The 1,153,433-nt window shown below is 42.4% G+C and overlaps 4 protein-coding genes, 3 long non-coding RNA genes and 1 other non-coding gene across 14 annotated transcripts; 4 read left to right on the top strand and 4 right to left on the bottom strand.

Moving 5' to 3' along the window:
• Positions 1-19,647: 19,647 nt before the first annotated feature.
• LOC122464600 lies at positions 19,648-22,158 on the bottom strand. Its single transcript, XR_006288790.1, has 2 exons — positions 21,554-22,158; positions 19,648-20,488 (listed from the first exon to the last, which is right to left on the bottom strand). It is a non-coding gene; the product is annotated as an uncharacterized LOC122464600 (long non-coding RNA).
• Positions 22,071-140,325, top strand: ELP2 (elongator acetyltransferase complex subunit 2). 5 transcript variants are annotated; one of them, XM_037893397.2, is made up of 22 exons: positions 22,071-22,567; positions 25,047-25,125; positions 32,016-32,086; positions 35,305-35,461; positions 37,693-37,770; positions 58,849-58,913; positions 70,091-70,157; positions 71,473-71,616; positions 78,982-79,077; positions 80,243-80,343; positions 84,486-84,617; positions 85,450-85,599; positions 97,552-97,740; positions 99,944-100,013; positions 113,945-114,040; positions 114,196-114,253; positions 122,412-122,484; positions 123,032-123,224; positions 132,207-132,328; positions 132,871-133,013; positions 133,313-133,426; positions 140,025-140,325. In XM_037893397.2, exons 1-22 carry the CDS (start codon positions 22,436-22,438, stop codon positions 140,179-140,181), a joined length of 2,487 nt encoding a protein of 828 aa, XP_037749325.1. In that variant the 5' UTR covers positions 22,071-22,435; the 3' UTR covers positions 140,182-140,325. The 5 variants fall into 5 exon arrangements, with proteins under 5 accessions (XP_037749325.1, XP_043396247.1, XP_043396245.1 ...); XM_043540310.1 differs by having other exon boundaries at positions 22,418-22,717; XM_043540311.1 differs by lacking the exon at positions 22,071-22,567 and adding an exon at positions 23,651-23,728.
• A 1,038-nt stretch (positions 140,326-141,363) lies between these two features.
• On the top strand, positions 141,364-148,008 carry LOC122464601. Its single transcript, XR_006288791.1, has 2 exons — positions 141,364-143,836; positions 147,843-148,008. It is a non-coding gene; the product is annotated as an uncharacterized LOC122464601 (long non-coding RNA).
• A 69,120-nt stretch (positions 148,009-217,128) lies between these two features.
• On the bottom strand, positions 217,129-1,049,794 carry GABBR2 (gamma-aminobutyric acid type B receptor subunit 2). 3 transcript variants are annotated; one of them, XM_037893394.2, is made up of 19 exons: positions 1,048,417-1,049,787; positions 863,317-863,454; positions 743,875-744,045; positions 684,020-684,121; positions 653,841-653,906; positions 638,125-638,316; positions 635,515-635,751; positions 562,671-562,731; positions 496,606-496,686; positions 491,767-491,917; positions 491,140-491,272; positions 475,225-475,332; positions 443,983-444,105; positions 286,586-286,696; positions 259,165-259,389; positions 253,443-253,625; positions 247,285-247,414; positions 229,630-229,747; positions 217,129-219,667 (listed from the first exon to the last, which is right to left on the bottom strand). In XM_037893394.2, the coding sequence occupies exons 1-19, from the start codon at positions 1,048,714-1,048,716 to the stop codon at positions 219,502-219,504; spliced, it is 2,796 nt and encodes a 931-aa protein (XP_037749322.1). In that variant the 5' UTR covers positions 1,048,717-1,049,787; the 3' UTR covers positions 217,129-219,501. The 3 variants fall into 3 exon arrangements, with proteins under 3 accessions (XP_037749322.1, XP_043396242.1, XP_037749323.1); XM_043540307.1 differs by lacking the exon at positions 1,048,417-1,049,787 and adding an exon at positions 1,030,060-1,030,498; XM_037893395.2 differs by lacking the exon at positions 253,443-253,625 and having other exon boundaries at positions 1,048,417-1,049,794.
• LOC122464599 lies at positions 244,744-263,022 on the top strand. The gene is made up of 3 exons (XR_006288789.1): positions 244,744-244,971; positions 260,567-261,166; positions 262,883-263,022. It is a non-coding gene; the product is annotated as an uncharacterized LOC122464599 (long non-coding RNA).
• TRNAG-UCC lies at positions 533,690-533,761 on the bottom strand. The gene has a single exon. It is a non-coding gene; the product is annotated as a tRNA-Gly (tRNA).
• On the top strand, positions 802,395-803,420 carry LOC122464598. The gene is made up of 2 exons (XM_043540309.1): positions 802,395-802,593; positions 802,730-803,420. Exons 1-2 carry the CDS (start codon positions 802,438-802,440, stop codon positions 803,402-803,404), a joined length of 831 nt encoding a protein of 276 aa, XP_043396244.1. The 5' UTR covers positions 802,395-802,437; the 3' UTR covers positions 803,405-803,420.
• A 13,358-nt stretch (positions 1,049,795-1,063,152) lies between the features above and the next one.
• Positions 1,063,153-1,152,996, bottom strand: GALNT12 (polypeptide N-acetylgalactosaminyltransferase 12). Its single transcript, XM_037893393.2, has 10 exons — positions 1,147,047-1,152,996; positions 1,127,856-1,128,025; positions 1,123,233-1,123,422; positions 1,117,901-1,118,086; positions 1,114,752-1,114,869; positions 1,097,821-1,097,997; positions 1,088,280-1,088,411; positions 1,077,965-1,078,078; positions 1,071,528-1,071,683; positions 1,063,153-1,064,894 (listed from the first exon to the last, which is right to left on the bottom strand). The coding sequence occupies exons 1-10, from the start codon at positions 1,147,433-1,147,435 to the stop codon at positions 1,064,757-1,064,759; spliced, it is 1,770 nt and encodes a 589-aa protein (XP_037749321.1). The 5' UTR covers positions 1,147,436-1,152,996; the 3' UTR covers positions 1,063,153-1,064,756.
• Between the last annotated feature and the right edge of the window lie 437 nt (positions 1,152,997-1,153,433).

Raw genomic sequence — 1,153,433 nt, 5'->3', positions numbered from 1 at the left:
CTTGGATCTACAGTATTTTTGTAATTTAGTTTTAAACCTCAGCCTGTTTCTCTCGCTTATTTTTAAAACCTCTGTTCTACTTCTCTAGTCTCCCCCCACTTTGTCTTTCTTTTGTGATTTTCAAAATGTAGACACTGTGTGAGACAAGGAGGAAGCTAGGGAAGGAGAAGTGTGGAGGGAAGGCTTAGGAGGCCTGGATCAAATAGCACAAGAAATTGTCAAAGTCCAGAATGCAGACTCTCCTATCACAAAAAGTGTCTCAAGTCTGACGGCATACCTCCTCCCTCGCTGCTGGCTCGGTGGCTCTAAGACTTTCATGCCCTCCAGAACCTAACTGCTGTCAGGGGGTTCTTATTGATATCAATGGTTATCCAAAAGTAGCAACTGAGAAATGGTCTAAGATCTTTAATGGAACCAACACAGAAATATTATAACATTTCTACTAATGGTTTTACAAAACGAGAGCATGGAACTCCCATGCCAAGCTGTCTGCCTTATTTTAAAACATGCCCTCAACTGATCTGATTCTCCTGAAATGAAATATGGTAGCTCTGTCAGCCTATTCTAGTGATAGGCTATTGTCAACTTTTCCCAAAACTGGGAAGCTTTTGTAATCAGTTCTGTCAGTGTCTTTTATTGACACAACACCTTGAATATTTAAAAATCATTATCCCGTAGCCTATTCATAGTAATCAGATCAGAGATACAATGCAGGATTTGCTTACTGTCTGTATATAATCTTACATTTTTAAATTAAGTGTGTCCATTGTTTAATGGACTTCATGACAGTGACAGGAAATGTTTGCCTGTTCCAGACTTGGGATATGGGGGAAGGAGAACTGAGGGCCAGGGGACGTACAATGGTAGGGGGTTTCTGTCTTGTACATCGTTTCAGTGTTTGCACTTGTTCATTCACTTTTTGGTTCTTGTTTTTGAAAGGTTCTCCAGTTACTACAGTAGAACCTCAGAGTTACAAACACCTCAGGAATGGAGGTTTTTCATCACTCTGAAATGTTTGTAACTCTGAGCAAAACATTATAGTTGTTTTTTCAAAAGTTTACAACTGAACATTGACTTAATACAGCTTTGAAACTTTACTATGCAGAAGAAAAATGCCTGCTTTCCCTTTATTTTTTTAGTGCTTTATGTTTAACACAGTACTGTACTTTTTTTGGTCTCTGCTGCTTCCTGATTGTGTACTACCAGTTCCAGATGAGGTGTGTAGTTGACTGTCAGTTGGTAAGGCTGCTTTTCATAACTGAGATTCTACTGTACTGTTTGGTGTGATAATGGCAGCTGGCCTGCCTGGCAATGGGTGAATGTTGTACTTTTATAATACACATTTATAAATAAAGCTTTTTATATCATCCAGAAAGTTTCTTGCTATCACTGCATCTCATCATACAGTCTGTATTAAAAATAATAAAGGTAAACACAGTATCAGGGACCATTAGAAATTAGTAAGCAAACATTATTCCTCTATACAGTTAAGTACTTCAATCCACACTTCAATCACTTCCTAATATGAATCCATACTTAGAATCATCCTCCACCTCCTCATTTCATAAGTGGTTATGTCATTTATAAGTCCAGCCTGTCCATGAATGTAGACCCCTGACTATCATGAACTTTCCGAGGGCAACCCACACTGACATTCATAAAACGCCCTCTGTGGTCTGTGAGGGCCTGCAATGGAGTAGTACCCTTCGTAGTTTATGTACTCAAGTGCTCTGTGAGAAGGGCAAACTACAGACATAATTCCCATCAGTGGCCCCAGTGCAGTTTGGAAACCCCATTCTCTTAAAGCCAGCAATTACCTCAGGAATATCTTTTATGGCCATCACCTTAGGGTAAACTACACACCTGATTGGCTCAGAAACCTCAGCCATCACTTTACCCACAGTAGAGTCCCCAACACCAAACTGGTTGGCAACAGACCTGTAGCAGTTTGGGGCAGACAGCTTCCAGGTGGCTATTGCAACCCACTTCTGGACATGCAAGGGTGTCCTTACGCATGTGTCTTTATGCTGGAGGGCCAGGACAAGCTGCTCACAAAGGTCCAGAAATGTGGCTTTCTTCATGCAAAAGTTCCATCTAACTGCTGGTCATCGAAGGGCTGCATGACGATGCGGTCCCCACCAGCCTGTGCTTGTGGCCTGCACCAGAAGCGCCAGTCTACAGCAGCAGCTATACCGTGTGTAATGAGCAACATCAGCCAGTTTGAGACTGCCATGCCTGGGTACTTCTCTTCTTCTGCCTCCTCCCAGGGGCGTCGGGAGCCAGGGGACCATGGCCCTCCCACTTTTCACTGGGGTGGACCCCACCTCCTTCCCCTCCTCTTTCCCCCTGAGGCCCCACCGCCCAGCCAGGCCACTGTGGAGCCCGGCCATGGAGGAAAGCCTGGACAATTGTGGGAGACCCTCCCCCTACCTGCGGTGCAGGGGGTGGGGGGCTGACAGCAGCCCCCAGCCCTTGTCCCTGCCCCCTAGGCTCCTCGCCCAGCCCAGGGCAAGTGGAGGTAAGAGCACAGTCAGCAGCTTAGGCTAGCTATCTGGGTATGGACCCAGGAGGTTGGGTGGATTTGTACCCATGCCATCACCCATGCTGCAACATCCACACTGCTATTTTTAGCATGTGTCTGTCTACCCAGGCATGTTCCCAGCTGCATTGTGGACATGCCCTGTATGAATATACTAGTTCAGCTCAGTAGGGGTCTGTCTGGAAGTTAGGTAGCAAGGAGAAGAATAGCTCAAAATAGCTACCTCTGAGCAAACATTTTAAGAATTGTTAAGAGACAGTGCCAGACCGGTTAGCTTTGATTACTCTCTCAAAGGGAATGTCTTGACTGCAGAGTTAACTCCAGTAAATCAGCAGCTGGGGCAGCCTTGCCCAGGGGTGTGCCTCCATACTGCACAGCCTTATCCGAGTTACTGTATCCTCACTGGTGCTGTATTCGCCCATCTGTATTGCTAGGACTTTTGGGGATATAGTCCATGGTTCTTTGTGCTACAGTAAGCAGTGTCACTCTGTGATTCTGTCTCGGTTAATTGTGGGAGAACTTCTCTACCCTTCTGGGTGCAAAGGAGTATTTGCACTTACAGCACTCAAGTGGTTTAGCCTATATCCTCTCTGCGAAATGGGTGGGCTACTAATTGAGTGAAAGCCTCACTGGAATTTTAGCCTACAGCCCCAGATGAGCCAGCTGCCCTGGGTGGAAAGCTCCACTAAACTTGGGTGAGAAGGAATTTGATGGGAGGAGGGTTAGGAGCAACACTGCATAAAACCCTGCATTAACTCTGCAGCTAAGACTTATCCTCTTTCTCTGGACATCCTCTGAAACTGGTTTAACCAGGAATGACTGAGGTCCTGCAAACACAGGCAGAGTTTAAAAGGAACATCCCTTTAGGACTGTAAATGGGAGAACCAGACTAAAACCAGATCCAGGAAATGGTTGGGGATGTCTGGAGAATTGAGGCTTGCCTAGGTCACCATGATGGGCTGGTAGGACTTTAGGTAAGATAGATATGTGTGTAGACTGTTTGTTGTTTTAAAAGCCTGTCTCTCCAAAGCTTTGTTCCTACTGCTAAGTAAACAATGTTTGTTTTAAGAAGGATGTGGGTCACTATGAAACTGGCAAACTAGGTGCCAACTCTTGCTAAGGCTTTAGGCCTTAGCCAAGCACTGACAAATTCATTGCTGGAAACCAATCTGTTCCCCCTGTGTGTTAGTATGGTTAAGATGTATATTGAACTTATAACAATGTGTTTGGTCTTTACAATGCTTGCAAGTTGCTGCATGCATTAATCCCACTTAAATATTATCTTATAGCATGTGATAAAGAAATTATAAATTCTTCTTCCAGTAGTGTCCCTATGAGTGCTCCACTGAAGGTGTGTTTGCATCCATGTGCTGCTGACTGGAGAATTTTGGTAGCAGTGTCCGTTCAGCCCGCACATGCACTGTCTCCTACTCCCCCACTGTCCCCCCACTCCCTGTGCTCTGCCATGAGGATAACCAGTGTTGTGCAGGAGAACCTTCTTCAGTTCCTTCTCAACAGCCCTTGGCTAGAGATGGAGCTATAGCTGTCCGTTAGCAGATTGTTAACCTTCAAAAGACTTACTAATCATTTCCTTTTCTTAACAACGTCTTAGACTTTCCTCTACATTTCCCTTCTTTTATCCTGTTGCTCAAAAATATCTTTAATTTAAACTTTGTTTTTTGTTCAACTCCTCCCCTCATCTGGGGACCCCAGGACAGGTTATGTACAGTTCACTGGCACGGGCGGTGGGTGGAGCCCCCCTTTGGTGAGGCTAGCCCCTGCTCTGCCCCTTCTGCCCATGCCCCTCCCCCCCCCAGCGGCCAGAACCCCGAGACCCCTTTCCCCCCACAGCCGGAGCCACAAGCCCCCCTGCCCAGAGAAGCTCTGAGTGCCCTCACTCCCCACCCCCCCGGCCTCGGCCAGAGGAATCCCGGGCTGGCCAAAGCCCCGAGCCCCTTCCCAACCTGCCTGGAGAAGCCCTGGACTAGCCGTGCCTCCCCTCCACTCCCATCCCCAGACCCAAGTCGCCCTGGGGAAAAGCATCTCTTCCTGACACATCTGATATGCCCCATGCAGGGTCCGGAGCGGCTGAGGAGGTGGCATGTACTACTCAGTTTCCTGGCTTCATCAGTAAGCTGAATAGCACATACCACTTCCCTAGCCATCCTGGAACCTGCATGGGGCATAATAAAGCAAAAACTTCCCCTCCAAATCCTACAACCAGGGGTCTGGCGGCCACGGCAGCACCTCCCCTGGCCTATTACACCTGCTCCCCAGGTTCACTGGGCTTCAGGAAGTGTCTCAGCTGTAAAAAGTCTATCCAGGTGACAGACAGACATGGCCAGTGTGTTTTATTGCCTTGGAGAAAACCACATTCCCCAGAAGTGTCATTTATGACAACAGTTGAAACCGGGGTCCAGAAAGGATAGAGAGCTGAAACTCCAACTTCTAATGGAAGCAGCTCTCCGATCACCTTTAGACCCATGCCAAGACTCAGGATGGCGGGAATCCTCACCACAACCCTCTACATCTAAGGGAGGTGAGCCTAAGAAGACAACCATGAGCCACTCACACAAGGCTTCTAAGAAGAGAGCCATGAGTCCCCACAGCGAGCTCCAACCAAGCCGAAAAAGATCATGGGCTCGTTCGGTATCATCAGTACTGCCAGCACTGAGGCTATTTAAACTTGATACCCAGAGCTCTCCTGGCACTGTCCCAACAGAGCATGTTGGGCTGCCTAAGGACCCAATGGGCGCAGGCTAGGAAACATCAGTACTGAGGGGACAAGAGAAAGATTGAGACTCCACCCTGGGGAAGGCTTCTTTTGTATGGACAGTAGTGTCGCTACCATCTTTGGTATGCCAGACGCTGGTGGACTGTTCAGCCAGGATCTCCAAGTCCATCGACACAGACATCCCAGCACTGTGAACAACTACCAGGAGCGAGGCACACGGCACCGCTGCCAGACTTCCGGTACTTGAGAGACTTTTCTGTGTCTGACGCACTGGACTTGCCTCTACTCGGTACTGGGGCTCCAGTACTAAGTCCACCTCGACCTCCAGATTCCCCTTTGGGATTGTGCCATGCACCCCCATTCTTTAGTGGGGAGTCAGAGTGAACAGGAGGACATAGTCTCCTGTTGCTCCTCTCATGCATCCTGTGGCACCCCTTACCAATACGGACCTCAACCGACCGTCTCCCTGACCCTCAACCTCCCTGGTATGAGCAGCCATGGTACCAACCACTGGGACCCTTCCCACCATACCAGTGGCCTTACTGGGATCCTTGGCAGGCATATAGGCATTGTGCCTCTCGGAGTTCTAGCATGGCTTATCAGGAGCCAACGAGATGCCCTTCTTCGGCTACTGCATCTAGAATGTCTGAGCCTCCTGAACAGATGAGGGAGGAACAAGAGGCCAATATTGAGAAAGAGGTTACCCCCCTGTAGCGTTCCTCTCTGGGGTTATCTGGACTGGTGATCTCCTAGGTCATTCCAATCCTTGACTCTGGGAGTCAGCCTTACCCTGCTCTGCTGTGAGAACCCCCACTCCTGGGCTGTTCACGCACAGCCTCTGGCATGTAAGCTGCTCCTTGGATTGTGCAACTGAATGACACTAGCCAATATCTCCGGTCCCAGACACAACCCTAGGAACCTCCATCTTGCAATGTCCAGTTATGCCCGCTGGACACTACAAGCTTATATGAGTTCGTCAGTTTAACAAAGAAATTGATATGCACCAGGCTTGTTATCCCAAGGGGAGCATCTGACACATTTTAAACCAAATGTGCTGTTTCAGGTAGAATAAACAAACAAACAAACTAACTACAAAGATAGATTTGAAGTGATTATAAGTCAAAGCATAACAAGTCAGATATGGTCAAATGAAATAAAAACAAAACGCATTCTAAGCTGCTCTTAACACTTTCAGTGTCCTTACAAACATTAACCCTGATACAGACTAGAATTCATAGGAGTCGATCTTGACTCTACTCAAGAGCACTCCTCCCACAACACAGATTCGTTAGATCTCTTGGGACTGGAAGCAACTTGAATCTTTCATGATCTTTGGTGTGTAACAACCAACTATCACAAAGTCCAGCTTGCCTCTGGATGACAAGATAGACTGGAGTGCCCAAGAGAACTGTCTCTGACTCCATGGTAAGATTGTTATAGTGCTCTAGGAGTTCACACTTGTTACTGGGTTGGTGAAATCTATTTCTAGAACACACATCCATTTTGGGGTGTCTGCCCTGAGGTTGGTACTCATTGTCAAGAACCAATCCTGACAGTGTGACAGGCACTGTGTATCAGAGACTGGGAGGCGGGCAGTCATGCCTAGTGGTTAGAGCAGGAGTTAGTCGGTAGGGATTGGAGCAGAGAGTCAGAACTGGAGTAAAGCCAGATGCCAGAGCCAAAGGTCAGAACCAATGTCAGAAGGCAGGAATCAGAACCAAGGATCAGAGCAGGTTACTTGGAGTGATGGGTGAGAGACAGGGGCTGACATAGCCATGGGCAAATGCTCTGAGAAGCCACCAAAGCGCTGCTACTGCTTAAAAGTCAGTCTGCTGACTCCTCCCACCAATCAGGCCGTGTAGCCAATCAGGCAGCCCGCTACAGGCCAGCTGCACTCCTTAGGTGGCCTGGAGACAGGCTCTGCTTCAGGCCTTGATTCCTGACGTTCTAGATCACAGACTCCTGAGGGGAAGACCCGCAGGCAATTAAACGCAGTTGGTGCTTTAAGGTAATACACAGTTGGCACAGAGGGTACTGTAGCCCTGGTCCCGGTCTAAGAGTGGGAGAATGGGAAATTCTACCTCAAGGCAGATGGAAGCATGAGGCCTAAAACCTGAGGAGGTGCACTCAGAGACCAGAAAGAGGACAGAGGGGCAGATAGCCCTGTTCTCCTCAACATGCTCAGAACAAGTGGTGTGCAGTGACATTTTTAATAAAATACGCAACAACTTTTTAGATGGCAGATAAAAAGATTTTTTTTCTAATGTACGCATAGCAATCAATAAACCAAATAGATTTGTTATAGAAAATACTAGTAATCACTATAATGAAAGATTAGAATATACAAATGTGTGATTACCTAACCTTATTGCACAGTCCCTTGCACTAAATGAAATAATGAACAAATTTGCACTAAACTTTCCATCCTGATGAAGAGTTTCCGTTGCTAGCTCTGTCCCATCATGTGAAGTTTTAGTAGATGCGTGGTATCAGAAGGCAAACTTCAAAAAGCTGTGTTAAAAATCTGTCATCCACTTAATCCAACCATCTGCCAGAAATGTACAAAGGCATGATGTCTCATTAATAATTAATAAAACTTTGAGTCATGTGAAGAGAGATATTTCCTTCCTTACTTACTTAATGGCAAGTCCCAATTAAAACGCTGTGTATTCAATACTACACCTGCATGCCTTTTTAGTGATGTTTCACAAAATGGCATCCTTCATGTGGCATGACCTTGCACATATGGTCTTGATAAGTTTATGGAGGGGGTGGTATGATGGGACTGCCTACGATGGCATGTGGCCCATTGGTAACTGCCAGTAGCAAAAATCCCCAACTGCTGGAGATGGGACACTAAACAGGGAAAGCTCTGAGTTACTACAGAGAATTCTTTCCCAGGTATCTATCTGGCTGGTGGATCTTGCCCACATGCTCAGGGTCTAACTGATTGCCATATTTGGGGTTGGGAAGGAATTTTCCCCCAGGTCAGATTACCCTGGGGTTTTTTTGCCTTCCTCTGCAGCATGGGTCACAGGGCACTTGCAGGTTTAAACTAGTATAAATGGTGAATTGTCTGTAACTTGAAGTCTTTAAACCATGGTTTGAGGACTTCAGTAACTCAGCCAGAGGTTAGGAGTTTATTTCAGGAGTGGGTGAGGTTTTATTCCGCAATGTGTAGGAGGTCAGACTAGATGATCACGCTGTTCCCTTCGGACCTTAAAGTCTATGAGCTTGAGTCTATGAAGTCGTGTTGTGTGGAGGGTGCCATTTTGTTCTACAAAAGGCATCCTCTGTGCACCTTTGTGGAGCAGATGGAATCATCTGGCCTGTGACCAACCAGTTGGACCACATTTTAACTCTGGGGCATACAATACATGCATTGCATACATAGACACTTGCTGCTCTGCATTAAGATAATGATTATAATCAAATCCCATGCTTCAAGGCATCAGCTAGTCACCTGCCGGGATCAGGAAGGAATTTTGCTCCAATTCATAATTGGCTTGATGTATTCTATGTTTTTTAATCTATCTTCCTCGGACCATCAGAGATTGGTTACAGCTGGAGACAGGATATGAGCCAGGGTAGACAAGTGCTGTGTGGTGGTACAGAGAATTCCCTTTCTAGACGCCTTCCTTGCGTGTCCTGCTCACATGCTCTGGTTCATACCGATCATCAGATTTGGGGGAGGAAAGGTAGGTTTGGTAATTTGAAGAAGGCATATTGAGCCAAAAACACATGATGTAATTTAGTCCCAAATAATGCAAATAACTATTGACTGAACACTACCCATGAGTTTTGAGCAGTGAAGATCTGAAAACCCCATCCACAGCTGGGACTGCACAAGGACAGCTAAGTCACAGGCAAGTAAAGAGTTCTGCAGACAATGAGAATCTCCCAATGGTACAATTTACCCCTGAATGTCTTTTAATAAGAGGGAGGTGTATGAATAAATTGGGAGGGAGCTAGTGAAAAGTGCGTTCATGTAATTGGGGTTTTTTCTCCTTCTGGAATCTGTTCAAATGTGACATGTAGGGTGTGACACTGTATGGAATACGGAAATACTTTATAATATTAATATCAATATTATAAAATTGCAAGTAATCTGACCAGATATATGCCAGGATATGTAGGGTATATCTGTATTTCAAAACTTGTGCTGTGTTTCTGGGTGACGCCCCCAGACAGATTGGCATCAGCATTGCCTAGCCTGTTCGACGGCTCATCAGCTGTACAATGAACTCATTGAAAAAGCCTGGGACTACACCTTATGAGTCAGCAAGGCATGGAGGGGCATACCTATGGACAGAACTCTCAGGCTTTCCCATGCCATGTGCTGTGAAGCTTATGAGTCAGCAAGGCAGGGAGGGGCATGCCTATGGACAGAACTCTCAGGCTTTCCCATGCCCTGTGTGGTCAAGCTTGTGTTTGGGACACAGGAAGTACAAGCCACATGGCAAAAGGAATATAAAAGGCAGCTGCATCGTCTCCATTTTGTCTTCTTTCCTGCTTCTTACCTCCTGAAGCTCTGAACAAAGGACTGAACGACCCATCCAAGTTGTGGATGTGTTCCAGAGAGACTTTCAAGCCAGTAAACTCACCGGTACTGCTAAGAACCTGATATATGAACTTTGAAGTCTCTGTATGTATCTGATTGCTTTCTAATTTAACAACTCTCTTCCTGTGCTTTCTTTTTTCCCTATAATAAACCTTTAGTTTTAGACATTAAAGGATTGGCTGGCAGCATGGTATTTTGGGTAAGATCCAAACTAGTATTGACCTGGTAACATGGCTGACCCTTTAGTCATTTTGTATATGTGAGCAGAGTTTTTAAATAACTTCTTACTGTACTAGTGCTACTGTACCTAGGTTTTGACTGGGAGCCAGATAACTGGAATGCAATAAAGGGGGCTGTGTGGTGATTTTTTTAGCTTCTCGATAACCAGTGTGGGGGATCAGAAGCACAGTTTGTGACTGGTGGGTGAGTTTAACTTCAGCGTTAGCCACCAGTTTTGGGAGAATTGGCTCTCCTTTTAGCAGCATGCCCTGACTGTGGCATTTTCAGTGAGGGCTTCCCCAGGCATCCCAGGTCACATGGGATATGTTTACACAGCAGTTAAACACCCACAACTGGCCCATGTCAGCTGACTCAGGCTCATGGGGCTCGGGAGTGTCCCAGAGCACAGGCTTCAGCCTGAGCCTGAATGTCTGCACTGCAATTTTATAGCCCCACAGCCTTGTGAACCATTAACTGGCATGGGCCAGTCACAGGTGCTTAATTGCTTTTAAGACATACCCTTACACATGGTCCACATACACAGTTGCACCAATTAAATGAAAGGTGTGATTTTTAAACTAATTTTTAGTTAAATTAGTGCAACTTTTCCTGAGGACACTCTTCCAGTGATTTAAAGCTGGCTTTTTATTAGCTTAAATGTACAGAGGCAAACTAAATCAATATAACTCTTGTAAAACCACTATAAGTGGGGCCATTTAGGCATTTGCATTAGTTTAACTAAACCAGTGCAAATTTGTGTGTGAACTCTTAGAGGAAATTATCTACGTATTTGGGTAGCTTGTGTGTATAAGTAAATTCCATTTATTCATGTCTGAATATTGGTGACATAACAGAATTTTTGGAAGCCTTCTCTATTTATCAGTAGTTTTGAGCACTCAGCAGCTGCCCTCCCACTGATCTGCTGCACACTATCTAATCATCTCCTTACTGGTCTTCTCCAGCTCTACAATGATGACCCACCACGTCGTCAGTTGTTCAGCGGCGTGTGTGTGTTCTCTGTATGCTGTCCCAGCTCTGTGCAGATACTTGACACAGCAGACCTCTATCAAACTGCCCAATAACCACAAACCTGTTCATAGTGAAGGCACTTGGTCACGTTTATTGCCAACGAAGTATGGTCTTAATGCCATGGCTCAATGGTTACAGGTACACCAACACATGGAACGGACTAGCTCAGTTGATGGTGGGACTTTCCATTAGCCCCCAGGCCGGCCAAAGACACTCCCTCTGAAACTTCATTTTATACCCCAATAAAAAACAAGTTACATATTGCCCCTCTGACATAGTTACCCACCCCGATGTGGGTTGTTACCACCCATTACCTTGTACACGTTGGTTTGATCATAACATCTCTATCACACTGTCATCCTGACCTCATCTTTAGGAGGGGTCTTTGTGTTCTCGTTATCTTCGGGGAGTGTGTGTGTATCAAACTTGGTATGGGGTAGTCTCGTACCACCCTTCTGGAACATGTTTGCGTGAGTGTCCTGTACCTAGCCTGTCTCAGGAATGTGTATGTTTTTGCAATATCAGCCCTGCTCTTGCCAGGTTCTGTGAGCCTGCATGCAGGCAGAATCTGACTTCTCTCTCTTGCTAACTTTGCTTTATATTAGCAAGGCTTGACCACTACTTTAGTTCAGGCCTCACACCAGGCCTCTGATACAAGGGATTATGTCTCAGGCTCTCTTCCTAATACACACCAATTCTTCCATTATAACTTTGTTGAGGTTATTTCCATTTTTATGCCTAATGTGACCAAAGTATATAAGTTTGCTCCTGTTGACTTCTCTACAATAAACATTTCTAACATGAACAGAAAAAAAAAAAAAACCTATGAGATACGCAAGAGTCTCTACCAACACCACATCTGAAAGGTTTCAATTTTCTCCTTGCCCATGATTCACATCCATAAGTTGCACTGGAAAAAGTATTATTTTTACCAGTTGAACCTTTCTACATTTCAAGATGCCACAGTTTTTCCAAACTTTTGTAAGGAGGCCATGGGTGAACAAACCAATCCTCACCTTCTGATTCCTTTGGTTCAGCCTCCTTGGTCGCATATGTATGATACTAGATAATTGAATGCATGTGATCTAGCCCATGGGCGGGAGGAGAGGGGAACGCATGGGAGTCAAGGGTGGGGGAGAGATCAGACTAGGAGTGAACCTCTGAGTCTACTGAAGTGAAGGATGAGACAGCAGGGAGGGAGCAGGTTTCAGAAGACTGGAGGTGGGGAAGATCAGGTGGAAGGGCGGGGCTGGGCAGTGTCATAGACAATGCTGAATGAGCTTAGATGGTAGCCGGAGCCAGAGAGATTAGAGGACAGTGTTTTAGTGAATATAAGGTCAAATGAATGGCTTTTTTGATGAGTGGGAGAGTTAATCCAAGGAGTAGTTGGCACTGATATGGAAATTGAACTCACCAAGGATAGGAGTTGCAGACTGAGAAGAGAGGACAGAGACAGGGCTGGGGCAGATGTCATTTGCTGGTAAGAGTAAGTAAGGGGGGGGGGGGAATAGAAGGAGAAAGGGAGAAGGGATGGAGATCAGGCAGCCAGCAGAAGATTACTTCAATAGTCATGATAGTTAGAAGTGAAAAAAATAAAATCCACAGTGACTCAACACAGTATTTGGAGAAAGGATAAATCACTTGAACAGGGAAACAATTAATGAAGGACAAAAATTAGAGCTATGAATTAACTGAATACACAGAAAATGAATTGAGCAAAGAACTAATCATTAAATCTATACAAAGGAAAGACATTTAATTAAGCAGAAAACAAATGGGGCTTGAAATAATACATTCTATGGAAAATGTAAGCGATCAGCTGACAAATCAATATACAGCAAATGAATTGCTCAAAGGGATGATAAAGTATTAAGTACACCTAAGCGGCCAGATAAATGGCAGGCAAGTTCAGTCAGACACAGCTGGAGAGGGCTCCTGAGGCAATTGCTAATTTGTTTTCACTAGTGGAGGACAGTGTGTTGACAATAAGGGAGATGAAGAACTTGCAGATTTATGCTCTCCAGGTCCCTGTGCCTGCCCTGTACTTTGCAGGGGCTGGAAAGGTGGCAGTAGCAGTTGGTCTGCCGTGGAAGTGATTAACCCCAATGGTGGGGTGAGGGAGGGTCAGGTACTATAATGCAGGGGAGGCAGGTTTGTAGAAATTTTGGTGGTACCCAGAACCCGCTTCCCCCCCAACCCTGCCTAAGGCTCTGGGAGGGGATTGGGGTGCAGGCTCTGGGCTGGGGGAGGGGATTGGGGTGCAGGGTACAGGCTCTGGGAGGGAGTTTGGGTAGGGGAGGGGGTCTGGGGTGCAGGCTCTGGGATGGAGTTTGGTTGCTGGGTGCAGGCTCTGGGTTGGGACAGCGGGTGGGGGTGCAGGAAGGGGTGAGGGGTAGAGGCTCTGGGATGGAGTTTGGGGATGGGAGGGGGTGCAGAGGGAGGGGACACAGGGGTGAGGGTTGTGGGATGGGGATGAGGGGTTTGGGGTGAGGGCTGTGGGGTGAGGCTGGGGATGAGGGGTTCATGATGCAGGGTGTGGGCTCTGGCTGGGGGTGTGGGCTCTGGGGTGGGGCAGGGCTGGGGATGAGTTTGGGGTGCAGGCAGACTTCTCCAGGGCTGGGGCCAAAGAGGAGGACTCCCCTCAGCCCTATCCCCACTGGCAACAGTGAGCTCTGGGGGAGGCCCCCCCCCCTGGCAGCACACTCACCCCACACCATTGTCACTGCACGTGCTCCCAGGGCCCCTCTCAGGCCCAGGAAGCCCCCTTGCCTCCCCTATGGTGGTTGCAGGGGTGGGGGGTGGCGCTGCCATCACATGTGCACCTCCTCCCCTGCTGCTGCCCCTCACTGGGGGTGGGGGATGGGGCTGCCCCTTGTCCAGCGTGGGGCAGGAGCGGTGACTGCGGGCAGGGGGGCACCCTGTGCTGGTGGAGGGTCCCACCGGAAAAAGGAAGGGTTCAAGGCAGAAGTGCAGGGTCAGGACAGGACAGGCTGAATGGGGGCACTCGGATCCTGCGGTGGCAGTTCATGCCGGGAGCCAGCAGAGCTGAGTCAGCGTGGAGCTGTAGGGGAGAGGCAGGGACCCGGGGGAGGTGCACAGGGGCACCAGGCAGGGCTGGGCAAGAGACCCAGCCCCAAACATTGGTGGAGCCAGGCCCCCGGGCCCTGAATATTGCTGGAGCATGGGCACCATGGGACCATACACCTCACTGCCCCTGCTATAATGTTCCCAACGTAAAGATTGTGTAGCTCTGTTGAGAACTGTGCATTTCCTTGTTTTTCTGACATTGCTAAGAATATAACTGTCAAGGTTCCTTCCCCACTCTGAACTCTAGGGTACAGATGTGGGGACCTGCATGAAAAACCCCCTAAGCTTATTTTTACCAGCTTAGGTTAAAACTTCCCCAAGGTACAAATTATTTTACCTTTTGTCCCTGGACCTTATTGCTGCCACCACTAAGCGTCTAACAAATATAACAGGGAAAGACCACTTGGAAACATCTTTCCCCCCAAAATCCCCCCCAAGCCCTACACCCCCCTTTCCTGGGGAAGGCTTGATAAAAATCCTCACCAATTTGCATAGGTGAGTACAGACCCAAACCCTTGGATCTTAAGAACAAAGAAAAAGCAATCAGGTTCTTAAAAGAAGAATTTTAATTAAAGTAAAAGAATCACCTCTGTAAAATCAGGATGGTAAATACCTTACAGGGTAATTAGATTCAAAACATAGAGAATCCCTCTAGGCAAAACCTTAAGTTACAAAAAGACACAAAAACAGGAATATACAACTTATTTTATCAGCCATTTAAACAATACCAAATCTAATGCATATCTAACTAGATTGCTTACTAACCCTTTACAGGAGTTCTGACCTGCATTCCTGCTCTGGTCCCAGCAAAAGACAGACAGAGAGAACCCTTTGTTCCCCCCATTTGAAAGTATCTTGTTTCCTCATTGGTCATTTTGGTCAGGTGCCAGCGAGGTTGTTTTAGCTTCTTAACCCTTTACAGGTGAAAGAGTTTTTCCTCTGGCCAGGAGGGATTTAAAGGTGTTTACCCTTCCTTTATATTTATGACAACAACTCTCACATTCTGGAAGGGCACAGGGCAGTAGTGAATGCTTGCAACCTTAACTCCATGTTAATGAAAGTTTGTGTGTTAATTTTAAGCATGTTTTATAATGCAATCTTAACTATGGAGCTGTGACCAGTGGCTCTCTAATATTACAGAAAGGACTCTATTCCTGTCTTCTCTCTCTACACCAAACCAACCCAAAAAGGCAAATGTTGAAGATTTTGGTTGAACAGATTTTTGAAAATGACATTTCACTTCAAAAACTCACAGGGAATTTTTGAAAACCCAGATTTGTTGAGTTAATGTTTTGTTCCTGTTTTGGTTTTGACACAACAAAATGAACTCAAACCCCAAGGGATAGAAAGTTTATATGAAACAAGATGACAAATTTAGCAACCCTGATCATGTAGCTCATGAAACTGGCCTACAGGTTTAAAAAAAAGGGATGGGGAAAGCAAAAGTTTTAGGGTTCTATTTTCCGTGCTTTGCAGTTTGGCTAGAGTACATTTCCCACTCGACTGCCTTTTTATATATTCAAAATAATGGAAAAAGATACCTTTCTAGCATAGTTCAGGTTACATTATGTTAATCATTAAACATTAATGTACAGCAAGTGCAAAAGTCAAGCATAGCGTAAAAGCTAAACATTTCCTTCCAAAGCATTCACGTTTTTGTCTGTGAGAAAGCATATATTTATCCCATTTTCTTTCCAATGTAGATGCTGATTTCTAGAGGTATCTGCCTTTTTTGCTTGGGTCTTTCAAACATTCTCATGTACACAATACCCTACAAGTATTGCTAGCACACTAGAGGGACTTTGCCCTCATTTTCTAGACATCTCGCTCTTGGCATATTTTTTTTAAAAAAATACTGCAGTGGTTATTTTTGTGATTGAAAGAAAAATGACACAAAAATAACATGCCTCAATGCACATTTAGCATGTGAGATTTATAAGTCATGTGCCTGAAAATACAAACTCGGGTTATTTTGTTTGATGTTCTGTGTCCGATTTAGTTTTAAATGGTTCAAATGAGTGCTTCCACCACTTCCATCGGACGCTGTTGATAATCTCTCATAGATCTCATTTTGAGGACATTGTTTTGATACTCCAGCTAATTTTTTGTTCTATATCATCCCACAAATCTTAACTAAATACTTATATCTGTCATCTCTGGATTAAGATAAACAACTTAATCCTTACACCTTTCACAGCCTTGTATTCACTCCTCAGATATCACTTAGCCAAACTATACAGATATAATTCTATTAAGGTTTCCTAATAAGTGTATGTGATAAAGTGCATAAACCCCACAGTGCAGGAACCGTGAAGGGGTTAATGGCCAGAATGGTGACTTCCCCAGCTGTGACCAAGTGGCTGACTAGTAACAGCTGGATAAAAGGCTGCATTCTCAGACAGTGGGGAGGCTGCTAAGGCTAGTGATGATCTCAAGGAGGTTCCATGAGTCCTGGCAAGAAGCTGCCCATGGAACAGACCCACAGGTCATACTCTACAAGGTGGGAAGGAGAAAGCTGGACATCTGGAGGCCCACATTTAGTCAGGTCTTGGAGTAGTCCTCAGAGACCCAGAAAGCTTGGAGACTGTGCTCTTAAAGGGCCATGGCATCACAATAGCCCCTTGGATATGTGGTGAAGAATTAAAAACTTTCACGTTCCAGCTCTTTTTTTTCTTGTTCTTCTCTAAATTTTATCCATTTTGTTAACATTTTTCTGGTATTGAGAGGCCCAGAATGAAACACACTACTCAGAGGGATCTGAGGATCTGGCCCCTACTTTGATACTACCGGATCAGTTTCTGTTGCACAAGATGATACAATGATGGGAAGAAACTTAAAACACAAACTATTTTAATTTAATCCTTAAATAAATCCTTAAATGCATCAACAACCAATGAAGCCGAATGAGTAAAGGGGACACTTGAGAATAGGAGGGCAGTGAAGTATTTATTTAGTTTCATAACTTTGAATGGAATGAAGATTGTAGTTAGAAGAAGAAAGGATTCCAGTCAAATGAGAATCACAGTAATTTAGGCATAATATATAGCTAGAGCTTTGACCAAGGTTCTATAGAAAAGGGGAAGATCAAGGAGTTGCATATTTCAGATGTACAATCAAGAAATTAGATCAACAATATAAACTAAAAGAAAGATAAATGGATTCCCAATTCCTTATCTATCTTGGGTTTTTGACAGAATCTGAGTGCCTTCAACTTAAAATAGATTAGCAATAGCTCACATGTTCACAGTCTAATTGGTTGCCATATATGGGATTGGGAAGGAATTTCTCCCCAGGTCAGATTGGCAGAGACCATTAGAAGTTTTTCACTTTCCTCTGAAGCACAGAGTTTGGGTCACTTGCCAGTGTTATAAGGGTATATCTTAATCAATTCCCCGCTATTGCAGGGGCCTCGGGTACTAGTGCATCTTGGTCCCTCCTACTCTCTGCCTGCAGCACCTAATAGTCTAGTCTCCTTTGGTCCAATTTTGGATCATTGGATTTGGTGTGTGAGTGGTGTTGAGGGCCTGTGGTGTGTAGGAGGTCAGACTAGATGATCAGATTAGTGGTCCCTTATGGTCTTCAACTCTGAGGTCTCCAGGAGACTATGTGGAGTCTTTAGGTCTTCTTCATTTTTTGAGGTAAAGAAACTCTGCTAGTGGTTGGGTTATTTTTGTTTGTTTTTTCTGTTATTGGTCTATTTTTTATGGTATTACTATGGGGCTGAGTTAAGATTGGGTGCCTTAACTATGCATTTCTTTAAGCTTCATAGAATTTAAGGTCAGAAAGGACCATTAGATCAAATAATCTGACCTCCTGGATATCACAAGCCATTGAATTTCATGCAAATACCCTACATTGAGCCTACAATGACTTCAGTTATACTAAAACATTATATTCCTCTGGATGCTAAAATGTTACAGAAAATAGAGACCAAGGCACCACCAATGCCAGAGGTTCCTGCAAAGTAAAATTAGAATAATATTAAAGGCTGAAAAATACAAGGAAGTAAAAAATACAAAAAGAAAAGTAATGCACAGAACACCCCCCCATAGCAAACGATTTGGTAGCACCCACTATCTTGTGCCTGCTCACTGACCTCACTAGGCAGAAGATCTGTTAAATCTTTTGGTGGGTGTTCCTAGGTCCCTAAGGTTTGTGCACATATTTCTTTTAGTAAGTATGTGCTGATATATTTTAAAATATTTTTGAAACATAAAGATATAGTTGCAATCTGTTATTGCTTTCAGAGTTGATTCAGTCACGCTATCTGCATAGTGTCTCAAGAATCCTAAATGTTCACTCACACAATAAAGTGAAATTTCAGAGGTCTCTGGCGGCTTATTCACTCTTCCATAAAACAATACGGATCACTACATCCAGTCCTAGTTGTTCAGGGATTATCATACAGTAATAAATATCTTTAGCCTTCACCTGATGTTTCTAATTGTGCTTGTTCTTCAGCATGCATTTGACTTTTCTTCCTGTTAATGCCACCTCACAAACAACCATTTTAGATCCCAGTGTTTCAGGACAGAGTTGATCACTTCCACACAACCTTCTCAATTGTTATGTTTGGAGGAAAAGTAGTTAATCTTCTAAAAAGGACAAATTATTGAATAGTACTGAGACCATGCATACAAATATTCACAATTTTCAGACCAGAAAGAATTTTTATAACTCAAATATAAACACTTGAAATGTGGGTTTTAATGGGAATTGAGATAGATTCTTAACAATACTTTTCAGGAAATAAGGTTGTTCATAATAAAAGAAATACATTTTATGAGAGTGGTCTGTACAGTTACTGCATACGTGTTTGCACTATAAATCCCAGGCACCTAAGCTGTTTGTGCCCTTGGCATAAGGAACTTGGATTTTCCATAGTAATGCATTTTGTGTTTGCTCTTAACTGAGACCTGAGAAAGCTCCAGATCGGATGGCTGGATGCTTGCTACTTTTGAATATCTTGTTTACTAAGTTAGTGTGTGTAAAAGTGACAGAAGGTACTGATAGCAAAACTATGATGCAGAAAAGAATGCTGCAAGCAAAGATATAATGCCAGTAAATATGGGCCTGATCCTAATGAGTCTTTCCACTGACTTCTGAGTTTTGGATCAGGACCTATATGAGCCCTATCTCTTTTAGATATGTTCATACTGTGTTATGTTTATCAGTAGATTTTACATTTCAAAGTGTAATTCATGTAAAAACTCTTGGCATCTGTACATATAGTTAAAATAATATATAAGCATAAAGGCTCTGCTACTGCTCTTCATACAAAGCAATATTATTTGAAAATAACCACAGATGGGTGTGAATGTCAGGCAAACAATACATAATGCCTTTTTTGTTTTAATAAGATACTAGTGTATTGCAATATTATCCACAATCCACACAATAACCTCTGCTAATATGGGGTTTGTAAACAGAATATCATATTAACTGTTTGAGATTGCACTTCTGAGTGTTGTCTTTTCGCAATGGAAAAATACCTCTTTCCACATTTTTATGTGCTCTGGAATGCATGACTGCTACCACATCTGTTTCTGCATTATGTTTTTGAAGCAGAAGCTCTAATCAGTTTGATTACGTGACAAGCTGTTTCATCCCCTTCTACTTTTTCAAGCAATTTTCTAGGTCATGATTGCATGAGACTTCCCTGTTTAACAAAAGGATTCGAGATTTTCTAGTGTGTCTTTTAGCAAGCAAATTACATTCATTGTTTGGACATTTAAATTTTGACACAGCAATTTCTGTTTGGTAAAATTATTCAGAAATACATTCTCTATTATGTGAGGCACATCTATGCATTTGGCAGTGAAAGCCATTTGTAAAATATTTAAAATTTAGTCCCTTCAATAAATATCGAACAGAGATGCAATTAATATTTATTAAATTAAATCCAGCACCTTTCACAAGCACTATTCAACTTTCAATTTAAAATGTTTAATCTAAATATTTTAGATGTAGTGTAAAAACTTGTGTTTGATGTCTGCTTTCTTATCTTACAAAATGATTTCATTGTGTTTGTGGAATATACTGTCGAGTCAAATTATTGTGGCAAGTTACATTTTTTAAAAATGTAGGGTAAGTAAATTTGGCTGGTAAAAGAAAACAGTGTTTTCCCATCAAAGATCATGTAGATACAGTCTATAAACATTCTCACAGGGAATAATTCCTCACCCTGGATCATCCCCTTCTGTGGTAAATCCTACAGGGGTGGGTTCAGAGGGTAGAAGTTTCTGCAAGAGATTATTATTGTGCTAGAGATGTGGAATTTCCCCAATCATGGAAATGACCACAGGGCCATATCCCAAACCTGGAAGAAAGGGAGAAGATGTTCTTGTGGTTAACGTGATTGTGACCCAAGAGAACTGAGTTCTATTCTTGGCTGTGTTACCCAGCTTTAGATAAGGAGTCTGTAAGTCACTCACACCAAAATGTTCATAATTATGTTCCTTATTTTCTGAGTGCCACACCTGGGACTCCTAGAGCGAAATTGTGACTCCACTAAAATCAATAGGAGTTTTGTCTTGTTTTGAGGATCCTATTGAAAGCAACAGGTTTCCTACTTCTAGAATCTAATTTTCAGAAGCGTTGAGCACTTACAATTGTATTTGATGTCAACAGGAGCTGTGGGTGCTCAGCAACTCTGAAAAATGGCATCCCAGATTTTTCAAGTTGGGTACCTAGGTAGTGAGGCACTCAAAATTAATGGACGTAGGTGAATTTTGGCCTTAATTGCTCTGTTCTTCAGTTCCCTATCTATAAAATGGGCATAGTAATACCACTCACCCTTCACATGGGTCTTGTGAAGACATTCATTTATTTTTGTGAGGCACTATGGTGATGGGTACCCTAGAAAAGAAAATGAATGATTCTGGGCTGGGTTTGGTTTGTGTACAGCACATTAGGCATAGGAGCCACACACTGAATGATGATAAATGAAAATACTGAATAGCTCCCTCATTCATCAAGTACCTTTTATCCTGTGCACTGAATGAGGCAGAGGTCCCAAGGATAAAAACGTGGCAATTTAATTAAAGATTGTATCACAATGCATATGCACAAAAGGGCAGAACTAAGACTGCAGCAGCAACAGATAGCTCAGTGGTTTGAGCATTGGCCTGCTAAACCCAGGGTTGTGAGTTTAATCCTTGAGGGGGCCATTTAGGGATCTGGGGCAAAAACTGGGGATTGGCCCTGCAGGGGGTTCGACTAGATGACCTCCTGAGGTACCGACCAACCCTGATAGTCTATGATTAATTCTGACATTTTCTAACTTCTGAGTACTTGACTATGCAACGTGACCAGCTTTTAACATTTTTGTGTGTGTGTGCGTAGTTACAAGTACACATTTACAAAGTGTACAAAACACACCTACAACACCGTGTGATCAACATCTTTGGGAACACGAAGCAGATCTGTCACTCCATTTTTAATCCATAAATATTTTTCTATTCCACCGACAGGTCTACAATGAGAAAACTGATTTAATGTTCCTGGGACTTGGTTCCTTTTGAAAATCTTAATACATATTTAAGAAAATTAGGGCGATACAGCCACTGCCACGGGTCCAGGACAGAACAGGGCGACCAAGTGAGGCGGGGGATTGAACACGAGTCGAACAGACACCTTCCCCACGCGCGGGGCGGGCTCCGAGCGGCGTCTCCCCCGCCCACCCGTCCCGCAGCCGCTACGCCCGCAAGCCGGGGGAGGCAAACGGCCCAGCGAGCACCAGCAGCGGGTCTCGGAGGCGGAGAAGCGGGAGCGCATGGAGCGACGCCGTGTCGTCACCGCCCGGAAGCGGCCGCCAACCCGGGGTACGATCTCCACACGGACGGGCCAGCGCCACGCTGAGCACGTGCTTGGCGCCAACGCACTCCGCGGCGGCGGCTGCTACGGCTGCCGGAGAGCCCAAGCTTCTGCCCGGGCTGCGCGGCTGCCAGGTCCCGGCTGCGCGGCTGCTCTCCTGGGGTCCGGGCGGAGTTGGGGGCGGGAAGAGGCGGGGCTGGAGCGGAGCGGGGGCTGGGGCCACGAGAAGAGGCGGAGCAGGGCACCACGTGGTGCCCTACGCAGCTGCGTACGGCTAGGGAGAGGCCTGTGACTCGTGGGTGAGAGTGAGGCTGAGGGACCTGGCTGCCGTTCACAGCCCCGCCCTCTCGCGGTGGCCCCGCCGGCGGTGCCTCCCGGACGCCGTACCCGCCTCGCGCGGCGTCGCACGACGGAAGCTGCGTGAGGTCAAAGGCGGCGGCGCGCGAGGGAAATGGCGGCGCCGCTGGGAATCGGTCACGTTGCCTGTTGCGCGAATCGGGCGGGCGGCGGGGCCGTGTCGTGGGGGCGGGGCGGGCTCCTGGCTTTTGGGACCTGCCGCTCTGTGGCGCTCTACGACCCCGAGGTGAGGGGGGCGGGCAGAGGTGAAGCTAGACCGGACTGGCTTCCCGAGGCCGGCGATTTAAAGGGCCTGGGGTTCCCGGTAGGGGCCGGAGCCCCGCTGCTGGAGCCCCGGGGTAGCGGCGGTGGTCGGGAGCCCCCCGTGGATCCGTGGGTAATTTAAAGGGCCGGGCACTTTAAATCGCCGCTCGAGTCCTGGGGCTCCCGGCTGCCTCCACAGCTGTAGTTCCCGCCGTGGTTTAAAGGGCCCTGGGCTCCCAGCCGCTGCAGCCCCAGGAAGGGCCAGGGGTTTAATGGCCCCACCTCTTCTGGTTGAGGCCCCGCCCCCCCGCTCAGGTCTCAGGCGCTCCTGGGGGCGGGACAGCTACCTCGTTTGTCCCCCAGGTAGCGCAGCTGCTGGGCCCGCTGGCCTCAGGAGTTCCACTGCCCGTGCCTCAGCTGCTGCCTCGCAGCCTGGCCGGGCTAGGCACCCGGCTGCTCAACCCCCACCGGTGGGCACGCGCCGTGCTGGGCCTCCCCATTGCAGCCCTGCCCCACAGCGACTTGGTTATCAGCTCCCGGCGGCCCTTCTGCTGCATGCGCTGGCCGCGAGCCTCCTCAGCGGTGTGCGTATCGGGGAACCGAGTCCATGGGCTCGCGCTGGGCTGGCAGCACTTACGCTGCATGGAAACCCATGTTATAACCAGGCCAGCTCTCTGTGCGTGCAGGTGGGCCTGGCCCCCAGGGGCAGGGTGTCCTGGGGCTGCCCTCAGCGACTGCCCCCTGAGAGCAGCGGGTGTGGTGTGAAAACTGCTCTCTGTCTTAAATTTGCTACCAGTAGCTGTTAGTGGTATTAAACTGCTATCTGACCTGCTCTGCTACTGTAACAGCATAAGTATTGTAATCAGTATCAGTTACTGATATGTAAAGTTGTTCTTATTTGCTAACTTGTCCTAATTTGCTAAAACTTCACAGTGGTGTGGGATGGAAGCATAAAGTCTTTGGCTTCCAAAGAACCCTGCCTGGGGTATGTGTGTATTAATTACTTCTTAATTGACTGAGGGCATTTAAACGCCATTTATTTTGCAGCTGCATTTACTGTGCAAACACAACATAGCAAATGCAATACTAGAAACACAGATGTCTTTGCTAAAACTATAACTATAACTACTTATACATATTTTCAGTGAGTATTTGTTATTAACATATAAATTAAATAGCACAGTGACACATCTGCACAATAACAAATGATGAAGTGCTCAGAGTAATTCAGGAAGTCCCAGCAGCAAATAAGACAAGTTTGTGAACTGCTAAGATACTTTAAAAAAGAAAAGGAGTACTTGTGGCACCTTAGAGACGAACAGATTTATTTGAGTATAAGCTTTCGTGGGTGAGCTGTAGCTCACGGAAGCTTATGCTCAAATAAATTTGTTTGTCTCAAAGGTGCCACAAGTCCTCCTTTTCTTTTTGCGGATACAGACTAACTCGGCTGCTACTCTGAAACCTAAGAAACTTCATGCACTTTTATAAACTCTTAAGGGATTCTTTGTTTGTGAAGGGGTATATGTAAAATATTTCACTGAATCAAATCTCCTGCAGCACCTCAGTAAGTCACATCAGACAGAGAGGAGCTGCGGTGACTAGGCATTGGGATGCCTGTGCCTTTAAGAACCCAGCGGGAAGCCCATGCTGAGATCTACTGTCTTGTGAGAGGGGAAATGAAAAAGCCCCTCTGACCAAATTAAAAAGCCCCTTTGCCCTCGCACCCTATTTTTGCAAACACTGGTGTCTCAGTCCACTAGGGTAACTGTTACCCTCTCTACCCCTGCCTGTGCTAGGGTTTTGCCCCCTGCTACCGTCTGGCAGCGCTTCACCCCTGGGCTTAACCACAGCTCCTATCCCCCATCCCTGGTTTTGTCCTTCAGCCCATATCCTAACCCTGCCTCCATCTGCTTGAACCTCCCTGGCCAGTCAGTTTCCGTCTCCTGCTCACCCCCCTCCCTCAGTTTGCCCCCTTTGCCTCTTTTTAACCCCCTGTAAAAAGCAGTCCGCAGAATCTGATGCCAAGTAAAGGCAGGGTGAAGGGCTGTGGCTTCAGCAGATGTTATTGAGTATGCTCAGGTCATGTAGTACACCATAAGCAGCAAATTAAGACAGAGAACAGTTTTTCCTTGCTCAGCCTCCCTCTGGCTGGGCATCTTTGTGCATCTCCCTTCAGCTTCCTGTTCTCCGCTTTGCTTCTGGTGCCCAGGCTGCTAGCCGCATGGCTGCCCCGAGTGGTTGAAGGACCCGCCTGCCATTAAAACGCTAACATCAAGAAGGTGTTTGATCTTTTTTTCTATAACTTGTTTCTTCTTGAGCAAGCTCTCCAGGACATCAGGAAGTTGTTAGATAAATGACCCTTCTTAAAGCTTTAGCAGTGTGGCTCACCTGTCCTTATTTTTATAAAACATAAATTTCCTCAAAAACAGTTGGGCAACTAAACATTTTCTTTCTTTTCTCAGAAAAGAAGAGTAGTTGCTACACTGAATGGTCACACTGGTAGAGTTAATTGTGTGCAGTGGATTCACAACCAAGATGGCTGTAAGTCAGGGGTGGGCAAACTTTTTGGCCTTAGGGCCACATCGGGTTTCCGAAATCATATGGAGGTCTGGTTAGGGGAGGCTGTGCCTCCCCAAACACCAAGGCATGGCCCGGGCCCGGCCCCGGCCCCTTATCCGACCTTTCCTGCTTTGCACCCCCTGACGGCCCCATCCATCCCTCCCTGTCCCCCGACTGCCCCCCGCCACCCCATCCAACCCCCCCGGACTCCTGTCTCCATTCAACCCCCCTGTTCCCTGCTCTGTGACTGCCCCGACCCCTATCCACACCCCTGACCACCATCCTGAACTCCCCTGCCCTCTATCCAATCCCCTCCGCTCCCTGCCCCCTTATCGTGCTGCCTGGAGCATTGGTGGCTGGCGGCGCTACAGCCGTGCTGCCCAGAGCACCAGGACAGGCAGTCGCGCTGCCCAGCTAGAGCCAACCATGCCACCGCGCAGCACAGAGCACCGGGTCAGGCCGCGGCTCTGCAGCTGTGCTGCCCGGCAAGAGCTCATCGCCCAGAGCGTTGCGCCAGTGACGCAGTGAGCTGAGGCTGCAGGGGAGGGAGAACAGCAGGGGAGGGGCCAGGGGCTAGCCTCCCGGACCAGGAGGTCAGGGGCCAGGCAGGACGGTCCCGCGGGCTGTAGTTTGCTCACCTCTGCTGTAAGAACTAAGCAAGCTGTGTTTACAAATACCCACTTTTGTTCTATGCTAGAACAGGATTCTTATTTTTCATGTGCTCATCTGAGAACTATTGAATCCTGGATGCTGTCAATTTGCAATCTCGTCAATTTAAAAATTTGAATTAAGTAGTTGTTTGGGTGCTTGGGGGATAGGCTAGCAGTGGCGCGTGGTCCGGGACCCTGCTGGTGATGGGGGGAGGGGTGTTCTCTGGAAGCGGCGACTTCCGTCAGCTCCTAGGTGGAGGCATGGCCACGCAGCTCTATGCGCTGCCTCCCACCCTGGGCGCTGGCTTCACAGCTCCCATTGGCTGGGAACTGCAGCCAATGGGAGCTATGGGGCAGTGCCTGAAGGTGAAGGCAGTGCGCCGAGCCCCCTGGCTACATCTCTCCCTAGGAGCTGAAGGATGTTGCGGTTTTTGGGGCGCTCCCACCGAGGTAAGCGCTACCCAGAGCCCTCACCCCCTGCTATGCTCCAACCCCTGAGCCCCTGACCCAAATGTCTGCTGCTGGGGGGAGTGGGGGGTGGGCGGTGGCCCAAGACTGCCCTAGCAGCGGCCGCTGTGGCTGGCCCAAGGGCTGCCCGAACTGCTCAGGTGGCCCGAGGGCCAGCTGCACCGACCGCTGCAGAAGTCACGGAGGTCACAGAAAGTTATGGAATCGGTTACTTCCGTGACCTCCATGACAAACTCGCAGCCGTAGTCATTAGAGGAGGTTTTGGAACAAATTGCTAAATTAAACAGGAGTAAGTTACCAAACCAGAGGATATTCACCTAAGAGATCTGAGGGAATTCAAATATGAAATTGTAGAGCTGCTAACTGTGTTACGTAACCTATCATTTAAATCAGTTTCTATACTAGCTGACTGGAGGATAGCTAATGTGACACCAATTTTTAAAAAAAGCTCTGGAGGCGATCCTAGCAATTACAGACTAGTAACCCTAACTTCGGTACCAGGCAGATGAGTTGAACCAGTAATAAAGAAAAGAATTATCAGACACATAGATGAAGATTTTTGGGGAAGAGTCAACATGCCTTTTTATAGGGAAATCATGCCTCTTCAATCTATTAGAATTCTTTTGAGGGAGAACAAACGTGGACAAGAGTGATCCAGGGGATATAGCACAGTGGTGACCAAACTTTTCCTGTCATGACCCCCCTTACCAGTATTGGAATTTGTCTGTGCCCCCCCTCCATTGCTGTACAGTTGGCTCAGTAGAGGATCTTAGGCTGAAAGTAGAACTGGAGATGGATGAGGGGCTGGTGCTAGAGGGCGGAGAGGGAATGAGGGCAGAGTGGAGCTGTGGCTGGGAGTGGAGCGGGGTTTGGTGGTGCTCCTTTCCCACCTCCCGTCTGGACCGTGCCGTACGCTCCCCTGAACGTTCCTCTGCACCTCCCTACGGGGGATTGCCCCACAGTTTGGGGGCCATTGATACATCATACTTGGACTTTTAGAAAGCATTTGACAGGCTTTTAAACAAAGTATGCAATCATGGAATAAAAGGGACAGTCCTCTCATGCGTCAGTAACTGGTTAAAAGTCTGGAAACAAAGGCTAGGAATAAATGGTCAGTTTTCTGAATGGAGACAGGTAAATAGTGGTATCCTCCAAGGATCTGTAGTGGGACCAGTGCCATTCAATGTACTCATGAATGATCTGTAAAAAGGTTTAAATAGCGAGGTGGCAAAATTTGCAGACAATACAAAACTATTCAGATAAAGTCCAAAGCAGACTGCAAAGAGTCACAAAAGGGATCTCACAAAACTGGATGACTGGGCAACAAAATGGCAGATGAAATTCAGTATTGATGCAACGTAATGCATAGTGGAAAACATAATCCCAACTATACATACAAAATGATGGCGTGTAAATTAGCTGTTACTACTCAAGAAAGAGATCTTGGACTCAAGAATAACTCTCTGAAAATATCTGCTCAATGTGCAGCAACCCTCAAAAAAGCTAACAATGTTAGGAATCATTAGGAAAGGGAAAGATAATAAGATAGAAAATATAATGCTACTCTATAAATCCTTGGTACTTCCACATCTTAAACACTGAACACAGTTCTGTTCGCCCCATGTCAAAACAGATAGAATTAGAAAAGATACAGAGAAAGACAACAAAAATGACTAGGGATATGGAACAGTTTCTGTATGAGGAGAGATTAAAAAGAATGTGACTTTTCAGCTTGGAAAAGAGAAAACTAAGGGGTATGTGTATCTGATACAGGTCTATAAAATTGTGAATGTTGTGGAGAAAGTGAATATAGAAGTGTTGTTTACTATTTCACATAACACAAAAACCAGGGGTCACCCAATGAAATTAATAGGCAGCAGATTTAAAACAAACAAAAGGAAGTACTTCACACAGTTCACGGTCAATCTGTGGAACTCATTGCCAGGGGATGTTGTGAAGGCTAAACTATTATGGTTTCTTTAAAAGGATTAGATAAGTTCATGGAGGATAGGTCCATAAATGGCTATTAGCCAAGATAGTTGGGGATGCAACCCCATGCTCAGGTGTCCTTAGCCTCTGATTGCCAGAAGCTGGGAGTGGATGACAGGATGGATCACTCAGTGACTGCCTGTTTTTTCATTCCATCTGAAGTACCTGGCATTGGCCACTGTTGGAGGACAGGATGCTGAACTAGTTGGACCGTTGTTCTGACCCTATATGGCCGTTCTTGATACATCCTAGGGTACTTAAGGAACTAACTGAAGCAATCCTCGGAGCCATTAACAGTTATCTTTGAAAACTCCTGAGGATTGGAGAGGTCCTGGAAGACTGGTGAAGGGCAAACATGGTATCTTTATTTAAAAAGGGTAACAAGACTGACCCAGGGAATTATAGATCTGTTAATCTGACTTCAATACCTGGAATAATACTGGAGCAAATTTTTTATCAATCTGTAAGCACCTGGAGGATAATCAGGTTATAAGAAATAATCAGCATGGTTTTGTAAAGAACAAATCATGCCAAACCAACTTAAATTTCTTTCTTTGATAGGATTACTGAACAAGTGGATAGGCGGGATCAGTAGACATGATATACCTTGATTTTCAGTACTGTTTTTGACACAGTTCCATGTGACATTGTCATAAGCAAACTGGGAAAATGTGGTCTAGGTGAATTTACTATAAGGTGGGTGCACAGCTGGTTGAAAGACCATACTCAAAGAGTAGTTATTAATGGTTTGCTGTAAAATTGGGAGAGCGTATCTAGGGGGGGTTGCACAGGGTCAGTCCTTGGTTCAATATTGCTAGTCAATATTTTCATTAATGACTTGGATAATGGAGTAGAGAGTATGCTTATAAAATTTGCAGGTGACATCAAGCTGCCTGGGTTACAAACATTTTGGAGGATAGGTTTAAAATTCAAAATGACCCTTGACAAATTGGAGAATTGGTCTGAATTCAACAAGACTGAAATTCAATAAATACAAGAGCAAAGTATTTCACTTAAGCAGGAAAAGTCAAATGCACAACTACAAAATGGGGAATAACTTTGTACGTAGTACTGCTGAAAAGGACCAGGGGGAAATAGTGGACCACAAATTGAATATGAGTCGTCAGTGTGATGCAGCTGCAAAACAGGCTGGTTGAATATGATTAACAGGAGTGTTGCATGTAAGACACAGGAGGTAATTGTCCTGCTCTGCTTGGCACTGGTGGGGTCCCCTCTTGAATACTGTGTCCAGTTCTAGGCACCACAATTTAGGAACAATGTGGTGAAATTGGGAAGAGTCCAATAGAGCAACAAAAAACCTGACGTATGAGGAAAGGTTGAAAAAACTGGGCATGTTTAGTTTTGAGAAAAGAAGACTGAGGGGCGACCTGAAAACTGTCTTCCAATATGTTAAGGGCTGTTATAAAGAGAACAGTGATCAGTTGCTCTCCATGTCCATTGAAGGCAAGACAAGAAGTAATGGGATTAATCTGCAGCAAGGGAGATTTAGGTTAGATAGTAAGAAAAACTTTCGAACTATAAGGATAGTTAAGTTATGGAATAGGCTTCCAGGGGTGATCATGGAGTCCCCATCATTGGAAGCTTTTAAAAACAAGTTGAACAAATACCGTTAGGGATGGCATAGGTTTACTTGGTCCTGCCACAATGCATGGGGCTGGACTTGATGACTTCTTGACGTTGCTTCCAGTCCTACAGTTCTTTGATTTGTATAAATCAGTGTACTAAAGAAAAAAAAAAAAAAAGACTCCAAACTAGGGCTGTCAAGCAATTTAAAAAAAAAAATCGTGCTTAATTGCACGATTAAAAAAAATTAATCGCGATTAATAGCACGATTAATCACACTGTTAAAAATAATAGAATGCTATTTAAATTTTTTTTGCACGTTTTGTACATTTTCAAACGTTGATTTCAATTATAACACAGAATACAAAGTGTACAGTGTTCACGTCATATTTATTTTTGATTACAAATATTTGTGCTATAAAAACCAAAAGAAATAATATTTGTCAATTTACGTCATACAAGTACTGTAATACAATGTCTTTTATCATGAAAGCTGAACTTATAAATGTCGAATTATGTACAAAAAATAACTGCATTCAAAAATAAAACAATGTAAAACTTTTGAGCCTAAAAGCTCACTCATTCCTATGTCTTGTTCAGTTAGTCACTCAAAAAGTTTGTTTACATTTTCAGGAGATAATGCTGCCCACTTCTTGTTTATAGTGTCACCTGAAAGTGAGAACAGGTGTTCACCTGGCACTGTTGTAGCCAGCTTTGCAAGATATTTACATGCTAGATGTGTTACAGATTCATATGTCCGTTCATGCTTCAGCCAGCATTCCAAAAGGACATGCGTCCAAGCTGATGATGGGTTCTGCTCAATAACAATCCAAAGCAGTGCAAACTGACTCATGTTCATTTTCATTATCTGAGTCAGATGCCACCAGGAGAAGGTTGATTTTCTTTTTTGATGATTCGGATTCTTGTAGTTTCCACATTGAAGTGTTGTTCTTTTAAGACTTCTGAAAGCATGCTCCACACCTCGTCCTTCTCAGATTTTGGAAGGCACTTCTGATTCTTAAACTTTGGGTCGAGGGCTGTAGCCATCTTTAAAAATCTCACCTTGGTACCTTCTTTGCATTTTATCAAATCTGCAGTGAAAGTGTTCTTAAAACAAACAACATGTGCTGTGTCATCATTGGAGACAGCTATAACATGAAATATATGGCAGAATGTGGGTAAAACAGAGCAGGAGACATACTATTCTCCTCCAGAAGTTCAGTCACAAATTTAATTAGAGCATTATTTTTTTAACGAGCGTCATTAGCATGGAAGCATGTCCTCTGGAATGGTCGCCGAAGCATGAAGGGGCATACGAATGTTTAGCATATCTAGCACGTAAATACCTTACAATGCTGGCTACAAAAGTGCCATACGAACGCCTGTTCTCACTTTCAGGTGACATTGTACAGTAAATAAGAAGCCGGCCGCTTTCTCTTCGTAAATGTAAACAAACTTGTTTGTCTTAGCGATTGGCTGAACAAGAAGTATGACTGAGCGGACTTGTAGGCTCTAAAGTTTTACTTTGTTTGGTTTTTGAGTGGTGGTATGTAACAAAAAAAAAATCTACTTTGTAAGTTTGCCTTACGGTATTGGATGAGCTGAACTGAAAAATACTATTTTCTTTTGTCATTTTTACAGTGCAAATATTTGTAATAAAATAATATAAACTGAGCACTGTACACTTTGTATTTTGTGTTGTAATTAAAATCAATATATTTGAAAATGTAGAAAAACATCCAAAATTATTTAATACATTTCAAATGGTATTAACAGTGTGATTAACACTGTAATTAATCACGATTAATTTTTTTGAGTTAATCGCGTGAGTTTACTGCGATTAATAGACAGCTCTATTCCAAACCAAAAAAACTTAATTAAGACACACTTAAGTTACTTGAGTGAATTTTAAAATTGGCATGCCCTTGACTGTATTCATATAAAACTTCACAAGCATTAACGTTTGTGGGATTTTTTTTCTTTACAAATATGTTCAATGGTCTGCCTAGTTTTGAACAGCGCTTAGCATTCATAGCTATCACAACTCTTATGTTGTTAGGGAAATTTTATTTTCTGTAATACACATCGAGTAGCTTTGTTTGTTCCGTGACTGAAATAATTCTTACTTTATAGTAGCCATTAAAAGTAGGTGTTCACATAATTAAAAAAATATTGTTTTAGCTGCTGAGACGGAATTAATTTCTGGAGGATCTGATAAACAGCTCATTATATGGGAAACACAGAATAACCAGGTAAGCAGAAATATTCGTATTGTCTTTTTGAACTATCACTTCATCAATTTTTATTTTCAAGCACAGTACCCATGAAATATTTAGTAAATTAAATTAGTTCTGTCTGCATTTCTGAACTCTTTATAATGCCTTTTCATCTCACCTAGATTACTGAAACTCTTATATGCCTCTTCCAAGTCTCTCTCTGAACTCTCGCATCAGCATAATATTGCTATCCTCTGTCACATGATTACATTTAATCCTATTCCTAAATATATCTGCTGCAATTTTTAGTGATTCATTAAAAAAAAATTCATAGACTTATCTAGATTGTTTCAAAGACTTTTATCTCTCCCTGCTTCACTCTCTAACATCATGTGGTATACTTCTTTCCCATAATCTCATCACTCTTAGTGTGAGACCTATTTTTCTATTCACCTCTACCCCGATATAACGCGATCCGATATAACACGAATTTGGATATAACACGGTAAAGCATTTCCCATCCCCTCCCCCTCCCTCCCAGGCTTGTGCAAGCAAGTAACCGGGGGGAGGGGGGAAGGGCACAGAGGAACCGCTCCCTGCCCCAGCTCACCTCCACTCCGCCTCCTCCCCCCAGTGCACCGCCACTCCGCTTCTCCCCCCTCCCTCCCAGGCTTGCTGTGTCAAACAGCTGATTTGCGGCAAGCCTGGGAGGGAGGGGGGAGAAGCGGAGTGGGGGCGCGCTCAGGGGAGGAGGCTGAGTGGAGCTGAGCTGGGGCGGGGGGCGCAGGGCAGGGAGATGCCGGTTGGTGCTCTGCACTCACCAGTTTTTCTCTGTGGGTGCTCCAGTCCCAGAGTCAGCGCCTGTGGCGACAACATGTCTGGCTCTGACATGCCGCTCTGAGCAGCGTGTTAAGGGGGCGGGGCATAGGGGTTGGATAAGGGTCAGAGGGTCTCGGGGGGCAGTCAGGGGACAGGGAGCGGGGGGGGGTTTGGATGGGTCAGGGGTTCTGAGGGGTCAGTCAGGGAGTGGGAAGTAGGTGGGGGTTGGCTCGGGGGCAGGACCAGGCTGTTTGGGGAGGCACAGCCTTCCCTACCCGCCCCTCAATAGCAAGTTCGATGCAACGCAGTTTCACCTTGAACGTGGTAGGATTTTTTTTGGCTCCCGAGGACCGCGTTGTATCGGGGTAGAGGTGTAGTTCTGTTTGTCTGGCACAGCATTCCTGTATCTCTCTTCACTCTTCTCTAGTTGGATCTAGTGAATCCACAACTGGAATACAGCATTTATTTAATGGGACTTTTATTACCAGAGGAATAGACAAATTGTGAGGAGTGTGGAAAAGATGGTTTGAAGGCTGCAAGAGTTTAAACCTTGTTGAATACGAAGTTATACCTAACACAGTCCTGAAGTGCATTATGGAAATTCAAAAATTCGATTTTAGTCAGAATCAGTCTTCCACTTGGTTGAAAAAAGAGGATTTGAAAAAAGAAATTTGCACCCAGTATGAGGAGGGCTATGATCAAAATGTAGCATGTATTTTGCACAAGAGTACAGAGAGGCACTAAATTTACAAAAGCAATCGAAGGAAGGTTTTGAAGGAGTTTGACAGATTGCAGACTTTTCCATTCTCGGTGGAAGTCTCAGTTCAGCTAATTAACCAAAACCTGAAATGAGAACCATAGAAGGATGAAGTAATAATAATAATCCAAAAAGACAGAGATGTTATAGAACCTTTCTCTTATTTAAATAACGTGACTGATCACAAATACAAATGTAAATGTTGAGCTCTGAACATGAAGGAGAGGCTGAAATGTGACTGATGGACCTTAAGCCAGAGTGTGTTCCTGATCTTCTAGCATTTAGAGATTTCTGTTCCAAAGCACGTGTGTCAAGGAGGTTGTCGGGGTTATTTGCATCACAGTGGTGGAAAGCAGTGGGACTAAGTTATAGAAGGTGTAATAATTGAATTCAGAACTTAGTCAATTTTTAAAAGACCTACACTATGTTTAGCCAGACCACTGTCAATCAAGTATTTTTAATATGTTTGAATTGGTTTTCATGAAACTGTGTAATAGGCTAGATTAAGATAAGGTGCCAGGTGTTTCTGTGGGTGAATAACAAATGCTAGGCCTAACTAGTTACAGGATTGCAAGCTTTTTTTTTCGGTCCGTGGATATCATGTGATTATGAAATGTATCAGTCACGGTATGTTTGTGTTTAATTTCATAAATTCTTTATGGCTTTTAAATTTTTTGGGGGGGGGGGGGGGGGGAACAGTTTTGAGTTGCAGAAAATTGCAGCAAGCCTGTATTAAGAAGTCGTTGGACACTAAATACGCACTCAGGGCAAGTCTACACTGCAGTGCTACATCAGTGCAGCTGCACTGATGCTGTGCATCTGGTGAAGATGCACTATGCCTACGGGAGAGCACTCTCCAGTCGGCATAATTACTCCACCTCAGCGAGAAGCGGAAGCTATGTTGGTGGGAGAGTGTCTCCCACCAACATAGCGCTAGTGTGGACAGTGCGAAACTTGCGTTGCTTGGGGGTGTGTGTGTGGGAGCTTTTTCAGAACCCTTGAGTGACGTAAGTTAGATGGACTTAAGCGGTAGTGTAGATATGCCCTCAGCTATACTCATTGTTCCAAGTCTCCTTCAGTAATGTACTCCACGTTCTTATAAGCCTTTTGGAAAAGAAACTTCCTTGATAAGTTCTGCAGTTATCATTAAATAGCTTTTTCTAATGATCTCATTATGACAAGGGCTCCGTGTCTGTCACAGAGGTCGCGGAAGTCACAGATTCCATGACTTTCAGTGACCACTGTGACTTCTCAGGGGCCAGTGTAGGTGACACCCCCCCCGATTTAGTCACAGGTATTTTTAGAAAAAGTCATGGACAGGTCATGGTCCATGAATTTTTGTTTATTGCCCGTGACCTGTCCATGGCTTTTACTAAAAATACCCATGACTAAATTGTTGCCTTAATTATGACATCTGTAAGCTGTAAAATTTCCTTTTAAGAAATACATGAACATATACTGTAATCAAGTTACCTCTGTCATTTTTTTCAAGGCTGAATGTACTTACCTCGGCAGGCTAGCCCACATAAGTTGTTAGTTTTCATATTTAACTGTTACGGTGCTCTTCTAAACATTTCCAAGAATTTAAATGTCTACATGCCTGAAAGTTTCATGTTTTCTGTTAAATGTTTTATCTTTATTCTTTGTTTAATCTTATGTAACTTTCTGTCACGTTCAGCTTGTGAAATGCATTCATCTTGAAGGCCACACAGAAGCTGTTTGTGCTGTGGATGCTGTCTACCAGACAGATGAGTCAAAAACAGAGTTAAATCTTCTAATAGCTTCTGCGGCTTCTGACTCTACTGTCAGAATCTGGGCCAAACGAGGTTCAGAAGGTAACTTTCCTTACTGTTAATACTGTAGACATGACGGGATGGCTTAAAGACCAACTCTAAAAATGGATGAATGTATACATGTTCAAGTACCTCTGTTACACTAAAGTCTCTGAAGAATCTCTGCTAAAGACTGGGTGTGAGCTGGATTCTGTTTGTTCAGAGCAGTCATTCAGTCAGACCTCTACAAATTCATTGAAAGCCAGGGGATTGCACTGTTGTAACTGAAGATCTTACTTGCTCTGCAGAACTATTGGCATTGATGTAAAATAGAACCCACCCTGGGTCTAGGCTGAATTTGCAAGGATGGCAGTTAGAAAAAACACCTTTCTCATATCCTGCAGTGTGAAGTGTTTGGCATCCACTTTTCCTTGTTGTATGAAGGCACACTAATAATTCTGGCAGCATGCAGGGGCTAGGACTGCACCTTTTTTGCGGTTCTCCAGTGTTCTTTGCCTTTGAGTCCATGCAGGGGGCAGACCAAGGATCTCTGCTTGTGGCAGGGCTTTGGGGATTCTTTTCAAGCCTCAAAAGAAAAATGAGGTAAAAGCAATTTTCCTGACTTGAAATGAAACAAAACAAGCAACCCCCCATTCACCCCTCAAACAAACAAACAGAGATTCCTGGGCTCCTTTTAACCAGGGATTCTAGGAGTCATCTCTTCATGAACTGCTTCTTACCAATGGGGGATATCTTGCACCTAGGCAATGCCTGAGGGGAGCAAGAAGCACTTTTCTGCTTCTCCATACTGCAGCTGGGGCCACATGGACCAGAAGGCCTCAGGTGCAGGATCTCCTTGGACACAGCAGAGAATGACCAGGAGGCACAGGGAAAGCTAGGTGTTTGTTCTATCCTCCCAAGCCTTCAGAAGGAGGAAGGTAGCATTCTGGGCCAGCTCGAAGACAAGGTCTGCATTGAGTTGCTTGATTGGTTGGCTGTCCTCTCCTCTGCATTGGGAATGATGGGTTGCTTACCTTAGGATGAGTAGCCTGATTTTACAGACAGCGTAGCAGACTAGTGTAGCTAAATGTCTGAGATTTTGGTTTTCCATATTTTAGAGATCTATCTTCTATTCCCAGCTTATGTAGCCTTTCAGTGACACCTTGCTTAATAATAATGATTGTGAAGGGTACAGAATTGTTAGCAGCAATCGGTAGAAGAGTGAGTCTAGAACTTGTAATTTCCTGATTCCCAGTTGTGGGGTTTTGTTTTGTTTTGTAATGTAGAGCCTAGAGGTCCCAATCGGAGATCAGGGCCCCATTGTAATAAGCACTGTGTGCACACAGAACAAAAAGTCAATCTCTGCCCTAAGAACTTAGTCTTAATAGACAAGCTAATCAAATAATAGATAACGTACAAGCAAAATGTTTAGGTACAAAACTTGATGGTTATTTGGTTGTAGTTTCTTGTTTTCTCAAACTAGTCACCTTCTCCGTGCCCCATGTACATCCGTCCCAGGCAACCTGCACCACTATTTCTCATCCAAAGAGATCTCCCTTTAACCTGACCACCTCAGAGAAATAACTTCTTCCCTAGACTAAATGAGCAGGGAACTGCCTAAGCAGAACTCCCCACCCCAGAAAACAACCCCCCCATCTTCCTGCGCAAACATTCTAAATTCTCTACATGTCTTTCCCCGCATTGCCACACTCTAGCAGCAGCAGGACTGAGCATCTGTTCCTAATCCTGCCCCTGATATATGGGGGAGCTCTTCCCTTAGTGTTGCCTTTAGTTTAGGGTGCTGAGTCATTCGGACCACTGCTGGGTCTGTAGGGTGGTGGTGGGGAACTGCGGCTCATCTCTCTTTTCCTCCTGCCGCTGCAGCTGCTCTGGTAGAAGACAGGCTAAATTTCTGCCCCAGTGCAGTGAATGCATGCTGCAGTGATGGGGCCCATCCAGAGAGGGATTTAGAACATGCATTGCTATTGTTGTGCTGCTAAAATTAAACTGTACAATATAAGATGCTGTGGGAAATAACTTTTAATAGCTTATAACTCAGATCTCAATGGATTTTACTGGGGCCAGCAAAAGGCACCTCCCTGATTCCATGGAGGTCCCCTGCCAAAGATCAAATGTTTCCTGCAACCAGTGGAGGTAACAACTTCAAAGTGGGGTGCATGATTTTTTTTTGTAATGGAAAATGTCAAGCAACCAAAACATAACTGTGCTGCCCTCTCCCCCTACAGCATTAATTTGGTAGAGTGAGTTCAGCATTCTTTACTCTCAATTTTCAGCTAACTGCCTTCAGACCCTGGAATTTGGAAATGGATTTGTTATGGATGTCAGCTTATCCTTCTTACCTGGCAGTGATGGTAAGTACAGCCACATATCCTGAACGCTTAGTTCTGGAGAAATGACAGATTTTTTAAAACAGTGGTTGATGTGCCTTGAAAAACAGTGTTTTCATTTAGCTAATTTCGGATACACATAATATATGAATAATCATATCTAAATTAACAAGAAACCACCCTGAGCTTCACATCTGAATAGATTTAATTTGGACGTTAGTAGTAAGAACAAAGTTGCTTAGTTGTAGTGCTTCCAAAACAGTCTTGATAGAGCATGTATTATATGTCAGTTTAGTTGCAATGTGAGGCAGAAGTCAGTTATAGATTCATAAAGTTAGGTCAAGATATAAGCACCCCAGCAATGGTAGGATGGAGTTAGGCTCCTTTGGAAGGGAGGAACAGTACCTGTAGCACCCTGAAGCAATTGTATAAATTTCATAAATTTTTTTTTAAAGACCAAAATGACCATTTAAATCATTTAACCTCCTGCCTAACACAGGCCATAGAACATCACCCAATACTTTGTGTCATGTTCTATTATTATTATTAACTATTATCTGATATTTGTGTTATAATATCTTCTAGGAGTCCCATTGTGCTAGGCACTGTATACAGAGTCTGAGACAATCTTGGCCTCAAAGTTTACAATCTAAGTAGACAAGACAGAAAAAGATTGTGTGGCAGAGATATAACACAAACAGTGAACATTGTGATTGTCTGCAAATATCATGTGAGTTCATGATTTTTTTGCGGGGGTGGGTTTTGTTGCGATTAGAATAGCTAAACAGACATAGGAAGGGATAAGGGATGTTGCAAGAAGTGGGGTAAGGCAATCAGAAAGGAAGATGAGGCGGGCAAGGGGATAGCGTAAGGGAGAAGTGGGACAAGAGCAGAGCTATATGAGTGTGGGGTGCAGTTAGATGAAGAGGGTGGGAGGGAGGGAATTGAATTAAACTGCCAAATTAATGCAAAAGAGAGAGTGTCCAGAGTAAAAATTGTGGGAAGCAGGTGTAGGAAGTAGCACTGACAACATCATCAGTGTCTGATGATCCCTGCTGCAGCTGCTTGACTCTGCCTCTGCTGGCCGAGTCTCTTGGTGGGTCCTTTCATGAGTTTGTCTATCCCAAGATCTTGTGAATGGGGGGAGGGAGGAGAGTGAATGGAGCCTAGTGTTTGTGGAGTAGGTTTTTCCCCGTGCATAGTTGTATGCCCAGTGATAGTGGGGGCAGAATATGTTATGAGCAGGACATGGCTGGTCTGGCCTAGCAAGTAGAACCAGGAATCAGGCTTAATGGTTGGAGACAGGAGTCAAGCCAAGGGTCAGAACTGAAGTCAGGAGACAAGACAGAGTCAGGAGTCAGACAAGCCAGGGATCAGAGCCAGAGTTGGGAGTCAGGAGTTGGAGCAAGCTGAGATGCATTTTCTATTGCTACGTCTGGCAGGGATCCGTTTTGTTGCACAGATGCTTCCTGGAACTCCTCCTGCGCTGAAATACAGTGCATGGTCTAGCCATGAGGGAAACTGTCATCCTGGCCTTCCGAGGTGGTACTTCCTGTGGTATTTATCTCCACAGGATTTGTGTGGTAATGCATGACACCGGACTATAGCTGCCAGGTAACAGCATGGAGGCATTAGCCGTCACGCAGACCTGGGTTCCAGTCCTATCCCTGCAGAACCTCACATCGCACCCCCTTCTGGGATGCACATATGGCATTGCTGGACCAGGGTGTTTTTATGAAAGGTGAGGTGCATGGAGGTCAGGTGGTTCCCAGGACCATTTTTGAGGGCCATAGTCTTTCCAGTCAATGAGATACCGTAGTTTGCTCCAATTTGTCTTGGAGTCAACCACTTCATGGACTACATACTCTTTGTAGTCCGGGACATGTACTGGTGAGGGAGGAGGTTAGGTTTAGTGGGAGAATGGATCTCCATGTAGGGTTTCAGGAGCGACAAGTGGAAGACAGGGTGTAACTCGAGGGATCTAGACAGGCAGAGTTTGAAGGTAACTGTGTTGATTTGTTAACTGATTTGGTATGGCCTGAGGAACTGGTGGTCGAGTTTGTAGGATGGCCTGTCTGCACAGAGTTGTTCTGTGGAAAGCTGCACCTCTTGGCATACTGAAAAAGTTGGCCACTGACAGTCCGATATCACTGTGGGCTTTCTTTGCTTCCTCAAGGTAGCCTGTTACCACTTCTTGGACCTGGTGAATCTGTTGAATCTAGTCAGTGACCGTTGGGTTTGGGGAAGCTGTAGGTAATGGTGGGTGGATCCGAGGGTGAAAACATGTTGTATATCCAGATTCCGCATAGAACAGGAGTGTGGACCTGTAGCTTTGGTGATAACTGACAAAGCATTGTGGGTAGTTTACTAATATTTGGTGTACCCTCTCTGATTGGCTATCTGTCTATGGGTGGTACACTAAAGAGATGTAAGTGTGGGCTCCAAGTAGCTGGAGGGCCTTGTGCTGGGAGTGTGGTATGAACTGTGGGACTCAATCTGAAATAACGTAGTCCAAGAGCCCCTGGAGGTAGACGATATATTTCACTAGGAGCTGAGCTGTTTCTTTGGAGAAAGGTAGGTGAATGTAGAGGACGAAATGTGTCATCTTGGTAAATTGGTCCACAACAGTTGTGATTACCGTGTGGCCACTGGACTCAGGGAGTTGCACAATAAAATCCAGGGTGATGACTACCCAGGGCCTGGGCAGGAGAATGCTCAAGAGTTTGTACCCTGGTATGTTGATACTTGCATACAAGTCACAGGACTTGACTTTAAGCCTGTATCACTGCTTGCGTTCGGCATTACCAGAAGGAACAGGAGGGTTAGTGATAAGTTATAAGGTAACTGAAATACCCTGCTAGGGGAGTGTTGGTGTCCCAAATGTATCACCTCTGTTGTGGGAAGCTCTAGAGGGACATGTGTGTCCAGTCACATATATTATCCCACCCCACATGTCATGATGTCCCTTGTCCTTAGCTCTTTGGGAAAGATCACTTTCCTTGAAGCCGAATGGGTTAGGCTTAGATCTTGGTGAATGGCAGCATTCAGTAAATTATGAGGCTTGAGAATGGAAGGCAGCTTCTGGCTAGGTATTTCTGGGGCTACATAATAATTCCCCCTTTTGGAATAGTTCATTGACCTTACCATTTATGGCCCCTGGGCGGTAGGTGATGGTGAAGTTAGAGTGGGAGAAGAATACAAGTCATCTGAGTTGCCTCTGGTTCAGTGCTCTGGTTTTGTGTAGATATTCAAGGTTTATGAGGTCCGTATAGACCTGTACTAGATGTTGCATTCCTTGGAGGTAGTGATGCCACTCCTCAAAAGTGGCTTAGATTGCCAGGAGTTCCTTGTCCAACATCTCATAATTTTGCTCACTGGTGGTGAGTTTCCAGGACAAGTAGGTGTACAGATGTAATGACTCTTTGAGATGATATGTGTGACAGAGAACTGCCCTGATTGTCACGTTGGATGCATCAGCTTCCATGATAAAGGCTTGTGTGGGGTCTGGGTGTACCAGGACAGGAGCAGTGGTGAAGATGAGTTTGTCATTTGAATGCTTGCTGGGGTTTTGGAGGACCAAATAAATCTGGTATTTTTATAAATGAGGGTGGTCACAGGTGCTAATTGCCCTGAAAAGTCTGTGATGAAACACCAATAGTGAAGCCTAAGAAGGAGGTTTACTGAGGCCTTGGCCAACTGCAGATGGTCTCCACCTTTTTTTGATCCTTCCTGATACCTTCTGGGGATAGAATAAACCCTAGGAACTCCATGGAGGGTTGATCGAAAACACATTTTTCCGATTTTGCATAAGACTGTGTTGACTTTTCTTTTAGGTCGGCTCTAACGTGGTGAGTGTGCTTCTTGGGATTTTCTGAGGAGATGAGTATCTGATTGAGATAACATATTGGTCCAAGATGTCCCAGAAATATCTGTCTTTAACAAAATACTGGGAAGTTGCAGGGCATTCTTCAGTTCAAACGACATCGCTAAATGCTCAAAGTCGCTGTAGTGGGTACGGAATGCAGTTTTCCATTCATCCCCTGCCCAAATACATACTAGTTTAGTAAATAGCCGAGCAGATCTAATGCAGTCTAACAGTTCAAGTATTAAAGGTAGGGAATATTGGTTCCTGATCTCCACTTGGTTCAATGACCAATAGTCCACGGGATCAGAGACCCAGTAGGAGATCGGCGCATAAGCCCTTGACCAGGTTCCCTTGGAGGTATGTGCACAGGATGGCAAATTCAGGCTTGAATATTGCATGGATTTGACTATATGGAGCCTTCACCCAGGCTGCAGATTTGTGGGGCAGCTGTAGTTCTGGCGTGGAGGCAGGGTGTCCATGTTCTCAAACGTCCGTGCTAGGTTGGTCTGCCCAGGTCTGAAGACTTGTTGCTAGCCATCTGCAGGCAGACACATTGGCAGAATTCAGAGGGGAAGGTGATTTTTTTTTATTGTTATTCCCATGATAGGGTGTGAGGTTTGTGGAGAGCCAACAACATTATATCAAGAATCAGTGGGGAAGTGATCTTGCCAAATGCAGCATCTCTCTGTGTCCTTCGATGATGGCTTCCAAAGATGTGGTCTCTTTCACCACTGGGCCTGAGGACAGGAGGAATACTTCTTTGTATTAATGAGGTGAAGGGTGCAGTTTGCCTGTATCGGTGTTCGTAGGGCTCGAGCTATAATGTCATCTTTAAAGTAATTGGCAGCACCTGAATTATAAGGGCCCACTGTGGGGATATCTGTCAGATCTTGCCCAGAATGCATAGTTGTAATCATACCTTGAAGGTGTGGCGAGGACCTGTGTGGCTGAGGGCATATCTCAATCAGGACTTGGGGGGTTGTCCTGGCATATAACGTCTTGGTCATGCATAGGCTGGCCCCTGACTGCCTCAGTTACTTTCAACTGCAGTAGCAGATGGACCAGGAAGCTCACTGGTTCCTCTAACCTGGATTTGTCAGCACATTGCATTCCCAAAGGTGATGCTGCCTTAGTTTTGATAGATTTCAATTAGTTCTTGTCAAGGTTCCTTCCCCACGCTGAACGCTAGGGTACAGATGTGGGGACCTGCATGAAAACCTCCTAAGCTTGTCTTTACCAGCTTAGGTCAAAACTTCCCCAAGGTACAAAATATTCCACCCTTTGTCCTTGGATTGGCCGCTACCACCACCAAACAAATACTGGTTACTGGGGAAGAGCTGTTTGGAAACGTCTTTCCCCCCAAATACTTCCCAAAACCTTGCACCCCACTTCCTGGACAAGGTTTGGTAAAAAGCCTCACCAATTTGCATAGGTGACCACAGACCCAAACCCTTGGATCTGAGAACAATGAAAAAGCATTCAGTTTTCTTACAAGAAGACTTTTAATAGAAATAGGAGTAAATAGAAGTAAAGAAATCCCCTCTGTAAAATCAGGATGGTAGATACCTTACAGGGTAATTAGATTCAAAACATAGAGAATCCCTCTAGGCAAAACCTTAAGTTACAAAAAAGATACACAGACAGAAATAGTTATTCTATTCAGCACAATTCTTTTCTCAGCCATTTAAAGAAATCATAATCTAACACATACCTAGCTAGATTACTTACTAAAAGTTCTAAGACTCCATTCCTGGTCTATCCCCAACAAAAGCAGCATATAGACAGACAGAAACCCTTTGTTTCTCTCCCTCCTCCCAGCTTTTGAAAGTATCTTGTCTCCTCATTGGTCATTTTGGTCAGGTGCCAGCGAGGTTACCTTTAGCTTCTTAACCCTTTACAGGTGAGAGGAGTTTTCCTCTGGCCAGGAGGGATTTTAAAGGGGTTTACCCTTCCCTTTATTTTTATGACAGTTCTTTTAACTAATGTTCTTGATTCGGTTCCTTTCTTCTTATATGTTGGAACCAAAGGCAAAGAAACTGCGGTTTAAGAGTTGTGCCTCTTACCCTGCTAATTTTCTTGCTTCTAGTGGAGATATGTATTGTTTTGGTTTGTTTGAGGAAGATCATTCATCTTGTTGCTTTATGTACAGCCCTGTTACTCTGAGGGCCAGAAAGGAGATCAGAATCTACAAATGCAGGGAGACTGGCCTTAGTTCCAACTCCTAAGGAGATTAAAAAGGCTAGCCAACTTCCAGCTCACTCATCCTCTTCCTTAATTAGAGCCAAACTGAAGGTGTTGTTCACTATGAATCCGACCACGCATAAACTTTTGGCCTCACAGGCATATGCCTCTACTGAAAGAGCAAATTTCAGGGATCCAGTACTTCTGATTTTGCACACTCAAGTGCAGAAGCATCCCTATTAAGAGTCTGCGCTTAAAAGTCAGAGCAACAGCAAAAGGAGTATTAAGGGCCAGTGTCATCCTTCCCTGAATTGGTTCCAGGCTTGAGAACTCATCAGAAGCCTGATAAGACACCTGATGCTTTCTTAGAGCCATTGGTTCCTATTGGATCCATGATTACAGTGGTGGCTTAGATTCCTGGTAAACACTTGGAACACTGTCATTTAGTTACCCTCATGCAACACCAGATAAGTTATCTTTGGTGATTTAGGGTAAAGGAAAGAAGTATAATGTGGTGGGTCTGGTTCCTCTTTCTTCTTCCACTCTTCCAGAAAAGAAAAAGAAAAATGTAAGTCTAAACCATTTTCTTACCTACGCAGTCCTCTCTGGAGATATGAGAACCTCCCCGTAGAACCCGCTACTCGTTCGCTTTGGAAATACGTCACACAGTTTTGAGCTTTTTGCTTAACCAGGTTCTCGTTGCCTTGGAAACTGCCTTAGATTGACACTGATCTGGAATCAGGCTACTACTGGCCTGATACCTTTCCTTGTCATTGCCCTCCCAGAAAATGGACCAGGGAACCTCTCATAACTGGCCATTCTCCTATAGTTTTTCACAAAGAAAGTGAGCTTTCATATACTCCCAAATTTTCTCCCCAAAATGATAATGGAATTCCATCTTAACCAGTCCATAAACTTGCCAGTATTTTTTCTGAGGCCACACTGTCGCTCAAGTGAAGTGAACTACACACATTGGATGCTAAGAGAGCATTAGCCTTTTGTTTGAATAGGACTAAGTAACACAGGAAATCATCTGGACTGTTTGTCCCTTATGGGGAAAAGAGGAAAGGTTAGGTACTCACATTCCCACACCTAAGTGGTTTAGACTGTGTATTGAAAAGTTTTATAACACACACCTCTGTTCCTCTTCCAGAAGGGCTTACTTGACTAGGGCCAAAATTGATTCTATGGTTTATCTTTGACATAATCCAATATTAGAAATTTGTAGAGTTGCTACTTGAAGCTCATCTCATACTTTCACAAAACATTATTCCTTAGATCCGGCATTTAGATTGGTGTATACAATTTCGTAATCTGTATTGCAATCAATTTAACTGCATCTCCTCATCCCACCTTCCAAAAAGAAGAGTGCTACTTGTTAGTATTCAAGAATTGGAATTTGCAAAGGCTACTTGAAGAAATAAAGGTTACTCAGCCATACAGGGTTTTCATTGAGATGATTCTGCGCTTTCACACTCCTCACCCACCTTTCCTTTTATCCTCAGAGTCCTAATTTCAGCTTCAGACTTGAGGAATTAAGGCAGCTGGCAAAACCTCACCCCCACCCCCCGCCCATAATCCCGCCCTTAGTATGGGGACACAAAAGTGCTCCAGTGGGCACTGCCGCTAGTATGTTCAGCTGATCCAAGCTGTACCCCTGGCATAACCTGAGAGAGAATAGACCGAGTTCATTTTGAAGAACTCAAATTACAGTGAATCACCTAATATATATATGTATTTTTTTTTAAAGGAAATTTCAGGCCCTCGAGATTGTGGAGGAGAGCATGAAAACTTGAGTATTGTACCCTAAAGACTTTAAAACAACAACCCAGAAACCACATAAAAAACCCTCAGTTTTATTTTTTAAAAATTCTTGTTTATTAAGCCAATCCCATAGTTTTTTAGGGCCTGACTCATGATTTTTGAAAACTTGAGGTTAGAGATATGAATGTTCTTCAACTGGCGGCCTCTATGTGTATTCCAGTCAAGGTGTGCATGTGTTCCATGCACCTGAGATTGGAAGATTTTTTCCTAGCCGTGTCCATGGATCCATGTCTGTGCCCTTCTTGTGCCCTGAACTGAGGGCAAATGGGGCAGATGCCCACTTCCCCAGTTCCTTTCTGCTGCCTGTAGTCCCTGGAGCTCAACTCACACTTTCACAAAACATTATTCCTTAGATCTGGCATTTAGATTGGTATGCAGAATTTGGTAATCTGTATTTCAGTCAATTTAACTGCATCTCCTCATCCCATCTTCCGAAAAGAAGAGTGCTTCCTCAGCGTTCACAGCTTTAGCTGGAGTTCCTGTTTATAAAGTTTGATATTAATAGTTTTCAGTTTAGATAGTGTAGTTCTGGTAGTACAGGGGCCTGGAGAAAAACCTGACCTACCCCAGCATCCTCTGTACAGGGTTGCCTAGTATACCCAAGACCTCAAACTTTAAGATCTGCATAGCCTGCCTTCCTGGCCATCGACTTCCACGACACATATCTCTATCTGCCTACTAAGTATAATATCTGATGGTTCTTTTCTTGGCAAACTTGTCAAGCCTGTGACTTCAGATTTAGAAGATTCTTGATTGACTTCATCTGAGTAGGGAAGGAAATAGACTTCTAGGATGGAGGCTGGCACAACTGATTAAGAGAGTTTTAAACTAGGAATTTGGGGGAGATGGTTGGGAGATGTCCAGGTAATCTCCACGCTGGATTTTAACATTGAGAGGGAAGAAAACAAAGTAAGAAAGGATACAGCCGTGGGTAGGAGAATGGACGTAAGGAGGAAGGGCAGTGTGGATACCAGTCTAATAGGTCATACTGGTGGTAGAATGTCCGTGCCTAATTGGGTAAAGAATGTGAGCGAGGCCAAGCAGCAAAAATTAAGATGTTTGTACACCAATGCGAGAAGCCTAGGGAACAAAATGGAGGAACTAGAGCTACTGGTGCAGGAAGTGAAACCAGATATTATAGGGATAACAGAAACATGGTGGAATAGTAGTCATGACTGGAGTATGGGTATTGAAGGGTATGTGCTGTTTAGGAAAGACAGAAATAAAGGTAAAGGTGGTGGAGTAGCATGACAGAGTCCGTCTGGGCAAAAATCACATTGGGGAAGAAAACTATCCCCTGTAATAGTGCTTGGGGTGTGCTATAGACCGCCAGGATCTAATTTGGATATGGATAGAGCCCTCTTTAATGTTTTTAATGAAGTAAATACTAATGGAAACTGCGTGATCATGGGAGACTTTAACTTCCCAGATATAGACTGGAGGATAAGTGCTAGTAATAATAATAGTGCTCAGATTTTCCTAGATGCGATAGCTGATGAATTCCTTCATCAAGTAGTTGCTGAACCAACAAGAGGGGATACCATTTTAGATTTGGTTTTGGTGAGTAGCGAGGACCTCATAGAAGAAATGGTTGTAGGGGACAACCTTGGTTCAAGTGATCATGAAGTAATTCAGTTCAAGCTGAATGGAAGGATAAACAAAAATAAATCTGTGACTAGGGTTTTTGATTTCAAAAGGGCTGACTTTCAAAAATTAAGGAAATTAGTTAGGGAAGTGGATTGGACTGAAGAATTTGTGGATCTAAAAGCAGAGCAGGCCTGGGATTACTTCAAGTCAAAGCGGCAGAAGCTATCGGAAGCCTGCATCCCAAGAAATGGGAAAAAATTCATAGACAGGAGTTGTATACCAGGCTGGATGAGCAAGCATTTCAGAGAGGTGATTAAGAAAAAGCAGACAGGGAGTGGAAGATGGGAGGGATCAGCAAGGAAGGCTACCTCATTGAGGTCAGAACATGTAGGGATAAAGTGAGAAAGGCTAAAAGTCAAGTAGAGTTGGACCTTGCAAAGGGAATTAAAACCAATAGTAAAAGGTTCTATAGCCTTATAAATAAAAAGAAAACAAAGAAAGAAGAAGTGGGACCGCTAAACAGTGAGGTTGGAGTGGAGGTTAAGGATAATCTAGGCATGGCCCAATATCTAAACAAATACTTTGCCTCAGTCTTTAATGAGGCTAATGAGGATCTTAGGGATAATGGTAGCAGGGCAAATGGGAATGAGGATATGGAGGTAGATATTACCAGTTCCGAGGTAGAAACGAAACTCGAACAGCTTAATGGGGACTGAATCAGGGGCCCCAGTTAATCTTCATCCAAGAATATTAAAGGAATTGGCACATGAAATTGCAAGCCCATTAGCAAGAATTTTTAATGAATCTGTAAACTCAGGGGTTGTACCATATGACTAGAGAATTGCTAACACAGTTCCTATTTTTAAGAAAGGGAAAAAAAGTGATCCGGGTAACTACAGGCCTGTTAGTTTGACATCTGTAGTATGCAAGGTCTTGGAAAAAATTTTGAAGGAGAAAGTAGTTAAGGACATTGAGGTCAATGGTAAATGGGACAGAATACAACATAGTTTTACAAAAGGTAGATCGTGCCAAACCAACCTGATCTCCTTCTTTGAGAAAGTAACAGATTTTTTAGACAAAGGAAACGCAGTGGATCTAATTTACCTAGATTTTACTAAGGTGTTTGATACCGTGCCACATGGGGAATTATTAGTTAAATTGGAAAAGATGGGGATCAATATGAAAATTGAAAGGTGGATAAGGAATTGGTTAAAGGGGAGACTACAGCGGGTCATACTGAAAGGTGAACTGTCAGGCTGGAGGGAGGTTACCAGTGGAGTTCGGTTTTGGGACCAATCTTATTTAATCTTTTTATATCTGACCGTGGCACGAAAAGTGGGAGTGTGCTAATAAAGTGTGCGGATGACATGAAGCTGGGAGGTATTGCCAATTCAGAGAAGGACTGGGATATCATACAGGAAGATCTGGATGACCTTGTAAACTGGAGTAATAGTAATAGGATGAAATTTAATAGTGAGAAGCGTAAGGTCATGCATTTAGAGATTAATAACAAGAATTTTAGTTATCAGCTGGGGACGCATCAATTGGAAGTAACAGAGGAGGAGAAGGACCTTGGAGTACTGGTTGACCACAGGATGACTATGGGCCACCAATGTGATATCGCTGTGAAAAAAGCTAATGCGGTCTTGGGATGCATCAGGTGAGGTATTTCCAGTAGAGATAAGGAGGTGTTAGTACCATTATACAAGGTACTAGTAAGACCTCATCTGGAACTCTGTGTGCAGTTCTCGTCTCTCATGTTTAAGAAGGATGAATTCAGACTGGAACAGGTACAGAGAAGGGCTACTAGGATGATCCGAGGAATGGAAAACTTGTCTTATGAAAGGAGACTCAAGGAGCTTGGCTTGTTTAGCCTAACCAAAAGAAAGCTGAGGGGAGATATGATTGCCCTCTATAAATATATCAGAGGGATAAATACCAGGGAGGGAGAAGAATTATTTAAGCTCAGCACCAATGTGGACACAAGAACAAATGGTTATAAACTGGCTATCAGGAAGTTTAGACTTGAAATTAGGCGAAAGTTTCTAACCATCAGAGGAGTGAAGTTCTGGAGCAGCCTTCCAAGAGAAGCAGTGAGGTCAAAAGACCTATCTGGCTTCAGGGTTAAGCTTGATAAGTTTATGAAGGAGATGGTATGATGGGATAACATGATTTTGGCAATTAATTGATCTTTAATATTCATGGTAAATAGGCCCAATGGCCTGTGATGGGATGTTAGATGGGATGGGATCTTAATTACTACAGAGAATTCTTTCCTGGGTATCTGGCTGGTGAATCTTGACCACATGCTCAGGGTTCAGCTGATTGCCATATTTGGAGTCGGGAAGGAATTTTCCTCCAGGGCAGTTTGGAAGAGGCTCTGGGGCTTTTTCACCTTCCTCTGTAGCATGGGGCACGGGTCACTTTCTGGAGAATTCTCTGCACCTTGAAGTCTTTAAACCATGATTTGAGGACTTCAATAGCTCAGACATAGGTGAAAGGTTTATCGCAGGAGTGGGTGGGTGAGATTCTGTGGCCTGCATTGTGCAGATGATCATAATGGTCCCTTCTGACCTTAATGTCTATGAGTCTATGAGACTGCAGTCCAATCCTCACCCATCAGACCTCCCTGTGCATTGCACAGATGCACCCGGTCTCAGGCTCAGGGACTGCTCAGCAGACTCTTCCAAACACAGCAGACATTAGGTGGCAGGAGCAAACGTTCACAAAAAATGTGAAAAATCTCCCTCCAAGTCTTCAAGTACAGGACTTCCTCTTTGACACCCTCAAAGTTGGCTGAGACTCCACTCCCTGGTCCACGTGGGTCAGGAGCTCACAAAAGGCATGGTTCTGGTTTCTTGACACTGAGAACCACAAACGTCACAAAGCCATCCACAGCCAAATGGATGGCACCATTCTTGATACTGGTGAGGGAAAGAAGACAGTGGACAGCCATTTGTTCTTTGCGCATCCTGCTACAGCATGGTTTCTCAAGGTACTTGTCAGAACCTTTTTTCTGGTACTGAAACCTACCCTGATATGGAATCTCAATCTAGTCCTGTCAGCATTAATGAAAGCTCCATTTGAACCTTTATTCTCATGTTCCTTTGTTCATCTGTCTATGAAGGTTGCCTTTCTGGTTGCAAGAACCTCAGCCAGAAAGGCAGCTAAGCTGGAGGCCTTTTATGGCACACCTGCCCTACAAGGTTTTTCATAAGGACAGGGTTTCCTTGAGAGGTTACATCCTAAATTAATCTCTCGAATGATGTTGGAATTCCATGTGAAGCAGGTCATCCGTTGACCTGTCTTCTTTTTTTTTTTTTTTTTTATATGAAGTGCCATGACACCAGAGAGGATGGGAAGCTACACACTTCTTGGATGTCCATCAAGCCGTGGCATTTACCTCCAGAGGACACAACCCTTCTGGAAATCCCCTAAACTATTTGTGTCCTTTGTTTCCCTTCAGCAATATCCTGTCAGAGACTTTCCTAATGGATTTTGCTCTGCATCCCGCTTTAGAAGGAGTTGATAGCAGCCCCCCTCTTGCAAGGTATAAGGGCCCACTTGACCAGAATCCAGACTGCTAGCTTTGCTTTGAGATGTCCCTCTCCTAGAAATCTATAAAGCAGCAATCTGGGGCTCTGTGTACACGTTTACTAGGCATTATGCCCTGATACAAGCTTCTATAGCAAATATATCTTTCAGTGGAACAGTCCTCCAATCTGTGGCACAGCATAGTTCCTTGTACCCTCCTTCTCGATGAATAATGCTTCTGAATCACCTTGAGTGGAATACTTATGGAGTGTGAAATATGGTTGTCTTGTGGAGTAACTGGAATTCTTTGAGCTGTGTGGTTCCTATCTGTATTCCACTACCTGCCCTGCTTCCCTTTTGTTGCAGGTCCTTCCAAAGGCTGTGATAGAGCAGGCCATGAATGCTCACATAATTGGTTTTGGGGTGCCGGAGGGGGTGAGGGCTCTGGATGGGGGTGCGGGCCCTCGGGTGGGGCTAGGGATGAGGAGTTTGGGGTGTGGGAGGGTGATCTTGGCTGGGACCAAGGGGTTTGGAGGGTGAGAGGGGGATCAGGGCTGGGGCTGGGGCATGGGTGTGGGAAGGGGTGCAGGTTCCGGCTGGGGGTGCGGGTTCTGGCGTGGGGCTGGGGATGAGAGGTTTGGGGTGTAGGAGTGTGCTCCGGGCTGGGATTGAGGGGTTTGGCAAGCAAGAGGGGGATCAGGACTGGAGCAGGGGTTTGGAGCATGGGGAGAGGCTCAGGGGTACAGGCTCTGAGCAGTGCTGACCTCAAGTGGCTCCCGGAAGCAGTGGAATGTCCCTTCTCCGGCTCCTACCTGGAGGCACGACCAGGCGGCTCTGCACGCTGCCCCATCGGCAGGCACCACCCCTGTAGCTCCCACTGGAGCGCTTAGGAGCCATAGGGCCGTGCTGCGGCTTCCGGGAGCCGTGTGGTGCAGCCCCCGACCCAGCGCCCCGGCTGGAGCACCAGAGCAGGGCTGAGTCGAGCTGCGTGGTGTGGCCCCCAACCCAATACCCCGGTCGGAGAGCCGAAGCGGGGCCGAGCTGCGTGGTGCGGCCCCCGACGCAGCGCCCTGGCCGGAGAGCCGGAGCGGGGCTGAGCTGCGTGGTGCAGCCCCCGACGCAGAGCCCCGGCCGGAGCGGGGCCGAGCCTCGTGGTGTGGCACCCAACGCAGCGCCCCGGCCGGAACGCTGGGGTGGGGCAAGCCCCAGACTCCACTTCCCAGCCATAACTTTTGGACTGGCTTAAAATGGCTCGTAGGCCGGATCCAGCCTGCGGGCCGTAGTTTGCCCGCCCCAGCATAGTCCAAGGGACACCGGTAGCAGAAATCTTCCTGTCTAAGGTTCAAGGAGCACATGTGCACCTTGAGTGGAATACACATAGGAACCATGCATCTTGAAGAGCTCCAGTTACTAGACAAGGTAAATGACCATATTACAGTAATGGGGACCATATAAAGTATCTGAGCACCTCCCAGTATTTAATAGAAGTAGTGAGTGTGTTGTTAGTGTGAATGCAGGTGTTTCTGAAATACTAGGAAAATAATCCAGAGAGAGAGGCTCTCCCAAAATTGCCCTGAATGTTCAGTGGGGAAGAGATTCTTTGATAAGATTATTAAAATGTCAGCCATTTTGCATTGTGAGAAGAAGCTGCCAGCAGATATTCTTTCCTCAGGTGAATAAGGTATAAACTACCTTCTGTCCATGCATGTAAGGGACTGCATCAGAGCATGGTTAGGCATACGCTGTATAACTGTTGCATGAAGACAGCAATCCAACAGTGCCTAGTATAGCACAGAACATGTATGAATAAGTCCGTACCAAATTCATGGTTCACTTTGGTTAATTTCACGGCCACAGGGTCTTAAAATTGGTCAATTTAATGATTTCAGATGTTTACATCTTAAATTTCACGGTGTTGTAACCATGGGAGTCGTGATCCAAAAGGGTATTGTGGGGCAGGGGTAGTCCTAAAGCTGTTGTACGGGGGTTGCAGGATTGTCATGCTCACTTCTGCAGCGTTTCCTTGAGCTGGAGGGGGCTCCCGGAGGTAGAATCATACACTATCAGGGTTGGAAGGGACCTCAGGAGGTCATCTAGTCCAACCCCCTGCTCAAAGCAGGACCAAGCCCCAGTTTTTGCCCCAGATCCCTAAATGGCCCCCTCAAGGATTGAACTCACAACCCTGGGTTTAGCAGGCCAATGCTCAAACCACTGAGTTATCCCTCCCTCCCCCCGCCCCCAAGGTACGTCCAATCTCCCCAGTGTTGCTTGGAGTGTCCCAACTGGGAGGCTCCTAGCTGCTAGTCAGGGCCAGTGGTGGATTAACACATGGGCTCATGGGACCTGTGTCCAGGGGCCCCGGACAGTTTGAAAAATGGGTGCCCTAGCCCTGGCAGGAGCCACAGGGTGGAAGCCCCGAGCACCAGCAGGAGCCAGAGGAGGGGGGAAGGGGGGCGGAAGCCCCGAACTTGGGCGGCCCAGAGTCCAGGCAGGAGCCCTTGGGGACCGCAGCCCTGAGCCTGTGCACACCGAGCCCTAGCTGGAGTTCTGGGGTAGGGAGGTGTGGGTGGCCTCCCCAAGCCCGGGCAGGAGCTGCGGGGGACGTTGACATCCCCGAGTCCTGGCTGAAGCCTGGGTGCTCCTAGCCCTGGCAGGAGCCATGGGGGATGTGGGGGGAGAGAAGGGAGCAGCAGCCCTAGAACTCAGGAGTCCCGAGCTCGGGCAGGAGCTGTGGGGGGGCGGGGAGGTGGCAGCCCTGACCCTGGGCAGGAGCCACTGAGGGTGGAAGCCCTGAGTCCTGGCTGGAGACTGGGTAGGGGTGGGGAGGTGTGGGTGGCAGGAACTACGGGGTGTGGGAGCAGCATTCCCGGAACTTGGGTGTCCTGAGCTCGGGCAAGCGCCGCGGGGGGCAGCCCTGAGCTGGGCAGGAGCTGTGGGCGGTGGCAGCCCCCAGCCCAGGTCCCTGAACCCAAGCAGGAGCTGCAGGGGGTGGAAGCCCTGAGTCCCAGCTGGCGCCTGGGCACGACTAGCCCAGGCAGGAGCCATGGAGGGAGGGAGAGCAGCAGCCCGGACAGGAGCTATGGGGGAGAGGGAGCGGAAGCCCCAGAGCTTGGAGGCCCTGAGCCCAGGCAGGAGGGGGGGGCCACAGTCTGGGGCCCAGTTCTGGAGCTTCTGCAGCACATAAATGAGGGTGTACCACCTTCTTTTGCGCTGTCTGTGGAGGTGGGTCTGACCTCTCCCCATAACAGCCATGCAAGGGAAGGACAAGTCCTGTCCCTCCCCAGCTTGGCTGATTTTGGGGAGATCAGATTTCACGGAGCAAGGCTTATTTCATGATCCGTGACACATTTTTTTACAGCTGTGAAATTGGTAGGGCCCTATGTATGACGCATTTAATGAGACAAGTATAGGCATATTCATAGCTGTCTAGTTATGTGTTATTTAACTCTGACAGTTTTTTTTTTACTGTAATGCCTTCAGAGCAGACAAGTCAATTTGTTTGGTTTATGAAGTTTTCAAATCTTCTAGAACTATATACAAAAATACATCGTGTAGTTTGAAAATGCTGTCATACCCTGAAGGCAGTGCAATATGAAATGCAATATTTCCATTTTCATTCTGAATAATATTAACTCAATAGACACTTTTTCCTTAGATGTGTGAGTAGATGGTTGTTGACATTAAGTTTACAAGGCTGGAAAATTACAATAAATTCGTGACCTGTAGTCTGAATTACTGTCAGAAATAATAAAGGGGCTGTGCTGCATATTAGTCAGGATAATGCTGTCTTAAAATTCATGCTGTGAAGCAATAGGTTAGTTCTTTGTTTATTATGGTGGTGTACATATTAGAAATTCTCTTTATAGTACCCTAAAGGAATATATCAGTATAGCACTGTGTTTATAAATGAGAAGTAATGATTCACACTTCAAGATTTAAAATAAAACTTGCAAACCTATAATAGTAGTTTAAAAATGAAACTCAGAATTTACTGTGCTCAGTCTTAATATCAGCCCTTTCTAAAGGTGATATTCCATGTAAGGCTTAACCTTGAAATGTAAATAACTGGATATTAAACATTTTGCTTTGTTATAAAGGTACCCTTTTGTTTCCATAGTTAAGGCTGAGTTTGTTTGTATTTAAAGCAGGGAAACATCGTTTTTATGTGGAAATGATATAGCATATCTTCCACAGCTTAAAGAACTTCCTCAAAAGGTAAAGAATGAATTTTCATATAAATCTGTTAATTGACGTATAAGCATTTTAAAATATCCCAAAAATTCTAAAAAGGGGACAAGTCTATTATTTTTAAAACCAATGGATAAAGAAATGCTTTGGTTTTTTTTTGTTTTTGTTTTTTTGTGGGTATAGGTGCGTGAAAACTGACTTGCCTCTAGACCAGTGGTTCTCCAAGCCGGTCTGCTGCTTGTTCAGGGAAAGCCCCTGGCGGGCCGGACCGGTTTGTTTACCTGCCGCGTCCGCAGGTTTGGCCGATCGCGGCTCCCACTGGCCGCGGTTCACCGCTCCAGGCCAATGGGGGCTGCGGGAAGGGCGGACAGCACTTCCCTTGGCCTGCGCTGCTTCCCGCAGCCCCCATTTGCCTGGAGCAGCGAACCGCGGCCAGTGGGAGCTGTGATCGGCCGAACCTGCGGACGCGGCAGGTAAACAAACCGGTCCGGCCCGCCAGGGGCTTTCCCTGAACAAGCGGCAGACCGGCTTTGAGAACCACTGCTCTAGACTGTATCAAAAGCTCAGGCATACGATGATGAAAAATTATTAATTTGTTAATTTTTGAATAGTAGTTATAAATGGGTAGGTCTGTGCTGCAGTGATTAATGTTCAAAATCTATCATTATGATCCAAAGTCATCTTAAAAAAAAATTCTCACTATGTTGGTGGTTGAGGAAACCTTGAAAACTTGAATAGAGTATAAACTGGTGCAGTTAGTTGTGTTGTCTGCTTGAATCTGAAACAATACCACAGAGGCTTGGATTGCCCCTTTTTATATGAAGGTTAACTCAGAAACCTACAGGTAACTTAAACGTCATCCTTAAGGCTCACTGCTGATCTTTTTGCCAGAACTAGTCAGTTAATGTGACAGACTGAGATGACTAAGAATTTAAAACTTTAGAGGACAAGATGTCTTTGATAAATCTATGGAGCCATTATGGTGCCTCCATGACAAAGCTGTGCTGACATCTGCATCTTGCCGAAATTTTATAGTACTTACTCTTTGCATGCAGAATGACGTTTCTGAAAAATTACAGGTAATCAGCTAGCTAACTTGAGTTAGAGGCATTTAAAAATTACTCTTGAATTCTTTTGTTGAGTATAATTTCTTTGAACTTTCCAGCAAAGAAATCATCTGGCGTGTGACAGTTAAAACTGATTTATATAGATTTTGGAATTTTGAATGTTTCTTGATGTTAATTTTTTATGAACTTTTTCATAACCATAATTAATCTTGCATCAATTGCTTTGTTGGAGAATTGATAATGGAACATTCTCTGCCGGGTAAGTCATCTATGAGAAGACAACAGAAAACTCTTAATTAAAAAAAACTGTTACAGAAGAGCAAATTATATGATTCAGTGCTTCACTGGTTGACCTATGAGCAAAGAGTTGCTCTGAGCTGGTCTCCTGGACCTTGAGAATTTGTGGGAGAGTTGTTATCCTGTGGATCCCTAAGACTGCAGAACAACTCCCCTCAAGTGCTTACAGATCTTGGCAAATCCTTTTGCCATGCAGCCTAATCACCCCTTACTAATATAAGAACTGCCATAATGGATCAAGCTGTTGGTTCACCAATCCTAGTAACTTGGGTTCTGACAAATAAATTAGAAGTGGCTCTTCATGATCTTGAATCTCAAGCTGAAAAAATGAACAAACTTTAAAAAGCTTTATAGGTTATATTTAACCTATTGTCATGATGAAAACTGACCACTTATTCCAGTGCCCATTTTCTGTTTTGTAGCCAGATTGTCATCCATTGTAGTAATCAGTTTCTTAACTCATAACTGTGTATTTTCCATTAAAACAAAATCTCTTGACTCTTTGCCAAGGAATTTATGAAAGTCCCAATTTTTTCCCACCTTTTTTTTCCATTATTCTGCTGTGTTCAAAGAATCCTAATGCATTAGAGAGGCATCTAGTGGTTTGTCCTTATATTATCATCTGTGTTATAATTCTGTTTTTAATTATTTCAGTCAGCTTACTTGGTGTGGTACAAAATTTAGTAACATGTTACTTGCACAGTGCTGGGAGCCAGAGCCCAGGGCTGCATGGCTGGAGCCAGGAATAAGCGCCCGCCACTGTGTGACTGGAACCAGCACTTGTTGCTGCGCAGCCAAGGTCAGGGGTTGGCACCCAGGGCCAGCTCCCACCACCGCGTGTCTGGAGCCTGGGAACAGAGCTGTGGGTCAGTGCTTGCTGCCATGCAGCTGGGGCAGAGGATCTGCGCCAGGGGCTGGGGCCGCATGGCTGGAGCTTGGGACTGGAGCAGGGGGCCAGCACCTGCTACCACACAGCTGGAACCAGGGGCCAGAGGCTGAAGCCCTGCAGCTGGAGGCCAAGGCCTCGTGGCCATAGTGGGGGGAGGAGGTCAGTACCCACTGCCCTGCAGTTGGCTGGGAGCGACAAGGAGGGAGTGAGGGGGGGCTTATTTCCCCCCATCACCTCCCAGGAGGCTGTAGTGGCTGCACGAAAACCTCCTGGTGGCCACATACTCAAATGTGGCCACTGTGGCTGCAATATTGGCCTAGACAGGCCAGCATCTGTGCTTTGCTTTCTCCTCAGAGGCTATAAACAGCATAATTACCCACAGTTATAAGTTACCACACAGCTCATTTCTAAATGAGCACATTTGGTGAAAGCATTACAGAGGAAATGTATTAAAAACAGTAAGAACTTACACACATGCTAAAATGACCAGTTGGTCACCCTACCTCCGACCTTGGGGTCTGGTGCTGGTGTTAGTCCTTCCAGGTCTTTCCTAAGGATTGAGGCCCCCTTTTGACAGAAGGGCCTGTCTGTTTTCTGGATCAGAAAGTAGTTCCTGAGTCAGCTCATGCAATTTCTTTGCTTGTCTTTTGGTCTCTGGAGAATCCAGTTTGAACCAATATGCCACTCTTCAGGTGGTTGTACCTCTCTGGAGGTGTTACAACTTGAGTGCATTTGCCGAATCACCCCTTACTGCTCTTAGTTCTTGGATGACTCTGGTCCCCTCACTTATGGAATTACATACAATCTCTAAAAAAAGAAAAGGAGTACTTGTGGCATCTTAGAGACTAACAAATTTATTTGAGCATAAGCTTTCATGAGCTACAGCTCACTTCATCGGCTGTAGCTCATGAAAGCTTATGCTCAAATAAATTTGTTAGTCTCTAAGGTGCCACAAGTACTCCTTTTCTTTTTGCTGATACAGGCTAACACGGCTGCTATTCTGAAACCAATACAATCTCTAGTCTATAATGATATGTAAACTTAATATGTTAAGTATGACTGGGTTCAAAAAAGAATTAGATAAGTTCATGGAGGATAGGTCCGACAATGGCTGTTAGCCAAGATTGTCAGGGACGCAGATCCATGCTTGGCACGTTTGTAAACATCTGACTGCTAGAAGCTGGAACTGGATGACAGGGTGGATCTCTCCATAAAAGTGTCCTGTTCACTCCTTCTGAAGCATCTGGTACTGGGCACTGTCAGAAGATAGCATACTGGACTAAATGGACCATTGGTCTGACCCACTATGGCCATTACTTATTGTGTGTAAGATCTCCCAAAGATATTGCAGGAAATTGCCATATCTGTCACAACTGGACTTAATAGAGGTACATTGGAGACCTAAATTAGAGATACTTGAGCCTCCCAATATTTGTAGCAGATACTATATATGTACAATAACTTCAATTTTAGATGCTTTTAAATCTTTTACTACTTTGAAGTTCTTACTCATCTTGCATAAAGATCACAAAGTGACATAATATCCATTATATTATTCAGTTATATTTATGGTTTCATCTTGTGCCCATTTTTTCTTTTACTAAAGATCACAGAATGCTAAAGTTACAAGATTTAATAACAAACACTTAATTTTTTTTCTCTTTTTGCAGTACCAATATTAGCTTGTGGTGGCGATGACTGCAGAATTAATTTGTATATTCAACAGAATGGGCAGGTAATTATTGCTTCATATCCTGTCTTGAAGTAAAATACTCATTCTTTTCTGCTTCATTTCTTTTGATGTGCACTGCTATTCTTTTTGGCTTCTTCTATAACTGCTATCTCTCCCTAGATAGCCATCACATAATAACAGCTTTATTTAAATTCTGTTTCAGATATTTAGTTTTCCTGCATAGCTAATAACGGATGACACCAAGAAGGCTGAGGTGTTTAATGCCTATTTTAGTTCTGTCTTAACTAAAACAGTTAGTTGTGATCAGATGCTTAGCACACTTAATACTAACAGCAAGTGGCAAGTAACACAGTCCAGAATAGGGGGGAAAAGTGTAAGGCTTGATGAAATTCACCCTAGGGTACTTAATGAACTAGTTGGAACAATTCTCAGAACTGTTAACAATTATCTTCAATAATGGGTGAGGTCCCAGAGGATGGGAGAAGGACAAACATAACACCTATCTTTAAAAAGGGGAACAGAGATAACCTGGAAATGTATAGATGTGAGCCTAATTTAGATGCTTGGAAAGACAGTGGAACAAATTATTAGACAGTTTGTAAGCACCTAGAGGATAACAGGGTGATAAGGAATAGACAACATGGATTTTTCGGGAACAAATCATGCCATACCAACCTAATTTCCTTTTTTGACAGGTTACTGCCCTAGTGGATAGGAGGGAAATGGTAGATGTGGTATTTTGATTTTAGTGAAGCTTTTAACACAGTCCCATATGACATTCTCATAAACAAACTAGGGAAATGTGGTCTAGGGGAACTTACTGTAAGGTGGGGGCACAACTGGTTGGAAAACCATGCTAAATAAAAAGTTTTATTAATGGTTCTCTGTGAAAGTGGGAGGACTTAGTGGGGTCCTGCAGGGGTCTGTCCTTGGTCTGATGCTAGTCAATATTTTCATTAATGACTTGAAAAATGGAGTGAGGGTATACTTAAAAAATTTGCAGATGGCACCAAGCGGGAGAGGTTGCATGCATTTTTGGAGAACAGGATTAGAATTTCGAAGGACTTTGGTAAATTTCAGAATGGTCTGAAATCAACAAGATGAAATTCAATAAAGACAATTGCAAAGTACTACACTTAAAAATCCAACATACAACTAAAAATGTAGAATAACTGGCTAGTTGGGTAATACTGCTGAAAAGCATCTGAGGATTATAGTGGATGAGAAACTGAACATGAGCCAAAAGTGTGGTGCAGTTGCAAAAAAAGCTGCTGTCATTCTGGGCTTTATTAGTCAAGAATCCTCAAACCTTCTTGTCAACTGTCTAAATGGGCCATCTTGATTATCACTACAAAAGTTTTTTTCTCCTGCTGATAATAGCTCATCTTAATTAATTAGCCTCTTACAGTTTGTATGGCAACTTCCACCTTCTCTGTATGTATATATATATATATCTCATCTTACTATATGTTCCATTCTATGCATCCAATGAAGTGGGCTGTAGCCCACAAAGGCTTACGCTCTAATAAATTTGTTAGTCTGTAAAGTGCCACAAGTACTTCTGTTCTGTTAACAGGAATGTCATATGTAAGACACAGAAGGTAATTGTTTCACTTTACTTAGCAGTGGTGAGGTCTCAGTTGGAGTATTGTGGCCAGTTCTGGGTGCCATACTTTAAGGAAAGATGTGGACAAAGTCGAGAGAGTCCAGAGGTGACTATCAAAAATGATAAAAGACTTAGAAAGCCTGACTTACGAGTAAAGGTTAACAAAAAATGGGCATGTTTAATCTTGAGAAGAGACTGAGGGAGGACCTGATAACACTCTTCAAATATGTTGAGGGCTGTTATAAAGAGCATGGAGATCAGTTGTCCTACCTTCAGTGGACTTGGAGAAGAAGTGTAATGGGCTTAATATATAGAGCAAAGGAGTTTTAGATTAGATATTAGGAAAAAGTTTCTTACTATAAGGATAATTAAGCACTGGAATGGGTTACCAAGGAAGGTTGTGGAAACCTTATAATTGGAGGTTTTTAAGGACAGGCTGGACAAACACCTCTCAAAGATAGTCTAAGGTCCTGCCTTTGCACAGGGAGGGATGGACTAAGATGATCTCTTGAGGTCCCTTCCAGCCCTACATTTCTATGATTTCTTGGGTAATCATGAAATACAGATATATCAGTTTCACACATGGAAATCTCAGGGTTTTTTTAAACATTTCTCTTTATGAAAAGAGAACCTACCTCAGACCAACCATTGAAATAAAGTAATTATGCATCTCTTTCCTTAAGGAGTATCCATGCATTTAGTATATCATTTGAAAAATAACTTTCTCAATTGAAAATGTAAATATCGTAGTCTGATTAGAATTGCATTATTACTCTTTTTGGAATTTGGCATTTCCCATTAAAATTGCCTTCTTTGCTGAGTGCTTCTGAAAGTTCAAAAGAACCTTTGAAGCACTTGATATCCAGCAAGTTGTGACCCGTGTTCAGTATGTGTGAAAAGTACTGTGTGTCATTTGGAACATGGAAACTTTTAATTTTTCATATAGTTAACTATCAGAAGTATTCAAATGAGGATATGGGATGGAGCTCTAATTATGTATCTGAATTTTTAGCTCCTATCAAAACTTAAAAATGTTTGTGTCCCTCTGGCTTTTGGGAACTTTTTTTTAATTTCTTCCATTGACAAGTCATTCTGGCAAGGTCCCCCAAATATGTGGTGATGATTTTTTTTATATATCTGTTGTGATAGGCATTAGAGACTAAATAAAAAAAGTTTCTCTGATATGCACAACTTACAGTCCAAGGCCTTGTTTACAATAAATTCAGACCTATAATTCACCCTTTGGGCAGCTCTACTGGGGTGAATTCTGGGTCTGAATTTGCTAGTGTGTATATACACACAGAATGAAAGATTTGGGAAAGCTGTGGCTAAAATGCTAATTTTTTGTTGGTGATGCTGCTGCATTGTGGCCAAGAATTTCAAAAGTGATTTTATTTTGTGCCTCAATTTTTGGGGGCCTAACTTAAGATATCTTAAAGGTACTTGATTTTCAGAAAGTGCTGATCAACTATTCTTTGAAAATCAAGCCTCTTCTAAGTCATTTACATCTTCAGAGTCTGGATTTGAAGATACTTTAAACTCAGTTCTTCTGGAGCTTGGGGGAGGATCCCTGGTTTCAGATCTCAAGTGATAAAATCCTGAAGCAATATCCGCTTGAAAATTTTGGGGTGTGTTGTATGCTGGTTGGGTTAGCTGCTCAGCATAAGGGCTAAAGAGGTCCATTGCAACTAAAGTTCAAAAACTTGGCTCATACCCTATCCAAATTGACACCCTTGGTAATAGCCATTCTACACTCTTTCCAGTCATGAAATGACATGGCTGAGGCAGTAAAGAAAAGGTTCAGAATATACTTGTGAATGTAGGATTACATTCTGGGCGATATCCACTGTTTCTGTTTTTGGGCCCTCATAGAGTGGCCATTATTACTAAAACACAGTTTCAAAGTTACTTGAAGCATAACCAATTTTCTTGCATTTGTTTAAGTGCAAAGTTGCAGGGTTTAGAATAAGTGTCGCCCTCCCCCTTCCCCCCGCCGCATGTCCCTCCTCCATCCAAAAAGCACGAGAATCTATGAACACCCAGTTGAACCTGTATGTTCCTTCTTAAAAGTATTTGTAACTTTAGGTAATTAATGAGATGCAATCAAATACAATTTTTTTCAGAGTAACATTTTGTCATTTTTTTTCTAAAACTCAATGTAAATTTAATATTTTTAAACGTTTTCTACCAATAGCTTGTCCTTTTTCTCACTCCTTCATTCCATTAAGACCCACTGTTACCTTCAGCTTCCTTTTTCATCCAGGTGTAGTCCAGTCCTCAATTCCTGCCCACCGGGCCCAGTGTTAAGCACTGTACATTAGAAGAAACCTAATTCAGTACATTAGGCGACATTTAAACTTGTATTTACTGCTCAGTTCCTCCTCTTTCCTTTCTTTGTTTTGTGTTTCAAGAGATTAACATTTTATACAAAGTGAGGGTGGTCCCCATTTTGATAGTGAACACAAATTAATTTTAAGAATGGTGGTCTGGACCTAAATTCACATACTTTATTTAAAAAAACAAACATCTTTTTGATCTGTATTTTAAAAGCATCTCTCGCTCTCTCCTCTCTATTTCTGTTCCTTGACCTACTGCCAGCTCTGCAGATAGTTTCCCCTTCACTCCTATGTTTTCTCTTTCATTTCATTTCGTATTTATTTGAATAAAATGTTACACCTCATCCTGTTTCCTTTCAAGTTAATTTGGTGTGGAAGATTGAGTTTACAGACACTGCCTCCTCCCCTAGGCAGTAAAGATCCTTCACCCTTCCCAGTCAACAGTGACTCTTTGGTGTTGAACCATCCCCCACAGATTATCATCATAAGAAAAAAAAGTATTGTGTGTGGGAGGGTGGAGGACAGGTTGATAAAGGAAAGTTCAGGTAAATCCTAAAAGGGGATTGTTGTCATACTCTTGAGCAAGGTGAAATCTCTTCAGCTTCAAGTAATAAAATTCATGCTGAGAGCAATCTGAATATACTTATTCCTAAAGTCAATTAGGTTTTTGAGTGTGAAGGGTCAGATGTGAAATCCTTGAAGACTCTTGTACCAAGAAATCTCTTGTAGGATGAAAGAGTATAGGGGAAACTACTGTTTCTTTTTTTGAGAGCCTTTGAAAGATAATGTTGATTCAGAATTGTTGCTCCCAGGGAAGAAAAGTTATATATCTCTTCCTGCATCAGCATTCTTACAAGGCCTCTCAAGAGAAACTTAAGGAAAACAAAAACAATGAGGAGTTCTTGTGGCACCTTAGAGACTAACAAATTTATTTGCGCAACAGTATCTAAAAAATTTCAAAATTTGCATAAAGTTCTTTTTAGTCAAAATGGAACCAGATTGTTGGCATGTAAAATAAATGAGTTTGGAGAAATGGCTCAACTAAAAGCTGGGGGGAAAGCCAGCAGGAGCTGAAATGCGCACAAGTTGGAAAGAGACATTTGTTAAAGATGTGGGTAGTACAATGGTATCTGTGTATTCAATAAAGGGTAGAGTGAAAATACCACTACATTAGAGCAGAGACAGGATAAGAACACAGAGGTACATTCCACAAAATTAGCTTGGTGTTGGATCAAGGAGTTAAATAAAAAACAGACATGTAGGCAAGAATAAAAGCGAGAAGTGGCTGTGTGCCAAGGCAAGAATTTTAAAAGCAAAATTAGGTATCACAGAAATGTGGCAGAGTGATCAAAAACAGCCATCTATTGTAACTATACAGAAAACAGAGAATAGGCCAGAGATGTTGAGGAGTAGTGCTATCTGTATATTTGTGATTCCATAGAATTTAATGAGATTAAAAATCCTGAATGGAGACTACTACACAAGTGAATCTATATTGATACAAATCCCAAACTGTAAAAATATAAATATATTAGTAGGTGTTACTTCCAGCTTCCATATCAAGCAAAAGAAACTGAGCACTCAGTGCTGAGAGAGATCAGTCAGGCAGTAAAATCCAACAAAACAATAAAGTGGAACTTTAACTACCCATATAGAAACTGGTCAAATGGCATAACAGGACAGAGTTTAGAGAAACCATTTCTTGACACTTCAAATGATTGCCTCTTTCCACAACTAGTTCTAGGGCATAAGCTATTAATTAGCACACAAGAACTAATACAAGAAGTGATGGTAGCTAAACTATGCTGAAATAGTGACAATAGTATGATTAGGTTTAACATTCAAACAGCAGGTAGAGTACTAAAAAGTGACACTAATCTTTAGAAAAAAATATTTAAATAAAATAAGGTTAGTCAAAAGGCTATTTGTGCAAATTTAAATCCTTCAAAATTTGGAATCTTCCCCTAGCTTAGCCAATGAACAGGAGTATAAATTACAGCAGTTATTAAAGAAGAGGAAAGTTAGAAGGGCCAAAATGAAATTCAAAAAGTAAATTGCTAAAGGTGTAAAAACAAACAGGAGATTCTTTAAGTATATTGGAAGCAGGAAGCCTGCAAATGAATTGGTGGGTCCACTAGATCCTCAAGGGTTAAACTGAGCAATTCAAGAACATAAAACCATTGTTGAGCAGCTAAATGATTTCTTTCCATCAGTCTTCATTAGTGAGAAAATTGGTGAAATTCCTACCCCAGACCTAATTTTCCTGGTAACAAAAATGAGGTACTCTCTGAGGTGACAGGAGAAGAGGAGTTGGAGCATGCTGATAATGTAAAATGCAGTAAATCATCAGGCCCAGGTGGTGTACATCCAAGAGATTTGAAGGAGCTTAAGTATGAAGTAACTGAGTTGGTAACACAAATTGGCAATTTTTCATTAAACAGTTACTCTTCCAGAGTATTGGAAAGTAGCAAATGTTTTATTCATGTTTAAAAGAGTCTCGATAGATGATCAGGAAAATGAGAAATCTGTAAGCCTTGCTGTCTGTCTGTACCAGGCAAATCAGTTGAATTGGTAGTTTAAAAACAATAACAAAACATCTGGAAGATCATGATCTTCCAGATATTTAATGAGCTTGGATTCAACAAAGAAAAATTGTTTCACTAGTCTCTTAGAATTATCTGAGTGTGTCAGTAAAGTAGTGAATAAAAGAGAACCAGTTGGCTTAATTTATTTAGTCCTCCAAAAGGCCTTTGATAAGGTCCATAGGAAGAGGCTACTTAAAAAATTAGTAGTAGTTATGGGTGAGAGGCAAAGTACTGTTTTTGTTTTTTATCAAAAACTGGACAGGAGACAAAGCAAAGAACAGGAGTAAGTCAACTTTAATCATGGCAAAAAATTTAACATCAGGGTGCCTCAAGGTTCCATATTATGTCCTGTGTTTAATATATTAAAACAGTTATCTGGAAAGGGTCGTTAATAGGTAGCAAAATTTGCATATGAGACACACTTATTTGTGTTATTCAGGACCAGAGAAGACCATGAGGATCTTCAGAGAGACGTAAACAATTTGGGTGAATGGGCAACATGATGACATAATATTCAGTGTCGTGAAATGCAAAGTAATGTACATTGGAGGGAAAATTATAACTACTCATGCACCTAACAGGATTCCAAATTAACTGTATCAACCCAAGAAAGGGACCAGGATCATCACTGTAGACAGTTCAATGAAAATCTCCGCTCAGTGTGCAACTGCAGTCAAAAAAACTAACAAGACATTAGGAATAGGATGAAGAATAATAATGAAAACACTAATTCCTTTATATAATTCAGTGGCGTAATCTCACTTAGAATACTGTGTGAAGTACTGGACACTCCATTTCAAAAAGAGTATTAAGGAACTGAAGGGGATTCAGTGAAGAATGATCAAAAGCTTGTTAAATTCCAATGTGAAGAGAAAAAATCCCAATCTGGAGACATATAAGAGGGAACACAATAAAAATATATAAAATTACAGAGAAGATAGATTGGAGCTTCTGTTCTCCCTGTCTTATAAAGCTGTAACAAGGCAAAATTCAGTGAAATCAGAAGTTGGCAAATTAAAAACAGAGTGAAAAATTTTCCTCCACAGTATGTAATTAAACTAGAACTCATTGCCACAGGAAGTCATTGAGACCAAGAACATAATGAGATTCAAAAAGTGAATGGATATTTATACAGATATTAAGAATATCCAGATTTGTCATAATCAGTGACAGTACAAATTTTGGAAATGCCATTAAACCTTGAGCTTTTGAGCTTAAGCCAATCTCTAACTATTAGAGATCAGAGTGAGACCTATATGAGGGACAGATTATTCCACATCTGCCTACTGCGGGGTTCTTAAGCAATCCTCTGAAGCATCTGGTTCTGGCCACTCTATGAGACAGGGTGCTAGTCCGGATGGACCATGGTTCTGCTCCAGTATGGCAGTTCCTATGTTCCTACGTTTTTATTTTATTTTTTGTATAACATGTTTTCTTGTAATATCACTGGATTCACTTCATAGTCTTTTATCTGATCCACAGTGGCCAGAAAGCACATCTTGTAGTCCTGGGATAAGGATGACCTCTCTAGAACACACCTGATCGTACCTCATTTGGTGGTCAGAAGTTAGATACAGCTTTCTAAAAAGCTTTGGATCTTAGCAAGTTCTCTGTATTTCAAGAGCATTTTTCCTACTGGTAAGATCTTCAAGGCTTTTGGAAACATCAGAAGTAATAATCATGAAAGTCTAACTACATGTGATGGCAGACAACATCCTGGATGCCTCACAATCAAGGTTCAGACCAGGGCACAGCACAGAGACAGCTCTAATGGTGCTAAAAGGCTATTTTCTTATAGCCATGAACACAGGCAAAATCTCCATACTTGTGCTGTTGGACCTCTTTGCAGCTTGTTACATAGTAGGCCACAAGATACTGTTAACCTGCCTACATGACGTAACAGGAGTAGATTGCTGTGATAATACCTTTCCAGCAGAGCTAAGAGAATGATGAGTTGTCCTCTCTAAAAACCCTCACTTCTTCTATATCTACATGAGACCACTGAAGAGATAGTGAGACACCATCAGGTTTTGCTGCCAACAACACAATAACTCACTTGTATATCTCATCCTGAACTGATGCAATTACCACCACTACAAAACTGTGATAATGCCTACAAGCAATCAGCGCTTGGATGAAAAGCAACTGGCTCAAGCTAAATCCAGGCAAGATGGTGATGGTTGGAAAGGGGAAATGCCGTAAAAAACTGATGTAGATGTTGCCTCCGCTTTCCACTGAAGGCATTCATTCGTCAACGTGATGTGAAGCCTCAAAGTCCAACACGAAGTATCAGTGTTTAAGAATGCTTTCTTTCACCTCCAATTTGCCAGGAAAATTTTCCTTTCCTTCTAGACAAGGATCTGGCCACAGTGATTCATGCATTTGACATCTCTGGTCTGGATAACTATAACTCACTGAACTTGATGTTGAATGTGAAAACCATGCTCAGGCTCAAGCTATTATGGTTTAACATTAAATGTATTAAGTCACTGAAAACTTTTGAAAATCTGATTAGGAAAATTTTTTCTTGTAAATTTGATTTCTCACAGGGACTCAGCAGGCATTCCTTCTGCCAGTTTGGAGTAATGGCTTTCTTGGGCCAAGTAATGGCTTTCTGAAAATATAAATACACTATATCCACTGGATCTCCTTTGTCTGCATGCTTGTTGACCCCCTCAAAAAATTCTAGTAGATTGGTGAGGCATGATTTCCCTTTACAAAAACCATGTTGACTATTTCCCAACAAATTATGTTCATCTATGTGCCTGTTCCTGTGTAGCCTCCCCAGGTCTCTGTTAACCCCATCTCTACCAGTGTGGGGCAGATGTCCAATCACAAGCACCATACTAGCCAATGGAGATGTCAAGAAAGAAGTGACATCAAAGATAGGAAGGGCATCCACAACATTCACTAAACTCAATAACATTTGGAAATCAGAGAGAGACCATACCAGACAAAACCTAAAAAATTTCAGCTCAAATGTAAATCTCAGTGCTAACATATGGCTGTGTCAGCTGAAGAGCTTCCAATACAACATATAGAAAATTAGATGTCTTTTTAAAATAAGTGCTATAAAAGTCTCTGGGCATTAGATGGAGAGACTTTATTACCAACACAGATATCGGAGAAAGTACCAACCTGCAGCTTGTCTCCACTAGCATTAGGAGTAAGTGTTGGACATATTTGGGGCATGTACTCTGGTTGCCAATATGCAGACTCCCACATGAAGCTGTCAAGTGGTAACCAATTGGGTGGTCTCATTTCCTCACTCCAAGGGAAACCTTAAGAAGAACCGTTAGCTGGGAGGACAGAACAGTCAAACTCAACACCATAGAGCAGATGGAAACAGCAGTTAATGATAAAGAGGGATGGAAGAAACTAGTTTCCGCTCTGTGTGCCAACATTGTCATGAGAAGGATATAATATATAATATCTGGGGTGCCTGAGGAAGCTAGGTCTGCCCAGGTTACCATCACAGGATGGTAGGGGCTTTAGGGAAGACAGAATGGCATGTTAGCTGTTTTAAAAATCCTTTTTCTTGAAATGCTTTGTTCCCACTGGTCAGTAAGCAATACATTAATTTTGAGAAGGCTGTCTGCTCACTATGTTCACCACTGATCACGGACTCTCAAAGGTAAGAACTGCAGGTGGTGAACCCAGTTGAACATGCTGGGAAATGCAGTTGATAATGCTGGGTACTGTAGTCCAGGAACATGGGCTAAGAGTGGGAGAATTGCAGAATTCCACCCCAGAAGAGGTAGTGGTGGCCTGAGACCTTAGGGGGCACAGAAAGGGGACAGAGATGCAACAAGCTCTGTAACACTGACAAGTATTTTATAGGTTCTCTTCTGTGTTGGAAGTTACCTCCTGGGCTTGTGCTATAGTTACTGCCCTGTTGTAGAGTAATCATTTAGGTGTTAAAAAAAAATCTAACCAAAAAGTTGCCTCTGTGAGTGCTGGTGGGTATAAATACCCCAACTGAGTAGTCAGATTGTTGGATTCCCTGTTATGAATAGACAAATTTATAGTTAAGAACAAAATTTTCCAATCTGGAGTGTTTTCAAAATTTTTTCAGTGACTTAATGCTTTTTATCTAGACATCTATGTAATGTTAAGGCTGTGAATTGTAAAAACAGAAAAGCAAAGAAATGTTGATTAGTGGGTGAAGACGATTACAGGAATGTCAAAGACTATGTAGATAGTCATCCCTTTTATTGGGTATGCATACATATCAACATAATAAATATAAACAATTATGGTTAATGGCCGTGCTGCTGTTTCACTCAGACAGATCTCCTGTTGAAGTCTCGTAAGTGTAGGACTGACAGAGATTACAGTATTTGCAATTTTTTTCCAAAATATTTAAAAAAGAAAAGAAAAAGTTTGTAGGGAGAAAACCCCACCTATTTTTCACCCACCTTTCTTGTTTAGATAGTGGGACAATAACTGAGATGAGCTGATCTGCTAGAGTTACTCCTTGGCTATGGCCTCATCAGAAGGGCCCATACAAGAACATGGTATTGAACAATTAGGCCTCGTTCTTCAGGTACTGATCATCCAGTTAATAGGAGTTGCAGGTGGTCAGCACATCTGAAGAGCAGGAGTTAATTGTCCAAAGGCATATGTATGGTATGTAAGACTAATGGACATTGAAGTTCTGACTTCTGTGGTGTAATGATGATTTCTTTTTAGTTTCAGAAAACACTAATACTCTGTGGCCATGAAGATTGGATAAGAGGCATTGAATGGGTAGTCTGTGGTCAGTATGAAAGTCCAATAAAATATTTAATGAGGCAGAGAGTTGAAGATTAGAAGAGAAAAACCAACCATCTGATCTCCATTTTTAATCCCATTCATTTGTTAGATCGCAGTTCCCGGTCCAATGGAAGGTTGATGTCATTGCATGGATTAGACGTTAGGTGGAGAAATATTTTAGCATAGCACTGCCATTTTACTCCAGTATTAGCTATTCTCTGATATATTTATATTCTCTGATACTTCTGTATATTTGCTGTAGATCTTTTTTTAGATGGCACCTCTGATTATGATCTATGTGGGTCACTTTACAGAACAACATTCCTCAGACTAAATAAAGTATAATGCAAAGTAATACAGAAATTGAATTGTCTCAGGTAGCCAGAATACAGGGATGCCTTGCAGGTCTTTATGCTAATACCACAATGGTGTGGTTATTTCCTGCACTCTGATTGCAGTGGGATTGGTTTGCATTTGTATATTTCTCAACCACCCAGTATACAAATCTCTTTATAACCATTGTTTTCCCTGCATCCATCCCCTTGTCTTGCCCTGCCTGGTTTTTAGTGTGTCAGTTTTAGTGGCATTTGAACTCAAACAAATATGCTTGACTCAGCAACTTGCTCCTTGTCAACCCTGTGGTCCTTGTTCCTGAGAATGATGAGTCAGCCCCACTTTATTTTTAAAAATTAAATTAATTTTAGGAACTTCCCTGCCTCCTCTTTCTCCCCTTGTAAGAATAGCGCAAATTGGTGGGAGACTCCACTACTCCTCATATTCAGCCTTTGAATAACTGATTACAAACGTTACTCACTTTGTAGAAAATGTAGGAGATAGGCAACGGGAGGAAGGGAGTTCTTAAAATGTATTAATTTAAAAAGATATTCAAGAGTGGGGACTTATCCTTCCTAAGCAACATGGAGGGTGAAAAGGTCAAGGGTGTAGGAGTGAGAAGCACATCTCAGAAGAGTAACTTGTGGGTTTTCTCCCTAAGTCAATAACCAATGTATCCTGGACTGTTGAACTGTGAGGCTGAAGTTTTAATACTGTAAATCCCAGGATATGGCTGTTACCATGTAAGTGAGGCAGGATCCATTAGTGTGTTCTAATTTGCTTGGTTGTGTTAAAATGTTAGAATGAGTTGACACTGGAATAAAAGGAACAATCGTGTTCATAATACTGTTTGCAGAGAGAAAAATAAAATATGTATGGTGTGATGAAGGGTGATAAGAATGAAATAAGTTAATCTTGATAAGTCAGAACGAAAAGGTATGTGACTTAACATTTTTATTTTTACTGTGTGTTATTTTTTTAAACAGGTGGGGATCTTTTCTTAGCAAGCTGTTCCCAAGATTGTCTGATAAGAATCTGGAAAGTGCAGGCAAAATCAACACCATCTGTGGAAGTCAAAGATGATGACTCTATAAGGCTGAAGGAGAACATTTTTACTATGAAAAATAAAAGTGAGTAACAACTGAAATGCTCTCTCTGTAGCTATTCCTTCTTCCAGCCAGTGTAGTAGTTATTGCTTTCAGTAGGGATAATAGGAATTCTGTCTGTTATAGTTTTATTCCTATGCTAGAGGGATTTAAGACGAATTCAGTTACAATAACGCTTGCTCCTCAGCAGCAAAAAATATAGTAAACGTGTTTGTGTTTTAGAAGCATTGACTGTGTACAGTGTCTGGTTTATTGCAGAAATAGTACATCAGCAAAAAAAATCTCAATAGAGGCCTTCTGTTAAACTATAAATATTCGAACCATAGCCTATGGTTTTAAGGCATGTATTTGTTCCACCTGTAGTAAACTGTTGGTTACACAGTTTCTCTCCAGTTATCAGACAAATGTGCGTCTTAAAGTTTTTTTAAAATTAATAAGATTAATAAGTCTTTCATATTAATAAGATTTAATTACACATATGCCTTTAAAGGTGAAAAGAGAGAATTGTATGTATTTATTACTTCAGTGTTTTTTGGATAATTTAACAGGCTGTTATATGTAAAGATAAATTATGTCACAGAGGTCATGCAAGGCAGCTCTCAGCCACAGCTCCCAGCCGCTGGCCCTGCAGCTCCGAGCTGCCTTGTGTGGAGGGAGTGTGTCCCCCCCCCCCCCCCCCCCCCATCGTTTTTTGTAAAAGTCACAGACAGGTAGCCTTCTGTGTTTTCAGTTTTTACTGATAAATTACCAGTTTTTTTTATTAAAGGAGGTCAGTTTTTACAGATTTACACGCATTTATCAATCCACTGAGTACTTTTTCGGGGACTTATTTTTGTTAAACGTTAAAGCTTTACGCGATTGTTGTGTCCTGCAGCTCTGAGATTGAAGCAGTTCCACAGTGTAAAACACAGAACGCACACACAGTGGAGGTCGGAAGATCAAACTGTTAATATTGCACTATGATTGGCTCACAAAGAGATGCTGCCTGCCTATTTCTTTGTGTCTGTTTAGTGTGGTGCTGAATTTAAACAATCAGTTCTCCATAAAGATATATGTCAACCCAGTTACCTCCTTTAGTGCCAAACGCCTTACAGGGTTGGATGGATCCCCACACAGCCAGTCCTGCCCTTTCTATAGGTGGCTCCAGATTACCCCCAAAATTTCTTCTCCCCCTCCAGGGCTCCCAGAGGAGAGTATGTCACTATTGACAGGCTAGCTCTTCTTCCCAGGCTGCTTCTTGTCAATCGTTTGACTCTTCCCCTTCCTCTGAGCAGGAATGTCTGCAATCCTTCCCCAAACCAACAAGGCCCCCTGTTGTTCTACATAATGTCTCTCCTCTCTCCCTCTGGGTTGCTTAGCAGATTGAGTCTGCCCTTGGCTCCCTCTTCCTACCAGGGGCAGTGTGTCTCTCTCTGAACTACCAGCATGCTGAGCCCCAGGAACCTAGGTAAGCTTGTTGGGGCTTACAGATAGATAAGGTAAAAAGGTAAACGTGGAGGGAAGATGCAGATCTATGCCTGAATACCAACAAGAAAATCAGTGCTTAAAAATTTTCAAGAAAACTAAAGGTGGGAGTGAAGAGGATGCATTGTGCTGCGAGTACTGCAGCATTGAGGTTAGTGCTCATGCTGACAGAACAAAGGAACATGTTGAAAGTAAGTGACACAAGAAGCTTAAAGAAGAAAGTGAATTTGAACTTTGGGATGAACAGTCAATATCAGGAGCTTTCACTGGGCTTTAATGAAAGAGAGGGCACAGCACAATTGTATCAATGAATTCGTGTGTGCTCTTTGTTTCTCTGGACTACAGCTATTAATTGCAAAGGGGCCTGTTGGTGACTTTGTGCAACAATACTGTCCAGCAGCCAAACCCTTCCTAATGCAGACAACCTCACTCATAAGTAACTGAAAGAAAATGACAGTGCTTTAATATCTAAACTGATGGAAATGTGGCACTTAGTCTGACTTTTGACAAGTCTCCTAATGCTTTGGACCATCTGATTCTTGGTCTTCTGTTTTTCTTTTTGATTTCAAAGCGTATAAACCTGCATTGTTTTGTGTTGATGTGACATTCATCCCCTCTGCTGACACCCAGTTTGTCTATGCAGCAATAACTGACATATTTGAGATGTACCAGCTAACTTGGGGAATGTAGCTATAACTAACACAGATTCTGCTTCCTACATGGCTGAGTTTGCCTGGGAAATTTAACTCAGTCAGAAACTGGAGCTGCTATGTTACCTGTTCTGCTCATCTGATCAGTGTTTCACTATCAGCATCTACTGCAACAGAAAAATGAAAGATGTGAAATCTTTCATCTTTGGGTTTAGGGCCGTTTTCAAGCATATGAACAACTTGATGGCTTTGTTTTACATGTTGCGAGACAACTGCAGTGTGAGCTGTCAGTTACCTACCCCTGTTGTGCCACATCAGTGGAAGAGCTTGTATTTTGCTGCCTGTCATGTAAATAATGTGTGGACTTTGCTAATGTGTCTCCAAGATCACCCTCAGTTTGTTGGTTATAAAGCAGAAACTCTGTATCCAGAATGACCACCAGATTCTGCACACCAAGGTAATGTTTATTGTTGAAAACTTGGAATCATTGCATGACACACAGAAAACACTGGAGTTTTCTCTGACTACAGTCAACATGTTTGCCAGTATTGACATTTACTGGATCCTGACAACCGAAATCTCAGCTGAACTGAGCACAAAAGCTGCAGGAGAAACATATGGTGAGAAAACCCAACTGTTTCTGGAAATCCTTCCTACTCTGGAACATGAGAGAGCCAAAAAACCTTCAACACAGTGCTAGGTGAGAAATGATCCATAATCTGAACCCCGAAGTGTTGGTGCCGAAGATTCTTTTTGGAATGTGATCCAGGTGTTGCACCCCTTCCTCAAGGTGAATTTTGCAGCAGACTATGACCATTATGCCAGAGCATTTCGACCATTTGCCACTAAAGAAGAAATTTCAAATCCGAAAGAGGAATTTACTTCTTGAACTTTCCTCACACTGATAATGCGAAACTGGATATTCCGCCTTTTTGGAACAGTTATCAAAACACACTTACCAACTTCAGCAAAGTGATATGGCGAGCTTTGAATGTACCCCTTGGATCTATTGATGCAGAGTACATATTTTCAAAGTTGGCCTACCTCCAAGACAGCAAGAGGCTCAACATGAGTGAGGATACTTTGAAGAAAATTATGTGTGCGTACGCAAACCAGGATTTCTGGAAAAACTTCTAGCTCTGAGAGAGACCAAATATATCTTTGGACATTAAAAAAGTTTCAATTATACTGTAGTGAAATGTGTATATTACAAAGGTTTTTTCTTTTTTTTCTTTTTTCCCCTCTGTTTTTCAAGTTTTTTATTTTTAACCTGATTTTCATTTTTTTAAACAAATAAAAACTGAAAATGCAGAACACTCCAGACAAGTCACGAGCTTCCGTGAATTTATGTTTATTGCCTGCAACCGGTCTGTGACTTTTACTAAAAATAACCCTGACAAAATCTTAACCTTAATCATATGAGATCAGAAGCTATTCTTCACACTTACAGTATCACAGAAAAGAACCACAGCTTCTACAGATATGTGGCTTTCCGTGAGCCCCTGTTCATCTGTATAATTCTGCTTTGTCTCTAGTTCTGCCTCCCAGAGGGACTTGCTGGGAGGTGATACCATTTATCCTCATGGTTAGCTGAGATCCACAGGAATAATGGAGACCTCCCCCTTGCAGGTTTTGGCCTGCTTGTGATCCCTAGGATCTCCCACACCAATGGTAGCATTGCTGTTGTTCCTCCTGTTCTGCACTTACAGTTATGTCTCAGACTTTTTATTCAACCATATATACAGCTGAGCTGTGTGGAGCTCAGCTCTTACAGAGCAGCCTCAGAGAGGATAAAGAAAGCTACCTCATGGAGAGGAAGCTGTAGTGTAGCTTGCTTTCCCTGGTGCAGTGTTTCCCAAAGTATGGATTGTTCCTCATGGCAAAGAGTAGCCAAGGGGATGTGGACAGAACTCTCAACTGTTTTCCAGAGTCTGTGCTTTCATTTAAAAAAAAAAAAAAAAAAGTCTAAGACTCTTAGATTTGACCAAATTTGGTCTTTTTTTACTAGTATTTCACTGGATAATATCAATGATTTTTAAGTATTTTTAAAATTTTTATTTATTTAAGTTTTCAGTCATGGGAAATTATGGGGTGGGAGGGTGTCAGACAATAGTCATTTAACAGTAGACATTAAAATTCAAAAAGTTAAAGCGTTATAACCATTGAAAAATAAATTGTACAATTAAATATCCTTTAGTTCTCAAGATAATTTTTCTTACTTTGCCTATTTCAATTTCAATTATTATTGATGTCAATATTTTGTCATTTTGTGTATGGTGAAATCAGCATTACCTGATTTAAAAAAAAAAGTTATCCTTCCAAGCCTACTTTTATGGTTATGAATATAATCTCCAAAACATAACGTGAATGTAACCACTGCAGTGATCTCATCTTGAGTGTCCAGAGATCCTGAATAGAGTTCTGATGTGTGTGCTGCCCTGTTATTTTCAGTAGGTGCTAACTCATATGCCAGTGATGATTCCTTAAATGTCAACGTTGTTAATTATTTTATGACTTAACAAAGCATGACAGAAAGGAAAAGTAATATATTATGAACATGCACTTTGACAAGTACTGAGCTATATGTGCATAGGGAGAGGGGGCGCACACAAGGTGTATAGGTCTTCACCTAGACATGGTGAGGTTACATAGGAGGGGAGTCATTTGGCTTTGCTTCCTGTAATGGGCCTCAGCTTTCAGAAGTTTGAGAAACAGGGCTCTAGCATGAGGCCTATGCACCTCACTTAGGCTACCCTCTGTACTGACAGCAGAGGGGAACACGTCCCCTTTTGACTTTAAGATGGTTTACACACCTGTCTCTGCTTTTTCTATGCTGATGCCTTTATCTAAAGGTGGAACAAAGATAAGCAATAAATGTGGCATTAAATGTCAGGAAACTGTATAAGTTCCCTTGTATGCTCCCATAAATGATCAACCATGTTGCTTAAATAGAAAGGTAATCAATCTACTGCTAACCGTAATGTGGAAAATGTAGCTGTTAAATATTTATTGAAAGAAAGTACGTAGAAGAGGTGGAAAGTAACTGGCTTTGCTTTTCAAGCCCTTCTTGTTAGTGTGTGTAACGAAAGTAGGAAATGTCCTAATTTTAGGGCCATCAAACTATTAAAAAAATTGTGATTAATTACTACATTAAAAATAATCACGATTAATTGCAGTTTTAATAGAACTGTTAAATAATAATGGAATACCATTTATTTAAATATGTTTGGTGTTGTGTGTGGGGGGGAACTATGTGTGTGGGGAGCACTCTCTCTTTAAGCAGAGCACTCAGGAGCTTGTACACTTTTCCAGGCAGCAGCAACTGCTGTCAGCAACATTCACTCCTGAGCCAGCAGTAGACAGGCTTCCCCTGTTCCCCAACCCCAGCTCAGTGGCGACAAGGTACATGGGAGCGGGGGAAGGGGACACCCCAACATCAGCTCCCCAGCTCTGCACAACAGACAGGAGGCAGGCTCCTGGTCCGGAGTAGCTTGACCAGGGATGGCTCCGTGGGTGGGAGGGGAGACGAGCAGCAGTGGAGCAGTGTGGCGGGAGAAGGGGCACCCTGGCCCTCGAGGTACGCAGAAGGGCCCCAATGAGCACGGCACCCTGGTGTGCAATTAACACTCCTTTAAAAAAAAAAAAAAAAAAGTGTTAATCTGTTTTGAGTTAATCACATGTGTTAACTGTGATTAATTGACAGCCATAATTATTAATTTTTATTACAAATATTTGCACTGTAAAAAAGATTAAAAAGGTAGTGCAATCTACAAGTTGAAGCATGAAAGGGCGTACAAATGTTTAGCATATCTGGACGTAAATACCTTCCAATGCCAGCTACAACAGTGCCATGCAAACACCTGTTTTCACTTATCTGCATTTATAAGTTGTGCTTTCACAGTAAAGAGATTTCACTACAGTACTTGTTTGAGTGAAAAATTTGATTATCTTTTACTTTGTAATAGGACTGTCGATTAATCGCAGTTAACTCACACGATTAACTCAACAAAATTAATTGCTGTTTAAAAAATTAATTGCAATTAATCACAGTTTTCATCACACGGTTAAACAATAGAATACTAATGGAAATTTATTAAATATTTTTGGATGTTTTTCTACATTTTCAAATATATTGATTTCAGTTACAACACAGAATACAAAGTGTACGCTACTCACTTTATATTATTATTTTTTATTACAAATATTTGCACTGTGAAAATGATAAAAGAAACAGTTTTCAGTTCACCTCACACAAGTGCTGAAGTGCAATTTCTTTATCCTGAAAGTGCAACTTACAAATGTAGATTTTTTTTTTTTTTGGTTACATAACTGCACTAAAAAAAAACAAAGCAAAACTTTAGAGACTACAAGTCTACTCAGTCCTACTTCCTTACTAGTCCTAACTGACTCATACAGAGCTCTTCATACAACGAGAGAGAGAGTGAATTATGGTATACACATGTTTGCACATCCTTAACATTTTGTAGGAGTTAGACTTATGAGCATTGGAAACATCATGTTTATGGAGATTATAGCCAAAATTCATTAGTCTTCTTACACAGAGGTTTATAAGGGGAGAAGTATAAAAACATTTAAAAAAATCCCAGAGCTCTGCCCCTGTGCTGGAGAGAGGTTCGTTATGATTTCCTTTACATAGGATGCTAAGTAATTTTCTATAGAAATTTCTAAAATATATATAGTAGTTCAGAGAATCTCAAGTCTCAGAGGCCAAATTATTCTTTTTAATTATTAACATATTATTTCAAAGTCTCTTCTTCTCTTTAAATATAGTACTTAAAGATCATATTAAAATATAATGTATTTATAACAGTTTGTGTAATATCTCACACGCGACCTTGTATAAGACTTGAGCTATGGTTTGAGGTCAGAAATATTTTTATAATTAAGTGCATTGCAGTGAGTTAGACTGACTATTCTATAGTTATGAGTATTTCAATTTATGCAGGGCAACCTTAATTTGCTAATTTCCAACATCCTGGAGAGTAGAGTAAGGCTACAAATGACCTTTAATTTTGGTACCATTTCCAGAGAGGGCAATAGGATTGGCCTGTGCATTGCAGTGCCCACATTGGGTCTGAGCCACCCAGCAGTGCAGGGTACCATACTGCAGTTCACTTTGCTTGTTTTTAAGGCTTCTCATTGAATTGTATCACTATAGCAGCTGTCTCTGTATTTGTGAAAATGTGAAAGATCTTTGTTCTTATCAAAATGCCATTGAAGAATAAGCAGTCTCATTCCCTCTGTTCTATGGTAGATACTGAGACAACATATGCAGTTATTCTGGAGTCCGTGTTAGCAGGTCATGAAAATTGGGTATTTGCAGTTCACTGGCAGCCTTCTTTTTTGAAAGGTAGGAAGAAAGTACATAAAGTACATAGCTTACCAGATAATGTATAAACATGGTGCTACTGTACGTTATATACCTTTTTGTGGGCAAGAGTTTCCACAGAGAGGCTATTGGAATATTCTCTGTAATTTTGCAATCAGAACATTTTTGCATGTATCATAAGGTCCTGCTGTATGGTGTTCCTGTTTTATTTGCTGTTGTACACCATCTGATGCTTTGTCTTTTATCGATGTTGCCTTGATAAAAGACTATATGAATATAGTATATGAATGTTTTACAGGTAGTACTGGCTTTGTTTGATTTGTGATTTATACAGCTTGTGGTATTTCACCTCTGTTTGTTCAACGCAAACTAAAAATAATCTCTCCAGAAGATCAATATTAACTCAAATGCCCTTCCTTGTTTTTCTTAATATAGACAAATGGTAGGGTAATAAAATATTGGCATTCTGAAATTTCTTTATTTCAACCTTACATGCATTAGTAGAAGTCTTCAGAGAAATCCCTTGAATTTGTCTGTTTTTCAGATATAAATTATTTAAAACTATACATTAATCTCTAATTAGTCAAAGTTAATTGAAAACATTCTTCTTCTTTACTGCCTCTGCAATTCTCTATCCCCAGCCCACCATAGAATCAGGGATTTAAAAAAATAAAGGAATAAACTATTTCTTCTAAATACGTGAAAGAACAGTTAATTCTTTAGTTTGTAGAACAATGAATAGCATAGAATTTTTTCCCCACTTTCGAGCAATAATAATCTGATGATATATGTCCAACAGAATAGACTATCTTTACAAATAAAGAGTTTGGAACTGTGATTCATAACCTTGGGGTCTTTAGTGTGTGCTAGCTTTTGTTTCCTCTAAATCAAAACTTTGAAAATCCTAATGTGAAAGAAACAGTATAAATTGCTTATTCTTATACTTTCCTTTAGCATAGCCCTGGTTCAAACAAATATTTGGAACAATATTTTAACATACCCTTATCAGAGATTGCATTCATCAAGGACCTGATCTTGTTAAGGCTGGTGTTTATTCATTGTTTACAGCACAAGTATTGCAATATAGCAGTTGAATTTTCAGCATATTTAGGTTTCAGTATTGCCATATTCTGTTAAAGAGCATTCTGATTTGTAGTAGCAGAATAATTTCTTTTTTGTACTGTAGATGGCATAATACAACAACCGATGAGACTACTGTCTGCATCAATGGACAAAACTATGATTCTGTGGGCTCCAGATGAAGAATCTGGGGTATGGTTAGAACAGGTAAGGGTCAGTTTTTCTAAGCATACCTGTGTAACCTAACATATATTGGGTTTGTCTTGAGTTTCTCTGTGACTTTGGTTTTTTGTGTTTTGTTTTTTTAATTTATTGTGACAAATTTCAAGTAGAATATATTGCTTTGAAAATGTTTCCTAAGTTATATGTATGTTCAGTGGAATAAGAACCATATGCAAAATATAGAAAAGATAATGCAGAAACAGTTGTGTAGTTTAAGGGCAACAGCTGAACAAAAGATGTAGTACCTGACAAAACTGAGTTATAGCTGAAATGCTAGTGTTATCCTTGGTTAAGGTTGTCATTTTAAACACAGTTACGGTGTTGTGAATAACATTCTAATTTTCCACTTTTGGGGCTGAAATTTGCAAGAACTGGTCTTGATTGCAAAATGAATTCTTTGGTGTTTTTACATAAACTGTTAAAACACTCTCTCCTTTGTTCACTCAACTGATATACTCTATGACAGAAATAAAACTACATTTCTCAGAAAGAACAAAGTATACTTTGTGATGTAATAGTTTTAATTTTTCTGCTGTATGTATTTCCTTACTTATTTGCAACGTGTGGCAAGCCACAATAAGTTTCTTTATTAGTAGTGCATACCACTACAGTTATTTGTAATGGTGTTTTAATATAGGTAGATATGGTTACAATACCTATATTTAGGGTTCCTTTACACTTTCTAAGTCCCTGTTTTCAGTTACTTATAACTTTGCCAGACTTTACGTGTTTGGGCTGAAATTTTCTATGCTTCGTCTTTGCTTAAGGTCAATTTTTGGATATAGGTATAGATATCAGCAAAAAGTTTCAACCATTTTTGAGAATGAGTTTTTAGAAAATAGGTTGTGTTCTTAATGTTAAATGTTGTTATTATTTCTTTGAAGAGTTATATAGTGCTTGGGAGTAGGAATTTGAAATTGGCTTGGTGATGCTAATCAGGTCAGAGAAATTCCTTTTGCTCTCACCATGAAAGTCCACACACATCTGGCCAAATAATGTCTCTGAAAATCATTAGTTGCATATACAGTAGAAACTCAGAATTCTGAACACCTCGGGAATGGAGGTTGTTCGTAACTCTGAAATGTTCGTAGCTCTGAACAAAATGGTATGGTTGGTCTTTCAAAAGTTTATACCTAGCCATTGACTTAATACAGCTTTGAAACTTTACTATGCAGACTAAAAGTGCTGCTTTCCCTTTGTTCTTTTTAATAGTTTACGTTTAACACAGTACTGTACTGTATTTGCTTTTTTTGTCTCTGCTACTGCCTGAATGCGTACTTGCGGTTCCAAATGTGGTGTGTGGTTGATTGGTCAGTTTGTAACTCTGGTGTTCGTAACTCTGAGGTTCTACTGTATTCAACAGAACTTGCTAGAGGTTTACTGCTAAATCTCCGAACATTCCGTTTGCATTGAATATGTTCTCTAAGCACACAGATCTTGAGCTCCATATGTTAGATATAAGCCACAGCAACTCTTTTGGCCTAGGAGAAAAAGTGCAGGGCTGGAAGCCCAAATGGAGGAGATCTAGTTTCTGCTCTTTCAGTTATTGGTGTTTAATAATTCTCTGCACTCATACACCAAAGATGCCAGGTAAGTATTATTTCCAGTCTTGCCCTTCCCCATTTTAATGTGGGTAATGGGGAGGCTGCACCAAATCACTTCAGGCAGAGTTGGGAATAGAATCCTTTCTCTAATATGGTAGAGGAAAGTCTAATCCACAACCACACTGCTTTTCAGCATGAGCGTATCCTAGCTGTGTATCTGGCTATGCTGTCTATATCCACTGGTCCACAATCCCTTTTAAAGCCAAACAGAGAACCTACGAATCCTATCTCCCAACATTCCATTGCTATCTAGCAAATAGTTATGTAAACCACTGGCAAAGTATGTGGCTAATTGGAAGAGGATAACAGGCTTCTATTGCCATCAGTTACTCCTTGAGTTCATGAGCGAGAGGTCTGTGCTGTGGATTTAAAGGTCTTAATAAGAGCTGGTGAAAATTTTGGACAAAAAGATTTTTCATTTAAAAAATAGCCTTTTATCAAAAATAAAAATTTTCATGAAAAATTTTTGACATTGAAAATTTTCACAAAAAATTAAAAATGGGTCCTTTTGAACACTTGGACATGAAAAAACTTAGAAAATTTGAAATTTTTAAATGAACATATGTTTTAATTTTTTCAAACCCTACAAATGACCCATGTAGGGTTTCATATGACGGAATTTGTTTTCTTTCCTTCTAACTAAACCTAGGAAATTAGACTCACAAACCTACATTAAATGGCCTAAAGTTGCAAAGACAAGAATTTAAAATCTAGAAAATACCAAAATTAAGTTTGACCGTGCAACCTTAATACAGTCCCCTTACGTGTATATAATACAATAGTCTTTGATCACACACGATTTGTTCTACAAGTCCCATTTCTCATTCAGTTCAAAGATGGATAGTGAATGAGGCAGAAGATTGCAAGAAGTTCTCTTGTGTTTAAAGAGCTGGACTGAGCAGGAGAGCTGGGTTCTATACCTGGCTCTACCACAGACTTACTGATTTGGAGAAAGATCCCTGATATATGTATGCAAGGAGGCCACATAAAAATTTCATGAGCAACCTTTATTTTGACACCTCTTAACTTTTGTGTCCTTGATTTTGCAACCATAATGTACTCCTGAGGGAATGCTGTGCCAAAAAACAAAATTCTGCATACGGTATATTAAAATTCTGCAAATTTTATTTGTTAATAAATAAATGTGGCAGTGGGGAGCACAGGTGACTGGCTCCACGGAGGTGGGAGATCACCCTGCAGCACCACCTGTGCCCCTCCCCCCCTCCCAAGCCGGACGTGGACTTGGTGGAGAGGCTGCACCTGACCCCGACACAGTGCAAGGGCTAAGCCTGCTCCGGAAACACTCCGGGTCCCTGCCACTCCCTGCTAGGTGCACCAAATGTGGGCAGGCAGGCTCAGTCCATCAGGATCAAAGTGTGGAGGGTTCAGTATTGGGAGATCCAGGTGTTGGGTGAGAGGGTTCTGTGTGGGGCAATCTGGGTGCAGTGGCTCTGGTGGGGATCTGGGTCCAGGTGGGATCCGGATACACAGGGGCTTGTTGGAGGGCATCTGGGTGCAGGGGCAATGGGACTCTGCAGTGGGGTCCAGGTGAAGGTAGTTAGGGCTCAGCAGGGGGGTGGCCTATGTGTGGAGGAATGGGGCTTGGCAGGGGAAGTCTGGGTGTCGGGGCTCAGCAGAGGAGTCTGGGTTCTGTGGGAGTGGGGCAGCGCAGGGTGGGGATCCATGTGTAGCTGGTTGGGGCTCAGTGGGGTGGGGGTCTGGGTGTGGGGAGCTCATTGGGGTGGTCCAAGTGCAAAGGGGGTGGGGCTTGTTGGGGTGGGGGTGGTTTGGGTGCAGGGGGTGGGGCTCGGTAAAGGGGGTCTGGATATGGGGGCATCAGGATGCATGGGAGTTGGGCAGATGGGAGTAGCTCCCCATATAATGACCCCTCCGCCCTAGCTGAGGAGCAGTGGGGGCAGGAATGGAGGGATGCAGTGCTGGGGAAGGTTTCTGGCAGTGGGTCTGACCCAGCCCCAGCCACTGTGTGTAGGGGAACGGTGCTCCTCCCCCACTCCCAACCCAACAGGCACTAGCAGCTGAGCCCGGCGCAGGGTAGGAGCGACCGGCTGGGGCTGGGGAGGGGTGGATGCGGGGGGCTTGATGGGAGTGTTCTGGGTCGGGGGGAGGGTGAGGCTAGATGGTAGGTGGTTTGGGTATGGGGGGACTTCAGATGCATGGGGGTTGGGCACCAGCCGGGGCATCCCCAGTGATTTACCTCTGCACTGACTGCTCTAGGTGCCTGAAACCACACGCCCACACTACTGGGGAAGGGCATGTGACCACTCTTGCGGCTTCCCTTTGCCTCACCATCAGAAAGTCATTTTTCTGCGGGGAAGCAAAGAAATCTGTGAATTCTGCACATGCAGTGTCACAGAATTCCCCCAGGAGGAATAATGCTCTTTTAATGTGTTCTTTGTATGCAAGATATAGATTGTGCTATGTGGCTGATCTTGGAGTAGGAGTACAACTAATGAAAGACTAGTTACTGAGCAATAAATATTTCGCTTTCAATTGTTCATTCAGGTCCGTGTAGGAGAAGTGGGTGGTAACACGCTTGGATTTTTTGACTGTCAGTTTAGCCCAGATGGTTCAATGATTCTTGCTCATGCTTTCCATGGAGCACTGCATCTTTGGAGACAGACTCCAACTAACAAGGTAAAACCATTTTATTGTTTTTACTGTTGGGTAGAAAAATCATGATAAATGTATGTGGACCGAGAGCCGTTTAACTTACTTTAAATGACAGAACCATTCTTTGTCTAAAGATATCATTCTGCAGGATTCTCAGTTCTGGACCTTGAGAAGAAGGCATGTTGGGCTCCTCAAACTTTTAGCCTTTTCGTTTCTAAGGGCTGGTCTACACTACTGCGATAAATTGATCTAACTTACGCAACTTCAGTTATGTGAATAACGTAAGTGAAGTCAACGTAGTTAGATCCATTTACCGCAGTGGCTACACTGCGCTGTGTCAACAGGAGGTGCACTTCCATTATGCTTCTCGGGGAGGTGGGGTACACAAATCGATGGGAGAGTACTCTCCCATCAATTTAGCATGTCTTCATTAGACCTGCTAAATTGACACTCGCTGCATCGATTGCAGCAGTGCTGATCTACCGGTAAGTGTAGACATGCCCTAAGGGCAATGATAGTGGCTTGGGGATTGAGCTAACTTCCATTTGGGTCTGGGCTGTGGTCCAGCTGCCTCCTCTGAATGTTCACGTTTGCTGATAGTCAAGAATCACTGAGCAGCTCCCACCAGGACTTGAGCCTCTTCAGCCCATGCTCTGGCACTTCACCTTGATCTAACCTTTTGCTTTTTCAGGTATTCTGTTTTTGTCTTCCTCACAGTCAGGTCTGGTAGAGGACTTCTGTATTCAGTTCTATGTATTTTTTATGTAAAAAGGTACACAGAAATATATTTATTGTTCCTTTTTATGCATGTTCTCTCATGCATGTGTGTAATTTATGGTTTCTGTTTTTTTAATAGAAAGAATGGACTCCAGAAGTTGTGATTTCAGGACATTTTAACAGTGTACAAGATGTAAAGTGGGATCCAGAAGGCGAATTTATTATCACTGTTGGTTCTGATCAAACTACTAGACTTTTTGCTCCATGGAAAAGAAAACACCAGACAGAGGTAAGTCTTTGGAAGTTTTTGCAAAGGGATGTTAGAACTCAGGATGGATAAAGCAGTCTGGCGCAAGATTAGAGCCAACCTGAACAATGCTTATTGCTTAAGCTATGCTAAACTGGGACCCATTGTGTTTACATTTTTAATTTTGTCCTTCAACATTTCCTGTTTTCAGTGTGTGTAAGGACAAGAAACTGAAATCCAAAAATATTGTAAGAGAAAGGAATTCTGGCAGTATTTGCTACAGGCTTTTATGGTGCCCTGATCCCTGATTTGGGGTCTGTAGGTGCTACTGTAATATCAATTATAAATAATAACATTTCCAACTCTTCAAAAACTAGGAGGTATTTGAAAACTAAAACCTAATAATCTTCTCACTGGATTTCCATCCAGGTTTTTTATTTATTTTGTTATTTGTGTAGCATCACTTGTAAATTACATCAGAATTCTTGGTTTTGGTGACTTGTTCTTAAATTACCAGTTTTGTTCCAGCACCTCTTTTGTTGACTCCTCAGTTTCTGATATGAGAGTACCTAATTAAGTATGTGAGGAGGGGAGGTCCGGGTAAGGTATCTTCCCAACATCCTATGGTGAAGGCTGATGCAGAGAAATCACTTTAGCTTTCTTGCAAGGTCCTTATCTTCCTCATTGTTTTCTTAAATTGCTGCTGATCCACTAGACCCATCAGTTCTTTTGTAGACTTTTTGCCTTGGATATAATGGAATAGGCATATCCAGGCGGATGAAGAATAATGAGGTCCCTAACCTTTTTTTTTTTTTAAAAAGATATAGTGGAGATAGTGTCATGTTCAATTAGGCATCTGCTTCCTTCTCAAGCCACACAAACACCTCTCTCCTTTGTGTGTTTTTTGTTTGTTTTTGGAGGTTTTGTACTGCTGCACTGACAAGCAGATATTCTAAAATGACAAACTTCTGGCTTTTCTGAGGCTGTCTTTACTAGAAACAATGCTGCAGCTGTCACTTTAGTGTGGACACTCACTACAGCGATGGAAGGGTTTCTCCCATTGCTATAGTTAATCCACTTTCCCCGAGTGGTGGGAGCTCGGTCGACAGAAGAATTCTTCCATCAACCTAGCACTGTCTGTGTGGGAGAGAGGGGGAGGGTTAGGTTCGCTTAATTACATCACTCAGGTGTGTGGCTTTTTCACACTCCTAAACAAGGTAGCTGGATTAACCTAATTTTTTAGGGTAGACCTGGCCTTAAAAATAGAAATACCAATGAGAGGATGTGTACTGTTCAATTGGGTAGTGTTAATACTGGACAATGACTTGGAAATGAAAAATGTTTGTGGTGTTACGCTGATTAAGGAATTGTTTTGTGGAGGAATTGAAATATACCTGTGTTTGACATTGAGAACACTCTTATTATCTCTCTCACAAAAAGGGAAAAAAGTAGAAAAGCAGGCTAATACAATTCTTGCAATTTTAACTCACATACCATGTAGTATCTTTGTCATTGTTTATACTACTATAGTCCCATCTTCAATAGCTTCAACCAATGTTTCCCAAACTCCCCCATCTCCTTCAGGAAAATTAAATCAATCATGCTTCCCTGTAACCTCACTTTGCACCCCTCTGTTTAGTCCTTCATGTCCCCGCCACTTTGGTCATTGTTGGAATAGTTCTTCATAATGATACTTTTCCTCTCTTTTCTCAGGCCTGTTCTACATACAGTTTTTGTACTGATATAACTATTTTGGTGAGGGGTATATGATTATTTTACCAAAATATCTATACTGGTTTAGCCCCTAGCGTGGATTGAGTTAGGCGTTTTCTACATGTGCAATTATTCAGTAATACCTATTAGGCTTAGGCCTGATCTACACTGCAAATGCTTTGCCGATATATCTATGCCGACAGAATCCCCTAGTGTAGACACAGTGTATGCCAACAGAAGCAGTCTTCTGTCAGCATAGCTGTGTTTACACTGGCGGGTTTGTTGACACTGCTACATTGGCTAGAGACTGTGTGGGGTTTTTTCCCACACCTCTGGCTGATAACTATGCCAAATAAACATTGTAGTGTTTAAATAAAAAGTAATACAAAGTACTACTTATGTGTTATGAGACTGAGTTAAGATTGTTGAGGGAGCTTCAGCTTTGAACTTCCTAATTTTTTGTATGTTAATTGTCAACGTGTTAATAGCATAAAATTAAGGAATAGCTGTTTCTTCTCAGGAAATGGTATAATGTGGACTAAATTTAGATACCAGGTATGGTATGTATAGTAGATGTACTGTAAGTTGACAATCTTCAAAAAACTATCTGTCGGGAACATATTAGGAGTACTTGTGGCTTTAATTTATTGAGGTATCATTTATTTACTATGCAAACTATAGTATAGCACTATGTATACTTTGTATAGTAAATAAATTATACCTCAAGAATTTAAAGCCACAAGTATATTTTACTGTATTTTTAATATAGAGGCTCTCAAGCTGCTTAAATATTTTCAGTTTACCATACATAACTTAGTATAGGATATGTAATATATAGGATAGTGACATCTGTTGGTGAATTAACAGTTGAGCAAAATACAAAAAATAAAACTGGTATTGTTCAGATGTCCACAGAAAAATTGGCATCCAAATGTTTTTTAATCACAGCTTTTAGTTGCTTTTACTATGAACCTCTGTTTTATTAACTCTTTAATCCTCCATTTCAGTAAGATCCTTGGTCACCTTTTCAATAATCTCTGTTTACCTTTATTTATCTTCTGACCTGTGAATGCAATACAAAATTAATCATCAGTTATAATTTGTTATCCAGACTTGCACTCTATTTTTGGAAGAAATTATTGAACAAATCATTGCAAAATTAGTACAGAATAGTGTAGAGGAAAACAAATGAAAAGATAAGTTAGTAAGGAGTGGGGAAGGACTTAAAAGTTCCTTCAACTTTTTATGTCATATCCTCTTTTTATAAGAGTTCAAAAAACTATCTATTTTCACTGAAAAGAGATCTTGGGATTTAGCAAGCTCTTTCAAACTTCCCATTTGTTTGTAATGGAAAACTCTTAGGATACATGAAACTTATGCAGATTTTTCCCACCTTGTAAGCTCTTCAGGATAGGTACCATGTCTTTGTATATGTTTGTATAGCGTCTAGATAGGAGCCTCATCCTGATTGTGACTTCTGGGCGTTACCATAATATTAATAGTAACAAATAATAAAAATAGGATCCTGGTAGTCATTAACCCAAAGAACGCTATATGTTCTGCAAAGTAAGGTGTCAGATATGTGCAGTGGCAAAGGATGAAAGCTTTGGAACAAATGACTTCTATGAAAGGGAATTTGGTTAAAAAACTTTTTTTCATTTTAAGAAAAAAATTCCTTTACTGTGTTAAACAAATTATTTAAATTGAAATACTTTTTCAAAATCTAGCGTACTTTTCAATATTTGTATTATCAGTGTACTTTTTTGCCTTTTATTTCATGTGACCAATAAAACTGGACTAGTCAGTTTCATTTAAGTCTAGTAAGTTTTCACTGTCACTTTCTATTTCTCTTGCACTTGCAGTATTTGCATTTGCACTCCAAGTATTACAGTATGGTGCAAGAGAATTTTTAATTAAAAAAATGTTTTTAATGAAAACATTTCTGTCAACCCCAGAGTTTTGAAATCCCCCCCCCCCCCCCCGCCAAAATATACATAGGGTCTAACTACCTAAAAAAAGAAATTTTGCTAAAATGGTAGATTATGCTATTGATGTTCTTTTATTGCCTCAGTTGACCTCCTCTTCATCTTTCTTTAATATTTCAAAATGTGCATGGTTTTCAAGTGAGCAATAATGAGCATCAGTCTGAACATACACCACATGCCACTTAATACAAAGTATTGTCAATTTAAGATAAAAATAAACCTACAATAAAAACATTGTGATATAGACAGAAGAGGGGAAAAAATAGGACTTGTAACACATTCTGTAAATAATGACACCTAGACTCCTTTTTAGAGGCTGAAACACAGAAAAAAATGGAAGGGAGGTTTGTTGGGTGTATACTACCTAGAGCGAGGCAACATTTTTCAGCTGAAACTTTTTCCAGTGAAAAATGTAGATTCAGCACCAATAAAATATTTTGAAAACTTAGGTTTGTTTTGCCAAAATGTTCATGTTGGGGCAGAACAACAGTTGTGGTGGTTTTTTGTTTTGTTTTTGTTTAACAAAGAATACATTTTGTTTTGCCATTTTCGAAAAAGAAATATTTTGATTTTTTATTTGAAATTACTTTGTTTTGAAATTTCCTTCAATTTTATTATAAAAAATTAAAACTTGAAATCAAATTGTTCTTCCAGTGATTGCACATGCACATTCCACTCTTGGTGTGCATGCGCCCTGTCAGGGTTCCCTTCCCACTCTGAACTCTAAGGTACAGACGTGGGGACCTGCATGAGAGACCCCCTAAGCTTATTTCTACCAGCTTAAGTTAAAAACTCCCCAAGGCACAAATTCATAGATACTAAGGTCAGAAGGGACCATTATGATCATCTAGTCTGACCTCCTGCACAACGCAGGCCACAGAACTTCACCCACCCACTCCTGCAAAAAACCTCTCACCTATGTCTGAGCTATTGAAGTCCTCAAATCGTGGTTTAAAGACTTCAAGGAGCAGAGAATCCTCCAGCAAGTGACCCCTGCCTCATGCTACAGAGGAAGGTGAAAAACCTCCAGGGCCTCTTGCAATCTGCCCTGGAGGAAAATTCCTTCCCGACCCTAAATATGGCCATCAGCTAAACCCTGAGCATGTGGGCAAGATTCACCAGCCAGATACTACAGAAAATTCTTTCCTGGGTAACTCAGATCCCACCCCATCTAATATCCCATCACAGGCCATTGGTCCTATTTACCATGAATATTTAATTACCAAAACCATGTTATCCCATCATACCATCTCCTCCGTAAACTTATCGAGTTTAATTTTAAAGCCAGATAGATCTTTTGCCCCCACTGCTTCCCTTGGAAGGCTATTCCAAAACTTCACTCCTCTGATGGTTAGAAACCTTCATCTAATTTCAAGTCTAAACTTCCTGGTGGCCAGTTTATATCCATTTGTTCTTGTGTCCACATTGGTACTGAGCTTAAATAATTCCTCTCCCTCTCCGGTATTTATCCCTCTGATATATTTATAGAGAGCAATCATATCTCCCCTCAACCTTCTTTTAGTTAGGCTAAACAAGCCAAGCTCCTTGAGTCTCCTTTCAGAAGACAGGTTTTCCATTCCTCGGATCATCCTAGTAGCCCTTCTCTGTACCTGTTCCAGTTTGAATTCATCCTTCTTAAACATGGGAGACCAGAACTGCACACAGTATTCCAGGTGAGGTCTCTCTCTTGTACCTTGGATTAGGTAACGCTGCCACCACCAAGTGATTTAGACAAACGCAGGGAAAGGACCACTTGGAGTTCCTACTCCCCCCTAATAGCCCCACAAGCCCCCACACCCCTTTTCCTGGGGAGGCTTGAGAATAAACAAGATGAACACAGACCAACCTTGGATTTTTTTAGGACACTAAAAAAAACCCCAATCAGATTCTAAAAGAAACAGAACTTTATTATAAAGAAAAAGGGTAAAAGAAGCACCTCTGTAAAATTAGAATGGAAGATAATCTTACAGGGCAATCAGATACCAAAACACAGAGGATTTCCCTCTGGGACAAACTTTAAAGTTACAAAAAGAAAACCAGGAATACACCTTCCTCTTAGCACAGAGAAAATCACAAGCCAAAACAGAAATAAGCTAACGCATTCCCTTGCTAGTACTTACTAATTCTAGTGGAGTTGGATTGCTTGCTTCCTTGGTCTGTGTCCAGCAAGCACACAGAACAGACAGACCAAAACCATCCCCCTCCCCCCTTCTCCCTCTCCACCCTCCCAGATTTGAAAGTATCTTGTCCTTTTATTGGTCCTTTTGGTCAGGTGCTGGTCAGGTTACCTGAGCTTCTTAACCCTTCACAGGTAAAAGGATTTTGTGCCTCTGGCCAGGAGGGATTTTATAGTACTGTATACAGGAAGGTTGTTACCCTTCCCTTTATATTTATGACACGTCCTGTGCACAGTTGCCGGAAATGTTTCCGTCAGTGGTACCTGTTGGAGACAGCTCTAGTGCCCGCTGCTGGAGCTGGTGTAAAAGGCCCAGCCGACCCCAAGCCCCCTCAGCTCCTCCTCACTGCCTGTGATGGTTGCTGGAACTGCCCTTCATGCTTTTGCAAATACTCCCAGTGGACTGTGTTTGCTTGTATTTTACTGTAAATAGTTTAATTTAATTAAGGTTATTAGAGTTTATTGTAGTTAGTTAGGTGTTTACTCCACCTGAAGATTTTGGTCGATTCCCGGTGCCAAGGGATGCCTCTCTCACCAGGCTTCAGGTCCTGTGTTTCCTGCAATAAAGCTATGCCCATGAGCAACTTGCACTCAAGTTGCGTAAAGTGCCTCGGGGAGGCTCATACTGGGGAGCCTTGCCAAATTTTCAGGCACTTTAAGCCTCTCACAAAGAAAGATCATGAAGCCAGGCTAAAGTTTTTACCTATGGAGGCTGCCTTGAGACCTCAATCTGAACCAGGTTAGTGGACTCGACATTGAGTGCATTGGCATCGGTAAGGATTGCACCTCACTCTGTGCCTGAGTCTCAGCACCATTCACCATCCTCAATGCCTAAAAGAGGCATAAGAAGCAGACAGCCAAAAGAGGAAGGTCCCAGGCACCCATGTCTGCTAGGCAAGGGCTTAAGAGGAGTGTGTGGTCAAAGTCTAAGCACTCCTCTGCAGAAGATGGAACCGTTGACTCAGGCATCTGGGAAGGTGCCATGGAGTCTGGAGCCAGAAGGAGCTTCTTCCACCTCTGCAGCAGCACACGATACTGACACTGTCCTAGTACCAACTGTGCCAGAACAATGGGCCACGCTCCTAGCCCATGGGGGCTGCCCAGGCCGCCTACCGTGGCCTTCCTAATGAGGAGGCCCGAGACGACCAGGAAGTGAAGACTGCTATCTTGGACACTCTGGATGTAACACCCGAAATCTTTTGGCGTAAATTTCGGGGGAAGACTTATCCACTGGGGGCATGACCCTGCGTCGTCACCTAGGAGCTTAAGGATGCCTGCTGGTGCTGACTCCAACCGGAGTGACACACGACCCTCGAACTGGCTGAATAGGTGGAACAATTTACCCACATCCTCCCGCCCTGAGGGAGGGCGTGGGTCCTGTGGCACCAGCCTCCCACCCTGAAGGCTGCAGTTGGGCTCATGGAGGACTTCTTAGTGGCCGAGACCCCGGTGAACCCTGGTCCACTGGGCCTGGGGCGGACTCCCCTTCCGAATGGGGGAAAGAACTCCGGGTCTCTGGCGATACCTTGCCTGCCCCAGGCCCCAAAAACAGCCGACGTGGTGGAGGCACCTTGGGTTTGGCTCCAAGGCCCCCCAGCCCTCTGATGAGCCATGACAGCGGGTGAAGGACTCCAGCAGATGATCCGGGCTCTCTATCGGAGAAGTTGGAGGACCGACTGGATCCCGCTGCGATTGGCCTCTGCTTCAGGTGTGGCCAGTTAGGGCACCTCCAGAGGCAGTGTCCCGTCATGGACTGTTCTTTTGGCGAGGTCGATGCCAGGGATGCCCGGGCCTGCCAATATTCCAGCCTCAAAGTGATCGTCCCAGCTAGCCTGGGGGGAAGGCAGGTGGAGGCCCTTCTGGATTCGGGGTGCAGCCTAACGATGGTGCGGGAAAGCCTCTTCCCAGCTGATCAGTCCACTGTGTACACGGGGTTGTGAAGGTGTACCCCAGTGCTCAACTCATCCTCACAATTGAGGGAGTAACCCGACAAATGACAGTCGAAGTTGCACCGAACCTCCCCTATCCCGTCATCCTCGGGAGAGAATGGCCGGAGTTCAGCCAGGTCCTGCAGACAGCGTCCCTCCAGACTGGGCCGGAGAAGCTGGGGTTGGAGGGAGACCTGCTCGAGGATGACGAGGAAGGGCAACCCCCTGGGGACCCTCTAGACCCACCAGAGGAAGGGCCGACCAACCCTTCAGATGAACCCTGAGTGGCACCTGAGGGCAAGGGACCCCTCTGGGGCATAGGGGGACTTCTGTCGAGACCAGAAAGAGGACCTCACCTTAAGCCGGACCTATGACTAGGTGGCATGTGTCGACGGTGTCACTACAGACCCTCAGCGTGCGACTCAGTGGCCCCGGTTTGAACTTAAGGGCGAGCGTCTCTACCGGGTTTACCAGGACCCTCATACTCGTGAACCCCGCTCCCAATTGGTGGTACCACACTGTCACCGCCAGACCGTGTTGAGGATGGCCTATGATATCCCCGCCGTAGGCCATCTGGGCCAAGAGAAAACCCTGGCTCAAATACTACTCAGATTTTACTGGCCTGGAGTACACCAGGATGCCAAGAACTTCATGCATCCTGCCCCGAGTGCCAGCAGGCTGCATCGTCCAGAGTCCCGAAAGCACCCCTGGTGCCCATGCTGGTGGAGGGGACCCCTTCTGAAAGGATTGCTGTGGATCTAATTGTTTAAGGAGCACTGCAGATTTCGGTACATCCTAGTCACCATAGACTATGCCACTCGCTTCCCCGAGGCCATCCCCATGAGGTCCATCACTGCCCGGATTATCGCAGCAGAACTTCTGAAAATCTTTGCTTGGGTAGGCTTACCAAAGTAAATACTAACTGATCAGGGAACGAACTTCACTTCTCGGCTGCTCCATGAAGTTTGTCTCCTTTTAGGGATCCGGAAGTTGCAAACCTCAGTTTACCATCCTCAAACCGATGGCCTCATGGAACGATTCAATTGGACACTAAAGGGGATGATGCGAAAATTTCCCCCGGAAGAGTTGTGTCAATGGGACCAACTCCTTCCACCATTGCTACTGGCAATTCGAGAGGTACCACAAGCTTCCACGCAATTCACCCCGTTCGAGTTACTGTACGGACACCAGCCGCAGGGGCTGCTGGACCTCATGAGGGAGACCTGGGAACAGAGCCCCTTGCCAACCCAGGGACTCCTGAAATACGTGATTCTATTGCACGAGAACCTGAGACAGGTCAGTAACGTAGCCAAGGAGAACCTGCAGGCTGCCCAGGGAGCCCAAGCCCAAGCCTACAACCGAGGAGCCTGAGACTGAACCTTCGAACCTGGGGATTGGGTCCTGGTATTACTCCCCGCAGAGGAGTCCAAGCTATTAGCCTGGTGGCAAGGCCCCTATGAAGTTCTTCGCCAAGTTGGGCCTGTCAACTATGAGATACACCAGCCGGGGCGGTGGAAGAAGTGCCAGATTTACCATGTCCAGAGGAGTTACCTGAATTGCCAGAGACCAGCAACGCTGACAAACTGCCGGGACTGCCATTGGCTGTTTACCTGGGGGAGACCGAGGATGACCCCGGAACCCAGGTATCCCAAACTGGGGAGGGTAGGAAGAAGCCCAGGGACGCCGAATAGGGTTCGGCTGTGGAGTTATTGTGAACTGGCCAGCATGTTGCGGGCAGATCCTCGCTGACCTAGTGGCGCAATACCCCGCCACTAATAGGGCGCTGGGCTGGGACACAGTGGAGTGGGAGGGCCTGTGTCCCCCTACCCCGGGCACCCCACCTGTGAAGGGGGGCCACCTCCCCACTAATAGGCCAGGAGGCCTGAATTGGTTGGGAGCTAATTCCCCACCCTGAACTGCTCGGCTGTATGGCACGGACTCAGCCTGAGGTATAAACTGTGAACTGCCCTGATTGAGGGGCTGGGGCGGAAAGAGTAATTAAGGCCTCGGCTGATTGTCAGCCAGGTCTGCTAAGTGCTCACTGCCCCCTGACTGAGGGATTTGGCAGAAGGACTAACTGCTAATTGGACTAATCACTAGGTGGACTCACTAGCTGTGAGCCGTGCCTGCTTGAGAAGCGGGGAGGGGGTGTGGCCTCTTCCTCTGTCAGAAGGGGAGAGACACCCAAACCTCCTTACACAGGATTATCAGCTTTCCATCCTTGTGTGGATAACTGTTCTGTTTTTTCTAATGACGTGACAAGTAGATTCCTTAAAGGTCTGGAAAGATCTTACCCTCCAATAAGGGACGAGTTCCCCCTTAGGACTTGAACTTGGTTTTGACTAAACTTATGAGACCACCATTTGAGCCTTTAGCAACATTCTCTTTAGCAACGGTTATACTTGTTAGACAAGCACTGGCATTCTACATAGGTGGGACCAAACCATTTTAGCTGTCCACCCAACTGTTCTTGGCTAGAGTGGATAGAATGAAAGGTCATCCAGTCTTTTCACAGAGAATTTTATTTTGGATAACTTCTTTTATCCATGCTTGTTATGACCTGGCAGACTACCTGACAAGCTGACTGCTCACTCCACAAGATTGCATGCGTCCTCAATGGAATTACTAGCGCAGATCCCTGTACCGGACATTTGTGAAGCAGCAACCTGGTCATGAGTGCACACTTTCTCCTCCTATTATGCCATCACCTGTTATTCTAGAGTTGATGCCAAATTTGGTCGAACTGTGCTACAGTCAGTGTGTATGTGAACTCTGATCCCTCCACCTGCTTTACTGCTTGGGAGTTGCCAGGAGTGGAATGCACATGTGCAATCACTTGAAGAACAAAAAAACACTAATCTTCCATAACTGTTGTTTCTCAAGATGTGGTGCACATGTCCATTCCACGAGCCGCCTTCCTACTCTTCTACATCAGAGTTTCCGGAAAGAAAGAACTGAGAGGGGCTCACAGTTGGCTGAGGGAAACATTTCCGGTCTCTGTGCATGCAAACCAAGAGTAGAATGCACATGTACAACGTGTGTCGAAAAACAGCAGTAATGAAAGGTTAGTAACTTGTTGTTGTTGTTCAAGCCAAACATGTTTTTTTTTTTGACTTCTCAATATGTTTGGTGTAGTGAGTTTGTCAGGTCTGAGGTAAGAGTTGTTTGCAAAGAACAGGGGATCCTTTGCCAAGGAGATGTGTCACAACCTGTTTGAAGTACTCTTTCACTTTTTTAAATTAAATAAGGGTAAATTTTTAAAAAGTGAGGTACAAAGATAAACAGCACAAATAAACGATATCCTGTTAAATATTACATAAAGTAGAACCTCAGAGTTATGAACACCAGTTACGAATTGACCGGTCAACCTCACACCTCATTTGGAACCAGAAGTACATAATCAGGCAGCAGCAGAGACCCAAGGGGGGAAAAAAAAGCAGATACAGTACAGTAGTGTGTTAAACATAAACTACTAAAAATATAAATGGAAAGTATAAAAAAAAGGTTTGGACAAGGTAAGGAAATTGTTTCTGTGCTTGTTTTATTTAAATTAAGATGGTTAAAAGCAGCATTTTTCTCCTGCATAATAAAGGTTCAAAGCTGTATTAAGTCAATGTTCAGTTGTAAACTTTTGAAAGAACAACCATAGTGTTTTGTTCAGATTTAGGAATGTTTCAGAGTTACGAATAATCTCCATTGCCGAAATGTTTATAACTCTGAGGTTCTACGGTATAGCTAATTCACCTTAATTTTATGTATGCTTACCTAAATTAAACTTTTTTCCCCATTGTCTTGAATCTTTTTTCAAAGCTTAATGCTTTGAGAGGGATAATGTAACACATGATCCTCCTCTCACCTCTCCTAACTAACCTAGGCCTGACCCTGCAACTTTACTACCGTGAATAGTCCTACTCACAATAGTGAAGTTAAGCTTGTGCATGAGTTTTTGCAGGATTGGGGCCCTAATGGTCTGGGTTTGGGGGAGTTGTGCAGCTGAAGAACGGTAATCTTAAGTATTTTAGCCCTTGCATGGTGAACTGATAGTGGGTTTTTTTTAAAGAGTATCAGCAGAAGATTAACTTAATCTTAAAGCAGTATTTGAAATAGCTTGATTTGAAGATGGTAATTTAAGTTATCTGTTGTTGAATTTAGACAACTGATAATTTGACAACTGTGGTTGCTTTTTACTTAGGTAACTTGGCATGAAATTGCAAGGCCTCAAGTACATGGATATGACATGCATTGTCTAGCAATGACTGGCCGATTTCAGTTTGTTTCTGGAGCAGATGAAAAGGTGCTTCGAGTCTTTACTGCCCCCAAGAATTTTGTGGAAAACTTCAGTAACATCAGTGGTATTTCAATGGAGAAACTGTGTTCCGGTGTAAGTATTGAAACAAACAAACAAGCGTTCGATAAAATGGCTCCTTTAGGAGACAAAGAGGGTCATCACTACGGCATAACTATTGAGATTAAAATTTATAAAATGTCAAAATTATTTAAAAAAATCCTGAAACCACAGCCCTTAGATATTTCTCTCTTTCCAGTCTATTCAGTCAGGTTTGTGTGTACTTAGATCACATGTACCTTCTCTATCGTTTTATCAAATTGGCTGGATAGAAGGAAGGTTGCTGAGGGTTCTGAAGTGTGTGGGTATGTACTAAAGGTCAGCACGTGTGAGCTACTCTTAAACAATTAAGAACAAATCCTGTGAATAGGTTCTCAAGAATGTAAGGGCATAATAGCATTATCTAGATGTAGTTACTGTTGTGTGGTATTATTTGTTCTTTAATGGTATGTTTTGAAACAATCCAAGGCTCCCAGAAGCTACTGCATTAGATACTGTATATAAATGTTGTATACATACTCATCAATGTCTCTTTTGTCTTACCTTGGCTTGTCTTGTCTTCAAACTGTCTTCTGAGGTCTTTATGTCCCAGTTTTCCAGGCTATAGCTTTGCTTCCTTATCCACAGAAAGAGACATGACCACAGCATTTCCATCCTAAAATAGCTTCACTGGCTTCCCTGTGATCCAAATCAAATCCATTCTCTTCTCTTTCTAACTTGTTTAATCTTAAAAGACCTTGTCTCTCAGGTTCAATCCTTCCTGCTCTCTACCTGCTCATCTCACACTGGCTGCCTTTCCGTGCCATAACACATTCTCTGCACTGCAGGCTCATGAGCTCTCTCTGCTGCAGCTACCACCAGCTGGAACAATCTTCTTGTGTCCAAACATTTTAGCGTTTTCATATATTAAATATCAGCTGAAAAAAAATGTTCTCCCATGGCTACTCATATTATTTCTCACTATTTATGTCTTTAATGCTAAATAGCATTTGTGATAATTTGTGTTAATGAAGCTATACAAAATAATATATTGTACTATATGATGCAGACACATGCTCTGTTTGATTTTCCATACCGTTCTCCCTTTGTACTCTGTTTGTGACCTATAGTAGTCCAGAACTCTTTACAGGCCTTGTCTGCACAGGAAAGTTTTACCAGTTAGATTGTAACTATGTACAATACATCTATGATATAGTTTTATCAGAATAACCCTCTGTTTGGACACATTTATTCTGGTATAAAACTGGCTTTTTTGATTTAGCTTAAACCCCATCCTTGTGACATAAGGCACTTTTATACCAAAATAAGTGTCCACCTGGGGTTATACCCGGAACAATTGTATTGCTTTAAATTCATACTTTTTACTGAAAAAACTTTAAACAAGGCCTGAGAGACTGTTTTTTGTATTCTGGGTTTCTGATGTGGTTTTATGATATAATTAAATATTGTTTATCAGGTAAGGTGTTTCCACCAAATCTGTTAACCCAATCCTGGAAAATACTTTTGTCTCAGTGAATTTGCACAGAGGTGCTGAGTATGAATATACGCACCAGCAGGTACTGATCTCTCATGTCCCTGTCCTCCCACCCCCCGAAAATTCCTCCAGCCTGACTTCCCACTCCTAGCTTTGGCTTTCTCCCAGGACTTCCCTTCCTTTGAAATATAGCTGATGCAAACTGCCACTCAGCTAACAGGACCTTTTCTCTCCCTATCCTGCCATGTGCCCAAAGCAAAGCTGCCCCTTAGGCACCCAAAGTCATCTTGAAAATCCCAGATATATACTCTCACCTCCTTTCCCCCCCGAAAAATCCTTCCTTGTACCCAGACCTCAAAACACCTAGTTCCCATGCCTTGTCTTCCTGGAAACTGTATTCTTTGAGTTAAGTATTCACTTTATAAAAGCGCTCTCTCTCTCTCTCTAATTGAATAAGTGAAGTTACCTCAGAATACCTGTACTAAAATGATTAAAGATGCATGCTTCACATCAAATCTAGAGAACTGAGCAAAGTTCACCATATGTAGTTTCAGAGGAGGGGCTGAAGCATGGCATGGCTTTCAAAGCCTGGCAGTGCAACTGCTCAAGCATACACTTCCCTGAGGAATTCTGGATGATTCAGAGGCTTCTTCTACAATGTGACACATCTTTACTTCCCTCTAGTGACATCTGGCCCTTGATTTTAAAGTACCCATAAAGTATACTAACTTCTGCATGAAAATATGTTTACTTTTTTTTACCCAGGATGCTGTTGACCTTCCAGAAGGTGCGACTGTACCTGCTTTGGGTTTGTCCAATAAAGCTGTCTTTCAGGGTAAGACTATTGTGGATAGTGGTGAAGGCACTCCAGAGTTGATTGTAAATTTACATCATTACTTGTCTTAAAAGTGTATATTTGATGATTTGGCTAAGTCTGCTACCATACAACTGATTAACGTTTAAGATCACCTGGAACTATTGTTAGGAGCTGAGCATTTACCTATCTATGTAGGCTTCTTTATTGGTGCCCACCCTATTTGAGTGCCCTCCCGAATGTAAAAATGACAACAATAATCTCTCCTTTCCCTGCCATCAAAGACAGGCTTAGGAATTTTTAATACTGATGTATGAGAATGAAGGTGCTGATATGGGAATGCTTGGGCAAAGAGATGGGGTTTGCATTTAGCTCTGAATATGATGGGATTAGTGGCCATTCTTATTTCATCTGGCAAGTGAGCTCTGTAGTCCTGATACAGCTTCTAGGAATGTTTATCTTCTGCAGTCACTAATCTCCCTCTATGACCAGCTAGTTCATTATTGCAGTAAATAATTGTTATAATGGTGGAAGGAGTCTCAAGTGACTAGGACCAATTCCATGAAGGGCTTTGAAAATCAGGACTGAGACCTATATCTGCAGTCTGTGCTTAATGGAGAGCCACTGCAAAGGGTAACATAACAGGGTGGTGTGTGTCTAGTGACTCGTGTTGCAGAGTTTGTGGGATTTTTTTTTTAACAAGCTTGATCTTTCTCATGGCATGGGGCTTCATTTGTAGATATAGAGAATTGCAGAAGCTTAGTCTGGGTGTTATGAAAATGTGGAACTTTGAGGCCAAATTTGAGTCTGGTAGGAGCGTGTTCAGTATTCTGGCAAGCAGGAGATGGAACTGGCCTTGTGGCTAAAGCACTGAATTGCGTCTTAAGAAAACTATTCTATTCCTGCGTGTGGTACAGACTTCCTGTGTGACCTTTTTGCAGGCCACTTAATATATTGGTGGCCCAGCTCCCCATGTGTAATAAACCAAGATAATCATACTTTCTTTCCTAAGGGGGAATTGTCAGGAATAGTGAGTGACATTTGTAAGGCACACTGATAATATGGTGATGAGCTCCTTAAACAGATCATTGTTAAAATAAAAATAAAGAGGAGGTACTTCATTCTGGACCCTGGCCTCTCATGCAGTCTGAGACCTTTTGTGCCTATCTTCCTGCAAACTCTTGAGGTAGCTCATGGACTTGGCCATCCTTCTTCTCCCCTCAAACCAAATGCTCTGCCTCTTTTTAGGTCTAGAAAGGCCTAGATGCCTCCTGATCCTTTCCTTACTATGGAGAATATAGAGTAGAGCTATAATCAAATCTTGAGGGACGATTCTATTGGCCATAGTTCTGAGGTGTGAGATCTTTTTCAGAATGGTCCTTGTCTCCTGAGTTTGGAAAAGGGATGAAGAGAGTAAAAGTTCCAGATAGGATCCATGCTGCACTCTCCTGTACTCACCTGCCTTAGGTTAATTGGAACCAAGTGTTTGAGAATGAGAGATCCTGCCATTTCTGCCTCCCCCATATTTGTTATTGGAGCAGGCCGAGTTGTAGTCATACCAGCTGTTTGGACTGCAAGTAGGGCTTTGACCCTTTCCTGATCTGTGCTGCTTTCTGATGTTCCAGGCTGGGCTTATCCCTGACTGAAAGGAGTCATCCCTCGAGTGGTACTTTTGTTGTGGGCAGGAACAACAGGAGCTTCTGGCCTCATAAGAGGACTTGCATTCACTTCACAATCCAGCAAAATCCTAGGACTGCTTTAGCTTACCTATGTTGTTAGCCACTATCTTAATCAAGTTTCTCTCTGAAAAGATTCCGCCTAAGAAATTTGAAATACACAGGATTTGATTCCAGTTATTATTAGGGCTGTAGATTAATTGCAGTTAACTCATGCAATTAAATAAAAACAAACTAACTGCTATTAAAAAAATTAATCGTGATTAATCGCACTGTTAAACAGTAACCAATTGAAATCTATTAAATATTTTTGGATGTTTTTCTACATTTTAAAATATATTAATTTCAATTACAACACAGAATATAAAGTGTACAGTGCTCACTTTACATTTTTATTTTTTATTACAAATATTCGCACTGTAAAAATGATAAAATAAATAGTATTTTTCAATTCACCTCATACAAGTACTATAGTGCAATCTCTTTATCTTGAAAGTGTAACTTACAAATGTAGATTTTTGTTATTTATACATAACTGCACTCAAAAACAAAACAATGTAAAATTTAATGCTTACAAGTCTACTCAGTCTTACTTCTTGTTCAGCCAATTGCTAAGACAAACAAGTTTGTTTACATTTACGGGAGATACTGCTGCTTATTTACAATGTCACCTGGAAGTGAGAACAGGCATTTGCATGGCACTTTTGTAGCTGGCGTTGCAAGTTATTTATGTGCCAGATGTACTAAACATTCATATGCCCCTTCATGCTTCAGCAACCATTCCAGAGGACGTGCTTCCATGCTGATGATGCTTGTTAAAAAAATAATGCGTTAATTAAATTTGTGACTGAACTCCTCGGGGGAGAATTGTATGTCTCCTCTTCTCTTTTACCTGCATTCTGCCATATATTTCATGCTATAGTAGTCTCGGATGATGACCCAGCACGTTTGTTTTAAAAACACTTTCACAGCAGATTTGACAAAACGCAAAGAAGGTACCAATGTGAGATTTCTAAGGATAGATACAGCACTCCACCCAAGTTTTAAGAATCTGAAGTGCCTTCCAAAATCTGAGAGGGACAAGGTGTTGAGAATCCTTTCAGATGTCTTAAAAGAGCAACACTCCGATCAATGCAGAAACTACAGAACCCAAACCACCAAAAACGAAAATCAACCTTCTGCTGGTGGCATCTGATTCAGATGATGAAAATGAACATGTGTCAGTTCTCTCTGCTTTGGATCGTTATCGAGCAGAACCCATCATCAGCATGGATGCGTGTATTCTGGAATGGTGGTTGAAGCATGAAGGAACATACGAATCTTTAGCACATTTGGCACATAAATATCTTGCGATGCCAGCTACAACAGTGCCAAGTGAACGCCTCTTCTTGCTTTCAGGTGACATTGTAAACAAGACGTGAGCAGCATTATCTCCTGCAAATTGTAACCAAACTTGTTTGTCTGAGTGATTGGCTGAAGTAGGACTGAGTGGACTTGGGAGATTCTGAAGTTTTACATTGTTTGATTTTTGAATGCAGTTATTTTTTGTACATAAGTCTACCTTTGTATGTTCAACTTTCATTATAAATAGATTGCACTACAGTACGTGTATTAGGCAAATTGAAATATACTATTTCTTTTGTTTTTTACAGTGCAAATATTTGTAATAAAAATAAAGTGAGCACTTTACGCTTTGTATTCTGTGTTGTAATTGAAATCAATATATTTGAAAATGTAGAAAAATCCAAAAATATTTAAATAAATGGTATTCTATTATTGGTTGACAGTGTGATTAATTGCATGATTAATTTTTTTAATTGCTTAACAGCCCTAGTTATTATCCATTGTCCAAAGCTTAAGCCAGAGTTGGTGCCTGGCCGCAAAATTTTCAGGTTGGAAAACATGAAATGCAGGACAGACATTTTAGTTCCCGCCAGAGCCACAATTTCTGTAAAAGACCTCTTAACGTTGGATCATTGCAGAAACTTATTTGCATTTTCCAATCACTCCAAGCAATTTTCAGTTTTCTATTTCACCTGTGGAGATTATTGATAATGCAAAACACCACAATTTGGTTAGCTGTCTGCGCTTTAGATGTTTATGAGGGTATTGATAATAACAGTCTGGCTGAGAAGTCTAAAGATGTTCGTAGATGACATAATCATAAGGGCATTGTCACCAGGGCCTCTTGGAAGAAGAGGCTCACCTATTCTCCATGAGGGTGATCTAACTAAAGGTGGCACTGAAAAACAAAACCAAAAAACTATATGTTGAAGCTATCAGTGTATAAAATACAGAATGATTCCTGAATCAAGAAATTTTCCAGCTGATATCCAAGTTAGGCCACCCCCAAGTGTATCAAATTCCCTTCAGTCAAAACACTAAGGTGAAGCCCTTCATCAGGGAAGCAGATCAGGGATCTGTAGATTCTCTACCTAACAAAGGTCTAGGCATCTCCCAAAGGAAGTGGGGCTAAAAAGACTTAGAAAGGAAGTGGTCATTCTTTTCGCTCCAAGTTGGTCAAGACTGCTATAGTACCGTGACTTAGTGGAGCTATCAGAGGCTTTTGTTATCTCTTTCCAGTGGGCTAGAGATCTCTCTCACAGAGGCTGCTCCTACATACCAATCCAGGTTAACTGAATCTTACAGCTAGGCTATTGAGCAGCACGGATTAAATCAGATAGGGTGGTACTTTACAGTAAAACTGTTAGCCTCACACTGGCCTTCTAATCTCTCAGCCTACACAAGAGTTCGGACAAAATTCGTCTAGGGATTTCAATGTAAAAATATCAGTCCAAAGAATCTAGGCATTCGAGCTCTTCTGGATTTCTCATTAAGGTTACCAACTGTCTAATCGCACAAACCCAAACACCCTTGCCCTGCCCCAAGGTCCCACCCCTGCTCCGCCCCTTCTCTGAGGCCCCGCCCCACTCACTCTCCCCCACCCTCACTCACTTTCACCGGGCTGGGGCAGGGGGTTGGGGTGAGGGAAGGGGTGTGGGCTCTGGGCTGGGGCGTGGGGTTGAGGGGTTTGGAGTCTGGGAGGGGGCTCCAGGCTAAGCCTGTGGCAGGGCGTTGGGGTGCAGGAGGGAATGTGAACTCTGGGAGGGAGTTTGGGTGCAGGAGGGGGCTTGGGTAGAGGGTTGGGGTGTGGGAGGAGGTTCAGTGTGTGGGCTCTGGGAGGGTGTTTGGGTGCAGAATGTGGGCTCTGGGAGGAAGTTTGGGTGTGGGAGGGGGCTGGGACAGGGGGTTGGGATGCAGGAAGGGGCTCGGGGTGCAGGCTCTGGCTAGGCGGTGCTTACCTCAGGCAGCTCCCGGAAGCAGCAACGTGTCTGGCAGTGGCCCCTATGCTCAGGGGCAACCAGGCCGCTCTGCGCTCTGCCCCTGCCTGCAGGCACCATTCCCGCAGCTCCCATTGGCCGTGGTTCCCCATTCCCAGTCAATGGGAACTGTGGAGTTGGGGCAGGGGCAGACCCCCTGGCTGCACCTCTGCCTAGGAGCTGCTGCCAGACATGTTGCTGCTTCCAGGAGTGGCATGGAGCCAGGGCAGGTAGGGAACCTGCCTTAGCCCCGCTGTGACACAGGACTTTTAAAGGCCTAAAATCTCCCGGATTGGCTTCAGTAGCCTCCAGGAGACTTCCAGCCAAACCAACCAACCCTGTTTCTCATAAAACAGCCTCAAATTGGTTCTAATACCTCCTGTCATCACATCTCACACCTGTGTTAAACATCATTTATCCACTACAGGCTTATCCAACTCTGATAGATCACAGTTAGGCCTGTTTTTCCTAGTTGGAATCTGCTCTTAAGACTTGTTTCCTGGTCACAATCACCTCATCAAGAGTTTTCTCTGAAATTTCTGATCTTGTAAGACATGAGGGCAAAGTAATTCTTCATGTGATTGCTTATGTCGATTCCAAGTAGGTGTGTGTGCGCTGCATGCCCAGTCATCGCAGGGGATTTCCTTAGTGGTACCCGTTGGGTTGGCTGTGGAGCTTCCTGGAGTGGTGCCTTCATGGCCGTGTCTATAGGTCCTGCCGACCCGCTGCCTCTTCAGTTCCTTCTTACTTCCAGTGACGGTCATTCGAGCATCTCCTCTCTTGCGTTAGCAAGCGATTCCCTCGTGGACTCTCCTTTTCTCCCTGTAAATAATTTGACAGTTATAGTTAGTGATAAGTGTAGTAGTTAGTTAACTTTTAGTTGGAGGTTCTTCCCACCCCCCCTGGTGACCGGGGCATGCCCAGTCTCAGGGCTTCAAGCCGTGCAGGTCCTGCCTGAAGCCCGTGCCAAAGGGAGACCCACACGATTCCTATCTAAAGTGTCTCAGAGAAGGACACCAGTCCTACAGGTGTAAAATCTGTAGGGGTTTTAAGCCCAGAACTAAGAAGGAGCAGGACTTTCACTTAAAGCTCTTTCTAATGGAGTCAGCTCTTCAACCCCAACCGCTCCCGGTAGCATCTGGCTGAGTGCTTCGGTGCACCACGGCACCACCATTCCCCAGCACTGAGGACCAGCTGTAGTACGAGGCACTGCTTGCAGTCGCTGGTGTGGCACAAGAAAAAGAGAGCTGACAGGGCACTCCCCTGCTTGTGCAGCAGAGCAGGCGGGCACCAGTGGGGTGTGTCCCACGTTGGGACACCCAGTCTTTGGGCCACCTAGACTGGTGCCGTCTACTCCGGCCTCTCAGGGAGGTCTGTTGAGTCTGGCCACAGTGGTCTCCCCGGTGCGGGAAGATTTGGAGGAGGACTTGGATGCTCCCTCCACACCAGACACATTTGAGGTAGCCAAAGAGTTGATTGCCATGATGGCGTAGTTCCCTGCTCCACCAGCAGATGCACCGGCGCTGGCTCAGGCTCCAGCACGAGCAACATCATCGGCACTGACACTAATCCAGCATAGGGGCAAGCCCATTATGATGTGGCACTGATCCCCGGCACCGTCTCGATCTGCACTGCCCTGGTCAGATTCGGACTTCTCGGAGACTGATTCCTATGCTTCTAGGTGGAGTCGGCACCGCTCTTCACACTGCCCTAGGTAAGACAAAGGGCAGCAGGTGCCTGGTCTCCTCTGTGGCTGGGACCAACGCAGTGGCCTTTCTGGACACCATGGGCCTACCACCAAGTCCAGAGTCTGGGTTCCAGGTCCCTGTCAGTGGTGGTGAAGGCATGAATCCCTCCATCGGCCATGTCTGTAGCCCAGGAGCCTCTCTGGGGTAGGGATGCACAAGCCCAGGCTGATGAGGACGTCAGCACCGGCACCGAAGCAGCCGTGGCACCGGGTGCTACTGCCATTTCCTGCACCTCTCAAGTGGCGTAGGGGACCTCCGCGAGCCGGAGGGGCAAGAGGACCCCATGCCTCCGAGGGCATCATCCTCGTCCTCCCTGGATGAGGCAGTAGCAGGCACCTTCACCACTCTGCCCGCTATGGACACCAGGGCCTATCAAGACCTGCTCAGAAGGGTGGCCCAGAACCTGAACTTGCAGGCAAAGGAGGTCTCTGAGAATACCGATCCCATGGTGGATATTCTGGCCCCTCAAGGGTGGCTCTGCCCCTCATCAAAACCATACAGAATGCCACCTAGGCACTGTGGCACATGCCCGCCTCTATCCTGCTGATAGCTAAGGGAGTAGAGTGCAAATACTTGGTGCCTTCTAAGGGGTACGAGCACCTCTTCACCCACCCCCAAATCCAAGGATGCTAAGAAGCTGGACCTCTTCAGTCAGAAAGTTTACTCCACTGGGGGAGCGCCAGCTTTGCATAGGGAATCAGCAAGTGGTCCTGAGCCGCTATGCTTATAATTCCTGGAGCTCTCTGGCCAAATTCCAGGAATTGCTCCCAGCTGACTCCTGCTCAGAGTTTGGAGTGGTTCTGGAGGAGGGAAAGGTGGTTGCCAGGACATCTAAGGTAGAAGGGAATATATAAAGATCTTTTCCTGAACTGATAAGTTCCACAAATGTATACAGTGTATATTTTAACTGTTTTTAAAGTCACATCAATCATGTGCTCCACTCGCTTTCATTTGCTGAGCCTTTGGGGTATGGGGGGAAAAAAAGAGTTAATCTTGGTCGGGAGTTATTTTGGTCTAAAAATTAAAAACAGTTACCTACCTTTCATAACTGTTGTTCTTTGAGATGTGTTGCTCATGTCCATTCCAAGTAGGTATGTGTGCGCCCTCTTTTCAGGCCGCCCTGGACTCGGCTGACTCAGCCACTTCACTATGTGCCCTGCCATAGCTATGAGACTCAGCTCTTGGCTGCAGGTCTCATGGCTCCCACATGAGGTCCAGAACACAATTCAGGACCTGCCCTTCGAGTGCTCCTGCCTCTTTGCTGAACAGACAGACTCAAGGCTGCATAGCCTTAAGGACTCACAGGCGACCCTCAATTCTTTGGGGCTGCACACACCAGCCCTGAAAAGAAATGCATTTAAGCCCCAGGCCACCCAACAATTCTGCCCTGCCCTTCCTAGACAGGAGTGCAGTAGGAAGCTGGGCAGAAGTAATAGGAAGCGCACATCTCAGTCCTCCTCCAGCCAAGGGCAGGGCTCAGCTAAGTAGCCCTCGGGCTGAAAGCCAAACTTTTGAAGGTGCGCCTGAGGATGGAGCACCAGTTTGATACCCAGATCCTTCCCCTCCCTTTGTGAACCGTCTATCCTATTTTTACCATGCCTGGGCTCAAATAACCTCAGGCTGTTGGTAGAGTTGGGTATTCTCTCCAATTCTGTTCCCTTCCCCCCATCGCCCCCCAATCCCTCTTAAGGGACCCTTCTCACAAGCAAATTCTAGTGTAGGAGATGCAAACATTCCTACAGCTGGGGGCGGTAGAGGAGGTTCCTCTGGAGTTCAGGGGCAGGGGATTCTACTTTCCTTACTTCTTAATCCCCAAGGCGGGTTCAGGCCCTTTTTAGACCTGCAAAACCTCAACAAATTCATGAAGAAATTGAAGTTCCGTATGGTCTCCCTGGCCTCCTCTATTTCCTTTCTAGATCTGGGGGACTGGTATGCTGCCCTCGACTTGAAGGATGCATACTTCCACATCTCTATAATCCCTTCCCACAGACGGTTTCTGTGGTTTGCGGTTCGCAGTACACATTATCAGTTCACGGTCCTCCCCTTCGGCCTATCGGCGGTGCCTCGGGCGTTCTCCACGTGTATGGCAGTCGTGGCGGCCTTCCTTTGAAAGTGTCAGGTGCAAGTCTTCCCATACCTAGATGACTGGCTCATCCAGAGCTGGTCCCGAGCCCAGGTGGAGGAACACGTGAACCTGGTACAGATGACGTTCCTCAGTCTCGGTCTCATCCTTAACGTGGTGAAGTCAACTCTGGCTCCCACTCCAAAAATAGAATTCATCGGGGCCCTCCTGGACACCCAGGCCAAGGTGTTCCTGCCCAAGTCTCATTTTCTAGCCATGAGCGCCATCATACGAGCTCTCCACTGGTTCCCCACCATGACAGCCAGAAACTGCCAAAAATTACTCTGGCATATGGCAGCATGCACTTATGTGGTGCAGTATGGAAGGCTGTGCCTCCATCTCCTCCAGGTGTGGCTGGCCCAAGCGAACAGACCAAATTGGGACCACTTGGACAGTCTGGTCATGCTTTCTCCTTGGGCTCTCAAGTCCCTCTGGTGGTGGCTCGATCCACAGACAGTCTGTGTGGGAGTACCTTTTTCCAAACCACAGCAGTCGCTGTCGCTAGTCACAGATGCATCAGTGCTAGGGTGGGGAGCGCACCTGGGGAACCTCAGAACTCAAGGCCTATGGTCCCAAGTGGAACCATAGCTACACATCAATGTCAGGGAGATACGGGTGTGGCATCTAGCTTGCCAGACATTTCAGGCCATCTTCAGGGGAAATGTGTATATGTGTGGACACACAACACCACAGCGATGTTCTATATGAACAAACAGGGGGTGCTCGCACCTCTCCTCTGTGCCAGGAAGCCCTTAGGTTGTGGGACTTGCATTGCCCACTCGGTACTGTTGGAGGCATTGTATCTGCCAGGTGTACAAAACAAACTGGCTGATCACCTCAGCAGATCTTTCCACGGCCACAAATGGTTTCTCCAACTGAATGTCGTCAGCAATATCTTCCTGAGGTGGGGATCTCTCCAGGGAGACTTGTGTGACAAGTTGGATCACAGAAAGCCCCTTGAGACTGCTAACTGATATGCTGAGACTACCTCTGAGCCTGTTTTTCCTGGTAGCTTGGGACTTCAGTGCCTTGCCTGGTTTGAGCCTGCTATAAACACAGACCCAGGTCTGAACAATGTCCCCCACACGCTGCAGACTTAACTGAAAACAGCTTAAGAAGTGCTCCTGTCTCCAACACTCAGGTATGCAGCTCCCAATGGAGTCCAAACCCCCAAGTAAATCCATTTTACACTGTATAAAGCTTATACAAGGTAAACTCATAAATTTTTCGCCCTCTGTAACGCTGATAGAGAGATATGCACAGCTGTTTGCCCCCCCTTCCGCTATTAATGCATACTGTGGGTTAATTAATAAGTAAAAAGTGATTTTATTAAACACAAAAAGTAGGATTTAAGTGGTTCCAAGTAATAACAGACAGCACAAAGTGAATTACCAAGCAAAATAAAACAAAACATACAAGTCTAAGCCTAATACAATAAGAAAACTGAATACAGATAAAATCTCACCCTCAGAAATGTTTCAATAAGCTTTTATCGCAGACTGGACGCCTTCCTAGTCTGGGCACAATCCTTTCCCCGGTACAGTCTTTGTTTCAGCTCAGGTGCTAGCTAGGGGATTCCTCATGACTGCTTCCCATTTGTTTTGTTCCACCCCGTTATATATCTTTTGCACAAGGTGGGAATCCTTTGTCCCTTTCTGGGTTACTACCCCTCCTTCTAAATGGAAAAGCACCAGGTTAAAGATGGATTCCAGTTCAGGTGACATAATCACATGTCACTGTAAGACTTCATTACTCACTTTCCAGCACACAGGTATACAGGAAGAGTTACAAGTAAACAGAGCCATCTACAGTCAATTGTTCTAGTTAATGGGAGCCATCAAGATTCCAAACGACCATTAATGGCCCACACTTCGCATAATTACAATAAGCCCACTGTATTTTCCACTGAATGCATCCGATGAAGTGAGCTATAGCTCACGAAAGCTTATGCTCAAATAAATTTGTTAGTCTCTAAGATGCCACAAGTACTCCTTTTCTTTTTGCCAATACAGACTAACACGGCTGCTACTCTGAAACCCCTCAAAGTTATATTTCATATTTCTAGTTTCAGATACAAGAGTGGTACATTTATACAAATAGGATGGCCACACTCAGTAGATTATAAGCTTTGTAATGATACCTTACAAGGGAATCTTTTGCATGAAGCATATTCCAGTTACATTATATTCACACTCATTAGCATATTTTCATAAAATCATATAGAATGCAACATCACAACGTGTTCGCAGCACAAGGCAACAGGAAGTGCTAGCAGTTCTGCTCCTTCCTGAATCACAGCCCTGGCTCAATGGTGGATGCTTTTCTCCTCTCGTGGGTGGGGCGCCTGTTGTATGCATTCCCGCCATTCCGTCTCATCCACAAGGTCCTCCTCAAGGTCCAGCAGGACAAGGCTTCACTGATTCTCATAGTGCCGGCATGGCCCGCCAACACTGGTTCTCCATGCTGTTGAGCCTCTGGGTGGACATGCCCATGACCTTGCCCATGATTCCAGATCTCATCACGCAGCACCGTGGTTTCCTTCAGCACCCCAACCTAGAGTCTTTCCACCTCACTACATGGAAAATCCATGGTTAAACCCGCGTTAGCGCTTCAGTGCTCCAATTCGGTTTGGAAGGTTCTTGGCTGTAGAAAACCTTCCACTCTTGCCACTTATCTAGCCAAGTGAAAAAGGTTCTCTGTTTGGTCTGCACAGAATGGCACCCCTCCGCTGCAGTCCTCAATCCCCTTTGTACTGGACTACTTAATCTACATAATGCAGCAAGGGCTGGCAGTCTCGTCAATCAAGGTGCACCTGGCAGCTATTTCCGCTTTCCACCTGGGTGCAGCCGGGCGGTCGGTATTTGCTAACCCCATGCTTGGATGCTTCCTTAAAGGGCTAGACAGACTGTACCCCCAGATGTGACAACTGGTCCCCCAATGGGACCTTAACCTGGTCCTCTCAAGGCTCATGGGGCCCGTTTCAAACCTCTTAGAACTTGTTCTCTGCTTTACCTCTCTTGGAAAGTGGCATTTCTCGTGGCAATAACGTGACTCAAAACTTTATTGTCTGAGCCCCCTTATACAGTGTCTTATTAGGGCAAGGTACAGTTGCAGCCACACCTGGCTTTTCTCCCTGAGGTTGTTTCACAATTTCACGCAAATCAGGACATCTTTTTACCAATGTTCTTCCCAAAGCCACATGCTAATGACAGAGAACGCAGGCTCCGTTCCCTAGAAGTCAGACAGGTGCTGGCTTTTTACATTGAGCGGACAAAGCCATTTAAGAAGTTGACGCAACTCTTCGTCGCCATTGTTCAGAGAATGAAAAGGTTTCTGGTCTCATCCCAATGAATTTCTTCTTGGATCACGGCCTGTATCAGGACGTGCAACGACCTGGCAAAGACACCAACCCCAGCATTGACGGCGCACTCCATGAGAGCGCAAGCTTCATCTGCAGCGCTCCTGGCGCAGGTCTCCATTGAGGACATATGCAGGGCGGCGACCTGGTTATCTATTCATACCTTTATGTTGCACTATGCCATCACACAGCAGGCTAGAGACAGTGCCGCATTTGGTAGAGCAGTGCTTCAGTCGGCAACTTGGTGAACTCCGACCCCTCCTCCAGGGGACTGCTTGGGAGTCACCTACTTGGAATCAACATGAGCAATCGCTCAAAGAAGAAAAAATGGTTACCTGCCTTTCATAACTGTTGTTCTTCAAGATGTGTTGCTTATGTCCATTCCAAGACCCACCTGCCTCGTCTCTGTCAGAGTATCCAGCAAGAAGGAACTGAAGAGGTGGCGGGTTGGCAGGGACCTATATACACGGCCATGAAGGCTCCACTCCAAGGGGCTCCACAGCCGATCCAATGGGTACCGCTAGGGAAAAACCTTCCGACGATTGTGCATGTGGCGCACACATACCAACTTGGAATGGACATGAGCAACACATCTCAAAGAACAACAGTTATGAAAGGTAGGTAGCTGTTTTTAATTTTTAGGCCAAAATAACTCCTAACCAAGATTAACTCTTTCCCCCCCCCCCATACCCCAAAGGCTCAGCAAATGAAAGTGAGTGGAGCACATGATTGATGTGACTTTAAAAACAGTTAAAATATACACTGTATATATTTGTGGAACTTATCAGTTCAGGAAAAGATCTTTATATATTCCCTTCTACCTTAGATGTCTGGGCCTGAGAGCAGCCAATTCCTATTTGCACTAGGTAGAACAAGTGTTCTGTCCACTGACATATTTTCTCTTCTGTTCTGCCTCATTTTTCCTCCCTGCTTATATTTTTTCTTAGTGCTTTCTGTATGCCAGATATCTTCTCTGGAGAAGTCATCATCCAGAATTGAAAATTTATTACTTGATAGCATCCTTTCTGAGACTGACCTCTCCCTGAGTCTGCCGCACCTGATAAGTTCTTTTGGTAACTTTTCAGTGGCCTCTTTAGGGTCAGATTAACAATTGAATTTTAATTTACTAATTTACTTTAACTTTAGGCACCTACTGTATTTAAGTGCTGAGCAGCCAGCAGCTCACATTTAAGTTCATGAGAAGTGCAGAGTTCACACCTTTGAAAATTGACCCCTTATTTAGGTGCATAAATATAGATTTACAAGGCTAACTTTAGGCACCTGTTTTTAAAATCTTGGCTGTAGTGTTTCCACACATTTTTGAAAATACTCCTCTGGTGCACGGGGAGAAGCACATGGCCAACTCCTGGAGGTTTGTGGATAAATCTGAACTCCCTTAGAGTCTCTGTAAGAGAGAGACCAAATGCCTCTAATCCAGGGAGAGGTCAGTCCCAGAAAGAAAATAATCAAGTAAGAAGTTTTCCATTTCATACTATATATTTGTCTGACAAAGGCTTTTTCCCCCTGCTTCCCTAGATGTACATTAGATACTTGGATTTATATTAAATAACTAATTCCTAATTTGCATAGTAGGATATTGCTGAAATAGACACATCTCATCTAGATAATTTCCGTGGTAAAACTAATAGGATCTCTTTCCTTATATGTAACCAAATTTTCATGTCAAGTATTTTCTCTGTGGCTGAATTAAATATTTATTTTGAACAGGAGATATGGCAGCTCAACCAGCTGATGAGGAAGAAAAGTTTAACAGTGTTTCGAATCAGTATAATCAGATTTACTTTCAACCCCTCATCCTTACAGGTATGCAACATAAAAAGGGTATTTTATATGAATTAGTAGTTGCTTTCATTACTAGAATGAGGTTTTTTGGGTGTTACCCTTTGGGACAGAGAGATAAACTGATAAAGAAAAACACTATACTAAATTTGAATAAAATGTATGCATATGTCTTGTAGAACCTCCCACAGAAGATCATTTGTTGCAGAATACATTATGGCCTGAAGTTCAAAAGCTGTAAGTTATTTTGTTTTATATAAATATAGAAATGTTACAAAATGTCGTAGAAGCTCTTGTTGTAACTGATTCATGTAGTCTTGTACACAGTATTATAATGCATGTTTATAAGGCATCCATTGCAGTAATGTGTTATGTTCTTAATATCCAGTGCTCTTATTCATTCTTTTGCTAGTTGTTTTAATGTTGTGCATGTTCAGTATGTAGGTTGTAAGAAACTTTTTAATCTGGGTCAGTATACAAGTTTGCACTGGATAGATAGGAACTGATATACTTTTAAATAAGCTATTTCCATGTCTCTCAAGGTGGTATGTCTGTAGCATAGCAGTCAAGTATAGCTCCTTGTCAGCTTCATGTAGGGCTTAACACTTTTGAACCCTCTTATTAAAAAGCCCCCTGTGACCTGCATCCTATTAAGACACATTAAGACTAAAGGGCTTATATCAGCAGCCTATAATGATAGCCAAAAGCAGTGTTCTGAAGCTGTACTATATTCCCAGCCATAAATGCACTTATGCAAACACAGATCTTTCTGATCCATTGAAGCTTTTTTCACCAGGATTATATGGAAACAGAGAACACAGCATTTGCAATAAACATAAATCCTGAGAAGTGTTTTCACATAATATAGTCATGCCAACTAATATAAACCATTTGGGTAAAAGTAATACACACAATAAATAAAAAAATAAATACAGCATATATTGGAATTTGTTGTTCCTAAATGCCAAAAATATGTGTTCTTGGTATTAATGGTGTGTTGAAATGTCATAAAATGACTGAAAAAGGTTTCACTGGCTTAAAAACCCAATCCTGGGAGAATGGGTGAATCCCGTGGGACCATAACACTCTATCTATTGGGCTTCATTCTGATAAGAGTAAACCTTGTCATAGAGCAAGTCTGAACAAGAACACAACCAAACTCAGTCCAGTTTGTAAGGAAGCTGGAATCAAGCAGTTATTTCAGATAAATACCCCTGCTGCATAGATCTGTATGCATCTGTGTGACAGTTAGCTGGGATTCCCAGAACTGTGAGCCACTTTACCCTCTTAGCCTCAGCAAGTAGGAGCTTTGCTGCTAAGCTGACACAGCAGCATGTCTGCCTTACCAGAAAACTCTTCAAGATGCTCTGCCAGTCCAAATCTTGTCTAGCAGGTAACAATCAGTGAACCCCAGTTCCTGAGTTCCCCAGAGATATCTTTCTCTACAGTGCTCAGCTCCTCTTACTGTAGCATCCACAAAATTTACCAAGCCTGCTGATCCTATAAAGAGACACATCCTCTACTTCAATCATAGCACTAAGTTGGTTTATGTTAAAAGTAAAACAAGTTTATTAACAAAAGGACATAAGTAAGTGAAACCAAATATAAGGAATAAGGATAGAAATGTTTACAAAGAAACAAAAATAAAAATATGCGTCTAAGACTAAAATTCAATAAACTAGTCTTTGGTTCAAAGGCATTTTTCTTTCCAGTCTTTCTTCCAGGATGGCTGACCAGTTTTTTAACTTGGACCCTTCAGAGAGTTCAAAGTGTTTAGTTTCTTTGTCATCTCAGGTGAAGGTTAAAACAGGGGTTCTCTTCCCTCCTTTTTGTAGTCCAGTAAACTTTTGAAATGTATTCTTTGAAAAGTAAGCCCAGACAAAGTCTCTCTTTCATGCTGCCTTCTCCTCCTGATCGTTAGCTGATAGCTTTGTTTATCTTGTATGCAAATGTACCTTCATTGTCTCTGCTTGAGAACCCAGCTGATCAGGCAAACAAATACACATACCTTTGTCTAGGGCAGACTGAGCTTACGCATTGCTAGCCAAACACATTTTAAGAGCGTAATTCCAGCACATAATTCTTTGTATATACCCTGTATGTGTTCACCGCAAAGTGATGTTCAGGAACATTGTGTTACCAGTTTGTATATGATACCTTACATTACACCTTATAGATACAGATTATGACAACAATGACTTGGGATATGCTGGGCTGGTCAGGTCAGCTGAAACTCACTGCTAGATACCAGGGAGCCTTTTATCTTCTGGCACTAGGATGCTCTGAGGGTCACAATCTGATACAAGGAAGGTCATTTTTCCTGGTGGTAGTGACTTCAGCTCATAGACTATGCTTCGAGCTTTAGTGACTAATTTACTATAGAACAGACCCACACAAGATTCTTTTTCAAAGTGATTGATAGTCTCCAACAGAGGGGGGAATCCCATCATCATGCCATGGTCTTCCCACGCTCTCTTGCCCATCCTACGAATGGCCCATAATTCACATCAAAATGTCCTTGGGATTCTGCTTGTATTGATCTACCGCCTTTCTGTGTCCAAGATGAAAGTATTCATATTTTTTCTTATTTTAAAAAGTTAAAGTTCAAGATTAACAATTTATTCTCCCCTGCCTCAGGGAGAACCAGTTAAAAGTGTGGGGGAGAAGTCTAGCTGCATTTCAGTATATCCACTATTTTGGATTCTTATGCAGTAATGCAACCTTGACATTTTTTGATTCACATTACTTAAAATCATAATTATATTACATTTTAGGGGTGGGATTGTGGGTGACTTATTTAATCTAATTGATTTCCATCTTTTTTAAGAGAATCTTTTTTGATAAATAGGCAGTGGGATGTAAAGTATTCTTGGGCTTCAATTTTATTGCACAGCATTAATCTTAAAAGCAACATGAAATCACATAATGTAGATTGCATGTGACCGTAGCAGCTAGAAAACCATGTTAGGAACTGGTTTGCTAAAAATAGCTTGCTTGGCATCTGCATTTCTGTGCTAAATATTCAAGTTTTAACTCCATCAGCAGAATTTGAAAAAAATAATGTTGAATTTTCATAAATATTTAATTGATTAGATAATGTTACTATAAAAAAATCAGCTGAAGTGTTTGCATAACCTAACTGCCATGTAAAGTATGTGACATTCTGAGAGATGATACAATTTAAAATTTACACTAATCTTTTTGGAAAATCGCAATATAGAATTAGTGTGCAGCAGGTTTGTGTAAATACTGTGTGTTTGAACCATTGCACCCTGGAGCACTTTCGCGATTGACACCAAAATGTTTTCAGAAATATGTATATGGATATCCTATATCATATATTTGAAAGTTCTTGATTGCTTACTTCAGCAGTACGTGAACTAATTTCATCAGAGTGATTACTGCAAACTTCAAAAGTCACACAATTTTACCTGTGCACTAAAGTTTTGCTTATTACGCATTGCCAGGGCAAAATGAGTTGTGTGCATATTCTGTTGAAAATGTAGCTCCTTATTCTTCCTTTAATTCAGTGAGCTGTGAATGTAGTCCGCTGTTTTTTTCCTCCTCATACAGTGAGGTTTGGGAGAGGTTTTTTCTTTACACCAAGCAGGAATCAAATTGTGGAAAAATAAGGTCTGGGTAATCTTTACACTTCCAAGCTCTTTCCACAAACTAAGGCCAACTATAAGAGGGTTGCCCACTCACCACTAGTGTGTCTTACATCTTGGTTGGGGAATATAAATCTCACTGCATTGGGTGCCTGCTCATTGCTTGCTCTGCGATAGTCTTTCTTCTGGTAACTTGGCCCTCTGGCCAGGTCACCAGTTAGCCCCTACCCCTTTCGCGGTTACAGAGTTCAACTAACAAGTCCAACAAATAATTCCTAGACCTTGTGTTGCGTCAGCCACAGATACTTGTTCCAGTCCTGTGCCTCCGAGATATGTATACCATTTAGTGCCTGGGATACTGACTGTAGACTTTCTCTCCCTGCGGTTGGTATATTGCTTATTTTATCTTTGCCTAGGTACATAGTTTTGCTTATATCAATAGCTTTCTGTAGTGCCTGCATATTATAAAAACTTTTATTCAATATAGTAGCATCATGATTTCCCCAACTACATTATAGATCTTCAGTGAATTCTTTTAATCTGGTGGCAAACTGCACTTCGATTTTCATCATTACTCACTCTTCAAAGTCTCTTCTAAAACTTCTGCTTTCTCATTATAAGAACTTCTAACTATGTTGTCAGTTCCAATAAAACCTGGGATGTAACTTCTCTTATTCTGAATTCCATTCATTCATTCTGATTTTCTGGTATATTTCTGATGCTTTGATATCTTTATTTAACCTTTCACAATACTTCCTCCAACTTTCTTTGATTTTGTTACGGTGCTTTGTGGCATTGCCTTACTTTTTTATACTTCATTAAATCTTCACTATTCGTTGTAAATTTTTGCTTTCTTGTAAGCTTTATTCTTTAACTGACATTTCATACTCCTCATTCCACCATGGAAGTGAGTTTTTAGTTTTGGGGTATTTTAACATCTTAGGTATGGCTACAGTAGCTGCTGCTATTATCCTCTTTATTATGTTGTCATTGAAATTCTCTGTGTCAACACTCACACAGTGATCATTCACAAATTGAGTATATTTTACTTGTGAATAGCTCCCACTTAGCTTTCTGAAAATTCTAGGTGGGTAATTTTCCATTATCTTCAGCCTTACTTTGTCCTTGAAAAGTAAAGGGAAATGATCATTCCCCATTTCTCCTTCCATATATATTTCCCAGTTGCATTTGCTTGCAATAACTGATGTTGTTATTCCCAGGTCTAAGCAAGAAAACCTACCATCTGGTGCATTAAATCTAGTCGGGGTGCCATCAGTTAAAACCTGTAGATAGTTTTTGTCTATTAAATCTTTCTAGGTCTGTGCCATTACGATCAGTTCTACTTCCCATAACTTATTATGACTATTTAGATCACCTCATATAATATATGGTCTTTTAGCATTCTTCACTGTTTCTTGTGATTCTGAGCTTTCTAATTTCCCCACGCAGGTTATAAATATTATAAATCCTTAAAGAAGTATTTCTCTTCTGCATTGGTATCTCAACAGCATTATATTCAAGACTTATTCCTATGTAGTTTAATCTTTCCCTAATGAAAGTACAAACACCTCCTCCTGTACCTAGTTTTGAGTTTTGCCTAAAGGCAATATACCCTGGAATTTTAAAAAGTTTTTCAATCAACCATTTTTCCTGGATATAGTATCTAGTTTAATTCTTATTTCTACAGGCTGGAGACCGACTGGCTAAGTGGTAGTTCTGCAGAAAAAGACCTGGGGATTACAGTGGACGAGAAGCTGGATATGAGTCAATAATGTGCTCTTGTTGCCAAGAAGGCTAATGGCATATTGGGCTGCATTAGTAGGAGCATTGCCAGTAGATCGAGGGACGTGATTATTCCCCTCTATTCAGCACTGGTGAGGCCACATCTGGAGTACTGCGTCCAGTTTTGGTCGTCCCCACCCACAGAAGGGATGTGGACAAATTGATCAGGGGGCTAGGGCACATGACTTACATGGAGAGACTGAGGGAACTTTGCTTATTTAGTCTGAAGAAGAGAAGAGTGAGGGGGGATTTGATAGCAGCCTTCAACTACCTGAAGGGGGGTTCCAAAGAGGATGGAGCTAGGCTGTTTTCAGTGGTGGCAGATCACAGAACAAGGAGCAATGGTCTCAATTTGCAGTGGGGGAAGTCTAGGTTGGATATTAAGAAAAACTATTTCACTAGGAGGATGGCGAAACACTGGAATGGGTTACCTAGGGAGGTGGTGGAATCTCCATCCTTAGTTTTTAAGGCCCAGCTTGACAAAGCTGGGATGATTTAGTTGGGGTTGGTCCTGTTTTGAGCAGGGGGTTGGACTAGATGACCTCCTGAGGTCTCTTCCAACCCTAATCTTCTATGATTCAGTGTTACACTCGGTTCAAATTTACAGGATTTTATTTGCAACCATGACACTTGCTTTAAAACAAAGCTTAGATTGTGGAGCACAAAATGGCATCTTGAAGAGAAGCAAGAATGCCATACTTGAGAACATTCACCCTCATCTCCCACCACTCTCAATTGAATCCTTCCAGCTAAGAGTCTGTAGAGCAGGGTTTCCCTAGCTTTTCAAAACCAAGAACTGCACCAACAACTTCCCAGAGAGTTAGTGGCTGCACCTGCTTGCCATATACATTTGCCAACTTAATCATGCCTTATGAGCATTTTAAAAAATCTTTAAAGTCAGGTAGCAACATTATTTTATAAGAAATGCCATTGAAAGAGCCCGGTGCTCAAAATTTGTACAGCTTTAGGAAGACAATCACTCATTTGCCAGGAAAAGTGCTAAAATATAATAATTGTTTTTCTTCAGAGGAGAAGAATGCAAAACACGTTATTAAACATCTGAGTGTCCAGAATAACAGGAGATTTAGGGATATCTCATATTGCATGGAACACAATCGTATTAATGTTAGAAAGACAAGGGTGACATTTTGGGGCTGTGCATGCTATACTTTATATGCCCTTTCTATAGAAGGACAAAGTTCCCAGCTTTTTTCTCTTTTTAATTTGTATTTTTATCAAACGAGGCTTCATCTTTAACAAACATTTTGTTGACCATCTGAATTTTGCTTTGAGGACAACAGCTGCTGCTAATTAGGCAGCTTATGCTTACATCCTCACTGAGGCCGCTTATCACTAGTATAATACAAATAATAAAAAATATCCTTTAGAAAGAAAGGATTAGAATAATATGTGCGCTAACAAGATTATCAGTAATAAAGAAATGTAGATGAGAGCAGAACCCTGTGAACAAAGAATGTAGCCCACCCATAACAGAATGCAGGAAGACACTATCTTGTGAAGCAGTGGCTCGTAAAAGAACATGGGAGTCATGATGTATAATCAGCTGAACATGAGCTCCCAGTGCAACCCTGTGGTCAAAAGTGCTAACGTAATGCTTGTATGTATAAACCAGGGAATATCGAGAAAGAGTGGAGAGGATATTTTACTTCTGTAGTTTGCACTGGTGTGACTGTCCACAATTCAAGAAGAATGCTGAAAAACTGAGCAGGGGAGTTACTTCGGTGGGAGGAGCATTTCAGTGTGTACACATCCATTGTTTTGTCGACAAAAGTGTGTAGTGTAGAAAGGCCTTATACTAAGTTCTTTCGAGTTCTATTTTGCCCTTAGATTGGGATCTCATCCTCTCTTTCTGGGGGAAGAACAGTGCTTTGCTCTTCAACCAGCTGAGAACAATTGCACAGACAACAAGGTCTTTGACAAAGCAACAGCTGCTGGGTTGAGAATCCTATTCTTTGTGAAATGATTCAGCCAGCTCAAGAGGATGGGGTTGGTAGTCTCTCTAGTCCAACATCATTCTTGTTGTTTTGTACAGGAAGGTTTTCAGCATAGCATTGATTACTTTCATGAAGAAAAAAACCTTCATAAAAGTGCTCTTTCATGAAAGTGAAGTTCCAAGACAATCAGACAGCTTAACAAAGATCCTGTTCTTCTCATTGCAGCTCCCTTCCAAAATCTTAAAAAACCAACCAACCCACCCCCCCACATCTGGGAAATTTAATACATAACGCCACTATGTGGTGTGTCACTTCAGGTTAGTCTGTACATAACACACCTAACACAAAAAAGACTAACTTAAGGCATCCAGTAGTGTGTACCCTCTAGTCTTCTACCCAGAATCTCACTCACCCTTTGCTACTAGCACAACAGTGATACACCTCAGACAATATACTACATTGTGGCTGTGCTTCAGAGTGGATGCTAACCTTCAAGCACCCTGTTCCCTAGACGTGAGTGAATGTGGTTTTCTAGAACTGTGCAAAAAAGGTATTGGGGAAAGACTGGCTGATTTGTGTTGATGTGCATATATTGTGTTGGGGGAGTTCATGTATTAATATATAATTGTGTACCTCCCCACCCCTGAAAAAAACCTCATGTGTCATTTGTCGTTTTTAGATTGTAAACTCTTTGGGTAAGGGACTTCGTCTTTACATGTTTGTATGGCACGTAGCGTGATGGGTCCCTGATTCTGATTGGGTCCTCCAGCTGCTATTTTAATATAGATATTTAACAATAGTAAACTAAATGGCAAACGCGTTTTTATTCTGTTCGTGAAGGGTTTGAATTCCCTTTTAAATACTGCTGCCTTTATTGATTTGATCTAGAGGTCTGAAACAAAATGCAGGAGATTACATACTCATGTTGTTGTTTTTGAGATTGCTTCATAATTTATACATCAGTGGTGTTTTAAAAAAAACCTATATAAATCTTGAAACGTATCACCAAGATTGTGTAATCTGTATAACAAATTTTATTTTCTGTTTCAGATATGGACATGGCTATGAAATATTTTGTGTTGCTTGTAACAATTCAAAAACTATAATTGCCTCAGCATGTAAGGTAAGAAAAGAGAGATTTTAGCACCATTTATTGAAAAGGGTTATATGCTATCAGATTGCCAGGGATTGTGGTCTAAAAGTTAGATCACAGGATTGGGAGACAGGATTCTAAATTGTGGTCTACGTTCTGCTACTTGACTCCCAGTGACTTGGGGCAAGCCACTTAACTTTTCTATACTGCAGTTTGTCCATCCATAAAATGGGTATATTTGGCCTTACGGACATGTGCAAATGAATGTACAAAAATTAGTAATAATAAATGATTTGTGGTATTTTTGGTGTTGAACAAATTAAGAAGAAAGTGAATTGTCAGAATTCATACATACACTGTTGTCATCTTCCAGGGTTTAGTAGAAAGTTTAAGCGGGAAACATCCTTACTATCATAGTAACATGGGAGTGAAAATAAAACTTGGAACTACCTAGAGGAAAATTCAGTCTAACTCAGTTGCAAGCATGTAAAAAATCATACTAATATTTTAGGGTGGTGTCATTTTGTTTTTTGTTTCCTTTCCTTCATTTTCAGTGGTTTTGTCCCTGTACTTGCAGGCCTCCAAAAAAGAACACGCAGCAATTATTTTGTGGAGCACCACTTCTTGGAAGCAGCTGCAAAGCTTGTCTTTTCACAATCTGACTGTTACTCAGATGGCATTTTCTCCTGATGACAAATTCTTATTAGCAGTTTCCAGAGATAGGAATTGGTCACTGTGGAAAAATCAAGATAAAAAACCATTGCAATCAGGTAAGCTACATGGCATTGGTGTGTCCATTCAAAAAGAGGTGTTGAAACTAGTAAACAAGTTTAGCTTTTAAAACAATTTTAACAATAAATTAATAAGATTCTGTTATATCTCACTGTGACATCTTATTATACTTTTATTTTTTCACTCTTTAGGAAACAGAGAATTGTTCACATGGCTCTTTTTAAATACTGTACATTTATTGTTGTATGGAGCAGTCACAAAGTAGATTAAAATGTAGAAAGCTAGCCATAAACATATTAGTAAAATAAATACACCGGACCCTCGCTAGAACGCGGGATTTGGGATCCATGCGCGTATCATGGAAAAATAACCATGCTTTGTGTTTGGATCAGAACAAGCCTGAGGCTCCTTCATTGATTACAAGTGCAGGGGGGTAACAGTTCTAGGTAGCTGCCCCCTGCTGCAAAGCACACACAGCTTTTTAAAGCTTAAAACCACAGACAAATTACACATACTTCCGTATTAATTACCTTATTTGGAATACATTGCAAAATTAACACTGGTCAAAAGCAAAAAGAAGCATCTCCCCCACTAGGCCCTTCCTGTTATTCGCTGTCTGTTCTTTTGCGGTCAGCGACCTTTCTAACACAATTGTTGCGGTTATATATTTCATGAGCTTGACTATTGCAAATCTGTTCTGTCTGGGGACTTTTCCATCCTGCCCCTTGGTGTCCCTTATGCACAGAAAACCATTGTTGTTTTGGGGACTTTCCACTGTGACTTCTCCTACCCCTTGACACACATAAGCAAGCAGGATCTCAGTTTACGGCCTGCAGGCAAGCTTGACCAAAGTCAGGGCCTTGACCTGAGTTTTATGTCCTGTTAATTTTCCCTCACAGTTCCCCCCTTTGAGGCCTCACTTTATTCTATCATAACTCCATGGACATTAATTTATTAATTTCCTCTCTCTCTCCCTCATGTACTACCTGCATTTCCTCATAAACATTCATTGCTGACTCTTGCCTCCTGTTATCCTAGAGTTTATTGACAATCATTAGTGCCACTTGTTCCTTTACATTGAGCTTAAAAGGTCTGCGACCAGACAGGCAATGATAAACACATCTACTACAACAGCAATAACATAACCCCATACCAAACGGTAATAAAAACAACAAAATTTCTATGGCGATAAAACGATGGGGTTGAGATTGCTGAATAGTCTTAATCACAAAACACAAAGCATCATACTTAGTACATAAGGTAGACTCCCTATAGGCTGTATGAAAGGCATTCTTTTCAATTTGATATATATTTTGGAGAATGTGAATCTGTCCCTGTAGGTCGGAAATTTTCTGAACCTCTGGCAGAATTGAAAGCAAATTTTGGAATCAGTCAGGCACTAGGGTAGTCCAGTTAAAGGGTATTTGGAATCTAAGGGCTAATTGTAGAATTTTATCCGCAGGCCAATGAATGATATGATTACCTGCAGCCATGGGGAGGTTAAAATGTACATCATTCAAGGTAGTGTTCTTAACATGCACACAGCTATTATTAGCTTGGAAAAGTAGATGTCCTGTCAGGATAGTCCCATGTTCCATACCCTCCCAACAAATGTTGTCATGAACAGTGACAGCCTCTCCTGGTTTTAGTTTATGTACACACTGAAGTTGAGGGGGTTCTAACGGCCAGAGTGTCCATTGGCTTCCAATCCCTACCCAAATTACGGGCGTTATTCCAGGAGCACTGACTACAGATCGGTTGGGCATACCAGGTAGTTCAAGTTCCCAAATGTCTCGGTGAATTATCCAATCCCACATGCATCCTCCCCACGGACCCAGCAGGATTCTGTAGGTGGGAGTCCATACCCCTCTGACAGGCTCGTATGCTTGGAAGGAGTGCTGCGAACGTCTGCATTTCCACCCAGAGAATCTGCAAGTATGTCTCCCTGGCCACAGGTCAGATGGTACTCCCGAGGTGGCTGTAAGGGCAGAGGGCCACGCCTGATGTTCAAGATCCCTCCAAATGGCCGTGAGCCAGTCATTCAGAAAATCCTGAACCTCTGAACAAGCCTGATCCCACTGCAATGCCTTTCCAGCCCCAGCAATACTAAGCACTGTATCTGTTACAAGCTTCTGGGTCATTACCCTAAGGGTGGAAATAATACCTAATTCACCTACTCCTGCTTGTGTCTGGGTCAGCTGTGCTCCAGTAATAAGGCCTGTGGCTTTTTCTAAGTGTCCCAGTTTTTTCCTCATGTTCTTGACTCTTATGGATACTCCAGACTGCCGCTACGCTATTTGCGCCATCCCATAGGTGTCCAGCAAAGTCCCTTTTCTTTCCAGGGGAAACCCAGGCCCTTTGCTGTGCTAACCTGATGGCAGGCCCTTTAGAGCAATTTGGATATGTAGAGGTAATTTAAAAACTGGATAAGGGCAATGTGAATTTAATGGTCCCTAATGTGGCATTAATTACAGTCCGTCGGTGTCCCAACACACTAACACATCTCTCCCTTGTGAAGTATTAGACCACATCTGTTGGCTCGACACCTTCACAAAAAGGCTGAGAGGCATCGGCGCCAATGACATAAGAAGGGGCATATTACAATACGGGACAGGTTAAATTATCCGTTACTGGGACAATTTCAGTACAGGCAAAATTTCCGGTGGCAGAACAAACTTTTTGGGTATACGTTTGATTATTTACTAGAGAGGCTACTGATTGGTCAAGATCTAGAAAAATATTACTTTCCCGTCCCCACCCTAAGTTTGTTAAGAAGGAGAGGCTGAGGAATATTAAAAGTTTTATCTGCAGGTAGTTTTGGCTAGCTTCCGCAGGCTATTCTTCAAGATTTCATAGTCTTAATTCATTTAGCTGTCCGGCAATGAGGCAGCAAGGGAGAGGTTACTAGCACAATCACCTTGCTTGGTGGGAGGCTTTATTATGTCCTCAGGTGGAGAGGTTGTGCCTTCAAAGGCACGGTGGGTCTGTCAGCAGACAAAGGAGAGGTTACCGGCTTTTCACCTTGTCCTTCACTCCTGCTGTCCAGAAGGAGCAACAACGCCAGAAGGAAAGATAGACTGATCATCAGTCGGAGAGCCATTACAGTGAGAAACATGGGCAGGTAGTTGAGTCTCGGCACTTCACAGCGGTGTTGATAATTAACAGGACTTGATAAGGGTCTTTCAGCATGGGGCTAGGACGGTTCCTCGCTGATGGATCTCTGTGAAGATCCAGTCTCCTGGTTTCAGTGGGTGGCAGGGCTGCTATATATAAAAAGACCTAACACATTTCGTTAGTGTCTGACAAGAATTAAGCATTGTGTTACTCATTAAATGACTGTCCGTCGGAGCCAGGGCCAGTGAGGCGCAGCCGGTAGTTGCATTGGGTGCCCTGTTAGAATTTCATGAGGGCTGAGTCCAGTCTTTCGATTGGGAGTGGCCCTCATATTCATTAATGTTAATGGGAGAGCATTTGGCCACTTTAAATTTGTTTTAGCACAGATCTTGGTCAGTTTTATTTTTAAAAATCCCATTTTGACGTTTTACTGTCCCGGCAGACTGCAGGTGATGGGGGCAGTGGAGTTTGTGTTGGATCTGTAAAGCTGCACATAACTTGTTATAATTTGTCCAATAACATTAGGTCCACTCTTATTGTTGCTACTCACAGGTATGGCAAATCGTGGTACAAAGTTCTTAAACAAAGTTTTACAACAGTTTTGGCATCTGCCTTTTTACAGGGGAATACATTACTAAAACTAACACATACTTCCAATTACAACATTTAAACATTTGAATCAATCTGAACATTTACAAAAGATGCCCAGGAAGCCTAACCTTGACAGCTTTACCAACACTATGTTGCTGGCAGATTACACACTGTTGGCAGTATTGCTTAAAATATTCCTTTCTTTAGAAATACCCTTGCTGTTTGCAGGCAAAACTGAGGAATTACTCCCATATTTTTCTGTATTTATTTTATAGGCAGGTCAGGTTTCAATGGCTTCTATCTTTATTATTTAGGTGATTTGCATTAACACAGACATTCTTGGCTTGCTTTTGGATTCAAAGGTATCAGCCCGTTAGAGACTTTGTCTCAAAAGGACACAATTAACTTCTAACTTTTAACTTCTGCTTTTAAACACACATTGATTTGAAAAGGAAAACACAACCCAGTTTGGCTTTCTTTTGGCAAAGTGACTGTTGATTATACAGAGCCATCTTAAGACTTAGTGGGGGCACTGACTACAGCTTTTATCTGCTATTTGTTACCAAAACAGATGTAAAATCTTTTCCATTTTTCTGGCTTTGACTGCCCTGCTGCAGCCACAACTTTGGTCTTTATTTAAAAACATTTGAAATCTTGTAAAGCATTAAGTCACCTTAAGGATTAAATGCTAAATAGCAAAATTAAACAACACTAGTTTCTTTTGTTTGGCAAAAGTATTTTTCTGTTTTACAATTTTAAAACAACACCAATTCATCTTAAACTTATAAAAGAAAGATTGTACACACCAGGAGTGTTTTTTAGCAAATTTGACTACCTTGTTCATAGTTAAATGATTTCACTTAAATAACCTTTTGCCTGGATTATTTACAGAGATTCCTCCAGAGAAATGTGCCCTTTCTCCAAAGGAATGGCTGCAAAGAAACCAAGAATTTTCTTTTCATAACACCTTCTTTTAACATTTGTACAAAATTTCACTGCTTAATTTCCTCCAGTAACTACAGAGCTAACCTCTCTCTTTCTTTCTTTTAACTTCCTCTACTGTGTTTGCCCGCTTGTCTGGGCCCGATTCTTTTGTTGTTGTTGCATTATTTCTTTCCATGGGCACAGGCATTGTTTCACTACCAGTTTAGCCAGGAGGGTGGGCTTTTTGACTAACCCCCCTTTTATTTATTTATACACACCTATTTACATACACACACATTTATTCCCCATATCTAGATGCATCTTATTTAACAATAACCTTAATCCTTTTATGTCCAGACTTAATACAACCTTTTCCTTATTTGAGGCGGTAACAACCCCTCAGCCCCGGTGCTTTGTAGGAAAGGATAGTAGCAGGGCTAGGAACAACGGGAAAGGTAGGGAGTACAGCAGTATTAACAGCACAGTAAAATGAGGGAGTTACATTCACTGACAGTAGGAATAATGACTCCTTGCTGAATGCAGGAGGCAAGTACATTCCTCATTGGAATCTTCTGGTCTGGAAAGAAAGTCCCAGTGTGCAGCTTTCTATACAGTCCAGTGTTCTGAAAGATGCGTGCATGATGCACCTTCCCTGACTGTGCTGCATTGATGTCAGTGAAACGGCCCTGGTGATTCACTAGCACCTGCAAGACCATGGAGAAGTAGCCCTTTCGGTTGATGTACTCTGTTGCAAGTTGGTTGGGGGGCCAAAATTTGGATGTGTTCCATCTAGCGCCCTGCTGCAGTTAGGGAATCCCATTGCCTCAAAGCCATCAGTTATTTCCTGCGCATTACCGAGAGTTACAGTCCTTCATAGCAGGAGGTGATTAATGACCCTGCACACTTGCATCACCGCCACCCCCAAGGTGGACTTTCTCATTCAAAACTGATTTGCGACTGACCAGTAGCAGTCTGGAGTTGCCATCTTCCACACAACGATTGCCACTTGCTTTCCCACAGTGAGGGCAGCTCTCATTCTGGTGTCCTTGTGCCGCGGTGCTGGCGTGAGCTCCACACACTGTTCCAGGAGGGTGGATTTGTGCATCCGAAAGTTCTGCAGCCACTGCTCGTCAGCCCAGACCTGCATCACGATGTCATCCCACCATTCAGAGCTTGTTTCCTGAGCCCAGTACCAATGCCCTACAGTGGCAGCAGCAATCTTGAATTATTTGTTTCCATGGCAGCCGATTCACTCTCTCTGTTTTGCAGCTCATGAAATAACGGATGGTGTTCATAACGCTCATCACCAGACTGGTCAATAGCACAAGATCCATACTGTCAGGCAGAGATGGCAGGTGCACAGTTTATAAGGACTGTTGAAAAATGGCATGAAATGAAGTAGGAAGCTCAAGGAATGATGGGATGGAAAGAACTGCATCATGAGACAGTGAGCACGTCCCTGTGATGCACCGCAATCCATTCCCAGAGCTCCAGCGGCAGAGGGTGACAAGTTGCACAGTGGGATGGGAAAGTTTCCGACAGCCAGGGGAGAAACAAGGAGGCTCTGCCAAGGAACCTTCAGCAGAGGATTGCCGAATACATGCAGGAAAGTTTCCTAGAGATCTCTGTGGAGGATTCCCAAGACATCCCTATGTACATTAACAAACTTTTCCACCATGGCCCCACTGCATATATGGACAGGCTCTATTGTTAATTTCTGCCCTTATCCCTTCTCTACCATATAACAAAGTACAAGACAGCTCAGTCTCCTCTCGCTGTGCAGTATCAAAGCAAAATGAGCACTTATCAGAACTCCCCTCTCCTACATCCTGCATGCCAGAGCCAGAGTGCAGGGACTGGCTAGACGCCTCCAGAGTGGAAAAGAGGTCCTGACTCACCGCACCACTGGACAACCCTGCTGGGCGCTCCACATCGTCCTCCAGCTCCACTTCCTCGTCCACCACTTCGTCATCGGGGTTGAGTCCGCTGGCTGGTGCCTCTAGTTCCCCTGAAGTATCCGCAGGCACTTGGAGGAGGAGGAGGTGGGATCGCTGTCGAGGATGGCGTGCAGCTCCTTCTAGAAGCAGCATGTTTTCGGCGCCATACTAGAGCAACGGTTGGCCTCCCTGGCCTTCTGGTACGCCTGCCTCAGCTCCTTGATCTTAGCACAGCACTGCTGCCTGTCCCTCTCGTGCCCCTTCTCCTGCATGTCACCAGCAATCAACCGTCAGTATCAGAGTTCCGATGGCTGGAGCAAAGCTGCGACTGCACAGCCTCCTCTCCCCATAGACTCCGTAGATCCAACAGCTCTGGTGTGCTCCACGCAGGAGCGTGTCTACTGCGAAAAGCTGGCATGATCAGCTGGGAAGATGCTGTATGAACTGTGCACGCTGAGCAAACCGGAAGAGAAATTTCAAATTTCCTGGGCCTTTAGATGTTGGAGGGGCACATAGCGATGTATCTTCAGAGCAGCAGAGTTCAAACTGCTGACCAGAGCGGTCATGATGGGCATTGGGAGACACCTCCTGGAGGCCAGTGAGGGCGACACAATCATGCACATTGTCTATACTGATGCTGCGTCACTCTAACTGGGTCGCAAAAAGCTCTAGCACTTGTTGAGGTGTTTTATGTTGGCGTAGCAGGGGAGTTGCAGCAGCAGGAGGAGCATTTTAGTGTGTGTATCTCCACTGTTTTGCAGACAAAAGTCGACTTTTGTCGACAAAACTATATAGTGTAGACAAGGCCTAAAGCAGCACTATTACGTTAAAAAGCACATTTAAAAACAAAGTTTCTTACCTGATAGTACATTAGATTATTAAAACTTAAATTTCCATTGGTTTTGTCAGATATGAAAATTGGCTGTGTTGATTCTTCTAAATAAGTTAAATATCCCCAGATTTTGATGTTTGATGTTATCTCCCATAAATAATCTGCTAAAAGGAAACTCCAGTGGTTGGTGGACTGGTTGTTTTTTTTGTTCATTTGTTGTTGTTGTTGTTTTTGGGGGGGTGAGGTTTTTTAAAACATTTCAGAGAGATTTGGGGGGATTACAAAAATGTAAATGCAAGTTGCAAATAAATTAAAGAAATAAGTAAAAAATTCAACATTTTGTGGCTGTGGAAGGCTCTGAGCTTATTCCACAGAGACTGCCATTTTCCTGTGAAACAGGCAGGAAGCTCTGTTAATTGAGATCGAGTCTTTTCCGCTGATTTCAGTCAGAAAAGCAGTCAACTTTGAATGTTGTTTTCAGTTAAGTTTCAGCATCTATTTTAAAGTTTTGTGTGAAAGGAAGGAAAAATGTTTTGGTGTTTTACTTTGTAGATGAGGTCTAAGATATGAATGAGAAGAAAATCTGCTGTACTTCTCACTTTCCCAAGATTTTTTGCTCATTTAACTTCTGAAAGGATGTGTTACTGATGTTTAAGTATGCCAGTCCAATCTATCGCTAATCTTGCTAGCTTGTTTACAGTACTCCTCTCACTGGAGAAACTTCTTTTGTTAGTTTGTGTTACTTTAATAAAGCAGTAGGAATAAGGTTGGCACATTTAGTTTAAACTCCAAAAAGCACACACTGTTCCAAGTTAAGGATCATGAGTACTCTGTGGGAGGTGGACGGAAGAGATTCTCTTTTCATGTACAAATCCAGAACCCATCTGTCTACAAAGTACACATCACCAAGACAGTTTAAAGTAAAATTACATTTACTGCCATCCCAAGAAATTTAAAAGCTTATTAAAATTTAATATTACTGCTTTTTCCATTGCAGTAAATGAGAGTGCTTTTCTGTTGTTAAAATAAAAAATTGTTACTCAAGACTGCATGATTCTGAAAATTTGCAATATCACTGGAGTCTTTTGTAGTAAAGAATGAAGAACTGTTATTGGGTCAGTGACTTCTGCACAGATCATGATAAAATGAAAGTTACATTGGTAATACTTTTCAAAGTCACTAAAATGTACTTATTAAGATACTATCAAAAATAAACAGAATATCATAGAATTAGGCCACATAGAATATGAAAAAGTATTCTTATAGACATGGATACGTTTTCAGAGTGAGAGAAATGCATGCAGAAGATAAAATTGTTTTTGCTATCATCTGGCATTACAGCTAACAGTATTATATTGTAATTAGGCTGACTAGTTATATTTATATTGGTCGCTGTTCATATATAATAAATATGACAGGCATATGGCTTGATCCGTCCTGCAAAGTGCTAACTACCCCAGTTCCCACTAAAGTCACTCAGAGCTGATGGTGGGATTGTACAGGATTATTTCTGTAGCCTTGGTCCCCTCCCTGTACTGCTTTCAAAGCAAAATAAGAGCAGGTATTTTTTTTTAAAAAGATAATTACAAGGATTTTTCTTCTGTTTACTTGCTTTATTCCAGATCCTGTTTTCAGCCTCTTTGCATACACAGACAAAAACACAGCTGTGCATAGCCGGATCATTTGGTCTTGTGATTGGACCCCAGACAGCAAATATTTCATTACCGGAAGTCGGGACAAAAAGGTAACTAATACAAAAGGAACTAACAAAAAGAACAGTATAAAGTAAGCATTGATTTGAAATAAATGGTTTTGGATTTAGCAACTGTATCATATGTACGAATAGTGACATGGAAGTCATTGGGGCTACTTGGGTGCGTAAAGCTAAGCACGTCCGTAAGCATGTGCAAGATTATAGCCAGTGATTTTGCTTCTTTTTTATTGTGTATAGCAACAAAAGGAGAACATGCTGCATGTCATTTTGTGTATGTGTTTTTTAATCAAGGATTCTGTAACTTGATTCATTCAGCTCTTACAAGTAGACTTCTATTTACCAGATATTGTTGCCAATATCTTTAATAATACCACTCAAAACTCTGTTTTTTAAGAAAGATTTGAATTCCTATAAATAGAAGCTGTTGTTTATTTCAGGGGAAAAAAGGAGTTTTGGTCTATCTACCTCCACGCCACAATACAAAATTACTGCTATTCCTGACATGTTCTTAGTTCCTAAGCACAGGTACATAAAAGATCAAAGGGAACAGTTGCTGCTCTTATTTCTAATAGGTCATTATCTGGGGTGACTGTGGCTCAGCTGGAGCCACTGAAAGCAATGGGCTAGGTGCAATCGAGCCTTGTTCTTCAATACTGGATGTTGGGGATTCTGTCACTGCAGTCAGTATCAGCCATGTGCTTGCTCCTGATGAAAGGTATTGTTACCTCGGCATTCTAGAATTCATTTTTGGTGGGTTTTTTCTTTTTACTTGAAAGTGATATTTGTTTTCCACTTTAGTCAGTGCAAGCCTTTTCTAGGTCTGTTGCTTGCTCTCTTCTTGGTTTTTTTAACATTACCTTTTTGTTTTCATTTGCATGTTCTTTTGATGATAAAATTTTGATTTGAAGAGAAGGTTTCAACAGAAAATGTGTGTGACTTGGGCATTGGTTGTCTTTTTTTGAAGATTGTTGATTCATCCTTTTTAGAAATAACATAGTTGTTCCTTCTCAACAGCTACATAGTCGCCGTAGGGTTAGAGTGCGGGAAGATGAACCTGTACACATGGAAGCAGAGTGAGCAGAGACCAGCGTTGACTGATTGGACCAAATGTGTCGAGACTGACAACAGGTATCTTTTTTGGGTCAAGGGGCTCATGAGCAGTTCTCCAGACCAATCCTGTCGTCCAGGTCATATGCAAGGAAAGAGCTTCCTTTTGAGATCTGGGCAGTATGGGAATTCTGAATTAAACTTATTCAGACACACCATAAAAACAGCAAAAAAAATAAAGGTGTATCAAAAGCTCTGAAAGTTTTTTCAGAAAAAGACAATATGCAACCGCTGTAACCCCAAGAAACCCTCCAGCAAAACCTGGGAAAAACCAGCATCAGCCTTCCTGATATTTCCAAAAGAGAAAGAAGCTTTTTAAAAACAAAAATATTATTTCAGGCTGCCATTAGATATCAGAGAAAGACAAAAAAGGGCATAAACCCAGTTTTTAAGAAATCCTTTGATGTGACCTTTAAGGGTAAAATAGGATTGAAGCTTTTAAAAATGTTTTTAAAAAATCACTGTTAAAATGTGGCGAGGAGTAGGAAGTGAGAGAAGGCATGGTGATTCTACTGATCTATGCCATCAACTATGGGATCCCAGCTCTGTATTCACTGGATGTTGGTGCAGGGCTATAGCCGTGCCAGAAGGCCCCATAGAATCATAGAATATCAGGGTTGGAAGGGACCTCCGGAGGTCATCTAGCCCAACCCCCTGCTCAAAGCAGGACCAATCCCCAACTAAATCATCCCAACCAGGGCTTTGTCAAGCCTGACCCTAAAAACGTCTAAGAAAGGAGATTCCACCACCTCCCCAGGTAACGCATTCCAGTGTTTCACCACCCTCCTAGTGAAAAAGTTTTTCCTAATATCCAACCTAAACCTCCCCCACTGCAACTTGAGACCATTACTCCTCGTTCTGTCATCAGCTACCACTGAGAACAGTCTAGATCCATCCTCTTTGGAACCCCCTTTTAGGTAGTTGAAAGCAGCTATCAAATCCCCCCTCATTCTTCTCTTCATCAGACTAAACAATCCCAGTTCCCTCAGCCTCTCCTCATAAGTCATGAGTTCCAGTCCCCTAATCATTTTTGTTGCTCTCCGCTGGACGTTTTCCAATTTTTCCACATCCTTCTTGTAGTGTGGGGCCCAAAACTGGACACAGTACTCCAGATGAGGCCTCACCAATGTCGAATAGAGGGAAACGATCACGTCCCTCGATCTGCTGGCAATGCCCCTACTTATACATCCCAAAATGCCATTGGCCTTCTTGGCAACAAGGGCACACTGCTTACTCATATCCAGCTTCTCGTCCACTGTCACCCCTAGGTCCTTTTCTGCAGAACTACTGCCTAACCATTCGGTCCCTAGTCTGTAGCGGTGCATGGGATTCTTCCATCCTAAGTGCAGGACTCTGCACTTGTCCTTGTTGAACCTCCATGAGATTTCTTTTGGCCCAATCCTCTAATTTGTCTAGGGCCCTCTGTATCGTATCCCAGCGTATCTACCTCTACTCCCAGTTTAGTGTCATCTGCAAACTTGCTGAGGGTGCAATCCACACCATCCTCCAGATCATTAAGGAAGATATTGAACAAAACCGGCCCGAGGACCGACCCTTGGGGCACTCCACTTGATACCGGCTGTCAACTAGACATGGAGCCATTGATCACTACCCGTTGAGCCCGACAATCTAGCCAATTTTCTACCCACCTTATAGTCCATTCATCCAGCCCATACTACTTTAACTTACTGGCAAGAATGCAGTGGGAGATTGTGTCAAAAGCTTTGCTAACGTCAAGGAACAACACGTCCACTGCTTTCCCCTCATCCACAGAGCCAGTTATCTCATCATAGAAGACAATTAGATTAGTCAGGCATGACTTGCCCTTGGTGAATCCATGCTGACTGTTCCTGATCACTTTCCTCTCCTCTAAGTGCTTCAGAATTGATTCCTTGAGGACCTGCTCCATGATTTTTCCGGGGACTGAGGTGAGGCTGACTGGCCTGTAGTTTCCAGGATCATCCTCCTTCCCTTTTTAAAAGATGGGCACTACATTAGCCTTTTTCCAGTCGTCAGGGACCTCCCCCAATCGCCATGAGTTTTCAAAGATAATGGCCAATGGCTCTGCAATCACATCTGCCAACTCCTTTAGCACTCTCGGATGCAGAGCATCCGGGCCCATGGACTTGTGCTCGTCCAGCTTTTCTAAATAGTCCCGAACCACTTCTTTCTCCACAGAGGGCTGGCCACCTCCTCCCCATGCTTTGCTGCCCAGTGCAGTAGTCTGGGAGCTGACCTTGTTCGTGAAGACAGAGGCAAAAAAAGCATTGAGTACATTAGCTTTTTCCACATCCTCTGTCACTAGGTTGCCTCCCTCATTCAGTAAGGGGCCTACGCTTTTCTTGACTTTCTTCTTGTTGCTCACATACCCGAAGAAACCCTTCTTGTTACTCTTAACATCTCTTGCTAGCTGCAACTCCAGGTGTGATTTGGCCTTCCTGATTTCACTTCTGCATGCCCAAGCAATATTTTTATATTCTTCCCTGGTCATTTGTCGAATCTTCCACTTCTTGTAAACTTCTTTTTTGTGTTTAAGATCAGCAAGGATTTCACTGTTAAGCCAAGCCAGTTGCCTGCCATATTTACTATTCTTTCTACACATTGGGATGGTTTGTCCCTGTAACCTCAGTAAGGATTCTTTAAAAATACAGCCAGCTCTCCTGGACTTCTTTCCCCCTCATGTTATTCTCCCAGGGCATCCTGCCATCGGTTCCTTGAGGTTGTCAAAGTCTGCTTTTCTGAAATCTAGGGTCCGTATTCTGCTGCTCTCCTTTCTTCCCTATGTCAGGATCCTGAACTCGACCATCCCATGGTCACTGCCTCCCAGGTTCCCATCCACCTTTGTTTCCCCTACTAATTCTTCCCGGTTTGTGAGCAGCAGGTCAAGAAGAGCTCTGCCCCTAGTTGGTTCCTCCAGCACTTGCACCAGGAAATTGTCCCCTACGCTTTCCAAAAACTTCCTGGATTGTCTGTGCACCGCTGTATTGCTCTCCCAGCAGATATCAGGGTGATTGAAATCTCCCATAAGAACCAGGGCCTGCGATCTAGTAACTTCCATTAGTTACTGAAAGAAAGCCTCATCCACCTCATCCCCCTGATCCGGTGGTCTATAGCAGACTCCCACCACGACATCACCCTTGTTGCTCACGCTTCTAAACTTAATCCAGAGACACTCAGGTTTTTCTGCAGTTTCATACCGGAGCTCTGAGCAATCATACTGCTCTCTTACATACAATGCAACTCCCCCACCTTTTCTGCCCTTCCTGTCCTTCCTGAACAGTTTATATCCATCCATGACAGTACTCCAGTCATGTGAGTATCCCACCAAGTCTCTGTTATTCCAGTCACGTCATAATTCCTTGACTGTGCCAGGACTTCCAGTTCTCCCTCCTTGTTTCCCAGGCTTCTTGCATTTGTGTATAGGCACTTGACATAACTTGCTGTTTGTCCTGCTTTCTTAGTATGAGGCAGGAGCCCTCCCCTTTCGTGCTCTCCTGCTCGTGTTTCCTCCCGGTATCCCACATCCCCACTTATCTCAGGGCTTTGGTCTCCTTCCCCCCGGTGAACCTAGTTTAAAGCCCTCCTCACTAGGTTAGCCAGCCTGCTTGCAAAGATGCTCTTCCCTCTCTTCGTTAGGTGGAGCCCATCTCTGCCTAGCACTCCTCCTTCTTGGAACACCATCCCATGGTCAAAGAATCCACAGCCTTCTCTCCGACACCACCTGTGTAACTATTCGTTGACTTCCACAATTCGACGGTCTCTACCCAGGCCTTTTCTTTCCACGGGGAGGATGGACGAGAACACCACTTGCGCCTCAGACTCCTTTATCCTTCTTCCCAGAGCCACGTAGTCCGCAGTGATCTGCTCAAGGTCATTCTTGGCAGTATCATTGGTGCCCACGTGGAGAAGCAGGAAGGGGTAGCGATCCAAGGGCCTGATGAGTCTCGGCAGTCTCTCCATCACATCGTGAATCCTAGCTCCTGGCAAGCAGCAGACTTCTTGATTTTCCCGGTCGGGGCGGCAGATAAATGACTCGGTCCTTCTGAGGAGAGAATCCCCGAGCACCACCGCCTGCCTCCTCCTCTTGGGAGCGGTGGTCGTGGAACCTCCATCCCTGGGACAGTGCATCTCATGCCTTCCAATCGACGGAGTCTCCTTCTGTTCCCTTCCCTCAGATGTATCATCTAGTCCACTCTCCGCATTAGTACCTGTGGAGAGAACATGAAAATGGTTGCTTACCTGTATCAGTGCTGCTGATACATGGATGCTCCCCTTTCTTCTTCTGGAGGTCACATGCTGCCAAATTTCTTCACCATCCTCCTGTCCCCACTGCGCAGCCTGCTCTGAATCTTCAGAACATTGTGCCCGCAGAAGCATATCCTGACGTCTGTCCAGGAAATCTTCAGTTCTCTTATGCAACGCAGGGTCAATACTTGTTTCTCCAGACCTTGAACCTTCTCTTCCAATATGGAGACCAGCTTGTACTTTGTACAAAGTCGTTTCTGTCCTGTGGAAAAAAGACAAACATGGCACATCCAGTGCAGGTCACAACAGCTGAATGTTCACCATCCATATTACCTTCCTTCTACGAGCTTCCTCAGGAGTTGTAGTAACTACTCAGAGAAGCCAGCAAGATGTAAGCCTCAGTGGGCTCTCCCCAGGCAAACTGCCTCTGTTGGTCTCTCTGCTGTTCACTGCTCAGCTGGTTCGCAGCTGACTGGCTTTTTATAACAGTCAGGCCCACTCAAGGCTCACGTGGAACAAAGCACTCCCAATTCACACTTTTCAAACAACCAATCAAGCACACGGTCAAACTGTCCCCACAACAGACACTCAGATACTCACCAACACAGCTTCCCTAATGCAGCCCTTAGCGTACCTCCTCTCAGACAGATCCCAGGCAAACTCCCTCTTTTAGCCTCCCTGCTGTTCGCTGCTCAGCTGGTTCACATATCCTCAGTCAGGATATGACTTTCTAATAGTTGTTCCCAAGTCATAGTCATACTTTAACACCAATTCTTCAGTTCGTTTCATTTGGCCTAAATAACTTTAGTGTAAATTCAACCTCCTAATCATCACTGTTGCTCAGAAAGCATTGTAGATAGAACAAGCAGTTTTATATAATACCTTCCATACAGAAAGCAAACCCAAAAGGATTAGAACATAAGCTATACATACTGGTACTGCAGTGACTTGGAGGGCACATACAAGAATCATTGTAACACTGGTCAGGAACATTTCATTGAACCAAAACATTTCACAGAGACATCCGTTTCCACAAAACGTTTGTTCAGAGAGATTCTGTAACTGGGTGGGTAGAGGATTGGCTTGGGATGTCGGAGACCCAGGTTAAAGCACCCTGTTCTGCCTGATTTGGAGTGACCTGGGATGTAAAACTGCTGTGAATCTGGCAGAGCAGGGACTTGAACCTAGATCTTCCACAGCCCAGACCAGGGGTAGGCAACCTATGGCAGGCATGCCAAAGGCGGCATGCGAGCTGATTTTCAGTGGCACTCGCACTGCCCGGGTCCTGGCCACCGGTCCGGGGGACGCTGCATTTTAATTTAATTTTAAATGAAGCTTCTTGAACATTTTAAAAACCTTGTTTACTTTACATACACCAATAGTTTAGTTATATATTATAGACATATAGAAAGATACCTTCTAAAAACGTTAAAATGTATTACTGGCACGCGAAACCTTAAATTAGAGTTAATAAATGAAAACTCGGCACACCACTTCTGAAAGGTTGCCGACCCCTGGCCCAGACTGATATCCTGACCACCTGGCTGGAGAGAAACACGTCAGTTTTGTGTGAAAATGTTTCAAAAGGTTTGGTTTCCATTCCAATATGGAATGGAAAATTTTGATACCACAAAAGTGGCAGTGAAAACATCCTCCTGCCAGCTCTAAGTCATTATGCTCCTAAGCACTAGCTTATGCATTGCATCTTGTTTTAAGAAGTAAGAAGAAAATTACTCAATATACTAGGATTATACCCTACTCTTTATCTTGGCTGCCTGGACGTGATCATCAGTCAGAAACCTTAGACTGATATCTTCGGTAAATGACAGCAGTATTTTAGAGTACATTACAGTAAGGGAAGCTACAGTGTTTCTCTGATTTTGTAACTAAAAATTATAGATGAACTCCAACCAGAGCAGTGCACTAGAATCACCCTCCACCACCACCATACATTGAGGAAATTGGGTTTCACATTTGGATCTGCAGCTGAACGTTGTGACTTTGGCTCATGTATACTTAGTCAGTTTGAAAGACGCATCAAACACTGTTTCTAGCATTTAGTCAGCAGTGTCATTTCTGAGCAAGTGAGATGCCTAACCTGAAACTAATGTGGTGAAACTTGAAATTGATAGCAGTTTTAATTATTGACAAGTGAGAGGATAAAATGTCATTAGTGTTGTTAATCACCCTAGAAATTCTGGAGTGTTTAATAAATTCAGGTCGTGACAAGTCAATATTTCTCAGCTGGTAGCACTGAAAGGGAGTGCACTAATTAAATAAAATGATGATGTTTAGCTGAGAAGTCCAGCTGAGTTTGACATTTTGAAGTTGGTGTATGCATTCTTTTTTTCAATGTCTTCTGTCTTTGTTGCAGCCAAAGTCACACTCTTGCTGTCAAACGGCTATGCTGGAGAAACCGGGTGGGCAGAGCTGGACATAACGACGAAGACAACAGTGAATGGTTGCAGCTTGCAAGTTGTGGAGCTGATCACTGTGTAAAGATACTAAATGTTAACAGGTGTGCTCTTTAGCTAAGGCAGCAGACCCAGCTGAGCCAAATGAATCTGTATTTCAGTTTGTTTAACCTTTTGTTTTTTAAACTCCATTTTCTGTTGTGACAACAGGAATGTCTGACAAGTGTATTGATCTAATTTATTAAAGTACCTTGAATAATAGCACATTGTAGTGTCTTGAAGTGTTAAATAATTATCTTATCCAGCAGTATTAGGAAGTTTCAAATACATTGGGTGTTCCAGCTAGTAAATATTTTGGAGAGTGTGTGAAATAGATCGGGGAGTTCCACTTTATATAGAAATGGTGGAAAAGAGACAATGTTTCTCCACTCTGCATGGAGCTGGATAAGCAGAGAAAATGGTACCTCTGTCCTCCAGTTGAGAGGGAAGGAACTGTTTGTGTTTGGGCTTCAAATGAAGTATCAAAACATTTCAAACTTATTACAGTAACTCCTCACTTATAGTTATGTTCCTGGAAAATGCTACTTTAAGCAAAACTATGTTAAGTGAATCCAATTTCCCCATTAGAATTAGTGTAAATAGTGGGGGTTAGGTTCCAGGAAAATAAATAAATATATATACATATACATACCCCCCCCACCATCCCCAGAGTATAAGTTTTAAAGAATTGAATACTGTACACAGCAATGATAATTGTGGAGCTTGGTTGAGGTGGTGGAGTCAGAGGGTGGAAGGGGGTGGGATATTTCCCAGGGAATGCCTTGCTTCTAAATGATTAACACACTCGGCTGAGCCCTCGGGGGTTAACATGTTAATGTAGCCTCACACTCTACAAGGCATAGGCTCCAACTTCCCCTTTCTCGTGGATGCTTGACCTGCCCTCTGTCCCCACCCCCACTCCACCCCTTCCATGAGGCCAAGCCCCCACCCCGCCCCCATTCCAACCCCTTCCCCAACTCCACCCCCTCCCTGCCAATATTAAAACTCCTTCCCCAAATCCCCGCCCCAGCCCCGCCTCTTCCCCACCTCCTCCCCTGAGTGTGCTGCGTTCCCGCTCCTCTCCCTCTCTCCCGGAGCATGCTAATGCTGCCAAACAGCCGTTTGGTGGTGGCCGGGCGGGAAATGCTAGGTGGAGGAGTGGTGACGTGGCGTGCTCAGGGGCGGGGGAAGCGGGGGAGATGGGGCAGGGGGGAAGGGGAGCTTGGCTGTCTGTGGGTGCAGAGCACCCACTAATTTTTCCCCCTGGGTGCTCCAGCCCTAGCACACAGGGAGTCAGCGCCTATGCTACAAGGCAGCACAAATGGAGGGAGGAAACACAATAAACGCATGGCAGTGGCTGCAAACATTCCCTGCGGAAACTGAACGTGATGATGAACCCATGCTATCCCACTGGCGCGCAGCATTCCCTCCACTTTCCAAAGTGCTGGGGGGTGCATATGTGTGTGTGAGAGAGAGAGATGCGCATTGCCCCTTTAAGTATGCTGACCCCACTCTAAGTACACTGCCTTTTTAAGTAGATCAAAAAGATGAGACAGCAGATGCTGCCAGCAGGATCCCTCCATCCTGAGCCCTGTTGTGTCCCCACCCCTGCTCTGTGGAGATGGGGTAGAGGAACAGGGGGGAGACACTCTGCAATCAGCACTCTTCTTCTCCCCTCCCCCCTCCACAGCAAGTAGGAGCCTCCCAGAAGCAGCACACGGCAGTGGGGGGAGGGACACCTGAACTGCCCGGCAATTGCTGGGCGGCTGGTGCACAGGGAACGCTGTGGGGAAGCTGATAGGGGGCTGCCGGCCCACCCTGGTTCCAAGCCCCCACCAGCTGGTTCCAACGGGCTGCTCTTCCTGCAAGCAGTGGACAAAGCAGGTGGCTGCCAAACAATGTTATGAGGGAGTGTGGTGGGGCGAGTGCCCCACCCCCCTGTGAGAGGGGTCAAAGACAGGCCAGAGAGTCTGCACAAAGTGGCGGCCAATCAGGGAGGGCCTGTTAGCCAATCAGGGTTGGGCAAGAGGTGGCCAGTCAGGGCTGGGCTCAGTCCTATATAAAGGCTGCCCATGAGAGGAGCGGTCAGTCTCCTGACCAAGGAGACCAGCACCTGGACGTGCGGTGCTGGGCAGACTCAGGGGAGCATAGGAGAGCTCCAGCCAGTTACCTGCAAGGCTGCGGGCTCTGACCAGAAGGGCCTAAAGGGTGCAAAGGGGTCAGAGGGGAAGTGACCCAGGGAGAGCGGACAGATGAGGGGAGAGAGGGAGGGTCACTAGAGGGTCGCTGGTTTGGAACCCAGAATAGTGGGTGGACCTGGGTCCCCCCAAGCCTTATCTTCCACCTGGCCGTGGGAAGTGGCCATAACGGACTGCACCAGACCCCTGAGGGAAGGGGTTAGACTTTGGGGTGTGGTTGGCCACTGCGGCAGGGGTAAACCAGGAGACTGTTGTTAAATCCCCCCGGAAGGGGGTGAGCATGGACTAAGGGTCTGGGGGGCAGTGTCCTGAAGAGGACGCCGCCGAGCGGGGAGCAACATGGGTCCAGAGACCAATGGAGGGCGAGAAATGGATGGGACACCACTGGCGGAAGGCGCTCCACATGGACTGAGCTAATTCCCGGAGTCACCAGTGGGAGGTGCCGTGGTGGTGAGTCCCAACCCCGTCACAGGGAGCATTGCACAAGTTTAAATGAGCATGTTCTCTAATAGATCAGCCACGAAACAACATTAACTGGGATGACCTTAAGTGAGGAGTTACTGTATCTGTATTAAATGCATAAACATCCATTTTGCTGTCAGCACTCAAGTTGCCTGGTTAAGAATTCTCTCTCTCAAAAAAAAGAGGACAAGGTTAAATATGCAGCCTTAACTTTGTGCATGTGTGTTACAACACTGGGTCAGATCCTCAGCTGGTGTAGATGGGCCAGTTTGCACCAGCTGAGGACCTCTCTCATTGTGTTCCATTTGTAAAGACAGTAAGGGTATGTTTACGATGCAACTGCTGCAGTTAGACTGTTGTAAGGTAGACATTTACTACAGCGATGGAAGAATTCTTCCGTCAACCTACCTGCGTCTGCAGTGGGAGTTAGGTTGATTTATGTTGCACAGGGTATAAAACGTTTGACACCCCTGAGTAATGTAGGTACGTCTACCTGAGTTTTAGGTGTAGCCTAGGCCTAAGAAACTTCCCTCACCAGCAGTCTTTCCTCTCCTGGGCCAGCATCAGGCCCTTGCTTCCTTGACCGTCGGAATTCTCATGAATGTCAAAACATGCATCAGTCTTTGCAGAAAAGTTAATATTTAATTAAATTCAAATGGTTTTTCTCTGTCATAAATGCTGTTTCCTGAGGCCAATGTGTAGGTACATTATATCTAATGGAGGATTCCTGTTCTGACAAAGCCCTGTTCCTTTGTCTTTCCTTCAACTCTTCTTTCCTGTTGGTGTGATGTCTGTCCTTCAAGTGGAAAAAATGACAGAAGGGCTTTCCTAAGTTTTAAGAGTATTGGTGCTTAATGTTCATCCCATCCCATGATGTGGCCTTTTAAGTTTTTGAAAGGTCTGATGTGTATATACAAGAACCTAGAGGCATTGGTAAAATGTGTTGTAGATCTCAGCAGTTTTTGAGGAGAAGATTCAGTTGTGTCGCATGCTTTCTTTCTCTCACCAGAAGGGGTTTTCTATTTCCCAACTAGTCTGACAGGGAACAGTGACACAGCTGCAACCATCTTGAGGTACCTGAGCTCTCTGTAGTTTGCCGCATGTATATCTTTAGGGGCAGACCTTAACTTAGGTCCTACCTACTCTGTATGGATACTGAAAAATCCTAGGGCACTCTCACGAATGTATGAATTTACCGCAGCTTGCTTGGTCAAATTTCCCCTTCCACCACTGATGTGTGGGCTGACTCCCCGTACCTCTCAGGTTGCTGTATTTCAGTAACCGCTGTAGTTTGCTGAGCCCACTGGCATCCGTCAGGATGAAAGCTAATGTACTCAATGCTTTTTTTACCTCTGTCTTCACAAACAAGGTCAGCTCCCAGACTACTGCACTGGGCAGCACAGCATGGGGAGGAGGTGGCCAGCCCTCTGTGAAGAAAGAAGTGGTTCGGGACTATTTAGAAAAGTTGGACGTGCATAAGTCCCTGGGGCCAGATGTGCTGCATCCGAGAGTGCTAAAGGAATTGGCGGATGTGATTGCAGAGCCATTGGCCATTATCTTTGAAAACTCATGGCGATCAGGGGAAGTCCCGGAAGACTGGAAAAAGGCTAATGTAGTGCCAATCTTTAAAAAAGGGAAGAAGGAGGATCCTGGGAACTACAGGCCAGTCAGCCTCACCTCAGTCCCCGGAAAAATCATGGAGTAGGTACTCAAGGAATCAATTCTGAAGCACTTAGAGGAGAGGAAAGTGATCAGGAACAGTCAGCATGGATTCACCAAGGGCAAGTCATGCCTGACTAATCTAATTGCCTTCTATGATAAGATAACTGGTTCTGTGGATGACGGGAAAGCAGTGGACGTGTTATTCCTTGACTTTAGCAAAGCTTTTGACACGGTCTCCCACAGTATTCTTGTCAGCAAGTTAAAGAAGTATGGGCTGGATGGATGCACTACAAGGTGGGTAGAAAGTTGGCTAGATTGTCGGGCTCAACGGGTAGTGATCAAGAGCTCCATGTCTAGTTGGCAGCCAGTATCCAGTGGAGTGCCCCAAGGGTTGGTCCTGGGGCCGGTTTTGTTCAATATTTTCATTAATGATCTGGAGGATGGTGTGGATTGCACCCTCAGCAAGTTTGCGGATTACACTAAACTGGGAGGAGTGGTAGATACGCTGGAGGGTAGGGATAGGATACAGAGGGACCTAGACAAATTGGAGGATTGGGCCAAAAGAAATCTGATGAGGTTCAACAAGGACAAGTGCAGAGTCCTGCACTTAGGACAGAAGAATCCCATGCACCGCTACAGACTAGGGACCGAATGGTTAGGCAGCAGTTCTGGAGAAAAGGACCTAGGGGTTACAGTGGACAAGAAGCTGGATATGTGTGAACAGTGTGCCCTTGTTCCCATGAAGGCTAACGGCATTTTGGGATGTATAAGTAGGAGCATTGCCAGCAGATCAAGGGACATGATCATTCCCCTCTATTCGACATTGGTGAGGCCTCATCTGGAGTACTGTGTCCAGTTTTGGGCCCCACACTACAAGAAGGATGTGGAAAAATTGGAAAGAGTCCAGCGAAGGGCAACAAAAATGATTAGGGGTCTGGAACACATGACTTATGAGGAGAGGCTGAGGGAACTGGGATTGTTTAGTTTACGGAAGAGAAGAATGAGGGGGTATTTGATAGCTGCTTTTAACTACCTGAAAGGTGGATCCAAAGAGGATGGATCTAGACTATTCTCAGTGATAGCGGATGACAGGACAAGGAATAATGGTCTCAAGTTGCAGTGGGGGAGATTTAGGTTGGATATTAGGAAAAACGTTTTCACTAGGAGGGTGGTGAAACACTGGAATGCGTTACCTAGGGAGGTGATGGAATCCCCTTCCTTAGAAGTTTTTAAGGTCAGGCTTGACAAAGCCCTGGCTGGGATGATTTAGTTGGGGATTGGTCCTGCTCTGGGCAGGGGGTTAGACTAGATGACCTCCAGAGGTCCCTTCCAACCCTGATATTCTATGATTCTATGATTCTAAGTTGCTGTATAAATGTAGGGTGTGAATTGTGTGTCTTTACAAGAAGTCTGCTGGCTTGAGATGACAAATGGGATAATCGTATAAAGCTAATGAAAAAGGTAGAATGAAATGCTACTTATTGATTTCTATGCTTCTAGACGACAAGCATTTGACCTTTTAGCTTTTCAACACACAGAAAGGGAAATATTTGACTTTTTTATTTTTAAACTACTATAAAAATATTTTCATAGCTTTAAAATAATAGTTATGCCTGGGAGTTCAACTCCTCTATCCGTTCAATAACTGCCAGGAGATACCTTTCCCGCTGGTCACTATTGTTGAAGTGTATTATACAGCATATAGTATTTCATATTTTAATTAGGTGAAATAAGGACAGGTTGCAGCTAATGAAACCAGTACAAGACACCATCCTTATTAAGCAATTTCCTCTCAAGAGACTGTTCCTAATCCAAATTTACAATTTTACTTTTCCTTTATTATAAGACTACCTCAGTTAATCATTTTTGTCAATGCCTTGTGCAGCTGTGTAAGGCCGTGATCCTGCAAATGCTTACAAATGTGCAGTGGTGTTGTAGCCATGTTGGTCCCAGGATATTAGAGAGACCAGGTGGGTGAGGTAGTGTCTCTTATTGAACCAACTTTTGTTGGAGAGAGAAGTTTCTGAGCTTATCCACAGCTCTTCTTCAGGCCTGGGAAACTCAGGCCAGGTCTACACTACAACTTACATCAGCGCAGCTGCACTGATACAATTGTGCCGCTGTAGCGCTCCTGGTGAAGATGCTCTAAGCCAGAGGTGGGCAAACTACGGCCCGTGGGCCACATCCAGCCCGCGGGACCCTCCTGCCCAGCCTCTGAGCCCCTGGCCCAGGAGGCTCACCTCCGGCCCCTCCCCTGCTGTTCCCCCTCCCCCGCAGCCTCAGCTCACTGCACTGCCGGCACAATGCTCTGGGCAGCAGGGCTGTGAGCTCCTGGGGCAGCGCAGCTGCAGAGCCTGGCCTGACCCTGTGCTCTGAGCTGCCCGGTGGCATGGCTGGCTCCAGCCGGGCGGCGCGGCTGTCGTGCTCCAGGCAGTGCGGTAAGGGGGGGGTGAGGTTGGATAGAGGGCAGGGGAGTTTGGGGGTGGTGGTCAGGGGGTAGGGGTGTGGATAGGGGTCGGGGCAGTCAGAGGGCGGGGAACGGGGGGGTTGAATGGGAGCAGGGGTCCCGGGGGGGGCAGTCAAGAAGGAGGGGGGTTGGAGGGGATGGTCAGGGGACAGGGAGAAGGGGTGGTTGGATGGGGCAGGCGTCCTGTGGTGGGGTCATCAGGGGGCAAGAAGCTGGGGGCCACAGCTAGTTTTCCCCCTCCTTCCCTCCCTATGACTGGAGGGGTGTTAACAGGCTGCTTCACTTTGAATGGTCCCTTGAAATATACGTTTGTTTAGCAAAGTTCTCTTCAACCTTCAAGTGTATTTAGCAGGGACGCTGAAAAATCTACTCCCCCGAGTGATGTCGTTATACCGACCTACCCTCCAGTGTAAACAGCACTATGTTGGCCGGAGAACTTCTTCCACTGACATAGAGACCACCTCCTCGGGAGGTGGATTAACTCTACCAGTTGGAGAGATCTCTCCCGTCGGCGTAGCGCATCTTCCTTCAAGCGCTACAGCTGCGCTGATGCAGTGTTTTAAGCGTAGACCCACCCTTTGTTTCCCAAATCAGAAGAAGAGCTCAAAAGCGTGTCTCTCACCACCAGAAGTTGGTCCAATAAAAGATATTAGCTCACCCACCTTGTCCCTCTAGCTTTACCTGGAGCAGTCACACTGAAGTCATGGGACTGCTCATGGTAGTAGAGTTAAACACATGCGCAAGGGTGTGCAAGATTGAGGCCTAAAACAGGTTTCTCTGGATTATAGACGAGAAACGGTGCAATGGTAAAAAGTCAGTCTTGCACATGAGTTAATATGTTAAATGAAGAATTCCATGTACTTTTATTTCACAGGGATGAAATTCTAAATGCATAATATTTCAGTGATCGTTGAACTGGAAAACTGCTCATTTTGCTTCTTTCTTTGCAGACCACCAGATGTCAGTATAAGAAAAAGGATAAGCAAAGGACCACAGAATCTCTGTGATTTATATAAATGAAAAAACAAAATAAAATTATCGTGTCATTCAAAGGAAAATATTTGTTATAGACTGAGGTTGTTTAAATAAATCCTTCTGATAAGCACCTTCCAGGAATAAAATGTTCATTCTCCGTTTGTTGGGGCGGGTTGAATCTGACTTCAGAAAATGGAGAACGATCTTCAAATCGGACTGCATCATGTTCTGCCTTCCATAACCCTCACCCCCAAACTACAAGTTGAAGATCACAATATAATTTTTAAATTCCATCTAAAGCAAGAAAAATCCAAATTATTTTACCAAAAAGCTTTGAAAGAGTGGGAGTTTTCTGCATTTTTATGAAATCCTGTTAGAGTTTGTGTTTTATCTTGTGGAGCCTGGTATAACCATGCAGGTGTCGTAAGAAGGGTTTACAACTGTGAGGTATTGTGCACGCTCTGGAAGCCTGTGGGATTTGCAGTTGCTCAGCACCACAGTATGCCTATAAAAAGATCAACAGTATTTATTACAATAGCTGATTCCTTTCGTTTATTTAAATTGGGATTTCGATTGCATAGTAAATAGAACTGCTTATTTAAGACATTTACAAATCACTCTTCCATTTTGAAACAAGTTAAATCTTCCTTTTTTTAACCAGCTAAACCACCTTAACTGAATTTAAAATAACCTACCAGGACTATATGCAACGAGACAGAGCAGTTTCCCATTGCCTCTGGACTGCTGTAATCTATTGTAATTTAAGAAACAACTATAATGATTTTGCTGTTATTAGTCTAGTCTGTAATGGATACTTATCAGCATCTCAATCACCACACAGTTTGGGATGATCAGCATTTTCTGCTAGTGAGGTTAGTAGTTTAATTGTAGGCTGAGGTGATGGCAGTGTGCTTGCTTCCCAGCTGATAACATGCCTTATTCTAGCCCAGGGGTGGGCAAACGTTTTGGCCTGAGGGCCACATCAGGTTTCCAAAATTGTGTGGAGGGCCAGTTAGGGGAGGCTGTCTCTCCCCAAACAGCCAGGCGTGGCCCGGCCCCCGCTTCTCACCCCCTGACGGCTTCCCCAGGACTCCTGCCCCATCCACCACCGCCTGCTCCCTGTCCCCGGGCCTCCCACCCCTGACTGCCCCCTGCTGCCCTATCCAACCCCCCCTCTCCTTCCAGACTGGCCCTCCCAGGACCCCTGCCCCTTCCCCACCCTCTGACCGCCCTGACCCCTATCCACACTCTGCCCCCGACCACCACCCCCAACTCCCCTGCCCTCTATCCAACATCCCCCCCCCCCGGCTCCCTGCCCCCTTACCATGCTGTCTGGAGCACCAGTGGCTGGCGGCCCTACAGCTGCGTCACCCAGAGCACCGGATCAGGCCGCAGCTCTGCAACTGCGCTGCCTGGCCACCCAGAGCATTGCGCCAGCGGCTCGGTGTGCTGAGGCTGCGGGGCAGGGGCTAGCCTCCCGGGCCAGGAGCTCAGGAGCCGGGCAGAAGGGTCCCGTGGGCCAGATGTGGCCCACAGGCCATAGTTTGCCCACCTCTGTTCTAGCCTGTGCTGGCAGTCTTCTTGCAAATTCAGGGATCGATCAAAGAACAGTGTGGAAAAGTACATTTATTGCCTCAGTGGAGGAAAGAGAGGCCAGAGGCCTTGGTCCACAAAGGGACTTAGGCATTGCAATATTCAGCATTATGGTGCCTAGAGAACACGATTCCTGTGACCCACAAAGCCAAGTTAGGCACCTAGGCTCCCTATGCAATGGATGGGGTGGGGCGGGAGAGGCGCCGTAGAACGCAATCCACAAAAGCCAGCCTGCTAGGTGGGAAGCTGCCTAAACTAGCCAATGGAAGATTCTGACAATGGGGTGTGTCCTAAGCTCTGTCCCTCTCCCAGAGTTAGGTTTCTAAGTCCAGGCTGTAGAGAGAAGCCTGTGTCTGTTCACAGTCCACGAATGGGAACCCACCACCTGGAATCAGGTGGCTTAGGTGCTGAAGTCCTTTCCTGCAGGAATGGGTGAGGCACCTGTCTCACTCCACACAAAGCAGCAGCAGGAGGTGCTAGGGGTGCCCCAGCCCCGGGGGTAGAGTACTTGCCTGAGGTGTGGGAGGCCCATATTCAATTCCCCTTTCTGCTAGAGGGGGAGAAAGGCTTTGCAAAGGGGTCTTCCACCTCTTCAGAGAGGCCTGTAATCCCTGGGCTATGGGGCAGCCTGATGTGGGGCTCCCTCTGTCTCTCCTGGTGAAGCTATTCCACTGTGGATAAATAGTGATGGGAACTGAACCCTGGGTCTCCCCTTCCCAGGTGCTTTCCCTGACTACCAGGCTACAGCATCATTCTCACTCATTTTCTCTGACCTAATGAATGACTATTGAAGTATTTCTCCACAGTGGAGCAAGCTGGCACCAAGGAAAGGAGTTTCCAGAATTTAAAAGAAAACAAAACCAGAATGGATTTAAGGCCAAAAGGACCCTCTGTGCTGTGTCTTCCTGCATAACATAGGCTGCAGAAGGAATTCTTTCCCTCTTATGCAATTGAACATTACTGAGCCAAATAACTCATGATTAGGGCCCTACCAAATTCATGGTCCATTTTGGTCAATTTCATGGTCATAGGATTTTTTAAATAGTCAATTTCATAGTTTCAGATGTTTACATCTGAAATTTCATAGTGTAATCGTGGGTGCCCTGACCCAAAAGGGGATCATAGGGGGTGGGGTCGCAAGGCTATTGTAGGGAGGTTGTGGGATTGCAACCCTTACTTCAGTGCCGCTGCTGCCAGGGGTGCTGCCTTCAGAGCTGGGCAGCTGGAGAGCAGCAGCTGCTAGCCAGGTGCCAAGCTCTAAAACCAGCACCACCGCCAGCAGCAGCACAGAAGTAAGAGTTGCAGGGCCTGGGGCGGGGGGTGTTACTATATGTCCAGGTTTTCCAGCCAGCCTCCCCCTGGTCGGGGGCTGACAGCTGGAGCCACAGCCTCTCTGTGTGGGAGACTGACACCTGAAGCCATAGGTGCCGACTCCATGGGTGCTCCGGGGCTGGAGCACCCATGGGGAAAAATAAGTGGGTGCTGTGCACCCACCGGCAGCCAAGCTCCCTCCTCCCCTGAGCGTGCCGTGTCCCCGCTCCTCCACCTACCTCCCAGTGCTTGCCACTGCAAAACAGCTGTTTCACAGCATAACAAGCTCTGGGAGGGAGGGAGGAGGAGCGGAAACATGGCGCACTCAGGGGAGGAGGCAAGGCCGGGGCAGGGATTTGGGGAAGGAACTGAATAGGGGCAGGGAGGGAGTGGAGTTGGGGCAGGGACTTTGGGGCAGGGGTGGAATTGGGGGTGGGGCAGAGGGGAATCGAGCACCCACTGGCGCCAGCAGAAGTTGGCGCCTATGGCTGAAGACTCAGCCTACCCCACCCAGTCAGGGGCTAACAGCTCAGGCTGCAGCCTCCTCATGCAGGTCAGGGGCTGTCCCATCCAGCAGCCAGAGAGCTTCCTGCAGTTGTGGGTGGTTGCCAGAGGTGGTTCTGGGCAGGACTAGCAGCTGGAGCCTGGACCATGGTAGGAGCCCCTGTCTTGGGTGCCCCCAGCCCTGATCCTCCCCTACGATAGCCAGATTTCACGTGGGAGATCAGATTTCACGGTTCATGATGTGTTTTTCACAGCCATGAATTTGCTAGGGCCCTACTCATAGTTGATCAGAGTTGGGGTTCTTCTTCGAGTGCTTGCTCATGTCCATTCAACTTAGAGGTGTGTGCTCACCACATGCACCAGTGCCAGAAGTTTTTCCCTCAGCAGTATCCGTCGGGGACTGGCTCTGGCACTCCTGGGAGTGACACGTACGTGCCACGGTACATAGGGCACTGCTGGTTCCCCACACCCTCAGTTCCTTCTTGCCGCCACTGACGGTGCTGGAACTGTTGCTGCTTCAGCTAGTGCTGTTGCAGCTCATTCGTGCAAACGAGTTATGGCTTGTGTTATAGTGTATATAATTTTCTGTTGGTGTTTATAAATCCCCTAGCTATAGTTAGAGACTTCATCGGTCCCCAACAGGACTTTGCCTCAGGATAGGGCTGTTAACCGCTACCTCTAAGAACAAGGACTCCAAGAGACTAGACTTGTTTGGGCGTAAGGTTTATTTGTCCTCTAGTCTCCAGTTGAGGATGGCCAACCATCAAACACTTCTGGGACGCTATGATTTTAACATGTGCCAAGCCATGGCCAAGTTTAAGGGCTCTCTTCCTGAGGCTTCCAGGAAGGAGTTCCAGGCTATTATGGAGGAGGGGACAACTGCGGCCAGGGCGATGCTTCAAGTGGAGTCGGATGCGGCAGACACTGCCACCCGAAGCAAGGCCTCAGCTGTTGCCATGTGCCAGGTATCCTGACTGCTCCTCTCTGGCTTGTCCACGGAGGCTCAGTAATCAATGCAAGACCTTCCCTTCAGTGGGCAAGCCCCGTTTCCGGAACAGATGGACAATAAGCTCCATGGCCTAAAGGACTCCTGCACGATCCTGAAAATGCTGGGTCTGTATGTTCCTGGCCCTGCCCGTGAGCAGTTTAAGATGCAGCAGCCTCAGGGCCAGGGGAGCCACCCTCGCCAGGAGCCTCCCCATAAGAAATCCAGAGGCTACAAGAGGTGTCCTAGCCAACAGCCCTTGCAGGCCTCTCAGTCGAGCTCAACCCACAGTAAGCAAGCATGCAAGCTCTCATTTTGAGGGTATGCCCCAGGTTGACCTACCCGACTGTTCGCAGGATCCTCCCTCCCCTATTCTTGCCAACCACTTTTGTCCTTTCCTCCCTTCGTGGGCACCTATTACATCGGACCAATGGGGCCTCAGTATGGTGGTGCGGGGCTACACCCATCAGTTACTTTCTACTCCTCCTTCCCACCCCCCTCCCTGTCCCTCTTCAGGGACCCTTCTCATGAGAGTCTGCTTGCGCAGGAGGTAGAGGGGTTACTGAAGCTAGGTGCGGTGGCGGTCTTTCCCTCAGAGTACAGGATGATTTAGTTGGGGATTAGGTCCTGCTTTGAGCAGGGGGTTGGACTAGATGACCTCCTGAGGTCCCTTCCAAACCTATGATAAGGATTCTATTCTCACTACTCTTTAATCCCAAAGGCCAACGGCGATCTGCGACCTATCCTGGACCTGCGAGACCTGAACTGCTTCTTAGCGAAGCTGAAGTTCCGCATGGTCACCCTGGCCTCCATCATCCCCTCCCTGGATCCGGGAGACTGGTACACTGCCCTCGACCTGAAAGGTGCGTACTTTCACATCATCATCTTCAAGGGACACAGATGCTTCCTCAGGTTTATGGTAGGTCCCAACCACTACCAATTTGTGGTCCTCCTGTTTGGCCTAGCGACTATTTACCAAATGCATGTTGGTGGTGGCTGCTTACCTCAGATGTTGGGGTGTCCAGATCTACCTGTACCGCAATGACTGGCTAGTCAAGGGCAGCTCCAGGTCCCAGGTCCAAAGGGATGTTGCGAGGCTGTTAGCTACCTGCTGTTGCCTCTGCCTGTTGATAAACGACAAAAAATCAACATTAGTTCCAATACAGAGGATAGAGTTCATTGAAGCGGCGCTTGACTCTACCTGTGCCAAGGTGTTCCTGCCGCTGGAGAGATTCAGGGCACTGACGCATACTAGGTCATATGGCGGCGTGTACGTATGTGGTGTGTCATGCCAGGCTCCAGATGCGACCCCTGCAGCAATGGCTGGTGACGGTCTACTCCCAGTCCAGGGACCACCTGGAAAAGGTCATTACCATCCCTGTGACTGTACTTACCTCGCTGCGATGTTGGACCGACCCCGAGAGAGTCCTGGATGGAGTACCCTTTGTCAGTACTCCTCACTCAGTCAAGTTGATTTTGGACACCTCAGACCTTGGCTGGCGGCGTGCACCTCAGCACCCTCCAGACACAAGGTATGTGGTCTCCACAGGAAACGACGCTACACATAAATGTCAAAGAGCTAAGGATGGTGTGCAGTCTTCCTACCTCACCTGTTGGGCAGAGTGGTCAGAGTCCTGATGGATGACACAGCCTCGATGTTCTACATTGACAGACAAGGGGGAGTGCGATCCTTGGCCCTCTGCCAAGAGGCACTCTGTTTCTGGGACTTCTGCTTTGGCCACGGAATCCATCTAGAAGCATATCACCTTCCGGGTGCCAGGAACACGCTAGGAGATCACCTCAGCAGGGACTTCTCCTCTCACCACGAGTGGGTGCTCCACCTGGAGATAGCCAGCATGATCTTCCAGAGGTGGGGAACTCCCCAAGTGGATTTGTTCTCCACCAGGCAGAACAGGAGGTGCCACAGGTTTTGATCCAGATGGGGTCTTGGCAAGGGTTCCTTCTCCGATGCCTTCCTCTTGCCGTGGGCGGGAAGCCTGATGTACGCATTCCCTCCGATTCCACTCATCAGCAAGGTCCTAGCGAAAATCAAGAGAGACAAGGCTCAAGTTCTCATGATCGCCCCAGCGTGGCCTCGCCAGCACTGATTCGGGATGCTGTCAAGCTTGTCAGTGATCCCTCCATGGCCCCTGCCAAACCGACCAGACCTGCTGCCACAGGATCACAGTCGACTCTTGCACCCCAACCTTGCATCCCTCCACCTCATGGCACAGATGTTGTGTGGCTGAACCCTGAGGAATGGGCGTGTTCGGAAGGGGTCCAGAAGGTCCTTCTCGAAATTAGAAAGCCCTCAACTAGACAGACCTATCTGGCAAAGTGGACGAGGTTCTCCCGCTGGATAGCTGAACGGGGCATCTCCCTTTCGCATTCTTCTGTGTAGTCGATCTTAGACCACCTGCTTCATTTGAGGAACTGGGCCCTGGCACACTCCTCTACCAGGGTGCAACTGGTGGCCATTTCTGCCTTTCATCTGCCCATCCAGGGGCAGATGGTGTTCTCCCATGACATGACAGTCAGGTTCCTCAGAGGCCTCGAGAGACTTTTTCCTCAAGTTCAGTCCCCAGCCCCTCAGTGGGATCTCAACTTGGTTCTGTCCAGGCTCACGGGCCCACCCTTTGAGCCTTTGGCCTCATGCTCCCTGTCTCAACTGTCATGGAAGGTAGCTTTCCTGGCGGCAGTGACGTTGGAGAGGCGAGTCTCCGAGCTGTGAGCCCTGACCTCAGTACATGGTCATCTATAAGGACAAGGTCCAGCTCTGGCCCCACCTGACCTTCCTTCCCAAAGTGGTGTCTATTTTCTACATAAGCCAAGACATCTTCCTTCCGGTCTTCTGCCCTAAGCCCCATAAGACTAGGGAAGGGAGGTGCCTTCACGCTTTGGACATAAGAAGGGTCCTGGCTTTCTACCTAGATCAGACAAAGCCTTTCCATAAGTCAACTCTACAGCTGATAGGATGAAGGGCCTTTTGGTGTCCACACAGAAGATTTCTAATTGGATCACCTCTTGCATTGAGACCTGCTATGAGTTGGCAGGAGTCCCTCAGCCGCTGATCATCAGAGCCCACTTGACCAGAGCACAAGCACCTTCGGCAGCCTTCCTGGCACCCTTTCCAATTCAGGACATCTGTTGAGCTGTGACGAGGTCCTCGGTGCACACATTCATGGCCCACTACGCCATCACTCAGCAGGCCAGGGACAACGCTGGGTTCGGCAGAGCTGTGTTGCAATCTACACATCCGTGAACTCCTACCCACCTCCAAGGGGTACTGCTTGGGAGTCACCTAAGTTGAATGGACATGAGCAAGAACTCGAAGAAGAAAAGACAGTTACCTTTTCTATAGCTGGTGTTGTTCAAGATGCATTGCTCATGTCTATTCCACAACCCCCGGTCCTTCCCACTGTCGGAATTTCCGGCAAGAAGGAACTGAGGTGGGGGTGGGGAACTGGCAGCGCCCTATATACTGCAGCATGTGCAGGCCACTCCAGGGGGTGCCAGAGCCAGTCCCCTACGAATACTGCTGAGGGAAAAACTTCCGGCACTGGTGCACGTGGCGAGCACACACACCTAAGTTGAATGGACATGAGGAACACATCTCGAAGAACACCAGTTATGGAAAAGGAAACTCTCTTTTCTCAAACTGGGGGTTGTGACCCCGCAAGGGATCACAAGGTGGTTACATGGAGGTTGTGAGCTGTCAGCTGAAAGGGGCTGATAGCCCCAAGCCCCCTTTAAATTAATTAACCACTTGTTTTTAATTTATAAGGGGGGGTCACACAAAGCGGCTTGCTGTGTGAAAGGGTCACCAATACAAAAAGTTTGAAAACCACTGATCTGGAGCATATTTTTTTAAGACAGATATTCAGTCTAAACTTGGCAGATTTCTGTGATTTCCACCCAGACCTGGCAGCTCTCACACTTCTGTTTTCTGTAAGAGGTGCAAGGTGCTCTTCACCTCCTGCCAGGCTTCAACCAACAGCTGGTTCCATGGAGTGAGGGGGAGGGCTTTCTGGGTCAAGCCCCTGCCTGCCATGACCTGTATGGAGGTGCCACTAGCCTGACAGCTTTGCTCATGGAGTAGGAGAAATGACATTTTGGTTGCTCCTGGTGTGTGTGCACAAGGAGCAGAGAAGGGCTTCAGGTGGCCTCTTCACTCCAGCCCTATCTGCCCCCGCCCTCTGCTGGGGCAGCCAGCATCTATCACACTGTGTTAGTCACACAGTCAAGGTCTTCACCAATATTTTACTAACGTTCTCCTTGTTGTGGCTTATTTCATGCATTCAAGACAGTCAGTGCTGCTTTTCACAGGAAAACATTTGCCTGAGTTATATTTATTCCAAAGATTTTAATTTTACATGAGCAGGAGTTAGGTTTAAAGTGTATAAAACATTGGACGTGCTCTTAATCCAATTTCTAAAAATGCATGCAACTATTCCAACACCAGCACTACTGTTTTCATAGACCTAATGCCAAAGTCTGCCTTCATTTACACCTGCCCAACCCTCAATGCTTCAGTGGGGTTGAATGGGTTTAACTGATTACAGATTTAGGCCCAACACCTTTCTGTGGCTGAGCTGTTTTGATTGTTATAAAATAAATCTGACCCAAAACATTTCTCATGTTTAAAAAGCAAATTTTATTTTTAAAAAAAGTGGCAGGAATTTTAGTGACCAGCAGTGCACCAGCCAGACTATTCAGTCTCCCATTAGAAAGACAGAAGTGCAGTTTTTCTTCATGGTAGTGACTCCAGCACATAAATTAACCAAGATCCTCCAAGGCTTATACTTTTTCATGCACTCTGCATCATGTTAGGAACATTAAAATATTAACGAACTTTCATCCCAGAGCAATTTAACTGCTCGGTCTGTCCTGTTTTCTGGCTAGAATACACTCAGTCTTTTGAATCAGTGGTCAAGTTTCGAAACAGTCTTGTTATTCTGGCTTTCAGTCTAACTTCCAGCATCTATCTCCTTCATAATTTATTTTAAAACCATTCTTAGCTCCTCTTTGGGGTTGTATTTTATAGATGTTCTGTGATTAGTCTCTAAGGTGCCACTATTACTCCTTTTCGTTCTATGATATAAAATTATTCGAAAGAAAGACATATCCCATGCTCTCTAATCAGTCTTTTCCTTTATAATTTGGGGTGCTGCAATCCCTATACAGCAAACGCAGTATCTTGTGCTTCTTGATTACCTTGAATCTATCAGTCTCCTTCCCATGTTTATTTTATAAGGATGTGACCTAAATTGTTTAGATGCATTATTGTGTAGACACTGGTACACAGAAATTGGAAATATTAAGATTGGGTTTGGGGAAAATAAGGGAGAAAAGCGGTGACGAGGAAGCATGCCTTCTTCCTTCCCTGTGTATTTCAGCAGCAACCCAGGGGTATTATGAAGGCCAGCCAGCAGAAATTCTCCTTCTTTTTCTCCCCTCCCCTTCCCCCCGGCCGTGACCTCTGCCTCAGGGGCCTGAGAGTCTTGGTGGTGGCGGCAACAGCAGACAGCCTGTGGGAGAAAGGCAAGTGACATTAAATCACTGTCAGCTCTGACTACCGTGCTAAGCTGCCAGTTCAGCATTCATTCGCTTCCCTTCACAGGCTCTGTGCTGCACTGCCCTGCAGCTGCCGAGGTTCTGGGTAAGCCAGGTGATAAGGAGTCCGCTGTGCTAGCCAGTCCAGTGCAGGAGCCAGAGTTAGCCAACTGTTGGTAATAGCGTAGCACTGACTGGGGCATGGGTGGGGAAGCGTAGGATTGGAAGGGACAAAGTGGGGGACAGTGCCCAGCATGCCCTCCTCTTTGCTTCAAGCTCTCAGTCTGAGTTAGTATCTGGCTGTATCTGCTCAAATTTGGTGCATTTCTCTCATGCACTTCATTTAGGTTAGGTCTTTTGAAAATATCCCTCTGGTTTGGGTCACATGAAGCCGCACGTCAGAAACACATTCCAGTCTGGCAAAATGATTTGCCTGTGCATTTCTAGCTCTAAATCTCCTGTACCGTTTCCCCTCTTTCTTTACTGTGTCCCTGTCATCCAGTTCTAATTGGTACGACTCTTTGATCTTTATACAGCAAATATTTTTCAGACGGGTCTGCCAGAGAAATGTGAAATATTTGTGCTGTGAGAGACATAAAAGGCTGAGGGGGAGTATGTGTGTGTGTATCTGTGGAAATGGAGGTATGATGAAATAGCTACTAGTCGCATCTACCCACAGCTATACCTGCAATGTTTGGTGACCTGCCGTGATTTGGCATCATAGTTGGCGTTTTACTTTTACTGACTGTCAGGTATTTTAATACTTGCACATCATTAAAGGATATTTCTTTTGTTCTGCTCCTCAGTCTGAAAGTTCAATTGGTAAGAAGCACTTTTCACTATTAATTAGCTGTGAATGGAATGTAAAATGAAAGCTTAATTAAAATTGGCATTTCTGAGCCTTTTGTGGGTGGCAATCAAGTTGGTGACAGGTGACATTAGTGGTGACACTGAGTGTGGAAACTCAGTGTGAAATGTATGATAATTAATAGGGAACTAGTTGATAACATGCATGACTGCAAGTCTGTGTAGCGCCAAACTGTGGGGCGCGCCCAATTCAGGGGTGGGGGCAGGGGGCACCACCCAGCCCCCACCCAGCCCCCACCCTGCCCCCAGCTCTGCTCTGGCCCTGCCACCAGCCATGGTCCCGATCCCCAGCCTTGGTGTGGCTCCACAACCAGCCAGGGGCTTGGCTGCTGTCCCCCACCATGTCCCAGCTGCGACTCTGCCCCCCACCCCCAGCCTTGGCCACTGGCCATGGCCCTGGCCCAGCTCACAGCCCCAGACCCTCCCCTCGCTGTGGCCCCAGCCTTGGCCCCCTTACCCCGTCTGCGGCCCCCTCCCTCCCCCTGAGCCGCAGCCCTGTTCCTGGCCCCAGCTCGGGGGGGGGCATGGACAGGGATTGGGGGGCACAACCCTCAAAAGTTTGGGGAGCACTGGTGTATAGGCTGAGATCTAATTCTAGCTCTGCCACTGGCTCCTCTCTGATTTTAGGCATGTCATTTCACCTCAGTGCCTCATTTTCCATGACGTTATACCCAGTAAAATAAGCATAAAACCTACCTCACAGGGTCATTGTGAAGACTGACTGGGCTACAATTTTCAAAGTGCTTTCCGCACTGATTTATTAAGTTCATACAAAAGTTTTAATTGATGGGTCCTCATCAGTACTGGTTTTGCAAAAGACTCACCTTTATTTACAAAGTGCACCCCTGCCCCACGGTAAACATTCATTAAAAGATCAAAGAGATTGCAGTGATTAGCTTAAAAAAGAAAATACCTTGGGGGGTGGGGGAATGTTTACAAATTAAGCAAATACTTTCCAAGCACAAATGTTAACAGAGGAAGCAGATGTAGCTTGCACCCTGCTCTGACCACTACCCACACTGCATGTGTCCAATTTACACCCTTTCTCAGGTTTGGTGTTGCTGGTAACACAAGTAACAGCAACAAAACATAGATTTTGGCCTAAGCTTCCTCCCCCTGCCTGGCTGTTCATAGTGGTTTCCCCACAGGCCTTTTGTTTCCCAGTCCCATTTCCCTCTACTTCCCTGAGAGACTCCAATCCCTCTGTGTTTTGGTTAGAGTTAATGAACTGCATCTGCTACTCCAGCTCAGCTGTAAATATCCTGCAGTTTCTTGCAGGGTTCTAGTACCTGAAGTCAAAGTGGCTCAGTGGAGTATTGCATTTATAGGAGGAATCTAGAAACTGTCACTGCTAGATAACATAAGACATCTAGGTAATGGTGTCGGAAGGCAGCAAAAAGCCATCTCTCTCTCTCTCTCTCTCTCTGTTAGGACTATGCAACAAGCACAGGATGAAATGCTGCTAGAATTTCTAAGAATAGCAGGGTTATGGAAGATTTAGAATATTTAAGCACTGAATGAAGATACTTGATGTCTGAAAACTATCATTCAAGCAATAATTATCATACAGCTCAGAAATTCGGTGGAAACTTCAAAACAGGATTTTGAACAGGAGTCTGGGCTCTGAATTCAGACAAATTTATGCAGCAAATTTTACAATGGCACATGAATTTTCAAAATTCATGTGTATTTACATTAAAGAAACAAGATGGATTGGACCAACTCCTGTTGGTGGGAGAGACAAGCTTTTGAGCCACGCAGAGGTCAGCATCAACATGGCTACGATTACACTGCATATTACAATTTAGTTTCTTTACTTGAGTTGGGATTAAGATTAATTTTTCAGATTCCTTCCTACTTTAGAAGAATATACACAATGAAGATAGAGGTAGCTATTGTGATGCTCAGGAAACAGTTTTCAAAACAACACATTGAATCTTTTATTTTTTAAAGCATCTTTCTTACAAAATGTTTGACAGAATTAAATAATACAGCTCCAAAGTTAAATAAGAAACAGCTGTGAGTGTATGTATAAGATATTGGTGAGGGAGGGGAAAAATAGGGTTTCAGATGAGATTTGAAAAGAGATGGAGTCACGAAACAGAAAGGAAGGTTACTATAGATGGTAGGAGCTGGAAATGAGAAGGCTATTACATCAAGAGAGGCCAGATACTGGGAAAGACTAAAGTGAGCAAGTGAAAAGAGAAAGCAACCAGAACCCGTGGTCACTTTGCTTCTACCAGCTCCTTTAAAACAAGTGTATTTTGGAGTCAAGCAGTACAGGCTGTTCCTTTCTTCACTTCGATGCAACCCAAATGCCTTTCCCTTGGCACTTTTAGTTTTCATATGGAAGAGTCTCGCTTATATAACAGGGAAAGTTTAGTCATATGGGAGGATCCACTATCATACTGGTCTTTCAATTAAAATTATGGTGTGCCTTGATTATAACTACTGTCAAGTATCTAAATAGTTCGCCTTCGAACACTTCTTCAGCAGGCCTTTAAGAGCAGCTGGAAATGTTGTTACTAACTGATGAGCAAGTCTAAATACTGAGAATGTGAAACAAGTAACATTCTTAAAGGTAAACATAGAAACTTTTCGTCTAGAGGCTGCTGTTGGCAGGTGCCGATCCAGTAGCTTTTGTCTGACACTATCTGCACTATTGGACCTGATATAAAACACTTCCAGTGAAGTCTAAAATAGTGGCAATAAAACCTCTGAACATGAAGCCGGTAGCATCACTTCAGCGCTAAACAAAACACTTCACTTTTAGCCCTGGTCTACACTATGAGTTTAGGTCGGATTTAGCGGCGTTAGATTGGTTTAGCCCTGCACCCGTCTACACTATGAAGCCATTTTTTACAACTTTAAGGGCTCTTAAAACCGGTTTCTGTACTCCTCCCCGACGGGGGGGATTAGTGCTGAAATCGACCTTGCTGGGTCCAATTTGGGGCAGTGTGGACGCAATTTGATGGTATTGGCCTCCGGGAGCTATCCCAGAGTGCTCCATTGTGACCGCTCTGAACAGCACTCTCAACTCAGATGCACTGGCCAGGTAGACAGGAAAAGCCCCATGAACTTTTGAATTTCATTTCCTCTTTGGTCAACGTGGTGAGCTGATCAGCACAGGTGACCATGCAGAGCTCACCAGCACAGGTGACCATGGAGTCCCAGAATTGCAAAAGAGCTCCAGCATGGACTAAACGGGAGGTACTGGATCTGATCACTGTATGGGGAGATTAATCCGTGCTATCAGAACTCTGTTCCAAAAGACGAAATGCAAAAATATTTGAAAAAATCTCCAAGGGCATGAAGGACAGAGGCTATAACAGGGACCCACAGCAGTGCCGTGTGAAACTTAAGGAGCTCAGGCAAGCCTACCAAAGAACCAGAGAGGCAAATGGCCACCCTGGTCAGAGCCCCAGACATGCCGCTTCTATGATGAGCTGCATGCAATTCTAGGGGGTGCCCCTACAACTACCCCAGCCCTTTGCGTGGACTCCGTCAATGGAGTCTCACGCAACAGGGATGCAGATTTTGGGGATGAGGAATATGATGAGAAGGAGGAGGTTGAAGCACAGCAAGCAAGCGGAGAAACTGTTTTCCCCGACAGCCAGGAACTGTTTTTCACCTTGGATTTAGTACTGTCCCAACCCACCAAAGGTGGGTTCCCGGACCTAGAAGGCGGAGAATGGACCTCTGGTGAGCGTACCTTTGTAAATATAATACACGGTTTAAAAGCAAGCATGTTTAATGATTAATTTGCCCTGAAGACTTGGGATGCATTCGTGGCCAGTACAGCTACTGGAAAAGTCTGTTAACATGTCTGGGGATGGAGCGGGAATCCTCCAGGGACATCTCAATGAAGCTGTCCTGGAGGTACTCCCAAAGCCTTTGCAAAAGGTTTCTGGGGAGGGCAGCCTTATTCCGTCCTCGATGGTAGGACACTTTACAATGGCAGGCCAGCAGCACGCAGTCTGGAATCATTGCATAAGATAGCATGGCAGCGTATGGTCCTAGTGTTTGCTGGCATTCAAGCAACATCCGTTCTTTATCTCTCTGTTGTTATCCTCAGGAGAGTGATATCATTCATGGTCACCGGGTTGAAATAGGGGAATTTTATTAAGGGGACATTCAGAGGTGACTGTTCCTGCTGGGCTGTTTGCCTGTGGCTGAACAGAAATCATCCCCGCTGTTAGCCACGCAGTGGGGGGAGGGGTGAAGCGATCATCCCAGAGAATTGGGTGTGTGTGTGGGGGAGGGATGGTTAGTTGGGTTTGTGCTGCACGTTACCCTGAAAACCACAGCCCCTCTTCTTAAATGGCCAAACCATTTTAAAGGGCCAACCCAACACGTGCTTGGTATGTGAAATGAAGGCGCTGCTGTTTGAAACCATTCCCACATGTTAGGAAGATTAAAGAAGCCCAAAGACTGTGGCTTACCTGCAAGCTGAATTCTGTTGCCCGCCGGCCCTGTGTGTGTGATCTCTCACACCATACGGGCAGGCCCTCGATATAAGAGGCAAAATGCGACCTTGTAAAGAAAGCACAAGTGCTATGTAATGTTAACAGCTTGGTTCACTGTGAAAGAGTTTGCCCATTGTTCTCTAAAATGTCTCTTTTTAAAGACTAATCTCCCTTTTTTCCCTCCAACAGCTGCAAATGTTTCATCGCTCCACGTATCATCTCCGTCCCAGAGGCTATCCAAGATTAGAAGCCAAAAAAACCACACTCGCGATGAAATGTTCTCTGAGCTCATGCAGGCCTCCCACGCTGAAAGAGCCCAGCACAATGTGTTGAAGGAGACAATGTCAGAGTCCAGGAAAGCACAAAATGAATGCGAGGAGAGGAGGGATGAGCGAGAGGAGAGGAGGGACAAGCGAGAGGAGAGGTGGTGTCAGCGTGATGAGAGGAGGCAGGATGCAATGCTGAGGCTACTGGAGGATCAAACTGATATGTTCTGGCGTATGGTTGAGGTACAGAAAAGGCAGCAGGAGCACAGACCGCCACTGCAGCCCCTGTGTAACCAACCACCCTCCTCCCCAAGTTCCATAGCCTCCTCACCCAGACACCCAAGAATGAGGTGGGGGGACCTCTGGGCACCCAACCACTCCACCCCAGAGGACTGCCCAAGCAGCAGAAGGCTGGCATTCAATAAGTTTTGAAGTGAAGTGTGGCCTTGTCCTTCCATCCTCCCCTCCTCCACCACCCCACCCCTCCCAGGCTACCTTGGCAGTTATCCCCCCATTTGTGTGACAAATTAATAAAGAATGCATTAATTTGAAACAACAATGACTTTATTGCCTCTGCAAGCGGTGATCGAAAGGGGGAGGGGAGGGCAGTTGGCTTACAGCGAAGTAGGGTGAACCAAGGGGGCCGATTTTCATCAAGGAGAAACAAACAGAACTGTCACACTGTAGCCTGGTCAGCCATGAAACTGGTTTTCAAAGCTTCTCTGATGCGCAGCACACCCTGCTGTGCTCTTCTAATCGCCCTGGTGTCTGGCTGTGCGTAATCAGTGGCCAGGCGATTTGTCTCAACCTCCCACCCCGCCATAAATGTCTCCTCCTTACTCTCACAGATATTGTGGAGCAACAGCAAGCAGTAATAACAATGGGAATATTGGTTTCGCTGAGGTCTAACCGAATCAGTAAACTGCGCCAGCGCACTTTTAAACATCCAAATGCACATTCTACCACCATTCTGCACTTGCTCAGCCTATAGTTGAACAGCTCCTGACTACTGTCCAGGGTGCCTGTGTATGGCTTCATGAGCCATGGCATTAAGGGGTAGGCTGGGTCCCCAAGGATAACTATAGGCATTTCAACATCCCCAATGGTTATTTTCCAGACCGGAAAATAAGTCCCTTGCTTCAGCCGTTCCCACAGACCAGAGTTCCTAAAGATGCAAGTGTCATGAACCTTTCCCGGCCATCCCACACTGATGTTGGTGAAACATTCCTTGTGCTCCACCAGAGCTTGCAGCACCATTGAAAAATACTCCTTTCGTTTTATGGACTGGCTGCCTTGGTGGTCCAGTCCCAAGATAGGGATACGCGTTCCATCTATCGCCCCACCATAGTTAGGGAATCCCATTGCAGCAAAGCCATCCACTATGACCTGCACATTTCCCAGAGTCACTACCCTTGATAGCAGCAGCTCAGTGATCGCGCTGGCTACTTGGATCACAGCAGCCCCCACAGTAGATTTGCCCACTCCAAATTGATTCCCGACTAACCGGTAGCTGTCTGTGTTGCAAGCTTCCAGAGGGCTATCGCCACTCGCTTGTGAACTGTGAGGGCTGCTCTCATCTTGGTATTCTTGCACTTCAGGGCAGGGGAAATCAAGTCACAAAGTTCCATGAAAGTGCCCTTACGCATGCGAAAGTTTCGCAGCCATTGGGAATTGTCCCAGACCCGCAACACTATGCAGTCCCACCAGTCTGTGCTTGTTTCCTGGGCCCAGAATCGGCGTTCCATGTCATGAGCCTGCCTCATTGCCACCAGGATGGCCAAATTGCTGGGGCCCGTGCTTTGAGAGAAGTCTGTGTCCATGTCCTCATCACTCTTCTCACTGCGTCACCTACTCGCCTGCTTTTGCAGGTTCTGGTTCTGGTTCTGCGTATACTGCTGGATAATGCGTATGGTGTTTAGAATGGTCACAATTGCCGCGGTGATCTGAGCAGGCTCCATGCTTGCTGTGGTATGGTGTCAGCAGGAGAGTAGAGTGGCAGCAGAAGCAGCTTGTGGATGATGATGCTGACAGCAATATGGCGGCTGCACGGAAAAAGGCGCAAAACAATTGTCTGCTGTTGCTTTTATGGAGGGAGGGGGAGAAAGGGGTAGGCTGGTAGCAGACAGTGCAGTACGACTGCTATCTGTCATTGTCTCCTGGGTGCTCATGGTGCTGCTGGTTGGGAGAGCAGCCTTAGGCAGAATGGCCCCCTCAAGGATTGAGCTCACAACCCTGGGTTTAGCAGGCCCATGCTCAAATCACTGAGCTATCCCTCTGCCAATATTCCAGGCAGGACTGAATCTCCATTAGACAAAACTTAAAGAAGAGAATGACCTGAGTCACTCCCATTTATGTCCAGGCGCCCCTGAGAGACCTCACCAAGATCTGCCAGGAGCACCCATGTCTGCCCAGGTGCCCAGACTGATCTCACCGAGGCCCGCCAAGAGCACTCAGGAGATGACGAGGATAGCTACCAGTCGTAATGCACCATCTGCTGCCACAAGGCAATGAGCTGCTGCTGTGTAGCAATGCAGTCCCACGTCTGTCAGCACCCAGGAGACATACAGTGACGGTGACCTGAGAGGGCTCCATGCTTGCCGTGGTATGGCATCTGCACGGGTAACCCAGGAAAAAGCGCAAAACAATTGTCTGCCATTGCTTTCATGGAGGGAGGGAGGGAGTGGGGGCCTGATGACATGTACCCAGAACCACCCGCGACAATGTTTTTTGCCCCATCAGCATTGGGATCTCAACCCAATGGGCGGCGGAGACTGCAGGAACTGTGGGATAGCTACCCACAGTGCAATGCTCCGGCTGTCGACACTAGCCTCAGTACTGTGGACGCACTCAACCGACTTAATGGACTGAATGGTCTTAAGTGGGGACACACACAATCGACTGTATAAAATCACTTTCTAAAAAATCTACTTCTATAAATTTGACCTAATTTCGTAGTGTAGACTCTGACCTAGTGGTCTTGACAAGATTATGTCCAAGTGTGGTAATTGCAGCTTATGTTGTTTCCTAAATAAAAGCGTTACTGAACACAGTTTTGCTCTGTGTGAATTTAAATAATTTCCTATGGAGTAGATGATGATGATTGCTGGATGACAGATTGATTTCCACTCTATGCTTAACCACAACTAAACCTTGGGGGACAAGGGTATTACTATTGTGCATTCCTACCTATAATATTCAGCAGCAAGTAATCAATCACAAACATGCACTCTGCGTCTATTTGCTTTGCTTCCAGAGGCTGGATGACTGGAACACCATGCTTTTTCAGGGCATAAAATTGCTTGTGCCATTACACATGACATTTGCTAGTTTCCTCTGGGTTCTCCTGAACTGCTTTCGATTTACTAGATGCTATTTAACATTTTAAAAATCTTGCTGCTCTGTTCTTTTTTCTGAAGCACTTAAATAACATTAAAAGCAATGTAAAATTGCACCAAGTTATGATCTAACCAGTGGTTTTACAGCCACCTAGGATAAAGCACACATTTTTTCTACATGATTTTAGAAATGTGTATTATAAGCTTTTCTAGACAAGCTCACACAAATAGCTAAGCCCCTGTACACCATACCAGCTGTGGCTGCTGTTAACAAAAATAGCTGAAGTACCCCAGGAAACTAGCCCCTGTAATTCATTGGCAGGGATCTGTGCTGGTGGCAGTTGTTACTTAGTAGTGAAGGAATGAGAAGATTAATAGTTAAATTTTGTTTGGGTCTCCAGTGAGATTTCATTTTCACAGCTAGTTTGGTTGACGGAAAATTTGATTCTTCAACTAGATCTAGCTAGACACATATTCCACGTAGGTGTGTGCTTATCTAGCGTGCCGCTGCTGGAGACATTTGCCTAGCTGTACCCGTAGAGGCATGGCGCTCATGGCTGTGGCCCCTCCCCTGGATATATGAGGTGATGCTGCCTCCCCTGCTCCCCTAGTTTCTTCTGCCCGCCCATGGCTGGAGTCGGAGTTCTGGGTGGTTGTAACCTCACAAACTCACAATCAGTCTTAGGGTATATAGTTAGTATTTAGTGTTAGGTTAGCTCTAGTAGTTTTATCCCTGGTGCTGCTCTCATCTGGGGGAGCGATCCCTAATAGTGTTCCTCACATGCGGTGCCTGCTATGTCTTGGCAAGATCAAAGAGCGTTGTTCTGTCGGCAGATTGTTCAAGAAAAGGACTCGGGTGGCCCAAGACCTTTGCCTCACCAGCACCTGGTCGAACAAGCCATGTGGTCTGATCTGGTACCGAGGCCTTCATCAGGCCGACGATCACCCTTGGGCTCTGAGAGTATGGCTGCTTTACGCTCAGGAGCAGGTGCTTCTCTGAAAAGGCAGAGGAGCCTTTCTGCATTGACTGTGCCAAAAAAAAATCACATAAGACCAATTGAGACCACTCCAGGTCTCGGGGTGACTCTCCAGGCAGCTGCAGACCACCTCTGCCTTTCGGTCCCAACCTCACTGTTGGTTCAGGACTTTGCCAGGCCACTCTGATGGAGCAAGATGCTGAACCCTTGTGTCTGTCTGCACTGCATCCCAGTGCTCCCCTTCCAGTAATTGTGGTGGGGCTGGTATCAGAATCAGTACGCGTGCTTCCCTGGCAGCTCTCACCACCCCACAGCACCAATACAATCGGCGTGCCACTATTCACATCGGGACTGACAGCGCCTTTGCATTATATTTTCGGTACCAATGGTACTGCCTCCATCTGAGGCACTGTTTTCTGCCTCGTTCTGGGGTGATGGATGAATTGGATCACCTATTTGCTCCCTCTGGTCTCACTCCATTCTTGTCAGCAGGGTCCCAAGACTCCTCTCCATCTGAATCAAGGTCATCATCTTCCCACTTTGCCACCCTGTTCATATCCCCATCTTCCCTCCCTGTCCCTTTTCAGGGACCCTTCTCATATGAGTCTGCTCACTGAGCAGCTTAGTTCCTTGCTGGCCCTGGGAGCAGTGAAGGAAGTTCCACTGGAACTCCATTGGGTTAAGCTTCTACTCCAGGCATTTCCTGATATCCAAATCCAAGGGTGGGATGAGACCCATCCTTGACCTTCACAACCTCAAACATATCAGATATATGAGGTTCTCTTTGACTAGCCTCCCTGTGTTATTTCAGAACAACTGGTGCACTGCTCTGGACCTCCAGGATGCCTTCTTTGATGTAGGTTTCAGAGTAACAGCCGTGTTAGTCTGTAACAGCCGTGTTAGTCTGTATTCGCAAAAAGAAAAGGAGTACTTGTGGCACCTTAGAGACTAACCAATTTTTTTGAGCATAAGCTTTCGTGAGCTACAGCTCACTTCATCGGATGCATCCGATGAAGTGAGCTGTAGCTCACGAAAGCTTATGCTCATATAAATTGGTTAGTCTCTAAGGTGCCACAAGTACTCCTTTTCTTTGATGTAGCGATTCTGCTGAGCCCCAGGAAGTTCCTTTGCTTCGTTGTAAGAGAACACCATTTTCTGTACATGGTATTGCCATTCGGCCTCTCTTCCTCTCCCCAAGTCTTCACCCTGTACATGGTTGTTATTACTGCATATGTCAGGAGACAGGGACTCAACATCTTCCTGTACCTCAATGACTGGTTACTGAGGGGCAGATCCAGCGAGGAGGTTCTCATCCCATCAGCACCACATTGCACTTGCTTGGCCTCATTTTGAACACCGTAAAGTCAACCTTGGCTCACACTCAAAATATCAAGTTTCAGAGTAACAGCCGTGTTAGTCTGTATTCGCAAAAAGAAAAGGAGTACTTGTGACACCTTAGAGACTAACCAATTTATTTGAGCATAAGCTTTCGTGAGCTTTATTCGAAAGCTTATGCTCAAATAAATTGGTTAGTCTCTAAGGTGCCACAAGCACTCCTTTTTTCAAAATATCAAGTTCATTGTGGCCCTGTTAGATTGCATGAGGTCAAAAGCGTTCCTATTGAACAGCCACTTTCAGGCAATTCAACATCTCTGTCCCAGTCTGCAATCCCAGTCCTCCATGACAGACCAGGTGTGTCTGAGCCTCGGGCCACATGTCTGCTTGCATGCAGGTGGTCAAATTTGTGAGGCTACACCTCTGCCCCCTTCAAATGTGGCTCAAGACGATCTATCACCCCACCCTTCATTCGGTTGTTGGAATGGGTCATCCTCCTCACTAGTCCTAGAATCCTTGCAGTGGTAGATTTACCCACAGATTGTTTGTCTGGAAGTTCCCTTCATCAACCAACCCTTCATCAGTTGTTACCAACACTGCAGTGCTGGGTGTGTGTGGGGTGTACTTGGGCTTGCTGAAGGTACAGGAACTCTGGTCAGAGCCAGAGACCTTGCTCCATATCAATATGCTGGAGCTTTGGGACATCCACAATGCTTGCCATACGGTCCCAGAAGATATCAGACGCTCCGTGGTCCACATACTCACTGACAATAACACTGTGAAGTACCGTGAGAACAATCAAAAGGGAGCACACTCTAGGTTGCTCTGCCTAGAGGTGATCAATCTGTGGCAATTTTGCACTGAGGAGGCAATTTTGCACTCCGTCCGGGGTGCTGGGTCAGGGCTGCACCACGTGGCTCAGCCCCGATCCGGCTGGGGTGCTGGGTTGGGGCTGCACCAGGCCCAGAGCACCCTGCCCATGAGCTCCCTTTGCTGGCAGGCTCTGAACAAGTCCTGTGCAGAGAACATGGATGCCATGCTGAAGAGCCTGCTGACAGCAACTCCCAGCACAAACTCCAGCACATCTTGGAGGTAAGCACAATGGGGAGGGGCAGCAGGAATTTTACCTTAACCCTGGGGAGGCCTGGAAATGAGAGACTGGATGATCCACGTTTCCATTGTGTCCTGCTACCTGAGAGCCCATTGGGCCAGCCTTGGTGAGGGCAGTCAGTGCAGTGCAGCGTTGGGGCCCTTCCTCTTTCAGGGACAGAGGGAAGGTGCTGGCGCTCGATGACAGGGCTCTGCCTGGTTCTGTTGAGCACTAACTCCAAGCCCCAGGCCAGCTTGGGGAGTGAGAGCATCAGACCCCTGTGAGGCCCAGGAGACGGTCCTCAGAGAAGAGCCCTGGTTCCTTCCTAGGGAGCTGCTGAGATTCACAAGGAGGGAATCAGCCCTTCTCTCCCATGGACACAGATGACTGTAAGGAGCAGGGGGTTGTCCTTTGTCCAACAGAGACCTGTCCTAGGTCTCACCCACAAACCTGGGAGAGAGCTGGGAACTGAACTTGGTCCCACCCCAGCACTTTCCCAGGTACACTCTCTTCTCCCCCCGCCCACTTGGCTATTTTGCTATGGGTCTATGAACAAGACACAAACAGGAACTTCTCCATCTTTGAGGTTCTGCTCAGGACGCCCAGAACCGTCAGCCACTGTTACCCTGCTGCCTCAGCAGGTGAGAGCTTTGCTGCTGCCAAGCTGTGTCAGCTGCCAGACACGCCAGCCTCTCTGCCTTGCCAGCAAACTCTTCAAGACTCTGCCAGACTGAAACTTGCCTTGCAGGTAACAATCAGTGAATCCCAGTTCCCCAGAGACATCACCCTGCAGTGTCCAGTCCCCTTACTGGACACTCAGAGAAATTATTAGCTTTGCTGCCTCCAAAGGGACAGGGCACACCTCAGCCTGTTAGGTAGGCTGGAGACTCACACTTCACTTGAACACAGCACTGAGGTGGTTTGGGAAGCGTAGTAACAACAAACAGATTTAAGTGATACTAAGCAAGAGAAAGAGACAAGTTTGGTTACAAACAAAACAAAACACGCTTTGTAGTGACTAAAACTGATAACAAGTCACAATCTTTGCCTCAGGAGTTTCCAGACTAACATCAAGTTACCAGCATCTCCAGCCATCTGGGCTAAGGGACCCAATGTTCCTGCAATCAAAGGGTGTTGTTCCCTCTGTTCCATACGTGATGGAGAACTCAAATGTCTTTTGCTCCCCTTCTGTTACCCAAAGTCCATTGTTGGTGCTTCCAGAGCCAGGAAAGCTTCCTGGGGTGCAGACTCCGTCCCATGGTGTGCTCCCTAAGCTGCCACTTCTTAGCTTGGTTGCTTTGTTTACCTTCAATGTCAATGTACTTTCATTGCCTATGGCTTATAAAGCTTGACCCAGACAGATGAATCCACGTTCCTGTCTCTAAGCCAAACTTGTTTATCAATTCTGACCCCAAAACACAGTTTAAAAACCTATTTCCAGCATACGTACACAACTCATTATACCCCACCCGGACCTACATCACACAAGGATATTCTTGACCAGTGTGTTCTCAGGTTTCCTAACAGACTTTATTTGATGTCCCCATATGGTACAATAATTCTCTATCGAATTAGTTGATTTAATTGCTTAGTCTTTTGGTTTCAGACCCTCTGTTCTCCCCCGGGGTACCTGTATCCTGATTGTCACATCTGTCTTCCAGGTTCTGTCTCAGCCTCTCACACAGACGTATCCTGCAGCCAGCCCAGCTCAGGGAGCAGTGGGGACAGGTGATCTTATTCTGTCAAACCAAGCAACATGGATCTCATTGAGGCTGAGATGGAAGATCCTGTGCATCTCCTGGAGGTAAGGACCATTCACTTTTCTGGGCACTTGGGGCTTTTGCAACAAAGAGGGGGCTCTTGCTCCTGCTCCATAGCCTGGTTGGGAGCTTTCCGCATCCCTGGATCCCAGCCCTGTATAGAGACCTATTTGTCATCATGACATCATTATTTTATTCTTAGAGGATGTATCTGGGATCCTGGAGATGGTTTCCTGCAGGAGGTTTGAGCGGGGAGAGATCACTCACTGTCATAACTCACAGGTTTTAACCTGGGTCTGCTGGGTTCATGGGAGCAGCCACACTCCAGCCCTCCACCTAGAAGTCTGCACACAACTGCTCACCTAGGACCCATGAAGTCCAGCCCCTCTTTGAGGCTCCACCCCTGAGGTCTATTGGCAGAATCTCAGAGCAGTTAATTGCCGCCGGACCCTCCTTAAGCCAGCAGCATGGACAGAAAGCTGTCTGAACACCTGAGTTCCTCCCTCTTCTGGACCGTGTGCTACCCTGTTCCTGCTCCTGCTCCCCCGGCTTGATTTCCTGGCATCTGGACTCGGTGAGACTCGTGGGATCTCATTTGTGATTCTGATCACAAGTTTGTCTTTTGCTTCTAATCTTCCAGTATCCTGATCCAGCTGACTCTCCACTCCTGTCTTGTAAGTGTGGACTCTGGCTCTGAACCCTAGGTATGGCTGCCCCTGACCTGGCCGTGACACTGACTTTTGTACAATTTCTCCAATGCCCTTTTCTGCTCTCCAGCTCTGCTCCCTCCAGCAGGCTGATAGATTGTCCTTGGTGGGCCATGTCCTGGTGTGTGATGGAGCTGTGTGCCAGAGAGGGCCAGGAGCAGATGCACCACACATGGCCAGGAATGGGCTAAACAGCCTGTAATGCTAGATGACTACAATCATGGCCACATACAGACACCCTGGACATACAGCACAACTCTCTCCAACTTGAGCTATGACAGTGGTGACCCCTGCCAGCCCCTCTGAGGTGGGTCAGTATTATCCCTGTTTGCTGGGGCACAGGGATGGAAATCAACTGGCTGCAAGGTCACCCACAACATCACTGACAGAGGCAGGACTGAAGCACGGTACTGATACCACTCCAACTCCAACCACAAGACCACACCCACTTCCAAAGTCAGAGAACCCAGGAGCCCTGACTGTGACAACCTGTCCTTAAATGACAAGAGCTAACTCCCTCCCTTTCAGGAAGCCATAGAAGGGACCGTGTGCTGAGCCCCCGTCTGCAATGCCACTGTCAGAGACCATTGCTAGTGGGTGCCAAGCAACTGAGCAGGGAACTCCTGGAGAAACTCTGGGGCAGCCCAGTCGTATTTCATTGTGACCCTCTGGGAGCCATGCAAAGAGTGCAGCATTGAAGAGACTCCCCTGCTCTAACAAAGGGTTTCTGTTCTCCTAGATTGTCAGCCAGGGAGGCCAGCTTGCAGAATGTGGAAGAGTCATTTGGTGATAGGGTGGAGGATTCACGATATAGGTGGCAGCAGCTGCAGTGTCTGGAGTCCCCATGGGCCAAACCTCCACAGCTGGGAAGAGAAGAGTGAGAACTCGAAGGTGGCTGGTGGCAGTAGGGAGGAAAAGCAGTCTGGGAGCCCGGACAATAGAAATAAATAGTTAATGATGAATACTGCGGGCTTTGTTTTGTGTGGTGAAGGGTTGAAAATGGGTCTCTTTACTATCACACTAAACTTTAAAATAGCTGTGTACGATGAAAGGGCAGGTCTATAAAGGTAAGAGGTCACTCTAGGGGCCTGAAGTCCCAGAGTTTGTCGCTATTGCATGCTTCTACCAGCTGATCTCAACCCAACAAATCCCTCAGGTGGCGGCAGTAGTGAGCTCTTGTCCTCTATTTCTGGACTAGCCACCAGAAAAAGGGCACAATACATGTGGCCAAGGAAATAGAGAGACATGGGGGTCACTTGCACAATTGTCTGTTAATGTGTTTCTTGTGAGGGAGGACAGCAGGGTACTGTGGACTAGGCAAGAGCCACGTCTCCAAACTTGCACATCCTAAGGATCCAGAGACTTCTCTCCAGATCCCAGAGCTTCCTCAGAGCTCCTAAGGAGATAGATGGTATCTGGCCTCTCCCCCCCCACCTCAGCAGTCCAGAAGAAGGTGTTTGCAGATGTGGCATGTCACACTCTCCTGTCACACTCACACTCAATGTGGGAGACTAATGCAGCCACAGTCTGGGTGTCATGCATTCCTTTGGGCTGTGAGAAGCAGGAGGACTTGAGCTGCAATGGATCCTCCTGTGCATGAGCTGAGTGGGCAATTTGTGAACTGCCCTATCTGTTTACCAGCCCACACGCAGCAGCCAAGGGCTAAGGAGGAGGTGATGGACTTACCTCTAAGGTGGGTGTGGGAAGAAGCAGAGTGAAGAGGTGATCAGAGAGCCATCCCATAGCATTCCTCCAAGAGTCACTCCAACAACCATCTAGCTCCTTCCTGCTGTAGGCCGCCGCCCCTAGGTTCCATTGGAATTTCTCAATCAACCATTTAGAAAGCTGTCTCTGGCTGTCTACAAACTCTCTACAAGCTCTCACACAGCCCTGTCATGAGAGGTAAGGAATAAGGTCCTGCCTCCCCCAACTGCTCGGGGGGATACTCTCGGAGCAATCAGCGTAGGGCTTTATGCCTCTCTAGAAACTGATAACTTTCCATGGTGTGTCAAGAAGCTGCACACCCCTTGGCAGCTCTGTTTAGAGCAACTTTAACTCCAACAGGGATTTCTGCTCTAAATGCTCTGGCCCTGAGGGAAGGATTCTGGGGAAAACAGGTGTTTCCCTTGCTCCAATCCAGGCTCTGCTGTTCTGATGCTGCAGAGCTGATACAGAAGGCCTGAGGGTTTCTGGAGAGCATGCTGCAACGCCAGCAATCCCATGCTGCCGTGGCCACTGGGACACATTATCTTTCTCTCATGGCACCTTCCAGTGGAGGGAAGAACATGACATGTGCGTTGGAGTCTCTCCCTTGCAAATAACCAGAGATGACCCATGCCTGCCAATAGTGGGGGGGTGGGGGGAAGGGGGAGGAAGGAGGGGGTCAGAGTGAGGGCTGCTGGCTTCAGCAGTGTTACTGAGCATGCTGAGTACAAGCCAAGCAGCAACTCTTGCGGGGGAGGGGGGACACATGAGCCCACATGCTCCCTTCCCCACGCATCACCTCTGCAGATAACCCTCCTGCGAAAACACAAGTGTGTACTCAGGGGAATGCTGTGCTACAGTGTATGTGCCCTGCAAGATATCACTTGTGAAGGGTAGCAACACTGGAGTCTGGGCAATAAGGAAGAGGAGTTGGAAATTCTCATTGAGGAGGGGAAAGTGGGTAGAGCTGGGAAACCTGGAGGGACGATGTGTCTGACTGGAATGTTAGTGTCACTGGTGACAACCCGTATAGGAAGGGGAGAGAAGATCAAAGTTGTGGGCTCAGTGGCACTTGACATTAGACACATCATTACCTGTTTAAAGTTCTTGGTTATTGAGAATCCCAGGCCCTCAAATGGACAGGGATCAATCTGCTAACTAACACACCCCAGCAGGGGAACCAGCGTGGGGCTGGTACAGTTCACTGAATCCAAACCAAAGAACAAGGTTCAGTTTCTCCTTTAGCACCTATCTGTGACTTGTGGGAAAACAATTGGATTCTCATGGTGGACCTCCTATTGGGAGACAGATGGGGGAGGTCTCACGTAGCCAGTAGTAAATCATCCCTGGAGATTTAAAAAAATTATAGATACTTTTCTAACACAAAGCTTTGGACCCAACTAGGGGTTACTCTCTTGTGGGTCTCAGTGTGGTGGAGAAGGATGAACAGATTACTGGACTGCATATTAGTTGTCCTGGGGCCAGTGATCATGACTTGACTATAATTAGTAAGGACCAATAGAGGACAGTCTCAACCACCCATATTTACATTTGGTGCATTGAAAGGGCTAAATTGCCAAAGCAGCTCTATCCCTCTTGGGGTGGCAGCTGCCTCCTCTCATGACTTGGCCCTCCAGCCAGGCCAATTCCAAGCTTCTCCCCTTCCGGGGTAGTCCAGAAACAAAAGCCAGGGAATCAACACCAAAAAACTGGTTAGTAGGCTTGAGGGGGAAATGCCTCCCTCTCTGGGTATAACAGAAGCAGGTTCCCCCTTCCGTCAGAGAGGGAACTTCAGGCAGTTGTTAAGGGAGAGATCCTGCCTTCCCTCAGGACCTGCAAGGTAGAGGTCCTTCCTCTTGCCTGGTCTGCACACAGGTCCTCGTCCAGTCTGTGCATCCCCTGCAGGTGTGGTGTAGCTGGGCTGGCTGAGGCCAGAGCAGCTCCTTCACCCCTTGTTCCCCAGTGTGGGGTTTGTATTCCCCATAACAAGTCCAAACAGAAGGGAAAAAACCTTGAAGATACAGATTTCCATACTGTTAATGGCTAACGGGTCTAGCAGGCCTGAGGGCCTATTTTTGCAAGGGGAGCTTATCGTTATCTTGGGTACGCCCATCTAATGCTACAGATGCATATTTTAGGTAGCAAATTCTTATCCCATCCAGCAGTGAAAATATGAATTTTGAATCCTTTTTTATCCTGGCTTCTCCTTAACTCCTTGGAAGGTGACTTTAGATGATGCTTTGTGCAGCGGGCATTCTTTTGCCCTGTGTGGTCCTGGCTTTTCTGTTACTGGATTTGGGAGGAGGGTTGGTGAGAATCCACTCTGCCGCCTGCAGAAGGCTGCATGCTAATCCAAAAGTTTGCTAATTTGGGTCCTGATTTCCTTCTGTTCCTGGAAGGTGATTGTTAAGGGCTTATTCCTTCACCCACTCACTTCCCTGGTCCTTCTCGCATGAACAGAGAGCAACAATACCTGAAGTCCAAAGGTCCAAACAATTCGATGTTTATTGGGGTGAACTTCCAGCAAGCATGATTCCAGTTTCCTTCCTTAGGGTCCCCCTTCCCAGCTCTGACACCACAGAGCCTTACCTGTGTCCCTGTTCCCATTTCCGCCCTTAGCAAAACATGATTGCAGTTCCCCACCCCCATTCCCTGTTCCCATTTCCCCCCTTACTTCCTGATTGACTGCAGACTATATAGTAAAACTTGAGTTCTGCTTAGCTATACCGTAACCAATCATTTTACTGAAATTTAACTAATCAATCCTAACATATTGTAACATCATTATTTAACCAATTATATCCCACCACCTTAATTAGTTTACACCCAGCAAAATTAATTATACAGCAGACAGAAACAATCACAGAATCAGACAGAGATTATACAGACAAACAATAGGGAAATGGGGACTACAGTGATAGAACAACAAACAAATGAGGATTTCACATCCCAGCTATTGATAAGTGAGTTCTTGCCAGACAGGATGCTATCAAACTAAGTTTCCTTTTACATTTTCTAGGCACTTCCCTTTCTCTGGAGGTGACAGGCATTATCAGGACAGGAGTGTATTCCTAACTGCCCAGTAGTACCTTCTTTCAATGTGACTAGTTTGGAATGTGAGGATGTGACCCGTCGCTTCCTAGCTTATGGCTGCCTCTGCTGCTTAGCCAAAGGCCTTAGCCTAAGAACAGGGCCTCAGACGGTCGCAGTAAGAGAAGGCCCTTACACCAGCAGACAGTGATTTTGATTCTTTCTTTTATACCTCTATAACTAGCTAAGTGATAAGAATACACCTAAATTCTTAGAGTATAGGCCTTTACAGACAGGCCTGCATATCTGTATCCTAACAGTGATATTTGGAAGTTTTCATGGAGCAAGAATTCTAGATGAGTTTTTCAGATTTCTGTGTAGAGAGAACTTTTGTAGACCACTCTCATCCTGTACCCGGTAGCTTACTAAACCATTGCACTCACTGATATGCTGTTCGCACACCATTTCCCTGAATAGCTCCTCTGCATACTTTGATGGGATCCCACCACTTGCCTGGAAAATTACTAGGTTTTCCAATATTTCTAAAATATTAAGTGCTTCCCCTGCCAGAAACAACATCAGAGCCGGTTTTGGTAAATATCCCCAAAACATGACTTCAGCCTACTCTGCATCAGCCAGATCCAGCTTCTTTGTTTTTTGTATTGATTTAAAGTAAAATCAACAAGTTGACACACAGTCAGTCTATGGAACTCTTTGCCAGAGGCTGTTGTGAAAGCCAAGACTATCACCGGGTTAAAAAGAACGTGATAAATTCATGAAGCATAGGTCCATCAATGGCTATTAGCCAGCATGGCAGGGATGGTGTCTCTAGCCTCTGTTTGCCAGAAGCTGGGAATGGGCCACAGAGGATGGATCACTTGATGATCTGTTCATTCTCTGGGGCACCTGGCATTGGCCACTGTCAGAAGACAGGATACTGGGCTGGATGGACCTTTGGTCTGACCCAGAATGGACATTCTTATGTAAAATCAATGTTACTCACACACCTGCATAGGGTGGGCTTGTGCATGTGTGAATCTTCCAAGGGCAGAAGTGAGATGGAATGTACATGAGAATTTATGAAAGAGATATAGAAGCATTCCACAATGTTGCAAATCATGGCCTTATGGATAGACAGAAAGCAAAGTGAGGGACTCTTTCTCCCCCCGCCTCCTCACCCCGGTAATAGAATGAATATAGCTTCTGTTTCAGTCCATTGGAAGACACTTCCACACCTGCTGCGCTAAGCCTGCTGCCCCGGACTGCGGGTGCTACAAGTGGCCAGCAGTGGGCTAGAAGGAGGAGGATCACGTAGGAGCTTTTCGAGATAGGGGCAAGGAGGAGCAAAAAGCACCTTGATTTCAAAATTGCCAGGGAGGGGACATGGTCCATGAGGAGAGAGTGCTCCAGGGGTTCCTGGATGAAGAGAGCGGGGGCAGGGAGCAGGACCGATTGCTTAAGGAGAGAATGCTGGATATATGGGCCACCTGGGTGGTTCATCCAGCTCATGTCACAGTGCCAGCACCAGCGCATGTGCCAGCTGCAATGTCTGCAGGTGCGCAGGTCCATGTAGACATGACAGTGGAATGGTGTTCCTGGTCCTGGCTCACAATGGTTGGAGGGTGGAGTTTGTGGCAGGGCCAGTGAGCAAAATTACAGACGGGGTTTCTGTTCCCAACTATTGACAGTTGTGTGTCTGAGAGAAAGATCCTCTAACCCCTGTCCAAGAGATGTGCCCTGACTCCAAAACCAGTAAGGAGGCAGAGCACATACTGGTTTATGCCATACACTGCACCTTTTCTGGTGGGCCCTGAACTCTCCAGTTCCCTGATGAATGTTCTTCTGACACTTAATAGTTTGTATATTTTCGCCGTAGCGATTATTCAGACGCTCAGCCAAATCGGCCAGATCCTGCTCCCATGTGGTGCCTCACTTTCCCCTCTCTGAAGTGGGGAGAATCCTGACCCACATTCAGAAAGTGTTTGATCCTCTGCTCCTGCTTTCCAAGTCCCTGCCCTCCTTGCCCAACCCCAGCCTCTGCCCTGTTCCCCAAACTTCCATGCCCTGTCTCACCCCACAACCTGCAAGGGCTCATACACAGTCTCTTGCCAGCAAACAGAAGCTGCCCCTGAATCTGGAGCTGAGTGCTGTCCTGCACCATGTTCACTATGTGCAGGTAGATCATCAACTTCCATCTCTGTCCCAGGTGCAAGATGGCCTCTGGTATCTGCTCTTTCAGGCAGCTGGAGCTGCTGAGATATGCTGGGGTTGGCAGAGCCTGGGAACAGCCCATGAGGTTAAGAAATGACAGGGAGAGCCTTTTCCCTCCAGGGGACATTATGTTGTCCCTCCGTGCACAGTCCTTACTTTCCTCATCCTGTGCTTTGGTTCCTGGACTCTACCAGGAAGCCCAGCTCCTATCCCTCGCAGCTTGGCTGTTCCATACCCTGCTGTGCACCTAAACTGTCCTGTCTTTCTCTCCTAGGGCCTTGTCCTATGTACTCAGCCTGGCCCCTTCCTGGCTTGTCCTTGACCTTTAAAGGACTATCCAAGCCCCTCCCAGGCCTGCTCCCCTTGGGGTCTCTCTTCTGGCTGAGCACAGGCTGCCCTTAAATCTCCCAACAGGCCTGGTTCCTAGTCACATGCTGCTCCTTGTCACGTGACCCCTGCACTTATTCCCTTCACCTGGGGAGTTGCAAAACCTGGGCTAGGTGCAGTTGAGCTCCAACCCCTTTCCTGGCCATCTCACCCTGGGACAGGCTGAAACTGGAAACCTGTGAGCTAACAGTAACTGTTTGCTATGAAAAGTGCTGAAGACGCAATGGAAGAGGAAATCCTTTGGACAGGATTTAAATTATTCCAACTGAAAGTGAATGAGAGAAAATATGTCCAGACTTATCTGCCTAGCAGCAGAAAAATGCACAGATTCATAGATTCTAAGGTGAGAAAAGACCATTCTGTCCATCTAGTCTGACCTGCTTTGTAACTCAAGCCCTAGAATGTCACCGAGTAGTTCCTTCAGTCAACCCATGACGTGTGACTGAACCAGAGCATGTCTTTTGGCAAGACATCCACATGCATTAGAGCCAGCTGGCTGACAGAAAATCCTTCTTCTGCAGTGACATGAAGTTAAAGGACATGGAGAAGAAGAAAACCTCTTCTCGGGCTGTGACTGAAATTGGAGCAGAGAGGCCAAGATAATCAGGGCTAGGGCCCAGGACTGGCTATCAGCAGACCTGCCATTTTCTAATCTTGGCTTTTTGACCATGAGTGAATCTCTTTGCTGCTGCGTGCCTCAGTTTCCCCAACTATAAAACAGAACTAATCAAGGTTTCCTTTATTATTCCCATTTTACAGGGTGGGAGACAGACACAGTTGGGGCCCATCTCCACTCTAGGTCTCTAGCCCTTTTGTAAGCTGCTGACTCCCACATGTTGTTCAGAGCCTACGAACAACACAACTCCTAAGCATGTGTTTGTTCAAAGCTTAGCCCCTATGGATCAGCTGGACTGGATGGCCTGTTCTTGCTGTGCTGCGGGGAGCAGGTACTGGGCACTAGGGATCTGAAGAGGCTCTCAAGGACTAATTCTTGAAAGCACAGTAGCTAGTTTAAGAATAATTATTATCAATGAACTGGAAGCCAATATAAAATCACTGCTGATCAGATTGGTGAGTGACAAAATACTGGCAGAGTGGTAAGTAATGATGAGCACAGGGCAGTGATACAGAGCAATCCAAATCCCTTGGTAAGCTGGACCCATTCAAACAAAACAAGTTTGAACCGAGCCAAATGCAGGGTCCCATACCTAGCAATAAAGCATGCCCGCCACACCTACAGAATTGAGAACTGTATCCACGAAAGCAGTGACTCTGAAAAGGATTTAGGGGCCATACTGGGCAAGCCATTCAACATGAGCTCCCAGTGTGATGCTGTGGTGAACAGGGCTAAAGCCATCATTAGACGTATGAGCGGAGCTGTGAGTAGGATAGGGAGGTGACACAGCACCAGTGAGACTGATATTGGAATAGTGCATCTAGTTTTGGTGTCCTCATTTGAAAGAGATGTTGGGAAATTCGAGCTGGGGCAGCAAAGAGCCACAAAATGTTCTGAGGGCTGGAGAAAAATGCCTTCCTGTGAGCTATTGAAAGAACTCAACCTGTTTAGCTTATCAAAAGAAGATTGAAAGGTGAATTCACTGAAGTGTTGAAGTGCCTTAATGGAGAGAAAATATTGGGTATTAAAGGGCTCTTTAATCTAGCAGGGGAAGGCATAACAAGACCCAATGCCTGGAAGGTGAAAAGAGACAAATTCATATTACAAATAAGGCACAAATATTCAACAGCGAGAATGATTCACCACAGGAACAAACTACCAAGAGAAGTGGTGGATTCTTCATTTCTTGATGTCTTTGAATGAAGACTAGATGCCTTTCTGAAATGTGTTTGGTCAAAAACTAGCTACTGTGCCGTACAGGAGGCCTGTGACATGCAGCGGGTCAGATTAGATGCTCTAATGGTCCCTTCTGGCCTGGAAGTCTACTAATTTATGAAAACCTGAATGTGGCATGAGGAGCAGCCTCGGATGTTTTACTCTGTAAATGGCTTGCTTCCTAGAATGAACACTCATTGAGTGGGGTGATCCACAGGGGTTAGATCGGGGTGGCCAACCTGTGGCTCCGAAGCCACATGTGGCTCTTCAGAAGTTAATATGCGGCTCCTTGTATAGGCACTGGCTCTGGGGCTGTAGCTACAGGTGCCAACTTTCCAATGTGCTGGAGAGTGCTCATTTTTGGAGGGGGAGGCGCTGATTGGCGGGGCTGCTGGTGAGTGGGAGATGCTGGGAGCAGATGGTGGGAGCTGCTGGGGGGCCCTGATGTATTACGGTGGCTCTTTGGCAATGTACACTGGTAAATTCTGGCTCCTTGTCAGTCTCAGGTTGGCCACCCCTTGGTTAGCTCAGACATCCAAAGGAGCTGGCCAGGGGCAGGACATTAGCCCTGCAGAGGAGGGGATGGGTGTGGCAGTGACATCACAAGGGCCTTTGGCAGGACCTCAGCCTATTGGTCGAAGGTGGTGGGGAGGTGGTGACCTCACAGAAAGATGCTGACATCAGCCAGGCAGGACAGGGGTGCAGGGCCAGGACAACCTCGGAGACCCCTGTGGCTTTACCTCCACAAGTCTCCTTCTCGATGTCTCTCCTAGAGGACTGAGAGAGTATTCTGGTTCACGTATGTAAGCGTGAGGAGGACGCTCTTTTGAGTTTTCTCCTTTCCTTTTACAAGAAAACAGACGTCCCTGTTGAGAAGGTAAGAGCCTCCGAGAGGTTTGGAACCTGTATGGTCTTATCCACCTGGTGCTGACTGAACTCTAGGCACGAAGAACACGAGATTAAGGTGGCAGAATTTTATTCCCCACCTAGGACTTTGTCCCTTAGAATCACTGGGGACATTGGGTTTATCCGTTTTGGTTTCCCTTTTCCTCTGTCCCTCCCTCCTTTTTCTTCTTTTCTTGCTGGGCTGCGGGAGTGCACTGCAGCTCTCATTCTGGGAGGCTCACCCAAAAATGTGGGGCTGGAATATTTACATCTACAGTTAACCCCTGTGGTGGGGACCTGGGCCATCCTTTGGGCTCCTTGGTGAGAACGCTCAGCCTCCCGCCCCTCAGTCTCTACCCTGATTTGCTGAGCAGGGGGCTATTGACAGGGAGGAGACTCAGCAATATTGTTAATCTATCCAACTATACTCTTAGCCCAGCAGAAGAATCTGTCCTATCTCGGGGCCTCTCCTTCTGCCCCTCAACCCCCACGAACATGATAAAGTTCTGTGGTGACCTAGAATCCTATTTTCAACGTCTCCGACTCAAGGAATATTTCCAACACAGCTGTGAACAACATACTAACCCACAGAGACCTTCCTACCAAGACTACAAAAAGAAGGATTCTGGTGGACTCCTCCTGAAGGTCGAAACAACAGACAGGACTTCTACATAGAGTGCTTCTGCCGACGTGCACGGGCTGAAATTGTGGAAAAGCAGCATCACTTGCCCCATAACCTCAGCCATGCAGAATACAATGCCATCCACAGCCTCAGAAACAACTCTGACATCATAATCAAAAAGGCTGACAAAGGAGGTGCTGTCATCATCATGAATAGGTCGGAATATGAACAAGAGGCTGCTTGGCAGCTCTCCAACACCACTTTCTACAAGCCATTACCCTATGATCCCACTGAGGGTTAGCAAAAGAAACTACAGCATTTGCTCAAGAAACTCCCTGAAAAAGCACAAAAACAAATCCACACAGACACACCACTGGAGCCCCGACCTGGGGTATTCTATTTGCTACCCAAGATCCATAAACCTGGAAATCCTGGACACCCCATCATCTCAGGCATTGGCACCCTGACAGCAGGATTGTCTGGCTATGTAGACTCCCTCCTCAGGCCCTACGCACCAGCACTCCCAGCTATCTTCGAGACACCACTGACTTCCTGAGGAAACTACAATCCATTGGTGATCTTCCCGAAAACACCATCCTGGCCACTATGGATGTAGAAGCCCTCTACGCCAACATTCCACACAAAGATGGACTACAAGCCATCAGGAACAGTATCCCCAATAATGTCACGGCAAACCTGGTGGCTGAACTTTGTGACTTTGTCCTCACCCATAACTATTTCACATTTGGGGACAATGTATACCTTCAAATCAGCGGCACTGCTATGGGTACCCGCATGGCCCCACAGTATGCCAACGTTTTTTATGGCTGACTTAGAACAACGCTTCCTCAGCTCTTGTCCCCTAATGCCCTTACTCTACTTGCGCTACATTGATGACATCTTCATCATCTGGACCCATGGAAAAGAAGCCCTTGAGGAATTCCACCATGATTTCAACAATTTCCATCCCACCATCAACCTCAGCCTGGACCAGTCCACACAAGAGATCCACTTCCTGGACACTATGGTGCTAACAAGTGATGGTCACATAAACACCACCCTATACTGGAAACCTAGTGACCGCTATTCCTACCTACATGCCTCCAGCTTTCATCCAGACCACACCACACGATCCATTGTCTACAGCCAAGCTCTACGATACAACCGCATTTGCTCCAACCCCTCAGACAGAGACAAACACCTACAAGATCTCTATCAAGCATTCTTACAACTACAATACCCACCTGCTGAAGTGAAGAAACAGATTGACAGCGCCAGAAGAGTACCCAGAAGTTACCTACTACAGGACAGGCCCAACAAAGAAAATAACAGAATGCCACTAGCCATCACCTTCAGCCCCCAACTAAAACCTCTCCAACGCATCATCAAGGATCTACAACCTATCCTGAAGGACGACCCATCACTCTCACAGATCTTGGGAGACAGGCCAGTCCTTGCTTACAGACAGCCCCCCAACCTGAAGCAAATACTCACCAGCAACCACACACCACACAACAGAACCACTAACCCAGGAACCTATCCTTGCAACAAAGCCCATTGCCAACTGTGTCCACATATCTATTCGGGGGCACCATCATAGGGCCTAATCACATCAGCCACATCACATCAGAAGCTCGTTCACCTGCACATCTACCAATGTGATATATGGCATCATGTGCCAGCAATGCCTCTCTGCCATGTACATTGGTCAAACTGGACAGTCTCTACGTAAAAGAATAAATGGACACAAATCAGACGTCAAGAATTACAACATTCAAAAACCAGTTGGAGAACACTTCAATCTCTTTTGTCACTCGATTACAGACCTAAAAGTTGCAATTCTTCAACAAAAAAACTTCAAAAACAGACTCCAACGAGAGACTGCTGAATTGGAATTAATTTGCAAACTGGATACAATTAACTTAGGCTTGAATAGAGACTGGGAGTGGATGGGTCATTACACAAAGTAAAATTATTTCCCCTTGTTTATTACACCCCGCCCCCCCCCCCCGTTCCTCAGACGTTCTTGTCAACTGCTAGAAATGGCCCACCTTGATTATCACTACAAAAGGTTTTTCCCCCACCCCCGGCCCCCGCTCTCCTGCTGGTAATAGCTCACCTTAAGTGATCGCTCTCATTACAGTGTGTATGGTAACACCCATTGTTTCATGTTCTCTTTGTATATAAATCTCCCCACTGTATTTTCCACTGAATACATCCGATGAAGTGAGCTGTAGCTCACAAAAGCTTATGCTCAAATAAATTTGTTAGTCTCTAAGGTGCCACAAGTACTCCTTTTCTTTCTGTTGTTGGTCTGGAGCTCATTTGAGAGCACTTTCTTCTGATCATTTAATGTATGAAATTCAAGATGTGATGGTTAGTTTGGATTCCTGGGTCCTATTCGCAACTCTGCCACTGACTGGCTGTGTGACCTAACACAAGTCACTTCTCCTTTCTCAGACTTAGTTTCTCCCTCCGTCAATCCTCTTCTACCTACCTCACGGTGGGTGGAGGATGGGGATCCATTGGAGAGCATCAGTAGGAGCAGTGCATAATATGGTGTCCTATCATATGGAGTCATATCAGATTATAACATACTATAATAGCTGTAAGGTTCTATTTTATTTGTATTTTATTATTTTGAAATTGTTAAAAGCAGCAGCTACTTAGCTCAGACTGAAGCAGCTCATCTAATTGTCTAGATCACAGTGTCTCCTATTTGTGTGCGACGAGACAATTGAACACACTGTGAGGAACAGGAGATGCTTTTGTTTTGCAAACAAATATATTTGCAAAGAATTTTCATCCAACTTGTTACGATTTCAAGTAACAAACTGGTTTAGTCTGAATGGGATTTTCTGACAGAAAACGGTTTCCATGAAAATTTTCCCACCATCTGGATTCCTGGGCTCTATCCCTGCCTCTGGGGGGTTTCTTGTCTGTTAGTTAGAGCAGGAGTCAGGACTTGTGGCTTCTCTTTCTGGCTCTGCCACTGCCTTGCTGTGTGGGACCTGGGGAAGGTCGCTTCCCTTCTCTGTACCTCAGCATCCCCATCTGTCCCATAGGAATAGGGACAATTCTCTAACTCCGGGCAGCAGTGAGCCTGGGTGAGATAAGGGGCGTTCAAGCCCTCTGCGAAGGAGAAAGGGATATTTCCAAGTGTTGAGTGCCAAGGAATTCTAAACTTTGCTAAAATGGCTGATCTGTGGAAAGAAGAAATGGTCGGGGCCAAATTTTAACCATTTTCTGTTTTAAAGCCCATTCAGGGATGTGAGTCCCACTATTTTAATCACCTGGAGCTCCTTGCCAGGAGGAGAGAAGAGGTTCCTGCCTCAATTTTTGTGGCCTTCACAAACCAGGTGCTGTGCACCAGTTGTCTTCTCAGATCCCGGAAAAAGGATATCTTCCCATCCATTAACAAGACAGTGTTACACCGCAAGACCCCCTCCCTCAGGGAGTCCCCTGGGAAGGCAGATTAGCATTCTATATTGCTAACGCTGTTGCTCGCATCTCAAAGCATTTTGGGGAGGTGTCATAAATATAAAGGGAAGGGTAACCACCTTTCTGTATACAGTGCTATAAAATCCCTCCGGTCAGAGGCAAAGTGCTTTTACCTGTAAGGGGTTAAGGAGCTCAGGTAACCTGGCTGGCACCTGACCCAAAATGACCAATGAGGGGCAAGATGCTTTCAAATCTGGAGGGGGGGAAAAGGCTTTTATCTGTCTGTGTGATACCTTTGCCGGGAACAGATCAAGGATGCAAGCCTTCCAACTCCTGTAAAGTTAGTAAGTAATCTAGCTAGAAAATGTGTTAGGTTTTCTTTGTTTTGGCTTGTGAAATTCACTATGCTGGAGGAAATGTGTATTCCTGTTTTTGTGTCTTTTTGTAACTTAAGGTTTTACCTGGAGGGATTCTCTATGTTTTAAATCTGACTGCCTGTAAGATTATCTTCCATTCTGATCTTACAGAGTTGTTCTCTTATCTTTTTTTGTTCTTCTAATAAAGTTCTGTTTTTTAAGAATCTGACTGGGTTTTTTGGGTCTTAAAAATCCAAGGCTGGTTTGTGCTCATCTTGTTTATTCTCAAGCCTCCCCAGGAAAGGGGGTGTAAGGGCTTGGGGGGGATATTTTGAGGAAATAAGAACTCCAAGTGGTCCTTTCCCTGATTGTTTGTTAAATCACTTGGTGGTGGCAGCGTTTACCTAATCCAAGGGCAAAGACTTTATGCCTTGGGGAAGTTTTACCCCTAAGCTGGTAGAAATAAGCTTAGGGGGTCTTTCATGCGGGTCCCCACATCCGTACCCTAGAGTTCAGAGTGAGGAAGGAACCCTGACAGGAGGGTCAGAGGTGTATGAGTGGGAAGTGGAAGTTTCCTTTGCAGGTACGAGAGGCTGAGAGGTGGGGAGAAACTATTGGAGAAACTGGGTACAGGCAGGTACCACTAGATGAATCCGCCAAGGAAAGATCAGCCTTTATCACACATGTCAGGCTGTAAGAATTTAATGTGCTCCCTTTCGGGCTGCAAAATGCACCCACCACCTTCCAAAAACTTGTAGATGGTCTCCTAGCAGGATTGGGAGTCGCCTACCTACGATGTGGCCATATTTTCATATTCCTGGGCAGAACACTTGGAACATCTACGAAAAGTCTTCAAGTGCATAAAAGAGGCAAGACTAACTGTTAAGGCTAAGAAGTGTCAAATAGGCCTAAACAGAGTGACTTACCTTGGACACTAGGTGGGTCAAGGAACTATCAACCCCGTACAGGCCAAAGGGGATGCTATCCAAAAGTGGCCTGTCCCAAAGTCAAAGAAACAGGTCCAATCCTTCTTAGGCGTGGCCGGATATTACAGGCGATTAGTAATGCAATCCCTGATGCTCTCAGGGGGGCAGGCACCTCCCAAGGAGTCCAGGACAGTGAGGGGCGGGGGGAGGGCTCTGTGCTAGGGGCTCCTGAAACTGTTGGGGGATGAAGGCATCGCTGAGCTGGGGGAGTGTGAGGCCTAATCTGCCCTGGGTCCCTGAGGTGGGAAGGGGGGACATTAACCCTTCGCTCCCCACCACTCCCCTGTCCTTCCCCCGAGTGGCAGCAGGAGTCACCCTGTCCCCTTCTCTCCCTGGTGTAGGGACTCCCAGGGACTCAGAGGATGAGGAGGAGGAGGAATGGGTGGACGTTGCCATAGCAGAGGCTGCTCTCAAGGACGTCTGAGAGCAGCTCCAGGGCAGAGAAAAGGTACAAACGTTCCCTATCTGGACTAGAACTGAGATTGTCCTGCCCCTTCCCAGCACCCAGACCCCTTGCTGAGGATCTTATGTGTGATCATCCACCACCTCTAATTAGAACCTTTCTCCTCTATGATCTGGGACCCCCAATATGTGGGTATTTGTCACACACCAGCCGGGGTCTCCTCCCCCCACAGGCACTGTCCCAGTTCCTGACCCTGCTTGTGTAGGAGTCCTGGGTGATTTGGACAATGGGTGCATCCCCACTATCCCCCACTGAGGCCTGAGGCCTGCAGCTGGTGGGGGTGGGACAGGGAGGTCCCTGGCTAACTGGCTCTCTCTCCCCTAACCCCACTTCTGGTGAGTGTAGGATGAGGCGCAGCAGCTCATTTCCTGCATGACATCCACCCCGCATGTCTCGCTGCACAGCAGAGAGGACAGGACACATTGGAGCTGCAGTGCTTCAAGGCAGCTGTGGTGGAGAGGATTGTGGTGAGCGAGACACGGCACCCAGCAGCTGGAATGAGGAGAGAGACATGGGACGGGCAGGGGTCCCACCGGGCCAATGGATGGGGGCTGGGTGGTGCTGGAGGGGGAGCTGAGGGCAGGGATTGCTGGGGCTGAAAATTGGGGAGAAGAGATGGGAGAAATTCTGAGATTGGTCACTAGTGGGCAGTGAGGGAATCATGGGGCTGGAGGGGCAGCTGAGGCTGGGGGACAAGGAATCAGACGGTCCCAGCTTGGTAGCTGGGATGGTGTTGGATGGGGGCAGTTTTGACAGGCAGGAGGGAAGAAGGGGAATGGGTCCGAGCTCAGCAGGAATCCTGGTGGGGGGCAAGTTTGATGGGCAGGAAGGAATGGGAGGAGTGGGAGGCACATGGGGGGATCCTGCTGGCCATGTGGGGCACTGGCTTTGTAATCACCTCACTGGGAAGTGTCAGTGGGGCCCAAATCTCACACACTCCTTTGTCTTCTTTGGATCTCACAGGAGCTCACTGAGGAGCTGCCTGATGACTCTCCACCCGGCGCTGTCTTGGCTAACTCTCTAATCGCTGTGGGCCCAACCTCAGGTATCGAGATCCGCCCCACCTGGTTCCCCTAACCCCAGTGCTGCTCAGGCCCAGGGATGGGAGTCACTGCCCCTCCCACTCCCAGGTCACCTCCCAAGGGTGGCTCCTCTGGCAGAGGTGGGGAGAAGGTTCCTTCTCTCCTGCTGCGCTGTTCTTTTCACTCCAGTAACGTTACGGGGACCTTGGGGAGAGGCTCACTCCTGGAGTCAGATACAGGAGGGGCAGCAGGCTCCAGGGAACAGGTGCTATTATTGCCCTGCCACTGTCTGTTTGTGAGGCCTTGGCCTTGTCATTCCCTGGCTTGGTGCCTCAGTTTCCATTCTCACCAGCCTCTGCTTATTTCCCTGCAGAGTCCCAGAGCAGCTAATTGCCCCCCTGGCCCTCCTTAATCCAGCAGCAGGAACACGAAGCTGTCTGAGCACCTGATGGGTGCTGATAGATTGTCCTTGGTGGGCCATGTCCTTGTGTGTGATGGAGCTGTGTGCCAGAGAGGGCCAGGAGCAGATGGACTACGCATGGCCAGGAATGGGTTAAACAGCCTGTAATGCTAGGTGAGTACAACCATGGCCACATACAGACACCCTGGGCATCTATGGGGACTGAATCTGGCTCTTCGCTACCAAGAGCACAACTCACTCTAACTTGAGCCATGACAGTGGTGACCCCTGCCAGCCCCTCTGAGGTGGGTCAATATTATCCCTGTTTGCCGGGGCACAGGGATGGAAAGCGACTGGCCACAAGGTCACCCACAACGTCACTGACAGAGGCAGGGCAGAAGCACGGTCCTGATACCACTCCAGCTCCAACCACTAGACCACACCCACTTCCAAAGCCAGAGAACCCAGGAGCCCTGACTCTGACAATGGGTCCTGAAATGTCAAGAGCAAACTCTCTCCCTTTCAGGAAGCCATAGAAGGGACCGTGTGCTGAGCCCCCGTCTGCAATGCCGCTGTCAGAGACCATGGCTAGTGGGTGCCAAGCGACTGAGCAGGGAGCTCCTGGAGAGACTTCTACGGGCAGCCCCGTTTTGTTTCATTGTGACCCTCTGGGAGCCATGCAAAGAGTGCAGCATTGAAGAGACTCTCCTGTGCTAACAAAGGGTTTCTGTTCTCCTAGATTGTCAGCCAGGGAGGCCAGCTTGCAGAATGTGGAAGAGCTGTTTGGCGATGGGTTGGAGGATTCACCATATAGGTGGCAGTAGCTGCATTGTCTGGAGTCCCCATGGGCCAAGCCTCCACTCCTGACAATCCAGGCTAATCTCCCACTGCTCTCAGTTCAGCTTTGTCTTTAGCTGCTGGGTCTGCGTGGCCAGACAGGGGACTCAGGTATTTCCATCAGGCTGCTCAATGGCAAATGCAGCCATCCGAAGAAGTGAAGAATGGAAGCGAAATCTGGACCATCCACTGAGCTGCTGCAATCAAGTGACCACAGCTGGGGAGAGAAGAGGGAGAACTCAAAGGTGGCTGGTGGCAGTAGGGCGGAAGAGCAGTTTGAGAGCCAGGAGAATAGAAATAAATAGTTAATGATGAATACTGTGGGCTTTGTCTTGTGTGGTGAAGGGTTTACAATGGGTCTCTTTACTATCACACTAAACTTTAAAATAGCTGTGTATGAAAGGTAAGAGGTCACTTTTGGAGCTTGAAGTCTCAGATTCTGTTGCTATTGCATCCTTCTTTGTTGGGTTGATCTCAACCCAACAAATCCCTCAGGTGATAGCAGTAGCGAGCTCTTGTCCTCTATTTTTGGTCTAGCTGCCAGAAAAAGGACACAGTACATGTGGCCAAGGAAATGGAGAGGCATGGGGGTCACTTGCAGAGTTGCCTGTTAATGCGGCTCTTGTGTGGGAGCACAACAGGGTACTCTCAAAAAGAAAAGGAGTACTTGTGGCACCTTAGAGACTAACCAATTTATTTGAGCATGAGCTTTCGTGAGCTACAGCTCACTTCATCGGATGAATACTGTGGAAAGTGTAGAAGATCTTTTTATACACACACAAAGCATGAAAAAATACCTCCTCCCACCCCACTCTCCTGCTGGTAATAGCTTATCTAAAGCGATCACTCTCCTTACAATGTGTATGATAATCAAGTTGGGCCATTTCCAGCACAAATCTACATACCACACAGACTATGCTGACAGCTTGTGCCACACGCTCTCAAAGAAACTGCGGAATCACCTGATCAACATCCTCTACAGCAAACAGGGAAAGATTAAGAATGAGCTCTCAAAAATGGATACTCTCATAAAAAAACCAACCTTCCACACAAACTTCCTCGTGGCTGGACTTTACTAAAACTAGACAGGCCATTTACAACACACACTTTGCTTCTCTACAAAAGAAAAAGGACACTAAACTTTCTAAACTACTACCTGCTACAAGGGGCCACAGCAATGGTTCCCTCAACCCACCCAGCAATATTGTCAATCTATCCAACTAGACTCTCAGCCCAGCAGAAGCAGCTGTCCTATCTCGGGGGCCTCTCCTTCTGCCCCTCCACCCCCACGAACATGATACAGTTCTGTGGTGACCTAGAATCCTATTTTCAACGTCTCCAACTCAAGGAATATTTCCAACATACCTCTGAACAACATACTAATCCACAGAGACCTCCCTACCAACACTACAAAAAGAAGGGTTCTAGGTGGACTCCTCCTGAAGGTCGAAACAGCAGACTGTACTTCTACATAGAGTGACGTGTACGGGCTGAAATTGTGGAAAAGCAGCATCACTTGCCCCATAACCTTAGCCGTGCGGAACACAATGCCATCCACAGCCTCAGAAACAACTCTGACATCATAATCAAAAAGGCTGACAAAGGAGGTGCTGTCATCATCATGAATAGGTCGGAATATGAACAAGAGGCTGCTCGGCAGCTCTCCAACACCACTTTCTACAAGCCATTACCCTATGATCCCACTGAGAGTTACCAAAAGAAACTACAGCATTTGCTCAAGAAACTCCCTGAAAAAGCACAAGATCAAATCCGCACAGACACACCCCTGGAACCCCGACCTGGGATATTCTATCTACTACCCAAGATCCATAAACCTGGAAATCCTGGACACCCCATCATCTCAGGCATTGGCACCCTGACAGCAGGATTGTCTGGCTATGTAGACTCCCTCCTCAGGCCCTACGCTACCAGCACTCCTAGCTACCTTCGAGACACCACTGACTTCCTGAGGAAACTACAATCCAACGGTGATCTTCCTGATAACACCATCCTGGCCACTATGGATGTAGAAGCCCTCTACACCAACATTCCACACAAAGATGGATTACAAGCCGTCAAGAACACTATCCCCAATAATGTCACGGCTAACCTGGTGGCTGAACTTTGTGACTTTGTCCTTACCCATAACTATTTTACATTTGGGGACAATGTATCCCATTCAGATCAGCGGCACTGCTATGGGTACCCGCATGGCCCCACAGTATGCCAACATTTTTATGGCTGACTTAGAACAACGCTTCCTCAGCTCTCGTCCCCTAATGCCCCTACTCTACTTGCGCTATATTGATGACATCTTCATCATCCGGACCCATGGAAAAGAAGCCCTTGAGGAATTCCACCATGATTTCAACAATTTCCATCCCACCATCAACCTCAGCCTGGTCCAGTCCACACGAGATCCACTTCCTGGACACTACAGTGCTAATAAACGATGGTCACATAAACACCACCCTATACCAGAAACCTACTGACCGCTATTCCTACCTACATGCCTCCAGCTTTCACCCTGACCACACCACACGATCCATCGTCTACAGCCAAGCTTTGCGATACAACCGCATTTGCTCCAACCCCTCAGACAGAGACAGATGCCTACAAGATCTCTATCAAGCATTCTTACAACTACAATACCCACCTGCAGAAGTGAAGAAACAGATTGATAGAGCCAGAAGAGTTCCCAGAAGTCACCTACTACAGGACAGGCCTAACAAAGAAAATAACAGAACGCCACTAGCCGTCACCTTCAGCCCCCAACTAAAACCCCTCCAACGCATTATTAAGGATCTACAACCTATCCTGAAGGATGACCCAACACTCTCACAAATCTTGGGAGACAGGCCAGTCCTTGCCTACAGACAGCCCCCCAACCTGAAGCAAATACTCACCAGCAACCACATACCACACAACAGAACCACTAACCCAGGAACCTATCCTTGCAACAAAGCCCGTTGCCAACTGTGCCCACATATCTATTCAGGGGACACCATCACAGGGCCTAATAACATCAGCCACACTAACAGAGGCTCGTTCACCTGCACATCCACCAATGTAATATATGCCATCATGTGCCAGCAATGCCCTTCTGCAATGTACATTGGTCAAACTGGACAGTCTCTACGTAAAAGAATAAATGGACACAAATCAGATGTCAAGAATTATAACATTCATAAACCAGTCGGAGAACACTTCAATCTCTCTGGTCACGCGATTACAGACATGAAAGTTGCTATATTACAACAAAAAAACTTCAAATCCAGACTCCAGCGAGAAACTGTTGAATTGGAATTCATTTGCAAATTGGATACAATTAACTTAGGCTTGAATAGAGACTGTGAGTGGCTAAGTCATTATGCAAGGTAACCTATTTCCCCTTGTTTTTTCCTATCCCCCCCCCCGACGTTCTTGTTAAACCCTGGATTTGTGCTGGAAATGGCCCACCTTGATTATCATACACATTGTAAGGAGAGTGGTCACTTTAGATAAGCTATTACCAGCAGGAGAGTGGGGTGGGAGGAGGTATTTTTTCATGCTTTGTGTGTGTATAAAAAGATTCTACACTTTCCACAGTATGCATCCGATGAAGTGAGCTGTAGCTCACGAAAGCTTATGCTCAAATAAATTGGTTAGTCTCTAAGGTGCCACAAGTACTCCTTTTCTTTTTGCGAATACAGACTAACACGGCTGTTACTCTGAAACAGGGTACTGTGGACTCAGGTTGCCATTTCAGATTTTGGTAGGGGGGTGGTGGCAATTTATTCATGATTCCAGGGGCTACTTAGTCACCTGAAAACTCTAGTTTTTGGCTGATAACTTAGCAATTAGCTGACAAGAGCACTGTATCTAATTCCTATATAAAAGAAAATTAAATATTAGATCCATTGAGCTCTAACACTAACGTGTTCTGACATCTTGTGACAAGTCACTTAAGGGACACTGGTTAAAATTTTAATATATATTCTTACTTTGTTACTAACTCTGCGGAGCGAGAGACTCCATCAGGACTCCTGGGTTCTAGCCCAGCTCTGGGAGGGGAGTGGGGTCTAGTGGGTTACAGAGGGGAACAGATACATCTGGGTTATATATAAGAACATCAGAATGACCATACTGGGTCAGACCAATGGTCCATCGAGCTCAGTATCCTGTCTTCCGACAGTGGCAGGGGGACTGGACATGAGGACCTGGTTGTAATTGCAGCAGTGGTTAGTGAAGGGGCCTGGAAAAAAGGACTGCTGGGTCCCATCCATGGCTCTCACACCTGGTGTGACCCTGAGCCGGTAGCTTCCCCTCCCCAGGTCCATTTCCCATCGGTAGGGTTGGGGTCCCGTCCCTCCAGCCCAGGGGGGTAGGAGGTTTCATGAAGGTGTGTAAAGTGCCGGGATGTCAGGAGCTGGGAGGCGCTGTCAGCCCTGCACTAGGGCAGTGTTCTGCACCCCCTGCTGCTGGCTGAGTTTCTCCGTCCCTTGGCAATAAGCCAGACTCTTGTTTTCACAGCCAGTCGATCGCCCAGTGTCATCACCCTGCCTGCTGGCTGGGCAGGGTATCTCCTCAGGTCACCACCCTCTCCAGCCTGCCTTGGGCTTGGGGAGTGAGGTGACACTCCTCTGTATATACTGATAGCTCATTCTCCAAAGAAGAAAACTAGCTAGATAAATGCACTTTCTACATATACTACTTCTTTCTTGACTAACAGACGTATTGGAGCATAAGCTTTCGTGGGTGAATACTCACTTGGTCAGATGCATGTAGTGGAAATTTTCATAGGAGGTATAAATATTCAAGCAAGAATTGCATACTTATACCTCCTCTGGAAATTTCCACTATATGCATCCGACAAAGTGGGTATTCACCCACAAAAGCTTATGCTCCAATACGTCTGTTAGTCTATAAGGTGCCACAGGACTCATTGCCGCTTTTACAGATCCAGATTAACATGGCTACCCCTCTGATACTTCTTTCTTGTTAGTTAGACCCTTTGACCTACTTCTCCATCAGATACCTGACCTTTTGTCTTCTACGAATTAGATCACTTTTTCTAGCTAACTTAATACTCTCCCTCCTCTTATATTAGCATGGTAGGTATCAGTCTCTTCTGCTAGGTGAAACTCTTGACTGAGTGAGAACTAGATTATTGGGAAATGCTTTGAAAATGAAGAGTGCTTTGCCAGTGCTAGGGTTCATCAATACCTGGTTCTGTCTTTCATTATGTGTCTCTTTCTCAATAGTTTTATCAGTGTGTCTCATCACTAACAAACTAGCTAGTTAATTTTGTGTTCCTCACTGACCAGTTGGCTTTAGAATATATAAATTGCTGTATACATGGTCACACAAGTCATTATTAAGTGAGACCAGGGCCTTGAAATATGTTGGGGGAAAGCATCTGGACTCAAATATGCCTCAATTAACATGACTGAAAATTTGGGAAGAACTATTTAAACAAACTATTCAGCTTCCATTACCCAGTCAGCCTGTTTTGTACAATCCAGAATAGCATGGAGGCCATCACATCTAATTCAATCTGGCATTCAGCCCAGAATATAGACCTCTTGTGTACTCCCGTTTTTCTCACCTCCAAGTATATGTGGAAACTGCAGCTGAAACAAGTAGTTTCATCTGGCCCCACGACACCCATATTATCCAAGAGGTTATTACGAAGAGGTGTTATAATTTATTTTTCTTTATACTATTCTATATCAGTACTATATATACATATATCCAACATCTGTTTTCTTCTCTTATTTGATGACCACGTAAGAATGTGCTGTTAAAAATGTTGGCTTTTGTAGAAAATGAATGTTTGAGACAGAAAGGCAGCTAAGACATTCTCACCCTTTATTTGCTGGACTCAAAAGATTTACTGCTGGGAACAGTGAAGCTAGTGATAACTACAGGAGACCTCTGGATGTTTATTCCACAATAAATTGTTTTTTAACGTGCCTCTAGTAAGAACACAAGCACCAAGTGAGATCCAAAACCAGCATGAGATTTTCTTCTTTTAAAACCAATTGATATTTACTGCAGTATTAGGAAGTGAGCTGATGCTCTGGAGATTGGTCAAGTTGCAGAGGGTTTGGTGTTCATTGGGGGAGCATCTTGTACCCTGGAGGAGGAAGGGTTTTTGGTTCTTCCAGGTGGGACAAGTCAGGATTCGTTGGAAGAGCTCGACATGCCCTACATCACTGCCCTCTTTTGGGAGCTCCCCTCCTTTGGCCTGTGCTCCTTATGTGCACCATCCTACTTGCTGCTGTTTTCTGGCCCCTTCTTGAGGTTAGAAACCAGTGTGTGCGTGTGTCACAATGGAGACGGAAGGGGAAGGAAGAACCCGAATACAGGTGGCAGCAGAGAATAGGTAGATGCAGAGCATGTGATGCTTTTCTCCTTCAGGTGGTAGGATATCTCCTTGAGCTGTGTGTGTTGTGGGGAAGGAGGCTAGAGGACGGCCGTGCAGTTGATAGGGGGCTCAGTTGGCTGAGGTGACTGAGGGAACAGGACTAGTTAGGAAAGCTGGGATCCTGTTGTTGGGGTAGAAAAGGAGGAATGAAATTAGAATTGAGATTATTTGGATCCCATCCCTCAGAAAAATGCCTGGGGACGAGTATTCACATTCTTAGGAACAAGATCGGGGCCTAAGCAATTTCCCTCCTAAACTTTAGAATCTGACAAGTCAATAACAAAATGCCACTTGCCTTCAGTGGTATAGAATCGACACTGATAAAACAATTTGAAAAGGGCCTGTTCCTTCGAGAGGCTGCACACCCACAGTTCCTACTGAAGTTAACAAGAGTTGGGGCTAATCAAAACTTCTTAGGATCATAGCTAGCAAAATTACATTGCAGTATCATATTTATAGAACTCAGGAATCTATGCACTATAAACTGGACTGCACAATTACACTACTATAAATCATAATGCATAAAGAAAATATTAAGAAATGACCTAATTCTCCTCTCACCCTGACTTTAAAGTGGTGTAATCCGCTTGACTTCAGTGGCGCTATTTCTGATTTGTATGGTTTGAAGTCAGATGAGAATCAGGCCCATAAACCTCAAATGGAATTTAACCATTAAAAATAATTAAAAATAGAAGAAGGAGAATACGCAAAGCAGCGTATAAAGACAAGACAATGAAAACTCTTGATGACGTTAACCACCGTTTTCAGCATGCTGCACAGCAACAACACAGCAGTGAATAAATGCTGACATTAATCACCCTACATCTATGCTTCACTAAAATAGCAAGAGTTTATAAAAAATGTATGAGCCCCAGAACAGCCTGTCAAAAATTCCTTATATGATCAATCAGTATAATCTTTATGTAATGTTTCTTATATTGGCTCATGAATATGGGCTTTATTTAACTGCAGATATAGGACTGTTTCCTATTTTACAGTCTCTAATACTGCATTGCTCCTTTGTTCAGTATTTGGAAGGGATGGATTTTTCTACAGTGTGAAAACCAACCTATGGACTTATGCTAGAATTAATTTAACATAATATCAGTAGAGCTGGTTGACAATTTTCTGACAAAAAGCTTTTATCGGAAAACAGGATTTGATTGAAAGCATTTGCATGTGAAAATGTCATTGTTTGATATTTTTCAAAAAGGCAAAGTTTGGGAAAACCTCTGAAATTTTAAAATGTTGGGTTTTTTTTCTTTCAGAAATGTTTCATTTTGAAATTGTGAGTTTTTGCCAAAACTCTCATTGTTTGCTAAATGGAGTTGGGAAAGAATAAGAAAGTATGAGATGAGAAATCCTGTTAAGTGTTGTTACTTACATTCAGACTAGATTAAAAAATAAACTCACTGGCTATGTCAGCTCCTCCTTGAGCAAGGTTAGTCAAAAATACTTTTGCTGGATACAGAGAATAACTGACGGGTCATTTGCAAATGGTTTTTAACCCAAATAACACATTTTCCTATAATATAAAAACCAGCTGAATGCTGCCAAAGGCTTCCTGGGCATTAGCAAATGCCTGTTACATGGCTTCATTACCACTTTAATGGCCCTTTAACAGTTTCAGTGATCTGCTACTAGGTCTCTGGAAGGCTTTTTCACTTGTGTAAAGTTACTCAGGGATCCCCTCCACTTGCCTCCAAACTCCCCCGACTGCTGCTGGCTTGCTGCTCGCATTCTCTCACACACACGCCCCATGTCCCAGGTGCGGGGTGGTGGTGGTGAGGAGGAGGGATGCGGCTGGCAGCTGCGAGGACCTCTGAAGGGGGAGGGGGATTGAGTGGAGGGGAAGAGAGGAGGAAGACTCACCAGGCAGCACGCAGCAGCAGGCCATGGGAGCCTCGGTGAAGGTCAGAGCAGGAAGGGGAAGAGGCGTCGGGTGGGTGGGTGGAGGGGGCACCATGGCCCAGGTGTTGGGCTGAACGGACGGCTGTACTAGGGGGGACACAGCCTCCCCATGCCTATTATACGCGCCGCCCACGGCCTCAGATCATTTTCAGGGGCCATCTTGCCCTGTTTTCCACAATTGGGGCAAGAGCACCATCAGAGGCTGGGTGCTGGATGTTGCTCACCAGGGGTACCTGATAGGGTTCCTCTCATTTCCTCCATGTCATCCGCCCTGTGGTGACCCTGGGGATCCTCCCCAATGCAATCTCCTCCAAGAGGAAGCGGACACCTTCTCCAGAAGGGTGCCATAGAATGTGTCCCACAGTGCTACCAGGGCCGTGGTTTCTACTCCCCTTATTTCCTTGTGCCGAAGAAGTGGGGTGGCTGCCACCCCATTCTGGATCTCTGGTTGCTGAACAAATTCATATGCAAGTTCTGCTTCTGGATGGTCACACTCCCCCTCATCATCCCGTCTCTCCCCTCAAGGAGTCTGGTTCGCAGCTCTCGATATGAAGGATGCATTTTTTCATATAGACATCCATCCTGCTCAGCGCAAGTTCCTCCAGTTCACGGTGGGACACTCCCACTACCAGTTCCAGGTGCTCCCCTTTGGGATCGTCACCACTCCCTGTGTCTTCACAGAGGTCTTTGCGGTCGTTGCAGCCTCCATGTGCAATCTAGGCCACTCCCTATTCCCCTGCCTAGATAACTGGCTCGTTGCACCATCTTGCGACTCTCTCCTCACCACTACCCAGATCTCTGTGACCTCCTCGCCCGCCTGTGGATCTGCATCAATGACAACAAGTTGGTTCTCATCCCTACCCACATGCTCACCTTCATAGAGGCATGCCTGGACTCTCATGATGCAAGCGCATAGCGATTTGCCACCCTCACCTTGCTCATCAGGCAACTACATCGCCATCTGCGTATGCATATTCGGCAGTGCCTCCCCTCCGTGGCCACGTGGCAGCCTGTGTCTTGGCCCCACGGTGTGCCTGGCTGCATACGCACTGCCTCCAGCTGTGGCTCCGGTCAGCCTACAGTCGGCAGTCGGCCCACGTGGGCAAGCGCCCCGCCTCTGTCATGACTTCCCTCACGTCCAAGGTCCTGGCTGGCACCCTGTTCACTCCCACCACTTTGACCACAGACACCTCGCTCATGGGGTGGGATGCCCATTTGTAGGCCCACACTGCTCAGGGCCTCTGGTCTCCCAGAAAAGCACGGATGCAGATCAACATCCTGGAACTGCAGGATGCCCACCTTGCTTGCCAGGCCTTCCTGCCCCTTATCAGAGTCCGATACATCCAACTGCTCTCTGACAATACGATGGCAGTTTGTGTATATATAAACAAACAAGGCAGCACCAGGTCCCCTCCCTCTGCGAAGAGGCCATTCACCTCTGGAACTAGTGCCCTGAGTAACCATCCATGCTGTGCACCTCCTAGGCACCAGCAACTCCCTAGTGAACACACTCAGCCACTCCTTCTATGCCAGTCACAAATGGGAGCTGCAGAACCCCATGTGCAGCTTGGTCTTTCACCAGTGGGGCACTCCACATTGGGACCTTTTCGCGACTGCCTCAAAAACTCCCCCTCTTCCGCTCCAGAGGAGCCCTTGGGCCAGATTCTCAGGGCGAAGCGCTTCTCCTACCCTGGACCACCGAACTCCGCTATGCTTTCCCATGCATCCTGCTACTCCCACAAGTCATTCACAAGGTGCAGCGGGACCGAGCAACTATTATCCTCCTAGCCCCTTTTTGGCCCAACCAATACTGGTTCACCGACTTCCTTCACTTTTCCACCTGCCCCCCCAATCCGCCTCCCCCACTCCTGGATCTCCTCACACAAGCGCATGGCCATCTCCAGCACCCCAACCCAAGCCCATTTCACCTCATGGCCTGGTATCTGGATGGGACTCGTGTGTAGACCGGGCATGCTCCACACCAGTGCATGACATCCTTACGAACAGCAGGCAACCGTCTACCAGGGCCTGCTACCAGGCAAAATGGCGACACTTCACCACTTGGGCAAATCTCCATTACTATCCCTTATCTCCATTCCTGCTCTCTTCAACTACTTTCTCCACCTTAGGTTCTCGAGCCTTGCCCACTCCTCTGTCTGCATCCATCTGGTGGCCCTTAGTGCCTTCCTCTCTCCTGTAGATGGTTTCTCTGCCCTTAGTCACCGAACCATCATCCACTTCCTTCACGGCCTCCTCAAAGCCTTCCCATCAGTACTGAAGCCTACCCTGTCTTGGACCTGAACCTCATTCTCCCTGCCCTCACAAAGCCGCCCTTTGAGCCCCTTGTGACCTACTTTCTTGCCCACCTTTCTGTGAAGGTATTCTTCTTGTAGCCATCACCTTGGTGAGGTGGGTAAGCGAGTGGGTGGCTATGATAGCTGACCTGCCTTTTACCGTCTTCCACAATGACAAAGTCTCCCTGTGATTCCACCCTAAATTTCTCCCCAAGGTGGCCTCTCTGTTTCACCTCAACCAATCTATCCACCTTCCAATTTTCTACTCCAGACTGCACACCTCTCCCAGGGCACACTGTTGTGTTGTCTGTAAAGACTGACACTTACTTGCCCACCACATGGGGTTGGGATGCCTGGCAAGCCAGGTGAACTGCCCTGAGCTCTCTGACATCGATGTGTAGCAAGAGCTCTTCTGGCGACTAGAGGCCTTGAGTTTTGAGGCATTTTTGGCTTTGGGGGTTGGACTTGCTGACCCTGTCACTCCTGCTTGTTGGCTGCTGACACTACCAACAAACTTGTTGGTGCATGGGTATACAGGAATTAGAATCCTTAAGTTGGAACAAAGTACTTCATCTTTTTTGCTATCGGTTGAATGGACACTGAGGTCTGCCATAAGGCCTTGATGGGGTCCATTATAGCCTAATTTAAGGGCAGAGCCACTCTTGAGAGGCCTGATGCAGGTAAAATGTCCACAGGGGCTTGGGAGGACTCCTTATCTCCTCTACCTGCATCCCCAGGTTTTGGGCCATTCTTTTGAGGAGCTCCTGATGTGCCCTGTAATCGTCCTGGGAGGGTGCTGTGTCTTCTCCTGGGAAGTCATCTGTAAGTAAAGCCTACAAACACAGGCAAAATGACTGTGGGACTTTGGGATTATTTCACCATTTAATCTGCAATACCAAATTTGAGAAGAATACTGTGAAATGTTATCTAATTTTTTTCACTGCTAATGATAGTACAGAAAAAAGATAAGAAGAAACATATCCTACTCAGTAGTGTAGGGGCCAAAACTTACAGTTTAATGAGCCACTTGTTAACCCTTGAATAGCCTGATGATAAAACTTTTGATGAGCTAGTAAATCTGTTTTTAAAAACCGAACAGCCAGTGAATTGGCAGAATGATTTAAATGTAACTCTTGGTCAAGGAAAGCAGGGGAGACAAGGGGAATTTGTGGCAGAACTGAGGAAGCTGACTCATGATTGTGATTATTGTGTGACCCTGACACAAGTGCTGACAGATTAGTTGTGACATTAATGATGACAAAATGCAAGGAGATTACTCTCTGAACCACAAGTAGCATTTGAAACAGCTCTGAAATTGGCTCAGGCATGGAATCTGCAAATAAAATTGTACAGGATTTATGAATGCAAGACATAGGACCTGGGGAGATGGAAATAGCATACAGAAAACACAAGGTACAGTGCACAAAATTGGAAGGCAACTTGGGAAACACATCCAATCAGCTAGCAGAGATTCTTATCTTTGTGGTGGCAAACACAACTCAATGGACTTTAGATTGAAAAAATGAGATACGTCATATTTGTGGGCTGACAGGGCACAAAACTGAACCAGGAAAGCTGACACACAAAGCCATGATAAAAAGCAGCCTCATATCCATGGTACTTTTCATGTATTTTAGGAGGAAAGTAGTGAAAAAGAAGATGAGGTGGTAGATATTATCTACAGTATAACTGAAACAAATATTCCTAAAGCGTAGGTCTCATAGACTCATAGATATTAAGGTCAGAAGGGACAATTATGATCATCTAGTCTGACCTCCTGCACAATGCAGGCCACAGAATCTCACCCACGCACTCCTGCAATAAACCTCTCACATATGTCTGAGCTATTGAAGTCCTCAAATCATGGTTTAAAGACTTCAAGGTGCAGAGAATCCTCCAGCAAGTGACCCGTGCCCCTTGCTACAGAGGAAGGCGAAAAACCCCCAGGGCCTCTTCCAATCTGCCCTGGAGGAAAATTCCTTCCTGACCCCAAATATGGTGATCAGCTGAACCCTGAGCATATGGACAAGTTTCACCAGTCAGATACCCAGGAAAGAATTCTCTGTAATAACTCAGATCCCACCCCATCTAATATCCCATCACAGGCCATTGGGCCTATTTACCATGAATAGTTAAAGATCAATTAATTGCCAAAATCATGTTATCCCATCATACCATCTCCTCCATAAACTTATCGAGTTTAATCTTGAAGACAGATAGGTCTTTTGCCCCCATTGCTTCCCTTGGAAGGCTATTCCAGAACTTCACTCCTCTGATGGTTAGAAACCTTCATCTAATTTCAAGTCTAAACTTCCTGATGGCCAGTTTATATCCATTTGTTCTTGTGTCCACATTGGTACTAGCTTAAATAATTCCTTTCCCTCTCCGGTATTTATCCCTCTGATATATTTATAGAGAGCAATCATATCTCCCCTCAACCTTCTTTTAGTTAGGCTAAACAAGCCAAGCTCCTTGAGTCTCCTTTCAGAAGACAGGTTTTCCATTCCTCGGATCATCCTAGTAGCCCTTCTCTGTACCTGTTCAAGTTTGAATTCATCCTTCTTAAACATGAGAGACCAGAACTGCACCCAGTATTCCAGATGAGGTCTCACCAGCACCTTGTATAACGGTACTAAAACCTCCTTATCTCTACTGGAAATACCTCGCCTGATGCATCCCAAGACCGCATTAGCTTTTTTCACAGCAATATCACATTGGTGGCTCATAGTCATCCTGTGGTCAACCAGTACTCCAAGGTCCTTCTCCTCCTCTGTTACTTCTAATTGATGCGTCCCCAGTTTATAACTAAAATTCTTGTTATTAATCTCTAAATGCATGACCTTACACTTCTCACTTTTAAATTTCATCCTATTACTATTACTCCAGTTTACAAGGTCATCCAGATCCTCCTGTATGATATCCCAGTCCTTCTCTGAATTGGCAATACCTCCCAGCTTTGTATCATCCGCAAAATGTATTAGCACACTCCCACTTTTTGTGCCGAGGTCAGTAATAAAAAGATTAAATAAGATTGGTCCCAAAACCGATCCCTGAGGAACTCCACTGGTAACCTCCCTCCAATCTGACAGTTCACCTTTCAGTATGACCCGCTGTAGTCTCCCTTTTAACCAATTCCTTTTCCACCTTTCAATTTTCATATTGATCCCCATCTTTTCCAATTTAACAATTCCCCATGTGGCACCATATCAAACGCCTTACTGAAATCTAGGTAAATTAGATCCACTGCGTTTCCTTTGTCTAAAAAATCTGTTACTTTCTCAAAGAAGGAGATCAGGTTGGTTTGGCACGATCTACCTTTTGTAAAACCATGTTGTATTTTGTCCCATTTACCATTGACCTCAATGTCCTTAACTACTTTCTCCTTCAAAATTTTTTCCAAGACCTTGCATACTACAGATGTCAAACTAACAGGCCTGTAGTTACCCAGATCACTTCTTTTCTCTTTCTTAAAAATAGGAACTATGTTAGCAATTCTCCAGTCATACGGTACAACCCCTGAGTTTACAGATTCATTAAAAATTCTTGCTAATGGGTCCCATTATATTGGGCTCCCTATCAATAAAAAAAATATACAATTTGAGCATGACACAGAATATAGAGTTACTATTATGAGCCAAGAAGTGTATGAGACCTTGTGGAAAGATAGTGAACCTCCTCCGTTGCACAAATGTAGGATTAAAATTAAAAACATACACTGAAGAAGCAGTAAAGACGGTGCTTCATTTGTAAAGAAAGAGGTGCCAAGGCTCGGCCCCAGCAAAGCCTGGCACAAATTAAGCACTGGCTGGGTGGCCGGAGTGTGGCAGCTGCTGGCCAGACACTCAGCGCTGAAGGCAGCACAGCCACCAGCAGCAGCGCAGAAGTATGGGTGGCATGGTCTGGTGTTACCACCCTTGTTTCTGCGCTGCAGCCGGTGACAGCGCTACCTTCAGAGCTGGATGACTGCAGAGTGGCAGCTGTTGACCGGAAGCCCAGAGGTGCCAGGGCTATGAATTGCCAAGGCTAGAGTTGCCGGGGCTGAGCTCTGGCAAGCTCCAGCACAAATTAAGCACTGAGTAAAGATACTGGGAGCCACCGATGTGAAGGCTTGCCACCAGAGCCAAGTAAGACAGCTATTGTTGCTCGGGTTTGTAGGCACTGGTCCTAACTTGCTTGGTAGATGGTGATCGGTTGACCTTTCACTGGACTGGATAGGAAAAGGACGTACCTTGAAATTGGAAGATAATCTAGAAATAATCTAGTTCTAGAAACTGTTTTAAATACACATAGGGGAGTATTTAAAGATGAGCACTTTAAAAGGCACTCCTGCTAACATCTATGTAAACCCAAATGTCATGTTTTGTTATTTCAAATTCAGATCTGCACTCTTTGCCATGGAACAAATTTGAGTTAAAAAGACTACAGGCAACTGGTATTATTGAACCTGTGAAGCTTCTGAATGGGCTGCACCAACAGTTCCAGTGTTGAAGCTGGATAACTTTGTATGCATATGTGGTTATTATAAGCTGACTGTAAACAGGATCACAATTAGAATAGTATTCAATTCCGAAAACTGAGGATCAGTTCGTAGTTTTAAAAGCAGGGCAATTGTTTGCAAATTTAGACATGAGCCATACCTACCAACAGATCATGCTGGAAGATGATTCCAAGCAATATGTCACTGTAAATACTCACAAAGGATTGCTTAAATATGATCAGTTACCTTTTGGTGTGTCCTCGGCCCCTGTTACTCTCCAAAGCGCCACAGAGAGAGTAATGCAAAGAATTGCACATGTGGCAGTACAGTAGAACCTCAGAGTTACAAACACTTCGGGAATGGGGGTTGTTCGTAACGCTGAAATATTCACAACGCTGAACAAAACGTTGTGGTTGGTCTTTCAAAAGTTTACAACTGAACGCTGACTGAATTCAGCTTTGAAACTTTACTATGCAGAAGAAAAATGCTACTTTCTCTTTATTTTTTTTAGTAGTTTACATTTAACACAGTACTGTACTGTATTAGCTTTTTATGGGGAGGAGGTTGGGGTGTTTCTGCTGCTGCCTGATGACATACTGTCGGTTCCAAATGAGGTGTGTGGTTGACTGGTCAGTTCATAACTCTGGTGTTCGTAACTCTGAGATTCTACTGTATATCTGGAATCACAGGTACCACTGATACAGAACATTTACAAAATTTAGCAGATGTGTTAAACAGGCTAAAGGAAGCAGGTTTGCGCCTAAAAAGGAATGTGTTCCTTCCTGGAGCATTAAGTGATACACTTGAGCTAAAAAGTGGATACTCAGTGAGGATGTGAGTGAGAGATAGAGTAAAAGCAATTGTGGATGCCCCAGCACTTAGGAATATTTCAGAGCCGAAGACTTACTTAGGCTTGCTTAATTACTACTGTAAAAGTTTTGCCAAACTTATCAATGTTTCTAATGACTCTGTATATGTTACTTTTAAAGGGGGTTAAATAGTACTGAAAAGCAGATCAGGAACAAATGCTGCAGGAGTCTAAACTATTGCTAAAACTGCTGACAAAGAACTAATATTGACTTGTGATGGATCGCCTTATGCATTTGGAGCCGCTTTAGCTCACCAAATGGAAGATGAGTCAGAGAAACCAACTGGATTTCTATCCAAGACTCTGTCTTGTGCTGAACATAATTATTCACAGCTAGATTGAGAAGGATTAGCTTTGGGGTTCAGAAGTTTACAAATATATATATATATATGTATAGGTTTACAATTTGTACTCATCATAAACCCCATATCTCATTGTTTAATGAGATGAAAGCCATGCCACAGATAACATCACCCAGGATCCAGAGATGGGCAGTGACATTAAGAGCCTGTGACTATTTCATTGTATACAAAGTTGGTAAGAGGTTGAGAAACAAGTGGGCTGCTTTTACCGGAGACACATGAAAAAGACAAAAGTGAACAGAGAGTATTATTAATGGACTATCTCAATACATCTCTAGTGACAGGGGTCCCGGTAAAATCATGGACTGTAAAGATTTAGTACTCACAAAAGTTAGAGAACTTGTGCTAAGGGCATGGCCAAAGCTGATCAGGAACTCAGACGATGCAGTGAATTTAGTGTGTAAGATGGACGTATACTATAGGAGCCTGACTCATCATTCCAAAACCAGGATGTGAAGTAATAATGGATGAACTCCATAAGACACACCCAGGTAACACTAAATGAAAGGGTTAGCCTGGAGTTGCATGTGGTGGCAAAGATGGATACTGATAATGAAAACAATCCTATTCTTCTTGTCAAGAAAGTCAAAAAGCTCCTACTGTGGCACCACTCCATCCTTGGTAGTGGCCAGATAAGCCTGGGAGGAGAGTACATATTGATTATGCTGGACCATTTCTGGGGAAAATGTTTTTTAATACTTGTGGATGCACATTCCAAATGGGTAGACATCTACCCTATGAATACATCCATTAGAGAAGCCACCATAGAAAAACTAAGAACCAATTTTAGAATCTGTGTTTTACCTGAAATGCTTGTATCAGATATTGGAAGTTCTTTTACCAGCACTGAGTTCCAAAGATTTATGACTCAAAACACCATTCAACCTGTTATTCAGCATCTTACCATCCATCATCAAATGGGTTATATTTACTTCCTGCTTAATATAATTACTGTGTTGCGTATATTGTATATGTTTGTTATTTCTTGGGTGTCTCCAACTACCTCCCAAGTAAATGGGGGATTACCTTGTGCTTAGAATGTTCCTTCCACACTGGCCTGGCAACCCTACCAGGAAGGAGGAAGGGGTGTGTGTGTGTGTGTGTGTGTAGGCACTCATTTAAAGAGGGTATTAAAAGAAAACATGGAGTTACTATAGAAACAAAAGTTACCTGTTTAATTGTCAGGTAACACTGCAGTCAACCACATGCCTGTCCCCAGCAGCGATGTTAATGGGAAGGAAATGACGGTGAAGGATAGACCTTATGCATACATACTTAATGGGAAAAATACAGCAGAAACAATGGAAGCAAAAGCAACAACATGACAAACATGCTAAAGAATAACAAGGAGTCCTTGTGGCACTTAGTAACAGTAGGGGAAAATTAGTATGGGGAAATTAGTTTAAATGTGACATCAGGAATTATAACATTCAAAAACCAGTAGGAGAACACTTCAATCTTCCTGGTCACTCAATAACAGACTTAAAAGTGGCAATTCTTCAACAAAAAAACTACAAAAACAGTCTCCAATGTGAAACTGCAGAACTGGAATTAATTTGCAAACTGGACACCATCAAATTAGGCCTGAATAAAGACTGGGAGTGGATAGGTCATTACAAAAACTAATTTCCCCATACTAATTTCCCCCTACTGTTACTCAGATCTTCTTGTCAACTGTTTGAAATGGGCCACCCTCATTATCACTACAAAAGTGATTTTTCCTCCCTTGGTATTCTACTGTTAATTGAATTGTCTCATTAGTCTGATCCCCAACTTGGTAAGGCAACTCCCATCTTTTCATGTACTATGTATATACACCTGCTACTGTATTTTCCACTCCATGCATCTGATGGAGTGGGTTCTAGCCCACGAAAGCTTATGCCCAAATAAAGTTGTTAGTCTCTAAGATGGCACAAGGACTCCTCATTGTTTTTGCTGATACAGACTAACACGGCTACCACTCTGAAACATGCTCAAGAATGTAGTTTTACTGTTGGCAAAGTTCAATACTAAAAACTCTGGTCCTGGTCTCAGCTGGATGCCAGCTGTCATCCAATATATTACAGGACCAGTCTCCTACATGGTAATTCTACGGATAGCAGAGTTGTGCACCAACATATGGATCAGCTTAGAAAAGGGATTGTGGTAAACTCTGGAGATGTTAGTACGGCAAGAATGGAATTGCCTCTAGAAAATGCCCAGTTAGGTACTAGTTTCTGGAAGTCTGAAGGGGCATCAGCCTGCAACAAGATCAGCTGCTACAGACAGCCCTCATGGACAGACTGTGCAAGTCCCTATCACAGAGTGGCAGATTTGAACCAAAAGCTGATCCTGAAAATGCAGCAATGATCGTGGAATTACCTTTTTCATGGCTTGAATTGAGGCATTCTATACATGAGAAATGTCCATCTACATACTGGAAATATTATACAGTGTAATAGTGATTGAGTGCCTATTTCTTTCTTATTATTTGCCATTTGAAATGCATTACTAATGATTATTATTGGTTTTATAAGTAGTATAGTAAATACTTAAAAGGGGTAGGGAGGGACACAATGTTATGAATGAGTCTTATGAACCAGCCCCTGTGGGGGTCCAGGGAGGGCAGATAATTGAACAAGGAAATGTGTGCCTGTCTAATGTTGGTTGGTTTGTTGTCTGCAATTGCTGGAAGTGGGAGGCCTGGAGAACCACTGCAGACATATATATGCATGTTGCCTGAATAAACCCTGTAAACATGTAAAGAAGCTACCACACACGATTTTATGCTACAACGGCTAGATTTCTTTCTTTTTGAACTTGATGGTTTCCCTAATGTCCCAGTAAATTCCTAGTGGTTGATCTGAGATTGTCATAAATTTAAGTGTTAGAAAATGCTGCTCTTGTTTGTATAACTAGATGATGCTGGGAACAATGAACAACATTTCCCACTGTGCTGCATTTCGGTCTGATCAAAAAGTGCCTGTCTCTCCAGTTCAATTGTATGTTTTGATTCTTAGACAAACAGCTTGTTGGATTTTACACCCACAGAGAATAATAAATCAGAAACATCAGCTTCTGAAAAATGATACCTAAAGCTAAGACTCTCGGGCATTGTTTACTACAATATTCTGCATATCTAGATTAGAGTGTCAGCCTTTCCATTAAAAACCACAAGTTATGAGGGTTTGTAGCTGAACTGCAAAATTCCTCTAAACTTAAAATACTAAAACTAAAAGGTGTCTGATGAGCAGGAAATGGTCTATATTATTTGCTATCTTGGAAAAACAAAACAAAAAAGGCCTCCCAGGGTATTTCAATTTAAAAAAAATATTTCTGTGCATATTCCTGTTTCAATAAACGTTTTCACAAGGAGTTGTGACTTGCTGCACATGGATTCATCCAACACTAACAAAAGTCTCATGGATGGCATTGGAGTCTTAAAGCACCAGACTAAATGTCAAACTCAGAAGCTGCTTGATTACAGGGACAGTGTTTCAAGTAGGGAAGCTTAAGTATGATGGATGCTGAGGCTTTTAATGAAGTGGCCAGATTAAAATTTTAACATTGTGAAATTGGCTTTTGGGGTTGCCCAAGTACTCTGATTTCAGTGGATGCTCTGTGTTAGGTGTGCTTCCACTTGATGCTGACAATGGAACATTTGTTTTACCGAAATTAATTTTGTCTGATGCCATGTGCATTGGGTCTCCAGCCAGCCATGTGACTGTAGTTCATTTTCCATTAGAGTCTTTTTCTTTGGTGAAATAGTAATTCCCAGTCTTCTCACTATGGGCATAGCCAACCATAAATTAAGGATATTGTACCTGTAGCCAGAAAGTCTTGGAGGGCAGGGCATACTTAACTTGATCCCTCTCACCCCACTCTTTTCTGTGTCCATATTAGGGCTAACTGCCTTCTGAGAGCTTTTGAACTAAAAGTTGTAATCATGAGCCATAGAAATTCTCTGACCATAGTGAAATATCTGGCCTTTTGTCCATGCTATCTGGAGCGTTTCTTTTCTCTTCCTTCAAAGTCAAACAATTTTTAATACAGTGGATCGCTGGATCGAGGCTGTTATCAAGTTTCTGGGTGAGTGCTTGTGAACTCTTTCTATGTGCAGAGATTTGTAAGGACAGTTTGTTTGTTTGTTCTTAAGCATAGTGTTTTTAAAACCCGGTGTGTGATTTTGCTCTTTTTCAGAGAGGTTATAAGTTCTGTTTTCTGGATCATCACATTTTTTTCATCGCTCCTTTTCTCTACAGATCAGGAATGTGATGGCTTTGACCGCAACTATACACTTAGCTTCCCCTGCATATAGGTCTGCCTCTCCTATTCAGGGTTTAAAAGACATGACCAACCCTTTAAGACAAAAGATGATGTTTTTAGGAGATGTGACTGTGTCTTTAAGATAAGACACTGATCTTGTCTACACTGCCACTTTACAGCGCTGAAACTTTCTCGCTCAGGGGTGTGAAAAAACAGCCCCCTGAGTGATGCAAGTTTCTGCTCTGTAAAGTGGCAATGTAGATAGTGCTACAGCGCTGGGAGCCATGCCCCCAGTGCTAGTAGCTACTCCCCTCGAGGGGGTGGTTTTTTTTACAGTGCTGGGAGAGCTCTCGTCCAGTGCTGGTGCTTACATGTGGCAGGGCTTTAGCGTTAGTAGTGAAGACATACCCACTGTCGTTTCGATCACTGTCAGCTCCCTTGCTGGTTTTTGCTTGAAGAGAAGTATTGTCTAATGCAGGAGCTGTTTGGTTTGAAGGAGTACTGCTTGCTCAGCCAGAGACACTAAGTGCGTTTCTGCAAAGTGAAGAGGCAGTTGCCAAGTTGTTTTTGCTGTTCCCTGCTTTCATCCATTTTCAGAGTTGCTGGAGAGACTGCTGGCAGCTCTGCCTGGCTGCTGCTCCTGCTGGATGACATATTATTTGATGAGCTACAGAATCTGTTTTGGGGGCAAACTAAAGGATTTCTCAGGCTGAAGGAGCAGTTTTCACCTCTTTGGCAGGAAGAGCTTTTCTCCTGTACAGTCATGTTATAAGTAACAGGAACAGTAGGTCTCACGAGACAGGTAATAGTTGGAAAGGCCCACTTTCCTTTTACAGAAGCTGTGCTGGGTTCCTCCTAGCAGTTCGTGTTCATGTAATCGTCTTAAACTAAAACCAGGTCTATGCTAGTGAGCTGACAGTGGCACAGCTGCGCTGCTGTAAGATAGCTCAGGTAGTCGTTCTATGCCGACGGGAGAGACCTCTCCCGTCCACATAGTCAAATCACCTCAATGAGTGGCAGTAGCTATGTCGGCAGGAGAAACTCTCACACCAACATAGCACTGTGCACACTACCACTTGTGCTAGCAAAATTTATGTCATCCGGGGGGGGGAGGGTGTTTTTTCACACCCCTGAGTGACATACATTTTGCTGGCATAAGTGGTAGTGTAAACATGGCCTAAGTAGTATGTCAACTAATTTACCTGGCAAGGAGGAAAGACTCACTCCCCATCTTAGAACAGATGGTTCCTGTCTCCAGGGTGTGCTGTGATGCCTTTGCTACAATTTAAGTAAATGAAGTTCAAATACCAACATTATACCAGAGGCTACTTATTATGAGGGACTAACGGTAATGTCAGAAGGGCTGTAAATACTGTGGAGTGTGGCTAGATGTGCTGCAGGGTGTGGTACCAACTGCTGTCACTGAGGGTTTCCTAGCCTCCAGCACATAGACTGTGGGCCTTCTGAGGGAGGAGGCACTGCCTGGGACATAACACGTTTCTGCAGCATTAACTCAGCTCAGCAGCCGACAGACACGTGCACAGTTCCTGCTCCTTGCACCCGCAGTCTTTCCCTTCTGTTTCTCTAGATCCAACAACAATTAGTAGAGATTTTTGTCCTGAGGGTTAAGGGAGGGTGCGGAGCTTGGCGGGGGTGGGGGTGAGGAAGGAGGAGGACATTTTCTGAGCCTGGGGATGGGCTTTCTGAGTGCTCTCGTTCGCTCTGTGGGGAGGGGAGGCTGATATTGGCTGATATCTGGAAAGGCATCTAGAGCTCCAGAGTGGCTCTGAGCTGTGTGCACAGGCTAAGTAGGAAGAGACAGGGTTCTCAGCCTGGGGCTCAGGGCTTGTGCGTGTGTGCGTGGGCGGGGGGCAGTTTATGAGCAAGTGGGATTGATGGTGCTCAGAGGCCTTGGGGAGGTTGAGGGAGAGGGGTTGGCTTTCGTACAGGAGAGAATGGTGTCAAATGGTGAATGAGGCTATAGGTGAACTGGTGATGTGTATGTTGGGGGGTGAGGAGGTTGGGCCTGGGGGGTGAACAGTGAAGGGCTAACAGGGATAATCAGTTTCCTCCTGGCCTGGCCTTCACTATATAGTGTCCCTGTCTTTCAATCAGAAAAGGGGTGGGAGAAGGCAGCTCTTGTTCCTCCTGCTTCCTCTCCAACATGTCTTATTCCCACCAATACAGTTCCAAGCGGCACCTTGCCTAGTTTCCCAGTTTGAAAATGTAATTTGCCAGAAGGTGCCGGGCTGCAGCAGCGTGCTACCTGCAGCCTCACTGCAGGGTGGATTTTGGGCACCAGCTACCACTGGCCACAAGGAGGCAGTGTCACATTCTGGCAGTCACGCCATGTGGGTCCTGGACCTGGAAGCTGTTTGGGTGTGCTGAATCATTGCATGCCTAGCTCCCTGTCTCATCTCACACCCCAGCCGGTGGTGCCCCCTTTGGGGACTCTATTGGCGGACTCTACTGGGGACTGCCACCTTGCAGTATGGACTGTAGACTCAGCTGTGCCCCTTGCCTTTGAGTAAATTTGACTCAGTATTAGTTTCCTTACAGAATCACAAACGGGGAACTGGTGCTGGTGCAACACACTGGAATTGCTCCTTCACCCCTGTAGTGTCTTCCAGGCCACTATCCTGGGTCGCTTGTCCTGCGCGTGCCCTTCTGCTGCTTCCTATCCCTGCCATTATTGCTCCTGGGCTCTGCAGCTGCATGCCCATCCATTTCAAGATGAACTGACGCAGCTGAATGGCATACTTCAAATTTTACATCATCAGTAACAACTTCATCCTGTGTGGACACTGAGCTGCCAAGCCTCTTTCTGTCTAATCCATTAATACTGTTTTTGGGGGGCAGCATTTCTCTGGGCTCTGCAAGTGGGACTGACTAGTTGTTAAGCTGTCAAAGCCGAGGCAATTGTGCTGCAACCCTTAGGCCCCTGGCTAAGAGGGATCTTTTTCTTTTATCAGTGTAGCCCTACCCTCTTCTGTTGCTCTCAACGCTCTTAGTTTTCAAAGGAAGTCTATTGGCGCCACAGCAGAATTCTGATATTCTTAGGAGGCCATGTGCACTCTATATGATGGTAACGAAATAATAAATATGAGTATTTAGAACCTCAACAGATGGAAAAGGCAGTCAGTAAATGGAAGAAGCTGAACTGAACTGAACTGCGTTCAAATCACAACATTTAAACTAAAGAATGAATTTGTCAGTTTTCTCAGGTAACGAGGGATTAAACAAGTCAGGGGTCGTCAGGTCTCAGTTACAGAACAAAAAAACTAAAGTCCCCATCCTGCAATTTGATCCATGTATGCAAGCCCCAACTCCTGCAGGAAATCCCACTGAAGCTGATAAAGATTTGTAGAGGTTAAGCATGTGTGTGTGCGGGGGGGTGGGGGGGTGTCTGCCTGCAGGACAAGAGCTAGCTTGGTATAAAAAGCCTAATAGTCAAACACTTGCGGGAGGTGATTGATTGTTAGGACAAAATATGTTTTACTGTGATGAACAAATGCTACATATAACGTTACATGGCACAAAATAATCACAGCTGATTCCCAAGCTGCTTTGATTATAAAATACTGGGAAATGGGGACACTATCTTTTAAATGTAAAAGTGAAGGGGTGTCTGTGTGGGGGGGGGGGGGGGGAAACCCCTTCCCAACTTTGAGCATATTTTTGAGCATTTTGCAAGAAATGCCATTTTTTTTATCGAATGTCTGTGAACTCAGTGCCAAATTTGGAATGGTGTCCACTTTACTGGAACTATTTTATGCAGCAGCTGTGAATACATGTTAACAAACCTCAGTAAACTACAGCTCTATAGGTTTTCCTGCATCTCCCCTCTGGTAGGGTTACCTTACATCTGGGTTTTCCCAGCCATAGCCTCTTTTTCGAGCTTCCTTTCTCTGTCTGGGCGGATTCTTTAAATAACAGGAAATGACTGGGTTTTTTGCAGAGCAGACAAGCTGGAGCTCAGAAAGAGTCCCGATTGCCCTCCCACCCCCGCATCTGCAGCTGATTGGTCCATTCCCCTGCAAGCCACAGCTCCTATCCAGGCCCCAGCTCCCAGCCCAGGGAGGCGTTGACTGACGGCTGTCACTGAGTCCTGGCCTTGGCCAGCTGCCCTCCTATCATGACACTGCCCCCACCACCTCCAGTGAGTATCCCCACCACAGGTACCCCCTCCAACACCCACAACTGTTCCTCCCCCCACTCCTTCACCCTTCGGCAGTGTCCTCTATTTGGGAACCAGAAATATGGTAACCTCCCGTCAGGTCAGTGTTTTTTTTCAGTAGTGAACGCAAAGACATAGGTTTCCCACATTCTGCTTCCTAATTAAATCTGGATTGTGCAGTAAATTTTTGTATGAGATTTGAAGTATTACCTGCCAGAGTTTCTCATAGTAGCAGTGCTTTGGCTGTATTCTACACGGAGTTCCCACTTAACCAGAATGCTTTACCCCTTTCTGTGCTCATTCTTTTTTTACCATTTGGTCTATAGGACCCAAGTTCAATCAGAATGGTATTTGCTGGGAAACCATTTTTTTTGCTGATCTCAGGCTCCTATCATCTTGGTTTATAAATCACTCAGTGCACTGGCTTGAAGAATCTCCCCATTTCCATATAAATATGCTCTCTTGGTTACTCCCCGCCCCCCCATCCCCTGACCTGGCTTACTATGCTCCCTGAAAACACATGGGGTAGTCCAGCCAACAGAAGAACCCAATTTCAAACATGAAGCCTATTGCCTGTGCAAGAGGGGGCAGAGAGGTTTAGCACATGCTTTCATGAAACCATGATAGATTCTGCTTAAAACCAGCTTGTTCACTGAAGCAGAAATCGCCACAGTTTTATTACATAGGTAGGTTTGCTTACCTTCTAGTTGTAGGAAAAGGTGAAGCAGGGCTGGGTCCTTGTGGGGAAGAGGTGAAGCCAGGGTGTGGGGAGGTTCCAGCGCTTCTACTGTAGTGTCTGGTTTTCAGAAATTAGGCAGTTGGCACCCCTAGTCACTTTGAAGAGGGAAAGGGCCAAGCTGAGGGATCCTGCTTCCAGGTTCCCAGAGGCCAATTCTCAGGGGGACCCTGCATGCCAGCCTGGGACTCACCAGCTCCCCACAGTCAGTCCTGCCCTTTCTGTGGCTGGCTCCAGACTGCTCCAAAATGGCTTCCCCCCCCCCCCCAGGGCTCCCAGGAGATGGCATCTCACTTAGTGTTAGTCAGGTTAGCTCTTCTTTCTAGGCTTTCCCTTGTCCTTTCCCTCTACCCCCTTCTTTCTCTCAGCCATGGCCCCTCTTCTGAGCAGGTGCCCTGCCAGCCTCCTTGGCTCTAACAGTGACTCTCCTCTCTCCTTCTTGGTTGCCTAGCAGACTCTGAGTCTGTCCTTGGTCCCCCTTCCTCCCAGGGACAGTGCTTCCCCTTGCGTTTCATGCATACCGAGCCCCAGGAACCCAGATAAACTCCTTGGGGATTACAGAGGTAAATGTTTAGAACGTCTAAATTGGTGCCTCACAGTCTCTAGTCTCTTTGGTGGCTATTCCAAAGAAAGGTTTGTGAGAGGGGTATAGACAAGGTTCTAAAATTCATGCATAGTCATAACCAGGGCTAAAGCAAGCAGGTCTACTGTATCTTTGTACATGTGCACTCAGTCAGACTATTAGTGTGCATTTTTACTTTTCTGTGTTATTACAAAGATGTATTGTGTTGTGATCCCTCCTTCTCCAGAGTTTGGTTTGCTGCTCCTTGCGAGATGGACTCATCGAGCTACACAAAGTTAGATTTTCTATATTTTATTCATAAAAACAGATTTGCAACAATTTTTTAAAAATTGATCTCATGCAGTATAAGGGTATACAAGAAATTTTTCATTTACATTTTCTTCTGGCAGTTCCAGTCTAGTTTAAAGCATTTGTGCACTAACGTCATTGGAAAATGCCATTGGGGCACAGCCTCTTCATAAATTTACAGTACTGTTTTGCTGCAGTATAAAAGAACAGAAACATTAAATAGCTATATTCACTTGGTGGGTCTTGTTATGCTGCAGGAAATTAAAAAAATGTCATGGGAGAAACTACAGTATCATTGAGACAAAGAATGTACTGCATGGTTTAAACCTAATAAACGGCACACAGTCAGTATTCACAAAGTTACAGACACACACACACTCACCTCCATCAGGCCAATACTTTTGAGTTTTTCCTGCTATGTTGGATTAATATTTCTACAGCAATGTTTGTGTATACATTATATACAATTTTGTCCTTTTCTCTTTTACAAATTAACAGATTCCTTTTAAAATAAACCAGGCCCTGATTAAATCAATAAAGCAAGAGAATACTGTCAACACACATTGAGTGACAACATCAATGCTTAAACAGAGTAATGAATTCTATTTTACCTGTGTTATACTTACATGTTTTTGTTCTAAAAGCTATAGGTACCTCCATAATCTCTCTTACTGTATGTGCCAAGTGAAATATTTTGTGATGCTCCCATTGGAAGATTTATATTTATGGTTATTTTTGGCTACGTGGTGAAGATTTTTGCTTGTTTGTCAAAGCTGCAATTAAGTCCCTCTGTTAATAAGCCTCCTCCACTGTGCAGCTACTGAAAGCAGCTCGTTAAAGTCATCGCTGATCTGGGAGTGTTTGTGGAATAGTCACTTCAGAATGTGTGAGGTGGGCAGGCATTGGTTAAAGACACTAAGTGCATTCTGGGGCACCACTGCTATTTTTAGCAAGACAATATTTTTATTTGGTTTAAGAAAATCACGGGTCTTAACAACTGACAAGGCCGTGATACATCACATTGCCAATATACTGGAGGATAGACTGGGATCAGGCCTCCCTTACAGTTCGTGAGAATGTCGCTAAGATTGGTTCAGCTAGAACCTCTTACAACAACCTTAGAATAACTTTGCTTAGGGGAGTAGAGCTAAGGTATGAGCTCAAATATGAAACGCGATCAGCCCCGATCAACAGAGAGATTAAAATTCATGCTTTTTCCACACCTTTATTTATCATAGTCAAACCAAATATTCTATGGTCAAACTTGGTTTATACCACCTATTACCAGTTACAACTGTCACACATACAGGTACCAAGCAAAGGTAGTGTATATTATTGTCTATGTACCCTGCAGAAATTGCCTGCAGCCGCAAGGTGCTGTGCCCTGTTCCCCCCACCCACCCCCTGTCTACTAAATTAGTATGATTGTAATTATGTGTGGCATAATTCAAACAAACTGTGAAAATCAATCCATCCTGTGACATTAAGACTTTACTATCCATCCATCCTCAGCTTATTGAGTTAGCAGCCCGAGGACTTTTTCTGCCGGCTTTGTATATTACGGTTGGTTGTGTTTATTTTGAAAGAGAGGCAGAAACTCTGTCAAAATAAGTCCCTTATGGTCAGCATGGGAACCTGGCAATCACCACATCTAATCCCTCGAGAACTGTAAAGAGCTCTGACTTGGAACAGCAGCTCTGTAGCTGGTAATGCCTCAGGGCTGTTGCTACAACCTCTGTTTCTGCCCTATGTAGAGTTTTTAGTTACAGGGGGACCCTGCTATTACCAACACAGAGTCTCAATCACACTTCAGGAATCATTTCTCAAAATCCCCCTTTCCCACTGAAAATCCTCTCTGAAATGAAAACAAGCAAGACTAACCAGTGCAGAATGCTTCCAACAATTTAACACAACTTTTGTAAAATGAAGTGTATCTATTTCAATAAATGTTATAGCTCTATCATTTTATTTTTCTTACATGGACAGCATATAGTTCCATGTTTTCAGCAGCCATGTAACAGTGACAGTGGAGTGGGTTTTTTTTTAATTGTCTCATTTTTTGCAAGATTCGTATTTCCCAGCCTCCTTGTTGCTAGTAGAAATTTGGGAAGAAATATTTTCAATGACTTCTTTGTGAAGAAATAAAAGATCCATGAATAAGGCTACAGATCAAACTCCAGGTATTTCTTGCTCTCGCCTTTCCACATGAGTTACACTGGTACTCCCATGATGATGGCCTTAGCACTAGTTCATCCATGTGGTAAGAGCAAATAGTATGTTTATAGCAGAGTTCTACGTCTGATGTTCCGTCCAGTCACTGAGTACTTAAAAGCAGTTCAGGAAGCTCTGATCTCCCATTTCTACAGGCCAGAAACCATCACGCGAAAAGATGGCGGCACATGCCTGTGCCGAGGACTGGCACTGGGGCTTACACACGGACTGGCACAGCTAGCGTCAACCCCGCCTATGGATGGCAAATAGGCATGGTGAAGAATGGGCAGTTGTAAAGACAATCGGCGTTGTATACTGTAGAGAGAGGGGAAAAGAGACGTTAGCAGAAGAGGAAAATTGAATATATCAAATGCTTGATGTCTCTGCAGGTTTCTGTGAGAATGTTTTCTCTGACTCGTGCTATTACAGAGAGGGTTAATGCCAAGACTATTACATTTGCTGCTGTTGAGATATATCACGGCTGTTACCAACTTCCCTTTTGGGAGTTTTTTTTGACAGACTAGACTAGACAAGACAAGAGAATCTAATGGCTTGTTTCAAGTACACCACAACTCTCTAAAATTCCCAGCTATTTTGAGATTAAATGTTAGACTGCTGATGTTTGGAAAAAACCTTTAGCTTGCAATGAGGATGAACTAGCTAACAGAGCACACTCACAGGCTGATTTACAACCATTCTGAGCGCTGGATAACTAGACAGAACAGAAACTGAATGAATGAGTTCCAATCTATGTGTATTTTTAGCTCAAAAACATTAGAATTAAAGAAGTCAGTTTTGCAAATCCACCTAAAGCAAATAAGTGCCTATGGAGGTGTGGAAGGAACCCATGGGTAACTTTGCATCTTTTTGTAGAGTTTGTCTACCTTTGCAGTTTGGGTCCAATCCAGGCTGAGCATCTCTCAAAGCCCAGTGAAGTCAATGGGAGCTGTGGCGGCTCAGCCCTCATGAAAAAAAATCACTTATGCCTAAATGTCTATTTGGAGCTTAACTTTAGGCACTCAGTTTTCCTAGTGGGCTGGTTTTCACATCACAAGATCCCACCATCATAAGTGGTAGTCTTAAGAGAGATGCTGAAGAGTGAGGACATGGAGTTTGAACTAATCTCTCCTCCTGGAAGGAGGAGGTCCTTCCAGAACAGAGTCGAGGCATACCAGCAGACTGCTTTGTGGAAACCTCTATTATCTCTGTGCATGGCTGGCGGATATAATAGGCAAGGGGAGGCGTTGCCTCCCCTAGCACAACCGTCTCTGCCACCTGACACCTGGGCGGTGGTGCCCCACTCCCATCTCTTTCCCAAGGCTCCCACTTGCTTGCTGCTGCTTCCTGGGGTGAATCTTCCTCCTCTCCTCTATCTCATCTCCTTCCACCCTCGGAGGGCCTGGCAGTTGCTGGCTGTCTCTCTCCTCACCCCCCCGCTCCCCGTGGGGCATGGGTGTGTGTGTGTGTGAATGCGGGCGGGGAGTCAGTGGCAGACAGGAGGCATGAGGAGGGGATCCCTGAGTAACTTTACACAAGTGAAAAAGCCTTCCAGAGACCTAGTAGCAGATCACTGAAACTGTTAAAGAGCCATTCAAGTGGTAATGAAGCCATGTAACAAGCATTTGCCAATGCCCAGGAAGCCTTTGGCCCCATTCCGCTGGCTTTTATATTGTAGGAAAATGTGTTATTGGGGTTAAAAACTGTTTCCGATTGAGGACCCTTCAGTTATTCTCTGTACCCAGAAGAAGTAACTGCTAACCTGGCTCAAGGAGGAGCTGACATAGCCAGTGAGTTTATTTTTTTGATCTAGTCGTTTTATTCAAACCCAATTTAAGTAAATGAGTCTGGCAGGGAATTCTGTGTAAGAAAGGTGATTAAACTACTGCCTTCATGCAGGCTGTCAATGACAAGCACTTTTTCAAAAGGAGAGATTGCGCTTCAGGTTGGTGCAGGTAGCCTGGCTTTTCATCTTTCTCTATACAGCATACACTGAATTCCCTACCACGTAGAGAAGAATATATCTGGTAACTGAGCTATACCTGTTGCTTGTTCAGTTCCCTTGGTGTTATTTGTGCTTTAAGGTGAAATGGGGAGAGAGTGTCACCGGGCGTGGGGGGGGGCAGCAGCAGGGTGAGGAGGTAAGCGGTGAACCAGCTGCAGAAGGGGGTCTAGTGGCAGGTGGGGAAAGGGTCTGGTCGGGGGTGGGGGGTGAGGAGGTGACGGGGGGGGCGGTCTCTGGGGGGTGAAGAGGTGAGTGGCGAGTCAGCTATGGGTGGGGGGGGGCCTGGGGCAGAGCAGAGGTGGAGTGTGGGCAGGGCTGTGGGCGGAAGAGGCAGGACAAGGAGCTCGCCTCCCCCAGGTGAAGTTTCAGCCACCTTTCATGTCTCTGCCTGTGCTCTTTCTGTACTGTGGATAAACTGAGGTCTTCAATTTCCAGGGCTCTCAATTTAGCACCTTTCACAAGAACCAGAATTTAATTAGGGCTTGTTTACATGGGAGATTTTCCCACTTATACTGGTATAATTATTCTGGTATTGCCTAGCTGTTATAGTTATACTGGTATAAGTCCCATGTGGACATTCTTGGTCCAAACTAAGAGTGCTTTTTTTTTGTTTTAGCTTAAACCGATTGCAAAGCGACATAAACTAAACTGGAAAAAAGCACCGTTATACCAGAATATGAGTGTCTACATGGGGGATTATAACAGTACAACTATAGCACTTCTCATTCGCGCCCTATAGCCTTCCCAAGTGGACAAGTCGTTAGACAAAAATGTATGCCTGAATGCTTGCTTGTTGATGATCTTTCTTATTCTAATAGATCTGCATTTATTGTTTGTACATTATGCTCTCAAATGGAGATAGATTACTAGTCACCCATTGCTCTGCTCATGAACCAAAAATTAGTTACTATGGAGAACTTAAAATTGTTGGCTTTATTCAGATTCTGCATTACTATGCTGCAATACATCAGACAAACATAGGGGGTGTAAGTGATTGCAAACTGCAACGTCATGGACAGACAGACTCAACTTTACATTTCAGGGCTCTGCAGATTTCCTTTAAATGTTTTAAATGTTTGGTGAAATACACACTAACACTGTTTATCATGCTACTGACGGCATTACATCTAGTGGATTAAATTAAATCCGCTTATTGTTACTCTGCTACTCTGTCACACTATTTTGGTGGTATCAATTGAATCATGCCCGTTTGCAGAGGTGGCGTGTTTGCTGCTTCCACGTGCTGAATCCTTATTAGTTTGATGTTGTACTTTTTAATTGTGTTTATGGTGCCAGGGTCAAACAGAGAATTGCCAAAGCTTATTTTCCCACCAGTGAAACTGCTTACTTTGACGATTACAAACTGTTCTTTAAAGAGCTATTTGAAGCTACTCCAAGAGAATTCAGTTGCATAATAGACTGAATGGGATTTTTCACCCATTTAAATGTCAGCCATGCCATAGACAAAGCATGCTGACTACATCAAGGTTGGTTGCAGTGGGTGGCTATTTTGCTTTAACTGTACTTAAAATTTACTTTAACTTGAAAACTTTGTTTCCAGAGGGGTAGCCTCTGGTAAGAGGATTGGAATAAACATAACAGTTTATGCAAAAACTCTGTCTTAAAAAAAATATCTAGCTCATAGTTTGCAAGGGCAGGGGGTAAAATGTCTAAAGAGAAGGTGAAAGTTTAACTTCTACAGTTAGTTAATCTGTATGGAATTGTATTCAACATGCATTGCTTTTCCCTACCTACATCTTGTGGCCATAGCCTGAAATGACGACTGCTCATGAGGTGTCTCAAGATGGCTACATAAAAATTGAGATTCCAAAATTAGTGGACATTCTGAAAATGTATGGCTAACCAGGTATTGGTGTAGGAGAGTTTAGTATTTTATTATCTATAGATTATATTGCAAATCCCTGTCATTGCTAAAGATAGCCAAGATGGACGATAATGTGAGCTGCTTCAGGAGTTCAATTCAAACTGAAGTCAACTGGAGTTTGGCAAACAGAGCAGCTACAGGTCAGAGCACTGTACCGGGCAGGAGTGATGGAAGCACCCTAAAAGTGTGTGTGGGGGGCCCACAGGTGGCCCTGCCCCCTGTGCCACACCATCCCCCGAGGCCCTGCCCCCGCACTCCCGCTCCCACACCACCTCTTCCCCCCCAAGACCCTGCCCCCCCAATTGCTCCTCTCTGCCCCCTCCCCCGTTGCTTGCCCTTACGGCCAGTAAAAAGTGGGAGGACATAGCTCTGGCCCCCACAGCCTCCCTGTTCAGGCGCCCCTGGTACAGGGAATGGAACATCGATGGTTTTTCACTTCTGTATGGAAATAGATTGTTTAAATTTATCAGGAACAAGTGAAATCTTAGCACTAGTGTAGGTCCAATACTAGATAAGGATGTAACACTATCAATCATGATGGGGGGAAGGAAAAGCATCTATATAAAAATATTCCAGGATTCGTATTCTGTGTGTCACGCTGAAGCCAAGAATGTCTGAGTCAGTGTGAACCAATGGAAACAGCTACAAGCATGGCTGAGATCTCTGTATGTTCATACTATCACCAGGTTGAATCACCAGTGGGTTTCACAGTCTGTTCCCATCCAATTTTTAAGTTCTCAGCTATTTTGACTTTAAGAATTATAGTACAGAGTAGAAAGAACAGGAGTACTTGTGGCACCTTAGAGACTAACAAATTTATTTGAGCATAAGCTTTCGTGAGCTACAGCTCACTTCATCGGATGCATGCAGTGGAAAATACAGTGGGGAGATTTTATAGACAGAGAACATGAAACAATGGGTGTTACCATACACACTGTAACAAGAGTGATCAAGTAAGGTGAGCTATTACCAGCAGGAGAGCGGGGCGGGGGGGCTTTTGTAATGATAATCAAGGTGGGCTATTTCCAGCAGTTGACAAGAATGTGTGAGGAACAGTGTGTGTGTTGGGGGGGAAATAAACATAGGGAAATAGTTTTACTTTGTGTAATGACCCATCCACTCCCAGTCTTTATTCAAGCCTAAGTTAATTGTATTCAGGTTGCAAATTAATTCCAATTCAGCAGTCTCTCGTTGGAGTCTGTTTTTGAGGTTTTTTTGTTGAAGAATTGCCACTTTTAGGTCTGTAATCGAGTGACCAAAGAGATTGAAGTGTTCTCTGACTGGTTTTTGAATATTATAATTCTTGACGTCTGATTTGTGTCCATTTATTCTTTTAAGTAGAGACTGACCGGTTTGGCCAATGTACAGGGCAGAGGGGCATTGCTGGCACATGATGGCATATATCACATTGGTAGATGTGCAGGTGAACGAGCCTCTGATACTGTGGCTGATGTGATTAGGCCCTATGATGGTGTCCCCTGAATAGCTACAGTACGACATCTAACTGTGACATGCCAAGAGTCCACCAAACCATTGTGATATCGGAGGTAACTCAGCCAATCATCTCCCTTGCTCTACAGGTAATTTGCATGCAGCAGTCTCATAAGTTGTGTAAAGGAGACTGCACAGATGGGGGATTACTTGGCTGAACTGCCCCACCTGTGTGACCAGTTGCCACTGTTCTTCAAAACCATGCACAAAACAGCACAACTCCCCCCCGCCCCACACCAGCCGCCATAACCCCAAACTCCCACAACCCCTTACGCAGCACACATCCCTCATTTGCCATCCACACCACACAACCCACACACACAATAACCCCAAATGCACATAGCATCTCACAGCATCACACAACCCTCATCAACTGCACAAATTAACACAAATCTCCCAGTACAAACCTTCCCTCACTCCAACACAAATCAACACAACCAGCACACACATACTAATAACTCCAAACATCACTCTGAAGACTAGAATATTTAAGTCAATGTGAAGCGGTGGACAGAGCTACAAGAATGGTTTGGAGCTTTTTTTGTTTAGAGTATCACCAGGTTCAAACATCACTAGGACTCATGGTTTGTTAGCAACAGATTAAGTTCTTAGTCATTTGTGGCTTCTCCCATCCCCCATGACTTTATGAATTAAATTGGTGTGACAGCACTGCTTTCAGTTACTACTTCAATAAATATTTCTGTTCTGTATTTGAAAGGATGAGGTATTCACATCTTACAATGATGAAATATTTTTCCATCAGTAACTAGAGTGAGTGGGTGTTAATCAACAACTGTTACCCAGTCCAGCAGATTTTAAAATGTTTAACTTGCACCCAAGATTATTAAAAGAACTGGATGAGGTGCTCTCTGAACCATTAATGTTGGTTCTTGGGACCCTGGGGAAGTTCCAGAGGACTGGGGAAAAATGCAAATGCTGTGCCAATATTTAAAAAGGGAATTAAAATGGGATGGACCCAGGTAACTACAGGCTGGTTAGCCTGATATCTCCTTTGGTAGGACTTATGGGGACAAACAACCTAAGTAGCTTTAAGATGGAACTTGATACATTTATGAACAGGATTATATGACATGGTTGCTTGTGACTGCAGGGGACTGGAGTCTGGCCTATGCCCTTCCAGTCCTATGTAAATGAACGACTAGCCAGATCAATGATCTAAAGCGGTGTTCATAGAGATCAGCTTTCCTCTAGAAACACTGACTTAACTCCTAGTAACTCATGAAAAATACAATTTGAACATTCTGATTGAAAGTGACCTAATCTAAACAGCACTCATGAGTTTGAAGTGGAAGAACTTTCTGCAGTTATCAGTTTCATACATGCCTACAACTTGTATTCGATTAATACCTTCAGTTAGTATTCAGCTTTATGATGAAGGGTCAGATTTTTAATTATTCAAATATATTGGTAATGCTGAGAGGCAATTTAAACTAAAACTCCTCTTTTTACATTGCGAAGCTTCAGAACTTGAAGAGCTGTAAGTGTTGTACGCTGATAATAAAAGGAAGTGAATTGATTTTTGGTTAGTACAGAAAGAATGAGTTGACATTTTCCAAAGTAAATGGTCATACTGTCTCTTATATTTGCGTGAAGAGGAAATATAGTTCTCTGGAGTTAATTATTCTAGGCACACGTTCCTGAGGTCTATTTGCTGAACTTTACTGGGTGCCGCTAAAGCTGTGAATTATTAAACTGCTTCACCAACAAGTGGTTCAGAGCAACCCTAACTATTTCAACCTTCAATTCCTTTTGACCAAATTACCGAGTGTTAACAACCTTAAAGACACATACTCCACAACTCACGCTGGACACATTAGAAGTGCAATTCTATTTGTGGAGAGCACAAAGGTTAGGTAAGAAATGGTTTCTTCTTAAAAGGTAAATAAAAAATTGTAGATTCCTAATCCCAGGGGCTAAAAAGTGTCCTGGTTCTCCCTATAGGTACACATTCAGTGGTATGAAACCTAGTTAGCAAAACTTGTTTTACAAGTACAAATAAATAATAGCATCTCCCTAAAATAGGTGCAATATAGTGATACAGAATCACTAACACAAACATTTATTTAAAAATGAAAATAAAAGACCCTTCAGACAGTACAGTGCGTGAGTTTGGAAAGGGAAAACAGAGAGAAATTTTAGACCAGTTCCTTGCCTCCATTCTAGCTGCTGTAGTGCCCCAAAGCTTCTGGAAACCAGTGAATCTGCACAGGGAAATTCCCATATGGCAAAGAGCTCAAGGCTCTGTGCATTCCCCAGCATGTGGAAAAGGGATGTGGCTGGTCAGTGTGTGTTACACGTAGCCCTCCGTGTATGATCTGCAGAGGATCTGTGTCTGCTACAGCTCAGCTTCAGAGCCTGCTCTTTAACTTAAGCTAGAGAGACTCCTTGTCACCTCTGGAGGTCTGTAGTATCAGCCATGGTGTTGGCTAACTCACAAGTGTAGCATGTGCCTTCACCACTTGACACACATGGTTTGTAGGGTGACAGCAGCTGCAAACAAAGGGTGGAGCTTGTTATATCTGTGCAAAGTACATGTAGAATGCTACCATTTTGATTTAGAAGCACTTAATAAAGTGCTTTGTATAGGTATAAATGACTGCATAAAATGCAAGGCAATGAAGATTCAAGACCATTACCTTCGTGGAACCTCATTTTCCCCTCACCTATCGTTAGCCTGAAGGAAGGTTGCTGTATCCAACAAAATGGTGATTTCTTTTGTGCTTAATATGCATTAGGAGTGCTGGAGTATTTGTGTTTGGATATCTTTTCATGCTATAACTCTATCTTTAATATAACAGTACTGCGTTAATCGGTTGTGTATTAATCTATGCACACTACAGCACGTCTTGTACATGGGGTTGAAATGGAAAAGGCACCTAATATCCATACATTAAGGGAGACTGCTCAATCTCACCAAACTGTGCATGCATCCTCTTTTAATGTGGGCCTTGCTTTTGTGAATTGACCAAATATTTTCTTGGTATATTTTTCCAACAACAAAATGCTTTGGCAATTCAGTCCCTGTGGATTTTCCTGCGTCAGGGCACTACAGGTATAGTAAAATCCATGTTTCTGTGGATTCAGTCATAGCTGGCATCATATAACATAAGTTACATAAAGTATTGCTAGATGCAGTCTGATCCACAAATCTCTCCAACAACTTTATACACCAATGCACGTGCACTTTTGACAACAGAAACTATATATGCTACGTCAAATCCTGTAGTGAGCCAGACAAATGCCTGGCATAACTGTGGGGCATAGTGGTGTCTTGCTGCTACCTTTCTGTCCCCCTTAGCTCCCAATCTTGGGGGCTACTGGAGGCTGAACTGGGCTGCTCTAACTTATGCTGGTGGATAGAGGCTCCCAAGGAACCATTCTGCTGGCCAGGTCCACACCCTATCACATGGAAACCTCATCTGCTTCCTTAAGTAAATTTTGCATCTCCATTGCAGCAGTGCAAAGGGGATTTACAAAAGGGCAAGGATCTGCCCACCTGTCAAAGACCTGTGATCTCTGCAGAAATCTAGACCTAAATTCTATGACAGAGTCCCCTGGTTTCTGAATGACTCCAGCATGACAGACTGGAAACTCTGCAGCAGCTTCAGGTAAAATTTTTTTTTTAAAAAGGAGGCCATTTAATTGCACGTTAAAACAAATATTATGATCAGCTCAAAATCTGTTGTCTTATTTATGTTGATACTAGATTCAATTTATTTTATATTAAACATATTTTACTCTGCCCTTACAATTTTCAATATGATCCAGTTTTTTGTATAAGCAACATACAGCCTTAAGGGAGCCAATGTGGTCCAGTGCGCAGGGTACAGCAATGAGACCTGGGTTCTATCCCTGACTCTGCCACGAGGCTGCTAGGTGACCTTGGGCAAGTCACTTAACCTCTCTCTGCCTCTACCAGGCAGGTGGAGCTTGTCAGCTGTAGTAGGCAGTGCACCTAGGAGAAGGAAAACTCTGATTCCAAACCAAGAACATTAGACCTGACCAGCCAGTTTGTATAAGGTATGCCAATGCTCTGTGGGTCTGCACTGCCAACCCTGGCTACTGGAACAAGGCAAAGAACCACACAACCTTTCTGTAAAAAGATGAAAGCTGGAGATTTGGGCAGCTAGGCAGAAGATTTTGGGGAATTCTGGCATGACACAAGGCATGGGCAATGGTTGAGGAATGCAGGATAGTCACATTAGGTGGATATTTCTGCTTAAGTCATCAGCAGTGAAATAGCTACCAATACTGAAATTTAAGCAGACATTATTAGGATTCAGTGTTAACAGTGGTTTGGGATGAATGCAGTAGTTCACATCTTTTTTAACTACTAGTTCGGCTGTCTGCATAATTGATGATAATGCTGGTAAAAATATTTTCTACAAAACTTTTTTCCATTGAAAAATGCCATTTTGTCGAAACGGAAATGTTTAGTGGAAAGGTAGTATTTGAGGGAAATTTAGTTGTGGGGAGCAGGGGTTGTGCAGGTTAGTTACTGCTTATAAAGTGCTTTGAACATATGGAGTGTTCTTAAAAATCAGGCCCCTTGGTGTCCTAAGTTGGGCACAATCACTGAGGCACCCCAAATTAGTGGAAAGTTCTGCAAATATTGACATTAAATGTGTAAGTGATTGACATTAAAGAGTATCAAAATCCATATGAACAATTGGCCTACATTAAGGTTGCACAGGCAAACTCAAAAACTGTCATTTTCTCATTTTTGTGTGCTCTAAATAATGTTTAACAATTTTTGTGTAATTTGTATATAGATCAACATGGTAAAACATGGCCAAAATTTAACTCTCCAGTTAAAAAAATGTTCTCAGTTCCTCTCTGCATTTACCACTAGCCTGTTCTCAGCAATATGCTACTTACTGTTCTGGAGAGTTGATGTCTTCTATAGGATCTTTGCTTGTTCTGGAGGGCTCTGCTGTGCTCCACTGTGCTTGTGGATTTTGATCAAGGTGATTTTTCAAAACAGCTTTCTCACCATCTGGATGGGGGAAAATAGAAACATAGAATATCAGGGTTGGAAGGGACCTCAGGAGGTCATCTAGTCCAATCCCCTGCTCAAAGCAGGACCAATCCCCAATTTTTGCCCCCGATCCCTAAATGGCCCCCTCAGGGATTGAACTCACAACCCTGGGTTTAGCAGGCCAATGCTCAAACCACTGAGCTATCCCTCCCCCCAATGTTTAAATTGTATTTACTATGATGAAATGAAAATGTATTTTTTAAAACAATTTACTTTTAAAATGTTCGATATGTTCTTAGAGGCACGAAGTGACCCTTCCATGCTCTCCAGTCCAACAACATCTCTAATTGCACTGCAACTCTCAGTTTTTTCTTCTTTCCCTCACCTCCATTGGTTGGTGCCCACCTCCAACTTCACCCTCTCTTCCACACTTGATTCCTTCAGTACTTTCTCCCTTTGTTATGTCTGACTCACCAATTCCAACGCTGGCTTAATCCTCACATCTTTCTCTTTCATCCCCTGCTCTCAATGGCTCTGAGCATCTTTGGAGAAAATTAAGGACTATATTGACTTCCCTCAGTCTCTCGTCTTTCAGATCGGCCACAGGCCTTGACAAATACCATGCTCACTTACTAATGTGCCAGTAACCCATAGAAACTCCATCTCCAGTTTCCATGCCCCTCCTCCAATACTTGCCAAATTCGGCAAAAAAAAGTTGACGCAATCTGGCAATACCTTTCATTCTCTCAATCCTTTCCCTCCTTTCTATGCTTTTCCCAAGCCACCCAATTAATCACCTTTTTATTTCCTTTCCCTTTTATTGTTTCTGTGCTTCTTTCCATGTAGCCCTTGATAGATGACACCTGGAAGAGACTGAGAGGGAACATATTCCTCTCAATTTTGTTTACTGTCTTGTTGTCCATCTACATGCAGTTGCAGGAGGAACGTATTCTCACTCCTGGTCCCAGACTTTATTTCTTTCAATGTGGTTTCACCACCATATTGCCCTACACTTAGACCTCTCTATTTTTACATGCAAAAAGCTGCCCTCTCCTCAGTTAAATCTTTCCTTAAAATATTCAGCGAAGCCTATCAGTGGTAATTCTCCAGTGGAATAAGTATGCAGCATTTCCAGGGCTGGATTAAGGCAATCTGGGGCAGTAGTCATAGCCTAATAAGTGGGACCCCAGTACTCCTACTCACCCTGACCCCCTGAGGTCACTTGCATAAGAAATTTTAAAAATATATAGGAGACTTATCTATTTGGTATAATTTGGAATTAACGGGCCTTTGAAAGTATTAATGTGTAGCTGTTATCACATAGCACTTAGACTGCATACTGCCCTTAGCAAAGATGGCCACTGACTCTTCATTTACTTCTTGCAGGCTGCCATCTTTGAGGGCAACGTGGCTTCACGCCCTTTGGAATCTTTGGGAGAGAGTGGCCATCTTTGCTAAGGGCAGCATGCATCTAAGTTCCACTGAGAATAAGGGGAGATGACAGTTATTTTGAGACAGTTGTCTTAACAGTGGGTTGTTTGTGACTTCAGTCCCACTGAGAACAATGCCGTTTTGAAGGAGGACAGTTCTTGATGAATTTCTTTGAAGGAGAAGATTTTATGTGCCAGCCACTGTTGAAGGAGAAATTTACAGTCATGAAGAGCAATGGCAAAAAATTACCCTTAATCCTAAAAATTTCTTTAAAAAAACCCTACTTGTGCCAGATCTACTCAACAAAGAAGGAGAAAGGGGAAACTGGAATGTGTACATACATGTGTACTCAGGGACCGTGGAAGGAAGGATATTTGGCATGTGTGTACATGAGAATGTGGAGGTCAGAAATTTGGGGTGTATGGACAGAGGAATGTGGAGGGCAGGCAGGATGGAGTCACTGGGGTGTAGACTCTAGCTGGTTTGTGTTGCTCTGACAATACAAAGGAGCTGTAAATGTAGTTTAACAAGTTTGCTTGGGCTATTTTGTGCTCCAGAGCAGTGTAAAGGAGCCACAGCATACCAGTGAACCTGACCCAAAAATTTAAAATAAAATGTAAGGTTGATATATGTTTCTTCAAATCTTTAGAAATATCACATGGTTACATTCTCTTTCAGTTCCTCGTTTACTGTTAATATATGAGAAGTTTAAAAATTGAAAAAGGAAATTCCCAGACAAAAAACTACACTAAGATGGAGTTCACGTTGAGAGTATACATCAGTAATTGAGGATAAAACATATTTTGGGGATCTCAGAAACAAACATTATAAACCCAAGAAATTCAGTCAAGAATAAACTTGAAAGAATCCAAAAATCTTAACAGGCAAGATATGCAAATAACTATACCTGTAGTAGAGCCATAAGGAAAAAAAATGTGACAAATTCTAATTTGTCTTTAATCTAATCTGGGAACACAAGCACTGATATATATCAATCATAATTGCCAGGTTATTGTGTTGGGGGTTACAGGGCAGAAGTAAGCGTGTTTGAGTGCCTTTATTGTGGATTTTTATAATGGAATTGGTTTATATAAGTGGCCCGTGGTCTAAATCTCACTCTTATGGATGTGTACCAGTTTTGTAAGGCCTTTTGGAATGGACAAAAGCATCCACACATTTGGTGACCTTTAAGACATAGTGACAAATGGCCTAGCTCCACTGACTATAGTACAGCTACTTTAGTTATACCAGCTGAGGATCTTTTGCATCAATTAGGTTTAAGATTAGCCTAAATAAAACAGATTTTTGCTGTGGCTTGCAGCTTCCTATGAAGTCTTTAAATTTATATTTTGAAGATGGTGGTAGAAATTTAATTCCTTGGAAATCTGGAAATAAGGGATTGATCATTGCTATATGTATGAGACACTATTTTACTTTTAAGACTCATATTCACTGGGAGCAAGAACTTGTAGATTGGAACAACATTTGTGAAGGGACATTTAAAAAAATCCAGAGTACTGAAATTTTAAATTGACTAATTATAAAATTCCCAGAAATTATCGGATCCAAACATTACTAACATGATTTTCCTTCAGGCACACCAACAGACACTGGAAATGCACTTTGCAGGTGGAGTATTTAAAACATCTACAATCAGACAGTGCAAATGTAAGGGAGCTTTGTGTCTATGCTTTCTGAACCTTATTGGATCTTCTTAGTCTCAAGATAACTTCAAGACCAGTGATTGCCCTATTAGTGTGGAAACTGAGAGATGATCAAAAACAAAAACAAAAACTGGGACGGAAAGGTTGTAATAGAATATGTATAAATCTATTAAAGGTATTTGTTTCTAATACCCTGGAAGCATAATCAGTGTTCTCTAGAGCAGAATAGTTGATGCACTTTGCAATCATGCTAGTTAAGGCAAAATGGCTGTATGCTGAATACCACACAGAAAGATTATAATGACATGTGATGGACTATGATGATGAGTCTAAAAATATTATCTCTCTTCCTGAAAAATGAGTGAAGGTTGGATTAGACTTCATGTCCAGTGTCATGTTTTAAAATGTACATGACAGAATGTCAGCCTGTTTCTCAATAGAGCTCTTAAAATTAACAGACAATGCCCATTCTTGCATTTTAGCTAACTGGCATACTTATGAAGAGAGACCTATGTGGCTAGATAGTCAAATGGACCAAATTCTGTTTAGTTATGCCAATGTAAATCCATTGTAATCCCAGAGTCAGTGAAGACACTCTTGGGATTAGACTGGTGTAGCAGAGCAGAATATGGCCCAATGTATCTGTTCTCTCTACATTTATAGAGCTTCTGCATTACTAATGTGTTCCAAATCCTTTGTGACCATTCCCTCTTGGAAAGGGATATTTTAGTAGAATTGTATTTTTATGAGGGAACTGAACAAGGAGAGGTCAGTGTCACAGTTACATATCTAGCTGCTTCTGTCCCCTTTCTGGTCTCTGAGGCACCCCCTCAGGTGCCAGGCTACAAGCTTTTACCGCTTCTGGTGTGGAATTCCAAAATTCTCCCACTATCAGATGGGCCTGGTGTTAGAGTACCCTGTGGTTCTTCCCTTTGGGAGTCTGTGATCAACGGTGTATACATTGTTCAGACAGCCTTCTTAAAAACAAAGTATTGTTTATTTTAAACAATAGAAACAAAGAATTTTAGACAAAAAGCATTAAAAACAAACAGTCTACCGCATGTCTGTCTTATCATCCCCTGAGGATAACTAGGCAGGCCCAACTCCTTTAGATGCCCCCACTGCAGTGTGTCTTAGTCTGGTTTCCCTGAACAGCTGGATAGGAAGCAAAATCTTCAAAGCTAATAGTCCTGACATTGTCCCTTTTTACAATCCTCGAGTGTTTGCAAGGAGGTGGCTTATTCCTTATTCCATTCTTTCCCTTCCTGAATGTTTTTTAGACACACAATCTCCTCTTGTGTTAAGCCAATACAGTCACACAGAGAACATCTCAACCAGATCAATAGACAGTATTAATAAATCATTACAGAGCAGTTCCAAATCCATCAAGGTAGTTGTTTGCTACATATGAAAAGTGTGACTGTTGCAAGCATAAAGGCAACACGGAAAAAGGCATGAAGGTGAAAATGGGAGAAGGACACAAAGGGTGAAGTTAGGGAGGAGGCTAGGACAGCGTGAAGGGAATGAGATGATGAGTAGCAATACACTAGAGAAAAGACAACACCAGAGAAAAGCAGCAACAGAGCTGCAAAAAGCTTTACAAAGGTTGACCCTTGGTTTTTATGTATTATTTCTACTGCAGTAGCACCTAGCATATGGAAACCTCAATCAGAGGCCCTTTTGTGTTAGGTTCTGTAATACCTGTAAAAATATCCCCAAAGAGCTTACAATCAAGATTAATAATGAGACAAAACAGATGGTGAAACAAGGCAGTGGGTTGGGTGTCAGGGAAGGAAAATGGGGTAACAGTATTATGAGTGTTTTTGTGCAAACTAGCTATTCTCCAGGTGTTATTCTGTAGTCATTACAGCACAAGCGAGTCTTAAGGAGTGATTTGAAGGAAAAATAGGATTAACATAGGAGAGGATGCAGAAGTGAGTAGTGTAGGGGAATGCTATGGTCCAAAGGGGTAGGAGCAAAGATTTTCAGTGCAGTATATTGGATGGACTGGTAGTGAACTCGGTGAGAAGGAAGGAGGAGGCTAGAGTAGAGGAGTTACTTTAGCTGAGGCAAGAAATGACCACACAACAGTTGCAGGAATGGAGAGGGAAGGACAAAATTTAGAGATGTTATAAAGAAAGAAATGATGGGATTTGATGGCCTGGATGTGAGGGGAGAAGAACAGAAAGGAGTCAAATCTGACACCAGTTTACATAAGAAGTTTAACATTTTGGACAGTGGCGAGGGTGGGGTAGGGAGCAAAGAGAGCTGTGCTGTGTTTGCTGCGGCAGCTACTGTCACATGGGTTCAGCTTTTATTTTCTGTACATCACATTTTCATGTATATTGTTCCTGGCATTTGCATAAAAGCCTTGTGTGTCTATAAGCAGAGGCATTAGACAGGAATGCTTTTGTCTTTCAGAGATTAAAACAAGGTTTGATGCAGAGCTGATTAAGGTGACAGTGTAACACACCGATTTTACAATACAGACCAATTAAATTAAGAAACAAAATTACATTTGGCAAATCTTAGAAATTAGGGATTGAACAGACCTGTGGTTTATTGAGTCCACTCCTTTTTTAGAGCATTATTGTTACCTATACTACATTTTCTAGCCGATTGTCCAGTCTGGTTTTAAATGTCCCAGATGAGGTCCCACCATTTCCTGTGGGAAACTCTTCCACAATTGAACAGAGCTCAGTGCCAGGAAGGTTTTTACTAGTGCTCATGGCTGGCTGGTACTCAAAATAAGTGTTAGAACTGGGGAGAGCAATTACATACCTGGTCTCCTTCCCCTCAACCTCCCCCCCGCCAACAACCATTTTTTGTCTCCCAAATTAGAAAAAAGAACAACTGAAATATCTGGGGGCTCTTCCCCTTCCACCAGTACATAAATCCGGTCCCCTCCCTCAATAGCTCCTCTGCTGTGCCTCCCGCTGCTGTTTCCCTACCCCAGCTCCATTCACCAGGTTACAGGCTTCCCATTTCACCCTTCTTACTGATTCACAGACACCTATGCTCCCCCTTTCTTCCTCAGTTGCAGGCTGCTCCTAGAAGCCATTGATTTTCCAAGCTTCTCTCTCCTTCTGCCCCAGTTTCCCCCATTAGGTCTCTGGGCTGCTCCTGATGTGGGGTGGAGCTCTGCACTCAGACTCTGGGACTACCTCGATTCTGCCTCAAAAACCAGTCAATGAAGTTATGGAGCGCTCAATTCTGTTCTATACTTTAATGGTGGGAGGAGCACTCTTAGGAGTTGGAGACTCACCAGTCCCTTCCTTCCTGAACTGCCTTCGCTGGTACTGCACTGAGAATGCTACAATCTGCCAGCCCCTACTCCCAGCCCACCTGCCCCTTGCTCTTTCCAGGTTGCTGTAGGAGAGAAGGTAGTGATCAATGGCTCCATGTCTAGCTGGCAGCCGGCATCAAGCGGAGTGCCCCAAGGGTCGGTCCTGGGGCCAGTTTTGTTCAGTATCTTCATTAATGATCTGGAGGATAGCGTGGATTGCAGCCTCAGCAAGTCTGCAGATGATACTAAACTGGGAGGAGTGGTAGATAAGGTAGAGATAGGATATAGAGGGACCTAGACAAATGAGAGGATTGGGCCAAAGGAAATCTGATGAGATTCAACAAGGACAAGTGCAGAGTCCTGCACTTAGGATGGAAGACTCCCATGCACTGCTACAGACTAGGGACCGAATGGCTAGGCAGCAGTTCTGCAGAAAAGGACCTAAGGGTTACAGTGGACGAGAAGCTGGATATGAGTCAACAGTCTGGGACACTGGTATTTAAAATTTGAATACCTTCAGCATGCTGTGGAAAAGATAATTGAGCACAAACAGAATATGAGATACATTGAAAATTATTCTAATAAACTGTTAGGAATAAGAGCGAGGTCAAATACTCTTTACCGAGGGAATCATATTTATTCAAGCCACATATTCAAGCATCCATTTGGCACAATTTAATGGCTCTTTTTTGCATGAACTATTGTTTGTGTTTTGCTATTTTTTTCTGGAGTGCCTGTCACTGGTGAAATATTCCATGTTCCTTTCGAACACATTATAAAAGTGCTTAATTCCACTCCCTGGGGTGAGTTTTTGTTGCTGATCTCAGCCCAGTAATTGCATGACTCCAGCAGCTATATATGCTTTTTTAGGACATTGGAAACTTTCTGGAGCCAGAAGTAGTAACTATGAGTACAGCCACAGTTGAAAATATGGATATTCTCTGACAGGAGGGGAAAAAGGCTGCTCCGATCCAAGACAAAACTTAATATGCTCAAAAGCAAACTATTTTGACCTATTGCAACAATAGTACAACATTTTAATGATTGAAAGACTGTAACAAATATTTTCATTGAAGTGGCTTCTGTCTAGCTTAACCTGAGTTTGTGCCGCCGCAGAAATACGGTACCTGTGCCCATCTGTTTGTTAACATTTAAGGAATACACGCTGTCTTATCGTGACAGACTCAAGGAACATGGATAGGGCAATTTTTGGACCCTCATCTCTAAATAAGTCTAGCAGTCTGCTTCAGTCTCTGTTCATGGAGGTAGCCTGGTGCAGGGGTGTTTCCCTTTTGCTATCCCAGACCTTTCTATCCCCCTTGGCTTCTCTGTACTCTCCCCTTTATAGCAGGCCTTGTTTCCCCTACTGGCTGCTGCAGCTGTGGGTGCCTCTCTCCATGCTCTGGCAGCTGTGTGGGAGTGTGGTCAAGCTGCTTGCTTGTAAACAGGAGAGGCTCTCCTCGCTTTTCTGTCTATGCTCAGTTTAGGGTTTGTAGACCCCATTACAGACCTACTAAATGTTCTCTTCTGAGCAGGCCTGTAGCTCCACAGATATCATAAAGCGGCCCTGGGATCTTTTAATGTGTGCAGAGATTCATCCATGTTGCCAGTGAACACCTTAATGCCATCAAAAGGGAGGTCTTTATCGTATTCTGGACCTAATTTGGGAATCCAGGGAGCTGAAGCCTCATAACTATTGTTGTGGAAATAGAATGAGCGGCAGTATTAGCAAAGCTGAGAGAAGCCTGCAGAGCTGCCCTGGAGAGGAGTTGGCCTTCTGCAACAACTGCCTGGAACTGTTCTCTGTTCTCTGCCAGCAGATGCTCAATAAACGACTTCAGCATAGTATAGTTAGTGTGGTTATACTTCACCATTAAGGCCTGGTAATTGGTGATTCTAAACTGTTAAGTAGCTGAAGAATAAGGTTTTCTACCAAGGCAGTTGAGACATTTCAGATTTTTATCATAGGGCATAGCTTTAGTGTGGTGCTGTCTTCCACATTCGTTAACCGCCTCGACCCCCAAGGAGTTAGGAAATGTGTGAGAAAATAAAAATTCTGACTCCTGAGAAGCAACACAATATTTTTTGTTTGCCCTCTTGTACATGGGAGGAATTGAGGCTGATGTATGGCAGATGACATTTGCAGGATCATTTACTGGCAGGGCAATGTGGGCAGAGGAGGCAGTAGGGAGGCTGTCAAACAGCTTATGATGCAGTTCTTCCATCTCCTTGACAGGGATCTGTAAAGAATCTGTGACGCTCCTGATGAGATCCTGAAACTGCTTAAAATGTTCAGCCAGGGATGGTGAGGTGGCATTGACAGCTTCATCTGGGGATAAAGAAGAAATGTTCACAGTTGGAAAAATCTGCTTGTCAACCCTGGCCTCCTGTTCCTCAAAAGTCTCTTCCTGAGGCTCTAGTCTCCTGGAAAGGGAGGATGAGGAGGGTTGTCTGTCTCTACGAAGGACAGAGCTTGAGCCCTAGAGAACTCATGGCAATAAGCCACCCAGGGGTTCCAGTATGGCCCATGGGTGGTGCATATGGCACGGGTGGTGGATTCCGCAGATGCTCACCCCAGTGGGATGGTAGCTGTGGACTCATGAGTGAGCTCAGGCTCCTCAGGGATCTCAGGAAAACAGCCTTCATGGGGGCGGAGTGAAGAGCTTTGCACAGATATTTGGGAGGCTGAGGAAGAGCGTTCATCAGAATCCCCTTTCTCTGAGTCACTTGGTAATGGTGTGGCAGCAGAAGGAACTTGAGGTACAACCATTAACATTGGACTGGTGTATGGGGATCTGGAGCTCTTGGTACTGAGGAACTGTGAGATACCACCATCGGTGCCTAGTAGGCATTTGGAGATCTGGAAGTTCTCGGTATCAGGAAAGATCAGAGCTGAGCAATAGTGAATCAGGAGTCTCCGACACTCTGAGGTCTTGGGGAAATTGGAATTCTGGCCGTACCAAGATTGTTGTTGTACTGTGTCCATGGCTTAAGCTGAAGTAATGGTAGCTGAAGGAGTAGAGGGTAGCATGAGTTTTGAAAACTCCCAGGGAAATCCAGATGGAGTCCAAGCACTCTTTTTCTGTACTGCGGTAGAGCTCTTCTTGCCACCGTAGTCTCTTGTCACTACCAATGGCCTCTCAGAGCCTGATACATTAGAGTGTCTAGGCTTGGTGGAGCTCTCAGTACCCGAAGAACCATCAGACTTGTGGATACCATGTTGGAGACCAATGGGATCTAGTGGAGCTAATGTCTTTGACTTCTTTGAGGTAGATTCTCTATCTAGAGAACTGGGGGCATGGTTTTTGGAATATTTACGAGAGCAATCTAGGGTCTTCCTCTCACATGTCCTTGAGGAGTGCATTGCTGAGATAGAAGAGGCAGCTGACTTACTCAGAAACCATCATATGAGGGGGCTCCTGACCTGGGTCAGAGGCTGGATGCAGCAAGATCTCCATTATAAGGAGTTGAAGTTTTATCTCCAGGTTGTTCTGGCTCTTGATTTTAACACCAGACAGAAGTTTCAATTTTGGGAAATATGAGAGATTCCCCAAAGCAATGGATGCAGCAGGAGTGTCCGTCGCTCCCCAGGATTCCCTCTTGACATGACAAGCAACACTTGAAGCCAGGAGAACATGCCTTGGAAAGGGTGAAAAACTCCCCGGGGGTGGAATGGGGGAACTATCTAAAAGCTATATATATTTTTTAGATATATTTTTATAAAAAATCTGACTATAACTAAACTATTACTAAGTACTAACTACTGTAATACACTAAGTACAAAAGCTAAAAGAACACAGTTGAGGCAAAAAACTCAACTTGGACAACTAGCTGAGGCTCCGTCTCAAGCTTGGGCAGTTGAGAAGGAACTGAGGAAGGTTAGCTCACGTAGTGCTATACAGCAACGGCATGGAGCATGAGGTGGAATAACACATGTGCACGGGCCAAATGGACATTGCTATGAAAAATCTCTGATCAAAGGCGCAGGGGGTGCCAGAGCACCTAGAGTGGAGCACCCAGAGGGACACTACTCAAAGAAGAACAAATAACAAAAAAGGGAAGAAGGAGGATCCTGGGAACTACAGGCCAGTCAGCCTCACCTCAGTCCCCAGAAAAATCATGGAGCAGGTCCTCAAGGAATCAATCCTGAAGCACTTACACGAGAGGAAAGTGATCAGGAACAGTCAGCATGGATTCACCAAGGGAAGGTCATGCCTGACTAATCTAATCGCCTTCTATGATGAGATTACTGGTTCTGTGGATGAAGGGAAAGCAGTGGATGTATTGTTTCTTGACTTTAGCAAAGCTTTTGACATGGTCTCCCACAGTATTCTTGCCAGCAAGTTAAAGAAGTATGGGCTGGATGAATGCACTTTAAGGTGGGTAGAAAGTTGGCTAGATTGTCGGGCTCAATGGGTAGTGATCAATGGCTCCATGTCTAGTTGGCAGCCGGTATCAAGTGGAGTGCCCCAAGGGTCGGTCCTGCAGCCGGTTTTGTTCAATATCTTCATAAATGATCTGGAGGATGGTGTGGATTGCACTCTCAGCAAATTTGTGGATGATACTAAACTAGGAGGAGTGGTAGATACGCTGGAGGGCAGGGATAGGATACAGAGGGACCTAGACAAATTGGAGGATTGGGCCAAAAGAAATCTGATGAGGTTCAACAAGGATAAGTGCAGGGTACTGCACTTAGGACAGAAGAACCCAATGCACTGCTACAGACTAGGGACCAAATGGCTAGGCAGCAGTTCTGCGGAAAAGGACCTAGGGGTGACAGTGGATGAGAAGCTGGATATGAGTCAACAGTGTGCCCTTGTTGCCAAGAAGGCCAATGGCATTTTGGGATGTATAAGTAGGGGCATAGCCAGCAGATCGAGGGACGTGATCGTTCCCCTCTATTCGACATTGGTGAAGCCTCATCTGGCGTACTGTGTCCAGTTTTGGGCCCCACACTACAAGAAGGATGTGGATAAATTGGAGAGAGTCCAGCGAAGGGCAACAAAAATGATTAGGGGTCTGGAACACATGACTTATGAGGAGAGGCTGAGGGAACTGGGATTGTTTAGTCTGCAGAAGAGAAGAATGAGGGGGGATTTGATAGCTGCTTTCAACTACCTGAGAGGTGGTTCCAAAGAGGATGGTTCTAGACTATTCTCACTGGAGAAGAGGACAGGACAAGGAGTAATGGTCTCAAGTTGCAGTGGGGGAGGTTTAGGTTGGATATTAGGAAAAACTTTTTCACTAGGAGGGTGGTGAAACACTGGAATGCGTTACCTAGGGAGGTGGTAGAATCTCCTTCCTTAGAAGTTTTTAAGGTCAGGCTTGACAAAGCCCTGGCTGGGATGATTTAATTGGGGACTGGTCCTGCTTTGAGTAGGGGGTTGGACTAGATGACCTCCTGAGGTCCCTTCCAACCCTGATATTCTATGATTCTATGAAATATTTAATAATGGTCTCTTCAATCTAGCAGAGAAAGGTATAACATGATCCAATGGCTGGAAATTGAAGCTAGACAAATTCATACCGGAAATAAGGCATACATTTTCAATGGTGAGAGTAGGGTTGTCAAGCAATTTAAAAAATTTGCCATTAATCGCGAGATTAAAAAAAATAATCATGATTAATCACAGTTTTAATCACGCTGTTAATAATAGAATACCATTTATTTAAATTTTTGGATGTTTTCTAGATTTTAAATATATTGATTACAATTACAACACAGAATACTCACTTTATATTATTTATATATAGTGCTCACTTTATATTATTTTTTATTACAAATATTTGCAATGGAAAAAAGATTTAAAAAAAAAAAGAAATTTACCTCACACAAGTACCATGCATCCGATGAAGTGAGCTGTCGCTCACGAAAGCTTATGCTCAAATAAATTTGTTAGTCTCTAAGGTGCCACAAGTCCTCCTTTTCTTTTTGCAAGTACCATGGTATAGTCTCTTTATCGTGAAAGTGCAATTTACAAATGTAGATTTTTTTTTTTTACATAACTGCACTCAAAAATAAAAAAATGTAAAACTTTAGAGTGGTGTATCTCAAACTTTTTGTGCTGGCGACCCCATTTAGACTTAAAAAAAATTGTGACCCCCCACTAGAAAAAATTATGATCCCCTACCTTTAGCCCCCCTTGGGGTGTGGGGTTCTGGCCTTCAGCCCCCGCGAATTAACACATTACTTGTGCTGTGAATTAATCCTTAATTGACAGCCCTAGTGCAAAGCGAAAGGCCATGAGGACTTATCAGTTGGAAGTGACAGAGAAGGAATAAGACCTGGGTGTATTGATTGATGACTATGAGCTGCCAACGTGATGCAGCTGTGAAAAAGGTGAATTCAATCCTAGGATGCATCAGGCAAGGTATTTTCTGCAGAGATAGGGAAGTGTTATTACCACTTGTACTATTATAAAGTACTGGTGAGACCTCATCTGGAATATTGGATGCAATTCTGATCTCCTGTGTTTAACAAAGGTGATTTCAAACTGCAACAGGTTCAGAGAAGGGCTACTAGGAGGATCAGAGGAACGGAGAAACTACCTTACAAGAGAAGACTTAAGGATCTTTGCTTGTTTTAGCCTAACAAAACAAAGGGTAAGGGGAGGTATGATCGCTCTCAATAAATACATCAGAGGGATAAGCATCAAGGAGAGAGAGGTGCTATTTAAGTTAAGGGCCAGGGGTAGTACAAGAACAAATGGATATAAACTGACCATCAACAAATTTAGGCTTGAAGTTAGATGAAAGTTTAAGTTCTGGCGCAGCCTTCCAAGGGGAGCAGTGTGGGAAAATAAACTAACTTGTTTCAAGACTGAGCTTGATAAGTAGGACTATCAAGAGATTAAAAAAATTAGTCGCGATTAATCATAGTTTTGATCGCACTGCATAAAAAGACAGTTACCTGTAGCTTTTGCAAGGCTAAGTTCCAATACCATCAAAGTACTTCAAGTCTGCAGTACCACCTACACGCTAAACATGCTTTCGCCTCCAGTTCTTGTGCTACAGATAACCCACCGACAGCAAATGAATCCCGCCAGCCGTGACAGAGTAACCTTACAGAGTTTCAGGATCACTACAAGCCGATGGATCAAAGAAAGTACAACAGCTTAACTAATGTTATTGCAAAGTGAATAGCTATGGACTGCAGACTACTCAACATTGTAAATGACAGAGAACCAAGAGAGGTTATTCAAATTGCATTTTCCAATCAGTCACACCACCCAAGGAACCATTGCGTCATGAATACATGACCTATATCACAATGAGAAGACTACAAAGTCGGAGCTCCTGAAAAATGCAGTGCTTGCTTTGACTGGTGATCCTTGGACATCTTTGAGCAATCACAACTATCTTGGAGTCACAGCACATCTGATTGATGCTGCATGGACACTGCAGTCATTTGCTTTAGCAGTAATGCCTACTGAAGAGAGATATTATGCTGAAAAATGTGTAGAGCATTTCTTAGATGTTGCGAAAGAATGGAATATTCAAGAAAAGGTAACAATAATTAGTACTAACGGTGCAATCAAAACTGCCATTAATCACAATTACTTTTTTTAAATCACAATTAATTTGTTTTGAGTTAATCACCGAGTTAACTGTGATTAATTGACAGCCATAGGTGAGAGCAATTAACCACTGGAACAACTTAAACTGTGGTGGATTCTGCATCACTGACAATTTATATATCAAGACTGGATGTTTTTTGGAAGATACGCTCTAAGAATTATTTTGGGGAAGTTCTGCAGTATGTGTTATATAGGAGATCAGACCAGATGATCATCATGGTCCCTTCTGACCTGGGACTCTATTGAGCAATTCTGTGATGTCTCACTGTGACATCCCAATGAACAGCAAGTAGTTTTTCCAATAATAATATATATTGTGACTCTGGCAGACTAGTTGCCAGCTTATGCCAAGGCATGTAGGCCTCAACTGAACACTAACAAATAAATAGCTGAAACCAGTCGGGCTCACCTGTGTGTAAATATTGTTAAAATAGATATTAGAGTTATAAGAATGTGTTTAGTTTTTAGACTTTATGAAATGCTTGTAGGATACTGCATGTATTAATCTCACTTACAACATCTGTACTCCATGATATAAAGTGGTATTAAATGTTTGCCTTGTAATCCTCTGCATTTGTGGAAGTCACCAAACAGGAAAGAAGCATTAATTAATGTAAAATGCTGGTTTCCTACAGAAGGTGTTAGTTCCTGCCCATCAAGACGGTCCATTGAAACCAAATGAGCCATTGTGAAACATCAAAGAACAAAGACTTAGTTAATTGCATTCCTCCCCTTCTTCCCCTCAGGAAGAGGAGACATTGCATGAACTCATCCCATCACCCTGAACTCTGAAAAATCCCTCACAAGAAGAAACTGTATCTCTTTGCTGCTTGGATTTTGGGACAGAAAGATTTCTAAGCATAAGCAAGGGATCCCCAGCTGCCTAGCCTGGGTTAGCCCTAAAGGAGATATAGAACCTGAATATTACAGCAGCTTCTATCACCTTTGGAACCTAAAACTGTAACTCATTCATGAGTGCTGTGATACAGGAGGGCCATGGAGCAGTGGTAGAGGGGAAATATATAAACCCTAGGCTAATTAAGGTGTGGTTCCCTGTAGACTAGGGAGGGTTGCTACAGGTTAATTGGAGCACCTGCAGTCAATTAAGGCCCTGTCAGGAACCTAATAAAAGCCCCTGCTTCAGGCAGACAGAAAAAAGGAGGAAGGAGAGAGGACTAGAGCTTGGAGGCATGCTGTGAGACTTGAAAGATCAGAGAACTGCCGTAAGGGAGACTCTACCCCAGTGTCTAAGGACTGACGGTACCCCACCCAAGGGGGAAGAGGGTAAGAACCTGCAGGAGTTGAGAGGGGCTGGGGGCTCAGAGTGAGGAGCAAATCCAGACTGCTCTCCTGCTTCCCTCCTTTACCACCTTCCCAGGCCACTGGCCAAGAAAAGTGCAGGACCCACCATACTAACATTGGCCATTTTGTCACAGTGTATATTTGTCTGCTTTAACCTTGTAAATAACTTATTTTTTTTCTTAGTTAAATCTTTAGATTGTTTGTTTATTATAGGATTGGCTACAAGATCTTTGGTATAAGAACTAGAATGCAATTGACCTGGGGTAAGTGATCTGCCCTTTGGGATTGGGAGTAACCTGAATATCACTGTGATTTTTGGTGTCCGGGACCATCTATCACAAAGGTAAGCTTGCTTAGGTGGCAGAATAGATTGGAATACCCACAGGCAACGTCTGACTCCTGTTTTAGTGCCTGAGGAGTTTATACTCGGTTAGTGAAATGTACGTATAGAACTCTCAGCCAGTTTGGGCTATATGCTGTTTCGTGACAGCCTGCTCTGAAATTGGTACTTATGCTTTTGAGCCACTGGAGGACAGCTTGACATATATAATACTTAACTCTTGCATAGAGATTTTCATTTCTAGATTTACAATGGATAATATGTATCATTATTGTCATACTCCCTAGTCAGGCTGCCCCTTTTGAGACCCTTTTACAGGCTTCTGAGTGCACCCCTCTTGAGTCGGAGGACTGTGCCTCTACTTCTCGTTGGGATGGGATCCTGTAACCCAACCACACACCTCCATGGGTGCCAGCTGTGTTGCCTACCAGCCCAACAGAGCTTGGGGCCCTCCTCCTGTGACCAGTAATAACATGCAATAACACAGAAGCAGATTCTCCAAAAGAAAGTGATTTATTTTGTCCAATTGGTACATAAGAGTATGAAGAGACCTATATTATTTTACTTATGCCTGGCATTCTCCTATCCCCTTTGTGGACTTGACTTGGTGTCCCTGTGCTCTCTGGGCACCAAGTTACAGTTCACTTGCTGCAGACTGTAACTCCCCAGTCACGCTGTGTGTCCGCCTTCCTACAGGCTGACTCTGTTACTGTCAGCTTCCAGCTGAGCAGACCACTCCCACTCGTACCCCATTTCTGCCAGGGGCATCTTTTTAACTCCTCAGGATATTTTGATCTCAGCCCTTGCCTTCGGAAGAGATAAACGCCTTAGTCTGGGTGGTTCTAGCAAAGTAGTTTCTTCCCCCAGCTGGTGGCCCAGCTCTTGTTCTTAACTTCTCTGAAGTGGGTACCTTAGAGGCTGTCTAGTATGTGTGTTTACCCTTCCTTGATTTTACTTTTACAGCCCCCTTTGATTTGATTATGCATTCAGGCAGGTAACAATACGAAACCGAACCAGGAAACAGGGTCACACATAAGATTAATAAGAATAATGAGCCATTTTCCTGATTTGTCACATCATTATCCCCATTTTAGTCACAAAGCAGATCAATGTCAGAGTCAGAAACAGAACTAAGGTGTCCTGACTATGACTCAAGCGGATCATGCTCCTTCTCAATAGTGGAACATCTTTAATGGAAGTAATTGTTTTGCCTGTATTTCTTTGGGGAGTGATGCAAAACACATGGTGAAAGCAGCTGCGGGGTAGCTATAGTAGTAATGAAAATTCCTTTTTAGCACAGCCTATTTCTAGGTAAAAGGTTTCAAACACAAATGTCTCCAATCTGACATTTGGAAGCTCAAATCAGCACTTAATATATAAGCAAATACATTTTTTTTTTGGCTTTTGGCCAAAAGCAAAATTTGGACACCCTAATAAGACCATCATGTTTGAAAACTGGGTTTCCCACATTTAATACTGACAACATGGATGAGGTAATGTCTTTTATTGGACCAGCTTCTGTTGGTGAGAGAGACAAGCTTTTGAGCTTACATGGAACTCTTCTTCAGGTCAGGTCATGTTTAATACTGACAGTTTGTCACAACATCCAAAATAAAACAAGTCTTTTTAATCATCCCTCTATGACTCTCTAATCCTGCTTGCAACATAGAAAATCCTTGATTCTGAACATCTTTTAAAATGTCTTTCTCTGATATTTTTCTGTATATGATATGCTCTTAGAGGGCACAATAGGAGAAGGCCATTTTATACAGTGAGGTAACTAAGCAGTGAACGCAGTATAGCTTAGTATTTGATTCTGCATATTTGCAAAATGAAACCTTATAATTTAACACTCAATCCTGTAAAATGCTGAGCCCTCTGGAGCCAGTCCACTGGGGCCAGACTGCTTAACACCTTGCAGGACCAAGCCCTTAGCAGGCATCACTGATTCTTACCTTTGCTGTCTGTAAAGTTCCGTATACTGAGGATGTCATTAAGATCCTGATAGTGGTTCTGCTTAATGTATGTTGTCTTCTCAGGTGTGTCCTGGAGCTGCATAGTAACCTCTTCTAAATCTTTGTCCAGCTGTAAAACAAAAACACAGTACAAGAAATCTAATGAGTGGGAACTAGGGCTGTCAAGTGATTAAAAAAATAAAACAATCACGATTAATCGCACAATTAAAAAAATTAATCATGATTGATTGTGCGATTAATCGCAGAGTTAAACAATAATAGAATACCATTTATTTAAATTTTTTTGATGTTTTCTACATTTTGAAATGTACTGATTTCAATTACAACAAAGAATAAGTGTACAGTGCTCACTTTATATATATTTTTGATTACCAATATTTGCACAGTAAAAACCAAAAAAGATAGCATTTTCATTTCACCTAATACAAGTACTGTAGTGCAATCTCTTTATCATGAAAGTTGAACTTACAAATGTAGAATTATGTACAAAAAAACTGCATTCAAAAATAAAACAATCTAAAACTTTAGAGCCTGCAAGTCTACTCAGTCCTATTTCTTGTTCAGCCAATCGCTCAGATAAACAAGCTTGTATACATTTGCTGGAGATAATGCTGTCCACTTCTTGTTTGCAATGTCACCTGAAAGTGATAACAGGAGTTCGCATAGCACTATTGTAGCTGGTTTTGCAAGATATTTACACGCCAGATGCGCTAAAGATTCATATGTCCCTTCATGCTTCAACCACCATTCCAAAGGTAGTTCAGGCTGATGACTGATTCTGCTCGATAACAATCCCAAGCAGTGTGGACTGACGCATGTTCATTTTCATCATCTGAGTCAGATTTCACCAGCAGAAGGCTGATTTTCTTTTTTGGTGATTTGGGTTCTGTAGTTTCCGCATTGGAGCGTTGCTCTTTGAAGGCTTTTGAAAGCATGCTCAACACCTCATCCCTCTCAGATTTTAGAAGGCACTTCAGATTCTTAAATCTTGGGCCGACTGCTGTAGCTATCTTTAGAAATCTCACATTGGTACCTTCTTTGCGTTTTGTCAAATCTGCAGTGAAAGTGTTCTTAAAATGAACATGTGCTGAGTCATCTGAGATTATTATAACATGAAATATATTATGTGAACGCCTGTTCTCACTTTCTGATGACACTGTAAATAAGAAGAGGGCACCATTATCTCCCTGTAAATGTAAACAAACTTGTTTGTCTTAGCGATTAGCTGAATGAGAAGTAGGACTTGTAGGCTCTAAAGTTTTTTGCATTGTTTTGTTTTTAAGTGCAATTATGTAACAAAAAAATCTACATTTGTAACTTACACTTTCATGATAAAGAGGTTGCATTACAGTACTTGTATGAGGTGAATTGAAAAATACTGTTTTGTTCAGTTTTACAATACAAATATTTGTAATCAAAAATAATAATGTAAAGTTAGCAGTGTATACTTTGTATTCTGTGTTGTAATTGAAATCAATATATTTGAAAATGTAGAAAAAACATCCAAAATATTTAATAAATTTCAATTGGTATTCTATTGTTTAAGAGTGCGATTGAAAATGCAATTAATTGCAAATAAGTTTTTTAATTGTGATTAATTTTTTTGAGTTCATCACATGAGTTAACTGTTAATCAACAGCCCTAGTGGGAGCCATTAAAAACTCAAGTCACTGCTTCCAGTATCTGCAGTAAATGCATAGCTTTCTATAATTAGAATAGCAGACAGCTTGGCATTGCAATTACTGCAGTGTGTCAAATAGTGAGTTTTAATAGCACGCCTATAGTACCTCCAAAAGTCATGCTAAAGGTACCAAAATGAGTTAAAGTGGAAAGCTGTTCAGATAGGACTCTAAATAGCCAATAATTATGGTTATTTGCTAGAGATAACATACACATGAAAAGAACAAGCTGCTGTGTCATTTAGTACTTTTCATTTTAGTTAAGCAAATTTTACTTCACATGACATTGTCGTCTTGCTGAGTAAGAGTGAGTCCCTTGGACACTGGCATGCCTTGTATGGAAACCTCTTAATTTCATTCACTGCACATGCATTACAGATGTACTATAGGTGGCTACTACATTGATTTCTACAGCAAGCTGAACGCAGCCCTTTGTAGGAATTCTCAGTTATTTTTACATTTGACCTTGTCTGAGTCAGTGCAGCAGCAATGGACAAATATTCAGTCATTTAGCAGATTCAGTAATCAAATAATATATGAAATGTCAAAATATGTAAAGAGAAAGCATTTAAACAAGAGAATATGATCATGTTGTACAGGAGTTAAGACTAGGAGATCATAATGGTGCGTCTGGCTTTCATATTTATGGGAGGGATTCTCTGTGCTGCTCCTGACCCTGTATGCCACTGAGCCAGCGTATGAGACCCTAAAGGCACCACAAGGAGCTCGGAGAGAATTCCCCAGTGTAGGGTCTATGCACAAGATGTGTGTTGGGGTGGAATGAGGCATGTTAGAAGAAGCTGAGTGATCTCCATAGTGTACATTGCTATACCGGTTATGGACACTGTGGGGTACACAGCCCAGGCAGGAAATGCCAGAGCTTAGGTCAGCCCTGGCCTATTTTAAGTTGTGCTGGAAGCAACACTTGCCCATAACCAGCCAGAATCCTGAGAGTGCAAATGTGACCCTTTTCTCCCTGAGCTGCTTTTGTGTCCTGTGCCTCCTGGAGTCATGTCTCTCACACTCACCCTATGAAAACATTTTCTTATAATAATAACAAAGTAGCACGGACATAAGTAACTCATTTGTTTAGTTTTGGCAATTAAAAAAGGAACTTATCCAAACTGTTGCATCATGGATGTGACCATAAAGTCAAGACTACAGGAAGCATTTCATTCTTTTAAATGAGACAAGATGGGTGAGATAATATCTCTTATTGGACCAACATCTGTTGGTGAAAGACAAGCTTTTGAGCTTACGCAGGATCTGAAGAAGAGCTCTGTGTATGCTCAAATGCTTGTCTCTTTCACAAAGAGAAGTTGGTTCAATAAAAGATATTACCTCACCCACCTTGCTTCTCTAATCCTGGGACAAACTACATTCTTTTAAATGCTATCTTCACTCCCTTTTAACCTTCTCAGAGAAACTCCTTTTATGAGGATGTTTTTCTGTAATTCAGCTCAGAGGTGGCATTTTTGGAAGGTTTGAAGAAAATCAAGCTCATCATTTCGGAATGACAGAGTTGAGAAAGTTCCATGCTTTCTGTGATTTGAAAATTATTTTCTAACTTTTTAGATCCTTCATAACTCACTGACCAACCTGCCAGTCAGCTGGCGGCCATTCAGTGGCTGTTTTTCGTTGGCATTGTCCTTGGTACCAGCCTCCAGGCAAGGGGAAAAACATCCTGAACTCTTTGAAAGCATCCTTCAGACTGTAGGAAGAGAGAAGCAAAGACCTCTCCCCAGCAACATGCCTGGAAGATCAAGAGGGAACACTGGCCTGCTGCACTTGCACCATAAAGGAATGTATAGAAACAAAGAATGACCTCCCCGAGGGCTAGAGTGTGCTAGTAGGTACAGTCCTGAGTAGGGAGTAGAGCAGGGTCTGGATTGTGATTACTCCTGATACTTACAAGGGACTCCTTGTACCACTCTCTTTATACAATTTTAGGGACAATCTGTCCCCAGAATTTGATCTGGTTCTAGAACTGAGACTGTAATAATGAATTAAGGTGTGCATTTAACTTTACATTGCTTCTTTATAAATCTCAGATCCGGAACATGATGAAGGTAAGATGTAGAGGTAGTCACAGGCTTTAATAGAATGAGCTCTCAGTTCTTCTGACACTGGAACTCTTGATTGCTCTTAGCAGGTTTTGGTATCTAGTTTAATCCATATAGACAAAGTCTGAACAGAAAGAACTTCTACTCTTGGACACCTCTGCAAATGCTATGAAGAACTAGTATGATTTCCAACATGATTTGTTCCTATTCTGGTAATAGCTAAGTTCTTTTTACATCCAATTTACATAGTCTGGCCTCACTAGATATACTCGAAGGCTCTGATTGGCAGACTAGGAGCTTGATGCTATAATTCAGATGGAATTCTGACACCATCTTGGGCAACAATTTGGGATGAAGATTTGTCTTTGTGGGAAAAAATGTAACAGGAGAATTTCTTTCCCTCTCTCATTGACCTAACTGCATTAGGAGGGTTATGAATTGGTAGGTACAAATGCAATAACCCTTTTAAGAAAATGTTTCACACGAGGGTGAGTAAAACAGATGTCAATGTCACATGAGAGTGGTAAGCAGAAACCACCACCAGGTGTAATTTAATCATGCAGTAGACAAGCCAATCTTCATTAAAAATGGCAAGAATTCTAAGATGAAAGGGATGGAGCAGGTGAGTGATGGGAGAAAGCAGAGTTGGGTGGCCGGGATTAGGAGGAACTGCCCTAGGCTGGGCAGGGAGTGGAGCACTGAGCTGGGGAGGTGTCAGTGAGTGACCAGGATGGTCCTGGGGGTGAGGGGAGAGTTGGGGAGGGGTGCAGGGTGAGATATTGGGGATAAGTGGGGGTGCTGGGGGGAAATGGGGTGAGTTGTGGGGGCTGTGGGGGAATAGGGGATGTTGGGAAGTGTGGTCAGTGGGGCTGAGGGGTTGGAGTTGTGGTGAGTGGGGTATATATCAGGGCTGCTGGGATGTGTGTAGGGCCTGTCACAACAAGCAAGGACTGGTGGAGGATTGTTGGGGCATACCTGGGTGGAAGGAGAATTCTGGTGTCTGTGTGTGGGTGGGGACACTTTAAGAAGGAGGGGCCCTCCAATTACCATAGTGCACAGTCCCAAAATTCTTTAATCTGACCCTGCTCCTGGCCTTAAACTTCTGTGAATAATTTGTAGTACTAGCTGTGGAATTAGCTTAACTAGCAAATGTAAAAGCCGTTTATTCTTCTAAATAAACATTGACACAGCGTTGAGAGATGGTGGTGAAAATGGTTCTGTAGGAAGGTGGGAAGAGAAGATGTGAGGGCAGCTGGCGCTGCACACCTTTTATAACAGGGAGCAGAATGCCTGGAACTATGACCACTGACTAATTGCTTTAAAGTGGGTCAGGGACTCAGGAGGCTCAGTGGTTAATTCCTACAATGTGGATTTGCTAAGGCAACCAGATAGAGGAGAACCTTGGCTTTCCCTAGTGAGTGCACACTGTGCCATCTGGGTTGAATCGGGCTCCAGGATCAGCTGCAGAAGGGTGACAATGGGAGCAAGGACTTTTATACCCTCTTGCTGAATCGGGAGGTGGGGCAGGCAACCCACTGCCCTAAAAACCTTACCAAGGACCTTAGGTGGCAGCAGGTCCCCTTGCCAGCTCTCTGAAGACAAAGCTGCTGTTTCCCTTAACATGTCTCCAAGTCAGAAGGGAGACCCACACCTGTTGAATTTTGATATTTGCATTCAGAGACTAGAACACCACACAAGTATTAGGCCATGCTAATAGGAATTTTATAGTATGGAAGTGGCAACCAAGATCAGAGTCACATTTTGCTAGGCACTGTACAGACACAGAGGCACAGAGAGGTGAAGTGACATGCCCAAGGTCATACAACATTTAAGCAGCAGAAATGGGAACAGAATCCAGATGTCCTGATCCACAGCACAGTATCCACTAGACCACCCTGCCTCTGCTACCTCAAAATTGGGGTATTGGACCAACTCAGTAAAAGTGGAACTATTATTGGGATGCTGCAAGGGACAATAAAAAATGTCAATATACCATACCTACTCTTTGAGTCCCATGGTGGTCATGATATAAGGTTTGCACTCTTACAACTACATCTGCACGACTAGAGGTGTTCAGTCTGTCTACAGGTAGCATAGGAGTTAATGTACCTGTTGTGAATTCTCAGAAATGAGGGAAGTTGCATGTAAAGCTGATACAGGTGTCATCTGTGATATAAAGTCTCATCTATCATAGTTTATAAGTATGACAATACTTATGATTTTAATTTTTTCCCCACTTGTTAACCATCTTTCTTTAAAAACACAGGATAAAATTATGAGGTTTTAGTTGAAAAAAAGAGTAAGGTTAAGCTTTGTATGGCTTTATGGCTATGCAAATAAAGTATTTCATCCACAGGACAGATTTATCTGGTTTAGTGTATACAATAAGTGATACCTCTGTGATTTTCATTCTCAAGCGGTGGTTTTCTGACTGCAGTCCTTCTAGCCGAGATGTACTGGCTTGATTGACACTGGTGACTGATGTTGATGTTTTTGAGTCTTCTTTCTTTTGATTTTGAGTGAATTGGAAACGTCTGTTCTGAGTGGCCGCATCAGGATTTGTCCTCAGTGTGATTAACTGAAAGGTTTAAAAGCTGTGAGAAATTCTGCAGAGGATTTTATTTTTATATCAGTTTCTTCTGGGCCCCCAAATAAAAATAATAGAAGGTACACTTTACTTTCCACATGGAGTACAATTTCTCTGACCATGCAGACTATTTGTTGAGCAATAACCTTGCAAGATGAACTGTTCCATTTTTTCCAATTATTGGGAAATGTTTCTTTAAGTTCCAGTTAAATATATTATTTTTAAGCTTTACTGCATCATCCCTTGTTAGTTCTTTCCTTTCATTAATATTTTCATCCTTCAAAGGGAAACATTCAACCTAAAAATCACACTTCTGTCTGAAAATTTCTTATACCCTATAGTTCCAAGGAATGTGGTGAGCAGAGAGAAGCCCCAGACAGAATGAGAGAGAGAGGTACCGACAGAGTGAGCACAAGGAATTTAGACAGGGTGGGAGTTCAGCAGCAGGGGAGGAGGAGTAGGCTGCTTAATTAGCCATTAGTAGACTAAAAAAATGAATAGCCATTCAAATAAATTAAATATACCACATTTTTTAAAAAAGGTTAATCTCAAACTTAAAGATAAACCCTAGCAGCCAGTGACAGAGAGAACCCCCCACTTTAAATACGAAGGTAGAAGGTCAGCAGCAGTTTAACAAGGGTGGGGGCTACCCAGTTTACTTCAGAGAGTGCAAACCTTTGACTATTTACCAAGTGACACATGTATAAACCCACTTCAAGCCTCTCGCGGCCCTCAAGCACAGTATAGCCTATTAAGGACAAAGCTGACGAACCGGTGGGGCCTACACAGATAGCGAATTAGTTGAAGAGACAGCATATAAGGACATGGTAGTGCTGTCCCACCTCAGAGCTGGCTCCCCTCATCCTGCAGTTAGGGAAGTCAGTTTCATGAGCCAAAGGACTGGAGGGAAAAACGCCCCTCTTTGGGACTCCACTTCCGATACAGGTGGAAGAGGCTGATTAGGCACTGAAGTGATCCATCCAGAAGATGGGGTTATAAATGAGAGATGTAGACAGGCTATGGTAATAGGCTACATTTGAAGACAGCAGGTTGTAATTAAGTTAAGCTATTAATGACTATTGTATCCAGTTTTTATAGTTCTACTCCCAGACACACAAACTGCATTAAGATGGAGTTAAAGTAGAGCCTGAGTAACTTTTTCATGAAGCAGAAAAAATATCACAGTTTGAAGTGAACTAAATTCAAATTGGAAATAATACAGAAAGAGTAATTATCAGAAGAGCTGACCAAGGAATGTGGTGAATTCTGCATCACTTGGGAGTCTTTAATTCAAGATTTGGATGTCTTGCTACAAAGATGTGTTCCACTTCATCCATATGTTAGATTAAATGCAAAAATCAGAAGGTAAAATCTATGGCCAGTGTTATACAAGATGCCAGACTAAAGTATCACAATGGTCCCTTCCAGCCATAAAATTTAACCAATCCTCTGTTGCTCTGTACAGTCATTTTCAGCCATCCAAAGTGGGTGTCAGATGCTACTGAATTAGAAAGATAGAGTTTTACATCAACTTTGTACTCACTTTGTACTGGTGTAAAATATTAGGATGCATAAGAAATTGGATTAAAAATACCATGGAAAATGTTTTATTACCATTATATCAATCAATGCTATGCTGTCATACAGAATGCTATGCTCATTTCTGGTCACCCTATCTCAGAAAGGATATAGCAGAAGAGGGGTTCAGAAATGCCTGACAAAAATAAACAGGCATGGGAAGATTTCTATATGAAGAGAGATTAAAACTATTAGGACTGCTTATTTTAGAAAGGAGATGAGTAAGTGGGGACATGTTAAAGGTATACATAGCAAGAAAAAAGGGACTTTAAAGGCAGCAGATTTAAAACTTGTAATAGGAACAACTTTTGACCCAATTAAACCTATGAAGCTCATTTCCATGAGATATTAATGGGGCTAACAATGTAATACTATTAAGAATGATTGGTCTTTTATATGGATAAGAAGATCTTCCAAAGTTAGGTAGGCAACAATATATTGGATATGAATCTGCGTACTTTGGGGTATAAGGCAACCTGTAGGTGAAGAAAAGTTAGGACTAAACTTCCCTCTGATCTAGTTATTCCATTATGAGCTTTCTTGCACTTTCTTCTGAAGCATCTAGTGCTGGCAACAAGTTACTTGACTAGATGGACCGCTGGGCTAGTATGGCAATTGCTATGTCCTATATCCCAAGCTAAGATAGTTGAACTGAAAGAAAGTAAAGAGAAAATGGTTTTTCTCTTTGTTCAGTCGTTTACTTTGTGTATTTGACAGTCATCTGTATAGTCACTGTTTCTCGTGGGCAGTCAGTTACTCCCTTCCAGAAATCACTCTTACAGATATCAACATAATAACTTTTTAAAATAAGAATTATTTTTTCAAAAATAAATAAATTAAAAAGCCACTTTCAGGGAGACCATCTTTACCTGGTATGCCATAAAGCTGGAATTTTAAAAAGTCATTTTAAAAAAAAGTCACGTGATCGATGTCCCTTTAATTAATGCTCAGTTAAGAAAGGTTGTGATACCCCCATCTACAGGTGCCACAACTTGCCCATGCAGTATCAATACAGCCTCTCTAGTCATACAATTAACTACCCTGTAATTATATTCTAGAACTGATTTGACAGATTTATTATTTATTATTATTATTTAATTTTAGGGTAGCACAAAAAGGCCACTACCAGGTTGGGCCCCATTTTGTTAGGCACAGTGCAAACACTGTAAACAATAGTCCTTGCCCCCAAAGAGCTTAGCATCTAAAAGACAAGACATAACAGGGGGCAGAGACAAACAAGTGGGCCAGGATGGAGGGAAGGGGAAGCAGGACAACAAACCTAAGATGGTATGCACAGTTTTTAGCCCTTCAGGAGCAGTGATCACAGCACTCTCCCTGACTAGCCACGATTGGGCTTCAGTATTCTGTATATATTATGGCAGAGAGTTCTGAGGAGGGATGTGAAAAAGGACAATTTGGTGGCTTTATGGATTTTCCCTGGGAGCTTGGCAATAAGATAATAGATTGATGGGGTGGGGTTGAGATTTTTTTTATGCTCTGAGACATCACTGCATGTTTGCATCATGAGTGGAAGGAACCTGAGGAGAATGAGAAGCTGAGGAGAAGGGGTGAGTCAGCCTAAGAGATGGGAAAGGATGGGAGGGCAGGGGCAGGTGGAGGGGTTAGAAGAAAGCAGGGAAGCTGTCTCAGTGTCTGTGATAGGGGAGAGGGAGGAGCGTGTGACGGAGTGGTGTGATAGGGATGGTTTCGTCAGATTTTGTCAAGTTGTTTTCCTTTGAAGAAATCAAGAAGATTCTATGGGGAGATATGCATTCATATTCAATTTGTCATTCACCAGCACTCCTAAATCTCTTGCTTCATGGCTGTGTTTATGAATAGACTCTCTTAATTTTATGGCTATGTTGTAAGTAATTCTTCTGTAGGATCCAGTATAAAAGTCAGATTATACAACCCTAGAGACTGAACTACTCTAACTGCAGAATGCATAAAGTACTACTGGTAAGCTAATGTGACATTCCACCCATGTGTCTCAACCCTCACCTACTGGGACCACTTTTAGAGGAGAATTAGTAGTTCAGTTCCTGCTCCCATTTGTACTTGGTTTATCTGCTGAAAATACCAATCACTGCCAGATTTGTTAGCAGTTTTGTGGTTTGGACACCTGTTCACTAAGAACTGGTTTTTCTTCTGGCTAGGAACAGATGCCACAAACTTACTTTACATAAGCCACTAAAGAATCATTGACATTTGGTCATTATTAACCTTAGTTGGATTGGACCTGGTGCCCTAGAAAGGCTCCCAATTTCTGAGGCATCCAGTCTCCAACTAACAATATGAAAGGCATCCAGGATACACATTTCATTTGTTTATTTTACTTCAAAATATCAAGTAGATTTCCAAAACTTGAGGTCTTTACTAAGTCAAACTCCCATAGGAATCAATTTCCCTTTGACTCAGATTCTGTTGGACTCACCTTGACTAGCACCTCACTTCACAAGTACCCCACAAGTGAATGGGACTATTTGTGGAGTGACATAAGACTCTGGCTCTTTGTGAATTCATTCTGATTCATTCCACCAGTGCATAATAAATATACCAGAAGATCTCAAAGATAATAAAAGGCACTTAAATCTTGTGTTTCAGGGCACATCTACATGGGTCAGGAAAGAATTCCTCTCTCCTTCCATCATCAAATTGCACAGTTGGTGAGATGCATTAGGCTTTTTTGGGAGGGTCCCCCTTGGACACATCAGATATTGGCCACTAACATAGGCAGCATCCCAGACTTGATGGACCAATAGTCTGTTTTTATATTACAAATCCTGTGTTCCTATGAGAGTCTATTATGTGGCAAAAAGAACAGGAGTACTTGTGGCACCTTAAAGACTAACAAATGTATTAGAGCATAAGCTTTCGGGGGCTACAGCCCACTTCATCAGATGCATAGAATGGAACATATAGTAAGAAGATATATATATACACACTTTGTATGGCAACTTCCAACTTATGTATATACATACAGATATCTTCTTACTATATGTTCCACTCTATGCATCTGATGAAGTGGGCTGTAGCCCCCGAAAGCTTATGCTCTACTTAATTTGTTCTTTTTGCAGATACAGACTAACACAGCTGCTCCTCTGAAACCTGTTATGTGGCAACCATTCCTGCTGTGTCTGAGTGCCTCACAGTCCTTAACATATTTATCCTCACAGTGCCCCTGAGATGTCGACCAACACTCTTTTATGGCTGTTTTACCGATAAGGAACTGAGGCATAGAGGGTATGTCTACACAGCTCGTGGCAGTGAGCCTCCCAGGCTGGGTCGACAGATTTGGGCTTGAAGGGCTCATGCTATTGCACTAAAAGTAGCTGTGTAGGTGGTGTGGCTCAGGCTCTGGGAGCCTAAGGAGAGCAGTGGACTCCACAGCCCAAGCTGCAGCCTGAGCTGGAACTTCAAAGCACTGTCTACACATCTGTTTAAAATGGCAGCACAAACCCCGCGAGGCTGAGTCTGTTGACCCAAGCTGCTGTGGGCTGTGTAGACATATCTAGAGAGACTGAGTAACTTGCCTTAGGTCACATAGCATGTCTGAGGCACAGCAGAAAATTGAACCCAGGTCTCCTAAGCCTCTGAATAGCACCCTTCCCCTCTTACATTCCTTAAAAGAAGGAACCAGAGACCTATTCAAATTACAGATGCGAATCATTATTTCCCACAGACTTAGTGAGATAGTGAAAGTGTATGCATTAGAAATGTATGTATTTAAGTTCTTGTACATTTTGCTTTATGCATTCATCTCTCTCCAAAATCTCATGGAAGTTCACTCCCTCTCCCACTAGGGCTCAGAGATAATTTAATGCATAACAGATTGGCTTGATTTAGAAATCTCACATATTCCTCTTGCTTGTAGGAGAAATGAAATTAATATAGAATTACCATACAAACATCAAGTAACAATGTAAGTACTAGCATAAATGAATTCACTTACCTTAGGTACAAAAACAAGGCAGAGTGTAATGGTACTGCAGAATATAATGACTAAAGCAACAATGCAGAATTGAACATTGGGTTGGTCCCGAGTGAGGAATGAAACTGCAGCTCCAATAATACACATGATCCCCACGTTGTATACGCTCATCCCGATGTATTTGCTGTCATTCAAAGCAGGAATGCTGACATTTCGAGTCTCCCATGCTAAAAAACAACCAAATAACTGAAATGGCAAAAAGAAAAGGAAAAAAGGTCACCGTTATAACACAATACCACTAGTTTACATGAATCAAAAAAGTAGTTTTTATTACAAACTGTTATATATTTGGGTATGGTATTTCTCTATGAGCAGTTTATGGATTGTTGACAGATCAATACAGCATTAGGAACCAGAGATACGAATCTGCACAGCACACGATATCTAATTCAAAATACACTAACTTCTATCAGTAACTACAAAAATTAGATTCATACTGCTAATCCAACTCTCAAGAGATAAATGTGAAAACTATATTAGCAATCAGAAGAGATGGGACTGAACTTCCCCAAAGTTCAGGGTAGTTTGAATCTAGGCCCATCTTTAGCCATCAGTAAAGAAATATCATTACTGCTTTCATTCAAGGATTTCATTAAAACCCAAATATGGGATGCAGAATTCATTTAGGCTTTTTTTCAGCAATGACTGAGAGTCCTAGTCAATCATTCACTGATTATCACCTCCATTAGTAAACAGCGGTGCTGAGAAACATCCTGTGACACCATTCAGACCTGTCCAGATAGAAACACCCACAGAAAGCAGCACATCAGCTGCTAGGACAACAAATGTGATTTATTTTATTGCAGGAGGCGCTGATTGTGACCATTATATTTAGGTGGCCTAACACCTAGTATAAAAGATTCTTGTGACTTTTTTTGACAAGCTCTAACACCGCCATTGTTTACAACAGGCCTTTGAAATTCAGTAGAGGGCATGCCTTTAGGCTTCAGCAGTGGTTCTCAACCTTTCCAGACTACTGGACCCTTTTCAGGGGTCTGATTTGTCCTGTCTACCCCGAGTTTCACCTCACTTAAAAACTACTTGCGTACAAATTCAGACATAAAAATACAAAAGTGTCACAGCAACCTATTACTGAAAAATTGCTTACTTTTCTCATTTTGTCCGTATGACGTTTTAGTCTGTACTGACTTCGCTAGTGCGTTTTATGTAGCCTGTTGTAAAACTAGGCAACTATCTAGATGAGCTGATGTACCCCCTGGAAGATCTCTCCATTCCACCAGGGGTACGTGTTCTCTGGTTGAGAACCACTTGGTTAGAGAAGCACCTTTTCTTTGAAATTCCATTAAGGTTTGGCTGAGATATAAACTTCTGAAAATCACCACTTCTCTCCTCTCATTTACAGTCCTCAGGAAAATTTTGGCAACCTGCCAGAACAATAACTGAACATTATTGCAGCAGCAGCAGGAGGAGGAGGAACTCTGGGGACCAGACAGCCTTTCTGGGACTGGGGAAACTGGATCAGACTCCCCATGGCACATGGCCCCCATGTTCCAGCCCACCCCAGACAGACCAAGTCTCCCAATACAGCAGGGAGACTCCTGTTTGCAACCAAAACCTCCTCATTCCCAATTTAATGTTATTTCCTGGATAAAAATAACATTGCCTGGAATCCGTGGCAGCCACACATGCACATCAGCCATTGTTTGGAGAAACTCTAGCCAGAGCTGTCCCTTGGGTAGTACGAATCGGGGTGACAGCTCCAGGCTTTGGGGGGCCATGCAGGCCGGTGCGATTAGCTGGCGCAGTCGGTCCCAGAAAAGACAAATCCGTCACTTCTGCACCAGGCCCTGCCGCTCTGGGCCCCATGACTTGGGGGTCCTCACGGGCTGGTGTGATTGCTCAGCACAGTCAGTCCCGGAAGAGACGAATCCATCTCTTCTGCCCCAGGCTCTGCACCCCGCTGGGGATGGCCCTGACATATGGCAGATGCACAACATGCTGGGTAATGTAGCTGACATTTGCTCTCCTTTTGGTTCAACCAATGGGAGTTCAGGAGGGGCAGAGTTGGATGGGCTTGGTGGCCAATGGCACAGTGGAGTGGAAGCTTTGAAGAACAGGGCTGCAGTGGTGGTGTGGAGCCCTGACAGTGTGAAGTGGAGTCGGGTATGGGGGCGGTGGCAGTATGTCAGGGAAGGGGGGGTCATGCCCAATTCTCCCCCAGGCCCTGACCACTGCAGGGAGTAGATAGATAGGGAGTTCAGGGAGGGGGACACAGCCCCACTCACTCTGGGACTCAACACAGCGGGAGGTGGTGGGGAGGGGTTCATGCTCCTTTCTCCTCAGGCCTTTGAGTGCAGCAAGAGGGCTACCAGGAAGGGAGTATAATATCCCCTCCTCTTCTGGGACTTGGTGCAGTCAGGAAGGGGTAGACCTGTACAGTTCTATTCTGCTGCAAGCACCAGACCAAGAGTAAATGTCTTGTCTTCACTTCATTGGGTGTAAATGCAGCCCTGCCTCCTAGAATGTAGCCTACAGCTGAGCTTGGAATAGCCCCCACTGGGGGTGGGGCTGCAACGCTGCTTGCTTTGTTGTGTGTCCTACAGGGTGCAGGCATCGGATGTGCTGGGAAAGGGACAAGGAGACTGAATCATAGGCACTGATTCCATGGGTGCTCTGGGGCTGGAGCACCCATGGGGAAAAAGCAGCTCCCCGCCCCACCTCACCCCCCCTCCGCCCCAGCTCGCCTCTGCTCTGCCTCCTCCCCTGAACATACTGTGTGCCCGATTTTTTCCCCCCTAGCTCCCAGCGCTTGTGCCATGAAACAGCTGTTTCGCGGTGGAAAGCGCTGGGAGGGAGGAGGGGGAATGCGGTGCACTGGGGGAAGAGGTGGGGCCACGGCGGGGATTTGGGGAAGGGGTCCAATAGGGGCAGGGAGGGGGGGAGTTGGGGCGGGGACTTTAGGGAAGGGGTTGGAATGGGGGCAGGGCAGGGGCAGGGCAGGAGCTGACCAATAAGGTCAAGGATGGAGCAGGGACAGGGGCGGGGGGGGGGAGGGGCGCGAGCTCCCACTGGTGCCTGGGAAAGCTGGCACCTATGGACTGGATGGGAGTATTAGTGAGTGGGCAAGGGGATGGCAGTGGTGGTGTGTTAGCAATGGAGGTGTTGTGGGGCTGGAGGCAGGGCAGTGAGGTTAGCAGTGGGGGTGTTGGGAGGGCAGCAGGGGTGTTGGAGGCTGGGGTCTAAAGGGGTGGGATGTTTCCTGAAACTAATTTGAAAATGTTGATCAGTATGCCTCCTTCCCTTTGGGGGCACCATATGGGGAAGGGAGGGAAGAGAGAGAGTACCAGTGGATCATTCCCCCCAGGACTGCAGCCTTCCCCTGTTGCTAGTTAACGCAGCTAATCTGGTAGCTCAAGTAGTAGCAGTCTGTGCTGCAATGTCCTTGATGATGATGGGTTGTGGAGGGTGGAGGCTTACAGTTACAGTTCTGACCATGTAATTAAAAAGTGTTTTATAATGCATATGCATAAGGGGGCTGAATGAAGGTTGCAGAGAAAACCTTAATATGAAGGTTGATTACCTGTATCCAGTTCTTCAAAATGGACTCTGAATATTCATACTCTTGAATATGTGCTGACTGGTGTCACTGAATGGTGCAATCTTCCACTAGCAGTGCCTAGTCAAACACTCGCACGCCCCTTTCTGCCCCTACCCTCAGCCACCGAGCATTATTCTGAGGACGAGGCTATCAAAGGGAGGGAGGCAGCGGTTACCACCTCAGTTCCTTCCACTACTAATGCTGAGCCAGTAGAAAACAGGACCTCACAAAACAGAGGAAGGAGGGCAGGGCATGTGAATATGCTGAATCCATCTCAAAGAATCTCAGCTAGTGCTAAGTAACATTAAGTTCTTCTTTGACTGTCCTCTGCATAGTCCCTCTCCTGGTATAGTTTAGTCCATAGTACGCATTTTAAATAAGATGGTGGGTATGGAGCCCTAACTAAACAAGGACTGAAGCACAGATCTGCCAACTGTGCATCTGACCATATATAACAAATAATGTTTAATGAATATGTGTTTTGACTCCACATGGCTGCTGTACAGATTTCTAGTAGTAGAACATGTCTCAAACACCCCACCAATGCTGCCATCACCCTAGTGGAGTGTGCTTACAGCTGAAGAGTGGGAGATCGTGATGCACTCTCATAACTTTCTATTATACCCTGTCTGACCCATCTTGATTATGTTTGTGCTGATGCAAGATTTCCTCTATAGTTACCAGCATACGAAACAAGCAATTTATGCAAAGACCTGAAGTCCTTGTTCCTATTGAAACAGAATGATAAAACTCTTTTTGCATCTAAACAATGCAGCTTTGATTTGCTTTTACTCAAATGAGGTCTGGGAACAAACACTGGTAGACTAACGGACTGACTGACATGGAACTCAAGTGATTTTTTTTTTGGTATGAATCTAGGATATGGATGAAGGTCATAAATAGAGTGCCAGCCATTAAGGCATGAAGTTTACTAATCTTCCAACCCGATATTATTTCTATAATAAAAGCAGCCTTAATTAATAGACAAAATAAGGAACATGAAGAAAAGGTCTCGAAGGATGGATATATAAGCTGTGATTGTATTAAGTCCAATGGTGCAATAGAACCTCTTACTGGGGGTACAAATTTAGTAATCCTTTAAAAAACTTCATCATGGGAAAATATTGCTTTGAATATGAGAAGTTGCTGTTGCAGCTACACATACTTTTAAATACTTTAAATATGCTTTAAATATAACAATTTCTCTAATACAGTTTGAATAGGGGCTGACACAGGATTTATATCCCTATCAGATAGCCACAGCAAAAATCTTTTCCATTTTAACTTGTCTCCTGAGAAACGTTGCTACTATGGACAGACTCTGGTAAAGAGATGGGATCCTGAGGAAAGGCCAAAAGGGGAGAACGCTGAACTGGAAATGGTCCTGCCCTATGGCAAAATGAAGGTACTTCCGGTTTGATGGTCTTATTGAAATCTGAAAAGAAGCTTCTTTGAGATGGAGAGCAGTAAACCAATCTAGATAAGACAGGGAAGGAATAATGGAAACTAGAGTCAACATTCTGAAATGCATTAATCAAAAATACTTGTTTAGTTTCCTTAGATCCAAGATGGGATGAAGTCCTCCATTTTTCTTTGGAAATGGGAAATAACAGGAATAGAACCCTTGATTCCTGAAATTTATTGGAACCTCCTCTATTGCTCCCTTTGTTTACAGAGAATTGATTTCCTATCTTAACACTGAGTCATGAGAAGGGTACCCGAGAAAGGAGGGTGTGGGAAGTTGGTTTGGGGTGAGTGTGTTGAACTGGATGGAGAAACTGTTCTTTATAATGTAAGAACCCATCTTTCTGTGATGATCTTTAGCCAGTTGCTCTAACATTGGCTTAAACAGTCTCCAATTGTAAGGGAAATAGAAGCCAAGATTGGTTTGCTGCCCTGAATACCACTCCAAACCTGCGTCAGCAGGCAAAGAAATGGTTGTGGACAAAGTCTTCTGCTTCATTCTGGCTTTAAATGGTAATCTCTTATATGACTGAGACGTAGCAGTTATTGCTGTTGTTGTTGGTAGTGATGTCTACCTTTGTTGAAATAAGAAGAAGGTAGGTAGTTAGCTATTCAGATGTTTAGAGAGGAAGAAGAGATTAGCTTTCTTCCTAGAGAATCTAGTCTTTTCCCTTCTCTATTGCTAGGAGTAGAATGTACCTCCTGATCTTGATCTTTGCATTGTTGCCACCACTACTAGAGAATTTGGTGAAGGATGTCCATGAAAAAAAAATTCTACATATGGAATCTGGTAAAGCTTATCTATCTTGTTTGCAACTGGCTGTCAAGACAATGGGTATTCCATATTAATTTTGCTGGTTGCCATACTCTCTCCAACAGTGGCAGAGAAACTTTATTTGTAGAAGTTTTTCCAGATATATCAAAAATGGGATGCAGTTTCTTTTAGTGAAAATGAAGGTTATTTCAATGTAGAAACCATTCTGCTGATTAATTCCTGGGAATGAATGGCATCCTCTGAAGGAGAAGGAGTTGAGGCTTCTCCCACATTTTTGTCTGGAGAGGATTCACCCACAGGTTCCTGGTCATGGGAAAGATGTCTGCAGAGAAACCTCTACCTTCTCCTCTTCATCATATAATTCATCATTAATTAGAGTAGGGGACTTGTATCCCATTACTGGATCCATTAGTGTAGGATCCAAATGTCTTGGATCTGAATGTGCTCGAGTGGATGTGCCCAATCCATATAACTTGGATCTGGATATCATAGATGCAGAAAGACCTCACCAGACTGATGGTGAACAGAAGGCCTGGCCCTGGATAGAAGTTGATATGGAAGGTCTGGAGCTGACCAGTAAGGTCAAGGAATTCATGGAGGCACTTGCCAGTCCTGCCAGTTTCGAAAGTTTGGTATCATGGCAGAACCAGGGGGATACCTGGGTTTGTAGTAGTCTGTGACCAATGGAGGTCTCTGAGATTGTGGTTCCAAATTATCCATTGGATCCAGTTGTTCGTCTGAATGTGGATCTGAGCCCAGATCTGACAACAAAATGATTTGGGTGGGGGGACTACTGAGAGCAGTATTCTTAACATGGACATTGGAGAAATCATCTGAGGAGAGTCCGAAGGTGTCTTGGGGGTGGAGGTAACATCATCTATGGGACATCTGATTTCTTTTTCTTGTGAGAGTGTGGGGATGGATTCCTGTCCAATCTTCTTTTCACTGTTGTTATTGTAGAATCCACTGGAACTGATTAGTGTGGTTCTGCAGACACTTGTATGTCTGCTGCATTTGATCTGATGAGTCTCCAGACAGGTGTTTAATCTTTGCTTTTTTCTTCCTTGGAACCGAGGGCTCTGGCTCCATGGAAGTTCTTGGCATCAATTGTTTACCTTCCATGTCTGATTTCCTTGATACTGGTACCTTCTTTGGTATGGGGGGGACGGGGTGTGTGGTCAGATGACTTTGTTACCAAGTGTTCAGTTTCTTTAGAACTGGAGTTTGTTGCTGAGAAGGATGGCTTACGTTCAAAATTCTTCCTGGAAACAGAAGGGCTCAGAGCTCACCCAGGCCTCATGTTTTTATCTTCCAGAGCCTTAGGAACTAAAGATCTGGAGGTTCTTGCTGACAAGACTTCTTGTTGAAGGAAGGCTTGGAGTCTCTTCTGCTTCTCCTTTCTGGCTTGCAGTGTGAAAGTGCTGCAGATTGAACAACAGGAAGGAGAATGTCCTTCTGCTAAGCACTTCAGGCAGCAAGCATGGGAGTCCACACCTAGGTAAACTGCCAGACACATCTCTTAAATCCATGCTTCCTGCTCTTCATGTCCACCACAAGAACAACGAAAACTAATACTAATACTAACAATAAACATATATTATCTATAAAACAACCACCAAGGCACTGTAACTATCTGTCTAAAGAATCTTGATTTGTAGAAGGCTCATGACTGTGTTAGCAGTGGAAGGAACTGAGGTGGTAACCATTGCTGTGCCCCCCTTTTATAGTCACACCCTCAGAATGTGCTCAGAGGTTGAGGGTGGGGGCAAAGAGGAGGATACAAGTGATTGACTAAGCACTACTAGTAGAAGGCTGCACTGTTCAATGGCACTGGTTGGTGCATATCCAAGAATGGGAATATTCAGAGGACACGCCAAGAAGAAACTGGCATTTCCTAACTTTTGAGTGCTTAACTTTGCATCCCTAATTATGTCCTTTTAACACTGTTCTTGTTTGTATTTAAAAATAGAATAATAAACACCTGCATGTTCATAATCAGAGAGAGTTGGTATTGTTACGACGACAATGTTCAATACCACTATTACTGTTACTACACGAATACAATTACAATACCGAGTTACTATATTAGTTCCAAGCCAGAATCCTGTAACTTTAATGAACAGAGTTAGTGGACAGTACATGCTTTGCAACCTGTGACACGTCAGGATTTCTAACATCTCCTGCTACAATCATCACTAATTACATATTTAGAATTTTTATTGAAATATGAAAAGATTCCTTTCTAAAAAGCATTAGTCTGGGAATACAGCCAACAAACAAAAATGATGCCAGCATTTACTACAAAGGCAGTTATAAAGAAATCAAAAACATCAATTATCTCTGAAAAATTGATTTGAATAGGGTTGTGGGAGTTGTGGTTTGACCCATCCTCACTTACAACTGAGCACAGCATGTAAAGCAGTTAAATATCCTCTAGCTCAATAAGAAAATACTTAATTTCTATGAAAACCGAAGAACAGGAAAAGGTTTGGGTGCAAATGTGTTTCTTTCATAATTGTATGTTATAATTTGGGGAGTTTATTCCTACTTCTCATTGGCATTTATGACAAAATACTTCTCTCTGGGAGAAATCCTTGTTTTTAAAAGAACCACAACTAATTATGGCCAGGGCAGTATTGAAACGGGCAAAGCAAAGAGAGTTGCCTTTGGCCTGCTGAGAGGACAGTAATGGTTGTTGCAACAGTTCTTGTTTGCCAATAAGAGTGACTGTACTGAGTCCAGCAAAGAATCTACCGGGTTCTACACTCAGGCTAACGAACTGGTGATCTGGTGAGAACACATTGCTCTTCTTTTTTCCCATTTGCCCTCCCCATGCTGCCTCCTTCCTTCCCAAGTGAAGAAGCCAAATTGGGGAAGGGTAGTAAAGACTGTGGGAAGCCTGCCACACTCTAAAATGCCATTTTTGAAGTTAAGATTGGGATCACGAGCTGCTAGTGAAAGATAAAGTCTGCAATTTACTGACAATTCCCATGAAAATTATGTGCCTAGCCACTTTTGAAAATCCCCTCTTAATGCTTATCTGCATAGTTAGGCACCTAAATACCTTTAAAAATCTGCCCCTTCCCCTCTTTGGTTCAATAGGTCCAGAGCTTGTTGATCTTCAGAACATGTTGCAACGTCTATTTTGGATCTTCTCTGATGATGTGGGTGGGGTGTAAAAGGCTGGTTTTCCCTTCTTGGTTTGTGGGTTGGAAAGTTCTGTAATTCCTCTTTTTGACATTATATTGATTTGGGCTATTATCTTTATCTGTGTTTTTAAATTATAATGTCAGTGTACTTAGCGAAACTGTGACTGTACAAATTGGAAAATAAAATAAAAAAAACCTCCTCTGAAGTAAATGGGGTTACACCACTATACCTGAAAGGAGAATCTGGGCCATTAACAGAAATTCACTGTAAACTGCTGGAAGATAACAGGACTGAGCAATATACGACATGGATTTATAAGGTTTAACTGACAAACTTGATTTTTTTTATAGAATTACAAAATTTGTGGATGACAGAGATGCAGTAGAGGCACTATAGCTTCAGTGTAGCAAAGCATTTAATGCTGCCTCTCAAACCTACACTTGCAAAATCATTTCCAATTACCTTATCACAAGTACTGTCACACAGAGTCCACAGTGTGTTGTGATAAATGTTAATGTGCTGAATTGTAAAGGGCATCTGCTGGGGTACTGCAAGAACTAGTGTTAGGTACAGACTTATTTAACATAACATCTTATTTAACAACAGTGATCTTGAAGAGGAAGTAGAGAACTTCTGTCGTATCTGTCAGTTTCTTTTCCTGAAGAACGGAATGCCTGCAGAGCTATTACGTAGCCATGTTAGTCTCAGGATATAAGAGAGACAAGGCAGGTGAGATAATACCTTTTATTGGCCCAAGTTGTGTTGGGGGAAGGGACAAGCTTTTGAGCTTTGCAGAGTTCTTCATCAGGTCTGGAGAAGGTAACCAGAGTGTCTGAGCTAAACATGAGGTGGGACAGATTGTTAAGCATTAAGAGGTCTCCTACAACATGTATGAACTCCTTAACTGAAGTGGGCAATTAAAGGTTGGCAGGCAGGGGTGTTCTTAACTGTTGTAACGAGCCATAAAATCAGTGTTGCTAATAAGTCCATGCAGATCTATTACCCTCTCACTGATTTGTTGGAGGGAGCTGAAACTGTTAATCACAGTGAGCCCTGGGCTGTGGGGCCTGCTGACCTACTTCCAGCTGCAAGAATTCTTCCATAGCCATTATATTTAATAATGTAATAACACTTATAATGAACATAGGTACTATGTGCACATAGGAATTTTTTTTCCTGAATGGATCCCTGAGTATGATCTGAACAATTCTTTGCTTAAATGCCCGTTTGATTGTCCCACATGTTTCCTTTGAGAGGCATGTCTGCTTATCCTCTGCACAAGGGATATGAGTAGGAGTGAGGAAAAAATATAACAAAGGAAGGTCACAATGAGGATATCAGATAGAAGCATAGAAAAACAACAGAAAAGCTGGCTACTATCCTGCAAAAAGTCAGGCCTCTCAATAATTGGAGGTCTGTGTTGTCACAGCTTTGGAAACTCTGCATATTAGACCAGGCTGCCGCTTTGCAGATTTCACTAGCTGTTTACAATTTGTATTGTAATAGACCCTGGGGGCCACTCTCAGGGATCAGGGCCCTATTGTGCTATTTAGAGACACAGAGCAAAAAGTTGGTCTCTACCTCAAAGACCCTATGGCTCTTTTCCTTGGGCTGGGATGCTTGGTTAGTTTTTTCTTTCCTAAAATCAAGACACTGGCAGTTTTTGACCTGCGGACATTTCACAGTCTTAAGTCACTGTAAAAATGGAACTGTAGTATTCCACATTTGTCTCTTGGTGACTCAAAATTAAAAATTACTTTACAAATAACACTAAAGAACTGGTTGAAATTTTTTCACTTTTTATTTTTTTCAACAAAAATAGTGTTTTGAGCAAAACAAAAAAAACTGAAATTTTTTAATTTTGTTTGAAATTTTCATTCTTTGAAATAAAATTTTTTGGAAAATCAAAAGGGTTTGTTTTCAGTTTTTCATTGAAAAAAAACATTTTCATTGGAGAATTAGGAAAAAACAAATAAATTTCCTGTGAAAAACAATGTGCAGTTTTCAACCAAATCTATAAAACTATGGTTTTTCTAAATACCACCACCTCAAATTCAGTCATGAAATTGAAAGACAAGCTGTGTTCTTTCAGGCTTCACGTCATCACCAATAATAGATTCTGTAGTCAGAACTTTGTTAACTCTTCTGTTGCTGATGTCTGAGCCAGAAATGTATCCAGCTCACTCTCCCAGATTTGTGTTTATGTTCAGTTCTAAACCAAAGTATTGCTTAGTTCTTGCAGGCATGTAGCCAAATATGAGTTGGAATACACAATGGAGGTGAAATTCACCCATTGGGGGGAGGCCCGCACATAAAGCCCAAAACTCCCACTATTGTCTTGCATAGGGGGTGCTGGTAGAGCAGCTGCATAGGCCTGTGGACAGGAGGCTACATTAACACTGAAAGTTCTTTAAATAAAACTTCCCACTTCATACCCTAGACTTCCAGCCCGCATAGATTGTAACAGCTTTTCCTTCCTTGTTTCTATGTAGACTGGGTCTTTCATCCCTAGATCCTAACTGCTCTTCCCTAACAGCTTTATAACAACTGAACTAAACCTGTGGCAAGCAAACACCCTTTAGACAACAGCTACCTCCTACAACTTCACATTATTTCTAGTATGGTTTCCAAAGGTTAGATTACAAGATTTTTAAAGTGATCTTTAAAGCACTTCTGCCACACACATACTATCAGTTTAAAATGTTAACAACAAATATATAGTTTATATATTTTTGCTAAATGAAATTAATGCCACAATGGAAAACAAATATGTGAGACCCTATTACAACCTTCTGCAGCTTCGCAAATTTGTTTTGACAGTTTTCCTGTGGTTCAGGTTGTAGGGGATTTATCCTACAAATCCATATACCCTAATGTATTTTTTCACATCCTAAAATACCACCATTTTTATACTGTTAAAGAAATATGTAGATCTAGTACCAGTTGATGTAAAAATCCCCCAATCCATAAAAAGCAAAATTTAAAAAAAAAAAAACAGTTGTAAGGTGGAACATCCAGGATGGTGCTATATTCACTACATGCACAAGTTTAAATAGTGTAAAGGATAAATAAGCCATTTTCCTCTTGTGGGTATTTTCTTTGACTACCAAAGCACTGGGGAAATAAGGAAAGCAAATCCATTCAAAATCACAGGTATTAAGAAAGGTTAACTAGGACTCAGGTTGTTTACCTTATTCTTTTACAGTACAAATTGATTCCTCAATGTACAGGTTAATCAAAAGTATCCAGATTACTCATTTATGAATTAAGTATTAAGAATAAAAATGAATGGGCCAGATTCTGAACAGTACTGCAGGGGTAGGAAAGCAGACCACATGTGCAAAAGAAGTGGTAGAGAGCTATGCAATGGGCATGTATATCAGACACATTCTCAGCCAGTGCAGTCTGCACAGGGAAATTTATGTGGGTATATCAGGGAGGCATGCCGGCTGTGAGAAAAATAGTGTGTATGGGGATACAGATCTTATATAAACTTTAAACCTTTTATTTCTAAAATGGGTTTCATCTGGATAGGTTTTAAAGTAACTTTTTTTCTATCAAGATATAGATTCCAGAAGACTAGCTGTTGATTTACAGCATAATTCCAAAATAGACAGGTTACTGTAATCTCCAAGAATAAGCAGCACGGGTCATGAATTTATTGTTAATGTTGTTGATGACTGAATGTTGAGTGACTAGTTTTGTTGCTAGTGTTTTTCCAATCAGCTATTTTTAGAGGATTTTTGTGTCAAACTTTGTGACCTTTTCATCCAGATAAGACCATGGCAACTTTTACAAAAGTGGTATCATGCTTTGGATTTTTGATACTTTGCGGGTCACAGATCTCTTTGGTATGCAAAAATCTGAATATTTCTAAATTTGCTGATTTAAATGCAGTCTTCCAAACAGGGCTGTCCTTAGGATTTATGGGGCCCTACGCAGTATTATTAAACTGGTGCCCCTATGCCCAAGGGCAGCCTGGGGGGGCAGGGAGGCAAAAGGCAGCAAAGGATACTGAGCTGCCCAGCCTGCCTCACTGCGGTGGAGAGTCACAGTTCCCCGCAGAGAGCCCTGTACCCCCTCCCTCACACAGAATGCGTGGTGGCTTTGGCTCTGTGAATATGGCCCCTGCCTAAGGAGACTGCAGCTAGCTGTGGGAGCCTGCAGGAAGGGTTAGAACAGGGATAGGAAGAGGGGGAAGGGTGGACATTAAGACCCAGGGGTGCCCCAAATTTTTGGGTGCCCTACGCAGCTGCATATGCTGCGTATGCCTAAGGACAGCCCTGCTTCCAAACTGATGCTAGATAAGCATGACCAAAGTACGAGTGGATTAAGTTTCATGGCTCCAACGTAGCCCTCACACTTGATTTGTCCAAAGGCCCTAGTGAAAGGTGCCACAAGGCAGTGTAAACAATATTTGCAAGCCATACCAATCAAGGCCAAGAAGCCTCACCTTTTGGGTCAACTGGCCAATTGAGGGAAGACTAACATTCCAAAGACTAATCACCTTGGGAAGAGGCAATCATGACAACCACAACCAGGCCACTCCAGTCTCTGAGCAATTTCTCTGTCCACCCAAAGGAGGCCTGCTAGCGAGAAGAGCTGTGCCAGCAGAACATCGCCATCTGGCTCTTTGACTGCAGTTCCTGCTCTTACCCTCTGACAGTCCAGAAGACTGTAAGAGCTGAAGAGTTTGCATCGCCCTGCCACCATTATCTAAAGGATGTTATTTTTTTTCTATTTTGTTTTTATTTGGTCAGAGGCATCCCAGCCCCTTTGTTATCAGGGTGTGGAAGTGAAAATGTGGCTGTATGCACACATTTGTGTGTGAGCATCCATAAAGTCCAGATAGGAAAGGTACCAGAAGGAAAAGTTTCCCTAGGTTGTCTAATGAAATTATTCATAAGAGTGTGTTCTCTGTTCTACGTCTAAAATTCCTATGAGTCTTGAAGTTATCTTGTGTAAATTTTGCTATAAGAATTTAATCTTTTTAATTAGGTATTAAAAGGTTTTATAATATCTGTTTGGGAGGAGGAAAAGGTTAGATATCAAACAGCAATTGAATTCTAAGGAGGAAGCTTTATATTTTTGCTCTGAGGTTGTAGTTCAAATATTAGATAATAATTTGGTTTCAGTATTAAGATATATAATAGGACTGTTGATTGATCACAGTTAACTCATGCGATTAACTCAAAAAAATTAATCATGACTAAAAAAATTAATCACAATTAATCACAGTTTTAATTGCACTGTTAATACCAATTGAAATTTATTAAATATTTTGGATGTTTTTCTACATTTTCATATATATTGGATTCTGTGTTGTAATTGAAATCAAAGTGTATATTTATTTTTGATTACAAATATTTGCACTGTAAAAATGACAAAAGAAATAGTATTTTTCAATTCCCCTCATACAAGTCCTGTAGTACAATCTTTTTGTTGTGAAAGTGCAATTTACAAATGTAGAGTTTTTTTGTTACATAACTGCACTCAAAAACAAAACAATGTAAAGCTTCAGAGTCTACAAGTCCACTCAGTCCTACTTCTTGTTCAGCTAATCGCGAAGACAAACAAGTTTGTTTATGTTTCCATGGCACTTCTGTAGCTGGCGTTGCAAGGTATTTACGTGCCAGATATGCTAAACATTCGTATGCCCTTTCATACTTCAGCCACCATTCCAAAGGACATGCTTCCATGCTGATGATGCTCGTTAAAAAATAATGCATAAATTAAATTTGTGACTGAACTCCTTGGGGGAGAATTGTATGTGCCCTGCTCTGTTTTACCCACATTCTGCCATATATTTCATGTTATAGCAGTGTCGAATGATGACCCAGCACATGTTGTTCATTTTAAGAACACTTTCGCTGCAGATTTCACAAAACGCAAAGAAGGTACCAATGTGAGATTTCTAAAGACAGCTATGGCACTCGACTCGAGGTTTAAGAATCTGAAGTGCCTTCCAAAATCTGAGAGGGATGAGGTGTGCAGCATGCTTTCAGACATCTTAAAAGAGCAACACTTCAGTGCAGAAGCTACAGAACCCAAACCACCAAAAGAGAAAAATCAACCTTGTGGCATCTGATTCAGATAATGAAAATGAACATGTGTCGGTCTAAACCGCTTTGGATTCTTATCAAGCAGAACCGGTAATCAGCATGGACACACATCCCCTGGAATGGTGGTTGAAGCATGAAGGGACATATGAATCTTTAGTGCATCTGGCATGTAAATGTCTTGCGATTCCGGCTACAACAGTGCCATGAAAATGCCTATTTGCACTGTCAAGTGACATTGCAATCAAGAATCGGGCAGTATTATCTCCTGCAAATGTAAACAAACTTGTTTTTCTGAGTGATGGGCTTAACAGGAAGTAGGACTGAGTGGACTTGCAGGCTCAAAATTTTATATTGTTTTATTTTTGAATGGAATTATTTTGTAGATAATTCTACATTTGTAAGTTCAACTTTCATGATAGAGATTGTATTACAGTACTTGTATTAGGTGAATTGAAAACTACTGTATTTTTTTTATAGTGCAAATACTTGTAATAAATTAATATTAAGTGAGCACTGTACACTTTGTATTCTGTGTTATAATTGAAATAAATATATTTGAACATGTAGAAAACATCCAAAAATATTTAAATAGTATTCTATTCTTTACCTGTGCAATTAATGGAGCAATTAATCATTATTTTATCACACAATTAATCACAATTTAATTTTTTAATCGCCCTTATATTTAACCAACTGTAAATTATAATTTTTATTGACTTCAATAAAATTCTTTACGTGGGAATTATAACCAACAGACAGGCACCCTCTAAGAATCTTTTCTTTGAATTTTTGAGGACTATTTTTTGTATTAATTTAATGATTTAACTAATTTTGATTTAATTCCACTCCAATATTGAGACTAACTTGTTGATTTTGCTTTGATTTTATACAGTTGAGAGCTGTATTGCTTTATTCTTACTCTAGTTTAATTTTATTAATAGTAGCTTAGCTTTGGGGATACATTTTCTTGATTTTTATGTTTAGTGTTTTAAGTAAATGCTAAAAACAGATACTGAGTCACATTTTAGTAAACAACATGGGTCCAGAACCTTTGAGAACAGGGATGGATATCAAGTGGGTGACGTAGAAGCCTGACTCTTAATAGGTGTTTGATTCTTACAACACATCCCCAAAATGAGATGTGATTTTCATAAAAACGTTTGAAGTATTTACATCAGCATTGCTTCAGCTATGCAAATGTTGCAAAAGGTTGCATCACTAGTGCATACAGACAGGATAAAGCTGCACTCTGTTAGACTTTGAAGTGAATGCCAGAAGCATAGGACTCCCACATAGACACAAACAGGATAATTCAGGGTTCATAGAACTAAAAATCATATTTGCCCCCCAACCAACAGATCATAAATATGAAACAGGCCAAGGTCAGAAGACTTTCACATGATTACCAAAGCAACCTGATGACTGTTTAGTAAGAGAGAATCTTCCTTTTTCAGCAGCAAAAATTTGTCTGTTGGAAAGACATCAAAATAATAAAAGGTGCATATTTGGTCAATCGCTCTGAGCACAATGTACCTGAAGTAAGTGTAATTAGTAATGAAGAGCAGCATTTGCAATCCTCAACAAATTCAGTCACATATCCTTTTGAAAACCATCTGGTTGTAAGCAGAGGAACATAACAGTTGATATGTGCATATCCAGGCTGAGTGTTTGCTGGGTCTTTGTGAGGTCTATGTTACTGGCTGTTAGGCCCTTTGATTTGTGTGTTTGAGCCCTCCCTGTTAATAAAGGTGGTGACCATCTAGGCTAGATCTACAAGCCAGCTGCAAATTGAACCTTTGACTTGGGAAACAGGATCATGCTAATGGGGAATTCTGGAGGCAGTTGGTAGGAGGGAGTTTGAACACTGTACTTTCTCTCTTGGAGCACTGCTATATTAGTAATGATGATGACCAGTGATGGAACAGTTATTATGGCCTGCAGGGGATGTGTCATGTTTCCAAACTACCTGAACACAGAAGGGACTTCCTGTTATGAAATGCAAGCTGGTGCCTGTAGTGGAAGAAAAGATTTGTGGACCTGAAGTAAGAGCTATCAAGCCTGCATAGCATCAGAGATGGTGAAGAGTTCTTGGCCAAACGGATTTGGGCAGCATCATTGCAGAACCCACAGAGAAAGGACCTAGCAATAAAGGAACTAGAAAGCACAGAAATTAAAGAAAAGATTGGCAGCTTGTCACTAGAGGAAAAAAAGGAGGAATTTTACATGGCTTGAAGCAGAAGAATATGGACAATCTATGAGCCTCCAGATGGAAGATAACCAGCAGGAATGCTACCCAGTCAATGTTGGTATTGAGCATGGCAGCTGAAGAGAATGCTTCGGAAGATTTTACAGGGGGAATGGTACAGAGAACTTCAGGGGTGGGCGGGCATACCTGAAGATGGTTCCTCAGCCCAACTCACAAGGATGTAAGGTATGCACAAGAGCTCTCCAACTGTCCAAAGATAGCAAACTGTCTTCACTAAGACTCCATGTTGAGAATATTCTGCAAGGGAAATAAGAACAGCAGGATGCCGTGCTGTCTTCCTGGAGCTAAGACAAGATGGGACTGCAAAACTGCATGGGATTCTGATGGTATCAGGCAAAACTGCACCTCTGATGACACAGATTGGCACCAGTCCAGCTGGTCTTTTCAGATATTTTCCTGTCTCATGAGCAAGGCAACACAATATTTTGGAAGCAAGCGACATGAAGAGAGTGATTGGCTTTGTGGAACATTAGGCCATCTTCTATGGTGAGAGGAAGCTGTGTGGCCTGGATGGCCCCTATCTCTGTATCTGTCTTCTGGGTGGCAGGTTAACTAGACTAAGCACATGGGTGTTAACCTAGCAACAAAAAGCGAGGTTGTTAAGCAGGTAAACACACTGCATAAGTACTCAGGCATTTAATTCACACAAGTGTTCATGAATATAATAAATCAAGGTGTCAAGAGATGTAAAGAGTAATTTTTTTAGTTGCCTGTACATTGAGTAATAAACACAAGAAACTGGAAATGATCATTCATGAGAAGAAGTTTGACCTAGTTGGTATTACTGACATCTGTGGGAGGATTCATGTCACTGGAATGTTAAAATCACTGGATGCACACTATTTAAGAAGGGCAGAGTGGACGGAATGGGAAGTTGGGGTGGCACTCTACATTGAAGATTCTGTTGTAGAGTTATTCACAGCTCAGAAGCACAGGATCTGCAATTCTTATGGATCAATTTACTAACTACTAACGCATAAAAAGGAGTCTTAGTGGAGGCGTGTTTGTGAACAATAATTGAAAGCTGCTTGAGAACACTTTATTAACTGCCCCAAATTGTACAATCACATAATATGGCTACATTGGTTAAAAAGTGGTCCTGGTTCAGAGGGAATTTTAAACAACTATAAATAAATGAAATAAAGACAATATATGACAAAATGGAAAAAAAGGGGGCAGTTAATAGCAATGATTATAAATGAGAAGTTATGAAATACAGAGTGTTGATAAGGGAAGCTAAGGATAACAGTAAAAATTCTATGGACAGCAGTGTTAAGGACAATACAAAAGAATCTTGAAAAATATATCAGGAACAAAAGGAATCCTAGCAATGGGACATTACCAAATGGAGATGGTGCATTTGGCAGTAATGATGTAACACAGGGGTGGGGAACCTACAGATCACAGACCAGATCTGGCCCACTGCTTCCATGGTGGCCCATGGTGCTGGAGCCGCAAGCGCTGACTTGACGGGTTGCCAGAAGTCTGGTTGGTTCCGCACAGCCCCCAGAAGTGACCAGCATACCCCTGCGGCCCCTAGGAGCAGGGGCGACCAGGGAAGCTCCGTGCTCTGCTCCCACCCCCAGTGCCGCTCTGCGGCTCCCTTTGGCTGGGAACCTGTGGGCACAAGCAACATGAACCTCACAGAGCCCCCTGGCCCCTCTGCCTGGGGGCAGGACATGGCGGCTGCTTCTTGGAGCAGTGCGGACCCTGGCAGGTGGAGAACCTGCCTTAGTCCCGCTCTGCCACCAACCAGGAGCCACCTGAGGTAAGCGTCGCACGGCTGGAGTCTGCACCCTAAACCCCCTGCCCCAGGTCAGAATGCCCTCCTGCACCCTAACTCCCTCCCAGACCCTGCCCCTCCACCCCAACTCCTGGCACCAGCCTGCATCCTGAACCCCTCATTTCTGGCCCCACTCTGGAGCCTAGGGGAAGCCCCGAACCTCCACACCCCCCGCGGGGTTGGAGCCACGAGCGCCAGCTCACCCTGCTGTGGGAGGAAGACCTCAGACTCTGTGCCTCTCTGCCCCTGTGGGGCCCACGACTGATTTTTTTCTTTGGGTTAGTGGCCCCTGATAGAAAAAAGGTTCCCCACCCCGATGTAACAGGTCAAAACATTAAACAAATATTTCTTTGGAAAGAAGCCAGGTGAAATATTCACATTTTACATTAAAAATGAAATATTTTCTACTCCAACAGTGATTAAGGAGCATGTTAAAAATATCTACTAAAATCAACAAGTCCAGATAACTTGTGCCCAAAAGAGTTGACTCATGAGTTCTCTGGATTGCTGATGTTAGCTGTTAATACATATTGAAATAGTGGGGAAGATCCAAATGCTTATATAGAAAAATGCTTATGTAGTTCTATTATTGAAAAAAGGTAAGTGGCATGTTCTGAGTAATTATAGCTCTGTTAGCCTGCTGCTTTTCATGGGCAAAAGAATGGAACGAGCGATACGGGAATCAGTCAATAACAAAAACAAAAAAACCAAACGGTGGGCATATAATTAATGCCAATCAGCATGGTTTTATGGGAAATAGGTTGTGTCATCCAAACACACGTTGCAAGTTTGATCAATAAAATGCAATTGCATTTATATAATACTTGGATTTCTGTAAGGCATTTAACTTAGTACTGCATGATGCTGAGATACAAAAATCAGTAGAGCACATTGTGACCGGATAGACAAACCTCATGCTAGACCTGAAGGGTTTAAAGAGCAATACTGGGCCTAGGTAGCCCTGCCCCTCTGGGCCTGCCAAGTATGCGCTGGCTGTAGGAGCAGTTTAAAAAGGAGCTCAGAAGCCCAGGTAAAATGTGGTGGACAGGCTGCAGGAGGGACAATTCTTCTCTGGGAATCCATGCAGAAGGCGGAGCCTGAGACAAACCAATGAGCGGGTAAAGCCCATAGGCAGTGCCTTCTCCAACCACCACCCCCTAGGAGAACAAGCAGGTCTGGTAGGACTCTGCTCATTTGGACTTTTTTTTTTTTTTTTTAAATTATGCTACTGACTGTTTGGACTGTAGTAGCCACTCCCCAAACTGAAGAAGCACATAGATAGAAAGTAGCACAGTGTGGCAGATTTAGACACCCTGCAAGAAGGAACCTGTTGTTATTTCTCATAGGGCCCTGTGCTAGGACCTGGTGAAGAGGGAGGGCCCAGGTCCCCCTCTCAAGCCCCATTTAAGGGTAAAGGCCCAGATGCAGGATGAGACCAAGACACTTCTAGCCTAGGGGAAGGAACCAGGCACCACACCCAACAGAGATAAATGGCTGGAGGACAGGTGTGTTAACCACTTGGACACCTGGCCCACCACACCCCTTATCACACACACATGAAATAAATTACAATCTCGTTGATCTCAAAAAATGTAATTGCTAATGGAGAACAATCAGGAAAAGTGGGGGGGGGGAGGGCACAAAGGGATCAGTTTTTGACCCAATGCTATTTAATATTTGTATCAATGATCTGAAAGAAAGAACAACATTATTGCTTGTAAAGTTAGCAGATGACACAAAGATTGATGGAGTTGTAATGAAGACGACAGGTAACTATTACAGAGTGATCTGGGTCACATAGGAATGTGGGTATGATTAAAAACAGTGCTTTAATATGGCCAAATCAAAAAGGTACATCTAGGAGAGAAGACAGTGTGCCGTGCTGTACTTTACAGGAGGATATTATATATCTATATACCTATACCAAACAAGATCCTATGGGTGGCAGTCAAAGAGAAACAAGTTCAAACTGGAAATAAGGGGCAAATTTTTAACAGTGAGGGTAATCAATTACTGGGACTTTAAGGGATGTGGTATATTCTCCATTACTTGAAATCTTTAAATCAAGGTTAGAGGTCTTCCTATAACCACAAGTTATTGGACTTCATGCAGGAATTATAGGGTCAAATTCTGTGGCCAGTTATGCAATGGGTCAGACTAGATGACCATAATAGAACACCAGACTGGGACTTACAAAACCTGAGATCTATTCCTGGCTCTGACGTTGTCCTTCTGGATGACCATGGCCAAAGTAATTTCACCAATGTTTTTCAGTTTCCCCGTATGTAACATGGGGATCATATGGGGCAGCTTTGCCTGAATTCTAGGTACCGAGATACAGATCCTCACCAGTATTTAGCCGGCTAAATCTCATGGGCCTAATTCTTCAAGCCTATGCTGGTATGATTTTTCAGAGATGGTTGTGCATGCAATATATTGTGCTTATAATATATCAGTTTTTGAAACATGGCTCCACATATATTTATGCCTGCTTTGCGTCCACTCATTATTCACTGCAATGTTTCTGTATTGCACTGTTTCTGTATTGCTAACATGGATTTTGTATTTGTTAAATGACCACTGTCCCAGATTAATTTTCTATATGACCACATTTGTTTGCCATGCTGCATATTTACATCACTGCTCTCTAAGACTGCTCTTGAGTATGGTATTCTGCCATCCCTTCGTAAATGTCTCAACCACAGAAGTTGAGTAGACTAATTCCTGATGTTGTGCCTTTCTGTGTTTGCCAGGTTATCTTCACTTCCACATCTAGCCTTGGATTCCTGGTGGTGATGATATGGTTCACTTTACATATAGCAAGGGATGGTAGATGCTGATAGATGTGTGTCCATTACATTTTCAGGTGTGACTTCTGATTTTGGGAACCTCAATTTTTGTATTCTCAGTTGAGACACCAGAGACACTTTAAATAATTTTTGCCCAAGTAAATGAATAAGCCACATCATATAGTGCCCCCTGCCCCAATATTTTATTGATGGGTACATAATCATGTCAGCTGCTTAAAGCTAGATCCACAATGGGGACTCAGACTCAGTGTTGCAATACCTAATGTTTAGGTGCCCTTTTGCCTAGTGGAATGAACAGACCAGGCTCCGTGTACAATGGTGGGCCGAGTCGGGTGCCTAAGAATGGGATTTGCAAAAGCCATCGAGATGAGTGGGGAGCCTTCTAAGCTAGCCAGTAGGAAATGCTGAGGAGAAGGGAGGGGCTTAGGCACCACCTCCTCCTCATACTGTGTTTTATATAGGACCTGGTGAGATAGGTGGGAGAACACCTAGCTTGCGAAACCAGCTGGGGCTTAGACATGAGTTAGGAGCAGGGTGTCAGGACTTGTGACTTTGTGCATGTCCACTAGTAGAAATAAAACCACTTAAGGGACTTTGAGAGCAGAAATGTAGGTAGTATGGACTTTAGACTACAGAGTTAGGTGGCCACTGAGTAGAAGTTTTGTGAATCTAAATTTTGGACTTGTGCACCAAAAGTGGCAGTTGGGTCCCTAAATTCCTTTTGTGTATCTATCCCTTAGCGAATTATGTGAAATAACTGAAATGAATGTTTGTCTTGTTATAGATTGTTGAGTTTTGTATCTCAAACCCTTCCAATATTTTTCATAATGATATAATTGGCTTCTATTTTCTGTAACTACTGGAAAAGTATCCATCTTGCATACAGAAATATTAAACTTCTGTATGTGAGATGAAAAATGTAATTGCCTAAGGTGCTCAAACATCTGGCTATGCAAAAAACAAAACCAAAACCCGTACAATAGGACAAAGGTGCAATGATGACAAAAGTAGCCTGATTAGTAAGAGCATCTTCTTTTTTCAATAGCAGATGTGTGATGGTAAGGCATCAAAATAGTTAAAAGGTGTGTATTTGGCTAATGGCTATGGAACACAGTATATCTGAAGTAACTAATTAGTAAAGCAGAACAGCCTACGCAAACTTAAAAAAGTTAGTCACATCCTTTTGAAAGCCATGTAATATGGCTGCCAGTAAATGAGGGACAACATGCACCTGACCCAGAGTGTCTAACTGACCATAATAATGAGTAGCTAATGATACATATGCTCTAGTTTGCTTTTACTACTACAAATTACGACAGTAAGCACAGAAGGTTACACAACGTTCATCAGGCTTGGTGCTATCTCAGAGTATGTCTCTACTGTAAGTGGAAGTGCAATGTCCAGGTTGGGTAGGTTTACATGCTTTAGTTCTGCTCAAGCTAGTGGGCTACAAATAGCAGTGCAGCTATCGCAGTCCAGGTGGCGGCTTTAGCGAGCCGCCCGGGTACTTAGCGGGGTCTCGGGCTAGGTTGTACATGCGTGGATTGCCTGCGCTGCCACCCACATTGTCACAGCCACGCTGCTGTTGTTAGCGCGCTAGCTCGATCAAAGCTAGCAGGGGTGCTTCCGTCCCAGAGGGAAATTACACCTCCCGTTGCAGCCGAGACAACCCTAAGGCCTTGCTCCTGGAACAATTAACACACATACTTCTCTTTACACATAGTGAGTAGTCCCTTTGACGTGCATGGGACTATTCACACTGTGTAAAGCTAACCATCTGTGTAAATCTTTGCTGGATTGGGGCCTAAATCTGTGGAGACCTAAATGGTATTTGCGTAATTTATCTGCAACAACCCAGAACATATATTTAAACCATATGCTACTGTTGAATTTGTATGTGTTTGTAATTAAGTATAAAAGCAGATTGGCAATTTAGTGTTAGTTGCTTTAATGGTCTCTCCCACAAGTTATTTGTGGATGAATGTATTAGTGGTGTTCAGTCGTCCACATGTAACACGTATGGAATTTTGCTCAGCATCCACGGTAGTGTTTGTGATAGGCAAGAAAAGATTTAGCAACATTCTCAGTAGCCAAATCATCAAGTTCGTACTAATCTGTAATTTTTAGTTTACGCTTCCGCTTCTTGTTGCCAAGAAGGCCAATGGCATTTTGGGCTGTATAAGTAGGGGCACTGCCAGCAGATGGAGGGACGTGATCGTTCCCCTCTATTTGACATTGGTGAGGCCTCATCGGGAGTACTGTGGCCAATTTTGGGCCCCACACTACAAGAAGGATGTGGAAAAATTGGAAAACGTCCAGTGGAGGGCAACAAAAATGATTAGGGGACTGGAACACATGACTTATGAGGAGAGGCTGAGGGAACTGGGATTGTTTAGTCTGTGGAAGAGAAGAATGAGGGGGGATTTGATAGCTGCTTTCAACTACCTGAAAGGGGGTTCCAAAGAGGATGGCTCTAGACTGTTCTCAGTGGTAGCAGATGACAGAACGAGGAGTAATGGTCTCAAGTTGCAGTGGGGGAGATTTAGGTTGGATATTAGCAGTGGTGAGCTGGAGCTGGTTCGCACTGGTTCGCTAGAACCGGTTGTTAAATTTAGAAGCCCTTTTAGAATCGGTTGTTCCACGAGGGACAACCAGTTCTAAAAGGGCTTCTAAATTTAACCGGTCAAAAGTGGCGCCTTAGGCGCCGACTCCATGGGTGCTCCAGCCCTGGAGCACCCAAGGGGAAAATTTGATGGGTGCAGAGCACCCACCAGCAGCTCCCCGCCCCATCCCCAGCCTTAGCTCACCTCTGCTCCGCCTCCTCCCCTGAAGGCGCCACCCCGCCCTGCTTCTCCGCCCCCCCAGGCTTCCCGCGAATCAGCTGTTCACGCAGAAAGCTGGGGCAGGCTTAGAAGCAGGCCGCAGCTTCCCGCTCAGGCTCAGGGAGGCGGAGTGGAGGTGAGCTGGGGCGGGGGGGCGCAAGGAGGGCTGACCAACGCTGCAGCAGGTAACCCCGGGGCGGGGGGGGGGGGAAGAGAACCGATCCTCGCCTCAGCTCACCTCCGCCACCCTGCTCCCTCCAGCTACGCTCTCCCGTCCCTAGGAGCCAGAGAGACCTGCCAGATGCTTCCTGGGAGCTGCCCCAGGTAAGCACCACTGGGACTCCCTACCTCGCCCCCCGGCAGGTCCTGCTGGCTCTTAGGGGTGGGGTGGGCACCCACTACGGTGGCCCACGAGACCCTTCTGCCCGGTTCTGGGGGCAGTCAGGGGACAGGGGAGGGGGGTGGATGGGGCATCAAGGAACGTGGGGGGGGTTGGATGAGGCAGGAGTCCAGGGGGGTGGGGGGGTGGGCAACGACCCCCTTGTGGGGTGAGGAGGGAACCTGTTAAGATTTTGGCAGCTCATCACTGGATATTAGGAAAAACGTTTTCCACTAGGAGGGTGGTGAAGCACTGGAATGCATTACCTGGAGAGGTGGTGGAATCTCCTTCCTTAGAGGTTTTTAAGGTCAGGCTTGACAAAGCCCTGGCTGGGATGATTTAGTTGGGGATTGGTCCTGCTTTGAGCAGGGGGTTGGGCTAGATCATCTCCTGAGGTCCCTTCCAACCCTGATATTCTATGATTTTTACATTATTTTTATTTAAATAGTAATGAATTTCTCACCGGGCTATGCAAAAACCTATATTAGGACAAAGGAGCAATGATCAAAGCAGCACCTACTATTTAGCTGAACTCAAATACGTAAGAGCATCTTCCTTACAAAGACACCATTAGAATCTAGAGCACAAAAAATAAATACTTTCATGTTGTCCTACATGTTACACTGATGGCCAAAATGTTTCAAAGAAAATGTTTAGTTGAAAAATGGTTTTATCCAAAATGAAATTTAACAAAACTTATTGACTTTTTTTTTAAAAGTACTGTGTGAAAATTTTCTTGGAATTTTTTAAAATAAAATAGAAAATTGTATTGGAAATATTCTTGAATAATTATTTCTGCAATTTTTTTTAAAAGAAAAATCAGTTAACTTTGAACACTTCAGAATTTTAATTTAATTTTTGACCAGCTCTATTATAGATGAAAGACAAACTTTTGACATATTAACTCTTATGAGCAGAATTACAGAGAAAAATGTAGCAAACACCAATGCCTATGAAAATGCAGAGTGAACATTTTACAATTTCATAAGCTGATTTTGGCACTTGAGGTTTGGCCAATGCTGTCCTTTCATACCAATTATGCTCCTTTTGACCTACCACACTATGAAACTGTATTACAAAACTAAACATGCAAAAAGTGTAAAATCTGGTTACAATTCAAGAATGAGAGTTTCCTGCTAGCAGTGACAAATTGGGAAGACACAGTAGATATAACTGAAAATGATTACAAAAAAAAAAAATCAAAGAAACCCATCATTCATTAAGACAAATGACGAACCAACCATCAAGGTGGGTGAGGTAATATCTTTTACTGGGCTAAGTTCTGTTTTTGAGACAGACAAGCTTTTCAAGCTTACACTTGTCTCTCTCACCAACAGAAGTTGATCCAATAAAATGTTACCTCACTCACCTAACTCTCAAATATCCTGGGACTAACATGACTACAACACTGTATGTATAAACCATCATGCAGCCTTTACATTGTACAGAATATATGTATTATGATAAAGTTAATGACTTGTCAGCAATTGAGTACTAAAGACATGAACTTAGTGCTCTTTCTAGTTACAGGTATGCACTGATTTTAAATGGCAATTGTCTGCATGTATCTGAAGGCAGAATGTGTCCCATATTTATTGACAGAAAAAAATACAGTGTGTGTCTCCTAAAATCCTTTCTAATTTTTCAGAAGTAATTTGCTTTCCCCCATTAGCTAGATCTTAGGTAGGTTTGGTTTAACAGAACATTTACTAGTCACATAGAATTAGTCATTAGCATTATGAAATTCAGAAAGAACCAAAACAGTATTGGTAGAATTTTCAAGAAGTGCCTCAGTGATCTAGGAGTGACTTTCAATTGGATTGAGGCCCCTAAGGATATGTCTACACTGCAGTTAGACACCCGTGGCTGGCCCATGCCAGCTGACAGGCTCACAGGGCTCAGGCTCTGGGACTGTTTAATTGTGGTGTAGAGGCTCCGGCTTTGGTTGCAGCAGAGCTCTGAGACCCTCCCATCTGACAGGGTACTAGAGCCCGAGCTCCACCCTGAGCCTGAATGTCTTCACTGCAATTAAACAGTTCCTTAGCCTGAGTTCCACAAGAGATTTAAAGGCTATTCAGATTCTCACTCATATTCCCATTCTTTGATTGCCAAATTCTTTTGTTTGCATTATATCTATTAGGGTAAGCTTTAGTGTTGTATATAATGCCCTTGTTACTTAACATACTATCATATCTGCTTTAAAAAGATTTATTCAAGGATTTTTTAAACTTACGTTTATCCATCAGGAAAGCAGTTTTTAACTAAAGAGGAGCAACTAGACAGCACTGCTATGTAAACCACGCAATACTTACCATGAGCAGCCCTTTGTAGGCATAGACAATGCCAAGCCAAATGGTCATGTGAGTGTTTTCACAGTGCTCTAAAATTGGACGAATGGAAATATCTCTGCCTGCAGGGTCCGGCTACAAAGGGAAGAAAAAGTAAAGAGTAAAATATTTGACATGTACTTATGCCTCAGAAGCCATTTCATTCTGTTCCCAGTAGGTTGGGGATACATGTATTTGTGTATAAAAGAAAAGCCAACTTTAGTAAGACTTTTGATGGTGTCGTTCCATAAGGCTGCAAAGGAGCTTAGTAAAGAATAGTAATTAGAGAATGGAAGGAGACAGGTGGATTCATGCTTACCCTGCTACAGCAAAATAGAAAGCAAGAAGGAATGTTTGTCATATGCTCAATAACTCCCTTTCTTTAATACTGTCAATCACATTAATCTGTTATAGTTTAAACAAATACATAACTACCATGAAAAAATATGCTGGAAGGCATTCTGTGTAACTGAAGGGAAAGGAAACAACTTGTATCTTTTTAATTTGGACAGCTAATTTGGTAAAAATAGTAAAAAAAAAGCTAATGGATATAGCTCAAACATGCAGCCATGAAAATATATATAGTTAAAATCACTCTTCACTTCACCCTACGTTTTGTGTCATTGATCAAGGGCAGAGTATGCAATGAGACACATTGTGGTATGTTCCAGACTATTTTTTGTTTTGTTTTATTGCCCGAGACAAACCAAGTGCTTGGATTATGCTATTGCGATTGCACTATAGAAACTGCAGCAAAAGCTCAGTATAGAATATAACTCATCCCAAAATTTCTGCAGCAAGCTCCCCTTGAGACCAAGTGAAACTCTCTGTACAAATCAATGCTGCTAGAAACCTCGTAGCTTCCACTCACCCTGAGAAAAGAGGCTAGTGCAGCAATGCCTGCCCTTTGTACCTGGACATAATACCTGTTCTTTTGCAAATTAGACTAGTGATTAACGGATTTGATGTGTTACTTTGATAGGAATGTTCTATTGTGCCACTCTATCCAAAGTTGTTGTGAACTCTTATCTTGTTTTCCTTTTGAGAAGAACCTGAAATAGGGGCACAAATGTTCAAAGCAACTCACTATTTCCAGTTTAAACTGATGGTCCAGATCTTCAGCTGATGTGAATCACCATGTGCTTCACTTTATGCACATATGCAGTACCAGTGGAAGTCACTACAGCCAGTTCCTTTTGTACCTGGCTATATATATAAAATCTTTGAGGCAGAAGAATATGGATTTATCAGAGCTAGGGAAAAAAATCAGATTTTCTTTGACTCAAATATAGAAGTGATTTTTTCATAGAAGGATTTCAGAGAAAAACTGACCATTATTCTAGGGTTCAGTCTTGCTCCCATTAGTGTCACTGGTAATTTTGCCAGAGATTTCAATAAGTGCAGAATCAAGCCCCTACTCCATTTCCCTCATCACCCCTTCCATACGTAAAGCATGATTGCCTGGCTACCACTGACCTCAGATAGCAACAAAGAATAAAAAATAAGAAAAGGAAAGAGGATTGTGGGGCAAGTTTCTCACAATCCATAGTTATTTCCTTGCACCCTTGCAACAGAATGACAGTTACGTTCACCCCTTCCCAGTAGTAACCCTGAATAGGATAATCTAAATCCTAAAAATCTCTCAAATCAGAGAGGACCCAGAGAAGGATTTTACCTTTTCATAAGTAGTGTATGGCCCCACTCTGATGGCCTCTGAGCACCTGCAACTCCCATTACCATCAAAATGAGCTACAGGGTGCTCATCACCTCTCAGGGTAAGGCTGCCAGGTGGCAGAAAAATATATTACAATGCTACTAATGTGTGTTTGGGATCCTTAAAAATGTCTCCTTCTCCCTGATCCGGTCTCATAATACCAAAGTCTTTATGTACTAATGTAATTTGACATTCTAAACTGAGGATAAAGCTTTCTGGATTTTCTATCATTTATGATTGAAATGGAAAAAAGTTCAGGTGAGAGTTGCTATCTTAAATTCAGTAGTGTCAACATTTTCACATGAACAGGACTGTCCTAAAGATACATTTTCTCTAAGTTTCTAAACTTTGTCTTAGCTCATTACAAGGCCAAAGAGTTTTTTTTGTTTTGTTTGTTTTTTTAATAAATACAGGACTGATCTCCCCTACATCTTTTAGTTCTGGCGTGCCATTAATTGCATCCTTTTTTGAGTTGTGAGATAATTATTTCAGTTCCATTCCAGATCTACCGTATTCCCAAAAATGTTTTACTTTTCAGCAGTGGGGAGCTACACCAGTTTACACCCACTCAGGATCTTTGCTTATGTCTTTTCAGCTACGTCCATCCTCTGCCCACACCCGTTCTCCTTTTTACCTCACATTCGTGGAGTGGGTTTGGGACGTACACTCAATGAACACCTGGTGCTTCACCATACTTGTGCCCGCACAGAAGCTCAGCCTTGTGCTGTTTGCTGAGCACATAATGATTTACAGGGTCAAGGTGCTATCCAATATTTTGACATGTACGCAGAAAGAGTCACTGAAGGCCTGCTGTACTATGCAGCCATAGGCAGTGAAAAACAGAGTGAGCATTTCACTAAGGTATTTCTCTCCTAAAAGAATGTAGTTATGTTCAAATTAGGGCTGTCTATTAATTGCAGTTAACTCACGTGATTAACTAAAAAAACTGCAATTAAAAATTGCAGTTTTTAATTATAATTTTTTTATATTTATATATAATTTATAATTATAATTTTGATTTTAATTAACTGCAGTTAAACAATACCAATTGAAATTAATTTTGGATGTTTTTCTACATTTTTATATATTGTATTCTGTAACTGAAATCTAAGTGTATATTTTTTATTACAAATATTTGCACTGTAAAAATGAACAAAAGAAACAGTATTTTTCAATTCACCTCATACAAGTTCTGTAGTGCAATCTTTGTCGTGAAAGTACAATTTACAAACGTAGATTGTACTCAAAAAAAAAAACAAAACAGTTATGTAACAAATAACTTCAGAGCCTACAACTCCATTCAGTCCTACTTCTTGTTCAGCCAATCGCTAAGACAAACAAGTTTGTTTACATTAATAGGAGATAATGCTGCCCTCTTCTTTTTTACAATGTCACCAGAAAGTGAGAACAGGCACATTTGTAGCCAGCGTTGCAAGATATGCTAAACAATCGTATGGCCCTTCATGCTTTGGCCATAATTCCGGAGGACATGCTTCCACGCTGATGACTCTCATTACAAAAATGTGTAAGTTAAATTTGTGACTGAACTCCTTGGGTGAGAATTGTATGTGCCCTGCTCTGTTTTACCCACATTCTGCCATATATTTCATGTTATAACAGTCTCGGATGATGACCCAGCACATGTTGTTCATTTTAAGAACACTTTCACTCCAGATCTGACAAAACGCAAAGAAGGTACCAATGTGAGATTTCTAAAGATAGCTACAGCACTCGACCCAAGGTTTAGGTACCTGAAGTGTTTTCCAAAATCTGAGAGGGATGCGGTGTGGAGCATGCTTTCAGAAGTCTTAAAAGATGTGGAAACTACAGCACCTGAACCATCAAAAAAGAAAAATCAACCTTCTGCTAGTGGCATCTGACTCAGATGAAGAAAATGAACATGTGTCAGTCCGCACTGCTTTGGATTGTTATTGAGCAGAACCTGTCATCAGCATGGATGCATGTCCCCTGGAATGGTGGTTGAAGTATGAAGGGACATGAATCTTTAGCACATCTGGCACGTAAATATCTTGCAACCCCAGCTACAGCAGTGCCATGTGAACACCTGTTCTCACTTTCAGATGACATTGTAAATAAGTAGCAGGCAGCATTATCTCCCACAAATGTAAACAAACTTGTTTGTCTTAGCGATTGGCTTAACAAGAAGTAGGACTGAGTGGACTTGCAAGCTCTAAAATTTTACATTGTTTTATTTCTGAATGCAGTGTTTTTGTAGATAATTCTACATTTGTGAGTTAAACTTTCATGATAAAGAGAATGCACTACAGTACTTGTATGAGGTGAATTGAAAAATACTATTTCTTTTGTTTTTTTACAGTGCAAATACTTTTAATCAAAAATAGTGAGCACCGTACACTTTTTATTCTGAGTTGTAATTGAAAATATATTTGAAAATGTAGAAAACATCCAAAAATATTTAAGATATTCTATTGTTTAACAGTATGATTAAGTGATTAATCAATTTTTTTAATCGTATGATTTATTGCATTTTTTTAATCGCTTGACAGACATAATTCAAATGTATTTGAAATGCAAGTTCTGTTCTGTTATGAGGGCTAGAGAGAATGCATGAGCTCAGTACTCAAAAGAGGAAAAAAAGGGCAAAAAATGATGGTATATAAAAAAGTACCAAAATATTTAAAAAATTCTACCAGAGTAGTAGATACTGTTCCCATTAAGGAAATGATGTACCAGAATTACATTAGGACGAGTCTGTAATGGACATTATGTACTCAGAAATAAATTTGGGCTTTTCTGGGATTCTGAGCTTGATCCTTCAAGAATAGGCAAAGCTCCCAATGAAAACAAGAAGGGCCCAATCCTGTGAGGTGTTTCAATGGGAGCAGAGGATACTCAGCACCTTGCATGATCGGTCCCGAAATCAGTACCAAAATTCGGAAAGCTTCTGTATTTGACAGCACTCTTTTAAACCAGGCTTCAGATCCATAAAGTCTTAATATTTTAATGACATTTTGTTGATTTCTCATAAATTATGAGTTGTGTGTGTTCCTAAATAGGTAGGAAGTATTTTGCTGTATGTGGATTTTTGTGTTTTATTTTTCAGTACTATGGAATGATATTCCTGCTTCACTGTTTCTATTTGTTTTTTGGTTAATGTATTCATTTTGCATGAATTTACTGATCCTGGCTAAGCGCTAGATAAATAAAATATGGTCTCTTCTGATGTCCAAACAAGGTTTTAAAAATCCATAATTATAACAGAATGCATCACTTCACTAATCCAACACCATTTGTGCACTTTGCTATTGCCAGAGAGCTTGGCTGTAGAGAAGATGACAGCTTAAAACCTACCAAGGATTGTATATGTACTGGAATTCTGCCCTTTCCTTTTATAGAAAGCAATTGAAATGGCCTTCAGATGTCATCAGCAAAAGCCTGAAGACCTCCTGTCTGTGATTAGGCTGAAGCTTTCCTACTTCCTTTGAAACCTAATAAGGTTTCTTATACCGCATCAGTTTTTGCAATGCTTTCAGCAGCTCAACATAAACAGTTTATTCTGTTAACTTCACATTAGAATTGCACATCGTCCCCTATAAAATGCTTACTCTACGCCAAAACTGCTGAGTATAGAGAAGGGCTTTCCGACACCAATAAACAATTTATCTGTAAAATCATCATAACCCTCTTGGATGTATGCATTACTATTAATAGGGGAGCAGCAACAACCCCTATCTTTAGGATGCCTAACACTGCTCATTATAAACATCCTCCAGACTTTAGACCTATTGCCCACAATGTTTGCAGCAGGATTTTGAAATTTGGTGGGGCCCCTCCCTGAGGCAGAACAGGCGCCAAACATGAGAGTCTGTAATGGACACTGTGCCAATCCAGGAGAGGCATATTGTGAACACTGTGGATTTTTCTTAGCTATGGCTAGAGAGGTTCACAACACTCAGAACCCAAAGTACATCCAAAATGACCAATGGGCAAAAAATTGGCAAAAGAGCTTAACACTAACTTTGCTACTTCTAACTACAGCAATAATAACTCCACATGGAAACTTACAAACATTTCCCAAAAGGTACTGATGGATGGCAGTGTTGGACACTCAGACTCTGGGGGTTTTTCACCTTCCTTTGCAGCATGGGGCTTGAAGGTGTTAACTAGTGTAAATGGTGGATTCTCTGTAACTTGAAGTCTTTAAATCATGATTTGAGGACTTCAGTAACTCAGCCAGAGGTTAGGCGTTTATTACAGGAGTGGGTGGTGAGGTTCTGTGGCCTCCAATGTGCAGGAGGTCAGACTAGAGGATCATGATGGTTCCTTCTGGCCTTGGAGTCCATGAAGCAGCATCACATAATGTCTGCAAAGTCAGTATTATCATACACTCCAATCTCCTCATGAGACTGAGATGGGGTGGTGCTTCCTTGCCCAATCTTAACTCCTCCCAGTCAATGAAGCCTGCAAGAGATGTCCCTGGAGTTGCAGCATGCCAGGGAGCCAATGCTCACTCCTGACATGATTGGACTTTAGAGCTACCACCTTATCCAGTGGGCTGGAAGGCAGCAGTCACTTTTCCATAGTTAATTTTCCTGGACGACTTTGTTTTTTCCTTCCGTTATACTGAAATTCAGCTTGCCAAGACATGAACTTTTGGCTTCCAAGTTATCTTGCTTCAATGGAGCCTTAAAAAACTAAGCTCTTTGGGAAACTGACAATTCAATGGAACTCCCATACACTTCACAATTTCCAAATCCTCATTGCTAGAAGTATCTTTATATTCTAGCACACATATATGACAGTAATGCTATAATGCTCAGCTAGCTGAGATCACCATGCAGTGATGTCTGTTAGAATGCCAGCATATATAGCTAAATTGATATTAATGCCACATTTTAGAACTATATAATTTTATTTTTATGTGAATTCTTGCAAGATATAGAAAAGTGTACTGTCTCATCACAACAACATTACTAAAGTAAAAAGGCACCTGCATCTTTCATGGATTTCAGGTAGCCTAATGTAGCTATTTAATATCATAGAACTTGCTACGAAGACAGATGGGATAAAACAAACTGGGGTTATGATTAAAGGGGGAAAAAAAAGAAAGAAAAAAATGCCACGTCATAGATAACCACTGAAATTTCTTCTACCACAATAAAAAGAGCACTGGTGATTCAGCCTCAGAGATGTTCGCACATTATTATCTTTGAAATAAATCTGCTTTCTTGCTCTCCATCTGTCTCTATACAAATAATTCCATAGAATAGTAATCATACATACTGTAGTTTACTGGGATTTAGAGATGAGAAAATACTCTTAGATCTATTCATAGGCTCATCTATTGTGAATGCTCTCATTTTTTACTTGCAAATGGCATGAATTCATAATTTATCATTTTATCCAGTGTGGGTTGATTTGTGTATTTTAAATAAACTGATTTTTGAGAGCCACATGTTTCCCAGAGAGGAGTGACTTGTTTATTCCACAGCCTAATCCAGATAGATCAATAGATAAAAATTAAAATGGAGCTAATTGTTTTTAGCTAGATGGCATTAACTTAAAAAAGAAGAAAAAAAAGAATTGCAACCAAATATGGAATTACAAGCACTGAGAGAAAGGAATATTCTGGTATATTAATGTCAAGAGTTCTCTGAAACACAATTAGTTTCCTTAATATATACATGCACTTAAAGATCCAGTCCTGATCCTGATGCAGTCAGTGGGAGTTTTGTTTTATATTATTTCCTTAAGGAACTCTAATACAGATAGGATTGCTGTCCAAGTATATTATCTTGGACTTCCCTTCTTGTCTTCCTTTGATCACAGAATCATAGAAGTGTAGGGGTGGAAGGGACCTTGAGGCATCATCAAATCCAGCCCCTTTGCTGGGGCAGGACCAAGTATTCCTAGACCATCCCGGACAGGTGTTTGTTTAACCTGCTCTTAAAAACCTCCGGTGATGGGGATTCCACAACCTCCCTTGGAAACCTATTCCAGAGCTTAAGTACTCTTACAGTTAGAAAGTTTTTCCAAATATCAAACTTAAATCTTCCTTGTTTTAGATTAAGCCCACTACTTCTTGTCCTACCTTCGGTGGACATGGAGAACAACAGATCACTGTCCTCTTTAGAAGAGCCCTGAACATATTTGATTACTTTTGTCAGGTCGCCTCTCAGTCTTTTCTGAAGATTAAACGTGCCCCATTTTTTAACCTTTCCTGATAGATCAGGTTTGATAAATCTTTTAACATTTTTGTTGCTCTCCTCTGGACTCTCCAATTTGTTCATAGCTTTCTTAGAGTGTGGTACTGTCGCGGGGTGATGACTCACCGCTGCGGCACCTCTTGCTGGTTATCCAGGGAATTAGCTTTTTTCAGCCAGAAGCACCCTCTGTCAGTCGGTATCTCACTTGCCACTGGTCCCATGCCCCTCCCAGACCCCGGTGCCCTTTTAGCTTAGGGTTCTGCCCCCTGGCAGTACCCCCTCAGTCTGGGTCTCCCCTCACCAGGGGAACCCCCAACCCACTATCCCTTCCTTGCCTCAGTGGCTACTGTCAGTCATCATCTAGCCCCCGCTCCCTGTACCACTCATCAGCGGCAAGGGGGTTGGACCAGCTGCCTCTGTCTAGGTCTGGGCTGCTCCTCTGCAGCCTTAGTACCCTTTTGTGGGCCTTTACCTCAGCCTGAAGCTCTGCTAGGCTGGCACTCCCCAACTGCCTCTACCCTTCCCTAGCACTGCTCTGCCCTAGGTACCCTCCTCAGCTTCCCAGGCAGCCAGCTCCTTCTCTCTCCATGTAGCTAGAGAGAGTGTCTCCCCCTTTCTAGCCCACTGCCCGTTTATAAGGGCCTGCTGGGCCCTAATTACACAGGCTACACCTGTGCCTGTTTTCCCAAACAGCCCAGCTTTTTCCCTCTCAACCCTCTCCCAGGGCTCTTTTAAGCCCTTCAATGCATTACAGGGGCAGGGGAGGCACCACGCCACAGGCATCCAGAATTGGATACAGTACTCCAGCTGAGCAATCACCAATGCCAAGTAGAGTGTGACAATTACCTCACATATCTTGCACACGATAATACACCCCAGAATGATATTAGTCTTTTTTGCAACTGCATCATACTGTTGACTCATAGTCAATTTGAGCTCCATTATAATCCCCAGATCCATTTCAAGCAGTGTTACCACCTAGCCAGATATTCCCCATTTTGTATTTGTGCATCTGATTTTGTCCTTCCTAAGTGTAGTTCTTTGCACTTGTCTTTATTGAATTTCATCTTGTGGATTTCTGACCAATTCTCCAATTTGTCAAGATCATTTTGAATTCTAGTCCTGTCCTGTCCTGATATATGTCTGAGGAATAGAGACTGAAACCTGCCTAAATATGTGCTTGCAGCCACTTGGACAAATACTACAAGATATAGTAGAGTGTCCTCAGCACTGGGACAGGAGTGATTACTTTGTGACGTGAGGCAAGAGGCCAGGATTTAAGGGCTATGGCTGTGCCATTGGTGAGACACAGTAATGTCAGGAGAGAATGGGGCCAGAAGCTTTGTTACTATGCAGCTCCTCTAGAACTCCATAAACTACTCATTTGGCTTCAGTAGCTGCTGTGGTGTTCTCCACAGACCTTCTATAAATCGGGTGAAGGATTCTTCCTCTCTCCCTATGAACCTGTCCTGAACCCAGCCTAGCTACTCAGGCTGGGTGCAAGGATTAGGATTTTCCCCTTACTGCTTAGCAGGGGTTCTGGAACAATTTTTATAGTGGGGCTGCTGAGAGCCATTGAACCAAGCTGTAAACCCTGTATATATATAAACCCCACCCTGTGGGGGAGGTTTAGATTGGATATTAGGAAAAACTTTTTCACTAAGAGGGTGGTGAAACACTGGAATGCGTTACCTAGGGAGGTGGTGGAATCTCCTTCCTTAGAGGTTTTTAAGGTCAGGCTTGACAAAGCCCTGGCTGGGATGATTTAACTGGGACTTGGTCCTGCTTCGAGCAGGGGGTTGGACTAGATGACCTTCTGAGGTCCCTTCCAACCCTGATATTCTATGATTCTATAATGGAAACCACTTCAAGCCAGGAGGTGCGACAGCACCCCTAGTTCCAGCACCTATGTACCTTGGTAAAATGGAACCAGTGATAAAATTCTCCTAGAATTGAGGGAGGCTCAGCATTGCTGCTAGCTGGGAGACCCAATTTTCAGTCAGATAGAGAGGGCTATGGCTAGAGTGTACTAGGTGCTATGAAGCCTGCCCCAGACTTGCAAGAGTCAGTCTAGCTTGGGATTTTAGGTTAGGCAGAGGCCTGCTTCATCTTTGGAAGATTTAGTTAGCCTGGGATTAACATTATGTTTGGAGTTTGGCTTTGATAGAGGCCTGTTCCAGCCTTGAAAGATTGAGTTTAGTGTGGCAGAGCCTAGAACTAGCCTGGAAAGATTTTGGTTCAACCTAGGCAAAGGCTAACTCTGTTTTTTGTTTGTTTGTTACATTAGTTGGGAGATATAGTGTTATGAAGTTGCTAGGAGAATGTTTTTGTAACTTATTTCAGTTCACGTCTCATTACATTGAGAAGACAAATAACCAGGGCTGCAATCTCAAGAAGAAAATATATAGAGACATTTTATTGTGTGCGTATATATACTCAAATATCAAAGTTATTTTAGATTTTACAGAATAGAAAGTTATTGAAAGAACAAGGGAAGGTTCATTTAATATAAAAACTTACAGAGCATAGAAGAAAGGACTCAATCCTTAGTCAGATGGGTAGTCTCATTGATTTCACTGAGATTGTTGACATGAGTAAGGACTGATGTTTTTTATGTTTATATAGTAAATTATATGCCTCCCCAGGAGATAAAAGTATGAAAGTTATGGAGATTTTTAGAGTCATAGAGTTTAAGGCCAAAAGGGACCACCAGGGCATCTAGTCTAGCCTCCTGTATATCATAGGATCTCCACACTACCCAGTGCTCAGACTCTAAACCCAACAACTGACACTAGACCAAAGTTTTATAGCTCACAGGAGACTAGACTGTTATAGGAGGGACCAAGGTGCACCAGTGCCCAAGGTCCCTACAGTGGCAGGGAAATGATTTCTTATTCTTTTTTCTTCAATAAATAGATACTCAAGCAGCGTTTCCACTTCTGTGACATTATTGAGAGCAAACCAGGTAGCCATGAGAAAGTGTTCTTGTCTGAATTCAGTAAAGCTTTTATGCAACATTTCCCTTAAATAATTTATCTTCTTTCAGCAGCTGTCAAACCAGATTCCATTTAACACAATTCTACCAAATACTTTTTCATGTTGCTGGTATAGAACAGAAAAGTGGTTAATTTGGTAACAGTTCAAAACAATAATCAGGTGCCCTTTTATATATTCCTTGGACCTGTTCTTTGTTATGTTACCATGCTCCATATGACTGAAATCCACATTTGCCTATGCAACAGTGTATGTTTAATGCATATATGGTACAAATGGGCAATTCTGAACCTACTGTTACCTCTGTGTTAGGTAACATAGTTCCTATATATTCTTAAATAGCTCTCTGTTCAAAATCTATTTATTTATACAATCATGCCTCAGTGACTTATAATAGTGAATGATCTGGGCAAGGCTATATGGCTTATTTTCAAATAAGAATTAATTTTGGAAACTAACATATCATACAGGGGATGATCCATATACCATTTTCTGTCACATTTTCATATATTTTATTTGGTGACTAAGTGTAGATCTGTATCTGTATGCTTTTCCTCTGCATTTTAGGCCCATCTGGACTTTCAATTATTTAGATAGCCATAGGCGTTTCTTGCCCACAGAAATCTCTGTGTGGTATAGGTATGCAGGGAGTCCATTTGAAGCAATGTAGTCTCCCTGGGTCCAGCTCTGGCAGCGGTGCTATAGGTTAGCCTTGACTGACCTTGGACACTTCAGGAAGGTGTGTGTTTGACATGTAGCGCCACTACCCTCTGCCCTATTTATTCTTTCTATTCTTTTAGACAGTTCTACATATTAGTGAGCTGAATTCTATTCCCAGCTCTCCTTGAAGTGACCTTGGGAAACCTCTGTTAGTTTATTTATAAAACTGCAGGAGTAGCAGGCCCAGGCAGCAGCAGAGACGAATATTTGACTTCTTCTAGAGTCAGGGTATGAGGCCTTGCTTAATAATGGTGGCTGTGAAGTGCATAGCAGTCAGAAAAGACAAGAGTTGAACTCATATTCCCTGGCTCTTCCTGCTGTACACGTTCCCCTAGGCTACAGGGTATTTAGAAGGACTTGCCCTCTCTTGCATGTCTGTGGATCTTTGCCTCAGCTACAGTATGGGTGGGACAGGGAGCCTGATCGAGGCAAAATGTGGAACATACTATAAAATCTACTACACTTGAGAGGTCTGGTTTTAACAGTGCTTTCCAGGGTCTCTCACTTCAGAAAAATTCCGTTGGAAGGGAACAATATTGAATAACATTACTTCAGCCTGTGGCTTTTCATATACAATTTAGAATATTCACACATTCCACCTTCAGAATAAAAAGTTTAAAAGGAACTCAAGGGCAGAGGAGTTGAAAAACAATGAAGACAAAGGAGTAACAAAATATAGATGCTAGAAGTAAATTACAGAGGTGGAGTGGACAGGAGGAGGATGTCAGCCAGCCTGAGGCAAACCTATGGGTGCGGTAGCAGCTGTATTTCATGCATCAAAAAAAGATACATTTAGTGCTTCCAAAATAATTAAATAAAACCTGGAGTAGAGAGTACAGCACCTGATTTACCACAGGGTACTTATACAATAGTTCTCCTTGAATCACAGATAGTATAATAAGCAACACTATTCGTCACTGAATTTTTTAATATTTGTTTTATCCATGTCAAAAATTAACATTTTGTGACAAGAAAAAGTCTAGGACTTGCCTTTAATGGATGAAAGGTAGATTCAGATAATGTATAGTTGGATATTAGGCTCAATACATTTATCACTCATTCTTTGCTTATGCCCTGAAGGATGTGTCCTCTCACATGCCTGCTACATTACAAAAGATCTAATTTATGTAGATAAATTGTAGGTATAAAAGAATAAGATACTGTTGTAAGCCTGGTTTGTGACATATTTATTTTTACAATACATACCAGTCATATAAGAAAGGTCAGGGAATATGATGCTTCCGAGGAAAAGGTTTTAAAATATATGCAATACCTTTTTAAGGGGACAGTGTCAACTTGAACATCACACTTCCCTGGGGAAATTTTCTGAAGGATACTTATTTATAATTGTCTAAAAAATAATAATATATTTGGCTCAAAAACTTCATGAGCTGTTCCATATAATCAAATGATTCCCCTCTGCCCAGTTTTCCCATTTCATTTCTTTTTTAGGGGGTAGGCATGCCTTCTCTGACGCTGTTACGACATGCTTAAGTAACTTCCAAATGGGTGGGGGTGGGTGAGATCAATGGCTGTGTGCACAATGGAGCTCCTCTACATTCCAGGGATTATCAACTGGCAGTGTTCTGTAGGCATCATAGCAGAAGTCTTAAGGAGGAACTTGAAAAAGGATAAGATAGTGAATTAACGGAGTAGTTTAGCAGTTTGTGCTGGCAAGAAATTTGGCATAGGTTACAGCAATCAAGACTTAAGGAAGAAGTGGACTGACAAGGGACAAAAGATGGAAATGTTGGCTGAGTAAAAATGGGGATCATTGGTGCAATAAGCCAATAGATAAGGCAGGGGTGAGTCTATCTATGCATTTTTGATGTGGTGGTGAAAAGGGATCCATCATCAGCAGGGCTTAAAAAAGTGAGAAGACATGATTAAAGTAACAAGCAAGGAAGATGATTTTGATAGAGAGTACTGAATGAAATTGAGGGGAGCAAGGCTGGAGTTGCCAAGTCCAGAGGAGAAAACGTTACAGTAGCTGAGACACAAGATAAAAGTCTGGATGAAAGATATGGCTCTGGTACAGGGAGGACACTCAGCAGATCAGAAGTGACTAGAGGGCTCTGGGAGTAAGGGTGAAGAAGTTGGGAGCGCAGGTGGTTCTCTTCAGTCCTTCCAGTCAAGGGCAGGGGGCCTCGGCAGAGACAGATGCATCCTGGAGGTGAATGCCTAGCTGCGAGGATGGTGTCACCAGGAGGGCTTCGGCTTCCTTGACCACAGGATGATGTTCCAGGAATAAGGACTGCTAAACAGAGATTGGTTCTACCTATTGAGGAAGGGGAAGAGCTTATTTGGCTACAGACTGGCTAACCTAGTGAGGAAAGCTTTAAACTAGGTTTGATGGGGGGCAGGTGACCAAAGCCCACATGTAAGTCAAAAACATGGAGACTTGGGAGAAGGTCAGAATCTGGGGGGAGCATGAGCTGTAAAAGCAGGGATAAAGGAGAGACAAGACAGAACTGGGGGGGCAGGGAGGGAAATCAAATCAGTATCTTAGATGTCTGCGAGTAGTATGGGGAATAAGCAGGAAGAACTTGAAATGCTAGTAAATAAACACAACTATGACATAGTTGGCATCACGGAGACTTGGTGGGATAATACGCATGACTGGAATATTGGTATAGAAGGGTACAGCTTTCTCATGAAGGACAGGCAGAGGAAAAAGAGGTGTTGCCTTATATATTAAAAATGTATACACTTGGACTGAGATTGAGATAGAAATAAGAGACAGACTTGTTGAAAGTCTCTGGGTAAGGATAAAAGGGGTAAAAAACAAGGGAGATGTCATGGTAGGGGTCTACTACAGACCATCAAACCAGGAAGAAGAGGTGGATGAGGCTTTTTTTAAACAACTAACAAAATCATCCAAAGCACAGGACTTGGTGGTGATGGGGGACTTCAACTACCCAGACATCTGTTGGGAAAATAACACAGTAGGGCACAGATTATCCAACAAGTTCTTGGAATGTATTGGAGACAATTTTTTATTTCCGATGGTGGAGAAAGCTACTGGGGGAGGCTCTTCTAGATTTGATTTTTGACAAATAGGGAGGAACTGGTTGAGAATTTGGAAGTGGAAGGCAACATGGGTGAAAGTGATCATGAAATAGTAGAGTTCATGATTCTAAAGAATGGTAGGAGGGAGAACAGCACAATAAAGACAATGGATTTCAAGAAGGCAGACTTTAGCAAACTCAGGGAGTTGGTAGGTAAAATCCCATGGGAAGCAAGTCTAAGGGGAAAAACAATTGAAGACAGTTGGCAGTTTTTCAAAGAGACATTATTAAGGGCACAAGAGCAAACTATTCCACTGCGTAGGAAAGATAGGAAATATGGCAAAAGACCACCCTGGCTTAGCCAGGAGATCTTCCATGATCTAAAACTCAAAAAAGAGTCCTACAAAAAGTGGAAACTTGCTCAAATTACAAAGGATGAATATAAACAAATAACACAAGTATGTAGGGACAAAATTAGAAAGGCCAAGGCACAAAACGAGATCAAACTAGCTAGGGACATAAAGGGTAAGAAGAAAACATTTCACAAATACATTAGAGCAAGACGACGACCAAGGACAGAGTAGGCCTGTTACTCAATGAGGGGGGAAAGACAATAACAAGAAATGTGGAAATGGCAGAGGTGCTTAATGACTTCTTTGTTTCAATTTTCACCGAGAAGGTTGATGGCGATTGGACGTCTAACATAGTGTATGCCCGTGAAAATGAGGTAGGATCAGAGTCTAAAATAGGGAAAGAACAAGTCAAAAATTACTTAGACAAGTTAGATGTCTTCACATCACCAGGGCCTGATGAAATGCATCCTAGAATACTCAAGGAGCTGACTGAGGAGATATCTGAGCCATTAGAAATTATATTCAAAAAGTCATGGAAGACGGGAGACATTCCAGAAGACTGGAAAAGGGCAAATGTAATTCTCATCTATCAAAAGGGAAATAAGGACAACCTGGGGAATTACAGACCAGTCAGCTTAACTTCTGTACCCAGAAAGATAATGGAGCAAATAATGAAGAAATCAATTTGCAAACATCTAGAAGATAATGAGGTGATAAGCAACAGTCAGCATGAATTTGTCAAGAACAAATCATGTCAAACCAACCTGATAGCTTTCTTTGACAGGGTAACAAGCCTTGTGGATAGACGGGAAGTGGTAGATGTGGTATATCTTGACTTTAGTAAGTCTTTTGATACTGTCTCGCATGACCTTCTCATAAACAAACTAGGGAAATACAACCTAGATGGAGCTACTATAAGATGGATTGGAAAATTGTTCCCAGAGAGTAGTTATCAGTGGTTCACAGTCATTCTTGAAGGGCATAACAAGTGGGGTCCTGCAGGGATCGGTTCTGGGGCCAGTTCTGTTCAATATCTTCATCAGTGATTTAGATAATGACATAGAGAGTACACATGTAAAGTTTGCAGACGATACCAAGCTGGGAGGGGCTGCAAGTGTTTTGGAGGATAGGATTAAAATTCAAAATGATCTGGACAAACTGGAGAAATGGTCTGAAGTAAATAGGATAAAATTCAATAAGGACAAATGCAAAGTACTCCACTTAGGAAGGAACAATCAGTTGCACACATACAAAATGGGAAATGACTGCCTAGGAAGGAGTACTGTGGAAAGGGATCTGGGGGTCATAATGGATCACAAGCTAAATATGAGTCAACAGTGTAACGCTGTTCCAAACAAAGCAAACATCATTCTGGGATATATTATGAGTATTGTAAGCAAGACACAAGAAGTAATTCTTCTGCTCTACTCCACGCTGATTAGGCCTCAACTAGAGTATTGTGTCTAGTTCTAGGTGCCACATTTCAGGAAAGATGTGGACAAATTGGAGAAAGTCCAGAGAAGAGCAACAAAAATGATTAAAGGTCTAGAAAACATGACCTATGAGGGAAGATTGAAAAAATTGGGTTTGTTTAGTCTGGAGAAGAGAAGACTGAGAAGGGACATGATAACAGTTTTCAAGTACATAAAACGTTGTTACAAGGAGGAGGGAGAAAAATTGTTCTTCTTAACCTCTGAGGACAGGACAAGAAGCAATGTGCTTAAATTGCAGCAAGGGCAGTTTAGGTTGGACATTAGGAAAAACTTCCTAGCTGTCAGAGTGGTTAAGCAATGGAATAAATTGCTTAGGGAGATTGTGGAATCTCCATCATTGGGGATTTTTAAGAGCAGTTTGGACAAACACCTGTCAGGGATGGTCTAGATCAGCGGTGTCCAATACGTTTGCCACTAGCGACATGTGTCTAATAGGCTATTGAATTGTGGCTAATGCATGTGGCTTTTTAATAATGTGGCTAATAAGAAAAATTCAAAACCACAAGTGTGGCTAGCATCGAATTTCTATTGGACACCGCTGGTCTAGATAATAATTAGTCCTGCTTTGAGTGCAGGGGACTGGACTAGATGACCTCTCGAGGTCCCTTCCAGTTCTATGATATGGCAGTCTGGACAAAGAAAAGGCCAAGTCTTCAAGATTCTAGGAGGGAAACATGGAAAGATTTGGAAACTGCCTGGATGTGAGGGTCTACAGACAAGAAAGTTGCCCAGATTCTCCAGATTGTTGTTTGAATTTTTCCTAATTGAATCTTATTCTATTATGTTCAGCTTATGATTCTTATCTTTCTAGGTATCTTGTATTGTTTCCCTGTCTTCGTTTGTGTTCACACTGTCTTTCAATTTAGTACTATTGGTAATTTTCATTACTTTGCAATTTAGTCCCTCTTCTAGAGTTTTAATAATGATATTTAGTAAGAACAGACCTAACACAGCTGGGTGGGCAACCCCACTGTACTCCTTTCCAACTCAATACTTTTCCTGTATAGAAACCATGACTGTGGTCTGATTTACAAATCTTTATGTTAGATTTTCAGGAACATTCATACGAGTGATTTCTGCTTGCAGAATGTTTGCAGAAAGCAAAAGTCTTGTTCAAATACATGTTTGCATGATGGTTTGTGCTGTAAGTGTTCTCAAAGCCACTTTGAAATTTTTTTGATTTCCTTTCTCCTGTTTATAAATGTTTCAGTCATTCAGACAGGAAGAGAAACAACACTTAAGTATGAAGCTTGTTTGCGCTGACAACGCACTTTCTTGGACACTGTCCAAGGCAATGGAATTCACTCCTGCAGGAATTAAGAACAGCTTCAAACCTAGGGTTGCCAACTTTCTACTTGCACAAAACCGAACACCCTTGCCCTGCCCCTGCCCTGCCCCTCCTCTGAGACCCTGCCCATGTCCTACCACTTCTCGGAGTCCCCACCCACTGCTCACTCCATCGCCCCTCCCTCTGTCACTTGCTCTCCCCACCCTGACTCACTCACTCAGTTTCACTGGGCTAGCTCAGGGGTCTGGGGTGCGGGAGAGGGTGAGGGCTCCAACTGAGGGTGTGGGCTCTGGGGTGGGGCCAGAAATGAGAAGTTCAGAGTGTGGGAGGGGGCTCCAGGCTGAGGCAGTGGGTTGGGATGCAAGAGGGGATGAGGGCTCCAGCTGGTGGTGTGAAGCCAGGGATGAGGAGTTTGAGGTGCAGGAAGGGGCTCTCAGCTGCAGGGTGGAGCTGAGGGATTCAGAGTATGGGAGAGGGCTCTGGGCTGAGGCAGGGTATTGGGGTATGGGAGGAGGTGTGGGCTGTGGATGCAGGTTCTGGGGTGGGTCCAGAAATGAGGGGTTCATGGTGTGGGAGGGAGCTGGGGTGCGGGGTTGTGGGAGGGCTCTGGCTGGGGGTGCAGAGTGTGGGGTGGAGCTGGGGCTCAGGAGCAGGAGTTTGGGGCCCAGGAGGGGGTCAGGGGTGCAGATTCTGGGTGGCGCTTACCTTAAGCAGCTCTCGGAAGCAGCAGCATGTCCCCCCTCCAGCTCCTATGTGGGGGTGTGGCTAGGTGGCTCTGTGTGCCGCTGCTGCCCTGTCCACAGGCACTGCCCCTGCAGCTCTCATTGGCCGCAGTTCCCAGCCAATTGGAACTCCGGGGGCGGTGCTTGGTGTGGGGGTAGTGGGGGGAGCTCCCTGGCTGCCCCTATGTGTAGGTGCTGGAGGGGGGGATATGCCGCCGCTTCCTGGGAGCTGCACAGCACAGAGGGTACAGGGAGCCTGCCAGCCCCACTGTGCGGCGCTGCCAACTGGACAGTCAATGGCCTGGTCAGCGTTGCTGACTGGAGCTGCCAGGATTCCTTTTCGACAGGGTGTTCGAGTCAAAAACTGGACGCCTGGTCACCCTATTCAAACCTCACTTCTATATGGTCCAAATGCAAAGTGCACTTCCTTTGACCTTGCCTTCACAAATAATAGTACATCAGGTGGTTTTTTTTTGGTCTTTTTAAAAATTATAAATCCCACACAATGTTCCTCACAGGGAGAAGAAACACATGTGACAATTAGTCACTTATTTATTTCTCTCTGAACAGTGCTCAGATACCACAGTGATGAAAAGATGGAAGAACCTGAATATGCTGTGAATTACATAACCTATTACTCTCCAAGAATAATGTATTACAGATAGTGAATAACTCAAGTGATTATTTTGTCTACAATCCAGAGACTAGAATTTTTTCACATCAGATGTTCTTCTAACAATTTTGAACACACACGCCCGCCAGAATCAATGCATGTTTATGCATAATTTGTGAACAGAAGAGAGGGTTAAAATCACTCTTATTACTGTTTTCCAAATAACTAAGTTATTTGCTTCTCTCCAGACTTCTGGTACTCTATAATTTTCAAACATTGCTCAAATGATTGTCAGTTGTAAACCATGTTCATGGTGCTATTACTAATCCCTTAAAGACGACTGTGATGCCCTTCTGCATGCTGAGTAGCACGTTACTCCACAAAGAGTCCCACTGAAGTCAGTGGAGCTATCTGTGGAAAAAAACAATAAAGGGTTACCTGACATGAATAAAGATATTAGAATCTGGCCCTTAGGAAGCATATAGTCCACATCAGCCAATTTGTATGGTCCTTTATTCACGTGTAATAGTACCTTACTCTGGCCATGTGAGTAAAGGTATCAATCACACTTTGGTCTTACATGCTTGTCTACACATACAGCGCTGCAGTGGCTCAGCTGTGCCACTCCAGCATGTCGGGTGAAGACACTCTATATCAACAGGAGAGAGCTCTCCTGTCAGCATAATAAAACCACCTCCGCAAGAGAAGCTCTCCCATCGACATAGGGCTGTCCACACTGGCGCTTATGTTGGTGTAATTTATATCACTCAGAGGAGTGCTTTATTCAGACATAGGCAGCTTTTGGCGACAAAACAGTGGAGGTGTACACACTGCAATGCCACTTTTGGCAATAAAACTTGCCAGTTTCAACGACAAAATAGAACCACCTTGACGAGAGGCATAAAGCTTTATGCGGCAAAGTTAAAGTGACAAAGTGTCAGTGTAGACTCTGCTGTGGACAACAAAGAGCAAATCATTGATGTGGAATGCTCCTGCTCTCTCCCACACTAGGAACACAGAGGCAGACAGGCAGAGGGTGTGTGTGTGAGACTGCTGTGCCAGGGAGGGAGGCAGGGGCTGATGTTGGGGGTTCCCCTCCCCCTGCCTCAGCACTGATTGCTTCCAGTGGCTGTCTGAATTTATGAGACAGCATGCGGACACACTCATGCCCCTCCCCGCCACACACACTCCCCATCACATTCTATCCCACCTCCAGACATGCCAAACCCATGAAAAAAAAATGCAGAAATTGGGCTTGTTTTTGGCTTAATTGGCTTGTGGGTTGCTTGTTGGCTAGTTTTTGGCTTGTAGCTTGTTGCTTGTTTGGTTTGTAGCTTGTTGTAGTTTATTGCTTCTTTTTTTTGATTGGCTCCCGGCAAGCAGGAGCAAGGGCGGGAGAGAGTCAGGGATGCACAGCGGGCCCACCACAGACCCAGACTGCACGCCATGGGGAATCTAGTCACAGAGTGTTGGGGTTCTTAGGGGATTGTCTTGTTTTGGCCTTGTTTTGAAATGGGATTAGCTTGATTTTTGACTTACTGTGAAAGCCAGGGTGCTAATTTACCGCATGAAAGTTGGCAACTGTGCCCACCTCCCTGCCCACGCACTTCAGTTGAAAAGCATTTATCTACTAGGATGCCCCTGGAACAATGGGATTGAGAAACCTGAATCATGTGATGCTGTACCTGTCCCATGACGCATTGCACACCCTTCCCAAAACACCCTGAGGTCACTTGCACAGTGGCATAGCTACTCCATCAACACAAGCAGCATAGTGTGGACATGCAACAGTGGTTTAATTAAAGCGCTTTAATTAAAGTGGCATAACTTTTGGTGACTTTAAACTCTGCAGTGTAGACAGAGCCATAGCCTAAATTTCCTGTAAAGCCATTTTGGCTTCTTATGGTTCTTTGGATTCTTTGTTTTCAGAAGAATTATAGCCTTTTGTGGCTTAATTAGGGTTTGCCTTAATTATATTTAATTAAAGGGATTTAATTTAATTTATAATTTGATTTGAATTTGTAATTTGATGTACATAAATAGACTGCTTTTAATGACTGTACCAAGTACAGTATTCATTATTCAGTTTTGATTGAATCAAGTCAGTGAAGCTAAACACTTTCTGTATGAATGGATTTATGTACAAATCAAATCAAATTTGGGAATCAGCATCTCTTGTCACTGGCAAGAGTAGATTTCTCCAATATGATCATATCCTTGCTGACTATCAGGGCTGGCCTTACCATGAGGCGAACTGAGGCAGCCGCTTCAGGTGCCCGACTGTGGGAGGGGGCAGAACTAGGACCCAGAGTTTCAAAGTTTTGGCCCAAGTGAGGGAGCATGGGGGTGTCATTTGAGCTCCCCGCCTCAGGTACCAAAATGTTGTGGGCTGGCCCTGCTGACAATGCAAAATGCATCTGATTTTTTTAAAATTGGAAAATGTATTCCCTAATACACATGATATAGTTGAATTCCTATCCACGATACACTCATGTACCATCCTGTGATTTCTGCGTCTGTATGTGTCAAGCCCTGTGCCCTTCCTGTTTATCAAAATAGTCTCAAAAGGATTCAGTCATATTTCAACTTTCCTGCTAAATGCATTTGATCATGCCACTAGATAGAGAGACATAACAATGTAGCTTAAATATTACAGACTGAAATCAAATCCACCAGATGCTGCTTGCTGCTTCTGGATTGCTTGCTGTGCACCTTACTTGGTGGAGGGGTAAAATGGATACAGACATCATCAGGGGGTTGGACTAGATGACCTCCTGAGGTCCCTTCCAACCCTGATATTCTATGATTCTATGATCATGATACTTTCACTTTGCCATATAGATATGACAATGTCTATAAATAAATGTTTACCATAGTATCCTAGCATCTGCATGATTCTATGGTGATTTTGACTCTTATTATTGTGATATCATTTAAACTAAAAATAAGAAAAGATAGCAACGATAAATATCTTGTTTGGGGACATGACTGAGTGCTTCCCCATCAGCATACCATCTGCCAGCTGATAAGGTCCCATCTAAAATAAAAAAAAAAACCACATTTAAACATGGTTGTGAAACATAACTGTGGTCAAACCCACGTTGTTATATGAATTACTCTTGCCCACCTAGACAGAAAAACATGTTATACCCATGTTAAAAACAGTGTTTTAATGTAGGTATCTACTCGGGTTAGCTGGACTTCTGTAACATGGCTATACATTTTTTTCTGTACATACAGGCAAGAATAATTCATAGTACAACATGGTTTGGCCACAGAGGTCTTGTCTACACTATGAAAAGTGTCACCCATTTTTCAGCACTGTCACAGTTGTTCATTGTGTCATCTAACCTTGAGAATAGGAAAACTGCCCATACCTGAAGTGAAATCCTGGCCCCACTGATGTCAATGGGATTTTGCCATTTACTTCAATAGAGCCAAGATTTCACCCATACTCTCTATTCAAGCTCACATCCTTGGTACAATAGGTACAGCTGTATCTATGTTGAATAACGAGACACACCTAACTCTGTTACACTGCCATGATTAAATCCAACTATTTTTCTAGCATCAACCATAGAAAAGAGCAGATATACACAGATGCAGTGTTGGTAATGAAACCTATTTTATGAACCTGGGTCAGTATGTTCCATCTGGTGGTGTCCTAGGACCAGGAGTATGTGAGAAGTGTCACATGGGGGAGAGTCCATGACATTCAAAGTTACAGTAATTATTCTTGTAAACGTATCTGATTTTTAAAGTGTTTACTCTATGTTTGATTCATCTCTGTGATGCAGAGAAATGGAACTTGCCCTCCAATTTTCACACTACCTCCCTGCCCCACATATTCCACCTGGGCAGACAGCTTAAAAATGCAGTTCTCCACGGGAATGAAATGGGTGGAGGTTGCCTGGGGAGTGAGCTGATTCATACAGTAAATCAAGACCTCAAGGTTCATCAGATACTTTGCATTACCATCACCATATCGGTATGTAATTTGTGTTGCCATTTCTTCTTTATGACTTTTCTTTAAAAGAGAAAATTTAGAATCTACAAATTATGTATAGAAGAATCACAATGTGCCCCTTTCTATTTACTTCATAAAATGCTGAACTGTCATTTAACAACATGATTCCAAATCAGAAGAGTAAGGCTGTGTCTACACTACAGAGACTATAGTGACATAGTTATGTTGGCGTAGCTATGCTGGCATAATCTCATAGTGTAGATGCAGCCTCCACTGATGGAAAGGGTTTTTCCATCAGTATAGGAATGTCATCTCCTCAAACTCTGCTCTGCTGATGGAAGCATTCTTCCATGGATAGAGCTGCATGTACACTGGGGATTAGGTTGACATAGCCATGTCAGTCAGGAGTGTGGTTTTTTTTCACACCCATGACCGAGGTAGCTATGCTGACTGAACTTTTAAATGGTGTAGGGTGAACCCTAGTCTCAGCAGCTTCCTAAAGCTGTCCTTTACATGTGCAAACATTCACAGGGCTTCTGTACAGTTCGGTCTCCAGACTAATTAAGTGCTCACTGTGGACAACGCCTGTCGCTCAGGCCAGTCATCTTTGTATTTTCTCGGACTTAGCCCTCTCTCTAGAACCAGGTCAAGTCTAAACCTTGCAGATGCTTCCAGCATAACATCTCTAAGACCCAACCTTTCCATTCACACAGCTAAAACTCTCATTAGATCTTCATCATCCATCATCAATTACTGCAGTCTCCACATATCTGGCCTTGACAAATCCCATCTTTCCACACTTATATCTATTCAGAATGCTGCTGCAAAGACCATGCTCATAGCTTCAACCACATCATCCCTCTGTTTGCATCTGTCCACTGACTCCCCCTTCTTCACTGCATCAAACACAAACTACTTGTCTTTGCTTTTAAGGCCCTTCACAGCTTATCCCCACCCTACTTATCTCTGACACAGTAGTGAGAGATCAAATCCTGCATCCACTCTGCCAGCCTTTTTCATCCACTTGTAACATTTTCAAATGAGTGTCTTTGCACTCTCCCCCTTATTTATGGGAGAAGCTCCCTGTAAACATCTGTAAAACCACCTCATTGTCCTCCTTCAAAGGCCACCTAAAAACTCTCCCTGTCATGATGCCTACAAAATCCTGATACTACTTTGGCAGCTGGTGGGCTGTGTCTGCTGCGTTCGCCCCATTGGTGATGTATTCACCTATTGTTCTATGTCTTGGATTGCCACTTACATATCTTTTGGTTAGGGACCATCTTTGGTACGTCTGTGTTGTATATAGCAAAACGGAGCCCTGAGTCGTGAGTAGGGACTCCACGTGCTACCATAATACAGATAGTTGATAAATAATAACAACAAAAATCTCAATGGCACTTCAGACTAGAATATCAGAGGCCACAATGTATCACTTTTTATTGCAATTAAAAGACTCCATCTTAGCCCATGTGATATTATCTCTTTACTTTTGGAGTAATGCATGTGCAAAGCACATATCTAACAAACCTTGATTCACAAAGAATTCTCTGTAACTGGACTTATAAACAAAATACCAATTCTTAAGTACAGATATGACTAAAAACAGTCCAGGTGGATGAGATAATGTCTTTTATTGGACCAACTTCTCTTGGTGAAAGCGACAAGCAATTGAGCTTCACAGACCCTTTTTTTTCAGGTCTGGGAAAGTCAAAAGCTCAAAAAAAAAAAATCCCAGTGTATTAATTACATGCAATGCCAAGCCTGACTGAATGACTTTTGTTCTAATGGCATACAATGATACTGTCTGTTTTGGTAAAGAATTCTGTATAATTTCTAGACAAAAAGGAAACTTATTAAGAGTATTTAGAATAATTGTTGTAAGTATTTGTTACAAAGGTGGAAAAAGAAAAAGTTTTAAATCCCTTTTACAGTATCTTCTGTTTAGTCCTCAGGTATATTTCACAGCTTTTCACTCACACTATTTCCCTAGGTGCTGGTATTAGTGGGTATGTTGAACATTTATGCAATGCTTTACGTGGCTACCTAATTTGCCATTCAATAGAGATGTTGCCATAGCAACTGCTAGATCTCATGATGCTTAACACTGTCTCCAGGATACCAAACACATTCTCAAAGCAATATACCAGACTGTGTTTAGCCACATTCATCCAACTTTCTACAATTCAGCGTTTTCCATGAAAATTAATACATTGTCCCCCTGAAGGATGATTTTTAACAAATTGACTGATTCCAATGTAATCCTTTCCCCTGTAACTTCTCCTTCCATCCTAAACTATGCTAAAATAATGTTTGTATAAGGATGGCATGGTGAGGAGATGAAATCTGAGGAAGGAATTAAAATGCAGTTCCAGGGACAGCTGTGGAATTAGTGAGATCATACAATGTATGTGGCATCTGTTAGTGACATTTTTGGGGATCACTATTACCTGTAAATATTTGTGGTCTAGTGTAGCGGGGTGGTCACCCCACTTCTGCCCGGAGGGGTTACAAGCAGCCCCGGGGGAGGGCTGTGGCTGGGGAAGGCTGAATGGAGAAGCAGCCTCAGCTGTGGCTACGCCCCAATCAGGGCCCAGCTGGCCCTTATAAGAGGGCAGTGGGCCATGAGCAGACAGTCTTGGTCTCTAGAGGGAGAAAGGCCTGGCTGCTGGGAAACTGAACAGAGTACCTGAGGGGAGCAGAGCTGGGGAGCTTTTGCCCAGAAAAGCCCCAGGCTGCAGCCTTGTCAAAGACCAGAAAGGTGCAACAGTGCAGCCCAGCGTAGGCAGAGGCAGCCGGTCCAAACGCCCCTTGCCTGTGATGATTGGCTTATACAGACTGCAGTTGGCCCCAGTGAAAGGGGACTAGATGGTGACTGGCAGTAGCCGGTGAGGTGAGGAGGGGATAGTGGGTGGGGGTTCCCCTGGGTAGGGAGACCCAGAGCATGGGTGTACTGCCAGGGGGCAATGCCCGAGGACAAGGGGCACTGGGTCCGGGAGGGACACAGGGGCCAGCAGCAGCGAGGCACCAGCCTGCAGAGGGCTCTCTGGGTCAAAAAGAGCTAATTTCCAGGATGACTGACAGGAGGCGCTGCAGGGGTGAGTCTTGCCCTGTTACACCTAGCCTCTGTGATCACTACAGCAGAGAAAGGTCCTGGATACTGAACAAGTAAATACCTCCCTCCCCTCCACCAAATCATTGCTATTTTATTTAATATTAGGTGGCTTTTGGTATGCAGAATTAATCTGATATCTACTGCAATAGATCTACAGACCCCACAGGGGACCTACTGAGACAAATTTATCATGCATGTCAGCAGTGATCTTCTAGAAGTAAAATGTACATGAAAGCAGAGTCTAAGTGGAACACAATTGTGAGAAGCCCTGTATGCAACCCAGTCTTGAAAAATACCATCAAGCTGGATAAAAGAGACTACATGATCAAATCTTAAAAAAACCAAACCCAAAACTTTTAAAAAGGGGCTTCAGAGTCTGAATATGAGGATACAGGGCACCAAGCCGTTGCAAGTCAATACTCTTCTCTTAAAATACTTGTTACTCTAGAGGCTTTGGCCGTGTTCTGCTGTTTAAACAAAGAAAGAAAGAGAAAACCAACTAGGGTTAAAAACTGAAGGCAAGAGTGGGGAAAAAACACACACAGACAAAAGGAAAATAGGAAAGGGTTATGAAAGAAAGAGCTCTCTGTTGTGCCCTTCCCCTCCTCTCTTGTCTCTATATTGTCCTATTAGGCCCATATTTAGGCACTGGAGCCTAAATTCTCCACTCCCTGGCATCTGGTATTGCAATTTCCAGCTGTGCAAAGTAAGTGCAAAACACTAATCTTGGTGTAAGAGATAGAAAATCCAGTTTTGATGACATTTTACACCCAATTTACCCTGACTTTGCACAGGTGTAAGCCACTTCACAAGTTTCAAGCCAGTGAAGAATCAGGCTTGATTTGATTGTGTTAGGCAAGAATCTGTCTTCTTACGTGTCTGACTTACCATGCAAACTTAATGGTGCTCTATAAATAACAATAATAAATAATAGCTGGCTTTTCTGTCTTTGCTACTTGTACATCCCTTTCAGTCACATCAGTTTCACTCTGGGAAGCATAATGGGCAGCAGCATCAGAGGTGCTGTCGTGATCCTAACAGCCTCCATTGTAGTCATCCAATCAATCAGTTCATTTACCTCTAATGCAATTATCATCTTTAAATGAAGAGTGATGTTAACTTGCTGCATTAAGTTATAAGATCAACCAGTTCTCCTAATATGTTTACACTGCTCTAAAAAAGACAGGCCAGGTTCTGTTCTCAGTTACTCTGATTTTTCACTGGTGTAACTTCAGTAGTTACTACACTTTTACACAAGTGTGACTGAGAGTAGCATTTGGCCTGACAACGCAGCAGCCAGCTGTGTACTCACTTCATTTACTGACATAAAACATGTTTCTAAGGCTATGATATCTAGCACACACACACACACACAAAAATCTTCAAAAAAATAACCCCCACCCTCATGATTAATCAGTAGTGGAATCCGTGAAGAGTATTTCAGTGGCACTGTACATATGTTTAGTCAATTGAATAGAGAGATTTCTATAATAAACAAAACAAAATTTGAAGCCAATCCCTCTCATTTTCCTGTGCATTTCTCTGATCTGTGCCTGTATTTTAGACTGCAAAGCCCTTGTAGCAGGGACTATTTTTCTTTGTACCCTGTGCAGCACCATGCTCTTTGCTGGCATTAACCAAATAAGAAATAAATAAAAATCTACTGTAATGATAAGTATTAATTCTATATTTCTAATGTACTGTATGTCATGACCAGGATGTGGGCAGTCCGAGCTAGTGGTCAGAGCAGGAATCATGCCAGGTCACATACCTGGACATCAGAGTCTGAGCTATACCAGAGGGCAGACCGAGTATCAGGAGGCAGGCAGGGTCAGGCAGTAGGAGCAAATAGAACAAGGGAAGCTGTTCTACCCAGTTGCATGGAGAGTTTCCTGTTCCTGTGCTTGGTTTAAATAGAAACAGGGCACGAATCAGAATCCCCTGAGTTCTGCCAATCAGATCCCAGCACTGGAGGCCTGTGTCAGAGTTGAGCTTCTAATTCTGGTAAGTCTTAGCAGGTCACTAGGTGGCAGGCTGGAATTTACTGGCTCCAAAGTGCCCTGCAGATGAGGGTTGGAGACCCATGGTCAACGGGGTGCCCTCTGGGTGACATTAGACTGGGCTTTTCAGGGTGGTTCCTATGGAATGCAGGTGCCTATACCTATTCTACTGGCTCCTAGATGTGCTCCTCAGGACCAAAGCCCTCCCAGTCAGTAAAATACCAGAGCCTGCCACATTTACATTTAGAGTCCAGGATCTTGTGAACCACATATTCCTTGTTGCCCAGAACTAGTGGAGGAGGTGGCAGGGGCCAGTGAGGGACAGAGTTTTCCGTTTAAGGGTTCAAAAGTGATGCATGAAACACTGGGTGAATCTTCAGAGAGCAGGGTAGTTGAAGTTCAAAAGTGACTGGATTAACATGGCGCAGGATCCTAAAGGGCCAAGGAACAAAAAAACAAGCTTGTGAGCAGGTCTGTCTGTGTGGAGATGCTCTATGGAGAGCCATATCTTTTGTCCCACTGAGTAGTTGGGGCCTTTCTGGTTCATATCCATTTATAGTCTGCTCTGGCTTTTTCCAGGTGCCCTTTCACTTCTTCCTGGGTCTGATAAATATGCTGAACTAGGTCTGAAGCAGCCATTTTGGGAAAGGATGCAGGTAATTGCAGGTGGAATCAGAGTGATACCCATAGTAGGTAAAAGAGGGGCTTTGACCTGTAGACGCATGGGCTGCATTGTTGTATGAATACACTGCATTAAGGGAGAAGTGAGGACCAATCACCCTAGTGATGTTTGATGTAACGTCACAGATACTGCTTGAGGATTTGGTTGGCACTTTCTATTTGGCCATTGGGCTTGGGATACTAAATGGAGGAAAGCCTTGTTCCAGAACCAGGCTGAGGACTCAGACTCTTGACTGGAGGTGATGTGCTCCAGAGGGTCATGGAGATAGACTACATGGCTAATCCATAGCTGGGCTGTCTCTTCACTGAGGGGGAGGCCTGTGCAGGGAATTTAGTGGGCCATTTTGGTAAAGTGATCCACTGCTGTCAAAACTCTTGTAGATTTGGTGGACTCCTGTAAGTCTATAAAAAATTCTGTCAGTAGTCACCCATGGTTGAGATGAGGTGTCCAAGGGCTGGAGGAAACCGTAGGGCTTGTGGCATAGTGTCTTGGTGTGAGCACAGACATCACAGAAGGCAATAAATTACTACTGTGAGAGCATCTGGGGCCACCAAAAAGAGTGGGAAATTAATTGTTGGGACTTAAAGTGCTCCAAGTGTCATGCTAAGGGAAAGTTGTGGCATAGTTGCAGGAGCACCATTCTTGTGGATCCTGGGGGAACACATGCATTGGTCCCTTATGTATGTAATCCCTTCCCAGGAGCTTGCAGTTGCTTGTTGATGATGGCTTGTTCATCAGGTGGAATTCCTGAGGCAGAGTTAAAGGCAGAGTGTATCTATGAGTATGTCCTGGTGAATATCTCTGATGAGAAAGTTACAGGATTTGAAAATGAGGTTGGTTCCTGGCTGAGGCTCGTGGGTTGGTACTGTATCTACAGGACATGGTGTCAGTCTTGCCTTTTTTGTTTTCAGAGTGATATGTGGGAACAGAATCAAATTATGAGAAAAATAGGGCCCACCAAAACTGCCATTGGTCTAATGCTTTCACTTTATGTATATGACACATTACCCAGGATATAATCTGGACTGATTAACAGTTGTGTCATCTCAGTTCTCCAAATTGGGGTGCCTTTTACACTGCTTTGCTGTGAGAGCAACCACTCCTCCATGGGCGGTGGGTGGAACCCTGCTTTGGGAAGGCTAGTCCCCGGCTCCACCCCTTCTGCCTGCACCCACCCTTGATGGCCTGAGCCCAGAGACCTCCTCCACGCAGAGGAGCCCCAAGTACCCACCCTTGGCCAGAGGAGCCCCAGTATGGCCAGAGCGTGCCCCCCCCGGCTGGAGGAGCCTTGAGCCAGACAGAGCCCCCCTCCACACCTGCCCGGAGGAGCTCTGGGCCAGCTGCAGACTCCAAGCCACCCCAAGGGAAAAGAGTCTCACTCTCATCTGGAAGAAGCTTTTGATATGCCCCATGCAGGTTCCAGGGTGACTGAGGATGGGGTATTTGCTACTCAGCTTCCTGGGTTAATCACTAATCTCTCTGGAGTCCAGGGAGATTACTGATGAACCTGGAAAGCTGAATAGCACATCCCGCCACCTCAGCCACCCCAGAACCTGCATGGGGCATAATAAAGCAAAAACTTCCTCTGCAAACCCTGCAACCACGGGTCCAGCAGCAGTGCCAGTGCCAGGGGAGGCTGAGCCTCCCCTGGCCTATTATATCTGCTGCTCATGCACTCCGCGTTTGCTCGCACCCAACCTCCAGCATGAAAGATACTCCCAGTTATGGTATATGAATGCTGCAGCCAGGCACTGCAGAGCAACACCAGCAAACTCCCAGTCCCAGACTTTTCCCAGAAATGTACTTCTTGTACTGCCCAACTCTCTGCTGGACAATGCAAGCTCATATAAAGTCCACAATTTTATTAGTAGAAAATGACATACACAAATCCTGTTATCTGTTCTTTCAGTCAGGAACCCTCCCCCCGTTCCTTTGTTCTTCAAGTGTTGTCAGTGCCATGGGTAGGGAGACAGGGAGAAATAATTTGGGGTGTCTACTCTCCCTTCTTATAGTTCCTTCTCTTCTTCGAGAATCATCTCTAGCTGAGGTTCAGGAGGCAGACAGTGTGTGTGGATGAGAACCCCAAGCTGTTTCTTTGTCAAGATGTAGATTTGTTTTCACCCACATCTTCTTTCCTGACAAAGAATGGCTACTTAACCAGGTGATGGTCCATTTGATTTTGTTGATACCTGGCTGAGGCATCGGCTAGCTTCTTGTCTCTGGGGAACTGGTTCTGACTGCTCCCCAAGCTTAGAACATGTCTTAGTAATATCATACAGTAGAATCTTATAACATTACATACAATGTTGCCATATATATTTTACCAGGACAATAATGTTTAGCAAATTATGAGTTTTCTAATGATGCCTCACAAGGCATACTTTGTACAAAATTTATCATAGTCCTGTAAAAGGGGTAAACATAGTGGTCACAGTAGGTACTCCAGATTTTTATGATCAGTGAAGATCTGAATTAGGTGGCGAGCTCCTTCCAGGTAGTGCTGCCATTCTACAAAGGCAGTTTTTATCGTCACAGGGTCCTTATCCAGTATTTCAGAGTGTAGGTCTCCAGAGCTTCCTTAAGTAGTAAACAAACTGGTGCAATACTTTCTCAGGACCAAGTCATTGAGAGAGGACAGCCATGATCACTGGAACTGTCAGCTTCCATAAAGAAGGCTTGCATGACATCTGGATGAGTCAATAAGGGTGCAGTAGTGAAGGCAAGTTTCAGCAGATTGAATGCATGCTGGACTTGGGAGACCAATGGAATTGGGCATTCTTCCAGAGGCGAGCGGTGAGGGGCTCGATTTGTTTTTGAAAAATTTGGGATGAATTGATGGTAAAAATCAGTGAATTCCAGGAAGCTTTGCCGATCATGTACCATGAGGGGAATCAGCCAGTCTTGAATGGCTTGGACCTTGCATGGCTCCATCTGGAGCTCTTCTAGGGTTAAGATGAAGCCCAAGAACTCTGTGGAGGCCTGATTGAAAGCACACTTCTCGACCTTGGTGTAAAGGCCATGCTGCCATAAGCATTCCAAGACTTCAGACACAAGTGGTATTTTGTTCAGGGTACTCAGAGAAGACCAATAAGTCATCAAGGTAAATACTAAGTTCTGGTTCAATATGTCTTGGAATACATTATTTATAAAATGTGGAAAGATGGCCAGGACTTTGGTCAGCCCGAAGGGCATTACAAGATATTCATAGTGGCTATATTGGGTTCAGAAAGTGGTCTTCCACTCATTCCCTCCCCTGATTCGTACAAGGTTGTACACCCCCCAGAGGTCCAACTTAGTGAATATATGGACAGCCCCTAAACGATCCAGCAACTCAGGAAACAGGGGTAATAGGTAACAATTCCTGAAAGTTATCTGACTCAATGCATAATCGACACAGAGTCAGAGACTGCCATCTTTCTTCTTGATGAAAAGAAGTGCACCAGCCAGCAAAACTGCCAACTACTCTTGGGCCAGGTTTTACAGGGGGTATGCTTGGAGTGCTGTCAGATCAGGTTCTGACATGGCATAAATTCATCCTAATGGTATTTTTATTCCCGGCTGCAGCTCCATTGGGCAGTCCCAGTCCCAGCATGAAAGCATGATTCCTCTTTTCAAAAACATTGGTGTAGTCTTGCTGTTGTAAGAGGAGTTCCAATGTAGCTTCAACAGAAGGTTCTGCCTGGATAGCCACCCCAACCTGAGCCTCTAGACATTGGGACAGGATCCCCCCGTCCCAAACAGTGCTGGCAACAAAACAGCAATGGAAAACAGACTTCCTATAATTGCCACCAAACAAGTGGATTGTGGAGGCTCAGTAAGGAGATCCCAAGGATCAGAAGAAAATGTGGAGAATGGATCACACCAATTTGTAACATATCTTGATTATCCTGAATCATAGCATCCAAGGGAGTTATTTCCTGTTACTGGACCAGAAGACAAAGGGGAACCATCTATAAGGTTGAGAGTGGCTTTGCATTGCCGGGGAGTCTGCAGGATCCGGACTGCCACTGCTTTTATGAAGCAGTCAGCTACACCGAGTCAATGAGAGCCAGTAGGATGAGAGTTCATAGGAGCTTCCCAGGTATGTGCTACTGGACCAGCACATGCAAATGGGGAGCCCTTGGGCAGAGTCCAGAGTGTGTTTCAGTTAAGACCAAGGCATAAGGGATCTCTTTCCCTGATTTTTTTTTGAGTTCATACAGGACAGACAGAAATGGAATGACCTGATTCATCGCAGTAGAAGCAGAGAAGGTGCTGGCAGCAGCATTCCTTTTCTACAGTGGCAAGCCATCGACAGCCCCCGTCGACAGCTCGGTGGGAAGCAGTAATGAAGAGTTATGTACATGGATAGGAGAGATGCAAGACCCTTTTTTTTCCTCCCTTCATTCCCACAACCAATTATCTGTATTGATGGTGAGATCCATGAGGGCATCCAGACTCATGGGTGTCTCCACCCACGTGAACTCATCTTTAATTTCTTCTCTCAGGCCCACCGGAACTAATACAGTTCACACCTTGTTCCAATCTGTACTGGCCATGAGATGGTGGAATTGCATGGTATAGGAGGCTACAGTGCCCTGCACCTCTCAGAGCTTTCTTAGGGCAACCTCCACCACTCAAGCATCAAATAGCACTGATCCAGCTTGGAGGAAGACCTCCCAGTTTGTCAGTACCAGGCTGTCACATTCCAAGAACGGGGAGGCCCAGTCTAATGCTTCCCCTGACAACAGGTTGATAACTGGGCTCACCTTTGCACCATCAGTAGTGTAGGGCTGTGCATGGATTGTGAAAAGCAGGTGGTACTGGTTTATGAAACCCTGGAATCACTGGTGACTACTATTAAACCATTCTGGCAGATGTGTTGGGGAACATGGTTCTATGAGCCCTATCTGGAGCGTGGTGTTTTCTGCATGCAATTGCCTGGTTCTGCAATAGCTGGTTCTCCAAGGTCAACTGCGTGACCCAGGCCTGCAGGGTTTGGTAGCCCATGCAAACTGTCATGACTGGGATATGGCATGGGCGGTCTGATCTAGACATCAGAGAGGAGTCAAGAACCAGGCTGGGTCAGTTACCAGGAGTTCAGAGTCTGAGGTATGCCAGAGGGCAAAACTAGAGTCAGGTGTCAGGGGGCAGGTAGGCCCGTCAGGTTGCCAGGAAATCAGGCAGTAGGAGCAGGTAGCACCAGGGAAGCAGTCTTAAGCAGGAGAAACCCACTTGCATGGACAACTTCCTCTGCTTGGTTTAAATAGAAGCAGGGAACCAATCAAGACCCCCAGAGTTCTGCCAAATAGAACCCAGGACTGGAGTCCTCTGTCAAAGTTGAGCTTCTAGTTCTGGCAACTGTTAGTAAGTCACTGGCTGACAAGTCAGAATTTACTGGCTCCTTGGAGACAGGGGTTTGAGACCTGCAATCCCTGACACTGTAACGGTTAGAAAACAATGATGAATGTATTTACAGTGAACACACTTTCTATCACTATCTCATCTCTCCTGTTTTTTCTCAACAAACACTCCTATCCCCTTCCCGCTATCCACACTTCTCTTCCCAAGACATTAGTTCCCAGCACTTCTTAGATAATAAGACAAGTCTCTCTCCAGAACTGTCTCCTGCTCTGTCATTCCCTCCCTGGTACCTGCCCCACCAGTTGTCATCCTGACACTTGTAGACACAGAGGGCTGGATCCAAAAAAGGATTTGGGTATTGTGACACTGAGCACTACAAGCCTAACTTTTAGGTGCTTAGAAAATCACAGGAACAACACTGAGATCCACAAAGCCTAAGTTAAGTACATAGGCTCCCTATACATGGGAGGAGATAGGCATCTTAGAATATGATCCACAAAAGACAGCACCTATGCTGGCCACTGGCAGAGGGCTGTGTGCTAAACCCCTCCCCTCTCATGGAGAGGTGCCTAAGTCTGGAGCGCAGAGAGGAGCCTGTCTCTGCTTGTGACCCTCACTTGGGAAGCCCTCTCCTCAAGTCAGGTGGCTGAGGAGCCTAAATTGTTTCTTGTGAGAATGTGTTAGGCACCTGCCTCACTCTACACAAAATAGCCCAGTGATTAAAGCACTCACCTGGGATATAGGAGACCCAGGTTTAATTTCTTCATCTACCTGGGGAGGGAAGGATTTGAAAAGACATCTCCCCACCTCTTCTGAGAGTACTATAACCCCTGAGCTATGGGACAGTGATGCAGAGCTGCTTCTTCTTCTTCTTCCCTGTTAAATCTGTTCCACTGTGGATAAATAATGAAAGTGTGATGGGAGTAGAGGACTGGACCCTGAGTCACCCACTCTGAGGTTAGTGCCCTAGCCACCAGGCTACAGAATCATTCTCTCTCTCTCTCTTTGGGCCAATGACACTTTGGATTAAATAATGAAAGTGGAACAGCTTCAACAGGAGAGATGGAGGGAGCCCCACAACAGAATAACCCATAGCCCAGTGGTTAGAGCACTCTCCTGAGGGGTGGGAGACCCCTCTTCAAATCCTTTCTGCCCTGTAGGTAGAATGTGGGGGAACTGAACTGAGATCTACCACATTGCAGAAGAGTGCTCTCACCACTGGGCTAAAAGTTATAAGGTGGGCTGCAGTACCACCATCACTCCTCCTCTGGCCAGATTTTGAATGGGACCTGTCCAGTAGGCAGCCTGGCCTCTGAGCATACCTACTGGATTGGGTGCTGCAGGCAAGAAAAGCACAGGAAGGCCTCTCTTTCCTGGTTTGTGGATCACTCTGGGGCTTAGATGTCCAGGTGTCTAGAGTAAGGCAGGAGCAGGCATGCCAAGAGGCAGAACTTTAGGCATCTGGGAAACCTTTACTTCAAAAATTTAGGAGCTAAGTGAGTTTAGGTGCCTATAGACTTAGATGGTAGCCAAATGGGAGTTTTGTGCATTGCAGTGGAATCTAAATTTGGGATTTAGGCACCTATATCTGGAGTTAGTTACCTAAGCGCTTTTGTGGATCTAAACAATAGTGCTGCCCATCCCAATCCTCCAAAATCAACACTCAGCACAGTGGTTGAGCTGAGAAGAGAATTGTCAGGTGGCTCAGAACACATAACAAGAATGGGACATGCTGAGAACCAGCAATGATGACCTGGACATGTTGAGACTTGCTCTAGACAAGGTAACATTTCAGTACTACGTGGGACTAGTTAAATCGGTATTCTTTAAGCATGAAAAGTTGAAAATCAAAATGAGATGCTTGTAGATGTAGATCAGCACGTAGACCAGAACTTAGTCCTAAAGTAACACACAGGAGTTGATTCAAGAAGTAACTATAGGTGATCCATAAAGCAATAGAGACTGAAAAATAATTAAGAATATCAAGAGAGAAGGGAATGTGACAGAACCAAGAAATGTGATACAGAACTTAAGCATTTAAAAATATAATATATGAAAAAGCTAGTCAAAATGACCAAAATCAAAATGGAAGAAATTAAAATCCTTACCCATGTCACTGAGACTATTTAAACGGCTATAACAGAGTAAAAGATGGCATGCTTATCCCTACACAATACAGAAGCAAGAAGGCAAGAAAAAAACCAGTATGGCCGGAAGGCAAGACTGGTGGGTTTGAATAACCCCTTGAGAGATCCTTCAGAAAAATAGAAATCCACCCCAAGTAAAGCCAAGAAAAAGGGAGCACAAACTATGACAGATCAAATATAAAATGTTAGAGGTGAAGATCTACTAGTTATTAAAAAAAAAGAGCAAACAATTCTTTAAATATATCAGATATAAGCAGCTTATGAGAGAACCAGTGTGTCCCCAGGACATAAAAGAGTGAAGAAAATAATTACATTGGGCAAGGAGCATCTTTTTTGTTCTGTGTTTGTACTGAGCTGAGCACAATGGGGTCCTGGTCCATGAGACTGGGACTTCTAGATGCTACAGTAATATAAATAATAACAATTAAGGAAGATAAGGGCATTACAGATATACTAAGGCTCTAATTTACTATGTTACTTCAGTTTTATACTACACAGGTGTAAACTAGTTTAATGGGCTGGAAAATCAGTGGGAAGCTGGAAATGACTCCTCTGAGTCCTTAGCACCATTTTTATATTAAAATAGTCAGTTAACTTGGGATTGCCTCAAATTATTACTGACCATCTACAAAACCCATTAACCATCTACAAAACCCGAAGGCTGATCCTGTATAATGGAGGATAGGTGTCAATTATGTTTTGAGAGGAGGTGTTTGCTGGACAGCCCAAAAATGCAAAGGTGAGCTCCTTGCTCTCATGAATAACAGAAAATTTGTCCCTTAGTATTCTGGAATAGTTGTAGGGAAAGGAGAAAGGAAGTAGGTTGATTGGCTGGGGTTGGGAAGTGGCCATCAGGAAGGAAGGAGGGAAATTTTGATTTAGTGTTCTGTAATACCAATAATCACTGGCTAGTAAGTGCCTCTAATCCTCTTCTAATTTTGTTCTAACATTTTATGATGTGTGTGGCACATCTGTCTTGCCAGCTGTTTTGCTTGCTTTAGGGAACTAAAACGAGCTGACAGCAGAACACAACTAGCTCAAAGTGTGTAAGAGAGAAAGTAGACATAAAATTAAACCTCTCATGTGCCACAGTATGTCTCCAATGACCAACAAAATAATAAAAATGCACTATGGTCATCATCGCTTTGAAATACAATCAAAGGGTGCATCTTCAAATAGTTTAATAAAATGGTCTCCAGGACTTGTTTTTGTCTAGTGAACAAATCACTCTTCCTAAACAGGAATGATTTTAGTATGGCTCCAATGCACCTGAAATGCTATATTCATACAAAAGCCACTTGGTTTGAATGATGTGACAATTTAAAGAAAAGAATATACCTATGCAAGTGTACTCTATATTGTAGCTTTTGAAGCCTTTTGATCAATCAACGGCCAGTCCCTTTAATGTGTTCCCACAGGATGAAGAAAGCTTCTATAACTAATCTTGACTTTAAATACTTAATATTCTAATCTCCCTCATACGTGGGCAACACTGTTGATTAGAAGTAGGCTACATATGGTAGAATATGAAACTGCTCAATTATCTGTGTCATTGCTTCATTCCCAATCTGTGGGAGGGGAAGGAAGGGAAGCCCCATGCGAAATGTTTTTTAAATAAGAATTTTATAAGGATGCCAAAAATTAATAAGAAGACATTTTGTTGTTAATCTTCCTTGGTACAATGTAAGGAAAACAATTTTACAGTATTTCTTCTTTAATCCTCTTGGAAAGTAAAGAAATGGTATTTTAAAAAATTGTTTCTTTATAAAAATGAATATCTTTATCTAGTTACTGAAATAGCCTCTCTGCCCAGTCATAGTATCTGATCACATCAAAATGCATCTGTGATGTAAGAAATGATCATTCCCACTTTGAAACAAGGGAACTTAGAAACAGAGAGATTAAGCGATTGTCCAAGGTCACACAGGAAGTCTGTGGCAGAGTATGGAATTAAACTCATATTTCTTGAGTCCCTTTCCAGTGCCTTAACTACAAGACCATCCTTCCTCTTCACTACCCCAATGAACAATACCTGTGATTATGTTTTATAATAATGAACACAAGGCTCCATATGAACCTTGAACACATATATTGGACCCACTAACCTCTTATTCACAGTACAATTGGCAACTGTTTACCCAATATGTCCTGAGACCAGAGCAGTGGGAATTGAACTTGGCACTTCTCTTCTTAATTTATAAAGTATTTCTTTAAAGAAAGAACAAGAATTGCATAGTAGAGGTGCAGCAACTATATGCAAGCTGCCTTGATTTCTGCTTTGGAAGCAGCAGTTCCTTATTTACATGTAGAGCCATTTGTATGATAGCCAGTGAAATGTATCTCCTTTGATTTAAGTGGACTTTAAATAGGACATTGCAGAAATACTCTAGCCTTTTTGAATGCCGCTTGCAGAAACAGAAAGGTGGAAATCTGTGTGAAGAAGTCACCTCTTTGTTTGTTTTGTGTAGCTGATGCGTCTGCATTGCATCACAGCAATCAAAGAATTGTCATCCTGGATCAGCCCAGCAGTCCATCTAGTCCAGTATCCTGTTTCCAAAAGTGACTAATATGTTTCACATTCAAAGGAATGTCGAAAATCCCTTTAATTGATTATAACATGTATGAAGGAAATTTCTTCCTACCCCAAGCAGTTAGTAGCTGGGTTGTTCCCTGAAGCATGATTAATTCCTATTATTTGTATACACTTATTTTTTTTTCATTATTTCCATATCACTGTTATTTTTACTGTGCCTTGTATGAGAAAGGGTAAATACACATCATGTCACTCACCTTTACTGTGCCATTAATTGTTTTATATACCTCTTCCATGTCTACTCTTGTCTCTTCTCTAAACTAAATTGAAGACTTTCTATGTCTCATCATTTTTGTTGTCCTTCTTGGGATCTTTTTGATTTCTTGCCTATGCTTTGCTGAAACAGGGTTTCCAAACCTGGACATAGTATTCAGGCGGGGACATAAAAATGATGTTTATAACAGCATTGTAAAATTGCCAGCATTATTTTATGTTTCTTTCTCAATAGAGTCAAACACATTTTTGAAAGCTGATGCAAATTGAGCAGATATTTTGACTGAACTGTCCAAAATAACACCAAGGCTTTTTCCTGAGTGGTTACAGTAAATTCAGAAGCCGTTACTGTGTATGAGTATTTAAATTACTGTTTCAAAGTCAGACTGTCACATTGTGTTTTCCAATGCTTATCTTTGTTAAGTCTCTTTGAAGTTCCTCACACTAAGGAGGAACTAACCTAAATAAGTTTAACTAACTTTAGCCTTAACTAACCTAAATAAGTTTGTCAGCAAATTTTGCTATCAGATTATCTGAAAGGAGATATGAACAATTAATAAATATATTAAACAACATTGGTCTTCATACAGATCTTTGGGGCACTTCACTGACACACTGTTCATGCAGGCGTGTGGAACTAGGAGTGCTGGGGGTCCTACAGCACCCCCTGGCTTGAAGTGGTTTCCATCATATTCAGGGTTTACAGCTTTCAGCACCCCCACTCTAAAATTTGTTCCAATGCCACTGATTCCATGATGAAAATTTACAATTTATTTTGAATTCACAGCAGTATGAAGTTATCATTTTCTGATCTGCAAGCTACAGTTAAACCATACTGATAAAACAGAAACATAAATCTTCCCAGGATCACTTGACCAGTATTCTTATTTACTTGCAATGTATTGTGATCTGTTTCAAGTGACGCTATCAGAAAAAAATTGTATCTCAGAGATATACGTGATCTTTATTCATGTTCTAAACTTCAACATAATCAATTATTCAAAATGGGTATAAGTTCATACTTTGCTGTGATATGCTTTTCTCCTTCTTGGGAAAGATATATTTTGCCAATTTAAAAAATATGTATACAGCTATGTCAGGAAAAGGTGAAGTACAGGCATATTTTTGTTATGATTCTGGGATATCCTGAAAGGAAAGGAGATTGTGTGACACATTTGATTGGTTCATGCACCAGATAAACACACAAATGACAGCAATTTATTTTCCCTGTTCCTTAAAATGCCTAGAAGAAACCAAGCACTCACAGTATCCAAGATATTTTTTATTCCTTTTTGACCACTAGATGTCATGACTCACATTTTTGTGAATGTCCCCCATATTTTTGAAAGAATTAAAGAAAGAATTAAAAGGTTCATGTACTTTTAGACTGCACTTAACAAAATGATGCCTGAAGAGGACATAAATCTTGGCAAAAACAGTGCACGCCCGTGTTCTATTTCAATTTGATTGTATTCTTTGGTTGAACCATAGCTGTTAAATTAATGAAATAGGAAACAAAAGACCAAATTCAACCTTGGTATAAGCAGAGATTGAAGTCACTTACAGTACTGAATTTGGCTCCAAAAATAGAAAAATAAAGACTTTATCAAGTCATCTGTTGAAATTAGTGTCACCATGAGGCATAAAAGAATACAGGAAAAGTATACATTCAAATTTTGTCTTCTCATTTAGAGGTAAATTACAGATGAGCTATACTTTAAATATAATGATTAGAGCCAGAGGAATAATTGATTTTTTTGTTCAGCGAGCAAACCAAAAATTAAAAAAAAGTGAAAATATTTGGTTTGGATTTAAAAATGTTTGGAATTTCTCATCAAATCAGAAAAGGCTGATTCCAACAGGAAAGAGAGGGTCTCTCTTGTAGCATTTAGCCCAGTGATTAGGGCATATAAGTGGTGGCCACAGCAAATCTCCATTTCATCCTTCTGTTTTAAAAAGAGTTTAGGATGACAGCTTGTCATAAATATAAAGGGAAGGGTAAACACCTTTAAATCCCTCCTGGCCAGAGGAAAAACCCTTACACCTGTAAAGGGTTAAGAAGCTAGGATAACCTCGCTGGCACCTGACCAAAATGACCAATGAGGAGACAAGATACTTTCAAAAGCTGGAGGGAAGGAGAAACAAAGAGTCTGTCTGTGTGATGCTTTTGCCGGGGACAGAACAGGAATAGAGTCTTAGAGCTTAGTAAGTAATCTAGCTAGATATGCATTAGATTATGATTTCTTTAAATGGCTGAGAAAATAAACTGTGCTGAATACAATGGATATTCCTGTCTTTGGGTCTTTTTTGTAACTTAAGGTTTTGCCTAGAGGGATTCTCTATGTTTTGAATCTAATTACCCTGTAAGGTATTTACCATCCTGATTTTACAGAGGTGATTCTTTTTTACTGTTTCTTCTATTAAAATTCTTCTTGTAAGGACACTGAATGCTTTTTTTCATTGTTCTTAAGATCCAAGGGTTTGGGTCTGTGGTCACCTACGCAAATTGGTGAGGATTTTTACCAAACCTTCCCCAGGAAGTGGGGTGCAAGGTTGGGAGGATTTTGGGGGGAAAGACATTTCCAAACAACGCTTTCTCAAAAATAAACCCGGTCAGACGTTTGGTGGTGGCAGTGGAAGTCCAAGGCAAAAGGTAAAATAGTTTGTACCTTGGGGAAGTTTTAACCTAAGCTGGTAAAAGTAAGCTTAGGTGGTTTTCATGCAGGACCCCACATCTGTACCCTAGAGTTCAGAGTGGGGAAGGAACCTTGACACAGCTGTAGATAGAATTTAAGGGGATAAAAAAGGAAGAAGACAAAGAAGCAGTTCCAAGTTTAACTGTCGGTCTTTCCTTGTCATTAGTACTGTGTAAATTATTGGAGAAACAACCCCCTCCTAACTTCCTTTAAGTAAAGAAAGCAAAATAAATAAACATCAGTTTGAAACAAATCCTATTAGGGCTGCATGGGGCTCTGCACTGGAGCCTTTGCATAGGTCTTTGTAGAAGGCAGTGATATAGATGGGGCAGAGAAGTGGCTATGGGAGCTACATGTAGTTGGATGCAAGGGGTCCAGCACCCCAAACAACTGAGGTGCTCTCATTGCTACTCCAACCTTCTGTAAGATTCACTGCATTTCTGGGTGGCTGGATTTCACCTTTCCAGGCTGCATACTGAACTTCTGTGGCAGCTGAGGAATGATCAGACTGTTTTTTGTTTGTTTGTTTGTTTTTTGTTTTTTCCCTGAAGATTTTCATTCTGAGCTCGTCTAATAACTTTTGCTCAACTTGGAGCTTAAAACACGAATAAAATTTTAATATCCAAACAAGGAATAAGAGAATCTTCCAGAAACATGATATGAACCTTAAACAGGCTTAGCAAGAGTATAAACAGGGATTTTAAAGAAAATGGTACAAGCAGAGATGATTTATTCCAGTATATATACTTGATATAACATTGAGAGTCCTCACAGCTTCTCAGCCCAGAACTTCTCTGCTAATACTCAGAGCTTTCCAGGGCTGGCTTTCAGTGCTTCCCAGAGCAAAATCCCATGACTAATTTGTATAGTCCCTCGCATGTGCATCCCATAGAAAGGAAACAAGCATCCTCCTTCTGTGTTAGCCTGTATATCTGGGATCGATTGCCTAACTTTTCCAATACAGCAAACCTCTCCTAAGGTAAGATTCTTGGAGAACTCCCAAATCTCATTTTAGAGTAGTAAACCTAATCCTCACTGTTCCAATACAACTTCTAATCTCTAGGCCCTCCTCAGATCAATGCTGAATGTTTCAGTGTAAAATTGTAATTTTCAGAATATTTTTCAGTGGCAGTATGTGCAGTAGATATTGCACTGGACTGTAATATCCCTTTATTTGTCTCTAGTCCACATATACCCTCACTACAAGACCATGAAACATTACTCCAAACAAAACTGCCTTTTGTTGAATCATTTATGACTTCTGTGTATTGAAATGATGGTAGGTCAATTGAAATGGGAGTCACAGACCTTCAGAGTATATGAATTAACAGAAAGAATTTTAGGGCTCGATTAAAAGTGGGTTCTTCCCTAGTTTTTCCTTTCAGGAGACTTCAGATCAAATCTGGCCTAGCTCACACATGAATATTAATTTTATCATCTCAGTTTAGTGGGAATCCTGCTCTTGACAGATGGATCTGTGTTGTTGCATAGCTTGTAAAATCAACTAATATATTTGCACATTCATGGCCAGTAGCTGATTTTACAAAACACTCAATGAAGCCCTGCCATGACAACTAAGTCAGCTGAAAAGTACAAAACATTCCTACAGAAGACAACAAATTGCAATGAAGGTTTACTTCAAATAAATTCGTGCCATATTTGCATTTCTGCTGAAGGAATATTTCACTTTTCTGCAGTCCCCACTTTATCTGAGGACAAGATTGAAATAAAATGTGTATCCAACATGCAGACTGAGCTACTTTAACTTAGCAACTGTAAGTTTTATCAATTTAACTCAATTTTTTGATGTGTTTGAAAATATTAAAATGGTTCAGAAAGGGGCCATAAGAGTGATTTGAGGTTTATTTAGCTTATCAAAGAGACGGTTAAGAGGTTACTAGATCATGGATTATAAATACCTATGCTGCAATAAGATTTCTGATAACAAAGGTCTCTTCACTCCAGAAGAAAAAAGCATAATGAGATCCAACAGCTAGAAGGTGAAACTAGAAGTCAGATTGGATGTAAGTTACAAATTTTGAGCAGTAAGAGTAATTAGTTATTGGGAAAAATGACCAAGAGATGTGGTGGCTTTTACATCACTTGAAGTTTTAAAATCAAGATTGGATGTCTTTCTAAAAGATACATTGTAGCCAAACCAGTAGTTATTGGGCCAGGAATTACTAGGTGAAATTCTATGGCATTGTGTTATGCAGGAGATCAGACCAGATGCTCATAACCGTCCTTTCTGGACGGACGGACACACACACACACTCTCTCTCTCTCTCTCTCTCTCTCTCTCTCTCCTAATTTATTTTAAAAAGAAAAGAAAAAATAGACAACTACCTGGCAATATAAAACAGTGAGGGGGGAAGATTAAACTGTGGAATGATTATTATCCTAAATGGCTGAGCTATGGAACAGTTTTTCTTAAAAAACAAAAAAACAAAAAAAAAACCCTCCCAAGTTCACCTCTGTCATATACAATTCATTTATTTCATAAGTTGGAAAGCTTTAAAAAACTGTAAAGAAAAACTGAGAATAATAAACATAGACTGGCCATTGCTTCCTGGAAAGAGAATGTTTCCTATATATTTTCACACATTGCAGGAAAGTAGAAATTGTGAGAGAAGACTGGTTATCTGCTTAGATTTGCAGAACCTCTTCTTTGAAATCGCACACACAATATCACTAAAGCAACTGATTAACTCTCTTGTTTTATATGTCAATGGGATTAGTAATACTTAATATAACTTCTATTCTTGTAATTATAGGCCTCTTTTCCTTTCTGGTTGTTAATGTGTGTGCAAAAATTAAATAAAACCGCATGCTTTGGAAAAAATCTCTGTAAACCACAAAATAATAAAAAGTATGAGAAATTTGAACATAATGAAGACTTTGCAAATAGAGATCTCGAGAAAAATACATCCTAGAATAACTGCAACAGCAGCCTTTTGAGCCCTGTGCACTAACATAAGCAAGCACGGCCCATAAGGGCCACCAGATGGCTCCCAACACTGGAATGTTGTAAACTTGTAAAATTCCCTTTTTTCTAAGAACAAATGGCTTGTGCATAACCAGAGCTACTTGGATTTTCTCTGGATCTAAACACCCCCCTCCCCTGCGCACACAGCTACTGAGCAGACACGCAGCCTAGAAACCAGTTTGAAAGCCTCATGCATATATCTTTTCCTGTTCAGTTTGAGGTGGTTCTTTACAAAAGGCTCTATGACTGTTTCCCATTCCGAAGAGGAGTGCCCTGGTGTTTATTTAGCGCTCTGTTCCTCATTGAAATGAAACATGCATGGGCAGCGGAAGGCTCTGTCTTCCCTGGCCGCACCTGGGTTGGGGTTGCTCCAGCCACAGGAGGGAGGAGTTGGGGGGAGATGTGGGGTTCAGGGCTCTGGCCGTGGGGGTGGGACCTCGGGGCTGGCCTCCCCAAAGGGGAGGTCAACCCGCCACCAATGGAAACGTATATCACAGGCTGCTGGGCAGTTCTCTGTAATAAAAGGGTTATGTGCCTGTGCACATGCAATGTTGCAAATAAATGAAAGTGCCAGCAAATCACTGAGCTGTGTTTTTGTTTGCTGGTCGAAACAGTTACATTTCCCTCAATAGTCTTTCAGTCTTTCCCCATGGCTGCCTACATTGTTCCCTTGATTGATCTGCAGCAAAGACCCTCTTCCTTTGGTATGGAACGTCAGAAGTACCTCCAACATATTGTGCTTTCTGGGTTTTCTCTTTTTCTTTTTATACCTGGATAGCATTAGAAGACAAAGTTATCTTTCTGAAATAACCTTTCTATACTGGATAAGAGTCTGAGGAGGACTCAGGGGAGGAAATTTCTCCATCCTCACTTGCAGCAGATCCTGCTTTTATTCAAGTCAATAGCAAAACTCCCACTGACTCCAGTGGGAACGATCAGGCTTCCTTGGCAAAAGAATCATTGGCACAGATGGGGCCCACCGAGCTCCACCCCTCCTTTGTTAAACACTCCAGACCTAGAACTATGCAGAGGAGACCCGCTCCTGTGGCACTAGGATCCATGCAGCATCTCCTTCACTCCCCCCCACCCCCCCTCGCAACCATATGGAATCAAGGGAAAACACCGGCAAGTAGAAACTCCTGCCTGTAGGAGAAGCTGCAGCAACAGCCAAAGCAGAGACCTACAGGCTTCTATGATGGCAGAGAATTTTCTACAGTTTTGACTGGACTTTTGTCAGCCCTGTGCTGATTGGCTGCTTACTCCAACCTTCTCCCTCCCTCACAGTCTCTTTGCCTCAGCCTCACTCCATACCTGCCCCCTTTTCCCCTTTCTCCCCTGCCCTGTGCCCCTCGCCTCTCTCCCCTTCAGTGTGCCCTCTCCATTCCCTTTGCTTTCTGTTTAGTTTGCTCCCCCCACTACACCCCATGAAACATAAAAAACAAGAGCACGAACACAACATGCCATCACACTGTTCACTCTGTTTGTTTGTTAGACCTTTCCCCCATCCTGCATCTGTCTTTTTCATTTAGATTGTGAAGCCTTCAAGGCAGGGACCATCTACTACTCTGAGTTTGTACAGTGCCTAGCACAGTGGGCCCAATCCCAGTTGATCCTTAGAAACTACCGTGATAAATAATAATATTATTATTCCTTTAGGACTCTTGGAAAGCAGGGGTGCTGGGACTAGGGGTGCTAGGAGTGTGGTAGCACGCCCTGGCTTGAAGTGGTTTCCATCCTATATAGGGTTTACAGTTTTGTTCAATGGCTTTCAGCACCCCCACTATAAAACCTGTTCCAACACCACTGCTTGGAAGGATTCTTGGTTTCTGATTAGTTTGGTCTTTTTTTAATTGCTACACCCAGCTGCATTTCTGCCTGACATGTATACTCATTAAAGACGATGGCAGTTAAGGCTGTACCAGATTCCTCAAAACTTGTGCAGAAGGCTGTAGACAGCTCCTTGTCAGTAAGCTTTGTGTTTGTGCTAACCTTTTTTCTCTAAAATTTCCCACCACCGCTACTTCTTGTATGGCTGCACTTGTGGGAGAAGTGAGGGAAACACATGTGTAGAGAGCGCTCTAGGCAGCCCCTAGTGTTTTGAGCACAGTGTCATCTAACACAACTGAGAACTACGTAACACAGTGTTTAAGGTGCAGGTTCATCCATCTACACTTGCAAAAACACAAAGCTCACTGACAAAGAGCTGTGGTAAAACATTTTAGGGAGGGAAATCCTAGTGTACACAAAGTCTGAAGTTCTCTGTGCTGACAAATGGAAAAAGTGTTTTGTTGCTTATTTAGGTAATAGGAGCAATCCCTTTCAGAACTATTGCCCTTTCAGAATGCACACCACTATAACTATGACTTCAGGTCCAGATTACTTTTCCCCGGAAATGTCCACTTTTGCTATACAACATCATTTGGAGCAGTGTGTACTGGAAAAAAAGGCACAGAGACTTTTGTAGACAGCACAAATGATATCATACTGAAGTAGGATCTTCTCTCATTTGCCCCTCGTCCAAATACAGAGTCAGATCCTCAGCTAAATGTCAATGTAAATGCTAAATGTAGCATAAATTGGCACAGCTCCACTGACTTCGGTGGTGCTAAATCGATTTACACCCGCTGAGCTGAGGACCAACCATTAGAAGCCTGGATGTCTGTTGAGTTAATGAAGATAAATGCTCATGTTTCAGCAACTTTGATTAGCCTCATCTTCTCCTTCCTCCAGGCTCATCTTACAAGAACAAACTCTTTCTTAAATCCCTAGTACTTCATTTTTGTGTACTTCCGAGTGCTACTTCATTTCTGTTTCTTCTACCTGTTTCACAATAAATTAACTAGTGAATTTCTATTTTATTTTGGTTGAATAGTTTATTAACAGAATCTGAATCTATCAGCTTTCTTCTTTTATCCTTAAGGGAAGACAAATGCCACAAATGCTGTGTTTAAAAGTAATCATCACTGACTTTAATTATTGTGCACTTGACCTAGGGGAACGTGAGCCTGCCTGTGAGGCGGCTGACCTGTGTGGGTTCAGCTAGGAGTGTGTTGCTTTGTAATGTAGTCCCTATGTGCTGCTGTGCTCATGTGTTTTAGCAAGGATTCTTTTTAAGAGGTGGTTGCTGAAAAGCTCAAGCCTTGTTTGAGAATAAGAGCAATAGAAATAAATTTTTGTTGGTTTTTGTCTTAATCTTGCTTTTTCCTTTGTATTGATTCTTCATAATGCTCGCACTCTGACAATGAAAGAGCACTTCACAGTGTGGCATAGTTTCTTTGTTAGGTTATCACTTTCTCCTCTTGTATCTATCTTTTCAGGTCAGCTGCTTGCAACATGAAATGTTATTGCCAAAGAGAGTGATGAAGAAGAAGAGGTTTAATTTACTGAGAAACAAGTTATTTTTATAGAAGAAGGGATATTTACTGATATCACAGGATCACTGTAAAATAAATGGAAGTGCCTGAGAGCCTCAAATGAAGAGAAGGTTCCTTAACTAAATCCCCAGGCACAGCGACCTTCTCTCACTTTGAACCCAAACTTTATAGCTGAGGACCATCTCTACTAAGAAGTAAACTATTCTCTATGTGCAAATTGTTTTTAATTATAATTTTATTAATAATAACCACAAATTCTAGTGTTTGAATAGGGAGTGTAACCTAGTTGTTAATTGGAGACCAGGAGCAGGGTCTGCTAGGTTCTACCCCTAAATCTCCCACCAGCTTGCTATGTTTTACTGGGCAAGTGATTGAGATTAGAATACCAGCCTTAGCTGTGTTGCACAAGAAAGAAGACACAGAAAACCTCCTAAATAAGCAACATGGCAGAGTTTTTCTTTACTATTCAAGGAAGTTAGAAGGGAGAACCTCACTGTGGCAACCATAAAGGAGTGTGGCCTGCTACCCAGGAGACAAAAGCAAATATTTTGTCAGGGTATAAGTACCTCCATAGGGAGAAAAATTCTGGGTACTAAGGGGCTCTTTAATGTAGTGGTAAAAGGCATAACAAGAATCAATGGCTGGAACCCAAAACCAGACAAATTCATACTGGAAATAAGGCACAAATTTTTAACAGTGAGGGTGATGAACCATTGAAACAAACTACCAAGGGAAATGGTGGATTCTCCATTTCTTGAAGTCTTCAGATCAAGACTGAATACTTTTCTGGAAGATACACTTTCATAGAATCATAGAATGGTAGGACTGGAAGGGACCTTGAGAGGTCTTCTAGTCCAGTCCTCTGCACTCAAGGCAGGACTAAGTATTATCTAGACCAGCCCTCACAAGTGTTTGTCTAACCTGCTCTTAAAAATCTCTAATGATGGAGATTCCACAACCCCCCTAGGCAATTTATTCCAGTGCTGACAGGAACTTTTTCCTAATATCCAACCTAAACTGCCCTTTGCTATAATTTAAGCCCATTGCTTCTTGTCCTATCCTCAGAGGTTAAAGAGAACAATTTTTCTCCCTCCTCCTTGTAACAACCTTTTATGTACTTGAAAACTGTTATCATGTCCCCTCTCAGTCTTCTCTTCTCCAGACTAAACAAACCCATTTTTTTCAATCTTCCCTCGTAGGTCATGTCTTCTAGACCTTTAATCATTTTTGTTGCTCTTCTCTGGACTTTCTCCAATTTGTCCACATCTTTGCTGAAATGTAGAGCCCAGAACTGGACACAATTCTCCAGGTGAGGCCTAATCAGCGTAGAGTGGAGGAATTACTTCTTGTGTCTTGCTTACAACACTCCTACTAATACATACCAGAATGGTGTTTTCTTTTTTTTCAACAGTGTTACACTATTGATTCATATTTAGCTTGTGATCCACTATGCCCCCCAGATCCGTTTCTGCAGCACTCCTTCCTAGGCAGTCATTTCCCATTTTGTATGTGTGCAACTGATTGTTCCTTCCTAAGTGGAGTACTTTGCATTTGTCCTTATTGAATTTCATCCTATTTACTTCAGACCATTTCTCCAGTTTGTCCAAATCATTTTGAATTTTATTCCTATCCCACAAAGTACTTGCAACCCCTCCCAGCTTGATATCATCCACAAACTTTATAAATGTACTCAGTACGCCATTATCTAAATCATTGAAGATATTGAACAGAACCGGACCCAATTCCTGCGGGACCTCACTCGTTATGCCCTTCCACCTTGACTGTGAACCACTGATAACGACTCTCTGGGAATGTTTTTCCAACCAGCTATGCACCCACCTTATAGTAGCTGTATCTAGGTTGTATTTCCCTAGTTTATTTATGAGATGGTCATGCAAGACAGTATCAAAAGCCTTACTAAAGTCAAGATTTACCAGGGCTACTGCTTCCCCCTAATCCACAAGGCTTGTTACCCTGTCAAAGAAAGCTATCAGGTTGGTTTGACATGATAGTCAAACAAAAGTTACTGGGCTCAATGAAGGGGTGACATTTAAGGGCCTGTGATAAACAGGAGTTCAGACTAGATGAGCTAATTGTTCCTTCTGACCTTCAAGTCTATGAATCTATGCAGCGCATATGTTCCAGATGGCAGCATACCCTAATTGGCAACACACTCTGTCAGCAGCAAGTGTGCTCCACCACACATACCCCAGCTCACTCCATGAAATCCTGGCTGGTAGGATTCATGGAACACAGAATTATCTCCCAGTGTTTTTGTTCCACCTTGCAGCACTGGCCAAGGCAAAATGTAGAATTTAACCTCTTTGTCCCTCAGGTTACACAACTATAAAATGGCTATAATACATACCTGACAGGTATTGAAGTTTAATGAATTAATGTTTTAAAATGCTTTTAAATCTTTGGATGAGAGGTGGTGTATAAGACCTAAGTACTATTATTGTTATGATTAACAAAGCAGTCTCCCCACTCTTTGTAAAATATGTAATGGGGAGTTACTGTGTGATCAACTGGGTAGCGCAGGAAGTTGAGGGAGGGAGGGAAATGGCAGACATCTTAACTGAGTGCTGCTGGACAACAAAAAATCATGAGAAACGCTTTTAAAAGATCTGAAGTTGTGAAATTCATGATCCAATTGTGAGAGCTGTAAGGTACTGACTAAAACCCACAACCTCAAAATCAGAAATCTTCCTATGTGAAATTTTTGATAGAGGCAGAGCTGTCTAGCCAGTGATTACAAGTTCTACATACTCTTCAAAGTCTCTCTTTTAAAGTAAGTTAATCATTTCCTTACTCCATGAAAAGAAAAAGGGATGTGGAGTATGGAAGGAAGGAACTGAAGTGAGGGATCAGGATGTGTGCCTTGATAGATTTGAAACACACACAGAGAAAAATATTTATATATATACACACATTACCAAAATAAAATATCATTGTAAAGTAAGGTTAAAAATTTAAATGCAAAAAAGTTAGGAAATGATTAAATGAGAGCATTAAAATCTCCTAGTAGTAACATTAGCTCTGGCACTTAGCACATATTTCAGGCTGCAGACTGATATATACCTACCTAAATATATACAATGTGCAGTGTAGTTAATTTTGATATACTACTTTTTTCCATTTTCTGGCTTTAGTGCATTTAAAATTGTGACCTTAATGTATTAATATTCACTTTTCTTGTATGTTTTCTTTTTAAAGAAAAACAAAACAAAAAACAAACCAACAAAATTACTGCTTGAGTAATAAATATAAGCAATTAAACAGCCCATGAAGGCTCAGAAGTTTGAAGTTCACAAATAACTTTAGATGGGGGTCATGTTCAGACCTTTGCTGTGGCTTTTTATTTTATTTATTTATTTATTTGCAAGGAGACCATTTTCTTCAGGGCTAGGTTAACAGGGTAGCAGCACACAGGTTCATACTGTGACAGCCAAATCATTTCAACAGAAAAGGACAGATTTTTTTAAAAATAAAAGCTTACAGTTTGCAGAAAATTATGCAGATCACTTAGAGATCCTAGAACAGCAGGAATGGCAGCTCTTGCATGCCTGTGATTTTCTTCTGTCCTTGAGGATGACAGGGATGTGGGGTTTTTTGTTTTTGGATTCTGTGTGTGTTTCAGTGAGACATTTGCAACATCCTTAATGCAAATTGTCCCAGCAGCAGCCTAACAGTAGATGTCCTCAGGTCAGGCACAAAGTATATGATGTCATGTAAAGGTCAGGGCTTTGTTAGACAACTAAATTCTTAGCAAATAACAACTAAGCAAAATTATAGGAAAAACTGAGTTACAGATGTGTATAAATTACTTTTTAAATCCCAAACAAGATATGTGGAATGGAGCTCTACTAGTAGACAAGCTGAGCCAGGAAGTCAAACATTTGAAAGGAAGCTATTTAACATCATTAATGGACCACTTTCCCCTCCCACAAGAATTTTCTTCAGGATGTGAGAATGCAAATATTTATCCTTAGCATTTACTTTGTAAAAGAGGCACTCTACTCATTGCCTTGCTCAGGAAGCAGAAAAGAAGTGGAAACTGGCTGCATCTCACCAGCTATGGATTCCTTTGGTGCAAGGGAGTCCCCTAGCCACAACAAAGGGAATGTGGTGGGGCGGGAGTGTGGCTAAAGTGTGCTGTGCTCAGGCTATCCCTAGCTTGCAAACTGTCTCCTTGACACAGTCCATTAACCATTAAGGCTGTGGCCAATGCGGAACCAGAAAGAGAATCAGGGAATTGAGCGGATCTCAGTCATGGCAGAGCATCTGGATTTATGTATTTTTCCACTCAGTAACAGGTGGAAAAATTTCCTCAAGCTTTCAAAAAGTAAAAATTCCTCTAATATAACTTTTGTGGTGAGAGGAAAAATGGAAAATTTTAGTCTGAATGGACACGTTTTCAGAAAATTATGAGCAAGGGAAAATAGTTTTATAATGGAGATTTGTATTTAATTTAATGTATAGACATAATACTGTACAATTTAACTACAAACATTGTATAATTTTAGTTTTAATATAGAGTAGACCTGGTTGGGAATTTTTTCATCTAAATGATTTTTTAACAGGAAAGCAGTTGTAACCCACACACCTCCTGTGTGTGATGCTCTGCCCCGGTAGTGGCTCTGAGACCAATTAGAGATTAATGAGTCTGCTACAGCCTTAGCTAAGAGCCATGTGGCTTTTAGCTCATGCAGTAGAGGTTCATGTACTTAGCTCCAGAGGTCCCAGGTTCAATCCTGCCCCCTGACAACCAGCATCTGTCAGTGTTACACAGTATCTTCAAAATTATATGTTCCATGGGAAAATTTAGATTTTCCCCAGACACTTCAATTTTGGGGGAAAAACTGAAATTAAATATTTTGCTTCAAGTCTATTCAACCGAAACAGAAACATTTCAGTTTGCGAAACGGAACCCGCAAATTTAGTTTTGAGACTGTTCAACATTAAACCTCATCTGCCTAGAGTGCTGTAATGCCTCATGGACGTTGTAGTTCACGCATCTAAAGCCCCTATTGTCCCCGATAAATCAGGATCCTTGGCCAGACTACATCTCCCACAATACACCATGGCCTCAATTCTGACAGCATTGAGCGGTGAATCATAGGGACCTCACATGCCTATGGATGCATCATGGGAGATGTAGTCTGGTCAGGCAACCTGATGCATTGGGGAAAATGAGATCAATCAGAATGTCCAATGAGACATTGTGGCACCATCGGCAGATGCAATTTAATATCAAACTGACTCAAAAGTTCAACACACTGAAAAAGTTTCAATTCAGGGATGTCAAAATGTTTCATTTCGATTGAAAGTGTGGAAACAAAACATTTCTGATATTTCCAAATTGAAAAATTTCAGAACCTTTCATAATGGGAAAAAATTTGATTTTTAACTTTTTTATTCTGATTTGGGATAAAAACAAACATTGAAATATCTGAATTTCCTGCATGATGGAAATTCCGCCTTTTGCTCATCCCTAACACAGGGGCATGGTAGTATATCTGCTAATAAGATTGTGTTCCAGTTGTCCACTTTATCTTCCCCTAAGACACAACACATAACCTGTGGGTAAGAATGAATTTTTGGGTGATTTTCAACTAATTCTTACATCATTTATAAGTTAAAAATAATTTAAATATAGGAACTTTAAGAAAATGTTCTCCAGTGTGACTCTTTTCCATAATCCTTTTGCTAATAATGAATAGCTGATCTGTTGTTAACATTTTCAATATTCTGAAAACTGACTGTCAGCTACCTTTGAACGTACATTTGAAAAAATTAGGTTGTAATTAAGCACAATTATTAGCAACTTTTTGTTTTTGTTTTTCCATTATATTCACAATTTTCACTTACTCAAAATGGCAGCTATTTCTCCTAATTTACAGTTGGACTGAAGCTGATCAGTGGGGTTGAAGTTGTTCATGCCCACTGTAAATCTTCTCACTCTGTGAATTAAACAAACTATTTAATTATTTTTTAAAGACGACACACAAAACAGGAATTCTATCATGTGCAATCATAAGAACCGCCTACAAGGATCTTCAGCAGCATTTGAACTCTGGACTTTAGGCGGTTGATCATGACAACATAACACATTTCCCCTATCTATGAAAGTGGTGCTTAAAAAGTGTTAATTGAAATGTTTTTAAATGTGTTCACAAACACACCACCTGTTTTTCTACTTTAGAATAGGCCTCTGTGGTAGAGCCATTAGAACAGGAAGCAAAACACACAAATTCCCAGGGAGTTACACAATGATTTGCTAAACAGCAGTAGAATATTGGAAATCAGGACTTCTGTATTCTACCACTAGCTCTGGGAAGGGAATGGCATCTGCCATGTAAGAGTCCTGGGTTCCTGCTCTACTAGAAATGACCAGTACTACCTGTTGTTGTTTTTGGCGTTGTTGTAGCCACATTGGTCTAAGGATATGAGGGGAACAAGGTAGATAACAATAAAAATAAGAAGATTTATTTTGTTATTTAAATTACAATAACTTTTTTTTAAAATAAACCTTTTTAAAAGTAAAATTTAATCTGAATTTAATACAAAATATGTTAAGGCCTAAACTTATTATAATCTCTGAAAACATTTAAATAAAAAAGAAATATGCTGAATCCATGAGCCTCCATCAAAAACTTTGTGTCAAGAGCTGCTTTGCTATATAAAGAAAGAAAAAGGGGGAAAATATCTAACTTTTCAGGTCATGCTTTTTAAAAATGGCACAATAGGTCATATACTGTATTAAGGTCTTGGTGTGGAGTGGGACTCAGGGGCTGTACTATTAGGTGCAAGAGAGTGGCAAAGTCATCACAGGCATTGGGACCGAGCTTCTGACTCCAGGATACACGGTCTCATCAGGATCATCCACGGAGACCATTTGAGTGGTCTCATACCCCTATTTTATAGCTTCTCCCTGCCTGAGCTGTGATTGGCTCAGCTCTCAAATTATAAATATTGATGACTCCACCCACCATGGAACTTACTCTCCAGATCATGAAAAAACACTGACCTGCCCAGTAACTACCAGCCCTTGATTTTGGATCATTCTGGGCACTTTCAGTAAATGGCTTTGCCCTGTCTCCACGTGTGATACACAGAGATACAAACAAACAAAAATCTATTCATTTCTCAGTTGCTTCCCTTTATTGCTAAACAAACAAGTACGGCTGTGCAAGGGCATGTGGGTTACAGGAGCAGAAGTCTTGGACGGTTGTTAGTTCTTTTGTTTTTCTGGGGGTGGGTGCGGAGGGTAGGGGAGGTCTGTAACAAGGGAGAAGGAGCAGTGTGTGCAAAAGAAAAGAGCAACACTGATGTTAAAGCAGGATATTGTGGAAAAAGGGACCACATTTTTCAGAGTGCAGCCTCTAGTGTTGATTTCAGTACATGGGAACTGCTGGAAAAAACCTGCCATGGCTGCAGATTGTAAAAAAGATCCTATTTGGGAATATTTTCAAGAAATTCTTATACCTGTGGGTAAAAAAGGAACACGTGCCAAATGTAAACGGTGCAACAAAAAGATGCAAGACCTGTTATCAGAATGAAACAACATTTAGAAAAATGCCCCTCAGAAGGCAATGACTTCAAAGATGATGACGTAGACATGTTTGAACAATCAGGAGCGACTGGTTAGTAAACTTACTTTTGCACCATTCTTAAGGAATGCCTACCATGTCTTACTTTGCTGGTAAAGGATAAATTAGATTATTGTCATAAATTTGTGTTTTGGTGGATTACTTACTTATGAATTTCAAAATGTTTGTGCTCGAAATACAACTGGTATGTTAATTTCAGAGTAGCAGTGTTAGTCTGTATTCGCAAAAAGAAAAGGAGTACTTGTGGCACCTCAGAGACTAAGCAATTTATTTGAGCATAAGCTTTCGTGAGCCTCATCGGATGCATTGCATTGCATCCGATGAAGTGAGCTGTAGCTCACGAAAGCTTATGCTCAGATAAATTGCTTAGTCTCTGAGGTGCCACAAGTACTTCTTTTCTTTTTGGTATGTTAATGTATCACGGGAGTACTTTTCAATTACATTGTTACTGTTACTACTGCGTTTCTGAAATGATTTTTTTTTTGCTCAGTATAATCAAACATCCTAGGTGAAGATTTCCTGTTTAAAAGTAAAGTTTTAATAGACATTTATGAATTTTAACATTTTAAAATGTTTTTATCAAGCTGTTTTGTATATTACTACAGAAAAGGGTTTGAGGTTTAAGGGCTTAAGGATATATTTAGATCATCCTTGTGATTTATTAATTAGTTTTCCAATAAAACTGGGTTTACAATAAATAATATCACATAACCTGTGCTACAAACAGCTGTAGCAGGAAGACTCTTACTTTTTCAATCTCATTTTTTTAAAGCTGAGTAATAGTGAGTGAGAGTGACCTTTTTTTTTTTTTTTTTTTTACCAGTTTGTTTCAGGGTCCAGCTTAGACATAAGGGGGATTATGAACGACCATCTTCTGCAATGTCTACAATTTCCGAGTCATCTGCTGATACCACCACCTGTGCTGCAACTAAACATACATCAGCTGGTAAATTAGCCGTATAAGCAAAGATTTTTTTCACCATCCAGTAAATCTGTGGAGGAGTTCATAACCAGAACCAGCGAATTCCAGCAAGACTCCATAGATGAAAAGATTGCTCAGTTCATTTATGCAACAAATTCTCCCTTTTGTCTTGTTCAGAACAAATATTGAATTGACATAGTTCAATCCTTACAACTAGGCTACTCTCCACCTGACAGAGCAGACAGTGCTGGGAGGTTGCTGGATACAGTATACAAGAAAGAAATTGAACAGTGTGCAAAAAACATTGATGGGAAATTCATTAATCCGAGTCTTAATGGCTGGAGCAACGTACACAGTGTACACAATGATCCAGCAATGTATGCCTGTGTGACAACAGGAGATGTCTATTTTACAGAAACAATTGTTACATCAGGAAATGCCCATACAGCAGAATACTTAAAAGATGTGGCAGTACTATTACAAACTGTGAACAAAAATTCAAATGTTAAGTAAGTAGCTTTGTCACAGACAATGATGCAAATGTAGCAAAGATGAGAAGAAATCTAGAAGAAGAAAACAAAGGGAACCTGAAATTTATATGGGTGCAGTACTCATTAGATGCATCTTTTAGTCAAAGACTTAAGTACAACTCCAGGAATAAAGGAAAATGTTGTTGAAATTGCAAAATAATTTCATAACAACCATTGTGCTTAAGCTTCACTGACAAGAGCAGGGGAATCCCAGCTAATTCGCCCCCAAGTTGTGCAATGGAATTCTGTGGGTTGACTGTTTTGAGCAATTTATTAAGAACTGACCTATTCTGATGAAAATTTGTGAAGAAAATCGTGACAAAATAGATGGAACTATCACAGCCAAAGTAGTAAACATCAGACTAAAGAGAAATGGAAAAGATCTGAATATACCGAAATCTATTTCCCTAGCACTGTACCAACTGCAGAAAGTTTGCTGCTGTATTGCTGATGCTGCTGAAATTTGCAAAGAACTCAATAGATATTGAAGAAAGTAATACTCAACAATAAAGTAAAATGCCAGGTAGTAAAGAAGCAGATGGAGCAAGCATGTATTCCACCTCACTTTCTTGCCAAATATTCTCAACCCAAAGTGTGAGAGTAGATGCCTAACTGCTGAAGAAGATGCTGCTATGGTATAGGCATCTGATAACCACCCATCCATCATGCCAACCACAATAAATTTCAGGGCTGGAAGTGAACCATTCTAGCAGTACATGTTTGCTGATGATGTTTAAAGTCATATCACTGAACTGGTGAAAATCACTAGCTAAGCACCTGGGACCAGAGTTTGTTGATGTGCTAAACCAGCTTTTGACAGCAATAGCTTCTGTTGCGGACATAGAGAAAGAATATTTTCTTCATTTGCACTAATTCATTCAAAATTGAGAAAATGATTGGGAGTTGAAAAAGCAGGAAAACTGGTTCTTCTCTTCCAGTCTATGAATAAAAATGAGGAGAGCAGGGATGAGATCTACTAGTTTTAAAAGTCTGAAGGTCTGCCTAAGTAACTTAGGAGACTTGTCTCATTTTCAAGGGACTTAGGTGAGTAGGAATTTAGGCTCCAGTCACTATAATTTAGGAATATTTGAAAATATTCCCAGGTTGACACAAAATAATCAGTTGATTACAGTTGATCCCTCTGTTCCTTTACTAAATCATATAGTTGTAAATATGAAACATGTTTTGATAAGAGAAGTTTATGTATCCAAAACATCCGATGAAGTGAGCTGTAGCTCACGAAAGCTCATGCTCAAATAAATTGGTTAGTCTCTAAGGTGCCACAAGTCCTCCTTTTCTTTTTGCGAATACAGACTAACACGGGTGTTACTCTGAAACCAAAACATTTAAGGATGTTTTGTTTGATAAAAATAATTGTATATGCTATTGTGTATTTAATTAAATTCCAGTTACCATCCTAATGGAGCGTGACACAAATCAGAAGCAAAAAGCTAATTATCTAGTAAATAAGCAATTTATAATTCCCCATGTTCTAACATATTAAAACTATACAACTAATAAGACTCAGAAAATATTCAGCTATATAATTGCTTAAATAAATGTATATAGTATAGTGTACCCTTCCAGGTAGCAAAATGATGTACCAAATCTAGTGTAAAAGCTCTATTCAGTTGTACATCAACATGTTTTAATTAGGGCTGTCAAGCGATTAAAAAAATAATCGCAACTAATCGTGCGAATAAAAAGATTAAGCAAGATTAATCGCTCGATTAATCGCACTGTTAAACAATAATAGAATACCATTTATTTAAATTTTTGTGGATGTTTTCTACATTTTCAAGTATATTGATTCCAATTACAACACAGAATAAAAAGTGTACAGTGCTCACTTTATATTTATTTTTGATTACAGGTATTTGCACGGTAAAAAAAACAAAAGAAATAGTATTTTTCAATTCACCTAATACAAGTACTGTAGTGCAATCTCTTTATCATGAAAGATGATCTTACAAATGTAGAATTATGTACAAAAAAACTGCATTCAAATATAAAACAATGTAAAATTTTAGAGCCTGCAAGTCCACTCAGTTCTACTTCTTGTTCAACGAATTGCTAAGACAAACAAGTTTGTTTACATTTGCAGGAGACAATGCTGCCCGCTTCTTGCTTACAATGTCACCTGAAAGTGAGAACAGGCATTTGCATGGCACTGTTGTAGCCGACGTCGCAAGATAATTACATGCGAGATGTGCTCAAGATTAATATGTCCTTTCATGCTTCAACCACCATTCCACGGGACGTGTCCATGCTGATGACGGGTTCTCTTTGATAACAACCCATAGCAGTGCGGACCAACACATGTTCATTTTCATTATCTGAGTCAGATGCCACCAGCAGAAAGTTGATTTTCTTTTTTGGTGTTCTGTATTGGAGCGTTGGTCTTTTAAGACTTCTGAAAACACGCTCCACACCTCATCCCTCTCAGATTTTGGAAGGTACTTCAGATTTTTAAACCTTGGATCAAGTGCTGTAGCTATCTTTAGAAATCTCACATTGGTACCTTCTTTGCGTTTTGTCAAATCTGCGGAGAAAGTGTTCTTAAAATGAACAACATGTGCTGGGTCATCCTCCAAGACTGCTATTACATGAAATATATGTCAGAATGCAAGTAAAACAGATCAGGGGACATACAATACTGCCCCAAGGAGTTCAGTCACAAATTTAATTAACACACTATTTTTTTAATGAGTCTCTTCAGCATGGAAACATGTCCTCTGGAATGGCGGCCGAAGCATGACGGAGCATACGAAAGTTTAGCATATCTGGCACATGCAATGCCAGCTACAGAAGTACCACGCAAATGCCTTTTCTCACTTTCTGGTGACATTGTAAGCAAGAAGAGGGCAGCAGTATCTCCTGGAAATGTAAAATTGTTTGTCTTAGTGATTGGCTGATCAAGAAGTAGGACTAAGTGGACTTGTAGGCTCTGAAGTTTTACATTGTTTTATTTTTGAGTGCAGTTATGTAACAAAAAATCTATATTTGTAAGTTGCACTTTCACAACAAAGAGAATGCACTACAGTACTTGTATGAGGTGAACTGAAAAATATTTCGTTTATCATTTTTACAAGTGCAAATATTTATAATGAAAAATAATATACACTTTGACTTCAATTACAACACGGAATACAATATATCTGAAAGAGTAGAAAAGCATCCAAAATATTTAATAAATCTGAACTGGTATTCTACTGTTTAACAGTGCGATTAAAACTATGATTAATTGCGACCGATTTTTTTAATTGCGATTAATTTTTTTTGAGTGAATCGAGTAAGTTAATTGCGATTAATCGACACCCTAGTTTTAATGATTATATCAGCCACTAAGACTGCACCTTTCTTTAGAAAATAACTGAAGTACAAATGAAAAAGTTGATTAAAATCAATTATTTAAATCAAGGCTCTCCATTTGATGATTTTAATCATGATTTAAATAGCTGATTTAAATCCTATTGATTTAAATCAATCCACCCCGGAGAGAGACAAGGTACATGAGGGTAATATTTTTTACTGAACCAACTTCCTATGATGGAAGGGACAACCTTTTGATCTTCCTGAGGAAGAGATTCATGAAGATCAAAAGCTTATCCCTTCCACCAATAGAAGTTGGTCTAATAAAAGATATTATCTCACCTATCTTGTCTCTTTTGTACTCATAGTCTTTCAGGGCAGAAGGGACCATCATGAACATCTAGACCAGTGGTTCCCAAACTTGTTCTGCCGCTTGTGCAGGGAAAGCCCCTGCCGGGCCGGGCCAGTCCCTTGGTCCGCGCTGCTTCCAGCAGCTCCTATTGGCCTGGAGCAGCGAACTGTGGCTACTGGGAGCTGCGATCGACCAAACCTGCGGATGCGGCAGGTAAACAAACTGGCCCGACCCGCCAGGTGATTTCCCTGCACAAGCGGCGGAACAAGTTTGGGAACCACTGATCTAGTCTGACCTCCTGCACACTGCAGGCCACAGAACCTTGCCCACCCACTCCTCTAATAGACTTCTAGCCTTTGTCTGAGTTTCTGAATTCCTCAAATCATGATTTAAAGACTTCAAGTTACAGAGAATCCAACATTTCCACTAGTTTAAACCTGCATGTGACCTGTGCCCCATGCTGCAGAGGAAGGCAACCTCCCCCCCCGCCTGCCAATCTGACCTGAGGGAAAATTCCTTCACAACCCCAAATATGGTGGTTAGCTGGACACTGAGCATTTCAGCCAGACCTAACAACCAGACACCAGGCAGCAGCATAGAAGAAATTTTTTGCGCACACGGCCTGTTAAAAATTAGAGGGAACATTGGTGGGAGGATGCCATACTTAACTAATATTATATTCTTTTACATTAAGTTGTTTGTGGGATTATATTAAATTTACACAAATATAGGCAAATATTTTCAAAAGTGTCAGCTACTTCTGGATGTCTCCATTTTTGTATGCCCAATTTAAGAAACCTACGTATTAAGATGTGCACCGAAAAATGGATGTGCTCAAAATAAATGGACACTTTTGAAATCTTGAGCCACAGTACTTCAATCTGAGGATTTAAAATGCTGTAATAATGAAAATGATTAATTTCGATAAACCTCACAACGTCCTTGAGAGGTAGGATTTATAGTCAGGTTACCAAGGTACAGCAAGGTTAAGTGTCTTGCACTATTATCAAGGTCACTGAATTCAATGAACCTTAAGCTTCATAGGAAACAGAATCCCTTTAGATGTTGGCAGTGCCACAATACAAACAACACATAATATTTAGTATCTGTATTTAGGTGGCTGGGTAATTCACAGAAAGTGCCTTGAACACAGTATAAGCAAAGGTTAATCTCCTTCAAGAAATCCTGAATTCTGCTTCAGGATTCTATTCTGAGCCAAATACTTTTTATCAGGAGCCAAATACTTCTGTGAGCACTGTGCAGAACAGCAGCTGCTAGTATTTTGATATATACATGCAAAATGGCTCTAGTCCAACATTATGTTAAAATATCAGCCAAAACTACTATACTTTGTATGATGATGAGCCGGTAGACTGTGACAGAGCGTAAATATCATTATTCCTCCTGTCTTAATCAAGGTACTCTCAATAACCAAGCTGAGAAGATGAACAGACATAGGTTTCCTAAAAGATCGGATCCTTTTTCATCACCCTGATAGTACTAATTAAGTGGAGGTTCCATCACCCAATCAGCTATATTAATTGAAAGAGGGCAAACAATTAAATCCTGTCCTATCTGACTTGTTTTAGAACCTTATAGGAGAGAAATGAAGTAAAAAAGATAGATCTAAACCTGTGTTTCTTAACCTTTTTGATACCAGGGACCAGCTTGCTGCCTTCCTAAACTGTCAGGGAGATCTCAGGGTCCAGCGCCAGTCCATGGACCAGTCATTGAGAAACACTGGTCTAAAAGATAAAGGTGCTCTGCAGAATTTTTCCTGTTAAAAAAAAAAGCAGAATAACTCAAACAGTGGAAACAACTGTAGATAAAATGCAATTACCCAATCTGGAATTTGACTTGGACTTTGGAGTTAACATTCATCCTTTTGCAAATGGCAATAGCTTCATTTGAATAGTATCTGGATTTTACATTTCTTCTGAAAGTTGGCACCTCCAATAACACAGTTCTTTCAGCAACTTGCTAATGCACTGGTTCAATACCAACACACCTTAAAGAGTGCCTCTTACAAAACTATCAGCACCTTATCTCTAGAGCCCTGTGCAGATACAAATCTATATCTGCAAATGTAGATATCTGCAGATATAAATCGTTATCGGTGGAACCACAGCGATTTCCCGGGAACCGCAGTGGTGAAAGGAGCAGAAGGTGGGGCTGCCGCGCCCAGGAGCCAGTGCCCCATGCTGGCAGCTCCTCCGGTGTAGCTGTACTGCCCCCAGCCCCGCCCACTGGGGCAGGCACCAGGCTCAACGCAGCTGTCCCATGTCACACTCTTGTGTTCAAGTGGCACGCACGCCCCTAGACAGGAGATGCAGACAGCTGCGTGGAAGGGCTGGGGGAAGGACTGGGGGTGGGACTGCAGGCTGTACAGCTGCACTGGAGGAGCTGCTGGCAAGGGGCCCCGGCTCCTGGGAGCGGTGGCCCCAGCTCCTGGGAGCAGTGGCCCCACGTTCTGCTCCTTTCACCTCTGTGGTTCCCAGGAGAGCCCTGCAGTTCTGCGGATACCAATTCATATCCACGGATATCCGCATCTGCAGATATCAATTTGTATCCGCGCAGGGCTCTACTTATCTCACAGCACTTGGATTTTCCTCAGAGATCTGTTAGACAAGTACTGACCAGGCCCAACTTCATTAGATTGTGAGATCTGACTGCTTCAAGTAGCACATTAAGCTGAGCTATTTTTAACTTGATTTCTGAAGAAAGCACGCTGCATTCTTAATTCAGATATTAAAATGAAAAATAAAAGTGTTCCAGCCAGCAGAGAAGCACTGCTAAAGCCTGGCAGCCAGGAATGGATTTCAAAGGTAAAACTGCTGCCTGCTGCCAGCCTCCAGGCTCCTGCTGATGCTGCTTCCAAATGATTAGCTTAAAATGTTGAATCAGGAAGTTAAAGGTGTCTGGCAGTCCGGGACACCACTTGGAAGCAATAAAAGGGATGGGAAAAAATCTAGGGGCTGGGAAAAATCTACAGGCTAACTGATGGGTAAGTCTATATTATGCTGTTTAAATTATAATTCAAAATAGAGGAATGGTCTTCGCATGTAGAAATAGTAGAAGAAATACTCTGAATTGAAAGAAAGTACACAGGGTAAATAAAAGTGGTGTAAGGATCTGTTTTTGGTTTGAAGCAATGAAATTCACATAACTATTAATTTCAAGTACTTATTGTAGTAAGCAATTTGTATTTTGTGATTTGTCAATATTTTTAAAAATAACCCAGAAGATTCCAACTGTAGTCAATGAGATTTTTCTATGAAAAAAGTCTCAATGACAACAATTTGCAACGCAATGGAGGTTTTAAAGAACAAACCGGATTACAAATCTTGTGCTCACTCTCAAGAACTTTCATATTTCTGCCCTTGCTTTCTAATTTGCTCATGTCACCCTCCCCACATCCCTTCTGCTATGACAATGATCTGAGCCTCAAACCCACCTGTCTGCTTCTGCTATGTGTAAGGAACAGCACTGAAGAATGTACAAAGGCAGTTTGAATCCCCTTCTGAACTAGTCCACAAGTCCCCTACTCTCTCCTCCTTTAAAATCCTCCTCAAGACCCTCTTCTCCTGTGATGCTTACACAGAATTAGATAAACAGTAGCTTAGTAGAGGGCCTGCTGCAGATAGCTAATCATTTGCATTATTATTACTATTAAAACAAAACCCAAAAACACTGATTGTACATTTTATCCTTCATTTGTGACTTGTCATCTCAGACTGGGAGTTCTCTGGGAAGGGAGTGCTTTACATAAAAGACTCAATAAATCCAATTTCTATTTGAAATGTACTCAATGTCTGACACAGCTAAAGAAAGGTATGTAAGAAATATAGGATTTCCAAAAGACAAATACTTATATTTAACTCACAGCACAGTACTTGCCAGTACTCAAATGCTGTTTCCAATGGGCTTTTCAAATACTTTTGAGAAAAGATATACTAGAAAATCAGTGCTTTAACCTTGAAATGGTATTCTTTGTAACTGAATTGTCCTTGGAATAATCTTTTCATTTTCATCTATGATTGTAAGAACTGCCTATAGATATGAGGACACAATGGTAAATTGTTGTTTTCAAGCTTGTTTTATTGCAAACTTTTAGATTGTTAAACACAAAATGAAAGTGTGTAAAATGCCCTGGTCTGCTTTGAAGATGTTCTACATGCTGTGAACCAAAACAGCAACAAATTAAAAAAAAACCCCAATCAAATAAAGGATGCTTATAACTGAACTGATACACTAACTAATGGACACAATAAAAATGCTTTTTGTAGAGGTGCAGGAAAGGCAAGATAAACACTATAAATGAATCTTGTTTGTAGGGTCCCTATATATACGGCCATAAAATGCATTCCTTGAATATACAGATCTTTTACTGACCTTCAGGAGTTTTGCATATGCATGCTTTGAAATGCAGAGCTTCATCCTAACAAGATGCTTATAACTCCCAGCTCACATTCATGCTAATGGGAGGTGGCAGAGGGTCACGAACTCTTTGCAACTCAGCATCTTCCGAAATCAGGCTCAATTGGAAAAATCTGTTAATGTTACTTCTGATTCGATAATTAATCATACTGGATAAAGATGGAAAAGTTTACCTCCTTTCCAATGCAAGACTGTTCCCTACTGTATCCCTAGTATGCTAACGACTCTTTAGTACAGTTGAGTTTTGTTTCAGCCCAGTCACAAAATGTCAGTATAAGAGAGTGAAGGTTGATGTGTACTTCTGTGGAGTCCAGTTAACACATAAAAACATGGTATGTTTTCTTTACAAAAATTCTACAGCTTAACAAAATAAAATCAAACATTTCAAAATTAAGAAAGTTAACAGTTAAGTTATGCATCCAGTTCCTTACTACCATATACAAAGAAAGAAGAGAAAGAAAACCGGGGTTACTGGGCTTCCCCTAGCTGCACTCTAGTGCACAAGACCAAAATTTAACTGATTAAAATCTAATTTTAAAAGTTATTATATCAGCTTTGGAATTTAGCTCATCAAAAGCAACACAAGAGGTCACCCAGTCCATCTTCTTAGTGGATGGTGTGAAGTCTGTAGGAAGTGAGCCCTGCTCCTGCAGATAGGAATTGCCATATCAGATTAGATCATTTGTCCATCTAGGATAATGGACGTACAGAAAGCATCTTCCTAATGTAACCAATTGATCACCATCCTCTTTATAACAGCCCTTAACATATTTTAACACAATTTTCAGGTCCTCCCTCAGTCTTCCTTTTTCAAGACTAAACATACCCAATTTTTTTAACCTTTCCTTGTAGGTCAGGATTTCTAATCCTTTTATCATTTTTGTTGCTGTTCTCTGGATTCTCTCCAATTTATCCACATATTTTGTAAAATGTGGTGCCCAGAACTGGACACACTACTCCAGCTGAGGCCGCCTCAGTGCTGCGTAGAATGAGATAATTACCTCCTGTGTCTTACACACAACACTCCTGTTAATACACCCCAAAAGAATAGTAGCCTTTTTTGCAACTTCATCACACTGTTGACTCATATTCAATCTGTGATCCACTAGAACCGCCAGATTCCTCTCCCTATCACCTAGCCAGTTATTCCCCATTTTGTAGTTATGCATTTGATTTTTTCCTTCCTAAGTACTTTGCACTTGTCTTTATTGAACTTTATCTTGTTGATTTCAGATCAATTCCCTAATTTGTAAAGTCATTTTTAATTCTAACCCTGTCTTCCAAAGTGCTTGCAACCCCTCACAGCTTGGTGTCATCTACAAATGTAATAATGTCCACTCCATTATCCAAGTCATTAATGAAAATATTGAACAGTACCAGGCCCAGAACTGACTCTTATGGGAACCCACTATATACACCCTCCCAGTCTGACAGAGAACTATTGTTAACTACTCTTTAAGTATGGTCTTTCAACCAGTTGTGCACCCACATTTTAGTAATTTAATCTAGACCACATTTCCCAAGGGTCCTTATGAGAATGTTATGCAGAACTGTGTCAAAAGCCTTACTTATATCAAGATACATCACATCTACTGCTTCCCCCAGTCACTAGGACATTTGATTTGTCAAAGAAGTAAAATAGTTTGGTTCAGCATGATTTATTCTTGATCATCCATGCTGCTATTCCTTATAACCCTATTATCCTCTAGATGCTTACAACATGATTGTTTAATAGTTTGTTCTGTGTCTTTCCAGGTATCAAAGTTCTATAATTACCTGGATATTCTTTGTTCCCCTTTTTAAAGATAGGGACTATGTTTGCTCTTCTTCAGCTCTCTGGGATATGACCCATCCTCTAGGAGTTCTCGGAGATAACTGCTAACAGTTCTCAGATTGCTTCAGCTAGTTCATTAAGTAACCTAGGACAAATTTCATAAGCCCCTGTCAACTTTAATACATCCTACTTATGTAAATATTCTTTATCCTTTTCCTATTTTGGCTTGGGTTCCTTTCCCCTTGTTAATATTAATTGTACTGAGTACCTGGTCACCATTATCTTTTTAGTGAAGACTGAAACAAAATAGTCATTAAATATCTCAGACTTCTTAATGTCATTAGTTATTAGCTCTCCTTCACTGCTAAATAGAAGACCTACACTTTCTCTTGCTCCTAATGTATTTAAAGAACCACTTCTTATTACCTTTTATGTCCCTTGCTAGATGTAACGTATTCTGATTTTACCCCCACATACTTGTGCTATTTTTTTGTACTCCTCCTTAGCAATTTGTCTATGTTTCCTCTATTTGTAGGATTCCTTTTTTATTTTCAGGGTCATTAAATAGCTCCTGATGGAGCCATATTGGTTTCTTACTATTCTTCCTGTTTTTCCTTTGCATTGAGGTTATTGGCAGTTGTGTATTCAATATTTTCTCATCCAGAAACTACCAGATCTCCTGAACTCCTTTATCTCTTCACATGGGAGCTCACCTACCAGTTGTTAAAGTCCATTGTCCTTGTTCTGCTGCTCTCACTCCTTTCTTTCCTTAGAATCATGAAATCTATCATTTCATGATCACTTTCACCCAAACTGCCTTCCACCTTCAATTAGCAACCAATTCCTCCCTGTTGGTCAGAATCTAGTCTAAAATGGCTGTCCCCTGGGTTACTTCCTCCATTTTCTGAAATAAAAAGTTGTCCCCAATACATACCGAGAACTTTTTGGACTTAGATCACTAAATGTTTACATTATTCATATAAACATGTAATCCTTTTTTAATCCTGCAAAAGTCTTGATCTCAAGAATATATTCCACAGGCTAACTGTGCCTTGCATGAAAAGTATTTCTTCCTATTATTCTTAAATTTGCTGCCTTTCATTGAATGCCCTTTAGTTCTGGTATTATAAGAAAGGGTGAGTAGTTGTTCCCAATCAATCTTCTCTATATGCTTGTACACTTCTTTGCCTGTATCATGTCCTCTAATTCAACTGCTTTCTAAAGTAAACAGCACTAATTTTTGCAAACTCCCTTCATATAGAATTTTTTCCAGGCTTCTAATTAGATAGTTGCCCATGTGGAACCTCCCTCTTTCTGCAAGATTTTTTTGAGATGGGATGCCCAGAGTGGAATTCAGTATTGCAGGTGAGGGTGTACTTGATTTATATGAGGCCATTATAATATTTTCAGTACTATTTTCCATCCTTCCAACATTTGTGAGACGAATAGGTACACTGCCTATGATGGCAAATTCTGCTGGTGACAGCAGGATAGGGAGCAGTGCCATATGCACAAGCTGTGGGTTGAAGGGAAGGAGGCAGTGATTTACAGGGAGGAGTCAGACTTCCTAATTTCATTTGAATGCATTAGCAGTTGGAAAGGGGAAAATCGGGAGCACTGTGGCAGCAATCCTTCCCCTCCATTTCCTTCAAGCAAATCAGGGACAGGGCAGGTGGTATTTTTTGTACCTGGCACAGCTCAAGCAAAGATGAACACTGACTCAGTTGGATGATCAGCAAAACTATTCTGATAAATGCAGAAAGTTTAGTTCCAAAAGCACTCTCAACTAAATTGCCTATAGTCTCTTAAGGTCACTGTGAGACATAGAATATCAGGGTTGGAAGGGACCTCAGGAGGCCATCTAGTCCAATCCCCGCTCAAAGCAGGACCAATCCCCAATTTTTTCACCAGATCCCTAAATAGCCGCCTTAAGGATTGAACTCACAACCCTGGGTTTAGCAGGCCAATGCTCAAACCACTGAGCTATCCCTCCCTTATCCAGCTTATTTTGCATTTATTTTAAACAAATAATTAAAGAAAGAAAAGACGGTGACAGGGAACCAAAAAAAAAAAAAAAAAAAAGTAAGATCCTTACTAAAATTCTCCCTTTGTCCAGGTGAAAATTTTGGCACAAATATTTACCATACAGGGTACAAATGTTACACCATGACTCTCATTAGAAAATCGTATTTTCAAATGCTCACAATAGGGAAAAACAGTGCATTTCAGCAGAATTTGATACTGTCAATTAAAAGGTTGTTAACTCACTTGCAGACCTCTGTGGAGTGAATTGATCTGTTCTTGACTAGCTCTGTTCCTATCTTTCTGAGATAACCCAAAGGTAGTGGTGGGCAATTGCTCCTCTGCCCTATGACAATTGCTTCTCTCTCCTCTGAGATAACCCTGGGGGCTACATAGTCATTTCTCCTGTTGTACATATATGTGAGGGTTATGGGCAGATGAATGAGGAGACCCAAGCTGAGATGCTTTCAGTTTGCTGCTGATACCCACCTCTACAACTTCATCAAGTTTGACTGAGTGGAAAAATTGAATGAACTATCCAATGTTTAGATGAGCTTGGTGCTTGGATGACAGGTAGCTGGCAAAGGCAGAGAAAGTATTGGTAGAATTTATATTAGTACATGATTGAAGGAGCATGACTGCCTTTTGTAATACATGTGCATAACCTGTGAGTGTTGTTAGATACAGGGCTGCTTCTGGTTGCCTAAGTCACTTCTGCACTCTATTGCTAGGAGCAATTTTTCACATCTGAGCTCAGTGAGAAGACTGTGATGCTTTCTCTCCAGTGCAGGTCATGCCACATTTAGACTGCTATAATGCACTCTCCAGGGGGTATATCTTGGGATCACATGGAGACTGAGTTGGTGCAAATGCCATGTTCCATTGAGATCTGCACTGGCTTCCAAAAAGCTTCTGGGTAGAATACAAGGTGTTAGTTTTAAACTTATAAAAACCTAAATGGTTTGGAGTCTTATTACCAGAAGGACTGCCTCTCTCGCTATGCCATACTGCCACACAATTGAGATCACTGAGAAGGTTCCAGCCTAAGTGCTTCCAAATTGAATGACAGGGAGTTGGTATTTGCCATGAAGGATCCTCAGCTTTAGATCTCGTTTTTCTCCTTTGTCCACCCAGCTGGCATTTGTTAACCTTCTGGGTATGCTGCAAAAACCAGTATTTTTCTCAGGTTTGTGGGAAGGAAGCAAGCCAAAAGCTGGAAGGGTTGGGGAATATTTATTTAGGTATGGGCCATCTTGTATATTGTATTATAAATTATAATTTATATGATAGGTGCCCAGAGCATAGGATGGGCACCTATAAATATTTTTACAAATCTAATTAAATAAATAAAGACAATGGGCCAAATCCATCTAGTCTATGGCATCCCATCTCACCAGAGATGAAATTGATATCAGTAACCTGAAATCCAAACCCCACAGGTAGCCAGTGAGACCAAACAAATATGAAAATGGATTTTTCATTTAAAATACCTAAATTACCTCAATAGCAGCAACATTTCCCCTGGCTTGTTTTGGTGCCTTTAAATCACAGACTAGTGATAGAACAACAGATTAGCTGTCATAAGATGGTTGAAGTCAGTTCATTTTGAACCTCAGTAGCTGAGACTAGAAGCAAAAGTAATTACAAAATGATAGAAGGCCCTCTTAGCACACATGCACACAAACTTGTCCGTAATTGAAACCCTACAGACCTGGCAAGTTGGGAAAGCTCACATTAAATTCATTGTTCATTGCTCAACACTCAGGGGGACAGAAATGCCTGGAGCTACAACAATTAAGTGTTCAAAAGGCTTTTTTTGTAACTGGAATGTAATGATTCAATTGCTGTTGTAATCATTATTGTTAGTAGATAGGAATCCCTGCAAAGCGGACTGTCATGCAAGTGGCTCATTTTCAATACTGTTTGCATTCCTGTCAGAATGAAAGTGGGCTAATTCTCTTTGTCAGTCTTCTGGTTTTGCCTTCTTCAGTCAGATGCATCCCCCCTCTACAGCTATTATGTTCCAAACCAGAAAAGGGACTATGCTGATCATATGTTACTGCTCATCATTTTTCACAGACAACACAATCAGTGTGATTATGAAAAATATGCTATGCCCATGGAGGACAATATCATCTAGTAATATCTCTAATGCACTTGAAAATGTGTTTACCATGTGCTAATGATATCACTGAACAGATGCACTACTTGTCATTCCAAAAGGAGCAGTAGACTTTCTTATATAGGGCATCAGTGAAGTTGTTTCTGTGTAGAAAAGGGGTGTCATCTGATTCTGGTTGGTCACCCCTATCATATATCTCTCTCAATCTCTGTCTCACTCTCAAAAAAAATAACAATTCTCAATCCTTCTGGGGCTTCCTAAATAAGTTATTATTAACTTACATATAGTGCTTATTGTTAGCATAAGGCAAAAATTTGCCAGGATGATTTGAGTCACTATGTTTAATTTTACCATTGTAAAATCACGCTGGGTAACACGTCTGTAGTGTTTTTCATCTGTAGGTCGCAAGCCAATTTAAAAAAAGTGAGTGAGCATTATTAACCCCATTTTAGAGACTGGAAAATCAGGGCACAGGAACATGTAGGCCAGGAGCAAAGAAGGAGGCTGCTGGCATGGAGAGGCTGCAGCCTCTTTCAAGAGATGACACCTATGATAGGATTATGATGGAGAGGGGAAATTTTGAAAATAAGTTATACGAGTGACCCAGATCCATTTTATTAGCAGGTGAAAATCATTCATTAGCATCTGAGGGCACGAACAGCAAAGGGTATCTTCTGGATGCATATCCAATGACAACTTGGAGCAGTACACACACAGCCATTGCCAGATGGGATGTCAGATGGGTGTTAGGTTTGCTTCAGAATAGTATTGCCCCTTGCTGAGGTGTATTCTCCTGCACCCCTTTTTCCACATTATACCACACCCTCTACTGCTTCTTTACACACCTAGCATCCCACTCTTGGATACGGGGCACTTTCTGTGGCTTAGTGCCCCTTCCCATCACTACCTTGCTCTGCTCCTGCTCTAGTTGCCTATCACCAAGGGTCTGTATGATACATACATTTGTGGTTTTGGTTTCTCCCACCATTTGCCATGAATGGCCCACTCCTACAAGAGGAATCGTACCTAAGCCGTGAGGGACCCTGGCTCTCCCCTGCCCTTCCCTCCTCCATCCTCAGAGAAGAGGGCATGCCAAAGAGAATTGAGTATTTCCCCCATCGAGCCTTTTTACCTCTAGCTATGGTGCCTGGGAGTGACAAGCGCTTTTCGTTGGTGGTGCTCAAGCAGGTTAGACCCAAAACACCATCATTTAAAAAAAAATAGCGCTGTTTGTTACCCTGGTTTCTATGTTACCTTTCAATGTTGTGTATTGTTACTAATCTAATGACTCCCTCCCTTGGTGGTCCCCTCTAAGTGCCACTCTGGGGCATGACCAGAATTGTGTTTCATTGGCAGGCGAGGCCACGGAGCCCTGAATAGAGCCTCATGGCTTTGTCTCTTCTCCCTTTGCTTTAAATAGAGACCCACGGGCTGTATAATTTCTTGGAAGGAGGGCCGAGTGATGGAGGTTGGGGGCAGCGAGGCCAGTGGCTGTTGATAGAAGAAGGGGATGTAAAGTTACTTTGGGAAAGTTTCTGAAGGGGCATGTTGTGTGTCCTCACTGAGGTACCTGTTCCGTGTTCCCTACTCCAGTACTGTGAATGAATGAATCTGCTCTTCTGGCTGAGGCAGGACCATGTAGACAGACACAGTAATGAAAGGGTTTTCTGGGGTGGTGAGGGTGGCCTGCATGTGGGTTTATCTTTTAGTTTGTATAGGCAGCAATGGGTTTTGGTTTTTTTTTTAAATATTATTTTCCATATTGAACCCTGTGAGACCATTATGGGTATGATTGGCATTCTCCCTGCATGGCTGCTTGGGGGAATAGGGTTCACAGTGAGTCAATGGCAGATTCAAAATATAACTCAAGTCTCCTGACTCCCCCTTAGATGCACTACAACATGCCACCTTCAATGTTGATAGTTAATCATCAGTGACTTTTTGAAGGGACTTGTCACTACTCTTGAGTTGTACTGTGTTGTAATAGTCATTACATTCATTTAGGTGATCCAGCAAAACTGCTAGCCTGGGATTGCAAATTTCTAATTGTCCATAGTGACTAATATTTTTGCAGGGTGAATAAGATGTGCCTTTTTATCATCATCATACATACTAAAACTTGGGCAAGTAGATTTTCTGCCTGGACTAGTAAGTTTGTTATAATTTTGCATAGCTGTGCTGGAATTTTAAACAGTCCTCTTTAGGCCACTGTAAACTCAATGTCCTCAGACAGCTTTCATGCAGCTGGTCATGCATTGCATACATTTGTTTGCAATATCACAGGAATTCTTAAATCCTAGTTATGTCCATTTTTTTGGTAAAATAGCGCTCTGACTACTAAGCTGCCCCATTGCGATAATATAGGTGGGTCTTTGTATGCACCATTTTAAATGAGTTTACAACTTCTCAATGAATTTCTAAAGGTGTAAAACACTTAATTGGGGCTTTCTATCTCTGAACTCCAGAAAAATCTACTCATATGCAATCCTGGGCAGCCAAAATATTTTACAGGTGTCTAGCGCAATGCTGAAAGACCTCAAATCCAGAATTATTATGTAGTAGATGGGTAATTTAGAACTGCATGCATCTGGATTGGAGCATGCTTATTTTTATTTCATTCTCTTGAAAGTCACCTGATGAGAAACCAAGGTTGTTATTTTAATAAGTTCTTAAATATAAAATCAATCCATCTCTGTGAAATAATGCATACTTTCAACCTGGTTTACCATAATGAAACCTGGGGTCCTAGTTTAATAGCGTAGTGCTCCAACATGTCCCTATATATAGAGACTTAACTACTAGCAAGTTATAATGTGATATGTAGGAATATGAATAAACAAATCACCAACTGGACTTGTACAATTAAATAGTAATGTTACTCTCAAAGGAAAGCAGCTATATATCCTAATCTGACCCTGTAAATATTAGACAGTTCCAAATTGCCTACAATACATGATTTACAATGTTCTATTGAACCACTGGATGGCATCAACCTATAATGTAACCAGTATCTGCTGCTTTTACTGTTTTAAAATCCTACTGTCAATGCTATTGCTTGCAAAAACTTTTATGCATATTACCAGATTTTTGGTTCTTTGGCTAAACTAAAATCTAGAAGGACACTGGCCATACAGTTGGAGAGCTTTAGCTCTGCTACACAACAATTTATAATATTTAGTACATTCTGCAATTGAGTAATATATTCAATGGATTTTTTTTTAATAAAAGGATGTGTGTGTTTCAATGGTTAAAGTATGCATTTCTTTTAAAAACATATCTCATTTTATGTCTAGAAATATCTGCTGGCATATTTAAATTAAAATGTAGTCAACCATCTTCTAAGTTTGCACTGAACAGACCATTTTCTTCTGAATTTAGGGTATTGTAGTATAGTTCTGGATAGTCATCCCAGCTAGTTTGTGAAAGGACTTCCCTTTTATCACACATCCTAATCCTGCACAGGGTTACAGCTGGTCATGCAGTTAATCTGTCAATGAGAATCATGTGCTCAGTTCTGCCTTCAAGTATATCTGTACCAATCTCATTTAAGCCAATGCAAACTGCGAATGCAAACCTGAAAGCAGAGTTGAGTGCTGGTTATACAGTTTGGTGTAACTGACTGGAGTAGCAGGACTGTTGTAAGTAAATACTGAAAGGCATTGGCATTGGCAGTGTGGTGAGGAAATACCGTCAAATCTGCACAGTGGATCTGTGAAAATTAGTACTCTTTATGCTATGTACATCCAAACAATCTCAGAAGAGATTAGATACTACAATGATAGGCTTTGCAGAAAATACTAAATTGACTGATGATATAACTGCACCTAGCAGGAGCCGATCCTTCGGTTCTTTACGCTTTTTCCTCCCATCTGCACTTGTCTGTGTCAGCTTCCCTACAATACCCTTTGAGGATGAACTCTGCAGTCCTGGTGCCTGTCAATGCTTAGTCCCTTGTGATGTTTCTGCCTCCCTTGAGGGCACAAATCAGCTTCTTTTATCTCTGGAGAATCCAGCAAAGAGCTTCCACTAACAGTCACCATAATCCATTTTCAGTTGTCTTAATTAAAATGAGATTTATTAGAAAGACAGAGAATCAAATTAAAACTTAAGCATACTACAAACATAGCTAGACTAATGCCACAATAAATGTAACTTTCTAGGCTAGACTCTTTAAGTCACCACCTATTAGATAAGAAAGAATGTAAAAGTATACATGTTTTTTAGAAAGTTAATATGCTTCTGCCCTGACAGCAATAAGATCAGTCTTTTAACCTCCATTTCCTATATTGTATCTCAGATCTGCAATTTCAGGGCAAAACGTAATACTCAGTAACATTGTGTTATGGACCCAAACTTCTTTCCAGAGTGTCATAGAAACTCAAATATGGCCAAACCATTCCTTCTATAGTTCCATTCAGGTCAATGGAGTTAGTCAAGGATGAATTTGGACCTTTACAAGGCTCTGAGAGACTCTGGAGAAAAGTTTGGGCTTATAAAGCAATGAACAGACAGAGCATGAGGAGTCTGGAGACCTTAATCTGCATGTTAGCAGCAGTGCTGTGAAGGTTGATAAGGGGGTCGGCAGAAGGAACTGGCTTTTCTGCCCCCTGAGGGCTCTGATTCATTAGAGAGCTGGGAGGAAATGTGAACATGGGTCATGGGTAAATGCCCCGTTCAGGGAGGCTCACCCCTGCCCCGCCCCCACCTGAGGCCCTGTTCCTATCCCACCTCCAGCCCCACCCCTGCCCTGCCCCCCCTCACCCGCTGGATCCAGAGTAGCCCTGAGACCCCACTGGGGCCTGAACCGCCAGCCAGCCCAAGCCACCCCTAGCAGCTGGCTGGCCTGAGCTGAGACCCTACTGTCTTCGGGGGAGAGGCTGAGCGAAGACTGAGGCGGGGCCTCAGTGCAGAGTGTGGGCAGGGCTACGGCCTGGGTTTGTGGAGGCTTAGACTCTCCTAGCTTATTATATCTACCACCCATGACTGCCAGCCTGTGTTACACTCCCAGATGGTTTTCACACTGGGGTTTTATTAAAGTTAATATCCGAACAAAACAAAACAAAAACACCCCACAGGCAGCTTGCACAAGCCCCACACTAGCTCAGTCCCACCACACAACACCAACCTCCTGGGACTACTTCATCCTTCCCCACTGTGTTCCCTTTGAACTCTTCAGCACAGCTCCAAACCCTTAAAAGGACAGAGCACAACCTTAAACAGACATGGTGCAGATAAATCTAACCATGACATTCCCTTATCAGTGCTACATCAACTTCCCCTTGGAGGGTGGAACTGCCACTGCAAAGGAAGAGCTCAGCCCTGCCCAAGTGGGGATGGGTAACTGGTAGGTGATGAGTAAACAATTAGCTGGTCCAGGTACCACTGAAAAGAGACAGCTGAAGCTGGAAGAAGATTGCACAGGGTGGACTGCAGGTAGGATCATGTGTTCTGATTGCATGGCCACAGCCAGGGTTCATGATTGAATATAGGTCCATGGAGCAGGTTCAGTGCATGTCCACATGGAGGCCCCGAGTGGGCTAAGGGATAGAGGCCAAAGGAGCAGTCTGAACTAGACCCAACTGACCGCCGGTATAGAGCAGGTCTAGCTGTCTAGGATTTAGCTTTCCTTGTCCTCCTTTCAGATCAGCTTCTGAAATTTCAAAAGAGCCTCTGAAGAAGAATTTAAGTATTTTATACAACTGACATAATTTTGACCACATCATACTTCATAGACAACCAGAACAGTATACTTTTCTGTTAGATATTTACAATAGTAGGAGAGCCTTTGTTTTTCATGCAGTAGCTGTTGTCTCTCATTTCTGCTAACGTTGCCATCTAGCTCTGGAAATATTTCTTAATTTCCTCAAAACTTAGTATTTCAAATGCACCTCTCATCCTGCCTACACCTTAGTCAGCATGAAGAGGTCAAGGAGCATGGAATCTGGATGACATCTCAATTATCCCTGGTTGAAGACAGATCATTATCTGCCTTGCCTCTGTGCCTTCAGAGAAGAGGCTCATAATTCTTAGATTTATCCTAACATTAATTCTGCTCTCTATTAAATATGAATTATTTATATATTTTATAGGTTTCAATCTGTCACATTGCCTAGCACTTTAATGTAAAATATTCCACTCTAATGCTTGCTGAACAAATCCAGCTAAATGCTAATACCATTCATTCATACCAACAAAAACTGAAAACAAATAAATAGCAACCCTTTCATCAAGAAATCCCATTTATGTGGTTTGTCATTTGTTATATGGTATTGTTTGTGCCCCCTGACTGGATAATTAAAACATTTCTAACAGGAGAACCAATGGTGAACAACAAATAACAGTTCCAAAAGAAATCTGCAGACAAATAACATGTACTAACCCTCAGAAGGCTTTTAGATTTGTGAACATTTCTGCTGGGTGTTACTAATGAACAAAAAATGATGCCACAAATCAAAGAAAAATGAACCCGTGCTTCTATTCAAGAAAATATTTGTGAAACAGTTCACTATCCAATCAATTCTGCCAGTAACTACTACATTGTTAAGAGCAGGGGTCTCAAACATGTGGTCCGCAGGGTTATTTCCTGCGGCCCGCCAAGCTCCCTGCGCCCCCGCTCCCCCTCCCCACAGTGTGCCACGTCCCCATTACTCTGCCTACCTCCAGGCGCTTAGCGCTTTCCAGGAGGGATGGGGGAGGAGCAGAGAGCCGTGTGGTCGGGGGAGGAGGCGGAGAAGAGGTGGGGCAGGGATTTGGGGAAGGGGTTGGAATAGGGGCAGGGAGGGGGTGGGAAGAGGCAGGATAGGGGTGAGGCCTCATGGAAGGAATGGAGTGGGGGCGGGGCTGGGGGGGGTGGAAGGTGTCAGTGATGGAGGCCCTTGGGCCAATGTACTAGTCCTCATGTGGCCCTCCTGGTGATTCGAGTTTGAGATTCCTGGTTAAGAGTATAACTGTTTTTAGAGCAGGGGTTCTCAAACATCACTGTACTGTGACACCCCCTTCTGACGACAAAAATTACTACATGACCCCAGAAGGGGGGAGCAAAGTCTGATCCCTCCCTGTGACCCACCTCCCTGGGCGAGGGGGCCAAAGCCAAAACCCAAGGGCTTCAAACTCGCCCAGGGCTGAAGCCGAAGCCCGAGCCCCGCCGCCCAGGGCTGAAGCCTGTGGGCTTTGGCCCCGGGTTGTGGGGCTCAGGCTTCAGCTCCAGGCCTCAGAAAGTCTAATGCAAGGCCTGTGTTAAAACGGGGTTGTGACCTATTTTGGGGTCCCGACCCACAGTTTGAGAACTGCTGCTGTACAGCAATGCTAAATGCTTAAAACTGGAAATGGACCCAAAATTACAAAGGTGAGATCCAAAACTGCACTTTCCCAGAGTTTGCAGGGTACAGAGGAATTTGGTGCCATGGTTGTTGTTTGATTGTCTCTCTGTTTAAAATCCCAAATGGGGGAGTTGGAATCGTTAGACTGGCAAATGGAGTTTGACATAAGAACTGGTTGCTTACTTCACAACTGTGGTTCTTCAAAATATTTGCATGGATCCCTCATGTGCACAGGTTCAGAACTTTTTGGCTAACTGAGTCTGGGGCTGCACATGCTCCCTGAATGTCCTGGCACTCAAACCCGAGGGCATCTAGGCCATGTAGTCACAACTGCTACTTAGTTCCTTCATAATCCTGAATCCTCAGAGCATAGGGGAACTCTGAATTAGAGAGGAAGGAGGTCAGGTCATACGGTCCACGTATACAAAGCAGCTTGAAGAAGCACAGTTTCTATAAAGTAAATAACCTGCTTTTCTTCGAGTATTGTCCATGTGGATGCCACTCATGGTGAGTAACAAGCAGTGTCCAGTCAGATTGTGGTGGGTCTGAGGAGTTCTCTCTAAACAAAAATTGCAGAATTGCTCTGCCAAACTTGGCATCAGTTCTAGGTGCCAGATCCAATGAATAAAATTTTGGGCCCTGGAATTATCCACATGTGCTACAAATGGATGGGGTGATATTCTTAAGTAATTTTTCTCTGTAAATAGTAACAAACATCTCTTATGACCTCTAAAATATGTAGCCTAGTTTCCCCTGGATTAGAATGGGGTTTGGGGAAAAAATGGAAGGTTAAAAGACCAGTTTAAATGAAAATGAGAAACCACTTGATAAAGGTATTTGTGTAAGAACTAAGTACTGGTTACTCCAGTGAAGTACTGGATAGAGTAGGGTTGCCCGTTTTGGTTGGACATATTCCTGGAGATTTAATCACATGACATAATATTTAATTAAAAATTAATCTTTAATTCCTGGCGACTCCTGGCCAATCCTGGAGGGTTGGCAACTCTAATACAGAGTGAGCCCACCATCAGAAGTTGAATTTTACAGGCTCTCCTAGCTGAGATGATGAAAATGAAACAGGCAGTCTTAACTGAGATTGGGAAGAGTGAACAGTTTACTCATATAGGTTTGAAGAGATGTCACATTGGGCTAGTTAAAACTACATTAACATATTAAGGGGGTTGTTGGATTAGTGGGTAAATAAAGTTTAGGCCCTTGAGGAATTTGATAATTGCTGAGTGAGAGAATACTGTGGAGTTCTGGATGGGGATGATGACTGGCAAAAACAGCAGCCAAGTGGACTCGCTCTGAACTGACAGAGAGTCCTCTCTTTGCTAGACTATAGTGTAGAATTTTAGGAATAGGAACATAGTAGTTGCCATACTCAAATGCAAGATTCTATCTAGTTCAGTATCCTGTTTCTGACAAGCCAGTATGAGATTCTTTAGAGGCAGTTGGAAGAACTCTGCAGAAGGAAGATGTGGGACAATCTGCCTCCACATTAAGTCTTATCCAATCTCTAATAGCTAGAGATTGGCTTCAATCCTGAAGCATGAAGTTTAATATCCCTTCCAAAATTGATATTTGTTATGATAGTTCTAGATATTTTTGCTACCCATCTAAATGTCCAATTCCATTTTAAATCTTTTCTTTGCCTCAGTGCCTTTCTGTGGCAACAAGTTCCAGTCTAATTATATGTTGTGTGAAAAGGTATTTCTTTTTCTCAGTTGTCAATTTGCCATCTTTTAATTTAATTGCATCTCCCCATGTTCTCGTGTTATAAGACAGAGAGAACAGAAATCCCAAATCTACCTTCTCTTTATCATTTGTTATTTGATATACTTATCATGCCCTCTCTTATTTATCTTCTTTTAGAGATAAAAAAATCCCATTCTTTTCAATCTCTCTTCCTGGGAGAGATTTCCCAAACCCGTGATCATTCTCGTCGCCCTTCTCTGAATCTCCTCTTATTCTGCAATATCCTTTTTGAGACACAGTGACCAGTCCTGTACACAATATTGCAGATGAGGTCAAACCATTGAGTTGTATAATTTACAATTTACATGTTATTTTCTATCCCATTTTTTATACAGCCTAATATCTTATTTAGTTTTGATTGCAGCTGCACATTGAGCAGAGGTCTGGGAGACAACCTAAAGTGCTACCCACCTCTGGAACAAAATTGGGCAAATAAGTCTTTTATTGCAGATGTCCCATCTGAAGACAGAGTCATTTAGAGCCCACATGTATTGTGGTGAGCATTCTCTGCTGCGGTACTCCACCAGGTGTTCACATCTGATAAGTGCAGTGTTATGGGTGTTATTTCATACTGAATATGCCAGATCCAAATTTGCGTCCTGCCTGTTGGTATGATACAAGTCAGTGGTGTCATCTGTCAGGATCTGGAGGGGAATCCCCTTTATTAGGCAAAGAAAGATATTGCAGGCAAGACAGATTATCCTGAGTTTCCATATATGAACATGAAGAGTAGACTCTTCAAAGTCCAAGTGCCTCCTGTGTTCAGGGAATAGAGGCAGTCACCCACCCATCAGAGTGGAAACATCCATTAAGGGATGGGAAGCGTGACACTCCTTAGCATACCGTCTTTGGGTTTGCCATTCAGCTGATGATAGCACCAGAGGAGGGAGAGTCCATATGGAGATTCTTTGTGGGTTAGATGTTTTTCTATGTGAAAGTCTGCACAGAAAGAGCTGAGAATCTAGACAGAGGGCGAAGGGGGCTAGTGTTACCATCCTGAATTTGAGGCATCTGACAAATCTGGCTATCTCAAGTCCAAGATTGGTCACATAACCTCTCTTCTCTTGAGAAAGAAATGGGAATAGAAATTAACCTTGAAAATTTTGGAGGTACTACTTCCATAGCTACCAGATGGAGGGAGAATATTTTCTCTCCTCAGGGCCTGAAATTGATTAGAATAACCTCTGACAACTATGCCTGGGATCCAGCAGTCCAAGGTGATTCCAGTCAAGGCCTGGAGAGAAGAGGGAATGGCACTGAAAAATGGTGGGAACAAGGGGCGGAGCTCTCTCATCAGGAACAGTCCAGAGCTCTTGCCAGTTCTGTGCACTTGCTGCTTTTTCTCAGGTGCAGATTGGACAGAGGAGGAGGATGAAGGTGAGCCTTTCTTGTGAGAGAATTTTGTCTTTTTTTTAGATTTTTTTTTGGGGGGGTAGGCTGTTGGAAAGACTTGAGCTGCTGTATCTGATAAGACTCTAGGGTAGGAAGAGCTTCCTTTTAGCAGATAGTGTGTATAGCCCCTATGACTAGAGTATTGCATTGGAGTCTTTCAGTGAATAAAAGGCTTCATTGGTTTTCACTTTGAAGAGGTCTGGACCTTCAAATGGTAGTCCTCAATCACTGACTGGCACTCTTTAGGGATGCCTGAAGATTGTAGCCATGAGGCATGGTGCATTGTCACTTCTCTGGCTATTCATCTAGTAGTTCTGCCAGAACATCCAGTGTTGCTTGAAGGGAGTAGTTTGCCATGAGCTGCCCCTCTGTTATGATTTCCTTTAGCTCTGCTCTGGAGCCTGGAGGAAGCATGTCAAGGAAATCTGACATTTTGTCCCAAGTGAGGAAATCATACTTGAAGAGTAGGGCCTGATAGTTAGCAATACTCATACGTAAAGTTGTAGAGGAATAGATTTTTCTTCCCAGTAAGTCCTAATGCAGACACGGCATTAGGAATAACAGCCTCATCAGCCGATGAAGAGAATAAATGGTGAGGGGCAGAAGGAGGTTTCTGGTGAGGAGAATCTTCATAGTTTCCTCAACCTCAGTTGTCTGGTTGTCTTCTTGTCTCACAGAAGCATCCAGAGGAAATGAAGATCTTGTCTTTGGGAATCAGGTTCTTGATTTTCCTCTGTCAAGGAAGGTAGACATTTCCCAGTAGGGTCAGGGTGCCATCCCATAGAGGTATGGGTGAGAAGGAGGTGCCCAACTGGAAAGAGTCCAGGGGCCACAGCCATGTTTGAGGGGGCAGGTTGGGGATTAGTTATGGGTACACTGGGTTGGTCTCTGGTTCCCACTCCAGATAAAGGACATGAAGAGATTTGCCCCGACACTCTGAAGGAATTATAAGTAGGAAGGGGATAGGGGCAGTTCTTGTGGCTCTAAAAACACCAAAGAATGAGGAGAGAAATGAATTGGGCAAGTCCCAAATGTGAGGCAAAATATTTGTCCAGCATCAAGGAGATATCATCCAGCACTGAACCCTGATCAAGGGATTTGAAATGTGACATTAGAACTTGCAGCACAGAGGTAATCTGGGTTGAGATCTTGGTACTTCAGGGATGTGGTTAGTATGTGTATCACTACGGGTGGAATCAGTGCTGAAGACCCTGGTGTCAAGGCAGCTGGTGCAGATACTGAGGTTGCTGGAATCTCAGTAGGACACTACTTTACTTTTCTGGTTCCAGAGTTTTGGTGCTGAGGGGAGGCACAGGATTTGACTCTTTTTCTTCTTTTTCTTCCTCCCTGGCTCAGAGAGGGAAGATCAGTGCCAGTCATACTTAAAGGAGCAGAGCTCCTTGCTATTCCTGGGACCTGAGGTGATGCCAGAAGGGGAAGCAGGGCTTAGTTGTAGCCACAGTGCTTGGTCCTGAAGACATGGAGCTGACTCCATCCCTGTACTGTAGATTTGGAATCAAAATTTTGCAATGACAAATCTGTATTTGTCATTGCACCTAAGAATTTAGGTGCTCTGGTGCCAATCTGGACATGCCTTGAGGAACTCTGAGTTGGAAACTACTTCCAAGGACAGTTCCAACCAGTGAAGCATAAGCTGGCTGTCCCTTTTGCATCAAGTCCTGTATGGAAAGTCTTGACAGACTCAACATTTACTGGAGAGATGCACCTCTAAAACAGAATAGGCAAGGAGCGTGACAATCTGGAAAACATGAGGCAACTGGAGATTTTGTTTGGCCGTGAGGTGGTAGAAAGAGTCCCAGTGCTGATCCAGTCAACTGACAAATCAAAGTTAGTTATAACCACCAACTGGGCAGAACCACTTTTAAAACTCTAAAATCTAATCCTACACTATTTAGGGAACAGAAATTGAAAAAGAGAGGTAGAATTGTTTAAACTAAATCCACTATGGGGTAGCAGGGTGGACAGCACTGAGTTCAAACTCTCTGTCCTGGAAACAGAGTGGCAGTTGGGTCATACAGCTTTGTGGGCCCTCGGGTAGGGGACACAAGGGCTTGTAGGGCACATGCGCAGAACCAACAGACACTGCTGGCCAAAAGGTTCTGAGCTTGTGCACACAAGGACAAGGCTTGGGACCCAAGTAGACAATACTTAAAGAGCAACTGGTATTTCAGAGATGTAGTGGGAAATCAGATGAATTGGATACAGTGGTTTGTGGCCACAAACTGCAGCTATGATAGCCTGAGACACAGGTAGAGAGACCTGATACATAAGAGAGCACTGCATGGTAGATATGACTATGAGGTGGAATCTTGCTGTGGCACAAAGCGCAGAGGGGAACAGAGCTTTTACTGTGTCAGAACTTTCTGTGGGTTGGGGATTTGCCATTCCATGTCCTTAGTCTATCCATCTGATTTGGACACCAATTAATGAGTTATTCAACAAGGAAAGCTCTACTTAACCATAGCAGAACTTCTGACAGGCCTGAAAACCACTACTTTATTGCAGCAACTATATTTCCACCCAATCTGGACACAGCCTTATGGAGAAGGGCGCGAGCCCCATATGTGACAATTGACTTGCTATTCCAAAGGCACTGTTAATGATAAATCAGAGTGCGGCTTTCACAGAAATTGAAGTCTAAGGAGGAAGTTGTAGGGCAATTAGAAACTCAATTACAGTAAGTCATCAGGACCAGATGGTACTTCATTCAAGGATTCAAAAGGAATAAACTGTTACAGAATGTAGAAACTGATGAGGACATTTTATTTATTCTGAAATTCATTAAAAATTAGGCTCCCCAAACATTCCCTCAGTAAAATTTACAGTACAACACTGTTCATTGACAGTTGTCCACTCAGTGACCCCTGACCCATACTACAGCTCAATCTATTCCCCAAAAATCATCCTCTTCAAACAAAAGCCTGAGAAAAGGAATGACCTTGAAGTTCAGACTTGGCTCTGGTAGGCAAAGCGAGCTTCAGAGCCACAGCTCTCCACTGAGAATGCTGTGCCCAAGAGATCAAATGCGTTGACTGTTAGCAGAATTTCTCCAGCCCCACCACAATCTCAGAAAGCAAAATGGTTTGAAATTCAATAAGAGATAATATTGCATTTGTACTTTCCTAAAATGGATATGCTAGCATGGCAGTGGTCCATCTGGTTCAAACTGGATCAATCGTATCAGTGAACTAGATATAGAACTCCTGCTAGGAAGAAATATTTTATTCTGTTTCCAAGAAAAGGCAGCAGAGGTTCACCTGGCTGTCCAGCACTTAGTACAGACCTGCTGGTGGGGACTTCATGTATGCTATGAGGGAGAAAACTTTGGCTGCCAGCACAAATGTTAATGCTTTAAAAAAAAAAAAAAAAAAAAAACAGACCCATGCTACTATTTGAGAAATGCCTACTGCCCCCTCCAAATGTCTTCCCATATATTTTGTGTGTCACAGCTCATCTGTATACCTGGGTGATCTGTGGGGATGAAGTTTAGGACGAGGACATTTTAGCAGCCACTCTAATGATGACTAAGGTCAAAAGAATCACTGTCCTACTGGGCCAGTAATGGAGTGGGTCACTGACTGCGCAGAATTATCTCTTAGGACAATTTTCAACACTGACAGTTCATTAACCTCTGTGGGGGAGGAGGAGGGACCCCAATTTTTCTACCTCATTACAGCACCTTGGAGAAAATAATGGTTTGACCGGATGAGGCGTTATCCTTACAATCCAATACAGAATTCAAATTTAAAACAAAGTCTAAACTATGCCCCCTCTTCCCCCCCGTATGTGACAGAATAGTATTTGCTGACTACAAAATTCAGGGAATTTTGATTAGAAAATATTGAAAGAATACCACTGGCTAAAAATGGTAGTCTACAGAGTATGTGAAATATTGATATTGGTATTCAAGCTTCAAAACTGGTCACCTAACTATTCTAGTGGGTAGAATTCATAGAATTTTTACTTTGAAGGCATATATGTATTCAGCCAGAATATACTGACAGTGTTGAAGCTTCATGAATTCACAAATACTGAAGGTTAAATGAAACCCAAGGCCGAGTGTTTAGAAAATACTCACAATTCCTTCCCCCTCCCCCACTTTTCAACTACTCTATTGCAGCACCGGAAACTACTTTGCCTAATCTAATGCAATATGTATTTAACATACTGTTCATGAAGATAGCCTTAAAAACTTCAAGTGTTCCTAAACATAGTAAAGCTGCTTATATAGGGCCTATTTAAGAAGATATTGGGAATTGCAGGAGTGAACCTCATTTTAGAACCAGAAAAACTCACTGAGAATCTAGTGAAGGGTAGGCTAGTAAATACTGAGACATATAATCTGAAGGGGTAAAATCAACATGAATTTGGTCTATTAAATAATATCAGCAAAACCACACCAGATGGTACAGATAATACACACTTACATTTTAAAAGCACTGTGCTAATATTACCTGAAACCACAGAACACCTGGGGGATAAGGAAGGAGAGGCATGTAAGTAATTATTCCCAACATACAGATGGGAAACTCAAGACAGACAAGTGATGTGGCTTGCTCAGGGCCGCACAGTGAATCAGAGTGAGAAATGGGATTTGGTCAGAGGAATCAGGGAGCTGTATCTGCTTATGCCAGTTCTGAATTTCATCCTCGCAGTCAGCCCTATGCTTAGTCTACAAAAAACATAACTCTAGATAGTGTACAGGTGTAAGGTTAAGCACACTGGCAAAAACAGCCTACTCTTCTCATACGCTAATGGCGTCTGAAATTGAGGAAGGAAACTGTGAGGAGGAAACTTTGGAGTATTTTTGGTTGTGCAACTGATTCCAAATACACGACATACCACAAGTCATACCTGTGTAACTAGTTTAAAAATGGCAACCCTTAACTGTAGAATAGGATGTCAAAAATAATAATACAGTATATGCCTGCTGTAGACAGATTTCAGAGGCATCTGGGATGGAAGTTCAGTTAGATAGAAAATGAGTATTTAAAAATGGAAGACAGACTATCTGTTGATGGACAAAACACATAAAGTGGGGCTGCTCCAAAGCCCACTGAAGTCAATGACAGTCTTTCCATTGACTTCAGTCAACTTTGGATCAGGCCCATTATGTGCTCTGCTCCATTTAACATCAGCCTCCTTGTTGCCCTTCATACAGGTTTGTCACTGAGGATGTGTAAATCGTCTCCTCTGCAGCTCATGTGGTCCAAAAAATTCCTCTTGTGTTTTTCTCCTTCGCTAACATAATTTTACCTCAATTCTGCTCTTTTGCTTCTGTTTATGAGCTTCTCTGTTAAAAGGGATGACCTGATATTTTGCTAGAAAATGAGGAGGGAGAACCTTTTCTTACACCAGAATACCCAAACTACAAACAACAGACTAGGAACACTAGCAAACTCTGATTCTAATCTGATTTTTCAGATCTGGATCCAGGATTCAGTAGATGTTCAAAATGCATCTGTGTATTTGAGGACTGAAAAATCATAGCCCTTAACTGCAGAAAAGGTGGCTCATATTTAAAAATAGAACATCCTGAATATGGCTGGTGCATTTTTGAAAGGCAGGATTAATATTTAATAATATTTGGATGGTGAAAATGCTGGAAGAATGTCTATGTACCTAAGGTGGAGAAGGGCAGTGTTACTGACTGACCAAATTTATACAACAGCAAGTTCTGGAAAATCTTGCTGTCAGTTGACTGAATATTACAAATGAAACTGTAATAGTGTAATTGCAGTGCCACAGATGTTGTCTTGGAGGTGCTGCCATTGGATGATTTCTGGGAACTTACAGAATGCTCCACTACTCTGTCTGCCACGGCTGAAAAATGAGGCCCATCTCTGGATGCAGTAACTGCTAGACACATCACCCTTTTTAAAAACAGACCTTGAATCTGTCCCTATTTTCATTCTCCTCCCTCTGGGTTTTCTTGTACTAGCTGCCAAGTTAGGATCCTTTGTGCATGATCATACAGGAGAGCAGGATACTTCCACCTCTGCATCCACACTCTGTGCTTCAGTCATGGGAGGCACTTAGATGTTTTGCTCTGTTCAGACTGAGAAGAACCACTTGAAAAATCTGGCACTGGCACCATTTTAGAATGTCAGGCTTCAGACTGTGGGGGTGCTCTGGATCCTGGTGATGGTTTGATAGAAGTCATATGTTCACACATCTCCTTGACTAGCTATTGTGATTAGTTTTTCTATTTTTGGGCTTTCCTGATATTAATATGGCTTTGAACATATATATAAAGCAAAGGCCAGAGTAGCTTTGTTTATTAAATCTTTACAGTCAATGTCATTTAACCTGAATTATTGTTATGGTCAGCTCACATCTGAGAGAGAGAGAGAGAGATTTTTCTTGTATGGTGTTGCTAGGATGGGCTAGATTCAACCTTATGGGTGCAGAGCGGTGCAGTTTGCATACCTTTGTGTCAATAGGGGCAATTATACTGCCAAAAAGAGGAGATGAATCCTAAAGGAGGGCAGGCAGTGGTACTGCTGCTTCCTCTCCCCAGGCTTCTGATATCTAGAGTATAGATAGGCGCTGAATTAGCACATCTCTTCACTGGCCTAGCCCTGCCCACTCCCGGCCCGGCCTGGCCTGGCCCTATCAACTTTTTGACTTGCCCAGACTGTTCTGAGAGGTGGTCAGTAGTGTTATGTTTTACCACTCACATAGACACAGAAATTCAAACCTTCCATAAACATATATTACAGACAAGAAGTGTTTAAACCCATTGAAGTCGTCTTTAAACCTATTAAAGTTAAACTGAACATTCAGCAACTCAAATGCTCTTTGCTTCTAGAAGTGTGCAGGTTTGGCAGAGGAGGATGTTACCTTTCCTAAACCATTTCACCCATGCCATGAGCTATAATACCTACAAACACCACATTAAATAGCAGGGCACATTCTGCACTCATTTACGTGGGTGCAGAAACATTGTGCTCAGTGGGGCTGCAATAGTGCAAGTGAGAGTAGAATTTGAGCTACTGATGACATCAAAACGGCTGCTATAAAATAGGCTGTAAGTAAGTTTCTCCCTGATTTTGATTGTTCATATATGTCACTGGCTTGAAAAGTAACAATATTTAACTTCTTTTCTTTCAGGGGCACTAGGAAACAAACACAGCAATTATAATTATTTCTGCTTTTTTCCATAAGTTAAAAGAGTTAATTAGTTCACAGATGGTAGAATGGTGAAAGGGATGGATGTAGTCCGCTTGCCTAGAAAGCTGGATTTCAGAACATATGCAGTGAAATGAGACCGAAAACAGGCTGGCAAAAATAAATCCTAGTTCCCTCATAGACTTAAATAGACAAAAAGGTCAGGAAAAAAAGCTGGGGCCTGCATATATCCAGATGTATACCAATTGCATCATTGGGAATAGTTGTCATAATGGCCAACAACCAATTTCAGACAGAGGATGAGAGTAAATCTTCTGGTGAGAAAAATAGCCCCACATGATTTGTCTCTTTCTCTCATCCTCTCTAATCAGAATAGATCAGTCTAAACATGCTGTAGGGCTTGCTGATATCATTCTGCTTTATTGCTGATAATGAAGCAGGACACCATTTTTATATTGCACATTCAAAGGATTTAAATCAAAATATTTTCATGGTTTCTCCATTTACTGTATATATGAATAAGTTATAAAAATTATTAATGTGCAGTATATTCCGTATGTGTTTTATTTGCATACATATCCTCATGATTTGACTCTATGTATTTTACACTTCTATAGTTCAGAAATCCATCTACAACAAAACACGATTTACAATTGGCATCATATTAATAAATAACCCTTATAATGAGAGCCGCTGTGGCCATGGCTTACACTGTGTTGGCTGAATTCTGGATTTCTTATTCATTTTTTATAGTTGGGCAAACTCCTATTGAAATCAAATGAGTAAACACCTCAGAATTTGCTGAATTAAATGATCTTAAAACATTAAGGTGTTTGCATCTGGCAAAGGTTCTAAACCCACAGAAGCAGGATGTCACGTAGGCAAACTTGGCAGTTGCATGCATGCAACTTCATTGAAACCAATGAGACTTTACATGTTTCAATGACAGCACAATTTGCCTTAGTCCTTAACCTAGTCTGTTACACTGAGTTATTGTAAGAGTACCATAACAACTGCATAATTTTATATATCATGGCCATCTTTCTGATTTCAGATACACCCATGCAGCTCCATGAAGTCAATGGGCCTGACACTCTTTTCATACTAGCCTAAGGGAGGAGTACTTTCAGTAAAGTCAGTTGCATTACATTAGCTAGTACAATACTTAACATTGATGTGAAAGGAGAATCAGGTCCCATGTATACTGTAATACCTCCTAACGGCAACTTGAATTCTGTCTAGGTTTTTTCCTGTGTTCACTGCCATGTTATACAAGTACCTTAGCTAAAGGCAAACTACTGGCCTAAGTTCTGAATTCACTTTATTTAAATTAGGTCCTTAGGGTATGCGTATAAAGGAATTTAGGCATCTAATTGCTACTTTACTCACCTTAATCCAAAATTTAGATTCTCAAAACCCCTGCTCAGTTGCTGCCTGTAAGTGCCAAAATTATCTGTGCACCTAGGGGTATATTTACATAGCACAAAAGCAAGCAAGCAAACAAACAAAACCCATGGCAGCAAATCTCAAAGCCTGAGTCTACAGACTCGGGCTTGTAGATCTCATGCTATGGCACTAAAAATAGCCATAGAGACATTCCCGCTTGGGCTCTGAAAGCCAGAGAGAGGGGCGGGTTTCAGAACCTAAGCTCCAGATGAAGCCAGAATGTCTACACAGCTATTTTTAGCACTGTAGCACAAACCTGAGTATGTTGACCCAGACTCTGAGACTCTCTGTTGCAGATTGTTTTCGTCATGTAGATATAACCTAGGTTTCCACTGTTGGGTATGCACAAAGCTGCCCCAGTCCTGGTACCCAGCACCTAGCTCATGCCTAAGCCTGTTGGAATCCTCAAGTCTCCCAAGCGAGTTCGCTAACTTCTGGGCTACAGAGTCAATGCTAGCCCAATGTCAATAAAGTAGCGGATAAAGGAGAACAGGTGGACATAATTCATTTAAACTTCCAAAAAGCCTTTCACAAGGTCCCATACAAAAGACTACTATAAAAGCTATGTAGTCATGGGGTGAGAGGCAAAGTATTGTCATAGTTCAAAAGCTAGCCAGGAGATAGAAGGCAAAGAGTAGGATTAAATAGTCAGTTTTCATCATGGTTAATAACAGGGTGCCTCAAGATTCCATAATAGATCACGCGTTGTTTAATACATTCATTCGTGATCTGGAAAGGGAGGGGAATAGTGAGGCAGTAAAATTTGCAGATGACAAAGAGTAATTTAGATTAGTCAGGACCAGAGAAGACTGAGAAAGTTCCAAGAGACCTAAAGAAGCTAGAGCAACAGGCAACATGATGGCAAATGAAATTCATTGTGCAAGCAAAGTAATGTACATCTGAGGGAAAATTTAAACTATTCATGCACCAAATTGGGTTCTAAATTAACAGTATCAACCGAGGAAAGGGATCTAGGCACCACTGTAGACAACTGGAGAAGACTTCTGCTCAATGAGCAGCTGTGATCAAAGAAGGTAACAAGAGATTTGGATGCATATGGAATGGGATGGAGAATATTATAATGCCTTTATACAACGCAATGATGTGGCCTCATCTGGAATACTGTGTGCAGTATTGGTCACCCTATCTCAAAATGCATATTGTAGAATTAGAGGAGGTTCAGAGAAAGGAGACAAATAGGAGGCATGATAAAAATATATAAAATACTGAACTGTATAAATAAGGTAGATTGGGCACTTTTGTTCTCTCTGTTTTATATCACAAGAACAAGAGAACATTAAATTAAATTAAAATGTGGCAAATTCACAATCGTTAAAAGGAAATGCTTTTTCAGACGTGATTAAACCGTTGAATTGATGGCATAGGAAGTTGTTGAGGCTAAGAACTTAACAAGATTTTAAAAAGGGAGTGGACATTTATACGGGTATTCAGTATCCAGAGTTATCATAACTAATGACAACAAAAATGTTGGAAAGGATACGGTCATAAATATAAAGGGAAGGGTAAACCCCTTTGAAATCCCTCCTGGCCAGAGGAAAGCTCCTCTCACCTGTAAAGGGTTAAGAAGCTAAAGGTAACCTCGCTGGCACCTGACCAAAATGACCAATGAGGAGACAAGATACTTTCAAAAGCTGGGAGGAGGGAGAGAAACAAAGGGTCTGTGTGTCTGTCTATATTCTGTCTTTGCCGGGGATAGACCAGGAATGGAGTCTTAGAACTTTTAGTAAGTAATCTAGCTAGGTACGTGTTAGATTATGATTTCTTTAAATGGCTGAGAAAAGAACTGTGCTGAATAGAATAACTATTTCTGTCTGTGTATCTTTTTTGTAACTTAAGGTTTTGCCTAGAGGGGTTCTCTATGTTTTGAATCTAATTACCCTGTAAGGTATCCACCATCCTGATTTTACAGGGGGGATTTCTTTATTTCTATTTACTTCTATTTTTATTAAAAGTCTTCTTATAAGAAAACTGAATGCTTTTTCATTGTTCTCAGATCCAAGGGTTTGGGTCTGTGGTCACCTATGCAAATTGGTGAGGCTTTTTATCCAACATTTCCCAGGAAAGGGGGGGTGCAAGTGTTGGGAGGATTGTTCATTGTTCTTAAGATCCAAGGGTCTGGGTCTGTAGTCACCTAGGCAAATTGGTGAGGCTTTTTACCAAACCTTGTCCAGGAAGTGGGGTGCAAGGTTTTGGGAAGTATTTTGGGGGGAAAGACGTGTCCAAACAGCTCTTCCCCAGTAACCAGTATTAGTTTGGTGGTGGTAGCGGCCAATCCAAGGACAAAGGGTGGAATATTTTGTACCTTGGGGAAGTTTTGACCTAAGCTGGTGAAGATAAGCTTAGGAGGTTTTTCATGCAGGTCCCCACATCTGTACCCTAGAGTTCAGAGTGGGGGAGGAACCTTGACAGATACTAAACCTCGTACTTTAGCATTTACAACAATCTATTAGAGATCATGATGAGACCCCACTTTGGGGGCAGATTATCCCACATCTACCTAATGTGGGGTTTTTACAGCGTCCTCTGAAGCACCTGCTAATGCCACTGTCAGACACAAGATAGTGGACTAGACGGACCTGGGGTCTATGCAGTATCGCAATTCCTATGCTCCTAGAATTAAAAAGAATCTCAGTCTACCAAAAAAATCCTGTTTTTTGAGAGCTTTAGAATTAAAAATTGTTTTAAATGCATTAGGGCTAATAATTAACATTGGACTAGCTTGTGGCAGTTTGCCATGTCCCTGCACTGAGGGCAGTGCAGAGCTGTACAACTGGAGCAGGTGGCCTTCTGCTTCAGAGCCACGCACAATGCCTCTTGGCAGGCCATAGCTACACTGAGGAGAGAGCAATCTGACACTCCTTTGAGGCGCGCAGCATAGCCTCTCTCCAGTCACTCCTCCCCTCCATACCTAGGGACCAACTGGGTAGCAGTCCTTGTGCTTCCACAAGCACAGGGACTACCATTCTGGCCATCCCTGAGGACTATAAAAGGTGGGGACAAAAGAGGGAAAGGGAAGGTTATTACACCCTATTCACTGAAGCTGAGTAAGAGCTGACCATAATCTTGCCCACAGCGGGACTAAATTCACCACATGCATATGGAGGCACAATGCCTGTGATGACAGTGCAGTTGTGCCTATTTTTACCAGCAAAAAATTTGGCCATTTGAGTTTGCTGTTTAGTAAAACACTGGAAATGTAGGGTTTCACTGGCGAAAAGTATCAAGAATAAAACTGTCTTAGGTAAACGTTGTTATCATGCTGTCACTCACATTCTGGTCTTCACATGTACCATGTTATGCTTTAATCAGGCCTGTTGGCAAAGAGAACTTGATTCTCAGGTAACACTGCAGTTCTCAAATGCGTAATTTTCTAATTGCAGTATGAAGAACAGGTGGTGTAACAAAGAATTAGGACCAATAAAAGATTAAACAAAATATCTATTCATGTGACAATGAAAGAATTACAGAAAGCATAAACAAATGCTTGGGGCTGAATCCTGCTCATCTTTCTCATACAAGTAATCCCACTGATTTACAAGGGGAAATTATGTACCTGGTAATTCTGTTTCTCATAGTTTCCTTTTCTCCTATCCTACCATATGGAAAGCAGGGACAGATAGTATTATGATGCCATCAACTGGAAGCAGGGAGGTAAAAAACTGTGAGACCTTGCCCATAGACATATAATCCTCCCCCAGCTGAATAAAAGATTGTGTCAAACTTAGGAGAGGACAATATATAGATATCACCAGCATATCACCAAGAGGAGACAAAGGTGATATATAAGATGCAAGAAGAGGAGGTTATGACAAAAAGAATGACCAGGTTTGTAATGTTCCATTGTCATATGTCTTCCCTCCTCTCCCATGTAACTAGGACCCTACCAAATTCATGGTCCATTTTGGTAAATTGCAGGATCAATAGAATGTTAAAAATCTTAACTTTCATGGTTTCAGATAATTTAAATCTGAAATTTCATGGTGCTGTAACCCTGGGGGTCCTGACTCAGAAGAGGGCTGGGGGGGGGGGCGGTCAGAAGGCTAGTGTAGCGGGGGACATGGTATCGCCACTATTACTTCTGTGCTGCTGCTGCTGGCGGTGGTGCCGCCTTCAGAGCTGGGCCGCCAGAGAGCAGCAGCTGCTGGCTGGGCACCCAGCTCTGAAGCACTGTTCCCTCTAAGCTGTGCGCGTGTGTGCGCGCACACAGATCCTAAACCCCTCGCACAGTGCGAAACATCGCGCGCACAAAAATTTGCAAAGAAGCACAACACTTTGCACAAAAGAAATTTTTTGCGCACATGGCCTGTCAAAAATTAGAGGGAACATTGCTCTGAAGGCAGAGCCACCACCAGAAGCAGCACAGCAGTAAGGGTGGCAATAGAATACCATGCCGCCCTCTCTTCTGCGCTGCTGCTGGTCACAACACTTCCTCTAGAGCTGGGCTCCCAGCCAGCAGCCCCAGAGCTTCCTGCAGCCAGGGGAGGTTCCTGGAGGTGGGTCTGATCCGGCCCCTGGAGTGGCTTGCGCAGGGGAAGAGGAAGTCCCATCCCTCTCCAGCCCAGCCGAGAATAGCAGCTAGGTAGGAGCCCCCAGCTGGGGTGGCCCCAGCCCTGCCCCTCCCTGGTTCCAGGCCCAGCACTTGGGGGCTAAAGGAGCCTTGGGCTGGCTCTGGGTGTGAGGGGAGGGTGACCATGGTGCTCCCCTGACCACAGCACCCTGGACAGTGGTCCACATCACCCACCTGTAAGACTGGCCCTCCCCCCCCCGACCAAAACAGTGATAACCCCCACACACACCATGCCACCCTCACTTCTGTACTGCTTCTGGCGGTGGCGCTGCCTTCAGAGCTGGGTGCCTGGCCAGCAGCCACCGCTCTCCAGCTGCCCAACTCTGAAGCCAGTGCAGAAGTCAGGGTGGCAATCTTGTGACCCCCCCCCCCCACCATAGCCATATTTCACCGGGGAGACCAGATTTCACGGTCCGTGACACATTTTTCATGGCCATGAATTTGGTAGAGCCCTATGTATAAGGTAAGAAATATCTTTTGTTGCAAGACTCCTTGACACCAGAGGAGGCAAAGCACTGAAGGAAGATAAAGGATCATTAAGGTAAGGTGAATCCCTTCCAAAAATGATCAGCAATCAGGATCTTGGTAAAGACACTGGGAGGCAGAAGACAGACCAAAGTGTGGGGTAATAAGCTGATACCAGTTGTTGCCAACGGTGAAACAGAAAGCACCAGTGCTCTGGTAGAACTGGGATACATAAACAGACATCTTTCAGGTCTGTACCAGAGAGAGAGAAGCCCTAGAGCAGGAAAAAAAGGTCGGACCTGGTGGTTTTGATCCTGCACCTTCTCTTGTGCAGACACCTTTTCAATGTACGAAGCTTGAGAATGGGCTTGAAGCCTTCCATCTTTTTGTGCATAAGACAGTACTGAAAAGAGAAACTCTGTCTGGGTTTTTCAGGAGGAACAGGAAGAATAGCCCTGTTGCAGAGCAGATTCTGGATCTCTGAGAGAAGAGCCAGGGACCTATCCTTTTCCAAAGACCAGGGAGTTAAACTGAACCAGGAGAGTCAGGGTCCTGAGTTGTACTCCATTGAGTATCCCTGAGAAATCACCTCCTTCACCCAGGTATCTGAGGAGGTGGTAGCCCACACTCTTGCAAACATCAGCAGGCTGCATCCCTCAGTGGAGGGGATAATATTCCTGGGCGGTAGCTTGATTTCAGTAGGGCTGCTTTGGGAAAACAGGGAAAGAGCAGGAAGAATCTAGTCCCATAGCTGCATTCCACCCCTTAAGCCAAATATATCTACGCCACTATGCCCACCCCTCATAATACAAACAATACAAACCTCATAAGCCCTATGCAGGGCCAAGCCCACCTGCTTATCTGTGGGAGAACTCATAGTCTCAGTGTGAAAGGTTGATTTAGAAGGTAGGACCTGAGCATCCACCCTCAGGAAAACAAAACTTTTGTCTGGTTCCTCAAGGGAAACAGGATGGTGTAAGAGTCCAAGGAGTGTCAGTTCATGTGACTCTATTCCTCAGAGATAACACATAGAATTATTAATAGCAAATGCACAAGTGGTACAATAAAGATGGAAAAAAGTTCAAAACACAATAAAGTAGAGAGATAAACCAGAGATGTAGAAGTAAAAAAAATTAAAATGTCAAATATGTCAGAAGGACTTAGGCCGGCATCATTCATTTTAGCCATTCAGCAAATAGCCTGGGGGTCAGCAGTGTGAAGTCTGGAAAGTTATTCTGATAGCCCAGCACCACATGAGCAGCCATTTAACAGATGTGCTGAATCTTCAACTGTACAGCAGCTACACACAGAGGGTTGATCCTGAGTCCCCAGGTGTGGTCCTTTGCCACACACCTGTGCATCTGAAATGGTGAGCTTGCACCAGAGATAGTGTGGCAGCTCAAAACCAGGCAGGCTCTCATCAGGCTGAGTGATGAGGAAGGAACTTCGTACAGAGGGAATGGCTAGAATGGTTGAGTGGAAGTGAAAAGCCACTTGGCCCCGCTCAGGACCCTTACTCGGGCAGGTAGCCTGTCCTGCCATCCATACCACTGTGGCGACACTGTTATTTTTAGCACTATAGGTTGATCAAATCTAGCACCCATACATCGACCTGAACCAGCAATTACACCTCCACTTGAAATGTAGATGTACACACAGATGCAGCTCCCGTAAGTTGTGCTCCAGCACCCAGGGAATGTGGAGTCACGCTGTGTGGCCTGCTCTCCTAGACAGTGGAATAACAGTAGGTCTGTCATGTTTGAGGCCTTCCAGTGTGCTCCTAAACCTCAATCCAGCAAAACACTTAAGCACATGTTTATTTTTAAGCATAAAGTAGCCCTACTGAGTTCAAGAGGACTAGTCACGTGCTGTAGATTAAGCATGTATTTAAGTGCTTTCCTGGATTCTGCTCATAGTGGAAAACAGGATTTGCCCTTCCTTTAGTGACTTGAAAGAGGGTAAGCTTTGCAGTGTGAAAATTTTTAGATGATATCAAGATAGTGGGGAACAGCAAATAATATCAAGACAGTAGAATAGATGATAGTGGGGGAAGATTACAAAATATTAAGATTTAGATGTTTAGGAATGACATCTAGGGGACTACTCAATGCTAGATAATGCAAAGTGATGACTGAACCTAACGACAGCATCTTCTGTGGTTTGAATGCCTCAGAGCTATTTATAATTTCATGCTTATCACTCTTTGCCTTTAGTCAATAAATAATTCTCTCTGAATTAAAGACTCATTATAGGACTATTTTTTGCTGACAAAAAGAAGAGAGGTAGTGGTACAGGGAGGAAACAGATTTAACAGTTAATTGCATACAAAACCCCCGACATTAAAAGAATGTTATTTAGGTTGCAAAGTCAAGTGCTCAAAAGTTAGGAAATGCCAGATTTAGAGTTGCAACATTAATTCTTATGCCTTGTATGTTCACCGTGAATGAGGCAGGCGTCCTGCGGAAAAATAGTACAAAATCATGTAATTAAAGATGTATCATAATGAACATGAGGAAAGGGACTGAATTAAAATTGTGCAGGCAACAGTAAATTTGGCATTTCCTAACTTTTGCATGCTTGACTTTGTAACCTAAATAATGTTCTTTTAACATATTTTTTTAAAATATAATTTCCTAGATTTTTAAAGAATAAAAATAAAAACAAATTATGTTATACTATTATATTATGAGAATTTAGGTTGTTCTGAAGCAGTCAAGCAACATGAAGGTGTGGTGTAAGCAAGTTTCCTTCCCAACCTTCTCAGAAACAGAGTCCACCCACTGCATTGTGAAGAGTACCCCTCTACCATGGGTTTGACTTTATTAATGTAATGAACATTTAACAATGATAAATTCTTTAATATCTGTAAAGGCTTGAAGACGGAAAACACTACAATCTAGGAACCCATGAGTTCTAATTCCAGGTCTTTCACCAAAAAGGGGGGTAGCAGTGAGCATGAAGATTTTAGATTCCTGGTAGCTCTGGGATGCAATACCGTGCCACACTGCCCCATTATCGTGGGCAATGCCCAGATGACACAATCTAGGCTTAAATAATTAGTTTTACGATCTAATGTTTGGGTTTTTAACATGTGATTGATTTAAATTAACCATGAAATGGGATATTAATTACTGTTGTCATTTCATTTTAGACAGCCAAATCAATTTCAAAATGAACATCAATGAATGTTACTTAAAATGCATTTCAAAATCAAACACATGACATAAGCAAAAGCCTTTCAACATAAGCAACATTCAAAGTCTGTCTTTGAAGAAGGTAGAAGAATAACTTTGGTTTGCAGCTTGGATCCTGTATGTCATGTCAGTATGTCAGGGGACTGTTGCCCCCTTACTAACATTCAGTGGGGATGTTTTAGTTGCTAGCTCCCAGTACTAAAAAGGGGGAAGGGTCGATGGGGAATCAGCACCCTGAGACTGACAGCCCCCAGGAACAATGGGGAGAGGCCAATGCTCCAGGTCAGCCTGAATGACAGGGCGGGCAGGCTAATCAGGGAGTCAGGAGGCCAAGCAGGTCCGGTCCCCCGTGTGAGCTGGATTTGCCTGGGTCAGACAGAGTGAGGCCCAGCTAAGGAGAAAGCAGGGGCCTGACCTAAGTTGGGGAGCAGAGCTGGGCCAGATCCAGAGAGAGCAGACCCTGTCCTGGGAGCAGAGCTGCAGCCCCAAAGCCAGAGGCACAGCCCAGAGAGAGCAGACTTGCCCTGGGAGGAGAGCTGCAGCAACCAGAGCCAGAGGGGCCAGAAAAGCAGCCCACGAAGCAGGTCAGTGCTGGGAGCAGAGTCACAGAAGGAGCCTGCAGAGCAGAGCTGTCCTGGGAGCAGAGCTGTAGCAACCAGAGGCAGAGGGGCCAAAGAAGCAGCCCAGGGAGCTGGAGGCAGAGCAGCAGAAACAGAGTGGTGCAGCTGGGGCTGGAGCAGTCTGGAGCTGGGTGCGGTGAGCAGCTGGGGAGAGCGAGGGGGACCCTGGGCAGGGCCCAGCACAGGGAGACGCCTCAGCAGGCCAGGCTTGGATCGTAACCCCGACAGGGTGGGGGCGACACTGGGAAGAAGGGTCCCACCACTTAGAGCCTGAGAGCGTGTGGCCGCCACCAGGGCAAGTGTCCAACCCACAGTGTCCCTGCAGCACAGCCAGGGCCTGAGAAGAAGGCCTGGGACTTACAAGGAACAGACTGTGAACTGCCCTGGCATTCCAGAGACACTGTTTGTGATGTTCCCTGCCACAGAGCGGGATGATGTGTTTCCTTTAACCTTCCCCATTTTTCCTTATTCTTTTTAAAATTAATTGTTGATTAAATAACTTGCATTTGCTTTAACTTGTATGTAATGGTCAGTTGGTCAGAGAAGTGCCCAGTGCAGAGAGAGTACTCCGGAGTGGGGACACCCTAGCCCCTGTCCTAGGTGACCACAGCAGGGTTGGGGGTCGAGCCCCCCAGGAATCCTGGGTCCAGCCTTGTTGGGGTTACGAGGACTCTGCCAGACAGGAGAGTGGAAGGGGAGTCCTCAAGGGCAGGGAGGCCACTGGGTAAAGGAAGTGGGAGTGAGGACTCAGATCCTTTCGCTAGCTCACTTCACCGGGGTAGTGCAGAAGCCAGGAAAGTTCCTCACAATAGCCGGACTATTCCCCCGCTTACAAGTATAAGGAAAAGCCTTGTGGCAGGGAGGTTAACATGCATACAGTTCTTTAATTTTCCACTTAACTAGTGTTCTTGCAGTAGATATAGGCTACATGGAGAGAAATGGCAAGAAAAAGAGGGGCAATTCTAGGCAGGAATAGATTCCCTCAAGATTTTTTGAATATGTTCTTGTACCAGCACATGCACTTTCTTATCTGCATTTTGCAGCAGGCTAGCAGACACTAATGAGAGATTTCATGTTCATACCAATTACTTGAAATATTTAACATCCCTCTTCAGGTGCATTTACACTTCAAAGAAATGACTCACTACATGCATTCCACTGTATTGCAAAGGAAAAAATGTGTCCTCACTTGGTATTATTATAGAAATGTCTTTGAGTTCTAAAATGGTTAAGGTCCTATTATCAATTTTATTTTAAATCCTTACTTTCAGAGGTTTATATTTTGGTGTAAAACATTATTTCCAGATTCTAACTTGATATATAAGCAGGGCCCGGCACACTCGGCAGTGCTCCTTTCCACTGTAGCCAGCTTTGATCTCTCTCAGGGGGCCAAGGCACTTCTCATCCACACCCATAAATCTGACAGGTGCCTCTCAGGAGCAGCCACTCCCAGCAGCAGCATACAGAACTTTGGAAACTGCTACGATTGAAGTGAGCAGCCTCTTTTCCCATCAGCCAGTGCCTCCCTTACTGGTTACGGCTGTTCCTTACGATTAGAGCTAGTAGGAATTTTTCCCACTGACAAAATTTCCCACCAGGAATGGAGTTTCACAGAAAATGTTTTGTTGTTGTTGTTGGAAAGTGTCATCTTTGGTTACACTTTTTTGTATTTTTGACAGGTAATTTCCAAATGAAGTGAAACAAAAATGGCTGTTTCTTTTAAATTCAAATGGAATTTTTTGTTTCAACACAACACAGGAAAAGAAAGATGATGGGGTTGGAGGCACTTCTCTCCAATTCACAAAGGCATCAATGACTAATAGACACCCCAGATACTACAGTGATGAAGGCATATCAGAACAGTGATAGATGTCCTTCATTTCAACAGACATCTCATTTTAGTCCCCAAATTATTTACATTCCACACAAATTTGGTATCCCTTCACTATTATTATTATTAAGAATATAAACATCAGAAATAACTGTGAAACTGAAGTAACAAAATGTAGACTCATTATTTTGTGTAAATAACTTGCTAAGTTTTAGGTTTCTTGCATGGATAATATTTTCCTCCCCATTTTGTATCTTTATCACACATGGTGTCCCATGTTTGGATCTTGTCAAGGTTGAGGGGTAAAAGGGAAAAAGACAAGAGGGAAAGGAGGAACAATTACTACATCATGTACGGCTTGTCTAGCCGAATTGTTAATACATGGCAGGCTGGAGTGTGAAGCTACATCACATTAAAGTGCTGCATACCTACTGGCAATGTGGACTCTGCTACCGCGCACTGAACGTTTCCTTCTGAGCTTTGACTACTCCACTTTGAAACAGGAGTAGATTAAAGTGCACTAGGACACTTTTAGTGTGTGGCAGCATGGCCCACACAGACATGCATCGCTTGCTAGTGTGCTGTAGATTTACACCTCAGTTTGCTGTGTATTAACTGTTCATCTAGGCAAGCCCACAGAAAAAATATACTGAGAAAAAATGGATTGAAAAAGACAAAGGAAAAGATAAGATAAATAGTAATGGAAAAGAAATAGCATAAAGGAAGTGAAAAGAACAAATGGAAAGGCAGACAAAGCAATTTTTAAAAAGTTTGTACTTAATAGAAAATGTCATTGTTAAAATGGTACAACAAATAAACAAGGATAGGACAAAATGTGTTGTGGGGTGAGGGACAGAAATGTGCTCAAGGGCAGCTCTGGCTTGCTAGAATTCTCCCTATTTCCCCACCACATTTTCCTGTGGTTACTTCTCTCTGTGGATATCTAAACTCCCATACACTCTTGTGGTTAGACTGAATACACTCTACTAGGTAGAGCACAACAAACATGGTATAAGATGTCTGCAGCTACAGCTGAAATGACAGTATTTAAGAGGTCTCCCACTGCCAGGATACTGGGCCAAACCATAAAGATATATAGGATTAAAATGTGATACTGGTCATAGACCAACGTGCACAGTGTGGTAATGTTAACTGTTTATTAACAAAATTATTTTTCTAGGAATATTATTATTATTATTATTACTGCGGACAGAGTTGCTAGCGGGGTTTGTTGCAGGGATAGGTTCCTGGGTTAGTGTTTTTGTTGTGTGGTTGCTGGTGAGTATTTCCTTCAGGTTGGGGGACTGTCTGTAAGCGAGGACTGGCCTGTCTCCCAAGGTCTGTGAGAATGAGGGATCGTCCTTCAGGACCTACATGCTCCAGCTTTCAGGCAGACCACATCACACGATCCATTGTCTACAGCCAAGCTCTACGATACAACCGCATTTGCTCCAATTCCTCAGACAGAGACAAACACCTACAGGATCTCTATCGAGTGTTCTTAAAACTACAGTACCCCGCTGGTGAAGTGAAGAAACAGATTGACAGAGCCAGAAGGGTACCCAGAAGTCACCTACTACAGGACAGGCCCAACAAAGAAAGTAACAGAACGCCACTAGCCGTCACCTTCAGCCCCCAACTAAAACATCTCTAGCACATCATCAAGGATCTACAACCTATCCTGAAGGGTGATCCCTCACTCTCACAGACGTTGGGAGACAGACCAGTCCTCGCTTACAGACAGAACCTATCCCTGCAACAAACCCTATTGCCAAATCTGTCCACATATCTATTCAAGGGACACCATCATAGGACCTAACCACATCAGCCACACCATCAGGGGCTCGTTCACCTGCACATCTACCAATGTGATATATGCCATCATGTGCCAGCAATGCCCCTCTTCCACGTACGTTGGCCAAACCAGACAGTCTCTATGCAAAAGAATAAATGGACACAAATCAGATGTCAAGAATTATAACATTCAAAAACCAGTCGGAGAACGCTTTGACACTCAATAACAGACTTAAAAGTGGCAATTCCTCAACAAAAAAACTTCAAAACCAGACTCAACGAGAAACTGCAGAACTGGAATTAATTTGCAAACTGGACACCATCAAATTAGGCCTGAATAAAGACTGGGAGTGGATGGGTCACTACAAAAACTAATTTCCCCCTACTGTTACTCACACCTTCTTGTCAACTGTTTGAAATGGGCCACCCTGATTACATTGGCCTCATTACCACTACAAAGTGATTTTTCCTCCCTTGGTATTCTACTGTTGAGAATAGCCCACTTCCACTTTAATTGAATTGTCTCGTTAGCACTGACCCCGCACTTGGTAAGACAACTCCCATCTTTTCATGTACTGTGTATTGTGACAGGGTCAGGCCAGATGGCTACAGGAGAGTGTTAGAAGAAAGATATATTAGCCCCACATTAAGTAGATCCCTTTTGCCTGGGAAAGGAAACAGGGGCAGTTCCAGAACAAGCAGGAACTTGCTGGAACCAATTAAGGCAGGCAGGCTAAGTAGGACACCTGGAACCAATTAAGAAGAAACTGCTAGAATCAATTAGGACAGGCTGGCTAATCAGCCTGAGTTTAAAAAGGAGCTCACTTCAGTTTGTGGTGTGCATGTGAGGAGCTGGGAGCAAGAGGCACTAGGAGTGGAGAGTGAAAAGGTATACTGCTGGAGGACTTAAGTGTACAAGCATTATCAGACACCAGGAGAAAGGTCCTGTGGTGAGGATAAAGAAGGTGTTGGGAGGAGGCCATGGGGAAGTACTCAGGGAGTTGTAGCGGTCACGCAGCTGTTCCAGGAGGCACTCTAGACAGCTACAGTCCACAGGGCCCTGGGCTGGAACCCGGAGTAGAGGGCGGGCCCAGGTTCCCCCCAAACCTCCCAGCTCCTGATCAGACACGGGAGGAGCTGACCTGGATTGTGGGTTCCACCAGAGGGGAAGATCTCTGGGCTGTTGCCCGACCCAGATGGTGGATCAGCATCAGGATTGTTCTCCTTCCTTTTCCCCATGCTGGTCAATGATGAGGTTATCTGAGTAAAACAGCAGATTTGAGCCACAAAAGTGGCCAAACTGAGGGCTGCCATGAATCTCTGAGGCGAGCATATCCGCCAATAAGTGCAGGATCCACCAAGGTAGAGGAGGAACTTTGTCACAGTATATATAGCTGCCTACTGTATTTTACACTCCTTGCATCTGATGAAGTGCGTTTTAGCCCATGAAAGCTTATGCCCAAATAAATGTGTTAGTCTCTAAGGTGCCACAAGTACTCCTCATTGTTTTTGCTGATACAGACTAACAAGGCTACCGCTCTGAAACCTTTATCCTATTTGTATACTTGTTGATATTTCTTTCTGAAAATCTGAGCATAGAGCTCAAACTTACTTATTAGAATAGCCACTATTGGCTGGATGTACATAATTCCTATTAAACCTGTCTAAGACTAGCAACTACTGTAGTATTTGTAGCCAGCAAGAGGTGATCTGATCCATATAGAAAGCAACGTATTAGTCAGGCATTAAATGAACCCAGCATTGAAATACCATGCAGAGCAGCACTCTCTCTCCATTGCACCAGTTGGCCACCTCCATCCTGCTGTTCTCAATCTATATAAATTGTTGTTATTGTCATGTGTTGTTTCTCCCAAAGACATCTTACCCTCAGTACATAAACATTATACAAATTTAGTTTCATGTCCTTTAAAGTCCTATTAGATCTATTTCTTCTAAGGAAGCTTCTTTATCTGTTAACTCAGATAGCATCTTGCTAGTAAACACATTTCAATGATCAAGTTCATTTGAGATTCTACTTCTTAGGCTTTTCTTATAAGTATGAAGTCTGGAATAGCTTTTCAATGTTAAAATATTTGGAATTTTATTTTTTCATTCCAATTCTCAAAATTTTAATGCAACTAACCAACACAATCACACATATGAAGTATACCTGTGTATGGAAGTTTTAGAAATGGTATCAGCTTTTAAGAACCAATGGCTATTGTTCCATATTGTTAATGAGAATATTAAATTTTCATCTATGAAAATTAAAACTAGAATGGATATTCTTTGGAGAATTATATAATGCCTGACTCCTAAAAACATTTCCAGACTGATTAATATGATTATTCCTCTTTATGATGAGAGATTTAATATTCAAAATAACCCAAGCATATGTTCTTTATTCTAAAGCAGCCGGTTTCATTTTTAGTGAAACACATAATAGCAAATCAGAAGAGAATAGCATCTGTTATAATTGCCTTCATGGGATTTGTAGATCATATCTGGAAAACTGTCCCTCAAGGACACTTTCTAGTTGTTCGTGCAAATCAGGGTAATGATTAAACTAATTCTTCCATCAGGTAATGCTGTTTAAGGTCAAAAAACACTTGAGCTTTTTGGCTAGTCATTTCTGGATTAAACTAGCCATTAGTTGATATTTCTGCCTTTTTTTTTGAGAGAGAGAGAGAGAGAGAGAGAGTTATTTTTAAATAATGAAATACAGCTTAGAGGATGTATGGGGTAATGTTTTAATTTGTATAAATACTGTGTGCTACTACTGTATTGTGAATATGTCCTTGGTATTTTTCTCCAGGGGAGTAATGTAAACAAGTTTTGAAGAATACATGCTAGTATCCTGGTTCAAAACCTAAGAACAACATTTTCAAAATATTATTGAAATCTGTGCATGACTGTGCATATGCAAAAGGGGTCATTATGCACACAGTTTAAATGAATGACACTAGCATGGCAAAATCTGTTGCATGAATAAATGGGAAGACAAAGATAACTGGGCAGTCCATCGCCATGGCCATGTATTTAAATTCATAAATTAATTTCCATGCTTAAAATGACAAAGAGATATGTATGATTAAGGATAGCACCTTACAAAATAGGCTAGGTTCATGGACTAAAAACTGACCAAACGACAATAGGCAGATGGTGATGCTAAAGTGTGATATATCAAATTAGGGAGAGGTATCTACTTGGATCAATGTTAGGATCAGTTTTATTTAAGAGGATTAAGGGTGAAATTCACCCTTTTGCACAGGGCCAGCACAAGGCTTCTGCACAACATAAATCCCATTTCAATTCTCAAAACAGTGCCTAAATGGACTGTGTGTGATGCACAGGCCTTGGGCTGGCCCTGCTCTTAAAGGGTGAGTTTCATGCTCTATAAATACTAAGAATATCAGTTCCATAAACCAAACACTTGTAGACTAGGATTTTCAAATTGCCTAAGGAAGTTAGGCATCTAGTTACCATTAACCTTCAATGGGATCTGGGTAATTACTTCCCTTAGGACCTTTTTAAAATTCCATCCATAAGGAATATAGGCCATTCTTCAGGCCATGAGCCAACCATAAACTGCTATGTGTTCGGAAGAAACTTCCCTTATAGGCATGTTACTGCCTAATTTTTTAAATTGGGTTTTACACCTTCCTCTGAACCATCTGGTACTGTCTGAGACAGGAAACTGGGATGGATGAAATACTCCTATGTTCCTAATATCTTTATTATTTATCTGGACGAAGAATTAAACCACACATTAATTAAATATGCAGATGACACATTGTGAGGTGTTTCTAATCTCAGAGAAGACGGAGAAATAATTCAAAGAAATTTAGGATAGAAATATGGGAAGGAAATGTGAGCTCACGTCAATATGACACTGGCAGACCAGGTGCCAACTCATGGCAAAGTCCGAGGCCAATTCACTTGTGTATTAGTAAAGATGAAAGTGATTATGAAACTGTATTTGGTGTTTAAACTTCATAGAAAAGTAATGGGATGTTACATGCATTCTTTTCACTTATCCTGTTGTAACGTAATGGCAAACATTTATTCTGTATATACCCCTGTAACTAAATAACCCATCAAAAGAAAAAGACGACTTATGCAATGCAAATGAAGATCTTTGAGAGGAAAGCACTAATTTCAAAGCAAGCGGTCATTGTGTTGATGATCAGAGATCAAAGACTCTAAATGTGGTCCTCTCCCTCTGCTAATCAAAGAAAGAGCCCACTTCGGTGGTGATCCCGTGAGCTTGTTTTCTATAAGAAAAAGCTGTAAGTATAGATTCAGGGAAAGATTTTGCATCTCTGGACTGTTTGGATTCTAACAGGGCAGAAAAACTGAATGAGAAGACAGTGCCCTGAGAGACTTGTGGGAAACTGGCAGATTAATGCATCTCTACTACCATTTTGAATTACAGACTGTGACTCACCTGTACATATATTTTACCTACTTTAACCTCTCAGTATTTCTCCTTTCTTTTTCTTAGCTAATAAACCTTTAGTTAGGTTACTATAGAATTGGCTACCAGCGTTGTCTTTGGTGTGAGATCTAGGATGCAACTTGACCTGGGTGAGTGACTGGTCTCTTGGGACTAGGAATAACCTGGAATATTTGTGGTGTAAGTGACCATTTATCACATAGTCCATAGCCTAGGTGGCAAGATAGACAGTGATGTCTAAGGGGACTTTCTGTGACTCCACTGTAAGACTAATATAATATTTGGAAGTCCACATTTAATACTGGGTTGGTGAAATCTAATTATAGAACATAGTATCAGTTTGGGGTGCCTGCCCTGCTTCTTAACAGTCTGCCTTGAAGTAGGCACTCATGATCATGAGCCACTCCAGACACCATGACAATCAGGACATCTGAAATATAGATATTAATAGGAAGGAGATACATAGGAAACCCAGAATACTGAAAAAGAACTTGTGGAGAAAGTGAACAAACAACATAAGCATCCACAATGAAATATGGCATAATCTCTACCATTCTGCAATTTAAAACAGCTTATTGAAAGGCATCCCTTCACAGGCCAGATATATAGTATAGCATCTCAACATAGTCCTCATGAGCTCACACTATATAGTTCTTGCACTTCAGTACCAGAAGGATATTGAAAAATTAGAAGGAATTCAGATAACAATAAGAACAGTGATCAAGAGGTTGACATGGCTTATAAATTTAAATTAGAAGGAAATAATAATAGCATTGTTACATGATGAATATATGTGGCTATGATACACACCTACTAATATTTGAAAGGAATAAAACCAAGAAAGGAAATGAGTTGCTTAGATGAGGATAAGCAGTGTAACTATAAAAGTTATGCAATGAATGTAAGTGAAGAAAAATTTAGGCAAATACAAAAAGTTTCCTGAGAAGTGAGATCTGTTAGTCTCTGGAACAGGCTCGTAAGAGAATTGATTACTTGCGGCATTTTAAATGAGATTGGACAGAGAATTTAAATAAAAAATAGAGTAAGAGACAATCTTGCTTTGCAAAGAGATTAAAATTTAAAACAAGCAAACAACAAATAAGTCCTAAACCAAAAGTACCAGAACTTGCAAGTTACAATCCCCCATTCCACCACCTGTCAATCTGCATTGTTATTATTCACCCAAAGTACCCTCCCTGAATGTACTTCCTCAGCCTCAGTCTGGGTGGAGAAAAATAAAACCAAAGTGTCTGAAGGCCTGCTCCTGGCTGCTTCTCTCCCTGCGGGGGTTGGGGGAAGGATTTATGATCACCCCTCATGGAAGGGGGAAAAGTAGCCCCTATGTTAGGTTACTTGTTGGTGGCAGGCTCCAGAGTGCTGTTTTCCCTCACAGCAGAAGCAATCTTTATAAGGGGATTCGGGTACTTTGTGTCAAGCTCTGCTCTAGGTGCTGGTGAAAGTGAAGATATTGGGAACAGTCAGATTTAGGTCATGGGAGCAAGCTTTGGGGCCTCTGTGGCACTCTTGTAGTAACAGCAGAATTTCAGAATGTTTAAGCAGGGAGAAGAAACATTTGCTAGTGAGAGAATTCTGGGTTCTTTGACTGATCTGCCATACATTGTCTCATTCCCTCCTATGGCAGAAGAAACTGAGGCCAAATGGTTCACCTATCATAGTAACAGATTCCCTTGAATTGTAGACATTACTATTAATTTATATTATAGTAGCATCCAATATGTACTAGGTGTTGTACAAACAAATGGGAAGACACAATCCATGTCTCAAATAGCTCAACACACACAGAAGAAAAGGACTCAATATACAAGTAAAGTGATGAGTGGTGTTTGATATACACCCTGTTTTAGGATGTGTACACACTACACTATGCATACATTACACACAAAACAAATGTTAAGAGAACATTATTAAGGTTGCAAAGTCAAGCACTCAAAAGTTAGGAAATGTCAGTATTAAGGTTGCATGAGTAACTTTAATACAGCCCCCTTGTGCATATGCATGATACAGGCTTTAATTACATGATCACATACCATTTTTTAATGGAGCCTCTTCCTCATTCAGTGCACTGGAAGGGTAATGTTCATTTAATGAGCAGCTATTCAATATTTTGTAATATCCTTATTGTTCAGTGTCAGACCATAGGCCTTATTTCCTGAACAATATTCAAACCCTGCTATGAAGACAGAAAAGTCTCTCAGGATATTAATAATACTATGAGACTTATTATTATGGTATCCAAGTGTTTCACAAACATTAATTTATCATCACAAAACCCCTGTGCAGTGAGGGTGGCATTATCCCCATTTTACAGATGGGGAGCTGAGGCACAGAGAGATTAAGGTCAAAAGTATCCACTAATTTTGGATGCCCAATTGAGACATCTAGGACCAGATTTTTCAAAGTCTTTAGCATTATATTGCACTTCACATAGTCAAGCACAGCTCCCACTGACTTCAGTTACAGCTGTGAACACTCAGCACTTCTGAAAATCAGGCCCCAGGGTCTCAAGTCAGGCACTCAGAAAATGAGGAACACACAATTATTGACTGGATTTGAACCGTTTGATTTAAAGGATTTGACCAGCATCACATAGGACCTCTGTGAACATAAGAATGGCCATACTGGGTCAGACCAAAGGTCCATCCAGCCCAGTATCCTGTCTTCCAACAGTGGCCAATGCCAGGTGCCCCAGAGGAAGTGAACCTAACAGCTAATGAGCAAGTGATCTCTCTCCTGCCATCCATCTCCACCCTCGGACAAACAGAGGCTAGGGACACCATTCCTTACCCATCCTGGCTAACAGCCATTTATGGACTTAACCTCCATGAATTTATCCAGTTCTCTTTTAAACCCTGTTAAAGTCCTAGCCTTCACAACCTCCTCAGGCAAGGAATTCCACAGGTTGACTGTGCGCTGTGTGAAGAACTACTTCCTTTTGTTTGTTTTAAACCTGCTGCCCATTAATTTCATTTGGTGACCCCTCGTTCTTATATTATGGGAACAAGTAAAGAGACTTTTCCTTATTCACTTTCTCCACACCACTCATGATTTTATATACCTCTATCATATCCCCCCTTAGTCTCCTCTTTTCCAAGCTGAATAAGTCCTAACCTCTTTAATCTCTCCTCATATGGGACCCAGGCCAAACCCCTAATCATTTTAGTTGCCCTTCTCTGAACCTTTTCTAATGCCAGTATATCTTTTTTGAGATGAGGGACCACATCCGTATGCAGTATTCAAGATGTGGGCGCTCCATGGATTTATATAAGGGCAATAAGATATTCTCCATCTTATTCTCTATCCCTTTTTTGATGATTCCTAACATCCTGTTCGCTTTTTTGACTGCCGCTGCACACTGTGTGGACGTCTTCAGAGAACTATCCACAACGACTCCAAGATCTTCCTCCTGATTAGTTGTAGCTAAATTAACCCCCATCATATTGTATGTATAGTTGGGGTTATATTTTTCCAATGTGCATTACTTTACAATTTATCCACATTAAATTTCATTTGACATATTGTTGCCCAATCACTTAGTTTTGTGAGATCTTTTTGAAGTTCTTCACAGTCAGCTTTGGTCTTAACTATCTTGAGCAGTTTAGTATCATCTGCAAACTTTGCCACCTCACTGTTTACCCCTTTCTCCAGATCGTTTATGAATAAGTTAAATAGGATTGGTCCCAGGACTGACCCTTGGGGAACACCACTAGTTACCCCTCTACATTCTGAAAATTTACCATTTATTCCTACCCTTTGTTCCCTGACTTTTAACCAGTTCTCAGTCCATGAAAGGATCTTCCCTCTTATCCCAGGACACCTTAATTTACGTAAGAGCTTTTGGTGAGGGAACTTGTCAAAGGCTTTCTGGAAATCTAAGTACACTATGTCCATTGGATCCCCCTTGTCCACATGTTTGTTAACCCCCTCAAAGAACTCTAATAGATTAGTAAGACATGATCTCCTTTTACAAAAACCATGTTGACTTTTGTGCAACAATTTATGTTCTTCTATGTGTCTGACAATTTTATTCTTTACTATTGTTTCAACTAATTTGCCCGGTACTGACGTTAGACTTACCGGTCTGTAATTGCCGGGATCACCTCTAGAGCCCTTTTTAAATATTGGTTTTACATTAACTATCTTCCAGTCATTAGGTACAGAAGCTGATTTAAAGGACAGGTTACAAATCATAGTTAATAGTTCCGCAATTTCACATTTGCATTCTTTCAGAACTCTTGGGTGAATGCCATCTGGTCCCGGTGACTTGTTGCTGTTAAGTTTATCAATTAATTCCAAAACCTCCTCTAATGACACTTCAGTCTGTGACAATTCCTCAAATTTGTCACCTACAAAGGATGGCTCAGGTTTGTGAATCTCCCTAACATCTTCAGCCATGGAGACTGAAGCAAAGAATTTCGCAATGACTTTGTCTTCTTTAAGTGCTCCTTTTGTATCTCGATCGTCCAGCGGCCCCACTGGTTGTTTAGCAGGCTTCCTGCTTCTGATGTACTTACAAAACATTTTGTTATTACCTTTTGCATTTTTGGCTAGCTGTTCTTCAAACTCCTTTTTGGCTTTTCTTATTACATTTTTACACTTAATTTGGCAGTGTTTATGCTCTTTTCTATTTACCTCACTAGGATTTGACTTCCTTTTTAAAAGATGCCTTTTTGTGCCTCTTTTACATGGTCATTAAGCCACGGTGGCTCTTTTTTAGTTCTTTTACTGTGTTTTTTAATTTGGGGTATACATTTAAGTTGGGCCTCTATTATGAGTCTTTGAAAAGTGTCCATGCAGCTTGCAGGGATTTCACTCTAGTCACTGTACCTTTTAATTTCTGTTTAACTAACCTCCTCATTTTTGTATAGTTCTCCTTTCTGATATTAAATGCCACAGTGTTGGGCTAACACTGTGGCAGACACAGGGATATTATCCAATTCTCCAGGGCAGCAGTTAATTGTTTTAACCATAAGACCCCCTTTCTCTTCCTGCAATCCCCTGCCTCATTCATTGTATGTTTTCCAGCACCCGCAAGGAACCTGGGAGGGACCCTACAGAATCTGTGGGTTCAAATCAAGTCTCTGGAGTACATCCACAGCTGGGATGGGTCATCAGTCCTTTGTTCAAACCTTCAGTGTAGCAAAGTTCCTCCAGAGGTAAGAAGCAGGATTGAAGACAAGATGGAGGAGCTGCAGCAGCTTTTTATAGTCTCTTGCCATGTGGTTTGTTTTTTTCTTTCTTTGTTCCAAAGACAAGCTGTCCACCACATGGCCTGGAAAAACCTCAGAGTTCTGTCCATAGGCATGTCGCTGCATACCTTGCTGAGTCACAAGGCGTGTCTGCCTTCTCTCAATGGGTCACTTATATAGCTGATGGTCCTTAATGGGCCATCAAGCAGGCTAGGCAGAGCTGACACCAACTTGTCTGGGGTGTTACCCAGAAGCATAGCATAAGTTTGGAATACAGACAGTGTAGAGCCAAGACTTATATCTTTAAATACAAAAATGATACATGCAAACAGATAGCATAATCCTAACCAGCAAACCATAATCTCCTCTTAGACACCTTATTTGACCCCCTTTATACAAGATTTGGTGCCACTACAGGACCTTGGTTGCAACAATGTTCTATACTGTCCCAGTTCAAGTCAATAACGTCACACCTGCCTCACCTAATCACTCCACAAGGTAATTAGCATCTCAAAAGGGCTTCTTCCCAACAACTGACCATGAAGGGGGAAGCTTGCAAAGCGGGGCTGGAAATCCCCGGCAGTGAGAATTGCCTTCAAGAAAGATGCTCCCTCACTTTCACATCTCCAAAGATGGTTCCTGTCTCCAGTTCTACCACCAATGGGATCTGACTGGCTGAAGGGAAGGGACTCAGCAGTCCATCAGACCATCCATCTTTGACAAGTCCACAAAGCTGTAGCAACTGACCACTAGCTGGACTGAGAGTTCTCTCTCTTTCAAGGTCAATTACAATTAGAGGTAGGAAAAAATTTTCAGACAAATAATTCATTCAACACAAAATATTTTGGTTGATTTGAGAACTTGACACAAATAGTTCTGGCCATTTACAGAACAGACTGAAAAAGAAAAGGAGGAAAAAGGTGGTGATGGTGGTGTGCTACCGTGACCCCTTCACCACTCCTCCCCACCATCCCCTTCATACCGTTAGCCCAGGAGCTAGGGAACTCACTTGGGATGCGGGGGATCCAGGCTTAAATCTCTGCTCTGGAGCAGACCCAATCCAGATTTTTTGAATTCCAAAAAAAAAAAAAAAAAAAATTCAGTTTGTTTGACCTAAACAAAATTTTGTTTTCGAGTTTTCAGAACTGGTATCACACCAAAAAAATAATTACACACCCTATTCTAATTACAGTGTGAAAGGAGTTATAAAGAATATGACCTGAGGGAATGAGACAGAGTTCACCAGGTCCTGGGATACAGATCCTAGAGGGTGGGATTAGGAAATGCTGCTTGGCAAATGAATGGGGACAGAATGGAAGAGAAAAGAAAGCTCCCTCTAGGAAAATATGAAGTCTCTTATATTCACGGTTACTAAGCCTAGTATAGGTAGTTAGCTCAACTTTTCAGAAGATAAGATGTTATGCAAAACCAACTTTTGTTTTAAAATGTTCTCTATTTTTAGGATTTTTCAATTAGACCATTTAATTAGACTGTAGTTTTGCAAAATTTCACACAGACCATCCCAAAGAGAGGAAACACACCTCAGAGCGGAGGTGTGGGATTTTCTCTCAGAAGGTGTGGTGCAGTCAAGGCTGGGAGCAGGCATATTCATGGGAAATGCCCAAGGGCCAGGGAGAAGAACTGAATTACGGGGAGAAGGTAACAATGTCACAATCTATCATGTCTTAAATGTGTCACTAGTCCAGAACTGGCACTAGTTCCACTAGGGGTGGGAAGGACTGAGGACAGCAAATGGCAAAAATTCCATATTTGTGGGACAGCAAATTTTTAAATGATCATCTTTGTAAAGCTGCTCAGGGGGGTTGGAATGTTAGAATGAATACAGATAGAGCAGATTAATGGGCAGAGTGCAGGTGAATGGTCAAAGTTTGGTTAATCTGCAGTTGATCACCTGGATATCAGCTCCAGAAATGTTGCATATTGTTCAGCACTGGCGGAACAGTCTTATCCTCACTGCTGAGGGAAGGGCTCTAACGAGAGGCAGAGCCTCAAGTGAATTATGATGCCCTCCAAGTCAGCAATGAGGGTGAAATCACTGCTCTATTGCTCAGTGTTAATAACAATCTTTAAAACAGTGATTCTGAAAAAAAACCTGACAAGAATATTTGTGAAAAAAATCTGATTTACAGCACATCGGGAATAGGCTCCGTCTGCAGAAGCCATCTGTCTGTGCACTTCATCGCTGTTTTCTATAGGAGACAGGCTGTCATCTGAAGGGTTTATTTCTGCTGTTTATTCTGTTCTTTCATTTATCTTGGGGTTCTCATTTGAAAATAAATGAAGTAGTTTGTATATTTCTTCATCACAAGAAGTCATTTTTGAAGGCTAAAACATGAATTAAAAAAATGTAGGAAAGGGATTAAGTTTCGGTGAAAATACAGGCGCCGATGGAGTCAGATGACTGTGAATGATATCAACAGGCTTTACGCAAAACGCTTTAGGGACACCAAATCCAACAGGCAAGTTTGAATGCGCTAATATAATGAGTACATGTATTTGAAAAAACAAGCAAGTTGTTTGCTGTATTGTCAATATGTCTAACTGACATTTGTATATGGCTCTTTTTACATTAAGGTTAGTGGTGTGTTGTTATGATCACATTCATAGAAACACATTTATATACTCTTGGATGTCTGTAAGTATGTGTATATATAATGGAGTTCTACCAATGACTAATATAAACCACTATATTAAGACAAAGATGGATTAAAGGCAGATCCTTCAAAAAAACAGACTTGGACCCAGTGCTAGGAGGGGATCCAGAGTCAGGTAACAATGAAATCTGCAGAGTCCAGAAGGGCCCACTTTCCAATATATTCTGCAGCTGCTTCGCACCTTACAAACTGCAGCAATAAGTGACTACTGACACATAGCTGACTGCAGCAGTGCACTGATGTTTCTACCAGGGGAGAGTAGCATACTGCACTTCACTGCTGCAGATTCAGCAGGGCACTCCCCAGGCGTACGCCCTTCCTACAAGGTGTGGCGTATGGTGCTTCCTGCCCTGCCTGCTTTCTCAGTGTGGGCATAAGAGAGAGAACCCTAATGGCCCAAACACGGAGTTCACTTCTGGAAGCCCCCACCCTGCAGGGCTCCTACCCCCTCTACAGAGGGGAGAAAGACAGGAATCCCATCCAAAAGGAGGAGAAAATGGAAGCTCCCTCCCCCTCATCTCTCTGCTGTAAAGGACAAAGAAGTGTGAGGGTGAATGAGGAAGGGGGAGAGAAAGATCAGAAAGGAGGAAAGAGAGCAATCTGGGAAGAGGGAGACTAGAAGAGTGAAGTAGAAGAAACAGGCCACAGAAATTATGGGAATGTAGAGGGGAATTAGAGAGAATACGGTGAGTGAAAGAGAAAATGGGGAGGAAGAAAGGAAGGTGAAAGAGGAGCCTGGAAGGAGAGTCTACAAAGGAGAGAGAATTTTGACATAGGTAAGAGAGAAGGTGCGATGAAGGGGGGATTGGGGTAGCTCCCTTTTATGGACACCCATCCAGTCAGTTAGCTATAAAATTCCTCTTAGCAGCTGTTCTCTACTTGCTTTACCTGTAAAGGGTTAACAAGCCCACAGGTAAAAGGAAAGGAGTGGGCACCTGACCAAAAGAACCAATGGGAAGGCTAGAACTTTTTAAAATGGGGGAAAAAAAACTTCCCTTTATCTGTGTGTTGTGGTTCTCTGGGAAAGAGGGGAACAGGGAGCAGTTATGCTGTGAGACGCTTTAAGCCAGATATGAAAAACCATTAGATCATACCTAAAGATTGCTTATCTAAAACTCCAGAAATGTAAGTAAATTAGGGAGTGTCTAGGAAGACATAATTAGGGTTATTTCTTTTATTGGTTTGTGGACTCGTCACTGCTAACCCCAGATGCTTTTGTTTTGCTTGTAACCTTTAAGTTGAACCTTAAGAGAGCTATCTTTATGCTTAATTTTTGTAATTGTTTCTTTTAAGATCTAGCAAAAAGCCTAAGTTCCAAATGTATTTCCTTTCTTTTTGGGTTTAATAAAATTTACCTCTTAAAAGAACAGAATTGGATTTTTGTGTCCCTAAGAGGTTTGTGCACATGTTGTTTAATTAGCTGGTAGCAACAGCTGATTTCCTTTGTTTTCTTTCTCAGCTCTTTCCCAGAGCGGGCATGAAAGGGCTTGAGGGTACCCCACAGGAAGGAATTCCGAAGTGAGCCTTCCTGGGTCCCAAGGGTGGCTTTTTTGCACTTGGGTGGTGGCAGCATCTACCCATCCAAGGTCAGAGAGAAACTGTGACTTTGGAAGTTTAATACCAGCGTGTGGCCAGTATTAATTTTTAGAATCCTTGCGGGCCCCCATCTTCTGCACTTCAAGTTCAAGAGTGGGAAATCAGCCTTGACAGAAGGAAATCAGAATAGCAAACAGGAAAGAAAAAAATGCTGACTGAGGGAGAAATAGTGAGCTTAAGAGAGAGAGAAAAAATTACAAAAGAAAAAAGTGTTTTGAAGAGGAAGGAGAAATGAAGAATATTCTTAAAATATTAAATAAATTAAACAGATGGAAATGATGCAGAAAATGTTGATATAAAGATACATGTACAGAAAAAGAGAAAAATGAAGAAACAAAGAGAAAAGGGGAAGAAGAAATACATTGGATACAGAGGGGCTGACTTGACTTGAATGGGAATTGTCTCAGGCCAATTGTATTTCCCTTTAAAAAACTGGCTGCTAAAATATTATACAAAGTGTTCCTAGTTGTTTAATTTTGTAAATCAGGAAACACCAGAGGATGTGGCTGTGCAGGAGGAATGGAGTTTGGAGGAGCTGGTTGTGGCTGCGAGATGTGCAGGGACACTGGGCTTCTGTGCCCCATAGGGAAAGACAGTGTTGGCAACTCATAATATATATATATTTTTGCTTTGCCAATGACATGATTGTGGTTGGGACTACAGCTCGTTTGGCAATGGGTTGAGAAGCTCCAGCCCTCTAGAAAATTTGAGCCCTCTGACTGGGTGCCAGCTCCACTTGCCACCTGCTCCTGAATAACCCATCAGAGCTGTTGCAGCACAGCTCTCTCCCCCACTTCCCCTTCCCCTCGCCAGGGCAATCTGAAGCTATTCTCACAAGAAGGGGTGGGGGAAGAGGGAGCCAACGAGCTCCGTAGGTCAGGGAAGCTCTGCTCCCTTCTCTTCTGAGCAAAGGGGACAGGGCAGTTCCTTCCTCTTCCCCTTCCCGCCTTGCAGCACCTGGCCTGGCAAGGGGCAGAGGGGGTGTGAAAAGCCCCTGGAGCTGCCCCCCACCCTGGAATGGGGAGAGGGGAGCCTGCTGCAGCTCTCCCAGGCCTGGAAGAGGGGGATGAGAAACCTCCAGAGACACAGGGAGGAGGAGGGCTGAACTGAAAGGCAATGAACTCATTATTGCCAATCCCAAGAGATTAAAAATCATCAGACTGGCCTCAAAATAATGTGATTTTTAAGACAGATTATACTGTGGTTTTGAAGTCTGTCATTGATTTTTGAACTCTACCTGCCCAACCCCAGTGCTGTGTGTGTGACAATTAATGTTCCTCACTCTCCCAAATGTACTGGGTAAGGTGATTTCCACCCCGCTGCAGGAGCTCTCACTTCCACATCTGCCCGTCCCCTACCCAGCAATTAATCCTGCTCCCTTCCCGTCATCAGTTCTGTCCTCACCCAGCCCTCCCATTGTTCCCCACCCAGCCGTCTCAGTCCCATTAGCCCCTTCCCAATAAGTTCAGTCCCCCCAACCCACTTGTCCCCATCCCCTTCAATTCAGGCCCCCACAGCCTCCATCAGTACAGCCGCCCAGCCGCCACTTCATTAAGTTCAGCCCCCCCACTCCCATCAGTTCAGCCACCCCAACTCCCACTCAGGTATCATCAGAAACAAAGCTCCTCACAGATCAGGACACACCAAGTAAAAGCAGTACCAAACCCTCCCACAACAATAGATGCAAAACCTGCAGTCATATCACCACTGCTGTGATGATCAATACCTCCCACAGCCTTTTAAGATCCATTGGTCCTACACGTCTATCTCATCCAGTGCATCAAGCGCTCCAACCGTAACTATGTGGGTGAAACTAGACAATCACTACGCTCTTGCATGAACTCACACAGAAAAGTGATAAAAGACAAAAACACCCTATCACTCATGGGCTAACACTTTTGACAAAACAATCACTCCATATATGACCTTTCAGTCCTTGTCCTCAAAGGAAGCCTGCACAACACCTTCAAAAGCAGAGCCTGGAGCTTAAATTCATAACTCTGCCAGAAAATCATGGTTTTAATAAAGACATTGGATTCACAGCTAATTACAACAATTTGTAACCCACTAACCCCCCTTTTTATCCTCAGACTACAGCAGTGTTAATGGGCCACTTCACCTTGAATGAGCCCATAGAATATGTACTAATTACTTATGCTAAATTATCTGTGCTATCTTGTATTTAGCTGGGACACTCTTGAGTACTTTTCCCAGACCTGAATAGCTCTGTGTAGCTCAAAAGCTTGTCTCTCTTTTATTGGTTCAATAAAAAATATTTCCTCAGCCCAGTTGTCATAGCAGTCCATCCCAAAGTAAATTCAAGAAATATTCTTCCTTCTGTTATTCATCAAAGTCCGGTACTTAGGACAGCTCACTTGGGGCAGAGAAGTCATGTCCTCTGTGCTGAGATCTGCTAGGCAGCCACATGGCCATCTATACATACAGTCACCAACATTCTATATATTGGCCATTCAGGCTTTAGGAAATGCCATCTTCTGGCAGAAGTCTTCTCCAGGCCTCAGTGTTCAGGGGAAGATGGAGAATGTGACATTATACTCCATATTCTTTATGAAAATATGCTTGTGGTAAGAATATGACATAACTAAGATATGCTTCATGCAAGACAACTCTTGTAAGGTATCATTGGAAAGGTTATAATTTACTGAATATGATTATCCTATTTGTCTGCATGTATAATTTCTGTATCTGAAATTAAGAATATTGACTATGTATCTGCATTTCAACTATGTTACTTTGGGTAACGCCCCCTGCTATCACTTCAGGGACAATAATGAAAAAGCCTGACAATGCTGATGGCCCATCAGCAAGAGACAATGGACGGTAAAAGAGCTTAGTCTTCCTATGAATGTGTAGGTCAGCCTGTGAAGAATGGCTACTGGGGCCCTACAGAGGCATGTGACCACGTCACCGGATACTGGAATCCATCTTGAATTCTGTACTTTTCCATGAGAAGCTGGGGGGAGGAAACAAAGGACTCTTTTCTTATGCAAATCCTATTTAAGGGTGGGGAGTGAGGTTTGCCAGGTTGTCAGTTCTCCCCTGCTTCCCCACCCAGGATGACTGCTGGAAACAACTAAGACTGAACTCGGGGGGAAGAACTGGACCCAGGCTGGAAGGGTGTCTGGCAGGGCTGGCCCACAACATTTTGGCACCTGAGGCGGGGAGTTCAAATGACGCCCCCATGCCCCCTCTCTTGGGCCAAAACTTTGAAAGGTCTCAATTCTGCCTTCTTCCTGTTCTACTCCTCTCATGATACTGCTCTGCTACCTACCCCAATAAAGGAGAACTAATCCCTTAAAATGCCTTTTTCAAAAATTTTAAGTAACACTTAACTTTCAAACGCCTGAACAGCAAATGTAACTTTTCTTGTCTGCATAGTAAACACTGGCATTTTTATCTGTTTGAATAATCAAAGTGGTGCTTTCCGTGCCTTCTTGTTTGCAAAGATTTGAACTGCCTCCTGAAGGTCCACAGTCTGGGTCAGCTCATGCTTTTTTGAGATGGTTGTAAGGCCAACCAGCCTCTCCTGTGTCATTGTGGGGAATGTAGATGTGTTTTCATTAACTTCAGCTTGGAGAAGCTGGGTTCTCCACTGGCAACTGTTACAGGAAGTGTTAGATGTATGCGCAGAACAACAAAAGCATTTGCAAAGAGGGTGGTCATCTTATTTGTGCACATATATTCCAGAACAGCCTTTGGAGTTGATCCTGCTGAAATGTATCTTGAAGGGGTTTTCAGTTCATCACCTAAATCACTCGCATCAATATCGCGCATGTCATTATTTGTCAGTACTGTCTCTAGTGCCCTGCATTGCTGGTGTAGGCCTTCTTCAGGTATAGTGAGGAGTTTTGGAATATCACCCAACATCCCAAATATACTGCTGTGTTCCCTGAGCTGCATGAAACGTTCTTCAACTGACTGTATTGCACAATCTAGCACCCAGTTAAAGAATTCAACTTTGAATTGTTGTGTGGGGTCTCTTATGGGATTATCCCGTGGCCTTGTAATCTTGTAATCTTCTTCTTCGGTGACTCTTGTATTCTTGAATTGGTAGGAAAATAGCTTCAGTGTGAAGTTCCTCTGCCAACTTCTGTGCACTCTTCAGAATGTTTTGAAATCCCTCATCTGACTGGTAAGACTGTAGGTATGACTTTGCTTTGTCCAGTTGTTCCATTGCTCCAGATATATCAAGGTCAACACCTTGGAGTCTCTTGCTTACAACATTTATTTCAAACAGGATGTCATCCCACAACACTAAGCCACACAGAAATGTGAAGTTATGTAAGTTTCCGGTGATTCCATTTCCCTCTGCCACTGTTCTCCCACAAACAGTTCCTGTCAGAGCATTATCCTCCATAATGGCAACTATGGCATCATCTATCTTCCCAATTTGGTGTTTGATGGGCTTTATCGCCTCCACTTGACTTTTCCATCATGTGGCACTCAGTGGTTTCAGTGTCAGGGAGGATGTTCCCAGATGTTGTTTCAAAATTTGCCATTGATGAGTTGATGCAGAGAAAAATACATAGATACTTTGAATTACATTAAAACATTCAGTAACCTCAGTAGAAGCTGATGCTGCATCACTGACCACCAAGTTCAAGAATTAGAACTGCATGGGACAAAAATACCTTGAGGGTTTAACTCTCGGATCCGTGTCTGCACTCCTCTGTTCTTTCCTCTCACGTTGGCACCATTATTGTAGCCCTAACCTCTCATGTCAGCTGTCGCAATTCCCATATCTTCCAGCTTTTTAAGAAGCACATTTGTCGTACCAGCTCCTGTAGCATCATCGGTGCCAATTAATTCTAGAAAATGCTCTCTGACAGTCACCATTGCAGAGACATTTTCATTAGGTTCTGTTGTTGTTACAAAACGTACCATTAAAGTCATTTGTTCCGTATGGCTGATGTCAGGTGTGCAGTCCAGAATAACAGAGTAATATCTTGCTGACTTGACATCTGCCACAATCTTCTGTTAGACTTTTGTTGACAGTAACTGTATGATTTCATTTTGAATTGTTTTTCCAAGGTAGTGGTATGTGTACATTTCTTGGGTGGTGACTCTTCTTAGATGCTCCTGGGGTACAGCATCAAACTCAGCCATCAGCTCCACAATTTTAAGGAAGTTTCCATTGTTTGGCACATACAGCTGATCTGAAGTGCCACACAGTGCTAGGTTTTGGGTAGCAAGCACTCTCACAATGGCAATGAGCCTTTTCAGAACATTTTGCCAGTAAAGAGACTCTGATGCAATCTTCTCTTGATGCTGATCATCTATGGTGGCCTTTAACCTTAGTCTCATCTCAAGCTCTTTCCACCTATGGAATGCTCTCTGGTGATTTGCTGCCTTCTCATGGCATGCCAGATTTCTAGCCAGATTTTTCCACTCCTCTGTTCCTGTAGAACCCAATGTGACTGGAACATTAGACTGGAAGAGTTTGCAACAAAACCACTATGCAGCATTCTGGGTTTTTGAGTACATAAGCCATGGCCTCTCCACTTTGTCACCATTGGGGATTTCACACTAGTAATGTGTTGGATGGAAACTTCTATTTTCGTTGTCTTTGGGGAACATGAAGTTTTTCACTTGCTGTGGCCCATGCAGTACAAGGAAATCCCTCAGGCTACTGCTCAAGTGGGTCCACAGTCCTGGATCATCTAGACTTAAGGAACTAAACTCAGCAGCAGCTGATTCTTTCGCCTCCACCACACTTTTCTTCAGGAATGTGCATGGTTACATCTATTTGAGATGGAGATATGAATGCTGCAGTAGCTGCCAGGTCACCTCCACTCTGACTAACTGGAAGATCAGGCATCTCCTCACCACTCACATCCTCACTGGGGCCAGAAGGCTCACCGTGAACATTTGTGTCTATGTATCTTAGGAGAGCGCCTTCCTTTGCTTGCTTGCTTTTTCTGAATGCTGCCCCAGAGGGGTGTTTTCTTCTTTCACTCATGACTGCTGTTCTGTGCCAGCTATAGTGGCTCTCAACACTCAGTTGAAGGGGACAAATAAGCAGGCCGATAGCAGGGCCTGAGTGAGGGAAGATATCAGTGTCTTAAGGGCCTAACTGGCTCCTACTACTTCAGTTGACTGCCTGTTCTCAAGTGGGTTCAGGGAAGCAGCAGGAAACAGGAAGCTCCCTGAAAAGCTGGTGTTAATCAGTCCAGGCTCCTGGGGTTGCTAGAGAGGTACATAAGAGGCTCCTCCTCCTCTCTTTCCCTGCAGCTCCTGCTGCTTTCTGTTATTCCCTCTCACCTTTTCTCCTGCCTGCCCATTATGTCTCTTGTGCCCTCCTTCCTCCAGCACAGCACTCCACCATCTCTGTGCATCTAGAGCAGAGAAAATACATATGCACCAGCAGCAGACAATTTTCTACACTCTGCGTCCTAGTGGCACGCCCCCACTGTCTGGCACATGAAGTGGCCACCTCAGTTCGCCTCATGGTAAGGCCAGCCCTGGTGTCTGGCCTGTGAAGAAGATTCTTAGAACCACATTTCGGGTGAGAACTTACATGTAACCAGTTTCTTTAGTATATTAAGCTTAGTTTGTGTGCTCTGTTTTATTTTCTTAGTAATCTGCATTATTCTGTCTGCTACATCCTTAACTACTTAAAATACACCTATTATAGTTAATAAATTTATTTCACATAATTTTGGGTTTGTACTCCAAGTGGGGGTGGACACATGGGTGCTGTGGCAAGCCCCTCAAGCTGAACCTTCCCGGAGTGGATTTCTGTCTCTCTGTGAAGCTGGGTGTGGCCCTTCCTATGTGCTTGGCTGGAAAAGGCTGGGGAGCCTAGCCTAGCAAGACCAGGTAAAAGGGGGCCCAGGCTGGCAGAATAGTCTGACTCAGTGGCGTCCCAGCACACCAGGTGACATCCCAGGGGCTCCAGCCCATCACAGAGAATATTGAAAATGCCTCATTTCCATGTCCATATTTAAAGGATAATCCTGCTTCCCAGCCTTGAAGAATACTGTTATGAAAATCCTATTGCAATGAATCTGTGGACCTTAGCACAATGAGAACTAGGAAAATTTACCTACATTTACCTCAAAATTTACTCAATTCATGAAATAAGCCCCACAGATCCAGTGCACCAGGAGATAAATGGATCATGCAGAATAGAGATGGAAATTAACATCCAAAGGTTTGTGTTTGTTTCTTTAGAGATAATTTTCCAGGCTCTGCTGTAGGATAATTTAGGAAAGTAGGACTAAATTATCCTGGTTATAGAAGTTGTCTGAACTGGAGGGAACATCAGGGGAAGGGGCATCCCCCTGCTGGCAGTGACTGAATGGCCTGGTCTACCCTAAGCTGCAAACAGGCTGAAGTAGTCATTGTAATGGATTTGTGGACTTTATTTCTTGCAGAAAGGAAATTTTCAGGTAAGCACAAATACATTTTCTGATTTCTCAACATTGCTGCTTGGCATTCCAAGCAACCAGCATCTTCCTCCTTCTGTATGCTCCAGGATGATTTCCTGGAAGGCTAATGGACTCCAGCTACCCCGGTCCCTGTTCACTAACTTCTGGCTCCCAACACAGTGTCCTAGCCCAGACTATGGGGCTTCCTGACTTGGCCTGCTTGCTGTTAACTCCAAACCCCAGATGAGTAATACACATAGTCGTAGGCTAAGTTCCTTCTAAGCTGTGCAGCCACATGGCCGTGCAGCAGCCTATTAAGTGCTGCGCAGAGGGTCACGGCTGTGGCGGGGAGAGGTGCCCTCCCCCAGCTCCCGACCCAACCCAGCCTGGCCCAGACCTGCCATGGCCAGAGGAAATGCGCCCCTCCCCCAGCCCCAACACGGACCTGCCATGGCCGGGGGAGATGCGCCCCTTCCCCAGCCCCAACCCAACCTGGTCTGGGCCTGCCATTGCCGTGGAAGAGGCAGGCGCCCCTCCCCTGGCCCTATCGCAACCCCAGCCTGGTCCTGCCGCGGCTGTGGGAGAGGCGCCTCTTCCCGCGTCCCCAACTCCAGAGCTGCCGCATTGGAGAGAGGCACCCCTCCCGCCCTCCCCCCAGCCCAGATGCTGCTGCAGGGAGAGAGAGCTGGGGGGAGTCTGATTTCCCTGTTGCAGTCCCGGGGCAGCCTGCACCTCAAACCCCTTATGCCCGGCCCCACCCCAGAACCCGCACCCCCAGCCAGAGCCCTCACTCTCCATACCCTAATCCTCTGCCCCAGCCCTGAGCCCCCTCCCACACTCTGAACCCCTTGCCCCCCCCCCACATGAATTTTGTTATGTGCACCACTATAGAGGTGATATGTCACACATTCCTCACATGGGTGGGAAAAATTAGAGGGAACACTGGTCATAGGACCCCTAAATATAGTACATAACACACACACACACACACACACCCTTCTCCTCCCTCCCACCATGCAGAATGAAATAGGCAAGTGAAAACCAGTAGAAAGAAACCTTTCTGTATGATAGCAGATCACCTGCACGAAATCAAACCCGTAAAAAGATTTGGCAGGAAAAATTTGTCCTCTATAGTGAAGTGAGGGGTAATCTGAAAATTAAGTGGCCTAGACATGGATGTTGTTATAATGATAGAAGAAAAAAAAAATCACATAATCCTTACAGTCAAAAACAAAGATGCTTTAAATGTTTTTAGTTTTACAATGTCTTAATTATTTTAAATGGCTTGATTGTTTTCTCTAGTGTCAGATGTGGGGAGCACAGCCTGATAACAGTCATCTATTATGTTACAGTGACAAGCAGGAAGAACAAAAGATGGGTTTGCCGACTGTTTAAACACTGCTTGTCTTGTCCTAGTTCTGTATTTGCAGCTTGCTCTTTAAGCAAATTATTGGGCCTGTTCCTGTGGTCTTTATTCAGTCAAAATCCTCTGGCCCATGGCTGCCTAAAAAACAGTGACCCCCTGCACATTCTGGATATGTATTCTGCAGTACCAAGGGGGAAGGAGAATAGTTAATGGCTATGCAGTTATTCAATTCCTTTGGCCAAAATACATGAATTAGTCATGTAGCAGGCAACAGCTATATTGTAGCCCCAAGGCTACAGTAGCATCTGTGTAGGGGCTGCACTAATATGACTGGTTTCAGAGTAACAGCCGTGTTAGTCTGTATTCGCAAAAAGAAAAGGAGTACTTGTGGCACCTTAGAGACTAACCAATTTATTTGAGCATAAGCTTTCGTGAGCTACAGCTCACTTCATCAAATGCATTCAGTGGAAGTATTTCTGCATCCTAAGTGCTCCACTCTCTCATGTGCATTGTCTCAAATGAATCCAGTGTGCAAATATCTATTCCTTTTGCTGGACAAGGGTCAACAAGAATGACAAAAACATAGGAAGCATCCTTTGGGCATGTAGAATTTTTTAACATAGCCTATTGCCAAAGAGGTTATTGCAAGAACTGATGTGTCCAGGAAAACAGAAATTCAGCCTTTGGGAACATATTATTATGGCCATTTCTGAGAGTTACTCCATGTGAGCAGACCCCTGTGCTTGTGCAGAATGGCTTGCTGGAACAAGGGCTAAACGAGCAATTACCAAAAAAAAAAAAAAAAAGCCTATAAAAGTGTGCTAGGAATTATTTGTTTTATTAAATGTAGGCTACAGAATATATATAACCAGTATGTATAACCAGTGTATAGCATTCAGAATGCCAAAATGTCTTGCCAGTACTGATTCCTCCCCACTTCCCCCCCAAACACAAACCAATACATGCAGTAAATTTTACAATAACTTTCTGATCCTGCTGAAAATCTATTTAGTTTTAATATTATTTTTCTTCCTGGTCTCCAGTAAGATTGCTTGTAAACTTAGGTTTTTAAAAAAAATATCCAAAGTAAAAATTGAATGTGAAATTTATCTCTGTGCAGAGGGCCACCACAAAACCAGGACTTAAGTAATGGATAGGCTTTGTATTGACTCTATGCATAGATGTGAATTTCACTTTGAAAGCATTAGATATGATGTTATATAAAGATACTTTGGAGAAAGACTACAAAATATTAAAAAGACAATGCTATGAAATATCAACCCAGATACAATTATGTGTTCTCTTTCTCTCTATTACATGCCTGTCATTCTTTTTCTCCCCTCAGTGAAGTCAGCAAAAATCCATGCTTGGTTTATTATCCATTTACCTTATTCAGCTCATCACTCCCTCAAGGAACTACTTGTAGGCTTCTTTACTTTATTTTGTTTCCTGCTTCTCTGCCAATTGTGCCATAGCAACCAAAGTAAAATTAGCATCAGAGAGGAAATTCTGAGCAGCACAGAGCTAGAATCTTGGGAAATTCACCTTTTTATTTACAGGCGAGGATGTTAAACTGAATGTGTGGCTTGATGAAATAATCACTTATGCATTATGATTTGTTATTTGGAGCAAAACTTTCTGATATGCTGGTAAGTAACAGTCCAATCATTCTCTAACTCTACAGTGCTTGGATGGCAACCAAAGCTCTCACAGTAGCAGACGCAACAGCTTTCGGCTAGTAATTGGTGAAAGCATTTTGATATAATCAGGGACCCTAGTATACTGAAAAAACAATTTAATCATTTAATAAAATCTGGGTAAGCAACATTAGAATAGCAAGCACATAAAACAGAGACCAGAATATTCAAAGGCTGATTTCACTTGTGAAAAAGGTTATTGTGGAAAATATACCTTAACTAGAAAGACTCTAACAACCATCAGATGACCATAATCATGTGTAACAAGAAAGATTATGAAACAAAACCAAAAACATTTAAACAGAGAGAGAAGTCCAAGGAAGAGGTAAAACAAAAACCCATCCCCCCCACACCACATAATAATACTAAAAACCCTCCCACCAAACTCTCAGATTTAATTGGGCAGGAAGCTAGCAACAATAGAGCTCCATCCCCCTCTTTCCCATTATTTGAATTCTTTTTTATACAAATAAATACAAGCATTATTTCTAGCGTTAAACTACTAGTTTTAAATTCAATTATCCGTTTAGGAAACCGAATACTATACAGTGTGTTAGGTTATTACATATTTCCGATTTACCAACAAGGCAAATGGTCCTACAGCTCTGCACAGAGGAGATTGTGCTCTGATTTTTGCATATTTCTTTGATAATTTAGGATTTATAAAGAACAAAACATATAAATAGTCTATCTAGGTCAGTATACTGCCTCTTTCAGTGGGCAGTCCTAAATGCTCTAAAGAATGGATAAGAACCACCATAAAGCACATGGCCATTCTGCATTAATATGCACTAGGGGAAATTTCTTTCCTTACTCCAACCAATTAGTTTATGGCCCGGTGAATGAAGAGTTGGGATTGTTTTTCCTGTAACTATACACCACTATAAACTTTTTAATCTGAGTTGCCTCAATACCAAGTGGTAGTGAGTTCCACAGTGGAATTATACACAGAGCGCACTTTTGAACATCTGGCAGTAAGTGTTGCAATGGGAGCTACTGGGTACTGATCCCTTTTGCAATTCCAGCTCCGAATGTGGGTGTTGAGCATTTGAAAATCTAGCCACTCATAATACATTTACTATGGCATACTATTCTCTCCTTAAAAACTATATAGTCCCAGGGCCAGATTTTGATCTCAGCTACAATGGTATAAATCAGGAGCATCTCTTTGAAGTCAGTTGAGTTGTTGAGCATTTACACTGGTGTAACTGAAATGACGGGGAAAGATTCTCCACTTTTACACCTGTGTTAGACAATATGCGTGATGCAATTGAACTTTCTGGAGTTATTCCAGATTGACACTCACATGAGAAATTTCAGAGTAACAGCCGTGTTAGTCTGTATTCGCAAAAAGAAAAGGAGTACTTGTGGCACCTTAGAGGCTAACAAATTTATTTGAGCATAAGCTTTCGTGAGCTACAGCTCACTTCTAGAATCTGGCACTTAGTCCTTAATTTCTGCTTTTATGAAATTCCCTCTGTCTTCCCCTCTCTTTCTACACATGATGCCTAAAATATTGCTTATTGCTCTTCTCTGGAGTTTACCTATTTTTGTTTTTTTTTTCAAATGAGATAACAAAGGCCACAATATTCGAGGTGAGGATGTACAATAAATTTCTATAATAGCAATAATCTTTTCTATATTAATACATCTTTTTCTTAATGCAACTCACACATTTTTCACTAGTCACTTTTTTAACCTCCACTGCACATGATGCCTAGGTCTTTCCCCTGGCAGGTTAAAACTAATTCATAATTCAGCACATATGAATAGTTTGGATTGTACCTTTCAATATGGATTATCTTGTATTTATGAATCACTAAAACAAATCTGCCCTAGGTCTGACCTAACATTACTAGTGGTAAAAGGAAGGTTCTTGTGCATACATACAGCTATTTCATAGCTCTTATAGTTAAGTCATATATTGAACACATGCCCAATCATTTCAGGTGAAATTCAGTCCACCCACACAGATGATGAGTATTTAGGCTCTATAAAGGTGGAGTGCAGGAAAGTGAAATACACTCCCCCATTCCAGGACCAGGATGTTGGGCTGCTGCAAAGCCACCCTGTGGCTTCCCATGGCCTGGAATCGCAGCTGCAGCCTCTCTATGTCAGTTGTACAGGGCAGTAGACGCATATACATGCATCACTGGACCACCCCACTCCTACCCCAAAAAAGACCTTTCACATCAGCCCTGCATAAAGTGGCATAGAGACCATTTCCACAGCACAGGGCATGCACAAGCGCCCAACTCCTGGACAAGGGTTAAGTGGTGTGGAAGGTCTTGAGTCAGCCCTGTGCACCAGAAGTGCAATTAACTCTCCCAACAGAAACAACGAGGAGTCCTTGTGGCACCTTAGAAACTAACAAATTTATTTGGGCACAAGCTTTCGTAGGCTAAAACCTACTTCATCAGATGCATGGAGTGAAAAATACAGTAAGCAGTATATATATTACAGCACATGAAAAGCATCATATATATATATACTGCTTATTGTATTTTTCACTCCATGCATCTGATGAAGTGGGTTTTACCCCACGAAAGCTTATGCCCAAAAAAATGTGTTAGTCTCTAAGGTGCCACAAGGACTCCTCGTTGTTTTTGCTGATCTAGACTAATATGGCTACCACTCTGAAGCCTGTCTCCCAACAGAATGTATCTTGTTGCATGCCTAGTCCAGATCCCACCACACTCCTTTTTAGGAAAAACTTCCATGGAAATCTTTTCCCTGAAAAGAACTACAGGATTAGGTTATTGCTGGGCATGTTCCCTGATTGGAAAAATAATTCAGCAGTAGTTGGCCCCACATCTTCTCTTGATCATCTCTCCCGAGCATCAGGCCAGAATGTTCGGTCTGGCCTTTTCAGGAGTTTCAGTCCACCTCATACATCTTCCAATGCCGATCCACAACAACATTTCTGAAACCCTTCAATCATTGCCATAACAAATTGCTGCATATAGCATCCTCCACAAAAATATCCTAGGACATGAATGGTACAATTAAAGGCAAAGAAATGGTCAGTTCTTTGGAATAGTTAAAAGTTACACTGTACATAGGTTGCTTCATCCTTGCCTTAAATATTGAGACCAAAGGAAAGTCACAGTTGTTGAATAAATATAGCTACAAAATATACTAGCTCCCATGGACACTAACTGGGACAAACCAAATGATCTGCCAATTCAGATCATAATGAATGAACAGAGAAGGAGAGAGGGAGAAAAGATGGACCAAACCCATTTGTAGCCTTGAATGCACAGAGAAAGTCTGAAATTTGTGTGAAACTTTACAGGAAGCTAGTACAAATATTTTAAAACAGAAGGAGTATGCTCATGACTGTAAGTGTGTGCACTGATGAATTCTGAATGAACTGCATGTTGTATTTGATGTGAAAAGGAGCTTAATGAAAATAAATAATTATAGTAATCCCACTTTTCGAAAAAAGCTTTCACCAGTAATCCCAAATCCTATTGCTGAACAATGGAGCTTGGTGATACGTTGTAGATATAAAATAAATTTTAGTAATAAAATGATACATCTATATTGAGAAACCAAAGATAGTATAATATCCAGCCTTTTTTACATACGAGGCTGAAGTTATTACCAAATGGACTGTCAGGGTAGAAGTATCACTCATATACTTAGAATGAATTATAATTTCCTTTTGTGTTGAGATTCAATTCCATAATGTTGTAGGATTTCTATTGCTGAGTCATTGTATTGGATGATCTAGGTCACAAGTGAAGTATAATATTTTGAGTCAAATCAAAAAAATCTAATAGGAATGGAAAAAGCTAGCTGAGGGTAGAGTAATGAAGTGAAGTGAAACCTGCATAAAAGACCATTTTATTAGGAACCTGTCTGAAGAGATAGTACTATTGGGTTACTATCTGGGCTAAGTACAATTTTGCTCCCTTAGAAAACTAACTGTTAAACATTGAGAAATTACTTAGAAGAGCTTTCACTGTAGTTGCGATCTTACTCAGGGTAACTCAGTACAAGCACAGTAGCCAGTTTGACAAAAGTACAATGAAGTCAAGTGACTTGGCAGAAGTGTTACGTGGGTGGAGGACTCAGCTGAGATTTGTAGCTAGGATGATGGCTGCTGAAATGTCCCTGTATCCATAAAACAACACTACTTGCTTAAAAGGAAAGTGTGGGTTTAGTGGTTAAAGAGGACTAAGAGTCAGAACTCTTGGGTGACAGGCTCAGCTCTGGCACTGACTAAGTGGGACCTTAAGCAAGTCATTTAACTTTTGTCTCAGTTTGCCTTCTTATAGGTTCTCTAGTAAAATGGGTATAAAACCACTTACCATGTTTTGAAGTCTTATTTAGCTGTTTCTAAAAGGATCTGAGCTCTTCAGATGAAAGGTGCTTTAGAAGTGCAAAATTTGTATTATTAATTATTTATTACATTTTCAGAATGTATGTAAAAAGAAGGGGGTTAAAGAGAATGTAGGCAAATACTGTCTTTTCTCAGGTAAAATCATCTAACAATCATTAGTCTTGGGTTATAGCAGATACTCTTACTAATTCAGCAGGATCACACACGTACAAGATAAGTTATATAAATGAAGAAAAATAATATGGCTACTATTATCAAAACAAGTCCCTGTTTTTATGTTAACAAATACTAATGACTAATTGTTGAGGATTTCCCAGATTTCAACCATTTGACAATATTGGCTTTTTGAAAACCATAACTATTTTAAACAGTGATCATCAAACTGCTTTATTTATGCTGCTATGCTCAAAGTATTGGGTCGTGAGGGTTTGGAACAATCTAAATAATTGATGATATCCTAATCAAAAAGAGATTCACATCAAAGAGAGAAGCTACAGTTTCTGTTCATTGAAAGCGTTAGTCAAACAGGCAAAACATAGGCCATTGCTGGTATAAACAGAGTTTAACAGCTCCAGTATATCTATTATGGACTCTCACTTACAAATCCCACAGATTGTCTATTGGGAATAATTCAGCTGAGCATATGTAGAAGAAATGAAACTCAGTCAAAATAAAATTATTTCCCCAAACTCTTCCTCGCCCTCCCCCCAGCACTAGCACATAATCCAACTGTTCAAACGTCTAACTTCTCTAGACTTAAGGCTGGGTAATATTTACAGCATTAGGCTCCAATCCTGCAAATTGTTCCCCGTGGAATGGGTGACCCACTGGTGCCAAACAACTTGCAAGGTTGGTGCTTCTAAGCTTGTCTAGAAGAGAAGCTCTATTGGTTTAATTTAAATAAATTAAAAAACCTGTTCAGTTAAACTGGAGTGATCCCATGTAGACACACTTACATAAATTTAAAACTAGTTATATCAGTTTAGTTTCACCTGTAAGATTACTCAGGCAAGCTAAATTGCTATAAGACAAGTTAAAACTAATCTAAGAGTGCCAGCACACAAAGTTGCACAGGTTTGAGTAAATCAGTTTAAAAACACATATTTAGTTAAATTGGTGCAGCTTTCTGGGTAGATCACGTTTGTCTCTCACCAACAGAAATTGGTCCAATAAAAGATATTACCTCACCCACTTTGTCTCTCTAATATCCTGGGACCAACATGGCTACAACAGCACTGCAAAAAGCACCTCAGGAGATTTTAAGCAGATGTTTACATGAATAATAGCTACTGATGCAGTTATACTAAGTAGGATAAAACTTACTTAGGTTATTCAGTAATAACAATGTTTCTCAGGATAAGATGGTCACCAGCTGCTTGATTTCAATGGGAGTTAGGTGCCTAAATACCTGGACCTGGGCCCTAGTCCAGACATTGCAAAGCATGATGGTGAGCCTGTGGCATCGAACCGCAACCCACCAAATTCATCTCATATAGATGGCTGGTTTCAAACTGGTGGCCTATAAGTGAAAGCTTGGTAGTGCATTAGCAACACCCTGAAGCATCCACTCCCCTAAAACACCTTAAAGAACAGGCTTGTTAACTAGAAAGGTAAGTTGATTTAGTCAAGTTTTAATCATTTTGGAGCTTACACAGAGAGGATTTTCCACCTTCTCGATGCAAAGACAGAATCTCCTACACACTGCTCTGAAACCAAACACACTCTTAAAAAAAGTGCCCTGTACTATTCTTAAAGGGTCGGCTCCTAAGTAACAAAAATCTGAACACTAAAGTAGAACAGTAATACAAATACCAAAATAAATCCAAATGTGCTTCTAAATGCAATGATTTATAAACATTCCAGTGATTACTCCAAGGTCCTTAAACTCACATACGTCCCATTTCCCCCACCCATGGATTATTAATAAGGTTTGAATATGCAACCTTCAGAGTCACCGCATACATTTCATTATTTCACCTATACATTACTCTCTATGGACCAGCCAATAAAGGAAGACACAACAGACACTTCACTAGAGGGTCACTCAGCTCTTTCTAAGACAGCACTTGAAAACTGGACATCAAGATTACTGGTTTCCATTACTGGGCCAGGAAACAGAGTGTTGTTAAGTGGCTACTGACAGAATAGCCAAGTGTTATATCACCCATCTGAATCATCGGCAGGTCTGAATCCAGAAGTACCTGATGTAAAAGCATGAGTCACTACCATTTGTGCTAAAACAGCTAGCCAGTAACAGACTCATAAATCCACGTATGTGGTCTAGCCACTGTGGAGAGACAAAGAGCCATACTGAGTTAGTGTGGGATACACAAGCAACATTTGGCTTTTTTTCCTTCTTCCAAAAGGTAAAGTGCATGAGAATTGGCGCTACTATGAGTTAGAGTTCAGTTCCAGCTCTCCTTGAAATGACCTTAGGCAATTTCTCAGTTATCTTATCTGTCAAATGGGTAAATGACCGATACTTCTTTTAAGGTAGCAGTCTGAGGGCTTGGTTAATTATAATAAGGGTTGTGAAAGACGCAGAAATATAAACAGTTATTGGAGGAGGGGGGGATTAGAACTCAGTCTCCGTCTTGTAATTTCCCTTTAAATTACAGGGCAATGTATGTAGGGGACTTTTTTCTCCCTCTATTGCCTCCAAAACTGTGTGAAAGCAGGAGCTAATTGTGTTTTAATGAGAACTCCTGAAGTAGGTTCAAGATCATTTTGCTTGCTATACATTCAAGAGAGCTGGAACTGCTGCCTATTGGAATCTGCAGCAATATAATCTATGGAATTCTCTGGATTTGTAAATAATTATAATGTACTAGTTGGGTCTAAGACACAAGAATGCTAGCAAGAAGCTAGAATTGATTTGCTGGCCCCAATCATATGATCCATATCTGGGTGACCTCACCCTTGGCAAATGGCAGGGGTTAGTTTCCACTGATTCTGGTGGGTATCATTAAACTGAAGACGCAACACTTTGGAGAATCATCATTTATTACTAGCAACTAAGCACTGTTATTTAAAGATGTTGTATGCATTTTCTGAAGCAGCCAGCATTGGCTGGTGTCAGGGATAGTATACTGTATTAGATGGAATGTGGGTCTATTCCAGCATGTCAGCTATGATGTTCTTAAATTAAATCTTTATGAAATTATTTAAGTCCTCAGTAAGAAATCCTCATGTCCTTAATTATCTATACTGTGTCTCTGTATAAAATCAATGTAAAACATCCAGGAAGCTAAAATTTTCTAATTGTATCTTGCGTACTTCATAATTAAACAGTAAAAATAAATCAGCTACTTCTTGACAAAATTCTTCCAAAAAGTGGTGAATATGGAATATTTTAGTTCCTCAAGAGGAAAGATAGGGAGGCAGGGCTGGAATGGCTTTAACAACACAGATCTCATGTATCAAAAACTAAAACAAATCTCAGCCAAATGTATTTTTGAAAGTATTTACACAACACTTTCATAATTTAAATAATCTACTTCTGCAATTCAGTATTTCTGGTTTCTCCTACTACATCTACAATGAGGTCTGATGGGCTGGCATATTATGAGGATGAAAACCTTTATGACAACATGAACTTTCCTACATTAAATATGGCTAACTATTTTAAGCAGACAAAAATGAAAGATATTTTGAGATTCCCACCTGTGAATTATTCTGTGCTGATATATGGAAAACTGACTTATCTAAGAGAGGCTTTACTTAACCATGCTTTTATTTCTCTGTATTTAGTACAGTCCTTTACTTGAATAGTCAGCAATAAGCCACCTGCTCTTTCATTTCTTCAAAGTAGGTCAGCAGTCAGTCATCAATCTTTCATCTTCATTACTGCTAAATCCTAAAGCTTGAGGCAAATGAACTGTTTTTAAAAAGATGCAGTGATAGCAGTGGCACTCTCTTTTCTGTGTTAGCCATTTGTGGCCGAAAGACACCACAGTTCAGATAATGCTAGCTAGGCATTTCAGTGGGAAATGACAGGCATTCTATCACTTTGCATGGGCTGCTGAAAAGAACGTAGGCACAGTCCGTAAAGCATCATTTATTCAAGGTTTATAAACAAAAATACTTTTTATATTTTTAATCTAGATTTTTAAAATAATAAATAAAAATGTTTCTTGGCCTCTCCTTAAAAACACTTTTGTCAGTGCACAGTGGGTCAGCTCCCCTGTTGTATAAAGAAGCTATGATGCCCACTGTATACACTGAATATTTTTGACTTTGGGCATCTAGTACTTTTTCAAGTATCTGTAGGAATCAGGAGCATAGGCTATGGCTCACTTATTTATTTTTAAATAGATATATTTTACCTTTGAAAGAGATGTATTTCAAATCCTGCCCTTTAGTGAGTTCTCTTTTCCCAGGAGTCACTATAGTACTAAATAAACATGAGCTAACACTGGACCCATCTACCTACTACTAGAGCAGTGGTTCTCAAACTTTTGTATTGGTGACCCCTTTCACACAGCAAGCTTCAGAGTGCAACCCCCCTTACAAATTAAAAAAACACTTTTTAAAATATTTAGCACTATTATAAATGCTGGAGGTGAAGCAGGGTTTGGGGTGCAGGCTGACAGTTCACGACCCCCCCCCATGTAATAACCTCGTGACCCCGAGTGGTCCTGACCTCCAGTTTCAGAACCACTGTACTAAAGAAACTTAAATGAACTTGCCTTATCACAGTATCCACAAGAAAACCACTCTTTGAAACAGGCTTGGTGGTGCCTATAGAAAATCAAGTAACACAAAGTACTTGGGGAAAAAATTGCAGGCCAAGTGGTGCCAAAAGTGACTACTGAAAAATGTCTCTTAGTTACTTGCTCTGCAGCATTCAGACCTGCCATCAGAGTATGAAAAAGCACCCCCTCGATCCTACAGAAAGATGAAAATGAGAAGAAATAGAAAGGAATGAAGTCAGTCTAAAAATGGCATTGAATATCCCCTTCTGTGTACGTGAAGAAGAAGAAGAAGAAAAGTAGGTAGAACGGATGCAGTATGCCAGGAAATGGAGAGAGCAGTGGATTTGCAGCATGGTCTATATAGGGCCATGGAAGGCCTTCTGTAGGACAGCATGCTGAAGCAGGGAGAAGGAAGAACCAAATCTTCACTAGCATAGGTAGTATACTGCTCATACACTAGGAGTAGAACTCTGGCAAATAGCGCTACACTTAATGCCAGCACATGCAGCTTTAGCTTCCCTGCTGCAGTACTAACTTCCATAGAAGAGGGTCATTATTTGCAGCTGTGGTGGTGAAGCCAAAGATAGCATGGCTCAAGGGTCAGTAACAATGCTGGGGGAAAGCATGCAAATATGTTGCAAAGAGGGGAATCCACTGAGTTTGAAGTTGTATGTCCTGTGGGACTATGAGCTAAGTAGTCTCATCCCGTTCCAATTCTATAAGGTCACAAACTCTGACCTATTGAAAGGGTGATGAGACAGGGTAACAATGAAAACTTATTTGTATATTTGGAATACAAAGTCTTTGGAAGTCAAGGAAAGTGTGGGCCCCTTACTGAATGAGGGAGGCAACCTAGTGACAGAGGATGTGGAAAAAGCTAAATGTACTCAATGCTTTTTTTGCCTCTGTCTTCACAAACAAGGTCAGCTCCCAGACTACTGCACTGGGCAGCACAGCATGGGGAGGAAGCGACCAGCCCTCTATGGAGAAAGAAGTGCTTCGGGACTATTTAGAAAAGCTGGACGAGCACAAGTCCATGGGCCCGGATGCGCTGCATCCAAGAGTGCTAAAGGAATTGGCGGATGTGATTGCAGAGCCATTGGCCATTATCTTTGAAAACTCATGGCGATCAGGGGAAGTCCCGGATGACTGGAAAAAGGCTAATGTAGTGCCCATCTTTAAAAAAGGGAAGGAGGAGGATCCTGGGAACTACGGGCCAGTCAGCCTCACCTCAGTCCCTGGAAAAATCATGGAGCAGGTCCTCAAGGAATCAATTCTGAAACACTTAGAGGAGAGGAAAGTGATCAGAAACAGTCAGCATGGATTCACCAAGGACAAGCCATGCCTGACTAATCTAATTGCCTTCTATGATGAGATAACTGGCTCTGTGGATGAAGGGAAAGCGGTGGACGTGTTGTTCCTTGACTTTAGCAAAGCTTTTGACACGGTCTCCCACAGTATTCTTGCCAGCAAGTTAAAGAAGTATGGGCTGGATGAATGGACTATAAGGTGGATAGAAAGTTGGCCAGATTGTCGGGCTCAACGGCTAGTGATCAATGGCTCCATGTCTAGTTGGCAGCCGGTATCAAGTGGAGTGTCCTAAGGGTTGGTCCTCAGGCCGGTTTTGTTCAATATCTTCATAAATGATGGTGTGGATTGCACCCTCAGCAAGTTTGCAGATGACACTAAACTGGGAGGAGAGGTAGATACGCTGGAGGGTAGGGATAGGATACAGAGGGCCCTAAACAAATTAGAGGATTGGGCCAAAAGAAATCTGATGAGGTTCAACAAGGACAAATGCAGAGTCCTGCACTTAGGATGGAAGAATCCCATGCACCGCTACAGACTAGGGACCGAATGGCTCGGCAGCAGTTCTGCAGAAAAGGACCTAGGGGTTACAGTGGACGAGAAGCTGGATATGAGTCAACAGTGTGTCCTTGTTGCCAAGAAGGCCAATGGCATTTTGGGATGTATATGTAGGGGCATTGCCAGCAGATCGAGGGACGTGATCGTTCCCCTCTATTCGACATTGGTGAGGCCTCATCTGGAGTACTGTGTCCAGTTTTGGGCCCCACACTACAAGAAGGATGTGGAAAAATTGGAAAGAGTCCAGCGGAGGGTAACAAAAATGATTAGGAGACTGGAACACATGACTTATGAGGAGAGGCTGAGGGAACTGGGATTGTTTAGTCTGCGGAAGAGAATAATGAGGGGGGATTTGATAGCTGCTTTCAACTACCTGAAAGGGGGTTCCAAAGAGGATGGATCTAGACTGTTCTCAGTGGTAGCTGATGACAGAACAAGGAGTAATGGTCTCAAGTTACAGTGGGGGAGGTTTAGGTTGGATATTAGGAAAAACTTTTTCACTAGGAGGGTGGTGAAACACTGGAATGGGTTACCTAGGGAGGTGGTGGAATCTCCTTCCTTAGATATTTTTAAGGTCAGGCTTGACAAAGCCCTGGCTGGGATGATTTAGTTGGGGATCAGTCCTGCTTTGAGCAGGGGGTTGGACTAGATGCCCACCCAGATCTTCCTTCTGCAAGGAAGTGATCTTCCTGTGGGTTTGTTCATTCTGCTGTCCTTTGTTGGTACTCATCCTGAAGGTGTCTCTGCAGTGCTCTTAATAGGCTCTCTGTTTTTCCATACTAGTACACTTGACAGGAACAAACAACACTTTGCACTCCCAAAGGACTTTACCAAATTTTAATGAATTGAGTTTTTTGACACACTTGAGAGATAAATAAGGGTCTGAAGGCAATGAAGAGACATACCTACAGCCAACAGAGCAAGAGCTGAAGAGAAAGCACCTCCAAGTAGGCTAAACATGTGAGATCACCAGTGCTTAATTTGTAATGAAAGAGGTGCCGGGGCTCAAGCAATTTTTTTAAACTTTCATAACTGACGTGGCAAGTCCAGATGTTCCGGGGCTCAGTTCTGGCAAGCATGGTAGCTAGAAATTCTCTCTTCCATCTACCTCATGAAGTTAGGTGATAATGCACTGGTCTTACAGAGGATAGAAAATTCAGCTAGTAAATCATTTCCTATTTATACACTAAGACTCTATGGGACAGGGTCTCTGCTTTACTTTTATTTGTACCACTCAGATGGCACAAAGGGGGCAAGGTGTAACAACATCTCCTTAGCTCAAGATTCTCCTGCCATGGGAGTGTGTTCAGCAGGTAGACAGCTCCTAGGCCACTCACTTCACATCCCCAGGCATGCTCCAGCTATACTCATCTGGTAGACAATCCCTGCTGTAATCTACACTGTAGCCAGTCAGAAAATCGGAAAGTCATTTCCAGTGCATTTTCTCTATTTCCTCCTGGAGAAGTGTACATAAAATAAAATTCAGAAAAAGTTCAATGAAAAGGAAATAAAAGGACTCCCTTAATTGTAATTACAGTTACCGAGCCCAGCAGCAAAGCATCAGAATTCTTTGGTATCAGAGACCAAAGGAACAGCAGAGTCTAACAAAATGATAATAATGGGGGTCTTCAACTATGTAAACTATGTATACAAACTGGTCATAGAGAAGCAATGAAAGTTTGGAGAAGCAATAGAAAAGCTAGTTCTAGCATGCAAGAGAAGAGGCTGTTCTCAATTTAGCCTTAAGTAATATGCATGAGTTGATTCAAGAAGCAGGAATGATACCAAAAACAGATACAATTCACACTAAAAAGTTAAAAAGGAAGATTTTAATAAAATGAGGATGCTAGTCAAATAGGCCCCAAAGACAAAAGTAAGAGATGTAAAATCTATAGCTGTGTCATGAACGCTACTTACAGAAGCAATGGCATTTTCTCAGAAGCCTGGGTACTGCTGAACCAAGAAGGAACTAGGAAAGAAAGAAGTAATCGCCTAAGGCTAAATGGCAAAGTTCAAGAGGTTATTTGAGCCAAACTGAAATCCCATAACCCTAACCATGGTGAAACTAATAAAAAAGGTTATTTAAATTACAGCAGGCAATGTATAAATGGGAAATTGGGAGGACTAAAAGAGCAAATAGCTGAAGATATGAAACACAACAAGAAATTCTTTAAGTATATCATAAAAGAATCAGTGGATCAAGTGGATTACCTAGGCTAAAAGGAGAAATTGCTGAGAAACCAAATGATCACTTTGAAATCTTTACCACAGAGGATGTTGGGGAGATATCTCCCCCAGATCTACTCTTTTCTGGTAACAAAAATGAGGTACTATACAGCGATTAAGGTGTGAATAAGTAGTCCTGGAATAAACTTCCAAATTAAAAAGCAATAAAATCACCAGGGCCACATGTATCATCCAGGAGTTCTGAAGAAGCTAAAGAAAGAAGTGGCTGAGCTACTTTCAAATATGTACAGTCTCTCATGAAAAACAGCTACTAAGCAGAGAATCGAAGGGTTGGAAACATGTGCTATATTTTAAAAAGGCTACAAGGGTGATCCATGTGCTATATTTTAAAAAGGCTACAAGGGTGATCCAGGACTTACAGCAGTATGACTTCTATTTTGGATTTCTGTCCTATATAGATTCTTATGCTGCATTCATCACCACAGTATCTGAGCACCTTCCAGTAGTGCATTAAGCAATGTGACTAACATCTGTCATGTCTTTATTCTCTCATCCTCTCCCGAGGGAAGGAAGTGTGTGCAATGGAGTGGGGTTTTTTTTTTTAGTTTTATATAATAAACAAACATTACCCCTGTGTTTATGTCAGGGAAAATAAAGTCAAAGAAATAAGCCTTGCAGTTGCAATACGTGGAAGGCGGCGAGGTTTATGATGGTCTTCAGTTCCTGGGGGAGTTAATTCTGATCTCGGACCAGCTCTGAGAAACTTCTGTCTCCTGCACAGATGAGCTTTACTGTTATTATAGAGAGAGTTCCATCATGACAGAAGAGTAAAGTTGTCAACGAGGGTCTTCATCCCAGAGCTTTAGGTGATCTTCCAGATACCATGAACCCAGGCCATTGAGCACCTTGAAGAGAAGGACAAAAACCTTGAACACGATTCAGTATTCTATGGAAAGCCAGAGTGTGGAGGGCAAGTATATGTTGCTGAGGATATGCACTGTTCTGCAGCATTCCGCAGTAGCTGGAGTTTCCTAAGTGCTGAAGTCTTCATGCCCAGGTATATTGCATTGCTGTAGTCCAGCTGAAACATTACTGATGCCAGGAAGGGACTCAAAGAGCACGCCTAAACTAAGGACTGACTTGACCACAGACAACACTTAACTGTTAATAGTATGTGTGCGCGCGGGGGGGGGAGGGGGGGAGGAGGGGTTTACAATGTAAAGGTGCTGGTGATATGCAGTGGGGTTCAGGGCAGGGCATATAAACCCTGGCAGAAATCAGGGAGGGGAGCGTGGGAGGCTTCTGACCCTATGTGCCTGCCCCCACGTGTTGCCTCTGGAACTGACAGAATGTGGATGTGCACCTTCAACCAAAGAGATGGCACCATGGCTACAAACTCTTCAGAATGGCTTCCTCTGACCACTAGCGTAATCTGTCTTGCTGGTTCAACTTCAACCAGCTGCTGTTCATCAAAGAGCAGATTTTGTCTAAGCAGAGGCTACCTTGGTGGTAGTGTTGTGGTCATATGAAGGGCTGAAGGTTAGGTAAAGCTGTGTGTTATCTGCATATTGTTTGTGTCTGAGTCCATGTCATCTAACCATTCACCTAGTGGCTGCATGTATATGTTGAATAGGACCAGAGAGAGAATTGTGGGACTTGATAAATGAGAGGTCTGGTAGGGGAGGTGAAGTTTCCCCATTACTACTCCTAGGGTGTGAACCTCCAGGAAGGACTCAAACTATTTAGTGTATTACTCTGGACCCATGCTACCTCTCTCTGGTGAGACTAGCAGTATCTTATGGTCAATGTGTTGAATGCTGCGGAAAGATCAGGGAGGATGACAACGGATGTCTGTCCTCTATCCATCGATGGCAGGAGATGATCCACCAGTGCTGCTAAAGCAGTTTTAGTTGCACGTCTTGGTTTGAATCTAGATTGTGCTGGGCCTCGGACTTTAGCTTCAATTAGGTAAGCTTGATATTGGCCCTTGGTTAGCTTCTCTATGAGCATGCTCAGGAATGGAAACTTTCCCAGACTTGAAGAAGAGCTCTGTGGAGCTTGAAAGCTTGTCTCTTTCACAAACAGAAGTTGGTCTAATAAAAGATATTACTTCACCCATCTTGTGTCTTTAAGTTTGATACTAGGCAGTAGTTGGCTAAAAGCATGTATTTAGAGTGGGTTTATTCAGAGTTGGTAAAACTACTGGGTGTTTGATAGTGGGAAGGGATGATTCCTTCTTAGAATGAGAAATTGGCTACTTTGGTCATCAGTGGCACCAGTTGCTCATGACTTTCTTTCACCTGTCAGGAAGGATTCACAAACCTTGGGTTGAGATGCCTTTATGGTATCCAGAACTTCTTAGTAAATGAACGCACTGAACTCTGGGAATTCAGGTGAAATATTGGTTGGTGGGAATAGGTACAGCTGATCCAGGCTGTTTGGAGCTTTCCTGAATATGCACAATCATGCTGGGGGAGTAGGAGGATGGTTCTTCACAGTGCTTATGTGCGCGGTTCTGATGCAAGATGCCGACACTCAGGATTAAGTGGTTTATCACTGTGGATAGCTTCTTGGGGCAGAATTTGGCAGCTTCAATAGAGGCTGATAGGAAGGTTCTCTTACCCTGCAATATAGCCTGCCAATATAGAATGCCATTATACAGATCAATGGTTTGCCCTCATCTAGGATACTGTGTCACCCCATCTCAAAAAGGATACTGAAAAATTTGAGAAGGTTCAGAGAAAGGCAACAAGAATGATTAGAAGCATGGGGGGGAAATCTCATGTGAAAAGATATTTAAAAGATTGGGATTGTTTACCTTAAAAAGGAGACAAAAAAGAAGGAGCCATGGCAAAAGTGTGCTAAATAATGAATAGTACAGAGAAGGTTTGCTTGGGACCTTCTGTTTTCCTTGTGTCATAACACAAGAACAAGGGAACACTCAATGAAACTAAAAGGTAGCAAATTCAAAACTGATAAAAAGAAATACCTTTTCACATAATGCCTTATTCACCTGTAGAATTCATTGCCACAGGATATCACAGAAGCCAAGCAGACAGCAAGATTCAAAGATGCACTGGATATGTACAAGGATAACAAGAATATTCAGAGTTATAAGAGTTAATGCTTTAAAAAAAGAGTTTTGAAGGGATATAAAACCTCGTTTCAGGATTTAAGCCAATCTCTAATTATTAGAGATGGAATTTTCACAGTGGGCAGATTATCTCATAGCTATCCATGGCAGAGTAACTTGCAACTTCCTTGGAAGACATCTGGTGCTGGCCACTATTGGAGACTATGGGTCTGATGCAGTATAGCAGTTCCTATGATTTAGAAAGTAGAGTCAAGCAGCTGAAGTGAACAATGGAGCCAGAACCAAAAAAGGAATGCTCCTCAAAGCAATAAACACCAGCAAAACCCTCATTTTAACTGAGTAACTGAGAAAGGAGCCGTTCCTACTGCCATCTTGGAACCGACCCTGCCCTGTTTTTTTTTTATATTTGCCAATTTCATATCAGTTCCCATGGAAACAGAAACAGAACTAGCCACCAGCTGAGTCAATTTCAGCTGCTGGCTTCCAGATCTCATGTCTTCTGTTTCCCTGGAAACTGATGTCAAATCAGCAAAAATAAGGTAAAAAAGTTTCTTTTTAAAAACATATTCTCTCATTTAATACTTACTTTTACTTTGGGCCTGGTCCAGTTCCCACTGAAGCTAATGAGAGGTTTGCAATTGACTTTAATGGAAGAAGGCTTGGGCTCTTTATTTTCACCCTCCTTGGAAGGGCTGCCAGTAGCCAGCAGGCAGTAGCAGCTGAGAGTAAGAGTTCTCAGTTTCACCTGCTGGCTGGCTGACTGCCTGCTGAGATCTACAATGGCTGGTTTTGAAAGCAAGCTACAGATTTTAGGAGACATTTGGCTCCCACGGTCTGTAATATTTCAAATTGGAAGGAAAGAAATTAAATTTATTTAAAAAATAGCAGGGGAAACAGATGGGTGTAATGATATTTAGAGAACAAATTGACTAACAAGCCCTGACCTGTTGTAGGCTGAACACCCCCAGAATCTACTTCAGCCAATTACATGCTTCATTTCATAATGTACCTTTGAACTAGTTCTCTCTAATCCAGCTGTTAGCTGATTGAATAGCCCAACAAGCATAATTTAAAGTATATATATATATATATATATATATATATATATATATATAGACACACACACACAGACAGAGAGATGAATGTGATCTGATTGTCTGAAGAACGTTTTGAATCTGCATAATCCTTTGCACCTGAACACACATATCAGAATTATAAAACTGCTTCACCAATTATTACCCTAAAATACTCTCAAATTTTTCAATTTATTTTTTTCGTCTGCATTAATCTGTGTCAGATTATTACTATTTCTTATGGCAGTGTGTGGTGGTGGTGCTGGTGAAACCCAGGTAGAAGGAATTTTTTTAATGAATTATTCACAGATTTGAAACAGAGTAGCTCTCCACACATGCCTTCTGCCTTTTAATGAAGTCAGACTAGATGATCATAATGGCCCCCTTTAACTATCCCCTGCTGCTCCCCAAAGCTTTCAGGGCTCTCCAAAACTTGACCCATGCAAGTTCTGAAAAGCTCAAACTACTGCCACTTCAAAGGTGGCGTTGTAAATGTACCTCCACACATAGGAAATAGTCATGGAAGTACAAGGTCTAATTTTCTGCTGAAACATATATCCCCATGCATGCCAACTGCCATCAGTGAAACAGCAGGTGAACTCTGTGTATAATTTGATCCAAGATTTCTGATGCTCAGCAAAATCTTGCTTTTTTGATCCAGCATGTGTTGCTACTTGCACACACTTAGGGCCAAATTCTGATCTCAGTTACTGACCAATATGATTTCAGTGGCACTGCAAACATTGTAAATCACTGCACAATTTGGCTCAAAGCGATTGCACAGATGTAACTAAAAGCTAGTCCTAAGACTGCAGCAATTACCATTAAAAAGTCAGTTTATTCACAGGTAATATATAATTGTTTCTGAGATACACGTTACTTATTCCAAGCAGAGAGAAGCATCTGTTGTATTTTAGCTACCACTGTATGATAAACCAGATAATAATACTACCTGGCAATAAATATTTAATGGCATCCATCCTATATGTAGCAGAGTAGACATGCACGGTGAGGTGGCAGTGACCTGGAAGAGGGATTTAACAGAACTACCTTTTTTGTTACAGTGAACAGTTGGGGAAAAAAGATTAGTTATAAATAGAGTTGTTTCCAAAACTTTACAGACAATGAATTAAAAGGTGAGGAACTGCTTACTGTAGTTGTAGCTTTATTGATCTGTAGTACAAGAAATTGTTCTTTTATTTACTTGAATTGTGTCAATTGTTAATGGATACCAACATCAAATAATATTTCCTCTTGGAATAAACCATTTTCTGTAATTGGGCATGTGAGATTAGTCATCCACAAAAAATTTATAGATACTGAAAAGTGTGAACAGAAAAGAAAAGAGAGAAATGAAAAAATGAACAATAGTTTAAAGCGACTGGTTGTATGTGGTTTTCAGTCATCCAGATTTGTTACTTAGCACTTTAAATTGAGAAAGACAGGATATTCATGGATCAAAAGTGAGCGGGGAGCTCATGCTCATAATCATAATATCACCTACTTTTCAAAAAGGCATATTGTAAGAAAAATAAACCAATAATTTCTGGTGTCTAAACAGATCCTGGAAACTATAATAAACCAAACAGGTATATAGGCCAAGCAGAGGTAGAAGAGCTACCATGCTAATTAGAAGTAGGATGAAAAGAGAAACCCTAGAAAGAAGTAAAGAAAAACTGTAGATGTGGAGATTGGGATGGTGCAAAAGTATTTAAGGAATATAATAGTGAAAGTGGCATTTTTCTCATGAATTAAAATGTCCAATTTGATGATGCAACATTGTGTCCTAAACATATATGTGAATGCCCAGTCTCAACTACACACTGTTTTATAAGGTGCATACATGTTTCCACAAAATGGTGAAGAAACAAAGAATGTTCACTGGAGGTGAAAATGGTCACATATGGAATGAATCCAGACTAAGTCATTGTTGAATCTGTGTTGAAAATGAAGGATGGCAAATGACCACCCTCATTTCAGGTCCACTAATAGACCATTATCTGTGCGTCATTAATAACCCTGTACTACTGTCTTGAGCCATTGCCTTCCAGAATTGCATTCTTAGTCAAGTTCATCCACTGTGGTGGAGAAAGGTATAGAAAGTCTCTCTCCAGTATTCATTTTGTGAGCCACTAACTCAGGGATAGCCTTACATGAAGATATAGAATCAGCTGTTTGTACAAATTCTGTGTGTCTGATTCACTGAGATAATAGGAATAACAAAGATGAAAGCAGAGTCTGAATGAGCTTTCCCCTGACATCTATTGGTGAGCTGTGGAAAAAGACTTCAGGAGCTGATCTCGTTTGCATGGACACATCCACCCTGCGTAGGTACTCAGCATGATGGGATTGCTTGCCCAAATGATCACTTGTGGCTCGCGTTGGATCCCTAGTCTCCTCATTATCGGGGCAGGACTAATAAAGTGTTGTTATCCTTGTTGCATGAACCGAGGGCAGCAGAAATGTACTTGGCATACCCCCAATGTAAAGACTCACCCTCAACTGAACAGCACTCGCTAGGCAGGGGACATGGGTTCCAAAGCCCAATGAGTTGGGGGGGAAAGAAAAGAGGTGAGGGACCTGGACCTGGACCTGGACCTGGACCTGGACCTGGACCTGGACCTGGACCTGGACCTGGACCTGGACCTGGACCTGGACCTGTGGGTGCTTTTTAAGGGTCCTAGACACTGTTCGGCTCTTCTTCTCTCCATAGTGTAATAAAAGAGCTAATTTAGGTTCAACTGAGAGTCTTGTTACCTGCTGCAGAGCTGAAATCACTGATACCTGGGTCTAAAGTATTAGACCTACTTTGGGACAGTGTCTCTATTGCAAGAAGAAAAGGAGTACTTGTGGCATAATCTTTCGTGAGCTACAGCTCACTTCATCGGATGCACCACTGAATGCATCCGATGAAGTGAGCTGTAGCTCACGAAAGATTATGCTCAAATAAATTTGTTAGTCTCTAAGGTGCCACAAGTACTCCTTTTCTTTTTGCGAATACAGACTAACACGGCTGCTACTCTGAAACCTGTCTATTGCAAGAGACTTCCCAGTGTGCACCAGCAGTGAAGTTCCCCCACTAACAGCTGAAATCACTGACAGCTGTGTTAAGTGGGGTGCCCTGAAGACATCATGGCAAGTGGCCAGCCAGGTGGCTGGTGGAGATGGCCAGAGCAGAGCCCCACAGATAGGTGCGGCAATTGGTCGTTGGGGTGATGAGTGAGTGCCCAAGTGGTATAGTGTGTAAGGTGCTTCCTTACACACACACCCCCACCAACAAGGTGGGAGGTGAACTCTGCGGATGAACCTCTGAACTCTGGAGTTGCACGAGCCCAGGACAGCAACCGTGAGTGGGGTACAGAGAAGGGACAGACACATTAAAAGGGCTTTTGGATTGCTGGACTTAAGAACTTGAGGGGAAAAGGACACTGCCTAACTTACTTGGGGGTGGGTCTTTTGCTCATGGTTTATGTTTACAAACCCTAGTTGCTGTGTTTTCTCAAATTAATGCTGAATTACTTCCCTCCTTTTATTAAAAGGTTTTGCTACATTCAGACTCTGTGCTTGCAAGAGGGGAAGTATTGCCTCTTAGAGGCACCCAGGGGGTGGTATGTAATTGTCCCAGGTCACTGGGTGGGGTCTCAAGCTGGTTTTGTGTTGTATTGTTGAAAAGGAACCCCTAGATAATGAACCCGGCCCTTGTTGCTGCTGGCGCCGCCTGGCAGCAAGGTTTCAAACACATTCTGTGGAAATGAGCAATATTAACACCTGGCTTACTGCCAGAAAACCTACTGAGGGCATACTGTAAGGGATTTTCTATGCACAGAATTGCACCACTTTACCTAAGGGTACTGTTTTCAGCAGATTTGGTTAGTCAGATGCAAAACCCAAGATAATTTTAGTTTAAACCAGGCTTATTTTGGTATAGTGTAAGTCAATTATGAATAGGTTTAAACTAATGTGAAATTAGTCACTGTCAAACCAAAATAAGGCTATGGATACAGTGCACACCTCTTGTGGCAGAGTGTAGGATACACGTAGCTACATGCAGAAGTAAAAAAACAGGCTGCATCCACCCTGTGGTGTGTAGCTACATGTGTTAGTGAAAGGATTTGGAAGTAGGGAGGTGACAGGAAAAGGTTCAGCAACTGGGAACTGATGGAGATTTTCTCTGCTACTGGAGCCTTTCCCTGGCCCAGTGACAGAGTGCCACTCCCCTGCCCCTTTTGATCCTTCCTAAATAGGTTATAATCATTGATTTTAACATTCACGTATTGCAAAACATCCCCCCAGGTTTCAATAATATACTAGGTCAAAAAATTCAGTTCCTCTTGTTTGTTACCCAGGCTCCTAGCACTGACATGTAGGGAACGGAAGAATTTCTTCTCTATGTCCTTTGGCTATTTGATTAATTTTATTCTCAACATTTCAATTTTGTGCTGAATGGTAATATCTTCCCTCTATTTACCCTCGCCTTTTGCTAGTAGTTTAATGCCTAAATACTCTAGCCAGCCTGTCCCTGAGGAAATTGATTCCTTTTCTCCTAAGGTGTAAGCCATGCAAACTATACAGGCCTATATCCCCATAAAAGATGGATTAGTGTTCCACAAAGCCAAAACCCTACACCCTATGTCATTTACCTAGCCAGCATAGTGCCACAAGAAATGGTGGAAATCTAAGCAACTGATTCAAGTCTAAGTTTTGCATAAGACAAGAGGACATGGAATCACCATTGCCTTTCATCATGTTCTTAATCTGGACATTGAGAATGGTAGATGAGTTGGAGGACATGATATTGGGTGATCTAGAGTTAAGCTCTTTAGTTTATGCAGATGACGTAGTACAACTGGGAGACACACTTGAATTAATGATGATACTCCTCGCTACCCTGAAAAATTGGTGCAGTTGATATAGACTTACAGCAAATGCCATGAAGACAAAGCAGTTGCATCTTGGAAAAGGGACAATAGATAAAGTGTTGAAAACAGCAGCAGTGATTCACAGAAGTAATATCTTGTGTGCTTAGGAAGCTTGATCTGTGCCTATGGTTCCATCAAGGATGAGGTTAAAAGAAACATGCTTTAGCTACAATGCTGCACAGAAATTGATGAAATTATGGACTGATAAAAATGTTTCACTTGATAACAAAGTGAAAATGTATCAAACCAGTGTACTAATGGCACTCCTCTATGGTCTGGAAGAAGCTGCATTAAATAAAACATCAGATGCTTGGAGGCAGTAGATATGACAGTTCTTCAGAAGACAGCAGATGTAAAGTAGGATTTTAAGAGAAATGAAGAAGTTAGCAGAGTAGGATGTGAAACCAGGGTATGGGATTGGCTGCAATCAAAAAGATTACGATGGGGATACTGTAGCAAACATACAGATGACAGCATGCCAAAGAAAATAACGCAAAGGCAACCAAGGCCAGTCAGACCTAGGGACCAACCAATGATCAGATGGCATGACATTATATACAAGGACATGACTAGGCTGGGCTTAATGGAGGAACAAACCCTGGGCAGGAATGAATGGTGACACTCTAATGCTTCTCCTGTCTGTAAAGATGCTTTGAAATGAGAAAAAAGTTTGAAGATGAAAGAATAGGTGCTGTGGGTTCTTGCCAAGACTGAACTCAGTTTTAATTGGAACTACTTAGACTGCCCTTCTCACCCTGCATATTCTGAAGTCTGGTCAGACATTATCTATATGACTCCAGGGCTTGGCCCTTTTACTCCAAATTGTAGTTCTAAAGCTGTCTTGAAACCCTAAATTCTTTTAAATATATATTGCACGTGTATGTGTGTGTGTGTATATATATATGTAATGACTTACTGAACTATATTAACTATATACTTGAATTCTGAAGAAGGTCATTCTGTTTTGCAGAGGATATAGTTATTTCAAATTTGGTTTTGTTTGGATTTGGAATGAAAAAAAAATTCTCTGTGAAAGGGGATGAATCCCTGGCTTCAGGGCACTCTGTCAGTGGGCTGCCCCAGACCTGTGGATCCTGGAAGCCCTGGTACCCCTGATTTTGAAATCTCTACCTGGAAAGCTGGGAAACCAGGGGTCTCCTGTAGCCCACCAAGTGGGTTGCTGAGGAGCTGGGAGAGTTAGCTGACAGGAAATTGTCTAAATGGAACATTTTGATTTTGACAACTTGGCAAATGCTGATGAAAAGCTACGGTGTCAGAATTTTTATGACCAGCTCTAATAAGGACCCAAAAGACTTGTATGAAGTCAGCCCTAGAGAGGAAATCATCAAGTTTTTCATTCTGGATCATTACATCTTGAAAGTCTTGCTGAGAGGTAAAGACAGTTAGTAGGGATGGATCAATAAGTAGGACAAAAGAAAAATATCTGTGTTTATTTAAAATTAACTAACATTTTCAGACCACTGCTTGGTGCACTTTCATGCTAACAGATACCCCTACATTTAAAATAAGATAAAGCGTTTTTGTGACAGTTTTACAAAGTAAAAATGAGATGTAATGGTAGAAAAACTTAAGCCTAAATCTAGGCGATCCCATAAAAAAAAAAAAGGCAAAAGAGCTGAAAACCTAGAATTTTTAGGCTGAATTTTGTGTCTTTGTTCATACTTGTGTTTACACCTTCTTGACCACTTTGGGGTAATGAGAATTATCATTGTTTCCTCCTTTATCTTCTGGATCACACTTTCTCAAAGTGAAATTGGGGCCTAAAGCACAAAGCATCCTTTTAGGCCACCAGTGAGCTAGTGTCAGTTTGCAATAGCCCTTGGCCTGCTTCTCTGGTGAAGAAGCACTTTTCCTTTGTATTTAGAGTGGATAAAACCAGGTTCATTTGGGGGTGGGTTAACCTCCTGATATCAGGAAAACATTGATTTAAATTGTCTATTTACTGATGGCTTAGTCAGTCTGCCTTTGTGTTCACTGTGAATTACATCGATGGAGATTAGGTGAATTTCCCCCTCCCCCATGATCACATTTGCATCATTTTAACACTGAGACTTGTATTTCTTGAGCCCCGTTGTCTATTTATATATACCACAATCACTGTTACATAACTGATTCTCCTTTTTCAAGTTATCCTAGAAATCAAAGACCACCAACATAACACCCCTTACCTTTAGGGGAGGCTAATGTTCAGGATTCTGTCTCTGAACCACAACATGTTCCATGGGCACTGTAGGCCCTGTGTGTGTTACCCATACAGAAAGGCTAGCATCTGTGGTCAAGATTTTGGGGTCCAGACTGTAAAGGGATGCATGTAGCATAAGATGGACTTCTTATTTCCACCAACAGAGAGTCTCAATAACTTTCGATGACATCCTCACTTTCCTTTGCCTCTGTGGGGATGGCTTACTTGTTCTAGGCCTGTAGGAGGTATCCTTTGGTCATTTTATATGCTGCCTTGCTCATGAAACCTGAAGACTCAGAAGCCATAGGCAACGGTGGATGAAAAACAGTTTGTTTTGATACTTCAGGGATCAGAGCCTGCACTTGGTCAAACTTCTCTTGCACAGTGAAAATTCTGGCCCTCTTTGTCTCTCTTGACTCCAGGATGAACATTCATTTGGGAAAGGAGCAAGGAACATTTCTTTAAGTTTACTATAAACCCATGTATCTGAAGCAAGGAAAGACTCCTTTGGGTTGCTTCCTGCAAGCTTCCTTGGGATGGTGCTCTGATAAGAATGTTACCCAGATGAGTTCCTAGACTCCTCAGCCTCACCTTTATCACTATCAGCACCTTTGTGAAGATGCTGCTGCTGAAGGATCATCTGAAAGGTAACATTATACGAAGTCGTAATTTTCCACAAGTAAGCCAGAGAAATTGTCAATGACAGAGTCTGATGGCTATGTGCATATAATATTCTGTCAAGCCCACACAGAAGGAGGTCTGGAGATATTGTAGTGACAGCAGAAGCTAAAATCTCCATGACCAGTTTATCTTCTTCATCAAACTCCTCAGACTTTTGAGGTAAAGGAGAACTTGACTCCTGATATTTTTCTTACTGTGGAGAAGCATTAGAGCACTGAGCACCTTTCTTCTGGGGAAAAAAATTAGCCCTAGTTCTGGTAGTTACAAGATCTCCTTCAGGAGAATTTGATATTTCTCATCATCCATCAAGGCCAGAGAGAGAATAAAGAGAGGATGTGGTGGTGCCTGAAGTTCTAGAAAGTATCATATCACACAATCTCTGTTACCTACTTGTCAGAGGTCAACTGGAACCATGTATCTGAGAACTGGGATATTTTGGCCCCAGGCCTATTTCTGGGTGGAGTCAGGCATGATTGCTGTCCAATCAGTGGCTTGGACTGGAAAAGAGTAATCTGAATTGTCAGCCGCCACTATCAAGCTTTTCCCCAAACAGGCTTTCACATGAGAATTTTGAGGAAAGAGGATTTGTTTCGAGTAACTATCCACAGTCCAGAGTTTAAGCCACAGAGCTTGCTGTCATGAGCCTCATGGCCAGTCTCATGAAATCCATGTCTCTCTACCATGAAAACAGTAGGCAGATATTTTCTTTAGCACCAGAGTAAAATTATGATTCAGAGGATCTAGTCTAAATCATTGCATTTGGATATGGTGTCCCGGGTGAAAACTGTTACTGCCAGAAAAGCTGTGAGCTCTGCTGACAAACTTTCAGTCCCCTCCTACGGGTGACCTCTGTTTTACTTCTGCAAGGTCTCTGGGAAAGTTGGCACGGGAATGGTAAATTCTCACAGCCTTGGAAGTGAGATATTTGCCCTTGGAATTCACTCACTCATCCTCTCTTTTCTGCAGGATTGCAAAGGTGACCACCACCTTGCTCCCAGTGGTGTCACATCTCTGAGAGAAAGCATTTCTCCTGCTTCTCTGGCTTGAGACTACCATGGTTCAAACTTAAGAGTTCCCCTTCCTCACAGAAGGAGCTAGAGCTAGTGGAATAGGATGAGCCTTTGGAGTGTTTCCTGGCTTTTTTCTTACATTATCTGCCCTTTGAGGATTTTTTGGTTCTCTTTTGTCCTGATCTGGAAACTGATCCATCGTTCTGGATGGTGCTCTTCTGTGGGACTCAGCTCACAAAGGAAGGCTTTGACCCCTGGACCACCAATTGTCATCCAATATGTAACTGGAGGTCAAATGCAGGGAAATATTCCTGAGGGAGCCCAAATTATTATTACTCTGTTTGCCTAATCACTGACTCTAGAATGAAAGTGGAAGGCCAGGGAGTCTGATGGACGAGACTAAGCTGTCTCTGGCATTTGCCAAATGAGAGGTGCAACCCACATGTCTCAGACTTGGAGAGGGCAGTGCTCTCTTTTCCATGAAAGCTGGCTATCTCTTCTGTGGTTACCAGCTGAAGAAGAGAATCCCGTTCACTGGAAAAGTCCAGAGGCTTGCCCTGGGTGTTTGGTCAGCTAACCATTATTTAAGCCACAGCAATCTTTTAGTTATAGTTAATTCAACCATCACCTGAGCTGAGGTCTGGATAACATCAGATACACAATTGGCCATGAAAGACACTACATATCCTAGGGAAAGTAATATAAAGGCCAGTTCCAAATACTCATCTTTGGCTCTTTCAATAGTACTGCTCTGCATACAAGGCTATTCATATGGCTGTTCTGATGATTTTAAGGCAAATTAAATGCACAGTGGAGATCCTCGTACTCTATGCTGCTCTGGATATGCCACATCTATCCAGGAATTTCTTTAAAACATGTCTTTCCCAGAGAAAGGGTAAAAGATTCTCAGTGTGTTAGAAATGGGATTACTATTAGGAAAATACCAGTCATGATCTTGCAAGTTGCTTTGATGACAGTGCTCTGACAACCCCCAGAGGCTTCATTTGAGCTACACAATATGAGGTCACCTTGAAGTGGGTTTGCTAGTTTTGCCTCCAAAAAGGGCAGGCGTTCTTTTTTTAAGCTTTGTTTAGAAGAGCCTCAATTTCTTGTAGGAGCTTGCACCACCTTTGTACATCCACAAGCTCTTTAGCTCTAGAATAAGGAACCTACAAACAGTTTACAGTATTATTTCTTATATTAATGCATATAATGAAATATATAGGATATGCAATGTGTGAGTTAATGTGGAAAAGAACGTTTAGACTTCCTGATCTCTAAGTGATTGATTTCACAGCCTTAAAATTACACTAACTCTAGCCACTTCTATTTAATATTAAAGCTCCATGGGGAACTAAAAATACTGAGCAGAATGACTGATAACAGATGCACTAAAAAAAAAATGAATTTCTGTATGACCGCCCAAAAGTCAGGTTCTCATTAATTATTTTCTATATAATGTACTTAAGTTATTACATTTTAGTATCTTAAAATATCGAACAAACATGGAGAGAACATACTAAAGAGCAACAGTAAGGTACCACAGTTAATCAATGTCAACGTTGGTCTGTAAACAATTAGGGATATGCCTCTGTGTATGAGTACACATCCATGACCCTAACACACATACACACCCCTATTTTTAAATACGCATTTTTCAAAAGGCTGGCCCACAAATGCTTTAGGAAATAGGAACAAATCATGGAAACAATAAGTGATCAAACAGAATTTGATTAATTGAAGGTGATACAACAGAAGAACAGGATACTGGGTCAGACCAATGGTCCATCTAGCCCAGTATCCAGTCTTCTGACAGTGCCCAATGCCAGGTGCCCCAGAGGGAATGAACAGAACAGGTAATCAAATGATCCGTCCCCTGCTGCCCATTCCCAGCTTTATGCTTGAAAAAAGTAATTATGGGTCAGTCACTTTTCTGATATTTTCCTGTACTCTGCTTCTTTCAGGCAAGCGAAAGAGTGAGAGAGGCTGCAGGTGTTCGTGCTCAAGAGCCACCACCTGCTTACGTTAACTGGGACTGAATTACACAGCCCGGGTTGCAGATGATTTACTAATCTTTCCCCTAGAGGGAGGAAAACTCTCTAACATCACTAATGTCTGTGAGTTATTAGTCTGCACACCTAATCCGTTACTGCCTGCTATGCTAGGACATGAACTCAGCAGAGGTCAAAAGGCACAAATACCCACTGAAAGGACATCAGTTATTCTCATTTCATAATAAAGTATGTATTTATGTGATACAAAGACTTTGTACACGTGGAACTGAATGATGTATGAAACCTTGGTAGTTATACCAGCACTTACAGGTGGACTGACTGGCCCACACCAATACCCTTTTCTTTGGCTAAAGTGACATTTACTTATTCTGAGCCTACTTTCTGGGGGAGAAAATCCTACTAAAACTATATTTTGTGAAATAAGCAAGACAGTGAAAAGCTTGAGTACATGTTAATTGTTTGTGAGCATTTTTCAGTAAAGTTATGCAATACCACAAGGTGAAACTATTGCTGAATGGAAATATGCATTTCCAGAAGTAGCCACTACAACATGGGCACTTTTCAAACACTTAATAAAGGGCGATCCCTATCCCCCAAAAGCTCACAATCTAAGGAAGACTCCACTGCAGAAAGCAATAAGTGTTATTTATATTTCCTTTAGCACAGCATTTTCCAAACATTTGAAAGCCGAGACCTCCTTCAGAAATTATTAAACCAATTAGGACCCATTTCAGTTCCAGCTTGTATTGTTAAAGGCCTACTCATGTTAGGATTTTTATTAAATGAAATGAAATTATATTTCAAAAAACATGTCCCTAAATTTATACTTTATGAACTGATTTTTTATTTTATACACACACACACACACACTTGGATGTTAAGTATTGCTCAAATACAAATTATTTAAAACTGACCTAAACATTACTTTTCATTTTTACAATATTACTCAACAGTGACACTGACCTATTGTTTCAGGCTCTCTTCAAATTCAGGCAGATATCGCCACATCAGTTAATTTCAATCACACTTTCAAGTTCTTCTCCACAACCATAACAGCTGGAGACTAACTTTGAAAAAACAAACCTCAAAACACTGAACAATTTTGCACCCTCTGGAGTGTCTCTTGGAAGGCACATTTCACTGTTTAGGAGACACTGCTATGACATATGTTTTGAAAATGTCTTTGCCTAAAAAAACCCAACTCAAATAAATCATTCCCAAAATAATCCCAAATCCTTTTCCAAAAATGCTGGTGCAATATAGAAATCATGGAATAAAAGGTTATAGTATAGAATAGAATGACAGACTTTTTGAAGATACTAAGCAGCACTGGTGATAAAATTGTTTTTCCTCACTGATGACCACAAAAATCAAGTCTGGATTAACTGACATCTCCAATCTCCATGTTGGAAGTACGTAGTATGCCATGTGAAGGTACAGGGCTGATGTGCATTTAGGTAGGGTATTTCATTAACTTTGTGATCATTCCTTTTACTTTCAAAATGTTCTAATTCTAGGAACAATATCACAAAGTGGTATTATGCGGTTATCTCCAGACAATCACAAATCTTCAACATGACCTTTCCAGGAATGGCATCAAAATAGGAACAATGAGCATGGGTGTGTGTGGGGGCGGTGGTCTTACAAGTGAGAAAAACAGAAATGGTAATATAATTCCTGAACATCTACAATAATAATGCAGTCGAAGCAATGACCTCGCTGCAGATGTCTTGAATGTGTTTACTGAAATTGACTAATGGATTCTGTAATCTATTATTTATTGCAAGAGTATCTGTTATAGATTCTTATTAGAGAACTCTCCTGTGTTTACAGCATTATTGCATCTAAAAATCTTTAAAAGTGACAGAGGCAGCACCTTATTTAGAACGCAGCTAGGATTTCCTCTGTAGTTTCATTTTTACTTTAGCAAAAACAAAAAACCTCTACTTGGCCTGCTTTAATATATCATCATGTATCCTTACCTAGGCTCAATGAAAGCTACAGAAGCAGACATGGTACTATAGATATTGATACTTAGTCTTCGTGACATACCTCCATGTTGTACTTTTCCACAGTCCTTCTCAAGGGGTCCACAACCTGCCAGCAAATCAAGATGCAAAGATCAATCAGCAGCATCCCTCCAACTATCACCATCAGCTTCTGGTCCTTAATAATCTGGAAGGACAAAGAGCAGAGGAGGGCATTCCCATGAGTCAGATTCCTGTGGAGCCTTCCTCACATGCAGTGAATAAACATGCACTGTTGCTAAACAGGCTTTTTAATAATATATAGAGAATTATTTCAGAAATAGCAGGTGAAAGAAAGGTTTCAGAGTAGCAGCTGTGTTAGTCTGTATCCGCAAAAAGAAAAGGACTTGTGGCACCTTATGCTCAAATAAATTTGTTAGTCTAGGGTGAAAGAAAGATACTGTAGTTTTGTCTCCTGTTTAATGTCAGTGTCTAACGATTATATAAAACATCCCAAAAGGAGATTAGTGAGGACTGGTAAATACTTATTAACAAATTCAGAATTCTGGAAAAATCTAGAAGATTCAATCTCAAAGATCAATTGCTATGTACATATAGAAGTCCATTAATTATTACAGATCTCACCATAGCAAAAGCTAGAGATACATTTTCAATTCAAGTTTGTTTGAAATCCTGTTTTCTAGTAAGGGGAACATATATTTCCTTTTTTTACAGAAAAAAAGAGGTTTTTTGCACATGTAACTCAGAACAGTTACCTTTAATATTTTGCATATGCCCAGATTTCAATAGGGAATAGTTGCTTTACTAGTTAAAATAAACCCTACACTTACAGCCTTACAGGGGTAAAGAAATGATATATAGATGCTGCTATTACACAGAAAAACCTTCACCTTTAATGTTCTTTTAATGTAAAGTCAAACACTTCAAAGTTAAGAAATGCCACAATTAAGGTTGACTCTTAATTCAGCCCCTTTGTGCATATGCATGCTGATAGTGTCCTTAATTACACAACCACAGAGCATTTTTTCTACAGGGCCCCCATTTCAGTGTTCAATGCAAAGGCCACCAGAATGGGCAAAACAATGCCTTTTCCCCTAGTCTCATTCATGGAAATGGGTGAATTGTTTTAGTGATTTTTTTCAAGCAAATTCAACCTGAGAGGGACACCTAGCATGGAAAATTTCAGCCCAAATGATTACATTTTGGCAAAGTCATAAGCAATTGAAACCACAGTCTTATAATGGGAAGGCAACCTACCAGCCCTGTCTCTATTTTATATTGAGTTTCTATAAAGTTGCAGGAAGGGGTACGTATTGTATCACTTCATTTTTTCCTTCCATTTGAAAATTAAAAGCTTTCCCCTACTTACCCTTATAGCATATATTTTTAATTTTATTTAAACTACATAAACTTTCAGATCGTGTCTGTAATCCCTTTCCATTGAAATTTTAGGCATAAAATGATCTCTAAATCAGTTACTCCACAAGTTACTAATTAAAAAATGTGACAATCATAACTAAAAATGTAAGTATGAAGGAAACACAGGAAAGTCCTTCCTGATTATTTAGTGTAAACTCTCCATTCTCAGAGAAGCTACTGCAATATTGTATGCCATTCTCTACTAAGCTGCTTCCCCATGTATTTAAACTATTTGGAGTAAAAATACTAAGTTCAGCAACCATTTTCTTCCTTACTAAAGTCGATATATCTAATATTGTCATAATTAAGGGCTAGAGTATGACCCTTGCTCCCCTGAGTAAGCAGGTGGTAAGATAGCGTGGCTGGCACTGCAGGGTGGGGGTAGGGGTGAAAGCAGCTGCTGTCGCCGTGTTGCTACTCTCTCTTCTGCACAGCTGGGCAAGGAGTGGGTGGAAGAGAAGGGAAGTTGAATCAGGAAAAGAGCTAGCACTGTGTACTTCCCCTGCAGACTAAAAAGGAAACAGGCACTCAACTGTGACTCTCAGTCCCAGTTTGGTTCCTGCTCTACTCTTGGCATAGCACAATTACACCCTGCCCTTTACTCATGACCAGCTGTAAGATTACACTCTAAACCTAAGGGATGTTGTGTCAGGGGGAAGTTTACCCTGTGTACAGGAACAGCCCAAAGCCTATGCATCACTTAAGTCCCACTTAAGGCCTCAAAGGAGGGCTTAGGTAAATAAGTAATGCTGTTCTTGTGCTGTCCCTGGGCACAAGGGTGAATTTCACATTGAGCTAATAGGGAGGGATAAAAATAGTCAGTAAGGGCTAGAGATACATAAAAGGACTTAAGTCCAACAGTTAGGCACCACTGCGATCCTCAAAACCCCTGGTCTGGTGTCACCTAATTCTGTAGGCACCTACACTTCCTCTATTAAAGTTCCCTAGGTGCCAAAGTTTCTGCCAGTGAGCATGTGCACACATACCTCAGTTCAGGCACCTATCACACCCCTAACCCCCAGTGGGATCCTCCAACTAGGTGTTCCCTCACCCATCTCGCCTGTGGGGCATGATCCAGTAGGTTTTCTCTGAGCAAACCTAAACAGATGCAAAATGGCTAGGAGGAGGAGATGATGGACCCCCCTCATAACTACCAGGTTCAATTAACCTGATATGGAGATCATATTTGAATTTGGGTACCCTACCTCTCAGTGGAGTACCCTAACCACATGCAGAATCACTGTAACACTCTTCCTGACCTAACACGAGAGACTGAGAGAACTCCTAGAATGCACCAAAGTCCAGGGGTTAGGGCACTCTCCTGCGAGGTGGAGACCCAAGTTTGAATCCTTCACATCAGGCGGAGCGGAAAATTGAACTTGGGTCTCTCACATGCCAGGTGGGTGCTCTAACCATTGGGATAAAAGTTAAGGGCAAAGCTATAGACAATTGAAACCAGGGTCTTATAATGGGAAGCGTTAAGCAACCTGCCAGCCCCACCTATAATGGTATTTTATATTGAGTTTCTATAAACTTGCAGGAAGAGGTGTATATTATTTCACTTCATTTTTTTCTTCCATTTGGAAATTAAAAGCTTTCCCCTACTTATCCTTATAGTATATATTTTTAATTGCATTCAAACTATGTAAACTTTCAGATATCAGGAATAAAATTATCAGTTGCTCCACAAGTTGTCACTTTTTAAAAATAGTAACTAGAAACTTCCTCCTCCTCAGTTATTGCTCAACAAAAAATGGCTTAGGCGCCTCACTCCAGGAGATGGTTCACAGCTGAGACTCCCAAGTGGCTATTGGGCCAGCAGGAGGCACTGGTCTTAGGTGCCTACATCCTGACTTGGGGTGAAGCTTAGGCCACACCCCTTCACCTTGGCATTTTCTCCAGGCTAAGTTTTTAAAACAATTTTTATAACAGACAGGGCAAAAACTGCTACAACAGTCTCTTGGAGAAGAAAAATACAGTAACAGCAGTTCTTTAAGATGCGTCTCCCTATGGGTGCTCCTGCACTTATGCCCCCTGCACCTTCAATAGGAGATTTTCATAGACATGTCTGTTCAGCCTTGTGCATGCATGTTACTTCACCTCATGCCCTATGTCATTGCTATATAGCACTGTGTGGGCTAACCGTCCTCAGTTCCTTCTCTATTGTGAAACCTCATGACCGGAAACTCCGAAGAAGAGGGAAAGGGCAGGTACTGGAGCACCCATAGAAGAACACGTCTCAAAGAACTGCAATTACTGCATAGGATGAGTAACCACATCTTCTTCGAGTAGTGTCCATATGGGTGCTTCACTCTAGGGGACTCCCAAGCAGTTCCCCTTTAAGGAGGCCGGGGCATTGGAGTCTATTGCAGTATGGAAGAAAGCATAGCTGAGCCAAACACACACTGTCAGAAGTAGAGTTATGAATTATTGCACAGTGCTCGGCAAATGTATGCAGAGAAGCCCAAGTTGTGGCTTTACATATTTCAAATGATAGGAACGTTCTTAAGAAAAGGCTGTGGAGGTGGAAATATATCTCAGAGAGTGAGCTCATGTGTCAGCAGGTGCTTTGAGATTACAAGATGGGCAGCAGTTGCTAATAGAGTCAGTTTTCCACCTAGAGAGCCTCCGTTTAGAGATTGGAGTTCCTTTTGTTCTTTCTGCAAATCGAGAAGAATCTGGAAATCTTCCTGAAAGGTTTAGTCTTATCAAGGTAGAAGGCCATGGCTCTGACATCAGCCATGCAGACCAAGGCCTCCCCCTTATCCTGGTGAGGATTATGAGCTGATTAATATGAAAATGAGAAGATACTTTTGGCAAAAATATGGGGGTGGTCGTAACATAACCTTGTCTCTGAAAAATATTGGGAACAGTTAGTATGCCATAGGAGACCATATTTCCCCCACTTATCAAGCCGATGAGATGGCAACCAGAAATGCCATCTTCATTGATAAAAGGAGGAGTGAGCAGGCAGCCACAGGTTCAAACTGTGGTCATGTAAGGGATTTGAGAACCAAGTTAAAGTCCAAAAGCAGAGTAAGGCGTTTAACTGGTGGAAAAAGGTTGCCCAGGCCTTTAAGGAATCTTGTTGTCACTGGGTGGGCAAATACAGAGTAACCCTCTATTGGGAAAATGGAAGGCCATGATGGCAGCCAGATGAAAAAGCGAGCTCAGTGATAACCCCAGGGTCTGTAGTATAGAATATAGGATAGTATGTCTGGCAGCAATAAGGTTGTTGCTATGTGTTTGAGATTGCACCAATGGGCAAATAGTGATAATTTTAGTAATTAAGTGCAGCATGTAGACTGTTTTCTGTTGTACAGTAACATCCTTTTTACTTGCTGTGAACAGGCCATTTCTATGCCCATGAGCCATCAATCAGGGGTACTCTGGGGTGAAGGATTCTGAGATGTGGTAAAGAATCTTCCCATTCTCCTGAGAGAGCAGATAAGGGGCAGCACGAGGAGTGATCAGGGAGAACACTGCCAGCTATATCAGGTAAGGAAACCATGTTTGTCTGGGCCATATCAGAACAATCACAATAATTCTGGCCTTGTCCTTTCTTATTTTGAGTAGGACTTTGGATATCAGACGTCAGGGGGAATGCATACAGAAGACCCGGTGTCTATTAGAGGTGAAAGGCATTCCTAAGGGACTGGTGACACAGACCAGCTCTGGAGCAAAACTGAGCACATTTCCTGATTATTGTTGTGGCAAAAAGGTCTGAGGAGTGCCCCATTGCTGGAATACATAGGGAAGTATGGTGGAATCTATCTCCCACTCATGGTCTTGACAGAAGTGCCTGCTGAGTCTGTCCATGGTCATTTCTGGAAGGTAAGCTGCTGCGATAACAATCTGATGGCATATACTCCAATTCCAAAGCTTTATAGCTTCAGCACAGAGGGAAGGGTGATCTTGCTCCCCCTTGCCAGTTTATATAAAACATGCATGACATGTCTGTTATGACCTTTATGTTTTTGCCTCTGATCAGTGGCAGACACTGGAGACAGATGTATCCGAATGCTCTGAGTGCTGGGAGGTTGACGTGCAGAGTGGTTTCTTGGGGAATCCTCCTGCCCAGAGCTGTACAATAGGGAAACATCTGTTATTATGACAGTCATTGGGAGAGGGCAGGTGAAGGGGAGTCCCTCACACACATTGTGAGTGTCTAACAACTGAGAGATTTCTTTACAAAAGTGAGTGTGGAAAGCAGTATGTTTAGACTGTCCGCTCCGTGAAGAAATTGTCCTGAGCCACCCTTGAAGTCTTTGCATGTGCAGTTGTGCATGATCTATAAACGCAAGTGCTGGCTGCCATATGTCCCAGTAGTTGGAGACAGTTCCTGACTGGGGTCCGAGGACTGATCTGAATCATACTGACTTAGTTGGATAGGGACTTCAATCTGTGCATTGGCAGGAAGGCTGCCACTACTGCTGAGTTGAGATGAGCCCCTATGAATGCCAGTTTTTGCACAGGGGTCAAGGTGGACTTCTGAATGTTCAGTTGCAGGGCCAGTATGACCTTGTACATTACCTGGAAGTGACTTCACAAGCAGTGTCCTTTCAGAATCTAGGTAAGGGAATACCAAAATAGCATTCCTGTGGAGATGTGCCACTACTACCAACATGAAACTTTGAAAAGACCCTCAGGATGGATGAGAGGCCAAAAAGTTACTACAATAAAGTGTAGGGATCGTTTGCGGAATGAGTGGATCGCAATGTGGAAATATGCGTTCAAGGTCAAGGGCCGAGAACCAATCCCCTTGATCCAGTGACAAGATTATAGCTACAGGTATCACCATTCTCAATTTTTGTGCCTTCATAAAGTAGTCTTAAATCCTGGATGGGTCCCCAACCACTTTTTGGGGAATCAGGAAATACCTGGAGTAAAACCCCTTCCTTCTGTACTGTGTGGGAACTGATTTGATAGCACTCAGGTGTAGGAGAGTCTATTTCCTGCCATAGCAGGTTCTTGTGGAAGAGGACCCGGAAGAGGGATGGAGAAGGGGAGTTCGTGGGTGGAACTGAACTGAAGTGGATGGAGTACCCTGTGGAAATGTTCTCCAAAACCCACTTGCCCATAGTGATGGATGCCCACGCCTGCCAGAAGCAGTAAAGGCAGTTGCCAAAGGGAGGAAAGTGGTGAAATGTTGTAGCTGGTATGTAAGGGGATGGGAACTCAGGGCCTTGATCTTCCGATCAAAATTGATGTTTCAAGGTGGAAAGTTGTGAAGTTGAAGGCTGGGAGGTGGGTGGTTTTCTCCTCTGGAACCTCTACCTTTTACAGTGAAGTTCATATGGCCTCTGTAAGCTTGGGAACAGGGTGGGATGAAACCTCTGTGCTGTCTGGGACCTACTAAATTTTCCTCTTCTGGTATGTAGATCCCCAAAGATCATAAAGTGGCCCTGGAATCTTAATATGTGCAGAGATTTGTCTGTGTGGTCAAACAACTTTATGCTGTCAAAAGGAAGGTCTTCTATAGTATTCTGGTCCTCCTTTGATATTCCAGAGAGCTGAAGCCAGGAGGCCATCCTCATAACTACGGTCATGGAAAAGTGAACAAGCAGCAGTATCAACAGAGTTGAGAGAATCCTGCAGAGGTGCCCTGGAGAGAAGTTGGCCTTCTGCAACAATTGCCAGGAACTGCTCTCTGTGCTCTGCCAGCAGACATTCAATAAAGGAGTTCAGCTTAGCATAGTTTGTGGTTATACTTTGCCATTAAGGCCTGGTAATTGGCGATTCTAAACTGTAAAGTAGCTGAAAATAAGATTTTCTACCACGGAGATGGAGGCACTTAAGATTTTTATCTTAGGGCATAGATTTAATGTGGCTCTGCCTTCCTCATTTATTAACTGCCTCAACCACCAAGGAGTTGAGAGATGGGTGAGAAAAATAAAAATTCTAACTCCTTAGAAGCAATGTAATATTTTTGGTTTGCCCTCTTGCACATGGGAGGAATTGAGTCTGATGTATGGCAGGATCCAGGAATGCCTCATTGACTGGCAGGGCAATGTGGACAGAGAAGGCAGTAGAGAGGATGTTGAGCAGTTTATGATGCAGCTCCTCAATCTGCTCGAGGGGGATCTGTAAAGAATCAACCACCTTTCTGATGAGATCATGAAACAGCTTAAAATTATGAGCCAGGGATGGTGGTAGCAGGAGGTTCCTGGAAAGGGAAGGTGAGGATTGTTGCAGGTCTCTATGAAGGGCAGAGCTTGAGGCCCTAGAGAATTTATAGTGATAAGCTGCCCAGGTATGGCCAAGGGGCTGGTGCATATGACATAGGTGGTGGAATCCATGGGTGTTCACCCCAGTAGTATGGTAGCTGTGGATGTTTATCACAGGTGACCTCAGGCAGCTCAGGGATCTCAGCAAAACAGCCTTCATGTAGCAGAGTGAAGAGCCTTGCACAGATATTTGGGAGACTGAGGCAGAGTGTTCATCAGAATCCTCCTCCTTTAAGTCACTCAGTAATGGTGGGACAGCAGAAGGAGCTTGAGGTACCACCATTGGCACTGGGGAGCTGAATGCTCTCGGTACCAAGGAAGTGTGAAGTACTGCCATCGGTACTGGATGTCCAGAGATCTAGATGTTTTCAGTACCAAGAAGAGATTGGAAACAATCAAGAGTGATTCAGGAGTCTGACACTTTAAGGGAATTTGGGGAAACTGGAATTCTTGTGGTACCAAGAATGTTGTTAGTACCATGTCCCTGGCTTGAGCTGAAGTAATGGTACCAAAGGAGTGGGTGATACTGTGAGTTCTGAACTCTCTGGGGGGAAATCTGGACGGAGCCAGAGCTTTTTTTCAGTACCATGGTAGAGCTCTTCTTGCCACCACAGCCTGCTGTTGGTGCTGGTGGCTTCCTGAAGCCCAATACCTTAGAGTCTCTAGGCTTGGCAGAGCTCTCAGTACCTGAGGAATCAGCAGCCTCATGGGTACCATGTCAGAGACTGATGGGATCCAAGGGAGTTAAAGATTTCAACTTCTTTGAGGTAGATTCTCCACATGGAGAACTTGGGGCATGGTCTTTGAAAGACTTATAAGTGGAATCTTAGGTCTTCTCAGATGCCCCCAAAGAATGCCACTCAGCTAGAAGAGGCAGATGACATACTCAGAGACCCTCATATGGAGAGCTCCTGACCTCAGACAGCAGCCGGATGCAGTGAACTCTCTATCATAAAGAGCAGACAGAGAAAACTTTGAATCTTTCTGGCTCTAGAGCTTAATGCCAGACAGCAGTTTCGCTTCTGGGAAATTTGAGATTCCCCAGAACAATGGATGCAACCGGAGTATGTGCTGCTCACCACTTGGACAACTCGCTAAGGCTTGGTCTCAAGCTGGGACGGTTGAGAAGGAACAGAGGACGGTCAGCCCACAGAGTGCTAAATAGCAATGGCATGGAGCACAAGGTGGAATAACATGCATGCATGGGCTGAATGGACACTGCTATGAAAAATCTCTGATTGAAGGCACAGGGGGTGCCAGTGCACCTAGAGAGGAGCATCCATAGGAACACTACTTGAAGATAATCAGGTTGCAATAGATATGTTGTCTTATCTAAATAGATGCATGTTTGCTCTGTGGTTTTGGTAATTTACATTTTAGTTTAGTTTTGGTTCCTATGATTTTCATTTTAGTTCTTGCTGCTCTGGCTAGCAGCTCTGTTGCTAAAGCAAGTTAAAGTGGTGACCACAGACCTTCTTTTAAGAAGAATTTCTTCAGAACAAGATTTCGATCAACCTTTGTCTGGGTAGGGGAGGAGAGGTGCATCACAAGAGCTGTCACTATGGGCAGATAATAGTGCCCCATGAGTCTTTCAAAGAGCAAATAGCTATAAAAGAGGCAAGGAGGAGGGAGGATCATGTAGCACTGAAGGAAGTAATCTGTGCCAGTCAGCAGAAGGAATGGAGCACAAACCCTCTGTGTAACACCAAGCAGCCCAGGAAAAATTATGCTTTCTGAGACAATCTTTCCCAGTACTCCCACCTGAGGATGTGGCTCCATTCTGCCTCTGACTTTGCACAGATAACACAATCTAGCTCTTAGCAAGGAAGCCATTTATCAGAATGCTAGCTCTTGAGATTAAGTAGAAAGCATTCACTTATTTTCTAAACATAAGGTCAAATCCACAGACACTCAACCCAATCAGATGACTTGCCAGCATCAAATTATAGCAAATTTCCTTTCTTCTTCATTGAGACAAAGACGATACAATTCAATTTTCTTCACAGATTTGGAGATTGCCTTACAGTAATAAATCTTGCATGATTGTATGTATCAATTGTATGATTACAGCCTGCATTCAATTTGCCAATATTTAGCATAATTTTTAATGTCTACTTTTAAAACAGAAATTGGTCAACAGGTTCAGTGGTCATCTGTGGTTTAGACCTCCTTTTATATCAATGGAAAGGATGCGGCAAGCTACCATATTAGCAGGCTATCCTATTCTGGAATTGCAGCAAAAATGATACCTAATAAAGGAATAATTTTTTGTCTACAAGTTTTAAAGAATTTGACTAGAGAGCCATATGGTCTTGGGCTTGTTCCAAGCTTTAAACTGTTAATAGCCTTTTTAAGTCTCCACTTGAGATATTGATTCTTCTAAACAGCGTCTTCTGTTAGAATGGCAGTTTCATTTTCTAAAAATGCTGTTTTATCTGCTCTGAAGGATTTTTATATTGTGATGTATAGAAATCCAGAAAGGCAGACTTAATAGATCTAGGATCACTTATTGTATCTTTTTCAGTTTTTATTAGACAAAATTGCTTTCTCATGATCTCTCCTTCTTTGGAGATAAGCCAGTTTGTTGTGGTTTTCATAAATGGTTCTTTTAGGGCTTGTTTACATGAACAGTTAAGTCCACAGCAAGCTGGCATGTGAATCTACCCTTCACTAGCCTGCTGCACATTAAGTGTTCATGTGGATTCTGCTGCTGCACAAAAGAAGTTCACTAGTGTGCTTTGACTTAGTCCCATTTCAAAGTGGAGTAGGTCAAAGCACTCTAGGGAACTTTTGGTGCATGGCAGTGGGGTTCATATGAACAGTGCACGGCAAGCTAGGGTCAGGGTAGAGTTATAACCCAGCTTGCTGCCGACTAACTGTTCATGAAGACAAGCCCACACTTTGTTTTATTTGCTACTGGTTTTTTTACCCAATAGCATATTAAGTTCACTGATGGAATGTATACATTCCCTATATTTCTTTTGGTTTCCTGTACTCTTAGGAAGACGTTCCCATCTGCATTTTTTATGGAAAGTAATTCTATGTATCCTTTTTTTCCTGTAAATTGTGAACCATACCAAGCCATCACCCTCAAATTACAAATCTGAATACTTCCTACAGAGGTAGCCTTACTCCAAAATCATCCAATTTTGTACATACAAGAATATTTGTAAAGTTTTGTGCCTATCTGTACATTCTATAATAAAGTATTGTTTAACATCCAATGCTTTCCTTTTCCTAACTTTTATTTGTACAATAGGCTACACAGACACATGGTTTGTGTGAAGTATACAGGCCCATATTTGATTTGGGCCGTTAAAAACTAATTTTTTCAATAGTAAATGAAAAGTAGTTTGATAGAAATGTAAAAGCAGTTTAAAGGTTAAAGAGCAGTAAGGTAAGCTATGAATTTATATCTAGGCTGCCCCCCCCGCAAAGAAACTTCCTTAATTTCTTATTTAGTAACAGTCATAAGTTAATGAGCGCGTGTAAGAGAGAATGGCTGACAAGTTAGAACTGGCCCACTGCCCAGACAAGGAAACCATGTACAATCCTTTATTGGAATGGCAGACTATTACTGGAGGTTTGTCCCTCACTTTAGTACTCGGACTGCCTACATCACTGATCAATGTAACAGGTAAGCCAGACAAGGTTGTCTGGTCCAAACAAGATCAACAGGCCTTCTTGAAACTGAAGGAAGCCCTGTGCACATACCCAGTTCTGGTAAGTCCTGACTTTGACAAACCTTTTATAGTGTTCACAGATGCCTCTCACACAAGACTTGGGGCCGTGCTGACGCAAACTGAGGAATTAGGGGAGACACGACCCATAGTATACCTGAGTAAGGAACTGCTTCCCCAAGAGGAAAAAAATATACAACTATAGGGAAAGACCATTGAGATGCAAGTCCTCAGCAATCTAGTTTGTGTTTTGAGTGACATTTCACAGTGTACACAGACCACTCACCTGAATATATCAAATGAAGGGCCTAATGCCAAGTTGCTAAAATGGAGTGTGGTGCTCCAAGCTTAGAATATGGAAGTGATACATGTTAAAGGGAATGCCCATTTAGTTGCTGATGCTCTAACCAGGAAATTAATTGGTTTCCCTCGGGGGCAGGTCAGCATTCTAGTTACTTCCACTTCTTGAAGGGGGAGATTTGACAGATATGACAATACCTTGCAATATCCTGGACAAACCTTATGGAATTAAGTGAAACTACTGTATTAAGTTTGAGTATCTGGGGAGTCCATTGTATTGAAAATGCAAAAATTTTATGTACTATTGTGGGATTGTATGGAACTTCTTTAGGAGGAAGGACATTATTAATATAATCTCTGGAAGATACTAGGAAGTTCAAATGACTTTTTGGGCAATATTTGTGAACTGGTTTTCCTAGGGAAATACAAATATTCCATCTCAAATTCATTCCTTTGAAACAGCACTTTGAGCGGAGACCCATTGTCTGGCTGATTACCTATTCCAGGTCTCTTCAAAGCACCAAAGCGGTTCAATGAGTGACTCATTATCACAGGTTGAGTCATGGGTTTCTCTCATTCTGAGCAAAGAGTGTGGTGAACTTGAAACCGTGGGAAATCCCCTGCGTGGGATTCTGAAGGACTGCTCCTGTTGGAGGGGGTGATCTCTGTTAAGCTTATTAGCAGGTGTGTAGGTTCTTTTGTTTTTAATATATTTTCTCTGTAGTGCTATTACCTTAAGAATAAAATATGCTTACTTAGCTTACCTGTGGGAAGTTACAATGTTAGGCTCCCAAGAGAAAGCAAGCAGGTCTGCTTAGGCACTCTACCTTTTTTTTCCTGGGAACAACACATAGAAGGCAGGGAACTGTTCAGCTGGGAGATATCCCTGTCAGAAGAAAGATGTGGGGCTGCACCCAAGAGAGGTGGTGGCTGGGGAGCTAGAAGCCTGAGAGGGAAATACAGGTGGAATTACCTTGAACTGAGACACAAGTTACTGATTATTTTTAATGAGTTGAAGTGTGTTCATTAGCCTAGAGGGAAGCCTCCTAATAGTCCTGCTTTTGAATTTTTGAAAGAGCATTTGTCTACAGTTACCACAGCAAATCTTGCAAGATAATGGTCATTCCTTATTGTGATTTGCCATAATGACCAAAGGCCTAAAGACAGTCCATTGCAAAAGGATTGGGCCACATTAACCGTATCAGGCATGCAGGGACCATCTAATTGGCCTTTGAAAAAACAAAGGTAGCCCACGAAGTGGAGTAATGGGGAAAATAACCTGCATAAAAGTTAAGACCAGGCTGAAGAGAACCGTTTTCTCTTGACATCACCATCATCTGAAGCTTGGCACCCCTTTCTTCCCTGGACTTGGCAGCCAGAGGGAGAAGAGGTAAAAGATTCAGGTCAATAGCTATGAAAGCCTGATCAATCAGAAACTAACTGAGAGATCCTGAATGTGTCACATTAAGCTACTTTATGAGCTCTGGCCACCTGTTCCATTGACTGGTTCCAGTTAACAGTCACATGAATCAAAGATCCCAACAAGGGAGAAGAAAGAATATGTCCTTGTTTTTATTTGGCATGAGGGGATGACTCAATGCTGCATCGGAGTGGGGGGTGGGGTGCGCGGGAGAAGAGAGAGAGTGCGTGCGCGCCCTCAATAGTTCCCCAGAAGTGAATATTAAATCCCTGATATGTTACCTAGTCAGAGATTCTCCTGGGTTAGAAAGGGGCATTGTTAAATCATACACACTGGCAGCTTCTTGAATAATCACCTCTGTGTTAAATCCTGTAGAAAGATTATGTGTTGTTATCTGAAGAGGGAGGAAATAGAGTAGGGAAACAATAAATAGCCTGTAACCTTAATGAGCATTAAGAAAGAAGAGTTAAGGGGAATTACAAAGACATAGTTCTAATAGCTGTACTTTCTTTAAATGAAGTACAGGATTATGTCCTGATCACTGGTTGTGGTCTTAGATCGAAGGCGAACTGGTTCCTTCTTGAATCTCCCATGCAGGGTTAATAGAGTAACTCTTCCTTATGTCAACCTCATAATTTGATTTGACTGCCTGTGTATTCATTTGAAAAATGGAACCATCGATCCATTGATTTCATTTGTGATCTTGATTTGATCATTGTATTGTTTTATTAGTTTATGGAAGTTAGCTTGTCAGCAACATGCTTGATTAGTTTTATGTTTGCTTTCTCATTCTTTTAATAAAAGTATACTGACCTGATTTCTCTCTCAAAACTGCAACATGGGTCAAGCTACCCTGAGGGCAAAAGTACTATAGTTAAGACATTGATGAACCACTTGGTTCTGCCCTAAATTAATATCTACATCCCTTGCATCTGACATAATCATATTGTTAATACCAACATTTTATGCATCTTCTTATGATTAGAATTGGTAGCAATGAATGTGATTAAGGTTGCCTTACACTTTCAATTTTTTTTCCTCCTACTGCATGCATCCGATGAAGTGAGCTGTAGCTCACGAAAGCTTATGCTCAAATAAATTTGTTAGTCTCCAAAGTGCCACAGGTACTCCTTTTCTTTTTACTTTCAATTATAAGCCCTCTGTTTTCAGTTCTGTATAATTTTGCCAAACTATCTATTGAGGCTGAGATTTCTCATGCTTGTTCTCTGCCTCATGCTGAATTGTTTTGCAAGATTTTTTTTAAATGGTTCAGCTGTGTCACAGACCAAAGTTGGGGAAAAAGCCACAGGTTTACTAAGGTTAACATTTCCCCCCTTTTTTGCAGAGTCTTAGAATCGCTATATTTTGGAGTAGGAACTTGACATTTGGCAGGACGATAATTCTGTAGTCAGTGATTTGCCTTATGTCCTCATGAAAATCCATTCAGAGTTGGCTGAATTTTTAGCGTCTGAAAAATGCCATTTGTACATGATCAACAGAGCTTGTTAGAGGCTTGCTGATATCTATTTTCCCCTTCCGCCGCCCCCCACAGCCATAAAGAACAGCCCACCTGCATTCTCAGATGTCAGCACATTCACTCCTCAAGAAGTACTGGATACTCTGAAAGAGGCTAACTGAAGACCCGTAAATCTGATTCATGCCCTTCCTGGCAACTGGTACCACTCATGACCAAAACAGCCAGTGCCTCATTCAGGAAAGGAATCATGCAATAGTCTGACTAACACTGAAGCAAACCACCTAGGAGACATCAGTTTTAGCCAACTATTGTCCTGAATCAATCCTTCAGTTCCCAAGAAAGCTCACAGAAAAGCTAGCCAAAAGACAGGGAGGGATTCTCTCCGGTGCTATTATGCCACAAGGTCACCTGGTAAGATGACATGGACTCAAATGTCAGCAATATGCAGGTGACAGAGGTCTATCGATCCTTCACAAAACACAGCCTAGTACTTGGACAAGATCAGCTCATAGGTGAAGAACCTAAACAAGATGGAGATTATCCTGGTGGATAGAGGAAAGCACTTTGAGGCGTCTGCAGCAATTGTGCAGTCTCTGTTGGTTGACTCTACATACCCACAATCAGTCAATGCAGTCCTTAGTGTAGGAGTGCTCCTGGATTCTTCCCTGACGCTAACCACTCGTATATCAGCATCTCTACATTTTCCCATTGACTAGGAGACTAACTCCCATCCTGACAGACCAATGACCTGCCCCATTATACACACTTTCATCATCTCCAGTATGGAAGGCAGTAATGCCACTTACCTGAGCATGGAGCCATGAGTCCTTAGGAAACTTCAACTAGCACAGAAAATGGCAGTGCATCTCCTCAGTAACATGGGCTACCGCGAGCACATCAAACCTGTCCTCTGCTGTCTACCCTGGCTTCCCATAGAAATCAAGTCAAGTTCAAGATTTTGGTCTATATCTTAAAGACACTCAATGGCCTCAGCTAAAAGATCACCAAAAAACTCTGGTATGAAGACTGGTCAATTACATTTTTCCTCAGGCACAATAGAACGTTGTACAACAAAGGTAAAGCTCACCGGTGTGGGATACAGAACTTTCTCAGAGGCCAGTCTGAGACTGAACTCCCCCAAAAATATAGGGCTATCACAACCTCACCATTCCACACAAAGGACAAGGCACATGACTTCTCTCTTGTATTCTCTCATATAAAAAAGTAGCAGTGTGTAAACAAATAAACAAACCCCACCACCAACAACAAAAAAAATCTTACCAAATAAACCACTACACTGTACTTCAATTCTCCCCCGGAGAGGATGAGAGAAAGAACAAACATCACGTGACAGATGTTAGTCATGCCATTGAATGCATTACTGGAAGGTGCTCAGATATTACGGTGATGCTATAAGAACCTAGATAGAATGGACTAGAATAGAAAGCCCACAGAGCTTTCTACATGCCAACTGCACTGACCATGCTCCCAGGCCTCCCAGAGCTTCCTGCTTGGAAGACTCAGAGTTAGTGTTCTATTCAGGAACCAGGCAAGTAGCCACCACTTCTTCACCGGTCTAAGGGACAGTGGGCAGGAGGACCCTGAGTTCTAGTCCCAGCTCACCCACTGACTACTGTTACTAATTCTCTACACTTCATGAACCTTATTATTGAGGAAGAATTCATATTCACTCCATTTTATGGATGAGTAATTAAGAGGTGTACAAAGTTACTTCAAACAGAACTGGAAACAGAACCTAGATTTCTAATATCGCAGAGTCAAGTCTTATCCACATTGTCTTTCAAAATGACCATGCCATATCTATGTGATTGGTTACAGACAGCACAACCTTTTGACCATACTTCCCCTACAGCCAGGAATAGAACCCAGGAAGACAGATTAACAACATTCCTTTATCTAGCAAGTAGTTAAAGCCACTGGCAATGTGGGTAATACTCTTGCCCTAGGGGCTGGTCCATATAAAGGATAAAATATGTTTCTAGCTCCTTTATTAAGTTTGCAACTCAAAATAAGAGGGGGTTACTTACCTGTACAATAACTGATGTTCTTTGAGAGAACTTATATATATGCCACAGCTGGTGATTGCATGTTCAATGCATATGTCAGAACTTCCTAGTCAGCAGGATCCGCAAGGGTGCTACATGCGCCCTTCACTCCCTTTTCTGTTTCAGAAAGGGTAGAAAGAGCAGCATTGCCCCACTACACCCAGCTCCTTTTCCATGGTTTGTGGGACTCCAAAGTAGTGGGGAAGAAGGGTGGAATATGTATATGGATTCACATCTCAAACATCAATTACCGCATAGGTAAGCAAAAACTGCAAATGACAAAGTTTGGAGGTATTCCCAGTACAGAGGAGGACAGGAATATCATACAAGATTTGGAGGACCTTGAAAACTAGAGTAATAAAATGGGATTAAATTTAATAGTGCAAAGTGCAAGGTCATGCACTTATGGACTAACAACAAAATTTTGCTATAAGTTGGGGATGTAGCATTTCAGAGGAGGAGAAATATATGGGTGTACTGGTGAATCACAGGATGACTGAGCTGCCAATGTGATACGACCGTGAAAAAAGCTAATGCATGAGGTGAGGTATTTCCAGTAGAGACAGGGAAAAGTTAGTACCATTACACAAAGCACTGATGAGACCTCATCTGGAATACTATGTGCAATTCTGGATGCCCATATTTAAGAAAGATGAATTCAAACTGGAGCAGATATAGAGAAGAGCTACTAGGATAATCAGAGGAATGGAGAACCTGCCATATGAGAGGAGACTTAAGGAGATTAGCTTGTTTAGCCTAACAAAATGAAGGCTGCAAGGAAATATGATTGCTCTCTATAAATAGAGCAGAGGGATAAACACCAGGGAGGGAGAGGAGTTATTTAAGGACCAAGGCTAGCACAAGTACAAATGGATATAAACTAGTCATGAACAAATTTAAGCTTGAAATTAGAAGAAGCTTTCTAACCATCAGAGCACAGAAGTTCTGGAACAGCCTTCCAAGGGGAATAGTGGGTGGGGGCGGGCAGGGAGAACCTAACTTCTTTCAAGACTGAGCTTGATCCATTTATGGAGGGGATGGTATGATGAGATTGCTGACAATAGCATGTGGCCCATCTGCTTTAGCAAATGCCTTCAATGGCCAGAGATGGGACACTAGATGGGGAAGACTCCGCGTTAGCATAGAGAATTGTTTTCAAGGAGTGAGACTGGTGATCTCTAACTAAGTGATTGCCATATTTGGGGTTGGGATGGAATTTTTCCCCCAGGTCAGACTGGCAGAGACCCTGGGTTTATTTTTGGGTTGCCAAAAGGGGAGAGATATCTAGGGCTGGGGGGAAAAAAAAGTGATATGCTGTCCTTGGGCATGGAGTTAAATCTGCTGCCCTGTTGCAGAGAGGGAAGGGTGGTGTGAGGAACTGGTGACTCCTCCTGAGGGCTTCCTCTTTGAAACCCTCTGCCCCTTCCTAGAAGGCACGGGTGCTCTGTATTGATAGAAAAGGAGCTGCCTGTGGTATGTCTAAGGCCTGAAATGCTGTCACTTGAAGGTTGGAGTGTAGACCCGCAAGGACCTGAGCATGGCCCTAAAGTGACCCCATGGCTGCTTAGATCTTGTTGTGGAACAAGGAGCATCCTTCAAAAGAAGGACCTACAATTGTGGTTTGTAGCTCCTTAAGAATTCTTGACAAGAACAGCCACGAAGAGCGGTGCATTGTTACTGCTGTTGCCATTGCTCTGGAGGCTGGGTCCATGGCATCCAATGCTTCCTGGAGGTATTGCTTAGCAACCAGCTGTTCTTCTGACATGACAGTCTAAAATTCACTCCTGAATTCCGGTGGGAACTTTCAGTTGAAGCACAGAATGACACACCACTTGACATGGTTATACTTCACCAGGATTGCTTGATATCCTCATTTGGAGGCTTGAGGTAGACAATGACTTCCTACCAAGCATGTCTATGCGCTCCTGCTCCTTATCTTTCGGTGTCAATTTCTAAAGGTGTTGGTGCATTCTTTCATTCACCACCATCACTACCAGTGACCCCTAGCATCAGGAGTGAGGAGAACTGCTTGTCACCCATGGCCAGTACCCAGTACCACCAATTGTTCCACTTTGAAGCCAGTGCTATGGAAGCAGACGTCTGCCACAGGCGATTCATTGGCCCCAGCAGCCCCTCATTTATAGGAATGACTACACAGACCAGAACCGATAAGTGTAATACACTGAGTACCTTGTGCAGCATATCCCCACACCTCTTCAGTCGGGATCTATGGGATTGCTGCTACCCATCTCATGAGATCCTAGAAGATTTTATGATTATACAGAGTGTCTGATGCCTTATCCAATGCCAGAGCCTTGTCTGGTGATGGGGAGGAGGTGTTTTCCAGTACTGGCTTTGGATGGTCCAGCTCTGGAGGCTGCTGCTGCAGCTTGCTGTCCTGAGTACAGGTGACCCCTCAACCCCAGGCACAGAGAAGCCAACCTGTGTTTGGAGTGTATGGGGGTGGTCAGATGTTCTGCAGTGTCCACAGGGCCCACATGGCCACCCAGGTTAGTACGAGCAGTCCTGCTAAGGGTTGGTACCAAGCTTGTGCCTCGGCTGAGACTAGGTTTCTCTTCCCCATGCAGGGGAAGATAAGATCACCAAGTATGGGATCCGGCTGGGGATAGGGGTAAGCTCCACTCCAAGTCTCTTCCAGGAGCAGGGATGCCCTCCCTGCTATCAGCAGGACAGATGTTATTGGCCCTCAGGGGTACCGTGGCAGTCCTGCAGGCAACATCAGGTCCAAGAACCTGGACAGCAGCATCAGCAGTATAAGACTTTCAGGTAAGTCTTTGGTCAAGAGATTCCATGTTTGAGCTCCTGGGGGGGGATACTGGTCCCAAGATCACTGTTGTGTGGAAGGGCTGAGCCATTAAAGCTGCCTGTACCACTGTTGATGCTGGCACTGCACAAGGAGGCAATGCTGGGGCTGGTACCAGTAGGTGTTCTGTCTCTCTTGGTACCGACAAAGTGAGTATGGCTCAGCAGGTGCTGGCAAAAGCCTCAAAACCTGTGGCTTATCCAGCTCCACACAGCTAATGCCAGCAGTGGTGCTCAGGGAACTTGTTCTAAGTTTTGATGCATCCTTGATGTCAGACAGCCTTGTAGTCTTATGCAGTGTAGAGTCTGAGCCTCGAGACAGTATTTTATGCCTTTCCTCACACAAGGACTTGCGCTCAGTGTCTGTCTGATCCTACTGCTACAGTGCACCTCAAAAGGTTTGAAAATACCACCAGCTTGGACTTTGATAACCTTTGGTCCCTCAAAGATCTGGAAGTCTGGAGCCATGGGTCTAAGTCCGGACAAATGGACTGCTCTAACAGGAAAGCCCTCAGGCGGGACTCCCTGGAGTGCTGGATCCACTTAGAGAATGACTTGCAGTGCTCACACCAGTGCAGAACACACCCCTTACAGAGGCAGAATAAGCAGCTTGTATGGCTCTTGTTGAGAGGCCTTATAGCCTCAGATGAAGGGCACTGCTTAAAACTTAGGAATTATGGTCCAGCATGTAAGCCCCTCTGGTACTGTGTCTGTAGGCAGAGAACTTCTGTCTCCAATGACCTCAGGTCTGGTATGCTAACACTAGTCTAAGAGTCAACTGCTGACTTCATTCAGCCATGAAGGTGGGCTGCTCCCAGCAGAGTTACTCAGGGAGGCTGGAGAGGAAAAGAAAGTTGGTGGCAGCTAGGAAAGGGAAATAGGTAGGGACTCACTCCATTGATTTTGTTGGACATGGTGCAATAAAACTTCACTTAGGGCACCTGTATATCCAGGGCTAGAGCTCAGTAACAGTTAAAAGTTCAGAGGGAAACTAAAAAGATGACTGCTTTATTAACAGTTATTAATCATGACCAGACAGAATGGAGAAGCGGTAGTTCAGCTATAAAATAACTACACTCACATAACTCTTGCAAGTATATTAGAGCTACATCATTAAAATAACCTACTCATTGGTTAATCAGTGACCATAGGCAGAACATTGTTGCTTAGCAACTTTTCCAAGCAGAATATTACAAATCAACCCTTTCACATGTGTCATGCATCATACAGTAGACAAGTAGTGTGACTATAGTGTGATATGCACACAGTTCCTTCTTTGGAAAGCTCACCGTCTCTCCAACACTGTAGGCCAAAATCATCCTTCAGATTAGCACACCTGCTTAGCCTAGGGCTAAACTGGGTCCTATGTGTGGTGGATTTTCTACAAGAAATGTGTAATTGTCATTGCCTGTGCTAAAAGGGATCCCAATCTTTGGAAAGAACACTTCAAAGGGCTTGAATGGGTTGGAAGAAATGTTCTGATTTTGTTTGAAATGACATTCAAATATCTAGTCTATATTTTCTTTAATGAACAATTCTGTAGCAAAGTATGATGCATCATTACTAAATAGCTGGGGACATCAATGCACTTGATTACATTTATGATCCTGTTCCAAGCTATTCAGAAATGAATTGTCTCATACTGTAGAGCAACGTGTTCTTTGTTCTGTCACCCATTATTCTCATAATGCATGGAGATTATGGCTGTGGCACCATTTGTGGGCAGTTAAGACTCCAAAAGAAATGTCATTGTTTTCCACAGCTATGGAGGTTTAGTCTTATCAAATCACATCAGACTGAAACTTGTTTATACAAATTATCAGTTCAACTAAAATTGGGTATTTTTTCCCCAAAATTGGAAACTTCTAGGGAGTGAGATATTCTACTTTAAATCAGGCTAGGCCCTCATAATGTTTGAAAAAGTGCCATATATGGAATATTTTTGCTCAAAATGCAATGTGGGTTATTAGCTTTGAAATAAAGGTCCCTTTCTAAGTTTGGTATTACCAAGCATGAAGTACAAGAGGGTCTATCTAACTATGACAATACTTACTACATTCCAAGTGTCACCAAAGGGATTACAGCAAGGGTTTCACTTATTGATATCTGTAACTTTTATGTCAAGATTTCCAAAAATAGGAGTCTAAATTCATATTTAGGCAATTAAATAAGTGAACTGGTTTTTCAGAAGTGCTGAGCCTCTAGCAGCTCCCAGTCACCATCATTTGAGCTCTTGGGTGCTCAGCATTTTGGAAAAAATTACACCACTTACTTAAGGTCCTAAATATGGATTTAGGAGCCTCACTTTAGGCTGCTCTTTTGGAGGCTTTGGACTGAATCTTTATGTATATCATGGGGAAAAAAAATCAATAAAGTACCTCTGTCTCTGCTCAGATCTTCTTGAAATATGCTCTATTCACATTTGAATAATCTCTAAAAACATGCCATGAAATTACACCAGAAAAATTCACCATGTATTGGATATACTATGGGCCATTTGGTCAAGATGCTAAACAGTCACAGTGAAAAAACAAATTTCAAACAGAAGGTTTGTCTTATTTCCTATTTTAAAGAATTTAGCAATAAGACTGAAAACATTAAAATTTTAAGTCTCCATATGTTGGTTCTTTAAAACAGATGGTCTCTAATATTGCATTTTAGTGGTGCGAATCTGATTAGCTAAAATAATAATCTGGGTCTTATGCTTTCTCCCCCAAGATTTATGAACTTTCAGATTTACTTAGTCAAACACAGAGACACCCCCTGGGAAATCCATTACAGTTTTTTACTGTAAGTACAAAAAGCTCTAGCTAAATCTGTATTACAAAAATGTTTTGAAAAGGTGTAAATATTTAAAAATTACCTACTGAACAAGTATCTTATTAGATATGGAGAGAACTAATTAGGTCATCTAGTCTAATATTATGCTAACGCAGAAAGGACCAGATTTACAAAGGTATGTAGGTACTTAAGATAGGTGCTTAGTGGAATTTACTGAACCGTCTGTTAATACATTATTAGTGCATTGTTCAGTCTAGTTTTAGATAACTGAAATAATGAGACAGCTGTTGCATCACTTTAAGACTTGTATGGGAAAAGTGTGGAAAATTATAACCTTTCTATGGGTTTTTTAAACCAACCACAGTATTTAACAGAAATTATATCCCAGCTATAAACTCTATGGGATGGTTAAAAAAAATTGATAGAAAGGATATATTTCTCTAATAAATTCTACCAAAGTATAGAGATGTATTTATAATTTTCTTAAGGGTCATACTGTTTGTGCTGGCACAGCAGAGCGGGGTTCAACAAGAATGGCTTCCTGGTTCTTTGCTTAGTCATAGGCACAGATAAGAGCAGTTTGTGGGCTGCTTTAACATGCATCAGCTGGCAATGCTCCCCAAAGGACAGTTTGCCATCTGAGGATAGCTTGAATGCTGTGTGTTCTGCCCGGGCCTCTTCCCTTCCCTGCTCTGTGCGAATATGCCCATTGAGCTGGTAACAGTGTGAGGGTGGCAGGGTCAAATTATGACACAGGTATGATAGGTTTGTGCCTAGGGCTTTGCCTACTGGAATCAAGTGTTTACATCATACTCTGAGCTTTCATTGAACAAAACAGTAAATTTCTGGATCTCATACTTGTGAAAAGAAGTTTGAAAATGTGACCAGAGAGTACCCAAAACAGCACATGCCTGCAAATACTCTGGAATAATAGTTATGAACGGTGCCAATTCTAAAAGCCATTATTCTGGGGCATCCACCAACATCACAGAGTCCTCTGCTGTGGGATATGGTTTAAGAAATGAAGGCAGTGGACCAGGCTCATCTATCCAAACAGATGCACACCCTAACTGATGGGGTAAGTACTGCAAGGACCTGTGCTGTCACTCTGCCTCTCTGGAGGGAGACAAGTCCCATATTTTTTCTGAGGGGAGGGAAGGAGAGTTCCTGCTCCATGGGAGGTGAAAGGGAAAGGTTTCCTGCCATTTTCTGCCCCTGCCTCTGAGAGAGGAGTGGGCCCTCCACCACTGCTATTCCAAATGTGATGCAGGACGAGGAGACGTGGCTCAGCTGTTACTGAGAATGAGGTCAAGGAAAAACAGGTATTTTTAATAGTGGGTGTTTTTTACCCCAACCAGCTATTTGAAGAGCTCTAGCATTTCCAGGTTTTGTAGCAGAAAGTTGAAATATGACAGAATCAGAGGTACAGCTCTGGTTAGGGGAAAGATGCTGCAGCCATAGAGTTGTTGCAAGAGAAGGTCCCCATACTATTTTAACCTGGGCAAAATAATGTATTGTTGCACAGCTTTGTTATTAGAAGCAGCTGAACTGTTTTGGCTGAAATTTTCCAGATACATTCAGCCTGAGGTAGAGACCTGGCCTGTAAAAATTCAAGCAGTGAAAGTTTAGCAAAGTTATAAGCAACTGAAAACAGACCTTATAATGAAAAGTGTTGGGTAACCTTAATAGGTAGCATTGCCTGCCCCACCTATAATGATTACTAGGTATTTGTTACAGAGGACCCCGCCTCATTCAGTACACAGGATGGAGAATGAATGAGGCAAAGGGTTCTAAGAGATAAAAGGATGTTATCATGTGTTTAAAGCACTGGGCTGGGACTCAGGAGAGCTGGTTTCTATCCTTGGCTCTGCCACAGATTTTCTACGGGATGCGGGCCAAAATGCTCAGTGGGGCCAAATTAAGACAAATTTGACTCTAGCATTTTCTAGCTTTTGAATGTTTGATTAACTTTACTTTCACATCTTTTTAATGTCCTTATATTCAACTTGAATAGAGTACTACTTTGCTATATTTCATAGTACTACACATAGCTATACCAGCTTGAACCTCTGTAAATAATTCTTCTCGCTCCTTGATGTTTACAGCTTTTATCTACTTAGAAGTGATTTTCATATCCCTTCTCCAATCATCATTTGGTTATACAATACAGGTTTAGTTTTTACTCTTTCCCCATATATGAGTGAGGACTTCAGGTTTGCAGTATGATTGCAAATACACAGGGACTCTGATGTAGTGGCATTACAGAGTGGAATAATGATAGCAAAACAGCATAAATGCCAGTCTTTGAAGATAATACTTTTTGTTTCCACTGCCTTCATTCACGTTGCCTTTACCATGTAACATTTTGACATCAAGATAAAACAAGGCCAGCAGAAGTCTAGGATGGTGATGGTGAGCAATTAGATATTCAACAATATCAATAAACGATGTACTATCATTTACACATAAAAAATCCCTTCCCAGATGTCAGGTGCAAGTACAGATACCAATGGACAAAGCTAGGAAGTTCTGAATGAAGTTGAGTCAAGGATATCATAGCACCAGCAATACTGTGCTTTGAGTGTGGATGGCAACAAACAGTATTCTGGTCCAGAGATGGCGATTGCCAATGCTTCATTTTATTTGTCTGCCAATGGACAAAATTTTACTGGAACAAGGCAAATACTGATTATGGAAACTCTAAGAAATTATTGTTTAAAATGTGTTAGCCTTCAGGCTCAATCCTCAGGGTGCCCGAGCTGTGTTTAATGCATCTCACGGGGGAGGGAGCAGAGGGGATATTCAGGACCCAGCGTATAATAGAGCAGCTTCACTACTGTTCTAATTTATGCCGGCAGGACTGGCTTCCTTTAGCAGTTCTGCCTGCTGAGGCTATGCCAGAACACACAATGACTTCCTGCCATTAGCAGGCCTCCTCCTCCTCCTCTTCACTACCAGCACATTCTCTGTCAGTGCAGGAAGTGGGCAACTTCCCCCTCCTCCCACTGGGCAGAATCCTCAGCTGCCTGGAGCAGAACAGAGGGGATTTACAAAGGCAGGATTGAGCCCCAATTAAAAGTGGTTTTCTGGTAAATATTAATTCTAGTCTACTTTCATTATCTCTAATGAGCTCTTTTAAAACTTTTCCCTACTGACTTTGTCCTTTTTCATTTGACAAAAACTGATTCTCCTGTACTTCTGTGTTTCTAATGTAGCTGAAATTAATGTGATTCTTTTAAATTACTTCTTTTTAGCACTAGATTGATCAAAGATGTTAGCAGTGCTCTGGGAATACCGTATCATTTGAATGTTAATGGCTTGGCAGCAGAAGAAGCTCATTCTGGCTTTTGTTGGTCATTTTAAAAACAAGAACAATTGCAGCAAAGAAGTAGAGGATTAAAGTAAAACAAAACAAAATTGAATGTGGAGCATTGTTTAAACCAATATTACAAATCATATTCTCAGCCAAGTTTATAGTGTCTTCAAATATTTGTTTTTATCTCCACTGGACTGGACTTGAGTTGTACATTTCAATTTTAAGTGAAAAAACTTCTGTTTGAACAGAATCTTCACTCCAGTTTTTTAAACTTCTTCACCCAACCAACAAAAACAAGTATTTCCCCCCCCACCCAAAATACTTCTCTTAATGAAAACTAAAACATATCAATTCTTTAATTGAGACAATTACTGGATTACTATGACTGGGTACAGAGGATAGCTGAATGTTGTTGGCAGGGACAAATTCCACTAGCCTCACCAGCTACAGAGAGTTCAGCCACAGTGTGGAAGCTATTGTATTGCTCTAGCACTACATGAAAGTGGTGGGGGAAAACCAGACAGTCCTTTGGCAAAGCACCCCACTCCATCTCTGTCCCCTCTTCTCAGTCATACATAGAGCCCTGTAGCTGGGCACGCACTCACCAGCAGCACCGCCTGCTAGTCATCTCAGGGAATTAGCATTCCAGCCTCTGGAGCGCCCTCTGTCAGCCGGTGTCTCGCCTTGCTGCTAGCTCCCATGTCCCTCCCAGGAGCCCAGTGCCCCTTTAACTGGGTGCTGCCCCCTGGCAGTACCCCCACAGTTCTGGGTCTCCCCCTCCCAGGGGAACCCCCCACCCACTATTCCTACCTCACCTCAGTCATGAGCTTCTGCCAGTCACCAGCTAGCCCCCAATCCCTGGGGCAGATTGCAGTATGAACCACTCATTACAGGCAAGGTTGGGTTTGGACCTGCTGCCTCTGCCTACCCGTGGCTGCCCCTGAAACCCCCGTACCTAATAGGCCTTCCCAGACCAGAGCTCCCCAGCTCCCTTGGCCTTTCCGCAACCCTGCTCCAAACTAGATCCTCTATTTAGGTCTCTGCAGCCAGGTCCCTCCCTCTCAGAGCAACAAAGAGAATGTTCTTCTGCACCTCACTTCCCTGGCTTTTAAAAGGCCCGCTGGGTCTGTTTGTGGCGTGGCCCCCAGCTGCAGCTGCTCTGCCAATCAGCCCAGCTTTTCCCCTGCCCCAGACCTCTCCCAGGGCTATTTTAAATCCCTCTGGGCCTGAGCAGGTGTCCGCTCTGCTACAAGCTCCCACAGGGCAAAAAACCATCAGGAAGTGAAACCACACCAATCCTGCTGCAAGAGGATTATCTGAACCCATGGAGTTAGGTTAGGAATTGGGTGGGTCCCAGACAGCAGCCACATCAAGGGATGGGAGATTCCAAGGGCCACACCATCTATCTCAGGGCTCTGAAGAAGGGGGCAGGGCCAGCATCTTTACCCTTCCCTGGCCTGATGTGGGCAGGAGGTGTCAGAAAGCAGGTATGGAGCTGCAGAGTAAGCAGGGAGCATCTGGTTCTCATCTGCTTCTCAGATCAAAGGAATGTCTTTAGCAAATCAGAAAGTGCCTTAGAATTTCATAAAAATGAAAGAATTTTAAAAATATAAGTTAAAATATGTTCTGCTGTTGAATGCCGCCCCTACGGTTTAGCTATTGGTTGTTAGATTCAATGGCCAGAAGGGACCATTGTGTGCAAGCTGGTTTTGTCATACAATACGTTATGGTGGTACCCCACATAACTTCCAAACCAGCAGGACAAAAAGTGTCATTACTATAAGAGGTATATTTGAGTATACGAGTTCATATTCTATACAGTTTTTTAGAAGGAGAAAGAAATCTGTCAATATATAAACAGATCAAAAAGTTATTTATAGACTGCACCATATATATTAAAGGTAGAAATAAAATTATTGTCCTCCTTACTAATGCAAAATGGTTCCTTTCATTATATTCTCTTTTCTGCTGTTTTATTCAGTCTTCCTTTAGATGAATCAAGTGATGAGTTCTAGAACTATGCAGAGCCTATTTCACAATCTAATAGATTTCACTGTTAATAATATTGTCCTGATATTCAGCCTAAATTATCCATGACGACTGACAAGGTAACGTACCTAAAAGCAACATTTTATTGAAGCTGAACATTTATGAATCGATAGACCCAGAACTATCCATGAAGTATTAAACAAAAGGGTATTTAAATCATTTAAAATTTTGTGCTCCTTGATTGATCTGTTCTAACATGGCATAACAACAACAAAAATGTTAAACCATTCTTCAGATATATCCGTTATTTGTCAAGTTAAAAATATTAGAGTTTCAATTTGTTTGGTTTGCTATAATGTGTATGACCTAGGCTTGGATAATTTTTTTTTTAAATCTACTGTCTGTAAACTAAACCTGATCGAAAATGACAATAGTGTATTTTCTGTCAGTTCAGTGGTTACTGCTACTGTTACTCTATTTTGGGGACAACTCCCACTCTCAAATCTGAAGTAGAATTACAATGCCGGTCATTGTACTGTCCCTGCTGGAAAACATGTGGTACAAGAAAAGAACTTCATGTTTCTGAGTCATCTCTCCTGTCTTAAATAGAGCTTATCGATCTTGGTAAACCAAACATGGAAACCACAGTACAATTAAACATTTTGTGTGGACAACTAATTAGCTAATTTGCATTTTCTTGTCAGTAAATAGTCCTCTTTTTAAGGATTATACTTCTCAAACACTGAAATGGAAAACCAAAATAAGAAAGGACAAGGGAAGGGAATTGAAGTGATTAATATAGTGAAACAGACGTCATTTCAATTCATAGGGCAGGTAAATTATGTTGCAATCCAATGTTTTGACTGAGATGCCCTTAATATTTCCAGCATCTCTCAAGATAAAGCAGTTTATTGGGCAGCATTTAGGTATTTGAAGACATTATCCAACACCCACTACTGTGCTTTTATAGAAAAAAAAACCTTAAATGTTTAATGCACAATTGTCAATAAATGACTGGATTAACCAAGTTATTCACTTCAAGTCAGATCCTGCCACCCTTACGCTCTCTGAGCAGGGCCGGCTCTACAGTTTTTGCTGCCCCAAGCAGTGAAAAAAACTGCTGCCGCGGACGGCAAAAGGGAGAAGCTGCCGCCGATTTGCCGCCATGGCCGGCGGGACAGAGGGGCTGCCGCCGAATTGCTGCTGCCGCAGAAACACTGCCGCCCCAAGCACCTGCTTGGAACGCTGGTGCCTGGAGCCGACCCTGTCCCTGAGTGGTGCCTTGCTGTGTAAATACTCCCACTGAAGCTGATGGGACTAGCTGAGGAAAAAGATACTAGTTAGTGGGTGGGTAAGGGCTGCAGAATGCAGCCTTTAATAACTAACAGACAAGAGTCACTGAATGTCAGAGGTAAGGAGCCATTTGACTGTCTAAAGGCAAATGGCATGTCAGAGTGCAAAGTGAATTCTTAATGAAAGCCCAGTAGACTGAATTATTCATTCCTGTTAGAGACCTTTTGAAATGACATATTTTGGTGCAAATGATAAAATCTACAATATAAACACAACAATAGAAATAAAAACGATAAACCAAATTCTGTTTCCAGTTATACCAGCAGAACCTGGAGCAGTGGAATTCAGTGGGCAGAACAGTTGTTCAGTTGTTGGAGAAACATTGTTTTGGGCAGCAAGAGTTTGATTCTGGGAAAGTGGATCCTTGGACTCAGCTAGAATAAACGTGCACATTATGGTGGCCCTCTGCATGGAAGTGTTAAGGAGGGAAGGGGCTCTCATCCCAGCCAGTGCACCTATAATTTGGCTCTTAATTGTTTTCGTCATTCAAAATATTCTGCACTGAATAAAAATACATATAGACAACTCTGGTTAAGAACCAAAATATAAGAAGTAACAAAGTGTTTTTGTGGTTAAGGCACCAGACTGGATTTCAGGAGTTCTGGATTCAATTCCTGGCCAAGTCAACAGACTTCCTGTGTACCTAAGAGAAGTCACTTCATCTTTTTGTGCCTTGGTTTCCTCATCTGTAAAATGAAGATAACTGTCCCTCTGCCTATCTAGATTGCAAGCTCTTTGGAGTACAGTCAGACTCTTACTAGCTATGTGTAGAATATGTAGCACAATTGGACCACCAGGTGCTCCTATACTACAAATAATAAGGTATTTTATTAACTCTTAAAATGCAGGTCTTTGAAAAGGGCATGCAGAAGAAAATCTTTAAGGTGAACCTGTGCATTTTCCAGCATAACTTTCCCCTTTCTCAGGTTTATGTGGCTCTGTTTTTTCCTTTGTTAGCAAAAATATTACAATTGCATTTATAGAATTGTGTATGGTTGCTGATTTTAGCTCTACAATCGCCAATGGTTTGTCAGCTTTGTTTTTTCATTCTGATTTCCATTCATACTTTCCCAACAAAATGAGTAACTTAATAGAGTCTCACAGACTGTAAGGCCAGAAGGGACCATCACGATCATCTAGTCTGACCTCCTGCACATTGCAGGGCACAGAACCTCACCACCCACTCCTGTAATCGACTCCTAACCTCTGGCTGAGTTACTGAAGTCCTCAAATTATGATTTAAAGACTTAAAGTTACAGAAAATCCACCATTTACACTAGTTTAAAACTGCAAGTGACCCATGCCCCATGCTACAGAGGAAGTAAAAATACATCCCAGGTCTCTGACAGTCTGACCTGGGAGAAAATTCCTTCCCAGCCCCAGATATGTCGGTCAGTTGGACTCTGAGCATGTGGACAACTCCCAGCAGCCAGACACATGGAAAAGAATTCTCTGTAGTACCTCAGAGCTAGCTGTCCCTAGTCTTCTGTTTTTAAAGAAAACCATCTAACATTTTATATGTGTAAAGAAACCGTATTAGAAAAAACAACAATATAGCAATCCAAACATGAGATACGACATACTAGATAAAGGTCTGAACTACTGTAATTCTAGCTTGGCTTTTCTATATCTACAAAATGTTTTGGTTCAAAAAGATGGTTACAGTATTACTTTTTTGCTCTAACCACTACTGTGGCTCAATTCTGATTGATCTTGGTCACTGCCTGCCTTTCCAATCAAGACTAGAAGAACAAAATCCTACAAGTACTCTATCTCGTCCCCTCCTAGCAAGCTATGAGAAACTTTTGTTTGCAACACATATTCCAGGTGATGCAAACTGACTTAATATGACCATAAGAATGGTCATACTGGGTCAGACCAAAGGTCCATCTAGCCCAATATCCCATCTTCCGATAGTGGCCAATGCCAGATGCTTCCAAGGGAATGAACAGAACAAGTAATCATCAAATGATCCATCCCGTCATCCAGTCCCAACATCTGGCAGTCAGAGACTTAGGGACACCAGTGGATGATCTGCTCCCTGGAGATTTATGGATGCTGGAGGAACTTCATAAACTATAGGATATAAACCAGTGAGGAGCAGGGTTTCCCCAGCCTTTGCATTTTGTGAACCAGTTTGTAGATATATGTCCCTCTCTTGGATTCATGGATCCTTTCAAAGCCCACAGCTTGACTGTCAAAACAGTTCATTCCATTGAACACCACGGAGGGCTCTGTAGATCACTATTTGAGAACCTCTGATATAGAGGCTATGAAGGGGATATATAAAAAAAAGGGACACAAATGTTGACTATTCAATGTATTTCAATATGATATTTTTCTGAAAGAGAGGACAGTGTTCCACAGCATCAGTGGAAGTATGGGTATTCAGGGGGTATAACAATAGCAGATAACAGCTTCATCATATCTGTGATAGGAACAGTTGTTTCCTCACCTTTTTCTTCATTTTTACGTTTTTGAAAATTGCATGAACTCTCCAGGTTTTTGCAAACATTGCTCCAAATGCAGTTGTATAGCCCACTGTAAGAATCCATGTCCGGACCTAAGATATAATCAAAGACACAGCCTTTTAGTTTTTCACAGGTAATTTTAATGTCTTAAATTTCTCAAAATAGTCTAAAATACCTATTGTATCTAGAGATGGTAAAACAGTTTAGCATTTTTTTTTTGAAAATTTTAAATTATGTTTCTCAGGGTAATGGCACAGTTGCCTTCAATTTTTTACAGAATATTTTATTGGATTTTTTTAATTTTCAAAATTTCTAATTTGTTCCCTCCTTTCTTTCCTATTTTTCTTTTTCCCATTGAATGCAATAAAATGAAGACTGAATTCTTTCTCCCCTCCACTTTTTCCTTTGCAATTTTCCCGCTTTTCTACTCTAACTTTTCATAATGTCTTCAACTTTGGAAAAACTACAGAATAGCAAAAGGAGAAATGAAAGTGTGACTCTGCTGGTCTGTAACTCTGCTTGAGGAAGAAACAAACAAGACGGCTATCAAGGCCTGCATCTTTGGGAGAGCTATAGAAGCAGCCAATAGCTCAACAAGTTAGTAAATTTGATAGATAGTGTGGAACTAAATGGTGAAGGACCTTTATGCCAAGGAAAGTGTGTTTGGTGGAGTGAAGGAGGGACACAAAGGAGGAGGAGATATGGTTGGAGCAACAACCAGAAAGATGATCCTAAAAGCAACCTTTTGAATGGACTTAAGGGACCAATGTGGATAGCATCAAAGTTAGATAGGAGGAGATTACAGTAGTCAAGATGTGAGATAATGAGGGACTGAACAAGAGCCTGGGTAGTCTGGAAAAACAGAAAAGATTTGATCTTAAAAAAATATCATATAGATAAAAGTTGGGAGACATGGACATGGCCTGAATGTATAAGTCTTAGAGAGAGAGGACCGAATCACAGATATCACCTAGATTGTGGCCTTGAGTGATTGAGAAGATAGTGGTCTTATAAATAGTAATGGGAAAATAGAGGAAAGAGGAAGCTTAGAATGAGAACCAGGATAGAACAATGCCTCAAAAGCAATGGAGGCAGGATTTTAAGTAGGAAGTCATCAATGACATCAAAGACCACTGAGAAGTCAAGGAGGATGTGGATGGAGTACAGCCCTCTGAAAGCAGCTAACAAACAAATGTACTTAATGTTATTGTGGATAATTCCATGGAGAAAGAATTACTGTACACATATAACAGGTTTCAGAGTAACAGCCGTGTTAGTCTGTATTCGTAAAAAGAAAAGGAGTACTTGTGGCACCTTAGAGACTAACCAATTTATTTGAGCATAAGTTTGCGTGAGCTACAGCTCACTTCATCGGATGCATACTGTGGAAAGTATAGAAGATCTTTTTATACACACAAAGCATGAAAAAATGGGTGTTTACCACTACAAAAGGTTTTCTCTCCCCCCACCCCACTCTCCTGCTGGTAATAGCTTATCTAAAGTGATCACTCTCCTTACAATGTGTATGATAATCAAGTTGGGCCATTTCCAGCACAAATCCAGGTTTTCTCCCCCCCACACAAACCCACTCTCCTGTTGGTAATAGCTTATCTAAAGTGATCACTCTCCTTACAATGTGTATGATAATCAAAGTGGGCCATTTCCAGCACAAATCCAGGGTTTAACAAGAACGTCTGAGGGGGGGCGGGGGGATAGGAAAAAACAAGGGGAAATAGGTTACCTTGCATAATAACTTAGCCACTCCCAGTCTCTATTCAAGCCTAAGTTAATTGTATCCAATTTGCAAATGAATTCCAATTCAACAGTCTCTCGCTGGAGTCTGGTTTTGAAGTTTTTTTGTTGTGATATCGCAACTTTCATGTCTGTAATCGCGTGACCAGAGAGATTGAAGTGTTCTCTGACTGGTTTATGAATGTTATAATTCTTGACATCTGATTTGTGTCCGTTTATTCTTTGACGTAGAGACTGTCCAGTTTGACCAATGTACATGGCAGAGGGGCATTGCTGGCACATGATGGCATATATCACATTGGTGGATGTGCAGGTGAACGAGCCTCTGATAGTGTGGCTGATGTTATTAGGCCCTGTGATGGTGTCCCCTGAATAGATATGTGGGTACAGTTGGCAACGGGCTTTGTTGCAAGGATAGGTTCCTGGGTTAGTGGTTCTGTTGTGTGGTATGTGGTTGCTGGTGAGTATTTGCTTCAGGTTGGGGGGCTGTCTGTAGGCAAGGACTGGCCTGTCTCCCAAGATTTGTGAGAGTGAAGGAGACTATGCTGACAGCTTGTGCCACACGCTCCCAAAGAAACTGCGGAACCACCTGATCAACATCCTCTACAGCAAACAGGGAAAGATAAAGAATGAGCTCTCAAAAATGGATACTCTCATAAAAAACCAACCTTCCACACAAACTTCCTCCTGGCTGGACTTTACTAAAACTAGACAAGCCATTTACAACACACACTTTGCTTCTCTACAAAAGAAAAAGGACACTAAACTTTCTAAACTACTACATGCCTCAAGGGGCCCGAGCAATGGTTCCCTCAACCCACCCAGCAATATTGTTAACCTATCCAACTATACTCTTAGCCCAGCAGAAGCAGCTGTCCTATCTTGGGGCCTCTCCTTCTGCCCCTCCACCCCCACGAACATGATACAGTTCTGTGGTGACCTAGAATCCTATTTTCAATGTCTCCAACTCAAGGAATATTTCCAACACACCTCTGAACAACATACTAATCCACAGAGACCTCCCTACCAACACTACAAAAAGAAGGATTCTAGGTGGACTCCTCCTGAAGGTTGAGACAGCAGACTGGACTTCTACATAGAGTGCTTCCGCTGATGTGCATGGGCTGAAATTGTGGATAAGCAGCATCACTTGCCCCACAACCTCAGCCGTGCAGAACACAATGCCATCCACAGCCTCAGAAACAACTCTGACATCATAATCAAAAAGGCTGACAAAGGAGGTGCTGTTGACATCATGAATAGGTTGGAATATGAACAAGAGGCTGCTCAGCAGCTCTCCAACACTTTCTACAAGCCATTACCCTATGATCCCACTGAGAGTTACCAAAAGAAACTACAGCATTTGCTCAAGAAACTCCCTGAAAAAGCACAAGATCAAATCTGCACAGACACACCCCTGGAACCCCGACCTGGGATATTCTATCTACTACCCAAGATCCATAAACCTGGAAACCCTGGGCGCCCCATCATCTCAGGCATTGGCACCCTGACAGCAGGATTGTCTGGCTATATAGACTCCCTCCTCAGGCCCTACGCTACCAGCACTCCCAGCTACCTTCGAGACACCACTGACTTCCTGAGGAAACTACAATCCATCGGTGATCTTCCTGATAACACCATCCTGGCCACTATGGATGTAGAAGCCCTCTACACCAACATTCCACACAAAGAACACTATCCCCGATAATGTCACGGCTAACCTGGTGGCTGAACTTTGTGACTTTGTCCTTACCCATAACTATTTTACATTTGGGGACAATGTATACCTTCAAATCAGCGGCACTGCTATGGGTACCCGCATGGCCCCACAGAATGCCAACATTTTTATGGCTGACTTAGGGGACGAGAGCTGAGGAAGCGTTGTTCTAACGCCCCTACTCTACTTGCACTATATTGATGACATCTTCATCATCTGGACCCATGGAAAAGAAGCCCTTGAGGAATTCCACCATGATTTCAACAATTTCCATCCCACCATCAACCTCAGCCTGGTCCAGTCCACACAAGAGATCCACTTCCTGGACACTACGGTGCTAATAAACGATGGTCACATAAACACCACCCTATACCGGAAACCTACTGACCGCTATTCCTACCTACATGCCTCCAGCTTTCACCCTGACCACACCACACGATCCACTGTCTACAGCCAAGCTCTGCGATACAACCGCATTTGCTCCAACCCCTCAGACAGAGACAAACACCTACAAGATCTCTATCAAGCATTCTTACAACTACAATACCCACCTGCGGAAGTGAAGAAACAGACTGATAGAACCAGAAGAGTTCCCAGAAGTCACCTACTACAGGACAGGCCTAACAAAGAAAATAACAGAACGCCACTAGCCGTCACCTTCAGCCCCCAACTAAAACCCCTCCAACACATTATTAAGGATCTACAACCTATCCTGAAGGATGACCCAACACTCTCACAAATCTTGGGAGACAGGCCAGTCCTTGCCTACAGACAGCCCCCCAACCTGAAGCAAATACTCACCAGCAACCACATACCACACAACAGAACCACTAACCCAGGAACCTATCCTTGCAACAAAGCCCGTTGCCAACTGTGCCCACATATCTATTCAGGGGACACCATCACAGGGCTTAATAACATCAGCCACACTATCAGAGGCTCGTTCACCTGCACATCCACCAATGTGATATATGCCATCATGTGCCAGCAATGCCCCTCTGCCATGTACATTGGTCAAACTGGACAGTCTCTACGTCAAAGAATAAATGGACACAAATCAGATGTCAAGAATTATAACATTCATAAACCAGTCAGAGAACACTTCAATCTCTCTGGTCACGCGATTACAGACATGAAAGTTGCGATATTACAACAAAAAAACTTCAAAACCAGACTCCAGCGAGAGACTGTTGAATTGGAATTCATTTGCAAATTGGATACAATTAACTTAGGCTTGAATAGAGACTGGGAGTGGCTAAGTTATTATGCAAGGTAACCTATTTCCCCTTGTTTTTTCCTATCCCCCCGACCCCCCTCAGACGTTCTTGTTAAACCCTGGATTTGTGCTGGAAATGGCCCACCTTGATTATCATACACATTGTAAGGAGAGTGATCACTTTAGATAAGCTATTACCAGCAGGAGAGTGGGGTGGGGGGAGAGAAAACCTTTTGTAGTGGTAAACACCCATTTTTTCATGCTTTGTGTGTATAAAAAGATCTTCTATACTTTCCACAGTATGCATCCGATGAAGTGAGCTGTAGCTCACGCAAACTTATGCTCAAATAAATTGGTTAGTCTCTAAGGTGCCACAAGTACTCCTTTTCTCTTTGTACACATATGACCAGGCAGAGACCAAAATGTATAAGGTGAATGAGACATTGAGAGTAGAAATCATTGGAGAAAGGTATCCAGGATGGCAAAAAAAAAAAAAATTAAAAAATCAAAGTTTACAAAGAATGTGAAATCTTTAGGTGTATCTTATAGATGGCAGTTTTGCTATTCACCTCAATATAGCAGAGTTAAGTCAACTCCAATTGGTTTCGAAAATCCACATTATACCACAGTTTTCAGGCTACTGGTTTGTGATTTCTCTTCTAGTCAGCATGCAATCGGTTCTTTTCCCAAAATGTGTGTGTAGCGAGGTGGTGTGGCTCTCCGCTGCCCTGGAGAGGGTCGAGCCCCTCCAGACACCACAGTGGGCGGAGCCAGGAAGCTCTGAGCCCACCCCTCAGAGGGACAGGCAGCGACCCAGAAGTAGAAAGGCGGGCCCTCAGAGCTCACTAGGGAACCAGCCGCTGGGGAGGCCAGATGTAGCCAGCCTAGTCCACAACTGGGAAAACCTCATGGCCCCAGGTCCACGCCAAAACTGGCCGGACCTGCCCTGCGCCAGCTACCCGGGGGAGTGGCTGGACCTGCCTTTTGCCAGCTACCCAGGGGAGTGGCTGGACCTGCCGCTGGTCCACTGCCCCGAGGAGCCCATGATGCTGGACCCCCTCCAGGGAACACCGCCGTGACCCAGGTACCGGAAGGAGGGGACTGAGGAAGTAGCCCGGGGGCAGACGACCCTCGTCTGGCTTTAACTCTGCCAGAACCCATGTCAGTGTGTTGCAGTCAGGATCCCCACTGACCCAGCAGCAGGTCGTTTGCTGCTGCTAGGGCCCCTGGTTGGGATGCAGTGGAGTGGGTGGGCCTGCGTCCCTCCAGTCTCCCCCTCTTCCAGGTCCTTGGAGGCCTGGGCTAATTCACACATGCTGTGTTGCTCAGCCCCTGCCTGAGCTACTGACTGTTTGGTGCCCCGCCCTGACTCAGGGCCCAGGCCTACGGTGCTCATTCCAGTTAGCGCAAGGGCTGCCGAGGGAGACTCCGGTGGCTGGACAAATTCCCCCAAAGTTAACTGTGTGTAGCGAGCCGGTGTGGCTCCCTGCCGCCCGGAGAAGGTTGAGCCCCGGCCTAGCCCCTTTACAGTGTGATAATTGTATGTGATGTTCAAATGTGTTAATAAATATTCAATACTTTTGAGTACACAATAGTGATATTTTGGCAGACAGATACTTGATATTTTAATATCTCTAGTAAAGCTCTTTTTTGTCCTTACTCAAGTAGCAATTATCCTTGGGGATACTAATAAATTCAATTATGTTCATAATTCAGAAAAATGTTATTTTTACTATGCTCAGTACAAAAAGGTTATGATTTGGATTAATTTATGTTATAATAATATAGCCTATTGGCTGTAGTGGAAACCCTACTAGTTAAAAATAATTTTCTCAGAATGAGATCTCTGCAGCCAAGCATGTGAGGATGATTTTAAAATGAAAATAGGTTTTAATTTAAAAGAAATAACCTTCCATTTTTCTGCCATCATTCATAAAACACAGAGTAAAACAAGGTATTTACTGTACATTGAGTACAGTAACATCATGATCAGTTTCTATCTTATCTGATTTTTAGAGAAATGATCATCGTTTGTGTTGGATCTAGATACAAAGCCAAAAGAACCTGACAAAACTAATAATGACTCATGATCCTGTTTCTCAATTAATTTTGCTTAATATAGTTAAGATATTGCTTTGATTTACAGTGGAGAGGGTAGAAAGGTACCATGACATGAACAGTGAAATTGGTTCACCAAAGACAACAGTGTGCCAGATTCTGCCCTCTGCTAGCATACAGGACTCCCATCAAAGCCAGTACTTTTGTTTCTCCAGACCTGGAGAAAAATCACAATATAGAATTCTTTGAAAATAAGGAGTTTCCCTCGCTGACAATAACGTTTCCATTTATTTGAGCTATTCTCAGGAAAAATACAGCAGTGTAAATGTTATTACTGTTGCAATCCCCCTCTAAAGCTGGATCCAGCAAAGCACTAACACAGGTATTTAAACAGGTGAGCAATCCCATTGATTTCAGTAGGGTTACTCATGTGCTTAAAGTTAAGCACCTGTATAAGTGCTTTGTGGGACTGGTATCATTACAAGAAACCTTAGAATGAATAGAAATGTACACATGTCGAGAAACATCTGTTCACCTTGGGTTTGATCCTGCTGCCACTGAAGTCAACAGCAAAACTTCAATAGATTCCAGTGGGAGGAGAAGAAAACGCAGGCCACAAACATTTGAGCATGTGCACTTACATTTCAACATACTTTTTTTAAAAAAATCAAGCTCTTTTATGACATACCTAAGTCTTTCAATGCATTCCTTAGAGTTTGTGGTATCTGCACAGTACTGTCAAAAAGTGTGCAGGAATAATGTTAGAAAATTCAAAACTGCTGTTTCCACACAAATCAACTATTGTGCTCTCACTCTCTCTCACATACTGTAGACTTCCCTCTTGACCTTTGTAATAAACTTTAGGCCATTTTCAATTGCCACAGTAATAATGTGAGATTATATACTAATTGTTCATGATTCTACAAGTGGCTTTAACATCTAGACATTCTGCTACTGAAGGAGAGGTAAAATGTACTAAATATTTCATTAATAAATTTGAATCGCAAATTACTGCCTCACATTCTCTGGTGACCCAATGTGTACTTGGTTCAGCATGTGGACCATCCATTTAGCTTTAAAACTTTTGTCCCTATAATTTGTTTGAAGGAAATTTGACTTATCAAGATAGAAGCTGAACCTACTCTCATTACAGTCAATTGGAGAACTCTCTCTGACTTTAACAGGAGCAAGATGAGGCTCTGAGCGAGCAGCACAGATTGTGGTGGTCATGGAAATGGTTACACAAAACACATAGATTAAAATTAAAATGTAGAAAAGAAAAACAAGAGAGCAAGCAAACACAGGAAGGCTGGCTGAAAACCCCAGCTGTCATTTTTAAAAAGGAGCCTAAGAAACTTAGATGCCCAAATGCCACTGAAATTCAGTGGGAATTTGGTACATGTTATAGGGCCTCCCCAACTGCAGTGGCCTGCCATGGCATGACAGGCACACCTGCCTTCGTTTCCTTTTTCAGAGTTCCCAGTAACTCCATCTAGCCCTCTTGACACAATACTACCCTCCTTATAAAATATTGTGCAAGTTGTCCACAACTGAGTCCCAAGCACATATAATGTGTCATGCCACTGGAAACAGTGTTAAGATCACTCAGCCCACAACACCCCACATATAACACACCAGCACCTTTGACCACACCCAGAGTCTCTGGCAGTCCTCCCTTGTGCTTGTAGCAGTACAACCACCCCAGTTCTTCCTATTGGAGTATAAGCCTAGTCTTGCCAGCAGGAACCCCACCAGACTCTCTGCTGGGAAATCTTTTTACCAAAGGAGCATGCCTTACTCCCCCTAGCCACCTAATGGTTCTTCTATTTCCAGTTCTTCAGCCCTGGCTCTTTGGCCTGGGGATACCAGCCAGAAAACTTCTCTTACTGCTCTCCTGCCTTCAGCCTTCTCCCAAGTTCCAAACATATAGTCTCTAGAAGCTCTCCCCTATCCATGACTCCTACTCAGGCAGCTCTGATTCACCAAGTCTCTTCCAACCCACTGAGTCTCTCCCAGCTCCTGATAGCCCCCAATTGGAGCCCCACTCTCTTAATTGGCCAAATGTGCACATCTGTCCTGGCACAGGGGTACTGGACCTACTTCATTCACAGGGGCCAGTCACTCTGACAGTGCCATACAGTCTTTGGCTCTACTGAAAATCCCCATCAAAATAACTAAACTTGAGGGAAAGAAAATGAAGCACATATAAAAGTTGAAAGAATAAAGAAATAACTGGAAAGCGTAAGAGGAAAGAGGATAAGAAATACAGTAACCAGACAGAGGTATGTGTGCTCTTACGTCCAATGGTTTTGAATGTGGGACGGATTGTTCAGCAGGTAATGTCAAGAGCCAATAAAATGTACAACTGATTCAGATGCTGCAGTACTTATATTTAATTTTTTTACCAGGCACATTTTCCAAATTTTAATAGCCTATATCTAGATTTCTTTGTGCCAGAGTACATGATGACACATTAGATTTTGTAAAGAAAAATGTAAATTATATCTTAGACATAGCTATCTTGTAAAGTATAGCACATTCGTTTCTCTCTGACTGGAGTATTTCACTCAAAAAAACTTCCTCATATGGAGGCTAGCTGACCTTTATTGTCCCCTGTAATAACTGAGCTGAATCCAAGGAATACAGGGCCTGATTTTCAGAAGTGTTCGATGTGTCACTGGCAGACCTGGTGCAAGCTGTTGCCAACGCTGTAGGCATTAGCCGAGTACTGACAAATTCATATCTGGAAACCAGACCCAGCTCCCCTGTAGGTTAGTATTGTTCAAGAGAGGTGTTAAAGTTGTAAGGATGTGTTTAGTGTTCAGACTCTATAAAAGCCTTATAAGTTGCTGCATGTATTAATCCTACTTGTAACATCTGGATCCCATGCTACAAAGGTAATATGTAAGTTTTGCTTATAATTGTAAAAAAGGCCTGCTCTAAACTTGTTCTCCCTGCCTATCAAGGAGGACTATCAAGACTAAGTGGGCCATTGTGAAGAATCATGATAAAGTCTTTGCTAATTGCTCCTACACAGGCTACATGCAGAAGGTCTTATCCCATCAGTTTGAAAAGAGAGCAGGCCTACTTTAGAGGAGCCCCAAAACTGCTGCAAACTATGCCAAGGCTCGTATAGAATGGCTAGATCAGACAGTCACAACTGGCTCCTTTATAGCCCCCTCCCCATTCATATGTTCCCAGATGATATTAATGGCGGTTGTGTATCTATCGCACAGGTTGAGGGACAAACAGCTGCTCATTTTGAGGGAAGCTGGGATCAGACCCACCCTTAGGGACACATTAGCCTTCTCAGCCCACAATGAGCCCAGTACCAAGCTCACAGGGCATTGCTAAGCTTAACTAATTGTTTGTAAGGCACTTTGAAATATCCTCCAATTGAAGGTGGTACAAAAGTCCATATATTATTAGATTTAGTATTCTATCTTAATTATTTCCAGTGTGCGCATTAGTTTAGTATCTAGGCACCACACACTTTCATGGCATTTCTGCTTTCCAAAACTCTCTTGACCATTTGATAGCTGTTTTCTCAATTATTTTTCCACTGGCTTGCATTTTTTCAGTTTGCATTACATTTGATTTCAGTCCATATTTCCAGCTTCTCTTGTGCTCAGATACCATGGTGACTGTAAGATTAAAAATAAAAGGTAGCCTCTTTGAAGTATTTTTCCTTATCCTCTGGAACACTTCCTAGTTGATTGTATCTGCAAATTTAACTGAAGTAGTGTTTTGCTATTTCCAGATTATCATTAATAAAGATGCTATAAATCTATGCAGTACTGCCCTGGACACCTCCTCACAATTCAGTACTCAGTGCTATTTATGATTTCCCTTTGCTTGGCCTTCAGCTAATTTTCAGTCCATGCATATTGGACATTTATTGCAGGACATTTGGCCTGTTCTATTCTAGATAGGACATTAAATCACACCGCAGCTGACATTATGGAATGCAGTTTGCCACCTATTGTAAATACACAGAAATTGAGTACAGTATATAGTGAATGTACTTAATTAACTTTGCATAGAAAAGAGGAAATAGCAAGATGGAAGCAGTAACTGAGTTTAGGAACACTGGCCCTAATTCATGAAAGCACTTGATCATATACTCACCGTAAACTCATGTATAATTGCATCCCTATTCAGCAAAGTAGTTGATCATACACTTTAAGTGCTTTGCTGAACTGGGGCTCTTGTTAATGTTCAGTTTTGAATTTCAGCATAGCAAATGCAATATACCATATCCTCCTGTGACAAGCACATTGCAGAATAAAAACGGTATTGTAATGAATCCAAAAATTGCCCGAAAACATTCAGTGCTAGCAAAAGTTTATTTGGTATGATGTCATACCACGGCACAACCACCCACCTCCAAAAACAATTACAGGATTCTACATTTGCCACATATCTGTAAACAGAATAAATGAAGATGTAGGTTATGGGCAGGTGGTAGAAGAATTCAGCAAATCCATCAAGCACAGCACCCTCTGAAAACAATAAAATCTGTACTACAGAGAAACACTGCACCTTAGGATTGCCCTAAACAGGAATAATTTGCACTAGGGAGCCAAATCACCTGAACTTTGTGAGCAGCTTTAGGAGCACACAAGGACCATCCCTACCTAACTGGCAAGGACTCCTCATCAATGCAAGAAGTTCAAAAGCTTCTGCTGTGTGCTTGTATATCCCAGCATACACCGCTTTCCCATCTGCCCCAAGAAAAGAACTAGTGGTTAGGCTCTGTACAAGTTAATTTTTAGCCACATCTCTGCATTATAATGCTTTGAAATTGATTTTTTTTTTTAGGAGAATGCTACAGAATTAGTTTCTATACTAGTTTTTATGTAGTTTTTCACAAATTTCAGCACCTTCCATTGCATTATCCCCACGTCACATCTTTTGGCTCCACAAAAGCTTGAAATGCTTTAAATGTCTGTTCTTTAGTTTCTTTTTTAAATAATCTATTCTTATATGGTGTTCCACTTTTCTTTGAAGGTATTGTGGCATTTCCATAGAGAGTGCAAATATTTACACATTGTGATAATGTTGTATTTTCTTTTCTTTACACAAACATAATATGAAGGAACCACATGGACACAGTGGGGTGCAAAAAATGTTTACTGATTGCATATAACATGTGAGTCCTAGCTACAGATAGACACTGCTGGTCTGGCAGGGTTCTGGTGACTTCTGCAACACACACAGTTGGATTTGCAAGGCTTAGCCTATGGTGTTAAAAATAGCCATGTGGATGTTCCTGCTTAGGCTGGAGCTCCAGGTCTGAAACCTGAGGAGGAGGGTGGGTCTCGGGGCATCCCACAGGAGCCTAACTTAATCCCTGTGGTTTTCTCCAGCCCGCCTTCACCTGCCCCAGCCCAGAGAGTGGGAACTTGCCTTGCTCTGCTTTCTTAGGTCTCCTCTCTCACTGAGTTCTCTTCCCAACCTGTGTGGGTCTCCTGGACCATTTCCCAGCTGGGATCACTAATTGTAACTGAGTCACCAAATCAGAATTACCTGGGGGTTGACTGCTAGGTCACAAGCCAGGCTGAGCCTGACTCCCCTTAAAGGGCCTGGCAGTCTGTGACAATGGACCACCTGGCTGATCCAGCAGGGCAATTCCAATGCTTCTGTGTGGTTTTGGAAACCCCTAGAAACAGTCATGTTTTGGGGGAAATGGTAAGCTGATCTTTATATATCGTGAATATGTAAGAAAACAATAAAGCCAAACCCCAAGAAGGGGATAAATGTGGACTATATCCAATGAGCATAACTTCAGTTGAGGCCTTTTGTTTATGGTCTGGCTCGAAGATTTTTTTCTTCTCCTTTTATGATTCAGTGAAATAAGATATTTAAACTACTTAAATATTTTCTTTGGTAGTCTCTACAGATCTTTTTTCCATACGTAATACATCAGTTTTGCTTGTCATTTTGTCTTATAAATGAAAACTGTCTTCAGTTAAGATCGTGTATAACAGACACAGTAATATCTTTGAAAATTAAAAAAATTAAAGCTGCTAATGAGTCACCAGTGCAGTAAATTGCAACTAATTTCTTTCTGTGTTTAAAATAATAGTGTAAAGTCTGGCCAGGAATTTGAAAAACAGGAAGTAGAGCAATTACACAAGGATATTAGGCAACTGAAATATTTTAGCATTGAGGCACTGGTGGCAGTTCCATTGTGCACCTGAGAGTTGTGACTCCATTGTTAAAACTCAGTTCTGTTTTACAAAGAACACAGGGATTGAACCTCTTTGTTTTCTGTGGGGAAAAATAGAGGATGTTCTCTCCAAATTTACAGCTCTTTGAGTACTGAATATGTTTTCTGAGATTTTACAAATAAATCCATTTATTAGCTTACAATTAAATTAATTAAAAATATGCTCTTTAACAAATGGAGTATTCATTAATTCATCTTCACTGATTTTAAGGCTAGATTATGATGATCTAGTCTGACCTCCTGCACAACACAAGGCACAGAATTTTTACTCAATGATTCCTGCATCAAGCCTATAAACTAAGCCCACGGTTTTAACTTTACAGGTCAGTGATACCACAAGAGGAAAAAATATGAAAAAAAAACTGAAAGTGTCTTGAAACAGTTTAATCTAATCTGGGACCGTGGATGTTAAAATGCCTTAATTATAATCAGATGATTATTGCATGGCGTCACTGTCACTACTGGCCACAATAAAGATTGTTTGTAGGACTGGACAAAGGATAGAAATTCCATTTCACAAAAGATTTTGAGATTTTGGCTTCATTTTGAATTGGAGAAAAAAAACCTGAATACTTTGAAGTTCTCTGCAATGGAAAATGCTGAAAAAAATTGTTTTGCGATCTACTGAAACATTGAGTTTCGACAACATTGAAATGTTTCACTATTGGTTTTTATTTTTTATTTTGCACTGGAATATACAATATAAAATTTTAAAAAAATCAAATTGAAAAGTTGTTTCAAAGCCAAAAAATCAAACTATTTTGTTCCAAAAAGGTCAAAATAGGATGTTTTCACATTACTGGAACTTTTTTTTTTCCCTTTTGAAACAAAATTTCAGTGAAATTAACTTGATTAGTGAAGTATTTCAATTTCAGTCTCTGTTTTTCCAACAAGCAATAGTTGTCTGAATGCCTTAAATGTGCATTTTTTAACTTAACATGTTCACATTTATTTTTAATGTAAACTTAACTCCGAATTTTCTGGGTTTATAATGCTTGGTCTGGAGATAATTGCACCATCACTGTCATATTTTTTTAACCTTTAATCTTAAATTAAGGTTACATACTCTTATCCATAACTCCATTTTAACATCGTTTTTTGCCTTGAAATTTTAAACTAAAGAGACTGATTCCACCTATTTTAACAGAGCTCCTGGTTTAAGGATATTAAGTTGTCAGCATTACACCATCAGAACAAACTCAGTAGATGATTAGTGCACTTTAGGGCAGGACTTGTTCAGAAATTTCTAAGAGGTGATAAGCCTTTCTGTGAATATTACATACACTAAACACCTTCCTAATACTCTGCAAATGTTCACTAACCAAAGAACAATGAAAAATAAAGTCACATAATACTTCATTTCTTCTATAGATTTATCTGGAAGCATCTCAATTCAAACATTAGATGTAATATTCTCAGGCACCGGTGGCTGAGTACAATCTTATGGTTTTGTTCAATGACAATGATTTTGTATAATTTAAGTATCATTTGTGTTATTTTTGGAAAGAATGTCCTTTATCCTTTCTTGTAAGTATGTTCCTCTTATCTCCTGCCCTATCTTCTTTGAAGCGTACAGCTTATTCCTGAAGAAAGGACATTTTCTGAATTTCGCTTGGGGTGCCTCCGTTTCTACAGGAAAACTGGAAAGATCATCTGCCCTCCCATGTTCTAAAGAGGATTAATATTGAATGTCATAAAGATATCTGACCAATATAAAATATCATCACAGCAGTATAGCAGCTGCAAAAGAAAGTACCTCAGTTTTGTTCCTTGTATTTTAAATAAAGGTTTATGGTCAGTTGTTAAAATAATATTTCTACCGTATAGGTCATGACAAGCTATAATCAAAATGTCGCACTGTAATCGTGGTTGCCATAAGTGTACATATGTTCTTACATTATGCAACTCATTCTACCTGGGGCTGACAAAGTAACTTACTTGGAAACTCCATAATTTTGCAGCATGCAGTAGACCTCTTTCTTGGCAATACTGACCAATAAGCTTCATTGGTTCCCTGTTTAATTGTAGACTCAAGCCTGGTCTATACATGGACTTCCATCAGTTTAATTAAATTAGATTAGTTAATTGTGGATGATTTTATTTTGGTTTTAGAGTGGCTAACTTTGGCTTAACTAAAACCTGTTCCTACCTGACTATAAGTAAACCAAAATGAGTGTCCACATGGCCTTTTGCACTGGTTTAACTAGATCAATTTAAAATCACACCTTAGTTAACTCGTGAAACTCTGCATAAACACAAGTCCTCAGTTTAAAATCCTAGTCCTACTCTAAAGTGGACTAGCTATCTTAGAGATCATCTTTCCACTGAAATCAATGGACTATCACTTGTGTAAAGTTAAACGTGTGTGACAGTATTTGCTGGATTGGTGCCTGCGATAGTTTACAACCCAGCTTGAAAATAGTTCTAGAATACTTGCGTAAAATGAACTCTTTTGGGTCTAGAGAGGACTGGAAGAAAGTTCTGTAGTAGGCTACAATCAGGAAATGTATAATAATGTTTAATTGATGACAAAGAAAACATGTATGCTCAGAAAATCATAATAGACCACAGTTCTGATTAGATGCTGCTCTACACAGGCAGCTTTCAATAACTAACAAATATATAATTTCAAAATTTAGAAGTGCAGTTACACTTAAGACTGGAACCATGGACCAAACCCTGAGAGGTTCTGAGCACCTGCAAGTTCCACTGCCTTCAACAGCAGATGCAGGTGCTCTGGACTGCTCAGAATTTGGACCCAGATTTGTGAAAATCCTGGCAAAAGAAGTAAAAGAATCAGTGTTAAAATGTACAGAATAATTCACAGAGAACATACATATAACGTGCTAAAAATTATCCCTTTTGCACAAAACATAAACCTGTTTGCAAGAGCTTCTTAAGCTAGAGAATTTGAAGTTACTTACTGTGCAAAGTGTCTCAAATGTCTTTTCAGAGACAAAGGATCCATCAAGGCCAAAAAGAAAAATAGAGGCATAGGAAAGCATCCCCCCAAGGATAATAAGGTTGTTCATGTAGGGACTGGACATCTTTATTAGCCTACAGACAGACGCAGACGGTGCATTAAATAGAAAAAGACAACAATTAGATGACTCAAAGCATAATGAACAGTTTCCTATAAAATTAATTAAACAGATGGCCGACCCCACTTGTGGAATTCCACTGGAAATCTAGAAACATGCAAATTAATTGTGCTTTCTAAAAAAGTCTGGATAAGCATATTGATTGTTAAGGGTTTTGATCTTCTCTGCTAAAGCTACTCCCTAATTTACACATTGGTTAATTAGCTAGGGTTTATGCTAATAACACAGTGGAAAAGATTAATTTTTCAAACAGAATAAAAGGATTTGATCGAATGGATAGTTAACATCTTTCAATACAAAGCTGTTGTATAGTAACTTCAATTAAAACAAATAACATTTTTAAAATATGGTCTTCCCGATGTGATGTTCTCTTCATATGATTTTAGTGTCCACAAATGCGATACTTAAATATGAAAAAAAAAAAGGAAAAAGATAATATACATTTCTTACTTCTGATTTCTGTTTTTGATGTTAAAGAACAAAAAAGCACTGGCCATGATCATTCCTAGGATAGTAAGTGCTGAAAGAATACTGTAGAGAGGCAAGGAGATCTTGCGCAGCTGTTCTTGTATAATCGTTTTGTCCTTTGGAGGCTCCAATCCTAAAATTTCAAGAATAAAAATTGGCTAAAGCCCACATAAAGACTGAATTCTTGTGAAAAAATATATCCCTTCTATTACCCCCAGAAGATCTAAAGACAGTGGGCCTTATTCATCCCTGAGGTAAAGCCATTTACTTCAACGGAGATATACCAGATAGTGAAGAAAAGTTTGGACTTCTGAAATGATATAATACCCTGTTGGAAGGAGAAAGTCCCAATTCAGGAAAGCTTTAAGCATGTGCTTAAGTCCATCCTTATTCAGGAAAACAAATAAGCACTGCAACATACATGCTTAAATGCTTTTCTGAATTGGAGATGACGCAAGTAGTCACAGGCTAAGAATATTCTTTCCTAGTCTACTTTTATTTACAGCTAGTCAAACCCTAAAATCCTTATTAGGGTTCCAGTAAGTCCTTATTCAACTGAAATCACTAGCAATTTGCCCAAGTTAAAACCAAGTGAGTACTTCAAAATTTGGCCCAATATTTTGTCATCAAGCAAGGATTGACCAAAGAGCAAAAACAGCAGCAAGCCGTTACAGCTCCTTTGTGCTACCATATGTTTGGGGAAGAATATGGCCTTATGTGTGTTAACTCTACCGCAAACAAATTCAAATCCATGTTTTAGAACATATGATTGGGTTGTCAGTCAAAGTCATTACACCCAACCCCAGCCAGCTTCCATGCCATTTGGGGGCTACCTGGCTTAATAAAAAGAGTAATTTTGAGACTGTAACAGTTCTCTATATTTCCACTTCAGCTGATATTCACCTGTGTGCAGAGGGATGGTGAAAGGCTCTCCACATTACTTAAGCCACACAGAAGGGGTTCCGTGCCTGATTATCTCTTCACAATGGAAAAGGTTTCCATGTCAATTCCATAGAGGGCAGTGTGAAAGGTTGACTTGACTTTGCCTCCTGACTCAGACCCTGAAACCTAATCTGGACTCTGACCCTTGGTATCAACCCTGGCCTGGACCTGACTATGAATTCCTCAGCTACTCTTAGCCTGAAGTTTGCCCCTGCTCTGTCCTTGTGGGGATTGTGATAGTAAGTTTCGTTCTTGGATATGTTCCTGATACCTGGAGGTGAATTAGTAACAAGGTGGCATGGTTCCAACATGCAGCTTTGATCACTAAAAAATTCTTCCTGCAAAAATGAAAATGGTTGATCCCCACCAAATATTGATGCCTGGCTCAGTGATGTGGCTGACCTTGCAGCTAATGGATGACTGGCATTCCACAGAAGGGGAATGCCCAAAAAATTCAAAGCAATTTGGGCTGACTTTTTAAAGCCCATTGATTAATGCAGCCCCTGAAGATAGATATGTTGCTTCACTTCCTTCCCTTTATCTTAACCTTTTCTTTCTTTCTTTGTGTATTATGATGAATCCTGTATATTTGTATTTGGAAAAAAACAATAAAAAAATGTGAAAAAGCCCATTGCATGTAAGTAAGGCTGTGTGTCTGTCACGAAAGTCACGGATTCCGTGACTTTCCGTGACCATTGCAGTGGCCAGTGCTGCTGGCTCAGGGGCTGTCCAAACACTCAAGCAGCCACATGGTCAGCAGCAGTTTGGGTGTGGGAGGGGCCTCAGGGCTGAGTCGGGGGTTGGGGTGCAGAGCGGTGCTTACCCAGGAAGTGGCCAGCGTGACCGTGCAACTCCTGACCTCCCATTGGCTGCGGTTCCCAGCTAACAGGAGCTGCGGAGCCGGAGCTCGAGGCGGAGGCAGCGCGCGGAGCCACCCTGGCCTTCCCTCCCCCTAGGAGCTGCAGGGACATGTGGAGCTGGGTAGGGAGCCTGAAAGCCCCGCCAACCCACCCCCCACCCCCGCACTAGCAGGGGTCCCAGGCCGCACACTGCCGCCTCCCCCCGCCCCCAGCACCAGCAGGGGTTCCGGGCCACCCTCCAGCACCCACGGCACCCCCAGACCACCCCCCCCAGAGCACCTGCAGCCCCCTGGCCCAAGATTTAGCCAGGAGTATAGTAAAAGTCATGGACAGGTCACAGACCCTGAATTTGTGTTTACTGCCTGTGACCTGTCCATGATTTTTACTAAAAATACCTATGACTAAAACATAGCCTTACATATAAAACACAATGTCAGGGACAATCCCTGCCCTACATACTTATGATCTAAATAGTCAAGACAGAGGAAGGATGGGCAAAATGAATTTTAATACCCTTATTTTACAGATGGGGAAATGAGATTCAGATACACTGAGCTCCTTGTCTAATATCTAGGCTGACCAGATAGCAAGTATGAAAAATCGGGACAGGGAGTGGGGGGTAATAGGAGCCTATATAAGAAAAAGCCCCAAATATTGGGACTGTCCCTATAAAATTGGGACATCTGGTCACCCTATCTAATATCACACCACAACTCCAAAGCACAACCAAGAGTTGAACCCAACTTTCCTGAGTCCCAGTCACAAGACTATTCTTCCTCCCATAGGCCTTCATCTTTTAAAACAGTCTCAGTAGTTGAAACCTGCCCACGCAGGGTGCAGCAAACTCTTAATCCTGTTTAGCCACAACTGAGTTTGTCAACTTTTGTGAAACGTGGTTGTTTTCATTTAGTAGATAGGGTTAGAGATGGATTAACACACTATTCTACCATAACCACACTTTTAACTGCTGACTTAAAAAAGAAGGGCATAAGGGGGGAGGGGGTTGAAACCACCCCCCCCAAAAGACACAGTTGGCACATCCCATCATTTCTTACAGGATAAACCATCATTACTCCCTAAACCGTTCCAAGACAGTTAAAAAAACAAGCATGAAGCATACAGATATATTTCTATGATTTCATAAGAAAATTAACTTGGAAAAATATTTTAAAACACTGAATACATTTCCCAATGGGCCACCAGTATTGAGCTGATCAAGTGGTGTAGATATTATATGACAGCTTTTATAGAAGCAGCTAGTTGGTCTTGTATCCTGTGATGCTATGCCTAACCCATCAGGGAGTGGATCCTGGGAGCACTCCCTTGGCAGAATCATCCTTGCACCAGTGCTGAGCCTGGCTCAGGAGCTGAAGGGGGGCAGCTCGTGTCTCCCCTTTCCCAGGGCTTCTAGGATCCCACCTCAACTCAGGTGAGAACAGCCCTGAAGGTTACCCTAACTTGTGTCCTACGTGAAATGGCCCCAGTAGGCTGCTGCACCATTGTAGAATACCTGGGGCACAGTAATGATCAGTTCATGCTCTATCTCTTGCCAACTCACCCCTTGAACACACCTGTGCGGGCAACTGCTGCAAAGGTCTATGCCTGCTCTGCACTACCTCTGAGACCCTATACTGGGGATATGCCCTGTAGGGGCCTTATGACTACTTTGCAGCCATTTTACACTAGCTGTGCTGGAGCAACACACCTGAGAATTCCCCCCTCAGACTGCAAATCTTTTGCAGAACTTTAATTCAGGAGTTATACATTTACCCGAAGGGCGATGTTCTTCACAAAACTAAGCAGGCAATAAGACAAAAATACAATAAAGAACATATCTGAATGAGAGAGGCTTACATTAAAGGACACCATCCTCAAAATCTACAGTAACTAAATGACTGCATAGAGCACATTGGGTATTTGTATCAGTATTAAACTGAAACAACCAATGGTCCTCTAAGATTTATTTTTCACATTTGCAGAATGGAAATGCAATTTAATAGCGGTTAACTTTATGATTGGTTATACTGTATGCATTCTATACAAAAGCTTTGGGCCAGATCCTGTACTCCTGATTTTCTGAAACAGGAAGTAGCACCAGCTTCCCAAAAGCCATAAAGGGCCATTCCAGTAGCCAGGGATTGCACGGATATAGGGACACCTTGGCCACACAGCTTCTGCTGGGGTGCTGGGAAAAGAAGGGTGTGGCAGTTCTGTATCACCCAAGCAATCCCTCATGCTGGGGGAATCTTTAATGAATCCTTTAAAACGAGTTTAATGCTACTTTGTGCTGCCAGACCAGCATAAAGAAATTTTAGCAGGGCCCGAGATCTGGCCCTTTATCTGTACCTATCAGGGGGTAGCCATGTTAGTCTGTATCCACAAAAACAACAAGGAGTCCAGTGGCACCTTAGTCTTTAAGGTGCCACCGGACTACTTGTTGTATCTGTACCTAGTTATACATGCACACAACTATTATCTGTGGGAAAAAAGAGACCTCTTATTCATTTCTGTAAGTTTACTGAAGATAATAAAATGACAACTGGCATCTTCATGAAGTTACAAAGACTTAAGAGAAATGTAACCTCCTCTTTCTATACTCACACATCATGTTAGTGAGACTGATTGTTGGAGGTGACATAGGAATGAAATTAAAGCATTTTGGATTTGTGAACATGAAAGAGAAAACATATTCTGAAACCCACTGAAATAATGAAGAATATCCATTTTCACAGATCATTTATGATTAGCACAAGATGTCGAAATGAGAAATACTAACACAATATAATCATTCAGAATGTTGCTACTTTCTTTTTAGAACTCTCCTTTTGTAGCTTTTAAGAGTTTGCGTGACATAATAAAATATCAAGCATGATAGACTGGCCCTAATCCCCTCAGCATATGATTTTATAACCATTTTTTTCAGTAACAGAATAATAAAACGTGTCTGTATAAAGCATGAAGTCTGAACTATATAGCAATCCATATAACTGTTGTGCATTTTTTCCATTTCCTGTCCTACCTTGGAACCTGATGGTGTTGTTGATTATTTCCAGTGTATCAGCTACAGCATTATACTCTCCCACCTTCACTTCCTTTCTATCTGCAGAGAAACAAACAAGTAGGGTTGTTTATGTCAGTTCACATCTTCTCAATAATGTAACTGTTTCCCTTTCTTGTTGTTGCTATATTTATATTCAAGATACCACAGAAAATGATTCAAAGAAAATAAATACACATAAGGAGTATGAATTATTAAAGCAGAGTGCCAGATTTGATCTATATTCATATAAAAAGAAACATTTTTGAACTTTTAGAGAAATACAAAGTTACATTGGACAATGTGTCTATTAAGTCATCATTCAATACTAATTTTCGTAAGTAGCAAACTATTCTACTTTAGAATGAACACCTTTTCTAATCCCAGATTGGTAAAATTAAATACTGGTTTGGAGTCAAATTACCACCTTTACTCATGCTGAATAGTACCCTTCTGCTCAAGTAGTCCATTTAAACAAATAGGATTGCTTGCTGAATGAGGTATTTCTCAGAGGGAGTAAGGATGGCAGATTCACACCCTTGATGAGCAGAGTAGTTAAAAGAGCAACTGGGAATTTGACATCTGAATCTTATTGTGAATTAACAACTCACATAACCCATGAATTTATTGCCAAATTCTATAGGAGCTAGAATATTTGGGTCCCACCTTTCGATAGGTAACCTGGGTTTACAATTACATACACAGACCTATTGTTTCTCACATAAATAATTTGATACAGTACCTTAATATCTCTGGCTATCTATTCTTCATATCATCCCTATTGCCACAGTATTTTGAACTTGTACCTTATATGGTGTATGTTTGTTTCAGTCTACTGTTAGTGTTTGACAGGAATTTTCTATTTGACATATGCTTTCTTGCTATTAATAAACTTGTGCACTTCTCCACTTAAACTTACCATTTTACTCTCTTCCTTTTACTTTTTGATCATAGGCATTCAAACCATCAGTATCTGAAATACAGAATTCTCAAATAGCCTTGAGGCAGAGTATCTGGTTTTAAAAATTCTTACTTTTCCCTACAACTTGTGGTAATCCATTTTCCTGTTTTTTTAATATTAGACCTTGTCATATAGTGGTCAGCATCACTCAGTTGAGATTCTAGGCTTGCCTTCTTTATTAACTCCTGCATCTGACTTAAGACTCAATCAAAAACTAACAAGATTCAAAGGTTTTCTCTTTATAGCAGGAAATGAATGACAAAATTAAGAGCATCAATGCAAGCAGCACATCATAGAATAGCAAGACTGATCTATTAACATCAAAGGTGCAAAAGGTGGCACAGAAACTAGGAGAATTTGAGTGGGTTGTTTCTACATTTTCCTACAGTCTGTAAGAACACAAGCAAAAATTATCCATGGTAAAAAACTTACCTTTGCACACTACTAAGAAAACAAATAAAACTATTAGAAACTAAAAGAAAACAATTAGCTGTACCACAAAAATTGTACCCTACACTGTTTTGAGCACTTGATCCCTGAGTTACTCAAACTAAATACTCATGTTGATCCTATACATGATTGACGAGGGTCACCCTTCTTCTCATGTCCTTGCACCAGAATCGTAGTTTTTACCCACGTTGGATACATGATATGTCCTGGTCTGTAGCCCTGGCAAGATTTTCCATGGTGCATAGCTTCTTCAGGAGCTGTTAGATCAACAGACGTTCCATAGTTTGTATTTCACTGCAGTCGAATGTACCTGAGTCATTGGAATAGTCGCACTTCTGCATATTGACTTTTAACCTGCCAACTCTTGTGTGGTGGCAATTTAAACATCTTCAGGTCGAACAATCCTCCTTTGTGCCTGCTGGAAGGTGTTCGGCAGTGTGAATGTGCAATTTGGTGTCCTCATCAAGTATTTCAAGCTATGTGCACCACATTTCCAGTCGTGTAGCCATCGGTGATTTTTTACATGGTTTCCTTGCATGGGAGCTTTTCTGAGATTTCAGGCGGCTAATTGCTGTGGCATGGCAATGTAACAGCTGTCTGGAATCTTCGACCTGTTGTAATCGTTCTATTTATGATACAATACTCCCTGAGCATGGTATTGCCTGGCGTTCCACACCAGGTGATTATTGTAAGAATATATTATCTCACTCAAGTCCATCAAGGCCACTGTAGCCTGGAGTGGGAAAGTGGCCTCTTTCCTCTGAAATTATTTAAGAGACACATTTTTCCCGGTAGCCAGTCCATTAGCCATATATTTACATTAAAAATAAATCATCCACTCCTCAACCTTCTCTGAAAGAAGTGGCACAGGTACAGATGTTGGAAAAGGATTCCTTCTTATATTGCAGCTGTGGATAGGAATGTTTGAAAGAGCTGTGATCATATAGAGCCATAGCTAGTTGTTTTTATTGTATTTATAGAGAGCAATCATATCCCTCTCAACCTTCGTTTTGGTAGGCTAAACAAGCCAAGCTCTTCCAGTCTCCTCTTATAAGATAGGTCCTCTATACCCCTGATCATCCTCGTAGCTCTTCTCTGCACCTGTTCCAACTTAAATTAATATCCTTCTTGAACATGAGTGACCAGAATTGTTCACAGTATTTCAAATGAGGTCTTACTATTGCCTTGTACAATGGCATTAATACTTCTCTATCTCTACTGGAAATGTCTTGCCTAAAACATCCTAGGATTGCATTTGCTTTTTTCACACCTGCATCACACTAGTGGTTCATAGTCATCCTGTGATCGACCCCCACACACAGGTCTCTCTCTTCCTCTGTCAATTCCTACTGACAAGCCCCCAGCTTGTAGCAGAAATTTTCATTATTAGACTGTAAGTGCATGACACTGTACTTTGTACTATTGAATTTCATCGCATTTCTGTTACTCCAGTCTTCATGATAAACCAGATCTTTCTGTATAATATCATGATCCTCCTCAGAATTGATAGAATCATAGAATCATAGAATATCAGGGTTGGAAGGGACCTCAGGAGATCATCTAGTCCAACCCCCTGCTCAAAGCAGGACTGATCCCCACCTAAATCATCCCAGCCAGGGCTTTGTCAAGCCTGACCTTAAAAACCTCTAAGGAAGGAGACTCCACCACCTCCCTAGGTAACGCATTCCAGTGCTTCACCACCCTACTAGTGAAAAAGTTTTTCCTAATATCCAACCTAAACCTCCCCCACTGCAACTTGAGACCATTACTCCTTGTCCTGTCATCCACTACCACTGAGAATAGTCTAGATCCATCCTCTTTGGAACCCCCTTTCAGGTAGTTGAAAGTAGCTAACAAATCCCCCCTCATTCTTCTCTTCTACAGACTAAACAATCCCAGTTCCCTCAGCCTCTCCTCATAAGTCATGTGGTCCAGTCCCCTAACTATTTTTGTTGCTCTCCACTTTTTCCACATTCTTCTTGTAGTGTGGGGCCCTGTACTCCAGATGCGGCCTCACCAATGTCGAATAGAGGGGAACAATCACGACCCTCGATCTGCTGGCAATGCCCCTACTTATACAGCCCAAAATGCCATTAGCCTTCTTGGCAACAAGGGCACACTGTCGACTCATATCCAGCTTCTCGTCCATAGTAACCCCTACGTCCTTTTCTGCAGAACTGCTGCCGAGCCATTCAGTCCCTAGTCTGTAGCAGTGCATGGGAGTCTTCCATCCTAAGTGCAGGACTCTGCACTTATCCTTGTTGAACCTCATCAGATTTCTTTTGGCCCAATCCTCCAATTTGTCTAAGTCCCTCTGTATCCTATCCCTACCCTCCAGCGTATCTACCACTCCTCCCAGTTTAGTATCATCTGCAAACTTGCTGAGGGTGCAGTCCACGCCATCCTGCAGATCATTAATGAAGATATTGAACAAAACCAGCCCCAGGACCTACCCTTGGGGCATTCCGCTTGATACCAGCTGCCAACTAGACATGGAGCCATTGATCACTACCCATTGAGCCCAATGATCTAGCCAGCTTTCTATCCACCTTATAGTCCATTCATCTAGCCCATACTTCTTTAACTTGCTGCAAGAATACTGTGGGAGACCGTATCAAAAGCTTGCTAAAGTCAAGGAATAACATGTCCACTGCTTTCCTCTCATCCACAGAGGCAGTTATCTCGTCATTGAAGGCAATTACATTAGTCAGGCATGACTTGCCCTTGGTGAATCCATGCTGACTGTTCCTGATCACTTTCCTCTCCTCTAAGTGCTTCAGAATTGATTCCCTGGGGACCTGCACCATGATTTTTCCAGGGATTGAGGTGAGACTGACTGGCCTGTAGTTCCCCAGATCCTCCTTCTGCCCTTTTTTAAAGATGGGCACTACATTAGCCTTTTTCCAGTCATCCGGGACCTCCCCCGATCGCCATGAATTTTCAAAGATAATGGCCAATGGCTCTGCAATCACATCCGCCAACTCCTTTAGCACTCTCGGATGCAGCGCATCTGGCCCCATGGACTAGTGCTCGTCCAGCTTTTCTAAATAGTCCCGAAGCACTTTTTTCTCCATAGAGGGCTGGTCGCCTCCTCCCCATGCTGTGCTGCCCAGTGCAGTAGTCTGGGAGCTGACCTTGTTCATGAGAACAGAGGCAAAAAAAGCATTGAGTACATTAGCTTTTTCCACATCCTCTGTCACTAGGTTGCCTCCCTTATTCAGTAAGGGGCTCACACTTTCCTTGACTTTCTTCTTGTTGCTAACATACCTGAAAAAACCCTTCTTGTTACTCTTAACATCTCTTGCTAGCTGCAACTCCAAGTGTGATTTGGCCTTCCTGATTTCACTCCTGCATGCCTGAGCAATATTTTTATACTCCTCCCTGGTCATCTGTCCAATCTTCCACTTCTTGTAAGCTTCTTTTTTGTGTTTAAGATCAGCAAGGATTTCACTGTTAAGCCAAGCTGGTCACCTGCCATATTTACCATTCTTTCTACACATCGGGATGGTTTGTCCCTGTAACCTCAATAAGGATTCTTTAAAATACAACCAGCTCTCCTGGACTGCTTTCCCCCTCATGTTATTATCCCAGTTTCTTATCCACTTCACAATTCTTGTACTAATCCCCATCTTTTCTAATGTAACTAATAATTTTCCATGTGTTATCACATCAAACGCTTTACTAAAGTTCAAATATATTAGATCTACTGCACCTCCCTTAAATAAATATCAGTTATTTTCTCAAAGAAGGAAAATAGGTTAGTCTGGCATGATCTACCTTTGGTAAACCCATATTGCACTACATAATGTTTTCTTCTATTAATTTAATTATTCTTTCCTTACCAATTTCTTCTAAAGCCTTGCATGTTATTGAGGGGAGAATAATAGGTCTGTAATTGCCCAGATCATTTTCCCCCCTTTTTAAATATAGGATGACGTTAGCTATTCTTCAGTCATATGGTATTACCCCAAAACAGATAGATTTATTAAAATCCTTGCTACCGGACCAGCAGTCTCATGTGCCAGCTCTTTCAGTATTCTGGGATGGAAATTATTGCATCATCCCCAATTTTACCACATTAAGCTCTTTAAGTTTTATTCATCAGGAAACTGTTCCTGACCATGAGTGTGTGGAAGCATTTTTTAGTGGAGTTACTGGAAAGTCAGCTGAAGCAGTATGACAGCAAAGTCCCTTTCCACACCATAGAAATTGCCCTATTTTCAAATAATTTTTAAAGGGACGTCAAGATGTCATCCAGTCCAGGCTGACATACTGAGGCAGGACCAAATAAACCTAGGCCATCCCTGACAAGTGTTCATCCACCTGGTCTTATAAACCTCCCTTGGAAGATTCCACAGCCTCCCTTGGAAGCCTAATCCAGATCTTAATTACCCTTAGAATTAGAAATGTTTTCCTTATATCTAACCTAAATTTCCCTTGCTGCAGATTAAGCTTATTACTTCTTATTCTACTTTCAGTGGACATGGAGGACTGATCACCATCCTCTTTATAACAGCCCTTAACCTATTTGAAAACTGTTAACAGGTTCCCCCCCTCCCGCTCTGTTATTGTCTCTCAAGACTAAACATGTCATATTTTTTTAATCCTTCCTCATAGATCAGGTTTTCTACTCCTTTTATACTTTTTGTTTCTCTCCTCTGGACTCCCTCCAATTTGGCCTTATCTTTCCTAAAGTGTGGTGCCCAGAATTGGACAAAATACTCCAGCTGAGGCCTCACCAGTGCTGAGCAGACAGGACAATTATCTCCCATGTCTTACATGCAACACTCCTGTTAACACACCCAGAATTTTTTGCAAATGCATCACATTGTTGACTCATGTTCAATGTGTGATTCACTACAATTATTTTACAATTATTCACTACAAACAATTTTCAGCAGTACAACCATCTAGCCAGTTATTCCCCATTTCATAGTTGTGTATTTGATTTTACCTTCCTAAGTGAAGTATTTTGTACTTGTCTTTATTGAATTTCATCTTGCTGATTTCAGACCCTTTTTGCAAATTGTCAAGGTCATTTTAAATTTATAATCCTGTCCTTCAAATTGCTTGTAACCCTTCCCAGCTTGGTGTCATCTGCAAATTTTATAAGCATACTCTCCACTCCATTATCCAAGTCATTAATGAAGATATTCAATAGTACTGGACCCAGGACTGACCCCTGTGGTATGCCACTAGTTAGTCCCTCCCCATTAGACAGCAAGCCCTTGATAACCAGTTTTTGAGCACAATCTTTCAACCAGTTGTGGACCCACCTTATAGAAATTTCATCTAGACTACATTTTCCTAGTTTGCTTATGAGAATGTCATGTGGGTCTGTGTCAAAAGACTTACTAAAATTGATACATTACACCTGATGTTCTCCCCTCCCCGCCATCTGCTAGGCCAGTAACCTATCACAGAAGAAAATTCACTGAACGTTTAAAAATTTAAAAATGTTATAAAATGGTTAAAAATAAAGAAAACAGAAACCTGACCAAAGCACAACATAGTAATTATCACTAGGACTGCTCATTTAAAATTAAGAAGGATTTAAATAATAAATAGGATTGTCTTTATTCATTATAATTCTAAAAACAAAAACCAGCTACTCATTATAACTTGTCATGAAAACCCCACTCTTGTCTTTCTTCACTATTCTTTATTTTACCATGATTTCAAGGGATTAATGGCATTTATAGTACAGAACACATCTCTGCAGGGGGATGGATGCAGGTAAAATGGCTGCAAAGATGGGACATCTGGGAATCCTGTGCACTGAAGGGAGGTTCTGTGCTGACTTTGAAGGGCCTTGTCCAGTAGGAACCACTAGGATGGACTGGAAAAAGGTTACTGAATCTTGACTTATCAGGATCCAGTGGTTTGGAATCTCCATGTAGAAGGTGCAGAGAAGCTAGGATAACAGTTACATAGAGGCTTCACTGTGGACTTCTAGGCTCCTTGAAGATAAGAGTGTGAACTCCATCCTCAACACCCCCTTTCTGCCTTTACCCTGGGAGAACAAAGAAAAGATTTAGTGCCAGATCTGAATTTTAAGTGCTTGAGAAGACTTGCTAATATGACTGGACAGACATGTACAATTGCAAATATTTTGAGATATGCAGCCACCTGCTCCACATATCTATGGTCTGCTACTTGTCATCTCTGAAGCAATGTCACAGGCATATAGGCTAATAAAATCACATTCAGATATTGGAATCCTAATATCCTGTGATTTTAAATATCAACCCATTTAGCTCCCTCCCTTCTCAGAGATTTCTCACCTTTTTCTCTTTTCCAGAGACCCTTCTCTTCCCAACATCCCCCAGGTTCTCCTTCCTATTTACTTGGTGGTGTCTTTGGGGAGCATCTAGCTGGCCCTCTTGCCTTTCCTTTGAGGAACAGCTGGCTGGTCTAACTCCTGCCATCAGGCTCTTCAGGTTGGGGTGACAGAAGAGCTCTCTTTCTTCTAAATTATCTGCTGCACTACTTGCACTTGGGGGTGCACTACTAGCTTGAGGCAACCCAGACTACATCAGACAGCTGACCAGGAACCTGGGTTATTTTTTAGTTTGTTTGCTGTCTTTGCTTAAAGCATTTTCCCAGTCTTGGGATGTCCTGAAGAGCCAGCACTCTCTTTGGGAACAGAGAACACATCATTTTAAATATTTATAAGCATGTTCTGGAGCAATTCCATAAAGTCTGAAGAGTTGTCCCATTCCTGGACACCTTTATGTCATCCACAAAGGTATCTGGGGACAGAGGCCCAAAAGGACTTAGATGTCTAGATGTCACTTTAGGTTCCTACATATAAATCCAACATATAAGCTCCACTGAGATCCTCAAAAACCCTTCTCAGCTGCTGCCTAACTCTTTAGGCACCTAAAGTCCCTACATGCTTAAATTTCCACCATTAAAGTTCCCTAGGCACCTAAGTTTGTGGTGTTGGGCATGGCACAGCTGCCTCAGCACGGGCACCTGGGCACCTATCTCAAACCTAAGCCCCCCTTTTCACCTTAGGACATTCTAGTCAAAACTGTAGAAAGTTCTCTGACTTTCTCTGCCCTGTGCTGATTTGGCTGTTGGCTCCAACCCTACTCTTCTCTTACAATTTCTTTGCCTTAGTGTCACTCCACACCTGTGCTTCTCAGCCTATTCCCCCCGATCCTGTCCCCTTTGCCCCTCCTTGCCTTTTCTTTCCATTTACCCATTTAGCTGATCTGCTACTAAGTAAACTCCCCCAGCCCAAAGTGGAACAAACATGCCATTTGCTACCATCACATTGCTCACTCGGCTTGTTTGTCTGGCCCTACCCTGTGTCTGTTGTGTCCATTTAGACTGTAAGTTCTTTGGGGCACAGACCATCCTTTACTTTATGTTTATACAGTACATAGCACAATTAGGCCCTATTCTTGGTTGACCCTTAAGCACTACTATAATAATCTTGGCTATTAATAATAAATAATCCTCCTCCTTCTTCTCAAACTAGGTGCAATACGGTAGGTGGTCTCAGAGCATAACTAAGCCTACCCAAAATGGCTGGAGTAAAAAGAAGCGGTGAGTCCCCTTCCCCATTATAACTTTTAGCCCAGTCATTAGGGCACTTCATGCAGGATGTGAGAGCCCTAGGTTCAATTCCTCTCTCTGCTTGATGTGGACAGATGCTCCTGGGGAATTCTGCACCAAAAAATCCAAAATTCTGCATATTTTATTTGTCAAAATAATTCAGTATAATCATACCAGTTTCACTTATTTTAGTAATTGATTTAAACTACCATACAGAAAAAAAAATCACAATAACTGTTCAGCATTTCCTAAACACATCGAAGTTAAGTTACAAATACTTGGTAACCAAGACCCTGCATTCCAGTTATAATCATGGATTTTCACTTAAATTACATTACTTTTATTTTGGTGTTCTGTAAAGTAGAATGTTGCTTTAAATTGCTCAGACTTTCACACATGAAAGTCAAACATTTTTAAAAGGGATAAGTAAAATAGATCCTGAGCTGTAATCTAACCCCAATGTGCTTCTCGGGCACAGGAAAAAAGCGAGACAGCAGACAGACCTTCCTAGCTGAGGAGTCCTGCCCTGTCATTTACAATAAGGCTCCTTTACACCATTCTGGCAAAGTAAAGGAGCCTTAATTGACTTAGAATGGGAACAGTTAACTAACAATGGGAACATTAGCAGCCGGCCTGCTTAGTTGTTACATTCCTGCTCTGCCTCAGGGACAGCACCTGCTTCACGCAGCCCTACGCCTCCCAGCGCGGGATGCAGCACCAGCGAGCCAGAGGGAGGGAAGGAGTCTCTCTCACTCCTTCACACGCAGACATGCGCCCAACCCCACCTCTTTAATGTCTCTCCACGGACTCCCGCCCAGCCTCCCTCCTTCCCCCAGCAGCGATCTGCTCTTTGCTGTCGGCCGCTCCCAGCAGACATGGGGAAGGGGCATGTGTTCCCCACAGATTTCTTGGCTCCCCCATTTTTCTGCGAGGGGAGCCAAGAAATCTGCAGAAGGTATGAATTCTGCACTCCTGTAGGGGTACAGAATTCCTCCAAGAGTAGAGAGAGAATTTCAACTTTCTTCTCCCACTTCCTAAGAGAGGGCCCTAACCACTGGGCTATGGGGTATTCTGAGGAGGGCTCTCTCAGTCTCTCCTGTTGAAGCTGTTCTATTGCCTATAAATAATTAAATATGCATTGGTCCAGAGAGAGACTGATGTTCTAGCCTAGTGGTTAAAGGCACTCCCCTCACAGGTGAGAGACCCAAGTTCCAGTATCCCTGCTCTAGTGATTATTTATAAAAAGTAGAATGGTTTCAACCGCAAGACAGGCTGAGGAAAAACCTGCCCCAGAATACCCTATAGCCCAGTGGCTGGGACACTCTCTATTGGATAGCTTAGGGGGCTCCCTAAAAAGCATGTTGACTTTGTGGATCTCATTCTTTGGCATGTAACACTTCCCATGGATTTTACAGGGAGCCAAGGCCCCTAACTCCCAGCTGTCAATTCCACTGAGTGGCTAAGTGCCTACAAGTTCAGTGTTACAATACTGAGAATTGCACTGCCTAAGTTCCAGAGTGAATCCAGCCCCAGGTGTTTCCATCAACTTGACACTGCTATTGTCTATATGGTACTTTGCTCAGCTCCATGCTGGCCTTGAGGCAATTCATTGGTGAAGCAAGGAGATTTCAGATAAATCATTTATTTGCATATAGAAAGGTTTGAGAAGCCATTTGACATGTCATACATCTGCATAAGAACATAAGAACAGCTACATTGGGTCAGAACAATGGTTCATCTAGCCCAGTATCCTGTCTTCTGACAGGTTTCAGAGTAGTAGCCGTGTTAGTCTGTATCCGCAAAAAGAAAAGGAGTACTTGTGGCACCTTAGAGACGAACAAATTTATTTAAGCATAAGCTTTCGTGAGCTACAGCTCATTTAGCTGTAGCTCACAAAAGCTTATGCTCAAATAAATTTGTTCGTCTCTAAGGTGTCACAAGTATTCCTTTTCTTTTTGTCTTCTGACAATGGCCAATACCAAGTGCTTCAGAGGGAATGAACAGAACAAGTAATCATCAAGTGATCCATCCCCTGTCGCCCATAACCAGCTTCTGGCAAACAAAGGCTAGGGACACTTCAGAGCATGGTTTTGTATCCTTGCCCAGCCAGGCTAATAGCCATTGATGGAACTATCCTCCATGAACTTATCTAGTTCTTTTCTGAACCCTGTTATAGTCTTGACCTTCACAACGTCCTCTGGCAAAGAGTTCCACAGGTTGACTATGTGTTGTGTGAAGAAATACTTCCTTTTGTTTGTTTTAAACCTGCTGCCTATTAATTTCATTTGGTGACCCCTAGTTCTTGTGTTATGACAAGGAGTAAATAACACTTCCTTATTTACTTTCTCCATACCCGGTCATGATTTTATAGACCTCTACCATATCCTTCTTTAGTCGTCTCTTTTCCAAGCTTTAAAGTCCCGGTCTTATGAATCTCTCCTCATATGGAAGCCGTTCCATACCCCCAATAATTTTTGTTGCCCTTTTCTGAACCTTTTCCAATTCCAATATATCTTTTTTGGGATGGGGTGACCAGATCTGCCTGCAGTATTCAAGATGTGGGTGTACCATGGATTTATATAGAGGCAATATTTTATTTTCGGTCTTACTATCTATACTTTTCCTCATGGGCGGAAGCTAATTCCCCCCTTTTGTGGAGGCTAGCCTGCCAGCCCTGCCCCTTCCACAATGACTTCAAGATCTCTTTCTTGAGTAGCAACAGCTAATTTAAACCCCATCGTTTTGTATGGATAGTTAGGATTGTGTTTTCCAATGTGCACTATTTTGCATTTATAAACACTGAATTTCATCTGCCATTTTGTTGCCCAGTCACCCAGTTTTGTGAGATCCCTTGGTAACTGTTTACCCCTTTTTCCAGATCATTTATTAATATGTTGAATAGGATTGGGCCCAGTATAGACCTTTGTTTCCTATCTTTTAACCCGTTACCGATCCATGGGAGGACCTTCCCACTTATCCCACGATAGCTTAATTTGCTTAAGAGCCTTTGGCGTGGGTCCTTGTGAAAGGCTTTCTGAAAGTCCAAGTACACTATATCCACTGGATCCCCTTTGTCCACATGCTTTTTGACCCCCCTCAAAGAATTCTAGTAGATTGGTGAAGCATAACATCGCTTTTCAAAAACCATGTTGACTTTTCCTCCAATAAATTGTGTTCATCTATGTGTCTGATAATTCTGTTCTTTACCATAGTTTCAATCAGTTTTCCCGGTACTGAAGTCAGGTGCATCAGCCTGTATTTGCCGGGACCACCAGTGGAGCCTTTTTTAAAAATTGGCATCACATTTGCTATCCTACAGTCATCTGGTACATAAGCTGATTTAAATGGTAGGTTACATACCACAGTTAGTAGTTTTGTAATTTCACATTTGAGTTCCTTCAGAACTCTTGGGTAAAGACCATCTGGTCATGGTGACTTATTACTGTTTAATTTATCAATTTGTTCCAAAACCTCCTCTAATGACACATCAATCTGGGGCAGTTCCTCAGATTTGTCACCAAAAAAGAATAGCTTAGGTTTGAAAAGCTTTTTTGATTGCTGTACATTGAAAAGCCTGGAGCAAGATGTGCCCCAGAACACAGATACTGCCATAAAATCATTTGTCTGCAGCCATTGCATGCTGCAGTGAATGGGTTTAAGAAGGCAGCATGCTTTATCTCAAAATTATGGATAAGCAATTAGCCAATGCACTAAGGAGAAGCTTCACTTGTAGAAGTCCCAAAGGAGTTTCAAGATGCTCATAGAGTTCTCTGCCATTAATGATGTTGCTATAACGATGCTAGGCTGCTATATTGCAATAAGTTTCTATTTTGCTATATCTAGTGTAACCTTTAGACATGTCTACTGCAATCAGACTGAGGTATATCTGGGATTATTGTGGGATATAGTGCATTTTTCTCAATGCTGAAATTCACTTCATGACAGGCTTTTGCAGCTAGTATGCCTCTTGGTGCTCCTTACCGTATAAACAGAATACATTGCCACATCCTTGAATAATGTAAATTGGGATTTTTGCCATTGCATATAGCTGAGGTATATTGCTATATAACTGGTATGCTTGTGATATAATTGGTATATTTTCCCTAACATGACATTGGCATGGAAATAGTTTATTAACTTAATGGTTAATTGAACTCCAACAGAATTCCAAAATTGATTTATCGAGTTAATTGACTGAATAAAAGGAGTATGTTATTCTCATCTCTACTTCTTGCAAATGAAGAATACCCATGAAAACAGATTTCTTTCTTTTATCAGACTGCTGTAGTTTACTCGACTCAGTTTACTCTGCTCAGACCACTCTAGCCTCACCACAGGCTCTCAAGCAAAGTAAGCTGTCATGGGATAATAGGAAGGTCCTCTCATGGATCGGTAACTGGTTAAAAGATGGGAAACTAAGGGTAGGAATAAATGATTAATTTTTCAGAATGGAGAGAAGTAAATAGTGGTGTGTCCCACGGGTCTGGAGTGGATCAATACTATTCAACATATTCATAAATGATCTGGAAAAAGAGGTAAACAGAGAGGTGGCAAAATTTGCAGATGATACAAAACTATTCAAGATAGTTAAGTCCAAAACAGACTGCGAAAAGCTACAAAGGGATCTCACAAAACTGGGTGACTGGGCAAAAAAATGGCAGATGAACTTCAATGTTGATAAACACAAAGTAATACATATCAGAAAACATAACCCCAACTACACATATAAAATGATGGGGTCTGAATTAGCTGTTACCACTCACAAAATAAATCTTGGAGTCATCATGAATAGTTCTCTGAAAACATCTGCTCAATGTGCAGTGGCAGTCAAAAAAGCTAAAGGAATGTTAGGAACCATTAGGGAAAGGTTAGATAATAAGACAGAAAATATCATATTGCCTCTATAAATCCGTGGTACACCCACATCTTGAATACTGCATGTGGATGTGGTTGCCTCATCTCAAAAAAGATGAGGAATTGGAAAAGGTTCAGAAAAGGGCAACAAAAATGATTAGGGGTATGGAATGGCTTCCATATGAGGACAGATAAATAAGATTGGGACTTTTCAGCTTGCAAAAGAGATGACTAAGGGTGGATATGATAGAGGGCTATAAAATCATGACAGAGTATGTAGAAAGTAAATAAGGAAGTGTTTTAAATAAGGAAAGAACTAGATAAATTCATGGAGGATAGGTCCATCAATGACTATTGGCCAGGGTGGGCAGCAATGTTGTCCCTAGCCTCTGTTTGCCAGAAGCTGGGAGTGGGTGACCAGGGATGGATCATCTTGATGATTACCTACTCTGTTTATTCCTTCTGAGGCACCCGATATTGGCCACTGTCAGAAGACAGGATACTGGGCTAGACAAACCTTTGGTCTGATCTAGTATGGCCATTCTTATGTCATGTTCTTCTGTCCTTATAGATGATTTTACAATTAAATCACAAATTTAAATTTCTGGGAGTGCATCCATTGCTAAATCTTTCATTGATGTTTTATCATTCTCCACTATTAGATGTCATCCCTTCATTATTAGTTATTGGATTCAAGTCCTTTTGGTCTTGAAGGAGTTGACCAGATGAATATACTTAAGGTGTATGCCTGGGGTTGACTGACCTAATGCGAAGTTTTTGCATGCTGTATAAGCAGTTTGTTTGATTATCTCCAGCTCAGATCTGTATTAACTTTTCTTCTTTAGAGTTTTCAGCTATGTTTCCTTTCTATGGGCAGATCAAAATCCAACCAATTTAATGTGGGTCTTATTAAACAGACTTGATGCATTTATTAAGTTAAAAGCCATCCACTGAGAATCTAGTTATCAAGGATTGTCATTGTGGTGGCTGTTAGGTGTAGGGCATCATGCTGGATCTCTGCACCGGTGTAAATTTCATCCTTTGATCTCTCATCGACTCTTTACTAAATGTGCAGGATAACACTGTATTCATATGTCTTTTGCTATTGTAGTTCCTCACATTGTGAAATATGAAAAAAAAAACCCTGCAAGAGTAAAAATAACGCAGGTGGAAGTCCAGCAGAAGACTGAGGGCTACCCAGATTGTTGCCCTGAATGCAGCATGTACTATTACCTGCTTTGTGAGCAACTGACATGTATGCATGCAGTGCGAGAAGTTCATGGCCTTCAGAGACACAGTGCAAGCTCTTGAGGCCAGAGTTACAGAACTGGAGGAGTTAAGGGAGACAGCGAGGTACATAGAGATGCCCCAAGTCCAGTCTGACAGTCTCTATGCTGTTAAGGTGGATGAAATTGTTCAGGAAGGAGAACATCAAGCTGGAGAAAAGGGAAACAATCTCCATAATTCGGAACCTCTTTCTGGATGACATCACGGTATCCTCTCACACTGAGGATGCCCTCCTGGGGAGGGAACCCCAGTTAACAGAAGGAGCCAGCTAATAGCAGGCGGATGATTCCATTATTAGAAAAATAGATAGCTGCATTTGTGATGACTGGGAAAACTGTATGGTAAATTACCTGTTGGCTGTAAAGGTTGTGGACCTCTTGAGACATCTAGACAGGCTTATGTGCAGTGCTGGAGAGGGGCCGATGGTCATGGTATATGTAGGTACCAGTCACATAGGAAAAGGTAGGAGAAATTCCTGGAGGCCAAATTTAGACTACTAAGTAAGAGATTAAGGTCCTGAACCTCCCTGGGTAGCATTCTCTGAAATGCTTCCAGTTCTATTCGCAGTGCCAGCCAAACTGGCAGACAGGCAGGGTCTCAATGAGTGGATAAAATGATGGTATAGGGAGGAGGGTTTGGGTTTTATTAGGAACTGGGGAAGTTTCTGGCAAAGCAGAAGCCTGTACAGGAAGGATGGGCTCCACCTAAACCAAAATGGAACCAGCTTCCTGGCATGTAAAATTAAAAAGGTTATAGAGGTTTGTTTTTTCTTAAAACTAAGGACTGGAGGAGAGCTGACAGGTATGAAGGAGCACATGGTTCAGGCAGAGACATCCCTTAGGGATGAATTTATTAAAGGGGGAAACTCTATATCCTAGTAAAATGGATAGGAAAGAAGTCGGTAAAGTACAGTTGATAAAGTACAGGTAGTCAAATATAAAAGAGTTCCATTTAAATGTAACACATGAAGGCAAGCAACTGAACATTGATAAAATGTACACGTGATTATATATAAATACTAGAAGTCAAAATACTTAGATGGGTGAATTAGAGTGTCTAGCATTGAATGAGTATATTTCTATAACAGACATCATGGAAAATTGGTGGAATGAGGATAATCAATGGGGCACAGTAATACCAGGATACAAAATGTATAGGAATGACAGAGTAGGTTGCTCTGGTGGAGAAGTGGCACTATATGTGAAAGCATAGAATCAAATAAAGTAAAAACCTTAAATGAATCAAACAGTACCATAGAATCTCTATAGATAGAAACTCCATGCTTGAACAATAAGAGTATAGCAGTAGGAATGTACTACTGATCACTTGACTGGCATGGTGTTGATGACTGTGAAGTGGCTGACTGGCATGACATGTGATGACATGGTGTCTGATGCTCAGAGGGATTAGAGAGCTATAAAAGCAGAAAACACAATAATAACAGGGAATTTCAACTATCCTCATATTCACTGGGTATTTGTCCCCTCAGGGGATGCAGAGATAAAATTTCTAGATACCAGGAATAACTGCTTCTTGGAGCAGCGTGTCCTGGTACCCACAAGGAGAGAGGCAATTCTTGATTTAGTCCTAAGTGGAACACAAGATCTGGGTTCAAGAGGTGAATATACCTGAACTTCTTGTTAATGGTGACCATAATGTAATTAAATTTAACACACCTGTGGGGGGAAAAATGGCAAAGAAACCCACAAGAGTAGCATTTAACTTCAAAAATGATGAAGCTAGTTAAATGGAAATTAAAAGGATCAGTCACAAGTGTTAAATCCCTGCAAACTGTATGGAGATTATTTTCAAACACCACAGTAGTGGCTCAAACTAAATGTATACACCAAATAAAAAAGAACAGTAAGAGGGCCAAAAAAATGCCACCAAGGCTAAACAGCAGAGTAAAAAAGGCAGCTAGAAGTAAAAAAGCACCCGTGAAAAATGAGAAGTCAGATCCTAGTGAGGACAATAGAAGGGAGTATAAACTCTGGCAAGTCAAATGTAAAAGTATAATTAGGCAGGCTAAAAAAGAATTTGAAGAGCAACTAGCAAAAGACACAAAGCTAACAGCAATTGTTTTTTAAGTACATCAGAAGCAGGAAGCCTGCCAGACAATCAGTGGGGTAACTGGATGGATCAAGGTGTTAAAGGAGCACTCAAGAAAGTCAAGGCCATTGCGGAGAAGCTAAAGGAATTCTTTATATCAATCTTCACTTCAGAGGATGTGAGGGAGATTCCCCCACCTGAGCCATTCTTTTTAGATAACAAATCTGAGGAACTGTCCCAGACGGAGGTGTCTATAAAAGAGGTTTTGGAACAAATTGATAAATTACACAATAATAAGTCACCCAAGATTTCTGAAGGAACTCAAATGTGAAATTGCAGAACTACTAACTGGTATGTAACCTATTGTTTGGATCAACCTCTGTACCAGATGACTAGAGGGTAACTAATGTAACGTTGCTTTTTTTTACAAGGGCCCCAAGGGCAATTCTGGCAATTACAGGCTAGTAAACCTAACTTCAGTATAAACTGTTTGAAACTACAGTAAAAAAAAACAGAATTATCAGACACATTGATGAACGTGATTTGTTGGGGAAGAAATATGTAAAGGGAGATCATGCCTCACCAATCTGTCAGAATTCTCTGAGGGAGTCAACAAGCATGTGGACAAGGCATATCCAATCTATATACTGTACTTGGACTTTCAGAAAGCCTTTGACAAGGCCCTCACCAAAGATTCTTAAGCAAAGTAAGCTGTCATGGGATAAGAAGGAAGATCCTCTCAGGGATCAGTAACTGGTAAAAGACAGGAAACAAAGGGTAGGAATAAATGGTCACTTTTCACAATGAAGAGAGGTAAATAGTGGGGTTCCCCACGGATCTGCACTGAGACCAGTGCTGTTCAACATTTTCATAAATGATCTAGAAAAAGGGGTAAACTGTGAGGTGGAAAAATTTGCAGATAATACAAAACTACTCAAGGTAGTTAAGTCCAAAGCAGACTGCGAAGAGTCACAAAGGGATCTCACAAAACTGGGTGACTGGGCAACAAAATGGCAGATGAAATTCAGTGTTTATAAATGCAAAGTAATGCACATTGGAAAACATAATCCCAACTATACATACAAAATGATGGGGTCTGAATTAGCTGTTGCTACACAGGAAAGAAATCTTGGAGTCATCATGGATAGTTCTCTGAAAACATCTGCTCCATGCTATCTTCATAAATGATCTGGAGGATGGTGTGGATTGCACTCTCAGCAAATTTGCGGATGATACTAAACTGGGAAGAGTGGTAGATACGCTGGAGGGGAGGGATAGGATACAGAAGGACCTAGACAAATTGGAGGTTTGGGCCAAAAGAAATCTGATGCGGTTCAATAAGGATAAGTGCAGGGTCCTGCACTTAGGATGGAAGAATCCAATGCACCGCTACAGACTAGGGACCGAATGGCTAGGCAGCAGTTCTGCGGAAAAGGACCTAGGGGTGACAGTGGACGAGAAGCTGGATATGAGTCAGCAGTGTGCCCTTGTTGCCAAGAAGGCCAATGGCATTTTGGGATGTATAAGTAGGGGCATAGCGAGCAGATCGAGGGAAGTGATCGTTCCCCTCTATTCGACACTGGTGAGGCCTCATCTGGAGTACTGTGTCCAGTTTTGGGCCCCACACTACAAGAAGGATGTGGATAAATTGGAGAGAGTCCAGCGAAGGGCAACAAAAATGATTAGGGGTCTAGAGCACATGACTTATGAGGAGAGGCTGAGGGAGCTGGGATTGTTTAGTCTGCAGAAGAGAAGAATGAGGGGGGATTTGATAGCTGCTTTCAACTACCTGAAAGGGGGTTCCAAAGAGGATGGCTCTAGACTGTTCTCAATGGTAGCAGATGACAGAACGAGGAGTAATGGTCTCAAGTTGCAATGGGGGAGGTTTAGATTGGATATTAGGAAAAACTTTTTCACTAAGAGGGTGGTGAAACACTGGAATGCGTTACCTAGGGAGGTGGTAGAATCTCCTTCCTTAGAGGTTTTTAAGGTCAGGCTTGACAAAGCCCTGGCTAGGATGATTTAACTGGGAATTGGTCCTGCTTCGAGCAGGGGGTTGGACTAGATGACCTTCTGGGGTCCCTTCCAACCCTGATATTCTATGATTCTATGATTCTATGTGGAGTGGCAGTCAAAAAAGGTAACAGAATGTTCAGAACTATTAGGAAAAGTTTAGATAATAATACAGAAGATATCATAATGCCACTGTATAAATGTCGGGTTTGCCCACAGCTTGAATAACACTAGCAGTTCTAACCAGATAGCCTCTACGTAAAAGAATAAATGGACACAGATCAGACATCAGGAATGGTAACATAAAAAAGCCAGTAGGAGAACACTTCAATCTCCCTGGACATTCTATAACAGACTTAAAGTAGCCATACTACAACAAAAAAACTTCAAAAACAGACTTCAAAGAGAAACTGCAGAACTAAAATTCATTTGCAAATTTCACACCATTAATTTGGGCTTGAATAGGGACTGGGATTGGCTGGCTCACTACAAAAGCAACTTTCCCTCTCTTGGTATTGACATCTTCTCATCAATTATTGGGAGTGGACCACATCCACCCTGATTGAATTGGTCTTGTGAGCACTGGTTCTCCACTTGTATGGTAACTCCCTTCTCTTCATGTGTCAGTATAATAATGCCTGCATCTGTAATTTTCACTCCCTGCATCTGCAGAAGTGGGTTTTTCCCCACAAAAGCTTATGCCCAAATAAATCTGTTCGTCTTTAAGGTGCCACTGGACTCCTCATTGTTTCTGTGAATATAGACTAACACAGCTCCCCCATGATACCTCTCTGATACTAGCAGTTCTGGTCACCCATCTCAAAAACATGTATTAGAACTGGAAAAGGTAAAGAGAAGGGCAACCAAAATAATTAGGGGTATAGAACAGCTTCCATATGAAGAGAGATTAAAAAAATTGGGACTGTTCATCCTACAAAAGAGATGAATAAGGGGAAATATGATAAAAGTGAATACAGTCATGAATGGAATGGAGAAACTGAATAGGGAAATGTTATTTCCCCATTCACATAACACAAGAACTAGGGGTCAGCCCATGAAATTAATAGGCAGCAAGTTAAAAACAAATATAAGGAAGTAGTTCTTCACACACACACAGTCAACCTTTTGAACTCATTGCCAGGGGATGTTGTGAAGGCCAAAAGTATAACAGGGTTCAAAAAAGAATTAGATAAGTTCATGGAGGATAGGTCTATCAATGGCTTTCAGCCAAGATGGTGAAGGGTGCAACCACATGCTCCAGGTGTCCCTAAATCTCCAGCTGCCTGAAGCTTGGATAGGATGACTGCAGAGGGATCACTTGAAACTACCCTCTTGTATTTATTCCCTATGAAGCATATGGCACTGGCCCAGTATGGCTGTTCTTATAACCTTATGCTTCTTTTTTATGGCCAAACTTGTAGCAGAATTTTCTTTGGCATTTAGTCCTGAAGATTATATGGCCAAATACTTGTAATAATTATTCTTCTAAATAATGACAGCAGAGACAAGTTAATAAAATAAGTAGTTTAGGATTTTATTTTCCTCAGTTTAATCTTTTTCTATCAGTCTTCCTTAATTTAACTTTCTGTTGAATATTTTACTTATGGAAGTGACAGTGCCAATTACATAGATGAAGATGCATTGAGATTTGCAAAGAAAGGAACATTGAAATCCCTGTTTCATAGTTTAATGGCTGCATTTATTTTCCAGATTTGACACAATTCTTTATAGGATAATTGAATTTTCCATGTAGTTTTATAGTAAAACGTTATTAACTTTTGCAGAGGAAACATTTAACAATGTTCCTTTAAAAATATATATCCTGTTTTCCTCCCCATTGGTTCCTCTAGCTCTCACAATCCCCACAAATTCCAGACTTCCCTCTCCCTCAAACATATGCATATTATGACATTATCTTGAACATAATGAAACTTCCGAGCATTTAAATTAAACACGAAGTTATTCCTCTGATTCAGAATAATTTAACTGAGTTTTTCCTAGATTATCTGGAGTAACTGTCAAATTCTGTCAACTAGCTCCTTTGCTCAGCACAAAGTCCCTGCTGAGGCCAGCTTGCCAGCACTGGGTATGGGAAGGCTCTGAGGGAGCACAGAGGAGGAATAGGTAGGAGGAAATGTGTGTAGGGTTGAGGGAGAAAAGGGATTTGAATAATGAAGGTAAGTGGAGGCTGGAGTGGGGGGAAAAGGTGCTAGTGTGGGGGGAACCCCTGTGTAAGTAACTCTTACACTGGTGAGCACTTACTTACAGGAGTAGTCCCCCTGACTTCAGTAGGAATATTTGTGTAAGCAAGTGCTCACCAATGCAATAATTGCTCAGTCTAGTGCTTTGCATGCATCTCTGCCCCAGTGCTTTTGCCTGGTATGCCAGGGTAGCCAGGGCATGGGGTCATCCTGAATACGTCTACTGCAGAACTTAAGGCAACAGTGCCATGGGCAAATCTGGAAATACCAGTGTTTCAGCTCTGCTGCCTCAATGATCTGCTGCACAAGGCACCAGTGCTGTGGAAAGACAAGGGTCAGAGGGACAGAGCCAATAACTTAGTGGGGAGAGGAGAGCTAGCGGATTAAGACACAGATTTGCCAGGGAGAAGGAAAACTGGGGATTTGTGGGTGGAGCAAGAAGTTCCACTGTATGGGTACGCTGCCCTCAGACTCCCACCATCCAGGATCCCACTTCCATGCTGTCCCCTTTGATGCCTCCATAAGCCATAAGGCCTTCACCCTTCCCAGCTGTAGTCCTGGTGTGATGGATTTGCACCCTTAACTCTAGGTTAACTAAGATTTGCGTGGGGAATGTTTTTATGCTTTCGAGTGGTATCATATCACATGGTATCTCTGTGTAGGAAAAATTGCCTCTTCTCAACTAATTGAATATACCTTGACAACAAATTACTGGCATTCAGTAAGGGACTGATTCTGATACCTTTAGTCACATTTAATAGCTCCTTATTCCATAACTGGATATAATTAAGAATCTTGTTGCTATTACAGGTGTGAGAATCTGGCATTAATGATTTTTACATTTGAATAAAGGTTCAGCAGTAGAATGCTGACAATAAACTTGGTTACAGTAAAACTCTGCTGATACTAAAGGGGGGCAGAAGTCACACATGGTTTCAGAATATTGTAATGTGCTGTTATACAATTCTAGTTACAGTGGAATTATACTGAGATTATTTTTTATATGCCATCTCCAAAATTTTATCTTTTTCAGTCTTGCACAGCTATATAGGTTTCCAATAGAACCTCAGAGTTATGAACACTAGAGTTACGAACTGACCAGTCAACCACACACCTCATTTGGAACTGGAAGTACGCATTGAGGCAGCAGCAGAGACCAAAAAAAGAAGAAAAGGCAAATACAATACAGTACTGTGTTAAACATAAACTACTAAAAAATAAAGCGAAAGCAGCATTTTTCGTCTGCATAGTAAAGTTTCAATGTTCAGTTGTAAACTTTTGAAAGACCAACCATAACATTTTGTCCAGAGTTACAAACATTTCAGTGTTATGAACAACCTCCATTCCCGAGGTGTTTGTAACTCTGAGGTTCTACTATACTCTATCTCATTTTTTATACCCAGCTGATTATAAAATCTCTACTGCACCTCACTTTCATTTAATGCATGATAGTGATATGCATGATGAAATGCACACTTCTGCTTTTCAAATTTGAATCAGGTTTTCAAAGATTCTCTGCCTTACATTATATATTTCCTTTCAGTGCTAAAAATATAGGCCTCAATGCTGCAAACTCTCTTACATGCATGCTTGACTTTATGCACGTGAGTTAGACAGTTACACTCTGTAATTGATTTACACTCATTATAAAATCCTTTATTATTTAGAGCAATTGTAATTTAATAGTTGTAGCTTTCTGTAAGATAATTTTACTTTAAATGCACCTCTGTTTTTCTAGTTGTTCTGTCTCATAAGAAGAAATAAAAAAATATATGCTATTCAAAATTAAAAGTATGTAGCTTACAGAGTCCCAGAAAAATGTTTGAAAAGTCTTTGGAAATAAAGGATAGGGAGTGTCATTTCAAAACATAATTATTCATAACATAAACCACAACATTCTCCTGTGCCATAGAACAACATATATTGTTCCTAATTAATATGGGAAAGAGATTACAGCTTGTTCTTTTTTCTCCTTGCAGTTATGTTTAAATTAATAATTCACTAAAGAGACTGCCAGAAGCAGGAGTTAAAGCAAGAGGAGATTCACTGGAAAATGGCTGGAAAATAGAGTTTTTTTCATGGTGACCTTGTTTTTCAGCAGGTTCTAGTTGGAATAGCTCTCATTCCTAACAAATACAAAGCAACTTAGATCTTTCTTTTATAAGCAAAGGGTTTCCTGATTGAAGTTGCCTTTGAAAATATGCTCCTAGTTCCTTACAGTAGCTTTAGAACCATTAGAATGCATATATTTTAGTTAGTAGTTGTGAGAAGTACTGTGGAACAAACAAAGCTGCCATCTCGTAAATATAAAGCTTTTCTTTAAAAGTCATATTGAATGTAGGAAACCAAACAGCAGTCATAACAGGAAAATCTTAAATCATTATATGTTAAATTCTGATTGTAGTGACTTTACTTTAACACTGATGAAAATGTTTGGGCACATTCTAACACTGATTCTCACTTGCTTACCCCCCAAAAGCATCTTAAGTAGAAATTATTGTGGGGTGAAATATTATACCTGGGACTGGGTTATATGCCAAAAAAATCCAAATGCTCATTGTCACAACCTTACTCAATCCCCTCTGTTTGAACACCAGTTTGTTGTCAGTGTACCTAACCAGTGGATCCCACATGCTTCTAAGCAGAGTAGAGTCGGATCACTATTCCTAGCTCTGAGTTTCTAAAACACACTTTCAGGTGCAGACCTCATGTCTGCTCCCCTTCCTTGGGACATGGGACTCCAGAGCCCCATTGCCTTAAGCTTTGAAATCGGTGCCTTCATCCCCCTGAGCTCCCAGTTTCTTATACATGCTTCCTCAGAGATCCGCCTAGCCTGGGTGCTCTAATCTTCTTGATTAACCCCTTCCAGGACAAAGTGGCAGGCATGCAAAGAACACAGAGTTAGCAAAAAGAAAAGGAGTACTTGTGGCACGTTAGAGACTAACAAATTTATTTGAGCATAAGCTTTTGTGAGCTCACTTCATCGGATGCATTCAGTGGAAAATACAGTGGGGAGATTTATATACATAGAGAACATGAAACAATGGGTGTTACCATACACACTGTAACCAGAGTGATCACTTAAGGTGAGCTATTACCAGCGGGGGGGGGGGGGGGGGGGAGAGGGGCTTTTGTAGTGATAATCAAGGTGGGCCATTTCCAGCAGTTGACAAGAACGTCTGAGGAACAGTGGTGGGGTGGGGGGGGGGGGGATAAACATGGGGAAATAGTTTTACTTTGTGTAATGACACATCCACTCCCAGTCTCTATTCAAGTCAAAGTTAATTGTATCCAGTTTGCCAATTAATTCCAATTCAGCAGTCTCTCATTGGAGTCTGTTTTTGAAGGTTTTTTTTGTTGAAGTATTGCCAATTTTAGGTCTGTAATCGAGTGACCAGAGAGATTGAAGTGTTCTCCAACTGGTTTTTGAATGTTATAATTCTTGATGTCTGATTTGTGTCCATTTATTCTATTCTGTCCAGTTTGACCAATGTACATGGCAGAGGGGCATTGCTGGCACATGATGGCATATATCACATTGGTAGATGTGCAGGTGAACGAGCCTCTGATGGCGTGGCTGATGTGATTAGGTCCTATGATGGTGTCCCCTGAATAGATATGTGGACACAGTTGGCAACAGGCTTTGTTGCAAGGATAGGTTCCTGGGTTAGTGGTTCTGTTGTGTGGTTTGTGGTTGCTGGTGAGTATTTGCTTCATGTTGGGGGGCTGTCTGTAAGCAAGGACTGGCCTGTCTCCCAAGATCTGTGAGAGTGATGGGTTGTCCTTCAGGATAGGTTGTAGATCCTTGATGATGCGTTGGAGAGGTTTTAGTTGGGGGCTGAAGGTGATGGCTAGTGGCTTTCTGTTATTTTCTTTGTTGGGCCTGTCCTGTAGTAGGTGACTTCTGGGTACTCTTCTGGCTCTGTCAATCTGTTTCTTCACTTCAGCAGGTGGGTATTGTAGTTGTAAGAATGCTTGATAGAGATCTTGTAGGTGTTTGTCTCTGTCTGAGGGGTTGGAGCAAATGCAGTTGTATCGTAGAGCTTGGCTATAGACAATGGATCGTGTGGTGTGGTCTGGATGAAAGCTGGAGGCATGTAGGTAGAAATAGCGGTCACTAGGTTTCTGGTATAGGGTGGTGTTTATGTGACCATCGCTTATTAGCACCATAGTGTGCAGGAAGTGGATCTCTTGTGTGGACTGGACCAGGCTGAGGTTGATGGTGGGATGGAAATTGTTGAAATCCTGGTGGAATTCCTCAAGGGCTTCTTTTCCATGGGTCCAGATGATGAAGATGTCATCAGTGTAATGCAAGTAGAGTAGAGGCATTAGGGGACAAGAGCTGAGGAAGCGTTGTTCTAAGTCAGCCATAAAAATGTTGGCATACTGTGGGGCCATGCGGGTACCCATAGCAGTGCCGCTGATTTGAAGGTATACATTCTCCCCAAATGTGAAATAGTTATGGGTGAGGACAAAGTCACAACGTTCAGCCGCCAGGTTTGCCGTGACATTATCGGGGATACTGTTCCTGATGGCTTGTAGTCCATCTTTGTGTGGAATGTTGGTATAGAGGGCTTCTACATCCATAGTGGCCAGGATGGTGTTTTCAGGAAGATCACCGATGGATTGTAGTTTCCTCAGGAAGTCAGTGGTGTCTCAAAGATAGCTGGGAGTGCTGGTAGCATAGGGCCTGAGGAGGGAGTCTACATAGCCAGACAATCCTGCTGTCAGGGTGCCAATGCCTGAGATGATGGGGCGTCCAGGATTTCCAGGTTTATGGATCTTGGGTAGCAGATAGAATACCCCAGGTCAGGATTCCAGGGGTGTGTCTGTGCGGATTTGTTCTTGTGCTTTTTCAGGGAGTTTCTTGAGCAAATGCTGTAGTTTCTTTTGGTAACCCTCAGTGGGATCAGAGGGTAATGGCTTGTAGAAAGTGGTGTTGGAGAGCTGCCGAGCAGCCTCTTGTTCATATTCCAACCTATTCATGATGACGACAGCATCTTCTTTGTCAGCCTTTTTGATTATGATGTAAGAGTTGTTTCTGAGGCTGTGGATGGCATTGTGTTCTACATGGCTGATGTTATGGGGCAAGTGATGCTGCTTTTCCACAATTTCAGCCCGTGCACGTCGGCAGAAGCACTCTATGTAGAAGGCCAGTCTGTTGTTTCAACCTTCAGGAGGAGTCCACTCAGAATCCTTCTTTTTGTAGTCTTGGTAGGAAGATCTCTGTGGGTTAGTATGTTGTTCAGAGGTGTGTTGGAAATATTCCTTGAGTTGGAGATGTCGAAAATAGGATTCTAGGTCACCACAGAACTGTATCATGTTCGTGGGGGTGGAGGGGCAGAAGGAGAGGCCCCGAGATATGACAGATTCTTCTGCTGGGCTAAGGGTATAGTTGGAGAGATTAACAATATTGCTGGGTGGGTTAAGGGACCCACTTTTGTGGCCCCTTGTGGCATGTGGTAGTTTAGATAGTTTAGTGTCCTTTTTCTTTTGTAGAGAAGCAAAGTGTGTCTTGTAAATGGCTTGTCTAGTTTTTGTAAAGTCCAGCCATGAGGAAGTTTGTGTGGAAGGCTGGTTTTTTCTGAGAGTATCCAGTTTTGAGAGCTCATTCTTAATCATTCCCTGTTTGCTGTAGACGATGTTGATCAGGTGGTTCCGCAGTTTCTTTGAGAGCGTGTGGCACAAGCTGTCAGCATAGTCTGTGTGGTATGTAGATTGTAATGGATTTTTTACCTTCAGTCCTTTTGGTATGATGTCCATCCGTTTGCATTTGGAAAGGAAGATGATGTCTGTCTGAATCTGTACGAGTTTTTTCATGAAGTTGATAGATTTCCAGAGTAGCAGCCATGTTAGTTTATATTTGCAAAAAGAAAAGGAGTACTTGTGGCATGTTAGAGACTAACAAATTTATTTGAGCATAAGCTTTTGTGAGCTACAGCTCACTTCATCGGATGCATTCAGTGGAAAATACAGTGGGTAGATTTATATACATAGAGAACATGAAACAATGGGTGTTACCATACACACTGTAACGAGAGTGATCACTTAAGGTGAGCTATTACCAGCAGGAGAGCGGGTGGGTGGCGGGGGAACCTTTTGTAGTGATAATCAAGTAATCAAGGTGGGCCATTTCCAGCAGTTGAAAAGAACGTCTGAGGAACAGTGGGGGGTGAGGGGGAATAAACATGGGGAAACAGTTTTACTTTGTGTAATGACCCATCCACTCCCAGTCTCTATTCATGCCTAAGTTAATTGTATCCAATTTGCAAATTAATTCCAATTCAGCAATCTCTTGCTGGAGTCTGTTTTTGAAGTTTTTTGTTGAAGTATTGCCACTTTTAGGTCTGTAATCGAGTGACCAGAGAGATCGAAGTGTTCTCCAACTGGTTTTTTGAATGTTATAATTCTTGACGTCTGATTTGTGTCCATTTATTCTGTCCAGTTTGGCCAATGTACATGGAAGAGGGACATTGCTGGCACATGATGGCTTATATCACATTGGTAGATGTGCAGGTGAACGAGCCTCTGATATTGTGGCTGATGTGATTAGGCCCTATGATGGTGTCCCCTGAATAGATATGTGGACACAGTTGGCAACGGGCTTTGTTGCAAGGATAGGTTCCTGGGTTAGTGGTTCTGTTGTGTGGTTGCTGGTGAGTATTTGCTTCAGATTGGGGGGCTATCTGTAAGCAAGGACTGGCCTGTCTCCCAAGATCTGTGAGAGTGATGGGTCGTTCTTCAGGATAGGTTGTAGACCTCCCACCCCCCACTGTTCCTCAGATGTTCTTGTCAACTGCTGGAAATGGCCCACCTTGATTATCACTGCAAAAGGTTCTGCCCTCCACCCCCCCGCTCGTAGTAGCTCACATTAAGTGATCACTCTGGTTACAGTGTGTACGGTAACACCCACTGTTTCATGTTCTCTATGTATATAAATCTCCCCACTGTATTTTCCACTGAATGCATCTGATGAAGTGAGCTGTAGCTCACGAAAGCTTATGCTCAAATAAATTTGTTAGTCTCTCAGGTGCCACAAGTCCTCCTTTTCTTTTTACTACTATTACTACTAGTAGTAGTATACAGTAAATGCTATAGGAATGGGAGAAACAAAACAATTTCAGTTAAGGTTTAAGAAGATGACATTTTTGAAGAGATGAGACACAGAATGTAACAGGGGACCTGAGGAAGTAAGCAAGCAAGACTTGAACAAAAGGACTCTCTGTATATGAAACTCTGAGGGAGCCAGGGGAAGAACAAAGGAGAAGAAACCACTCACCCAGGGTATCTACATGGCTGGCTCATGTCCAGCTGTTGCTAGATATGTAGGGAAATAGCAAATACATTCCCTTGCTTTCCTCCTATGCCTATTTTGACCCCTATGTGTGGAATTACCATCTAGGCCATGTCCCTGCACACCCCCTTTTGCCCTTTACATGTTCTGTTGTGAAGGGTCACCATAATTTTATCTGTAGCAAACATGGGGATGTGGAGTCTCTCTGGGTGTGGTCTTTACTTTTTAGGTGAAACCGAAAGGCAGAATTTTGACTATGTTTGGCCCTGAGCCCCCAACATAAGATACCTCAGGGTCAGCCCTATGGGTAAGACTTCCATAAGAATGTTCAGTCTAATCTGAAATGAGTGTAACAATGAGATATAACAAACAGACAATAGGGTGGAGCGGGACACAAGTGTAATAATAAAAATATGTGGCTACATAGGTCACCTTATATCTATGAAATATCAACTGTCTCTCAACTACTGGCTCATCCGAAAGAACAGGGAACTCTACACAGAAGCCTGGCTGGGGAAAGGGACTGGAGTTCCTCAGCCTTGACATATAGCCAAAGGGATCAGAGACTACATCTAAGGGGGAATGCTCTCTGGGAAGGGAGGTCAGACCTCCGCAACATACAAGAAGACCAGGATAAGGAGAAAGAAGGCAGGAAGGGTTGCCTAGCCTGAGGATGCTAACCAAATCAAGGGCTCATGAAAGGGTTGAGATCAGACTAAGGTGGCTGTTGGTTATTTTTCAAAGATATATAACTCTCTTGTGCTTTCAAGAGTAAAAGTGACTGTGGTTAAGAAATTCCTTTGCTAATAGCAGGTAAGTATTATTGCAGTTTTACAGAAGAAAAAACTTGACACACACAGCAGCAGCTTTGAAAAGTATTTTGTTTAGGCACGTAAATGTGCTTTAAGGAACATAACTTTCACCTATGTTTTGGCCTAAAATGACTTACTGAAGGTCACAAAACAGTCAGTAGCAGAGCTGGGAACAGAAACTTACTACAGTCATCTATCCTCAAGCCTTTGGCCTGGGACTCAGGCCATCAGTACTGCCCCTGTGGAAGTGATATTGAAAGGCATACAGGAACAATAGAGAGATGAGTTCTGTTTATTTGGGCTGCCAAGAAAACAATTCTTAAACTCTTGAGACCCATTTGTTATCCAGACTCACTAACGGTCAGGAAATATATAATTTTCCTTATAGTATTTATTTTATGCTATTTTTTTCTCTCTCACTCATGCGCTCTCTTTTGTCATGTGGGAATAAGCCAAGATGAAAATCTCAGATTTTCCGTTTCCCTCGGAAGTCAGGCATGCTCTACTCCTCTACTCTAAATACTAACCAATGCCCTCTTCACTCTATAAAGTGTTTAGGGATACAGTTTGTAAGAAAGCTGTCATACAAACTAGGTGCCAGCTTCTGTAAACAGTTATGTACGTGCAGTGTTGTATTGGAAAAGAAAGGGCCTCCAGGGAGGTGAGAGAACCAGCTTCCAAGAGAGGTCTTGGCTGTGGAAGTTCATGTTATGAATACCCATTACTGCTGCCACTGGGGCTCTGGGAGACGGTGATGGTATTTTGTTCCTTCAGATAAGAGGGTTGCAAACACCACTGCTATTGTTTCATGTTGATATTCTCTGTAGGCCTAGCTGCCTCATTGGTTGACATGATGCATATGCTGCTCTCCTGGAAATTTGTTGCCTCTTATGTTTGAATTTAGTACACTATTATGGCATTTCTTAGATCATGCCTCAGTGTATAATACCAGAGCACACAAAAATCAAACTCAAGAGGCAACAGAAGGCATCCAGGGGCTGCTCCTCTGCCACCAACATCCCCACCTCCTGAACATCCTGGCTTCAATTTTAACTAGCAGAGGGATTCCAACAGATGAATCTGTTGATCTAAGCTACTGGGCCGTAGGCTCTCTGCCAACCACGACTCACATCCTCAGAGCAATGGCATCTGTGTTCAAACCTGCTACTGCTTGCATGGGCTTCTAGAATCTCCAAACACTAGGGCCTCCTGGGATACTTCCCTGGAGATCAGTCCAAGCCTGTGTATGGGAGTAATTTGACCATTGGACTTCTTACTATATGTTCCATTCTATGCATCCAATGAAGTGGGCTGTAGCCCACGAAAGCTTATGCTCTAATAAATTTGTTAGTCTCTAAGGTGCCACAAGTCCTCCTGTTTTTTTTACAAACATGAATAAAGATATTTAAGCACATACAGCAAAAATTTGCAGGATGGGGGTCTAATGTTGTACTGTTGTTGAACAACATCTCGTGTTCTCATGAGCTGCAGCTGGAAAACGGACTGGATCTCTATTGTTTTACACACAGTGCTTAACATCTGCTTAATATATAGGTTCCGAAGTGCATTTTACAACTGAGAAACAGCATATTGATTTGGGACTTTACCAGGAGGATTTTGGTTCAATGCAGTAAATGAAGAAAAACATTTTGACAGTTAGGAGTTAAATCCAGATTGTTATGGTGTCTTTAGACCTATATCAATATTAAAAATGATAAATACATTTTACAATGTATAAACTCAGAAATAATGTCCATACTAAAACTATCTTGATTTTTGAATATTTCAAGATTTCAGAGTAAACAAAACTAGCAGAGTTTTCAATTAAAGAGTTTAGCAAATTATATGTGAGTGAATACAACAGAATGGAAATGGCTTAATCAAACTGAGATTGCAGCATAATGCCACATATTACACACACGTATATTTTATAATATAATTACACCATGACCAATCCTTCAATACAATTTCTAATCCCATTACTACCTTAATTGAGTTGAATGTAGTTCAAATTAATAGCTGATCTTTTAGTGGTTACACATTTTAATTGTGATTATCAATTAACATTCTGTGATATACTGTGTTCTTCAGAAAATCAGGGATAAAATTTATAATCCCATACCAAGCTTCATTTTAAGATACTAAGGACTTGATTAAATGAGCTAGGAAATTAGGAACAAGATTTAGAAGTATTCATGGAACATTCAAATCCTTCATTCATCTTTCATTAAAGTATGCAATAGGTGGATACTTTTGAGTGCTGAATGAAATGATATTTGTGTATGATTTATATATCAGTTTAATGCCTGATTCTGAGCTCTGTCCTTCAGAATGAAAGGCACTATATACATGTAAAATGATCATATTATTACTAGTCAGGAGTCTCAGGATTAAGTGTTTTAATTCTAATGGCTGATATTGTTTCTCCAAACTTGAGTCAGTGACAATGATACCTTGTCCTTGAGGCTCAGCTCTGCTCCCCACCCTTAGAATAATAGAATATCAGGGTTGGAAGAGACCTCAGGAGGTCATCTAGTCCAACCCCCTGCTCAAAGCAAGACCAACCCCAACTAAATCATGCCCGCAATCAATCTCTGGCTGCCTCCTGCCAATGGAGTGGCTGTGCTCCTCCATCGCTGCGCTGTGTGTGCAGCAAACTGAGAGGTGCTGCGACTCATCAGCACACATAGCACAGTGAGATAGCAATGGCTGGCAAGAGTGGGGCGCACAGCCACTACTGTGCCAACTGCATGCAGGAAGAGGTGATCAGACACTACCTGACACAACCTGAGCCCAAGAAAATTGGTTGTTTTCAGACCCAACCAGAACCCAGTGCTTGTAATCAGGTGTCATTGGGTTCTGGTTGGGTTGCAAGGCTCTAGTGCCTTATATTTGTATGAAACAGATTTCTGCACACACTCAGAGGAAGTATAATGGCTAAAATAGGAAACATCCAGAAATGAACACACTTACCATATTATGTGAATCTTTTGAATTTGTGAAACTGGACTGGAAATTTCGTTAGATCAGTTTTTCTTGTGACATGTCACATACTTACTTACCAGGGGGTAGCCGTGTTAGTCTGTATCCACAAAAACAACAAGGAGTCCGGTGGCACCTTAAAGACTAACAGATTTATTTCAGCATAAGCTTTTGTGGGTAAAAACCCCACTTCTTCAGATGCGAAGTGGGGTTTTTACCCACAAAAGCTTATGCTCAAATAAATCTGTTAGTCTTTAAGGTGCCACCGGACTCCTTGTTATACCTACTTACTACTTCCTGTCAGGCTAAATGCCATTAATAGTACAGCAGAATGAGCACAGAGTTCGAAGTCAAGGACTTCTGAATTCTCATCCTGACTCTGCCATAAATGCACATTCTTTGGCCTTCAGCACTTAACCTTTCTGCCTTTTTTTCCTCATCTTTAAAATGGAATAATAATGCATAGGGGAGGTGCTATGAGGATTAATTATCAGTAAATTTTATATACAGTGCTTTGATATCGTAAAGTGCTAAGTTTTATTATTATGACCCTTCTGCATTTCGTCTGAGCAAGAATCAAGAATTGCAGACGTATATGAAAATGAAAAATTGGTGGGGGGGTGAAAATGTATCCAGTCTCTCTTGCATGTCAAAAACGTTCAGTTTAACTCGTGGACGAAGGGTCAGGGATGCTCTTATACTAGCAAAAGTAGTTTGTCACCTCTAATTATAATGAATACAGAACACTACAGTAATTCAAATCCTTCCTTTTGCACTCTGGCTCTCTCTCACACAGGCACTTTTCTCCCTCTCCTTTTTCTCCTCCTGTCTCCTTGTCTTCTCTTCCTTCCTGACAGCTACTGTGAAGAATAATTGTTTACCCAACATGACATTTTACTCCTCATTTGAACTGCAATTCTTAATCTCAGCACTATTGTCTTTAAACAAAGAAACTGTTGGAACTGTTTAAAAGTGGATAGAAATACATAAAGAAAGGCTCACTGACTCGTTATTTATAAGCTTGCAGTCGTGACTTCTCTGAGCTAGAAATGTGGGACATAGACTTAATTGTTGATTTGTGGTGAGGACAACTGAAAAGCTTCCTGGTCTATCAGAACAATAATGCATCGTAAATGAGGATAATGTTGATGTGCTACAAGCTTCTGCGAGATACCACAACAAAAAAATGTCTCTGTGGTTATTTTGTACTAAATTAGTTTCTATAACTCTTAGATTACATTACTGAGTTAATGTAAGGTATTTAAAATGGCATTTTTAGCTTTTGCAGTTCAGTGTATTTATTTTAGTAAACAGATTAAAAAGTAAGCAGCACAAAAGATTCTATGATTCTAAGGATGTGGAGCAGAGCTGAGCCTCAAGGACAAGGTATCATTGTCACTGACACAAGTTTGGAGAAACATTATCAGCCATTAGAATTAAAACACTTACTCCTGAGACTCCTGACTAGTAATAATATGATCATTTTACATGTATATAGTGCCTTTCATTCTGAAGGACAGAGCTCAGAATCAGGCATTAAACTGATATATAAATCATACACAAATATCATTTCATCCAGCACAAAAGCAGGACTGGTTAAAGCAGAGCTGTACAAACAACAGTTTTCATAGAACCCATACAAATTTAGAGTGGGTTCTTGGATTCTCCTAATGTTTGTGACTATCAGCTCAGGCTCCGTACTGATACTGTTCAACCAGACTTCTCCCCAGTTACTTCTTCCCCAGCCCTCTTAGGCATGGGCCCACCACCAGTCACAGAGAGGACTTAGCCCTCCCTAAATCCCCTCACTGGCTGATGATTTGGTTCTAAAAGAACTAAATACATGTATCATGACCTAACAATGAATTAGGATGCACAAGAAAACAGTTAATAAGTAACTGAAGGGTGTAAATGCCAAGGAAGGAGAGGATTATTTAAAAATGAATTTAATCAGGAGCTGAGCTGGGTTAAGGCAATCCAAGGACCCAGGCATGTCCTGACATGCCCAAGTTGGGCCTCCCCCTTTCCCAGTGCCATGGCTATGCTTCTGCATAGCGGCGCTACCTCTCAGTGGGATGGAAATGGCTTGTGAATGATGAATTTTCAGCTACATTGGAAGTAGCTTTGAGTAAATGGATAATTTGGGTTAGTGGGATATCTGTGTCACTGACAGCCACATAACCTCTGGCTCATCCATAAAAGCTTAACTGTTAAATTAATAGCAAGGTGCTGCATTCACTGTAGGAATGAAAATCTTTCCAAACTTTGGATGTATTCAAGTATCATTCCTCTCTTATGTGGCTTCTCATGTATTTAGTTCTGTATCTGGTGTCTCTTACTGATCCTGCCCTTTGGCTCCCCCTCTGGCATTTCCCAAATCTCCTCTGAAATTGATGGTTAAATATTTTCATTGCTGCCAGCAGTGCTGATCTGGCTGAGATCCAGGGATGAAAAGCAATATATAAGTGCTAAAGATTGTTATTAGGAGCCAAGATTTTTAAAAATGGGTGCCTAACATAGGCAGCTAAATCCTAAGTAAGTGGCATGATTTTCAAAAGTGCTAAGCATTTAGCTACTTCTATTGGATTATTATTGTGAGAGAGGGGGACAGCTGGCAAAGAGTGAGGGAATGGACTGCTGAGAAGCTGGCAGGAAAAGGGCCTGCACAGGACACAGTGGTCTGTTCTTGGGGGAAGCACCATGAGGGGTTATATAAAGGTAAATAGGGGGTGGGAGAAGCAATGGACTTCTAAGGGAGGTTGTGCAATCCCCATCACTGGAGGTTTTTAAGACCAGGTTGAACTCAAACCAGTCAGGGATGGTCTAGGTTTACTTAGCCCTGCCCCAGTGCAAGGTCCGGGACTTGTTGACCTCTCAAGGTCCTTTGCAGCTTTACATTTCCATGATTCTATATATTGTGCCAGGCTTGAAGAGTATCTTGGGGGAGGAGGAGAGTCCAAGTGTCAGGCTACCTGATAAAGGTCCAGCTAGTGGGGATGGAATGAGGAGCGAAGGGGCCTCTTGAAATGCTGCCTAAGTAACCAGCTGATTTTACTCCAGGCCTGCATTTCCTCAATGATAATACACAGTAGCAAAGCAAAAAGAATAAATTATAATAAATATAGTATTTTTCTATTTATAAAATCATACATCACTGATGAGGCAAAGGACACAGTAGCTAACTACAGAGATCCCCCAGGGCCTTATGAAGCAGCTATGCAGATCTGTAATCTCTGTTCTTGATGAGATGAAATATTATTTTCAGGGCTTTTTCTATCACCAAATTCTTAATCCGCTCAAATCTGTAGAAGTTATCAGCATCTAAGCAACTGTTTAGAGTGCACCACCTTTCTGAAAGAGTTCAGAGACTTAGAGGCCCTACTTGATTGTGTCCAGTTCAAAGACAATAATTCACCAATTGCATAAAGAAGACATGCCAACACAATTTGTGGTTGCCTCATTAACTTGTCATGTTAACTGAAGAGAGTTTCTAAATTTTGCAAAGGAAAATTAACAGCCACAGACTTGCAAACAGAAATAAAGACAATATTAAATTATATTGAATTTATTCATAATATATAGAAGGCCACAGGGTTTATTCACATGTTTTCCTCCAAACTTGAGGTCTGATTCACCCACATGATAAATTCACCCCTAAATTACTGCTGACTTCAATGAGTCTTCACAAAAGAACCTTTGATAGCTTTTATGTACACTGGCTGTATTCAGCTGAACACCCATAAAAAATGTAGCATATGATCCAGCCTATATGTTCTATACTACTCTCAGTACCGAATGCTGCTTTTGTGAAACTTTATCCATCAATTCTGTGAAAGAAATGTAATAGCTCTGTTCTGAAGTGGCTCAATTTCCTGCCTCTCCTTTTTTAATAGAAGACTTTTCTTACACTCCCCACGCAGCTCTTTCTTTGAGTTAAAACACAAAAATTACCTGCTATCTGAAGCCCAATAACATGCTTCTTACGTCTTGAATTCTCACTTACTTCAAACTAATGTTAATAATTTATTCTATATCTTGACTTAGCACAAACGTAATTTAATAAGCCACAGAGAATTATGCAAGTAATTTAGTGAAAATCCCGTTTGAAGAATCTTGAATTTCTGTGCTTCTTGCAAGAAAAGATTTTTTAGAGGGATCCATGTTTTATTAATTCAGTTCTACAGCAGAAAGCGCAGAAATCCTGTGAAGATCATGTTACATAGTACTACCACAACTCATTGCTGCTGAGAGCACATCATGCTTACATTATATTATTACAGAATTTATAGCATTCACTGATAAAAACTATACTTAAAGTTGAGAGGGCCATATTGGTTTAAGCCCATTCAATCATAACTTTCTCAAAATGTTTGTTTTTGGACTGAAGCTTCAAACTTTTAATAGAATATCAGGGTTGAAAGGGACCTCAGAAGATCATCTAGTCCAACCCTCTACTGAAAGCAGGACCAATCCTGAATTTTTGCCCCCGATCCCTAAATGGCCCACTCAAGGATTGAATGCATAACCCTGGATTTAGTAGGCTAATGCTCAAACCACTGAGCTATCCCTCCCCCCAACAAAGGAGAAAATCCATTATTGCATTGACTGGAAATCAAACCCAGGTCAACTGCTTGGAAGGCAGCTATGCTCACCACTATACCACCAATGCATTTTCATGTCAGCCAAAGCTTAAGTGACATCAGTTTAGCCATTTTTGAGTTAAGGAATTGTGAATGAAATACACATTTCTCTGCTTATTAAAAAAATCTTGCAACTTTATCTGACTATCAAACAAAACACATAGTAGAATATAAAAGTTCCAAATGTTTGTATTCCACATTGAGGAATGAGATCCTTCCTAAATTGCGGGGGGCGGGGGGGGGGGAGGTGGTGTGAATCATTCTAAAAGTTAAAGCTTTACAATTATTTATTTGCACATGCACAGTATTAACTCAGTTCACGACTAAGTACTGATATAGTGTGTTTACTGTACATATGCTAAGACCACCATAGAGTGTCTGGCATACACAGCTGATTGGATTTTTCACTTTACCTCTTCAATACTGATACTTATGTAAGAGTGTGACAAAGCAAAATCTTCCTTGTCAACATGGAGAGCTCAGCATGCAGCATAAATATATCTTTCTTGTTTTCTTTTAAGATATTAGATTAAAACAAATGCTAAAATGACTTTATGATTGAGAAATTAAAAGCCAGGATATTCAAAAGTTTGGATTCTTAGAGTATCGTACAAAGGTGTCAGCCAAATTCTGCATTCAGTCGTTGTGGAGTACATCCAGAGAACTTCATCTGAAGTCAATGGAGATTGAACACAGAGTTCTAAGGATAAGTACTGGGAGGAGTTTGCATCACCTGTACTGTAGTAACTCCAAAATAAAATAAGTTCTCCATAAAATCCCTTTTGGGTGATACTTCCTGCAGTGTCTACTCTCCACAGTAGTCTCCAGCTATAGCACCGATGGCCTCCCGGTAACACTGTGGGAATGTCAGCCATCCCAGGATGTCTAACCAGGTATCAAGCTTTGAGAATGTCAACCGAGTCTTACCAGGTATCAAGGTTTGTCTTTTAGTTAAAAAGTGGATGTAAATTGTGGGAAGCGTTACTGAAAGGAATGCTTTAAGAGACCAATCCTCTAATCCTGGTTTACTCCAGACTCCTTGGGTCTCTAAGATCATCTCGACTGAACACCAGTTGGCATATCCCCACTACTAACAATTTTTCCTTTCTGTTTTTTTCTCAGTTAGGATGTTTATTTTGGAAAGTTCCAGAACCTTATTTATTTGGATTACAGATATCTCTCCTTCAGCAGCAGAATATATTTGTGATTGCTAAAGCAATAATGTAAAATATGGGTATGTGCTCTGAGTTGTTTAAACCTGAGTACAGTGACTTCTCAGAGAGACTTCAAACATACAGTACAAGAGGCCAAATTGTTTCATTTACATGCTGTACAATTTCATTAACTTCAGCGAGGTTCCATGGGTTGTAAAGCAAATCAGTATTTGGTCCAAAATCTTTCAAAAATTCCATGGCATATCTCTGGAAGAAGATAGCCTGTATCCAAATGGTGAAAACACTTTCCTCAGAGGACTTCGAAATGCTGAGGACCTTTTAGTTTTGCTTTTCGTTGTTGTTTGCTTTTGTACCTAAAATATACTGACTTTTTTAAAATGTGAGCTATAGTACATTCGACTGGATCTCAGGGGTGTGATAGTTTTCATCTCCTGAGGTGGGTGTAATTTGTTTTAGGAGAGAAAGATGAATGGTCAGAAACACAGGTATAATAAATTAGTCCCCTTTACTTACAAATTTACTATTCCTGCTAATATAGCTTTGAACAGTGTTATGAATTAATAAGAAAACCAACAACAGTATCCTCACTTGCACATGTTCTCAGAACAACAGGCCAGTTTCTGCTGTCAGTTATACTTGTACATCTCCAGCTGAGTACATGAGTAAAACTATGAGTAGAATTTAGCCCTGATTCTCTACCGTTATCAACTCAATGGTCTCCATTGTCTCTCTGTCAAATATCAGTGATTTAAACTAAGCTTGCTTCAGTGGAGTCTTCTTTATGTTTTAACTCTTGACTGAAAGACTCACCTATGGATGCAAAATGGAAGACAGTGTTCAAGCTGGACTTTAATTTTTTAAAATAATAACAAGAAAAGAAAAAAGAATACACTTCTAATATCTGAGCACGCCCTTTGAACATCTATCTATCTATCTATATTATAGGAAGGCTTGTTAGCTTTACAGTAAGTAATGGTGCAGGAATTTGTATTGCTATATCAGTATTTTAGGGTCCTGTGATGGGACAGCTGCCCCTCACCTGCAAAAAATAGGGGTTAAAAGCAGCCCTAGGGAGGCTGCACCAGAGGTAGCCAATCAGAGGAGGGCTAAGAGGAGCAGCCAATCAGGGCCAAGTAGGCCCATATAAAAACGGGAGCTGCAAGGCAGAGGAGGGCAGTTCTCTGCTGGGAGTCAAGGAAGGAAGGACGGACGGACGGACGGACGGACTGACTGACTGTGTTCCTGATGGATTGAGAGAACCGCCAGCACCCTGGACAGAGCAGTGCTGCAAACAGAGGACCTGATACAAGGGTGGGGGTTGCAGATGGAGGCCCTGATATAAGGGTAAGGAGGGTTGCCAGAGACACTTGGGAAGTGGCTAGACTGTAAATGGCAGTTTGCTACTGAGGGGAGGTGGCTGAACAGCAGACAGCAGGTCCCCCTGAAATGGTGTGGGTGTGGTGGGGAGGGGGCGGGGGGTGAAGGAGCCCAGAGTGGGGCATGGCTGGAGGGCTGTGTTGCTGAAGAAGACGCTGTGGCTCTTAGAGAGATGTGGGCCCAAGAGTGGGAGTCATGGCAGCAATATATCACCCAAATGGGGTGCACTCAACCACAGAGCTAATTCCCAGGACAGGCAGAGGGTGTCCCAGAGTGGTAAGTGAACCATGTTACAGGTCCTGATCCTCAATTGTAGCTGAAAAGTAAAACTGATTGGAAAAGCTTAAGCAAAACCATTTTCCATCACAGCATGCAGTTCAATCAAAATTGAAAAACTTCACATAATTATGTGAATTTGACTTAAATTTCATTTCAGGGAAAAAATGTGGTAAAGTTATGACAGTGTCAAAATGTGCCATTTCCATTTTTGGGGAACAAAACATTTCAATTTTTTCTTTCAAAATGACTTTGACTTTTTGTATTTATATTAATGTAATTTATTTAAAAAATTGAAACTGAATGGAAATACTTAAATTTTGTCCAAATGAAGCATTTCAATCAAATGGAAACTTTCAGAATTTTCTTTCACAGGGAAATTATATATTTTCAGGTTCATTCCTAATTGGAATGAAAACAAATCTTGAAACCTTCAGCAGAATGGAAATTCCATTCTCCATACAGCTTTGCTGAAGTGTGCATCCCAGGGATTCAAAGGTGGATTTAAGCCATCTTTTCCGCACCACTGATGCTGGCCCAGCTGTGTACTGGGCCAGACCCCAGAGTAAATTAGTACACACTCTGGGATTTTCTGACTTGTGATGACAGTCAGTGGCCTTGAGCAGATGATATAGCAGCTGGAGATTGCTGGGGCATTTGGAAGCCCCAACCACACCTCTTTTTCCTCAGCTTTGACCTTAAGCTGGCTGCATGAGGGAGGGAGATGGCCTATGAACTCTTATGCTGGCTCTGTGCTATCAAAGGCTCCACCTAAATGTGGAGATCCTCCAGTTGAATCTCTGACTTTTAAACAACAGTTCAACCAGTGATTTAACTAATCAAATAAAATCTCAGTGAAAGAGACCAAATAAGCTTGTTCTAGACAGTACAGTCCACCATTTTGCAAATTCAAGTCTAGTTCTGGCAATCCCACTGATTCTTGTTGTGTTTTTTTTGTTTCACCATAGTACCTAGAAGCCCCAGCCATGATCAGGCCTGTTGTGCTAGATGCTACACAAATACATATTGAGCAACAGTTGCTTCCCCAGAGTTTATACTCTATGTAGATGAGACAGAGAAGGGGTGGGAGGAGAAATAGAGGACAAAAACATAAAGTGACTTGCCTAATGTGACACTGAAGGTAAGTGGCAGAGTTGGGACTAGAAACCAGGCCTCGTGGGTGTTGGCCCAGCACCCTATTCACTGAAGCATGTTGCCTTTACTAACATTGAGATAAGTCTAGTGATGCTGTCCCAATGAGCTTTCAAATCCAGGGCAGTAGCTGGTTTTAATGACTACATATTTTCCTTAGCAGTTCAGGCACTTTATTCTTGAATATATACTTTTTCTGTTCTGTTGTGCATTTTGTAGCCATCTTTTTAAAATGAGACTTTGTGCTCTTTACATGTTCTACACAGTTATCATGAACCACCAACCAGTCTTAATTTTCTAACAGAAGTTCACTGATGCATCAAGCAAAGAATAAAGCTTAATTTAGACATGTTTTGTGTAGTCTGTGCAGTTACTCTGTTTAGCTCTACTTTCTGTTTTAAACACCAGTGTTTATGTGCAGCTCTCTCAGAAGCTAAATACTGCACCATCATTTATCACTGGAACTGTCACCTGTGATTGATCCTGCTCATGATGCAAAACTGACTGAGTTTCTTTGCAGTGGTTATGTCTTTACCTTTACATGTTTATGCATTATTCAAAGCAATAGGAGGTATAATGAAGGGGAGAGAGAATGAAATCTCAGTTAAAGATTTCTGGTAAACATAAAATATAAGCGGTTTTTGTTTTTGTTAGAGGGTCAAATTTCACCACTCTCAAGGTAGTAATTGGGATAACTGGCATGATTTGTGGCCAAATTGTGTGTAATCACAGCTATGCAATCTGTAATATCTAAAGTGCAAACACAGTTTCCAGGTCCTGGATTTGTTTTTATTTTATAACAGATCTTTGTTGTAAAACAATTATTATGAAAGGCTTCTCATTATTTTGTTACATTATGTAACTCCATTTTCCTCTGACATTCCCTCCACCACACTCCCCCTTGTTCCCATGAAGCTCTGCAACCCAGAGAATTGCAGCATGCATATTAGTTGAAGAATATTGAGGATTGAGTTACCTCTGATATGCAATGACACTCTTTAAGAATGACCTTGCATATTGCTCTGGCCTTGAGTACGATCATAACAATTAGATACGAGCAACTAACTGCTTAGTTAAAACCTAATTTTAAAAAAAGTTAGTGGTAGTGATGATACAGATTTTTGTGAATTTTCTAGTTCTCCAGTGAACTATGATACTTTTAGCGACAGGGGCTCCAAGAAGGTTATGGTCTCAACAAAAACTTCAAGGGCTAACTTTGAATGATTTGTAACTCAAACAAATTAATAGTTGTAAATCTTCATAATCATGCTTTACTCAGATTGTGCTGTAAATTTGGGGCAGATAGTTGTATTGTTTCATAAAGCTGAGTTTGCTTTACATGCAAATATTAACACAAACTTAACTGTGGAATTTGTTATGCTTCCATTACATACATAGAATATCATTTTGTTGTCCTGCTATACCTCTATCTACTGGTAGCAGATTTCCAGGGTTTTTTTAGGTCAGTTTCCATTTGGATCTGAAATTGGTGATACTGTGTCAGGTATTTTCTCAGCATAAATTGTTTATTTACAAAATGTAAGTAAGTCCTGTTCCTCTGGGCAAAGGTGGTAACAAATGGTACTCAGGCAACTCCTTCATGCAAACACATCTGGTAAGATACCATTGCCCTGTCCCCAGAAGCCACTGTCTTGCCTCTAATTCTATTCAGGCTCTCACCATTTAACACAACTTCTTTCTGCCCCAGGCCCTTGGTTTTACACCTGGGAAACACTCAGTCAAGGTGGCTGACTGAGACCTCCTGGGCTGACCTGGTGGGTCTGGGCACCTGCCCTCCTTTTGTGCAACTACTCTGCAAAACCGAGGAACCTCAGAGCTTCATCTTCCAGACACAGGAGAGTGGTCTAACCCACATCATACCTTTAACTCTCTAGGTGCAGTTACCACAGAGGGTCTTCACTGTTTTTATGGGGAGATTCAGTCTAAATTTATGAATCAATTACTTCTAATGGGCAAGCCATACCAGTGTGTTATGCTTCATACTACTTACTATGACCAAACTGAAAAATGCAGGAATTTGAAATGTCTGTGAAACATTTGTTTATCATAGGTTCATTGTTTCACAGGCCAGTACTTTCATAGATTCATAGGCCAGAAAGGACCATTGTGATTCTTAAGTTTGACCCTTACATAATACAGGCCAAGGAAATCACCCAGTAATTTTTACATCAGCACATATTAATCTTTTGTTTGAAGTGGAGTGTTTTATTGGCATTCTGACACTACAGATTATGCTGCCACAGGATGTTTTCTTTTTTTAAAAAAAGACAGAAAATCATAAAGCACAAATGTCACTTCTACTAGTAATATTTAGCACTTATATAGCAGTTTTCACTTTCTCAGTATTTTACAAGCACACTAACTATTTGCACTTCTACAGCCTTTTCCATTTGAGGCTCTCAAAACATATATCTAATTTTCACAACTTCTTAGTGAGGAAGGTACAACAATTGAAATATTTCCTATGATGCACACTGCAAAAATCAGATTGAATAAGATTTTTTTATTTGACCTTAAGACATAAAAATCTTTGCAAGCACAGTCATATGATGATTAAAAATGAATCAGACAGCCTAATTTTTAAAACTGCACATGCTAAATTGTACAAGCATTTTGTATATATTAAATTGCACATGCTTTTGCATGTGCCTTGTTGTGAGCACACAAATTTCAACATGCATTCACAAACATGATTTGTAAATACGTATGTACAGTATTTGTGCATATAAATCAGAATTTGTCCTTTGTATACCTGAAAGCGGTGCTTGTTCAAAAGTGCCTTTTCTAGTATAACAAACATTTTCTTAAAAAATGCTTCATAAAATCTTTGACTGGAGTATGTATGCAATATAAGTGTGATCCAGAGCCTCCCAAAATTAATGGAAAGACACCCTTTAATTTCACAAAAAGAAAAGGAGGACTTGTGGCACCTTAGATACTACTAAATTTATTTGAACATAAGCTTTCGTGAGCTACAGCCACAAGTCCTCCTTTTCTTTTTGCGGATACAGACTAACACGGCTGCTACTCTGAAACCTTTAATTTCAGTGGGCTTTGGATCTGTACCAAAAGAACAAGAGAAATTAATACCTTTGGTGTGGTGACATTTAAAATATGTACAAAAGCAGGTCTTTCATATTATCAGTCAGGTTACAGGATTGATCCTACATGTCCTGAATGTCTTCAGCTCCCACTCAAATCAGTCTTTTGGGATCTGCTCAGCACTTCTCTGGATTAGGCTCATAGAGTAGAATGGTAAAACTCACTATTAAATAGCCTAATGACAATTTTCATGTACGCTTCTGTAATTCATCATACCACAAGCTGTCACCGATTAAAACCAGCTTACTGGTTTTAAAACCTTGTGTACTCATTAAAATGAATGTCAGAGCTGTATTCTCAGATGGTTGACCCGCTTCTGACTCAATTTGACCCAATTTACTGTGATTCTTTCTTTTAGTACCATTGATAGTATATCCGCTGATATGTTTTTATCCATCTAACAGATCAGCTATTGATTTTTTCAATGGAAGATTACTTTTCATACAATCATTTGCATTGAAAGAGATCTACTTCTTTGGTGCCTGGGGATGAAAGAAATACCCACTGTCTTGATAGGTGGGTAGCTAGCTAGCCAATTCTTAAATATCTCCAGTGACAGGGACTGTACAATCTTCTTTGGCAGCTTGTTCTATTGCCTGACTATACTATATAGTTGTATAATTTATGCTGATACTTAGCATAAATATTTTACTTCTTGCTGTCCTTATATAACTGTAGACTGAGGCAAAAAATCCTATCCTTGAGAGTAGGAGTTAAGCTGTGGTACAGGAAGAGAAACCTACCACAAGTATGGTCCAAGAGCCACCCCCCTTCAATTTCAGAACTGTGTGGGATACCCTCCTCATTTCTGGAGTGTCTCTGCTTTCCTATCAGTCTCCAGTAACAGTAGTTCAGAAATCTCAGATGAGAACGATCCCCACTACACAGTCATATCATCTAAAGCAGTTGCTCTCAACCTTTCCAGGCTACTGGACCCCTTTCAGGAGTCTGATTTGTCTTGCATACCACAAGTTTCACCTCACTTAAACTACTTGCTTACAAAAATCAGACATCAAAAATACAAAATGTTAAAGCACACTATTACTGAAGAATTGCTTGCTTCCTCATTTTTACCATTTATAATAAAATAAATCAATTGGAATATAAATATTGTACTTACATTTCAGTGTCTATTATGTAGAACAGTACAAACAAGTCATTGTCTGTATGAAATTTTAGTTTGTACTGACTTTGCTAGTGCTTTTTATGTAGCCTGTTGTAAAACTAGGCAAATATCTAGATGAGTTGATGTATCCCCTGGAAGACCTTTGCGTGCCCCCAGGGGTACACATACCCTGGCTGAGAACCACTGATCTAAAACAAAGGGGTTACCTGAAGAAATGCTTTAACAAAAGCACAGCTGTATTTGCCAGTTTTGCAGGGAGTGTGATTGTTTTTGGCTTTTATGGATGTGGGAGAGGAGTCTTTGTGCCCTCCCCTGCCCAACATTGGGATAATTTAGCACCAAACTGGGTGTTTATGTTGGATTTACACTGAAGGGTGGATTTATTAAGTTAATTAAATGTTCCATGAACATCAACTAAAGAACTGTACAGATATTTTCTGCCTGGCATCATTGCTAAAGAAAGTCAATGTCAATGGACATTGACTTTATTCAGCAATAATATTAATGGACCTGAAGAGTTAATTGAATTCTCTATTTCTGTCCACTCCTATGAGAGCTGCTCCTTAGATATATCCCAAAAGATACAGGAAGAAGGAATTGGAATTACAGAGATAAAACTCATCTACTTAATTTCTGCTTATTTCCTCCCCTCCTTTTTTCCACATTAGTCTGTCTGTTTCTATCTTAGTCCCAAAAATTATTGTAAACGGTTTGACTAACGGAGGGTAATGCTAATTAAACTATGAAACCTAGCAAATTTTTGTTTCTCTCTTTCTGCACAGACTCGGGGTGAAATCTTGGCCCCATTGGACTCAGTGGTAAAATGAGGCCAAGATTTTACTCTCCAGGTTTTATCATAACAAGCAGCTGACTAAAAGCCACTATGTGACCAAATTTTTTTTATTTAGTTGAAACTAAAACACAAGACAACAGTGTTAGAGGACACCTAACTAGCTAAGTTAATTAAAGATGCATTTGCTGATTTCAGATGTTCATAACTTCAAAACTACTGATCTAGATTTCTTCAAACCTCACTTGTTCTGAAGACCGTAGTAGGATTTAAAAAAACACAAATCTGAGAACTGTATGTGCTGTAGCTCTCTGCATGCAAGAATGGGTATGAAATTCCAATTTATGCATTCTATATCATATAATTTGACAAAGAATATATAATGCTATAAAAGGGGCCATGATGTAAGCACAGGAGGGCAGAATTAATGTGGAGTTCTTAACTTTAGCCCTATTTTAATGACTTTTGAGTGCTTGAAGGTTGCATTAACACCAGCGTTTGGCATGAATATAAAATATAATGGAACTGTGAGCAAAAAGGAAGATGGGTTTACAAAGAACACCTGACGAACGATTGTGATTGCTTTTTTAGTGACAATTACAAAACCAAGGGATGAAAGGAAGGCAGTAGATGGAATATAGCTGGATTTTAGTAAAGCAGTTGACACAATGTCTCACTATCTTACTCTGCAAATTCATTCAAATTGGCTTGGCTTGGGGGGGAGGGATAGCTCAGTAGTTTGAGCAGGGTTGTGAACTCAATCCTTGAGGGGGGCCATTTAGGGATTTGGGACAAATTGGGGATTGGTCCTGCTTTGAGCAGGGGATTGGACTAGTTGTCCTCCTGAGGTCCCTTCCAACCCTGATATTCTATGATAAACAATGCCACATGGATTGAAAGCTGTCTGAATAACTAAATCAAAGATAATGATGCAATGAGCAATATCAAGTTGTAGGGTGCCACAAAGAATCAGTTTTAAATCTGTTTTTTTTTAACAAACTTCATTACTATCCTGGCAGAGGGGATAAAATAACAGATGCCACTGAAGGCTAGATTGTGTTTGTAATGTGTAGTGTGGATATGCCTTTCCTCAGGAGGAGCATTGAGAAGATTGTGATTCAGGCAGGCACAATCTCTCCAAGTGCAGCTCTGTGCCCAGCAAGGGTGCACACTTGGGACAAGCCATTAGGATGGAAGAGACTCCTTCAGCTGGTGCGCTGGCTCCACTCGTGGCTGGTGGTAGAATGTTCATGAGTCAACATAGATAAACTCAAGACAATACAGTATATCTAGAAAAAAAATTAAAATCCAATAGGCCAAAAAGAGTAGCCTGCCTTTTTCCAGTGTGCTGGGAAAACTGTCTCCTCTTCTTGTGATGTCTAAAGGCAGCTGAGATATTCTGAAAGCAAGAGCTGCAGATGCAGACAGTCTGTCTCTGAGAGTGCTGGATGAGGGAAATGTGCTGTATAGAGCACCCATGCCTACTTTGAAAGGGAGGTGGATGCACTTCTGCCAGTATCTGACAGACACTAGCAAGTGCACATGGGGGCCCCCATTCTTTCCAAGTTATTCTTCCAATATAACGGTCTATGCCCTCATGGATGTGAAGTGCTGCCAGGCACACTAGTGGAACTGTGCTGGATGGGTGCTTTGTGGGTGGCAGGAAGAAGTTTTCTCAGCCCTCTTCCTACATCCAAGCAAGGCCACCAAAATTTTGCTTGCTGTAAGGGCCCCAGGCCAGTTCTCATAGATAAATTCAATCTTGCAGACCATTTCAGATATAGAGTCCAGTTGGACACTTATACTCCCAGACAAAATTCTGTGAGATAGCGTTGGGGAACTTCTAGCCTCACAGGGCTGTCCCCCAGACTAAATCTTTCCCGTAAGTGATTATATAGCTTGAAAAATCATACTATAATCTTGGTAACAAGATCCCCCTAGCAGATCATAATGTCCAAGGGAAGGAGAAAATTGGAAAACAGTAATGCCTGGAGACATGTGTTTGCACATTGCAGCCACAAGACCCAGGTGGGCTGCCCAATTCTGGCTAGTTCAGCCCTACAGATGAGCCAGGAGTTTGGGTTTGCTCCATTCTAAGCCATCTGATTTTGGGAGGTGGGGAGGTAGAATTTTCAAAAGCATTTAACTGACTTAAGGGAAGAAGCCTCATTGACTCACATAGGCTCTTGTGCAAATTCTACACTATTGTTTTCTATAGGACTTTTCCCATACACATTGTAGACAGATGACAGGTAATTCAAAGAAGTAAAACCCAGGTAACATAGACAGACACAATAGATATAGAAAAAATTCTGAAGGTGTTTGAAGAATTATTATTAATACAGCAGTTATATTCAGTGGCCCCCAGTCGGGGTTGGGGCCCTATTTTGGTAGGTGCTGCACAAACACATGTAGTCATGGTTGTGCCTTCAAAAGTTTATGACCTAATGTAACACAAGGTGTAATGAGTGTGTGTGACAGCAGTAAGAGGGTGAGAAGAAAGGAGACAGTGGTAAGACCACATGATTACATAGGATATCTGTGCAAATTATATAATATATATTAAATCATAATTTAAAAATTTCTGTAAAAACCTTAATTGCTCATACTCCTTTGACATTTTCCTCCAAGTTAAAATAAGTGATTCTGGGGTTGCTACTCTTTATTTTTATTTTGTATTCGTTTCTTTTTCCCCCTTCCATGTATATGCTATCACCAACCAACCCTCTACCTAGCACTATTAATTCTTTACAAAAAATCAATATCTATCTTTAAATCACCTTAACAATTCACACGAATTGGCGCTCCTCTCTGTCTGTCTTTTTGCAGAGTGCCCGCTCCATTGGCGGGGAGGGCACACACCAGGGTTCTCGCTGCTGCTGTCCAAGAGCTGGGAGAGGGGGCCATGTGGTGTCAAGTGCAAGAGAACAAGGATGAGCTGAGACCTGATGTACTATATTTCAACATGCATGAATTTCAATAGTTGAAGACTTGATTTTCTTGTGGAACTAGACATTATACACTGCACAATTATACATCTTTAACAACTATAGCAGTTGTTACTATGATGATGCTCCAGCATATAATATCTATAATTTACAAACTGTGGGTGGAGTGAAAGTCACTCCATAATTAAGGCTGCAAATGAATTTGCGTTGGCAGGTAATTTTGGCCCCCCTTTATAATATTGACCTCAAAATTGCCAGATTACTTCTGGGGGCTAGGTAAAATATTTTTTACAAAATATTTCTACAAAACTGGAGGTGATTTGGACAATGTGTTCCAGAATTATAACACTCTAAAAATAGGTGTTTAACAGTTCCAAAGGTCTACTTCCTCGCTACAAAGTAGTAAAACAAATAATTAGAAGAACAGAGTGATAAAAGCTACTTTACTAACTATCTGAAATTTTGTGCCCAAAATAGAAATGTAGTTGATTAAACTTTGATTTCAGGAGCTATTAAATATGATTAAGAAAGGTATGGTTGCCAGGGAATGTGAGCTATCACATGGCCAGCAGAATATTATACTCACAAACGGAGACTGGATGTTATGCACAAATGCTGAATTTTGCAGGACACTAATAGAGCGCTATGTATACATGGGCTCACAGCCTTCCAAATAAGGCCTAATCCAAAACCCACTGAATTCAATGGGAATCTTTCCAAAGACTTCAATGGACTTTGGATCAGGCCCATAGTTTGGGGAGCACAGGCCAGTCATTACCATCACAAAACCCTCCCAACAGGCTTAAAGAAACTTGAGCCTTGATCGGCTTCCTGAGAGTTAAATGTTCTTATTTTGCAGCACCACAGGCCCATTACAACTATGCACCAATACAATCTTTGTTCTGCAAGTTATAATCCTCACTTGGGTTGGCACTCAAATGCATTATGAGCTAAGACTAACACATTGGTTTCCACAAGCTTCACATAGTGGTCAGCTGCATTCATTGAACCTGCACAACAAACCAATAGTGGTTCAACTGTTTATGGTAATCCACAGTTAGGTCATCAGGGATTTGATGTATCTGCAACCTTAATGGACCTCAACATTTTTTTGTATGTGGGTATCCTGCCAGTTTCAAAGCTACTAGTGTATTCTTGATCCCTCCTAGAAACTCAGAAAAATTATGTGCAGTTAATGCAATTTGATACACTTATAGCAGTTTGTAATTCATACTTTGTGGGCTTTTTATTTCCTTTGACATTTGCATGGCAAAGCATGAAATGATAAATCAGTGAACAACTTCCTCCTTATAGTCAGACCCCATGCCATTTGCCAATAAATCGCAATGTTTGCCTGCTGTCATATCACACTGTTAAAACCATGCTCCAAATGTCACATTAGCAAAGTCAGGTTAAAATCACTTTGTATTATAACATTTTTTACACTGACCTTTTGAAGGACCAGAATGACAGGAAAGGCTTAGTGTCTAGTGCTCTGTGCAGGGAGCCTCTATTTATTCTTATGAAGAAAAGAAGCACAGGCCTCATGTTCAGGAGCCTATTAGAATGATCAATATTTGTAAATATGAGACATTGTCCCAACAGAGCTAGTTCACTTAGGGCCTGATCATGCAAGCAAAGGTTGCAGAAGCAGCCCCTGAAGCTAATGGAGTTACTCATCTGAATAAGGACTCCTGAATTTGGTCTTTCATGTGGCTAACGCTTCCAGTTCTTTTAAAAATATGCCGATAAAATAGGCTGCATTGTATGTGCTCCGTAATCTCCTCCCTTTGGCTATCTCAGGTTTCCACTTTAACAAGCTACATGGCAGACTGCATGATTGTTTCACCAGGCTTACTGACCTTTTTAAATAGCAAGGACTTTTGCTAATAAATAGGCAGCTATTATACTCTGATTTACAATTGCTGCTTCATGCAAAACACTCAGGTGCCTTGGTGATAGGTGGCAAAATATAGTTCTAAGGGATAGATTACCCAGTCTTCCCTGTGTAAGAGGTGGTGTGCGGCTATGCTGTCTAAAGAGCACCCTAGGGAAGGGTACAATTCCCTTTCTGCTCCCAGGGATGGTAGTCAACTACTAATCCATAGCAGTAGCAGATTTCTACCGTCATGTCCCATGCTGGCTGGTGTACTGGGGGAGCAATTAAGGCCCCACCTATTTCCCCCTATTTTCACTGGAGATGTAGGGAGGCTGTTCAAGTGTCTGGTGTTGTAGGAAGGATTTAAAACCCAGCACAGTTGTGCATATCCAGCCCCACTCTGCCCCAATATAAAGACATTAACATTATAAATCACATATGCTCCTAAATCCAGGCTTATCCAGACAAAACTATACAACACCCTTTGAGTCAACTAAGACCTGGAGGACTCATGTGTCATGGATTTGCAGAAAGTTTACCTATCCAGGAGAAGGCTAACTCACTGCGCAAAGAGGTAATAGCTTGCCCACCCTCCAAAAAAAAACTGAACCCCAAAACAACAAACCTTTGTGCCAGGAGTTTTGTCTCTGTGTACTTCCTGTGACCTGCTATTCCTATGTCTGACCCTATCTCTGACAGCTGTAATACACTAAATAAATGCAATATTTATTGGTGCATTTTTCTTTTTGGCAATAATTTTAACAGTAAATGTGCTATTAAGTCATCTTTGGTCAAATCAGTTCTCTGGAGATAGAGGTACTAACTTGTATCACTTAAAAAAAATTCCCTTGTATTAAGACTGACAATATTGTAAACAAACATCTTTCCTAATCAGCTCTAAAAACAGCCCACGTACTGTGTGAAGTCCAAACTCCTCTCCTGCAATTTGGCTTTATTAATCAATAGTCAACAAATCAGTTAAAGAGTTTAAGTTTTCTCCTCAGATTTCCTTCAGACACTTAGAGCCCTTCTGCCTTAGAGAGTCAATCCTAACTCCTCCCACCAACCCCAGTCCAAGTGGGGTAAGGAATCCTCTGTTACTGAGTCAGCAAACCCATTTAATTGTTCCCCCTTTAAGATTAACACTTGTGACCAGGATGGGGTGTTTCAGGTAACACTGCCAGCCTGTTACAATTATCTTAAGCTGTGTAATGTAAGTCATACATTGACATCTAGGAGAATTACTTAGGGCTAAAAAATCAGCAACTTAATTTGAGAAACAAAACTTTTTTTTTCTTGCTTCTAACATGGTTAGTTATTACATATGCTCATTTTCCACCAAACATGTTTACAGACTCAATCTTCTGTAACTTCTGTACAAGACTTTAGTGGTGATGTACTCAAACAGATTGTTTTTATGGGAACTAAAATGTCATCTTAGCGAATGAGGTGCCAATACGCTACTGACTGTGTGGTTAGCTCTGGTTTGAAGTGAGATTTGCATTTTACAATGACAGAACAAATGCAAACTGTGACATGGTGGCAAAAATAAGGAGCGGTAAAACTGGAGAGCAATTGAGTCTGCTCATGCACTTTATAAGTAATCCATCCCTACAATAACAGTATCTTTGCTCCTACAGTGGAAACTGGAAACAGTGCACTGAAGCAGTGCAGTCGATGAAGTGGGTTTTAGCCCACGAAAGCTTATGCCCAAATAAATTTGTTAGTTTTTAAGGTGCCACAAGTACTCCTTGTTGTTTTTACTGATACACAGCTACCACGCTGAAACCTGTCACCATAAATGAAAAGTGTTTCCAGAATTCCAGGATTAGTACCCGCATGGATCCTTACAGGACAAAACAGCATTTTAGTGAACCGTCTTAGATTTCTTGAGCAGTGAACAATACATCTTTACCACATTTGTCTTCAGTTTTACCATCAGTCCTTTTGCCTGTAATAGGCCTCCCTCTTACAACACAGAGGTACTGAAACACCACCCTCATTGTGTGTTCCTGTATGCTTGTAGCGTCAGCTATTATCCCACAACTGACTAGGATGATAAAGGAAAGAAATGTTATCGATCACCTCCTTGTAAGACTCCATTCCGTTAGGTCTTCAGAGTGGTTCTCTAACAGTATGTCTATACTGCAGCTGGGAGCACAGGCAGGCACAGGCTGGCTGCCTGAGTACAAACCATCAATACCCCCCTAACTACATACTTGGATGATAGCCCCAACCACCGCCCATGCCAACACTGGCGTCACTATTTTTCTGCATGGTAGCCGAGCCAAATTAGTGCGTATCTATCTTCCCAGGCTGAGAAGCATGTTCCCATCCTAACCCCTCCTTAGCATCTCCGCTCCCAACTATACAAAGAGGTTTACATGCTAGCATTTTTTATTGAGCTGTCCTCTACATTTATTGGGTCAAAGTGCTGTATCTCCAAAAAATAAATCCACAGCCCTCCAGTGAACTAGAAAGTTTCTCTCTCTCTATAAAACTACTTCTCCCCTTCTTTTCTTAAAAGAGTTTCAGTTATTTTTAGTTTATTTTAACTAAAAATTAAGCCTAGCATCATTACAATAGATTATCTTAATATTTAACTACATCAAACAAGTATATATATCTTTCCATGACCATATAACTGGAGAAATAATATACTTGTCATGAGCATTTTTTTTACCTCATAATTTTACTAGTGACAGTTTCTTCCGTACCACATTACTAAATATAGGCCAAATGCTCCCGTCCTAAATTCTAAAGGCATGGAATTGCCATGGCACTGTTCATGGAAGGAGCAGGTTACGGAGAGACAGAGTAGAGAGATTCTGTAGCCCTTGTGCTTTCCTTTACACTGCCTCTCTCCTAACAACAACAACGAAAAGAAACCAAACAAATAGGGACTGAGTTGTATCTGGCTGTGTGTGAAAATATGGCAGCATTAGGCACCATGTAAGAGGAAGCATCCCTTAAAAATAACTAATTCTGAAATAGGGAAAATTTTGAGTGAAAGTATAGAAAATGTGCATCCACTATTTCTCAAAAACAGGCAGTTTCCAAGTCACACAGACAAAGTTCTTTTCAGATGTTTCTTGTACATTTGATTAGTGGGGAAAATAAATTGTTAATTATTTGGAACTGAATACTTACCAATCTTGTTGGACAGTAGCTTTTGTGGAATTCCTATTAATCATTTTCCATTTTTCCTTTATTATTGCCTTTAACTTTTTACTTGATTTCTTTGCCTTTGTATTTAAAAAAATCCTTTAGTAAAGTATATAATTTCAGTGCAAAAGGGTGAAATTGGTTTCTATAAAGCTTAGTACCTTAGAATTTACGGTGAACAAAAGTGAGTCTTGAAAAGGTAGCTAGGAATGTTTTTTAGAGTCTGCCTTAGATACTGTAAATCAGCAATTTCTTTCATGTCTGTGCTTGCTACATCAGGGATTTTTGCACAACCCAAACAATCCTAAATTCACATAGGTTTTCTTCCTCTATAAAAATTCTCACATGCACATAAACAGGTCTCCCCTACTTTGCACACAGGTAGCTCCCCTCCTGCTCCCTACACACCATTCTTTCCTTTCCCTACACACCCCTCTCATCCCATGCCTCCTAGTTATTGTATATTGCTTAGTACCACTGAGTAATTCCTCTCTGTCATCGGGGTTTATATCCTTAAAATGCCTCATGTTAAAATTTGGTCATAACTTTGGCAAATGATCCATTTTTAATCCTACTAATCTTTCTATATAAAGAAATTCTGATGGATTCCTAAGCATTTTTGGCGCTCATCTCTGCATTTCCTTCAATTTGTCAGGTTTTTTAACTGCTTAGTGCTCATCTGAATACAATAGTCCATGTGTGCATAAAGAATTATCAATAAATACACCAATACATAATTCCAGTGGAGCAGATTACAACAGGAACAACAGACTGAGGGAAGAATATTGTTGGTAGCAGATACAGCATATAGTAAACTTACGTTTAAATGATGTACATTTCTTAAAAGAAAATCTTGGTGGATTTGAAAACAAAGCCACCAAGTTGATAGCTTCCAGAAGGTAGTGAAGGGGGCATATATAATATATCCAATTTCTTTGTGCTATTAACTGTGATGTGGACAAAAGCAAATCAGTTTACTCCTAAACCATATGTAAACAGTTTACCTCAAGGAATTGTAGGTGTACCCCCATGTCAAGCAAATTTCAAAGGCTGTCTAGAGGTGACAAAAGCATTGGAATTAAAAATGGTCACATATTAAAGAAATTTGCCAAAATTGGTATTATTGAAACATGATAGAATGAGTCACATAACTTGAATATTAAAATCAGAGGATACACCCTATTTAGGAAGAAAAGCATGGTCTGCATAGAGTAATTGACATTTCAGAAAAGCAGGCCCTAGAATGTTCTAAATTAGTTTTCAACCTTTTTTTCGTTTGCGGACCTCTAAAAATTTTAGAATGGAGGTGCCTTTGGAAATTTTAAAAATAGTCTGCTGACCCCCAGAGATCTGTAGACCATAGCTTGAAAATCACTGTTCTAAATGATAAACAGAAAGATGGGGTGTTACTGAAGGTTTTGTACACCCACCAAACCAGAATGGAGATTAGAATGAACAGCTCCCTAAACATTTGTCTATAATATGGAGAAAGGAAAAATTGTTATCAAAAGGGATTTCAATCTGGGGGATATATTCTGGAGGTCACATGCTACCACTAATAACACTTACTTCGAATTTCTAAAAGGTATAGATTTCCTAACACAAAGTATTACACTTGGGCTAATTCTATATAGGACCTTATTCTTACAAATACAGATGAATTATTTGCCTAGGTGCCAGTGATCACAAACTAATTACATGTTTAACCAGAATGGAGTTCTGATAAATTGCATATGTCACACACAAACTACATTAAAATAACTTTATCAAGGCTGCAATGTCAAGTACTGAAAGCTGGGAAATGACAGAAATAAGGTGGCCTCTACAACTTTATTTCAGCCCTCTTGCGCGTATGCACATAATCTTTTTTTCCCACAGGAATCCTACCTCATTCAGTGCACAGTATGGATGATCCTTAATTAATGAACAGCTATTCAATATTTTATTTTAACCTCATTGTTAAATGCCTTATTTACTTCACACTATTCAAACTATGTTTTAAAGACCATTTTTAATTTCCTCATAGGCTTTTGTATGGTGTTCATAACTATGGTATCTGAGAGCTTCACAAATATTAATTAATATCTTCACACGACTACTACAAATATATAACTAGGCAAGATGTTGTCTTAAGACCAGACAATTAAGCCCATTAAGGGTGATGTCTTACAGGTTTCACTATATTCAAATGGCTATGGACCTGTTCTTAGTGACCGTACAGCCTGTATCATATGATTCTGAAGTCTGAAATAGAATTGTTGAATGATAACAGCAGGTGCACCATAGATTCAACTATGCTGGTAAAGTTACAGTGGAGATCGACTTGGCTAAGTGGCAGCTCAGAGGATCAAAAATATTTTACGTTCCTGATTTTAGAAGCGCTAATAGCTTAGTGACTGTGGTAGCTATGCCTGTCACTGATCAAAGTGGAGCCTAAGGGCAAGAACAAAGCAATAGGAACCTGCCTGCACTGAGAAAATGAAGTATGTTTAGGAAATGTGTTAGCTAAACAAATGTTAATTAACATGTTTTTAAATACAACTTACCACCTATGTGTAGACATAGACAATGAAGAGTGAACATATTTTTAAACATCCCCGGTTTTGTCTTCCACAGGTGCTTGTGCTGTTTTAAAACACATTAATTACTATGTGTTGGTTAACACATTTACTAAACACACCTCCTTTCCTCAGGGTAGGTAAGGCTTATGAAAAAACTGCACAGCAAGAGGACTGTAAAGAGACACCATTTGTTTGATATACACTCTATATGTTCATGAGAAGGAAAAATTAATTATACATTAAATACTGGATACCTAGAAAAACATTTCTCACTTATTTAAAGTTAGCTAGCATCATTTATTGTGACCCTTGTACAAATATGAAGGTCAGGCATAATTAGAGCCCAATATGTGGCTAATTTAAAATAAAGCTCTCCTAAAAATGTTTTTTTGTATGGTCCCTGAACAGATATCCCAAGCTCTCCCATCTGCTGGTGACTTGTGAGAACAGCCCAGGCCTCCCTCATGGAAACAACAGGGGACAGGGAACAGGAATCAACCAGGCTATAACCAGCCAGAAAGTCAGGGGAGAAGCACCAGAAGTTCTTTGAGCAATTCTGCTATGGTAGAGGTGGGATAAAGTACCCCAAACCCTCAGAACCCAGGAGTGATGGCGGAAGGACAGAAATCCATAACTCTCATCCCCCTGTAGATACCAGCGGCTGGGATGGGTGGAGGGAACAGGCACCTCCTCTTCCTCAGAGAAAACCAGTTGGTCTGGGGGATAATCACATCCCACCCAGAAGAGTCAAGGCAATGAGATCAGAGCATCTGATTTCATTGTCAGTGTACACTACCTGCATATGGTCTAATCCCCATATGGATTTCTGTATGTGGTACAAGAACAGCCCCATCACCTAGTACTCATAGGCTTTGTCTACATTGGAACTTTATCGGCAAAACTTTTGTTGTTCAGGGGTGTTAAAAAACCACACACACACATGAACAACAAAAGTTTTACTGATGAAAAGCGCTGGCATGAACAGTTGCTTTGTCAGGAGGAGCGCTCTCCTGCCAACAAAGCTGCTGCTGCTCATTGGGGATGGAAATTTTTTGTCACCAGGAGAGCTCTCTCCTGCCAACAAACAGCAGCTACTCTGCGCCTTTTAGCAGCATGGTTGTAGAGGCACAGCTGTGTCGCTAAAAGGTGCATAGTGTAGACAAAGCCATAGGGGAAAGGAATTAGGGCCTTGCACCGGAGGTGGAATCTTGTTTCCTCCGTCCCTGAAACCACCTTGCTCATACTTAGCCCTTCTCTTTCCTCAGGGTGACGTGATTAGCTTTGCACCCAGTGGTCAAACAGTTTTGTAGGCTGATTTATTGAAAAAACATTAAATTGACCCTAAGGAGATCTGGAGACTCTTTTCTAATTACCAGATGTTAAGGCAGTTTGTAAAATAAGCGTTCCTTTCTCCAGAAAAATGTCTCCTCTCCCCAGTTGGCTTCACTTCTTAGGCCTGGAAAGGCAGTTCTCTCTGACATTGGAAAACTCTTTACCTTAGATGGACAGTCCTCCTTCTCATTGTCTACCTTCTTCCCTTCATATTCTGCTATCTTCCTCCTTACTATAGGTGGAGGGCATATTCTGGCAAATATTAATGGGGAACACAGAATTTCAGTCTCTGACTCTAGTGCAGACCAATAATCACTTCCTCCCTTGGTCCAGTGTGGGGTTTATATACTCCATCACAGAACTATCTGGATAAATAGCCCTTAGGTTTAAACACAAGGGAGTTGAGAGAAGAGCAATGTTGGTCAAGGACCCTCATTTCTGGAATTTGATCCCATAGGAAATCCATTTGAGCCCCAAAGATGAGGGTAAGATGTATCTCTTTGAGGCTTTGCAATAACAGCACACTTGCTTCTGCCGCTATTTTATATCTTCTAGATGCTATTCATGATCTTATGTCTCCTCAGAATGAAGAGCTGGTTGCTGGAAAAGGGTTGTGTGATACGTGCTCCCCATTCTTGTGGTGATGTGTACTTTTTATCTAATCTAGAATATACCTAGATACCACTGTGACAAGTGCCATATAAATATTTTATAAGTTATAATAGTAATTTTAACTTCTATGCTTTCATAGATTTTAACACCAGAAGGAACCATTAGGATCATCTAGCCTGATAACACAGGCCATAGAATTTCACACAGTAATTCTTGCATCAAGTCCACAACTTCTGGCTGAGCCATTTACAAAGGTAGTACAGCCTCTCTATTCTTTCTTATTTCTCTTTATATACATCAGGGATCACATTTATCCCTCTTAGCCACTGCATTGCACTAGGAACTTATGTTCAGCCTATCTACCAGGCCCCCTAAGACCCTTTAAGAGTTACTGCATCTTGGAAGCATAGCCTACATTCTTGGTTCCTAGATGTATTACCTTGTATTTGCTATTCTAAAACATATGTTGTCTGAATGTCTTCCTATGAAACAATGACTCCCATCACCTGCTAAAAGCAGAAAAAAATTCCAGTCATGCTCTGCCCCTTAGGGTGATAACTAATTACCTCCTAGAGGAGTAGGGGTGGAGCTAGCTAAGGACTCATTAGGCACTTGGACCTTATGAGAAGATGAGGAAACTCTCCCAAGAGGAGAAGATTGGAGTAGGAGAGTTCCATCTCCCTAGGAAGAGTCTAGAGAAGACAGGACTCTCCTACAGAGAGAAATATAGGGAGATGGTGGAAGCCCAAAGATAGGGTAGGAGGACACACAAGGAGCACCACAGGGCTTCCCCACAGGAGCCTGAACTAGAGCTGACAAGAAGCAGAGAGATCCCTGAGGAAGCTGTCAAGAGTTCCTAGGGCAAGGAGGCAGTGAGGGAAAACCTGCAAAGACCAGAAGCAATAGAGGAAGAACTCTGCAGCAGCAGGTTAGGCTCCTGGGGGGAGACTTTGAGGTAGGGTTATTAAAAGCATTTCAGTGGAGTCCAAGAGGGGTGGAAGATGAATTAGTCCACTAGAAAAAAGAGAAGCCAGAGGCTGAGAAACAAATGGAGGCTGTACTAAGCAAAGGCTGTGGAAAAGCAGTATAAGGGGGCACAGAAGTAGGGAGCAGCCTTGAGAAACAGCAGCATGTCTGAAGCTTCACATCTAGCTGCTTAATACAGGGCTGTGGGTTGTTTTGTGAATTTTCAGTTGGACTTTCGGGATACCCCTGAAGGGATTTAAGCATGTATGTGACTTGGTAGATGGCCCACAATAGGCATGGGAGCTGTGAATAATGGCAATATCATGAACTGATGCAAGAGAGTGCTATAACAGTAAGTGTGCCCCCAACAGTCCCATACATCAAGTGACCCAGATCACTGGGTATAAGCGACCTGCCCTTACTGCTCCACAAGTCTTTGTGTCTTCTACAAACTACACCTGCAAACACTGTGTATTTTCTCCCAGGTCACTAATAAAAAGCAGAGCCCAAGAAACAATCCATGTGGCATCACATGAAAGTGTACCAATTAACTGATGATTCCATTCTATGTTTTGTGATCTATAAGTTAGCTAGCTACTAATCCATTAATATGTGCTATATTGAGTTTGTATGGTGCTAATTTTAATATGAATGTTCTGTGGTACCGACTCCAATGCCCTACAGAAGTTCAAGTATATAACATCAAAATTGAATTTATCAACCAAATTTGTAATCCCCCTTTAAAAAAATATTCAGTTAGATCAATTTTCCACACAGTCATGGTGATTGGCATTAATTACATTCACAAAATTTAATTCTCTAATGATTGAGTCTCAGTGGATCAATTTTATTTTGCCCAGGATCTATGTCAAGTTAACAGGTGTATAATTACCCAGGATAACCCATTTACCATTTTTAAACACTGGCACTAAAATTAACCTCCTTTCAGTCCTCTGGAACTTCCCTAGTATTCCAAGATCTGTTTAAAAATTAGTATCAATGTTTCAGAGAGCTTCTTTACCAGCTTTTTAATATCTTTAGTAGAAGATATCTAATCCTGTAGATTTGTATTGATATTACACTGTAATTAGTGTATAATAAAGAGAAACAAATATGTTTGCTGCTGATTTTGGGGTCATTTATAGCAAGCTAGCCAGCCTCTTCTCAGTTAAAATAACACATTTTTTCTTTATTTAAATTCTCTACACTGCCTCCTGCACTCCATTTGCAAAGTTACTAAAGAAGGGACACAAGCAATTGAGAATTGAATATAAATGTGCTAAATAAATAGCATTTGCGTTTAATTTAATCTAGCCTTTTTTCCCTAAAGCAGTAAACAAACTGCATATCTACATGGGCTTATGTTACAGTGAAATGAGGTGTGCTACAAAATTGGTTAATGACCACCCAAGGACGTAGATTTGAATGATCTCTGAGACAGAAATCTAGTGCTTGCCAAGAATTGTAAAATGGTCACCTTTGACTCCTGGGTCCTGACTGGCTACAGAGAATTTGAATACAGAGCATCTGAGTATACTACAGAACCGTTGCATATTAAATATATTGATGGTGAAAAGGAAGGAAGTTGCTTAAGTTTACCTTTAAAAATCCACAAAAAGAACAGGAGTACTTATGGCACCTTAGAGACTAACACATTTATTAGAGCATAAGCTTTCATGGGCTACAGCCCACTTCATTGGATGCATAGAATGGAACATATATAAAATGTTCCATTCTATGCATCCGATAAAGTGGGCTGTAGCCCATGAAAGCTTATGCTCTAATAAACGTTAGTCTCTAAGGTGCCACAAGTACTCCTGTTATTTTTGCAGATACCAACTAACACGGCTGCTACTCTGAAACCTTTAAAAATCCAGGAATTCTTAAGATAAAACAGTTTTATTAAAATAAATATATATCTCCAGAACTTCACCAGCTTGTCTAAACCAGTTCTGAAGAAATACCCGTTTCCTTCTCCCTGGACTTCATACTCTTAAGGTTCCCATACGGAGAGGATCCTTCACGTATCCTTCTTTCCTGCATGCAGTTGGGGCTCAGCTGCCTCCAAGCATAATTCATACAGAACCCTCCAAGCTTCTGATGATTAACCAACTCTAATCAAAACCCATTGGCGTTTCTTTCATATTCATTTTTCTCTTGACTGTCAACCCAGAAATGAAGAGGGAAAAAAATCAGCATTTCTTTATCATTAATGCTGAGGAAAAAACTTTGTCATGTCACTGGGGGGTGATCCTTGTTGGCAGGTTTTAACATGGTGGAAATGTTTGTGAGGAGGTAAGTTTAGCTAACAGTGTCAGTCCAAAGTGTGATGGCATGACCAATCTGAAAAAATGGTTGCCCTGATGCAAAGGTGCTAATGGTTATTATGGGTAACAGACCCGTTCAAAGGTAGAAATGAGAGTTAATACCTATATTGCATAGACCTACTGCTTGAAGGACAAGCTGTCATAAATATAAAGGAAAGGGTAACCACCTTTAAATCCCTCCTGGCCAGAGGCATAACCCTTTCACCTGTAAAGAGTTAAGAAGCTAGCACCTTAAGAAGCTAGCACTCACTAGCACCTGACCAAAATGACCAATGAGGAGACAAAGCTGGAAGAGGGGGGGACAAAGGGTCTGTCTGTCTGTCTGTGTGATGGTTTTGCTGGGAACAGATCAGAACTCCTGTAAAAAGTTAGTAAGTAATCTAGCTAGAAATGCGTTGGATTTCCTTTTGTTAAATGGCTGGTAAAATAGGCTGTGCTGAATGGAATGTATATTTTTGTAACTTAAGGTTTTGCCTAGAGGGATTCTCTGTTTTGAATCTGATTACCCTGTAAGGTATTTACCATCCTGATTTTACAGAGGTGATTCTTTTACTTTTTCTTTAATTAAAATTCTTCTTTTAAGAACCTGATTGCTTTTTCATTGTTCTTAAGATCCAAGGGTTTGGGTCTGTGTTCACTTGTACAAACTGGTGAGGATTTTTATCAAGCCTTCCCCAGGAAAGGGGGTGTCTTGCGGGGAAGACGTTTCCAAGTGGGCTCTTTCCCTGATCTTTGTTTAACACGCTTTGGTGGTGGTGGCAGCATACGGTTCAAGGAGAAGGCAAAGTTTGTACCTTGAAGTTTTTAACCTAAGCTGGGTAAGAATAAGCTTAGGGGGTCTTTCATGCAGGTCCCAACATCTGTACCCTAGAGTTCAGAGTGGGGAAGGAACCTTGACACAAGCCTTTGCCACTTTGACCAGCAGAATGATATTTGGAATAGTCTGCTAAGTGTGGTGAGACTGTCACTCTCTTTCCTAAGCATTACTTGAAAGGGATTTGCCAGATATCATCTCACCACGAACCTCAGAAAACCATCTTATGCAGTCATGGCCAACCTGAGCCTCAATCTCACTATAAACTAGGTGTATCAGAATATTCATTGCACTATATACCATAGATCAAAAGTATGACATGTTATTTATACATAGACAGTGTTGCAGCTAGCTCTACTATGATGATATAGTGCCATATCATAGCTAGTCCCCTTACACAGCTTTGCACTCATGGGGTGGGGAGGAGGGAGTGAGGGTGGGGCTAGTTGTGCAGCCCCTATGCTACTGAGATGCTTCTCCCCATGAGGCCCTCAGCTTGAAAGGAGACAGCAGAATTGGCCAGTCACATTGGGGAATATGCTGCACTCCATGAAGGGTATCATGTCAGAAAATGAGATGTGGAGGATCAGATCTGGTGGTTGGAGCAGTCCCAGTTGGGTCTAGTGGTCAGTGTGGTAGCAGCCCGGCCAAGAGCTAGAACCAAAGATCAGCAGTGGAATCAACAGCAGGTTCTCAAAGCAAGAGTAGGGCTGGAAGCTAGAGCAGGAGCAGGGCTGGAAACAAGACTAGAGTGGCAGCAAGGCAGGAGCAGGCTAAGGCAAGGCAGGGCAGGGTTGGAAACAAGACTAAGGAGTGGGTCGCCCCTATCAGGCAGGGGAGGGGTCCAAGCCATGAAGTGACGTTAGACTCAGTTGCTGTTTCACCTGTGAGACATATATACCTGTTCGGAGAGTCATCAGACCAGCTCCTGGCTTGGGGATTGGCTGGAGCCCAGCACAGCAATGACTCATTGCCTCACATATAGCAGCATGTATGCCTGTACACTGAGGGTTAGATTCACAAAGGAACTTGGGTATGATGATGAGCAGCGTTGTCATGCATAACTTTTAGGTGCCTAGAAAATCACTCGAGTTCAGTGCCTAGGCTCCCTGAACAATGAATGTGAAGAACAGCAATCACAAAAGTCAGGCTGCTAAACAATGCTTTGGCTAAAATAGACAATGGGAGATGCCAAGCTGACAGGTGTGTACTAACTAAGTCCCACTCCTCTCAGAGACAGGCACCTAACTCTGCTTGGATTCTCAGCTTCAAATCCCTTCTTGCAGTTAAGTGTAACACCGACAGACCCTGGTCGGTGGCAGGCGGGATTAAACCGGGGACCTCTGGAGGTTAAAGCATGAGCCTCTACCACATGAGCTAAAAGCCACCTCACTGTTAGCTAAGGCTGTACAGCAGATTCATTTTACCTTTTTTTCTCTAAGTGGTCTCGGTGCCACTAGATGGGACAGAACACCACACCCAGAAGGTGTGTGGGTTACATAAGCACCTGTGCTGTTTTAGCAAGAAGCAGCTGGGGGGTGGATAAGGAGCCGGAGAATGACTAGGTTCCCTCATAACTTTTAGCTCATCATTCAGGGATGTGGGAGACACCCTGGTCAAATCCCTCTGCCACCTGAGGAAAATAAGGAATTTGAGCTGAGAATCTAACACCTCTCAGGTGAGTGTCCTAACCACAGAGTTAGGGATATTTTGATATGTGGCTCCCTCAGTCTCTCCTGGTGAAGCTGTTTCACTGTGGATAAATAACGAAGGAATCACTGGGCCAGAGAGAAACAGAGCAAGGATGAGAATTACACTGTAGCCTGGTGATTGTGCCATAGGATGTGGGAGAGCCAGGATCCCTGCTCCAATGACTTTGTTTTATTTATTATCCACAATGAAACAGCTTCAACAGGAGAGAGCAAGGAAGCAACATACAAGGCTATCTCATAGCCCAGTGCATAGGGCACTCACCTAAGAAGTTGCAGGTCCCACTTCAAACCCCCTTTTCCCCCTCAGGTGCGGGCGGGGGGGCTCCCATATCCCAGGTGAGTATCCTAACCCCTGGGCTAGAAATTAGAAGGACCTCCTCAGGCTGTGTTTTTGTGAATTCAATTATAGGGGCCTGCTCTGGTAAATGAGGTGTAAACACACTTACTGGATTGGGTTCTGCAGGTAAGTTTGGCAGAGGAATGCCTGTGTTTCCCTGGTTTGTGCACTGCTCTTAGGCTTTGGTGTCCAGAGCCCTGGCGTGGGGCTGCAGTTTGCATGCTCAGAGGCAGGAATGTAGGTGTCTAGGGAACTTTTGGAATCCATTGGAACAATTTACCTAGGGTCGTGGTGGATTCTCTATCACTGACAAATTTTAAATCAAGTTTGGATTTTTTTAAAAAAGACATGCTTTAGGAATTATTTTGGGGAAGTTCTATGTCCCGTGTTATACAGGAACTCAAACTAGATGATCATAATGGTCCCTTCTGGCCTTGGAATCTATAACAAAAAGCTTTTAGGCAAAAATTCAGGGGTTGAAGCTGAGCAATTGTAGGTGCCTACAGGGGCAGCTAAGTGGGATTTTTGTGAATCCTAGTGGGACCTGATTCTAGGATTTAGGTGCCTAAAGTGGCAGCTAGGTGCCCAAGTTCTTTTGTGAATCTGTCCCTGAGAATCTCCAACAAGTGTTCTGCCTCCCTGGGGGAGATTGTCTCCTGAAGTGGCCTCCCAGTGCAGGGCTGTAGCTAAATCTCACTGGTTAGCCTGTAGAGAATGCCAGCACTGAGTTAAGAGCCGAGATACAAGGTGAGTGAGATAATATCTTTTACTTGGCCAACTTCTATTGGTGAGAGAGACAAATGATGAAAGTTGGTCCAATACAAATTATTACCTCATTCAGCTTGTCTCTCTAATATCCTAGAACCAACACAGCTACAACAAACTGCACTAAAAAAACTGGTGAGAACAACTGTTCCATCTTTCTAAGTTCTAAACCTGTCTTATTTTTCAGACAGGACTGCATTTAACACTCAATATTTCTGCTCTTTAGCATAGCTTTTCAATAGCTCTTGGCTTGTTTTAAATCTCTGGTTGATGAATATTAGATGCTTAGTGCAAGCAGAGTATAACAATACAATTTTTCTCAAAAAGAGAGAAGTCCATTATTTTGGGGCACCTTGTTACTTCATATTTCTTGTAGTTTGTTTTCAAATGGTTGTATGTCTTCAGGCTACTCTGAGGCAAATACAACTCTGAGTCACACAAGTTTGCAGTATCAGACATGATCATAATGTAAATTAAAGGCAATAAACATCCATAGCCTACCTTGAAACTGTGTAAATTTGATGGTTCCCATTCTCTCTCCATTTCTGAACACAACTTGACCCTAAATAAAGTAAATAAAATACCTTAAGTTTTTATAAATTTATAATTGATTTGAACTCAAACTACAATTCATTCCAGTTCAGTTAAAACATCTAATATGGACTTTTATTACTCAAAGATCAAACAGCTGGTATTCAAATAAATCAATAACTAGCCCTTATATAGAACTTTTCATCCATAGATCTCAAAGTGCTTTACAAAGGAGGTCAGTATCATTACCCCCATTTTACAGCTTGGGAAACTGAGACACAGGGAAGTATGATCATCTAGCAAAGCAGTGGCAGAGCTGGGAATTTTAAACTCTGGTCTCTTCATTCCCAGACTAGTGCTCTTAAGGATAATTTTAGGGGCTTGAGGACCATGTGTTCAGAGTATTAACGGTGCAATTCTGCTACCCTTACTTATCTTGGGCAATGACTTAATACATGATCAGTTCTGCTGAGATCAGTGGAACTACTTCTATATTAAGATATTACTTTAATGTGAGTCACTGTTGTAGAATTGGACCCTAACTGACAAAGGACCTGCACTAGGTAACTCTGGCTGCCAGAGATACCTCCATAGAAGTTTACTTATTGTATTGATTTGGACTAGAGACTACCTAGCCCTCATGACAGTGCATAGTGGATGTGGGGGAAGGGAGTAAGGACCTTCCCCTGCTCCGCCCACCTTGCCTTGCACAGCATGTATAGAGAAGTAATCTAACCCTTGTGATTGCCATTATACACTGTGGGAGCCTAATTATCTTCTCATATCAGTGCAAATCAGCACTTACTCCTTTTGAAGTCTGGGGACTCCCACCAATGTAATACCAGTGTAAAAGAGAGGAGAATCAGTCTGTGTGTCTTTGAATGTAAAAGAGACACACATACGCTGTTGGTCCATCAAATCCAGTAATCTGATTCTGGAAGTGGCCTATGACAGATGCTTCAAAGAAAAATGAATATCCCCACAGTACACCAGGACATTTGTGGAACTCTGTTTGTGAGGAATTCATTCCCAACATCCTGTAGTTGACTTGGTCATAAGAAAACGCGTGGAAAATTGAGGTTTTATATCCATTGTATCATTGTTTTTTATCTAGGATTACAGTAAGTGTTATAAAATCTTATGCCAGTATCCGGTATTTTAAAATATTCTATTAAATTTATCTCATGAACTTTGAGGCAACAAATTTCACATGCTGACTATATGCTTCATAAACAAGTATCTCTTTTTATTAGTTTTAAATTTAATACTTCTGCATCCCTTTGCTCTATTCCATAAAACAAGAGCAAGAAGGAGCATCTAACAGAGGCCTTATGACCTTCATTAGTTAGAGTTTATAAATTAAGACACTCCTTTCTCTTCTGTCCATGCTAAATTATTCCAGTCTTCATAGCCTCTTTACACTTGTAAGTCCCGCCACGTTTCACTTCAGCTATTTTCACTTTCAGGTACAGATAGCCTCCTGAATGAGCTGTTGGCCACCATTCCAGTGTGTGATCAGGAAAGAGGCTCTGCAACAACTGCACGTCCAGCATTGTCTTTCCTTCTCTCCAGGGGCTAAGCACAGGCTCATTCAAGATCTGCTGTATCCAGGTGTCACCATGCTGCCCTAAACACCTGGACTAAAATTTCTAAAGAGTTTTTCAGCCACATCAAATATACAGTTCCCACCAATGTGGGTCTTAAAATAAAGATAGTTGAGATGGAGATGCAGAATGAAGTTAACAATTAACATATGCCTAGGGCTAGGAGGTACAGTGATTTAAATCATTTGCCCGGCCTCCACCACTGTAGATCTAGGTGTAAAACCTGACTTAAGTCACAAATAGAATGAGTTTGGTAGTTCAAGATCTAGAGGCGCTGGCAGGGTGGTTGTTGTTTATTTATCCTGCCCCCAAAAGTGTGCCAGATGTCTCAGATCACAGAGAAGACGTGTTCGCTGCCTGGAAGAGCTTAAAATAAAAAGTACCCTTACTCAAGTCCAGTAATACCTTACTGTGTGAATAGTCCAATTGACCTCAATCGGACTATTTGCAGACTAATCAACTTAAGTAAGGGTGTTAGAATTGGGCCCTAAATAGCCAAGCCAGATAAAGGATGTGGGAAGGCATACCAACAAAGGCATCATCAGAGCCATGAGCCTTATCTCCCTTTGTAAGGCTAGACAGAACTGCAGACCCTGCACTCATGGAAGGGAAGCACAGTGATTGCTTCCTAACTACTCCTCTGGGCATGAAAGATGCTCTAAAAGGACTGGGGAGATGTGCAGGGCCAGCCTTAGGGGTGGGTGAGCAGTGCAGTTGCCTTGGGGTGCTGTCTTCTGGGGGTGTCACACCATTCAGTCACTGGCTTTGGGTCTCTTTATTGTTTTTGCTTAGCTGGCTGGTGAGAGCAGAATGGAAATCAAAAATATTCTCTGCCCTGGGTCGCCAAAACAGTGAAACACCTACGGTTGGCCCTGGAGATGTGTTTGCTGCACACCTTAAAAGAGAGTAGGGGCATGTGTGCTCCTGCTGCAGATCAGAGAACTCTGCAAAGTATTCTATCTCTCTGTGAGAATACTGTAGCTTTGGATTGCCCTCAGAAGCACAGTGGAGCACTGAGGCACAATCAAGACCAAACTGTTTGAGGTTATGTGAGGTGTGTATCTTGCTAGTTCCAATGTATGCAGTGTTGTTGTAGCCATGTCGGTCCCAGGATATTAGAGACACAAGGTGAGTGAGGTAATATCTTTTATTGGATCCACTTCTGTTGGTGAGAGACAAGCTTATGAGCTTATACAGAGCTCTGCTTCATGTCTGGGAAACCTACTCAGAGTGTCACAGCTAAATACAAGATGGAACAGATTGTTTAGCATAATTAGTTAACGCATTTCAAGGGACCATTCAAGGTGTAGTGGCCTTTAACACCCCACAAGTCATAGAAGAGAAAGGAAGTGAGGTGGAGAAAAGAAAGCTGGGGGTGGGGGCATTGTTAGTGGGTTATAGATTGTTTGTAATGAGCCATAAATCCAGTGTCTCTAGCAATCATGAACTGGATAGTGTCTAGTAAAATTGTGAACTTAAGCTCCCAGGCTCATCTTCTGAAAGCGTTGTGCAGGTTTCCTTTGTGGATGAGCACTGATAGGTCAGGTATAGAGCCACAGGTGCCGACTCTGTGGGTGCTCTGGGGCTGGATCACCCATGGGGAAAAATGGTGGATGCTGAGCACCTGCCAGCAGCCCCCTATTAGCTCCCCCCACCCCCTCAGTGCCGGCAGGCCCTATGGATCAGTGCATCCCCCTCCCTCACAGCTGTTTCGCAGTGTGCAGGAGTTTGGGAGGGAGGAACGAGGATGCGGCACACTGAAGAGGGGGCGGAACTGGGTGGGAAGAGGCAGGGCAGAGGTGGAGTGGGGGCAGGAAGAGGTGGGGTGGAGCCTGGAGGGAAGGGGTGGAGGGGGGGCAGAGCCTGGGGCAGAGCTGAGGGTCGAGCACCCCATGGCACTTTGGAAAGTTGGGACCTGTGTATAGAGCGATCACTTTGTGATATGGTGTTTTTGTCTTTTATCATTTTCTTGTGTGAGTTCATTTGAGAGCGTAGTGATTGTCCGGTTTCACCCACATAGTTGCTATTGGGGCATTTAGTGCCCTGGATGAAGTACATCCTGTGTTTTGATAGGCATGTGTAGGACTCATGGATTCTGAAAGGTGTGTGGTGGGGGGGGTACTGATCATTGTAGCAGTGGAGATAGGTCTGCAGATTTTGCATCTGTTGTTCCAGCAGAGTCTGATGCCACTTTGAGTTGGTGTGTCCTGGTCTGTGGGGAGCTTGTTTCTGATGCTGAGCTTGCTCTGGCCCTGGAGCACCCATGGGAAAAAAACGGTGAGTGCTTAGCACCCACCAGCAGCCCCCATCAGCACCTCCCACTCCCCATACTTGTCACAAAATGCAGAAACCCCTCACATAACTTTTGTAAACAATTTCTATCGTTACTTCAACAGTTTAAAAAAAAAAGACTGTACTAAAAAAATCATCTCAGAATCCTGTTATTTCAACTGAATTTTCAGACTTTACTTATGCTAAGAAGAATTTTTAATCTTTAGAAATTTCAGCATGCTGTCATGAGCAGCATGGATGGAATTTCCCTTTGAGTGGCATCATATGTAGGAAGGGTATCATACAAGTCTCTCTCAACTAACTGTTTTCAATAGAACTAAAATCTTCTGTGGATTAATCCAAACCCACATTAATTCTTAAATTCCAATGTTCGTGTTGGGGGACACACAGAAGAGATGTACTTATCCAAAATCTTCCTGGTGACTGCATTTTTGAGGAGGCTGCTGAGCATCAGGTAATCTTCCTGAATCTGTCTGAATTAGCCTTTGCTTCAGTAAGTATCTGGATAAGAACATCTGAATGGTGGCTATTTAAGCATAAATACTCTTTTTCTAAACAATCCATTCCCCCTTTTGATGACCCCCTTCTTGCCAATATGGCTGTGGAAACATAGTTGGAGCTGGCAGAAATCCATATTCTATTCATGGAAGAATGCAGAAATAAACCTCCACATTTATGGCTTATAAATTGTTTCAAACTGATATAGACAAATGATGCTATCCTTCTGGTGTAATGCTAATGAAAATTCTAAAACAACCACAGGATCATAGGAATTGCCATACTGTATTGCCCAAGGTTGATTCATCTGTGGACTCTGTCAGTGGCCAGCAGCACATGTTTTACAGGAAGGCCCCTTAGTAGGCAGTGTGGGATAACCTGCCCCCATGCATCTGGCCCCATCATCTGTCTCTAACAGTCAGAGATTGGCTTAAACCCTGAAGCGCGAGGTTTAATATGACTTCCAACATCTTTGTTGCCATTAATGATAACAACTCTGGATATTTGGGAAGGTAGTGTGGTCTAGTGGATAGAGCATTGATATCCTATTCAGGAGATCTCTTCTTCTCTCTGCCACTGGCCTTCTGGGTACCCTTGGGCAAGTCTCTTCACCTCTATACTTCCATTTCCCCATCTGTAGAATGGGAATAAATTATACTGACCTCTTTTTTTATAAAATGCTTCAAGATGGAAAGCACAATATGGTATTCTTACCATATTATCCATATAGATATGCAATCCTTTTGAGTCTTGTTAAATTATTGCCCTCGATGATTTCATGTGGCAGTGAGTTCCACAGTCTAATTATGCATTGTGAGTAAAAAGTAGTTCCTTTTGTCAGTTTTACATTTGCCACCTCTTAATTTAATTGAATGTCCCCTTGTTCTTCTCACATGAGAGATGGAGAACAAAATTCTAAGTTATTATATGAGCTCATATTATTCACAGATAATTGATTTCTTGTGGTAGTTTGTCTTTAAATATTGTCAGAAGCTCTGAGTTAATGCAGTTTTCCAAATTCTACAAAAAATAACTTGCGTATCTTTACTCATTAATTTATTTTGGGGGGAGTAGGGAGCTCATTGTCTCCCCCAGACTGCAAGCCTCAGGAACACACGTCCCTGTTGGCTTGACTGGAGCTGCCCCACAAATATAGAAGTCAAACTGCGCCTATGCCTTTACTATTCTTTGTAATATCAGCAATATTTTGACAAATCCATAAGATGAGAGCATTTACACTACTCATCTGCTGATTAAAGGAAAAGCCATCCTCACTTATATACTATGAAATTATCCACTGGTATGGATCGGCTCTGATTCATCTGACTATACATAAACTTGCAGATAAATTATGTATTAGGAATAACATCTGTACATTTTTAAAGCTTTTATTTTGAATTCTCCATTAAGAATTGCTGAATTGTTATAATTTAAGCAATATACAAAGAAATTGCCAAATTTATTCAATCTATGTTTTCTCCAGCATTTTATCAGGGTAGCATGATTTTTATTATGTGTATATTCAAAATACAGTATTTTACCTGCAATAAGGCATGCTGGATAATGCAAAAATAGTAATAATGAAATCAAATGTTATCAAATGGAAAACTTTTGCTGAATATTTTATCAGCTCTAATATTTGATTAAATTATTGTTCCAAACTCATGAGTTTAGTTTGAGAAACTTATTATACATAGATACATAAAGCAAAAAACTCCATCAGAGAAATGTAACCTTCCTACCCACCCTATAAGTAAACCCATCCACACAAATGTTAGGAAACAGGAAAATCAACAGTGGAAATGCTATAACCAACAACAGAAATGCTACTACTGTTCCAGGATTACACACTGACTACCCTGGTCTCAGGCAGGTTTATCGTCTTTCTTTCTGTCTTTCTCTCTTTCAAGAGGACATTCATTCATGCATGCATGCATGCATGCATACCTACATACTGAGTCATTAATATTTAATTTTTACATATATTGTAACTTAAAGCAGTAACAGGAAACTATAGTAAGGTAGCTAGTGGGGGAAAAAAATCTACTAACTCAAACTTTGGCTATTTTATCTAAACATGAGAGAGAATCCCACTTTTTGGTTTAACAAAAAGGTAATAATCTAAAAAATGTATTAGTACCTTTATTTCATAAACTGAGAAATGGAATTTATAAATAAGCTTATCAATGTTTAATGCCTATGATTTATGTGAATAAAGTATTGATTTTTGCTGTTATTGTACAAGAGATGATATTTGTAGATGACAGATTACTTATAATGATTTAACATGTATGTTCTTTGGCCCCAATCAACTCATTCCTTTTTTGAGGTCAAGGTAGTAAATCTCAAGATTTATCAAGAGGATTGTCTTCCATATATTCCAGACTCATAAATTACTAACAATATTTTTCTTTGTCTAAGTGAATGGAATGTTTAAATAATGGATATGTCTAATGCATGCATTAGGCCCTGAGCTTTCAATAGCATATGCCAGTGCAGACCCAGACAAATGCAAAGAGACCCATAAAAGTCAACAGGGCAACACTTGGGTTTAAGGCCCCTTTGTAAGATCTAGAACTTGTTCAATATATGTACCACCTATGACTAGTTATATCAACAAATGGTACTCTGTAGAATCTCAAGACAAATAACTAAATAAATCTAATATTTAGATACATTAGTAGCAGTCTTTGGTGGTTTGATATGTCATCAGTTGTACAGACAGATTTTTAAATAAAGTATTGCCATGCTGAGAACCAAGACTCATGCAGTTACCCATGTTTTGAGTCCAATAACTTGGTTTTGACTAAAGCTAGGGTGTGAATTTAAAGCACAATACCTATTCCATCATTCCCTGTGAATACTTTCATTCCCACTAAAATATAACTTTTTGCAGTTTAGCTTACTCAAGCTACCAAAGTAGATTAAGCTAAACAGCACAATAGCAAATCATTCCAGGCTTTTTCCTCATGTAGACAAGCCCTTAGACTTTGTAACACATTTGATGTGGTATATTCTGACTAAAGAATTAATACTTTATCAAATCAAAGCAGCACATATTAAATGTTTTTAAAACTGGTCAACTGATAAGAAAAAGTCATTGTGAATGGGGAATCATTCTCCAGTTGGGGTGAGTCTTTGTGGGCCTCACTAGGATCTGATCTTGGCCCAATACAATGCAGTATCTTTTATCAATGATCTGGATGTAAATTTTCTGTATCTGCTGATTCTTTTTTCAATGTCCAGCTTTAGTTAAAACAAAAGCTTTCAACATTTCCAAATTGAAATTTTTTCAGAATTTCCATTCCACAAAATGATTCAGAATTTCATCCTATTGTCCCAATTTGGGACAAAAATAAATGTTGAAATTTTGGAAATTTCAGTAGGATGGAAATACTACATTTCACTCAGAAACAGTGGCTAACATCAGTGGGTCACACGCACAGCAGGCAAACTACAGTATATAGAAATGTCATTTGCACAGGGTCTGCCTGGCAGCTTGTGACACTGCTGATGGGAAAGGGGTGCCTGAACAAATGTGGGGAGGCCCTGTTCTGGTGTCCACTGACAGAACACAGGGTGAGGAAGGCTGAGAAGGTGATGGGAGTGCTACATGTTGTCTCACAAGTGGTGGTGGGGTTACGATTGTTGGGTAGCAGTCGTTACCGAAGTTGCTGTATAATCAGCTACGACCTGCTGTCATCTCACTATGAAGGATCAGTGTCCGCTTTTGCATCCTGTTCCTTCTAGTTTGGCCTAAATGTGACACATCCAGTTGCTAGCCAGTACATAGGTTAGGTGTAGTATACAGCATGATAACACGTATTATACTCATGGTCGTAATTGGTATATTAACTATATGTTCGGTTATTATGCTAAATTGAATTATGCTTACTCTTGTTCTTCTACGCTAAGTATCCCACAATACCTTGTAAGAGTACAACTCAGCATTTGGCGCCCGCAGATAGAGAAACTGTCAAAAACGAGATGCAGAAGTATTCTACTTGGGTACAGGGAGTATGTTCTTTGCTCAACTAGTTTGGAATTCTGGGTTCAAAAACAATAGGTAACATGGAACCAGGAAAACAAATTGAAACTGGTGGGTGGAATCTTAAATGATGTATAGAGGGTTTGGATGGTTTAAAAAAAACATTATAAATAAAAGTAGTTTTGGGGAGGGTGATGGGTCGTGGGGAGAGAGAACACCTCTATGCAGGTGCAGTGAACACACTGTGAGACCTGCTTCCCAGAAGGACAGGCAATGTATTGACTCTTTTCCGTACTGCACTCCAATTGGCTGTACAATTAAGCAATACGGTTTTCTTTCAGTAATGTCAACATATCCATGAAACCATTTTGCAGAATCTTCCTGGAAGACTTCCTCAGTGTTCTTAAATCCAAGTAATGCTCCCTTCATTTTCCCTGTGACTCTGTAAACTCCTCAAGATAAGTCTCTTCCTCACCAGTTACTCTAGTATTGCTCAGTGTGAGAGGGTGTCATGGTAGTCTAACTGTCTGACCTTGAAAAGAACCCTTGTGCTGAAAAAATCAGCATCAGTCACAATGGTGACAGATTTGCCAGTGGATGTATCTTTCAAATGCAGGATTTAAGACAAGTCTGAAGAGATGAACACTCATCCCTTCTGAACTAACTGAGCAGCAGCTTTACACTTTGGTGGGCTAAGCAGATTGACATTACTATCTAAGCAACAAGCATGTATAGACTAGTGCACGCAAATTCTGGACAACTGTTCCGGGAGGGCTAATTAACTGAAACTCTGGAGGAAATAAGCCTTCCACATTGTGTGGCAGGCAACACTAGTTACAGCTAGTGGCAAACTCAGCCTTCCTTACTCTGCATGCCAATGCTAGTGTCGGATAACTGTAGTATGTGGGAAAAGATAATACTGGTTAGCACTAGCATCAGACATGGTAAGGATGTCAAGATCTCCTATCCCTCTGTTACTGACCACAGCGACATGCTGGAGGATTGCCAAATTCTGAGGAGTTAATTCTGGTGCAGCTGCCCTTTAGCTTTCAGTCCCCTGTTTTGCCAGACACTCACAACATTTCTATTTGCCTAGATTGTCATGTTATCCCATTCTTTCTCCATATATTATGCTCTTTGCTTGAATCTCCAACAACAATTGTGTAAAATGTCAGTCCACATAGAGACATAGCCAGACTGGAACAAATAATTTGTCCACTGAGTCAGTTATACTGTCACCAACAGTGGACAACACCAGATAGCTCAAATAAGGTGTGAGAAAATTGGTAGCTGGAGGATAACTTGTTTCCAGAGAAACTTTCCTCTCAACCTTCAAGAGCTAGAGGTTGGCTTATACCCTGAAGCACGAGGTTTTCTATCCTGTCCAAATCTTTAGTTTTCACTATTGAGTCTTCCAACACTGGATGTTCTAGTTCTCTTATGTACTTTTTGGAATCCTGCTTAGCTCTTGGACTCATTGGTATATCATGACAATGGGTTCCACTGGCTAAATGTGCACTGTGTGAAAAATTTATTTCCTTTAATTGGTTTTAAATTTTCTACCTTTCAATTTTTTAAAATGTCCCCTTGTTCTTGCATTATGGGACAGGGAGAATAGAAGTTGTCCATTTATCTTCTCTACACCCTTTATTTTGTTTACTTTTATCATGCTCCCGCTTACTCATCTCCTTTCTAAGCTAGAGTCCCAGTCATACAATCATAGATATGTAGGGCTAGATGGGACTTCGAGAGTTCTTCTAGTATACCCCCCATGCTGAAGTAGGAGCAAGTATATCTAAACTATCCCTGACAGGTGTTTGGAGGTTTTAAAGAATGGATTTGATAATGACGGGGATTCCATAGCCTCCATAAGTAACCTGTTCCAGTGCTTAACTATCCATATTTAAAAAGTCCTCCCTTACATCTAACCTGAATTTCCCTTGCTGCAACCTAAAGGTATGTCTATTCTTGTGGCAATATGTACAGTACAGACATTGCACACGCAGCTAGCATGGGTATAAATAGCAGTGCAGGCACAGCTGAGGTGAGTAGAGTACTCTACATGCTTGAACCATAGGGTATTTACGCTACACGGCTCGCTACGCACCCACACAGTGTCTTCCATGTCTACATTGCTATTTTTAGCAGTATAGTGTCCCAGAGCCTTTCCTCATTGTAGTGAAAGACTGGCAGCAGGGAAAGGTTCTGGCAGCAGGGAGGTACCAGGGAAAGGCTCCAGGAGCTCCCCTCTGCTCGGAGCATTTCCCTGCTGCCTCCCCCCACGACAAAGCCTTTCACTACTGCGTATACCAACACACTGTCTTTTCAGTCTCTTCATATGAGAGTTTTTCCAGACAATCATCTCCAATAATTCTGGTCACCCATTTCTGAACCCCCTCTAATTCTCCTGAATTCTTTTTCAGATATAGTAACCATAAATGAACATGGTAGTCCTAGTGAGGGTGCTGCATTGATTTATATAATGACACTATAATATTTTCAACATATTCTGCATCTCATTCCATGTCGTTGCTAACATTTTGCTGTATTTGGGATTTTTTAACTCCAGTATATGTTAAGCAGAAGACCTTATTCATCTGTTACAGCAGAACAATTGTTCATAAGGTCTTTCCCCAGAAAAATATTGTATGCTGGTACAATTTTATCTACCTCAGCATCTGAGAAGTTACCTTCCCCTCATCTTTTTTTCTTTTTTTTTTTTTTTGAGGGATGGGTGTGGAGGAGTTATTTCCCCTTTGTCTCAGCTCTGCCCTTTGTCATTAATTTGCCCTTGCATAAAACCAGCACTGTTGCCAGGACCAGATAAACCCAAACTGAGCCACTCTCTAAGGACTGCTGGAATAACTATTCAATGATCCACATACATTTGTAAACAGCTCTGCAGCAAGGAGCAGTGCTATCGTTTTATTCTAGAGCATGGCAAGCAAAAATACTATTAGCAAACTCCTGAGTACTGCTACACACAGCAGCAAGTCTGAGACTGAATTATTCTTACAAGAGATAATTATTGCAGCCATGAACAAAGAGCTGAGAGTCTCAGCTGGTGGAAGTGGGGAAGGGAGGGGGGAGTTAAATTTAAGAAACCAAAAATAATGGCATTACATTTGTCAGTCATTAGTGGTGAAGAATGAAAGGAAACCTAACACCACTCCCCCTCCTCACTTCTTACTGTAATGTGATTCTTGTGCATCCCAGCATGCATTCAGCTGATCTTACTATAAGAAAAATTCAGAGTCTCCAATAACTGCCATTCCTTAGATTTATCCAGTAAAAGAACCCTACTGCTGTGTGAGCCATCTGTTCTGGTGCTTATGTGAATATGTGACGTCTTTAGTGCTTTCCTTTTTCTGTTATCGTGGACAGTCACTGATATTGTTAATAGTTTTACTCATTTATGAGTAAGTAAATAAAAAAGATGCATCTTTGACTAGAACTTTTTAAAAATAAATTAAAAGCAACTTGACAGGCACTGTAATAATCACCCCTAAAATGTGGTGCAATTGCTGAGTGCTGGGCACTGATACTGAGGGACAGCACAGTCACACTCCTCCTGAGCTCTCTTTTGGATCATTTGAAGAGTTCAAATCCTTGCTAATTCTTCTTTTAATCTTGGCTCCATCTCTTCTAGACACACAAATATTGATATAACCAGCCTAATAAGATGTCTTTTTGGAGTGGTGATAGAGGAAGCCTGCCTCTGTCTTTGCTGAATCTGAAATTCTGTATGCTCCTCCATAGCAGCATTGTTTGGAATAGAATCAAGACATTTTCAGCAGATGTCAGAGTAAATCTGCACTGCTGGGGTGGAGTTCAGAATTGTCCTGTTGGGGATCAGTTCCCCACTTGTTTCAGTTTTGATCTGTGTGCCTGTATAGAGTTTGGATATTTCAGCATTTCCTTACCTCATCACTCCTCCTTTTCCTTTCTACATGCTCGTTAATGACTCAGGAGAGCAACTTACCATGTTGCCTTCGCAAGTTTTGTGCCTGAGGGTGCTGTATGTTTAAGGACACAGGTTCAACATTAAAGATCTGAAGTTATTTCTTACATGTTTTACTTATTCTGTATCAATATTTGCAGAAAAAATGCCACTGTAGGCTATGTGCATTGCATTCCACATTTACATTTCTCCTGCAGATGATCTGAGAAATTATAATGTATGATTGGGCAGCCATTGCACACTCCACTTGTCCAGCAGAAGTTCCTAACACAGTTGATGAGTCTGACAGACTACTCCATTTCATCAGTTGTTTCTCCTGTTCATCCTGCATAAGTTCTTGGTGAGCAGTGTGTGTCCAAAGCAGCATATTCATTGGGCATAGCATTTTTTGGATAGTGTATACAAGTCTGTCTAGGCAGCAGAATGCCTGGAGGAAATATGAACTATTCTTTCACTTCATGGGTACCTATGGCTGCACTTCATACTACCATATTTGTAGTCAGTGAAGGTGGCTGAATTAAAACCGCATCAGTATGGAGGGTGTAGTGGGTGAGAGGGGGGGACAACTGGCAGAGCATTGTTCATTAGGGCCCTCAGCCTTTGGAATTCACTTCAGAATTCACTGGGAATTCTCCAGATCCATAACAAGGCAAGTTTTTATCACTTGGGGCATGTTGCACGGCCCACATTTTCTCCCTTCTTCACCAGTAGAAGGTGAGTGGATCAGGCTGGTCGTGGTGATGTCGGACTCTAACAATTGGGCATGAGGTCAATTAATTTATGTTACTGAATTATTTGATCTGGGGAAACTGATGGGTCTGATTATCTTAGTGCATTTTAAAAGATTGTCAAGTACACACAGAGCATTACATGGGCACTGGTATTATTGTCTGTAAAAATCCAAATGAAGAAATGAATACCAGTTTGAGAGAGATTCTCTATTCTTAAAATACAGAATACCACTGGAATTGGCAATAACTATAAAAATAGAAGAAATTTTCTAAGTTACCACTATATAAGCTCAAAGATTTATTATTAACCAGATTTTTTAGATTGGGTACTTAAGGCAGAGGGGGTCAGTAACTTGGGTGGGAGGTAGCCTAATGTATTAGACAGAGCCCACAGACTTGGAGTGTTATCATTTTTTTTACTAATATTTAGTGTAAACACAGTCTGAACGGTGCATGGCAAACTTAGCTATGTCGTGAACATTCATATCTTGTCAATTGCCCTTTGAGTGATCTGGGGCACTAATAATTCAGCCAAACAATTCATTCCTTCAATGTAATAATCAAGTGATCTTTCCATCCCCTACGTTTAACATTCAAGCCCTATGTTTTTATTTAGTGACACAAAAGGAAAAATGAAATATGTAAAAACAAACACATAGCAAAACTCAAAAAAACTGTTTCAAAGGGGTCTTAAAAATTCCTTGGTGACAACAACATACTTACCTAAAACAGCATTCACCAGATCTAAGAATTTTAAAAGGGAAACAAGCAGCTAAGACTATTATAAATCTTATGCTGACCACATAAACACATTCCTATGAAGTATAAAGAAAATATATAGATTGTCATAAGACAACACTTATCTCTAACCCAAAATAAATATGGTTCTTTTCACCCATTTTTTACATTTGATAAAAATAATGTTTGTTTATATGCGCAGTTTAAAATTAAGGATGTAATGGCTTTTAAATTCTTAGGTTTATAACTGTTAGGTATGCACACTCTTGTTATTTAGCCAGCTTGACAAGTTTTTAAACCAAGCTTCTTGCTTCTGGAATAAAGGAATCAAATTTCTAAGTATTAAGTAAGATAAATTCATGATTCTATTACAAAATTTGAAACTAAAAAGTGTAATCCCTGGGAAACATTTATTCATGTTTCTGTGGTTCCTCAGTTTTTTCCAGGTATTATATCTATCTATAATCTGTCTAGGCAGCTTCTTTTCAAAACTCCCACAGTGGCGCAATGAATTTTCAAACCTCACTGCCTGTCCAGCTTCCTCGCCGAGCTAAAATTTATAATTTCATTTACAAATTGCCAAAATCTTGATGTATAGTGATTTGAAACAAGAAAGAGATATAGTGATTACAAAGCCAGAAAGTCTAATTTTTTGAATTCATGCCAATATTCAACACTAAAATTTATTGTGGCTGCCTGACATTTTCCATTATGTATGTGAACTATGGCAAACAAAACTGCTGCATTTTATTTAATAACACAGATATTTATGGTCAAATAATAGGCATACATGTTCATGAACTTGATCCTACAAACCTTACTCATGCAAGTCCTCCCACTGAAATCAATGGGACTACTCTCCTGAGTAATATTTGAAGGATTATATCCTGTGTGTGTTATGCAGACCAAACTTATTTTGTTTAGCAAGATGATCTACACAGAAAAAAGAAAACTGAGATGATCTTTTTAGCTACTGTATTTTTGTTTTTTCCTAGAAAACACTCAAACACTTCAGGTTCTATAAAAACATCTTGAGTTTAACTTCAGGTGGACTGTATCAAGCTTGCACTGTTCTAATTATAGTGTTCATGTATCAGATTCTTAGTTTCTTACAGAAGGACCACATCGAGGTTGACAGCAATAATAATGAAACACTTTTTGAAGAAAGGCGAGTAACAGATTCCATTATTTTCCTCAGGGTATCTTTGGTGTCCTATCCTTTCCTTATCTTAATCAACACCATTCATATTGAATAAAATGAAATTCAATTTGTAGATACGTTTGTAAGTTATTTGATAAGCTGCAGTATTCTGTACATCAGCAACCTCTTTATTCACTAATGCCCTTAAATCAAATGCTTTTATTTGTATAGCAGTCATCAAAGCCAATCAGCAATTAGATTTTTCAGTATAACTAATAAGATGCCTTTTATTTGCTTTATCGGTCTCAAGTGAAAGTGCTGTTAGAAACAAAAGTATTTTCTTCTCCGTCACCAATATTCCATGAATATTTATGGTCTTCATTATGCAGCAGTGATCTGACAATGTTAAATTCCAGATAGAATGAGGATACCAGACTTTCAAAGGGATTCTGTTTTTTCCTTCAGCCACTCACAAAAGGAATTCATAATTGCAAAACATCTAATACAAATAACTGCATCTCATTTAGAACACATTATATCTCCATTTTCTAAACTGGCCAAAGGAATCACTTGTTCCCCGCTAAAGAATGTCTTCAAAAACACTAATAAAGTGAATTTGTCTGTTTAACATTTTTGAAAAGTTATTTTGTGTGCAATATTAAAGCTGACTAATCAAAATGTATTGAATTAAGTGGACAAAAAGAAATAATGCAATAATGAAAACCTTATTAGCATATACATGATCTTATTTTCACAGGTGGAGAATAATCATTTAGGGAAGATATCTTTAGATCAGAGATCGTTCTTCAAAAGCCAATACACTAAGTGAACTACCCCGGGAGCCCCAGCACTAGGGTTCCTAGCAACAGAAACAACAATTATCTGGTGAACTGTAGATACTGCTCCTTACCCCGTGGACTGCTGCACAACCTTTACAAACTGTCTCTAGGATGGGAGATCTTGGAAAATGATTGAAGAGTGCATGGGATGGGAGGCATTTCAGTTAAGTTCTGGGTATGGCTAGCAATGTTGTTATAAGTAGGAATTTTCGCAGTTTTAACCCTTTCCATTTTTAACCCTTTGTTGATGTGTACTGATATGCATGGAGGGAAGGGCTCTGTCTTTGAGTCTTTCTTCTTCCTCGATAGATTTCCTCCCCATGCCATGTAGGTCACCAGCCTGGCATCAGGGTCAAGAGTGGCTAAATGTGAACAGCATAGGTAAGACATTTATTGATGTGGATGTGACTTTTTGTGACTCTTGGTACAAGTAGTTGTGGAGAGAGGAGTATCCCCTGTACACACTTACAGTAGCTCCTGAGGGTTGATCTGAGAACTGAAACTATCTCAAGTGTTCTTTGACTCATGTTGAGGGTGGACATACTCTGAACTCAACATGAGATGTGGTCCTCAAACTCTTGCCATGGTCAGATCATTAGCTCCTTCATGCTGAAGTCAAGGATGATTTTTGCTGATATTCACTGGTTTGCCCACAGAGAGTGATGGACTCAAGAGACTTCCAGAATTCTCTGGGTAAAACAGATGGACCAGTACAAAACACCAAGATTACATTTTGTCCATGAAGAAGTGATAAAATTGTTCCTGGATGTAACTCTCCCTATGTGTCATCCCCACAGATCATCATGGTACTTTGATAGAGGAAATGATTGCGGGAAGATACTGGAGTGAACCTGGTCCGTATTTGATCAATTGCAGTACAGTGAATATCTGAGACCCTTTGCTGTGGCTGTGGTAGCATAAATAAGACACGTTTCTGTTCTGCCACAGCATTCCTGAAATCTTGTACAGTAAAATCATTCTAAATGGTGGATATTGTACAGAGTACATCTATTACTTGTTACTTGGGGTCACAATTTGGAGGTTATGTTAGATTCTTAGAATTCTTGGATTCTAAAAGCCAGACTGTGAAACCCTTACTCATCTCGGATCTCTTGCTCATGTGAGCAGTCCCAGTGAAGACAATAGGCGAAATAATCTAGGTCTCAGTGAGTAGCTGGGAACAAGAATGCTTTTTATCTATGCTTAGTGAGACAAACGAAACCTCAGATTTGGGTGCGAAGCTCACTACAATTATCTTTAACTTGAAGGTGACAAAGACATAATGAAGGCTACATGGGGCTACACCTTAAGATCATTTAGTAACTTAAGTTAGGGCAGAATCCAACTGCCAGCTTATTATAGAGCGCTTCACTCCTCTCACACATTATGCAAGTACTCTGTACTGTCTACCTGAGGACCTGAGAAATTGATTCTTTCCTTGTTGTGATGCCACTGTAGTTGCAATCAGAACCAGTACCTAAGACTGAGTTTAAATGGGAAAGGGCAGGTGTCAAGCATTTGTATATAAGGCATCCTCAACTCATGATCCTCACTTCTGACTTTGGTCCATCAGAACCCAGATCTGTTGAACTTCTAAGCACAAAATAGGCTCATTTTTATTCTTGGCCTAACCCTCAACTAAAACCTGAGAGTTTGTGTTGGAAGGATGATGGAAGGTTTTCACTGGTTGGGTGATTTATATATTTAGAGTTTGGATTGGTGAGCACATTCCCATTTTGAATTTCATCCATGCTCTGGAAAACTTAAATACTTTCAGGAGTGTCCAGAAATGTTTGAAATAAAAATAAACAAACAAATAAACAAATACTTGGAAGCTACAAGTGCTGCTCAATGTTCATTTGGTAGTTAAGGCATATAGCACAACTTATACCTGTGGCTTGTGTATTGTAATGGCCTCTTATTTGCTTTTGGGTGCAATCCATTGTGTTGATTTTAATCTACTCAACCTTATGTAGTTTGGATCCTGGCTGCCTAAATGGCAGACTCTCTCCCAGTGTATCAACTTCTGCAGCCTGATAGAAACTGACGTTGAGAGCAGTCACATCTGGAGTACGATCATCCTTACGGTCTAACAGCGCCCAAGTGTAGAGACTCTTAAAGCTTGGAGAAAACCGCATTTGTTTACTCTATTTTTATTTTGTTTACTCAGGCCTTTTGCCCAAGGTTAGTTGGTAAGAAATAAGGGCATGCATACATTGGGGCACTCAGGAAAATTAATCCAAATGATTTTTTAAAGTAGATTAGTTAAACCTCATTAAACCTATGTGAACACTCTTACTCAAAATTAATTCTTTTGGGAAGAGCATACATACAGGGATTTAAAGCGTTTTAACTAATTCACTTTAAATGTACACATTTAGTTCAGTCAGATTAACTTTCTTGTGTGTCCCTGTGAAATAACTCATAAATCACTCTCTTTTTTTAAATGTGTATATACTATTAGATTCTAGGAGAAATTTGTAAATGCCTTGTATTTTAGTCTGCTACTATGCCCAAAGGTTTTGCAATGTGATTTCAATGAGAAAGAGATACTTAGGAAGTGGTAATATGAAAACAAAGCTTAAGGTGAATAGGAATAAAAAAAAAAACAGATGAGATATATGGCAGCGGAAATACTCAAGGGGCAAAATTCTGCCCTTAGTTACATGTAAATGTGGAGTAACTCCATCAAAGTTAAATTCTGCTCTGTTACACCAGTGTAGTTTTATTGGTTCAATATGATATGAAATTGTGTAAACAGAAGCATTGTGTCATAGATATAGAGGTGGTGGCCCATCCCTGTATAGTACTGGTGGGACTGCACCTCGAGTACAACACACACACTTCTGTTTATCTTGAGACCAAACATATGTTAAATTAGGAGAGAATTCAAAGAGGGCTGGAAGGATTCCTTTATAAAGAGGAAGAAAAAAAATCCCTAAACAGATACAGCCTGGCTAACTGGCAACCTACACTGTAGATCCATCTTCAGACTCCTGAAGGGTGTAAATACAATGCAGAAGGCTGAATTATTAGTATGACTAGAAGTAAGGACCACTTCACCTTAGTACTTTTTAATTGTGAGATCTGCTAGATCAGTGGCTCTTAACCAGAGGTACGCAGACGTCTTCCAGGGGGTACTCAACTCATCTAGATTAGTCTTCTTAACCTGAGGATTGCAGCCCCCAGGGGGTTCACGGGACAGGTTTAGGAGGATCACAAGGGTAGGGCCCATTTTAGGGGGTGGCAAGCATATTCCTTTTAGTCAGATTACACAGTACTGTATATCTCTGTAAGTGTTAGGAAAAACTGGGATCCACTGACCATCATGAATGGTCAATAATTAAAATGTGATGTTTCTTGAATTGCAGTTGATCACCATTGTTGAACATCTTTAGGACACTTTTTGTAATGTTACTGTAAATTTGCATGAGGCTTTTATGAATCCTTAGTGTATTGTCTCTTCACTGTTACTTCATTAACATAATTATGCATAACAAACTTCATAATACAAATTGAAAAATATGAATTATTTAGCAAACTGTAATAGCTCCTGTAAAACAACACTGTAGGATTACCCTGAATGTAATGCTAACACTTTGGGCCTGTTTCTCCACTCCACGACACCTGTTTTAGTTGCCTGTCTATCCACTGCAGCCCTCTCATATGTACTGAATTTTTCAGGATATTTGACATTTTGTCAAATTAGGGTGCAGTAGAACAGAATGGGCAAAGGTGCAGTGTTTTGTGCACAGGGAGACTCCATCGACATCCATCTGGTATTCTAGGGGAAGTGCATTCAGCTAGGACACCATGCATGCAAATCTCACCTCTGTTGACTGCTGATTATGTTTCATGCACTACATAGTGCTTGGACATAAGCTTTCATGGGCTAAAACCCACTTCATCAGATGCATGCAGTGGAAAATACAGTAGGAAGATATACACACACACACACACACAACATGAAAAAATGGGGGTTGCCATACCAACTCTAATGAGACTAATGAATTAAGGTGGGCTATTATTAGCAGGAGAAAAAAAAACTTTTGTAGTGATAATCAGGATGGCCCATTTCAAACAGTTGACAAGAAGGTGTGAGTAACAGTAGGGGGAAAATTAGCATGGGGAAATAGTTTTTAGTTTGTGTAATGACTCATCCACTCTCAGTCTTTATTAAAGTCTAATTTAATGGGGTCCAGTTTGCAAATTAATTCCAGTTCTGCAGTTTCTCATTGGAGTCTGTTTTTGAAGTTTTTTTGTTGCATTGCAACTTTTAGGTCTGTAATTGAGTGTCCAGGGAGGTTGAAGTGTTCTCCGACTAGTTTTTGAATGTTATAGTTCTTGACATCTGATTTGTGTCCATTTATTCTTTTGCGTAGAGATCATCTGGTTTGGCCAATGTACATGGCAGAGGGGCACATGATGGCATATATCACATTGGTAGATGTGCCCGTGAACGAACCTCTGATAGTGTGGTTGATGTGATTAGGCCCTATGATGGTGTCCCTTGAATAGATATGTGGACACAGTTGGCAATGGGCTTTGTTGCAAGGATAGGTTCCTGGATTAGTGTTTTTGTTGTGTGGTGAGTATTTGCTTCAGGTTGGGGGGCTGTCTGTAAGCAAGGACTGGCCTGTCTCCCAAGATCTGTGAGAGTGATGGGTCGTCCTTCAGGATAGGTTGTAGATCCTTGATTATGCGCTGGAGAGGTTTTAGTTGGGGGCTGAAGGTGACTGCTAGTGGCATTCTGTTACTTTCTTTGTTGGGGCTGTCCTGTAGTAGGTGACTTCTGGATACTCTTCTGGCTCTGTCAATCTGTTTCTTCACTTCAGCAGGTGGGTATTGTAGTTTTAAGAACGCTTGATAGAGATCTTGTAGATGTTTGCCTCTGTCTGAGAGATTGGAGCAAATGCGGTTGTATCTTAGAGCTTAGCTGTAGACAATGGACCGTGTGATGTGGTTTGGATGAAAACTGGAGGCATGTAGGTAAGTATAGCAGTCAGTAGGTTTCTGGTATAGGGTGGTGTTTATGTGACCATTGCTTATTAGCACTGTAGTGTCCAGGAAGTGGATCTCTTGTGTGGGCTGGTCCAGGCTGAGGTTGATGGTGGGATGGAAATGGTTGAAATCCTGGTGGAATTCCTCAAGGGCTTCTTTTCCATGGGTCCAGATGATGAAGATGTCATCAATGTAGCACAAGTAGAGTAGGGGCGTTAGGGGACGAGAGCTGAGGAAGCATTTTTCCAAGTCAGCCATAAAAATGTTGGCATACTGTGGGGCCATGTGGATACCCATAGCAGTGCCGCTGACTTGAAGGTATATATTGTCCCCAAATGTGAAACAGTTGTGGGTGAAGACAAAGTCACAAAGTTCAGCCACCAGGTTTGCCGTGACATTATCAGGGGTAATGTTCCTGACGGCTTGTAGTCCATCTTTGTGTGGAATGTTTCATGTTCTCTGTGTGTGTGTATATATATATCTACTGTATTTTCCGCTGCATGCATCTGATGAAGTGGGTTTTAGCCCATGAAAGCTTATGCCCAAATAAATTTGTTAGTCTCTAAGGTGCCACAAGTACTCCTCGTTCTTTTTGCTGATACAGACTAACATGGCTACCATTCTGAAACCTGTTCATAGCGCTTATTACTGACCAGGACTTATTACTGACAAGGACCTCAAAAGCCAGTAAATTATTAACTTATTTGTAAAATGACAAGGTGCTAACAGAGCTGTTGTACAAGGTTACTTCAAGCGGAGTTAAGAATAGAACCCCGATCTCTGAGTAGATGCAATTTCCCATTCAGCTACTGTATATTGCCTTGTAGAAAAAGTGTGCCAAATATGCGTGTTCTGGTTCTCCTATTTCTAACTTTATCACATTCCCTGCCCAGAGACAAGGACAAGAATCTACAGTTCCTTATACCTAACATTCTACTGCTGTCTAGAAAATAGTTATGTTACCCCTCTGCACCATGTGTGCTAAGTTCCCCATTAACAGCTGAACCACAAAGGATCAAAAATACTCAAGTACAAGTGTGGCTGGAGATTTCAAAGTCTGGGGCTCAAACCCTTTTAATGATCCTTGTAGCAGTACTTTATGGGTGGATGTGATGGAATCTGCTTTTCCTTTTTTTTTTTTTTTTTTTTAAAACTGTCTTATTTAATTCATGCGAGAAAGCCTCTTTTAAAGGGGTAGGATAGCAGTTATATTCAGCTTCCCCGTTTATAATTTGGTGCAAATTCCTGGATATCTTCCAGCTGCGTAAGGTGACTGCTTGTATCACAAAAGGAGCAGGGAAGCAAGGGAGAAGAGGGAAGGAGCTGGCCTAAATAAGTAAGTTATGGACACTTACATTTCATTTTAGAGAAGAAAGAGGCAGTCTACCATTTAGGGCCCAGTCCTTCACCATTAATCAGTGGGAATTTTGCTGTCTTTCAATTAAGTCAACATTACTGACAGTCTTCCAAATATGATTGTCTACCTATTTTACTCTTCTCAGTATTATGAGTTTTCTTGCTTCTATGAGTTATCAAATAATAGTGGCAGTTTAGTACATGTGTAATTGCCCTTCATAATGACTAGTTGCTGTGGAATGATGGCTATGATGGATTATGAAAAAATATTTTGAGTTAAAATTTACCATGCTTGATCTGAGTTAAAAAAAAAAAAACTGCGTGGCGGGAGGAGAGGTGGAAGTGGAATCCGTTCAAGTTTTCTGAGATAGGAATTTGTTTTTTAAAAACGCTTTTGCCAACAGCTATCACTGACTGGTATCTGATATACCAGTTTTCCCCTGTACCTTTAACAGGAAATATCTGCCATATTTCATATTTTACTCCAGGGTAACTCTTGGCAATGTTGACTTTTTATCAGTCACTACTGCATACTTTTTCCAAAGGGAAAAAAAAAATCTTAAGCAGCATAAAAATGTCAGTCTTTTCATTGATGCATCTGAAGAAGTGGGTTTTTTCCCCACGGAAGCTTATGCCCAAATAAATCTGTTAGACTTTAAGGTGCCACTGGACTCCTCATTGTTTTTGTAGTCTTTTCATTGTTTTCTTCCCAGACTATGAACCTTTCCAAAGGTAGGAAAAAAAGCTGAGTATTTTTAAATGGTTGCATACTGTAACTTTGCAGACACTAAGTACAGATATGCAATATTTTACTGCACATTTATAAAGTCCAGTATAAAACACATGACACATCCAGTGTCAAAATTCAGATTACTCACTGGGTATGCACTGCCTATAGTAGCAGATCAGATTTTTTTTTTGGTCAACATAAGACAGCTATTGAATGAAAAAATATTGTCCATCATGGGGTGGACTGGTCTAAAATTTGTAATGTCCCAATTAGGATAGCCGGATCAACTATATAGAATTTCCTAACAAAGTAGTTTTACAAATTATATATCACAGTACATTTTCTTAAGTCTTTTTCAGCTACTTTACAGGGACTAGATCAAGATTTTTCTTGTAGCCCTGAGTTTGGGACTCTATGTATATGCGCCACCCCAGGCTGAGATCCAAAACCAAATTGTGACTCAAAATCATCCCTGTGAGTCACAACTCCCCCGAGCTGCTGTACTGCACAAGGTGTGTGCGCAGTGGTCCAGAGTATGCTGCATCATGCCCATTTCTGGACATAGCATATTCCCTTCCTCTGGTTCAGCCAGTTCTCACTGCGGGCACACAGCGGAGCACAGTCATGGCTCTATCAACTCTCTATTCCTCCTCTCCTTTCTGCACCTATTTGCTCATACAAGGAGTAGTGCCCTGCGGATCATTCTTGCATGCTCCCCTAACCAGACTGTAGACCTTCACAAGCCCTAAATGACAGTGCTGGGGAGTCTGGATATGTGGGTGGGAACCTCACCCCTCAAAGCACCTGTGCAGGGGGAATGAGACCTAAAGTACATTCTGGCTTCATCTATGTTGGGATTGGTCCTGCTTTGGGCAGGGGGTTGGACTAGATGACCTCCTGAGGTCCCTTCCAACCCTGATCTTCTATGATTCTATGTAATGGGAGGATGGCACTAGCAAAACAGTAATGCTCCAAGCAGAGTAATTGTAAACAGTAAACCATACAGGTGTTTACAATGAAATAAGGTAGGCCAAAAAAGCCAGTGCATACTCAAGAGGCATTGAAGAAAAGAGGAGGAGGATTATGCCTGTCTATACACCTTTGGAACTACTGCAGCTAGTACAGTGTGATCGCTTCTGGGCATCATAATTCCAGAAAGATATAAATGAAAGAATTCAGAAAACAGCAACCAAAGTGACAGATTTTGTCACCCTCACTCGTGTAGTACTTTGCTCCGTGCATAGCCCTACTTAAGTCACATAGCAACAGAGGATGACAAATCTATGTTTTAAAATGTGAAATGGTCTTCTCTCTTCCCATCAAATAAATTCACAACTGTCTGTGTCACAGACTCCTCCTATGCCTGTTCCCCTTAATGTGCCTGATCCAATGCCTAATGAAGTCTTACCACTGACTTCAATGAGCTTTAATATCGCTGTCTCTTTGCTACTATTTTAAATGTGTAACTGGCATTTAACCCTATGTAAAACAGCGTATGAAAGATGCTAAATAAAATGAAGTATATTGCATTGTATTGGGATTGTGCTACACCTCAGAAAGGGCAAACAAACACCGTGATTCCAGCCTGTGATGTGTGTAGTTTGAAACACTTCGGGTCTCAGCAGGATAGTCAATATAAATCCAAACTTGTTATAATTTTTCCCCCATTTTACAATTTTATTTGTGACTGTTAAAATTATAAAATAAATATAGCCCACAGAAGTATAACATACTATATCTATATAGTACAATTAAGATTGCAGCATTTAATCACATGTCTCTCAGTGAAGTGAAAAGCATATCACAAGCTGGATTTTCAGCTGTGGCAAGCCCCCTAGGCTGTGGCATGTTTCAGTTGAAAAACCCGAGTGTGACATGCCTTTCATTTCACTGAGATGCTTATTAACAATTTTACAATCCTCTCTCATTTTGTACAGGCAGTTTTTCCTCTTGTGTTCTCTCATATTGTACATGGCATTGTGAAACTGCTGTATAAAAAGAGACTGTTCAAAGCTAACTGTACATCCAGAGGAATTTTCTTAATTGGGACACCACACTGGATGGTATATCTTACCAGTGAGCAGCTTTCCTGACCAAGACTGATTCAGCAAAGCACTTTCCTCCTCTATTGACTTCAGCTGGACCACTCATTTGATTAATGTTAAGCATGTACTTAAAGGCTTTGCTGAATTGGTGCCTAAGAGAAGAGACTATTATAAACAGTCTGAAAAGTCCAGGAGAAATAAATAACACTGGACTGAATGAAAATACACATTTCCACTTTATTTTTTCTTTTTTAACTTAAGAGGCAAAGAATTGGAATTTCACGCTTATTTAACATTTGATCAAATGCTTATTACTTTAACACCAGAGAAGTGTGTGTTTTAACTTTTGCAAATGGGTAATGGATGGAGACTTTGATTTTATTTGGATTTATAAGTGGAATTTTTGCAAAACATATACATTTTGCAAAACATATATATTTTTGCAAAACATTTACATTTTGGAAAACCATAAAGATTTCAGAGTAGTTATATTTTTATACCCCTGGAGTTAACACTGTTACCTCATGAAATTTAGAGATGGAAATATTCTGATGGCGTATGTAGTGGATATCTATTGTCCAAAGCAATGGTCAGATTGACTGTTTAGTGATGTCACAGCAATGCACCTAAAGCCAGATTTTTAAAGGTATTTAGGCACCAATACATGCCTAATGGCATTTTCAAAAGCACCTAATCTTCATCGTTAGGTACCTAAATACTTTTAAAAGTCTGGCCCTTACTCCCACTGGTGCACCACTAAAACTTAGGAATCCCTATTCTTATTACAGAAAGTGGATTCAAAAATGGGGGAGGAAAGAAGGGTGTTTACAATTTTTTCCCCTTGCTTCCTTTTTGTAACTCCTATTTTAGAGTAATGGCCATAGAAATGATCTTGTAAAATATTTTCTAGATGAGCAGTGTCCAACTAGTGGGTTGGATGCCACTTATGGCCCTCAATGTTCTAAATTTGTTGCCATCAGGGCAACTGTTTTTAAGTAGAAAAAGTGTATTTGATTATGAATGCCAATGTATCACAAGCTGTTCACTGCAAATCTTAAACTGGAGCATGTCAGTCAGGCCATTGCAACTGCTTCCCACAACTTTCCTGGCAGCCCCCTGAGCAGCTCTGAAGTCAACTACAAGTACTTTAAGCAGCTGCTGCCCTTCCCTCACTGACCACAGGTTGCATCACAGGTGCAAGAGACCAGAATAGCACTGGTTTGTTCTATTCCTTGCTCACCTGTCAGACTGTGGGAACCTGAGGGAGAGCAGGACAGGCACTTGATTGACTCTCCCTGAGCATAAATAGGGATTCCTCAACCTCCCTTGGAAGCCTTTTCCAGAACGTAACTACCCTTATAGTTAGAAAGTTTTTCTTCATATCTACCCTAAATCTCCCTTGCTGCAGATTAATGGATATGGAGAACAATTGATCACCATTTTCTTTATAACAGCCCTTAATGTATTTGAAGACTATTATCAGGTCTCCCCTCAGTCTTCTTTTCTCAAGACTAAATATATCTAATTTTTTAAGCTTTCCCCATAGGTCAGGTTAACCAAATTCCGGCAGTATTAATTTGGCTTGGTCAGTTTCTAATACGGAACTCTTTATGTAGAGAGCTGTATGCGTAATTTTTTTTTTTTGTGGTTTGATGGCTGAACAAGAAAAAAGTTTGTGGCAGATCAACCCAAACCAGAATTTTTTTTCATATTTTCTTGCTGAAATGAAAAACCTTTATTTTGGGCTGAACAAAATATTTAATTTGACCTCAAAAATTTTTCCCCATTTTTTAAAATTTATTTCTGGGTCTTTACCTTTACCTTTTAAAAAACACACGTAGCTAAACTTTGAAACAAAATGTCTTCAAAATGGAAAGCTGAGATGTTTAATTTTGAAAATGTTGAAACAAAACATTTTGACTCTTTAAAAAAAGTTTACCTGAATTTGCAGATAATTTTGGTCACCCTAAAATTGCATGTTTTGGCAAATAAACTACTCATCCAAATTTGAACCTCCGTTGAAGGTAGTTAGTCACCCTAACTAGAGCTAGGGTAAAAAAAAATCTGCAAAATTTTCTAAAAAAAAAATTGGAGATTCAAGCCAACTGTAACACTCTGAGAATAGATGTCAATTTGGAAAGTTGTTTTGGTAAAAAAAAAGAAAAAAAATCAGCAATATGAAAATGAACCATTTCAACATTTCTGACTTGAGCCCAGGTGTTTCCTGGCCCAGGTGCATGGCTAATCACCAGGTCCTGGAATCACTCATTCTCTGCTCTGGCCAAATATAGATTTAATTAGGTATAGAAAGTGGAATAGCATTAGTAGGAGAGATTGATAGAGACCCATCACAGAATAACAAAATAGTCTGGTGGACTACACTCACCCAGGAGGAGGGACACTCTGGTTCCAGTCCCTAGGTCTCCTACACTTCAAATGAGAGCCCTAGCTACTGGTTATAAGGGGGGGCACCAGCTCCACCTTCTCCTCTATTTTGTGAATAGCACTTAAATCTCCTTGTGAATCTAGCCTTTTGTTCCCAAATTTCCTGTGTTTTAATAAAAAAGGTTAAAGAGGTTTGAACATGTTTAACATGGCTTTAACCTGTTGAACAAAAATAATTTGTTCAATCCAAAACAAAATTATGACTTTTCAATTGGTTGGAAACTCAAAGAGATTTCAGTTTTGGGTAGGCCTGAAACCATTTTTTCTTCTTCTTTTTTTGTGGGGGAGGGGAGGAGTGAACTGTCAGCTAATCAAAAAATCAATTACTTACACAGCTCTAATCCCAACAAGTATCCTGTGAGCTTTAATGAAGACCTAATCCAAACCATTTTTACTACCTTGTAGTGTAGGTGAGACTGCAGGCAGCAATATTAAGAAGGTGGGAGAAAGAACAGAAACCAAGAGAAATAAAAAATTGACAGATTCAAAATAAATTCAAATGCATTAGAAAATTATTTTAAAATATATTTTGTAAATTCTAGAAAAAATACTACATTATACATGCTATTATGGCACTTTAATTTTCTTGCATTTCACTAAAATGCTTCCAGGATCCCAGAACTCTATTTGCAACTAGAGCACCTCTCCGAGGAAGAAAACTAGTTCATCACAGAAATCATGTCTGCCAAAAGAGAGGAGCAGTGATGTATGAAAATATAATCCACTGAACATCAGACCTGACAACCTCAGAGCATCTCCAGGCTAAGCCAGCTAACAGCAGCGTTTTTAATATTACAGGTAGATTTACACTCAGTGAAACATTACATTTTAACATATAGAATATTGTTGTCTAGAACTCTCTCAGAGATTAACAACAGTGGAGAGTACATTACTAACTGAAGCCAAAATATCTGAAGATTTTCTGCATGAGCAGAGAACTAAGATACACAATTAGATGAGATTTTAGCTAGCAAAAAAAAAAAAAAAAAAAAAAAAGACAGTACCACAGGGATTTACATATATTGTCCATGGGATCAGTTTTGCCCTCAGACACATGCATGAAAATCTCCTACACTGTAAATTGATAAATACTTTGCATTCATGACACCAAATACATTTTATGATTGATTTTATTTTGCTTATTTGTATTTATAGAGCACCCAATTCAATCCTGTTAGTGATGTAAAAAACAAACCAACCGTAATTCAGTAAAATAGGTCAGAACTTGTCATGCCAATAAAGTTATTGAAATTGAAAACTGTTTACTCAAACAGTAATGATTTGAACATAGTCAAAAGTCAGTTATCTGCATTGACTGTTCTCTAAACTCTGTATACTACCTGCCACAAAACTAAATAGATGTTGAGCTGTTATTTAGAGAAGTACAGTGGCAGCTCTTCACAATAAAAATAAGTAGCTATTCTTTAAGGATTTACAATAACAGGTCTCTAAAAAGTGATTTATGAATAGTCCATTTATCCTTTTCACCATTTACAACACTATCTTGTGTCCCCTTGAAGCCTCCTTCTGTATTTTTCTTTTGTATCATTCTTCTGAATACAAATTTCATGTACAGTATTTCAGAATATTGTGGTGCCCAGTTAAGAAGTCCACCACTGTGCTCCTTCAAAAGAGTATGTAAACTGTGGACAATTTCAAAAATAGATTGCTCTGTATTTTTTGTGATTTACAGAATCTACATTGGAAGTTGCAACCTTTTATAGGCATGAGTAGTACTTTAACCACTTTAACTCAACCACATTGCAGTCTCTCAAATGTATTTGACATCTGAGGCATTTCATTCTGTACAGTACAGTATAGTATCTACAGGCATTCTCCAAACGTGCTTGATCAAGCCTTTGTGTCTAATCATTCATCACTAACTACAGCACTAAATCTGATAAGCACTCTTACTGATATTCTGAAAATCATTTCACAAATAATATTTTTTATTTCTATGTGAGGATTTTAGGAGTAACATTTTATCTTACATTCACAACTTATTTATTAAAGCATTTTACTATCATAAGGTCTACTTCTAGTTCAGTGAAGTCACTGGGAGATTTTCCATTGAATATAATGGGGGCAGGATAAGATTTGTAATATCTTACTATTACATATTAACTGTAGGGCCAAAAAAGTGATAATATAATACCTAATAAAATAAATTAATCACAATAACAATAAAATATTTTACATCAATATAGCACTTTTCATCCCAGAAAAATCTTAATGAAAAGCAAATGAATAAGTACCTTATCCAACTGAAATCACAAAGAGAATTTTAGGTATACCGAATATAATTACCAGAATTGGAATAAACCTAAGGCAGAAGGGCTAACATCTATTCTAGTGAAAAGTTAAATAGAACCGTAATATCCTTAAGACCTCAGCACACCAGTTGTATATCTCTTCTGAGTATGGCATCTCTAAAATAATAGTGGCTGCATGGACCAGATCATATGCCATAAAGGGAAACTTCCACATGCAGATTTGAAACCAGCTGCATGGACGGAGCCTAACGTGCTTTTGCAGTACTCTCTTCTACAACCCACTTCTCTGCAGGGTCTGGGGTCCAGATCAGAGCTGGATCTCTGTGGGAAAAGAGGGCAGGACAGGAGTGGGGTCAGGTCAGCCACTAGTGTTCCTGCAACCACCTGTGGAACTTATCTGGAAAATATAAAACAGGCTGGGGTTGTATTACCTTTCCTTTGGGTCACCCCCAAACCTAGAAGGCATCCCTGGAAAAATGTCTTCATTACAAATGCAAATGGTACAACAGAGGGTGGAAATACAACGATCCTAAAATTGCCACATAGTTTTCCCATCGAATTATACCAAGAGCAATAGTAACTTTACTAACGAAAAGTTACTAAAGGACCATACTTTACCATTTACTTTGTGCCACTTTCATACTGATCAGCAGTAAATCCACTATGAATCATTGGTAGCACATAATTATAACTCTTCCACGTAAGGTCTTTAAAGCCAGGAATGTCTCTTACACTATGCACAATAGGGCCCGATATTGATTGTGGCCCCTGGACGGCTACCCTAATACAAATAATAATTTAGCTCTTTCAACAGAATGATTTTTGACACACCTGACATGGTCTGGAACACCCTGGATATAGTAACTATGATTATGGCCATCTTCCCCTAAACACTGCACCTGCTTCTGAACCCATGTATTTTCCTGGTGATCTGTTTGCCCAGGACAACAACAAACAACAACAACAAATAGTTCTAAGAAAGCCATGGTCAGGGAGAAAATCTTCAGGTACCTAACACTCTCTTGGCTGTATCCTGCCTACCTAGTCTACTCTCAGGTAGAGCTATGTGAACAGATGATTTCAGTTCACTGGCTCTTCTGAAAAATTTAAAAATAAATTCAGGTCCAACCCCAAATCAAAATTTTCGGCAAATCAAAAAGTCAGATGATTTTTTTTTTGTCAACAAAGTTTCATTTTGATTTTGAACATTTTGACTGAAAGCACACCCTACACACTATTGTAATAATCTTTGTGCAAAATATGCTTTGTGAGGTATAATTTAAAAACAATAACACACTAATCAATAATATTATTGTGCAATGTATGTACAAATGTGTATTAAGAGTTATGAACATTAAGCTGAAATTATGACTAAAACCTGTTTATCAGGCAAGTCTGGGAAGGAGATAAACTGGTTTCTCAAAGACAAAAGACAAGCTGATGCCCCTAACCAGGTGTCCTCAAGCGGATTGACAAATCACCGGTTAAGAGGCCATTCTTTGACAATGAAGAGGGGCAGGAACAGATTGGTCTGCATTTTAGCAAACAAAAACATGGAATCACTGTCACCATTAAACCCTCTGTCTCCATCCTCACAGCTGGAATGAACTTTATCTAGGGGTAACCCTCAGGAAAATGCATTTCAAAGGGTGACTGGAGTATAAAAGTGAGGGGCAAAATCACTCCAGGTTACCTCTCTTTACCTAAGACAACAAGGGAACCAGCCCTTTGACTTTGAGGGAGATCCTGACCTGCAAATTTGGATATCCCTGTTGTTGGGAACATGTGGTAAGGATTTTACTTTGAACTAAGTCTAGCTTGTTAAGTTTTAGCTACTAGAAAGTATTTTATATTTATTTTTCTTGTAATTGTTTCTGACTTTAATACCTGATACTTGTACTCACTTAAAATCTTTCTCTTTGTAGTTAAATAAACTTGTTTAAATTTTTAATCTAAACCAATTCAGTGTTGTGTTTAAACTGAACAGTTTAGTAACTCCAGTTAAAGTAGCAAATTTTTGAAAAATTGTTGAATATTGACCCTTTACAGGGGCAACAGACCTTTAATATCTGAACTGCCCAGGAGTGGGCTGGACAGTTCAGAAATACTTGCGGGGGGGGAGGGGTAAATTCAGGAGTGGGAGTGTAATGGGGCCACCCTGTAAGTAGTAACCAAGGCTGGAAGCCAAACTGTGATTCGAGTGCTGCTGACAGGCTGCTGGGATCTGAGCTGCTGGGCCAGGGCTGTAGCTATAGACAGACACTTGGTATGACCTGCATGCTGTAGGCTGGTTGTGAGCAGCCCAGCTTGGGAGCTACAACAGCAAGGCATTGTAAGGCACCCAGGGCTATGAGGCCAGCGGTGACACAACTTCTCACTGGTCTGGATTTAACTTTTGTTTTTTTAATAAATGCAAAGGAAACAAAGGGTTAGATTCACAGGGGGACTCAGGTGCCATTCACAAAACTGATGGGGTTGCCCCCTTTATATCCAGCAGCACAGAGGCTAGGGCACTCAGCTGGCATGTGAGAGACCCAGAGACTGGAATCTGGGTATCCCTGGTCATGGGTGAGTTCCCTAACCTCATGGGACTGTAGAATCAACCACTATCAAGGTTTTGTAGGCTGAGAAGGGAATATGGTGCTAACTGCAACATTCATTCAAGTTCATCAATGTGAAACATACCACCAATGCAGGAGATTTATAAGAAGACACTTCTTAGAAGTGTAACAGTTTCCTTCAACCATGTCTCCTCCATGTGGACTGTATTTCATACAGATGCAGTTGCAATTCAGGGTATTTCTGTGAATTAAGGTGATGATGCTTCCAGGTTCTTGTTGTATACATCTCAAACTAACAGAAATTTACTGTAGAGGCAAACACTGCACCTAGGACCATGGAACCAAGACCTGATATGAAACCATAATCTCTGAGGTGGAGTGAAGATCCAGTTAAGGAATGACTGTGTGAGAGTACACTATTCCACTGGCTCTGCTGTTCAGAGGTCAGAGCTTTTTGTGACTATGGCCACAGTTGGTCTCAGAGAGAGTTGGGTTCCACCATAATTTTTTCATGCTCATATGCTTTCTCAACTTCTAGGAGTCTCAGCCGAACCAGTTCTGCTGCAGCAGTAGGATCCTTGGATGCTTGGTCATGGCTTATGAGCAAAGCTCTCAGTTCCTGATCTGGGATTTTCTTCTTAAAGGATAACCCCTCTTCCAGGCATAAATGCTCAAGGTGTTTTCTGTGAAGACCCGCATATGACGGTGATTCACCCATTGTGATTAATCTTTAACTCTTAAAACTCTCAATATCAAATTTAAGCTTTTAATACTGTTGAGATATGATTTTTAAACCCAACTGATCTGTGGCATGTGAATCCTACCAACTACACCAATTGTCATGCTGTCTGGAGTGGTTTAGGACAATGAGTGCCTACCTCAGGGCAGACTGTCAGAAAACAATGGCAGACAACCCAAACTGGTGGTATATTCCTTAATTAGATTTCACCGAGCCAGTAATGAATGTGAACTCCTGGATCACTATACCAGTCTTACTATGGAGTCACAGACAGTCCTCTTAGCCTTTTCAGTCTATCTTGTCACCCAGACAAACTGAACTTTGTGATAAAAAGTTACTTAAATCTAAAATCATACCACATCAAGTTTATACTAATCCCAAGAGATCAGTCCCTTGCACAAAATCAATTGGTACTCCAGATCTTACACCAAAGACAATGCTGGCAGCCAATTCTGTAGTAAACTAACTAAAGGTTTATTAGCTAAGAACAAAGAATGGAAGTTATTGGGAGGTTAGAGCAGGTGAAATATAACAACTGATAAATCACAGTTTGTAACTCCAAATTGTGGCTATGATGTAACAAACTGCCAGTTTCTCAAAAGTCTTTCAGGGCTACCCAGAATGACTCTGAGGATTCCCGTCTTCTTGTTTAGTCATTCTACCATGTTAGAGTCCACACAGTCCAGAGATACAGGATCTCTCTTTTAATCCCTATTTATATCTTCTCACAGAAGACAAGCTGACAGTCTCTCTAACCACATGGACTTTTCTTTTGATGACAGAGAGTGAGGAATGTACTTAGACTTTTGACCTCCTACAATATACATAATAGCCTCTTGCTTTGAAATTAGCATTTTCTGTTAAAGTCTTTCATTAGCATTTCACAAGATTTCTTTGATGAGTGATTGATTTAACTGCAAGGGTATATACCATGTAAATGTTTGCTATAACATTATGACAGGAATAGATAAGCAAAAACAATACAAGTAAGTTTCCATTAGTTTTATGAAGTTCGAACACCCAAAATAATTATCCATTTACAATCTCTTTAATCTAATACACAAGTGAACAGACCTGAATACACTCTAACATGACTTGGTCAGCCAGCATCAAGGCCTCCTTGAGGGAAAAGAGGCTGCCTGCTTCACTTAAAACATGCATGTTCTGTACTCAAGAAATCATTTGATGCTGACAATCCTTGACAACTTCACCCTGTATCAAATCTTCCATTTTGGGGTACAATTATGGAAAAGTTTGCGGTGAGACAACTCTCATGGTATCTAGTGCTCTCAGATACAACTTGGGTATTGAAGAGATATGTTTGTGCCAGATTATAATTTAGAGAGGCTCCCTCATAAGGGACAGTATTATGTATATAGGAATTTTGAAATATGCCCTGGAAGCAGGGATGCAGAACACAGTGTAGCTGTGTACAACAGTTCACCACAGAAAGATTTATTCCTTTCTCATTCACTGGTTTGTTGTTTAATGAACCCCAAGATTATTACGTGGTGTCAGAATTGCTGAATGAGAAGGAGACTGCAGTCATTGTGATGTTAAATCCTGTATTTGAAACTGAAAGCAGAGGAAAGGGGAGCATGTGGAGTAGCAATCAGAGAAGAACAAAGGCTTTTGTGTGTATTTAATGAGCACAATAATAGCTAGACTAGCTTAAGAAGGAAAGAAAGCCAAACATGGATCTGTTGCAACCACCACCCAGTTGGCAATTGACACGCAATGTTGCAGAGAACTGGAAACAATTCTGACAGAGATTTGAATTGTATTTAGCAGCCATATGGGCAGAGGAGAAAAATTGTAAGGTGAAATTGTCAATCTTTTTGCATATTTTTTGGGGGGAAGCATTGGATATCTATAACAATTTTAAATTTGAAGAAGAGGAAAGCATGAAGTTAAGTAAAATACTGACTAAATTAGAGGAACATTGCATGCCAAAAAGGAATAAGACCTTTGAGAAAGACACATTTTTACATGCATGCAAAAAACTGATGACACCAGAGAGCAATATGTCACAGAATTAAGGAGACGCCATAAATCCTGTGACTTTGGTGAGTTGAAAGAGGCTCTGGTCAGAGACAGAATAATTTGTGGTATTAAAGACAATGTGTAAAGAGAGAGACTGCTCCATGAAGGAGATTTAGCTTTAGAAATAGCTCTCCAGATATGCAAGGCAGCAGAAACTGTGAAAGCACAAGTCACACAGCTGAAGTCACCAGAAGGGGTTATTCACATACTAAATACAAAAGAATATAGCCAAAAAAGGTCTAGTCTAAAAGTGGAACCACTTGCTACGAAAAGCACTTCCAGGGGGAGACTGAGTTCAGACAGTCATGTGGAAGCTATGGATCACAACATGGCCCCAACCAGTGTTTTGCCTTTGGGAAATTCTGTCATAAATGTGGGAAAAATAATCAGTTTGCAAAATGCTGCAGATCCCACATGCAGAAAAGTCAAGTGCATTCAGTTCAAGACAACCTGGTTGAGGAGTTTTATACAGACATGTTGGGATCAAGCAAGCCTGATAAGAGGGACTGGATAATGCCTGAGAAAGTGGATGAAACAATTATTCCCCTCAAACGGGACACAGGAGATCAGGTTACTATTTTGTCTGAACAAGATTATGACAGCCCGAAAATAAAACCAAAACTGAGACCAACAAAAGTAAAAGTAACTGAGTATTCTGGAACAAATGTAAACAGTGAAGGGGAGGTGCATTGCTAGCATCAACTATAAAAACACCACAACAGACTCCTGTTTGTTGGAATGCCAAAGAAGGTGAGACACATGTAGGCCTGGCCACCTGTGAGAAAAACTCAATTAGGTAAGACAGGTGATCTCACTACAAGATCATACTGAACTTGGCTATGAGGTACTCATTTGGGAATATCATGATCTGTTTCAAGGGCTGAGTTGCTTGCAGAATGAATGTACAATCCAGATAAACAAACAGGTCCCTCCATTGTCCACCCACGTAAAAATATGCCATTTGCACTCCGTGATAAACTCAAGACTGAGCTTGCAAGGATGGAAGTAATACAAAAAATTTAGGAGCCAACAGACTAGCTGAGCTCCTTAGTCATTTGGAAAAAATAACAGACAACTACAAATATGCTTAGATCAGAGAAACCTCAACAAGGCTATAGAAAGAGAACATTTCAAACTGCCAACCAGAGAAGACATGATGGCTCAATGTGCAAATGCTCAATATTTCAGTAAATTGGATACATCCTCAGAATTTTGGCAGCTAAAATTATCTGAAGAAAGCTCAAAACTATGCTTATTTAATACTCCATTTGGAAGATACAGATTCTTACACCTACACTTCGGCATAGCTCCATCACCAGAAGTGTACCACAAACCATACCTATGATCTATTAATATATTAATGGTGTTGACACCTCATCTGAGGCTCAACTAAAAAGGAGCATGATTGGAGACTTCAGGAAGACCTGGATATGACTAGAGTTGCAAACTTGAAACTAAATAGGGAAGGCATATTTACACTACAAGCTTAAATAGACCTATGTTAGGTCAACTTACGGCCACCACTGTAATTACTGTGGTGGTTCATGTCCACACTGCCCTCCTTCTGTCAGTGGTGTGCATCCTGACCAGGAGCGCTTCCATAGACTTAAGATGGGCAGCGTGGGAGGCTGAGAGCCTGGGCTCTCAGCTCCTTGCAGCTCCCCACCAGGAGCCCAGCTACCCCGGGCTCCTAGCTCTGCACTCCCCACTCGGCTCCCCAGTGGGAGCAAGGCAGCTGCTCAGGCTCTCACCTCCCTGTTCCCTGCTGGGAGATTGGTTCCCTACTCACCGCTGGGAGTGGAGCAGCTGTCTGGGTTCCAGCAGGGAGCATGGAGCCAGGTGAGTACAGCCCAGTTCCAAGCAGGGAGCTGGGACCCCAGGAGCAGCCCGACTCTGAGCGGAGAGCCTGGGCAGGAGCGCAGGTGGGAGCGGAGAGCCAGGGGAAGCCTGGCTCTGAGCAGGGTGCCCAGGCAGTGGGCAGCAGCTCGGCTGGGAGGACCCAGTGCCATGAAACTGACAAAAATGACAGCCAACAGCCAATATAAGTAATGTAGTGTCTACATGGACATCACATCACCCTAACTGCACAGACACCTGGTGGAAGTGCAGATATTATGTCGGTGTAGTAAGGCACTTACATTGGTGGTAGCAAGGCTATAGTATGTACATAGTTAGGTCGACATAAGCTGCATTATGTTGACCTAATTGGGTAGTGTAGATCAGGGTGGAGAAATGTGTTTTAGGGGTTACAGAACTGACTTTTGTTGCAGCTGGTATTTCCAGTGAAGGTGTAAAACCTGACAAGAGGAAGGTTTCAGTCACTGAAATGACACCACATCCCCAGTCAAAGAAAGATGTCTAACGGTTCCTGGGAATGGCTAATTATCTTGGAAAATCCATACCTAATCTATCTACAAAAGTAATGGCTTTGAGGAAACTCCTAGGAAATAAAAATGAGTGGTGTTGGGGTGCAGAACAGGAGGAGTCATGGGAAGGTTTGAACCAACTGATACAACAGCTAGTATTGAAGTTCTAGGCACCAGACAGGCCTATTAAAATTTCAGCAAATATCATGGGGTTAGGTGCGGTGATTTCACAAAAACATGAGGATTGTTGGCAAGCAGCAGCATACGCATCAGATTCAATGACTGATGCAGAAACCAGATATGCAAAGATTGAGAAGGAGCTATTAGGAATACGGGTTGCCTATGAGAGATTCAATCCATATATTTATGGCCTGACAGTGCATGTTGAAACGGACCACAAGCCTGATAGCAAAGTGCTAAATGATTGTACCTTAAGGATTTAAAGCATGATGATAAAGCTTCAAAAGTATGATTTGGTTGTAACCTACACACCCAGTAAATTCATATTTACTAGAGATGCACTTTACAGAATGGTGACTCCCACTATGAAACCAGAGAAGACCTTAGAGATAGAGATGCAAGCCTATGTAGATCTGATTGGAAAGTCAATTCCTATAGCTAGCAAGAAACTGCAACAAATAAGAGGGGGAATGGAAAAAGATGAATCATTGGGGATCCTTAAAGAAGTGGTAATTAAAGGTTGGCCTGAAGAAATAAGCAGTTACTGTCCAAGTATAAGACACTATTGGAACTGCAGACATGAACTTACTGTGATAGATGGGGTGATTTTCAGGGGCAGCAATGTTGCAATACTAATGAGCCTAAGAAAAGAAATGCTACAGGAGATCCATGAGGGTCATTTAGGAATTGAGAAGAGCAAACAGCAAGTACAAGAGGTGATGTATCAGCTGCAGATTAATCATGACATTACTAAGACAGTAGGAAACTGCTTTTCATGCTTGAAATACAAGCTTTGCCAACAGGCAGATCTGCTGAGACCTCACCCAGTTCCACAAAGGCTATTTGAGAAGGTCAGCACTGGTTTACTTACCTGGAAATCAAATGATTATTTAATAGTCACAGATTATTTTTCTCTGTATCCAGAAATCTGCACACTGCACAGTACTAATAGTAAGTCAGTGATAGATAGCATGAAGGGAATCTTTTCCAAACATAGAATTTCAGATGAAAGTCAATCACAATAATGAGAGGCAATTTTCCAGTGCAGATTTCAGGCAATTTGCCAAAAAATGGTATTTCATCACAAACATCAAACATCTCCTTCTCAATTGAGCCAGCAGGAGCTGTCAATTGTATTACTCAGTGTGTAGGGGAGACTGGGGCATGGATAATGGCTAATTGACTAAAACTCAATCCAGATAAGCCAAAGGTGTTCGCTTGGCTGGGAGGAGCAATTGTTAGTGTTAGCATGGGTAATTTCTGCTCCATTGATCTAGGTGTGTGCACATCCATCTTTTGTTGACTTCATTTGCAATTTAATCCCTGGTCTATGCTACGGGGTTAGGTTGAATTTAGCCACGTTAGGTCGACTTAAAAATGACTGCGTCCACACAACCAACCCCTTTCTGTCGACCTAAAGGGATCTTAAAATCAACTTCTGTACTCCTCCCCGATGAGGGGAGTAGCGCTAAAATCGACCTTGCTGGGTCAAATTTGGAGTAGTGTCGACGCAAATCAACGGTATTGGCCTCCGGAAGCTATCCCACAGTACTCCATTGTCACCGCTCAGGACAGCACTTTGAACTCCGATGCAATAGCAGGTACACAGGAAAAGCCCTGGGAACTTTTGAATTTCATTTCCTGTTTGATCAGCGTGTCGAACTCAGCAGCACTCAGCAGCACAGGTGACCATGCAGTCCCCCCAGAATCGCAAACGAGCTCCAGCATGGACCAAAAGGGAGACATTGGATCTGACTACTGTATGGGGAGAAGCATCTGTGCAGACCAAACTCTGATCAAAAAAGAAGAAATGCTAATATATATGCCAAAAACGCACAGGGCATGGTGGACAGAGGCTACAACAGGGACACACAGCAGGGCCGCGTGAAAGTTAAGGAGCTCAGGCAAGCCTACTAAAAGACAAAGGAAGCAAACGGTCGCTCTGGGTCAGAGCCCCATACATGCCACTTCTATGATCAGCAGCATGGCATTCAAGGGGGGGACCCTACCACTATCCCACCACTGTCTGTGGACACCTGCAAGGAGGGAGTCTCACCCAACAGGGAGGAGGATTTTGTGGATGAGGAAGAAGAGGAGGAGGAGAACGTGCAGCAGGCAAGCAGTGAATCCGTTCTCCCCGGCAGCCAGGATCTTTTCATCATCCTGGAGCCAATACCCTCCCTAGGCAGGATCCCCGACCCTGAAGCCAGAGAAGGCACCTCTGATGAATGCACATTTGTAACTACAGTACAGGGTTTAAAATAAATAGTGTTTAATGTTTGATTTGCCCGGAAAAATTGGGATGCATTCGCGGCCAGTACAGCTACTGGAAAAGTCTGTTCACATGTCTAGGGATGGAGCGGGAATTCTCCAGGGACATCTCCATGAAGCTCTCCTGGAGGTACCCTGAAAGCCTTTGCAGAGGGTTTCTGGGGAGGGCTGCCTTATTTCGTTCTCCACGGTAGGACACTTTACCACGCCAAGCCAGCAGCAAGTATTCTGGAATCATTGCAGCACAAAGCATGGCAGCGAATGGTCCTGGGTTTTGGTCGCATTCAAGCAACATTCAGTCTATATCTTTCTGCGTTAGCCTCAGTAGAGTGATATCATTCATGGTCATCTGGTTGAAATACAGGAATTTTTGTAAGGGAACAGTAAAAGGACCCTGTTCATCCTGGGCTGTTTGTACTTGGCTAAAAGGGATCATCCCGGAGAATAGCCACGTGGTGGGGGGTGGGGTGTGTGTGAAGGGATCATCCCGGAGAATAGCCACATGGCAGGGGGAGGGGAGAAGGGACCATCCCAGAGAATAGCCATGTGGAGGGGGGGAAGGTGGGGGGGGCGGTGTGTGCTGCACATCCATCTGAAAACTGCAGCCCCTCCTTTTAAATGTGAAACCCAACCCATTGCTTGCTATGGGAAAGGATGGCATTGCAGTTTGAAAACTTTCCCACATGTTATGAAGGCGTAAGAAGCCAACCCCACGTACCAAAAGGCTTACCATGGCTGCCTGGAAACCAAATTCTGTTGCCCAGCCGTGTGTGTGTGATGTATCACCATACCTGCAGGCGCTCAATATAAAAGGCAAAATGCGACCTTGTACCTAAAGCATATGTGCTGTCTGCTGTGAATTGATTGATTCACTGTGAAAGAGTCTTCCTTTTGTTCTCAGAAATGTATCATCTTAAATTTTACTCTCCCTTTTTATCTCCCCCCAGGTGCAAATGTTTCTATGCTCCCCCTATCATCTCCATCCCTGAGGTTATTGCAGATTAGAAGGCGGAAAAAAAGCACTCGTGATGACATGTTTGCCAAGCTCATGCAGTCCTCCTGCACTGATAGGGCACAGCTTAATGCATGGAGGCATTCAGTGGCAGAGGCCAGGAAAGAATTAAGTGAGCGCAAAGAGCGAAGGCAGGACGCGATGCTGAGGCTAATGGGGGAGCAAACGGACATGATGAAGCACCTGTTGGAGCTGCAGGAAAGCCAACAAGAGCACAGACCCCCACTGCATCCACTGCATAACCACATGCCATCCTCCCCAAGTTCCATATCCGCCTCACCCAGACGTCCAAGAACGCCGGGGGGAGGCTCCGGGCACCCAGCCACTCCACTCCAGAGGATGGCCCAAGCAACAGAAGGCTGTCATTCAAACAGTTTGATTGGTAGTGTGACTACAATAAACAATGTGGTCTTGTCCTTCCCTCCTCCCCCACCCCACCCGGGCTACCTTGTCCGTTATCTCTCTTTTTTTTTAAATTAATAAAGAAAGAACGTATGGTTTCAAAACAATAGTTACTTTATTTCGAAGGGGGGAGGGTGGTTGGCTTACAGGAAATTAAAATCAACAAAGGGGGCAGGCTTGCATCAAGGAGAAATACATACAACTGTCACACTGTAGCCTGGCCAGTCATGAAACTGGTTTTCAAAGCCTCTCTGATGCACAGCGTGCCTAGCTGTTCTCTTCTAATCGCCCTGGTGTCTGGCTGCTCAAAATCGGACACCAGGCGATTTGCCTCAACTTCCCACCCTGCCATAAACATCTCCCCCTTACTCTCACAGATATTATGGAGCACACAGCAAGCAGCAATAACAATGGGAATGTTGGTTGCGCTGAGGTCTGACCTAGTCAGAAAACAGCACCAGCGAGCTTTTAAACTTCCAAAGGCACATTCTACCACCATTCTGCACTTGCTCAGCCTATAGTTGAACTGCTCCTTACTACTGTCCAGGCTGCCCGTGTCCGGCTTCATGAACCATGGGAGACAGGGGTAGGCTGGGTCCCCAAGGATAACTACTGGCATTTCAACATCCCCAACGGTAATTTTCTGGTCTGGGCAATAAGTCCCTTCTTGCAGCTGCTCGAACAGCCCAGAGTTCCTAAATATGCAAGCGTCATGCACCTTTCCCGGCCATCCCACGTTGATGTCGGTGAAACGTCCCTTGTGATCCACCAGTGCTTGCAGCACCATTAAGAAGTACCCCTTGTGATTTATGTACTGGTTGGCAACGTGGTCCAGTGCCAAGTTGGGGATATGCGTTCCATCTATCACCCCACCACAGTTAGGGAACCCCATTGCAGCAAAGCCATCCACTATGACCTGCACATTTCCCAGACTCACTACCCTTGACAACAGAAAGTCAATGATTGCATTGGCTACTTGGATCACAGCAACCCCCACAGTAGACTTACCCACTCCAAATTGATTCCCAACTGACTGGTAGCAGTCAGGCATTGCAAGCTTCCACAGGGCTATCACCACTCGCTTCTCAACTATCAGGGCAGCTCTCATCTTGGTATTCCTGCGCTTCAGGATGGGGGAAAGCAACTCACAGAGTTCCAGGAAAGTGGCCTTACGCATGCGAAAGTTTTGCAGCCACTGTGAATCATCCCATACCTGCAACACTATGCAGTCCCACCAGTCTGTGCTTGTTTGCCTGGCTCAGAATTGGTGTTCCACTGTATCAACCAGCTCCACTGCCACCATGATGTCCCAATTGCCACCGCCCATGCTTTCAGGAACATCTGTGTCCATGTCCTCATCAAAGTCCTCCTTGTGCTGGCATCTCTTAGCCCAGTTCTGCATATACTCCAGGGTAATGCGCGAGGTGTTTACAATGCTCACAACAGCAGCGGTGATGGTGAGCTGAGCGCGCTCCATGCTTGCGGTGGTATGGCGTCTGCACGGGTAACCCAGGAAAACAGGTGCAAAATAATTGTCTGCCGTTGCTTTCATGGAGGGAGGGGCGACTGACGACATGTACCCAAAACCACCTGCGACAATGTTTTTGCTCCATCAGGCATTGGGTGCTTAACCCAGAATTTCAATGGCAGCAGAGACTGCGGGAACTGTGGGATAGCTATCCACAGTGCACCGCTCTGTAAGTCGATGCTAGCCATGGTAGTGAGGCGCACTCCGCTGACTTAATGCACTTTGTGGGGACATATACAATCGACTGTATAAAACTGTTTTCTAAAAATCGACTTCTATAAAATGGACCTAATTTTGTAGTGTAGACATACCCTAAAATCTGGTTGGACTCCCAGCTGCTACTAGAAGATCAGGTAGCAGCCACCGACAAATCTGCTTTTTCCATCTACTAATGACTAAGGGGTGCATCTGTTTCTTTCAGATGTGGACCTTGCAACTACCATCTGTGCCTTTGTCGCCCTGAATTTAACTACTGCAATATGGTATACATGGAGCTAGAGCTTAAATTCAGAATTCAGTGGTCTGTTTCTTTTTGTGAGCATAATCAAACCTATGCTCTACAAGCTGTACTGGCTCCTACTGGTATCTGGATTGATTTTAAGACAGTCTTTTATTTATTTTATTACAAACATTTCCAGCCTATGTGGCTGGGAAGAAAAGCTCCAGAATATGAGCTGAGTGTGAAGCAATGTAATGGCCTTGCCAGTGGGTGTGCTTACACTTGTAAATTTGTTACCATTTTTAGGGAAGGGTGGAGCTGCACCAGTAATAGCAATAGTGTAAGCTCTAGCATAGCAAATTACTGTCCCACCCCATCACTCCCAGTGGGGCACCTGTGCTAGCTGGTGCATTGTGGGAGGCAAAGCAAAGGTTCCACTCACCTGCTTGGAGAGGGAAGATAAGTAGCAGACCCACAGCACATTTTTTCTGCCTCGCACCGAGGTTTAGGAAGGCCACACAGGGACTGTGCAGGGATGTAAGGAGTCTTTCACACAGTCTAGCCCAAGATATTTTTCTTCGTGATCGCATTATGTGAGAGATACTATTATAATAGTGAGAACCAGTTTAAAAAAGTCAAAGCTATTAAAAGTCATATTGACTCCACTGTGGTTTAGACAGATACTGAATGAATTTATAGTGCTACAAAATTGTAAAGAAAGTAACCACCACCAATTATTGGTCACTGGCATTAGAGGAACATCAATTTAATGAATCCAGATTAACCAAAAGTTTATCTAGAAAACAAATAACTTGAGTAGTAGAAAGAAGAGTTTTAAAATACCCATGAGGATAGGGCATTTCAACAGCAGGTAACTGTAAAAGGGTTAGTGAGATTGAGTCAAATTCTATGTCCTTCACTTTGCATTTAATGTCCTGGGCCCAGCATCTCTAGATGATTACCTAAAGCTGCAGAATGAAGACAGTGGTTGACAACTCTGCTCTTCAGGCACAAGGAACTTTTTACTACATGGGTAAGCTTGACTGTGCAGAAGACAGAGCTTTATCAGGGGCTGATCCGAGACTGTGAAACAAACTCGCACAGGAAGCAAAGACCATAATAAACCACACCACCTTCAGCTTCAAGTGCAAGGAGCACTTCTTTGACTGGTATTCTCTAATAAATACCTAGTAGCATGTACATGAAAAAAATAAAAATACCCTGTCAAACCAAAACACTCCCATTCACAGACAATTCTCCCCCTGGGGAGAGGGTGAGTGAAAGAGAGAACAAGTCACAAGTGATAGATGTTAGTCATGTCACTAAATACACTACCAAAAGGCATTCAGAGACTGTGATGATGAGGAGCAGTATAATAATTTATAAAGAAAAGAATGATATTACAAATGAGTGATATTTTCCTCTGGAAAATTGTTTTCTTGTGTTCTTGGGCAGCACTATGAACTGAAGAATAGCAGCTTTCTGAAAGGAGAATCTCTTCAAGGACATTAACTGATATTTCTTTAAGAAAATTGTCCTGGCAGTTTAATTGTATTAAAGCCATTGTTATCTATCTTCCTATGAAATTCCATACAGAAATATGTTGAGAGAAAATTAAGGTCATAGTGGTAAGCATTCACAAATTAAAAAAAAAAAAACAAAAACACATGCCACCTGAACTCTGCTCCCTTGTGTGTTTGCACTGTGATACACTATTCAATTAAACTTTTACATACTACTTTAGAAATAAAACAATAGCAAAAGAAATTCTATAACTTTATATATAGTTGTAGGGTTTATTCATTCTTTTTACATTGCATTTCACTGTTGTTTTAGTCCAATATATCTTTAGTGATATTGACTCAGTTCCTGAGGTCCTGCAGGACCCAAGGAGAGGGAAGATATGGCTTAAACCCACCTTTTCACTTTCCCTATCCTGGGGCAGATTCAGGGCTGCACAGACAAACATCAGCTGCAACACAACCCTATAGGCCATTCACCAGCCCAGGACAGCTAAAGTGAATGAGAAGAGAAGAGAAGAGAAGAGAAGAGAAGAGAAGAGTGAGAGGGGATTTGATAGCAGCCTTCAACTACCTGAAGGGGGGTCCCAAAGAGGATGGAGCCTGGCTGTTCTCAGTGGTGGCAGATCACAGAACAAGGAGCAATGGTCTCAATTTGCAGTGGGGGAGGTCTAGGTTGGATATTAGGAAACACTATTTCACTAGGAGGGTGATGAAGCACTGGAATGGATTACCTAGGGTGCTGGTGGGAGCTCCATCCTTAAAGGTTTTTAAGGCCCGCTTTGACAAAGCCTTGGCTGGGATGATTTAGTTGGGGTTGGTCCTGCTTTGAGCAGGTGGTTGGACTAGATGACCTCCTGAGGTCTCTTCCAACCCTAATCTTCTATGATTCTATGAATGATGCTATAGCTGCCCCTGCCCCCTCCGCCCCAAGTGTTCTCACTAAGGGAAAGGGAATCGTCAGTTATCCTGTTAGCAGCAGCAGGGGCCAAGGATCCGGCCTACAATCTTTATATTCCAGTTATCTTTTCTCTAAGGTCTGATTTGTAATAACTTAGCCTGTAGCTATGTACAACCAAAAATATTCTGCTAGCAGCAGAGCCTTACTTAAATACAATTTAGGGGCTGAGATATTTCACTACAAAGCTAACTTAACTGTGAACTTAAATGGTGTCTATATGCCAGCACATAGTCACTGCTTCTCTACATCCTCTACTTAACTTGTAACATTCCGTACAAATACAGTTTACTGCTTTTAATTTAAGTGACTTTCATGTATTGTGTGTGCCATACCCATCGTAGTACAGCACTGCAAATTGTACATGTGTCTCTAAGGTTGTAGAAAAACTGTTCATTATACAAACATCTGTATTATGGAAATGCCATTTGTTGTTCCATAGGTAACACTGAGCTGCATTTTGTACTTAAAGCAGGGTTTCATTCACATGGTCACATATGAAAATACAGTGCATCTTTCCCCTAATGGCACCTACTATTTGAATATAGAATGGGGTTTCTCAGAATTTACCAGTACATTTGTTAATTAGTTTAAGTTAAAATTAACTTAAAAAATGGGATCTTTAAGATTTTTAACTGTTGGTATCAGACCATTTCTTTGTCCTCTATTATCTCCATAACAGAAAAACACAGATGTTTCAAACTTCCCAGATAATTAAAACTCAAGAAAATCTTGCTTATTTACTACATTTGAAGATATTGGGTTTTTAAAAATATTTAATAATATCTTGTTATGAAGAACATCAAAAATTTCTCCTTCAGCAGGGGCTGACAAATAACATTCAACTATATAGAATTCCATGTTCAACTGCCCTCTTTCAAGAGGGCTGCATCACCCATTGTTCCTAATGGGACTGAAGTCATACCTTACCCACAGTCGGGTGGGCATTTTGAGAAAACATGTATTCCCCCATTGTTGTCAAGAGCATGCATGACAGTTGCAATCTGTTTTTAACAAAGAGTTGCTGGCTTCATCCTCACTGGAAAGAGTGGAAGATGGTGGCACAGTGAATGGGGATTAAATGAAACTAGCACTGAAATTAGGGCCCTACCAAATTCATGGTCTATTTTTTTCAATTTCACGGTCATAGGATTTACAAAATAATAAATGTCATGATTTCAGCTATTTAAATCTAAAATTTCATGGTGTTGTAACTGTAGAGGTCCTGACCCAAAACGGAGGTGTGGGGTCGGGAGGAGTCACAAGGTTATTGTAGGGAGCGTTGTGGTACTGCTACCCTTACTTCTGGGCTGCTGTTGGCGGTGGCACTGCCTTTAGAGCTGGAGAGTGGCATCTCTTGGGTTTGTGCTCAGCTCTGAAGGAAGGATGGCATGGTATGGTATTGCCACCCTTCTGCGCTGCTGCATGCAGAGCTGGGCTCCCAGTCAGCAGCCACCACTCTCCAGGCACCTAGCTCTGCAGGCAGCAGCGCAGAAGTAAGGGTGGCATGGTATGGTATTGCCACCCTTACTTCTGCACTGCTGCTGGCAGGGCACTACCTTCAGAGCTGGATGCCTGGCCAACAGTTGCTGCTCTCTGGCCACCCAGCTCTGAAGGCAGCGCAGAAGTGAGGGTGGCAAGACTACAACCCCCCTAAAATAACCTTGTGACTCCCTGTAACTCCCTTTTGGGTCAGGACCCCCAATTTGAGAAAAGGTGGTCGGTCTCCCCTGTGAAATCTGTATATTATAGGGTAAAAGCACACAAAACAACAGATTTCACAGTCTGTGATGCGTTTTTCATGGCCGTGAATTTGGTAGGGCCCTAATTATAACCATATGGTTATTTCATAGCATCACTATAGGGCACAGTCATGATTGTGTGCGTGTCCTAATTATACATTTCCAAACCTTAAGATGTTTAGACTTCTTTTTAGTTTAATCTTTACTTTTATTTTCCAGGGTCAGTAATGTTTGGTTGGGGGGTAATTGTAACATCCCTAAATTAACATTAACACCTAGTTTTCGCCTGAGAATATTACATGAGAAATTAAGAACAGCATCCCTCCCTCATCACTTATGTTACTTATGTTACAAGGTCCCCAGAGACAAGGTCCCCAGAGACTCCTTGCCCTCCTTCAATAACTTTGCCTTCTCCTCAGTTCATCTGGATCTTTAGTACAACTGTACGGCTACGTTAGTGATACACGGATGTACAGGGAAGCTGTCCACAGCAGTGCACTTTGCAAATTTACCAAAAAAAAACCCCTCAAAATCACTAAAACCTGCATAACAAGCACCATATATTCAAATGCCAATTTTCATATGCCCCAAATTAAAAATCTAATTAAATTAAATGACCAAATCAAAATCAAATTCACCAGAACACTCAAAAGTACTTCTCACTAAGGGCTAGTTTTATACAACTAGCCATTTTCACTGTTGCCAAAAAAATGCCAAACGATTTTTTTAACAACTTATTTTAACAATTGTTGTAGCATGTAAAAAACTGAACCCCTTTTGTAAAAAACTTTCCAATAAATCAAACAACATTTAGTCAGAGAACACACCTCAAAAATTTCAGGCCAAAAGGGAAAATCTGGGAAAGAACTGAGTGACTGAAAACAGGGGCTGAGAATAGAATTGCTCATACAACCTTACCTGTAGTGTTTGCTGTCACTCATAAAATAATACTTACTAGCCAGCATCATCAGCTTAAGTTCTTCACATCACCTCAGACCTAATTACTTCCATCTGCTGCTGTGCTAGGGTCTTATGTATTCTGTAATTCTACAGATGAATAATACTGTATATTTCAAGATGCTGTGGAATTCAGCATTTGTCTCACACCATTTGTGGTTTTGCTGCATCAGGCAGAAGAAATTTTGGTTTTGGATAACATCATGGGATCTGGAGCCTGGGAAATAAACAGGGTTGCCAGGAGAGCCTAGTCAAAACCTATCTTCAGAAATAATCAGTGTTGAAGTAATCAGTGAATTTTATGTCAACAAGTATTTTCAGTTACAAACCCCAGTTGTGTGAGTTTGTGAGCAGGCTGGAGAGAGGGGGGAGTAAAGGCTATTTCATGGCAATGGTTTAAATTAATGATGGTGCAGAATTTAGGAGCTAATATGGTGGAATTAGGTACCATTGTGCTGCAGAATAGTCAGTGCCTTGCTCTCTGCCTGACATAAAAAAAGAAACGCCAGATCTCTCATTTTCTCGCCTCTCAACTATAATTCTTTGTCAACTTGCATTACAGTAAATAAAATAAAGACGTACCCACCAGAAATAAACACTCACATCTTTGCAGCATGAGTAGGATTATAATCAAGATAATTACAATATTCAGGATTGCACAGTGCCCTCCCTGCTACTGTCCATAAGTGTTCCAGACATGGATTAAGGACAGAACATGGCCAGAGTGAGAACATTTACAGTATCACATAAACCAGATAAATAAACAAAATAGTAAGAAACATTAGAAACATTTTTTAAAATGAACAAGTCAGAACTGTCATACGAAAAGATACTTATCCCCTACAGAGACGGCATTAATTCCACCATTTGGATAGTCTGGCTTCTTCATGGAACCAAGACAGACACTCTCCAAGCTGCCAAAATTAATTCTCAGCCTGGTAGGTTAAGTCACTATGTATTTCAAGTCTACATTCATTCTTCTTCTAAACATGTTAATGGACTACAATACACAGACTCAAAATTAGACTAAAATTAGCCACATTCCACATTTAGTAAACTTATAACTGTGCACTCCACATTTAAATGGCTGAATAGACAGTAGATAGCTATCATATTGGGTGTTTCAGAAATGACCTTTCCACTGATACAATGTGTCATAACAAATTGTAGAGGGAGTTCAAATTCTCTTCCTTCAATACATATTAGGAACACAATTGACCCATGTAACCCTACTGACTGTAGTAGGGTTGCATGGATATATATAAGAACACACATTGCCCTAATCTCTCTGTTTTCAGGTATAATTCCTTAATGGAGGTTTATCTTGATTATTTAAAATACCTTGCATATAGAGAGATCCAAATCAGTTTGCTCAAAAAACAACCTTTGAGAATTCTATTTCATACCTCCCATCCAATGCAGTGAAACTGGATGTGCACCTCAGCTCCGAGTTGACAGAAGCCTGACAGAAAACAACCAAAATCTTAAATTCACTGGTTATATTTTGGGTTCTTCATTTTGATTCTTTAAGTAGCTTAGTAACATCTCTTTTTTGATGCTCTCCTCCAATTCTTCAAGCCAAATTCATGGTCTAGAATAAATTCTTGCGATTCAGCATATGAATTGTCACTTAAACTGATTTTGCTGCTACTCCTTCTTCCCCCACCATTACACATGATACTGCCACAATTTATTTAGTCTGGCTTACCTTACTGTCCCTGTGCTGTTCTTTTGATGGTATTTGGCTGGAAAGGACACAAGTGAAAGAGGCAGAGGTGACATAGGACTGGCTCATTGACTCCTTGAGCTTTGTCTATGATAGTGCATCTCTGCACTTTCCCAGTGTAAGGCTGTGCCTTAAATGCATGATTGAACCCTAAATTGTTAATATTAAATAGATCTCAATTTAGAGTTTTTAGACAAGAAAGGGATAGCTGAAAGTGGCTAGAGGGTGGCCAACTGCTTCCTGAAGTGGATGAGCTCCTGGGAATAGGAGCATTGCAAAACTGCGACTTTTCCCTTCCAGCCTGATCACCTTGGAGCTGCAAACTCCCACTGGGCCTGAAACAGAAGTTGTGTCCTTTCCTTCTCACACTACATCACCAGTAATAAAGATTTTTCAGGATTATATTACTCTCTTAGTTACATCTGTGTCTCTCAATTAGGCCTCAGTAATAATTTAAGTGCATAATTCGAAGACACTGGAGATTCAATGGTCATCTGGGCTGGATGGGAAAGTGGGCATTATACCCTTTGGCTGTTTTCTCAGCTAGATAAATTCAAACTGAATATAAGGCACAAATTGTAACAGTAAATCTAATTAAGCAATAGAAGAGCTTATCGAGTGATAGATTCTTCATCATTTAAATCAAGACGATATATTTCTAAAAAGTATACACCAGTTAATTCAGAAGCTGTAGGTCTTGATTCAGGAATTACTATGTAAAATTCTATGGCCTGTGTAATACAAGAGGTCAGACTAGATGATCATAATGGTCCCTTTAGGCCTGGAAAAAAAATCTATGAATTTACTAGAAAAAAGGTTATTTGCAGCATTGTTGTATCCATGTCTGTCTCAGGATATGAGAGAGTCAGGGTAGGTGAAGCAATATCTTTTAATGGACCGACTTATGTTGGTGAGAGATACAAGCTTTCAAGCTGCACAGAACTCTTCTCTAGGTCTCCAGAGACCTAGAGAAGAGTTCTGTGTGAGCTCAAAAGCTTGTATCTCTCACCAACAGAAGTTGGTCCATTAAAAAATATTATTTCACCCATGCTGTCTCTCAGAAAAAAGTTAATTATTCAGCCATGGATTATTTTATTTTCAGAGAATGGTAGCGGTATTACTGCAGTCTTTTAATCTTTATAAATTAACTGAAAACCATTTAGAATATTTTAAACACACTATTCTGCTGTTTTTCTTCCTTTTACTTGGTGTTTGAACTGTTAATACTACCTGTTTTGGGGGGGGTGAGAAAGGCAGATCTTATTAGTTAATTGGCAGGATGCATTCAATCTCTGATTATACTTCTTGCTACATTTTGCTTGACATTAATAGTTCTATATTTTCAGGTTTTTTTCTTTTAATGAGTATATGAATGGTGCACTATGCATTTTGGTTTGTTTAATTCTGAACATACTTGTACCCATGAAATTCTACCTTCCATTGTTTTATGAAGTGTAAATTGGATTGTCAGCCTCAATTATAGAATCATAGAAGATTAGGGTTGGAAGAGACCTTAGGAGGTTATCTAGTCCAACACCCTGTTCAAAGCAGTACCAACACCAACTAAATCATCCCAGCCAGGGCTTTGTCAAGCCGGGCCTTAAAAACCTCTAAGGATGGAGATTCCACCAGCACCCTAGGTAATCCATTCCAGTGCTTCACCATCCTCCTAGTGAAACAGTGTTTTCTAATATCCAACCTAGACCTCCCCCACTGCAAATTGAGACCATTGCTCCTTGTTCTGTCATCTGCCATCACTGAAAACAGCTGAGCTCCATCCTCTTTGGGACCTCCCTTCAGGAAATTGAAGGGTGCTATCAAATCCCCCCTCACTCTTCTCTTCTGCAGACTAAACAAGCCCACTTCCCTCAGCCTCTACTCATAAGTCATGTGCCCGAGCCCCCTGATCATTTTTGTTTCCCTTTGCTGGACTCTCTCCAATTTGTCCACATCCTTTCTGTAGTCGGGGGCTCAGAACTGGACACAATACTCCAGATGTGGCCTCACCAGTGTGGAATGGAGGGGAATGATCACTTTCCTCGATCTCTTGGCAATGCTCCTACTAATGCAGCTCAGTAACAACAAGGGCACACTGCTGACTCATATCCATTTTATCATCCACTGTAATCCCAGGTCCATTTCTGCAGAACTGCTGCCTAGCCCTTCGGTCCCTAGTCTGTAGCAGTGCATGGGATTCTTCCTTCCTAAGTGCAGGACTCTGCACTTGTCCTTGTTGAACCTCATCAGATTTCTTTCGGCCCAATCCTCCAATTTGTCTAGGTCACTCTGGACCTTATTCCTACCCTCCAGCATGTCTACCTCTCCCCACATCTTAGTGTCATCTGTGAACTTGATGAAGGTGCAATCTATCCCATCATCCAGATCATTAATAAAGATGTTGAACGAAACGGGCCCCACGACTGACTCCTGGGGCACTCTGCTTGATACCGGCTGCCAACTAGACATCAAGCTGTTGATCACTACCCATTGAGCCTGACAATCTAGCCAGCTTTCTATCCACCTTTTTGTCCATTCATCCAATCCATTCTTTTTTAACTTGCTGGCAAGAATACTGTGGGAGACTGTATCAAAAGCTTTGCTAAAGTCAAGTTATATCATGTCCACTGCTTTCCCGATATCCACAGAGTCAGTTATCTCATCATATAAGGCAATCAGGTTGGTCAGGCATGACTTGCTCTTGGTGAATCTATGTTGACTGTTCCTGATCACCTTCCTCTCCTCCGAGTGCTTCAAAATGGTTTCCTTGAGGACCTGCTTCATGATTTTTCTAGGGACTGAAGTGAAGCTGACAGGTCTGTAGTTCCCTGGGTTCTCCTTCTTTCCTTTTTAAAAGATGGGCACTATATTTGCCTTTTTCCAATCGTCTGGGACCTCCCCCGATCACCATGAGTTTTCAAAGATAATGGCCAATGGCTCTACAATCACATCAGCCAATTCCCTCAGCACCCTCGGATGCATTAGATCTGGACCCATGGCGTTGTGCATGTCCAGCTTTTCTAAATAGTCCTTAACCTGTTCTTTCACCACTGAGGGCTACTTGCCTCCTCCCCATACTGTGTTGCCCAAGACAGCAGTGTGGGAGCTGACCTTGTCTGTGAAGACCGAGGCAAAAAAAGCATTGAGTACTTCAGCTTTTTCCACATCATCTGTCACTAGGTTGCCTCCCCCATTCGGTAACGGTCCCACACTTTCCCTGACCTTTTTCTTGTTGCTAACATACCTGTAGAAACCCTTCTTGTTAGCCTTCATATCCCTTGCTAGCTGCAACTCCAGTTTTGTTTTGGCCTTCCTGATTACATCCTTGCATGCTTGAGCAATAATTTTATACTCCTCCCTAGATATCTGACCAAGTTTCCACTTCTTGTAAGTTTCCTTTTTGTGTTTAAGCTCACCGAAGATTTCATTGTTAAAGCAAGCTGGTCACCTGCCATATTTGCTATTCTTTCTGCACATCGGGATGGTTTGTTCCTGCACCCTCAATAAGTCTTCTTTAAAATACAGCCTGGATTCCTTTCACCTTCATATTAGCCTCCCAGGGAATCCTGCCCATCAGTTCCCTAAGGGAGTCAAAGACTGTTTTTCTGAAATCCAGGGTTCGTATTTTGCTACTCTCCTTTCTTCCTTTTGTGAGGATCCTGAACTCAACCATCTCATGGTCACTGCTGCCCAGGTTGCCACCCACTTCTACTTCCCCTTCCAATTCTTCCCTGTTTGTAAGCAGCAGGTCAAGAGGAGAACGGCCCTTGGTTGGTTCCTCCAGTAGCTGCACCAGGAAGTTGTCCCAACATGCTCCAAAAACTTCCTGGATTGCCTGTGCACTGCTCTCCCAGCAGGTGTCAGGGTGATTGAAGTCCCGCATTAGAACCAGGGCCTGTGTTCTGGAAATGTCAGTTAATTGTCCGAAGAAAGCCTCATCTATCTCATCCTCCTGGTCTGGTGGTCTATAACACATGCCCACCATGACATCACCCTTGTTGCTCTCGCTACTAAACAGGTTTTTCTCCAGTTTCATACTGGAGCTCTGAGCAATCATACTGCTCTCTTACATACAGTGCAACTCACCCACCTTTCCTCCCTCGCTTGTCCTTGCTGAACAGTTTATACCCATCCATGACAGTGCTCCAGTCAAGTGAGCTACCCCACCAAATCTCTTTTACTCCAGTCACATCATTTGCTCAGTTTTCTTTTCTACCACCACTGATCCATTGTGTGCATGCTCAGTGCCCATCTTTTCATAAAGGAAAACAGTTATTTGGTTGTATTAATAAATCTTGTGTCTTCTCGTATACACATGACATTTCAATTTTTCCATTGAAGTTGGTTTACAAATAAATATCTTTTTACAGGTATCTCAAATAATTGTGTAATTGTACAGATTCCTTTAGAGAATCCATCATGTTTCTCAGTAGTGAGCCTCTTGCCAAGAAAGCAGAAAACTGAAATTCAGATGCTTCAGTTTCCAAAGGACAGTTTCCTTAGAGATCATTTGGCCTTGCCAAATGGTCTCTGCATCAACAGTGTCACACTCCTAGAATCACATTATTAAATAGCTGGGGATGAATGCCCACCCATATAACGTACATTCACATTGTGCATTCCCATATGGACTTCAACCTCTATGTCTTTTCAAATATGGGTTTTCTATTCATCTTGCGATATGATATTTTCCATCATCTACATATACAGCTGAATTCACTTCTGAGGAAGACCAACACAAATAAAATGGCATTGGAAATAGCAAGCAGAAACTGGGAATGCGAAGTCTTTTCAGCCTGTGCTGAGCAAAAAGAATTTTATCTGTACTGCATATACACATGGTTTGGAAGTGCACAGAACTGTCCAATGCCCTGAATTGTGTTATACATAAAATTAATACACCGAAGGGATGTGTAAAATTCGCATTGTGAGTTTGTATATCAGTGACTTCAGATTAGATTTGCTCAGTTTACAAACTCTTCTCAAATGGGCCAATCCCTGCAACCTCAGCCTGAGTTCTGAAAGTCAGGCTGGGTCCTTTGTTCTTAAGTATCAGCATAAGTAACACAGATTCTGCAGGGCCACATTAAGCACTCATTTAAATCTGTGAAATGCTTGCGTCTTCAAAGTATGCACTTACATTATCACTGAGTACTGAAGGACACAGGTGTAATTGAGGGCATCACTTTCCCCAGAAAATCTTTTTTTACTGGTGATGTTGGGTGAGAAGGAAAGGGCCCAGCTTACGTTTCAGATCAAGGAGGAGTTTGCAGAGATGGCAATTAGAAAAAGCATTATTTTACTTGTACATTTAGCATATTTATTATGGAAATTATTGAACCATAAACATTGGGCCCCATCATGACAACTGTATCGTCACTTTCAGAGTAGAATTGCACTTATGGCCTCCAGAGGCAAATAAGGATGATAGCTATTTCATTCAGCAGCTCAGTCTAACAATACAACCAGGACAAAGCTATTTGAAACTACTCAAGCACAAGATGAAGTCTTCTACAGCAGGGTATTGAATGACACTGACACAAAGTATACAAGCATTACACCTTCAGAATAGTCAATGGCAGATCATTGATCCTGAGGGCAGGACTTTGTTACCAAACAGTTTCTCAAAGCTAGGTGATCCTCTAGGGTTTCCACCCATCCTGGTTTTACCTGGACACTCCATTTTTTTGCTTCTGTGTCCAAGTGCCATAGGGTTGCCATGTGCCCAGTTTTCAACGGAAAAGTCCGGTTGAAAGTCCTGGAAACCCTAAGTGGCACCCGAACAAAATGTTCAGTTACTGTGTGGTGGGGAGAGGTGCTGGAGCATTAATCCACTCCAGGCCCAGCTCAGCCAGGGTTGCCTCCTACATGCAGGCAGGCTCCTTGAGACTTGAGAGGAGTGAGAGATGGGGTCAGGCCTTTGGGGAAGAGGCAGGGCAGGGGCAGGGCCTTGGGGTCTAGTTACCAGCAATTAGAAAGGTGGTAACCCAACGCTCTGGTTATCACCTACACCACAAGTAGTACCATTTCAGTGGCATCTAGAGAATGTTTCAAACATGTATGACCTTTAATAGCAGATCAAGAGGGAAGCAGAAGAGACTGCCCCATTTCCTGCTCACCACCAATAAATGAAGTCATGGAAACTGCATTTGGAATTGCAGGAAAGCAAGAAAGATCACACTGCGGCCTCCACATCCTCAAATACCTCCCAGTTTATTGGAAAAGATGCCAGAGCCCCAAAAACTCTGCTATAGCCCTGAAGTAGGGTCCTGCTCCAACACTGCTCCTTCATTTGCCAACTGCATCTATAGGCTGCAATGTGTAGCACTAACAGGTCCCTGATTGAGTATTGCTTAGTAAATATAATATACTGCTTGGCGCTGCTGTTGAACACTGTCAAAAACTGAGTACAGCTGATCAGGAACTGGAATTTTTGTTCCATGGAAATCCTGACATTAAAAAAAAATTAAATCAGAACAAAAAAGTTAAAAATTTCCCACAAAAGAAAAATTTAGAAAAATTCCAATTCAGGATCATCAAAAACATTTTGTTTCAGCAGTATCAAAATGTTTCCTTTAGACATTTGTAGCAAAATATTAATACAATTTATATTAATATACATTATATTTGTCTAAAATGTTAATTTTTATTATACAAATTTAAATGCATTCATATGATAGTCAAAATAGAACATTACAAGTTTTTTCCCTCAAAAACTTTTGTCAATATCAATATATTCCCATACAACTTTTTAATTTTGACTAAACTGAATTTTTGGGTGGAATACTGTTCTGTTGGGGAAAAAAAAATTGACCATTTCTAACATTGGATATCTTTCTCAGTAAAATAAATATTCACGTGCTACCCTGTGAAGCCATTTGTGTATTGTTTAGGCTGAAATATAACCTTCCAGTCTTCTAGAAGCATAATTGTATTTTTTTAAAAAACATGTATGTAACCACCATGATACAGAAAGGCTAGAGAGCAGTAGTAGAGTGCTAGAGGGGAAATATATAAGCCCAAGGCTAATTAAGGTGTCGTTCCCTGTAGACTAGGGAGGGTGGCTACAGGTTAATTCGAGCACCTGCAGTCAATTAAGGCCCTGTCAGGAACCTAATAAAACCCCCTGCTTCAGTCAGTCAGGGGGAAGGAGAGAGAGGACTGAAGTTTGGAGATGTGCTGTGAGACTTGAAAGATCAGAGAATCAAAGTAAGGGAGACTCTCTTCTCCAGCATCTAAGGACCAAAGGTACCCCACCCAAGGGGGAAGAGGGTAAGATTGAGAGGGGCTGGTGCTCAGAGTAAGGAGCAAACCCAGACCCCTCCCCTACTTCCCTCCCCTACCACCTTCCTGGGCCACTAGTGGGGACCTCAGTAGCCCAAGAGCAGGGGCAAGGAGTGGCATCTAAGCCTCCCTGCCAAGAAAAGCACAGGACCCACCATACTAATGTTGGCCATCTTGTCACACCTCTCATTCACTAGAAGGCTGTTCATTTAATGCACATAAAATGTGACTCAGCCCACTGAGAATTACAGCTGCTTTATAGAAGGCATTCATAATTATCAGGTTTCCAGTGTTATATTTTGGAACAATTATATGCTATTTTCAGCATGTGTGAGAGTACAGTTAGCAATTTTATTTAAATTCCCTTGGATATAAATAATTTTTGCTCCAGTACAATTCATCCAGTGCAACTTCCATGGATATGCAAAAGAAATGCTGTTGGGGTGGCATGTTCTTAACCATCATGCAGTTTCCATTGCCTTGTATTTTGTTCTCCATTGCATTATCATTAGGGCCCCAAAAATTGCTCCTAATAATAAGGATCTATATATATTTCCAAACAGATCCCCTAACTGCTATTAACTCAGTTTCATGATATTTCCTGTACTCTTTGCAGTAGGAAACCTTATTCAGTTGAGAACTGATCTTTTTTTCTCTGCAAAGGATTGAAAAGCTACCTCACCCCAAAATCTGTCCAGTGGTTTATTGCATATCTGCTGCTATATTGGTGAAGACAGAGTCTTAAATTCTCTCTGCAATATCTTTAGAGGACTATGTGTACAAAATAAAATTGTCCCAATCTCCACATAGTAGTCTCAATAAATTGTCATCAGCAAGATCTAATGATTCCTGGTATTTCATATATAACATATTAAATAACCACAGAATGTTATAGTATAAGTAGTATGATCAATGCCCAAACATACAGCTAATCTATATATATATGCCTGACTTTGGCCAAGAAATGCCACCAGGGGCTTATGACTGATAAGAGGTAAATTTTAGACTGTATAAGAACACATGGAAATTTTGTAGCCCAAAAGTCAACAGTTAGGGTCCCTTTTTGAATAGGTCTTCAGGATTAAGTGATAGATAAGGTTGGGATAAACTATTGAATTTTTCAAGGAGTTAGGCAAGTGTGCTTCTCTAAAGAAGATATTTGCCAGTTTCATTTAGTAGTAGGAATAGATGTTCTTCTTTGGCATTAACCTGCTAGTACATCTGTTTCACAGGCTGAGACTTCAATATTGTTCAGGGCTTCTTGAGCTGTGGTAAGTGTGACTGGGCAAATTAACTCAGGGGTGGTAGAGTGGATTATATGATTTGGTCAGGAATGAAGTTTTTTCTTTCTTTTTTGTTCCATAGGTATTTGGCTAAACTTATCAGCAAAGTACTGACAGCTCTTCCCAGCAACTGATGTCTGGGTCCATTGTCTGGGCTATGCAGGCTCACTTAATATGCCGGTTCACTAAGCAGAATGGTTCTGCTGGCCATGATTCTGCTGTCTTGATTTAAGAGAATTAGAAGGCTCTTATTGTGTCTATTATTGTACATGGACTCCTGTACATGAAGCTCAAGTTGGTGGCTGTGCTGGAGGAAGAGATTCTTGGATAGGAGGGGTAAATTGAGACCCTACTAAGAATTAGAGAAGCTAAGGAGTTCCCAGACAACCAGGTTTGGGAAACACCAGTATCCCAGGTTCAAGGAAGAATGGCGCCAACAATAAAAGAATCATGAGAGAGGAAATTAGAAAGGAAGCTTGGCAGTTCATAACCACCAGATGCAAGAGGTCACAGTGGCATTCTACATAGCTGGAGACAGATGAGAATAGGCAGACTGTGGCCACCAGAGAAAAGAGAAGCAGGAAGAATTCACACAGCTAGAAGTTTCAAATAGATACCAGGTCCTCAACATGGAAACTATGGAAGATCTCCCTCAAGATCCAGCAGGTCCAAGGGAATTGAGAGATTACGGGACCCGTCTAGATGGCAGCTCGGCCCAACCTGTAAGAAAATCAGGCTTACCTGCAAAGAGTTCTCCAACCATCCCAGGAAGACAGTCCCTGTTGGAGATTCAGTACTCAGAAGAACATCCTACAAGGAACAGGCAGACAGCAGAATGGTGTGCTGCCTTTCCAGAGCCAAGACATGAGATGTCACTCTAAGATTGGACAGGCTTCTGAAGTAGACAGGCGAGGATCCATTGGTGATGGTTCATACCAACACAAATGACAGAATATTGCAGGATATCTCACAGATAGTAGCTGACTTCAGGGAACTCTGAAGTGTGCTGAAGAAAAAGAATGTCTAAGCCATCTTCTCTGAGATTCTTCCTGTCCCTCAAGCAAAAGAAGACAGAAGATTCTGGAGTGAATTGCTGGCTAGGTAAGTGATGTAGAGTGGAGGGCTTGGTATTGTGGAACATTGTTCCACCTTCTATGTGGAGTGTGGGCTGTTATAGTTTGGATGGCTTCCATTCAGTAGAAGAGGGACCAATCGCCTCAGGGACAGGCTGCTAGAGTAGTCAGGAGGGGGTTAAACTAATAGCAAAAAGGGAGTGTGAAGAGAGGGAAAATGAGTATTCAATTAGCACAACATTGAGATTTGAGAAAAAAATTAGTCAAGGATCCAGAGGAAGAAATTCTTGGATTGCCTAGACACCAATCCTAGGAACCTGGGTAATAAACAAGAGGAACTGAAATTGCTCATTTAAGAATGTAAATTGAATTTAGTTGGTATTACTGAAACCTGGTGGTATGATTTGCATGACTGGAATGTTAAAATCAATGGTAACCTATTTAGGAAGGATTGGTGGGCAAAAGGGGAGGGTAGTGGCACTTTATGTCAAAAGTGGCATTACCTGTTTCTGAGTCATTGATTACTCAGAAGGCAATGATTCTAAATGCTTATGGATCCTAACACATACAGCTCAAAATGGGGTATTAATTGGTGTCTGCCACAGACCACTACACACCACTAGGGAACAGGATGAGTGCTTCCTTACACTTCTACAATGTGTAGGAAAAAAGCTGGTGATCATGGGTGACGCATCCTGGAAGTCTCATGCTGCCACTCCTAAAACATTCTTGGAATTTCTAAACATCATAGAGGACAATTTCCTAACTCAAAAATAGTTTCAACCAACGAGGGAGAATTTTATATTAGACCTTGTCCCAACAGATAAAGAGGAACTGATCACAGAACTAAAAATAGATGGTAGCTTAGGTACAAGTGATCATTACTTGAGCACATTTATAATGTGCAAGCAGAATAAAATCAAGACCAGTAATATATAGACGTGGTACTGTAATAGGGCCAATTGCACAAAGCTGAAAACAATTATGAGCTAAATCAGCTGGAAGGAAGAATTTAATTAGAAAAGTGTGGATGATAATTTGGAATCAATTAAGAACACCTTAGCAGAAGCCCCAAAAGCCACAGTCCCACAATTGAGGAAGAAGGCTGTAGTGGTTAAAAAAAACTGACTTGGTTCAGAGGGAAGTGAAGGCAGCTGTAAAAAATAAAATATATAACTAATGGAAGAAAGAGAAAATTGATAGTAATGAATTATAGGAAATTGATCTGGGAAGCCAAGAGACACCAGGAGAATTCTATGGCCAGAGGAGTTAAGGACAATAAAGCATTTTAAAAAATATATATTTAGCAAAAAAGAATCCCGACACTGGTATTAGTCCATTACAAGATGGAAATGGTAGAATTATCAATAATAATGTATAAAAGGCAGATGTGTTCAATAAATATTTCCATTCTGTATTTAGGAAAAAACCAGATGATACAGCCTCATCATATGGTTACAATACTCTTTCCATGCTAGTACTATCTCTGGAAAATGTTAAGCTGAACCCACGAAAGGTGGACATTTTTAAGTCAGCAGGTCCAGTTTGCTTGCATCCAAGCATTTTAAAAGGCCTGGCTGAGGAGATCACTGGACTGTTCATGCTGATTTTCAATAAATCTTAGAGCACTGAGGAAACTCCAGAAGAAAACTAATATTGTGCCATTTTTTTAAAAGAGTAGACAGAATGACCGAGGTAATTATAGGCCTGTCAGCCTGACGTCTACCTCAAGCAAGATAATTGAGTGGCTGATACAGGACTTGATTGATCAAGAACTAAAGGAGGGTAATGTTATGCAAATAAACATGGCTTTGTGGAAAATAGATCCTGTCAACTAACTTGATATCTGTTTTAAAAATATTTTTTTAAAAATGAGATTACAGTGTTGACGTAATGTACTTGTAACTTCTGTAGGGCATCTGACACGATATTATACGACATTTTGCTTAAACTCGGACGATATGAAATTAACATGGCACACATTAAACAGATTAAAAACTGATTAACTGGTTAACTGATGGGTCTCAAATTGTAACTGTAAACAGGGAATCCTAATTGTTTCCAAGTGGGGCCCTGCAGAGGGTCTTGGCCCTATGCTATTTAACATTTTTATTAATGACCTGGAAGAAAACAATTATCACTTATAACATTTTCAGATGACCCAAAAATTGGGGAGTGGTAAATAATGAAGAAGACTGGTCACTGATTCAGAGAGAGCTGGGTTGCTTGGTAAACTGGGGTAAAGCAAACAATAGGAGTTTTAATAAGGCTAAATGTATACTTCTAGGAAGAAAGAAGGTAGGCCGTACTTAGAGGATGAGGGGCTCTATCCTGAGAAACAATGACTCTGAAAAAGATTTGAGCATCATAGTGGATAATCAGCTGACATGAGCTCCCAGGATGATGATGTGGCAAAAAGAGCTAATACGATCCTGGGATGCATAAACAGGGAAATTTTGAGTAGGAGAGGTTATTTTACCTCTGTTTGGCATTGGTATGACCTCTGCTGAAATAATCTGTCCAGTTCTGTGGCCCACAGTTCAAGAAGGATGTTGATACATTGGGGAGGATTCATAGAAGAAACATGAGAACAATCAAAGGATTAGAAAACTTGCCTTATAGTAAATAACTCAAGGAGTTCAGTCTATTTATCCTGACAAAGAGAAGGTTAAGGGGTGACTTGATTACAGTCTGTAGGTACCTACATGGGGAACAAATAAGTAACAATGGGCTCTTCAATCTATCATTGAAAGGTATAACACAATCCAATGGCTAGAAGTTTAAGCTATATAAATTCTGGCTGGAGATAAGCGTACATTTTTAATGGAGAGAGTAGTCTATAATTGGAATAATTTACCAAGCATTGTGGTGGATTCTCCATCACTGCCAATTTTTAAATAAAGAATGGATGTTTTTCTAAAAGAATGGTCTAGGAATTATTTGGGGCAAGTTCTGTGGCCTGTGTTATACAGGCTGTCAGATTAGATGATCATAATGATCCCTTCTGGCATTAAAATCTAGGGATCTATTAATCCAGATGTCATAGGGCAATCCCACCTGCTGCCCTCAGATGGCAGGCCCCAGCATAACAATCACTGCTGCCTCAGTTTTCCCTTTCGGAATCCCCATAACTCCATGCGAGTTTATCCTCTAGTCCATCAACAGGATGCATTACCAGAACATAGTTCAAAATAGTCCATAACAAAAATCTCACACATGTAGTCCATTGTTTTCCGCAGTGCAAGCTGTCATTAAAATTCAAGACATATTGTCCCTTAATGCTCCATATATCTCACACACACCAGTGCTTTCAACTGCATCGGGACTCTGTCAGTCCTCTCCTCTCCTTGTATGAGGACTGCTACCCCAACCCTTCCAGCTCAAGTGTAATGCCACTCATCCCAGCAAGAAACTTCACAGCCTCTCTGCTGGGAGCATCCCTGCCAAGGGAGCATCCCTCACTTCCCCAGCCCACTCATGTTTTCTCTGGATCCAGGTGTCTGGCCCTGAAGATATCAGCTGGTAAGCTCCACCACTGCTCCCCTGCCTCCAGACCTCTCCAGCCCTTTGCTCTGGCTCTCTGGTTTACAGAGGGCTGAACTGTCTCACTGTCCTGTTGACACCAGCCAGCAAACCTCTCTCTTGCTGCTCTCCTGCCTTCTCCCAGGAACCACTGGTTCTGCTTCTTTCTGGGACTCCTCCAGTCCCCTGGTCTCTATCACCTCTAATTTACCCTCCCTTCCTGACTGAACCAATCTGCTCTGACTCACTCAGACTCCCTGTCACTCTAGCCTCCACTGATCTACTTACTTGCTCTATCTGTATCTCACTAAAGTGTCTCCCCAGAGATTCTTCCGAGTCCTTCATAGCTCCCAATAACTTGGTCCGTCTCTCTCTCTTACTGAGACTCTACATAGATTCTCCCCGGTCCTTTATAGCTCACAGGTGCTGTCCTGCCCTCTTAACTGGCCACATGGGAGCACCTGTTCTGGCACAGGGGACCTGGACTGGCTTCATTTATAGGGGCCAGCTATCCTGACACAACAGGACAGTTACAATGTCAAAGAAGTTGGAAGAGAAATATCTACTTGGGAAATACAGGAAAACAGTGCTAAAGCTCTTTCAAGAGAATAAAGTATATCTTTAATTTACATAGAAACATAATAGCTCCCTGTTATAAACATACAGCTAAGGGTAGCCTAGAATTCCTCCTTACCTGTAAGGGGTTAAGAAGCTCAGATAACCGGGTTAGCACCTGACCAACAGGACCAATGGGGAAAGAAGATACTTTCAAATCTTGCGGGGTGTGTGTGTGTGTGTGTTTTTGTGCTCTTTGTTTGTGTGTATGTTCTCTCTTGGGACTGAGAGGGGCCAGACAAAAATCCATCTTCTCCAACCCATCCTAATCCACGTCTGCAATATTGCAACCAGAATAAGTAAGCCAGGCAAGGCAGATTAGTTTCTTTTGTTTTGCTTGTGAATTTTCCCTGTGCTAAAAGGGAGGTTTATTCCTGTTTTCTGTAACTTTAAGGTTTTGCCCAGAGGGAAATCCTCTGTGTTTTGAATCTAAATACCCTGTAAAGTATTACCATCCTGATTTTACAGAGGTGATTCTTTTACCTTTTCTTTAGATAAAATCCTTCTTTTAAGAACCTGACTGATTTTTCCATTGTTCCAAAACCCAGGCGTTTGGGTCTTTGATCATTTTGTAACCAATTGGTTAGGATATTATTCTCAAGCCTCCCCAGGAAAGGGGTGTAAGGGTTTGGGAGGGATTGCTGGGGGAAGAGGAACTCCAAGTGGTCCTTTTCCCTGGTTCTTTGTTAAATTACTTGGTGGTGGCAGCATTACTTAAACCCAAGGTACAAGGGAAAATTTGTGCCTGGGGAGTTTTTAACCTAAGCTGGTAGAAATAAGCTTAGGGGGTCTTTCATGCAGGTCCCCATGTCTGTACCCTAGAGTTCAGAGTGGGGAGGGAACCCTGACATTGTGGCAGAGTGGTGGGGTCATTTTTGAACCAAAAGCACAGCAGGATTTTAAAAGGACAAATTTTTCTTTCCTTTTGGCTGCTTGGAAACAGGTTTTTGCTGAGAGCAGTTAGAGGGTTTTTTTTTTCTCCGCCTGAAGGCAGAGGGGTCAAGTTACAGTTGCAAAGGAATTCACAAGCTGGGTTGTTTTTTTAATTTCTAACTCTCAGGTAGAGCTAGGTTAAACACTAAAAGGCTAGGATGACAAAGTGGCGTCCAAAAAAACCTGGATTTAGCCAAACTGAGAGCACAAGAGAAAGAAAAGGAACATAAGAAACTGATCAAATTAAAACAACTCGAAAAAAAAGCTGCTAAAAGAAAACGCCAAAAATCTGCCCACAAGAGAGCTGTGAAGGCAAAGAAAGCTGCCCACTAAAAAGCAGCTATGGAGGACCAAAAGCATGAACTGGCTGTTATGAAGTTAAAAAGACAAAATCTTTCAGCTGCTGGCTCCACTTCCCCAAAAATCCACAAATGGGAGCGACTATGTCCACAGTATGATAAATCCAGTGATATTGCTGAATATTTCCTCACCTTTAAAAGATTGTGCACACTCCATGCAATTCCTAATGATCACAAAATGACCACATTGGTAGCAAAATTGACTGGCAGAGCTCTGGACATATTCAATAAGATGCCCATTAGAATAATGTGTCAGATTCGAGGTCTTGTTCCTTATCTACAAGACACTCAATGGTCTTCCTCCAGGACACCTGAAGGTGAAAGATGAGAACTGCATCTGACAGCTCTGCCCTTCTGGCAAAATGGAACTGTCCACTGCAAAGGTAAGGCTTGTCTGTGGAGGTGACAAAGTTTTTGCAGGGGCCAGGAAAAGATTTTGGTATGAAAATGAAAAACCACCATAGACCCCACCACCTTCTGTTCCAAGTGTAGTGTGCACTTCTTGAATCATTTTTATTTTTTGCTATGTAAACACACATCATTGTTCATACCATATATTGTATTAAAATAATTCCCTACATAATTTTCCCCTGGGGAGAGGAAAAAAGAACAAGCAGATGTTAGTCATGTTGCTTAATGCACTACTGGAGGACATTCAGATACTATAGAAATCAACACTACAAAAGAGCCTGAATAGAACAGAGTAGTCTCCTTACATAGAAAAGATGTAAACTCTCAGGTATCAATTTTCCACTCAGCTCAGACAGAGTGGGAAAGTTGGACTGTAGAGAGCCAGTAGCAGCTCCCTACTCCAAAACTGCCAAGCCCCAGTGCAAGTTAGCGATGCAAAGGTTTATCATTACAAAATTTACTAGTAGACATTCATACTGTTATGTCCTCATATTACTACTTTACATTTGCAGAAGGAACACAGGCTTTTCAAATACCAAATGCAATCCTTTGTTCCATGTAGCATGGCATTCTTGTCATACCTGATGCTTCATCAGAAGATTAACTTCACTGCCTTTGTATGGGACACATGTGTAGTGTATATGAATTGGGTAGCATCCCTTTAAATACTTTGTGAGCCTCTGATGGTGCTCACTGTCCTGTGTTTCAAAAATCCCCAGTACCCTGCCAGAGCAGCAATGTATATACCTAACTCAGTCTCACATTTTGTATATTAGTTAGAAAACACAGATTTTTTGACCCTACTATGCCCATGTAGTTCTTTCATATTATGATTGTTGTGTAAAGAACAAAAGACACAACTACAGAGAAGTCCTCAGCAGGCACAGAACTACCATTGCTAGGTCCTTCACCCCCCCCCCCACTCCCTCGCCAGCCTCCTCCAAAGTGCAGGCCAACTCTGGATCAGAGCTGGCTGGAAAACAACAATTCTGTTTAGTGAAAAAGTTTGAGATTTCAGAATTTGTTTTCATTCTGTATCAGAACAAAATTGAGACCTTTCAAAAAATGTTCACAAAACCCTTAAGAGAAGAATAGCCCAGTGGTAAGGGCATGAAGTTGGGAAATGGAAGACACAGGTTTACATCTGTTCTCCGAATCAGACAGAGTAGGAATCTGAAGCTGGGTGTCCCATCTCCAAGGTGAGACTAGTGCCCTCACCACCAGGCTAAAGAGTCAGTCTCTTTGTCTCTCAGAATATTTATTTATACAAAGTGAAATAGCTGCAAGAGGTGGGATTCCCTCAATCTCTCCTGAGGGAGCTGTTCTGCTATGTATAAATAAACAAATATTCATTGGGCTAGACAGAGAGAGAAAGAGAGATTCTATAGCTTGGTGGTTAGGGCACTCAGTTGGGTCACCCACATCCCAGGTGAGTGCCCTAACCCCTGGGTATTGGCTATTCTGGGGTCAGCAGGGATCTCTCTCTCACACATACCCACACCACACAAGAAACCTTCCTGAAGAAACAGCAATTTTTCAAGGGGGGCCCCCAGGAGCTATCAAAAGTTTTTCAACCAGCTTTAGAAATGATAGAGAGGAGGAGTGGCCAAAGTATGCTATGCTGTGGCTTTGCTCAGCAGGTGAATGGTGCTTTGGGCGCCATGAACAGCTGACTCAGCTTAGAGAAGCCCCTAGACATACTCTAACCTATGCTCGGGCTGAGCCAGGCAGAGATGAAGAGAGTTGTAACTATTTCCCTGATGGTTTCCCACTTTGCATCACCTAGTATAAATTCAATGAAGCAAAGAATCTGCCCCAAAGATCCACAAACTGCTAACAGGGTCTTCTTCTTCCAATGTATTGAGAACCAGATCACCTGTGGGAAGGACATGTTAAACTCAGAGTTTATATTTCAGAGAGGAAACAAGCATCATAGTTCTTGGTTTTGCTCTTTTTGCAAGACCCCTTCTACCATGTCCCTCTTTCGCTGTCACTCATGACCTAAGGCTATGTCTACACTGCGGACCTTACAGTGGCCCAGCGGTACCAATGCAGCTGCATTGCTGTAAGGTCTCCTGTGTAGCTGCTCTGTGTAAACCACCCCCAATGAGCAGCAGTAGCTATGGTGGCAGGAGAATGTTTTCAACTGACATAGCGCTGTCCACATCACCGCTTTTGTAGGTGAAACTTTATGTCACTCAGGGGTGTCTTTTTCACATCACTGACCGACAAAAGCTTAACATTGGTCAGTTAGTATAATGGGATATCGTTAGCACTCTATTTAATGGATAGATCAAGTTATTTTCTTCCATTTCAAGATCTAGAATCCCATGATTATTGCTATATTGGAATCTTTTTCTATGGCAGTTTGATATACTACTGATAAAAACCTGGATTAAACAAAAATGTACATTTTATATGTAACAAAAGATAACATTAAGGTTATGCATCCGATGAAGTGAGCTGTAGCTCACGAAAGCTCATGCTCAAATAAACTGGTTAGTCTCTAAGGTGCCACAAGTACTCCTTTTCTTTTTACGAATACAGACTAACACGGCTGTTACTCTGAAACCTAACATTAAGGTTGTATATCAAAATATCAGACTAAAAAGTACCTTGGCCTCTAACTGATAGTTTTAGTTGGTATTGTCTTAGGGAATAGGTGCTGTTTTGATAAAAATAATAACTTAATTATACTATACAAATTGCCCTGACCAAGGTACTCATCACATTGAACAATAATTTAACATACTACAAAAACATTATAAAACAACAATATTAATCATAGGGGGATAAGACATAATTAATACAAAAATCACATAAATACTCAACCTGGCTGATGATGAAACATTGTTCCTTTCCCCTCTCAAAGAAACCTAGTTCATAGATGAGTTTTCACTTTCTCATGTCTCCTCTGAGAATAGTTTAAAAATTAAAATGTCATGCTTCTTCATCTCAGATTAAATACTTTCCCTTCACAGCCAAGACTGTGGTAATAAAATCTATCATTTTTACCATGATGGGCTGTCAAGATTAAACGAAAGGTGGACATAGAAAAGAGGGAAAGGAAAAACAAAGGACCTGATATTCGCTTTGTGATCTAACTAGTAAGGAGCACTGCCCTAGGAGCATCCCAGGAGGGAAAATGCAACTCAGGGAACCACAGTCTCACTCCCGGTCACCTTGCTGCTCTGGAGAGGTGCAGGGTGACCAGGTGAAACAGGGCTACATTGCAGGACCCCTGACACGACAGTGTAGCTATGCCACCAGGTGTTTTGGGGGGAGATAGAGCTCCAGCCACTCAAAGGGGAGGGCTATCGAGCATCAGTTATGCAGAGTTGAAGTCTACTCCCTTGTGCTGGTGACAGGATGGGTCCTGATCTGCTCCTGAGGTATTGAGAAAATGCTCAGTTAAGAGAACTTTTATATTTGTGTCATAGGTTCATAGAACTGAGACATCTCTGTGCATCCCACATGTTGATCTGTCTCTCTGACATATCCTCCCAGATGTCTTTATCATCACCATCATGATTGCACCCCAACACCTGGCTGTTGCCTTTGACTCTCACTTCACTTCTGGACTCAGTATTGCCAACCCCAAGCATTCAAAAATTATGCCTGGCCTCTCAAATATCATGAGATTGACTTAAAATCATGAGATTTTAACATATAATAAACGTTGGGTTCTTTGCATTCATTTTCTGGCTTTTGAGCTTTTTAGTGATGATGTTTACAAGTTTTTCTCTATGAGTGCTAGAAACGTACCTACATTTTAAACAAAAATTGAGATAATTTAAAATTATAACTGGGTTCAAAAAAAGATTTGATAAGTTCATGGAGGATAGTTCCATCAATGGCTATTGGCCAAGCTGGTCAGAGAAGCAACCCCATATTCTGGGTGTCCCTGAGCCTCTGACAGCCAGATGCTGGGTCTGGACGATAAAATCACAAGAGTCAACAACAATGTGTGCCACACATCTAAGCCATGTCCACATCTTGCTGCTTTTTTCCATTGTAACAACTCTGAGATCTGGCCTTTTCTATCAACTAAATTCCCATCTAGGCTCTCGTGATTTCTTGTCTAGGCTCCTGCAATATTCTCTTCTAAGGCCGTCCTGACCCACATTGTCTACTAAAAATACAGCTGCTATGATCACCTTCCTGGACCAATTAAATCAACTTCCTCTTTGGATGCCTTGAATTCACCACATTAAATTCAAGCTTCTTGTCCTCATCTTTAAGGATGGTCCCTAGTCTGCCCCTCTCTATTTATCTCCCCCATAAGTGCTCTTGTGCCATCTTCCTTGCTGACTCTTATGCTTGCAACACTTCCCCAAACTAATCCATGAAGCCATTACCCTCTTCTGCTTTAAATCCGTCATGCAACCGAACAGAGCCAGAGCTCCCACAACACTTTTGCAGGGGAGGGACAGGAAGTGAGACAACATGACCCCACAACCACCTCCCAATGGCAACACATGGCTCCAGGAGCCTTTCATCTTTCAGGGAGTGAAACAGCAGCTTCCCCAACTCCGGACTAAGTGGGGGAAGAGAGATCTAGGCTCTCCTCCAGATACCCCCTGGAAACAGTACTTGTACCTTGTGGTCAATCGCTTTGCTGGATTAGCAGCTTTCTCCTACTATCACTTACCATTCCTAGTTCTACAGCTTAAGTGTTACAATACAAGAGGTGCAGCATTCAAAACCTGCTAGTGATAGTTACAGTTGAATATCAAAGAATTTTTTTTTAAATTAAGGAATTATGTACAAAAACCTTTGTTAAAAAGCACTATTTACATTTCAAAATCAAATACTGGAAAGTTAAGAAATCCAGTTTACAGTTTTCTGTACAACATTAACTCAGCCCTTTTCTGCACATGTATTATGATACAATCTTTAATTAAATTATCACAAATTTTTTTCCATCAGACCCCTGCCTCACTCAGTGAACAAGAATGCGTAAGCGTCAGAATTAAATTTGCATGGGCAATTGTAAATTGTATCATATCCTAACATGAGTATTTTTCTTTTGTACTGCAGCCTAAATAATATTCCTTTAACAGTTTTATTGTAATATAAGTATTTCCAAAATGGTAATGCTACAATACTTAATGATGATATTAAATAAAACCAGTCCTGCCACTGATTGCTGGTGTGGGCAACTAGACACTTCCCCCAACACCATTTTTTGCCATATGTAATTACCCTTGGTTTACTTTACTTCAACATGTTTTGAATTCAAGTGACAGGTTAATATCTAAGGTGATCAAAATGAACTTGTGCCCAGGCTGTGACAGGTTGTTACGCAGTTTTCCAGGTAACCAGGGACCAGCCAAGGAGCCTTCCCAGCTTCTATGTGCTCTACTCAAAGCCACGTGAAACTTGAAGTCCCTGTGTTCAGATAAGAGCAGGGACTGCTACCTCCATGCCACACCAGCAACCCATATTGTCCTAAAAGTCCCCATTCCATATCTACTCACTTAGCATTCCAGGTGCTAAGCAGCAAGCATGCTGCTTGCCCAGCCGAGTGTAGTGGCAGGCTCTCTCCCCATGCATGTTGCGGAGCTCTGGAAGGCATTCATCCTGAATCAGAGTATCTCCCAGAGATCCCCCTGGACAGTACAGCTCTGTATCAACTCTAAATGGAGCTGTACTTTTAATGTACATCCGACAGTTTGCAAGACACGCTATCAAATGACTTCTCAAAATGTAAAGTCCATATTCTGATCTGATTTACACTCCTAAAAGCCTGAAGCCACTTCAATGAAATCAAAAGAGTTACTACAGATTTAAAGGGGAATAACTGAGAACAGAATTTGGCTGTAGATATATTGGGCTAGATCCTTGGTCCCACCAAAGATGCTTTTGTGCTGCTCCAATAATGTAAAGCAGCCTTAAAGCTGGTTGAAATGGCTAGCTGGGGAAACTCCTGGGTGGTGAAGGATTGGTGTAGCTAGCACCACACCACTGTCTCCTGCCCCTTACCCCCACCTCTGAGCTATCCAGTGTAAAGCATGTAGTGGGGAAAAGAAAGTGTTACAAGAACACCCCAGAATTTCATCAATCTCTAGCTGCTAAAATGGCCACCTAGGGTCTATTACAGTGTGTACAATTTACACACCCTTGGGGACACTCTGAGTTGTTCCTCAAGACTATAGCGGTGTCTAGCAGCCCAAGGATCAAGGAGCCATAAGGTGGAATCATCTAACATCAAATGGCTAGTATTGAGCATTTTGCTCGTTACACTCACTAATTCTGTAATTCTAAAATAAATATATAATATTTGTGTGGGACTGATTTTACAGATTAATGCTTTTGTTATCCCCTAGAAATTTAGGAATCTTTCTCTTAATAGTTGTTTCATTATTTTATCAGACAAGACATGAAAGTTAGCTTTTGGTGGTAACACTGCGCACAGACGCAGAGATGCAACTCGAGTACTTCTCTTGCTGCTTTCCCATTTCCCCCACCAAGATCGACACTACATGTTCTTTTCTCTAATCTTCCACAAGCTCCCTGGTTTTCATTAGGTTTCCAATATGGTCAATAGATCAATTAAGTCCATAAGCTACAAACTACTCAGTGCCAGGGTACCACTATTCACAAATGAAGCAGCTTGCTGGACTTGGGCCTAAATTCTTTGCTACTTCCCTTAATACCTCATGATGCATATCCTAACATACTGATGTGTATACGTTTGAATTTTCCAAAACATTGATATATCTGCTCTTTATCAACACCTATTTCACCTTTGACTAGGAAGGGAAACAGAGGTATCATATATGAATCACACTCTGTACCACTCTAAGACACAACACCATATTTTCTATCAGAAGAAATTGGCACAAAACCAGAAGCACTTAAATGCTTATCTAGTTACATATCAAACATAGATAATGCATCATGGATCAGATTCTCAGTGCCAGATGCTTCATCTTTCTTTGGAGCAGTCCTCCTGGGGCCAGAGTGCTAACTCTACAGCCTGTATCTGACAGCAATGCAGCACAAAGCTGCCACAGTGCACCAGGAGCCCAATTCAGCTAAGCACATTGCTTCCATGCTCTGCTGAAGTTGTACAAAGAAGATCTGGCCCATGTATCATTCAGTAAGTAAGGAGGACAGAAACCTCCCAAAACACAAGAATTGCATATACACACCTCCCTTTATTTTTCAAACTATTTAAAAAATATAATCTGAATACTTTAGATACTGACTTAAAAATATAGTGAATAAGAGCAGGTTGGGCCTTACCGTTACACCAAAGAAGTTGGTTTCGTTCATAGCATCCAGAAATATTTTGCCAAGTTTGTGGTTTGTGTAGTTAAAATCCTCGATTTTTTGGTGTTTGTTTGTAGTGTTGAGATATTTCATTGCCCGCTGCAGTGTTTTGGCAATCACCCATATTCCATCGTAGGCATAACCATGAAATTTACTGGACTGTCCATCTCCCCGTTTGTCATTATACTCCTTTTCATACTGCTGTGGAGTCTGTGGAGAAGGAAATAAAACTTCATGACATAGCTCAGGACTTCACAGATTTGGGGTCCTGAATCTTCATTACAAGTGTCCCACTGATATAGAAAAGATTTTTAAAGCAAGGGCTAGGAAAGAGTTAAAATCCCATGAGATCATGCATTCTTATTAATTTCAAGCGTGATGGTGGGAGATGGAGGAAAAGAGCCTGGAAAGAGATGAATATGTATTGCACAGACTGTGTATGTAAGAAGCGCCCATTTTAAGTAATTTTACTTTCATCCATCAGTCTTCCATTCCAAGGCATCCAGCATCTTGGGTTGCAAACTGGTGAGCCATAGAATTACCAAAGGGGAAGATTTTTCCAGATCTCTGTCACAGAGGTTTGGGTTTGCCCTGAAGTGAGGTTGTAAAACTTTATAATTTTTTCCTATGTAAGTGATTTTTTTAAAAAAATCACAAACTTGTCTAGGTTTTTGTTGTTGTTATTGTTTTGTTTCAGAATCTTGCTAAGCTCTTGACCTCAATAATGCCTTGTTGCAATGAGTTCCAGAATGGTAGCATTTTGCACTCAATCTGCACAGGTGTGAATGACTATATGAGGGCAAAGCAGTGGAGAATCAGGCCCATTTTTTCATGGGCTGGGACTTTATGCATTATATTTTATACAGAAACAAATACACACAACACATTCAAAGTGTTAAAAAGAACATCTCAAAAAGACAAAGAACCTTCAGAAATCATACACGTGGTTATGTGATAAGCTGGCATGCTGCATATTTATCTATCTAAAATCTGGAGCACATCCAATCCTATGAGTCACAGAGAGCTAGTGAGGTTAACAATTTGCAGGATCAGGCTTTACCGAGTATAAATAATGTATGCAGCTAAGGAAGTAGATAGCAAAAAAAGGTTTCTAATGATCTGTCTGCCCCGCATAGTATCTAGTACTGTGGATTGTAATTTGGGGATTTTGTATAAGGCTTGTGCATTACTGCCTTAAGGGCATGTATGTGTAACTGACTGCAGGGAAAATCCAAGAACAAAGACAACAGGGAAAGGGATTTTATCTGTATATCACCCTGCAGAAGAGAAGAAATGATATCTTATGTGTTTTAAAATAGCGTACTGGAGGGGGAGGATAATCATATTAGCTGCTATACAAGTACAAATAAGTAAATAATAAGGATGATCATTAAAAAGAAATGAACTGACATTGTTTGATCAGAATGTTAATGTACTTAACATTTTTCCAGTAAGCATTGATGTCAAAAAGTGACTCATGGAAAAACATGAGCACCTCTGATTAAAAAATTGTTTGGAAATCCCTTGTCAATTGCAACGGCAGCCTTAGTTCTAGGTCTAATAATAGGTTCTTCCTAGGGCACCCCATTGTAAGGGGCACCAAAAACATAGGATCTGGTTGCTCTCTGCGCCTTGCAGTTGCCTGTAGTAATAATGCTGTGCTCTACGCTCAGCATCGCCTTCTGAGGAAGGCTACTCAATAGCAGCACTTCTCTTCTGAGGCAGGCTACCTGCCTCTTAGCTGTGCTAGCTGGCAGCAGCAGCGATTTCCTCCTCATTTGGGGCCCTATAAAATCTTTGGCCAGAAGATGGGGAGTGGGGAGGTGGAAACGAAATGAGTCATGGAAGAGGTAGAGAGAGACCTGGGAAAGGGGCAGGAAAGTGAGAGGATAACGTAGGAGGAAGTGGACCAGACAGGGAAATCTAAATGTGGGAGGAGGGAGGCAGAGAGATGGACATAAATTGGTGACAAAGGAGACTGGGAATAGTAGGTGAAACTTGGGGAAACCTAGGGAAGGATGTGGAGCACCCAGAGATTGGTTCTAAGAGCCCTGAGGATCCCTGTGCTTCCTCGACATTCATCCCCAACATTGTGGGGCTGGAGGGGTGGGCCTGCTCCAAAGTTCCCAGCACTGTTTAGAGTCTTTTCCAAGGGAAATGAAGCAGCAGGCCCTTAGGAAAGGTCTGCAAGATGATGAGGAAAGGGCTGGGGGCTTGAGGGAAAAGAGACAGTGTTTAGGGATCCACTCATAGACAGAGGGAGATAAAATGAGGGCAGGAGGAGAAAAGAGAATGAGGGTTACATAAAAACATGGCAGAAATAGAGGATTGTTGTGGAGACTCTAGGGTGAGAGATGAGGGACTGCTTAATGCTTGCTGTACTATGACTATTTCTGCTGGTAGTTATTAGTCCCTCTCTTTCCTGATCACTAAATTCACCCAGAGACACAAAATATTTCAAAAGCTACCCTACAATGTCTCTTTCCGTAGTTATCAAATTTTTAAAAATTGACAGGCGAAGTAATATGTACATTAGGGGAATATTTTTGAATGTTAAAAACTAGTTGAAAGAAAGATACTAACCCGTCCTGATATGGTCTTTATCACTTTTGAACTGAGAGGTTCAAAATCCACTCCAATGTAACCTTCCATGGCAGTAAGAAGGTTTTTGCTGAGACAGTGTGAAGAATTAATCCAAGATTCCCACCACGAACTTTCATACCACCCAGGAATGATCCACTGATATTTACTGCCATACATCTCCTCATCATAAGCCTACAAAAATAATAATAAAAAAATCAGTAGACAATGAGTAGTTTACTGGTCAAAACACTTACAACAAACATCAGAAATAAAAGCTCTCCTGTTTAAGTTTTTACATAATGAATTTACTGCATAATTAAAGAATGCAAAAATATTTTAAATAACTTATTTTCTAACAGTGCAGATTTCTTTTTTGTTTCCAAATTTATGTACATGAAGACAGCATTTTACAAAATAATAAGTCAAAAGCTGTTCAAAACCAGTTTAATTAGAAGTAGAAGAACAAAAAAGTACTTGGTATCTAAAGGGGGGGGTAAACACAATTGAGGGAAGTAGAGCAATTCCATAAGAAATCCTCTATAAGGTGGCTTTCAACCTCAGTCTGAGAAGAGTGGAAATAGATGAGTATGTGTGCATATGCACAAACATGCATTGTTAGTATGAAACAGCCACATTAAACACCATCATTATATTATTTTTCTTTAGGTAAAGCACACTTGATTTCAATTAATGACATAGTATCAGAGCAGAATGTAATCTTCTGCTGCAACATTGACATTAAAGTCTTATCAACTGATAAAGAATCATCCAAAATTGAAACAAAAATTAGGGAAAGAATATAATCAGAAAATCATCAGCCTGTAACCCAAAAGACAAAAATTCGCAATGTTTCAAATGTTCATGTTGTGATCTGATAAAATAAGTAGAAGAGAAACATTAACTAGATATTTGTTTTTTGAGAAGCATGAAGCAATGGTAAAGTTTGTGGCATAGCAAACAAATTTTGCAGAATTTCTCTTTTAAATAATAAACTATTTAATATTGAAATCTACTTTTCAAAACATTGAGCACAGCCCATTAAACCCACAGAGACAGGAAGTCTTACTTTAACTACACAAAACACACAGAACAGATGTATCCACAATACTTTATTTTTCAGACATATATGGTAACATGCATGAAAATGTGTTCTCCATGCAGAAGAGGAATTTATTAGGGATGATAAAGGAATCCTGAACTTTTGTATTGTGAAGGAAAGTCTCTTTTATCTAGCATAAAATCTGCAAATCTTTCCTGAAGGTCCTCTCTCCTTGTCGCTGCTGGATGTCTTCCTGTAGACATTTCAGTTTCTTTCAAATAATAATTTTCATGTTTCTTTGCTTCTTCACAAATATGTGGGATATTAGAGATGCAAGGCATGTAATGAAGCTAAAACAGATGCCCAAGTCTTTTAGAAGTATATGATAGAACCCTAAAACCCTTAAATGTAACAGACTTTCATAAAATCTGAAAAAGGAAGAGATTCTTACAAATATTCATTTTTTCATCTGCATCAGCCTTATAGAGAACAGACTAGGAGCAGAAGAGAGAATTAGCCAGGATATGAACATGAGACATACTGCTTACTCAGAATACAATCCTTGTGAAAAATACTCCTAAGAGGATCTGAAGAAGACCCTGGGGATTCTTGAAGATGAGATGGAAATGTTAAAGCAAGAAATAGAAACATGGACAACTCCCAAATGAGGTTAATGACCAGGTGTAGGAGGAATGTTAGAGTTGGGTTTTATGCCTGCCTGGACTATTACACTGCAGCCAACTCTCACAAATTTACAGCGAGCAAGGCAATTTTGTTTGCCCCAGCTGCAGGAACTCAGTTGAGATCAAGTTACACAAATTATGTATATAATGTGCTGCTTGATGGAGTGGAGGGCCTTCAGCTTCTCCCAGAACGCCAAAATACCGATTAATTACCTGAGTGTGCCCCACAGCTATATCTTAATTAAATTGTGCACCCCCACAGTCCCACATCAATTCCATGCTTCCCCAGCCCCACTGCAATTAATTTTGTGCCCCCAGCCCAACAGAAATTCTGCCCCTCCACCACACATATGCACCTTGCTCCACTGCACACCTCTGCTCCTCCCACAGCTGAAGAGGTTCATCGTCCTCTCCCCAAACCTGTGACAGAGGCAGCTCCAAGAGCTCTTGACCGCAGCCCTCCAAGACTTGGAGAAGGGCAGATCTAGGGGTTTTTCTTCCATCAGTACACTAGAGTAGCACTTAACAGAGTGCACTGCTCAGATAAAGTAGGTTTACTGCTGCTTTGCATCACCAGAGCAATACAAAGCAGCCAGTGTGTAATCATGAATCTTCCTATCTGGCCAGCTCTCTGGGCTGACCAAGTTCCCAGTTGGCCAGCTCCCAGGCTACTCACCTAGTGGGGAAGTTGGTGGGCTCCAGGGCAACTGGCTAGGAGCCAGAGACACAGCATGAAAATTTTGAAAAATTCTGTTTCAGTTCTTCCAAATCAGAATTTTTCAAAAATGTTGATTCTGTGAAAAATTTCACTTGTGGAATGATTTTTTTTTTTGAAATATAAAATTTTCCATGGGATGGAAATGCTGGTTTCCACACAGCTCTACTCTTGACACATATTCCAGTCAGGCTCCTTCACACTGCAGACTCATTTTAACCAACAGAATCATTGCATACAAATTGGCTATAGAAGAAGGGGAATGACTGGTTGAGTTCACTCTGATATTGTAATGGCCATTGAAATGGCTCTGTCTAGAGTCTATATAACAATTTTGCCTCATAACAATTAGATACAATAGTTTTTAATGTCTTGGCATAATTACTAATTTCTTCCAATATAGCAGTGGTTCCCAAACTTATTCCGCCGCTTGTGCAGGGAAAGCCCCTGCCGGGCCGGGCCGGTTTGTTTACCTGCCGCTTCTGCAGGTTCGGCCGATCGTGGCTCCCAGTGGCCACGGTTCGCTGCTCCAGGCCAATGGGAGCTGCTGGAAGCGGCAGCCAGTACGTCCCTCTGCCTGCGCCGCTTCCAGCAGCTTCCATTGGCCTGGAGCAGCGAACCCCGGCCACAGGGAGCCGCGATCGGCTGAACCTGCGGATGTGGCAGGTAAACAAACTGGCCTGGCCCACCAGGGGCTTTCCCTGCACAAGCGGTGGAACAAGTTTGGGAACCACTGCAATATAGGGTATGCATAACTTTTGGATTAATTTTAACTATAGGGAAAGTTTAAAGAGTTGGTTATTCCATTATTAGGATCATTGGGACACAGGAATGACAGACATAGATATTAAATTTCTTAAAAGGACCAGCTTTTAATTAATTTTAACTCAAACCTATTAGGAGATTTACTTGTAAATTCTCAGAAAATGTATTAGATAGTCATAGAGCAAGTGTGGCATGTTTGGGGAGAAAATGTTATATTTTTCTTACATTACAAAGAGCTTGAATCTATGCTCTAAATGCAAAATGGAACCTCAACCTTAACTACGGAAATATAATGTGTGTTTTGAAGTTTACCTTGTTTTCTCTTGTTTGTGTAATGTGTTTAATAATTAGTCAAAACAATGAAAATATAAATCCATAAAACCCATAAAGTTAAGGTCACATTTGCACTGATAATCCTGTATCCATCTTCATCCATCCAATGAAAGTGTGTTCCAGATATAACAAAAAAAAATCTTATTTTGCATGAGGGGGAGCATTGTTAAATTGCTGCCAGGGGTTCTGGAACTTGGGGTTCTGGGGTTTACACTTTTCTTCAATGGCTTTCAGTATCCCCACTATACAAAATGTTCGAATGCCACTAGTTGCTGCATGATAAAACTGTCATCTGATTACCTTTGTTCTCTTGGGTTTGTTGCCTCAGATAATGGGGCTGTAATGGGGTCTACAAATCTCATAGTGAACATAGACAGAAGGGGAAGGAGATCCTCTCCTGTTTATAGGCTAGCAGTTTGACCACACCCCCATACAGCTGCCAGAGCTGCCAGTCATGGAGGCAGGTACCCACAGCTGCAGGCAAGAGAGGAAACAAGGCCTGCTATAAAGAAGAGAACAGAAAAAGACAGGGAAGCACAAGGGTCTAGGAGAGTAAACAGGCAACACCCCTGCACCATGCTGCCTCTATGAACACAGCCAAGAGGCTGAAACAGACTGCTAGACTTAATTAGAGATGAGGGTCCAAGAATTGCCCTGACTGTGGGCAAATTAAGGAGGGCCAGTCAGACCACTCAAAAGACCATACCAGAAGCTAGTGACAGGGACAACTATATCAAATACCACTAGGACTTTGTCTGAAAGCCTCATTTTGCATACTGCCTTATTTCAGTTGTCCTTGATGGTTTAACCAAGGCAGAATGAGAATATACTGCACAGTCCACAAACAACATTCACTTTAATGGCTCCTTTACAACAACCATACAGCACACTATGAAAACAGCAGAAGAAACTCAGACACCATGGAAAAATGAAAGGGAAATGCAAGCCAACAAGAGACTGCCTGTTACCAGTCACGGAGTGTACTGCTTTCAGAAAAACAGATTTGAGCACTGGGGAGTGTAAAAGCAATAATGAACTGAATCACCTCATCCGGACTAAGCAAACTTAAAACAACCTCAAAAGGTAATTAAAATACATATAGGGACCAATAAGTGACTTTGGAGCCTAAGTCCCATTGACTTCCCATAAAATGTAGGTTTTTAAGTGCTTACATAACTTTTGAAAGTGGACTTAGGTATATAGGCCTTGCTGAGCCCAGGGCATAACTAAGACTATGATCCAGAGTTGGCCTTTGCACAATAGTAACACACTAGGTATCAGCTAACCATGGAAGCACATTCCTGACTGGAGAGGATGGTACAAAAATACAAATCTCTCAAGATGACTACATAAACACATTAATACGAGATGGTACAAGAACACACTGACCCCTCCTAAAGATAAGGATGGGATGACAGGATAATGGATGAGGAGGTTTTGTTCAAACTAGCAGGTGCAAGGTGCAAGGGTGGTAACTAATAACATCTGGAGCGTAATATGTAACTTGTTTGTATCAACGTATAAATGGAGAAGTCATAGGAAGGGCATCTTTGTATTGGCATAGGGCAGTGGTTCTCAACCAGGGGTACATGTACCCCTGGTGATACGCAGAGGTCTTCCAGCGTGTACATCAACTCGTCTAGATATTTGCCTAGTTTTACAACAGGCTACATAAAAAGCACTAGAAAATTCAGTACAAACTAAAATTTCATACAATGACTTGTTTATACTGCTCTATATACTATACATTGAAATGTAAGTACAATATTTATATTCCAATTGATTTATTTTATAATTAGATGGTAAATATGAGAAAAGTAAACAATTTTTCAGTAATAGTGTGCTGTGACACTTTTGTATTTTTATGTCTGATTTTGTAAACAAATAGTTTTTAAGTGAGGTGAAACTTAAGGACATGCAAGAGAAATCAGATTCCTGAAAGGGGTACAGTAGTCTGGAAACATTGAGAGCCACGGGCCTAGGGGACACCATCTTGTTATGTTGACTGAGCCTCTACCTTGTCACAGGCATACATGGGTTAGCGTCCCTATGACCTGTTGGACAGAGCGCTAGTACCTTGCTTTGCTGACAACAAAATTGGCCAAGTGCCTTCACCACTAAACTGAGCCTATGGTCTTTCTTTATGAATAACATTGAGGTCTGCTGAATCAACACACTCTCTGCTAGTGCAGAGTGCAACAGTGCACTCTCTGCTAGTGCAGCCAACGTCTGAGCTCCAAGAACAACAGTTCTAGCAGAAGTAACAACTTTGCAGCACTAGCAACGCTCTACAGCACTAGCAAGAAGGTGTTTTGGAAATGTTTACACATACTGCATTGCGGAGGCATTTTAGTATGTATGCTACACTAGTAAAAACATTTTCCATTAAAAGTCAATGCTGTTGTATAGCCCCAAAAGGAAAAGTGAAAGAGAAAATGGGAAAATAAAAGAAGAGATTAAGGACTGGATTCTACTGCCAATGGAGTCAATACAAAACTCACATTGATTTAAAAAGGAGCAAATCAAGTCCTGGGAATTTGTGGTATGGTATCAAGAGTGCCGCATAAATCTTGCTCTGATTATTTAATAGAAGTTTATATAAAGGGCCACTTAAAGACTGTGAACTGAAATTGGTGCAACGTATACCTTCTTATGTTCTCCTCAGCAGACAGGGCCTGATGCAAAGCTCAATGAAGTCACTGTGGAAACTCTGACTGGCTTCACTGGGAGTTGAATCAGCCCTTTAATTTGTTTAAATGTTTTCCAGGATGTTAGCCAATGTTCAGGTGACTTCTGTTCCAATCTTGGGGTGGTGTAGAGTAGGACTAATGTGCTTTGTACCCGTACACAGACAATTATGCAGATCATGAGGTTGCCTTTTGGTATATTTCTGGCTTATCCACCAAGCATTCAAGTTATAACTTCCAGTATGAAAATCTGTCCTTATACAATAGCATCTTACTTTTATAATCCCAAATTACATCTCTGGAAGAGATCAGTACTACCCTCTAGTGCACCTACCTGAAGGTACACCTAGGAAATCAAATATCTGGCAGCATACCTTTATTTTGCTAATTGCATAATTGCACTCCCAGTCAAAATACCTCAGCATAAATTGTTGGAGAACTTGAATCAAGAATATATTTCATGATTAACAATGAGCCTACATGACATATTGACACTCATTTTTATATAAATGATCCACTCAGAACTGCCCCCTTCTGTCACCCTAAATATGTCACAGCCGAGTCATGGGCAGCCAGACCTAGTAGTCAGAGCCAGAGTCCGCAGTCATGAGACAGGAGCCTTCTAGACCAGCATCTTCTAGATCCAGAATTTCCAGTTTTTGGGAAATTTAAATAAATAACTGGGTTCATTCCAATTCAGAACAAAATCAATTTTCAAAATGGCAAAATTTCCAGCAAACCATAAATCCCACATTCTGGCAAGCTCTAGTAATCAACTGGTTTTTGCTCAACAGTCCATCCCCATTGCTGAGTGCCTATGTGCTTTAAGTCCTATACACCCCTTCAGTCCATTGTCTTTCCCTCTAGCTATGCCTTCCTGACCTAAAGTCAGTAGAAGAATTTAAACAAAACAAAAGCAAAACTCATGGTACTAACATGATTTTTGTAGCCATTGCATTGTTCACTCTGCCTATTTGTTCTATCCATTTCCCCCCACCCTGTCTCTGTCCTGTCTATTTAGATTCTAAGCTCCTCAGAGCAGGGACTGTCTCTTATTCTGTTTGTACAGTAACTAGTGCTATGTGGCCCTGTTCTTGGCTAGCCCTTAGGCACTACTGTAATAACCATGATACATAAATAAACGAGTATTAACCCAAAAACCTTTATCTGTTATCAATAACTATTTACTAGTTATTAAACATCAGCCATGATACTGAACTTATTTACTGATAAGTCAGTATGTGATGAACATCTAATGAGCTAGGGACTTGACACTCTGTACCCCAACTCGTAGAGCTACTATGTTCTATGCCACAGTATGCTCACTGCAGCAGTGAGCAGAGAAAACATCCTTACGTTTAGGAAAGAAGGTAATTCATGTGTAGAATTGATTGCTTGTGTTTCTGTATCCTTGGATGCGACTATTTGTCCATTATTGAAAGCTGTTAGGAAACTAGTCTGTGTTTTGAGAACAGAACAATCACAGATACAACACATACATCCTTCCACAGGTCTCATAATTCTTTTTTAAATGTGGCTATATATTTTCTCTCTCCTGGTGTAAATCCCTCTGTTGCAGCTGCAAATGCCCCTCCCTTTACCTCACCTACAGGGATGGGGGTAAGAGGGATTTTATAGAGGTACAGGCAGGGAACATGGCTGAGCTCCTCTCCACTGAGCCTCCATTAGCCTAGGAACCCTAAGGACAGTTACATAAGTTAGAGCAGTCCCTAGGCTACTCCAACTTATGTCAGTGCTGAGGTCAGGAAACCATTACCAGCTCCCAAATGCCCTCCCTTGAGCCAAGCAGACACAAAACAGGGGAGATTCTAAACATCTCTCTGTGATTTAAATGCTAGAACAAAGTGCCTTGCATGTAAAGACAGTTTGAAGTTACTGTGGATTATGTTGAAGAGCATGTAGGGAGTAGTAGAGTAGGCCACAGAGGACAGTCCCATAACACACAAATGAAAGGGAAAGAATAGTATTTGTGATGGGTTTTTTTTTCATTCCTAGTTTAAGAAAAGCACACATTTTTCTCTGATGTGGAATATGGGCAACACAGAGCACTGCAGGGAGTGTCTCAGAGATAATGCTACCACCTGTACAATCAGAGATGAGAAGAGAGAAAGATGAAACCTCTTTCATTGACATTAGGAAGCAAACAGACTTTTCTTCTGCTTCCCTAAAAAGTACCATGATACATCCCTGTCTTACCACTATTGCAACAGTGACAGCTGCTGAGTAAGAGTCAAAATATTTCCAAGTGACATATAGCAATCTAATTTTGAATTTTAGGTTTTTATTCCTTTTGCTGTGATGTATACATTTCTGTTTCTCTATGCAAACACAGCAAGACTGCCTTGGGAGGAAAAAACAATTTTTGCTTTTTTATAAAAAGAGTCTAAAGTCAGATTTTGCCATTTTTGTTTTGCCTGCATTTTTTATTTGCAGCATTCACATAGGACCAACTCTGATTCACTTAGATTTCTTTAGATTAATTCAACATGAATACAAATTTTGGGCCCTTAAAATTTAGTTTATTCATTTCAATCAGATACTAATAAAGGTCCAAATCCTGTTCCTTGTAATTTCAACAGGATCATGTGTGTATGCTCTGAATATGGATATAAAGTGTAAATTTGGGGTAAATGATTTAATTACATGATGATTTTGTACCAGTCTTTAATTTATACATACTTCTCTTAATTTCAGAAATCTTTGATTTTACATATTAATACTTGGTTTTGTTATGAATGTGTCATACAACTACAATATTTAGAAGAAGAGATTGTTTTGACTCTTCAGTTTTAATTATATGAATAGCATCATTTTGAGAAGTAAATGTAATGAGGATAGCTTCTGTAGTTAGTAATACTGTAATTCTCTCTTATTTTTGGCCACAGATTTCTTATTCTTTGGAAAAGGGGGGAAAAAAAAACCCCAACAGCAAAAAACATACTCTGGCACCACAGAAGAATTCCTGGATCACAGCCAGATACAGCAAGCCCTTACTCTTTTTAGTAAAAATACCCATTTCAATGGTACTATTCACATGAATAAGGGCTACTTGCTTAGGCCTCAATTCAGGAAAGCACTTGAGTATATCCTTAACTATAAATATGGCCCTACCAAATTCACGGCCGTGAAAAATGCATCACAAACTGTGAAATCTGGTCTCCCTCGTGAAAACTTTTGTGTACTTTTATCCTATACTATACAGATTTCACAGGGGAGACCAGTGTTTCTCAAACTGGGGTTCCCAACCCAAAAGGGGGTTGTGGAGACATCACAAAGTTATTGAAGTGGGGGGTCACGGTATTGCCAGCTTTACTTCTGCACTGCCTTCAGAGCTTGGTGGCAGGAGAGCAGCAGCTGCTCTGAAGGCAATGCCCAGCTTTGAAGGCAATGCCCCGCCAGCAGCAGCACAGAAGTAGGGGTGGCACCTTAAAGACTAACAGATTTATGTGGGCATAAGCTTTCATGGATAAAACACCACTTCTTCAGATGCATGGAGTGAAAATTACAGATGCAGGCATTATATAATGACACATGAAGGGAAGGGAGTTACCTCACAAGTGGAGAACCAGTGTTGACAGGGCCAATTCGATCAGGGTGGATGTAGTCCACTCCCAGTAACAGGTGAGGAAGTGTCAATTCCAGGAGAGGCAAAGCTGCTTTTGTAATGAGCCAGCCACTCCCAGTCCCTATTTTAAAGAATCTTTATTGAGGTTACCGGAACAAACCATCCCGATGTGTAGAAAGAATAGTAAATATGGCAGGCGACCAGCATGGCTTAACAGTGAAATCCTTGCTGATCTTAAACATAAAAAAGAAGCCTACAAGAAGTGGAAGATTGGACGGATGACCAGGGAGAAGTATAAAAATATTGCTCAGGCATGCAGGAGTGAAATCAGGAAGGCCAAATCACACTTGGAGTTGCAGCTAGCAAGAGATGTTAAGAGTAACAAGAAGGGTTTCTTCAGGTATGTTAGCAACAAGAAGAAAGTCAAGGAAAGTGTGGACCCCTTACTGAATGAGGGAGGCAACCTAGTGACAGAGGATGTGGAAAAAGCTAATGTGCTCAATGATTTTTTTTGCCTCTGTCTTCATGAACAAGGTCAGCTCCCAGACTGCTGCACTGGGCAGCACAGCATGGGGAGGAGGCGACCAGCCCTCTGTGGAGAAAGAGGTGCTTCGGGACTATTTAGAAAAGCTGGACAAGCACTAGTCCATGGGGCCGGATGCGCTGCATCCGAGAGTGCTAAAGGAGTTGGCGGATGTGATTGCAGAGCCATTGGCCATTACCTTTGAAAACTCATGGTGACCGGGGGAGGTCCCGCATGACTGGAAAAAGGCTAATGTAGTGCCCATCTTTTAAAAAGGGCAGAAGGAGGATCTGGGGAACTACACACCAGTCAGCATCACCTCACTCCCTGGAAAAATCATGGAGCAGGTCCTCAAGGAATCAATTCTGAAGCACTTAGAGGAGAAGAAAGTGAGCGGTAACAGTCAACATGGATTCACCAAGGGTAAGTCATGCCTGACTAATCTAATTGCCTTCTATGATGAGATAACTGGCTCTGTGGATGAGGGGAAAGCAGTGGACATGTTATTCCTTGACTTTAGCAAAGCTTTCGATACGGTCTCCCACAGTATGCTTGCCAGCAAGTTAAAAAAGAATGGATTGGATGAATGGACAATAAGGAGGACAGAAAGCTGGCTAAATTGTTGGGCTCAATGGGTAGTGATCAACGGCTTGATGTCTAGTTGGCAGCCAGTATCAAGCAGAGTGACCCAGGTGTCAGTCGTGGGGCCGGTTTTGTTCAACATCTTTATTAATGATCTGGATGATGGGATAGATTGCACCTTCAGCAAGTTCACGGATGACACTAAGATGTGGGGAGAGGTAGACATGCTGGAGGGTAGAAATAAGGTCCAGCATGAGGATTGGGGCCAAAAGAAATCTGATGAGGTTCAACAAGGACAAGTGCAGAGTCCTGGACTGAGTTCTGCAGAAAAGGACCGAGGGGTTACAGTGGATGAGAAGCTGGATAGGAGTCAACAGTGTGCCTTTGTTGCCAAGAAGGCTAATGGCATTTTGGGCTGTATAAGTAGGGTCATTGCCAGCAGATCGAGGGACGTGATCATTCCCCTCTATTCGACATTGGTGAGGCCTCATCCGGAGTACTGTGTCCGGTTTTGGGCCCCACACTACAGGAGTGATGTGGAAAATTGGAAAGCATCCAGAAGAGGACAACAAAGATGATTAGGGGACTGGAACACATGATTTATGAGGAGAGGTTGAGGGAACTGGGATTATTTAGTCTGCAGAAGAGAAGAATGAAGGGGGATTTAATAGCTGCTTTCAGCTACCTGAAAGGGGGTTCCAAAGAGGATGGATCTAGACTGTTCTCTGTGGTAGCAGATGACAGAACAAGGAGTAATGGCCTCAAATTGCAGTGGGGGAGATTTAGGTTGGATATTAGGAAAAACTTTTTCACAAGGAGGCTGGTGAAGCACTGGAATGCATTACCTAGGGAGGTGGTGGAATCTCCTTCCTTTGAGGTTTTTAAGGTCAGGCTTGACAAAGCCTTGGCTGGGATGATTTAGTTGGGGATTGGTCCTGCTTTGAGCAGGGGGTTGGACAAGATGATCTCCTGAGGTCCCTTACAACCCTGATATTCTATGGTTCTATGATTCTATTCAAGCCCAAATTAATGGTGTTAAATTTACAAATGAATTTTAGTTCTGCTGTTTCTCTTTGAAGTCTGTTTCTGAAGTTTTTTTGTTCAAGTATAGCTACTTTTAAATCTGTTATATAATGTCCAGGAAGATTGATGTGTTCTCCTACTGGCTTTTGTATGTTACCATTCCTGATGTCCAATTTGTGTCCATTTATTCTTTTACGTAGGGACTGTCCGGTTTGGCCAATGTACATGGCAGAGGGGCATTGCTGGCACATGATGGTATATATAACATTAGTAGACATGCAGGTGAATGAGCCTCTGATGGTGTGGCTGATGTGGTTGGGTCCTCTGATGGTGTCGCTAGAGTAGATATGGGGACAGAGTAGGAAATGAGGTTTGCTACAGGGATTAGTTCCTGGGTTAGTGTTTCTGTGGTGTGGTGTGTAGTTGCTGGTGAGTATTTGCTTCAGGTTGGGGGGCCGTCTGTAAGCGAGGACTGGCCTGCCTCCCAAGGTCTGTGAGAGTGAGGGATTGTTTTCCAGGATAGGTTGATAATGTGCTGGAGAGGTTTTAGCTGGGGCTGTACATGATGGCCAGTGATGTTCTGTTATTTTCCTTGTTGGGCCTGTCCTGTAGTAGGTGATTTCTGGGTACCCATATCCCTCTGTCAATCTGTTTCCTCACTTCCCCAGGTGGGTATTGTAGTTTTAAGAATGCTTGATAGAGATCTTGTAGGTGTTTGTCTCTGTTTGAGGGATTGGATCAACACCATACTATGCCACCCTTATTTCTGTGCTGCTGCCTTCAGAGCTGGGCGGCCGGAGAGTGGTGGCTGCTGGCTGAGGGCCCAGCTCTGAAGGCAACAGCACAGAAGTAAGGGTGGAAATACCATATCATGCCATCCTTATTTCTGCATTGCTGCTGGCGGCAGCTCTGCCTTCAGACCTGGGCTTCTGGCCAGGAGCCGCCACTCTCCGGCCACCCAGCTCTGAAGGCAGTGCTGCCACCAGCAGCAGTGCAGAATACTGCAACCCCCTTACAATAACTTTGTGACCCTCCCACAACCCCGTTTTGGGTCAGGACCCCTACACCATGAAATTTCAGATTTAAAATATCTGAATTGTGAATAGGTGAATTTTTATTGGACTTCTGTGCTAGTCATGGATTGTCCATAATGAATACCATGTTCAAACACAAGGTTACTTGTAAATGTACTTGGTACCAGAACACCTTGGGCTGAAGATCGATGATCAGCTTTACAGTCGTCTTGTCAGACCTAAAGCCATATGTTCTGAACACTCCGGTGAAGAGAGGGGCAGAGCTGGCAACTGATCACCACTTGGTGGTGAGTTGGATCTGATGCATGAGATGCTGACCGGATAGACGCAGGAGGCCCATATGATCAGTGCACATTAGCTAGGAATGCCTCATGGAGGACCCTGTGCAGAAAGACTTCAATTCCCTCCTCCGGAAGAACTTCTCCTGCATTCTGGGTGAGGTCTTGGACATTGAGTCTGAGTGGACTATTGAGGCAGCCACGAAAAGCTGTGACCTGAAGGCAGTTAGTATCTGTCATGGTGGCACCCTATGACCCACTGGTGGACTCCAGTGGTGAGGGAAGCTGTCAAGTCAAAGAAGGAAGCCTTCCGAGAAATGCTCATGAAATGGACTCCTGATACAGTTGAGAGGTACTGGCTGCAGCTGTGGCAGTTGTTGAAGCCCAGGCTTGGGAGGAATTTGGAGAGACCATGAAGAATGACTTCCAGATGGCCTCAAAGGTGTTCTGGCAAACCATTCATTACCTTAGGAGGGGTCAGCAAGATGTTGCCCAGGCTGTACTCGGCAAGGGTGGTGAAACACTGACCTTGACTAAGAAGATCATAGAGAGGTGGAAGGAGCACTTTGAGGAACAAATCAACCCAATATACATGCCCCCCTTCCAGGAGGCAGCACCGGAAACCTCCAGTGAGATCGGATCTATTTCTGATGCTGAGGTCGATACGGCGGTAAAGTGCCTTCGTAGTGATAATGCAGCAGGGGTGGGCGAGATTTGCCCTGGAGATGTTGAAAGCACTGGACAATGCTGGGGGGTCATGGTTAATGTGCCCCTTCAGTGTTGCATGGAAGACAGGTGCAGTACCTCTGGCCTGGTAAATCGAGATGGTGGTCCCAGTCTTTAAGAAAGGAGACCAGAGAATGTGTTCCAACTATGGGGGGTGGGGGGTGGGATCATACTCCTCAGCCTCCCCGGCAAAACCTATGCCAGGGTGCTGGAAAGGAGGTTGCGCCCATAAGTTGAACCTCAGATTCAAGAGGAACAATGAGGATTCCTTCCTGACAGTGGAACAATGAACCAGCTCTTTGTTCTCTCACAGATACTCAAGGGCTCATGGGAGTTTGCTAATCTGGTCTACCTTTGGTTTGTAGACCTAGAGAAGGCATATGACCATGTTCCCCGAGATGTCTTGAGGGAAGTGCTGTGGGACTATGAGGTGCCTGTACCACTTTTTCATGCTATTTGGTCCCTCTATTTTTGGAGTGAGAGTTGCATTCACATTCTTGGCATTAAGTTGAGTTCGTTCAAGATGGACGTAGGACTCTGCCAAGGGTGCGTCTTGTCCACACTCCTGTTCATGGTTTTCATGCACATCAGTGCATCTGGTACAGGGACTCGGAGGTGACATCTATGCTGTTTGCAGATTATGTTGCCCTTGCTTCTTCAGACTGTGATCTCTGGTGCACACTCGAACATTTCGCTGCGGAGTGTGAAGTGGCTGGGATGAGAATTGGCACCTCCAGTTTGGAGGTCATGGTCCTCTCCAAGAAGAAAGTGGACTGCTCTCTGCAGGTGAGGGGGGAGCAGCTGCCCTAAGTGGATGAGTTCAAGTATCTAGGGATCTTGTTCATGAGTGATGGCAAGTGAGAGTGTGAGATCAATCAGTGGATTTGGTGTGGTGGTGGCAGTGATGCGAGCGCTGTACTGATCCATGATGGTGAAGTGGGAGCTGAGTTCTTGGACGAAGCTCTTGGTTTACAGGTCACACTATGTCCCCATCCTCACTTACGGTCATGAACTTTGGGTAATGACCAAAAGGATGAGATTGCGGGTACAAGTGGCGGAAATGAGGTTTCTCCACAGGGTGGCTGGGCTTGCTCTTTGAGACAGGGTGAGGAGCTTGACTATTTGGGAGAGCACTGGAGTACAGCTGCTACTCCTCCAGATCGAGAGGTGCCAGCTGAGGTGGGTTGGGCATCTGATAAGGATGCCCCCTAAGAGGCCTCCACTGGAACTATACTGGGCACATCCCACTGGGAGGAGGCCCTCAGGCTGACCCAGGACATGCTGGAGGGATTATATCTCCCGACTGGCCTGGGAACAATGGGGAATCCCCCAGGAGGAACTGGAACCTGTTGCGGAGGACAAGGAGGTCTGGTCCTCCCTACTCTCCATGCTGCCATGACCCTCACTAGGAAAAGCAGCATAAAGGAAAAGGAAATAGGAAATATCTGAAATCGTTAAATTTATTATTTTTAAAATCCTATGGCCGTGAAATTGACCAAAATGCACCATGAATTTGGTAGGGCCCTAACTATAAACCCATACTTAAGTCCCACTGAAATCAAGTGCTTACATGTTTTTCTGAATAGGGATGGATTTAAACATGTGCTGAAGAGCTTCCTGGAAGTGAGGCCTTATAGGTTTGCGGGGTGGCCCACAGGATAGCAATTCGAGTTTTCAGATGTACGTTTATTGAAAGGTAATTCATTCTTTCCCCAAATATGCAATTAAACATCTTTACTTACACAACAGAACACTTTTGCTGCCATTTGCTCATCAAACTGGCCAAGGATTATCCGAACATCATTACCCTGTGGACAAAATAACGTATCTAAGTTTAATGCAGTCACAGGCCTGGAATAAACTATATTCAAAATTACTTCTTCTAAGCGCCCAAGTTTGCCACACTTACTCAGACTAAAGAATATTGTATTTTTGAGTAGGCCCTTTGAAATCACTGTGACAACTTGCAGAGTAAGGTAGAACATAACAGGTAAGATCCTCAGCTGCTGGTAAAAGCCATTTTGGAGCTATGCTAATTTACACCAGCTGAAGATCTCGCTCATTATGAATAAAGGTGGCAGAACTGCATTTCAAACAAATAATTGAGAAATAACAATATTGAGAAGAGAATAGTAACTTATTTTGTATAGCTACATATTACTATTCAATAATACTGAGAAACAGCACAGATCAAAAGGATGATTTGCTTTGTCTTAATTTTGCACTTAAAAAGCAATTGCAAATATCTATGGATATATATTTTACAGTACACAGTCAATGATTTCACCTTATCAGTCAACATAGACAATGGACACTCGTAAATGAGAACACACATTCACCAACTTTGATAGCTCCTAGAGGTTTTATTCATATTGCTACTCTTTCCATAGACGGTAGAACACATCAGTGCCTGGGGGGGGGGGGGGGGGGGGGGATTTCTTTGGGAATCCACAATTGAAGTAAATAGTCAATGAAGGCCATTTTGCCTTCATGCCCAGAATATGTTAATGAAATTTTCAGATGACTTCAGAAACTGGAGCTAACTTTCTGTTCATGTGTGAAAAAATAGTACAGATAAACATTAAACACAGAGCAGTCCATTACAACTCTCTGTAACTTAATACTGCAATTATTTTCACACAACAGATGGATGATCAGACAGGGTTTGAACAACTTGCTTTTTTTTTTATGGGTAGTACAAAATGGTTTGTTAGCTTGCTAGTGCCACTTTTTTGTGAAACAAAATATCAATTTGAGTTTAAATGGTGGAAATTATTTAGCTTTTTATAGATTTTATAGATAATATATCTCATCAAGAGGTATGGTCTGTAAAGAACTATTTTACTCTTAAAATTATCTGAAACTAAATAGTTTTTAACATTTGCAAGTTTTACAGTAGATGATTTTCTTTGGATGTTCTTAACCTGTGCAGTTTCACTAAGCTTATTTATTTTGTTTACTTAGTCACACAGTAATAAAATACCGTATCTGAAACAGATACATTTAAAATCTAAATCCAATTAGCTCACATAAAATCAAGAAAAGTAAGTTATTTTTATTAAAAGGAGTCTTATTCATATGAGCCCAAAAATGTTTGTTAAAGACAAAAGGGAAAAAATATATATGACAATGAAACAAACACACACCTCAACCAAGTTCTGTACTTTAAAAAATTATAAAACTATCCTGATTGTTTTGAGACCCTTAACTGAATTGTCACACTTCTGTGCACATAAAATCTCAGCTTAAACATTATAGTATCTAAAAACTAAACTGAACTCAAATAAAATCAATAAAAAAATTTGCTGAAAACAAAAAATGAAACAAACAAAACCTGTTAAAGTTGAAATTTTAGACCCATAAAAATACAGTAATTACATTATAGTTCCCACAGCAACAAGAACACATTTTTAAAATGTGTTTTCTTGTTGTTTCATAAAACAGAAAGTATTTGAGTCACTATCTTTATATATATATATATATATATATATATATATATATATATCACCTTTGGACTGAGAACAATCATAGGAAATTTCAGCCCAAAATATTAAGTTGTTAGTCACTGAGAAGACAAGTTTGAGAATCTTATTCTTTACTATAGTGACTCTATAATTATTTTATTGCAAAATCTTATGCAAATTGCAATGCACATTATGTCCTCTTCAGTAATACCCTTGTCCTTTTTAAATATCCTCGTTGCCTACAGGGGTTCTCATTATACTGATATCACTGTGTAATTAGTTTGGCAAACAACATATAGCCTGAAATCTTTCTACTTTGAACATGAGTGTGTGTTCTATGTTTGCTGTTTTTGCATGGAAAGAAACAAACATTCAAGAAATTCCTTTATTAAATGTTTATGAAATGAGGCCAGATTGTTAAAATAGCTCAGCATCCAACAGCTGTTATTTAGGCACCTAAAAAAAGTGACATGATTTTTCAAAAGAGCACAGCTCCCATTTAGGAATCCAGTGTGGTGTCTAGAGGTGAGCCCAGCTGTCTCTTCTCCTGCCTCCCTCCAGAGTTAGGGAAGCTCCTGTTTCATGTCGTGCTCTCAGAGAGGGTTGGGGAATAAGCTACTGGGGCTATGTGTTATCTCTGTGGGATGGTTGTGGGGTTATGTTCTCTCACTTCCTACCCCTCCCTTGAACAACTGTTGTGGGAGCTTTGGTTCCATATGGTTGCCTAAGGGATTTAAAGCAGAAGAGGCTTTATGAGGAAGGTGTTGCTAGCATAAGAGACAGCAAAGAAGAAGGCACTAAAGCACTTGCAGGAGAAGTGGAGAAATGGATGGTACCACCAGCAAACCAGAATCAGGGAGAGAAGCTACTGAACATACAAGAGTACATAAATAGAGAGGGGCAGGGCTAGGGAGGATGTCTAAGGACAAGAAGCATGAATTTAATTTAAGTTCTGAGCACTCACAGCTGCCAAGTCAATTAGAGCTGTGCTTTGAAAATACTGAAGTGCTTTAAAATGCTAAGTACTCTGAAAAATCAGGCCAAAAGGGGGCACCTAACATTAGTAGACAATTCTGGTATTAATCTCTCTGTGCCTCAGTTCCCCAGTTGTAAAAGGAGGATAATAATACCATCTGTTCTCACAGGGGTGTTGTGCATTAGTGTTTCTCTCTCATTAGTGTTTGGGAAGCACTCAGATGCCATGGTGACAGCATCACAGAAATGTCCAGGAGGAAATTAATAATTTTGTATACAGTGCAAGTTCGGATGGTAGTTAATAAGATCTAGGGACACACATTGAATGAGGAAAATAAAAAGAAATATTAAATAATTGCCTATTCATAAATGAGTCAGGAATCCTGTGAGGGAAAAATAGGCTGTTATCATGTCATTAAAGACTGTATCATGAGGAGGCTGAATTAAAGTTGCATGGGTAACCTTAATTCCAGCATTTCCTAACTTTGAAGGGCTTGACTTTGCGACCTGAACATTCTTTTAATGTAGGATTTTTGGATGTAATCTACATAGAGGAAAAAAGAGGAGAGAAAGAGAGACAGACAGATCTTTCGGTGCTGTACAGCCAATTCACACTGCACAGCCTCCATAATCTTGCTGTAAAATAAGAACACAAGAACTTAAGAACGGCCATACTGGGTCAGACCAAAGGTCCATCCAGCCCAGTATCCTGTCTTCTGACAGTGGCCAACGCCAGGTGCCCCAGAGGGAATGAACAGAACAGGTAATCATCAAGTGATCCATCCCTTGTCGCCCATTCTCAGTTTCTGGCAAACAGAGGCTAGGCACACCATTCCTGCTCATCCTGGCTAATAGCCATTGATGGACCTATCCTCCATGAACTTATCTAGTTCTTCTAGTTCTTTGACAATCTGAAGAAGGATCACCCCAGAGTAAGGATGATCATCCCGTGGGATAGAGCCAATGCAGGGCTCTTATGTCACACACTCTGCCTGTTGCTGGTGTGGCAGGGAAAAAGGGGCATAGCTGTAGAAAAGGGGATGTGGCATTTTTGTTCCCCCGTGGCCATTACAGCCTGCAGCAGAAACACTGGAGTGCAAATGTGAGCTGTAAACCTCTGCCTTGCACTCTGCCATTTTGACATAGCCAAAGATCTGGCCCAAGATTAATTACCTCCCAGTGCTCAAAGGCAATTACTGCATGTAAAAAATACTGATGCAATAAAAATAATATAATGCCCACATAATGTTTATATGACTGATTTCCCAGAACGGCAATCTTAATTTCTGCCTTGGGTTCTAGCCTTAAGGATAATCCCCTTAATCTTCCCTTTACCCCGCACCGCTCTCACAGCCCCTCCTTTTGGACTCAAAGATTAAGACAGAACTAACTTCAGAGCCAGAAAATTCTGCTTTAAATCAACCAGAGGAATCATCAGTGTGTGACACAAGGCATTTGATCCCTGCAAAGGATGAACATAACATACTAATTTAACAGTAGTCCCCATTCCTGAAGAAATGGATGACTGGTCCCACAAATTAGAACAATGCATATCTCTATTATTCAGGAACTAGACTCACCCAGAATACCGTATTTTTTAATGTTTTCAACCTTAATTATGTATAAATCTCCAGAGAAAATGCGACTTTCATGAGTAAACTGGCGGTTGCCCAGCTTTGCAAACTTGCTTTATACTACTGTTACCCCAGCAACATAGCTTGTGAATCATTTATTAACCATTGTGAGAAACACATTTTCAAATCAAGCCAAGGCAATCACTCTCCTTTTCATTTACTGAGGCAGTTCACTGAAATATCAAATCAGGAGATGGGAAAATCCCCATGTCACAGTGCTATAGAAAACAGAGGGCCAAATCCAGTGGTGATGTCAAAAGCAGTGTGAGATACATGAGAGTAAAGTCAAGTTCATCAATTTGGTGTTCCCTGGGAACTGCCATTCTTTCTATCTCTATCCCTTTCCTACCTACATGGGATAAGTAGGTGCCCCATCCACATTCTTCATTCATGCTCTTCCACTTTAATCCACTCATTGTGACCTGCTGCTGGCTGACCTTGCTTGAGCAAGTCACTTCACCTCTCTGTGCTTCTGTTTCCCCATCTGAAATACGGGGAAAATGAAACTGACCTCTTTCGTAAAGCATTTTGAGATGTCTAGATGAAAAGTGCTGTATAAGACGTAGGTTGTTATTTTTGTTATAGGCAGGACTAGTAGTAATGCCTGTTATTAAGATTGCCTCACATTTTAGGCTCTGTTTTCAGTTGCTTACAACTTTGCCAGACTTTAATCATTTGGACCAGGTGTCTATGGCAGGTATTATTAATATTGTTGTTGTTGTTTTGGAAGGCGAGGAAAGGAGGAAGGAATTTCAGCCCAAACTATTGAGATGTTTCTGAGGAAGAGGATAGGGAAAACCTGCAGTCAGGCTTGGCCGTTGAGGGGCCCTCAACAACTGCAGCTTTGATCCCTGCCATCTTGGAGGTGGTAGACAGTCTGTTTCCTACAGCTGAGTATTTTTAAACTCAGCTAAAACAAAGGCTCAGGGATAGTAACATCTGCTAGTAGGAAAAAGCATTAGGCTAGAACCCATGGATTCTAAGGATAAAGACACCAATCACCTGGGATAATCCATGTGCAAGGTTTATTCCTTGGCTACACTCAAAGTAAAAACTGCCAGCTATCAACCACTGTTGGCAATATGATTTCCTTGCATAGACCTCCCTATTGCCCTGGCACTAGTGGTCTTTCAGGGGGTTGATACAAAATTTATAGCACTCCCCATGGGATCTAGAACAACTCTTGCTGATTTCCAACAGGCAGGAATATTCCATCTCCCTGTGAGAACAGCTCACTGTTACACTGAGCTAAAAAGCAGCCTACTTGACAGGATGGCCTTCACATATTTTCATATACTGATCTGTGGTCTAATTGAATACATCCTTGGTTTGTGTAGGGAGAGACATCTATCAAATAACATTATATTCTGCACTCTCTCCTTTTTATAGCACCAAAGATTTTCACCAAATGGTTGGCTGTGATAACTATTTTTCTCAGAGGTCAGATCATCTATGTCTGTATTTAAACTCTGGCCGTCAGTAAAGTGTGCATATTGTTGTTATCCTAGGAACTTTGTGTAAACAAGGAATGGTTTATTTTCATCCCCACACAAGGGAAGTCACTGGAGTCCTCAAAACTGCAAGACTTTCCTGCCAAAGGACTCATTCAGCTGGATGATACCTGTTATCAGGCTACATGTGAAACTTCTGTGGGATTGCTTTTAGATATACCACCATCATCTGAACACTAGGAACACCTAAGACATTGTGGTAATAATAATGGTATGGCCCAGATTTTCCTGGATGTGATAGATGACAGATTTCTTCACAAAATAGTCACTGAACTAACAAGAGGTAATGTCATTTTAGATTTAGTACTGGTAAGTATTGAGGAAGAAATGGTTGTAGAGGATAACCTTGATTTGAGTTAATTCAGTTTAAACTAAATGGAAGGATAAACAAAACAAGTCCTGCAACTAGGGGTCTTGATTTCAAAAGGGCAAACTTAAAAAAAAATAAGGAAATTAGTTAGGGAAGTTGACTGGTTTAAAGAACTTCAGGATCTGAATGTGGAGGAGGCTTGCAATTACTTTAAATCAAAATTGCAGAACTATCTGAAATCTGCATCCTAAGCAAGTGGAAAAAATTCTTAGGGAAGGGTTGCAGACCAAAATGAATGAACAAGCATCTCAAAGAGGTTATTAAGGGAAGCAGAAAGCATATGCAGAATTGAAGATGTGATGGATCAGCAAGGAAATCTACCTTTTTAGAGGTCAGAAAGTATAGGGGAAAAGTGAGAACCAAGCAGAGTTGAACCTTACAAAGGAGTTTAAAAACAATTGTAATTGGTTCTATAGCCATATAAATAAAAAGAAAACAGGAAAGAAGAAGTGGGACCGCTAAACACTGAGGACAGGGTAGAGATTAAAGGTAATCTAGATATGGCCCAACACTTCAATTTTTAATAAGAGTGAAGAGGAGCTTGTGGGCAGCGGCAGGGTGGCTAATGGGAACGAGGATATGGAAATAGAAATGACCACATCTGAGGTAGAAGCCATACTCAAACAGCTTACTGGGACCAAATCATGGGGCCAGGATAATCTCCATCCAAGAATGTTAAAGGAACTGGCACATGACATCGTAAACCTAATAGCAAGGATTTTTAAAGAATATGTAAACTTGGGGGTCATGCCCTACGATCGGAGAAATGCAAATATATGTTTAAGAAAGGGGGAAAAAAGGTGATCCGTGGCCGCTGAGCAACTCCGGGGTCCCTCTGTTGCCGCTGCTGGCGACTGGGAGCTGAAGTTGGGCACTGGCTGCTTCTGGCCGCTGAGCCACTAGAGGGGGGACCCCTACCGGCGGCGGCAGCTGGGCAGCTCAGGGGTCACCACCAATGGTGGCAGCTGGTCAGTCAGTGGAGGCTGGGCTGCTGCAGGGCCCCCGCTGCTGGCCACAGCTGGTCAGCTGCTGGGGCACCCAACGTCATGGAGGTCACTGGAAGTCATGGATTCCATGACTTCCACAACACAATCTTAGCCTTATTTATAATATCTGTGTTACATATTGCAATGTAATATTTGAACATTTCTCTTGCTTGCTTTAACCTTGAAAATAACACTAATTTCCTTTTCCTGTTTAATAAATCTTCATATAGTTGACTACAGTATTGGCTACATGTGTTGTGTTTGGTGTGAGACCAAAGCATACTTGACTTGGGGTAAGTGATTGGTACTTCGGGTTTAGCAGTAACCTGAATATTGCCATGATTCTTGGTGTAAGGGGCCATCTATCACAAAGATATGCTCAGCTGGGCAGCAAGACAAACCAGAGTACCCCATGGGGACTGTCTGTGACTCTGTGTTAAGACTGTCAAAGTGCCTGTGTAGTTTGAACTTGGTGCAGTTGGTTGGTGAAAACTAAGTTGACAACTCACAACCAATTTGGGATTTGTGCCTTGGTTTTTTACAGTCCACCCTGAGATTGGTACTCGTGCTCTTGTGTCACCATTGGAAGCTTCACAGGAGTAAACAAGAGGGTCTTCCTTTGCTTTAAACTTGGACTATTTATTATACTTGGAACAGGTAAAACTGTCTTTGTGTTCTGTCAGGGTGCGTTTGGTTGCAAATTTTCGTCCTCTGATGCACAGGATGACAGTCTTTGCTTACCTTGCAGTTGCAAAGTTTTTAAAATAATTGCTCTAGGGCTGCTTGGGTAGTTGCTGTGCTGTGTTAGCAATGGAAAAAAAAGAGACTGGATTCTCCATTGCAATGCATGGAGTGTGCTATGGTTACTATAACAGGGCAGGTTCTGCGGACACAGGGAATATTCCGTTGGTGAGTAAATCTCCTCTGCCCTGGGATTATAATCTTGTCTCCATGAAAGTGACTGTGCCTCTGGACAAAAACTGATTAGATTGCTTTCTGCTCCTTATCTCTGTGAAGATGATATTCACAACAGTCAGAACTTCAGCCCTGGTAGTAAGTGAGATACGGGCCTATGGCTAATCCTCCCAACACCATATTCAATACAATAAAATGTGGTCATAAGAACATAAGAATGGCATACAGGATCAGACCAATGGTGCATTAAGCCCAGTATCTTGTCTTCCAACAGGGCAGAGCCAGATACTTCAGAAGGAATGAACAGAACAGGGCAATTATTGAGTGATCCATCCCCTGTCATCCAATCTCAACATCTGGCAGTCAGAGGCTTAGGGACACCCAGAGCATGGGGTGGCATCACTGACCACCTTGGCTAATAGCCATTGATGGACCTATTTTCCCTGAAGTTATCAAATTCTTTTTTGAACCCAATTATACTTTTGACCTTCACAACATCCCCAGCAACGAGTTCCACAGGTTGACTGTGCGTTGTGTGAAGAAGTAATTCCTTCTGTTTGTTTTAAACCGCCTCCCTATTAATTTCATTGGGTGACCCCTGGTTTTTTTGTGGTGTGAAGGGATAGATAACACTTCCTTATTCGCTTTCTCCACACCAGTCATGATTTTATACACCTCTATCGTACCCCCTCTTTTTGTCACCTCTTTTGTCACCTCTTTTCTAAACTGAACAGTCCTGGCCTTTTTAGTCTCTCCTCATATGGAAGCTGTTCCATACCCCTGATAATTTTTTTCCCTTCTCTGTCCCTTTTCTAGTTTTGCTATATCTTTTTTGAGATGGGGCAACCACAACTACACACAGTATTCAAGGTGTGGGTGTACCATGGCTTTATATAGTGGCATTATATTTTCTGTCGTATTATTTATCCCTTTCCTAATAGTTTCTGACATTCTGTTCGCCTTTTTGACTGCCTCAACACATTGAGCAGGTGCTTTCAGAGAGTATCCACAATGACTCCAAGATCTCTTTCATGAGTGGTAACAGCTAATTTAGACCCCATCATTTTATCTGTATAGTTGGGATTATGTTTTCCAATGTGCATTACTTTGCATTTATCAACATTGAATTTCATCTGCCATGCTGTTGCCCAGTCACCCAGTTTTGAGAGATCCTTTTGTAGCTCTTCCCAATCTGCCTGGGACTTAACTATCTTGAGTAGTTTTGTATCATCTGCAAATTTTGCCACCTCACTGTTTTCCCCTTTTCCCAGATCATTTATGAATATGTTAAATAGGAGTGGGCCCAGTACAGACCCCTGGGGGGCACCACTATTTACCCAGAGGTGAAAGTAAGCTGGTTCGGCAGGGCCGCTGATGCGGGGTGGGGGGCAGCTGCCCCAGGGCCTGGCAATTTAAAAGGGCCCGGGACTCCCAGCAGTGGCCGCAGCTATCCTGGGGCTGGGGGAGTCTCGCCTCAGCCCCGCCCCTTCTGCCTGAGGCCCTGCCCCTTCCGGGGATCCAGAGCCACCCCCCTGACCTTGCCCAGGACCCTGGCCGCCCTGCGTAAAAGTAAGTTATTTAAGTTACTTTCACGCCTGTATTTACCTCTCTCTATTCTGAAAACTGACCATTTATTCCTACCCTTTGTTTCCTATCTTTTAACCAGTTACTGATGCATGAGAAGACCTTCCCTCTTATTCCATGACCGCTTACTTTGCTTAAGAGCCTTTGGCAAGGGACCTCATCAAAGGCTTTCTGAAAGTCCCAAATATATTATATGCACTGGATCATCGTTGTTCAAGTGTTTGTTGCAGGGGCACCATTTAACGAGGGTAAGGAGGGGCTCTTACCCTCTCCTCGAGTTTTATACCAGAGGTCTGCTCACAGCACATGCCATAGCCCCAGACAGAGCTCTTAATTACATCATAGCTTGAGTGTGATATGTGATGAGTTCTGTGCTGCTCCCAGCTTCCGAGCTTGGGGCAGGGAGTTTGTTTATAGAGGAAAGCAGGGTGATTAAGATAGCAAAAGGCTTGTCATTAAATTAAATTAAGGATTGTTAGATGGTCCTGAAAGCATTGCCAGGCACTCTAGTGAACAGATACAAAACAAAGGATAGGAATAAATGGTCAGTTTTCAGAATGGAGAGGGGTAAATAGTGGTGTCCCCCAGGGGTCTGTATTCGGACTAGTGCTATTCAGCATATTCATAAATGATCTGGAAAGAGGGATAAAGAATGAGGTGGCAAAATTTGCAGACAATACAAGACTACTCAAGGTAATTAAGTCCAAAGCTGACTGCAAAGAGTTACAAAAGGGATCTCACAGAACTGGGTGACTGGGCAACAAAATGGCAGATGAAATTCAATGTTGATAAATGCAGAGTAATGCACATGGCAAAATATAATCCCAACTATACATACAAAACGATGGGATCTAAATTAGCTGCTACCTGTCAAGAAAGAGATTTTGGAGTCATTGTGGATAGTTCTTTGAAAATAAAGGCAATATATATATATATTGCCTTTATATTAATCCATGGTACACAAACATATTGAATATTGTGTGCAGATCTGGTTACCCCATCTCAGAAAAGATATATTGGATTTGGAAAAGGTACAGAGAACAGCAACAGAAATGATTATGGATATGGAACAGCTTCTGTATGAGGAGAGATTAAAAAGACTAGGACTTTTCAGCTTGGAAAAGAGATGACTAAGTGGGGGAACATGATAGAGGTCTAAAAAATAATGAACGGTGTAGAAAAATTGAATAGGGAAATGTTGTTTACTCCTCCACATAACACAAGAACTAGGGGTCACCCAATGAAATTAATAGGCAGCAAGCAGATTTAAAACAAACAAAAGGTCTTTTTTCCCACAGTCAACCTGTGGAACTCTTTGCCAGGGGATATTGTGAAGGCCAAAACTATAACATGGTTAAAAAAAAAAAAACTTGATAAGTTCATGGAGGATAGGTGCATCAATGGCTATTAGCCAAGATGGGGACGGATGGAACACCATGTTCTGTGAATCCCTAGTCCACTGTCTGCCAGAAACTGGGAGTGGGTCATGGAGGATGGATCACCTGATGATTGTCTGTTCCGTTAATTTCCTCTAAAGCATCTGGTATTGGCCACTGTTGCAAGACAGGATAGTGGGCTAGATGGACCATTGGTCTTACCCAGTATGGCCATTCTGATGTTCTTATATATAACCCAGATGTATCTGTCCCCCACTGTAAAGCACTAGACCCCCTGCACCTCCCAGAGCTGAGATAGAACCCAGGAGTCCTCATAGGGTTTCTTCTCTCTCTGCAGAGTTAATAACAAAGTAAGAATATACATTAAAATTTGAAACCTAACCAGTGTCCCTTAAGTGACTTGCCACAAGATGTCAGAACATGTTATTATTAGAGCTGAGTGGGTCTAATATTTATTTAATTTTCTTTCTTTTATATAGGAATTGGATACAATGCTCCTGTCAGCTAATTACTAAGTTATGTGCCAAAAAACTAGAGTTTTCGAGTGCCTAAATAGCTCCTGGAATCACAGCTAAGGTTGACCTCCCTACCAAAATCTGAAATAGTGCCCCTGGTTTGTTGACCCCCTCAAAGAATTCTAATAGATTGGTGAGGCATCATTTCCCTTTACAAAAGCCATGATGACTCTTTCCCAGCAAATCACGTTCATCTATGTGTTTGATAATTCCATCCTTTACTGTAGTTTCAACCGATTTGCCTGGTACTGAAGTTAGGCTTTACCAGCCAGTAATTGCCATCATTGCCTCTGGAGCCTTTTTTTAAAAAACTGGCATTACTTTAGCTATCCTCCAGTCATCTAGTACAGAGGCTGATTTAAGTGATAGGTTACATAACACAGTTAGTAGTTCTGCAGTTTCATGTTTGAGTTCCTTCAGAAATCTTGGGTGAATACCAGCTGGTTTTGGTGACTTATTATTGTGTAATTTATCAATTTGTTCCAAAACCTCCTTTATCGACACCTTAGTCTGGGACAGTTCCTCAGATTTGTCATCTAAAAAGAATGGCTCAGGTGGGGGAATCTCCCTCACATCCTCTGGAGTGAAGATTGATATAAAGAATTAATTTAGCTTCTCCGCAATGGTCTTGTGTTCCTTGCTGTTAGTTTTGTGTCTTTTGCTAGTTGCTCTTCAAATTCTGTTTTAGCCTGCCTAATTATACTTTTACATTTCACTTGCCAGAGTTTATTATCCTTTCTATTTTCCTTTTCAGAATTTGACTTCCAATTTTTAAAGGATGCCTTTTTGCCTCGAACAATCTCTTACTTTGTTGTTTAGCCATCAGAGCTGGTGATAGGCATAAGCAGACTAAGCAATTGCTTAGGACCCTGAGCAGCTCAAGGGGCCCCCTTATTAATTATTAGTATGTGTTGTGTGCAGGGGTGGGGGAAAATACTTCTGCTTAGTGCCTCCAATGGGCTAGCAATGGCACTGTTAGCCATGGTGGCATTTTTTGGTCCTCTCACTATTTTTTTGTATTTGGGGTATACATTTAATTTGAGCCTCTAGGGTGTTTTTAAAAAGGTGTTTTTAAAAAGTTTCCATGGAGCTTGCTGGCATTTCACTCTTGTAACTGTTCCTTTTAATTTCTGTTTAACTAGCTTCCTCATTTTTGTATAGTTCCCCTTTCTGAAGTGAAATGCTTCTCTGGTGGGCTTCTTTGGTATTTTCCCCTGCACGAGGATGTTCAATTTAATTACATTATGGTCGCTATTACTGAGCAGTTCAGCTATATTCTCCTCTTGGACCAGATCCTGTGTGCCAGTTAGGTCTAAATCAAGAATTGCCTCTCCCCTTGTGGGTTCCAGGACTAGCTGCTCCAAGCCATTAATGGTGTCTAGAAATTTTATCTCTGTATTCCATCCTGAGAGGACGTGTTGCCAGTCAATAAGGGGATAATTGAAATCTCCCATTATTGTTGAGTTTTCTATTTTTATAGCCTCTCTAATCTCCCAGAGCATTTCATAATCACCATCACTATCCTGGTCAGGTGGTCAGTAGCATACTCCTACCACTATACTCTTATTATTCAAGAATGGAATTTCTATCCATAGAGATTATATAGTACAGTTTGATTCATTTAAGATTTTTACTATATTTAACTCTATGCTTTCGTTCACATATAGTGCCATTCCCCCACCAGCCTGACCTACCTCTGTCATTCCTATATATTTTATACCCTGGTATTACCATGTCCCATTGATTATCCTTATTCCACCAAGTTTCTTTCATGCCTATTATATCAATATCCTTATTTAATACCAGGCACTCAAGTTCATCCATCTTAGTATTTAGACTTACTGCATTTGTATACAAGCAATTATAAAATTTGTCAGCACGTAGTTGTCTACCTTCCTGTGTTGTAATTGAATGGGACTTTCCTTTGACTGTGTCTTTTCAGCTCCTACCTGTACTTTATCAATGTCTATCCTTTCCTCTTTACTAGGATATCGAGAATTCCTGTTAGTAGATCCTCCACAAAGGGATAGCACTGTTCAAACCATGTGCTTCTCTGCACCTGTTGACTTTCCCCCAGCTCTTAGTTTAAAAAATCATCTATGACATTTTCAATGTTACATACCAGTTCCATTCCATTCTGTTTTGGTTTAGGTGGAGCCCATCCTTCCTGTATAGGCTGCTCCTTTTCCAAAAGGTTCCCCAGTTCCTAATAAATCTAAAACCCTCCTCCCTACACCATCGTCTCACCCACACATTGAGACCTTGCAGTTCTGCCTATCTACCTGACCCTGCATGTGGAACTGGAAGCATTTCAGAGAATAATATGATGGAGGTCCTGGACTTTAATCTCTTAGCTAGTAGCCTAAGTTTGGCCTCCCATCTGAATCTTCATCCTACACCCTGTTTAAAGAGGTGTCAGATTTCCATCTCTTTCAGAGCACTTGCTCGTCTGTATTTCCACAAGCCTCATTCACATCTACTGAAGTAGGCACCATGTTTTAGATGACCACAATGTCTCTGCATGAGACAAACCTATCCACAAGTTTTCCAGACCTTTGAAACCTATGAGGCTAAAATTAGGAGTCAGTCCATCACAGCTGTACAGTTGTCAGAATGAATCAGACTGTTGCATGATTGTTGTGAATTTGCAGGTGTTCAGCCACCTGGAGATGTCAAAGTGCTCTCAATTAAGCCTGATATAGTTTCCATGGCAAGCTTTCACACTGTCTTCTTCTTAGAATGCTGAATGGTTCTATTTAATCTCTAGATGTGACTTCAGTAACACTTTTGCTCAGTGACTCAGGAGAGCAAGAGGTGCAGTCACTTCTAATACACTCTGGACAAAGCATATAGAATTAATGCTCATTTTGGCAGTTCTTCTGACCTTATTCACCTAGAACTCCTCAGCCTAGCTTCCTGAGGGCTGTACCAGGGGTGCTGGAACAATTTTTATAGTGGGGGGTGTTGATGATGGAAACCATTTGTTTGGTGTTTGTTATTACTACTTCAAGAAAGAACTACTTCAGCCCCCCTAGTTACAGCACCACTGGGTTGTACTGCTCACTAAACAGGTGGAAATATGCAAAGGAGAACTGATGACGAAGAAGAAAGTTACTTACCAATAACTGAGTTATTTGAGATGAGCATCTGCATATTCACACACCTTGCCCATCTTCCACACTTTTTTGGAGTCTTAAGACTTCCCAAATTAGTGAAGTGAAATGAAAGGTGGTTGGGGCCATCCTCACTTTTATACCCTTGGAGGTCTCAGGCAGAGAGGGGAGGTAGGATGGACAAGCAGTTCCAGCAGATGCTGCTGAACAGAAGATTTCAGTGGCTCCCAGCACAGGCACCCTGATTACACAAGCAGGAATATGCAGGGGCTCACCTTAAAGAACTCCAGTTACCAGTACACAATCTGCATTTTTCTTGTCTCCAGTTGCTGAAGGCTGCTGGTTCCACTCAGGATCTGTGGTTCAGTCCAGGGATTGCTGTAGAGCTGCCTTGATAGACATAGTCTTCTTTGATTTCATGTATAAATCCTTCAGTCAGCTCCTGAGGTTTACCTTAGAGTAGCAGACCCTGAAATCCAGCTCGTTGATCTAATCCCAGCCATTTATTTTTGAAGCCTGCTCAAAATGGCTGATCCAATCAGCCACTAGGCTTCAAGGCCTTTAACAACATTGTAGTAATGGTGCCCCATGCATAAATTGTAGTCTTTATAAAGCCTTTTACATGATTGATTGTCAGTTTTGGAAATCAATCACAGATAGAGGGCAAGAGCCTGGAAGGAGTGGATTTCAGTAGGAATTGAGGATGATCAGTGCCTTGTGGGATCATAGCAAAACAGTGGCATAGCTGGAATGTATAACTCAGGATCTCCTGACTTGCAGGTCTTTGTGAAGACCACTAGACTGCTGCCATGTACTAGGCAAACAGGAACAAAACACTGTCCAGCTCTACTTTAAGCTGCCGCTTTTTTCAGCAATAAGGCCAAACTAGGTTTCTGATCTTGGCAGATGAGATAAATCTTATGTCTTCCTCAGACACTATGATACAGAAGATATTTCTTTTAGGTTCTCTTCCATTTGCTGGAAGCTGTCCATTAATTAATAAAATGGAAACTGCGGATATAAGCTGGTGAAGACAAGCTGTTCTACTTTGTAAGATAGCTCTCTACTAACTTGATCAAATTGCCTCAGGGTATTCCCATGACTTTCTGCTAGTCTCTGTTCCATCTGTAACATCAATCCCAGGATTTCATACTCAGATTGCATAGCAAGCAATGCCTCCTTCTCCTTAAGTGGTGTAACCAGATCCCTAACATGTAAAAAATAGAGTACCAACAAATTTTGATCTAGAATAACCTTTTGTTTAGTGTGTTTCAGAAGTTCAGTTGCTCTTATTGACTGACTAAATCTGTATGCCTTTTTACAATGATGTTGATTGGTCCAAAAGGACCTAGAAATCAGCCAGCTCTCTACAACTAGGGATTCCTCTACTATGGCAGAGCCACAAATTGGCTCGTATGCCTTCCACCCCATCAGCGTTTGGCAATGGGAATGTGGTAGAGGCAAGACTGTGCATGGCTGAAGAACTATTGCATTCTAGTAATCCTGGGCTTGTCAGAAACTGGTATGCTTTACAGGGCTGTGCAGGCTTGTCTAAAATATGCTAGAATCAGGGCCTCCATTGAACCTACTGCACAATTAGGGGAGCCACAGGCAGATCTCTTGCTGTTTCCCTTTTTAGCTGTATGAAGGGGAAACTAGGAGCAGCTGAGAATGTAAGCCATGTATGTGTACATACTATAGCTATCATTCATTATGACACATATAATGTGAGCTACAAAGTGCGTAAAAGTCATCTTGCAGATTTTTGACATACATCCACTTATTTGGCATGTTATTTACGTTGGCCAGAATGGTTTTGGTTCTTTGTTCACCCTCTTCTAATGCAATGTATTTTTGCTGTTGCTGTCTGCAGTAATCTGGAGAAGACATAATTTATTCACAACTAAATGAAAGTCAGTGAGCTGCTAGTGACAGATATGTATTCCATGCACTAGTAGTAGTCTAGATATCAGTAGAAAAGTAGACTATTCCCACTTCAGCAGCCTATACTTGTCATGAAAATATAGTCTTCACATTCTAAAAAATGCTAGGAATTACTATTCAACTACAAGTTGTTCCACAAGGGATACCATATTTTAGTTATATATAATTCACAATTCTGTGAAATCCTATTTACTGAAATGCACAGAAAAGTGTACCTAAAAATTCAGAACACTGGCAATTCAATCAAATGAATGACTGGGCTGAAAAGCCCTTTTAGGCTCTGATACTGCAAATGATTATGTACATGCTTTTTTGAGTTAAGTGGGTTTATTCCTGTGTGTAAATTTAAGCATGTGTATAAGTGTTTGCAAGATTGAGGGGTCTTAGTGTCCCAAGACTCGACTAGAAATATAAAAATGGTAATTATAACTAAAAATGCATTTGAATTTGACACTGTCATTCAAGTCCTCTGGACACTTTACAAAAAATAAGTAAAGCCAAAATCATATCATTAAGACAACTATCAAAGCTATCAAAAATGCAATACCCGAGCTAGTAAATAATCTCTTCTACATCCTATTCATTAACATATAAAACTTGAAACAATGAAACTAAAATAGAAATAAAACATTACTGAGCTTTGCCTAAATGCCAGAAGTATGTTGTGCTGTGGTATACTCTATTTTTAGGGGGAGACCATTCCAGATGTAAGCATTTGACAGAAAAGGAACCACTTCTCTGTCCCAGAGTGAGCTGGTCCTTTAAGAAATCTGGGGCTCAACTGAAGCTGTACCAGACTAAGCCCACCTCTATAGGTGGAGGAAATGAGATAAGTCATGTGATGGTGAGCATGTGTTTAAACAACATCTAATGGGGTGAGGGGATAAGAGCAACCTGCAGGGACTGTGACAGACCCAGATCAGTGGGGTACAGGAGTCTGGTCCTATTGGGATCCAGGAAGCGGGCGGGCAAAGCTCGCCCACTGCTAAAGGATCCCCCCCCAGCCTAAGGGGGAGATCCACAGGACCTGGAAGCCAAGTAATTACGGGGGACAACTAATGAAGAACAGGGACGGGAGTGCGGTCAAAGGGTCAAAAGAAGGGAACCGGACGGGGACACCGAGCAGAGGACCCCGGACAGCACCCACCGCTCCTCAAAGGCGTCAAGGGAGTCAGTGGATGCCGCCCAGAGGAACTCTGCCCGGAGGCGTGAACGGACGGAGGATCGGAAATAGGCCCCGCAGTCGCAGGAGACTCCATCGGCCAACCTCCTCACCCTGGTTTTATAGATGGCCACTTTAGCCAGGGCCAGGAGGAGGTTGACCAGGAGGTCCCGCGACTTAGTGGGGCCACGGACAGGGAGTGTGTAAATAAGAAGGTGAGGAGAAAAGTGCAGCCAAAACCTCAACAAAATATTGGTGAGGAGCCGGAATAGGGGCTGCAACCTGGCGCACTCCAGGTAGACGTGCGCCAGGGTTTCCCTCAAGCCGCAAAAGGGGCAGGTGTCCAGGATCAGGAGTCTGGTGGAAGGCAAATATACTGGCCACCGGATGAATAGTTTTCTGTTCCCTGAGTGACCAGAGCAGGGTCTGCGCTAGAGCAATCAGGAATCTGCTAGAACCAATTAAGACAGGCAAGCTAATTAAGACACCTGGAGCCAATTAAGAACTTACTAGAATCAATTATGGCAGGCAAGCTATTCAGGACAGCTGGTTTAAAAAGGATCTCCCATCAGTTAGTGGGAGGGGTGTGCAAGAAGTGAGAAGGCATGCTGCTGGATGACTGAAGAGTACAAGCGTGATCAGGCTTCAGGAGGAAGATCCTGCAGTGATGATAAAGAAGGTGCTGGGGGGAGGCCATGGGGAAGTACCCCAGGGAGTTGTAGCTGTCATACAGCTGATACAGGGGACATTGTAGACAGCTGCTATCCACAGGGTCCTGGGCTGGAACCCGGTGTAGAGGGTGGGCCTGGGTTCTCCTCATCCCCCCAACTCCTTATTGGACACAGGAGGAGTTGACCTGGTCTGTGAGAAACACAAGAAGGGAAGGTCTAATTTGGAAAGGGATCTGGCCTGTCCCTGACCTACGAGGTGGGACAGAGAGACTGTGGGGTTTGGTCTCCGTTTCCCCCATGCTGGCCAGTGATGAGGTTAGCTGAGTGAACGGCAGGTTTGAGCCTCTAGCAGAAGTGGCCAAACTGAGGGCTGCCGTGAACCTCTGAGGCAAGCAAATCCGCCAAAAAGCGCAGGACCCACCAAGGGAGAGGAGGAACTTTGTCACAGGACCTAAATAGAGAAGGACTCTAGGGTACAATTGGAACGAAAGAGGACTCCACTCCTGGGAATCAGTGCTCTGTGAAGAGCTAGAGGTCTGGCTGTGTAAGAGACCCTGGAAAGGAGGCACAGGACAGCTGTGGTTTTGGGGGTAGGAATCTCACAGACTCCTCTCTCTCAAACTCAACTGCTGTCTCCTAAACAACAGCTCGCAAATGAGCTATTTTAAGATGCCAACTCACAGGCAATTCATATAACATAACAAAACTTGCTGGTGTTTCAAGGAATCCATAGATCACATTGTATTTCTGTAAACCTTAATAAATATTTTATCTTCCTCTGCATATCCCATAATTGTAAATTTAAATGATGTTCTTTCAGAGCATACATTAACGTGTCTGTTACAAAGAAAGAGGTTTTTACTTTCTATTCTGATTGCCGTTACAGACATTTTGATAGTAACTGGGTGCCAATTTACCTATACTACAATTACACCTCATTGAAGAAAAGATTTCTATTTTCAGAAGTCAATGCTTAAGTGGCACACACAAAATATATGCATGCACCAGAAGTGCATGAAAACCTTATATTCCCCACATGCAGAATAGATGATTGCCTTGACAAGCAACCATTTATTCAAGTAGATGTAAACATGGGTTTTGTGTAATTAATTAGCATGTAAAGTCCTGACCCTCTAAAATTCTTCCGGTTCTCCCAGAAGGGAGATCTCAATGTTATTCAGTGGAATTCACCATGGAAGGCAGGATATCTTCTGCAACACAGGAGGAATTTTGAAGGGCTAGTACTGGAGGCCCCTATTTTTGAACTTTTTACTTTTTCATCATTTTTTTGCAATGTGAACAAGAGAAGCAGAAATAGGAGGAGGAAGGACAGAAGGTGAAATAAGGACAGATGTGGATTCTGTTGTTAACATGTATTAAAGAACTGCTTAATCATTTTGATCTGCCAGTTAATAAATGACATACGTATAGTATCCACAGCAAACACATTGACTAATATACTTCTCATCCCAACTTTACAATTCATATTAGTGGAGAACCTGTCTCATAGTTGAAATTGCTATGGGAATCACTTCCTTGGAATACATGTGTCCATTCTAACAGTAGATTAGTTAGTGAGAGCGCAAAACAAAGCATAGGTTGATAAAGTGAGGAAGGCCTCATTTGGTCATAAGCAGCTGGAGATAATCAGGTGTTAGGACCCTATGGAGATGCAGAGTTCTTCTGCTGATTTTCTAAGGGTATATCTACACTGCAGTTAAAAACCCATGGCTGGCCCACGTGTAAGAGGGTGGGGACCTCCTCCCAGGTCCCACTGTCCATTGTGAGGCAACCACCCACAGATAAAGCTCCAGCTCCTCCTCTTCCCTTCCCCTTGCAAGGAAGGAAGATCTGGCTGGAACAAGACAACCACTGGATATTCAGCTTTATGGGCTTAGTCTCTCAAAGTCTATTGGCCTTTCAGTGGGTTTAACTTCTAACCCAATTCCTTTGGTGTATTGCTTTGCTGTCAGTCAGGGTGACTTCAGGAGTGGTACATCTCTTGGCTGTCTCCTCCTTGGCTGGCCTACCTCTGTTACCAGCAGTCTCTGGGTGGAGCAGCCTTCTTCCCTTTCACCTCCCTTCCTGTGGTAAGTTTCCTCTTTTAAGCTGCTGCTCCAGGGTGAACAAGCCTTGCAAGTGTTCCTCATTGGAATGCAGAAGAGTTCATTAGTCTCTTCCATACCAGTATGAGGGCATGTCCCTTCACATACCCCACCCCTTAAGATGGGAAGGCCATTCAGATTGGTTTGTCTCCATTCCTGATCTCTCATGAAAAGAAATTGGCATGGTCCTTTCCCGCCCCAGGTTGTACTCGGTAACTACTTGTAGTGCAAGATACCATCTTATCTAGGGGTTCGTATCCCCCATGGTCTGGATCCAGTGTAAGGGTGTGTGATCGGTGATCGGCGAGAAGGGGCTACATAACAGGTAATACCTGAGGGTGTCTATTTGATAGTTAATGCCTCCTTTTCAATAACTGAGTATGAGTTTTCCCTAGGGAACACCTACCTACTTAGTTATACGACCAAGTGTTGTTCTCCTCTGAATTTTTGTGAGAGGACAGCGCTGAGACTGACATCCAAGGCATCTATGTGTAGTGTGAATTCCCAAGAAATCAGAGCAGAATGGCACAGGTGCCAGGCATAGTTGTGTTTTCAGTTTCTGAATGCTTCCTCATGCTTTCCATCCCAATAGATCTTCTTAGGGTTGTTGACTTCTATGACATTTGTAAGGGGGGGCCTTGACTGAAGTGAAGCTGTGGATAAACCTCCGGTAATATCCTGACAGTTCAAGAAAAAGTCTCACTTGCTTCTTCATTGGGGGGATGGGGCACACGGGAGGGCCTGCATCTTGTCGACCACCAGCTTCATAAAGCTATCTCCTACAGAGTACCCCAAATAAGTTACTTCACCCACAGCCAACTTACATTTCTCCAGGTTGGCCTTAAGTCCTGCCACCTGTAGGGCTTTTAACACCACCCTTAAATGCTGCAGGTGGTCCTCCCAGGTGGGACTGTAGATGATGATGTCATCAGTGTAGGCTGGTGTGTATTGATGATGGGGGTTGAGGAGCGTATTCATAAGCCATTGGAAGGTAGTGGCAGCCCCCTGGAGGCCAAAAGGCATGGTCTTAAATTGGAAGTGCCCAAAAGGGGTGGAGAAAGCAGTTTTCTCTTGCGAGGAAGAGGATAAGGGGATCTTCCAATAACCTTTTTCAGATCGACTGTGCTTAAATGCTTCATCAGTCCCAGCTGTTCTAGTAACTCATCCACCCTTGTCATTGGGTAGATGTCAATTTTGTGATGACATTGACTTTTCTGAAGTCAATGGAGAACCGAACCATACCGTCTTGTTTGGGAATAAGAACTATGGGCTCCTCCATTCACTTTTGGATTCCATAATCACCCCCATCTCCAGTATTGCTCGTACTTCCTCTCGGACCATATCCCACATCCTTTGTGGCAATGGTCTAGGGTTCTCTCAGACTACCTGATTTAGGGTAGTCTCCCGATAATGTTGAACCTCTCCCTGAGCAGTTGGAAAACACCACTGCAAAGTCCCCAATTAGTTGGAGGAGTTGATTCCTTTGTGCAGAGGAGAGTCCTTCCCCGCCTCAGTATGGTTGCTGGAGCTCTGCTGCTTGGGAACTGGGACCCCAATTCTGGTTCTGCTGGAAAAGGAGTTATCAGCAGGGCCTCCCGCACCATCCAAGGTTTGAGAAAGTTCACATGTTAGACTTCAGTTTCCTTTCTCTTCCTGGGTAGCCTTATCTCATAGTCCACAGGCCCTACCTGCCTGACACCACTTTGAAGAGATCCTGCCATCGGGTGAAGGCAGTAGTAGAAGAACACGGTCACTTGGCTGAACAGTCTGTAGTCATGTCTCTTTATCATAATTTTGTTCCTGGGTGTGTTGGGCCTTCCTCAAATTCTCCCTAATGAACACTCCTATGTTTTTGAGTTGCTCCCTTAAACTGTAAGATATATTGAGTCATGCTTAAGAACCTGACATCTTGTTCTTTCCACCCTTCTCGTAGCAAGTCCAGGATGCCCTGCGGTTGGTGACCAAAGAGAAACTCAAATGAAGAGAACCCTGTAGAGGCTTGTGGGACCTCCCTTATAGCAAATAGGAGTAGTGGAAATAGCCAGTCCCACTGCTTGGGGTTGTCACTGACAAAGCGTTTCAACATCCCCTTCAGGGTCTTATTAAATCTCTCTGATAGACTGTCGGTCTGTGGGTGCTACACTGAGGTCTTTAGGGACTTGACCTTCAAAAGGAAGCATAATTCCCATGTCAGTTGGGAAGCGAAGTTATTACCTTGGTCTGTTAATATTTTGCAGGGAAACCCTACGCACGAGAAGAGCTTCAAGAGCTCTGGAGCTATAGCTGTCACTTTCAGGGAGCAAAGAGGAACAGCCTATGGATACCTGGTTGCATAGTCAATAATCACTCGCATGTACTGATGCCCCACTGCAGTCTTTTCTAGGTGTCCCACCATGTCCACCCCATCCTTTCAAATGGAGTGTCACAGGGCGTGGCTTCTCTCCCCCTTATCCCTGAAGAAGCTGCATGGACTCCTGTGGTTGTGCCTTTACCTTGTCCTTTTATTTTAAGTTCCCTCCACCATTTCTACAACAAACCCCATTCAGCAGTCTATTTACAGCACCAACAGTGCCTTTTGGCCCTCTCCCCAGGACCTGAGGGGAACAGAGATCTCCACCCCTTGAGGCCTCCATGTAACTGGGCTCAACTAGCATGGTCCCCTCTCCCTCCTCCTTGGGACTTCCTTCCTGCCTTTTTATCAGCCTTGGGCTGATGGGCTAATTGGCTTCTTATTCCATCCAACCAGCCAGCCTGATTGTCTGATTACTTCCATCAGCTTTCTCAAGGGGAACTAATTAAAATCTGAGTGATCAGAGTGCAGGCTCACCTGTTCACACCCTGCACTTTGTCATAGGGGGTCTCAATCAAGGGCAGAGGGACCAAGGGCACTGGCTAGTTGACATTCTGGGCAGGAGGAACTGTTCTCTCACTTCATGGTGTACGCCTGACCAACAGAATCGGGCTAATAACTGAGCCAATGTCTTTTCTCTCCCCATGTGTCCCACACCTGGGTATCATGCACCAGCTGCAATACAGCCCAGCAGTATTGGCATGGTATCAGCAGCTGGGCCATCACCACTGCAGCTTGCTGATTCTTCTCAATTTGGTATAAGCACTCATCCCTGAGTTCAAAGTGCAGGTACCATTTGCCTCCCTGAGACTCTGTTACTTCTCCATCTATGGGGGCCAGTTGCTCAGATGCATAGCTTAACAAAGGGTCATTCTTCTCTCCTAGCATGAAATTCCCTCCCCATAGGAGGGCTTCCAGGTCCTGACAGTCTGCGTCTTCTTCCTCTGTATGGATCTACAGTGGGTTAAATGGGATGTCCTTCCCTGGAGTGGTTGGCTTTCTCAAGGCTTACCAAGCTCTCGGGAGTTGGTGTCACCACTTGGCCCCTGTTCTCACTTGCGGCCTGAGCCTGAATATTAATGACTCACCAAAAAAAAGGCCAGTCCCAGCCTATGATCACAAGGTAGGCCAACTTTTCTGTATGGGCTCCCACCATCAGTTGTAACCTCTGGCTGGGATAGGTCTTGACATCACTATGGATAAACTGAAGGTAGAATGTGGTCTTGGGAGTGGTGTCATTTCCTACCATGGAGGGCTGGACCACCATCTGGCTGCAGCCGGAGTCCAAGAGTCCTTGAACCAGGTTCCCGTGGACCATCACCAGTGCCATCAACTTGGGGGGGGGGAGGTCGTACCCAGGTTTCTGACATCCAGCCCTGGGTGTGCTCATATTCCATCAGTGGGCCTCCCTCTTTATGTGCCCTGTCTCCCCACAAGAATAGCATGTTAATGGGCTGGGGCTGATGGCCTCTGTCTTCGGTTGGGGGAAACCTGTCTGTGGGCTGCTGGCCAGACCTTGGACTGTGAGCCCCACTTCAGTTGTCTGGGGTGCCTGGTGGTCCCAGTGGTGGTGTTGCATTGATGCTCAGCATCCTTGTCCCCCTAGGGCTGCCTTGGGTCTGAGGAATGGCTGACCCCCTCGAAGAGACTGCTATTGATTTGGCTCATTCCCCAACCCCGGTGTCCCTTGCCCTGCTGATGACCGGGGTGATTCTGCCTTTAATGACCCTTCAGCTTCTACATAATCCTCCATTAACTTGACTGCTTCTCATAGCATCCCAGGGCAATGCCATAGTACCCACTCCCTGCCTCGGCCACTTGAGTTCTGTCAGTCATTATGGTTGTGACGTGTCATTCCATATTCTTTATGAAAATATGCTTATGATATGAATATGGCATAACTGAGATGTACTTTATGCAAGATGACTCATGTGAGATATCATTGGAAAGGTTATGATTTACTGAATTTGATTATCCAATTTGTATGCCTGTATCATTTCTGTATCTGAAGTTAGGAATATTGACTATGTGTCTGGATTTCAGCTATGATACTTTGGGTGATGCCCACTACTAATACTTCAGGTACAAGAATAGAAAAGCCAGACAGGGTGGATGGCCCATCAGCGAGGACAATGGATTGTGAAAAGATTGGCCTTCCTGCGGATGCTCCATACTACCACTGACTCATGGACACTGTGATCCTACAGAGTCAGGTAGTCTTGTCACCTGATACTAAAACATTACCTGGGACTTCTTGTAAGTTTCCACTGTAAGTGAATGGGGGGGGGGGTGTCACGTTTGGAAAACAAAGGATTCCCACCTTATGTAAATCCTATTTAAGGGTGGGGAGGAAGGCAAACAGGACTCCTCCTCTCCATGGCCTGTCTGCCCAAGAAGAAAGACTGCAAAAGGAAAGTCAAGGGGGGAGTCCAGACTAAGATGGGGTCCAGTTTGAAAAGGAATATAACTGGAACTCTAAACCACAGAAACTTTGAAAACTGCCTGCAACAGTATCTAGGGTGAGAAATACTATTTGTAACCAATTTCTTTAGTGAAACTAGCTTAGTTTGCATGTTTGATTTAATTTGCTTAGTAATCTGCCTTCTTCTGTTTATTACCCCTTTTACCACTTAAAATCTGCCTTTCATAGTTTTGTTTATCATTGAACATAGTTTCTGGAATTTCTAACTGGGGGGGCACGAAGTGTGCACACCTCTCTCCACATTGAGGGAGGGGGCGAATTTCATAATATATCTTTGGGCCTGCACTCCAAGGGAGGTGGACATCTGAGTGCTAGAGCAAGTCCCCGAAGCTGAGTCTTCCCAGAGCTGATCTGCAGCTGGGTGTGGCCCTGCCTGTGTGTGTGTGTGTTAGAGGAGGTTTTAAGAGCCTGGCTCAGCAAGACAGGTTAAAGGGGGGCCATGCTGGCAGAACAGGTAGACTCAGTGGTATCTCAGCACATCAGGTGGTTTCCCAAGGGGTCCAACCCATCAAAGTGGTAACATTGAGGGTCATCCCCCAATGGGGTATCTCTTGGCTCTAAATCATTGGTGGTGGGTCTCTTCCAAAGTATCCAAATAGGTCAAGATAGTGGACTTTTCACTTGCTTGTAATCCCTTGCCTGCTCTGTGTCCAGATTATGGTAGGCAGCCTGTGCCTGACCCATCAGGTATGGGGTTAGGATAAGAGCCCATTGTTCTGGGAGTGACTGGGGTGTCAGTGCTACCCTCTCAAATGTGACTAAAAAGGCTTTAGGGTTATCTTCCGATCCCATCTTGGTGAGCTTCACTGGTACAGGCAGACGGACCCCTTAAGTGGAATCATGACCCCACTCCATTCCTCCCTGCAGGCATAGGGCCAGTACTATCTGCTGTAGTATTTCCTTTTGGAACTCCTGCAGCTGGATCGTCATAATCAGGATACTTCTACGCAAAGTGAGGCAGCCCATAGCAGCAAGTCTCAGTACCCAGGTTAACAGCATAAAGCACATGGGACTTGCACTCCTGCACTAAAAGTAGCTGCACAGATGTTGTGGCTGGGGCTGGAACTCAGGCTCTGAAGCCAGGCTTGAAGGCTTGTTGTGTAGACAGACCCACAGTGTCAGGTACTAGAACCCTGTCTAGAAATGCAGACCTATTTTGACAACGGTCCCTAGCCAGTCATCTTAGCTCCAAAAAAGGAATTTAAAAGGGGCTGGATTCTATCCGAGGGAGATGAAATTCAAGACAAAGACATAGAAAGCTATCTTGGAGATCCATAGGAACAGCTAAATTCAGGAGGAAGCTTAGCACTTCGTGATTTATGTTTTGTTGCTAAGAATAAAGGAAAACCCCTGAAAAAAGATAAGGTTTGGATGCTGACCCTGCATGTGCATGTGCTGTGTGTTCAAACTTGGCCTGTTCACGTGCACTAGAGAGCACATTATTTTATGTGTTTAAATCTACAATCATGGTGGATTTCATTAACAGCAATGTGCACAACACCTGCAGTGCTTTACGTAAGTTTTTTTTTTTAAATCACAAACTTAATTCTGATCTCACGGTTTGTCTACATGGAGACATCTAGGGAAATTAATCCGAATTAACTAAAAGTGAGAATTTGAAGTGGATTAGTTTAACCACATTAAAATGAATTAAACTAACCCTAATTAAGACCACTTAAATTCCACGAGCATCCACGAGGGAGTTTATGTAGTTTAACTAATCCAAGCATCAAAGCACTAGTAAAATAGTTGTTAGGACCTTTTGGATCCACCTGGAAGCAGACAGAACCAGAAATCTTCTGACAGTCTAATTCTATGAGATTTTAAATACAGATAAACCATTTTCATCAGTAAATATATGTATAATTAAATATTGTTTGTTAATGGGATAAAAACAAGATGTCAAGAGAACACTGACATTGTATAGTTATGCACTCAAAAGTCAAGAAATGACAAAGTTAGGGTTGCAAAAAAAACCCAGAAAACCTCTACCCCCTCATGCCTATCTTACAGTAAAGCCTTCAATTATATGATCTTTGGCTATTTGCTGTTTAAGGGCTTCTCCTGCACCAATGAAATCAATGGGGGTTCTTCGACAGACTTAAATGGGAGTGGAACTGAGTCTTACCTCTTGGTCCTCCCTAGCCCCTTTTCTATTGGCTTCAGCAGGCCTCATTCCTGCAAAGACTTGCATATATACTTAACTTTAAGCACATGAATAGTCTTGTTGAGTTTGTTGGGACTACTTATATGCTAAAAAGGATGTGTTTAAGTGTTTGCAAGACTGGACCCTAGGCCTGGGTTTCCATTTCCTGAAGCATATGTGTTTGGCATGAATTACAGCTTAATCCTTGCTATTTAACAGTAGCAGATAAGTGTAAGCGGCGGGAGAGGAGGGAATAGCTCCTTGCAGTCCTTGTTCTTGGGTATTTGTGTTTTCTATGACTATGGTATTGTTAGGTTTCAGAGTAGCAGCCGTGTTAGTCTGTATTCACAAAAAGAAAAGGAGTACTTGTGGCACCTTACAGACGAACCAATTTATTTGAGCATAAGCTTTCATGAGCTACAGCTCACTTCATCGGATGCATAAAAGTGGAAAATGCAGTGAGGATGTTTTTATACACACAGACCATGAAAAAATGGGTGTTTATCACTTCAAAAGGTTTTCTCCCCACACCCCACTCTCCTGCTGTGGGGTTATCTAAAGTGATTACTCTCCTTACAATGTGTATGATAATCAAGGAGGGCCATTTCCAGCACAAATCCAGGGTTTAACAAGAACGTCTGAGGAACAGGGGGGGAAAGGGGGTAGGAAAAAACAAGGGGAAATAGGTTACCTTGCATAATGACTTAGCCACTCCCAGTCTCTATTCAAGCCTAAGTTAATTGTATCCAATTTGCAAATGAATTCCAATTCAGCAGTCTCTTGCTGGAGTCTGGTTTTGAAGTTTTTCTGTTGTAATATCGCAACTTTCATGTCTGTAATCGCATGACCAGAGAGATTGAAGTGTTCTCCGACTGGTTTATGAATGTTATAATTCTTGACATCTGATTTGTGTCCATTTATTCTTTTACGTAGAGACTGTCCAGTTTGACCAATGTACATGGCAGAGGGGCATTGCTTGCACATGATGGCATATATCACATTGGTAGATGTGTAGGTGAACGAGCCTCTGATAGTGTGGCTGATGTTATTAGGCCCTGTGATCATAGAATCATAGAATATCAGGGTTGGAAGGGACCTCAGGAGGTCATCTAGTCCAACCCCCTGCTCAAAGCAGGACCAATCCCCAATCAAATCATCCCAGCCAGGGCTTTGTCAAGCCTGACTTTAAAAACATCCAAGGAAGGAGATTCTACCACCTCCCTAAGTAACGCACTCCAGTGTTTCACCACCCTCCTAGTGAAAAAGTTTTTCCTAATATCCAACCTAAACCTCCCCCACTGCAACTTGAGACCATTACTCCTTGTCCTGTCCTCTTCTACCACTGAGAATAGTCTAGAACCATCCTCTCTGGAACCACCTCTCAGGTAGTTGAAAGCAGCTATCAAATCCCCCCTCATTCTTCTCTTCCGTAGACTAAACATCCCCAGTTCCCTCAGCCTCTCCTCATAAGTCATGTGTTCCAGACCCCTAATCATTTTTGTCGCCCTTCGCTGGACTCTCTCCAATTTATCCACATCCTTCTTGTAGTGTGGGACCCAAAACTGGACACAGTACTCCAGATGAGGCCTCACCAATGTCGAATAGAGGGGAATGATCACCAATGTCGAATAGAGGGGAACGATCACATCCCTCGATCTGCTAACTATGCCCCTACTTATACATCCCAAAATGCCATTGGCCTTCTTGGCAACAAGGGCACACTGCTGACTCATATCCAGCTTCTCGTCCACTGTAACCCCTAGGTCCTTTTCCGCAGAACAGCTGCCTAGCCATTCGGTCCCTAGTCTGTAGCGGTGTCCCCTGAATAGATATGTGGGCACAGTGAAAAAATGGGTGTTTATCATTGTTGGCTCTGCATTTATGTGATCGTCTTTTAATTTTGTAACAAAATGTAAAGGGAAGTAAAAACAAGCAAACCAGTTTCTATTACATATTCATGGTAATACTCTGCTGGCTTTTAATTATTTATTGACACTCAGTTACCCTGTATCTAAGAAATCATTGTAATAAAATAAATCAGAATGATAACTAATTTCAATATCAAATTTATCCTTGAATAATTTGCCTTCTAGGAAACAGAAAAGATAATTACTAACAAAGAACTCAATCCAAAACCAAGACTGAAATCAATAGAAACATTTAGACTATATTCACTGAATGATTTGGACATAGAGTCCTTTTAAAATAAACCACTATTGGATACAGGTATATATACCTCATCTAGATTTAGGTTCCCAGTGTAAATATTTAGTATTAAAGGATATATTTGCATGGTTTAATAGGCAGCAACTTCTATAAGCCTACTTACTTATTTCTGTGTTTAAATTAGGCACAACATGAACATTAAGTATGTAACAGACTTCACTGACTGGGAGCATGACTGGGCCTCAAAATGCCACTTGTTAGTACTCTTAGGTCTTTTGGCAAATATAACTTTTAAATGAATCCTGCTTTATCAGTTTTCTTGAAGGAAAAAAATTTAAATAAACCAATCAAATGTGATGACAGATGCATTGCTGATACCTTTTCATTCTTCTTCCTGATTACTCGGTCTATATTACAGCGATTGCACATACCTTGAGCTTTTTGACATTGGTGCAGGGATCATTGGAGAAACTCTCAGTATCTGAAATCTCGATGTCTTCACCATACAGAACACCGGTTAGATCATTCCTCACCTGTCACAGAATGAGAAAAAGGTAAAAGGAATAAAGGAACCCCCGGAGGAGGAAGCAGATGGACTCTCTTGAATCACCATAAGAAGATTCAAACACATAAAGGATGATATATGTACCAATTTTCTTTTTCCCTCTAGAATGAGACTGACATAGTTCAGGGCAACTGTACCTGTTATTTCCCTCATCATAGTCCAGCAAGGGCACCCACTCTCAGGCCTCTAGATTCCCTGCCATCACCTGTATTGGCAGACACCTGTGCCTCTTTCCCTCCTGAATGGGGCTTGTCCATACTGCACAGATGCCAGCCTACACTGTGAATTCCCCAGCAAGACAGACTTTCTAAACAGGACTGCTTTATCTTCTCCTCAGAGACTATAAACCATGTCATTGCCACAATGAAGGTAGCACACAACTCTTTCTAAGCAAGCACATTTATTCTTAAGGTGAAAGCATTGCACAGAAAACATATCAGAAATAATACAAGAACCTATACTTACACTAAAAACTTACCAGAGATCACCTCAACCCCAGGAAGGGCTCTGGCAGGAGAGCAGTCCTTCAAACCCCACCAAGAGGTTTTTCTGTGATCACAAGTTCAAAAGAGCTTTCATTCAGAACAAGCACCCCCATGAATTTGTGAGCCACTCCATTCTCTAGTTTGGGCCTTGGATTTTGTCCTCTTATAACAGGTGATCAGCAGACAATGGGTTTCTCCTCAGAATGTAGCTACAAAGGTTGGTTCGGAAGGTGAGAAGTTCCCATCCCCTCCTCTCAAGTATTTCCTGGGAAACCCAGTCAACTAAAAGTTCGTTCTTATCTGGACATTGTTTAAAAGAGTCTTTTGAAGCTCAGAAAACTTCCCAGCATTTACATTAGCCTTGTCTCCTCCCTAGTGACATTTCATACAACCCCACAATAATCCATAAAAATTTGCATTTTAATACAGTGAACTCCTAAAATGCTGAAACATAATTCAATAAGGTTTAATTTAATTCAGTGAGGTTTGTCCAGGCTATTACAGGAAATTGCCATATCTGTCACAGTGACCAAAGGACTGTTCCTTCACCATGACTATCTGTCTGTCTCTCTGTCTATGCACTGCAGATCCATAGCTTTATTTTGAGCAATAAAATGATCATGGTCAACTTCCTACTTTGCATAACGATAGCTGACTGATTATTAACAGCAGTGAAATTCGACAAGAATTCATAGGGCTACATCGTCTCCTGCAGCCAAAGATTCACTTGATGCCAGAGAGTGGTGAGTGGCAGTAACATCAGCGAACCAGTTATGGCTCCTTGACTCTAAGAGTTGGTCTACACTAGCCTCAGCCCCAGCATGAGTTAAAGCACCCTAATTTATGCTAGTGGAGGATAGGCGTAGCATACTGGAGTTCTGCAGGGCACGAAAGGGACCGGGTGTCCTGCAGTATACCTCCTATGCTGGGAAAGAAGATGAAGTGGTTAGCACAGAAGCTGGGTCTACCAGCTTTACATCTACCAGTTGAGAGTTCTCTGATCAGGAGAACTCTCTGCTGTCCAGTTATGGACAGATTCTGGCCCCTTTGTGCTGCCTAAGCAGTGCAAAGGGTCTGGATCACAACTGAGAATCTGGCCCATAACATTTAGGATTCTTTTCTACCAAAATAACTACTCTGAGAGTGCTTGTTTTTGTTTTTTCACCTCTTGCCAGCCCATTGCAAAGAATGGTGCTTCAAGTTACAATTTATGGAACACACTGAAGAATCTAGCTGGACATAATATGGTTGCAGTCTGAAGTAAATTGTGACTCACCCATGATTTTACTTTAATAAAACTGTGATAAAATCATTGCCCTGATGATTGTCTGTCTTCATTCACTTGCAACAATGTGTCAGAAATAGTAGGAACAATTCATTGTTATAAGTGACAAATCTTATACGCATGGTCACCTGTCAGAAGTCTCTCACACTCAAGCTGTGACAGATCAGAAATAAATGTATATTGTACCTCACTTAACAGTGTTACAAATCTGTATCTTATATTAGCATTTTCTGCATACTTATTACAGTTAATTAAAATGTTTAATTTCCTTTTTAATTAACTTCACTTCTTGAAAAGAAAAGCAGACAACAAACTGTGAACAAACAAAAAACTGGGTCTAAAAAGAGCTGGCAACACATTCTGGTTAGTGGGAATTAGTAACAACCCTTTGGCAGTAGACTTCTTCTCCCTGGGCATTAAATCCACCATAAAGCCTATTTTATTAGAAGATGTTTTAGCAGCCCAGAAGGAAGATCCACCTCTTATTAACCTTTTTACATTATAAGTTCTTGGGGCTGAAGCCTAATAAAAGAGCAAAACCAGGAGGATGTGGTAAGAAATCAGCCCTCATGGTTGAACGGCATTGCTTCCATTTAGGTAAAGGTGGAATACTTTATTGAAAAGTCAAGAAAAAAACAAAACTACTGGCAACACCTGAAAAATGCAAGAATATCAAGAATAGATGGAACATCTAGGAGCAGAACAAATACTGAATTTTGTGAGAGATCATTTATATTGACCATAAATGAAAAGGGATATTAAACACCATGTCACCAAAGACTGAATGAATGTAAAGCAAAACAAATCTCACTAACCTAACTAATGTAGTCAAACAGAACCAGCTGAACTAGTATTAGTTGAGTTCTTGCATCTGGAAACAAGCAAAAAGAGAGCAGTAATACTGTCATAGTGGTTCACTTTGCTACGTTTGTCTACGTCTATCCTACCACTACCAAATCAAGCAAGACTGTGGCAGACAAGATCTTTGTTGACTTTGTTTAAGCATTTATAACATCTTTGATGGTCTCTTCAGTGTATTTAGTTATATATCTTTTCATATCAAGTGACATTCTGGTCAAAGCATTTACCTGCACGTTAGAGTTTTCCAGACAATATGTAACTCTGAAGTTCAAGTTAGCTAATTTTGCAACACATTGGTCTGCTGTAGTATTGAATTTTGAAGAGGTAAAAACATTGGTTTACAGGTTATTACTATAAACCTTCAGTAGTCACAAAATATGTTGGTTTCCGACTGTTTCATAACTAGAAGCTCCAGGTTCTGTGAGTGAAGGTGATCATTCTTCTTGGCTGTAATGTTCTTGACACATATCCAATGACTCATAGTTTATTTTCTTGATATTGGTATAGGACTGCACCTATGTCCTTATTGGAAGCATCCACAGGAGTCAAAGGGTAAGGTAAAATCAGGGTATGCTATTATTGATTGCTGTACCAGGCAGCCAATCAGCTGGTTTAAAATATTTAATGTTGCTCAGTCCATTTAATCAGATAGTTGGAGGGTATTTGTCCAGACACCTTTCCTTTTCCTTTTTGTCTTCTTCTTCTGCTTATGTGTACACTTTTCAGGGTGCTTTTTGTCAGATCCCAATGGAACAGACAAAAAGTCATACACTGGGTTTGTTCTAGAAATGTCTTGAATATACCTCTGATAGTAGGTACAAAACCACAGATGCTTAGGAAGTTCCCCTATGTTACGGCATGTACAACTACTTTGTCCATTGAATCCATCTTATAACTTTCAGTGTACACCACCATTCCCATATAATGTACCTTACTCTTAAAGAGGTTAGATTTAGAAGCCTTCAGCTTCATTCCATGGTTTTGTAACCATTGTGCTCTGTACATTTTTCCTGTTTTTCAAATGTGCCACTGCAGACAAGGATATTCTTCAGATACGAAATACGCGCCTCACCCCTTGTAATAAATATAAAGGGAAGGGTAAACACCTTTAAAATCCCCCCTGGCCAGAGGAAAAATCCTCTCACCTGTAAAGGGTTAAGAAGCTAGGATAACCTCGCTGGCACCTGACCAAAATGACCAATGAGGAGACAAGATACTTTCAAAAGCTGGGAGGAGGGAGAAAAACAAAGGGTCTGTGTCTGTCTGTGTGATGCTTTTGCCAGGGACAGAACAGGAATGGAGTCTTAGAACTTGGTAAGTAATCTAACTAGATATGCGTTAGATTATGATTTCTTTAAATGGTTGAGAAAATAAGCTGTGCTGAATAGAATGGATATTCCTGTCTGTGTGTCTTTTTGTAACTTAAGGTTTTGCCTAGAGGGATTCTCTATGTTTTGAATCTAATTACCCTGTAAGGTATTTACCATCCTGATTTTACAGAGGTGATTCTTTTTAGTGTTACTTCTATTAAAATTCTTCTTTTCAAGAACTGAATGCTTTTTTCATTGTTCTTAAGATCCAAGGGTTTGGGTCTGTGGTCATCTATGCAAATTGGTGAGGATTTTTACCAAACCTTCCCCAGGAAGTGGGGTGCAAGGGTTGGGAGGACTTTGCGGGGGAAGACGTTTCCAAACGGGCTCTTTCCTACTAAAATAAACCCGGATAAAACGTTTAGTGGTGGCAATGGAAGTCCAAGGGCAAAGGGTAAAATAGTTTGTACCTTAGGGAAGTTTTAACCTAAGCTGGTAAAAGTAAACTTAGGAGGTTTTCATGCAGGTCCCCACATCTGTACCCTAGAGTTCAGAGTGGGGAAGGAACCTTGACAGTCCTAATCTTGGTAAGGTTCTCTTTCCTACACCTCTGGAAGTCAGCAGATAGTTTTGTTAAGCCAACCGGAATGCTACCAGTTCATACAGACTTTAAGGTCTAATGAAGGCTGTGAGGTAATAACTTTGTTTAGCCATGTGATGGGGTGTTTGCCCCACACCAGAAAGGAAGGGGTTAAAATCAGACCTGGGGAGGCAGTGCAGGGAGCAGCCAGTCAGAGAGAGAGTGCAAAGAGCAGCCAATCAGGGCCCAATGGTCTCACATAAAAGGGAGCTGCAGGGCAGAGCAGGGTCAGTTCCTGCAGGAAGCCCAAGGAGAGAGGACTGTGTTCCTAGCAGGCTGAAGGTATCACCTTGGACAGAGTGGTTGCTGGCAGGGATGAGGGGAGTAAGAGGGAGCTCCTGGCTGGCTGCTGGGATGTGCTGGCTGGAGGCCCTGTCAGGAGGATGAAGAATATGCTGAGGGCACAGGGAAGTGGCCCAGGGAATTGAAGCAGCTCTGGTGGAGACGTTAAGAATAGGCAGGAGGAGGCTGCTATTGACAGGGTCCCTGGGTTGCAACCCAGAGTAGTGGGCAGGCCCAGGTTCCCCCAGTCACTACTGGGGAAGTGGTTGGACTACAGAACTGGCAGATACTCCCTCCCCAGAAGGGGCAAACACAGATGGTGACAAGGCCAGAGGGCAGAGTCATGAAGAGGACACTGTGGTTCCTGGACTGAAGTAAGTCTGCAGGAGGAGAAGGCAATGGGAGAGGCACCATCAGGAGAGTGTGTGCGGGCTGAAAGAGCTAATCCCCAAGACAGCCAGCAGGAGGTGCTGCTTGCTTTTGTGAGTGAACTCCATCACAAGCTGTGACATATTATTGATATGTGTCCCCTTGATCTAAGAGAGAAACAGGATTTACCTCCAAGCTCCTTTAGAATATTTTGGATTAGGGTGGGGTTGTGTGCATCATATGTTTTTCTGCTCAACTCTGTAATCTATGCAAAGTCTTAAACTACCTTCTCTTTTCTGTATACATACCAATGGTGGGGAATAGGATGAATTTAATTTTTTTTAGGAGATTTTGCAGGTATTCCTTTATCTTGTTACGTAGTGGATGTGGCACCCAGATAAAAGCCTTCTGAATGGTTTGCTAGCTGCATAACTGGATATGTATCTCTAGATCAGGGATCTGTTCCTTGTTTCCATCGCCTCTGGAAAAAACTTTGGATTTTTTCAGCATTTGTTGAGCAACTTGCCTCTGTGCCTCCGATAAATGATTCAGATTAACTGCTAGTTCAAACGAATCTTGATCATCACCTCTGCTTAGAGGCTGTTCTTTCTTTGTTGGCTTAGCCCATGAACTTTGGTACTACCATCTCTTTCTTGTAACACTGCTTCCACCTACAAAGGTCTTATCTGCTGAACGTCCAATACAATTTCAGATTTGGTCTGCTGTACGATTTCCAGCACAGTTCATCCCTTCAAAATAATATGTTTTGATGGATGACTGACAGGGATATTTATACAGCAAGATAATCCTCTGGGTATTTTGAATAATGTCTCTGTGATATCCAAGTTCTTAAGCCCTGAGGAGCAGCATCCTGGCTCAAGCACTGCTGTTAAACTTTCAGTATCAAGACCTGCATAGGCCCAACATATTACATTAGTGGTTTTCCCTTTGGGGATAACTGCATCCCATTTTCATACTTCAAGCATGCACAAATCATCTGATTAGTTATTTCTGATGAAGTTCAAAAGAACCTTCACTTTTGTCATTCCAACATGAGGAAATGTACACTCCACGTTGTTATGAGGACTAGGTACTGGTTCCCCACTGGATTAATTGTGTCAGTGGTGTTTGACTGTCTCCTCAGCAACACTGTAGCCTATTATCTAAATTTCTAATTCATGTGGACTGACCAGTATAGGAAGAATGAAGATATTATCTCTTCAGTTAACTGAAACGGGACTTCAGTTCATCTTTTGTAATGAATTTGAGTCCTGTTAGCAACTTTAAATTCAAGACAAACTTCTATTTTCAATAACCAAAGCTTTTAATAAGCTTTTTAAAATGTGTCTCAGAGAGATGATCCGCCAATCATTGACCTGAGACCATCACTCCTGCGGTCATATGTCCCATAAAGCTTGAGTTTTTATTTTATTCTTTCCAACAAAGATAGCTATTCTGGCATGCTGCTTGGGTGGCAGATGACAAATACATGTTGGTCCTATTGAATGAAACACAGTGCTCTCATTTTTGTCTTTGCATTTTTGTGACATTCCTGCATGATATGGAGGTTCTGTATAATCCCAATCCACATATGCAACAATTGCATGACTTGTTCCTGGAGGGGAATGCTGTCTTTGCAACCTGTGAAGTTCCACTGGTCATACCTGGTCCCCGTCCCATTTCCCTGTTGGTTGGTTTTTGGAAGGCTTATCAGTTTTCCCCGTGAAGTATCTCATGAGGATCAGTCCTGGGCCTCTTCCACTGATTACTGCTTTCATGACCTCTGCCTCACTGCATCCTTTTCTAATTCTACTTTCAATTTGATGAGCCAAACAGCTAAAGTTTAACCTGTCCTTTTTGTAAGGACTTTCAATCTCACCTGTTATTTTAAAGTCTTTATTCAAAACTAGTTCTCTTTTATGGGGTCTAGTTGACATGTTTTTTCACTGGGCTTTGACTTTTAATTTCCTTCATCCTTTTTTGAAGTGGTAATTGAAGTAACGTTAGTTTTTTAGCATACTTTTTCTGAATTCTGTTTAGAGATAATTTAGTCTCTTTACTTGTTTCAATTGGCTTCTTTTTTGATGTACTGGTGAGATGTACAATATGATCTTTTAGCTCTAGCAACACAGATGTTGCCTGGTCTTCTGACTCTTCCTGTTCATCACTAATTAAGTGATTCTTTGTATACTTGATTAAAGAAAATTTGCTTTGGGCTACAGTTTTTCTGGGGTGCACCATGGTGATGCCCAGACAATCATAGAGCTCTCTTGATCATCCTTTAACTGATATAAAATTCCTTCCACCTTCATGAGAAGATTCTTTAACTTTCTTCTACTAGCCATAGTGCTTGCAAAGAATAAAATTTTCCCTTGCTAATACTACTCAGCTTTCTGAAGTTATGTACTGGTGGCATTCAGCATGCCCTGTGGTCATTCACTTCTATCCCATATTGCCCTTCCTCTCTCATTTAACACAACTTCTGTAATGGGTTAATCTTTTGAGTGGTAAAATCATCACAGCTCAGTTTCTCCTTGCTGGCTCACCAAATGTTACACCAGGGCAATGTTAAAATGTGCATTTTTATTACAACTTGTGTAATAATCCAAAAACATGGTTTATGTAGCCCAAGACTGCAGTGTTTGTAGGAAGCCCAAACCACTGCCGTGAACACAGCCTGCTTATCAGAACTTCATGCTACTGACCTCACAGCAGAGTATAAACCTTAAAGAGTCTGAGAAGGGAATAAAAGAACTCCAGCATTCCAACCAGATATATGTAAAACACACACTTAATACTACAACAATAGCCCACACTTATATGAGCATGTACATCAGTAGTCTTCAACCTTTTTACTCACAAGATCACTTTTTGAATTTAAATGCAACCCAGGATCTACCCCGGCCCTTCCCCCAAACCCCACCCGCTCACTTCATCCCCCTCCCTCCATCGGTCGCTCTCCCCCACCCTCACTCACTTTCACCAGGCTGGGGCAGGGGGTTGGGGTTTGGGAGGGGATGTGGGCTGTGGGATGGGGCTAAGCTTGGGACAGAGGAAATTTGGGTGCAGGAGGGGGCTCCGTGCAGAGTGTTGGGGTGCAGGAGGGGATATGGGGTTCTGGCTCCAGGAGGGGTATCAGGGATGGGGAAGGGGTTTGGGGTGCTGACCCTGGGAGGGGGCTCAGGGCTGGGGGTTCAGGTGCAGGCAGGGGGCACTTATCTCGGGTGGCTCCCAGGCGCTGGTGCAGCGGGGCTAAGGCAGGCTCCTTATGTTTTGTTCTGGGTTAAACAAAATGTTTCATTGACCTGAAACTACATTTTTTTTTCACTTTTTCATTTTGCCAAAAAAAAAATTGCAAAATTTTCACTTTGGATTCACCAAAATGATTATTTTTTTTTCAAATTTTTAGTTCTGCTAAACCAGAAAATTAGTTATTCTCCCAGTTCTAGAGAGGAACACCACAGCCAGCCTCCCCTCCAAACTCAGCAGCAATAGCCTCCTTAGCCACCACCACCTTGTACAGAGAGTTAAAACCTGGGCAAACTCTTTCCTTTAATTTTTGTTTCTGTACCATTTAGGCAGCTTATTTTGTTTTCTCTCTCCCTGCTTATGTGGTGATGGCCCCCTTGCTCTTTGTTTCAATGGAGTCTGGGCCTCCTTGCTGTAGTTGCTCTGTTTTTAGCCTGCAGCCGTTTCTCTGCAGATTACACTTTTGTTTACATTTTATTTTCTAGCCCTGCCTGCTTTACACTCTCTCTCTCTTTCACTCTGAGACTTTCCCTGCCCTCACAGCCCTTCTTGGAGCTTTGGCTGCTCTGTCTCCCCCTGGAATGCCTGATCTGGGAGTTACTGCAGTTCCTGAGGGTGAGGAAGTCAAGCCCTCAATTCTCACTGCACAGGAATCTAACTTCATCCTGCTGTTTCCCTAGCTTTAAAGCAGATTGTTTTTCTCTTGGTGCTCCTATGAAGATGTCCTCCTCTTTTTCTATTTTAAGGGAATCTGTGTCTCCTTACTAAAACTGCTCTTCTTTTGGCTTGCAGGCCAGTTCTCTACAAAGCTACCCACTTAATTATGGGGCAGTGATAGATGGACCATAGTTAAGCTGAATTTTGCATCTTCTCAAAATCCTACAAGTAGTCAGATAAACTTGAGAATTGGTATGCTAGTTCAGAGACTGGGGTGCACATTTGAGTTTATTTGGTCAAGAGGTTCATGAGATACAGTCCCACTCCTTCAAATGATCTGTTTTTAAGATGTCCATATTCTTATGCTTGTGCAGAAATAATGACTGTCTGAATGTTTTTGCTGAGATGTAGAGCCCAGCAACAAAAACAAGCTCTGAAACCTAATTAGTATAAAATGTTCAGCTGTATTTGTTGTTCTTGTATTTACCAGTACTGCAGAGAAGCTTCCCTACTGGAGAGGAGGGAGGGGCAGATGTGGGGTAAATATCTTTTGCAGCAGAAGGTGCAGTGAGTAGTAACCTGAAGGAACATGAGTTCAAGTCTCCTCTTCCACTGACTGCTGTTAGTATCTCTGTATACCTCACAACCACCATAATTAAGTCCCCATATTTTTATCTTAGGGGGAAGCAATTGTCATTCTCCCATTTTGCAGATAAGATACTTGAAAGGTTGCACAAGGTCACTACTGGCGGAGCTAATATAAAAACCCAAAGCACAGAACTGTCTTTTTGTTCTGTTTGTGCAGTGCCTAGCACAATGGGGCTCTGGCATGACTCAGGCTCCTAGGTGTTACAATAATGTAAAAAACCTGCCTTTTGAAATCTATATCAAATTTGTGTGCTTGGGTAACCTCCTCAGGAAAGCAGTCACTACAGCCATACATTCTGTGAACACCCACGGAGGTGCAGATAGGCTGAATGGGAGTACCATGAATTGGTAGCGTGAGTCATTCACTGCGAATATGAGGAATCTTCTGTGTCCTTGGTATATTGATACATGATATATTGATACATGAAAAATAACTTAAATTGAGAGCGGAGTACCAGTCTCTGGGATCCAGAGAAGGAACAATGGATGCCAAGGTGACCAGGCGGAACTTTATCTTTTTAAGGTAATTGTTGAGTTAACGCAGGTCTAAAATAGGTCTGAGACCTCCCTTGGCTTTTGAGATTAGAAAATAACAGGAGTAGAACCCCTTCCCTCTTAAATTCTGCAGAACGTCTTCCACGGCTTTCACTCAAAGGAGAGATTGAACATCCTGGATCAGAAGTTCTTCGTGAGAGGGGTCCCTGAAGAGCAATGGAGAGGAAGGGTGGAAAGGAGGGGTAGAAATAAACTGGCGGGTGTATCACACTTTAACAGTGCTCAGCACCCCACGGTCAAAGCTCTGAGGAAGTGGGAAAGGCAGTTCACAAATAAAGGAGAAACAAAGTCTCGGATCACAGGACCTGATATGGCGTCCTTGAGTGTCCCATCAATATGCCTGCTTAGAACCCCCTGGATGTTTAGGTGGGGCAGGTGTTGAAGTCAAGGTAGAAGGGGGTGGTGGCCTGCACCTGTAACCCCTATTTCTCTTCCTTTGCTGGTCCTGACGGACATTTGGGGCAGATTACTAAAGGGGCTGTTAAGGCTTGTAGTACTTCCTTGAGGGAGCTGAGGTGTACAACCCAAGGGTCTTGAGGGTCGCTCTCGAGTCTTTTAGTCCATGAAGCTTTGTGTCTGTCTGCTCCAAAAAGAGCAAAGCTCCTTCAAAAGGCAGGTCCTGAACAGTCTGTTGGACCTCCTGAGGGAGCCCAGAGGACTGTAGCCATGAACTCCTGTGCATTGTCACTGCTGAAACCCTGGACCTGACACCCAAGCCACCACATCCAGAGCAGCTTGTAAAGAGGCCCTCACCACTGATTTTCCCTCGTCCACCAGTGAGAAGAACTCTTGCCTGGCCTCTTGTGGGAGCAAGCCTTTGAATTTTTGCATGGAGTCCCAAATGTTAAAATCATACCTGCCCGGCAGCACCTGCTGGTTTGCAATTCTGAGTTGTAGCCCCCTGGTAGAGTAAATTTTCCTACCAAAAGGGATCTCAGGGGAGAATGGGTGTAAAGGAACCCATAATCTTGAGTGAGAACATAATATTTCCGTTCAGCCCATTTTGAAGTGGAAGGAAGGGATGCAAGGGTCTGCCACAGAATTTTAACTGGGTTCATAATGGTCTCACTGAGAGACAGGGTCACTTTTGAAGGACCCACAGTGGCTAAAATGTCAACCAGACTATGGGAGGACTCTTTCACTACCTCCATCTGTACATCCACATTTAAGGCCACTCTTTTTAACAACTCTTGTATGCCTTGTAGACATCCAGAGGAGGCGACATTCTCCCTCCTGAGACTGCCTCATTAGGGGAGGAGGAAGAGGAGGCCAGCACAGGCTGTGGCTACTCTTCCTCCCTTTCTGCATCAGCAGGACCCCACTGTGCCGGCTCTTGGAATTTGGTACTGGGGTTGGTACTGGAATCCAGACTGGGTGCCGCCTGGTGGGAAGGTACCACATGTCTTTCCGAGGCCATCGAACAGGAGCACCTGGAAACTGGAGGAAACCCCCCAGATTCCAAAAGGGCCACAGGACTAGTGTAGGTCCCCAAGGACCTCTTGGCCAACCATTTAATGGTATTCCTGTCTCTGGACCCATGGAAAGATGGAAGTGCCTGGAGGAACAGCGAGAGTAGTTTCTAGGATGGAAAGAGTAAGACCCAATGTCTGATTCCGAAGAGGACAAGTCTCTCTGCGGTGATCATGGGGGTGCTGTTCCTAACGGTTCTGGAGATTGATAACATGGTGGAGAGGTCCGCACCGTAGCATGTATTGCATGTTTCCCTTTTGACAGTACCGAAGGGCACGGTATTGAACACTGAAAGGACTCTGGTATGGTCGGAGGAGCACTCCTTACCGACGTCGAGGCACTCGGTATGAGTCTGATGGCCTGGCTCAGATGGAGGTGTCAGTGCTGCCAGCATGAGCAGGAACATCAGCCTGGCCTCCTGATCCTTCTTCATGTCAGGCTTACGGTCCTTGCAGATCTGACAACAGTCCCCAATATGAGCTTTCCCCAGGCACTTCAAGCAGCTTGAGTGTGGGTTCCTCAGGGGCACAGCCTTGTTGCAGGAGGCGCAGGGCTTGAAGCCTGAAGCCTGGTGACTGAGGCATCCCTACGCACCGGGGTTGGGACAAAACCCTAATAAGTACGATAACTAACTTACTAAATTTGACTAAAAATAACTATGTACAATAAACAGAGAAAGTCCACTGAGAACTTGTGAATGCAAGGAGGGCAGTTCCAACAGCCATCCCAGGCAGTAAGAAGGAACTGAGGGGTTTGGGCTCAGCTGGGTGCTTTATACTGGTGCAAACAGCATGCGATAGCAGAGGGTGCTCGAGCTGCCCTGATGGGTACCACTGAGGGAAAAATTGCCAGTCACTGTATGCAGGACATGCTCACACCTTGAGTGATTTCACGTGTATATTCCACTCTAAGACACACTCTGGAACCCCAACATTCAGCTGCTTTCTAGAAATGGATTTCAAAGTGCATTAGTTCTGGAAGAACAGAGCTTTGGTAGGGCTCTGATGCCCTAATGGTCAAACCCTGCTGCTGACACATGGGATGCAGGAAAAGGATTTTGATTCCATGTGATGAAAAGGTAGCTATACATTTGTTTAAAACCAAATTTTGCATCCTCTCTAAGTACTACTACTACAAAAAAAGCCAGATCAACACGAACATTGGTTGACTGGAAAAAAGTTCCACAAAGTGAATACTGGAAGAGCCAAAATAAAGCATAAAATCTTGTCCCACACACATAGCAGAACCAAGTCTTATTAATTGCCTTTCAGAACAATTAGACTAAATTGGTGCATTAGAGTATGCTGTCTGTATGGGGCTTTTCCTGCATGCTCAACTCTAAAGCAGTGGGTGACATACAAATTAATTTGCCTAGCAAATACTTACACATTATGAAGTTTCTGTGTCATGAATGAGGAAGGGAGCTGAAAGAAGGAAAGTATGGTCCTGGGGTTAAGATAATAGACAAAGACCCAGAAGAACTTGGTTTTTATCCCTGGCTCTGCCAGACATCTTTTGTCACTTCCCACAAGTAATTTAAACCATTATTTTTGGAGGTGGCCTTAATCTCTGGGTCTTGATTCCCCCTCTATAAAATGGGGATAATACTGCTTCCCCACTTCACAGAGGTGTTGAGTGTAAATTCCATATTATTTGGGAAGCAAAAACCAAAACCTGGAGCTGTGAAGGGAGAAACGGTAAGATATTGTGGGGGCAGAATGTTCAGTGATGGAAGAGCTAGAGCTGTGTTGGGGGGTCAGGTAATAGTGGGAGCATAGAAACAGGGCCTTTGGGTAGGGATAAGTATAGGGCCGCTGCATCTCTGCTCTGTAGGGTTGGGCAAGCAGGGGCCAGAGTGACCAAGGGGCTGTGGAAAAAGCAAGCTGGGGTAAGGGCCAGGTCTGCCCTTCTCCAGTCTAGTGATCTCTAGGTGGAAGGGTGTCCTTGTGGTTATGGTACTGGACAAAAACACAGCAGATCAGGCCACAGTTGTCGGTCTGCCACAGACTTCCTCTCTGATCTCTGTGCCTCAGGTCCTTATTTGTAAAGTGTGGATATCGTATTTCCCTATCTCACTGGGTTACTGGGAGGACAAATCGATTGATTTTTTTTTGAGGTGCACAGATTCTACTGATGTATTCATGTGTGTAGCCACTCACCAATGTGAGTAAGGGAGTCACCATCTGACCCAGGGTACAGTGATACCTCTCCTTTATCAGCCTGATTTGATCCCTTTTTCTTTAGGAAAAAGAATCTCTCTTCTTTTCCGATGAAAACACTTAATATAAGGAGTGTAAATCCTGGGTTCACCTGCCAATGTATTTTTACTAATAGTTCAGCATTCCTGTAACAAGTAAAAGTGTACAGTTTGCTCAACATCCAATCCTAAATTTCCTAGCTATAAACTAAAAACACAACTTCTAGATTAATAATACCACTTAGCTTTTAACAAATATTTCCATTTGTGTGTGTGTGTACTAAAGTTCTATGTACATACTGGAGGATAAATCCTTTGTTGTTCAGGGAAATTTCTAATCCCACCAGATGTTGATCATAAGAGACTCCTAATGAATGAGAACTGGTCAGAGCAGATGGTTTATACAACCAAATATTTTACAGAGATTTCCTGCTGCAGAGATTTGTATTGTATTTTTTTTAACTTTTGTTCTATTAGATTTCCAGGGTAAACATAAAGACAAGGAAATAAACATAAAAAATTATCAACCTTGAATAAAAGAAATAAATTGTAAAAGAACTGCTTTGGTACATGAGAAAATATGCATCATGGGGTATTGTGAGGGAGGGATTACAGCTTCTGGGATTATTAAAGATAGAGGAACCTCAGCACACAGGTTGCTTTAAAGTTAAAACTGTAGCAATCAAATGCAATTATCCGTATTGCCATTCCAGTAAACCGGATACATTACTCACTCATATTTATAGGCTCAAGTGAATTAAATGCAACTGATTTTTAAAAACTACTGGAAAAAAGATTTTGTTTAGTACTGCATGTATTAGCCGTTTTCTTCACTTTGATTCCCACTGCTTCTCCTCCCCCAGAGACTCCCAGCTTCTCCTAGGGGCCTCCCCATTTCTTACAGACGTTATCTCAGGGCCTCCCACAGGATCCTAACTATCTCCCTGTAGGTTCTCTCCAGCAGGAGACACTTGCCCCAAGCTTAGTTCTCTCTCCCTGTGTAGTCCTTTCTGACCCTTTCACAGCTGGGATCACTAGTTGTAATTAGGTCACCAGATCAGGATCAACTGGGGATAACTGCTAAATCACAGGTGAGACTCAGCCTGATTCCCCTTCAAGGGCCAACCAGCGTGTGATATGAAGATTTTAATGTGTGTGTGGGTTTTGGAGGAGTGGGGGGTTATTTTACAGGAAATACATATGTGTGTTTGAAGACCAGGAAATTGAAATCTAGTTAGTTTCAAACAAGAGTTAAAAATAATTCCAGGGAACGTGCTTGTCACCATTGGCAATTGTTGTGGTTTTATAATCACAGTTTCCAGTTTTTAACATGCTTTTTCTTCCCTCCTTGCTATGTGGAAGAACCACAAAAACAGCGGGGTGAATACAATTACACAAAAGGCCCCAATCCTTCAAAGACTTACACATACTTAACTTTACGCACATGAGTTGTTCCACTGAATATAATTCATGCATGTAAGTCTTTAAGTATCTTGACAGAATTTTATCCCTGCTCCTACAAAGTAAACATACTGAAAAAAATGGAGAATTTTTTTCTCTAATCTGTTTTGGTGAAAATAATCCAAGGTGTTACTTGTTAGAGAACCAGGAGGTACTGTACATAGCTAGAAGCAGAAGATGGTCATTCTGTGACCACCAGAAAAAAAAACAAGAAAAATTCTTCTGATCTACTCGTACCCAATTGCTATCAAGTACCTAGCATGGCAGCTGCCGGGAATGTCAGGGTTGAATGAAAATGCAATTGGAGGAAAGGAACACGCTGAGGACGGATGTTCAACCTAATCCACAAGGATGTCAAATATGCCCAACAGAAGGTCTCTTACTGTCCAAAGAAAACAGTCTATCCTCTTTGGGGAGTGGATGCTAAGAAGAGTTGACAGACTTTCCTGTAAGGAACAAAAAAAGACAGCAGAATGGTGTGCTTGTCTTCCTGGTGTGGAGATATGTCACTGCAAGATTGGATGGGATCCTGAAGAGGGCAGGCAAGGATTCACTCCATATAATATATATCAACATGAACGTCAGTGCTTTGGCTGATACCTCACAGATCATTGAAGATTTCAAGAACTTTAAAGAAAAGCTGAAAAGGAGGAAAATATAAGTAGTGATCTCTAGTATTCTTGTCTCATGAGCAAGAGAAGACAGAAGATACTAGAGGTGAACTATTGCCTAGGTAAGTGGTATAAAGTGGAAGGTTTTGGTTTCATGGAAGATTGGGCCATCTTTTAACGGGAGAGGAGACTGTATGGTCTGGACAACCTCCATCTCATTAGAAGGGGAACCAATATTCTGGATGATAGACTTGTGAGTTTAGTCAGGAGAGCATTAAACTAGCAACAAAAGAGGAAGGGAAAGAGAGTAAACACAATCACAATAAACAGACATATAACTCAGACATCTGTTATCATAAATGTAAAAGAACAAGGTGTTAGTGGATATATATGTGCAATGTGCTAGCTAAGAAAGCAAATGTGATCCTTGGATGTATCAACTGGCGAATATCAAACAGAAGTAGGGAGGCATTATTGTCTCCCTGTATACAATGAGACCATTGCATCATTGAAACGATTAGTGGACTACTGTGTCTGGTTCTGGTGTCCATACTTCAAAAAGGATGTTGACAAATTGGAAAAGGTTCAGAAAAGAGCTACAAGAATATTCCAAGTTTGGAAAAGCTGCCTTACAGGGGGATACTGAGGAAGATCAATCTATTTAGTTTATCCAAGAGAAGGATAAGAGGTGACTTGATCATGGTCTGTAAGTTCCTACAAAGGTTCAAAAGTCATTGAAAGTCATTAGGACTTGTGTTCTTAAGTCACTTTCATGTTTTTGAAAATCCTACCCATTATCTCCTCTTTGCCTACTTTTATGTCCGATATCATTACTATCTACTTTGAAAATTAAACACGAAAAGAAGTAAGTGACAAGGGAAGAATTTCTGGGTTTGTAAATATGAGAACGATTGAGAAGAAGACTGTTATTCCCTGGTGCATTCAGGGTGATATCTCAAAATGGAATAGCTGGTGGTAGAGCAATAGTAACACTCATTGAAGCCTTTTGGATAATGCAGGCCTTCTACCTCGACAAGATCTTCCTTAGAAAAGGGAAGAGAAGTAGGTTACTTGCTCCACCCTTCCCCACCCTACACAAACACTGAAGGAGAGAGTGTAGTCTTTTGGCCTCTGAAGGAGGTTACAGCAAAACGCAGCTTAGGTTTGTCAAACTGGGCAAACCTTTTAGTAAACCTGGGCCAAGCATTAGGTTCCAGAATTGTTTCACCTGATATTCAGTTTCATTACTTAGTTATAATTATACTAAAGATTTGATATATATATATAGGTTTTAAATTATTCAGAGAAGGGATTCTATATTGTTCCATGAATAACAATAGAAACATAATGACAATTACTCAGAAAAATAATTTATCCATGAGATACAAAGGAACACATTGCAAAGAGGGTGAGGACTTTTGCAATATTCAGAGATATTGGTCATTAATGAAGAAAAATATGATTACAAATATATGAGCGGGAAACCTGTTATGCATTGCTGAACTACTCATTTAGGGGTTGATCTACAGTGCACATGGTGTATCCAAAGCTTTTGTGTTTGAGCAGCTTCCGAGGGACCCAACTAATGTTAGATTGACTAGGGGGAAGGGAGGCTACTTTCCCACAAGCTCTGGGAATTTCTATATTTGGGAGGTCTTGTGCTGAAAACTCCTCAGGGGTCAGGTCTCCTCCTGTGTGCATGGTTATTAGGAAACTCTGTGAAGAAAACTGGGCTGTCTGTCCCCCTCCAGCAGAAGGGTCATGCAGGCAATAAAGATTTCAACTCTACTCGACTACTTTGCATAAGTGCAATGTGGAACTTTATCAATGTCACTGGTTTACATTGGTGTAAATATAAGGAATTTGTTTTAAAAATCTGTATTTTGTCTTATTTAATTCTGGTAAAATTTCATAAAACATATGTGTCCCTATCTTTATTCCATGATGTGTCTCAGAATAAAATCACATACTCTAGTGGGAAAACACACTTGGATGGGATCCAAAATATCAGCTCAACTGTTTTTATATATATGTATATATAGGGATGATCCCCTTCCATGAACTTTGCAGCGGCATCAGTGAGGAAATATTCATTTACAGAGATTTGTGGTGACTGAACACCACATCCACACCAGCTATAAAATTCCTGAAAAGACTGTCTGGGCCTCAGTTGTTATTTTCTCAGTAAACCTCTGTTACTCATATCAGTCCTTCCACAGGAAAAGCAACATGTCACACTATGTACATCAAAAGAAGACAATCTCCTCAAAATTTTATTTAATCAGGAGAAAAGAAAGAAAGAAATTCCTGTTTGAAAAGTTTACCTATTTTCTGGGGAGTAACGGCATGTGAAATGAAATACAAAATAAGTAGCAACAGTGACTGATTCCTCTGTATTTAAAGATTCAAAACATAAAACATAACTGTCCCTACGTACGTATTAATTATCTATTTAAAGATACAAGGATAGTAGGAAATAAGCAATATGATCTACAAGTGTATCAACTGATTTAGACAGCAGAAAAACCTTGTTGTGGGACTGTAGCAAGAACATCAATTGACATCTGGAACACCAGAGACAAAGTCCAGCCTCAGCATATGAGACCAGGCTGAATTAAGGCAATCTGTGGTTTTTGGAGCACCCCCCACCTTTTTATGGTGGAGGAGAGGATCATTAGTACCCATAAAACCCCTGAAAAACTAATAACAAAGTTAAATGTAACAACAATTCTAATGAAGTCAATACATGTCTGTAATTCCACCACCCAGTCACTTCAGACAGGAGCACAAAACAATCACTCTCTCTCTTTCTCTGTGACACTCTGCATGGTGATATTTTAATCAGTGGGAAATAATAAAATCACTCCATGCTCATGTCACAGTAAATCATGTGAGGCAATACCCTCCAGCACTAGTGCCCACTTCTGCCACGGGATCTCCCCATCTCAAATGAGCTTAAGGAGTGCTGTCAGAGTACCAGCCAGTGCAAATTCAGGAACATCAGGGTGTTCCTACTAGGACTGCCACCTTTCTAATTCCTGGTCACCAGACCCCCGAGGCCCTACCCCCTTCCCCACATCTTCCCCTAGGCCCCACCCACTTATCTGCCTCTTCCCCCAAGGCCCTGCCCCCATTTCTAGCTCCTTTGCCCCCAAATGCCCCATCACTCACTGGATTGCCTCAAGGACCCAGTCTGCAGGTAGAAGGTAGCCCCAACTGAGCAGGGGCTTGTGCAGGTTAATGACCCGCACTTCCCCCTGCCTTGCAGTAACCAGACTTTTGATTCGGGTGCCATTTAGGGTTGCCAGATCCCCGAAAACCAGGCACCTGGCAACACTAAATAGCACTCGGACACAGAAGCCAAAAAACAGACTGTCCGGGTAAAAAATGGACAGGTGGCAACCCTAATTCCCACAAACCTAGTCGACTGGGGTTCCCCGTGTAAAGTCAGCCAGAAGACAGCCCCCTCACATGTTATGAATCATCCGTAACAAAGAAAGGGGTGGCCCTGAAAAAGATCCCTCTTAAAGGCACCATTAACTGCTAGCCAAAAAGCCCCCAGACTCATCCTTGCCCTACCATGTTTGAGAATTAACAGAGTTTGGCCCAAGTTAATTAAATAAAAGGCCCAATCAAAATACTTCAGCAGGAGCAGGATCGTGCTTAGATGAGGAATTACAATTACCATTCTTAACATATTCATTATTGTTAAATAATTTCTCACAACTAAAATCTTCAGATAAGTGGTCATTGTGGTTGCATGCAGTAACAGATTTATTATCTGGTTATTTAAGATTGATTTACAGAAATTGCTGAAGTTGATTTCTAAGAGCACCTGGTAGAAAGAATTAATGTTAAAGAGGCTGTTAAATTATTCATAGTTTTGTCATAAGTTAATTTGCTATATTTATGAAAGAATACACATAAAAGAAGTGTCTAATTCAGGTCTTCATTGAAGTGAGGGAGAGGGGAAAATGTATTTCAAGTTGTTAGGTATTGTCTTATTCTGTTTGTATTGTGCAATGTTTAAATACCTGTTTGTAACTTTGTTTAATGTATTACTAGTAATAGAGTTTGTATTAAGTTTGAAAACCTTTAATAGACATGTGTGTTAATTATAATGGAATGTTCTGTTCTACTCCTTGCAAAAAGCAGTAAAAGACTCTTCAGCCAGTGTCTGTACTGTCTGAATATTAAGGGCCCGATCCTGCATAAAGCTGAATCCTTCTGGGAGTGAAGGGAATCAGTACCTCCCAGGATTACTTTACAGGATTCTGCCCTAAGTGCTTAAAACTAAAATGAATCTTAAATGTATATATAGCAAACCCACTTCCCACTCCCCAAACACTGTTTTTTCTACCTCCCTAATGTCTGGTTTCACACTGTCAAACTGTTTATTAAGGCATGTTGCTGTACTGTAACATAGGAAAGTGAAGCTGGCTATTAACACTTTTGATAGAAGCCTAATGGTTTAATTGCAACAGACTCAGGGGACTGCACTAATATTTATGAAAACCTCTGTGTATCCAGGAGACAGTGATTAGAAGCTGAAAACTATGAATACAAATCTCTGTGGGAAATTGGAGAAATTAAGTGTTTATTTTATAGAAAAATTAAGTGATATTTTGATGAAGGGGCAGATTACAGAACACACACCTGAGAGCATTCAAAAGTAATCTAAAATTCTTAATATATCAGCCCTCCTCCCAGATCACAGTCCAAACTTCTTAGATTTCCCAACTGCAGATGGTTCATCATTACTAAACTTTACAAATTTAGCAATATTGTCCAGTGACTGTACATCCTGATTTATGTATACTGCTTGCTCTTTTTAATTTAAACTTTGAAGACAGCTCAATAACACTGAAACTGTCATTGATTTACTTTCCACGTGGCTATATATGCTGTTCCAAGTGGTTTTGTTTTGACCAGCTGTATAGAAATGAGTGTTTCAAAAACTGCATCAATAAATATTGAAGTCTGTTTTCTTCTTGCGGTGGAATGGAAGAAGAGAAAGGACCTGCCTGTGTCCCTGAGATGCACTTTTCTATAACATGCTGTGATAAATGAAGGGGGGGGGGGAATGACTCCCTTTTATGAACACCCAGCCAGCCAGCAGCTATAAAATCCCTCTTAGTAGCTGTTCTCTAATTGCTCTACCTGTAAAGGGTTAAAAAGTTTCCCTGGTATGCACAGGTAAAAGGAAGTGAATGGGCACCTGGCTAAAAGAGCCAATGGGAAGGCTAGAACTTTTTAAAATTGAAAAAAAGATTTCCCTTTTGTCTGTCTGTTGTTGTTCTCTCGGGGAGAGGCAGACAGGGCAGAGCTATGCTGTAAGAAGCTTGGGCCAGGTATGAAAAATCATCAGTATCATACCTAGAAACTACTCATTTAAAACCCCAGATATGTAAGTAGATCAGGAAACATCTAGAAAGACACAATTAGGTTTATCCCTCTTATTTCGTTATGGCTTGTGGATTCCTCTGTGCTAATCCCGGGTGGTTTTGTTTTGCTTGTAACCTTTAAGCCTGACCTCAAGAAAGCTATTCTTGGTGCTTAATTCTTGTAGTTGCTCTTTTAAAATCTAGCAATAGCCTGAGTTCCCAGATGTATTTTCTTTCTCTTTTTTATTAAATTTACCTTTTTTAAAGAACAGAATTGGATTTTTATTAAACGATTAAATGAAAAACTCACCCCCCAGAAGTGGCTCCTTTCCCACCGGACTGGGCCCAGCTCCCCACTCTGGGCATTGTGACATAGTGCACAGAGTCACAGCTCTGCTCAGGTTTGGCCCGGCCACCCCTCCATCATGACAGGGGGAGGAGGAAGACGGGGGGCAGTTTGGCCAAATTTGAGTGGGAGGCATCATGACTGTTACATAGGGTCACAGTGCTGCTTGACTCAGACATTCCTCCATCATGTCAGGGAGACAACCTGGGATGCTGGGTGCCAGCGCCACACACTTAAATTTGGCCCAGCTGCCCCTCCATCATCATTAGGGGGCAGCTGAGCCAAACCTGATGAGTGCTGCAACCTGTGAGTCAAGTCACAACTCTCAGAGCAAGGAATCGGACTCAGCCCTGTAGGACAGGAGCCACCCATGTGGAGTGAGTGCAGGACAAGTTCACTCTGCAACCTCCACTCACTGGTGGCAGGACCCATCTCACACACACATCCCCACACCGGGAGTGGACCCGATGTGCCTGCCTGACTCTAACTTTGTACCCTGGCAGTGTAAGGGGAACCAGAAATCAATTAGGGACAAGGATTCATGAGATTATAACTCACTTCTGCAGAGGCTGGGACGGCTGACATCCCACATTGCCCCCAGCAGGGCATGCAGAGCTATAGCCAGGTGTAAGGGGACTGTTGCCCCCTTACTAACATTCAGTGGGGGTGTTTTAGTTGCTAGCTCCCAGTACTAAAAAGGGGGAAGGGTCGATGGGGAATCAGGACCCTGAGACTGACAGCCCCCAGGAACAATGTGGAGAGGCCAATGCTCCAGGTCAGCCTGAATGACAGGCAGGCAGGCTAATCAGGGAGTCAGGAGGCCAGGGAGGTCCCGTCCCCCCTGTGAGCTGGATTTGCCTGGGTCAGACAGAGTGAGGCCCAGCTAAGGAGAAAGCAGGGGCCCGAGCTAAGTTGGGGAGCAGAGCTGGGCCAGATCCAGAGAGAGCAGACCCTGTCCTGGGAGCAGAGCTGCAGCCCCAAAGCCAGAGGCAGCCCAGAGAGAGCAGACTTGCCTTGGGAAGAAAGCTGCGGCAACCAGAGCCAGAGGGGCCAGAAAAGCAGGTCAAAGCTGGGAGCAGAGTCAAAGAAAGAGCCTGCAGAGCAGAGCTGTCCTGGGAGCAGAGCTGTAGCAACCAGAGGCAGAGGGGCCAAAGAAGCAGCCCAGGGAGCTGGAGGCAGAGCAGCAGAGACAGAGTGGTGGAGCTGGGGCTGGAGCAGCCCGGAGCTGGGTGCGGTGAGCAGCTGGGGAGAGCGAGGGTGACCCTGGGCAGCAGGCCCAGCACAGGGAGACGCCTCAGCCAAGAGGCTCTGCAGGCCAGGCTTGGATCGTAAACCTGACAGGACGGGGGCGACACTGGGAAGAAGGGTCCTACCACTTAGAGCCTGAGAGCGTGTGGCTACCACCAGAGCAAGTGTCCAACCCACAGCATCCCTGCAGCACAGCCAGGGCCTGAGAAGGCGGCCTGGGACTTACAAGGAACAGACTGTGAACTGCCCGCACATTCCAGAGACACTCAAATCATGATTTAAAGACTTCAAGTTACAGAGAATGTACCATTTATGTAGTTTTAACCTGCAAGTGCCCTGTGCCTCAGGTTGCATAGGAAGGCAAAAAAATCCCAGGGTCCCTGCCAATTTGACGTGCAGGAAAATTCCTTCATGCCCCAAAGACGGTGGTCAGTTGGACCCTGAGCATTTGGGCAAGACCTACTAGCCAGACACCTGGGAAAAAACTTTTTATAGTAACTTAAACTCCTCCCATTATTTTGCTGGCCTGAGCTGAAGGGTGGAGCTTAGTCCTGGAGCATCCCACAACACCTCTGTATTCCATAGGTGGGGCCATTAACCCGTTATCAATGAATTTAGAGAGAAGCTGCTACCAGGAAGATTGAGAAATGTCTTAATTGATAATTTTCTCCCTTCTTTTCTTGGGCTACACACAATGTCCTGGCATCACTGTATCATTTGTACAATCCCCAAATGCTCATCATGGGCAAGAGGTGAGGTGCATAGCCTGCAGTGTCCAATAATACTATAACTATCAATGAAATCTTTGTCCCACAATCTTTTCTGGATGGAGAAGGCCTGTGGGGAGATTCTGAGATCAAATGCCAATGAAGACTATTAAAGATGGAAAGCTTTGGTATAGCGTAAGCTCAAGTAACCATTATTTTATTGATAATATGATCAACTGTCAACCTGTGTGGAAGCTTCTCTCTATGACCAAGAGTTTTTGATGAGACAATTCTCACAGTACCTAAACACCAAATACTTCCATGACTCTTTTCAATTTGGGTACCCACCAAGGGATGATACAGAGACTGCTCCTGCTGCACTGGAAATCTTCTTCCCAGAGCGGAGGTATTGTTGTACTACAGTAGACCTCAGTGGGAGTTCCCTGACATTTTTAGTGGTTTTGTTCCTATCTCAGTGTGTTGATGACATGCAGATATAGTTTTCTTCTTTTCCCATCCAGATAGTATAGTTGAGCACCTTTCTGGAGGAGACTGGCTCACTGAGGTTCAAGCCAGATAAAAAGAAAGGTGATGTTGGTGCACTAGGGAAAGCAATCAGAAGATATAGAAAAAATATCTCTCTCTCTGTCTGTCACTTTTTCTGTGTGTAAAATGTGTTCAGGGCCTAAAACAGCTTATTTCATTTGCATTTGTGTAGTATTAGTCTAGATCTCTTCTTTCGGAGGCAGACCTTGCTATCACAATCATTTCTTTGTTACCTCAAGCCTAAGTTTTTGTACTGTACTATACTAGGGGCTGCACCTTAACTCTGTTTGGAAATAAAACTAGTATAGAATGTGACATCCCTCTTATTATGAGTACCCCACTGAAAGCATGTTACACCATTGCTTCATAATCTGCACTGACTTCATGTGGGTTTCCAGGAAGAGTTTAAGGTGTTGGCATTGAACTGTAAAGCTTTAAATGGCCTTGAACCTGCCTATGTGAGATAATGCATCTCTTGTGGTGCCATACTGGTAGAGCATGGTAGAAATCAGTGAAGTCCCTTGAGCTGGAGCCCCTCTTGGTATAAAAGAGAAGGGGCGGCTGGCAGGATGTTCCTTGTGAAGGTCTCTTTTGTCTGAAATCTGATGAATCTCAATGAGCTCTACAAGGCTAATTTTTAAGGGAGCTTTTGGTGAAGAGATATTGACTGAGGTGTGATGTTTAGGGTGGGCTAGGAATTTTATCTGTACTGCAAGATTTATTTATTTACTTGTTATGTTTTGTGGAGCTGCTGATGATTTTTTGTTTAAATTGATTGTATTTTAAAATAACTTCAAGGAGCGTTCAGAGTATGAGATGGGCATCATTTTGCTCTCTCTTTATCTCAATGAATAAATAAAGTATAGGATTTAAGTGGTTGCAAGTTAGGGCTCTGAGGGAAAAAAAGAAGCATGAAGTGGGAATCATGAGCTGAATGTATGCAGAGAGAAGGCAATTGTGAATTTACTGAAACAGAAGCACAGATGGTGTTATAGTAAACGTCAAGTGCATCTCTCTCCCCGCACTTAAGAGACCTAAAAGAGCAAACTTGGTCTGAGGTGAGGTATATATCATCCCAGACAGTGCCTCTTCATATCAGTGACATGGACCACAGCATGCATCACCTTGAAGAGGCCATCTGAACCAGGAATATTAACAAATACCAGATGCTTGTTCACTACTTCCCCGTAGTGGGCATGTGAGAAATATGGCCAGATTTGCAGTGAAGGAACAGTCCACCGCTCAGACAGTACATAGGGGGATGCTTTGGTGAGAAAGGTGGTCTGTTACATATGTTAGTTTGGAGAATGTCCTTAAATACCCCCTTCACGCTTATTTCTAGTCACTTTTTTGATCTTTTCCTAAAAGGCCTAAAAACTAATTAACATACTGTCAGGTACTTCTGGGTTTGGGCGCCTTCTGATCTTTGAACCACAGTAGATGAAAAGCAACAATGTTTACTAAAAGTTATTGAGAATAAGATACCTTAGGAGTTTCCCTCTAAAATGTTATAACAGTTTCTGCAGTTACCCATTGTAAGAATGAACACGATTGTATGTGAGCATGTGACTAGTAAGCTTCACGCTGATAGAGAAATAATTCAGCAATAACTTTGTTGTAACTGTCAACTGGTAGCCTGGTGTTAAAATTAGAATAACCCATTAGTGGAGACACTTCTTTAGTGGAGGGAGGGAGGGATGGCAAAACATTTGGGTGTACCCAAATTTTCCTGTACATAACCATAGCTGAGACTCAAAATGCTTCTCTTGTGATCTGCAGACAGCAGGTTTACCAGGGAGATTCTTATAGCCAAACTAGTAGCTGTTTCACCTGGTATAGCCTGGGCAATAGCAGTGCAAATGCCTGTAAGGGACTGGGTCATAGGTGGTCTGGGCTAGCAGTCACAGCAGAGCTGAGATCTGCCTACCAGGGACAGTAGTTGCTGAGCAGGAGTTAAAGGAATCGAAGGAGCCAGGTCCTGTAATAAGCAACAATCCGGGTCAGATTCATGCTTGAGTTAGACAGGACAACAAGCAAAGCCTGGCATTGCAGCATGCCAAAGTCTGTGTGGTTGCCAAGAAAACTTCTTGGGGCAATTCAGGCTAAACAGGGTGCTTGGCCAATCAGAGGGACACAGAGTAACATCACTCTGGGTCTCTCTCGGGTGGTACTTCCTGCTGCACCTATTCCCCATAATACTCCCTGGTTGTGCCTCTGAATGGCCTCCTGGTGGTAATGTGGGAATATTGGCTGTTGCAGGTTCTGCAGAGCCAGGTTCTAGTCCCCAGATCCTTACAATAGCCTACTACCCCACCACTGTGCTTCAAGTTTGAACTGGAAAGCTATTCTCTGCTGAATTAGAGGGTAGTTTAGCCTGCATCCTGCCCAGTCTCAGTCCTTTTTGATAAGTCAGTCAACAAAAGTACCAATTGTGCCAGATCGTAGTGCGGGTCATTGTGATACTGTTGTACTGGAAAATGACTGGGATCACCAACTCATGTCACATAGATAACTGGACACCCAAGAGATGGTAAAACCTTTTGGTCACTATCAACCTGGCTTAGATTTGAACTGGCAGCACAGAAATGAAAGGTTTCCTGTAACATGTTACCAGTTAATGACTACCCTAGCACATACAGGGACAGTGACATCTAACGTTGATTTCTGAGTTGAGCATTGCATAATGAACAATGTTGGGAAAATGGAAGGAAGTGGATCTAGACAATAAGTTAAACTGTTAGAATTGGTGAGAATATTTTTGTAAATTTCCTCATTGCACACAAGGCCATAAGTCTTCTGGCCTAGACAGAGACTACATTTCTAATGTAAAAACAATACGATTTTTTTTCCAAAATAAAAACCTTTTGGGTAGAGCTGGGTGGAGAAAGGTAATTGAGGATTTTGATATTTTGAAATTTGGTTTTGTTTCTATTTGGAATAAAAATAAAAAATTTCTTAAGTTCTCCATGAAAGGAAATGGTGCCCCAGTTCCAAGGCAGTCTGCCTGGTGGGCTGTCGCAGAGCTGCAAATCCTAGAATCCCTGGGGTTGCCAGCTCTGAGACGGTCTGCCTGGTGAGCTGCCTCAGAGCCACAGAACATGAAAGCACTGTCGACAACTCCAAATTAGTCCATCTGTCAGGCAGGTGAGCTTGCAGAAAACTAGGCAGAACTTGGTCATAATCAAATAGTCTCCATAACTAATAATAACGAGGAGTCCTTGTGGCACTTTAGAGACTAACAAATTTATTTGGGCATAAGCTTTTGTGGGCTAAAACCCACTTCCGTGAAATGTTTTAATTTCAGTTAATTGGCAAATTGCCACACAAAAAAGGTTACTCGGAATTTTTCTGACCACCTCTACCTTCTGGCTGTCTTTATATGTAATAAAGAAACAAAAAAGTGCATAAGCCCAATTTGTTTCTTTGCAGATCACCATCAATAGTAAGAATAAAATTGGTTACATTCAGAGAGCACTAGTTTGTGTTCTAGAAACTTCAGCTGATATGGTACTTGTAATGATTTTTGTATCTACTTTATACATAAACTTTGCACCGAGGGCAATTTTTTTTCTACAGACTACATTGTTCTTGTTGCAGTAACACTATCATGTCTAATATGTATACGTACAGTCTGCCTTACCCAACATTTGTGAGGATGCTATAGATGTAATATTTGCAGTTCCATTAAATTGAAGACTGTGTTATATCTAGAATGCAGGATCACATATTCTTATGACCATACTCGGATCACAGTGCAGTAATTTGATTGTTCATTTTTTACATTTTATTTGTGTTAAGTTTCATACTGATTTAAAAATTCTTTTAATTACTTTTTAGGTCCTTATGGGAGCAGCTGTAGGATACTGACAGGCCTTCTTTTTTCCTATATTCCCAGCTATTCATTACTGTGATTTCCAAGACTACTAAGCACCCATATTTACTACAGTATACCACCCAGCTACTGTTTGTCTGTTCATCCACATGTTGCTTCTTGTTATAATCTACATTATGGGCTCCATGAGCCACAGACAGTCTTTGTTTTACTCAATTGTACAGTGGCTAGCATAGTGGGGCCCCAAAATCCCTGACTGGGTCTTCTAGGTGCTATTGCAGTACAAAAAATAAATATTAATAGTAGTATATTCCAAGTTACCAGGATATTTAGTTTGAGTATTACCTTGAGAAAGTGGGAGTAATGGCTTTTTCCTCTCTATGACCATCTGTAGAATACGTTTCCTGATACTATCTATATGCCCAGCTGGTATTAGTAATGAAAAGTAGGAAAAAAACCCAAACATTTGCTGCTTCATTTAGTTGTTAAGAACTGAGGTTTTATATTGTCACTTTGTTCAGTGCTCTGAGATGTTTCCGATAAAGGCACTTTATAAGTTCAGTTTTGTTGTCACTGATGTTGTAAAAATGCTCAAATGGCCATTCAGGCATATTCAAGCTACCCAGGATATTATTCAGTGCAATAACTACTAAGAAACAGTCATTTCAGAATACAATCTTCATGAATATTCACACACCTTCCTGTGGTATGCATTTGGATAAAACTGGTTTTCTGTGTCTTATTGAAAGGCTCCTGTCCTGCAGGTCTGATGTCATTAAGAACCATTAAAAGTAAAAACATTTTGTGATGTGGTTGAGCCAGCTTCTAAATTATAAGAAAGAATTCCTCCTGTGAAAATATTTATAACCTGTTAGTATCCCTACTCTTAAAGACAGTATTCGCTTAGAGAATCTGGCCAATTTGACTATCAGATTATACGGTATTTGTGATGGGGGAGCATTGGCTTTCTGAGATTTAAGGGGAAACATACCTCAATGTAAAGCCCCTGCTCCAAGATGGTTCCTGGAAATAAAACCCACTATTCCTGTAATTACTGCAGAAACATATAAAGGACCAACGGAGGTTAAGAACTTGAGTTTGCTTATGCAGTTGCCCTTCTTACCTTGACAATTAACCTACCAGGAGGTATATAATCTCTTTGCTCTAAAGTTTGCACTCCTAGAGAGGTAATAATCCAAGGGAGAGGGGAAGATGGCAACCAGTGCAAACGTGGAGAAAAAATACACCCTAAGAACTATAATTCCTAATGAGTAAACTTTCCTCCACCTTCATGAACTGCACTTGTGGGAGTTTAACAAGCAGTACAACACCCAGATAAGTGAGCTGAGGAGTTCTCACTGAACATAGATTACAAGATTGCCCTCTGAAAGCAAGTATTAGGGCATGTCTATGCTGTCCCACAGTTTGGACTAAGGGGGTGTGAATAGCGTACCAAAGTAACTCCCTCATGTGGATGCTGTGGGTGTGAACTTAAAGATCCCAAGTTTGCACTACACAAACTCAGGCTGTTTAAGTTCATGCCTGCAGTGCCCACATGGAGGAGTTACAGCACAGCACTTTGGTGCACACTGCTATTCACATCTCCTACAAACTCCAGGGCAGTGTCGACATGCTCTTAGATCTAGATGTCAAATTGAGAGAGTGGTTCTATGTAAATTTATGTGCCTAAAAATTCATTGACCTAGGCAGCCACATATGAGACCTACACATACCACTGGCCCTGGGACCATAAACTTCCTTATGTTATTATTCAACTTTCAGAGGGTAAAGATTAAGAGGATCACTGAAAAAGGTTGGGTAATGGCATGGAGTGGAATTGGATAATGCGTCCAACCTGAATAATATCTAAAATACAATTATCAAGGATAGTTCCACCCATTGCCTCGAGGAAATGGATCAAAAAGGAAACTTTTTGAAAATTAAAAACTGGATCAGAATTTCTAGACAACATGTCAAATCCATGAGTCATTGTATAATCACCAACAAAACCACTGTTATGTTAATTATAAATCTTTTTTTATGTAGTCATATGTTCTTCCATGAGGTGTCATGAGGTAAAATGGAGACTGTGGCTTTCAGGAAAGCTTAAGCAATTATCTTCCACTTCTCCACATCTAGTGTTGGGTCTGAGAATGAGGCCGCTGAGAGGATTCTAAGTGAGAAAGAGAAATGCTATTAGTGGGGTGGGGGTGGGTTCGGACCTACTTTTGAACTTGGTGTGTGTTAGAATGGGTGAGCTGCAATCATTGCTGCCTATGTTATGGAGTGTGTGGAGAAGTAAATTGTGGGTTAAACTAAAGGGGATTTTCTGTTGTAACCTATATTTTGAATATAAAATCTTTTATAATAGAATCATGTGCAGTCCTGCCAGCTCTTTGTCATGAGTAACACAATTTTGGTATCTGCAGCAAGTCTCATGGGGCAGCTGCTATTGGTGTGTAAAAAAGGGTGGTGCAGAAACTAGGGCTGTCAATTAATCACAGTTAACTCATGCTATTAACTCAAAAATTAATCGCTATTAAAAAAATGAATCACGATTAATCACAGTTTTAATCACACTGTTAAACAACAGAATACCAATTGGAATTTATTAAATATTTCTGGATGTTTTTCTACATTTTCAAATATATTGATTTCTATTGCAACACAGAATACCAAGTGTACAGTGCTCACTTTATATTATTTTTTATTACAAATATTGGCACTGTAAAAATGATAAACGAAAGAAATAGTATTTTTCAATTCACCTCATACAAGTACTGTAGCGCAGTCTCTTTATCGTGAAAGTGCACCTTACAAATGTAGATTTTTTTTTGATATAACTGTAATCAAAAACAAAACATGTAAAACTTTAGAGCCTACATGTCAACTTAGTCCTACTTCTTGTTCAACGAATCGCTAAGAGAAACAAGTTTGTTTACATTTACAGGAGATAATGCTGCCGGCTTATTTACAATGTCACCTGAAAGTGAGAACAGGCGTTCGCATGGCATTTTTGTAGCTGGCATTGCAAGGTATTTACATGCCAGATATGCTAAACATTCATATGCCCCTTCGGCCACCATTCCAGAGGAGATGCTTCCATGCTGATGACTCTAGTTTAAAAAATAATGCGTTAGTTAAATTTTGGCTGAACTCCTTTGGGGAGAATAGTATGTCTCCTGCTCTGTTTTACCCACATTCTGCCATTTATTTCATGTTATAGCAGTCTCGGATGATGACCCAGCACATGTTGTTCATTTTAAGAACACTTTCACTGTAGATTTCACAAAACGCAAAGAAGGTACCAATGTGAAATTTCTAAAGACAGCTACAGCACTTGACTTGAGGTTAAAGAATCTGAAGTGCCTTTCAAAATCTGAGAGGGATGAGGTGTGGAGCATGAAAAGAGCAACACTCCGATGTGGAAACTACCGCACCTGAACCATCAAAAAAGAAAATCAACCTTCTGCTGGTGGCATCTGACTCAGATGGTGAAAGTGAACAAGCGTCAGGCTGCACTGCTTTTGATCGTTATCGAGCAGAACCCATCATCAGTATGGATGCATGTCCTCTGGAATGGTGGTTGAAGATGAAGGGACTTATGAATCTTTAGCGCATCTGGCACATAAATATCTTGCAATGCCAGCTACAACAGTGACATGCGAACATCTGTTCTCACTTTCAGGTGACATTGTAAACAAGAAGCGGGCAGCATTATCTCCTGCAAATGTAAAAAAAACTTGTTTGTCTGAGCGATTGGCTGAACAAGAAGTAGGACTGAGTTGACTTGTAGGCTCTAAAGTTTTACATTGTTTTATTTTTGAATGCAGTAATTTTTTGTACATAATTCTACATTTGTAAGTTCAACTGTCATGATAAAGAGGTTGCATTACAGTACTTATATTAGGTGAATTGAAAATACTATTTCTTTCATTTATCATTTTTACAGTACAAATATTGGTTATCAAAAATAAATATAAAGTGATCACTGTAAACTGTATTTTGTATTGTAATTGAAATTAATCTATTTGCAAATGTAGAAAACATCAAAAAATATTTAAATAAATGGTATTCAAATATTGTTTAACAGTGCGATTAATCGCATATTAATCACGATTAATTTTTTTAACAGTGCGATTAATTGTGATTAATTTTTTTAATCGCTTGACAGACTTAGCAGAAACCAAAGTTATCCGCCATTCTGGAAGGTGGGATTCTGGAATGCAGGGACCTATATCAAGATAGATCAGTTAGCCAGTTTTTAATCCATTTAATATATGCTGTACTGGTTTGTATGATGATTTTTTTTTTACCCATAATGTCTTGTAGTACTAAGTCAAACAACTTTCAGTATTTTAAGTACATTATATCAACACAGTTATGTTTATTGCCAAACTTGTGATCCAGTCAAAACACAGTATACGTTTAATTTGACAAAATTATTTTTTCATAAAACCCATGTTGATTAGTATTAACTAATTAAGGACAGAGCCCCAGGAACGAGGAAGACTTATTTGCTATCTGCAATACAGTGTATATTTTTGGAATGGGAAATACAGGCTCCATGAGAGCATTTAACCAAGTGTTGTACTGTTCTATTCTAAATTAGATGTGTAGACACCAGGCCATTATTTCTCAGCTATCCCTAGGCTTAAAAAAATAGGCAACACATTAGCAACGTTCAGTATTCAGAAACAGAGTTTTTAAAGCTACATCTCAATGGCATGTCTGCTATTTCATACTTTATTTACTTTAGAACACTCAGATGAATACAATACAGTGCTGACTATCTACTGTACTTGAGTTTCTCAGTTTGGTTCATAAACTTCCTCCATGGAGACTTCAATTTCTGTTAAAGCCATACTCTGATTTCCTGTAAAAAGTCCTTTTCGAAGAGGAATTTCCCCATGGTCCTCTACAGTAAAAATGACAGGTTTCAGAGTAACAGCCATGTTAGTCTGTATTCGCAAAAAGAAAAGGAGGACTTGTGGCACCTTAGAGACTAACCAATTTATTTGGGCATAAGCTTTCGTGAGCTACAGCTCACTTCATCGGATGCATACTGTGGAAAGTGTAGAAGATCTTTTTATACACACATTTTTCATGCTTTGTGTGCATAAAAAGATCTTCTACACTTTCCACAGTATGCATCTGATGAAGTGAGCTGTAGCTCACGAAAGCTTATGCCCAAATAAATTGGTTAGTCTCTAAGGTGCCACAAGTACTCCTTTTCTTTTTACAGTAAAAATGATGCAAACATGTTGTTGAACTTCTCTAATATTTCCCCATCTCCCTTAATTCCCATTCTCTTCACCATTAATGGTTGAGAGGGCCTACAATCACATTCAGCCACATGTATTTGTTTTTTTGTTTGCATCCTAGACCTGTTCTTCATACCATCTTTTTTCTTTTTAAATTGAAATAATGCCTTATGTCAGGTTCTTTATAAATTAATATCATTCAAAAATGGCAGAATGATTATGTTGAAAGTGAGCATATTGTCTTAGATTTCACAGAGTGGTAGCCGTGTTAGTCTGTATCAGCAAAAAGAACGAGGAATACGTGTGGCACCTTAAGAGACTAACACATTTATTTGGACATAAGCTTTCATGGGCTAAAACCCGCAAGCTTATGCCCAAATAAATTTGTTAGTCTCTAAGGTGCCACAAGTACTCCTCGTTCTTTATATTGTCTTAGATGGCATTTGTAGCCTGCTCAGGAGGTACCTATTCTGGTATCCTGTTGTGGACCTACACTGAGCATCTCAGAAGGAGAGGTTTGAACCAGGCTAAGGTCCAGTAATCATAGTGGGTCTTTCAGTCTCTGTGCTGTGGACAACAAGGCAATAAAAAGACACTGATTGTTATATTTTTGCTTTATTGGTTCCATTATATTTCTCCACACATGAATCCTGTTCTTCAGTTCATGTTCATTAGTAAAAGGTGCTTGGTTTAAATTAATAAATTTAATTCTAAGATGTATTTAAAGGATGAGGCTGCTGAGAGAATTCAGAGTGAGAAAGAGTTGGGACCTCTGTGTGTTACCCTAATACAAATTATAATTATCAGACTGCATAGCTGTACTGGTTGCATCTGGGAACAAACTTAAGTGTCATCTACTCCAAAACTACTTGAGTTTGTCCTTGAATACATGGCCTAGAATAGGGTTAGATGGGACCAATATTGGGGTGCAGATTACCCCTCAGCACCACAGCCTCCTTGATTGGGTGTAGAGTGCCTCTCTGCCATGATTCTGGCATGATTCATAGGGTGATCAGGTGTCCGGTTTTTGACCAAAACACCTGGTTGAAAAGAAATTTTGATGTCTCCCATCAGCACTGCTGACCGGGCCATTGACTGTCCGGTTGGCAACACCACGCAGCAGGGCTGGCAGGCTCCTTGCTAGTCTCCACGCAGCATGGCTCCTGGGAAGCACCTGGCATGTCCCCACTCCGGCTCCTATGCATAGGGGCAGCCAGGGGCTCTTCACACTGCTCCTGCCCCACTGCTGCCTTCGCAGCTCCCATTGCCCAGGAACCGTGGCCAATAGGAGCTGCGGAGGTGGTGCCTGCAGATACGAGCTGGAGGGGGGACACGCCGCTGCTTCCGAGAGCTGCTTGAGGTAAGCACCGCCTGTAGCCTGCACCCCTGACTCCCTCCTGGGCCGCAACCCCCTGCACCACGCCTGATCCCCTCCCATCCTCCGAACCCCTTGATCCCTGCCTGGAGCACCCTCCTGCACCCCAAACTCCTCATCCCCAGCCCCACCCCAGAGCCCGCATTCTCTGCTGGAGCCCTAACTCCTCCTGCCCCAGCCCTGATCCCCTCCCGCCTTCTGAACCCCTCAGTACCAGCCCAGAGTACTCTCCTGCATCCCCAAAATATCCCTAGCCCGATCCCAGAGCCTGCACCCCAACCCGGAGCCCTCACCCCCCAACTGCACCTCAGTCCCCTGCCACAGCCCTGATCCCTCTGCTGCCCTCTGAACTCCGCAGTCCCAGCCAGGGGCACCGTCCTAAACCCCAAACCCCTCATCCCCAGCCCCACCCCAGAGTCTGCACCCATTCCCAGCCCCCCAAGCCAGCCTGGTGAAAATGAATGAATGAGTGAGGGTGGGGAGAGCAAGCAACAGAGGGAGAGGGGCTGGAGTGAGTGGGGGCTGGGCCTCGGAAGAGGGGCAGGGCAAGAGGCAGGGCAAGGGTATTCAGTTTTTTGCACATAGAAAGTTGGCAACCCCAAAATTTCACCAAGATTAATTGTGCTCAGGGAGTTTGACAACTAGGCAGATGACTTTTCTGGATTAGTTGAAAATTCCATGGTCACCATGAGAACTACGCCAGGTGAAGATTACACTTTTGTTATGGACTGACAATTAACTCCTTCAGTTTAAGGTCAGAGTGCACTTTTCCCCTGAGCCCAGTGGACCAGTTTTAACTGTCTATTCTGGGAAATCCACAGAAACAATGTGCTTCCAGAAGAGAAATTTGTTTCTTGATGATTTTACTCCCCCAAATATCTAGGCCCACCATTAAGGCATGGTGGTCTAGTGCATAGGGCACTGGAATATAATGCAGGAGACTTCTGTTCTTTTTCTGGTTCTGACAATGACTCACTGTGTAATCTTGGGCAAGTACATCTGTCTCTTTGTTCTCCTTTCCATGCTTTGTCTTCTCTAGAATGTAAGCTCTTCAGGACACGGACTGTCTCTCACTACATGTCTCTACACTGTCAAACACAATGTGGTCCTAACCATGATTGGGGCCTCTAGCCACTACTCTAAAATAATTCTAGTCTAGTCTGCTGTGCAATATCAGAAAGAGGTCAAGATCTGTTGGTTGTGAGTAAGAAGTTTGATTTCCATTGCTGAGAAAACCACCAGCTGGAATACTGCCATGGGTGGAGCACATTCTAGAACTTTAACACTATTAAAGGTGACCGACAAATTGGAAAAAAATGGAATTGTGCCCTTTTTAGAAAACAAAAAAGTAGAAAGAGATTTTTTTTAAAGTGAGGTTAGTGAGATTTGCTTGTTTTTTTCTACAGAAATTCAGGTCCTGTCTGGGTTAGAAAATCCTTGGATATCTGGAGAACAGTAAAATGGGGACTTCATAAAAGTTAAAAGAATTAAATCTTAGCAATCAGAGAGTAACAGATTTTTAGTCAGACTGTTTAAATTTGAAATCCAACTAAACTATATCAGTTCAAACATACATTTATATTTATATGAACTGAGAGGGATAGAATGGTAAGCCTGGTTACCTGCGGAAGAAAAACCAACCAGTAATGGTTGTTTTTCATATTCAGGCTTGCCCTTCAATAACATGTTATTTACAGCAATAAAACTCTGAGAAGGGCTCCCATAACCACGCACAAAAAGAAGTCTGATTGCATTAGGAATAATGAGATACCACAGTGTGCTGCTTCCCTAAGCCAAAAGTGGAATTTGCCAGTACTTCTACATCTCATTTGCAGTACATTGAGAACGGTTGTATAGATGGCCACATAGATACCTTTAAGCAGGGGCTGGCTGCAGGCGGGGGTGCAGGGCTGGCTGGAGACAGGGCAGGGGGTGCGTGCGGCAGGGGCTGGCTGCGGGCGTGGGGGTGGCTGGAGACAGGGGCTGGCTGCAGGCAGGGGGTGCGGCAGGGGCTGGCTGCAGGCAGGGGGTGCGGGGGTGGCTGGAGGCAGGGCAGGGGGTGGCTGGAGACGGGGGCTGGCTGCAGGCAGGGAGTGCGGGGGTGGCTGGAGGCAGGGCAGGGGGTGCGGCAGGGGCTGGCTGTGGGCAGGGGGTGTGGGGGTGGCTGGAGGCAGGGGCTGGCTGCGGGCAGGTTGGTGGGTACTCACGGGGAGAGCAGCAGGACGCAGCCCGGGCCCAGCAGAGCAGCCGGGGACCCACCAGGCAGCACCGGGAGCCCCAGGGCCAGGGGAGCAGCAGCAGCAACAGGGCTCGTGCCCAGAGCCAGGCGGCAGCCCACATGGCTCCCGCAGCGCAGCGCCCCCAGCGGCCGGAGGAGGAATTACATCACTTCCCAGCCGAAGCCCATCAAACCTCAGCACCCCCTGCAGGGAAGCGGGTTAACGACCGGTTCTAAAACTGCTTCAAAATTTAACAACCGGTTCGCGCGAACCAGTGCAAACCGGCTCCAGCTCACCCACGGGGTGTGGGTGTACTAAGTTAGAGCAAAGACACCACTGACAATGTTACCAAATAATCCCTGCGTACCATAGGGACTCAGAATGTGGCTTGTTAAGAACCTCCATCACAAAGTAGAGTTTCCATAATACTACCCTGTGGGGTTTTTTTGTTTTAAGTTTTAATTACTGAGCCTGGGAATTACTCAAATGAGATTTGTTCACCTCTATTATATATGAAATTGCTAAAGCATCTTTGCAGAGAATGTTTGCTTTTTAAATAAGTGATCATCTATTTTGTAAATAATTGAGAACCTGAAATTTTGGCTCATGTGGGCATGATTACCTTAGACTGGCACCTAAATCAAATTTATTCCAAATCCTGGAATACTCTAAAACATTCTGTCTAATTCACTTTCTAGGAATAGCATTTCCAATCTAGTTTATCTGAGCATAAGCTTTCGTGAGCTACAGCTCACTTCATTGGATGCAGCCGATGAAGTGAGCTGTAGCACACGAAAGCTTATGCTCAAATAAATTTGTTAGTCTCTAAGGTGCCACAAGTACTCCTTTTCTTTTTGCGGATACAGACTAACACGGCTGCTACTCTGAAACATTTCCAATCTAATTCAGGGAGGCCTAATTTTCCTGGTTTGGGATATATGTTGAAATAGTACATCCTTCCATGGCGGAAAATGAATAGGTAGATATGATGATTGTTCCAGCAGGTCTAAAATCTAGGACCAGTATATAATCACTAGTATCACTGATGTATTCTCTTGTCTCATGTGTCTTGGGGTTCTAGATACTAGCAGAAAAGTAATAAAGTCATACAGATGTCCAGTTGTCCAGGGTTAAAACAGTACATCTTTCCCCCTTGATTACTGTGTTTGGAGAAGAAAGAGTGTCTTGCTATTCTGTTTGGTTGTAAAGAGCTCCCCCATCAGCATTCCAATTTTCCATGTCAGTTAATGGATTATAGACTAAAGGAAACCCAATTCTCCATGGTTCCCCAATTGGCTGCTCAACAAGTCTTACTCTGTATTGAGCTTGTCTTTGATATTATTATGATTTTTATTTGTATTACCATAACCTAGGAGCCCTATTCATGGACCAGGACCTCATTGTGCTAGACACACACAAACAAAAGACAGTACCGGCTCCAAAGAGCTTACCGTCTAAATATTATAACAGACAGATTGAATACAGACAGAAAGATGAGGGAGTACGAGGAAACAATAAGTACTATATTGGTAACCATGGCAGGCAGTCCTATCAGCACACCAGTAGTTTAACCTCTGTCAAATTTACTATAGGCAAAGGAGAGTTTTAAGGAGGGATTTGAAGGAGGATAATGAGGTAGGTGTTTACAGGTAGCTTCTCACAAGTGAGAGGGGCAGCATGGGAGACAGTAGGAAGGCGCTTGTTTGAAAATTTAACAAGTGGACAATGGAGGCTGACATGATCTGCAGGGGGCCTGCCTGCGGATGGTGAAGTCAGCAAAATGTCTCACGGCCCGCAATCAGATTACCCTGTTGGGCCGCCTGCGGCCCACAGGCTGCAGGTTGCCCATCACTGACATAGAGGATAACAGCCAACTCCTGCTACCACATGATCCTTTAGCTCAAGCTGTAGAGGTCTATAGCGTGGAACTAAATGTTTTCCATTCCAACCCTGCTGGTACCCCATAGAAATTTAAATATGTTTCTACATGACAGAATTTCTGGAGGGGGAAGAAGGAAATCCCCAGATTTCTTTAAGAAACCTAGCAAATTATATATAAAATCAATTTTAAATGTTACAGTTAGAAAGTCAAACATTGGAAGATTATGAACTACAAGAATTCAGGTTGCTAGCAAATCCAAAATTTGTCTCCATTATGTGTATGCATGATAGTACAATCTAATTATATGACCATATACCACTTGTTCCAGAGCAGCCCTGGCTCATTCAGTGCACCAAATGGACAGTAAATGAGGCAGAGGCTTGTAAGATGAAAAATATTCTCTTGTCTTTAAAGCACTTCTGGTTAAGGTCCAGGAGTGCTGACTCATCCTGGCTCAGCCATAGTTGTCTTCTGATACTGGATAAGTCCAACAATGCATACATCCAAAGCGAACAAAGGCCATATTTCTGGCACTTCCTAACTTTTCAATACCTGACTTTGTAAACTTAAACATACAGAAAACCCTGTTAAAAATGTTATCATGTCCTCCTCCATTGCCTTAGAGCTTCATAACAGTATCTTTGTTTGAATTTCACATTGCCATTGTGTGTAAAAGTATGATTTCTCTGTGCTTTCCACCATGGTACCAGCTATTTTCTTAGATATCTTGATTCAGATTGCCTGCAGACTTGGTATCATTCACCCTTACCCCAGAACTTCCTTTCATTCTCTTCACACATTTCTTGTGTCTGCCATCACAACCTCAACAACATTACCAATACACACCACTGCCTCCATTCTCTGAATGCTGAAACATTCATCCATGCCTTCATCACCTCTTGTTTTGACTATTGCAGTTCTCTTCCCTATGGCCTCTCCAAATCCCAACTCTCACAGCTTCAACATTTGCAGAAGGTTGCTGGCTACTGTCTCACAAATACAAAGCATCTCACCAGCGTGGCTGCAAGAGCCTTCTCCTCTGCATCTCTTGCGATCTTGATCCCTACCTCATCAATTCATCAGTTTTGGCTCGTGAGCAGCCAACTGCTAAGAGGTATAAAACAAGATGGAGGTTCTTCCTTTGACCCACATAAGTAGCCAGTATTAGACCCCCTACTGGGCGATATTAAGAGAATTCTGCTGTCTCAGTGTGACCAGTGTTGCTTGTTAATTCCACTCTGCCTCTCAGCTCAGGGACCTGGGATCTATGATGGAGAGAAACTTTAGGAACAGTCAACCTTGGGCAGAAAGCTCCCTTTAAAAAAAATGTGTTCAGAATAAAACCAAACCAAAGAAAGGGGTTACACAGAACTAAATACTGTGTATGTAGATTCTTTTCAGATCAGTAGGGGAGAGCGATTAGTATCCTAGGTGTTTCTGCCCATATAAAATCGGCTACTGATAGTGGCCTTCATATTTAAGTTGCCTAACATTTTTCATTTCCATTGTAACTGTAGTGAGGTGGAGTGGCCTCCCTCAGACATAGAGAGGGAGGAACCACTCCACACCACTACAATAACTTTTTCTTTGAGAAGCTCTAACACCTCTATTGTTTGCAGCAGACTGTTGATATCCAGTGGGGATGGGAATTCCCGCAACCTAGGGAAGCACCTTTGCTTTGTCCCATTACATTCTGTTGAGCTTTTGCTGAGATATAACTGTTTAAAAACTACTATTTCCTTTCTCTTGCTTATAATCCACAAGAAAATTTTGGCAGCAAGCAAAAATAACTGAAACACAAATATTCTAAGGTCATGCCAAAACAGCAGCAATCACTCTACTGGCAATACTTGGGAGATGCCAGAGCTCTGGGGACACCTCATGGGCTATAACTCCCAACTCCCTGAGGTTAGAAGAAGAGAGTGTACCAGAGCAAGCCCGGTGAGGGCTTCCCTCTGACTAAATCCCTAGCCCTAGCTGCCCTTTCTTCTTCTGGGAGACAAGACTTCCCCTATTGCTAGCTAATTCAGTCCTATAGCTCAAGTGGTAGCTGTCTGTATCACAGTGCTAAAGATTCAGGGTTCAAACACTGCTGTTAGCACATGATGGGGGTTGTTGCATGTAAGAGAATTTATTTTTACCCTTCTCTTAAAAAAAATCTACAAAACACATTTTTTTTTAAAACCATCATTAAGGCTTCAAAGTCAAGTACTCAAAAGTTAGGAAATCTCAGATATATAGTTGTCCTTGCAACTTTAATTCAGCCCCCTTGTGCGCATATATTACAATACAGTCTTTAATTACATCATCACATACTTCCTTCTTTTCCCCCTCCCCCATTCCTCGCAGGACTCTTACCTCATTCAATGACCAGGATGAACATCCAGGGACACAATGAAGGGTGAATGGCAAGCCATAAATCCAACCATTTCCTAATTTTCCAGTGCTTGACTTTGCAACCTAAATAATTATTTGTTAATGTGGATTTTGTATCTACATTAATTTGAGTATCCAAACTTTTGCACCCAGAGATTTGTGGATAATCTTTGGAGAAGTTTGTTTTCATAAATCCAATGACATACCAAAATTTACAAAGTGTAAACTGAATGACCTGGGTAACTGTAAGCTGGTTAGCCTGATATTGATCCCAGGAAAAAAAATTTAACTGCTGATACAGGACTTTATCATTAAAGCTATAGGAGTGTAATACAATTAATAGCAATACACATGGTTTCATGGAAGATAAGTCTTCTCAAATATACTTAATGTTATTCATTGGCAGGATGAAAATTTTAGTTGATAAAAGTTAAGTGAAGTTTTCATCTAATATACTTAGTATACTGTGTAAGACATTTGACTAGGTACCAAAGAGTTGTTGTGGCCGTGGTGGGTATTTGGTCTGGGTTTTTTGGTAGATCAATCACTGTACAAAATCTGTACAGCACATGTTAACTGTCTTAAAATCTGGCTATTGGATAGATCTCAAAACATAGTTAGTGGGCAAATATCAACTAAAAGGAACTTTTCTGTTGGGGGCCCTGCAGAGATTTGGTTCTCAGCCCAATGCTATTCGATATTTTTAATGAATGATGTGGAAGAAAATATAAAAGCATTTCTGATAAAGTTTGCATATGACACACAGATTGGTGGGGCAGTAGATAACAATGAGGACAGGAGCAATCTGGACCACTTGGAAAATTGGGTACAAACAAACAAACAAACAATCTCAGTTTTAATGCAGCCATACGCACAATCATCTAAAAATAAAGAATGTAAATCTTACTTACAGGATAAGGGACTGTATTTTGGAAAACAGTGATTCAGAAAGGGGTTCAAAAGTATTGTGGATAATCAACTGAACATGAGGACTCAGTGCAAATGTCTCAAAAAAGGGCTAATAATTCTTGGATTTATTAACAGGGGAACATTGAGCAGGAGTAAGGAGATTATAACCAAAATATATAGCATTGGAAGAACACTACTGGTATACTGTGCTGGATTCTCTGGTTTACTACATGACTAAAGCAGCTGGAGGCTTTTCCGTGGAGAACTCCTATGAATCAAGCCCACTGGGTCTAATTCTGGTTTCCATGCTAAAAAGGATACTGAAAAAATTGTAGGATATAGAGAAATTGTAGTCTGGAAAATACACCTTACATCTAAAAGTAGCTTGAAGAAGAGTTATGGGGGGATTTAATCATGGTTTATAAATACCTACACAGGGAGATGACTTGTTAGATCATGGTTCTTTAATCTAACAGACAAAGATATAACCAGATATGATTAAAGGGGATTCAGTGGATATAGTGTACTTAGATTTTCAGAAAGCCTTTGACAAGATCCCTCACCAAAGGCTCTTACGCAAAATAAGTGCCATGGGATAAGAGGGAAGGTGCTCTCATGGATTGGTAACTGATTAAAAGATAGAAAACAAAGGGTAGGTATAAATGGTCAGTTTTCAGAATGGAGAAAGGTAAATAGTGGTGTCCCCCAGGGGTCTGTTCTGGGACCAGTCCTATTCAACATATTCATAAATGATCTGGGAAAAGGGGTAAACAGTGAGGCGGCAAAATTTGCAGATGATACAAAATTACTAAAGATAGTTAAGACCCAGGCAGACTGCAAAGGGCTACAAAAGGATCTCTCAAAACTAGGTGACTGGGTAACAAAATGGCAGATGAAATTTAATGTTGATAAATGCAAAGTAATGCACATTGGAAAACATAATCCCAACTATACATATAAAATGATGGGGTCTAAATTAGCTGTTACCACTCAAGAAAGAGATCTTGGAGTCACTGTGGATAGTTCTCTGAAAACATCCACTCAATGTGCAGCGGCAGTCAAAAAAGCGAACAGAATGCTGGGAATCATTAAGAAAGGGATAGATAATAGGACAGAAAATATCATGTTGCCTCTATATAAATCCATGGTACACCCACATCTTGAATACTGTGTGCAGATGTGGTCACCCCATCTCAAAAAAGATATACTGGAATTGGAAAAGGTTCACAAAAGGGCAACAAAAATGATTAGGGGTATGGAATGGCTTCCATATGAGGAGAGATTAATAAGACTGGGACTTTTCAGCTTGGAAAAGAAACAGCTAAGGGGAGATATGATTGATGTCTATAAATTCATGACTGGTGTAGAGAAAGTAGATAAGGAAGTGTTGTTTACTACTTCTCATAACACAAGAACTAGGGGTCACCAAATGAACTTAATAGGCAGCAGGTTTAAAACAAATAAAAGGAAGCATTTCTTCACACAACGCACAGTCAACCTGTGGAACTCATTGCCAGAGGATGTTGTGAAGGCCAAGACAAAAACAGGGTTCAAAAAAGAACTAGATACATTCATGGAAGATAGGTCCACTAAGGGCTATTAGCCAGGATGGGCAGGAATGGTGTCCCTAGCCTCTGGTTGCCAGAAGCTGGGAATGAGTGACCGGGGATGGATCACTTGATGATTACCTGTTCTGTTCATTCCTTCTGGGGCACCTGGCACTGGCCACTGTCGGAAGACAGGATACTGGGCTAGATGGACTTTTGGTCTGACCCAGTAGGACCATCCTTATGTTCTTATGGAAGCTGAAGCCAAAGTTTGAACTGGAAATAAGAAATTTTTTAGCCATTAGAACAAATAACCAAGGGATGTGGTAAATTCCCCATCACTTGGAGACATCAAGTCAAAATTAGATGTCTTTTTAAAACACATACTGTAGTTGAACTAGAAGCTATTGATCTAGATGCAGATATTAATGGATGAAATTTTCTGGCCTCTGCCCTGTGCTATTCAGGAGGTCAGACTAGATGATCATAATGGTCCTTTCTGACCTAAAGTCTAAATATATTCAGAAAAAATCCAGTGACATCTATGTCCCAGCTCCCATAACTTTTTCCTTAAAATACCCTGGAATAGACCTATCTTATGATCTTGGAATTATGGTGCATTTTCCATAGTTAAGGCTGCAGCTGAGCTTCCCTTATTCCAATTCCCCTCCTTGTGCTTCCTTATTCCAATTGCCTCCTTGTGCTTCAGTTCCCGTGTGAATAAAATGGGGTACAGTGATATTTTCTGTTGACTCCTGAACTGACTGTGACCATGCATCATACCTCATTAGTGATTTTATGCTTGCTAAAGGCAGAATGACATTATAGACCATAAGATTGACAGGGTGTATTGGTTATTATTTGGAACATGCATGGGGGGGTGCAAATAGGTAAACATAAATAAATTGCTTATTATGCTTGCTATGATTAAAGGTCTGTGGTATTAGTATGAGGCTTTGTGGGAGTAGTTATGCCGAACACTGGGAGTTAGCTAAGTAGTGTAGACCTAAGGAGATAACCCCAGGACAGATATTTTGCACACTCATTCTGAGACACTATCTAGCAAATAAACATAAAAGGAACTGCTTGATCACAGCACTTGTGGCTAAGGCCCCAGTGCTTAATTTGTAACAAAAGAGGTGCCAAGGCTCATGCAACTGGGTGCCAGGGCTCAAATAATTTTGCACATTCATAACTGATGCAGCAAGCCCAAGAGGTGCCAGGGTTATGAACTGCCAAACCTAGAGGTGCTGGGGCTCACCCTGCTAAGTTCTGGCCTAAAATAAGCACTGTAAGACCCTGACCCAGCCCTGAGGTTCTGGGCTATAACTGAGGACCACTTCTCCTGTCCCAGCCTCACCCAGCTCTGCCCCAGAGAACCAGCAGGCAAGCGATCTTAACTGGCTGGCTGGTTCCTGATTGAATATTGTCTCCTCCTGGCCCTTCTAGGCCTCTAGAGGACCAGGTCTTTTTGGTAGCCCAGCCTGAACAGCGTTTTTTTAAGCCGTTGCCTCCAGCAGGGGGCAGAAAATGCCTGATACACTCTGTCTGCAGTGTTGTTGAACCCAGATTGGTCCCAGAATATTAGGGAGAATGTGGGCAAGGTAATCATTTATTAGACCAACTTCTGAAGTTGGGCTAATAAAAGATAGTACCTCATCCACTTTGTCTCTCTGATAGACCCTATTGTTTTGTTTGTTTTTACAGAGATATTGGTCAACAGTAGGCAGGAGGGCTGCCAAGGAAAGGTTTCAGCCAGAGCTAAATTTAAAATACTTCCCATTAAAGTATTATGCGGAGAAACCACACACAAGCCTCAGAGAACTGAAAGGGCATAAAAATGAACCCTGGGTAAAGTTCCTTGCTGATTGGCCATCCACTTTTAGAAAAACACAGGAATTTACACCCCATTTAAGACCCAATTTTGCACAACTATTTAGTCATTACCAGGTGCCTCCATAATTGAGTCATTTAGTGTTGGTAAAGAATGGGTTTCTCTGAACTAACAAAACAAAAGTATGAACAGATATCCCCGCGTTCTGTTTTCAATTTAAGATTCAACTCCAAAAAAACAAAACCAGCACTGTCTCTCTCTCTGTGTGTGTGTGTGTGTGTGTGTGTGTGTGTGTGTGTGTGTGTTACAAAGTGGTGGAAAGAGGTAATCCCAAAAGGTGTTACTGTATTAGAGAACAGGGAGATAGGAAGTCACTAGTTTTCAAGTGAGAGGGCAAACATTCTCAAACCCAATCCCTCTCCTTTCAGAAAATCAGTCCCACCTTAGCCTCCTCACTATTTACCTGGGGCTGAGATGACTGCATTTGTCTGTTTATTCCCTTGTGACAGGCATTTGTCCTGAAGTGTTGGTAGAACAAAACCAAACAAAATAAAAAATCAAGGGTGATGGAATTCACTGGAGGAAACTAGCTAACAAAGACTTCTATTTTTCCATTATACTATGCAGGACAAAAAAGGCCAAAATGGTTTGGAGGCTAGCTTCTGGACTGATCAAGGAAGAGTGACAAGGATAACACAGATCACTCTTCTGATCTACCAGTACCAGAGCAAACACTTTTTTGGAACTCATTAGACCTGACAGAGGTGGAAAGATGAGACTTCGCTAAGCTGCAGGCAAATTAGTGTTCGTTTGATACCACATCAGGGCATCATACAAACTAAAATTAACCAAACAAAACGAGAGTGAAGGAAACGATGGGAAAACAACAGAATGGTTGTAAGCTATACAGTGTAATAAATATCAAAAACACATCTTAATTGAAAGTAGTTTGTGTCCACTCTTTCTTAAATGAAGTTGCTGTTGAGATTCTGAGTGCTTAACACTTTATTGTAAAGTTGTAGATTTATACACTTTTTTGTTCTAGACTTTTTATTAAAGTCCTTCATTTATTCCTAGAACAGATACTGCACCAAATTCTCAATCAGAGTTTTCCTTTTGCATCTTTGGGGCAGTGCAAACTGCTCAGAATCTATCTGTGAAGGGCATGATGGATTGATTTAAATCAAAGTGATTTAAATCACAGATTTTAATTATGATTTAAATCAGCAAGCAGGAAACCTTGATTTAAATAATTTGAATCTTCTTTTGCATTTATAATTCTAAGTTATCTTTCTAAAGAAAGGTTCATTCTCATTGGTTCATATAACCAATAAAACATGTTGATTTGCAACTAAATATAGCCTTTATACTAAATTTGGTACTTCTTTTTGCTACTCAGAAGGATATGTTATATCTATACACCATTTATTAAGCAATTATATATGTGACGGGTTGGATCACAGAAATCCCCTTGCGATTGCCACCTGATGTGCCAAGACTACTTCTGCTCCTGCTTTCCTGCCCTGTCAGCTTAGGACTTCAGTGCCTTGCCTGGTTTGAGCCAGACCCGCTAGCCTGCTGCAAACCCAGACCCAGGTCTGAACCACATCCTCTAAAAGCTGTAGGCTTAACTGAAAGCAGCTTACAGGAGTGTTCCTGTCTTTAACACTCAGATGCCCAACTCCCAATGGGGTCCAAACCCTAAATAAATCAATTTTACCCTTTATAAAGTTTATACAGGGTAAACTCATAAATTGTTCGCCCTCTATAACACTGATAGAGAGGTATGCACAGGTGTCCCCCCGCCCTGGTATTAATGCATACTCTGGGTTAATTAATAAGTAAAACGTGATTTTATTAAATACAGAAAGTAGGATTTAAGTGGTTCCAAGTAGTAACAGACAGAACAAAGTGAATTACCAAGGAAAATAAAATAAAACGTGCAAGTCTAAGTCTAGTACAGTAATAAAAACTGAATACAGATAAAATCTCACCCTTCAAGATGTTTCAATAAGTTTCTTTCACAGACCAGACACCCTTCTTGTCTGGGCACAATCCTTTCCCCTGGTACAGCCCTTGTTCCAGCTCAGGTGGTAGCTAGGAGATTTCTCATGATGGCTGCCTCACTTTGTTCTGTTCCACCCACTTATATATCTTTTGCATAAGGCAGGAATCCTTTGCCCCTCTCTGCATTCCCACCCCCTCCTTCTCAATGGAAAGCACCAGGTTAAAGATGGATTCCAGTTCAGGTGACATGATTCATTACCCACTTGCCATCACACACGTATACAGGAAGACTTACAAGTGAAACAGAGCCATCTACAGCAATTGACCTGGTTAAAAAGAACCATCAAGATTCCAAACCACCATTAATGGCCCACACTTTGCATAATTACAATAGGCCCTCAGAGTTATATTTTATATTTCTAGTTTCAGATACAAGAGTGATACATTTATACAAATAGGATGACCACAGTCAGTAGATTATAAGCTTTGTAATGATACCTTACAAGACACCTTCTGTATGAAGCATATTCCAGTTACATTATATTCACACTCATTAACATATTTTTATAAAATCATATAGAGTGCGTCACAATATAGCTCAAAAAAATTCAGATTCTTAATTTTTACATTTTTGTTTTGTTAGAAATAATGCATTTCTTATTTATTAGATGACCGTGTTTTACTCATGATTTATCTTGAACTGCATTTAAAACAGTAATTCAATTACAAATAATAAAAAAACTGGTTTTGTGTATTAGCAAAATAAAACTACCTCAAATGTGCTTGATACATAAGAAAAATGTATCAAAACATGTTTTGCATTCAAAACTGATTTATTTCACAAAGCAGTATTAGTTTTTGTAGTTAGTAAATTGATGGATAATTTTTGGTCACCATGGGCCAGATTTTCAGAGCATTTAAGCATCTAAAGATGCAGGTAAGTGCCTTGTGGGATTTTCAAAGGGCCTAAACAGGTTAGGTGCCTAAGTCCTATTGAAATTAGTAGGAGCTGAGATCGATGGGAGTTAGTTCCATCCTGCACACTCAGCTCATCTTTCATTTGAAAATATAGTTCTGCTACCACCAGCACTTGGCTTTTGTCTCCTGGACACCCTGCTAATATCACTCTCTTGACTGTGTGTAGTTCAATGTCCTTTTCTGTAGCCTCTGATTTCCATCAGCTTTGCTGTTGAAATTGGATGACAGTGCAGCATATTAATGGATTCAGTTTCCTGATCCCCTTCCCTCAACTCACTGATGCTGGAGATATATGCCCTGCTCAGGGTGTCAGCTAACACCAATAATCGTCCTGGACAATGTCTAATCTCTATCTAGTAGTGCTAGAGGCACATCAACATGTGCCGCTCTCTGGAGCACTAAGAAGGGTCTACGATGACTGTCTGATTGCACTATCACTGGGTGGCCGCAGGTGTGCTGATGGAATCGCTCTATGCCACAGCCAGAAGCTGTGTTTCTATTTGGGCAGAGCTCTGCTAGCATAAATGATTGGCTGCTCCTGCAAAAGAGATACACCCAGTCCCTTCTGTGACGCCATGTCTGTGGCTGTCTGGTAGTACTTCGAGACTGGGGCACCCATTATAATTTATTTCAGCAGATCAAATGCTTCCTGTCTGGGACCTGTCCAGTCCCACTCAACATCTGGCCTTGTGACATGACATAGGGGTTCTGCTACTGAAGCAAGGTGTAGGTAGAACTTGGACATAAAATGTATCATTCCTATGAAGCATCCACTGGATCTGGCATGTCTGTGACTGCTTTGATCTTGGTGGGATCTGCTTTCAATCTCTCTGCTGTGAGCAGATGGTCAATGTAAGTCACCTCAATCTGTTTGAGTCAAAAAAATTTGGACTGAGTTCTTGTCCCTGCATTGCTGTAGAAAAGCTTGTCATTTTCTGTTCACCTTTCTCTCATTGCTGCCTTCACCTATAATGAGAATGCTATCTGCAATTATTCCCTTCTCTCTTCCCCCACCCCCCAGGCAGTCCTTCCAGTGCTTTACGTGAGGCTTCTCTGGAACGACTCGGGTGCTTGGCTTATGCCCAACAGCATGTGCAGCCATCTATAATGACTCAAGTTGCAAAGGTTATCAGCCTGCTGGACTCTTAATCTAGGTTTATGCACCAAAACTCGCTCCTCACACCAGACTGCAAGGATTCTGGCTTTGGAAAGTTCTGGCAATATGCCATCAATGGTGGGCTGTAGACAGTGGCATCTTTACATTGTCCAGATCAGTGGCTTTGGATCTATGCAGAAGTGTAATTTGTCTGATGGCTTCTCTACCACCACCATGCTGCTTACCCAGACTATACAGGCCTCTGCATGTGCTACAACTACACTTGGCAGAATTCAATATTTTTTAAAATTTCAGTGGAAAACTCAATTTTGGTTTTTAATTATTTTTTTTCCTAAATTTGTATCTGTTTTTATTTACGTTTCTGCAGAGTGTCAGCAGCCTGGACAAGCTCCCAATAGTGGGGGCAGGCCACCTTGCTGCTTAATGGCTCCTGCTGGGGAGCTCCTCCTCCTCCTTCTTGCAGTCCTGGCTGAGGGTTTCTGCCCCACCAGCCCTCCCTCCTGCACCTTGCATCTGCAGGGATCAGGTGTCAGCTGCCCTGTGGCTGTGCAGGGAGCCCTCTGCAGCTCTCCACTGTCACAGGAATGAGTGAGAAAGTCCTCGTGGGGCAGAGACCTCTGGCACTCCCAGCTGGTGAGTGAGAGAGCAGGTCCATGACAATGACACCCAGCCCCAGCAGGTGCAAGGTTGTGGAAGGGGAGAGGCTGCACTTACGCCAATTATTGATTTTTTCCCCCATCAATTTCAGCATGTCAGGTGAAATCACTTTTCCCAACCTTCATCAATTAAAGTCAGATCCTCCAAAGCCAAGCCTAGCTAGGATACTCCTGCTCTGCAGATGTTCCAGTTCCTTGCATACTAGATTTACACAATGCCACTGCAATTTTCCTTCATGATAAGCACACAGGTCCCACTGTGGAATCTACTACCAGTTGCTGCTTGCCTTTGAGGCACCTGCTGCCTTTGAAAACAACCCCATATGTTTTTAAAATTCTCTCCATTGTCCCCTTCTTCTTCTTCAACTACAGCTATAAAGTTTTGATGCTGCATCATGATCAGATCTATGGCTTTTATGACTGTATTCCCCAAGAAGGGTCTGCAGTCCTTACTATCCACCATCACAAACTTCAGTTGGAACCATCTGTTATTTTTTGGGTTAATTACTATGAGGTTACATTTTCCTATGGGCTGCATTATGCTCCCATAGTACATTATTAGATGGTGCCTGCTCTTTGCAATGGGCATGTTTGAATCCAAATCACCCTGAAAAAAATCTCACAGCAGAAGACCTTACTAGCCAGCTGAAATCATACATCATACATTAATATTGTGGCATGCACGGAGGTTGTAATTGTCCCTTGTTGCTTTCCTGACAGCATGAACCTATGCTTTCAGACTCAAAGAGAGAGTCATGATATCCTTGCTGCTGTCTGATGTGCCATCCCCTCTTGTACAACTCTGACTAAATCTTTGAGATTTTCCTGTGCTCTCACACACACTACTAAAATGGTTCCATTTGCCACGTTCCTTGCACTGCTGTCCTAGTTATGAGCATTTCTCCTTTACCTGCTGTCACAAATCTGTTCAAGTCACATCGCCCCCTATAGGCTATGTGGGAAGTGTGTGCAGATGAGTCCAATTATTCCCTCAACTCAGCAGATATTGCTGTGTGTTGTTCTAGTGGGCTGGCTCTCAACCCTCCTGCCAAGGCCTCTCGACTGTCTGGTCCCCTCTCAGGATCCCAGGTCAAACCACAAAACCGCTCGCAGTCAGCAAACAGGGTTAAACAAAAAAAGGTAAGGAAAAATCTGTAAGCAGCTCCCTCTAAAATATGGGCCTTTCTTACTTCAGAAGGTTATAATAAGGGATAATCCATGCCTGCTTCAGAATCCACTGGGACTCGCGTAAGTCTCAATCCTTTTTCCTATTCAACTCGGGGGTTCTGCACCCTCCTTCTGTGAGGGCAGGGGCTCTTGAGACCAGATGTCCTCTCTTCGGGGCTGGAGAAACTCAGTCTGTTCCCTTCCCAAGGTTGCCCCCCAGCTGAGTGGAGTTCCCTCTTTTTAACTCCTCCTCCAGTCCTGGCATGATTGGCAGGTGTGGCAGGACAGGGCCATTTCAGCCTAAAGCAGCTTCTTAACCCTCTTCATCCTAGTGTGGGGTTTATATACCCCATCACACCTGGTCATGCTGTCTCCCACGGTAAAGGAATCTTACTCTGAGTATGGAACCTGGCCACCTGCTCTGCTTTGCTGTTGTCTACATGTACACTACATGTACTTCTGAGGGTGTTGTGCCCCCAAGGGCTTTCATCCTTTCTCTTGAATCTTTTGCCACATTCTGCATGTCTTAGCATCTGTCTAACGAGAGATTGCCTACTAGGGTTGCCAACCCTCCACTAATTCTATTGTTGTCACTAGAATAACAGTCCCTCCAGGAATCATGGGCCCACTGACTCCAGCTCCACTGATTATGAAACCTGCAGTGCCTAAGTGCCTTTGTGAATCTAGCCCTATGGGCCAATGTGCATCTTTAGGTGCCAAAATACCTTTAAAAATTCTGGCACTTTGGTGATTTTGAACATTTTATCCTCTGTGCCAAAGCCAAGTCCATACACAGACTGCCAAATATTGAGATCAGAGGCCTCTAGAATGGTCTCACCACAATCTTCTTTCTTTTGGATGTGAATACTCTTATTATATTCCATGTCTCGGTCTCTTCACGACTAGACTACTGCAATGCACTCTACACCTCAAATCCAGTTAGAAACTGAAGCTGGCGGGAGAATGCAGCTTTTCACTTGCAAAGAAGGGTATCTCATCATGAGCACATAAAACTAGTGCCCTACAATCTTTGCAGGTAAAATGAGGAGAAATGCCAGATACATCACTCTAAAAGCACTGGCAGGAGAGAGTGAAGGAAAAACAGACTGGTTTCTCCACTCCCTGCTTAAGCTACAAGGGTTTGTAGGGGCTATATGGAGAAACTGTGGCTTTTGGGAGGCATATGCAGGGCATGGAATTCTTATTGGGAACTGGTACTATGGAGGGGCTGAGGTCTTGCAATGACTGTCATGGATAGGGACTACCACCTGGGGGATGTCTGTGGAGGGGACTATGGATTACAGGAAGTTTCTTTGTGGAACAGACGATTTGGTGAGAGGACTGAGGCTGAAGGGGGAATATCTTGGGAAGGCTGAGGTTCTTCGGAGGGGAGACTGAAGATTGAGAAAGTCTTCTGGCAGAGACTAGAGTTATCTGGAGGCCTAAAGCCTTCTGCATGTAAGAAACTGTCTCTTGTGGCATGTATGGTGGGACTGTAGTTCTTGGAAGGGATCCAGAGGACACAAAGTTTAGTGAGAGTGTGTTGGGCAGTCATAGGAAAGGACAGAGGACAAAAGGGGAGTGCAGAGACTAGAGAACTGCAGGAACAAAATGGAACCAGAGGCATATGTGGTGAGTAAAGCTGGGAGAATAACAGATTTTTCGGTTCATGGTAGTTTTAAAAAGGTGAAAAATATTTGTTTGGGGTCAAATGAAACATTTTGTTCCAACACAATTGAAATGAAATGTTTAGATTTTGACCATTTTAAAACATTTTTATTTAAAAATAAAATTAAAGAAAATCTAAAAGAAACTAAAAGTAATTTCAAACCAAAAAAATCAAAATATTTAATTTACAGAATGTAAAAACAAAACATTTAAAATTTTTCAGAATTTTTTTTTCAAAATTAACATTTTGATTAAACTGAAATTCTTGAAATGATTGGGTGACATTGGCACAAAACATTTTGGGGTTGCCGAGTCTGCTTTTTCACCAAAAAAGATTCGGATGAAACATGCAATTCATTGTTAGGGATGAGTTGAGGGGACAGAGAAGCAAAAATGTGAAAGGTGGGGGGAAAGGTGGGAAAGGGATGAACGAGTGATATGCTTTTTTTAGGGAAAAGGGATGGGAGAGAGGCTTTCAGAGAGGAGGCAGAGTGATGCTTTTTGTGGCAGAGGAAAAAGCAAAGGATGGGATACTTTTGGAGAAAGGGAAGAGTAAGGATTTGTGTGGAAGAGGAAGAGAATGAGGTGACAGCATGGAGAGAGGAAAGGAAAGTGAGACAAAATTTAAACTGGACAGTTTCTGATAAGGGGAGAGTCATGAGAGAGTAAAGTTTTGGGGGAGATGGGGTTCAGGAAGGGGAAGAGAGAGAGAGTAGAAGGCTTTCTGAGGTGAGGACTTTAAGATGACCCCACAAAGCAAAAAAAAGTGTTTGTATAAGAAGGCCTGAAGAATGAGTTTTCGTTACTTGCCCCGCCAATTTTGTGGTGTGTTGTTTTAACCTTTTAATAGCCATGGTTATAGTTTGCAATATTCTACATTTTAAGGCTACAGTTTTTGCCCTAGCCTTATAGATTGCATTCCATGTTCCTTTCCCACTATATTTTTAAAATTCATATGGACCTTTTTTGCTAGCAACCCAGCAAGTCCATACTGTATTACACTCTGTGGGGATTTGCAGAGAGGGGCTAAGGGGATTCCTTAGCTCGTGGTTTTCTGTCATGTTAGATTGCGATTCCTACATAGGACAGCTCGCTTAGTTACCAGATCAGTAGTCGGGGGTCACCAGTGTTGTTAGATGTTCGGCTGTGTGTGTGTGTGTTCTCCCTGGGTGCTGCCCCAGCTCTGCGCAGACAGCTGGCACAGCAGACCTCGAGCAACCCACCCAACAACCATAAGATCCATTAAGGTACAAAGGCACCAGGCCAGGTTTATCATCGACAAAGCATGGTAATAGCACCTGCCAGACTCTACAAGGATACTAAGACATGTATGCCCATGACAATGGATGCAGCTCAGTGAATGGCGGAATTTGTCATTCCCCCCTCGGCTGGCCAAAGATACTTCCTTTTGAAATACCTCTTTATACCCTGATACAAACAAGTTACATACTGCCCTTCTGACATAGTTAGTTACTGCCCCCTGACATGGCTAGTTATCACCCATCACCTTGTACATGTTGGTTTGATCAAAACATCTCTATTACGTACTGTCATCCTGACCTTATCTTTTAGGAGGGGTCAGTGTGTTTCTGTTATTTTGGGGAAATGTTATGTTATGTTATGTTATCCTTGATATGGGGATGTTCTGGTACCACTCTTCTGAAATGTGTTTGCTTGAGTGCTCTGTGCCTAGCCCTTTTTAGGAATGTGTGTTTCTGCAATATCAGACCTGCTCTTGAGCCAGGTTCTGTGAACTTGCAAGCAGGCAGAGCCTAATGTTTGCTCACAGCCTGACTCTTGCTAACTTTGCTTTATATTAGCAAGGCTGGCCCACTACTTTAGCTCAGGCCTCATACCAGGCCTCTACTACAAGGGCTTATATTTCAGGCTCTCTTCCTACTACAACATACACATAAAAAAGAAAAAAGAAAAGGAGTGCTTGTGGCACCTTAGAGACTAACCAATTTATTTGAGCATAAGCTTTCGTGAGCTACAGCTCACTTCATCGGATGCATCCGATGAAGTGAGCTGTAGCTCACGAAAGCTTATGCTCAAATAAATTGGTTAGTCTCTAAGGTGCCACAAGTACTCCTTTTCTTTTTGCGAATACAGACTAACACGGCTGTTACTCTGAAACCCATAAAAAAGAAACAAAAGGCAGCACAGGGCCTTCTCCCCGCCCCTTTTCAATGCTACCTTTGGAAGTGTGTCTTCGGGAGAGGCGATGCAATAGGTGGGGGAAAGCAAGCATGGGTCTTGTTTGGGGAGACAGTGGAAAACTGAATTAAAGGTCTGGCAATTTTTTGGTGAAAATTTTCCCAATAAAATGAACAGTTTTTGTTTCAAGAAAAAAGGCAAAAAGTAAAAAAAGTAAGAGAGAGTTTTACTTTCATTTTTAACTTTTAAAAAATCCTCTTTTTTTGGATACTTTTCTGGTGTGAATTTTTTTTTCTGACTTTCTCTTACTTTTATTTGGGGAGGGGAATAAAAACTAAGAGAAAGAGAAGCTTTTTTCCAAAACTTTTATTTTGAATTTTTTTATTGAAACGAATAAACAAAAATGATTATTATTAATATTTTTTGCAAAAAAGTTCAACCAGCCTTACAAAGTGCTTTTCTGGAGAATTGGAAATATTAACACACATAGAAAAAGGGGATTTGAAAGGTTTTGGAGGAAGAATGAATGGAAAAGAGAAGGGAACGGAAAATGGGAGTGAGAAATACAAGCGAGAAAAACAGACAGGAGATATATGGAACTGAGGAGTTAAAAAAATGTAAAAGATGTTATGATAATGGTTGATGATCGATAGTCACCTTCGGTGTTTCTTAATTATTTTCTTTCTTTCTCCCTCCACCCCTTTCTACACTGTTCTCTGCCTCTCCTCCACTACATTCTGCCTATCTTTCTACTCATACTTCTGCCCGCCTGCTGGAGAAGGGGTGGGGACTCCTATCAGGATGCAGTCCCTGGATGCTGTTTGGGGCCTCTATCAAGTATATGAGCTTTGTGTCAATTGGTGTCTGATAAATTTGAAGCTCTCTAGACCCCTCTAACTGCTGGAAAGGAGAAGTAGCATTTTCTCTCTGTACTTCCCCTCTTATCCCAGAGTCTCTTGGCCTCTGTGCCCTGGTTGGATTAAAGAATTTTGGGGCCCTGTCTACTATGAAAATTAGGGGGGCCCCCACCTTCCTTAAAGTAGACAGAGGTGAGAAGAAGCCCAGCAGCCTAGGGCCCCGAACCTGCCTCAGTTCTAAGTGCTCATCTTAGAGTACGCTTAGTACTCAGCTTTCAGTTCTAAGTATTCTGAAGCCACAAAGGTGTATATATGGGTAAATTGGAGGGAATGCAGGAAGATCCGGCAAAAACAATTAGAGTCGTGGAGGGATTGATGTGTGATATATATACTGGTATCTAGTAGCCTACTTCAAAACCATATTCAGATGCACTCCTAATCTTATTTCTTCACCACTTCTCCAATACTCGTGGCTGCCCACACTGAGATAATATAGCTGTCATTTCCTGTCATCTGGCATTTTCATGGACATTCCTTAGAAGAAACAGATTTACAACCTGTGTATATCAGAGTTTTACACAGAGATTGTTAGTTTAAGATATACTTTGACTTAAATATTCTTTTCATTTTAAAAAAAATCCAGCGGTTTATTTAAATAAACTGGAATTACACAAGAAGCATCAGAATTACTTGGTGTGCCTCCAGAGGACAGATGTTCCAAATGGACATAATAGACATTTCTGGGTTTTTCTATATGCTATAATTTTATTATTTGCATGAAATTGGAACAAAAGGGGGAAGCTCTATGTTAAACTGTAAGAGAAAAGGGTTAAGTTTTAATGGTCCCAAGGAATCATGGCTCAGTGTGTTATACATAAGCCACTTGGATGCAAGTGAGGTGTTGACAGGATCTTTCGCTACCTCAAGTTTCATATAGTGTTCGGCAATTAAATTGGCCATCTGCACACAGAAGGGTGACACTTAACTCTCAAGAAGAATGAACATTTATTTAATTCAGTTATGTATAACATTCCTTTTGCATATGATCTCAGCAGAGGAAGAGGGAGAAACAGCATGTGTACACTAGGAAAAAAGGGTGGTTTTGTCATGTGCTACCTAATACATGTTAAAATCCTAGCATAGAAAAGGCAGATGTGGAGGGTGACAGTTTATCTGAACCAGACAATGTGTTAAAACCAACATTTTCTTTGCCTACACTAGGATTTTAACATGTGTTAGCTAGCACTTTTTTTCATAATGATGACAAGAGCAGAGAGAAAGAAAGACAGGGCAGAGGGTTAACTCACTCCAGGATCATAAGAAGTGAAGTATAAATAAGGGGAGTGAAAATAAGAGGGTGCAACTAGTTCTACCTCCTCATTCCCCTAGACCACAGCTTCTCAAGCATACACTTAGCACAAAAGCAGGTTTGGACACTAGATTTGCAAGTGCGCAAACTGATGCTAGAGGCTTAAATGTAGGAACAGGCTGAGCCTAGATTTGGCCTGTGTACTAGCTAAACCAATAACCAAACAAATGTAAGGGGACTGTTGCCTCCTTACTAACATTCAGTGGGGGTGTTTTAGTTGCTAGCTCCCAGTACTAAAAAGGGGGAAGGGTCGACGGGGAATCAGGACCCTGAGACTGACAGCCGCCAGGAATAATGGGGAGAGACCAATGCTCCAGGTCAGCCTGAATGACAGGGTGGGCAGGCTAATCAGGGAGTCAGGAGGCCAGGGAGGTCCTGTCCCCCGTGTGAGCTGGATTTGCCTGGGTCAGACAGAGTGGGGCCCAGCTAAGGAGAAAGCAGGGGCCCAAGCTAAGTTGGGGAGCAGAGCTGGGCCAGATCCAGAGAGAGCAGACCCTGTCCTGGGAGCAGAGCTGCAGCAGCAACCAGAGCCAGAGGGGCCAGAAAAGCAGCCCAGGAAGCAGGTCAGTGCTGGGAGCAGAGTCACAGAAGCAGCCTGCAGAGCAGAGCTGTCCTGGGAGCAGAGCTGTAGCAACCAGAGGCAGAGGGGCCAAAGAAGCCGCCCAGGGAGCTGGAGGCAGAGCAGCAGCAGCAGCAGCAGTGCTGAGACAGAGTGGTGGAGCTGGGGCTGGAGCAGTCCGGAGCTGGGTGCGGTGAGCAGCTGGGGAGAGCGAGGGGGACCCTGGGCAGCAGGCCCAGCACAGGGAGACGCCTCAGCCAAGAGGCTCTGCAGGCCAGGCTTGGATCATAACCCCGACAGGGTGGGGGCGACACTGGGAAGGAGGGTCCTACCACTTAGAGCCTGAGAGCGTGTGGCCACCACCAGAGCAAGTGTCCAACCCACAGCATCCCTGCAGCACAGCCAGGGCCTGAGAAGAAGGCCTGGGACTTACAAGGAACAGACTGTGAACTGCCCTGGCATTCCAGAGACGCTGTTTGTGATGTTCCCTGCCACAGAGCGGGGTGGATGTGTTTCCTTTAATCTTTCCCATTTTTCCTTATTCTTTTTAAAATTAATTGTTGGTTAAATAAATTGCATTTGCTTTAACTTGTATGTAATGGTCAGTGGGTCAGAGAAGTGCCCAGTGCAGAGAGAGTACCCCGGAGTGGGGACACCCTAGCCCCTGTCCTAGGTGACCACAGCACGGTTGGGGGTCGAGCCCCCCAGAAATCCTGGGCCCAGCCTTGTTGGAGTTACGAGGACTCTGCCAGACAGGAGAGTGGAAGGGAAGTCCTCAAGGGCAGGGAGGCCACTGGGTAAAGGAAGTGGGAGCGAGGACTCAGATCCTTTTGCTAGCCCACTTCATCGGGGTAGTGCAGAAGCCAGGAAAGTTCCCCACAATAGCGGGACTATTCCCCCGCTTACATAATGATAAAATTCCTTCAAAAGTATATGTATTTTACAAATCAAAAGATGCAAAGGAGGATGTAATTAGAACTCTAAGGCATTTTTTATTGCAAAAAGGTGTAGTTTGTAGTACAAGAGAGCTATATTGATGTAAAATTCTAGGTAGTCTTTACCTCATGTAGCTAGTTAAGAGGTAAACCCCAGGTGATTTTACCTTGAAGTACAAAATACACCTTTCTTGCAGTGAAGAAATAGCCTAAAATCTTGAAAGGTAGATTAGACACTAGACGTTGGGTAGAGCCCCGTGCAGGACTATTCTTTAATCCCACTATTATGGCAGCGGGTTCTGCAGGAGCTGTGGGATCCACATTGAAAAGATTAGTTAAGGTTTCCAAACACTGATAGCTTGTCTACATAAAGTTTTTTTTTTTTTTTTTGCAAGAGTGTTGTTACAACAGAGTACAAATCCCCAGCAGAGATATGCTGCACCTGTGCAAAGTAGAATAACTTGAACCGGTCTGAGCCTCACTTTACAACAGTGCATCACATCTACACTGTATCAGCATAGTTATACAAATACCAAAATCCCTAACAGAAGCAGGCTTTAAGTGCAGTAAATGCCATCTGGCAATAAAAACCAATGAGATTTAAACAATGGATGCATTTTTTCCCATTAATGATGGAAGTAAGTCCCTTAGCATTAAACATTAGAAACCACCTTCGTATACTAATAGTTAAGCAGCTCTTACCTCAGAGAATCTTTGTACATCCTGGGTTAGAGTTCCCACCCTCTTCCATTGATAATATTTGAGTAACTTCAAAATCGCAGGATTCACTGCATTATCAGATGGCACTGTCCGGAAGAAATAAGGATATTTTTTCTTATCAGCCAACTCTGGGGTTGTTGCTGCAAATGAAAGCTGAAAAACAAAGAAATGGAAATCTCAATGAGTGAAATCAAATTGCTGGCCCCATAAGAAGCTTACCCTACTCAATGCAAGGTAAAGTACATGAGGTGATGAATTATGGACATTTGGAGAGTTTTTGACTATCTTACGTTAAAGAAATAACAAACCTATTTGAAATCTTGCTACAGTCTTTTACTTTTCAGAAATAAACCTTTTCAACCTTATCTACCTTTTAAACAACAACACCATATATCCTATTAAACCTCACAACATTATAGCCTATCTGCTACAAATTTAAGTACACGATTCATTAAAGTTTTGAGAGGGTAGCACTACAAAATTCCCTGGGTCAGATTAACCCCACCCATATTAAAAACCAGGGGCAAGAAGCTTTTGGGGAGAAAATCTGTGAAGAATCCCCTGTGGAAATCCCTCCAACTTCCCTCCACAAGAAAGGGTCCAGAGCCCACTGCCAATCCTGGACACCACTTTGTGGCTTCAGTGGAAGATGTGGGTGTGCAGAACATTTAAAAATAAAGCCATTTACTTGTCTCTATGTGAATTCAGGTGTCTAAAGCCATGGAGGAAATCAGAAGGCAGCCAAGATAAGCACTCAGAAGTCCCTGGCTCCGATTCTCCAAGTGTGTTAGTTAGACAGTGGCTCTCTCTGGACTGTTTTATTAGGACAGAGACAGATTGTCCCTGACTCTTGCACAACTTTTAAAATTAGGCCTCTTGGGTGCCTAAATGTGGAGTTAGATGACTAACACCCGGTACACATGTCTGGAAACGTTGACTACCTCTCTGACTAAGTTTCTCCTCTGTAAATTGGAGCTGATACAGACTCACATTTCAGTGGGGTTTTTGAGCAGTAATGAGTAAATGTTTTTTAAAGTGCTTTGAAAACTAAGGCACTGGCTCAGAGCAATTCTAACTGACAGTGCTGAAAATGGCAGTTGGAGTCTACGTTTCCAACGTTGTCAACACCAATCATAGTACTGTAGGACTGGAAGGGACCTCGAGAGTCTTCTAGTCCAGTCCCCTGAACTCATGGCAGGACTAAATATTATCTAGACCATCCCTGACAGGTGTTTGTCTAACCTGTTCTTAAAAATCTGCAATGATGGAGACTCCACAACCTTCCTAGGCAATTTATTCCAGTGTTTAACCACCCTGACAGTTAGGAAATTTTTCCTAATGTTCAACCTAAACCACCCTTGCTGCAATTTAAGCCTATTGCTTCTTGTTCTACCCCTCAGAGATTAAAGAGAACAATTTTTCTCCCTCCTCCTTGTAACAATCTTTTATGTACTTGAAAACTGTTGTCATGTCCCCTCTCAGTCTTCTCTTCTCCAGACTAAACAAGCCCAATTTTTTCAGTCTTCCCTAATAGGTCATGTTTTCTAGACCTTTAATCATTTTTGTTGCTGTTCTCTGGACTCTCTCCAATTTGTTCACATCTTTCCTGAAATGTGTTACCCAGAACTGGACACAACACTCCAGTTGAGGCCTAATCGGAGTGGAGTATAGCGGAAGAATTACTTCTCATGTCTTGCTTACAGCACTTCTGCTAATACATCCCAGAATCATGTTTGCTTTTTTTGGAACAGTGTTACACTGTTGACTCATATTTAGCTTGAGGTCCGCTATGGCCCCCAGATCCTTTTCCGCAGTACTCCTTCCTAGGCAGTCATTTCCCATTTTGTACATGTGCTACTGATTGTTCCTTCCTAAGTGGAGTACTTTGCATTTGTCTTTATTGAATTTCATCCTATTTTCTTCAGATCATTTCTGCAGCTTGGCCAGATCATTTTGAATTTTAATCCTATCCTCCAAAGCACTTGCAACCCCTCCCAGGTTGGTATCATCTGCAAACTTTAGAAGTGTACTCTAAATGCAGTTAAACTTCTGTTCGAAACAGTGGGAAATTTAAAATAAAAATGTCCATATATCAGCAGGTCAGAAGTGAGAGGAGACAAGTTCAAACAAGCCTTCCAATTACTTCAGACCTGTACAGGCCAGCTCCTTACCATCTGAGCGCTGAAGCAGCCCATTGATCCACCAACTCTCATCAGGGATGACAGGGGCAAAAAAAAAGAGGAGGAGGAGAAGAAGAAGGAAAGAAATGAAAGGCGACCTTCCTGACTGTATATTACTTCAAGAGTGACACATTATATACCCATCTTAAGAACTGAAGAGGCATCCTGGATTAAGAAGGCCTCTCAGCTTCCTCTTGCACCTATAAAAGGTTCGGGTTATTCCTCATATAGAGACTTCATTTACCCTCTGCAGGGTTGTCCAAATGCCCCTTGCCTCCCAACCATTCATATTTGTGCGCTACATTTGTGGATATCCAATTGGGTGCCTTATGCATCAATACCTATGATGTCCTCATTTCTTTTTCTCAGTCCTCCTCTACCTTTCCCTGTACCTCCCCAATCCTCCTCTTGCATCACCATTTCCCTGGATTCTAATTACTCTCCTCCTTCCCTGGGACTCCTTAGTGCCCCTAACGTCCTTTTTATCTCTCCCACAGGTTACATTCTATCTGCTTTTCTTCTGCTCAACTTTCAACCTAATATTCCAACTTTCTCTTTCTTCTTTTCCTTCCTCACTTAACGGGTTTTTCCTCTGTCCCCTTGATGTCTCTATCTACCCTCAAACCAATCCCGAGCCACTTACTGCACATTGGCACTGTTGTGGGGGCAGCGCACTCAGGTACACATTTAAGGATGCCAGTTTCTACCTCCATGCATCTGGAAACAGCAGAACTGAGAAAATCAAAAGAACCCTGCTGAATTGTCGGATGTACAAAACTACTGGTGCTGAAAGGCAGCAGTTTCGTGAATGACTTTCAGACAATCCATATGCAGCTGCTTAGGAGGTAGCATATGTGGTACCTGTGTTTGCCCCGGGCCTTCCCACCTACTTCCTGAAAATGCCCCCATTTCTGACATCCATGGGATACTTGTGGTTATTTTCTGCGACAAGTTTAATACTCCAAATCTTCTGCCAAGAACATGCCTCTCAGGCTGCTGCCACCCATGCATGGCTTTTGAATCTCTTTATTGTAACAATTTGATAAAAAATTGGTGCTCTCCATATCATATAACAGAAGGGAACATATGGCTCACAGTGATTTATTTGCAGAAGAATCCATACAAAATTCACTGTTCTTATGCCAGAAGGATTTTTGGTTGATGCTGAAAAAAGCAACAGAAGTTGTCTAATGAGAGCATAATAAAACTGATCTTTCAGGCTCAGTAGAAGAGTGATAGAGCACAGGTGCAGTATATAAATGTATCCAAGTGCACTATTAAGTATATTTGCTTTTTTTTTGACCATGCATTCTTTAAATTCATTCAAGAAACATTATATTGATATTCAAAAAAGAGATGGGTCTAAACCAAAACATCAGATCTAAATACTCCTGCATGTTGACAAAGGTTGGATGTAGCTTGGAAGAGATAGGAGCCTGATCCTAAACTCAGGAAAATAATGGTGCATTGGGTTGAATTTGGTCATATTTGGGAGATTTTTTTCACAAACAGAAGGGCTACAAACTATTTAAAAAAAAAACCCCAAGGTTAATGTTTGCAGAAATGGTTGGTTTACCCTCCATGGCTCACCAAGGAAAGTTTCCTGCTGCTCACTGGCCAGCAGCTGATTGGATTTTTCAAGCCCTACATTACTATCCATTTAACACTGCACTGCACAATATTCTAATTAAAGCAAAGCTTCACTTATCAGAATTTATGAGCAAAGTACATTTTATGATCACGTAGCCTTGATTTTCTTTCATGGCATTGATTGGCTTACTTGTTAATTCATAAAATTTTATATTCTGCCATGTGTCTGCAAGTAATTAATTCAGACAGCAAAAAAGGAAAGCCTGTGAAAAGAAGTGTCCAGCTTCTCTGGTTTGCCGAGTAAAGTTGAACTCTCTTTAAGGTACTGTACAAAAGAGTGCTATAGCTGTAAATGAAGACCTCTACATCAAGTTGAGAGAGAAAAGCTCTTCAAGTAAACAGTCCAGCATGAAAAGGCAGCTGACAGCTATGCTGTACAAAGCCTGGTGACTGGAAAAGACTTAATTTGGAAATTAATGCAATATAAAAAACTAACTTTGGATCAAAGAAAATAATATGGTGGTTGTTTCAGAAATAAAAGTTGTTGAGATTTTACAGCAACACAAATGAGGAGAGGAGCTGAGGCAGGTTTCATACCCAGTGAGATGTGCTTTCCTAGAAGGAGTAGGGTACAAAGAAGCTTGGACCGGTCATGTTTCTTGCATCAGTAGGATTTTGTCCCCCGGCTGATAGTGGTGCTGTGTTGCAGCCTCAGAGGCAGTGTGGTGCGGCGCTGATGGGTCTCCTCTCCCTGCCCATTGAGAACAGGAGCAGAGGAGGCACTCAACCTGTTACTGCTGCTGGCTGGTAGGGGTGATGCTGCCTCTGAGGGGCTGCATGCACACTGCCTGTAGGAAAGTGGGGATGCCGATGAGTCAGATCTGGTTCTGGGCGTGCCTTGTGGTGGCATGCCAAGGAGCTGGCTCTGGGGGTGCCATAGGGGAGGGGGCGGTGGTGGCCTGGGGAAAGGCACTGCCTCTGCCAGGCCTGTTCTACTGTGCAGCCTGTGTCCCACAGGAGCCTGATCTCTGCAACCGGAGTTGATACTATTCAGTAAAATTTTGGGAAACATTTGGTATGGTTTTTAGACCTCACCCCTCCTGGTTGAGAACCCAAGTGGTTGCTGCTCACCTGGGCTGTGGGAGACTGTGTTCAAGTCCACGCCCCAACCTCAGCAGAGCAGGAAGGTGAGAACATGTCTCCCACCTCCCAGGTGACTGCCTAACCATTTGGCTATTGGCTATCATGGGGAGTGCGGGTCCCTCTCTCATTTATCACAAGAAAGGACTGGCCTGGCTTAAGGGCCTAACACCAGGAGAGGGCTTATGGCTAAGAATCCTGTGTGAAGATCGGTGCCTTTCTCTGGTCTGTCAGTCAAGTGCCTATGGCCCAATCAGGTTAGATACCTAAGTCCCTTTGTGGCACTGGGCCCTGAGTCTCACTCTTCTCCTCAGCATTTCACTCTTCTTAGTTTAGGCAGCTCCCCACTTAGCTTGCTGGCTCCTGAGAATCCATTTTTGCCTACCTCTCTCCATAGGATGCCTGGGAAGCTTGAGTGCCTAATTTGGGTCTGTCAGTTTCACTTGGCAGCAGAGCACCTAGGAGTTAGACATTGCAACAGCTTTTCACTAATGCAACTTCCTTTGTTTGGAAGCTATGCGAGGACCTGGTTCCAATGAGCAGCTGAACAGTTGTGCCTCATTGCTAATAATAAGGGGGTAAAACTGAGGCAAGTTTTAAGAGTTTCATCTTGCCCCAGGAACTGGAAGTGAGTAACAAACAGAAGTTCCAGACTGAATTCAAAGAGGAAGAAGAACAGACAGGATCCAACAAGTCAAGAAACATCATGTGAAGTAAAAAATTAAATAAAAAAAGAAAGGGTGAAGCAGAATGGATTCTGAAGGATCTGGAGCACTCCAGTGTGGAAGAAATACAAAGTTACAATTTGTGAACCTCGTGTGAATAAATAGTGTTAATCCAATGTTATTTCACTGAAGGCAGTGGTGTCACTAGGGACTTACATTGTGTAAGCAACAGCAGAATTTGACCCACTGAGAGAAACCAGGGAAGTAAAATCAATCGTAACAAAGTGAGAGAGTATGAGAACAAGACAGATTGAGACTACAGTTGGGATGGATATACATGTGGATGCAGTTAGAATTGGTGGATTTTTTGGCCTCAGAGTTTGATCAAAAGATTGAAGTGTTCAGCAGAAAGCATACATTTCTATCAAAAAATTGTTTAAAACCCAATTTTCTGTCAAAAAACAGTTTTGATGGAAAAATTTCAACCCTAGATACAATAAGATGAAAGAATGTAGCAACAAGGAAGAGTAGAAAAGAAAAATGTGCACTGGCATGGGGATGGGATGGGAGCAAAAACTAGCAGTATGACACTAACCTTTAGAAAAAAGAATTAAAAAAAAACCTAAGGAACTTAATCCTAAAGATCCTGAAGTCAAAACTAAGGAACTTAAAATGCTTACATTAAAATGCAGCATTAACTTGAACACACCATAAGAGTCATATCCTTCAACAAAACAGGAAGCACATAGGCAACGGGGCAAAGTATGGTTAAACAGGAAGCTCCAGAGTTTATTTGAACCAAAGAGATATCTTTCGTCAAACCCTCAAAAGTTAGGAAATGACAGAACTGAGGTTTCCTGTGCATTATGATAGTCTTTAATTACATGGTCCCATATTATTTTGTCCACAGGAACCCTGCCCCATTCAATGCACAGGATAAACCTGGATCCTGAATCAGGGTTGTGGAGGGAAGAAGTCTTGTCTGCAGAACCTATGTCTCATTTGTTGCAGAAGTTGGAAGATGTGTTGTAAAGGAGGCAGGGGACTGCAGGAAGAGAAAGGAGGGTCTCGTGGTTAAAGCAGTTAAATGATGCCCTGGAGAACCAGATTCTATCCTTGTCGGTACCACAGAGATCCTGTATGATGCTAGTCAAGTCACTTAAACCAAACATTTCACAGGTGGTCACTAACTGTGTTTCTCATTTTCTGGCAGCCTGACTTGAGACTCTGGGGTCTGATTTGCAGAAGTCTTGAACACTCACAGCTGCACCTGAAGTCAATGGCAGCACCTAATGTCAATGGTGCTGCCTCTCCGGGACTGCCTGCACACTGCCTGTAGGAACCTGTAAAGCGTTATATAATGCTAAGTAAGTACTCTGATAAAAGAAGTCCCAGCCGTCCCCAGCTGGGCATCAAAATTTAACAAATCCTCCTGATTGTAACCTTTCGATGCCTGCAAAATGAAGAACCACCCCCTCACCTCATTAGGGTTTTTTGAAAATAAATTAATTTTTGAGACACTCAGATACTCTATTGATGAGCAGTATAGAAAAGCCGTTGGGAAAATTAATAATTCTGTCTTTAGAGCAGGGTTTGTATAGTGTGCAATAAATAACGCCTCGGGCCACACGTTGAACAATTAGGATAAAACAACTGGTCCTTTGATCTAAGTGTCTGTTCTACTTACGTACAGCAGCAGTGTTTTTAAAAAGCAAACAAAATGTTATGGTTGTGTGGAAGGCACTGAAGAGTTAATATTGTGGGTCACACTAGATCTGAATACAGTGCTGACTGCTCTCTGTGGTGTTTAGTAATCACTCAAGCCAAGAAGTCTGACAGAGGTCTGCTTCACTTAGAGCTCCAACACTGGATGTTCAGGATTGCATAACACGAGACTCTGCATAAGACAATAATCAATCCCCACACTTTACTGTATCACTTCCAAGTTACCAGTAATAAAACACTTCTCTCTCTTGCAACTGCTCCTGCCGGCCCACAAGAAACTATGGTGTCCCAGCTGTATGGATCTTGCCTCCAGCAGGAGGAGAAAACAAAGGAAAAGTGTAAAAACATCCAGAATAAGTGAAACTCCTCTAGAGTGGGTGGGGGTTTCTTTTCCTTCACCCTCAACACTGGAGTGGCTTCCCAAAATATGCCTGCTCCACATATTTGGAGACCAAGCTGTCCCTCACCAAGTGGAGCAGCTCTGAGTGACTGCACTTCTCCAGGAGGCAAAGGAATGGGCAACATCATCCAATCAGATGGGATTGCTCTATAGACTGGGGTTTTTCCTGCAGACCATTTGAAAACCCCTTGTCTGAAGAAAATCTGTAGAGTTGACAGGTATTTTTTTTAACCCCCATTTACTTCCCTTTCAGCCTGGGGCTTTACCTCTGACATCAGTGCTTGTTAACAAGAGTGAGAAGTACTAAGTAAATTCCCTCACAGTAATTACCCTTTCCCCTGGCCAGAAAAAGGAATATGGATAGGTAGAAAAAAAGGTTTGAGGTACATTTTGTTGAGGAACATAATGTTTTTTATGAACATGCAAAATGTAATAAATGCTTCCAAGAACGAGGTGAAATTTCAGAAAGCTTCCGAACAGATGTTCATAGACTGGCAAAGCATTGTACAAGCAGAACACTCTCAGAAGAAACAGTAAGGGAGAGAACTGTGGAAGACAATCACTTCTGGAAATGTCTACTTTTAGAACCTGACCTTGCTAAAATGATTACATGAGTATGTCAGCATGAAATATAAGAAAGCAGCAACATCTATCCCAGGAAAATGTCAAAGGGGAACCCGAAGAAGCAAATTTAGATGTTAAAAGGTTCTACATAAAAGCCCAAAAAGAAATGCACAGCAGATCACTGGTGCCGCTGTGACAAAAGACTTATAGGACTCGATAAATATAATAAAATAAAATAAATGTGTTTCCAGGATTAATAAAACTGCTGTTCTTTCTGCCAGCTGTAAGTGCTCTTGTTATACTGAAACAAGTCAAATTAATTATGGAAACTCAACCATATTTCAAGAAAATATATTCAGAGGCTTTCATGGGACTAGGTAAAATCCAGGGATGGAACAAAATAAAGCTGAAGGTCTCAGCATGTAAAAATGACCTGTCACCTATGAAGTGAGTTCAGGTACCTTAACTGTGAAAGCAAAAGAAGAGCAACTTTCAAATTTGCTGTTGTTCCACATTGGAATGAAAATAAAACCTTTCTTATGTTTTTGTGAAAACTGAATTGTGTCAGGGGAGAGAGGTTTTGTATATCTGTGTCTGACACACCCCATAGCTTCATGGTTAGGTTATTGGGCTGAGACGTAGGAGACCCAGGGCATGGCTATCTGGGGAATTCAGTGAGAAATAGCTAGGTGCAACTTTAAAGTGCAACAATTATTCCATTTTGGAAGTGGATTAAGCTAAAGTGAAAATTAACCTAAACTACAAGAAGGCTGTCTAGAGCAAAATATCAGTGTTCACATGAGGAGCTATTCTGGGCTCCCCCTCCCCCGCATGTGGGTAAGCCAATTTAAGTCCCTGCTCTACCTGATTCAGACCAGAATTTTTCTACCCTCATTAGGTAGGGTAAGGACTTGAATGTGAGTCCCCCCGTCATAGGCCAGTACCCATGCCACCCAGCCTATCTCACTGACTGATCCAAAGCCTTCCTGCTGAAAGTTGCATGGAAACAGCTACATATCAGCAAAATGTTTCAATTTCAATGAAACAGCATAATGTTGCTGCAATGAAATTTCAACAGAAATGTTCTGACCAACTCCACTTACTACAGATTGTTCCTGGCTTACTGTCAAAAGCTGTCAGCATTCCATTAGCACGGCTCGTTCAGCACCGCTCATCCAGCTAACACATGTTAAAACTACAGCTTGCTGTGCCTTGCTGTGTTAGCTCGCACATTTAAAAGAAAAAAAGCACACAGCATTTTTCTTAGTGTGGACAAGCCCCTTCTGACTGATGAGGGCTAGAAAAATGTCCCCCAATGGGCAGGTTGTTTCATAATTGTGCACTACAGGATTTCTTGCACTTCCTTTGTTACTGGCCATTGTCAGAGGCAGGATGCTAAACGAGATAAATGTGACCCACGGACCCTTTGAGGTCAATCGGCAGATGGGCTCATGGGATTGTATAGGGATCCCCTGGGTCTGTTATATGCATAATAGTTCACTGAAGAGTGGCATGTCAGGATTCTATGGAGTGCCAGTAGCCTACTGGTCATTCTAATCATTGTGAAATGTGTGTACAGATGATAATTAAGGAATTATGTATTTATACTGAAAATTATGTTCTTAAGGTCTTTGCATTAAGGCAGCTCAACGGGAGATGATGTACCTCGGAAATGTTCCTTTTAGGCAGGAGGTAGCAGACACCTATCTCCCCATCTGGCCATTTGGGTGTTATGTATTGCATGCCTCACAATGCATGTCAATTTGCATACTGAGCCAGGTGCCACTCCAAAGACTACAAAATCTACAGAAAGGAGCAAACAGCAGGAAGGTGTCCTGATTATGAATAAAGACAAAAGGTTTTTCTGGTATATCTTGGAGTAAGAAGGGACCCGCTAAATCTTTCATGAAGCAGGCAAATAGACACCCTACTTGTGTCATGAAAGAAGGGTCACAGCCATCATGGCTGTACAGCGCTGCAAGGATTTTGGATAAACAATACTCTACTGGACATGGGACTATCTTGTTAATTAGTCTAGGCTTTAGAATGCATATTATGATTTACTGTAAATGTAACCATTGGTTTCCAGAACTTCTACTTCTTACTACTTGAATTTCATAGAATCGTAGAATAACAGAGTTGGAAGGGACCTCTGGAGGCCATCTAGTCCAACCCCCTGCCCAGAGCAGGACCAATCCCAACTAAATCATCCCAGCCAGGGCTTTGTCAAGCCTGACCTTAAAAACTTCTAAGGAAGGGGATTCCATCACCTCCCTAGGTAACGCATTTCAGTGTTTCACCACCCTCCTAGTGAAAAAGTTTTTCCTAATATCCAACCTAAACCTCCCCCACTGCAACTTGAGACCATTACTCCTTGTCCTGTCATCTGCTATCACTGAGAATAGTCTAGATCCATCCTCTTTGGATCCACCTTTCAGATAGTTAAAAGCAGCTATCAAATCCCCCCTCATTCTTCTCTTCCGTAGACTAAACAATCCCAGTTCCCTCATTCTCTCCTCATAACTCATGTGTTCCAGTCCCCTAATCATTTTTGTTGCCCTTCGCTGGACTCTCTCCAATTTTTCCACATCCTTCTTGTAGTGTGGGGCCCAAAACTGGACACAATACTCCAGATGAGGCCTCACCAATGTCGAATAGAGGGGAACGATCACGTCCCTCGATCTGCTGGCAATGCCCCTACTTATACACCCCAAAATGCCATTGGCCTTCTTGGCAACAAGGGCACACTGTTGACTCATATCCAGCTTCTCGTCCACTGTCATCCCTAGGTCCTTCTCTGCAGAACTGCTGCCTAGCCATTCGGTCCCTAGTCTGTAGCGGTGCATTGGATTCTTCCGTCCTAAGTGCAGGACTCTGCACTTGTCCTTGTTGAACCTCATCAGATTTCTTTTGGTCCAATCCTCCAATTTGTCTAGGTCCCTCTGTATCCTATCCCTACCCTCCAGCATATCTACCGCTCCTCCCAGTTTAGTGTCATCCGCAAACTTGCTGAGGGTGCAATCCACACCATCCTCCAGATCATTAATGAAGATATTGAACAAAACCGGCCCCAGGACCGACCCTTGGGGCACTCCGCTAGATACCGGCTGCCAACTAGACATGGAGCCATTGATCACTACCCGTTGAGCCCGACAATCTAGCCAACTTTCTACCCACCTTGTAGTGCATCCATCCAGCCCATACTTCTTTAACTTGCTGACAAGAATACTGTGGGAGACCGTGTCAAAAGCTTTGCTAAAGTCGAGGAATAACACGTCCATTGCTTTCCCTTCATCCACAGAACCAGTTATCTCATCATAGAAGGCAATTAGATTAGTTAGGCATGACTTTCCCTTGGTGAATCCATGCTGACTGTTCCTGATCACTTTCCTCTCGTCTAAGTGCTTCAGAATTGATTCCTTGAGGAATGATTTTTCCGGGGACTGAGGTGAGGCTGACCGGCCTGTAGTTCCCAGGATCATCCTTCTTCCCTTTTTTAAAGATGGGCACTACATTAGCCTTTTTCCAATCTTCCGGGACTTCCACTGATCGCCATGAGTTTTCAAAGATAATGGCCAATGGCTCTGCAATCACATCCGCCAGTTCCTTTAGCGCTCTCAGATGCAACGCATCCGGCCCCATGGACTTGTGCACGTCCAGTTTTTCTAAATAGTCCCAAACCACTTCTTCCTTCACAGAGGGCTGGCCCTTCCTCCCCATGCTATGCTGCCCAGTGCAGTAGTCTGGGAGCTGACCTTGTTTGTGAAGACAGAGGCAAAAAAAGCATTGAGTACGTTAGCTTTTTCCACATCCTCTGTCACTAGGTTGCCTCCCTCATTTAGTAAGGGGTCCACACTTTCCTTGGCTTTCTTCCTATTGCCAACATACCTGAAGAAACCCTTCTTGTTACTCTTAACATCCCTCGCTAGCTGCAACTCCAGGTGTGATTTAGCCTTCCTGATTCCATTCCTACATGCCCAAGCAATATTTATATACTCATCCCTGGTCATTTGTCCAATCTTCCACTTCTTGTAGGTTTCTTTTTTATGTTTAAGATCAGCAAGGATTTCACTGTTAAGCCAAGCTGGTTGCCTGCCATATTTACTATTCTTTCTACACATCGGGATGGTTTGTCCCTGTAACCTCAATAAGGATTCTTTAAAATACAGCCAGCTCTCCTGGACTCCTTTCCCCCTCATGTTATTCTCCCAGGACATCCTGCCCATCAGTTCCCTGAGGGAATCAAAGTCTGCTTTTCTGAAGTCCAGGGTCCGTATTCTGCTGCTTTCCTTTCTTCCTTGTGTCAGGATCCTGAACTCGACCATCTCATGGTCCCTGCCTCCCAGGTCCCCATCCACTTTTGCTTCCCCTACTAATTCTTCCCCGTTTGTGAGCAGCAGGTCAAGAAGAGCTCCACCCCTAGTTGGTTCCTCCAGCACTTGCACCAGGAAATTGTCCCCTATGGTTTGTTAAATGAACTTACACATGATATCACTATAAACATATGTAAGTGCTGTGTGTCAAGCAGATCTGAGGTGGAACTGGTAAACTGGGTGTAATCTGTGAATATGGCGAGTGTCCAGTGGACCAAGGGCTGGGAACTCCAGGGAGATGTTTGGAGGGCTTGAGGGTTGAGGTGCACCAATGGCTAACCTGCAGAGTGACTGCAGGGCCTAAATAGGCCGAGAGGGGAGTGTATGCATTTGCATGTGGCTGTTGGGGGTGGGGAGCTGATGCACACCAGACACAGACAAGGCTTCCTCATGCTAAAGGCAGGTGGTTGCAAGGTGTCTTACAACCCTGTGTACCCTGGGAAGCATCACAATAAACCACTAGTCCAATCCAGTATGAGACTCCCTATGCTCTCGTGTTCTTGTGGAGCATATGTCCTAATTAGAACCCCCCCTGGACTCATGCCCTCTGCCCTCTAGCAGTCTTCAGAGCCCCCTCCCACCCCAGCCTCCTGCCCCGTGCCTCTGAGAGGTCCCTGGAGTCCCCCTGCCCTCGTGCCCCCTGTTCCTGAGCAGCACCCGGAATCCACCCTGGCTTTCTGGCCTCCCCACCCAATGTCCTTCAGAGTCAGTCCCCGGAGCCCTCTTCAGTCCTTAGGAGTGGACTTCACCCAGCTCTTCCAGGCTCATCATTCACTGCAGTTACACCTAGGGAATCTGGGGCCAGATTGGAGTAAAAACCCTCAAATCTCTGCACTGGGACAAAATTACACTTTGCCATAGTTGGTACTGACGCTAGCAAGCTCCAAAGAACCTCTGCAACCTCTAGAAGTGCATTGATGATATTGAGAGCTACTCTCCCAGGAGCAGGTGGCTGCAGGATAGCCACTGACTTATGGGTGTTCTCCCGCATGGACTCTGCCTGAATGCCCAGGGAAGCAGCCATGCACTGTAAAAGGTCCTAATAGGCCTTGAAATCCTCTGGTATTGGAGGAGAGGAAGAGCCAAGCACTGCTAAATCATCCAGGGAAGAAGAAGAGACAGTTAACTACGCCAAGGCTGGCTTTTTTTTTCCAGGACTGGTGAAGGTGGAAGGAGCAGCTCCATGGGCTCCGCACAGTGAAGGCTCACTAGATCCACAGTTCCCACCACCAATCTGTCCCGTGACATTGCCTTAGAGTGAGCTGAGGAATGCAACCTCTGTGACCAGGGAGCGTCCCACAGATTCCATGGAGGCCACTGATAAGGATAGGGCATCTGTGGCCAGTAGGTGTTGGGCCATGAGTCCCCGTCCCAACTGTGGGATGAATGCCAATCCTGGTGCCCGGAGTGCTCCATAAACAGTCCTTGATGTGGGTCAGGCAATAGAGAGTGGGAGGAGGAAGATTCCAACCTCGATGTCGAGGAACTTGGGGATTCCAGCAATAAAGGTGGAGTCAGCGCTGAGGGAGTGAGTAACTGGTGTGACTCAGACATCCCCCAGAATGAGGCAGAGACAGGCGCTGATGATGAAAGTGGTACCGCTGGCACTGAGTACATTGGTTCTGGAAGCAGTGTCGACCCTGAAGTCAGTGGCAGTACCAAAGCAGCTGATGGTGCCAAAGTGGAGGGCAGTGAGAGCCTCCATAGTAACATCATTGGTGCTGAATGGAATGGTGCCAAGAAGTTTCCCAGTGCCAAGGAGGTCCCTTGCACTGAGCCCAATACCAGCCCTGCTTCCACAGACTATGGAAAGGGAACATTGGGGTGCAGTGCCAACAGCCCCAAGGCTTCAGCTGCCCATCCTGCCAATGGGACTATAAACAACACAGCGCTGGCAAAGTCATGGTTCAAGGGAGACACTGAGATAGAAAGACAGAGGAGGTCTGTAGCTGCGACATGGAAATAGTCGGTGCCAGCATTGCCCTCATCACCATCGGACTCAATGGATACCCCAGGGCCACAATTGGAGTCAACTGTACAGGGTCCCTATTCTGTACCAGGAAGCAGTTAGAGGCACTTGCACTATCCTGTGGCCCAGCACTAACGCTGTGCCAGTCCATGCTCTTTCTGGGCTAGTCCTCACAAGACCTGGAGTGGTCTCAATTAGTCTTATGCAATCTTTTCCTTGGCGCACTCAACAAGCTAAGGCTCCTCTATCTCTTCAGAGAGGCGTCTGCTCCAGAGTGTGAAGCAACAACACTCTTGGAACCCGAGGGCGACCTCTGATCCAATGAGCGCCTTGGTGCCAAAGCAGGCCACATGGCCTGTTCAAACAAGTGCTGCTTTAGGTAAAGGTACCTAGCCACCTGTGTCTGTTTCATGAATGATCTACACACTGAATACCACTCCTTGATATGGGCCTCACCCAAGCACAGCAAGCAGTGCTTGTGGAGAACCCTCCCCCACACGATGGATGATGGTTAAACTCCAGTGAGGGCATCACAGGGGAATACTTAACTAACAACAACTAACACTAATCTAACTGGTTTCAGAGTAGCAGCCGTGTTAGTCTGTATTCACAAAAAGAAAAGTACTAGTGGCACCTTAGAGACTAACCAATTTATTTGAGCATAAGCTTTCGTGAGCTACAGCTCACTTCATCGGATGCATTCAGTGGAAAATACAGTGAGGAGATTTATATACACACAGAACATGAAAAAATGGGTGTTATCATACACACTGTAAGGAGAGTGATCACTTAAGATGAGCTATTTCCAGCAGCAGAGCGGGGGGGTTGGGGGGAAGAAAACCTTTTGTAGTGATAATCAAGGTGGGCCATTTCCAGCAGTTAACAGGAACGTCTGAGGAACAGTGGAGAGGGGGGACATAAACATGGGGAAATAGTTTTACTTTGTGTAATGACACATCCACTCCCAGTCTCTATTCAAGCCTAAGTTAATTGTATCCAGTTTGCAAATTAATTCAATTCAGCAGTCTCTCATTGGAGTCTGTTTTTAAGTCTTTTTGTTGTAATATTGCGACCTTTAGGTCTGTAATTGAGTGACCAGAGAGATTGAAGTGTTCTCCGACTGGTTTATGAATGTTATAATTCTTGACATCTGATTTGTGTCCATTTATTCTTTTACGTAGAGACTGTCCAGTTTGACCAATGTACATGGAAGAGGGGCATTGCTGGCACATGATGGCATATATCACATTGGTAGATGTGCAGGTGAACGAGCCTCTGATAGTGTGGCTGATGTGATTAGGCCCTATGATGGTGTCCCCTGAATAGATATGTGGGCACAGTTGGCAACGGGCTTTGTTGCAAGGATAGGTTCCTGGGTTAGTGATTCTGTTGTGTGGTGTGTGCTTGCTGGTGAGTATTTGCTTCAGGTTGTGGGGGCTGTCTGTAGGCAAGGACTGACCTGTCTCCCAAGATCTGTGAGAGTGATGGGTCGTCCTTCAGGATAGGTTGTAGATCCTTGATGACGCGTTGGAGAGGTTTTAGTTGGGGGCTGAAGGTGATGGCTAGTGGCGTTCTGTTATTATCTTTGTAAGGACACTAAACTATCTAAACTACTACATGCCACAAGAGGCCACAGCAATGGTTCCCTTAACCCACCCAGCAATATTGTCAATCTATCCAACTATACTCTTAGCCCAGCAGAAGAATCTGTTCTATCTTGGGGCCTCTCCTTCTGCCCCTCCACCCCTACGAACATGATACAGTTCTGTGGTGACCTAGAATCCTATTTTCGATGTCTCCAACTCAAGGAATATTTCCAACACACCTCTGGACAACATACTAATCCACAGAGACCTTCCTACCAACACTGCAAAAAGAAGGATTTAAGTGGACTCCTCCTGAAGGTCGAAACAACAGACTGGACTTCTACATAGAGTGCTTCCGCCAACGTGCACGGGCTGAAATTGTGGAAAAGCAGCATCACTTGCCCCATAACCTCAGCCGTGTAGAACACAATGCCATCCACAGCCTCAGAAACAACTCTGACATCATAATCAAAAAGGCTGACAAAGGAGGTGCTGTCGTCATCATGAATAGGTCGGAATATGAACAAGAGGCTGGTAGGCAGCTCTCCAATACCACTTTCTACAAGCCATTACCCTCTGATCCCATGGAGGGTTACCAAAAGAAACTACAGCATTTGCTCAAGAAACTCCCTGAAAAAGCATAAGAACAAATCCGCACAGACACACCCCTGGAACCCCGACCAGGGGTATTCTATCTGCTACCCAAGATCCATAAACCTGGAAATCCTGGACGCCCCATCATCTCAGGCATTGGCACCCTGACAGCAGGATTATCTCCCTATGTAGACTCCCTCCTCAGGCCCTACGCTACCAGCACTCCCAGCTATCTTCGAGATACCACTGACTTCCTGAGGAAGCTACAGTCCATCGGTGATCTTCCTGAAAACACCATCCTGGCCACTATGGCTGTAGAAGCCCTCTACACCAACATTCCACACAAAGATGGACTACAAGCCGTCAGGAACAGTATCCCCGATAATGTCACAGCAAACCTAGTGGCTGAACTTTGTGACTTTGTCCTCACCCATAAGTATTTCACATTTGGGGACAATGTATACCTTCAAATCAGCGGCACTGCTATGGGTACCCGCATGGCCCCACAGTATGCCAACATTTTTATGGCTGACTTAGAACAACGCTTCCTCAGCTCTCGTCCCCTAATGCACCTACTCTACTTGTGCTACACTGATGACATCTTCATCATCTGGACCCATGGAAAAGAAGCCCTTGAGGAATTCCACCATGATTTCAACAATTTCCATCCCACCATCAACCTTAGCCTGGACCAGTCCACACAAGAGATCCACTTCCTGGACACTACGGTGCTAATAAGCGATGGTCTATCGTCTACAGCCAAGCTCTACAATACAACCGCATTTGCTCCAACCCCTCAGACAGAGACAAACACCTACAAGATCTCTATCAAGCATTCTTACAACTACAATACCCACCTGCTGAACTTAAGAAACAAATTGACAGAGCCAGAAGAGTACCTAGAAGTCACCTGCTACATGACAGGCCCAACAGAGATAATAACAGAACGCCACTACCCATCACCTTCAGCCCCGAACTAAAACCTCTCCAACGCATAATCAAGGATCTACAACCTATCCTGAAGGACGACCCACCACTCTCACAAATCTTGGGAGACAGGTCAGTCCTTGCCTACAGACAGCCCCCCAACCTGAAGCAAATACTCACCAGCAAGCACACACCACACAACAGAACCACTAACCCAGGAATCAATCCTTGCAACAAAGCTCGTTGCCAACTGTGTCCACATATCTATTCAGGGGACACCATCATAGGGCCTAATCACCTCAGCCACACTATCAGAGGCTCGTTCACCTGCACATCTACCAATGTGATGTATGCAGCAATGCCCCTCTTCCATGTACATTGGTCAAACCGGACAGTCTCTACGAAAAAGAATAAATGGACACAAATCAGATGTCAAGAATTATAACATTTATAAACCAGTCGGAGAACACTTCAATCTCTCTGGTCACTCGATAACAGACCTAAAGGTCGCAATATTACAACAAAAAGACTTAAAAACAGACTCCAATGAGAGACTGCTGAATTGGAATTAATTTGCAAACTGGATACAACTTAGGTTTGAATAGAGACTGGGAGTGGATGTGTCATTACACAAAGTAAAACTATTTCCCCATGTTCATTCCCCCCCCTCCCCCCCGCTGTTCCTCAGATGTTCCTGTTAACTGCTGGAAATGGCCCACCTTGATTATCACTACAAAAGGTTTTCTTCCCCCCAAACCCCTCCCCCCCCCCCCCGCTCTGCTGCTGGTAATAGCTCATCTTACATGATCACTCTCCTTACAGTGTGTATGATAACACCCATTTTTTCATGTTCTGTGTGTATATAAATCTCCGCACTGTATTTTCCACTGAATGCATCCGATGAAGTGAGCTGTAGCTCACGAAAGCATATGCTCAAATAAATTGGTTAGTCTCTAAGGTGCCACTAGTACTCCTTTTCTTTTTACTAATCTAACTATCACTAAGGATACTATTAACTATATACAACTAGAAAAAAGACACTAAACTAGTGAGAGGTTCTGAGGTTAAGACTACACAGAGTTCCGACTCCAGCTACAGGCAGTAAAGAAGGAACTAAGGCTGGTTGGGATGGTGCTGCCATATATAGCCAGGGGAGGGGCTATGGATAAGAGGCATGAGTGCCGCCCCTCTACGGGTACTGCTAGGTAAAATTATCTGACTCCAGTGTGCTGGGCGCTCGAATAGCCACGTGGAATACATGGCTGCATCTACTAAAAAATATATATATATCCTTTTCTGAATGATTATTGAGAATGTATGGTCAGAAGTGATTTTATGTGTGCTGAGCTGGCCTGATATAAAGCAACAGTCTACTTGTGGGCAATTAAATACAATATTTACTCAGGAATTAAAAAATAAAGGTATACGAATTTGGGGAAGGAAAAGTACTATACCAATGCCTAAAAGCAAGGTTTGTCTAGGTTAAATTGCCACTAAAAACCTTCAGCAGATATGCCAGTGACTATCATCATTACAAACATTTCTGCTATGAAATTGTGATGCAGCAGAAATACCCAGAACTAGCACAACTTGATTTTGCTTTCATCTGTGTTGGAGACTGTAGCGTTAACAAAATACACAAGCAAGAAAACTACACTTATTTTATACTCCTATTAAAATAACTAGTAATAGTTATGGATCAGACAGGTACGTTCAGAAGATCCAAAACAAAGTTATTTATCAAGTGTCAAAATATTGTAAGTAAACTATATGGTTTATAATTCACAGATTTGAAGTGGTATAGAAAATCTCATCCAGCAAAAAAAAAATTATAAAATGGGAAATAACCGTACATCTTAAAAATACAAACTCTCTAATGTGATTGACAAGGCAGAATACAGCTTATGCTGTTTCTCACTGTGTCATTTTCCCCCAGGACAGTAGCTAATTGTTGCCTGAGTAACTCTCAGTGTGTTTTGCTCAATATGCATGCCTGGAAGGTCATTTCAGAGGTTACTATTAAACGAATAAGTGTTCCTTTATGTCTGTATTTTATTTTAAGTACAATATTTGCCCCTGGTCTTTGAATGCATGTTGGGTAGAAAGCATTAACTTGCATTGATATTCTTTACACCATTTAAGATTATGTACACTTCAATTAGATCTCTCAACCATTGTTTCCAGTTGTTGCCATCATCCTGCTTCCTAAGGGCTGATATATGCTGACTCCAGACCCTGTTACCTTTTTAATTTGTCACTAAATTCACAATACTGTTCACCCTGATCATGTCTGTACTCTAAACATTCCCTGTCCATCTGCTGATCTGGCCAATAGTTTTGAGCAGGTATGCATCATATTTTCTAAAATTTGAAACTGAATTTAGGTTAAACATTGAATTGGAACACTGTTTTCATATGTAATAACATAACTGTAGTTTGTTCTGTTATGTACAGTGTGTGTATTAGTCCTTACTCCTTGGTGCTGATAAAGGAAAGTGCTTCAGCATATGCTTAACTTTAAGCACATGAGAGTTACGTTGACTTGAAAGGAATTACTCACATGCTTAAAATTAAGACCACGTATAAGAGGTTAGTATGGCCAATTACTTTTGCAAGGTTATTTTCAAACACAATCTTTTCCAGTTCAATCCCATGTGTAACTTTTCTCTAAAGTGGTTACCAGCTGAAATCACTTGCCCTTTCTCCATCTTCTTCCTTGTCTGACCCAAAAGCTTTTATGAACTGTCCTTTATTTTTATACTATAATTCTTACTGAAATATTCTCTCCAAGTTTTTAACTTACATCTTCCAAACCTAGAGTATGGACAATAGAGATTTCATTACAATACTGTTTCATCTTTTGTACTGACAGTTTATGCACTTCAGCCATTATCTTGGTTTCTACCACTCAGAGCAGTTGGTCCATCTGCTCTCTGATCAGAGGTATGACCAAAAAAAAAGGCACTGGTGTCCCAACTGCCTGTCAACATTTTACTCATGCCTGAGCATATTATGTATGCCCAATATTGTGGAAATTGGAGTGAAGTGTGGATATGTCTGTTATGCCCCAAAGACTGCTCACATTTTTGCTTCCATTTCTGTTGGCACAAATCCCATAAATCAATGGAGGGATACCCCCTTAAATGGTTGTAAAAACAATGAGGAGTCCTTGTGGCACCTTAAAGACTAACACATTTATTTGGGCATTAGCTTTTGTGGGTTAAAACCCACTTCGTCAGATGCCTGGAGTGAAAAATACAGTAAGCAGTATATATATTACAGCACATGAAAAGATGGGAGTTGCCTTACCAAGCTGGGGGTCAGTACTAATGAGGCCAATTCAATCAAGCTGGATGTCGCCCATTCCCAACAGTTGACAAGAAGGTCTGAGTATCAACAGAGGGAAAATTACTTTTTGTAGTGACCCAGCTACTCCCAGTCTTTATTCAGGCCTAATTTGAAGGTGTCCAGTTTGCAAATTAATTCCAGTTCTGCAGTTTCTCATTGAAGTCTGTTTTTGAAGTTTTTTTGTTGAAGAATTGGCACTTTTAAGTATGTTATTGAGTGTCCAGGGAGACTAAAGTGCTCTCCTACTGGTTTTTGAATGTTACAATTCTTGATGTCTGATTTGTGTCCATTTATTCTTTTGTGTAGAAACTCTCCGATTTGGCCAATGTACATGGCAGAGGGACACTGCTCGCACATGATGGCATATATCACATTGGCAGATGTGCAGGTGAACGAGCCTCTGATGGTGTAGCTGATGTGGTTAGATCCTATGATGGTGTCCCTTGAATAGATATGCAGACAGAGTTGGCAACAGAGTTTGTTGCAGGGATTGTTTCCTGGGTTAGTGTTTTTGTTGTGTGGTCTGTAGTTACTGGTGAGTATTTGCTTCAGGTTGGGGGGATGTCTGTAAGCAAGGCCTGGCCTGTCTCCCAAGATCTGTGAGAGTGAGGGATTGTCCTTCAGCATAGGTTGTAGATCCTTGATGATGCAGTGGAGAGGTTTTAGTTTGGGGCTGGAGGTGATGGCTAGTGGCGTTCTGTTACTTTCTTTGTTGGGCCTGTCCTGTAGTAGGTGACTTCTAGGTACTCTTCTGGCTCTGTCAATCTGTTTCTTCACTTCACCAGGTGGGTATTGTAGTTTTAAGAACACTCGATAGAAATCTTGTAGGTGTTTGTCTCTGTTTGAGGGATTGGAGCAAATGCGGTTGTATCTTAGAGCTTGGCTGTAGACAATGGATCATGTGATGTGGTTTGGATGAAAACTGGAGGCATGTAGGTAAGTATAGCGGTCAATAGGTTTCCGATATTGGGTGGTGTTTATGTGACCATCGCTTATTTGCACTGTAATGTCCAGGAAGTGGGTCTCTTGTGTGGACTGGCCCAGACTGAGGTTGATGGTGGGGTGGACATTGTTGAAATCCTGGTGGAATTCCTCAAGGGCTTCCTTCCCATGGGTCTAGATGATGAAGATGTCATCAAATGGTTGTGTGTGTCAAATTACAATGTATGATTACAGTGGTGTCACCATCAAACCCCTAGTTGTTATGCTCATTGGATCTGTATGACAAATATTATGGATCTGTGTGACAAATATAATGTGATTAATGAGAGTCATTGTCTGTTTGATAATCAGAAGTTTATTCAATGAGATCCTTTGAAATTACATTATTTAGTGTACTGACTAAAAGAGAAAATAGAATGGGCTATTTTATTTATACAAAGTGCTGCTAGTAAAAGGAGCATACATCTTAAAATTTGTGACTCCTGATTTATCTGGCCACTTGGTGAGAGAAGAGGAGGTAAACCATGAATGACATGTTGGACTGGCTCTGTAACTCAATATTGTAAAGAAATGAGTCTGGAACTCTTAATTTGGTGAGATTTCTTTGCTTAAAATACCTTTTTGGCAAGTTTTATTTTGCTTAAGCTCATGTTGAAGCTCTGGCAGGATTCACAAACTCGGCATTTTCCCACCTATCTTGCCTTTGGGGCTCAGTCTGGTCAGTGTGTGTGTTCAGAGCACACCTAACCCACACAAAGGGCAGGGAAAGGGCAGAGGTGATGGTCCCCTGCCCCACAAACATGCACACTTTATACTCAGTAGCCAAGAGGATTGACCAAAAACGTGGGAGACCCTGGATTCAAATCTCCCCCTTCTCTCTTTTCATACCTTTCCCATCAATATTTGTTATTAATGTTATTGTGACATCTTTGGAATTTTCACATACTTTCTACAGTTGAGCTCACAATTAGAGTAAATTTACCAGACCACACTTACCAGTACAGTTTGGTTGCTATGTGCAATGCCATAATCCAGCTAACCACTCAGCTATGCCAGCTTTATGGTTGCTTTGCTTCATGAGTTTGGTGCAAAGCAGCCGGATTGTACCAGCAAATCTGGCCCATGGTGTTTAAGATATTTAGAGTCCATAGCCAAAACAACAGAGTTTGTGGCTGTACCAGCACCAATATTTGAAGATATCAATCAACCACAGTAGGTATAAGACTAATACCCATCAGAGACATCTACCAGACAGAAAGTACACATTATGGAGTTGACACTAATGTTACACAGGGGCATAGTTAAGGTCATCTGAGTTACCTTAATTGTGAATATTTATTTCATACTTTTCAAGATTTTTATTTAAATTTTAGTATAGTAGCGCTCCAACTGTTATTTTACATAATTTTAAAGTTTCCTATTATATGATGTTTTTTCCCTTCAATTCTGTAGCCAGCAGTCCAGGGTAGCCTCAGAGAGCACTCAGGGTATGACCATATACTTTGACGCTTTTTGTTGTGCAGTTCAATTTCCAGGTTGTGTTAACACACCTCCATGTAGCCTTAAGGAGAGAAGACTTGATACAACATAGAAGCTCACCAAAGATGGGCACGGGTAATAGAATGAAAAGGAGGTATGCTGCAAGTAAGTGCTCAAAATTCACAGAATTTGGCATCCCAGATGATTCGCTTTGCCCAGTCCTAAGGTATCTAAAATAAAGGCAAGGGGCTACATCTCCAACCCCCTTCTGGCTGTTTTAGGCTTCTTTGCCAGTACAAAGCAGCCAGAAATCCTACAGATGTGGCATACTGAGCATCCTTTGGTTGGCCTAGAGGTGGTGCAGGTGCCATAGTTGAGGAATAGGGGCTATTGACAGTATACTGTGACACTCAGTTAACCCCAACTTCCATAATGGTCCCTTTGGTTTTTGGCAGCTGGACATAATTTAGAACAGCCCAGAGGCAGCTAGGTAAAGAGGCAGAGGAGTATAGAGGCAGCTAAAAAGCTACGTAGCCATTTTCACTGGAAGATAACTCAAGGTATATGGGGGAGGAGTACTGGAGGTGCCAGGATCTACAAAACAAATAATTCTTTCCTCTGCCCCTCACTACCCTGCTTGGGTCCACGAAAAGGAGTACTAGGTGATATTGCACCCTCCATATCCATTTTGGCCAGAAGAGGGTGGAAGTGGTGGGTCATTTAAACTCTACACATACCTGTACTTTTATTTTTGCTGTAACTCTAATGTCTTGATCTTTTTAATGTACATTTTCAGGACACAATTAGTTAGTCCAAAATATTGAACAGCCAATTTGGTCTTAATAAAATTATAATTGCCTAATTACTCATGAACAGTATTTTTCCACGTTCGCAAAGAGTACATATCAATTTGGATATTGTGACAGCTTTCTGTAATTACTTATTGTATTTACCATCTGAGTACGTATAAGCTGTAAATATATATGGGCTACATTTTCAATGCCTAGGTCTTGCACCTAGTGCCCCAACAAATTCCCACATTTGCATATGCTTTTAGCTTAATTGTGTCCATAAATAACCATCTGCACATGCAATTTTACCTGATTTGTATGTATAGATACAGCCTGTGGTGAGCGCATGATTTGTGCACGTTTCTGAAGTTACATCTTCTGGGAATCATATACTGTCTTTATATCTTTTCAGATGATAGTTTGAAAAAAAATCTCTGAACCAACTCTTATTCTCTGATACTAAGTCAGGAGTGGGCAAACTTTTTGGCCCAAGGGCCACATGTGGGTGGGGAAATTGCTTGCAGGGCCATGAATGTAGGGCTAGGGTAGGGGGTTGGGGTGCGGGAGGGAGTGCAGGCTACGTGGGGGGGGTGCGGTGTGCAGGAAGGGGCTAGGGCAAGGGGTGGGGGACAGGAGCGGTGCAGGGTGTACCAGGGGGCTCAGGGAAGGGGGTTAGGGTGCAGGAGGGGGTTCAGGGCAGTGGTGCAGGGAGGTGTGCGGAGTGCAGGAGGGGCTCAGGGCAGGGGGTTGGGTTGCAGAAGGGGTGTGGGTGAGGCAGGGGGCTCAGGGCAGGGGGTTGGGCTGCAGGTGCGGGGGTGGCAAATCCAGGGGCCGGATCCAAAGCCCTGAAGGGCTGGATCCAGCTTGCGGGCCGAAGTTTGCCCACCCCTGTACTAAGTAATACATACTTATACAATACACTGTGACATCTCCAAAGAAGAAAGCAGTCTATCAATTAATTGCTTATCTTTTTAATGCCCTGAATATGTATTAAAATTATATGTTTACCATTTTCTAGAAGGGATTAAGAGAAAGTTACACCTAAAAAAACCCCAGTAAAGGTCACTTGTAAATATATTAAAATAATCAGACTTAAGGCTAAAAATACAGAGTAATACATATCCTGAATTCATTCTGTTCTGCTTCTTGACTGAATGAATAGGGCACAGAGCAATTCATTATCACATCAAACTCTGGCCCCATAAAAACAAGTTTCTGGATGAGTATCAGAGTAGCAGCCGTGTTAGTCTGTATCCGCAAAAAGAAAAGGAGTACTTGTGGCACCTTAGAGACTAACCAATTTATTTGAGCATAAGCTTTCATGAGCTACAGCTCACTTCATCGGATGCATGCAGTGGAAAATACAGTAGGATGATTTTATATACACAGAAAACATGAAACAATGGGTGTTACCATACACACTGTAACGAGAGTGATCAGGTAAGGTGAGCTATTACTAGCAGGAGAGAAAAAAGAAAAACCTTTTGTATTGATAATCAAGGTGGGCCATTTCCAGTAGTTGACAAGAACATGTGAGGAACACTAGAGGGGGAAAATAAACATGAGGAAATAGTTTTACTTTGTATAATGACACATCCACTCCCAGTCTTTATTCAAGCCTAAGTTAATTGTATCCAGTTTGCAAATTAATTCAATTCAGCAGTCTCTCATTGGAGTCTGTTTTTGAAGTTTTTTTGTTGAAGAATTGCAACTTTTAGGTCTGTAAGTGAGTGACCAGAGAGATTGAAGTGTTCTCCGACTGGTTTTTGAATGTTATAATTCCTGACGTCTGATTTGTGTCCATTTATTCTTTTACGTAGAGACTGCCCAGTTTGGCCAATGTACATGGCAGAGGGGCATTGCTGGCACATATCACATTGGTAGATGTGCAGGTGAACGAGCCTCTGATGGTGTGGCTGATGTGATTAGGCCCTATGATGGTGTCCCCTGAATAGATATGTGGACACAGTTGGCAACGGGCTTTGTTGCAAGGATAGGTTCCTGGGTTAGTGGTTCTGTTGTGTGGTGTGTGCTTGCTGGTGAGTATTTGCTTGAGGTTGGGGGGCTGTCTGTAAGCAAGGACTGGCCTGTCTCCCAAGATCTGTGAGAGTGATGGGTCGTCCTTCAGGATAGGTTGTAGATCCTTGATGATGCGCTGGAGAGGTTTTAGTTGGGGGCTAGTGGCGTTTTGTTATTTTCTTTGTTGGGCCTGTCCTGTAGTAGGTAACTTCTGGGTACTCTTCTGGCTCTGTCAATCTGTTTCTTCACTTCAGCAGGCGGGTATGTAATTGTAAGAATGCTTGACAGAGATCTTAATCTCCAAAGAGAGTGGGCAGGTTTACCTTCCAAAACTTAATTAGCTTTTGCAATTACTTTATTGTATTTGCATGCTCAAACAGCCAATTAGATGTTGTTATTTAGATAGCTATTCATTTTGGGTTTTCTTTAATGGAAAAGTACCTGATTCACACACAATTTTAGTACATGTCCACACAAATACAGTCACTTTTTTTTTTTTTTTTGAAAATTGGGAGCCCGATGTGTTAGGAGGAACTAACATCCAAGTAGATAAGCACAATAACTTTCGATTTCAAAGCTGAAATGATCAATGATGGAATTGGTCGTCATTTGAGTTATCTTGGTTAGGCTTCAGGGTTGACACTCTAGTGAGATGAGTGGGAGAAATTCACGCTGCTTTCAAAACTATTGTTTCAGGTTGTCCAGAGACAGTGCTGCCAAAGGGGTGAAGGTTTGTGTCTTGTTTAAATGAGGAACAAAAGTCAAGGGATGAAGTTCTGTACTGGATATTTCCTGGGACACTAAATGTTAGCCTGATTTCATGCTGAGCGTGGTACAAACGCCTAGACCAGTGGAGCCCAAACTTTTCCTGTTGCGCCCCCATTACCAGTAATGGAATCTGTCCATGTCCCCCCTCCATTACTGCACAGCCAAGGCTTCCTCAGCAGAGGAGCTTGGGCTGAAGGTGGAGCTGGGGGCAGAACTGGGGATGGGAGAGGAGCGGGGGCTACAGGTGGAACAGGCCTGGTGGGGGAGAGGGAATGAGGGCAAAGCTGAGATGGGGGCAGAGCTGAGCAGGGGGTAGAGCAAAGCTGCAGCTAGGGGCAGAGCTGGGCTGGGGGCAAAGCAGGGGGCAGAGTGGAGCCGCAGCTGGGGGTAGAGTGGAACTGTGTGGCATCCCTCCCACTGTTCATGCCCCTGAACATTCGTCCAGGCCCTCTGGGGGTGGGGGGTGCCCCACAGTTTGTGGACCACTGGCCTAAACAGAAGACAGGAGAGTGGTTTATCTGACCCATATATGTTCTTATTTGGTTTTTATGAGGAGGATGGATGGGTACTGATCTGAGTGTTTCTTGTATGTGGTTGCTCATCATCCTCTAGGACAGTGTATACTGTTTTGGGAGTTCTGTAGCTATTACTGGTAAGAAAGATGTGGGAGGATGGGTGTTGTTTTGAGGCTGGGGTCTGTAACAGTATATGGATTAATCAGTTGTTGTTTAGTGCAATCCAGAGTTAGTACTAAAAATTTCTGCATTTTTGCATGGTTTCAAGCTTAACTCTTTAATAACAACACCTGATATTAAATATTTTGGGTCACATTCTCTGGCCTGTGCTATCCCCTTTACACTGCCACAAATAGGCCACATCTCCCTGAGGATACAGAGTTGACAGCCAACTCCTCCATTCCGCCCTGCAGTTCCCAGCATAGGGGCATGCTAGGGGTGGGAAAAGGCCATAGCTGGAACATGCTGCACTCTTGTCGGTTCATCCCATACTCCTCAGGCGACCTTAATCTATGCTGAGGTGCAGGCCAATACAGAACTGGTGCCAGAATCAGAATATTGTAAGTAACTCCCTTACAGGCTTATATTCCACAGCATCAAGTGGAAACTAGAGGCAAATGTGAGTCCAGACCTTTCTTTCTTTACTTTAAAGTACAGGAGAAATTGTAAGTTACAAAAATTGTGTTAAGCCTTTTGTTACAGGATGGAAAATATTAGCTGTGTTACAACCAAAAATTCCTCAGGTTAAGCATTTATCTCAGTAAATTGGATTTCTCCAAAAACCAGCCACAGACATTCTCACACAAAAGAGAAGATGTCATGAATCATGTATTTCAGGGTTTACAGCTGTTACATACATTGCTAGAAAGCCATTAATGCTTGCAGACAAGTCCTTTGGTTCAGGGCTCAGGGCTGTTACAGCTCTGTCAGTCAGCAGACCATGCTCCTAACTGACATTAATCACAGACTTTGGGGTTCACAGATGTTATAAACTGTGATAGCAAGTTGATGGAGCTGGTAACAATTTATTCCACTTAGAAACAAATGCTGGCATATGTGCATTGCTTATCATTACCAAGGATCCTTTTGCCAATGGTTCTGTTGTTTACAGTCATCTGGAAGTCAAGGAGGGATTCATGACACTTAGTAACCCGAAGCTATCTGTGGTGCCTAACAACAGAGAGTACCTTTGACTATGATAACAGTGCGTGCAAACATTGCTGATATGCTGGTAAGATTCATAATAATAGTCAGGTGCCTGATAATTCCTGCAGCTGTTAAAACATTAGTCAATGCTTAGAAACACTGCCTCTATATCAATTATGTTTATAAAGTCTGATAAGTGACACTTCTAATGTCTGAAGACATTAGAGAACATTAAAGAATTGTTGCATCCGATGAAGTGAGCTTAGCGCACGAAAGCTTATGCTCAGATAAATTGGTTAGTCTCTAAGGTGCCACAAGTACTCCTTTTCTTTTTGCGAATACAGACTAACACGGCTGCTACTCTGAGACCTGTCATTAAAGAATTGGTCTCTGATTGACTTTGTAATCATTTAGTGTAAACCCAAATAAACTATTTATATGCACAAACTCTCTTTAAGATTCTGCTAATAAGATGACTGTATTTTGAAAATTATTGATTAAGTTGTTTGAATTATGAGTTAACAAATATTTTTGAACCTTTAAAAAAAGTGAAACACTGTGTGAAGTTGCAGAGTAGCAGCCGTGTTAGTCTGTATCCGCAAAAAGAAAAGGAGTACTGGTGGCACCTTAGAGACTAACCAATTTATTTGAGCATAAGCTTTCATGAGCTACAGCTCACTTCATCGGATGCATGTAATATAATATCTCATTGAAAGGTGACACAGGCCCAGAAAGAGTTTATTAACTCACAGACTGACATGACCCATGGCCGAACTTTAAAGACTTGTTAGGAAGATAAGTAAATGAATAGAGCTTCGAAATGCAACCCTGCATTGTTAGAGACAGAAAGGTTGATGTTTGCTCAGGTCTTGTGATGGAAGCAAACAAGTCTTGTCTATTATTATGGCTTTGATTCAAAGATCAAAAAAGGAGTATTAACATTTAGAAAGACACTTGAGTGAAATGGTATTATTGCCTATACGTCTCTTTTGAAGGTTGTGGTAGCCTATATCTGAACTGTTTAATGGATAAATTACCCTATGCTAATTGCCATGATGTTTGGGAGATGGAAAGTTAAGCCTATTCTTTTCTCAGGCCAAGAGGCTGCTTGAAATGTATAAAAACCCTGGGACAGGATCCTTGTTCATCTCAGATCTGCTTTGGGTTTCAAGAAGGGGAAACCCGAATCCATAAGAATTGAGATCCCTAGTCACTGACTGAAGTCACCCTGAAGATGGACATTGGACTATAACCTGTGGACTATTTCTAAAAGGATTTCTAAAAGGACTTTTGACAACTACAAACTCATCTCTGCTATGTATCTGAACCCCACGTCTGTATGTATATTGATCTTTTAACCAACTCTCTATCTCTTTTCTTTCTTAATAAATTTTAGTTTAGTTAACAAGAATTGACTATAAGTGTGGATTGGGGGTAAGATCTAAGTTATAATAGGACCTGGGTATGTGGCTGATCCTTTGGGATTGGAGGCCTGAGGCTTGGCACTTTAAGGGAACTGCATTATTTGGACTTCTGAGTAACCAGTGAGGTAATATAGAAGCTGTTTTGTGCTGGCTTGGTAAATCTAAATATTAGAATATCCACCAGTTTTTGGGGTTTGTCTGCCCTGTTTTGTCTGCAGTTCACCCTGATTGAGTACCCTCAGCTGGCTCCCACGGGCAGCATCGTTACACACCGCTAATTTTCTAATACCTAAAATTAATAAAACAATGTCAGATTTGTTCCAAACTTTCAAAAACAAAATTCTGCCTTGAGAGTACTCATGGGAAATAAGTCTTAAACCTTTTTATTGTTAAAGTAAAGAGGATAGGGTGGGGTGAAGCTCAAAATCAGACTTATAATGAAAACAGAGTAACTACCGTAATTATAAAAAAAAACGAGGAGTACTTGTGGCACCTTAGAGACTAACAAATTTATCTGGGCATACATCCGATGAAGTGGGTTTTAGCCCATGAAAGCTTATGCCCAAATAAATGTGTTAGTCTCTAAGGTGCCACAAGTACTCCTCGGTTTTTTTGCTGATACAGACTAACATGGCTACCACTCTGAATCCTAAATATGGAGCCCCTAATGTGGATCTGTAACTTGCCATCTTTGTACTCAAAGAGTAAGTACTGTAATATTGGGATAGGATACACTGTATTTTTCATACATAACAAAAAGGGTGACTCCCTGCTTTAAATGCAAAACTCAGCCTTAACTATGGCTGGTCGAAAATTAAATAGTTTTCTCTCAAAAAAGCGGTTTAGTCATGATTAAAATGTTTCAGGTGCAGATCTTGCTACCATGATCCATGCCTTTGCAGCAATCCAGTAATGAGGTGACAATGTGCTGCACACAAGATCAACCCAAAAACTTAAGCTGGAGTTCTGTACTGATCTGTACTGGCTGCCTATGGGTTTATATATTGAATTTAAAGTGTTGGTTTTGGTCTTTAAGCCCTCAGTGAACTGGGACCTTCCTACCAGAAAATCCTCCTCTTCGCCCAATTCATGCTGCCATTATTGTGATCAACAACCGATTGCTGGATCCTCATTGATTTGAAACGGGGTGGGATTAGGGGGCTGGCAGTAGTGTTTGTAGTGAGAGGCCTTCAGCTCCAGAACAAGCTCCTCTCCAGGTCCAAAACAGTACAAGTCTATTGACCTTCAGGGCAGGAAGTAAGATTTGTTGGGTGAAGGGTAGTTTTGTGTTCTGTGAGCTGTTTGTTTTTGTAACTTATGCCAGGGGCACCCAGAGCCATGGATAGGTGTCCCCTTCTTATTTTTATGTAAATCTAAATAAATAATAAATACTATATCCTAGTTTTGTCAATACTTGCTTTACAATTATGCTAAGAAAGCTACTTTGACTAGGTCTGACAAAACAAAACAAAAGCCAACCCCGCCCCCCAAGTGGTTATACTTTCCCCAAGTCATCCAAATATGCAGGTTTAATTGCAATACTCAAATTTAAGTCTGACTCTTAATGGCTTCCTTGTATATTTCAATAGTGGTCAGTGAAGATAGCAGAAATTATGAGCAAAAAATTAAGGACTTTAATGCTAATAAATTACAATACCAAATTAGAGGACCTAGTTATTTGATTATTTTTTTTGTTGGACCAAATCAAATGGTCTATGTGTAAAATACAAGAGTTACTCTCATGAAGGAAAGAACAGCACAAGGCCTTAGGCTACAATCTGTTAGCATTCTGTATACATCCCACTGAAGCGAAAGGCAAGATATGCCCCAAGTTTTTCAAATTGCCTTTTAAGTGCAACTAAGAAGCAATCAGTAGCTTAATAACAGCAGATTCAGCTGCTATTGTAGTTGTAAAATAAAAGGCTGAGAAGGAAGGAAGATGGCTAATGATCCTATTTTTAAATACCAGAGGGGTACTTAGATAATACAGTGATAGGGAACACAAAGGCAATGCAAAATAGGAATAGGAATAATACTAATCAGAGAAGCGAGTGGTGCTATATTTAAAGATAATAGTACCCACACCTGATACATGTATTACAGGAAAATAATGTTAGAATAACTTAAGCTGTTCTGAGGTTATCTGAAATATCTTGCAGTCAGTAACTTTATCACAATCTAGTTTTATAGGTAATATAAATCTTAAAACTACATTTTAAATTAGCTTTTACAGCAGAGGTTTGGTGTTCTCTGAACCAAAGGGCCATGTGTGAATTACTGAGATTCCTGCCATTGGAGGAAATATAACCAAGCCTGCTACTAAGACTCTTCTAAAAAAGGAACATGTGATTACTCTTATTTTAGATGCTATTTGGGGGATCTGGACAAAAACTGACTGCAGTTTCAGAAGCAGATTAGCCTCACCCATAACTATTTCACATTTGGGGACAATGTATACCTTCAAATCAGTGGCACTGCTATGGGTACCCGCATGCCCCCACAGTATGCCAACATTTTTATGGCTGACTTAGAACAACGCTTCCTCAGCTCTCGTCCCCTAACACCCCTACTCTACTTGCGCTACATTGATGACAACTTCATCATCTGGACCCATGGAAAAGAAGCCCTTGAGGAATTTCACCAGGATTTCAACAATTTCCATCCCACCATCAACCTCAACCTGGACCAGTCCACACAAGAGATCCACTTCCTGGACACTACAGTGCTAATAAGCGATGGTCACATAAACACCACCTTATACTGGAAACCCACTGACCGCTATACTTACCTACATGCCTTCAGCTTTCATCTAGACCACACCACACGATCCATTTGTCTACAGGCAAGCTCTAAGATACAACTGCATTTCCTCCAACCCCTCAGACAGAGACAAACACCTACAAGATCTCTATCAAGCGTTCTTACAAGTACAATACCCATCTGCTGAAGTGAAGAAACAGATTGACAGAGCCAGAAGAGTACCCAGAAGTCACCTACTACAGGACAGGCCGAACAAAGAAAGTAACAGAAAGCCACTAGCCGTCACCTTCAGCCCCCAACTAAAACCTCTCCAGCGCATCATCAAGGATCTACAACCTATCCTGAAGGGCGACCCATCACTCTCACAGATCTTGGGAGACAGGCAAGTCCTTGCTTACAGACAGCCCCCCACCTGAAGCAAATACTCACCAGCAACCACACACCACAGAACAAAAACACTAATCCAGGAACTTATCCTTGCAACAAAGCCCATTGCCAACTGTGTCCACATATCTATTCAAGGGACGCCATCATAGGACCTAATCACCTCAGCCACACTATCAGAGGCTCGTTCACCTGCACATCTACCAATGTCATATAAGCCATCATGTGCCAACAATGTCCCTCTTCCATACACATTGGCCAAACGGGACAGAATAAATGGACACAAATCAGACGTCAAGAATTATAACATTCAGAAACCACTCAGAGAACACTTCAGTCTCCCTGGTCACTCAATTACAGACCTAAAAGTTGCAATATTACAACAAAAAGATTTCAAAAACAGACTCCAATGAGAGACTGCTGAATTGGAATTAATTTTCAAACTGGACACCATTAAATTAGGCTTGAATAGAGACTGGGAGTGGATGTGTCATTACACAAAGTAAAACTATTTTCCCATGTTTATTTTTCCCCCTACTGTTCCTCACACTTTCTTGGCAACTGCTGGAAATGGCCCACCTTGATTATCACTACAAAAGTTTTTTTTTTCCTCTCCTGCTGGTAATAGCTCACCTTATCTGATCATTCTCATTCTAGTATGTATGAAAACACCCATTGTTTCATGTTCTCTGTGTATACATATATATCTTCCTACTGTATTTTCCACTGCATGCATCCGATGAAGTGGGTTTTAGCCCATGAAAGCTTATGCTCAAATAAATTTGTTAGTCTCTAAGGTGACACAAGTACTCCTGTTCTTTTTGCGGATACAGACTAATATGGCTGCTACTCTGAAACCTATCATGTCAATGTGCTCCTTCTCATTGGGTTAATGGGATGTGACACTGGAACTGAGGAAATACCACTGAATCATCTCAGATTACAGCTCAAAAGGACACTCAGTAAGAGAACTATGTTTTGAAGGCAGATCAAAATCTCAGCATGGCTTCTGCAAAATGCTTCCTTTGAACCAAAACACCTGGAGTGAAGACTGATTGGTATTGAAAGACTGGACATTTAGCAGGACCCAGAGAGAGCAACATCAGAAATCTTGCCTATAGTAAGCATAATTAGCTTTCAGTCCAGCAAAGGAGTCTGGTGGTGATACTTGCAAAAAAAACCCAACAACCTCACCACTGTTTACAGTATTGCCAACTTTAAGCATTCCGAAATCATGACTACACTTCCCTCCAAAATATGAAGATTTATAAAAACATATTTGGGGTTCCTTTTGCTTGCCTTCCATTTTTTAGCATTTAGCGTTCATATTTGTAAGTTGTTCTCTTCAACCGTAAGAGCTAGAAACTTAATTTTTATAATGAAAGACGAGAGTCTTGTATAATTGTATGACTCCTGTAGCTGGGTCATTAAACATAAAATTTGTGCATCTCTTCTTTGACTCTGTCACCACACCCTATATCATCATCACTCAGCAGATGAGTGCTTGCCACTATAAATAGGGCAGTTTCCACCTTTGAGAGCTATTTCAAGCTATCTGTATAGCCCACACACATTTGATGTAGTGCTCTGTCCCCCTCTAGCGGTAAATGCACCACATATAGAGGTTAAAGAGGTTGTTACTAGATTATCCTTTCAGCTCAGGCACAGAGGCTTACGCTCTAAGATTCTGAGGGCCCAGGTTTAATTCCTCACAATGTACTCAGGGGCTGATATAACAAAGGGTGGTTGTAGCAAGGAAGCGTGGCCTCCCTCATACGTGGACGCAGAGGGAACGCCGCAAGCTGTCTGGTGGGCGGAGCCAGGAGGACCATGCCCTGCATGCCAGAAGCAAAAGGGCAGGACAGGAAGGGGAAGTATAAAAGGCCAGTCCAGCAGCTCAGTTGGGAGGGAGCTACTGAGAGAGATGCATCTTCCCTGCTGCTGGAGCAGGATGCCAAGGAGAACAGCGACTGCCCTGAAGGGCCTGAACAAGCCTCCAGAAAGCCCTGCAACTACTGACGCTGAGGAGCTGCTACCACTACCCTTGGCCATGTATCCTGGGGAGATTGAAAATGACCTCTGATCGCAGATACCCTAAGGGCGAGAGTAGGAAGAAGCCCAGGGAAACTAGATAACAGTCTGGTTAAGAGCTAGCCTGGTGTGGTCAGTGTCACATGTAGCTAAATAAAATGGTGGAGACAGTAGTTAGCTCTGCTTGGTAGAGGTTTGTGACAAAGCTTTGACTCTGCAGTGTTGTTGTAGCTGTGTTGGTCCCAAGGAACTGGAGAGACAAGGTGTGTGATAATAATATCTTTATTGGACAAACTTCTGTTGGAGAGAGATACAAGATCTTGAGCTACGGAGAGCTCTTCTTCAGGTCTGGGAAATGTATTTAGAGTGTCACAGCTAAAAAAAAGGTGGAACACAATGTTTAGCATAAGTAGTTAACACATTTCAAGGGACCATTTAAAGTGAAGTGGCCTGTTAACACCTCTCCACTCATAAGGGGGAAGGGAAGAGAGGGGGAAAGGCAGCTAGGTGGGTTGTTAGTGGGGTACAGATTGTTGTAATAAGCCATAAATCCAGTGTCTCCATTCAGTTAGTGTCCAGCAAAGTTATGAATTTAAGTTCCCAGGCTCATCTTTTGAAAGTGTTGTGCAGGTTTCCTTTGAGGATGAGGACTGATAGGTCAGGTATAGAGTGATCATTTTGTGAAAAGTGTTCACCCACAGATGATAGGGCGTTTTTGTCTTTATCATTTGTGAGTTCGTTCGAGAGCATAGTGATTGTCTGGTTTCACCCACATAGTGCACTGGATGAGGTACAACACATGTTGTGATAGGCATGTGTAGGATCCATGGATCCTGAAAGTTGTGTTGTGGGGGGTGTTGATCATTATAGAAGTGGAGGTATGTCTGCAGATTTTGCTTCTGTTGTTCTGGCAGGGTTTGGTGTTGCTTTGAGTTGGTGTGTCCTAGTCTGTGGGTAGCTTGCTTCTGATGCTGAGCTTGCAGAGGTGTGGGGAGGGAGGATTTGTTTGAAGGCCGGAACAGGGGATTCAGGAAAGATTTCTTTCAGGATGGGGTCCCATCGAGTATGGGTTGTGGTACGGGTTCCCGTGTGGGGTGGTGGGTGACAACTAGAGGTGTGCGGTTGGAGGGGATTTTATTTCTGTACTGAAGCAGGTTCTCTCGGGGTATTTGGGTGGCCTGTTGCATGATGCGAGCTACGATTGTAATAGGACGAGATTATGTTTTCCATCCTCATGGGTGAGGGAAGGGAAGACGTGCGTGTGTACCTTAAGACTGCAGTTGCATCATTTCTATACAAAATCGTCTAAGTTCTGTCAGGTGCAGGGCATAGAGTATGTATTACAAAGGATATTGTCGGCAATGAAGTGGCATATGAGAGGATTGTTATGGTTAAGTGACAGTATAGGTTAAGATGATATCCTGTGAATAAGTATAAGGGAATTGTAAAAGATTGTGAAGTGGGTTATTAAATTGTATATGGTATTCTTTCAGGGGAGTTGGTTAAGGTTATGCCTCCATTTATGGTGGCATGTAGAGTATATACACTACACACATGCCTGGCATAGGTATAAATAGCAGTGTAGATAGTGAGACACTGCTTAGGTGACTGGAGTAGAGACAAACCATAACCTCAGGGTACATACCCTACCTGGGCTCTCTAAACACCCATGCAGTCCCTCCCACATCTGCACTGCTATTTTTAGTCCAAAGGTTTGGACTAGAAACCTCATCAGGCGGGTACTCAGTGGCCGTGGTGTTGGCACATTCGCTCAGACAACCCAGGCAAGCATAAAGTGATTGCTCAGAAGCCCTCTCATTTTTTTTTCTTTACTGCTGCATATGCGCTGTAGTCCTTTCAGACTACACAGCTACACAAGCAAAGAAGTGAACGTATTTTTACCCCCCAAAGTTTATCAGGGTGCCACACACTAGCTTTGATAAAGCTCAACAAATTGAGACTATTTTGGCATTGCATCACATCGATAGTTTGAGCTCTAGCTCTGGTTTGTTTGTTTGTTTGAACAACCAACCAACTTTTTGAAAAATTGCTATTTTTTCCAGGGCTTATATCTCCACAACCACTAGCTCAAATGACCCCAAGTTTGTGTCACTAACCAAACCCTGCACCCTCCTGACTAATTTCAAAAGAAATCTGATTAAGCACATCAATTTTAGAGAATTTTAAAAGGTCAACCTTTAAATAGAAGTTGAGACATAATCTTAACTATAGTGGCACTGCTGAACCACTATACAACTAATACAATCTTAAATTTTAAGATGTATGGCATACAGATGAACTGAAACCCCCTCATTAACAAGACTGGTCATCATATGATTTTGATTTGCTTAATCTCCTCTGTATCTTCCACACAGATTTTACAATTTTTATATGGTCTTGCTCAGGTTCAGTGAACTGGTTGATCTTGTAGAGAAAGTTTGGCTGTTATACAAGTGTTTTATCTCAAACTAAACATCAAACTACTCTTAGGTCTGAAAGCTTGGTAAAGTTTTTTAAAGATTGTTGTAACAGTCAGCCACAAATATAAGCGCTGAAACATTGAAAGAAATTCTATTTTCCATGACTAATGGATCCAGTGGCCAGCCCTAACATTGCTATTCCAACCTATGAACTGTGTTCCAGCGCCCACTCCAACCCCTACTTAATGCTAGACATTAACTCTAGTTACCTGTCTTTGTGTATGTGAGGAGAAAACTTCTTACTGTCTTTATTAATGTGTAATGGTTAAATTAAAATAAACTATGTAAAGACAAATGTAACTGCCGGATAAAACTGGACAATACACTAAGTGAATACTTAAGTTTTGTCAAATGACTGCATTCTGTAATTGATGCTATATGAAAGTTTAAGAATATTTTCCATTGTCCTCCTTGCTCTTTTTACAATTCCTTTTCCACTTTATACATTTCTTGTACTTAAATATTTGAATTTTTCCTTTTTCAAAATAAGAAATTATACGCAAATAACTTGCCAAATGTTAAGTTTTGAGATTTAAATGACACCAATGTCAGGAAACAGAGTTTATAGTTGCCACTATGACCTTAGTTCTTTCATTTCTGTGTGAAGGAAGAATTATAGAATCTTTTGGCTTCTATGAATTTTTTTCTTCAAATCTGGAGTTCTACACTGGGTACATACAGGGGCTAGAATATTTATGTGGTAGCTTTAATTTGTCTATATACATTTATTGCCTTTCCCAGGCATTCAACAACTGAACTCTTCAGTATCTATTTTTTCTTCCTGTGTAATTGAATATTTCAAGCTACTTGTAAAAGAATAGCCTTTTTAGCCATTGATAAAACATATACAAAGAAGCATGCTGTGTGCACGCTGAACATAAGAGGCTTAGACACTAAGCCACATCATCGTAAAAACACTGGCTGAAAAACTGTTGTGATACACAATGTCACAAAGTTATTCCGATGACAGACTGATATTATATGATTAATTAGAAGGCACTTTTGTATTTTAGCAAGGCAAGGGCATCTCTCTTAGGCTATGTCTGTACTATGATCTTACAGCAGCACTGCTGTATCACTACCGCTGTGCTGCTTTAAGGTCTCCCGTGCAGCTGCTCTTTGCCAACAGGAGAGAGCTCTCCCATTGGTATAATTAAACCAACCCTCAACAAGCGGTGTTAGCTGTCCACACCAGCACTTTTTCTGATAAAACTTATGCCTGTCAGCGGGTTTTTTTCACACCCCTGAGCAACAAAAATGTTACCGGCAAAAGTGGTAACGTAGAAAAGCCTTAGTTTGGTCAGCAGCAGATCAGCAAAGTAATGTGTCTGTAGATTTAAAAATAAATTGAAAAAAGACAGTCTGTATACCCCATTTGGAACAGCATACGAGGACAGTGCTGTGAGCAGATGCTAACTCTTCAGTTCAAGGGTCCCTAATGACTAATAAATGATTTTTCCTTTTTAAGTGAACATAAATAATGGAGATATTGAAAAAGGAATTGTTATGTCAAAGTTCTGCGGAGGCTTTTTTGTTGGTGTTTTTTTGGTTAGCTTCAGTTTTCCTGCCCTAGTTTCTTTTTAATCAAAGAAACAAGAAATATTCATATCAATATTTTAGTAATGCTTTTATGTAGTCACAGCAAGCCTGCTCAGATTTTTTCATCAAAACAACCAAGTTTCTGCTTATTTACAGAAGAAATTACCTTACATAACTGGGCATACACAATAAGTTTCTGAAAATACTACAAAGTGTTTTTTCTTTAAATTTTATTTTAGTGTAAGGGAAATTTCAAATGATTTAGAATTAACATGCATAGTTTACTCTATGTGCCTGCAGCTAGAGGTTGGCATTTGCTACATTACAGTATCTGTAATATCCCACTGAGTTGCCATAAGGGCTGCACAGGATTTAATGTCAACCGAGGCCAAGAGTAAATGGAACAAAGATTTCAATGAAAAACTGCAAAAATAAAAAACAAAATGATTCAAGAATGAACTGTTGTGTTACAGTTTTATAATTGCCAGCAGTAGGGCTGCCTTTCTACAAAGTTACTTTTTTTTTTTTTTACAAATTCATTCACACTAAAATTAGCAAACAAAATCTGTTTAGTGGCAGTGAAGCTGAGGCAGGACACACTCAGTTCCACCCAAAACCTTATTTCCATTCTTTTCAGAGAAAAGACTTTTGCATTCCTTTGTCCCTTCATACTGCCTATAGAGCCATCAATTAGAGCAAGCTGAAATGTTTCAGATTAAACTTTTTTTCCCAAATATAAATAAATAAATAAAAATGCAGATTCATGTCAAACTTAGCTGCAATTGACACATTCATGAAAAGTATTTTGGTAAAAAAATTGGGAAGTGTCAAAATGAACTGTTTCATCATCATATGTTTTCATTTTGAGGGTGCTAGGTTCATAAGGGGACTCAGACACCATTCACAAAATGGAGGAGGTGGTGGTGTCAGTGCCCCTTATATCAAATAGCTCACTGGTTAGGCACTCACCTGAGATATGGGAGACCCAGGCTTAACCCTTTAGAGCAGATATTTGAACTCAGCTCTCCTATAGCCTGGATGAGGGCCCTAACTACCTAGCTACTGGGTATTCTAGGACGAGACTGTTTCCATCTCTCCTACAGAAGCTGTTCTACTCTGTATCCAGTTATTAAAAATTCAAAGGGAGAAAAAGAACCTAAAGGAACACGGATTTTATAGCCTAATGGTTAGGGCTGTCACTTAGAATAAAGGAGATGCTGATTCAAGACCCTCTGACTAAATGGTCATTTAAATCTGGTTCTTGCAGGTGGTTGTCCTAATTGCAGGGCAAAATGGGTAGTACCACTATCCTCTTTGTGGTTTGGTGAATCTAGCCCTTCATTTCATTTTTTTAAAATAAAAAAAAAAAAGGTAAAGATGCCCAAAATCAAAACAAAGCATTTCATTTCAGGTGGAACAAAACCTTTTGTTTGAGCCAAAATCTATTTCTGACTTTTTGATTCACCAAAAATTCTGAAAAACTTCAGCATTGGTTTGACCCAAAACAATTTTTCTTTGATTTTTTTTTTTGGAACTGCAGAGAACTTAAAAATAAGTTAAAGATAATAATTCTTTAAAATAAATATTAAAATGATCAAAATTATATAAAAAACTAATTCTGTAAAGTCTAGATATACCTTAATTTAAATTATATCAACAAATCCGCTTATCTGATTGTCACACATTTAATGCATTTGGGAAGTTATTCTGCCTTAACACTCCGAGATCAGTTAAGATTTTGTGTAGGAGTGCAAGTTGGATGCAGTTGATGTATATATTGCTCTTTGGTATTTATTAGTGATGGAAGTCCAAGCCTTAAGAGTGTGCTATCAATAGCTACTGCAGCAGCATAATAAATGCCTGAAAAAAATATTTGTATATAGTTGGCACATTTAGGGACCAATAATGAAAATACTTGGAAATTTGCTTGACCATTTTATGTGTTCAAAAGGACGACATGTGTGCTTATGGGCTTTCCTGGATCATGTCAGAATGCTCAGCCCTTTGCAAGACTGTACTCTAAATGGATAAGGGGTTTCTCCTGCTGGGGTGAGAGGGCAGCAGGGAAGGAAATCATTAAGATAAGAATCCCTTGATGAAGAAAGGTTTCAGAGTAGCAGCCGTGTTAGTCTGTATTCGCAAAAAGAAAAGGAGTACTTGTGGCACCTTAGAGACTAACAAATTTAGATGATGTCTGTCTGTATCTGTAGGAAGTTTTTTCATGAAGTTGTTAGTCTCTAAGGTGCCACAAGTACTCCTTTTCTTTTTGATGAAGAAAGTATCTATGGGCTAATCAGGCAGGCTGATTGTAGGTAAGTGTGGGCAATTTGTGGCATTGAATACAGCCTTTTCTCTCTGTTTTATTAAGGGCAGTGCCTTGATTTATGGAATGTGGGAGATGGGGGGACTGAAATGGTTTGATCATAGGTGTGAAAGGCCCTTGGGGAAAGAAGAAGACGATCTTTAATTCCTCTGCTACTTCCAGCGCTATGGACTGATAAGATCAGAATGTTATCTGAGACTATGGGAGTTTGCTGGCTGATATCCCTCTTCCTCTTGTCACAGTGGCAGTGTGTCTACAGCGGGAGGAAATACAGTGTTTATCGTGGAGTGTTAGGGGATGCTTTTGTGAGGAATAACACCTTAAATGCTGAAGAAACTACACTAAACTACCACCACAAACTAACTGGTATCTTTTGGGTTTTGGTAGGGGATTCAAGAGCAATAGATCTGTCCCTTGCCACAGGAGCTTGATTCCTTTATCCTGTGGTAGTTGGCTGGGAAAAACAAGGCTACAACAAGCAATTTGTACGGAGACATGTAAACCAAGAAAAAGATGCTTTACTCAGTTCCATTTGTTTCTCCACTTATGTTTGAGGAGGCCGTGTTAAGGATCCTGGCCTTCAGTTCTTGAAGATGATTAATAGTATCAGTGGTGACTAAATCAATTATCCATGATTTAATAAAAGATAAGACTCCTGGACTTTGTGTATTATCAAAGTCTGGTTGGAGAATATTACCAGGCCAGTTCTGGCACAGTTATCACAAATTAGCTATTAGTGTATCATGAACCAAGGGTAAGATCATTGTGAAGGCATATCAAGCCCAAAGCATAGAACATCTCCCTTCCTAAAGTTGGGTCTAATGGTGTTCCTCTAGTATGCAAGCCCCTGGAGAGGATTAAGATAGACATCGTTTTTAAATTAGAGCAGAACAAAATTTGAAATTTCCATCCCAGAGGACATTCCAACATTTGTTTTGTCACAAATGTCTCATTGTGGACAAAACTGATCAGTTTAGGGGTGAACTGTCTGCTTTTGTGGTGGCAGAGCAAAGTCTTGAGGGAATAGGAGGCTTATTTTCTCTGCCACAGTTCCAGCCCACTGAGGATGATGGACGAACTTCATTACACAACCTGTGTTTCTGTTCTATGTCCTTCCTGGCTGAAGACGAGTGGGAAAGTACTGGATCCTCTCAGAGTGGAAATTCAGTGCTTCTTAGAGTGTGCGCCGCCTACTGCTCTGAAGAAAACATCAGTGAGGCCTTTGCTCAGAAGCCATTATTTTGATATTGCCAACAAAAATCACTTTTTGAAAATAGAACCTAGATGGATCTGAAAATATTACTGGGAATGAACTGATGAGATGGTCTAATCTCCTCCCATAAAGGAAGAAGATCAGGTATCCATACTGTTAATATTAGGTCTCTGCATTTTATTCAATTGATCATAAGGTGTTGACTCACTTACAGGCAAGAACATTCCTGCTCTTTAGTTGCTTCATTCTTTAATCTCATCTCCACAGGTATTTGAGAAATTTTTTCTCTTCCCAAAGAACTCAAGTGTGGAACTAGACGATTGAAATGTACTCTACACAGGGTTACTTCATTAGAAAAATTTGGAGACTGAAGCTGATCCAGAATGCAACAGCTTGCTTATTGATACTAGTGCTCTCGGATCTACACTGTCTCCAGTTGAAATTTAAGTTGTTGGCTACAACCTGTAAATCAAATGCCTATGTGAGACCACCTCTTCCTGTGACATATGTAGCCAGCACTTGAGCTGAATCTCTTGCTTATTAAGGAGGGGGAAGTTGGCAAGGTGCTTTCTATGAAGGACTATGGAATTTGCTTCTCCCCCTTTGTCCAAAATAGTCCAAATCTGGTAAGTCTCCAGGCACAAATGTCAAAGCCACTATTCAGTAGAGTTTTTAGAGAAGGGTGAGACTACAGCCCCAGAATGTGAGGTGTAAGGGATTTTTTCTCATGGATGGATGGATGGCTTAGCAGAGTGGAGTTATTTCTGTTTGAATTTGAGGGGAGGGGTGTTAAATGCTGCTGGGGGTATTTTGTAGTTGTAAGATTCTAAAGCTCTTGTAGAGGCATCTTTTTACTAGTATCTAAACAACAAAAAATAGATAATGACATATTAAGTCATAGGAAGGGTGTCTAGTGCATTGTTGCATGGATATGTCTATGTTAAGTCTGATTAAACATCTTCAGTAATGTTTGGAAGAAGGAAGAAAGTAAACCTTAATAAAACGTGAAGATGACCTTAGGGTGCTACGCAGCTGCCCCCTTGGACCACTTCCTACCCCAGTCTCCTTTAGCTTCACAAAGTAAATTAAAATATCTTCAAAAATATCTTCAATCAAGTCTCTGACCTGCACACTCTTTTGCAGGTTTGAGCAGGTCTGCATCATCAGGTCTCAGGCAATGAGCTCCTGGGCAGCACTTCCCACTCAAAGCAGCCACCTGCTCCCTTCCACTGCCTGTCTGCCTCTAAGCTGCTCTGCTTCCTTTTTTAAGCCCTGCCTTTAGCTCGTGCAGGCTTTGGAGGTATGTCTGGGTGGGATCACGTGGGACCAGAGCTGTTCCTTAACCCTTTGTACACCGCATCACAGAGGACTTTCAGCTTTCTATTGGATGGTTCAGTGTTTACATTTAAATTAAATGCACTAATTTCACAGCATATTCACCTTTTGGTACTTCCTTAAATAGGATATGGAAGCTGAACCCTCATGGAAAATGTATTAAACCAAAATAATGGGTAATATTTTAAATTGCTTACCCTTTCCACACTCCCCCCGCCAAAAAAATCATCATTTGGGACAGCTCTATAATATGTGAGGTACATGATGGTTAATTCACACGACCAGCAGTTTCCATTGAAGTTTGGCTGAAGAGACACTTTTTAAAAAAAAAAAAAAAAAAAAAGGTCAAATGTTCTGAAGTGGAAATAATTGGCCAAATTCATTGCTAGTGTAAGTGGATGAAATGTCACTGAAGTCAGTGGAGCTGCACCTTCTTATACTAGTGGTAAATTTGATCCAATATTTTCATAGTGCTTTGAACATGAATGATGATGGCATTGAAGTGCCAGTTATTAATACGTAATAGCAAGAGCAACATGCCACAGCCATGAGATGGAACAAATATTGTTCTGATACTCCATAGCAAATCACTACAAAAATCTGATGTGCACTGTTTTATTTTGGTAATCCTCTTGGAGCCTAATCTCTGCATATATCAAGGAATATTTTTAGAAAGATAAGCAGAGCATATAGGAGTCAACTGAGGTTCACATTAATTATTTTCTTCTATTACTCTGATGCCACCCAAGTACTTCATAACATTTCATGCAATCATGTTTCAGTTAGTCTTTGTTATTCCCTTGACACCCTAAAATGAATATTTTCTAGATTTCTAGACCCATTAGAATGAGTATTTATCAATAAGAACAGAAATCTTTTTTTATAAATATAAATACCGGTAATTGCCCTTTTCCTATGACTTGTTTATTTTTGCCATACTGGAAGCTATAGCAGAGTGCCATTGCAAGCTAGTGAAAAATATTACTGTGACAGTCTGTACCCCATATTCATCTTTTTTATAAGACTATAATACATTTTGTACAAAGTAGGCCTTGTGAGGTATCCTTTGAAAACTCATAATCTGCTGAACATTATGATCTTGGTATAATATATGCATCAACCTTGTACATAAAATTATAATTTTCTATTGTATAACATTGCTGTAATGTGTTCCAGAGTTAGAAAGGCAGGTCCAAACCAGTTTTTCAGAGACAAATACCCACAGATGCCCCAGACACCGTACCAAAGTCAAGTGGGCTATCAGTTAAGTGACCATTTTCTGATGGGGAAGGTGTGAACAAGAAATTTATATTTCATCAAAAGGACAGGTCAAACCTCATGTGCAGAAGAAGCTGTTTGTCACCGTGACTCAGCAAGAATGTTTCTAGCACAAGGAATTTAGTTATAAAGAGGGGAGAAAAACACTTGATCTCACTCTCCTCCTTCATCTCAGCTCATGAGATCAACAACTCTTAAAGAACTGAACTTGGGAGGCAGGAGGAAGGTTCCTGGCCAGTACAGACTGCTGTAAGCTTATGGTGAGAAAAAACTTAAGCTTGTTAAGTTAGGCATTTAGCTTGTATTTTATCTTTTTATTTCTTTTATAACCAATCCTGATTTTTATGCCTCATTACTTGTCATCGCTTAAAATCTCTTTTCTTTCTGTAGTTAATAAACTTGTTTTACTGTTTAATCTAACCAGTGTGTTTGAATTAAAATGTGCGGGAAATGTAATTTGGGATAACAAAGCTGGTGCATATCATTTTCCATTGATGAAATGATGGACTTTGTATGAGCTTGCGCTATTTAGTAAGGTGCTGGGCAATACAAGATGCACATTCCTGGGGGAAAGTCTGGGACTAGGGAATCTGCTGGTATTCTTCTGCCATGTAATTCATGGGTGGCTAGCTAGCAGCACTTAATACTGTGCAGGTGGGAGCAAGTTACATGCTGAAGGCTGCGTGTTAACCGGCCAGGGAGAGCTATTCACCAGTAAAGCCATGTAAAAGGCAACCCAGATTGGAGAATTGAGGAGATACAGCTATTCAGCAGTGCAGATAGTAATTGTGACATTACCCAGGGTACAATTAATTTTTAATTAACATTTTAACTTTGTTAGGCTGGAAAATTTTTTTGTCTGGATGAAGAGTTACCTTGCTTCTCATGGAGGGTTGGGGAGAATCTTTTCTTGAACATGTGTCTGTTGGATTTTGGTCATACTTAGAATGGAGTGGGGGGCAGGGGAAGAGTAGCCTATAGATGAACACTTGGATGGTATGATGAGAATAGGCCAAGCCCTAATTCAAACCCAGTTTATTTTTGGGATTAGCTCTGTGGAGCACTTGTCTAATAATGTGAAAAGAAAAGGAGTACTTGTGGCACCTTAGAGACTAACAAATTTATTAGAGCATAAGCTTTCGCGAGCTACAGCTCACTTCATCGGATGAAGTGAGCTGTAGCTCACGAAAGCTTATGCTCCAATAAATTTGTTAGTCTCTAAGGTGCCACAAGTACTCCTTTTCTTTTTACAGATACAGACTAACACGGCTGGTACTCTGAAACCTAATAATGTGAGTTTATGTGCTACCTCAACATAAGTTAGGTTATGTTGAGGTAGCACATAAAAGGAACAATCAGGTTAGCCCCCAGTTGTAACTCAGTCCCTGCTGCAAGGAGCTTACAGTTTAAAAATACAAGACATAACAAATGGTGGAAACAAAGAAGTGGGCTGGGGCTTGTGTGTGGGTGCAGGGCAGAATAACAAATCTAATGCAATGTGAACAATACTTAGCCATTCAATAGCAGAGATAACATCTCTCTACCTGTCTAGCCTTTATCAGGCTGTATACATTATGGCTGAGATGAGTTTTGAGGAGTGACTTGACAGAGGAAAATGTGGTAGCTTTACTGATTTTGACTGGGAGCTTCTCTCATTTGTGAAGGGCAGCAGGGGAGAAAGCTCAAAGGTGCATGTTGAGAAGTGGAGACTCAAGCAATCAAGGATGGCATCATCGGTGGAGTGAAGGCAAGAGCTGACTTTAGGATAAGATTATAGGTCTGAGTGGGGTCTATCCTGATGGGGGCAAAGGGTCATGTAAGCTCAACATTTCTAGAAATACAGGCCCAGATGTTTGGCCAAGAGGAGGAGGTTATTGAAGACTTTGCTGAGAGCTGTTTCACTGGAGTGGAGAGCTGGGGGGCCAGAAGCCAGATTGAGGGGGTATGGAATGATATTAGAGGTGAGGAATTTAAGACAGCGCTTATAGATATTTCATTTGCAAAGAGTGAAGATGCACAAGTGGAACTTTAAACCCTGCAGACTGCTCTGTCCATGTGGATGAGTTGCTTCCAGCCTAACTCCCCATGTTCCCTGTTCCACTGGTGTTCTGTCAATAACATGGGCCTTCTGACTCCAGTTCCACTGCTCACAATACAATAGACAGCAAGTGCAATGAAGTGAATGAGAGAATGGAGATGGGGCAATGATTTGAAGAAGCAGAGGTGGGTTAAAAGCTGGGGATTTTAATGGTGGTAGAGACCAGTGCATATCTGCATTGTGAGCAGAAGGAACCAGAGAAGAGTGAGGGCAGAGGTGAGGGAGGTCAAGAGACCAGTTGGATGGGGTTGTTAGGGCAGGGAGAGGTGTTTGAGAAGAAAAGTGGAGAAATTGTTTGTGACAGGGGAGAAGGAACAGAGAATGATACAATGGTGTAGGGAGGGGTGGGGGATAATGAGAGAATGGAGGGAGTTGACGGGGGAAGTCAGTGTTGAATTTTGTTGATTGGGTTTTCTCTTTGAAGGTGGCAAAATCCTACAAAGAAAGGGAGGATGAGATAGGAGGGAAGGTGGTCTCAGACTAAAAAAAAAAAAAAAAAAGTGACCAGATGGCTGGGATTGTGATCTACGTGAGTCAGAGTGGGAAAGTACTGCTGCTTGACCAGAAAGATGATAGAGATGAAGCAGAAAGTGAATTTATGATGGAGGAAGTCAATATGGTCATAGGACTTCCATAGGGATGGGCATCCCAGTGCTTAGAGCATGCTGTTGGAATATGGATGACCCAGGTTCAAGTTCCTTCTATGCCTGAATCAGCACTGGGACTTGAACCTGGGTCTCCAACGTCCTCACTAAGTGCCTTAATCAACTGGCTATTCAGGAGTGGGTCTGCCTCACTCCTGTTTTGAATCAGAAATTCCATTCTGGACCTGAAGGTCTTGTCAACACGCATACATTCCTGTAAAAAGTCTGTTTCAAGAAATCAACATTTTCTGTTGAAAAAACAGTTTTGTGAGAAAATCTTGGACCAGCTCTAGTTCCAGGTTTCTGAGAGCCAGGAACTGGAGGGAACAAGACTGAATAGACTGTGGATGGCTGATCTTTTTAAAGATGGAGTGGGTGCTCCAGAGACAGTAAGAGAAGGGGAGTGCGTATGAGGTTAGGAAGAGTGGCATGAGCATGGTCGGGTGACAGAGACTGTGGTGGGAGAAAGAGTCAGGGTTAGAATAGCTTTCACTGGAGGCAAGGAGAAGATGTGTGCATGAGGGAAGAGAGAGATCAAGCTGGAAATGGGAAGAGGAGTAGATAAAGTTAATAGGAAGTGTGGAGAGGAGAGAGGAAAGGGAATGTAGGGTAAAAGGAGAACGGTTGATATTATTGACTTTGCACGAGACTGAGGCTCAGGTAGTATAGAATGTTGCTGTCATACAGAAGAAGGACCCTTCACATAAGTGTGAATACAAAGCACAAGCAGCATATTACAGAATGGTCCAGATACAAATAATAAAAGGTACAGACAAAGCAGCTATGACTGAACTCTCCCGGCGCATTGTTTCTATGATGACATTTTAAAAAATGGACTGGTAATCTTGATTCAGTCTCCAATGCTTCATTTAGCTAATCTCATCTACAAATTTTTCTTTAACCATTTCTGCTCAAGGGAAGCTAATGTCTGAGCGTCCACAAACCTACCTTTTCTTTGGACATAGTCTGTGCTGCAATTATCCATGCCTGTGTCAACTCAAGATTAGCTACCCTTTCAGATCATTTGGAAATTAAAGGACTTGTCTTCACTACAGAGCTAAATCACTACATTGATTTAGCAGGTCTAGTGAAGACAGGCTCAATCAATGGGACAGCGGTCTCCCATCGATTTCTGTACTCCACCTCAATGAGAAGCGGAAGCAATGTCGGCGGGAGAGCATCTCCTGTCGACATAGCATAGTGTGGATCCCGCAGTAAGTAGATCTAAGCTACGTCGATTTGAGTTATGCTACTAACATAACTCAAATTGCATAGCTTATATCGACCAGTGGTGGTAGTGTAGACCTGGCCTGAGATTGGTTCAGAATGGAGTTGCTCACTTACTAAGAGCAGCATTTCATGCAGAGAGCACATTACACCATTGTTATGAGAGGAACTCAGGTCTTGGTTGTTGCTCTATAAATCCCTAAATGGTATGGGTCCTTGCCACCTGAAAAGCTCTGAGTGACATATTGGCAGTTACAATCAACAGAGAGGCTGAATTAACACTAAAATGGAGTGGACTGCTGAAAAGGTAATTTCTGTGAGGAATTTTATATGCTGGACTTCCCATTTTGTTTATCCAAAGTCCAGGTTAGGTAACTTTTTGTGCATGCTTCAGATTCATCTTTTTTCCAAAAGATCTTCTGGGAGAGTTGAGTTGAGAAGCTTGAAGTGGCTGGTTGTGGAGTATTTATGCTAGGGTCTTAGTTGGTGAATATAGTAGCCTCCTCGTTGTTACATAATCTAGACTGTAAAGCAGTCTTGGCGGTAATGGTTGGTTGGTAAGGATACTTATTCTTTAGGTTGCATTAATATTTGCACAGGTGCCTAGACCATGGATAGTTCCTTTTAGTAGATAAACTCTAAAACCTTTTAATACAAAGCAGCTTGATATACAAGCTACAGAGAAGCTTGATAACAAACTATCCATTTTTTGAAAAACTGTTCTTGAAATATTTACCCACCCATATCCAATCCATATAAAGAGGAACCCAGGCAGGCCATAGAAGGCAAGTTAGTCTATTATTTTACTTTTAGGCCCTGATCCTGTAGTCTTTGCACAACCTAAGACTTCCACTGACTGAATTAGCTTCTCAGCTCACAGATATCTTCACCCATAATCAAGTGGGAGAATAAACTGAAGTGCATTATCATTTAAGTCTTCAAACACTTAATATAACATTGTTTTGAGCTGCATGAAACCTTGTGGGTTGATTTAAAACCCCACTGATATTGGTAGGTGTTAACTTACGCTTCAATTAACATACCGTAAGCACCTAAGACAAAAGGCATCCATAAATCCACCCAGAAGCTTTTGACTGAGTACTGTTTTGGGTATTGGTCTGTGTATGTGGAAAGAGTCATCTCACAGGAACTGAGGTCAGATGAAATTAGATGGGATGAGAGAGACAGCCTTCAGGAGCAGCTAAAGCATCATCATGTGGCTGACCCTGGAAGAAACTTGAGGAGAGATTTTTGGGCCAAGGCTGCAGTCTCAAATGAGTGTTCTTGCTGCTAGAAGCAAAAGCAAATGAGTGTTCTTGATGCTAAAATCATATATCACTGTTATATGAGTCCTTCTGCGTTTATACACAGGACTTTGTATGTTCTTTGATGCAATTTTGTTTATTTACAAAGAAATGCCTGACTACCACCAATTTCTACTCCCAGCTGGAACACCCACCGGCCCCCAAACTTTGACTAGCTGCTTGGATCAAGGAGGACTGATGTCAGGAGTGGGATCCAGTTTCCAAGGAGAGAGATTGTGAGTTAATATTCCTGTTGAATCAAGATGCAACGAATAATGAAAATACTTGCAGAAATAAAAATGGCCAGTGGGATTTAAAACAAGATATGAAACAGACTTCACAAAAGGGTTTAAAACAAAACAAGGTCTAAGACAAGACCTGGAGGTTTCCCAGAAAGGAGTCAGATAGGACTTTCAGGCTAAAATGAGACCCCTCTTGGAACAGCAACTACAACATACCTGGACAGATTGGGAAACTCAGCTGTAGCACATAAGCACATACAGGCTGAAATGGTAAAATGGATTGATGAGGTGGCCAGCAATCTGACTGCAACAGACCAGATGTTTTTCCACACACTGGCTAAAGCTTGCTTTGTCTACGCTAACCTGGAACTTGCCAACTGAGTGGACAAGTAGCAAGGATTTATATAGAGATAAATGCTCATCAACAGAAGGAAATCAAAAAGTCCCTGGCCACAGTGGAATGCAATCAATCAACTGAAATAGGAATTGAGCCAGCCTGAGCACCTGAGTCAGACTGGACATTTAGAACACTTTTCTGCTCTGTTTGTAACTCAGAGGCTCAGAGAGAAGAGGTTGGGTTGACCCAGCTCAAATGATGCAAAAGCCCACAGTCTGAGGGAAAATCTCCCTGGGAGGTTTATTTGGCTCAATTCCACATTATAGCTCACATGGATGGCTGAGACGAGGGACAAAAAGGAGAGCTACTAGCAGCCAACTTGGATAGCCCAGCACTGATGGTGCTGCAAAATTTACCCACAGAAAAGAGATTGAGTTACCCAGACCTGATACAAGCTCTTGACATGTGGTTTGGAGCTGGCCAGGGCACAGCTAAGAAGAAACCCCACCTGAACTGGCAGAGGACATGTGGAGACTTATGTTCTTGCATACCCATATACCACCAAGGCATTCTAGCATAGACTGGCAATGGACCACTTTACAGATGATCAGCTGAACTTGGACTTGCAGATCCAGATCAGCAAAAGGAGGCCAAAGACACTATGAAGAGCTGTGCAATTTGCCGTGGAACTTGAATCGTGCAGCAGTATACTAGAAAGCAACAGCAGCCACTAGTGGGAAAATGGAAACTGATCTCCCTGACCCCTGTAAGTACAGCTGTGTCTAATATGTATGATGCAAGAAGGGATTCTATTCTGGTGCATGACCTTATCGAACACTGAGAAAAACTAATCAATTTTATTTGTAAAACAAGGGGAATCGGCAATAATGCAAAAAATTAAAGGAAACAGTTCAGTTAAATGCTGGAACTGTGACAAAAATGCCTCCCCCCACCAAAAATACCCTTATAAATTTAAGGCAAGCAAAGACAGACTGTTGCAGGTGACTACTGAAAGCTTCTCTCACAGTTCAAGAAATGGGGGACACACCAAGCTAAAGGGACAAAGAACAGCCCTACAGTTTTTGTTTAGATCTGGGCAGTTAAACAACAATGGGAGTATGGCTAATAACTGTATAATCAATGCTATGAAAGAACTATTACGTGGATAGTTTGGCTAATAACTGCGTAATCAGTGCTATGAAAGGACTATTACGTGGATAAATTCAGTTTGAGGAAATCCCCTTTGAGAGATATGGTTTGTAGGCAATGAGTTTGCAGTGAATGAATAGTCAGTTCTGTCTTTGAGGGCAGAAACCATTACAAAAGCTATATGCTGTGGAAGCTTTTCTGCAAGGGGAAGATGGGAAGCCTGTTTTGAGACCCAGGGTCCATGGGCAGCAAACTGAGAGTAGCCACTCAGGTCAAAAAGGGGCAACAGTATTTTTACATTTTGATATTTAAACAAGTAATGTGGTACTTCTAGAAACTGTAATATAAACTGCTTATCCACTCTCAGTCCATTAGCTTTAAATAAAAGCTATCCTTAAAATTACTCTATCATGGGGTCCACTCATGGCTAAGGGTACCTCCTCCTGGCCACTCTGAGGATTAGTGCCTTCCAGGCGCTGCACCCTCCTCTGACAGTTTCTCTCTCTACCCATCATCCTCTCTCACTTTGCAGCCCATCTCAGTCCAAGAGCTGCAGCTTCCTCTTTGTGACTTGGCCCTCCAGCCAGGTCACTATGATTCTCTCTTTCTAGGGTATCAAAGTCTTCCAGGACAAACTGTCCCAGGCAGTCCACTCTCCACTGCCTGATCTGTGCCACTTCCTCAGTGGTTGGTAGGGGAACTCAGACCCATGCGCTACATCAGGTTCCAGCTCAGGGACCCTCTGATCAGCAGCCAAGGTCTGCACTATCATACACCTTGCTGCGTTTCCCCTGAGTGTTTCCTATGTTTCTGGCTCCCTTTTCTCTGGGTTTGCAAGCCCAAACTCCCTCCTCCCAGGGAAGTAACTGTAGATGACATTCCTTAATCCCAAACACACCTCCCTTCACCCACAGAGTGGCTGCAGACTACTTCCCTGCAGCTCCTTTCTGCTTTCAGCTCCTGGTCTTAATATAGGCCCCGCCTGTGCCTATCCAGCTGAGCCTCACCTTTAATTAATCCTTGATCCCTGGCTCCTCCTCCAGGTGCAGCCAGGGCAGTTAACTGGTGCACCTAGCCATCTTAACCCCTTCAGACCTTGTGTGGGGTAGACACCCCCCATCACATACTCAAACTAAAAAAAGGTTGCTAGATTGCATTGTGAACATTTCCACTAGAGTAGGTGCACTGCCTAATCTTGTCAATATTACCTGATTGGTAGAGCTATTTGATGTAACAAGTTTTTTCCTTTATAACACTGAGTTTAAATATAAACTGACAAATTTGTTTCAAACCTTAAATATTACTACATATTCAAAAGCTACCCTCCCCCAAATCTTTCAGTAACCAGGCTTAATGTGAATTAGATTAGACAGCATAATAGTTCTATCAGAGAACAAGATTTCTTTTTTTGAAAGGCTAACTTTTCAATGTGTATTGCCATTATATTCATGAGAGGTCTGAACCCACTAACAATTAAATTAAAATAAAGGCAAAGGATCCAAAATAAGGAATTAGGAAAAATACCTTTCAAATCTATCTCTTCTATGATTCATTGATTGACTGACTGATTGATTCGTTTTGCTACTATTCAGACAGATGCTCATTTACAGATCTTATAAGGGCTGGTTCAAAAGGTTGCATTAGTTTAGCATTTTACTCTATTAAATTTATCCAATACTTCCAACACTTTATTCCTTTGCAATAGTTCTTGTAGTAATTATAGCATTCACTTTAAAGTGAGTCTAATATATCTATTTCCATAATGTTGAACAGTTTAAGAAAAATGAATTTGCACCCGAAGTTCCTTGTTGATTTACTATATTCATTTGCATATTCCTGCTTTTGTCTGATTCATCTATTTTTCCTCTAATATTTTTGATCAAGATCCAACATTCTTAGATACAGTTATAGACAGGCAGTTCCAGAAATCACTGATGACCTCTAACCATGGTAACTAATACTAACTAAACGTAAGATTTTTCCTTACCAGGGACCACACTCTTGGAATAGTTTTTGAACAAAATACTATAGAGAATTCATTTTAGTACTAGGGAGAAAGAAAAACATATGAACTGCCTTGCCAGGGCAGACCAGTAGTCTGTCTAACCTGGCATGCCTTTCTCAAAAAGTGGCCAGCATCAGATGCTTCAGAGGAAGGCGTACAAAATAGAGCTGGGCAAAAAAATTTGGATGAACAGTTTATTTGCTGAAAACATGCAGTTTCAGGTTGACCAAAACTAATCACAAATTTGACACGAAGTCAACAAATTTTTGGCCAGGTTCCAAAGGGAACTTAGGCACCATTCACAAACTAAACAGGGGAGGTGGTCGTGGGAATGGTTAGGACACTCCTGGGATGCAGAAGATTCAAGTCCCAGTCCCTGCTCAAATACAGATTTAGTTATACAAAGTGGAACAACTTCAGACAGGAGAGTGAGAGAGATCCACCCCAGAATATTCAACAGTGTGGTGGTTAGGGCACTTATCTGGGGGAAGGGGGCGGCTCTAAGTTCCTCATTCAGAGCAGAGACGCGTGAAGTTAGATCTCCCCCATGCCAGGTGAATGCTGTAACCATTTGAAAACAGTGTGGTACTCCCACCACCTCTTCAGACCTAGCCCTTCATTTTCTTTGCTTTCATTAAAAAAGAATAAAAATGCCTGCAAATGAAAAAAGTCTTTCAATCAACCCCAAATGAATTTCCCCCTCTACTTTTACGGTTTGCTGAAAATTTCAAAAAAACGGAGGTTTCAGTTTGGCCTGAACTGATTTTTTTTGGGGGGGAGGGGGAAGGGGAGGGAGGTGGTGGAGGGGCTGCACGGGAATTGCCAGTAAACCAAATAAGCAGTTATTTGCCCAGCCCTAGTAGGCAAATCCCCTAATGGACAATTATTAAATTACTAGTCTCTAGGGAATTTTCTTCCAAATCCCCATCAGTTAGTGATGACCCTATGCCCTGAAGCATAAGGGTTTATATCCCTTCTGCGTTTATTATTTCTCTAAAGCAAGTGTGAATGTCCTTATATTCTATATAAATATCTAATCCTCTTCTGAACCCTGCTAAGCAGCTCATGTCAGTGATATTTTGTGGCAATAAGTTCCACACTCTGAATACACATTGTGTGTAAAAATAAATATATATATATTATCAGTTTTATAACTGTTATCTTTCACCTTTTTTTGATGTCCTTTTGTTCTTGCATTATCAAAAATGGAAAAAAAGAGAGTCAAGTCTACTTTTTCCATGCATCATTCTCTTTTATGGTGACACCCAACCAACCCAAATGTTTAGTTTGCATTGTCCATTAAAAGTCTTAGTGATACATTACTAGCATAAGGTGTCCAAACTTCAAAGAGGATGTTGAAAATTTGTATAGGGTTCAGAAAAGAGCTACAAGAATGCATTGAGGTCTGGAAACCTTATCTTACAGTGGGACTTAAGAAGCTTATCAAAGACATGGCTAAAGAGGTGAATTGATCATGGTTTATAAGTAGCTAGATGGGGAGGTGTTTATGATACCAGAGGGCTCATTTATCTCGCAGACAAAGGCAAAATAAGATCCAGTGGATGGAGCACAAAGCTAGATTAGTTTAGACTAGAAATAAGGCACAAATTTTTAACAGTGAGGGTAATTGGCCATTACAACAATTTAACAGGATGTTGTGCATTGCCTGTCATTGGAAGTTTTAAGTCCAGATTAATGTCTCTCGAAATATATGTACCAAATATATATTCCAGAATTTATGGGTTTAATGCTGGAATTATTGGATGCAATTATATATCTTATATTACACAGGAAGTCAGACTAGATGATCATAATGGTCTCTTCTAGCCATAAAAATCTATGAATTTCTATCAATAATAAAGTTAAAGTTAAGCTAATTAAACCCTGCTTTAAACAATCTTCTCCTGTTTCAACAAGGCTGACATACTCAAAATTTCCAGTTGGTTCTCATACTATACTTAACTACAGTTTGAGAAATCTAAGCAATTTTAAATCCCTTTTTTGAAATAGCCCTTGTGATTCAATGGCACACTTGGCCCTACACTATTTAACATTTTTATCAATAACCTGGAAGAAAACAAAATCCATCATTGATAAATGTCACAGATGACACAAAGGTTGGGGGAGTGATAAATAATGAAGAAGACAGGTCACTGATACAGAGCAATCTAGATTGCTTGGTAGCTGAGCACAAGCAAACAATATGCATTTTAATATGGCTAAATGTAAATGCATACATCTAGGAACAAAAAATGTCAACCATACTTACAGGAGGGGGGATTCTTCCCTAGGAAGCACTGATGCTGAAAAATAATCGAGAGTGGTGGACAATCAGCTGAACATGAGCTACCATAGCAATGCTCTGGGATTTTTTTGGCCAATGTTATCCTTGGCTGCATAAATAGGCAGATCTTGAGGAAGAGCAGAGGTTATTTTACCTCTGTATTTGCACTGGTGAAACTGCTGCTGGAATACTGTGTCCACAATTCAAGAAGTATGTTGATAAATTAGAGAGGGTTCAGAGAAGAGACACGAGAATGATGAAAGAATTAGAAAACATACCTTACTTTGATTGAGTGCCTTGAGTCTATGTATTTAGTTTAACTAAGAGAAAATTAAGGCAGTAACTTGAATAAAGTCTATAAGTACCTACACGAGGAACAAATATTAGATAATGGGCTCTTCACTCTAGCAGTCTATAGAAAGCTATAACACAATCCAATGGCTGGAAGTTGAAGCTAGCAAACTCAGATTGGAAATAACGTGTAAAATTTTAAAAGTGAGGGCAATTAACCTTGGAACAATTTACCAAGGATCATGGTGCATTCTCCATCACTGGGACTTTTAAAATCAGGATTGGATATATTTTAAAGGAAGATATTCTCTAGTTCAAAAGTAATTTTTTAGGGCAAGATGTGTTATACAGGAAGTCAGACAAGATGACCACAATGGTCCCTTCTGGCCTTGGAATCTATGACTCTGACTCACCAGTGGAGCCTGATCCTATAGGCATGTTCTGACCAAGAGACACAGCATGTGTCCCTAGACTAGTCAATAGCCCACTGGTCAGGTCATTTAGCTGGGACATAGGAAACCAAGGTTTGAATGTGCACTCTGCCTGATTAGGGACTGGAACCTGCCTCTCCCTACACTGCAGGTGAATGGTATAGCCAATAGCCCAGTGGTTTTGAGGGGGAAGGGGTATCTCTCTGTCTACGTGGTAAAGGGAAAACCTGGCTTAGCTGCCTAACACTACGAGAGGGTTCCTGGCTGCAATTCCCATGGGTAGATATGTGTCTAAGGCCCAGATCAATGAGAGTCAGGTGCTTAAATGCCTTTTTGAATCTAGGTCCTAAGCTCTGCCCCTTTCCTTTGAATTTCACTTCTGGCTACCTTACAAGTGGTATAAGGGCCCTACTGTCAATCAAACCCTAATCCCTCCCCTTGACCCCTTAAGCCCCATCCCTTGATCCCTGTCCCCTTGCACCGGAAGTCCCGCCCCATGGGGGTATTACTTCCGGGGTCAAGGCTGCCACATGACCGGAAGCAAGGTGTGTCATGTGACCCCTCTAACAACTCCACCCACCACTCTCTACCAATCAGGATGGGTTTCGCCCCTGTAGGACCGCCCAGAGAGGAGATTTGACCAATCAGGGCGAGTTCCGGGGCAGGGTGACCTATCCGGAAATGATGCGTGTGACCCCTCTAACAACTCCTCCCACCAACTTCTACCAATCAGGCTGCCCCGAGAGCAGATTTGACCAAAATAGGGCAGGTTCTGAGATAGGGTGAACCGCCCAGAAGAGGGGCGTGTGACCCCTCTGCCAATCAGAGCGCAGCACCATCACCCCATATGTCCCAGTGTCGGGCAGAAGAGGCCATCTTTTACCGAGAGTGCGTGTTTTAGAAATCGTGGAAACTCCTTCACCACCCGCGTGAGAACTTTGGACTTTGTTTTAGCCCCAAGGGTCTTCGACAAACCGCGGAGAAAGCGCTACATCATCTGAGGAGGAGGAGGGAGCGACTGGGGAGCCCTTTGGCCCAGCCATTGATGGATACGCCGGAACCCGAACCCGAAACCCAGCTGCTTGTGAGGCACTGCGATGAGCGTGATGGCCTCTTGTTGTCCATCCCCCTGGAGGAGGAAGGCGATCGCAGCTCGGGGCAGTCACTCGTGGACAAGATGAACGGAAAAGACAACGCTCAGGTAAATGAATGTTTAAGAAGTGACGGTCGAGGGTTGGGGGTGTAATGGGGCTAGGAACCAGGGATTGTGTAAATCAAAAACCAAGCAGTGGGGTGATTACACTGTTTCTTTTCTGAAAAAAAAAATCTCTCGACAGCTCGACAATGCCTTTCTAGAGGACCCGGAGATCCTGGACAGCGTTGCATCAAGCAGCGAAGATGAACCGGGCCCACCTTGTTTTTGCTCAACACTGATACAAAATGTTGAAGAGGACTCCGAGGATGACGGCTATGAGGAGTTTAGGAGGAGACTTGGCATGGAACTAACTGAGCCAGTGCCACGTCGTGAGCGTAAAAAAGTCATGCGGACTATTGTACGTGTTGCTGTTTATGCTGTTCTTAATCACTGTCTTAGGGAAAAGCTTTTTGAAGATTGTGAGGGCTGTGTCATAGATGCACCAGGCCAGTGGCACCATGACTGCGTGACTTGGACTTCAGTGGATATAAACTACAAGCTCCAGGGCCTGTGTGCTGAGCTGTGTTTGGAAAGCTTATTAAACACTGTTATTGCCATAGGTTATGCTATGCAATGTTTGTGCCTAACCCAAGAACATTTAGCGCAAGGGGTGACCTTGATAAATGCTGTGCAATTCAGTGGAGACCCTGACCATGTTTTAAAGAAAATGACCAAACTGGAAGAGGCCTGCTTAGAGCGTTATATTGACCGTCTGGTCCGCACAAAAAGTTACAGAACCCTGCTTAAGAAAAAGCCTATTTGTAAGAAATCTAAAAGGATTAAGTTAGAAAATGGTGAGGGGCCAAACGTGATATGAAACTTGGTAGCTGTAAATTTAAAAAAAAAATCTATTGAAAAGGGCTATGTGACTATCTGTATTTCTGTTAAAAGGTCTCTGGCCCTTAAGGGAGCTTAAAGTTTTTTTTTCTCTTTTTTTAATGGAGCATCTTGGTTTGTTTTCAAGGAGCTGTATGTCTTTTAAATAAAAAAAATTTGTTTGTGAGAACCTAGCTCTTGTGTCTTTTGTGAAAGAGAGACCCATTTACAGCAAAAAAGCTGAAATGTATGTTGTGGGAGGGGGAAAAAATATCCTAAAAATGTGTTTACAATAAAACAAACAGGGATGGTTCAGACATGTGGTTGAGTACAATAGAGCTGACTTATTCTGTTGAACTGAATGGGTTTAACCACCCCGTCACTGAATAGCCAGGGTGACTGTGATTACTCACCCTTGTCGCCATAGGGTTAAATTTGATGGGGGTGCACCCATAGTAAGGGAGGTGGGGGGTGAGGATGGTGAGTTCTGATTAATATGAAATGAAATAAAACCTCAGGAGTTCGCAGATGCTATTGGACAGTTTAAATATAACCCCTGGAGTTGGCAGAACTCTATTGGACAGTTGAAATATGACGCCAGGAGTTGGTGGAATGCTATAGGCCAGTTTAAATATGACCCGGGAGTTGGTTGAAGGCTATGGGGCACTTTTTCTAGAACGCACCCCCACCCCACCAAACTTTAAGCATGAAAGAAACGTGTTTTAAAAAAAAAAAAACAAGCCCCAAGACATTCATTAATATCTGCAAAGGGTCCCTCACTTGAAATGGTTACTGTAAGAAGGCCCTACAGGGGGAAAAAATGTATTTGAACTTAAAAAAGAAAAAAAGAAAAGAAAAGCAGCCCAACTGTGCAGAAAACTTATTCCTCCCTCCCCCCCCCGCCACGGTTCACAAAAGGGAATGCTAGGGAGGGGTGATCCAATCAACCTGCTAACTATTTTTGAAACAAAAGAGTTAGGATGGTAGAAAAACCTCAGGTAGCTTGGAGACTGTCTCTTTCAACAGAAACTCTCTTGAATTGCTGCTGGACTGCCAGAGGAGGTATGCTCCCTGTTTTTAACTCTGAAAATATATATATATTATATAATGCCATTCTTTGGCCATGCTGTCTTAGTAAATAATGGTGCCTATCTTTATTGCAGTGTGATCTGTTTAGCATGGAGCCAGTAACTTTAAGTTGCAGTTCATCACCAGGCCAAGGTAAAAATCATTTTTAACTGTAGTTGTGCTTAATAACTTCAGGTATTACACAGTTTGAATAGGGATTTGTGGGCTAATACTAACTTACATTTTGGCTTGTTTTTTAACCCAAAGGCCCCAAGCACACATGGCTGGGGCGGGGGACAGAACAACCAGGGGGTCTTTTTAAAAGCATGTGGGGTTATTGAAAAAGTATTTTGTTGCAGACAGTGTTTTAAACTGCTGGTGTGTGTGTGTGTGTGTGTAAAACATAGGTGGTTTTTAAAAAGTATATGTCTGCAAACTCATGGTAATGGTGTGTTTCCAATTAACAGGGTTTTTACTTTGCAAAATGAGATGTATTTTTTAAAAAATATTTGTGGGGGTTGTTTTTAAAGTGGTAGAAATAAACTCAAAACCTGTGTTTGTTGTACAGCCTGAAATGGATTATTTTGTTTTAAAGCTATAACTTTTTAAATAGAAAAAACACCCTAATGAATATTTTTTTCATTTTAAAGTTTACTAGACAGTTTCATGTGTTTTATTAGAATGTTGTTTGCTTTACAGTACCGTCAAAACATGAGGGGGTAAAAATGCTCAAAAGAAAAATGAAAGAGACAACTGAAAAGAAAAATTCACCAGTATCAGTGACGGATGGATGGATGAAGCCGGGTAAATATATTTTGCTTATTAGTCTGATTAATTTATGAGGTTTTGTATTTTAAGTAAATACATAGGTGTGGGTGAGACAGCTGGCAAAGTTACGTTTTTGTAAAATGTTTTTTTTTTTCCCCTGCCCCAATCAGGCATGTGCAGCCCTTCTGACAAGGCTGTAGTGGGAGCTACAAGGACACCTCCCCAACAACCACCAAAGAACCGGGAATCTGCTTTGAGACCTTTAACAACGCAAAACAGCACAAGAGTGCAGATGAAGCATCAGGGCAGTCCAAACCCCATATATGTCAAACCCAAGGACAAAACAAAAGACTCTGGTAAAAAACATTCATGCAAACACAACTCCAGTTCCTCAGCGGCCACCGCCACACCAAGCCCTGAGAAAACTGTGAGCGAAAACACACACATTCACAAACCCGGAGCAGGCGCTCTAGGGGTTGTGAATAAAAAACCAAGGATTGAAAACTTCTGCGATGCCAAGATATTGCAACCGTGCAAACACAACTCTAGTTCCTCAGCGGCCACCGCCACACCAAGCCCTGAGAAAACTGTGAGCAAAAACACCCACATTCACAAACCCAGAGCACACACTCTAGGGGCTCTGAATGTGCGCAAAAACACACACATTCACAAACCCGGAGCAGGCGCTCTAGGGGTTATGAATAAAAAACCAAGGACTGACAAGCCATTCTCCCAAAACCATAAGCTTGTCACAGATCCCCCATATTCTAGTATTTGGGAAGAGTTTGATGCTTCATTCAGAAAAAAAGATTTGGAAAAAAATGACGCTTTGTTCAGAAAACTGATGGACGCTGAATCCTCAGGGGGCCTAAAAGAAAGGAAGGCTGGAAAGGGTGGCTCTGATCAGATGTGACTAGGTGTGGAAAGGGGCACCCTCAAGGGTGCACATCAGCTGATGTGTAAACAAAAGGGCGGACAGCGCTTGGGGGATAAACAGATGGCTGCCAAAAAGTTCCAGGCCAGGGTCGCTGTAAAAACTTTAAAAAGGGCTAAAGAGGTAATGAGGAAAAAAACCAAAAAGAGATGCCCCTTACTGGAGGCTCTCAAACTGGCATGTCTGAAAATGGGGAAGTGAAATCAGACTCTGGTTTAGAAAATTCCCCAGAGGGCTCTCTAGATGGGGTCCCATCTACTCCCAATGACCTTCACGGAGGCGCCTCAGAGTCTGACTCTCAATTAGTATCTGATGTAGAAGATGCCACTGATGGTTCCACAGAGGAACCCCCAAGTAACCCTGAAAATGCAGAGGTGTATATGGAGAGAGTGAGAAGTTGGCAACGTGATTTACCTAGATTTGGGGGGTCGGTGTATTGTGAGGAGTTTCGTTTTGTCAATCTTGAGCAAATAAATTCAGCTCAACAGGTTGTTGAAGCCATACACAGAGGGATACAGCTAGTTCTCGATGACGTTAATGGTAGGGTAGGCCCTGATGATTATGTATAGTTACGTTTAGAGAGCCGTCATTTAACTAACCCTTTGTTTTCGGTCAGAAGAACTAGGGATGAGCTGTCTGCTGAGGATTTCTTAAACCAGACCTCAAAGCTGCTACAGAGCAATAGAGAATTGCATGTCGATGGGACATTGCGCCTCGTTATGCTCAGTGACGTAGCAAAGTTTGAACAGCATTTAGGAGTTAACATTCAGGTGGTGCTGTATGCGGTGAAAGGTGGCTGGGTTTTTTTTAAAATGGGGGGCCCAGTGTACCTTAAGACTTATTTCATCCTGTTGCTCGATGAGCATTACTATGGGTTCTGGATGTGAAAAAGTTGTTCGGAGCAAAAAATTATTGTGAGTTTTGCCACACAGTGTACAGTCACGACCACTCTTGCAGGTATCATTGCCGCCTCTGCTTGAGCGCAACATGCTCAGACAGCATGGGCATGCAGCTGAGGTGTCCTAGCTGTAGACTCTATTGTCGGTCCAAAGAGTGTTTAGACAGACATGTCAACTGTGCATCAAAAAACCAAGTTGAATGCCTGTCTAAAACTTTGTGTGATAAGTGTCAGTCGTACGTGGACAAGCGGTACAGGTGTAAAGGGAAGCGGTGTAAGCAGTGTCAGGGCTTGATCGTTGGTGATATAGACAGTCACCTCTGTTTTATGGACAGCCTTAGAAAGCCCGAATCCTCAGAAAAGTATATTTTTTATGATTTTGAATGCACTCAGGAGACTGGGTTGCACACTCTCAATTATATTTTTGCGATGTCCCTAAAGCCAGAAAAATCCTGGGAATTTAAGGGTGACGAGTGTCTTTCTATGTTTGTTAAGACCTTTATTGGCAAAGAGTTCCGGGACTATACGTTCCTAGCGCACAATTCCAAAGGTTATGATGTGTACTTCAGCGTTAGTTACTGAAGGAAAAGATGTGCATAGAACTGATCACTCAGGGTAGTAAATTAATGTGTGTGGATGTTAAGGCCCTGGGCATTCGTTTTATAGACTCTTTAAACTTCTTGCCCATGAAGGTTTATGTTTTTGGAGCCTAACACGGTAGCTCTTCTGCCTCCAGACAACTATCACAGGCAGAAAAAGAGATATTCAACCCCATCTATTCAGTGGCTGTTGTATACCTCTCAAAAAGAAAATATACAAATATGGCTTTACAGGGTGGGGAACTACACGTAGGCTCCTACTTTTTAGATGGTTATGCCAATGTTCATGGGGTACACGCAGCCTTTGAGTTTAATGGGTGTTTTTTTCACGGTTGTGTCACCTGTCATTGTGAAAAAGCACAAAACCCTGTCATGGATCTTGATAGGTACAACTTTTGGATTTCTTTATTACAAGACGCAGCTCAAGACCGACTATCTAAAATGACTTGGTTTTGTAGTGAGGACTCTTTGGGAGCACGAGTGGGAGGTGATGAAAGAAACAGACAGGGAGCTTGCAAGCTTTTTAAACGAGCCCAGTTACCCCAGCCTCTCATGCCTAGGGATGCTCTTTTTGGGGGGAGGACAAACGCTATCCGTCTATATTATAAACCTAACCCCAGCGAAGAAATCCACTGTTATGATTTTACCAGCCTGTACCCTTTTCTAAACAAAACCAAAGACTATCCTATAGGACACCCCGATATAGTTTATGACAAATTTGGACCCCTTGCAAATTATTTTGGAATTGCAAAAGTTAAAGTGTACCCCCCACCGAGGCCTCTTTTTCCCATTGTTACCTGTCAGAGTGGGTGGCAAGCTACTGTTCCCACTATGCCAAACCTGTGCGGAAACCGAGCAGCGGGAGACGTGCACCCATACTGACGAGGAAAGGGCCATCCTGGGGACTTCGTGCACAGTGGAATTGAATGCGGCCATAGCGAAGGGGTACGTGGTGGCTAAAATCTATGAAATCTGGCATTTTAATGAAAAATCTGATGAACTCTTTTCAGAGTACATAAAATTACACCTCTGCCAGAAACAAGAGACTTCAGGGTATCCCAGCTGGTGCACGGACGAAGAAAAATAAAATAAGTACGTTAACGGTTTCTACCAGAAAGAAGGCGTGTGTTTACGCCAACATGAGATCAGGCTAAACCCCGCTAAATGCCAAATTGCTAAACTGTTTTTAAATTCTCTGTGGGGTAAATTCGGCCAAAGAACCAACCTACCCAATACCAGCATCATGAGAGACCCTGACGATGAAACAGCGTGCGTATCTTGGAAGCATGCAAAAGACCGTTATTCTGTCTCTGGCAATACCAATGTTTTCATAGCCTGTTTCACCACCGCTTATGCCCGCTTAGAACTATACAGCCTCCTAGACGGGTTGCAAGAGCGGTGCCTGTACCACGACACTGACTCGGTGATATTTTGTGAAAAGGGAGGGGGCCTGGAATCCCCCTCTGGGGGATAATTTAGGGGACCTCAGGAGCGAGATCCCGCCAGATCAACACATCACTGAGTTTGTGTCGGCAGGCCCAAAAACATACAGGTATAAGCTTTCGGGAGGAAAAGCCTGTATGAAGGTCAAAGGTATTACCCTGAACGTAGCAAACTGTGAAAAGATCAACTTTGACAGTTTGAAAGATCTAGTCCTGGACCATTGCACGGGCCCCTCAAAAAAGATAGAGGTGCAGCAGCCCTCTATTGTAAGAAACAAAAATCAGTGGCAAATAGAGACAAAAACCCTTAAAAAAACACAGAAAGTCGTTTACAACAAGAGGGTCCTAGGAGAAGGGTTTAAAACCCTGCCCTACGGCTTTTGAAAAATGTATACGAAGTGGAAACACCCCTTTTCTGCAATTCTCGTGAAGCCTAGCAACTGCGGGAAAAGTTACTTTATAAAAAATATATTGGATAATGCCAAACAAACATTGTCTGTTACAGTTGTTGGCAACCTCTGTATAAAGAACTGCTCTGTAAATATCCCTTTATCAATTTTGTGGAGGGGCTGCCTGATGCTTTTGACGATGACAGTTTGTTTCCTACCAATAAAGTAAACATGATTATCGTAGATGATCTGATGAACTCTGCTTGTGACAGCGATGAAACTGAGAAAGCCTTTACCAAGTACGTGCATCACAGGAACCTGAGCATTACGTGTATAGTTCAGAACGTATTTTGCCAGGGAAAAAAGAGTCGCACTATTAACCTAAACACAAAGTACATGGTTCTGTTCAAAAACCCGAGGGATAGATTATAAATTGCTACACTCGCTTGGCAAATGTACCCCGGCAAAGCTCAATTCTTTCTAGAAGCTTTTGAGGATGCTACCAAAAGGTCTTATGGCTACCTGGTGGTGGATTTAAATGCTTCCATACCAGAAGCTTATAGACTAAGAACTGGTCTTTTCCCTCCAGACTGGCCGGCAGTTTATACTTTAAAAAGAACAACAGCCGGGTATAAAAAGAGATGGATTATTGGCAGGCCCCTTTTTAACAGCCGGGGCTGCTGACTGAAAACGTGTCTAGCTGTGTGAAGAGAAACCTGGGTCTTTTAAAATTACTCAGCAAATCGTCCCCGCAGCAAAGGAGGGCTATACTGTGCTCAGCCTCTGACGATCTAGTAGCGGCCATCTCAGAAATAATGCTCAATACCTTAAAAGGAAACGTACCTTTAACACAGAATCAAGTGCGTGTGCTGAAAAAGAAATGCACGCTTTTAAAAACTTTGTGTAATAAAAGGGTTTTACCTAAAAGAAAGAAGCATCTGGTGAAGCAGTCTGGGGGGTTTATCGGACCACTGTTAAGTTTTGCTATCCCTCTGATAACGGGGCTTTTAACGAATCAATAATGGAGTATGCAGAAAAAATGTATCTGGTGCCCAGCCGCCAGTTGGAGCAATTAAGGGCTCCCCCTCCAGCAGAGGAAAATATCAGAATGACCGCAACTCGCTTACTGGATGCTGAAATGAAGTCTGTTCTTCAAAGAACTGACTTAGCTGAATATGAAAAGGCTAAACTTTACAGCACCATGCTTCAAAGGTACCTAACGTACGTGAAGCAGAGCAATGTGGATAAAGGAAAAATAAGTCAGTTTCTACCAGAACAGGAACAGAGTGTCACTGCCAAACCCTCAGAAACACCAAAGACCTCAGACTCTGTTGCTCAGGAGGTGTTGGATAACGTGAATAAGCGTTATAAGAAAAATGCATTAGTATTGCTAAATAAGCTGGGCCAGAATAAAAATATCTCTTCATTGAACGATAAAGGGTCTTTTGTGTACAAAGGCTCTGTGGTTAATGGTTCTAACGTGATCGACTTAGTCAGGGCTGTCACCCAGACACGCTCTGTTCCTAGCAGACATGTACTTAAAGGATGGGATGTGTTTATGAATGCCATGGCGGAACTGAACATACCATCATCCGTCATGGTCAACACGGCCAACAGAGATCTTTTGGAATGCCTCAAGGCGTTGACTGCCGACACCGGGGTGGATCAAGAAACCATGACCCCTTTTTTGCCATCTAAAAAAGGAAAATTGGCTAAAAGAGCCGAATGGCTCAGTGTGTGATCTTTTTCATGTTCTAATTTTTTTTTTAAACTGGTAATGTTTTGCTTTAAATAAAACATTTCTGAATTGGTCATTGTGTTTTGTTTGTTTTTTAAAAACCCCGCCAAACATCAATTGTCTTTAAACCCCTCACCTGGGGTGCTTTATTGGGTAACATGATTATGAAAATCATTGCAAGATACACATATCTGGGCTTGTTGAAACATGTTTTGAGCAAGGCTAGGCACTTCCAAGAATTTAAATTTATTTTTTACAAAATTCATCACCATCCAGTCGTTTTGCACTAAGTCATTAGAATACAATTTTAAAATCCGGTCAAAAGATAAACTCTTGCTACGATGGTGTAAGAAAAACACACAGTGATAGCCGCAGGCGACGGAGCTGGGATCTTTTAATTGTCTGTTGTGAAACACAATGTCTGTGGCATTTTTGGTTAAAAATTTCATAATGCTTTTAGGAAACAACACACTGTTTGGGGGGTGCCCATATGAGTCAAAAAACTCTCCAAGGTTAGGCTCCACCAGATACAAAGCAAGCCAGTGTTCACCCGGTTGGTTGTGTGGATGTGTGTTGACCACCAAACCTAGGGGTCTCTGAGACAGCTTGCCGCCAGGGAGCCAATCGCAGGGAAACACATCTAAGAAATTCTTTTTCGTGTAAGGGTCTGTTGATAAGACATGTGAGAGCTGCACGGTGTCCATGTTCACATGTAGTCAAACAGAACATTTCTCCTCTGATTTATCTCTATGATGTGTCAAAAACCCCATACATGATTATATTGATGGTAACGGTTAAAGCCTTCCCAAAACATATTTCTGCTCTCAGGTTCCTGGTTTTAATCAGGGAATAGTGATTGGCGCATTCCTGGTCGGGGGACAGGTCAAAGGCAAACAAGGTGTAACCCAGTGCAAACTCCTCACGGTTGATTAACAGAGAACGATCTTTCATGTGTTTACCAGCCGTCTGTACCAGATTCATGTATTCTCTCATGTAGCGTCCTGCCTCGAAGTCTGGTTGCAGAGGCTTGGTCGGTATCTGTTCACCATCCACATACAAGGCCACAAAATTAATATCGTAATGCTTAAAATGAAAGGGATTTTTAGTGTAACTTCTGCTAAAGGCATCATTATCCACAAACCCTAGGACAAGCATTTTGGGTAACTGTCCAAAAACAGGTTCTCCTGGTTACTGACCCTGCTGCCCGCAGGGATGCTAAACACTTTCATTCCCACACGGTCCACAGGGTATTTAGCATTAGCGGTAAACAGGGCCTCAGCGTGCCCCAGATGAATGCTCGGGGCCACCCATACTTTCTTCACAAAAAGGGATGCTGATAGAATGCACAGTTTAAAGCCTTCGGTTCCACTGCCCATTAAACAGAAAGCATCTTTACTGTGCGTCAGTTTAATTTTCACATCCACTTTGTTCAACAATAGTTTTTCTTGAAAAAACAGGTCACTGTGTAGATGACCCAGAAGCTCTACTGTTCTGCTTTGGGCAGTCAGCTTTGCACGCCTCACAAACCCTAGATTCTTGCCATCCAACTCCGTTTCTTCCTCTTGTCCTGCAATGTCTTTGTAAAAGAGGCCAGTGGAAAATTGTGTGGCGAGAGTGTCGTCACTGCAATTGAGCACCGATTCTATAAAGGCCCTGTAAGGGTAACAGTTGTTACTTTGGCTTACAAGGCGGTCTCCCAGCGTGACATCCAGCTGACTAAAAATAGAGGCCACTGGGTAATTCACCAGGCCCACCTCGGCATCCGCGGCGAGTTCAGTTCCGTCTCCTTTTACAATCTTGCAACACAGGTACAACAGTGTGCTGTTTAAATCCATATAATCTACGCCATTCCCTGCTATAAAAAAGTCAATGGGGGCAGACTCCGTAACGGCCGACAGAGGTGGCACCTCAATGTAGATGCTTTTCTCAATGCTGATCTGCGTAGGGGCTATTTGGAACAAGTCTAGTTCGGATTTGGTGCACTCTTCAGACCCGCAGTGAACAAAAGCCATGTTGATTAAAATATATCTCTTTTATCAGGCGGAGAGCGTCTCCTCTTTTGCCCCGGCTTCCTCTTGGACTTTCGCTTATGGCCGACCCTGCAGGTCAAAGCCCTTCTTTTAAAGGGTTTCGGGGGACCTGTGCATCGCGGGTATGATGCATTTCTCTTTCTCTTCTTCCTCCTTTTAATGTACATCAGCCCCAATCCTTCCTGTGAAGCTGTATTCCCCACCTTCTCCAGAACAGCACAGGAGACATGACCTACCACGTCTTTAGCTATGTTTTGAGCTGCAGTTTTTACGTGGGGTTTAATAATCTCTTACCCCTCTCCTCAAAAGTGGTACGGCTTTTTGAAAGAGGCTACGGAATATTTCCCCCCCGCCCGCCCCATACATCACGGGGGCCCCATGATATCCAGGAAGGGCATATCCCGCCTGGGCTTTGTAATAGTTCCTGTAGATGTTGGGGTCGCCGTAATTTTTTAGGATCGCCATAATAGTGTTTTGCTTTTTAGAAAACTCGCTCTCTCCGGGGACGCAGGTGTAGCTTGATGATCACCTTGCGAAAGCGAAATGAGACGCTTCTGTTCTGATCTGTCTTTATTTCAATGGTAATGGTGTCGATGTGGTGTTTACTGATAGGGACGTAATGAGGTTTAGCTTAGGTGATGGTGACAAACTCGTTGTTCCTTCCTTGGACGGGGACACAACGTAACAGGGGAACAGAAAAGTCCCCCACAAACTGGTGTTCTACGATATCCGTGTACAGATACAAGGAATTAAAACCCCCTGTAATGTCTGCCGAGAAAGGGAATTTTTGGACGCTGCATTTAGGGCCCAAGCCCAGAATGTTAGCTAGCTCCCCACTGGTAGAAAACATATAAGTAAAAGCAGTGGATTTAAGTCTAATTTTTCTACCCACAGGGTCGTAGTTCATGACCATCTCAGGCGGTCCGGGGTGACGAGCCACGGTACTGTTTATATGATCCAGTAATTTGGGTGTGAACGAGTAATAAACTCGTCGTAGGATGAAACTTCACACCATATCTCCAAAGGTGATTTCAAAAGGGGTGTCTTCGTTGATAGTATTCCAGCTGTGCGGGTATTGTATTTCCACTAACCCCACCTCTCAGGCACCCGGGAGATCCAAGGGCTTAATTAGCCATATTGTAAAGTTTGAGCTGGTGTTTTTGGGGAAAACTGCAGAGCTGGCGTTGCTGGGCAAATGTAAAACCCGCCATCGCTCATTTTCTCTGTCTTTGTAGGAGGAATAACTTTTGTTTGTCTTTGTTGTTTGTTTGTTGTTTGTGTCTAAATGTCACAGAGTTGAGAAGCTTTCACCCAGCTGTTAAACTTATCAGGCCACTCCAACCATTTCACCAGTAGTTGCTTTTTTCTCCCTTTTCCTTTCTCCGCTAGAACTTTTTCAATCCTGTAAATCCTGTCTCATTTGGGGTTTACTTTTTGTAATTCTTCAGGGTAAAAAGATCCAGTAACTGTCTCACCCTCGTAATCTTTTAATTGGTATACAGGTCTCTGACCCCTGGTTAAGGCTTCATCCACTATGAATATCTCATCGGTAAATGTCTGTTCATAACCTTTTTCAAAAGCTCCTTTGGTTTTAGATAGTCTCACATGGTCACCTTTTCTAAAAGGGGCAACAACCGGTTTTATTTTAAAACCATCTCCATAAACTGTTTTCCCTACCTTCAGAGAATTTGAAGGGTGAACATCAGCGGGTCTGATACGTATAGTTCTGTGAAAGCTCTGGTTGTAACTCTTTATAAAGTCAGGTAACACATCGATGTAGCGAAAGGTGTTATGGGCTGTAAAATATCTCCACATCCTAGTTTTTAAAGTTCTGTTAAATCGCTCCACAACCCCTGCTTTGACTTCATTATTAGTAACAAAATGGTGAATGCCATGCCGCTTTAACAATCTGCTAAAGGGTTTGTTTAAAAATTCTTTCTCCCGATTGGTTTGTAATTTTTGAGGCACACGCCCTTCGCTAAAAATAGCTTTAAAGGCCTTGGATACCTCACCACTCGTCTTGTCTCTTAGGCCTAAGGCCCAGGCATATTTGGATAGAATGTCTACCACTGTTAAGATGTACTTAAAATTGCTGTTGTGTTTGGAGAACCAGTGCATATCCACCAAATCTGCCTGCCATTGCGCATCCACATCTGAAACAATGGTCTTGTTTCTTTTAAAACGTATTCGAGCCAGTTTGTGTAAAGTGTAAGCATCCTGGTCTGAAAGCCAAGCTGTTACCTGTATTCTATTTAAAGTTTTACTATGCTTTTTGGCCACTTGAAAAAGAGGGTTCACCTCGCCAAAGCTCCCAACTTCCCTGGGGGTGTAATATATTTTCTTTAACAGAGCCGTCTCTGGAGACATGACTGTTACTGGCACCATCTTTTACTAACACAAGTATGGGTGGGGGACGACATTCGTATTAACACATTTAAATAAGTTTTATTAATCACCTGGTTTAACACAACCTTTTACAACCGCCTGTAAAAATGGACGCCATGACTCCTAACATGAGGGAGTCTGTGCTGGTTCATTCTTCCATTTTGTCCTTTTCCTCTTGAGATCTGTGTCTCAGACATGAGCAAAAACAGCTGATGCATGATACATTTATTCCCACAGGGCTACCGATGTGTAAGTTCTCAAAGGCCTCTAGAAAGGCATCATCAAGCTGTCGAGCGATTTTTTCAGAAAAGAAACAGTGTAAGCACCCCACTGCTTGGTTTTTGATTTACACAATCCCTGGTTCCTAACCCCATTACACACACCCCACCCCGACTGTCACTTCTTAAACATTTATTTACCTGAGCCACGTCTTTTCCGTTCACCTTGTCCGCCAGTAACTCCCCCAAGCCATGATCACCTTCCACCTCTAGGGGGGTGGACAACAAGAGGCCATCACGCTCATCGCGGTGCCTCACAAGCAGCTGGGTTTCGGGGTCGGTTTCCACCATATCCACCAACGGTTGGGCCAAAGGGTCCTCCTCGGAACTCTCACTGATATAGCGCTTTCTCCACACAAGTCCAAAGGTGCTTGGGGCTAAAACAAAGTCCGAAGTTCTCACAGGGGTGGTGAAGGAGTCCATGTTTCCATGATTTCTAAAACAGGCACTCTTGATAAAAGATGGCCTCTTCTGCCCGACGCTGGGACGTATGGGGTGATGGTGCTGCGCTCTGATTGGCGGAAGGGTCACATGCCCCTCTTCTGGGCGGTTCACCCCATCCCAGAACCTGCCCTATTTTGGTCAAATCTGCTATCGGGGTGGCCTGATTGGTAGAGGTTGGTGGGAGGAGTTGTTAGAGGGGTCACACGCATCATTTCCGGATGGGTCACCCTGCCCCAGAACTCTTGGGGCCAGTCCTATCGGGACAAAACCCATCCTCATTGGTAGAGGGTGGGGGGAGGAGTTGTTAGAGGGGTCAAACGACCCACTTCCGGAGAGGACAGACCGCGCCAGAACTCGCCCTGATTGGTCAAATCTCCTCTCTGGGCGGTCCTACAGGGGTGAACCCCATCCTGATTGGTAGAGGGTGGGGGGAGGAGTTGTTAGAGGGGTCACACAATCCACTTCCGGAGAGGACACCCCGCCCCGGAACTTGCCCTGATTGGTCAAATCTCCTCTCGGGGCAGTCCTAGAGGGGTGAAACCCCTCCTAATTGGTAGAGGGAAGTGGGAGGAGTTGTTCGAGGGGTCACATGACACACCTTGCTTCCGGTCATGTGGCAGCCTTGACCCCAGAAGTAATACCCCCATCGGGCGGGACTTCCAGTGAAGGGGGGGCGGGGTCAAGGGATGGGGCTTAAGGGGTCAAGGGGCGGGGTTAGGTTTTGATTGACAGTAGGGCCCTTATACTACTCTTACATGGCTTCCCACTCATCTTACTGGCTTCTCAGAAACGCCTCCTTGTGTGCTTAACTCTCTCCATACAATGCAACTAACTGGACAACTAACTTGGGGCTGGGAATTCCACCAAATAGCAGGGCACCTAGGAGTTAGGTATTGCAACATCTAAGTATTTTTGTGAATCTAGCCAGGTGCCCTTTGTGGCCACTTGCATTCCTTTTACAAAACTGTTATACAGGCCTAAATAACTCCTTTTGAGCCACCCAAACTGGTAAGTTTTGTTATACAGGATCTTGAGAAATCTGTCCTTGATATTCTTAAATTAGGCTGTTTTTGCAACAGCTATTTCAATTATATTGATTTAAGTTTGCTCTTTAATTGCTTAGTATTACACTGACACTTATATCTCCTTATAATTGACTGTGGGAAAATAGGAAGTCTGCGCCTCACAGCTGTGCAATGATTACTTAAGAAAATGCACTAATTACACTTGAAACACCTTTTGCTTTCTCAGTTGTTATTAACATTCATATTTAATGTTACACATGGCTTTCAGATGCTGTCTTCAGAGGTGAAACTGCAAATGTGAAAACAGCTGTGACAGTAGCTGCCTTTTATATTACAATGTTTCAGAAATGGGTTGTCATGTGAGTGGTTTTTTGTTTTTGTTTTTTAACATTACTCTGATTTTTTGCTACCTATCCCAATGACAAATTAGAGTTAGAAAATACATGCGAGCCGCTGGTTGATTTAACTTTATATTTCATATAACACAGTATATGCTGCATATAAAATAGTTGTATATTGATTAAGCAGACTTTGACTCCCTTAGGGAACTGATGGGCAGGATCCCCTGGGAGGCTAATATGAGGGGGAAAGGAATCCAGGAGAGCTGGCTGTATTTTAAAGAAGCCTTATTGAGGGAGCAGGAACAAACCATCCCAATGTGCAGAAAGAATAGCAAATATGGCAGATGACCAGTGTGGCTTAACAGAGCAATCTTCGGTGATCTTAAACACAAAAAGGAAGCTTACCAGAAGTGGAAACTTGGACAGATGACTAGGGAGGAATATAAAAATATTGCTCGAGCATGCAGGGGTGTAATCAGGAAGGCCAAAGCACAATTGGGGTTGCAGCTAGGGTGACCAGATGTCCTGATTTTATAGGGACAGTCCCAATTTTTGGGTGTTTTTCTTATATAGGGCTCCTATTACACCCCACCCCCGTCCCAGTTTTTCACATTTGCTGTCTGGGCACCCTAGTTGCAGCTAGCAAGGAATGTGAAAGGTAACATAAAGGGTTTCTACAGGTATATTAGCAACAAGAAGGTCAAGGAAAGTGTGGGACATTTACTGAATGGGGGAGGCAACCTAGTGATAGATGATGTGGAAAAAGCTGAAGTACTGAATGCCTTTTTTGCCTCAGTCTTCACAGACAAGGTCAGCTACCACACTGCTGTCTTGGGCAACACAGTATGGGGAGGAGGTGAGCAGCCCTCAGTAGTAAAAGAACAGGTTAAGGACTATTTACAAAAGCTGGATATGCACAAGTCCATGGTGTCGGATCTAATGCACCCGAGGGTGCTGAGGGAGTTGGCTGATGTGATGGCAGAGGCATTGGCCATTATCTTTGAAAACTTATGGAAATCGGGGGAGGTCCTGGACAATTGGAAAAAGGCAAATATAGTGCCCATCTTTAAAAAAGGGAAGAAGGAGAATCCGGGAAACTACAGACTGGTCAGCCTCACCACAGTTCCTGGAAAAATCATGGAGCAGGTCCGCAAGGAATCCATTTTGAAGCACTTGGAGGAGAGGAAGGTGATCAGGAACAGTCCGCATGGATTCACCAAGGGCAAGTCATGCCTGACCAACCTGATTGCCTTCTGTGATGAGATAACTGGCTCTGTAAATATGTGGAAAGCGGTGGATGTGATATACCTTGACTTTAGCAAAGCTTTTGATATGGTCTCCCACAGTATTCTTGCCAACAAGTTAAAGAGGTATGGATTGGATGAATGGACTATACGGTGATAGAAAGCTGGCTGGATTATCGGGCTCAACAGGTAGTGATCAATGGCTCGATATCTAGTTCGCAGCCGGTATCAAGCGGAGTGCGCCAGGGATCAGTCATGGGGCCAGTTTTGTTCAACATCTTCATTAATGTTCTGGATGATGGGATGGATTGCACTCTCAGCAAGTTTGCAGATGACACTAAGCTGGAGGGAGGTAGACATGCTGGAGGGTAGGGATAGGGTCCAGAGTGACCTAGACAAATTGGAGGATTGGGCCAAAAGAAATCTGATGAGGTTCACCAAGGACAAGTGCAGAGTCCTGCACTTAGGACAAAAGAATCCCATGCACTGCTACAGGCTGGGGACCGACTGGCTAAGCGGCAGTTCTGCAGAAAAGGAGCTGGGGATTACAGTGGACGAGAAGCTGGATATAAGTCAATAGCGTGCCCTTGTTGCCAACAAGACTAAAGGCATATTGGGCTCCATTATTAGGAGCATTTCCAGCAGATCGAGAGAAGTGGTTATTGGCCTCTATTCAGCACTGGTGAGGCCACATCGGGAGTACTGCATCCAGTTTTGGGGGCCCCACTACAGAAAGGATGTGAACAAATTGGAGAGAGTCCAGCGGAGGGCAACAAAAATGATTAGGGGGCTGGGGCGCATGACTTACAAGGAGAGGCTGAGAGAGCTGGGCTTTTCAGTCTGCAGAAGAGAAGAGTGAGGGGGGATTTGATAGCAGCCTTCAACTACCTAAAGGGGGGTTCCAAAGAGGAAGGAGCTTGGCTGTTCTCGGTGGTGGTAGATGACAGAACAAGGAGCAGTGGTCTCAAGTTACACTAGGGGAGGTCTAGCTTGGCTATTAGGAAAAACTATTTCACTAGGAGGGTGGTGAAGCACTGGAATGGGTTACCTAGGGAGGTGGTGGAACCTCCATCCTTAGAGGATTTAAGGCCCAGCTTGACAAAGCCCTGGCTGGGATGATTTAGTTGGGGTTGGTCCTGCTTTGAGCAGGGGTTGGACTAGATGACCAACCAACCTGAGCATTCTTCCAACCCTAATATTCTTCTAAGTTATAAACTTCAAAGTCTTCATCTATCTTTACAGTTTGTGTAGAATATGATGATTTGGAGAAAATTATCACTGTTGATTTCTATTGTCCTTGCTTAGGTAGATGATAAAGTATGTTGTCTTGTATAACTCTCTCAGAGTTGGCAACTAAGCTCATGAGAGACAATAGTACTCAGATACAATTTAGTCTGAATAAGTAAATTGTGCACCTGAGTTGAGGAGGTGACAAATAGTTGATTGTGCACAAACTTTCCTTTCATTGCCACTCAGACTTTAAGGTCAGAAGGGACCATCATAATCATTTACTCTGACCTCCTGCATACTGCAGGCTGAAGAACCTCACCCACTCCTGCAAAGTGGCTGTGTCAACCATATTTCTAGGATCCCCATTGGTAGTTTCAAACCACAAACACACAGCTGATCTGTCAAACAGAGCGTCTTTCCAGATTCATCATCTCTGGCCCCATCTGAGTACAATACTAGAATGCCAGAGTGGAAAAGAAATCCCTCTGTGCTCCTCCCCAGCTCCAATTTGAAAACTTGCACTTGAGCCCCAGCTCATGATTTTCATACAATGTAGAGAATTACAAACAAGTCTGTGGGGGTTGCAGTATTTTAAATATAAGCTTCCCTTGAAAACAGCCCATATACCTTGCAGTTGTTGTTGAACATGATGGCCAGAACACATTATTTTATACTGAAGTTTAAGTTGTCAGCGAACCATTGTAGAGTGTGGGGAAATGTCATATTTTTCCTTCAGGCTTGCTGTTGTGTGCAATATTGCTTCAGGGTTTGTTAGCCTACTTTCATGTTTTACTTTCAGTTAAGGATCACGTATAGAAACTTCCAATTTAGCATCTTAAATTATTGCAAGACTTGAAAATGTCCACTCACCTGCTAAGTAAAGAAGTTGGGGAGGGAGAGAAGTCTAATGGATAGGGAAATGAGGGGGAAGTGAACAACCATTAAGTGCTAAGTCTCGTAGCATTCTTTCAAATATCATTAAGACTAGAGCCCTGCAACCCAACCTGAAGGGACTCCGTCATGACAAGCACATGTGCAGTCAGAAGTAGTGGGCAAAGCAGGAGTCAGTATGAGTCATGCTGCAGAATGAGTGTACCAAGGAGTCACAGCATCTCTCAAAACACAGCACAGCAGAGGGGAAGCAGACAGCAGGAGTAAGGCATGCAGCTAACATCCTACCAACCCCATGGGCAGAAGGGAGTGGCGCTGACTCAGGTGCAGGGGTGTAAGGGTCAGGTTGGAAAAACAACTCAGTCCTTTTGGGTTCCGGTCAGGTGGGCTGGAGTCTGGTTCAGGCCTAGAAATTAGGCCTAAGAAGCCCTCTAATTAAGACTCTCCTTCCCTTTATTTCTCACTTCCACAATAAGTGGCTTGGTACCTATTATGTACCTATATATAGCACTTACATTGCACTTTACGATGTTCAAAGTACTAAACATTTACAATGTTATTGACAGCTGTGTGAAGTATAACAGGCATATCAACCCCATTTTACAGATATAGAAATGACGGCAGGGAGGTGGAATGACATGCTCAAAGGTTGGACAGTGAGGCAATGGCGGACAGTGGCACTGGAACACTTTTTGTTGTAGTGGGGGTGCTGAAAGCCAGCTAAGGAAACTGTAAAGCAGTAGTCCCCAAACTTTTTACCGGCAGCCGGGACCTTGGGCACTTCCTGCATCACTATGATGGCAGAGTCAGGATCAGAACTTCTGAGCTACTCATATCTAACTCTGTGGCTCATTGGCCAGTCTACTTCTTAATTATGTTATGAGAAAATTTTGTGAGCAGTGTGGTAATGTCATATCTATGTTCCACGCAGGACTTGAGTGTAACGTCACAAAAAGGCCCAGACTATCTTAAAGTGGCTTTTTACAATGTCTGCTGGCTAAATAAGAGATTTTATTTCATCCACTTAAGGAAAGCCCATATTGCAACGTAAATCAATTCTTATGTAGACAACTTTTTAATAAATTTTGATTTTTTTTGCTCAACTCTAATCGACCGTAGTTACAGTTAATAGATATTAAACAGAACTTCAGGAAACTCAGTGAACCCGATTAAAGCACAGAATAATATTGAAGCTCATCAGTTATCTGTGCAGAGGTATTAAAGCCCAATTTATCAAAAGTGTCTCAATCAATTAGGAGTAAAAAAAAAAGTCGATAGTTCTCTAAATGCACATATGCAAAGATCAATTCTTCTGCTGTGTATTTATACAGCTGATCATTTCAAATGTGCAGAATTCATTAAATGTAAACATTTTTACAGTGCTTGTGGGAGCCTTCCTGTCTGCCATTCCCCGGGAATAAAAACAAGTTAGATTACAGGCTTCATTAGCAAACATCCACTGTACATACTTAGCAAACATTACAAGCCAAATGAATGGAATACAATAATTTGTCATACACGACAGACATCAATATACCTGGCATAATATGAAAAATGTAAAATACAGCCTCTTAATGCAGAACAAACAATGCTGAAGGAGGGAAGTTTCCAGAATGTAGCGATGCACTTAGCTTACAACCACAACACAACCACAAGGTTACCAAATTTAATTTTAAGAGCACTTTGTAACATGGAACTACTTTCCATTTATTGTCCCATTGAAGTCAATTGGAGTCTTTCCATGTACTTAAATGGACTTTGTATCAGGCCTATAGACAATAAATAGATAGATTTATGACTTTATGCCCTTTCCAGAAGATTTAAGTTACGCCATTAATGCTTTACAGAATTTCAAATGAGGGGAAAATATTGAAAAATGTTACTGTCAAATGACAAAAAGAGTAAGCAATTTACAAATAGTTTAAGTGTTAGCATTTCCTCTACTGTGAAAGATGCTCTCAACGTTCAATATTCAAGTTAATGTTTTCTGTTTTTATTTTTGTAATGTCAATGTTTAATAGCCTCAAAATATCTCTCTCTTACCTCTGCAGACAAATTAGTATGAAGCAGCTCCTCAGTAGGGAAGGATGTAACCCAATTCCCAGTCTAAACCCTATATTTCATACCCTCCAACTAAAAAATCCACTAAAATGGTCTTTCAAGCTGAGCATTGGCAAGGTACCTTTTGGCGAGAGATACATTTTTTTTTCTACCAAGCTTCATGCATAGCAAATAGTGTTCTGGAGTTATAGTCCCCTCAAAATCCAATGGAAGATCAATCTGAAAATTCTTAATTCTTTTACTTACTCATACCTCAAACATAAAAGGAACTGAGATAAAACAAACATCGAGATATTCCTCAGTGCCAGCCTTAGCCCATTTCATCCTTTTTAGAAACAAGAACAGGAGAAGACATTTTGGGATTAGTTTCTGGAACACCATCCTGGAATATCAGTTCCCACAGGCCATTTTCAAATCAGTACACTAAGAAAACTACTGGCACTCATTGCTTCTTAGCTGAGTGTAGCATGATAAGTGGAACTGAAGAAAGTGGGTTCAGGGATACAAGCTAAATACATTTTGCTAGGTCTCCAAACTCTAGAGTACCAGCATATAACACTGGCCACTCAGCATACTTAATAAAGATCTTTCCTACAACTTTACCTACCAGCCACTTCATTTATTGCTAATACAGTATTGCCAGGTGTTCAAGAATCATAGGTCAGGCCCCCAAAAGCATTGTTGGTCACAAATAATGAGATTCATTTTTTTTTAAATGGGTTCTTTCTATTGACCTTCTGATTTTTTAGCCTTTATGGTTTCACTTGCTTCATGTTTCCAAATTCTCATGAAGGCTCTGCCTGATTTGGAGCAGGGACCAGAACTCAGTTCTCCTACAGCCAAGCTGAGTGCCCTAATCACCAACCTATTTTAGGGGAGATCTCTCTCTTGCCCCGCCCTGACCCTCGCCCCTCCAAATTCCATTCTGTCCCTGAGACACCTTTACCAGTGAAAGTTTTGTTAAACTCATTAGTCTCACAAAAAGTTTCAGTTCCATCAAACCAGCATTTTCTAATGAAAAGATGTTTCACTTAAAAATTAGTGACTAACATTATTGATAAATCCTCCAGGCCCCCTGTTATGTGAGATGAAACGGAAGGGAAATACTTATATCTAAAGTGAACATGGCAAAATTAATCACTCTTCCCTTCATGTTTTGGCCTAGGTAAGAAAGCACTGGACTGGGTACCACAATTTTTTCTCCCTGTGCTGCTCCTGAAGTGGTGTAACTACTTGCTGTCCCTTATACAAGGCACATTTTAACTGCACAATCTAGCTCTTGGAGAGAATTTACCATAGAATTGTTAAAATGAAACAGACTTGAAATAAAGCTTAACTGATCCATTTCTTGGCAGGTTGACTTACCAATATTGGCATTGTCACCTATTGGCTCAAATTTTAAACTAAATCATATATACCTGACAAAAGAAAAGGATAGTTTATGCTGTTTTTCACACAAATATTGCCATGATAAATAGGCTGCTCACTAGAAGAATATGACAAAATAATTTTCACAAGAACTAACTACAGCCACTTCCTTTCAAACTAAATTTTTGATACTGTTCTCATTCCTCAGTGATTTTCTTTGTGGTTTTGATCAGTTACCATGTCGTTTTTAAATTTTGTCTGATAACTTCAAGGCAGTATCTAGTGGCTTAGGGAATTTTGCATGGGTGGTGTTATTCTGATATAGATTTACTAATACCACTACCTTGTACAGATGCCTTCCATTGGTGAGACTTACCTTGTTTTCAGAAACCTCTAATGTAGACAAGCCGTCAGTCCCAAAAAAGCAAAGGCTTTGTTTTCCTATTTGACCTGGAAACTTTCAGGACCCAAGAGAACTATTTGATTTGAATCTGTCAGAATGGCTTGTTTGATAGATTTCAGAGTAACAGCCGTGTTAGTCTGTATTCGCAAAAAGAAAAGGAGTACTTGTGGCACCTTAGAGACTAACCAATTTATTTGAGCATGAGCTTTCGTGAGCTACAGCTCACTTCATCGGATGCATACTGTGGAAAGTATGCATCCGATGAAGTGAGCTGTAGCTCACGAAAGCTCATGCTCAAATAAATTGGTTAGTCTCTAAGGTGCCACAAGTACTCCTTTTCTTTTTGTTTGATAGAATGGCTTGTATTTCCTTTCAAAATTTGGCCAGACTGAGGTCTGGAAGGATCACTACTTCCTCTTTATTAGCTTCAAAGTCTCCTTCTCCAACCCCTCGCTAGCTGGAATCAGAATCATCTCCTTGTAATCTGCATTCATTACAACCTCTATCATAGTGGTTTCAGTTGTTTCTTCCCTCTTTGCTAGGTAAACAGCAACATCTTTAATCATAAATAGGATTATTTTGACTGCCAAATCTAATTCAATTGAATTTTTTTGCACTGTTTCTTTAGTTCAGTCAATCTGTGTATCTTAACTACACAGTAATCCTTTTCTTTATCTCCATTTTTATGATTCAATACAACTCTTAAACCACCTGTATTTGTACTAAATTCCACTAATTTTCTATTTAGTGTTGTTGTGCTTATGGTCACTAAAGGCTAATTACTTTGATAAAATATTCTTTTATTCCTTATTAGTGCTTATTGCTAATTGATATTCTGAACTTTCCTTGTATTAATTTTAGGCCACTTTTTGTACCAAAACTGGGCATGGAAAAACTCTTATTTTTTTATTCTTTACAGGTTCTTACAGATAGGTATCAGATGATATTATTCCTAAATCAGTTTTTTCACTATGTTGCACAATAGTAGTCTTTTATAAACAGTTCATAGTTTTTTTTAAGTGACTATAATTTTTATTTCAGATCCTCTCTAATTCAGATTTATTTTACAGTACAGAGACCAAAATATTATCGTTCCTGCCAAATGGTCAATAAAATATTTAATCCTTCATATAAAATCATAGTGGATTAAAGAAAAGTTATTTTGAAAACAAAACAAAAAACAAGGAGTAAACACTTGCAAAATAAAATAATTAGTTCAAAACCCAACCAGTGTAAAAATAAGATAGGACTGTATAATTTAGGTATTAAAAAGAGCTCTTGATTTGCATCAACTACAAGTCTAGCAACTCACTGACATCAAAAGCTCCATTTCTATTTTTACACACATCAAGTCACTTGACAGAGTAAAGAGACTAAAACTAGTGTAGTGTCCATGAATGATTTAATAAGATGAGAAGATGCCTATTGCATCAGGCTTCCGCCATCAATATTTATACTCCATTGCAGACAGATGTGACAAAGAGTTCCTCATAAATGAACTCTTAAAAACAGAAGAGATAAAAGACAGTGCTGTCAACAGTTTGCAAATATTTTAGGAACTGTATAGTCTACAGCTATTGCATTGTGAGGAAATAGTACATTTATGGTATGTTGGTTTTTAAGTATGTGTTTTCAATATAGGATAAGATACATTAATAAACTGGACAAAACACAAAAGAATATCTGTAGCGAAGGGAACAATCGTAGACTGGCCAGCGGGATGTTTTAAATAACAAAACAGCTGTTCCTCCCCAATTCCCAATCTCTATTAAATTAATTCCCTGAATGGTTAAGAATAAGAAACAGACTGGGGTATGTACTTAAAAAACAAATTGGAATAACATTTTTTTTTTCAAGAAACCCTATAAATTACAGAAGAGAGAAGGCCTGTTTCTCATACAAGCCAGGACGCTGAATAGTGAAGAATAGAACTGGGCAACATTTTTTCAATTTACATTCTGTTTTGCTGAAGAATGCAGATTAATGTTGACCAAAACATTTTGCAGATTTGTGTCAAATTTGCCAAATTGCTTCAGTTGGGAAAAATAATCTGAAAAAAAACAAATGTTTTGATTTTTTTTAATCTAAATGACTTTTTGTTTTGAAATTTACTTGTTTCATTTTTTAAAAAATTTAAAGGATAAAAAAAGTCAAAAATTAAATTAAACATTTTGTTATGAGTTGAATTAAATGCTTCGTTTGACCGGAAATTAATTTTTTTTGTTTGACTAGTGAGTCAACAATCACCTATTCACACAACGTTAGTCAGGTATCCAATGCCCAGCCTTCAGGAGGGCTACAGAGACTCATGTGAACTGTGCTCTTAGGTTTTTCAACATTCAGTGCTCACGCGCCTATTAATTCCATTTAAAAAAAAGAGAGAGAGAAAATTGAGGACACATTGGTACAGTTTGCTGTTTCCTCTTACTAGGTAAGTCAGACATTTATCTTAGCTATGCTGTAAACTTTATATCAACTTCTCTTCTAGCTCATTTTGTTAATTTTTGCTCTTATATATTGGGTAATGGAAAATGCCCTTTGTTTTCTGTTTGTATGTGAAATACCGGTATTTTGCTGCTTTGCAAACCATATGAAGGTAATGGGCATAAAATTTTCATGCAGTGAATCTGTGCATGTCACACATCTGAGAGCTGAATTTAGGTCAACATTTTCAAAATGTGGTTGCCTAAAGCTAGGTACCTAAATCCACTTTAGGATAGGAAATTTAAAATATTGGCTTTTAGTCTTAATGTGTCAGCTTCTGACCAGAGAACAGGAGCAGTTACAAATATTTTGAATTATTGCTTCAGTGTTTTGAAATTACTTTTTAAATGTAAACTTTAAGAAATTCTGTGATGAATTATATCATTGAAAATACATGCACCACAAAATCCCATTAGTACTAAGAAATAAGAGACAAACTGAACTTGACCAGATGGTGAAATTAGATGTTATGGAGTGCATACACACAACAACTAACTGGATTAACAATTTGGTCATTTGGATCTATACAAACCCTTAACTTATTTGATTTAACAAAAGGATTTGAATAAAACCATCACAGCTGAGAACTATCCCTTGAGAATGGATGAGGCCTCCATTTGGCTGTCTCCTTGTGATGCGGTATACAAACCCCACACTGGGCAGCAAGGGGTTAAGGAGCTGCTAAGGGCTCAGCCAGCCCCATCCCACCACACCTACAAGAGATGCATAGACAGGAGGAGGAGTTAAAAGTGAGCAGAACAGCTCACTTGTAGGCAGACGAGGAAGAGAACAAACCTTTAACTTTCTGCTCCTCAGGAAAGGGCTGAGGGAACACAGGATCTCTCCCTCAGCAACTACCTGAAGGCCCCTCCTTGACGCAAGGGAGGACCTGCTTCTGTTATACCCAGAGAGAGAGGCATTTCCCCCTCATGCCTACGAACCCAGTTTATTTGTGTTGATTCCCTGTGTTTTTTTATGGACTACCCCCAAAGGGGAGAGACTTGGAACTGACTTGGCTGGAGGGACAATAGTGGGGTGGTAGGAAGTGACTCAGGGAGTGTAACCTTGAGATGCCCCTAGGTGTCAGACCCTTTGGTAGCCCTCCCAGGGCTCTGGGCCAGAGCCTCGTGGAGTGGGAGGACCTGGGCTCCCCTACCAAAACCCCAATATGCCTGTTGAAGGGCCTAAACCCTGACCACTAGGTAATGATCCCCATGAGCACAGTCCATCACACTCCTTTAATTAGACTGTAAACTCTTCAGGGCAGGGACTGTCTCTTACAATGTGTTTGTACAGTGCCTAACACAATGGAGCCCTGATTTCAGGTGGGACCTCTAGATGCCATTGTAATGTAAATAATAATTGTATATGCTTAAGTGTTTGCTAGCTCAGGGCCAGAGTGCTCAGCACCTTGCAGGCTTTCAGCCTAAAATGAACAAAACATATTCAGAGATGATGCAGTGTTTGGCAATTTATCAAAGCAAAGAACCTTAAATTTTCCAGAAACAAATTTCTTATTAGGTTAAATGAGAGTAGCAAGCTATGCAGGATGCCGCCTCAGCGAGAATGAATTTTGAAAGGACACCAAAAAAGCAGAAGCAATTCTACAAATGGAAAGACCCCAGCAGAAAAGGATTCTTACAGAGATTCACAGACATGTTAACACAGATAAGCAAATTCATCCTTAATTTGTCACAATTCAGTGCTCCACAAAGAATGCTCCTTGTGGACAGTGCAGAATGGCACGGGGATGATTGGCAAAAGAAACACTTTTGGGAATTAAATACATTGTCCCGGGTTTCTGTGTATTGAATTATTCTGAGATTAGCAAAGAACCTAATATCTTGCCTTTTTTCAAGATGATTATCCAATGACATACTTTGCAAAGCTGTGACTAGAACTCAACCATAGTATTCTCAGACCAAAAAAGAAATATTGGCAACTTTAGGGGGGATTTGATAACTGCTTTCAACTACCTGAAAGGGGGTTCCAAAGAGGATGGAACTAGACTGTTCTCAGTGGTACCAGATGACAGAACAAGTTGGTCTCAAGTTGCATTGGGGGAGGTTTAGGTTGGATATTAGGAAAAACATTTTCACTAGGAGGGTGGGGAAGTACTGGAATGGGTTACCTAGGGAGGTGGTGGAATCTCCTTCCTTAGAGGTTTTTAAGGTCAGGCTTGACAAAACCCTGGCTGGGATGATTTAGTTGGGGATTAGGTCCTGCTTTGAGCAGGGGGTTGGACTAAATGACCTCCTGAGGTGTCTTCCAACCCTGATATTCTATGATTCTATGGTCATAAATTGGTTGAAATAGAAAAATCATTAGTCATCAGAAGACATTGGGCAAAGCACTGCCTAGACTTCAGAAAATAGCATGAAATTGCAAAAAATACTAATTAAATGTGACATACAGGCTCGGTAAAGAGCTTCTTATAGTGAACATACTTTCCAGGACACCTATCAATCGTGAAAGTAAGGAGCTGTGTGAAGCAAAGTCTGAAGTAACTGACCCAAAATGACCCAACAGTTTACAACAGTGAGTAATTCTAAACAGCTGTCCAGCAGAAAAAACCCAGTCATGTCCAAGTACAAAACCCTCTTGGAACTACAGAGATGAAATTGCTATATATAAATGGGATTCTGTACAAGGGATGTCATGTCATAATACAATACAGCATGAAGTCAGAAATGCTAAAGATAATCTTCAGTGCCCAACTGGGTTTAGAAAAGTGTAAGAACAGAGCCCAAAATAAATGCTCCCATCACAGATAGCATATTGAAGTTTAAAATCTACAATCAATATAGGAAAGAAAATGCAAAGGAACCATGGACACCATATATAGCATTGATAAAATATCACAATGCATTTCACAATTCTTTGTTAGGATAACCAGTTCAGAGACTAATTGGAGGAAGATTAAAAACAGTGGTGCCAAAATCTAACTAGTTTCTTGAACCAAACAAGTTCACCCTGAAGTAATTGCTTAGGAGCTGTATACCAGAAAAATAGAACAGAAAAAGTACCATAAGAATACCACATACTGCTGTGAAGCTCTGGGGTTTCACCCAGACCAGTAAGGGGTTGTGTCACAACCTGCCCTATAACCCTGGGTGCTTCTGTGCTGTGCTGCTTTGGCTCAGAGCCCTGACACCAGCAGCCTATTCAGCCTCACCCTGACTTCCACCAGCCTGGTTACTCCTTGTAGGGTGACACCAATAGCCCTTCCAGTCCTGAGCCTTCCCAAAACCATGTCCCCTGCAGTCTCCAGTCCCTCTCACTGGACCTTCACAGAAGACATCAAGTTCATTGCCTCCAAGAGACAGCACATTCAGCAGCTTGTTAGTTTGGCTGAAGAGTCACACTTGAGTTTAATACGCAGCACTGAGATGGCTTTGTAATGAAATAAGAATAAGTTTATTAACAAAAAACATAGGTTTAAGTGCTTTAAAATAAGGGTGAAAGAGATAGGCAAGGTTACAAATAAAACAAACAAAACACACTTTCTAGTGACTAAAATTTGATTATAGAAAGGTACAATCTTTGCCTAAGCAGCTTCCTTACTTACATCAAGTTAGCAGCAGCTCTACCCTCCAGACTAGGGGATCCAACTTTCATAGGCTCGAAGGGTGCTATATCTTAATATCTGCTCAGTGATGGATCCCAAAATGGCTTTTTGCCTCTGCTTATATCTTCCCAACATTCATTGACCCTGTTTCAAAAGGCAAGAAGGCTTCCTGGGGGTACAGCTTCCATCCGCCATCAAGAATAAGTGATCATCTTCCCCCACTTGCTCACCCAATGCTTTGTTTACCTTGCATGTAAATATGCTTTTCATTGTCTTAGGTTGCACCATGCTTAAGTTATGTTGGAGACACAGTCAAGCCTGCAAAACAACTTTCCTTTGTCTAGGACACTGCCCGCCAAACGCATTTGAGGAACGTATTTCCAGCCTACACATATAATTCTTTATACATTGCCCATATGTACATCACACAATAATATTAATGACCAGCATGTTACCGGTTTGCATATAATACCTTACATGACACCTTTTAGATACAGATTACAACAGAGAGTTAGGACAATGAGTGTGCCATGCCTGATCAGAGCTACGGTATGGTGTTCCCTCTGACAATTGACATTGAGAGGCTCTCCTCGGTCAGAACCTCCCATTGCAAGTGGGAGAGAATACATGTCAAACAAAATGGTTGGCAACCTGCCAAAGGAGCAAACTGCACTAATATAGTATGTCATACCTAGCCCTGAGGTTCAGCTCTATAGGAGGAACAAAGTACATCTAAACAAAACCAAGTTAATACACTGACTGTGTTTCTTGAGGACTTCCAGAATGCTACAACAGTACTCTTATGCTGACAGGGGTAACACATGCCCTCCTGTTCAATGAGGGGAAAAAACCTCAAATGCACACCAGCAACAGATACAAGGTCTAGGTGGAGCATTCACTTCAGCAGTTTAACAGGCCACTGTAGAAGGAAATCTGAGAACAAGAAGTGGCCACGTGATAAGAAAGTCATTAAGGTTCAGAGACTAATTGACAGATTAGATTGTGGTTATTTGAGGCTGATAGTGAGGCTTATTTTCATTTGATTTAAAAACAAAAACAGTTAAAGGGAAGATGTAACAGCCACAGGAGGCTGTGGATACTGAACCCTGTTCTGGGACAGCAGAATTGACCTTCATTACCCAGACTAAGATTATGTAACATGGGCCAGGAAATAAAAACTAACTTCCTTACCAGCACTCCTTTAATATAACTTTTTATTAAAATTCTCAAATAAAATGTATCTTTTAAGACCATAATATGGCACACTAAGCTATCCTCCACCATTCTGATATAACCTCCTTCAGAAACATAGGACTCTGGTTCGTCAAACTTTAATAATCGAAGAAAAGGAACCTAATCAAGATAACATTCTGATGGCCACATTTCAGCCCCTTCTTCCAATTCTGGGCTCAACGTCACTTTGATTTGAGCAGTCACATTGGCTAAATAAGGAAAGACATTAAGCTTCACTTAATCATTTTTTTTATTTTTGTCTGTTTGTCATTTCACCGTGGTGTTGGTAGTCAGTTGGTTGCTAGGTTTTCCACTAAGACTATGGAAGTCATGTTATCAGCCTGTAATCTGTTAAATGCCTACAAAACCACCTTCCTTTGCTTATGTAAATTCAGTGCCTTTCTGTACCAGTTCTTATTGTATAATATGTGTGTTATGATTTGATCAATGTCTTCCTTTTAATCAGTGAAAAATTCAACATATGGTAGTTGGATTCTAATGTAGAAAGACTCTCACAGGGAGTTCCCTTGGGTGTTACTCAAAAACTGGGCATGAATCCTTAATCCGTCATGAGGCTGATCACAGCTATGGAAGAATTTTTGAACTTTCACAGTATAGGGGTGATGGTTGTTACTATTCTTCGGCAAGACTTAAATAGTATGTAAACTTACTGAGATCGGAAGCTTAGGATGATTAAGCCTGTGAAACTCCTAATATCTTTCATATAAAACTCTCATTCCTTGAGCAAAAATCAAAGGTCCTTGTCATGCAAAAATGCAGATAGTATGGCAGCTTCATCAATATGGACACAATGGGCCTGTGATGCAGTGGAACCCCATCCTGGGATAGAAAGGATTAAGAGCCAGTTACTTACATCTATTGTACCTGTGCTAAGTAACTAAGTAATGAGTTACTTCTTAGTGAGAGGGATAGGACTAAGGCATCAGGTGATAACTTAATGGACACCTAGGCATCATAAAAAGGGAGAGAGCTCAGTATGAGGGAGGAATCAAAGGGAACAGAGGGACTCATGTGAAGGGCCTTGAGCCCATAGGAGAACAGACAGCTCAGGAAAACTCAGCCTCATGGACCAGAGCTCAATGCAGGAGCTGAGGGGAAGACGTTGGAGTTGCTGATAAAGGAGATTTAAGACAGAGCCCAGAGGAAGGGCTGATCTGTTGTGAGAGTTTGGAAATTAGTTTGAGCTTTTGTTGCCCCAGAAGGGATCTGACTTAGAGGCTTCTCAGCTGGAAAGCTGAATTGTGCACAGAGACAGACGGCTTACAGTGGCTGCATGCTGGAGATGAAGACCCCTGTGACATCACACCCACACGCTGGCAGAACTGTGGAGTTGAGCACAAGGGTGGCTATAAAGGTGTTCCCACCTGTAACTGCCACCAAGGAGTTTTTCTGACAGTCTGGTGTTACAGGAGTACAGTGATGCTTTGGCCAAGATCTTTTCCCTTTTGCATGCCATGAATGTGCTCTCTGTACTGGTTCTCCATTATTTGAAGATTCCCCTTAGATTAGGGGAATCCTCCAGTAATTCCAGTTTTCCAGGTACACTGTTCTAGTGATGCAAAGTAAGGGCAAACACAGATGTGATGTTCTTTATAAGTCAGAAAACATCCTGTCTAAGAAGTTCTGGGTGTATTGATACAACGTGGGCAAATTAAGGCTGGCTACTTTGGTGGAGACAATGGGTCTAGGCAGTATGGAATGTTCAACTGATTTTTGAGGGGCAGCGATTATTTTCTCCCACACCCTCTGTCTCCTCATAACCAAAGCCATAGGAGAGGGGATTCATCTCTTCCAGCAGAAGTGTCAAACACCAAGCCTGCTTGATGTAACCGTATGTAATAAAGTCTATAGGACAGCCTAGGGATAAACTCAAGATGCTAATCTGAATTAAAATAACAGTGAAGAAATGGCAGTTTAACTTCTAACCCCTGTTAGCTAATGTCGGTTAGTTAACCCAAGTTCAGAATACAGTTTTTATTTGCAGTGAAGACCTGCCCAAAAAGACTGAAAAACAAAGTAAGCTAAAAGTATAGTTGGTAAATACAGGCCCTATTATTCCCTTCATTTTAAATTCACTGGCAATTGAAGGGACTAGACAATACTACATCTATATACTGACCCATGGACCAGAATTAAAGTTAGAATTTGGACCTCTCCACAGAATGATAGAAGGGCAGAAAAGGCATGATAAAGATTTATCTTTCAGTCTGAAAGACTTCTCCAGAGGGGCCTAGGCAATCAAAACCAAATACTGATAATCCCATCCAAAAGCAACTGAATAAAGCTTACCCTATCAGTTGCCATGCTGAAAGCAATGAGAAGACATGCACTATAGATTAGAAAACAGTAATTAATACTTATATTGTGAAAACAGTACTTAGATTTAAATAACTCCTTGGGGCTGAGACTACCTTTTTCTTCATTGTACAATGGGGTCCTGATTGTTATGGTAATATAAATAAATGCTAATTATGCTGTTGTCAATATAAAAATGAATTTAGAAATCACAACATAATCCAATATATAGCTAATTCCACAGACAACTGTTCAGTGCATAATAAAAAGGGACCAAGCTAAGTAATAAATCAACCAGCTATCTATAGTTAAGTATTTCAGAATGATTAAGTAGCAATCATTCTTCAATTATGCTGTGTTTTATGAGGTTCATATTGGGTTTGCCATGTTTTAAATCCCTATATCCTCACTCACTGAGTGATGGGCACTATATAAGAACAGAAAAGTGACAAGGATGATCCAGAAATGAAAATTAAAAAGTATTTCTGAAAGCAAATGCTAACTGTGATGGGGTGGACTGGCCCCGCACTGGAGCGGAAGGGGTTAAGGTAGCGCTCTTAGCAGCAGAAGCCATGCCCCCACAACCCTGCTGGGCATGCTCCAACTGTTGCTGTAGTGAAAAAAGGAGCAGCATAGCTCAGTCTGGGCTGACTGCCAAGGAAGAGGGATGCTTAGTAGGGGCTCCAGGCCAGGAGCTGTTACAGCCCTTACCTATGGGAGCTGAAAAGCCTGAGACCCAGATAAGAGTCCTGCCACCATCAGAACTCCAGGGAGCATCCTGTGTTGAGGAGCCTGGAGGTCCTGATACCCTATAGACTGCTGTTGCAAGAAAACCAGTAGGAAGTGACCCGGTGAGGGAGTGGTACCTTCCACCCTCATGAGGTCAGCATGTTTCACTGGGATTCCCTGCTAACCCAGTGGCGGACTGCTCTGCTGCTGTTAGGGCCCTGGGTCGGGGCCCAGTGGAGTTGGGTGGGCCTGGGTCCCCCACGCCACCCCCATGGTGATGGCCCCCAAAGTACAGGCCAATTGGCCACGCTACCCTGCATTTGAGGGTGGTTATATTGACTCTGGTCATTGGGCCGTGCTCCCCTGCAGAGACAGGGAGCCCTATTGATTCTGGTCATTGGGTTACGCAACCCTGAGTCTCGGCATAACCCTCTTGGCTTCACCGCGGGGCTATCACGCCCTTGCCCCACCCCCAGGGTGATGGGGTGTACTGGCCCCATGACACTAACCATATATTTACAAGAAGTGAGGATAAATCGAACATTCCTTGCCTGAGTTTCAGTTAAAAATATTCCTGACTTGAAAGTTTTGCAGCTTATCAGAATGAACAACAGCAAAGGCAGAGGCTCATCCTGTGCATAAGAAAAGTGTCGACTGTCCAAGGGATATCAGCTTTTGATATACAAAATGGAAACTTTACATCTGAAATATGAAACAATAGCACTCACAGCAAATCAGTCTTTAGAATAGGCTACATGTCCTATCAGGAACAGCCTATCTGACAAAAATGATAAAATATGCATTACTGAGGGGAAAATTGGGTTTCTATCAGCAAAGGGGGAAAATAATGAAATAGATTATAGAAATGAGATTTTTAAATAAAAAAGGAACAGCATTTAATTTTGTTAACATCTCAGTAGAAAATATAGAGGTTTCTCTAGCAATACAGTGTATCTTTGCTTTATATTTTTTAGAAAACTAATAGGTTTAAATTCCAGCCTTTGGCTTAGGCAAAGGCTATCAGCATCACTTTATCTCCATGATAATAACCCTTTTGTACTTTTGTTTTTATATTAGCACAATTTTATTTAAAGGAGCTCAGTTATTTAAATCCAAGTCTTCTTAATAGGTAACCTTTATACTCACTTTATCTTTAAAAAAAATGCACTAAACCTACTAGGCACATAGAGTGAGCTCTTTCAGAACAGGCTGAGCACTTTTAAAGTAAAAGGTAATCACAAGCATAATATTTTACTTTCCTGAATTCACTGTAAAGGAAACACTATATGATTTAAACTGCCAAATATAATTTCCTTTTTTGATTAGGATCGTCTCATAAATAGGTTCTTATGTATTTAGGACTCAGTCCTACCTGCTTTAAGTCAATGAGAGTTTTGCCATTCAGTTCCATGGGAGCTGAATAAGACCCTTATGAGGCAACACTGAAGGGAGGAAAATGAATTCAAATAGTAAATATTTCAAGCTACTCTCCGAGAAAGATGTTTAAGAAGTATGAGCAACAGAGCTATATCTCTATACAGTACCTCCAGAAAGGCAGAGTAGATTAATAATCCATAAGAAACTCATCGCAGTCAATTGTTGCAATAAAGAAACAATGAAAGGTTTTTAAAATATCCTACAGATGTATGTGGAATTTCCTGAAAAGCTTTTTTTAGTGAATCTTTTGATGAAATGGTAATTTACAGTAAAATGTCACTCAAATACACTCTACCTAATCATCAAAATGGCTTTTTGGTTACATATTTTATTCCTCAAGACCCATTCTAAAAATCAACAAAGCAAATAAGCAATATACATGTTTAAATATATGTTGCTTTGTTCTCCTCAAAAAAAGCAAATACACAGAACCTCCCAGAATGAAGGGTAAAACAGGTGAGGAAGATAATGAATATCTTTGGGAAATCCATGCTACAGGACATTAAACCTGCAGTGTTAGATATATAAAAACAAAACTCTTAAGTTTCAAGTTTTGGGGGGAGAATTTTCTTGGGGGGAGGCTTAAAGAAGAAAGTGAGTATCTATTAGCAGGACACTTGAATCTGATTTTGTTTAATTAAATAATTAAAAACTAAATTCAAAACAAAGACATGCACAAACATTAAACAATAATTTCATCAGTTATAAACTTTATATGGGTTTGTTTAAATTTATTTGCTTACAGCTGGTACAGCAATTAGCTTGCAGAAGATGATCAAGAACAATAAAACAGCTTAATTATGTAAACCAATGTCAAATTCCAGAATTTTGCACTTACGGCTACAAGAATAACTCACTGAGCAGAGCCTTTAATTTTGATCTTTTCTAGTACATTTCCGAGGAAACTGCATTTACCTCCTTTTACTCAGTTTTATTTTTGTTAACAGACAGATACTGATGAAAGGGATGCTGTTTTTCTGTGAATCTCCAGTCAGAAATTTTTTTTTTTACTGTTCAGTGATACTACTATACAGGGCCGGCTCTAGGCACCAGCAAAACAAGCAGGTGCTTGGGGCGGCACATTTCTAGGGGTGGCATTCCAGCATGTACCAGCCCTAGAAATGTGCCCCAGCTCGCCCCCGCTCCGCCTCTGCCTGCTCCCCTGAGCTTGCCGCCACGGCTCCGCTTCTCCGCCCCTCCCTCCCAGGCTTCGCGCGGCAAGCTTGGGAGGGAGGAGAAGCTGAGCAGTGGCGCGGGCCGGGGAGGTGGCGGTGGTGGAGTGGAGGTGAGCTGGGGCGGAGAGCGGTTCCTCTACACCCCCCCCATTACTTCCTGCGCTCCCCCCAACCCTCGCTTACCTCCGCTCTGCCTGCTCCCCTGAACACGCTGCCTCTCCCTCGCCTGAGAGGGAGGGGGGAGAAGCGGAGCGGCGGCGTGTTCAGGGGAGCAGGCAGAGCGGGGGTGAGCTAGGGCAGGAGGTTGCAGGGGGGGGGAGCCGCAGGAAGCAATGGGGGGGGGGGAAATGCGGCACGCTTGGGGGAGGAGGCGGGGCCGGGGATTTGGGGCGGAACTGCGGGCAGTGGGGGGCATGAAAAAAAAGCAGGGGCGGCCAAAAATTTTTTTGCTTGGGGTGGCAAAAATCCTAGGGGCGGCCCTGCTACTATAGTAATTACTCCCTGTCTGTACTGAACAGTTTGTGTGGGACATTGACACAAAGAAAGAAACATTTGGAAAATAAATAATTCACTACTGTGAAGCACCCGACTATCAACAATTTGACAACCTGACCTAGATGGTTAATTTTCTTCTTCATGTAAATAATATAGCTGTGTGTGAGAGAGGTATAGTGGATAATCATTTAGATTTTTTTAAAAAAAACTTCATTAACTGAAAGCACAAGGAATAATGCGGTCTCCCACCCTGCAAGAGTTGCTGCACTTACAGGGAGAAAAAGAACCTGTTTTATGCTGAAGTGCCATGTTTACCCATGAGTTCACTCTAGCAGATAAATGTTAAAGCACATATTACTAAATATTCATAGAGTTGGAGACCAGAAGAAACCATTATAATCATTTACTCTATCATCTATGCATCTGTCCTCCTGCAGACTATAGAAGTTCACTCACTAATTCCTGTGTCAAGCCCAATAACTTGTGGTTGTACTAGACCAGTCTCAGTTCCTAGATGTATAAACTTTAATTTGGCCATATAAAAAAGGGAAAAAAACCCAATACATTATTTGCGTCCAGTTTACTAAGCAATCTAGATGGTTCCGACTAAGGCCTTGTCTACACGAGCACTTATGTCAGCAAAACTTTTGTCACTTACGGGTGTGAAAAAAAACCAGACCCCTGAGTTACATAAGTTTTACCAGCATAAGCGCTTGTGTGCATAGCGCTATGTTGGCGGGAGACACTCTCCCACCGACATAGCTACTGCAACTTACTGAGCTGGTTTTATTATGTTGATGGGAGAGCTCTCTCCTGTCAGCATAGAGTGGCTGCATGAGCACTTTTACAGCAGTGCAGCTGTGCTGCTCTAAGCTTGTAAATTTAGACATGACCTAAGTGAGCCATCTACACCCGTAGTCCAAGACCAAGGCATAGTTACAATACATTTCTGTAGTGTGTCACTGTGGTTGGCTGCTTTAGGCCTCAATTCAACAAAGCACAGAAGCACGTGCATGTACTGTATATGCTTAAGTGCTGTGCAGAACCAGGGCTTTAATAGATTTTTTTTTTTCATTATATTGAAAGCTAAAAACCTAAGATAACAGCAGCCACCATAGCAGCCAGCTGCTAAGCCTTGACTTACAAAAAGCCATGTGGTATCCGTCTGTAAGCAGTGATGAGTGCACAAACTCCTGTTCTGAGCTGTTTTCAGTCTGGTTTCTTGCCTAAATCTCCGTTACTCTCTCCCACTCTAGCCATGATCTCAATGTAAGGGGACTGTTGCCCCCTTACTAACATTTAGTGGGGGTGTTCTAGTTGCTAGCTCCCAGTACTAAGAAGAGGGAAGGGTCGATGGGGAATCAGCACCCTGAGACTGACACCCCCAGAAACAATGGGGAGAGGCCAATGCTCCAGGTCAGTCTGAATGACAGGCAGGCAGGCTAATCAGGGAGTCAGGAGGCCAGGGAGGTCCCGTCCCCCCTGTGAGCTGGAATTGTCTGGGTCAGACAGAGTGGGGCGGAGCTAAGGAGAAAGCAGGGGCCCAAGCTGAGCTGGGGCGCAGAGCTGTGCCAGATCGAGAGAGAGCAGACCCTGTCCTGGGAGCAGAGCTGCAGCCCCAAAGCCAGAGGCACAGCCCAGAGAGAGCAGACTTGTCCTGGGAGGAGAGCTGAAGCAGCAACCAGAGCCAGAGGGGCCAGAAAAGCAGCCCACGAAGCAGGTCAGTGCTGGGAGCAGAGTCACAGAAGCAGCCTGCAGAGCAGACCTGTCCTGGGAGCAGAGCTGTAGCAACCAGAGGCAGAGGGGCCAAAGAAGCAGCCCAGGGAGCTGGAGGCAGAGCAACAGCAGCAGTGCAGAGACAGAGTGGTGGAGGTGGGGCTGGAGCAGTCCGGAGCTGGGTGCAGTGAGCAGCTGGGGAGAGCGAGGGGGACCCTGGGCAACAGGCCCAGCACAGGGAGATGCCTCAGCCAAGAGGCTCTGCAGGCCAGGCTTGGATCGTAACCCCGACAGGGTGGGGGCGACACTGGGAAGAAGGGTCCTACCACTTAGAGCCTGAGAGCGTGTGGCCACCACCAGAGCAAGTGTCCAACCCACAGCATCCCTGCAGCACAGCCAGGGCCTGAGAAGAAGGCCTGGGACTTACAAGGAACAGACTGTGAACTGCCCTGGCATTCCAGAGACGCTGTTTGTGATGTTCCCTGCCACAGAGCGGGGTGATGTGTTTCCTTTAACCTTCCCCATTTTTCCTTATTCTTTTTAAAATTAATTGTTGATTAAATAACTTGCATTTGCTTTAACTTGTATGTAATGGTCAGTGGGTCAGAGAAGTGCCCAGTGCAGAGAGAGTACCCCAGAGTGGGGACACCCTAGCCCCTGTCCTAGGTGACCATAGCAGGGTTGGGGGTCGAGCCCCCCAGGAATCCTGGGCCCACCCATGTTGGGGTTACAAGGACTCTGCCAGAGAGGAGAGTGGAAGGGGAGTCCTCAAGGGCAGGGAGGCCACTGGGTAAAGGAAGTGGGAGCGAGGACTCAGATCCTTTTGCTAGCCCACTTCACCAGGGTAGTGCAGAAGCCAGGAAAGTTCCCCACAATAGCGGGACTATGCCCCTGCTTACATAATGGCAAACAGCTACATAGAGGGACAGAGTACCTCTCTTTCTTTGTCCCGTTCATCCTTCACGAACTGTGAAGGAGTTCATTTCAAAGCAGTACTTTGTTTTTATTTTGGTAATTTTTTTAAAAGGAGTTTGACATTGGAGATTTCACAATTGGCATACATTGGGCTAAGATTTTCTTTTCCCCCTGAGAGCACCAGATTCACAGTCTATTAGTACCTACTTGAAAAGAAGATTTCTGATGGAAGGGGTCCCTTTTATCCAGTATACAAGGGCATAACAATATCCAATGGCTGGAAATTGAAGCTTAGTAAATTCAGACTGGAAATGGAGTGCAAATTTAATGGTAAAGGTAATCAATCATTGCAATAACTGACCTAGGGATATGGTGGATTCACTATGAATTGAAATCTTTCAATCAAAATTGGACACATTTTTAAAAGATATGCTCCTTCACAACCAGAAGTTATTGGGCTTGGTGCAGGAATTCCTGAGGGAAATAGTTTGGTCTGTGTTAGGCAACACATCAGACCAGACGATCATAATGGTCGCTTCTGGTATTAAAATCTAAGCCCTAGTCTACATTACAAATTTATGTCAGTATAACTGTGTCGCTCAGGGGTGTGGAAAATCCATGATATGGGTATGTGTAACCCATATTAGGCACATGGGTTACACATACGCTTAGAAGACTCAGTCCTCTCCTGGGGCAGCCACCCTTCCTCATGCTTCCAGGTGTAGTCAGGGCCAATCAGAGGGGGGCTCAGGAAGGCCATTTGGCCTGGGCCTCAAGCTCAAAGAGGGCCTCAAATTTAGACACTTGTTAATTTTTTGGCATTTGATAAGTTTTGCCATTTGTTTTTATGCGCTTCCCTATTGTACCAAAATGTGACACACACTCTCAGTTTAGAGCTGCAAGTTTAAGCAAGTAAGAGATGTGATTTGGTAAAAGACACAATTTTTTGGTTAACTGATCTAGATTGTCACATTAAAGAGTTTAAAATGTTCATAAATATTAATAAAAATATATCGGTTCTGAGGGCACAAGATTAGACCATGTGTCATCATTTTTTATTTTTATTATGGCTAGGGGCCTCAAAAGCTGGAAGTGGTCCGGGCCTCTCTGGACCTCTGAGAGGGCCTGGGTGTAGATGGCATGGAGCAGCAAATAAAAGAATTATTCTTAATAGGTGTTACAGATGACATTCACTTGATCCCTGCTGCCTCTGCTCCCGCTTTTCCAGACCAAACAACAAACAGGACTACATAAATATCTATTTGGTGGGAGTTCTGGACTGTAATTTGTTTGCTCACTAAAAAAATATAAAGGAGGTTCTGATCATAGTAGTGGGGGATGGGGAAGTGGAGAGGACCATCAAGAGGGGGAAGAGTTCTGAACATGGATATTAGTAATCTGAGACTGGAGATGGATGGAGAGAAATTATAACGGCAGCTCTCCATTGGCAAGATTTAGGAGATGGTAAATAGAATCCACCTTTGCATAGCCACCAGAGGCCCACTTTCGTCTGTATTTACGGTTGAATTCTGATCCTGAAGTGAGCACACACAAGTTTAGGCAGGCAGCTTCCTTCCAAAAGCTTAGAAATCAGATGATTAAAAATAAAGTGTAGGCTTGTTAGATATTTTTAATCTCATGATTTTTTGTAGGCTGAATTATGATTGTTGAATGTGTGAGATTGGTAATACTGAACTAGTGGTAAAGTGCACATCATAGTGTTTTGAGCAGAGTTTCACAGCTGCTCCTTTTTCTCTCATCTTCATTTCCCGCCCCCCCCCAGAATAAAATATCCCTTGAAATCTGTTTGTACTGATGATACTAAACTGCTCAAGATAGTTAAGACCAAAGCAGACTGTGAAGAACTTCAAAAAGATCTCACAAAACTAAGTGTTTGGGCAACAAAATGGCAAATGAAATTTAATGTGGATAAATGTAAAGTAATTCACATTGGAAAAAATAACCCCAACTATACATACAATATGATGGGAGCTAATTTAGCTACAACTAATCAGGAGGAAGATCTTGGAGTCATTGTGGATAGCTCCCTGAAGACGTCCACGCAGTGTGCAGCGGCAGTCAAAAAAGCAAACGGGATGTTAGGAATCATTAAATAAGGGATAGAGAATAAGAGGGAGAATATCTTATTGCCCTTATATAAATCTATGGTACGCCCACATCTTGAATACTGCGTACAGATGTGGTCCCCTCATCTCAAAAAAGATATACTGGCATTGGAAAAGGTTCAGAGAAGGGCAACTAAAATGATTAGGGGTTTGGAATGGGTTCCATATGAGGAGAGATTAAAGAGGCTAGGACTTTTCAGCTTGGAAAAGAGGACACTAAGGGGGGATATGATAGAGGTATATAAAATCATGAGTGGTGTAGAGAAAGTGAATAAGGAAAAGTTCTTTACTTGTTCCCATAATATAAGAACTAGGGGCCACCAAATGAAATTAATGGGCAGCAGGTTTAAAACAAATAAAAGGAAGTTCTTCTTCACTCAGTACACAGTCAACCTGTGGAATTCCTTGCCTGAGGAGGTTGTGAAGGCTAGGACTATAACAGGGTTTAAAAGAGATCTGGATAAATTCATGGAGGTTAAGTCCATTAATGGCTATTAACCAGGATGGGTAAGGAATGGTGTCCCTAGCCTCTGTTTGTTCCAGGGTGGAGATGGATGGCAGGAGAGAGATCACTTGATCTTTACCTGTTAGGTTCACTCCCTCTGGGGCACCTGGCATTGGCCACTGTCGGTAGACAGGATACTGGGCTGGATGGACCTTTGATCTGTCCCAGTGTGGCCATTCTTACGTTCTTATGAACTCACTAAACTCCTCATGTATAAGGGCTACCAAACATCCATTATATTGGAATCTCTACTGAGCTAACTTGTGGCCTGTGGCGAGAAGGCTCTACAGCTCATTAGCAATGAGCTGAGGTATCGAGTCCTCTAAAAGCTCTACAATACATGTTTGAGAATGAGGCTTGTTCTCTGGAAAGGTAAATTTATTAAATCAAATTCTGACTTTTTTGAAGCTTACAAAGTTAAGGCTTTTCCACTCTCTGAATATGCAGGCAAGAACTCCAACACACTACTTTCAGTTAAAACACATTCTACAATAAAGTGACCCATCCAGTTCTTAAAGGGGTTTGTTAACACAAACACTAGAAGTGCAACAAAAAAACATAACACAACATCCAAATTCACGTCTAAATATTATTTTTGGTTCCATAAAATAATTCCAGCAACTACTCCAGGGTCTTTTTATTTTACAAATATTATATTTCTTTCCCCTAGTTCAGCTGCAGAGCTGGAACCCACAATCTTGAGAGCCATAGCACAGACAGGAGTTATTGTGGGGGAGGGGGATCAGAATGATGAGTGGCAAGCATGTTGTCTTCTACATGGGCCAGCTCATGGATGAAGACACATCACGCACATTGCTAGGAGATTACACAACTATTTGTGAGACAGCAGTGTAATAATAGATATCAGAGTTCCTCATATCTATTCCTGGCACAGGGAGCAGAGTGTTGGCTAGGGATTACAGATAACCTAGCCAAGTGTAATATCACCCCTGCAGGGATTATCTGAAGTGGCTGAACACAGAACCTCTGGATGTAAGAGCATGACTCCTTAACTAGAGAATCAGGTCTGTTATCATGGTGATAGTAGTAAAGTCATAAAACTCTTTATATGCTCTCACCACTAGAAAGTGACAGAGCCACATCAAATTTGTGTGGTCACACAAACATCTGTCATGTTCCTTCTGAAATGCACTGTGGCTCAGTGGAGAAGAGTTGAGCTCTATTATGAGCTCTGCTTGATGTGACCTTCCACAAGATCTCCGTTGTCCTTTCTGTAAAATGATTGAATAATGGCTACTTCCCCAAAAGTAGCAGTTAAATGTCTTGGTTCATAATAAGGTGTGTGAAGACCACAAAAATGGTAACTGCAGTCCCTGGAAGAACTGAAGCTAGAATTCATGGTCTCCTGGTTGCACTTTAATACATTTTCTCCAAGAGTATAGGGATTTCTCTCTTCTTGTCCCCTATCCTCAATCCAAAATAATATGAAGTCAGGAGATTATCTTACTTTCACATGAGCTCCTACAGCACAAACCAAAATTGCATTGCTTATGACAAATTCATGGGAGTTTGCAACACAGCCAACTTTAAGGATTTGTCATCCACATGAATGATGAAGTCACTGAGCACTATTAGGATTGGCACCTCCAAAACTACTGAATTTTAATGATTGAGAAACAGGATAGTTGAGAAAAGGGACAGGGAACTTGCCAATTAAAATGGCATCTTTTTTAATGCACGTTCATAGATGAACTTCCTCTGCAGAGGTATTGCTGTAAGTTAATTTCCAGGCTCATTTCCACGAAGAATGCAAAGGATGTTTCTGTCACTTTGCAGCTAAGCTATCTGTGTCTCTGATCCACACCTTTCTTTATGTTTCACAGCAAAGGATTACAAAGTGAAAAATATCAATAAGCAGGTATATTTTACTTTGTGGCATGAACAGAGTACAATGATACAGTTAAGGCAAAGGAGAAAACCTGGAGGGCAACAAACTGCAGGAGAAAGCTTTCAACCAGAGCCAAATGCATTATGCAGTACGGTGTACAGGAGTGTCAGCTAGAATTCTGATTTAACTGAGTAGCAACTAATGCCACAAAATAATACTTATATTGAAATTATTTGAAATGTTGAAATATCATACCTAGTGAATGACCCAAATGGTTTACAAGTCTTGAACACTGGAAACAAGCACTACCCTTGGATCTCCCACCTTTCACTTTCTTCTAATCCAATTAATATAACATAATAATGTAATAACTAGACATTAATACTCCCCCTTCTTTATTACTGGGTCAATCATTCTCCTTTTCTCAATAGAGTCAGGGTCTTCAGATCAGAATCTGTCCATCTAAACAAGTCTACAGGTTGGTGGTTTAAATAAAATTAAACAAGAGACTAGTTGCGGTTGGTCCTGCTTTGAGTGGGGGTTGGACTAGATGACCTCCTAAGGTCCCTTCCAACCCTGATCTTCTATGATTCTGTTAAAAGAGGAGAACAAACTGCTCAATGGTTTCTTTTGTTTAAAAAATAAAATAAACTCTTGACAGAGCCATTGAAATATCTAGAGATTGGCTCAAACCAGAACACTGGATCCAAATGGTAGAGATGAGGTACGTGGGTCAAAATCTGTATCTAGATTTCTATTTGGACTTTGCAGACTGGCTCAATCTCTGCTTTTCATATGCACTCTTGATTTCTAAATGGTTACAGCAAAGATATTCTTCATGTTCTATTTCTAAAGTACAAGGTTTGTTGGATACTTTTTAATGCACTTCCCTCTTCAAAGTGTGTGTTTGGAGACTTCTTCCACTTACACACACACACACACACACACACATCAGATCCAGGTTTGGATATTGTGGTATTTGGGTAAATATTTCTTGTTCTCTAAAATAAATAGTTATATCACAGCTAGTGAGTCTTTCAAGAACGATTTGTCAGTTCCACTTTCAATTTTAGGAAGCAAATCCACATAATTTAATTCATCTCCTTGATATATAGTGTACTCTTACATTAATGTGAATATAAACAGTTAGCACCACACTTGTACAATACTTCCTAACATCAGTGCTGTGCAGTAATATATATGAAGTCTATAATAGTTATACTATTTATTCCATTAAGCCTATTAAATAGTGCACATGATATGCTGCATATTGGATAACATACAGTTTAATTGGCTTTACAGAATAGCTTAGGGAGGACATCGACTCAATTCATGACAATGAATACTTTCACTTCCTATGACGTTGAGACTTGAAAATGAAACATTGGAATGTGTGATGGCTTAGTATAGTATTGAAACTTCAAGCTACTGTAGACTCATAAAAAAGGAATGATACCAAAACTTAGAAAATCAATTCTCTCTGATTTGAGTCATGGCTGGAAATTAAGATAGCACACAGATAACTAAATTTGGTTAAGAATACAAGCTTGGAAATAATGTGGTAGAAAAATAGTCAAATTATGATTCAAGTTAAGGGCTGCACAAACATGAGGCTATCCTGTCTTGAGGAAGGCCATATGCTGCTTTGGGCTGGGAAAGAAGACTCCTGTGCTGGGTCTGTGCTCAAGACAGAGTAGCTTGAGCCACATGGAATTAATGTAAAATAAGTGCTTGCCCCCAAAGTAACCCAAGGAGCATCCCAGCCCTTTCTTACCCCTCCGTATGGCACTGTGGATTATTTCTGTGCACAATGATGTGTAAGATCAGTTCTATCATTGCCTACAAATTCAGACTGAACATATTCCAAAGCGTGACGTTTGCTTTGTAATGGGGAACTAAAGACAAGGTTTGGGATGACAGCAATGGAGTGGAGAAAGCACTTAGCAGTATGGCCTCAGTTCCCAAAATCAGATTAGTGAAGGACGGGTAGAACTGTGACTGAATCAGTGGTCATAATTGTTGGAACACTATTCTCATACAAAAATATCCATAAAGTATATTGGAATTCCCCACGTGGAGTCACCAGGAACTAGACTGACCATGTATGTATTGGAAGGAAATTTAAATCAACTCTTTAGGGTATGAGAGCATAGAGAGGAACTGACATTAGGCATGACCATAACTTATGTGTGGCGAAAATCAAACTGAAGAAAAACAAAATTGCAAAAACCACCAAGAAAACTGACAACAAACGGCTAATAAGCAAGATCTTACAGCAGCAATATCAAATTGAACTGAAGAACAGATTTCAGGCACAATAAGACTTAGATCCACCAAAAAAGTCAATATTGACATGCCATGCTCCTTTCTGCATGACAGTATCATAGATGTCACAATAATTGTAGTTGGTTTCCTGACAAGCAAATCTATAGTCTGGATAAATGAGGATAAGTGGATCTGTGTCAAAGAAAGGAAACAACCCAAAGCAACATTACACCTCCGGAAAAAAGAAACAGAAAAAATCTGTATGAAACAAGGATAAAGCAGTAAAAAGCAGTTTGAGAACAGAGAAGGGAAATGCATAAGGACATAAGAATGGCCAAAATGGGTCAGACGAAAGGTCCATCTAGCCCAGTATCCTGTCTTCCGACAGTGGCCAATGCCACGTGCCCCAAGAGGGAATGAACAGAACAGGTAATCATCAAGTGATCCATCCCCTGTCACCCATTCCCAACTTCCGGCAAACAGAGGCTAGGGCATGGATAAGATTGCCAAAGAAGTTGAAGCATCTCCTGAAAGAGATGATAGTAAAATACTTTATCATCTCAGTAAGTTCCTAACTGAGAAATTTACACCAGCCAGAGGGCCTGTCAAGGAAAGTCTTTGACAACAAAACAAGAATAAAGAGCGCAATGGGCAGAGAACTCTCAAGAGGTGGTACACAGACCAACACCAGAAGAAACTGACTTTGATGAAGAAATTAAATGACTAGAGCTGAGCAAGTGTTTTTGGATTAAACTTTTTTTTTGGGGGGGGGGGATGAAAAATGCAGATTTGGGTCAACCAAAAACACTTTGTGAATTTGTGTAGAATTTGCTGAATTGTTCTAGTTGAAAAAAAATCAAGATGATTTTTTGTTTTAAATTTTACTTTAATTTTATTTTTAAAAGGGTTTAAAACCTCCCCAAATGAAATACAACATTTTGTTCAACCCAAAACAATTTTTCCAACTTTTTCACTTTTCTGAAAAATTAGAATGTTTTTCTAATGTGGTCAATCCAAAATGATATATTTCTTATTTAGTTTGGCTAGGAAACCAAAAAATTAGTGATTCTCACCGTTCTAAACTAGATATTGTAACATCTGACATCACAAACTAAGATATGAAAGGCATGATAACAGAGTTAAAATCTGGGATAGCTACAGTTGAAGACCAAGTCACAGGGGAAATGTTAAAAGCTTGTGATGATGGGACCACCGATAAAGTCACTGAACTTTCAATAAAGTATGGGACAAGAAAATACTTCCATAACAATGGGAAAATGACATACTCAAAATACCAAATAACAGTGACCTAAGCAGCTGCAATAACTGGCAAGATATTATACTCCTTTTAGTGATAGGCAAAGTCTTCCACAGTATTTTAAACAAAATAAAGGAAGCAGATAAGGCCAAGATAAGGGAAGAGCAGGCTGCATTTCAACTTGGAAGATCATATGTCAACAAGATTTTTCACCCTAAGAATAATCATTGAAGAGCATCAAATGGCAAAGAGCACTTATCATAAACTTCACATATTTCATTTAAGTATTTGTCAGCCTTCATTGTGGTTCATCTGGAACATCTTGAAATATTATAGATGCCAATAACAATAATTAACATCAGCCAAGCTTTAAATCAAGGTGCAATCTCTCACTTCTCCTTTTTGGCATGGCCATTGACTTAATCACGAGAAAAAGTGTAGACTGATACAACACAGGAATCTCACAGCTTAGCCACAGTACACTCGAATAGCTAGGTTTTGCTGAGAACATAGCTCTCCTGTGTGACGGCTCAACCAACATGCAAGCAGAGACTGTCCAGCATTGCAAAAGATGGGTTTAATAATTTGTTAATTAAAAAGCGAGTCTAATGAGAATACCAGCAGCTCCCAACTCAAGCATTACATTAATATAGGTAAAGGAATACAAGAGGTGAGTCAATATACATATCTTGGCAGTAATGGGTAAGATCTTAGGAATATCCAGAAGGAAATTATGTAACAAACTGGCATTTAACATCTTAAACAAGATTTGGTGATCAAAACCAATCTACATTTAAGACCAAATTATGAATTTTCAACTCAAATGTTATTTCCACCTTAATATAAGGGGTGCTGATGATGGCAATCCTCTAAATGCCTTCAAAAGAAAATGCCTCAGGAAAATACTAGAAATTAATTTGTAATTTGTAACAGAATTAATTTGTAATTAATACTGAGATTCATCACAGAGTTCAACAACTCCTTATCTCCAAAGTTATCGAGAAAAGAAGATGGAAATATCTGGTAGATGTGCTAAGAATGAAGCCAGAGCATCTGCGATAGTAGACACGCCTTGGGCAGCAGGAGGAACGTGAAAAGGGGCCACCCAAAATAATCCCAAACAAAACAGAGGGGAAACATATGTGATTTAACAACACAAAAGACTTGGTAAGAGCATCCCAAAATAGACAGGGATGGTGAACCCTTTATCGTGCCCCAAGTGATGTTTGACAGCAGGAGAAGGATTCAGAACCTCAGACAAATCAATATGATTGCACAGTGTTTAAGTCAGGGCAGTATTTGGTCCTCAGTAATTTAATCATACCTTTAAATTGGCCCATAATCTCAAATGTAGTCCAAGTAACTGGCCAGACCTGTGGAGATGTTTGCGGCCAAGGGTCTGTCACAGCTCAGGGCAAATGCACCTGTATTTCCCCACAGTGATCCAACAAGGGCACCCACTCTCAGGCTTCCAGCTACTCAGGTTCCCTCCTGACCAGAGTAGCTCCAGGCTGCACTGCCTTCACTGTGTTATTCCTAGCAGAGACAAGATGCCCAAGCACCCCTGACTGCTTTCTCTTCAGAGACAATTAACAGTGTGACTTCCCACAGTTATAGAGATCATAGATCTTTCTATGCAAGCCTATTTTATTCTTAAGGCAAAAGCACTGCAGGGAAAACATTAAAAGCAACAGAAGAACCTACACACGTGCTAATAAGCTTACCAGAGACACCCCAACTCTAACATGTACTCTGGCAGGTGAATCCTTCAAAACCACACAAAGGGGTCTCTTCTGTGGTTATAAGTTCGTAACAACCTCAGATCAGAACTAACACAAGTCTTATGGGGCCTCAGTAGGCTCAGTACTTCCAACCCATCTCTAAGGATTGGGGCCCTCCATGGACTGGGGTCCTGTGTGTTTGCTGGATAAGGAAGAGGGCCCTGAGGCAGCTTAAAACCAGGCTATTTACCTAAAATACCCTGTTGGTTCCCAGAGAATTCAGTTTGAACTAGTATACGCGAACCTCTCCTTTGAAAAGGCTGATCACAGAGGAGTTACATTAGTATCTCCCCATTAGAGAAAGTACATACAGTGCCACAATAACACATACCCAATTGCATTTGTAATACGATAGATCCCAAAGATATTAAACCTAGTTCAATAAAGTTTAACTTAATTCAGTAACTTTATATTACTTCCATCAGGTTTGTCCAGTTTATTGCAAGATATTGTCAGTCTCTCACAGAAGCTACTTCCACCATATTGTGGAGGGCAATGTTTCCCAAAGTGTAAGGTATGCCCATAAGGGGAGGCACAGAGGACTCAATTGTTCTCCAGAGTCTCAGCTTTCTTCACCTGAGCAGGCATGGGAGAAAAGTCATTTTGTACCTTCTTCACAAACCACACTGTGAAAGGGCAGGTACAATAGCCTTTTCTCTTTAGCTTTGGGACTTTACACAACTTCCCAGCATCTTTCTCCTTAGCTAAATAGAAATTTATGCTGGATTTTGGTTTCTAAACTAAATTCAGACCTATTCAACACCCTAGTAATAATATCTTCTTTTCTAGATAACGTCTCTCTGTGAATAGTGGGAAGAGTAGATCTGGAATTTGTGGAGATAATGTATCAAGCTGAATATGATGGGTGTTCAAATTTGCACAGGATGCTTGGCAGGATGGATTAATTAACACATTTGTTATCAGCCAAATATCGTCAGTGCACAGCAGAAGGTAAAACAGCTGTTCTTTCAACAGTAGATGCACTGCCTGCGGAGTTCTCTAGGCCGTTTAAGTTGATGTCTTACAAATCTTAGAAGTTCCGGAGGACTGGGAAAAGGCTAATGTTGTACCAGTATTTAAAAAGAGTAAATGAGATGACCAGGATAACCTGTCAGCCTGATATCAATCCTGGGCAAAATCACAGGAAGGCCAATATGGGATGTAATCACGTAAATGATGACAGTATAATTAATAGCAATCATTGTGGTTTTATAGAAGATCTTGTCAAACAAACTTGGTATTGGTTTTTGATGAAAGCACAAGTTTGGCTGACAAGAATGTAGGTCACACTTACAGAATGGGGAACTATATTTTGGAAAGCAGAGACTCTGGAAGGGATTTAGGGGTGATGGTAGATAGCCAGCTGAACATGAGCTCCCAGTGTGATGTTGAGTCTTACAGGGCAAACACAATCCTTGGATGCTTAATCGGGAGAATATAGAGTAGAAGAAAGGAAAGGCTATTGCCTCTCTATACATTAGTGAGACCATTATGTCAATACCATGTCAAGTCTGGTTTCCACACAGTCATGAACAGTGTCTCATAGTGCCCCCTGGTGGCAAAACTCAATGTTGTGGTGCTCAACCTCTGTTTTCTCCTCCTCAGGCTCTTAAATAATGGCTTCACAAACTCCCTTTTACAACACCATTGTTTGTGCTCACATCTTAAAAACAAACAAATCTTCATAGTCCACACCTGATAATGCCCAATAGACTAGAAATCATAAACAGAATCTTTGGCTACCACCAAAGCTCCTCTTCCCTGCTGACCTTCAGCAATGGTCTCACCATGTCATAGAATATCAGGGTCGGAAGGGACCTCAGGACTTCATCTAGTCCAACACCCTGCTCAAAGCAGCACCAATCCCCAACTAAATCATGTCCTTACAAAACATAAGAAAACATACATTTGGCACCCTCCCTGGGCACCCCTTCTGCATATAATTTGCGTCTGCTCCTCTGCTCTGCAGAGCTCTTTCTTGCTTGTTTACCTGAACACCACCTCCCAGGGCTTTCTTCCTGGAGGCCCTTTTTCCCCAGCAGGTTCCCACAGTCTCCATACCCAGGACCTCTCTGCTGCTCCTGCTTCCCCCTCCTTAATGAAAGGCTGGGTCTTTATAGGGCATACTTGTCCCCTCCTCATCTACATCTGACTAATGGCCTCTGGCCGTTAAAGGGGCAGACCATGCTGCTACACACACTTAAAAAAGGAAATTGAAAAAATGGAAATAGCTGAGAAAAGTGCAAGAAGAATGATGTAAGGTCTGGAAATCTGTCTTATAGAGAGTCTAAACAAGCTTAATCTAATGTTTGTTGCAGAGTTTTTGTAGCCGTATTGATCCCAGGATGTGAGAGAAACAAGGTGGATGAGGTGATATCTTTTATTGGACCAATTTCTGTTGGAGGAAGAAACAAGCTTTCAAGCTTCACAGAGCTCTTCTTCAGGTCTGGAAAAGGTAACCAGAGTGTCACTGCTAAACAGAAGGTGGGACAGATTTTTAAGCATAAGAGGTTAAGATGTTGCAAGAAACCACTTAAAATGAAGTGGGCAGTTATCACCTCTGGAGTCATAGTACAAAGGAGAGTTAGTAAATTACAGATTGTAGTAATAAGCCATGTCTCTGTTCAGTCCATGATTTTTAGTGTCCAGCAGAGTTATGAATTTAAGTTCCAGTTCTTCTTTTGAAGTTGTTGTGCAGGTTTCCTTTGAGGATTAGGACTGAGAGGACAGATTTGAAGTGATTGTTTTGTGGAAAGTGTTCACCAACAGGTGATGTGGTGTTTTTGTCTTTTATCACTTTTCTGTGTGCATTCATTCAAGAGTGCAGTGATTGGTTTCACCCAGATAATTATTGCTGGAGCATTTGATGCACTGGATGAGGTATGACATGTTGTGATAGGCATGTGTAAAACCCATGGATCTTGAAAGGTGTATTATGGGAGTATTGATCCTCTGCAGATGTTGCAAGAAACCACTTAAAATGAAGTGGGCAGTTATCACCTCTGGAGTCATAGTACAAAGGAGAGTTAGTAAATTACAGATTGTAGTAATAAGCCATGTCTCTGTTCAGTCCATGATTTTTAGTGGAGGTATTTCTGCAGGTTTTGTATCTGTTGTTCTGGCAGGGTCTGGTGCCATTTTGAATTGGTGCGTCCGAGTTTGTGGGGAGGTTGTTTCTGATAATGACATTGTAAAGTTGGAGGGGTTGTTTGAAGGCCAGAAAAGAGGGGTTGGGAAAAATTTCTTTAAGGATTTGGTACCCATCAAGTATGGGTTCTAATTGTTTGATGATATCCCATATGGGTTCTGGTGTGGGGTAGTAGATAATAACCTGGGGTGTGCGGTCAGTGGAGGTTTTTTTTTCTGTATTGAAGGTTCCCTCAGGGTGATCTGTTTCATAATACAATCTATTTCTGTGATGGAGTGTCCTTGTTTGGTGAAGGCAGTTTTAAGTATGTTAACATGTGTCCAGGACTTTCTCTTCAGAGCATGTTTTGTGGTATTCGGAGTATATTCTATCACTTTTCACAAAGCAATCACTCTCTATCTGACTCATCTGTCCTTGTCCTCAAAGAAAACTTGCACAACACCTTCAAAAGACATGCATGGGAATTTAAATTCACAAGTCTGCTAAACACCAAAAATCATGGTCTAAACAGAGACACTGGTTTTACAACTCATTAAAACAATTGGTAACTTATTAACCTTCATTTATCCCATTACTGCAGAGATATTAATTTTCCATTTAATTTTAAGTGGTTTCTTGCAACATCTTAACCTCTTATGCTTAACAATCTGTCCCATGTTCATATTTGCACAGGATGCTTGGCAGGATGGATTAATTAACACATTTGTTATCAATTCATTAAGACATTTGTCCCACCTTGTATTTAGCTGTGACACTCTGGTTACCTTTTCCAGACTTGAAGAAGAGCTCTGGGGAGCTCCAAAGTTTGTCTCTTCTACCAACAGAAATTGTTTCAATGAAAGATATCACATCGTCCATCTTGTCAAGTTTAATCTATTTAGTTTATCCAAGGGAAGTTTAACATGTGACTTGGTCAGAGGTAGTCTGTGTACAGCAAAACTGGCTCCTCCCTTGCAGCCCACAGTAGCAGTGTGAAGGCAACCATGCCAAGACTGCTCTGTGTGTGTGGGGAAACTGCACTCTGCCCACAAGCACCCCAGTGAAAAACTCAGCAAGGGGGATGGAGCAGGGAACATAGACCTTTCCCTTTGCCTTTGGCTTTCTTAGCCTCGTTCTCTCTCTCTGAGGGACACCAGCCACTGCAAATGCCTCTGGAGGAGACAACAGAACTGAGGGGGAAAACCCACAAAAGGCAAATAAAGTCCTGAGACCTGACTGGGAATTAAACAAATTATTGAGCCAAACTCTTAGAAATTTGAACTAAGATGTTGGAATCTTTATAATCAAGTTTTGAAATTAGGTTCAAAGAGCATATAAAAATGGAAAGGTGATATTGTGTTCGGCATTCTGGAAATCTTCATATTGTGTATTTTTAGAAAATATACAAGTACCGAGGTATTTCACTAATGCTTTGCCATACACCAAGTTGAAGATGCACACCACATGATAGAGTCCACTTAAGTCAGCGAAAAATGTGTTAATTATTTTGGTCACGTTCCTGATACTGTTTTAATCGGGACCAGGATAAATGAAAAACTGCGTCCATTAATATGTTGGCATGTAATTTGCTAGACTGAGTAATGTGAAAAATAACCCCAGTAATGTGTGACTGTAGCCCAAAGTTTAAATCTTACATTCTCAGCTTCTCAGAGGATCTGAATGGAAACAAAAGGATTTATTTGGTAATACGCTTATAAGTAGCCTTTGAACTGAACTGAAGCTTTTTTTATTCTTCTGTCATTAAGTTGCAGAAGATCATTTGTCTGGTATCTGGACCTCCATTCAGTCCCCATATTGATCAAAGACTAAATAGAAAGGAATGAATGTTTTGGACAAATGAGTTAATTAAGGATTCTTCTATAGGGTATGTTCTCTGTTTTTGATTATACAGATCACAGATTCAGCATTAGTGTTTGATAGTTTTGACCCAATTTATGACGGTATCGTGCTTTATTTTAAGAAGTGATTGAAATAAGCCTCTTTACTCCATTTATAATGAATTGGACTTGCTGACATTAGATCAAAGACAAAAGCTGTATTGGTGATGCTAGCTTATTGTTTGTTTCAAGAACATAGATACAAGTTGGTTGAGATGAAATGGAATAGATAATCATACGTAAATAAAATGAAAACTGGATAGAAGCCAGTCTTCAACTGATAGGAAGTCAGATTAAGCCAGCTCATCTTGTTAAACTAAATTAGTTTTCTACATATGAGCAGAAGATGGAAGGAAAGTAAAGCTCCCTTCGGCTAAATGTTTCACTTCATACTCTGGGTAGGATGTATAATGTTTACTGTACTTCATCCTGGAGTCTTGGGATAACATTATTCTATCTAATTTAAGCACAGTGGTCCGAGAATAAATATTATTCTAGCTAATTTAAACATAATGGTCTGATTCTCCCTGATATTAATGCTTGTGTATTTGTAGTTTATACTGGGGTAAACCAGGAGTAATGCAGTGGTGAATCAGGATCTGTGCTTTTATTGTTGAAAAAAGACCTTTCAACTTTTTTCACCAATGCATATATTCCAAGGCCAGAAAAGACAACGTAATCGTCTAGACTGAAGGCCTCTATAACACAGACTGTAGAACTTCCCCAAAATAATTCCTTTTGGAAAAAAATCCAGTCTTGAGTTAAAAATTATTAGTGATGGAGAATCCATCACAACCCTTGGTAAATTGGTTAATTACTCTCACTTTAAGCTTCAATTTCCAGCCATTGGATTGTGTTATACCTTTGTCTGCTAGATAACGTTGTCTTATACCCTAATTTTACTGTTCTTTGGAATGCTCTTCACTTTACTGTATTGTATGTATTGATTTTATTGTGTATGATCATCTCTCTAAACTTAAGAATTTTAAGGGTGGGTATCCAATTAATAACTTTTCAGGTCTAAGAGTTTGATCATGCTAGTTGCTACCCTAAATTAATGGGAGTTGCCTATGTAACTGTAGAAATACGTTAGTCTTTTTCAAGTTCCAGACACAATAATGATATTGTAATTAGAACAACTGGAGTATAGTCAGGAATAGAAATTGCCCTACACATGTAAGGGTCAGTTGGTCTTATACCATACCCTGATGTACTGAGCTTGATTTTCCTCTCAATTACACTGGCTTTACAGTGGTATAACTCCAGTGACTGCAAGCGAGTTATTCATGATGTAAGTAAATAATGTTGGACAGAGCTCATGAAGGGAACAAGTTGAGACATTGGGGTAACAGAGAGAAACAAAGTCACGTTTTAGCTCCTCCAATGCTCAGAACACTGGGGACCAAAACAGCTCTGACACAGTTTGGAGAAGACAAGGGATTGGCTAGAATATTCAGCACTCTGACTCTCCTTCATCACACCCACTCCTCTTCCTCCTACACCCCTATACAGCAGGGGCAGATTTCATAGGGCCCTATAAGAGGAGAACCCTCAGCTGTTTGTACTGGGAAAGTTGTCAGTTGTTTTGTGCAGCCTCTGATGTACAAAGCAGCTGGAACCAGAGTTATCTTTCCAAATAACCTGATGCCACATTTATTTGTTTAAACCATGGTTGACAAATTGTTTTGCAAAATAATAATTTTGAACAAAAGTTATTCTGACAAACTTATTTTTACCAAAAAGCTGAGTTCTTTGCAAAATTAAATTCAAACATAACAGTAAAATCAGTATTATGTTCAGTGTCTAATAATTACTATTTTGCAGGCAAGCTTTCACATAGATCAATATATATTGACTACAGTGGCTTGAATTATGGGGATTCTGCATATCACAGTCCTAAATTTAGGGTCCAAAAAATAAGAGTGAAATGGTCCATTTCAAGGTGGTTCCTAAAGTCATTGAGAAGACATAAATCATGGTGGCAAAGTCTACAGTGGAAAGAAAAGGTTGCAATCATATATAAATGAAAAAGCTGTCCAGTGTAGAGAAGAATTGCCCAACATTACCCTCTTAAACCTCTCAGAGAGATAAGAATGAAGGCACTTAGGTATATCTTTAACACTTCATGACTAATGTATCAAAGGCAACTAATAGATCTCATACTACTAATAGGAATATTTTCTCTTCATTCATCATTAGAAGATCAGAGCCACAAGAGCAGTTTCTGTGCCATATCCAAGTCATTACCTAGATTGACAAAGACTAAGAAAATCTCAGGCATCCAAACGCTGTAAGTTGGATGACTGCAAACCTTTTCAAACATCATGAGCCCAAAGGAAAATAAAGACTCATGACCTTTACCAGTCAGGAAGAACATGTGTCCAGAGCACAGATTGCATGATGAAGTTCACCCAACCACTTAGAGAGCATCACTGGCTGAAACTCAAATAGAGATAATGTAGCATTTGTCTCCTCTAGACAACACAGTGTTTCCACAGATGCAGAAAGCTTAGTCTGAATCTGGGTGATTTTCTCCACAAGATAACCAGCAATATGCTTGTAACAGGAGGTATTCAAATCAGACCATTCACCAACCAATACAGGACCAGAAATAAATCTACTGATCAAGATTTGGCAGATGCTATGGTAGAGGCAAAAAACCTCTTTCGTCTGCACAGCTACAGCATATGAGTGATTAAATAGCTTTAAGACATATTCAGTCAATCATCCTGACACTTTATCTACCAAGGCTCTAGCAGTCTTCCCTCCCATTTCAGTTGTTGCAGGCCATCTTTAAACCCACATGAGTTGTGAGGCAGAAGCGCAGGAAGTTGTCATCTTTTTAAGTGGTCAGGAATGAGCACACTTGAATTTTCAGTCTTGCAAAAATTCAAGTCCTTTTAAATAATGGATAAAATGCAACTGATAAAATGCAACATAATATTTTCCAATGTATTTTTATTGTTGTTTACCTCTCAATTTATCTATGAAATATATGCCTTTTGCAGTATGTTCTACCAAGATTTGGCTGCATTTTGGTGGTGGGTGAAATTATTATTATATAGTTTGTAATTCTGCAGCCTATTTTGAGATTTGTAAAAGGTACTATCTAAAATGGATATGTCACTGGATGCTTCTGGGGATAATTTTTAAAAAGATAGTAAGAGAGAGAAAGAAAGATCATGGGTACGGGAAAGAGAAGAGCCAGCAAGTAAGGGGAAAAGAAGAACAGTAAGAAAGAAAAGGACATAAAGGGGCAGAGGGAGGGAGAATCATAGAATCGTAGGACTGGAAGGGACCTCAAGCATCTTCTAGTCCAGGCCCCTGAACTCAAGGCAGGACCATGCATTATCTGGACCAGGGGTGGGCAAACTTTTTGGCCTGAGGGCCACTTAGGGGTTCCAAAACTGTATGGAGGGCTGGGTAGGGAAGGCGGTGCCTCCCCAAACAGCCTGGCCCCTGCCCCCTATCCGCCCCCTCCCACTTCCCGCCCCGTGACTGCCCCCCTCGCAACTCCCGACCCATCCAATCTCCCCCCCCCCCGGCTCCTTGTCCCTTGACCGCCCCCTCCCGGAACCCTCGCCCCTAACTGCCCCTCCTGGACCCCACCTCCTATCCAACCTCCCTCTCCCCCCCGCTCCTTGTCTCCTCACTGCCCCGACCCCTATTCATACCACCACCCTGACAGGCCCCCTGGGACTCCCACGCCTATCCAACCCCCCATTCCCCGTCCCCTGACCGTCCCCCTCAGAACCTCTTTCCCATCCAACTGCCCCCTGCTCCCTGTCCCCTGACATCCCCCACTCCCGACCCCCTTACCATGCTGCTCAGAGCAGCAGGACTAGCAGCCGTGCCGCATGGCTGGAGCCAGACACGCCACCATGCTGCCTGGCAGGAGCTCGCAGCCCCGCTGCCCAGAGCGCTGTGAGGGAGGAGGGACAGCAGGAGAGTGGCCGGGGGCTAGCCTCCCCAGCCTGGAGCTCAAGGGCCAGGCAGGACGGTCCCGTGGGCCGGATGTGGCCCGCGAGCCGTAGTTTGCCCACCTCTGATCTAGACCGTCCCTGATAGGTATTTGTCTCATTTGCTTTTAAAAATCTCTGGAGACAGAGATTTCACAACCTCCCTAGGCAATTTATTCCAGTGCTTAACCACCCTGACAGTTAGGAAGTTTTTCCTAATGTCCAGCCTAAACCATCCTTGCTGCAATTGAAGCCCATTGCTTTTGGTCCTATCCTCAAAGGTGAAAGAGAGCAATTTGACCTAGTTTCCACTTTTTGTAGGACTCTTATTTCAGTTCCAGATCATTGGAGATCTCCTGGTTAAGCCAGAGTGGTCTCTTGCCATACTTCCTATCTTTCCTAAGCAGTGGGATTGTTTGCTCTTGTGCCTTTAACGTTTCTTTGAAAAACTGCCAACTCTCTTGAACTGTTTTTCCCCTTAGAATTGCTTCCCAAGGGATCTTACCTACCATCTCTCTGACTTTGCTAATATCTGCCTTCTTGAGAAGAAAAAATGCAATAACAGTTTCAAAACGGTGTGAAAAATATGACCTAAAATAAGAAAGCAAGAGTGGAGTGAAGAAGTCAGGATGTGGAAAGAATTAATAATAAATTCACGGAAGGCAGGGTACAATCCATTTTCTTAAAATTCATTATTTAGAAAGTTCATTAATAATGCTGCAACTCAATAAATAATAAACATTGTGTGACTATTTTATTCCCTTATATTTCATGGGTGTGGGTGATTTGGGGGATGTTTTGGCGGGAGGGGAAGAGAGGGACAGCTTTGGAAGCATGGTGGCAGAAGTATTTTTCACTTGGTCTAGAAAGCTTTGGGGAAAATATCAAGCTGAGAGTAGGAAAGCTATCCCTATCTTTGATAACAAATGGAAGGATGTTTAAGCAACTACTCTACTCCTCTGATCTCTATTTTCTTCTTCTTTACTCCACCCACTGCTTCAGGAGTGTCCTGCACTAAAGCATCTCTTTTATGGAGAAAAGCCATCACTTCAGCCAGCCAGAGGGGGTCAGTGTAAATCAAATCAGTACGTACTGTGGCCTAAATATGCTGCCTCTGTGGCTTTCACAGGAAAAGACTGATGGGGGTTAGGGAGCCAAATTCAGATTCTTTTCCTTGCAGTGTAATGCCAGGTCTGCCTACTGCCAGTAGTTATATGTATAGAAATTGTTTTCCCTCCTCTTCCTCTTCTTGGCTTCATCTAAATTACTACTACTACATCATCCACATTACTTTCTATGATTCTCTATTAGTGTCCATTGTCACACCTTTAAGTGAAACCGCTGACATTTTTTTGGGATGGTAGTTTTGAGTCTTCAGTGATGCTGTATGCTATTCATATAATAAAATATCAGGGTTGGAAGGGACCTCAGGAGGTCATCTAGTCCAACCCCCTGCTCAAAGCAGGACCAATCCCCAATTTTTGCCCCAGATCCCTAAATGGCCCCCTCAAGGATTGAGCTCACAACCCTGGGTTTAGCGGCCAGTGCTCAAACCACTGAGCTATCCCTCCCCCACAAGATCTGTATAATTGTTGCTGCTAAAGTTAAGTTTTAAATCAAGGATACTAGTTAAACAAATTGCAACCTTTTGAACAGAAGGATTTGCGTTTATCTACCCATCAGACTTATTCACCAATAATACCCACTGTATGGCAGTACAGTCTAGCAAACATTATTACTTTTTTGCAAGCCATATCTAAATTTGTATTCATTACTTCCGCACCGCCCATTATACTTCATGAAATCCCCACCCAACCCTGCTCTCATTTATGTTCTTTCATCATTTAGTCATTGGGAATGTCACATTTTCCACTGCTATGCCCTCTTCCCCCAGGATACCCTGCTATTTTCATCATCATACAAGCTACCTAAGCTTAGAAGAACACAACTCCAGCCAAGGTATAGTGGAGGAATAAAAATAAAATCTTTCCTTGACAACCATACCTTCTGGGGGGTTCTGTGAAAGATCCTTCGTAAAAAGTATCAGAAAATCCTTTGCAAAGAGTCACTCTTAAAATACAGAGAAAATGAAACTGGTTAGGGGACATTTAAAGAGAAACTGAACGACTTGTGGGGAGGGATAAAATTCTAGACTAATACTGGTAGGACAACTCAAGTGAAAAAACAACTTTCAACTCTGAAGAGTTACAGGGAAGGAACAGAGTGCATTTAGTTGGTGTAAAGTTTGCCCTTGAATCTTCATAGTGCTGCCTCACGCTGAGTAATATGAAGCTAAGTCTCCCTTCTCTGCACCTTCACCCCCACTATGTCCCCTTCACTACCTTAATTCTGCCCCTTGTGTCTCCATCCTGTGCACTGAATTAGGTAAGTTTCCTGTGTAAAGAAAATTACTTACAGAACTTAAGTAATTGTTATACATTTATAACATGCAATTTTTATACACTTGCCCTGGGATAGCATGAAAGGCATATTTTATCGATCACTATTCAGTCATTTATCCACTTCCAAACCAAACTTAAAAATAACCTCTTTGAGCTTCTCCCATCACTGATAGCTTATTGGTTACACACTGGTCATATACGCGATATGTAGAACTCAGAAGCCTTCCTACAACCAGTTCCAAATCATTCACATTTGAGGGATAAGCCAGGGAGGATCCCAAATGACATCCCCAGGTTGGTTGGCTAGTTTGCATGGTCCACTGTAAATATGGAGATTCTGAGCCAGAAGACAAGGATTTCCTCATTAGGCCGTGGGGCCATGAGGCATCTCATGCTGCTCTTTACTGGTCTTATCTGGATGACTGTTTTAAAGATCAGTATTAATAAATCCTATGATTCCTCAGGGGAGGGAAAATTCCCACAAAGTGGGACCTTTGAGAATGACAGAGAAGGGAACAGCTGGGCATAGACGTGATGTATGGGCCAAATACTGAGGTCCTTATTTAGTTTTTACTAAAAAGGTATTAATTTCAATTTCTTTTGAAGTCAGTGTGAGTTTGCTTGAATAATGACTATGAAAAAAACTGAGTGAAGACATCAGGATATGTTGATTCAAAGCCTGCTGAAGTCAAAGGGAGTCTTTCTATTCACTTTATTGGGCTTTCTAGATCAGGCACTGGATTAGCACACCAGGTTGCTTGAATGATCTCTGTATTCCATTAATCTCACAATTTCAGGCATATATCCCATAAAATGTAAATAACTATCTGCCAAGGCAAACCAAGTAAACAAAATACTTTTAATTTCTAATCACAAATGTTCTGAACAGCTTTAATATATTTTTGAAGCCTCAACATACCAATCCCTGAAAGTGTTAAATTAAAGTTTTAAATTAGTATTTAAATGATTGTCCTTTTTATATATAACCTCATTGATCTTCAAAGTTATTGTATAGTTATTCACATTTAACATTTTGCAAAGCATTAATCAAAACTTTTAACAGGTATTAATTTTCCAAAAATTTCTTTAAAGAATTTGAAGATAGTCAGTAGTCAAATATATTATATGTCATGACTTACCTGAACTAAATTCCACCCTTTTAGGGATTCAGCAATGATAGAAGTGACTGTTGCACATACTCCACCAAAAACCATCAGATGATTAGGTCCATATTTTATTGCATCATAGAAGGCTTTGAGTCCTTTTGCATTGTCACACTGGAAAAAAAGAATTATTTCTTGAATAGAAATCGCTGACAATATGGACCATCACAGATAACAATACTGACTTAGCAACAAACTATTGAACAGACAAAATATTCAGACATTGAATTGATTGGGTTTGATTTCTTAGTACCCAAACTTGCAAAGTGCCGTGCACCCTGAGCTTTGGACTTCCTGAACATAAGGATTCTCAATGTACCCAGCCTCTGTACTGGAGGCAAAAGCTTATAGGAAGAAGCTTCATGCATCATTTAACTCCCTTGTGCCCACTCTGCCAGAGTTTCGACAGCTAAAATATTAGCCATTAACATCTGTGATGGAGAACGAAGCAGCAGTGACAAAGAACAAGTACTGATGTTTAAAAATGTTAATAGAATCATTTTGCTACTCATAGCTAGATTTTCTCTAGTATGTTAATACTTGACATGACAGATTTGCCAAAGAATATATTTTATGCACTGGCATCTGTTGTGAAAGTTACATCCATGTCAAAGCATGCAAATAACATTGTTTTGTATTAAAAAAAATATAAAACCTCTATATTTTATGCATATATACATATAATATATAATAAAACAATACTTTTAAGTAACAGGGACACAAATTGGTCAAAACATCAAGAAAGTGTAATTTTAAAATCCTATGACTATAAACAATTGGATTACTTTCTTCTTTTAAATTATAAAGAGCTCTACTGTAGTTTGAAAGTAAGCTCAAAAAATGAAGTCTGAAGAACAATTCTAGTCGAAGTTGCAAGGGATGTGACTATCAGACTTATGCTGGAACAGCCTCAACTTCTCTATAATATTTCATATAGTAGCAGCTTGATATTTCATGTTGTAGAAGAATGTTAGTAGAACGTATGCCTGAAATCAAGAATTCTGCTTCCAGACATTAATAGGAGCAGATACAGATTAGATTTCTGTCAGGCTATATGGTGGCTAATGGGGCCAACAGATTCTTTTTTCTAGTTCTCCCCTTTTTTTCCTAGGAAGTCCTCTTTAAATATAATCCTTACAAAACCATGGTACAACAGCCTCCAATATTTAATTATAACAATTCATTTGTTCACATGTATTCATATATTGTTGATATAACATTTACTATCATCCTATTTTAAATAGAGTATTGTGTTGCTCTTTGTTAAAAGAAAACAGATTTCTACTAAGACGTTTGCAAGCATATATTAATCTTCTTACAGATTTCATATTTTAAAAGAAAAATATGGTTCTATTTCCATTTGGGGCAGAATTATTCTTCTTACACTTATCAAAGGATACAATTTTGCACTTAATGCAATTTTATTGCATGATACAGTACAAATGGACTCTTCTCTCTCCCCATTATGTCAGATGTTTTCCATAAAACTTGTTCAGCTTGGCACAGACTTATCAATTTGATGGACTGCTGATAAACTCAAACAATGTAGGAGTTAACTATGTGATTACTGGATTGAGGAATGTCTCCAAATTGAAGTAGCAGTTTATCCTGAGCAGAGCTTCAATGACACTCTACAACTAGGTCAAGTTCTAAAATATTTCAAGGTACTCTACTCTTGGCATGAAAGATTTATACCTCACCAGTCCAGGTTGTAGGTCCAATTATCCATTTCCCATGATACCAACTTCAAGTTATTTGATGCAACTGCTGATTTTTGTGGATATTTAGTGGTATTTGGTATTTCACAGAATAACGGTGTTTATGGAAAGTGCGAACCAGAATGTGGAAGAAGGAGAAAAGTCAATTTTAAATAAATACTTGGGAGGTGTGGCCAATAAAATATAGTAAATATAAAAGGAACAGAGGAACAAAAAAACCTTACTCCACAAATGTAAGATCTACAGGCATGTTTAAAAATAAAATCTTCAAAGTACCATGACTCATGCTGACGTTCACCACTCAGTTACCTCACATTTTCTTGCATCTTATTTCTCATCCTTTCCTTAAATATTGACTATCTACAGCCTGATCCTGCTAATGAATCTGCCCGCATAGAGCCTCAGTAAAATGGATGGGACTCCACTCAGACTTGAGAGTCCAAGTGGGGAGATCCTTTAGAAGGTTCAGGAGTTTATATTGTAAGTTCTTCATGGCAGGAACCGTGTTTTATTTATTTTATACTTTTATATTTAAAAAAACAAAAATAAACCTACCCAAAAGATCTAGGCATCCTGACAATTCAATTATCAATATAATATTCCCAGCAGCATTAAAAAACAAACATTCACAGAGGACCAACTTTACTTGAGCACTTAGCCAAAAAACTACAAAAGGCTCCTTCTCACCCAGTCCTCTCCCAGAACCCTATCAAATGGATGGCTCTTTCAGAATTTCTAGAGGTTCCCCAAATATGGGATATTTTGGATCAAGATGGTGGTGGCACTGGTGAGTCCTGGAACTCCCATGTGAACTCCCAGCAGCTCCATCTCTGAAAGGAGATTTAATCTGAGCATCTCCAGTGTCCACACCTGGGGCAATATGTCACAGGGAGAAAAGTGTACTCTCCCAGTAGTCACTTCCCAGGTTATTTAATGCTTTCCAAGTCATAACCAACAACTTAAACTCCATTTGGAGACCGATATGCACCCAGTGCAGATCCCAGAGTACTAATGGTACATACACCCAGCGAGATGCCCAGTCAATAAGTGAATTGGTGCTTTCTGCACCATTTCAGTTGCCCTGATTATAATAAGTGGTCCAATGTAGAGCACATTACAATAATCTATTCATGAGCTGCCAACAGTTTGGATACTAGTAGCAAGATCCACATATCACAAAGGAGGCTGCAAACTCCAGGCTAGATACAGACAGCAGAAAACTGACTAGTTTACTTCTGTGTTATGATCATCCAACAACAGCTGGAGGGACAGAATCACATCTAAATTACAAAGCCCAGTGACAGACGCACTTCCTCAATTAAAGGAACTGATGTTATTTCTTCTATCTCCTCTAGTTACCTCACCCAACCACTCATCACCATATCAGTATTGCTGGTTTGAGCTTGAGCCAGCTCCATACTGCAGCTAGACATTGACTGAGGCATTGAATGAGACTATGTGAGTTATATGACAGACACAAAGCTGGGTGTCATCAGCATACTAAAAACACTAGACTCCATGTCCCCCCCCTCGTAACAGCCCCATATACACATCACACAGGAGAGGTGACAGAATGATGCCCCTGGCACTTGAGAGCTCTATGGAAAGAAGAACAGCTACCAGTGAGATCTCTTCAAGAGAAAAGAACAAAGCCAAGAAAAAGCAGGTCTGTCCACTCCTGCCAGGTCCTGTAGACAAGTCAACATCACTTTATGATCAAAGGCAGGGGACAGACTAATAATACTTGCAAGAACACATAATTCTCATCTATTGCCTGATCATCAACCAACACAACCAATGTAGTTTCAATGCCAAAGCCAGGTCTACATCAAGTAAGACAAGAGTTAAGGAAATCAGAGGCATTTAGATATTGTGACAGTAGTCTCACCACAGTCTTACTCCGGAAGGGAAGGTGTGATACTAAGCAACAACAGGCCCAATTTTTACTGCTTATAAAGTATCTAAGATGCCCTTATTAATAATAAATTATGGAACATTATCAGGTTAAAATTCACACTGATGAATTTCAGAGGTACTGATCATCTGAAGCTCCCTTTCTAATCAGTCTTAAATGACAGTGCTTGGCACCTTTGAAATCAAGCCTCATACATTTTACAAAATAAATAAATAGAATAAAATAATCTTGCATTGTTAATAACTGTGGATTATACAAATGGAAAGAAGTTCTAAAACTTAAATGTTTTTCCACCATTTTTACTTTTTGTTATCTTTTTTTCCCTCTCACGCTGTACAGGTGATGAAAACAGAAGTCAATATCACATTTGTTTACAGTTTGTTTCTAATCAGTTTCACTTTCTGGTTATAACACATTAGCATCCAGAACTAGAGTCCACTCAGCATGTTACATAAAGTTTCCACTTTCTTCTCACAGAAGGACAGAATAACTTGTGTCCTGGAAAATTTTTTGTTTAACATTTCTTATTTCAGTTTCCCTAACGGGGTGCTCAGCCATAACCACACCTCAGTCTGATTAATTTCCCACTGCTACTAGATTAAACAAAGAGTAAAAGTGACCCCACCCCGCCCCCATCTGCATCTGACTGGGATCCTTCCTCCTGGATCTGAAGATTGCTATCATGATTCATCACTTTTGTCACGTCTTGTCTGAAGTCCAGATTTTTAGAGGTATTTAGAGTTATTTGACTTAGCATTGCTAAACCCATTGACTCTCAGTGATATTTAAGCTCCTAAACACTCAAGTCACTTTTGAAAATGGAACCAAGGCATCTCAGTCTCTTAGAGGATGATATTTACAGGTGTTTATCCACCTAAAGATGTAGCTAGGCACCTAGTGGGGTGCCTAGCTCCCATAGAAATCAAATAACTATGAAGAGCCTCTTGCCCCCTCCCCCAATAAAAGAAAATAATTTTAAAAAATTGTTTCAGGTTGAACCAAAAAACATTTTCTGGATTTGTTGGCAAATAAAAAAAAATTGAACAATTTGTTTCGGGTCATATCTAGACTCCTCCTTTCCAAGTGAGTGACCTAATCACCAGGCTATTGTCTGGTCTAGGGTGGGTCTCTCTCAATCAATCCTCTTGAATTTATGCTCCAATTAATATGTAATTACTTACACAAAATGGAACAGCTTTGACAGAAGAAACTGAGAGAGACCTACCACAGAGTACCCTTTTGCCTAGTGGTTACATCACTCACCTAAAAGCAGTAAGTCACATGTTCTAGTCCCTGGGTTTCCTGTGCCACAAGTGAGAGCCCTTACCACTGGGCTACTGGGTGTTGGGCACCACCACCTCAGTTTTCTAACTGGTCCCTATATCCCCTTGTTAATCTAGTCCAAACAAATCAAAATGTTGCCTTTTGATAATGTCAATCATTTGTACAGGAATTTCTGAAATTATTTCTTTTTGCTTTGATCAAGAAGAAATTCACCAAAATTGACATGAATTTGTGAAATGTTGACATAAGGCCATAAAATAAGAATGGACGTAGTGGGTCTGACCAACTGTCCATCTAAGCCAGCGTCCTGTCTTCCGACAATTGCTTCAGAGGGAATGAACTTAATGGCAATTTACTGAATGATCCATCTCCTGTCTTCCAGTCCCAGCTTCTGTCAGTCAGAGGTTTTGAAACACCCAGAGCATGAGGTTACATCCCTGACCATCACTGATGGATCTATCCTCCATTAACTTATCTTATTATTTTCTGAACCCACTCATACTTTTGATCTTAACAACAACCCCTGTCAATGAGTTCTACAGGTTGACTGTGCATTATGTGAACAAGTATTTCCTTATGTTTGTTTTAAACCTGCTGCCTATTAATTTCACTGGGTGACCCCGGGTTCTTGTGTTATGTGAAGGGATAAATAATTCTTCCTTATTCACTTTCTCCACACCATTTATGGTTTTATCGACCTCTATCATACCCCCTCTTAGCCATCACTTTTCTATGTGAACAGTCCCCGTCTTTTTAATCTCTCCTCATATGGAAGCTGTTCCATACCCTTAATCATTTTTGTTGCTCTTCTCTATATTTTTTTCCAATTCTAATATATCGTTTTGAGATGGAGCAACCAGAATTGCATGCAGTATTCAAGGTGTGGACATACCATGGATATATATAATGACATTATGATATTTTCTGTCTTATTATCTATCCCTTTCCTAATGATATCTTAGATTCTGTGAGGTTTTTTTTACTGCTGCTGCACACTGAGCAGATGTTTTCAGAGAACTATACATGATGACTCCACAATGATCTCTTTCTTGAGTGGTAACAGCTAACTTAGATCTTATTCTTTTGTATGTATAGTTGGGATTATGTTTTGCAATATGCATTACTTCGCATTTATCAACACTGAATTTCATCTGCCATTTTCTTGCCTAGTCACCCAGTTTTATGTGTTCCCTTTGTAATTCGTCATAGTCTGCTTTGGACTTAACTATCTTAAATAATTTTGTATTGTCTACAAACTTTGCCACCTCATTGTTTGCCCCTTTTTCCAGATCACTTTTCAATATCTTGAACAGCACTGGTTCCACTAGAGACCTTAGGGGACCCCAGTATTTACCTCTCTCCATAATGAAAAGTGATCATTAATTCCTACCCTTTGTTTCCTATCTTTTAATCAGTTACTGATCCATCAAAGGACTTTCCCTCTTATCCCATAACTCCTTACTTTGTTTAAGAGCCTTTAGTGAGGGACATTGTCAAAGGCTTTCTGAAAGTCCAAGTATATTACCTCCACTGGATCACCCCTCTCCATGTTTGCTGACACCCTCAAAGAATTCTACTATACTGGTGAGGCATGATTTCCCAAAAGCTGTGCTGACTCTTCCCCAACCTATTGTGTTCATCTATGTGTCTGATCATTCTATTCTTTACTATAGTTTTAACCTATGTGCCTGATACTAAACTTAGGCTAACTGCCTGCAATTGCCACTGGCGCCTTTTTTGAAAATCGGCATTGCATTAGCTCTCTGCCAGTCATCTGGTACTGAAGCTGATTTAAGCGATAGGTTACTTACCAAAATTAGTAGTTCTGCAATTTCATATCTGTGTTCTGTCAAAACTCTTGGGTGAATATCAGTTGGTCCTGGAGATTTATTAATGTCAAATTTATCAATTTGTTCAAAAACAAATCTAATGACACCTCAATATGAGACAGTTCCTCAGATTTGTCATCTAAAAAGAATGGCTCAGGTGTGGGAATCTCCCTCACATCCTCTGCAGTGATGATTGATGCAAAAGAATTCATTTAGCTTCTCAGCAATGGCCTTGTGTTCCTTGAGTGCTCCTTTAGCACTATAATCGTTCAGTGGCCCCACTGACTGTTTGACAGGTTTCCTGCTTCTGATGTACTTTAAAACTTTTTTGCTATTAGTTTTTGTCTTTTGCTAGTTGCGCTGCCTAATTCCATTTGTATACTTAATTTGTCAGAGTTTATATTATTTTCTATTTTGCTCAGTAGAATTTGACTTCCATTTTTTTACAGTATGGCTTTTTAGCTCTAACTACCTCTTTTACTTTGTTTTTTACACATGGTAGCATTTTTTTGGTCCTCGTATTGTTTCGTTTTCGTTTTTAATTTGGGTGGACATATAGTTTGAGCCTCTATTATGTTGTTTTTAAAGTTTCCATGCAGTTTGCAGGCATTTCACTCTTGCTCTCATTTCACTCCTTTTAACTTCCATTTAACTAGCCTCTGCATTTTTGTGTAGTTCTCCTTTTTGAAGTAAATGCTAGCATGGTGGGTTTCTTTGGTATTTCCCCCTGCATGAGGGTGTTCAATTTAGTTACTTTATGGTTGCTATTACCAAGCAGTTAAGCTATATTAATCTCTTGGACCAGATCCTGTGTGCCACTTAGGACTAAATCAAGAATCGCCATTCCCCTTGTGGATTCCAGGATTAGATGCTCCAAGAAGCAGTCATTAATGATGTCTAGAAATTTTACTTCTGCATTCCATCCTGAGGTGACATGTTGCTAGTTAATATGAGGATAACTGAAATCCCCCATTATTATTGGGTTTTCTGTTTTTGTGACCTCTCAAATCTCCCAGAGCATTTCACAGTCATCATCACTGTCCTGGTCAGGTGGTCAGTATTATATCCCTACTGATTTACTCTTATTATTCAAGCATGGAATTTCCATCCGTAGATAGTCTATGGTGCTGCTTGATTCATTAAGATTTTTACTGTATTTGATTCTATGTTTTCTTTCAAATATACTGCCCCCTCCACTACCACCAGTGCAACCTAACTCTGTCATTCCTATATATTTTGTACTCTGGCATTACCGTGTCCCATTGGTTGTCATTGTTCCACCAAGGTCCTGCAATACCTATTATATCAATAGCCTTATTTAATACTAGGCATTCAAGTTCTTCCGAGTATTTACACTTCTTGAATTTGAATACAAGAACTTATTAAATTTGTCAATATTTAGTTGTCTGTCTGCATGGGATGTAATTGAATGGGACTTGTTTTCATTTGACTGTTTCTCTTCAGTTCCCACCTGTACTTTATTAGCTTTTATCCTTGTCTCTTTACTAGGGTATAGAGTATCCCCTTTATTACCTCCTCCCCTAAGGGATATGTCTGTCCAAACCGTGTGCTCCTCTGCACCTGTTGGCTTTTCCCCAGTCCTTAGTTCAAAAACTCCTCTATGACTTTTTAAATTTTACATGCCAGCAACCTGGTTTCATTTTGATGTAGGTGGAGCCCATCCTTCCTGTATAGGCTCCTGCTTTCCCAAAAGGTTCTCCAGTTCCTAATAAACCTAAATCCCTCCTCTGAGCACCATCGTCTCATCCAGGCATTGAGACCCTATAGTTTTGCCTGTCTAACTGGCCTTTCACATGGAACTGAGAACATTTTAGAGAATGCTACCATGGAGGTCCTGGACTCTAATCTCTTACCTAGCATCCTAAATTTGGCCTCCAGGACACTTCTCCTACTTTCCCCATGTCATTGGTACCTACATGATACAACCACTTGCTCCTTCCCAGCCCTGCATATAAGCCTGTCTAGATGTCTCAAGATGTCTTCAGCCTTCACACCCAGCTGGCAGTTCTCCATACTGTTCTCCCAGTAATCACAAACTCAACTATCTATATGTCTAATAATTGCACCCCTCATTACTATTACCTGTCTCTTCCTAATAACTGGGTTCCCTCCTCCAGAGCAGTATCCTCAGTGCAGGACTATACCATGACATCATCCGAAAGGAGGGTCCTAACGATGGGATCATTTCCCTCTGCTCCAGGTTGATGTTCTCCTTTCTGAAGACTTTTGTCCTCCTGAATAGCACAGAGGCTGTCAGACTGGGGGTGGGATTGCTCTATCATATCCTGGAAAGTCTCATATATGTACCTCTCTATCACCCTTAGCTCCTCCAGTTTAGCCACTCTAGTCTCAAGAGCCCATACTCAGTCTCTGATGGCCATGAGCTGCTTGCACTGAATACACACATATGCCCACAAGGCAGGTAATCCTACATGCTGCATTTAGTGCAATAAATTGGATATCCCCCCACCCTGCTGCTAGACATCTGCCTGCATTATTGTTACTCTTGTAGGGTTTGTTTGTTTGTTTTGGTGGTGGTGGTAGTGGTGGTGGTTTTTGTTCAGGGTTTTTTAAATTGGCCTAAGTCTAGGAAATGTTTGTTATGTGTATCTGGCTCGCATGCTCCCTCTCTAAGCTCCCTCCCAAAACTGACATTGTGGCTGACATTGTTTTGATCTTTTCCCCAGATAGTTTAGCTGCCCATGCTATTTGGAGGCATTACTCCAGAGTTAGCTTGATTTCTCTCAGTAATCACGCCTTTAGATTTAAATCATATGTCCCACAAAAAATCCTATCTCTGATTAAGGAATATTTTATATTTTTAAAATTACATGTGGATGCCGGAGTTCTCAGCTCGGTAACACTAGTATCTATTCTCTCTTCTGCTTCTTGATTTTAGGTAAAAAAAAAAATCTCACTACTGTCTTACTCTTCTTGGGGTCGCACTACTCAGACACTTTTTATCAGATGTTCAAGTATTTCAGGTATTATCCATGGCAAAGTGTCTCACTCTCTTCTCGTCTCTTTTCCCCAAATTAAATAGAAAACCACTTTAAATTAATTTTCTCATCTTTATCCCCCGGTCAGCTCTATATACAGCCTAATTTCTTTCTTCTACTGATTCCATGACTGTGCAAGGTTTTTTGGTTTTGTTTTATTGGTCTGGTATTCCAACTTTACTCATGGCCTGAGTACCTCCATACGATGTGTTTCATCTGTTTATAGGTGCTGCTTTTTCTTCATGCTAGTCACACCCTCTTCTTTTTTACACATCTCAGACTGACCACTGCCACCATGAGAGGACTCCATTCTTATTAAACTAAAAAAGGCTTTTTATTAAAAGAACTATTTATGGAGCTGTTCTAATTGCAGATTAACGTTCCTAGCCATCTGCACAAAGATGGACTTCCTGGTATCGCCTCCAAATTCTTCCAGGTTGCTACACTGTTCACTAGACCTTATGAAGAATAGGTTTATTTATGTGACAAGGTTGAATTTTTAAAAGAGGAAAATATTTCAGAACCAAAAACCCTCGCAGAGCTATTTAAAAAACAAAAAAAACATTTCATTTTTTCAAAGCCCTATTACTGAAAATAGAGTGCCTGAATTTCTTTAAACTTAAAATGTCTTGCTTGATTACAGTCCAAAGGTGCCCCATATCCCCATTTACAAAGATTAAAAGAGAAACAAAAATAGGGCTTTCAGCAGAATAGTTTATTGTCTGGAAGTTTCAAGCTACATCAAGTACAAGCAGCCACAGCCAAAGAAACAGTCACTCACCAGCCACACTCAGCTTTTTTAAAAGTCCATAGGTATGTCTACCCTGCAATTAGACACCTGTGGCTGACCTGTGCGAGCTGACTTGGGCTCATGGAGCTTGGGTTAAGGAGCCGTTTAACTGCAGTGTAAATGTTCACAAACACTGGGACTCTCCCACCTCGGAGCATCCAGGCTCCAGCCAGAGCCTGAAGCTTGACACTACAATTAAACAGCCCCTTAGCCTGAGCTCTGGGAGCATGAGTCAGCTGGCATGGAACAGCTGTGGGTTTTTAATTGCAGTGTAGACATACCCCATGTTACCTTTTTAAAAGGATTAAAATAGGCAATTTCACATTTCCTCAGTATGTTGAGCAAGTAAAGGGTTCAACTGTTCCCCAAAATGACAAACAACCAGTGTATTTTCATTAGAATGAAAGCAAAACCATTCCCTTAAATCACAATACAAACTCTTACTAAACCCAGGTTCTCCCTACATAGCTGCTCTCGTTGATTGCTTCCAGCTGTTTCCTGCTTCGGTGGGATTATTCTTAGAAGAAGGCCCTTGCCTTCCAACCTGACAGCTCACAGCGTCCAGCTGAGTACAAGGTACATATTAACCATTATGCTTATGCTAAAATAAATAGAGCATTTCTACCATGAAATTGTTAGAAATAATTAGTCATTATTATTCAAAAAGATAATGATAATATCTGTGGTATTCTTTACTAGTAATAAAGGCTTTTGAGATTCCTCCCGCACATCAATTGTGCTTTGGCATTTAATCAGCATCAAAAGGCATTGTTTCACACACTTGAACACCGTGATCACCTTCATTTAAATAAAATGATGCAGGTGAGGTACTGTTTTGTTGCTTCTTTCATTCTCAGAGAAAGTGATAGAATGTAGTAGACTTGCAGGGTATTGGATTATTATGACTCAAGTACAAATTGAGGTGCGAAGGAAAATAATTTTGGCAGGTTCAACTCAATCACTAGTGTCAGCTTGGTACGTGGCTCTTCTAGTGCTTTCATATTTCTTTTCATGCTCTTCAGTCTCATTGTTTATGTTTAATTTCCATAAATAACACTTCCTTTCAAATAGCATAACCGATCTTGTCATGTTGCATGAACCCCTACAGACTACATGAAATCTATCTTTCTTCATTCCTGTATTGATACCATTTTAGAATATTAGCCAAAAAGCCACAAAAAGAAGTTTCAAATTCAGCTGAGAGGTTTTCATATTTTAGCTCATTTAATATGCTGCTTTTTCTTTTCTTCATCTAGAGTGAGATTGCTATATAGGAGGTGACAAAGTGGGTACGGTAACGTATTTTATTGGACCAACTTCTGTTGGTGAGAGAGAAGCTACAATTACACTGCATAAATAGGAGGTGATACATTTAAACTTTAATCTTTAAATTTTCAAAAATAATATATGCATAATCAAAATTATTTTTCCCTAATGCAGGATTACTTTAAAGTATTTAATTTTTTTATTCTTGAACTTTATGAGTGAATTACTTTGTGGAACTGTATTTTTAAAGGTTTATTAAAACAATTATTCTTACATTTTTATTTTATTTTCATTTTCGTTTTTATTCTGTTATTGATTAGTAAATGTTTGTTTCTCTCTGCACAAGATGGTGATCCATTGTTGAGAACTGGGACCAGTACCTGAGGGTCACTAAATCCAATAAGGATGTATATTAGTATGTTAAATGCATGCCCTTAATGATGCTTTGGAATGATGCATATTTTATACACCTAAGCTATATTGTTGTACTATCTGATTCATTAATGTTCTCCACATTCAGTTTTAATAAAAGAAGTAATATCTTCCAGATAATTTTGTAGTTGAGGCAGGCCAGAAATGTCATTGCTGAATTCTATTGACCACTATTTCAATCTTACTTGTTTTACTACATTTAAAATTGAGATGCACAGACTGACACCCATCTGAGTACATGCTCAAGACAGCTGTTCAGTAAATAAAAGGAAGGAGTGAATTAAGATGAATGTAAAAAACAGAAAATCTACATTAATAAATAACAACAATCAGGCAACAGTTGTAGACTGAAAAAGGTAAAAGTGTACTGTCTTGTAACATTCCTGGGATGATTGACTACAGTATATGTCACAGGGTGGCTGGTCTCCCATATGTGACTAATCAGCTGCCTCCCAACTGAGACTGTGAGGTCAGGGATCAGGTGACAGCTTGAAGATCACGTGGTCCTCATAAAAACTAGCAAGAGCTCTGAGGTTTGGCACAGCTGCAGGGAGCAAAAAAGCTCCTATGGAAGTCAGTGGAAAGAGCCCATGCTAGATTCACAAAGGGATTTAGGTGCCCAAATCCAAAATTTAGAAACCCTCTTCAAAACCGTTGCCTAACCCTATAGATGCTTAAATTCGCTAGGTGCCTATGTTTTCACTAGTGAAGTCCCCTCAGCATCAAAATTTTGGCTGGCGGGTATGGACACAGCTAACAATTTCTGATGCTGCTGAGCTGCTTGGCACTTAACTCACATCTAAGCCCAATGGGATCCTCAAATGAGTTGGTCCCTTGCCTATCTTACCTGCAGGGCCTGATCAGAGTGTGCGTTTGATGGTGCTGGCAGCAGCAGCTTTTCCCCTTATAAGTTTTTACCCCAGTAGTTAGAGCATTTACCCAGTTTGTTGGAGAACTGGGTTCAATCCCCACTTTGATTTGGAGCAGGGACTTGAATACAAGTCTTCTGTATTCCAGGAGAGCGGCCTAGCCACTAGGCAATGGGGTGTTACAAGGCAGGTCTTTCCCAATCTCTCCAGTTGCAGCTATTCCACTGTATAAATAATTATTCACTGGAGTAGGGGTGTGTGATGCTGGTAGACCTGGTGCCAGCTCTTGCCAAAGGCTGTAGAAGTAAGCTGAGCACTGACTATTTCAAAGCAGAAAACAGACCAGCTCACCTGTACGTTAATATTGTTCAAGGTAAGTGTTAGACTTGTAAAGAAGTGCTTAGTGTTTAGATTCTATATAAGATGCTTATAAGTTGCTGCATGTGTAACACCAACAGACCCCAATGGGCAGGATCAAACTGGGGACTTCTGAAGCTTAGTGCATTAGTCTCTACCGCATGAGTTAAAAGCCAACAGGCTGTTAGTTAAGGCTGTAGAGCAGACTCATTTAATGCTCTCTCTCTAAGTGGTTTCTGTGCCATTAGATGGGACAGAACACCACACCCAGAAGGTGTGTGGGTTACAAAACATTAATCTTACTTGTAATGTCTGTATCCCATGCTATAAAGTAATATGTAAGTTTTGCTTTAGAAAACTGTAAAAATGCCTGCTCTGAACTTGTGAGCCCAGGCAGGAAAAGTGATTCCCCTGCCCATCAAGAAGGACTGTCAAGTCTAAGTGGGCCATAGTGAGACATCACAATAGAAAGACTGGGCTAATGGCTCTCTCACACCCATGCAGATGCTACCTGCAAGGAAGTTCATCCTATCAAAGTGAATTCTAGAAGAAGGAAATAAAGCTAACTGACATGAAAATTCTTCATCTCTTTGCTGAGTGAACTCCCACAGTACTCGAGCTAGGAAAGAAAAGCAGAAATCCTCAGGATCAACCTGGGTTAGCCCTAAAATATGTTCAATGCTGTTAGATTACTACATCTCTGTCACCTTTGGAGCCATAGACTGTAACTCATTTGTGTGCATACGTTGCCTGCTTTTAACCTGTGAATAACTCTCTTGTTTTTTTTCCCTAGTTAATAATCTTTAGTTAGTTTGCTATAGGATTGGCTACCAGCTTTGTCTTTGGTGTGAGATCTAAGGTCTAAATTGACCTGGGGTAAGTGAATGGTCTCTTGGGACTGGGAGCAACCTGAATTTTTCATGATCTTTAGTGTAAGTGTCACTAAGTCCAGCTTGTGTGGGTGGCAAGATAGACTGGAGTGCCCAAGCGGACTGTCTGTGACTCTATGGTAGGACTATTTTAGTGCTTCACGAATTCACGTTTGTTACTGGCTTGGTGAAATCTAATTATAGAACATACCACCAGTGTGGGGTGTCTCCCTGCTTCTTAACAGTCTGCTCTGAGACTGCGTCAGAGTCCTGTGGCACCTTATAGACGAACAGACGTATTGGAACATACGCTTTCGTGGGTGAATACCCACTTCATTGGCAATACGTCTGTTCGTCTATAAGGTGCCACAGGACTCTTTGCTGCTTTTACAGATACAGACTAACACAGCTACCCCTCTGATGCTCTGAGACTGGCACTCATGGTCTTGAACCACTCCAGAGAGTTTGATGGGGACTTGAGCTTGTTACTCTCATGTTAGGGAAGGCCCCTAGCTACTGGGATACAGTCTCCCCTCAACCCCTACTGACTATTTAAGTATTTTATAAAAAGCAGAACATCTTCATCAGGAGACACTGGGAAAACCATGCCCCAAAATATCCCACAGCTCAGTGGTTAGGGCACTCATGCAGGATGAAGGAGACCTGTGCTCAAGTCTCTGCTCCACCTCCAGCAGGCTGGGGCTTGAACCCAGGTCTCCCAGGTGACAGCTTTAACCACTGGGCTAAAAGTTTTATGGGGGCACCACCATCACCTCCTTTGGCTGTTTTTCACAAGAAAGGGTTGAGCTGACTTAGGTGCCTAACTCCAGGAAAGAGTTCAGGGCTGTGAATCCCAGGTGAAGAAAGGTGCCTCTCTCTGGCATGGAGTTAGGAGCCTAACTCGCTTTCAGCAATGGGGCTTAAGCTATACTCCTCTATTCACCATTTCTTATTGGCTAGCTTAGGCAACTCCCTGCTCAGTGTGTTGGCTTTTGTGGATTCCTTTCTTAGGCACCTAACTCTCCCCATGCATTGTAGAAAGAGCCTGGGTGCCAAACCTGGGGCTGTGTATGGCAATGGGAGATGCTTTCCCTTGGGGAGGCTAACCCCTGCACAGCCTCTTCTAGTTGAGGCTTCGCCTCTTCCAGATGAGGCTCTGCTCCCACTCGCTGCTCTCAGCCCTCTTCCCCCCCCACCCCATGGCCCCAGGGCGGGGGAGGGGGAGGCTGAGACCTTGGCCCCTTCCCCCCATGGTCCTGGCCGGGGCGGGGATGGTGGGGTGGCTGACAGCTCGATTGGGGCCATACAGGTGGGGGGCTGAGAGCTTGGCCCCATCCAGGGTCAAACTTTCTGCCCTTGCTGGAGCTCTTAACCCGGGCCCCTTTCCCTGTGGCCCTGTCCTGTTCCTCCCATGGCCCCTGCCCCATGCTGCCCCTTCTCCCCCCGCCCTGCCCCAATTCCACCTGTTCCCTCGGAGGGCCCGCCCCCTGCTCTCTCCTTTGGCCCCCATCCTCGCTGCTGCCCTGAGACCAGAAAAGTTTTGTGCAGGGAGCGAGAGCTCTTCCAGCCCCAGGGCCACGGCAGGGGGAGATTTTTCCAAAGGGCCCCATGCAGTAATCCATCACTCCCACCTCCCGCTCCCCATCAGCGTGAGATTTGGGGAGGCTTAGCCTCCCCTAGCCTCCATTATGCACTGCCCTAAACTAACATCCTAAAGCATTATTAAAGGGTCTTCTAAGTACAGATGAAATGATATTGGAGCAGGGGGAAATCTTAATGCAGTCAAAAAACCAACCAAAAACTGTAATTTACAATGCAACCCAAGAAGTCAAGAAATTTTGTCATGGACTTCTCCCACCTTCTCCATCACACATTAAATTTTTAAATTAAAATCCCTCTAGGATGTAAAACAGTTGAGCTCTAACCATAATGAATTAAACTTTACTAAGGTAATATATTTAAAGAATAATATGTGATGATTTGATGATGCTGCCACTTAGGTTAGCCTCTAAGAGGCAAATTTAAGTTCTGTATGTATTTTTTAATTTAGTTTAAGTTAATTCATACTACCAGACAGTACAAGACACCTAGGACTGGAAAATCTTATAGTACATGACAGCATACATAAATGTTAGATACTTCCATCACCAGCTAGTCACATACAGCAATACAGGAAACAGAACTTGTCACTCTTGTTTACAAGATTGTAGGTCCACCTGGAACAGTAAAGGAGCAGTTCATTTATCTTACCCTGTAAACTCGTGATTACTGATTCTTTGGCTGGGCGCACCACCTGGTAATGAAACCTGGGCACCTCTCCACATCCTCCTGTATCCTCTTATGTTGTACACAGCACAGATGCCTCCTTCCTCTTTTTGTCCTTGTCTTTCACCTCTTATTCCCTCTCTTCCCCTCCTTTTTTGTGAATTTTTTGCTCTAGGACCCTACTTCAGAACCAATTGTGGTGATGTGTACTATTCCCTTAAATCTGTATCAGGGAGTCAGGCAGGGTGGGTTAGGGAAAGTTTCTAGGCAGAAGCTCTGCAGTTAAATAGAACAGAAGACCAAGTGGTTTTGGGGCTAGCACTATTGTACTTATGCTACTGAAGTCATTTATTCAGTGTCACATTATTTTTGTGGTAGTGAATCCGCTGCTCTTTTGTCTTCTTCACTGAAGGTGATAGGCCAGCAGGAAGGACAGTTGATTGATGAGGTGGGTAGAATGCCTTGGGGCCAAAAGAAGAGTTGAGCATTTGGAGGTCATTGTCAAAGAGCACTCTTATTAGGACATATTTACTGGGTGTGGCAAAGTGACTCACCATCTGGTGTGCCACCTGGTGGATAGGAGTGGTTTTGCATGCTTTCATCACCTGTAATCCTGCCAACCTGGTCCACTGGTGGTCCCTGTTTGCCTTGTGACTTGGCCTTCCAGCCAAGTCACCTTTGGTCTTGCCCCTTTTGGGGTAAACCAGATTGCCTTAACCAAGCCCTAAGTGGAATGGATCCATAAATGCCTGAATTATACAAAACTTAATGGGCCTGACCAGAGCTTTATTTGTGCCAGGGCTTGCCAGTGTTGAGCCCCAGGACCTCTAGGCTTGGCAGTTCGTAGCCCCGGCACCTCTGGGCTTGTCATGGCAGTTATGAAAGTAAAAAAATTTGCTTGAGCCCCAGCACCTAATTGCTTGAGCCCTGCTCCTCTTTCATTACAAAGTAAGCACTGGGCCTGACTCTCTACTGCCCTGGACCTTATGTAGTCATTTACACAAAATGGGTATAAAGTGCTCCCACTAGTGTGAATGAGTAGAGTATTCTGATATAACAGTATTTTATATCCATTTTGTACAAATTTAAATTAACTACACAAACTGCATGACAGCTATTTGAACAAAAAAAAAGACAAGCAGAGGTATGTATTAATTAATCACAGAACACACAGCTCAGTGTTCTTCAGAGGGCATGAGTGTGTGCCTTGGATGCTCTATTATACTTCAGCCCAAACGTCAATGCATGAATTGGAAAAAAAGTGATATGTTGCCCACAAAAAAACATGCTCTTTTCCTTTTTAAAAACTCAATTTACAAATCATTTTTCAACAGGAATCAGAAGTGAGTTATAACAAACACCTACACATCCAAATGTGAGCACTGCCCATGGCAAATTTAAAACACAAGTACAGCAACAAAGACCCCTACCTAGCTAATCAGAAAATGGTATTAAAAATCTGTGTCCACAACCATTAAATTATTTTATACATGTTATTTTAACTGCCTGTGTGTATTTACTGAAACTACTTAACAAAGTGTGTTCAAATCTATAAAACACACTAAGAACGGATTAAAAGATAAAGTTAACTAAGTAAGCATGTCATAACAGAAAACTGATGAATCTAGGAAGGTTGTACAACAGAAATAATTTATTCAGAGAGTAATAATTTCTAAAGCCTGTATTTTAGGGTTGTGTGGGTTTTTACTTATTAATGTTTAACTGTCAATGGTCCATATTAAATTTTAAAGTTCTGTTCATTTATATTATACCCCAAAGTAGGGAAAATAGGGGTTAACTTTCAGCTATCAAAGTGTTAATGCTCATCTCCGCTTCAAAATCTAACCCTTTAAAGGAGACTGGATTCATTTTTGATTCTTTCTTGGTTCATGCTCCCACCAAATATAAAACATGCAACTATATCCAAACCACCCCTTTGTTCCTCCAGCACTATTGCCCCAATTACTTCCATCTGCAACTCTTTCTCATGCTTTATATGCAGCCCAGCCTCAAATAGTCTGTATCAAGAAGCATTCTCATCAGATTTTAAGGGGCTGGCATGCCACAGTGACTAAGTTAAGCCTTCATATACAGTTTATGAAAGTTCAGTACCCTGAGCTTGTTTAAAAGCAACAGAATTGATGACAACTGATTTAAAGAACTCTGGACATTATGGGCATGATTTTAATTTTTTTAAATCTGACCTCTGTAGGTGGTTGGGATGGGGTAGACAAACCCCACGCTAGCCAGGAAAAAGTTAATCAACTGTTGTGGGCTCAATCAGCCCCACCCCACTGCCCCTACAATGGATGTAAGACTCGGAGGGAGGAGTTAAAAGAGGTTATTTGGGAGGTAGAGCACACCCCCAACCCTCACTCTATGAGAGAAGCCTGGCTGGGGCTAGGACAGGGGTGGGCAAACTTTAGAATGGTTCCTATTAAAATTAATTTATTTTATGAACACTTGAAAGTCTTCATTCTTGAAACTTTAAGGAAAACATTTATGGTTGAGAAGCATTTTCAAAAGATATTAATTACTTCTAATGTATGTTTCCACTTAAACATAAAAATCTATATTTATTCCTTAAATTTTGGGCTGGATCCACAAAGGCCACGATTTAGGCACGTAAGGCCACCATTTAGGAGACACTGACATTCTTAAAATGAGCGCTCAGTTGCTGCCTGACCCTGTAGACACCTAAAGTCCGTAGATACCTAAGTTTCTGCCAGTCAGCATTCGGGTTGCCAACTTTATCATTGCAGAAAACTAAGCACATTTGCCCGGCCCCTGTCCTGCCCATTCCCTGAGGCCCCGCCTCTGCTCTGCCCTTTCTCTGAGGTCCCACCCCACTCACTTCATACCCCCTCCGTCCCTCGCTCGCTCTCCCCCAATCTCGCTCACTCGCTCATTTTCACCAGGCTGGGGCAGAAGGTTGGGGTACCAGAGGGGGTTAGGACTCTGGCTGGGGGTGTGGGCTCTGGGGTGGGGCCAGGGATGAGGGGATTAGGGTGCAGGAGGGGGCTCCGGGCTGGGGCCAAGGGATTTAGATGTGAGGCAGGAGGTTAAGGTGCTGAAAGGGGTGAGGGCTTCAGATGGGGGTGCGGGCTTCGGGCTGGGGCTGAGGGGTTTGGAGTGTGGGAGGGGGCTCAGGGCTCAGGCAAGGGGTTGGGGTGCAGGAGGAGGTGTGGGGTGTGGGCTCCAGGTGGCACTTATTTCAAGCAGCTCTCAGAAGCAGCAGCATGCCCCCTCTCCAGCTCCTAGGCAGAGTTGCAGCCAGGCAGCTCCACGCACTGCCACATCCAAAGGCGCCGCCCCCTCAGTTCCCATTGGCCACGATTCCCAACCAGTAGGAGCTGGGGAGCCAGCCCTTGGGGTGGGGCAATGCATGGAACTTCCTGGCTTCCCCTGAGCCTAGGAGCCAGAGGGGGGACATGCCACAGCTTCTGGGAGCTGCGCAAAGCCAGGGATGGGCACGGAGATTGAAAGATTCCTTCTCCTCCACTGAATACCCAATAGCTTGGTGAGCAGGCCACTTACATGCAAGAGCTGGGTTCAAGCCCATACTCCAAATTAGTCAGACCACTTACTGGAAGATGGATTCATACATTCCATGTGAGTGCTCTAACAACTGAAATATTGGCTATAATGGAGTGGGTCTGGTTGTAGGATTTTATTTTGTTTTCTTTTTTGCAAGAAAGTACTGACTTGGCTTAAGTGCCTAACTCCAGGAAAGGATGTATGGCTAAGAATCATGAGCAGCAATACATGCCTCCCTTCAGCCCATTCATTAGGGGCCCTAGTGCCTGAGCTCAATGGGAGTTAGGCACCTAAATCACTTTGTGGAGCTAACTCTGTATCTAAATACAAAGATCTAATGTTATAACTTCCTGATACATACTGGTATGTGAACAGTGAAATATTTTATATACCACTATGGAATCATTAGATGCTATAACTGGTTACTAACGTAAGAAGCCATTTGAGCATAAAAATATTAACTGGGGAAATTAGTTAGTTATTTGGCTATGCTTAAGCAACTCCTTACTGAACTCAAAGACAAGAGTCACCTCTCCAAGATTAGTAAGATAATAGGACAATAACATCTTTGATTACTTAGGTTTAAGACGGTTAAATTAATCTTAAAGTCTAAACAGACTATTTTGTGAGGTGAACAAATTTTATATAGCAAATAAGAATATGTGGACTCATTTGAAACAGAATTTCAACTCCTGTTAAACTCTAATGGAAATAAAGAGATTTCTCAGAAAGTGGACTGAATACAAGAGTTATAACTCTAACTTTAGAGATATTCTAAAAGTTTACACCAAAAGGAGAAAGGCAATTATAATCATTCTGCATTAGCAGAAAACATCTTCAGTTCATGAATATGCAGCCAAGACAATCCCATGAAGGTTCTGAATCAGTGAAAGGACGACAGTGGCTAGTGTCTGAATCTAGAAAACCCCTGAAAGAGGTGTGCCTTCCTCCTTCCATGAGATTATGGAAAGAGGAGGGAATCAATCTCTCTAAATTTAAAGAGGTAATGGCAACACACTCATTACAACCCATGCCCGTGCTTGCCTGTTCAAGCTGACACGTCAAGAAGCAAACAGAAGCTGCAACACACAGCCAAGAAGAAGAAAGAAGACACACTACAGAATTAAGCAGCAACGTATAGCCCTGCACTGAGTCTCCAATCTGACGACACCACCAAGACTTAGTAACATTCACAGATACTATGGCCAGAAGGGAACATTATGATCATCTAGTCTGACCTCTGGTATAACACAGGCCGCAGAACCCCCCAAAATAATTCCTAGAGCATAGCTTTGAGAAAAACATTCCATATTGATTTGAAAATGGTCAGTGATAGAGAATCCATCATGATCCCATAGTAAATTGTTCCAATGGTTAATTCCTCTCACCATTAAAAATTTGTTTCAAATTCCTGTCTGAATTTGTCTAGCTTCAACTTCCATCCACTGAATCACGTTATACCTTTGTCTGATAGACTGAAAAGTCCATTATTAAATATTTGCTCCCCACGTAGATACTCATAGACTGTAACCAAGTCACTCCTTAACATTCTGTTTGTTAAATTACATAGACTGAGCTCCTTAAGTCTATCACTATAAGGCATGTTTTCTAATCCTCTCATCATTCTTGTGGCTCTTTTCTGAACCTTCTCCAATTTACCAACATCCTCCTTGAATTGTGGACACCAGAACTGGACACAGCATTCCAGCAGAGGTCATACCAGTGCCAAACACAGAGGTAAAATAACCTCTCTACTCCTACTCGAGATTGCCCTGTTTATGGATTTCAAGATTACATTAACTCTTTTGGCCACAGAATAATACTGGGAGCTGATGTTCAGCTGATTATACATCATGACCCCAAATCTTTTTTAAGAGTCACTGCTTCCCAGGATAGAGTCCCCCACCCTCGAAGTATGGTGTACATTCTTTGTTCCTAGATGTGTAGATTTACATTTAGCCATATTAAAACACATTTTGTTTTCTTGCACCCAGTTCACCAAGTGGTCCAGATCGCTTCGAATCTGTGACCTGTTCTCTTCATTATTTACCACTCCCCCATTTTTGTGTCATCTGCAAACTTTATCAGTGATGATTTTATGTTTTCTTTCAAATCATTGATAAAAATGTTAAATAGCATAGGGTCAAAAATTGATTACTGTGGGACCCCATTGGAAACACACCTGCTCGATGACAATTCCCCATTTACAGTTACATTTTGAGACCTGTCAGTTAGCCAGTTTTTAATCCCTTTAATGTGTCCCATGTTATTTTTACATAATTCTAGTTTTTTAATCAAAATGTTGTGCAGTACCAAGTGAAATGCCTTACAGAAGTATAAGTATATTACATCAACACTATGACCTTTATTGACCAAACTTGTAATCCTATAACAAAAAAGATAAAGTTAGTTTGACAGGATCTATTTTCCATAAATCCTTGTTGATCTGCATTAATTACATTTCCCTCCTTTAGTTCTTTATTCATCAAGTCCTATATTAGCTGCTCCATTATCTTGTCTGGGATCGATGTCAGGCTGATAGGTCTATAATTACTCAGGTCATCCCATTTATCCTTTTTAAAACTTGGCACAATATTAGCTTTCTTCCAGCCTTCTGTAACTTCCCAAGTGCTCCAAGATTTGTTGCACATTAATGGTACAGTAAGCTCATCAGCCAGCTCTTTTATAGTTCTTTGTTGCATGTTAACTGGACCTGCTGATTTTAAAATGTCTAACTTTAAAAGCTTCTTTTTAAAATCCTCCAGAGATACTAGGGGAATGGAAAGACTATTATCACTATATGATGAGACTGTATCATTTGTTTTTCTCCAAATACAGAAGAAATATTTATTGGCCACCTCTAACTTTTCTGCATTGTTATTGATAATTCTACCATTTCCATCTAGTAATGAACCAATATCATTGTCAGGATTCTTTTTTTCCTAATGCATGAAAAAACTCCTTCTTATTGTCCTTAACTCTGCTGACTGTAGATTTCTTCTTGTGTCTCTTGGCTTCCCCTATCAATTTTCTACAATTCCAAACTTCTATATACTCATTATCAACTTCCCCTTCCTTCCATTTGTTATAACCTAAGCTGCCATTCATTTTTATTTCTGAGATCAGTACCTCTTTTTCTAATATAGAATTTGCCCGTGTTGACTGCAACACTTTTTGAGTTAAGAACTGTAATCTATTATGTTCAGAAAGTCCAAGGATGTTTTAGTTCTGGCAGCTGGAGACCTCCAGCATACATCACTAAAATTGAAGTCCCCCATGATCATGCAGCTTTTTTCCTACATCACTGGTGAGATGGAGTTTGCAAAAGAACTGCCAATGGATTAGATTTATTTTTTTTCTCTTAATGATTAAATGGGATCTTAAAATGCTTAGTAATTTAAGGTATTAACTTCTCCTGACAAGTACAAGATTATTTAGACAACAGCTAACCTTGGTAAACAAAGATAAATAGTGGGATTGTATTTGGATTTAGGATTTTTTAATATTCATAAATTGCTTGCTTCAAGACCATTCCTTACATGGCTTCTTTTAAGTAATTTAATTAAGCTTTCTTCAGTTTCACAGGACTTAGTTGAGATTACTCACCTTTTCCCATTTATATACTGTCTAGGTTGTCCAAGGTCAATCAAAGAGGATTCTCCTACCCTTAAATGAAATTCCTTTGCCCATTTATAAACTGTGTTAGTTATCTGTGATGCTAGTGATGATATTACTACTGATTCTGGAAATAATATACTTCGGTCTTAACTTACCTAGAGAATAGCATCCCAACCAGGGAAGACCCACTCTTAAAGTATAATCTGTTGAAAGCTCTCCACAGAGAGACATATGGAAGAGATTGTAACTGAAATTTATTGTTTATTTTTTGTTTGGTTCCCCCACTCTTTTTTTTATTAAAAGGTCATAGTTAATAATGGTGACTACTTTGTTTGTAATGGTTGTGTGTCCTGTGGCATGGAAAGGACCCGAATGCAACTTAAAAAGTGGGAGTCACATCCCTGAATTGACAGTAAGAAGGGCAATTATTAAACCTTGGTCTACCATTTCTTGTTTTGCTGCACTACAAATTTTTAGTAACTTGGGGGATACCATTACTTGGGGCTCCAACTTAAAACACCCCTTCCTACCCCACACATCCATTTCTATGTCTGCAAATAAATAGGGATGCAACTGTTGGTTGGTATAAATGAAGGCATGTAGATGTCTAAGCACCTCATCTGCATGTACAATAAGTTAATTAGATGTCTACATTTTCTCATTTGTGACTGTAAATAACTGCACCTGAAAACCTGTACATGCACTTATTTGCCAGTACAAACTGTGAGCACAAACTCTTTATTTAAAAAAGAAAAGGGTCCTATTTTCTTTATGTAGTATATCAACACTATAGTAACTGTCAAATTTCAGCTTTAAATGAAAATAGTTGTTGGGTTCTTTTACAGTACTTGCTGTTCTGAACCAAAGTTGTTGATTTTTTTAACTCAAAGAGAACCTCCACGTGTGATATAAATTATGCTCAGAACAGCTGATCAATCAAACTATTGCATCAGCAGTAAGATTAAGGAATATCTGAATTTGCACTTATGGAAAGACTATTGTCTTTTACAATGTGTATGTACAACAACTGGCACTCAACAGGGATCCCAATCCTGATGGGGACTTTTGGGCACTACTTGTATATAAATAAAAATAATCTTAACACTTTTTCTTTGGGAATCTAATATGCAATCACCATTTATTTATTGATGATGACGTTAGTTCCTAGATGCTATGTTATCTAGTGTACTTTACAAATGGCCATTTTCAGCTCCACCAGCTAAACAAATTGTTGGAGTCTGAATGACATGAAATCACTGCAGTACACTGTAAAGCAATTAAGGAACATGTACACTTTAAATATCTGCATTTCATTATACTTCTTAAATAATAAGTACAAGCAGATAAAAAAAGGCAAACACTACCCATGTTAGGTCCTTTTAATTTGTCTAGTCCATCCCTTTTTCAAAAGAAGTGGATGAGAAAATGGTCAGCAAGTCCCTAGGTAGGTCATAACACCTGGATTGATATACTCTCCTGAATGTAATGGAGATCCATTGATCTAGCTAATACAGTGTGGAATCCCTTGCTATATTTATTTTGACATTGAACTAAGCACTGTGACCCTGACCTTGGCTGTTTGCGCCAATCTGCTAGTGCAAAGTGGACCTACAGCCAATGGAGACTGCCACAAAATAAGGGACTCAATGCAGGAGGATCCTCAAGTGGCATACAGCAGCCATAAAGGCTTTTATGCCATATCTCTTCCCTGTGGGTAGCATACAGTGTGTGGCCTGGGAAAAAGAGGGCTCAATACACAATGGGGCCTTAGATTCAGTGTTGCAGCACCTAATTTGTAAGTGGCCCGCAGTCCAGTGGAAACCACAGCCCTGAGTTAGGTACCCAGGTTCACTATAAAATGCATGGGGAGAATAAGTCCCTAAGATTGGGATTCACAAAAATCAGCATGCTAAGCAGAGTGCTGCCTAAGCTAGCCAGTAGGAAATACTGAGAAGAAGGGCGTGGCCTAAGCACCATCCTGCCAACAGAATGAGGTGCCTCAGTCTGCTTGGGATCTACAGGTGTAACTCCTCTCCTCAATTAAGCCAAGTCTGTTCTTTCTTGCAAAGAGAAGGACTGGCACTCATTTTTACCCAATAACCCACTGGTAAGAGAACTCACCCAGGATTTTGAACAGCCTGAAGCAGAGGAGGGATTTGAACTCAGGTCCCCTACTGCCAAGGAGAGTGTTTACAACCAATGAGCTGGGGGGAGGTTCTCTGAATTACAGCTTCTGAGGCTGTTCCATTTTTTATAAAATAATTAAATAATCATTAGAACAGGGATTTGAACCCAGGTCTCCTCCCTGCCATGTGAATGCCATAACCATCATCTCATAACTCTTTTTGGCCCAATGACTACTTAATTATTTTATTAAAAGGTGGACCCTCTTCAACAGCAGAGTTTCAAAAAGCCTCACTGCAGAGACCTGGGTTCAGATCCCTGTACCACATCAAACAGAGGAGGGATTTAAACTTGAGTCTCTCACATCCAGGACACTACACTGCTAAAATAGCAGTGTAGAGGAGGGAAAGTACAATTCCGTCATGTAGAGAGCTATGTAGGGTATACACCCTCAGGTTCTGGCATGTCTTTACTCTGCTCACCTAAGCAGTGCCTCACTATTTACATTGCTATTTATACCCATTCTGGGAGGGCATGCAGTGTCTGTATTCTACATGCTGCCATAAGCGTTGACAAAGCCAAAGAGATCACTACTTCTTATCTCAGGTTTAGAGTAGCAGCCGTGTTAGTCTGTATCCGCAAAAAGAACAGGAGTACTTGTGGCACCTTAGAGACTAACAAATTGATTAGAGCATAAGCTTTCGTGGGCTACAGCCCACTTCATCGGATGCATAGAATGGAGCATATAGTAAGAAGATATATATATATACATACAGAGAAGGTGGAAGTTGCCATACAAACTGTAAGAGGCTAATTAATTAAGATGAGCTATTATCAGCAGGAGAAAAAAACTTTTGTAGTGATAATCAAGATGGCCCGTTTAGATAGTTGACAAGAAGGTTTGAGGATACTTAACATGTGGAAATAGATTCAATATGTGTAACGACCCAGCCACTCCCAGTCTCAATTCAAACCCAAGTTAATGGTATCTAGTTTGCATATTAATTCATATTAATTATCTCAGTTCTCCCACTGACTGGTGTTAATAATTCTGTGCACTTGACATTCTTTATTTTGGAGCAATGCCGCAGATATTTTAGGCGGCAGACAAGTATCATTTCCCAATTTTACATACAGGATAATGAAGAGGATGCATATAATCACTTCTGTCAGAACTAGGAATAGAACCTAGGTGCAATATTTTGTGCTGTTTGTCTCAGGAGCTGCAGCACAGAGGGCACAGGCTAGGGAGGGGAGCAACGATGGCATTAAGCCATCTTTATGTTTTCCAGAATTTGGGCTGCTCTGGACACCCCCCTCCAGCCTGTTCACACCTTCTCACACCCTTTGGCTGTGCAGGCAGCAGTGTAGGAGTCTTTTCACCAGTTTTACAATACCTACACTGGGAGAATTACCCCGGGAGCTGCTCTGCTCCCTTTAAAACGCATGGACTCCACTAGAGCAACATAAAGGGGCTAAAGCAGGGGCTAGAATCTAGCCCTGAGTCTCTAATAAGGTAGATTCAAGTTTCATTTACTTGGCACAGACAGTATATAGATTTGGCACATCCTTAGACCCAGTGTAGCTATCTGTAACCACTAGGCCACATTCACTTTCAGACCCAGGAATACAATCAAGTTTCTGTGATTCCCAACAGGTGTTTACTGTTTAAGAAATAGCTGTGTAACCTACTGACAAAGTGTATTTCTTATTCCCTTCGAGTTGCTGTCGCACATGGAGTTTAACAGTCTACTACTGCTAACAGTTACTTGTTTAGCTCAAGTACTAGAGTTTTGTGTTGTGGGTTTAAAAACTGACCCCTCCTAAAAGATAAGGTCAGGATAACAGTACGTAATAGAGATGTGTTTTGATCGAACCAACATGTAAAAGGTGATGGGTGATAACTAGCCACGTCAGGGGGCAGTAACTAACTATGTCAAAGGGACTAACTTGTTTGTATCGGGCTATAAAGATGTACCTCAAAGGGAGTATCTTTGTCTGATCTAGGAAGGAATGGAAAGTCCCGCCGTTCACTGAGCTGGTCCATTGTTACAGGCATACTTGTATTGGTGGTCTGGTAGAAACTGCGGGATACTAGTACCGTGCTTCATTGACAATAAACCTGGCTGGGTGCCTTCATCCCTTAACATATCTTGTCATCATTGGGCGGTTCGCTCGAGGTCTGCTGTGCCAGCTGTCTGCACAGCGCTGGGGCGGCACACAGAGGGAACACACACACACACAGCCAAACATCTATCAACATATAACCACACCTAACTTTAGGATCACCTGGCACCACTAATGATCCAACCATGCTATTAAAGTAAGAAGGAGGCAAAGGCAATTTGTCTGAGCAACAAGGTGATTTCCTGTTCCTGCTGCACTGGGATTTCCTGCTTGTGCCTGCTTCCTGTTCCCAACCCCGTTTCTGATTCCTGCTTGGCTTCTGCCTCACCCCGGCCTTCGCACCTGTTGACACTGTGCTCTGGCTCTAGGATTGCCAATTTTCGACTCGCACAAAACCAAACACCTTTGCCCCGCCCCCTGCCCCACCCCTCTTCCAAGGCCCTGCCCCTGCCCCACCCCTTCTCTGAGACCCACTCCCGCTCACTCCATCCCCCCTCCCTCTGTTGCTCACTCACCCCACCCTGTGGTGCATGAGGGGGTGAGGGCTCTGGCTGGGAGTGCAGGCTCTGGGGTGGGGTCAAGGATGAGGGGTTTTGGGTGCATGAGGGGGCTCCAGGCTGGGCAGTGGAGCTGAGGGATTGGGATTATGGGAGGGGGCTCCAGGCTCAGGGAGGGGGTTGGGGTGTGAGAGGGGGTACGAGCTCAGGGCTGGGGCTGCGGGTTCCAGGCTGGGCGTAGAAATTAGGGGTTTGGGATGTGGGAGGGGGCTCTGGGTTGGGATGGAGGAGGCTGGAGGGCAAAAAGGAGATCAGGGCTGGGGCAGGCGGTTGGGGTGCAGGAGGTGTGAGGGCTCCGGCTGGTGGTTCAAACTCTGGGTGGGACTGGGGATGAGGGGTTTCGGGTGCAGGAGGGTGCTCCGGGCTGGGATGGAGGGGGTTGGAGGGCAGAAAGGAGATCAGGGCTGGGGCAGGGGGTTGGAGCATGGTGTGGGGGTGAAGGTTCTGTCTGGGGGTGTGGGCTCTATGGTGGGGCTGGGGATGAGGGGTTTGGGGAGCAGAAGGGTGCTCTGGGCTGGGATCGAGGGGTTCAGAGGGCAGAAGGGGGATCAGAGCTGGGGTAGGGGGCTGGGGTGCAGGAGGGTTCAGGGGTACAGGCTGCAGGCAGTGCTTACCTCAAGAAGCTCCCAGAAGCAGTGGCATGTCCCTCCTCTGGTTCCTACATGGAGGTGCAGCCAGGCGGCTCTGTGCACTGCCCTGTCTGCAGGCACCATCCCTGCAGCTCCCATTGGCTGCAGTACCCAGCCAGTGGGAGCTGCAGAGCTGGCGCCTGGGGCGGGGGCAGCATGCGGTGCCCCCTGGCTGCCCCATGCCTAGGAGCCAGAGGAGGACATGCTGCTGCTTCCAGAAGCCACGCGGAGCCGAGCAGGGAGCCTGCCTTAGTCCTGCTGCGCCACCGACTGTACTTTGAATGGCCCAGTCAGCAATGCTGACTGGAACCACCAGTGTCCCTTTCCAACCAGATGTTCTGGTCAAAAAATGGACACCTGGCAACCCTGTATGGATCCATGCTTGATCCTTGCCTCTCCTCCACTTCCTTACCTTATGCCTCACTTCCAACCATGCTCTGCCCCTGGTCTCTGACTTCTGACTCTGGCTTGACCCTTGGCTCTGGCATTTGGTATCTGACCCTCAGCTTCGATTCCTGGTTCTGACTCTGGCTTGACCCCTGGCTTGGGTGCTGACTTTGGCTTCATTCCCCAACCTGGGCACCTGCTCTGCCCACTAGACCTGACTCTGCTCTGACTACTAGGCCAGACGGCCTACATCCCAGCCATAACAGTTTTCTCATGCTTTCTCACATATTCATCTGCCTGTGTTTCCCAGTACTGAGGAGTTAATTGAAGTTTCATTCTGAATTAACTGCTGGGGGAAGACAATACACTACAAGAAATTAAAGGGTATCTGTTTTCCCTCCGATAATTTGGAGAGTAGGTACAGTGGACCATATTAAGACCTAGTGTAAGAGGATACAACTTCCCAGGCAATTACATCTTGTTATGCCAGGTCTAAATTTGGTGCACATTGACCACAAGCATCAAAATCAACCAGTAAATTAATATTTTCCCCCTCAAAATGATGGAGAAGAACACAATAATGTATGTCATGAAGAGGGATTTTATAATCCTAGAAGCAAACAAAGGGGCTCAGGAAATCATTGTATGTCATACAACCATGAAATGACTGTAAAGACTGTGCCTTGTGGGATAATCATATTTAATGTTACTCAGTCGACCACAAAGTCACATAAACAACAATTAAATCAGTGAGTAGGATGAAGAACCAACTGCTGGCATCCAGATAGCAGACACAGCATGTTAGAACATTCAGACAGGCAGCCCTAGTTGCGCAGATCATGTTTTGAATTATTACTATTCTATGTTACAGCACTTAGCTACTTATGTTAGACTCTTTAGAAATGCATACTATAAGAAGAGCAGTAACAATGCCTATATTTAGATTGCTTAACACCTTCCATTATAAAAAAAATTCTGGCTTTTTTTTTTAACATTAACATCTCCATGCGTTGCAGTAGACTTCTAAATATGACACGGTACGGGAGGCACATTTTTGCTGTCGCCATGAAAATTATTTAGATTGGGCTGCATTAGGAGCTGAGAAAAAATCACCATGTCCCACGACTGATTTGCTGTGGAGTTTGCCAGAGGCTGACTCTTAATGAGTCATTGATGAGAGAGAGACTGGAATCCTATCAACATACCATAAGGTAAATTTATGAAAAAACAAATGTCTTTAAAAGCAGTTTGACATATTATTATGTCAAATTATTTTAATTAGATCAGGTTTTTTCATAATTACAACATTTTTGTAATGTTTTATATCCCTAAGTTACTGATGTACTCTCAACCTTAACTCTATCTTAATGTAATTTTCTGCCTGGGAATATATATAGGGTGTGTAGACAGACAGACAGACCCACTACATAGACCAGGGATCAGCAACCTTTGGCATGCGGCCCGACAGGGTAAGCCCCCTGGCCGGACCAGTTTGTTTACCTGCTGCATCCGCAGGTTCGGCCGATCACAGCTCCCACTGGCCGCAGTTCACCGCTCCAGACCAATGGGGGCTGTGGGAAGTGGCATGGGCTGAGGGATGTGCTGGCTGCTGCTTCCCTCAGCCTCCATTGGCCTGGAGCGGCGAACCGTGGCCAGTGGGACCTGTGATAGGCCGAACCTGCAGAAGCTGCAGGTAAACAAACTGGCCTGGTCACATGCATCCAATGAAGTGAGCTGTAGCTCACGAAAGCTTATGCTCAAATAAATTTGTTAGTCTCTAAGGTGCCACAAGTACTCCTTTTCTTTTTGCAGATACAGACTAACACAGCTGCTACTCTGAAACTAGAGAGTAACAGTGTACTTCAGAATTCACAGTGACACCCTGCAGTGGTGTTGATTACAATAGTTTGAATAGGTTTGTAACATGTATTCCTAACTGCAGAGGTAGTTAACTGTAACCCCCTCGGGCTTTAGAGAGTATGGCCCCTTTAAATCTTTGTCCTGAGGCAAAGACAATGCTGATTGTTCCAGGAAGAGGAAGTGCCAATGGCATGGAGACAGGGAGAGTGACAGGCCCTATGTGTATGCAGCTCTAGACAAGAGCCTGCAGCAAGAATGCAACCATATAGTGAAGCAGCCGAGAACCTACCCAAACCATGGGAGGGACAGAGTGGCCGACAAGGAATGCCCCAGAACAGGAGCCAGGAGGAGCACCGGTGCCAGGGAGGAATCACCCAAGAAGAAAAAACCAGAGCTGAACCCGGTATCACCATAACCCAGAGCTGTATGGGGCCATAAGTACTGGGGCTTGTGACCTTGCATTAGGAATAAGTAGTGAGTTAAGAAGGAAGGTTGTCGCTTTCTGTGAGTTTGCAGAGAGTGACAGAAGAGGGCATAAGAGGGTTTGTTGGAGAAATTTGATCGGTGCTGAAGACGGCCAGGCGAATCCAAGATTCACCACCGGACTGGAACTCTGACCCGGATTCCAGAACTCTGAATGTAGACGCATTGCTCGATGTCTGCCCTTTCATACTGTGGTACCACTGGGGCCTTGTGTTGGATGTAATCCTGTTCTACTGCTCCCCTTATGTTCTCCCCTCTTGTTTTTCTCCATTTCCTATATTCCATTGTGTGTGTCTGTTTACTCGGGGCGGGTGGGGGTTAGAACAAGTGCCCTTGGAGGTGGAAGGCGGTTTCCCTGCTGCGTTCCTTCACATACACTTTTCTTGGCTAGAACTGCCTGCAGAGCAGACTCCATCTTGGCCACAAGGGTGCTAAAAATACATAAGCACTAGGTACCTAGGAAGGTTCTGGAATATCTGTCACTGGAGGTTTTAAAGAACAGGTTAGACAAACACCCGTCAGGGATGGTCTAGATAATACTTAGTCCTGACTCAGTGCTGGGGACTGGATTAGATGGCCTATCGAGTGTCCTACCTTTCTAAGATTCTATGTAATAGTTAAACTTTGTCTCCCTCAGAGGCTATACAGTTGGAGGCTGGCTTTACACACAGAAAGATGCAATGAAAAAAGTCAGTACCTTTTTCATAGATGCATAGATTGCAAGGCCAGGAGGCACCATTGTGATCATCTAGGCTTGCCTCTTGTATAACACAAGCCATAGAACTTCCCCAAAATAATTCCTAGAGCATATCATTTAGAAAAGCATCCACTCTTGATTTAAAAATTTTCAATGACTGAGAATCCACCATGACCAGGAGTGGATTTACCATGAAACAGCGATGGGGGGGCCGAAAATGCAGAACAAATCTCATCTGACAACCTGCCCCCGAGTCCCGTCCGGCGGCGCAGCAGGGCTCAGGCAGGCAGGCTGCCTGCATGCTGTGGCCGGTGGCCCCACGCTGCTCCCAAAAGCGGACAGCTGCTGGCACGTCTCCACGTGCCCCTGGTGGGGGGGGAGGTGGCACTACATGCTGCCTCCTCCCCGGGAAGCGCACGGAGACTTGCTGCCCCCTCCCCACAAGGGGCGCGCAGAGACCTGCCAACAGCAGGGCTAAGGCGGCTCCCTGCCCACTCTACCGCCCTCCTTCCACGCTGACATGCTCCCAGAGGCAGCCGGCATGTCCCTGTGGCCCCTGGGGGTGTGTGTGTCTCCGCACACTGCCCCCGCCCCGAGCACCGACACAGCAGCATGCGGAGACCCCCTGACCCCCCCCCCCGGGAGCTGCTGCCGGGGGGGTGTGTGCTTTGGGAGTTGCGCCACCTGAGGTAAGCGCTGCCCCCCTGCCCCCCTCCCGTACCCCAACTCCCTACCCCAGGTCAAAGCCGGCACCCCACACCCAAAACTCCTCCCAGAGCCTGCACCCCTCACCCCCTCCCACACCCCAACTCCCTGCCCCAGCCCAGAGCCAGCACCCAAACTCCCTCAGATGTTCCTGTTAACTGCTGGAAATGGCCCACCTTGATTATCACTACAAAAGGTTTTCTTCCCCCCAACCCCCCCGCTCTGCTGCTGGTAATAGCTCATCTTACGTGATCACTCTCCTTACAGTGTGTATGATAACACCCATTTTTTCATGTTCTGTGTGTATATAAATCTCCTCACTGTATTTTCCATTGAATGCATCCGATGAAGTGAGCTGTAGCTCACGAAAGCTTATGCTCAAATAAATTGGTTAGTCTCTAAGGTGCCACAAGTACTCCTTTTCTTTTTGCGAATACAGACTAATACGGCTGTTACTCTGACATCTAAAAAGCATTCAGAACCTTCAACAAAATGCTCAGCAAGAAATGGGAGAAGACCTTAGCCCATAATCTGAACCCCAAAGTAGTTGGTGCCAAAGATTCTTTTTGGAATGTCATCCAGGTGTTTCACCCCTTCCTTAAGGTGAATTTTGCAGCAGACTATGACCATTATGCCAGAGTGTTTCAACCATTTTCCACTAGAGAAGAAATTTCAAATCTGAAAGGGGAATTTACTGCTTACACAAATTTGCCTAATCTTGACAATGTGAAACTGGATGTGCTGGCTTTTTGGAACAGTCATCAAGACACACTTCCCAACTTCAGCAAAATGTCATGTTGAGCTTTGAGTGTACCCCCTGGACCTGTTGATGCAGAGTGCACATTTTCAAAGTTGGACTACCTCCAAGACAGCAAGAGGCTCAACAAGAGTGAGGATACTTTCAAGAAAATTATGCGTGCATATGCAAACCAGGATTTCTGGGAAAAGTACTAGCTCTGAGAGAGACAAAATATACCTTTGTACATTAAAAAAAAGTTTCAGTTATACTGTAGTAAAATGTGTATACTATGAAAGATATTATGTGTATGTTTGGGGGGGGGGTCCCCAAAATTTGTCCTAATTTTTAATTTTTAACCTGATTTCATTACAGTTTTAATATCTGGAAAATAAAAACTGAAAAATTCCTGGATATTTTTTGTTTTACAAATAAAAACTGAAAACACTGAACACTACTTAAGCCCCAGCAGGAGTCAGAAACTAGGCATTCTGCCAGTGGTTAGAGCATCAGCCAGGATGTGGGAGACCCTACATTTGAATCCACACATTGTCTGATATGGAGCAGGGACTTGAAGTTCTGCCTTCTACCTGCCAGGACAGTGCCCTAATCACTGGGCTATAGGGTATTCTGGGGCAGGGCTCAAATCTCTCCTACTGCAAGTGTTCCATTGTGTAAAAATAACAAAATATTCATGGAGCCAAAGACAGTGTGAGAGTGACTCTATAGTCCACTGGTTAGGGCACGCAGGTGGGAGACCCAGATTCCAGTCACCATGCTCCAGTGATTAATTATTTATATGAAGTGGTACAGCTCCAATGGGAGAGACAGAGAGAAACTTACCTCATAGACCAGTGGTTAGGACAATTTCCTGGAAGGGGGCAGACTTAACTTCAGGTGCCTGCTCCACGTCACACATTGTGGGGATGTGAACCTGGTCTAGGTTGCCCACATCCTGAGTGAATGCTCTAACCACTGCGGTAAAGATTATAAGAGATCTCCTTCTTGTTTTTTGAGAGAACATGCGTTTAGGTACCAACTCCAGGAGAAGGTTCATGGCTGTGAATCCTAAATGGAGGGAGGCACCTCCCTCTGTCCTGGAGTTAGGCACCTAACTTCCCTTGAGGGGCAAGGCTTAGGCCTCCCATCTCCTCAGCATATCCTATTGGCTAGATCCCTACCCAACATGCTGCCTTTTGTGAATCCCATTTTTAAGTGCCCAACTCTTCCCATGCATTGTATAGGGAACCTGAGCACCTAACTCAGGGCTGTAAATTCCACAAGGCAGCAGGGCACCTAAACGTTAGATGTTGCAACACTAAGCAGTCCAGCAAAGTGCTGAAGTCAATAGGAGGTACTCAGAACTTTGCAGAATTAGTCCTGAAGCTGTACTGGATTGTACTCAATTGCCATTGGATTGTATTCAATTTCCCTTTTGCATTCACCTTTCAAGATGGTCTTGCTATTTGGTCATTACTTACCCCTCCTTATCGAAAGAAAGGAAACAAAATTTGAGGCTGTGCATTTAGTAGGGTTTAGACCAAAGTCAAACTCTGGCACAGAGTGATTTGCCAAGCTCTATAGAGAAATAAAGGTCCTTTTCATTGAAACTTCATAGAATCAACACCAAATGTCACACATATATGCATATTTGTGACAACCCTTATTTCTGTCGAAATAAGACTTATTTGTAATAACTGATGGACACAAAGTCATTCTAATTCTGTCTTCAGATGTAGAGAGACATCCCTGAACTGATTACACTAGGGCAGTGTAGGGCATGGCTACACTGGAAACCTCAAAGCGCTGTCGAGGGAGTGCTCCCGCAGCAGCGCTTTGAAGTGCGAGTGTGCTCGTGCGTGAGCGCTGGGAGAAAGCTCTCCCACCGCTCCTGATAATCCACCTCCACGAGGGGATTGGCTCCGAATGCTCCCAGTGCGCTTGGAGCCTGTTTACACTAGCGCTTTAAAGCTCTCTGACTTGCTGCACTCACGGGGGTGATTTTTCACCCCCCTGAGCCAGCAAGTTAGAGCGCTATAAAATGTAAGTGAAGCGAAGCCCTAAGGTCAGTAGGAAGGTTTTCTTTGCACCCATGACGGCTGGGAACTTGCTTTTCCTTTTAAAATGACAGTGTGGACTTGGCAAGCTGGTCAATCTTAATAGGTCCTGCAGGCCACATAAATACATCAATCAATCTAAATTTGGCCTGTGGGTCATAAATTTGGTATTAATAGAAGCTCTGGCTATTTGCAGGTAGGGAAACAACCCTGGGGGCCATAGACAGCTGGCCACATCCCTGAAGCTGGACCAGCCCTGGGATGCTCAATAATAGAGGGAGCAAAGAAGGAATTAGATGTGTTAAAGCACCTTTCCACTGAAAAATTATCCTAACCATTGATATTAATATTTAAACTAAAATTAGGTCCAGCTGTCACTGTTTTATTAATGCTTCACTTTATGATACAAGATAAAGTAATGAAACAGCTCAGAATTTATTTTTTTAAAATTTCTTCCCAGTAAGATACAGAACAGCTCATTACTCATTTGGATGACAATATCTTGATTAATGAAACTGAAGCTGAGAGAGAATGTTCTTGAGTTTACACACAGAAAGTAATATTGAAGTTATATTTTAACAGAAGGCCAGAACCAAGCCTATAAAATTGGTGTCAGGTAGTAACAAAATGAAACAAAAGTATGAGTATTCTCTGTGTTATCACTAAAAGTCAGTGAAAAATAACTGATTATCAGATAAAGGGATAATGGCATTAATGCGTTGTATTCTCTTCTCCCCCACCACACACCCATATCATTGGGAGTTTGGAGTTCCTTGCCAGTGTCTATCAGAATCTCTTTTATTGTGCAAACACTGTAAATTAATATGTATTAGAGGATTACTTGTTTGCAACTAGAAAAAAGTGCTGCTTTTTAAAAAATATAATGGGCATTGATCTTATCCTCCCTCTCCTTTCCCTCTTCTTGTGTGTGTACGCCTTTGTCAGGTCTTATCTTAGACAGTAAACTCTTCAAGACAGGCACTGTGTCTATATGCATTCAAACAGGTCCTAGCACAATGGGACCCCAATCCTGAGTGGCACAGTAGCTCTCCAATATAAATAAATAATAATAGGCTCAACTGATTCTTAATTCAGTTTTCTGCTGGTGTAACTGAGAGAAGAATTTGCTGTACTGATGGATATAGCATTCAGGATAGTACTGTCATCTGAGAGCAACACCCCAATGCAGCAAGCAAAATAATGCTAACAAAAGTTTCATGAAATGCTCATTGTACTGCTTAGGGGGATGTAGTGTATGCGTCTGTTTTTAAACAGTTGAAATTTCTCCACTCTCATAGTCTTTTGGCCCAGAGGCTTTGTACTGCTGAGAAATGTCATGTGCTTGCCACTGACATTGGTGAATTATTAAAAAATAGTTTGGTAAAGTATATCAAACAGCTAGGTTTATTATGAGGGTTAGGGATTTTCTGGAGGTGAAATACTACTCACACTAGTGGTTAGACTGCCATTAGTAGATATAGTGGTATAATAAAAATTAAGATTAAGGGTGAAATTCAATAGGCCAGATTCTCAGCTAATAAAGTTGGTGTAGCTCAATTGACTTCAGTGGGCCTATGCCAAGTTACACTAATTGAGATTTTGGCCCAATGATGTTAGTGGTGAAGCAGGGTTGTATTTGTCTCTGGGAATTCAATATTTGATAAGAATTTTTTCTTACTAATATCACAAAATAGCCAGAGAATCTGAGTGAGCCATTATATGGATTTAAAAGGAAAATTCTCAGGGAAGAAGTTTTCCCCCAAGAATCTTCTTAAAAAAAATACAAAGAAATAGTCCATGCACAAGTCTCTAAGGTGAAAGAAACCAGACTATTTCTTAATACCCCTGCAGTATGCATAAGCACTAGCATAACCATTGACCAACTCTTAGAATTTAACTGTTTCTATACAACACCTCACCTTCTTTCTGCTGCCTTGTGTAAATCCCTTGGTGCCTGTACTTGCATGGTATAGTGAGGGCTTAAAAATTTACATATTTATAAATATTGTCTTATTAGAGGTGGAAATGGCAGTGATACCCACAATTAAGGTTGCCTAATTCTTGGCATTACAAACCCTTGTTTTTAGTGGCTTATAAACTGTGCCAATTTCCACGCTGTCTTGCCCTAACAGGCTGAATATTTTGTAAAGTTTTATTAAAAACCGTTCAAATATTTCTAAAATGAGGACAAGTGAAGAATAGGTAATTTTGCCAATGTTAAAAAAAATGTCCAGTTGTTTCTTTGAAGAGCTGTAGCATCTCAATGCTTTTGAGCAGGGGGCTGAAAACTGGTAGGAGTACGCTAGTGGGCTTGGAGAGATGCTTTTCACTGTTCCTGTAAAAATCTAGCCAGACTGGGCCAAGTTATTAGCCTCTGAAAATCACCATTTGACAAGCCGAGCTGAGTGTGTTAGAGGCTTGCTCCTACAGTCGCCAAACATACCATCTAGTCTTCACAGTTGTAAAGAAACCTTGAAAATATGCAAACTGAGTCCACAGAAAGCTTGCAGTAAGAGATGTCTGAGATGTATGAACTGCCATATTAATCTCTATAGGGTATGTCTATTCAAATACACAATGGGCCTTACTTGCTCCAGTGAGCCCTACTTTTGTAAAGGGGACTATTCAATGCAACAAAATTAAGTCTATTTACAGGACTGCAGGCTTGGAAGTTGCTGCTTCATCTAACTGTACCACAACAGAGAGTGTGGGGGTGTAAACATGTAGGTGTGTGTGGCCCTCCCTCTCTGTCAATGTCCGAGGGAGGATATGCCTTTTGGCTGTCACACCCCTGGAATAACAGTTTTAGACAAGAGGGAAGTTACCAGTCTCAGGGATCAATCCCTCCGGCAGGGTTGAGCCGTGAGTGGTCCAGGGGCCCAAACCCTCAAGCAGGGGTGAGCACCCAATGCAGTGTAGGAGGCTCAGGCAAGGGGTGAGCACCCAACGCAGTCTAGGAGGCTCAGGCAAATGGTAGACTCCCACAGGCCTCCTGGCTGAAGGTGGGGTGGCTGCCATCCTGGGGTGGGATGGCAGGGGCTAAGGGGACACAGGCCCACCCGACTCCATTGCAACCCAGCCCAGGGCCCTACAGTGGCAGAGAGGTCTGCCACTGGATCAGCAGGGATCCAGCTGCAACATGCTGAACCGGATTCAGACAGCAACCCAGCCAGACTGCAGCTGACTGGCCACTTCCTACCCTTCCCTCAGGGTTTAACTGGATCTCTGGGTTGTCCTCCATCTCCCTTGGTTACACTGCAAGTGGTAATCCCAGCCACCCCTCAGCATCGGGCATGTCTGGTAGCTCAGGCAGTTCGGATGAATCCTCGGGGCAGCAGAAGTCCTCAGCAGGCTCAGGCCCCAGCAGCAGGGTGGAAGCATCTGCCTCCCTCAGTGGCTTCCCCCAAGCTGAGCTACAGTCTGTCTTTTATACTTCCAGTTCCTATCCCGCCCCTCTGCTTCCAGCATGGTAGGCGTGAGGGCAGAGGGCATCTAGCCCTCCCTCACTGTCAATCTCCGAGGGAGGCCACACCTCCCTGCTATGGGGAGACTCCTACTGACAAAACAAGAAATAAGGGTAGAGTAGAGCATAATACTCTGGGTAACCCAATTTACCCTATCATGGCCACTTTACTATATCTGCAAACCCAGACACTGTGTAGCAGGAGGAGAAGAATGCAGTAGGCCTAGTTTACCACCCAAGCACATAAACGATACCTACTGGTGTAAAGTGCTGAAGGGCCCTCCTGACTCTTCCCTCCACCACTATTTCTCCAGTGGGAAGAATGGATCCTACTGCTGTCCCATGGGTGGGGGAGGGAGGACCAGCTGCTGCCCCTGCTGATCTTGGAGTGAAGGCCACCCCTTCCACTATCACTTCAAGAAGGGGTTTGAGTGGGAGTCATAGCATGAAGGCAGGACTCCAAGCACATAGCCAGTGGGAGGCTCCTTATGTCACAGTGTGACCAGAGCCCCAGATAACATTAATTTTGAGTCTCAAGCAAATATAGGATTGTGGCATGTATTCCAGTTATGTCACACATGAGGTTTTAGCAGTACCTTGTGGTCTATTGTGCTGAAATATATAGAGATATCCAACAGTATGGATATGGAGATATTACCCGTATCAGGCCATGAGAGGTGATCTTTTAGTGTTGCCAAGGTTGCCTCTGTGCTGTTTCCTGGCATTAAGCCTGATCATGAGGCAGGGTGCCCCAGATATCACATACTATAGCTTGGTAGTGGCTACTTCCTTGATAATTTTGCTCAGATAGGGGAAATTGGAGATGAGCCGGGGCGGGGGTGGGGGGTGGGAAAGGAGCGAAGTCTCCTACCTGCCACATTCATTAAAATGTTGTCACCCAGCTGGTAGTGCTGCTCCAGCCTCAGAGACAAAGAGGTGCTGAGCTGGTGGGTCTCCTCCTCCTGCCCACAGAGAATGGCAGTGGTAGAGGAGCTTGGACTGCTACTGCTGCCAGAGGCTGCACTGCCTCTCCAGGGCTCCTTGCACGCTGCGTGTCGGGGAGGGGGAATGCCCAGGAACTGGCTCTGGGGCTGCCATGGGGAGGGGGTATGCCAAGGAGCTGGTTCTGAGGAGGGAACAATGAGTTGTGGTACTGCGTTGTTCCAAGTGCTAGTGTGTTGTTCCAAGTGAATGAATACTTTTCCGAAAGACTATTTTAAGGAGCATATGAGGTGATTATACACTGATCTCGAAGAGCCTCAGAATTTTCAGATTCTATAAGACAATCCTCAGTTTGCCAATCCATTTGCAGCAGCTAAAGCTGCAGCCAGTGAGAAAAGACAGAAGTTAAGTCAAGCTTTTGAACGTATTGAAAGCAGCAATGTCACGTCCAGATCAGACCTCTTAGGAGGCCCTTTTGCCTGTGGATACACCAACTCCTTGTGGATTTTCAACAGATATTACAATGGAAGTAGATACAACATTTGTGTAAGCAGGTTAGTAAGTTTCATAGCCTTTCATAAAGACAAATTATTAATATGAAATTATAAATATTCAAAATTCTTACTGTCTATAAAAATGAGAAGATAATAGCTTAATCAATATTGAAAAAGTGTTGCAAGATTTTCATCTTTTTCAGGTGCTTCTGATACCAACACCCAGTATGAATCTGAGATGATGCTGTTAATTCAGGATGGCAGTGATACCAAGCTTCTGGTTGTCAATATTCTACCTGTTGAAAGTAATCAGGCTAATAACAATACTGAAGTATTCCCTGAGGAATTCAACAAGGCGCCACTTTCCATCTTCACTCTGCTTGCATTCCTTTCTGGTTTAAAAGAGATCTTGAAAGCTTGTGAACATATTTTCATTGCTGTGAAAGAAGCAAGCAGTTTGGATCCTAGATCTGTATCTTACGAAATACTCGATATCTCCAAAGAGACTAGTAACAAAGGGCCTATGTTTCTTAACAGCACAAAGAAATTCACATCATAAATCACATCAACTAGTGAAATTTCCCTTTTGTTGCCTCACAAGTTTAGAGTTGAACATGATCCTGGCAGGCAGCCTAGAAATTAATCTGAGAAACAGAAGAGATACTTACAAAGTTTAGGGCCAGCCCTAACTTCAAAACTACTCTCAGACCCACAGATTTCAAAGATGTTTTACAAGTCTGTGAAGAGTTGGTCTGATGAGTATCCCCACCTCTAGTATAGCGTAGCAAAAGATGTTGCATTTTGTTTTGTGTGTTCACTGTTTCCTGTCAAGCCATGTAGAACAAATGCCAGTGATGCTTTTTGTAACAAGATTGAGATCATGGGATGGGATGAAAAGCCAGGAAAAAGACAATCCTGGACATTTGGCAAAACATTTGAACAGTGAATCACCCAAGGCAGTGCTCATGGACCACCTAAACTTCATGAATGTCAATTCTTCTGTTGAGATGCTGTTGAATCACCAAGACATGAACTTTTTGATATCAAGAGAAGTTGAGGCTGAGAAAAAATGTAAAATAATACTGATATTCTTCAACATAACAAAAGTACTAGCTTGACAACAGCTTGCTTTTTGGTGTTCCAAAGTTGAGATGGAAGGGAATTTTCATCAAACAGCCAAACTGATCTCCAAGTACAATCTTGATCTCAGGACATGGCTGGAAAATAGTCATGGACACATTCATTAAGTGACATATATGAGCTGACGTCCCAAAATGAATTAGTCAGGTTCTTGCATATGGTGCCAAGAACACAATTTGTGAAGACTTGAACAAAATCCAAGTTCCTTGGCATTTTTGATGACACAACACATGATGTCAGCCATCAGAAAGGTTAGTTGTGGGATGTGAGATACAACGGTGAAGGCATTGAAAAAGAAAGATGATATCCATTGTTGACGCAAAGTCAAAGAAAGGTAAAAACTTAGCAGATGAAATTGTGAAATGTATCTATGTCTTAAGACTGGATGTAAACAAAATTGCTTTTCCATCATATGATTTTGTATGCAACATGTCCAGACAGTTTGAAGGAATGCAAACTCATGTGAGCTCAATGATAGGTTGGGAGACTCCATATTTCTGATGCTTGGGCAATCAAGAAAATAATATAATAGAGCATGTGTGCGAAGCTAACATCATAGTAAGGAATATGTTTGGGACTTTACAAAGCTTTTAAGTTCTTTACCAGAGGAACAATGGATTATGTCCTTTATAAAGAGGCACTGGAAATGGTAGAGGAGAAGCTTCATGTTAAAAGACTTTCAGAAACTTGCTGCCGAGCTAGGAAAGAATCAGTGCAAGCCCACTGGAGCATTCTACCAGATGTGGTCAAGCTTCTCAGTGATATTCCTCAAGATTCACAGCTTAATTCAGAAATGAGAGCTAAAGCTGGAAGCCTCTTTGCTTCCATTCATTGCTTCCATTTTATTTTCACTCTGAGTTTCATGACTTTGCTTGAAAAATCAAATGCTTTAATCATATCTTTGCAAGCTGAAGACTTGGACACTGCTACATCTTCTCAACTGATATGCCACATTGCAGTATCTGAACCAGATGACTGATGCAGATATCGATTCCCAAATTAAGGCAGCAGTGTTATTGGAAAATAAAATATTTGATTATTTGCAAGATGACAGTTCTGAGGGATATAATTCTGAGAAAGAGTACAAAATGAGCTATAGATCAAGACAGACCCTCCTTGGTTTCAAGACTACCAATACACTTCTGACACAGCCATCATTTGAAGAGTTCTACAGATCCAAAGTCCAGAAAATGCTCACAGTTATGGTGCAGGAGATGGATCTGGCTTATAAGGAGATGAAAGAAAAGCTCATTCTGGTTATCACATGCCTGAAAGACCTTGGCACAACAAAATGTGAATGTTTTAATCAGGCATTTCCTGTTTGCAAAGTGCAAGGTGAACAGTTGGTTATAGAATGATATTGTTCAAAGCTGATCTCAAGAAGTATTTTGGTACAAGTTTAGATACTAGTTTTGATTAATTAATCAGGCTTTTATCTGCAGTCAAAAAGGGGTTCCCAAAATTGCGGACTGTCTTTAAATTGGCAAAAACAATCCCCGTAACTTCAAAAGAAGAATGAGTCTTTAGCAAGATGAAACTGATCAGACCAGTGCTGAGATCTACCATGGGTGATTACCAGTTGGATATTTTGTGCTTTCTTGGTTTTGAAATGGACATAGTTGACTCCCTAGACACTGAGACAAAAACTGAAAAGTGGAGCACAGTGAAATTGTGGGAAAATTCCCTTGATTAACAGTTTGTTAGTCAAGACATTTAAAGTAATTATTATTTGCTTGTTTTGTCACTTCTGCATAGGCAGCAGAATTAATTAGCTCGCAAGTCTGGTATTACTTGATAAAATTTCAGGCAACATTTGGTAATTTTTTTAGACTTCACTACTATCCCCCAACCATTTGAGACCTCAAGTGGCACCCGTGGAGATGAGACAGTACTTTGAAATGTCTTCTAGGTCAAATTACAGCTTCTTGAAGACTAGACTGTTACAGTTTCCAATATGGTTGGCAGGTTCACTTCTCAGAAGAAGACACCGATCATTTCCAGTAGTAGTAGGCATATCTGGTCTTTGCTAGCTTTCACCTTCCAGGAGGTGCATGGTGGTTGTTCTCATATCTTTCAGTGATTTTTAAGCTTTGACAAAAATGGTAGAGGCAGGCTGAGAAGTGGAATGGATCGGAAGGGGTTGGGTAACATGATCTGGTCAGGAATATAATTTCTGTCAGTTTCATTCATAACCAATTGATCTCACTAGCACAGAGGTGGGCAAACTGTGGCCCGCGGGCCTCATCGACATCCTGCCAGTGAGGACGGGGGCCAGGCTGTTTGGGGAGGCACAGCCTTCCCTACCCAGCCCTCCATACAGTTTCAGAACCCTGATGTGGCCCTCAGGCCAAAAAGTTTGCCCACCCCTGCACTAGCAAATTATTATGACAGCTCTCTCTATAGCTAGCAGTACTTGGGTCCAGTGCCTGGATTATGCAATCTGATTTATTAAACTGAATAGCTCTGAGGGCCATAATTGTGTTGCATTAGTAACAGAGGAGCAGAAATCTCTGTTTGCCTTCTGTATTCTGCTGGTGTAGTTATGTCAGAGTTTGTGTTTGTTGGTGAATGGTTCAGATCATTTTTATGTCGTTGGCCATTAATCTACTACGTGCTTTGTCAGCCAGAGTTCATCTGTGAACCATGGTGACCTTCTCAGTTGATGTTGGGAGAGTGGGTGGCTTGGGGACAAGATGTCAATGATAGTATATATCAAGTGATGTATCAGTGTCTTGGCCTTGTAGTTAAGCAGCCTGTTCTCCTGGTGCAAATTCAAAACCTAGATTGTTGAAGAGTGTCCTGAGTGAACCAGCTTTGGTTCATAGTTTCCATGGTATCTTTTATGTTAAGCATTGGAAGACAGAGAGGTTATTGCAGCTACCTGGCAGTCCCTGCAGTGGTATTTGAATTGCATAAGTGATAGAAATTATCAAATTCTGAAATTCAAGTTTTCTTGTCATCCAGTGAACATATAAATTAGCATATCTTGGATAGGAGCCTCAACTTGGCAGGACACAGTACTACAATATCCATTTTCTCATGCACAAAAGATTCTGATTTGTGCTAAAGATTTATATCTGTTCTAGATAATAGGGCTTAAATAAGGAGACAGAAAAATTCTTTTTCTGTGATAGTGGACTTCTGGCTGATCTTGAGCCAGACTCAGTAATCTACAGCAGTCACCTTTAAAAACTTATCAGCTACCTTAGAGAACAGAATAATTTTTTACCTCACTATTTTCAATATTTTAGGCAACCCCATATAATGCAGGAAATGTAGCTACAACTACAAATACCAAGATAACCATATCTTTTTCTCTAAGGCAAAACTGGAAAGGGATCATTGTATCTCTGTTCTGGACAACACAAAAAATCATACAAAATGTGATTCCCGTATTTCCAACCACAGTATTTCTTTTGTTTGTTAGCACCTCTCCACCTAAATAGTCATAAAAAGAGGCCTCATTAGGCATTGTGGCTAAATGGTGCTTATAAATTTAGTTGCATCTGGTGCTTTTATATTGTTGAGAAACTAAGACTATAGCATAGTCTACACTTAAAAGTTTTGCTGATTTAGCTATGTTGCTCTGGGGTGTGATTTGCCACCCACTCTGACCCACATAGCTACAGCAAACGCCTTATACTCGCAAACAAGTCCTTTCGATGATACATCTTCTCCCTTAAACAGGTAGTACACTTCTCCACAAAGTCCTAGGGGAGTTCACACCTGAGGTGTTTTTGAAGCTGTCTACTCTGCAGACTCAGAGAGTCTTCACTACATTGACTACACTCAGCTAACAGTTGAAAGGTTCCTTGAAAACCTGATGGCTAGATACTCACTTTCACTTTTTAAATGACACTTTACACTCTAAGAGACAAGGTGGGTGATGTGATATCTCTCATTGGACCTACTTCTGTTGGTGAGAGAGGTAAACTCAAAAGCTTGTCTCTCTCACCAACAGAAGGTTCAAGAAAAGATATGACTTCACCTGCCTTGTCTCTCTAATATCCTGGGACTGACACAGCTACAACATTGCACACAACAAGTTTAGACTCAGGACAAGCTAAGTATGTCCTGAGGGCTGCCTCCATACACTCCTGTATACTTCCTAAATAAATCAGAAACCAAAAATTCTGATGCACAAACATTTTTGAGACGTTGGAATTTGTTTTTGTTCCACATCATAATGAGACTTTTTCCATTTCCCCCTGCTTACCAATAGCACACTGTGAGGGCACTCCGCTGGGATCGAGGAAACACAAGTTCAAGTCCTTGTTCCAAATCAGCCAGAGTAGGGACCTGAACCTACATCTCTTTCTCTCTTGGAGCTGAGAAACCTTCCTGCCAAAGGCTTTATTGACCCAATACATTTCTGCAAACAATTGCAGTTTTGACAAAACCACGTTTTCTGTCCAAAAATGTTTAATTGAGAAACTCTCAGCCAGCTCTCAGATTCGATTTGCACAGTAAGCTCCCAAGAGAACTTCATGAGTTTTTTGCTCTTCTCCCTTCACTGACCTTTTCCCCCCATTCTTCTTCCATGCCCCTTTCTTTCATTGATAAAAATGGGTCTCCCTTTTGCATTTTTAGGCATAATTTAAACTCTTGGATATAATCCTGCTATTAAGAATGTTTAAGTATAACATGTAACCTCTGTTTGCTCCCTTCATCCTCAGCCCAGGTGAAAAATTTGCATAGAGCCCAAGGAAATGTGTGTGTGTGCGTGTAATTAAGCAAGCATGAGTGTGTGTGTAAGCAACAGTCCCATCATGCCAAGACAAGGAGAGCTTCTCGTACCATAGCCCTGACATGAACAGATAGAGTGAAATGGAAGTATGAAGAAGGAGAGAGAAGATTGAAATACCATTTTTCAATATTTACAATGCTAAAATACCAAATAAAATATAAAACTGATGCTCTAATAAATTTGATTTTTACACATGCTCATCTTATTGAACACACCTTAGCCAAACAGAAAATACAACATAGTAATCAGTGTTTAGTTTCTGTAAATCTACATTCATATTTTTAATATTAAAAATTTAGGCGAGACAATTCATTTGCAGTTATTTTTTATACTACAGAATTCCATTTGGAATATTAAAGCCAAAAGTCTCAAAAGATCCCACTAATTTTTGCGTGTGTTGATGCCAAACCTGGAGACACTTGGGCCAGATTTTAAGATGAGCTCAGCAACTATTTTGACACCTAAATGAAAAGGCCAGATTTCCCAACACTGCTCAGTACTATTGTTCTTCATGGGAGCTGTGGGTTGCCAACAACATTTGAACATCTGCCCTCCACATTTGGGTGCCTAAGTGGGAGCTGAGCTCTTTTGTTTGCTGAATACTTTAAAAGCCTGGGCCCTGATGTCTTAGGTTGGGAGCTCAAAAACAGAGATACTCAGAAGTAGAGGGCTTCTTTGAAAATGTTATGCTTTAATGCTTCGAAGTCCTATTTCTTCTAATCACATTATTGGTTATTTCGAATTTCTACATAAGCTGTCAAGAGTTACAGAAATTTTAGACAATGCTCTGCACATTACCAGAAGGAAATAAGGTTAATCTCCTCTTAAATATTATACCACTGAACCAAGCACTGAAGTTGCAAATGTAATATTTCCAAATAGGTACAATTTCTTTTATGCCAAAGCTAGCATGCTGAACAGCTGGGATCTGGAGCAATCACTTTACTCCATAAGGTAAGAGTAGGCTCATTACAACATATGCTGAATCTAGTAAGTAGGCATTCTAAACCTGGTTAAACAGGATTAGATATGATTTTTCTTTTCAGATTCAAGCAGAAATTAAAATGACACATACTGTCTTTGAAAGAAGACACTGCCCAACCAAGCCATGTTTAAAATTGGTTAAGCTGGAACTGAGTTCCCAAATCATAGTGTAAATGGGGAATTAATTGAATGGGTAGTCAGATATCAAATCTTTACAGCTCCCTCACCATAGTCCTTTTAAAATTCCAAAACTACAGTTGGTGCTAGGGGGAAGGAACTTCCCACAAATTATTAGAACAGTCAAAGAGAACACTGAGTGAAATCTATGGCCTGTGTTATTCAGGAATTCAGGCCAGATGGCCTTAAAATATGTAAACTTTTGAGATTTATATCTTTCGAGATGGCACCAAACAGTGATGTAGTAACACCAGTATTTCAGTACGATACCTACAAGTCTCTGATCAATCCTACGATTAGAGAGAAGAAAACTGTCCGAGGTTGTTCTGTTGACAATAGAAACTTGCCAGTTAAATGTAACAATGTTACAGAAGATAATGGGCTATATTTTGCTCATTTTACTTGTGTAGTTCGATCCACCTCAATGAGATTATTTTCATGAGTCAGCCTTTGGGCACATTTTTGCAATACATGATTGATTTCCTTTTCATTACTTTCATACAGTTCGGAGGCACAGACTGTGGAATCAGGGAGCTAGAGGTTTGATAGCAACTTCCTTTCCCCCAATAAAGAATTCTCAATGTAAAATGCTTTGCTCTTGGACCAGCCAACTCTTACCCCGAATGAAAGAGTTCTGGGACTTTGCTACCACTGCAAAGAGATGCATTTTTTGTTCCCTTGAATACCAGAACATCCTGCCTATCAGTCAACAAAGACATGCTTAAGTGATTTGTATAATTAAATTTGAAACGTGAAATCAAGTACAAATATAACACCTTTTAACAAAAGCCACATATGGTTTAGGCAATGCAGTGTGGCCTCATGTTTTAGCCTAATAGTGCTCTGTAGGGGCAGAGAACCCCCAAAAGAAGTGCAAATTTATCTCCCTGCAGTAAATGATTTAGGCTGGTAATCATTTCATCAGTGATTCATACAAAATTAATTCACTATACACTGTATCTTTAACAAGACAAAAAGAGGATCAGAATGATAGTAAGGTCCTTGGAATCAAATAGAATTATAGCATTCTCTGGCCATTTATCAATTCAGGTATATCATTTTGGGCCTTTTTCTTTAAAAAAATAAATAAAATAGTACGTTCTCTTGGGGAAGAGACACGATGTAGTTTAAGCAGAAAACTCCACTGTATACTCACAGTCATTTCTGCCATGACTACTGTTACCCAACTTTATTGGCATTTTTTTCACTGAGAAATTGTTGACATTTTTCTTGCGAAGATCATATACATGAGGTATACATGAATGGAGTTACCAGAGATTTCATTTTTTCACGTGTTACAATTGTCATTGAAATGTTTCCGTTAAATGTACACAATACATGAAAATAATCACTGTCCAATTAATATATTGAAAAACGTATAGTTCCCTTGTTTTGTGTGCCAATAATATTCTACATCTGGAGAATGTCTGATAAACAGTACTGGGGTCGTATTAATCAACCACAGAATGTTAGATAATAGAGGTTGAAAAGATGTACCATATCCTATAGTTGGAATCAAATGAAATAAAAATCTTAAATGGATCCACATGTTCTATAGAATTTCTATGGATAGTAATTCCATGCTCTAATAAGAATATAACAGAAGGGATCTATTATCGACCACCTAACCAGGACAGTGATAGTGACGATGAAATGCTAAGGGAGATTAGAGAGGCTATCAAAATAAAAAACTCAATAATAGTGGGGGATTTCATTTATCCCCATATTGACTGGGTACATGTCACCTCAGGATGAAATGCAGAGAAAATTTCTCAATACTTTAATGACAGGCTTCAGAGTAGTAGCCATGTTAGTCTGTATCCGCAAAAAGAAAAGGAGTACTTGTGGCACCTTAGAGACTAACCATGCATCCGATGAAGTGAGCTGTAGCTCACGAAAGTTTATACTCAAATAAATTTGTTAATCTCTAAGGTGCCACAAGTACACCTTTTCTTTTTGTCAATACTTTAAATGACTGCTTCTTGGAGCAGCTGGAACAGGAACCCATAAGGGGAGAGGCAACTTTCGATCTAGTCCTGAGTGGAGCACAGGATCTGGTCCAAGAGGTAACTATAACAGGACCGCTTGGTAATAGTGACCATAATATAATGACATTTAACATTCCTGTGGTGGGAAAAACACCTCAACAGCCCAACACTGTAGCATTTAATTTCAGAAAGGGGAACTACGCAAAAATGAGGAGGTTAGTTAAACAGAAATTATAAGGTACGGTGACTAGAGTGAAATCCCTGCAAGCTGCGTGGACACTTTTCAAAGACACCAAAATAGAGGCTCAACTTAAATGTATACCCCAAATTAAAAAACACAGTAAAAGAACTAAAAAAGAGCCACCGTGGCTTAATAACCATGTAAAAGAAGCAGTGAGAGATAAAAAGGCATCTTTTAAAAAGTGGAAGTCAAATCCTAGTGAGCTAAATAGAAAGGAGCATAAACACTGCCAAATTAAATGTAAAAATGTAATAAGAAAAGCCAAAAAGGAGTTTGAAGAACAACTAGCCAAAAACTCAAAAGGTAATAATAAAATGTTTTTTAAGTACATCAGAAGCAGGAAGCCTGCTAAACAACTAGTGGGGCCCCTGGACGATCGACATACAAAAGGAGCACTTAAAGATGATAAAGTCATTGCAGAGAAACTAAATTAATTCTTTGCTTCAGTCTTCATGGCTGAGGATGTTAGGGAGATTCCAAACCTGAGCTGTCTTTTGTAGGTGACAAATCTGAGGAATTTGTCACAGATTGAAGTGTCATTAGAGGAGGTTTTGGAATTAATTGATAAACTTAACAGTAACAAGTCACCGGGACCAGATGGCATTCACCCAAGAGTTCTGAAAGAACTCAAATATGAAATTGCGGAACTATTAACTATGGTTTGTAACCTGTCCTTTAAATCAGCTTCTGTACCCAATGACTGGAAGATAGTTAATGTAACACCAATATTTAAAAAGGGCTCTAGAGGTGATCTGGCAATTACAGACCGGTAAGTCTAATGTCAGTACCGGGCAAATTAGTTGAAACAATAGTAAAGAATAAAATTGTCAGACACATAGAAGAACATAAATTGTTGCGCAAAAGTCAACATGGTTTCTGTAAAGGGAGATCATGTCTTACTAATCTATTAGAGTTCTTTGAGGGGGTTAACAAACATGTGGACAAGGGGGATCCAGTGGACATAGTGTACTTAGATTTCCAGAAAGCCTTTGACAATGTCCCTCACCAAAGGTTCTTACATAAATTAAGTTGTCATGGGATAAGAGGGAAGATCCTTTCACGGATTGAGAACTGGTTAAAAGACAGGGAACAAAGGGTAGGAATAAATGGTAAATTTTCAGAATGTAGAGGGGTAACTAGTGGTGTTCCCCAAGGGTCAGTCCTGGGACCAATCCTATTCAACTTATTCATAAATGATCTGAAGAAAGGGGTAAACAGTGAGGTGGCAAAGTTTGCAGATGATACTAAACTGCTCAAGATAGTTAAGACCAAAGCAGACTGTGAAGAACTTCAAAAAGATCTCACAAAACTAAGTGTTTGGGCAACAAAATGGCAAATGAAATTTAATGTGGATAAATGTAAAGTAATGCACATTGGAAAAAATAACCCCAACTATACATACAATATGATGGGGGCTAATTTAGCTACAACTAATCAGGAGGAAGATCTTGGAGTCGTTGTGGATAGTTTTCTGAAGACGTCCACGCAGTGTGCAGCGGCAGTCAAAAAAGCAAACGGGATGTTAGGAATCATTAAATAAGGGACAGAGAATAAGAGGGAGAATATCTTATTGCCCTTATATAAATCTATGGTACGCCCACATCTTGAATACTGTGTACAGATGTGGTCCCCTCATCTCAAAAAAGATATACTGGCATTGGAAAAGGTTCAGAGAAGGGCAACTAAAATGATTAGGGGTTTGGAATGGGTTCCATATGAGGAGAGATTAAAGAAGTTAGGACTTTTCAGCTTGGAAAAGAGGAGACTAAGGGGGGATATGACAGAGGTATATAAAATCATGAGAGGTGTGGAGAAAGTGAATAAGGAAAAGTTCTTTACTTGTTCCCATAATATAAGAACTAGGGGCCACCAAATGAAATTAATGGGCAGCAGGTTTAAAACAAATAAAAGGAAGTTCTTCTTCACTCAGTACACAGTCAACCTGTGGAATTCCTTGCCTGAGGAGGTTGTGAAGGCTAGGACTATAACAGGGTTTAAAAGAGATCTGGATAAATTCATGGAGGTTAAGTCCATTAATGGCTATTAGCCAGGATGGGTAAGGAATGGTGTCCCTAGCCTCTGTTTGTCAAAGGGGGGAGATGGATGGTAGGAGAGAGATCACTTGATCATTATCTGTTAGGTTCACTCCCTCTGGGGCACCTGGCATTGGCCACTGTTGGTAGACAGGATACTGGGCTGGATGGACCTTTGATCTGACCCAGTATGGCCATTCTTATGTTCTTATGTTCTTATAGTTCATCCCCTTGGCTATGAAAGATTGTTCCTTAAGTAGAAAGTGCTTTGTGCAGTTTAGTTTTAAATTATTCAAGTGTTGGGGCTTCCAGAACTTCTCTAGGAACATTTTTCTTGTGTCTATTAAATGTTAATGTTAAAACAAATTTCTGAAATATCAGTTTCAATGGCACAGTTTCATTCTATTTAACCAAGTGGAACATTCTTCTCCCTCATATGTGGTGGCCTGATATTGTTTAATATATTGATTTATTATATTTATCAATTATCTGGAAAAGGAGACATACAGTGAGGTGCCAGAAGGCTGTTAGGTCTCCTAGATACTTTCACAGAGGCCCTGTCATAAATATAAAGGGAAGGGTAAACCCCTGTAAAATCCCTCCTGGCCAGAGGAAATCTCCTCTCACCTGTAAAGGGTTAAGAAGCTAAAGGTAACCTCGCTGGCACCTGACCAAAATGACCAATGAGGAGACAAGATAATTTCAAAAGCTGGGAGGAGGGAGAGAAACAAAGGGTATGTGTGTCTGTCTATAGTTTGTCTTTGCCGGGGATAGACCAGGAATGAAGCCTTAGAACTTTTAGTAAGTAATCTAGCTAGGTACGTGTTAGATTATGATTTCTTTAAATGGCTGAGAAAAGAATTGTGCTGAATAGAATAACTATTTCTGTCTGTGTATCTTTTTTGTAACTTAAGGTTTTGCCTAGAGGGGTTCTCTATGTTTTGAATCTAATTACCCTGTAAAGTATTTACCATCCTGATTTTACAGGGGGGATTTTTTTTTTATTTCTATTTACTTCTATTTCTATTAAAAGTCTTCTTGTAAGAAAACTGAATGCTTTTTCATTGTTCTCAGATCCAAGGGCTTGGGTCTGTGGTCACCTATGCAAATTGGTGAGGCTTTTTATCCAACATTTCCCTGGAAAGGGGGGGTGCAAGTGTTGGGAGGATTGTTCATTGTTCTTAAGATCCAAGGGTCTGGGTCTGTAGTCACCTAGGCAAATTGGTGAGGCTTTTTACCAAACCTTGTCCAGGAAGTGGGGTGCAAGGTTTTGGGAAGTATTTTGGGGGGAAAGACGTGTCCAAACAGCTCTTCCCCAGTAACCAGTAATTGTTTGGTGGTGGTAGCGGCCAATCCAAGGACAAAAGGGTGGAATATTTTGTACCTTGGGGAAGTTTTGACCTAAGCTGGTAAAGATAAGCTTAGGAGGTTTTTCATGCAGGTCCCCACATCTGTACCCTAGAGTTCAGAGTGGGGGAGGAACCTTGACATGGTGGCAGAGTGGTGGGATTAACCTGAAATCATTTTGAGATCCAGTTGAGATTTTGTTGAACTAGAAATACAGATTTTTAAAAAGGAAGTCCAGAAGCAGCTGAAACTGAAAGCAGCTTGTTTTTTTTTCTCTGCTTTGTGGCCAAGCAGAGACAAAAGGGGATTATCTTTGTGAATTGCAGGTTTTCTTTGCCTGGAGGCAGGGTACTTAACTCCTGCAGGGAAATTCACAGTCTTCCAACCCAGAGTTTTTTTTTCCCTAAAAGTAAGTAGAAGGGGGGGTGTTCTACCCATTTGCCTGGAGACAAAAGTGGCAAGGGTTTTTTTTTTGGATTTTGATTTTTTACAAGGAGCACAAGTTTAAAAAGAAAACTTGGTTTTTCTTTGGGCTGGGTAAACAGGTTTCAAAGTAGCTGGAAGTTTTTGCTTTGATTTGGGCCCAGAGCAGAGACAAGGGAATTGTCTTTTTTTTTTTTTTTTTTTTTTTTTTTTTTTTTTTTTTTTTTTTTTTGTAGGCTGACAATCACTATCAGAGAATAGGTATTCTATTCCAGCACAGCAAAATTTTACAGCCAAGTTTTTTTTTTTTGTTTATTTCTAAACCTCGGGTGTAAAGTTAGTTAAAAACAGAGAGGTTAGAATGACAATATCTGCGGCTCGACTACGGCTGGAATTAGCCAGATTTCAGGCTGAGGAAAGACAAAGGGAACATGAAAGACAGATAGAACTCATGCGGCTGAAGAAGGAGGAGAAGGAACAAGAAAGGGAGGCAGCGAAAGAGGCAGCGAAAGAGGCAGAACAACACCAAGCGGCTGCTCACAGGAGAGCTATGGAAGCAAGGGACAAAGAACTGGAGGAGAAGGAAAAAGAGAGGAAGTATGTGGAGGAGATAGAGAAGATAAAGGCTCAGGAGAATATCCCAACAAACCCTAGCTATCCTTCTCCAAGTACCACTTCCCATCCCAGAAAGTTCCCCACCTACAAAGCAGGCGATGATACTGAGGCCTTCCTAGAAAACTTCGAAAGGGCCTGCCTTGGGTACAACATCTCTACTGACCAATACATGGTAGAGCTGAGGCCGCAGCTCAGTGGACCCTTAGCTGAGGTGGCAGCTGAAATGCCTAAAGAACACATGAACAAGTATGAACTGTTTAAATCCAAGGCGAGAGTCAGAATGGGGATAACACCCGAGCAGTCTCGTCGGAGGTTCAGAGCCCTAAGGTGGAAACCAGATGTGTCATTTACCCGACATGCCTACCACATTGTGAAGCATTGGGAGGCCTGGATATCCGGAGCAAGTGTTGAATCTCCAGTAAATTTGCCCTTCCTAATGCAAATGGAACAATTCTTAGAGGGTGTTCCTGAGGAAATAGAAAGATACATCCTAGATGGGAAGCCCAAAACTGTAATCGAGGCAGGAGAGATTGGAGCCAGATGGGTGGAGGTGGCAGAGAAGAAAAAAACTGGTCGCAGTTGGAGCGGAGACCAGAAGGGACAACCCCAGACCACACCCTATTACCGGGGGCCGCCCAAAGCCCCACCTACCTCCCAAAGAACCCTCCAGACCCCTTATCGTCCCACCACCCCGTTCTCCAGCAACCCTCCTCGCCCCAGTGACCAGTCAGCTGGACGATGTTTTAAATGTAACGAGCTGGGGCATGTAAAGGCCAACTGCCCCAAGAACCCCAACAGATTACAGTTCATTGCACCGGAATCGCACCAGAGGTCCACAGGCCCAGATACCTCCCAGATACCCTTGGAGCGGAGGGAAACTGTGAGTGTGGGCGGGAAGAAGGTCACCGCGTGGAGGGACACCGGAGCACAAGTGTCAGCTATCCATGCTTCCTTAGTGGACCCCAATTTAATCAACCCAGAGATCCAAGTGACGATTCAACCCTTCAAGTCCAACTCTTTCGATTTGCCTACAGCCAAGTTGCCTGTCCAGTACAAGGGCTGGTCCGGAACGTGGACTTTTGCAGTCTATGATGATTATCCCATCCCCATGCTGTTGGGGGAAGACTTGGCCAATCATGTGAAGCAGGCCAAGAGGGTGGGAACGGTCACCCGCAGCCAGGCTAACCAAGCCGTGAGGCCTAGCTCTGTTCCGGAAACTTCTATCAGGACCCGGTCAGAGGTGATGGATCCGGACCCCAGACCAATGTCTGCAACAGCAGTAGTGGATCCAGTCCCAGAGACCCAGACGGAACCAGTCCCAGAACCGGAACCAGCCGAACAACCAACACCAGACCCATTGCCAGCACTGAATCCAGTACTTGCAACCTCAACACCAGAGGGCCCCACCGACCCTGAACCGACAGCAGCCGATAACCCGACACAAGAGGCTCAGCCGGAGCCTGAATCCCAACATAGTTCACCAGCGGAGAGCGGTTCACAGTCAACAGAAACAGCCCCATCCCCTATATCGCTTCCAGAGGGACCAAGCCTAGGTCCACAATCCAATAAGGAACTGATGTCTCCAGCATCAAGGGAACAGTTCCAGACCGAACAGGAAGCAGATGAAAGCCTCCAGAGAGCTTGGACGGCGGCACGGAGCCACCCACCGCCTCTCAGCTCTTCTAATCGATCCAGGTTTGTTGTAGAAAGAGGACTTTTATACAAGGAAACTCTTTCTGGTGGACACCAGGAAGACTGGCATCCTCAGAGACAGTTGGTAGTTCCAACTAAATACCGGGCCAAGCTCTTGAGCTTAGCCCATGATCACCCTAGTGGCCATGCTGGGGTGAACAGGACCAAAGACCGTTTGGGGGGGTCATTCCACTGGGAGGGAATGGGCAAGGATGTTTCTACCTATGTCCAGTCTTGTGAGGTGTGCCAAAGAGTGGGAAAGCCCCAAGACCAGGTCAAAGCCCCTCTCCAGCCACTCCCCATCATTGAAGTTCCATTTCAGCGAGTAGCTGTGGATATTCTGGGTCCTTTTCCGAAAAAGACACCCAGAGGAAAGCAGTACATACTGACTTTCATGGATTTTGCCACCCGATGGCCGGAAGCAGTAGCTCTAAGCAACACCAGGGCTAAAAGTGTGTGCCAGGCACTAGCAGACATTTTTGCCAGGGTAGGTTGGCCCTCCGACATCCTCACAGATGCAGGGACCAATTTCCTGGCAGGAACTATGAAAAACCTTTGGGAAGCTCATGGGGTAAATCACTTGGTTGCCACTCCTTACCACCATCAAACAAATGGCATGGTGGAGAAGTTTAATGGAACTTTGGGGGCCATGATACGTAAATTCGTAAATGAGCACTCCAATGATTGGGACCTAGTGTTGCAGCAGTTGCTCTTTGCCTACAGAGCTGTACCACACCCCAGTTTAGGGTTTTCCCCATTTGAACTTGTATATGGCCGTGAGGTTAAGGGGCCATTGCAGTTGGTGAAGCAGCAATGGGAGGGATTTACACCTTCTCCAGGAACTAACATTCTGGACTTTGTAACCAACCTACAAAACACCCTCCGAACCTCTTTAGCCCTTGCTAAAGAAAACTTACAGGATGCTCAAAAAGAGCAAAAAGCCTGGTATGATAAACATGCCAGAGAGCGTTCCTTCAAAGTAGGGGACCAGGTCATGGTCTTAAAGGCGCTCCAGGCCCATAAAATGGAAGCATCGTGGGAAGGGCCATTCACGGTCCAGGAGCGCCTGGGAGCTGTTAATTATCTCATAGCATTCCCCACCTCCAACCGAAAGCCTAAGGTGTACCATATTAATTCTCTAAAGCCCTTTTATTCCAGAGAATTAAAGGTTTGTCAGTTTACAGCCCAGGGAGGAGACGACGCTGAGTGGCCTGAAGGTGTCTACTACGAAGGGAAATGTGCTGGTGGTGTGGAAGAGGTGAACCTCTCCATGACCCTTGGGCGTATGCAGCGACAGCAGATCCAGGAGCTGTGCACTAGCTACGCGCCAACGTTCTCAGCCACCCCAGGACTGACTGAACGGGCATACCACTCCATTGACACAGGTAATGCTCGCCCAATTAGAGTCCAACCTTACCGGGTGTCTCCTCAAGCTAAAACTGCTATAGAACGGGAGATCCGGGATATGTTACAGATGGGTGTAATCCGCCCCTCTGAAAGTGCATGGGCATCTCCAGTGGTTCTAGTTCCCAAACCAGATGGGGAAATACGTTTTTGCGTGGACTACCGTAAGCTAAATGCTGTAACTCGCCCAGACAACTATCCAATGCCACGCACAGATGAACTATTAGAGAAACTGGGACGGGCCCAGTTCATCTCTACCTTGGACTTAACCAAGGGGTACTGGCAGGTACCGCTAGATGAATCTGCCAAGGAAAGGTCAGCCTTCACCACACATCTCGGGCTGTATGAATTTAATGTACTCCCTTTCGGGCTGCGAAATGCACCCGCCACCTTCCAAAGACTTGTAGATGGTCTCCTAGCGGGATTAGGAGAATATGCAGTCGCCTACCTTGACGATGTGGCCATATTTTCGGACTCCTGGGCAGACCACCTGGAACATCTACAAAAAGTCCTTGAGCGCATAAGGGAGGCAGGACTAACTGTTAAGGCTAAGAAGTGTCAAATAGGCCTAAACAGAGTGACTTACCTTGGACACCAGGTGGGTCAAGGAACTATCAGCCCCCTACAGGCCAAAGTGGATGCTATCCAAAAGTGGCCTGTCCCAAAGTCAAAGAAACAGGTTCAATCCTTCTTAGGCTTGGCCGGTTATTACAGACGATTTGTACCGCACTACAGCCAAATCGCCGCCCCACTGACAGACCTAACCAAAAAGAAACAGCCAAATGCGGTTCAGTGGACCGAAAAGTGTCAGAAGGCCTTTACCAAGCTTAAAGCGACACTCATGTCTGACCCTGTACTAAGGGCCCCAGACTTTGACAAACCGTTCCTAGTAACCACAGATGCGTCCGAGCGTGGTGTGGGAGCAGTTTTAATGCAGAAAGGACCTGATCAAGAATTCCACCCTGTAGTGTTTCTCAGCAAAAAACTGTCTGAGAGGGAAAGCCACTGGTCAGTCACTGAAAAAGAATGTTACGCCATTGTCTACGCTCTGGAAAAGCTACGCCCATATGTTTGGGGACGGCGTTTCCACCTGCAAACCGACCATGCTGCACTGAAGTGGCTTCACACGGTCAAAGAAAATAGCAAAAAACTTCTTCGGTGGAGTTTAGCTCTCCAAGATTTTGATTTTGACATCCAACACATCTCAGGAGCTTCTAACAAAGTGGCTGATGCACTCTCCCGTGAAAGTTTCCCAGAATCAACTGGTTAAAATCGTCCTTGAGATGTAGAAAATATTGTTAGTCTTTATGTACTTGGTAGTATATTTAGAGATGCATGTGTCTTATTAACTCTGTTTTTCCTAGAGCTCCAGGAAGAAATCCCAGCCAGTGTTTCACCCTAGCTGAGATTTGGGGGGCGTGTCATAAATATAAAGGGAAGGGTAAACCCCTGTAAAATCCCTCCTGGCCAGAGGAAATCTCCTCTCACCTGTAAAGGGTTAAGAAGCTAAAGGTAACCTCGCTGGCACCTGACCAAAATGACCAATGAGGAGACAAGATAATTTCAAAAGCTGGGAGGAGGGAGAGAAACAAAGGGTATGTGTGTCTGTCTATAGTTTGTCTTTGCCGGGGATAGACCAGGAATGAAGCCTTAGAACTTTTAGTAAGTAATCTAGCTAGGTACGTGTTAGATTATGATTTCTTTAAATGGCTGAGAAAAGAATTGTGCTGAATAGAATAACTATTTCTGTCTGTGTATCTTTTTTGTAACTTAAGGTTTTGCCTAGAGGGGTTCTCTATGTTTTGAATCTAATTACCCTGTAAAGTATTTACCATCCTGATTTTACAGGGGGGATTTCTTATTTCTAATTACTTCTATTTCTATTAAAAGTCTTCTTGTAAGAAAACTGAATGCTTTTTCATTGTTCTCAGATCCAAGGGTTTGGGTCTGTGGTCACCTATGCAAATTGGTGAGGCTTTTTATCCAACATTTCCCTGGAAAGGGGGGGGTGCAAGTGTTGGGAGGATTGTTCATTGTTCTTAAGATCCAAGGGTCTGGGTCTGTAGTCACCTAGGCAAATTGGTGAGGCTTTTTACCAAACCTTGTCCAGGAAGTGGGGTGCAAGGTTTTGGGAAGTATTTTGGGGGGAAAGACGTGTCCAAACAGCTCTTCCCCAGTAACCAGTAATTGTTTGGTGGTGGTAGCGGCCAATCCAAGGACAAAAGGGTGGAATATTTTGTACCTTGGGGAAGTTTTGACCTAAGCTGGTAAAGATAAGCTTAGGAGGTTTTTCATGCAGGTCCCCACATCTGTACCCTAGAGTTCAGAGTGGGGGAGGAACCTTGACAGGCCCCACTTCAGCAAAGCAATTAAGCACATGTGGAGAATCTCTCCTACTTCATTGAGGAATGTTCCACAAAATCCTGCACACTAAAATGTCTAAATAGAAAGAAGCTTCCTTGTTGGTAGGTTATTTGATAATTGCCTATTATATGAATTCTAGAACTTATGGCTGAAGCACCTACTAGTATAAGAGACAGGGTCCAGGCCAGACACACAACTGATCTAATCCTAAAATCACTTATGCATGTGAGTGGTTGTACAGTAAAGTTACTTTATGCATGTAGTTTTAAAGAAAAGTTACGCATGTGCATAAGTGTTTGCAGAATCAGGCCCATATACTGATTTAAATTCAGTATTACCTGGTGCACAAATATTAACTTTTTATTTCTGGAGCAATTAATTCTTCTGAAATTGCTTTTGCCAGCCTAGAGAGATAATGTGGGTGGGGTAATATCTTTTATTGGACCAATTTGTATTGATGAAACAGACAAGCTTTCAAGCTCTTCTTCAGGTCTTCTTGTCTCTTTCAAAAACAGAAGTTGGTCCAATAAATTATATTACCTCACCTACCTTGTCTCTCTAATATCCTGGGACCAACATAGCTACAACTTTGCCAACCTAGACAGTTAAACAAAAATATAACTGCAGTTAAAACATAGTCTAGGGAATTCACATTTTGAAAAAAAAACATTAAAAAATCAAAAACAGGCTATCATTTAAATATATAGTTCTTTACTCTAACCCCTTGTTTTCTTTCTGTTAAAAATCAAACACAGGAAACTGAACACAAAAATGCACATTATGGTAATGTTACGGTTATGAAATAAGCACGCAAAAGTAAGAAATTTCAGAAGTTAAGATTACTACAAAGACAACACAGCCACAGTGCACTTGTAAAAATCAAATGATGTTAAATAAATTCAGCCCTGGTAAAAACACCTGCAGCTGCATCAACATATTAGTTCTGCATGATGTATTTTTAGTAAGATAATTTGGATCAACCAGTTTTCATATTCAGTTTTTCTAAGTACTGCCCTGAGGGGGCGTGAATCAGTGTTCACATTGCACTCCCCGTCAGTACCCATCCCAGGCCCGGAAAGCTAATGATCCAACCAGGGGACCAAATTTGGTGATGAATCCTGGTTACATGCCACCTGAGGCATGTTGCACATATGCTAAGACGAAGTGTACTACCCTACACTGTCAGCTTTTTATCAACAGTTATCCTGACTTGTTGATTATACCTCTTTTCCTTATTCTTCTTGAAGACACATTTCAAAAAGTAGTTCATCTATTTTAAAGTCACTGTAGATTATGAACACTTCTTCATTTACTAATGAGGTCTAACTTTCTTTCTAGTACTATCTGTCCCCTACCCCACTGCTATGTGTTTAGTAAAGCTTTTCACACTTCTCTTAACTGCTTTGGGTTCCATTAACACGCTCTGCTTTTGTGCTGGGCTGAAAATGAAACCTAGAAAGGGTCAATCAGATGTTCCTAGGTGAGTGTCCTACCCTCAAGATCACTAATGAGCCTGTGACAGTGGCCTTGATTCTCCACTACATTATGAGTTACTCTGGGGTAAAACTAGTGTAACAGAATCAATCGCCAGGTCCAGTTTGTTTTAATGGTATAACACACAATATCTTTGCTGCAGCATTTGAGGTCTCATTAACCCAAATGAACTGAACTCTGAAACTGGGAGAAGATCTCTGTCTTGCTCTCTCCTGTTCAGCTAGTTGAATGACTCTCTCAACATATCAATTGTTTTTCTAATTTGATTCCAGCACCTTTACAGTACTCTCTCTTCAAAACACGTTGCCAATATTTTATCCTTGCAAGTGCTAGCAAACTTGATATGTCCTTTTTACATCTGATCAGTGTAAACAAACTGTCTCGTGTCCTGCCAGTGGATTACCCTGATGGGCCACGTGCCGAAGGTTGCCGACCCCTGACCTATGATAAAGGCGCTGTAAGGCAAATTAGGCCCTCACAGACACCTGGCCAACCCTATTGCCTTGAATGTGGTTGTCCTGGTGTAACTGATTTGAACTTTGTAAACAATTCTGTTCCTGAAGCATAAGGAGGAATGAAAATTAGATCTCTCTCAGCTATGTGGGTATTCCCTGGTTAGCAGAATTTACCAAAAAAACAAACAAACAAAAAACTTTTGTCTTATAGAATTTCCTAGCCTTCTTCCATTCTTCCTCCCATTGCAACATACTTATTCGGAGAGACAGTGTTTTGCCCATGACTGCCGAAAGCCTACGGGGTGAGTTGGGAGGACAAAGGAGGACATACATTCACAACTTGTGAGTGAGCAGCTTGCCCTCAGTGGCTTTTAAAACATCAATGGTAATGCAACAGCCCAGTATATCGATTGTATTAACAAAGCCCATTTATGGACAGAAAGTACCAGTACAATGGCAATTATGGATGACACTCTACTGGCACCAGAGTTGAAGTTAAGCAACAGTTTCAGAATAAAGCCAGTTTTTCCAAGGTGCTCTAAAATTTATAAGAAAATTTTTGACAAAATCATTTTATTTCAATTTTGACATTTTTTTTATTTTTGTATAGTATAATACAAAATTTTAAAACATCAAAACAAAAACATTTCAAATTGAAATATCTAAACATTTAATTTCAAAAATGTTCAAATTGGACATTTTGACATTGTCAGAATTGTTTTTTCAGTTCTCTTCTGAAACAACATTCCGTGAAATCAGCCATATTTTACGAAGTGCTTTGATTTATATGGAATATGATTTGTCAAAGCTCTAATATTCACAATTCAGAAACTTCACCAATGTAGCATTAAGGTTGCTTAGCAGTGCATGGTTAGCATTGACAAACTCTGCATTTACTATTTTTCTACTGATTGTGGAGACTTTTTGTTGGGTATATTTCCTGCTTCTTGGAGGATTTCTGTTTTCAGCTACCAACTTGTGCATTCTGGAAGGACATGCAGCACTGCTAAGCAACCTTACCTCAGCATCAATGAAGTTTTGGGTAATGAATATGTCTTGGTCTTACCATCAACCTTTGCTCAAACAAACATCACTTTACACAGAGGCCCTGTCCAATCTCAAACTTCTGTTTTAATTAAGGTGATCAAAAAGATGCACCCTCCTTTCCTCCTATTTCTTTGTCCTTCTATTATTTTCTAGTTCATCAATGTCCCATGACTCAGTCATTGACTCTTTCCACTATGCAGCTTTAACTCCTTTGCCTCTTTCCTTTCATAAAGTCCTCCCATTCAAAATCTAGTCTTGGCTTACCCCTACCACTCACTTCCCGCACTCCTGCTTTTGCACTGCTGAAATCTCTGATGCAAGTGCTTCAGCCAAGCAGACTTCTCCTGTAAATTCCCTCTCTCCTTCTACAATTCTGCCACCTCCTCATCAAGCAGCACTACTTCAGAAATTCCCATCCAAACATACACCTGCAACCCATTCTACTGTTTTACTATCTTTGACTCCCTCTTTGAACCCTCTTCTACTCCCTTTGTCTCCCTCACCGCTCTGGGTCTCGTTGACTTTTAATGATGGAAAATTTGGCAAGTCCCAATAAGACCCTCCCTCTGTCACCCTCCTCCTCCTCTCCCCCATGCCAGCCAACTACCCCAATCACCAACACCAAGTTTTTAGTTTGGGCTCTTCTAAATCCTCCAGTAATCCCATCCCATTCTACTTTGTGATATCACTTGCCCTTACTCTCATCCTCTCCTTAGCTTTCTTCTGGATCCTTCCCCTCCCAATACAAGCTTTGGTTTCTCCCCTACCATAAAAAACCCAACCCCCCTTGCATCTCCTGCTAACTCCCTTCTCTCCTTTATTTCTAAGCTCACGGAACATATTTTAAAAACTGCTGTCCAGCCACAACAACACATTGAGGTGATGTTAGTGAAGTGGCACAAGCATTAATAACAAAGGCACTGTAAAAAGAAAAGGAGTACTTGTGGCACGTTAGAGACTAACAAATTTATTTGAACATAAGCTTTCGTGAGCTACAGCTCACTTCATCGGATGCATTCAGTGGAAAATACAGTGGGGAGATTTATATACACAGAGAACATGAAACAACGGGTGTTATCATACACACTGTAAGGAGAGTGATCACTTAAGATGAGCTAATACCAGCAGGAGAGTGGGGGGGTGGGGGGGGAGAAAACCTTTTGTCGTGATAATCAAGGTGGGCCATTTCCAGCAGTTGACAAGAACATCTAAGGAACAGTGGGGCGGGGGGGGGGGGGGGGAATAAACATGTTCTCTGTGTATATAAATCTCCCCACTGTATTTTCCACTGAATGCATCTGATGAAATGAGCTGTAGCTCACGAAAGCTTATGCTCAAATAACTTTGTTAGTCTCTAAGGTGCCACAAGTACTCCTTTTCTTTTTGCGAATGCAAACTAACACGGCTGCCACTCTGAAACCTAAGGCACTGTACTACACAGTTATAATGTTACATAAGAAACAAGGAAATAGGATATGAAAGACTATTCATGCTACAGAAATGCTCCTGGATGCAGCTGAAATTAAGAAATAGTGATAAGTGATTTTTTTTAAAGGACTATATACTAGTGTTACCTATATTAATTCTACAAATTTAGCTCACTTATTGTTCATCTAAAATGGTTCACTCCTAATATTTTTTTCAATTAAGAAATAACACTGAGAGGAGTTTATATTGGACCTCCAACTGAAACTGATCAGAGATTATTCTATCTCCTTTTATATCCATAATAATCATAGAATCATAGAATATCAGGGTTGGAAGGGACCTCAGAAGATCATCTAGTCCAACCCCCTGCTCAAAGCAGGACCAATCCCAAATTTTTGCCCCAGATCCCTAAATGGCCCCCTCAAGGATTGAACTCACAACCCTGGGTTTTAATAAATAAACTCCATTTTAAAAGCTTCATGGTATAATACATTAATTTATTTTACAGGTACTAACTGTACGTTGTTACAATGATATAATCATTAATCAGCTAAAGAGTCCCCCTGTGAGACCCTTCTGGGATTCCGAAGTACAGGTACCTCACACTAAATTTTTTATTTTTATATTAAAAAGCCAACACTCCTAGAGCCATGTAACTCTCAGGAGCCACCATATCTCAGAGTACTCATTCATGTTCTGGAAATGTGATAGGCCATTATGCCAGCATGGACACTAGTAGTCCAAAAAAACAGCTTTTTCAAAGTATCTTCTATGGTAGCTTCCACATTAGGATGTTTAGCCAAAACAGAAACTAAAATAGAAGTTCTAAAATGCAAAAAGTTATTTTAGAACAATATTAATGTTGCAAGGGATTTTGCTTAAATTGAAAACAAAAAATCAAGTAGCAACCAATTATAGAAATATCAGCATAAAGGGTGAATGTTGCAGAAGATTATGAGTATGTCAAAATAGGGTCATAATGCACAGAGAAACTGTTTTATAACCCTAGCCTTTGTGGGTAATAGCAGGCTTCTGCTATAATAAATAGTTTCACTTGAAATAATTAAAAAGTAAATACCAGTTTTCCTTTTATATCTCTCTTTGGTAAATAAATGCAAATTAACATGAATCATTTGGCACGCTCTAGTCACACATGGATGGCATCACAATTTTAGCATTATTTTTGAAGCAAGATTCACTTAAAATCTTCTATTCCAGCCACAGAGTTACTAGCATTTTCTATATCCATTACAATCTTATCAATGCATTTAGCCTTCTCAAACAAGTGCCCCATTTCTAGGTTGCTAATTTTTGTCAGGATGTTATGTAATGCAAGTTCTATAGCAGTTATTGTAATAACACTACACAATAGTGTAGGACTATAAATGCATGGATGAAGAGCAGATCCAGCTTTTATATGGATGTTGATCAACTGATCCAGCTTTTATATTCTGTGAACAACTTAGAAATGTCAGAGCTAGTCCCTCAACTTCTGTTAAGAAAAATCTTTTCCCCATCTATAATTATTTTCATGCTATGGAAACCTACGTCTGCTTCAGAATTCAGCAGCAGTGTACAACAGAAAATAGTGTGAATGCTACTTTAAATAGGAACCTTCCACTCTGTGTATATTCAGAAACATATTGGAGTCATATCATTACTGACCAAAATAACATTCTTACTACTTTTTACTCATGTTATCCTTGAATCATGATACACCAGCCAGAAAAAAAACAAAACAAAACAAAAAAAAACACCTTGACTTTGATGTACCAGGTAGATTTTTCAGGGATAGCAATCAGAAAAAATAAAATAAACCAAAACCACTCAGCTTTTTAATTTATAAACTGTGAAAATCAATAAGATACAAACATGGAAACCAAGAAGACCTCAAGATAAAGCAATGCATCAATGTCTGGCCTTAGCCAGACTTAAAACAAGGATTCGTGGTAGGGAGGCTAAGGACAAATAAAGACAAGGCCTATTACATGCAGGGGTGTTGTAGGTATGGGAGTCACTGTGTGCTACACAACTAGAGAGCATAGAGAAAATGGAGAACTCATGATGATAGTCCATAGCAGCTACCACTGGCTGGCTGACCCAAGTCCTTCAAGAACTGGAGCAAGTCCTGCTCTGCCAGTGACCCTTGTAAAGTGGTTGGTGCACTAGGAACAATCATTGTTTTACACTCAGACTCTGCATTATGTAATGTGCAGACAACAGACTTTTTCCTGACTGTCACAGGACTCTGTGCCTCTGACTCAGGGATCCTTAGCTGGGTTAAGTGTAAATGCAATGATGTGTCCTTTTCAGAAGGGGCAATGTGGTTAATCTGCTACGGGTGATTCTGCTGGTGGTCTTTTCCTCCTGCTCAGGGGGGCAAATAAGTGGCCACCAGCAGGAGATTCCATGGCAGTGAGGGGGATGGTAGAGGGGAGTGAGTCACAGAGGGAAGGTGTCTGGGACCCTAAGAAACATGGGGATTAAAGGCAACTGGGAATGAGCATTAAGAATCAACAGGTGTCAGGGCCCTTGGCAGCTGAACTGCCTACAGCACTGGCCTTACTAGTGTATAGATGACACACTACCATGGACAGTATCAAGACAAGGACTGTCATGACAGTGCTCCAGGACCCCATGAGGGGGCAGTGTTTATTGTATTTTGAATACAAGAAACTATTGTTTTATATCGTTTTCTATTGAATATTGTTTTAATTCTTTGTAAAGTCATGGGGATTGTTCAGAGGGTGACCTCCACATATATGGCTTGCCTGACAGGAGACGCCCCCATCAATGGACAGCTATGGAATGGAAAGATATTGTGAAGCAGACAGAACTACACAGACACAGAGACTGTTCTCTCAAGCTACACTTACCCACTTGCTTTTTGGACACTACATGGATTCAGTGGTGTTTGGCACAAAGCAATCTCTCTTTGTAGCGAGATAAGCTATTTTATACACTATGGCACTCTCTGAGCACTCCACTTCCTCCGCCTGTTACCTAGGGAACTGTATGATGGCATGGTCACCATGGAAACCATGGACTGGCTTGAGAGAGGTTTGCATTCTCATAGATGGCACTTTTTGCACTATTCTTCATTTATGTTCCTCGCATCATTGGAAGTCCCTCACATTTACTGACAGTCTATGTTCAGTAAAGCGCACTTTCTAACTTACCAGTCTGTCTACATTTACAGTTCTTACACTGCATGAGTGGTGATTACACACACGTTGTTGTATTGATGGGATGAAAGCCAGTACTTTGGTCACTCAAATGTGACAAGGTTCCTTCTCTCCTTTTCAATGTGGGCATCACCATGGAATCTGTGAAGCCTTACCTCATCCACACGCCTTTGTTTATTAGCATATGTGCAATACTTATTAGCATATGCTAATGAGATCTGTGCATGGAGCATTGAATTTGGAAAAGGTCAGATAGGCACTCTGCATCCTTGAACGCACACCATAATGCATGTTCATGCCTCAGACACGAGGTGCTTGACAGAGCTTGCCATGGGGATGATTGTGGGTATTGTTCTAGCTGTGGGTAAGATAACCCCAAGAGGAGACAACAGAAAAAAGGCAATGTCCAAGGTTGACATTGATGTATGCATCATCGATGTTGGAGTGGCCAATCAAGGATTTACTGTTTAATGAAAGGGTCAGCAGAATGGCTGATATCCTCAGGTAAATTCTGTGGTCTGGGATGCCAATTGAGCACATGCTGTTGGGGGATCTTTCAGGCAGCTAGAAAATATGAACAAGTGGGTCCCACTGGAACACAGATTTAAGTGCCTCTTGGAGGAGCACATATATAGACATTGTTAGTGTTTCTGCTGGATGTGGGACTCACTGGAGTATCTGATGTCCTTGGAGTCCAGATTAGCATATATTTTGCTGATGACAATCTTGCAAAATCTCCTGCTGCTTGCTGTTCTCCATATTAGACCACTCCTGCACTGTCTTTACATAACTAGAAACTCACTCTCAGGATGCAGCATAAAGTCCATTTGCATCGCTGCCCTGCTTTGCTCCTGTTGCTTATTACCAGTGTCTGTAGAGCTTATCTGCTTTTGTTAATCCATTTGGTTTCTCTCATGGTCTGCCAGAAGTAGTCGAGTCATGGGCAAGGAGATGCACTGTTCAGTGCATGCTCCACCCTCAGGGCATCATGGTGAAGAGCAAAGCAGAGCGAGCTATGCCCCTGCCTGAATGTCTCTGGCAGTCATGATGATCTTTCAAAAATAAGACATATTATTGGCCCCCTTTTACTTTTTAAGTATAAAATATGCTAATCTGTTTATTACCACGGTTTCTGTTTTCCATGTCAGTGATTAGTATTGCTGCTAACTACTTCTCTTCTTTTGTATCTCCCTCTCGCTGCCATCTTTGGCAGTAATATGGACCCATTTCCACCTGGAAGATATTGCAATAAATCCTTCTTGATGTCAAAAGATGCTGCATGCACTCCCTGATAACCCTGTTCTGTGCTCTCCATTTCAGAATAGAAGGAGAGGAGAAGCTCAGAATAGATGGAGCAACTACTACAGCTGACTCCAAACCACATGGGCAGCCTTCAGAAGTGCATATATTCTCCTGGGTGTGCAGGTGCTCAGTATGTTATTTAGACACCCAGGTTTGAAAATGTTGGTCCAAAAACTTATGATTCTGATCTTATTCTTTAAAGGGAGGAAGAAAGTCCTGCTGTGAATAATTATGACGTAGTGTGCCTGTACTAAAACCCTAAATGGCCTATTTTGTTTTATTTTGCTTACGGTGCATTTCTATTCAAGCTTTGATGCCTTCAGCTGAAGCACTAGATGATCATGATTCCTTCTGACCTTAAAATCCATTAGCCTTGGTCCCCTCACATCTATTCAAAATGCAGCCCCTCTCCAATGCGTCACGCACAAGCTTCTTGAGGGTCTATACCACATCGACCCACCTTACCTTTCAAAACTGGTTCTACTGAGAAATAGATCACTTTTCACCCTGCATATGGTGCCAGCCTCAATCTCCCTTTATACCCACGGGCACCTTCAGGAAATGTAAGACGATATTCACCAAATCACCCTTTATCCTCTTTTAAAACCTTCTCTAAAAACCTTTGATATGATGCCTACAAATCACTAGTGCCTACATCTAGTTAAACTGGTGACCATCTATGAATATTTATACCCTGTTATGACTAATTTATGCAATCACACATCTCTGTCCTTTACTTTGTAATTCCCTACCTTCCCAAATTTGTTTATTCATCTGTGGCATACTGTGAAATCTTACATTGTGAGCCCTCTGGAAGCAGTACAGTTAGGCCCTAATCCCTGTTTATAGTCTTTAGGTACTACCACACTAGAAATAATAAATAAGAATTTGACCACATAATAATGGTATCATAGGGCCTTACGTTTGCCTCTTGGCTCAGTTTACAAGTAAAAAGTTCATTATCCTAGCCTGCAAATTCAATCTGAAACCAGAATCTCATGCATCACCACCTATGAAAGGGGTTGGCAACCTTCGGTACATGGTCCATCAGGGTAATCCACTGGTTAGTCGCAAGAAATTTTGTTTACATTGACCCTCCGCAGGCATGACCCCACGCAGCTCCCTGTGGCCAACCGCTTCCCGCAGCTCCCATTGGCCGGGAACGGCTAACCGCCACCACTGGGAGCTGTGGGGGGCCATGACTGTGGATGATCAGTGTAAACAAACTGTCTCACCTCCCGCCAGTGGATTACCCTGACAGGCCACGTGCCGAAGGTTGCCAACCCCTGACTTATGATAAAGGTGCTGTAAGGCAAATTAGGCCCTCACAAACACCTGGCCAACCCTATTGCCTTGCATGTATTTGTCCTGGTGTAACTGATTTGAACTTTGTAAGCAATTCTGTTCCTGGAGCATAATGAGGAATGAAAATTAGATCTTTCTCAGCTATGTGGGTATTCCCTGACTAGCAGAGTTTACCAAAAAAATAAACAAACAAAAAACTTTTGTTCACTATATTAGGCTGATGTGACTGAATATACAGAGAAAAGATCTGTTGATTTAAAAGGTGGCATTCCTACAATTTTTTCAGAGAAAAATATGGTTACTCTTTATCACAGATAACAAAAGACAAAAAAAACCCAACAACACCCTGTATGTTTATTACTCCTAGCTAAAGCTAGACCTTTGTTAAGATATGCTAGAACATAGGAATGGAAGTGACATTCTAGATCATCATATCCAAACCCCTGCTATTGCAGGGAATCCTTTTCTTCTTGTGGCTTGATAATTATGCCAATTTTCGGGTATAGCTTCATGAACATAAATTCTCAATGTAGGTAAAAATAATGACAGGTTTCAGAGTAACAGCCGTGTTAGTCTGTATTCGCAAAAAGAAAAGGAGGACTTGTGGCACCTTAGAGACTAACCAATTTATTTGAGCATGAGCTTTCGTGAGCTACAGCTCACTTCATCGGATGCATACTATGGAAATTGCAGAAGACATTATATACACAGACACCATGAAACAATACCTCCTCCCACCCCACTCTCCTGCTGGTAATAGCTTAACTAAAGTGATCATCAAGTTGGGCCATTTCCAGCACAAATCCAGGTTTTCTCACCCTCCGCCCCCCCCACAGACAAACTCACTCTCTTGCTGGTAATAGCCCATCCAAAGTGACTACTGTCTTCACAATGTGTATGATAATCAAGGTGGGCCATTTCCTGCAGAAATCCAGGTTCTCTCACCCCCTCACCCCCCTCCAAAAACCACACACACAAACTCACTCTCCTGCTGGTAATAGCCTATCCAAAGTGACCACTCTCCTTACAACCTGCATGAAAATCAAAGTGGGCCATTTCCAGCACAAATCCAGGTTTTCTCACTCCCCCACCCCCATACACACACAAACTCACTCTCCTGCTGGTAATAGCTCATCCGAAGTGACCACTCCCCCTACAATGTGCATGATAATCAAGGTGGGCCTTGATTACCATTATTACCAGCAGGAGAGTGAGTTTGTGTGTGTGGTTTTTGGAGGGGGGTGAGGAGGTGAGAGAACCTGGATTTCTGCAGGAAATGGCCCACCTTGATTATCATACACATTGTGAAGACAGTAGTCACTTTGGATGGGCTATTACCAGCAAGAGAGTGAGTTTGTCTGTGGGGGGGCGGAGGGTGAGAAAACCTGGATTTGTGCTGGAAATGGCCCAACTTGATGATCACTTTAGATAAGCTATTACCAGCAGGAGAGTGGGGTGGGAGGAGGTATTGTTTCATGGTGTCTGTGTATATAATGTCTTCTGCAATTTCCATAGTATGCATCCGATGAAGTGAGCTGTAGCTCACGAAAGCTCATGCTCAAATAAATTGGTTAGTCTCTAAGGTGCCACAAGTCCTCCTTTTCTTTTTGGTAAAAATAATGTAATTTTTAAAAGTTATTTTTTTCACAATGGGCATTCAGAAAGGCAGATCTCTATGTATACTAATTAATTGCAACAATAACGTTTTCTCTTTTCTCTTTATCTTACATGCTGCTTAGCTTTACATACATGGCACATGCCTGTATTTTTGGTGGCCTATAAATTGTTGCAGTTTATAAACAAAAATTAATTTGGGAGAAATTTTAAAACAAAGGAAGAGCTCCTCTTAGAAGGTGAAGGGGGAGAATAAAATACTGCTTTAGAGTGCCTCAGTTCTACCTTTTTGTATTTTGGGTCCCAATTAAGGAAACCATCCCTATTCAGGACAACACTTAAGCACATATTTACGTCCCATTGAAGTCAACAGGGCTTAGGTACATGCTTAAATTTCACAGATTTTAAGGTTAGAAGAGACCACTATGATCATCTAGTCTGACTCCTGCATTACAAAGGCCACAGAACTACATTCAGTTATTCCTGCATCAAAGTAATAAATTGTGGTTTAGATGGAGTGTATACTTTAGAGAGGCATTCAGTCCTGAAGAAAGACTTTAAGTGACTGAGAACCCACCATGTCTATAAGTAAGTTGTCCTAGTGGTCAATCACCCTCAGTGTTAAATGTGCACCTTATTTCTAGTCTGAATTTTTGTCAGACTTAATCTTCCAGCCACTGGATCTTTTTCTACTTTGTCTGCTAGATTAAAGAGCTTCTGCTATCAAAAATAATTTCCCATTGTAGGTACTTCTAGACTGTTATCAAGTCACCTTTTATCCTTCTCTTGCATACACTAAATAAACTGAGCTTCTTTAGTCTCTCAATCTAAGATATGTGTACAGACCATGAACCATTCTTGTAGTTCTTTTCTCAACATTTTTTTCCACTTTGACACCAGAACTGGACACAATATCCCAGTAATGGTCTTGTTAATGCTGTATACAGTGGCACAGGATGCAGCAGCACCGCTGGCTCGAAGTTCAGGGGTGTTGTGCACCTTCCTGGCTCCCCACTCTGGGCATTGCAACTTGGCACAAGGGCATCGCAGCATCACTCAGGTTTGGCCCATGCGACACTCTATAGATAGCCAGGCTGCGACCAGACAACTGGATGCTGGATGCCATCCAAAATGAGATTACTGAAACCTTCATTCATGTCTTTCAGTGAGAGAGAGTTTCACAAGCTCTAGACAGTCCATTCTTGGGACTGACTGAAGATGGTACAACCTATATAAGTACATACGAGCAGTTTTCATGGAACCTTCAGTTTGTGCGGGGAAAAGCTTGAAGTACAAAATCATTTTCTGGGATTTTACAATACATCTGACAGTTCTGCAGAAACTTTACTTATATGTATTAAAGAGATATTTTTGTGACTAAATTTGCCTCTCAAACGTCTACAGGGTTATTGCTTTGAAGGTGCAAGTAATGTGGCCTGTAGGTTCTCAGGTGTGTAAGCTTGACTTAATGGTATATGCTCCAATTCACTGTTTGTTCACTGAAGTAACTATTCACTGGCTCTTGTTCTGCAAGATATGGACTGGGAAGTATGTCTTGTGGCAGACACATTAAACTTTGTTCAGGACATTCCAGTTATTATTTGAGAATCTACCAAGCATGTCTGTATCTGTCTTTGGCTGTGGGGAAGCAGTGTGCGATATTTTAAGTCTGTGCCTTATTAGATCGTACATTCATATAGTGGCAATCTCCCCATTTGTTCTGCTTACTCCTGGATATGCTATTAATACTTCAGCATGATAGCACTCCCTCAGTCTCTCCTGTTGAACGTGTTCCACTATGAATAAATAATGAAAGAATCATGAGAGAGAGAGAGAGAGAGAGAGAGAGAGAATGACAGCTCTATAGCCTGATGATTACAGCACTCACATGGGGGATCCAGTTCCCCGGCTCCAATGATTTTTTAAATTATTTACCCACAGTGGAACAGCATCAGTGGGAGACACTGAAGGAAGTCCCGCTCTAAATATCCCATAGCTCAGTAGCTAGGGCCCTCACCTGAAAGGTGGCAAAGCTATGTTCAAATCCCTTCTCCCTTTCAGGCTAAGGGCATATTTGAACTGGGAGTCTCCCACATCTCAGGTGAGTACACTAACTACTAGGCTAAAAAGTAATGAGGGAGTATTTCCCCCATCCCCAACCATTTTATGTGAGCTCACCTATAGGAACTCAATCCAGTAGGCAAGCTCTGAGCATGTGTACCAGATCGGGTCCCACAGGTAGGTTGGCAGCCAAACACCTATCTTCTCCTGGTTCGTGAATCAGGGGCTCAAGTATCCAGAAGCCTGGGGTGGGGCTGCAGTGCGAATATTCAGAGGCAGAAATGGTTGGGGAACATTTACTGCAAAAATGTAGGCACTCAGCAAGTTGAGGCACCTAAATGGATTCGGGGGCGGCTGAGCAGGGGTTTTGTGAATCCCGGTGGGGCCTGATTCTGAGATTGAGGTGCCTAAGGCAGTAGTTAGGCACCTCTGTCCTTCTGTCACTCCAGCCCCACTATTTATTTTTAATCAGTGTCATGCAGTGCTTCATCAAATGCCTTACAGAAGTCTAAATATGTATTTGCCAACACAGATAGCTTTGTCAACTCAACATTTAATGTCCTTCAAAAATGATAAAAGTTTATTTCAGAAGACTTATTTTCAAAAAAATGATGCTGATTTGCATTAATTATTACCATTCTTTAATACTTTTACTGATTGCCTCCTTGTCAGCCTTTCCAAGATTTTTGCCCTGAATTAATATGAGGCTGACCGGCCTAAAGTCACCTGTGTCATCCTAATTTGCCTTTTTAAATATTGGCACATTTTTTCCAGCAGTTGATGGCCAGTCAGCCAATTGTTTTAAAACTCTTGGGAGTAAGTTAGGCACTCCTGCAGATTTATAGATATTTAACAACCTCTCTAGTTATTGACAGAATAGAAGAGGAATTCATTTGCCATGTCATGCAACTTCTTTCCAAACACAGAACACAAATATTCACTGAACACTCCATTCTACATTGTAATGGACAATTTTAGCAATACACTAAGACCACTGCTAGAATTTCTTTTATTACTGATATATATTTTTAAAATTCCTTCATACTGTCCATAACGCAGTCAGCGTAGTTTTTCATTGATACCCTTTAGCTTCCCTAATCAATTGTTTGCTTTTCATAACAACTAATTCATAGTCATTACTCTCAACTTCCCCCTTTTCCATTTGTTTTATGTAAATAATTATTTTAATTTCCACTTTCACTTTCCTTATTAACCAAGTTTTCTAACTTATAAAACTTTCTTTTCTGATTCTGGAATTGTGGTAATTTTTATACATTGTTTTTTTAAACAACTCCCAATTATCATTCACACTGTTAAGTTTACAATTTGCTCATAATTGCTTTATGCTATAGCCCAGGGGTTGGCAACCTATGGCACGCGTGCCAAAGACGGCACGCGAGCCAATTTTTAATGGCACACTGCTGTCTGCCAGGGACGGCAGACAGCAGTGTGCCATTAAAAATCCTGCCCAGCCCGGCCCGCTCTTCTCCGCACCCTGCCCACCGCAATCTCCTTGCTGGGTTCCTGCCCCTCCTCCGCTCCCTCCATGCGGCCGATCAGCTGACGGCTCTTGCTACGGAGCAGGAGAGGGAAAAGCAGAGCCGCAGCGAGCTCGCACTCTCTGCTCCGGGGACCTTGGGGAAGGGGTTGGAATCGGCATATCCCCTCCAGCCCCCTGCCATGAGCTGCTCACGGCAGGAGGCTGGGAACACCCCCACGACCCCAGCCCACACCCTCAGCCCTCTGCCCTGACCCCTGCACCCCCCACATACCCCAGCCCCATGCCCTGACCCCTGATCCCCCCCACAACCCCAGCCCTGACTCCGGCACCCTCCCACACATACCCAGCCCAACCCCATCCCCCTGCCCTGACTCCTGCACCTCCTCACACACCCCAGCCCTCTGCCCTGACCCCTGCACCCCCCACACACCCCAGCCCCGTGCCCTGACCCCTGCATCCCCCCCACAACCCCAGCCCTGACTCCTGCACCCCCCACACATACCCAGCCCCCCCACACCCCATGCCCTGACTCTTGCACCCCCCCACATCCCCACTCCCACCCTGAGCACCAAACGGGAGCTCCTGCACACACACACACACACATTTCCACCTGCACCCCTCGCACCAAATGGGAGCTGCCCAGGTAAGTGCTCCTCACCCAAACCTCCTGAGCCCCCTCCCTCATTCTAGCTCTTGGCCAGACCCTGCACCCCAACCCCCAGCCTGCTCCTTCACCCCCATCCCTGTGCTCAGCACTCTCCCACCCTCATCTCAGTGCAGAGAAAGGAAGAGAATGGCTAGAACTAGGGAGAAGGAAGGTACCCATTCTATGTGGACAGGGCCGGGACCCCAAACCAGCAGCAGGGCTGAGCGGGGCCAGCAGCCGGGACCCTGGCTGGCGGGAGCCGGCGGATGGACCCCCAGACTGGCAGCAAGCTGAGTGGCAGTGGGCTGAGTCGCTCCCGGCCGCCGGCCCCGCTCAGCCCACTGCCGGTCTGGGGTTCTGGTTGCCGGCCCCTTTCCAGCCGGGGTCCCAGCCGCAGGCCCCGCTCAGCCCACTGCTGGCCTAGGTGAACGGAACCCCAGGCGGGCAGCAGGCTGAGCAGGCTGGCGGTGTAAGATCAGCATTTTAATTTAATTTTAAATGAAGCTTCTTAAACATTTTGAAAACCTTGTTTACATACAACAATAGTTTAGTTATATAATATATAGACTTATAGAGAGAGACCTTCTAAAAAACATTAAAATGTATTATTGGCACGCAAAACCTTAAATTAAAGTGAATAAATGAAGACTCGGCACACCACCTCTAAAAGGTTGCAGACCCCTGCTATAGCCCTTAGAGATTCCAGCCAGTGGATCTGCATTGCATGTTTAAGGAGCTCCGTCTATTTCACTTATCTAGAGGTAAAGAGATAACTTGGTCACAGTTTATAAGGGGAAAGTAACCAATTATTGAGGACTCTTTAATCTACCAGCCAAAGGTATAAGGAGATCCAGTGGCTGGAAGTTGAAGCTAGACAGAGGCTGTGTCTCACTGCAAAGTTTGGTCAACTTTTGTCAGCTTACAGCCTCTTGAGTGTGTGCACACTGAACTGCATGCATTGGTGATGCATGTCCTCACCAGTAGTGGTTGCATCAACAGAAGAAGCAGTGCACCTTGGGTATCCCAGTTTGACCTGCACCACCATCTGACGCAATGCCTTGTGGATATATTCACAGTGCTTTGTGGGATACCAGCAATTTTCCCAGGGATTTCTGGAGACTACAGGTCAGGTTCCCACAGTGCCACTTTCTCCATCCCATAATGCCTTTTCCATCCCATAATTTTCACCCCATTTTTAATATTCCCACCATTTCACATACAGCTTTTTTGTCTCCACCATTTCTCTGGCAGAAGCATAGACCTCGCAGAGCTCAGCACAATTCTCGTGTTCATTGCTAATACAAGATGCACGACTCTTCTGTATCTGAAGAATTTCAATGACTAAGGCTACAATTTAGTCATGAATATTTTTAGTAAAAGTCGTGGACAGGTCACGGGTAATAAACAAAAATTCACGGCCCGTGACCTGTCCATGACTTATACTAAAAATACCTGTGATTAAATCTTGGGGGAGAGGGTGCTGGGGACTGTTGCTTGCATGGCATCCGGAGGGACTGCTGCTGGGGGGAGGCACCTGTGGTCAGGGGCACCAGCTGTCAGGGGCCGCGGACCATGGCTGCTCTGGCTGGCTGCCCGGGGACCGCTGCCAAGGCCAGCGGACCGCGGCTGCTTCAGCCAACCAGCTGGGGACCACTGCCCGGGGCCACAGACTGCAGCTGCTCCGGCCGGATGGCTGGGAACTGCTGCTGGGGGCCATGGACCACAACTGCTATGGCCAGCTGCCCGGGGATTGCTGCTGGGGCCAGTGGACCGCAACTGCTCCGGTTGCCCCAGGACCGCTGCCGGGGGCTGCTGGAGCAGCGGCTGCTGTGGCTATCCCGGAGGCCACTCCAGCAGTGGCTGGTGTGGATGTCCCAGGGGCCACCTGAGCAGCTGGCCCCAGAGCCAGCTACTTGGGTGGCCCAGGGGTCAGCCACACCAGCCCCTGCAGAAGTCACAGAGGTCATGGAAAGTCATGGAATCCATGACTTCCACAAGCTCCGTGAGAGACATGGAGCCCTATCAATGATTACTGCTACAACTGGTGTTGCGGTGATGAAGATGAGATGCCCAAGGATGAGGGATGGATGATTGACCCAACAAATTAAAATATTAAGTTGTTGCTGGCATTCATGAAGCAACTCCACATGGTGGATAAGCACTCCTGGACCAAAGAAACAAGCACTGAGTGGTGGGATCATATTATGATGCAGATTTGGGGTGACGAGCAGTGGATGCAAAACTTTTGGATGCAAAGGCTACATTCCTGGATCTGAGTGCCAAGCCTGCCCCAGTCCTCCAGCACAGGGACACCAGAAGGAGGTCTCCACTGACAGTGGAAAAGTGAGTGCCATCACACTGTGGAAGCTCGCAGTACCAGATTGCTATTGGTCAGTCAGCAATAAACAGAGAGCTGGAAAATCCACAGTGGGGGCTGTCATCATCCAAGTGTGCATGGCCATTAGGTGTTGCTTTCTGCACAAGAGTATGACTCTCAGCAATGCGCAAGAAATACTAAATGGATTTGCAGCAATGGGGTTCCCAAACTTCCGTGGTTTGGTAGACAGAACACATATCCTATTCTGGCCCTACCCCACCTTGCCAGTGAATGTGTAAACCAAAAAGGGTGCTTTTCCATGGTTGTGCAAGTGCTAGTGGGTGACCAGCGATGTGTCCCTGATGTTCATATGGGCTTGTCAGGGAAGGTGCATGAAGTTCACATTTTTAAGAATACAGGACTTCCAAAAGCAACAAGCAGGGACATTTTCCCCTGACCAGCGCATTCATATTGGTGATGTTAAAATACCAATTGTGATTCTGGGGGACCCAGTCTAACCCTTGTTCCCCATTAAACTCATTAAACTGTATACTTGCTACCTCAACAGAACTAAGGAAAGATTCAACTACCAGCTGACAAGCTGTAGAATGACTGGTGAATGTGTACTTAGTGGACTCAAAACTTGCTTGCAATGTTTAATGACTAGATTGGTTCTCAGCAAGGCAAACCTTCTCATTGTTATTACTGCATTTTGTGTATTACATAAGAGTTGTAAAACAAAGGGGGAAAGGCTACCAGCAGTGTGGAAGGGTCAGGTGCCACCAGCTCTCTGCTGAATTTGAACAGCCAGACAAAAGGGGTATTATAAGAGTCAACCATAGAGCTATAAGACTGAGGGAGGCCTTAAAAGATCATTTTAACAGCCAGTAGTGTTGTGTGATGCTTTTGTGCACCTATGTGATTTCATGTATTTACACATTACATATGGTTGGGGTATTGACTCCCACTATTAACTGGGCATGCCCATAGTTTAGTACATGCCATGTCTTTTTTTGCACATTAATAAAAATATACTCTAGTTTTGAAACACTAAAGCTTTATTGTGTGTAACTGAATAAACAACAAACCTGAAGTGTAAATAAATGATTTAAAAACATGTTAGCAGCACACTCAAGGGGTGACCCATACTTAAAAAACAAGTAAAACAAACATATGCATATGCATATACTGTATATACACATACAGACACACACACACACACACATATGTTTCATTCAGGGTTAAAACAAATAGTCACTGTGCTTGCTGGCTGATCCTGTAGATATCACAGGTCAGGGTAGATGTAGTTCTCCTTGTTTTCCCCTGACATGGAGTGGTAGGGGAAGTGTTCATGCTAGGCTGCCACATGTTATGCTGGGGGCATAGGGAGCAGAGACCATGGAATTTTACATGGATTAGAATGGCTGCTGTGTCAGGTGTCTTTGGGCATTTAGCGCAATGATGTTCTGCACCATCTGTGTTTGTTACCCAACCAAAGCCATAATGTGCTAGTGCATTTCCCACTGCACCTCTGAGTCCCTTTGCCCTTCTTCCAGCATGCAATCTCTCCATTCCTGGTCCTTCGCCATGCTCTCAGTCATATGGCCCCTCCAGCTGCTGTGTCTGTAGTCAGCAGCAGTGGACTGCACAATCTCATAGTACATATCCTGCTTGGTCTGCTTCTTCCTTCGCCTGATTCAGGTCAGGCATTCAGCAAGTGTGGTGGGGGACATCTTAAAAGGCTGCTGATAAAAACAGACAGATATACCATTAAATTTACAGTTGGAGTGGAAAGGTAAAGATAAATCTCCAAAATCCCTTAATTATTCCCTAAAAGACTTTTAGTAAAAAATAAAAATTGTCACTATAGCTTTGGAACAGCTTATTACAGAACCACTTTGCAGCTCAAGTCATAATCAGTGCTGAGTAGCATGGTGTGGAATGGTTACATTGGGTGATTAGATGCTAGACAACCCTGGATATGGGTATAGGGAAGGTGCAGTGGATATTGTAAATAGTTTCACAGGCAGTGGTAATTTTGGCTGATATTTTACTCATGAGGGTGACAAAGGCCCAGAGAATGCAGCTGCTACTGGAGTCCCAAAGTTGCCCTGGTCTAAATGCTGCTAGCCTATTTACTGCAATGGTGCCAGTGGAAGTCATTCACAGAAGGGCGTGGGAATATCTCCTATCCTGGGAGAAGAAACAAGACCGCCATCGCTGTTATGCTTGGGAGGGGATTGCACAGTATCTCCATGAAAGTTTCACCAAGATTGTTCAAGAGGATAAAGGGAATATGCCCATCTGAGAATTTTACCCCTCCCGCCTAGCCCAACAACCCAAAGAAAGGAAAAGCGAACTCCACCGCTACCTCTTTCTTCTAGCACAGGTCAGTGATCTGTTATGGATTGTGTAATTCACACTGCTATACTAATCTGTTTGAACTCATATCCTAACATGTAGTACTTGACAGAACTGACAACTATATGTGCATTCTAAAGCATTAATTTGTATTCTATTCTCGGTGCAGTCCTAAAAGTAAAAATGAGGAATCCAAAGTTGATTCCTTCTTTCTGTAAACAGGTAGATGGGATGGGTGCCATTTTTAAATAGGGAAGAAGGGCAAGGGAGGGAAGGGAAGTTCCAGGTATCAAACAGGCAAACAAACATGCTTAAGTAATAATAATTACCTGAACTCCCTTCTCCTTCATCACTAGGCTCATCTGTGCTCGCCTGATGAGACTGGCTTGATTTCACCAAAATTTTGAAGAGCTCCTGGCTTGCTGCATGGTTTGTGTCCCACTCTGTATCCCCCCACATTCTCTTCCTCCTTGCTGTGCACAGCAGTGGTTTCTGCACCTGACTCTCACGAAGTATCCAGTCACCTTAGGGCATGGTGGTAGACTCCCCGCCATGTATAGCATGCAGTTCATTGTAGAAGTGGCAGATCTGTGGGGCAGACCCAGATTTCTTGTTGTCCTCCCTCACCTTCTGATATGCCTGCCAAAGTTCTTTGGCTTTCACCCAGCATTGCTGCTCATCCTTGTTGTGGCCCAGGCTTAGCATCCCCTGTGCAATCTGCATGTAGATATCTATATTCCTTTTGTTGCTCCTTACTTTGGCTTGCACAGCCTCTTCTCCCCACAGGACAAGGAGATCTAGGGCTTCAGTCCTGCTCCAGGGAGGAGTACAAGGTCTAGGTGTAACTCTGTCTGCGTTGAGCTGGAATGGTTGGATGCTCACAAGGGTGGGCAACTAGGAAAAGACAGTTTAAAAAATCACGCTGGAACTTGTAACTGGGGCAGGCTTCTGGTATCTGTGACTCCTGGGCAATGGAATTCAAACTTGTGACTGTCGCCAGGACATGGGCATTGTGGGACAGCTCCTGCAGGGCTGGTAGGGTCGACAGAGGTGACAGTGTCTGCACTAGCACTGCATCGACAGAAGTAGGTTGACTTTGGTTCCATTTTCAGAGGTCATGTTATTGTGCTGATGTAATGGGGTATGCCAATGGGAGACACATTTAGGTGTGGACACATGCAAAACAAAGTCAAAACAAGTCGATAAAATGATATAGTATAGACATAGACAAAGCCAAAGTCAGACTGGAAATAAGGTACCAATTTTTTTTAAACTGTGAGGAGAACTGATCACCAGTCTAGTTTAATTAGGGATGTGATAGATTCTCCAATACTAACAGTTTCAGACAAGATTGGATGTCATTCTAAGAGACATGCTCTAGTTCAACAAGAATTTCTGGCTGAAATTCTATGGCCTGTGTTATGCAGGAGATCAGATTATAGAAGATCCAAATGATTTCTTCTGGCCTTAAAAGTCTATGCATAGTCATAGATCCGTGACCTGTCCTAAATCTCCTATGTACACTGTCTGACTTGAAACTGACAGAAACAGAGTAGGCAGGGTATGTGGAGGTCCCTAGCAGGTCTCCTCATCTGTGCTGTAAAACCTAAGCGGTTTGAATAGTCTTGCTCACATCTGCCAACACAATGGTTTAATTTCAACCTTCAAAATTGCTGATACCTAATTGGAAATATACCAGAAAATATCACCTCATGTCCAACATTTCTAGCCTCAGGATTGTCCATCTAATTCTTTCTCCATATGCTGGGTAATATTCTGCCGCCCTCCCTGAGTATTGTATGTTTGGTTACACTCCTCTTTGCATGTAAGTTCTGGGCTCTTTCAGTAGGTACTGTATGGTATATCTATTGCAAACATGGAAATACTCAGAAGAATAAGTCTTTTTGGCAGAAGATGTAAATCTATAATGCCCTACATGCAATACATGACAATTGGAATAGTTGGAGTTAAATGCTGATGTTCTGTGACTTCATTTTCATATTACAAATTACAGAACAGGAATTTCAAAACGTCAGCTAAAGCCAACATTGTTTTCAGTACAAAATATTCCTGCTACTCAGTAAACCTTCTGCTCTAATGCAAAAACACAGGCAGAATAATTTTGTTTTACAAAACTTCATAGGTAGTCATAACTGAATAAAATTAACCTGAACCAATGCAGTTACATATTGCCACTGTAAAATTCTTTTACCATATCCGGTCTCCACCTACAGGAGAATGTAAATAAAAGTAGGGCGCAGATGCAGCCACTATTTGTGGATTTGCCACATACCAAATAGTTGCTCTTTATGTGATGGCAATCAGGATCTAGATTCAAGAGAAACAGAACCAAACAGAAACAGAGCCATTACATTTGGGAAGGTTGGAAAAGTCAGAGTCCAGTGTGACCGAACAGGCAGGGACTCACACAAATATCAAAGCAAGAAGGTTGCAAGGCTGTAGCAGGAGGAAATGGATGGAGGACTATCACTGAGTCAGGAGGATGGCAGGACAACAAGGACAGTGGTCATTCATAGGAAAGCCATAGAAGGAGTGAACAGATGGGACACTCTACAAGAACTGAGGTAGACTACACTGGGAGACTGGCACCAGGGGCACAATGTATGTGACTATAGCTGCCACCACTTTATGTATTTGGTGTTTAATGTACTATAACAGACCTGTATCTCATTTCATAACTGACTGTGCTTATCTCCAAACCTACAATTAAGTCTGAAAACCAAAAGAGAGCAGGAGTAAAGTATACCCTAATAATGGAAAGACTACAAGTCCAACAAGGCACTTTAAAATATATCTCTGAATATCTCTGAAAATCAAGTCATATTTAGGTGCTTAACTTTGGATACCAAATTTGAATATTTTGATGCAAACAGTAGCTGCTGCAGTTATTTATTGCAATGCAAATTACATGGCTAGTAATAATTGGCCTCTGGATCTCATGTCCAGTGGAGCACTGAGGAATTACTGTGACATTGTGTCTTTCAGTAAGCAAATGCCATATTTGCTGTGTATTTCTGGGCCTAACAAATTTGCACACTACAGTACTGTCCTGACTCACCATTTTCTTGCACCTTGTGCAGTCACTTATGCAAAGTGGGTGCAAAATGCTATCAAATTAGGATGTAAGTATTTTATACTCACCCTATGAACAGATGTGAATGACTATATAATACATGTTGCATCCACATACCCTAGACTACTGTGTTATGCTACCTACACTGATTCAGTGCCCTAGAGGGTGAGGCAAAGAACAGGCAGTGTGTGTGAAACTGGTGGGTCTGTGCTGGGAGCAGGAGAAGGAGCTCTACACATGCCTTGCAGCCAGAGAGAATCACTTGGAATCCTAGAGACTCTTTCCCTTGGCTAGGGAGAACTGGATGGTGAAAGGGCTCAGGACTCCTTTACTCCCCAGAAGCAGGGGAAAAGGGTACTCCAAAATGCTCTCCCAATGGCTTGGAAATCTCAGGAGAGTAGCAGCTGAACACCACAGGAAGTTTAGAGGTGTGAACTCCCCTGTTCATTTTAACAAGGTGTGCTCATCTTCTGCCACCAGTTCACTCAGTGCTGAGTGCCTGTAGCATGCAGAGAGCCTGTGTATTCTTCACAGCTCCTTCCAGGCCCACATTGAGTATTGTCTTTTGTTAACTCATTCCCTGGTCTTAGCATTGTGTGCCTGTGCTGTACACCAAACGTGTTCAGCTCCCCAGCCTTGTTTCAGCGCGGTGTGCATCTAGCTAGCACTGTGCTTGCACTGCATGACTAGCTTTATACATTGTAAACACAAGTCATTTGGTGAAGGAGGAACCCTTGGACCAAGTAAACTCAAATTTCTACCTCAAACTCTAACCCAGCCTCTCTGCTGACCTGCCAGTTTTCAAGTGAACCTAATTATTCCTCTTAGTTTTAGGAGACTTTGGAAGTTTGCCTTTAAACAGAAGTGCTGTTGCAGCCTGTCTTAGCAGCTGCTGCTAGCCCTGTGCTGACAGGAAATTCTTGTAGCAACCTTACACACCACTCTGTAAATCCAAAGAGAAAGATTATCATGCCAAATATTGCATTGTGGAGCTCCAAGTTTGCCCTAACTTTGCGTAGGTCCATCTACTTGTATATCAATTTTCAGGCTACTCTAACTGTGCATGTAGATTGTTGAGCACTTTCAGAAGTCTCCTTTAGAGAGACACCTAGATGTCAACTAAAATCTGGTGCAGCTCCCTTCCCTCATAATGCAGGGATATGCCTTAATCTTTGATCTCTTAAAATTACAAGATGAAGGAGGAAGATCAGGGATAAAAAAATTTCAGAAGCACCGAAGTGCCCTAAATGTCTAAATCTCCTTTGAAATTGGGACAACATTCCCAAGATACTTAAGCAAGTTTGAAAATTTTACCCAGATCTTTATATAAGGGCAATTTAATTTTTCTGTAATGAAGGAAAAAAGTATCAGAGGGGTAGCCGTGTTAGTCTGTATCCACAAAAGCAATGAGGAGTCCAGTGGCACCTCAAGGACTAACAGATTTATTTGGGCATAAAACCCACTTTTATCCATGAAAGCTTATGCCCAAATAAATCTGTTAGTCTTTAAGGTGCCACCGGACTCCTCAAAGGAAAAAAGGGTGAATGTGTTCACAACTAGTCCTTTAAAATATGCAGGATTCAGAAGCCAGATGTGAGAGAAAGTTTTGAAGAGCAAGTTGAAGACATTCTATGAAAAATACAAAAAAAACCCATCTGGAATTAATCATAATGCGCCAGTTCCTGAAGGCAAAATAGTATGAAGTACAAATGCAGATTTGCTTGAGCAAAAGTTGAGCAGGACTTTCAGGGTTCGATTGCTATCTTTAACAATTTCTATCTAGGTTGAATTATCAAGTTAGTTATTAAGATCATGTGCCCATCTACATTGAAATTAAACTATACTTTTATAGTTGCAGCTGTAGAGAGTGCTAACAAAAACCAAAAGTGAAAACACCCCAACCATATTGGGCAGAAATTGCTCTTTGATCTTTCACGCCACATACCATGTCACGAAAACACACATACAGTGACAATTAGAGAGAAAGTGGAAGCAGCAATCCACTGAAAACATCACATTTTTTGTTTTCTCAACTAAATTTATTCTTTCCTATGCAATATCTAAAAAAAGAAAGTGAATAGGTATTTCTCCTCTGTCACATCCAGCTATTTTAAGCTTTTGTATAGAGGTCATCATCATAGAATCTAAGATACAATACTTTTCTACAACAAATGACAAAGCTTGAGTCTCCTCACTTTCACAGGTGTATTTCCACTGAATCTAATATAGGTACAAAGTGCCAGCCTGTGACAGTGTCAACTGACTGCATCCATATTTTCCCTTAGGAGACTGTTACACAGTCTAACACACCTCACTGTTAAAAGTTTCCCCTGAAATTCAGTCTAAATTTTCCTTTACTCAGTTTAATCCAATTATTGAATTAAAACTGGATTACAGGGTTGCATAAACTATTGTGTTGATGCACCAAGATCTTTACTCAGTGATTTAAAAATCCTGTCTAAATTCCAATTTGAGTAATTATATTTCTACCTACTAGCCCCACTCTCCCTGCACTAATATAAATCAAATGCAGTATTATGATCAATTGGTAAAATTATTTGGGACCATTTGGCTGGACGGTGCCAGATCGTGCCTGGCCCTAATGCATCCAGACAAGGAGATTAGAGCCCTCCCAGACCTCTGTACTTGCCTTGGACAGAAGGGGGCAATGCAGGGACTGCCTACCTGGTACAGTACTCCCCTTTTCTCCTTAGCACAGAGCTGGAACAGTGGCAACAGAGCCTTAGCTCCGTCATGCATTTGTCAACAGAGCTGTGCCAAAATGGGGGATTGGGAGGGAAGTAATCTGTACCTGATAATGGATTGTTGTAGATTATTTCCCCATAAGAACTGTACAGAAATCAGCTACACAGCCACTCTCTCAGGGCTCTTCCTGGGGTGGCACAGCTAAACATTATCGATTACTCAAAATCATAGTGTTGACTTAACCTACCCCTCCATAAATGTCTGCTAGCACCCCTTGCTGTCTCTTGGTATTGCTGCTTCCCAAGTATCCTCTGTTCTGAACAGTCAGACTAGCTACACAGATTATTTTTCACCACATGTATTAGTGTGCGTTGTTTCAAGGTGAATGCTCATTTGTTATTTCCTGCTTAGGTCCCTTTATTTCTCGGTCCTCACAGCAGCCTCGTGTAGACTGGGCAGTGAGTCCAAGAATAAAGTTTGCAGACACTTTTTTGGTTTCTATTTGAAATTCTGGTTTGCAATGTGAACTAGTTAATACAGATTTGGTAGAGAAAATTCTGAACTGTCACTACATACTGGCCAGCCACCCTCACTCTCTTGTTCCTTAGCTATGTCACTTGGATATGCATTCTGGGCCCACATGTTCTATTCAGGGGGCCAGATCACACCTGCCACTACAGAGGGGAGAGGAGGATCAGGATGAATCTATTACTTTTGCAAGGGACTCTCTACAGCAGTGGTTCTCAAACTCCATTACACCATGACCCCCTTCTGACAACAAAAATTACTACATGACCCCAGGAGGGGGGACCGAAGACTAAGCCCGCTTGAGCCCCACCACCCCGGATAGGAGGGCTAAAGCTGAAGCCCAAGGGCTTCTACCCTGGGTGGGGGGCATGTAACCTTAGGCTTTGGCTTCAGCCCTGGGCAGTGGGGCTTGGCCTTCAGACTTGCTGGGACTGAGGGCCAACACCAGCCACGGCAACCCCATTAAAATGGGGTTGCAACCCACTTTGGGGTCCCAATCCACAGTTTGAGAACCCCTGCTCTACAGGATCAGTAAAGGAGAGAGGATAATGCTTGCCCCAGCCCATCCTGTCTCCTTTTCTCATGGAGACTTCAGACCCATGGGGAGCATTCTGCAGGGTCCATAGGAAAAGGATGGTGCTACAGAGATAGGTATGTCCCATTTTGCACAGAATTTGATAACAACATCCATGGAGAAACCCATCTGCAAGGAAAGTCAAGGGGGTACAATCCTCCCCAGACCTCTGCATACTCTAGAACTATGAACTTCAGAGTGCTCTGGTCTGCTCCTTACAGGATATATAAAATGGTAAAGAGCAATGAGCAGGGAGGCTGCCAGACATACCATTCTATCATTAATAAGCTAGAAGGAACAAGCATGTTTGGAAGCTTCTCTTAACCCCCTGCACTCTGTCCATTTCAATTCAGAAGAGTGCCTTGGAAGACTCTGAATATTTTAATGGTTGCAACAGGTGCTTGTTCCCCAGTTAGCAAAGGAAAAATACTGCAAATGCAGCCATTCATTTGAATATAAGAGAGTATTCCTTTGAGGATGTTTGTTATGATCAGCAGAGACAACTAAAAATATAGTGCATTACTTCCTGTCTGCATATGGCTTTAATTATTTTATTTGGAATACTAAGGAATTTTACATGCTAGCTGGAAACAATCGAAGAATCTCACACAATATATCAGATTAATCATACAGAAAAATCTTCAGCTTTTGTTTTTGTTTTATTTTCCTTCTTTCTTTGCTCACATAAGTGGTTGAATGAGTTTTAAAGTCCTTCAATAAAGCTGTCAATAGCTAATTTTAGCACATTTTCTAGATACTCGTAAACCAAAACTGTAAAAAAACTCCTGATACTAGTTTGTATTATATGCCCCCTACATGCATAAAGGTATGCCTGCAAGGTACTTCCATTTCAAAGACAGGCTAACAAATAGTTTTTTAGTGCATTCCTTCTGTTGCTAGCCTGAACTAATGAGGTTGACTGTCACTCAATAACAAACTATTAATATGTATTGATTTACTGAGTATCACATTCTGGTGAGCAATCCAGACCAGTGAGGGGTTGCGTCACAACCTGCCCTGTAACTCTGGGTGCCTCACAATGCTTTGCTGCTGTAGGTCCCAACCCGAGCCACTCACAACCAGCCTATCAGCATGCAAGTAACACCCTGAGTGTCTCTGCAGAGCTACAGCCCTGGTCCAGCATGTGTGACCCCAGCAGCCTGCCAGCATCACTCCAGTCACACTCTGGCTTCCACCACCCTTAGTTACAACTTGCAGGGTGACCCGAACACACTCTCAGTCCCAAGTTTTCCCCAAAATGTATGTTCTGCAATGTCCAGCCCCATCCTGGGCAGTTCAGATATTAGTGGTCCATTGCCCCTGTATGGCATCAATATTCACCAGTTTGCAACTTTAACTAGAGTTACCAAACAGTTCAGTTTAAAGACAGAACTGGATTAGTTTTGATTAAAAAATTAAACAAGTTTATTTAACTACCAAGGTATAGATTTTAAGTGAGTACAAGCATAAGGTATTAAAGTCAGAAAAGGTTACAAGAGAAATAAAGCTAAAACACTTTCTCATAGCTAAAACTTAACTATCCAGACTTAGTTCAAGATAAAATCCTTACCACATGTTCCCAGCAACAGCGCTATCCAAATTTGCAGGTCAGGATCTCCCTCCCCCGACAAAGTCAAAGGGCTGGTTCCTTTGTCTTCTTAGGTATAACAGAGAAAGGGACAGAGGCCTTGTGGTGTTTTTGCCCCTCACTTTTATAGTCCAGTCACCCTTTGAAGTGAATTCTTCTGAGGATTACTCCTCAAATCAAAGTTTATTCAAACAGTAAAGGAGGCAACATGAAGTCTGGCGAAGAAGACTCCATTATCTTTCTTCTCCCCTGTATTTGCTGAAATGCAGACTTTCTTTGTCACCTGCCATTTCCCCCTCTTGCTGTCTCAAGGACCCTGTTTACTACTTATATGTAAATTGAGATAAAAACACACTTCCCTTTGTTTAGGAAAGACCTGTTTAACAACTTTTGCCTATGGCTGTGTGGGTTTGAACATGTGCTAACAACATAATACAGGGGGAATTCATAAACGTTACATAAAAGTTACTAGATCTTTTTCACCATGACATTATTGACCAGCGAGGTATTCGTTTTCAAATGATACCTCAGAAGCAAACTGTGTACAAAGATTATTACAATAGTGTGTAGGGTGTGAATATAGTGATGCTTTTGGGCACACTGAGACAGGACTTCTCTTTCAAGCTTTGAAACCAAACAAAATCCCCAGCAATTTAATCAGTATGAGTACTAAGTTCAACAAAGGAAAATAAGTTCCAATGCTTGAAGTAAACATATACCTGACAAATTTTCAAATACCTGTAGCGGGGTGAGCACCCCACTCCAGAGGGAAAGGGGTTAAAACCAGCTCTGGGAAAGGGCTGCCCTGAGGAGCCAATCAGGGGAAGGCAGGTAGCAGCCAATCCAGGCCCAGTAGGGCGGGTATAAAAAGGGCTGTGAGCTAGGAGGCAGGCAGTCTCACTCCAGCCTCGGGATGGGAAGGACCTGGCTGCCAGGGAGCATAGGGCACCTTCGATAGAGCAGTGCTGGGGAAGGGGCAGGCTGAGCTGGGGAGCTCAGGCCTGGTGACCTCCCAGGCTGAGGCCTGACAGGAAGGCCCAAGGAGGTATTTGGGCTGCAGGAAAAGGCAGCAGGTCCAACCCCTTAGCTAATGATGAGTGGCCATTCCAGGCTGCAGTTTGCCCCTCAGTAAAAGGGCTAGATGAAGACTCGTAGTGGGTCACTGAGGCGAGGTGGGCTCAGGGGAGTGGGGTTCCTTGGGTGAGGGGCAGCACCCCAAGATAAGGGACACTGTGGTACGGGAGGGATGTGGGACCTATACATAGTGGGAATAAAGGGACTGCAGAGGGGTAGGTAACAGAGGCCGAGACATTAGCCCATAGAGGGTGCTCCAGGGCTGAGAGAACTAATTCCCGGATGACCAGCAGGAGGCGCTGCGACATAACACATATTTAAAATATTTTAAGTAGCAGATGGACAAGTAATTAAAGCCTGTTTTATGAGTAAAGACACAATCTAATTTCAAAGGGTTGTCCATGAAGAACTGAACAGTCTGTTCCCTGTCTTATTCACAAGACAGTAAATACAGCAGGTGACTCACTGCTGTGCTTTTCCCTCTTAATTTCTAAGAAATACATACACACACCCCATTATGGAACCATTAAGGTTCAGCAGAGTTCAAGGATTCAACTAGAGTTTCACCTACATTACAAAAGGGAACCGTCCTTTAACCATACTGGGAGACAACTGTGCTGTCGCAGTCTTGTGACACAGCAATATTTAGAGGGTAGAAATAGTATATAAGACTAGGACTGTCTCTATTTCAATAATCGGAAAATAGATCTTATACGAACAAGAACATTGAATGCTGCAGAGTTCCATTTCCCAAGAATGGAATTTCAGGCACTATCATTACAGATAATGGCCCTCAGTTTGCCTGTTAGAAATTTGCCCAGTTTCAGCAGAATGGACACATTATAACAGGGGGAGGGATAGCTCAGTGGTTTGAGCATTGCACTACTAAACCTAGGGTTATGAGTTCAATCCTTGAGGGGGCCATTTAGGGATCTGGAGCAAAAACTGGGGATTGGTCCTGCTTTGAGCAGGGGGTTGGACTAGATGAGGTCCCTTCCAACCCTGATATTCTATGAACTGTGTGAATTCAGTTTGCTGGCCATTCTGAAATATATATTTTAAAACTTGTTTGAGGTTGATTCAAACCAATTTGTTTCGGCAAAGTCAGGAAAAAATTGTTTTGAGTTGAACAAAATGTTTTGTTCACCCTGAAACAATTTTTTTTCAGATTTTCCTGGTGAAATGTTTTGGTTTTGAGGTATTTTACACCTTTTAAATTTTTTAAAAATAAAAGTGAAGTAAATTTTGAAATGAAAAGTTGTTTTGAATCAAAAAATCAAAATGTTTCATTTCAAAAATGCTGGGATGAAACATTTTGACTTTTTGGATATGTTTTTTAAACCAAAACAATTTGGTAAATTTAACAAAAAACTGAAATGTTTTGGTTGACCCAAATCTGCATTTTTTTTTCTTCTAGTGAAGAAAAGTTTTGGCTGAAAAATTTTGCCCACATCTAGTGAACATATTACATCCTGCCCACATTACAGCCAGTCTAATGTTAATAAAGCATATGCAGCTGTCAAGAAACTACTACAAAGGCAAACTGGGATCAGCGATTCAATGAACTGTACTGGAGAAATCTACCAACAAAAGGCACAGTTAACAGTCCAGTGTAGCACCATGCCATACCTCACACAGAGTACAGCAAATACAAATTTTAAACCCACAGTAATGGAAAAGGTGATAGAAAAAATTAAACACTGGCAAAAGCATGCCAAATACTACTATGACAGAGGTACTAAAGAACTCCCTAAACTCCAGATATGACAGCCAGTCAGAGTACAACCAACATCTAATGTCTAGAGTAGGGGATCTTGGGACAACATTTTTGGTGGCCTCAGAGTGCAGCCAACAACTCTTGCTGGTGGCTGCTCTCACACTTTTCCCTAAAATACTTAATTAGTTTTAGGAAAAACAAATAAATATGCACATTTACACATTCAAATCATTGTAATTTATTTATTGCTAGCTAGCAAGTCTGCTGTGAAAAGTGATACTTCTATGTTTGTTAATATCACTTTTCACAGCAGACTTACTAGCTAGCAGTAAACAAACATACAAGATTTACTCAGCCCCTGCAAGCCTAGGGACAAATTAAGCCCTGGATGGGGGGTCGGGTAGGCAGCAGGGGCCGGGGCGATGGAATTGTGGGGGCTGAGGGAGGCAGTGGGGGGCCAGAGCCTGAAGCCCTGTGGCTGGGGGATGGGGACAGAGCCCGACGCCGCATGGTCAGAGCCTGGTGCCCTCTGCCATGCAGCAGGAGCCAGAAGATCTGCAGCCAGAGCTTGCCGCCCCACCACCGCAGGGGTGAAGCCCAAAGCATGAGCGCCAACACCGCTGGGAAGGTGGGGAACTCACCAGCTGCCTGTTCCTCCAGCATTGTGCCCAGCTGTCTCCAGAGGGGGGGCAGGTCCCAACCCCTGCTTGCAGCACCAGCAGCCAACACTAAGAAGGTGCATCACAGCTCAAGAGGCTGTGGCCGCAAGAAAAGCCCCTGGTGGCAGCATGTAGCCAGGATGGCCGCATTTGAGAAATGCTAGTCTAGAGCCAGGCACAAAACAGTTTTTTTATCCAATGAAGATTTCTGAGAATTTGAAATTTTTACCTGTCTCAAAACAGGGTAAAAAGTCGAAATCTAAAAAACATTCTCAAACCAAAACCCTGATTTTGGGGGGGTCAATCAAAATGTTGCATTTTTATAATTTTGAATTGTTTCATTTAGATTTTAACATTTTTTTAACCTTTTTCAGTCAATTTAGCTTAAATTTCAAAGTGAAAATTCATTTTGAATTGGAAAACTGGAATTTTTTGTTTCAAAAATGTCAAAATGAGACATTGTTGCAGGGACAGTTTGTCAGTTTGACCGTGTGCTTGATTGTTTGAAAAGTGTGAATTGGGAGTGCTTTGTTCCAGGTGAGCCTTGAGTGGGCCTGACTGTTATAAAAAGACAGTCAGCTGCGAACCAGCTGAATGGTGAACAGAGGGAGTTTGCCTGGGAGTTCGCCTGGGGAGAGCCCACTGAAGCTTTCATCTTGCAGGCTTCTCTGAGTAGTTACTACAACACCTGAGGTAGCTCTTAGAAGGAAGGTAATATGGATGGTGAACGTTCAGCACAGGATGTGCCGTGTTTGTCTTTCTTCCACAGGACAGAAGCGACTTTGTACAAAATGCAAGCTGGTCTCCATATTGGAAGAGAAGGTTCGAGATCTGGAGAAACAAGTATCGACCCTGTGTTGCATAAGAGAAACTGAAGATTTCCTGGACAGACGTCAGGATATGCTTCTACGGGCACAACATTCTGAAGATTCAGAGCAGGCTGCACAGCAGGGACAGAAGGACGGTGAAGAAATCTGGCAACATGTGACCTCCAGAAGAAGAAAGGGGAGCGTCCATGTACCAGCGTCCATGTACCAGCAGATACAGGTAAGCAACCATTTTCATGTTCTCTCCACAGGTACTAATGCAGAGAATGGACTAGATGATACATCTGAGGGAAGAGAGCAGAAGGAGACTCCGCCGATTGGAAGGCGTAAGATGCACTGTCCTAGGGATGGGGGTTCCACGACCACCGCTCCCAAGAGAAGGAGGCAGGTGGTGGTGGTCGGGGACTCCCTCCTCAGGGGGACTGAATCATCTATCTACCGCCCCAACCGGGAAAACCGAGAAATCTGCTGCTTGCCAGGAGCTAGGATTCACGATGTGATGGAGAGACTGCCGAGACTCATCAAGCCCTCGGATCGCTACCCCTTCCTGCTTCTCCATGTGAGCACCAATGATACTGCCAAGAATGACCTTGAGCAGATCACTGCAGACTATGTGGCTCTGGGAAGAAGGATAAAGGAGTTTGAGGCACAAGTGGTGTTCTCATCCATCCTCCCTGTGGAAGGAAAAGGCCCGGGTAGAGACCGTCGAATTGTGGAAGTCAACGAATGGCTACACAGGTGGTGTCAGAGAGAAGGCTTTGTATTCTTTGACCATGGGATGGTGTTCCAAGAAGGAGGAGTGCTAGGCAGAGATGGAGGGAAGAGTTAACGAAGAGAGGGAAGAGCATCTTCGCAAGCAGGCTGCCTAGTGAGGAGGGCTTTAAACTAGGTTCACTGGGGGAAGGAGACCAAAGCCCTGAGGTAAGTGGGGGAAGTCTGGGGGGAAGTGGGATACCGGGAGGAAACATGAGCAGGAGAGCGCAAGAGGGGAGGGCTCCTGCGTCATACTGAGAAAGCAGGACGATCAGCGAGTTATCTTAAGTGCCCTTACACAAATGCAAGAAGTCTGGGAAACAAGCAGGGAGAACTGGAAGTCCTGGCGCAGTCAAGGAATTATTATGTGATTGGAATAACAGAGACTTGGTGGGATACTCACATGACTGGAGTACTGTCATGGATGGATATGAACTGTTCAGGAAGGACAGGCAGGGCAGAAAAGGTGGGGGAGTTGCATTGTATGTAAGAGAGCAGTATGATTGCTCAGAGCTCCAGTATGAAACTGCAGAAAAACCTGAGAATCTCTGGATTCAGTTTAGAAGTGTGAGCAACAAGGGTGATGTCATGGTGGGAGTCTGCTATAGACCATCGGACAAGTGGGATGAGGTGGACGAGGCTTTCTTCCGGCAACTAATGGAAGTTACTAGATCGCAGGCCCCAGTTTTCATGGGAGACTTCAATCACCCTGATAAATGCTGGGAGAGCAATATAGCGGTGCACAGACAATCCAGGAAGTTTTTGGGAAGTGTAGGGGACAATTTCCTGGTGCAAATGCTGATGGAACCAACTAGGGGAAGAGCTCTTCTTGACCTGCTGCTCACAAACTGGGAAGAATTAGTAAGGGAAGCAAAAGTGGATGGGAACCTGGGAGGCAGTAACCATGAGATGGTTGAGTTCAGGATCCTGACACAAGGAAGAAAGCAGAGCTGCAGAATACGGACCCTGGACTTCAGAAAAGCAGACTTTAACTCCCTCAGGGAACTGATGGGCAGGATGTCCTGGGAGAATAACATGAGGGAGAAAGGAGTCCAGGAGAGCTGGCTGTATTTTAAAGAATCCTTATTGAGGTTACAGGAACAAACCATCCCAATGTGTAGAAAGAATAGTAAATATGGCAGGCGACCAGCTTAGCTTAACAGTGAAATCCTTGCTGATCTTAAACACAAAAAAAGAAGCCTACAAGAAGTGCAAGGTTGGACAAATGACCAGGGAGGAGTATAAAAATATTGCTCAGGCATGCAGGAGTGAAATCAGGAAGGCCAAATCACACTTGGAGTTACAGCTAGCAAGAGATGTTAAGAGTAACAAGAAGGGTTTCTTCAGGTATGTTAGCAACAAGAAGAAAGTCAAGGAAAGTGTGGGCCCCTTACTGAATCAGGAAGGCAACCTAGTGACAGAGGATGTGGAAAAAGCTAATGTACTCAATGCTTTTTTTGCGTCTGTCTTCACGAACAAGGTCAGCTACCAGACTACTGCACTGGGCAGCACAGCATGGGGAGGAGGCGACCAGCCGTCTGTGGAGAAAGAAGTGCTTCGGGACTATTTAGAAAAGCTGGATGAGCACAAGTCCATGGGGCCGGATGCGCTGCATCCGAGTGCTACAGGAGTTGGTGGATGTGATTACAGAGCCATTGGCCATTACCTCTGAAAACTCATGGTGATCGGGGGAAGTCCCGGATGACTGAAAAAAGGCTAATGTAGTGCCCATCTTTAAAAACGGTAAGAAGGAGGATCCGGGGAACTACAGGTCAGTCAGTCTCACCTCAGTCCCTGGAAAAATCATGGAGCAGGTCCTCAAGGAATCAATTCTGAAGCACTTAGAGGAGAGGAAAGTGATCAGGAACAGTCAGCAAGGATTCACCAAGGGCAAGTCATGCCTGACTAATCTAATTGTCTTCTATGATGAGATAACTCGCTCTGTGGATGAGGGGAAAGCAGTGGATATGTTATTCCTTGACTTTAGCAAAGCTTTTGATATGGTCTCCCACAGTATTCTTGCCAGCAAGTTAAAGTAGGATGGGTTGGATGAATGGACTATAAGGTGGATAGAAAGTTGGCTAGATCACTGGGCTCAAAGGATAGTGATCAATAGCTCCATGTCTAGTTGGCAGCCGGTATCAAGTGGAGTGCCCCAAGGGTCGGTCCTGGGGCCGGTTTTGTTCAATATCTTCATTAATGATCTGGAGGATGGCGTGGACTGCACCCTCAGCAAGTGTGCAGATGACACTAAACTGGGAGGAGTGTTAGGTACGCTGGAGGGTAGGGATAGGATACAGAGGGACCTAGACAAATGAGAGGATTGGGCCAAAAGAAATCTGATGCTGTTCAACAAGAACAAGTGCAGAGTCCTGCACTTAGGACGGAAGAATCCCATGCACCGCTACAGACTAGGGACCGAATGGCTAGGCAGCAGTTCTGCAGAAAAGGACCTGGGGTTACAGTGGACAAGAAGCTGGATATGAGTCAACAGTGTGCCCTTGTTGCCAAGAAGGCTAACGGCATTTTGGAGCATTGCCAGCAGATCGAGGGACGTGATCATTCCCCTCTATTCGACATTGGTGAGGCCTCATCTGGAGTACAATGTCCAGTTTTGGGCCCTACACTACAAGAAGGATGTGGAAAAATTGGAAAGCGTCCAGCGGAGGGCAACAAAAATGATTAGGGGACTGGAACACATGACTTATGAGGAGAGGCTGAGGGAACTGGGATTGTTTAGTCTGCAGAAGAGAAGAATGAGGGGGGATTTGATAGCTGCTTTCAACTACCTGAAAGGGGGTTCCAAAGAGGATGGTTCTAGACTGTTCTCAGTGGTAGCAGATGACAGAACAAGGAGTAATGGTCTCAAGTTGCAGTGGGGGAGATTTAGGTTGGATATTAGGAAAAACTTTTTCACTAGGAGGGTGGTGAAGCACTGGAATGCATTACCTAGGGAGGTGGTGGAATCTCCTTCCTTAGAGGTTTTTAAGGTCAGGCTTGACAAAGCCCTGGCTGGGATGATTTAGTTGGGGATTGATCCTGCTTTGAGCAGGGGGTTGGACTAGATGACCTCCTGAGCTCCCTTCCAACCCTGATATTCTATGATTCTATGATTTCAGTAATTTTGAAACTTTTCTTTGATATTTTTTGAATCTGGAAATTCATTGACCCTGACTTGGTTTTTTGAATAGTTTTGGTTTTGACAACCTAGCAATTTTTGACCAAACCCCCCTCACCCCCCCCAATCCCTCCCCCCACAATTTGGTGAAAAATTCCTGACCAGCTCTACTAATGACACAGACAAGGGATGGTGGGGCCAGTGTATGCAACAGTAGCACTAAAGACACAGTAACAGTACAAAAGCATTGCGATAACTTCCATTTCCTAAGAATAATCAAGGAACAATCATTCTCAAATGAAGATCCAAATGACTCCTACCACACAGTTTCTCATACCAAAGTGCAGGTTCGATAAAGCTATTGTTGTTAAGTACTGCAAAGAGCCTCCTGAGTGCAGCTTTCACAGACAACACCGAGCTGAATGTTTCCATGGCACCTGACCAGGACAAGGCAGAACAGGGTCTACATTAACTTCAATTGGTTTGAATTCGAGCCAGCCGGCAATGATTTAATCCAGAGAAGAGAGATAACAATGGGCAGGGAAAGTAGCCAGAAAAGTTGAATTTATGTGCGCTCTCCAATTGAAGGAGCATGACCACAGTTTGTAAAATAGGCATGTAGCCTGGGGTTCTTAGATTTTATGTTGGTCCTACATGGCTAGGTAATAAGCATGCTTGGTCATGGCCATTTCCCCCCACCCTCCATTTGCATCAGCCAAGAAGTGTGGAACCTTTCCAATACTGACCTTGTAACAGTTATCAGTGCCTGTCATCTCAAGATTATATTGCTGTAATGCATTGTATTGGGCTACACCTATAGGGCTAAACCATTTCAGAAGCTGAAGCTAATAGGCCATAGCATTCTGAGCTAAGTAGAGCTGCATATTGGGAGCACAGTGAACAGTGATTCAAGATCACACTGGCTTCCTGCTGGGTGGGTTTCAAGTTGTTTTTAACTTATGAACCTCTTGATGGCTTGGCACCTGCTAAACACACAGTCTGGTGACTTACTGTCAGTTAAGCAGAGGTAATAGAGCTGGACCCCCTTTTGATATAAGTTTCACAAAGTTCTTTTACTGATTTAACTATGCTGGTTCAGAAACTGATATAGTTAAGTCAATGTAGAGGAGAGGAGGGCAGGTAGTGGAGCACCCACAGGGTCACTCATCTTGAAGAACATCAGTTACTGCACAGGTGAGTAACCTCCTTTTCTTAGAGAGAGAGATGTCCCTGTGGGTGTTCCACTCCAGAGACTAAAAAGCCAGGGCAGGCCTCACCATGAGGTGAACTGAGGCGGCAACCTCAGGTGCCAGACTGGGGGGGGGGGCACCACTAGGCCCCAGAGTGTAGAAAACTGTGTCTGCTGCTGGTGCATATGTATTCTCTCTGCTCTAGATGCACAGAGATGGTGGAGTGCTGTGCTGGAGGAAGGAAAGCATAGGCGACATAACTGGCAGGCAGGAGAAAAGGTGAGAGGGAATAACAGAAAGCAGCAGGAACTGCAGGGAGAGAGAGGAGGAGGAGCCTCTTACGTACCTCTCTAGCACCCCCAGGAGCCTGGACTGATTAACACCAGCTTCTCAAGGAGCTTTCTGTTTCCTGCTGCTTCCCTGAACCCACTTGAGGAGAACAGGTAGTCAACTAAAGTAGTAGGAGCCATACAACTGCATTTGCTCCAAACCCTCAGACAGAAACAAACACCTACAAGATCTCTATCAAGTGTTCTTACAACTACAATACCCACCTGCTGAAGTGAAGAAACAGATTGACAGAGCCAGAAGAGTACCCAGAAGTCACCTACTACAGGACAGGCCCAACAAAGAAAGTAACAAAACGCCACTAGCCATCACCTTCAGCCCCCAACTAAAACCTCTCCAGCGCATCATCAAGGATCTACAACCTATCCGGAAGGACGACCCATCACTCTCACAGATCTTGGGAGTCAGGCCAGTCCTTGCTTACAGACAGCCCTCCAACCTGAAGCAAATACTCACCAGCAACCACACGCCACACAACAAAAACACTAACCCAGGAACCTAGCCTTGCAACAAAGCCTGTTGCCAGCTGTGTCCACATATCTATTCAGAGGACACCATCATAGGGCCTAATCACATCAGCCACACTATAAGAGGTTCGTTCACCTTCATATCTACCAATGTGATATATGCCATCATGTGTCAACAATGTCCTTCTGTCATGTACATTGGCCAAACTGGACAGTCTCTACGCAAAAGAATAAATGGACACAAATCAGATGTCAAGAATTATAACATTCAAAAACCAGTCGGAGAACACTTCAACCTACCTGATCACTCGATTACAGAGCTAAAAGTCACAATATTACAACAAAAAAACTTCAAAAACAGACGCCAACGAGAGACTGCTGAATTGGAATTAATTTGCAAACGGAACACCATTAAATTAGGCTTGAATAAAGACTGGGAGTGGATGGGTCATTACACAAAGTAAAACTATTTCCCTATGTTTATTTTTCCCCCCTACTGTTCCTCACACGTTCTTGTCAACTGCTGGAAATGGCCCATCTTGATTATCACTACAAAAGGTTTTTTTTCTCTCATGCTGGTAATAGCTCACCTTAACTGATCACTCTCCTTATAGTCTGTATGATAACAACCATTGTTTCATGTTCTCTGTGTATATAGATATATATATATCTTCCTACTGTATTTTCCACTGCATACATCCAATGAAGTGGATTTTAACCCACAAACGCTTATGCTCAAATAAATTTGTTAGTCTGTAAGGTGCCACAAGTACTCCTGTTCTTTTTTTAGGCCCTTAAGATGCTGATATCTTCCCTCACTCAGGCCCTGCTTATTTGTCCCCTTCAATTGAGTGTTGAGAGCCACTGTAGCTGGCACAGAACAGCAGTCATGAGTGAAAGAAGAAAATGCCCCTCTGGGGCAGCATTCAGGAAAAGAAAGAAAAAGCAAAGGAAGCTTTTCTATCCAAGCAGGAAGGAGCTCTCCTGAAATACATAGACAAATGTTCATGGTGAGCCTTCCGGCCCCAGTGAGGATGTGAGTGGTGAGGAGATGCCTGATCTTCCAGTTAGTCAGAGTGCAGGTGACCTGGCAGCTACTGCAGCATCCATATCTCCATCTCAAATGGATTTAAGCCATGCACATTCCTGAAGAAAAGTGTAGATCAGAGAAGAGTGTGGTGGAGGTGCAAGAAACAGCTGCTGCTGAGTTTAGTTCCTTAAGTCTAGATGATCCAGGACTGTGGACCCACTTCAGCAGTAGCCTGAGGGACTTCCTTGTACTGCATGGGCCACAGCAAATGAAAAACGTCATCTTTCCCAAAGACAAGGAAAATAGAAGTTTCCATCCAACGCATTATTGGCGTGAAATCCCCAATGGTGACAAAGTGGAGAGGCCATGGCTTATGTATTCAAAAACCCAGAATGCTGCATACTGGTTTTGTTGCCAACTCTTCCAGTTTAATGTTCCAGTCACATTGGGTTCTACAGGAATAACGAACTAGAAAAATATGGCTAGAAATCTGGCATGCCATGAGAAGGCAGCAAATCACCAGAGAGCATTCCATAGGTGGAAAGAGCTTGAGATGAGACTAAGCTTAAAGGCCACCATAGATGATCAGCATCAAGAGAAGATTGCATCAGAGTCTCTTTACTGGCAAAATGTTCTGAAAAGGCTCACTACCATTGTGAGAATGCTTGTGACCCAAAACCTAGCACTGTGTGGCACTTCAGATCAGCTGTATTTGCCAAACAATGGAAACTTCCTTAAAATTGTGGAGCTGATGGCTGAGTTTGATGCTGAACTCCAGGAACATCTAAGAAGAGTCACCACCCAAGAAATGTACACATACCACTTCCTTGGAAAAACAATTCAAAATGAGATCATACCGTTACTGTCAACAAAAGTCAAACAGAAGATTGTGGCAGATCTCAAGTCAGCAAGATATTACTCTGTTATTCTGGACTGCACACCTGACATCAGCCATACGGAACAAATGACTTTAATGGTGCGTTTTGTAACAACAACAAAACCTAGTGAAAATGTCCCTGCAATGGTGACTGTCAGAGAGCATTTTCTAGAATTGACATTGATGATACTACAGGAGCTGGTATGACAAATGTGCTTCTTAAAAAGCTGGAAGATACAGGAATTGCAATAGCTGACATGAGAGGTCAGGGCTACGATAATGGTGCCAACATGAGAGGAAAGAACAGAGGAGTCAAGACACAGATTCGAGAGTTAAATCCTCAAGCTTTTTTTGTCCCATGCAGTTCTCATTCATTGAACTTGGCGGTCAGTGATGCAACATCAGCTTCTAGTGAGGCTGCTGAATTTTTTAATGTAATTCAAAGCATCTATGTATTTTTCTCTGCATCAACTCATTGATGGCAAATTTTGAAGCAACATCTGGGAACATCCTCCCTGACACTTAAACCACTGAGTGCCACACGATGGGAAAGTCGAGTGGAGGCAATAAAGCCTATCAAACACCAAATTCGTAAAATAGATGATGCCATAGTTGCCATTATGGAGGATAATGCTATGACAGGAACTGTTCATGGGAGAACAGTGGCAGAGGGAAATGGAATCACTGGAAACATACATAACTTCAAATATCTGTGTGGCTTAGTGTTGTGGCATGACATCCTTTTTGAAATAAATGTTGTAAGCAAGAGACTCCAAGGTGTTGACCTTGATATATCTGGAGCAATGGAACAACTGGACAAAGCAAAGTCACACTGACAGTCTTACCGGTCAGATGAGGGATTTCAAAACATTCTGAAGAGTGCACAGAAGTTGGCAGAGGAACTTCACACTGAAGCTATTTTCCCACCCATTCAAGAATACAAGAGTCACCGAAGAAGAAGACATTTTGATTGAGGCACGGGATAATCCCATAAGGGACCCCACACAACAATTCAAAGTTGAATTCTTTAACTGGGTGCTAGATTGTGCAATACAGTCAGTTGAAGAACGTTTCATGCAGCTCAAGGAACACAGGAGTATATTTGGGATGTTGTATGATATTCCAAAACTCCTCACTATACCTGAAGAAGACCTACATCAGCAATGCAGGGCACTAGAGACAGAAGAAGACCTACACCAGCAATGCAGGGCACTAGAGAGGCACATGATGACATGCGCGATATTGATGCGAGTGATTCAGGTCATGAACTGAAAGCCCTTTCAAGATACATTTCAGCAGGATCAACTCCAAAGGCTGTTCTGGAATATGTGTGCACAAATAAGATGACCATCCTCTTTCCAAATGCTTTTTTTGCTCTGCACATACACCTCTACCCCGATATAATGCAGTCCTCGGGAGACAAAAAATCTCACTGCATTATAAGTGAGACCACGTTATATCGAACTTGGTTTGCCCCCCCGTTCCTTGTTCCCCCTCCAGAGACCCCCCATCCCTAATCACCCCAAGGACACCACCCCCTACCCAAGCCCCTGTCCCCTGACTGCTCCAACCCCTATCCACACACCCTGACCCCTGACAGGCAGTGGCAGGAAGCGGAGCAATGCGGCCCCAGCCTACTCCACTCTGCCAGCTCCCAGCTGCGGCGCTCCGCTTCCCGCCGCCAGTTACTGCAGGGAGGTTGGGGAAAGGACGCCCTTCGCACTCACCGGTGGCAGGAAATGGAGTGACGCGGCCCGAGCCCGCTCCGCTTTCCTTGCCCCAGCCCCAACTGTGTCACTGGGGGGGAGGGTTGGGGAAAGGTCCCGCACTCACCTACAGCAGGAAGCGGAGCACCATGGCTGGAAGCTGGCGGAGTAGAGCGGGCTGGAGCCGGGCTGCTCCGCTTCCGCCGCTGGGTGCAGGGAGATCCCTTCCCCCAAGCCTCCTCCTCCGAGCGACATGGCTGGGGACGAGGGAAGCTCCCGGCCCCCCGCTAATCCCCCAGGCCACTCTGGGACTGCAGGGCCCCAAAAGTGCCCCCCCCCACAGCTCCTGCCTCCCAGACCCTGGTGGGGGAGCCCCTGACCGCCCCCGAGGCCCTCTGCCCCTTATCCAACCCCTCAGCCCCCACCCGGCACCCTTAACACGCTGCTCAGAGCAGCGTGTCGGAGATTTACCGCGTTGTATGCGAACCCGCATTATATCGGGTTGCATTATATGGGGTAGAGGTGTACTTCTAACACTTCCTGTAACAGTTGCCAGTGGAGAACACAGCTTCTCCAAGCTGAAGTTAATAAAAACACATCTATGCTCCACAATGACACAGGAGAGGCTGGTCGGCCTTGCAACCATCTCAACAGAGCATGAGCTGGCCCAGACTGTGGACCTCCAGGAAGCAGTTCAAACCTTTGCAACCAAGAAGGCACGGAAAGCACCACTTTGATTATTCAAACAGATAAAAATGCCAGTGTTTACTATGCAGACAAGAAAAGTTACATTTGCTGTTCAGGTGTTTGAAAGTTAAGTGTTACTTAAAACTTTTGAACAAGGCATTTAAGTTGTTAGTTCTCCTTTATTGGGGTAGGTAGCAGAGCAGTACCAGGAGAGGAGTAGAACAGGAAGAAGACAGAATTGAGACCTTTCAAAGTTTTGGCCCAAGTGGTGGACATGGGGGCGTCATTTGAGCTCCCCGCTTCAGGTGCCAAAATGTTGTGGGCCAGCCCTGACTTACACTTACCAGAAGTCCCTCATCTTTTCTATGGAGGCCCTGTCAGGTTCCAGTCCTTCAAACCCTTCAGCAGGGTTTGCCCTCTTGGTTAAAGCTTCATGCCAGTTTGTTGGATCAAAATTCCACACAGACATCCAGTCAGATCTGGCTGACTCTTTATAGCACAAGTTATTTCTTTGTCTCCTGGGTTTCTTGAACATAATCTGAATCAGTATATGCAATCTGATGGGGTGATACTTTTCTGGAGTTGCTTACCAATCCCAGGCTCTTCAGTAATTAGCCCAGAATGATTTAGTTCCTGGACAGAGCTCAGTAATCCTCCTCAACAAGCCAACATACAAACCGTGGCTCAGAGAGATACAGATAACATTTATAAAGTGGATACAATAATCTCAAGATGTGTCTGTATCCATCATATTTGTCGCAAGGACTCATTTTGTATTTTCTGCTATGTATCAGATAATATATTGATTTATTCCACCTCTATTGAACTCTATTGTATTCTATCAGATTTAACATGAGCAGAATTTTGCAATATTTGAGATGTATAGTATATGAAGAGTCAGTAATAGTACAAAATTATTCAGTTTTTAAAATATCACTTTCCTGTTGTCTTACTGTATCAGAAGTATCCATGCATTTTCATTCAGCACAGGCTGAATACTATTATTTGGTTGAATAGTGAACAAAGTCAGTGTATCTAATTAGTGGGATAACACTGTCGCTGCAGCAGGGAGACTTGGGATGGCTGTAAAAATCAGTCTGGAGTCTGAAGTTTGGGTACCAACACAAGTGTGTGTGAGTTAAGTGCCTAGGCTAACACAACAATAATAACAATACTGCCTTGGAGCATCTAATCACAAACTGACAACAAAAAATATATGGACTATTACATACTTATCTACTAGTCAGAAATTAACTGTAGTACTAGTCACTTGTCAGGTGTAGTTTAAAAACCCCTTCTCTTTTCCAGGTCATTTTCCATGAGAGAAAATCTTCTCAATTACCTAATTACCTTTCCTGCCACAACAGCTACATCAGAACTCTTGACTCTTTTGAGTATGTATCCCAATCCCTATAGTATCCAACTAATAAGATTTTGATGGAAAATGGAGGGTCCTCTGCTACATCATCTATAATACAACTGGTCAAATTTATAAATTATAGCCAAATCCTGAAGCTGGTTTCTCAGGCCCTGATCGTGCAAATGATCTTGAAGATAATCTTTTCTAGTTTTCTAACATTGCAGCGGTGTAAGTGAGACTAGAACTGAACCCACTGTATTTAACAAAGGTTTTAAATGTGACTATGCAAAGAATGAAAAATGTGGAAGGGCCAGTATTGTGTGATCATATAATTAAAGACTATTTCATAATGCATACACACAAGGGGGCTGAACTAAGATTGCACAGATAACCTTACTTCTGGCATTTTCTAACTTTTGAGTGCTTTTCTTTGGAACCTTAATAACATTATTTTAACACAGATTTCTGTGTGTAATTTTCTAGGTTTTTAAAAAAGCAAACTGAACCCCCCCAGAAAATCTATCATGTGGCATCACACTGACACCCACGTGGGTCACCAGCAGGGTTGGAACCTTTAAATCCACCACACAGACTTCTTCTGCTTGAGCTAATGGAGTAACTTATAGCAATAGTAGGTTATCATCATCAATGTGGACGAGCACCAGAGGGGACAGAGACAAACAGTTTGCTAGTGGGCATAACAGATATATGGTGACAGCAGAGGAATGGTGAGACACCAGGGAGTCTTGGGTTCCAATCCAGGCTCCCACAGGGAGTGTGCTCTAGTGGGCACAATCTCTTTTTGCTCATTCTCCCAAAGCCTGACCCCTTCTGAACACCTGTCCCTTTCCCATCTCCTTCTCACCCCTGGTTCCTAGTCCCAAATTCCATACTCCTCACCCAGCCAACCCCAGTCTCCACTCCTTAGTCTTTTCATCCCAATCCCAGTCTCCTTGCCCAACAAAACCTAGTCTCACTCCTAGGGTCCCCATCCTAGTCTCAGTGTACCCCACTCCCCAGCTCCTTGTCCAGCCATTTCCAGTTCCCCCCTTCTCACTTCCTAGTTCCTTGCCCCAGACAGTGCCAGATCCCCCTCTCTTCAGTCCTTGTCCAATCTCTCTCCCTCCCCCACTCTAGTCTCTAGTACTCCCGATCCATGTTCCCCAGCCTCAGTATATGCCATTTGTTAAATGTCCTCCCAAACTCATTGTCTCAATCTCTTTGCCCAGTCAGTCCTAATTCTTCCCCTGCACCCGCATCATAAGAACATAAGAATAGCCCTACTGGGTCAGACCAAAGGTCCATCTAGCCCAGTATCCTGTCTTTCGACAGCGGTCAGTGCCAGGTGCCCCAGAAGGAATGAACAGAACAGGTAATCATCAAGTGATCCATCCCCTGTCGCTCGTTCCCAGCTCCTGGCAAACAGAGGCTAGGGACACCAATCTCCCTTCCCCATTCATCTCTCTTCCCCCATCCCACAGGCTCCTAGTCTCAGTCTCCTTGTCCAGATAGTTCTGAACTCCATCCAGGCTCCTTGTCCAATCTCAGTCTTCTGCCACCCCCTTACCCTAATCTTTCCCCGTCCACATTTCCCTCCTTAGCTCCCAGTGCCAGACTCCTTGCCCAAACACTCTCAGTCCAGTTTCACACACACCCCATCTCCCTGGCTCTGTGTCCCAATCTATTTCTCCTTATTCCATGTAGGTCTGGCTCTTATCCTGTCTGCATTTGAATCAGATAGCTTCCTCCTCCATGTTGTCTGGGCCTAAGAGGGGTCACTGAGGGCACAGAAGAAACAGGCTCCCTGCTCTTAGTTCAGATGACTGTACCCAGCACAGCCCACAACAGCCCAAAGCTGCACTTGCCAGGAAAGTCCTGATCAACCCCAGGTGGAAGCATGCCCAGTGTGGGCAGAATCTTTAGGGAATTCAGCTGCTAAAATCTAAAAAGTCTCTACTAAGCATGGGTGAATTACGATTTTTCAAAGGCTTCTAACTTGGCCAAATTTAGTGAATTTTCACAGGTTTGGCAAAAGGCACACACCTGACACAAAGGCTACCTCTCTGCCAAATTTCAGTTTCAAAGATAAGGCTGCCAGAATTTATTAACATGGGCAAAACAATGTATTTTTCCCTAGCCTTCTTCTCAGAACTGAAGGAAATATTTTGGCTGAAATTTTTTTTTAAAAAAAGGGAAACTTGAGACAGGCACCCACCATGGAAAATTTCAGTTTGAGCACTTAAAGTTTGGCAAAGTTATAAACAATGGAAAACAGGGTCTCATAAAGGGAAGAGTTAGGCAACCAAAACAATAGGCAGTGCTACCACCCATAAAGTGAGCAGGACTTGGCTCAAATACTGAATAATGATATTTCAATCAATATAATTTTAAGATTCCATCAAACAAGGGAATGCTATATTTAAAATCAAAGCTTCAGCCAGTGGCTTAATGCAGAATATTCACTTAACAACGCCCATAATGGGAAGCATAATGCAGCTCAAAACAACTACTTTGTTTGCCAATTGCATTTGGCTGTTGTTTGTGTCTTTTATCTGAGGACAAGTGCAACAACCACATGCAGAGTTAGATTTCTACTCTCAAAGTACTTTCAAAATGCTTCTATTTCTTTTGTATTTTTCTGCTATCCTTTTTTTATTTTGAAGTCAATATTACTAAGACTGTGAGGGTGCTTAGGGATAACCAACACGAGATAACATTGACTAAAAATTTAAACACATCTGTAGCAGATAATTGTATTGCATGTCTTGAAATTCAGACTGCATGCAAGTCAGCAGCAGAATGAATACACAAAACTTTAATTTGTTCTAACCTCAATTTTGGGGTTTTTTTTAACACAAAACACATGCTGCCCTCCTGCGGTTCCTTTCTATATAATGCCCCCTGGACCAACACTAGGTTCTGAATTCTGTATTCTTGATATGGTGTCCATTGAAACTCTGACCTCAGATATGCTTCTGCACAATTCCTCTGCTTCTCTGCTCTCTCTCTCACCTCTCTTCACTCATCCCCAGAACTTTCATGATCTTTCCCATTTAGTCACAGTATATGTTGCAGATATCAATTACAATTTCTAAAGGTCAGACATTTATATTTTTTGTGTGGTTGTATCCAGTTACCTTCACACAGTAAAAGAATTACAGTAAAAGGCCAACCTTTTGCTATATTTTAAAGTCATCCTGTGTTCCTCCCATGCCCATCCTTACTGTGAGAAGACTCTACAGCTCCACTGCTAACATCAATGGCTGATCCGCCTTGGCAACTTCCTTGGTGTCAGACGTCATACTTTGTATGCAAATGAAAAAGGGAAAATGGTCTGAATTTTGACAATTCTTCCCTCCTTTCCACCAATGGGTCTGGCTGCTGAATTCTCTCCAAAAGGAGCAATCAGGTTTCAGTCCAGGGGTGAGCAAATTGGAAAAAGAAAGCAGTAAAACAAAAAGTGAAAGATGAATAAAAACAGAGGATGTGTCTACATAGTAAAGAAAAACCAGCAGCTGGCCCGTGCCAGTCTGCTTGGGCTCACAGGGCTGTTTCATTGCTGTGTAGACTTCCAGGCTCAAGCAGAGTCCTAGAGTCAGGCTCCAGGATGAGACCAGATGTCTACATAGCAATGAAACAGCCCTGCAGCCCAAGCTCCGCGAGCCCAAGTCCAGCCGTGAGTTTTTCTTTGCTATGTAGACATACCCAGAGATGGAAAAGAGACTGACAAAGGATGAATGTAGAGTATGCACATGGCTAGTCTGTGCCACTGTGTGCTTCCTGCCACTTTTTTCCCTGTCCTTTCTCCCTGGTTCTTTCTAATTCTTTGTTACATCCACTTATTCTGTTTTGTCTTAAAATTTTCAGTTTTTGGTTTTTCAATGAAAAGTCAAAAATTTCTACTGAAAAAGCTCCACTTTCCAAACAGCTTACTCCAGACGTAATACATGCAGAATGATGTTCCCTGCCTTCTAACACATACAAAAGCAGATTCCCATCACTCCAGTCTTCAGAATCTCCACTGACACACGCTTCATTTCACTAAACACTTCAAAACTGCTGTCCGTCGGTTTCCTGCATCTTACCTCACAGGCTTTGTCCATCCTCTCTCCCTCATCCCCCCACTCATCTACCTTTGGCTTCTTGTCTGTCCCTTCATACAATGTTGCCACCATTAGTGCAAGAGCATTATCTCCTTTAGCTCCTGCCGTTAGAAGGTGATGTGAAGAGCTGCTCAAAGGAAGTCATTTGAATTGGACAACAAGAAGTATTATTGGTCCTACAAAACCCAGGAATTATGCTACATATTCTCGAGTACCATCTACTGGCAAATTGTCAATTAATGACAAAGAGAACGAAAGTGCACACTTTCTTCCTATAATAGAAATTGAGTAATTTCAATGAACTATATAGTTTTTAGAGTAGCAGCCATGTTAGTCTGTATTCGCAAAAAGAACAGGAGTACTTGTGGCACCTTAGAGACTAACAAATTTATTTGAGCATAAGAATATAGTTTTTGAAATTACTAGGCAACTTTACATCTCTTCTGTTTCATGTAGTTTTATTTTGAGTCCCTTCCTTCACAAACAGTTTGCCCTCAAGAGATTTATCTGTGGCTAGATTTTCTCACATCACCTTTGTCAACTCCTGATGGTTACCAGTAAGAGAACTCCCCATATAGTAACTGCCACTCCCCCCTCCATTGGTATCCATGTGAGGGGACATACTTGGGTCATAGCTTGAGGACAATTGCTACTTTATTGTTCTTAGGAAATGATAGTTGTGGGAGGTAGAGCTGTCCTTGTATTTCTATCATGTATGACCTTGGTGGTATCCTTGCATATATATATGTCCCTGCCCTATGTCTCTTGTCTCTGTCCCTAGGTGCTGGTCAGTGCCTCTGGTCACCAACAAGGAATTAGAGCAGTAAAAACTATTTTACTTCTCACAACATGTTAAAAGAAGATGCAAAGAACTGGTAGGGAAAGCCATCTGCAGTACAAAACAAGAAGTTATATTGGTCCTAAAAAAACTCAGGAGCTATGCTACATAATCTTGAGTCCCATCTACTGGCATTCTATGTATCAACTATTTATATATATCTAGATATATGTAACAACTTTACCAAGCCTACAAACTTATGAACAATTACACATTTTATACTAGTAGACTGTGCTCATTATATTAACTATCTATCTACATACAGAACACACATAAAGCAGAGCTCTCACTATCTCTCCTTATAATGCAATTAAATTATTTTAATAAGCCATAAAATTTTGAAATTACTAGGCAATTTTACTACTCTTGCACTTCATGTGGCTTTATTATGTGTTTCTTATTTCTGATAATATTCATTAAAAGGAGACTTCTTTGCTGATAGATATTCTCCCATTCCTTTATCACTTTATCTTGATCACCTGTAAGAGAATATTTTTTCAGTTGTCACCATTTTCACATTAAGCTTCTGTGTCTGTAGTTGCATGTTATGACTCATTTGGATCTGCACTTAAGGCAGTTCCTTGGTACCATTAGGAACCAGTTGTGCTACTCTTTGCATAAATATCCACTTCCTGTCCTCCATCTCTTATCTTTGTCATTAGATGCAGGTTGTATTCTTACTAATTGTCTTATCTGAACTTCTATGAACTCTTTATTACTTATATCATAGTAGCATTTGACTTGCTGTTCCTCCTGATTACTTTGTTCTGTCACTTTTACAAGTACTGCTGGCTTTAATGTTTATTTGCTGTAAGCAGAAGAATCTGTGTGACATGAGCTATACTGGACTGCTGGTGTTGTCTACTATTGGTGTTTTTCTCCAATCTAGTAATGCTTTCTGTGGTTCTTTAATATTCTGGAATGTCCTTTTTTTTAAGTTTCTTGACAGGTACTTCTGCTTTGCCATTACACTGTGCAGAAGACATGATATGTTTAAATTCTGCAGGTGCTATAAATTGTGCAAACTGCCGACAGGCAAGCCAAGGTCCATTATGTGTAATAACAGACTTGAATTCGATGGTGCACAAACTGAGATTTGTAACATTCAGTGATAGAGGATTCTGGTGTTGTGCATAAGGGATATATTTCTGAATAATCAATCATTAAAAAGTATTCTCAATTTTCCATTGTACAGACATCCATGCCTCGCTTGCTCCATTGTTGATTGGGTATTTCATGCAACATGAGTGGCTCCCTTTGTTAATTTGCTATGAGTTTATTGCAAATACTGCACTGACGTGAAGTCTTTGAAATAACTGCTAATGATTAGGCCACTAGAGCAGGGGTTCTCAACCTTTTTCTTTCTGAGGCTACCCCCAAGCATGCTATAAAAACTCCACAGCCCAGCTGTGCCACCATAACTGGTTTTCTGAATATAAAAGCCAGGTCTGGTGTTAGGGGGTAGCAAGCTGGGCAATTGCCTCGGGCCCCATTCCACAGGGGCCCCCGCAAAGCTACATTACTCGGGCTTCAGCTTTAGTCCCAGGTGGCAGGGCTCAGGGCCCCCAACGTCAGCCCCATGCCATGGAGCTTGGCTTTCTGTCCTGGGGACCAGCGAGTCTAATGCTGGCCCTGCTTAGTGGACCCCCTGAAGTCTGCTCGCAGTCCCGCAGCTGGCCCTGGACCTCTGGTTCAGAACCACTGAACTAGAGAATATCTTAGGTATGTATAGATATGCTTCAGAATCCATGTGGCTAGAGCGTACACAGGCTAGTATTTGAGGTCATGTGTCTTTCTTTAGGTGTTATGACTCTACTGCTTTCCAGAGAACACCATTTTGGATTGCCAGTTCTCTGTATAGTATCTCCAGTATTTACAAATACTGAGTGGCATCACTTCCTTCCTGATGACTGTTTTGAGTGCTTGAAGTACAGTGTCTGTTCTGAGTATGTCTCTACAGCTGCAGAAACTATTTACATATCACACAAAGAAATTCTGCTCAACTGATGTGTTCAAGTTCCTGATGAAACTTGTCTTCTAGATTTATGCTGAAGATTTTACGATCAAGGGTCTTGGTAGTCACTGTCTTTTGTTGCATCTCTGCTTTGAAGGAGAAGTCTGAAATAAACATCAGATGCCCCTTTTTGTATTGTATATCCAAACAATAATTTGAATTTTCATTATCATTCTTGAAGATACCTTGAAGCTGATACAAAGACTTACCCAAGATTGATTCCAAAGGTTTATGTTCTACATGGACATGGTCATGTTTTACATAATACTGGTCAAATGGTGCATGCAAAAACAAGAGCTAGGCATTCTTTCTTCCAGTAAGCATAGCTTTACTCTGAGATAGTGTTCCAGAACTACTAGCTGACTATTTTATTACGACATTTGATCTCAGTCTACAGTCACTGAAATCACATTAAATGGCTACCGCTATAAGTTGCTTCACAAAATAATATTTCAAGAGTGGATGGTTATTCACTATCTTTTGGATCTACTTGAAAGCATCATGCAGCTGAGAGTCTCAGCATCCTCAAGCATCTGTACTGGCCAATCTCCTAAAAGGTTCACCAAGTGGGGAGAGATCAGGCAGGAGCACATAATTAACAATCCCTAAAAAAGTACTGTACATCTTGCACATTTTTCCAATGGGGCATGTCAAAAATTCCTCAAACCTTTGGTTTTAATCCTCTGCTATTAAAAAGTGTCCAAGATGTATGTATGTATATCTCAGTATATCCAGGTCCCAGAACAGTCCCATATATATTCAATTTAAGAACATACCAGTCTAATAGGTGATACTGGCGGTAGAATGTCTGTGCCTAATTGGGTAAAGAATGTGAATGAGGCCAAACAGCAAAAATTAAGATGTTTGTACAGTAATGCGAGGAACCTAGGTAACAAAATGGAGGAACTAGAGCTACTGGTGCAGGAAGTTAAACCAGATATTATAGGGATAACAGAAACATGGTGGAATAGTAGTCATGACTGGACTACAGGTATTGAAGGATATGTGCTGTTTAGAAAAGACACAAATAAAGGCAAAGGTGGTGGAGTAGCATTGTATATCAATGATGAGGTAGACTGTAAAGAAATAAGAAGTGATGGAATGGATAAGACAGAGTCTGTCTGGGCAAAAATCACATTGGGGAAGAAAGCTCCTAGAGCCTCCCCTGGGATAGTGCTTGGGGTGTGCTATAGACTGCTGGAACCCGATCTGGATATAGATAGAAACCTCTTTAATGTTTTTAATGAAGTACATACTAATGGGAATTGTGTGATCATGGGAGACTTTAACTTCCCAGATATAGACTGGAGGACAAGTGCTTTAATAATAATAGGGCTCAGATTTTCCTGGCTGCCATAGCTGATGGGTTCCTTCACCAAGTAGTTGCTGAACCAACAAGAGGGGATGCCATTTTAAATTTAGTTTTGGTGAGTAGTGAGGACCTCATAGAAGAAATGGTTGTAGGGGATAACCTTGGTTCGAGCGATCATGAGCTAATTCAGTTCAAACTAAATGAAAGGATAAACAAAAATATATCTGTGACTAGGGTTTTTGATTTCAAAAGAGCTAACTTTAAAAAATTAAGGAAATTAGTTAGGGAAGTGGATTGGACTGAAGAACTTGTGGATCTAAAGGCGGAGGAGAACTGGAATTACTTCAAGTCAAAGTTGCAGAAACTATCAGAATCCTGCATCCCAAGAAAGGGGAAAAAATTCATAGGCAGGAGTTGTAGACCAAGCTGGATGAGTAAGCATCTCGGAGAGGTGATTAAGAAAAAACAGAAAGCCTACAAGGAGTGGAAGATGGGAGGGATTAGCAAGGAAAGCTACGTGATTGAGGTCAGAACATGGAGGGATAAAGTGAGAAAGGCCAAAAGCCATGTAGAGTTGGAGCTTGCAAAGAGAATTAAAACCAATAGAAAAAGGTTCGATAACCATATAAATAAGAAGAAAACAAAGAAAGAAGAAGTGGGACCGCTAAACACTGAGGATGGAGTAGAGGTTAAGGATAATCTAGGCATGGCCCAATATCTAAACAAATACTTTGCCTCAGTCTTTAATGAGGCTAATGAGGAGTTTAGGGATAATGGTAGGACGACAGATGGGAATGAGGATATGGAGGTAGATATTACCACATCCAAGGTAGAAGCCAAACTTGAACAGCTTAATGGGACTAAATCAGGGGCCCCAGATAATCTTCATCCAAGAATATTAAAGGAACTGACACATGAAATTGCAAGCCCATTAGCAAAATAATTTAATGAATCTGTAAACTCAGGGGTTGTACCTTATGACTGGAGAATTGCTAACATAGTTCCTATTTTTAAGAAAGGGAAAAAAATGATCTGGGTAACTAGAGGCCTGTTAGTTTGACATCTGTAGTATGCAAAGTCTTGGAAAAAATTTGAAGGAGAAAGTAGTTAAGGATATTGAGATCAATGGTAATTGGGACAAAATACAACATGGTTTTACAAAAGGTAGATCGTGTTACACCAACCTGATCTCCTTCTTTGAGAAGGTAACAGATTTTTTAGACAAAGGACACACAGTGGATCTAATTTACCTTGATTTCAGTAAGGCATTTGATACGATTCCACATGGGCAATTATTAGCTAAATTGGAAAAGATGGGGATCAATATTAGACAAAGGTTTCTAACCATCAGAGGAGTGAAGTTCTGGAACCGCCTTCCAAGGGAAGCAATGGGGGCAAAAGACATATCTGGCTTCAAGCCTAAGCTTGATAAGTTTATGGAAGAGATAATGTGATGGGATAGCCTAATTTTGGCAATTCATTGATCTTCAACTATTAGCGGTAGATATGCCCAATGGCCTGATGGGATGTTAGATGGGGTGGGATCTGAGTTACTACAGAGAATTCTTTCCTGGGTGTCTGGCTGGTGAGTCTTGCCCACATGCTCAGGGTCTAGCTGATCGCCATATTTGAGGTTGGGAAGGAATTTTCCTCCAGGGGTTATTGGCAGAGGCCCTTCGGGGTTTTTCGCCTTTCTCTGCAGCGTGGGGCACAGGTCACTTGTTGGAGGATTCTCTGCACCTTGAAGACTTTAAACCACGATTTGAGGACTTCCATAGCTCAGACATAGGTTAGGGGTTTGTTACAGGAGTGGGTGGGTGAGATTCTGTGGCCTGCGTTCTGCAAGAGGTCAGACTAGACAATCATAACGGTCCCTTCTGACCTTAAAGTCTATGATTCCATGAATCACTTGAGATGCCTTATTGTTCATTGTACTACGATATTACAATCACAATAATCATTCATATCTTGGAAAACACCTCCACAGTCAAACACTAAGATATCATTAGCCTCCCCCCAAATCCTTCTAGAATATCATGTTGCTGTCACTGGCACTGTTCTGGCACCTGAAAAATGCCAAATGTCATTGATAGCCACGTACCACTGCTTTTGGACATCTAAAACTGAAAATACTTTTGCCTTTGTGATTCTGAGTAGTATCTCTTCAGTTTTTAGTAAGGGATAATAGGAGCGTTTTAGAGCTTCATTCAGGAATGAGAAGTCTCTCTCTCTCTATATATATATATATATATGTGTGTGTGTGTTTGCCTGTTTTTAACTATAATTGACATATTGCCAATCCAGTCTGTTGGATGTATGATTTTCTTTTAAGTCTTCCATCTCCACAAGGTTATTAATTTTTTTAGTTCATTTTACAAAGAAACTGCTTCTTTGTGTGGTGGTGGTCGTGGTAGTGATTTCACCTCAGGGTTGATTTCCAAGTGATATTCTCTAGGAAATCATCCCAGCTCTCTGGCTAATCTATATAGGTTTCTCCACCCATCTGGCTGACGGAGTCTATGGCCTTGGAATTTTACATAGACACTAACTGGATGTGACTTAGGTTGGAGAACAAAAGAATCAGGTGACCTCCTGGCCCAGGAAAGGGACAAAGCCCAGAGGAGGAGGGGCTGGAGAGAGTTTCAGTTTGGGGCTGGGTGGGGACATGTAGTGAAGTGCAGACGTGGTTGTCTGGCTCACTGCCCCCCAAAATGGACCCAGCTGAGGGGTCCTGTTCTCTGCACCTATAAGCTCTATTTTAGATCGTGTTCCTGTTGTCTAATAAACCTTCTGTTTTACTGGCTGGATGAGAGTCACATCTGAAGCTGGGGTGCAGGACCCTCTGGCTTCCCCAGGAGCCCGCCTGGGTGGACTCACTGTGGGAAGTGCACAGAGGAGCAGAGGATGCTGAATGCTCCGAGGTCAGACCCAGGAAGGTGGAAGTTGTGTGAGAACTGTCTATAGCTTTACATATCAGTACGTCACCAATTACTTGCAGCCTTCATTCAATTTTTAACTCATTTCTTCTAAAAGCAGAATCATTGGTGCCATTTCAATTATTTCAAAATCTAGTTTGTGGAACTTGCCCATCTATGAACATTTTAATGTGCAGTATCTCAGGGAGTACATTAAAGGGCTATTGTGGAATTTTAGCCTGGAGTTGCTTTCCAACATCTTGGATTATTTATTCTATACAATTTTGCAACAATAATTCAACTCATTATGTTGCAGATAGAGCCACTGTTAATTTGACATTTGAATGTCTGAGATGGTTGCCCTGGTGATGCTTGAAGTTTTAGTTGTGTAAACCACTTTTTCTCTTTGCTTTTCATAGCCCTAACCCAATGCGTGGTGATAAAGACAAACTCCTCTGCAGAATTGTCACTCCCCACTTGGCATACATTATATGGCCATTTCTGCATCTATTTGCATGGTTTTGCTATGTAATTTATTTTATGGCACTAAGCATTCTGACATTGTCCCCTTGATATTTGCCTTGTTTATTCTTCCACAGTCTATGTAAGGGTTTTATACCGCCACCCAACACCATGGTACCTGAGCACCTTTTATGTATAATAAACTAGCAATAGGAAGGTCCCTGGTGAGCTTCATGTATTTTCTCTTCTTTCAGTATATAGAAATCTCTTTGTTTCCAGTTTGTGTGTGCTCTATTTTTAAAGGAGAAAGACGAAGTGAGGGGATTAAGTGTTGTGCATGTCATTCCTGATGTGGTGAACAGGCTTTATCAAAGTGGAAGGTTTTGCAGCATTTCCTAAAGATGTTCAGACTCTGGATTTGACACATTTCCTTAGAAACTTTGTTCTATAGCCTCATCCTTTAAACTAAACATCCTTTGAGCCCATCTCTCATGAGCTTTGGGCTTAGTGCCATGCTTTGGCACAGAGAAGCACAATTACCTAAGTTTAGAATGGAGTCTTTCATGCAGTTTAGGCTTGATCCGTTCATTGTTTAGACTAGAAGATAAGGATCAAGGCCTTCAGCTGGTATTGGAAGCTGACTGGGAGCCAATGAAGGGACTGGAGCATGGACTTGATGTGTTCACAGTGGAATAAACCATGGAGGAAGAGGACAGCCACATATTGTACCAGCTGGATCCTGTGCATCATTTTCCCAGTCAGCTTCAGATACAATGAATTATTCTGTCTTGATGTGACAAATGTTTGGATCATTGTGGCCAGGTCCTCCTCCAGCATGAATGGGCAAGGTTCCTGTCAAGTTGGAGGTGAATTAAGACATTTTTATACACTTGTAACCCTTCTGCCCGTCAGAGTTGGCAGCAACAAGGGCTAGGTTCAGTATCTAGGGGTTCCATTCCAATAACACAATGCAAAACCGGCTCGAGCCCCCACCCTGTGACCTGGGACAAATATATACCACCCCTGCTGGGCGCCTCTAAGAGGCAATACTTCCCCTCTCGCAAGCACAGAGTCTGAGTGTAGCAAAAGCCTTTTAATAACAGAGAGAAACAATGTGGCATTATGTTGGGGAAACACCACCAACAGGATTCATAACACAACCCATGAGCAAAACCCATCCCAAGCAAATTGGGCTGTGTTCTTTCCCTTTGGTTCTTGAGTCCAGCAACCCAAAAGTCACCCAAAGTCCCAAAAGTCTGACAACCCAAAAGTCTCTGTCCCTGGTCGGTGCAGCCGCAGAGTTCGAAAGTTTATCTGCAGAGTTTTACCTCCCAACCTGGGTGGAAATGGGAGGGTTAAGGGGCACCTTACATGGTCCAAAGCCGATTGCCCCAGCTCTCCGCTCTGCTCCACTCTACCAGCTGTCCCATGAGCCGCTCCAGCCATCCCGCGAACTGCTCTGCAATATATCTTCAAGCCCCCCACCACTTAATATAACACTCAGTGATTTCAGCTCTTGGTAATTTTAGCTCTGTCATGATTTCAGCTTGTAGTAGGGGAAGCTCAGTGCTGGTGCACTATTGGCCCAAAGTGAATTCAGCGGAGCAGCCTGTAACTAGACTCCTAATAAAAAGAAAAGGAGTACTTGTGGCACCTTAGAGACTAACAAATTTATTTGAGCATAAGCTTTCGTGAGCTACAGCTCACTTCATCGGATGCATTCAGTGGAAAATACAGTGGGGAGATTTATATACATAGAGAACATGAAACAATGGGTGTTACCATACACACTGTAACCAGAGTGATCACTTAAGGTGAGCTATTACCAGCAGGAGAGCGGGGGGGGGGGGGGGGAACCTTTTGTAGTGATAATCAAGGTGGGCCATTTCCAGCAGTTGACAAGAACATCTGAGGAACAGTGGGGGGGTGGGGAGGTGGAATAAACATGGGGAAATAGTTTTACTTTGTGTAATGCCGCATCCACTCCCAGTCTTTATTCAAACCTAAGTTAATTGTATCCAGTTTGCAAATTAATTCCAATTCAGCAGTCTCTCATTGGAGTCTGTTTTTAAGTCTTTTTGTTGTAATATTGCGACCTTTAGGTCTGTAATCGAGTGACCAGAGAGATTGAAGTGTTCTCCAACTGGTTTTTGAATGTTATAATTCTTGACGTCTGATTTGTGTCCATTTATTCTTTTGCGTAGAGACTGTCTGGTTTGGCCTATGTACATGGCAAAGGGGCATTGCTGGCACATAATGGCATATATCACATTGGTAGATGTGCAGGTGAACGAGCCTCTGATAGCGTGGCTGATGTGATTAGGCCCTATGATGGTGTCCCCTGAATAGATATGTGGACACAGTTGGCAACCGGCTTTGTTGCAAGGATAGGTTCCTGGGTTAGTGGTTCTGTTGTGTGGTGTGTGCTTGCTGGTGAGTATTTGCTTCAGGTTGGGGGGCTGTCTGTAAGCAAGGACTGGCCTGTCTCCCAAGATCTGGGAGAGTGATGGGTCGTCCTTCAGGATAGGTTGTAGATCCTTGATGATGCGTTGGAGAGGTTTTAGATGGGGGCTGAAGGTGATGGCTAGTGGCGTTCTGTTATTTTCTTTGTTGGGCCTGTCCTGTAGTAGGTGACTTCTGGGTACTCTTCTGGCTCTGTCAATCTGTTATTGAAGAACAACTTCCTGGTGCAACTACTGGAGGAATCAATGAGGGGCCATTCTCCTCTTGACCTGCTGCTTACAAACAGGGAAGAATTGGTAGGGGAATTAAAAGTGGGTGGCAACCTGGGCAGCAGTGACCATGAGATGGTTGAGTTCAGGATCCTCACAAAAGGAAGAAAGGAGAGTAGCAAAATACGGACCCTGGACTTTAGAAAAGCAGACTTTGACTCCCTTAGGGAACTGATGGGCAGGATCCTCTGGAAGCCTAATATGAGGGGGAAAGGAGTCCAGGAAAGCTGGCTGCATTTTAAAGAAGCCTTATTGAGGGTGCAGGAACAAACCATCCCAATGTGCAGGAAGAATAGCAAATATGACAGGCGACCAGCTTGGCTTAACAGTGAAATCTTCCGTGATCTTAAACACAAAAAGGAAGTTTACAAGAAGTGGAAACTTGGTCAGATGACTAGGGAGGAGTATAAAAATATTGCTTGAGCATGCAGGGGTGTAATTAGGAAGGCCAAAACACAATTGGAGTTGCAGTTAGCAAGGGATGTGAAGGGTAACAAGAAGGGTTTCTACAGGTATGTTAGCGACAAGAAAAAGGTCAGGGGGAGGCAACCTAGTGACAGATGATGTGGAAAAAGCTGAAGTACTCAATGCTTTTTTTGCCTCGGTCTTCACAGACAAGGTCAGCTCCCACACTGCTGTCCTGGGCATGCACAGTCCACGGGTCCAGATCTAATGCATCCAAGGGTGCTGAGAAAATTGGCTGATGTGATTGCAGAGACATTGACCATTATCTTTGAAAACTCGTGGCGATCGGGGGAGGACCCAGATGATTGGAAAGAGGCAAATATAGTGCCCATCTTTAAAAAAGGAAAGAAGGAGAACCTGGGGAACTACTCTATCCATCATACTTTTTTATCATACCTTTTTAACTTGTTGGCAAGAATGCTGTGGGAGACCGTATCAAAAGCTTGGCTAAATCAAGATATATCACATCTACTGCTTTCCCCATATCCACAGAGCCAATTATCTCATCATAGAAGGCAATCAGGTTGGTCAGGCATGACTTGCCCTTGGTGAATCCATGTTAACTGTTCCTGATCACCTTCCTCTCCTCCAAGTGCTTTAAAATGGTTTCCTTGAGGACCTACTCCATGATTTTTCCAGGGACTGAGGTGAGGTGTTTCAGCACTACAACTTTTAAAAAAGTTAAAATAATTGAATAAGGGAAATAAATATGTATTCATTCTACTGCTACTCAGAAAAGGCTGAACTGCTTGTGTTTAGCTTTTCCACATCTACTCATCTTTAAGCAGCCTGGAAAATTTCAGCCAAAAAGGCGAACTTTTTGAGAGAGTAAGAATGACTGAAAACCAGGTCTTATAATGGAAATACTTCAATAATTATATCTAATCAACTCTGATAATCCAAGTTCCAGTCCATAAAATGATCTTGTTTCCATTATCTGGTTATACTAAATCAGATCAACTCCAAGTTTCCTTTCAAAAGAGAGGTCCACAGTTAAAGTTGTGTGACATCGTTTTCATTAAAAACCCTGATTTTTATCTCAATCTAACTCAGAGAAAAGGTACTTTTTATTTAAACTCTCATGTATACACATAGGAAAAAAGGATAATTCTTCTGGGAGTGTTTGAGGTTAATGAAATAAAAGGAACAGTGACACAGGCTGAATCATGACTAACCCATTTCCAGCGGCAGCTGGGCTTTCCTCAGGAATCTACTGTGGTGGAGAGTTTCCGCTTATTTTATGAGATCTACCAAGATCACCACTTAGTAGTATGAGACAGGTCAAATCCACAAGCATAGGCTGAACTGATGCCTGACATGACAGGCATTTTTTTTCTTTACAGGTCATTCTTAGTCTTTCTAGATCCATCACCATTGTACTGTAGGAAATGGTCATTGAGGAAGTTGTACTGCATTGACTGTTTCAGGGTAGAAGAAAGACATGGTGCAAGAGAACTACTATTAGGATGAAGCTGATCCTGAGCATATCAAAATGCTTGAAAACTCTGCTATTTGTCAGTAGTGAAAGTCGAATGGAAGCATCCTTCAGTACTGGCTGGGTCACTACCATGGGCATAGAAGCAACCAAATTCAGGGCTTTTTTCTGCTAATTTTGGCCAGTACTGGATCTATAACTGAGCCGTGATGGCTTCTATAGTGTGGATGGTGAAGTCATGGAAAGTTTTGAAGCCATATTGCAGATCAGGTGTCCCATTATGAAGGACTCTCACATGCAGAAGCTATCAAGGTAGCAACATGCAAGAAAAAAAAGTGTAGTTCTACACGTAACTGCTCGTGCATTTGCAAATGTGTGCTGGGGAGACGGTTGAGCTGCAAGAGTAGTGTGTGTGTACACATACAGTCCTTTGCAATCTCTTTTCACAATTTCAGCCTATTTTTATGTAGAGACCTCAGAGTTTGAGAAATGACTTCAATGAAAGCAGAATTCCTTCAACCAAAGCAACCTCTTTATCCACCTTCACTGCACCTTATTTATTGTAAAATATACTAATTAAAGTTGTTAACTAACTTCAGTTACTTCAGCTTCAGAATACTGCACTGAGACCATTAACCTTCTGCATTATACTATGTGAGCACTTCATTTTTAAAATAAAGTGGCTGCACTTCCAACACTATATGGGACATACAATTGCAGGTGAGAGATGCAGTGTTTCTTTTCATGAATGTCAAATTTCATGAGTAACAGACAATATGAAAGTTTTGTATGAGCAAAAGAAACAACCATTCTGAATTAAGTATACATCTTATTCTATGAGTATATTTATTAAAAACATCAGTGTAAGCTTTACTAATATACGCATAATCATTCTAACACAAGTAACACTTTGAAGGACAAAGAAAAATGCATTCTTTTGTGTAACAGAAGATTTGAAGTAACTCTTAAATTGTGAAATATTGATCTCAACATAATTGGGTTATTTCCAGGCTAGTCTGCTTTACAGTTGTAATATAAATTTGAAAAATAATGCTGTAAATTATCCTTGCTCTATTGTCCTATAAATAATGAAGCAAGTCATTACATATGGCAACTGTGCAATATTCTATAAAGAGAGGAGAAAACTCAATTAATTGTCAGGGTTCTGAAATATATTCATGTAACTGAACCTTTTGACAAAGTAATTTTGGAGCAACTGAAACTAGTGCTGCCCTTCTTCGAACAACAGTGTCTTGTTCCAAGACCAGCATTGCCCCTCAGCCAAGCACTAGCAGATGTCTTCCCAAGTTGGCTTCCCAATGGAGGAGAAAGCAGTGAAATGGAGTCTGTGTGTGTGTGTGTATCTAAGTGTAACTTGTTTCATTTACACACATACACTAGTCTTGAAACAAGATTCAGGGAATCCATTATTTCAGTGGCAAAGAGTCCTCTGGCACCTTATAGATTAACCGACGTATTGGAGCTTAAGCTTTCATGGATGAATACCCACTTCGTCGGATGCATGTAGTGGAAATTTCCAGAGGCAGGTATAAATATGCAAGCAAAAATCAGGCTAGGGATAATGAGGTTAGTTCAATCAGGGAGGATGAAGCCCTCTTCTAGCAGTTGAGGTTTGAACACCAAGGGAGGAGAAACTGCTTTTGTAGTTGGCTAGCCATTCACAGTCTTTGTTTAATCCTGAGCTGATGGTGTCAAATTTGCAAATGAACTGAAGCTCAGCAGTTTCTCTTTGAAGTCTGGTCCTGAATTTTTTTTTTTTGCTGCAGGATGGCTACCTTTAAATCTGCTATTGTGTGTCCAGGTAGGTTGAAGTGTTCTCCTACAGGTTTTTGTATATTGCCATTCCTAATATCTGATTTGTGTCCATTTATCCTTTTACGTAGGGACTGTCCAGTTTGGCCGATGTACATAGCACAGGGGCATTGCTGGCACATGATGGTATATATTACATTGGTGGACATGCAGGTGAATGAACCGCTGATGGTGCGGCTCATCTGGTGAGGTCTTGTGATGGTCTCGCTGGTGTAGATATGTGGGCAGAGTTGGCATCGAGGTTTATTGCATGGATTGGTTCCTGAGTTAGAGTTACTATGGTGCGGTGTGTAGTTACCGGTGAGAATATGCTTCAGGTTGGCGGGTTGTCTGTGGGTGAGGACTGGCCTGCCTCCCAAGGCCAGCAAAAGTGAGGGATCATTGTCCAGGATGGGTTGTAGATCACTGATGATGCATTGGAGAGGTTTTAGCTGAGGACTGTATGTGATGGCCAGTGGAGTTCTGTTGGTTTCTTTCTTGGTCTTGTCTTGCAGCAGGAGGCTTCTGGGTACATGTCTGGCTCTGTTGATCTGTTTCCTTATTTCCTCGTGTGGGTATCGTAGTTCTGAGAATGCTTGGTGAAGATCTTGTAGGTGTTGGTCTCTCTCTGAGGGGTTGGAGTGAATGCGGTTGTACCTCAGTGCTTGGCTGTAGACAATGGATCGTGTGGTGTGTCCGGGATGGAAGCTGGAGGCATGAAGGTAGGCATAGCGGTCAGTGGGTTTTTGGCATAGGGTGGTGTTAACGTGACTGTCACTTATTTGCACCGTGGTGTCTAGGAAGTGGACCTCCCATGTAGATTGGTCCAGGCTGAGGTTGATGGTGGGGTGGAAGCTATTGAAATCGTGGTGTTTCAGGAAACTCAGCCCAACACCAAATTCCTATTTGCAAGAGAGCATCTCTACCTCAGGAATGAATTGAAAAACCAAAGCATAGACAAACTCTCCTGAAGGACTCCCTCTACCCAGAACATTATACAACTAAAAGTGAACAAATATATAAGACTAAACTTGCTCAAAGGCCAAGAAACAAAACTTGGAAGATTATGTGTAACAGCACCACCTAAGAGACTGGTCTTAAAGAGGAGACCTTAGTCAGGGTTTTGGGACAGCACCCTGGTAGAATTCCAGAAACCTTCTCTTCTCAGCAGTTAGGTGAGATGGGTAGCGGGCTTCTCACCAAGACATTCCTATCGGAACTCATTGGGACACCCTAAGTCTTATCTTTCAGGAAGTTCTTATAAAAGTAAATCTAGACAGTTGTACTCTGTTGCTTAGACCAACAATAGAGCCTAAAACCAAAATTTTAGAAAACAGAAGCCTCAAGTTAGACTCCTAAAGCTATAGTAAGTAGAATGATAATCAAAAGTGCTGAATACACAACTGTTTCCAGGGAGGACAATGGACATGGATTTAGGAACCTAATTTTAGGCTTCTATTCTTGCCACTCTTGGACTAAATCTGTGACCTTCAGCATACCTTATAAATAGTCCTTTGTTTAAGGTTGTAGATATATAATATAGCCCAAAGAAGAGCCCAACCGTATTATGCTAGCTTTGCTGTTGCAAATTAATTTCCATCATAAAGTGACCAGTCAACTACGTATAGAGTAGTTGGACCAATAAAAAAGGAAGTTTGGCTCCCTACTCATTCATTTATGAAGAGACCTAAAGAAATGAACTTATTCTGCACAGTCTATGGCTAGCAAATAAGGCATTTAATGTCAATTCTATTGCCATGTATGCAGGATGTTTGTGATGCACATATGTGTATACAGATTTGATGTAAATCTTTTTCCTGTGAAGGATAAATGAAGAATTTAAGAATATCATCCCAAGAGTTGCGCAGGCAGTTTGTATTATAAATCTTGTAATGTGACAATATATATTCATGCCACTAGCAGCCAGAAAAATCTGCTTTGGATAGTTGTGTGCTTTAAAAAAATGTATCAGAATTGCTGCAGTTCTTTATTTATTCAAGTGCAGTCTTTGAGGAGCAGCATGCCATGACATCCAATCCTCTTACTTTTATTCAGTATTCTCTTTGCACATACACACCATTATGTTGAAGAAACAGGAAAAATATGTCTTTGTCATCTTAATAAATAAGATGCTTTCAGGAAATAAGGTTATGCATAAAATTCTGCTATATTACAAAAGAGTTAAATTGGACACTACTGATAAGAGAACTTTAAAAAAATTCTTAAGTTAATATGAATTTTAAAATCTGCATCTTAAAAAGGTTTCCAAGGGAAAAATAAAATCGTTATGATGAGCAAATCCTATAGAATCGTTGTATAACTTCCTACCAAGGATCATCACTCTTTCAGTAAGAGGCACATAATGTGTTTTGGAACATCAGGTTTCCTATTGCACTTAAAGTGGTTATAATTTAATTATATAAAAAAAATCTTAATCATCCAAAAAATTCCATGGCACTTTACATTTCTCATCACCCTAGAGAACTAATTTAAACTTAAATATTTTAAACCATCCATTTTGTCAGTAAAAGAGAACATGTACTCTAATAGACTGTGCAATCACATAATTATGCACTAATCCACTAACCTACTATGAAATTCTTACCAAAGGCTCAGTTGTTGCTCATTTTTAAAATCAGTATCGTAATTTTTTTATTGTTGTTGCATAATTTATAGCCTTGAGAATAGAGCATACAATGTAATGAATAAGCAAGGTTTCATTATCTTACAATCAGTCTGCCAGGACCATTCTTTCTTCATAAAAAACTTTGATCTAAGTAATAACTTATTTTAACTTCTACTTTATAAATGAGATGTCCCTTCTCTGATATTCATAAGAACTAAGGTACTGTTAAGTATGAAAGATGAGAGGAATGGTAGAGGTGGATTGAAACATACCCCAGATCCAAGTATCCCTGAGTGTTTAGACTTGGGATCAGATCCTCTTATCCTTGAGATGAAGCAACCAGACAGTAGGAAACTACTGAGTAACTGTAGCAGTGAGGGGATGGAATATACTCAGAGCAATCTTGGCTCCCATCAAAGCTACTTCTGGGACTGCAAGGGAAGTTGAGAAGGTAATACACAATGTCCCTTCCCTGTAGAAACAGGGCTGATTTAAAACACTTCAATAAAAATAAAAGAGCCACATGACACAGCATAGGGAACACTTTTCAGTTCTCAAACATATTTTCTTCTTAAAGATCCTTGAGGACCCCAGTTTGGACACCACTGACAGAGGATAATTGTCAAGTTCTCTGCAGGAAGAATTTGCACTGGCACACAAGTTGGCTCAAAAACCTACCACTGCTACCTGCTGGTAGAATTGCTCTTTTGCTCAGTCTGTACTTTCCATGCTGAGTCCCCAATTCTATCCCCACTGAAGACAGAAATGTGCAAGTGGTGGGCCTAAGACCTCATGTGGCATCCATCACTCTTCCCCAGCCATGTGTGTCTGGAGGAGAGAAGAACTCCACAGAAGGCCAGCTCAGGGTCACAGACTCAAGTAAGCAGATGATGCAGCAGAAGCAATTTCAGCAGCAGACACTGTCAGATGTGATCATCAGATTTTTATAATTCTATAGTTTTTGGCCTACAGTCTTTTCCCTCTGATGACTAGCTAATTGCTGGAGAGCCCTCCCATTTTTTCTACTTCAGTTTTATCCTGTTGTACCTCTGCAGTCCAACTGGGAAGCAGGGAGTCCTCCCTCTAGTGACATTAAGCTCCTGTTTTGAGCCCTACTGGGATGAGAGTTACTGGCCTTCGAATGTGCATAAAGGTCTTGGTCCAGAACTCAATTTTGCCTATCCCAGGCCTCAGAGAGGTGTTTTGTCCACATTTTGAGGATGAACATGGAAATGCTTCTCTAGGACTTTTGTTAAAATAGAAGACAATTACTTGATGTATCTCAGAGATTTGGAATATGTGAAGTCACCACAGGAAGATGGATTACTGATAACACTATTATATCTTGGTGGGCAAACAACAGATAATGCATTCAAAAGTGCGTGATAAATTAGTTTGTCATGTGCTTCTGCAGTTTCACATATCACATGGCTCTGACCTCCACATAAGTTGCATTCATCATGCACGTTGGACTGCTTCACTTGTGTTCAGCGCACTAATCCATCTCACTGGGACTACTTCTCACATCCCAAAACTGAACAGCTTCAAAACAGCATGCATTTATTTGGGGAAAGGCAGGCAACTTAATAAACATAGCAGTTGCTAACACTTTCCATTATTTAAAAAATCTTATTTTTGAAGAGCTTAATGCTTCCATGATTTATTGGAGGTCTTACAAATTTGACCAGGAGATAGTCCTTGGGTCTTTGCCTCATGTAAATCCAACCTCATGTAAATCCATGCACTACAGAATGTTACCACTTCCCATCTATGTTTCAAACAGCAAAGCTTGTTTTGGGCTTGCTGCCAAAACACCTCACTCTTCCATTAGCACTGCATATGCATTGTGCCCACATCTCACTTCATCAGTTCACACACAGAGCAGAACTTACTGATGGGAGACAGACACTTTTCCTCCTCCTCTTCCTCCTGTTGCTGCTTCTGCTCCTCTCTCCCCCCATCAAAATACCTTTTGGCATTACACTGAGAACCAGAGCCCAGATCCTCAAAGATATAGGCACTTGGGCACCTAACTACCATGGGAGTTCAGTGCCTACATGCCTTTGAGGATTGGAGCCTAGGAGATCATGAGTTCTAGAGCCACTTCTTCTAGGCCTGGTGCTAGCATTTCTGTGCTATTCACTATCCTTATTGATCAAGGTAGAGGCACCAACTTCCTGAGTTCCATGGGGGTGCTCGCCTCCTGCTCCACCCCAGACCCCACCACCATTCCACTCCTTCCCCTAAACCCGCACTCTTCTTCTTCCCACCCCCGCTCCACCTCTTCCCTGCCTCTTCCTGCCCCTCTTCGTCCCAGCACCTCCTGCACGCTGCTGAACAGCTGATCACCAGCAGGCAGGAAGCGCTGGGGGCGGGGTAGGAGCTGATCAGCGGGGCCTGATTTTTTTTCCGTGGGTGCTTCAGCCCTGGAGCACCCACGAAGTCAGCACCTATGAATCAAGGTTTCACAAGAACGCAGACCCCCAGTATTTCAGTTGGTGGGATATGCAGTATAGCAACGTTAACTCCAAGTTAACAAGATTGTCTGTGGGAGTATTTCCCAGTTTTTGAATAAGAAAGTAACAACACTGATCTCTCTTCATAGAGCATTCGGATGGAGGCTAACAGTACTGATATGTATTTTCCACTTATGGCCCCTGTGCAGCCCTCATGTCTCCCATGCTACTCCCCTATCCCCACACTCAATCCTGTTTCCCCTTCTGGTTTCTTTTAGAGCAATATTCCTCCTTCATGATTCCATTAAAACCCTACTCCTCCATACCCAGAATACCCCATGCACCTCCTCCCACACAGTTCTGCTCTACCCTGACCTCTCCCACCAGCTCACTCCAGAGCTCATTCCTCCTCTACCCCTCTTCCTTGTCATGGCTCTGTCTTCCCTACCACCTTCAGTTTTTAAATATTGATCTGTTTCCATGTGGGTCTGTAATCAATATCAGCGTTTTCAGACCCTGCTACATCTCCGTTTCCATTCGCCTGCCTCCTGAGGGACAGCAGCCAGTCAGAGCTGCTCTATGTGCAGAGTGACAGCCTGGTCCCTCAATACAAGGAGCAGGTAGAGCTACCATCCCCAGCCTCCCAGTTGTATAAGCAAGTTGCTGGGAGGCAGTGCACTCAGTACTGTGGTCTCCCAACCAGCTGGACAGCAGCTGCTCCCAGCTAGCTCAGCAGTTCCTGCTGTTCCCAGACACACCCTGGCTCTAGCTCTCCTTCGCACCCCCCTGCAGGCCAGGAAGGGCAGCAAAGGCAGGCCAGGGAGGGCTGGCTCTTTCCCCACCTCCTCAGAACTCTAGTAGTGGCTAGTGAGGTCCAGGTCATGGGGATGAAGATCACAATATCCCCACCCCAAACCCCTGACGTAGGCGGCTTCAGCCCAGCTTCCACCTGCTCCCCTGTGCCCCGACCCTATGAGCTGCTGTCCATCCCCCCCAGCAAGCTTTCCTCTGTCCTGAGCCCAGGCCCCAGCAGTCCCAAGTCTTAGCACCTCCATTACTATAGACATCTTTGGTTTTCAGGGATTTGCCTGTTGTCCCTCCCCCATCATCAGGGTGACTGCCACGAGCAACCACTTCCACCCCAATTCAGAGGTACAAGGGGTTCTTCAGGAGAAGGGACACCTCCCCCCGGGCTCCTGCCAATAGGCAGACATCTCTACTGTCTCCCACCTTGCCTGGACTTGACTAGCCAGAGCTCTCCACAGTGGGGAGAGTGGGGAGGGGGTTTCCTTCACTGGCAGGACCAGCTGGGAAGTGGCTGGATGGGAGTTCTGCCTGCTACACATACTGAGAGACCAGACTTTCTGGCATGTGTAGAGTTCTGATTGGTTGCCCGTCCCCAGCTAGCAGGAGAATGAGAAGGTGGGGGAGAAGCAGCCATTCAGGTAAGAGTTTTGCTGTAGACTAGAGATTTTCCCCACAGTCCCTATGAGGGTCTGAAAGTGTATGGTCTATGGAAAAAATCCACAGAGAAGGTAGTTTTAGGAGTGGGTAGAGGTGCATGTGAAATGAGTGGATGTGAGGTGCAGGTATGGGTGTACAGAATGAATGGCTATATGTATTCAAAATGGGGTGTGTGCATGCAGAATGAGTGAGTGGGTAAGTGTAGAACAGGGGTTCCCAAACTTGGTTTGTGGCTTGTTCAAGGTAAGCCCCTCGCAGGCCATGAGATGCTTTGTTTACCTGAGCGTCCACAGGTATGGCCACTTGCAGCTCCCATTGGCCATGGTTCACCATTCCTAGCCAATGGGAGCTACGGGAAGCGGCGCGGACCAGGCCGCTGCTTCCTGCAGCTTCCATTGGCCAGGAACGCCAAACCGTGGCCACTGGGAGCTGCAAGTGGCCATACCTGCGGACACTCAGGTCAACAAAGCATCTCGCGGCCTGCCAGGGGCTTACCCTGAACAAGCTGTGAACCAAGTTTTGGAACCCCCAGTGTAGAATGATCTAGGGTAGGTGCAGAAAGTATGAGAGGAAAGATTGGGAGTAGAGTGAAAGTGGTTTGGATGAATGAGAATTACAAGGTTACTACTGAGTGCATTTCATAGGTGTAAGTCAGACAAATGAACAATGTGCCAGTGTTTGGAAATTCTTGCAACTTTATTTAGTTAGTATCTATGGAGGAGATTTTGGCAGGTACACGTGTGAAGTTGCAGACTTATAGCTCAGGACTCTGGACAGACTGGTTTTGAAGAGAAGGAGATGATCTCTCAGTGTATGACTGCACAAAGAGGTAATTTATGAGACTATGAATAGACTAACACATGTTAGGCCCTTGGACAGCAGGAAAGGTTAGCCTACATACTCTACTGTAGGAGAAGAGGAGGATATGCAGTGATGGCAAGGAGATGACAAGCTAAGTTTGGCTTCCTGGAACATGTACGCAATTTACCTGTTGTGTCTTTTCTGTAACTTAATCTGAGTATGTCTTATCTAGTTTTGCCTTTATCGAGTATAAGTCTAGGTATGTTAAGAAAACCACTTACTCTCTTTTAAATCCTCTGTTTAATAAGCCTTGTTTTATTAAGAGAACTGCTGCATATGTGTAAATTTCATTCAGTCCTGTCTCTGAAGAGAAAAGCAGTCAGGTAACCTTGCTGAAAGGGGCCTATAGGGTAAGAGTTCTGAAACCTAGACACCCTACTCTCATCTCAGTCTAAAGGGTATGGACAGTAGAGTCCATCCCCAGCAAAGCATTGCAGAAGGCCCAAAAAGGTAACACACCATGGGGAACTTCTCCTGTTTGGAAGCACAGTGAAGAAGAGGTAGTCTATTATGACAGACAGCCTTTCTGGAACACAGTAAACATAAAGCAAGTTAAAAAAATTGATAATAGGGATACAATTGAAAAGAGAGAATTTTGTTGGTCAGATTGTTGCTATCATTGGTCTGCCTCTCAAATCCATGAAGCCCTGTCAAATTAAAACAAACTGGTGGCGGTGAACACTACATTCTGTATAAACTCTGACTACTTTAATTTCAAAGTATTAAATATGTTTCGATTTCAACTGATGCAGAGCTTTATATTCTATATTATGCTATTCTGATAGACTCCTGTAGCATTAATAGAAACACAGGTTGGGAGTAAGAAAATTGGTGCTTGTTTCTGGCTGTAACAAAAGCTTCCTGTTTGATTTTAGGCAAGGCATTTAAATTGTTTCCTCATCTGTAAAATTAGGGTCATAATACCTACCTGCTTCACAGGGGGAGATAATATTAATAAATTCTGTTTGTAAAGTGTTTTCAGGTAGTTGGATGGAAAGCACCACAGAAATTCAGATAAATGATTATTCAGTTTTGCTGCACTAGTTAATACTGTTGTGTAATTATACTCAACTGATTAATCTTTAAAAAAAATAGCACTGAATCAGATGGCATAAAGTTCTTTTCCATCTCTAATTTCTGTGATACCAAGTCTGACACCCTACCACCTTCTGTCCAACTTCTGCCTCCCAACTAGGTTGTATGGAGCAGTGATCCCACGATTCATAAGCGAGGGCCACATACAGACATCAGGGGTTGTTTAAATCTTCTGTTTTGAGAATACTGTGTACAAGAATGCCATGCTCCTTCATTTTGGTATGGGCAGATGAAGTAAGTTAGAGCTTGTCACTTATACACTAGCAACCAGTGTTTCCAGTAATGTTTTTTGGAGTAGCCTACATAGAAGATTGTTACAGCTGGAGTGTGTGGGATCATTCAAATAGCTAAAAGATTTTCTGGTATCACTGATATATTGTGCACAATGGATGATAAATGTGGGTAATTAAGAAGCAAGATGAAAGATAACAGTGTGAAGGAAAAGATGGCAAGAAATTAGATATGGAAGATGATATAAGATATAAAAGCTCAGTAAAGAATGAGTGCAGGCACTCACAAATGGAAGTTATAGAAATCTAAGAATGTAAATTATATACTGAAATAGTACTTCTATTTCTCTATTTTTTTTTACTTCCCGCAAATTAGTTTGTCAGTGTCTCTGAAGTCCACACTGTTAATATTAAAAAAATTCAATCTCCCAACTCCACAAAAATCTTCTAATAGGGAGGCAGTGTGGAGAGGAGAGCTCCAACTGTGGAAATTCCAACCTTCTCCCATGGGTGCTGCACAGCTTTACTATGTAGGCTCTCTCTATGTGCCACTGTGCAGGAGCTTGGGAAGTTAGGGATGAGTTGTGACAGGTGTATTTGTGACTGCATGGATCCAGTAGCCCAAATCCACTATGGCGTGGGAGAGCAGAGGCTGCTAAGTGGTGTTTGTGATCCAGTGGGTGAAGATTCTATCCTCCTTTAGCTCCTGCAGAGAACCCTCGTGCAAAGCCCAAATGCTGCAAAGATCAGTTCTATGACACTGTTCCATTTTGGCTGTGCTGTCCCCAACCTCCGCCCCCTTCTTTTCTTCTACTTTCCTGGGCTATAATGGGCATTATTAAAAACTCAACATCTACCACACCAGCTAACTGTAATATCCTCATACAGTTTGAATAAGAGATTCAAGTTATACTGCAGTCACTGCAGGGTGCCAAATATGTGGGCCCCCAATGAACTTTTGCTAACCACATTTGGAATAGTGACTATGATAGATGGCCTGAGGACCTACCCATAATTCATATTTAAAGTAATATTTGCTTAGGTGATTAACAAGATGCCTGAGACTATACAGCCAGAGTACTCTGAAAGGTGCATTGAGGCAACACATAAAGCTTTTAGAAGATAGTATTAGTCATTGTTAAAAGGATCTTCATTGGTTCATTTCCTATAGAAGTCTGGAGTTTGGATTCACTTTGTGTGAGTAGATAACAAGAAAACTAGTTTTGAAAGTATGGGTAGCAGCCCTGGATCAGGGGCTACTTGATAAGAGAAATCTCTAGGCATGGCAAGGGGTTGTTGGTCTCCAGACAGCAAGCAATGCTGACAGCCAGGCTGCCCAGAGCCATTAGAGAATATAGCTTTCAAGGGATGCAAACTACTCACTTTGTTTCTCTAATTAGCTAGCAATGTCTTATCTAATTTAGCTTTTGAAAAAGTATAATTCCAGATACGTTAAGCAGTTTGTTTTAATCCAATTTGATCTGTCTTTAAAATAAGTCTTGTTTTAGTAAGGTTACTGTTGTATGGAGTATTTCCTATAGAGGTATCCCAAAAGAGGAGAACCCCATAATATCTGAGGTACTAAAGGGTAAAACATTTCTGGAACGTACATGCCTCGCCCACTCACTTAGCCTCTATTAAGTGAGAAAGGCAAAAGGTGTCCTCTCTCAGGAAACTGTGTTGCTATTACGCTGTGGTGGGTGAACACCACAGGTGAAGATGAAGGCTCAAGCAAGAGACTAGCACTGAAGGTGATGTTTGTCACACTGAGGCTTTGGAATGATCAGATGTAATGGTAGCTCTGGTATAGTGCATTTAGTTTTATTTAAAAATTTGCTCCGGTGTAGTCCACATTTGATGAAGATCCCATAAGGACAATATACATACAGTCCTGCTGGAGCATATTTCTACTGAGTACAAATCACAGGAAGGAGAAGACAGTCTAAAAACAGCAGAAAACCCTGAGCTGTAGAAATTTCAGTTCATTCACAAGGATCCTTAAGGTAAGGTATTGTTTAGTTTCTTTTAAAAAAAGAAAACAATTTGGGTGACTATTTCATTGTAACAAGATTTATGTCAGTAGTTTGGGGCTGCAACTTCAGAAGTCTGCCCCTTAGTATTAGCTCTAGGCATTATGGTGATATGTACACTATTCCTTTAAATATGTAACAGCATATGTATGTTTTTAAAATATGAACATTTCCCATATCTCAGTAGATCTAAAGGGGACTAAAGTAGTAAGGAGGGACAGGAATATTCTTTTCCCAGCAGACAGTATAGTTTCCAACTTAAGTGGTGTAACAATACTCTAGTCACTGGGTACAGGTAGATGCCGTGAGTGCAGGGGGCTGGACTAGATGACTTGAGGTCTCGTCCAGTCCTACAATTCTATGATTCTGGCAAACTCTGCTCTATCCTGACAGGTCCTGGTCTAAGAGTGGGACAATTGCAAGATTCCACCCTAAGCCAGGTAAGGGCAAGAAGCCTAACACCTGAGGGGGTGCACTCAGAGACCAGAAAGGGCATAAAGGTCCTGTTACCTCATAATTCTGAAAATAAACACACTTACATTCACTCCAGGAAGTTATTTAATTGTATGTGACACTTTGTCTAGAACCTGGCACAAGATGCTTCAAGGCTAGGATCCAGAAATTATTCTGACATTGATACCCACATCAACATGTGAAAGTATTCAGGTACCAGGTCATCTTGTGTGTATGTAGCCTCTCCTCAAGGTGATGCTCAAGCTTCCTCACTGATGCTTGCTACTTGAAGTGACTTCTCCACTCTCCTCACATGGATTGGGTCCCAAGTTCTTTTCCTGACTCCTGGTGCCCCAACCCAAGGGGAGCACTCGCTGTCTGACACAACAGGTACCATCCCTTGGGAAAATGAATAATGCTACTAACATGCAAGGAGTTTAAAACCCAATTTACAAGAAACAAAGTACATCAATACAAACCCCAGCCAAGGAATGATACACCCCCACCTCTCAACACTCAACCTCTTCCCAACCTCAACTCTCCACTGAGCACCTTCTCAGGCAGATGGTATGCATAGGATGAGTCCAGAAACAAGTGTTGCAATACTGTGAACGTTGGCCAGCTTAAACAAAATGGGACCCCTTACTGTGTCTTCACCCCTAGGTGATTCAGGGCCATCTCCTGACTCCTACTAGGCTCACTGATCTGGAGTCCTGTGGAGATCTCAGCAGCTAGTCCTGGGTCAGGTCCCTGCAGGGCTGGGACTGCCTGACCCATGAAACTTTCCCACAGCAGTTCAAAGACTCCGTTTCTGAGGAGTGGGAGTTAATCAAAGACTCCCTGAGCTGCTCTGCTTCATTCTCTCTTGGAGCTCCCATCCAAAACTCAAAGCTCAAAATGGAAACTAACACTAGTCTTTGTTAGGCTGTCCGCTCCCACAGAGGGGCTGAGTAGCCCTGGCTTCTCATCGGCTCAGCAAACTGCTTGTCCAGATTATCCCATGCAGAAGCCTCCCTACTGGACTCAGCAGGAGTTTCTAGTCCATTGTGTTCCCAGCATGGTTAGAGTCAGGGTGGGAACTTGTGTCAGAGTGCTTTCGTAGCCATTACAGCTATAGTCCCCATTGGTAAAAACCATTAGGGGCTCATTCTGACACTGTAAAAGCTAGAAAACTTCAAGTGGGTGATTATGTGTGGGAAAAGTTACAAGCCACTGTAGCTCAGGATGAGACATAGCAATCCATAGAGTCAGAGTTTAAGGTAAGAAGAGGCCACCAGATCATCTACTCTGGCCTCTTCAACTGTGTCAGATAAAAAAGAAAGACCAAGGACGGTATGGGTCTGTTGCTTAATGGAGGTGGTGAGCTGTTAACGGAAGATGATAGGAAGGCAGAGCTGCTCAATGCCTACTTTGTTTCTCACAAAAAATAACATGTGACTGGATGACTGGTGAAGTTACCATAGACAATAAAGGGATAAGGATGCGGATCAGGGAAAGTAAAGAACACGTCAGAGATCTTATGACCAATTTGAATACATTCAAATCAGCAGAGCCTCAAGCTAGTCACCTGAGGGTACTGAAGGAATTAACTGAAGAAATCTCGGCACCACTGGCCATATTTGCAAACTGATGGATGACAGGAGAGGTCGTGGAATACTGGAGAAGGGCTAATGTAGTGCCCGTATTTAAAAAGGGGGGAAGGAGGAGCTGGGAAACTATAGACCAGTCAGCCTGACTTAGATACCTCTGAAGCTTCTAGAGCAATGTATAAAATATTCAATTTGTGAACGCCGGGAGGATGAAGGAGTGAATCATAGCAGCTAGCATGGATTTACCATGAACAAATTATGCCAAATCAGCTTGATTTCCTTCTTTGATAGGGTAACTGGTTTGGTGGGTAGGGGAAATGCAATGGACATAATATACATGGACTTCAGCAGGGCCTTTGACATAGTCCCACATGACATTCTGATAAGTAAGTTGGAGAAATGCTGGCTCAGCAGAACTACCATTACGTGGATACATAATTTGCTAAACAACTGCAAACAAAGAGTAACTATTAATGGAATGATGTTGGATTGGAGAGAGGTCTCAAGTGGGGTTCCACTGGGATCTGTTCTGGGTCCAGTGTTGTTTAACATCTTTATTAATGACCTGGATGTAGGTACAGAGAGCATACTGATAAAGTTTGCAGATGACACAAAAGCTAAGGGGGATAGCCAATAGTTTGGAGGATAGAACTAAAATTCAGAGGCTCTTGATAAATTGGAGAACTGGACTATAGACAACAAAATGAAATTCAACAAAGACAAATGTAAGGTGCTACACTTAAGGGGAAACAAATGCACAAATACAGAATGGGGAAAAACTGGCTTGGCAGCAGCACTTCTGAAAAGGATCGGGGAGTTGTGGTGTGTTAATATATAGGCCTGTTTATTAGCCTGAGATAGAATTTTGGGTTTGACTTTTGATACTCTTATATCCTGATATGTGTGAACAAAGAACAAAGACACTGTGTCTTGTATTTCCCACAACCATATGGGGCTTTTAGTACAATGAGAAAAGATAAGGAATAGACCTAAAGTGTTTCTGGGTATATTGGGAATGTAACATATAAGCGTACACTTGAAGGTTAGCCCTGCCTCAACTCTTCTCTAGAGATACGGTCAAGCAGCCAGTCAGGAGGGATGACGGGGATGTGGGGGGAACAGTATAAGAAACACTAAAAGCAAAAGAAAAGCCTGGCTTTGGCTAGTATACGACCTCACTCCTTACCCCTCCTATGGGGTAGAAAAGAGGTGGTACCAAAGCCCCCAGACCCAAGACCCTCCAAAATGGAATATGACCATAAGTTATAAAGGACCAAGGGCATGCACTACAGGTATAATTATGCCTGCTAAGGGAGGGGAAGAAGCACACTGGGAAAAAGGCTCTACCAGCATGCAGAGCTATGGATATGCTTGCTTGAATTAACCCCAATAAACATTTTATTGCGTGCACTTCGGACTTCTGGTCTTCTGCTTTCTGTCTGTGCGACAAGAACCAGGGGAGGGGTGAAGGGAAAGCCCCTAACATGGTGGAGCACAACCTCAACATGAGTCAGCAATGTGAAGCTGGAGCAAAAAAATCAAATGCAATTTTGGGTTGCCTTAACAGAGGCATAGTATGCAAGTCACAGGAGGTGATAGTACTGCTCTACTTGGTGCTGGGTAGGCCTCAGCTGGAGTACTGTGCCAATTTTGATCACCAATATATAGAAAGAATGTGGAGAAACTGGAGAAGATCCAGAGGTGAGGGACAAAGATGATCAAAGTGATGGAGTGCAAACCATATGAGCAAAGGCTGAAGGAACTGGGTATGATTAGTTTGGAAAAGAGATTAAGGGGAGACATGATAATGGTCTTCAAATACTTGACAGGTTGCCTGCGGTGGGGTGGTCTATGCCCAGAGGCCGCCTGCTGGAGGGCACAGGGTCCTGCACACCCATCCCAAGAAAGGAGCAGTGGATCTAAGTCCTCTGAGTGGCCCAGAGAGACTGTGCAGGAGGCAGCAAATCAGAGAGGCTGCAAGAAGCAGCCAGTCAGGGCCCAGGAGGGCCATATAAAAAGAAGCTGCAGCACCACAGACAGGTAGGTCTTTGTTGGAGCCACAGGTGTGCAGGTGGTATTCCTGGCTGGCCAAAGGGAGCTGCAGCACCACAGACAGCTCAGTACTGGCAGGGGCTTGGGGAGAGAGGAAGAGCTCCTGGCTGGCTGCTGGGCTTGAACATGGAAGAACCTGAGGTAAGGGTGAAGCATGAGTAAAGGCTGGAGCTGTGGGGAAGTGGCTCAGGGAATTGAAAGCAGTTTAGTTAAAGAGACATGGTGGCATGTGGCTGCTATTGTTAGGGTCCCTGAGCTGGGACCTACATTAGTGGGTGGACCTGAATTCCTGCCCCCCTGCATAGACCACTAGGGAAATAGCCTACAATTGGATGGCAATAAACCCCCAGAAGGGCCGAGAGAGGACAAAGCCATTGCCTCCAGGGAGTCCTGGGTGTGTGGCCTGATACTAGGGCTGGGATTGTTTAAAGGCTGCAGGCACACCTGACCAGAAGGGGATGCTTATAAGAGGTGGGTGCCATGCTATTACACTACCATAAAAAGATGGAGAAGAGTTGTTATCTCTTGCGACAGAGGACAGGAGAAGAGGCAATGGGTTCAAACTGCAGCATAGCAGATTTAGATTAAATCTCAGGAAAAACTTCCTAACTGTAAGAACAGTAGGGCAATGGAACAGACTGCCTTGGGAGGTTGTAGAAGCTCCTTCACAGGAGGTTTTCAAAAGAAGGCTGACCCTGCACGGGTGGGAGACAGGGAGGGCTTGGACTGGCCCCACAGGTGACCTGTTTTCCCTTTGGGAAAATATGGTCACCCTACTTCTAACCCTATGATTCTAAGTTGCAGGCAACCAATGCCACCCAGCACCTGCACACTAACCCCAACAACTAAAGTTAGGCCAAAATGTTGATAGTCTACTCCCCTGTGACTGTATGTGCCTTTGATTTCGTGCCTGTGACTCAGGGCTTAGACATCCCTCTGGCATCATGGAAAGTTTTAACTCCACAGAATCAGCAGCTGAATCAACTGATTTTTATAGCACAGCATTGTATACAAATGTTGAGTAAAATCTTATGAAAGCTTGTAGTATTCTGAACTTTTTCATGAGATATATACAGGCTATGGTTATGAATGTATGTATATAGAGAACTGTGCTCAAAAGCTTCTGTTCCACCTCATAGCAGGTCTGTGAGTGAACACACAGGGAGAGGCACCTCCTAAGCCAGCTGTTTTCACAAAACTGGCCACATCTATCAATCCATTGCACAACTCCAGAAAAAGACAAAGATGGTCCATTAGAGTTAATGGCAAGACATTGAGACTACTGGGGATTTCCACAATTGGAATATCTATAGTGATAGTAGGGGGGGAAACCGGCCTTTTCAAATGGAAGGAATTTGAAGTGAAAGGCATCCAAAAACTTACGGACAGTATCTAGGCTGAAAGCTGTCCATAAATGCTGGATCCTCTGTAGCTGGGGGTATGCAATGAAGCTGTTCAGAGGCAATAGATAACTTGCATTAGAAAATGGATTTTTATCTAATATGCAAGTATAAAGCCTGAGTTTGCATCTGTTTATTTTCTATGAAAACTTGTATACATTTGCTCTCATTTTATCTTTGAATCTGTACTTTTTCTATTAGCTAAATCTTATTTATTTTTACCCCAGACAGGTTGCTGTTGTGGGGAGACTCAAGGATCTCAGAGCCCGGGCTCCTGCCCAAGTGGCAATGTCTACACTGCTAATTTTAGCCCCATTGTATGAGCCCAAGTCAGTTGACCTGGACTCTGATACTTGCTGCCACAGGTTTTTTGGGGGATGCAGTATAGACATGCACATGGGAGCACCAAAGGGCATCATGACAAAATAGGTCCTTCAAGAGATGCTTAACCTGAAGGTAACACCATTCAGCTGGACCAGGTAGATTATATTGTTGGAGTGGCAGAAACTGATCCTCTGATATCAAGTGAGACCCAAATTATTTCTTTATCCATCCACTCTCTCCACATTATCTGATTATTGTGGATTTCCCACAATCAGTTGCCCCACAGTACAGCATCAATGTATGAGAAGGGATTCAAATCTTTGATTAATTCCTAGAGGATGGAGGCAGATATTGCTTTCCTTTCCCCTTCCCTGCCCCCTTGTGGGTTTTTTCTGTTCTCCATTATTTTTGAAAAATAAGTTAAGAAATTATTAGATGGCTGTACATTAGAAGATCTCATTATTGCTTTGCTATACCACAGGGCAACACCAATGGAAAACTGCAAGTCACCTACTGACCTTCTGCTTAGATCTCAGATCAGGACAAAACTTTCTGCACTTAAAAGTTGTTTCATTTAGAGTTCCGGAGGAAAGAGATAGTGGGCCAGTTTGCCAGCTTTGAATTCGATACTTTGGGATACTGTATGATTTCAAGCATACTGTTTCTAGCTACCACTACCTAAAAGGTAACATGGTTCCAATTGCGCAGAGCTCCAGAACAGAGACCCTCCCCCCCAAGGTCCTGAGGTGCATTATCTAAAATCTGATAACATTTGGAATCTATTTTTACCAGTTTTAAGATAATTTGCTTTGATGTAGCTTCATTTTGTTTAGTCACCTCCAGATATTTGTGCTGTGAGTGACTGGGGTTCAGGGCAGGGGGTGATAAGAGGATTTAGTCAGGGGAATTACTTCATACTGTAATGTATTTTCTGGGATTTGGGCTTTTGTATTATTGTCCCTTAGCCTTAACTGGTTTTGACAAAGTGTTTTTGTTTGAACTGCACTAGGGAAGAAAATATTGCCATCTGGGTATACTCTATTCCAATTCCATTCCACAGCCTGGACCAGAGGTGTTCTTGAATGCTGTATTTGGCCAGATTAAGTGTGAATTTTCCCAAGAAAGTCACTATTCCTAAAACTCTTTATAAGTTCCTTATTTGTTTTGGATAGGCCACAGGAGTTCTCAAACTGTGGGGTCTCCAGGGCTGGCTTAAACTTGCTGGGGCCTAGGGCCAAAGCTGAAGCCTCACCGCCCAGGGATGAAACCAAAGCCCTGGGGCTTCAGCTTTGGCCCCTCACCTGGGGTGGTGAGACTCGGGTGGACTCAGGCTTCCATCCCCACTCCTGGGGTTGTGTAGTAATTTTTTTTGTCAGAACGGTGGCGTGGTGCAATGAAGTTTGAGACCCCCTGGCCTACAGCATTCATAGGACAGTTTATTTTTTGCAGGATCTGGCCTCACCTCATTTTCTGAGGGAATTTCCCTAATTAGCACTTTCCTTTCAATTTTAGGCCATTGTCCCTTGTAATGTACAGAGCCCATACAAGCCTGTTATCAAATTCTTGTTCTATATTTAGCTTGTACCTGACACCATCAGGAGATGCTGATTAGCTCTGGAATATTTTGGCTGCTGCAAAAACACCAAAAGGCAGGCATTTTCAACACTGCCTACAAAGGCATGTGAAAAATTTTGAACTCAGGTAAAGGGTATTTGTCAAAACTCATTTGATTTATCCAAAATGGTGGAAGAGATCTGTCATCTGCCATTTCCCCAGGATTTCACAGCTGTTGAGTATGCAATAGTGCTCTCACTTTATCCTGGCATTCCATCTTTGGGGTATAAACACAAGTTCATAGTTTCACTTTTTTTCATTCCCACAACAGTCAGGAAAAACACCCATTTTTCTATAAAGTCTACTAAGATGAAGTGTTTCTGCAGTTTGTCCCTGAAATCCTCAGGAAAATCCGTGGCTGCATGTATGTATTGTTTTTAAGGTTATTTTATGTGTTACTGGTTAACTAATCCTTTTATACAAGTCTGTATCTGAGTCAGTTCTTCTATACATTAATAAGAAAATTGTGTATTAATCCCAATTGCTGGCTTGGTTCAAGGCCTAAAATAGTTCTTCAGTAACCTGTAAGAGCTGCAAAGGAATTACATCTGTTAGTTGTGTCCAGGTCAAACAGTGTCTTCCTACCGCTGAAACAGTATATTTTCAGGAGACTTGTTTTGTTCATCATGGAGGTCTGTTTGCCAGGTTTCATCATAGAAGTGCAGGTAACACTGATTACCACACCCATGTCTACCTTTATGTAATTTGCATGCCATTGGTGTTTGTTTGTCTGCTAGCAATTGTTGATGTATACAATGAATGCATGATGCCTCTTCACTGTACTTATGTATTTATGGTTCTCTTGCTTGCATTGGCTGGCACAATACCTATACCTATGGTAGACTCTACTTCTACCTAAATGCTGGACAGTATCTATATCCATGTTCAGTCTTGTACCTGAAAGTCTTGACGGTATAGGAACAAGTTTTTGGTGCCCATCCTTGTGTTCTTTCCTTTGTTTCCCTCTCCTACAAATGCTTCATGTCCTGCTGTGAGAAGTTTTTTGACTTACTTAAAACCTACAATTGGAAGTTGTAGGTGGCGTGTGAACTCCCTCTCAACAGTTGTGGGTGGCGTGTGAACCACTGGCTGGGGAAGGCTAGCCCCCAACCGCACCTCCACCCCCTTCCCCCCCCCCCCGGTGGCCACAGGCCCCTGCCACAGGCTGGCTGTTTGGGGAGGCACAGCCTCTCCCATCTGCTGCCCAACCTTTCAGCAAACACTCCAGCAGTTGAGCGCTGGAAGCTCCTAAATATCTCCAGGGGCCTTTGCATCAGCTACAGTTAGTAATAAGATCATTCCTAGCAAAACTCATTGCCCATCTATTGCAGTTGTACACAGCACAAAAATACTTCCATGACTTCTCCATACTGCTCCTAAACCTTAATTCCAGTGATTATTTCAAGGTCTTCATGTTTATTGGCTGCTCTCAAATTCATCCACTACTGGTACCATAGTATCTTGGTGATCATGGGTCAGGCCCCCCAAAATTGTAACACTGGCTTAAATTATTAGATTAAGGTTTTTTAATTTGTTTTCTAGTTAGAGCCTTTAGGTTTCATGTTTTAAAACTTCTCTACAACTACAAGGGCTAGAAACTTTACATGAGAATCTCAGCTTTCATTTTAATCTCCTGATGCCAGGATGTGGGGCTCTAAGATAGAAACCAAATATCATAAATTATCCTTGTGATAAAGTTGAGAGTTGGCAACATTGGCATGTTTTCTTTTCAAAGCAAGAAGACCTTGTATTCATCAAATGACATGTTTTATTCTCACTTTGTATACACTTAGCACCATGTAAACCAATGCCTGCTCTTAGTTGTAGCCTGGGGCACTCTAGTCTGAGCAAGCACAGACCTTTATATTCCAATAGGATGGGATAACTGATCTTTTCAGCCACATCCCAATACCCTATATAATAAAAGATACACCACATTGGCTACCTGAAGGTAAATATGGAGCTCACTAGCCTACATTTCTGGTGTTAGAAACACTTAGGAATCTTATCCATCCAGCATAATTTTCTTTGTGGACTTTTCTTTTATTGCCTAGAAATCAGGCATCACTTGAGTTCTTTTTAAGGATAGTAAATCCAAATCTATTGAAAGATTTCCATACCAGGTGCAGGAGATATCAGTTCTATCATGCGCATTATATTAACTGTTTCTGTTAAAACAATCAAATGTAGGTATTCTGTAAGTTGTTACAAGCAAGGCTGAATAAGATCGATTTAATCTTTCTAAGAGGCTATCTTTTCAAATTAAGGTGGTGAGGTCTAAGAAAGAGTTGAATATAAACTCTTACTTAGACAAGGTTGAACACTTGCTTACAAGGCATATTTCCACTAAGTCAAATAGAACACTAGAGGCTAAATATTTACTTTGTACATATGACAGTAAAAAACTTGGTGGGTAACGTTCAACCGACAGGGATGACAAAGTATACTCCATCTCATGTGACAATCACTTTTGGCAGCCTTGTTATATTTTTAGTACTGCCAACCCCAGACATTCAAAAGTCGTGCCCCCAAAATGAGGAGACTGGTTTAATAACTCTAATTTAAAGATTTTTTTTCTTTGCTTTTTGAACCTTTAGAGGGCACTCAGGTCACATCTTCAAAATTTTCTCTGCAACGATAAGGCTAAAAGCTTACTTTAAAAATAAAAGCGAGACGCTCACACAACTACCTGTCTTGATGCACTGGTTCTTTGAGTAAGAGATCAACCACCACAAGGGTTGCTATAAAACTGTAAAAGTTGGCAACTCTGTATTCCTACCTTCAGCTGAGCTGCAGGACAGGAGCCCACTAGCCCCTAGTAATCCCAGCATCCACTGCTCCTTACCAGGCCCCTAACCTTAAGAAGCCCCAACACCCACTTCCCCCCAGCACCCTACACATCATCTAACACCTGTCAGTACCAGCAATCCCAGCTACCCTGCTCCCCACCCCCAGACATCCTCTAGCATTCTTACAGGTACCCAGCTTTATGCTGCTCCCCAATCTACCTTTGCACTCCTAGACCTTAACACTGGAAGGGATTATCATGATCATCGTTTGACCTGTACATCGCGGGCCACAGAACCTCCCCCACCCACTCTTGTAACAGGCCCATAGCAAACCCCGCCCTGAGTCACAGGTGAACAATAAACTTACGTTTATGGGTATATGCGAGTCATACAGATCAAAACAGATTCAGCAGCTATGCCCTGGGCTGCGGCTCAGTACAAGGCCTATGCACCATTTAAGTCATTGAAACTGGACATAGCTCTTTTGAGCTGGCCCTCTGCACAAGGGTGAATTTCATATAGTGTCATTAGGGTCTCAGTACTGAAGAGGGGATTTCAGGGGGTACCTAACATTTCAAATATATATATGTATGTATGTATGTATATATGTATGCGAATCTGAAAAACACTTCCACTGTATGGAAGTACAGAGCTACAGGAAAAGCTTGGGTACAGACTGTACAGAGCAGCCTAATGAAAAGGGCAATACTACGTACAAAAATGAGTCCATTCCAATCTGTTTACTATAGACTAAATGCTGCTTTCAGCTACAGCCATACAGTTATCTTGATATTATACATTGTGACCCAACAACAGCTACACTTGTTCTTAACCATCAGTATTATCACTGCCATTCCCAGCTGTATAAATCGTATGTCAGGCCCCAAAAATCATGACATGAGTTGTGGGTTCTTTGCCTGCTGGTTTGAGCCTGTATGGTACACGGGGATCATGTTTTCAAGCTTTTCTCTGAAATCATGAGAGCTAGAAACTTGCTTTTTTAAATGCAACTGAGATACTCATGTAATCACTTGTCTTCAGGAGGTAGGACTTTAAATAAAAACATCAATTATAAGATCTGGCTATACTGCAGTACATGCAAAGTTTCAAAACTGACTTCTACATTTAACAGGAAGTCAAAGTGAAGACCATTTTGAGAAATTGACTTGGTTAAAGAAACAGTCACCTTAATAAAAGATATTTTTTCTTGAAATTTAAAACCACTGTTCTTAAAACAGATTTTTTTTGAATGTTTGAAACCCAAACAATAAAACCAAGGTTTTAAAAAATAATGTCTAAAGTTAGGCTATTACGTCCATATTTAGGTATTCTTTGTCCATAGCTCTGGGAACCTGAATATGAAATTTATTCTAATAAAATTAAATTGATTCTTTGATTTTTATTGTCCTCTTGAAAAAAATCCAAAAAAGGAAGCAAACAAGTGTTAAATGAAATGGATTTATAACGTTAGTTGGGGTTGGTCCTGCTTTGAGGAGGGGGTTGGACTAGATGACCTCCTGAGGTCTCCTCCAACCCTAATCTTCTATGATTCTATGATTCTTTCCTTTTTAATAATCTAAGAAGGTTATTAGGAAAACAGATAAAACACTTGTATCTAATATGTGATTTCTAAGATGACAGAAGCCCCTTAATATTGCATTTCCTTTTATAAATTATAAAGCTAGTGTTGGGCAGTTTATCGTTACCACTGAAGTTATGATTACAACAAAATCATTGTAGTTTAGTTCTCGAGCACCTAAAACTTACAAAATAAAATAAAAGCAAATCACAACAGCTGTGAATACAAACCTGTGCAAAGTCAGAATTTCCCAGGAGCACAAAAACTGCTACTATTTGTATAGTTTTCTGAACATGAGTCTCTTGCTGCACATTTATGAGCCAGGATTGCCAGTTATTAACTGGAAGTTCATTAGTTTGAACTCTATCAACAGGTATGCACCAGGGTATAATATCATGCCAACACTTCCAAAAAAATGTTATTTTAGTAGTTAACACAAAGTGACTAATCTTGCAGTCTTTACTCACCTTGGGTAATATACAGAAAAACCAGTTCAAACAAAGTAACTGACCTGCCCACTAAATTGCTATTCATCTTAAGGGCTGCAGGAATTATACTGATGGCGTCCCAAAACTTCAGTCAGGTCATCTAACTTTTCTGCCCTTCTGGCTCTGGGAGTCCCTGCTACCTGGCTCCACGGAACAGTGTGGGGAACATGCCTTGTAATTCAATTACTTGCCTGTAGATGAGCACTCCCCTTCATGCCTGGGCATGGCATAGCAGGTTCTCATCTTGCATCCCCTACAGACAGCTGCTCTGGCCCTTTTTTCATCATGACTCAGCCCTCCAGCCAGGCAACATTTACTGCTAACCCCTTTGGGTAAACAAAGTCCAATAAACTGAACTCAAACATAAAACGCTTTACCCCTACTCAAGTTTACTCCTCCACAGACTCTTTATCCCTTCCTGGGCTCTGCAGGGTTCTCCTCCCACTCTGGTGTGGAGTGACTCCTCCCAGAGTGTTATCCCTAGAGGCCCAGTTCCAAACTCAATAGTGCTTCACCCCCTTGTTTCAGGGTGTTTCTGCACCCCCTTTTTCAGTGGACCAGAAAGGGAACGCCGACCCTTCTTCTCCTCTGGATTCCAGTCCAGGGCCGCTATAGGAAGCAGCCATGGTCTGTTCCCTCAGAGTCTTCACTACATCCCTTTCTTCTTACCTTGACCTTCTTTCAGACATTTTTCCACAGCCCTTCCCTGGAATTGTACATTTGCATCTCTACAGGCATGTCCTCTGCTCTCCAGCAGAGAGAGAGAGACGAACCCAGAGTTTTGCCCCATTCTTCCTGCAATCTCCTCCTTATCCATTCAGTTCCTCCCCTAGATGCTCTTCATCTTTAATTGGGCCTGGTCCACCCTCCAAGTGCAACCAGGTGTACTAACTGCTCTGTCTCCAATAAATTCTCTCTTTACCTGTATGGGGTACCTACCCCATCACATTGTTACTTCTGGGGAAAGTTAGAGGCTGGTCCACCAGGGTAGGAGAGAAAGAATACATGAGATATCTCAGAAATGTCAGGTACCCAGCTGTATCATGCTCCATACCCTTCATTTCCTGACCCTCATGTCCTGCCCCAACACCAAGTGGCAGGACCTCCTTCACAGAGCTGTGAGCTCCCGTGGGCCAGTCTGTGTTCTACCCTGGTTCCCCAGCCCACTGGGGATATTGGTTGGGGGCTCCTTCACAGAGCCGTGAGCACTTGGCACAATTCACCCTCCTCCTTGACACTTGCAGTGTGAGGGAGACCCTGGCACATCTACCTCAAATGTGCCAGGTTGCAGCCCCTTTTCCAGCTCTTCCAGAACCTTCTCCTCAGGTCCTGGCTGCTCTCCCCCCTCCTAATGTTCACACACCCCATCTATGGCCCCAGAAAATCGCGAGACCTCCTCATCAACCTCCTCCTGGCGCTGGCCAAGATGGCCATCCACCATACTAGGAGGAGGATGCTGGACAGGGAGTTCTCTGTGAGTGTGGGGTTTATTTCTGTTTCTCTCTTAGGTCCTGTCTCCTGGCAGAGTTCCTCTGGGCCATGTCCACTGGCTCCCTGGATGCCTTTGAGGAGCAGTGGGGGCTGTCTGGGGTTCTCTGCTTGGTGTCCCCCTCTGACTCCTTGATTTTGACCCTGTAACACTCACTCCCATCCCTATTTTATCAATTGTTGTGCCCCACTTTCACTTGGATCCTGGGTCCAGTGGCTTCTCCCCTTAGGCTTGAGCCAGAAACTCAGTAGGTACCCAGCTGTGACAAAATAGTGAATTCCATTTCAAAAATGCTAAATTCTGTGACAAGTTGGCAAAATGCCAGATTGTACAGCCACAGAACTGCAGAGTGCACAGGACCATTACTGGTCGCACCCTTCAGACATAGGCGCAGTTAGATTGCTATATTTGGGGGGCAGCACGCACGCATGTGCGCACTGAAGCCAATTCCACTGGCTCTCTCCCGCTGTCTGGAGTGGTACCTGGGCTGCCAGTGGGGGGGGGGAGGGCAGGGCAAAGTGCCGGCTTAATGAGGGAGCCTCAGCTTCTGCTGCTGCCAAGGGGACATCACATGCCGGGGTTCCGCTCCCCCACCCCATTCTGCTATCCCCTTCTCTTCCCCATTCTATCCCCCTTCTCCTCTCCACTGCTTCTTGCTCCATCTCCTCCCCCTTCCTCTCCCTACCCCATATCCTTTCCTCTTCCCACTGTCCCTTGCCCCATCCCCCTGCCCGCAGTCTTCCATTCCTCTCTCCAATTCCCCCATCCCCTTTTCTTCCCCCTTCCCTATCCCAAACGCCTTCCTTCCCCAGTGCCTCTTCCCCCACCACACCCACCTTCTCCCATATCCCCTGAACCCCTTGCCTTGCTCTGCTCACTCCACCCCGTGGACACTCACTATTGTACAGGAAACAGAATGGTGGCCATGCAGAGCACCCAGCAAACACAGAAGGAGAAAACGACCAGCACTAGGACCCAGGAGGCGGTGTCCAGCTGCAAAGGCAGAAAGCTGAAGCATACACCCTCCCTCACCCTGCAGGAGAGAAGCTGCTTCATTACACCCCCTCCACTCCCCACCCAGGCCTGGCTTTGGGGGAGAGGGGCTGAGCAAGCTGGAAACGTGTGGGCGGGGGAGGCGCAGCGTGCAAATGGCAAAGCCCCCCAGCAGGCTGAGCAGAGCAAGCCCTGGGCAGCTCAGCACTCACAGAAATGGGGGAGGGGCAGTGGAACATGACCCCATGTGCCCTTCCCAAACCAAGCCTCAGTTTAGGGGGCAATGCCCCCCCGAAATTACTCCCATGCCTTCAGACCTATTGTTCCAAGCACTCTGCAGACCTAGTTTGACATCAATTTATGCTCCATTCTTGTTTTCAGCAACCATAAAACCTAGAAGCTTAATTTTACATAAAATAAGAGCCAAGATTCTACAGCACGGTTTTGTAGTAGGAAGCAAGTTCTGTGTCCAAGGAATATATGGAGACCCGGTCATGTTATTTCATTGGATCAGTTTGCATTTCTGTAGGCCTCCAGCCAGGAGGAAAGGACACAGCACTAGGAGAGGAGGGTAAGGGAAGGTGGAAGAATAGATGCAGTGCCTTGGGAGCAACATCCTGGCACCACACAGATGGCAGGGGGAGAGGCGGAAAAACAGGACCTGGAGACCAATCCTTCCCTTTCTGAGGCGAACAGGCAACACCTTTTATGCCAAGTTCCTAAACTGGAGCCAGTTTATTTTTAGAATTTTAAAATTACAATTAAAAAGGTCAAATATCAATTTTTTGAAATTCAACAAAAGAAATTATGAGGGAGAGGAGAAGTGTCCTTGTTTGTATGTGTTTGTTTTTCCAGCTCTGCACCTAACCATGCCCAGGAGGATATTTGACTAGTTCTAAGTGCACACGCACCATTTATAACAGTCATCCTAAATATGGGGAGGACTGCCCTGGCACAAGACCCTAGCAGCTTATAGATCTGACTAAAGGCATTGTGTAGGATGGCAGACCCAGTACCAGCCTGGGAAAACAATTAGCCACACCCAGCTCACCTTCTAACCCTTACCTGTGGGCTCTGTTTATTCTCCAGCACACATACACACGCACAAAATGTGGCTTGATAACAAAAAATACTAGGCCTTTTCCCAACCTAGACTGTAGGGTCCTCTGGCCTCCAACAGCTTAATAGTCAGGACTTTACCCAGGCTAGGGGATAGTCCATAGGGCCTACTACTTGTAGTCTTCTGCTGTAATAGCAGGAAAGTGTCCTCCCAGACACCTCCTGGTCCTGTTGGGTTCTCATATACCTTAGTGGTAATCCGATTGTGATGGGATGTTCACCCCACACTGGAGTGGAAGGAATTAATGGAGGCCTCATGGGCCTGCCACACCCTATCCCAGAAAGGAGCAGTGGAGGAGAGTCCTCTAAGCAGCCTAGGGACACTGTGCAGGAAGCAGCCAACTGGGGCGGGGGGGCTGTACGGACCAGCCAATCAGGGCCCAGCAAGCTCACATAAAAGGGGCTGTAGGGCAGGGTGGGCAGGTGTGTTGTGTTGCTCCAGGGAGCCCAAGAAGAGAGGACTGTGTGCCTAGCAGGCTGCAGAAAGGTAGCACCTTGGACAGAGCAGTTGCTTGCAAGGAGCAGGACGGAACTCCTGGCTAGCTGCTGGGACTTGTGGGCTGGAGGCCCTGGGAAGAGTGCAAAGAAGGTGCTGGAGCCATGGGGAAGTGGCCCAGGGAACTGAAGCAGCACTGGTAGGGAAGTTAAGGAAAGGCAGCAGGAGGTTGCTACCTACAGAGTCCCTGGGCTGGGACCTGAAGTACTGGATGGGCCCTGGTCTCCACCACCCCCACTCACCCCTGGGGAAATGGTTGGCCTATTGATGAAGATACCAAACCCCCGCAGAAGGAGGCAACATGGATGGTGACACAGCCAGAGGCTTCAGTACTTGGTGACAGAGCCATGATGCTTCAGTACTTGGACTGAGGTGGGTCTGCAGGCATAAAGGATGATAAGAGAGGCACCACCAGAAGAGGGTGCACCACGTGGCAGGGCTAATCCCCATGACAGGCAGCAGGAGGCACCGCTGTGGTGAGTGGATCCTGTGACACAGACCCAATCACTTGCTGCTGTCCAGATGGGTCCTATGATGTCCAGCACCTGTCTGCCAGGCTCCTCTCCAAATAAGAGGCTGCCCTGTTACACATGACCTCAGTCTGTGCCAGGGCCCCCTCACTTTTACTCAGGTTGACAAAAATTGTGGTGGAGAATCCCCATTAGCAGTGTGTCAGCTGCACATGAAGAGACTGTACAAGGTATCTGGAGGCTCTCCTTTGTGCTCCCCTTTGCTGTGCCCTATAGTTCATAGCATAGGGAAATACTCATACAAAATTTTGCAAGCGGGAGTCTCTACATTAATGGCCACCCACACAGGCCTCTTGTATCATCTAAGGATGGTGTTTCATCCGTTTGGTGTCAGGGATCCTTTAATAGGGCCAGACATATGGTACATCTGTGCCTGATTTTGAAGATCCCTCCATTCCCTCTGGATCCCCTCCTAGCAATATATGACCGTCTCCACACCATTAACTTTCTGTGGGCCCATAGCAGCCTTGATGCTGGTGGGGATGGTTTTTGAGGTTTCTTTATAAGGATATCATATTTAGGCAATATCTCCATATTAAGGACTCTGATCTATCTACTGGAGAATGTATTTGGACAATTGGTAATCTCCTCTTCTTCTGAGCCTCTTTGAGAGCTCATGAGAAGCTACTTCTCCCTGTGAAGTCCCTGTCTCTTACTAGGGCTGGTATCCGTGAAGGTATCCATGAAGGGTATCCATAAAGCACAGTGCTTTAAAGAAATTACAAAATTATCAAGTATACCAAAACAGAAATGAACATAGGAATTTCTATATCAGATCGGACCTAAGGTCTATCTAGTCCGGTATCTGTCTTTGGGAGTGGCCAATACCAAATGCTTCAGAGGAAGATGCAAGAAATCCCAAAGGGGCAATATGGAATAAACTGCCATAAGATTTTTCCTAAGATCCCCAGTAAGAGATTTGTTTATATCTTGAAGCATAAAGTGTTCTCTCCCTGCCAAATGTTTTATAAAATCCTGTCTAATGTAACTTTGTATGTTCTTATTCTCATCTTTTTGTGAGTCCTGCTGAATGCTTGGGCCCAGATTTTTACAGGTATTCAGGAGTTTCTCCATTCGGCATGGCAAGGCCTCCTGCACCCCAAACCCCTCATTTCTGGGCCCACCCTGAAGCCCACACCCCCAGATGGAGCCCTCATCCCCTCCTGCACACCATCCCCCTGAGCCAGCCCAGTGATAATGAGTGAGTGAGTTAGGGTGGGGAGAGAGAGTGACAGAGGGAAGGGGGATGGAGTGAGCAGGGGCGGGGCCTCGGAGAAGGGGCAGGGTGTTGGCGGGGCTTTGAAGGAGGGGCAGGGCAGGGGATGGGGCAAGGGTGTTCGGTTTTGTGCAAGTAGAAAGTTGACAACCCTAAACAAACCTAGAAGAGACTGGAGTACTTGTGGCACCTTAGAGTGCCACAAGTACTCCTTTTCTTTTTGCGAATACAGACTAACACGGCTGGTACTCTGAAACCTAGAAGAGACTGTAATAGCTGATAGGGAACAGCAAATCAGGCACAATTTGCAGTGTGATATGGCAACAAATGACACATTTTAAGGTATACATGCAGAAGCATCACATCATGGAGCAGACAGGTAGTAATCCCTCTCTATATATTTCTGGTGCAACTGCATTTCTAGCATTGTGTCCAGTGCTCAAAAACTAGGTCAATGGGCACCTATTTAAAAATATAATTGGTTAAAATTAAGAGAGAAGAAATATAGGATGACTATCAAGGAACTCCCTCTCATTGTTGAAATAAAATGATAACAGCAGTTATAGAAATGCCTAAATTAGACAAAACATGCAACATGGGAAATGATGGATTAAGCTCCTTCAGTTCTCAGTTGAGACATGTCAAATTAGACAGGGCAATGCCTAGAAAATTTACTAAAGGGAATAATTTTGCAGAGGTTGAAAGGTGGATTAGATGACCTTAATGGTCTGTTCTTTCCCCTATCTGTGACTGAACAAGACTTCAGGAACGGTGAAACTAGAGGTCAGAAACCAGTATTGCTTGTTGATATGCTATTACATTGTCCCATGCGTTGCCCCGTACTATTACATTACCCCTTTGATGTGCTGCCTGTTTAGCTATGTCTAAGGCCCTGCCCCTGCGTATGGTTCATTTTAACTGTAGAGGACAAAGTACGCTTTTGTACTTGCACTACTACAATAGAACATTTATGTGCCATCATTATGCAATCATGAAAATCTTTGATACAATATTCAACAAATACATTTTAAAACATTTTCAGTAATATTTTTAATTTCAGAATCAAACAGCAGCTTTTCTGTTGCAGAATCTTCACAATATGTTAATTGCATACTGTATTATTAGAGTCCACCTTCTACACACTAGTAACAATTTTTTGTTGTCAAGGAGATGGATTGCGATTTTCTTTCCTGGTAAAAAACTCAGACTGAGCTAGACGCTATCAGAATATTCAAACAAATTATAATAGTTCAACCCCTTTACAACTGTATAAATATAACCTGTATGTCCATACTATTCACCCAGGAATTTACAAAAGAGTTGGAAGAAATATATTCTGAACACCAACAGTTCATGGACATATCTAAGAGTTTCCATGGGCACTCTTCCATTCCACTACATTTTTTTTAACATCAATAACTCCCTCACTATGTCATATTTTCATCTGTATCGTTTTTCAGATCTCAGCATATTGGTAGAAGTCACAGGGCCAAGTACCCTTTGGAACCATGCTGCTGAGGCTTCTAGGTGAGTCAGAGATCAAATGGGAAAAAATAAAGTAGAGGTATACTGCCATGCTCTGTTCAGAGAACCATAAGAACGATTTGAGTCCTGGAAAACCTACTTTACAGCGAGAGACTAAACTTTAGTCTATCAAAGAGAAAGTTAAGTGGTGATTTGATCACAGGTCTACAATTAGCTGCATGGAGAGAAGATATCAGGTATTAGAAGGATCTTTAATCTAGCAGATAAAGGCAAGATGCAGTGACTGGAAAATGAAGTTCAACTGGAAATAGGAAGCACATTTTTAACGATCAGAATAATTAATCATTGGAACACCTTTGTAAGGTATGTGGCCAATTCTCCATTACTTCAACTTTTTAAATCAGAATTGCGTATCTTTCTAAAAGATATGCTGTCGTTCAACCGGAAGCTGATGGGCTAGATGCAGGAATAACTGGGTAAAATCTATAGCTCTGTGTTATATAGGAGGTCAGACTACATTATTTTAGAGGTTCCCTTCCTTTGCCTCTTGTTTTTTGTTTGTCTGTCTTTGCAGGAGTAGCCATTGTGTTTACTAGATGCATGGGCTGCACAAGGAAGCTCTCCAGCATTCCATCAGTTTCCCTCTTGTAGCCTTTCCATGTACAAAGCACTTCTGCAATTTAGAGTCAGTTCCTCTCTCTGTCAACCTCTTAACACATGAATCAGAGTGCCCAATGATAAATGCTTGGGATTATGCGATCTTGAAAGCTCTTCTGTACTAGAGCACTGTTTCCACTGCTGCTGGTGTCAGGCCAAATTTAAGAATAATGGGCAATTGACCCATATATTTGATCAGTCAGATTGTACCCAGTCCATGGATTAACTGTTTTAACCTTTACTATATACTTTGTTTTATATGTTCTATGGAAAAACATGAATGGCTTCATTCTCTTTTACATTAAAGCTCTCTTACCCAGCTGTGGCAGTGTCCACACGTAATCTGCATCCACTTTAACGCTCCTTTACATTGCAGAATTTGGTAAAAGAGTTTTAGTATAAATGAGAATTAGACCAATTATCTTTTTTTCAATATTATAATAGAAATGTAAAGATAATGTAATTTCTACCAATGAGCAAAACCAACAGGTGTGAGTCTTTGGCTTATGTAGATTGGATGCACTATAATAGAAAGTTGAAATTTGTTTTTTATGTTTGTTTTTCATGATAAACATAACTTACTGTTTTAACTGATGATACTATCCGGGTACTGCATTAGTTAATGTGGATCTCCTGCCAGTCTTTAGTACAGAGCTCTCTACTATGGGTGCTTTTCCTGAAGGCCAGCAACAGAGATAAGCAAAATTTGAATTTCCATCTTGCAGGAAATTCCAATATTTCAGCATTTGTTTTTGTCCCCAATCAGGATGAAAAGTTGAAATATTGAAAATTCTTCCTGGAATGGAAATTCCAAAACAAAATTGATTTAGAAATGTCAAAACACTTTTTGCATTTTTGATCAAAATGAAACATTTTGACATCCCAAAAATTGAAATGTTTGGTTTCAGTTTGTTGAAATGAAATAAATGTCTTCATTTTAAGCCATTTCAATATTAAAAGCATTTCCTAGTGTGGCATATTGCCTTATGGAAGTTCAAAAACCTGATGCTCCTATGGGCCAGGTTTCCTGGGCAGACTACCTCTCCCATGATGCATCCAAACATGTGACTCTTATGATGTGCCACACAGAGCTTGCTCAATGCATTGCATTACAAAAGTTGTAGTCCTCCAGGGATCTCAGCCATTAGGAGAGATTGAAGGCCAAACTACAACTCCTATCAGGCAATCCACTGATAGGGAAATGCAGTTTATGTTTTATTGAATTGACTCAAAATGAAACATTACAGGACTGTTGAATAGAATGAAATATTCCAATTTGGGTTGAATCAACCTGTAATGAACTATTTTATTTTGATTTTCATAATGGCAAAATAATGGTTTTCCCATAGAAAATTTTGATTTGGCAGAATCTGTATTTTCCATCAGAAAATCATTTCAAAGAAAAATTCTCAGCCAGCCCTACTCAGCAACCCCTTTGAGCATGCAGACATTGAAGAGAGTAACAGCTACTTGCTTTTCTTTGCTCACACTCAATTCCATTATTCAGGAAATGGGTGAGGAGCACACAGCAGGATACACTACCATAGTACTGCTGCTTAGTAGAGTCTTTCTTCTCCCCTCCATTTAATTAATGCTATCTTCTTTGATAATTTTTAAAGTAAAAATCTGAGTATGCATGTGAATTTTAGAACGCTGTGTTAAATATCAGTTCTTAAAACAGAAGGTTTGCTCTCAGGCCAAAGCTTCCCAAAGAAGTTCCTGCAGAATGTAAACCAAAAATAACTAACATTCACAACACACATGCTCATAACGCTGCCAACATCAGGACTTGAATTGGCAGTACATATGTGCTCTGCAGGTTCAATCACCACAATACATCACTTTGATCCACCCATATATTCAGACATCAGGTTATCTGCCAACACAGAGCACCAGTCCTGCCGCACATGCACAAATGTCTTTCTGGCTTGTCACCTGGGCTTGATTTACACTGTACATCCAACTTTTTTCCTAAATAACTTCTAAAATATTGCTTTCCCAAAGGTCAGTGGACATTGCCGAGATCAAACCTGAGCAGATGATATCAGTTTGGGAGGATCAAAGCCATAGTTTGAGCCTTAGGCGGTTAAAAAAAAAGTTACAAGAATCATAAAATTAATGTCACAGGTTTTTATGCTCTGATAATGTCCTGCTTCAGACTTGTTGGGCATTGTACAAACAGAAAAGAGACAATCCCTGCCCTGAGGGGCTTGCATTCCAGGACACAAATAGATGAAGGGTCGAGTAATCAAATTAATTTGGACCAGCTTTGTTACAGGTATTATATTTTTTTAAAATTAGGGGGTTAGAGATAGGAAGAAAGGGAGCAGAAAAAAAAAAGAAAGAAACAGAAGAGCAACAGTTCAGCTTGTCACCTGTCTAACCATGATTATCAGGCAGGGTTTTGCGGGAATCATTGCAGAGGTAGGTCTTAAGGAGAGATTTGAAGGAGGACAAGGTGATGACTTTGGATTTTTTCAGGGAGCTTTTCTCATTTATAAAAATGGCAGAGAAAGCATGAAGGTGTTTAAGGGAGAGGCTGACTGGTGAGTATTAAAGACGGTGAATCCTGGCAGAGTGATGCTGGGGGTCAACATCATGAGAGGTTATAAAGTCAGCTAGTTACGGTGGGACTAAGGTATAAAAGGTTTGAGGTAAAGACAAGAGGCTTGTATTTGATGCTCAGGTGAAAGGGGACCCAGGGGGGAAAGACAATGGGGAAAATGATGTGAGTGAGTAGCCAACATTATTTTAGCAGCAACATTTTGAATAGACTTGTGAGGATCAAGGTTGCAATAGTCAATGTCAGACCAGAGGAGGTTACAATAGTCAAAACATGAAATGATGAGGGCTTGGATGAGTGCTTTGGCAGTGCCCAGAGAAAAGGCTGGAATTTACAGTTACTGTGTAAGGAAAAAGTGTTGAGATTTAGAAATGGCCTGAATGTGGGTACAGTAAGGGTTTGAGCTTTGAGCTTTGTGTACTTACCAGCTCAAGGAAATGTACCCACACTAGCTCTAATCGTGCTAGCATGGTAAAAATAGAGTGTAGCCGCATGAGTGCAAGCGGTAGGAGGAGCCAGCTGCCCCAAATACAATCCCATCTGAGTCACTAACTACGACTACCCTCTCCTGTTGCTCACGCCATGGCACCCGTACTCTACTTTTAGCGTGCTAGCTCAATGAGAGCTAGTACAGGTATGTCTCTTTGAGCTGGGAATCACATCCCCAGCTGAAAGCATAGGCATAGCCTAAGAGGGCCAAATCAAAGCTGACATCCAGGTTACAGGCCTGAGTGACTGAGACCGTGGTGATGTTCTCCACAGTGATGCAGAAATGGGGACAGGGGAGCACTGGGGGGAAGCTCAACAGCTCAGTTTTGGCCATGCTGAGTTAACATAGTGAATCCACAAAGATGTCAGAAAGACAGGCCAAGATACTAGATTGGAGGAAGGGAGTTAGGCACCTAGAGAGAAGTAGATTTGAGAGACTTGAGAGACATCAGCATAAGATAAGCACACCTACAGAGAGAGTGTACTGGGAGAAGAGCAGGAGTAGGACGGGAACTTACCTGCTTGTACAGTGGCTTCTATGGTTGGGAGCCAGGATAAGAGCCTAAGAGTGAGAAGGAAGAAAGCGGAGCTGGGGACCCTGACTGAACAGGGCTTCTGGAGAATCTGGAAGCAGTCGGAAAATTGGGCAGGCGCAGCCTCCGAGAGATGTGCTTTTGTTCCTTTTCTTTACCAAAAGGGAAGATGTTGTGTCGGAATCACTTGATGTCGACCAAGAATGTTACTTGTTGGCACACATTGTCACAAAATACAATAGTTATAATAGATAATGCAAATGATTTAATAATGAAAGCTAATTCAGTTTTGAATAACTGCCTATGCAGTACAGTTGACATGCTTTAATTATTATACAAAACCTGAACTGTCGGCATTTTTTATTTATTGAGATCACTGAAACTTATAAAGACATTCAAGCCAGCTGCCACACATACTGAATTTCAAAATAAGTGTATTTAAGAAATTTTGTGTAAAAATAAGTGGCTGATCGAAAAATCTAGAAAAGACATTTTAGCCTAAGAAGAACACTATGACTCCATTTTGGGTGAAAACTAATAGTATCTAAACTAGTTGAGAGTGTGTAGTATTGCTATAAGCGTACTGCACAATACAGCCTTAACTAGGGAGCTGTGACCTGCACCTCCATAGTAAGACTGAATGGACATATCTGAAACCCTGGCAAAACTATGTACTATAAGTGGTCAGCCAAGTTCACAAGTTGACCCCATCTAGAAATATGGACTTGTTCCTACAAGTGCCGATCAGGGAAGAGCCTGAAGCAGGTGACACTGGCATGGTGGAGAAGCTTGGATGGTGGCTACTGTCGAAAAAAATGGCTAAGCAGCACCAACGTGCACGCCAGTATGAGACCATGCACTGACCCACAATCTGGGATTCCTCATAATCAATGATATATAGTGCAACAAATTCAAAAAAACAAATGGACATACTGTGGGATGAGAGCTGGTCGTGCCTGGGATCAAAATAAGGGGGCCGGAAAGAAAAGGGATCTGAGGCGAGACAAGAACGAGCTAGAAAAAAGGAGTTTGAAAAGGACAAAAACTTTCCATGCAGTGGTCTTTGTTTTCTTTGTCATTTGATCTCCTGCAGAAAACAAATAGACCTGAATTCTAACATTTTCTTTACCCAAAAGAACTCATCTAAAAACTGTATTAGTTATCAAGGACTCCATTGTTTTGCCAGTGCATTTTCTCAGCTGAAGGCTGTTATATTTAAGGAAAATGATCTTGCCTTGTACAGCAAAACCAGGTTCTGCATTTTTTTCTATCACTTCTTTAGAGTGGAAGCTAAAGAACAATGCAAGACTTGTCTGGGAATGACAGCAGAATGAAAACATCACGGGTAGCATTTATTGTAGAAGTTGACAATTCTGCACTAGTCACAAATCACAACAATGTAAATTGCTCCAAGAGTAACAGCACTCACCAGAGGCTTGGATTCATTCAAACAGAAAAATGAACAGCAGTACTAGGACCTTATCAGTTGCATTAATTGAAGATAATCTTTCCCAGAATCTGATTATTGTTTCTGCCGTCCATTTTCATTCTCAAATTATAGGGCTGGCAATTCATAAAGCTTCCACTATTAAAAAGCATCTAAGGGGAGTATCCCATAGGAAAAACTTTTGTGAGAAGACAAGAGTAGAACTGTGTGGAGAAGGGAAACTCCATTTCATGGAGGCTTTTCAAGATTCTGACATTCAATTTTGTTCCTATTAGGGACAAAACATGAAAGTTAAATTCTCTGCAAAAGAAAATCCCCCTTTCCCCCCCTCAAATTTTAATGTTGACAAAATTGAAACATTTTGTTTTGGCTTCAACTTTTTCAACTGTGATTTCTCAGAGTGCAGCTCTTATCTCACAGATCATTGGTGGATCATCAAAGCAGACTTCCTCTCTATCAAGACATAGGTGGTCCATTAGAGCACAGCACCTCTCTTCTATGCATTCCCTCCCTCAGATCCATGCCCAGTTCAATCCTCACTTCTCCTCCATCCCCTTACACACAGCCCAAATTTCCCTGTGCCCCCACAATCCCATATAACCACCATGCCCCCTAAAGCTCCACATATCACCCATGGGTTCCTACAACCCCATGCCTTCTCAATCTACCGTGCTCTTCCCAAACCAACACCCTCATCTTCCTCATGTTCCTTCACAATGCAACCCCACTCCTCAAGAAGCTCAAAGAAACCTACTAATGTGGGGTCAAGGGGGTCATGGGCTACAGTGAGCACTCTGACATGAGGAGACTTGCCACAAATACATCTCAATGTGGGGGAAGGGAAGGGCCAAGGAACATGTCTTCATTCCACAGGAGTGCCCAGGCAGGGCACATGCAGGGTGCTGCCAGAAGCAGAGGGGGTCAATGGGGAGGGCCTATTCAGGAGCAGCTCAGATTTGCTGGGGGAGCTGGGAGGTGGAAAGGAAGCATTAACACTGTCCTGCCTTTTCCACCCTCCTAATATTCTGTGGTTCATCAATCCCAGTGCGGCAAACTAGAGCATTTTCACTGGGTGGAGAAAGGATGAAAGCACCAGTGCTTTGCCCCAACTTCTTCTGCTGCGTCACTGTGCTGCTCCTGTGTAGCCCTTACCCAAAGTTGGAGGTAATTGCTAAGCTGACATATCTGCTCCTAGCAACCCCCACCCAGTCATCAGGTCTACACTGGAGATGCTTGAGGCCATGCTTTAGCTTGAAGCTAAAGAAGGGAAACTAACACTGGGGGAAGATGTCACACAAGGGGAGGAGGAACCAAATCAGGAAAAAAGACATTGGACATCACTGTGGACAGTTCAATGGAAATCTTGGCTTAATGTGCAGCAACAGTCCAAAAAGCAAAAATAAAAAAACAAAAACCCCACCTCTGTAGATTCTAAAATGAGGGAGAAAATAAAGGGAGACACAGCAAAGATAGAGCTGAAGAAACAGAATATTATCAGTGAGTGAAGGAAAACATCTTGGGCTTCCCCACAAGACATACATGTAATAAAATCTTTGTGTTCTAAGAAAACTAGCTAGAACTCCCTTACCATACCTCCTTACTCAGGGCAATGGTTGCATACACTGTGTGCATCCACAGCTCTCCCATCTTCTGCTGCACTGAAGAGTGAAATTTTGGAATAAAACTGAAGTTGGACGCGCCTTCCGTGGCAGTACAGAGCATTAGACAACAGACAATGAGGCCGGCCCCATCGTCCTACTTTTTTAAAATGTGTAATTCATAAAAAGAACAATTGCCAATAATCACAGCAGAGAAAGATTTTCTGTAATGTTCGTTACAGAACAGAGCATTTTTTCTTTGGTATTTCTAGTTAGACAGTTCTAATAATGGGGACAGTAATATGGCAGTTTGGGAAGGCTAAAATTAGCATTTGACAAGTACTTTGTGGTTCACAGTGTAAATGTCTATGGCATAATTCAGTTCTTCTAAAAGGTAAAGTCTGATATTCTGCTCATCTCAATTGCTGGAAGGTGTGAACTGACTTTCCAAATTCATGGTCTTTTAGTAACTTTCAGAGGGTACTAATTCACGTAAGTCCCCAAAGCATCTTGTCAAAGCTTTTCACAGTGCAAAGATAATAATACTTCTAACTACACTTTATGTGTTTTGGAACATAGGCTTTCTAAATCACAAGACCCTTTTGTTTTCTGTACTTTTCTGGGCAGATGGTTTCATACAGCATTTCAAAAGAAGTCAAAAATGCAATTTTATTTATGCAGATGGAGCTGCAAATTCTATCCTAAGAGTTGCACATAGGAAAATCCAACAATTTGCAGTTTCTAATTTATGAAATTCCACTCTAATTAATAAATAAGAATTACATGATAAAGTCAATACCAATTGTCTAATTTGTTTAAGTTGCTTTTAAGTAGAAATCCCTGTACACCTGTCCTCCTGCATGAAAAGGAAGCCAATGTTAAATAATTTAAACAAGCTTGATGTAACCGTTCAGTTTACTGAAGTTTAAGCCTCAAGCAGAAAAGCTTTCTTATTTAGGTAGTATAAGAAGAAGGGGACTTTAGAAATTTTCACTGTGGAAATAATTTGCTTATCAGTGTCACTTTATGTGACGGTTTCATTGTGCCTTCTTAAAAGGTATAAGCATACAAAATCATGCATTAGACAAGCTCTGTTACACACAGATAGCATTCCTTTAGATTCTTGATGTCATGCCCTTATTACAAAGCAAACTGTTTTTTACTAAAGAACAGACCAATAAGAAGACCTAATCCAGACCAGGGCATCTTGGTTTGCTTCTGAGGCCGTGTAAATGGGTTAAGATGAGCTATCTAGCTGCATTTTGTGTTTTGGGTCAGGCTTAACTGAACACAAACCCCAGCTGGGGAAGGAGCTGGGTGGTTATTATGAATGGAGGATGTCCAGAGCGGAAGAGGGCTGCACGCAGGGAGAAACTCTGCAGTCACCCTCTGGAGTGAGAGTGTAGAGGGACCAGGAAGGTCAAGGAGGAAGATTCAAATGAGAGGGAGGAGAGTAGAAAAATATCCTCTCCCTGGGAAGCAACCCGAGCAAGGCTATTCCCAGGGTGAGCTGAAGCCTGATGGGAGGTGGGAACCCTGAGGAGCTGCAGCCTGCTTGAAGCCGCGAGTGAGGGCAGGAGTCTGCCAGTTCTTGGACAGTGGGGCTGTGGGAGGCACAGGAGTCTGGGAAGAAGTGTGGAGAAAAGACTATAGCAGTTGAGGCACACCTGTGAGGAAGAAGCAACCTACTGAACCCAGCTGGGCTGAGAGTTTGTGTGTGTGTGGTTCTAGTGGATTTTGGTAAAGGACTCTGTGGTTTCAAAAGGGGCTGGACTCTATCATGTGGTCTAGTTGGAGGGCCAGGACACTCCTACAGCTGGATTAGGCCAAAGCATTGTGGAGGAAACTGAGACATTAGTGCTGCAATGCCACATCCAGCCAGGAGGTTGTGTGTTAGGGCAGCAACTTGCCACAGGCAGAGCATGTATGCATAATGATGGACTCAAACATCCCTATACAATCAAAGGAAAAAGTGGTACCTTGGAATGGCATAGGAACTACCCAACAATAACACTGAGTATACCGTATGTTTAAACCACCCTCCCAGTTGTACCATATAAATGTCTGCTGCCAATATCTCTGCTAACCAAAGCATAACACAAGACGCAAGGTGATTGAGTTCACAGTCTATGTCCAAAGAATAATAGTTTTTTAACTCCCATCATGGAAGCCTAGATGAGAACAAAGTAAGAACTTGAGGAGCCGAAATAATATCTCCCTTCCACCAGTAGAATATAATGATTTGGGGCCAGGCATGTAAGAATCTATCTACCAACTAACTCTGAAAGCTTCAGAGAAGGTTTGTGAGAGAACCTGCAAACGCTACTAATGTAGAAGAAAGCCTCCAGAGACACTTATACGTTTGACAGTCTGATTACATCTGCCATCCTCTCAGTTAAAATCTCAAGAGACATTTTGCCCCAAAATACCCCTTTGATCTAGAGAAAGATGTGCTGGGCTGGGAACCAAGAAATAATGGGTTGTGGTCTCACCTCTTCTGATGAAGTCTGTGAATTGTGCAGCTCACAGTACTAATGACTGATCAAGGTCTGACACCTCCACCCCAGGAGAGAGGTAGCTGAGTAACTGACAGGTTGCACAAGGTCTCTCCAGGCAGAGCTGGGAACAGAGCCCAGAACACTAATATGACACAGTCAACTCTCATTCACTCAATCATACTGTCTTTCAGACTGTACCAAATCTATGTGCCTCGCTACCATGTGGATAACCACTGCTCTAACCACTAGACCATACTCTACTCACAGAGACAGGAATAGAAACCAGAAATCCTGATGCCCCACACTCCGCTGCTGCCTCACAAATAATTATATAACTCACTGTGTTTTATGTCCTCCTCTAGAGATTAATTCACCTAGAGAACAGCAGCCTAACTGTGTTACCAGTTGCTCCTTTCACTCAAATAGTAGAGGTCTATGCTGTGGATCTGGAGTTACCCAATTCAAAACCTGCTGACCATCCATGTGGGAAAAAATAGCATGCATTCATGAAATTAGAGACTAACATAATGCAAACACAAGGAATGACAATTAAGTTTGCCCTATATGAGAAGTGTTTGGTGGCTTTCCGTTTCACTCCCACATCACAAACTCATGACCACACTTTGGCAGACTCATTAGAGAGGCCAAGAATTTCCATGATCATGGAGGCTGAACTGTGCCTGTTATTCTAGAGGAAGTTCCTCCCCTCCAGATTAGAGTTGAAGCCTGCTGATGAGGCAGTGTGTATGGAAAGCTTACCTCCCTGCTGCCCTACAGGTACACAGAGGACTTCACTTACCAGGGCTCTTATGCCATTGCCTGTCACCAGCACTGAATTCACATACTTAATTCAGACACCAGCTTAAAAAATTCTATCCTCATCCTGTTACTCTAATATACTAAAATATATTAGTTTATCAAGGTCACATTCTGCCAATTTCATTTCCAGTTAAGGTTGAGGAAAATGAATAACTAGAACACAGTTAAATAAATTTGCCCTGTTTAATTTTAGCAATGGGAATTTTTGTGTACAGAATTGATAAAGTTCTGTTACTATTTAACACATAGCCAAAATGTAAGGCAATTTTCTAGTATAAGGACTCATGTTAGTTTTAAATTAAGCTCTTGAAAATTACACTACAGTGCTGGTGAATCAAATAGACAGTTGCTGTTACATGAGAAATTCTTTCAGTAATAATCTTTTGGAACCTTGACAAAGGATAACAGAATACCTTTCATCACAAGTACACTATGATCATTACTGGTATGACATGCTCTGCCTATCTATCTATCTATCTATCTATCTATCTATCTATCTATCTATCTATATATGGAAAGCTATAAATAAGCAAATATTTGTTTGATTTGATATTTGGTAGACTTCTCAGAAAATAAACAATATATTGAGGGGTAAAAATGTACTTTAACATGTTTCTATTACATTTTCAGCCTATGACTGGTAGGTTAGAAAATATTAAATCAGTTATGTCCCAATTTGGAAAGTGATTGCATATTAGTGGACTGTTGCACTGCTTGCACTGTTGAACTGGTGCTAAACTGACTTAATGGGGGTTCCACATAGGCACAGCAATTCACCCCCATGCAGTCATTTTCAGGCTCAGGGCCTTAGTGTTAACTTCAAAACTTTTCAGCACCTCTTTCATTGCTAGGTTCTGGTTTGACTAATATGAAGAATTTTTCTTCTACTGACAGGTTTCAGAGTAGCAGCCGTGTTAGTCTGTATCCGCAAAAAGAACAGGAGTACTTGTGGCACCTTAGAGACTAACAAATTTATTTGAGCATAAGGTTTCATGCGCTACAGCCCACTTCATTGGATGCATGCAGTGGAAAATACAGTAGGACGATTTTATATGCACAGAGAACATGAAACAATGGGTGTTACTATGCACACTATAACGAGAACTCTTATGTTGATCCTCCTGAGGCTGGCTACACGAGCTGTAGAGCTAGAATCATTTGGCAGGGTGGTGCAAAATGGCCACACAGCACCACAGAACGTGGGTCTTAGAGTTAGGTAGAGCTGATCAGATGATGACAATTCTGTTTTGCAACAACATTAGAAATTTGGTTTCCTGCTACATTGGAATGAAACCAAAACCTTTTGAACATTTTTGCAAAAACGGAATTGTGTCAAAATGTTCATTTTCAGATTGAAAGTAGAGCTTTTTGATTCAGGAAAGGGATATGTGTGGCTAGGGCACTGGTGTGGGCGATTCGATTTCAAGTCCCTGTTTCCCTGATTTGGAGCAGAGTTTTTCATCCCATATTACTCTGCATCAGGCAGAGCAGAGATTTGAACCTGATCTCCCACCACAGTGCCCTAAACCACCAGGCTACAGAGTGTGAGAGAGTCTTTCTTTCATTTGATTAAAAATGCTCTCTCTTGAATCGGAATGTAATATTTAACTTCCAATGTAAATCAGTGCTTTAATTTCACTTTTGTCTGCTTAGTTGGCTTTCTCCCATGCCACCTTCATGATCTTGCAAATGAGAGAGGAGATTCAAATATTTGGGATGAATAAAATTTTAAAGTATTACAACTACAAGTGTCTCTTCAAATGTCTTTACATCTAACTCCTCAGAACCTCCAGCTCTTGTACATCCCTCCACCTCTGGTCATTTGGTCTAGCAAGCTGCCCTTACCCAACAAGGCCTCATGCACTGACTGCCTCCCCTTGTGACAGACACACAGCACATCCTCCTCTTCTTCCTTCTCTAACAATGACTTTCCCTATGGTAACACACAGGCAACAGAGAGTTGATCTGAGGAGCTACCTCCAGAGGAAGCAGGAAAAAAAAGCACAGAGATACACAGATAGTCCAGAGAAAAAGAATTATTCAGCAAGGCTCAATGATTGATATGGGGAGGGAACACCCTCCAAGTACCATAGCAAATAGAAGAAGTACTGCCGCCAAGTTGCCTCCAGAGTACCGAATGCAGCACTGGATGTACGACTTCCCCCAACTCACTAATGCTGCTAGTTCCTGGGAGGAAAGGCAGAGCCTCAAGCCTCCATCCAACAGGCCAAGCTCAGGCAGAGAGCCAAATGATAGTGGAGAAAAGAAAATCAAAACAAAACACAACACAACAAACACATTTATCAAGGACCGAAGCTGCCTTGCTATGAGGAGAGAATTCCCAACACATGGGCAACTGAAAATGCAGTGGAGAGCTTAAAAGTGTGTGATCACATACTATTTAACATAAAAGCCTGTAAACATTACCACATCCATTTCATTTACCTGAGTATCCTTTACTGTTACCTGGAGTTCATAGTTCTTCAAAATCCATGAATGCCTGTATAAATGTTCCAAGGCTAAATGAATAGCAGGTAACACTCCTGCTGTTAGATTTCTCTGGCCTGTTATGCAACTGACCGGTAAAAGCTCAAGAATAGATAGGCGAGTACGATCCCGTTCTTCAGAACATCTGATTATTAGCAGCATGTAAATTACCAGAATCTCCCTCCTCCATCTCCAGAAAACCATCTTTCATAGTGTCTCTCTCTGTCTTCCTGTCTCCTTTTGGAGCATTCATCCCTAGAAAGAACAGGACTCAGCTTCTCTCTCTGCCAGACATTTTGCAGCTTTCTTTTGCCTTGGTCAGTTATGTCCCTCTGAGAAAGGAGCTAATTGTTATTAAAGGATAAAGAGCTCTCCAAGGCTGGCTTTTCCAATTTGGATAGTAATCCTGCTCACAGCAGTGCTGTGAATCAATATTTCGCAAGAATAATCTCTAGGCAAATTGCTCTGCCAAGTCTAATTTTAAACATGTGTCATTTCAGACATTTCTTTAGCAGAAATAATCATCCAAAGTTGACAAATCTATAAACAAATAAGTATAGTCATTCTTTTAAAATCTGATATTCTATTAGTTGATCAAAATGCTAGTATATTGAAATATTATTTTCAGTGCCTCTTCATGCTCTCACGTATGCAATATTGCTTCAGTTTGTTTTATTTTGTATTATTTAGCTGTCAATCATTGTTTCAAATTACATTATATGAACCAAACAGAGAATATGTAGTGTTGTACATTGATAATATCTTATATGCTTCCAGAAAGAAATAAAATAGCTCAATCACAGTTGCACACCTTGGACCGAATTCTATTCTCCCTGCACACCCAAAACTTCTATTAAAGTCAATCGGAATTTTGCACGTACAAGGAATGCAGTTTTGACCTTCTCTCCTATAGTGATGATTGCTTTGGATAATATCTTAGATATCTAATTAATTTTACCTCAGTATTTGCAGTAGTCTTAAGGAACACCCATAATAAGTATAAAGAAGTTATAAACCCTGAGGTAATCATACCTATTTATCTAAAGAAAAACTTGGCAGATTTTCAGGGCAATCACTATAATTATAAATAGATCTGTGAGGAAAAGACTTTTGCCATCCTGCAAAATTTTTTGGAGATTGCAAAAAAAAAATCCCATTCCAAGTTGAGACAAAAAAATCTAAATCTTGAAAATGTGCATGAACCAAAAATAAAAAAAAATTAAAAATTCAGGTTGGCTCAATCAAAATGTTTCATTTGGATAACTTCAAAAACATTTAATTTTGATTTCAACCATTTTTAATTGCTAAAAAATTACTATAATTAGATGCAATTTCTAAACAAAAAGTAATTTTGCATGGAAAAACAGAATTTTTCATTTTGAAAATGTTGAGACAAAACATTTTGACAATTTCAAAACTTTTTTCAAGAAATCTCTCTAAATCAACCCTTTCCCACAAAAAGTTTTGGTTTGAATGAACTGGCATTTTCTGACCAAAAAAAACCAAAAACAAAACATTCATCAAAAAATTCCCAGCCATCTCTTATTGTAAACTTCCTAATTTTTGGTAATTGCATTCTGTACATTGGATGACCCAATGTACAGAATATGATTTAAATAAAATTATGTTAAAACTTCTAAATATCTCAGCTCGAAGTGATAAAGGGCTAGATAGCATTTTAACAGCTATCCCTGAGTAAAGGGGTAAGGCATAGCTGCACTGACCCAGGAGGAGCCCAGGGAAGGAACTGTGTTTCAGTCTACTGCTGGAGCTGACCAGTAGCCAGTTACTTCATACTGACCCTTGTACCAACTCTCTTGTCCTTGTTAGTGTCTGGTTTTCGACAGGAACACCCAGTCGAAAAGGGATCGTGGCAGCTCTGATCAGTACAGCTGACAGGACCATTGACTATCTGGTTGGTGGCGCCATGCAGTGGGACTGGCAGGCTCCCTGCTAGCCTCTGCACCACATGGCTCCCAGGAAGCAGCCAGCACGTCCCCGCTCCGCCTCCTACATGTAGGGGCAGCAAGGAGGCTCCGCGTGCTGCCCTCGCCCCAAGCACCACCCCTTGTGGGCGTGGTGCCTGCAGACAGGGCAGTGCGCAGAGCTGCCTGGCCGCTCCTCCCTGTAGGAGCTGAAGGGGGGACATGCTGGCTGCTTCTGGGAGCTTTTTGAGGTAAGCGCCGCCTGGAGCCTGCACCCCTGAGCGCCCGCCCCGTGCCCCAACCCCCTGCCCTAGCCCTGATCCCCTTCCCATCCTCTGAACCTCTCAATCCCAGCCCAGAGCACCCTCCTATACCCCAAACCCCTCATCCCATCCCCACCCTGGAGCCCACACCCCCAGCCGGAGCCCTCACACTCCCCCAACACTACAACCCTCTGCCCCAGCCTAGAGCCCCCTCCAGCACTCCAAACCCCTCAGCCCCCAGCCCAGAGCCTCCTCCTGCACCCCACATCCCTCATCCCTGGCCCCACTCCAGAGCCCGCACCTCCAGCCGGAGCCCTCACCCCCTCCCACACCCCAGCCCCCTGAGCCAGCCTGGTGAAAATAAGCGAGTGAGTGAGGGTGGAAAGAGCAAGCAATGGGGGGGGGGAGGGTGTGGATGAAGTGAGCAGGGGTGGGGCCTCAGAGTAGAAAGTTGCGAGTAGAAAGTTGGCAGCCCTAGTCCTGACCTGTGCTGGGAAGAGCAGAGCCCACCTATATTTTATTCCTCTCTCCCCTCCCCCAGGCTCAAGCACAGGGTGAATGGAGAATGCTGAGTGCTCAGCCCCCGCTCTTCCCCACCAGGCTTGTCTACAGCCCTGATGCAGTGAGGCAGTATTGCGGAGCATGCAGGGCAGGGAGAAGAAGGGATTTACTCCTGTTTATGTCCTTGCCAGACTGCATAGAGCTAGGCCCAAATCCAGCACAAAATTATTGGAACCCCCTCACTGAGTAATTTAGAACATTATCTGGTCAGAACACTACAGAGTATGCAAGGATAGATCAATTCTGCATTAGCAGGGGAACAGATATAATGATGCAATCAGTATTTTCCAGCTCTTAAACCTATATCAGGCCTCTGATACAAGGGCTTATGTCTCAGGCTCTCTTCCTACTACACCACTATTGGCAGAAAGAGGGACAAAATGATTCACCAGTATGACCTCTTGTTTTCTGCAACATATCAGACCTGATTTCAGAAGAACCAGCTCATTAGCACTAAATTTTGCAGAAAACTGAATATTCCTGCAGTGCCACAGTAGCATTCGAACGGCTACATTGCAACTCATATTATGCTCCTGTGCAAGAAAGTAAGAATGAGTAAGAACACACACACACACACATCCATCTGTACATAGACTACTCAGATCTTAGGTCCAAGTATTTTGGAGTAAACGAAGCTACTGGCTGACCAGAATAACTGCAACAATGTGAAATAGGTAGCAATTTACTACCGGCATAAGCCAGTAGTAAAAACTACTACCCCCATAAGTAAGGGGAAAGCAACAGAGAAATTGTGACTCATCTGTGTATCTGACTCACAATGCCTCTCAGGGCTACTTCTCATTTGGTGCACTGTATGCACCACAACTTGCTCAGGGCTATACCTAAACTCACACTCTTGTCCTAGTGATGTGGTATGATGCCTGGTAAACAAGGAAGATAATGCTGGAATTTGAGCTGTGTGGAAGTCTGTGCCTGTGGGCTTAGTTGTTTGCTTTAATAAACACGTTCTGTTTAAGAAAGAAATATACAATGACATGGAGGCACCTTGTTCCCAAACATTTAGGGCTTAAAGAGAAGTGCTGCTGTTTTGACTTCAGCACATAACACTTGAAATTTGTAGCAGGTGACGTGTCTGTTTAATAGATTAAAATTGCCCAGTGTCAATCTTGTGTTGTACCTGTGTATTACAATCTATAGCTTTGTTGAACTGGGAGAACAAATCATGATTCTTTACAATTATTTTTTTCAAATCTTTGTTGCTCTTCATTAAAAAATATATCAACACTCAGAAATCCTTTTCAGAAAATGGTTTTCAGCAGTGGGTTCTGGTACTGAAAACTGTTTCAGCAAGTGTAACTGAGACTTCCACCAAGTAGCACTGTATTGAAACAAATCCAATAAACACTCTGGGAGGTCACCTTCACTTGCCCCTTTTTTCTTAAAGAGAAGTTCTGCTCTGATAAGTGCCTATAAAAATAGAATCATGGAATTCCCATATTTACTGTCTCTCCATTACTCTACATCACATTTGATCATTTTGCAAGAAAAAGGTGATGGTGTATTCCCCCCAACCCCAGCCCTGCAAACTATGTTCTTTCCATCTCATTCATCATCACCATGAATGAAGATTCTACAGTTGGATCTTAGTTAACATTCTGTTGATAATGCATTAGTCAGAAAAGAATTAATCTCTGCAGTTGCTAAAAGGAATAAAAGGTAGTAACATTTCTGTTTTCATTAAAGTAAGTATATATGACTGAATATGCAGTGGGGGAAAATATGGGGATTCAGAGGTATCATGGTCACATAGCCACCTTTCTGGCCATAATTTAACTTAAATTATTTTTCTTTTCCAGAATTGACTGGTTATACTGGTTTTATTTTGACATAGTTGTCAACTTCCATAAAATCTGTTTCCTGCCAGGAAGAGTTAGCCACCTAACCAGAATTTACTTTCCTGTTTCAGATCTTCAAAGATTTTTCCTGCTAAAATTAATCCTATTATCTGTATATCAAAACAGATGTCCACAACTTTTCACTTTGCTGAATTAACTAGCCATAGGTGCCATTCATGTAGTTGAACACACAGATTTGCCCATCAGGAGAAGGGAAATTTGCTCATACTACATAAAACACCTGTAAAGCATATGTTTCACCTTAGTCACATCTCTCAAGAGAATTTTCTCAACTGAATTTGCTATACACACAGAATTTTTTTCCACAGTCATGAGCAACTCTCAAATCCAAATCCAACAAATGATTCACTGTATGTGCTTCCTAAATCTACTTCTCAAATTTTAAAGTTAAATTTGTTAATTTTTTGAATTGTGCTAATTTTCAAAGAAATTTAAACTAAAGACCAATTAGGCTATTCAGTTTTGAACCAATATTCCTCAAATTTTTTAGCTGTTTTGAGCAAACAATTTACTTATTGTTCTTTAGTGATAATCAATAAATTGTTGTTGAAGCTAATTTCCAGCCTTAAGGAAGAATGGACGACCATGTTAGTCACTGTTAGCATTTCTTGTGTGTGATGTCACGTGCACACATGTATTCCTCTTTTCCTACTTCAGTCTCAGAACAGGATCATTTTCAGAAAAGGGATGGATAAAGCACTTACAGAAAGACCTTCTGTGAGGGGTTTTGGGGAGGTTTTTTTGGTCATTTGTTGTTGTTTGGTGCATTCCAAAGGCAAAGGGAGATACGTTTATTGTTCCCTTGTATTTATAGCATTTTAAATTGAGTTCCGGACTCCTTCATCTGTATTTCTGAGACACGGTCCAGTTTAGAAGTTATTAGCTCATGTTAAAGTTTGACTATATACTTAAACTGCAGCTATGTGTCATTTCATGCCTCCCACACAATAGTTTCTCCCCTCTTGAGGACAGTCCATTAACATTTAGAGGCATGTTCCTATCCCACACGGATGCACTGGCTTTTTTCAAAGCAGATTATCATTAAAACTGGGAGAAATGTTTTGGAAAATAATTTATTTGCCAAAAATTGCAGTTTTCGATCAATTGAAATTGTTTGGGAATTTGGGTCAAAGTCAGCAAAAAGTTTCATCTGAAAAAATGGGGGGAAAAATCCAAAAAAGTCAAAATGTTTCAATATTTTTCTAAATAAAACATTTGGACTTTTCACTTCCACAAGACATTTCATTTAGTAATTTAGCTAGATTTAACCAAAATAAAAATACCCAAAAAAGGTTAAAAAAACCCCACACAAAACCAAAATGAAACATTCCATTTTGGATCAAATTAAATGAGTCTTTCAAACTGAAACAATGTTTTGTTTCTTTCAGTGAGAAAAAACAAAAGAGTGTTCATTTGGGTTGATCTGAAATTATTTGTTTTTCCGGTTTGGCCACTAAACCGAAAAATCAGTTATTCACTCTGCTCTGATTATCATTCACCCCCTTTGTATCTCTGAGTTCCATGTTTAATTGCTTATTTTAATCAGGGTATGGCATACTCACAGGTTCTTTGAAGCCCTTATTATCTATTTGACTCTAATATGATTTATTTTTGATGATAACTCCGATTGTCACACCAAGATACATCTTCCTCCCATGACAGGAGAGGAGACACTACCAAGATTAAGCCACTCCTGCACAGCTCTGTTCTGTGTGTGCCTCAGCTTTTCAGGAGCCAGCTGTTCAACTGAGAAGCAGCTGACAGCTGGTGCAATGCTCCTCAAAGGATTTACTTTCCACACTACTACCCAGAGCAATTTGGCCTGCTTATAGTAAGAGAGCTTCATCTGAAGAAAGCAGAAGAATCTGTTTTTGCTGCACACACAGCTTCTGTTGCCTCCTAACAGGTGGCACAAGGGTCTATCTCATCTCCTCCCTGCTGAGCAACAGGATTGAAGTAGAAAGGTGATATTACCATTGTAAATGGCATTAGTGAGACCATTACTAACATAGTGTATCCAGTTCTGGTATCCACACTTTGAAAAGGATGTTGACAAACTAGAAAGGCTTCCAAAAAGATCTATAAGAATGATCTGGAAAGGTCTGGAAAACCTGCCATAGAATGAGATACTAAGGAAACTCAATCTATTTCATTTATCCTGTGTTACGCAGAAGGTCAAACTCGATGCCCCTTCTGGTTCTAAAATCTATGAATGATTGGCCATAGACTTTTTCATCTCTAGGATGCAATCAGTGGAGTAGAGCAGGATCAAAGTGAAAGCTGCAGAAAACATGACTGCAAGTCACCAGTGGCCTATGGTTTGTATACTGAGTAATAAGGCTCTAGGGACATAAGACTCTTACAAAACAATATTTTTGCTACAGTCATAAAAGTCACTTCTATCAGCATAGGCTATGGAAATAATTACCTAATAATACTATGCCTAAAACATATATGTTAATTATGAAATTAAAGTATGCCGGATCTATAAAGATCCCTGCATCTAGTATCTTGTTAAAGTAAAATAATGTGCAATAGTTTCAAAGGACTTTTTATTTGAAGGACTTTGATTTAGAAAGATACTATACTGATTTAGTTAAGTCAAGCAATTTAAAAATTTAAGGTAAGAAACTGTGAATGCATTTGTTCTTAATTATAAATTGCATTTCTGTCTCCTGCTCATAGTGCCATCTTGCTCCTAAATAACTTTACTGACTTTTACAAATGTTGATTACCCAGCAGCTCCCACTGATGTCAAGAGGAGCTGTATATTACTTAGCACTTTTGAAAATCTGACCATTTATTTAGCAGCCTAAGGAATTGTCTACACAAGAAAGATTCTCTGGAATAAGGCACAGTAGAGTGTGAATGCAAAGTGCAATAGCCATTCTGGAATAACTCCCTCTTTTTCTGGTTTATTATAAGAGACTTCCAAAGTGGAATAAACTAAATCAGAAAAAGGCAGAATAACAATGTCCACATGGCAGCTTTTCTAGAATAGCTATTGTGGAATAGTTCATTCTGCAATAGCTATTCTGGTCAATTTCCCCATGTACACAAACCCTAAATCATGTAACAAGTCAGACTGAAGTGACTAAACTAGATGTTTGGACCTGTATCAGTCGCTATCCTGCTTTTTTTTGCTACATTCCATAGGTCCTTTCTGTCTCTTGCTAACTCCCTGATTTCTACTGGTATTTCTGTTGGTAAAGCAGTAAAATGCAGCATCTAAGTGGTGGAGAAGAAATGTATGATAGTGGTTGTTAAAGCGCAGGACTGGGAGTCAGGCAGTTTGAGTATTATCCCTGGATGTGCTATTGACTTGCTGTGTGATTTGGGGTAAGTACTTATCCTCTGTGGGTCAGCCTTGGCCCTCCCTCCCCTGCCTCTGGACCATGCAATTGATTCTCATTTAAAATTCTCTGGATGGGGAAGAGAAAGAAAGAGAGTTGGGCCCTCTGCCTTCTGTAAGTAACGATACCCACACTTCCCCAGACTCACAGAGCTCTTGTGAGACTGAAATCATTAGTGTTTCTAAAGCATTGTATGATCCTATGAGGAAGGCCATATACGAGTGCAGAGTAGTAATATTATTGTGTTTATTTAATACATTTTCCACTGATAACATTGAAAGTACATGTGAGTAAATATACCTGAAACTGATAATGTTTGAAAAATATACAAATTACTTCCATGTTGTGTAACTTGAGTTTTAATCTGTCAAAGAGTCACATTTCATATAGAGTTGAAATTGTAAAGAAAAATATCTACTGAGTATTAGCTCTTTATTAGGCAAACACTAAATTGTCTGCTAGGGCAGGTACAGTAAACAGTGGAAAGGAAGTTAATTAACATCCCAAAAGCAGCCTTTTACTACATTTCCCTGAGGGAGAAGGATGCAACCTGGTTTCAAAGAGGCTTATTGTGTATACATTCCTTTACAGGAATTTTGTAGATCAGTGAAACTGTAGAGGAAACTGGAACCTGCCTGGTGTAACCAACACAGGAACTATAATGGGAAATGATTTGGGAGAAAACAGAAAAGAGTCAGACCAATATCCCCTGGCTAAAGATACTGGAGGGATACCATTTTGTGAGGGAAATGGTATGATAAGTAAAGCTATGATATTAAAAAGGTGCTGCAGGGCAATGATGAATTAGGCTCACAGTGTCTGGTGCTTTAGCCAACCTGGTAAAAATGCAGGGGACTGCCGCAAGCAGCGAGTCTATTAATTAACAACAATCCACATGGTTTCATGAAAAATAAGTCTTCTCAAGTGAACCTGATATCACAAGTCTGGATAAATGTGCTGATATAATATACTTGGGCTTTTGTAAAACATTCTATCTAGTACTACATGGCATTCTGACTGAAAAACTGGCACTATTCAAGATCAATATGGCACACTTTAAATTGATTAAAAGTAGCTAATTGATATATTGGAAATGTTAATGGTGACTCTACAATGCGTGGGGGTGTTTCTAGTGCGGTCCTGGTTCTTGGCCCAACACTATTCAATATTTTTATCAATAATCTTTAAGAAAATACAAAATTGTTGTTGATAAAAGTGACAGATGATGCAAAGATTGGTGAAGTGGTAAATAAGGACATGTATATAGCTCACTAATACAGAGTGATATGGATTGCTTGTCAACTCAGCACAATCAACAATATGTTTTAATACAGCCAAATGCAAGGTAGGGTGACCATACTCCTGTTTTGACCGAGACAGTCCCTTTTTTAAGCCCTGTCCTGGCCATCTCAACTTTTTTGGCAAAAGTGGGCATTTGTCCTGTTTGCTCTTCCCAACTTGATCAGTTGGCAAGAGCAAATGGGACAAATGCCCACTTCTGTCCAAAAAAAAGGTGGTGTGCGGCGGAATGTGGATGGGGGGTGAGCGGCAACGCCAGCCCTGTGCGGTGGGGAGGCAGGGCTCAAGTGGGGGGCAGGCAGGGCTCAGGTGAGAAGCGACATCAGCCCTGCACGGGGAGTGGGGGGCCGGGCTACGGCAAGTGGCTTGGACCAGCCCCACACAGGGGATGGGGAGTTCTCAGGGTAGCCCCACGCGGTGTCCCAAAGAATGGAGGCCAGATTTACATGATGGAGGGACTGTCTTCTGGAAAGCAGAGATTCTGAAAAGGAGTTGGGGTATCACGGTAGATAACTGGGTTAACATGAGCTTTCAATTTGACGCTGTGTCTAAAAGATGTAACATGATACTTGGGTGGAATGAGGTAACTACATCCCAGCTAGATGGGAGGGAGTTCTAGGGAGATCTCAGTATGGAAAAGTTGACAAACATTGATCTACCACATAAAGTCACTATAAGATCCAGTGGCTAGAAGCTAAAGCCAGCGAAGTTCAAAATGGAAATAAAATACAAATTCTTAACAGTGGTGATAATTAATCAGTGGTCTTGTTCAGCAGTTCTCCAACTGGGGTCCGAGGTTCCTTGGGGATCCACGAGGGTACTCCAGGGGGTCCGCGAGTCATGTCTGGGGCCGCCGGCCCCTCTGATCAACTCCTCCCCCTCCCTCCCAGTGCTTCCTGCATGTTGCAGAACAGCTGTTCAGCAGCAGGCAGGAGGCGCTGGGAGGGAGGAGGAGGAGCGGGGACGGGGCGCGCTTGGGGGAGGGGGCAGAAAGAGGCGAGGAAGAGGAGGGGCAGGAGAGAAGTGCAGGTGGAAAGAGGTGGGGTGGGGCCTTGAGGGAAGGGGTGGAGTGGGGGCAGGACACCCCTGGGGAAAATTGGAAGCCAGCTTGGGGAACCGCAAAAAGTTTTAAATCAAAATGGGGGTTCTCGGGTTGCTAAAGTTTGAGAACCGCTGGTATAGTTCACACTTAGGGCTAGGTGCAGGAATCTCTGAGTTAAATGTATGTCCTGTGTTGTGCACGAGATCTGATTAGATAATCATAATAATACCTTCTGACCTTAAAATCTATTAATAAGTTAGGAATGGTACAGAGTCTTTGCAGAAGAATCTAAAATTTCTAGTACCAGCCCGACAACAATTTTAACAGTCTATGTGATCTAACCCTGACATCACAAGATTTTTGTAAAAATTACATTTGGCTGGGGGAGAGGACATTACCTTCAAATTTTGTTAGATTCCATTTCTAGCATTTGGTAATAGTTCTTTACCAAATAGTAATCAAACCTGACAGATGGGAAAGCTTAAAAACAACCCAAAACTAATATCTTAAAGTCAAAATGACAGATATTCATATGTCCGAAGCCCCTCCCTATCAACCCCAGATTTGGGATTGTGGATTGGCGCTTATTACATCACTTGAAGGTGGAGGCCAAGTCTCCCACAGGGCCCAATTCTGCATTCCACTGTGGTCCCTTTGCATTACTCTAGTGGTGCAAAGGGGTTGCAAACCCAGCAGATCTTACCAACTGGAAATTCCCTTTGCATGGAAGGAGTCTCTGGGTGGCAAAGAGGCTCTGTAACATCCCCCTTGCAGACATCATAGGGGAAATGGCAAGGAGCACAGAAATATGACTGAAGCTATATTCCAGACATCCCAGATTGCCAGAAGAGCCCTTTGGGACACAGGCAGAGGGGCATAAATAAGAGCAACCCTGAGGCTGCTCTAACTTACTCCAGGAGCCAATCTAGTGCTCTGCCAGACCCAGAACTGAGGAACCGCAAAGGTGATGCAAACATCAATCTCACCTCAAGTTATGTGCAGCTTTGCTGGGTCCAAGAATCAGGCCCACAGCATATCTGGCTTCTTAGATTTTCAGAATATTTTACTATTTTGTAGGATTACTAGTACATGAAAGGTTTCAGAATAGCAGCCTGCAAAAAGAAAAGGAGTACTTTGTTAGTCTCTAGGGTGCCACAAGTACTCTTAGTACATGAAAGGTATTAATTGCACGTAGCAGTAAATTCCAAAAACTCAAAAAATTCAGATTTTGCCCTCTCATTCTGTTGTTCTGGCACTGCCGGGTTAAGGTAAGCTTGACACACAGCTCCAGGAATGTGGTCTTCCACATTCTGAAGTTCGGAAGCCACTGCTGGTCATTCCAGGTGTCACAAAGATCCAGTCCCATAATGAAGTGCTTATTGGGTGGCCCCAAACATGCCACTCTGCTGAGTGCAGCTGCTCCACGAATAAATTCAACAGGAATGGCTGAGTGGCATCAAAGGATGGGTTCTCCTCTGGCAACTCCCTCCACCTGCAGATTCCTCTAGTCAGCACTTCAGAAACAGTGCTGCAGCTTCTCCATAGTAATAAAGAGGAGTTCTGCAGTTCAGAATTGCATTGGCACCAACTGAATTCCAACAAATGATGGATGCTCTCAGAATTCCCTCAAATGCCAATAGAAATTCCATAATATGCCCTAAAAATTGGCCACAATGCAGTGATCTTGGAAGTAATGCACAGGACTCTGGAATACCTTCCCAAACTCTCCATCATGCTGAAATCATTGGTGGTGCTGTGTGGTTACAAGTCTTGAAATGTGATGCTGTTTGTGTCTATTCATTTAAATCAATTTAAGTTGTATCAGTGCAACTTCTGCAGGCAGACAAGCCCTAGGAGATTTAATAAAATATTTCCATTGCAGCTCCCCACCCTACCCTTTTTATAGCGAATATTCTGTTATCCGCAGGATTTCACCCCATTTTTTTGTTCACACATGGAGGAATTCTGCTTTTGTTTATCAAGCCCAGAAATAGCAATTCCTCCCCCCTTCATCATTATTTGAAGCTCCTTTCTTGATGTATTCATAAGATAGAATAACTTTATACTACAAAAGAAGTCAATTTACAGTTTGAAGCAGAGTTCTCTGCACAAGCCTGCGATGTCACCTTACATTGAATGATGAGCTCTGAGGCTCATATGAAATCTAACAGGCATGTGCCAGAGAATGTTATGCTGTCTGTGTGCATGTTGGCAGAGAAACTTAGGGATGCACCTTCTGTAAGTCAGGGATTTATACCTAAATAAGGAGTGCTGCCCATCTCTCTCCTTTCCTCTCCCTCACCTGAACACCAGTGGAAAAGCAAGTAGAAAATTAGAGCAGCCAATTAACTATTAAGTGATCTTATGTTTGGAAAATCCTGAGGGAGAAAGACAGAGAGAGACATCCCAGAGGTAGTGTGGTAGCTAGGAGAAGCCTTAGCATTATGTCTCTATTGGAGTGACATCAAAAGATAGCCGAATAGGCCACAGACTACTTTTCAAAATCAAAGTATATTTATTATTACCGCTAAGCGCCAAAAATGTGCTCTAATTATTGCCAAAATAACACTGCTATTCACAATTATTCATGCACATTGCAACTTAAGTGTAACTGTAGTTTAATATATAGGACTCTGCAGTAAATACCTATATCAGAAAGTGTAAACTGCTATTTAACAATTACAAAGTAATGGTTGTGCTCTCCTAGGTGTGATGTGTACCCAATAACACCCCATCTTTAGTGCTGAGTGTAATCTATGCTAATATGAGGACATAGAAAAAATGCTTGTCAATTTCACCTTCAGCTCACATCTCCTTTCTTGTCCTTAGGCTTCTCCCTTGTATTCTCCTGACTGCAGCCCTTTATGAAACATGATGGGAGAGAACACTTTTGTCTGTCCCCTTTTGATTGAGACTCCTGAATGGAGATAAGGATCCAGACACCTTTTCCTTTTTAACTACCTCTCTTTTGAGGTTAAAAGGATTTGCTCTTTTTGGACTGGCCTGTGAGAAGTTACCAAAACCAATCTATGACTGATATAGGCTTCTTAAAATTAAACAATGTATTGAAAATAGAATGAAAATTTTAATAAAACAGAAAGATATTTGCAGAAATTATCTAGATTTTAATTGTTCATAAAATAGTTTAGATAAGGTACTCTCTGCTTAGTTACAGAATAAGAGAGGGAAAATGCATTATATTCTTAGAAATTCAGCTATTCTCTTAGATACTCTTGGACCAACAGCATGAGACATTCTCCTTTCTGTGTTGCAATGATCTGCCTGCTGTGCCAAGAGCTGTTTTCCAAATCTTTGATTGGTGATTCAATTCGTGTTAAAGAACACTATCATAACAGGGTGAGTTACATCAGAAGTTCTACAAAGTACTGGTAGATTAAGTGTAGTATCTGAAGAAAATGAAATTATCTCAGACCTCTGTACAATGTTATTGTTCCCTCTTTCTGATAATAATCCCCCCTAGTTCTGAAACAATCCCCCACCTTCTTGGCTCCAAATCCTGTTTTAAGTAATTTTGATCTTCACAAAGACAAGATGATTGAATTCTGACTTGTACTTCCATTATTCTTGGCTATAGGTGTTAAGGCTTCATAAACTTGCAGTCTGTCTGTGCCATTTTGTGTACTGGGGTTCCAAAAGACAGAAAGTATATTCCTCATTAAGGGCCTATGTTCAAAAGCACAAAGGGCAGGTAGGCACCAAACTCCCATTGAAAAATCAGTGGAAGTTGGGTGCCTGACTCCCATCTGACTCCCATCTGTGACTCAGTAGCTCACTTTACTTGGCCCTACATTTCTAAAACAACATAAACAACAAAATCTAGCATGGTCAAGAAGGGTGTTATTCAAAGTGTATTGAAAACTCAATGAGAGTTTGGTCACTGACTTAATCCTCAATCCTACAAACACTTACACTTGTACTTAATGTTATTCACTTGAGCAGTTGTAGTAGTACTCATGTGCATAAAGTTAAACACATGCATAAGTGTTTGCAGAATTGGAGCATTAAATTGGAGCAGGATCAGGCTTTTGATTTCCCTTGAAACAACCTTTGCATTTTCATAAATTTGCTTCATCACATTTTCCTGAGAAAATATAGTACACAGCCCCATCTAGCCTGTGCCCCAATTCGGCAAAGGACTTACGCATGTGCTTACCTTTAACATATTTAAGTGCTTTGCTTAAGAGGATTGGGGTTGATCATATGCCTAAAGTTAAAACATGAAACTACTCACTGCCTTCCTGAACTGTGGCCTAATTGAGAAAGTGCCTGGCAATGACTTGAATATAAATAATTGGATTTACAGTAAATATATTCTATATATTACAGAAATCACAAGCAGTAAATTAACAATACTCATTTAATTTGCCAGAAAAATATCTCAATATATAAATGCTTTAAACTGTAAAAGTCAATCCAACTTGAATTAATTTAATTATTTTTCATGGGCTTTTCATTACAACTTTGTAAAAAAATACAATATATTTCGATACTTAAACAAAGTTGTCTCAAGGGGGATTTTGTAAAAAAAACAATAAAAAATGTTTAAGATTCCAAAGCATTACCATATGTAAACTTCAATATTATAAATGCACTTATAGTATATCTCAATATATTAAAAAAAACAAATTCTTTCACTTGCTATCAAGCCCTGAATTCAATGTTCTGTTTCCCCTTTAGGAGATGATGATGGCTCTGTATCTGTAAGAATGCAACTGTAATGTCCTAAAAGAGATGCACACTCCCTGGTCAGTGATTATGTCATGAATAGAATGTAGGTCTCCTGCTCTAACCAACAGACCACATATTTTTGTCAATCTCAGCAGTTGGGCAAAGACTGAGTGGGCCTGGTAATTTAACTACTCTATTACCCACGTTTTGTCCACATTAGAGTTAAGACAGCAGCTGAGTAGTATCAAGAAGCCTGCACTGGCATAACTAAAATTGAGAGGATAGACCGACAACTTTTTTTCAGGTGCTGTCATTCTGGTACCTTTCACAAGTGCTAAGTTATTTAATTGTTACTGTTAAGCATACAATACTGATCAAAATATGCTAAGCATTTTCTAAACACGGAAAAGACAATTTATATTTTAATAAAATGAAAATAATGTTAACCTGTTCACATGGTACATGTGTCAATTTATTACATTCCCAATTAATTCTATAGATAACCTCATTCTATCTTCACTAATTGAAGGACCTAAGAAAAGTGTATCAATTAAAACAAGCACAGCCATTCTCAAAATCCAATCTGCACTTTTTTTACACTGTAGCCATTAGAGGATTGTATATGAACTCTCCTATACATTAAGATGAATTAACATCCTATGATCATTGAGGGCTAGCTGATATCCAGTATTTCCCCCGGTCATTGCTATTAACAATGAAGGGGAATTCAAAGCTAGATACCAGGTTTATGAAAGGACCCTATTTCTTAATTTCTCAGGAGCGTTAAATAGTAAAAGTGGAGTTTTTTAACAAGACTGTTATTCAACCCACTGAGAAATAGAACCGGTTTTCTAAATGCTTTCAGTGTTAGCTTTCTAGTTCAGAAAGAAAATTCTGTGCTAATAAATAACATACATATACTAGACAAATGTTCTGAGGTTTAATTAAAAGTGTAGCTGCTTATTGAATATTATTGGATCCTTATATGTAAAGGGGAAATCTTGTCCAAGTTTGCCTATTTTCTTTTCTTTACACATTTTTTGTAATAATCCCATCTTTAGGAGTTATCAGTTTAAACAGGATAATGTAGAGAAGAATGAATTAGTAAAATTGTGAGTATTTCTGACAAATATTGTGCTTATATAAAATCAGGTATTGTCATTGAGAAAAAAAACCCATAATCCCTTTCATTATCATTTCACACTTCACTGGCATTCATTTTCTAAGGACAACTAATGACTACCTTTGGCTCATCATGTCTGTATTCTATTTCAACATATTGCATTAATACAAAAAATGCTGCCTTAGAATGTTTGCTTAGCATTTGTGTCTTCAATTATATGCATTTCCCCTTGAAGAGATTTGAAAAATTACTATGCTAAAGATAATATAGTTTTATGTAAATAAAAAGCAGGAGCTACAGAATAAGAGATTCCCTAAATAGACATATTACAATGAAAGCAGCCTCTCCTTGATGATCTCGGTTTATTTCCATCAGAGTTTGGGGACAGAGTAGGAGAAAAGAAGGGTTTTTCTTAAAACAAATTAGGACAGGGAAGATGTTCAATAGTCAATTGCTTTACCAGGTTTGTCTTAGAAATGGATATCAGACACTAGAATTACACAAGAAATGACTGCCATCTTCAGGAAAGGTTCAACATTGAATCAGCATTTATTCTCTGCAAACACACGTTTATTAAAGTTGTGACGAAAAGCAAGTGTAATTCAGCAAAAAATACTTTTCCAAACCCCATATCCCTCTATACAATTAAAGAGAATGAGAAATTCCTGTACCAAATCTCAGGTTTCAGAGTAGCAGCCGTGTTAGTCTGTATCCGCAAAAAGAAAGGGAGGACTTGTGGCACCTTAGAGACTAACAAATTTATTTGAGCATAAGCTACATGCTCAAATAAATGTGTTAGTCTCTAAGGTGCCACAAGTCCTCCTTTTCTTTGTACCAAATCTGACATCGTTTCCGGCCCAATGCCCTCCTCCAGCCTCAAAGAAACAGATCTGAAACATAGGGCTTTACAGGAATTATATGTGGCATACACACAACACGGAGAAACTGCAAATTTAACTCTTTGTGAACATCCGCTGCTTTGATTTCACAACACTGTATTCATGCTGTCACCCCTGAAATTCGCCTGCATTCCTTAACGGTGGTATGTGTGTGTGAGAGAGAGCGCGCACCACACGCAATTGATACCACTACATAACCTATTAATCGTAACAAATGGGGTAGTGAGGACAAGGAGACATAGATCTCTACATCAAACAGGATAATGCTTACGCTGAATAAATCTGCGAGAACTAGAAGACGAAGATGTATTCACATCCTTACTTTGCATTCACCCTCCAAACACACCTCTGGAAGGACGTCCCTGCCTGCTCAGGCCATGGAAGCTAAAGCTGAAATGTGACAAAACCCACAAGCTCCTTTTCCCACCTCCTCACAGAGCTTCCTTCAGCTACATCAATTGCCACTCAAATCCAAATGCTGCATTTTATAAATCCGGATCGCAGGGCAGGCTCATTGGGGGGAGGGGGGGGGAGGGAGAAAAGAAAGAAAGAAGGTCATTGACGTGCATCTGTTGCTTAATAAATCGAAACGGCGCTGGAAAAGAGATACAGCCTGCGGTTCTTAACGTAGAAATCATCAACTAAACTCATCCTTCTACAAGCTTATGTCAAGAAGAAGGGAAGCAAACCCAAGCTACCAGACAACCTAGCAACCCAGACACCTGCCCGGCCCAGCTCCCACCTAGTCACCGTGCCCCCTGTCTTCCCCCAACAAGCCAGCAGAGGTGGTATCGGCCGCATTCTGCTCTCAGCGACACCGCTACAAAATGCGGAGCAAGCCCATTGATGCCCGCTGAGCTAGTCCGGCCGTGCCCCGGTGTCCCTGAGAGCACAGTATGGCCCGTCCGCCCCGCTGCCTGCCTCTCCACCACTGCACCCTGGGCTATCTCGCCGGAGTCTCGCTCCGTGGCAAAACACCATTTGCAGCCCTCAGCATCTGTCGGGTGTTTGCACTCCATGTTGACACACAAGGCTGATGCCCGGAGCAGAGCTCGCGGGTCAGGCCAAGTGGGGACAGCAATCAGCTGCGCATCAACCTGTCCGGATGCCCCAAGGTCCGGGGCTCTGGGAGGTGTGGGGGAGGGGGGATGCCCTTCCCGCTCCCAGCGCCTGCCGCATCCCCCGGACTTCCCGGGGCACCTCCCCTGCACACCCCAGGCAGGCGCGGGGGAGGGGGCAGCGGGCTGGCACTGAGAGGCTGCCGCCGGAGAACAGCATCCCTACCTCGGTGTCATAGAGCCGGAGGTCCAGCGAGTAGGGGTTGAGCAGGGACTCGTTGCGGATCTGATCCATGGCCAGCTGCACGGCGGGCAGCACGCCCCGGCCGATCTTGCTCTTCTGGTCCTCCTCCGACTGGCTGAGCGGCATCAAGCCCATGATGGAGATCGGCGTGGTGGCGTTGGGGGGCAGCCCGGCCGCCCCCCGGGAGTGTCCCCGCGCCCAGCCCAAGCACAGGAGCAGCAGCAGCATGGCAGGGCAGGCGGCGGCCGCGGCCGCGCGGGGTCTCTTCGGGGAGGGCGGCATGCTGCGGGCGGCGGCGAGGGCGCGGGCTCCCTCACGCCGGGCGCATCGCTGGGTGGCCGCTTCCCCCGGCCAGGCAAAGGGCGGCGGGGATGGGCGCGGGCAACGCCGGGGTCTGCTGCCCGCTCTGCACCGGCACCCCCGGCAATAATCCTCCTGGCAATGGCGCCTCCTCCTCCCCAGGTCCGCCCGCCGCAGCCGGCCGCGGCAAGGCGCGGAGAGAGCCCCCCAGCCCGCAGCGGCCAGAGGGGACCTGCCTCCCCTTGCGCTCAGCGCCGCAGCCGGCCCGCGCAGCCCGGCTCCGGCGCGCGGGGGGCGGCAGCCACCATAGCGGAGCCGAGGCACGGCCAAAGGGAAGGCTGAGGAGAGAAGCCCCCTCCGGCGGCCGGGCGGCGGAGGAGGGACGCGGTGCCGCGGCTGTGCCTGCGAGGTCTGGGGGAGACGCTAGTGCCGCATTCCCCTGAAGCAGCCGGCAGCCGCTCGCCCCCCCGCGGCACGCGCCCCGCGGCTCGCCGGACGGGAGAGGCGGGAAGGGACAGGCGCCCCCTTTCCTCCGGGAATCCCAGCCAGGCGGCCCCGCCGCTGCATCCACGCCGCCGCCCGCCGCCGCCGCCGCTGCTTGGGATTGTTGTCACCGGGCTTCTTCCCGCCGCACGGAATCGCTGCTGAGGAGGAGACAGCGGAGTCAGGAGATGCGGGTTTGGACACCTCCACCAGCCTATAGGAGAGAGAGCGAGCGAGCGAGCGCTTGGGGGCGGGGGGCTCGCTCCTGGCGGCTGTACTCAGTGCCTGTGAATCCGAGATGTCTTCAGGTAGAAGGCTGCGCTGCGACCATAGAGGGACATCTGGAAACGCGGGGGTGTTTGGTGTGTCGAGGCTTTTCCATGGAAGGGCTCCATTTTCAGTCCGACTTCTGGATTAGAAGGAGATCTGTGAAAGCACAAACAGGTCATTACATGCCATGACTGGTATGTTGTCTGTCTGGGTGATTAATACAGCTCCGCATATATTAGCCCCCTCCACGGAAAAATGTTTGTAATCAGCTGGCAAGAACTACCCTTCCCATTGCCCCATTCTACGATCAAAACACTCTCCACACCCTCACAGTCACTATGCAAGCCCATCCTACCAGCATACTCCACCCCATACACCCCTCCCCACACATACTGAGCACACACTAGCCCACAAATCCACAGACACACTAAGCACACAGCCTCAAACACACCCCTCCATCCCACACAAATACAACCAGCCCCCTGCCAAACACCTGGAGTGCCCGCCCACGCAATACTCCGGGCCATATGTATTCTGCCCCTGTAGAATTTGGTATTTTTCAAGAGGCCATGGAATTCACCATTTTTCTGCACTCTGGTGCCCTACAAATTCCCTTTTGTCTCCCTGCTTGCAGCTGCAACTAAATAAATGAATGTTTCAGCAGAATTTAGCGTTGTCTCGGTGGAGTTTAGAGGTTGTTGCCATAGAATTTGGTCCCATTGTGCCTCAGAGAATATGGGCCCTGTACCTATTGTAGGCATTCATTCACACCATGCAAACACTCCCCAGCCCACACTCACCTCCACATATCTCCCACCTGCACACATACTGCACACTTGATCACACCTGTACACACTATTCCATACCACTCTCACACAGGCACATTTTCCCCTGTGGAACAGAGGGACACTGTACACAGTCTCCTCCCCTGACTATATATTGCAAAGTCCCTCAACAGGGAGGCTTTAACTCAAACCACAAAGAGAGTCCAGGCAGCAATGTAGGTCTGTCTTTGTTTCTTTAGCACTGGAGGTTAACCACACAGGGAGTGATCAAAGAACACGGAGCTATGTACAACTAAATGCTTCAGACTTCTCCCTTTTTATAAATACTAATTCTTTTCCTAAAATCACCAGGGATCTCATTACAGGTTCCACATCTTTTCTCTTAAGCAAGATGTTAGCATTGGCCAATAAATCTTACTTATATCACATATGTACTGGTGCTATTGTTCTGATAAATTCGAATAACAGGAAATTACATTGATAGATTAATAATTTTAAAGCCAGAAGGGAGCCTTATAATCATCTAGCCTGACCTCCTGCATAACACAGGCCGTATAATTTTGCCCAGTAATTCCTGCATCCAGCCTATAACTTCTGGTTGAGAAAAAGTATATCTTTTCAGAGTGGTAGCCGTGTTAGTCTGTATCAGCAGAAAGAATGAGGAGTACTTGTGGCACAAGTATATCTTTTAGAAAGATATCTGATCTTAATTTGAAGACTTCAAATAATGGAGATTCCATCCCATCTCTTGGAAAGTTGTTCCAGTGGTTTATTACTCTGTTAAAAATGTGCATCTTATTTTCAGTTAGAATTTGTCTAGCTTCAGTTTCCAGTCACTGCCTTTGTCTGCTAAATAAAGGAGCTCTTGCTGTCAGAAATCTTCCCCATCTAAATACTTGATCACATCATTATGCACTTTGTAACCTGTCTGATAAACAAAATTGATTGAGCTTCTTGAGAATGTCACTGTAAGGCAGGTTTTTCTGACTTTGAATCATTCTTGGAGGCCTTTTTCTGGACTCCTTGTGGTGCTTCCTAGGGGTACCCAAGGTTGTGAGGCACCTCGCTGTTACCTGCCCTTAGCATGAGGAAGCCTTGTCTATGCCTGCTGTGGGTGAGCTTCCCAACTGTACCAACCACAGACAATACAAACACTCCTCTCTAGCCCTCGCAGGCCCAGCTGTCAGTGTAGAGGTTAGCGAGAAGCATGCTCCAAACCTCAAGCCCTCCGAGTGTCTTCCTCAAGTGTCCAGCCCCTGGCCCTCTGGACACTCTCAGTATTCAGTCTGCTGCTGCCAAAGAAGCAGCACATCCCAGTTTACCAGTTTCACCTCATATCACCACCACTGTTCCCTCTAAGCTGTGCGCATGTGCATGCGCACACAGATCCTAAACCCTGCACACAAGGCGAAACACCACGGACACAAAATTTTGCACAGAAGCACAAAAATTTGCACAGAAGATATTTTTTGTGCATACGGCCTGTCAAAAATTAGAGGGAACCTTGATCACCACTCCACTTAACTCACAGCACTTATATTTGTTTGTAGTGAAATCAAATATACATTTATTTAACAAAGCATTGAGATTCAAAGTAAAGTAGCAAGAAGTAAGTTTGAAACAAATGGCTAGATCAGGGGTCGGCAACCTTCGGCACGCAGCCCATCAGGGTAATCCGCTGGTGGGCTGCGAGACATTTTGTTTACATTGACCGTCAGAAGGCACGGCTGCCCGCAGCTCCCAGTGGCCACGGTTCACCATTCTCGGCCAATGGGAGCTGTGAGAAGCAGCGCAGGCCGCAGGGACTTGCTGGCCGCTGCTTCCTGCAGCTCCCATTGTCTGGGAACAATGAACCACGGCCACTGGGAGCTGCAGGGGGACGTGCCTGCAGATGGTCAACATAAACAAAATGTCTTGCAACCCGCCAGCAGATTACCCTGATGGGCCACATGCCGAAGGTTGCCGACCACTGGGCTAGATACAAAATAAAATCATGACGTATTCTAGAGCCTGGATGTAATTAACAAAATAGTCTCATGTCCCTTAGAGTATTGTTCACTCAAAATCCTTGCAGTGCTTTATAGTCAGGCTGGCTGTGACCGTTCTTGCATGAGGCAAGTATACTGTCAGTTTGCCTCAGTGTGTCCCTTTGCACTCCAAGATATGTCAGACCAATCCTTTCTCTTTATTCATAAACAGGACACCCTCCTGATGTTTGTTTCACCCTGTAGATTTCCTCTCTTGTGGATTTCACTCTCTCTCAAGTTACACCTGGCTCAGTATGAAAATAGGCATGCATTGTGAGGCATACAATATACATTAGATATATGACCAGACAGGGGGATACCTTCTGCTTGGGAGGACCATTTCTGAGATACATCACCTCTTGCTGAACTGCCTCAAATCCAAGACCTTAAGAGCATAATTTTCAGTTTATTTAACAAATACACCAGTGGATTACTGGCTTTCAGTAAGAACCCCATATGCCACCCTTTGGTGAACTATTATGCAGATATGACAGATCCAGATGGCACCACTGGGTCCCCGAGTCAAACCTTTCCAGTTCTTCAACATCCTTTTAGAAGTGTTGGCACCAGAACTGGATATTCCAGTGCTGTTTACAGAGGTAATACCACCTCCTACTCCTAATTAATATTCCCCTCTGTACTTCAAGAATAGTCTTAGCCCTCTTAGCCACAGTATTGCCTGGGATCTCATGACCACTAGATTATCCACCATGACTCCCAAATCCTATTCAGAGTCACTGCTTTCCAGAATGCAATTCCCTGTCCTGTAAGTGTGACCTATACTCTTTGAGCTGTATGAAAAAAAGATGTTAGGTGTTGTGACACTGAGCGTCACAAGGCCTAACTTGTAGATGCCTAGAAGTTGCGATTCACAAAGCCTGAGTTAGGCACCTAGGCTCCTTATATAATGAATGGTGACAGATATGCACCTCAGACTGTGATTCAAAAAACCCAGTGCTCTAGGCGGGGAACTGCCTAAACTAGCCATTCGGTGATGTTGACCAGAGGGGATGTATGCTAAGCCCCGTTCCTCTTGCTGAGTTAGGCAATAAGTCCAGGCTGTGGGGAGGCATCAATCTCTGCTTGGGTTTCTCAGCTGTGAATGCTCTCCTGGAGTTAGTCACCTACAACATTTTAGCAAAAAGCTAAGTAGGGGAGGTGCCCACCTTAGAGCTCAGTGTTTCAAGCACTCACCTGGGATTTGGTAAACCAAGGTTCACTTTCCTCCCACCCTGCCTTCTTTGCCAAAGTGGGAGAAAGAATTTGAATAGAAATCTCCCACATGTCAGGAAAGTGAGCACACCCCTGAGCTATGGGATATTCTGATAAGTGGCTTTCTTAGCCTCTCCTGTTGAAGCTGTTCCATTGTGGATGCATAATGAAAGAGTGGTTAGAGTAGGCGGACTAGACCTGGGGTCTCCCACGTCCCAGGTAGGTGTCCTAGCCACTGGACTACAGAGTCATCCTCAGTGCACAAGCAACCTTAATCTTGGCATTTCCTAACATTTGAGTGTTTTACTTTGAAATCTTAAATATGTTCTTTTTTGAAATGTTGGGCTAGGTTTACATAAACCCCAGAGGAAAAGGACATGCTGTTGACCCCTTAGTCCGAAAAGCTTGGCACCAAGAGCATTCACCTGGGATGTGGGAGACCAGATTCAAACCCCCCACTTTAGAGCAAGGATTTGAATCTGGGACTCCTACATCCCAGGAAAATTCCCTAATATCCAGGTATTCTGGGATAGGTCTTTTTCAGTCTCTGCTGTTGAGCTGTTCCGCTTTGGATGAAATAATAAATATTCATTGGGCCACAGAGAAAGAATCAGAGAATATTAGGGTTGGAAGAGACCTCAGGAGGCATCTAGTCCAATCCCCTGCTCAGTGACTCTAAAACCTGATGACTAAGGCATTTACCTAGGACAGGGGACTCCAGGCTTCCAATCCCTTCTCTAGGTGAACAGTTAATCAGTTATTCAAAGTGGAACAGCTTCAATAGGAGAGACCCCAGGAGGGCCTGATGGTGAGGGCACTCATCTGGCATGTGGGAAACCTGACTTCAAGTGTCTGCTATATTGCTGATTTCACTTCCTTTCTTAACCAGGATGTTTTTTTAACCAAAGTAGCCTTCTTTTATGATTGTAGAATTGTATTTTTGGACTTCTAGTAAAATAGTCTTACACAATTATTTTCAAAAAGAACGAGGAGTACTTGTGGCACCTTAGAAACTAACAAATTTATTTGAGCATAAGTTTTCGTGGGCTAAAACCCACTTCATCGGATGCATGCAGTGGAAAATACAGTAGGAAGATATATATATATACACATACACACACACAGAGAACATGAAAAAATGGGTGTTCCCATACACACTATAATGAGAGTGGTCAATTAAGGTGAGCTATTATCAGCAGGAGAAAAAGCCTTTTGTAGTGATAATCAGGATGGCCCATTTCCAACAGCTGACAAGAAGGTGAGAGTAACAGTAGAGGGGGGTGGGAAATAAGCATGGGGAAATCGTTTTACTTTGTGTAATGACCCACCCACTCCCAGTCTTTATTCAAGCCTAATTTAATGGTGTCCCATTTGCAAATTAATTCCAATTCAACAGTCTCTCGTTGGAGTCTGTTTCTGAAGTTTTTTTGTTGTAATATTGCGACTTTTAGGTCTGTAATCAAGTGACCAGAGAGATTGAAGTGTTCTCCGACTGGTTTTTGAATGTTATAATTCTTGATGTCTGATTTGTGTCCATTTATTCTTTTACATAGAGACTGTCCGGTTTGGCCAATGTACATGGCAGAGGGGCATTGCTGGCACATGATGGCATATATCACATTGGTAGATGTGCAGGTGAATGAGCCTCTGATAATGTGGCTGATGTGATTCGGTCCTATGATGGTGTCCCCTGAATAGATATGTGGACAGAGTTGGCAGCGGGCCTGGACCGTCCACACAAGAGATCCACTTCTTGTATTTTCCACTGCATGCATCCAATGAAGTGGGTTTTAGCCCATGAAAGCTTATGCTCAAATAAATTTGTTAGTCTCTAAGGTGCCACAAGTACTCCTCGTTCTTTTTGCTGATTCAGACTAACACGGCTACCACTCTGAAACCTATCACAATTATTTTTATTTTTCTGTTTAATTTTCCCCTCTCAATCAGTTTGGTCATAATTGTTTTAGCCTTGGGAAAATGCTCACTTTAAATATATATAATTGCTAGGGTATATTCTGTGTGCACATAATTAATGTAATCAGGTCATAATCAGTTACACAAAACCATCTATTTATAGTTCAGTGATCAATTCATATATATCTATGAGAAATGAGGTCTAATATAGAATTACCTTAAATTGAATTAATAGTTTTTTTGGTAGAAAATTATCATCTATTATTTTATTAGAAACTACAAGAATGTTTTACTAGTAGCAGGATGAGACCTGCAGCATATGTCCCCCAGAATGTAATTCCCCAGAATAACACAGGTCTTCTTTCTACACATTACTGGTTGATGCTTAAGGAGGTGCTTAGGCTCATCTGTTTTCTTATTTCGTGGTCAACAACAGGTCTATACCAGTACCTCCTTCTTATGCTTTCTTAGTTAGCATATTGATTCATAAGCACAGCAGGTCCTATGCTTCTGAGTTGTCAATAAGTCTAAAATAGGTAATGGCATCTTTGATGTAGAATGCCACCCCCAACCCCTGCTGCCTGCTCTTTCCTTCCTAAAGAGGGTATATCTAGCATTTTAGCATTCTAGTCATGTGAATCCTCCCACCAGGATTCAAAGTAATAACAATTTTGCCAAATATCTTCTGATAAATTATTTCCAATTTCTCTCATTTGTTACCTAGTCTTCTGGCACTGGTATACAGGCAGTTAAAGAATTTATTCTCTTTACATTTCTTGACACCTTTATTACATTCATGATATCTTGAGTGTGAATTATATGTCTGAGCATACAAGGGGAGATGGCCCAATACGCTGCAAAACGAAATAGTCCCATGTTACACAACTTACCAAGACAATGATTCACCTCCAGTACCTTCTGCTGTCTGTTCTTGCTTTGTGAAATATGAACTATCTCTCAGAAGATAACCTGTACTTTCTACTCCTTCAGCTCCCTTTTGAAATCCCTGAGGTTCTTAATAATCTGTGAAGTATCAGTGGAGCCATGTAATTCATGCCAGTATGTACCATACTATTGTATTCATAAATGTGTGCATACAACTGCATGCTCCTAACTTTAAAAATCTCTCCTTAGACGTCTTGATAAGTGTATCTTTATTTCTTCACACCCTTCCAAACTGTGTGTATTACAACAAAATAAATCAAATTAAACTACAAAAAATCTCCAATTTAAAAGTTTTTAGAGCATCCAAATACAATAAAATAAAATTAAAAGGTGCATACTTCCATTTGAATTATCAAGCTAATAGCATCAGTTGTTTTTAAGCACGATTGCACAAAACAATAAAATAATAATTACATAATAAAATAAAGTAAAGGAACACAATTCCATCAGTCTTTGTTAGGAAACCAACATATATTTCCCCTTCTTCAGAAATATTTACTCAATATATATAAAAACAACAGTAAAAACCAACAGTTTACACAATCTTTGTGTTAGCACAGCAAGTGGGAGACATTGCTTCCAATTCATTGCTGACCTATATAGGTACAACAAACCCTTTTGTAGTCCCAGTGCTCTCATAGAAAATTCAACATTCCTCCACCATGGAGGGTCGCTCAGGGTGCTTGTGTGGAGACAGTAGTCATTTCTCGTGTTTTGTTTTTAATAATGGGATTATTTCCCATTTTTTGATGTACAGAGAGTCCAACCAGCCCGTGCCCCAGTGTATCCAAGGCCCACAACTCTATAATGGGTTAGCTTCTGTTCAGGGAAAACAGAGGAAAGAGAACACAGAAAAATATAGAATAAAATAAATTGGCCAATGACTTCAAGAATGTAGGATAAGCAGACTCAGGATCCAAAGGTATATCCTGGTCTTGAGCAATTAACCCTTACCTGCTTATGGATTTCTAATTAGTAGCTCCCAGAGAAGGGAACCCACCTGCCTAACAATCAGCTACTCCCCAGCTTCATCACCTTAAGTGGAAGTGGTAAAGACAGGTGCTGTCTTCTGCCTCTTTTTAAATGGCACTCCTCTGTTAGAAGCTTTTCATTATCTATGCCAGTGGTTTTCAACATGTGATCCGCAGACCTCTGGGGGTCCACAGACTATGGCAAGGGGTCCGCAAAAAGTAGTTATTACCATAGAACAGTGGTTTTCAACCTGGAAGCCGCAGACTATGGCTAAGATATCCAAAGGGATCTGCACCTTCATTCAAAAATTTTTAGGAGTCGAAAAATGAAATAAGGTTGAAAACCACTGGTTCCAGTAAACAAATCCTTTGAAAGGTGCCTTTCTCCCTTTTCCTCACCCAAGAGTACATTTTTCCACTCATGGATAAAAGCAACCAGAAAAAATTCAGGGTCTTCTGGGATGTGTGTGTGAGTAAACCACCTTGCCTCACTATAGAGATGCTTTTCTTCATTATGTGTACAGAGAGAACAGAGACTGTAATTAAAGCAAAGGCTGGCCTATCCATTGTAAAACCTCTATTTTCACTGGATTGTAAATGTTCCTCAAAGCTGAGCTGAAAATTCTCATGCCCTGTATCAATCCAAGGCATTTTCCCCCTGAAAACATGAGGAAAATCTGTTCTGCCATTTCTGAGTTCAGGCAGGTAGAAGGAGACACTTTTTCTACTTTAGAAAAGTATGTTGTCTTTTGCACTCAACTCAGAAATGGATGAATTCTAAAACATAAAGGAAGATGTACTGATAATTCAAAACCAACTATCTTCAAATTTTAAAACCATTATTAATGTTTGAAAGTAACATTCTGGCATACACTACTTTCTAAGTTATAATTTTTCTGATGTACTTGATGTAGGGATATGTACTAATATAAAGAATTAGTATAGAGATTGTCCATAATTTTGGTAGTCTCTCCATTTCCACATCTAATTATGGTTTACTTCCCACACAATGGGTCCAGTCCTGAAATATTTTGTTGCTAGTATGCTACTGTCTACCATGCATAGTCTCATAGAACTCATTTGGACAACTCATGTTTGTAAGGATTACATCCAGTAGTAATGACTTACCATATCAGTGTCCGAACGAAAATCAGTTTGTAGTCATTTTAGTTTGTTATGATTTAGATATTGTTACTCTGTGGATTCTGACAACATTCCCTCTACTGCTACCCGAAGTTAACTTGGGAGGCATACAGAAACTATATTGATACAAAGTTAAGGTTATCATACTGAAGTTCATTTGCCAACATTACCAATATATAAGATTTTTATTGCTTCAACTGTGCAGCTTTATGGACTATATACACTGTACTGTACATGGAATATAATCAAGTTAACATGCTATGGAAACCTTAATTTTTTATATACTGATTTCTGGGCTTCACTTTTCAACCTTAATGCTACAGTAATGTAGTTTTTTCATTAACTCTTCTGCAGCCTCCCAGCACCTGGGAACCCTCCTTTAAGAGTTCTGGAGGCAACTATCAAAACAAAAGGGTCTCCAGTTGAAAAGTGCTTCCTAAGTTATTAGGCTTAGGGGGTTCCACAGCCAAAATGCAGATACAGAACCTCCACGTGATGGCACTGGCTTTGTGTAGATTTCCTGTGAGCTCTGGGTGAAGGGCAGTCCCACTGAGGTCAAAAGCTGCCCTCAGTTTAGTGGGTCTTCTTAAAATGGCTGCTGTCTTTCATTTTACTCAATGGGGCTGATGCCACAGGCTGTCCTTAGCAAATCTAGTATCTGCCTTCCACTGTTCCTAAAGTGAGTGAAACTCAGCTGCCCATAGCAAAGATGCTGGCCCCTATGCTGTCATGAGTCAGAGCAGAACACTGGGAGGAGACGAGGAATTGTGATGGTAGTTATCTTTGCTAAGGCAACCTGCAACCTCAGTAGCAGTGACAACAATGTGAGATGGCGGCCATTTAGAAAGAGGGCAACTCTTCATAAGTTTATTTGAAGAAGAACAGTATTCTTCTGTGGAAAGATGAACTTGAGTTTTAAAGAATTTTTAAAAATCCGTAATCTTATTTCCCACCCCCAAAATATCCTTTGTACCATATCTGCACTTTGGACTAAATAATGAAAGAATCCTTGGGCCAGAAAGAAAGCTTCATAATGACTCAGTAGCCTGTGGTTTAGTGCATGGCCCTGGGATGTGGGAGACACAGGATCCAATTCTCCTGCTTCAGTCACTTTTTTATTTATTGTCCACAGTGGAACAGCTTTAGCAGGAGAGACCGAGGGAGCCCTTCATACCAGAATATGCCATAGCTCAGTAGCTAGGGCACTTGAGTGAGAGGTGGAAAGACTCTGTTCAGATCCCTTCTTTCCCCTTCAGGCAAAGGGAGGGCTTGAACTAGGAGGTCTCTCACATCCCAGGTGAGTATCCTAATCCATGGGCTAAAAGTTGCAGAGAACCTCCCCATCAGCTTCTTGCTAAAACAGCAAAGGTTTGCAGCTGAGATGCCTGAGAAGAAATAGGTGTCTCCCTGTAGCCTGCATTTAGATGCCCATCTTTAAGAGCGGGATTGGACATAGCACAAACTTCTCAATTTGGCATCTCCTCTTGGCTAGCTTAGATGAGGAGTGGTCTAGGGTGTTGACTTTTACAAATCTCAATTAGAGCAAAACTTCTCTTTAATGCAGACTCTAGCAGGAAGTAAGATTGCAACAAATACTGGAGCCGAATACCCTAGAGATGTGATGTTCCAGGTAAGGTGTGCAGGCTTTGAATGATTAAACTGATGGAGCTCAGTTTAGTAAGGGTCTGTCTGCATAGGTAAGGACTTAATTGAGGGTTAGCTACTTCTGCATAAGGCATCATTAAGACTTCTGTTGCAGGATATGTTTAGCAGCAAAAGGAAACTTAGTGGTAGGGAAAATCAGGAAAAACTGCATGCATTTGAGAAATGCAGCTTTGAGAAATTCTCCTCCTGGTTTACCCTTGCAAGCCTAGATCATGGCTACATGCGTAGAGCCTAGAGCAAGACTTTTTAGGAGTGGAGGTAAAGGACCTAGCAGAACAAAGAACTGCTCTGGTTGTGTTGTGATAATCCCTTAAAGAAAAGCTCTAATTTTGTTATCCATTAGGTCTTTGAGGGAAGTGGCAATCACAGAAGACATAGTCCTATTGACCCAGTAAAGGGAATTAGAACCTACCTTAGAGCCAAATTTATTCTTCTGCTTTTCCTTAGGATTTTATGCAGATTAATATAGGCCTGCGAGTACATATCCATTCTTCTACTGAGCAACGTGCAGTCACTGCCTCTTCCAAAAAAATTAAACAGCAGGAAAGAATATCTTTCTTGTTTTGTGTGTTCTTAAGGGAAGCCTTAGAAAAGGAAAAATAACACAGAGATTTCCCTTCTTGAACTGCCAGCACCCTGTTCACTTTCAGGATGTTATCAATATATCCAGAGTTGCAAGTTATAAGTCCTTCTCACAAGCTACAGGGCAGAAGAAGAAAAGAGGTCACTCCAACCCAGGAGGAAACAGGACACCTCGTGGTGTGTGTGTGTCAGTTTATTTGTTTTATTCTGTTTGAAGAGGTTGTCTTGGTCCCTTTGAAAGTTTTTTTAAAGGAATCCCTTCAAAGGTTAACCTTATGACTGTGACACAGGCTTGATCTGTAAGTTCCCCAGTGTGGCAGGCAGAGCTGAGACAGCAATCTCCCTCCAAGTATTTACCATAGAGTTGTTAAGGAACAGTCCAGAGACTGTACTGTGATTATGAAAGCAGCCTCTCATGGAAACATGAGCCCCCAGGGGGACTAGAATTCTCTGATGAGGCCAAACAGACAAGAAGTTAACAGAAGCTAGTGTGGCATAGCCAGATTCAGGATGATTGGAACAAAGGCCAGGGATGGATAGTATTGAGGTCAAATAAGCAACATTTTATTCAGGATCATAAAGGTCTCATGATTGACAAGCATCCCATGAAAGAAGGTCCCAGGGTGGCTGGAGTAATCTGTGGCATGACCCGGGTGATATCCATATGTGAGAGGATAAGGGTAAAATGTTAAATGGCCCTGCCATAGTACACATGCAGGCTGTGGTGTGCTTATCAATACATGGACAGCTTCTATTTAAACAACTATATATTTATATATTACAAAGCACAGCAACGAGAAGTTGCTCTAAGCTTCAGCCAGCCAAAGCCTGGTCTGATCCCAGCTATCCAGAACCCTGTGTTTCAAAATGGGGGATGACCTTTGATTTCTGTAGGCATACTTTACTTCCTTACACGACAGCTACTGCACACGTAGAGTGGATCTCCTTCAGCCATGATCTAGCCACATGCACCACAAGGCCCCACCTTGCTCCCTGGCTAGCGTTAGTCTTGGTTGTAGCTCCACCCTCCCCTTGACACATCAATCCGTTCTCCACCAATGAGGTGAAGCCAAGAGTTTCAACCCATCCCACTTAGGACTGAAGTCCACTGAAGGACTGACTCCCAGCCAGCCATGATCTCCCTCAAAGGGAGCAGAATCTTACCATTTGGTTAAAGGCACACTCTATCCAGGCAGATGCTGGATTGTGTACTGATCCTATAGCCAGGCACATTACTAGGCTACTGGGGTAAGAGAGGGAGAAGAGAAGCAGCAGGGGGCCTGGCACACACAAACCCCAGAGTCACCAGTTGAAAATCCCCATCAGAGAGCAGACTGCATGCCATAGCTATAGAAGCAGCAAACTGGTTCTGTGAGAGTGCCCCGACTTCTAAGTGAAGAGCCTGGAGTGCATCAAATTTTTATCCCATGGTTGCTTCTGTGGTGAATTTATATATAGTTACCTCGTCGTTTCCTCAAACCAGAGGATGCACTGTGTGAATAAACAGAAGTTTTATGCAATTTTATGTTACTGGAAACCTAAACCTCACTGCTTTTCTTAACAGATGGTTCAGATGAGGCAGCAGGATTTCTCCCTGTACAATTCTGTTGTGAAGTCTGTTTTTCCTTCATCTTTGCATATCACCACCTACAGGTGAAATCCTAAAGTCCTGACTCCATGAAAACTCAAAGACTTCAATGGGAGATCTGTGCGTGTATGGACTGTAATACAGTATATGGCTCTTTAACTGATTGATGTCATACAATTTTTAAAAGTACCAGAAGGAAACAAAAGTGACCAGATAATCTTGCTTTAATTTTAACACCTCTCTCTTGTGCCAGCATCTGTTTTTTATTTGTGGATCCAACAGAATGGCTTTTTTTTAAACTGAACACAGGTGCTACTAGCCAGTGAACAAAAGTGCTAATGAGTTTGAGCCTCTATTTAGTCCCTTCACAACTACTGCAATGCTACCTCACACTTTTATTTTATTGTCTCTTCCTCTCTTTCTCTCTCACGCACACAAACACAGTCAGCTCCTTTATTTGTTCCTGTACTATATATACCGGACTGAAGCCACTACCCTATTTCTTTGTAGATTTTTAGGTATCAAGGGACAAATTCAATAGTGAGCCTAATGGCAATGTAAGTGGGTAAGGAAACAGTTGTAAATGGTTAGTGATAAAGTAGTGTAATTTACTTTAATTTGGGATCCAGCAGGTGACTAAAACTAGTGCAATTTGTATACAAACAGGGAGAGCAAGGAGAGAGGTTATAAGGAAAAAAGAATTAACAAGAGTGTAAGATAGAACAGTTGTCTTTTCCTATGTGCTTAAATGTTAGAAGGATCAGGGCCAAAAGATCAGAGAAATTCTAAGAGAAAAGTATTGAGACCGCAAGAAAGAATTACTTACAAAAGAGTTTCTAAACTATTAATTCACAAATTATTTTATTAGATCCAATATCAGTTTCATCAACCAAATCCACAGAGGCAGAATTGTAAAGGTGCTTATAAAAACATTAGTTTTGCTACAATCTTGGAAGAACCTACATACATATCCTCTAAAGGCACAGAGTCCCCAACAATCATAAAATAAGTATGCAAATATGACATGAGTTCACCAGGATTCAGAAAAGGTATGGATGTTTATATGGATAACAAGAACATCCATAATTACAAAAGTAAGGATAAAAGAATAAATTTAAGTATTTTGGAAGAGATATAAACACTCATGCTTTAGCACATAAGTGGACCTCTGACAGAGATAAGGAAGAAACTTGCTTTATGGGCTGAAGCATCTGTTCCTTACCACTGTCAAAGACAAACTACTGGACTATGATAACTTGTCTGATTTAATATGGCAATTCCTATGCACTAAGCAGACAGCGTCTTGTATAGATGCTAATTAAATATCCAGACTTTCAGCAGGAATGTACATGATGAATTGAACAGCTTGTTATTCATAATCAAAATTCTTAGAAAACAATTACAATCACGAAGACAAATGTTTAGATTAGCATCAATTACAAAAATTATCACTTAAATGTACTACAAAATAATTTGTTTTAATGATTTTTGTAGAAAAGGAGTGCATTAACAGTATCAATGAAACTGAAGTTATCCATTTTTAAATGTATTTGCTTAAAAACTGAACTTTGAATTAAAGCTTTAGTGTGAGTAATTATTACTATGAGTCTGATCTTGAACGATTTGTGCATGCAGAACTTCCATTTAAAGTACATAGCACACTTCTAAAATTGGGCCCCATATGAATTTAATTCTTCCCACAAAGTCATTTTTAATATTGGTGCTTTATTTCTTAGACTAATGAAAGATCAGTAATTAATCACTAATTTTACTCCAAAGATAACCTTAAGCAGCTTTATTAGGAATCTGTCAAGTACCATGAACATTTAAAATGTTATGACATTCAGTCAAATATGTGCAATCTGGAGTGTTTGTGCAAAATTATTAGGACCTAGTCTGGCTTGAGATGTAGACATGCAACTCCATGTTGATTTCAATGAGATCTCTGCTCGACTTTCACATCTCAGGGCAGAATTTGACCTAAATTTACATTTTTGGAATTTAAAAGAAGAATCCTTAACTAATATCTGTTCAAAAGCCACCACTGTAGAATGTTTTAGAAAAATAAACATTTTAAAGTTACTGGCAGATAGCATTAGTGCAATTACTTTCACTTCCTTACTTGCACACAGTAGGTTAAAAAAATATAGTCACGTGTGGAAAAGCATAAAACATTTTAGAAACAGTATAGCTGCCAAGTAAAGAGAACAGGGGAAGAGGAGATTTCTGCAGCACAGTTTATTCACAGTGCCCGTTCAATAGAGTTCAACCCTTAATGCCTTTTAGTGCTCCAGAAAACAAGGTTTACAACTTGTAAACAAGTTACAACTCTTTTCATACAAAAATAGATCAGCTATGTAATTTTTCCACAGATTTCCTAGCTCTGACTAGAAAGTTAACATTTTCATATTCAGCCATACAGTTGATGACATCTGGATCAACTTCTTTCTTTGAAGAACCATTTTTGGTATTCTGAATTGCTACATGGTCGCAATAATGGTGCTGGATTTCCATTGTAAGAGTTAGACTCGGCTTGTAGGCACTTCTGGGTTTGTACATGGAACAAAGTACCATCCTACAAAAGATGATGGAAAATTATGATTTACAGCACAGTCGTAAAATTAGAGTTATTAATTAAATTTTACCATATTTTAAATGTAACAGGAAACATCTATATCTAAACTTATACTTTTCCTTAAGAGCACTGCATTGAATCCAAGGAGCCTGATGCCAAGGTCAAAAACTGTGTCTTTTGGGTTTACATGAATGTTGCTTTGCAGCACTGGGGCCCAAGAACCTCAATTCCTTTCTTACTGGCACAAGCTGTGGATAAAGGAACCTACGGGCTTCCGGCTCGTATGACCTTGTTTGACAAAAATCTTTAGCTTTTTGCTTATTTTGTAAATAGTTTTTATTTCTGTTGGTAGTTTTAGGAATTCTGTATAATTTTTAAGGTAATTTACTCATCTTGTTTAGGTGGCCATACTTCTAGTTGTACCTCTATTCCAGGTGTGTCTCTTGCCCAGAATCTTTGAGAAGTTAGATGCCTATTTTGCTTCAGGGTAATGCAAGCCTTGGATGGATGCAAGGTCTGCCAGCTCTTCATACACAGAGTCCCCAAGGAACTTCAAGCTGACACTTAAGGCCTTCTGATTACAGGAGTCTCGAGTTAATCCGAGCGAACCTCAACTCCATCAGCAATGCCTGCCAAGAAATTAGGTTCCTAGGAAGCTACATATCCAACTGTGGAGAAATCAAAGTCCCCTTTCCCAGTCCAAGAGGAGGTTCCAGGACCCAGCTGTTTCCAGGTTATGCCACAACCTCTCTTAGCTCCAAAAGGCAACAAATACCTCAGATGCTGGTGCAGATGCACTGGTTCTGAGGGGAAAACAGGTTTTTGCTGGCGCTCTGCTTCTTTGCCACCAGTAGTGGACTACTTGTTACATTTTAAAAATCAAGGATTCTGACATCCATCAGTGTCAACAAATCTGCAATGTTGGCCTATCCCTCTCCTGTTGAAGGTTTTTCCATCTTCAGCCCATGGAATCCAGGTTCCTGAAAGGGTTGACCAATATCTACTAGTTTAAGTCCCAGTGCCAACACAGGACTTAAACTTCATTCGGATCAGGCTGCTGGGAAGGCCATTTGAACTTTTGTATGAGTGTTCACTGTGCCACTTATCTATAATGGCCTTTTTAGTGGCCCTTATTTCAGAACACAAAGTGAGTGAATTGCATGCTTTGATGGCTTGACCCACCACTTACTGTTTTACAAAAACAAAGCAGTACTAAAAGATTATCCTAAGTTCCTCCCAAAGGTGGTGTCAGAGTTCCTCTATGATGTTAGCTTGAGCAGACAGAATTTACAGTACTTATGCCACTCTTTTGCCCATCTTCTGTCTGGGTTGCACTGCTTGCTAGTCTCTCATGAGTATACGAAGAGGTCCTCAAAAGAAGAGAAGTTACTTACGAGTTACTGTGTATCTTTAAGGGGTGCTTCTGCATATTCATACTCTCTATCTATCTCCCCCCTCCCTCAGAATTCTTACACATCTCTGGATTCTGGAGTTCAGAAGAAAAGAACTGAGACTTACACTTACTTCCCTTATCTAGCTTTAAGTCCCCAAACATCTGATGCCTTGAAGCAATGCTTGTACATGGAAGACTGCAGAGCAGGCACCTTCAATCTCATGAGTGTGAACATGCAGAGGCATCCCTCAAAGAACCATAATTACTGGTAAATACCCCCTTTCTAAGGTATGCTAGTTTAATTAAAAGAATGGACCAAATCCTGCACTATGATCACATGCACAACTACCATGGATTTCCATGGTAGTTATGTGTAATTTGAAGGCCAAGTTTGTCTTAAAGAAACTTATTTCAACAGCTGTGAATTTAGGTTTAGATGAGCATGGTATAAGAGCCCAAAGAGATTACTGACCCCTAGACACAACTCCATGTACCCCAAAGAACACATTCAAATGTTCACCATTCCCCATAGGTGTCTTGAAAGTTGGCCAAGATATATACAACCAAATCCTACAGATAAACACATTGGGACATTACACCACCGAGTTAGTGAAATTGTGCCTGTTTTCAGTTGTTAGACATCCACTTGTTTGGATATGCTGGAATCTGGGCAAACTTTCTTCATTAGCTATGACCTAACTAAAACAGGGAGATTTGAAAGTGAGAATATTTACTGCCTATAAAATTGGAGTTCACCTAATAATCGGTCAAAAGATGCCTCTTTTGTTTGTTTCCTATATTACAGATCACACTATTTTGAAAATAAAAAAAGCAAATTTATAGTGCACACTTATCAGATATCATTACAGCATATATTATACAACTTAAAATACATGCCCTTAAACAGATATCTGTAGAAAGGGAATTAAAGAAAAAAATCTATATAATTGTTCCCATTACTACCTAGTTTCCTCTTACGAACAGCCTGATCCTGCAAGCCTGTGTTTGGCGCTCCCACTGACTTCAGTAAGAGTTTCTGCAATCAGATTGGGTTCTCAGTGGAATTTTTCATACATATAATGAACAAGGTCTCACAGAGGGCTTGTCTACACAGTGGGGTAATGCACACAAACATGCTGAACACTGATTTGCTCTGTATAGACCCTGCTGGTGTGCACTAAAGGTTCCCTACTGCACTTTAATGTAGTACCGTTTCAACAGCAGTAAATTACCTTGGCATGCACCAACAGCATCTACACAGAGCACTTAATGAACAACATGCTAGTGCGCTTTAGAAATCACTGTCATGTAAATGTGTGTTACCCCACCATGTAGACAAGCCCAGGGATGAACTATTAACAGTTGTCTATTGCAAAATGCAAAAATTTTCTGATTTGGAAATAATTTTGGTAAAACATTACCATCTTGTATAAATTTTAGCACAAGAAAAATGTAATTATCATTGACAGCATAAAATTTGTGGGCCAAATCCAGAGGTCCTTTTTTTAGTTTTTACTCATTATTTACTTAGGACCTGATTTAAAATCCATCAGAGTCCATGGAAAACTTCCCACTGACTTCAATGAGTTTTGGATCAGGCCTCATGTCTTTAAATCAGGCAATTACCATCGCTTTCAATACATGTCACAATATTAACGGTCTTATTGTACATTATTACCAACATCTAGAGTATACATGTCAGAACATAATACTGAACCTAATAACATCCACACACAAAACCATTATGTTGTCTAATGGCTAAAGTTTCTCACGATGAACAACCAACATCACAAACATAAATATCTAGGGAAACAACATTTAAGTTCTGTTGAAAAACAATACAGCTACTTCACAGCTGCTTATGAAATGCATCATCTTTAGCCAACACATGTAACAAACATCATAAACAAAAATGCAACAAACAACCAATTCTGCTCCTGTAGTGACTGCAGCCTCATCTCTTCTTCATTCTGTTCCTTTCATTTTTCTAGAGAATGATTCTTCAAACTCTGATTCACATCATTAAGGATTCCCATAATTATGCCTCTACATGGCAAAATGCATTTCCCCCCTCTTTATATAAGCTTTTCCTAAATGCTTTTTAATGACAGGCTATGACCTCTGTTATCAATCTCTGATAAATTAGTGCAATTTTACAGTTTCATATCAATTCTATCCTCCAATTTTACCTCTGTCCTACCTTTTCCCCTAAAAGAGTGTAAGAACTTTCCATTCTACAGCTGGAGATTCTCAGTTTTGGATGCACAAAACATCACATGGGGGCATATGACAAATGGCAGTGTTCTAATTCCTCTCCTAACCTGCTCAAAAAGGCTTGTGCATGCTGCACTGGAGAATGGAAGAAACAATGTAAATCATATTTTCCATCAGCTAACTGCAGACCCCACAAAAGAGTCTGAGCTCCTATTTTAAATGCAAAAAAGAACCCAACCTTAATTATAGCATCGTTGCTGTCCTGTCACACTACATTATTCAGCTGAGTAATTTTTTCAGTAACAATTCCCAGTACAAATGTATTATTATCAGTATTTGTGGCAGGAGGTCACCTGAAGCTCAAAAAAGGAAGTTAGGTAGGGACAGAGGTGAAAGTAAGCTGGTATGCCCTGGTACGGCGTACTGGCAAGAGTCGGTGCACCGTACTGGGTCAGCCTGGCTTCCCCAGCGGGCAATTTAAAGGGCCTGGGGCTCCCAGCAGTGGTTGGAGCCCCAGTCCCTTTAAATTTCCTCCAGAGCCCCGCTGCTGGTAGCCCTGGGGTAGTGGCTGCAGGGCTCCGATGGCTATTTAAAGGGCCCGGGGCTCCCCTGCTTCTACCGCCCTGGCCCTTTAAATAGCTGCCAGAGCCCTGGTGTCGCTACTCCAGGGCTCCGGCGGCTATTTAAAGGACCGGGGCAGTAGAAGCAGGGGAGCTGCAGGCCCTTTAAATAGCCCCCAGAGCCCTGGGGTAGCGAGGGCTCCGGGGGCTATTTAAAGGGCCGGGGCTCCAGCTGCCTCTGCCGCCCCAGTCCTTTAAATAGCCGCTGGAGCCCTGCCGCTTCCCCAGGGCTCTGGCAGCTAATTAATGGATGGGGGCAGTAGAAGCAGGGGAGCCCCAGGCCCTTTAAATAGCCCCCAGAGCCCTGGGCTGCTGCTGCTACCCTGGTGGGGGATGGGGGGGGCACTTATCTTACAGGGTGGGCTGGGGCTGGCTCTGACCCCCCAGCCCTGCCCCTTCCACCCTAGGCCCTGCCCCTTCCAGGGGCCAGAGCTGGCCCCAGCATGCCGTTAAGTCACTCGACCTACTTTCACCCCTGGGTAGAAAGGGAGAGATTCAAAGAAAGCCTTGAAGGTGGTGACTGGTAGCTTAAATGTAATGCAACAGAAGATGGGGAGCTAGGGTAGGGATTCAAAGGGAATGATGTGATGAAGTCAACAGCCATGGGAGAGGATTTTATTGGCTCAAAATTAATACATTAGTTTTAAAAATAAGTGCTTCTGAATGCACTGAACTTGGAAGTATTTCAAATCACATTTTTCTCAAATCTTGCTTTTTCTGAAGTGTCTGGGACCCATTAAATATGTGTCATCTTAGGATAGGTCTACACTGCACACTCCTTATGGCAGCACATAGAGTACATACACTATACAAACCTCTAGCATGGGTATAAATAGCAGTGTAGACAGTAAGGCATTGCTTAGATAAGTAAAAACACCTGAACCCTGTGGGTATGTACCCAACACAGCTCTCTATATGGCCAAGCAGTCCCTTCCCCATCTACATTACGATTTTTAGCAATGTAGTGTCCCGGTGGGAGTCTTTTCCTGCTGCACGGAAAGGCTCTGGCAGTGGGGAGAGCAGCACATCAAAATGTGCCCTCCTCTGGGCTGAAAGTGAAAAGTGGGGTGGTGGCACCATTTTGATGGACTCCCAATACTTGTCAAAAACTCCATACATTACACTGCCAGAGGTGAAGATGGTGAACAGGCACATTTTGATGCAGGGCACGTTTTGATGTGATGTGGTGGGGAAGGCAGCAGGGACTGTATGGGGAGGGTGCTGAGGGCTTGGGTGAAGAAGGAGGTTCTGGGGCATTGTAGATCGGGGGCTGGGGGGGGCAGGATAATCAAGGGACTGTGAGCTATGGGGTATGTGTGACGGCTGGGGTAGCAGGTATGCTTCCTGGACAGCAGGATGTGGGAGGTATATATTGGTGGATAAAAGGATTGCGGGGGTAACAGGGACCATGGGGTGGCAGGGCAGCCTTGGGATACCCAGAGGTTGCAGGAAGTAGGTATGGCAGCAGGAGATGCTGTCGATATGGGCAAAGAGAGGGTAATACAAGTGATGTATAGGGGGACGTATGTATTTGAATGTAAGGGGAAGGGGATTTTGGACAGGGGAGGGCAGAGAAAAATGGTGGGCAAGTGAGTGGGCACGGATAGTGGGGACTTCAATGAGTGAGGCATAAGGTCTATGGAGGCAGCAGGGAGCAGGAAATTGGCAAGGAAGTCTTGGGACACAGAAAGATAGGGACAGAATGGCAGAAACAGCAACAGGCAGTAGTGTGGGTGGAGGCAGAGGCATTTCTGTGGTGGGCGATGGGGTTGGGAGACAGTGGTATGGTGAAAGGAAGACGGGGAGACAAGGGGTGTGTGGAGACAAGCTGCTGTGTGTGGGGGGGAATAGGAGCAAAGAGACTATGTGGGGGGTAGATGAGTGAGGGTCAGGTGGAACAAGCACCCGAAATACTCTCCCAGAACTGGTGCATCACAATGCCAACATAATACAGTTGGAGGTACTAAGACAGGTACTAAGACCCTGCAATCAGGCACCATCAGCACAGAGGGACTGGGCTCATCCCACAGCCCATTTTCCCAAGACTCTTTCCCCCACACATATCATCACTCACCCTGCTCCCTCCCCCATGGCCATACCAAGACTCTTCAGCCAAAAATGGGCCGTTTAAGAATTTTTTTCCGAGTCTCACCTGTTTTGTATTCAGATAGTAAGAAAATTATGAATTTTTGTGATTTGAAAATGGACTCACTTCCAGATGCTAGCACCACATAAGAGGTAGGCTACTTTTACAAACAATTAATAACATAATTTTGGATTGATAGACAATTCATCAGAATGGTTTCTATCTAAGAGCTCTGGATGTAATACCCCAATCCATATACTGGGTTTGTGCTGCTTGCATGATGACCAGAAACAACAAAGTTAAAAAACTGACACGCTTACCTCTCTGAAAACAAATTTCTGATTTTCAGGAATATTTTGAACACTGTCTTGACACAAGTACATTGTCAAATAGTCAGTCTCGGAATCAACTGCTGCACAGGCTTCAGGCTGCCGGGTGTTGTAACGTATTTCATTATGAGATGTATATTCGAAAAACTGCCAACCCCAGAGAGGAAACAAAGGATATTAATTTTACATGTGCAAACAAAAAGCATTTTATTAGAAAAAAGGATGCAGTAAAGGTAACAATTTCCATCTATCAATGTGCTAAAAAGGTCACTTAGAATTGTCTGTTCATTTAGAGTTGGAGAGAAATTCTGTTCAGAGTTTTCATTCCAGGAGTCTTGACTACTAGTACTGACTTTACTTTCTATGGGAAATCAATCCTGCAGCAGTATTATCACCACATATTGTTTCTGGTTGCACCCACAATGTGCTAAATGCTGAACAAACATGAAGGAAAGCAGAGTTCCCTACACTGAAAAAGTTACAAATCTTACAGGTTGATTTAAAAGTTTGATTGTAATGCAATAGTTTTTAACCTATATCATCACTACAGTGGGATGGAGACTAGTTTATAGATTGAGATTAGGCCTCCATAATTTTAGTGTCACAAATAATGCCATTTTTAATTAAAGAGTTGGTTGCTCATTGAAACATTAAAATGTTCAGTTTGATCAAAAACTTGTTTCCAATTACAGTTTACAGTATGCAAGATGAAGTGCATTTCACTACGTCAATTTTCAGGATGATATTCTAAGCAAAATTAGGTACAGTTTCTTTTAAACATAAATAGGATTTTAAGGAAGTTGTGTGGCGTTGGTTATTGTATGATACTCTATAATCCAGTTTTGATTGCATTCCTGAGCAACTCACTTCTTGTGCCTATAAGGCTGAAAACACTGTAATGGTAATAATTGGGGTAACAGAAATTTGCTAGGAATTCTAAAAAAAAACAAAAACTTTTTTCCTGCTTTTCCTGGAGCTACAGTGATATTTATCACGGATTTTTGCCAAAATTTGGACTTCATCAAAGGGGACTGGGGAAGTTTAAATAATTATTTGTATTTAGCATGCTTGTAAATCATCTTTAGCACTATTGTGCATGGATGTGAGGGATGTTTAAATTGTTTTAGGGGGACTAAGTTATACTTACTATGGTAAGATAAGAGACTTATCCACCCCAGAAAATATCATACACATTGTTATCAGTGCAGCTGCCCCAGTGTTAAAAACTATTTACAAAGAGAAAGAGAAAACCATTTACAAAACAGTTTTAGGAAGTATGACTGAGGCTTTATGGAAGCAAACATACCTGAAACAATTGAAAACAGCACCCAGTGTTAATATGTATAAAATATTCTAGTGTAGAAAGACAAGTGGAAAGTAATTTAAAAATACTTTTAAAAAGTCACAGAAGAGAACTGCTGGAGGACCACATTTTATCAATCACGTAAACTTCCAGAAGCCACATTGCAAGAGCCTAACACTTTGTAACTGAAAACTAGAACTTGCCAGAAAATGAAATTTCTGTTCTGTGGGAAATGCTGACTAAAAAAAAAAAGAATTGGAACGAAATGTCGAATTTTCTTATGGAATGAAAACTTTTTATTTGAAACAATAGAAACATTTCATTTTGATAATGCTGAAACATTATAATATAAAATATTAAATATATAATTTTAAAATTAATGTAAACAAGATGAATTGAAACAATAATATTGAAACAAAACATTTTGACATTATTGAAATGAGAAAGTAGAAACTACATTTTGACTCACCCTCCCATAACATTTTGTTGAAATTGACATGTTTTCCAATGAAATGTCTGAATTTTTATAAAACTGCATTTTCTGATGCTAAACTGTTCCACTGAAAAATTTTCAGCCAGCTCTACTTGCAACATGGTTTACACCACCAATCATCTCAAATATATGAATAATGGAAATATCAATAGTCATGATTAGCACACCACACATTCCCATGCAGGAGAGTCAAGTTATATTTCTTGATTTTATTTTTTATTCCCTCATGTTGAGGACACTGAACCCCAGGAGATCAATTTGAACCTGAAAACAAAGGCAGATTTTGAGATATAAGAGTACACAGAAAGACTTCGGGTTTTAAGGTACGCTGTGTGGCCTCTAACCACGCACAACGAGGGTTGGTAGCTTTGTCGCCAAGAGCATGGCTCCCACTGACAAAGCGCTGTCCACACTGGTGCTTTTTGTCTCTGAAACTTTTGTCATTCAGGGAGGTGTTTTTTCACACCCTGAGTGACAAAAGTTTTAGTGATGAAAGTGCCAGTGTAGACAAAGCCTTAATCAGCTATTGCTGGGAAAGGAAGGGTGGTGAGGAAACTATCTAGAACAAAGACTGTAGCTTAAGTTAGGTCTTAGCCATTAGAAAGCGTATTTTTACTTTTGTTTGTTTGTAACCATTTCATCCTTTATTCCTTCTACTTGGTACCACCTACCCTATGTCCTTCTGTTAAGAAACTTGTTTTATTTTTTACTGTAAACGAACACAGTGCTATGTTTCAAGGGAGGGGTGTGTTTACCCCAGTTAAGTTGATAAACTGTAACGCACTGACTCTTTAAAAGAGAAATTAACTTAATATCTTCCATGAATGTACAGTGGTAGGGGCTGTGCATTGCAGAGAGACGTCTCTGAGGAGCTCAGGGGCTGGAGTTCACTGATTGTTCAGGCACGGTTTGGGCTGGCAGAGCCTTGAGGAGTTTGCTGGTGAAGAAGACAGACCAGTGGGGAAAGGAGCTGACACATAATCTAATCTCCAGCAAAGTTCACTCTTGCTGAGGCAGAGGTAACACAGTGGCTCACAGCTCTGGGTGCCCCCAACAGCATGTTACAGGAATGAAAGAGGGTTGTGCAAGTTAGGAGATTAGGCAAGGGAAATACATGAGGTATTTTAGTTTGGGTGATGGGGGCAAAGAAGGAAAGGCTTTCTCTAGGATGCGGCAGGGCTCACTAGGCTTGGATAGATAATAAAGTTGGGGATGGGTGTGTGTGTGTGTGTGTGTGTGTGTGTGTGTGTGTGTGTGTGTGTGTGTGTGTGTGTGTGTGTGTGTGTGTGTGTGTGTGTGTGTGTGTGTGTGTGAGAGAGAGAGAGAGAGAGAGAGAGAGAGAGAGAGAGAGAGAGAGAGAGAGAGAGAGAGAGAGAGAGATGTGGACTGCTGGTCCTTAACTTATATCTTTCCCTACTTCTTTCTCATAGACTTCCAGCCTCCACTCCTCCATTACTGAAACATTCAGCAAACACTCCCTAACAGTGTGGAACTACTGGGGTAGTTCCTGGAATGGCTGATGTCCATACTATCCTCCTTCTGTCGGTGGTGTGCACCCTCACCAGGAGCACTTCCATGGGCTGAGAGCCAGGGCTCTCAGCTCCCTGCCAGGAGCCCAGCAGTCCCCTTGGCTGTCGGCTCCTAGTCGGGAGTGGGGGTCAGCCACCCAGGCTTCTCAACTCCCTGAGCGGGGAGCCTCCTGTCAGCAGCCCAGCTGGGAGTGGGGAGCCAGGCTCTAGCTACCTGGCTTTCTTGTCAATTTCATGGCTTCTGGAGCCGTGAAACTGACAAGACAGTCAACAGAGGATGTAAGTAACACAGCTGTCTACACTGACACTGCATCACCCCAACTACACTGACATAAGCAATATGCCTCTCGTGGAGGTGGAGTTATGATGTCAGTGTAGTAGGGCACTTACATTGGTGGGATACGGCAGTTGTGTGTACACTGACATAATTAGGTCGACATAAGCTGCCTTATGTTCCCTTCTCAGGGACCTGCTCACAAAACCAGAAGGCTTTTACATTCCACCCTTCCACTCCCCATTTGTCTAAAACTGATCAGTTGTGAAACAGTAATGTCCAGCTGAGCCTAATCAGTGCTATCTCTCACCACTGGTTCTTAACCATACTGAGAAAGGCACTGGACTCTTGAGGGTTCGAACCCAAAGGCCAGCTACAACCCGTCACTGTGACAAAACTTCCCAGACTGGAAGTGGTGTTCAGAATGCTTTCAGACTTGCATCCAAGCAGATTTGGCTCCTACAACTCCAAACAATAATGGATTAGCTACTGCAGTCAACACTGGCCTCACCTCCTTTCCCCAATGAATCCAAATATCTTCCTTCTATACCCCACTCAGACTGATGCCACCCTCCTTATAACTTTTAGCCCAGTGGTTAGGGTAATTACTTGGGATGTGGGAGATCTGGGTTCAATTTCCCCTCCTGCCTGCGTGGAAAAGAGATTTGAACTTGGAACTCCCATGTTGCAGAAGAGTGTCCTAGACACAGGTCTATGGGATATTCTGGAGAGGACTCCTAACCTCTTAGGTTAATGCTGTTCCATTTTTATAAATAATTAAGTAGTCATTGGAGCAAGGACTTGAACTTGGGAGTCCCACCCCACTGTGCAACATTAACAAATTCTGGTGACCTCTTCTGTGAGTGCCCCCATGTTTTGGAGCAAGGAGTTGAAATTTGGCAGGGGCTGGCCTGTCTGTCGGGGATGTGCCTTTTACAGTTCCTGTTGACTGCATAGGAAGACTGGGAGCCAGCAGGGGGCATTATATTGTGATACCTTCACAACAGAATGAGAGTTAATTTTCTTTTATTTCTAATCAAGAAAAAGAATAATTGCAAAATGTCATCCTGTCACAATAACCTTTTAAAAGCATGAAAATAATAGTTCTCTCTATTGGTTTTGCCCTTTTACACTGGCATTTTTTTTCTATTGGAACAAAGCTTAAATTAATATGTTTTTGTTGAAAAACTTTCATTAGAATATGAAAATATACTAAAAAGGAACAGAAACCCCTGACTATAAAATTACTGGATGAGTGCCTTTTGGAGTTCATCCATTCCTATGGATGTGATTATCTCTGATGTCAATCCATGGAAGTAGTCACTTCTTCCTAACAAGAAACTAGCTGACTAAATTATCTGTTTATCTATTTCATTAATCATCTCACTGAACTACTCATTTGAGACAGTGTGTTGTGGGAGGAGATTGAGTTGTGGAACAAGGAAAGGGATGACATTTAATGTGCTTAAAATCTAAGATGTGCCTAACCTCACCCAAATCCCTTGGCTTTATGATGTATGACTACACCCCCAACCTTCATCTGTCTTTGTCTTCAGGGCAGGGACTGTTTCCTGTCTTTAGAAAGTACCCACACATTTTGGCCTCTGCTGCAGCCTAAACAACCAATACTATTAAATACTAACACTGATAATATAGCTACTTGTAATAAATCTTACTGCCACATGATAAACCATGGCAGGAATAACTCTGTTCTCAATTAAATTCAATGGAAGTTTGGGATGCTTCCTCCCCCCCTCCCCCCCAAAAGAAGATAAAATGAATTCTGTATTGAAAGTTTCCCCTTGAAGATAGCTTTGCTCATACTCCTTTATATTTTAATTTTCTTCACAGTCAGACAGTTTCCAGAAGTTTACAAAGGTTACTGGTAAACTGCATGACCTTCCTCAACTCTGGTGCTCCTCTGAAACTATTTATCCTTCTTGGAATAACGTGTCCCTGTTCACCTCCCCAAACCCAGCCACCTGCCCAAGTTTTCTAGTCCCTCCTGCTACACACTTACACTCATCTACCTCTCAATCATACACCTAGATATTTTACCACCCCTTCCACAATGGGCACGCCATACCGCCTCAGTCCTGGAAGGAACCAGAAAACATACCAGGATGGCTGATACACCAATACATCAGAAAGAGTGCTGGCATGTGGAGGCACCAATCAGTCCTCATTAGAGCCATGCGAAACCCCAGCATTAAAAGACTACTTACTCAAATATCTTAAGTTATTACAGTCCTGGAGCCCTGCAACACTTTCAGAAGGTTAAAGTCTCATGACTGTATGTAGACAGACCAAAACTGTACACAAAACTAAAGCAATTTTTGTACTTGGTAGTTCAAACTATGAGATGTATGGTGAGGCTAACAGGCTTCAAACCTAGAAAGCAAAAACCAAAGCTGAGAAAGGATCAGGTTCTCAGGGAGTTTAGAAGAAACACCTTTACCCAGGAGGGCAATTAATATGTATATATTAAAGTTAGACAAGTATTCAGATGAGAACACATTTTAAAAGGTACAACTGCTTGACAGATGTGGAGAGACTTACATGGGTCAACATGGCCTAGTTATCTTCCAAATGTAACTTAGAACTGTGAAAACCTGACTTCAGTTTTCTGTTGGACACAAGAAAGTTAACAGAATCTCATGGAGGAACCAAAAAGAGGAACGGTGCTTAGCCAAGAGGAATGGCTAAGATCACATTGCAGTGGCCACATGTCCCCTCAGAAATACTGTGCAGCATTTTTACTTTGTATCCTACATCCTAAGACAGTTAATCATAACATTCGTCATAACTAAAGTAAAAAACAAATCTTACCTGATTTTGTCCCATACCATGGCATGGGTATAATATGATTCTGTGCCCTGTTACTTCATGTTCATTTGGAGGGTTATAATCAAAGCAGTAATTTGCCATTCCTCTATTTTGCAGCTAAATAAGACAAAAGAACATATTAAAGCATCAGCCTGAAGTAGATACATTTGTGTCACTTCATACCCCATGTTGTATTATAGGCTTCCCACTTGCAGTTCTGAACCCTGGTAGAGCTGGTTTCACTGAATCAGGGCCTGGCAACAATAGACCTGATAGAGGTGACTTTGTAAAACTGAACCTGATAACAGTGGACCAGAGTAGACGTCGTGCAGCTGGCTTTGCTGAACCAGAACCTGGCAGCAGCAGACCTGGTGGCAGCAACTTTGACAGATTGGATTGGAGCAGACCTGCTATTGCTGACTTGATTGGACTGGGCCATGCCTGGCAGAAGTGTATGGGAGGCACTCACTTGGATTGCCACATAATCTAACTGGATTCCTGAGTCAGGTTTAGGTAAGTGGGGACTGTGTCCCCTTTGCCTCCAGCAAACTAGCCAATTAACCACTGAGCCCGGGAAGTCTGCCATACCTCCATAGTTCTTTTTCTCTTTTTGGTCATTTCATTTTTTTTTTTTTGGTTCTTTAAATAGAGATTTATTTCATTTTTCAAAAAATAAAAGGACTCTCACGTGCTTTCAGAGTGGAGAAAAACCCTGTGAAGGCAACTAGTATTTAGGATTTAAGTTCCTAAAATCTGCATGTGGATACAATTTCAATGGCGACTTGAACCAATGTTTTATTTATTTTTAAAGGGATGACTAGTCATCGTGTTGAACCCGGCCTTTCTTACTGCTATTGACACTTGCAGAAAGATTACATTATGTGTTTTTTTAATTAAAAAATATTCCACAGGCAAATCAATAAGGACTTCCAATTAATAAAAATATCAAGTTACTTGAAAATTAGTTGAACCAGGGCGTAATAATAATTTTAAAATGTATACGTTTTGCGCAGTCACATATTTCCCACTGAAACGAATGTTGAAACAAAACAACGTCTGTAAATAAACATTAAAGCTAAATGCCTTTTACCTGAATCCTATTATGTCGCATATAAAAGAATAAAAGAGGCAGGTTTAGTGTGCCTATGATTACTGAAGGTGTAATTTTGCTCCTTCTCAAGTACTAGGTGATAATTATATCCATAGTTTCCGGTGCAGAGAATGAATAGACATGAATAAATTAGGACAAATCAAAGTAAAACAAGTGAAAGGGTATTCCACAAATATTTTTCTTTACTTTTGTTTTCCTCCACTTTTACCTACTACCAATTTCCTCTTTCCACTTTTTTTGTATGCATTTACACTGTAATACTTTTAGCCTCAAGAACACTCCTTGCACACCCTTCTCCAGATGTTTCTCACCATTCTGGTGAGTGCATTAACACCATTAATCAACATGTGACTAAACAATAAGTGTGATTTTGAATTATGATAGATCTCTATATGAGCAGCTGTAAACCTTGCAGTTTAGTGGTGCTTTCCAGAGCTAAAGGAAGTCTCCCTGGCTTCCTTTTTATTGTAGAGTGGCTTGGTTTGAAGGCAGTTTTATTAGAACCTATTCTATCTCTTTTGTAAATTATTATGGTTTGACCAAGAGAAATTTTGATTTACATTTAACACTAGTAAAGGGCTACATACAAAAATAGAAAAGTAAAATTGAGCAAAGCTTGAAACAACTATAAAAATTACAACCCTCCCACCAACACTTGCACCCAATACTTATAATATCTGATATGAAGGAATATCAGATTGAAGTTATGCTGAATTATAAATTATGATAATTTTCTTACATAAACTAAAATAATAAATGGGTTTCTCTTGCCCTCAATAACTGACTTCAGAGTTGGAGGTACTACTCAGAAATCTAATTGTGTTGCCAGACTGGCCACTTATTCCAATGGGAAGATCAACTGAGTCAAATATTCACCCCAGCTGTCACTCCCCAGATGACCGCTCCAAGCAAAGATGTCACCAAGACTGCATCAGACCAGCATAAATATTCTCCTGCCTATACTCCATTAAACATCACAATGATTATCTCCCAATTTAAGTTAGCCATGTGTATTCTACAATATTATTGACTTTTAGGCACAACACTATTTTGTGTCTGTGTGCATAAGTTAACTACAAACCAAATTACTGCACATACATACAACTCTTTCTTTGTATGCTGTAGACATAAAGGAGAGGAAAATTTAAACAGGGTTCTGAAACTGCAAACTCAAAAGAAAAAACACTGTACAAAAGATGCCTAATTACCTCAAATTTGAATTCAGAACAACTTTTTATGTAGTATTTATGCTCCATCATTGTGTCATCTCATCTTTGTGTCCCCTGCACACATACTTTTGTTGTGCAGACAAACTTCTAACATATAGTGCCAGTACGTAAGCCTGACTATAACTGGATCTCTTATTTTGTGAACTCAGGAATTTTCTAATGTCATTTTACAGCCATAAAGTAGGCCTTTTAGAGATCTAAGAACCTGATATATGGGTACAACCAGGTGCTAAGCACCTAAATGATGCAAGGTGCACCTGCAGATATTTGCACCCATAAACTGCAGACACAAAAATAAAGGTTTAAAAACCATTTATGCATGAATTCACCAGTCTCTTATTCCAAGGCTGGAACAGATGAGAGAGGGTTTGTGAAAACACTATATTCTCCCATTAACTGAAGAAGACAGTTTGCTTTGTGCTGACAAAAATAGTACCATAATAATATCCATTCATTCATGTAATCTCTCGTAATATTTTTTTCCAACACGTAACAAACAAGCTTGAATCATGCAAGAAGAGTTAAAGTAAGAGTATAAACAGAAACTTAGTATGGGATTTTAAATTTGTCTGTGACTTACCTTAATATTTTAGTAGAATGCTGCATTAAAGAAAATAAAAACAAGAAAATATTTGTTCTCCTTATGAAGTGTTTAGTTCAGCTCATAAAAGTTGTCAATAATTCTGTCCATGCAGGATTTCTGATTGTTTCTTTGCCTACATAATTTTTTGTCTTCCATGCTGTGTATTCTGTAACCACAGTCAGTCACCATTCCCTTTGGAGGGTGGGGATAGGTAATAAACTGCAATTGTTAAAATATTCTGAAATATTAGGGACCATTTCTGACAGGAAGACAGGACAGAATTGTCAAAAAGTGCTCAACATTGGCTCATTGTCACTTGGAGAGGAGTTAGACTTCCGACACCTATTGCTTTTGAAAATCTCCCTCCAAAAATCATAGGCTAACTGTGTTTGTGCCCTTCAACTTCCACAAAGCCTAACAGATTTCAAAGAAGTAGGGATGGAGAGCGGGGTGTCTTGTCTGGATCTGTATTAACATCCTATAACCTGTTTGTTGCCTTTTGATATTATCACTACAGATCCCCACAGTGATAAAAGCAGTGATAAACACCAAGGAGGTAGGACAGACGCAGCTCTCTTACCTAAAGAATGACTGGAAGTCTGCTTTCCTGAACTGGACATCAGACCTCAAGGTGAGATCAACAGTAATGCTGGGCTAAGGTATGGACTGAGCACCACGCATCAGCTCTGCAAATCTCTACAATAGCGATTTTCTGAAGGCATACCTGTGACACAGAGACCCCTGGGCAAAGGGTCCCCATTCTTTGCAAACATCTCTCACCTTAGATCTGACAAACTAACTACACCAAACACATATTACAGGATATTTATCCATAAAGGGCAACATGTGAAGTATCTACAGAAAGCTTGTAACTTGTCAAGATTCATTATCATTGAGAGAGTTCTGTATGGGTAATATTTAAGAAATAATGTATTTATACTGAAAGTATGTTTTATGGACTTGGAGTAAAAATTAGTCACCATTAGTCAATATGTCTCAGTGATGGCCCACTCCAGCAAGAGGGAGTTGTCACCCCTGCCTAGTCAGCTGGTGAGGTAAGGCAAGGTTCTGTTGTCCACCCTTGCCATATCCCAGAGCAAGCAATGAAAACCATCTAAGACAACAGCAAACACTGAAACCATTTGGACACGAAAAGGGACATTATAGCAGGCAGGAGATCACCCTGGCTATGAAGAAAGACAAAAGACTGTTTCAGTATAACAGCATGTAGAGAAAGGCACTCTGGGTCCATTCACTGAGGAAACCCCTTAAGGAGTGGGGGGTTTTAATGAACGTTTGTATTCTGGTTCTTGTGAAACCAGACGGCTCTGCAAACAAATGAATTTTGTGGTGAAATCAATAGTTACCTTTCCTATCTAACAAATAGGCTAAGTGTAGACCAGTGTTCCCTTTAATTTTGTATGTCAATGTGCAGAATGAATTTTGTTATGTGCACCAATATGGAGGTGATATGAGGTGGGGGTGGAGCCGAGGGGTTCGGAGTGTGGGAGGGAGTTCAGGGCTGGGACAGAGGATTGGGGTGTGAGGGTGTGAGGGCTCTGGCTAGGGTGCAGGCTGCCCCGGGGCTGCAGCGGGGAGAGAGGACTCCCCCCAGCCCTCTTTTGCCGCAGCAGCTCGGGGCCGGGTGAGAGGTGCCTCTCTCCAGCCACGGCAGCTCCAGCGGGCCTGGGCCAGGCCGAGGGAGGGGCTCCTCTCCCTGGCAGCTCTGGAGGCGCTGGGCTGGGCCAGGGGACCTGTGCATCCCTAAAGAGCCTGCTGCATGGCTGCGCAGCTGACAGGGAACTTAGGTGTAGACCCATATCACATTGTATGATTTTGTTTTGTGTTGTGCCCAGTTGTTTCCATCACTTTCTCCCACTTCCATTTAAATCGGGGTGGGCAAACTTTTTGTCCCAAGGGCCACATCTGGGTGGGAAAATTGTATGTAGGGCTGGGGCAGGGGGCTGGGGTGCAGGAGGGGTTGCGGGGTGTGGGAGCGGGTATGTTGTGCAGGAAGGGGCTCGGAGCAAAGGGCTTGGGTGCGGGAAGGGTGCGCGGTGCTGGAGGGGGCTCAGGGCAGGGGGTTGGGGTGCAGGACGGGTTCAGGCCCTGGCCCGGAGCTCCGGGGTGGCAGTGGGGCTAAGGCAGGCTCCCTGACTGTCCTGGCCCTGCTCCGCTTCCGGAAGTGGCCAGCATGTCTGGCAGTAGCTGCTGGGGGTGGGGTGGGGCAGGCGGCTCCGCCGTGCTCTGCCCTCGCCTGTGGGTACCACCCCTGAAGCTCCCATTGGCCATGGTTCCCCATTCCCAGTCAATGGGAGCTGCGAGGGGTGGTGCCTGCAGGTGAAGGCAGCACACAGAGCCCTCTACCCCCTCCCCCGCACCCAGAGGCCGCAGGGACGTGGTGCCGACCACTTCCGGGAGCGGGGCGGGGAGCTGGCTTTAGCCCTGCTGCGCCATGGGGCTGGCAATCCCGTGGGCTGGATTGAAAGCCCTGGCGAGCCGGATCCAGCACGTGGGCTGTAGTTTGCCCTCCCCTGAGTTAGATCTTTATCTTTTCTTAAATAAACCTACTTTTGTTTTATAAGTGCTCACAAGCGATGTGACTTCCAGGAGTGGTGATGTAAAGTAAAAAAGGTAAAATGGGGTATCCTGCACCTTTGGGTGCAGAAAGGATGTTGAATTTATGTGAGCAGCCAGTTTCAGGGGCTGGATACCACAAGGGAATGATTCATAAGGACTTGGAGATTGGGGTGCACTTATCGTTAACTTGCAAGGCAAAGTCAGGGCTGGCATAGCCCTGGGAAGAGTTCTTGAGCGGCTGAAAGGCTGATGGTGTCAGGTCGCTAACACCCAACTACCACAAGAAAGGCTCCCTCTTGCTGGAGGCAAGGGTAACAAGGTAACTCTCAGTCTGGGTGCCTCGAGAACAATCACAGTACCTTAGAAGCAGACTTGGGGCTTGTAAAAGGCACCCTGAGACCTTCAAGGACTTGTGTGCTTGCTAACTCATATTCAAAAATATTATATATCTTAATTCACTTATCTCCACGTTGGGAGAGGATCTCATTCTATAAGCCTGTCACCACAAACTACGAATTATCTGGATGATTTACAAAATCACTTAGTTACTATCTTGACAGAACAAACTCTTAGTGTGTACGATGTGTTCCCTGACTTCTCCTAGCAAGGAATATGGTTTGAGGAGGAAAACCTGACAAATTTAAATTCTCTGGATTATTACTGTAGATAGAACTTTGAGCAAAATCCTGAAGATCATATAATCAAAGTCACGCTAAAGAAAGCCTGACATTGGCTGGAAATCTTGTTGAACTTAATTTTGAAAACTGACCTTTCGTGGATTTGATTTAGACTGTTTTGAAGTTGCCCAAGATTGCCTTGCTTTTGAGTTAAGATTGTTTGGGATGATATACCCAACTGGAACGCTCTGGAAGAACTGCTACATACAGTCTGTAAATTTTCCATGAATTACAGTATAAAACCCAGATTAACCTGGAAAAAGAGAAACTAGTGCTTTTCTTCATTTTTGTCAGGTTTCTTTTATTTAGTATGGTTTGATTTCTTTGTCTTGTTTTATTTTCCATTCCAAGTTAAAAAGTCTTGGTTTTCAACCAGGAAGCCTAGCCAATCATAGGTTTGGTTTTGCTTGCTCATCTGATGCTTTTTATACCAGTTACTGTCATTGGGGGATGTGAGGGAAGAGACTTAATCCACTAACAGGACCTAGCCTCCGTTCCAGTCTTTCTGCATGGACCAGGAACTAGGCTTACTACAGAAAGAATTATGACTTTCGTCTCAAACTGAAAATAACTACTATCAACCTATCCTTAAAAGAACGCTCCTAGTCTCCCCTCCCCCTTTCCTTTTCCTATCTTCTATTTTATATGTGTGCAAACATTTGTTTGCGGAAACTGTCCTTACAAAGCAGTCAGTTTTGTCAGTAAACAGAGAAAACTTTGCTTGTAAATAAATTGAGAAAGCTTTGGTTGTAAGATCACTAGCATTTACCTCATGTAAGAAACATGATTAAAAAACAAAGCTCATTTTTGTAACTTGCAGTTTTTCCTGCATGCTTAGTTTAACAGCATGGGAAGGTTACCATCGCATACATTTATTGAGAAATTATGCCTGAGATCATTAAAAAGAACCCTAAAACACAGCATTTACTGGAGTCAGGCACATAGCAACCGTTCGCAATAATTAATACCATTTTTGTTAGCAGCTGAATTTCTTCATTTGTTAGTTCCATCAGAATTTTACTGAATGCAATCTCATAAAAATTTCCTTTTCAAATTGCCTATTATGTTTTTGGTTATACTTTTTTCTCTGATTTTGTTTCACCTTCACCTTTTAATGAGAGAGACTGGCACATCTCCTGTCATGTAGATCAATGCAAACAAATGATTTCGCTTCTTTGCAAGCTCTTTAACCTTTGACTGATCCTTTCACTTGTTTCTAATCTAGCAGAACAAGATTTTCTTCTTCTGAAATATTTAAAGAATTTATTATCTTTGTATATGTGGTTATTTGTTCTTTAACATTTTTATCATCAGTCTACAGTCTTGATCCTGCAGAACTCTGAAGTCAATGGGAGTTTTGTATGAAGGAGGACAGTAGCAATAGAGATAGTACAGACTCTCAAAGTGAGGTTCTGTTTTGAAAAGGGACTGGAGTTGCAGGTTCTGTTTTGAAAAGGGACTGGAGTTACTGTCTCAATGCTTTTGATCAACTGTGCTCATTTTACCAGAAAAAAAGCTATTTTTTTCTAGTTCTACAACTCAAACCTGTGCTCCTCAGTTGTTCTGCATGAGTCTGGAAGGAATGGATGAGATTGCTTTGGACTGGCTGTATTCCTTCCTTGTTCAGAGGTCCTAAAGGATTGTATTGGACAATTGCTGATCAATTCCAAGTGCTCTTTCATATGGGGTACTGTAAAGTTCCAACATATCACCTCTTTTGTTCAGTATGTAATGGGTCTGTGTGACACTCTGTATCACACGGGAACACCGTGCACCCCCATGTTCATCCTTATAATATGATTGTGTTGTATCCAATGCAAAGTTTGTCATGTCGGGTGTCTTCAGAAGGCTCATGATGCACTGAGCATTGTTATTATAGTAATGTTATAGGTTGTAATTTCATGTATATAGTTATGAGGCTGAAAATGTATCCTTATGTCTTAAAACAAGACCAGGCAAAACTCTCCAGGAACAGAGGGGCAGTTCACAGCTCATCAGGGCATGTATGGGACAAACCCTGCCCAGCCTCACAGGAACAAAGGAGGCTGGCCTAGGCAGCAACAAAGGATCTGTTGGACTCTCGAGTGAGTCACCCCCCTTCCTTTGGTCAGTTTGGGACTACAATGAGGTAATGCTCACCTGACTCTGAAGGGGAGGGCATAGCCAAGAGGGAAGAAAGAACATGATAAAAGGGAGAGACGTTTGCCATGCTCTTCCTCTCTCTCCCACCTCCATCTACAGACATCACCACCAAGAGACTGAAGCGCTGATCAAAGGGGAGAGCCTGGCTGAAGGGCAACCAGCCAGCCTGTGGTGAAAAGCGTCTAAGTTTATAAGGGCACTGAAAGTGTAAAGATCAGTTTAGAATGTGTTTTGCTTTTATTTCATTTGACCAAATCTGACTTGTTGTGGTTTGACTTATAATCACGTAAAATCTATCTTTTGTAGCTAATAAATTAGTTTATTCTACCTGAATCAGTGCGTTTGGTTTGAAGTGTGTCAAATTCCCCTTGGGATAACAAGCCTGGTGCATATCAATTTGTTTGTTAAATTGACGAACTCATATAAGCTCGCAGCGTCCAGTGGGCATAACTGGACGCTGCAAGATGGAGATTCCTAGGGTTGTGGCTGGGACCGGAGATATTCGGTTGCACAACCCAAGCAGTGGCTGGCCAAAAGTGCTCACTCACGTAGCTGGGAGCAGCTTACATGCCAGAGGCTGTGTGTGAACATCCTGGGAGTGGGGGTTCTCACAGCAGAGCAGGGTAAGGCTGGCTCCCAGAGCTGAGGATTGGAGTGGCCTAGCAGATCACCGGTCCAGATAACACCAGGGGAATGTCACAGTCTGTTAGGGGAGTGAATGAGGAGACTTGGGCTATGGTGTTTTCAGTACACTGACAACACACAGCTTTATTTCTCCACTGAGAAAAATCCGGTAGAGGCAGTTAAGTGACTAATCCAGCACTTGGCAGTATTAAAGCATGTTAGGTCAGTCTGGCTCAGTCAGGACAAGACTTAGGTGATGTTGGTTGCTTGAAATTAAAAACCAGCAGTGTCAGAACTTGCTCTAGGAAGGGCCCGAGATTATAAACTTGGGGTAACCACAGCTACACTTAGAAGACCAGGTGACATTTAGGATCATTTACTTGTCCATGCCTGGCCAGAAGGGTACAGCCTTATCTTTCAGATTTTTTGCAGTGTAGATGTACCCCTGAGTGTCTTAAACAGCACATGACACCTGTGCTCAAGTGTTAGTTTTGACATATAAAGTCCCAAAGGGTCTGGGACCAGATATCTGAAGGATGACTACTGCCCACCGCTCCCCATGACAGAGCACTACAGTTGTGATCACTAGAGGTGCTCATGCTTGACATAACAGAGAGGGGACAGCTGGCTGAGTATTCTCCATAAGGCCCCCAGGGCTCTGGAATATCTTCCTAAAACTGGCCCAAAACAGTTCAGATTTGTCAGCTTTAATGGCATGCTTTGGAGCCCTTTTGAGGGAAGTTCAGAAATTGAGCTGCTATTTGGTGTACTGGATTATTAGTATTTTTTACATTAAGGATTGCTGCTTGGTAGAAGGAGTGATACTAACTGAGATGTGTATTACTGATAATCAACAAAATGCTCAGCTGATTGGTGTGGGTGCTTTTTATTGCTACAAATAAAAATAAAATTCTAAAAAAAATCATTAATAGAAAAAGAAGAGTTTTATTTCTTGACTATTAGTCTAATCTGTTATGTGTTCATATACGTTTAAAAGCACTTTATTCCTGTTTTCAAGTTCAAAACTAAAAACATAGCCCCAAGCCCCAACAAATGCTTTTTTTCCTTATCTGTAATCTTTTAAGAAATGTTGAAAGCCATACTCAATAACCCCATTAGCCCACGTAAGACTTAATTTTGAGCTGCAATTTATGGCAGGTTTTGGTCTTAACCATACTATTTTACTTTATATTAAATTTCTAATACCCCCAAATTTTAGTGTCTACCAAGTCTAATTAAATTCTACCAAAATCAATGTTTTCTGGAATAAAAATATCAGGTACATCTTTATCTTCCATATTTAACTAATAAAAGAGAGGAGGGAGTGACTTAGGGAGACACTTTCCAGAGACCAGTGAAGCATGTTGCTTACCATTCCAAAGAAGCCAGGTCTGTCTTCAGGTACATGAAGTTCAGGGTAAATATTCTCCAAGAACCATTTAAAGTCTTTACATTTGAGCTTCTCTCGAAGCAGCCTCCTTTCTGTCACATCTCCATAGGGCTCCTACAATAAAATAAAATACAACAGAAGAATAAGAACAGGTGCTTTCTGTTAGATTAGCAATATAGACTATTAGGAAACTGATCCTGCAGTGCTTTCCCAGGAAAAAAAACCTCCCATTGCTGGGCCCTGGATTTGGTTTCATTATTATTAAATTTATTAATATTTTAACAACAACAGTTCTTTCAAACACAGTGCAAATTGAATTCTTTTTAAAAAAAATCTATTTAAAGTGAGAACATATTAGCAAATTCACAGTTAAGGCTCTTTGACTGGATATTTGAATGTCTTGATAACAGTGCATGAATTTAAGTTAAGAGTGCTAAATTATTCTCACCATCCATTTGCAAAATCCTCTCTAAAGACATCATTAAACTTAAATGTGTTTAAAAGTTTGGAAAGTCTCAGTTAAGGTTGCCTTTGAATGTATATCTTGTGAATTAGTAAACTGAATAAAAGAAAACTAAGTTTAAAAATGGAACCTTAAATCTGCTAAAGAAAGCACCACTCAAACTTTTCACTTGCTACAGATTCAAATAGAGCGCACATCATTTCTTCAAATCTGTCTTCAAAATCCACTTCCTTCCATAGTCCAAGGGTTCTCAACCTGTGGTCACAAACTCATTTGCAATCCCCAGGTTTCCCAGAGGCCACGTTCCTTTTCCTCTGCCCCTTTCTTATCCTTTCATTAAAACAAAAGTAAGTTTCTATCCTCTCGTTCCATCATTTCCACAAATAAGACAGAGTCTGGGAGGCTTATGAAATTACTTTGTCCTATGCAGACAAAAGGCAAGGGCCCTACGCACATCCAAGGACTACCACATCACCTCTTGCCTATTCATGCATGAAATACAGTTAAGTGGATACTGTTAGGGGGCTTATTCCTTCACCCACTCACTTCCCTGGTCCTTCTCGCATGAACAGAGAGCAACAATACCCGAAGTCCAAAGGTGCAAACAATTCGATGTTTATTGGGGTGAACTTCCAGCAAGCATGATTCCAGTTTCCTTCCTTAGTATCCTCCTTCCCAGCTCTGACACCACAGAGCCTTACACCTGTGTCCCTGTTCCCATTCCTGCCCTTAGCAAAACAGGATTCCAGTTTCCTTACCCCCATTCCCTGTTCCCATCTCCCACCCACGCCCACCCCCTCCCACCCACGCCCTCATTGACTACAGATTATATAGTAAAACTTGAGTTCTGCTTAGCTATACCTTAACCAATCATTTTCCTGAAATTTAACTAACCAATCCTAACATATTGTAACATGATTATGTAACCAATTATATCCCACCACCTTAATTAGTTTACACCCAGCAAAATTAATTATACAGCAGACAGGAACAATCACAGAACCAGACAGAGATTATACAGACAAACAATAGCAAAGTGGGAACTATAATGACAAAACAATACAGAAGTGAGGATTTCACATCCCAGTATTGATAAGTGAGTTCTTGCCAGACAGGATGCTGTTTCCTTTTACATTTTCTAGGCACTTCCCTTTCTCTGGAGGTGATAGGCATTATCAGGACAGGATTGTATTCAGGACAGGATTGTATTCCTAACAGCCCAATAGCACCTTATTTCAATGTGACTAGTTTGGAATGTGAGGATGTGACCGGTCACTTCCCAACTTATGGCTGCCTCTGTTGCTTAGCCAAAGGCCTTAGCCTAAGAACAGGGCCTCAGACTGTCACAGTAAGAAAAGGCCCTTACACCGGCAGACAGTGATTTTGATTCTCTTTTGTACCTCTATAACTAGCCAAGTGATAAGAATACACCAAAATTCTTAGAGTATAGGCCTTTACAGACAGGCCTGAATATCTATATCCTAACAGATACTTGATTGATGTGAAAGTAAGACAGTACCTTAAGAATAAATACTGGGTGAAGTCTCATGAATATTTTATCCTTCTGGAAAACTGTGTGGTGAGAGGTGTCAGCCAGGAACCCTCCTAACTCCCCTATTCTTCTTGCAGACATGATTAAAACTAGAACTGTTACCTTTATGGAAAGGTGTATCAAAAAGCAAGATGCCAGAGGCTCAAATACTGCCCTTGTCTGAGTTGATAAAACCAGGTTCAAGATTTGGCTGGTACAAGATTTGGAGGGAAGACTCTAACCAAGCCTTTCAGGAAGCGAGAGGGGTAAAAACTTCCTTTTCATGAGGCACAAACCTGGCTTATCTCTGCCTACTACGCTAAGTGGCAGCTGATAATACCAGAGAGTTGGGAGGCCGATATGAGAATAGTTAGTCCGTGCCTTTTTTAGATATGAAATACCTCTTTTCAGCCTGCTTGGATACTGGTGGAACCATCTGCCAAAGTGTCCTGGTGGGTTCAAGGATAGCCTTGTTAATAGGAAGCTCAACTCTTCTTGAACTCGAGCTACATACGATGTTCTGCAGTCTGTGCAGGGCTTCCTGGATTTCTTCCAGGGAAATCTGTGGTGTCTCTGCCACCCTTTTAAGCAAGTTCTGGAAAGCCTTAGGATCATCAGGATACGGCTGGAGTCACCACCTCTTCAGAGAAGAGCAGCAGCCAGTGGGGGTGGGGTGGAGGCCTTGGAGCTTGACAGAGTCAAACTCAAGGGGCTGCTCCTACCTTCTTCAGGCCAACATACAGGTCCTCACAATCAGAAATTTTCCCTGGTCTCAAGGACCTCTCCATGAGGTATCTTTGGAGCAGGAACTTCCTCAGCTGTTTTGTCCTTCTTGGAGACGACTTGCAGATACTGCACCTGGATGAGACATGAGTTTCTTCCAGGCAGTACAGACTGGCATCGTGGTAGTCTGTGATCAGGAAGGGTTTGTGGCAGTTGATAAAGTTTTTGAAGCCAGGAATTCTTCCTTGGGGGACTCTCCCCACTACTGTCAAAGAACGGGGGTATGGTGGGGAAATACAGGAATCCCTCTCCGACCCAGAGGAGGATCCCAAATCTTAAGGGACAGAACCCCAAATATCCATCCTAACTATACTAAATAGCTAAATTATTACAAATTATTTACAGGAAAAAGTTGAAGAAGCCAGTGTGAACACTGCAGCTCCATCTGAAACCACAAGTGGTAAGAAGGAACTAAAATGGCAGCTGTCTGGCAGCCCCCTTTATTTATAACTTCGGTGCAGAGCACAAGAAGAGCAGGGGCACATACTCAGACCAGATAGACCCTGCTAGGAAAATTTCTGCAGTCCTTGATGCATGGCGCAAATGCGTAAACCTGAAGTGCACTACACCTAGGGACCAGCACTTGAAGAACCACCAGTGCATTCCAAGCCATTCTGACACATTGTTCAATTCACTGGGAAGCCGAGGTGCCAGCAGACTGGGAAAAAAAATCAAACAAACAAACACAAAAAGCAAACAGGATGTACTTGATAAGGTTGTAAAAGTTGAGAACTTTATTAAAAGGTAAGCCCACAAATGCACATCTCTTCACTATTTTCTGAGAAGAAATAGGCACTCTACATTGGCAGCTCCTCCCTCTTCCATATTCAGGTTTGTTGGTTTCATGTGGAAAAGTTCTGAACCACTTGTCTGAGATCTGATAAGATGCAAGGATTTTACTTGCTGCATGTGACTTTTCCCTTGCTGAATACTTCACTGATTAGCAATGGCTTACTCTGAATACTTTTCTCCCTGGTCAGATCACAATATGAGTTGTCATCCTAGAGTCTGAGACTCCCAGGAAGGTAGCAAACAGGTGTCAGGGGTCACAACCACCCTCTCGTCCCCACTGCTAAATGGGAGGAAGACCCGAGATACAGACAGACTGACTCTAACAGATAGAACAATGTGATGTTAATACCGGTGGAGCCATAGCACTATCCATAGTTAAGATTCTCCCAAAGATTTAGTTTCAGTGGAAGAGTTCAACTTTCACCAAAACTGTTTTGATTAAGATAACTTTAAAATGCCAATAGTATTTTGTGAAGTGTTTGAATTTTCATGTCCAAGTTGAAAAAAACATGGCTAATATGAGCTTAGATGTATCTGTTCCCAAATTCCAAATGGCTAGCACGTGTAGATGGGGACAGCGAGGGTGCCCCATCACCCAATGCCCCCTTTCTCTCCCAAGCAAGGCCCACTATTTCCTACTTCATGACTATGTCCTCCACTGGGTTTATGATCTCAGTATTGATTCCTTGGAGATCCCCCTTTCCTCAGGAATGCTTCTGTACCCCATTACCACAGAGAGCCCTGCCGCGTAGGGAGGCTGTCAAACTACCAAGGGCGGGCAGAGTAAGGAATATACTGTATCAGGACCCAGGAGCCCTGTGTTGCATCACATTGTTATGGGAACCACAATTCAGTCAGCACAATTTTTGGAAAAACAAAAAGCAAACCCCACAGCCTAAACACACTGAGCTACAGCAACTCAACTAAAAAAAAAAATCTAGGCTACTAACAGAAAAACTTTATTTAATGACAGTTAAAGATTCAGCACAACATCCCGCAGCTACCCAGCACCTTAAAATTATGGAATTAAAAAATAAAGGGAAAATTCCCCAGCATTTATTGCCACCTTCGCATCATGCATGATGCCATCAATAACATTCTCACACTCTGGACAGCATTCAATTCCATCTCCAACAGATACGGAAAAACAATGCACATCCCTGTTTCATCAAACTTGTGTTCTAACACAAAACTTTAATGGATAACTTCTGTAATGTTAAAGTAGAACAACACTACACATATGTGGATTGTGATAATCAGATGTGCCAATATCGTGAAACAAGAGAGCTTGGGGTTGAAGTTAATGGTTTTTTTTTGTTTTAATACAGTACAATAAATATGGAGAATGGAATGGAGTTTGGCCATTACTGGCATTAATATCTCTACGCTTATGAAAAGTGCAGTGAGGTCTGCGACCACAAGCAGTCGAGGATATCCAGTTATGTCTCTTCTGAAAGACGGTACCTTTGCCAAAACTGCCCCATCCTCAAAGGTGACATGTACACTAGGAGCCCTTTACCAGTATAGGAATACTAGTATAGTGTATCAGCAAAGTGCTCCAGCTCTAGATGTAGTTATACCAGCAAAACTGTGTTTTTACTGATATAGGTGATTCCACCCACCCTATGAATGAAAAACATCTATTCCAGTAAAGCACTTTTATGCCAGTATAACTGAGTCTACGTAGGGACTTTTGCCAGGACAGCGGTGTCAGTCAGGGATCACATCTCTTCACACCCCTGACCTAGCGGCATAGCTATGTTGAAGTCTGTAGCACAGACATTGCCTGAAACCGTATATGTGCACTGGTTAAGTTTCAGCTAAAACAGAAGAGTGTTAACTAGCGAATCAACACTACCACATCCTGCAGCACGTACGGTTTATATATTCCTTGTATGTCTCCCATTCAATTACTGACCCAGTCTAGCCATGCTTAGCCTGTGAAATCTAACGGGACACAGGACTGAATATGCTGTGTTGACAGGTTCAGCAAATATGTCTACTGTGTGCTTCAAGCTGTCATGTCAGCTTATCCATATAAGTACAGGTTTGAAGTGTTCTGTACTTTTTCGTGAGCTATATGTAAGTGGCTGATTTTTTTTTAAATCCCATTACTCCATTACAGATTAAATTCCAATCCCTCCAGCAATCGGATCAATTCGTGGAGATTCTGCTTCCTATAATTTATAACAATCTGTTTCCACTTCATGATAAATTTTTAAAATAAAGGTCTATATGAGATGGTCGGGTCTCGTGGCTAAAGCATGGGATTTGAAGATGGAAGTAGAGTCCTGTACAGGACTAGTGTAGAGCCCTACAGCTGGACCAGGATCCTGAGGTTCCTGTAGGACCTGCTGCCGTAATAGTGGGAACAGCACAGGAGCGGGGTTAAAAATAATCCTACATAGGGCTCTAGATGGAAGATTTGAGTTCTACTTCTAGCTCTGCCACAAGACCACACTATTTCAGTATTATAATTTTAGGTAGCACAGTAGCATAAACCACTGACAGCCATTGAAAACCAAGCAAAAGTATTGCTCCCTGTGGTTAAGATTACCTAACGCTTTCCTATTATAAGGCCCTGTTTTCAGTGGTTTATAACTTTGCCAAACATTAACCATACAGGTTGTAATTCTCCATGCCAGGTGTCTGTTTCATGTTGAAAATTTTAGGAAAGTATCAGGTAAAAATGATTCAGTCACTTCCAAGAGAGAGATAAGGGGAAAATGTTGTTTTCCCATATTAAAAAAATTCTTACAACCATTTCATTGAGAAGCTCTAGTGACATGTTGTTGAGCTAAAGCATCTTGTTTAGAAAGTAGGGCTGTCAAGCAATTAAAAAAATTAATCGTGATTAGTCATGCAATTAATTGTACTGTTAAACAATAATAGAATACCATTTATTTAAATATTTTTGGATGTTTTCTACATTTTCAAATATATTGATTTCAGTTACAACACAGAATATAAAGTGTACAGTGCTCACTTCATATTTATTTTTGATTACAAGTATTTACACTGTAAAAAAACAAAAGAAATAGTATTTTTCAATTCACCTAATACAAGTACTGTAGTACAATCTCTTTATCATGAAAATTGAACTTACAAACGTAGAATTATGTGCAAAAAACCTGCATTCAAAAATAAAACATGTAAAACTTGAGAACCTGCAAGTACACTCAGTCCTACTTCTTGTTCAGCTAATCATTCAGACAAACAAGTTTGTTTACATTTGCAGGAGATAATGCTGCCCACTTCTTGTTTACAATGTCACCTGAAAGTGAGAAAAGGTGTTCTCGTGGCACTGTTGTAGTAAGATATTTACATGCCAGATGTGTTAAAGATTCACATGTCCCTTCATGCTTCAACCACCATTCCAGAAGACATGTGTCCATGCTGATGATGGGTTCTGCTCAATAACAATCCAAAGCAGTGCGGACCGACGCATGTTCATTTTCATCATCTGAGTCAGATGCCACCATCAGAAGGTTGATTTTCTTTTTTGGTGGTTTGGGTTCTGTAGTTTCTGCATCGGAGTGTTGCTCTTTTAAGACTTCTGAAAGCAAGCTCCACACCTCGTCCCTCTCAGATTTTGGAAGGCACTTCAGATTCTTAAATCTTGGTTCCAGTGCTGTAGCTACCTTTAGAAATCTCAAATTGGTACCTTCTTTGCGTTTTGTCAAATCTGCATGAAAGTGTTCTTAAAATGAACAACATGTGCTGGGTCATCATCCAAGATTGCTATAACAGGAATGTGGGTAAAACAGAGCAGGGGACATACAATACTGCCCCAAGGAGTTCAGTCAGAAATTTAATTAATGCTTATTTTTTTAATGAGCGTCCTCAGCATGGAAGCATGTCCTCTGGAATGGTGGCCGAAGCATGAAGGGGAATACGAATGTTTAGCATATCTGGCACATAAATACGTTGCAATGCCAGCTACAAAAATGCCATGCAAATGCCTGTTCTCACTTTCTGGTGACATTGTAAATAAGAAGAGAGCAGCATTATCCCCCTTAAATGTAAACTAACTTGTTTGTCTTAGCGATTGACTGAACAAGAAATAGGATTGAGTGGACTCGTAGGCGCTGAAGTTTTACATTGTTTTGTTTTTGAGTGCAGTCATATAACAAAAAAAAAAAATGTACATTTGTAAGTTGCACTTTCACAACAAAGAGATGCACTACAGTACCTGTATGAGGTGAATTGAAAAATACTATTTATTTTATCATTATTACAGTGCAAATATTTGTAAGCAAAAATAATATACACTGATTTCAATCACAACACAGAATACAATATATATGAAAATGTAGAAAAACATGCAAAATATTTAATAAATTTCAATTGGTATTCTATTATTTAACAGTGCAATTAAAACTGTGATTAATCATGATTAATTTTTTTATCACAATTAATTATTTTGAGTTAATCGTGTGAGTTAACTGCGATTAATCGACAGCCCTATTAGAAAGACATCTAAATTAATCTCCTTCCCCCTATTCCTGCAATATTAGATATCTTCAGTTTATGTAGATACTTATAGTGATAATATAACCTTCTCTTTGACAAGCAAAATAAATTGGACTCCTTAAATCTTTCATTGTAAAGAATATTTTTCAGACCCTGAATCATTTCTCTATCAATTCTCTCATCCCTCTCCAATTTTTCCATCACCTTGTTTTAAAAAAAAAGTGCGGCCATCAGAAATGGACACAATATTCATGCAATGGTCTTACTAGTGCTATATGGAGAGGTGACACAATCTCTCTAATCCTACTTCATATTCTCGTTTATACATCCAAGGAGCATGTTAACTCTTTTTGCCATAGCATCACTCTCGAAGCTCACTACAATGATCTTTCAGAATTACTGCTGTCCAGGATAGACACCAGCCTAAAAGGATATCCTAGAGTATGACCTCTCATTTGGCTGTATCAAAATGCCCTGTGCCCAGCTTATCAGGTGATCAGATCATTCTATATCAATGACCTGTCCTCATTATTAACCCTCCTGCCAATCTTTGTGTTACCTGCTAACTTTTAGCACCAATGATTTTATACTTTTTTCCATATTATTCCTACAAATAAGTTTTGGAAAAAAAAATACCAACCCCTGGAGCACCCCACCAGCAACATTCTCTCTCATTTATAATTCTCCATTAACAATTATGTTTTCAGATCTGTATTTTCATCAAATTAATTTGCAACATATTAATTTTGTATCACATTAATATTTTAAAATCAGAACGTTCTACAGCCCTATACCAAACTTACAAACAACAAATCTATTATGTCAACAGCTACTTTTAGAGAGAAAGGTGGGTAAGATAATATCTTTTAGTGGACCAGCTTCTGTTGGTGAGCGAGACAGCGCTGTGTATCTCGAAAGCTTGTCTCTCTCACCAACAGAAGTCAGTCCAATAAAAGTTATTATCTCACCCACCTTGTCTCTCTAATATCCTGGGACCAACACAGCTACAAAAACACTGTATAGAACAGCTACCTTTATCAACCAGACTTGTAATCTTGTTGAAGAACATTGCCAAGTTGGTTAGATAAGACCTATCTTCCATTAAACTAGTTGGAAGCATTAATTGTATTTCTATCCTGTACTGACAGAGTCTTGTATCAGCTGTTGCATTATTCCAATATGCATCAATGTCAAGCTAACCAGCCTGTCATTACCTGGGTCATGCAGCTTATCCTTTTTAAATACAGGCACAACTATTGCTTTCTTCCAGTCCTCTGGAGTTTCCCCAGTTTTCCAAGAGATATTAAAAATTAACCCTGTCGATAATGTTCATTTTTATGTCACTGAAAGACATTAATTTGCAAAAAACCTGAATTTAGCTACTAAAAATAAACAAAAAACAAAACCACCATAAATAATTTTTCTGTTAAATTGAAAAGAAGTACAAGTTTAGTTCTAAATGCAATAGATGTCAAACTCACCATACGTGCATGTGGATTTCGGTGGTAATAAAGCTCTTTGTATTCATCCATCCAAACTTCTGCTGCGCGTACACTGTTAGCCAGGGCCTTGGCGCGTGAGTAGGGAGCTTGTTTGGGGAAAACGTGACCTACATGAGAACATGGGTGGATCTCAAGACTTCCTCCGCACTGCCAGATCTAAACAAAGAATGTACGTTATACGTTGTCAATCTGAAACCACGTAAACAGTAGGATATGCAGAATAATAATACTTTACAATACTTCGTATTTATAGCACTTTTCCCAAAATCTCAAATGCACCTTATAAACTATAAATATCATAATCTCAGGAGGGAGGCAAATATGATCCTCAATTTACAGGTAAATAAACAAAGGTGTCAAAGCACGTCAATGGGAGAATCAGTAAGATAACGACGGAGTCAGGGACACCGTGGTACTTTCACTGGAGTTCTGGTTGGCAAAGATGAGATACTACAGATGTTTAAAGCATGATCACTTGTGCTATGCTGAGCTGCACTGGGCAACTCGGGCTTCCTTCCTCCTCTCTGGGGTTCAGATAATCCAGCTCTCCCCCAGGGTGTAAGTAATATATACAATAGGGAAGTGCCTACGGCCCTAGCTCTTAAACATGTGAACCTACACTTTCATTTAAATATATTTCTAGCCCTCCTGGTTGTGAAGAAGTGATGTCTGCCAGAGTCTGCAGACAGCCTTCCGCAGAGGGAGAAGCAGCATCTGCTAGAAGCAGGGAGGAAGCCACCTGTTCTGACAGTGGCCAAGATGAACAGCTGGTGTGGCCTATCTCCAGGAAAAACTAACAGATCTAAGGTTAGAGTGCTAGAGATTAATATCAAAACAACCTTTGGAAAAGACCTAAAACCATTTAGCCAAAGTCATGCTAAGGTCTACACAATGCATGCAGGAACCTTGTCTAAACTTTGTTTCAACAACTGGAATCTTACGGATATGTTTTTCTTGTTTATGAGCTGAGACTCTTTAAGTTAGAAGAGCTCCTGGGAAAATTCAATTCAAAATGCTGTGAACCATCTATCATTATTCCATAGAGCAAGTATAAAATCCAGAGTGAAGGGTCTCTGCTCAACTTGGTTGGTCTTTATCTTTGCTTCTGCCGGTATTTTACTGTCTTATTCTAAACTTTTATTTTTTGTCCCAATTAATTAGTATGAAGCCTTTAGAACTTCAGGCCATGATGCTTCCTGATTTTTCCTAGGTCCACTGGCAGTCCTAAATTTGATTTTGCTGGTTCCTGCCATTAGGGTGGGGGAGGGGGAGATTCTGTGGGACCGCACTTCCAATCCAGCCTTCCTAACCTGACCTCAGATGGACCAGAGACTCTGCCCTCACAAAAAAAGAGCAACAACTTCAACCTGAAGCTGATGGCAATTACACCCCACATGCCATCAGAACAGAAAATTGGACCCAAGACCGTTAAAAAGCACCCAAAGATGTAGTGCTGGCTGTGGCGTGCAAAGTAAAATCAAAATAATCTTTTAACTGTATTTTGGTGGCCTGTATGGGGAGAAGATGAAACTCTGCATCTACCGCTAGAGCAGATCAAGCATCACCTGCTATTCATGGGGAGAACTTGTATGGCATGCTGGGCGCTGCAGGATTGGTTTCCCATTGGTAGGGCTCAGCTGCCCCGGGCTCTGCTCTCATCCACTTTCTGGCTCCACAGGTCAGGTGTGTGGATTCTTCAAAGTGGCACCCACTCATGGAACCAAGAATCATAGAACTTGAAGGGACCGCGAGAGGTCATCTAGTCCAGTCCCCTACACTCAAGGCAGGACTAAGTATTATCTCGACCATTCCTGACAGGTGTTTGTCTAACCTGCTCTTAAAAATCCCCAATGATGGAGATTCCACAACCTCCCTAGGCAATTTATTCCAGTGCTTAACCACTCTGACAGTTACGAAGATTTTCCTAATGTCCAACCTAAATCACGCTTGCTGCAATTTAAGCTCATTGCTTCTTGTCCTATCCTCAGAGGTTAAGAGGAACAATTTTTCTCCTTCCTCCTTGTAACAACCTTTTATATACTTCAAAACTGTTATCATGTCCCCTCTCAGTCTTCTCTTCTCCAGACTAAACAAACCCAATTTTTTCAATCTTCCCTAATAGGTCATGTTTTCTAGACCTTTAATCATTTTTGTTGCTCTTCTCTGGACTTTCTCCAATTTGTCCACATCTTTCCTGCAGTGTGGTGCCCAGAACTGGACACAATACTCCAGATGAGGCCTAATCAGTGCGGAGTAGAGCGGAAGAATTACTTCTCATCTCTTGCTTACAATACTCCCGCTAATACATCCCAGAATGATGTTTGCAAGCGTTACACTGTTGACTCATATTTAGCTTGTAATCCACTATGACCCCCACATCCCTTTCCACAGTACTGCTTCCTAGGCAGTCATTTCCCATTTTCTATTTGTGCAACTGATTGTTCCTTCCTAAGTGGAGTACTTTGCATTTGTCCTTATTGAATTTCATCCTATTTACTTCAGACCATTTCTCCAGTTTGTCCAGATCATTTTGAATTGTAATCCTATCCTCCAAAGCACTTGCAACCCCTCCCAGCTTGGTATCATCCACAAACTTTTTAAGTGTACTTTCTATGCCATTATCTAAATCATTAATGAAGATATTGAACAGAACTGAACCCAGAACCTATCCCTGTGGGACCCCACTCATTATGCCCTTCCAACATGACTGTGAACCACTGATAACTATTCTCTGGGAACGATTTTCCAACCAGTTATGCACCCACCTTATGGTAGCTCCATCTAGGTTGTATTTCCCTAGTTTGTTTATGAGAAGGTCATGTGAGACAGTATCAAAAGCCTTACTAAAGTCAAGATATACCACATCTACCACTTCCCCCCATCCACAAGGCTTGTTACACTGTCAAAGAAAGCTATCAGGTTGGTTTGACACAATTTGTTCTTGACAAATCCATGCTGACTGTTTCTTATCACCTTATTATCCTCTAGCTGTTTGCAAATTGATTGCTTAATTATTTACTCCATTATCTTTCCGCGTACAGAAAAGCTGACTGGTCTGTAATTCCCCAGGTTATCCTTATTTCCCTCTTTATAGATGGGCACTATATTTGCCCTTTTCCAGTCTCTGGGAGGTTTCCAGTCTTCCATGACTTTTCAAAGATAATTGCTAATGGCTCAGATATCTTGTCAGTCAGCTCCTTGAGTATTCTAGGATGCATTTCATCAGGCCCTGGTGATTTGAAGACATCTAATCTGTCTAAGTAATTTTTGACTTGTTCTTTCCCTATTTTAGACTCTAATCCTACCTCATTTTTACTGGCATTCACAATCTACTGTTTTCAGTAGATTGAGCAGATCTTCATCATTATAGTCCGTCTCTTGGGGAAATTTTGGCCAAGCTCTTAGCATCACTTCCCATGTAAGGAACAAAACTTTCCCATTCTGGCCACACACTCATTTCCCTAGTCTGAGCAGTCCCTTTCTGGCTGCAGCTCTCTCACTTAGAAATGCTCTTGGCTGGCTTTCACTGAGGCTAATGAGCCCAAGCCATCTCTGAGCTGTGTTTGTTAACTCTTGCCTCCCCAGCCTGCAGTCCTAAAGCTTTTGCACTTTGGTGCACTTTATACTGTCCCCTGAGTGCTCTTGTTAATGGTGACTTCAGAAATATTCAGAACTGGAGACCCACTGCATTACTGAATGCCAATCATAAGACACTGGCTACAAATTTTGGTATCGTGGTTGGGAAGTACTGCTGAAAAAATTACTGCATGCTTCTGAATTCAGTGTTGTGCAGAGGTACCATGTGGCAGACATTCTTTGCAGCCTCATAAAGGTTTCTGAGTAGCAGCCGTGTTAGTCTGTATCCTCAAAAAGAAAAGGAGTACTTGTGGCACCTTAGAGACTAACAAATTTATTTGAACATAAGCTTTCGTGAGCTATGCTCAAATAAATGTGTTAGTCTCTAAGGTGCCACAAGTACTCCTTTTCTTTTTTATAAAGGTTTCTGAAGTTAGTCAGAGGGGAGGACAGGAAAGTTCTGTCAGTGCACTGGAACAAGTTAAGGCTTTCAATAACGGTTAACCTGGACTATCTGTAGATGCCTTTTGCAAAATATATTACAGTGAGCCAATTTATTGTTTTGTTTTAGTTATTATGCAAGCAGGTAACCCTCTTTGAATGGAGAGCAGGAGGAAGCTATTAGGATATGCTCAAAGGTGAGGTAGGGTTGTCCTGTGAGCTCCGTTATATCAAATATATTTTTAATCCACTGTTAAAAGCGGTATAAGGGGACATAGTGGTTGGGAAAGTAGCAGGGAAGCAATGAAAATATTTGTTCATTTGGATGAGAATATGGTTCTGGTAGGCACTAGAGAGGAGAGCAGGCCCATTTTTACACAGTTGACCTGTATTCAGCAGTAGCAGGAGCTAGTCCAGGAATATGGACTAGAGCACAGCAATCTCTTGGGGATTAAGGAAGTCTCTTTTGCTCTATCAAAGAGAAATCAGACACTGAAAGACCCACCCAGCCCCTCCCAGGCATTGCTGATACCTAGGGTCCCTTTCAGTCAGGCTTCCCCAGCAGTACTAACTTAGCAGAAAAAGATAACTGCTTTGTCAGCACCAGACTGTGAAGTAGAACAACTGGAGCCTGATAACTGGGGAACAGGATGCAATTGTTCAAAAAGCACTTGCTACCCATTTGTAATTATTTAACTTCTGTGCATCCATCATCTGAGAAAACAATTCACAAGAATGATTTAGTCTTTCATTGATTGTGGAATTACAAATACAATTTAGTGAAAAGAAACATAACTCATGCAGTTCTAGAAGGAGAATTAGGGATAGCATGTCCTCAGGTTTTAATTCTATTTGTTTTTGTTCTTCATTTTCCACAGGGTTAATAGAGTAATAGAGAAGGCATGGCTGGTGTTCTTTTAAGCATAATTGGGAAGGGTCTAAGGCTCAGTATATGTCAACTGGTGAGTAAAAGGGAGAAAGATGCCTAAAAATTTGCACTGTAAAGGCACACCATATCAGGGCTTGTCTGCACAGCCCCATGGTGCGGGCTATGGGGGTGTGAGTTCCAGCGCATAGTAAAGAGTTGTTTTGTAACTGTCCTGTGTAGACCCGCCCTAGCACAAACTAAAGGGTTAGTCAGCATTAACATAGTCCAGTTTAGTGCACACTGCAACTCACACCCCCATAGCCCGCACCATGGGGCTGTGCACACAAGCCATTAGGCTCTCTCATGTATTGAGGGCTTTAAAACTATATTTAAAGGTGGCAAATGCTAGTAACTACATTTCAGGAAGCTTATACTCTAATAAATTTGTTAGTCTCTAAGGTGCCACAAGTACTCCTGTTCTTTATTTCAGGAAGTGGGGCTTTCAGTTTTGGAAAGCTCAGTATAAGAATATCCTATGGGGGATATTATTCCAGATTAAAAAAAACATATTTAATTTTTTATCACTTGACGCAAAGAAAGCTTTTGCACTGAAAATTCTCATCAAATTTGCTGTCCAATTTCACTCCAAAGTCTTTTGGCTTAACTGTTTAAGTTTCATCTTCTCCCCCATGGAGTAAATATTTTGAAATATTATTCTCTGTATGTTATTACATTTACTGTACTCTCTATGTCCAATATTGTTTTTAATCACAGTCTGATTGACATTTTTTCAACAAGTATATTTATATTAGAAATTAGGTTTCAGAGTAGCAGCCGTGTTAGTCTCTAAGGTGCCCCAATTCCTCCTTTTCTTTTCATTAGAAACTTAAACATTCTTGTTCCACTATTTCACTAAGGAAAGTAGCATTTGTTATCATTTATGTTTTTACCAAACTTTTTAATAGACAGGTACCTGGGTACTGTGGGGTACATGTTTAACTGTGATAAGTTGACAACAAATGAAACAAAGTGGCCTCTAAAGGCTCAGTCCTGCAACTGCCTACCTCTATGTATTAATGTGTACCACTAAAATATTATACAATAAGATTACAAGCAATGGACCCTAAACTCTACTGAATCAAATAAAGTACATAGGAGAGTGGAACTTCCTTCTGTCCTTCTCTGAGGAAGTCCCATTCCACTGGATCCTAAATGCCATCCCCCACTCCTCAAAAGACGGCAAAGCCTCTCCTCAAAATCACTGAGAAAAGTATTCCATAATAACAGCTTTTAAAATGACAGAAATCCCCTCTACAGTTGTAATTTTAAATGTCCCTAAAAAGAAACCCTAAAGTTACTAAGTAGTACCATTCAATTCTATCTTCTTCATTAAGGCATAATTGTACAAAATCGGTCACCCTTTTAAAGAGATTACACTTACATTACACTGCCAGATTTTTATTTTTTTAATACTGAAGACATATTTTGATCTCTATATAAACTGAGATACAAAATGAACAACTGTAAAAACTAAGTAAAGAATTCAGCATAACAAAAACCCAGCTACTAAATGGTAAATGTGGTATTAATGGGTAGAACTGGAGAAAGTTCTCCTTTCCCACCAAACCACATCCATCCAGCAGAACATAAGAGTACTTAATACATAATGTATAGCTAATGTAGAGCTGTGCGCATTGATTTTTTGTTTTGTAGGCACTTTCAAAACATTTTAAAAGACATATTTTGGTTAAACAAAATGCTACATTTGACTTGAACTGTAATTTTTGATTTTTATGATTTTTTAAATAAAAAGGAAGGAAATTATTAAAAAAACAAAAAGTCATTTTGAATAAAAAAAATCAGATCAAAACAAACCACTTCAACTTTCAAGAATTTTGTTTGCTTTTTCCCTTGACATGTACAATTCAGTGAAACTGACATGAATTTGAGAAATATTTTGGTATTGCCAAATGTGCATTTTTTGCCAAAAAAAAATTCAGCTGAAAAATTTCACTATAATATGGTATGTATGTGTCTGTCTGTCTGTTCTAGTTCTGCTTAGCACAAGGCTTTCAGTTAGAAAGCACTGGAATTTTCCACTAAAAACACTAGAATGACAGACTTTTTTCCTTCACTTTGACCATATGTAAAAAAATCATCTATACAGTAAACATTTTTCATTAAAAAATGGATTTTTATATTATGAGGGAAACTATCAAATATATTAAACAAAGGAGAGGGGAAAATCACTTTCTGGCTAATCTGTTTGTTGTTGTCTCTTCTCCCATTTTTCATTAGTGGATTAAGGGATAGGCAATGTTATGATGCCACCTATTGGGAAGCAGAGAGGCAAAGCATTCTGAAACTTTGTCCTGGATGATATACACCTCATCTAGACTCTTCCCTCCAGTGGGAGAAACAGGAGAAGCAGTACACTAGATAAATAATGAAACAAGCTCACAGTGGCATACCACACAGCAACATGGAAGGTGGAATTCAGGAGAGGAGAAAATGAGACTATGATAAAATTACCTATAAGTAATTTTACCTTCTCCAATATCTCTCTTTTCTCCCATCCTATGACAGTGCATTAAGGGACAGAAAGTGGATATAGCAAGTACTAACACCAGGAGGTGAGTTTACTTTTTAGTGCCACTAGCAAGACTTGTTGCCAAAGGAGGCATTCAGAGAGCGGAGAGGTCCAGTTGATAATGACATGTAAAAGGAGTAAGGAGATAACAGGTCACTTGTCTTACACACCTTGGAAACTTATGCCTCACTGCTCACTGACTATGAAGTGGAGATTCCTCTAGCCAAATGGCATCTGTCAAGCTCTGCACAAGACTTATCAACTCGATCTGCCAGCAGATCAAGGGACGTTGCCAGCAGATCAAGGGACGTGATCATTCCCCTCTATTCAACATTGGTGAGGCCTCATCTGGAGTACTGTGTCCAGTTTTGGGCCCTGCACTACAAGAAGGATGCGGAAAAATTGGAAAGAGTCCAGCAGAGGGCAACAAAAATGATTAGGGGGCTGGAGCACATGACTTATGAAGAGAGGCTGAGGGAACTGGGATTGTTTAGTCTGCAGAAGAGAAGAATGAGGGGGGATTTGATAGCTGCTTTCAACTATCTGAAAGTGGGTTTCAAAGTGGATGGATCCAAACTGTTCTCAGTGGTACCAGATGACAGAACAAGGAGCAATGGTCTCAAGTTGCAGTGGGGGAGGTTTAGGTTGGATATTAGGAAAAACTTTTTCACCAGAAGGGTGGTGAAGCACTGGAATGGGTTACCTAGGAAGGTGCTGGAATTGTCTTCCTTTAGAGGTTTTTAAGGTCAAGCTTGACAAAGCCCTGTCTGGAATGATTTAGTTGGGGATTGGTCCTGCTTTGAGCAGGGGGTTGGACTAGATGACCTCCTGAGGTCCCTTCCAACCCTGATATTCTATGATTCTACACTCACAATGCAGCTTCGGTCACGTCTAGCAATGTTGTCTTTAGCTGGACCCTTGTCCTTGGTGCAACTCCCAAAACCAAAGAAATACTTTCTTCAGTTTAGAAAATTAAAGCACGAGAAAAGAGACAGACAGACAGACAGACATGTTCTCAAGTCTTAACATCCAACACAGGCAGATTTTCTTGACCTAGGAGGTATATTCGGTTTGGACCAAGATGAGAAGAACAATGGGTTTGTTCAGGTGGAAATCACTTTTCACCATGGGCATGAATTCTAGAGAACACTGAAAAAACTCTTTCCAAAACCAGTTGGAGATACGGAGAAGAGATGATGGGCACTCAATTCACTCACTCATCTGGCTGAAGGTACTGCAATAAGGACAGCCCTCTGAAAGGAAAGAAATCAAAGGAATCTTCCCTAAGGCTTGACTGGGGTCCCCCATCAGAATGTGCAAAATGAGGGTCAAGTCCTATGGGTGAATCACTTGATGAAAATCTTAACTGTTCTTTGAGTTCCTTTTTGAATCCCAACAGAAAGAAGTCCATGACATTCTGCCATGAGCAAGACAGAGGAGTAATGCTTAGGGTGCCACATCAAGCCACAAATATCTTCCATATAAAAAAGTACAAAAGGCAGAGAATTTTCTGCTGCTCACCAGTCTGTCAACTCAGTGGAGAAACCTTCTTTAAGGAAATTGATCTGCTGAACTCATACACAGCCAGCCTGAAACAATGTAAAATACCAATCCTCAAGATGATCTTGGGACCAGCCATGGGAGGACTCATTTCTAGATTTTCAGGCCTGAAAACCTAGGAGCAGCCACAGAAACAGCAAAATCACAATTGCTTTATCTGCTTGATCTTCCTCAGCACCTTGAGCAGCAGGGAAAGCAGAGTAAAGCAGCATCCCTGTTCCCTGGCTCCAACTCCATGTGACGTATCACAAAAGAGGGCAGGGATCCAAGCTTGCAGCCCTGCTCCATGTCTTTACCTTTCTCTGCCTCTGTAGAGCCATGAGTTCCAGAACTGGAGGTCTCCTTCTGCTCCCAATTCTGATAAATCCTTCTCTGAGGGGTATTTCTTCTGTCCCCAGCTGCCTTCTGTGCCCCACCCTGGGAGATCCCCCTTCTGCTCCTGTTCTTTCAGGTCCTGCAGGAATTTCTGCTGCTCTAGATTCAGCCTGTTGGAGACTGTGGTGGGCAGATTCCTGCACTCCAGTCAGGAAGATGTTAAAGACATTCTTCGGACACAATCAGCTTCAACCTGGTGCATCTGTGAAGCCTGTTGCACCTGGAGAGCAGTGGGTCCTTAAAAGGGAGGATCCAAGTCCAGTCCAGGGTGGCAATCTGAGATGAGCAGAGCTAGAACACAGGGCTCCCAGACTCCACAGAGCAGGGGCTGCTTGTCAGGGAAGATGCTGAAGAGTAGAGGGACCATTTTTGTTTTGTTTTCCTTTTTAGGAACTTCAGGGTCCTTTGGACACATGGGATTAGGAGTCCAGGCCCCCTTCGCAGAGACTACTTATATTTTGCCTTGCAGGAAACCACAGGGTGAGCCTAGACCATGTTATGGGGTGCAGGGCTATTTTTGTTTGAACTGCTTTATGCCTCCCCAGAATAGGACATCCTCCCTGAGACAAACAGCCAGAGGACCACACCTCAAACTCCAAACTGGCTCAACAGAGATACCAATATCCAGGAAAGGATATCTTGGGATGAGAGAGGAACCCAACCTCATTCAAAAGGGGCTCCCTTGAGGTACAACCTAGCAAAGGGCCCTCTGGTGTTTCCCTGCCTTCATGCAATTCTAACCATCCAGCTAGACAACTCTTGTATTCCCCATGTGAAAAATGCAATTTCTGCCTGCAGGTGACCCCTTCCTCACTCCATCTTTATGCAGAGGAAGGAGCTGTGACATCAGACAATGGCTGGCCCTGACTGAGAAGGTTGGGTACTTGGCCTCAGGGTTTGGAAGATTGCCTTTCATCCTCTCCGTCCAATTTGAAACAAAGCCATCAGACTTCTTCTGTCCTTTTCTTTTTAACCCGCTTCTTCATTTTTATCCTGTCTTCTTGGTCCCTGCACTACAGAATCAGGCAGGAGAGAGCAGTAGTGAAGATTCCTTTTTTCCAAAGTTAGGAGGAAAAGCAAACTGTAGAAAGACACTCCAGGCTTCAGGAGACTAATGGAACTCTCTGCCTCCTTGCTTCAGTAGATGTCACCATAAAACTGTCTATTACTTAAATCCACTGTCACAGGGTAAGAGGGGGAAAAAATGAGAAATTTTGTACCTGATCCTTTTTCTTTCTCTTAGCAGCGTCTCTCTGAATTCATTACGAATGGGTAAATGCCCCCACCAGCTATGGAATTCGGAGGTGATCCAATATTGTTGCTACTGGATGCTTCAGGACTGAGCTCCACCCTCAAACTGGGCCAGGAGAAGAGTTCTTCCACAGTTGTAGAAACACTCCAGCCTTACCTTATACCAAGTTGCCAAACCGCTAATGTATTAAATTAACCTTAACCCAATATATGTCTAAGCCTCCCTTTAGAGAAAATTTTCAATTTATATTCTGTTCATTTACCAGACCACCAGGTTGGGTTGAATTTGGAGAGAAGGTGCTGACAGAAATAAAATAAACTTATCAGGTATGAAAATTCTCATTTGGCTGCACAGCTTCTCTCCTCGTTCATTACTCAGGGGATGTAGCGATCAGTAAATACCAGACATAGGAGGGAAAGGATAAGCAGAGTTTAATTATTATTGTACAGTAACAGGCAGGAATGGAAGTTCTCCCCATATAAAGCAAGAGTAGTATAAACTAAGGAATTATGTGGGAACCAACCCAGTAGCCCCTTCTTACCAAAGGATGCCTCTGCAGGGGAATGGAAACTTACTTTGCAAATCTTCCACGGAGGAGACTCAGACACTTTTCCCTCTGTGCCTAAAGGGACTGCTGTGAATTGTTTCCCAGATGCCTAGCATGCCAACTGGTGCAGAATTTTTACGTCTTGCCTGCAGCAACCTGGAGGCCGTCGGCCTTGGCATTTTGGACAGAATGAGATGAAAGGGTGCAGTTGGCATATGTACTCCATATGCTTGAAATATATCTTTAGAGCTCTAGTCCATTTATGCCATAACCTTCCAGGTGTTAGAACACAGTGATGGGAGAACTGTTTTCCCAGGAATTGTGAAAAAGAGGAACTTACTTTGAAGAGAAAGATTTCTGGAGCTATAAGGATAACCCCTTCCTCAAGGCAGTGTGGTTCTTGTAGGGATGTGGGAACAAATTCTCAAACTTGCCTTTCAGAGGTAATGGGCACTAGAAAGACCAGCCACAAACTTGTATAATTTGTCACTATGATTAAACTTGGCATCTGATTCCCAAATGGAAGATCTGATGTGCCTGGCTATAAAATGCCACTATGGCTGGTACTTATGTTTCTACAGTGCCTGGTTACAGGACACACACCAACCCGCCTGGAAAAACACTAGTGTAGCTGAGATCACCAGAGCTTTGGGATTATTATAATACTTGTATTACAATAAGCTATGAGAGGTTAGGGCCCCATTAGGCTGGGTATTAAACAAACACAGCTGCAGCTGCTGCCCCCAAAGAGCTTTGTTTCCCCTCACACTAGAAATGTTATTTTGACCAGATCAAGGAATGAAATATCCTGGTTGAGTTCTGTCTGGATACCAAACTGTATGAGAGGTTAGCCACAGAATCATAGAAATATAAAGTTGGAAGGACCTCAAGAGGTTGTCAAGTCCAGCCCCCTGCCCTGAGGCAGGACCATGTAAACGTAGACCATCCCTAACAGGTGTTTGCCCAATCTGTTCTTAAAAGCCTCCAGTAACGGGGATTCCATACCCCTGCCTTGGAAGCCTACTCCAGAATTTCCAAGGGAGAATGGAGGATCCATGCTGACCTATACTTCTCTTCTGATACCCAGGCTGTTAGCTCTAGGTGTTCACAGTCTGAATGAAGGAATCTCTGCTTCAAGAGCTCTTATGTTTTCCGCAGGTACAATGTGGAGTCCTTGACTATCTAGCAAGTGCAAAGTTCCTTCTGGGCCAGTAGAGGACTAGGAGGAGGACCACAACTCTCCCTTTTCCTCTTTTCTGTATCCTTTATGTAAACTGTCTTGAAAAGTAGCAGATTCTTCTTTACCCAGGAATTATTTCCATTGGCATGGCATGTTTACTTCCTGGTTTCAGAAAGGATATCAACACTCATGCCCAATCATAAGCCAATCTCAACCAGGAAGTAGGAGGAGACTTCCTCTGCAACTACCATAATTGCTCACTATATGGTTTCTTGCACCTTCTACTGATGCAGCTGGTACTAGTCACTGTCACAGACAGAACCCGATCCATATGTTTGTGGGTTTTTCTTTTTGTTTTTAAAGACACACCCTGATAGAGGTGTTGAAATAAACTAAAAGGACATATACTGTGAGATTTTGGAAATTTGTTTTCCAAGTATGCTTGCTGCCACAGAGAGTATGCAAAGGTCTAGAGTGAAAGTTGGGCTGGCTTTCAGCACGTTGTATGTACTTACCTTATCTCCCCACAAAGAGGCATTCAGCTGTGATCTGAGAATGACTCCTAATTTTACGTTGCATCAAGTGCATGATTCTATTTCCTCAGAAATAATTTTTGCAGGTGCATTTTGAGAAATCCACTCAGGGGCCAAAGCGGATGCATGGCACTAGGAATCCCAACCATTGGAGATAATTGGCTACTGAGGATCCTCAGGAAATGTTCGATGTGATGAAATTTTGGATCTTTGCACATCTTTATCATTGTGGTAAAATTACAGCCAGAGCCATGTCTGTTTTGAGCCCTGGATGAGCAATTCTCTGCATTGTGATCAAAAGCTCCTCTGGATTTTGAAGAACTGGTGGCTATGAATCCTTTCCAGCAGCTGTTCATTTCAGAATGGGTCTTTTTCTCTGGACAGAGTACTGATTGGCATGTTGTCCGTGCATGGGTATAGGTGCATAACATGCAACCTGTGCCTTGCTGTGACTACAACCAGCCACTTAAAGCTCGAGGTTATGAGGGTGGATCAGAAGGAAGAATCTTGTACAGGAAATGTGAATGCTTGTATGCAAATGCTCTTTGTCTTTCCATAATGAGGATTTTGGTGGTTGGAAGACAGTTTTTCTAGGTTGCTTTATAAGCTTCTGCTCCAGATTTTTCTCTCTGTGAGGGTAATAGTCCCTTCTTGGATACCACTGGTGTTTGTAGCCAACAATAGATTGCTATGCTGGCTTCGACCGTGAGGGCTGAGGCATCTTTGCAAGCCCAGCTACTAGTTTCTCTGATTTTCCCCCAATGGCTCCTCACCTGCAAGTTTGCACAAGATATCCATTTAGGATGAACAATGGCTATTTGTGGGTATAACATGGCTTCCTTGCAACCGCCAAGTTAGAACCATTGCTTGTCACAAATCACATCTTCACCAAGACAGAACCCAAGATGTCCCAATCCAAGCAAGGATCATTCCTTTAGACAATGAGCCACTTATTTGCCGCACAGTAGGCTTTCCTTACTAAATGTATGAAAAACCTTTGGTTTGAAAGGCTATTGCTGAGGTTTTGAAATTGCTGTGCTGTGTGCCATCACTACTGTAGTCTATGAGGTCTTTTGGAAGAAAGTCCCCTTCAGATGGTGTGATTATGTCTTTCACTGGTACAGCTATTGCCGCACCTTTAGACTCCCAAAATGTATGAAATTTCTTTGTTTATGTACAAATGTGTTAGTTTAACATTTAGTTTAATCAGATGTCCCCATTTGGATCTTATGATGTCCTCAAAGGAGGCATCAATGGAAAACCATGTATCTAATAAAGCTTGAAAGGGAAGATCTTTTATTAATATTAATGAGTTACTTGAAAGACACTGGTGTACTGTGCTGGAAAATTCCAGTAGATGTTTGTTTTTTTGTGATGCATGTGTGGTATTTCTTCTCCTGACTGTTTACAGGAGGACGGTAGTACAATGTTCACCATGGCCTGGGGACCACATAACAGAGGAGGGTACTGATACACATACCTCAGTTGTGAAAATGTCCGTAGGAGCTGAAAGGTTGTCTGCCGGCTCCCCCAGGGTGGTTAGCACCCCGGTAAGTGCTGTAGGAGCAACCTAGTACCACTCAGGGCTTTCCTCAGTCAGTCAGGATCATCTGATCATGAGAAGGGAATTCTCACTTGCCTCCCTGTAATCCCATGAAGGTGCAGCTTTGTGGGGAGTGGAATTGGCAAGTACCTCTGGTCTGGGCACAGACTGCCTACTGCTCATAAGGCCAGTGTGCAGAGCCAGCCTTGGAGCAGGGGAGAGGTGGAGAAAGGGAGGCCCCTGTCCCTGGCAGAGCGAGGGCTGGCTGATGATCACAAGGCACAAATCCCATTCCACTGCTGCCTGACTCTTAGCCCCGTCCCCGGCAGAGTGAGGGTCCCTGGGCTGGGAGCCAGCCGGGCACAATTCCCAGTAGGCTGCAGCCTGAAGCAGGGCTGCACAGTGGGGACAGGCTTCTTCAGATGCCCAGACATGCTGCAAGGGGGTGGGGAGCAGTGAGCATGGTACAGAGCCTTGTGAGACGGCATCTGTGTAAGAGAAAAGCCCCAGCAAACACACTCTCAGTGGGAGAAGGTAAAGGAGAAGGGGTTAAACTCCTGATTATCACCCCAACAATATTTATTATTGCCTTGCAAAGGACACACTTGCTTTTGCCTTTTGGGAATCTCCAGGGTTTGCAGCACTTACCCTGAGTGTCATGAAACTCCCCCAATTCGTAGTGGGAGGAAGGGGAGCTGGGTAGGAGCCCTGCTACTTTCCCCAAGGAGCGGAGGACCCTCTTCAGTATCTGGATCAGGGTTTTTCCACCTCCAGCCCAGCTCTTTTGTAGGACTTGCCCACTAAGCTGGCCCGATAGCTTTCTCCTTGTCCTTAGGTTCTCTTCCCAAAGCTCAGAAAACCCAAGTGGGCTTTTGTGCTTTGAAGTCGTGACTTCACAGGGCAGGGTGGGGACCTAGCATGCCAGTCTGACTCCGAGCCCCTGGTTCTGGGAACAGGCAGGGCATATTTCACCCCTGGCAGAGCCTGCAAGTGCTGCCTCACATTAGATTTAAGCCAGGTGTTTGCAGGACAGCTCAGCCATGCCTGAGTGGGGCCAGAGGAGGCTGGCAGGAGGGTGCTGCAGTGACACATCCAGGTGGTTGAAACCTAATCTGGGGTAGAGGAAACCGAAGAGGAAGACTAAGTCACCACTGCACAAAAATGAATAAAAATAAAAAGGTTTTCAAAGAAAATAGGAGAAACTGCACCACCAACTTGTTCCACCACCAGAAGCAGAATATCTGGTGGCCTAAACTGAAGGGTGGAGCTTAGTCCTGGAGGCTCCAGCAACAATAATGGACCACCTCCAGATTCCACAGGCGGCGGGCATTAACCCATGAGTAATCAATTCTGAGACAAGCTGTGCAACAAAAAAGAGTGATTTACCACAGAGATATCAATATTGCCAAAAGTCTTTTCTGGTGATGAGCAAAAACAATAAAATCCCAAGTACCCAGTTCTGAAGCCCACTCAAGCTGATAATGTTACCTTAAGTTGGACTACAAGCTAACAATGCACCTCTAGCAAGAGGAGGACCACATGGGGTAAAGCATGAACAGCCAGTGCTCACTTGGAAAACTGCAGCAGTACCAGTAATCACAGAAAAAGTAGAGAACAAGAAGCCCTTTTGCCATCAAAATGTGTTGGCCTGTATCTCCTCCCTCCTTCTGTACCAAGGAACCCTTCCCACTCTAGCATAGCCACCTACCTCAATTGTTCTCCGAATGCTATCCCTGGAGAGACTAGCCAGACCCACTAACCCGTGAGATGCTACTACTTCATGCATGGCAGTTCTCCCACCTCTGAACTGCACAACCATCATCCTGTTGCACAGTACACTGCTTTGTGGGTGCTCTTTAAGAGAGCCCTCTTGGCAGTGATCCCAATTTATTGCGATGGAGGTATGTAGATCATCCCTTTTCACCATCTTCGCAAGGGGTTTGCTGTTGATGCCCCCAGTCTATTCCTAAAGTCAAACTGGGTAAAGCTTTGAAGGAGCACGGTCTGGCCTCTGCTCTATCAATAGCTGCTGTATCTTTCTCTCCTCCCACCTTCCCTCTCACTCCAACCACTATAGAAGTTCCAGGTATGGGTCAATATAGCTATAAACTTCTCTTTCCTCCCATCCTCTCTCCTTACTTCACAGTCCACCAAAGGCAATTTTCAAAGATGGCCATCATCCCACTTCTCAAAATTTCACACTGACTTTCTGAATAAAAGTACATTTCTGCACATTTTGCTTCCAAAATGACCACTGTGGGGGTAAGTATAATTTCTGGAGCATAAGAATGATGTAAACAAACTCTTGGAAATCTCTGTGCAAATACTGCCACGTTTACAGAGCTCTATGTTAAGCCTACCTCCCCGTGCAGAAGATGTAAAGAAGCAAGTGTAAGATAAAGCCAGTTTTTACCCTCCAACAAAATTGCTGATTGTGTCACTTACCCTAAATGAGAATTCAAGATTTTCTCCTCCCCATACTTCCATTCCTGTGTCATAAGAGCCAAGATAGTCAAAATATTTCTTGCTGACAGCAAACAATCCACCAGCCATGGTTGGAGACCTATGCAAGAGAAAAATCATTCTGGATTGGGTGTGGCGAAGGGGGAGGAATCTACACATACATCTACTATTTTCTTAATTGTTCTCTAATTACAAAGCAACAATAGACAACACATCAGGTAAATATCCTAGTGATATAATATTTAAGCATTAAGAATGGACTTGCAAAAAAAATTCTGGTAAAGTAAATATAACATTAAGATAAAGCAAGGTATATTTTAGTGTCACCACAGGACACAGTTGCTTTGTAATGAATGAAAATACATGCCTCTTGCCTTCAACAAAATAAGGGCTTAATCTTGCTCCCACTTAAGTCAATAACAAAACTCTCAGACTTCAATGGATTAAGCCCCTAAAGTGGGTATAACCCTTGAAATGATATGCTCTCAAGTGTTTTTTTTTAAATTTGTTGACAGTGCCTAACTAATGTAATTGGAGAGGCCAAAATGTGACATAAATAGCCATTTTGACAGATTCTGAGTCAAGAAGTCTGCCAGGGAAATCCAAGTCTGTCGTTTCCAGTGGAGCAATGCTATCTACATAGAATGTATATAATTTTGTCTATAAATTGTTTTCAGCTGTGGGAAGAGTTGGCCCTTTTAAAGCAGCAAATACATATATTGCTGTCAGGACTATATTCTTCTTGCACATAACAAATTTAATTAGGTTGTGATCACTACACCTAGGCTACTACTACATTTTTAGCTGAGTGATCAATTCACATTACTAAGTCAAAATGAGGTCGAACAGGCAACCCACTGCAACAGCACGTTCTCTGCCCTGTAGCTGCATGCTGTTCCGGTGGAGCAAGGTGAGGCAGAAAAGACAGAAGAACCTCCACCAGCAGCCAACTCTCCTGCCTCACTCCAGCACTTGTCCCCCCACAAACAGAAGCCAGTTCCCCCACCCAACACCATTGCTCCCTCAGCTAACTATATACCCTTATCCAAGATCCATAATCCCCAGAGCCTTGTATTATCTCTTAGCAGCAGCCCCACAAGCCCAAACATTTCCTACCCAGCACCCCAAAACTACCCATTTTTTACCACGATAAAAAATAATCCTACAAACTTTTGTAGCCAAAGGATCTTGTGACTTAGTGAGCTGTGGAATACGTATGTTTAAACTATTTTTGGGGCTTGTGAACCAAAATATGTTGAGAAGTACTGCACTACTGTCTTAGTTTCTCCGTCTTTAAAAAATAATGGTCTCATCTCTCAGAGGAGATAAATTCTTTAATGTTCGTGAGGCACTCAGATATTCTGGTGACAAGAGCCCTAAAAAGCCTACGAAGAAATGAATAATTCTGTATTTGATGAAGGCTTTGGAGGATAGGTTGTAAATAAAGGCAGGGGCCACTAATTAAATTATGAGAATACAAATACTGTTCCTGGAGCATACTATCCACTGCTGAACTGGAGACGCCTCCAAGGTGGAGGCCAGCATCCACCCAGCAACACACAGGATGTTATACAACTGCAGGGATCAGTGGCCATTTAGTACAATTACACTGGGCAAACCCTATCTCTTCCAAAAAATGCATCATGAGCTCAAATTGAATATATGTTTGTTGTGTGGGATGTTTGTTTAAAGTCTTATCTAAAACTTCCATACAGAATTCTATGGGCCAGATCCTCAGCTGGTGTAAAACACTGTAGCTAACTGAAGTTCGTGGAGCTATGCTAGTTTACATCAACTGAGGATCTGGCCAATTTAGCTTGAGAATAAAGGGAGAACCATCACTATCTAGATTTGAACCTGTAGATACAGCCTGATCTTGCAGAATTACTTCTTTCCATATGAGCTGACGTAGCTTTCCTCAAGAAAAGCCTTCTCCAGTAGCTCAATGTTTGTAGGCCTATGCTAACCACGTACAATTAATCATTTATTTCTGCCAACACTCCCCAGCTTTACTTAATAGATTATCATAACCTCTTCCTCTTACGTCTTCCGTTGCCTGTGATACATTTCATACACAGGGTCATTACTCCTCACTGCTTTTGCTGTCTCCTCCTAAGGACAGTATCCTTCCCATTTTAGCTTCTTATTTAGGACCCATTATTACAACCCTTATGCATACCTATGTGAGTATGTCCCATTTAGTTAAATGAGACTACTTGATGGAGTAAGGACTCACTAATGAATAGTTGCACTCATCAGCCCGTAGGCCCTGATTCTGCCACCATCACTCATGTGGAGTCGTAGCTACTCTGACTAAACCCACCGGTGTTGATAGGCAAGGCCTAAAAAATGTATATGAAACCTACTAGCCCAAGGACCAAGACTGCTTGTCAGGCCATAATACACCAGTGCCCTAAGCAGCATGCACCCTCTTGCTCTGTCTCCTCCAGAGCTGTGTCTCTGAAAACACAGAAAGACATCACTGCATTGGTTTACATTTTTCATATTTGGGATTTTTTTAAAACTTTTATTTTAAATATCATCAAAAGCTGAGATTCTGAACAAACTGATGACACCCACCCAGGAAAAATTCCTACTCACTCTTGATTAATGGATTTTTCCAGCTCTCTTAATAGGACAATAAGCTGCTAATATATGAGTAAGGCTGCCTGTTTCAGTACTATCAAATCTTATGATTTCATTTTAACTATTGCCTCTTGCCTGTTTGCCAAGCTTCTTATTTGTGTGCATAAATCGTCACTTGCTATTCTCTCCAAGTCTCCTTTCCTTATCTTTTTCAAGTGTTCTTCTGTTATTCCATTAGATTTAGCATTAAACCTATTTTATATGGCAAGAAAGGCTTCCTGAGTAAAAGCATTCATGACAATTTACATAGCAAAAGTAATGCAGATTTCTTTTTTAAAAGCAAAATGTTGCCAAAAGCATGGTGACTGGAACTACATTAAAAAAAGAAAGAACAAATTTTTTAAAACTCTATATTTTCAGTTTCAGTGTTGAATGCTAAGTGCTTAGTTATACAAATTATTTTATTTACATTCAGCTGAAGTTAAAATTTGTAAATTTTATAAAATTTGACATTTAAAATGAAGATACATCAAAATAATATTCACCTGATTACATCAGTTTTGGATTTTCTTTTTTTTTGCTCCCTCTCTGGGATAACATGCCAAGTGAAGACCAGTCTCCAGTCAAACCCTCCAATCTGTGGTTCCCCAGCATTTCCCAAGTACTCGAATGTATTCCATTCAATCACATCAATCACAGGACACACAACTGCTGACTCATCTTCCCCAATTCTAAATTATTTTAGAAAGAAAAAAAGTTATTTTTGTTGATACTAGCAGAAACTAGAAATGGCAGGTTTAAAGAAAGGGTTTATTAATACAAAAGTAAAGTTTTTACTCCCATTTTACATATATTGGAATACAAGTAATGAACGGTTACTTACCATAGGTATGGTTCTTTGAGATATTGTAGTCAGTGTGGATCCCACTGTAGGTGCACCTGTGCCTCATGCACACAAGACCAGAGGTTTTTTTGTTAACCGTGTCCATCGGGGCTGCACTTGGGCCCTGTGTCTCCTAGTACTTCTATATATAGTGCCCTACCAAATTCAGGGTCCATTATGGTCAATCTCATGGCTATAGGATTTGAAAACTGGTAAATTTCACACAGTGTTGTAACTGTGGGGGTCCCAACCCAAAAGGGGATTGTGCGGGGTCGCAAACCTGTTGTGGGAGGGGGTCCACAGGATTGCCACCCTCACTTCTGTGCTGCCTTCAGAGCTGGACTCCTGCTTCCGGCAGCTGCAGGAGGTTCCCGGAGGTGGATCTGAGCTCCCCACGCCCAAGAGCGGCTGTGCAGGGTATGGACAAGTCCTGTCCCTCCCCAGCCCAGCTGGAGCTAGGAGCCCCCGGCTGGGGCACTCCTTGGAGCGCGCAGCAGGGGAATCATATTTCATGGGAAAGAGCTTATTTCATGGTCCATGATGCGTTTATCATGGCTGTGAAACTGGTAGGGCCCTATGTATATGAGAGCATAAAAGGCGGGGTGGCTGTGACCCTCCCTCAGTTCCCTCAAAACCCAAAGCCCATGTCACCGAAGATTCCTAAAAGCAGGAATGGAGGGTGTGCTGTGTGACCCACACAGACTACAACATCACAAGAAAAATAGTTACTGTAGGGTAACTGTTGCTTCCTTGAATATGTGTCAGTGTGGACAATCCCTCTGTAGGTGACAGACAAGCTGTATCCTCCCTGAATTGTGGAAGTGAGGGATTTCAGCTGTATCTGTCAACAAGTGACTGAAGCACTGCTCTCCTGAATTTGGCATCCAACCTGGCTGCCATGTCAAGCGCAGAATGTCTACCAAAAGTTAGTGGGTTGCTTCACTTAGCTGCTTTGCAGATCTCAGAGATGGTACAAAGGGCCAGCATTAGGGGTACAGCAAGCAGAGCAATTGCCCAGGACCGCACACCACAGGGGGCTCCATGCAGCGGGGCTTGGGCTTCAGAAACGTTGCAGAAATTCAATGTGTGAGCAGATAAAGAAGACAGGGTGGGGGCCCACTGCTTAGCTTCTGCCCTGGGCTCCAGCGAGTCTAACACCGTTCACATCCCTGAAGGAGAGTGCCTTGACGTTCAGTGAGAGAGCCTGACCATTATAGCAGATTTTTATTCTCTGAGGTGAGACAGCTTGGTCTTTCGATGTGTCCCATTTCCTCAGGCCAGGGTCAAATCTAAGGGGTGCATCACTGGAGCTGGGGTTGGTGCTGAAGGAGTTGCTGCATTGTAGGTTGCTGCTTCTCCCCAGGCCTTGACACCCTGCATGGCTTGGTGGATTCCTCTCTGGAGACTTAGCAGTGTTTGTCCTTATGGGAGGACACTGCACTCCTTCTTGAGCTTCTGCCTCCATGTTTGGAGTGGCCCTCTCAGTACCTGACTTCAGCTGCTATTGACACCTGCTGGATCTTTCCTCAGCACCATCTTCTCCATGCTAGTCTTAGGCATCACCTGCTTGCTCAGTGTGGTGCTGAATCATGCTGGCTTGTCCACCAGCAGGATTCCAGAGCTCATTTCCTTAGGGTCTGAGGAAACCTTCATGGACTGTTCCAGCAGATGGTGATTAAGCCTTGTGTTTCGCAATTTATGCATTCTAGCAGAGGAAGACAAGCACACCAAGCATCTTCTCTGAATGTGCAATTCCCCCAGGCAAATAGAGACACCTACTGTGCCCATCCTTCAGAGGGATTAGTCCATCGCTGGATGCACAGGGTTTGAAGCCTGAAGGTTTTGAGTCTGCCATGAGAAGGAGCCCTGTACAAAGATGTATGTATGGGAGGCAGAGTCTGAATAATAGACTTGAGTCCTAATAGGTTGCATCAGTTCATGGTGGTCCAATACAGTAGATCAGAAGTGGCTCCAAAAACTTTAGAAAGTTTTGAAGTTTAGCCTGAGTGAAGAACTAGCAGGCAGAACAGAGGGATGAAGCCACCCAGCCCTTTATATGGACACATGCTCATATGGGAGTATGAGGAAGCACAGGATGCATGCACAGCCCTGATGGACACTGCTTATCAAAACAGCTCTGTTTTCATGTACATGATGAGGGGCATGTGCACGTACAGTGGGATCCACACATAACTTGAAGAAACACTGAACATTTTTCCATCCAATCATAGAAATATTTTGCTGTATATTTAAAAAAAAAAAAGGTACCTGTCACACAGGTGTAATTACAAAGGAAAGCAGATAAACAAACAAACAAAAAATAAAAAAAATCTGCTTTTTCTGCAAACTAAGACTGAACCAGATCACCCAAAGTATATTCAGTACACAAGTAAGAAACAGTTAATTTATGTTCCATCCTCAACAAAAGGGATCCAGATTCTGAGATCACCTGATTAGGCTGATTTGTATAGAGCTGTATGGAAGGCAATTCACTACATTTTCAGTAAAGAAAATCAGACTATTCATCCAAAGTCCTTCCTAAGACTGCCACCTTCTGGCCTACCTAAACTACTTACAGAATACCTCTTCCTAGGTCAGGTTGTTTCTTCAATCGCTTGGTATTAAAATCCTGATTCTTTTAATCACCTTTTCTTGCTGTTTCCCATTTAATCTGGTACAATTAATCTAATATATCTGGAATTTACCATACATGGTCCTGTCCCAGAGGTTAAATTTAGGGGAAACAAATCAGACAGGTTGTTTGTAACGGGTCAATTAAAAAAAAAATCAGTGAGTTTGTGGGAAGCCGTCAAACATGCCTAAGGAATTTAGGAGCATGTTTCCATTGAAAGTCAATGTGATGCATGCTCCCACACCTCTTCGGGTAAGGCAGTTTTGGAAATATCACTTGTGTTTTTTGTAAAGTTGTACTTTTTGGCCTCTTCTTCAAAGTCCACTGTACTCAATGGGAGTCTTTCTAGTGACTTTAAATGGGTGAGGATCATGTCCTTTAGCCTCAGCAAGAGCTGGTGCCTTTGGGAAGGGTTTAATATAGTCTCCTATCTTCAATACAATCTTCGTAAAGTCTGTTGCAGGCATTGTAAATATTTGCAAGTGTAGCTCTGGCATTAGAAGGGGTCTGGATGTGGCTTTGAGAGCAGAAAGAAGAAAAAAGGTATGGCATTGTTTACAGACCCTGAGAGAAGCTAACCTCTGCTATGGGCACATCTATGGCTCCATTCGCATTAGGAAAAATGTATTAAAAAAGGTAGATTGTGTAGTGTATGGATGCAGCTGCAACAGTATTACAAATGGTTTAATGTAATGTAGATGCGTATTCCGTGATTTGTTCTGTTAAATGAAGGCTTGGATTCTGCATCATTCTGTGATGGAAGTGGCATATGTGTCAAATGACAGCTGTAAATCAAAGCATCACTGAGTATACAGGACTCAAATCATAGTGTGGGTACACACAACCTTAATTCAGTCCCTTTGGAAACTCTTCTGCATAGTGCCTGACCCAGCCCTTTTTATTCCATACGTATATGGAAAGGATAGATTGCTTGAAAACTAGGAAGGCAAGGTCTTCTTTGCCCTTATTTCCAACTTGCTTATGTGTATCTTGACTGAGATTAGTGAACCTCTGTCTAGAACTGAATATCTCTAGAACTGTTCCTTGGTCCCTTACCAGGCTGACAATGTGGTCACCAACAGAGCTGTGAAAATAAATGATTTTTTGATTCATTGGCAGGTCCAAACAATTGGAAAAAAAATCATTTCAGGTTGGACACTTCTAGACTTTTCTATTAATAGCAAAGGGTTAGATTCACAAGGCAACTTCAATGCCAGTAGCATTCACAGAATGGAGGAGGAGAAGTCACAGTGGTAGTGCCCCCTCCTATATTTCATAGCCTAGTGGTTAGGGCACTCACCTGGGATGTGGGAGACCCAGGTTTGATTCCCTGATCTGGAGCAGGGACTTGAGCCCAGTCTGTCCCTCCCAGGTGAATGCCCTAATCCTTGGTCTATAGCAATGGTGGGCAACCTACGGCCTGTCAGGGTAATCCATTGGCGGGCCGCCAGACAATTTGTTTACATTTGCACAGTCGCCTGCAGCTCCCAGTGACTGCGGTTCGCTATTCCCGGCCAATGGGAGCTGAGGGAAGCAGCGCGGGGCACAGGGGCATGCTGGCTGCCGCTTCCCGCAGCTCCCATTGGCTGGGAGTGGTGAACCGCAGCCACTGGGAGCTGCGGGTGGCCATGCAAATGTAAACAAACTGTCTGTTGACCCGCCAGTGGATTATCCTGATAGGCCATGTGCGGCCTCAGGACGGCAGGTTGCCCACCACTGCTTTATAGTGTGCAAGAGGTAACACCACTGCCAGCTCCTCCAATTTGTGAATGCAAGTCCCCTTGTGAATCTAGCCTGAAAGACTGAAACTGTTCACTGTGAAAACATTGAAACTCACCACTTTGACATTTCTGAATTTTATCCCCTTTTTTCCCCAACAGAAATAAGCTGCCAAAATCGACACAAATTTGCAATATGTTTGGCCAACCCGAATATGCATTTTTCAGTGAAAAAAGCTGTGGCCAAAAAACGTTACCCAGTTCTAATCACAAACACCAAATTAGGCGAAAAGTTCGGGGTTCCACATAAAACATTGTTCCCTCTTCCTGGCAACAATCCTTCATTCCTTTAGGAAGAAGGAAATTGGATCTTCGAATCTCTAATTCCAATATTAATTGGCTATTAATCTGTTCTTGAGAGAAACAAAATTTGCTGTTAAATAAATTGAATATTTACCATTCTCTTGCACTTCAAATAGCAAATACTTGAATTCTCTCAGAAATCACATTGTGGCAACTATGGTTAACGATGATGTGGTTAACGATGATATTTTCAATACCTCTACAAAACACAGGAATTTAACAGATGACTCTTTTTTCTCAAGTTTATAATGAAAAAACACGCACATTTGGTATAACTTTACCTTTCCAGTAATGGTTCAAGCCACCCTTCATGACACTCACAGTGGCAATCAAGAAATGTCAAAACATCTCCTTTCGCAAGAGAAGCTCCCAGAAGTCGAGCTCGAACCAGTCCCTCTCTTTTATTTGCGCGAATAAGACGCACCTTGCGTAAACCAGCCACATAGTTTTCCAAAGGTTTCTTTAAATGGTCTGTTACAAAGAAGTTGAACAGATCATTGTAAAATTATTATACATAGTAGGTTATAAAAATAGTATTTAAAGCACTGTTGTAATACACTGATAACAGTGCTGTGCGATTTGGCCTGTAGCCCTTCTCCCAATCCTGGCATGTCCCCTATACCTGGATAGGGCAAGGGAACCGGCGATATAAAACTAGGGTGGACAAAAATCATGATATCTTGTTAAAAATAGATTTTATTTAAATTACATGTTGCTAGTTCTTAGCTTTCTTCCTTTCTAACAGCCTTTAATTGCTGACTTGGATGATTTATACTTGTTTCTTTAAATTAGTTTTCTAATTGTTAGCAGCATTTTCAATTTTATATAGATTTTTTTACTAAGAAGTTTCACACTTAAAATGGCCATTTATGCTATAAAAAACAAGTTATGGGCCCAATACAGTAACATCCTTATTGTGAGACCACCACAAACTCAAATACAAAATTGATAAACAAATAGCCAATATTACATTTGCAACCAACACCTTCCAACATATTGAACTTCCACAAGTCAAGAAAACTGAAATGCTTTGCCTGTGCTGTTCTCCTTCATTAGGGTTTGCAGTCTGAAGTCAGGATGTGTGCTCTTAAATCACACAGTGCTTTTGAAAATACCACTTTTTAGGAGCCTAATCCTATTTTGAACATTTTGGCCTGTGTGTACAAAAAATTCACAATAACTTTGTTCTTGTATTGAAAGTTTAAACAGCTTTTCTTTATTAACTCTGAAACAATTTTCTTTTGAAGTGACAAAGATTTTATGCCACTAATAGTAATGTTTTTTAATAAAATACAATTTAGATCCTGATGCTGCGAAGTTAGCACTTGCTTAACTTATGGACAAGCTGTCCGACTGAAATCAAGGGGGAATACTCACATGAGTACCTATTGAAGCGTTTGGAGGGTGAGGGCCTTAATTTTCAATATTTTTGGTTTTTACAAAGCCTCAGCTTGATCTAAATCAATTATTTAAAACCAACCAACCAACCAAAACCACCAAATGATTGAAATTATTATTTAAAATTGTTCCATCTTGTGTTAAAGCAGCTGTACCAGTTTTACACCAGTCAAAGATTTCTCTACGTCTTGGGAAAGGCTCAGCTGCAAGTTTGAGGGAGCTGGTTCCACTGCTCCCATGGCGCAAAGGGGACTTTGACAGGACCAAAGATGCTGACCCCGTATTTCCAATTGAAAGGTGTACGTGTGTAGTTGGTATATACCATTTTTTGAAAAATGCACTCTTTTCAAGTGTGGTTCTACTCTGAAGAGTGCCTATTTAAAAAAAGGTACCTAACATATCTACTCCAGGTGAGACTGAGTTCTTCAGGTCACAGACTACGTATTTTTATGGAGTATACATTTTGCCTAGCACAATAAGGCCCCAATACTCTGGGGGATGTCCAGGCACTATTGTAAAGAAATGCTCAGAGAATGTACATCTCATTTGCACCTAAAAGTTTATGTTGAGAGAATTCTGAGACAATGTAAATTCATTTTAAGTAGCCTTATAAGAGCAAGGCGAAAACATTTATTTGGAGAGGCAAGAAAGGATATTATTTTAGAAAAGAAAGAGGGTGTGCATTAAAAAATCTTTACTCTGCAATGCTGAGGGTTGGAAATGTCTTTACAACTATAACCCTTAGGTGTAAATTAAATGTGCCCAGGGGCTGCTGTTTTTGCAGTGTAAAAGAGGAGCTCTGTATAAAACACTAAAGCAGGCACAGACCAGAACTCAATGTAGAAAACACTCAGAATTACCCCGGGTGATCCTGAGCTGCTGAGCACTCTGAGTGACTTGCTTCTGATAGCAGGTTTTTGAACTGCGAAAACAAAATTCATGTGGTATACAGCGGAGCTCTCCAATTGTTCATGGGGTTGTGTTGGAAGGTCTTGATCAAGAGGCTGAAAGTCATTTCAGGCAGACTAATATGCATAAAAATCCAGGCTCCCTCCCTGATGTTCATTTGGAATGAGTTGAAAGTTGCAATCCACTGCAATATCAAGATTATCAGTTGAAACTGTAAAAATGCAATTACACTTTTATTCCAGTGTTTGTGTGCAATATGCCTGACTAGGTACAATGCCTGTGTGTCATCAGGACACTATAACCAGCAAATGGTTACTGCTCCATACATATTCAAAGTGGACTTTCTGGGTTTTTTAGAGAGATGACAAACAAAAATCAGAGCAGGCATTTTGGAAAACCCCACTAAAAGGGCATAATTCCTGTACACACTCTTAGCAGTCCCTTAAATAATTTTAGCTGCTGAAAATGCAATCTGGAAGTGAATGGACTTGGAGATATGTTTTTCTTTTAAAAAAAAGTACAATAGCAGAAATCGTCCCATTTGCATGAATAATAGTACAATATTTCAGTAATCAGTCTTCTATCTGTAAACATTTTGATGAAAGTTTAGGAAGGGGCTGAAAAGCAGACCAATTTATCTGTGAAAAGGAGACTGTCCTAAAAAAGAATATTAGGTTTGTATTGATTTAATCATTTTGCTCCAACAGTGAGATAGGCTTAATTTTAAATCTCCACCCCTCTGCCCCGTCCCTTTCCCCCTCTGCTCCTGTTGCCATGTCCTGTCTCTGTCCCTCTCACACAGCTCCTGTTCCTGTCCCCCTCTTTGCCTCTCCTTTACATTTGAATCAGTTAGCTTCTTCCTCCTCCTCTTCCACATTGCCTGGCTGCTGGGGGAGCCCACTGAGAGTCCAGAAAAGAGTCTCCTGGCTCTCACTTCTACTGCCTGGCCACATGACAGCTAGGAGGATCAATTGCAGGAGAATTCTTGCTCAGGCTCTGCATCCCTGGGATGGAGTATGCTCAAATGCTCCATGAGAATGGACCATCACAGTCAGTTCAGCAATTAGGAGCAGGGGTTCTGGAACAATTTTTATATTGCGGTGCTAAGAGCCATTGAACCAAACTGTAAACCATGTGTATAATGGAAATCACTTCAAGCCAGCACCCCCAGTACCCCTAGTTCCAGCACCTATGATTAGGAGCTGTGCGGTGACTGATCATGCAGGGAACCATTCCCTGAAGTACATATTTATATTTTCCAATCTTTATGTTACATTAGTGTGGTCATTTAAGATATTTACAGTATTTTTATTACACATTCAAAAATAAATACCAGTAAGTTGTGGACAATAGCTTACTATATTGCATATGTTGAAACATAAAATGTATATTTCAAAATATATACATTTAAAGTAGTTTTTTAAAAGTTGTTTTAAGATACACAAACTGTGATAGATATCCTTTTTTATTAAGTACATCACAATTAAAAAAATCGTTGAGTAATACTTCTGAATCTAGATGTGCTAATATAATAGAAAAATATTCAGAAATAAATTGTGGCAGAAAAGAGCAGAACTTTGTAGAAACTGAAAAGACCAGTGGCTTAAATGCATCACTCATCTGCGTATAAAATTTTACATCCATTCTACAATCCTTCACTGTAGGCCATATCAATTAACAGTGCAGGGAAATGAAGTAGAGGTTTAAAAAAGGGAAAAGTAAGAATTTCGAACAAGTTATGTTAGGAGAAGAATGTTCTTGATAATTAATTTTTCAGAATTTTCCATATTTCCCCTCTCATGTGGACTTTGGACAGAAGTATTGCCATCCACTATCTTCCTTGTATTCTACAAATACAACCCTTACTTTTAATACACGATTCCACAGGAGTATGAAAAATATACCTAATTCTTCCACATACATTCAAAGTGATATTTTAGAATGAAAGAACTGTAAACATGCATTATATATATATTAGCAGTATCTCTCAAAATCCTGAAAGCTTTTAAAAGATAAGTAGCAATTAAAAAAAAAAGATATCCCCGGGCAGTAAGCCATTTCTTTCATATAACAATATTTGCAAATAGACAGATTATAAGGATCTTACATTATGAGTGGCAGACAAAACTATACCTAATATTTTTATGACACATATTTCTAGCTGCTATCTATCTTACCTGGGTCCCCACTACTGTAGCATGTGAGTGCCTCACAATCTTCAATGTCTTTATCCTCATAACTACTTTGTGAGGTACAGATGGGGAACTGAGGCCTACAGAGATTAAAGGGACTTGCCCACAGTCACATAGGAAGCCTGCAGTGGACCAGGGAATTGAATCCAGATCTCTGAAGTCTCAAGTTAGCACTATAGACAGACTGTTCCTCCTCTCAACTTGCTGAACAAGACACTGAATTTGACAGTCCCACCAGATGGCAAAGTAAAAGCGATTTCAAGCTACAGCATGGCTAAACATAACAACTGCAAAATGTTAGTGAGCCGTTACCATATCAGTATACTTTCTACTCCTGCAGACTTTTACTTCACCCACCTTGTCTGTCTGAGAAGAGTACAGTTATTTATACAATGAAATACCTACCTTTGTCACTATAATCATCCACCAGGATAACTTCTTCCAGCAGAATATCTGGGGATGTCTCAAGAACACTATGAACTGTTCGCAGAAGTGTTGACCAAGCCTCGTTATAAAAAGCTATTACAACTGAGGTTTTTGGCAGGTTATGATAATCGTATTTCTTCTCTTTGCACCTGTAAATAAGGGGACCCAAATTAGTAAAAGTGTGAAATTATCTGTAAATTTTCAGAAAACAGTTTTCAAATGAAGACTGCATATAGTGCTTACTAATTTTTTTTTTTTTAGCAAGAACACATCAAAGATATAAAGGAACAATGAGGGAGGTCATGTAATGTGCTTAGTGAGGTAGCTATTGTTCAGGGGGAGTGTAACTTCTTCAGTTTTACATTTATATTTCGAAAATATCCAAACATCTAAAAAGACAAGGGAAGATGTCTCTGGCTCATTCACATGCAATCTTTGTCCCATCAGAAGATGACTTCACATTAAAGAAGAATGCTATAATGGGGAAAATGCTGGAGCCTCCAGCTCACCACAGGAAGACACACCCAATGAGGAAACTGCAGCAACTAAGATGTGCTATTATTTTTCACCTAAGTTACTGATAACTTAATTTTTGTCCTGGAGGCTAACTTTGCAAAGCTAGAGAACAAAGTGGAAGTGCTCAACAGCAAAATTGCTACTACAGAAAAAGCCAAAATATATTTAAAGAAAATTCAGTGACAGATAAAGACAATGGAATTTGTGCAACAAAGTGCCATAATTCTGAGAAGACCATAAAAATGCTGGAACATGATACTAAAAACCTCAAGACCAGAGAAAGGCATAAAACTACACACATAATTGGCTTTGCAGAAGGAGAACAAATTCACAATCCTGCTAAATATTTTGAAAAATGGCCATCAGGCACCAAAAATATTAGTATCTCTTGATTAAAAAGTTCACACAGAATTCCTGGGCTGATCTACAACAATAGACCCAAGACTAGAGTTGTACAATTCCAAACATACGGTGATCAATAAGGTTTTTACAGCTTTGTGATCAGAGAGTAAGATCAAGGAATCTGAGAACAGAATTTATATTTTTCAGCATTTTTACTTGCAATGTAGAAATAGAGGGCAGAATATACCATGCCGCTGCCTGGCAACAGTTCCATGTCAAATAGATTGAATTTGCTGTGGCTTACCCATCCTCAAAAATGATTTACTACAAAAATGCTATTTTTCTACACCAGTAGAAGCACTGTCTCAAGAAACTTCCAAATCTACCAGATGACTAGACTGCAAATTTAAGACCCTCCTAGCCCTTTAGAATGGAATGTATACCATAAGTATAAATGTTGATGTTTGCGCCTTCTACTATTTAACCATAAAAACATGAATAGAAAATACAACATATATAGAATCATAGGATTAGAAGGGATCACATGGGTCATCTAGTCTAACCCCCAGAGAACTACTCTAATTTAAAAGCTAGCAGTTATACCTCACCTTTTTGCATTTCCTGACTTGTGTATTTAACTACACTACCACAACATTACATCCCCTCTCTCTCTCTCTCTCTCTCTTTTTTTTTGTATTTAACTCTGTTAAATAGGTTTTTAGTTTGAACCATTTCACCTACTCCTGGGGTATTCAACACAACACAACACATTTATGAGAAAGAGAAGGTGGGTGAGGTAATATCTTTTATTGCACCAACTTCTGTTGGTGAGAAAGACAAGCTTTTGAGCTTACACAGAGCTCTTCTTCAGGTCTGTGAAATGTACTCAGAGTGTCACAGATAAATATAAGATGAAACAGATTGCTTAGCATAAGGAGTTAACACATATTTCAAAGGGCACATAAGTAATTAACACATATTTCCAGATGAGGTGGCCTCCTCTCTAGTCATAGGGAGAGGAAAAGGGGGGAAAAGCTGGGGGGATGGGTTAAGTGGGTTATAGAGTGTTGTAATAAGCCATAAATCCAGTGTCTCTGCGCATTCCATGATTTTTAGAAGAAGAATTTCTTCAGGGGCAAAGGGCTCACTGGTATCATGTAATGAGTTTCAGCTGGCCTGACCAGTTCAGCGTACTCCAATTTACTGATGTCTTAATCTGTATATAATACGTGGCATGTAAGAAATCATTGGAAAACTAATAACTCACTGATCATTAATATTCTTGTGTGAGGTATGTTGGCAAACAAGCCTGCCCTAGACAAAGGAATATGCTTATTTTTCTGACTAGCTTGGTCGTCAGGCAGAGAGAATGATGGTCCATTTACATATGAGATAAAAAAACCCTATCAAGCTAACAAGTGGGGAAGGATACAGCATGGGGTCTACACCTCAGCTGGGAAGAGAAACTTTATCTGGGCTATAAAGACAGGGGGTCTGAACCTCAAGGGATAAGCAACTGAATCAACTGATTGTACAGTACTACTGTATTATAAACATATGATGAGTAAAGTGTTTTATGAAAGCCTATGACACACTGATGATTAATATAATTGTGAATCTATGTATTAATGCTAAATAAGGAATGATGGATACTAATTAATAGTGTGCTTTACAGTTTGTGACCAAAGAAAGGGAGAGACAGGTCTCTCCCAGACAGGAGGGAACATCACAGCTCTCTACCCGTCTCCAGTGAAATTAAGCAAGGTGTGACCAAAACCAATGGATGCCCAATTTACATTCCAATAAGCAACAGGCTGCAAAGATCACAGGAAGCGAAGAACAGCATGATGTCATCCTGCCTCTCGAAACAAGGTAATTGAACTTTGAGAGATATAAGGAACAGAGGCAGAAAGCCATTTTGGCATTTATCACTACACAGACACAAGGGGCCAGAGTTCTTGCAAAGCAGAGAAAGAAGGGTCCTTCAACCAGTTGGGGGAGAGGGGTTGAAGTCTCTGTGAACTGAGGTGAGAAACCTGCTTAGGCTAAGACTTTTCACCTAAGAAGCCAAGGGAAGCCAGCATCTTGTACTTCTGTAGAAGGTCCTGACCGAGGGAAAGTCAGCCACGGCTGGGAAGAAGAATAATTGGAGAGAGAACCATCTTCAGCCTGTACCTTGCTAGATTAAGGGTTAGGCTTTTAGATGTCTGTTTGCACTTTTATTTGTTTGTAACCCTTTCTAACTTTATTCTTTTTACTTGGCATCACTTAACCTAGGTCCTATTATTAATAAATTTGTTTTATTTTTTACTATAAAAAAACTCCGTGCTGTGCTTGAAGGGAACCAGTTTACCCCAGTTAAATTAATAAGCTCTAATGTGGTTTGTCTCTTTAACCAGACCAACCTTATTATTTCTCTGAGTGGTCCAGGAGGTGACTGGACACTTCAGGGCAGATGGTTTTGGGAAACGTCAGGACTTGCCGTGTGCTGGGGGTCACCCTGCAAGAGTAACCAAGGCTAATGGAAGCCAGGATGGGGCTCTTGTGCTGTAGGCAGGCTGCTGGAGTGAGAGTTGCTGATCCAGGGCTGTACAGCACAGACACTCAAGGCGTGACCTGGATGCACGTCTGCTGGCATCCTGGTGTGTGAGCCACCGCAACAGGGCATTTGAGGCACCTAGAGTTACAGGGCAGGCAGTGACACAACCCCTCACAGGTCTGAACTGCACCCCCAGAACGTGACACCTATTCTGATACTTCTGCACCCCTTCCTTTCTGAAATTATCTCCATTTTTAAATGACATTTTACTTCAGAGCTTTGGATATCCTCTGCAATTCATACACTATTCAGTTTTACATCACACTCCCTGTAAAACCACCATCCCCTTCCCTCGCTCCTTCAAGCATCCTTCTCACAAGACAGTACTTTAGGAGGAATGTGACTCATCAGAAAAGGAACCACATCCCTCAAGTAAAGAAGGGGGTACAGGCACACGCATGTTATGCATGGTCCTAGCATGGCTCTGAGAAGGCTACACAGATTCATCTCAGCTTTTATGTTCAAGCTTATGACCATGGGAATCATCATCATCTTTTCTCTCTCCTAATAAGATTGGTTTGTGGTTCTCAGTCCCAAATACATCTACTTCCTCATAGCCATCAGAAACACACTACAAATATCTGAGGTTATGTGTGGAAAAGAAGCACTATCACTATGGAGTGCTACTTTTCAGTCTATCTATGGCACTGAAAGGATACGCCAAATTAAGAACATAAGAATGGCTATATTGACTCAGACCAATGGTCTATCTAGCTGAATATCCTTTCTTTCAACAGTGATTGGTTACAGACCCAGACGGAATGAATAGAACAGACCCAGCTTCTGGCAGTCAGAGGCTTAGGGACTCCCAGAGCATGGGATTGTGTCTCTGACCATCTTGGCTACTAGCTATTAATGGACCTATCCTCCATGAACTTATCTAATTCTTTTTTGAACCCAGTTATACTTTTGGCCTTCACAACATTCCCTGGCAATGAGTTACAGAGGTTGACTATGCTCTGTGTGAAGAAGTACTTCCTTATGTTTGTTTTAAACGTTTTGCCTAATCAATTCTTTGGGTTATCCCTGGTTCTTGTGTTATGTGAAGGGATAAATACCACTGCGTTATTCATTTCCACACCATTCAGATTTTATAGACCTCTACATATCTCCTTTTAATCATCTCTTTTCTAAACTGAACAGTCCCAGTCTTTTTAATCTCTCTCCACCTGGAAGCTGTTCCATACCCTCAATCATTTTGTTACCCTTATCTGTATTTTTTCCAATTCTAATATATCTTTTGGGGCAAACAGAACTGCATGCAGTATTCAAGATGAGGGTGTACCATAGATTTATATAATGGCATTATAATATTTTCTATCTTATTATCTGTCCCTTTCCTAATAGTTCCTAACATGCTGTTGTTAGCTTTTTGACTGCTGGTACACATTGAGCAGATATTTTCAGAGAAATATCCAAGATGACTCACAATGATCCCACCCCTCCACTGTAAAAACTAGCCATTTATTCCTACCCTTTGTTTCCTATCTTTTAACTAGTTACTGATCCATGAGAGGACTTTCCATCTTATCCTATGACTGCTTACTTTGCTTAAGAGCCTTTGGTGAGGGACTTTGTCAAAGGCTTCCTGAAAGTCCAATTACACTATATATCCATTGGATCACCCTTGTCCACGTTTGTTGACCCCCTCAAAGAATTCTGATAGATTGGTGAAGCATGAATTCCCTTTACAAAAACCATGTTGACTCTTCCCCAACATATTTTGTTAATTTGTGTGTATGAGAATTCTGTTCTTTACTATAGTTTCAACCAACTTGTCTGGTACCGAAGTTAGGCTCACCGGCCTGTAATTGCCAGGATCGCCTATGGAGACATTAAAAATAAATCGGTGTTACGCTAGCTATCCTCCAGTCATCTGGTACAGGGACTGATTTAAGAGATAGGTTACACACCACAGTTAGTAGTTCTGCAATTTCATATTTGAGTTCCTTCAGAACGCTTGGGTGAATACGAGCTGAGCCTGGTGACTTATTACTGTTTAATTTATCAATTTGTTCCAAAATTACCTCTACCGACACCTTAATCTGGGATAGTTCCTCAGATTTGTCATCTAAAAAGAATGACTCAAATGTGAGAATCTCCCTCATGTCCTCTGCAGTGAAGACCAATGCAAAGAATTTATACTGCTTCTCTACAACAGCACTGTCTTCCTTGAGTGCTCCTTTAGCACCTTGATCATCCAGTGGCCCCATTGTTTGTCTGGCAGGCTTCCTGCTTCCGATGTACTTTAAAAAGTTTTTACTGTTAGTTTTTGTGTTTTTTGTTATTTGCTCTTCAAATTCTTTTTTGGCCTGCCTAATTGTCCTATCACACTTGACATGAGTTCTAGTTGTGGTAGGTGCACAGCTGAGACATCAGGGGATTCATCTACCTTCTCCTACCTAGACCACCAGATCATCTGAGGAAGATCCAGCCAGGCACAAACAGAAAGACATGGACATGGATTTTCAGACTCTGGTATGCAAATAAACTGGGGAAAATCCATCCTTGTTCCCTGTCCCTGATATGTTGCATAGGTGCAGTTCTGGATTCAGTGTTAGGAAGAATCTTTCTGCCAGGTCACATATCTAAACATACTACAAGCCCTGTCTACCTTAAAGACTAAACCACATCAGACAACAATTTTCTCTCACACTGATGGAACTTCATTCACATACATAACATCATATACTCAGTCACACGTAGGGTCTGTATAACACTGAACATCCCCAAACTACACCCTCCTATATGGACAGTTTGGACTTTCTTCTCTTCAGTTCAACAAAAACCCTAACACAGCTCCGTTGGTGGGAATGCAGGGACTGCATGCTAAAAGGAATTTATTGCAGTCCACTAGTTCCCTTTGCCATTGTTTTCATTCTTCCATCTGGATTGGGAAACACACTTAATAGAACTAGAAGATCAAGGTCTCAGTAACAAGCAAGAAGATACATATAAATATTCTAGATCTTAGAGCCATTCACTGGGACCTGAAGTTATTTCAGCAATTTCTTCAAGGTAGATTATTCAGCCACTGAAAGACACTGCCACATCAAAGAACTAATTAAACAATCAGAGCAGAGCTCATTGTTGAACATTTTGCAACGAAGCTGTGGGTCTTTGGAATTGATATGAGGCCCACAATATACCCAATGTCTCTGCAGCTCAGAAACATGCAGACAGCTTATATCAGCAGAAAAAGACTCGAGACCCCCAAGAATGTTTCTTGAAGTTGTTGTTGGTGAAGTCTCATCAAGGAGATAGGCATTTCCAAACATATACCTCTTTGCCTCAGATCAAATGTGAAGAGCCTCCTTACAATCTTCAGGTCGGCAAGGACAAAACAGGAGACAGACATTCTTCTTGGGCTGGAGCAAAAACCTGCAATACACCTTTTCTCCAGTTCCTCTAATCCTTCTGATAATTCAAAATATTCATTGTGACAGAAAAAAATACTCTTGGCTGTCATTCCTCCAGCATGACCAAAGCAGCACTGCTACTCACCTTCTAGAGCTGTCTTACGACTATCCTGACTATCTGCCTATGTCTGAGGATCTCTAGTCCCAGAAGGACAGTTGGGTTCTCTACCCCAATCCTGAGTCTCTGCATCTGGAAAGCACAGATTCTAGGCATTTGACTTTCACAGACCGAAACTGGTTCTCTCAAGTTCAAGCAATTTTGCTACCGACTTGGGAACCTTCAACCCTGAACTTCTACACCCAAAACTGGAAGAGATTTTCAACATGGGCCAGGAAGAAAGGCTACCAAGTGATTAGTCTCCTCCATCTTAGACTGTTACATCTAAAGAAACTAGCACTGTCTCTACTACCTATCCAGATCCATTTCATTGCCATATCACAAGCTAATACAGAGAGTTAATGTATACTCCTATTGAATAGTCTCAAAATTCCTGAAGGACCCCACCACACCTTTCCTTCTCTGAAAGAATTGCCACTTTTTAGGACTTTAATTTGGTGCTAACAAAGTTGATAGAAGCACCACTCATTTCCCCTAGGAGAATGCTGTTTCACACCTCTCATCTGAAACATCATCTTAACAGCCATCACTTCAGCCGAAACTACAAGCCCTGATGGCTGACCTGCCTTACACTAATGTTCATAAGGACAAAGTGATTCTTAGACCACACTTAAACTTTATTCCTAAGGTGATCACAGATTTCTACATGCATGTCACACTCTGCTCCTGACTTACCACCCCAAGATCCACACCCTCATTTGGGAGACCCATCTATACACTCTAGATGTGAGGAGGGCTCTACTTTTATCTGGAAAGAACAAAGCTGTTTGTGAAGTCCACTAGACTCTGTAGTTTTTGGAGAAAACAGCAAAGGAGATGCAATAATCTACCCAGAACCGTCAAAAAATGGAGAAGATCATGTATGGAAACTTGCTACAACGTAGTTTAAGTTCCCATACCTGCAAGGATTAGTGCTCACTCAAGTAGGACTACAGCTCTTTCCATAGTCTGTCTGAAGCCTTGTCAACTTGACAGAGCAACGTGCAAAGGTCTAACTACATTGATTGTAATTACACTGATACAAACGCCTAATGTAGATATATTGCATAGATGTAAAATGAGGCTTACAGTAGTACAGTTTATTTCAGTGTGTTACTATATTAAGCAATCCATGTAGGGGTAACTACATGAATTAAATGGGTATTCCATTCTATATGGATTCTTATACCATGCTCATCACTGTGGTATCTGAGAGCCTTCCAGTAGTGCATTAAGCAACATGACTACACATCTGTCATGGCATTTGTTCTCTCATCTGCTCCCTGTGGAGGGACATGTGTGCAATGGTATCTTGTTTTGGTAAGTTCTGGGTTTGACTGGTTTTTTTTTAACAGTACATGTTGCTTTGTTTTTATGTTAGAGAAGGCAAAAATCAAAGTAACGCACCTCACATTTGGAGGAGATGGTGGTGAAGTTTGTGATGTTCCTTAGTTCCTCAGAAAGTTCTATCCACAATGGTGCACCAGTTCCCAAGGAGGTCTGTTCCCTACACAAAACACTGCAGAGTTTATTTATTTTCATTTATTTATTTTATTGCAGAATTCCACTGTGACAAAGGAGAGTAGTTGTCAACCACGGTCTGCATCCCAGAGCTTCAGGTAGTCTTTTAAATATCCAGGACCCAGGCCATGGACTGAGACCTTAAACTTGATTCAATATTCTATGGGAGAGTTAAGGGCAGGTTTGATGTACTCATGGTAGCCTGTATGGCTGAAGAGATGTACTTCAGAATTCTGTACCAGCTGTAATTTTGTAAGTGCCAAAGACTTCATGCCTAGGTATAATGCATTGCTGTAGTCCAGCTGAGAACTGAAGGTGCAAATAACTGATGCCAGGTCCTCATCTGCCAGGATGGGATGGAGTCTCCTCAGATGATCAAATAAGAATTGTTGATGCTAAGTTCTCATAGCAGCATCTGTGAGTAATGCATTTCTTTCTAGGAGCTGGCTAAGGGTAAATATATGGTCGATCGTGCTGAAATTTCTTTGAAACCCTGCCTGTTCTCTTGGCTGTTGTTCATCCAGACTCTGAGAGTGTCGGTTCGTTATCACCTTTGTAAAGAGCTTGTAGATGTGAGAGAGCAGGCATATAGGGCAGTAATTCTTAAGATTTTCTCCAGCGCCCTTCTTGTGCAGCAAGATGGTATTCGACTCCTTCCAGCTTGATGGTATTTTTCCTTGTTCAAGATATCAACTAAATCTTAAAGCGAGGGCCTTCCAAAGTTTTTTGCCTCCTGCAGAAATCATTTCTGACATAATTCCGTCTTTGCCTGGAGCTTTTCCCTTCTTCATCTGGTGCAGTGCGCTTCGGACTTCGCTGAGATTATTGGGGGGACGCATTCTTCTGACTCTTGGAGCGTTGGGAGAGGGACATTGATTCTTGATTTGAACAATTCTGTATAGAAGCCCTTGCAGACCTCCTCAATCCCTGCTCTGTCAATTACTGTCTCTCCATCCTTGTTCTTCAATGCTCTTACACTCAATCTATACTGTGTCAATCCCTGCTTGCATGTCCTGAGGCTCTTGTGTGATTCAGCTGTTTTGAGGAGCTTTTCTTTCCGGAAGTTCTCAAAGTTGTCCTTCAGTTTTTTTAATACAACATGTAATTACACTGTGGAACTCATTGCTATAAGATGCAACTGAGGACAAAAACACAGAGATATTCAATATGGGATTGAATATTTAAGAACAAGATAACTTAAAGAACAGGATAACAAGAATATCCACAGTTATAACAGTTAATGCTAACAAATTTTGGAAGAAGTATTAAACTTCACGTTTCAGGGCTGAAATTGGTCCCTAACTACTAGAAAGCGAGAGCTTTCTTGCATATTCCTCTGAAGCATATAGTGCTGGCTCCTGTCAGAAACAGGATATGGAATTGAATACAGCATGGTGTGATCCACTACATGAATTCGTATGCAAATACCAACAATGCAGTCCTTTTAGTACAAGCAATGATATTTTTCTTCAAGATGAATAATAGTCCCCTTCCATCCCAAGAGTACATTAAGAAAAAGTATTGCTACTTAATGGTGATGCAGGACTTTGTGGATATTGTGGGAGGTTCATATCATCCTAATCCATTTTGTATAATGTTTGTGAAAAGCAAGGTGAAGTTTTCAATGAACAGTGCTGAAGCTACTGAACCGGCCTCAGCCTACACAATATTAGACAGACAAGTAGTTGCAGCTAGGGCTGCATGAATTGTCTGGTAAGTACGTGGCACAGATTAGAAGTATTCTGTACACACACTTCCAAAACTGGGGATTGAAAATTGTATACAAAACAGTTCTTCTCCTGTCCTTCCATTGCAGTCATAGGTTTTTCCAGTGTTAGGCAGATGATAGGGCCCAGTCTGTGGCTCTGGTGAGGTCTTTCATGGTGTATCACTCCTCCAGAAGCCAGCAGACCAACAGAAGTTCCTTCATCTGTGTTTCACCGCAGTCACATGTGTCTGGGTCACTGGAATAGCCCCACTTCCCTGTATGGACCTTTGACCTGAAAACTCTTGTTCAGAGGCAATTTAAACATCTCCAGCTTGACCAATCCCCTTCTGTGTCTGCAGAAAGGAATTCGGCAATGCCAATGTGCATTGTGAGGTCCACATCAAGTAATTCTAGCCGTTCGCATCACATTTCCAGCTGGGCAGCCGTCAGTAATTTTTTTGTAAGCGTTTCCATTGCAGCGAGGAACCTTTTCTACAATTTCAGGCATCTCACTGCCAGCATGCAGCCATCCAACAGATGTCTGGTATCTTTGGCTTGTCATAATCGTTCCATTTTGCTTTTGACCAATCTACTGATATCTGGTGGATCAATTCCAGCAAGCACATAAAGGTTGTTCACATTTGTTGGGTTTAACACTCTGTGATATAGCAGCACCCCGCATTCAGAACATGATCCGACTTTTTTACATGAGACGATCTTTCCCACACTGGATACGCATATTAGGCCACTGGACAGCAAAGTGCAAGTGCAGTGGCTCTTAGTGTTGCTGGGTTGACTCCCCATTTTGAATTTGCAAGCTTTTTGAGTATGCTATTCTGCGGCTAACTTTGCCTTTTATCTTCTCCATGCATGCACTGAAGAAGAGAACATGGTCTAGTGTCACTCTAAGTTAGACAGGATTCCAGCAGTGGGGAAGTGATACCCCATTCCAGATGATGTTGAGTTGTCTATTGGCCTCACAGTTACGAAGAGAAGAAGACACTCACTTGTATTTTGTCTGGACTGGCATGCAATTGGTTCTTGGTATAATAAAATGAAAGCCTAGACAGCACTGATGTTAGCATAGCTTCAATCTAGGCAAAATCCTTGGCTTGGGCACTGACATGTAGGTCATCAGCTTTGATAAAATTTCTTGTGCTGAGACGGATCGGGTAGTCATTCGTGTAGATGTTGAAAAGTATTGGGGAGAGTATGCTCCCTTGTGCTAGGCTGTTTTTCTGGTGCTGCCATTGGCTCCGCTTCTTGCATAGTTCAACATAAAAACATCAGTTCTCTAATAGAGATTATATCCGCCATATGAGGTGATGATCTTTCATCATGTTGTATATTTTAGTGAGGAGCCATTGGTGAGTCATTATGTCATATGCTGCTGATAGGTCAACAAACAAAACATCTACTACCATACCTTTTTCAAAACCATCTTCAATGCACTGAGTGATATTCAGCACATGACCAGTGCATTACTTGCCTGGGTGGAATCCAGCTTGCTCTGGGATCAGGTGCTTTTCAATGAATGGTGATAGGCAATTTAAGATGAGATGCTGTAGCAGGGTGGTCATCCTGCTCCGGCTCTGAAGGGGTTAAAGCAGCCCTGGAGAGGGCTGCAGCTGGGGAAAAGGGAGTTAGAACAGCCAAGCTAAGCTGATTGGAGTAACAGCCACAGCTGTGGCCAGCTCAAACAGGGCCACAGTTGGCCCTTATAAGAGGGCTGTGGGCCAGAAGTAAAAGAGTCTCACTCTAGCCCTGGAGTGGGAAGGGCTAGTTGCCTGAGAGTGAGGTACCTTAAGTGGAGCAGTGCTGGGGAAGGGCAAAGGGAGCTGGGGAGCTCCAGCCTGGTAAACTCACAGGCTGCAGGCTTTGAGGAAGGCCTACAGAGGTACTGGGGCTGCAGAGGGGCAGCCTGGGAATACGCAAAGGCAACAGGTCCTACCTCCTTGCTTGTGATGAGTGGCCATGACAGACTGCAGTCTGCCCCAGTGAGTGGGGGCTAGATGATGACTGGCAGTAGCCATTGAGGCAAGGTGGATTTTGAGGGTTCCCCAGGGAGGGGAGACCCAGAGTGTGGGGATACTGCTGGTGCAGAACCCCAGGGTAAAGGGCATTGGAGTCTGGGAGGGACACAGGGCCAGCGGCAGGCGAGACACTGGCCTGCAGAGGGCACTCTGGAGCTGGAAAGAGCTAATTCCCAGATGACCAGTAGGAGGCGCCACACCAGTGAGTCGTTGCTTTGCTACAGATGCTCATATAATTTGTAGAGGTGGCATAGTATTGATATAGGCCTGAAGTTCTTTGGCTGTGTTATGTCCTTCATCGATCATACAGAGAGCAGTAACATGACTCTTCACATCCTATAATGCACCTAGTTCTTATGTTATTAAAATGTCTCTTTATTAATCATGAATAGAGAAAACAATGTGGTGAGGAAGGTTGTGGAGGGTTATGCTGTAATTAATATATTCTGTTTTTTCAGGTGGCTGGATTGTAACTATGGAACTAAATTGTATTTTTGGGGGAAGTGAACAGATGCTGTAAGATCAGTATCCTAGAGATATGTGGATCATTTGCTTAAAAAAAAAAAAAAAAACTTTAATACATACAATCAAGCTTACATGCCCCTCTAAGTATAGAAGCAGTGCAAATATTAATATTCACATACCAATGCAACTTTTTAAGGTAAGCTATTTCTTTTTCATCCACTTGCTGAGAAGTGGAATCTCTAGGGAAAAGTTATGATTGTGAGAGAACAGAAGGATAGAAGTAGTCCAAATGGACTGTTGTCCAGACTGAGGGTGTAGTACTGCTCAGGCAGAGCAGAGACCAGATGTTGGGCTAGAGCAACAGTCTATTTCTCTTACCCTTTCAAATATTCATTTACCTCACTGTACTCTCTCCTTTCTTATATATCCTTGAATCATTTTCTTGTCTACCTGTAGTAATGTGTCCATCATGCCAAAGTCTTTCTACAGTGTTGTCCAGATTTTTAATGGTAACCCTCACTTTATGTTCCTCAGACCAATATGTTCTGCCTGAATTCCTACTCACATTTCTCAGCATTTACATGAATAGCATTTTTGTTTTGTTGTTTTCTTTCCTGAACTGACTTAAGTTAAACTGGTGCAAACCCTGAATATACTTTTTTTTTTTTTTTATTTTATTTTTTTTAAAGTATCTTATTTCAGTTTAACTTCAGTCAATTAGGAACTGGTTTAAAGGTAAACCTAAATAAGCCACCCAAACTGAAATAAGTGTCAACATAGGGGTTTGCACTGGTTTAACTAAACAGATTTAAAAATCACAGCTGGTGCAACTTTCTCATGTAGATGAGTTGTGAAATAAAGGAGGAAGCATGGGGAATGAATGAATAAAGAGGTAATAAAAATGGGGGTTGGGAGAGAGTCTCTCCACTCTGACCCCCTTTTCCTATGTTCACAGGGCTGAATTCTCCAGTGATGTATGTGCATTGTCTCAGTAGAGCTGAGCCAGTCTACAACAGCAGAGAATTCGGACTATGAGTTTTATACTTAGAGGAATATATTTAAAATTAATATGAGTAGCCTGACCCCTTTGAGCAGAGGTTCCCACATATAGATGGCTCCCTGCCAACACTGCTCCAGCAAAGGTCTCTGTGTGAGAATTGCCCCCTTGCTTCTGCCCCTCAGAGTTCTGCTGGAATGGTGGTGGGGGTGGGAGGCCAACACTTACAGAGCCTACAGCTTGAGTGGTATAAGGGATGCTACTGCTTCTCTGAGGTGGTGATGGTAGAAACTCCAGCCCTCTAGAACAGAGTCCTTTGCTCAGGTGAATGCAGGCTGAGTCCTCCCTTCTCCTGACTAGAAGCCAGTCTGCCTGAAGACAGAAAGTGGTGGCCTAGGCAGGAGAGAGGCCCAAAGAATACTGTTTCACACTCTAATATGAGTGTACCCTGCCACTATCATCCCAAGTAGGAACAAGACTGCTGCATGTGGGGAGCATACCTTTCAACCAGCTAAGGGTCAAATTCAGGACACAATGTGTGATAAAGATCCATAATGAGGAACACAAAAAAATATTCAGACACACCAGGGAATTCTTTCATTTAGTGCAAATAAGTTTCTATAACCTCAGCTACATTACTTTTATTTCTAATGTAAATAATTTTGAACAAGAGTAAAGGGACACTGTGTGAAAAGTAGATAACTTGGGACTAAAAATGAGTGACATCCTTTTAAAGGCAAGATGTGTGTAGAGGCCCTCAATTGCCTTACTTCAGCCCAATTGCCCCTCCGCCTCCTGCAACATGCTATAAAAACTCCATGGCCTTGTGTGGGGGAGAGGCCACGGAGCTTCAGCCGCTGGGCTGGGATTGGGGGAGCTTTGGAGCTTTAGCCCTGTGGGGCGCCCGGGCTTCTGCCCCATCGGGCGCTGGGGTTCTGGGCTTCGGTCGCTGGGTGGGGGCGGTTCTTGGGCGTAGGCATAGTTTGACTTTTATTTTGGGGCAGCAGAGCTCAAACCAAAGGGAGGGGGGAGGCTCAGCTCAAAGTTTGAAAACAGCTCAGGTGCAGGCAGAGGTAGCTAGGGGCTGGGTTCCAGGAGGAACCCCTGCTGCTCCCTGAGGGCTCTGCTGGCCCTGGAGCCAGGTCCCCATGCCCAGGCAGCTTTTACCAGCTGTGCAGCACTCAAAGGGGGGTGGGAGCTGAGGAGCAGCCACAGCCCCTGGCACCACAGCAGGAGAAGGAGCCGGGAGCACCACAGTTAGAGCAGCAGCCACCTCACACTGCCAAGCTCCGGCTTCCTGTCTCTGACCTGGCCAGGGCCTTGGTGGGGGGAGAAGAGGAGGTGGTGCAGGGAGTGTGGAGCTGCCCCCAGGACTGCCCCGCTCTGATTAAGATTGATGTTCCTCCCCTCGCCTCAACTCCACCCCTGGGCTCTGGGCTTTTGCTGTATGGGGGACCAGGGCTCACAGACCCCCTGAAACCAGCTTGTGGCCCCCCCAGAGGGCTGCGAACCCCCAGTTGAGAACTTCTGTTTTAGACAAAACATCCAATCTTGATTTTAAAAATTGCCAGGGATACAGAATCCACCACAACCCTGGGTCTAATATTACCCTCACTACTAAAAATTTACATATTTATTCTAGTCTGAATCTGTGTAGCTTTGGGTTATGTTACCCTTCTCTGCTACACTGAAGTGCCCCTTGTTAAATATTTCTCTGCTAGACTGAAGAGCCCATGCAGGAATTTATAGACCAGAGGTGGGCAAACTACAGCCCGTGGGCCACATCCGCCCCCCGGGACCCTCCTGCCCGGCCCCTGAGCTCCTAGCTCAGGATGCTCGCCTCCGGCCCCTCCCCTGCTGTTTTTCCCCCCTCCCCCGCAGCCTCAGCTCACTGCACCGCTGGCACAACGCTCTGGGCTGCAAGCTCCTGGGCGCTGCAGAGCCGTGGCCTGACCCGGTGCTCTGTGCTGCGCGGCTGCCTGTCCTGGTGCAGCCGCATCACCAGCGCTCCAGGCAGCGCAGTCAGGGAGCAGGGGGGATTGGATAGAGGGCAGCGGAGTTCGGGGGGCGGTCAGGGCCCAGGAGTGTGGATAGGGGTTGGGGTGGGCAGAGGGTGAGGAACAGGGGGGTTGAATGGGGGCTAGGGTCTGTGGGGGGGGGAGACAGGGACAGTCAGGAAGGAGAGGAGGGGTTGGATGGGGCAGCAGGGGGCAGTTAGGGGCGGGAGGTCTGGAGGCGGTCAGGGGACAGAGAGCGGGGGGGTAGATGGAGCAGGGGTCCCCGGGGGGCCATCAGGGAATGGGGGGTTGGATGGAGCAGGAGTTCAGGGGGCGGGGCTGGCAGGGTGAGAAGCAGGGCAGGGGTCAGGCCATGCCTGGCTGCTAGGGGAGGCACAGCCTCCCCTAATCGGTCCTCCATACAATTTCAGAAACCCGATGCAGCCCTCAGGCCAAAAAGTTTGCCCGCCCCTGTTACAGACTGTAATCAAGACACCCCTTAACCTTCTTTTTGTTAAATTAAATAGATTGAGCTCCTTGAGTCTATCACCATATGGCATATTTTCTAATCCTTTAATCATTCCTGTGGCTCTTCTCTCAACCCTCTCCAATTTATCAGCATCCTTCTTGAACTGTGGACACCAGAACTGAACACAATATTCCAGCAGCAGTTGCACCAGTGCCAAAAACAGAGGTAAAATATTCTCTCTGATCCCACTCAAGATTACCTGTTTATGCATCCAAGGATCACAATGGCCCTTTTGGCCACAACACTGCACCGAGAGTGCACTTTCTGCTGATAATCTATCATGACCCCCAATCTTTTTCAGAATCCCGGCTTCCCAGCACAGAGCTCCCTGTCCTCGAAGTATGGCCTACATTCTTTGTTTATATACTTTTTGCATTTATCAGTATTAAAACATGTATTTGCTTGTGCCCAGTTTACCAAGCAATCCAGATCACTCTGTATCAATGACCAGTTTCCATTATTTACCACTTCACCAATTTGTATGTTGCCTGCAAACTTTATCAGTGATCTTATGTATAATTCCAGGTAAATGATAAAACCATTAAATAGTATAGGCCAAGAACCAATCCCTGTGGGACCGCACTAAAAACAAACATACTTGATGCTGATTTCTCATTTACAATTACATTGAGACCTATCAGCTAGCCAATTTTTAATCCATTTAATGTGTACTATGTTCATTTCATAACATTTTGATTAAAAAAAAAAAAAATGATATGTGGTACCAAGGAAAACTCCTTACAGAAGTTTAAATATATTACATCAACACTATTATCTTTATCAGTTAAACTCAATCTCATCAAGAAAAGATATCAAGTTAGTTTCCAAAAAACCATGTTGATTGGCATTACATTAACTATCTTTAATAACTGAGTCCCACATCAACCACTCCATTATCTTGCACGGAATCAATGTCAGGCTGACAGACCTATAATTGCCCATATCATCCCATTTACTCTTTTTAAATATTGCACAACTGTAGGTTTTTCTCCAGAAGTTCCAAGGCTTATTGAAATCAACATTAACAGTCCAGCCAGCTATTTTAAAACTCTTGGATAAAAGTTATCTGGACTTGCTGAGTTAAAAATGTGCTGACTTCGAGTAGTTTTTGTTTAACATCCTCCAGAGAGCCTAATAGTATGGAAAAAGTATCATTTTAATATGATGAGACTATATCATATTTCTCCCCAAATACAGAAGAGAAATATTTATTGAAGGCTTCTCACTTTTCTGCGTTATTGATAATTCTATCATTTCCAGCTAGTATTGGATGACTACCATTGTTAAGATTCATTTTGTTCCTAATATACTTTAAAAAATCCTTACTGTCCTTAACTTTGCAGGCCACAGATTTCTCTTTGTGTTTCTTTGCTTCCCTTTTAATTTTTCTACAATTCCCAGGTTCTGATTTATATTTACTATTATACACTTCCCCTTTCTTCTATTTGCTATTTCTATTTGCTATTTTCCCTGCCCCCTTACCATGCCACTCAGAGCAGCAGGTGCTCGCTGCCCGGCTGGAGCCAGTCACGCCACTACACTGCCCAACAGGAGCGGCAGGCCAGAGTGCTGGCTGCGAGGTGAGCTGAGAGGGGGGGACAGCGGGGGTGGGGCTGGGGCTGGGGGCTCCCAGGCCAATGGGAGTTGCGGGAAGTGGTGGCCTGGCCCGCGAACCGCGGCCACTGGGAGCTGCAAGCGGCTGTACCTGCGTACACTCAGGTAAACAAAGCGTCTGGCAGCCCACCAGGAGCTTACCCTGAACAAGCTGTGAACCAAGTATGGGAACCCCTGGTCCAGAGTAACCTAGACAAATTGGAGGATTGGGCCAAAAGAAATCTGATGAGGTTCAACAAGGACAAGTGCAGAGTCCTGCACTTAGGACGGAAGAATCCTATGCACTGCTATAGGTTGGGGACTGACTGGTTAAGCAGCAGTTCTGCAAAAAAGGACCTGGGGATTACAGTGGATGAGAATCTGGATATGAGTCAACAGTGTGCCCTTGTTGCCAAGAAGGCTAACGGCATTTTTTGCTGTATTAGTAGAAGCATTGCCTGCAGATCAAGGGAAGTGATTATTCCCCTCTATTTGGCACTGGTGAGGCCATATCTGGAGTATTGCATACAGTTTTAAGCTTCCCCACTACAGAAAGGATGTGGACAAATTGGAGAGAGTCCAGTGGAGGGCAACAAAAGTGATCAGGGGGCACATGACTTAGGAGGAGAGGCTGAGGGAACTGGACTTCTTTAGTCAGCAGAAGAGAAGAGTGAGGGGGGGATTTGATAGCAGCCTTCAACCACTGGAAGGGGGGGTTCCAAAGAGGATGGATCTAAACTGTTCTCAGTGGTAGCAGATGACAGAACGGAGGAGTAATGGTCTCAAGTTGCAGTGGGGGAGGTCTAGGTTGGATATTAAGAAACATTATTTCACTAGGAGGGTGGTGAAGCACTGGAACGCGTTACCTAGGGAGGTGATGGGATCTCCATCCTTACAGGTTTTTAAGGCCCGGCTTGCCAAAACCCTGGCTGGGGTGATTTAGTTGAGGTTGGTCCTGGTTTGAGCAGGGAGTTGGACTAGATGACCTCCTGAGGTCTCTTCCAACCCCAATCTTCTATGATTCTGTAAGTCTGATGTGTTGGCTGTACATCTTTTAAACCACAAAAGGGCAGGTCATGCCCGGTTCAGTCAGTCACCAAGGGCGAATGAGGCGACTAAACAGTCCGCGGGGCCAAGATCCCCGGCAGGCCCAGGGAGCTCAGCGGCACGCCTGCGGGATCTCGGGGCGCGGAGCAGGAGTGGCTGGCTGCGGCGCCTGGGAGCCTGCGCGTGCGGAGCGCGGCCGCGCCCAGGCAGGGGGAAGCCGCCCCCTGAGGGCGGCGGGGAAGCAGGTGGCACCTGGGCGCGGGGAGCGAGTGCCGGGCAGGGCGCAGCGGGGGCGCCGGGTACTCACAGCGGGTTCCAGCGCTCGGGCAGGCGGCGGTGCAGGGAGATGCGGTCGCTCAGGTAGATGTTGATCTGGTGATGCCGGATACTCTCCTCCTGGAGGTTCTTCTCGGCCGGGCTCCGCTCCAGCCGCACAGCCCGGCCCAACTCGCCCAGCGCCCCAGGCTCCAGGGGCGGCTTCTCGTACACGGGTCTCCGCAGGCGCTCGGGGTCTCCGGGCAGTGGCGGCTGGGGGGCTCCGCGGGCAGGACGCGCAGCATCGCTCTCCGGGGGGACGCGCCGCCACACCAGGAAACCCACTGTCGCCAGCAGCCCCAGGGCCAGCAGCGCCCCCGCTCCCCGGGGCGCCCGGCCCCGCCTGCCCCACCACTTGCCGCGGCCGGCCAGCCCCAGCATGACCGCGCTCGGGGCGCTCCTGCCCGCGGGCGGCCTGGGAACTTTGCAAAGTTTCACAAACCTGAGAGCAACACAACTACCCGAGAGCGGGCGCTAAAGCTCCCCCTCCAGGAAACCCGGCCGGATCCTCCGCCAGCGGCTCCTCCCTTCTCCCCGCCCCACTGCCAGCAAGACCTGGAGGGCAGAACCGGACGGAGCAGCCAAGGGAAGCCTCAGCCCAGCAAAAGAAACCCAGCCCCTGCAGCCTACATTTAATAGGCTCAGAGCTCGTCCTGAACTCTTTCAAAGCGGAGCTGAGTGTTGCTGCCCTGCTCAGCTTGTACCGACTGCTCCAGAGGTCCTAGCCATGCTCCTGCACCCAGGGCTGAAGAAGCCTCCTCTCCCCAAACACAAACAAATCACTGCTCATTGACGGGAAAGCGTCCCCAGAGTGTAAATGTCAGGCGGGAAGAAGCTCAACGCCTGAAGCATCTGCCCTTGATAGAGTTTCATAGTAACAGGAAGAGCTCCTAACAATACTAATCGTCAAAACCGCATTGCACTCAGTGATGCATAGTTTTATTGCGAGCTTCATGGTATTTGGTGTTTTTCTTAAAAACCTAGCACTTGGAGTCATGGGATTAAGAACCTCTTTATTTCCAACACTTCTGATTGCAGAGAAAACCTGGAAAGCGTGACCCAAGTGGACCCTAAATGTAAGGGGACTGTTGGCCCCTTACTAAAATTCATGGGGCAGGGAGTGGGTGGTCGGCTAGCTCCCAGTACCAGAAGCAAGGGGAAGGGTCAATGGGAAATCAGGACTCTGGGACTGACAGTCCCCAGGAACAATGGGGAAAGGCCAATGATTGACAGGGCAGGCAGGCTAATCAGGGAGTCAGGAGGCCAGGGAGGTCTCGTCCTCTATGTTGAGCTGGAATTGCCTGGGTCAGACAGAGTGGGGTCGAGCTAAGGAGAGAGCAGGGGCCCGAGTTGAGCTGGGGAGGAAAGCCTTGCCAACCAGAGGGGCCAGAAAAGCAGCCCAGGAAGCAGGTCAGTGCTGGGAGGAGAGTCACAGAAGCAGCCCAGAGAGCAGACCTGCACTGGGAGGAGGGCTGTAGCAAGGAGAGCCAGAGGGGCCAGAGAAGCAGCCCAGGGAGCTGGAGGCAGAAAAGCAGCAGCTGTGCTGAGGCAGACTGGAGCTGGAGCTGGGGCTAGGGCTGGAGCAGTCTGGAGCTGAGTGCGGTGAGCAGCTGGGGAGAGCGAGGGGGACCCTGGGCAGCGGGCCCAGCGCAGGGAGACTCCCTCAGCCAAGAGGCCTTGCAGGCCAGACTTGGAGGGGCCCGATGGGGTGGGGGCGACGCTAGGATGAAGGGTCCTGTCACCTAAATCCTGAGGGCATATGGCCCACCCCCAGAGCAAGTGTCCAACCTGCAGCATCCCTGCAGCACAGCCAGGGCCTGAGAAGGAGGTCTGAGTCTTGTGAGGAACAGACTGAACTTCCCTTACATTCCAGAGACTGCTGGTTGTGATGTCCCTGTGCCACTGAGCGGGGTTACATGTTTTCCTTTAACCTTTCCCATTTTTTCCTTTTTTTTAAAAAATTGATTAAACAGCAATCAATTGTATTTTCTTTTAACTGTATATAATGATCAGTGGGTCAGGGAAGCATCCAGTGCAGAGAGAGCACCCCGGAGTGGGGACACCCTAGCCCCTGCCCTAAGTGACCACGACAAGGTTGAGGGGTTGAGCCCCTCAGGAATCCTGGGCCCAGCCTTGTTGGGGTTACGAGGACTCTGCCACACAGGAGAGTGGCGGATAGCCCTTGAGGTCAGGCAGGCTTCTGGGTAAAGGAAGTGGGAGCGAAGACTCAGATTCTTTTGCTAGCCCATTTCACCTGGGTATTGTTTCCCACAATAGCGGGACCATTCCCCCGCTTACATAATGGCTCAAAGCAAAAGAAAAAACCCATGTCATTTAGTGGTTTTTGAATGTTTAGGGTTAGCAATACTCATTCTATGGCACAATAGGGCCAAATTTCACAAGATCCCCTAAAATTTCACAGCAATGCTAATAATTTGTATCTATGAAAAACCCTAAGGCTATGTCTACACTTATACCGCTACAATGGCATAACTAACATGTCAGTGTAGCCACTCATTAGTTAATCCACTTTCCTGAGAGGCAGTAGGCCTTCCATTAACCTAGTGCTGTCTAAACCAGGGGTTAGGTCAGTTTTACTACGTTGCTCAGAGGTATGCATTTCTCACACCCCTGAGTGACATAGCTGGGCCAATTTAGCTTTTTAGTGTAGACCTGACTGTAATTCTCATCCCTTTTACCCCCAGACAGCACTGGATGAAGGCATAGACAGTGTAGGCCTGTGCCTAGGGTCCCAGCTCCTGAAGTCATGTGATTACATCAGTATCTTAGCTTTCATTTTAAAACCTTTTTCTAACTCTCATGGGTGCAAAGGAAAGCTTAAAAATGTGACTATGATATCTGCCTTGTCTGTGAACAGCCTAGAACATCAGCGCTGATGTGTGAAACACCCCCATGTGCAAGGGTAGAGTGTTAATTGCAAGATTCCCTGCTCAAGAGGTGGGGGACTTGCCAAGACCACCCCAGCAGAGGACTCTGTAAAAGAAGAGCTCTAGAGGCTTTGCCCACCCACTCAGACACACCCTGACTACTGGGACAAGTGGCACTGGGAGGCCCCTGTTGCCGTTACTGGCAAAAGAAGGGGACCCCGTTACTGTCCCTGACTCTCTGGGAGTGGAAAAGGACACTCTGCCACTGTCACTCCAAGTGGGGGCAGAGCCATGGCATAACACCGGAGCTCTTCCCTCACCCACCACTCCCCATGTTTCTTTAGAGTGCCTTAAAGCCTTGCTGTCCCCAAACGCACAAAATGTGGCCAATAGCTGAAAATATTTGACATAACATTTACCATGCAGCAATATTATTTCTGAGTAGAGGTTTTCTCTGTAGGTTCTCTAGGATCCATAGGCCTTGGCAGTCCAGGTGGCCTGGCTCAGAATCTCATTGCTCCAAGTAAAGTGAGGGAGAGAGCTTGCAACCAGTTTCAGCAGCTCATCTTTTGGGTTCCCCTGGCTTCAATTGCTGCATTGTACTATAGCTAGCCCAGCTTACCAACCTGCACTTCTGGCTCTCGGTGATCCCTTGTTGCTGCTGGACTCCAGCTCTGGCTCCCCCAGCTCTCTGCTTCCCTTACTTGCAGAGTGCTGCAGTTTCCTTAGCAGTGTTAAGACAGAATATCTTTGCAAATACATGAAATGGGCAGCAGTCAGATATGCTGATCTGTTAATAAAAAAGAATATGAGATCACTGTTATGGTTTTGCATTAGCGTGCAAGTTTGATGAAGTTAGGATACATATTGTTTTTTGGTATCTGTTGGAGATGTAAGTGAAAACCTTATGGAGCGTTGGAGTGAGTTCTCCACAGTGTTGTAGGCAGCACGAAGGTGGAAAGGAATGTACAAATCTTTCCTCTTATTTCTATTCTTTTAAGGTTTTGCGTGAATGGGGTGTGTTCTGATGCAACCTTCCCTGTCACTAAATGTTAGCAAATGAAAACCATTACAATAAAATCACAGTTTCATTGAAAAATGGTGTGTGGGATGACTGTATTGAAGGGACCATCAAAGCCCTATTATAATGAAAAAACAGCTTTGAGGAAACTCCTGTGCAGATATAGGTGACTCGAATACTAAATTCAAGATAACAATTTGATAGATTTGTCCAGGACTATGACTCCTTGTTCAAAGTTGGATGATTTTGGATATCACAGGGTTATAGTAGCTGACAAATTTATATCAGGAGCCGAAAGACTTTGATATATTCTGTATGCAATGATAGAAGCTGTGAGCCAGGAATGGAATAAGATGTTAAGTGATGGAATTAATGAAGAAGTGCAAAAAAGGACAACAGGTGCCAAAAGGTAGATTGAAAAAAATAGATTGTGTAGATATAAGAAGTAAATAAAGTTATGGGTATAGAGCACCTGTACCCTATGCTTAATAATAATAGTATGCTCCAGGCCACATAAGGCTCAAAAGATTACATTAAACTATATGCTAAGAAAGGTTTGTGGCAAATAGTCTTCCCTGAATCCATTCAGATCTCAGGGATGCCTTATTCTGCAGTTAAATTCTATAGGTCCTTTAATATCCTGGGTATTATGCAGGAGGTCAGACTAGAAGATGTAATGGTCTCTTCTGCCTTAAATTCATAAATTGTTACTCACCATTGCTATTACACATTGTATAAAGTTCCGCTTTGATTTTTCAGTGCTCCTGAGACTTATCAAAAGGCAATGGATTCAGTACTGTATAATTTATCTGGAATGGTGGGTATGAATTAGAACTGGGTGGAAATTTTCCATCTCCACTTAGTTTATTCAGAAATGCAAATTCACTGGAGTAAAATGCTTCAACTAATCTATTGCAGATTTGACAAAATTTTTGCCAAAACATAGGCAGGCTTCCACTGGAAGCTTGATCTTGTTCCAAGGTTAACAGTACTGCTGAAGGCAACCTGCGGGCTGATAGACTCTCCGGTTGCTAGGTTTCCCTTCTATCCAACCTGGGGATGAACTGTGGTTGTATAGATAAGGAGGCTGCTGTCTATAGAACCCCTGCCTCATTTGTTGCAGAATTGAGATGTGTGTACTATTTGTGTGTAGTGGGACAGGCAGGTCTAGGCCTGACCAAAGCCAGAGGCCCACCCCTCAGCTGAGAGGGAGGAGTCATTGGACCCAGGCCACAAGTCAGTACTGGGGACAATAAATGAAATAAACAGGGACAGGAGAATTAGTGGATGCTTAGCACGCACCGGCAACCACGCTCCCCTCCCTTCCCCCAGCGCCTCCCATCCAAAAATCTGCCAAATTCTTGGGGAAGGCACACACCCAGTTGGATTTTAGGGCATTGTTTATTAGGTGGCCATCTTGGTCTGGATAAGAACAAGGTGACCTCCATTTTGTGACAGTTTCTTGTTCCCCTAATCTGGGCAAAAGGCGTGAAAGTGAAAAGAGCGTGAATCAGTTGTTGCTAAGTAACTGGCTTCTATATAAACAAATGATGGGCAGGGTCAAGGGCTCTTGAGCGCTGGAATCTTTGGTGCTCAGGTGTCCAAAAGCTCTCTCTCTGTGGGGTGGTACACCTTCCACATTGGTTACTGGTCTGCAGTAGCCACTCACTGAATGAAGTTGTCATCTTGGGGTTTATTAGTTATTTTCCTTTGGGAAGCAGACGTGCACTCTCAGACTTGATCCAGTTAGTCAGATCTGACACTCACCCATAGACGACGCAAAGAGGGATAGGGTGGGTCTGAGATAGGGTTACTTACCTGGCTTCGGCACCTATGATCCACCGTTGGAGATCTCAGCAGACCGGATTCTGCAGCCTCGCCACTATCAGTACCTGAAGGAGGTAGAAAAACATCTTTGCTTTATTGAGTGTGTATGTGTGCATGTGTATGCTTATATTCCAAATCTCCAGTGTCCTTAATCCATTTCCCTCCCCTTCCTTCCTTCTCCTTTGGTAAATAAAGTGTTGTTGTGCGTTCATATCCATGTGGTGGTTTCTTTTTTTCCAGCTCCGATAGATGGGCTTAAGGGGGGATCCAGCTGGAGGTATACTGTAGGGCTCCACAAAGTCTTCTGGTCAGATAGGCTCCCTAAAAATCCTTACAACGGGAGTTTGTGAACTGTGCCAGGTACACTTCTGTGCTTACAGCTCCATGGAGGAGCTGCCAACTAATATCCCCAATAGGCTGTGGAACACCAGACTGGAGTACAGACTGGCCCACCAGGGTTCCCCACCCTCCTCAGTTGGGGCAGGACATGAAGGCCAGGAACAGGATGATATGAAGTACCAGCTTGTACAGATGTTTTCTGGGCGTGGCTCAAAGAGAGACTGGTTGGATGTCATTCAGCTGACTCAGGTGGCATGTTGGGGGAGGCTTGCAGGACGGAGCTCATTGACGAGTTTTAGGGTGC

Source organism: Chelonia mydas, chromosome 2 (genome assembly GCF_015237465.2).
Source record: "Chelonia mydas isolate rCheMyd1 chromosome 2, rCheMyd1.pri.v2, whole genome shotgun sequence".
Classification (NCBI taxonomy): Eukaryota; Metazoa; Chordata; order Testudines; family Cheloniidae; genus Chelonia; species Chelonia mydas.
Note: the sequence above shows the minus strand (reverse complement) of the source record. Positions and strands in the feature narration are given on the sequence as shown.

Coding starts and splice junctions, on each gene's coding strand:
- GALNT12 (XM_037893393.2), bottom strand. CDS start 1,147,435: ATGCTGGGGCTGGCCGGCCGCGGCAAGTGGTGGGGCAGGCGGGGCCGG. Junction 1,128,026..1,147,046: donor CCCGAGCGCTGGAACCCGCT/GTGAGTACCCGG, acceptor CCTTATTTACAG/GTGCAAAGAGAAGAAATACG. Junction 1,114,870..1,117,900: donor TCCAAAACTGATGTAATCAG/GTGAATATTATT, acceptor TCTCTTGCATAG/GTCTCCAACCATGGCTGGTG.
- ELP2 (XM_043540310.1), top strand. CDS start 22,436: ATGGCGGCGCCGCTGGGAATCGGTCACGTTGCCTGTTGCGCGAATCGG. Junction 35,462..37,692: donor GGCCAAACGAGGTTCAGAAG/GTAACTTTCCTT, acceptor CTCAATTTTCAG/CTAACTGCCTTCAGACCCTG. Junction 84,618..85,449: donor GACAGACTCCAACTAACAAG/GTAAAACCATTT, acceptor TTTTTTTAATAG/AAAGAATGGACTCCAGAAGT.
- GABBR2 (XM_037893394.2), bottom strand. CDS start 1,048,716: ATGCCGCCCTCCCCGAAGAGACCCCGCGCGGCCGCGGCCGCCGCCTGC. Junction 863,455..1,048,416: donor TCCGGCTCTATGACACCGAG/GTAGGGATGCTG, acceptor CTTTTTTTCCAG/TGTGACAATGCAAAAGGACT. Junction 496,687..562,670: donor CAAATTTACACAGTTTCAAG/GTAGGCTATGGA, acceptor GTTTCTCTGCAG/ATAGAAAGGAAGTGAAGGTG.
- LOC122464598 (XM_043540309.1), top strand. CDS start 802,438: ATGGATACGCCGGAACCCGAACCCGAAACCCAGCTGCTTGTGAGGCAC. Junction 802,594..802,729: donor ACGGAAAAGACAACGCTCAG/GTAAATGAATGT, acceptor ATCTCTCGACAG/CTCGACAATGCCTTTCTAGA.